This window comes from Pristiophorus japonicus, chromosome 13 (assembly GCF_044704955.1).
Source record: "Pristiophorus japonicus isolate sPriJap1 chromosome 13, sPriJap1.hap1, whole genome shotgun sequence".
In the NCBI taxonomy this organism is placed as follows: Eukaryota; Metazoa; Chordata; class Chondrichthyes; family Pristiophoridae; genus Pristiophorus; species Pristiophorus japonicus.
In genome coordinates, this window is record NC_091989.1 from 31,633,939 (window position 1) to 32,637,337 (window position 1,003,399).

Sequence of the window (1,003,399 nt, forward strand, 5' to 3'; positions counted from 1 at the left end):
CTCCAAACACACACACACACACACACACACGGATCATATTTACAGATGTTATTACAGTGCATAAATATAAACATTTTAAAACCTAGATAAATTTAAATATAAATTATTACTTACAGTCACTGCTTGTCCGAGGTCCTGCCACTTCTTTTTCAGCTGCGCACTGGTTCTCGGGGTGATGGCAATTGCATTAAAATTAACTGCGACCTGGTTCCAAACTTTTGCGAGTACAGATGGTTTAAGTTTCTTTTTACCGAAGCTCCACTTGTTTTCAAGAACATCCCATCTACTCTCAATTAAGTCTACTATAGAGGCTCAATTTCTTCCGCGTGAAATGTCTTGGCCCTCACAGCTTCCCCATCTCCGTCTCCGTCTCTGCCCCTTTCACCTTCTCTGCGCCCTTCCCTTGCAGCCATCTCATAATTGAAGCTGTATTTCCTACCTGCAAATCCACCTCTGCCATCAATGGATTCTCAATGGTGATGCACACAGTCCACACAAATGTTGATTTTTTTTCTTTCCTGCTGCACATGTGCAGATTTTTTTTTGTTTTGCGCATGCGCATTGATTTTTTGCGTATGCGCGTTGCACATGCGCAATGAGTTGGATGTTTTTTTGGAGCGTGCGTTTTAGGCGCACAATCTAAGCACCGCCCCCAAGATCGACTCGGTTAGCACCGGTTCGACAGAATGTTTATGTTTGCCGGAAACTTCAGATTTTTTTTCCACCACAGATGGTCCATAAGGAAACATGCGTACAGGTCAGTGTACGCATTTATTTTTCCTTGGGGAAAATTGGGGCCTAAGAAACTTGTACAATTCTTGGTTTAAGGTTTTCCCTTCTATTATTGCGGTACAAGAGTTTTCTGCAGCGTTTTCGTGAATCTTTTGACTATGTTGTTCACTTGGGGTCAATATGGAGTTAAATAAAACAGGGAATGGAATTATTCTTCGTGCACTGAGGCTGCATTAAAAAGAGAATGATTGTTTTTTTTCCCTGTTTGTAGCACACTAGCAGGTGTATGCTGCTTGGCTTTTCAACCATTCTGCTTTTAACTTACAAAAAAAAAGGCTGTGTTGAAATAATTATTTATAGATATGCTCTTTGCTGTCCTTTTCAGATGGATTACTACTAGTTGAAAAATACCTGTGCAATGTCTCAGGCAATTTTTCAAATGTACCCAAGACAAACATATGAAATGCAATAAAGTGTTTCTATTTCTCATCTCCATGCTGCCCCTCAGTGACAACATGTGAAAACACATCAGGTTTCACATGTATGCTGACAACACTCAGCTCTACCTCACCTCCACCTCTCGACCCCTCCACTACCTGTTTTCAGATTACTTGTCTGATATCCAGTCCTAGATGAGCAGACATTTCAGCCAAATAAACATTGGCAAGACCAAAGCCATTGTTGAACGTTTGACATCTTTCATGTCCATTTGAAATCTTTTACGGCATTTTTCCTCTTATAGTCTGAATATGGTGTACAAGTAGTGCAACTTAAAGCTTGCAGATGTGCAGGATTGTGAAAGTGGAACATCTGGAGAAATGTATTCCTCTGCTAAAGTTTTGGTATGTGCCCCCTTAACACTGTAAAATCTAACTGTTATGTAAACACCGATTGAGTTCATACAAAGGTTAATGAATAAACTGCAGACATTCTAGCACTGGTATTTTGTTTTCTTGAGAGTTGCTTTCTATAAGCTCAATTTTTCCCAAGCCCATTTCCTGGCGTATTGCCAGAGTTACGCCCGTTTTTCTAGGCCAGAAATGCGCCGGATATAATTTGCCAAAGTTTCCCTGATCTATAATTCAAGTTTGGCGCCGTGCAGCGTGTCCAGTCGCCTCGGGGGGTGGAGCCTGCTGCAAGCGCTGAAAAATGATGCCGCACCTTCTGCGCATGCACTGAAAAAAAATCATGTGTTCTGACGTCGTTGCAATGGACGCGCATGCTCAGTACTGCTCAGAGTTGGCAATCGGCCATTTTTAAAGAGCCATTTGTGTGTGGGAGAAGGAGTGCTGTGTGAGAGCATTGGAAAAATCGCAGCTGCAACAATACAAGATGCAACGCGGTGCAAAGACCAAGAATTTCTTACAGGATGATGTGGAGGCACTAGTTACTGTGATTGAGAACAGATGGCACGAGCTGGACACCAGCAGAGGCCACATAAAATTTCCACCCAAAGAAATGAAGAAATGCTGGAACCAAGTTGCAGAAGATTACTATGCAATGGTGACTACCACGAGATCTGGAGGCCAGTGTAAAAAGAAGTGGCAGGACCTTGGTCAAGTAGTTAGTGTAAGTAATATTTTCATTTATTCAATGGAATTGCAATTGTAAATGTGATCATCTGTATATGCCCCACCCAGCAGAAAGACACCCCCTCTAAAAAGTTATGTTTTCATCTTTGCAGAGGAAAGTGGCACACAACAAACGAGAAAGAATCCAAACAGGAGGAGGCCTGGCAAATCTGCACCCACTGACACCCTTGGAAGGGAGGGTTGCTGCCTTGATGGGTCCTGCCTGGAGAAAAGCAACCACCACTGCACAAGCTGGGCCCACACTTGAGGGAGAGGGTAAATCCTGCAAATGCCACATTCTGGCTTTGCTAAATGTTAAATACTGCACGGGTTAGCTTGCTTCGGTTCCTGGGGATGTCTCCATCAGCTACGCTTCGGTTGATGCAATGTGCTGTCATTCATCATGGTCCTTCAAATCAGCCTGCTGCCTGGCCTGCGCTGTGTGAGCCTACTCATGCCACCCACCCTGGCCCCTCCTCTACTGCTAACCCTTTATCTGTGTTCTGTTATATTTTGCAGAACTTGAGGCTGACCCTGACGATGTAAAAGAAAATTCAGACGAGGACCAGCCTGAACAGGATAACACCTTCGAATCCAACCCTCCAGACCAAGAACATAGTGGTGGTGGGGTGGGGGGGGGGGGAGGAAAGAGGATGGGGCTGGTTGAAGCCCCCACTGTTTTACTGACTTTGGAGGAGGTGCCGCTCATTGCGGTGACAGTCCTTTCCGTGACCAGTGCTTTGAGTGTTGGTTGGACATTCCATGGTTTCCTACCTTCCGAGGTTGTGGATCCCAGTGGTGGGGTGCAGCGAGGCACACCCAGGGCCCCACCGTCCCAGGCTGCGGGTTCCAGTTTTGGGGTGCAGCGAGGCACACCCGTGGGGAGGAGGGGAAGAAGAGTTTGACCGCACTCTCTTGAAGTGCAGGATCTAACAGATGTGGTTCAGATGATGCCATTGAGTGCGGAGACCATTGACCTTACCCGATCACTCCTGGACGCCATCAGTGGGGTGAGTGATGAGGTAGCAGGACTGTCGGGAGAAGTAACAGCAATGACACGAAAAATGGGAACGATGTCTGGGACCATCAGTGAGGGAGGGAATGGCAGAGATAGTGCAAGCACTGTCACTGACCATGAGGGAGGGAATGTTGCAGGTAGTTGAGACAGTTAGGCTCAACATGGAGGGAATGTTGCAGATCATTTAGACAGTCAGGGTGCATGAGGGAGGAAATGTTGGAGTTAGCTGCTGTAATAAGGGAACACGCCCAGACCCGCGCCCATTGACAGAATGAACTGCCACTCCCACTCCAATCCCAACACCAGCCTCTGAAGAGCCCAAAGCCGGGCCCTCCAACTTGCCGCCTGGGCCCTCCAATTTGCCGCCTGCCGCCAACGCCCCCCCGCACCCCCTCCCCCCACACCACTTCAACAGGTATGCAGTACCGAGATCTTAGAAAGAATAAGCTTGGTACCTAGCCCAGAAACACTGCGCCACCGCCTGGCGGTGTGTCCAAGACCAAGCGCAGCGGGCAGTCTTAGAATAAGGTGGAGAAGAGATGGGTGGGTGCAGCTTTCTTTGCTGCTGTTATTATTATTGTTGTTACCATTGTAACTGTTCTCAAATTAAAAGTTTTTGTAAGTTACGTAAATTTACAAGTTTAAAAGTTTGTAAGTAACCTTAAAGTTTTTAAGTGATCTTAAAGAGTGATCTTAAAGTAAAGTTTGATACAAGAATAATTGTATTAAAGTTAAGTATAAAAGAATAATTTGTTAAACTTTTGAATAAAATATGTTACATTGAAACTGAATAATTTCCATTATTTGTTCCATTCTTAACACAACTTTTGGAACTCAAGAAGAATCACCCAAGATCCTGTGACTTCTCCTCTCTCCCCATCCCCCCCTTAACTAATTGCAGTTTTGTGACTTCTCCCTTTCCCTCTCTCCCCAGCCCGCCCCCCCTACTCAATGCAGTCTTCAGAAGCCTTCCAATCGGCACCTCGCTGTCTCTCTCTCCTCCTCCCCCACCACCCTCCAGGCTTGTTTTCCAGCCAAGCCCCAAGCCCGTGTATGGGCATGGGGCCGATTCTGCTGGCCAAAGTTACGACACTCCAGCCCTGCTTCAAGGCGTTCGGTGGTGGCGTGTGAGTGAATAAAAAAAAGAGAAAACTTCTGAAATCCAACAAACTTCCATTTACTACATAGACAGGTAAAAAAAGTTGAACTTTATTATTGATTTTTACAGTGTTCTTGACTCCTTCCAAAATCTTCGATTAAAAATAATGATGTCTTTCAGCGCCAATTTGTCAATGTGCGCTGGTTTACTTAAGTGCCCATCAGGTTTTTCAGGGGTGGCCAGATACGCCAACCGAGGAGGAAAAAGATTTGGCCAAACTGTGAAAAATGATAAAAACCAGCGCAAACATGAGGGAACATCCCTATGACATCAAAAAAAACTGGCCTAGAAAAATCGTAACTAAGTCAGTTACGCCTGCACAGATCGCAGGGGGAAACTTTGAAAAAAATAAATACACCAAAAAAAAGGGCACGTGCTAAAAAAACGGCGCAAATGACCCAGGAAAATTGAGCCCATATATTATATGAAGTGTGAATCATAGAATCATAGAAGTTTACAGCACAGAAGGAGGGCATTTCGGCCCATAGTGTCCAAACTGGCCAAAAAGAGGCTATCCAGCCTTATCCCACTTTCCAGCTGTAGGTCCGTAACCCTGCAGGTTACGGCACTTCAAGTACTTTTTAAATGTGGTGAGCGTTTCTGTCTCTACCATCCTATCAGGCAGTGAGTTCCAGACCCGCACAACCCTCTGCGTGAAGAAATTTCCTCTCAAATCCCCTCTAAACCTTCTACCAATTACATGGAGGCAGGATATAAAGGGGTATTTCTGCTTATCAGGGTGGAATGGTTTTCTGTTGTTTTTATTTGTTATTTTGCTCTTTCTATTGCTTAGGGACGATACGTAATGGATGACCACCCATTTAATGCTGAGTTTGTGGGTATTTTTATCACTTCCAAATAACCCATGATAAATAGGAAGGTGGATTGTTCACCGCTTGTCCCTTCTGGTAGGAAGTCAGAGGGATGTAGAAGTGAGTGGGGGCGCACTCTCTCATAGACCCAACCCATTTTTCATTTTTGCCCACCTGATTTGCTGCAAGAAATTGGCAGAGGGAGAACAGGAAATCCTGGTCATTGTCTTTTACATGGTAAAATATTCCTACCCTTAGTACAGAGCACATATTCTGGCCTACTCTCAATAGCACTATGGGAAATATGCCATATTGTATAAGAAAGATACATTTAACTTGCATTTCCTATATTATGCTTCTTTCTTGTCAGTCACTCTTCCCCGTCATGCTTCAAATGTCACACTCAACATTCTGTCACACTTTTGATAAAATGTATAAAGAAACAAGGCCATTCATTTAACAGAGGAGTCGCAACTTCTGTAACCTCTGACTGCACCAACCACATTTAAAAAAAGAAAGCCAGGCTTGTGATTTGAATGTCATTGTGACCTCTTTGCATTTCCTATCCACAGCACTTCACTTTCCCCAGTTGGCTCGTATTCTCCTCTTGAGGGCTGCCAAAGTTAATCAGGTTTTAAACCCACAACACAGCCTCAGGACATCAACAGCACTGCTGAATCTCACCATCCCCTGTACAAAATGTAGTCATGTAGTTTCCTATTAGGCCATGATCTTATCAGATCAGCCATGATCTCAATGAAGGCGCGATAGGCTCAAGGGGCTAAATGGCCTACTCCTGTTCCTATTACTTAAAGGAGAGCCTACTTGGTAGTAACCTCAAGTAGTTGCAAACTGATGCAGCAATTTCATTGTTTATTTCATGATATCATTGGGTTTCATTATTGCAGCGTTTCACACCTTCTGAAAGTGGCAACCCATCTGCCATCTGTGTGAGCCGAGGGAACTATAATTATACTTGGTTTAAATATAACCTGTATATTTCACTGGCTGGTTCTGGAGGAGGAAGGGCAGGATCAGAGGTGGCAAGCAATAGAGGCCAGCCTAAGTATCCAAGACGATTTCAATCTGATCTGTGCTATACAAGCTTAATCTATAAGAGGCTGCTAGGTATAGAGGTTAGGTTGCGAATTTCTAACCTCCTCCTGATGCATTTTTTATTGTCAGTGGACTTCCTGGGAAGATACATTGAAGGGCTTGAGTGTTTTCCTCCTAACAATGGGCCTGATAAAGTGATCCTATCCACTGTAGCAGCAGCAGTGTTATGTTTGACCTCTATGTACCTATGCTGCAATAAGCTAACCTAATGAATTTTCATTAGATCTTGAGCAGGAGGGACCGGAAAATTGTTCAGGGATGGCTCCATTGACTCCATGACTTTATGGCTCCTTCCCATTTCCTGGTCTCCGAGACCCAATGTTGTATCCCAAGTTCAGCATGATTCCTAGAAATTCAGCCCAGGTCAGGGGTGCATCCTCATGCTGGGCAGAAGTGCCAATTGGAAAATGTAGGCCTCCTGTGCTTCTTTACTGATTATACAAGTGGTTTTAACCTGTTCTCTCTGATGAGATATTTAAGCAAAGCATCAAGGTTACCTGTGTAGCAGCTTGGCAGGAAGTAATTACCTTCGAACATTCTTAAAGCAACATCACCAGATTGTTGGACATTAAAATTTAATATGGTAATAATTGTAATGGTTGTGTTTATCATAAAAAGAAAACAGACAGACTTGCATTTGTACAGTGCCTTTCATGACAACTGAACGTCTCAAAGTGCTTTACAGCCAATGAAGTACTTTTGGAGTGTAGTCTCTGTTGTAATGTGGGAAACGCGGCAGCCAATTTGTGCACAGCAAACTCTCACAAACAGCAATGGGATACTGATCAGATAATCTGTTTTTTTGTTATGTTGATTGAGTGATAAATATTGGCCAGGACACCGGGGATAACTCCCCTGCTCTTCTTCAAAATAGTGCCATGGGATCATTTACATCCACTTGAGAGGGCAGACGGGGCCTCGGTTTAACGTCTCATCTGAAAGACAGCATCTCTGACAGTGCAGCACTCCCTCAGCACTGCACTGGAGTGTCAACTTAGAATTTTTGTGCTCAAGTCCCTAGAATTGGACTTGAACCCACAACGTTCTGACTTGAAGCGGGAGTGCTACCCACTGAGCCACAGCATGCCACTATACTCGTTCATAGGCGGTCCCTCGAACGAGGATGACTTGCTTCCATGAGAGTTCACAGATGTTTCAATGAAGGACCCAATGTTCCAGTCCTGAACTTCAGTTGAGGGGGTGGAAGACACCCGTGTGTGAATTTTTTTAACGTGTGGTGACCGTTGCACATCAGTCACCACACGGGCTTGACAGAGCTAGGCCTTTATCCAGTGGCAAGGGTTAACCAGAACGACTGGAGACCTGCTCTGCTGTACGGACCTAGTGCACACACATATTGCAGTGTGGGCAGGTCCATGCTGCCTCTGGGCCCTCGGCTCTTCTGGGCCCCATACCCTCATTCTCCGCACCTCCGCCACGAAGTTCCAGGGCCCGGCGCTCCAGCTCTATTTATAGCCCCGACCTGCGGTAATGTTCTCTCACAGGTCGGGGCAGCCCACGCTGTTTACACTATACTACAGGTAATGTGTAAATGTGTAATCATACTATAGTTTGGAGATTTTCATGTTAAACCATTGAGCACTAAACTGGCTTTCAGAAGCTGTTAAATTGGTTTTGATGCGAAAGAAATTTCACACTACGGCAGGGATATTCCTCAAAGTTGCTCCCACCATCATCACCATTCCAGAAGTGCAGCGCAATCCCCGTTTATGTTCATAAATAGGGTTTCTGCCGCACTTTCTGCAAGGTAGTGACTGCGGAGCGGGAGCAGCTTTGAGGAATTTCCTGGCCTATCATTTTACTGCTATATTGGCTGCCTCATAAAGAGGGGACAATATAGTGCATGCAGTATGCCACAGCTACGGAATATAGCTGAGAGTAAATTGACAACAGCTCATTTAAAATTAATTATACTGAACATAAGCACCAACGAACCCAATTTAAATAGCAACATTTTTAAGCTAATTGATTCTAGCACCTTTAGCTCCGATTGAATAATAATGAAGTTTATGACCAAACCCGATCATTACTAACAGTAAGAAGATTAGCCACATGAGAACTAAAGACACTGCATGACCTAGGGGTACTTGTGCATGAAACACAAAAGGTTAGTATGCAGGTACAGCAAGTGATCAGGAAGGCCTATGGTATCTTGGCCTTTATTGCAAAGGGGATGGAGTATAAAAGCAGGGAAGTTTTACTACAGCTATATAAGGTATTGGTGAGGCCACACCTGGAATACTGTGTGCAGTTTTGGTTTCCATATTTACAAAAGGATATACTTGCTTTGGAGGCAGTGCAGAGAAGGTTCATTAGGTTGATTCGGGGGATGAGGGGGGTTGACTTATGAGGAAAGATTGAGTAGGTTGGGCCTCTACTCATTGGAATTCAGAAGAATGAGAGGTGATCTTATCTAAACGTATAAGATTATGAAGGGGCTTGACAAGGTGGATGCAGAGAGGATGTTTCCATTGATGGGGGAGACTAGAACTAGAGGGCAGGATCTTAGAATAAGGGGCCGCCCATTTGAAACAGAGATGAGGAGAAATTTCTTCTCTGAGGGTTGTAAATCTGTGGAATTCGCTGCCTCAAAAGATCTGTGGAAGCTGGGACATTGAATAAATTTAAGACAGAAATAGACAGTTTCTTAAATGATCAGATCAACCATGATCTTATTGAATGGCGGAGCAGGCTCAAGGGGCCATATGGCCTCCTCCTGCTCCTAATTCTTATGTTCTTATAACCACTGATCTATTTTAAGACATTTCTAGGAGGATTATTTTGCCAGAACAAAAAAGATTATCTGCCATACAAGAGTTAATTTATTATAATCCTATACACAGCACCTGCCACCTACTGGAGCAAAGAGATTGAGGTGTGCATGCGGGGTGGGGGAAATCTGGTAGAAGCTTGTCTATGAATATGTCGTCAATAACATTTACAGCTTTAGCATTAACTCCTTTGGCAACAATTGTGCCAGTTTCAGCAGGAAAACTGCATTACAATGTTCTACTGAATAACAAACTTAGCAGCAAGAAATAATTGAAGGTAGTGTCTCCAGACATGTCAGCAGAAAATAAATTTCAGTAAAATACATCCCAATAGGTTAAAAAAAAATAAGACTCTGAAATAAAGTGTATACCATCTAGCAGTTGAAAGAATTCGACCGGCTATGGAATCAGTAACAACATAGCCCCTGGGGTTCTCAGAGGAGCTTGCAGTTCTCCAAGCTCATCTATTTTAACTATCAAGTCGTGGTCATTTTTGTTAAGTATGGAAGAACTCCACAAGACTGAGTACTGTGAGCTAAAACTGATGTGACCTTAGTCTCTTTAATACAACTCCAGAGTGCCTGAGCAGCATGGCAGACAACCTTTTATTGCACGAGGAATGCAGGTGGCCCTTGGGCCTCCAACAGTTGCGCCTCTGGTGGCAAGTCTTGCACAGTTACAATGTTTACATATATAACAATTTTAGTAAAAAGTAGCAAATCCCAACTGTAATCAAAGTTGGAGCAATTAACTACAGATCGCCAAACACTCATGTCACTCTATGCAGATGTTCCACGGCAATGTTACGCTACTGAACCAGTCTTGGAGTCTATATTAACGCATGAAAGGGCTCTGGTTTGTCTATTAATAACATAGCACAAAATTTCCAAGGTTAATTTCATGAGACATCTATCCTTATCACAGTTGTCTTCAGTTGCACCTGTAGTTATACCACCCAATTGCCTAAAAGTTTTGCATTTATGTAGCAATATGTAATGGTAGATACAGTGAAAGACAAATATATACCGAGGAACCAGACAAGTCATTAAGTCTCTCCTTTAATTCCTCACCAAGGAATTGTATAGGTTTTTAAAAAATTATTCATCCACAGGATGTGGGCATCGCTGGCAAGGCCAGCATTTATTGCCCATCCCTAATTGCCCTTGAGAAGGTGGTAGTGAGCCACCTTCTTGAATTGCTGCAGTCCATGTGGTGAAGGTACTCCCACAGTGCTGTCTTTGTCATAGCGGTTCAGTACAACTGAGTGGCTCGCTATGCCATTTCAGAAGGCAGTTCAGAGTGAACCACATTGCTGTGGGTCTGGAGTCACATATAGGCCAGACCGGGTAAGGACGGCAGATTTCCTTCCCAAACGACATTAATGAACCGGTTGGGTTTTTACGACAATCCGGTAGTTTTATGGTCACCATTACTGATACTTTATTTAATTAACTGAATTTTTAAATTCCATAGCTGACATGGTGGGATTCAAATTCACGTCTCTGTATTACTAGTCCAGTAACATAACTGCTATGCCACCATACCCTTTTCTTCCCTGGGGTGCACGTGTTACTTTCTAGTGTGAGTCTCGGGGTAAATAATGCCTGACGCAGCTCACTGAACTCTTACATTTAACCCAGTTTGGATCAAAATTAATTTAATTTACTAGCCCTCGACTACGTTAAGATGCTGAATGATTGAATTAACCCTTTCTTGCTAAATCACCAAGAAAGAAGCCTGACCATGTCATGCACTAAAAAATATTTATTGGTTACAAATCACAACTTAGGGAACTCAAAAACTTAATAGACATGCATAAGTGTAATCAGAATTACCAGCAGTTAAGTAACAAATCATTAATGGACAGAGTTAGCAAAGGTTACACAGGCAATTCAGTACATCACTGTTGGCCAGCTCTAATGGATACTGAGCATTAACTATAGCAGCAACCAAAGTCTAAGGTTACAAATTGGTGAGATTACGTTAATAGTAATTATTTAGATAGCTGAAAAGTTAACAGCTTTGAACTGCCTAATAGCTCAAGGCTATGTGTTATTAACAACGTTTAGAGCTTACACAGCCCCATCCTCATGAGTAGCGTGGTTGTCATTTTTTTTCTTCCATGGGATGCAAGTGTTAACTTCTAGAGTGTTGAGTCAATGAACCTGCACCTATTTTCTATGTTTCTATGTTTAACCCCTTTGCAGTGGGGTTATCTGTTTTAATTGGATCTTTGGTTCTGACTGAAACCACTTTATGCACAAGCGACCATATCTGAGCTGGCTTCACTTTCATCTTTCTCTGATCTCACATTCTTATAAAGTTAACGGACACTTTCCTCTGCCTGCAACTGGCTGTACAGCCTAACAAGCTGGCTCAGTATTTGATTCCCTATTGGGTAACAGCACCTTTCTGCATCTGCTGGAACAGGACAACGAGAACCCAAGTGATCTAACAGAAAGACAGCTACTTTGACAAAGACATAGGCCAGAATTTTCTTTTCCTTGGTAGCTCCGGTGCGGGCGGTGGCCACGTTGGGTCGCGACCCCGTTGCTGGCTCCATCCTGCTGTAGAAAATGAACTTGCCTTAATGGGGCCTATTAAGCCCATCCAGCGTGTTACCCGGCCCAATTAGATGAGTGGGTCTGGTGATGTCATTTATGATGTGTTTTCAGCCGGGATCTTTAAAGGGACCCTGGCCACATTACATTTGAAGTTTAATCTAACAGAGTGGGTGTTGAATATTTACTCTACAATAATATAATAAAAGTTATATATGAGTGATAAAGAAATATTTAAATAATACTAACATTAAATATTTTGACGCCATCTACAGATACGATCCAGAACATAATTTAAAAAGTACATTAATTGGTAAGTTATTGGTGCTTTAGACTGTAGACTTTTGTGTCAGTAACTGGTACAAATAAAAAATGTGTGTGTAATATATAAAATTAAGCAGATTTTAAATGTAATTATAAAGGTGGATTTACAATCTTATGTAAGTTCAGCAGAAGAGCTGCGGAAACCCTGACAGCTCTGGTGTTTCTGGAATTTCAGCAGCTCTTCCGTTGATGTTAACAGTAGACAAGTGAGAGAACCACCACAGAAATTCACCTCCAAAGTCTCAGACTGGAGGATTAAATTACTTATATTCAGGGACTGTAAGCAAATTGAACCAATGGAATGAGTGATGAGAATGAAATTGTTACAGTTGATGACTTGATTTAATGTGTAACTGGACAATCACAGTATACTGTGAGAAAAACCTGACCAGAAACAACACAAAAATGTATTTAAATGGTATATGTAATTTTTTATAATGCAGATCAATTCACTGCAATTACTGTAGTGGAGTATTTAAAATAAACACTCAACACCAGGTCTGGTTTCGAAGATTCAAGTTGTCTTTATTTTGCATCGGTGGGAAGCTTGCCTACTGGTTGTCTGTAGCCAGGCCTCGCCAATGATACAAAGTTCCAAGCAACCTTTTATACACTTAATGATGCAGGTTGGCCTCATGCACGGCACCCCCCCCCCCACACCCCCATGCCGTTTAATTGGCCCAAAGCCCGCGTGCACAATTGCTGATTGACTAATTTCCTTTCGCATTACACAATCATTGGCCTATGTCTCATACCAGATGGAGTTTCTCCAACGTATCACTATTAATCCCTTGCCCTGTTTAACTGCCCCTCTGGGCCTCCTGTGATTCAATAGTTTGGCTCTTTGTAATTGTCCTCAGGTTACACAGCTTGTAACAACTAATCATTCTGACATGTTATTTCCCTTTAAACACCTTTAGAAATGTGACCACTACAAAAGACTATGTCAGCTCATTTTAGTTCCGAGATCCATTCTTAATCCTTTAATTATAGCAGAGCTCGAAAGCCCCCCCTTCAATTACTGTTGAGTTGGAAGGCAATAGCCAAGAGTGGCCAGTGAAAAATGTATTTCCCTCAGCATCCAGGGTTGGACGGGAGCCTTCAGCATGCACATCCCTTCAGGACTTTCTGAGTTAACATTTACCAGTAGCTTTTCAAGTAAAACAGAATTTCCATCAATCTTTTAGCTGATGTAATCAATATGTTTTTATTTTGGTTTGTTTTTCAATGCTGTCAAATAATCAGTTGGAGCAATGGCTACGGGACTCCTGCCTCAGGTTAACAGATGTGCTTCCTGAGCTGCGTGAATCCCGTGACCATGCAGGGAAATTAAAAAAGTAAGTGAAAAAAGCCTCTTAAATGCTTGTAAACTATCTGATAATCATCTCAATTGGGTCCCCCGCCGCTGCCAGTTGGGTCGGATCCACGTTGACAGATGCGCCTGGGGGAAAGGTGCGTGGGAGTGAGATGACAGCAGGTTCCCGACCCACTGTCAAAAATAACCACTTTCCCACCCAATCTCCCACCGATCTCGCCTACTACTATCCCGGAAAATTCCAGTCATAGAGAGAGACAACTTGCTCTCTCTAGAAAAATATTACAACAGGCTATCTACTATTGCTACTACTACTGATGATTGTCTAATGCAGATCAACCTGAGGGGTCCAGAATGGTCTATTTTTATATCTTCAGTTTAAAGGGGGATCACCTCACATTACTTAAGCAATCAGGATCACCTCGGTACCAGAAGGTCTTGCTCACCCCTGCCACTTCTGACAATCAAATGTGGAATCCTATGACTATCATTTGTTATATATGTAAACTTGTATAGACTTTATACAGCCACCAGAGGGCTCATCCCCTGGAGTCCCAAGGGATCCCATAATCCCTTGGGAGCACAGGTACTTAAGGAGGCCTCACAGGCTGGAGAGCCACTCTGGAGACCTGCAATAAAAGACTACGGTCACATTTTACTTTGAGCTCACAGTATCCAGTCAGACTCGTTCTTCGTACATAACAACTGGTGACGAGAGGCAGATAATGAACCCAACGATGCAGAGAACAGTGGGCATCCTGGAGAAATTCTTGGAGGGAGATGATTGGGAAACCTTTGTGGAGTGACTCGACCAATACTTCGTGGCCAATGAGCTGGAAGGAGAAGCGAACGCTGCCAAACGCTGTCACCGTCTGCGGGGCACCAACGTATGGCCTCATGAAAAATCTGCTCACTCCAGTGAAACCCACAGAGATCAAACGATGATTTGTGCACACTGATCCGGGAGCACTTGAACCCAAAGGAAAGCGTTCTGATGGCGAGGTACCGGTTCTACACCTACACAAGGTCTGAAGGCCAGGAAGTGGCGAGTTATGTCACCGAGCTAAGATGCCTTGCAGGACATTGCGAATTTGAAAGACATTTGGAGCACATGTTCAGAGACTTTTTCATACTTGGCATTGACCATGAAATGATACTTAGCAAACTTTTGACTGTAGAGACCCCAACCTTGAGTAAGGCCATAGCGATAGCCCAGGCGTTCATTCAGTGACAATACTAAGCAAATCTCTCAGTACACGAGTGCTGCTACAGGTACTGTGAACAAAGTGACGTTGTTTTCAAATCGCAACATACAGGGCAGGCCCCACATGCCTGCAGCTGCACGTCCGCAGATGTCTCAGAGACCATCATCAAGGGTGATGAATACAAGGTCATTAACACCTTGTTGGCGCTGCGGGGGTGATCATCATTTTCATTCATGCCACTTCAAAGGGTACGTTTGCAAGGGCTGTGGAACAATGGGACACCTCCAATGTACGAGCTGCACATCCAGTTAATTCTGCAAACCACCATGTTGCAGAAGAGGACAGATCCACGACGAATCATGACAAACCAGAGCCCCAGACCGAGGAGGCAGAGGTATATGGGGTGCACACATTTACCACAAAGTGCCCCCGATAATGCTGAAGGTTGAACTAAATGGACTCCCGGTGTCAATGGAGCTGGACACGGGCGCGAGCCAGTCCATTATGAGCAAAAAGACTTCCGAGAAATTGTGGTGCAGCAAGGCCTGAAGGCCAGTCTTGACTCCAATTCGCACAAAACTGAGAACTTACACAAAGGAACTGATTCCTGTAATTGGCAGTGCTACTGTAAAAGTCTCCTACGATGGAGCGGTGCACAAGCAATCACTCTGGGCGGTACCGGGCGATGGTCCCACGCTGCTCAGCAGAAGCTGGCTGGGAAAGATACGCTGGAACTGGGATGATGTCACTGCTGACGACACTTCGTGTGCCCAGGTCTTAAACAAGTTCCCTTCGCTGTTCGAACCAGGCATCGGGAAGTTCCAAGAAGCAAACGTACAGATCCACCTAATTCCGGGGGCGCAACCCATCCATTACAAGACGAGAGCAGTACCGTACATGATGAGAGAAAGGGTAGAGATCGAGCTAGACCGGCTGCAAAGAGAGGGCATCATTTCACCGATCAAATTCAACGAGTGGGCCAGTCCGATCATTCATGTCCTCAAGGGAGATGGCACCATCAGAATCTGTGGTGATTACAAAGTAACTATCAATCGTTTCTCCCTGCAGGACCAATACCCACTACCAAAAACCGACGACCTTTTTGCTACGCTGACAGGAGGAAAGACGTTCACAAAGCTGGACTTGACCTCGGACTACATGACGCAGGAGCTGGAGGAATCATCAAAGGCCCTCACCTGCATTAACATGCACAAAGGTCTCTTCATTTATAACAGATGTCCGTTCGGAATTCGATCAGCGGCGGCGATATTCCAGAGAAACATGCAAAGTTTACTGAAGTCGATCCCGCGCACGGTGGTCTTCCAGGACGACATCTTGATTACAGGTCGGGACACAAGTGAGCATTTGCAGAACCTGGAGGAGGTTCTTAGTCGACTCAACCGCATGGAGCTCAGGTTAAAACGCTCAAAGTGCGTTTTCCTGGCACCTGAAGTGGAGTTCCTGGGGAGAAGAATCGTGGTAGACAGCATCAGGCCCACTGATTCGAAGACGGAGGCCACAGAACGTAACAGAGCTGCGGTCGTTTCTAGGACTCCTGAACTATTTTGGTAACTTCTTACCGGGTCTCAGCACACTGTTAGAACCACTGCATGCTTTACTGCGTAAAGGAGATGAATGGGTATGGGGCAAAAGCCAAGAAAATGCCTTTGTAAAAGCTAGAAAATTGTTATGCTCAAACAAATTGCTTGTGTTGTATGATCCATGTAAGCATTTGGTACTAGCATGTGATGCGTCGTTGTATGGCGTCGGTGTGTATTGCAACAAGTTAATGATTTTGGGAAGTTACAATCGGTTGCTTATGCATCCAGAAGTCTGTCTAAGGCTGAGAGAGCCGACAGCATGATTGAAAAAGAAGCGTTAGCGTGTGTCTGTGGGGTAAAGAAAATGCAGCAGTATCTGTTTGGGCTAAAATTTAAATTGGAAACTGACCATTAGCCACTGATATCCCTGTTTTCCGAGAGTAAGCGGATAAATACTAATGCATTGGCCCGCATCCAGAGACGGGCGCTCACATTGTCCGCATACAACTACGCCATCCGCCACAGGCCAGGCACAGAAAACTGTGCCGATGCTCTCAGTAGGCTGCCATTGCCCACCACGGGGGTGGAAATGGCGCAGCCCGCTGATTTAGTCATGGTTATGGAAGCATTTGAGAGTGAGCAATCACCCATCACAGCCTGACAGATTAGAACCTGGATGAGCCAGGACCCCTTACTGTCCCTAGTTAAAAACTGTGTGCTTCACGGGAGCTGGTCCAGTGTCCCAGTGGAAATGCAGGAAGAGATAAAGCCGTTCCAGTGGCGCAAAGATGAAAAGTCTATACAGGCAGACTGCCTTCTGTGGGGAAATCGGGTAGTGGTTCCCAAGAAGGGCAGATGCACCTTCATCAGTGACCTCCACAGTACCCACCCAGGCATCGTAATGATGAAAGCGATAGCCAGATCCCACGTATGGTGGCCCGGTATCGATGCGGACTTAGAGTCCTGCATTCACAGATGTAACTCATGCTCGCAGTTAAGTAATGTGTCCAGGGAGGCACCACTAAGTTTATGGTTTTGGCCCTCCAAATCGTGGTCTAGGGTCCATGTCGACTATGCAGGCCCGTTCTTAGGTAAAATGTTCCTTGTGGTTGTAGATGCGTACTCCAAATGGATTGAATGTGAGATAATGTCGGCAAGCACGTCCGCTGCCACCACTGAAAGCCTGCGGGCCATGTTTGGCACTCACGGCTTACCCGATGTCCTGGTGAGCGACAACGGGCCATGTGTTACCAGTGCCGAGTTCAAAGAATTCATGACAAGCAGCGGGATCAAACATGTCACATCTGCCCCATTCAAACCAGCATCCAATGGTCAGGCAGAGAGAGCAGTGCAAACTATCAAGCAGGACTTGAAGAGGGTAATTGAAGGCTCACTGCAGACTCGCCTATCCCGAGTCCTGTTCATTTACTGCACGAGACCCCACTCGCTCACTGGGTTTCCACCTGCTGAACTGCTCATGAAAAGGGCACTTAAGACAAGGTTCTCGTTAGTTCACCCTGATCTAAATGAACAGGTAGAGAGCAGGCGGCTTCAACAAAGTACATATCATGATAGCACAAGTGTGTCACGTGAAATTGAAATCAATGATCCTGTATTTGTATTGAATTATGGACAAGGTCCCAAGTGGCTTCCTAGCACTGTTGTGGCCAAAGAGGGGAGCAGAGTGTTTCGGGTCAAACTTTCAAATGGGCTCATTCACCGGAAACACTTGGACCAAATCAAACTCAGATTCTCAGACTATCCTGAGCAACTCACTTTGGGACCCTACCTTCTTTGACCCCCCAACATACACACCAGTAGCAACCGACACCGTGTTTGGCCACGAGACAGAACCGATCATCCGCAGCTGCCCAGCAGGACTCACCACACCAGGCAGCCCAGCAAGACCAACTGCACAGCAGCCCAGCGAGGGCCCAACAGATTTTATTTATTTATTTTTTTAATTCGTAGCCAATCTTTCCAATTCTTTGTCAAATCACAAACGGCAGAGGTCACCTTGCACACATCAAGGATCACTCTGCGCCAATGCTCTTAGCCAAAAGGCCTAGAGCCACTGCACCGTTCCTGGAAGTACTGCAATACCAGGTTCGTGCCATGGAGGTGGATGGGTCAGGTCCCCCACACACCTCCGTGGAGGTGGATGGGTCAAGCCACCCCACCCACCTCCTATTTCCAAAAAAGCAAGCATATACCTTCCTGATCCAGGGAGAACCACCTTGGGGTTATGGTGGTTACTCCCCTGTCAGGTCAGTTACGCATGATCTTAGCCAAAAGGCCGAGAAGCGAGGGCCCAACAGATGGTTCACCAATACCAGCATCTGCACTGAGACGATCAACCAGGCAAAGAAGGGCCCAGATCGTCTCACCTTGTAAATAGTTACACTGTTGACTTTGGCGGGGAATGTTGTTATATATGTAAACTTGTATATACTTTGTACAGCCACCAGAAGGCTTATCCCTGGAGTCACAAGGGATCCCATAATCCCTTGGGAGCTCAGGTACTTAAGGAGGCCTCACAGACTGGAGAGGCACTCTGGAGACTTGCAATAAAAGACTAAGGTCACACTTTACTTTGAGCTCACAGTATCCAGTCAGACCCTTTCTTCACACATAACATCATTGAATCACTGGGGCATGAGTTTTCTTCCAGCAAGACAGACCTTGTACGATTTTTACAACCCCCCTACTGACTTTGCATTTCCCGAATTTTTTCATACAAATGTGGAGGTGACATCTTTATGTTCCATTAGGTGTTACCTAGGAGTTTTGAGTTATCAATAATGGCTTCTCATACTAGTAATGGATGGCTGTAGTATAAGCATGTTCCTTTCTGGGATCATTGCTTAGAACCTTTAATGGCTTTCATTTCTTTATAGCCTTTAGCTTAGAAGTTTTTTATGGCCCAATTAACTCGGAACTACCATTGCCAAAAGCGTGGATTATGGTTAGTTTCATTTGTGTTAGCTAAAGACTTTTTCTCAGCTGAATAGCTTGACTTAATTTTGTGTGGTCAGCTTTCAAGCTAAATCTCCATTCTAGGCACATTTTAGGTGATTTCTTCCACGTACCTCAAAGGCACCTCTTGGGCAATTTACAGGACCCTATTTCTACACCATTGTCTATCCCAATCACACAGTTCTCTTGGTCTGCTGGAAGATTTTTAAAATAAGTTATTGACGGTCTAGTGAGCAGTGTTAGATTTTCAGTTATTTAATTTAATCCAAGGTAATGACATCTGATTGACGCTGGTCTAGTTTTGAGCAGGTTGCAGAAGTTTGCAGAACTTTGTGGTTGCATTCATTACCCTCCAGCAGCTAGTGAGTAAGGATGTCTCTGTGTTCCTTGGTGATCTAGCTCGTATGTGTTCAACCTTTGGTGTCTGGTATCATCAGTACCAGGTTTCATAAATTAAGGTTAATTTTAGAAATAGCTATACGTTCAACCTTGTTATAAACTCAACCTCACGTTCAGAATTTATGTTCTAATCTGAATTCTTGATTTAGTGACTGTCTAGGTGCTCACTCACTCCTGTTTTATGTATAACCATAAAAAGATTATTGTCACATATTACCCAGCATCATATAATTATTAATGGTCCTTCTAAATCATGAAAAACAAAAGCATTGAGGAAAATTGGAAAGCACTGGCTTTTCATCCGAGTCAAGGAACACTTCACCTCGGCAACATTCTGGGCAAAGGAGAAAAACAAAGCAGCACAAATCTTATTAACCTGTTGGGTATTTAATTACAGCCAGAAACTAGAATTAACCAAGTAAAGTATGATTTGAAAGGTGAATCAGCTTGACCAATCTCCTTGATTTGTTTTGAGAAATAACATTCTAATAGACAGCAACAACAATTTAATTTTATACGGCACTCCTCATGTACAGGAATGTAACTCACAATAATAAGAAAAAGGATATGAAGAGAAGAATGGAAAGGCTAAGGTGGGGAATGAAGAGATCAAAAGGAGGAATTTGAGGAAGCCTTTTGAACCCAGGGAGGGAGGTGTAGAGGATCTCAGAGGGCAGTAAAGTAGTGGCTGATTGAGTGAACACTAGTGGTGGAACAAGAATCGAGAAGAAGCCCAGTGTTAGAGGAGCAGAAGGTGTACCATAGTAGAGTGGGCTGAATCCATGGAGTGATTTGAAAACAAGGATGATAAATTCAACATGCGTGGACATGGAAAACCAGTGGAATGTGCTGGGGATGGGGAAAATGGGATATAGTGCAGGTGAAGACACAGGCTGCAGCATTTTGGATGAATCAAAGCTTGTGGAGGGTTGTTGTAGATAGCAGCGTTTTGGAAAATTCAAGCCTAAAAGTGATGAAAGTATGGACTCAGACTTTAGTATCAAAAGGGCAGAGATAAGGGCAGAGGTGGGCATTATTGTGGAGGTGGAAGAAGGTAGTTTTGGTAACAGGAGCAGATGTGAGGGAGAAAACTGAGCTTGATGTCAGCAGGATGCCAAAGTTACAAATTTCCTGACTTGGTTTCATATGGCTTCAGGAAAGGTTGATGGGATCAAGGTCAGAGACATGTAGGTGCTATTAGACACCCAAGAGGATGGCCTCAGCTGGAGGAAGGTTTGGCTGATCCAGGTCTTGATCTCAGACAGTAATTTGAAAGTGTGTGTAGGAGTTAAAAGAAGACACCTCTCCTTGAAGGTGGACTCCCTGATATAAGGAAGCGACACCTCGCCTGTTCGAATAACGACCACGGGAACACTCAGACGAAACCTTCGGTTCAACTGGTATGTAAGGGAAAAGTTCAAACGTGAACCTTCTCAAACAATGGTCCTCACCCACAATTATACAACAAACCTAAGTGTGTGCCTCTCCCACAAAAGCACCGGTTGGTTTACTGCTGATCAGCGAAGTTACATTGATTGGTCGTCTCTTATCAGACTGGCTCTGAGTGGTGTTTCCCAACTGTCTATCTCCCATCATATGTTAATTGTGTTGTTCAGTGATGTGAACTTTGCCTTAGACCCAATGACATGTGAAGTAACTCTGTTCCCAAACACCCAGCTTTCTTATCTCTTCCCCGAGAGAACTCTAGTCAAAATGTTATGTATCTTAACTGCTGACCTCTACTGTCTTTGTCATGTGTCACTAAGGTTAAGACTGGTTCATTAACCATCAGGCTTTAAGTGTTATAAATGTGCTTTACATACATAAGCAAGTATTACATACAATCTGTCAATAGGCAATTACAATCCATCCCGTAAGGTAGAGGAACTTCACCGATTCCTCAGACCATCCTAATACTGATAAGCCCTATAACCTGGACCATATGTCAGATTAGTTCACTACCTTCAACCTACCTATTAGTGACCACTTATCTGTCTACTCTTTGACTGCTACAACTCTATACTCCTTACAGTGTGACAATAACCTTTTGGTCAATGAAGGAAGCATCTAAGCCCTGTAAGTGGTGCATCGAAGAGCCCTAATCTACCATCCATTTCCACCATCTAGAAGGTCAAGGGCAGCAGGTGTATGATAACACTATCACCTCCAAGTTCCTCTCCAAGTAAAACACCATCCTGATTTTGACATATATCACCATTCCTGCTTCATCATTGGGTGAAACTCCTGGAATTCCCTATCTAATAGCACTGTGTGTGCACCTTCGCCACACAGAGTGCAGTGGTCCAAGAAGAAAGCCAACTACCACCTTCACAGGGCAACTAAATGCTGGCCTTGCCAGCGATGCCCATATCTGGTGAATGATTTTATTTTAAATTCCTTTATCAATACCCTCCATTATTTCCCCAAAGAACTCTATTAAAAATTGTCACTTATGACTTGCCTTTTATAAATCCAGTCTGGCTGTCCTTATTTATCCCGTATCATATTTCTCTCTCCACAGATGTTAACTGACCGGCTGAGTATTTCTAGCATATTCTGTTTATATTTCAGATATCCAGCATCTGCAGTATTTTGTTTTTGTATTAGATGAGTATTAATTATATCTTGTATTATGGCCACTAGATGTTTATCCATTATCAATATTAGGCTGACTGGTCTATAGTTACCTGATTTAACCATTTCTACCTTTTTGAACATAGGTGTTGTTACATTGTCAACCCTCTAGTCCTCTGGAAGAACTAAGGATGTTTGAAAGATTTTGGTCAGAACTTCTGCTATCTCCTCTCTGACTCTCTTCAGCATTCTAGGATGCATGCAATTAGGAACCAGTGCCATTTCCACTTTGAGTTCTACATTTTTAGTACAGCCTCCTTATCTATAATTCTTGTATCTAATTACTCAATTATCCCACTTTCTTCTCTTGTATCCTTTAATACCCACTGCAGACCAACTCACCTATCCTTATTTACACACTAGCAGAGTTATTGTGGCTTTGATCTTGATCATTCATAGGATATTCTGTTTTATAACAAAAAGAGCATTATACCAAGCAACTTACAATATATTATATAATATAGTTGCTATCCAGTGGCAATGTACATAAACAAAAAAAGGCTTTGTTTCTTGAGCAATCTTGGTGTGGTTCTGATCTCACAACATAATGCACCAAAGTCAAGAGATGTGAGTTATACTTTCATTAGGGCATTTCACAGGACTTTGAGTTCACACCAACTGCAGTGCAATTCCAGCCTGGAGCAAAGCACATTTTAGAAGGGCACATGCAGGGAAAGACTCCAGGGAACTTTTAAAACGTTGAATGGAATGTTTTTATTGTTAGGAGAAAGCAGGTGCCCCATTCTTCTTACATTAAAAATTAGTTGACAGGGGAAGTGGCTGGGACTGGTTTGCCGCACGCTCCTTCCACTGCCTGCGCTTGTTTTCTGCATGCTCTCGACGACGGGACTTGAGGTGCTCAGCGCTCTCCCGGATGCACTTCCTCCACTTAGGGTGATCTTTGGCCAGGGACTCCCAGGTGTCGGTGAGGATGTTGCACTTTATCAAGGAGGCTTTGAGGGTGTCCTTGAAATGTTTTCCTCTGTTCACCTGGGGCTTGCTTACCGTGTAGGAGTTCCGAATAGAGCGCTGGCTTTGGGAATTTTGTGACAGGCATGCGAACAATGTGGCCCGCTCAACAGAGCTGGTCGAGTGTGGTCAATGCTTCGATGCTGGGGATGTTGGCCTGATCGAGGACACTAACGTTGGTGCGTCTGTCCTCCCAGGGGATTTGCAGGATCTTGCGGAGATATTGTTGGTAGTATTTCTCCAGCGATTTGTGGTGCCTACTGTATAGTGACAGGATCGGTTCAAGTCAGCATGGATTTATGAAAGGGAAATCATGCTTGACCAATCTTCTAGAATTTTTTGAGGATATAACTAGTAGAGTGGACAAGGGGGAGCCAGTGGATGTGGTGTATTTAGACTTTCAAAAGGCTTTTGACAAGGTCGCACACATGACATTAGTGTGCAAAATTAAAGCACATGGTATTGGGGGTAATGTACTGGCGTGGATAGAGAACTGGTTGGCAGACAGGAAGCAAAGAGTCGGGATAAATGGGTCCTTTTCAGAATGGCGGGCAGTGACTAGTGGGGTACCGCAAGGTTCAGTGCTGGGACCCCAGCTATTTACAATATACATTAATGATTTAGACGAAAGAATTGAATGTAATATCTCCAAGTTTGCAGATGACACTAAGCTGGGTGGCAGTGTGAGCTGTGAGGAGGATGCTAAGAGGCTGCAGGATGACTTGGACAGGTTAGGTGAGTGGGCAAATACATGGCAGATGCGGTATAATGTAGATAAATGTGAGGTTATCCACTTTGATGGCAAAAACAGGAAGGCAGATTATTATCTGAATGGTGACCGATTAATAAAAGGGGAGATGCAATGAGACCTGGGTGTCATGGTACATCAGTCATTGAAAGTTGGCATACAGGTACAGCAGGCCGTGAAGAAGGCAAATGGCATGTTGGCTTTCATAGCTAGAGGATTTGCGTATAGGAGCAGGGAGGTCTTACAGCAGGTAAGTTGTACAGTGCCTTGGTGAGGCCACACCTTGAATATTGTGTACAATTTTGGTCTCCTAATCTGAGGAAGGACATTCTTGCTATTGAGGGAGTGCAGCGAAGGTTCACCAGACTAACTTCCGGGATGACAGGACTGACATATGAAGAAAGACTGGTTCGACTAGGCTTATATTCAATGGAATTTAGAAGAATGAGAGGGGATCGCATAGAAACATATAAGATTCTGATGAGATTGGACAGGTTAGATGCAGGAAGAATGTTTCCGATATTGGGGAAGTCCAGAACCAGGGGTCACAGTCTAAGGATAAGGGGTAAGCCATTTAGGACCGAGATGAGGAGAAATTTCTTCACTCAGAGAGTTGTGAGCATGTGGAATTCTCCACCACAGAAAGTTGTTGAGGCCAGTTCGTTAGATATGTTCAAAAGGGAATTAGATGTGGCCCTTACTGCTAAAGGGATCAAGGGGTATGGAGAGAAAGCAGGAATGGGGTATTGAAGTGCATGATCAGCCATGATCATATTGAATGGTGGTGCAGGGTCGAAGGGCCGAATAGCCTAGTCCTGCACCTATTTTCTACGTTTCTATGTTTCTATATGGTCCACGTCTCTGAGCCATACAGGAGGGCGGGTATCACTACAGCCCTGTAGACCATGAGCTTGGTGGCAGATTTGAGTATGTACATACTATTTTTATGAAACACAGAATGCTAAAGAAATCCATTGATTAAGGCGCTAGATCTGTTGTTTCTTTTTTGGTCCAAAACAGCAGAAATCCCCCCTAGAAGCCTAAAGGGATAGATTATTTTGGTGTGGTATTGTAACTGAATCGAACCACTATGTGGTTCTACGGAGCACTAAGAACTGTAACCTACTATGCTGCAGTAATATAGACGTTTGTTACAGTGCCATTTAGTGGCAAAAATCAGGCACTACAACAATTATTGCAACTTCCAAAGCAGAGTTTAAGTTGGTGAAAGTGAAAATAAAAACCAATGCAAAGATAGAGTACAAAGGAGACGAACAAATGAAAAAGGGTTATCGAAAGACACTTTCTTGCCCCAAGTTAAAGGGAAGAAAGAAAAAGGATGGTGTATGAGATTGGTACAGAAAAATCAGTATTTTTCTTAATATTTATGCCTCAATCAACATCAAAAAGCCCCAGATTATCTGGTCACATATTTCATTGCTGTTTGTGGGACCTTGCAATGTGGAATGTGATTTCCAACATTGCAATAGTGACTACACTTCAAAAGTACCTAATTGGCTGTAAAGTGCTTTGGGACGTCCTGAGGTCATGAAAGATGCTATAGAAATCTAAGTCTTTTTTTTTTATATTGCTGTTGACCAGTGATTAATTTGCAACTGAAAACTGGGCAAAGTGTGCACTTTTGTGCAATGTTTGATTCAGCACTGTGGGGAATGCTGATATCTGACTGTGCGCCCCGAATGAAGTACAGTAATGAAAGTAAATGATTTATTTCATATTTTGTTTGTATGCTGACAGCTTTGTTCCTATATTATTACACAGCAAACACACCCAGTGCTGATGCAAAGTCGGGATAATGCAAGGTTGGACGCAGGGTGTTAGTGCTGATTTGCCCATGTTGAATCAAAAGTTGTACCTGGCTAAGCCAATATGAGCGGGTTTCACTCCAAGTGAGCAAAACTATTTTCTGGAACTTACTCGAGTTGTGACTCAAACAAACGGAAGCATCAAATTAAAGAAAAAACAAAATACTGTGGTTGGCTGGACATCTGAAATGGAATCAGAAAATGTAGGAAATACTCAGCAGGTCAGGCAGCATCTGTGGGGAGAGACTCTGTGGGGAGAGACTCTGTGGGGAGAGACTTTGTGGAGAAAGAACCTGTGGGGAGAGACTCTGTGGGGAGTGTCATGTTTGTAACCTCACATAACTGTAATCTTTATGTAACAACACTGTACACTGTATACACATGGGAAATACACACCTTGACCACAGGGGGTGAACATGTGGGAGACATTCCTCACCTGGTCATCCAGGTATATAAAGGGAGGTCCCACGCAGGGTCATCACTTCTTGGTCCTGTGAATAAAGGTACAGGTCACAGAGTGACCTTGTCTCCAGTATGTGCCTCGTGTTGATTTGCTGTAGTGTGTAAGGACACAACATTTGGCGACGAGAAACCGGAATCAACGACTCAAGAGAATGGCCACCAGTAGCACGGAGGAATGGTACTGTGTTGGTGAGGACTGGGACGATTTCGTTGAGAGGCTCCAGCAGAGCTTTGTCACGAAGGACTGGCTGGGAGTGGCAGCGGCTGACAAGCGAAGGGCGCATCTACTGACCAGCTGTGGACCTAAGACGTACACGCTGATGAAAGACCTGCTCGCACCCGAGAAGCTGGCGGACAAGACCTTCAAGGAGCTCAGCAAACTGATAGGTGAGCACCTCAAACCAGCGAGTAGTATACACATGGCCCGACACCGATTCTATACGCACCGACGTCGGGAAGGGCAGAGCATACCGGACTTCGTTGCGGACCTTCGGCGCTTGGCCAGCCTCTGTAAGTTCACAGATGCCTGCAGTTGAATTGGACGTGCTGGAGACAGGGAAGTAATGTAAGGCAGGGGTGATGGGTGACTGGGACCTGGCATTGATATATCTTCATTAAGGGCATTGGTCATGCTGGGATTTTTAGGAAGCTAATTGAGACCAAGGACTTGACCTTGGAAGCAGCGGTGCTGATGGCTCAAACCTTCATGGCGGGGGAGGAGGAAACCAAAATCATATACGCGCGCAACTCTGCTCCCAACGTGGCGATGGAGCAGGGAGTTAACATGGTAAACGCGACTCAGAACCCCGCAGGCAGGCAAGGACAATTCGACACCAACCAGGCAGTAACAGACTCTAGGGTGGGCCCGCAACAGAGACAATGGCAGGTTGAACGGACATTTACACCATCACAAGGGACAATATGTCCTGGGATGGGACCATTGACACCCACAAACAGAGTGCTCAAGAGTAATCAAAGAGACAATCAGAGAAAAATGCCTGGTAACAGCTCTTTTGTTCACAACAATTTCAGCTCATGCTGGAGGTGCGGAGGCAAACATGACATCGAGAGACTTTGTAGGGGGAGAATCTGTGGAGAAACTTTATGGGGGGGAGAATCTGTGGGGAGAGACTCTGTGAGGAGAGAATCTGTGGAGAGCCTATTTCTCTCTCCACAGCTCCTGCCTGACCAGATGAGCATTCCCAGCATTTTCTGTTTTTATTTTTATAAAATGAAATAATAGTTTATCAATTAAAAATAGTCAAACATAGTCTTAGTGCACATCGTGAGAAAAGTCCAACGGCGCTGGATTTAAATGGTTTAATTTGCCATCTCCAAAGATTGCCTTCACTGTCCCTCAGAGCGAGTTTTACAGCGTAAAACTACCAGTCCCAGTGTGCACCGCGCTCACACGCGTGCGCAGTGTAACCCCACGGTGCGGGGGTTAAAGTTCATCGAGGGAGGAATTGGCGCGTGAGTGGTCAAAGCGGGGCGGCGGTACCGGCATCGGGCTGGATCAGCTCAGCTTAGCTCGGGGAGAGAGATAAAAGGTATCACCGGAGCGGCAGTGGTGGATAGGTGACGGTGAAAGCCAGTGAGAGAGCCCGCTATCTGGCGCGCTTCAGTCGGATGTGTCTGCTGTTGCCCCCATACTGAGTGAGAGGCCGACGGTTCAGGAGCAGGGGGCTGCAGGAGTGAGATTTATCCATGATTGAAGAAAGACTTGCATTTATATAGCGCCTTTCACGACCACCGGACGTCTCAAAGCGCTTTACAGCCAATGAAATACTTTTTTGGAGTGTAGTCACTGTTGTAATATAGGAAAGAGAGTGAGAATGATTGGAAACCCATAGGAAGACAAGCGGCCGTGCTCATTTTTTTAAGGGCGAGTTGCTTTGCATTAAAAATTAAATTTTAAACTAAAAGGAGCAAGACTTTGTGCAAAGGAAAGAGACGGCACGTAAAGTCAAGTTAGAGTAGCTGCTAGGCAGGTAGTTTGAGATTGATGGCATGTGCACCATCACATGTTCTCCCATTTTTCTATATGTTGCCTGTTCAATCTTTTAAGCATCTATACATTCAACAAAACATTATTTGGCAGCTTCGAGATTCATTCAGTAAGGTGGTTTCTTACAAAACTTCACCATTTCAGTTTCATACTGGGAATGTTTTTAAATGGATAGACTTTTTTCCTCCAAGTATCGATACAATAATATATTCCAATGTGGAACAAGCAAAAGTGATTTGGTCCAAGAAGCCCGTTTCTTTAGATGATGTAGCATCAACCCTACTTAAATCTCAAAGGAAATTTTTGCAAATTAACTGATTCCAAAAATAGTTGAACAAAATTTTACAAAATGTTTGCATACTTGGATCAACATTCTTGAAGCTTGGCTAATTACTTCCCATAATATTTTCTTGAGTATGCATCTGTTCCAGTATTGCCTACTAATGCTCTGAATTCTGCTCTTGGTTAACCATATTGTAGAAACACTTCTGGTGCTAATGAATTTGCAATATAAACATGTCCTGTTCAATCAAAGAACAGTGTAATGTATAGTTGCTCTGTTCTATCATCAGTGTAAATACATAGCCTGTTTAGGCTTCTAGCTTCAATGTTCCATTAACATCATTACCCCTAGAGTCTCCCAGCAATCCATCTTTGGCTCTTTTCCCAATTTACATTCTGCCCCTCAGTGACATCAAGTGAAGTAATGATGTCAAGTACTACATGTATGTTGATGACACCCAGCGCTTCCCCTCCACCACCTCTTGACCCATCCACTGCCACTGTTGTCTGACATCTAGTCTTGTTGCAGTTTCCTCCAGTTAAACATTGGGAAGACCTCTGGGTCCTATTTGATCCTGGATCAAGCTTCTAACCTGATATCCTCTACAACACAGATAGCCTACTTTCACCTCTGTAACTCACTTGTCTCTGGCCCTGCCTCAGATCATCTGCTGTCATGCCTTGGTCATCTCCAGACTCAACTATTCCAATGTTATCCTTGCCAGACTCCCATCCTGCACCCTCCATAAACATCAGCTCATTCAAAGTTCTGCTGCCCATATCCTAATCAATGCCAGGTCCCAGTCACCCATCACCCCTGCCTTACATTACTTCCCTGTCTCCAGCACGTCCAATTTAAAATTCTTATCCTCTTGTTTAAATCCCTTCATCCCCTTGCCTGACCCTCTGTTCTTCTTACTCTGGACTCTTGTGCATTCTCCCCTCCCTCTGCCCAACTATTGGTTGGTTGTGCCTTCAGCTGTCTCGGCCCTAATCTCTGGAAATCCTTCCTTAAAACTCTACCTCTCCTTTTAAGGCACTCCTTAAAACCTACCTCCTAATCTCTTCGATTTGGTGTCATTTTTTTGACAGATTACGCTTCTGCGAGCGAGCGCCTTAGGATATTTTTCTATATTGAAGGTGCTATATAAATACAAGTACATGTAGTTATTGTAATATATGAATGTGAGAGCAACTGGACTGCAGGCCAAAAACTTTCTAGAAATTAAATGATGCCATATAAAACTAGGCAGCATGATTAATTCCACAATATAGATCTTCTTGTATATACTTGTACTTGTCTCCATTCCTGTCCAGATGTATTGCTGTACCATATGTGTCAGACCAAAATTTGGAGTCAGTTATTCCCCCCCATTTTCTATTATCCATAAAGAGATGCCTTCCATTATGTTAGATAATGGAGGTTACATTTTCTAGTTGTTGCAAAAGTGGTGGGTCCATTTTCTTCACCTGATATTAAGTCTTAGATATTATTTTGAATATAGGGTGTGTAGGCAAATGAAATAACACTTTGTTTTCAAGGAATTATTAATTGCTTAAGTTAATACATATTTTGTTAAAGGTAATCAAGTTCCACACTTGTTAATTTAATTGGCTCTTATTTCATGACCTGCAGGAGGACTTTGTTACATGCGGTGTTTAAAGATGTCTGAACTCGATTATGGCGAATATCCCGAAGACAGAATCCTTTTACTGAAAGAGAAACTAATTTGTCGGGACTCTCAGATTTTTACTCTGCTATCAATACTGGGAGAGGTAATTTTTATTTTACATGAATTGGCATTAAATTGAGGTAAAGGATAATTTTATGTAGCAGTCTATTGTGTTTAACGGTTTAAATTATTAGTATATCAGTTTAACAGAAGAAAAAGTTTTTAAGATATCTTCTATTTGCTCTGTTTTCTCTCCCCCTCTTTATCTTTTCCCTATTTTTATTAGTTTAACTTTAATTTTTATCCCGTTTGTATCTGTCCAAAACGTTTTATTCTTTCCCGAGTTCCCTGAGTACCACTGCCTGTTTTGGAAGAGTGGGGACCCACATTGAAAATGTGGCCTCTAATGAGGCCCTGCGGTCTGAAGATTGACATGAATATAAATGATGCAACTAGAGTCAACTCCTGGCAGTTGGATTGCTGCTGAACACACCAATTCACCCACTGTGCCTTGAGGGTTATATGTGTTGCCCTTTTTTGTGTTTTAATTTTTGCATTCCATTTAATTTTTTTGATTCTTTTTCTTTGTCCTGGCCAACATTTATCCCTCGCCTAAAAACAGATGATCTTGTCCTGGCCCTTACAGCTAAAGGAATCAGAGAGTATGGAGAGAAGGCAGGGGCGGGGTACTGAGGTTGCATGATCAGCCGACACTACAACAGTTATTGCATGTCAGAAAAGTACTTCATTGGCTGTAAAGCGCTTTGGGATGACCTGAGGTCGTGAAGGGCACTATATAAATGCACGTTTTTCTATTTTTAAACTATTTTATTTTTCTCTTTCTATTTCTTTAAATTTATACACAATGAAAAATCTCGCCCCCGCCCCTCCATCCCTCAATCTATATTGGTTTGTGTTTCATTGTACTTTGGAGTATTTCATGCTGGGTTTGGCCTGAAAGCGATGCCGACTGCATTTCAAATCAGTTGAACTACAATCCTAGCTGATTTACAAAGTAGGGGGTACAAACCAATTCCTTTTCTGGTAGATAGTCTCTTTACTTTCTTTGTCCGCAGTGTAAATTTGCAAGAAAACCTGTCTATTTAAAAAAAAACTTCACTATGTTAACACGTGAAAAATCAGAAGAGTTAAAACAGTTTCTCTAACATTTTTCGATGTTTTCAGATGTTATCTATTACAATAATTTTGAAAATATTTTATTTGTCCTTCCAGCCTCATCATTATAGTTATCCTTCCATTTTTGTCTACGGGCATACTGCCACAGGGAAAACCTATGTGACACAAACATTATTGAAGACATGGAAGGTAAGATGAAAAAAAATTCCATTTCTCAAATAGGATTATTATTGAGTGTAGTGACGTGGGAACAGACCAGTTTTAAATAATGACTTGCCACATCAACGACGTGAATCTGCAACAACAACTTGCATTTATATAGTGCCGTTGACATAGAAAAATGTCCAAAGGTGTTTCCTCGAGTTCTCGACCTGAAAAATAATAAATTAAAGTAGCAGGCAGTGTGATGAGTCTCCCATTTGAACACAGTAATGTAATTTGAGCTTGGGAGGAAAAAAGAGATACAGAAGGTTGCAATGGCTAGACAGAGGTTAGAAGCTGGAAGGGATCACTCATCAGATTGTGAGCTTTTTCTTATACCCTGTCAAGTGGAGCAACAGAGGTGACAGAAAAGCCTGTCTAACCATAGTACTGTAGTCATAATCAAGTCTTGGGCATGCTTGGGATGTTGAGGTGAAAAGTGACATTAAGGGTATTGTTAGTTGAAAGTGCATTTTTCAGAAAAGCTATTAAACTGAAGATGTGAATGAGACTGGATTATCTTCAATGGTGTCCGTTTGCTTGATATTTCTTTACAACTTATTTATTTTTGTTGCATTTTAGTATGGAGTTCTAATGTTGGTATCAGATTGATCAGTATTTCTGGCTGTTTTAAAGGTTGTAATATATTGTAATTATCTTTGAAGTTGCAATACAAGTAATTAGTTGCAATTCATCTGATACAGAAAAGTTAAAGTGTGACATTTGAAAAACAAGCACAATCGTAACACAACTGTAGGACCTTCAACATAAAAAGGTGATGTAAGATACCTACTGTAAACATTGCATTGAAGCTTAAGGGCTAGAAATTCGGTGTATTTGCGCCTCCCGTTAGCGTACCTCATGCAAATGCCTTACCGCCCGGGCGAGACGCTGGCAACAACTCCCACCATATTGGGCGGGAGTTTAGAGCTGGCTCTACAGTATTGCGCCCCGAACTCCTGCGCCCGGAGATCATGACGTCATTGCCGTGCGCATCGCCCAGTTAGTGCCCCAGTGCCACCCTCAAAACCTCCCTGATAAAGTGCAACATCCCCACCGACACCTGGGAGTCCCTGGCCAAAGACTGTCCTAAGTGGAGGAAGTGCATCCGGGAGGGCGCTGAGCACCTTGAGTCTCGTCGCCGAGAGCATGCAGAAATCAAGCGCAGGCAGCGGAAAGAGCATGCGGCAAACCAGTCCCATCCTCCCTTACCCTCAATGACTATCTGTCCCACCTGTGACAGGGACTGTGGTTCTCGTATTGGACTATTCAGCCACCTAAGGACTCATTTTAAGAGTGGAAGCAAGTCTTCCTTGATTCCGTGGGACTGCCTATGATAGTGCCCCAGCCCTGAAGTTGACATTTGTCCCATGCAGCAACGCCGGGCGAAAGCTCCGACAGCTGTAGGAGTGTGGATCCGGTGGCCAGCCAATACCGGGGTGGAAGTTAAAGGTGAGGTGGCTGAGTAAAATTTAAAAAAAAACATACGCGCTTTCCCGCTGCTGATCCGATTTCTTTGTGGAGACCTGGCCGCGATCACTCAGCCCAGGAACTCTGCTTGAGTGCCGGGCTGATTGCGCGGCAGCCCCACTCCCTGGTGGTCTAGGTAGGTGCCTTCTCTCCTTGCAGAGTATGCAGCGTGGGCTCTTCCCTTTAAGTACGGGAAGAGCCCCTGGGACGAGGCAGCGCTGCACAGCCCAGTATGCAGCGCTGCTGAAGCGTCTGCCCCGTTAGCGCCCTAGGAAGGAAGTGGAGCACTTGATTTAGTGTTCCACTTCCTACCCAAATTTCTCGAGGGGCGGAATTCCGCGTCTGGCACTATGTCTCGCGCTTCCCGAATGTTACCACCCCCAAATGGGGAGATACTGAATTTCACCCCCTATGCATTCTAAGGCTAGGGATTAATACATTTTCTTGTATAATGGGAGTTGCCATGAAGAGTTTTTGATTTGACTACAAAATTCAAACAGTAATAGTTTTTAAAATTTAGTAGCTAATAAAAGTGTAGCTACTGCTTTCCTAGAGCAGATACTATAATCATTGGTCATTTTGTTAGTGCAGGACTTCCAATTTAAGAGAGGGGATCACAATATAATCTTACCAGAGAAAATTAAGAAATTGTGTAATTTTAAAATAAGTATTTTTCAGGGGCTAGATTGGAGCTTTAATGAAGATTAGCTAGCATAACCCTTGCATTCTGACTTTCTTATCTCAGCCATTTTGCTGTATGCTTGGCATTTCTTTGCAAAATCACCTGTATGAAGAAAATGAGCAAAGCCATCTATCAGATGCATTGATGTCCTTTTAAAGGACTTTAATAGAAGTCTGCCAGCTCCTGCAAAATTAGCAGTGAAGTAAGGTCAGTGCCAAAGTAGATCTTGCTAAAGAAAAAAGTTTGTTTTCAAGTGAATACATTTTTTGCCTTACAGTATTATACAGAAATTACTTTCTAGTTTCAACAAATATATCTCCTAAAAGTTTATTTTTAAGAGAAATGAAATATTAGTGACCAATTGGTGGTCTAGCTACAGATCTTTTATTTCTGGAAGCCAAGGGCTATTACTACAAGAGGGTTAGGCCACTAAACACATTAGATTCCATGGCCTGGAATTTATGCCCCTATATGGGTGTACAGTGGGTAAATTGAATAGCAAGGACTACTGCTGTCTCCCTACCGCAACCTTTATTGTCCTACTGCCCGCCACTACCGAAACTGCCACTGGCACCCTTCACTGGCCACCCCATTGCAAATGCCGGTATGAGGATGGGGCCCATTTCCCTCTCACCCACCTCTCTTGCAGTCACTCTCTGGGACTGCCTGGTGAAAGGTGGCAGTAGACTCAAAATAGCAGTGGTAATAGGCCCGACTGTTGTAAATGGAGGGAGGGGGCCGAGTAGAGACCTCCTCGCCCTCTTCTTTTGCCCAGTTCACTTAGCGGCCGAAGGTCTTGGCCTCAATGACCCCTGACCCAGGAAACTGGATTAGGACTGCAGGTTGGTTGCACCTGATACTGTAAAGGCAAGAAAAAGGAAATGCAGCCCCAAGTGTTGAAAGCACTATTCATAACTTATTAGTAGTTGAAGTATAGTATTTTCTGTTGTATTGCAATAATGTATTAGGAGTACTTGCAGTTTTGTACATTCTGCTGGTATTGTGGTTAATATACTGTATTTGTCTCTTTTCAGTTTCCCCATGTGATTGTGAACTGCGTGGAATGCTTTTCCTCAAGGATGCTTTTTGAACAAATAATTAACCAACTGCAGGGTCATTGGGTGTCCCGCGAGAAGGAACACTCTTCATATATGCGGTGTATTACTCTCAATGAGTTTGTTCTACTGTTTAAGCAAGTGGTCCATGAGCAGAATTTACACAATCAAACTGTCTACATTGTAAGTAAATGATTATGAAATTACACTGGCTTTATTTTGAAATTAGCATTTAGGGCTGTGGGGAAAGAGCAGGGAAGCAGGATTAATTGGATCGCTCTACCAAGGAGCAGGCACAATGGGTCGAATGGCTTCCTTCTATGCTGCATCATTCTATGATTCAATGAGGTTAGTTTGGTTGTGAATTGAAAGAATATTAATCTGATTGGAAAAAAAAACTCTTCCTTTTCCACCCATTTCCCCCCCCCCCCCCCCCCCCCCAGCATGTAGTTTCATGGATGCCCTCCTAATGTTGCAGGCTGTTATATTGTGGAGGTCATCGCAACTAGGGTCAAATCTGCCCTCGCTCGATGTCCACATATGCAGTTGTAACAGGGGTTATGAAATACTGATCAGGAGTAAAACCCCTGATTAACCTTTTTCTTCCCTCGCTAATCATTCTTGCTGAAGCCAATTATGATACTTCCAGTGGTCTCCCAGAGAGCTAACTCAGTACAGACCCCAGGAACTGAACTCGGGACTTTCCTCATCTATATGGCTCAGCTCATTACTGAGCCATTGAGGAGTTCTATAATCATTGTCTTAGGCAGCTAACTCTTTGGATAGCCCTTGTTTTCACATCACATCATACTGAATTGTGTGTCCCAAGACTGATTGAACATGCAAAAAGAAGGGGAAGTCTATAGCAAGGGGTCACGGTCTCAGGATACGGGGTAGGAAATTTAGGACCGAGATGAGGAGAAATTTTTTCATTCAGAGGGTGGTGAACCTGTGGAATTCTCTACCACAGAAGGCTGTGAAGGCCAAGTCACTGAATATATTTAAGAGGGAGATATATAGCTGTCTAGAAACAAAAGACACCAAGGGGTATGGGGAAAAAACAGAAATATGGTGTTGAGATAAGAGGATCAGCCATGATCATATTGAATGGCGGTGCAGGCTCGAAGGGCCGAATGGCCTACTACTGCTCCTATTTTCTATGTTTCTATGTCTAAGACTCACTGCCCTCCCCAACTGCTAGAAATGCCAATTCCTGGGGAGGCAATAAAAGAGAGGGGGAAAAAGTCTGTGACAACTTTAAGAAAAACTGGTGAGGAATTTTCCAAACTCCATGAGGTAATCAAAGTCCAGGATTACATAGTTGCCATGACTTGCCTCTAAGCAAACTTAACTAACCCACTGACCCTGATGCATCCCAATATCCTTCTCCCTCAGGAACCTAAGACAATTCTTCAATGGCTATAGGTAGCTAGCCTTGCCTCCTCCTCTGTTAACTGTTCCAGAGAACAATCCTCCTGAGAAAATAAATATTTCTTGGTATCTAACTTGAATATTTGCCTACATATTTTATAGGCATGTCCCCTAGTCCTAATTGTTAACTATCCATTTCAGGTAACATACCTGTCAACAAATCAACATCAGTCGTATCCCCCTCTGAGCCTACTTTTCTTCAAAATATATATCACTAACCGTATGTCTGTTCTCATAATTAGAAGGCTTAATTCTAGGTTTCACACATGTTGCCCCCTTCTGCACTCTCTCCGGAGCCTCAATATCCATCAGTAGAGATAGGGATCAAAACTAAATAGTCCAAGGTGGATAAATCAAAGCTTTATGTAATCCGAGTTTGATTCTCTTAGTTATGTACTTTATTAAACTAGCAATGATCACCAGACTGATTCCCGGGATGGCAGGACTGACATATCAAGAATGACTAGATCAACTGGGCTTGTATTCACTGGAGTTCAGAAGAATGAGAGGGGATCTCATAGAAGAGTTTAAAATTCTGACGGGTTTAGGCAGGTTAGATGCAGGAAGAATGTTCTCAATGTTGGGGAAGTCCAGAACTAGGGGTCACAGTCTAAGGATAAGGGGTAAGTCATTTAGGACCGAGATGAGGAGAAACTTCTTCACCCAGAGAGTGGTGAACCTGTGGAATTCTCTACCACAGAAAGTTGTTGAGGCCAATTCACTAAATATATTCAAAGAGGAGTTAGATGTAGTCCTTACTACTAGGGGAATCAAGGGGTATGGTGAGAAAGCAGGAATGGGGTACTGAAGCTGCATGTTCAGCCAGGAACTCATTGAATGGTGGTGCAGGCTTGAAGGGCCGAACGGCCTACTCCACCTATTTTCTATGTTTCTATGCTTCCAAAAAGCCTATTTTATTTCCCTAATGACCTCACATTACACATGAACCTTTGGTGACAAGTCAGTAACTCCTCCCAGTTGGTTAAGATGTTACAAATATTTTCAGCTTGGCAACAGAAAGAGCATTACATTTTTATAAAAATATATTTTGAAAATTGCATACTTATACAATGTCAGGGGTGGAAGATGCAAATAAAGGATTAGTATTGACACACGGGAAGTGTTACATGAAATAATTAAATATATCTTATTTCAAGGTGTTGGACAAAGCGGAACAGTTAAGGGAAATGGATGCAAATCTGCTGCCAGGATTCCTGAGGTTCCAAGAATTGGTATGTAGCAAGCTTCTTAATGGCTATTGTAATTTCTTGAAACAATCACCATTGCACTCTTCTTCATTTCTTAAAGTATTATTTCAAAGCCTTGAATTTATCTTGCTAGTAAAAATAACAGTACAATAAAAAAGATGAATGCTTTGCACTGACCATGTTGGGGATACTCATTATAAATATTTAAAAGAAAGCTTGCTAATTTTGCTGCCGAGCGAAGTACATTCCCTTACTTGTGAGGAGATATCTCTGATCCTCCATACCAGCAGCCTGCTGAAGACCTACCATTTCCGGGCTGACGACAAGAGGAGAACTGCTCAGCTGACATGGTGCATCCATTAATGAGGTGCTATCATGGTGACAGTAAATTTCTTCCTATATGCAAATCCTGGAGTCTTTAAACATAGAAGTAAAACATTTAGCACTTTCAAAACTAAGTGCAGGTACATTTCTACAAACTACATAATTTTATCCTTGTCCTGTTGTTTGGGCAAGTATGACTGAAGACTTGTACAGGTCAGGACCAGGAAACAACAACTGCCATAAAGAATAATTGTTTCAGAATTACTGCAGCTTTGGACAGGCAGAGGGAGAATATCTGCTGCAGTGCTGATACACAAACTCATTTATTGAAAATTGATAGATATTCTGGAAACTTACTTAATTACTTTTGAAGAATTGCGCGCAGAATATTTTTCATAGAAAATTATGTTGATAGGACATAATTCATGATTGGGTAGTTTATTTTATTGTCTATTGGAAGACCAAAGCCATTGTCTTCAGTCCCCGCCAAAAAAATCTGTTCCTTGGCCACTGACTCCGTCCCTCTCCCTGGCCACTGTCTCAGGCTGAATCAGACTGTTAACAACCTTGACGTCCTATTTGACCCTGAGCTGAGCTTCTGACCTCATATCCTCTCCATCACCATGATCTACTTCCGTCTCCATAGCATCACCTGTCTCTGCCCCCTGCTGTAACTGATCTGTTGCTGAAACCCATGCCTGTTACCTCTAGACTTGACTATTCCAATGCTCTCTTTGCCGGCCTCCCCCCTTGGACCCTCCGTACACTTGAGCTCATCCAAAACTTGGTTGCCCATGTCTTAACTCACACCAAGGTCTGTTCACCCATCACCTCTGCGTTCGCTGATCTACATTGGTTCCCGGTCTGGCAAGGCCTCAGTTTTAAAATTCTCATCCTTGTTTTCAAATCCGTCCATGACCTTGCCCCATCGTATTTCTGTAACCTCCAATCCTGCAACCATTCGAGATCTCTGCGATCCTCCAATCTGGCCTTTTGCGCAGCACCAGTTTTCTTTGCTCCACCATTGGTGGCCGTGCCTTCAACAGTCTAGGCCTTAAGGTTTGGAATTCCTTCCCTAAACCTCTCTGCCTCTTTATCTCGCCTCCTTCATACGCTCCTTAAAACCTGTCTCTCTGACCAAGCTTTTGGTTGGTCACCTGTCCTAATACCTGCTTATGTGACTCGGTGTTACATTTTGTTTGATAATGCTCCTGTGAAGCACCTTGGGATGTTTTACTACATTAAAGACGCTGTATAAATGCAAGTTGTTTTTATCAAGAACAAAATGATGTTCTTAAAACTCAACAGGATTTTAACAAATTTAGTAAATGCCTTTCTCCTCATGATAACTGGGTTGATTTTGAACATGAATTCACTGGATACGTTACATTAGAGCTCCAAAGAGCAATAGAATGGGCCTCAATTCTGTACACAGTGAGTTCTTGATTTTGGCCAAACTGCTGTAGGAAATTACAAAGCAGGGATCTGATAGATGGCTTCGCACTGAGAGAGAAAAATTGTAATGTTAGGCTTCCCAAGCCATGCTTACACTCCTACTGGCTAGTTGTAGAGCAGCATTGATGTAGTCAGGTCTCTGGACAGTGAGATCAGAGTGAAGGTGCAAAAATACTAAAATGTATATATATTTTTAAAGTTTGCTTGAAACTATCATCTGTCCCATCCACATGATTTTAAGAAATGCTTTTTAAAATCAAGCTTTATATGTGATTTACTTCTCTCATCCCATTAGATGCATTGAGAAGTGGGCATCCTGGGAACTGTGCATTACACTTTGCATTTAATCTACTGTATATAAACATCTTAATAACTTTCTTCAGTGAAAGGGTTGACTCTAATTTTTAAAATGACTATTCTTTGAATGTATTATTCTTTAAAAATTACTCAAGAATAGTATTTTGATGCCAAGCCCCCTAATTAAATAGCTAATGGCAGGAGTTTGTCTGCTCCCCCCACTGATGTGGACTGGCAGTATTTCATTTCTCCAGCGCCACAGGGAATGTTTCTTTTCATTTTAATGAGTGACTATTTGTGTTTTCTCAAAATTGCAGGAATCAGTTATTGCATGTAAAACCAAAAATATATTTAGAAGGTTTCTGAATCATTGTGAAAAAGTATCAGAGAATGGGTAAAAGTACAGTAGAAAAAAATAGGTTCTTGTTAGAGGTCTTTATCCAAAGAGTGGTGAGAATGTGGAACTCTACCACAGGGAGTGGTTGAAGCGAATAGTATCGATGCATTTAAGGGGAGACTAGACAAGCATATGAGGGAGAAGGGAATAGAGGGTTATGGTGATAGATTTAGATGAGGAAAGAAGGGAGGTGGCTCGAGTGGAAAATAAACACCAGCATGGACTGGTTGGGCTGAATGGCCTGTTTCTGTGTCGTATATTCTACGTGATCCTATGTGATTGGCTAAGGGGCAGAATGCAGAGAATAATGGTGAACGGTTGTTTTTCAAACTGGAGGGAAGCGTGCAGTGGTATCTTTCAGGGGTCGGTGTTGGGACTACTGCGAACATACGAACAATGATGGATAGGTAAAGACCATCTGATCCACCGAACCTGTCCCACACAGTTGTGTACCTTGTGTATCATAACATATACACTATACCCCTCCCAAAACCATGTGATCTCCTGGGAGCGGCAAATAGCCTTTTTTGTTTTTTTTGCTTTTTTTGATTTATGACCTGGACTTGGGTATGTATACAGATCAGAATTTGCAGATGAGACAAATCGTGGAAATGTAGCAAACAGTGAAGAGGATAGTAACCTCCTATCTTCAGGCTTCAGGAGGACATAGACTGGGGAAATGGGCACATGGCAGATGAAATTTAACGTAGAGATGTCTGAACTGATTCATTTTGGTGGGAAGAATGAGGAGAGGCAAAATAAACTAAATGGTACAATTTTAAAGGTGGTGGAGGGACAGAGACCTGGAGGTGTATGTACGCAAGTCTTTGAAGGTAGGAGGACAAGTTGAGAAGGCTGTTAAAAAGGAATACAAGATCCTTGGCTTTATAAATAGTGGCATAGAGTACAAAAGCAAGGAAGTTATGCTAAATGTTTATAAAACACTAGTTAGGCTCCAGCTGGAGTATTGTGGCCATTTCTGGGCACCAGACTTTAGGAAAGCTGTAAAGGCCTTGGAGAGGGTGCAGAGGAGATTTACTCGAATGGTATCAGGGATGAAAGGCTTTACTTGTGTGGAGAGACTGGAGAAGCTGGGGTTGTTCTCCTTGGAGCAGAGAAGGTTAAGGGGAGATTTGATAGAGGTGTTCAAAATCATGAAGGGTTTTGATAAAGTAAATAAGGAAAAACTGTTTCCAGTGGCAGAAGGGTCAGTATAACCAGAGGACACTGAGTTAAGAACCAGAGGCGACATAAGGGGAATAACATTTACATAGTGACTTGCTATGTTCTGGATTACACTGTCTGAAAGGGTGGTGGAAGCATACGAACAATGACGGACTGGTAAAGACCATCTGGTCCATCGAGCCTGTCCCACACAATTGCGATACTTTGTGAATCACAACATGTACACTCCTCCCCACCCGAAAACATGTGATCTCCTGGGAGAGGCAAAAAAACAGATCAAAAACCGAGGCTAATTTGAGGGGGGAAAATCTGGATAATTCCTCTTTGACCCATCTAGGCGATCGAAAATTGTCCAGGAGATCACTCTGGCCTTGAATTCCCTGCAGTACCAACCTTCTGTAGGAGGTGATCTTCGCCCCAGCCAGAAACAAATCTAGCTTTTGCTTGAAGAAATTCAGCGTGTCTGCATCCACCTCAAGAAACGGCAGCTTGTTCCAGTGGTCTACTATTCTCTGGGAAAAGAACCACCTCCTGACGTCTAACCTAGATCTAGCCCTATACAACTTAAATTTGTAACCCGTGGTCCTGCATAACCTATTTAATTGAAATATACTGTCAGCTGGAACATTGTCTATTCCCTTCATTATCTTATAAACCTCAATTAGATCCCCCCATAGTCTACGCTGCTCTAAGGAATAGAGTCCCAACTCTTTTTACCTATCTTGATAACTAAGATGCTTTAGACTTGGAATTAGTCTAGTGGCTCTCCTCTGCACCCTTTCCAGAGCCTTTATATCACCCATGATGTGAGGAGACCAAAACTGGACACAGTATTCCAAGTGCGACCTGACTGAGGTCTTGTACAAGGACAAAACAGTATGCCTCGTCTTGTACTCAAATGTCCTACGGATACACCCCAAAGCCCTATTTGCTCTGGCTATTGCGACATGGCAGATTCAATAATAACTTGCAAAAAGGAACTGGATAAATAATTGAAGTTGAAATATTTTCTGGGCTATGGGGAAAGAGTTTCGGAGTGGCAAATGGCGGCCTCTTATGCTGTATCATGCCATGATTCTCTGAAGTTGGATAAAATATGTAAGTGGGCAGAACAATGACACTTGAAGTTTAATGCAGGGAAATGTAAAGTACTGCACATAGAAAAATAGATAAGACATGTACTCCATGAATGATGTTGAAATAGCCAAGAATGATGTTGAAAGAGACCCGAGGACTTGACATTCAACATGCTCAACTAATACAGAGCAACAATCAACAAAAAAACAATAGAATGTTGAATTATACAGCCAGAACAATAGAATGCAAGTGAGGAAGACATGATCAAACTGTACAGTGCTCTGGTAAGACCATATAGTAAGTACAGTGTCCAGTTCGGATCATTTGAGACACAAGGATTGGAGGAAGTGGCTTGTAGAACCACCAGGCTGATCCCTTGTAGAGGTCTGGGTTATGAGGAAAGATTGAAGAAACTTGGACTTTTCAGCTATGAAAGGAAACATTTAAGAGGTGATCTTATAGAAGTATACAAGATAATTAGCAGTATGGAAAAATGACTTTAAATTATGTGAGGAGGACAAGGCTCACAGGTGAAGCAACACTTAGTGGGAAGAGAGCTTTTTTTAATGTAGGGTCTAGCAATTTGGTTTGAAACACTGGAATATCCTCCTTGGATTTAGCAGTATATCTGAGATGGTGAATCTATCTCAGGCAATTCAAGATAATGTACTACCTATTTATGTAGAAACTAAGCACAAACATCCTATGTTTTCCAAAGCGTTTTTCTGAAAGTATGGTATGTTAAAGTTTGTTTCTCAAATTCAGCTCTTGAACTTCAGAGTGTTAATAAAAGGCTATTTATTATGCTACAAGGTTTATAAGAAATGTATGTTTCAGAATTGATAAACTACTCTATTCTGCAGTTACTCGGTGCCTGATCCAGAGTGTCACATACAACTAACTGTTTTATGTGACCCCAGTAATCGAGCTGACAGATTTCCATTAAAGTGAGTAAGTGCAACACTGCGCATTCTGTTATTTAGGACCACACAGCTGTCCTTTGCATTGATGGTTAGGCTCTTCAAATAGCCTGAAAATATCTTGATAAGATTACTGAACATTCAGAAGTGTTTATCACTGATGTCGCTTAAATCAAATTTTTAATGACTTTTGAGAAATACCTGAATATTTTTTATTTCAGTAGACATTTGGTACCTTTGTGCTGCTTATGCTGTATGGCCTTCTCTCTCTCCTATTTGCAGTTATCAACCAGCATGTATGGTGAAAGTGGAATACTAATCTAAGTAAGCTATTTTAATGTATAGCAGTCTGTACCATTAAAAACTTGGTAGCTTACATGGTCCAACAAGATGAGTCTTCCAACCATCGCAGAGCAATCCCATTAAAAAAAATGGAAATTGTTCTGGAGCAATCAAAAAATTTCCATAACATTTGAAAAATATTTTTTAGAATGCAGGAGTCTGAACCTGAGATTGCAAGAATATACTAGACAATACTTTTATATGGATTTAAGATATTACACTGGATTTTTCAAGGAAGACTTTCAATTTAAAGAATTTCAAAATGGCCACTTTAAAAGGGGAACTTGTTTCTGCCCTTTTACAATTTGCATTTTTAGAATTTATATAAATCAATGTATAATGTATTTGTGGTACAGATGGTCTTTCTAATTACTCATTTTCCATGTAAGTATCCTTGTTGGCCTCCATACTTGCACCCTCTGTAAATTTGAGCTCATCCAAAACTCTGCTGCCTATATCCTAACTCGCATCAAGTTCCATTCATCCATTACCCCTGTTCTCGCTGACCCCAGAAGTTTGTCACCATCCTCTGCCTGCTCCACGACGACATGCGAGTAGTGATCCTGACCAACGGATCCATCACAGACACAATCCACATCCGGACCGGGGTCAAGCAGGGCTGCGTCATCTTGCCAACCCTCTTCTCGATCTTGCTTGCTGCAATGATCCACCTCCCACTCGACAAGCTCTCCGCTGGAGTGGAGCTAAACTACAGAACCAGTGGGAATCTGTTCAACCTTCATCGTTTCCAGGCCAGATCCAAGATCGCCCTAACCTCTGTCATCGGACTACAGTACACAGACGACGCTTGCATCTGCGCGCATTCAGAGACTGAACTCGAAGTCATAGTCAACATCTTCACTGAGGTGTACAAAAGCATGGGCCTTTCACTAAACATCCATAAGACAAAGGTCCTCCACCAACCTGACCCCGCCACATAGCACTGTCCCCCCAGTCATCAAGATTCATGGCGTGGCCCTGGACAACGTGGACCACTTTCCATACCTCGGGAGCCTATTATCAGCAAGGGCAGACATCGACGACGTGGTTCAACTCCGCCTCCAGTGCGCTAGTGTTGCCTTCTGCCGCCTGAGGAAGAGAGTGTTCGAAGATCAGGCCCTCAAATCTGCCAGCAAGGTTATGGTCTACAGGGCTGTAGTGATACCTGCCCTCCTGTATGGCTCAGAGACATGGACCATATACCGTAAACACCTCAACTCGCTGGAGAAATACCACCAATGATGTCTCCGTAAGATCCTGCAAAACCCCTGGGAGGACAGACGCACCAACGTTAGTATTCTCGATCAGGTCAGCATCGAAGTACTGACCACACTCGACCAACTCCGTTGGGCGGGCCACATTGTTCGCATGCCTGACACAAGACTCCCAAGGCTCTACTCTGAACTCCTACACAGCAAGCAAGCCCCAGGTGGGCAGAGGAAATGTTTCAAGGACACCCTCAAAGCCTCCTTGATAAAATGCAACATCCCCACTGACACCTGGGAGTCCCTGGCCAAAGACCGCTCTAAATGGAGGAAGAACATCCGGGAGGGCGCTGAGCACCTCGAGTCTCGTCGCCGAGAGTATGCAGAAAATAAGCGCAGGCAGCGGAAGGAGCGTGCGGCAAACCAGTCCCACCCACCCTTTCCTTCAACCACTGTCTGTCCCACCTGTGACAGAGACTGTAATTCCTGTATTGGACTGTTCAGTCACCTAAGAACTCACTTTTAGAGTGGAAGCAAGTCTTCATCGATTTCGAGGGCCTGCCTATGATGATCTCGCTGACCTACATTGGCTCCCGGTCTGGCAATGCCTAGATTTTTATGGCCTCGTCCCTCTGAAACCTTCTCAACCCTACAAGATCTCTGCACTCCTCCAATTCTGGCCTCTTGCGCATCCCCAATTTTCTTTGCTGCACCATTAATGACCGTCCCTTCAGCTGCCTGTGCCCTAAGCTCTAGAATTCCCTCTCTAAACCTTTCTACCTTTCTCTCCCCCTTTTAAGTTGCTGCTTAAAACCTGCCTCTTTGACCAAACTTTTGGTTGGTCACTTATTTAATATCTCTGATGTGGCTCAAATTTTGATTGATTGCACTCCTGTGTAGCACCTTGGGATGTTTTACGACCTTAAAGACACTATATAACTGCAAGATATTGTTGTTGTTGTAACTGTTAACTTGTTGGTACAAGTTAGGTACATTGAATAATGTTTCTTTGTTCTGGACACAATCAAGTGCTCTGGCTTCCTCTGAAGCTCAGAGCACCACTGTTTAAGTACTGTGCACATGTAGCGGTGCATTGTATTTGAGAAAGAGCTGGAGTGTTCAGCTTGTGTGGTCAATATAACCTGGGTGTAAACCTCTTACTGACTCAAAAAAATCAACTTGAAGTCTTAGAGGAATTGTGGATGCATGGTTGTAATTTACCAAAATTCCCTGGATTCTGCGGAAGTCCCAGCAGATTGGAAAACTGCAAATTTAACGTCCCTATTTAAAAAAAGGAGGCAGACAAAAAGCAGTAAACTATAGACCAGTTAGCCTAACATCTGTGGTTGGGAAAATGATGGAGTCCATTATTAAAGAAGCAGTAGCAGGACATTTGGAAAAGCAAAATTCGGTCAGGCAGAGTCGTCATGAATTTATGAAGGGGAAGTCATGTTTGACAAATTTACTGGAGTTCTTTTAGGATGTAACGAACAGGGTGGATAAAGGGGAACCAGTGGATGTGGTGTATTTGGACTTCCAGAAGGCATTTGACAAGGTGCCACATAAAAGGTTACTGCACAAGAAAAAGTTCACGGGTTGGGGGTAATATATTAGCATGGATAGAGAACAGAGAGTCGGGATAAATGATTCATTCTCTGGTTGGCAACCAGTAACAAGTGGGGTGCCGCACGGATCAATGCTGGGACCCCAACTATTTACAATCTATATTAACGACTTGGAAGAAGGGACTGAGTGTAATGTAACCAAGTTTGCTGACGATACAAAGATGGGAGGAAAAGCAATGTGTGAGGAGGACACAAAAAATCTGCAAAAGTACATTGACAGGCTAAGTGAGTGGGCAAACATTTGGCAGATGGAGTATAATGTTGGCAGAAAAAAATCAAAGAGCAAGTTAATATTGAAATGGAGAAAGATTGCAAAGTGCTGCAGTACAGCGGGACCTGGGGGATAGTATGCAGGTACAGCAAGTGATCAGGAAGGCCAATGGAATCTTGGCCTTTATTGCAAAGGGGATGGAGTATAAAAGCAGGGAAGTCTTGCTACAGCTATACAGGGTATTGGTGAGGCCACACCTGGAATACTGCGTGCAGTTTTGGTTTCCATATTTACGAAAGGATATACTTGCTTTGGAGGCAGTTCAGAGAAGGTTCACTAGGTTGATTCTGGGGATGAAGGGGTTGACTTATGAGGAAAGGTTGAGTAGGTTGGGCCTCTACTCATTGGAATTCAGAAGAATGAGAGGTGATCTTATCGAAATGTATAAGATTATGAGGGGGCTTGACAAGGTGAATGCAGAGAGGATGTTTCCACTGATGGGGGAGACCAGAACTAGAGGGCATGATCTTAGAATAAAGGGCCGTCTATTTAAAACAGAGATGAGGAGAAATTTCTTCTCTCAGAGGGTTGTAAATCTGTGGAATTCGCTGCCTCAGAGAGCTGTGGAAGCTGGGACATTGAATACATTTAAGACAGAAATAGACAGTTTCTTAAATGATAAGAAACAAAAGTGTATAAGGGGTTATGCGGAGTGGGCGGGGAAGTGGAGCTGAGTCCATAATCAGATCAGCCATGATCTTGTTGAATGGCGGAGCAGGCTCGAGGGGCCGTATGGCCAACTCCTCCTATTTCTTATGTTCTTATATAAATGGTTGCAATGTGTGTCAAGCTCTGCATTGGATTGCATGGATTTTACACTGGGAGCCAGCTCAATATTGTCATCTGACCAGTACTTTAGGTGGTTATCAGAATCAGTATAGTAGGAGTTATTTTGAACTTCGCGTGTCTATATTTTGTTTTTAGCTTAGTATGTATGCCACAACTGATGGTGCAAAAATTCTAATCCTGGGAATGGTGATAATATAACATTGTTTGGATAACTTAATGATTAAAGTAACTGATGATGTATTAATTGAAAAGATGCCTGAAAAGATGGTGGAAGCAGTTTGAATCGTAATTTTCAACGAGGAATTAGATATATGCTTGAAAGAGAAAAATTTGCAGGGCTATGGGGAAAGAGTAGAAGATTGGGACTAATTGGGTAGCGCTTTCAAAGAGCCAGCACAGGCACAATGGTCTGAATGGCCTTCTTTTGTGCTGTAAGGTTCTATGAATTCCAAGGATTTTTGGATTGAAGGTTATTATCTCGCCATAAGAAATTATATACATTGGTGAAATAATTATGCATACAGGGTATACTGAGATGCACAGCCAGTTTGGATAAGTACAACAACAGCACGCATTTATAAAGTGCCTTTAATTTAGAGAAACATTCCTGAGGCATTTTAGAGGCTTAATCAGTGAAAAATGGAAGGTGAGCCAAAGGTGGCGATATTAGGAAGGATGATCAAAAGCATGGTCAAAGCAATAGGTTTTAAGGAAGGAGGTGTTTTTTTTACACATTTCATTCACAGGATATGGGTGTCACTGGCAAGGCCAGCATTTATTGGCCATCTCTAATGTAGAGGCAGAGAATTTTAGAGTAGGACCTAGACATCTGAAGGCACAGCCCTCAGTGGTAGGGCCAGTAGTTGGATAAATGCCTTTCTATCGTATAACAAGGAACTGAGTGGATTAATTGGTATTTAATATCATGTGTTGATATTTATTGTATATATTCATTATCTGAACAATTGCCAACTGCTGAGCTGCCCAATCTGAACCTCATCCATTGTATCATCATCATCATAGGCGGTCCCTCGAACGAGGATGACTTGCTTCCACAAGTTCAAAGGTATTTCAATGAAGGACCCGATGTTCCAATCCTGAACTACAGTTGACGGGGTGGAAGATGCCGGTGCGTGAATTTTTTTTTAACGTGTGGTGACCGTTGCACACCAACCATCACATGGGCTTGACAGAGCTAGGTTTTGGTCCAGTGGCAAGGCTTGGCCAAGACAACTGGAGACCAGCTCTGCTGCACGGACCTAGCATGCACACATCGCAGTGTGGACTGGCCTGTGCTGCCCTGGGCCCTCGGCTCTCTGGGCCCTGTACCCTCATCTGTCGCACCTCCGCCACGATCTCTGGCCGCTCCTTCGCAATAGACATTCACCGCATCTCGCTACAAACACTCGCCACTCATCCGCCCCGACCTTCCCACTCCTCTGTATCTGGGCCCTGCTGATATTCCTGCCCACACTCTAAAATGGCGACCAGGGTTTTGACGATGTCACCCAGTCGCCCATCTCAAAATCATCGCACACTTGGAGCAGCTCGCGCTGGAGGTTGAAGTGGTACGCCGCTCCAGCTCTTTTATAGCCCGACCTGCAGAGCTGTTCTCTCGCAGGTTGGGGGGGCCAAGTTTCGGCCTGAGTTGCTCCTATTTTTTTGGAGCAACTAGTTTAGAATGGAGTATCTTAGAAATTGCAATTCTTGGCATTTAGTTTGCTCCAGTTCAAGTAGAACAGTTTCATTTTGGAACAGATTTTTTTTTTCAAAAGGGGGCGTATCCGGCTACTTATGCCTGTTTTGTAAGTTTAGGCAGTGAAAACTTATTCCAAACTAACTTAGAATGGAGTAAGTGTAGATTTTTGTACGCTCAGAAAAACCTTGCGTACACTTATAAATCAGGCGTAGGTTACAAATCAGGCATAGGGCACGAGGGGGGGGGGGGGGGGAGAGGGAGGGAAGTAATTAAATTTTGCAAGCATTCAACAGTCTCACTTATACAAATAAAGAGCCATCCTGAATAAAAGATTATAAATAAAGCAAATAAAAGATATATTAATTTTCCTACCTGTGTGAAGCAGCAGCAGCCTTCGAGCTGCAGAGCTTTAGGCCTTTCATCCAGGAGACGGGCGGCGTCAGTCCAACGATGGCAGCCCAACGACGGCAGCAAGTAGCCTTCGAGCTGCGGCGGAGCATCGGGCCATTCGGACAGGGGCGGGACGGCAGCAAGCTGTGTCTCACTGCCGCATGCGCGCACGCTCCAGCGTCGTCATCTCGGATGTAGCCCCGCCCCCCTACAGTCTCAGAATTGGCGCCCCGCTTTGGGCCCCCCCCCCCGCAGATTTCGCCACGCCGCGTCGAGCTGGACAGGAGCAGCAGGGAACCGGAGAATTACTCCGTAAATTTTTGACGTGCTTTTGAGCGCGGAAATCAGGCGTGGCTCGCGGGGCTGCGCCATTCTAGGCGTGGCCCGAAACTTGATCCAATTGTGACTGTGCCCACAGGAACATTAATAGTGCTGAAGGCCATGAAGGAAAATGGCACAGAATTAAGACCGATACAGTACCACAAGCGAGTGTAAAAAGGCCATCAAAATGGCAAAGAACATTTTTGAATTGAAATATGTCAAGTGAAGTGAAGGATGATAATTTTATATTTGTATTACGAGGACAAGAAAGATGAGGGGCCACAAAATGGGATCAGCTGAAGGCATGTCAACTGATGCTACACAGGATTGCAAAAGTGCTAAATACGGTTTTTGCCGCAGTTTTTACCAAGAAGGAAACAGGTAACTTATGTGATCGTGAAAGGGAACTAGAGGGTGTTGCATAGGTAAGCTATGGCACAGTTCACATTACTACCAGCTTAGTTGTTGTACAGCTGTGTAAGCTTAAGGTGACTAAATCTCAGGGACTGGATAAGATGCATCCAAGGGATCTTAAGGAAATAAGGGAGGAAATAGCAGAAACTGGCACAAATCTTTCAGAAAACACTGAATACTGGAGAGGTGCCTAGAGATTGAAGAAATGCTGCTGTCACTTCTAGTTTTAAAAAAAAAAGATAGCAGGAAACTACAGACCAGTGAGTTTGGCATCCATTATGGAAACCCTTATTAAAAGTAAGATCATAGAGCACCTGATAGAAATAAAATCATAAATAGCCAATGTGGGCTCATGAAGGGGAGGGATTGCCACTCCAACTCACTGTTTTTCTTCGAGGGTATGAGGAGGAGTGTACTTGGATTTCAGTACCTTTGGAAAGGCTGGTACTGAAAATAAAGAAAGCGGGACTCACTGGAAATATTTTTAAATGGATACGTAATTGGTTGCATGGTAGAAACGGGGTAATGTTGCAGGGATTGTCATCAGCCTGGGAGAATGTTACATCGGGTCCCACAGGGCTCTGTTTTGGGACCTCTTGTTTAATATCTATAAATGATCTGGGGATCGGAGTCACAAGCACAGTTCAGATGTGTTAAATTTGCAGAAGGCAAATCTCTTGAAGGCGGTAGACTCCAAAGCTGAACAGGATAAACGACAGGATGATTTGAATATACAAGGTTTCAGAATGGCTTATTAATGAATGAAGCATGTACTTAATGAAATGGCCTGATGTCTTAGTGACTTATCAACCTGTATGTGTTTCTAACAAACTAAGTACCTTAATAGAAGAAGGCAGTTATTTTTTTTTAAAGAAGAAAATCTTGAAAATATTAAACTTTTAATTATAGCACTGGTATGAACATGTTCAGGTAGAGTATCTCCCCATTTTAGTATGCTCTAATCAAAATTATGAGGAACCATCCCATGTCCCATGGTATGGCTTCGTTGCTAGCAACACAAATAAAGCTGCAGATCAGGGTAAGAGCTGCTCTAGTGCTTGTAACATGGTTTTCCAGGGTCTCCTCAATTCATAGTTTCCTTTCCTGTGGCAGACTCCTCAGTAGTCCTCATGGTCTACAGCGCTGTAGTAATACCCGCCCTCCTGTATGGATTAGAGGTTTGGACGATGTACAGAAGACACCAAGTCGCTGGAGATAAATCACCAAAGATGTCTCCGCAAGATCCTGCAAATCTCCTGGGAGGACAGGCGCACTAACATCAGTGTCCTCGTCCAGGCTAACATCCCCAGCATTGAAGCACTGACCACACTCGATCAGTTTCGCTGGGTAGGCCACATAGTTCGCATGCCAGACAAGAGACTCCCTAAGCAAATGCTCTATGTGGAGCTCCTTCACGGCAAACGAGCCAAAGGTGGGCAGCGGAAACGTTACAAGGACACCCTCAAAGCCTCCCTGATAAAGTGCGACATCACCACTGACACCTGGGAGTCCTTGGCCAAAGACCGCCCTAGGTGGAGAAAGTGCATCCGGGAGGGCGTTGAGCTCTTTGAATCTCAACGCTGAGAGCGTGAAGAGCTTAAGCGCAGGCAGCGGAAGGAGCGTGCTGTAAACCAGTCCCACACACCCCTTCCCTCAGTGAATATCTGTCCCACCTGTGACAGGATCTGTGGCTCTCGTATTGGATTGTTCAGCCACCAGAGAACTCACTTCAGGCGTGGAAGCAAGTCTTCCTCGATTCCGAGGGACTGCCTATGATGATGATGATGATGAACCCTCCAGACGGTCTAAAATCATGCCTCTAGCTGTTTGGAACACCTTGCTGGAAGGGCTGCAGGTTGGTACTAAAATAGATATTTAAAAAAAATTGAGCATGATTCTTGTATATAATGGGACAAAAAGTGCCTCCTATATGTTCCTTCCTCTTTAGGAATAATTTGAGCAATGACTAGATCTTTTTTAGACTAAATGTGAAAAGTGAATTTTAATCGTGTCAATTTTGTCTTGTTCACAGGCTGAAGAAAATGTAACTGTTATATTCCTCAGCGAGATTGTCTGGGAAAAATTTCGACCTAATACAGGCTGCTTTGAGCCTTTAACTTTGTTTTTCCCTGACTACAGCAAAGGTAAAATGCCACTATTTACAGTTTTCATTCTTTGATTAATATTATCATACAATAACAGTTATAGAATAAAATAATGAACACAAATGTTTTACATATGTTATTGCATGAAACAAACTTTTATTGTTTGGTTTCAATCACTACAGTTTAATAAATTGAAATTCTGCACTGATTTTTTTCCCCAAAATGAGCTTGCTGAGCCCAGCTGACCTTTTTTCACCCTAATATTTCTTCTGATTTTAGCCTTACAATTAACAGATCAGGGCCCCGAAATTCACGGTCCTGGAAAGGACCGTTACTGCCGGTTTGCGGCGGCCATTCGTCAAAATTAAATGGCTGCCGCTTTGGGCTCAACTGGCTGGCCCAACATAGATTGTCATGGCGGTGTGGGGCTTGCAGCAGTAGTGACGCGCTAAAAGTGCGCACCGCTGCTGCTAGCCCCCAGACCCATTTTCAGCGTGAAAAAGCTGGCCCTTTAGCTGACAGTGCCCCCACCAGCTTTTAGGGCCGGTGCAGAGTGGCAGAGATCTCGGAGCAGTGGGAGCGGAGAGATACAAGAAAGTAAGATCCAAATCCGAGGATGGGTCAGAAGCTCCCCGGAGTCCTCGAAGTAATGGCCTGGATTTTACGGTCGGCAGCAAACCTACGGAGTACGCTGCCGGCATATGAATAGAATACGAACTTACCTGATGGGGATCCACCTTTGCGAACCTGCTGTTTGACACTGCATACCAGAGGGCAGCGTAATGGCCCACTGATCCCAGGGGCACAGCGTGTGTGGAGGTATATCTAGGATCACTTGGGGCGGTGCTCCAATCAGGGAGCAGAAGGTCTCCCATTGAACACGGATCTTTGAAACATTTATATTTGGAGAATAAACGTTTACTTTCAATTAAAACATGGATACTCCGATTTTTAAGCCTTCGTCTGAAGTACGTTTTGCCTTTTGTCTGATGAATTGATGGCGCGAGAGTGATGCCGGGATAAGATCAAACATTTGTTTTATCAAAATTTGAAGTGCAGTTTTAATATGGTTTTTCAGTATCCTTGAAAATTGGACCCAATGTTCTAAAAAATACTGACTGGACCTGTAGAATTATCGTCTTTGGTTTTCATCTGTTATTAGAGCTTAATTAGGATAGTGTGGGAAGTTCGGGCCAGGTTGTGTCAGTCCCATCTCAGTGTAGCAGACTTTAAAGTTCTTGTAAGCAATGAGGAATTGCCAATTACACAGCTTGTGGCAGATGTTTCCCAAGGTTTTTCCATTTACAAATTAATGCAGAAGTCCTCTGAGGAAGAAACCTAATAGGCTGTATATGTGCACAGACAGTTGTATCTTTTGACGTAATGGGAACAAGGTGGGTAAATGTGATTCGGACATTGCTCGTGGGGAGGGTAAACAAGTTGGCTCGAATGGTCTGTTTCCATGTTCTATTTATTTCTATATATGTATTTTTTGGCCTCTTTGTTTTCGATTTCTGGAACAGAGGAGGCTGGGGGGGAGACTTAATTGAAGTTACAGCACAGAAGGAGGCCATTCGGACTGTCGAGCCCGTGCTGGCTCTCTGCAAGAGCACTTCAGCTAGTTCCACTGCCCTGTCCTTTCCCCGTAGCCTTACAATTTTTTTTCCTTCAGGTACTTATCCAATTCCCTTTCGAAAGCCATGGTTTAATCTGCCTCCACCACCCTTTCAAGCAGTGCATTCCAGCTCCTAACCACTCGCGTAAAAAAAAAGTTTTTCCTCGTGTCGCCTTTGGCTCTTCTGCCAATCACCTTAAATCTGTGTCTTCTGGTTCTCGACCCTTCCACCAATTGAAACAGATTCTCTCTGTCTAGACCCCTCATGATTTTGAACACCTCTATCAGATCTCCTCTCGACCTTCTCTGCTTGAAGGAGAACAACCTCAGCTTCTCCAGTCTATCCACGTAACTGAAGTCCCTCATCCCTGGAACCATTCTTGTAAATCTTTTCTGCATCCTCTCTAAGGCCCTCACAACCGTCTAATGTGCCCAGAATTGGACACAATACTCCAATTGAGGCCGAACCAGTGTTTTATGAAGATTCATCATAACTTCCTTGCTTTTGTACTCTGCCTCTATTTGTGAAACCCAAGATCCTGTATGCTTTTTTAACTGCTTTCTCAACCTGACCTGCCACCTTCAACGATTGTGTACACACACGCCCAGGTCTCTCTGTTTCTGCACCCCCTTTAGGATTGTACCCTTTAGTTTATATTGCCTCTCCTCGTTCTTCCTACCAAAATGTATCACTTCGCATTTTTCTGCGTTAAATTTCATCTGCCTCGTATCCACCCATTCCACCAGCCTGTCTATGTCCTCTTGGAGTCTATCGCTATCTTCCTCACTTCACTATACTTCCAAGTTTTGTGTTATCTGCAAATTTTGAAATTGTGCCTTGTACACCCAAGTCCAAGTCATTAATATATATCCTGGGGAACACCCAATATATACCTTCCTCCAGACCGAAAAACAACCGTTCACCACTACTGTCTGTTTCCTGTTACTTAGCCAATTTCATATCCATGCTGCCACTATCGCTTTTAGTCCAGGGACTTTAGCTTTGCTGGCAAGCCTATTGTGTGGCACTTTATCAAATGCTTATGCATGACCACTTTGACCTCTTTAACTAAGTGGTAGAGTATCACAACATTTAACTTTGTTTAGGTTTTAAGCTATAAAGAAATTATTTTACAAAATATGAAGATAATAAATAACTGCATATAGATGTTGTAGAAATTCTTCTAATACCTCAAAAGGAGTTGAGCATTTTTTTTGTAAATCTCTTTTGTAAAATTAATGCCCACTGACTGAATCTCCACAAAGCTAATGAGACAAAGCTATTTCATTTGTGTTGCAATTGTCTGAAAGGGGTCTTACCAGCACTTGAGGCATTTTCAAAGGAATTTCTTACACTCTTATCTTCAAAATAAAATCAAGGAAACCCCAAAAATGTTTTATTAATACATAAAGAGCAAGAGGATAACTAAGGAAAGAGTAGGGGCTATTCTAGACCAAAAAAGTAACTTATGTGTGGCGGCAGAAGACCTGGGTGTATGGTTCTTAATGAATAATTTGTGTCACGCCGACATTGTAGTTAAGGAGGAGTAGTGTGAAATATTAGATGGGATAAACATAGAGAGAGGGGAAGTATTAAGAGGTTTAGCATCTTTGAACGTGGATAAATCGCCATGCCCAGATGAAATGTATCCCAGGCTGCTAAGAGAGGCAAGGGAGGAAATAGCAGAGGCTCTGACCATCATTTTCCAATCCTCTCTGGCTACAGACATGGTGCCAGAGGACTGGAGGATTGTCATTGTTTAAAAAGGGAGAAAGGGATAGACCAAGTAATTCCAGGCCAGTCAGCCTAACCTCGGTGGTGGGAAAATTATTGGAATAAGTTCTGAGGGACAGTATAAATCTTCATTTTAGAAAGTCATGGATTAATTAAGAGCAGTCAGCATGGATTTGTTAAGGGAAGGTCGTGTCTGACTAACTTGGTTGAATTTCTTGAGGAGGGTCGATGAGGGCAGTGCATTTTATTTAGTCTACATGGACTTTAGCAAGGTCTCACAGGACAGGATGGCCCAAAATGTAAAAGCCCATGAGATCCTAGAGAAAGTGTCAATTTGGATCCAATATTGGTTCAGTGGCAGGAAGCAAAGGGTAATTGTCAACGGGTGTTTTTGTGAATGGAAAGCTGTTTTTATGGGGTTCCACAGGACTCAGTACTAGGCCCCTTGCTGTTGTGGTATATATCAATAATTTAGACTACAATATAGGGGGCATGATTAAGAAATTTGCAGATGATACAAAAATTGGTCACGTGGTTGATAGTGAGGACAGCCCAAAACTGCAGGAAGATATCAATGGACTGGTCAGGTGGGCAGAAAAGTGGCAAATGGAATTCAATCTGGAGAAGTGTGAGGTAATGCATTTGGGGAAGGCTAACAAGGCAAGGGAATACACAATAAATGGTAGGATACCTAGGATACTGAGAAGTGTAGAGGAGCAGCAGAACCTTGGCGTGCATGACCATAGATCCCCGAAGGTAGCAGGACAGATCGATAAGTTGGTTACGAAGGCATATGGGATACTTCCCTTTATTAGCTGAGGCACAGAATATAAGAGCAGAGAGGTTATGCTAGATCTGTATAAAACACTAGTTATGACGTAGCTTGAGTACTGTGTACAGTTCTGGTCACCACATTACAGGAAAGATATGATTGCACTAGAGATGGTGCAGAGGAGATTTACGAGGATGTTAGCAGGACTGGAGAATTTTAGCTATGAGGAAAGATTGGATAGGCTGGGGTTGTTTCCTTTGGCACAGAGGAGGCTGGTGGGGAGACTTGATTGAGGTGTATAAGATTATGAGGGGCCTAGATAGAGTGGATAATTATGAGGGGCCTAGGGATAGAGTGGATAGGGAGCACCTATTTCCCTTAGCAGAGAGGTAAATAACCAGGGGACATAGATTTAACTTAATTGGTAGAAGGTGTATATAGGGGAATTGAGAACTTCTTTCATCTAGAGGGCGCGGCGTCTGAAATGCACTGCTTGAAAGCGTGATAGAGGCAGAAACCGTCATTACATTTAAAAAGCACTTGGATATGCACTTGAAGTGCCGTAGCCTGCAGGCTACGGACCTAGAGTTGGAAAGTGGGATTCGGCTGGCTGGCTCTTTTTTGACCGGCGCAGACACGATGGGCCGAATGGGCTCCTTCTGTGCCATAAATGTCTATGAAATGCTGGCGGTACTAGGTTGCATGCATAACAGGGAAATAATGTATTATTTGCTATCACTACCCCTATTCAGGGAAAGAGAAAGGATTATTTGGCATGACAGCATCTATTCATGTTCCAGAGATTGTTACATTTTGGCCTGATGGACCTTTCTATCAACGGGGGTGTTTTGTTTTAGTGTAAAGTCCTAGAGCAACTTCTCTACCACAGTGGAATCAATCCTGAGGGCTTGTGAGATCTAGATGCTTGTCACTAGAATGTATTGAACTCATCCAAAACTCTCCTGCCTGTATTGTAACTCGCACCAAGTCCTGTTCACCCTCCCCCCCACCATGTGATCGCTGACCTACATTGGCTCCCAGAATGCCAACACCTTGATTCTAAAATGCTCATCCTTGTTTTTAAATCCCTCCATAGCTTCACCCCTCCCGATCTCTGTAACTCCCTCTCGCCCTACACCCTCTAAGATGTCTGCGTTCCTCTGATTCTGGTCTCTCGTGCATCCCCTATTTTCTTTGCTCCACCAGTGGCGGCTGAGCCTTCAGCTGCTTAGGCCCTAAGTTCTGAATTCCCTCCCCAAACCTTCAGCCAAAGGTTTTGAATCTGGGAAGAGGCTAGGAGACTCTCTAGCAAGTATTACGGTAGGCTAATGAGTTTGAGGGGGCGGGTTAGTGGCATAAGGTTGTTTTGTTTTAGGCCATGTAAATTAATTTCATTTAGGACCCTTGCAGCAGCAAGATGGAACTTGTTCCCACCATTTTATCTGAATTCTTATGCTGGTTCCAGTGATGAAAGGAAACGCTTCCAACTTACTGCCCACCTTCCATGCTTTCCAAGTTGCTTCTTTCTGCCTCTTAACAGTACTTCCTTGCATAGAATATGTTGCTATAGTAACTTGATGGGCTGAATGGCCTCCTTCTGTGCCGTAATGCCTCTATAGCCTATTGAATTCCTGCTCTTTTGCTATTGTAACAATTTCTGTTCATTCCTAAATTTTGACATTTGGTTACATGGAAATTTCTCAGTGATCTAAAATCCTGTATAGAATAATACAATAAGTAAATTAATATCATGCAATGTAAGATGAAAATTACCATTACTGAATAGACTTATTTTTTACTTCAGCTGAACTCCAGAAAATTCTTTCACATGATCATCCTCCAGAGTTCTCTGCAGAATTTTACGCCTCTTACATTAACCTGCTGCTTGGAGTGTTCTATACCATCTGCCGAGATTTAAAAGAGCTGCGACATCTGGTAAGTTTTTAAAAACTGTTGGGGTAAAAAGAAGACTTCTCTTCCTCAAGGTGGACTCCTTGATATAAGGAATCGACACCCGCCCGCCCGTATAGCGACCACGGAATCACTCAGACGAAGCCTTGGTTTAACCAGTTTATTCACGCATGCTAGGGAAGGGTTCTGATGAACACTTCTTAGAACAAAGATCTTACAATTACAGCTATACGATTTTTCGAAGTATGCGACCCTCCGACATTGATTGGTTGACCCTTATCAGACTGGCTACTGAGTGGTTTCCAAACCTGTCCATCTCCTATAGTCTATTGGAATGTGTTATTCAGTGGTGTCAACTTTTCTTCAGTTCCTCATGACATGTTGATTAACTTTGTTTTCCAGGGTGGTGCCTCCTTATCCCTCTCCCAAGAACTCTAGTCAAAACTACCAGTCAATTCCTTCCTATTCCCATGCTACTATAATATATGTTCCCAAACATTTTACTGTCCTTGTTCTGTACTGAATATGTAAGTTTCCATGAGTCTGTACTAAGGTTAATACACCAGATGGTTCATTAACCATCAAGCTTTGCAACATAGCAAGTTTTGCTGCTTCCCCTTCTTAAAACCCATTCAAACAAGTGTATAAGTGTGCTTTACATACATAAGCGAGTTTTACATACAATTATAATCCCTACTGTAAAAGACAGAGGAACTCCCGATTCCTCAGAACCTCCAAATACTGATGAGCCCTACAATCTGGACCATGTGTCAGATCAATTCACTTTAGTGACCATTTTTTATCCCCTTACAAAACTGTTTTGTGTGGAGGAGAATATGTATTTTGTTTCCCTGGGCTGTGTATCAATCGCATCTCTAAGAGAATCAGATGTCTGCCAGTGTTGCTCTGAAGTGGTCACCTAGATGGTGGCTGTGGGAGAACTTTCCCTGGGTTTTCCATCCTCCAGTGGTGCTGAGATTGGGCAGCCTGTGAAATAGGAGTACTCTAGTGAACATTTGGTGAGTGACCAGCAAGTTTGGCTCATTCATGGAATCCTGGAGTGGTTGACCAGTCATTGGAAGCTGAATTCTTCCCACTTTGCTACAGATAACTCTAATTCACTGCCTGAACAGTAGAGTGGTCCTGGTTGGACATGCAGTTTGAAGCTTGCCGGTGCATTGTACTCGTAAGAAGACTGCCAAGGCGGGGGCTCAGATCAGGGATGGAGCAGCAGATTGGGAGAGGGATAAAGCCAGAGGCACGGACATTATTGTGGGAGTGGGTCCAGCGATTTAAAAAAAAAAAAAAAGTTCCAGTCACAGGTAGGGAACGAGGCACTTGAAGTTCAAGTATGGGGCCAGGAAGAGGCCAAGGGGAACTTTTTTTTTCCTAAGGTGGAAGAGTGTGGCTGGGAAAGAAGAAAAAAAAGTGAATCAGTGAGCGGGACACAAGGCCAAAGAATGGGGAGACCAGGGTAGAGCAGCTGGGTGCTACTGGTATAAAATTGAAAGAAAAAACTGGGGACAGGATGGTTGAATGGCCTGGAATGGCTATGTGGCAACAGGTCAAGGAGTGGCAGGAAGGAAAAGTAAACTTAATTTTGGGTCTGCAGGGAACAAATATTTTCTTTCTCCAAGTAGAAGTGCAAAGTAAATATGGGCTACAGAGTAGAGGTTCTGCAGTTGTGCGAGATGATGAAGCTGTACAGATTCACCAATGTTGAGTAATCGTTACAGGTATGTGTTGACATTAGAATTCAACAGAAAGTGTTTATATAATTTTACATTGTAAATGGAGACATATACCGTATATACTCGCGTATCATGCGACTTTTGAAGACCTAAATTGTAACCTAAATTTGGGGGGTAGCATGATACGCGAGATACAAAATTTGCGGGTGTGAAGTGCTGGCCAAGATTAGGCTGTTAGGCTGTTAAGCAGACCGTATCCATTTACGGTAAGTCAAATAGTACATATGTATATCAAATAAAGATGATTTTGATAAAACTGCTGTTTTACTTGCTGATACACACGTAATGTTTACGCTTTTTCTTCTAATTCTTTTGGGAGTTTCTGTGCAATTTTTGTTTTTCTTCTTAACACAAAGTGATGTCTTTTCATGAACCGCGTACACCATCCAGGACTTGCAGTAAACACACGAATGCCCATTTTTCTTGCTTCTCGTAAAGCATAAAGTCTTATTTTAGATCGTGTTATAATATAACCATTTTCTCGATTTTCGGACACCCACTTTGATACTTTATCTTCTAAATGCGGCCAATGACATTTCGACCCGCGATTTGCGCATTTATAGGAAGGAGTTTCCTTCAATTTTTCTTTTTGTTTTCTCCAGTTTCGGACACAGCTTTCTCCGACACCAAACAGCTTTGCAGCTTTAACGTTGTTGCTTTGTTCCGCTTCGGCAACAACTTGCAGCTTAAATTTGGCAGTATATTTCTTCGCAGATCTTTTCTCCATAGTGGCTAAGGGTAGAATGCAAAACAGCTGTTTCTCATTCGGTTATTTACGGCGGAAGAGTCGTTTCATGATTCGGTTGTTAACATAGAAACATAGAAACATAGAAAATAGGTGCAGGAGCAGGCCATTCAGCCCTTCTAGCCTGCACCGCCATTCAACGAGTTCATGGCTGAACATGAAACTTCAGTACCCACTTCCTGCTTTCACGCCATACCCCTTGATCCCCCGAGTAGTAAGGACTTCATCTAACTCCCTTTTGAATATATTTAGTGAATTGGCCTCAACTACTTCCTGTGGTAGAGAATTCCACAGGTTCACCACTCTCTGGGTGAAGAAGTTTCTCCTTATCTCGGTCCTAAATGGCTTACCCCTTATCCTTAGACTGTGACCCCTGGTTCTGGACTTCCCCAACATTGGGAACATTCTTCCTGCATCCAACCTGTCCAAACCCGTCAGAATTTTAAACGTTTCTATGAGGTCCCCTCTCACTCTTCTGAACTCCAGTGAATACAAGCCCAGTTGATTCAGTCTTTCTTGATAGGTCAGTCCCACCATCCCGGGAATCAGTCTGGTGAATCTTCGCTGCACTCCCTCAACAGCAAGTATGTCCTTCCTCAAGTTAGGAGACCAAAACTGTACACAATACTCCAGGTGTGGCCTCACCAAGGCCCTGTACAACTGTAGCAACACCTCCCTGCCCCTGTACTCAAATCCCCTCGCTATGAAGGCCAACATGCCATTTGCTTTCTTAACCGCCTGCTGTACCTGCATGCCAACCTTCAATGACTGATGTACCATGACACCCAGGTCTCGTTGCACCTTCCCTTTTCCTAATCTGTCACCATTCAGATAATAGTCTGTCTCTCTGTTTTTACCACCAAAGTGGATAACCTCACATTTATCCACATTATACTTCATCTGCCACGCATTTGCCCACTCACCTAACCTATCCAAGTCACTCTGTAGCCTCATAGCATCCTCCTCGCAGCTCACACTGCCACCCAACTTAGTGTCATCCGCAAATTTGGAGATACTACATTTAATCCCTTCGTCTAAATCATTTATGTATAATGTAAACAGCTGGGGCCCCAGCACAGAACCCTGCGGTACCCCACTAGTCACTGCCTGCCATTCCGAAAAGTACCCATTTACTCCTACTCTTTGCTTCCTGTCTGCCAACCAGTTCTCAATCCACGTCAGCACACTACCCCCAATCCCATGTGCTTTAACTTTGCACATTAATCTCCTGTGTGGGACCTTGTCGAAAGCCTTCTGAAAGTCCAAATATACCACATCAACTGGTACTCCTTTGTCCACTTTATTGGAAACATCCTCAAAAAATTCCAGAAGATTTGTCAAGCATGATCTCCCTTTTACAAATCCATGCTGACTTGGACCTATCATGTCACCATTTTCCAAATGCGCTGCTATGACATCCTTAATAATTGATTCCATCATTTTACCCACTACTGAGGTCAGGCTGACCGGTCTATAATTCCCTGCTTTCTCTCTCCCTCCTTTTTTAAAAAGTGGGGTTACATTGGCTACCCTCCACTCGATAGGAACTGATCCAGAGTCAATGGAATGTTGGAAAATGACTGTCAATGCATCCGCTATTTCCAAGGCCACCTCCTTAAGTACTCTGGGATGCAGTCCATCAGGCCCTGGGGATTTATCGGCCTTCAATCCCATCAATTTCCCCAACACAATTTCCCGACTAATAAAGATTTCCCTCAGTTCCTCCTCCTTAATAGACCCTCTGACCACTTTTATATCCGGAAGGTTGTTTGTGTCCTCCTTAGTGAATACTGAACCAAAGTACTTGTTCAATTGGTCTGCCATTTCTTTGTTCCCCGTTATGACTTCCCCTGATTCTGACTGCAGGGGACCTACGTTTGTCTTTACTAACCTCTTTCTCTTTACATACCTATAGAAACTTTTGCAATCCGCCTTAATGTTCCCTGCAAGCTTCTTCTCGTACTCCATTTTCCCTACCCTAATCAAACCCTTTGTCCTCCTCTGCTGAGTTCTAAATTTCTCCCAGTCCCCAGGTTCGCTGCTATTTCTGGCCAATTTGTATGCCACTTCCTTGGCTTTAATACTATCCCTGATTTCCCTTGATAGCCACGGTTGAGCCACCTTCCCTTTTTTATTTTTACGCCAGACAGGAATGTACAATTGTTGTAATTCATCCATGCGTTCTCTAAATGTCTGCCATTGCCCATCCACAGTCAACCCCTTAAGTATCATTAGCCAATCTATCTTAGCCAATTCATGCCTCATACCTTCAAAGTTACCCTTCTTTAAGTTCTGGACCATGGTCTCTGAATTAACTGTTTCATTCTCCATCCTAATGCAGAATTCCACCATATTATGGTCACTCTTCCCCAAGGGGCCTCGCACAATGAGATTGCTAATTAATCCTCTCTCATTACACAACACCCAGTCTAAGATGGCCTCCCCCCTAGTTTTATCCTCGACATATTGGTCTAGAAAACCATCCCTTATGCATTCCAGGAAATCCTCCTCCACCGTATTGCTTCCAGTTTGGCTAGCCCAATCTATGTGCATATTAAAGTCACCCATTATAACTGCTGCACCTTTATTGCATGCACTCCTAATTTCCTGTTTGATGCCCTCCCCAACATCACTACTACTGTTTGGAGGTCTGTACACAACTCCCACTAACGATTTTTGCCCTTTAGTGTTCTGCAGCTCCACCCATATAGATTCCACATCATCCAAGCTAATGTCTTTCCTAACTATTGCATTAATCTCCTCTTTAACCAGCAATGCTACCCCACCTCCTTTTCCTTTTATTCTATCCTTCCTGAATGTTGAATACCCCTGGATGTTGAGTTCCCAGCCCTGATCATCCTGGAGCCACGTCTCCGTAATCCCAATCACATCATATTTGTTAACATCTATTTGCACAATTAATTCATCCACCTTATTGCGGATACTCCTTGCATTAAGACACAAAGCCTTCAGGCTTGTTTTTTTAACACCCTTTGTCCTTTTAGAATTTTGCTGTACAGTGGCCCTTTTTGTTCTTTGCCTTGGGTTTCTCTGCCCTCCACTTTTCCTCATCTCCTTTCTGTCTTTTGCTTTTGCCTCCTTTTTGTCTCCCTCTGTCTCCCTGTATAGGTTCCCATCCCCCTGCAATATTAGTTTAACTCCTCCCCAACAGCACTAGCAAACACTCCCCCTAGGACATTGGTTCCGGACCTGCCCAGGTGCAGACCGTCCGGTTTGTACTGGTCCCACCTCCCCCAGAACCGGTTCCAATGCCCCAAGAATTTGAATCCCTCCCTGCTGCACCACTGCTCAAGCCATGTATTCATCTGCGCTATCCTGCGATTCCTACTCTGACTAGCACGTGGCACTGGTAGCAATCCCGAGATTACTACTTTTGAGGTCCTACTTTTTAATTTAGCTCCTAGCTCCTTAAATTCTTTTCGTAGGACCTCATCCCTTTTTTTACCTATGTCGTTGGTACCAATGTGCACCACGACAACTGGCTGTTCTCCCTCCCATTTCAGAATGTCCTGCACCCGCTCCGAGACATCCTTGACCCTTGCACCAGGGAGGCAACATACCATCCTGGAGTCTCGGTTGCGTCCGCAGAAACGCCTATCTATTCCCCTCACCATCGAATCCCCTATCACTATCGCGCTCCCACTCTTTTTCCTGCCCTCCTTTGCAGCAGAGCCACCTACGGTGCCATGAACTTGGCTGCTGCTGCCCTCCCCTGATGAGTCATCCTCCCCAACAGTACTCAAAGCAGTGTATCTGTTTTGCAGGGGGATGACCACAGGGGACTCCTGCACTATCTTTCTTGCACTGCTCTTCCTGTTGGTCTTCCATTCCCTATCTGGCTGTGGACCCTTTTCCTGCGGTAAGACCAACTCACTACACGTGATACTCACGTCATTCTCAGCATCGTGGATGCTCCAGAGTGAATCCACCTTCAGCTCCAATTCCGCAACGCGGACCGTCAAGAGCTCGAGGCGGATACACTTCCCACACACGTAGTCGTCAGGGACACCGGAAGTGTCCCCGAGTTCCCACATGGTACAGGAGGAGCATATCACATGACCGAGCTCTCCTGCCATGTCTTAACCTTAGATACCCTTAAATTGGTAATAACAATGTTATAGTTCACTTACTGATATAAAAAATAAAAGAAAAGCTACTCACCAATCACCAGCCAATCACTTACCCCATTGGCTGTGACGTCACTTTTTGATTACTTTCTACTTCTATTTTGCTTTCTCTCCCGCTGTAGCTGCACCAGTATGCTTTTGACAGGTCGCTCCCCTCTCACCAACTGCCGCTGGCTCTCGATCTCCCGCTGGGCTTTTGACAGGTCGCTCCCCTCTCACCAACTGCCGCTGGCTCTCGATCTCCCGCTGGGCTTTTGACAGGTCGCTCCCCTCTCACCAACTGCCGCTGGCTCTCGATCTCCCGCTGGGCTTTTGACAGGTCGCTCCCCTCTCACCAACTCTGTATTAAGGTCTGTATTCGATCGTTGTTATGTGTTAGGGTACTTGTTACGTGTTGGGTACTTGTTAAACTTGTTTGAAAGCCTAGCCTAGTGTCATCTGGTATCTCAAAAAAGTCACTCGCATGATACACAAGTTATATGATAAAATCATGTTTTGGGGACGAAAATTTAGGGGTCGCATGATACGTGAGATCGTAGGATACGCGAGTATATACGGTAAGTACTGTATTACCAAAAAATTGTGATTGATGAAGGATTTGTGGACAGGAAGTGCACACCAGCAGCAAGAATTTTTAATAATATACTAGTTGATCTGTTGTGGCGTTGCACAATTGGTCAATGCAAAAGTCGGCGGTGCGTCGTTTCAAACCACTGGTATACCGCGAGACCAATGAGGACAAACTTGGTCGATTTTTTTTTCGCCTTTATGTCCGCGTATGCCAGTGGTCTGCAGCGGATGGTGTGTAACCTAGTAGTCAATCCAGATCGACTTTCTCATCGATGGATCGTGCGGCACTGAACTGCGCCTGTGCAATTTTTTTCCCCCCCATTTTTTTCACAGAAGCGTTTTACTCGTGATGTCAGGGGTCACCTGCACATGCACAGAGAGTTGAAGAGGAGGGAGAGAGAGTGAAAAGGAGCAGCAAGCTAGTTGACCGGCAGTTACTTTAAAACACATTGCAGAGTTAAAAAATATTCATAACCACTAATAATTCTACAGTTTGAAGAATAAGAAGACATATTTTGCAAAGCAAAAATCAGAACATAAATATAATGGAAATGTTAAAAAAAAATCAAAGCGCAGGAACATCGAAAAGGATGGGAGGTTGAGGGCACCCACCTTCAACGAGTTACCTGCCCTTCTCGAGAATATTACAGAGAGGTACTCCGAGCTAATGAAGGGTGGTCATGGAAAGCCCCTCCCAAAGGAGTACAACAGGATATGGGACGAGATCGGGGAGGCTGTGTCCTCCACAAGTACCATGGTACACACCGGGGAAAGGTGCCGTAAGGGGTGGAACGACCTGGTGAGGGTAACGAGAGTAAATAATGATTTTACTTATGCACCCCCCATGTGCCATGTACCATGTAAATGTAGGTTCAGTGTCACACGGATGATATTTATCTTAAGGTTATGGCAATGTATTTGTGCTTTCAGGCACAATGGCAAGAGGATATAGGTTCAAGGGGCTATAGGGGGGGAGGAACTTAAATATAATGGAAATGTTAAAAAAAAATCAAAGCGCAGGAACATCGAAAAGGACGGGAGGTTGAGGACACCCACCTTCAACGAGACGGAGTTACCTGCCCTTCTCGAGAATATTACAATCACAATCACTGAGGAGGTGGTACTCAGTAAGATAATGGGACTAAAGGCAGATAAATCCCCTGGACCTGATAGCTTGCATCCTAGGGTCTTAAGAGAAATAGCGGCTGGGATTGTGGATGCATTGGTTGTAATTTACCAAAATTCCCTAGATTCTGGGGAGGTCCCAGCAGATTGGAAAACTGCAAATGTAACGCCCCTATTTAAAAAAAGGAGGCAGACAAAAAGCAGTAAACTATAGACCAGTTAGCCTAACATCTGTGGTTGGGAAAATGTTGGAGTCCATTATTAAAGAAGCAGTAGCAGGACATTTGGAAAAGCAAAATTCGGTCAGGCAGAGTCAGCATGGATTTATGAAGGAGAAGTCATGTTTAACAAATTTGCTGGAGTTCTTTGAGGATGTAACGAACAGAGTGGATAAAGGAGAACCAGTGGATGTGGTGTATTTGGACTTCCAGGAGGCATTTGACAAGATGCCACATAAAAGGTAACTACACAAAAGTTCACGGTGTTGGGGGTAATATATTAGCATGGGTAGAGGATTGGCTAACTAACAGAGAGTCGGGATAAATGGTTCATTCTCTGGTTGGCAACTAGTAACTAGTGGGGTGCCGCAGGGATCAGTGCTGGGACCCCAACTATTTACAATCTATATTAACGACCTGGATGAAGGGACCTAGTGTAACGTAGCCAAGTTTGCTGACGATACAAAGATGGGAGGAAAAGCAATGTGTGAGGAGGACACAAAAAATCTGCAAAAGGACACAGACAGGCTAAGTGAGTGGACAAAAATTTGGCAGATGGCGTATAATGTCGGAAAGTGGCAGAAAAAATCAAAGAGCAAGTTATTATTTAAATGGAGAAAGATTGCAAAGTGCCGCAGTACATTGGGACCTGGGGGTACTTGTGCATGAAACACAAAAGGATAGTATGCAGGTACAGCAAGTGATCAGGAAGGCCAATGGTATCTTGGCCTTTATTGCAAAGGGGATGGAGTATAAAAGCAGGGAAGTCTTGCTACGGTTATATAAGGTATTGGTGAGGCCACACCTGGAATACTGCGTGCAGTTTTGGTTTCCATATTTATGAAAGGATATACTTGCTTTGGAGGCAGTTCAGAGAAGGTTCACTAGATTGATTCCTGGGATGAGGGGGCTGACTTATGAGGAAAGGTTGAGTGGGTTCGGCCTCTACTCATTGGAATTCAGAAGAATACGAGGCAATCTTATCGAAACGTGTAAGATTATGAGGGGGCTTTACAAGGTGGATGCAGAGAGGATGTTTCCACTGATGGGGAGACTAGACGAGAGGGCATGATCTTCGAATAAGGGGCCGCCCATTTAAAACAGATGAAGAGAATTTTTTTTTCTGAAGGTTGTAAATCTGTGGAATTCGCTGCGTCAGAGAGCTGTGGAAGCTGGGACATTGATAAAATTTAAGACAGAAATAGACGATAAACGATAAGGGGATAAGGAGTTATGGGGAGCGGACGGGGAAGTGGAGCTCAGCCATGATTTTATTGAATGGCGGAGCAGGCTCGAGGGACCGTATGGCCGACTCCTGTTCCTATTATGTTCTTCTAGGATCAACACAGTGTTTTTTAATGTGTGTGTCTGCGATGTTAAATGGATTGAAGATTTTTACTTTCGTTTACTTTACTTTCTGCAGAAGAAGACATCTGCAGTAGCAGCCGATTAGCGACGTGTGGTGGGGGCCGGGGGGGCCGGCGTGGGGGGTGCGAAACGACAACCCGCAACCCAAGAGCCTCTGACTGAAATCGAGATCCGTGGCCTATTCCTGGTTGGGGTTAGCAACCGTGCCACCACCGGTATTGGAGCTGATCCACTCATACAGGAGGGTAAGTTAAATACAATCCAGCCTGTGTTGCAGTCCTGTCCTGTCATGTCATGTAACTGTAATGTTGTCCTGATGTAATGTAAGTTTATAGCACTGTAATTTTGGCCTCATGTGATGTGTTGGGGGCAGGTAACGCAATGTATATATGTATTGTCTGTCTGCGATATGTAATGCAGTACTGCAGCAGTGGTGGACATTTAAGTAAGACTGCGATAAGTCACTGTACTATATACTCATGTAACCCTGACCCCTCCCCTGGTGCCAAGCATTTTACAGTGTTGTTTTGTACTTTTAGACTCGGACGATTCAGACCACACCGACACAGAGAGACCAGACGACAGACCCACTGCCTCCATCTCTGGTGTCACCCAGCCCTCTCCCGACTTCACCACTGGCAGAGATGATGAAGAGGAAGAGCCACTGATCCTGGAGAGGTGGAGGTGGGGGTAGAGACGGAGGAGGATACACCAGCTCCATGTGGGCCAGCTGGAACATCCTCCACCACCGAGTCTGTTTTCAGGGGATTCCCCCATGGCTCCTCTGATTCTGCGGGACCAAGCAGTGCGCAGCAATGCATCCCCAGTGTTGCAGCGCCTTTGTCGCAGCGATGGACGTTGGTGCATAAAAGGTCGGTTGAAGTACTAGGCGTGTACCAGGACATGGTGCGTCTGTCACAAGCCAGCGTCGACATAGGTCGACAGCTGCTCAAGGCCATGGCTACGATAGCCACAAACATCGCGGCTCTATCAGAGTGGCAGTTGGAGGATATGTCGTGTATGATCACCGCGATGGAGCGAGAGGCCGTCAAAGTCATGCGGCAATCAACGGGATCGGCACATGGCGCGGAATCCCCCCGTGCCATAGTAGTCAGGTCGACAGCACCTGAGGTGGGGAGCTGACATCATCTTCCAGCCCTGAAGCCGTGACTTCCACATCACGAGCTTCTCCTGAGGCCCCATTTATTGCGCCTGCAATGTCTGACCCCCAACGACAGCAACGGCACTCTGGGTGCGGTGCTGCACATCGGCTTGGTACTAGCACAGGGAGGTTTGAGCTCGAGCACTGGAAAAGGGAAGTGCCGGATAAGAAAGGGGAGAATAGTCCCAAGGGTGATGTAGCACGCGGTCGAGGTCGTGGTCGAGGACAGTAAAGAGTCTTTTGTTGTACTTGTTCATTGAATAATTGAAGTTTGATTTGTAAAAGTTTATTAAAGTTGTTAAAGTTTTGTTCAAGTTGTTGCTAATGGTGGAGAAAGTGCATCCGGGAGGGCGTTGAGCTCTTCGAGTCTCAACGCAAAGAGCGTGAAGAGGTCAAGCGCAGGCAGTGGAAGGAGCGCACGGCAAACCAGCCCCACCCACCCCTTCCCTCGACGAATGTCTGTCCCACCTGTAACAGGGTCTGTGGCTCTCGTATTGCACTGTTCAGCCATCAAAGAACTCACTTTGGGAAGGGAAGCGAGTCTTCCTCGATTCCGAGGGACTGTCTATGATGATGATAGTTATAAGTTTTACAAAGTTTGAAAATTGGTGTATATTTTTGACATTTTGACATAAGCATTTGAATTGAATTTAGGCACTCTTGTACAGTGTCAAACGTTTGTAGTAACAGTCATCAGGGTCCGAAAACATAGCTCTCCACATCCAAGCAAAGCATTCATTTATAAACCTTCTCACATCTGGTTCCTCCATTAGACAGGTAGTCAGCAATACAGGCGGAGATAGTACAGGCCCCATTCTTTTGAAATCATCACAATATTTTTCAATGAAAGAAATATAACTAAAATGCTTTCTATCTTAATAAGTTACTCAGTACCAATAAAAATACCTTTTCCACTCTAAATTGCACTGTAAAGTCACTGTTCACCTCAGAAATGCAGAGGTGCTGCTTTAGCTGACAGTTCCCGATTTCCAAAATGGCGGCTCCGAGCACTCCGCCCACTTAACCGCATATAACCACCTTTACCAGGATGGTATGCAGCTCTGGTGGTATGTTGGCGGTATGTGATGAAAATCGTACTTTTTGGGCGGTATGCGGGCGGTCCAGCATGGCGGACGATGTGCATACCGCTCGCCGGTATGTCAATGATGAATATTCCCCCCCGAGCGGAATGTCGGTGTTTTTTCACCAAAATCGCAATTTTGGGTGGTACGCGGGCGGTAGTGAGCGGCATGTTGATGAATTTCGGACCCCAAGTGTAGTCTGCAGGTGAAGAGGGATTTTAGGGAAGGGACAATTACTCTTGCATCATCATTTGCCACCATTTTCAAGTCATACATTCTGCCCTTATTTTTATAATATGATTTGACATTATTTATAGTTAAATAGAAAATCTGTGTCAATTTAGCAAGCAGTGTTGGAGTGGGGAGCTGTACTGCCAACAGTGGCAGGAGGGTATAATTACAGAGTGACAAGTTTCCATTATAAATGTGGACAAAGGAAATTTATTTATAGACAAAGTTGGCACAAAATGTAATAAAAACTGCAAAATGTAATGTTTTGTAGATCGGAAATGTGTGTGGACATAAGATTTTTCATATAGATAGGATGATACCATATTCACCATAACTCTTTCTGTACCGGGGGCAATGTTTAATTGTCAAACTGCGGTCTTTGTTGTACAGACTGAAAGTTGTAGTCAATTAGCTGACACATACTTTATCAGCTGAAAAATTTGAGCTTTGAATATTTTAATAGCACATGGGCCTCAAGTTTCCACACGCGGCAAAACAGGTGCCCCTCCGAGCTGGGCGCCCGTTTTTCGCGCCGAAAACGGCGCCTGAAAAAAAACGCGCTATTCTCGAGCGCTTTGCAGCTCGATGTCAGCTTGGCGTGGCGCCCAGGGGGTGGAGCCTACCACTCGCGCCGATTTTGTAACTAGGAGGGGGCGGGTACCATTTAAATGAGTTTTTTTCATGCCGGCAACCGTGCGCGTTGGAGCGTTCGCGCACGCGCAATGTGAAGGAAACATTGGCACTCGGCCATTTTTGTAGTTCTTTGTAGCTGTTCAATTTTTAACATTTTTTAATAAAACCACATTGCCCTTCCATGATCAGCATTGAGGCTTCTTGCAGCAGTGAGAAGGCTGCAGGAAGCCTCAGAAGTTGAGGCAGCAGTTTCCCGACGGGCCCGACCGACTGCAGGGGGGCTTCCCCCCCCCCCCCCTGCCGTCGGGAATGGCTGCCTCAACTTCTGAGGCTTCCTGCAGCCTTCTCACTGCCTCCTCCCCCACCCCCTGCCGTCGGGAACGGCTGCCTCCCCCTTTCCCCCCCCCCCCCCCGGACGTCAGGAACGGCTTCCTCCTCCCTGCCTCCCCCCCGCTGCGTCGGTCGGGCCCTCACTGCCTCCTCCCTCCCACCCCCTGCCGTTGGGAACGGCTGCCTCCTCCCTGCCTCCCCCCCGCTGCCGTCGGTCGGGCCCTCACTGCCTCCTCCCCCCCCCCCCCTGCCGTCGGGAACGGCTGCCCCCCCTCCCCCCGCCATCGGGAACGGCTGTCTCAACTTGTGAGGCTTCCTGCAGCCTTCTCCCTGCCTGAAGCACTTTCACACAGGTAGGAACATGGTTTATTTAATCTTTTCTTTGCTTATAAATTTTTATTCAGGTTGGATTTATTTGTATAATATTTGTAGAAGTATAAATAAGGATTTATTGTAGAATGTAATGACTTCCCTTCCCCCCCCCCCACCTCGTTCCGGACGCCTAATTTGTAACCTGCGCCTGATTTTTTAATGTGTCGACAAGGTTTTTTCAGGCCTACAAAAATCTTCACTTGTTCCATTCTAAGTTAGTTTGGAGTACGTTTTCACTGTGGAAACTTTGAAATCAGGCGTCAGTGGCCGGACACGCCCCCTTTTGAAAAAAAAATTCTGTTCAAAAGTGAAACTGTTCTACATGACTAGAACGGCAGAAAACTTAAATGTGGAGAATTGCGATTTCTAAGATATTCCGTTCTCCACCAGTTGCTCCTGAAAATCAGGAGCAAATCATGTGGAAACTTGGGGCCATAGAAAGTATGCATAAGAAGGTATAACTATATCAAAGCATAGATGTATGCAAAGATTACAACACCTTAAGAGTTGTTTGTCATTGAAATAAAACGTGGCAGCAATTGAAAGATGGTGTCAGCAAACATTAAGCATTCTGGCATTAAAAGCAGAAGAGGAATTTGATATTAATGGGTTATGTCTTAGTGTTTACCACCTCCATCACTGGCACAGTGGCCTGGCAGGCTGCTAAATGCAAAATCAAAGTTATGCCAGAACAGTTTATTTTTTCTGGATGACTGAGGCAGGTAAATGTAGCCTGCTGCCAGAGGTTACCTTAGTGTTTAGATTAGGTATTTTGTATTCCAGTGATCTTTGAATCATGTTTCACACAAGGTCATATATTTATTTTCACTTAGGCTTTTATTTTCTGTAATAATGCCACATAAATTTTGCTGAAGTGCCACAAAAATGATGAGCTGACTTTCCATTATCTTCTAAAACAAAAGCAAAATACTGTGGATGTTGGAAACCTGGAATAGAAACAGAAAATGCTGGAAAGCACTCGGCAGGTTAGGCAGCATCTGTGGAGAGAGAGAAACAAGAGTTAACGTTTCAGGTTGATGACTTTTCATCGGTACTTCAAGGCAATCTCAGTGGAACAATTTGTGCAGTATTCATAAAATAACCAAAATACACAATTGGGCTTAATTGGTCATATGTAGTGGCTATCTTTAAAACTTCCCAGTCTGCATTTAGACTGTTTTGAGAGTGAATGTAATCTTGAGCTAAATTGTAATCTTGAAACAAAGTTTTAGTACTGTTAATATGTGAACCATTTAATCATGACATTGCTAATTTACCGGTGAGTTGGAGAGACTGGGTTAATATTGCCTGATTCATTTTAAACTAAAATTGTCCTAGTTCTTTATATTTTGCATACTAGTGGAGAATGAGGGTTGATTTAACATTTAGTGGCAATGAATTGAATTAATATAATTTTTACTGAAGTGCTCATTTGTTTATTCTATTTCAGGCCGTACTAAATTTTCCAAAGTTCTGTGAGCCTGTACAAAAAGGAGAAGGTAAGCCACGGGGAAGAGGATTTAGCTTCTGTTTTTTAAATAATTCCATTGAGAAAAACCTTCCAATTTAAAAATAGTATTAATTATTAAATTAGTCCTTGCCATTGTAGGATTATCCTAATAATTAAGTTGGAAAGGGCATATATATATATAAATATAAACTGTGCTACATTATTACAGTTGTGCTGAGGTGCAAGTATTACAATGGTGTAGAGGAACTGAAAGAAAATGTAATCATAATTTCTTATAATAATGTAATTTATAAACAATACTGATGGTTACGATTCCCTTTAGGCCACTGCCCATCAATCTGCCTCCTCTCAAACTAGGAAGGCATGGCAGACTGCACATGGTGCCATTCAGTGACTAGCTGACAAGAAGTGCAGCTTGGCAAAATAAAGTTGAGGCGCAGCAATCTGCAGCTACACATTATGCCATCTAAAGGTTCAGATAAGAGCAAATTGAGGAAAATTGTGTTGGAAATTATACTCAAAATCACAAGATAGATTGGGATAATGAAGACCATTCACCCCATCCTAGCTGAACTGTGCAGAACAAAACTTCATCTTCCCCCTCCTCCCTCCACATCTACTGATTCTTGGGTTTTTACTGCACTTCTGTACCTGGAATTCCATTTAAAGTGTTGCTGACTCTGTCCTAAATTTGTCTTTTGCGAGCTATCTGTGACTGTTAAAGTAATATTCCAGATTTACCTTCTGTATCAGTTTACTACCTTATATCCCTCCCATGAGAGTTCCTTCTCGGGCACTAACTTTCAAAACTTTTCCAGTCTTGTAACTAAGTCCTTTGAAAAAGATTAGTAAAGACCAACGTAGGTCCCTTGCAGTCAGAATCAGGTGAATTTATAATGGGGAACAAAGAAATGGCAGACCAATTGGACAAATACTTTGGTTCTGTCTTCACTAGGGAAGACATAAATAACCTTCCGGAAATACTAGGGATTCAAGGGTCTAGCGAAAAGGAGGAACTGAAGGAAATCCTTAGTCAGGAAATTGTGTTGGGGAAATTGATGGGATTGAAAGCCGATAAATCCCCAGGGCCTGATAGGCTGCATCCTAGAGTACTTAAAGAAGTGGCCCTAGAAACAGTGGATGCATTGGTGATCATTTTCCAACATTCTATTGACTCTGGATCAGTTCCTATGGACTGGAGGGTAGCTAATGTAACACCACTTTTTAAAAAAGGAGGGAACGAGAAAACAGGGAATTATAGACCGGTTAGCCTGACATCGGCAGTGGGGAAAATGTTGGAATCAATTATTAAAGATGAAATAGCAGCGCATTTGGAAAGCAGTGACAGGATCGGTCCAAGTCAGCATGGATTTATGAAAGGGAAATCATGCTTGACAGATCTTCTAGAATTTTTTGAGGATTTAACTAGTAGAGTGGACAAGGTAGAACCAGTGGATGTGGTGTATTTGGACTTTCAAAAGGCTTTTGACAAGGTCCCACACAAGAGATTGGTGTGCAAAATGAAAGCACATGGTATTGGGGGTAATGTATTGACGTGGATAGAGAACTAGTTGGCAGACAGGAAGCAGAGAGTCGGAATAAACGGGTCCTTTTCAGAATGGCAGGCAGTGACCAGTGGAGTGCCGCAGGGTTCAGAGCTGGGACCCCAGCTATTTACAATATACATCAATGATTTAGATGAAGGAATTGAATGTAATATCTCCAAGTTTGCAGATGACACTAAGCTGGGTGGCGATGTGAGCTGTGAGGAGGATGCTAAGAGGCTGCAGGGTGACTTGGACAGGTTAGGTGAGTGGGCAAATACATGGCAGATGCAGTATAATGTGGATAAATGTGAGGTTATCCACTTTGGTGGCAAAAACAGGAAGACAGAATATTATCTGAATGATGACAGATTAGGAAAAGGGGAGGTGCAACGGGACCTGGGTATCATGGTACATCAGTCATTGAAGTTTGGCATGCAGGTACAGCAGGCGGTGAAGAAGGCAAATGGCATGTTGGCCTTCATAGCTAGAGGATTTGAGTATAGGAGCAGGAAGGTCTTACTGCAGTTGTACAGAGCCTTGGTGAGGTCACACCTGGAATATTGTGTTCAGTTTTGGTCTCCTAATCTGAGGAAGGACGTTCTTGCTATTGAGGTAGTACAGCGAAGGTTCACCAGATTGATTCCCGGGATGGCAGGACTGACATATGAGGAGAGACTGGATCAACTGGGCTTGTATCCACTGGAGTTTAGAAGAATGAGCCACTCTCGATTGGTTCGCAGAGCGTCCACATGCAGCGCGCGCCTCAACCGCCACCAAAAGCCTGGGAAGCCCAGAGCCGGCTGCCGACCTCCCCGCAGGTCGCCACCTGCAGGTGGCATTAGTGAGGCGGGTCCACCCAAAGCCACTTGTTAAAACTAATCGATCTCTAGACTTGTGGACCCCTTGAAATCTTCTCAACCCCCGTTTGAGAACCCCTAATCTAGGCAATAATTAATGAAGGGCATGAATTGTAATGTGTATTGTCTGGTCTCATGATTGGTGCATCAATTGAGTAACGTTTTGTTTTATTTCTGTCATAAGCATCTGTTGGTAATGAGAAATACAGTGCCTTTGTTTCTGTAGCTAATACCACCATTATCTGATCATGGTGACGGAATGTATGTATACCGATACAGCTTGATCAGTTCAAATAATTTAATTAAGAGAATAGCTAAGTATTATCACTTGTCATAGAGTTAAATAATTTTCCTCAGTTTTACTATTCTATTAATCTGTATCTTGCACCTTTCTGGAGCTATAAAAATTAGGCAGAAGAGAAAGTTTGCTGGGATTATGTCATCGAACAGGGTCATTATTTGCCCACCACATAAAGTCCAAATGAGTTTTGCTGTATTTTTTCCAACTCTCTGCTCACTATGAGCTAACTGCATTATTTGTAAAAATGCTTCTTCTTCTATCTTTAAATTCTCCCTCACTGACGCCTGGATTTTCAATCACAAGGTGAGACGTGGAATTTTTTGAAGCCTGGCTTTTCTTCACTTCATGGATGCCAAACATATTCGGTCTAGAGCAAACTTGGCTGCTCTGTTCCTTAACAGACCTTTGGCTGACTTGTGACCTTGCAGCGAAGCACCACTGCAATGTGAACATAAGAACATAGGAGCAAGAGTAGGCCATAACAGCCCCTCCGAGCCTGCTCTGCCATTCAATAAGATTATGGCTGATCTGATCACGAACTCAGCTCCACTTCACCGCCACTCCCCATAACCCGTTATTCCCTTATCATTTAAGAAACTGTCTATTTCTGTCTTAAATTTATTCAATGTCCCAGCTTCCACAGCTCTCTGAGGCAGCGAATTCCACAGATTTACAACCCTCAAAGAAGAAATTTTTCCTCATCTCAGTTTTAAATGGGCAGCCCCTTATTTTAAGATCATGCCCTCTAATTCTAGTCTCCCCCATCAGTGGAAACATCCTCTCTGCATCCACCTTGTCAAGCCCCCTCATAATCTTATATGTTTCGATAAGATCACCTTTCATTCTTCCGAATTCCAATGAGTAGAGGCCCAACCTACTCAACCTTTCCTCATAAGTCAGCCCTGTCATCCCCGGAATCAACCTAGTGAACCTTCTCTGAACTGCCTCCAAAGCAAGTATATCTTTTCATAAATATGGAAACCAAAACTGCATGCAGTATTCCAGGTGTGGTCTCACCAATACCCTGTATAGCAATAGCAAGACTTCCCTGCTTTTATACTTCATCCCCTTTGCAATAAAGGCCAAGATTCCATTGGCCTTCCTGATCACTTGCTGCACCTGCATATGTGGTTAGTGTTTTGTCTCCTTGTTGGAATTGGAGGTCAGGACTTGCAAGTAGTGCATCTGTAATCAACTTTGATTGAAAAAGATGAGATAAGAAGTCATATAAGAAAACTCCTACTTGAGTTGCTTTAGATTGTATTTGTCAGAGCAGCCCTTGAGCAATTTACTACACAGGGATTGTGGCCATGGTGATGTATGCATAGATTGTTTCTCACCATTCCAGCAAGACAACTACATGGCATGCTCTATTGTCTTTAGTTTAACAATTCAACCTGAAAAGTGCTTTATTGTTCTGTTTGAAATTCTGCTTAAACTTAGCTTTGCAGAGTTATCCAGTATTGGCATAATACATTGGTATGTGTGCATTGAAGGAATGAAGAAAAATAATTAGACTTAACTTATTTGTGATCTTTCCTTATTTCTTGAATGTCATTCTGGTTTTTCAGTTTAAAATGTTTTGTCCCTCTGTTCCCCATCATACTTGATGTTTGCATCTTCACCTTGTTGTTTCAACTTTGCTACCTTCTCGTATTAAAACAGAAGTGGTTTTCAGAATGAGGCCATTATATAAGTAAGATTTAAAGAGATATTCAAAATTAATTTCTTCCATTTAGTGGTGAGATTACATTACATTCATTAGAGTAAAAAAGACCATACCCATGAATGGTATTCTAACATTGTGATGAAACTTAATAGATTAGTTATTGAAAATGCAGTTTTCTGGAGACATCATGGAATGGATTAAAAGAGAAGATGTGAACCTAGTTTACTGTTGGGTTTTTCCAAGGATTGGGAGCAAGAAGGTAAAAGAAAGTCAGTTAAACCTCTGCCATGCTTTCTGAGGAAGATGAAGTTAACTTGGGACAGGGCCCCTTCTCAGTGCTTAAGAATGTCTCCAAGCAGGTGAGCAAGATGCCATCTGAGACTGTCCTTCCCTCCTGATTAAGTAAAATATTAGACATTGGAGAGCTAAGTTAGCAAGGTGTAGAGAGCAGAAAGAAAATGCAGACATAATGATTGAAAAAGCTAATTTTTTTGTTCAAGCCAAAGAAGAGGATACTCACCGGCTGTGGAGAAACATCGAACCACATTTTAAAAAAGCAATGCAAACCGTTTATCTTCGAGAAATCTCAAGGTAATCATCTTATGAATAAAAAGTGTAGCCACTCAATAGTGATTTGTTTAACTAAAATTGGAGAAATGAAGATGAGTATGCCAGAATATTGCCAGAGACAAATGTTGTGATTCTTGAATATTTAAGCAGCACAAATATAATTATTTTTCACAGTCAGCAAACACTTACTATTGGCTTTACATACTAACTCAGTTCAAATGAGACATGACCAGGATGACAAAGATGAAGATCAACTACTCCGTGACCTTGCTCGGAGGATTTTGCAACTGGGTCCAATGTTGACTAAAAAATTCACTTGACTTTTGTTAATTTGGAAGTATCAAATTACAACTAGAGTTGAATTTCACCCATTTTCAAACTTTGATTAATGATACATCGCTCATATACAATTCTAGTTACCTTAATTAAACTTCCTTCTGTGAGGCCACTAGTTTTCAGTATTTCAATGATAAATGTCCTCACCAGTAGACTGTTTCTGGATTGTAAGGTGCTCCACAGATATAGCCCTAAAGAGGATCTTACCCGAGGTATGAAATCCCCCAGCTTAATAGCACACTATAACACTTGGACCCTTGATCCTTTTTTTTAGGGGATGTGACGTGCTGAACATGTACCTATGTTTTTACCTTCAAGACACATGTTCCGTTTCTATACTACTACTGCTAGATCACTACTTTTACACTCTCAATCTGCCAGAACAGATAAAAGATTATTCTTGAAGGCAGATATCCCACTATCTTCACTATTTTCCACTGAGATGATAGTGGACTGTTGTTGAGACTCTGAGGAACTACCCTCTGTGAAATATAGACATTTTCAGTAAGCCCAATAATTTACTTATTTCAAGCACAACTATGATTATGAACAACTATGTATTACATGAGATGCAAAATAAAGAGTTGCATTTAAATAGCACCATGTAGTCTTCAATAATGTTTCAAATCCCTTTGAAGTGCCATGACTTGTTAAGTAGACAAACAAAGCAGCATCTTGCACACAGCACAATGCCATTACAGCATTGAGACAAATGGCCAATGAATCTGTTTTTCATAGTATTGCTTGAAGAAGGAATGTTGGCCTGGACATTAGGAGACCTCCCTGCGCATAGTGCCATGGGATCTTTAATGTCCATCTAGACCATTGGAACTGCCAGAGGGAGCCTTGGATTAATGTCGCACCTGAAGGATGGCACCTCTGGTTATGCAACACTCCCTCAGTACTGCAGTGGAGTGTTACCTTAGATAATGAGTTGGCACTCTTGGTATTTGACTTGAACTTGACATCTTCTGAACCAACTGAGCAAAGCTGACGCAAAATTTTAGCGAATAGTAGAGATTTTCCATGGCATTACTCGTTGGTAATCTGGGGTCTGGAGCAAGAGTGTACTGTTTAGTTGGTAACGTGACCTGTATCTTTAAAGCAGAGGTTTGCAAACTTATTTTCATGGCTGGTATAGGTGTGCTCTAAGGAGCCTCAGGGCTACATATAAAATTTAAATCTATGTTTCTGTTATTTTCATAGGTCTCAGATTGCAAATAAAACCGATCTTGGTTTTCTGATTTAGGATTTGTTTATGAATCAGTCAGCAGCTCTAACAACAGCTTTTTTTCAATCTCCCAAGTCCATAGAACGGTATAAACTGGCAAATGAGGATCAAGTGTAAAGAGGACTGAGTTTCCTTGGCTTCATGGGCTGAATTTCCAGAGTTTGGGGGCCATATGTGACCTAGGGGTTATGGTTTGGACGCCACTGCTTTCAGGCTATGTTGAAATTGATTGCCAGGACTTTTGGCACCCCATTGTCCTGAGCAATTTTATTCTTTCTTGCGAGAAAAAACATGTTTATATTTTATGGATTGCTTCACTAAAAGAATAATAATCTGCTCTGTGACTTTGCTGCCAGTAAAAAGGTTGACAATTTAAAGCATTATAAGCCAGACTCATTTGTGCAGATCAAGCTGGTTATTTATGCTCCTCAGAGCAGTAAGTTCAACTAGTACAGGTATTCTATTCTTAACTTATTGGTGCCTGTAAATGAAGACACGGTGGAATGAAGTACTTGGCTTTAACTTCAGTACCAAATACAGAGTACTGACCTCCAAGCTCTATTAGTAAAACTCAGTGAATTCGCCCCATTTGCGCTTATTTCTTCTTTGATGATTTATTCTGTTTGAATTTTGTGAGCTGAGTGTTCTGACGAGAGCTACGCTACAAAACTGTCAAAAGTCTTTATTCACTCCAATTTATGTGCCTAAAATGGTTTATTTAAAGGGTCATGTTCCCATGTCTGAAAATGTTGGAGAATTAGTGAGTTTCTTTTGTTTTGAGAATTGAATTAGAGCTTTTGTTCAAAAAAAATGCTCTGCAAGGGAATGGGGAATAACATAATTGGCTTATTTAATTACCATAGTTCTGTGCACAAAAAAATCTTTTGCTACTTATGTTATCCTATATGTTTCAGTTCACAGTGGGAGAGGCTGCAGCAAGAAGGTAAAGAAGATGGACATGTGAAAGGTAAACCAGCCTTGGTTTAGTTTACCACAGGAATCTTTGTCCTTTTGTTGCTGCTGATCGGATGATGAATTTTAGTAGATAAGCATGGATTGCAACCTAATTTTTTTTTAAATTAGGTGAATAATCCTATTTGTAGGATTACAGGATGGTATAGAACGACATTTCACTTTCACACACACTTTTACTAATCATAATTAGCAATTAAGCACATTGCCACTTTACACCCAATCCTTAAACCATTCTACTGGACAAAAGAATTATGCAGTTATAGAGACCTGATATAGTTGAGGGCAAAACTGGTAAGTGCAGAAGGGTTTGGGCAGGAACTACTTGAGGCAACTGTGGGGATCAAGAATGACTTGGATCAGAACGAACTGGGCTGTGGAGGATTCCTGCCCACTCGAGATCATTTTCAGTGCATGCTAGCCTGCGTACTTGCTCATCTAGCCCGAGTGCTTCCCAACTGGGCTGCTCATTGATGCACTTGGAGTGTTCCCCTGCTGGTCTATCCCTAGAGTCTTTGGCCCACCTGCTCCCTTGGCTGCCCTGAATACTAGCTGCCACCAAATGTTCAGACTCCAGTGGTTCCACACTCTATCTCCTGCGGTTAATCCAAGGCTCATCCTATCCCTCACTCACATCTATGCTATGCTCGCTTTCTCCCATCTCATCTTGAACTTCAACTCAGTGGGGGGGGAAATTGCGGTCGGATGCTTCCTTCATACGAACGTCTCCGACCCGGAAAAAATTTACGAAAGTACCTGGTGGTCCCGGAGGAAGGTAGGATTCCGGTCGGAGGCCTAGATTCGCTGCGCAGTGCACGGAGAGATGTCTTTCAGATACGTACATACATGCTGGAGTCACGTGGGCCTGGACCACCAATCACTATGCAGTATTTTCATTGATAAAAATGGGAACTCCGTTTGTACGAGTTCCCATTACTATCATAGAAACATAGAAAATATGTGCAGGAGTAGGCCATTCGACCCTTCGAGCCTGCACCGCCATTCAATGAGTTCATGGCTGAACATGCAACTTCAGTACCCCATTCCTGCTTTCTTGCCATAGCCCTTGATCCCCCTAGTAGTAAGGACCTCATCTAACTCTTTTTTGAATATATTTAGTGAATTGGCCTCAACAACTTTCTGTGGTAGAGAATTCCACAGGTTCACCACTCTCTGGGTGAAGAAGTTTCTCCTCATCTGAGTAAAACATCAAAACAGAACATAATAAATAAATGAATAAAATGCTTCACATATTTAAAATTAATTGAAATTAAATGTTTAGGAAAAAAAAATATTATTTGGGGAATTTTTTTAGATATGTTTTAATAGGGTTAAAAATAAACTTGCCTTAATGGACAGGGTTTTTAATATAAAAATGAGTGTTTAAATTTAATTTTTATATGTTTTAAAAGTGTTAAGCTAGTAAAAAGTAAGCTATGCGCCTGCTTTTACCAGGCATAAAAGTTTGAAGGACATTCACTGGGCATGAGTTGGGTAAATAGCCCAGTCTCTCCTGCGTGAATGTCCTTCTCCCGGGGATGTGGAGAATCTGTACGGAGAAATCTTGATAGATCAGAAAAGCCGGTTTTTGGCGCATGCACATCGTGCCCCGAGAACCGGCTTTTGCGAGGCCGCAATTTTCGGCCCATTGTTTTATCCCAACTGCAGACGCCCACTCCTACCCTGCCCTCTTAGCTTGGCCTTAGCCTGCCTTCCCTTTCAACTGTGCTTGCTGCAGCATCACTTGACAGCCTTTTTGCACCTTGAACTCGATGTGGTACCTCCCATCTTCCTATATAGCCTCGGCCCCTAAAAGAGATGACGATCAAGAGTACTAGTAAAGAAACATGTTAGAGCTACACAAAGGCTGCAGTGAGAAGTGTTCGATGGCTATACAGAGAGCGAAAGATTGGAAAACAAAGAAAAAGCAACACACAGACTTAGAGAGTGAGTAAAGAGTCTATTGTGCTCCTGTCATTGTAAAATTGTGTATCTTCAGATTTACCAGCAACAATGCCACAGCATATCCACTCTTATTTTAAGATAAAGAAAACAGCTTTTTGGATGAAACTATAAATGTTGCTACAGCGAAGTTATACCTCTAGGCATAAGGAAATGGGAATGTATAATCAACTTCATTGCAGTTATAATATAGTGAAGGAGCATGTCAACTTAATTAAGGTGTTGTAAACTTGTAGGCCCCAAGTTTCCACACGATAAAAAACGGGCGCCCCTCCGAGCTGGGTGCCCGTTTTTCGCGCCGGAAAAAAAACACGCAATTCTGGAGCGCCCTGCAGCTCCATGTCTGCTTGGCGCGGCGCCCAGGGGGGCGGAGCCTACCACTCGCGCCGATTTTGTAAGTGGGGAGGGGGCAGGTACCATTTAAATTAGTTTTTTTCCTTCCGGCGACCATGCGCGTGTGCGTTGGAGCGTTCGCGCACGTGCAGTGTGAAGGAAACATTGGCACTCGCCCATTTTTGTAGTTCTTTGTAGCTGTTTAATTTTTGAACATTTTTTAATAAAAGCACATTGCCATCAGCACTGAGGCTTCCTGCAGCCTTCTCTCTGTCTCCTCCCCCCCCGGCCCGCCGTCTGGAACGGCTTCCTCCCCCCCCCCCCCCCCCCCGCTGCGTTCGGTCGGTCGGTCGGGCCCGCACTCTTCCCCCCCCCCCCCCCCCGCGGGAACGAACAGCTGCCTCCTCCCCCCCCCCCCCCCCCCCCCCCCCCCGCGGGAACGAACGCCTGCAGCATTCTCCGTGGCTGAAGCACTTTCACACAGGTAGGAAGATGGTTTATTTAATCTTTTCTTTGCTTATAAATGTTTATTCAGGTTGGATTTATTTGTATAATATTTGTAGAAGTATAAATAAGGATTTATTATAGAATTTAATGACTTCCCTTCTCCCCCCCAACCTCGTTCTGGACGCCTAATTTGTAACTTGAGCCTGATTTTTTAATATGTAGACAAGGTTTTTTCAGTTCTACAAAAATCTTCACTTGCTCCATTCTAAGTTAGTTTGGAGTACGTTTTCACTGTGGAAACTTTGAAATCAGGCGTCAGTGGCCGGACACGCCCCCTTTTGAAGAAAAAATTCTGTTCCAAAGTGAAACTGTTCTAACTGACTAGAACTGCAGAAAAAAAATGTGGAGAATTGCGATTTCTCAGATAGTCCGTTCTCCACCAGTTGCTCCTAAAAATCAGGCGCAAATCATGTGGAAACTTGGGCCCGTAGTATGGATTGCTTGGGTGACGATTTATTATTTTAGTTTGATACTGCTTTTCCTTAAAGAGAAAAAAAATCCTGCCAGGCGATCCTTTTAATAGTTACATGTGCTTCCAAGGAACAGCAGTTTATTGAAACCACTATGTCTGGTAACTCGCAAATCTTTTGAACCAATCTTGCTATATCAGTTGGGGGGGGGGGGGGGGGGTGGTTCATGCCTCTGATGGGTTTGATTTGAGCCAGATTTGATATTTTTATCATTGTAGTTTCGATATTTTTTCTGTAACTTAAACCAATAGCTATCTAACTACTTTGTGTGGTGACTTAGTTGCATGAACTCCATGCTGGCCATAGAATTATAGAATTTAACAGCACAGTAGCGGATTAGCTCGTCCTCCACTTAGGGCAGTCTTTGGCCAGGGACTCCCAGGTGTCGATGGGGATGTTGTATTTTATCAAGGAGGCTGTGAGGGTGTCCTTGAAATGTTTCCTCTGCCCACCTGGGGCTTGCTTGCCGTGTAAGAGTTCCGAGTAGAACGCTTGCTTTGGGAGTCTTGTGTCAGGCATGCAAACAATGTGGCCCACTCAAAGGAGCTGGTGGAGTGTGGTCAGTGCTTCGATGCTGGGGTGTTGGCCTGATCGAGGACACTACTGTTGGTGCATCTGGCCTCCTAGGGAATTTGCAGGATCTTGCGGAGACATCGTTGGTGGTACTTCTCCAGCGATTTGAGTTCTCTACTGTATATGGTCCACGTCTCTGAGCCATACAGGAGGGCGGGTATCACTACAGCCCTGTCGACCATGAGCTTGCTGGAAGATTTGAGGGCCTGATCTTCGAACACTCTCTTCCTCAGGCTGCACTGGCGCACTGGAGGCGGTGTTGAACCTCGTCGTCGATGTCTGCCCTTACTGATAATAGGCTCCCGAGGTATGGAAAGTGGTCCACGTTGTCCAGGGCCATGCCGTGGATCTTGATGACTCTGGGTCAGGTTGATGGGGGACCTTTGTCTTATGGATGTTTAGTGTAAGGCTCATGCTTTCGTACGCCTCAGTGAAGATGTTGACTATGACTTGGATTTCAGTCTCTGACTGTGCGCAGACGCAAGCTTTGTCTGCGTACTGTAGCTCGGCGACAGAGGATGGGACGGTCTTGGATCTGGCCTGATAACGACCACGGTTGAACAGGTTCCCACTGGTTCTGTAGTTTAGTTCCACTCCAGCAGGGAGCTTGTTGAGTGTGAGGTGGAGCATTGCAGCGAGGAAGATCACGAAGAGGGTTGGCGCGATGACGTAGCCCTGCTTGACCCCAGTTCGGACGTGGATCGGGTCTGTGGTGGATTCGTTGGTCAGGATCACGGCTTGCATGTCGTCGTGGAGCAGGCGAAGAATGGCGACAAACTTTTCGGGGAAGCTGAAATGGAGATGGACACTCCATAGTCCCTCGCATTTAACAGTGTCGAAGGCCTTTATAAGATCAAAGGCGGCCATGTACAAGGGTTGGTGCTGTTCCCTGCATTTCTCTTGCAGTTGTTGTGCTGTAAAAGTTATGTCCGTTGTACCCCGTAGTGGACGGAATCTGCACTGTGACCCGGGAGGAGCTCCTCAGCCACAGGGAGAAGACGGTTGAGGAGGATTTTAGCGATGACCTTCCCAATGGCTGATAACAGGGAGATTCCTCTGTAGTTGCCGCAGTCGGATTTGTCCCCTTTTTTAAAGATGGTCACGATAACTGCTTCTCTAAGATCTCCCGGCATGCTCTCCTTCCAGATGAGAGAAATGAGGTCATGCATTTGTGCCAATAGTGCTTCTCTGCCATACTTTAATGCCTCAGCGGGGATTCCATCCACTCCCGTTGCCTTGTTGAGCTGACGGATGGCCATTTCTACCTCGTGCAGGCCTGGGGTTTTGCTGAGATGGTGGCGGGTAGCATGCTGCGGGATGGAGTCAAGGACACTTGTGTCAAAGGCAGAGTCTCGGTTAAGGAGTCTTTGAAGTGCTCCTTCCAGCGGGTCCTGACTGCCTCGGTGTCCTTGTTGAGTGTCTCCCCATTCTTGGCCAGCAGTGAGGTGGGGCCTTGGGTGCTTGGGCCGTAGGTGGACTTGACAGCGGTGAAGAATCCTCAGATATCATAATTGTCGGCCAGCTGCTGAATCTCCTGTGCTTTCTCCACCCACCATCTATTCTTTAGGTTGTGGATTTTTTGTTGAACGTCAACCATAAGCCGTATGTAGAGCTGCTTTGCTGCTCCCGAGTTGGGTTGTTGTTTTAGGTTCAGAAATGCCCTGTGCTTGCGATTTATTAGCTCATGGATCTCCTGGTCATTCTCATCAAACCAGTCCCGGTGTTTCCTGGTTGAGTGACCAAGCGTCTCTTCGCAGGCACTGGTTATGGTGGCCTGGAGGGCAGACCAAGTGCGGGGTCATCAAGAGTCGCCAGATTGGCAGTGAGGCGCTAGCTGTATAGGGATCTCTTAGCTGGGCCTTTGAGTGCCCCGGCGTTGATTTTCTTTGTGGCACTGCTTCTGCTGCCGTCGCCGCTTTGGGGTCTATATTGATGTTGATGATGGAACGGATTAGGCGGTGGTCCATCCAGCAGTCGTCAACTCCTGTCATGGCGTGGGTGATGACGTAGTCGAGCAGGTGCCACTGTTTGGAGCGAGGGTGTTGCCACGATGCCTTGTACTTGTCCCTCTGGCGGAACAAGGTGTTAGTGATGACCGGATCGTGTTCTAGGCATTTTGTCAGGAGCAGGGTACCGCTGGAATTCGTTTTCCCTACCCCCTCTCTGCCGATCACGCCTCCCCAGAGGTCTGTGTCCTTACCGGCCCTGGTGTTGAAGTCACCGAGGAGGATCAGTTTGTCGTCCGTAGGGACGTGGGACAGGGATTGTTCGAGGCTGGAGTAAAAAACCTCTTTATCCTCATCTGTTGCGCTGATTGTTGGGGCGTTTGCACTGATAACTGTGACACACTGGTTCCGGGATAGGGTGAGTCGGAGAGTCATGAGACGTTCGCTAATCCCGCAGGGGGAGTCTGAGGCGGTCGACCAGCTTGTTCTTGATGGCGAAACCGACTCCGTGGAGGCAGCGTTCTTCCTCTGGTTTGCCTTTTCAGAAGAAGGTGTAACCTCCACCTTGTTCCTTGAGCTGGCTTTCCCCTGCCCGCCGGGTTTGGCTTAGGGTGGTGATGTCGACATCGAGGTGTCTAAGTTCCCTGGCAACTATGGCGGTGTAGTATGTCGCTGTTGGAGTTGTCCATGAGGTCCTGATGTTCCAAGTCCCGAACTTCATTTTGAAGGATGAAAGATGCCTGTGCGCAAGTTCTTTTAACGTGGGGTGGCCATTGCACACCGGCTACCACGCAGGCTTAGCCGAGCACGGTCTTGGTCCAGGGACAAGGGGGTCCAAGACGACTGGAGACCAGGCACTGCTGTATGAGCTTAGTTGCCTACGGCGAAATGCGGGTCGTCAGCTCGGCGCTGAACAGCGCCCTTCGGTGGGATGGTGAGAGATCCGAGGCCTGGCTGAGGGCAGGCATTGGGATGGTCAGAGGTCCATTTTGTGGAAGGAGGAGAGGTCAGAGTGACCACAGCCATTGTGCACAGCACGTGCTCAACAGAGTTCATACTGTTCTATCATATGATTGAAAACAATTTTGCATGTGATTTCCAGATTCTAGTTACACCATAGAAGAAGCTGGGAAGCAGATGCTCGTCACTTCCTTACACCAAGAAAAATATGCAGACAGTAGTCTTGCATCTTTCTACAGCTTTATCAGGAGTAGAATTGTAATAAAGTTATCTAATGTCTTGACAGGGAATATTACCTGGAACAGGTATTCCAAACTAGAGAGAATGTTCAATTTGTTTTAAACTGCAAAAGAAATTCATATTTAATGGCCATTAGATTCCGACTTCCCGGGTCCATACGGAGTGTGTACGGACCCAGGAAGGCATTGCAAAAACCGGTTTTCAGCGCACAATGCACATGTGCTGAAAACTGGCTTTTCCGCGCACTGGAGCTTGACAGATCCTCCACTTCGCCACATCCAGGACATTTGCATGGACATTGCGGTATTTACCCATATCTTGCCCAGCGGATGTCCTGAAAACTCTTGCGCCTGATAAAAGTTGGCGCATAGCCTACTTTTACAGGCATAAAAGTTTTAAAATACACAAACATAATTAAATTAAATTAAAAAAACACATTTTATTGTTAAAAACCCTCCCCACTGCGGTAAGTTTATTTTAAACCATAATTTAAAAAACTTTAAAGAAAAATAGGAAAAATATATATTTTTTATGGTACATAAATAACTTTCATTTAAATTAATAAATAATATGTGGTGTATTTTTTCTAGTTTTTATTAGTGTTTTGGGGGGGGGGGGTGGTTCTCAATCATCATAATGGGAACTCCAACTTACAGAGTTCCCATTATTATGAATGAGTATATACTTTACCTTGATTGGCTGCCCAGAGCCATGTGACTGCAGCTCTAGCTCTACGGACGTCCAGGCGTGCACGCGCTCCGATGCGCAGTCGGTGGAGGCCTCAGGACCGGGATATCTCGTGGGTGCAGCAGGTTCAGGTAAGTGCGCATCTTTTAAAACTTTTTTACCCAATCGCCGAAGCAGCCGACTGGGATTTCTTGGCCAATGTGTCAAGCACTTCACTTCAAATAAATATTTATTACACATCAACTACTCCAAACATGATATTTCAGCACTAGCTTATCTCTGTCCAAAGAATGCTACTGGCTCAAGTTCTGTATTTATAGAATTCTATATTCTTTTCAATTATCTTTTTTTGTTTTCATGCTCAGGACTTTCTGCTCATGCACATGTTGAACTTCCGTATTACTCCAAATTCCTGCTGATTGCTGCTTACCTTTCCTCCTACAATCCTGCGAGAACAGACAAAAGGTTTTTTGTGAAGGTAATTCAATTTATTTTCTTAATCTTGACCCTTAACATTTTTGATCAAACCATGTGGAATGGAATGTTGTGTTTCATGCTGTGGACGATGGAATGTACAGGTTGTGATGGTGTAAATAACTGTTTCAAGGAGGTAATGTGGTGATTGCAATGAATCAGAAAGGCAGTGCTTTAAAAAACTTGAGCTGTTCTGCAAGGTGCACATTTTGAAATATATGTCAAATTTAGCATTTGAGATGAAGGATTCCTTGCCCATTCTCACATCCGTTCTATAAGCTGACTAAATTGCTGTAGAATTTGGAGGAAAAAATCCATGCACGTATTGGTTATTACAAATTACTATCAACTGGTCAGCAGTTGCCTATTCATTTTTTTAAAAAATTTGAATCCTTGGTATGAGTGAATATATATGTATGCTAATTGCCTGAGTGTAACGTGCCATTTTAAGTGGGCGAGACATAATTTTACATGTACATAATTTTAATGCGTTTTATCAAATTGCCATTGTTTATGGGAACCCAAAATAAACATGAAATTAGGTTAGATTAAATTTTGTTTGATAACACCATGGGACTTTTTTCCAGTGTATTTGAAAAACATTTACTCTATTAGGTAATGTTTCTGTCATGTAACTAAAAAGTTAAAAATATCAATTTACAGCATATAAACTTGGGGTGTTATTAAACTGGAATGTTGAAACTTTGTTGCAACTGCATTTTTGGTATCAATTGGAAGATACCTGCTTTACTAAGATGCCTTATCAATTGTATGTTACAGTGTATCATATTTTAACAGCACCATAAATGGTGGCCCTGTTTATTGCCGATTTAATTGTTCTGGGCATTAGAAAAGTCCATTTTTGCTGTAACATGGTAACAAAACAAAACACCAGGAGTAACTGCTGGGATCTCTTTTCTGAGGATACCAAAGCATTTTCCGAAGTGTTCCTTTGAACAAAAAAAATCCTATTGGCATATTTATACAAAAAGATGAATTCCCAGGGTGCAATGTCCTGGAAATTCCCTTTTTTGCTCAGACGTGCTAATGCTACGAGTAGCAATTGATTTATAACCATTTTGTTCACTATGATTCTAAAACAGAGCACAGCAGTTAATGAAATTGTACAGATTATACATTTCCATGGATTGAAGAACTATTTAGATATTATAAATGGAACATTGAAGCTCCAGGTTTAAAAATAAATGGCTATTCCCAATGTGTCAAATAAAAATAAATGGCTATATCCCAAATGGCTATCCCATGAATATCCCAATTCTCAATGATGGTGGAGCCCAGCACATGAGTGCAAAAGACAAGACTGAAGTGTTTACAACCATCTTTAGCCAGAAGTGCTGAGCGGATGATCCATATCGACCTTCTCCTGAGGTCCCCACCATCACAGAAGCCAGTCTTCAACCAATTCGATTCACTCCACATGATATCAAAAATCAGCTGAGCCCACTGGATACAGCAAAGGCTATGGGCCCCGACAACATCCCGGCTGTTGCGCTGAAGACTTGTGCTCCAGAACTAGCCGTGCCTCCAGCCAAAATGTTCTAGTACAGCTACAATGCTGGCATCTACCCGACAATGTCGAAAACTGCTCAGGTATGTCCTGTCCACAAAAAGCAGGACAAATCCAATCTGGCCAATTACCATTCCATCAGTCTACTCTCAATCATCAGCAAAGTGATGGAAGGTGTCGTCGACATGCTATCAAGCGGCACTTACTCATCAATAACCTACTCATCAATGCCCAGTTTGGATTCCACCAGGTCCACTCAGCTCCAGACTTCATTACAGCCTTGGTCCAAACATGGACAAAAAAGCTGAATTCCAGCAACACTCAAGAAGCTCGACACCATCCAGGACAAAGCAGCCTGCTTGATTGGCACCCCATACACCACTGTAAACATTCACTCCCTGTGGCTGCAGTGTGTACCATTTACAAGATGCACTGCAGCATCTCGCCAAGGCTTCTTTGGCAGCACCTCCCAAACCCGCGACCTCTACCATCTCGAAGGACAAGGACAGGAGGCGCATGGGAACATCACCACCTCCACACCTCCAAGTTACACACCATCCTGATTTGGAAATATATTGCTGTTCCTTCATCATTGCTGGGTCAAAATCCTGGAACTACCTCCCTAGCAGCACTGTGGGAGTACCTTCATCACAAAGATTGCAGCGGTTCATGAAGGTGACTCATCAGCATCCTCTCCATTGCAATTAGGGGTGGCCAATAAATGCTGGATTTTCCAGGAACAATTTTTTTAAATCTGAAAGAAAATTACTTTTCATTTCTTGCTTGTGCTGATACAAGTTGAGTTGTGATTGTGCACTCATTGGGCCCAAATTTGGCCAGGAGTTGCTCTTTTTTTTGGAGCAACTTGATTTTTTTGGAGTATCTTAAAAATTGCAATTCTGCACATTTAATTTGTGTGAGTGTAAGTGAGTTAGTTAGGATTTTTTTTAGTTTATTTTTTTTTTAAAGGGGGCGTTACCAGCCACCTATGCCTGTTTTGCCCATTTAAGCTTGTTTGGACAGCTAATAGTTGCTCCAAACCAACTTAGGCCAGCGTATGTGGCCAATTTTGGCCGCACAGAAAACCCTTGCGGAGAGTTAAGAAATCAGCGCAGGTAAGTACATTTAAAGCACCAATCACTAAACAAAGCACAAAAATAAGCATTTAATAACAAATAAAAAATACAAGGAAGCTGAGAGGACCTGCACCTAGCACCAAGACTTACAAAGCACTAAACAAAGCACAAAAAGTAATAAGCAATTAATTAACAAATAAAAAATAGAAGGAACCCTGCATCGAAAGCACCAAGACCAAAGTAATAAGCAATAAATCAACAAATAAAAAATACCTTTATGTGAAGGAAAGGCAGCGGGCCACCGATGAGGGAGCCCATTCGGCTAGGGATAGGGGCGGTGCGCTTCAGTTCCTCCCACACAGCCTGCAGCGTGCACTCACAGATTCTTGGGGCGAGGAGCTACTGCGCATGTGCGCACACTCTGGAGCGGATGTGCAGAGGTCCTGGCATTGATTTCAGCGGTGGGACCTGGCTCCGCCCCCAAATCCAGTTGCCACGTTGCGCCACCATCGAGGAGAGGCTGGGCAGCGGCCAAACTCGGCCTGAAGATTTTTGGCGCCCTTGGAGTTCTGCAAAAGCGCCGCACCTCTGGTGAGTGCTTCAGAAATCTGTACTGGCCAAGTTTGGGCCCAAAATCTTGGATTTTGGCAAGGAAAATCTTATCTGCTGCACTACATTGAATTACATAGAATTTACAGCACAAAAACAGACCATTCTGCCCAACTCGTCTATGCTGGTGCTTATGCTCCACACAAACCACCTCCTATCCTACAGGACAGCTCCCTGTGTCAGCTTCTCTCACAGTGGATGGTAAAAAAACATGTCCCTTGATGGGATGAGTGCCCATCTGCAAAGACACGAAGTGGTCAATAGAGCAGCCTACCTTACACATCAATTGATTGGAACCAAGAACAGTAAGATGTGGAACACTTCTGTAAAATAATACAGGGTAAACCGGTATGTTTGTGTCAGGCAACAGTACAGTGGTCTGCTACATCAACAAGCAAGTGGGAGGATCCTCGGTCTTGCTCCTTTTGTCAAAAGTTGATGCTGCTAGTATACTGATGTCTCGATCAAGAGGTTACTCAGTTCTGCACTTAGCTGGGGTAGAAATAGTGACACGATCTTAATCCACACATTTCACCCGAAAGACCCATTGACATTTTCAGGACTTGGGAATATCCATAGATTGACCTGCTTGCGTCTCTTGAAAGCCATTAGCTCCCATGTTCCTGATTGAGATCCGGGGCAGTGATAGCCTGGAGGAATGTTTCCATATACAATTCTTCTGTTATCCCCTGATCTCACAGGTAGGTCAAAGTATCTGAGTAAATAGAGCGACAATTATACTAGCAACCATTATCTGGCTTCCAAATCTTTGCTTTCAGACATCATGGCAGTTTATGGGGACAGGTTCTTACTGTCTTGCAGGAGAGATCCCTCTCACAGTTGGGGGAAAGATCAAGGACTAATCCTTCTCACGGGGGTTTCAAACTGCATTCTTCAAGATGAAATTTCCAGTTTGGTCTAAAGTACAAAAGTTGTTTAGATTAATCAAAAAACAAAAGTATCAGTATTACTTTTTGCACTAATAGTAACAATAACGTGTGAAATATAATTTCGTGATCGAAAGTGCATGTAGCACTCTAAGCTGCAACCAAATAATGTTTGTTATATATAATGTGGCACAAAGCAATGCTTCCAGTGATGTAGACATGTATTCTATTCTTTCTGCATTGTATTTTACACATTGATAAATATATACTAGAATGGATTTGGACATTTCTTAACAATGGAATTTTAGGAAAGTGCCTTTCTACAGTTTTTTCAAAAGTCTCAGAAATAAACATACACTTTAAGAACATAAAAACATAAATAGGAGCAGGAGTAGGTCACCTGGCCCCTCGAGCCTGCCCTGCAATTTAATAAGATCATGGCTGATCTGATCATGGACTCAGCTCCACTTCCCTGCCCGCTCCCCACAACCCTTTATTCCCTTATCGCTCAAAAATCTGTCTATCTCCGCTTTAAATATATTCAATGACCCAGCCTCCACAGCTCTCTGGGACAGAGAATTCCACAGATTCCTCCTCATCTCCGTTTTAAATGGGCGGCCTCTTATTCTGAGACTATGCCCCCTAGTTTTAGTTTTCCCTATGAGTGGAAATATCCTCTCTGCATCCACCTTGTCGAGCCCCATCATTATCTTATATATTTCGATACGGTCACCTCTCATTCTTCTGAACTCCATTGATTATAGGCCCAACCTACTCAACCTATCGTCATAAGTCAACCCGCTCATTTCTGGAATCAACCGAGTGAACCTTCTCTGAACAGCCTCCAATGCAAGTATACCCTTCCTTAAATACGGAAACCAAAACTGTACACAGTACTCTAGGTGTGGCCTCACCAATACCCTGTACAGTTGTAGCAGGACTTTTTTAATACGCCATCCCTCTTGCAATAAAGGCCAACATTCCATTTGCTTTCCTGATTACTTGCTGTACCTGCATACTAACTTTTTATGTTTCAGGCACAAGTATCCGCAGGTCCCTCTATCATAGAATCATAGAAGTTTACAGCACGAAAGGAGGCCATTTGGCTCATCGTGTCCGTGCTGGCCAACAAGATGCTATCCAGCCTAATCCCACTTTCCAGCTCTAGGTCCGTAACCCTGCAGGTTACGGCACTTCAGCTGCACATCCAAGTACTTTTTAAATGTGGTGAGGGTTTCTGCCTCTACCACCCTTTCAGGCAGTGAGTTCCAGACCCCCACAACCCTCTGCGTGAATAAATTTCCCCTCAAATCCCCTCTAAACCTTCTACCAATTACTTTAAATTTATGCCCCCTGGTTGTTGACCCCTCTGCTAAGGGAAATAGGCCCTTTTTACACTATATCTAGGCTCCTTATAAATTTTATACACCTCAATGAGTTCTCCCCTCAGCTTCCTCTGTTCCAATGAAAACAACTCCAGCCTATCCAATCTGTCCTCATAACTTAGATTCTCCACTCCTGGCAACATCCTCGTAAATCTCCTATGTACCCTCTCCAGCGCAATCACGTCCTTCCTGTAATGCGGTGACCAAAACTGCATGCAGTACTCCAGCTGTAGCCTAACTAGTGTTTTATACAGTTCAAGCATAACCCCCCTGCTCTTGTATTTTATGCCTCGGTTAGTAAAGGCAAGCATTCTGTATGCCTTCTTAACCACCTTATTAACCTGGCATTCTACTTTCAGGGATTTGTGAACATGCACTCCAAGGTCCCTTTGTTCCTCTACACTTCTCAGTATCCTACCATTTAATGTGTATTCCCTTTCCTTGTTAACCCTCCCAAAATGCATTACCTCACATTTCTCGGGATTAAATTCCATTTGCCACTGTTCTGCCCACCTGACCAGTTGATTGATATCTTCCTGCATTCTGCAGCTTTCTTCTTCATTATCAACCACACAGCTGATTTTAGTATCATCTGCAAACTTCTTAATCATACCCCTATCAGGTATCAAGTCTAGATCATTGGTGTATATCACAAAAAGCAAGTGACCTAGTACTGAGTACTTTGCAATTTTTCTCCATTTAATAATAATAATTTGTTTTTCTATTTTTTCTGCCAAATTGGACAACCTCACATTTTCCCTCATTGTACTCTATCTGCCAAATTTTTGCCCACTCACTTAGCCAGTCTGTATCCCTTTGCAGATTTTTTGTGTCCTCCTCACAATTTGCTTTCCCTTTTGTTGGCTTCTTTCCCCCCTCTATTGTAAGCTGGAACAAGAAATATTTTACAAATATCAGTGTTGCTTTCCTTATTCTCGTCAGATAATGCATAAGCTGCATAATAAAAGTATTAATTTGATTGATGTTCAACCGAGAAAGGGTAATCATTACAGATTGAATTATAACATTTAATGCTTAAAGCATAATATAGCAAAACAAAAATGTTAATTTTTATTTTAGCAGTACTGTTAATCCTGAAATTAAGTGCTTTTAAGACTTTATAATCCCCTCCTTAAACTGCTTGTTACACTTAAAAACAATGGTTACTAGCTCTCTCAAAATTCTATGTGAAATGAATAATTAATTCCAATAGTGCTCAGGAGAGAAATAAATCCTGGTATATGTATTCATGATCTTGAAGATGCACACCTAGTGATGTGCATGGTTAGAAGTCTTCTAACTTGTTTTTATTATAAATACTACTTTTCCTTGGAAGTACAAAATGTTAATCAGACAGTTAAGCCCTTATTTCTGCCCACTTACTAGTGGTAATTAGTTATTTGAAGTAAGTTTACTTTTGGTTCTGTGGCAATGGCCAAAATTGTATTGGCAATTGGCCAAGGGCACTTTTATCTGTAATTTGCATAACTTACTCCCTTTAGCCATTGTAAGATTATTGATTATTGACTAAGTAGTGGAGGATAAATGGAGGGCAGTAATGATGCAGCTACTTTTTAAAATTAAGATTGCACTTCTTATCCATTATAAAATTATATATACAAGTAAATATAGCAAAGTATTATGTGCAGTCATGTATTATGTACTGTGCTGCTGTTCATCATTGCTTCTATTCATATGTGTATGCAAGTGTAGTTTTACCACTAGAAATGTCAGTGTTGGGTCATTTGCATTTTGCAATGGTTACAAAATTTGTCAGTTGTTTTGTGATTGTGTAGCTTGTAAACTTTTCCAAACATCTTGAGAAAGGATAAAGGAATAGAGACACGGTGACATCATTAAGGCAAGTCTGTTGATGTAAATTGGTGTGCTCTTGAAATTGGCAAAAGATAGAAAAGATCTCGGGCCCAAGCTTCCACATGATTTGCGCGTGATTTTTAGGTGCAACTGGTGGAGAACGGACTATCTTAGAAATCGCAATTCTCCACATTTTTTTTTCTGCAGTTCTCGGCAGGTAGAACAGTTCCACTTTGGAACAGAATTTTTTCTTCAAAAGGGGGCGTGTCCGGCCACTGACGCCCGATTTCAAAGTTTCCACAGTGAAAGCGTACTCCAAACTAACTTAGAATTGAGCAAGTGAAGATTTTTGTAGAACTGAAAAAACCTGTTCTACACATTAAAAAATCAGGCGCAGGTTACAAATTAGGCGTCCAGAACGAGGTAGGGGGGGGTGGAAGGGAAGTCATTAAATTCTATAATAAATCCTTATTTATACTTCTACAAATATTATACAAATAAATCCAACCTGAATAAACATTTATAAGCAAAGAAAAGATTAAATAAACCATCTTCCTACCTGTGTGAAAGTGCTTCAGCCATCGTTCGTTCCCGAGGCGGGGAGGAGCCGTTCCATTCGTTCCTGAGGGGGGGGAGCTGTTCCATTCGTTCCCGCGGGGGAGTGGGGGGAAGCCGTTCCGTTCGTTCCCGCGGGGGGCGGGGAAGGGAGGGAGCCATTCCATTCGTTCCCGCGGGGGGCGGGGAAGGGAGGGAGCCATTCCATTCATTGCCGCGGGGGGGTGGAGCTGTTCCGTTCGTTCCCGAGGGGGGGGAGCCGTTCCGTTCGTTCCCGCGAGGGGGGGGGCGTTCCGTTCGTTCCCGCGAGGGGGGGGCCGTTCCGTTCGTTCCCGGCGGCGGGCGGGGGTGGGGAGGGAAACGGCTGCCTCAACTTTCTGAGGCTTCCTGCACCTTCTCACTGCTGCAAGAAGCCTCAGTGCTGATGTGCTGATGGCAATGTGCTTTTATTAAAAAATGTTCAAAAATTAAACAGCTACAAAGAACTACAAAAATGGCCGAGTGCCAATGTTTCCTTCACACTGCGTGTGCGCGAACGCTCCAACGCGCACGCGCAGCGTTGCCGGCAGGAAAAAAACCAATTTAAATGGTACCCGCCCCCTCCCACTTACAAAATCGGCGCGAGTGTAGGCTCCGCCCCCCTGGGCGCCGCGCCAGGCAGACAAGGAGCTGCAGGGCGCTTGAGAATAGCGCGGTTTTTTTTAGGCGCGAAAAATGGGCACCCAGCTCGGAGGGGCGCCCGTTTTTTATCGTGTGGAAACTTGGGCCCCTAATTACAGATTCTAGTGACCTACTGACTCTATATCATTGAGAGGGGATGAGCATACTCCTAATGTGAGGAAAGCACTATTGTAATATCTGAATAGCACTATGGAAATTGCTGGGTGCCTCCGTATGCTAACAGCATTCCATATCAGTTCCTTATAGCTATCTTCAGGCACAAACCCTTTTGTGCCAATGTTCCATCCTGGAAGCTAAAGATACAAACTTCATGTCAGAATCTCTAAGCTTGTGAAAGTTATTGAAATTTGTCTGGGTTTCTTCTAATCCATTTTCCCCCTCCCCCAAAATGCTGAACAGCAATAGTATTTTTTTTTAAAGAGTAGAATTACTTGAAGGGCTCTTCTTTTGTGGCCTCTAAGCATAGCAGTTCTCTATCTGAAGGTACAGCTGTACAGTCTTGACCCACGATCAGCGAATGAGGCTTAAGCTCTGTAACCCCCCCCCACACACAAAGTTATGCTACACTGATTTGGAGGTGTGGGAATGGAGTGGGGTAGCTGGGCCAGGAAAAAGTGTGGCAGCGAAGGAAAGAACAAGGAATAGAAAAATGGAGGCCCAGCGTGAAGACCCCTATATTAGCTCAGATCTGAGACTGACCTTAAATAGCTTTTGGTCTAGAAATCTTTCATCAGCCTCTTCCTCCACCTTGAGCCTTGCTTTGAAGCACACTAAAAATTAAGGTGTAATTGTGATGTTATCCCAGTGGTATGCAGGGAATATACATGAAGAATAGTGAGTACTTTCCCAAAAGAAAATGCTATTATAGGAGATTATTCTGATATATTCATTGAATATTCAGGCAGATTCTTGTGCAGGTCTTTTTTGGTTGGAGGGGGGGTGGGGGAGGTGGTGAGGTGGTGGAGTTCATTGTAGTGTAACTCTACATTGTGTTGGAATTATTGCTGACATCTAAAAGCTTAAAGAACTTTAGCACTATAATCAGCTCATTCAATAATTAAACTGCTTACAAGCACAGCACAAATATAATTAAGGTCCTGTCCTTGATATTGATTCCAAACACTGGTCTTGAATATAGACTAATGTTCCTGTTGAGTGGCTTTGTAATATAATTATTCATTATCCTATCTATGGAATCTAGTCCGTTTTTATACAAGAGAACAACACCTAAAGTAAATGTAATGCCATAAAGGTCTTTCAAAGATTTAAATTTTTACAGTATAATAAATATTAGCAAGCTGTTTAATTTAATAATGTTCCATCATCCTTCTAATACCCACACACCATAATTTCCAGTCCAAGAGCAGCTTTATGCAATGCAGATAGGAAAGTGTATGCTAAACAGTTAGACATGGGTAAGTCTACTTTTTTAGCATGACTTTTTTTTGCATATGTATATTTTTTATATTGGGGCCACCACAAAATATTCTGAAAAAGTATGATGAACTGCATGATAAATGAACTGTGGTTCAAATGATGGATTCTATATGGAATATATGCATTGTTAATATTATAAATTCACGGCTAAAAATCATCAGTATTGATTTTAACAAAGACAAAAGGAAAAGTGGGATAAAAATAAAATACATTTGTAAAAGATTATTCATTTAAAGCCAGTCATGTACACGATGATCCCACATGTGATGCAGGAGAAAAACAATATTTTGACCAGTAATTTCCTGTACATCCTCAACTAGCACCAGTAACCCAGAAAATAGTGTAGGAGATAGATATGTTATTAATATCTAGATTTTTTTTTTTAAGTAGTCAAATTAATTAGAAAGAGTAATGCTCTTGTAGAGTGTTGGTGCATTATGTTATAAATTAAATAACAAAATAATTCCAGTGTAGTGGTTATGACTGCACTATATAAGGAGGATGGGGTGGAGCTTACAAAGTTTCATGTTTTAACAAAGTTTGTAATTTTTTTAATTAGAAATATTTACACTGTAGCTGCAATATTTACTCTAGGTACAGATGCACAAATTATGGAATATCTGCAAGTTTTACCAACTTTGCACATGATTTATTTAGATGGCATAGTGTAGAATGTGCAGTAAATAAAATACAAACCTGCTTAGTTCTACAGCTTGAACTTCCTTTATCCAGCACTCTCGGGACCTAGCCTGTGCCGAATAAGGGATTTTGCCGGATAAAGGGGGTGGGGGGGTGGGAGAGGAGTCGATGCCCCTTGGCAGACTGCAAAGTGTCAGCGCAATCCCCGGCGGGCCGAGTGTCGGCCTGGGCCCCAAAGTCGGGGTCGAGGTTGGCCGTGTTCTGCGCATGCACCCCCGGCCACCAGAATCATGCCGTCGAGGGATGGTGCCGGATAGGAGAATCCTGGATAAGGCGAGTCCAACTTGTATTCAATTTTCTGAAAATGGCAGTATTTCTAATCCTATACCTCTTTGTATTTTACTTATTGTTGGAGCACGATTTACAATATATATGTATGTAATTATGGATGTTGTACATGTGAATAAAAAAAAGTTATCCAACTCAACAGAGTTATAATCAAAATAGAGGGAAGAGTGCACACATGGAGAATTGGGAAGAAGACTTGCATTCATATAGCACCTTTAACATAGTAAAACTTTACAGGGGCATCATCAAACAAAATTTGACACTGAGCCACAGGACCTATTTCGATAGATGACCAAAAGCTTGGATAAACGGAGAGGTTTTAAAGAGCGTCTAGAAGAGAGAGAAGTAGAAAGGCAGAGAGATTTCAGGAGGGAATTGGGATGACCGCTAATGGTGAAGCGATTAAAATTGGGGATGCACCACAGGCCAGAATTGGAGGAGCGCAGAGATCTTGAAAGCTTGTAGGGCTGGAGGAAGCAACAGAGAGGGATGGAGTCAGTGGCTAGGGAACAGAGTTTGTGACAAGCACCGAAGGTAAAGGCTTCGGTATTCCAATATTTAGTTGGAGGAAATTTCTGTTCATCCAATACTGGATGTCGGACAAGCCGTCTGACAATTTCAAGACAGTGGCGGGGTCGAGAGAGGTGGTGGTGAGGTAGAGCTGGATGTCAGCAGCGTACATGTGGAAACTGACGCCATGTTTTCGGATGATGTCGTCAAGGGGCAGCATGTAGATGAGAAATAGGAGAGAACCAAGATTACATCCTTGGTGGATACCAGAAGGAGTGGCAGCCGAATCTATTGCAGGTGATTCTCTGGCTATGATTGGATACATAAGAATGGAACCAGGCGAGTGCAGTCCCACCCAGCTGGAACACGGTGGAGAGACGTTGGAGGAGGATGGTGTGGTCAACTGTTTCAAAGGCTGTAGACAGGTGGCGAAGGACAAGGAGGGATAGTTTACCTTTGTCACAGTCACATAAGGTGTCATTTATGACTTTGATAAGAGCCGTTTCGGTATTGTGGCGGGCTGAAAACTTGATTGGAGGGAGTTAACGCTCGAATTCTAACAACTCTACAATGGTTCAATGCGTTTATCCAGTTAGAACGCAAGAATATTAGAAATAGGAGCAGGAGTAGGTCATTCAGCCCTTCGAGCCTGATCCGCCATTCAATAAGATCATGGCTAATCTACCTAAACTCCGCCTTCCTGGACTATCCCCGTATCCCTTGATTCCCTTAGTATCCAAAAATCTATCGATCTCCGTGTTGAATATACTCAACGACTGAGCATCCACAGCTCTCTGGGGTAGAGAATTCCAAAGATTCACAATCCTTTGAGTGAATAAATTTCTCCTCATCTCGGTCCTAAATGGCTGACCCCTTATTCTGAGACTGTGACCCCTAGACTCTCCAGCCAGGGGTAATATCTACTCTGTCAAGCCCCTAAAGAATTTTGTATGTTAGAATGAGATCACCTCTCATTCTTCTAAAATCTAGGGAATATAAATCTAGTCTGCTCAACCTGATTTGGAAGTATATCGACGTTCCTTCATCGTCGCTAGGTCATAATCCTGGAACTCCCTCCGTCACGACACTGTGTTCACCATGTGGACTGCAGCGCTTCAAGAAGGCGGCTCACCACCACCTTCTCGAGCAATTAGGGATGGGCAATAAATGTTAACCTTGCCAGTGACGCCAATATCCCATGAACAAATTTTTTAAAAATGTCCTCATAGGACAAACCCCTCTTCCCAGGAATCAGTCTAGTGAATCTTTGTTGCACTCCCTCTAAGGCAAGTATATCCTTCCTTGGGTAAGGAGACCAGAACTGTACACACTACTCCAAGTGCGGTCTCACCAGGTCTCTATATAATTGTAGCAAGTCTTTACTCTTGTACTCCAATCACTTTTTGTAATAAAGACTAACATACCATTTGCTTTCTAATTGCTTGCTGTACCTGCATTTTAACTTTCTGTGATTTGTGTATAAGGACACCAAGGTCTCTCTGAATACCAACATTTCCCAGTCTCTCACCATTGAAAAGATTTTCTGCTTTTCCATTTTTCTTACCAAAATGGAAAGCTTCACACTTAGCTACGTTATACTCTATCTGCCATGTTCTTACCTACTCACTTAACCTGTCTATATCCCTTTGCAGCCTCTATGCATCTTCCTCACAGCTCACTTTCCCACCTAACTTTGTATCGTCCGCCAACTCGAATACATTGCACTCAGTTCCCTCATCTAAGTTATTGATATAGATTGTAAATAGCTGAGGCCCAAGCACTGATCCTTGCAGTACTCCACTAGTTACAACCTGCCAACTGGAAAATGACCCGTTTATTCCTACTCTCTCTTTTCTGTCCGTTAACCAATCCTCAATCCGTGTGAATATATTTGCATCCAATCCCATGAGCCCTAATTTTATGTAATTGTCTTGCTGGCCTGGAGGAGCCCAGATTTGATTTCTTCAATCTGTGCTGGATGATTCTTTGTGGGAGTGTATAAGAAGTGTTCCTGCTGGTAAATGCAGGACTGGTTACAACGATGTACAAAATTAGTCTCCTATTTGCATGTTGTACAAGATATAAATAATTTTGACATCTTAGTCAGATTAAAATAGTGTTGGGAAAAACTGTGCCTGTCAGGTAAATGAGCTTGCTTTTAATACCTTTTATTTTCATTGGGTGCGATATCCTGAAAGCTATTTAAATAATGCAGAATAGTACATGTTTGATTTGCTAATGTAGAATTTAGCAAATGTGAATAAAATAAAAGGGATCTGATGCAAGAGAATATTTTATTGTAACTTAAAGAAATAACTTGAATGAATTACTTCTGAAGTATGCACTCTTGGAATGTGGGGAAACGCAGCAACCAATTTGTGCACAGTAAGTTCCTGCAAACAATAACGAGATAAATCACCATAAAATGTTTATTTAAAGAACAAAAGTGATGTTGGTTGAGGGATCACTTATTGGCCAGGAGACTAGGAAAGCTTAGCTGCTCTTCTTTGAAAAGTGCTGAGAGATCTTTTATGTCTTTCTGAGATATTATTATCATACTCTGTTAATCTAGATTATGTCTTGGAGTGGGGCTTGAACCCACAACCTTTGACTTAGAGGTGCGAATGATCTCACTGAGCCAAGACTGTCCCCTTAGTTGTAAAATATTTTTGGCTTACACTTAGTATTTATTTGACTTTTCAGTTCAAAGCAGTACTCTATTACTTGTGAGGGATGATATAGTGTGTACAGTTGACCCTTCAGTTTACTGGAGAATATTTGTATTAAGAACATAAGAAATGGGAGCAGGTGTAGGCCACCTGGCCCCTCGAGCCTGCTGCGCCATTTAATAAGATCATGGCTGATCTGATCATGGACTCAGCTCCACTTCCCTGCCCGCTCCCCATAACCCTTTATTCCCATATCGCTCAAAAATCTGTCTATCTCCGCCTTAAATATATTCAATAACCCAGCCTCCACAGCTCTCTGGGACAGAGAATTCCATAGATTTACAACCCTCGGAGAGAAGAAATTCCTTCTTATCTCAGTTTTAAATGGGCAGCGCCTTATTCTGAGACTATGTTCCCTAGTTTTAGTTTCCCCAATGAGTGGAAAGATCCTCTCTGCATCCATCTTGTCGAGCTCCCTCATTATCTTATATGTTTCGATAAGATCACCTCTCATTCTTCTGCACTGCAATGTGTATAGGCGCAACCTACTCAACCTATCTTCATAAGTCAACCCACTCATCTCCGGAATCAACCTAGTGAACCTTTTCTGAACAGCCTCCAATGCAAGTATATCCTTCCTTAAATACGGTGACCAAAACTGTACGCAGTACTCTAGGTGTAACCTCACCAATACCCTGTACAGTTGTAGCAGGACTTCTCTGCTTTTATACTCTATCCCCCTTGCAATAAAGGCCACCATTCCATTTGCCTTCCTGATTACTTGCTGTACCTGCATACTAACTTTTTGTATTTCATGCACAAGGACCCCCAGGTCCCTCTGTACTGCAGCACTTTGCAATTTTTCTCCATTTAAATTATATTTCATAGTAATGAAATTTCCTGTTTTAATTGGAAATTGTATTTAGCTGAGGGTCGCTGTTGAATTAAGCAACTATTTTGGATTTACTCCACAGCAGTTATAAGCACAAACTTATGTTCAGGTAAAATAGATTGTTAATTTCAGAAATAGTATTGTAGATATCTAATCGCTTTGAGCACTTGGTAGATCAACACAATGTTATAACTTTTTCTTTCTCCTTCATGTTTTATTTTCAGCATCATGGGAAAATTAAGAAAACCTCATTTTTGAAGAAGCACGAAAAGGTGAGTATTGATATCGAGTGTTATATTTAAGTTGGATTGGACCCATATCTGCGCTGTAACTTGTGTTACTCCTCAATGGAACCCACGGTCTCCCAGGATGTGCCTTTTTAGCGGTAATCAGCCTCAGACTAAAGTTGCCGAAGACCGCGGTTTCCACCGCAAATCCTTGTGCAACGCCGATTTTTACCGTCGGGTGCATTTCTTTGGCCAATTTTAGGCCTTTTTTAAAAAAAAAGTGGTAAAAATTTTTGCCGAAAAATACCGCTATCACCAAAAGACCAATTTCTAGCCCTATAAATACAGGGAACAGAAATGGAACACATTTCTGTCCTGCTTTGTGCCACCATGGCAGGAACAGACAAAACAAATTTTTAATTATTGGCAAGGGCAATGAACCGCATTGTTTTCATGTTGATCTTTATCTATCCAAATGCAAATCAAATCAAAGCAATTTCCATTGCTAGTACAACTTAAACCTTAATTTACGATTGACTGCACCGGATCATTGTGTATGCAGGTGTCAGAAGTCGTGGTCATTTACAATTGCTCAGCGTGGCCACATATTACCGTGACACATGCCAAACTAATTTTGCTACCTCCAACGCGTCATTGATACAGCCAGTCGATCCAGGATTAATTAAAACCTTGAAAACAGCATGACGAGAGTAGATTGGCAAATCAAATTTTGCATGCCATTGATGATTGAAGTGACTGCATAGGATCATAACTGGCGAAACAGATTATTCAGTTTATATGCTGATTCCTGCCTGCGGTGCACTAAAACCTGCAACTATAAAGAAATATTTTTCAATAGCTGACTTTTTAACCTGTACCTAGCAAAGAAAGTGCTGGAGTAGTGGGAAATTCAGAACTGCCTGTGGGAATGACAGTTGAAGAATTTGATGAACTGACATTGATAGCACAGCAGAGTGCACTGGACCTGTGACTGATGCTGATGTTTCACTCTGCGATTGTTGGTAGGAATGATACTCTCTCTTCTCTTAGGTAGTCCCTTGGAACCGAGGATGACTTGCTCCCACACTAAAAATGAGTTCTCAGGTGACTGATGAGTCCAATGTGGGACCTACAGTCTCTGTCGCAGATGGGGCAGACAGTGGTTGATGGGGCGGGTGGGTGGGGAGCTTGGGTTGCCGTGCGCTCCTGCCACTGTTTGCGCTTGGCTTCCGCTTGCTCCCGGCGAAGAGACTCAATGTGTTCGGCGCTTTCCCAGATGCTTCTTCACTTTGAGTGGACTTGGGCCAGGGATTCCCAAGTGTCGGTGAGGATATTGCACTTTTTCAAGGAGGCTTTGAGGATGTCCTTGAAGCATTTCCTCTACCTACCTGGGGCTCTCTTGCCATGTTGGAGCTCCGAGTAGACTTGTTTTGGGAGTCTAGTATCGGGCATGCGGACGATGTGGTCTGACCAACGGAGCTGATCGAGCGTGGTCAATGCTTCGATGCTGGGGATGTTGGCCTGAGCGAGAACACTGGTGTTGGTGCGTCTATCCTGCCAATGGATTTGCAGGATCTTGCGGAGGCAGCATTGGTAGTACCTCTCCAGTGCTGTGATGTGCCCTGCTATACATAGTCCATGTCTCTGAGGCATATAGGAGGACGGGTATCGCTACTGTTCTGTAGACCATGGGTTTGAGGTCCTGGTCTTCAAACACTCTTTTCCTCAAGCGACCGAAGGCTGCACTGGCACACTGAAGGTGGTGTTGGACTTCATCATCGACGTCTGCCCTTGTTGATATAGGTGCCTAAGGTATGGAAAATGGTCCACGTTGTCCAAGGCCTCATCGTGGATTTTGATAATCGGGAGCAGTACTGTGTGGCGGGGGCAGCTTGGTAGAGGACCTTTGTCTTACGGATGTTTAGTGTAAGGCCCATGCTCTCATACGCATCGGGGAAGATGTTGACCTCTGAATGTGCGCAGACGCAAGCTTCGTCTGCATACTGTAATTTGATGCCAGAGGATGGAGGGACCTTGGATCTGGATTGGAGGCGATGGAGGTTGAACAGTTTCCCGTTTGTTCTGTAGATTAGCTCCACTCCAGCGGGGAGCTTACTTAGGCTGAGATGGAGCATTGCAGCCAGGAAGATCGAGAAGAGTGTTGGTGCAATGACACAGCCTTGCATGACCCCGGTCCGTACATGAATTGGGTCTGTGGTGGATCCGTTGGTCAGGATCATGGCTTGCATGTCGTCCAACAGATCCAACAGAGAAATGATACCAAAATGGAAGAGAATGATTAGGATGAAGTCTGCCAACACTACCAACAAGAACAACACTGGATTAACTCTACAAATACCTTGAAGTTCCCCAGTTTATTGAGAGAAGATTTTGGGGTCTTTTAACATTCTGCATGCAACTGCCACCAGCTGTCTCAGAATATTAGACATACCAAAATAACAAACATTATTGGTACATTTAGTTTACGTAGAAGAAATAAAGAACAATTACTGCTTTTGCTGTTCTTGTTTTACAATGTTCAAACTGTGAAAATATTTTAAGTCTTACGGTGAAGTTAGTTGCCTTTAGAGTTCTTGGAGATACTTCTGTGACATTCCCATATTTTTCGATCTTGTCAAATGTTCTACCATTTTTAACAAAATCATGCACTTCATGCGTGATGAGGTCATTATACTTCCTCCTGCAGAGAAAGGAGCCCCTGGGGTTCAAGGATATGGCACTCACTGCCACAGTCACCTCCTTCCCCAAAGTGCATACACTTTCTTGGCATGTATCTGGCCCCTAACGCCACATGGCTTGTCCCTTCTGCTCTGTCCGTATCTCTGTTACGAGAACATATAGGTCTGGCTTTATGAAGTTTGCAACTCGTTTCTTTTGCTGGATTATAATTGTTCTTGCCTAGGTTGCCTGATTAATACAGTGTTGCTGCACCACGACTCTGCCTCTCTTCCAGGTATTTTCCTCCCCAGCCCCCCATTTAGGATTTTTTTGGAGCCTAACTCATGGTGTATATTTGTTAGTTTATCTCATAATTTACAGTGGAAGAAAGTCCTACATAAGAACATAAGAATTAGGAACAGGAGTAGGCCATCTAGCCCCTCGAGCCTGCACCGCCATTCAACAAGATCATGGCTAATCTGGCCGTGGACTCAGCTCCACTTACCCGCCCGCTCCCCATAACCCTTAATTCCCTTATTGGTTAAAAAATTCTATCTACCTGTGATTTGAATACATTCAATGAGCTAGCCTCAACTGCTTCCGTGGACAGAGAATTCCGCAGATTCACAACCCTCTGGGAGAAGAAATTCCTTCTCAACTCGGTTTTAAATTGGCTCCCCCATATTTTGAGACTGTGCCCCCTAGTTCTAGTCTTCCCGACCAATGGAAACAACCTCTCTGCCTCTATCTTGTCTATCCCTTTCATTTGTTATTGTAACTTATTTGTGTACTGTAATTTGCCTCACTTCCGGTGGCAAAATTGCGGGCCCGTTTTTTGAATGTCACTGAGCACTTTACGAGTATCTTATTTTCAAAGTTTGTTGACAGTAAAAATTTTAAAGCCAAGCCTAGTCGGCTGAATTTTAAGGGTAGCTGCACCTGTGTGATAGATGTTTTCCAGTACAGTGTTATACTTGTAGATATCTTCATTGACTCTGCTATTAAATCACACTTCATTGTAATAAGCTATTTGGCTGCTTCCCAAGCAGAATGTTATTTGCACTGTAAAATGTGAGTTTTATATTATAGATTCTGCGATAAATGAGGTGAACGATGACAGAAGATATACAAGCATGGTTTTTGTTCACATACTTGGAGTAAGACCAGATGGATCATAAAATTACCAAATAAGTCTAGTTTTTATATGCCTTCTGCAAAAATCCGGAGTGCTGCAATCACTCACTCAGCTTACATTGCTGACAATGGTGAGAGCTGACTGGTTGTCAAGTAGTGGAATATTAGCTATTTAAAAATACAGTTGCTAGTTTTTTCTGGTTCAGTTGAGACGGGGTGACAGGTTAAATTGCCAATGTGCAGGTTTGTTATTATAACTTGTTTGTGTATAGTAATTTTATTGGTTGAGTGCACACTAGTGGTGAGATCTGTTCTAGCATGACTCCACAGGTCATTGCGTGTTTTAATTACTGTGTATTTAGCTCGCATGCTTGGTTTGTTCAGTTAATAGTAAATAGAAAGGCCTGAAAATACATGGTAGAATATTAAACAGAGTCACTTTTGGTTATGTAGTCATCATCATCATAGGCAGTCCCTCGGAATCGAGGAACACTTGCATCCACTTCCCAAAGTGAGTTCTCTGGTGGCTGAACAGTCCAACACAAGAGCCGCAGACTGTCACAGGTGGGACAGATATTCGTCGAGGGAAGGGGTGGGTGGGGCTAGTTTGCCGCGCGCTCCTTCCGCTATCTGTGCCTGACCTCTTCAGGCTCTTTGTGTTGAGACTCGAAGAACTCAACGTCCTCCCGGATGCACTTTCTCCACCTCAGGCGGTCTTCGGCCAGGCTCTCCCAGGTGTCAGTGGTGATGTCGCACTTTACCAGGGAGGCTTTAAGGGTGTCCTTGTAACGCTTCCGCTGCCCACCTTTGGCTCGTCCACCATGAAGGAGCTCCGCATAAAGCATTTGCTTAGAGAGTCTTGTATCTGGCATGTGAACTATGTGACCTGCCCAGCAAAGCTGATCGAGTGTGGTCAGTGCTTCAATACTGGGAATGTTAGCCTGGACGAGGACACTGATGTTGGTGAGCCTCTCCTCCAAGGGGATTTGCAGGATCTTGCGGAGACATTGTTGGTGATATATCTCCAGCGACTTGAGGTGCCTTCTATATATCGTTCATGCCTCAGATCCATACAGGAGGGTGAGTATTACTACAGCCCTGTAGACCATGAGCTTGGTGGTAGATTTGAGGGCCAGGTCTTCAAACACTCTTTTCCTCAGACGGCCGAAGGCTGCACTAGCCCACTGGAGGCGATGTTGAATCTCCGCATCAGTGTCTGCCTTTGTTGATAAGAGGCTCCCGAGATATGGGAAATGGTCCACGTTGTCGAGGGCTGCGCTGTGAATCTTGTCTTACGGATGTTAAGCGTAAGGCCCATGCTTTCATATGCCTCAGTGAATACATTGACTATATTCTGGAGTTCAGCAGCAGAATGTGCGCAGACGTAGGCATCGTCTGCCTACTGTAACTCAATGACAGAGGTTGGGGTGACCTTGGACCTGGCCTGGAGGCGGCGTAGGTTAAACAGCTTCCCACTGGTTCTGTAGTTTAGTTCCACTCCAGCGGGGAGCTTGTTGATTGTGAGGTGGAGCGTGGCGGCAAGGAAGATTGAGAAGAGGGCTAGAGTGATGACACAGCTCTGTTTGACCCCAGTCCGGACGTGAATTGGGTCTGTAATGGATCCGTTGGTAAGGATCACAGCCTGCATGTCGTCATGGAGCAGGCGAAGGATGATGGAAAACTTTTGGGGGCATCCGAAACGGAGGAGGACGCTCCATAGACCCTCACGGTTGACAGTGTCAAAGGCCTTTGCAAGGTCGAAGAAGGCCATATATAAGGGCTGCCGCTGCTCCCTGCATTTTTACTGCAGCTATCGCGCTGCAAAGATCATGTCCATTATGCCCCGTAGTGGACGAAATCCGCACTGTGATTCTGGGAGGAGCTCCTCGGTCACAGGGAGAAGACGGTTGAGGAGGACTCTAGCGACAACTTTCCCAGTGGCTGATGGCAGGGAGATTCCCCTGTAGTTGCCGCAGTCGGACTGGTCCCCTTTTTAAAAAATGGTCACGATCACTGCATCTCTGAGATCTCCCAACATGCTCTCCTCCTCCCTCCAGATTAGAGAGATGAGGTCGTATCCGCGCCAACAGCGCCTCTCTACCATACTTTAGCGCCTCAGCAGGGATTCCATCCGCACCTGTAGCCTTGTTATTCTTGAGCTGTTTTATGGCTTTGCCTACCTCGTGCAACATTGGAGTTTCACTGAGATGGTGGCGGGTCGCATGCTGCGGGATGGAGTCGAGAACACTCAAGTCAAAGGCAGAGTCTCGATTGAAGAGACCTTCAAAGTGTTCCTTCCATCGGGCCCTGACAGCCTCCTTGATGAGTGTATCCCTGTTCTTGGCCAGGAGTGGGGTGCGGCCTTGGGAGTTTGGACCGTGGGTGGCCTTGACTGCAATGAAGAATCCTCGCATATCATGGCTGTCGGCCAGTTGTTGTGTATCCTGTGCTTTCTCCATCCACCACCTGTTCTTTAGGCCCTGGGTTTTTTGTTGGACCTGAGCCTTCAGCCGTCTATAATGTTGTTTTGCAGCTCCCAAGTTGGGTTGTTGCTTGAGGCTCAGAAATGCTTTGCGCTTGCGATCTATTAGTTCTTCGATCTCCTGATCATTTTCATTAAACCAGTCCTGATGTTTTCTGGTTGAGTGACCAAGTGTCTCATCACAGGCACTAGTTATAGAGGCCTGAGGGCAGACCAAACGCTGTGGGCATTCAGCATCTCAGGGTCATCAAGGCACGCCAGATTGGCTGTGAGGCGCTGGCTATATAGGGCTCTCTTAGTTGGGTGCCCCGGCAATAACTTTTTTGTGACACTGCTTCTGCTGTCCCTTCTGCTTTGGGGCAATGTTAATGTTGATGATGGATCGGATTAGACGGTGGTCCGTCCAGCAGTCATCAGCTCCTGTCATGGTGCAGGTGATGCGCGCATCCTTGCGATCCCTGGCTCGGACGACGACGTAGTCAAGCAGATGCCAGTGTTTGGAGCGAGGGTGTTGCCACCATGCCTTCTATTTGTCCCTCTGTTCCCTACCCCCTCTCTGCCAATCACGCCTCCCCAGAGGGCTGTGTCTTTGCCGACCCGAGCATTAGTCACCCAGGAGGATCAATTTGTCGTCTGTGGGCTCGCGGGACGAGAATGTCTCGAGGTTGGAATAAAAACGCTCATTAGCCTCATCCATTGCATCGAGTGTTGGGGCTTACACACTGATGACTGTGGCGCATTGGTTCTGGGATAGGGTGAGACAAAGAGTCATGAGGCGTTCGTTAACCCCACAGGGGTGGTCTTTGAGGTGGTCGACCAGCTCATTCTTGACGGCAAAGCCGACTCCATGAAGGTGGTGTTCTGCCTCTGGTTTCCCTTTCCAGAAAAATATATAACCTCCACCATGTTCCTTCAACTGGCCTTCCCCTGTCCGCCGGGTCTCGCTTAGGGCGACGATGTCAATGTCAAAACGTCTGAGTTCCCAGGCAACTATGACGGTGCGGCGTTCCGGCTTGTTGCTGTTTGAATTGTCCATGAGGATACTGACGAAGTGGAAGATGCCTGTGCGTGAGTTCTTTTAACGTGGGGTGGCCGCTGCACACCGGCAACCACACGGGCTTAGCTGAACATGGTCTTGGTCCAATGGCAAGGGGGTCCAAGTGAACTGGAGACCAGGCACAGCTGTATAACCCTACTTACCTACAGTGAAGTGTTGGCCGCAAGCTCGGCGCCGAGTAGCGCCATTGATGGTAGATGGCCCGAGGTTTGGTTGGGGGGCAGGCATTAGGAAGGTCACTTCCAAAGTTATTTTAAGAGTTATAAGTTGATAAAAATTCCCAACTCGTTTAAAAAGTTTCTAAGAGTTGTTAAAAAGTCTAAGATGTATTTTAGAAGTTTAAAAGTATTTCCAAATTGTTTAAAAAGATTTAAGAGTTGACTAAAAGTTGATAGCAACTTTTAAAATAAATTGCGAATTTTTAACGGTTGTTAAAAAAAATCAAGGATGTAGATCAATAATAGGTATTTTAAAGTATTTTGATTAAAAGTCTAAAATGTAAGTTTTAAAAGTTCTCCCAAATTGTTTAAAAAGTTTCAAAGTTGATTAAAAGTTGGTTAGAAGTTTAAGATATTGGGTTGAACGCCGCCGCCGCCTCGGTCCCTTCAGTCGGTCCGGCGGCCCTTCGGCTGGTTGAACGCCGGCCTTTGAGCCCCTTCCGCCAGTTCAGCGCTGGCCCAGGAGTCCCTTCGGCCGGTTCAATGTCCCCCCGAATCTGTCAGCACAATGAACAGCTGGTGTGCGACCGCAGGGAGAGGTGTGGGCAGATGTGGAGTCCTTTCGGCTGGGATGGGTGTGGTCCGGTCCCTTCGGCCCGGCATTGCAGCGGGCTGGTGCGGAGTCCCTTCGGCCCGGCATTGCAGCGGGCTGGTGCGGAGTCCTTTTGGCCCAGGATAGCAGCGGGGCCGGTGCGGAGTCTTTTTGGCCCGGGGCCAGTGTGGAGTCCTTTCGACCCGGGATGGGTGCGGGCCGGTCCTTTCGGCCCAGAATTACAGCGGCACCAGTGCGGAGTCCTTTCACATCCACTCACTGAGCCACAGCTGACACTGCTATGAAGAAGATATAATAGTGATGTTTTATATTATAAAGTAAGGTGGAGCTCTGCTTCCATCATAACTGCTTACTGCCATGAATATTTAGTTAGCTACCACTTTTAACTGCATAACACCTTCAAATATGATTCCATAGTTTCAAAATGGCAGCGTCCTACACAGACATAAGATCATTTCTGTGCTCTTGTAACACTTGTCCTCAGTAGTTACATAACACATTTGATGGCTTGACTAATAAACCATTGCCCCAACAGATAGGGAATTGACACAGTTTTAGGAAGGCTCAGAATAAACTCTCAATCCAAGAGCCATGAGCTTCATTACATAAAATGTTGTAATGGAGTTACTTGACCCAATGAAAAGAATATTTGGAAGGTCAAATGAAGTGAAAAGTGTAGAACGTTGCTATCTATTTGAGTGAAAGAGTATAAGATCTACACTCTAGTAGCCATATATGGACATGCAATACACATCAAACGTCCATATCATTCCCTCAAAGCTAAAGGAATCTGGGATACCAGACACACTGTTAGCTTTAATACTATCCTCTATAAGACCAGAAACACTTACTTTTCTCAATGTTTCCTGCCCAATGTAACAAGTGTACCTTTTATAAAAAGGAAGTTATTTAGTCCAGAAGACTTGAAATTGGTTTCACCTAGAAATTGAGTCTGCAGGCTTCCAACCTCATAAATTTCTACGAAAGTACCCGGTGGTCCCGGAGCTTCAGAGACTTGCGATCCTGGGCCTCTCTGTGAAGGTCTGCATAGAGACACACTTATTCCAGGAGCGTATGGGTTTCTTACGCATAGAAACATAGAAAATAGGTGCAGGAGTAGGCCATTCGGCCCTTCGAGCCTGCACCACCATTCAATAAGATCATGGCTGATCATTCCCTCAGTACCCCTTTCCTGCTTTCTCTCCATACCCCTTGATCACTTTAGCCGTAAGGGCCATATCTAACTCCCTCTTGAACATATCCAATGAACTGGCATCAACAACTCTCTGTGGCAGGGAATTCCACAGGTTAACAATTCTCTGAATGAAGACGTTTCTCCTCATCTCAGTCCTAAATGGCCTACCCCTTATCCTAAGACTATGTCTCCTAGTTCTGGACTTCCCCAACATCGGGAATATTCTTCCCACATCTAACCTGTCCAGTCCCGTCAGAATCTTATACGTTTCTATGAGATCTCCTCTCTTCCTTCTAAACTCCAGTGAATAAAGGCCCAGTTGATTCAGTCTCTCCTCATATGTTAGTCCAGCCATCCCTGGAATCAGTCTGGTGAACCTTCGCTGCACTCCCTCAATAGCAAGAACGTCCTTCCTCAGATTAGGAGACCAAAACTGAACACAATATTCCAGGTGAGGCCTCAGAAGGCCCTGTACAACTGCAGTAAGACCTCCCTGCTCCTATACTCAACTCCCCTAGCTATGAAAGCCAACATACCATTTGCCTTCTTCACCACCTGCTGTACCTGCATGTCAACTTTCAATGACTGATGAACCATGACACCCAGGTCTCGTTGCACCTCCCCTTTTCCTAATCTGCCGCCATTCAGATAATATTCTGCCTTCGTGTTTTTGCCCCCAAAATGGATAACCTCACATTTATCCACATTCTACTGCATCTGCCATGCATTTGTCCACTCACCTAACCTGTCCAAGTCACCCTGCAACCGCTTAGCATCCTCCTCACAGCTCACACCACCACCCAGTTTAGTGCCATCTGCAAACTTGGAGATATTACACTCAATTCCTTCGTCTAAATTGTTATAAAGTATATTGTAAAGAGCTGGGGTCCCAGCACTGAGCCGTGCGGCTCTCCACTAGTCACTGCCTGCCATTCTGATCACTGGGATCATGTGGGCCAGCCCAACCTGTCAGAGTAGGGGTATTCCCAATCATACTTAATGGTGTGTTCTGATATACGGAATCACCATAAGTCTGAATGGGAATACTCCCACAAACACTTAAAATAACTTTTTAAAAAATCACATCTTTCAAATTAATAAAAATGGAATTTAATTCATTATTTAAAACAAAAATTTAATTTTTTGAAAGATAAATTTACATATTTTAAAGTCTAAAAACAGGATTTTAAATGTTTAAATTATTTAAAAAAATGTATTTTTCAGTATTTTAAAAGTCTTGCACTGATAAAAACAGACCGTACGCCTGCCTTTGTCAGTTGTAAGAATTTCACTGGGAAGGAGTTGGGCAAATAGCCCAACTCTCTGTCCGCGGAGGCCCTTTCAGATGCGGTGGATCTGTCAAGAGAATCGCAAGTTCCAGGTTTAGGTGCATGCGTTTTGCATACCTAAACCTGGAACTTGCGGGGCCCCTCCGAACTGCAAATTCAGGCCCTTCCGTATTGCATTGTGAAGGATTTATTAATATAATCTGGCATCAATATAGTGTTTTCAGTGTTAGATCCAAAAAAAAATAATTGTACAGTATTGTCGGTTTTGAAATACAAGTCTGGATTTTAAAAAAATGCTGAAACACTTACTATTTTCTCTGAAATCATCATGCTTTCTGACATTTTTTAAAACAGGTTGAGATAGAGCAATTGGGAAGTATTGTCTCTCCAATTCAGAGCCCAAGGCACTTAGAATTCCGCATAGAGTGGCATTCAACATTTCCATGATGTAGAAATGTCATCTGTAGGTAACATGAGTAATTAGAATGTTTATCTATTTCAGAAGTACACATACCTCTAATTCTCTCTCATTGTCTGTTCACACTATACTAAGTGCACTCTCCAATAACTATAATGGTTTTGCATAGATGGATGGCTTCAGTGGACTACTTCAGCCTGCATGTTTACACCTTACTATTCAAAGTTGATCCTCTGTCAGGCAGGTAACAAGTACCAGAACTCTACATGAGTATCATGGCGAGTAGCACAACTCAGCAAAATGTGTGAGTGTATTCCCGTCATCCTCCTTACAACAGCATAGATGCACCATCATATTCCATTCAGTAATTTCACCAGTTGGATGTACAAACCTTCAGCAGCAGCTGTTTGCATCTGTGCAAACTGATGGGTTATATGAGTATGTGTTCTCATACCTGGCCTCGAGTTGATGCCTTCTAGCAGCTGCTATCCTGAGTTTCCTGATGGGTTATCCCAAGTCTGATTTTCCTAATCAGTTCGAACAGATATCTAATATGTTGCAAACTATTCTGTGTAAGTCCTTCCATCAAGCTAAAGGCAGATTCAAAGTTCAGTGTTGCATACACAGTGTACTCAACAAGCTGTATAATTCCAGTCCTCAGGAGGGTTTTGGCAAAGAGGTTTGTATGACATGAGGCTGACTTTCCTTCAAGAGTACTTAGTGACAGGTCAGAGTTGACCAGAGCACTTGCAGCCAATCCCTTTTTTACTATAACTCCCTCACATAGTTTAGTCCTAGATCTTGCACGTGGCCAAAGAAGGTGCATATCTTGTACACTGCAAGCTTAAGCAGCACTGGGAATTTGTTATTGAAGAAACATCATTTTCAGCGTGGTCCCAAAGTACTATGTCCAGACTAAAATGAATTTTGCATCTACCAGGACCCCCATGTACGAATGTGAATGAGCAATTGACAGACACACCTTGTATCTTCCAAGTTCATCCCTTCCAGGTCGCCTGTTGAAACCCCTAATACTGCAGCCAACAGCACATCCCCCGCAGATTACGCTCCTGTCCTAGCTAGACGGGAAGCCAAACATGTCGCCTCATGTCGGGCCAATTGAACTGCTGATCAAAGGTCCAACCACCCTTCTAGGTGTGGAACCCTAACAAGCCCCTCAAACCTTCCCCCTGAATTTATCAAATTATGAGAGGCCTAAGTAGAGTGGATAGGACGCACCTATTTCCCTTAGCAGAGGGGTCGACAACCAGGGGGCATAGATTTTGGTAGAAGGTTTAAAGGGGATTTGAGGGGCAATTTCTTCACTGAGGGCGGTGGAGGTCTGGAACTCACTGCCTGAAAAGGTGGTAGAGGCAGAAACCCTCATCACATTTATAAAGTACTTGGATGTGCACTTGAAGTGCCGTAACCTACAGCGCTACGGACCAAGAGCTGGAAAGTGGGATTAGGCTGGATAGCTCTTTGTTGGCCGGCACGAACACGATGGGCCAAAATGGCCTCCTTCCGTGCTGTAAATTTCTACGATTCATTGATTCTATGTGAACCCTGCTGGGCACAAATGAAAGGTGCCATTCTAACTTATTAGCTGTGAATGCCACAAGCATGTCTTAACATGCCCCATTGGCTTGAACCAACATGATATGCAAGAAACACCTTTCTGGACAGACATTTTATCTGAATCTAATCTGCATTCTAAGTTTAATTTGTCTTGTGTGGATTGAATCCTTTGTATCTCAATATAAATCAAGAATCAAGGCTACTGGTTTATTCCTCAAAACTAATTAGCAGCAGGGAAGCTATGGACTAAGTGTCAGGAATGTCATATTAGGTGCGGAGCAGGTATGATGCTTGGGGTGGGTTTTCCTGGGGAAGATTACAAAAAATGAGTCTGGGATAAATGAAAATATAAAAATATACATTGAAAAAATAGTTAACCTAACCAGCTAATCTATGTGGTGCTGAGTTTGAGCTGAGAAAGTAAAAGAAAAAGTGCTCTATAGCACCCAGCGGCTGGTGTGGAATTGTAGGCAGGCTTGGATGTTCAAAGACTACAAATTATAATTGAAAAGATGGATCCAGTCATTTACGTTTTTTTTTCCCTTATGTATGTATGATTTTTCATTGACATCTTTTTACGTGTTTTATGAAACTAGTGTAGAGGGAAATGATGATTGATATTTTGCTGTTTTCATAGAAACATAGAAATTTACAGCGCAGAAGGAGGCCATTTCGGCCCATCATGTCTCCGCTGGCCGACAAAGAGCCGCACGGCCCTTGGTCAGCAGCCCTAAAGGTTACATACAAACCCATGAACAATAACAGAAAGGCAAAGAGCACCCAGCCCAACCAGTCCGCCCCACACCACTGCAACACACCTACTAAAAACATCTACACTGCACCCAAACTGGAGCCATATAATCTGGGAGAGGCAAAAACCAGATAAAAACCCAGGCCAATTTAGGGAGAAAAAATCTCGGAAAATTCCTCACCAACCCATCCAGGCGATCGAAACTAGTCCAGGAAATCTATTCCCTGCAGTACCTACCATTATATTGTTACAGTAAAATCCAACCCCATATACAGTGCATCAAATACAGATCTTCAGCTATTGTTCTCCATCATAGCAGCATCTATCTCATTAATTAATGGCAGTTATGTTTTGAAAGCATGACATACAGCAGCTTAAGAAAATGAATTACATAAACAAGTGGCTGTTCACTTAATCGGCTTGCAGGCAACATAATGTCCCTTGGTGTATTATTACTAAGACAGATCAGTCTAATTAACCTTGTTTCTTACAGACCAGCAATCACCTCCTTGGCCCCAAACCATTCCCACTGGATAGGTTGTTGGCAATTTTCTACAGCATTGTCGACAGCAGAGTGACTCCCACTGCAAATATCTTCTCTCAGGTGAGTTTGGAATATATCAATATTAACTGGTTCCATTGGGAAATCTGAAAAGGTTAGAGTTTCAGATATGAAAAGGTCGTACCACTCCAAGCATGTGAAACCAATCGGAACAATCTTTGAAAACACATTGAATGCTGAATTCGAGATTATATAAAACTAATGTTATAAAAACTTGATAGTGTAATCCATTGTTGATTTTAATCTAGCAATGAAACCTATTAATTTTTGGTCTGTACACTTGGATGTTCCATATCGTTGAATCCATAGAAGTAGAGCTTACATTGCACATTCTTTCTCTTATAACTCAGAGTAATTATGCAATCTGCAGTTATTATGCCAATACAGTGTACTAGTCTATATTGAAGATGCTTGGGTGCATGTTAATGGAATCATTGTTTGACAAATAGAAGCAATTTTTTTGATTCATCAGTTAGTTGTCCTTCCAAAATGCATCAATAATCCAGACGTACTTGCGTCAGCATAGCAAATGAAGCAGTCTTTTTACACTTCAGAAATGTCGCATTATGTATTAATGTATTTAAAATTAGTGAGGTTAATCCTTATTGATACCCAAGCTAGTTCTACCAACAGCTCTTCAGAGCACTTTTCTTTTTAAAACAAAAAAAATCACGAGTTCTTCAGGGTGTTGAAGTTGGGGGAACAGACTGGATATGGGCCTAGAGTTGACTACTTTTGATTTGTATAACTCAATATAGTTATATTTTTTCAAATTTTATACCGGTGCATTAAACAGTTATGACACTGGATGGCAGCATTGTGCTAGAATTGGCACAGTTTAATACTCTCCAAAGAAACAGCATGTGGAAAGGAGATTTGTGGACCAGCAATCCAGACAATGACTTTGGGATTGTACTCACTGGGAACCTACACTACTGACCCTAGTGAATTTTCTGAAATCAGATGGCAGTTCCCTAGTTAGCCTACCATCTAGCGCACCCACCATATTAAAAACATCAGAAAATCCAGCAGAGGTGCCTGGGTTGTGGGTGCTGTTGTCTCTCTCCTTCTCCCACCTCCCTGGAAATGGTTTATAGCCTCGTGTATGGGGCTGCATTTAAATCTTTAAAAAAATATCCTCCCTTGTCCTTCAGAGTCCAGGTCAAAATCTCCGCCTGGTTTCTGCTAATTGAAAACCATGGAAGTTTTTAATATTCCTCATTTTAAATCACATTTAATATTTTTATCCATGAGCAATTAATTCCATGGCGATCAATTGGTTTTGCATAAAATACATTTGTATTTTATTTGCACTCCATGCCAATTTTACTTGATCTTCATTTAAATTTCTTCGATCTCTTAACTTGACTTGCAATCCTCAGTTTACTTTTATATGTAAAGTAACTATCCTTTTGTGATTCCTCCTATTGTTTTAAAATATATTTACTGTGAAAAATTATATTTAGCTTTGCATATAGCAACCAGTGTATTTTAAATTATGCATATTATCAATGTTTGTAATTATAATAAACAGTATGTCATCTGTGCTTTTCTTCAGAAAAGGGAGAGAAGAGCAAGCAGGGAAGTCTGGGAAGTACAGCAGGGTGGAAAGTAGTGAAGTCTAGAGCTGGAATGGACCTTAGGGTTGAAGCGAGTTGTGGATTGAGCCAGTTATATGGAGAGAGCTGGAGTGTGGTCCATCTGGAAGGCAGGACCAGATTAAGCAAGGTCTAAAAATCAGGAGAGTGGGTTAGGGAGTCAAGTTGGGGTTGACGGAGGAAGAGAATGGCTAAGTGTGGGGCTTGTGTTTTCTGCAGCATTGAAGGGAGGGAAGAAGCTGGTCCAGAGTCTGGTACTGTGTTGTGTTTTGTGGGAGCTAGGGCCTCAATTTTTCCCAGTTATCTGCGCCATTTTTTTGGCGCGCGCCACTTTTTTTGGCCTAAATTAAAATATCCAAGTTTCCCCAAAGATTGTGCGCCAGCGTAACTCAGTTAGTTCCAATTTTTTTAGGGTTTTTTTTGCGTCATAGGGGGCATAACCTAATGTCTGCGCCAGTTTTTCACATTTATGCAAGTTTGACCAACTCACATTTTTCAGAGGGCGGCGTATGTGACCACTCCCAAAAAACCGTCTGGGCATGTAAGAAAAAACAGCGCACATTACAAAATCGGCAGAAAGACGCCATTGTTTTTTGGGCGAAGTTTTGGAGGGAGTCAGGAACATACTAAATGTGCATCATGAAGCTCTATTTTTTCAAACTTAAAACACAGAAAATGGAAATCTAATGCAATTCTTTAATTTTGGATTTTTTTCAAAGTGCCATGCCACCACCGAACGTCTCCAAACCGGGCTCAAGGGTGGGAGTGTCAGCCGGCAGAATCGGTCCTTCACCCAGACATGGGTTCGGGGCTCGGCTTCAAAAGAAGCCCGGGGGGTGGGGGCGGGTGCGGGTGGATGGAAGCCGAATTGACGGGATGAGAACCCTTGCACTATGCAGCAGCAGCCAAGGAAGCCCATGTGCGGGGAGGGTGTTTGCCGAGCCCCTGTGTCTGTGCGAGGGAGCGATTCTGCCGGCCAACCCTCGAGCCCGGTGAGGAGGGTGGTGGTACTTTGAAAATAATCTGAGATTAAAGAATTGCATTAGACTTCGTTGCCCCAAATGTCCTCATTTGAATGTCTAGCTTCCTGTTCTAAGCAAGCCTAATGTGCATGCACTGACCTGGGTGTGGTCCATACTAGAGCGTCGACCTTGGGGAGAGAGAGAACAAAGAAGCTTGTCTTGCTGTTTTGAGCTTCTTGCAAAGGTACAATTTAAACATGGGGGCAACACTGACAATGCCATACCTCATGCAAGCCTTCTGCATGATGGTGCTGCAGAGGAGACGATTGATTCGACGTCGTCGCGTGAGGAACCTCAGAGCACGCAGGATGATGGGCAGGAGGCCTTACCCAGGTCGGGTATATCGAGACAGGCATTCATACCTGCAGCTGAGTGATGCAGACTGTGTGAGAAGGCTGCGTTTCCACAAAGAAGTTGTAACCGAGATCTGTGAGTTAGTAAAAGCAGACCTGCAACCTAGAAGCAACAGGAGGACGGCTTTGTCAGTTACAGCTGCACTTTCATTCTATGCATCTGGATCATTCCAGGCCTCAACTGGGGATGTGTGTGTCATTTCTCAATTGCAACACATATCTGCATTTAGCAGGTGACTGCTGCACTATATGCCTGGAGGAATGACTACATAAAGTTCCCCATGACCCGGCCCAGGCGATGCGTGACATGGCTGTGGGCTTTTCCAGGATTGCTGGCTTCTCAAAGGTACAAGGCTGCATAGATTGTATCCACATCGCCTTGCGAGTACCTTTGGAGGATTCTGAGATGTACAGGAACAGAAAAGACTTCCACTCCGTTAATATGCAGCTTGTGTGTGACGACATGCATCACATCATGTCAGTTGATGCGAGATACCCTGGGTCCTATGCGAGAGTGCTTTATCTGCCATGTTTCAGCAGCAGCCAGAAAGGCAGAGCTGGCTGCTGGGAGACAAACGGTACGGCCTTACCACCTGGCTCATGATGCCCCAACGCAAAACCCGGACAGAAGCTGACCGGGAATACAACATGTCGCACTTTGCAACGCGCAGCATAATAGAGAGGACCGTTGGCATCTTGAAACAGTGTTTCCGATGCCTGGACCATTCCAGAGGCTCCTTGCAATACTCCCCTGAGATAGTCAGTTCACTGTTGTGTGCTGCATGCTGCATAACTTGGCCATCATAAGGTAGCAGCGTCTGGTAGTAGAAGACCCACCTGAGGTGAGAGTGGCTGATAATGAGGAGGAAGAGGTGGACAAGGGAGCCATGCAACTACCTGAACCCGGAGCACGACGGCGGAGGAGAGCGGGCCATTATGCCCCTTTAACGATTGCTTGAGCCTTGCGCCAGCAGCTTATCTGTAAATGCTTTGTTGCCTGAAGGCTCAGTGACAACTATTCCAAATGGACCATGTTTACTGTTTGGACCTGTTCCGCAATGTTGTGTTGTGTTAATGGAACAAATAATGGAAATGATTCAGTTATAATTTAAATAGAAACATAGAAAATAGGTGCAGGAGCAGGCCATTTGGCCCTTCGAGCCTGCACCACCATTCACTATGATCGTGGCTGATCATGCAACTTCAGTACCCTACTCCCGCCTTCTCTCCATACCCCCTGATCCCCTTAGCCGTAAGGGCTACATCTTAACTCCTTCTTGAATATATCCAATGAACTGGACTCAACAACTTTCTGTGGTAGAGAATTCCACAGGTTCACCACTCTCTAGGTGGAAAAAGTTTCTCCTCATCTCGGTCCTATATGGCTTACCCGTTATCTTTAGACTGTGACCTCTGGTTCTGGATTTCCCCAACATCGGGAACATTCTTCCTGCATCTAATCTGTCCAGTCCTATCATCATTTTATATGTTTCTATGCGATCCCCTCTCATTCTTCAAAATTCCAGTGAGTCCTAGTCAATCCAGTCTTTCTTCATATGTCAGTCCTGCCATCTCGGAAATTAGTCTGGTGAACCTTCGCTGCACTCCGTCAATAGCAAGAATGTCCTTCCTCAGATTAGGAGACCAAAACTGCACACAATACTCCAGGTGTGGTCTCACCAAGGCCCTGTACAACTGCAGTAAGACCTCGCTGCTCCTATACTCAAATCCTCTCGCTATGAAGGCCAGCATGCCATTTGCTTTCTATACTGTCTGCTGTACCTGCATGCCTACCTTCAGTGACTGGTGTACCATGACACCCAGGTCTCGTTGCACCTCCCCTTATACTAATCTGTCACCATTCAGATAATCTGCCTTCCTGTTTTTGCCACTAAAGTGGATAACCTCACATTTATTCACATTATACTGCATCTGCCATGCATTTGCCCATTCACCTAACTTGTCCAAGCCTCTTAGCATCCTCCTCACAGCTCTCATTGCCACCCAGCTTAGTGTCATCTGCAAACTTGGAGATATTACATTCAATTCCTTCGTCTAAATCATTAATACAAACACTTGTTTGTACTTTAATAAAAATATTCTTCTATCAAACTTTAAAGTTTTCAGCTAAGATCACTTACAAACTTTTAAACTTGTAAATTTACATAACTTACAAAAAACTTTTAATTTGAGAACAGTTACAATAGTAACAACAATAATAATAACAACAGCAGCAGCAAAGAAAGGCTGCACCTAACTCTCCTCCACCTTATTCTAAGATCGTCCACTGTTCTTGGTCTTGTTGACTCCACCCCTGCCCGTAGGCGGTGGAGCAGCGTTTCTCGGGTTGGTACCAAGCATATTCTTTCAAACATCTTGGGTAATGCGCACTTCTTGGTGGGTTGGGGTGGGGGGGGCAGGCGGTAATGTGGAAGGCCTGACTTGGGCCTCTTCAGAGGCTAGTCTGGGATTGGAATGGGAGTGGCAGTTGATTCTGTCAATGGGCGTGGGGTCTGAGCGTGTTCCCTTATTGCAGCAGCTAACTCCAACATTCCCTCCCTCATGTGCCCTGAGTGTATCAACTACCTGCAACATTTCCTCCCTCATGTTCACTGACATCGCATCAGCTGCCTGCGACATTCCCTCCCCATGTTCCTGGACAGTGTTCCCATTTCTTGTGAGAGTGTTGTTACTTCTCCCGACAGTCCCGATACCTCATCACCCACCCCGTTGATGGTGTCCAGGAGCGATCGCGTAAGGTCAATGCTCTCCACACTCATTGCCATCATCTGAACCACATCTGTTAGATCCTGCATCTCAGGAGAGCGCTGTCGAGCTCTTCTTTCTCTCCTCACCCTGGTTGTGGCTCGTTGCATCCCACTGGGACCCGCAAGTCTCGGACTGTGAGAAACCATGGAATGTCCCAGCATTTGTACCACTCAGAAAAGGGCCTGGCACCTCAGTGGGCGGCACCCGCATCTCCTCCAGAGTGAATACAACAGTGTGGGCTTCTTCCATCATTTCCCCCTCACCCCCATGGTCTGTAAGGTGGGATTGGAAGATGTTCACCTCTTCAGGCTCGTCCGCAGCTGAATAATCTTCTGCATTGGCATCAGCATCGTCAGGTTTGGCCTCAAGTTCTGCAAAATATAATAGAACAGACAAATGGTTAGCAGCAGAGGAGGGGGCAGGGTGGGTGGCATGAGTAGGCTCACACAGCGCAGGCAGCAGGCTCATTTGAAGGACCACGATGAATGATAGCACATTGCATCAACCGAAGTGTAGCTGAAGGAGACATCCCCATGAATCGAAGCATGGCTAGCCCACGCAGTACTTAACATTTCGCAAAGCCAGACTCTGTAATTTGCAGGACTTACCCTCTCCCTCGAATGTGGGCCCAGCTTGTGCAGTGGTGATTGCTTTTCTCCAGGCAGGACCCATCAAAGCAGTGCCCTATCTCCCAAGGGTGTCAGTGGGTGCCGATTTGCCGGACCTCCTCCTGTTCGAGTTCTCGCTCTTTTGTTGTGTGCCACCTTCCTCTGCAAAGATAAAAATATAACTTTTTAGAGAGGTTGTCTTTCTGCTGGGTTGGACATACAGATGGTCACATTTACAATTGCATTGAATAAATGAAAATATTACTTACACTAACTAATTGACCAAGGTCCTGCCACTTTTTGCACTGGCCTCCAGACCTCGGGGTGGTCCCCATTGCACAGTAATCTTGTGCAAGTTGGTTCCAGCGTTGTTTCTTTTCTTTTGGTGAAACTTTTATGTGACCTCTGCTGGTGTCCAGCTCGTGCCATCTGGCCTCAATTACAGTAACTAGTGCCTCCACTTCATCCTGTAAGAAATTCTTGGTCCTTGAGTTGTGTTGCATATTGTATTGCAGCTCCGATTTTTCCAATGAGAATTAAAGTTCTCCCACAAAACTGGCTCTGTAAAAATGGTCAAATGCAGTCTGGGAGTTGTACTGGGCATGCGCGCCCATAGCAGTCACATCACAAACGTCATTTTTTTTTGTGCGTGTGCAGAAGCAGGGAGGCATCGTTTTTTTCGGCGCAGACATTAAGCTCCACCCCCCAGAAGATAAAGGACCGGCTTCGAAGCGCCAATTTCAAAAAATAGAACAGGGAAACTTGCTAGTTTTTTTTTTGGAATAGTCGGGGCCAAAAAAAGGGCGTAACTCTTGCAATACGCCAAAAAAACGGAATTGGAGAAAATTGAGCCCGGTAATCTAGTTGCTTGGTTCTCTACCTATAGGCCTCATTTGTGCCATGTGCACATGCCTTGTGATGGAAGCTGAGCTCCTCAATGCCTTGAGGGAGTTGTAGTGTGATTGTTGGCTCAAAATATTGGGGGGCCGAAATTCCTTTGATAACACTGCCCGTTAACGCTGGCGATGGGCAGCAAACGGGTGGCAAAAGACCCATCATTGGCAATAAGCAGCGTCCACGACGCCGTCGAAATTGAGTTGGTCTTTGATGGAGGCGCGAAGAGGTAATACTGTGCCAGCGTGCAACTCCTCCTTGGCACCGATGTCGCGATGTCGCGTTTCTACGGTGGCCTTCCCGGCAGGCATTCGTACAGCCTGCAAAAAAGTGGTGTAAACGTAGTGGATCTCCGGTGGAATCGCCAAGAGATCAAGGCAAGTTTTTATTTTAATTCAACATTTATTTACTAATTATACCAGTGGGGAAGTGTGTGTGTAGGTCGGAGAAGTTTCAGTTTTTTTTCCTTCCGTTTTTCCAGCTCACATGCTGGCAGCCTTCCATCGTGAAATTGAGTGGGCCTCCTGAGCTCCCGCTCCGTTGGCGCCCGAGGATGAGTGTGCAATGCCACTTTTAACGATGCTCTTTCATCTTTGGGCGTAAAAATTAAATTCAGCTGCGCCTGGCGCTAAAATCAGCACTCAGGCTGTGACACCGTCTCAAAAGACACCATAACCAATTTTGACCCCTGGATCTTACAAGATGTAAGGAGATGTACACATGGACTAGATTCCCTGCTTATTGATGGTGAATGAATGCAGAAGATGAGCTTTTTGTCTATTCGTTGCACATGAATAACCTTGTGCAGCCTAGGATTCATTTTTCATCTTTACTGTTTAGTAACCAATCTACTAGGTGTCCCAATATATCACATTCCTTTCAGTAAGCATTAAATTAATATTTTGAGTTATGTTAAATTTTGAAATGTAATATTGATGGGGATTTCTTTGTGTAGTAATGTAAAAATGTGGTCACTACTTTCCATTTCTACCAGCTCTAGTGCTACAGTCCTTTCTTCATGCTGTGGTTTGCACTGGTTACTGTATTTTGTGCTGTATGTTCACTTTTCAGTTTGCAGCATTATTAATCATCAATGTGAATTTTCAAATACAGTCCCTGTTATTGTTACAAAACAAGTCATGTTCCTTCTCACCACTATGTGGCACCCAACTTCTCCAAATTTTATAAGGAGATAAGAAATAGGAACAGGAGTAGGCCATATGGCCCCTCGAGCCTGCTCCGCCATTCAATAAGATCATGGCTGATCTGATCATGGACTCAGCTCCATGTCCCCGCCCACTCCCCATGACCCCTTATCCCCTTATCGTTTAAGAAACTGTTATTTCTGTTTTAAATTTATTCAATGTCCCAGCTTCCACAGCTCTCTGAGGCAGCGAATTCCACAGATCCACAACCCTCTGAGAGAAGAAGTTTCTCCTCATCTCAGTTTTAAATGGGCGGCCCCTTATTCTAAGATCAGGCCCTCTAGTTCTAGTCTCCCCCATCAGTGGAAACATCCTCTCTGCATCCACCTTGTCAAGCTCCCTCATGATCTTATACGTTTCGATAAGATCACCTCTCATTCTTCTGAATTCCAATGAGCAGAAACCCAACCTACTCAACCTTTCCTCATAAGTCAACCCTCTCATCCCCGGAATCAACTTAGTGAACCTTCTCTGAACTGCCTCCAAAGCAAGTATATCCTTTCGTAAATATGGAAACCAAATTTGTGACTTACTTTTTAAAACCCCTTTATTGTGGCGTTTAATTCAGATTTGAGGAGCTGGCTTCTAGCATTTATATTTCTAAATTGGATTCCCTCCCGGAGGCAGAATCCAGTTTTCGTGGGTTTATGAGCCTGGTGGCAGGATACGAAAGCCAGTTTTAGTAGAGTACATTTTCAGAGTCGGCGCATGGACACTTAAGCCCTGGAATCCGACCTAAACAAGCATCCCTATAAAGACGGTTTAGAAGTGCACTTGAAATAATTACTAGGATTGGAGGTTGCCGTGTGCCTCAGCAAGAAAGAGGGAACAAGAAAACCAGACTTAACCACTTCATTTACCATGTGAAATATTTTTATGTTTATACACTGTTGCAAGGCCCAACGAGAAGGTAGATTGCCTGAGTTGATGGTCACAATGACAGCCTCAATGTAGAGTGAAGAAATTTTATTTTAATGCTAAATTATTAGAAACTATTGATCCGGCAGCCTAGTGGATATCTGTGTTAGCAAATACTTTTAAGTTTGGGTAAAAATATAATTGGGAAGTGACCTCTCCTCCTTGTCCCCTCCCCTCCCATGGTTAAACAGTTTGGCAGTCACTGTAGGGATTCCATATAAGAATGTCCCCTGCTGAGATGCTGGAATAGAGTTTAATATTTTTGAGTAAATAGAATTGTTGTCCTGTTAGATTTTTGATTGTTAATGCAGGAATGACACCATAGTCATTGGGTTAGAGATTAAATAATTTTTGTTTAGCATGCAGTTCACACAGCGCAGGTCAAATGATTTGCTTTATTAAAATCTACATGATGGAGAGATGAGCCTTTTTTGAAGGTTTCTTTTGCATCATTGAACATATTTTGACATCAAGATAAACAGATTGAAGTTATGACATTAATATTAGTGCTTCTGTGGATTAATTTATTGAATAAAACATTTGATAATTGGACATAGTTGCACGATACAGAAATATTTCTCTTTCTGTATGTTCTTTGAAATTATATGGAAATTGTTTTAGATACATTACTGCGATAGTTGTGAAGAAAAATAAATTACTCTAATTTTTTTTTTAATAATTATTATTTCCTATCTTTCCCCCTTTTTATTTTCTAAACAGCATTGCCACCTTTGAGTTGGGAAATTGACAGTTTCATATTTCTTAAGATTACCATTATTGCCACTCCCAAAATGTCATTTGCTCTCTGGTGAGTTGACAAGAACATGTGCTGCAAATTCTTTTGACATTGTTTTAAAGTAGACGAGACCCCAAGACACAGCTGAAGAGAATTTTCTTCCTTCCTTCTGCTTTTCCTCCACTTCAGTTAGCTACACCCACTGTGAAAGTATAAACGCGGTTTTGATGCTATAGATTCCATCTGTACTATAAATGGAATGAATTCCAAGATCTAGGGCAATATTGCAAAATACTGCCTTGAAGTATGAATATTCATCGGTTTGCTTTCTTCCTTGTTGGGGTGTACCACTATATTGCAGCACTCTAACTGCCAAAGGTGAGCGTTTTGTGACGGGCATTTCCTTGCATATCTACTCACATACCCTTCAGATGTGTATTTGTTTTTAAATTTATGCAGATGAGACATTAAACAACCTCCGGTCTTTGACTTTTTATCCCAGGCAGTCAAATCCATCATTGCATTTTTACTTGAAATTATTCCCTTGCTTAAGGAAATACTTGATCACTGGTTTGCTTTCTACTGAAAAATGAACTGTGAACTTGTCTGCGAGATTATACATTTCTCTGCTAAATTGGTACATTATAATTCATAAACTCTTTTAACTGGGAAAAGATCCAGCTTTCTGGTGACAAGTAACCTACCATCTGGAATGATTATTCTAAATGTTTCCATAGATACAGACATGTGCTTTCAGTATAAACAAATATATGCAATTTCTTTAAGACTAATTCCTTTTAAAGGCTGATTTCAACTTTAAGTTACATTTATATAGTATTCTTTTTGCCTTAATCTCACATGAAAATGCATTGTCAACTGTCTAACAATACAGAGCTAAAATTACAACATAGAAATTACAACGTGGAAGCCTTGGGCCCAAGCAGTTTGTGTTTATCCACCATATGAGTAGATGTCCTAATGTGCCTGCCCTGTTCCCATAGCTCTTTAATCCCATTTTCTTCAACCACCTATCCATTCTATTTTAGAAGTTGATATGATCTCTACTTTAATATCCAGTGCATATAAAAAAAAATTCCTGTTCTGTCCTAAATGTCTTGCATTTAATCTTGTATATAAGAACCCATAGCCCCATATGCTTATTCAGTATGCATTTTCTGATCTACTTGGAGGTTTCAGATAACCATCTGGATTTCTAGTTAAGAAGGGAAACGATAAATGTATAATTTCTCCTGAGCACATCTCTTTTAACCAGTTGACTGCATAAGTCTCTATATATTTGGCTGAGAAGACAGGTAATCAACCTGAAGCTCATCCCTAGTATGGCAGTGAAATTAGGCATTGGCTATGCATGGCCACTGATCTGTGGGAAAGCAGACCATCTGTTTCAAAGTCCTCTGGGGCAAAGGTGCAGATGTTGTCTCAGACTTCTTCCAAACTTGTACTGATGGTACCTTTGTCAGAGAAATATGTTTTTATACAAGAGCCTCTGACATTACAGCTTAAGTAGACACCTGTGCTCAGGCTGATGTATGTAATGCTTTAGATTCAGTCTATTTACAGGAGTGCATAAGTCGTTATGAAAAGTACTGCATTTCTGCTGGTAGATAATTTGCAGACTGCAAAACACTGGTGAAGTGAGGATATGCTCTTTTGCTCGAAGCATTGCACAGTCGAGTTTAGTATTTGTCAAATATTTTCCTGTGGATTTTCAGGTGAATCTGATTAGCTTTCTTATGTAAGAGAGTTTCCCTTTGCTGAACATGATGAGTATAGTCGAACTCGCAACAAAATCTAGACCATTTCAAGAAGCATCAGCTACTGTTGAAAGCTATTTCTGGAGTAACACTCTCCCAAAGAGCCCCACAAGTCCAAGTTGCAGGCTCACCTGTCACAGAATGCTCTAAAAGCAGTTTTACTTCAAAAACAATTTTTTGGATCAGTCTGTTTTCTTACAAATAAGTCTTGTCTTAAATGAGAGCTGTTCATATATACATTTAAAAGTAGTCATTCAAATATATTGGAGGCATTCCAGTTGTAATGTTGCATGACTGTAAAAGTCATTGGGTTTAGCATTTTATGGTGTTTGTCAACATGACGTAATTTGATTGTAGTTTAATCATTTATTATCTAGTCTGCTACTATATTTGCCTCAAGGTGGTTCTACAATCTCCATGTCCCTCTTTTTGAAAACTGAAGCAAAATACTCCGTATCTCTGCCATTTCATCACACTCCTCATTAAACTTGTTTCATTATCTCTGATGACCTTACCCCTACCTAGACCCTCCTCATCCTACTACTTTATTTTATTAATTCGCAGGATGTGAGTTTCGCTGGCAAGGCCGGAATTTATTGTCCAACCCTAGTTGCTCTGAGAATGTGGTGAAGGTGCCCCCCCACCCCCAATGCTGTTCCAGGATTTTGACCCAGTGACAGAAAGTGCTCAGTTTTGGCCAGGAGTTGCTCTGGGTTTTTTTGGAGTAACTTGATTTTCTGGCCTTTCTTAAAAATCCCCATTTTGCACATTCAATTTTCACCAGTGTAAGTGAGTTAGTTACGATTTTTTTAGTTTTGTTTTTTTTCTCAACAGGGGGCGTTACCAGCTACCCACGCCAGTTCTGCCCATTTAGGCAACTTTGGCCAGCTAATAGTTACTCCAAATCTACTTAGACCAGTGTATGTGGCCACTTCAGAAAACCCTTGTGGAGACTTAAGAAATCAGCGCAGGTAGGTACAATGGAGGCCAAGCCATTCGGCCTGGGATGGGGCGAGAAGGGAAGCGGAGAGGACCTGCACCTAAAGCACCAAGACTTACAAAGCACCAAACCTTGGAAACAAAAAGTAATAAGCATTCAATAACAAATAAAAAAATAGAAGTAAGAAGAATGAGAGGTGACCTTATCGAAACGTATAAGATTATGAGGGGGCTTGACAAGGTGGATGCAGAGAGGATGTGTCCACTGATGGGGGAGACTAGAACTCGAGGGCATGATCTTAGAATAAGGGGCCGCCCATTTAAAACAGAGATGAGGAGAAATTTCTTCGGGTTGTAAATCTGCGGAATTCACTGCCTCCAAGAGCTGTGGAAGCTGGGACATTGAATAAATTTAAGACAGAAATAAACAGTTTCTTAAATGATAAGGGGTTATGGGGAGCGGGCGGGAAGTGGAGCTGAGTCCATGATCAGATCAGCCATGATCGTATTAAATGGCGGAGCAGGCTCGAGGGGCCATATGGCCTACTCCTTTCCTATTTCTTATGTTTTTATGTTCTACCTTCATCTTAAAACTCGGCCCAGGAAGGCAGCGGGCTGGCCGGTGCGGTAAGCCACTCGGCCTGGGTTAGGGGCGGGACGACAACGCACCGGGAGGCCACTTGGCCTGGGCTAGGGGCGGAAGCGATCAGCATCGGGGTTCAACGCAGCATCTATATTCCACGGAGAGAGAGAGAGGCTGGGCTGCAAATGATTGTTGGGCGGGGGGGTGGAGGAGAGTGAGAGAACGCGGCATCTGTGGGGAGAGAGAGAGAGAGGCTGGGCTGCAAATGAACGGGGGAGGAGGAGAGCGAGTGAACACGGCATCTGTGGGGAGAGAGAGGCTGGGCCAATTGCCAAATTTCGGCGCTACTGCGCATGCATGGACATCGCGACCCGACTCCACTGCGCATATGCAGACGTCCCGGCACTGTTTTCAGCGCAGGACGCTGGCTCCTCTCCCGACTCAACTGGCCACGCTGCGCGACGACTGGGGAGGGGCCGGACAGCTGCCAAAGTGGGGAGGAATTTTTTCAGTACACTTCTGAATGGAGAAAAGTGGTGCATCTCCAGTAAGTGCGCCGAGAAAAGGGGTGGGCCAAAATTGAGCCCTATATGTCCAAGTCAGGATGGTGTGTGACTTGGAGGGAACTTGGGGGTGATGGGTTTCCAATGCGCCTGCTGCCCTTGCCGTTTTAGGTGGTAGAGGTCACAGCTTTGGGAGGTGCTGCCGAAGAAGCCTTAGCAAGTTGCTGCAGTGCATGCCAGTAGAAGCTCTTTTTATTGCTGATTTACGAAAGGGAAATCATGCTTGACAAATCTTCGAGAATTTTTTGAGGATGTAACTAGTAGAGTGGACAAGGGAGAACCAGTGGATGTGGTGTATTTCGACTTTCAAAAGGCCTTTGACAAGGTCCCACACAAGAGATTAGTGTGCAAAATTAAAACACATGGCATTAGGGGTAATGTATTGACATGGATAGAGAACTGGTTGGCAAACAGGAAGCAAAGAGTAGGAATAAACGGGTCCTTTTCAGAATGGCAGGCAGTGACTAGTGGGGTGCCGCAAGGTTCAGTGCTGGGACCCCAGCTATTTACAATATACATTAATGATTTAGACGAAGGAATTGAATGTAATATCTCCAAGTTTGCAGATGACACTAAGCTGGGTGGCATTGTGAGCTGTGAGGAGGATGCTAAGAGGCTGCAGGGTGACTTGGACAGATTAGGTGTGTGGGCAAATACATGGCAGATGCAGTATAATGTAGATAAATGTGAGGTTATCCACTTTGGTGGTAAAAACAGGAAGGCAGATTATTATCTGAATGGTGACAGATTAGGAAAAGGGGAGGTGCAATGAAACCTGGGTGTCATGGTACATCAGTCATTGAAAGTTGGCATACAGGTACAGCAGGCGGTGAAGAAAGCAACTGGCATGTTGGCCTTCATAGCGAGAGGATTTGAGTATAGGAGCAGGGAGGTCTTACTACAGTTGTACAGGGCCTTGTGAGGCCACACCTTGAATATTGTATGCAGTTTTGGTCTCCTAATCTGAGGAAGAACATTCTTGCTATTGAGGGAGTGTATGTTCACCAGACTGATGCCCAGGATGACAGGACTGACCTATGAAGACCACAGGCAGTCCCTCAAAGTGAGGATGACTTGCTTCCACACCAAAAAGGAATGAGTTCATAGGTGTTTCAATGAAGTACCTAATATTCCAGATCCCGAACTACATCTTGAAGGGTGGAAGATGTCTGTGCGTGGATTTTTTTAACGGGTGGTGGCCGTCGCACACCAGCCACCACACGGGCTTGACACAGCTGGGTCTTGGTCCAGTGGCAAGGATTAACCAAGACGACTGGAGACCAGCTCTGCTGCACGGACGGAGCGCGCACATTGTCACTGTTGTAATCTAGGAAAACCAACAACATATTGCACACAGCAAGGTCCCACAGATCCCATGAGATAATGACCAGATAATCAGTTTTTCTGATTTTGGTTGAGCGATAAATGTTGGCCAGGACACTGGGAGAACTTCCCTGCTTTTCAAATACTGCTATGGGATTTTTTTACGTCCTCCTGAGAGGGCAGGCATGACCTCGGTTTAACATCTCACTTGAAAGACAGCATATCTGACAGTGTGGTGCTCCCTCAGTATTACACTGAAGTGTCAGCTTAGATTTTGTACTCAAGTCTCTGGAGTGGGACTAGAATCCATGACCTTTGATTCAGATGCGAGATTGCTACCACTGAGCCAAAGACTGGATCGACTCGGCTTATATGCACTGGAATTTAGAAGAATGAGAGAGGATCTCATAGAAACACATAAAATTCTGACGAGATTGGACAGGTTAGATGCAGGAAGAATGTTCCCGATGTTGGGGAAGTCCAGAACCAGGGGTCACAGTCGAAGGATAAGAGGTAAGCCATTTAGGACCGGGATGAGGAGAAACTTCTTCACTCAAAGAGTTGTGAGCATGTGAAATTCTCTACCACAGAAAGTTGTTGAGGCCAGTTCGTTCGATATATTCAAAAGGGAGTTAGATGTGGCCCTTACGGCTAAAGGGATCAAGGGGTACGGAGAGAAAGCAGGAATGTGGTACTGAAGTGCATGATCAGCCATGATCATATTGAATGGTGGTGCAGGCTCGAAGGGCCAAATGGCCTACTCCTGCACCTATTTTCTATGTTTCTATGTTTTTCCTTATTTTCTCCCATTCTCCCTCTTAATTTCTATTTTTATAGCTTTCCTATTGTCTTTATATATTTCCTGACTTTTGTTTTTATTATCTGCTTTTTTTTAATGTTCTAATTTGGTTTCTTCCTATTCAGCTATGGAAGCCCATCTTTTGATACATGCCCTTTTGTTCTTGCTAGAATCATCTATGTTTAAACCCTTTCCATCACCTGGTTAACTATTTACCATTACTGAGCTATAGTTCTATTTGCCTTTTGTTTCCTTGCATTTAATCTGATTAAGCCCCGATTTTATCGTGTTATTATTTTCTTGTCAAGCGTCCTTTTTCTAGTCTTGCACAGAACTTAATTATCTTCTCTCAGTTTTTCAAATATTCCCCTACTTTTATGTTAACTGCTTGATCTGCTTCATTACCCAGAACCAGGTCGAGTAGTGCTTCCTTCCTTGTTGGAATGGTGACATATTGATTGAGAAAACAATCCTGAACAAACTGCAAAAAAGCCCTTCTTTTTCACTGCAATTATTTTCCCCATCCAAATATATGTTTGTATAATTAAAATCTCCTACTATTATAACAGTTAATACATGCCTCTAATTTGTCTATAACCTTCATCCTCCATTTAATTTCTAATATTTGGCAGTCTAAAAAATACTCCCAGTAGTACATCTGATCCCTTGTTGTTCATCTGCTCAGTCTAAATCCTAGTTTGACAATTTCTTCCTCCATTGCATCTCCATGCTGATTATTTTTACTATTTTGTCTTGCTTCACCTTTTTCAATCTTTCTATTTCCTTATTCCCTATACACCTAAAACTTTACTTCAGAAATATGTACACTACTCTAGCTTGTCCCCTTCCCCTACCCTATTAGTATTTTTTTGTAACTCTCCCCGAGAACTCCTGTTAACCTCTCCTGCAATAATATTGGTCCAGCTTTGTTTAAGTGTACACCATTCTATTGGTTCAGCCCACTTCTATCCCAGAACTGATCCCAATGCTTCCCTCCTATCTTTAATCATACGTTTACAATGGTGCATTCTTGCCTGTCCCTAGTTGGTGACAAGGTGGTGTTGAGCCTTCTAGCAATTGTTTTGCACAACTGACTGGAGTGTTGGGCCATTTTTAGTCGGCATTAAGAGTCAACCAGCTAATAATTAAAATCACTTGTCGTTCAAACTGGGTAGAGGAAGCAAGTTACCTTCCCTGAAGGAGAGCCAATTGTATGTCTATAATAAAGAGCTCTAATTCTTGAGAGCATCTTTCACGACTTCAGGATGTCTTAAAACGCTTCACAGCCAATGAAGTACTTTTGAAATATCGGCATTGTTGTAAGGTAGGGAAATGTGGCAGCCAATTTGTGCTCCGTAATATCCCACAAATAGTAATGAGATTTTTTAAAAACAGGTAATCTGTTTTATTTAATGATGTTACTGAGGAATCAATGTTGGCCAGGATACTGGGAGCACTACCCTGATGTTTTTTGAATAGTGCTGAAAGATCTTTTGCATACCGCTGAGAGGGCTGATGGGGCCTCGGTTTACCATCTCTTCTGAAAGATGGGAGTGCAGCATATCATAGAATAACAGCGCAGAAGGAGGCCATTCGGCCCATCGAACCTGCACCAGCTCTTTCGAAGAGCAATCCAGTTAGTCCCGTTCTTTCCCCATTTCCCTGCAATTTTTTCTCCTTCACATATTTATCCAATTCCCTTTTGAAGGCTACTATTGAATCTGTATCCACCACCCTATCGGGCAGTGCATTCCAAATTGAGCACTCCCTCAACACTTTGCTGAAGTGTCAGTCTGGATTGTCCTCAAGTTTATGATAGCTTGGCAGCTTTCACTGGAACTTCTGATGTCTTTGGTTCTGACGTAAAATATAACATTTCTTATCTGAGTTAATAAACAATATTTGAGCACAAGTAGTAAGCCTAGCCATATTCTCCAATGGCACTTATAGGGAAGGAACAACCCTCCCCAGATTTGTACAGAATTTGGATAAGTCAGCTATCGGAGGTGATGAAGGGTTGTGGAAAAAGATTGGAGTCTAGTTTTATTGTTTTTTTTTTTAAAGCAGCCCCTCACATACCAACAACAAATGCCTGGAATTTGATGCACTCACAAGTAATATTTGTTAGCTTTTAACATTAAATACATGGAAGAATTCTTATACATATGATGTAGTGGCTTGGTCAGACGATATTGCAGCAGTTCAATACTTAAAAACACCAATAATGGGGAACAATGTCAGGGATCATAGGATGCTTTTAAGGAGCACAAAGGATACTTCCCACATAGCATGTGCTGGCTGACAGTTAGCATACCATAAAACTCAGAATCTGAATCGTTTCTTTTCAGTGATGTACTCTATTAAAATTCCTTTGAAATATGTACATAAATTATTTGCTAGTTAATATTATTAAAACCAAAACTCTTTATAGAAAAGCTATTTAAAACCACAAAGATATGCAATGCATCCAGGAATAGTTCATTGTAAATTAACTCATGCAGCAGCCCTTCAGCGCAGTGGGGGTAAATTTCAACTTAACCATGCGGATGTAACGTGTCGGAGCGGATCACCCGCCCTTTGTAGAACCTGCCTGATTTTCATCCCATTGATTTTGTAATATCACAAGGAGTAAAATAGATTACTTATATTTCTGCTATGATCCCTACTAAGGCCTATTAGTGCAATGATTTGATAATTAAATCGATTTAAACATTATATATTTCTATCTTAGTCCCTATGATGAGTTGAAAATTCTGGTAACCATTGGTACTTTTTCCTCATGCTGTCATTTTTTATGTGTATGTAGTAGATGATATGTATCATTGAGCTGATAAAATGCACCTCTCTGTAAAGTATGGATTGCCCTAGCTGCCAGTTGTTGAAGCAGAGAAGACATATAGCAATACCTTCCAGGGTAATTGAGCAAATTCCGAGTCCAATTTTTGATTAGTTCCTTTTTCATAAAATGGCCACTTTGATTTGTGAAACATTATGATCAAATAAGGAGCTCAAGAATAATCAAACTAAGTAGACTACTGTATAGAGCATTTAATGAACAATAGGTTTCTAAAAACTGTTGAATTTTGTGAACTGTTTGCAGGTTCTGAATACTTCTATAGTGAGAGTTTTAGTTGTCCTTTGGTGCAACAGAATTTTTTCAGATAGTACTATCTTTGCTTGGCTCCCAAAACTCAAAAATATATTTTTACTTGTATTCAGTTCCTGTAGTTGAGCAGCAGTTAATCAATAATGCTTAACAAAACATTCAGATATTTATTTATCCATTTTAATTGATGCTACTCTGCTCTTCATAAACAATTGATGCTAATTTGTGTTCAGTGACACTTAATAGCAGACCATATTTGCTACTTTTCTAAGGCATTGCATTCTATAGTTTGAGAGAACTGGTCATTTCCTGATATTTAAACGTTTTGTTATCTCTATCTAAACTTTACATTTAACGTGGTACTCCTAACAGTGTTGCCCATCAATTAATGGTATACAAGTAATACTAAACAATTGCAGCTTATACTGAGAAAGCATTCAGGAGGTTCTCAAGAGAAAGCAGATTTTGCCTAAACTTATTTCTGACTGACGAATAAAAATTGCAATCTGTTTTAGTTCTTTTTTTCTCAATTGTGAATTACAGAAACAGGCAGTGATTCCCAGACTGGTTTATGTATACCATATAGTGTGTTTCCTTTACTACACTGCTATTCTTTACTGTATACCATATACTGTACAGTGCTGTCTTTAGTGCAATGCTATTTCCCCTTGTCACTCAAGACGGCCATTATATTGAGAAACAGTTGTGTGTTAAAAATATATAGCTCTGTAGATTCACAATATGTATTCGCTAAGAAATCCAACTGCTATCACCTGTATTACTAGCTCAGATTCCACATAAAGGAAGAATTTCAAGATTTCAAAACTGGTTACTAACTGGCTGGTGCAGTCATTTTATGGAAATATCCCATTAAGTTTCTTTTAATGATGGTAAAAGTGCATGCCTTTAACAAAGATTTATGCTTATTTCAGCAATTGTCCACTTCTGGAAATGTCACTAATGCTGCAATCGGCAAGATTCAGCATTACAGGCTTTAATTGTAATTATAATTAGAAGTTAAATGTCTTCCTTTAAGTATAATGCCTTTGCTACAATTTCCAAATATCAGCTCCCTCACTTTCCTCCCCTTCCAATCCCCATCAAACTGGATTGTCATAGATTTCAAGTTTAGCATAATCTGTTGATTAACTTTTCGGCGACCCTTTAATAGCCTTATCACCAGGGCACTGTGCAACAGCCAGGCACTTTGTGCCTGTGAACCATGATCAAATGCAGAATTGGGAGAGAGCAGATAATCCTTGCCTAGATGGCACTGAGCCTCAAGGTGAGGAGGAACATTTATATAATTTGATGAAAAAACATTCCTCTTTCAACATCATGTATAAATGTCTTCAAAGTATGCAGGAACTTGCTGAGAACACCATTTAATTTAACAGCTCACTTAAAAATGAAGAGCCAATAGAAAGAGAAAACAATTTAATCATGCATTCCATTTCCTAATTAATGTTTTTAGTTTAAGATGTTTAGGAATATACACGCTGATTTGAAAATTCCAAAATTTTCATTAGAAGCAGATGTCTTGGATTTATACATAAAGTGTAGATTAAAATAAATGAGACTGATAATTTATCACCTCGACGTGCATCAGTAAAATTGTCTCCAATTGTGAACTATCTGGCACCATCATTCACCTATCATTCAATTAAAGTGACTTCGCTGTGATAGGTCATGTTTGCAATTCTGTCTGCTCTGGTTGAGATGATAATTCACAGTAATTTCTGAATATGATTTTTGTAAAGTTATTTCAGTTGCTTTCTCACTTGAACACGTATCAGAATCGCTGAAGTGTGGGTTTGCTGTATGAAAAATGTTCATTCAGGGACAGCAGTGTTTTTTTTTTAATTAAGTGGGGTTTTATTATTTTGGAATCAGGACAGAAGTAAAATAGACTGAGAATTATTAGAGGCTCGTAGCAGGGCACTAGATTCTCACTAATACAAAAGCAAAATACTGCTGGAATCTGAAATAAAAACAGAGAATGCTGGAAATCTCAGTGGGTCAAGCAGCATCTGTGGAGAGAGAAACAGAGTTAACATTTAAGGTCGACGACCTTTCGTCAGGACTCCCGAATGTTCGAAAAGAGCACATTCTTAAGCATTGAAAGGGGGAGGGAGAAGAAAGAAACAAAGGGAAGGTTTGTGATAGGGTGGAAGGCAGGAGAGATTAGAGAGACAAAAGGGATGATGGGCTGAATTGAGATGGTAATGAAGGAAGTTAGAAAAAGGTTAATCTGGATAGGGTATGAATGGCGTAGAAATGATCAGCTGCCATTATGGATGAAGAGGAAAAAAAAGAACAAAAAAAAATAAGATGTGGTGGGGGTGGGGCGGGGGGGGGGAGCCAAAGATGGCCAGAGGTTATGCTCTGAAATTGTTGAACTCGATGTTGAGTCCAGAAGGCTGTAAAGTCACCCCCTCTCCTTCCCACGGCACCTTCCCATGCAAGCGCAGGAGATGCAACACCAGCCATTTTACATCCTCCACTCCCACTATCCAGGGATCCAGGGCCCCAAGCACTCCTTCCAGGTGAAACAGCGATTTACTACCACTACTTACAATTTAGTATACTGTATTCGCTGCTCATGATGTGTGGTCTCTATATTGGGGAGACCAAGCGTAGATTGGGTGACCGCTTTGTTGAACACCTCCGTTCAGTCTGTAAGTGTGACCCTGAGCTACCGGTCATCTGTCACTTTAATTCTCCACTCCACTCCCACTCTGATATCTCTGTCCTCGGACTCCTCCACTGTTCCAATGAAGCTGCACGCAAGCTTAAGGAACAGCACCTTGTCTTTCGTTTAGGCACTTTACAGCCTTCTGGAATCAACATCGAGTTCAACAATTTCAGAGCACAACCTCTGGCCATCTTTGGCTCCCTTTCCACCCCCACCCACCCACCCATCTTATGTTTTTTTTTCTCTTTGTCTATAATGGCAGCTGGCCATTACTATGCCATTCACACCCTATCCAGATTAATCTTTTTCTAACCCATCATTATCATTTCAATTCGGCCCATCATCCCTTTTGTGTCTCTAATCTCTCCTACCGTCTACCCTATCACAGACCTTCCGTTGTGTCATTTCTTCCCTCCCCCTTTCAGTGCTTAAGAATGTGTTCTTTTCGAACATTCGGCAGATCTGACGAAGGGTCGTCGACCCGAAATGTTAACTTTGTTTTTCTCTCCATAGATACTGCCTGACCAGCTGAGATTTCCAGCATTCTCTGTTTTGATTACATTAGATTCTCAGTTGGAAACACAGCATGGCATCTCTGGCCTCAACATGCCTGAATTTGATAGGCCAGGGACACTTGCTTGTCCCCATTTCACGCACCAGACCCCCACCCCGGGGCAAGTCCACCTCATGGCAAGGCGTGGTACCTTGTAACGAGGAAGGAAAATCAAAGATCTGCCACGGTATCGCTACCTGAAATGTTAACCTATCTTTTTTCATGTGCTAAAGGAAATAGAGTATATTTCTGCCTAATGTTTATGACTCAATCAACAGCACTGCACCTAAACAGATTATCTGATCATTATCTCATTGCTGTTTGTGGGTTCTTGGTGTGTGCAAATTAGCTGCCACATTTTCCTACACATTAGAACAGTGATTACACTTCAAAAGTAGCTGTAATGTACTTTGGGATGTCCCAAGATCACGAAAGGTGCTATATAAATGCAAGTTCTTTCTTTAATTCCCTGTATTTTTTGTTTTCATTTCATACTTCCAACATTGCAGTTAGTTCTTTTATTATCACAACCTTGTATCTGGTCATTTAATGAATTGATGAAGCTGGGTAATGCATCACATTACCCTTGTTCCTTTTTAAAGAAATGTTTCGTTTTTCAAATTTTTATATTGTGGAAGCATGTTGGAATGTAGGCTTGAAAGAATGCTATGTACTTTGGGGTTTGGTGATAACTCTCAGAATGTTGTCTTTTGCTGTTCAATTGGTGGTATTTCAAATAGTTAGGAGAATGTGGTGTTTGTAGTGCTTGATGCTTTGTGCTGTTGCTCTAAACATTGTAAAGAAAGTTCTCTTGTGTTCCATTGAGGGTAGTTGTGACAATGTATTTGCTGAAACATTTCTTTTAAAATGTCTTCAAGCTGTAGTATTAATGAGATTGAAACCAAGTTCTGCAAATAGAGACAATCTGGAAAATGTACTCTGTTAACCTGATGAATACAATTCACTAAAGACTTAATGGGCAAAAGCAAAGCATAAATTGAGGAGGAGGACTTTTAAATGGTGCAATACCCTATGGTCTCAAAACAAGTATACAGAAGTCTTTTATATTTAAGATTTTTTGTCTCAACTTTTGGTTCATAGAATCATAGAATTATACAGCACAGAAGGAGGTCATTCAGCCCATCGGGCCTATGCTGGCTCTTTGGTAGAGCTATCCAACTAGTCCCACTCCCCTGCTCTTTCCCCATAGCCCTGCAATTTTTCCAATTCCCTTTCAGGCAGTGCATTCCAGATCAAAACAACTCGCTGTATAAACAAATATTTCCTCATGTTGCCTCTGGTTCTTTTGCCAATCACCTTAAATCTGAGTCTTCTGGTTACTGGCCCTTCTGCCACCGGAAATAGTTTCTCCTTATTTACTCTGTCAAAACCCTTTTGATGACCTCTATTAAATCTCCCCTGAACTTTCTTTGCTCTAAGGAGGACAACCCCAGCTTCTCCAGCCTCTCCACATAACTGAAGTCCCTCATTCCTGATACCATTCTAGTAAATCTCTTCTGCACTGTCTCGAAGGCCTTGCCATCCTTCCTAAAGTCTGGTGCCCAGAATTGAACACACTAGTTCAGCTGAGGCCTAACCAATGTTTTATAAAGATTTAGCCATTCTTCCTTGCTTTTGTACTCTCTGCCTCTATTGATAAAGCCAAGGATCACATATGCTATAACAGCCTTCTCAACTTATCCTGCTACCCAAAGATTTGTGTACATACATCCCTAAGTCTCCCGGTTCCTGCATCCCCATTAATATTGTATTGTTTAGTTTATATTTCCTCTTCTCATTCTTACCACCAAAATGTATCACTTCACACTTCTCTTTATTAAATATCATTTGCCATATGTCTGTCCATTTCAGTCTGTACATTCTCCTGAAGTCTATTACTATCCTCATCATTGTTTACTACATTTTTGAGTTTTGTGTCATCTGTAAACATTGAAATTATGCCTGTATACCCAAGTCCAGGTCATTCATATATATCAGAAAGAGAAGTGGTCAGAATATTGACGCATGGAGGACAGCACTGTATACTTCTCAACAGTCTTAAAAACAGCCGTTCATCACTACTCTCTGCGGAAAAGATGGGCACGGATTTGAGGGGTGACAATACGTTAAAGGACTTTGGAGAGAAAAGAGGAAGTTGGAGATGTGGTGGTAGTTTGTAAGGACATGGGGTCAAGGGTGGATATTTTGAGGAGGGGGTGATGACAGTAAATTTGATGGGGAGGGGGACAGTACCTGAGGGGAGGGAACCGTTAACAACGTCAGCTAACGGGAGCCATGAATGGAAGTTGGGTGGTCACCAGTTTGGTGGAAATAAGATCGAGGGAGCAAGAGGTCATGGACAAAATGAGCTTGGAAAGGGCACACTGGGGAATAGAATCTAGAGAAAGATGTGACTTCAAAGTTAGGGCAGCTGGGAATATTAGGGGAAATTTGGCCCGGTGGGCTAGGGGAAGGAAGGGAAGCGGCAGAGGCAGCTAAATGGATGGTCTCAATCTTTGTGACAAAAAAGTCCATGAGCTCCTTGCGCTACAAGTAAACATTTTCAGTGCAAAGCTTTTACATCTGGATGGTGGCTATTAAATATTTGCATTTCTTGAGTAATCAGCAGTGAAAAGCATTCATGAGGATTTCAAGTGAATGCACTGTGGCAATTTCAGTAGAGAAGAGATCGCTATGTACACAACACACAGGTGAGGGATGTAGGGTCTATTTGTGGACTAAATGGCTTTGACAGAATGGCTAGTGGGATTCTCAATGGTGGCCCCTTTTAGACTTTGCTATCAATTTCTTAGGAAGATTGGTAATTAAAATAACCACGGAACACTTCAAAGGGGAGGTGCTACCATTCAAAGTATTTCTAGATTTACTTTTTTTTCTAATTTTCTGTGGCAATGGTTTTCAGAAGAAAACCTTGAACTGGCTTCACTTGTCTACTTTCCCTCAGCATTCCGTGATTATTTGAAAGTTATTTTTGAAAATATTTTGTTAAAATAGCCACCAATAAATTAAAAATCTAACTTGAACTATTTCAGTATTTAATGAATCTTTATTTTCCAAATCTGTAGGAATATAGGAACAGGAGAAGGCCATTCAGCCCCTTGAGCCTGTCTGCTATTCAATCAGATCGTGGCTGATCTGTACTGCAACACCATTTACCTGCCGCTGGTCCATATCCCTTGATACACTTAGCTATGAAAAACATATCGATCTTAGTCTTGAAAATTTCAATTTACCAAGACCAAGTTTCGAAATTCTAAAACTGCAAAATCAGTTGTAGAAATCTAAAACTTGCTGCCCCCAAAAGGCTGTGGATGCCGGGTTAAGTAACATTTTCAAGATGGCAATTAATAGAAGGCGCTACATTTAATTTTATTTTCTGAAATAAAATTTCGTGAATATAAAAATGCAGCACAATAAAATGAGAATACATTTGATGGTTAATCAACTATCCGACCTGACCGATGTTCCCCCAAAGGTGTGCGGGCGCACAGCCGCGTGTCAGTTTAGAGGTTCCGTGCAGGCCACTCACTATGGGGTCAAGTTTCGGCCTGAGTTGCTCCTATTTTTTTGGAGCAACTAGTTTAGAATGGAGTATCTTAGAAATTGCAATTCTCGGCATTTAGTTTGCTCCAGTTCTAGTCAGTTAGAACAGTTTCATTTTAGAACAGATTTTTTTTTCAAAGGGGGCCATGTCCAGCCATTTACGCCTGTTTTACAAGTTTAGGCAGTAAAAACTTACTCCAAACTAACTTAGAATGGAGTATGTGTAGATTTTTGTATGCTCAGAAAAACCTTGCCTACACTTAGAAATCAGGCGAAGGGAACAAGAGATTGGAGGGGGGGGGGTAGTTTACAAACATTAAACACTTCACTTTTACAAATAAAGAGCCATCATCAATAATAAATGATAAATCAACCAATAAATCAATCAAAAAAAATTTTAAAAATTTAAAATCAATAAACAAAAAATTAAATTTCTACTCACTGGCTGCAGCACCGGGAGCCCTCCAACAGCGTGCTGGGACAGGGCCCCTCCAGTGTCTCTCCCCCTATCTCTGTCAATGTCTCTCTCTCTCTCTCTCTCTCTCTCTCTCTCTCTCTCTCTCTGTCGGTGTCAGTGTGTTTCTGACAGCCAGGGGTAGGGGGAGGAGTGGGGGGGGGAAGGGAGAGGGGGGGAGGAGGAAGAGGGAAGAGGAGAGGGGGGGAAGGGGAGGGAGGGACAGGGGGGGAGGAGGAGGAGGGGAGGGGAGGGGGGTTGGAGCCGGAGCGGGACCTGATCAGGAGGGAGGGCGGGGGGGAGCCGGAGCGGGACCTGAACAGGGGGGAGGGCGGGGGGGAGCCGGAGCGCGACCTGAACGGGTGGGGGGATAGAGCCGGAGCGGGACTTGAACCGGGGTGTGGGGGGGCGGAGTGGAGCGGGAGCTGAAGCTCAAGATGAGGGCGGTCCAATCCGATCTTCGCCGCCCCAGTGAGCCCATTTGGCCATGGCTAGGGGCGGGGTGCTTCGGGCCCTTCCCAAACAGCCTCGGGAGCCTGGAGCTACTGCGCATGTGCAGAGGTCCCGGCATTGTCTTCGGCGCCGAGAACTGGCTCCGCCCCCGACCCCTTGTGCTGCGCCACGCCGAGCATGAAGATGTCCTGAAGAACTCACAGAATCACAAGGTAAGTTTTCGGCGCCTTTTTTTCCCCAGAAAGTCAGCGCACCTTATCGAGATGCGCCGTTTTTCCAGAGGGCGGAAACTTGAACCCTATGTGTCGCCGTTGGAAGATGCTGCATAGCAGCAAATTCCAAGGGACCACGCACAAAAAAAAATTAGTGAACATTGGACCTGACTAAATAAAATTAGGATAACACAGCATCCAATAATGACCTGCAGCAATTTCTGTTTATGCTATAGATGTAAATATTAAATATTTTCAATATTTTTTGAATTGTGTCCTTATTAAGATCATGTTATGATGCAAATTAACCGAAAAATGTAATGCTACTAGTCTGCGAATGGTGTGCAAAAAGCTGCTTGAATTCAAGTTGTAATTGTTTTGGCCATTAAATTGTCTAATGGGCTGAACAGTGCAGTATAAATTTATCAAATCCTACAACTTTTGTATCATTCTTTAAATTTAGTAAGATGTAATATTTTTATAAATAGAAAATGCTATAGAATGTGGCCTTTGAAGAGGTTAATATGAGTTCAAATGAGAGATTTTAAATAAAACTTTGTAGCCACTTTTTTTGATTACCAGAAAGAAATGCAGTTCTATCTACAACAGGACTTTTGTAGCAGTATCTATAAATGTTTTGATCATTGCTATGGTTTTCCCTGCCTAGCAGATGATAAAGCAGATTATACATCTCGCACTGTACTAGACAAATCAATTGAAGCTATGCTTGGATTGGTACACATTTACAATCAAATAGCCATAGCCACAAATTATTCCCCGCCCCTTCCCAAGTTCCCACTGTACTTGTGCTTGTGATGGCCAGATGCTTAATGGAAATGAGTAAAACAAAGCCAAGCTGAAAGACCTGTTATGGAATTGGCTTTTTGTTAAGTAATAGAGCCTGAAAACCGTAATATTCTAGTGTAAGAACAGCTGCCTGTTTCAAAAATACTTGTAATTGAACATGAATTTATCCTGATGTAGTAAACTGTCTGTGTATGGATATGTTTCCTTCATTTACCAGTGGAATATAATTCTAGAAAAACAAAATTGGCCCTAGTTAGTGCTGGAGGAATGTTTTGAAACATACACTCTACTTGGGTGTCAGCTGTGACTCAGTGAGCAGCACTCTTGCCTCCAAGTCAGAAAGTTAATGGTTCAAGTGCCACTATAGAACCTTGAGCACATAATCTAGACTGGCACTTCAATGCAGTACTGAGGGAGTGCTGCACTGTCTGAGGTGCCGTCTTTCAGATGAGTCATTAACCCAGGACCCTGTCTATCCTCTCAGGTGACCGTAAAAGATCCTATGGCACTATTTTGAAGAAGAGCAGGGGAGTTCTCCCCGGTGTCCTGGCCAATATCTATCCCTCCAATCAATATCTATCCAACATCACTAAAACAGTTTCATTACATAGGATTACATAGGATATATGTTACAGAAACAGGCCATTCGGCCCAACCAATCCAACCATTCACATTATTTGTAGCACCTTGCTCTGCCCAAATTGGCAGCGCAATTCCCCTACCTTACAACAGTGACTACATTCTTAAAGTACTTCATTTGCAGCAAAGCACCACTGTACGTTCATTTGGTACATTTTAAGGTGGTGAAAAGTATTGTCTTTTCTTGGAAAATGGTAGCTTTTTCCCCCTTAGTTTTGCATTGAGCAAAACCTTTTTGAATTCTTTCTGGAGAAAATTAATTATAAAAGGGAATTTAAAAAAGCTGGTTTATGTGAGAAGCTGATCAATAAAATAGTGAAGAGTTACAACAGACCACAGAGAATCAAAACGAGCAAGAAACACAGGATTAACAATGGAGGGATAAATGCAGTGCCATAACTTGCAACCTGGGGAATCACTGCTTTTCGGTCTATAACAGGTAGAATGTAATTTACAAAAGCAAAATACTGCGGATGCTGGAATCTGAAATAAAAACAGAATTCTGGAAATCTCAGCAGGTCAGGCAGCATCTGTGGAGAGAAAAACAGTTAATGTTTCGGGTCGACGACCCTTCGTCAGAACTGGCAAATGTTCGAAAAGAGCACATTCTTAAACACTGAAAGGGGGAGGGGAAGAAAGAGCAAAAGGGAAGGTCTGTGATAGGGTGAAAGGCAGGAGGATTTAGAGAGACAAAAGGGATGATGGGCCACTGAATTGAAATGGTAATGAAGGAAGTTAGAAAAAGGTTCATCTGGACAGGGTGTGAATGGCGTCGTAATGACCAGCTGCCATTATAGACAAAAAGAAAAAGAAATGAAAGAAGGAAAAATACCATAAGATGGGGATGGGGGCGGGGTGAGAGAGAAGGGAGCCAAAGATGGCCAGAGGTTATGGTCTGAAATTGTTGAACTCGATGTTGAGTCCAGAGGCTGTAAAGTGCCTAAACGAAAGACGAGGTGCTGATCCTCGAGCTTGTGTTGAGCTTCATTGGAACAGTGGAGAAGTCCGAGGGCGGAGATATCAGAGTGGGAGTGAAGTGGAGAATTAAAGTGACGGGCGACCGGAAGCTCAGGGTCACACTTACGGAGGTATGTTCAGCAAAGAGGTCACCCAATCTACGCTTGGTCTCCCCAATGTAGAGACGACCACATCATGAGCAGCGAATACAGTATACTAAATTGAAAGAAGTACAAGTAAATCACTGTTTCATCTGGAAGGAGTATTTGGGGCCCTGGATAGTGGGGAGGGAGGAGGTAAAAGGGCAGGTGTTGCATCTCCTGTGCTTGCATGGAAAGGGGAGGGGGTGCTGGGGATGACTGCAGAATGGACCAGGGTGTCGCGGAAGGAGCGGTCCCTTCGGAATGCTGAGAGGGGAGGGGAAGATGTGATTGGTGATGGGATCATGCTAGAGGTGGCGGAAATGGCGGTGGATGATCCGTTGAACGTGGAGGCTGGTGGGGTGAAAGGTGAGGAGAAGGGGAACCCTGTCATGGTTCTGAGAGAGAGGGGAAGGGGTGAGCGCAGAGGTGCGGGAAATAGAACAGACACAGTCGAGGGCCATGTTAACCACGGCGGAGGGGAGTCCTCGGTTGAGGAAAAAGGAAGACATGTCAGAGGCACTAGTGTGAAAAGTGGCGTCGTCAGAACAGATGCGACGGAGACGGAGAAACTGGGAGAATGGAATGGAGTCCTTACAGGATGCGGGGTGGAAGGAAGTGTAGTCCAGGTAGCTGTGGGAGTCAGTGGGCTTATAGTGGATACTGGTCGAAAGCCTATCCCCAGAGAAGTCGAGGAAGGGAAGAATCGGAGATGGACCATGTGAAGGTGAGGGAAGGGTGGAAATTGAATGCAAAGTGAATGAAATTTTCAAGTTCAGGGCGAGAGCAGGAAACGGCACCGATACAGTTATCAATGTACCGGAAAAAGAGGTGAGGGAGGGGACCCAAGTAGGACTGAAACAAAGAATGTTCCACATATCCCACAAAAAGGCGGACATAGCTAGGACCCATGTGGGTTTCCATAGCAACACCTTTAATTTGGAGAAAGTGAGTGGAGTTAAAGGAGAAGTTGTTCAATGTGAGAACAAGTTCAGCCAGGCAGGGGAGGGTGATGGGGACTGGTTGGGCCTCTGCTCGAGGAAGAAGCGGAGTGCCCTCAGGCCATCCTGGTGGGGGATGGAAGTGTAGAGGGATTGGACGTCCATGGTGAAAAGGAGATGGTTGGGGCCAGGAAACTGGAAACTGTTAAAGTGACAGAGGGTGTCGGAGGAGTTGTGGATGTAGGTGGGAAGAGAGTGGACAAGGGGAGAAAAAATAGAATCGAGATAGGAAGAAATAAGTTCTGTGGGGCACGAACAGGCTGAAATGATGGGTCTACCGGGGCAGTCCTGTTTGTGGATCTTGGGAAGGAGGTAGAAGTGGGCTGTGTGGGATTGGGGAACTGTGAGGTTGGTGGCTGTGGAGGGAAGATCTCCAGAGGAGATGAAGTCAGTGACGGTCTGAGAAATGATTGCTTGATGTCCAGTGATGGGGTAATGGTCATGGGGGAGGTAGGAGGAGGTGTCCGCGAGTTGGTGATCAGCCTCTGCAAGGTAGAGGTCGGTTCACCAAACAACAACAGCGCCACCCTTGTCAGCAGGTTTAATGACAAGGCTGGGGTTGGATCTGAACGAGTGGAGTGCTGCAGGTTCAGAGGGAGGTAGGTTGGAGTGAGTGAGGGGAGCAGAGAAATTGAGGTGGCCGATGTCCCGTTGGCAATTTGCAATGAAAAGATCTGGAAAAGGTAAGCGGCCAGAGGGAGGGATCCAGGTAGAGTGAGAATTTTGAAAGCATGAGAAAGGGTTAGCTGTGCGGGGGGGGAGGGGAAAGAAAAACTCCTGGCCGAAGAAGTGGGCACTGAGGCAAAGGCAGCGGAAAAAGAGCTCAGCATCGTGCCGAACTCGAAATTGGTTCGAAATTTCAAGCTCAAAATGTAATTTACGTCTGACTAGTTGGCACGTGGAATTTTCCAGACTGACCCTATCATTGGTATTAATTCGCTTGACATGTTCTGATTTGCTCAGCTCAAATTGACAGCCAGAGTTTGGATATCTGTTGTGATAATATTTCTGAATTATTACTAAATATTTTAATTGGACAGTCAAGCATGTGTATGTTCCTTTTTGTTTATTAGCCCACCTCCCAGTTATGGAATAATATAGAATGTAATTATGATACTATCCTTAATTCTATTTGCCTCTCCAGATCACTTCCCTGGTGGCAATTCAACTGTTAACCCTTGTTGGCCACGATGATCAGCTGGATGGACCAAAGTATAAATGCACAGCAAGTCTGGATTTCATCAGAGCAATTGCCAGGTATACAACCATGTCTTCTGCTGCTGAATCGTAAACATGTAAAAGGGGGTACTTGAGCGAGATTATAAAGTTATCCTTTTGGACTGTGTGGACACTAGGTGTAATGATATTATTTTACACTAGCTTTAATATGCAAATAGATATTTGATTTTACTTCAAATCATGAATGGTTTAAAAAATAATATACAAAATTCAAGCTGCTGGCTTTGTTTTGATGCAATACCAAAAATAACTGTATGTTCGATGTTTCAGGTAAGATTTCAGTTTATGCAGAGCCCATTGTAAGTGAGGAAGGGAGGGGACAATGCACTGTGGTGCCATACATCCGTCTAATTTTTGTATTCAGTATTCACAATGAAAATTTACAGAATATCCATTCTGTCGGTGTTATGTAATAAGTAGAAAGTGTGTGTATATATCTTGAAAGATTCAGAAATGTAGTACTCTGGGTTAAAACAGGAAGGCTGTTGCTGTGATTTTGGGTCTCACTGTAATTTGTTTGCTATTTAATTCCACAGCTTAAAATATCTGATGAATTTGGAAAATTAACATTATTGGGGCTGAATTGAAATGATGGGCCATAATTTGCGGCCCCTACCGGCGCGTACAAGGTGTGCCCGCACCCATAGATGTCACGCAGATAGGCATGCGCTAAAACACGGAACATGCGATTAGTGACATAAAACTGAAACCAGGAGCAGGATTGTGAGATTTCAGGTCTAGTGTGGACACCCCTGGGCTCAGTGTATGAAAATAAACTATGGCCTGGATTATGGGGTAAACATAATGGTGAGATGATCGGCGCTCACTGTTAGTAAAGTGTAAATCAAACAGCAACGTCCAGCGACCACACATGTGCAGTTAAAAGCCAAAATCTGGAAGTTGTTGTCCAAGCCGCCCTGCTCCTCCAGCCGCTGCACTATCACAGTGTCATGCCGAAAGACTGCATTGAAACACATTGAACGACATGAAGTTGCTGTACTAAACTCGCCAGAAAAAATTAGGGCTTGTCCATTTCCAGTACAAGTACATTTTAATGACGTATTAGTTACTGCCAAACATCTCTCTGGCACTGAAAATTAACTTTTGCAAGAGGGGGAGACTCATTAATTCAGTTTTTAATTTTAAAGTAAAAAAAAAATGTGAATTTTTTAAACACTTTTTCTTTGTCTCTCTTATCTCTTTCTTAAACCCACCTTTCTTTGTCTCTCTCTTTCGCTTTCTGTACATGATTTGACATTGAATTAAATATTCTAACTTGCGCTTCCTGGTTCAGACTCTGCACTGCTCAGCAACAATTCTTCAATCTGATTGCTTGCCCTGTTCTCACATATCCCAGATCCCCTGTAGAGGGCGCTGCACCGAACTGGCTGTCTAATCACAGCAAGTTCCAGTGCAAAATCCTATCGAAAGTCTGTGCTAACGTCGTTCGTTCATCGCTCACCGCTAAATCTGGCCCAGTGATGTTGGCATACATAATGCTTCCAAACCCGTGAAAGATTTTAAGTACTAAGAAGGAAGCTGGTTGGCTGATACCAGGTACAGACCATGCCTCAAGAGAACATCTAACTATTTGCTTGGACTTGTCTTGCAAACAGATGGAATGCAAATTGCATTTGCATAATACCCAATTATGAGCTTAGTTCAAATTTTCTGTAATGATATTACTGCTAAGTCTCATTAGGTGGTCATGGCATGAAGAGCTATGCTAAATTTCTTGTTCTATCACATTAAAAAAGATAAATGTGGTTCTGTTTACCCTTGTAATAGAATTTCAAATTTTAACTGCTTTGGTTGAGATACTTAGAGGAATTTTGAACAATACTCAGCAGCAACTTCAATTCGAACTATTTTTTTAAATAACTCAATGATTGAAACAAATCATTCTATTTTTCCTCATTCATTTAATCTCATTATAATAAACCATTAACATCACCTCATGAGGGGAAACACTTAGGACATGGTCTCTAAGAAATTCAGTATTTGGGCCATACTTTTTGTACTTTTTCTGCCTTCATCCAAAGCATATCTGTTATCTTACACCAGAAAAAGTTTACAATTACTGTTTCAGTTCTTTGGTTCACTGGCAGAAAGTGGCAGACACTTCCCCATATGGAAGGGGGGAGGGGCCAGGCAATGAAAAAAAAATTGTTCTTCGATAGAACTGTAGCCATTGAAATGTTTCACTGTTAAATGACTGCCAATGAACACCGACAACAGCAGCCACTTTATACAAGTTGTTCAGAGCACACCACAATGCTCTTAGTAACTTGAATATTTTTCTAAGAGAGACAAAGATGAAAATGCCTTACAACTGACTAGCAAGATAGTGGTTCTGGATGCAGCAAACTGGATAACCAGTCGCAAAGTATTTCAAATCTTGCAGATTTAATGGCGAAGGTAGTGAATTTGGACAACTAGAGGCAGATTCAAGTGTCAGCTTTTGCTGAACTATGAAGTATTTTTAACAGACATCCTTCTTGCCACTTTTCCACATCCTTGTGGTCACATAGAAACAGACATAAACGGCAGAAACATCAGTTTATCTAAATGTTGAAACTCCAAAGGAATATGGCCATGGGCAGCTTACTTTTTGTACAAACTAAGTGCTCCTCCACAAGGAACGTTTAGGCCTCTTCTGCCTCGGACTCGAACCTTCTTTTCCCCCCCCCCCTCCCCCCAATTCTCAATTGCACAACCCCTCCCCCTCAGAACATTGGTCCCACACTTAAGCTGAATGCCAGCGGGCGGCCAATTTCCACAGCCCATTCTGTGCAAGGACATTGATAATAATGCTGCTAATGAGGCTTAGTGTTTAAAATCTTTTTTAAGTCTAAATATTTTGTTCTGTTTGACCATATGAACAAACAACATGCATCCAATGTTAAGACTGCATGAGAAAGTGCATTGTAACTGGAACAAGTGATAACGGATAGATTATAACCGTGCACAAGATGAGATGGGTAAGATATAAATATTGTAACCAATGCAGAAGTAACTGCTCAAATCCAGTGAGGTGATGCATTAAATAACCGATTGTTTCTTTTTCTTCTAGGACTGTGAATTTTGACATAGTGAGGTACTTGTACGATTTCTTGTGAGACCAGATGCACAACCATATGGATACTGCAGGCAATGATCAATGCTTTTGCACCAATTCATACTGATCCATCTAGTCTGCTGATAAGTGGCAGAGGCATTTTGGCTCCATTGGATTTGTCCAAGCAGGTGTTGGCACAGTATGGGATTTGATGAAAATATCTTGATTGGTCAGAATGGATCTTTAGATTGAACTATTTACCAGGGACTCTTCAGTATTTTGGAGCTATGTGTTAATTATTAACAGCATGAATTCGGCACAATCTGTTCCAACATAATAACATTATATTAACACGAAAGCTGTCTGAAATGTATTTACTTGCAATTATTTTCCTTTGTGAAGTGTCCTTTCCTCACAACGTTTGTGTGCGACCAGTCTTCAATTTGTCGGGTTGTCTGTTGTAATATAGACCCCCTGAGAGATTTTGTTCATTATTCATTCTGAAAGCAATTTCCTTCTATTTTTAGACTACAGAAATAAATAAATATGACTGCAATAATTGTGTCCTATCGATGTTCATTTTGTTAAGCTTTTGAAGAGAAATGTCTATATCAGAGTATGTTTTTTCCACCTTTTGGAGACGGTAAAGCCAATACCTGTCTGTGTTTCAGTAATTCAATTACATGTTGAAGATCTTAGAGCAATATTTAAAACAGAGCGGTGAGCTCTCCCATTGTTCTGGTCAATATTTATCCTTCAATTGATACCATGAAAAAACACAGATTATCTCCCATTTACTTCATTGCTGGTTGTGGGGTTTCGATGGGACATCATATATAAAATAAGAATCATTCATTTTGTGAAGGTGGTTGACTTGTTTTAATGTAAAAATTCATATACAAATGCAAGCATTACTGTTACTTGTTTGACAATGCACCTGCAAAGCGCCTTGAGATGTTTTACATTAAAGGCGCTATATAATTGCAAGTTGTTGTGAGGTAGACAAAACCTGTATGGCTTGCAATCGGGTATTGTGTATTTTTTTACCAATCCATGTTGTACCTGTGCCGTTGGTGCTACAACATTTTACCAAGAAGGAATTTGAAACTTGGTGTTTTATTAACGGGGATCATTATGGAGAAGGTCCATCAGGAAACACGGGGGTTCAATTTCACAATACTGATCACAACGCTGGTATTTCAGTACACTGTTGGCCAAGGGTTTTCCTGTGTTCTTGGCTACCAGCAGCACAACTTGTGCCATATTGATTTCAAATGCAACAGGCAAGCTCCTATCAGCATGAAAGAATGTAAATGCAATGTTTACTGACAGACACAGTGATGCTCCCCGTACTGGAAATCTATTTCATTCCCCTTGATCAAATGTCTCATCCCAAGCCACTGAGGAAACATTCACAAGAAGAAAGCTGTATGCTGATGCAAACTGAATTTAGGCCATTCAATGGTTTAATGCTTTACATGGGAAAGTATTTTCCCTATAGTAATCATTGTCCTTTACAAAAAGCACAGAGTACATGTATCTCTTTACATTTAATTTATTTAAATTTTTCCTCTGGTAACTTTGGCAAATCAGAATGGAAAGAGATAAAAGCTAATGGATGGCTTGAATGTGGGTCTGTCTTTGCAACTACCTGTTTGTCAACAAAGTACCATTTTACTTTTTAAACTGTATCTTTGTTGCTATTACAAAGATAATGCAGATGAGGGTGGGCAGTTTAATCCATCTACCTTATCTTTACAAGCAATTTATCGTCTCCCCATCATAGTAATTGTCCCTTGAAAGTTTCCATAGTTTTTGCTACCATTACCTGATTCAGTAGACCATTCCAGGTATTGATCACTCTATGTGGAGATGTGATTCCTGACATCAGTCATGCACTTGCTTTTCTCTACATCTTGTTGGCAGGGTCTAATTTAAAATAATGCTCCCAATCTACTTTTCCTATTCTGCTTAGTATACCTCTATAATGTCCCCTCTCATTCACCTCCTTTCAGGGCCTTAGTCTTATTTTTCTATAGTCTATCCTTATAACTCAATCCTCTGACATATTGGTCAACTAGTAGTCCTTTTGTGCACCACATCCAGGGCTTGGATGTTTCTCTTGTGTCTTGGTGACCAAATTCAGCACAATCAATGTATGACCTGATCAGAGCACTCATTTCACCGTGGCTTGCACTTTAATGATTTTGGCAATATAGCTCAGTATCACTACCTGTCTGTTTAAGTGAGCTTTCTGGCATTATTGTCTATGCATCCAATTATAAGAAATTAATGAATGCATGCTGTATGAGTGTGTATGATTGAATTGAGCAATGTGTCCTTTGGGACTTCAGCATGTTTTTGTGTGCAACATGCAATTGAGCTACTTAACTTTGAACTGCTCTCAGTACAGGATGGACTCAACACTGTAGTAAGTGAACATTTACATGAATTGGTAATTTAATTTTTTGATGCATTGTTAATAAAGACAGCCCTTTTAAAAGTAGCTTTTGAATAAATCACCATTGCTAATGTTATAGGACATAAATGGGCTACAAATGTTGATTGAATATAAATCTGGAAATAAAAATCGATATCAGTAAAAGTGATACAAAAGCAAAATACTGCAGATGCTGGGAATCTGAAATAATAATAGAAAATGCTGGAAATACTCAGCATGTCAGGCAGCATATGTGGTGAGAGAAAGAGCATTACCGTTTCAGGTCGATGACTTTTTGTCAGAACTTATCAGTAAAAGTGACCTTGAAGCTGTCGGATTGTTGTAAAAGCCCAACTGGTTCACTAATGTCCTTTAGGGAAGGAAATCTGCCAGTGTTACCTGGTCTGGCCTATTTGTGACTCCAGTCCCACACCAAGGTGATTGACTCTTAACTGCCCCTAACATGCCACCTAGGTTTATCAGGGTGACTAAAGTTGGGCAAGAAATGTCGACCTTGACAGCGGCGCCCGCATTCCGAGAATGAATAAAACATAAAACATTTGATCATCAATATCTAATTTCCCTTGCTTCATTCTTCCACTCCCTTCATAAAATCCTTATCTCTTCTCTGAGGATCAACAGAAGTTATGTATCTAGTTGTCAATTTTGGCAAATGCAGAGAAATTTTATTGTATTGTACTGCATTTTGTAAATGTAGCTCAAAGAAAAGTCTACGTTCACACAAGAGGATATAAGTCAATTAGTGCGACTAATGAGTAGATGCACGTGGTAAAGTAGAACTGAATATGAGCTATATGTAATTGTGGTTCCACGTAGAATAACAAGCAAATAGCCACCTGAACATTTCCGCAGTAAGTGTTCGACTAGAGTTCTAATCTGAGGTATTGAAACCTATTTATTTGGCCTATATTTACTCTTGACCTGAAAACTTTGTTCACGCTAAAGTATTATACATGAAGATCTCAAATTTGTTAATCACATACAAGTGTGCCCCAGGGAAGAGATAGATGCCGCAAGATGTCTCTATCCTGTTTGAATTGTTGGCTGCCTATTACACAAGATTTAAAAAACAAACATAAGGGATGCATTTGTAACATTCTTATATCTTTGCTCATATTAGAAGTTCCATATCTCTTTACTAAATGCAAATGTTAGTAAATATATTATCAGTGTATTTAGGATTTTTGCATTATTTTTGCCGAGCAGCATCAATTCTAGATCATCATCCAGTTTAAAACTTGAACCATTTACAGCATATTGTAGGCACTTTGTTTTAATACCAGATAATAGCACATTCATATAATTGAATTAAAGTGAGAGGCATCAGTATTCTTTGGGTACTTAATCATTTTTCAACATGTCAAAAATGCTCAGCTCTGGGAGTGTCATTCCAAGTCATGCAATGTAAGAGTTAATGAAGGTCTGTTGTCAAAACTGTCTCATGGGAGGAAGGGTAAAGCTCGGTTGAATGAGCTGCATTTTTTCCCCCAAATTCTGTAGATTCCCATGCATACCATGAGCCAGAGCACCCGTCAGTGTGCGAATATATAATTTTTTTAACTATCATAAATCTTGTAGGTAAATTTCCTGTAATTTTACAACTATCCTGTGACAAATGTTGATCATTCCTGCTGAGGACGGACTGTTAATTTGAACAGTGCTTGTTAGAAGCATAAATGCAGTTTATATCTTTGTTTTGCTCCTGGCAATGTTTGGTTTAATTATGGCAAATGGACAAGAATCAGGCTGGTAATAAAGAATAGTTTCTATTTGTACAGAGTTTATTTGACAAAGCTATATGTCAAATTGGCTTTGAGAAACATAAATTGAGAGCTGCTATTCCTCAGAGTCTTATTCGTAACTATTACTGGGTAAAATGGGATGCCTGTCCACAATGTTACTTGCATTGATTTATCTAGCCATTAACTCCTTTTTACATAGTTTGTAGTCCATATGTTTACAAAGTTGATTTTTTTAAAAACATTTTCCGATCAAGCACAGTGAACTGGACCAGAAGTAGGGCAGAATAATAAAGGATGCACAAGCAGACAACGGTAAAGCTAGAAAAGCCAGCCAGTGTTAAGATTGCTATATAATTATGGGTTTGTCTAACCAAACCTATAACATTTAGTATGGGGACTTGGAAGGAATATATATGCAGTGCCTGAACTATCTACTGCTGAAACTGGTGGACTGAACTGGAAGAGCAGTATTGTTGCAGATGTATATGAAGGCGATAGAGATTTTCAGGTTTCTGTATCTAATCTTACAGTTTCTAGAACTTCTACAATCCTTGTCGACAATTATGCTATGGTTAATAGCAGCCCCGTTTATATTCTAACAAGTTGACTATTCCGAGTGCTATGCTTGCAAGATTGCTTCTCTAGACCCACAATCGTTATACCATCAGTCGCCCTCAAAGTGAACAATGCTTATGTGATGACACTTGTCAGAAACAAGTTAGTCAATCTCCCTGTCAGACAGACCTCTAAGTACAGTTAGCAAACATCAAGGGAGTTTATTGTCCTCTGGTTAAAATTTTTTCAAGTAATTGTTTTAAAATAGTTTAGTAAAATTATTTTTCTTTAACTTGCACACATACGTAAAATATAGCTTAAGAGTTGTCAATTGAGTTGTAACTTTAAGCACAAATGGAAACAAACAAAAACACTTTTAGGCAATTGAATTAACACGTATTTTTGCCCAATGTAATTATTCCAGTTTTACTGAGGGATCTTTAATTGAATCCATATCTGATCAGTTTCTAATGTAAAATAGAACCGAGTCCTACTGTAGTTCATACCAGTGAATAGAAATACTCAGCTAATTGGTCAAAATGCCATACATTCTGCAGCCTCTATCAGATAATTTCATGAACAGAATACAGTAGATTGGGGAGGAACCTCATTTAGGATCTTCTACTGCATAGATGATGGGGAAATGTTAGGCTAATGAAATGGTTAAATTGATTTAGTGAGGTGGACTGAAGAAAGCATGCAAACAAAGACCACTTTCTGCTTTTTTGTTGGTTAGTTGCTGTTGCAAAAAAATAAGATCACAAAACAACTTCAAGTGCTTTTTTAAATGTCTGTTTATTCTACAGAAAACAAGACATTAACTACTGTATGTAGGAGCTGTTTGTCCCGCCTAATCCAGCTTTGAAATCAAGATACAAGCTATCAGATATTTTCTCTAAGGAAGCTGATATGAGTAATTGAGCTATGCTAAAAAGTTGGCTATTAAATGTGCACTGGTGCTTGGGTAAACTTACTTGCTGTGAGGTTAAAGTTCTGTTGACATGGCATTAATAATTATCATAACATTGACGTACCCCACCCCCGCCCCCCTCCCCTCTCCCTGACATGGAACGCATCAGAGTAGCTGAACTTAAAATTAATTTGTCAACTTGAGCTCACTAATTACAAAAATATAAACTTTTCCTCTGCATTAAACCTAGCTCTGAAAAAACTAAATAAGAGGTGAACCTAATGATTAATTAGAAACTCTGCAGTTATTAAGTGGTTTAATTCAAGCTACCATAGAGCTTGCGATCCAGTGAAAAAGCCGATATCGAACTCTAATTCTTTAATTCATGACCTTGTGTTATCACCCAAAATATGCTCATTAGAATAACAAAGAATTCCTTTTCTAATGCTTGGTGTCCACTAGCTGTTTTGTTGTATTTGCTGAGCTGATGTTGAGACGGAAAATAGGTCTTGCATTCAAAGTCTCCATATAGCTAACTTGTATGATCACAATCTTGTATAATTGTATTGCTGTTGTAATGGTTCAGGAAAGAACTTAAGGGTTAATATTTGCATCATTTTATGATGAGTAGGATAGCTTTATATTTAATCTAAAAAAAAAGCTAGTAGTCCTAATAACAAGAGAAGTTAGTAATTTTTTTCTAAATGTCCACAATTGCTACCACAGATAGCAGTTTAATCTGTTTTAAGTGCCCTGTGCAGAGCCTGGACTTTCAAGAGCTTTTTGACAAGTGTGCTAACTGCAGATTTTTTACAAAGGTGAAATTAAACCATTAATTATGTTGAAAAAGGTCTTTGGTGGTCAGCACTTTAAACTGAAACAGCATTTAAGCTGCCTTTCAGTGTATGCCATTGTACTAACAATGCTTGGTGTTTGCTCTTCAGATTTTGTAATTTGTCTATTTAGTAACAAGACAAGGCGTAAATAAGAGATTTCTAGCTTTGGACAATCCGAGAGAATGGGTGAGGAATGGCTTCCTCTGTCTGATGTTAATCTGAGAAGGTGGAGTTTTTCAGCACTCCACTAAAAGCAGCAGGGAAATAAATTATTTCCAGCCACTGCATTTTATGCCTGATCAGCTCCCAGTTTTAGTCAGTGTTCTGACTAAAGGGAAGGCATTTGCCCTCCTAAAACAAAGTTAACAAAAAAGACGCGCCTTGAGGCACGTGGGAGGGGGCTGGAAAGTGGAATAGAATCTGTTCTGAGGAAGACGTGTTTGAAAGCTGTATTGCAGCTTATGAAGCTGATGTATTAGAATGCAGTAGAAACAGCTGACAGCTGGCAGTTCCTACAGTTCCTGGCTTATGACTTTCCCAACAGAAGCTCTCTGACATTAAACTTGTAATCTCTTTAATACAGCAAAGAAAAATCTCTCATTCACAAGAATCGGGTTCCCAGCAGAACAGAACACGAAGAGGACAGAGATATGGATAAAAAGCAATGCTTTAACTCTTGGACTTCGCTCTTTCTGGTTGGAATATTCTTGCCAGATTTTGTATATGGATCAGTGGGGTTTTACCCAAGGTTTGCCCCATTCTTTTTCCTTTGTACCCACCATGGAGAACTGGAGGGCGATGGAGAACAGGGAGAGGTGTTGATGTCCCTTCATATTGCGGGAAATCCAGGATATTATGTACCTGGTCAAGAATATCATGGTAGGTCACTTTTTGTATTTAAAGTGATGTTGCATCTAGGTTTTAGTGTCTAGTTTAATGTAATAGTATAACAATTTGTGTCTGGGTGAAACAAGTGTGGTTCTTTCACATGATGTGATGTGTGGAAATGCATATCTATTATAAAATTGACGTGCATCTGGTTAAACTGCATTTTTTTAAAAAGCAGTTCTTTGTTTTGCGAGCTACCGGAGTGTTTAATATTTTAACGTTTACATTAAGAAGAGCAAAGTTAAAAATGGAACCATATTAACATGATTTATTTGACCGTCAGTATGCTTGCTGATATGAGTTATGAAGACAAATGAATCCTTTGGGGTTTCCTCCTTTGTTGTGAACCATTCCCTTTCTGTTCCTAAATCTTTGTCCTTCAAAGAGTCTGTCCTGGAGCTTGGGTGTATTAAACTAAGCTGGCAGGCCTGAGTAGGCTTTGTGTGTGGGCTCAACTCAAGTGTAAAAACCTTTTGCTGGGACAGCTATCAGTCCCAGACCAGTCTACGGTTTAAAATAAAGCGGATACGTTTCCAATGTGAGAGCATACAGTGCACTCACGGGTCATTTCTATCCTGTGGACTGTGTTCACAGTCAGGCAGATGATAGCGGAATGCCCAGCACAGTATCTCCACTGTACATGTGTGAACTACAGCAGACTGTTCCCTGTAAGCCAAAAGTGAGAGTTCAGGTCAGCCGTGCGTGGGGTTGAATTAACATGGAAAAAAACAGCTTGACTTGAGCAGTAGGAAGCAAAAGTGTCAATCTTGTATCAGCACAGGAGATTGCAGCAATCTCCCAGAGGAAAATATAAATAATTGTGCTGAAAATGAATATGTTAAGCTCATTGAAGTAATTTTAATGAAAGTAGAACGTACACTGCTTTAAGTTTTAAAGTATAATCCTACAAAAAAGAAATCTCCCTTTCATTCTAGACTGGTTGCCCTAATATGATGGAATTTGGTGACGTATTTGTATTCAAGCATGCTATTTAACCAATTCAATTCAAGTACTGGCAATTGTTCATCCATTGGGACTAATTAGTGGAAAACAGTTGTAAGATGAATGTACTGCACTTTTCCTGTAAGGTTGTAATATATTATAAAACATGCAGGCATGTTTAGTTTCGTAATCAATTAGCGTTTCAGTACTATTAAATTATAGACACAATATACAAAGCATAGAGAGCATTGTGTACAATTGTGCAATCCGCACAATGTAGTCCGGTCACTAAGAGACCAAAATAATAATGACACCTGGACTGCGGTTTATTTTGGGAATAGCTAATGAGGCTAAATGCTCTATTACAAATCAACCAATCTGGAGCTAAGTAGTGAAGGTCATTCTTGTCAGTAAATGAATCCAGATTCCGTTTATTGGCATCCAGGATGCTTACTGTTGTAAAGTTAAGAGAGATTGGCTTTGTGAAAACTTTTTAATAAAGGATTGAAATGTTACAGCTGTTGGTTCATCTTTTTCTAATATTGATGTAGGCAACGATGCCAGAGCTTTGAGATTGAGCCAAGTCAGGTGTCTAGTTTGACACCGCAAGTCAGAATTAAAATGCAAAAGGCATTGTGCTACCTTTTATACAGTTATAGGGTACAAATATAGCACTAAGTACAAATACTATCATAATCGGTCAAAACAAGCAATATTCAGACCTGACAGCAGAAGGATATATTGCTATTGGCTACAGCCCCCCTTTGAATAATTGATGTTTTCCAATCTTCTGAGGAAATGAAGTCCCCCCCCCCCACCTCCCCTCCCTCTCTCCCCTGCTCCTCCCTCTTTCTTTCTGTCCCTCCCCACCCCTCCTCCCCAAGCACCACGGCTCCCCACCCCTCCCCCAATCACCGCTCCCTACCCCTCCCCCCCAACCACCCCGCTAATCATCATCCCAACCCCCCATCCTGGGAACTGATAGTTAATGTTATTTCTCTGGGCTTGCTTTTCTCTGGTAACCTGTGACATCACTCACATGTATTGGTGAGCGTGTTTATGTATGTACGTGTGTGTGTGCATGTATGCAAGTGTGCTTGTAGTTACATGTAGCAAGGCAGGCGGCCTGGGAGCAGCGCGAGCTGGTGCAGGAGTGACGACACCAAGGTGCAGGTCGGTGATTGGAGCGTGGGCAGGTACAGCAGGAGCGGCGAGAGACTGTGGAAGGATGTGATTGGGGCCCAGGAGAGGCGTGATTTCGGGGCCAGGGACCATGGGGCAGCACGGGCCAGCCCACACTGCGATATTTGCGCGCACTAGGTCCGTGCAGGTCTCCAGTCGTCTTGGTTAATCCTTGCCACTGGACCAAGACCTAGCTCTGTCAAGCCCGTGTGGTGGCTGATGTGCAACGGCCACCACACGTTAAAACAATCCACGCACAGACATCTTCCACCCCTCAGGATGTAGTTCGGGATCTGGAATATTAGGTCCTTCATTGAAACACCTGTGAACTCATCCTTTTTTGGCATGGAAGCAAGTCATCCTTGTTTTGAGGGACTGCCTATGATGATGATGATGATGATGATGACGACCAACGTACAAATGAGCTTCTTAACACCTCAACTCACCTAAACATAAAATAGATATGTTCACTATGTTGTGTAAATACTGGGGAAGGAGCCATTAAGACCTGAATTCAATAATTAGATTTAAAAGTTTGCTGCCTCCAATTGTTGCTGCTGTGGTGTATGATTAAGAAATCAAGTTGATAACTGAAACTTTTTGCCTTTGAAATTTTTGTAATTCTGGGATTAAACCAGTGAAATTCTGAAATAAAGGTTTTAATAGACATTTTATTTCTGAACTCAATAGAGAATAATAAATGTTTAAGGGAATTGCTTTTACTTGCTTCCTCACACTGGATCAGCAGTTATGTTCCAACTATCTTGCCACTCAAAAAATTGAAATGGGGGTGGGAGGTGGGGGGGGGGGGGGGGGCGGTGGGGGAAGTTGTGTGTTCATAGCATTCTTCAATCAAAAGTCCTGGAACATAACTTGTTCTCAAACCTCTACCAGTGGCTCTTGAATTGAACTTGTGTGAGAAACAGACTCTCCTAGTGATTTTCCCTCCCTAGAAGCAGATTCTTTCCACTTGGTGTCTTCCTCAGCCTGGCTGAGATAGAGAGCTAACTATGTGGGGAGATGATAGGAGAACAAGATAGTTCATTAATGCACTCATTTCATTGTGCTATCTAAATGCTCTTTGAAAATCTCTTTGAAAATGTTATGTTTTGTGCTGGACATATCACACACAGGAACTAAATCAAACAGCCTGCTTTTCACCACTTTTTAAAATAAATCAAAAACCATCTCAAGTAGTCTGATAGAATATCTTGGTGTAACATTGGCATGCAGCATTGTGGAGTGCAGATTTGAGTCCCCACTCCATCGAGTTCCCAATTTGAATTATGTCATTAATGGAGAGTGGTAATGGAGACCAAGTATTGCATTGTCGGGAGAGACGGATATTGGAGGAAAAGTCAACTTCTGGCCACTATGGCGAGCCTATTGGCAATCAGCTATTAATGATATTGGGAGCAGTGTACTTCCAGCTCTGTATCTCAGCTATAAATGACATATATGGGCATTGAAGGAGAGAAAAATTGAAAATAAATGAGGAGAGTATAAAACAAAAGATCTTGTGTTCAATTTCTACATATTCTGTAATGCAATCCTTACAGCATGAACTACCAACGACTTGAGAAGGACGCAACAATACCATTCTCACATCCTAAATAAACCAAAGCCAGACAGCTAGTTTGGACTTGACTGTTTTCCCTGGGCTTGGCCAACTACAGTATCAAAATATTTTACTATCAAAGTGATCAGAGAACACATTGAATACCGTTGTGCTTTGATCTGTTGTATTTAGCAACCTCCATGTCACTGGCTGACTTTGATCACTCGGTCTCTGCACAAATCCATAATATTTAAGCCATAATAATTGAACATAAAAAATTGCTGTTTTATACACAACAGTATAAACATGATTACTTGTCAAAATACAAAAATACTCATTTTGTGATCAGTTTCTCAGCCCACGAGGTCAGGTCACTTGTTTAACATTTTAAAATTAACAATTGATTGCTGGATATTTTGTTTTGCGAGTGTGATTGGCCATGGGACAAACACTTTGTGCGAAAGTTAAGATTGATGTTTCACAGATAAGAAACATGGTATTCCAGTTTTCATTTCAAGTTCATACTTATGGAACTATATTGCTAATCCCTATTCACTATCATTGGTTATATATTCCTCCGCTACCTTCACTTTCGTCAAAGATGTGCTTGCATAGTGAAAATATGTATGATGGACTTAGAATAAAGTCAGATGAATGATGCCCCTTGTTTATTGAATAAATGAAATTTAAAAAACATTAGAGTTAGAAAATGGAATGATTAAAAGGTAAAACAAAAGATTTCAAATGCTTACTCTGATGTAGCCTTAATGCTATGAGCCGCCAATATCCTATGACAAGCGTTGGATATTTCTGCTTAACTTCATCAAAAATCTTGATGTAATTTATTGAAAAAAAATACTGGTTTTCTTAGTACTTGTATTGTCTTCACTGTCTGAAAGCTCATTAAATGGGAAAACTATCTCTTGAAGTCCAATGTATTTGCTTGAAAAAAAAGGTTCTCGCGTATGATCATTTAATGTGTCCTATAATACTATCCCTGTATCAGCAAAGTGCTTCATCTCTAGAAATGGGTTGACAGATGTGACGGAGTGAGAGTGGAATTATCTTTGTATAGACAGCTTCTTACTCCTGAAAGCAAACTGTTTCACTTGAGTGTGTACCAAGAAGATCATATTGTTTTAAATCACAAATCATATTCTGTTCGAATGATAAAAGTTCTAGTTTTGTTCTCATTTAAAACATCTATAGAAATCAATGTCTATCAACTAGCCAGGTACTTGCAGAATGAGATTTACCAATTGGACTTTGTTTCGAAATCTAATGATGGGAGCCTTGTCTGATACTCACTGGATCAATGTGGATTCAGGAACCACACTTTCCATAAACCTAAAGAAATAATGGTATGCATTTTGTGTCTAGAAATAGTCTTGCACGTTATAAAGCTTAGATTTTTTTTCGATAATTGAAGTACAAGCATTGTCAATATTCTTTTTGAAACTGGTTCAGGGGAGAAATGTAGGTACGTTAGTAGCAGGAACATAACAAAACATAAGAGCAGCTCGTATTGAAAAGCCAGCGAGAAATCATTTTCACTGGAACTCTGCCTGCTTGCATTCCAGTGCATTTTCCAGTAGACAGGACTAGCTATGGTGGAAGCATCTACCTCAAACAGGCTGGTGCTTTATTTGAATACTAATTTGGGGCACGTCCGTTCTGCACACCACTTGCTCCCTTCTGATATTCTGCCCAGAGTTGCTCGGTGATGGTAAGTATACTGAAGGTCCTGATGACACTCCTTTAATTACCTCATCCTTTTAACCTTCACTTAGATGCAATTTTCTGTTCCAACCACTAGTGTGCTCCCTACGCAGTCTGAATCTGCAACTGAATCATAGAAATTGCCCCACAGAAAGACTCCATGCGGCCCTTTGCTATTGTGCTGATGCTAGCTCTTCAACTTGAGCTGCCATTCTATCCCTGTTTCCTGTCCTTTTCCAGAACCTTTTAGATTATTTTTCAAATGATTATCCAATGTAATTTTAAATTGTGTTATCGTCTTAGCCCAATAGACCCTTGTGGTAAAGCATTTGTTCTAATAGCATCTGTGAAAAATCCTGTTTATCCTCTAGACTTTGGGGACTTAGGCTGAACTAAATTCTCAGGCACCCTGGATCTGTAAAAGCATCTGAAGTGCTGCTTCAACATGGCTATAATATGTTTGATGATGATTTTTGTAGCTATATGGACCTCATTGTATCTATATACTTTGCAGCTTCTCGTAGCTGTCAAAAAGGTGTCATGAGCCAGTGCTTCAGAATAACCTTGGTCTCCCAAGAAACCAACATTGCACTCTACTTGGGTTAAATAATGGGGGCATGATGGATTTCCTTAAAATAATCAGATCACGACTGCTGTCTGGGAATGGGCATTCACGTGCCTGATCCTATGCTGATGGTCACAAACAAGCTGCCATTGTAGTCCATAACTGTGCAGCAATTGCAGACTGGAGCTCATAAGGCCACATGGATACTATTAATGGCACTCTGCACTTTGAGGAATTGAAAAAAAACGATGCCTTCTCGTGTGTTGCCAGTTGTCCATGAGAACTGTGATTTAGTTGTTTGTTCTGCCAAACAATGCATGACCTGCTTAATACATGTACTGTGGATAGGATGCTGTTAAAAATGCCTACTGTGGCACCCTAGAAGAAGCCTGAGGTTGTGGTGACGTTGAAAACTATTGTTTTGTGGTGAAAGGTTAGACACCAGCATGAGGCACAGTCTGTCTTAGCCTCCTGATGAATCACAGTTTACAAAGGCAGAATTTGACTGAAATCCAGGTAAAGTAACTTCTGCCTTTATGCTGGGGTTCAAGGTAAACATCGGGTGTAGTCTCTCTTCCTCTGGTGTATCTTCACTTGCCTGGTATTCCTCTTTAGGTCCATGAAGGAATACCTTTATATAATGTTAATTGCAGCAACTGGAACCTGCAGTGCCAAAATTTATAGCATAAACAATATGAAAATATGGTGAGTTCAAAAAATATCGACACTCTTTTTCTCCTATAGGCTCCAAAAACAAACTAATAAATGCTGCCCTTTAAAATGCTGACATCTTGTCAACATGTAACCTTGAACACCAATTTTATATGGACACGATGAGTGCATGTCACATTTCTTATATGAATCATGCATGCAGTCATTAACATATATTTAAATGTAGTTATCTTTAAATGAACATCTTGCCAGTTTTTTCATGAGAGCTTCTTGCCCTGCCCATCCCCCCAAAAGAAAAGCAAATCGATTGCATTAAGGGTGGCGATCTAGTGAACACGATCTCCTCCCTAACTTCCAACAACATCCCCTGCCAAACTATTGGAAAATCTTGGCCTGTATCGTCACTGTACCCATGTGAACCTTTGCTCTTCCCCATCAGCTACCCTTGTATCCTGTCGAAGTAAAATCGTAAATTTTGTGCTGTGGCAACTGCAACTGCTAGAAACTGTCTTGAGACTGTGCAGACGCATTTCACATAGGGCTGTTACAAGGGCATAGTATGGAGACTTTAAACCCATTAGTCTGGTTGGATTCAAAGCTGGTCCAAGAAGTAAAAGCAGACCCATCAAATCTTACTGAGTTTGTGAGGAGGAAGAAAAATACACTTTCTTTCAACTTACTGAGGAAAAAAAAGAATTGTTTAAGCATTGTTTATTTCATAGAACTGAAATTAGTTTTGTTTTTTCACGAAATCTCACTTGATAATTGTTTGACTTACACAAGCATGTACAATGCGTTCCATCAACAACAGCACATTGCATTTATATAGCACCCGTTATAGATGCAGATTATAGATATACTCTGTGTAGTCACTGTATAGTTGCATAAGATGGAGACTTGTTTACCTGATGTACTATCAATAAGGTTTACACTGTGTATATACTATGCTGACACCACTAGAGGGTGCAACTTGTGGAGACTGAGGATTCCTGCCCTGGTGGCAGGGGCTGTATAAAAGGGTAGCCACCATTACGAATAAAGGACCACGGTCACTACAGTTTGAGTACAACACATTGCCTCGTGGAGTCATTCATAAGTACATTACAGACATAACACCTTTAATGAAGTAAAACATCCCAAGATGCAAGAACAGATGCTCAGCAGTAATAGGAGAAGATTTAGTGGAAGTAGTTGAAAGCATTGTTGTGGAAGTAGATTTTGAAGGGACTTTTGTAAGTAGGGACAGAGGTAACAAGATGTGGGGGGGGCGGGGGTGGGGGGGTGGCGTTCAGAGAGTTCCACAGTGGAGGGGAAAAATGGCTGAAGGTTCTGCTACTGAATTTGGAGCAGATGGAGGGAGATGGAAAGGAGAGCAGAGCAGAAGTCCCACAGAATTTTACACGCTAAAACTTAAAAAAAATTTGTTTTGATGCAAATAAAATATTGGCTGGAAAATACCCATCCTTTATTGTAATTAATCTTCCTTCTTAGGCGGTCCCTCGAATTAAGAATGACTTGCTTTGACACCAAACAGGGATGAGTTCACAGGTGTTTCAATGAAGGAACTAATATTCCCTGTCCCAAACTGCATATTGAAGGGTGGAAGATGCCTGTGTGTGGATTTTTTTTAACGTGTGGTGGCCGTTGCACATCAGCCCCCACATGGGCTTGACAGAGTTTGGTCTTGGTCCAGTGGCAAGGGTTAACCAAGACGACTGGAGACCAGCTCTGCTGCACGGATCTAGTGCGTACACATATTGCAGTGTGGGCTGGCCCGTGCTGCTTCTGGGCTCCGAGCTCACGCCTCTCCTGGGCTCCGATCACATCGCTCTGCAATCTCTCGCCGCTCCTTCGGCCAGACCTCGCCACTCCTGCTGTGCCTGCCCACCGACCAATCACCGACCTGGGTTATAGTGACGTCCAATCCAGTCATCCTTTTCACAGCTATCGCCTTCCCGGACTGGCTTGTACTGTACCCTGTAGTGGCATGCCGCCACGCTGCTCCCAGGCCGCCACGCGCCACTCCTTTTATGGCCCCGACCTGTCGCTGATGTTCCCATGCAGGTCGGGGCCTTCTAGCCCTGGGAATAAGATGACTGCTGACAGTGTATTTAACTCATCTACTGTTTAAAACGCAATCATTATCATCGCCACAGTGATTCCAAGTTCCAGAAAGGGACAAGGTGACCTCTTTACCTTAGCTACTACTCTCACCGGAAATGCTTGGAAGAACTGTGACATAGCAATTGGATTCCTTATAGAGGAGCCCACAGTATAACCTGAAGGATCAAACCTTTCTCACAAACTGGACAACCATCAACTGCCTCAGAACAGGTCATGGTAGATGCTGCAACCTTCTGCATACGTGAAAGATTAAAGCATCCCCATCATGCGACTGTGGAGCTCCGAATCAAACCCTGGTGCACATCATTGATCAGTGCCCTCAGAGGAAATTCGCAGGCATCCCGGATACAAGATATCCCACTATTACACCGGAGCTTTGACCTGGATATTTGACTCCGATATTGCCATATAATTAGTTTTTTGCTACTGCCACACGAAAGAAGTTATTTACCGTAGCTAGCTCTTTTGTAGAAATCCATCACCCCACCCTTTGTCAGTTCTCTTTTCTGTATTCTAGTTTTTTCTCTCTCTGTCTCTCCCAGTTTTTCTCTCCTCTCTGCATGTGTCTCTTTCTATATGACTTTCCGTTAATTGTGTTGGATCGCAGCTGTAATATCTAAAGGAAGCCACTCACTTGCTGCAGGCCTCTGATTTCATAGCACTGGGAGAAAACTGGCCGAGAAAAAAACGTAAGTTGGGCTGGAGGCTGTCAGGCAGGGAGTGATGGAGGGGTGGCTAGAAGCTACACCAGATGCCATTCAAGGTTGGGTAGGTGTCTGGTCAGGAAGAGACTGGAATGGAGTTGAGTTAAGCAGAGAATCCAAGTGGGATCTAGCGATTGAACAGAACTCAGCTGTGTTTGGATGGTAGGGTTGGGGAAGAGCAGAGAGGCTGGGAACCGTGTAGGGGGAAAAGAATACAAAGGAAGAAAAATAGAAATAATTTTTAAAACAGAAAGCGGAAAATAAAGCTGTGTTCTGTGGTGTCATATGGCTAGCATAGACCAACCTACAACATTACTCGCTCAAGCAATATTACATTAGACAGCCAGTATTACAGACATGACATTTTAATAATGTGGGTTAATGAGAGAAGACCCTTATGATACTGACTGGATTACACCCTTTATGTGCCGATGCGCTTCTCAGGTCGAGCACAAGACTTAACATTTTTTTATCAGAGCTTCACATTTTAATATGTTCATGTGATTATAAGGTTTGCAAAGAACTATAGGAGTTTATGTGAGAAATTTCAATCACTTCAAATATAGCTGAACAAGGACGTCAAAAGTAATCTGATGCTCATTTTAAAACATACAAAGAAAATGACTTTGAGAATGGGATATAACAATATATAACAAAATTCAGATAGGGGTAACAAATGAATATTAGAAGATTCAAGAAAGAAATAGAAAGGCAGATTGCAGCAAAATTAATAAGTCCAGCAATTGAGAGCAATTTTCAGGATAGTATCAATGTATATCGAGAGAACAACAAAAGTGATGAGGAATATTGAGCATGCATTTAGAATCAAAAGCTTGTACCTGGTAGATCGGCTAGAATAATTTTAGATCAGATCACTAAATTAGAGGGAAATTCAGTACATATTTCGATATATTGAAGATGTAAGCTAGAGGAAGATAACATATTTGGAGCTTAGATGCTAGATAGAACTGGTTGAATATTGTGTGGAATATAATGGTTCCTGAGCTGCTGGGACAATGGAACTTAGGATGTCAATATTCTGAAAGTTTGGTGGATTTAACTTTTGTGAGGGACGGAGCGAAGATTTGTCGAATCTTTGCTCAGGAAATTAGACAGGTTGGGTAGTCAGTGATGGAGTGGAAGAAATCAACGCGATGGATCAAAATGCCTTTTCTTCTTCTATGCTTTGTTTTAGATCCAGGAGCAGTACTGTGCTTCTGCAAGAGTGTTGACAAATGTTTGCTTTTCTTTATACACAATGAAATTTTATCAATCACTTCAAACCTATCACATATTATCATGATGAAAATCTGCAAATTCATGTTCTGGCTCTTCTCCATCCTTATGTGAAATAGTTTTCCCAGCACTTTTTTAATGTATACAATGCCTCCTTAAATTAAGGTTGAAATTATACATTTTATTGCTCATCAGGCTATCCGCTTGTCCAATCGAATAAATCTTCAAAATTGTTTGCAACCTGAGGCATATTTAGGTCTCTACTTCTTTATCTCCCTTTCAATTTTGTTCTCATTTTAGTGAAAATTATTCTTGACAGCTTCTCTGTAAAAGTTGACGTATCCTAGCTCAGTTAGATTGTGCAATATGCAGCTTGTGGAGGTTCCATACATTTAATGATCTTTTCCATTCAGACAAATAAAAACTGGAAGTTTTGTTCTCCATGTATAAAAAGCAGACTTCTTTCAACTTGTCTTTACATTGCTATACAGCTGGATATCTGAATCAAAAACTTTGCATGATTGCATTTTGTATATATGTTTTAAATAACTGGGTGTCTGCATGAATTTGCTTTCAACAACCCACTGTCACCAGCCTCTTATCTGGTGGTGGCTTGTTTTGGTGCCAGTTATGCATCAATTACAATATTCCAGTCAGTCTTAACAGTAGATTGGTGACCCTGGAGCAGCATTAACGTTCTTTTATTTTAAAATACTGATGTGCACAGCGACTGTCGACTCAATCAATGTTCACATCTTCAGCAATTTGCAAAACTTGTCAGTTCACTTTACTGTTTTATTGAATGCAAACCCCAGAAGCCTCTGTGAACCAAACTGATGTCCTTTTCATGAGTCCTAAATATTCAGTCTCCTGTCCCTTTGCATTAATGACAATCCCAGTAAGTTTGTCAGAAAATTGGCAAGCTACTTCCAGGAGAGTGGAGTGGTTCAAGTACAAGGCTTTTGTAAACTGATGACAAAACACCTACAGGAATGTCAGCAATGCTGCTGCAGCACAATGAACAATACTTTATTTCAAGTTTCCATTTCACTTTTACAGTAAAGAACATTCGGTGCAATTGTAGGACTGCATTTGTTCTCTAATAGTCTTTAGATATAAAGTAGTGGCAAGAAAATCTGGATAACAAAGTAAAGCAAATTCTGCACAAAGGAAGACATTGCAAATATTTTTCCTTCTTTATTTAATAATTAATTACTACACTTTAAAAAGATCATGCTGTACTAGATATTCTTGTCAAATATATTCTTTCTTGGTTTACTTTCATAGTATGAAAAAACTTTTAACACACACCTCGGAGGGAGTTAAATCCAATCAGAGTTTAAGTGCCAGTGCAAACCATGAGAGCCAAACTTCAGTCATTTATATCCTGACTCCAAACCCTGGAAGTTGGTTGCACCATTTCATTCTCGTAGGAGTTTGTGATTTTTTAAATGATGCTTCAATGGGTTATTAATTTTAGCAAATTCCTTGGTTTCTTTTTGGCTGGCACATGGGAGCAAAAGGAGTATCTCGAAATGTTTCTGTACTGCCCGTAGCATAGTTATTGATGCTGAGAGGGCCCATACAAAAAAAGGAGATGGGTTTCCCTTCCAAAGTCAAATTAAATTTAACTTGTACATAGCTTGAGTAAGCAACTCAATTAAATCAATGACATTTGTCCACTTATCCTGATGCATTTGTATTAATACTCCCCTAATTTAAAAGGTTTCCCTCATGCCACAGTTAGTAAGCACATTGCCCAATGTGGAACTCAACCAAATTGTCCAGAAGTGCTCCAGTTCCATCACTGTGTAACAGTAATGACGCATTTTTGTCTATTAGGCTCTTTTAATTAGGTCACAGAATACACAGGTATTGCTATCTGTTATGTATTTAACCCCTTGCAACCTGTATTACACTAACACCAGAGGGCCTACCTGTTTAGAATCCCAAGTGATTCCAGCATCCCTTGGGAGCACGGTATATAAGCAGGCCACCCACGAGGTACCTGCATTCTGGAATCTCATTAAAGGAGCTAAGGTCACACTTGCTCATTGTACACAGTACTCAGTTTCATCCTTTATTATGAGCGTATCAATTGGTGACGAGGTAACGAACAACCGCACGAAACTGCAAAGAACAGTTGGTATCCTGGAGAAGTTCTCAGAAGGGGACGATTGGGAGGCCTTCATGGAGAGACTCGACCAATACTTCATGGCCAACGAGCTGGAAGGGGACGAGAACGCTGCCAAACGAAGGGCGATCCTCCTAACTGCCTGTGGGGCAACAACCTGTGGCCTCATGAAGAATCTCCTAGCTCTGGCAAAACCAACAGCAAAATCCTATAAAGAATTGTGTACGCTGCTCCGGGAGCACCTAAATTCTAAGGAAAGCGTTTTGATGGCGCGTTAACGGTTCTACACGTGTCAACGTTCAGAGGGCCAGAAAGTGGCGAGCTATGTCGCCGAACTAAGGCGCCTTGCAGGACATTGGGAATTTGAGAGATTCCTAGAACAAATGTACTGGGCATTAGCCATGAGGCAATCCTTCGCAAACTGTTAACCATTGAAACTCCAAATCTAAGTAAAGCCATAACGATAGCCCAGGCATTTATATCCACCAGCGACAACACCAAACAGATTTCGCAGACCAAAGAAGTTTTGACCAGTACTATGAATAAAGTAACATCGTTCTCGAGCAGGAATATACATGGCAGAACGTACATGCCGGCTGCTGCTGCCCGACCGCAGATGACCCAGAGTCTGCCATCAATCATTAATGTGAGGCAGTTAACACCTTGTTGGCGCTGTGGAGGTGATCATCGGCCCCATCAATGCCGCTTCAAGCACTATGCGTGCAATGGTTGCAGAACAATGGGACACCTCCAGCAAATGTGCAGGCAAGCTGCAAACCACCATGTTGCAGAGGAAGATCGATCCACTGTGGATCAAACTGAATCGGAGACTTGAACCGAGGAGGCAGAAGTGTACGGGGTACACACCTTCACCATGAAATGTCCACCAATAATGTTGAAAGTTGAACTGAATGGAATTCCAATATCGATGGAACTGGAACTCCATAATGAGTAAAAAGGTGTAACAAGACACACCGGCCCAAGCTCAGCCCCATTCACACCAAACTAAGGACTTACACCAAACTAAGGACTTACACCAAGGAACTAATCCCTGTAATTGGCAGTGCAGAAGTCAAAGTCTCCTATGATGGAGCTGTACACGAACTCCTGCTGTGGATTGTGCCAGGGAATGACCCCACACTGTTTGGCAATAGCTGGCTGGGTAAAATCCACTGGAACTGGGACGACATCCAAGCGCATCATCCGTCGACGACGCCTCATGTGCCCAGATTCTGAGCAAGTTTCCATCGTTGTTCGAGCCAGGCATTGGATGCTTCTCTTGGGCGAAAGTGCAGATCCATTTGGTTCCCGATACACGACCCATCCACCACAATACATGGGCGGTACGGTATATGTTGCGTGAGAAAGTGGCAATTGAGCTGGACAGGCTGCAGCGAGAAGGCATCATCGCGCCAGTGGAATTCAACGAATGGACGGCACGGTCACAATTTGGGACTATAAAGTAACGATTAACCGTTTTTCGCTACAGGACGAGTACCCGCTAACCAAGGCAGACGACCTATTCGTGACCCTGGCTGGAGGGAAGAGATTCACCAAGCTGGACCTGACCTCGGCCTACATGATGCAGGAGCTGGAGGAGTCTTCGAAAGGCCTCACCTGCATCAACATGCACAAAGGTCTGTTCATCTACAACAGATGCCCATTCGGGATTTGGTCGGCCACGGCAATCTTTCAACGGAACATGGAGGACCTGCTAAAGTCGGTTCCTCTCACCATGGTTTTCCAGGACGACATACTGGTTACAAGTCGGGACACCATCGAACACTTGCAGAACCTGGAAGAGGTTCTTAGTCGGTTGGATCGCGTGGGCTCGGGTTGAAATACTCGGAAGTGTGTTTTCCTGGCGCAGGAGATCGAGTTCTTGGGAAGAAGAATCACAGCAGACGGCATCAGACCCACCGCGCCAAGACGGAGGCCATCAAGAACGCGCCGAGACCACAGAATGTGATGGAGCTGCGGTCGTTCCTGGGACTCTTTAACTATTCCGGTAATTTCCTACCAGGGTTAAGCACCCTGCTAGAACCCCTACATGCGCTACTGCGCAAGGGAGACGACTAGGTATGGGGAATTCACAAGCTGCTGCCTTTAAGAAAGCCAGAAATCTGTTGTGTTCAAACAAACTGCTTGTCCTATATAACCCTTGTAAAAGATTAGAGCTGGTTTGCGATGTGTTGTCATACGGGGTCGGGTGTGTGTTACAACAGGCTAATGAATCGGGAATTTTGCAACCATTCGCTTATGCGTCCAGGAGTTTGTCCAAGGCCGAAAGGGCCTACAGCATGATTGAAAAAGAGGCTCTGGCGTGCGTTTACGGGGTAAATAAACGGCACCAGTATTTATTTGGCCTCAAATTCGAGCTTGAAACTGACCACAAGCCGCTCATATCGCTATTCTCAGAGCAAAGGGATTAATACCAATGCCTCTGCCCGCATCCAAAGATGGACGCTCACGCTGTCGGTATACAACTATGTAATCCGCCACAGATCGAGCACAGAGAACTGCGCAGATGCTCTCAGTCAGCTGCCATTGCCCACCACCGGGGTGGAAATGGCACAGCCAGTGGACTTGCTCATGGTAATGGATGCATGCGAGAACGAGAAGACCCCCGTCACGGCCCGCCAGATCAGGACCTGGACCAGTCAGGAATCCTGTACTGTCCTTGGTAAAAAAAAAAAACTGTATCCTCCATGGGAGCTGGTCCAGTGTCCCAGCGGAGATGCAGGAGGCGATTAAGCCGTTCCACAGGCGCGAAGACGAAATGTCCCTGCAGGCAGACTGTCTGTTGTGGGGCAATCGCGAGGTCTTGCCCAAGAAAGACAGAGATACGTTCATTTGTGACCTACACAGCACCCACCCAGGCATTGTAATGATGAAAGCCATAGCCAGATCCCATGTGTGGTGGCCCGGTATCGACTCAGATTTAGAGTCATGCGTGCGCCAGTGCAACACCTGCTCTCAACTGAGCAATGCACCCAGAGAGGCACCGCTAAGTTTGTGGTCATGGCCCTCCAAACCGTGGTCGAGGATCCACATGGACTATGCGGGCCCATTTCTCGGCAATATGTTTTTGGTTGTCGTGGACGCTTACTCAAAATGGATTGAATGTGCGATAATGTCTGTTAGCACGTCCACGGCCACTATTGAAAGCCTACGAGCCATGTTTGCCACGCACGGCCTGTCTGATTTCCTGGTCAGCGACAATGGGCCATGTTTCACCAGTGCTGAACTCCAGGAATTCCTGACCCGCAATGGGATCAAGCACGTCACATCTGCCCTGATCAAGCCCGCATCCAACGGCCAGGCAGAACTGGCAGTTCAGACCATCAAACAAAGCTTGAAATGTGCGTCAGAAGGCTCCCTGCAGACCCGGCTGTCCCAAGTGCTGCTCAGCTACCGCACCAGACCCCACTCACTCACCGGAGTTCCCCCAGCTGAGCTGCTCATGAAAAGGGCACTCAAAACAAGGCTCTCTCTTGTCCACCCTGATCTCCATGATCACGTGGAGGGCAGGCAGCATCAACAAAGTGGTGTACCATGACCGTGCAAATTTGTCACGCGATATTGAGATCAATGATCTTGTGTTTGTGCTCAATTATGGACATGGTCCCAAATGGATGGCTGGCACGGTCACAGCCAAAAAGGGGAATAGGGTGTTTCAGGTCAAATTGGCCAATGGACTACCGTACAGAAAATATTTGGACCAAATCAAATTGCGGTTCACCAACAGCTACGAACAAACCGAAGACGACGACACCAACTTTGACCCTCCAACACACACACAAGTGGCAACTGACATCATAGTTGACCACGAAGCCGAACTCACCATCCCCAGCAGCCCAGCAAGGCCGGCTGCCCAGCGAAGCACTAACCAACTCACCCACACCCGCATTTGTACCGAGACGATCAACAAGGGAACGAAAAGCCCCAGATCGTCTCACCTTGTAAATAAGTGTACTATTAACTTTACGAGGGAGTGATGTTATGTATTTAAACCCTTGCAACCTGTATTACACTACCACCAGAGGGCCTACCTGTTGGAGTTCCAAGGGATCCCAGCATCCCTTGGGAGTACAGTATATAAGCAGGCCACCCACACTCTGGAGTCTCATTAAAGGAGCTAAGGTCACACTTGCTCATTGTACATAGTACTCAGTTTCATCCTTTATTATGAGCTTTATCACTATCTATTTCTGCAAATTGCATAGAATATACAAGACAAACGGGTTAATTTTTATACCTCAGGAAAAGGCAGAGACATAGATTCCCAGAAAGGATTTGGTCTGCATGGTTGGATTGCTGTCATTGTACTTGGATGGAAATCCACCCAACTGGTTATTCAAATTATTTGACACAGGTCAATGGACCAAGCCATTCTATTCAATTCAATCACCTTGGGCCCGGACCTTGTGGTCCTGATGACATTGAACTGCAGCATTTGCCATCATTCTGCCTTTGAAACTGACCACAACTTCAGGATTTAGCGCAAGCACAGCCTAACATGTAAATCCTGAAGTTGTGCTCTGTCATTCACTGCTCCTCCACAGGCTGCGCTGTGCCCGCCTCTTTCCACCCCCCAGAGCCGGCTATCAGTATTATCTCTCAAATCATGGAAACTGACACAAACTTCCCACGGTTAATCATTTTTTTAAAAGTTTCTTCATCTTTATTTTAGATTTGCCTTTCCTCATGTGAGAGCCCCAATCTTTTTTTTTGCTCTCTATAACATTTTTAAAAAGTTAGAATCAAAGGAGCTGACCCACTTCCTGGTTCACCTGTCTGAGAGAATTCTGCATTTTGATTGGCTGCTGAGACAGCTTGTTGGCGTCATTGCAGCTCGCACTATGGGATTCCCACTAAACTGCACTAATTTCAGTTATGTGTCGGTAAAGTTGAATTTCTCACCAGAGATTGCGAAATCTTTGTGGGAAGCATACTTCGGGCCAGTGACAAACGCCTTTGCTTTGCTGCTGACTGCAAATTACGGGCCTCTGCATATTTGACAACCTATCGTCTAATATAATTGAGAGAAATAGAGGGGAGAAATTCCTCCTCAAGCTGTCAGATAGAAACTGTTCAAAGGCTCCATGGTAGCTTTTCACCATGTAAGAGGCAAGTAACAGTTCAAAGATCAATTTTATGTTGAGGAATTGTATAGTAGAAGCATCTTTGGTGTTTTGGTATTTCAAGTGGAATAGCAGTTTCTAATTACTCAAGTATACTGTTTGCACTAAATGCTGTTCAGTTATTTATTTAATGTTAAATAAACTATCTAATGGAAAATAAAACCACAAAATGCTGGAAATACTCCAGGCAGGTCTGTGGAGAGAAAAACAAAGTTAACGCTTCAGGTAAACTTTGCTTTCTAGCCTAAGCTTATAGTCTGATAGAGTGTATGTTATTCCATCTTCCAAAGTCAAGAAGATCACATGATACATACCAGAGTGTAGTAACAAAGATGCTCTGTTTGCCTGCTGAGTCATGCTGCATTTATCTAGCTATTGGGCAGGTAAAGCCTCACTCTGATTCATAGGAGACACGAGGTCCGCTTATGGGAGTGACTGGTGAGACAGAACTCGAATATCCAGTGCTGGCAGTGCAGTGAGATTGAGTGGGACCTAAAAGGCTATTCAAATGTTTTAATTTAAAATGAACTGAACAGTAGTAAACGGCAGTATTTAAAAAAAAAAATGAATACAACGCATCAGAAGAACTTGGAAAGAGAGCTAGAGGTAGCTCATATGGCTGCAGAGGGGGAAAAAACAAGGACAAGATCTATCGGTTCGAAGTGTTATAATTGGAGACTGCAAAGGAAAAAGTTGAAGAAAAGAAACAGTGTAAACTCGAGGAGAAAAAGGACTGCCTCAAGTCAAGGCTGATGAGAAGGATGTCGGCACAAATTTGATGCAGGTGAAAGGAGAAGGCGCATTGATGTGCAGTTGAGTTGACGGAGGAAAGACCATCAGCAGCAAGGCTGGTAAGTGAGGGTAGTGTTGCTCTGCCCATACCACATTTTAAAGAGGGAGATGATGTAGGTGGATTTGTATGGGCGTTTGACTTATTGGCAAACCATCATAACTGGAATACAAAAGTTTGTGCTATCAATCACCACTAAAGGGCTCACCACATTTTCATAAGTGGATCCAGTAGACAGTGCAGACTATGAAATGGTAAAGCATGCTATTCTTACTGCTTATGGTTTAATGCCTGAGGCATGCAGGTGAAGAATTAAATAACTACAGAAACTCCATATGGGACGTGTAGCAAATTAGCCATAGAGCTGGAAACTATACCGAAATTGTGGTTGGATGAGGAACAGTTAACTGAATGAGGGACCACATCAATCAATGTTAAAGGATCGGTTTTAGGAAGTAGTTAGAGATGATTTGAGAGTATTGCTTGATTGGGAGAGCAAGACATTCAACTGGGAGGGAAGTTGAATACCTCAGCCGTCCAGCCAGTGAGCTACTTACTGAACCAGCTGTGAGCCTGCATTGGTATAGCCAAGCTCACAAGAACAAGGACAGAGAGGTTGGGTGTTTCAAAGCTGACAAGTGGGTCACAAAGCCAATAACTGCTGGTCTTTGAGAGGGTCTGTGGTGCTGCTGGAGACCAGGTGCTGCTGGAGACCAAGTGCAGCTGTTAGATAAGAGACTTCTGGTTGCACAGTAATGCAAACTTAGAATTATAGAATGTTACAGCACAGAAACAAGCCATTCAACCCAAGTCTGCGCTGGTGTCGTCCTCCACATGAGCCACCTAGTCTAATCTCACTCTCCTGCCTGCTCCCCAAAAACTTCAATATTCCTCTTTTGCAAGCATCTAATTCATTTTCAAAAGTATTGATGGACTCTACTTCAACAACAGTTTGTGGCAGGGAATTTCACATTCTAACTACCCTCTTAATTCTTTTGGAAATATGTCACATTTCCTGCACATAATCACAGTTAATAGGCAGGCAAAGGTGTATGAGATACATGGGGCTTCTTTACTTTGGTGCAGTTGCATCTGGTCTTGTGCAATGAGTATAGAAAAGCAGAATTGCTCATAATCAGGGTTTTTTAGGGACCACAGATGTAGTTGTGGCTAGGGTTAGGTTGGAATATATTCTTTGTACAGTAAAAGAAGTAGGAATTCCAGCTATCATGTTTCCCCTTTGCCGCCACTATCCGTTTCACTTTTAATTATCCTTATGCATTCATATTATCTCCAACTCACACAGTCACCTTTGGTGTGCCCCAAAGCTAAATCTGTGGTCCACTCCTGTTTATCACCTATGTGCTGCCCCACAGCAACTACATCCGCAAGCACAGTCATGTATGCCAATGACACCTAACCTTTACCTCCCTGCCACCACCATTGACTAGCAGTGTTTCTGTACTATTCAATTGTCCGTCCAGCACTCCTATATAAGAGCAAATTTCCTACAGCTTAATGTCAACAACATCAAAACCGTATTCAGCTATTGCCCACACCTTGAACACTTTTGGTTTTGACTGTCAATCTCCCTGGCTGCTCACTCAGGCTAAACCCAGTAGTGCACAGTCTCAGCAATTTGTTTAATTCTAAACGCTAGTTTAAGCCCCACATCTAATATAGCCTATTGCGAAGATTGCTTTCTTCCACCTACTGAACATTGCCTGATTATGCCCTTCCCTAAACCAACAGCTCCTGAAGCCTCACCATCCTTTTTCACATCAAACATTAATTTCTCAAATTCAAGGTGTCAGCCTGGGCTCAATGTTAGCGCTATGGCCTTTAAATCAAACACCACTCCAGAGACTTGATCACATAATCTAGTTTTGAGGGACCTGCTGTACATAGTCCATGTCTCTGAGCCATATAGGAGGGTGGGTATCACCACTGCTCTGTAGACCATGAGCTTGATGCCGGGTTTGAGGTCCTGGTTTTCAAACAATCTCTTCCTCAGACGACCGAAGGCTGCACTGACACACTGAAGGCAGTGTTGGACCTCACAATACTTCAATGCAATACTAAGGGAGTGCTGCACTGTCTGAGGTACTATCTTTCAGGTGAGACGTTAAACCGAGGCTCATGGACGTAAAAAATCCTACGGCAATATTCGAAGAAGAGCAGGAAAGTTCACCCTGGCCAATATTTATCCCTCAACCAACACTTAAAATGCATGATCTGGTCATTTATTTGTTTGCTGTTTGTGAGACCTTTCTATGTTCAAATTGAATGCTGTGCTTCCTGCATTACAACAGTGACTACATTTCAAAGTATGTCATTGGCTGCAAAGTGCTTTGGGATGTCATGAGGTTGTGAAAGGAGCTATATAATTGCAAGTCCTTATTTTTTTCTTTTTTCTCTCGCCAGCCTCCCCATCCCTGCCTTTACAAAGTTCAGCTAATCCTGAACTCTGCAGCCAGTCCTCTACTTCACAAAATCTTGCAAGCTTATGTTCTCCCCCCTCCATCCTTTATCAAACTCCACTGGTTCTCTGCCCGAGCAAATTGATTTAATGATCCTAATTCTTGTTTAAAGTCTCCCGTGGCCTGACTCCAGTCTATCTGGGAAAAATTGAGGGCAATTATGTCTTCCGTTGAGGCACTAACACGGCGCAAATGACTTTTTGTTTGGGTGCGGTGTCACTACCGACTCCCGTGAAGTTCCGTGGGAGTTTAGCGGCGGCCATAACCAGTAGCAATGTCCACGGCTGCTTCATGGGACGCAAGTGGGCTGTAGGCCGCTCGCAGGGCGAAAATTAAAGGGGAGGTGCGGCAGGAAAAAAATGGCCGACTTACCGGTCGCGGCCACCTTGTTGGGACCCCGCAATCTTATAGCCTGGCACTCCACTTGTACCACAGCACCCCACTCCCTGGTGGTCCAGCGATGGCTCTGTTTCCCGCTCAGAGTCGGCAGCCTAGCCATCCCCTTTAGTGAAGGGCAGGGCCCTGTCTATGCCTCAGCGCTACACATCCCACCGCGTAGTGTTGCAGACTTCGCATGGCTTTGTGCCCCGCACCTGCCCGCAAGAGGAAGTGGAGCGCGATATTTTGCAGTCCACTTCCTCTTGGGGGAGGGGGGGAAGGTCGGAGGGGGGTGAGGGGGAAGGTCGCGGGGGGGGACTTGGCGCAGGAACACTCGCCTCGTGGCTGTTACCGCACCCAAAGTCTCTAGTTGTTACAGAGAGAGTACAGCTCACTGTATTGGTCATTGTGCCGCTCACCTTGATTTGTGGTTAATCCTGTGACTTTACAAAGATGACGTGCGAGGATTCTTCAGTGCAATCAAGACGGCCTATGGCCCAAGCACTTAAAGCCCTACCCCACTACAGCCAAGAACAGAGAGGCAGTCAGTGCCCGCTGGAAGGAGCACTTCGAGGGTCTCCTCAACCGAGACTTTGTCTTCGACGTGAGTGTCCTCGGCTCCATCCCACAAGCATGCCACCCGCCACCATCTCGGCACAACCCCAGCCCAGCACGAAGTTGAAAAGGCCATCCGACAACTGAAGAACAAGAAGTCATCAGGAGCAGATGGAATCCCCACCGAAGCACTAAAATATGGCAGAGAAGCACTACTGGCACAGATCCATGACCTCATCTCTCTTATCTGAAAGGACGGGATCATGCCAGGAGATCTCAGAGATGCTGTAATCATGACCATCTTCAAGAAAGGGGACAAGTCTGTTATAAATGTATACTTATATTTACTCTGTACAGCCACCAGAGGGCTCATCCCCTGGAGTGGGAGCACAGATATTTAAGAAGGCTTCACAGGTTGGAGAGGCACTCTGGAGACCTGCAATAAAAGACTACGGTCACACTTTACTTTGAGCTCACAGTGTCCAGTCTGACTCTTTTTCCATACACAACTGGTGACGAGATACAGATAGCGAACCCAAAGATGCAGAGAACATTGGGTATCCTGGAGAAATTCTCAGAGGGAGATGATTGGGAAACTTTTGTGGAGTGACTCGACCGATACGTCATGGTCAACGAGCTAGATGGGGAAGAGAGCGCTGCCAAAGGAAGGCTGATCCTCCTCACCATCTGTGGGGCACCAACGTATGCCTCATGAAGAATCTGCTCACACCAGTGAAACCCATGGAGAAATCGTACGACGATTTGCGCACACTGGTCCCAGAGCATTTGAACCCGAAGGAAAGCGTTCTGATGCTGAGGTACCGGTTCTACACCTACAAAAGGTCTGAACGCCAGGAAGTGGCAAGTTACGTCGCCGAGCTAAGACGTCTTGCAGGATATTGCGAATTTGAAGTACATTTGGAGCATATGCTCAGAGACTTTTTCGTACTTGACTGGCCACAAAACCATACTTCTCAAACTTTTGACTGTAGAGACCCCAACCTTGAGTTAAGGCCATAGCGATAGCCCAGGCATTCATTGCCACCAGTGACAATACGAAGCAAATCTCTCAGCACACAAGTGCTGCTACAAGTACTGTGAACAAAGTGATGTTGTTTTTAAATCATAACGTACAGGGCAGGTCACACATACCTGCAGCTACACGTCCGCAGATGTCTCGGAGCCCACCATCAAGGGTGATGAATGCAAGGCCATTAACACCTTGTTGGCACTGCGGGGGTGATCATCGTTTCCATTCATGCTGATTCAAAGAATACGTTTGCAAAGACTGTGGAACAATGGGACACCTCCAACGAGTGTGCAGGCGAACTGCAAAGTTTGTTAAACCTGCAAACCACCATGTTGCAGAGGAGGACAGATCCACGGAGGATCACGATGAAATGAACCAGAGCCTCAGATCGAGGAGACAGAGGTACTTGGGGTGCACACATTCACCAAAAATTGTCCACCGCTAATGCTGAATGTTGAACTAAATGGACTCCCGGTGTCAATGGAGCTGGACACGGGCGCGAGCCAGTCCATCATGGGCAAAAAGAATGTCAAAAGGTTGTGGTGCAACAAGGCCTCACGGCACTGTCAGAATCTGTGGCGATTACAAAGTAACTATCAATCGTTTCTCCCTGCAAGACCAATACCCACTACCAAAAGCCGACGATCTCTTTGCAACGCTAGCAGGAGGAAAGGCATTCACGAAGCTGGATCTGACTTCAGCCTACATGACGCAGGAACTGGAGGAATCATCGAAGGCCCTCACCTGCTTCAACATGCTGAAAGGTCTTTTTGTTTATAACAGATGCCTGTTTGGAATCCGATCGGCGGCGGCGATATTCCAGAGAAACATGGAAAGCTTACTGAAGTCGGTCCCGCACATCGTGGTCTTCCAGGACGACAACTTGGTCACAGGTCGGAACACAATCGAGCATCTGCACAACCTTGAGGAGGTTCTTAGTCGACTCAACTGCGCGGGGCTCAGGTTAAACGCTCGAAGTACGTTTTCCTGGTGCCTGAAATGGAGTTTCTGGGAAGGAGGATTGCGGCGGACGGCATCAGGCCCACCAACGCGAAGATGAAGGCAATCGAGAACGCACCAAGGTCACAGAACGTGACAGAGCTGTGGTCGCTTCTGGGACTCCTGAACTACTTTGGTAACTTCTTACTGGGTCTCAGCACACTGTTAGAACCACTGCATGTCTTACTACGAAAAAGGGACGAATGGGTTTGGTGCAAAAGCCACGAAAATGCCTTGTAAAAGTGAGAAAATTGTTATGCTCAAACAAATTGCTTGTGTTGTATGATCCATGTAAGTGTTTGGTACTAGCATGTGATGCGTCGTCATATGGCGTCAGTTGTGTATTGCAACAAGGGAAACTGCAACCGGTTGCTTATGCATCCAGGAGTCTGACTAAAGCTGAGAGAGCCTACAGCATGATTGAGAAAGAAGCATTAGCATGTGTCTATGAGGTAAAGAAAATGCATCAATACCTGTTTGGGCTTAAATTCGAATTGGAAACTGACCATAAGCCACTTATATCCCTGTTCTCTGAGAGTAAAGGGATAAATACCAACGCATCGACCCGCATCCAGAGATGGGCGCTCACGTTGTCTGCATACAACTACACTATCCGCCACAGGCCAGGCACAGCCGCCCTCCTATATGGCTCAGAGACATGGACTATGTCCAGCAGGCACCTCAAAAACGCTGTCGACCACCTGGAAAGTCATCGCAAGAATCCTCCTGAATCGCCACCTTCCTGTGGCTGAAGAACTCCTCCCAGAGTCGCAATGCAGATTCCGCCCACTAAGGGGCACAGTGGACATGATCTTCACCACGCGACAGATACAAGAGAAATTCAGGGAACAGCACCAACATGGCCTTTGACTTCACAAAAGCCTTCGACACTGTCAATCATGAGGGATTATGAAGCGTCCTCCTCCGATTCGGCTGCCCTCAAAAGTTGGTCACCATTCTCCGCCTGCTCCATGATGACATGCAAGCCATGATCCTGACCAACGGATCCACCACAGATCCATTCCATGTTCGGACAGAGGTCAAGCAAAGACTGTGTCATCACCACCAATGCTCTCCTTGATCTTCCTTGCTGCAATGCTCTATCTCACCCTCGGCAAGCTCCCCGCTGGAGTGGAGCTAAATTACTGAACAAACGGTAAACTGTCCGTTCTCCGCTGCCTCCAGGCCAGATCCAAGGTCGCCCCATCCTCCATCATCAAATTACAGTTCGCAGACAACGCCTGCATCTGCGCACACTCGGAGGCCGAACTCCAAGCCGTCGTCAACACCTTCACCGAGACGTACGAGAGCATGGGCCTTACACTAAACATCCGTAAGACAAAGGTCCCCGACCAACTTGCCCCCACCACACAGCTCTGCCCCCCGGTTATCAAAATCCACGACGAGGCCTTGGACAACATGGACTATTTTCCATACCTCGGGAGCCTACTATCAACAAGGGCAGACATCGACAACGAGATCCAACACTGTCTTCAGTGTGCCAGTGCAACCTTCGGTCATCTGAGGAAGAGAGTATTTGAAAACCAGGACCTCAAACCCGGCACCAAAGCTCATGGTTTACAGAGCCGCCCTCCTATATGGCTCAGAGACATGGACTATGTCCAGCAGGCACCTCAAAAACACTGGAGAAGTACCACCAATGCTGTCTCCGCAAGATCCTACAAATCCATTGGCAGGATAGGCGCACTAACGTCAGTATCCTCGCTCAGGCCAATATCGCCAGCGTCGAAGCATTGACCACGCTCGATCAGCTCTGCTGGATGGGCCACATTGCCCACATGCCTGACACGATACTCCCAAAACAAGCGCTCTACTCGGAGCTCCAACAAGACAAGCGAGCCCCAGGTGGGCAGAGGAAACACTTCAAGGACACCCTCAAAGCCTCTTTGAAAAAATGTAACAGCCCCTACCATGATTAAATTAGTCAGGGTAGCTTTGAGGAGGAGTTCATAGAGTGCGTAAGGGACGGGTTCCTTGAGCAGTATGTAACAGAATCAACCAGGGGGCAGGCTATCCTAGATCTGGTCCTGTGTAATGAGACAGGATTAATAAACAATCTCCCAGTAAAGGATCCCCTCGGAATGAGTGATCATAGCATGGTTGAATTTCAAATTCAGATGGAGGGTAAGAAAGTTGGATCTGTAACCAGCGTACTAAGCTTAAATAAAGGAGACTATGAAAGTATGAGGGCAGAGTTGGGTAAAGTGGACTGGGAAATAGATTAAAGTGTAGGACGGTTGATGAACAGTGGTGTACATTTAAGGAGATATTTTACAACTTTCAAGAAAAATATATTCCAGCGAGAAGGAAAGGGTGTAAGAGAAAAGATAGCCATCCGTGGCTAACTAAAGAAATAAAGGACGGTATCAAATTAAAAACAAGGGCTTACAAAGTGGCCAAAACTAGTGGGAGGTCAGAAGACTGGGAAGCTTTTAAAAATCAGCAAAGAACGACTAAAAAAATAATTAAGAAAGGGAAGATAGACTATGAAAGTAAACTAGCACAAAATATAAAAACAGATAGCAAGAGTTTTTATACGTATATAAAAAGGAAAAGAGTGGCTAAAGTAAATGTTGGTCCCTTAAAGGACGAGACTGGGGAACTAGTAATGGGGAACATGGAGATGGGAGAAACTCTGAACAAATATTTTGTTTCAGTTTTTACGGTAGAGGACACTAACAATATTCCAACAGTGGATAGTCAAGGGGCTATGGGGGGTGGGGGAGGAACTTAACACAATCACAATCATTAAGGAAGTGGTACTCAGTAAGATAATGGGACTAAAGGCAGATAAATCCCCTGGACCTGATGGCTTGCATCCTAGGGTCTTAAGAGAAGTAGCGGCAGGGATTATGGATGCATTAGTTGTAATTTACCAAAATTCCCTGGATTCTGGGGGAGGTCCCAGCAGATTGGAAAACTGCAAATGTAACGCCCCTATTTAAAAAAGGAGGCAGACAAAAAGCAGGAAACTATAGACCAGTTAGCTTAACATCTGTGGTTAGGAAAATGTTGGAGTCCATTATTAAAGAAGCAGTAGCAGGACATTTGAATAAGCAAAATTCAGTCAGGCGGAGTCAGCATGGATTTATGAAGAGGAAGTCATGTTTGACAAATTTGCTAGAGTTCTTTGAGGATGTAACGAACAGGATGGATAAAGGGGAACCAGAGGATGTGGTGTATTTGGACTTCCAGAAGGCATTTGACAAGGTGCCACATAAAAGGTTACTGCACAAGAAAAAGTTCACGGGGTTGGGGGTAATATATTAGCACGGATAGAGGATTGGCTAACTAATAGAGAGTCGGGATAAATGGTTCATTCTATGGTTGGCAACCAGTAACTAGTGGGGTGCCGCAGGCATCAGTGTTGGGACCCCAACTATTTACAATCTATATTAACGACTTGGAAGAAGGGACTGAGTGTAACGTAGCCAAATTTGCTGACGATACAAAGATGAGAGGAAAAGCAATGTGTGAGGAGGACACAAAAACTCTGCAAAAGGACATAGGCTAAGTGAATGGCAAAAATTTGGCAGATGGAGTATAATGTTGGAAAGTGTGAGGTCATGCACGTTGGCAGAAAAAAATCAAAGAGCAAGTTATTATTTAAATGGAGAAAGATTGCAAAGTGTCGCAGTACAGAACGACCTGGGGGTACTTGTGCATGAAACACAAAAGGATAGTACAGCAAGTGATCAGGAAGGCCAATGGTATCTTGGCCTTTATTGCAAAGGGGATGAAGTATAAAAGCAGAGAAGACTTGCTACAGTTGTACAGGATATTGGTGAGGCCACACCTGGAATACTGCGTACAGTTTTGGTTTCCATATTTACAAAAGGATATACTTGCTTTGGAGGCAGTTCAGAGAAGGTTCACTAGGTTGATTCCGGGGATGAGGGGGTTGACTTATGAGGAAAGGTTGAGTAGGTTGGGCCTCTACTCATTGGAAATCAGAAGAATGAAAGGTGGCCTTATCGAAACGTGTAAGATTATGAGGGGGCTTGACAAGGTGGTTGCAGAGAGGATGTTTCCACTGATGGGGGAGACTAGAACTAGAGGGCATGATCTTAGAATAAGGGGCCACCCATTTAAAACAGAGATGAGGAGGAATTTCTTCTCGGAGAATTGTAAATCTGTGGAATTCGCCGCCTCGGAGAGCTGTGGAAGCTGGGACATTGAATAAATTTAAGACAGAAATAGACAGTTTCTTCAGTGATAAGGGGTTATGGGGAGCGGGCGGGGAAGTGGAGCTGAGTCCATGATCAGATCAGCCATGATCTTATTGAATGGCGGAGCAGGCTTGAAGGGCCGTATGGCCTACTCCTGTTCCTATTTCTTATGTTGTTATGACACCTGGGAATCTCTGGCCCCGCCCAAATTGGAGGAACAGCATCCAGGAAGGCACGGAACACCTCAAGTCTTTTCGCCGAGAGCAAGCCGAAGCCAAGCGTCGATAGCGGAAGGAGCGCGTGACAGTCCAGACACCCCACCCACCTATTCCTTCACCACCTTCTGCCCCACCTGTGACAGAGACTGTAGGTCCCGCATTGGACTCTTCAGTCCATTTCTAGTGTGGAAGCAAGTTATCCTCGACTCCGAGGGACTGCCTATGATGATAAAAAGGATGCCTTTGAGTTGGAATTAATTAAAAATTCTTTATTAAATATCCATGTGCGCTGTTGATGGATGTCTCAATATTAACAGGCTGCAAAATCAGGGCCCTTTTTAAAACTTACTTCCACAAATCAACCTTGTGTTACATCATATCTGAAGAATTTGGAGTGTGAGAAAAGGGGGAAAATGCAGATAAAAATAGCAGTTTTCAACACTTGATGATCCAACAGTCCTCTGCTCTGTGATATTTCCCTTCTGACAGCTTAACCATAGCAAATGTCATCATGGATTTACTTGATTTTTAACAGGTTGTAGTTCATTTTTTAAGGTCTGCTTACCTTATTGCTTCCAAATAACTGTGTTTTATAATATTGGCATAAAAATGGTTTGCCCAGCACCTCTCCTCTATGTATATCCCCTGACTGACCGGACAGGAAGCTCAAGGCCGCAGCCAAAGCCATTCTGCAAGCAGTTACCCAGGGCTGCACAGGCAGCCGAGGTACTCTGGCTCAGCAAGCTATACCAGCAGTCATCCTTACTATTCTAAAATTTACAAAATGTTACATTTCTAGGTTAACATGCCTGAACATCCACATTGCCTCCTGGTATTGATGAAATGAATGGTCTGAAGTTAGTAGTTCATTGTGTTCATTTCAAGGGAACTTTGCAAGGATGCAGAAGTTAATAAAAGTTTTCTTGTGCTCTGAAACTGCACAGGTTTGGATTGATCCACAAATTCACAACAGACATAGATATTGTGATTGTGTCCCTTTTGGTCCCTCAAAAATTTTGAAATTCAAATCCACTGTAGAAAAGTGACAGTAGATTTGATTTTCAAAACTTTTGGTGGAAAAGGGGACACAAGGACAGCCAAAGTGTGTTCAATCTCTCTTTTGTGACCTATTTCTGCCCAGTTACAAGGCCCCTATATAAACTGACTTCAGGGTAATTCATTAGCGCACTATCCATCTTGATTACAAAGGCCAGCATAACCATATCTAAATTAAAATAACCTTGACTGATTTTAATTTGTTCTTTAACTCATTCATTTTATTATTTAAGCATTCCAATAAGCTAAACTCCCTCAAGAATAATTAACCTTTATGATTTCAACAAATTACATTTATTAAAGACATACAGAAGTTTGAGTTTCATCAAATTGATGAGATCTACAGTACTTATTGCAGGATCCTGATATGATTACTGTGTTGAAACAATTTTTCTGTGGAGAGTGTTATTAGCTTTTGGCAGAAACTGCCAGGGGCAATTTCACTTAATAAAAAAATCAGCAATATTTAATATTGTTCAGCTGATTGAGTGCTGCTGTTATTCTAGAACATATCCTGAATCTATTAACCTGGAGCTTTTTGCATTTGTTAGACAAGTATACAAGATATGCATTATGCATCTACTCAGAATCCAATAATAATGAACAATCGTGAAATGTTGATTATATCTATAATATTCCAGTGGGGAGGCAATAAATTGCATTTTGTCTGTTCTTTTTGAATAATGTTTTATTTTTAGTTTCATGAGTATTAGTGTGAGCCCAAAGTAACTAATTTGCATTGTTAACTATGGAATTGCAATGTTTAATGAAAAAAGCATGGCAATTAAAGATGCTCATTTGTTATATAAGCATTGAATATGAACTTTCTCTGTTGCCAACAGTACATTTCTGTGACTGTCCTCTTCGACCTCTTTGCACCATTCTCCTCCATTGTTCAAATTAATGGGACTGCCCTTGCTTGGTTCCAGTCTTACAACAATGCCTTCTCTTCCAACCTCCACACAGTCACATCTGGAGACCCCCAAGGATCTATCCTTTGCCCTCCGCTTCCTCATCTACAAAAAAGTCCTTGCTGTCATCGTCCGCTATTTAAGAAAGGAGGAAGAGAAAAAACGGGGACTATAGGCCAGTTAGCCTGACATCAGTACTAGGCAAAGTGCTAGAATCTATTATTAGTGACATGATAACAGGGCACTTAGAAAATCGTAGTATAAGTAGGCAGAGTCAACATGGTTTTATGAAAGGGAAATCGTGTTTGACAATTTTTTGAAAATGTAACTAGTAGGATGGATAAGGGGGAACCAGTGGATGTAGTGTATTTGGCTTTTCAAAAAGCATTCGATAAGGTGCTACACACAAGGTTATTACACAGAATTAGGACTCATGGGATTGGGGGTAATTTATTGGTATGGATTGAGGAAATGACGAGCATGGTGGATAGAGGTGTACCGATGGATGTGGTGTATTTAGATTTCCAAAAGGCATTCGATAAGGTGCCACACAAAAGGTTACTGCAGAAGATAAAGGTACGCGGAGTCAGAGGAAATGTATTAGCATGGATCGAGAATTGGCTGGCTAACAGAAAGCAGAGAGTCAGGATAAATGGGTCCTTTTCGGGTTGGAAATCGATGGTTAGTGGTGTGCCACAGGGATCGGTGCTGAGACCACAACTGTTTACAATATACATAGATGACCTGGAAGAGGGGACTGAGTGTAGTGTAACAAAATTTGCAGATGACTCAAAGATTAGTGGGAAAGCAGGTTGTGTAGAGGACACAGAGAGGCTGCAAAGATATTTAGATAGGTTAAGCGAATGGGCTAAGGTTTGGCAGATGGAATACAATGTCGGAAAATGTGAGGTCATCCACCTTGGGGGAAAAAAAACAGTAAAAGGGAATATTATTTTAATGGGGAGAAATTACAACATGCTGCGGTGCAGAGGGATCTGGGGGTCCTTGTGCATGAAACTCTTTTGGAAAAGCTGACTGCACCTGGTATTCCCAGGCTGTCTCCCATCCAAGTACTAACCAGGCCTGACTCTGCTTAGCTTCCAAGGTCAGATGAGATTGGGCGTTTTCAGACTAGTGTGGCCGTAGGCTCCTTGTGCATGAATCCCAAAAAGTTAGTTTGCAGATGCAGCAGGTAATCAGGAAGGCGAATGGAATGTTGGCCTTCATTGCGAGAGGGATGGAGTACAAAAGCAGGGCGGTCCTGCTGCAACTGTATAGGGTATTGGTGAGGCCGCAACTGGAGTACTGCGTGCAGATTTGGTCACCTTACTTAAAGAAGGATATACTAGCTTTGGAGGGGGTACAGAGACGATTCACTAGGCTGATTCCGGAGATGAGGGGGTTACCTTATGATGATAGATTGAGTCGACTTGGGTCTTTACTCGTTGGAGTTCAGAAGGATGAGGGGTGATCTTATAGAAACATTTAAAATAATGAAAGGGATAGACAAGATCGAGGCAGAGAGGTTGTTTCCACTGGTCGGGGAGACTAGAACTAGGGGGCACAGCCTTAAAATACGGGGGAGCCAATTTAAAACCGATTTGAGAAGGAATTTCTTCTCCCAGAGGATTGTGAATCTGTGGAATTCTCTGCCCAAGGAAGCAGTTGAGGCTAGCTCATTGAATGTATTCAAATCACAGATAGATAGATTTTTAACCAATAAGGGAATTAAGGGTTATGGGGAGCGGGCGGGTAAGTGGAGCTGAGTCCACGGCCAGATCAGCCATGATCTTGTTGAATGGCGGAGCAGGCTCGAGGGGCTAGATGGCCTACTCCTGTTCCTAATTCTTATGTTCTTATGTTATGTCCTTATGTAACTGATCGACTAGATAAGGGAGAACCAGTGGATGTCGTTTATTTGGATTTTCAGAAGGCCTTTGATAAAGTCCCACATAAGAGGTTAGTGTGCAGAATGAAAGCACATAGGATTGGGGGTAATATACTGGCATGGATTGAAAATTGGTCAACAGACAGGAAACAGAGTAGGAATAAACGGGCCTTTTTCATGGTGGTAGGCAGTGACTAGTGGGGTACCACAGGGATCAGTGCTTGGGACCCAGCTATTCACAACATATATAAATGATGTGGATGAGGGAACCAAATGTAATATTTCCAAGTTTGCTGATGAGACAAAACTAGGGGGATTGAGAGTTGTGAGGAGGATGCAAAGACACTGCACGGCAATTTAGATAGGTTGAGTGAGTGGGCAAACACATAGCAGATGCAGTATAACGTGGATAAATGTGAAGTTATCCACTTTGGTAGAAAAAACATAAATACAAAGTATTATTTAAATGGTGATAGCTTGGGAAATGTCGACATACAAAGGGACCTGGGTGTCCTTGTACACCAGTCATTGAAAGCAAACATGCAGGTGCAGCAAACAGTTAGGAAAGCAAATGGTATGTTGGTCTTCATTGCAAGAGTATTTGAGTACAGGAGCAAGAATGTCCTACTACAGTTATACACCTGGAGTATTGTGTGCAGTTTTGGTCTCCTTCCTAAGAAAGGATATACTTGCCATAGAGGGAGTGCAGCGAAGGTTCACCAGACTGATTCCTGGGATGGCAGGACTATCGCATGAGGAGAGATTGGTGCAAGCTCAAAGGGCCAAATGGCTTACTACTATTTTCTATGTTTCTATATCTTCTTGCAGTCTGCAGCTTTTTTCATTGTCATCCTACCTTCGAGGGAGTGCAACTAAGGTTCACTAGACTGGTTCCTGGGATGAGGGGATTGCCCTATGATTTAGACTAGGCCTATATTCCCTGGAGTTTAGAAGAATGAGAGGTAATTTCATTGAAACGTACAAAATTCTTAAAGGGCTTGACAAGGTTAATACTGAGAAGATGTTTCCCCTGGCTGGCGAATCTAGGACCAGGGGTCACAGTCTCAAAATAAAGGGTCAGCCATTTAGGATTGAGATGAGCTTACATTTCTTCACTCAAAGGGTGGTGAATTTTTGGAATTCTCTATCCCAGAGGGCTGTGGCTGCTCAGTCATTGAGTATATTCAAGACAAAGGTCGATACATTTTTGGGGAATTAAGGGATATGGGGATAGGGCGGGAAGGTGGAGTTGAGGTAAAAGATCAGCCATGATCTTGCTGAATGGCAGAGCAGGCTCGAAGTGTCAAATGGCCTACTCCCGCTCCTATTTCTTATGTTCTTATCCAAACTCCTGAGGTGCGCTGATGTCACCCAGCTTTACCTCTCATTGCGTCTCTTAAACCCTCCACTGACTGAACTATCAGACTGCACGTTTGACATCCAGTTTTGAATGAGCCATAACTTCCTCCAGCTAACAGTTGGGTAGACTAAACCCATCATCTTTGGCCCTTGCTACAAACTCCATACACTTGCCAGTGTCTCCATTCCTCCCTGATCACTGTAACAAGCTAAAGCAGATTGTTCAAAGTCTCGTCGTCCTGTTCAGCCCCAAGCACAGGGACACATTTGAGAGTCGCAATAGCAGCGCCAATTTCCTGCCAATTGATGAATTTGCTGTAAAACGAAAGAAAGAACTTACATTTATATAGCACCTTTCATGTCCTCTGGACGTCCCAATGCACTTCACTGTTAATGAAGTACTTTTGAAGTGTAGTTACTGTTGTAATGTGGCAGTCACTTTGCGCACAGCAAGGTCCTGCAAACAGCAAATTGCTAAATGACCAAATAGACTATTTTAGGGATTTTGGTTGAAGGATAAAGTTGACCAGGACACTGCGAACTCATCTACTCTGCTATGAAGAGTTCCATCGGATCATTTATGTCCACGAGAGAGCAGATGGGACCTCTGTTTAATGTCTCATCTGAAAGATGGCACCTGCGATATTGTAGCACTCCCTCAGTACTGCACTGAAGTGTGAGCTGAGATTCTGCCTTCAAGAATAGGATTTTGAACCTACAACCTTCTGACTGAGTCAAGGCTGACAACTAATATAGTCTATTCTTTAAGAGACTGAAAGAAACAATTAACATTTTGGTACAAAGTTACAAGGAAGTGCTGTGCAATCCTCAGGTAAATAATCTAAATCATTATTATAGTAACAATCTTCTTATTTTGTTAGTTATTTATGGAGCCTTACGTTAATGTTAAGCTTTTTGCTTTTATTCCTGATTTTCTCCTTTATTTCCCTCCATAATCCAATAATCGTCATGCAATCTCTTTTAGCTGAAAGGCAGCTCTGACCTCTCCTCCATCCCTGTCACCCAGAATTAAACAGGAACTGAGCAGCTGAAGCTTTATTTTTTTTTAAGTGAAAAGTTAAAATAAAACTCTGCATAATAAGGTGATGTTCTTGTGCCATTTCAATCTTGGAGAAAAAAAAGGTTTGAGCTTCCAGATTTGTCTGGAGATTATTTTTCTAAGATCACAGCTGTGCAGTTTTGAATTCTACATTTTTTAAAATTATTATTATTATTGAGAAACCAAAGGGATACACCAAGGCCCATGGTGCAGCCACCACCAGTGTTGGTTAACAAGTAGAAGAGAAGGCCAGCTAGATCAACAAACAGTGGTCAAATGACACTAGGATTTTAAACATCTGCCGTTCTGTGGGAGGATGGAAAGACCAGGGGTAAAGACTTCTACAGATTTGAGGCCCAGATGAAGAATGAAGTTTCAACAGAAATACAGGGAGAAGACAGAGCAGTTTGTTTACAACTTCGGAACGACAATAGAGGGAAGTTCGGAGGTGCAATGACCAGGCTAGTGTTAACTGAGATAAAGAGAAAAAAAAGATTATAATACAACAAAGTTAAAAGCTAGAGGCAAGAGCAGAATCATTGATCAAATAACAAGTTGCTTTTTTTCTAACCTGCCAAGAAGTGTGAGTGCAGATAGAAGAGTCTTCCCAGGTATGAAAACAATACCAAATTTGGGCTTTGTAGCGAATCGTTAGAGATTTCAGATTTCTTGAGTCTATGCAACATTACACATTTTATTTGTACTTTTAACTTTTCTTAACTAATTTCAGGTAAAATATCTGTCCATATTCTCTGTCTATATTTGGTATGCAGTTTATTCTTCTGAAGCCCTGTTAAAATTGGGCCTACAAGTCTTGTGCAACTAGAGCTGATTGGCTCCACTTGTTATTTATGTATTGGGCTCAATTATTTACCACTGAATGGAGTTTTGTTCATTTTTCTCTTCAACATTGAATTAAATGCTCCGCAGTTTAGAATGTTTACGATTATAAAAAGTACTTGTTGCTGAATTGTAGCTGAAACAATCTCATTTGTTTGTTGTAATTTTTCGGAACATTTGCCAGTCTCCAGTTGCAGGTGCAAAGTGCCGCCTCTTACTATGCAGAGCTGCAGTGGAGCATAAATTATACCAAGACGTCGGTTGGGGCGTTTTGTGGAAATATGCAATACTGTTATAAAGATTTGACTGGTGGTCTTCCTCAAACAAGAGAGTTGAATCAAGCACAGGGACCATTGAATACCCTCAAGTAACTAAAAGGTCCCATTCAGAGACTGCACAATTTTGGCTTACAGCACTTAGAGATTGGATTAAAGCCAAGTCACAAATCAAGCCCTTCGTCCAGGATTCACTTCACAATTGTATGTGAACCCCTGGGATATTCTCAAGTTTTTTTGAGAATTTCATAGAGAAGTAAAAGCAAGTGGAAGAAAATTGTGGTAAGTTAGCTAGACAGTCAAGGGCTGATATTTGTCATCACTGCAGGGTGGGAGCGCAATGAAAAACGTGGCACAGTACTTGCACCTTGATAATGCTGCTGCTCCAACTGGCGCCATTTTGGCAGTAGTATTGAAATGGCCAACTCAGGTGCCGACTGGAAACAGGCGGGCATCTTATTATTCTCTGTAAATCGGAGTTTTATGATGTCAATAGAAACCCAATGCAATTTTGAAGTTCCAATGTCTGCTATGCGGGCCCCACCCAATGGTACTTGGCATTGAGCGGTTTAACCAGCAGTCCCTTTAAGGAGTCTATTCCAAAAAATGCTTACAGGTGAGAATGCTCCTACTGGCCCCATGAAGATTGAACCCTCCGCCTCGCTGCCCAACCCTCTATGGCTGATCACCTCCTCCTGCCTCTCTTTACCATGATTGGCTCGGCTCCACAGAGGAGTCGCCAGCTTTCCCACTTCCTCCAATTGGCAAGCTGCCTATTAGCACTTCTTTAGTGCTGGTATCATGCTGATTATATTGAAATGAGGTCCCATTACTAAAATCGACTGGGCCTCGTAACGCAGTTATCGGGTGGGTGGAACAGGCCCACCCCACCTGTTCTGCACGTGAAACAGAAAGAAAGAAAAGGACTTGCATTTATATAGTGCCTTTCACAACCACCGATGTCTCAAAGCGCTTTACAGTCAATGAAGTACTTTTGGAGTGTAATCACTGTTGCAATGTGGGAAACGCAGCAGCCAATGTGTGCACAGTAAGCTCCCACAAACAGCAATGTGATAATGACCAGATAATCTGTTTTTATTATGTTGATTGAGGGATAAATATTGGCCAGGACACTGGGGATAATTCCCCTGCTCGTCTTCGAAATAGTGCCACGGGATCTTTTGCGTCCACCTGAGAGAACAGACTCTCATGTCTCATCTGAAGGACAGCACCTCCGACAGTGCAGCACTCCCTCAGTACTGCACTGGAGTGTCAGCCTAGATTTTTTGCTCAGTCCCTAGAGTGGGACTTGAACCCACAACCTTCTGATTCTGAGGCAAGAGTGCTACTAACTGAGGCCACAGCTGACACTGTACAAACGTTGACATCCGAGTTCAAGTTGGATTGCTGTAGTTTTCAAAAGTCTGACCTAAGAATGGGGCAGCATAAAAGCATTTACCCAGACAAAATAAGGAAGAGAGTTATGAAGTGAGTTGTTCTGAGACACCTCCGGAATCTTAACAGCTGGTTAAAAATTAGAATTACCAAAGGACTTAGGAATAGATCACCTGGTTTCCCTCTCAGCCAGGAGACTATCTTGTTATGCAAAGGAGCCCAAAACTAATGAGAATAATAAAATTGGGGGACAAAATGCAGATTTATAGTACAAAAGCTGTAAACAGACAAACCATGAAGATTATCAGGATGACAATACTTGTTTCACGCTGTTTGAACATTAAATGGTATTGGTATGAATGAGTCATGCAACCCACAGTGTATAATGACTTGCCAAAGTTCTGTTATGAGGTGTTATTTCATTAGCATAGTTGATGGAAGAGCTGATGTCGTAATACGAGGAATAATCTCTGATTACCACTCCCACAACTTTGCATCGATGGTCTTTAACTGTACCTGTTTTAAGCAAAGTTGCATTAAAGGTTATTGAATTGATCGCGTATGGTTCATTTCGTATGTCTTCTTCCAATATCTGTTTAGTGACTCCATCAATCTACAGTAGAACCTGTTGTCTGAATCATCAGCCCAGTTATTAGTGAAATTTCATTCAGATCTTTTTTTTCTCATTCCTGGAATGTGGGCATCGCTGGCAAGGCTAGCATTTATTGTCCATCCATAATTGCCCTTGAGAAGGTAGTGCTAAGCTGCTGCTTTGAACCGCTGCAGTCTGGGTGGTGAAGATGCTCCCACAATGCTGTTAGGGAGGCAGTTCCAGGATTTTGACCCAGCAACGATGAGGGAATGGCGATATATTTCCAAGTCAGGATGGTGTGTAACTTGGCGCGGAATTTGGAGGTGACGGTGTTCCCATGCGCCTGCTGCCCTTGTCATTCTAGGTGGTAGAAGTCGCAGGTTTGGGAGGTACTGTCGAAGAATTTGGTAGCTTTAGTTTGTCAACATAAGTGTGAGAACGGTGGAGTTCAGGACTGGAACATCGGGTCCTTCATCGAAACACCTGTGAACTCGTGATGGCAAGTCATCCTCGTTCGAGGGACATCTGTACTTTCTTCCTGCTGCCTCACCCAGGTTACTGTTGCGAAACAAGTTCCCAGTATGTGTTAGTGTGGAAGTGTAAACATGAAAGTGCTCTACCATTCCAGTGCGGGCAAACGCATAATAAACGAAGAATAGCAGAGAGATTTTCAGCATTTACATTCATCTCAAACCATGTTGCTTACACTTCTAAAGTATTACTTTCCCACCATACCTGGAATATTAATGATCCTTCACTTTATATTCACACAATTCATGCTAGTTATTTAGTGACACTGAACAATGAAATTGTCCACTTTGTTCACACCCCATTGCAAATAATAGCAATGGTAACAGCAGCATCGCTGAATTATGATCATTGACAGTTTGTAAATGCTAGTAGTTTTTTTTAAACACAAATTGTTGCAAAGTGAAAAGGTTAGGGAGCCAGGGAAAACATACATTTTTCTGAATTTCAACACAATGATTGGTAAAAGAACCAAAGGCGACATGAGGAAAAACTTTTTTACTCAACGAGTGGTTAGGATTTGGAATGCACTGTCTGATAGGGTGGTGGATACAGATTCAATATTAGCCTTCAAAAAGGAATTGGATAAATACTTGAAGGAGAAAAAAATTGCAGGGATTTGGGGAAAGAGCAGGGGAGTGGGACTAACTGGATTGCTCTTCGAAAGAGCTGGCGCAGACTCGATGGGCCGAATGGCCTCCTGTGCAGTACTATTCCATGGTTCAGTGGGGGTAGATCTTGACTTTGCACAGTAGTGTAAAACGGGTGATAGCAAGTCGGCAGCCCGGTTTACATCTGATTTTTATTTCTATTGATACCAATCACATAGTCCAGATCTACCCCATAGAGTATTACAACCTGGTAACAAACCACTTGATCCATCAAGTCTCCACTTGAGCCACCTAGTCTAATCCCACTCTCCTGTGCCCTCACCGTACCTTTTCATATTTTGCTTTTTCAAGTAACTATCTCATTTGCTTTTTTGAGCTCAATTTGTAGAAGACAATTCCACATTCTAACCATCTTCTGTGTAAATAAATGTTTTCTAACTTTACCTTTAATTATTTTGGGAATTATCTGAGATTTATGCCCCCTCTTTAATGTCTTGTCAACCAATGGAAACCTTTTTATTTATCTTACTGTAACCCTTCATAATCTGGAGTACCTCTATCAGGTCATTCCTAACCACCTCACCTTCAGTGGGGGGGAAAAAAACCTAACTTCTCAAGTTAATCTTCATAATTATAGCCCCTCATCCCCGATAACATCCCAGTATATCTACAACTACAAAAGTAATCATGTGTAGGTATGGGCATGTTCAGGATGTTCAAGCAATCCTTAAATCTCTAGGACCACTACTTTTGAAAGAACATGCCCCAGATTATTTGATATTTAAATCAGTTCCTCCATTTGACCAGTTAGCTGGACTTCCACTTCTAAATGTTCCCTAGGATATTGCACTGAGTATTAGCATTGTTATTGATAGACTAGTGGCATGTAACCAGCACTTGGACTACAGGAGGAGGAATTGGGAGGAGTGGCAAAAAGCTTGGTCAATGAGATAGGTTTTAAGGAGGAGAGCAAGATGGAGGGGTTTAGGGAGGAAATTCCAGACCATGGTGCCTAGGCAGCTTAAGGCATGGCTGCCAATGGTGAGGGGAAGAGGTCAAAGGAGCATGAAGTCCAGGGGGGAGGAGTTGAGGGAGTGCTAAAGGGCTGGTAGAGATTACAGAGTTAAGGAGGGGTGAACTATGAGGGGATTTAAATATGATGAGAATTTTAAATTTGAGGTGCTGGGGGCCAAGGAGTCAATTGTACATCAGCACGGACAGGGCTGACAGCTGAATGGGAGTTGTGCTGGATAAGATGTGGGCAGTTTTGGAGTGTAACGTTCAGCTAAGTTCAACATTGCCTTCTTGTCTTTATATTGTATGCGTCCAGATACAAAACCAAGGATTTTGCTTTTTTATAGCATTATCTAATTTTGTTGCTACCTTTAATGACATCTGTATCTGTACACCTAAGTCCTTCTGTTCCTCTATTTCTTTAAAATCTTGCCACTTAAGATGTACTTCCTTCCCCTGTTATTTTCAAAATGTATTAATTTGTCAACATTGAACTGCATCAACCACCTATCTGCCCATCCTGCTATGTCCCTGCAGTCTTTCACAGTCAATAACAACTTGCATTTATACAGTGCCTTTAACATTTAAAAAAATAAAACAAGATGCTTCACAGAGGCATGAAGAAAAACAAGCACCTAGCCAAAGAAAGAGAAGTTAGGAAGTTTGGTCAAGGAGGTTTTAAGGATGGTCTTAAAGGAGAAGAGGGAGCTTGAGGGGTTTAGGGAGGGAATGCTTGATGTCACAGCCACAAATGGGCTAAAGGGATGGGGATGCACGTGAGGCTGGAGTCAAAGTAAAGGAAGTTTGGGAGAAGGGGTGGTTGTAGTCCTGGGGCAGGTTAGAGTTGAGAATGGAGGAATTTAAATACAAGAATCCTTTCTATGGAAAAATGAGTTTAAAAATAAAGTGCAGAAACACGATCCACCTCCCTCTCTGGTTAGGTCCCTCACGGCCCACCTCCCTCCCCGGTTAGGTCCCTCATGACCCACCTCCCTCTCTGGTTAGGTCCCTCACGGCCCACCTCCCTCTCTGGTTAGGTCCCTCACGATCCACCTCCCTCCCCAGTTAGGTCCCTCATGACCCACCTCCCTCTCTGGTTAGGTCCCTCATGACCCACCTCCCTCTCTGGTTAGGTCCCTCATGACCCACCTCCCTCTCTGGTTAGGTCCCTCATGACCCACCTCCCTCTCTGATTAGGTCCCTCACGATCCACCTCCCTCTCTGGTTAGGTCCCTCATGATCCACCTCCCTCTCTGGTTAGGTCCCTCACGACCCACCTCCCTCTCTGGTTAGGTCCCTCATGACCCACCTCCCTCTCTGGTTAGGTCCCTCACGACCCACCTCCCTCCCCGGTTAGGTCCCTCACTACCCACCTCCCTCACTGGTTAGGTCCCTCATGACCCACCTCCATCTCTGGTTAGGTCCCTCACGGCCCACCTCGCTTCCCGGTTAGGTCCCTCATGACCCACCTCCCTCTCTGGTTAGGTCCCTCACGACCCACCTCCCTCCCCGGTTAGGTCCCTCATGACCCACCTCCCTCTCTGGTTAGGTCCCTCACGGCCCACCTCCCTCTCTGGTTAGGTCCCTCAGGACCCACCTCCCTCTCTGGTTAGATCCCTCACGGCCCACCTCGCTTCCCGGTTAGGTCCCTCACATGAGCCCTAAGGCCCGTTCACCAAAACCATGTACTCTTTACTAGGTTTGCCACCATGACTGCTGATCCTCCCAGCCCCAGAAACCCACATGATGTGTGGACACCTGCTCAAGAATGAGAAAAGCAACTTTTGCAAATGCTAGGAAGCTGAAACAAAAACAGCAAAAGCAAGAAACACTGAACAAATCAATTTGCATTTGTGGAAAGAAAATGGCCAACATTTCAGATTCGTACCCCTACTTAGAACTGAAAAAAAATGATCATTAAAAGAAAAAGACAGCAGGCCTATTGCTAGGATCAGAAAAAGGAGGTAAAAATATAAAGCTTAACAGACTAACGCAATGAAGAAGTATCAATAGAATGATCTAACTGATCTTGGTTAAGTAACACAAGCGCTCTGCAAACACTACATAGTTGATCAATCAAATACTGTTAATCAGCATATTTTGGTCTTGCCAGTGGTCATTTTTTAATGTGGATTTTGATTTATTTTTAAAAATTGTACTATCTAATCAACATTTCACACTTAATTTCAACTAAAATGTTCTTCAGTACAGTTGTTCACAGGATTTCTGTTGTAGATTTTGTTAAAATGAGCATCAGTATTTATAAAGTGGCTGTAACTTATCTTTCCCACATAGCTTTGTTCATTATAGCATTCTGTACATAATATGCTGAAGGGTGGCATGGTTACCATCACTGACTGCTGTGTTGCTAATCTGGTAAAAATGGTTCAGCACAGAGAGATGTTGCAACCCATGATAATCATATGTGTCTTGCCATCTTGTTGAGTTGAATACACAATCAACTGTTATATTTGTTAACTATTGTGCCTGCATTCGGACTAGAGGATACCAGTGCATTCCAAAATAAACTCCTAATGCTTTGTATTGTATGTGCCATGTCTGGTCTCTCAATCGTTAATTAATCAAACCTACTTTCCTTTGATGTATTTCAGTGACTATTTCCACGAGCACATACTTCGACGGCTTACTGGTGACTGGTCTTTACACATCGACAAGCATCCAAGCCCCACAAAGTGTCAGTGGTCCTGGCTCATTTGGTCTTGGTAAGTCTCACGGCCCCTTAAACTTAATTATGTCAAAAATAGATTGAATTAAAAGTTGCGTAAGCAATTGAGGAAATTCAAAGAAATGGAACATTTTGGAAAATGGTTTGCCGTTTTTTTAATTCATTCTGGGATGTGGGCGTCGCTGGCAGGGCCAGCATTTATTGCCTATTCCTAATTGCAGTGGAGAAAGTTGTGGTGAGCCACCGCTTTGAACCGCTGCAGTTTTGTGGTGAGTTCAGGACTGGAACATCGGGTCCTTCATTGAAACACCTGTGAACTCGAGGAAGTAAGTCATCCTCGTTCGAGGGACCGCCTATGATGATGGATGGGAAGGGAGTTCCAGGATTTTGATCTAGCTTTTTATTCCAGATTTATTGAATTAACTGAATTTAAATTCCCCAGCAGCCGTGGTGGGATTTGAACTCGCGCCTCCGGATTATTAGTCCAGGCCTCTGGATTACGAGTCCAGCAACAATAGCACTAAGCTACCTTACCCTCTCGGGGCTCTTCATTAGAGCGTGTCACTGGACTCAGCTATGTCTATATGAAAGAGAAAAGAGCACTCAGTTCTACCTCCTCAAGTATCAATCAACCATGTTTGTTGAGCTATCCATAATCTGCATTGTCTCACTTTTCTGACTAGAAAAAGTAACATCGATGTGAGATGCATTCATTTATGTTATTTATAGTTCCAAGCATCTACTGTAAATATTTTCACATTTATTTCATAAATATAAATGATGCAAATTTATTTTGAAATTTCCTATTCCTGTGTTAGAAGAATGGATATAAATCACCAGTGGGGAACATGACCTCCCTTGAAGAGGTTATTGACCTTGGAAATGACACTGAAGACAGAAAACTTCCTAATGGGGCGGGGGTGGGAGGTTGGATTGGAGGGTCACTCACCCTGACCTGCTCTGGCGGGGCCCTTTTCTGATGGAGATGGTACACAGTGTAGGGAGACTGCAGAAGGGAAAGTGGGAGGACTCATTTTTTAAAAACCTTCCAAAAGAAAACCTGTTGGAAAGATAAAACTATTCAAATCTGTTCCTGATAGTAGAGTGGAAAGTTGATTTGTTTTCCCATTGTAAAATAACAAAGAGTGCAATACTTTTAAACATTGTTTTTTGCTTTGTGGGTGTTTTTTTGCTTGTTTTAAAAGTATTTAACTTGGAATTTTTGCTCTATCTGTCACATTGTGCTACCATTCCAAATCCTGACTGGAAAGATGACATTTCTTCCCCCACGTTGCAGTGAGGAAAGGTGTCCATAAGATACATGCTCACCGAAAGCCATTACATTGCTCAGTTGAAATCGTTTAAATCCTACTGTGACATGCCCCCCTCCACTCCACTTCATAATGTATGGGGGGAGGGCAGCAGTTCCAGTCATGACACATGATAATCAATTCAATACGTACACCTTTAAAATAGGAAATTAGATTTAATGTTGATTACATCTTGGGGCCAGTGAGAGGACAGAATAAAAGCAAAATTGCAAAGAAAAATTATTGGCTGCCTGGAGATTCCCATCTGAAAGCCAGTGATTGTTTATTTACAGTTCCTCATTTTCATAATTAATATGTTTGAAAACACGTTGCCCCAGGGAGCATTACTCTCATGCTGCGAACTTCATTCTCTCAACTCGATATTTACTAGTCATGGGCTAGGGTAACTATGAATGAATATGTAAAGACAGCTAGTCATGTAATTTCTGTGCAAGTAAAGGTAGTTTGTTTCATTAAAAAAATTAGCGTTACGGGCCATGCAAGTGTGACACTTGAAATGTTTTGGTATGTAGTCTCTGCATGTGGTACAACAATGATGCAGGATTCCTATTCTTGCACTGCAAGAAAGCATCATAACTGCCGTGGTTCTTTAATCTGACCTAAAAAAAATCCCAGCCACTAACATATATATTACTCAATCGGCTTTTTTTTATTAGGTATCATCAGACGCTTCAGAAAATAAATGGTACATATACACTCTGTAAAATCAGTCCTATTTCATAGATGATTGAATTTGGTTGTGTGCATTAGTATTTCAGTAATTATATGGTAGCTATATATCCCAATCAGTCTTCAGGATAGAGAGCAAATGCACCCGGGAACCACAATTCATTCCTGCACTAAAATCAATCAGAGCTGACAGTCCCCTTTTAATTAAGTATGCACTTCAAAGATGTCTATTTGGCTATCCAAGTACTGAACTGAGTGTTGATTCCAGAAAAATCGCAGGCATTCACAGCTAATGTTAGTCACAGCTCAATGTTCAATTACAACATTTGTTTGCATGTTACTAATACTGCAGTGCCAAATGACAGATTAACATGAATCCATTACTTCCATTAAAAGGAATGAAAAATATCCCAAGCATGTGGTAGGCTAAATCTCCTGAGAAGGTCCAGTGTTGATTAGCTGCAAAATATCTGTGATTCGGTTTTATTATAGGTAATGAGATTTTTTTAAATTTGTATCTCCTGAGCCGAGGAAAGCATAACATCTGGACTGCATCAATATGCACATTGTCCATTTGATTTCCTGAACTTCCCAAATCCTTTGGAAATGAGAACACACAAAAAAGGTATTAAGTCCATCAAGCTTGATCCTTCTATAATTTAATGTATAATTTACTCTGTCAAACTCCAAAAGTTTAATCTGCCAACATCTTTTGACACCCATATGTATCTTTGAAATGACATTGAGGTCGTTGTTAGTATCAAAGCCTCCCTGATAAAGTGCAACATCACCACTGACACCTGGGAGTCCCTGGCCAAAGTGGAGGAAGTGCATCCGTGAGGGCGCTGAGCACCTCGAGTCTCGTCGCCAAGAGCATGTAGAAATCAAGCGCAGGCAGCGGAAAGAGCGTGCGGCAAGCCAGACTCCCCACCCACCCTTTCCTTCAACCACTGTCTGTCCCACCTGTGACAGAGACTGTTGAACCACCTAAGAACTCATGCTAAGAGTGGAAGCAAGTCTTCCTCGATTCCGAGGGACTGCCTATGATAATGATGAGTTAGTATAAAGGAAAGATGTTAGTGTTTTGTTTACTTACAATTGATTGGGTAAAACAGGTTAGTGGTATATTTCAACAACAATTTGCATTTATTTAGCACCTTTAATGTAGAAAAACATCCCAAGGTGCGTAATCAGACACAAATTTCAACTTTAATGAATTACAGCTCCAAGTCTTTTAAATAAAGTGTTCTCGCACTGATTGAATATTGGAGCTTATTTATCTTGGGCCAGAAGTGTGCCATATAAGAGAGAACTTCTGAAGCTATTTGCAGAAGTTGCAAATTCAGAATTAAGAGTATGATGAGCTGCCTGTGATATTTGCAGAATAATGTCAGTAATTAAAGACTACAAGCCTGTGTGATGTACACAATTAGTTGTATTCTTTATAGAACTGGTCCTATATATGCACTTTATTCCAGTGATGAACATTATCTTGTATATATAATAGTGATAAAGTAATCTCCATCTGTTCTATGCTGGAATTGAGGACTGATTAAAGCCAAAAGCAACAACTAAGTACAAGAACATGAATAATTATATTCAAAGTCAAAGTCCAACTCAAATCGTTACACCCTAGTGTTCTTTTTTAACTAGCAGAATTTAGTATTGTAAGTGATTATGACTGAAACATAACACTAACCTGCTTTACTCAAATCAGCTGTCAGTATTCACAACCAGTATATAAGGCACTATCTAACCTCTTTCCTTTGCACTGACTAACAACTATCAATGTTCAAGGCCAAAACCTGGGGGAGATAGTGCAGGGCATTATAAATTACATTCATCGAGTGCAAGATCCTGTCAGCATGAGTGGCCACTCTCCAACAGGTCAGAATGTAAAAAATGTGTATTTAATTCAAATAACCACACACTGCACAATTTAAATGCGCTATAAAGGCATTGTAGAAATTAATGAAATGCAATTATAACCAGCACCACCAATAATGTAATTGCAGAGAGATAGATTTGAAAGTTAGAGATGAGCAAGCCCACAACTGATAAAATGGACTATGGATGGCTACGGATCTTGTATGAACAGAGTCTGGATACTACATGTGGTCTGTGTACCATGTTGAATTTTAGCTACCGTTGATGCACACCATCCAAATTGTTTAAGTGATCTAATATTTCTGATAATGTTTTATCCTTGTAGCCTTCCATAGTATATTATATATTGAACTGGTTTGATTCAGCTTGAATGCCATTTCTCACTCAATCTTAAATCTGAAATTTAAAATGAAGGTAGGAGGTTTTTAAAATCCCAAATCCTGTTCTGAGAGTAATGGCACAGTTGATCTTACCTGCAGAGATGTGTTCATCTATTTAACTCCATCTTTAATGATTATTCATTTGGGTTTTTGGTTTATGCTGAAAGTATTTGTCAGCAGATGATAAGACGACACTCTTGACAGATTGTTAAATGTTAATGTGTGCAGCACTGTCACTTTAAAACAACACTTTGAAAATTATTGGGGAATTTTACACCATAATACATAAATAAAACACCTTTCCTTCTTGAGCATTCTGCTTTTAAAAGTATTTCTCACTAGCTCTCTAGACATCCTCCGATTTAAGTAAATATTTACTACTAATGACTTGGGTACAAGAGTCAACTATTGAAATTGACAGAAGATATTCAACACTTGAAGACTTAATAACTATAACTCAATTATTATCAGTTTTTTTTTTAGATTTAATTAATCTTCCAGATTTTACCGAAACATGAACATATTTTCAATAATTTTAAATGAATGCTTCGTCAGTAATGTTTTGGACTTGAGATATGGCTTTGTGGCAGGAATCTGATCTACATTTTTTGTGTGTCCATAAGATCTGTAGCATTAATAAATTCTTAAGCTTTACACCAAAATAATGAAACCACACTGATTCATGTATTGCACTATTGCATAAATGAAATTGGTAATTCACTCTCAGAATCAGCCATTTGAGGTAAATTTGTCCTTTTCTGACTCAAATTGTATTACTGCATTTAAGCAATATTTCCTGATCAGGTTCACTGTTTCTGTACAAACTAGGTTTGTTCAGGATTGCTTTGAGACATTGTTAGATTGTGGTGGTAATAATGTGGGGGCTGGTGATGATGGTCTGGGGGGAGGTGTATCTGAATTTGTGATTCCCACAAGAGATTCATGCCCGAAACCAAACAGATGGTTATCTATCAAGGCCTAGCTTTCGATTTCCTCATTATAACAGTTGGTGTATTTTTAATGGGCCCTTCTCTGCCTTGTAGTCTGTATCAAATACCCTTTGAAACAATGCATTATTTTGCAAGTCAACAACCGGCATGTATATTTAAAAAGGAATTATGCAGAATTCACCCAGATGATGTGTGTATCATGCACTGTTAATTAGTACACTTTAAACTGCTGCTGCTTTTAGGAACAATGTGAATCCGAGATCTGCTTGAAGGTTCTGATAGTTTACGGTCTTTGGGGTTCAGTGCAAGTAATTGAACTTAAAATACAACCAATTGTCACAGGTAAAGATACATAACACATCAAAATATTCAGATTTTCCTCAATAATGTTGCCTCCTTGAATTTTGTTGGCTCGGGACATTTTAACATTAATGTTTTGTCTGGCAAATATATCGTTAACAAGGCATTTATGCTTTATGTTCACTTCAGATTACTAATAATAAACACTCAGAGCAAATTACATTATTATGAGCGGCTAGTCATGCAGGTGCTATGTCCATCACCCATTTTCTCCTCTCCTCTCTTGAAGGGGTTGATCCTGCACGTTTCTACAGGTGCCCCCCCAGTCTCTCGCCCTTGTGGCTTGTTTTATTTACTTAAAAAATAAAAGCGATCCATTTCCTTGATCTAATTAATAGCGTTGTTCTTTTGATAGTAAAGCTTTAGTTTTATTCCATTGTATTGTTTCATATGATCGACTGTGGGATCATATTTTCCAGATCATGAATTGTAACGCCTGTTTTCTTGTTAATTGCTTGTGCATATGAAGTATTTTTGAGTTTCTCTGAGAATCTCTACATTACAGGATTTAACAAGTGTTGGTTTTGACACTTGAGAAGTTAAAAGCAGGAGTTTGAAACAGGATAACAGTTCTTCTGAAATGTGTTGCTTATTCCAAATGGAGGCACGCTTACATTAATGTAGTGCTGCTGACTCCTGATGTGCAGTCGCACACAATCAATGGCATGCCATGAAATGGAAACTTACTTCTTTCCGTTGATGGCAACTGATATCCACTTTTTGCTGGGCCTCCTGATCTGCAGCCAGCACTGCAACTTCTGCCCTTGGCCTTCTGAACACATTGAGCTAGTTCAGTGCATTAGCATGCTTGCATCATGATGTAAAGTTGCATCATTAGGCACTATTTACTGCTTACGCCTGAGTTTAAAAAAAACTGAAATAGAAGAGGAACATAGTATCTTGTGCCTCCACTGTTCTGTAGCTCCACTAGTATTTGCTGATTTTTATGCTTCATTTAACGTTTCAGTTCTAATATAAATTATTTCAGTCACTAAATCTTTAATTTGTGTGGTATACATTTATAAGAAGGGTGGTGAGATACTATGTTACGTTCTATAAGCGGATTATGTAAATGGTACCATTGTTAACCCCTCCGGGCACACACCTGCGAGGATAGAATTTAGAAAATGTACAAATTGTAGGGGGAAAGGTCCATGTTACAGCTTTTGATCACTCTCTGGGTGGAGGATTTTCTCTGTCTGCTGCATGTAAGAAAATTGTAACAGAATTTAAAAAAGAACAGTTATACAATTTTGGGGCAAGATGGGGGGAGGGATCTACAAGAATCATAACCAGCCTAAATATAAACAAAACAGGAAAAGAAAGCATAGGAAAGAATAAAGGGAGGACATTGATGGCCAGTGAATAAATAGTTATAGAACAGGAGTCTAAAAGGATGGTTAAACATAGCGTGAGAGGAAATCCTATTAAAATGAGTTAAACTGTACAGCAATGTACACAGTGTCTGTAATAAAACAGGGGAGCTGGAGGCAATCTTGCATTGCGAGGAACCAGACATAGTGGGGATTACTGAGACATGGCTACAGAAAGATCAGGATTGAGAATTAAATATTGCAGGGTATAACATATTTAGAAAAGATGGAGAGGGAAAAAGAGGAGGTGGAGTAGCTGTACTTATTAGGGATAACAATAGAAAAATGTGACGCAGCTATCAGCAAGACAAAAAATAGAATCTATATGGATAGAGATAAAATGATAATAAAGGGTCAATCGCACTAATAGGCAGAGTCTACAGACCACCTAATAATGGAAGGGAAATGGTGGAAGAAATATACAGACAAATTAGGGAAATTAGTAAATAAAAACATAGAATAATAATCATGGGGGATTTCAACTACCCCTGATATTAATTGAATAGAAGAGGTAGGTAAAGGGGATAATGGAATGGAGTTCCTACAATGTGCACAGGACTCCTTTCTAATCCAATATGTAAAAAGCCCAATAAGGGAAGGTTCACTATTAGATCTAGTAATGGGGAATGAACCAGATGCAGATAAGAAAAGTAAAAGTAGGGGAACATCTAGCCAATAGTGACCATAATATAATACGCTTTAAGATGATAATTGAGAAGGACATAAGTATGACAAAAACCAGGTTAATAGATTGGAGAAAAGCTGATTTTGAGGGGCTGAGAATAGAACTTGGGAAAATAAAATGAGCAAAAATATTGGCAAACAACGATGCAGAAGAGCAATGGGAAACATTTAACAGTGTTCAACAGAGTGCAGAAAAAATATATTCCGCTAAAAGGAAAAAACAAACTAATGAGACTCCATGGATGAATAAAGCCATAAGGCAAATGAAGTTCAGCACAGATAAATGTGAGGTATTACATTTTGGTCGGAAGAATAGGGAGTCACTTATTACTTGTAGGGTGAGAGTCGAGGTGGGGTAGAGGAACAAAGGGATCTCGGAGTACAAATACACAAATCGCTAAAAGTTGCGACACAGGTTAGCAAGGCCATAAAAAAGCAAACCAAGCACTAGGATTTATTTCTAGAATTATAGAATTGAAAAGTAGGGAAGTTATGCTCAATCTGTTATCGATTCCTTGGTTAGACCACACTTAGAGTACTGTGTACAGTTTTGGTCGCCATATTATAAAAAGGATATAGAGGCACTGGAGAGGGTGCAGAGAAGATTTACAAGGATGATGCCAGAAATACGAGGGTATACATATCGGGAAAGGATGAACTGGCTGGGTCTCTTTTTTTCTTGGAAAAAAGGCTGAGGGGTGACCTAATAGAGGTCTTTAAAATTATGAAAGGTTTTGATAGAGTGGATACAGAGAGAATACTTGTGGGGAAGAGCATAACTAGAAACCATCAATATAAGATAGTCACCAAGAAATCCAATAGGGAATTCAGAAGAAACTTCTTTACCCAAAGAGTGGTAAGAATGTAAAACTCGCTACCTCAGCGAGTGGTTGAAGCGAATAGTATAGATGCATTTAAGGGGAGGCTAGACAAGCATATGAGGGACAAGGGAATAGAATCATAGAAATTTACAGCAAGGAAGGAGGCCATTTGTACCCATCGTGTCCATGCCAGCTGGCAAAGAACTATCCAGCTCTTGGTCCGTAGCCTTGTAGGTTATAGCACTTCAAGTGCACATCCAAGTACTTTTTAAATGTGTTGAAGGTTTCTGTCTCTACCATCCTTTTCGGCAGTGAATTCCAGACCCCCACCACCCTCTGGGTGAAAAAAATGTCCCCTCAAATCCCCTCTAAACCTCCTACCAATTACTTTAAATCTATGCCCCCTGGTTGTTGACTCCTCTGCTAAGGGAAATAGATCCTCCCTATCCACTCTATCTAAGCCACTCATAATTTTATACACCTCAATAAGGTCTCCCCTCAGCCTCCTCTGTTCCAAAGAAAACAAACTCAGCCTTTCCAATCTTTCCTCATAGCTAAAATTCTCTAGTCCGGGCAACATCCCCATAAATCTCCTCTGTACCCTCTCTAGTGCAATCACATCTTTCCTGTAGTGTGATGACCAGAACTGCATGCAGTACTCCAGCTGTGGCCAAACTAGAGGGTTATGTTGATAGATTTAGATAAGGAAAGACGGGAGGAGGCTCGAGTGGCACATAAATGCCGGCATGGACAGTTTCTGTGCCGTATATCCTATGTAATCCTATGTAAATTTGTTACACTTACACCCACAGAGGAAATTCAATCCCCTTCCCATCCCTCAACAAATGACTACAGCTGGAAAGTGCATTTGTACAGATTTTGGACAAGGACAGGATCAGAACTGCGTTAGTTTAGAAATATCAGCACAGTGTCTGATAATGTTACAATGGAAATAAAGGTACTGGCATGGTATCTGATGCTGCAGCAACATTTATGTGAACCATCTGCCTTGACATATTCAGCATTTTGGAGGCACTGTTTTGTGTGTCCTTGTTAATGGCTGAAAATCAGCAGGGACCAGACCCTAGCCTATACACCACTCCCAAGCTCCTATCTCTCGGTGCTGCGGTTCGAAGTGATTTGACATCACTGCACACTAGGCAGAAATGTTCTCCAGATCATAAATTCCCATCCACCATGTGCAGCAGAAGTGCCAGGAGGTATGAGGAGTGTTCTTTGGGAGTGAGAGAGGGGAGAAGCAAGAGACTGTCATTTAGAGGGTGTAGAAGCTGAGGATGCTTTGCGTTGGACATTGCCAGCATTAATGGGGATTAGGAAGAAAGGAGATTGCCAGCATTAACTAGGAGGAAGCAAAAGGAGAAAGTGTAGGATTTAGAAAGGGAAAATAGTGACAGTTTAAATTGGGGGAGAAGGATACAGCTTTAACTTTGAGGTGGTGGGGAGATGGAGAAGAATGTCTCTGAATTGGATGAGTTGTTGGCTGGGGTATAGTACCTCTGTGAACTGGATGAGCTAATGGCTGGGGTATAGTACCTCTGTGAACTGGATGAGTTATTGGGTGGGGTACAGTACCTCTGTGAGCTGGATGAGTTATTGGCTGGGGTATAGTACCTCTGTGAACTGGATGAGCTATTGGCTGGGGTACAGTACCTCTGTGAGCTGGATGAGTTATTGGGTGGGGTATAGTACCTCTGTGAACTGGATGAGCTATTGGCTGGGGTACAGTACCTCTGTGAACTGGATGAGTTATTGGGTGGGGTACAGTACCTCTGTGAGCTGGATGAGTTATTGGGTGGGGTACAGTACCTCTGAACTGGATGAGTTATTGGATGGGGTACAGTACCTCTGTGAATTGAATGAGTTATTGGATGGGGTACAGTACCTCTGTGAACTGGGTCTGGAGGGGGTGGAGTGCCTCTGAACTGAGCAAATGTACTTTAAAAATGGGAGAGTAACTGTTGAGGTAGCTTTTGGGGAAGCTGGGTCTGACTGATCAGTTGAAAACCCAAATGTCATTTATTTTTTCCTCCTTTTAGACCAAATATCTATCAATTGTGAGATATAAAAATGTTTAAAATTTACCGAAATGTCCCATTTCTTTAATGCAAAAATTCTAAATCTTCCAGAGAAGCATCACCCAGACCCTCCTGGAATTGCAGCACCAGCTGGTTGGGTGGGGTGAGGGAGACATCATTTGGTATGGTTGTGAACAGTTTTAAATTTGCTGTTCTGACTGGAATGAGCATATGTGAGAAAAATTTTTTATAAATAAAGAAAAATAATTAATTCTCAAAAATGGCTACCAGAAAATGTTCTTTTCGATATCAAAAATGCAAAGCCCACGTTCATTATACATTCCAAAATACTTGAAAATGCACCAAACAAAGTGTCAAAATTCAAAGTTTTCTGGGAGGGCATGTCCTCACGCCACTTGTCTCTTTAAACTTTTATATTCTTATGTTTTTTTTTCCAACCAATATTAGTGAAGGAATGTTGGGATACTTACAGCATCATTTACAACCACTTGTTGCATTGCACATTTGTGTCAATTACTTGTTTTCACATTGTAGACATAATCAGGGGTGTTTTTGAGTTGCCAGCCTTTTGGGGGGCAATATCAGCTTTTTTGAAGTTGTTTGTTAGCTTTTGCTCATTTTCTGTGTTGGCATACATGTAATGATGGAAATACTGCCAGTGTCTGATGATGTTACAATGGAAATTCTAAACTAGTGTCTCATGGTGTTTCAAATACTGGCATGGTGCCCAATGTTGTTACTACTGAAATGGTAACAGGTGGTCTAACTTGTCACCTGCAGAGCATCTGATGGTGTTACTATGAAAATAGTAACTGGATTCCTGATGGCATTTTTATGGAAATACTCACAGGTTATCTGATTGCTTTGGAAAGACTGTTTCAACATACATTTCTACAGCATTCCTCACGTGCTGAAATGCATCGTAACTCATTTTACTAGGCAGAGGAAAATACTGGATGTTGAGCAGAGGGCCAAAAAGGAAAAGAATGAAGTGGTGGAGCTGAAAGCAGATTCAAAGAGGATAGAGTTTTAGATGGTTTTTGAAAGAAGGAAGAGAGTGGGCAAGATAGAAAGAGCTACAGAGAACAACGGTGTAATGACTGAAAGAGCAACCAGATGACTAACAGATGTATGTAGGGATGTATGTTGAAGGTGATCACGGAGGTAGTGTGTGCAAACCATAGAGAGATTTGAATGAGTGGGCAAGGATTTTAAAATTAATTTGCTGGACCACAAGAAGCCAGTTGAGCTTGACTAAAACAGGGTTGGTAGAAGTGGAGAACTTTGCACTTGAGGGCATAGGCCAATTGTGGCTGGGTGTCTTGATGTGTGGAAATATTGGCAAGGTGCTGTTGGTGTGTCGAAATGCTCACAAGCTGCTGATGCTGCCTTTGCAAAGTGTCTCAAGTTAATTCTATTGATCAAAGAATTAAACTGTCCCTGAATCTTGTAATTATCATTAAATTCTTATCTGTTCCTTTGAATTTATTTCACATTTCTCATACTTGTAACAAAAACATTCTTCGACAGTAGTTCTGAGTGCACTTGTTATTTTTATGGGCTTTTTGAAATTGTACAAATACTGAAGAGCTTTAAATAAACATCAATAAATACTTCCTGTGATGAAAGACGTGCATCCACATGAGACTTGACTCTTACTGGGGAAACTCTCTTAAATGTGACTCCTTGTTTTCCTAATAATGTCAGTTTAGAATTAATAGTGATAATTGATTTCTGCAAAGTTTGGACAGAATAAAAAAAACATTATATCTAAAATATTATCAGCTGTATGGCCTCTTTGTAACTTATAAAGAAAGTTTTCTAACTTTTTAAACAGTCTTAACCACAAGTGCCATATGTGGTCTGACTTTGAACTCTTGCTTTGCTTATATATCCCTCCCAATGTATATCCTTGCTCAAGATTATACATCCAGCTCTTTCCAAATATTACAAATATTACAAAGTTCAAAAGTAACTCAGGGCAAAAGTCATTTTATTTAAAGTATGTCATGAAATAATTTTAATGCGATGCGGCTACAGGTCTAAACACTTCAAGACTCGAAAGAAGTTGAATTTATATAATACTTCTCACATCCTAGAATTTCCCAAAGCACTTCATAGTTAATCAATTACTTCTACTGTGTAGTCATTGTTGTTTTCTAGGAAATACGCAGCCAATTTGTGCACATCAAGGTCCTACAAACTGTAAATGGCCAGCTAATCTGTTTTAGTGATGATGGTTGAGGGATAAACACGCTGCTCTTTGAATAATACCATGGGATCTTTTAACCACCGAAATGGCAGATGGGCCCTCCTGACTGAGGTATCAGCCTTGGCTCAGTGTTAAAACTCTTGCCTCTGAGTCAGGAGGAGGTAGGTTGAGCACATATGGCACTTCAGTGCAGTACTGAGGGAGCGCTGCACTGTTGGAATTGCCGTCTTTTGGATGAGATGTTAAGCCAAGGCCTCATTTTCCCCCTTGGGTGAATATAAAAGATCCAGTGGCATCATTTGAAAAACAGCATGGACGTTCTCTGTGGCCTGGCCAAAATTCTTCCTTCAACCAACATCACTTTAAAATAAAAATGATTGGCCATTTATCTAATTGCTGTTTGTGGAATCTTGCTGTGTGCAGATTGGCTACTGTGCTTGCCTACATCACAACAGTGAAAATGCGTCAAAGTTAATTCATTTGTGAAGCACTTTGGGATGTCTTTCTTTCTTTACCTAAGTCCACATTCTGGTCTTGAGTTATGTTTGTACATGGGCTTCTCTTAGAGGGTTAGTTTTGTCAGTTTTGTGAAGCAGGGAAGACCTACAAGTGCACCTCAACTCAGTTCAGGGGCAGCATTAATGGCTCTTTCGAACATGTCTGCCAGGGAGAGCTCCCCAAATTCCGATTACAGATACATTCAACGCGAGGTCAAGCCAAGGTCACTAGGAGGGAAATAAAAAGGTAAATTTAACAACATTTTTGAAGTTTAATGATAAAGTACCATGAGATGAATGGAATGTTTCTCGACATTCTTATTACTTATACCAGAAGTAACTTGTTTTTAGATATTTTACATTTTTATATTTTAAATTCATGTCCTTTTCAGCTTTGCAACTTTTCCATCTGAGGCACTGGACTCAGTAATTTGGAATTCATTGTGTTGAGTTTCAATCTCTCATTTGTTCTCTTAAAGATAAAAATTCAATTCAACACAAAAGTACTACAGGGATTGAATTATCAGCCTGTCAGTTGATAAAATTCATAGGTTACACCTCTTTGGAATATATTTCTCAGCTACTATGGGATCAATGTGCATTGGCAACAAATTAATCATCTCCAATAATTGCTCTTTGTACATCGATCTTGGCAAAATTCATTCAATTTCTACAGACAAATGGAATATTGGGGTAATTCCACAGATTTACACCACTCAATGCATTCCAAAAGCCGGGATAAAACGGTGCTAATCATGCCTACAGAGGGCTTATCACTGTTCATTAGCATTCTCTGCAGATCTCCAAGTGCAAGCTTGACTTTCATGTTTGAAAAATATTTTGATCTCTACCTTTAGTCTCCACAAAAACAGCTAACAATTCCACTGAGATAATCAGGACCATAGTAGAATTTTCATCCCTCTAAATATATTCTGCTCCGATAATTTATATCTGAATTTTGGGTCCCCTCATACCATGATTCATTGTGCTAATAAATGTTTTGTGTGTGAGTCTCTTAGTTGGCATTATTAATGCTGTATAATGCAGTACAGTATTTTCAATTATGCCAAAAATTGCCAGAGGGGAAAATAAAAACAACTAGGCCAAAGGTCACAGTCGAATGCACTAATGGTTATAAAGCACTTGAAAACGTAGCTCAGTAATTGGTGTGTTAGCACAACATGCACACGTCTTCAATTAAGCTTACGGTAAAGGGGTTTGTCCAGCCAAAATAGCAATTAGATGTTAATGTTTCAATGATATATATCAGTGGGAGATTGAACAGATGTTAAAATGCCAGTGCCTGTAGCTATGGTTTGTAATACAGAATTCTTACTAAATGTGGCAAAATTATAATTAATAAAGGTTATTGCATGTTGAGGCATCAACAGACCCCAGTGCAATTCATAATAAGTAGATGTTTGACTTGGAATCTGAGACTAAATGTCTTGGAAAAATAAATTCAGCTCACTTGTCTCTCTTTTGAGATGCTATTTCCTTCAAATGGCTTTTCCCTCTACACATCCATCTGCAGCCAGGAGGGTAGGAAGCTTTGAGCAGTGGCTATGTCCATAACTCCTGTCAGTGTTGTTCCAGAATTGTGCAGTGCTATGATGGTGTGCTCTAAATTTCTTCCTTCCCTTGTATTGGATGGTTGTGCTGCTTTCCAGCGCTGCAGCCAAAAACTGGCAATTCAATGAAACAAAGGCTATTTTAACTATTGGTTAAAATTGGAATTTGAATTAATTCTCTTTGGTTTGGCCGTCATTGCTATATCATTTTAGCCACAGGGCTATCCGAAATCTGCCTCTTCTGAAATAAATATTTTTGGATAAAAATGTGACAACACTCTTAAAATGATTTAGAGGGACATTGTTTCCACAAAGCTCAGAATTGTCTTTGTTCACTTAGCAATGCAATGCAGTGACAGAAATTGTATTGCTTGTGCTTAATGTCACAGCAAAGAGAATGGTGCCTGCTGTTCTGCCCTGCCCTGTCTAGGACATCATTAAGCACCCATCCCACTCACTTACTTTATTCTGAGTTCATTATCGGTAGCCCTACAGCATTAATCCAGGTGCTGCCACTTCTAAAAGAGAATATGAAGATCACTAGTTGAGTTCAAATTTGTGAAATTTATCTAAAACTTCTAAGTATACCATTGAGAGAGAAACACTGTTTAGTCTTCATGTATTAAGCTTCTTTGAAATTGTTTCTGATGTGCTGTTGTTTAGAGAAACACACGTCATTCAGAATAATGAAGCATAATTTTGGATAACGTATGTGGTTAGGATTTCTCTTGCTTTGCAAATCTGGATAGTCAGATTTAGTGTAGATGTATTGCAACCGTATCCGTCAGAGCTTCTGGAAAGCTGTACAAGCAGATACTTTTGTGCTGTAATTTGTGAATTCAATGCATCAGCCGTTTATTAGTAATTAACATAATACATGTTATATTTAGAATGTATTGAAATAATTTTACAGGTCTACATTCCACAACTTAAAACACCAAATGATTTCAATAACAGCAACTTTATGTAGCACCTTTTAATGTAGAAAGACATCCCAAGGTGCTTCACAGAATCAGACAAAAATGGACGCTGAGCCAAAGAAGGAGCTGCTAGGAGGGCTGACCAAAAGCTTGGTCAAAGAGGTGGGTTTAAAGGAGGGTCTTAAAGGAGAAGAGAGAAGTGGAATTTCAGAGCATAGAGCCTAGTCGGTTGAAGGCACAGCCACCAATGGTAAAGAAGGGAGGGGGATGCAGAAGGAGCCAGAATCAGAAGAATCTACAGTTCTAAGGATTGTAGGACTGAATGAGCTGAAGTTTATGGAGGGTGGAGGATGGGAGACTGGCTGGAGAGCATTGGAATAGTTGAATTTGGAGGTGACCAAGGCATGGATGAGAGTTTCAGCAGCAGATGAGCTAAGGCAGGGACAGAGATAGACTTTGTTGTGAAGTTGGAAGTAGAGAGATAAATATTGGCTAGGACACTGGGGAGGATTCCCCTGCTCTTCTTCAAAATAGTTCCGTCGGTTCTTTTACATCTACCTGAGAGGGCAGATGGGTCCTCGTTTTAACGTCTCATATGAAAGACAGCACCTTTGCCAGTGCAGAATTCTCTGAACTGCATTGGAGTATCAGCTAAGATTTTATGCTCAAATCTCTGGAGTAGGACTTGAACCCACAACCTTGTGTCTCAAAGGTGAGAGTGCTACCAACTGAGCCATGCCTGACAGGATGTAGATGAAGTAGAGAAGGGGCCCGGAATAAATTCTTGAGCGGCCCCAGAGGTGACAGTTTGGGGGCGGACAGAGAAGCCACTGCTGGAGATGCTTTGGCTACGAGTGGATAGGTTAGAGTGGAACCAAGCAAGGGCTGTTCCACTAAGCTGGATACTTTAGAATTTGGAAGGTGACAACATATTCAAAGACTTTGGAGAAGAGAGAAAGTAGAGAAAGATGCAAGTTCAGTGCTAGGACAAGGGTCGGCTTGGAGAAAATTTGGCTTGTTGGCCAAGGGGAATGGAGGGGGGGGGGGCGGAGCAGCAGAGGCAACTGAATGGATGATCTCAATCTTGGTGACAGAGGTCTATGAGCTTCTCACATTTGGAGATGAGGGTGTTGAGTCAGAGGAGAGGAGTTTTAGGAGACAGTTTGTAGGAAAAGATGCTAAGATCTTTCATTTCCAGCATTGTCCTGGCGTATTGGGCGGTTTAGGCAGTCAGGTCCGATAACATTTGATGTGGTCCAGCTGGATCTGGTGATGGGAGGCTGAAACCAGATCTTTAGAGCAGTAATAAGACCTAAAATGTGAGACATTGACAGGATTGGGATATTATCTTTAGGTGAAGATTATCTTTAGGACTGAATAACATCTGAGTATCATATCTATCAGCACAAGCTTACTTCTTGAAGTCCAATCTATCATGCCATCACTAAATCTGGAACAATAGCGTAATGGGGCTAATGGTTGATAGTATGCTGAATTGAATCTTGCAGCTAATAATTTGATCTGATTTTAAGTAACGAATATGGTTATTGATTCATTTATGTACGATAGACAGCCAAATATATTAGCTTAAGAGTGTGCAAGAAGTAGTGACGTCATTACACGTGTGGGAAGAGGGTGCAAAAAGGGCATTAATTTGATACTAAAAAGCTCTGTCAGTGGCCAGCCCAAGAGCACTATAAATGATAAAATTAGTGGCACTTCAGATTGATTAACAGTGTATCACAATTTTGTGAAGCTATTATTGTCATTACCTGCCCTGAGTGCACATCCATAATGGTCAAGAAAAATTAGGTTATTACATATTGGTGTTCAGCATTTTAAAGTGAGAGAACAGAATTTTTTTTAGCCTAATTTCTCTCCTCAAGGCATTTTCTTTATCAGATGGGGAAGGAATAGGCACCATTGATCTGAGGGAGTTTTTTTGTATTCATTTGATTGATACGAAGCAGAGGACAAAATAGCTTCGAAACTTTAGTAAAACAGCTCCTCGGTGAAGCAGGAGTACAGCCATTACTCAAATGTACTCATTAAAGTTGTCACCATTAACAAAATGTTGCTCATGCTCCAGTGATTTAGACTAATGATATTTAATCATCGTTGGAAAAAAATAACAGGGATGAGGATTGAAGGTTGTACTAGTCATAATTTCATAACTGTGTCACATTGAGGCAATAATTGATGAATGCATGTAATCTACTGGGGAACTGAGGAAAAGCGGGTTGACTGAAGGGCATTACAAGATAGATACAGTTCAGAAAGGCCACTTGGCACATTTTAGCTCATCCGTCCAGAAAAAGCTGACAATCCCCCATCATAGCACCTAACTTTTAATTGGATCCTATTTGGAACTCCATTCAATGTGTTGATTACCCATTGTGTCAGCTTGGCTTGGTTCATAGCATCTTTGAGACAAAGTTGTGGTTTTATCTCACACTCCAGGATTTGAGCACATAATCTAGGATGACACTTAGATGCAGTACTAAGGGAATGCTTAATTGTCAGAGGTGTTGTCTTTAAGATGGCGCATTAAACCACAATCTGTTTCCTAGTTTGAACCAGGGAGCCCTTGTCCTATTTTTGAAGTTATGTTCTGCTTTTATTGGCAGTGATTTTCCACTTTTGCAGAATCCCAGCACATCTTGGTCATGGCATGAGGTCCATCCATCATAATGGTTGTGTCCCTGACCTCAACTGATAGGCTCGGGCTATTCTGCATAATTTTGGTGAGCTTCCTGATGTCCACTCCGGAGCCTGCCTCGGAGCTACCAGAAAATGGCTATTTCAGGCCCTGGGCACTTGCTGCAACGTAACTTGGCTGATAGCCTCGGGTCTGGACATAGACAATAAAATTAAAATAAGAAACATAGAAACATAGAAAATAGGTGCAGGAGTAGGCCATTCGGCCCTTCTAGCCTGCACCGCCATTCAATGAGTTCATGGCTGAACATTCAACTTCAGTACCCCATTCCTGCTTTCTCGCCATACCCCTTGATCCCCCTAGTAGTAAGGACCTCATCTAACTCCTTTTTGAATATATTTAGTGAATTGGCCTCAACAACTTTCTGTGGTAGAGAATTCCACAGGTTCACCACTCTCTGGGTGAAGAAGTTCCTCCGCATCTCGGTCCTAAATGGCTTACCCCTTATCCTTAGACTGTGACCTCTGGTTCTGGACTTCCCCAACATTGGGAACATTCTTCCTGCATCTAACCTGTCTAACCCCGTCAGAATTTTAAATATTTCTATGAGGTCCCCTCTCATTCTTCTGAACTCCAGTGAATACAAGCCCAGTTGATCCAGTCTTTCTTGATAGGTCAGTCCCGCCATCCCGGGAATCAGTCTGGTGAACCTTCGCTGCACTCCCTCAATAGCAAGAATGTCCTTCCTCAGGTTAGGAGACCAAAACTGTACACAATACTCCAGGTGTGGCCTCACCAATGCCCTGTACAACTGTAGCAACACCTCCCTGCCCCTGTACTCAAATCCCCTTGCTATGAAGGCCAACATGCCATTTGCTTTCTTAACCGCCTGCTGCACCTGCATGCCAACCTTCAATGACTGATGTACCATGACACCCAGGTCTCTTTGCACCTCCCCTTTTCCTAATCTGTCACCATTCAGATAATAGTCTGTCTCTCTGTTTTTACCACCAAAGTGGATAACCTCACATTTATCCACATTATACTTCATCTGCCATGCATTTGCCCACTCACCTAACCTATCCAAGTCGCTCTGCAGCCTCACAGCATCCTCCTCGCAGCTCACACTGCCACCCAACTTAGTGTCATCCGCAAATTTGGAGATACTACATTTAATCCCCTCATCTAAATCATTAATGTACAGTGTAAACAGCTGGGGCACCAGCACAGAACCTTGCGGTACCCCACTAGTCACTGCCTGCCATTCTGAAAAGTACCCATTTACTCCTACTCTTTGCTTCCTGTCTGACAACCAGTTCTCAATCCATGTCAGTACACTACCCCCAATCCCATGTGCTCTAACTTTGCACATCAATCCCTTGTGTGGGACCTTGTCGAACGCCTTCTGAAAGTCCAAATATACCACATCAACTGGTTCTCCCTTATCCACTCCACTGGAAACATCCTCAAAAAATTCCAGAAGATTTGTCAAGCATGATTTCCCTTTCACAAATCCATGCTGACTTGGACCTATCATGTCACCTCTTTCCAAATGCACTGCTATGACATCCTTAATAATTGATTCCATCATTTTACCCACTACCGATGTCAGGCTGACCGGTCTATAATTCCCTGTTTTCTCTCTCCCTCCTTTTTTAAAAAGTGGGATTACATTGGCTACCCTCCACTCCATAGGAACTGATCCAGAGTCAATGGAATGTTGGAAAATGACTGTCAACGCATCCACTATTTCCAAGGCCACCTCCTTAAGTACTCTGGGATGCAGTCCATCAGGCCCTGGGGATTTATCGGCCTTCAATCCCATCAATTTCCCCAACACAATTTCCCGGCTAATAAGGATTTCCCTCAGTTCCTCCTCCTTACTAGACACCCCGACCCCTTTTATAACCGGAAGGTTGTTCGTGTCCTCCTTTGTGAATACCGAACCAAAGTACTTGTTCAATTGGTCCGCCATTTCTTTGTTCCCCGTTATGACTTCCCCTGATTCTGACTGCAGGGGACCTACGTTTGTCTTTACTAACCTTTTTCTCTTTACATATCTATAGAAACTTTTGCAATCCGTCTTAATGTTCCCTGCAAGCTTCTTCTCATACTCCATTTTCCCTGCCCTAATCAAACCCTTTGTCCTCCTCTGCTGAGTTCTAAATTTCTCCCAGTCCCCAGGTTCGCTGCTATTTCTGGCCAATTTGTATGCCACTTCCTTGGTTTCCCTGTCACTCTTCCCCAAGGGGCCTCGCACAACGAGATTGCTAATTAATCCTCTCTCATTACATAACACCCAGTCTAAGATGGCCTCCCCCCTAGTTGGTTCCTCGACATATTGGTCTAAAAAACCATCCCTTATGCACTCCAGAAAATCCTCCTCCACCGTATTGCTTCCAGTTTGGTTAGCCCAATCTATGTGCATATTAAAGTCACCCATTATAACTGCTGCACCTTTATTGCACGCACCCCTAATTTCCTGTTTGATGCCCTCCCCAACATCACTACTACTGTTTGGAGGTCTGTATACAACTCCCACTAACGTTTTTTGCCCTTTGGTGTTCTGCAGCTCTACCCATATAGATTCCACATCATCCAAGCTAATGTCCTTCCTAACTATTGCCTTAATCTCCTCCTTAACCAGCAATGCTACCCCACCTCCTTTTCTTTTTATTCTATCCTTCCTGAATGTTGAATACCCCTGGATGTTGAGTTCCCAGCCCTGATCATCCTGGAGCCACGTCTCCGTAATCCCAATCACATCATATTTGTTAACATCTATTTGCACAGTTAATTCATCCACCTTATTGCGGATACTCCTTGCATTAAGACACAAAGCCTTTAGGCTTGTTTTTTTAACACCCTCTGTCCTTTTAGAATTTTGCTGTACAATGGCCCTTTTTGTTCTTTGCCTTGGGTTTCTCTGCCCTCCACTTTTCCTCATCTCCTTTCTGTCTTTTGTTTTTGCCTCCTTTTTGTTTCCCTCTATCTCCCTGCATTGGTTCCCATCCCCCTGCCATATTAGTTAGAAATTATATAATTTTTGGACATCACTTTAATCTATGTAATCAATGGCCTATGATTGATCACATAGGCTTTTTGGACTTTACATTTTTAATCCATTCTCACGCTAGAACACACTAGTGTTCCTTAAACCCAGCATATAGCTAAGATGCAAATGATGGGAATACGTGATATGATGCTTATGGGCAGATGTCACTTCCAAGGGAAAATGGTGGTGCAAGCATGGAGATAGTGGCTCGGCTCCTGAAGATTATTTTTCACATTCCACTGGAGTTACACTGGGGAAGTGCTGTAACTCCAGCAGAAAATCATGCTCAGCTTTTTCTATGCTGTTTATTATCTAATATACTCTCAGGCCCCTTTCAGTAACCTCATTTCAAGATTGAAAATATCAAGTTTTCTCTTAAGTACTCTGACTTTGGGGATCAGACTTGTGACTTTTACCACCTTCAGTGCTTAAGTGGCCAGAAGTGGACGCAATACTCAAGGTATAGTCTGACCAGGGGCATCATATAGTTTTACTTGTACTCGAATGTTTTGGCTATGTAATTCAACTTTCAATTTATTTTATTCATTGCTGCTTTTCAGTCAATGGACATGTAGCAACAAGTCAATTAATACCCCAAAATCTGTTTCAAATTCACCCATAACTATTTAAACATCAAGGGGCCAAAATTGTCCTCCACCCCAATGGGGCGCACATTTAAAAATAAATAATTATTCTCCGATCGGAGAATAGAGGGAAATTGGCCTCTTTAAATGTTTTAATTTGTCCGGGCGGTGTTTAGGGCGGCTGATGGGGGGGGAAAGTGGATCAGAAGCGGGGTGGAAGGCAGGCGGTGGCGTCAGAGCGATGCGGACGTGCCGTGTCGCACTGATGCGTAGCGGCGTTCCTCCCCTTCAGTTAAAGGGGAGTGCCACTGCAAGCTCTGTAGCTACCAGGGAGGGTTTCGGCCGGGCCAGCAGCCCGGTACCCAAGAGGGCCGAACCTGTGACCGTCATTATCGGGCTGACTTCAGTCAGCCGACAATTAATATAAAATGGCGACCGCGGCGGAGCACCCTCGCCTTTAAGTGTGGACACATCGCTGAGCCACTGGCAGCTTCCTGCCGGGAAAAGCTATCGAGGGCACCCACTGGCGACCACTCTGCTCCCATGGGACAATTTCCCTAGCGGGGCAGAAAGGGTTCGGCGCGTGCCCGACGGGACTCGAACACGGCGGGGCGGAAACCCGTTTTTGCCACTCCCGGCTCGGGGGCAATTTCTGATGGGTCGGCCCATCCGCTGCCCCCGGTCGGAAAGGCCTTACCACTCCATTACTGCCTCCTAGAGGCGGTAATCAACCTTAAAGAGGGGGGGCAATTTTGGCCCCCAAGTATTTAGTACTCCCATCCTCATCCCAATGTTACATCTCTAACAAGTACCAACTGCTTCCTGTCCATTATATCTCATTACTTTAAGCTTAATTAGCAATCTTTCATACATAACTGTGTTAAAGGCTTTTTTGAAGTCTAGATTGAGTAAGCTAAGTAATCTGCCTGTCCTCAGTTTCGCCCAATAGGATGTTCTATCAATTAGTGTGTCGTTTGTGATGCAGTCCATGACGAGGAGCCAGCCTCAGTATTAAATTTAATGTGCAACATTCAGCCAATCACAATACTGTATCTTACACAACTCCAATCAGCTTAAACTGAAGAAAATGATGTGGAACCAAGTATAGGCAATACAATTGAAGGAATCCACCAACTACTTACCAATTAAATGTACTTCAATAAAATGAGTATTATATTTCTATTCATTTCATTTTATAATACGTTTACTCCACATTTTTGTATATATTATCTATGTTATCACATCCAACTTCTCCCCCGCATGCTGTGTTGAAATTCAGTATGACATGGCAACATTATTACAGCACCAAGTATGCTCAATAGAGCTTAGCTGGCCTTCAAATAACCAATCAGATTACAGTACATTGTGGTGCAATTTGTTTCCCGTTAAAGGTTTATGATCTCTTTGTAACAAACCAGCTTCCCACAGTAACACTGTACTTGTTACAAACTCATGGCACGGGCAAATGTTCCATGTGGGTTTGCCAGGGGAAAACAGTTTGATAATTACACTTACCGACAAAAATATGTTACTCAACAGAAAATAAATGTAACTGTAAGCTGTGTTTTTATCATTTGGCCATCGCCAGGAACCGTTGGAGTTTGCAGACACTTACTTCACAAAGCAATCCCACTGGGTTTGTGTAATTTGGGGCACGAGTACGTCAAGATTAATTTACACAAATTTGTTTGATCCTTTGCTTCCCTGACGGAAAAATAAAATACTTCAACTCGTCTATTAAAACAAATATGAAACTGTAAATTGTCAGCATGTCTGTAGTCCATGCCTCTATAGCTATTGATCCATCGGTTCAGTGGTCCCATGTCTCCTGTTTTATCTTTGCTAATCTTTGGCTCCCTTTCCCACCAACCCCCCACCCCGTCCCCCCTTTCTTTTTTTGCTCCTTGTCTCTAATGGCAGTTGGTCATAATCCCACCATTCACCATCATCATAGGCAGTCCCTCGAAACGAGGATGACTTGCTTCCACGGCAAAAAAAAGGATGAGTTCACAGGTGTTTTAAATGAAGAACCCGAACTACATCCTGAAGGGTGGAAGATGCCTGTGCTTGGAGTTTTTTAACGTGTGGTGGCTGTTGCACATCAGCCACCACACAGGGTTGACAGGACTAGGTCTTGGTCCGGTGGCAAGGATTAACCACGACAACTGGAGACCTGCTCTGCTGCACGGACCTAGTGCGCACACATATCGCAGTGTGGGCTGGCCCGTGCTGCCCCTGGGCCCCGAACTCACGCCTCCCCTGGAACCCCGATCACATCCCTCCACAGTCTCTCTCAGCTCTTTCGCCCCGATTTCACTGCTCCTGCAGTACCTGCTCATGCTCCAATCTCGAACCTGGACCTTGCTGACATCACTCTTCGCTGCCGTTGCCCTCCTGCACCAGCTCGCGCTGTACCTTGCAATGGCATGCCTCCACGCTGCCCATGGCCGCTGCCCATGGGCCACCATTCACACCCTATCTCAACTAATGTTTTTCTAACTCCCGGCATTAGCATTTGAATTTGGGCCATCATCCCTTTTGTCTCTCTAATCTCTCCTGTCTTCCAACCTATCACTGACCTTCCCTTTTGTTCTTTCTTCCCTTCCCCCTTTCAGTGCTTGTTAAGAATCTGTTCTTTCTGAACCCTCTCCAGTTCTGACGAAGGGTCATCGACCCAAAACGTTAACTCTGCTTTCTCTCCACAGATGCTGCCTGACCTGCTGAGATTCCCAGCATTTTCTGTTTTTATCTCCTGTTTTACTTCTCAAGTAACTGTCGGTGGAGTTAGGTCACAGATCAGCCATGATCTCATTGAATGACAGAACAGGTTCAAGGGGCTAAATGGCCTACTCTTGTTCCTCTGTATCCCTCTGGTTAAACGAGTGAGTATACATTTCTTTGTGGTCACTCTTACAGTAGCTGAAGAATCAGCAAGTGGCTTTTCCCCCATTCTTTCATGGAGCCACTGACTCATCTTCATGTGTAAACCAATGTCAGCAAGCTATTCATCTGTGGGGGGGAGGGGGGGCATCAAAGCTGATCCCGATCTTGTCCTCACCCACTATTCACACACGTACATTCTAGCCGGAGTCATCGATTAGTAATGGGGATTCTGATTTTATTTTACCCTTTCCCTACCCGAGGGGACTGAAGCCAATCACTAACGTCGCACAGACCAGACCCTGGTGCATGCAAACTGGCTGCTGCATTTGTTGTCTTAACAATAGCGTCTGCACTTCACAAAAAATAATTCATTGGTTATAAAGCACATTAGAAGATTCTAAAGAAAGAACTTACACTTATATAATGCCTTTCACGTTCTCAGAACATCCCAAAGCATTTCACAGACAGTGAATTATTTTTGAAGTGTACTCATGTAGGCAAGCATGTGGAAGGTGCTTTATAAATTCAAGTTCTGGTTTCCCTTGCTGGTTAGTATCTTGATATTGTTCCAGAAGGTCTGATTTTAATTATAAAGAATATTTTCTTCAAGTGGGAGCTTGCACAGTAAAACTTTGGCACGGTCCATTGGCCTGGAAACTCTACATGTCTGCCTTGAGTTTTTGCATTATAGTTGCATTGAGGCAGCATTTATCTGAACTTTTTCCAACACAAAAGTGTTTATAAACCAAAAGTGATTCTAGCGCTCGAGTCTGTGCAGGTAAATGAAAAGTTGTAAGAATGCGAGATTAATCTTATCAAAAGTCTTTCTGAAAGCCTTTGGAGGTCTGTGATAAAAAGCCATAAGTCTGTTCTGGACCTGGCAATCAGCATGACCGGATTGCTGCTTACAAGTCATGCACCCTGTCAGGAAGAGATCTGTTTCCTTTACTGTTCCAGGGTCTCCCAGATAATTATATGAAGCTGTCCCATCTTTCACAGCTTGTATTTCTTCTCACAAGATAACCAACTTTGTTAATAAGCTTCTGAATGGAGCAAGGACAGGGGCGGGAAGGGGAGAAAGAATGAATGTAACTGAAATATCTAGCAACATTGTTTGGAGATTCCCACCTTTTGACCTCAAACAGTTCTCTCATACTCTGTGTACAGTAATCTCTATAAAAAGATACCCGTACCCAGTAACTTTTATAATTTCCAGCACTAGTACAGTCAGTCCTTGTCCTGTATCTGCACTCCATCAATAAGTGGATCTGTGCACACTTATCGTACGCAGCAGCTGCACACTGCGATAGTTGTTCAGAAAGAGATTAGGAGCGCACAACAGAGACGTGTACAACTGGTTTTAATGCCAATGGTCGATCACTGCAGCAAATCTTTATGTTCTATCCTTTAAAAACTCTGAGAATCATGGTTTATTTTCAAGTCCTATTTTTTTCCCTGTAGTGTTTTTGAATATTTCTGTTTAAGTATAGAATGTTAATGATTTCATTGGGATGAGTTGTGCAATACTGAGGGGCCACATTGCTGACACAGGCTGGGGGTAGGGGGAAGCAGGAAGTGGGGACAGTGATGTTTTCTGCATTAAGAAACAGGGTGTTAATTTGCTTATTGTAACAGCAAAGAGCAAAGTAATGACTTAAGTTTACCTTAGCCTTATTGACAGAACCCAAACAATCTGTACTGACCTGCAGTAATGCTCATTTTGTACCTCTCAAGTGACTTAACTGTTCAAATACTGGCCAAGGGCATTGCTTCAGCTCTAGAGAATGGGAAACATTTTTAAAAAGGCAGATCAGCAAATACATACAACCTGATTCAGCGATGTATCCATTTATAGACTTTGGACGACAAACTTCTAGATAAATATCATGAGAATCAAGGTATTAGCTTTTATAGGAATGCAATAAACCTTTGAGTTATAAAATCAGAAACAATTACAATTTCACATGAGAGAATGAAATCTACAGCTGAGCACCACATTTATCTTTGAAATAGTTTACTGCCCTATTTTAAAGCACCCCACAGTGTTCAGCAGTTTAAAGTGCGGGACAGTGGACTATTTTAAAAAAAAAAACATTGGTAGTAGTTGGTGGGGTGCATGATTCATCTCTGGCGGAGCTTATGCTAGTCAGTAACTTTATCCCATTAACTGCAGCACTGAACCGGTTGATACAACAATTGCAGCTAAATCCATGTTGAATACATTCTCTGCCAAAGAATTTAGCTGCTTCATCATTGAATTAACTCCAGCCTAGTGGGTGAACACAGATCAAAAATACAGTAGGGATACGGTAGCATAGTGGTTATAAGATCATAAGAAATAGGAGCAGGAGTAGGCCACCTGGCCCCTCGAGCCTGCTCTGCCATTTAATAAGATCATGGCTGATCTGATCATGGACTCAGCTCCACTTTCCTGCCCGCTCCCCATAACCCTTTATTCCCTTATCACTCAAAAATCTGTCTATCTCCGCCTTAACTATATTCAATGACCCAGCTTCCACAGTTCTCAGGGGCAGAGAATTCCTTAGATTTACAACCCTCTGAGAGAAGAAATTCCTCTTCATCTCAGTTTAAAATGGGCGGCCCCTTATTCTAAGACTATTTCCCCTATGAGTAGAATTATCTTCTCTGCATGCACCTTGTCAAGCCCCCTCATTATCTTATAAGTTTCAATAAGATCACCTCTCATTTTTCTGAACTCCAATGAGTAGAGGCCTAACCTACTCAACCTATCTTCATAAGTCAACCCCCTCATCTCCGGAATCAACCTAGTGAACCTACGTTACTGGACTAGTAATCCAGAGACGCGAGTTCAAATCCCACCACGGCAGCTAGGAATTTAAATTCAGTTCAATAAATTTGGAACTAAAAAGCTAGTGTCAGTAATGGAAATTATCGGATTGTTGGAACTGGTTCACTAATGTCCTTCAGCGAAGAAAATCTGCCGGTCTGGCCTATATGTGACTCCAGACCCATAGCAATGTGGTTGGCTCTTAACTGCTGTCTGAAATGGCCTCGCTTGCCACTCAGTTGTACCAAACTTCTATGACTGTGAGCACGAACAACGAATGTTTATTAACTTTAGCATCTGTACCTTTAACAACTTTAACATTTTAGTTGAACCATTTCAACTGTAATTTTTTCAGAGAAAGTTAATTACCGTATTTGTTTTTACTCGTTCATGGGATGTGGGCGTCGCTGGCAATGCCAGTATTTATTACCCATCCCTAATTGCCTTTGAGAAAGTGGTGGTGAGCCGCCTTCTTGAACCGCTGCATTCCTTGTGGTGAAGGTACTCTCACAGTGCTGTTAGGGAGGGAGTTCCAGGATTTTGACCCAGCGATGATGAAGGAACCGCGATATATTTCCAAGTCAGGAGGGTGTGTAACTTGGAGGGGAACCTGCAGGTGATGGTGTTCCCATGTGCCTGCTGCCCTTGTTCTTCTAGGTGGTAGAGGTTGTGGGTTTGGGAGGTGCTGCCGAAGAATCTGTGCCGAGGTGCTGCAGTGCATCTTGTAGACGGTACACACTGCAGCCACGGTGTGCCGGTGGTGGATGGGATGCCAATCAAGCAGGCTGTAAGTGGAAACTATTCCATTATACTCCTGACTTGTGCCTTATAGGTGTTGGAAAGGCTTTGGGGAGTCATGAGGTGAGACACTTGCCGCAGAAAATACCCAGCCTCTGACCCGCGCTTGTTGCCACAGTATTTATGTGGCTGGTCCAGTTAATTTTCTGGTCAATGGTGACCCCCAGGATGTTGATGGTGGGGAATCGGCGACGGTAATGTCGGTGAATATCGAAGGGAGGTGGTTAGACTCTCGCTTGTTGGAGATGGTCATTGCCTGGCACTTGTGTGGTATAAATCTTACTTGCCACTTATCAGCCCAAGCCTGACTGTCGTCCAGGTCTTGCTGCACGCGAGCATGGACTGCTTCATTTTCTGAGAAGTTGCAAATGGAACTGAACACTGCAATTATTAGGGAACATCCCCACTTCTGACCATTTTATGGAGGGAAGGTCATTGATGAAGCAGCTGTAGATGGTTGGGCCCAGGACACAGCCCTGAGGAACTCCTGCAGCTGAGATGTTTGACCTCCAACAACCACAACCATCTTCCTTTGTGATAGGTATGACTCCAGCCTGTGGAGAGTTTTGCCCCTGATTCTCATTGACTTCAATTTTACTGGGGCTCCTTGATGCCACACTCGGTCAAATGCTGCCTTGATGTCAAGGACAGTCACTCTCACCTCACCTCTGGAAGTCAGCTCTTTTGTCCATGTTTGGACCAAGGCTGTAATGATGTTTGGAGCCAAGTGGTCCTGGCGGGACCCGAACTGAGCATCAGTGAGCAGGTTATTGATGAGGAAGTGCCGTTTGATAGCACTGTTGATGACAGCTTCTATCACTTTGCTGATGATTGAGAGTAGACTGATGGAGCAGTAATTGGCCTGGTTAGATTTGTCCTGCTTTTTGTGGTCAAGGCATACCTGGGCAGTTTTCCACATTGTCGGGTAGATGCCAGTGTTATAGCTGTACTGGAACAGCTTGTCTAGAGGCACGGCTAGTTCTGGAGAACAAGTCTTCAGCACGACAGCCGGGATGTTGTTGGGCCATCGCCTTTGCTGTATCCAGTGCGCTCAGCCGTTTCTTGATATCACGCGGATCGAATTAGCTGGCTTCTGTGATGGTGGCGAGCTCAGGAGAAGGCTGATATGGATCATCCACTCAACACTTCTGGCTGAAGATGGTTGCAAATGCTTCAGCCTTGTCTTTTGCACATGCGTGCTGGGCTCCGCCATCATTGAGGATGGAAATATTCATGGTGCCTCCTCCACCTCCTGCTAGTTGTTTAATTGTCCACCACCATTCAAGGCTGGATGTGGCAGGACTGGACTGTAGAGAAGATCATGTGATTAAGTTGGATTGTGGGTGTTGGTTTTAAATTGAATCTATTCTGAATAATCCAATTCTCTTGTGGCTTTTGCAATAGGAGGCTATCTAGTTGTTAGAAGTGGAATATTTGTATAAACTATTGAAAGTCTATTACAGTCACACAAGAAGATAAATCTTAAGATGATTGTGCTTTCTTAACATGACAGGGCCTTCCCAGTGAAAAATTCAGTCTGTTTAATTATTTACAGAGTATTTCAGCTCTTTCCCACAGTTCAGAGTTCGCTAGTAGTTTAGAGCCAGCACAACCAGTCCTGTTATAACACAAGGTCCAAGCAAATCTATCTTTGTTGATTGTGGAGGCGCGACAAAGGATTTTTAAAACAGAACTTGTTTAGATAGTGAAGAAAAATTTTCGAAATGTTTACCATTTTTGTATGCAGTGATAAAAATGTTTAGCTTGCTAACTTCATAATTGGTTAAATCCAATGCTAAAATTCCAATTAGAGGTTACAGCGATGATAGGAACGTGTTCTGCATACGTTATCACTGTGCCAGTGAGAGAGACACATAACTGAGAGTTTCCAGAGGTTACTTTTTTAGGACTTTCTCATGCGTGATAAGGTCCCAAAGGTTAAGTCAGAAGCTCTTCTAGTAAAACATTTTTCTTCCATTTATTTTTAGCCGCACTTTGATGTGATTCATGGTGTATGTAAGGACAGCAACACCAGAAAATAATAATGTTATTTAATTACCACGAAACACTATCTCAACTGGAATTATCCATTGTGCATCTCCTGAGCCTAGTTCTTGCCAGTTCTAACATCCCTGTAGAGCAAATGATGACATGAATTGCTGCTTTCTCTTGTATTTGTTTTTACATGTTGCGTAAGCAGAATACACAATGGCAACCAGCAGGATATCAAAGACGGGATTTTCTGCCTAACTTCATGCTGCTAATGGGGCAGAGGTCTGTTGTGCTGGATCGCCACCTACTCTAACACACTTCCCATTTTTGGCTGTAATTTTTAGCAGCCACAAGAAGTGCCCACCTCAAACTGGTGCCACCATAATTTAAATATTAATTTATGTTGAGGGTCTGTGCACCACTTCCCAATGCTCTGACATGCAAGACACTAGAAGTTAATCATGTCCATGTGAAATGTTTATCCTGGATTAATAGCACTGGTAAGAAAGAAAATAATAAACTGGCATTTATATAGCGCCTTTCACAACCTCAGGACGTCCCGAAGCATTTTGCTCCCAATTAAATACTTTTGTAGTGTAGGTACTGTTGTAGGAAAACTACTAATCTATCTATCCGCCCCGCTAATGTTTGGTTGATATGTTGCCTGCCTCTTCAGTTGTGATCTGTTACTATTATTTGTAAATTAAATTTGAGCCAATCAGGTACGTGTGGTGCATACTTTGAATGTCAAGTGTTGGCACTTGAAGAATGACACTTGAAGTGTGACAAACAGAGATTTATATAAATACTAGGCAATGTCGTTTGAAGTTGTACCCCGTACTTCAGTATCCAATGTCTTTGTGGTGCTGTCTCTATCTCTTTCTCTTCTCTTCTGTTTCTTTCTCTTTAATTGTTTTTGCTTCTCTCTCTGTCTTTTTCCTTTCCTTTGGATGGGTGGTGGTTTGTGGTGTGGTGGAGAAAGCTGTAGGCTGCCTTTGGCATGGGGTTGGGGAAATGATATGCAAGTGCGCATGTGTATAAATGACAGCGACAGTGAGAAAGAGAAATGACTTCTGATTACATACCTGTTGCAGCTTTAGTTTTTTTATATATATATATATATATATATATCTACATATATGTCTAGAAACGCTGTCTGATTAAATGTCCCATGCTACACTGCATATATTAGCCACAGTGACACTGAAGCATATGGGTAACATACTCTAGTAATCAGTAAGCTTATTTAAAAATGTGTTACTTTACACTTTCCTGGAACATGAAAGCTCACACTGCACTTCATTCACAAACAACAATGACACCACAGCATATGGTGACGTGTTGCTGCGCACGGAAACAATTTTTTGGCTGCATTGAGACTAACAGACCTGTAGCTAGAGCTTTTCTGTAAGAGATGTGTATCGGAGGCAAACGGGTTGAAGTGTTGCAGTGAGGTGCCACAAGAAACATGCGACAAGTAGCGGTAAAATCGTAACATTTCTGGTTAATTTTTCTTTGTCGGCAGAGAGCTGTCGATGCAGAGCAGGTCAATGTTTTTCACGGTTTTACCACACAGTTGTGATATCAAGCACTGCCAGATAAGGTGTAGCCCAGGACAGATGCAGCGCACAGTCGCCTCGACTCTACCTTGACCTCGAAAGAACACCAGTACAGCACGAGGGTCAATCTTTTCAAATTCTGTGCTAACAAACCTAATGGCCTCCCTGACCGAGTTTACCAAACTAAACACAAAATCGAGAGGTTAGTACAATGATATGAAAATCACCCTGCACCATTACTGGACTTGCTGTCATCTGCCTATATGCTCCCCACAATTAATAAATCTCAAACATTTGACAGAGAGAAAAACATGATGATGTGCTCTCAAGGTACCCAACCTGGTTATTGCTGACTGAAATTGATCTTTACATAGCATTAAAGCAGTAGCATCTCTGTTCCGAAGAGCCACCCAGCATCTGCGCAAGAGACCATTAATGCAAATGAGACATGTTATTCACTTACAGTATCTGATGCCCTTCTTTGTGTTGTTGCAGGGTTCATGTCTGATCAACCTTTCGGATCCCAGTTCATGTGCAGTGTTGTAGCATCTCATGTCAGCCACCTTCCACAGACAAACCTCAGCTTTGTTTGGATCGCTCCACCTGCAGGAACAGGCTGTGTGAATTTTATGTGAGTAAACATTTATCGTAAGGAGCGGCAGTGAATGCAGTCGGCTCCATATACTGAATTGAATTAAACTCTTCTTGGCGGCATTGAATTAATTAGTTGTATTTAATAGCTTTATTTTCTAATAGTATAAAACAAACAGCAATTGGTTGTTGAATTCAAGACTCATTAAGGTGGAATTTTGGGGATCTAAATTTAACATTGTTGCGCCTGTTTTATGGACCTAAAACAGATAACCAATTGGGCAAGGCACAGTCCCGTGCCCAATCTGCATTGAGTGTTCGGTTCACTGCTAAATTGGTCAGGGCCTTTATTTAGGCGGCCTTGGTGGCCTGCCTCCACACCCACCCCCGACCCCCACCCTTTTAATCAACTACCACTTCTCCCACGCCTCCCGATCCCAGACATATCTCTTAGCCTCGGACCGAGTAATTGGTAAGGCCCCGACAGTCGAGCTGTGTCAGGGCACCTGATTGGGGCCTGCAACTCAGCTGATGTATTCTGATGAGACCTGAGGATGAATTTCATTCCATTTTCGGGCCTCACTCGATTTGGGGCACGATGGAATTTATCCTCCCAACTGTCCGCAATCGGCGAAAAGGAGCAGGAGGACCCATTTAAAGTGGAACAGCTCGATAATTCCTGCTCCGTTCACGCTGGTATTGGCGACAGATGAAGGACTGCACTGGTATTTTAACCCTCTCCTGAGCAGGGTGCCCGCCATGGCAATAACTAGGGCAGTAGGCAGGGCTTTAAACTAATGAAGGCGGGGTGGGAGGATTCAAGAAAGAGTACATTTAAAAACAGCAAGATAAATGTCAGGCTGAAGAGCGGAGCAGGGTAAAAAATAATCTGAGTGGGTCAGGAAGGGACAGAGAGAGTAACAAAGATAATAGGGCATCAGTGACTAAGATGACATCAGGGAACAATAGAAAAAAGTCAAAGCTTAAAGGCACTACATCTGAATGCGTGAAGCATTCGCAAGAAAATAGATGAATTAATAGTGCAGATAGAAATGAATAGGTTTGATCTAATAGCCATTACGGAGACGTGGTTGTAAAATGACCTAGGTTGGGAACTAAATATTCCAGGATACTTAACTTTTAGAAGAGATAGGCAAAATGGAAAAGGAGGACGGGTAGCCCTGATAATAAAGGATAGGATAAAGACAGTAGAGGGAAAGGATCTTAGCTCGGAAAATCAAGAGATAGAATCAGTTTGGTTGGAGCTACAAAACAGCAAGGGGCAGAAAACATTGGTGGGAGTTGTTTATAGACCCCCAAACAGCAGTTGTATTGTAGGGCAGAGTATACATCAGGAAATTAGAGGTGCATGTAACAAGGATAATACAGTAATCATGGGGGGACTTTAATCTACATATAGACTGGGCAAACCAAATTTGCTGTAATAGTGTAGAGGAAGAATTAATGGAATGCATACGATAGTTTTCGAGATCAGTATGTTGAGGAACCAACAAGGGGACAGGCTAATTTAGATCTAGTATTGTGCAATGAGAAAAGGTTCATTAATAAGCTTAGAGTAAAGGGGCCTTTAGGAAAGAGAGACCATAATATGTTAGAATTTTATACAAGAGAAGTTAAAAATAATATTCGATCAAAGGAAGACGCTTATAATGTTGCCAACAAGAGTAGTAAACCTGAGAACGGGGAGAATTCTAAAATTTAGCAAAGGAGGACCAAGAAATTGATAAAGAAAGGGAAAATAGAATGAGAGTAAACTAGCGAGAGACATAGAAACAGACTGTAAAAGCTTCTATAGGTATGTAAAAAGGAAAAGATTAGCAAAAGTAAATGTGGGTCCCTTACAGGCTGAGACAGGAGAAATTATAATGGGGAATAAGGAAATGGCAGAGAAATTAAATAAATACTTTGTGTCTGTCTTCAAGTAAGAAGATGCAAAAAACTTGCCAGAAATAATGGAGAACCAAGGGTCTAGTGGGAATGAGGAACTGAAAGAAATTGGTATTATTAAAAATATGGTACTGGAAAAATTAATGGGACTACATCCTAGGGTTTTGAAAGAGGTAGCTATAGAAATAGTGGATGCATTGGTAGTCACCTTCCAAAATTCTAGAACAGTTCTCGCGGATTGGAAGGTAGAAAATGTAACCCCACTATTTAAGAAAGGAGGGAAAGAGAAAATGGGGAACTACAGACCAGTTAGCCTGACATCAGTGGTGGGGAAAATGCTAGAATCTATTATTAAGGACGTGGTAAAAGGGCACTTAGAAAATAATAATAAGATTGGGCAGAGTCAACATGGATTTACAAAAGAAAATCATGTTGAGAAATCGGTGGAGAGTTTTTTGAGGTTGTAACTAGCAGAATAGATAAGGGTGAACCAGTGAATATGGTATATTTGGATTTTCAGACGACATTCGATAAGGTGCCACACAAGAGATTATTGAACAAAATTAAGGCGCATGGGATTGGGGATAATATACTAGCGTGGATTGAGGATTGGTTAACTGACAGAAACTGAGAGTATGAATAAACGGTTCATTTTCAGGTTGGCAGACTGTAACTAGTGGGGTGCCGCAAGGATCGGTGCTTAGGCCTCAGCTATTCACAATCTGTATCAATGATTTGGAGGAGGGGACCAAATGTAATATATCCAAGTTTGCTGATGATACAAAGCTAGGTGGGAATGTAAGTTGTGAGGAGGATGCAAAGAGGCTTCAAGGGGATAGAGACAGGCTAAGTGAATGGGCAAGAACTTGGCAAATGGAATATAGGGCCCAAGTTTCGGGCCGCGCCTCAGATGGCGCAGCCCGGACCTGGACGCCCGTTTTTCGCGCCAGAAAGTACACCTAAAAAAAACGTACCTATTCTCCGGCTCCCTGGAGGCCCTCTGGAGCTGGGCGTGGCGCAGCACGAGCTGTAGGGGGCGGAGCCAGGTCCCTGCGCTGAAAACAGTGCCGGGACCTCTGCACATGCGCGCTACAGTGGGCGCGCATGTGCAGTAGCTCCAGGCGCTCAAAACTGTGGGAGGGGCCCGAAGCACGCAGCCCCTAGCCCGGGCCGAATGGCCTCACTGGGGCTGCGTGAATAAGGCTGCCTCCCACCCGACTCAACCCCCGCTCTCTTCACCCCCCCACCCCCGGACCTCTGCGGCTCTCCCCACCCCCCCCCCCAGACCTCCGCGACTCTCTTCCCCCCCTCCCCCCCCCCAGACGTCCACGACTCTTTCTCCCCCCCCCCGCGACTCTTCCCCACCCCCCCCCCCGGACCTCCGCAACTCTCTCTCTCCCCCCCCGACCTCTGCGACTCTTTCCCCCACCCCCCCCCCCCCCCCGGACCTCCGCCCGAGACCCGACGCCACCTACCTGTAAATCCAGCCCGAGGTCTTGGGCCCGGCCGTTCAGCTTCCTTCTCTCCCTTCCCCCCCCCCCCCCATCTCCTTCCCTCCCTCCCTCCCTCCTATCTCCTTCCCTCCCTCCCTCCCTCCTATCTCCTTCCCTCCCTCCCTCCCTCCTATCTCCTTCCCTCCATTCCTCACCCCTCTCTCCTTCCCTCCCTCCCTCCTCTCTCCTTCCCTCACTCCCTCCTCTCTCCTTCTCTCCCTCCCTCCCTCCTCTCTCTCTCCCTCCCTCCTCCCTCCTCCCTCCTCCCCTCCCTCCCTCCCTCCTCCCCTCCCTCCCTCCCTCCTCTCTCCTTCCCTCCCTCCCTCCCTCCTCTCTCCTTCCCTCCCTCCCTTCCTCCCTCCTCTCTCCTTCCCTCCCTCCCTCCTCTCTCCTTCCCTCCCTCCCTCCTCTCTCCTTCCCTCCCTCCCTCCTCTCTCCTTCCCTCCCTCCCTCCTCTCTCCTTCCCTCCCTCCCTCCCTCCTCTCTCCTTCCCTCCCTCCTCCCTCCTCTCTCCTTCCCTCCCTCCCTCCCTCCTCTCTCCCTCTCTCCCTCCCTCCTCTCTCCCTCTCTCCCTCCCTCCCTCCTCTCTCCCTCCTTCCCTCCCTCCTCTCTCCTTCCCTCCCTCCTCTCTCCTTCCCTCCCTCCTCTCTCCTTCCCTCCCTCCCTCACTCCTCCCTCACTCCTCTCTCCCTCCCTCCCTCCCTCCCTCCCTCCTCTCTCCTTCTCTCCTTCCCTCTTTCCCTCCCTCCCTCCTCCTCTCTCCTTCCCTCCCTCCCTCCCTCCTCCTCCTCTCCTTCCCTCCTTCCCTCCCTCTCTCCTTCCCTCCCTCTCTCCTTCCCTCCCTCTCTCCTTCCCTCCCTCTCTCCTTCCCTCCCTCCCTCCCTCTCTCCTTCCCTCCCTCCCTCCCACCCCCCACCCCCTTCTCCCCCTCCCCACCCTGTCAGAAACACAGACAGAGAGTGAGAGATACACACACAGACAGACAGAAAGATAGAGACACTGACAGAGACACACTGGGGGGGGGGGGCATCCCAGCATGCTGTTGGAGGACTCCCGGTGCTGCAGTTGGTAAGTAGAAAATGTTTTTTTATTGATTTTTTACATTTTTTATCAATTTTTTTTGATTGATTTATTGGTTGATTTATTGATGTATTTATCATTTATTATTGATGATGGCTAATTATTTGTAAAACTGAAGTGTTTAATGTTTGTAAACTTCCCTTTTAAACCCTCCCCCCCATTCCCTACGCCTAATTTGTAACCTACGCCTGATTTTCTTAAGTGTAAAAAAGGTTTTTTCGAACGTACAAAAATCTTCATTTACTCCATTCTAAGTTAGTTTGAAGTAAGTTTTCACTGCCGAAACTTTGAAAACAGGCGCAAGTGGCCGGACACGCCCCCCAAAAAATTCTGTTCCAAAGTGAAACTGTTCTAACTGACTAGAACTGGAGCAAACTAAATGCCGAGAATTCAAATTTCTAAGATACTCCATTCTAAACCAATTGCTCCAAAAAAACAGGAACAACTCAGGCCGAAACTTGGCCCCATAATGTGGAAAAATGTGAAGTTATCCACTTTGGTAGGAAAAATAGAAAAGCAGTGTATTTTTTAAATGGTGAGAGATTGGGAAATGTTGGTGTTCAGAGGGACCTGGGTGACCTTGTATACGAATCACTGAAAGTTAACATGCAGGTACAGCAAGCAATTAAAAAATCAACTGGTATGTTGGCCTTTATTACAAGATTTGAGTATTATACACTTGGCATACCAAGAGAAACAGCTCGAAGGGAGCAGCTCAGCCCAAACACCAACCCAGCTGAAAACAAGAAGTAGAAAGAAGCAAAATCAAAGTGTGACGTCACAGGAAAGAAGGGAAGTGAGTGGTCGGTGAGTTCTTCTCTCTTTTCTGGGGCATTTGTTTGAATTAAGAGCTGGGACTAAAAACAAAACTTGAAAACTTAATTATTTAAATACATTAGGAAGGGACAGGGGATGTGTTACTGCTGTTGCATGTGGGAGCTGGTTGACCCCATTGAGGTCCACGGCGACCACATCAGCAGTAAGTGTCTACAGCTCGAGGAACTTCGGCTCCGCATTGAAGAGCTGGAGTCCGAGCTGCAGGCACTCCGACACATCAGGGAGGGGGAGAGTTACCTGCTCCAGGAAGTAGTCACACCAATTAGATTAATTAATTCAGATTTTGTCTGTGGAGGGTGCGACTACGAGTGAGGAAGGTATGGGGACTCAGGTTGGAGTGATGGAGGAGCCTCGACCCTTGCTCTTGTCCAACAGATTCGAGGCTCTTACTCCCTGTGTGGACGAGAGCAGCGACTGCAGGGAGGATGAGCAAACTGACCCCATGGTACAGGGGGCCATTCAGGTTGGGGGAGTGAAAAGAAGTATTGTAGTGGTAGAGGATGGTATCATTAGCGGGATAGATAGGTTTCTCTGCAGCCGTGAGCATATGTCCCGGAGGCTGTGTTGCCTGCCCGGTGCCAGGGTTAAAGACGTCTCCTCTGGGCTGGAGAGGAACTTGGAGTGGGAGGGGGAAGATCCAGTTGTCATGGTCCACGTTGGTACCAACGACATAGGTAGGACAAACAAAGAGGTTCTGCAGAGCTGGTATGAGCAGCTAGGGGCCAACTTAAAAAGCAGAACCACAAAGGTAATAATCTCTGAATTAATACCCAAGCCATGAACAAATTTACATAGGGTAAATAAGATCAGAGAGTTAAACACGTGGCTCAAAGACTGGTGTGGGAGAAATGGGTTTTGGTTCGTGGGGCACTAGCACCAGTGCTGGGATACGAGGGAGCTGTTCCGATTGGACGGGCTCCACTTAGACCGTGCTGGGACTAGGGTCCAGGCGAATCAAATAACTCGGGCTGTAGAGAGAGCTTTAAACTAATTAGTGGAGGGAGGGTTCAGGTGAGCAAAAATTTAAAAAGTCAAAGAATAAAGAGAAGGCAATAGAGCAGGGTAGCACTGGGAGAAATAAAACCAGAGCATGACAGGAAGGGACAGAATGTATAAACATAAAAGTAAATCAGAAAGTGGGGTCAAAGCAGGAAAAAAAAGGTAAAATTTTTTTTAAAGCTTTTTATCTGAATGCATGTAGCATTCGTAACAAAATAGATGAGTTGACGGCACAAATAGATACAAATGGGTATGATCTGATAGGCATTACAGAGACATGGTTGCAAGGTGACCAAGATTGGGAACTCAATATTCTGGGGTATTTGACAATTCGGAAGGACAGACAGAACGGAAAAGGAGGTGAGCTCTGTTAATAAAGGATGAGATCAGTGCGTTAATGAGAAACAATAGTGGCTCAGAAGATCAAGATGTTGAATCAGTTTGGGTGGAGCTAAGTAATAATAAGGGGAAAAAGTCGCTGGTGGGCATAGTCTATAGGCCCCCTAACAGTAGCTACACTGTTGGACGGAGTATAAATCAAGAAATAATGGAGGCTTGTAAAAAAGGAACGGCAATAATCATGGGCGATTTTAACCTTCATTTTGATTGGACAAAGCAAATTGGCCAGGGTAACCTTGAGGAAGAGTTCATAATGTATCCGGGATAGTTTCCTTAAACAGTACGTTGCGGAACCAACCAGGGAGCAGGCTATCTTAGATCTGGTACTCTCCTAGTAAAGGATTCTCCAGGAATGAGTGACCATAACATGGTTGAATTTCAAATTCAGTTGGAGGGTGAGAAAGTTGGATCTCAAACCAGTGCCCTAAGCTTAAATAAAGGAGACTATAAAAGTATGAAGGCGGCGTTGGCTAAAGTGGACTGGGAAAATAGATTAGAGTGTGGGAGGGTTGGTGAGCACTGGCAGATATTTCATAACTCTCAACAAAAATATATCCCAATGAGAAGGAAAGACTAAGAGAAGGGATAACCATCCGTGGCTAACTAAGGAAAGAAGAGATGGTATCAAATTGAAAACAAGGGCATACAATGTGGCCAAGACTCATCATCATAGGCAGTCCCTCGGAATCGAGGAAGACTTGCTTCCAATCCTGAAGTTAATTCTTTGGTGGCTGAACAGTCCAATACGAGAGCCACAGACTCTGTCACAGGTGGGATGGACAGTCATTGAGGGAAGGGGTGGGTGGGACTGGTTTGCCGCACGCTCTTTCTGCTGCCTGCGCTTGATTTCTGCACACTCTCCGCGTTGAGACGCAAAGTGCTCAGCGCCCTCCCAGATGTACTCTTCACTTAAGGCGGTCTTTGGCCAGGAACTCCCAGGTGTCAGAGGGGATGTTGCACTTTATCAGGGAAGCTTTGAGGGCGTCCTTGTAATGTTTCCGCTGCCCACTTTTGGCTCGTTTGCCGTGAAGGAGTTCCGCATAGAACACTTGCTTTGGGAGTCTCGTGTCTGGCATGCGAACTATGTGGCCTGCCCAGCGGAGCTGATCGAGTGTGGTCAGTGCTTCAATGCTGGGGATGTTAGACTGGATGAGGATGCTGATGTTGGTGCACCTGTCCTCCCAGGGGATTTGTAGGATCTTGCGGAGACATTGTTGGTGATATATCTCCAGCGACTTGAGGTATCTAATGTACATGGTCCATGCCTCTGGCCATGACGAGTGGGAGGCCAGAGGATTGGGAAACTTTTAAAAGCCAGCAAAGAACGACGAAAAAATGATAGCGGGAAGATAGATTATGAAAGTAAACTAGCACGAAATATAAGAACAGATAGTAAGCGTTTCTACAGGTACATAAAAAGGTAAAGAGTAGCTAAAGTAAATGTTGGTCCCCAAGAAGATTAGACTGGGAATTAATAATGGGGAACAGGGAAATGGCAGAAACTTTGAACAAATATTTTTTATCTGTCTTCACAGTAGAAGACATTAAAAACATCCCAATAGTGGATAATCAAGGGGCTATAGGGAGGGAGGAATTTAATACAATCACTATCACTAAAGAAGTAGTACTCGGTAAAATAATGTGACTAAAGTCGGACAAGTCTCCTGGACCTAATGGCTTGCATCCTAGGGTCCTAAAAGAAGTGGCTGCAGAGATAGTGGAATGCATTAGTTGTAATCTACCAAAATTCCCTGGATGCTGGAGAGGTCCCAGTGGATTGTTAAACCGCAAATGTAATGCCCCTATTTAAAAAAGGAGGCAGACAGAAAGCAGGAAACTATAGACCGGTTAGCCTAACATCTGTCATTGGGAAAATGCTGGAATCCATTATTAAGAAAGCAGTAGCCGGACATTTGGAAAAGCATAATTCAATCAAACAGAGTCAGCATGGTTTTATGAAAGGAAAATCCTGTTTGACAAATTTGCTGGAGTTCTTCGCGGGTGTAACGTGCAGGGTGGATAAGGGGGAACCAGTGGATGTGGTGTATTTGGATTTCCAGAAGGCATTTGATAAGGTGCCACATAAAAGGTTACTGTACAAGATAAAAGTTCACGGGGTTGAGGGTAATATATTAGCATGGATAGAGGATTGGCTAACTAACAGAAAACAGAGAGTCGGGATAAATGGGTCATATTCCGGTTGGCAAACAGTAACTAGTGGGGTGCCACAGGGATCGGCGCTGGGGCCTCAACTATTTACAATCTATATTAATGACTTGGATGAAGGGACCGAGTGTAATGTAGCTACGTTTGCTGATGATACAAAAATGGGTGGGAAAGCAAATTGTGAGGAGGGCACAAAAAATCTACAAATCTATAGACAGGCCAAGTGAGTGGACAAAAATGTAGCAGGTGGAGTACAATGTGTGAAAATGTGAGATTATCCACTTTGGCAAAAAAAAATAGAACAGCAAATTATAATTTAAATGGAGAAAAATTGCAAAGTGCTGCAGTACAGAGAGACCTGGGGTCCTTGTGCATGAAACACAAAAGGTTAGTATGCAGCTACAGCAAGTAATCAGGAAGGCAAATGGAGTGTTGGCCTTTATTGCAAGGGGATGGAGTATAAAAGCAGAGAAGTCCTACTACAACTGTACAGGGTATTGGTGAGGCCACAGCTAGAGTACTGTGTACAGTTTTGGTCTCTGTATTTAAGGAAGGATATACTTGCATTGGAGCTGTTCAAAGAAGATTCACTAAGTTGATTCCGGAGAGGACTTTTGAAGATAGGTTGAGTAGGTTGGGCCTATACTCATTGGCGTTCAGAAAAATGAGAGGTGATCTTATCGAAACATATAAGATAATGAGGGGGCTCGACAAGGTGGATGCAGAGAAGATGTTTCCCCTGGCCGGGGAGTCTAGAACCAGGGGTCACAGTCTCAGAATAAGGGGTCGGCCATTTAGGACTGAGATGAGGAGAAATTTCTTCACTCAGAAGGTGGTGAACCTTCGGAATTCTCTACCCCAGAGGGCTGTGGAAGCTCAGTCGTTGAGTATATTCAAGACAGAGATTGATAGATTTTTGGATATTAAGGGAATCAAGGGATATGGGGATAGTACAGGCAAGTGGAGTTGAGGTAAAAAATCAGCCATGATCTCGTTGAATGGTGGAACAGGCTCGAGGGGCTTGAATGGCCTCCTGCTCCTATTCCTTCTGTTCTTATGGCTGCCCTGCCAGGTAACGCCGTTGGCAAGCCAGTGAAGGCAAGTTTCTTTTATATAAAAACTTTCCTTGGTTCTACCATGAGTAGCAGAAGTTCTCCTTTCTGCCCCTCAAAGAACGTCTGGGCCTCTGCTACCCAGTGCTCCCCAGACGTGAGTTATCCGTAACACTCCCCCACCCCCTAGGCTGTTGGCAGCCTTTACCCAATGTCGTCGGGCAGCCTTGGAGCTGCCCGATCCGCCAGCTGCTGCTTTCCAGAAATGACCAAGCAGCTGACTGATGCCATTCAAATAGGCAGATAAATTCTGCTGGGCATTTGCCTCAAACTCCCAGGCGAGGATGACATCTGCTCCCGCCGGCTTCCCGCTGGTAAGTGATATCAGCTCTGTTGTGTTTGCTTCTATTCCAACACATTCCTTTCCAGGAGACCAATACTGCAGAACTTCTTCAAACAAAGTTTCCCTCATCTACTGTCAGACATGTCTAAAAGATGAAGGACTAGTCCCAAATCCCCCTGAGTGATATTGTGTTAGATAGCACTTAGATTTCATGGGTCAGTTCATTTGCATCTTTGTTCACAGATCCAGGTGCAGATATAGGGGTACATTAGTGGTAGGAGTGGAAATGTGAGTGTGTGAAATTTAAAGTGATGAAGACACAATAGGAAGACAGAAGTTCTGAAAGCATTTAGAAAGGCTCTAAAGATATTTCAATCCATTAACAGTCTTTGCCAAGGCAAAAAGACAAAGGATTAAGAAATGACAGATAGAAGTGAAGGCAATAGAAGCCCGATGTATAGGCTTGCGACTGCAACTGACTGTTTCTGTCATTTGCTCTGTCAGCCCTATGGTGCATGCTAGCAGTAAGTGTCCTCAGAGCAGATGGCACAGCTCGGCATCTAACTCTCTACCGACCCAGACTCCGTGAGGAAAATCTCCACAACTGTTACCAGTGCAACAATACCTGAAATAAAGGTTGGTGGCATTTTGGCAGATGCAGCCTATCGGGCTTTGCTGCTTGGTCACCCTGGTGTGCCTTCTTGCATGCAACACCACACAAAGCATGGCACGCTGTGATTGGGATGCTTCTGAAGAACCAATATAGTTCAGTCAGGCCTTCACATTTATCAGTAACTGCTGCCCCAGCCTACATTGAGAGTTAGAACCATCCACAGGCATGACTCCTCAGCCAAAGTGTACTTCGGTCAACTACAGGTGGTGGCGTGCTATGGATACCAGTGGATAGGCAAAGAGTGCCTCTTGAGCTACCTTGAAATACCTTCAAGAATCCTCCTTTTCCTCCCAGCACTTCACTTTGGGTGATTCCCATTGGGAAACCCATTGATGGTTGTAATTGTGCTGCAAAACAAAAAGAAAAATAATTAGCACAAAGATGCATAAGAACCTATGAGCAAAAACATTTAAGATGAGCTGGAAATGGACACAAAGCAACAGAAAGTGTACTTTTAGTTTGCCGCTCCATAAATGTACTTACCTGCACTATTTGTTGCCTGACAACCCTGGATGGCAACCCTGGATGGCCAGTTACAATGAGCATTATTTACAATAAAACTTAGGAATGTGGGAAAAGACATGCGAGAACTGAAAATGGCGCTCTTGCATCATTTGTATTACAGTGAAGCTTGAAGCAGAATCTTTCACCGCTCCCCCCACCTCGGGTCCAAAAAGAGGGAATCCATGTCTTGGGCTATTTTCTGGGACAACCTGGGAAAAGGGGCTAATGATGGGGTGTTCCAATTAGGAAACAGGCTCCATTATCTCCAGCAATGTTCCCTTCCATCTGCAGTTTTCAGGCTTTTAAAACCCAAATCTGGCATCACCTCATTTTTACTTCCTGATTTGCTTCACCATCTCTTCTAGCTGTTCAACCTTGCACTGTGTCTTTCACTGTGAGCCTTGCTTCTTCAACTAGATTTCTCAATGTAAAAAGGGCCGAAAAGCAAATGACAATTCCTGAAAAAGATAATGGCTCAGAATTGCCGATGTCCCGGGTCCGTATGAAGTTTCTACGGACCCGGGAAGGCATCGGAAAAGTTGGTTTTCAGCGTACAATGCGCATGCGCTGAAAACCGGCTTTTCTGATTTGTGACAGATCATCCGCATCTCGGGAGCGAGAACATTTGTACGTGGAAGTTTGGGCTATTTACCCAAATCTTGCATGGCAAATGTCCTCAAAACTTTTGCGCCTGAAAAAGCAGGCGCATAGCCTACTTTTACAGGCATAAGAGTTAAAAAAACATAGAAAATACATGATTAAAATAAAAATTTAAAAAACACATTTATGTTAAAACCCTGCCCACTTAGATAATGTTACTTTAAACCCTAACCCCAACTTTGATTTTAAATCGGCAATTTTTTTTTCTTTAAAACACATGTGTAACATTTTTTAATTTCTATTAGTTTATTGTATGACGTGTATTTTAAATGTTTTATGTAGCGTTTGTGTGTTTTGGGCTTTTTCTCATTCATTGCAATCGGAGTTTCGTAACTTACAATGAATGAGAAAATACTTACCTGTGATTGGGTGTCCTGCGGATGTCCCGACGTGCACGCGCTGCACATCGCAGGGCGAGGAGGCCTGTGGATCAGGAGTTCCAGTGGGCGCAGCAGCTACAGGTAAGTGCGCATTTTATTTCTATTTTTTCTGGATTTACCCGTGGGAAGCCCTCCTCAGAATTTCTGCCCCAATATCACAACCAGTAATGTGGGACCAACAAGGGACCGCCGAGAGACGAGCAATAGAGCTTCCAAGAAGCCAAGGAAAGCAGCAAAGTACAAAAGGAAAAAAGAACGCGGAGCCAAAGCCTCGAGGAGACTGGCACATATCACCTGCCCAGAAGACAAATCTGGGACCACCTGTGTAGCTAGGGGATGGCATTCATTACTCATGTGGTAGCTTTATTTTTCTCCCCAAGCTTTTCACAACCCCTTCAGCTTCCTGGCAGGCAGTGAGCAGTCTACATGTGTAACAAATGAGAGAAAACAGTGAAGCATAGAAACACAAAAATTAAAGGAGTTCTAATATCTACCACAGGCATGCCTCATTGTGAATAAGCTGCAGCATTCTGGTCAGACATTTATAATGCCTTAAATCTTTGCTTGTTGTTTAATGCACTGCAGCCATCATGGGGAGTCATTTGGACTAAATCCAGGCAAACAATGTGGTATTTATAGTCTGTTTCGTGGAAGATTACAACAAAATAGTTAGTAATCTTTTGCAAAACTATTCATAGCCCATTTTATAGTCCTCAAGACACCTTTCTGTTATACGATAATGTGCCAATTTAAACAGTCCTTTAATTACTAACTTGTTTTCTAGTTTTCGACTATGTCCCAGGAAACAATGAGAATGTAATAAACTGACCAACCTATAAAACATGATGGTGTTCTAATAGCCAAGAATACAGTCCCCATAAAAGGATAAAAGAGGCCCATGCAGATGTGTATTATTATGCGTATCCACAATTGACCCTTTTAAGAGGTGAATCCATTTTCCACAATATCCACATACCTTCCTCTTGTATCACTGCAGGCCTGCTGGCCAGTCTTTAGCAGTTATGGGATTGCCTTTTATTTTTTGAGCAGTGATCTCCTGAAGCTTGCTCTCCGCAGCCCAATTCTCCACCAGTGGCAAGGATTGATCTCCAGTTTGTTCTTTGCCATGTGACAATTAGTCCTATGTCCCATCTCTGATCGATGTGTCTAACAATTGAACAGGCAAGTTGAACCATTCTTTATCCCAGTATGACAGACCTACTTCAAGTAGCAGTGATTTTTAAGATGTTGGAGCTCCCAGAGCTTGTGGAACCTAACCCATTCAACCCACTGTGGAGCAGACCTTAACACCTGTGGCAACAGAGAAGCCCTTGTTCATCATTTCTCCACAGGCCTCATTTACATTGCAAAGTCATCACCAAAGTCAGGGCTGTCATGTAACAGTCATACTTGTTATATATGTACACTATAGATATACTCTCTGTGTAGTCACTGTATAGTTGCATAAGATGGAGACTTGTTTACCGGAGGTACCATCAACAAGGTTCACACTGTATACACTATGCTGGCACCACCAGGTGGAGGCCCAGGGGTCACCTGTACACCACAGCTACCCAGGTATAAAAGGGAGTCCACCATGTGGTATCCTCACTCTGGAATTATATTAAATGGACTAAGGTCACTACAGTTCAAGTGGAATCGTGGAGTCATTATCAGAGCATCTAAAGACATAACAATTGGCGACGAGATTACAGACTTTCACGCGAAAATGGCTAACTTTGGTACGTTGCAGCTGTTCGCCGATGGGGATGATTGGGACACCCTTGTGGAGAGGGTCGACCATTTCTTCACAGCAAATGACCTGGCAGGCGATGATCCGGCCACACTGGCTGATAAGCGCAGAGTGATCCTGCTCACCAGTTGTGGGCCCACCGTCTATGGCCTCTTCAGGGACTTGCTGGCACCAGCGAAGACAACAACCAAGATGTACGAGGAGCTTGTAACGCTGATCCAAGAACAACTCAAGCCCAAAGAGAGCATCCTCACAGCCAGACACCGGTTTTACACCCACCGACGGCCAGGAAATCGCGAAATATGCTGCAGATCTCAGGAGGCTGGCGGCACCTTGTGATTTCGGCGACCACCTCACCGAAGCGCTGCGGGATATCTTTGTCATCGGAATCGGCCACGCGGGCCGCCTTCACAGGCTACTATCTGCGGATACCACAGTCACACTGCAGAAGGCCATCTCCGTGAGCCAGGCATTCATGACCTCGACCTGCGGCTCTCGGCAGATGACTCATCCTCAGGACTCAAACCCGGCAAGTACTGTACACAGAATGGCGCCTTTTGGAGGCTGGATTGTAGAACGTGAATCTCCTCGAGAGGGAGAACAGGCCCCTGAGCCCCTTAACTCAGAGTCCGCCGAGGGGGGCTAATCGGTTAGCACCATGCTGGCGTTGCGGAGGAAATCACAGGGCTCACCAGTGCCGCTTTAAGGACTATATGTGTAAAGGTTTTAGCACAAAGGGCCACCTCCAGCGAATGTGTAAAAGAAATAGGACTCACCGTGTTGATGAAGAGTCTGCAGAAGACCATGAATCCAGCGCAGATTATGAAGAGGCGGAAGAGGCAGCTCAGCCCCACGATGAGGTGTATGGAATGTTTACCTGCACCACAGAATGTTCCCCGTTGATAAACGGTGCTCCAGTCTTCATGGAGGTGGACACGGGGGCGAGCCAGCCAGTAATGAATCAAGAAGCCTTTGAGAGGCTATGGGACAATCAAAATGAATGACCCAATTTGATCCTTGTTGAAGCAAGGCTGCTCACCTACACCAATGAACTCATCCCAGTCGTTGGTAGTGTGGATGTAAAGGTACTCCATGATGGCGCGGTGCACAAGTTACCCCTGTGGATTGTTGCAGGTGATGGACCAATGCTACTTGGAAGAAAGTGGATGGAGAAGATCCATTGGAGCTGGAAAGATTTCACCCCACCAGCGATCAACATCCCCCGTGCTCAGAAGCAAAGCAAGCTCCCACCTGAGGTTGGATCCGGCACCAGAGCGCAGACCAGCACAGCACCCGAGGCACAGACCGCTCAGCACGACTGCGTGGAGATGATCCAGCTGAGACGACCCGAACGCACCTTCCAGGCTCCAGTGGCAGGACTCTAGAGGAAGAAAATCGGATTCAAAGGAGACTTCCCAGCTTCAGTGGCAGAACCCGGGGAGAAGAGGATCACAGCAGCCGATATCGTGGATGGAAGAAAGATGGCGCCCAAACCACGAGGTGAAGCGCTGAAGGAAAAGATGGCGGCGGCCAGACCACGAGGTGCAGCGCTGATGGAGCAACACGTGGTACCAAGCGAAGATGAGGATTGGGGTAAAGATAGCAAGGCTCTCTTAAAGGAGGCCTGCAACCCACCACACTTAAAGGGACAGTCCCACATTCTCACACAATGTAAAAACAACTGTGAGCTAAATGTAAAGCTTGTAATTGATGATCAGAGCTTTATATATGTAATAAGCAAAGAAAAGTCGGCGATTACGATCGGAGCCACAATTTATCTACAATAAGCAATGAAACGTTCTGCAATGCAGGATTTCAACTGTATTCTGATTATGTAGTGGGTAAACACCCGTTGGAAGCACACAGGTCCAGCGGGCTACCCAATGTTGTAGCTTGCGCCCCTGGGACCAGGGTGATACACCACGGAGTGTGGCCACAAGCAGCTAAAATAGACAAGCTGCAGAGCAAGCGATCTCAGGAGGTCAATGGCAGCAATATCGATACTCTGCCCCTGATCGGCTCCACCCCTCAGGCACCAGATGGCACCAACCGCCATGAGCCTGAAAAAGCAAACTGCGCTAAGGTGCAGCCCCCAGATCCTATCACTGCCAAAGCTGCGCCCGGAAGCGAGGGGTCACCCGTGGCGATTCCCCCAATTGGGACCGGAACCAGCCAGGATCCCAAACCAAATAACGCCCAGGCAAGCGAGTTAGCAGTTCCCTGTGCACTGCTAGATGATTGCTCCTCTGGGAGCAGCAGCAACCTGGGGCACAAGGAGAGGACAGGGAGGTCACAGGCATCTGTGAACCTGCCCGACACTAGGAGCAATGGCAAAGGCCCCGAGAACGGGCAACTCGAGCCAACCGGGTTCTCACTGCCAGCACCGGGCAATGCGCTGCCACCAGGCTGCCTGGACACCATCCAGCAGTTCTGGAATTAGCTTGTCCCCACACACAGGTGCTGACCTCAGCACTGATCCCAAAGATGTACCATCAATGTATCTCACCAGTCAAATGTACTTGCTTCACAACTGTACCACAAATGCAAATTTCCTTTTCTGGACTTGAATGTATATGAATGTGATGAGCCACCGGCATGATCTACATGTGGGGTGGGGGAAATGGATGCATGTAGCCATGGTGACACACATGGATCACACCCAGAACCCACTGAAGTCCCACTGTATCATCGAACCATCCCAACAGGTAACCTCTACCCAACGTTGTGGCAATAAGGACTTGGGAGTTAAGAGAGAGAGAGCCAAGCCAAAACACAGCCAAGGTGCAAGGGCTATTGGCACATAAATCTGGGGAGAGCCAAGCCAGAGCAGATAGTGCAAAGGTATTGGCACAAAAGACTTTGGGGAGAGTGATGTTATATATGCATACTATAGATACACTCTCTGTGTAGTCACTGTATAGTTGCATAAGATGGAGACTCATTTACCGGAGGTACCATCAACAAGGTTCACACTGTATACACTATGCTGGCACCACCAGAGGGCGCAACTGGTGGAGGCCCAGGGGTCACCTATACACCACTGGTACCCATGTAGTATCCTCACTCTGGAGTTATATTAAACGGACTAAGGTCACTACAGCTCAAGTGCAATACTTTACCTTGTGGAGTCATTATCAGAGCATCTAAAGACATAACAATACTAATTTTTTTATTTCAATACCAATCCTTCCAGTGCGAAGTAATCATTCTGTTGGGCTGCCAGCATAGACCTCTATTAAAATGAACTGTCCTTTCATGAAGAGAAATAGTAGTGTAATCTAAAGGCTGATGCAGCAATCAAACAGCCGGAGTTGACAAGGTTCGGTCTTCCAAATGAAAGATGGGTTTTTCCTAATTTGCTTGACAATGGGGCTGTAGCATGCTGTAGTTGCAATCTTATGTTTAGATTTTAAGATTGTGATTACCAATCACTTTAGAAACAGGATATGAGCGTGCTGCCGCATTGGCGGCAGTTCAGGGAAGGTTTACCAGGTTGATTCCTGAGATGAAGGGGTTGTCATATGAAGAAAGGTTGAGGTGCATCGTTGAGGCGTGAATCCTGGGTCGGCAAGAGGCCTATAAAGGCCGCGAGTTCAGCAGTCGGGAGGTGCGTCGCTGAGGCGTGCGTCCGGGGTCGGCGAGAGGCCTATAAAGGCCGCGAGTTCAGCCGTCGGGAGGTGCGTCGCTGAGGCGTGAGTCCTATAAAGGCCCAGCTTGTGCAGCTACAGGGAGAAGGCAAAAAAGAAGTAGAAAGAAACATAAAGGTGACGTCACAGCCAAGGGGGTAAGTGATTGGCTGGTGATTGGTAAGTAGTTTTTCTTTTTTCTCTTCTATAACAGTGAGTAAACTTTAGCATTGTTGTTGCCAATTTAAGTGTATCTAAGGGTTAAGTCATGGCAGGAGAGCTCGGTCACGTGATATGCTCCTCCTGTACCATGTGGGAACTCAGGGACACTTCCGGTGTCCCTGACGACTACGTGTGCGGGAAGTATATCCGCCTCCAGCTCCTGACGATCCGCGTTGTGGAATTGGAGCTGAGGGTGGATTTACTCTGGAGCAGTCACGATGCTGAGAATGAAGTGAGTAGCACGTGTAGCGAGTGGGTCTTACTGCAAGTGAAAGGTCCACAGCCAGATAGGGAATGGAAGACCAGCAGGAAGAGCAGTGCAAGGAAGGTAGTGCAGGGGTCCCCTGCGGTCATCCCCCTGCAAAACAGATACACCGCTTTGAGTACTGTTGAGGGGGATGACTCATCAGGGGAGGGCAGCAGCAGCCATGTTCATGGCACCGTGACTGGCTCTGCTGCACAGGAGGGCAGGAAAAAGAGTGGTAGAGCGATAGTTATAGGGGATTCAATGGTAAGGGGAATAGATAGGCGTTTCTGTGGCTGCAACCGAGACTCCAGGATGGTATGTTGCCTCCCTGGTGCAAGGGTCAAGGATGTCTCGGAGCGGGTGCAGAACATTCTGAAAAGGGAGGGTGAACAGCCAGTTGTCGTGGTGCACATTGGTACCAACGATATAGGTAAAAAAAGGGATGAGGTCCTACGAGACGAATTTAAGGAGCTAGGAGCAAAATTAAAACGTAGGACCTCAAAAGTAGTAATCTCTGGATTGCTACCAGTGTCACGAGCTAGTCAGAGTAGGAATCGCAGGATAGCTCAGATGAATACGTGGCTTGAGCAGTGGTGTAGCAGGGAGGGATTCAAATTCCTGGGGCATTGGAACCGGTTCTGGGGGAGGTGGGACCAGTACAAACTGGACGGTCTGCACCTGGGAAGGACCGGAACCAATATCCTAGGGGGGAGTGTTTGCTAGTGCTGTTGGGGAGGAGTTAAACTAATATGGCAGGGGAATGGGAACCAATGCAGGGAGACAGAGGGAAACAAAATGGAGACAAAAGCAAAAGCAAAATGGGTATGATTTGGTGGCTATTACAGAAACATGGTTGCAGGGGGCCAAGACTGGGAATTAAACATACAGGGGTATCTGACAATTCGGAAAGATAGACAAGAAGGGAAAAGAGGTGGGGTAGCTCTATTAATAAAGGATGATATCAGGGCAGTTGTGAGAGACGATATTGGCTCTAATGAACAAAATGTTGAACCATTGTGGAGGGCAAAGAAACCCAAGGCAAAAAACAAAAAGGGCCACTTTACAGCAAAATTCTAAAGGGTCAAAGTGTAATAAAAAGGCAAGCCTGAAAGCTCGGTGTCTCAATGCAAGGAGTATTCGGATCCCAGGAGAGGGCTCTGAGCTAGTTAGAGTGGATGAGAGCTCAGATGAACAGGACCCCAAGAAAAAATGCAAAATGCAGGAGGCAACAGAGCAGAGTAATACTGGGGTAAGTGTAAACCACAAGGTGATAGGAAGGGACAATATGTATGAATATAAAGGGGCTGCAGGAGGGGTCAAAACTAAAAATCATGGTTTAAAAACTAGTATTAAAACACTCTACCTAAACACACGCAGCATTCGAAATAAAGTAAATGAGTTGACGGCACAAATCATTACAAATGGTATGATTTGGTGGCCATTACAGAAACATGGTTGCAGGGGGCCAAGACTGGGAATTAAAAATACAGGGGTATCTGACAATTCGGAAAGATAGACAAGAAGGAAAAGGAGGTGGGGTAGCTCTATTAATAAAGGATGATATCAAGGCAGTTGTGAGAGACGATATTGGCTCGAATGAACAAAATGTTGAATCATTGTGGGTGGAGATTAGAGATAGTAAGGGGAAAAAGTCACTGGTGGGCGTAGTTTATAGGCCCCCAAATAATAATTGCCCGCCCCACCGTGAAGTTATCAAGGGAATAATGGAGGCATGTGAAAAAGAAACGGCAGTAATCATGGGGGATTTTAACCTACATATCGATTGATCAAATCGCACGAGGTAGCCTTGAGGAGGAATTCATAGAATGCATACGGGATTGTTTCTTAGAACAGTATGTTACAGAACCTACAAGAGAGCAAGCTATCTTAGATCTGGTCCTGTGTAATGAGACAGGAAAAATAAACGATCTCCTCGTAAAAGATCCTTTCGGAATGAGTGATCACAGTATGGTTGAATTTGTAATACAGATTGAGGGTGAGGAAGTAGTGTCTCAAACGAGCGTACAATGCTTAAACAAAGGGGACTACAATGGGACGAGGGCAGAGTTGGCTAAAGTAGACTGGAAACACAGACTAAACGGTGGCACAATTGAGGAACAGTGGAGGACTTTTAAGGAGCTCTTTCATAGTGCTCAACAAAAATATATTCCAGTGAAAAAGAAGGGCGGTAAGAGAAGGGATAACCAGCCGTGGATAACCAAGGAAATAAAGGAGAGTATCAAATTAAAAACCAATGCGTATAATGTGGCCAAGGTTAGTGGGAAACTAGAAGATTGGGAAAATTTTAAACGACAGCAAAGAATGACTAAGAAAGGAATAAAGAAAGGAAAGATAGATTACGAAAGTAAACTTGCGCAAAACATAAAAACAGATAGTAAAAGCTTTTACCGATATATAAAATGGAAAAGAGTGACTAAAATAAATGTTGGTCCCTTAGAAGATGAGAAGGGGAATTTGATAATGGGAAATGTGGAAATGGCTGAGAACTTAAACAATTATTTTGCTTTGGTTTTCACAGTGGAAGACACAAAAACCATGCCAAAAATTGCTGGTCACGGGAATGTGGGAAGGGAGGACCTTGAGATAATCACTATCACTAGTGGGGTAGTGCTTGACAGGCTAATGGGACTCAAGGTAGACAAGTCCCCTGGTCCAGATGAAATGCATCCCAGGGTATTAAAAGAGATGGCGGAAGTTATAGCAGGTGCATTCGTTATAATCTACCAAAATTCTCTGGACTCTGGGGAGGTACCAGCGGATTGGAAAGCAGCTAATGTAATGCCTCTGTTTAAAAAAGGGGGCAGACAAAAGGCAGGTAACTATAGGCTGGTTAGTTTAACATCTGAGGTGGGGAAAATGCTTGAAGCTATCATTAAGGAAGAAATAGCGGGACATCTAGATAGGAATAGTGCAATCAAGCAGACGCAACATGGATTCATGAAGGGGAAATCATGTTTAACTAATTTACTGGAATTCTTTGAGGATATAACAAGCATGGTGGATAGAGGTGTACCGATGGATGTGGTGTATTTAGATTTCCAAAAGGCATTCAATAAGGTGCCACACAAAAGGTTACTGCAGAAGATAAAGGTACGCGGAGTCATGGAAACTTATTAGCATGGATAGAGAATTGGCTGGCTAACAGAAAGCAGAGAGTCGGGATAAATGGGGCCTTTTTGGGTTGGAAATCGGTGGTTAGTGGTGTGCCACAGGGATCGGTGCTGGGACCACAACTGTTTACAATATACATAGATAACCTGGAAGAGGGGACAGAATGTAGTGTAACAAAATTTGCAGATGACACAAAGATTAGTGGGAAAGTGGGTTGTGTAGAGGACACAGCGGCTGCAAAGAGATTTAGATAGGTTAAGCGAATGGGCTAAGGTTTGGCAGATGGAATACAATGTCGGAAAATGTGAGGTCATCCACCTTGGGAAAAAAAACAGTAAAAGGGAATATTATTTGAATGGGGAGAAATTGCAACATGCTGCGGTGCAGAGGGACCTGGGGGTCCTTGTGCATGAATCCCAAAAAGTTAGTTTGCAGGTGCAGCAGGTAATCAGGAAGGCGAATGGAATGTTGGCCTTCATTGCGAGAGGGATGGAGTACAAAAGCAGGGAAGTCCTGCTGCAACTGAATAGGGTATTGGTGAGGCCGCACCTGGAGTACTGCATGCAGTTTTGCTCACCTTACTTAAGGAAGGATATACTAGCTTTGGAGGGGGTACAGAGATGATTCACTAGGCTGATTCCGGAGATGAGAGGGTTACCTTATGATGATAGATTGAGTAGACTGGGTCTTTACTCGGAGTTCAGAAGGATGAGGGGTGATCTTATAGAAATATTTAAAATAATGAAAGGGATAGACAAAATTGAGGCAGAGAGGTTGTTTCCACTGGTCGGGGAGACTAGAACTAGGGGGCACAGTCTCAAAATACGGGGGAGCCAATTTAAAACCGAGTTGAGAAGGAATTTCTTCTCCCAGAGGGTTGTGAATCTGTGGAATTCTCTGCCCAAGGAAGCAGTTGAGGCTAGCTCATTGAATGTATTCAAATCACAGATAGATAGATTTTTAACCAATAAGGGAATTAAGGGTTACGGGGAGCGGGTGGATGAGTGGAGCTGAGTCCACGGCCAGATCAGCCATGATCTTGTTGAATGGCGGAGCAGGCTCGAGGGGTTAGATGGCCTACTCCTGTTCCTAATTCTTATGTTCTTATGTAAGGTTGGGCCAATACTCATTGGAGTTTAGAAGAATGAGAGGTGATCTTATTGAAATGTATAAGATTCTGAGGGGGCTTGACAGGGTAGATGCAGAGAAGATGTTTCCCCTCATGGGGGAATCTAGAAATAGAGGACATAGTTTCAAAATAAGGGGACGCCCATTTAAAACGGAGAGGAATTTCTTCTCTCAGAGGGTTGTGAATCTTTGGAATTCTCTGCCCCAGAGAGCTGTGGAGGCTGTGTCATTGAATATATTTAAGGTGGAGATAGACAGATTTTTGAACGATAAGGGAGTCGAGGTTTATGGGGACTGGGCAGGGAAGTGGAGTTGAGGTCAAGATCAGATCAGCCATGATCTTATTGAATGGCGGAGCAGGCTAGAGGTGCCTACTCCTGCTCCTATTTCTATGGTCTTATGACCATTTCTCTTGTCTCTGGATGGAGAAATGTTATTTACATAACAAGGGGACATAGGGACAAGTGGAAAGGGGGGGGGCACGAGGATTTGCACAAGATTCCACCAATAATGTAGAAAAAACATTATTCTGATGGTCACTTCCCAGGTCATATTGAAACATCTGCTGGTTAGTCAACCAAGATCTGGCATTGATGAGATCCATGGATATATTCAATTTGGATAATTTGGATTCAGGACAACTAATGGGGGAGGAAGTGTGTAAAGGAAAAAGTTAGTTTTTAAAAGTTCCAGAAAATTGCATTATTCATCATTTTATCTTTTCTAAGATAAAATGAATAATGCAATTTTTAAATAAAATAAATTATATATACTAAGTTAATCTGCCATGACATTGCTTACAGAGAAGATGGATGGGTTTATAATAACAGAACTGAAATTATAAATGAATACATTTGACCTAAATGCTGTTCGTTATAGTGAGGAACTCGCTGAAATATAAAATGCATTATGGATCTTGATTGTTTTAAATTAAGAGGTAAATTTTCTAAACTCAGGCTGGCAGCAAGCTATCTCACCCACTGCCATCCTGCATTGGAAAATTGCAGGAATATTGGCAGCAATTTTGCATCCATTAATTCCAATCAATGGATGGAAAATCAAGGTCAATGCACTCTGACGTTGAGATACTTTTCGGCTGCAGGCAAGGTACCGTGTCACCGCCAGGCCACAGAATGTTTAGGCTTTAGCGAACAATTTCATTACTAAATGCTTGCAGGACTTTAACTCATCATTGATGCAGTGAGTAATTTAATTATTGAATGTAATGAGCAACTTTGTGAATTTTAAAGAAGGAGTGGGGTTGAGGAGATGGGAGTAAAGCTTTGATGCAGAGATAACTAAGTGAATGGTGCATTTGTGGATGTCACTGTCAGCTACTTCACATGTGTAATTATACAATTTAAAAAAATCAATTCCCTGTACATCAGTGGCCCGGTGCTATCTGCTGCACAAAGTGAGTTCAAACCAAGTGTATTCTTCAGGTGAAGAAGGTTAGAGGACAGGGGTTAATTGGACCAGGGCACACAGCTGTAAACCAGTTTAGTAGCAGAATAATAGTTTCTGCATTACATGCTGCAATACTCCTGTCCTTATAAAACAGGTTATTGCAATGAAACATCCGCTCATATATTAAAAGAAATGCCACATCACACTTCATTACAGATGCAAAACCATGTTTTATAAGTAAAATTGAAAGGAGGCCAGTCGTTTCATTCTGGAGCCTGAAATTTACAAACAGTTTTACTGACTCTAATTGACCTGAGAAATTTACAAATGACCTACAATTACTTGGATTCCCACAGTGGATGCTGGTGCATTGGCTTTATAAAGACAGGCCAATTCAGTAACCATGCTCCAGACCCTAGGGGCTACTTGTGAGCAACACTATAGGAGATCTGCTAGTGTCAATATCAAAAAGGCTTGAAACTAGCACTTCCATCACACTCCAAATGCCATACTTCAATGTGCCATACTATCAGATTCAGAACAGTCTTCGAGAAACTATACACAAAGAAAGCCTGTCGGCCAGAAAGCCCTCACTGGATTATTCTCACTTAGAGCCAAAAATTTACAAAGCATTTAAAATTGTCTCGTGGTTGACTCCCAATTGTTTAAAAGCAGACAGATCTCTGGATTTGCCTGTTGACACCACTTCCCAATAGGGAGTAATTGAACAGTGCCTTCAAGGGATGACAAGTTTGCATCACAACCGTTGTCCACACTCCAGACTACTCCAGAGCAATGTCATAACACATCTGCTGGTATTGGAAAAAAAATGGATAAAAAAGCAAAAAATAAAACAAAGAATAAAATACTGTGAAGAAAAATGGATCCTTGTTTTTAGCAGGACCATTTCCAGAAGGTGACCCTTTATTGAAATTATTTTTCTTTTTTTTTTACTCACTTAGTTAAAACTGTGCCGTCTCCACTGTTTCAGTGAAGACATTTGTTTTCTAAATGATCTTTCAGTTGAGAATCTCACTTACCAGTTGAATCTTTTACCATTATTACTGTGTCTGTATTTTTCATTTTCTTCTGTTGAAATAAAAATAATGATTCCCTTTTGCCCATTTTTGGCTGATCTCTCTCGTGCCGTCATTTTCCCCATAGTTTTATAGATATTCTAACCAGCAGTGCAACCATCAATCATATAATGGGCCCTCTGCATTGCACCACATTGGCACCAACTCAGAACTTGCTGAAACTTACAGATGAACAAAACTCTCAAATTCCTGTTTTCCATAAAAATATACAATGCATTCTCCAGTTCAGTCCAAAAAGAAATATTGACTAAAAGAGGGCAAGAATTTATCTGATGGGAGATGTGTTTCCCATAAAACATCTTGATGTTTGAGATATAGCTGTTTCAACAGATGTGGACATGATCAGAACACACGATTAATCCGCTATATGAACTGTAAACATCGCCATATTTGATTCCGACTGGACAATAATAAGTTTAAAGGGGATTTTCTACAATTTGTCAATTACTAGCAATAGCACTGGGTTTTAACAGCTCTCACCATTATCAGCTCCAGCCACTAGACAATCAAATCCCATTCGCATTACAAGATTTACCTCCTTCCCCCTTCATTTTGTCACAAATCCCCTATTAAAAAAGGTGGGGTGTGAAAGCTTAACATTTAAAAAGTTCATTTTGCACCAGTTGCAATTATACTGTAGGCTGTGTGAAACCAAAGGTTTGTGAAATTGTTTTAGAATTTGAATTGTGTGATGTTGCACTGAAGTTTCAGCTTCGTATTGATGCACAATAACTTATGGCTGCTATGTGTTAGTGACATTGTAAACATTTTAACGAGCATGTTTACGATGTCACTAGCAAGTAGAGATCACAGGAAATCTGCTCCTGTTGTTAGATCAGAGTTATGGGAGCTTTTTGTTTTATCCAGCCCTGATGTGCTTGATTGGAGAGTGCAGTAGCATTAACCCTGGGCGGTAGGTAATAAGAAGAAAGAAAGACTTGCATTTATATAGCGCCTTTCACGACCACCGGATGCCTCAAAGTGCTTTACAGCCAATGAAGTACTTTTGGAATGTAGTCACTGTTGTAATGTGGGAAACGCAGTAGCCAATTTGCACAGAGCAAGATCCCACAAACAGCAATATGATAATGACCAGTTAATCAATTTTATTGTTATATTGATTGAGGGATAAATATTGACCAGCACACCGGGGATAACTCCCCTGCTCTTCTTTGAAATAGTGCCATGAGATCTGTTACCTCCACCTGAGAGCAGACGGGGCCTCGGTTTAACGTCTCATCCAGAAACAGGAAAATGAGTAAATGGCTCCAGAAACAGGGGAATTGGGAAAGGGCTCAAGAAACAGGGACATTAGGAGAAGGCTCCAGAAACACGGGAATTAGGAATCCAGAAACAGGGCAACTAGGAACTCCAAAAACAGGGAAATGAGGAAGTGAATACTCTGTAAGGCAGCTGTGATGCTGTTGACTATGCCCCTTTGGAGGAGGTGTACAGCAGCTCTGAGGCTACTGGTAATATCGCTCTGTGGTCTTATCCTCGATTTTGCTCACTGATTAAAAAAAGTAAAATATGGAATCCACCTTTGTCCTGGTTACAAAGTTGAGGGGAAAAGCAGGAGGGCAAGGGAATGGACCAATAAATAGCAGAGCTGACATTGATCTTTATTATACAAAGGAGCAATCATGGTCTAAGCCCAGGCAAGGAGAACATCTATTCAAATTTATCTACAGTCCTTTCAGGAATAGTTCAAACATTAAAAAGGTAGAAATTTACAATGACTTTTTGGGAATATCATCAGTTGTTGAAACCGTTTTACTGTTCTGAAAGATAAAAATGAAATGAAGGTGGTAAAAGGATTTAACTGTGCCCTTTATTATCTCTCTCACTGATGTCTGTTTGCCTTTAAACTCTGCAGCAAAGCAGGTGAAAAGTCACGTGGTGACTGCCAGTGATTATTGGCGCCACCAGTCTCCTCTTTGCAGCTGTCATCTATAATGGCCCATGTACAAAAAATGAATGGGACAGACAATTAAAATCATTAAAGACACAGCTAGGCAGAACTGCCATGTTTTCAGTTGTTGCAATCGAATGTTCAGTCAATTGCTAAAAGTCTCAGCAGTGGACCACATGCTAGCTCGCAATCATAAACAGAGCTGAAATGTTTAGAAGAATATTGTTATATATATGGACTTGTATTTACTCTGTGCAGTCACCAGAGGGCTCATCTCTGGAGTCCCAAGGGATCCCATAATCCCTTGGGAGCACAGGTATTTAAGGAGGCTTCACAGGTTGGAGAGGCACTCTGGAAACATGCAATAAAAGACTAAGGTCACACTTTACTTTGAGCTCACAGTGTTCAGTCTGACCCTTTCACCATACACAACAACTGGCGACGAGATGCAGATAGCGAACCCAAAGATGCAGAGAACAGTGGGCATCCTGGAGAAATTCTCAGAGGGAGATGATTGGGAAACTTTTGTGGAGCGACTCGACCAATACTTCGTGGCCAACGAGCTAGATGGGGAAGAGAGCGCTGCCAAACAAAGGGCGATCCTCCTCACTGTCTGTGGGGCACCAACGTATGGCCTCATGAAGAATCTGCTCACTCCAACGAAACCCACGGAGAAATCGTACGACGATTTGTGCACACTGGTCCGAGAGCATTTGAACACGAAGGAAAGCGTTCTGATGGCGAGGTACCAGTTCAACACCGACAAAAGGTCTGAAGGTCAGGAAGTGGTGAGCCAAGACGCCTTGCAGGACATTGCGAATTTGAAGGACATTTGGAGCACATGCTCAGAGACTTTTTCGTACGTGGCATTGACCACGAAATCATACTTCGCAAACTTTTGACGAGAGACCCGATCCTTGAGTAAGGCCCAGGCATTCATTGCCACCAGTGACAATACGAAGCAAATCTCTCAGCACACAAGTGCTGCTACAAGTACTGTGAACAAAGTGATGTTGTTTTTGAATCATAACGTACAGGGCAGGTCACACATACCTGCAGCTGCACGTCCGCAGATGACTGAGTCCACCATCAAGGGTGATGAATGTAAGGCCATTAACACCTTGTTGGTGCTGCGGGGGTGATCATCGTTTCCATTCATGCCGATTCAAAGAGTATGTTTGCAAGGGCTGTGGAATAATGGGACACCTCCAATGAGTGCGCAGGCGAGCTGCAAAGCCCGTTAAACCTGCAAACCACCATGTTGCAGAGGAGGACAGATCCATGGAGGATCACGACTAACCAGAGCCTCAGAGAGAGGAGGCAGAGGTACATGGGGTGCACACATTCACCATGAATTGTCCCCCGATAATGCTAAATGTTGAACTAAATGGACTCCTGGTGTCAATGGAGCTGGACACGGGCGCGAGCCAGTCCATCATGGGCAAAAAGACTTCGAAAGACTGTGGTGCAACAAGGCCTCAAGTCCAGTCTTAACTCCAGTTCGCACGAAACTAAGAACTTACACGAAAGAACTGATTCCTGTAATCGGCAGTGCTACCGTAAAGGTCTCCGACGATGGAGCGGTGCACAAGCTACCACTCTGGGTTGTACCGGGCGATGGTCCCACGCTGCCCGGCTGGAGCTGACTAGGAAAGATATGCTGGAACTGGGACGACGTCCGAGCGCTGACAACACTTCGTGTGCCCAGGTCTTAAACAAATTTCCTTTGCTGTTCAAACCAGGCATCGGGAAATTCCAAGGAGCAAAAGTGCAGATCCACCTAATTACGGAGGCGCGACCCATCCATCGCAAGGTGAGAGCAGTACCGTACATGATGAGAGAAAGGGTAGAGATCGAGCTAGACCGGCTGCAAAGAGAGGGCATCATTTCACTGATCGAGTTCAGCGAGTGGGCCAGTCCTATTGTCTCAGTCCTCAAGGGAGACGGCACTGTCAGAATCTGTGGCAATTACAAAGTAACTATCAATCGTTTCTCCCTGCAGGACCAATACCCACTACCAAAGGCCAACGACCTGTTTGCAACGCTGGCGGGAGGAAAGACGTTCACGAAGCTGGATCTGACTTCAGCCTACATGATGCAGGAACTGGAGGAATCATCAAAGGCCCTCACCTGCATCAACATGCACAAAGGTCTTTTTGTTTATAACAGATGCCCGTTTGGAATCCAATCAGCGGTGGCGATATTCCAGAGAAACATGGAAAGTTTACTGAAGTTGGTCCCGCACACCGTGGTCTTCCAGGATGACATCTTGGTCACAGGTCAGAACACAGTCGAGCACCTGCAGAACCTGGAGGAGGTTCTTAGTCGACTCAACCGCATGGAGCTCAGGTTAAAACGCTCAAAGTGCGTTTTCCTGGTGCCTGAAGTGGAATTCTTGGGAAGGAGGATTGCGGCAGACGGCATCAGGCCCACGAATGCGGAGACAGAGGCAATCAAGAACGCACCGAGGCCACAGAACGTGACAGAGCTGCAGTCGTTTCTGGGACTCGTGAACTACTTTGGTAACTTCTTACCGGGTCTCGGCACCCTGCTAGAACCACTGCATGTCTTACTACGAAAAGGGGGGGAATGGGTTTGGGGCAAAAGCCAAGAAAATGCTTTTGTAAAAGTGAGAAAATTGTTATGCTCAAACAAATTGCTTGTGTTGTATGATCCATGTAAGCGTTTGGTACGAGCATGTGATGCATTGTCATATGGCGTCGGGTGTGTATTGCAACAAGCTAATGATTTCGGGAAACTGCAACCGGTTTCTTATTCATCCAAGAGTCTGTCTAAGGCTGAGAGAGCCTACGGCATGATTGAAAAAGAAGCATTAGCGTGTGTCTATGGGATAAAGAAAATGCATCAATACCTGTTTGGGCTAAAATTCGAATTGGAAACTGACCATAAGCTACTTATATCCCTGTTTTCCGAGAGTAAAGGGATAAATACCAACGCATCGGCCCACATCCAGAGATGGGCGCTCACGTTGTCTGCATACAACTACACCATCCCCCACAGGCCAGGCACAGAAAACTGCGCCGATGCTCTCAGTAGGCTGCCATTGCCCACCACGGGGGTGGAAATGGCTCAGCCCGCAGATCTAGCCATGGTTATGGAAACATTTGAGAGTGAGCAATCACCCGTCACTGCCCGGCAGATCTAAACCTGGACAAGCCAGGACCCCTTATTATCTCTCGTCAAAAGCTGTGTGCTTCACGGGAGCTGGTCCAGTGTCCCAGTGAAAATGCAGGAAGAGATAAAGCCGTTCCAGCGGCGCAAAGATGAAATGTCTATACAGGCAGAGTGCCTTCTGTGGGGCAATCGAGTAGAGGTCCCCAAGAAAGGCAGACACCTTCATCAATGATCTCCACAGTACCCACCCAGGCATCGTAATGATGAAAGTGATAGCCAGATCCCACGTGTGGTGGCCAGGTATCGATGCGGACTTAGAGTCCTGCGTTCACAGATGTAATACATGCTCACAGTTAAGCAATGCATCCAAGGAGGTGCCGCTAAGTTTATGGTCTTGGCCCTCCAAACCGTGGTCTAAGGTACACGTCGACTATGCAAGCCCATTCTTGGGTAAAATGTTCCTTGTGGTTGTAGACGCATACTCCAAGTGGATTGAATGTGAGCTGATGTCGGCTAGCACGTTCGCTGCCACTACTGAAAGCCTGCGGACCATGTTTGCCACTCACGGCTTACCCGATGTCCTGGTGAGCGACAACGGGCTATGTTTTACCAGTGCTGAGTTCAAAGAATTTATGACCTGTAACGGGATCAAACATGTCACATCTGCCCCGTTTAAACCAGCGTCCATTGGTCAGGCAGAGAGAGCAGTGCAAACCATCCAAGCTTCAAGAGGGTAACTGAAGGCTCACTGAAGACTCGCCCACCCCGAGTCCTGCTTAGCTACCGCACGAGACCCCACTCACTCAATGGGATCCCACCTGCTGAACTGCTCATGAAAAGAGCACTTAAGACAAGGCTCTCATTAGTTCACCCTGATCTACATGAACAGGTAGATAGCTGGCGGCTTCAACAAAGTGCATACCATGATAGCGCAAATGTGTCACGTGAGATTGAAATCAATGATCCTGTATTAGTATTAAATTATGGACAAAGTCCCAAGTGGCTTCCCGGCACTGTCGTGGCCAAAGAGGGGAGCAGGGTGTTTCGGGTCAAACTTTCAAATGGATTCATTCACCGGAAACACTTGGACCAAATCAATCTCAGATTCACGGACTACCCTGAGCAACCCACCTTGGACCCTACCTTTTTTGATCCCCAAAATACACACCAGTGGCAACCGGCACCACAGTTGATCACGAAGCAGAACCCATCATCCACAGCAGCGCTGCAGGACCCAACACACCAGGCAGCCCAGCAAGGCCAGCTGCACAGCAGCCCAGTGATGGTCCAACAAATGATTCAACAACACCAGCTTTCACACCGAGACGATCAACCAGGGCAAGAAGGGCCCCTGATCGACTCACATTGTAAATAGTTACACTATTGACTTGGGTGGGGGGGTGGGGGGGGTGGTGGGGGCGGAGTGTTGTTATATATTTGGACTTGTATTTACTCTGTACAGCCACCAGAGGGCTCATCCCCTGGATCTCATAATCCCTTGAGAGCACAGGTATTTAAGGAGGCTTCACAGGTTAGAGAGGCACTCTGGAGACCTGCAATTAAAGACTAAGGTCACACTTTACTTGAGCTCATAGAGTTCAGTCTGACTCTTTCTCCATACACAACAAATATTAACAGATGAATCCTGCATATTTTCTCAGGAGGTTATCCACTTTCTGCACTACCATTTGTCTGCTTCCCTTCCCTGGCTATCAAGCAACATTTATTGGTCTTAATAATGGGCACTCCCTATTTGAAATGGCAGTATTATGATGCACTGTATGGTGTTGGACTTCCCTTTGTAAATTTCCATTAACTTTAGTTACTCATTATTTCATACAACCCATTCCTGTTGACAACTGAATGAGCCTTGAATACAACAATTGTGAGCTTCTATTCAGCGTTGATCAGTAAAAAACTGTTGTCTTCATCAAAAAATGTTTGGAAAACCTTGTTTGATTCTTGTTAGCACATTAAAACGCACTATTGTGTTACTTCTGTTTGACATCATCATGATAAGAATACACATGATTCTTCTGGTTTCAGTCCCCTTTTAAGCAAAATAAGGATTGCCAAAACTTTTCTGTGAAGACATTGTCCCTTTAACTTTTTATTTCCATTTGAAGTGATCATACTACCAGGAAAAACAGCACAAAGCAAGGCATGTGGGCTGTTTGAATTCTCTGCTGTTTCTGAACTCAGATTATGTTGCTTGGCCTTCACAAATGTCTGCTTGATAATGATAGAAAAAAAGCCTAATTAACTTTTCCAAGTTATTTTTGCGAAAACATTGTAACCCTTGCATTATGTAATGTCTCATTTCTTCTATTCTATCTATGAACAAGGGCAAAGAAAGGGGAGTTGGTGGGTGTATTTATAATGAGCCTACTGGGAAAACATGTGCATCATCAGTATGACACAGCTAATTGATCTAAAACAGTTGATGAAGCTTTTTTAACCAGCTTGTGACTGATCATCTTGTTGGCAAATGTCATAAACACAGATCCCACAGATGCTGTGAATGATCTGTACCAGGACCCTCTCCAACATTCTGTCTGGCTATAATCATGAACTGGAGCTTATGTGTGTGATAGTCTTTTTTTTAAAACTACATACACTATCTGCACTAGCTAGCAAATTGTTAACAATGTTCAATACTGACAGTTACCAACATCATTAGATTCTTATTCACTGCTATCCACGGAACATGAGTGAGATCACCCCCAACCCACCATTCTCGCTTGCATTTTATTCTTGCATGATAAAGTCTGTGGATCGCATGTAGCACTGGGTAACAGATCCTGCACAAGTATATTTAAAATGTGACGTGTGTTTCTCTCCTACTGCCAGCGACGCCTTGCTCAGTTTGGTTCTATAGGGGTCTTACTCGGTATAGTTTTATGATACCATAGACAGTGGTTGCCCTCTAGTACCTTTCCCAAATTGGCTTTTATTCCTGTGTGACCATTGACTTGCTGGCAAGGTGATTGATCATATGTGCATCACAGCCAAGTCCGGCCCGATCCTCACCAAATGTTGACACATGAACATATCTAGCAGGAGTTCCTAGTTAGCAATCAAGGAGTGGTATCTTGGCATGATTTTCTGCTTTGTAACCTGGGGCGCTGAGGCTAATTGTAGCAAACTTACGGGCAACTTGTCCAACACTAGCCAACTCAGTATAGACCAGGGATCAAACCCGAGATCTTCCTGCCTGTATGGCTCAGTATTACACCAGTACAAATACCCCATGAGCCATTCGGTAAGCACTTGAAAATAGGAAAACATGGACTGAGAAAAAGCTTTTCACTTATCAGCCTGCTCCTTCCACTGACTGTATGCATTCTATCCAATCGTCAACCTTATCCTATCCATTTCAATTCTTGAAAGAATATTCTACATAAGTGCAAATGCAAAATACTGCGGATGCTGGAAATCTGAAATAAAAACAGAAAATGCTGGAAATACTCAGCAGCTCAGACAGCATCTGTGGCGAGAGAAACAAAGTTAACGTTTCAAGTCAATGGCCTTTTGTCAGAAAAAGGTCATCGACTTGGAACGTTAACTCTGTTCCCTCTCCACAGATGCTGTCTGATCTGAGTATTTCCAGCATTTTCTGTTTATACATTGTCCATGTCCACATGTGATTAACAGCTTTTAAGCACATTCATCACATGAGTTTCCATCACCCCTTCAGTACTCCCTTATCCCAAAACCTGAATATTGAACCAATTACACGATTCATTTTTGGCTTGGTGCCCTAGTAGTATAGTAACCATCGTGTCCCGTGGAGTATTTGATCATCTTACTCTATATTTCTGCCTATAACCTTGATCACAAACAGATATTTCCTAACAAAGCACCAATTGCTTTAGCTGAAACTCTGTTCCATATAACCACGGCTTTATGGGGACAAGAGCTTTCTTCTAATCGCTCAGCTCACTTGAAACTGGTTAATTTATACTCATGCTCTTCAATTCTGTGCTCAGAATCCAAGATAATAACAAGTCCAGCTCATATGAATGTTTCATCACAACTTGGAGCCTAAATCCTAGAATCACCCTTGTCGCTCTTCTCTGGATCCTCTTCTATAACGTGATTGGGAACTATTGTCTATTTTGAAAACTGGCAATGTTATTTAATACTTAAAAGGTTACAGTTTCAATATCATTCTGAAGCTAATTAAAATGTAGCCCTTTCTTTACCTTACTGGAAAGAAACGACAATTGTAAAGGGATGTTTAAATGGTAAGCAGATTTGTGTGCATAGTGCTGTCCCTTTCTGGTCCAAGTTGGTAGCCCTGTTTTTTAAATGATAAAATGGTATTATTAGGTATAATAATACATGCAGTTGATACAACAGGATTAGGTAAATATATGGCCTGAAGTTGGAAATAAATCAAAATGTAAATGATAGGAAGATGTAACAGAGATGGAAATGCACCAGAGATGCAGAGTGACAAGGATCAGAGTCTGGATTATGTTATGAATGAATATCTTTTCCCTGTGGTGATATGACATGAAGTATTACACATTGCCATCCCTCTCATACAGTCAAGTGCTGCAAATAACAGAAAAATCAACATTCAATAAGCCAAACAGGTGAGTGGGCAAAAATTTAGCAGAGGGAGTATAATGTTGAAAAGTGTGAGGTCATGCACTTTGGCAGAAAAAAAATCAAAGAGCAAGTTATTATTTAAATGGAGAAAGGTTGCAAAGTGCCGCAGTACAGCGGGACCTGGAGGTACTTGTGCATGAAACACTTAAAGAAGGGTAACTTTGAAGGTATGAGGCATGAATTTGCTAAGATAGATTGGCTAATGATACTTAAGGGGTTGACTGTGGATGGGCAATGGCAGACATTTAGAGACCGCATGGATGAATTACAACAATTGTACATTCCTGTCTGGCGTAAAAATAAAAAAGGGAAGGTGGCTCAACCGTGGCTATCTAGGGAAATCAGGGATAGTATTAAAGCCAAGGAAATGGCATACAAATTGGCCAGAAATAGCAGCGAACCTGGGGACTGGGAGAAATTTAGAACTCAGCAGAGGAGGACAAAGGGTTTGATTAGGGCAGGGAAAATGGAGTACGAGAAGAAGCTTGCAGGGAACATTAAGGCGGATTGCAAAAGTTTCTATAGGTATGTAAAGAGAAAAAGGTTAGTAAAGACAAACGTAGGTCCCCTGCAGTCAGAATCAGGGGAAGTCATAACGGGGAACAAAGAAATGGCAGACCAATTGAACAAGTACTTTGGTTCAGTATTCACTAAGGAGGACACAAACAACCTTCCGGATATAAAAGTGGTCAGAGGGTCTATTAAGGAGGAGGAACTGAGGGAAATCTTTATTAGTCGGGAAATTGTGTTGGGGAAATTGATGGGATTGAAGGCCGATAAATCCCAGGGCCTGATGGACTGCATCCCAGAGTACTTAAGGAGGTGGCCTTGGAAATAGCGGATGCATTGACAGTCATTTTCCAACATTCCATTGACTCTGGATCAGTTCCTATCGAATGGAGGGTAGCCAATGTAACCCCACTTTTTAAAAAAGGAGGAGAGAGAAAGCAGGGAATTATAGACCGGTCAGCCTGACCTCAGTAGTGGGTAAAATGATGGAATCAATTATTAAGGATGTCATAGCAGCGCATTTGGAAAATGGTGACATGATAGGTCCAAGTCAGCATGGATTTGTGAAAGGGAGATCATGCTTGACCAAATCTTCTGGAATTTTTTGAGGATGTTTCCAATAAAGTGGACAAAGGAGTACCAGTTGATGTGGTATATTTGGACTTTCAGAAGGCTTTCGACAAGGTCCCACACAGGAGATTAATGTGCAAAGTTAAAGCACATGGGATTGGGGGTAGTGTGCTGACGTGGATTGAGAACTGGTTGTCAGACAGGAAGCAAAGAGTAGGAGTAAATGGGTACTTTTCGGAATGGCAGGCAGTGACTAGTGGGGTACCGCAAGGTTCTGTGCTGGGGCCCCAGTTGTTTACATTGTACATTAATGATTTAGACGAGGGGATTAAATGTAGTATCTCCAAATTTGCGGATGACACTAAGTTGGGTGGCAGTGTGAGCTGCGAGGAGGATGCTATGAGGCTGCAGAGTGACTTGGATAGGTTAGGTGAGTGGGCAAATGCGTGGCAGATGAAGTATAATGTGGATAAATGTGAGGTTATCCACTTTGGTGGTAAAAACAGAGAGACAGACTATTATCTGAATGGTGACAGATTAGGAAAAGGGAAGGTGCAACGAGACCTGGGTGTCATGATACATCAGTCATTGAAGGTTGGCATGCAGGTACAGCAGGCGGTTAAGAAAGCAAATGGCATGTTGGCCTTCATAGCGAGAGGATTTGAATACAGGGGCAGGGAGGTGTTGCTACAGTTGTACAGGGCCTTGGTGAGGCCACACCTGGAGTATTGTGTACAGTTTTGGTCTCCTAACTTGAGGAAGGACATTCTTGCTATTGAGGGAGTGCAGCGAAGATTCACCAGACTGATTCCCGGGATGGTGGGACTGACCTATCAAGAAAGACTGGATCAACTGGGCTTGTATTCACTGGAGTTCAGAAGAGTGAGAGGGGACCTCATAGAAACGTTTAAAATTCTGACGGGTTTGGACAGGTTGGATGCAGGAAGAATGTTCCCAATGTTGAGGAAGTCCAGAACCAGGGGTCACAGTCTAAGGATAGGGGGTAAGCCATTTAGGACCGAGATGAGGAGAAACTTCTTCACCCAGAGAGTGGTGAACCTGTGGAATTCTCTACCACAGAAAGTAGTTGAGGCCAATTCACAAAATATATTCAAAAGGGAGTTAGATGAAGTCCTTACTACTCGGGGGATCAAGGGGTATGGCGTGAAAGTAGGAAGGGGGTACTGAAGTTGCATGTTCAGCCATGAACTCATTGAATGGCGGTGCAGGCTAGAAGGACTGAATGGCCTGCTCCTGCACCTATTTTCTATGTTTCTATGTTTCTAAAATGATAGTATGCAGGTACAGCAAGTGATCAGGAAGGCCAATGGTCTCTTGGCCATTATTGCAAAGGGGATGGAGTATAAAAGCAGGGAAGTCTTGCTACAGTTATACAAGGTATTGGTGAGGCCACACCTGGAATACTGCGTGCAGTTTTGGTCTCCATATTTACGAAAGGATATACTCGCTTTGGAGGCAGAAAAGGTTCACTAGGTTGATTCCGGGGATGAGGGGGTTGATTTATGAGGAAAGGTTGAGTAGGTTGGGCCTCTACTCATTGGAATTCAGAAGAATGAGAGATGATCTTATCGAAATGTATAAGGTTATGAGGGGGCTTGACAAGGTGGATGCAAAGAGGATGTTTCCACTGATGGGGGAGATTAGAACTAGAGACTATAATAGAATAAGGGGCTGCTCATTTAAAAGAGAGATGAGGAGAAATTTCTTCTCTGAGGGTTGCAAATCTGTGGAATTCACTGCCTCAGAGAGCTGTCAAAGCTGGGACATTGAATAAATTTAAGACAGAAATAGACAGTTTCTTAAATGGTAAGGGGTTATGGGGAGCGGGCGGGGAAGTGGAGCTGAGTCCATGATCAGATCAGCCATGATCTTATTGAATGGCGGAGCAGGCTCGAGGGGCCGTATGATCTATTCCTGTTCCTATTTCTTATGTTCTTATGTTCTTACGATGTCTGTTAAATGAATAAAACCTGAAATGTAAAGCAACTGATTTGCATAACTTCATATCTCTAGTTCCTTGAGTGTCAAACATTGAGTTATAGTGTGCTGCTAACAGGTGGAGATATTCATTTTAAATAAAGATATTAATTTTTATTGGAAGGTAAGTACTAGTAATGTGGTGTGTTTACTCCTGTGCAACTCCTGTAATGTCAGGATTAGAATATATGTACCCCAACATCACTGCATTAATGCCACAGTAAGTACTTTAAATAGTATCTTCTTAGAAGAGTCTAGTAATAGCCTTAATGAGCTATAAGCATCAACTGGATTCAATTGGTAGCACTCTAGCATCTGAATCAGAAGGTTGTGAGGCCCACTCCAAAACTTAAGCACATTATATAGGCAGACATTTCATTGCAGTACTCGGAGTGCTGCATTGTTGGAGAAGCCATCCTTTGGATGAGATGTTAAACTGAGATCCCATCTGCCTGTTCCGGTTGTACGGGTGGATTAAAGGATCCCATGGCGCTGTTTGAAGGGAGCTCTCCCAATGTTCTCAATCAACACCTCCAAAAACCCATGTAACTGATTATCTCCTTTCTGTTTGTGTTATCATCATCATCATAGGCAGTCCCTCGGAGTCCAATACGAGAACCACAGTCCCTGTCACAGGTGGGACAGATAGTCATTGAGGGAAAGGAGTGGTGGGACTGGTTTGTCGCACGCTCTTCCCGCTGCCTGCGCTTGATTTCTGCACGCTCTTAGCGATGACTCGAGGTGCTCAGCGCCCTCCCGGATGCACTTCCTCCATTTAGGGCGGTCTTTGGCCAGGGACTCCCAGGTGTCAGTGGGGATGTTGCACTTTTTTAGGGAGGCTTTCAGGGTATCCCTGTAATGTTTCCTCTGCCCACCTTTGGCTCATTTGCCATGAAGGAGTTCTGAGTAGAGCACTTGCTTTGGGAGTTTTGTGTCTGGCATGCGAACGATGTGGCCTGCCCAACGGAGCTGATCAAGTGTGGTCAGTGCTTCAATGCTGGGGATGTTGGCCTGGTCGAGGACGCTGATGTTGGTGCGTCTGTCCTCCCAGGGGATTTTTAGGATTTTGCAGAGGCATTATTAGTGGTATTTCTCCAATGACTTGAGGTGTCTACTGTACATGGTCCATGTCTGAGCCATACAGGAGGGCAGGACAGCCCTGTAGACCATGAACTTGGTGGCAGTTTAAGGGCCTAGTCTTCAAACACTCTTTTCCTCAGGCGGCCGAAGGCTGCACTGGCGCACTGGAGGCGGTGTTGAATCTCGTCATCAATGTCTGCTCTTATTGATAGGAGGCTCCCGAGGTATGGGAAATGGTCCACGTTGTCCAGGGCCCACCGTGGATCTTGATGACTGGGGGGCAGTGCTGTGCGGCAAGGACAGGCTGGTGGAGGACCTTTGACTTACGGATGTTTGGCGTAAGGCCCATGCTTTCGTACGCCTCAGTACATACGTCGACTATGTCCTGGAGTTCAGCCTCTATATGTTCGCAGCCGCAGGCGTCATCCGCGTACTGTAGCTCGACGACAGAGTTTGGGGTGGTCTGTTTGTGTTAAGGTGCTATGTAAATGAAAATTTGTTCTTTTCATAAGCCTTCAACAACTTAATCAGCCTACTGTGTATTTTGGAATAATGTTGTATTCATGTAGTGTAGTATAATACCAGTGTGGTACAAGTGCTGTACTAATTTGATGTCACAATGTTACACTGCCAGTATAGGGTAGTACCAATGTAGACACAATTTAAGTGTAAAATTGGATGTTAGTATATGGATTGATGAAAGGGTGCAATCTGATTGACAAAGGAAGCATACATGATATTAATGCAGTGAAATGTTCGTCAGAAATTTTACAGCTTTTGTTCTACATTGCTGATTGAGATAATTGGCAACTATTGAGGAGAGACCTGTTCTATGCTGCCAGTGATGATATTCCTACATGTAGCTATGATATCTAAAGATGCAGGTTCTGTAGTGGATTAGGGGGACTGTGAGCTGATTAAAACATGAGTTGATGGCCACAGCTTTAATCAGCTCACAGACGCCTATCACAGAGAAAAGCCTGCAAGTTCAGTCACTGCAGCCATTAGTAGGCAACTGTGTTACAATCCATCGATGTCTATGACAGCATTGATAAAAAGTAATCTTAGAGCTCTTAATGGCTATCAGAATCAAAGGGGCATTGCAATCATGAAAAAATGGTTGACAAATCTTTTTTTATTTAGAAATACATGACTGGATGATAGAAATTATGCTGATATATATACTTTTGCTAAATAATTTTCCAATTCTGCCACACAAAGTTCATTGTTTTCTGTCACTTCAGTAATTTAGTGTGAAGCAAAATCGAGAATTTCTTACTAGTGCTGTCTCGGAGATCATTCATTGATGTAACTCCATCAGAAAGCAACGCACAGCTCCATTGTGACAAGGCTGCTGATTATAAAGAACTTACAGAAGAAGTCTGACCTCAACATTCCTAAAAAATCATTCAATTCCAGCATGGTGCAAAAGCCATGAATACCACAAAAGTGCAGTGTCCTGTCATTTAGAAAATCACAAGAGTCAAGAGACGTACAATTTTTTGATGGAATCATGAGATTTGACCTTGATATGAATGCATTTGTAAATCCCAATGCACTGATACATCAGTACTGTTCCCCAATGTGAGATCTGGTGGTCCTCAGTTAATGCTTTAATAATTCAAATGTTGTTTGACTAAAGATTTTTGGATCTTTTCAGTTTATTTTATTATTGAAAAGTATAGGTCAATAGTGCAGACACCACCTTGGATAAGAAAAAGTGTAGGAGAGACGGTAAGATGGATTAAGAGGTACTATTAATACACGGCCAATCTCAGTCACGCTCCATAGCAACATGTGCTTCTTATTCTGTGTTTCAACATTTGGTTTTGATGAAACTCAAGTACTACTCAAACCGGTTGCCATATATTAGAAAATAAATGAATGCAACATGAATTGAGACAGCACTTTCCATTTGTAGCCATAAACTAAGAACAAGAGTTTAATTACCAAAATGTAATATTTTTACTTTTCTCTTTGTGACATTCTGCACATGTCCACAAAATGATGGTTCCTAGGTTTGTGATGTATATTAAGCACATATTTATTCTGTATATGTACCTTTTACCTGGTATATTTTTCAGAGTTTAGTTGATGCCCGGGATTCCCACTGCTTGTTGCTATGGAGATCTGCCTTGTTGAATACACGAATAAGCATTATTTTTCTTTTCCTTACAATTTTGGAGCTGACACGCCCACTGTGATAATTATTACTGTTATTTGGTTAATTGTTCATATCCAAGAATCTAACCAGCATAAATAACCAGCCCTACCATCCTAAACTATAATGTGTTATTGTAATTATAAAACAGCTCTTAAGAAATTACTTTTGTGGACTTCTCTACAAATAGTGGTTAGAAATAATGGTCAACAGTTAAATAATTAATGAGAGCTTACAGTGAGCAATGACTGATGATTCTGTATAACGATACAAGAAGATTCAGTTCAGGCTGTAGCCATTATTAACATGTATCTCTGTGGAAACATTCGGTTTCAGAAATCTATTGTTGGGAATTTTCGCAGGACTTCTTCCTCTCCGCTGTTGTAACTTAGGCAGAAGTTCGCTTGAAATCTTGTTTATGCTCGTAAATGGGGTTTCCACTGAACTTCTGCCAAAGTCACGGGGTGGAGAGGAAGAAGCCCCAAAGAAATCCAAAGATTTCAGAGTCCAGCCACTTTTGAATTGAAATCTTTAAAAGAGTATCAGGTAATGTTTATTTAAAGACCATTTGAAAATACTTAGTAGCTATGCATAGATCTATCAGTTAGAACATTTTAGGGATATGGTATGTTTGCGTTTTGTTATAAAATATTGAAATTCATAAAAACCTGTAGTTGCAGATCAGTCATTTCCCTGGAATCTGCCTCTGTAATCATATCCATTGTGTGACGGGGATAAATATGATGTACTTTCAGATAAGCTAAAGATTTTGTGTTTTCTTTCAACAATACTCAATTATCAAATTACTTAATTGAGAAAGACTTCAAAGAAAAGTGACAGGTCTTTGGAGTATGAAATCCATAATCTATTTATATATTAAAAGCCGTATCTGTGTACACTTCCTGTTATCTAACAGTTATTTCCTCTAATGTCACATTTTCTTCATCATACTTTGTTGATTGGCTCAATGTTTTTCAAAAAAGCAGCAAATTCGAACTGAAGAAGTGGGGAATGTACACATGAAAAGTGCAAAGTGACTAGAGAAATCACACACACACACACACACACACACACACACACACACACACACACACACACACACGCACATATATATATATAAATATATGCACACTCTCAAAATTGAGAAGCATGCTGCCTGCTAGCTTGTACACTTGTTTTTACTGGATTGAATCTCTACAGGGACCCTCATTTCAATATGCCAAATCATTTCACTCTAGTCAATTCCCAGCTAACCAATTGGCACAGTCCCAACTGAGAAAAGAAATATAATATATCATTGCAGCCATCTTGTTCAGTCGTAGAATTATTAGGATGCATTTGTTAATACTTTTCATTGTTAATAGTTCTATGCAACTTTAGTCTTTTTTTGTGTGTGGTAATCCGTCTACGCCATGCAGAGAAATGAATCACTCTCACTCTTGCCCCTCAAAGAAGCATCTGCAGGTCAGATGTAAAAGAAATCAGAGGCAGTTCAAAATTCCCTCTCTCTACTACTTCATGGATGGATTTTTCTTCTATTGACTACAAATGGGGGGATGGGGGGGGGGAGGCACGTGCAATCTTGGCCAATGAGCCTACCAATGTTATATTTTGATTTACTACATCAGCTGAGGAAATAATCAGTGAGTATAGAAAATTGTTACTTACACATTTTCTTTCATCTTATTTTACAAGGGCTACGGCTACACAGAGGGGTCAAATCATATTCAAGGATGCCCTGGTTCAGCAGCTGTGTGAGCAAGGAGGTAAGGGGAAACCTTGTCCACATTGTAACTTGGAAAATAAACTTCCATCATTTCTCCTGTTTTAGTTCACGCAGCACTGTACCCATGTCATATGTCCAGAGCCCATGGAAGCTCTTCACCTTATTTTGTTAAAAGAAAATCTTGTACTTTTTTTGCTTCAATTATACAGGGAGTAATGCTCAATTGTGATTATATTTTTAATTTGATAAGCCTTTGTTTTTTCCTTTTTCTCAAAGTTTCTCAACCAATCTTCGATGCTGAATCCATTTTGGGTAGGATCCATAGGCAATAGGTATCCTCCAGGACTTGCCAACTGGTCATTATTCATGTTCGTGCTTTGGCAGAGAATAAGCTATTTCAATATAGGAGGCATCACAACAGAACTTTTCCTTTCCCCATCCATGCACTTCTACCGGAGATCACTGATGATCAAAAGCAGGAATCCTGGCTCATTTGCCCCTCCTTTACCCATGGCCAATTGCAGTGCTACCCTGACAGAACTAGACACAGAAAATGCTGGAGATATTCAGCAGGTTAGGCAGCATCTGTGGAGAAAGAAACAGAGTTAATGTTTCAGGTCGATGGCCCTTCGTCAGAACTGGAAAAAGTTAGAGATGTAACCGGTTTTTAAGCACGTGTAGGGGCAGGGAAAGGGGCGGGGTGGGGAGGAAAGAACAAAAGGGAAGGTCTATGATAGGATAGAAGGCAGAAGAGATTAAGAATCAAAAGGGATGATGGCACATGGCAAAAGGAGATGGTAATGGAGCAAGTTAAGAAACAAAAGATGAGTCTAGATAGATGTAAATGGCAGAATCATCGGCAGCTGCCACAGGAAAGAGAAAAAAACGCAGAGAAAAAGAATTTGGGCAGAGGTCATGGTTTGAAATTGTTGAACTCGATGTTGAATCCAGAAGGCTGTAAAGTACCTAAATGGAAGATTAGGTGCTGTTCCTTGAGCTTGCGTTGAGCTTCATTGGAACAGTGTAAGAGGCCGAGGATGGAGAGATCGGAGTGGAGTGGAAAATTAATCCTGACAAATCAGTTAACTCACCACAGAGTGGGGATTGACCCTTGTATCTCCCTGGTCTATGTGGCTTAACTATTCACTATCTAAAGTCACTAGAGAAGCACCCCCCAGACTATTTTTAAAAGTATTTTTTGTTTGCTTGAGCCCAATTGCCACTCACCCCCTGCCCAATGTACCACCATGATGGCGAAGTGGGTGATTTGGTGCCATGCTTGCACAAATACTTCTCTGAAACTGGTCGCTAGAGAGCGTGCAAGAGTTGCTCAGCCTCACTTGCCCCCCAATTCTCCTACTGGCAGGGAATTGCCTAATCTCACAGTGCTTCCCCATAATGAAATGGTCGCAATCAGGAGCTCAGAATATGGACAATTAATTGCTCAATCCTGCATCCGACCACTCTGGTGGTTCACACTGGATTCCCAGTGAATGGTGCCATCACGCTATTCGGCCCTGGTGATTGGTAAATCGGTCTGAGCTCTCGATTGAATTCAAATCGCAGCAACTCTGATTCAGTTGGTGATTCGGATAAATCCAAGTAAATCTGAATTACTCCGATTGGAATCCTGATTGGTTTTGTGCATTAAAGACACTTTGCGATATAGGATGTATGTTACCTGAAGGCACAGCTCACCCATTGCAAATTGAGTGTAAGCATTTTAGAGATAAAAAGAAACAGCAAAAGCATTAACACTATTCGGATTTTCTAAATTATAATCTTATTCCAGATCAGATTGACTTCAGAACATCTGTCACCCAGCAGTATTTCTCTGTAAGCATCTCTTTAGGATCAAATTGGCGCCAAGATGACATGCTCGGCAATGGGAGATTTGAACTGAGCCATTATCTCTGGCATATTTTGTAATCAGATAACGGAACAAGGCAATGTACCATTGAACAACTAACTCGCTCATTGATGGTACCTGCAAGGATAGAGCTATCACTGGAGATGGGGATCATTCCAATAAGGTACAGATAATCCTATAAAACAATGCATTAAGAGTTAGGGTGATCCTGCCTGGACCTTAGTGGGAAACATATCCCCATGCTAATATGCTGCCAATTAAGCTCCAGAGCTATCCTGATGCCCATCTGGAGGTCTCAGAGCCTTGGTTGTTGCTTAAGGGTGGAGTGGGAATAGGTACTCCATATGAGATAAACCGAAACTCTATATGGATTTCTAAATAGTTGTGTTTGGTGTCTCTTAAGCCTGGTGATGCGTTTGCACACACGTTAGACAACCGTTGACCAAACAAGAGCAGTGTTTCTTCATGTACTTATTGTACAAACATGTCACAATCAATGGTCCCGCGAAGCAAAAGGTCCTGCGCAAGGCCGCTCACTGGCCTCACTGTAAACACCGTGCATGTACGGAAATCTAAAGTGATCGCGCACTAAAAGAAACAGGCCACGCAGAACAAAGCGCAGCTTACTGGGAACGTTTTGCCCAGCTGTGAATTTTCTCTCCAAATGGCCAATTTTACACTAAAACTTTTATTGTAATATTACAAAATTAATATTGGGGAAGTCGCAGACAGAATTAATGAAATGTCCGATCAGCTATGAAGAATAGCTACTTGTGTAAGGTACTAGAGTGTCTCACTTCCTGACTCCCCAAAGCCTTTCCACCATCTACAAGGCACAAGTCAAGAGTGTAATGGAATGCTCTCCATTTGCCTGGATGAGTGTGGCTCCAACAACACTCAAGAAGCTCCACACCATGCAGGGCAAAGCAGCCCGCTTGATTGGCACTCCATCCACCACCTTAAACATTCACTCCCTCCATCATCAACGCACTGTGGCTGCAGTGTGTACCATCTACAAGATGCACTGCAGCAACTCGTCAAGGTTTCTTCGGCAGCATCTCCCAAACCCGCAACCTCTACCACCTAGAAGGACAAGGGCAGCAGGCACATGGGAACACCACCTCACGTTCCCGCTCCAAGTCACACACCATCCTGACTTGGAAGAATATCACCGTTCCTTCATCGTCGCTGGGTCAAAATCCTGGAACTCCCTCCCAAACAGCACTGTGGGAGAACCTTCACCACAAGGACTGCAGTGGTTCAAGAAGGTGGCTCACCATCATCTTCTCGAGGGCAATTAGGGATGGGCAATAATTGTTGGCCTTGCCAGCGACGCCCACATCCCATGAACAAATTTTTTAAAACCATCCAAGTGTGGAACCATATCTGAGCAAGGGTTAGAATCTTAAGGAGAAAAAGGCAGAAAAACGGTGGAGAATGATTTAAGTACTGGAACTGAAATGATGATCCTGAAGCCTTTTCCCTGGGGTTAAGCTGAAAATGCATTGATGATGAATAAATTCAGTTTGGCTTTGTCAAGGTGTAGACAGAGCACTAAAACAGCCTGATAAAGAACAGTCATCTTTCATGGAACAGGAGACGGACTCAAATGGAACTCCTGATTACTCTGCTGATTATTTCTTGACATGTTAGTGTTAATCACCTGTAACATTACAGGCAATTTGTAATCTGCTACCGAGATCAGTAAATGGCCTCCCATTGACTCATAGTTTAATCCAATCCAATAAAATTGTTTTTACTTCCTTGAGCTCACTGCAAAGTGAAAACTTGGCTCAGCTCCGAATTGCTATTTTGTATTTGGATGAAATGTAAATACGTCAGAGACCCCTTCTCAAGCCAACAGAGCTGAGTTTGGCCACTAGTTTCTAATATTGCTCCTCTTCATTGTTTTATTCTATAAATAGCACACCATCTATAAATAATTTGCATTGCTTGTTGGGAAATTCTATTGCTAAACGTTCAGTAAAATATCACATTTGTTAATCATTCCATGTGGCTGTGGTCATCTATCAGCAACACAGAGCAAATTGGCTGTCAGCCTCGCTACTGTCAGTTCTGTAAGCATAAAACAGACCCGTAACCAAATAAGACCATGACATAAAAAATATATGACTTAAAGTAATAAAAGCTCTGTTATTTAATTGTTGCATTCAGAATGTATTTGTCAACAGCTTAGGTTTCATCCTCACTGTTTATGGCATCATCTGAAGTCCACAAGTGGATTACCAATATAGATCTACAAGTCAATCTCCTGTGGCTTTGCACAGGGAGAGTCATACCAAATGTAGTCTTCAGGTCAACTGAGGTTTGAGGGCAGGAAATATTCAGTCCCCATGTCCTCATTTACAATGGAAACTGCGTATGTAAACTTGCAACACTGTACTTGCATCTTCTTGCCCGTGGAGGCACTGCAGCATTTGCACTGGGCGGAAGATGTAATTGCAGCATGTAGTTTATGTCAGCGCAGTTTGTTATAAAATGTTGGCATCAGAATTTATAATGGAAAAAAGTCAACTAGGTGGTGCACCAGTCATAAACATTTTCATATATTACTAGTCGATCCCCATGGCGTTGCACATGGTAAATTGGAGAATATAATCAATTATGTGTGTCATATTCCTGTTGCTGTTTCTCTCTGTTTCTTTTGTTTCTCTTTTCTGTTCCTTGTATCTCTTCATTATGCTTTTTTCTCTGTTGTCTTCTGTTTCTCTTTCTATCTTCCTTCCTGTTGATTGGGAGGTGGCGAGTGGCATGGTGTGGGTTTTGGGGACCACTGTATCCACTCCCTCCCCAACCCCCTCACTCCTCCCAAAGGGAGATGACAGCAAGGGGCTGGAGGCCCTCTACTCTCAACTTTTTCCCTCCACTTCCTCCTCCTACATTCCTTTTCTCCCTCAGGCATTGTTTGCTTTCAAAATCCATTTTATTTTTTAAAAAGAGATCAAATACAAATGAAGAAAGAAACTGTTATGTCTTTAATACTCTTATGAATGACTCCACGAGGTCTAGTATTGTACTTGAGCTGTTGTGACCTTAGTCCCATTTATTGTAACTCCAGAGTGAGGCACAAGCATGGTGGGCAGCCTTTTATACTGGGCCCTGCACACCAATGCAGGTGACCCTCAGGTCTCCCATCACAGTGCCCTCTGGTGGCACACCCTATGTGACTATACAGTTAGTATACATGGTCTACATACATGACAGAAACTGTGACTGCCTTTCTCTCGATATGTGTCTTCCATTCTCTTTTATCCCCAATGGCCCTCTCGCTTTCTCAACAACCACTTACCTCTCTCTCTCCATCCCTTCTCTCCATCCCTCTCCATCAATCCCCCTTTCTCTCCATCCCCCCATCTCTCTCTCTCCACCACCCCCATCTCTCTCTCCGTCTCCCTCCATCTCTCTCTCCGTCTCCCTCCATCTCTCTCTCTCTCTCTGTTTTTCCCCCGCACTCTTCATCCCCCGCACTCTTCATCCCCCGCTCTCTCCGTCCCCCCTCTCTCTCTGTCCCCCCTCTCTCTTTGTCCCCCCTCTCTCTTTGTCCCCTCTCTCTTTGTCCCCCCCTCTCTCTTTGTCCCCCCCTCTCTCTTTGTCCCCCCCTCTCTCTTTGTCCCCCCCTCTCTCTTTGTCCCCCCTCTCTCTTTGTCCCCCCTCTCTCTTTGTCCCCCCTCTCTCTCCGTCCCCCCTCTCTCTCCGTCCCCCCCACTCTCCGTCGCCCCACTCTCCGTCCCCTTCTCTCTTTGTCCCCTCTCTCTTTGTCCCCTCTCTCTCTCCGACCTCCTCTCTCTTTGTCCCCTCTCTCTTTGTCCCCTCTTTATTTGTCCCCTCTCTCTCTCCGACCTCCTCTCTCTTTGTCCCCTCTCTCTTTGTCCCCTCTTTATTTGTCCCCTCTCTCTCTCCGTCCCCCCTCTCTCTTTGTCCCCTCTCTCTTTGTCCCCTCTTTATTTGTCCCCTCTCTCTCTCCGTCCCCCCTCTCTCTTTGTCCCCCCTCTCTTTGTCCCCCCTCTCTCTTTGTCCCCCCTCTCTCTTTGACCCCCCCCTCTCCGTCCCCTTCTCTCTCCGTCCCCCCTCTCTCTCCGTCCCCCCTCTCTCCAACCCCCTCTCTCTCCGTCCCTCCTCTCTCTCCGTCCCTCCTCTCTCTCCGCCCCCCCCTCTCTCCGCCCCCCCTCTCTCCGTCCCCCCTCTCTCTCCGTCCCCCCTCTCTCTCCGTCCCCCCTCTCTCTCCGTCCCCTCTCTCTCTTTGTCCCCTCTCTCTCTTTGTCCCCTCTCTCTCTTTGTCCCCTCTCTCTCTTTGTCCCCTCTCTCTCTTTGTCCCCTCTCTCTCTTTGTCCCCCCTCTCTCCGTCCCCCCCTCTCTCCATCCCCCCCTCTCTCCGTTCCCCCCTTTCTCCGTTCCACCCTCTCTCTGTTCCACCCTCTCTCTCTCCGTCCCCCATCTCTCTCTCCGTCCCCCGCTCTCTCCGTCCCCCTCTCTCTCCGTCCCCCTCTCTCTCCGTCCCCCTCTCTCTCCGTCCCTCCTCTCTCTCCGTCCCTCCTCTCTCTCCGTCCCTCCTCTCTCTCCGTCCCCCCTCTATCTCCGCCCCCCCTCTATCTCCGCCCCCCCTCTATCTCCGCCCCCCCCTCTCTCTCCGTCCCCCTCTCTCTTTCCGCCCCCCCTCTCTCTCCGTCCCCCTCTCTCTTTATCCCCTCTCTCTTTATCCCCTCTCTCTTTATCCCCTCTCTCTTTATCCCCTCTCTCTCTCCGTCCCCCTCTCTCTCTCCGTCCCCCTCTCTCTCCATCCCCTCTCTCTCTCCGTCCCCTCTCTCTCTCCGTCCCCTCTCTCTCTCCGTCCCCCTCTCTCTCCGTCCCCCTCTCTCTCCGTCCCCCTTTCTCTCCATCCCCCCTCTCTCTCTCCGACCCCCTCTCTATCCATCCCCTCTCTCTCTCTGTCTCTCCTCTCTCTCTGTCCCTCCTCTCTCTCCAGCCCTCTCTCTCTCCGTCCCCCCCTCTCTCTCTGTCCCCTCTCTCTCTCCGCCCCCCCTCTCTCTTTGTCCCCCCTCTCTCTCCATCCCCCCTCTCTCTCCGTCCCCCCTCTCTCTCCGTCCCCCCTCTCTCTCCGTCCCCCCTCTCTCTCTCCGTCCCCTCTCTCTCTCCGTTCCCCTCTCTCTCCGTTCCCCTCTCTCTCCGTTCCCCTCTCTCTCCGTTCCCCTCTCTCTCTCCGTTCCCCTCTCTCTCTCCGTTCCCCTCTCTCTCTCCGTTCCCCTCTCTCTCTCCTTCCCCCTCTCTGTCCATCCCCCCTCTCTCTCTCCGACCCCCTCTCTATCCATCCCCTCTCTCTCTCCGTCCCCCCTCTCTCTCTGTCCCCTCTCTCTCTCCGCCCTCCCTCTTTCGTTGTCCCCCCTCTCTCTCCGTCCCCCCTCTCTCTCCGTCCCCCTCTCTCTCCGTCCCCCTCTCTCTCCATCCCCCCTCTCTCTCTCCGACCCCCTCTCTATCCATCCCCTCTCTCTCTCCGTCCCCCCTCTCTCTCTGTCCCCTCTCTCTCTCTCCGCTCCCCCTCTTTCGTTGTCCCCCCTCTTTCGTTGTCCCCCCTCTCTCGTTGTCCCCCCTCTCTCGTTGTCCCCCCTCTCTCGTTGTCCCCCCTCTCTCGTTGTCCCCCTCTCTCGTTGTCCCCCCTCTCTCGTTGTCCCCCCTCTCTCGTTGTCCCCCCTCTCTCGTTGTCCCCCCTCTCTCGTTGTCCCCCCTCTCTCGTTGTCCCCCCTCTCGTTGTCCCCCCTCTCTCGTTGTCCCCCCTCTCTCTCTCCGTTCCCCTCTCTCTCTCCGTTCCCCTCTCTCTCTCCGTTCCCCTCTCTCTCTCCGTTCCCCTCTCTCTCTCCGTTCCCCTCTCTCTCTCCGTTCCCATCTCTCTCTCCGTTCCCCTCTCTCTCTCTCCGTTCCCCTCTCTCTCTCTCTGTTCCCCTCTCTCTCTCTGTCCCCCCTCTCTCCGTCCCTCCTCTCTCTCCATCCCCCTCTCTCTCCATCCTCCTCTCTCTCTCTCCATACCCCCTTTCTCTCCATCCCCCTCTCTCTTTCCATCCCTCTCTCTCCTTCCCCCTCTCTCTTTCCATCCTTCTCTCTCTCCATCGTACCTTAATTTGTTAATTTGTTAATTCATTTCACACAATTTTCTGGTATGGCCATTTTAAATGTGTGAATCCCATTTATTTAATTATTTTTAAAATTCTTACCTCACCATATTTAATTAATGTCTCTCCATTCTCTGGTGAACCCATTATTTCATTCATAAAAGCTGCACCTATATTTCATTAATTTATTAATTCTGTATTTATAATAAGGTCACTCATTTATGGCTTACCATTCAAAACCCACAATAATAACAGAATTTCAATTATTTATTACTGATAATCAGTGGCAATAAAGATCTGTTGTGCACTACATGGCTTTGCACTCTTTTGTTGTGAAATAGCGTCTCTTCTGACTAACTGTGAACAACACCATGGAAGAATATATGCGCACAAATATATTAATTGCTGCTTTGTAATCATTTTCAGGTGATTAAAACTACTACTGATGTGTTGCAATGGTACATTACTGTAATGGACCACTGACAAGGGGCCCAAAATTCCAGATGGACTTTTTTGGGCACAGTTGTAGAGGTACATCCGATTTTTTTAGTGGCCCAACTGCGCCAAAACAAAGTTTCTCAGGCATTACCTTTCATTTTGGAGCGGCGCAGATTGTCCTTAAGTTCTGTGGGTGGAGCTTAAGGTCTGCGCTGAAAAACTGAGGTTGCCAGGGTAACGAGGGACACACTGAAGGGCTGAGGTACAAATAAAGCATTTCCCCTTTATAAAATAGATCACTAAGTGAGACTTGGGACACCAGACTGAAATCTCAATATATGAAACAATATGAAATTCCTTTATTCCTTTTTAGCATGTATAGATTTTTTTCACCTCTACATTACCGATGCCGCTTCTATCCCGGGCCGAAAGGCCCCCCGCACCGGCTGCTTCTATCCTGGGCCGGAAGGCCCCCCGCACCGGCCGTTTCTATCCCGGGCCGGAAGGCCCCCCGCACCGGCCGCTTCTATCCCGGGCCGAAAGGCCCCCCACACCGGCCGCTTCTATCCCGGGCCGAAAGGCCCCCCACACCGGCCGCTTCTATCCCGGGCCGAAAGGCCCCCCGCACCGGCCGCTTCTATCCCGGGCCGAAAGGCCCCACGGTGCCGTGTCTTCAGCTCCGCTAAATCAATGGCGTCTTCTCTCCGCCGATTTTCTCTTCTCTGCATCGATTTCCTTAAGTGTAGGTAAGGTTTTTCAGAAGGGTGCAGTGCGCCATTTTAGAAAAAAATCGTACTTGGCCAAACTCGCTTTAAATGGCCTGAAGTGACATAAAAAAATTAGGAACTAAAAAAATTGGACATACCTACTTTAGAATGGCACAGAAATTTTGGCAAAACTTGCAGATTTTAGTCTGCTCTAAAAAAAAAAAAAATAACACCGTAGGGCAAAAAAAACGGCGCAGAATGCTGGCGAAAATTCAGCCCATTGCCTGTAGTATCTTTTGGATACTGTGAAACGGTGATCTGTGTACTATTTTCAATAGTGAAGTATTTTGGAAATCAACTAGAGGATTTGAGAAACTAATAAGAAATCGAACATCTTAAAGGAAGCACGTGCATCTTTTTTCAGGTAAAATTGAACACCTCCATGATGGTATTGTTCTCCCACATCTATTGCTGAATTAAAAATAATTCAAACTTTAGATTTTGTTAATTGAAGACCAGCAGAGTAACACCTGATGCTGAGCCTGCCATGATGTCAGTGCTGCCAAGAAAATGGAGTTGAGTTGCTGGTGGGCAGGAATACTCAGCCTACTCACATTCACGGCAGTATCTGGGTGAAAAACTGAGCCATTCTTGTTCTGAGAGGGTGCGGGTAGCTTGCTGACACAACAGACGAGCTAGCTCATCCTGCAGTAATAAGCCTTTGTTTGAGTTTTAAAGTGCATCACTGATTGAGCTGCTTACGTGAAAGACATGAGCTGGGCAATGTGCACTGTTCTGGCAAACCATTGTCCCAACCACTAGCCCCAGTATGAGAACTGAGAGCTTTAAAAAAAAAAACTAGGAGACTAGAATTTCTCTGGACCTACTGGCAGTCCAAAGATTAAAAGCAAATATTTTCTGTAACAGTTACTTCGCCTGTATTTTGATTTAATTTGGCAGATTGGCAAGGTTGGAATTGCAATATTCACTTGTCTCCATCAGTGCAGAATGCAGTCACTTTAACATTACCATGCTTGTTATCAAAGAATGTTATTCATTGACCATGAGGTTCATAAATGAAGCTCCCAATTAATTGTCAGGCTGATATTTGACTGAAAAATATGTGCATTTTTAAAGGGAAAATGAAACAATAGTTCAGGATGTATCCAACAGAATAAATACAATTATGGGCTCAATTTTCCCTGATCATTTGCGCCATTTTTTTGGCGGCGCCGTTTTTTTAAATGTAAGTTTTTAAATTAAAGTTTCCCCAAGGAATCTGTGCCAGCGTAACTGAGTTAGTTATGATTTTTTTTAGGTTTTTTTTTTACTTCATAAGGGACCTTACTGTTATGTATGGAGAAAGAGTCAGACTGAACACTGTGAGCTCAAAGTAAAGTGTGACCGTAGTCTTTTATTGCAGGCCTCTCCAACCTGTGAGGCCTCCTTAAATACCTGTGCTCCCAAGGGATTGTGGGATCCCTTGGGACTCCAGGAGATGAGCCCTCTGGTGGCTGTACAGAGTAAATACAAGTTTACAAATATAACAGTTACCTCATGTCTGTGCCAGTTTTTATCATTTTTCAAAGATTGCCCAAAATAAATTTCTCCTAGGTCGGCATATCTGGCCATTCCTGAAAAACCTTCTGGTGAGTTAAGAGAAAGCAGCGCACATTGACAAATCGGCGCAGAAAGAAGCCATTGTTTTTCATCAAAGTTTTGAAGGAGATGAGAACACTTTGCATAATAAAGATTACACTTTTTTACCTTTCAATGGAGTAGATGGAAGTTTGATGGAATTCTGAACTTTTCATTTTTTTGAACTCTCACGCCACCACTGAAAGTCTTCAAGCAGAGCTGGAGGGTCACAGCGTCGCCCGCAGAATCTGCCCCGCGCCCGAACATGGGCTTGGGACTCGGCTGTAAAACAAGTCCGAGATTGGGGGGGTGGGGGAAGGGGAGGTGGCGATCGGAAGACTGCACTAGGCATCAAATGAGCCGGGGGGGGGGGGGCGGGCGGTGCAGGTTGGAGGGAGAAGGTACTATTGAACACGATCGGAAGAAATCACAAGACTGCAATGAGTGGGACCTGGGTGTGGTCCATATAGACCTGCCTCCGGCCATTTTGAGCTTCTTGCAACGGTACACTTTAAGCATGGGGGCAATACTGACAATGCCATACCTTGTGCAAGCCTTCTGTAGCATGGTGCTGCGGTGCAGACAATTGATTTGATGTCATTGCATGAGGAACCTCAGAGCCCGTAGCGTGCTGAGCAGGAGGCCTTACCCACCTCGGGTATATCGAGACAGGCGTTCGTACCTGCACCTGAGTGATGCAGTCTGTGTCAGAAGGCTGCATTTCCACAAAGTTGTAACTGAGATCTGTGAGTTGGTCAAAGCAGACTTGCAACCTAGAAGTGTCAGGAGGACTGCTTTGTCAGTTGAAGTGAAGGTTACAGCTGCACTTTCATTTTATGCATCCGGATCCTTCCAAGCTACAACTGGGGATGTGTGTGCCATTTTTCAACATGCAACACGTGTCTGCTTTCGGCAGGTGACTGCTGCACTATATGCCCGCAGGAATGATTACATAAAGTTCCCCATGACCGTCCAGGCATTGCGTGACAGGGCTGTGGGCTTCTCCAGGATTATGGCATCCCAAAGGTACAGGGCTGCATTGATTGTACCCACATCGCCTTGCGAGCACCTTTGAAGGATTTGAGATATACAGGAACAGAAAAGGCTTCCACTCCATTAATGTACAGCTTGGGTGTGACGACATGCATCGCATCATGTCAATTGATGCAAGATACCCTGGCAGAACCCATGATGCGTTCATCCCACGCGAGAGCGTTATATCTGCCATGTTTCAGCAGCAGCCAGGAGGGCAGAGTTAGCAACTGGGTGACGAAGGGTACAGCCTCGCCACCTGGCTCATGACGCGCCTGCGCGTAACCCAGATGGAAGCTGACTGGGAATTCAACATGTTGCACATTGTGAGCACCATTAGCATCTTGAAACAGCGTTTCCGATGCCTGGACAATTACGGAGGCTACTCACTATACTCCCCTGAGATTGTCAGTCAGTTCACTGGTGTATGCTGCATAACTTAGTCATCATGAGGCAGCAGCAGATGGGAGTAGAAGACCCACCTGAGGTGAGAGTGGCTGATGATAATGATGAGGAAGATGCAGATGACGAGCAGGAGGATGAGGAAGCCATGTAACTACCTGAACCCGGAGCACGACGGCGGAGGAGGGTGGGCCGTCGTGCCCCTTTAACGATTGCTCGAGCCTTGCGCCAGCAGCTCATCCGGTGAACGTTTTGCTGCCTGAAGGCTCAGCGGCAACTATTCCAAATGGACCATGTTTACTGTTTGGACCTGTTCCGTAATGTTGTGTTGTGTTAATGGAACAAATGATGGAAATGATACTTGTTTACTTCAAAAGTTGTGTTAATAATGGAACAAATAATGTAAATTATTCAGTTATTGTAAAATATATTTTATTCAAATGTTTAACAAACATTTGTACTTAACTTAACTTAAAAATATTCTTGTATCAAACTAAGATCACTTCCAAACTTTAAGATCACTTACTAACTTTAAGATCAGTTATTAACTTTAAACTTGTAAATTTACATAACTTACAAAAAACTTTTAATTTGAGTACAACAGTAACAATAATAACAACAACAACAACAGCAAAGAAAGGCTGCACTCATCTCTCCGCCACCTTATTCTAAGACCACCCGCCATGCTTGGTCTTGGTGACTCCACCACCCCTGCCCCGCAGGCGGTGGCGCTGTGTTTCTGGGGTTGGTACTAAGCTTATTCTTTCTAACATCCTGGGTAATGCGCACCTGTTGCGGGGTAGGGGGTGGTGCGAAGGGGGCAGGCGGCAATGTGGAGGGCCCGGCTTGGGGCTCTTCAGAGGCTGGTCTGGGGATTTGAGTTGGAGTGACTGTTGATTCTGTCAATGGGCGCGGGGTCTGGGCGTGTTCCCTTATTGCAGCAGCTAACTCCAACATGCCCTCCCTCATGTGCCCTGACAGTGTCTTAATGACCTCGAACATTCCCTCCCTCATGTTGAGCAACAGTGTCTCAACTGCCAGGGGAGAGTTTAAACTAATATGGCAGGGGGATGGGAATCTATGCAGGGAGGCAGAGGGAAGTAAAAAAAGGGCAGAAGCAAAAGGTAGGAAGGAGAAAACGAAGAGTGGAGGGCAGAGAAATCAAGGGCAAAAATCAAAAAGGGCCACATTACAACATAATTCTAAAAGGACAAAGAGTGTTAAAAAAAACAAGTCAGAAGGCTATGTGTCTGAATGCGAGGAGCATTCGTACTAAGGTGGATGTATTAACTGTGCAGATAGCTGTTAACGGATATGATGTAATTAGGGATTACGGTGACATGGCTCCAGGGTAACCAAGGCTGGGAATTCAACATCCAGGGGTATTCAATGTTCAAGAAGGATAGACAGAAAGGAAAAGGAGGTGGGGTAGCGTTACTGGTTAAAGAGGAGATTAACGCAATAGTAAGGACGAACATTAGCTTGGATGATGTGGAATCTATATGGGTAGAGCTGCAAAACACCAAAGAGCAGCAAACGTTAGCGGGAGTTGTGGACAGACCACCAAACAGTAGTAGTGAGGTTGGGGATGGCATCAAACAGGAAATTAGGCATGCATGCAATAAAGGTACAGCAGTTATCATGGGTGACTTTAATTTAATTTAATATAGATTGGGCTAACCAAACTGGTAGCAATACAGTGGAGGAGGATTTCCTGGAGTGTATAAGGGATGGTTTTCTAGACCAATATGTCGAGGAACCAACTAGAGAGCAAGCCATCCTAGACTGGGTCTTGTGTATTGAGAGAGGATTAATTAGCAATCTTGTTGTGCGAGGCCCCTTGGGGAAAGTGACCATAATATGGTAGAATTCTTTATTAAGATGGAGAGTGACACTTAATTCAGAGACTAGGGTCCTGAACTTAAAGAAAGGTAACTTCGATGGTATGAGACGTGAATTGGCTAAGATGAACTGGCGAATGATACTTAAAGGGTTGATGGTGGATAGGCAATGGCAGACATTTAAAGATCACATGGATGAACTACAATAATTGTACATCCCTGTTTGGTGTAAAAATAAAACGGGGAAGGTGGCTCAACCGTGGCTTACAAGGGAAATTAGGGATCGTGTTAAATCCAAGGAAGAGCCATATAAATTGGTCAGAAAAAGCAGCAAATCTGAGGACTGGGAGAAATTTAGAATTCAGCAGAGGAGGGCAAAAGGTTTAATTAGGAGGGGGAAAATAGTATATGAGAGGAAGCTTGCAGGGAACACAAAAACTGACTGCAAAAGCTTCTATAGATATGTGAAGAGAAAATGATTAGTGAAGACTAATGTAGATCCCTTGCAGTCAGAATCAGGTGAATTTATAATGGGGAACAAAGAAATGGCAGACCAATTGAACAAATACTTTGGTTCTGTCTTCACTAAGGAAGATACAAATAATCTCAAAAATACTAGGTGACAGGGTCTAGCGAGAAAGAGGAACTGAGGGAAATCCTTATTAGTCAGGAAATTGTGTTAGGGAAATTGATGGGATTGAAGGCCGATAATTCCCCAGGGCCTGATAGTCTGTATCCCAGAGTACTTAAGGAAGTGGCCCTAGAAATAGTAAATACATTGGTGGTCATTTTCCAACATTCCATGGATCAGTTCCTATGGATTGGAGGGTAGCTAATGCAACCCCACTTTTTAAAAAAGGAGGGAGAGATAAAACAGGGATTTATAGACTGGTTAGCCTGACATCGGTAGTGGGGAAAATGCTGGAATCAATTATTAAAGATGAAATAGCAGTGCATTATTTGGAAAGCAGTGACAGGATCAGTCCAAGTCAGCATGGATGTGGAAAGGGAAATCATGCTTGACAAATCTTCTAGAATTTTTTGAGGATGTAACTAGTAGAGTGGATAAGGGAGAACCAGTGGATGTGGTGTATTTGGACTTTCAAAAGGCTTTTGACAAGGTCCCACACAAGAGATTAGTGTGCAAAATTAAAGCACAGGGGATTGGGGGTAATGTATTGACATAGATAGAGAACCTGTTGGCAGACAGAAAGCAAAGAGTGGGAATAAACGGGTCCTTTTCAGAATGGCAAGCAGTGACTAGTGGGGTACCGTAAGGTTCAGTGCTGGGACCCCAGCTATTTACAATACATATTAATGATTTAGATGAAGGATTGGAATGTACTATCTCCAAGTTTGCAGATGACACTAAGCTGGATGGCAGTGTGAGCTGTGAGGAGGATGCTAAGAGGCTGCAGGGTGACTTGGACAGGTTAGGTGATTGGGCAAATGCATGGCAGATGCATTATAATGTGGATAAATGTGAGGTTATCCACTTTGGTGGCAAAAACAGGAAGGCAGATTATTATCTGAATGGTGACAGATTAGGAAAAGGGGAGATGCAATGAGACCTGGGTGTCATGGTACATCAGTCATTGAAAGTAGGCATGCAGGTACAGCAGGCAATTAAGAAAGCAAATGGCATGCTGGCCTTCATAGCGAGAGGATTTGAGTATAGGAGCAGGAGGTCTTCCTACAGTTGTACAGGGCCTTGGTGAAACCACACCTTGAGTATTGTATGCAGTTTTGGTCTCCTAATCTGAGGAAGGACATTCTTGCTGTTGAGGGAGTGCAGAGAAGGTTCACCAGACTGATTCCCGGGATGGCAGGACTGACATATGAAGCACGACTGGATCGACTAGGCTTATATTCACTGAAATTTAGAAGAATGAGAGGGAATCTCATAGAAGCATATAAAATTCTGACGGGATTGGACAGATTAGTTGCAGGAAGAATGTTCCCGATGTTGGGGAAGTCCAGACCCAGGGGTCACAGTCCAAGGATAAGGGGTAAGCCATATAGGACCGTGATGAGGAGAAACTTTTTCACCCAGAGAATTGTGAAACTATGGAATTCTCTATCACAGAAAGTTGTTGAGTCCAGTTCATTGGATATATTCAAAAGGGAGTTAGATGTGCCCCTTATGGCTAAAGGGATCAGGGGGTATGGAGAAGGCGGCAGGAGTGGGGTACTGAAGTTGCATGATCAGCCATGATCATATTGAATGGTGGTGCAGGCTTGAAGGGCCGAATGGTCTGCTCCTGCACCTATTTTCTATGTTTCTATGTTCCTATTCCCTCCCTCATGTTCACTGAGCGTGTTTGAACTATCTGTGACATTCCCTCCCTCATGGTCACTGACATGGTTTCAGCTGACTGAGATATTCCCACACTCGTGGACCAGGACATTTCTCATGAGAGTGTTGTTACTTCTCCCGACAGTCCCGATACCTCATCACCCACACCACTAATGGTGTCCAGGAGTGATCACGTAAGGTTAATGCTCTGCGCACTCATTGACATCATGTGAACCACATCTGTTAGATCCTGCACCTCAGGAGAGTGTGGTCGAGCTCTGCTCCCCCTCCTCACCCTGGGTGTGCCTCAGTGTATCCCACTGCGACCCGCAGCCTCGGACGGTGGGGCCCTGGGTGTGCCTCGCTGCATTCCACTAGAACCTGCAGCCTCGAACGGTGGGGCCCTGGGTTTTCCTCGATGCACCCCACTGGAATCCCCAGCCTCGGATGATGGGAAACAATGGAATGTCCCACCAACACTCAAATCACTAGTCACGGAAGGGGCTGGCAACTCCTTGGGTGGCACCTGCACCACCTCAAAAGTGAGTATAACTGGGGGCTTCATCCATCCTCTCACCCTCACCCCTGTACTCTTGGTCTGGAAGGTGGGACTGGAAGATGTTCTCCTTTCAGGCTCGTCCTTGTCTGAATCTTCTTCTGTATCGTCAGGGTTAGCCTCAAGTTCTGTAAAATATAACAGAACAGACAAATGGTTAGCAGCAGAGGAGGGGGCAGGGTGGCATGAGTAGGCTCACACAGCGCAGGCAGCAGGCTGATTTGAAGGACCACGATGAATGATAGCACGTTGCATCAACCGAAGCATAGGTGATGGAGACATCCCCATGAACCAAAGCATGGCTAGCTCGCGCAGTACTTAACATTTAGCAAAGCCAGACTGTGGAATTTGCAGTACTTACTGTTATGTTCATAATAAAGTAATGCAAATGAGTACTGTCGACATTGAGTAAGTATGACCTTAGCTCCTTTATTTAAACTCCAGAATGCTGGTACAGCATGGGAGGCCTGCTTATATACAGTGCTCCCTAGGGATTCTGGGATCCCTTGGGACTCCAACAGGTAGGCCTCTGGTGGCGGTATGATACAAGTTGCCTAGGGTTATATACATAACATCAATCCCTCCCAAAGTCAATAGTACACTTATTTACAGTGTGAGACGATCTGGGGCTTTTTGCTCCCTTGTCGATCGTCTCGGTACAAATGCAGGTGTGGGTGAGTTGGTTGGTTCTTCGCTGGCTGCTGGGCGACTGGTCTTGCCGGGCTGCTGGGGATGGTGAGTTCAGCTTCGTGGTCAACCATGATGTCGGTTGCCACTTGTGTGTGTGTTGGAGGGTCGAAGTTGGTGGTATCCTCTTCTAGTTGCTCGTGGCTGTTTGCTCCAAATGCTTTCTGCAAGTTAGTCCATTGGCAAGTTTGACCTGGAACACCCTCTCCCTTTTGTGGCTATGACAGTGCAAGCGAGCCATTTGGGACCATGTCCATAGTTGAGTACAAATATAGGGTCATTGACTTCAATATCGCGTGACAAGTTTGCGCGATCATGGTACATGCTTTGTTGATGCCGCCTGCCCTTGACGTGATCATGGAGATCAGGGTGGAAAGAGATAGCCTTGTTTTGAGCGCCCTTTTCATGAGCAGCTCAGCTGGGGGAATCCCGGTGAGCGAAAGGGGTCTGGTGCGGTAGCTGAGCAGGACTCGGGACAGGCGGCTCTGCAGGGAGCCATCCGATACACGTTTCAAGCTTTGCTTGATGGTTTGGCCTTCTCATTCGGCCTGGCCGTTGGATGCGGGCTTGAATGGGGCAGATGTGACGTGCTTGATCCCATTGCGGGTCATGAATTCCTTGAATTCAGCACTGGTGAAGCACGGCCCATTGTCGCTGACAAGGACATCAGGCAGGCCGTGCATGGCAAACATGGTTTATAGGCTTTCGATGGTGGCAGCAGACGTGCTTACAGACATTATTACACATTCAATCCATTTTGAATAAGCATCCACAACAACCAAAAACATTTTGCCTAGAAATGGGCCAGCAAAGTCAACGTGGATCCTAGACCACGGTTTGGCGGGCCATGATCACAAACTTAGCGGTGCCTCTCTAGGTGCATTACTCAGTTGAGAGCAAGTGTTGCACGCATGACTCTAAGTCTGAGTCGATGCCGGGCCACCACACATGGGATCTGGCTATAGCTTTCATCATTACTATGCCTGGGTGGGTACTGTGTAGGTCGCATATGAACATTTCCCTGCCTTTCTTAGGCAAAACCACGTGATTACCCCACAAAAGGCAGTCCGCCTGTATGGACATTCCGATTTGCGCCGCTGGAACGGTTTGATCTCTTCATGCATCTCCGCTGGGACGCTGGACCAGCTCCCATGGAGAACACAGTTTTTTTTTACCAGGGACAGTAAAGGATCCTGGTTGGTCCAGGTCCTGATCTGGCGGGCTGTAACGGGTGATTTTTCGTTTTCGAATGCATCTATCACCAAGAGCAAGTCTGCAGGCTGTGCCATTTCCACCCACGTGGTGGGCAATGGTAACCGACTGAGAGCATCAGCGCAATTCTCTGTACCTGGTCTGTGGCAGATTGCATAGTTATATGCAGACAGCATGAGCGCCCATCTTTGGATGCGGGCAGAGGCATTGGTGCTGATCCCTTTACTCTCTGAGAATAGCAATATGAGTGGCTTATGATCAGTTTCTAGCTCAAACTTGGGACCAAACAGATACTGGTGCATTTTTTTCACCCCGTAAACGCATGCCAGAGCTTCTTTTTCAATCATATTGTAGCCCCTTTCGGCCTTGGACAAACTCCTGGATGCATAGACGACCGGTTGCAATGTTCCTGATTCGTTCGCTTGTTGTAACACACACCCGAACCCGTATGAAGACGCATCGCAAGCTAGCACTAATCGTTTACATATGTTATACAGAACAAGCAGTTTGTTGGAACATAACAGATTTCTGGCTTTCTCAAAAGCAGCCTCTTGTGATTTCTCCCATACCCAGTCATCTCCCTTGAGTAGTAGCACATGTCGGGGTTCTAGCAAGGTGCTTAAGCCGGGTAGGAAATTACTGAAATAGTTGAGGAGTCCCAGGAATGACCGCAGCTCCGTCACGTTCTGTTGTCTCTGCGCATTCTTGATGGCTTCCGTCTTGGCGTCGGTCGGTCTGATGCCGTCTGCCCCGATTTTTCTCCCTAAGAACTCGACCTCTGGCACCAGGAAAACACACTTCGAGCATTTCAACCTGAGTCCCACGCGATCTAGCCAACTTAGAACCTCTTCCAGATTCTGCAAGTGTTCGATGGTGTCCCGACCTGTGACCAGTATGTTGTCCTGGAAAACCACGGTGCGCGGAACTGACTTTAGCAGGCTCTCCATGTTCCTTTGGAAGATTGCCGCGGCCGAACGAATCCCAAACGGGCTTGTAGATGAACAGACCTTTGTGCGTGTTGATGCAGGTGAGGCCTTTCGACGATTCCCCCAGCTCCTGCGTCATGTAGGCCGAGGTCAGGTCCAACTTGGTGAACATCTTTCCTCCAGCCAGAGTCGTAAATAGGTCGTCTGTCTTGGGTAGCGGGTACTGGTCCTGTAGCGAAAAACAGTTAATCGTTACTTTATAGTCCTCACAAATTCTGACCGTGCTGGAATAATCGGACTTTCCCACTCGTTAAACTCCACCGGTGCGATGATGCCTTCTCACTGCAGCCTGTCCAGATCAATTTCCACTTTCTCTCGCATCATGTATGGAACCACTCGTGTCTGGTGGTGGTGGATGGGTCGTGTACCAGGAACCAAGTGGATCTGCACCTTCGCCCCCGAGAAACTTCCAATGCCTGGCTCAAACAATGACGAGAACTTGCTCAGAACCTGGGCACATGAGGCATCATCGACGGACGAGAGCGCTCGGATGTCGTCCCAGTTCCAACGGATTTTTCCCAGCCAGCTTCTGCCGAACAGTGTGGGGCCATCTTCTGGTACAATCGATAGCGGGAGTTCGTGTACTGCTCCATCATAGGTGATTTTTACTTCTGCGCTGCCAATAACTGTAATCAGCTCTTTGGTGTAAGTTCTTAGCTTGGTATGAATGAGGCTAAGCTTGGGTCTGTGTGCCTTGTTGCATCACAGCCTGTTGAAGGCCTTTTTTCTCTATATGGACTGACGCGCACCCGTGTCCAGTTCCATGGATACTGGAATTCCATTCAGTTCAACTTTTAACATGATTGGTGGACATTTCGTGGTGAAGGTGTGTACCCCGTACACTTCTGCCTCCTCGGTTCGAGTATCTAGATCAGCCAGATCCACCATGGATCAATCTTCCTCTGCAACGTGGTGGTTTGCAGGGTTTGCAGCTCGCCTGCACATTCGCTGGAGGTGTCCCATTGTTCCGCAGCTTTTGCATGCATAGTGTTTGAAGCGGCATTGATGGGCTCGATGATCACCTCCGCAGCGCCAACAAGGTGTTAACTGCCTCTGAGTCATCTGAGGTCGCACAGCTGCCAGCATGTACGATCTGCCATATGCATTCCTGCCTGAAAACGACGTTACTTTTTGTACTGTACTAGCCGAAACCCCTTTACACTGCGAAATTTGTTTGGTGTTATCACTGGTGGACATAAATGCCTGGGCTATCGTTATGCCTTTGCTCAGATTCAGTGTTTCAACAGTCAATAGTTTGCGAAGGATAACCTCATGGCCAATGCAAAGCACAAAAAAGTCTCTTAGCATTTGCTCCAGGAATCCATCGAATTCGCAATGTCCTGCAAGGCGCCTCAGTTCGGCGACGTAGCTCGCCACTTCCTCGCCACTTCCTCGCCACTTCCTGGCCTTCAGACCGTTGACACGTGTAGAATCAATATCTTGCCATCAAAACGCTTTCCTTTGGATTTAGGTGCTCCCGGACCAGTGTACACAGTTCTTCATAGGATTTGGTTGTTGGTTTCTCCGGAGTTAGAAGATTCTTCATGAGGCCATAGGTTGTTGCCCCACAGACGGTGAGGAGGATTGCCCTTCGTTTGGCAGCGTTCTCGTCCCCTTCCAGCTCGTTGGCCATGAAGTATTGGTTGAGTCGCTCCATGAAGGCCTCCTAATCGTCCCCTTCTGAGAAGTTCTCCAGGATGCCAACAGTTCTTTGCATTTTCGCGTGGTTGTTCGTCGCCAATTGTTATGCTCCTAATAAAGTAATGCAACTGAGTACTGCAGACAGTGAGTAAGTATGACCTTAGCTCCTTTATTTAAACTCCAGAGTGCTGGTACAGCATGGGAGGCCTGCTTATATACAGTGGTCCCAAGGGATACTGGGATCCCTTGGGACTCCAATAGGTAGGCCCTCTGGTGGTGGTGTGATACAGGTTGCCTAGGGTTACATAACACTTACCCTCTCCCTCGAGTGTGGGCCCAGTTTGTGCAATGGTGGTTGCTTTCCTCCAGGCAGGAGCCATCAAAGCAGCAATCCTCTCTTCCAAGGGTGTCAGTGGGTGCAGATTTGCCAGGCCTCCTCCTGTTTAAGTTCTTTCCCTTTTGTTGTGTGCCACTTTCTTCTGCAAAGCTGAAAATATAACATTTTAGAGAGGGTGTATCTCTGCTGGGTGGAACATATACGGCTGGTCACATTTACATTACAATTGCAATTGCATTGAATAAATGAAAATATTACTTACACTAACTACTTGACCAAGGTCCTGCCACTTCTTTTTGCACTGGCCTCCAGATCCCGGGGAGGTCACCATTGCACAGTAATCTTCTGCAACTTGGTTCCAGTGTTTCTTTATCTCTTTGGGTGGAACTTTTATGTGACCTCTGCTGGTGTCCAGCTTGTGCCATCTGGCCTCACTCACAGTAACTAGTGCCTCCACTTCATCCTGTAAGAAATTCTTGGTCCTTGCACCACATTGCATCTTGTATTGCAGCTCCGATTTTTCCAATGCTCTCACACAGCACTCAACCTTCTCACATACACAACTGGCTCTTTAAAAATGGCCGATTGCAGACCGGGAGCTGTACTGAACATGCGCGTCCATAGGAATAACGTCAAAAACATCAAAGAAAGTGCGGCATCATTTTTTCGGCGCAGACAGCAGGCTCCACCCCCCCGAGGCGACTGGACAGGCTACGTGGCACCAATTTTGAAAAATACAGCGGGGAAACTTGGCATAAATATTTTTGGAGTATTTCTGGCCTAGAAAAACGGGCGTAACTCTGGCAATATGCCAGAAAACGACTTTGGGCAAAATTGAGCCCAATATTTTTATCCTTAATTCCTTAATTTGTAGAGTATTATGAAGTGTACTAGCTGAGGACAATAACAGAGCTACTGCAGAAGTCCATTGCCATAGCTACCTGTTGGCTCATAAACAAACATGTTGCAGAACTTAAAGATTTGCAGCTGTCTTCGAGAAATTCTGAGCACTTTCTAGCTGTACAGAAAATAGTTCCCTCTTGTAAGCTTTAATCTGTAGCCTGGGTAGGCTAAGAACGTCACTTAGATTTATAGCATTTGAAAGCAGAATTTTGATTGTCAGGTATGATTTTCTTTAATTGCTATTGAAAATGAAATGTGCAGAACAAAGTATACCCGGGGACATGAGTGCCTGCATCCATAGCTCATTAAAGACGAACCCATGGACTCTTAATAACTTTCTAAATTATTTGCAAGCAGTTGAATGAATCAGAATTACAATTCATTCAGAGTGATAACCCAGGGCAAGTTTCTGAAGGTCTGTAGAGTACAAAAAGCATTTGGAGAATTTATTCCTGAAGCATTAAACTTTTATACCAAGGACTGTGTCTCATATTTTGGCATTTTAATAAATTTATTCAGGCTTAGATGTAATTTTTTTCAGGCATAAATGTTTCATTTTTTTCTTGATCATAATACATGTAGTTAATTTCAAAAGTTAATTATTTAACAGAGCTATAGATTCTCTGAACATGATTATTAAATCTATCCAATAAAAGATTAATAATTTGTCCCTCATGTTAATATTCTTTTGGCACATGTAAAACGTAGGGCAGCTTTATATTTAATTGTTATACAGCTTTCACCAATTACTTGAACACCCACTGTTATATAACTTACTGATGGAGAAAGCTTTCTCAACTAAACTTAAGGAAAATAACAAACCATGTCCCTGGAATTCTATCTCCAGCACAACAGCAGGTTTCACATCTGAGAGGGTTTGTTGCACGAGACAGGTTTTTCCAACTGGATTGATTGGTCTGCAGTCCCTGCAGGGACCAGTAGCACTGCCTTTGACCTAATGTTTTATGGATCAGTTGTCAATTACATTGGAATTCTCTACAGAGTTGCCTCATGATCGCTAACTAATTCAAAACACCGCTGAACCTAGTTTATCTGAAAACCTTGAGACCACTGTTATTATAATATTTGAATGTGGGGAAGAGAGGCAAGCGAGCTGCAAAATTAGCAACACAATGGGGAAAGCAACCCATGAAGAGAGCACCATTCTCATTTCTTCCTGCTGACCCAGGACTTTGCTGTTGGATTTTAGTACCGTGCTTTTATTTATATCATTTTACATTCAGTTTTAAGACAACAGTAAACTCTGCACACACAAGATAGCTGTTTAATATAAGGAGGGCCAATTTTCTTTTGCTAAATATCCCACATTCAGCATTTTCTGAAGCTCCAGGCAGAGGAATAGAGGCAGATACCCAAAATATTGGGTTCCTGCCCCATTTGCGCTTGCCACATTTCCTGGATCATCCTGGTTTAGGTGGGAAGCTGAAATGGCAGGATCATTTAAATGGTATGTAAATTACACCAACTAACATCATACTGCCCCCTAAACCATTGCCCAGGGATTCTACCCAGCGGACACCTGTGTAATGAGATGCCCATAGATGCCGGACATTAGGATTCACTGGGCAGCCCCTCTGAGCAGCCGCTTTACGAGTGGGCAAGAGGGAGGGGTGCTCTTTAGTAGCTGTTGCAGCCAGCAGGCTAAATTTGACAATTAGTTTGCGCTGCTGCAGGGTGCTCGTGGTCCCACCTTCTGCTCACCTAGGCCCATTTAAATGAAATTTAATGTGGCCAGGTTTAGCTGAGGGTGAATTGGCTACACTGTCTGAGGTGGGGGAGGGGACCGGACGGGTGTGGAGAATGGAGTATCGGGGCCAGAATGTTTGAATACCAACAACAAGAACAAGAACAACATGTATTTATATAGCGGCTTTAATGTAGTAAAACATCCCAAGGCGCTTCTCAGGAGTATGATAAGACAGTGAGGGAGGAGGAGTGTGAAATATTAGATAAGATAAACATAGTGAGAGAAGAAGTATTAAGGAGCTTAGCTGCTTTGAAAGTGGATAAATCCCCAGGCCCGGATGAAATGTAACCCAGGCTGTTAAGAGAAGCAAAAGAGGAAATAGCAGAGGTTCTGACCATCATTTTCCAGTTCTCTTTGGCTACAGGTGTGGTGCCAGAGGACTGGAGGACTGCTAATGTTGTACCTTTGTTTAAAAAGGGAGAAAGGGATAGACCAAGTAATTACAGGCCAGTCAGCCTAACTTCAGTGGTGTAACCATTTGTTAGAACCAATAAAGGATTAGACTTGTACAGCACATAAGGAGGCCATTTGGCCATTCATGCCTGTTCTACTTTTTGAAAGAGCTTCCAATAAGTACCAGTCTCCCCTGCTCTTTGTCCATAGCCCTGCAAATTTTACCTTTTTAAGTGGAGATACAATTCCCTTTTGAAAGTTACTATTGAATCTGGTTCCACCACCTTTTCAGGCAAAGCATTCTAGATCATCACAACTCACTGAGTAAAATAAATTCTCCTTATCTCCCTTTTTTGCTAATTATTTTAAATCTGTGCCCTCTGGTTACCAACCCTCCTGCCAGAGGAAGCAGATTCTTACTTTCTGCTCTATTAGGACATCTCATATACAGGTTGAACCTCCCTTATCCAGAACCCTGTTCTGGATAAGGGATTTTTCCGGACGCTGGTGGTCACATTAAATTGGATGGTATAGGTAATGAGCCAGGGGATACCAGGGCTGGAAGTGCGGCAGAGAGATCGTGAGGGCAGGGGAAAGGGTGGGGGGGGGGTGGGGTGTGGATCGTGGGGTCATGCCAGCGATTGCTGGAGTCGTCAGCGAGGAAGGACATCAATTTGTTCATGTCAAAGTTCTGTGCATGCGCCACCTGGTGGCTGGTAATGGTTCTGGATGAGGGGTGGTTCTGGATAAGGGTGTTCTGGATAAGGGAGGTTCAACTGTAGCCCCCAAATATTAACTTATCTCTTCTCTCCATAAATGCTGATTGACCTGCTGAGCGTTTGCAACATTTTCCATTTTTGTTTTCGCCCCATTTACGCTGAGATGGAAATTCCTCCCCAGGGTGTTTGGGTGCTTTGCCCACACCCCGATGTCCAGCCAGCAGTTTGTGGCATGTCTGGGGGCATTACCAGTACCAGCCCAGCTGTTTGCACGCCTGCTCTTTGGGTTCTGTTGTAAGCCTTACTGACAGCCAAAAAGATGTTCCTTGCAGGCAAATTAAAAAAAAAAACTTTTATCCTTGAACTTTATAGGGACCTCATACACAACACTCTCTCTCTCTCTCTCTGCCCTGCCCCCACCCCACCCCACCCCATCGATGTGACAGCATGTCACTCCAAGTTTCTGTTGCTAAAGCAGGGCAGGTGCTCTATATTGTGCTTCTACAGGTGTGGGTGCCCATCTCGAATAATGAAATGATCCTGTTCCTGGGATTTGGGATGGGGACACGGGGAGCAGCAGGGAGAGGTCCAGCCTGTCGCACTTTTTGTTACCCTGAACATGTTCACAGAATTTCAAAGCTCTTGGATTACATGCAGCACAAATGCAAGGTGTTAGTGCCTAGAATGAATTGAAAAGCACTGCCTTATGGTTTAGAAGCAAACATCTTTGCACCACCTGTAAACTGATGGAAGCTTTAGGAACACTGCTCCAATACCTGTAGGTCACTGTAAAGAGAAGCTTCGCCCCAAAATCTCCTCTCTTGTCAATGATCGAAGGCTTTACGCTGATGGTCACTAATGCAAGATTCTGCCATACTTCTGCACCAAATGTGATTCAAAACATTACAAAAAGATCAATTCTCAGTTTGCCCGAGGCAGTCAATAACCTGCCGTTAATTTTTAATGTACGGTAGCAGTAACTGTCAGTTGACTGATTGCATTTTGATTTGTATTTATTTTGAATTCAATAATTCTTTCTTCTAAAATTTATATTTTTAGGTCATTCTGTGATTCTGAAGATGAGTAATGTTAGTGCTAGGGAAAGGAACAATCATCTCTCCGGTGTAACAGTCCAACTCAGATACAGCGTGAGCCACATGCAGAGTAAAGCTCCCCCAGCCAACTCCGCCTGGATAACATGCTTCCATTTGAACCTTGTTGCACCAGTGGGACCTCTCCATCTCCTACATCACCAGCCTCTGAATGAGACTGACAGTTTAATGTCAATTAGTGTTGAATTATAGGTAGTTTTGCACTCTAGATCTGGGTTGAGGCAGTTTGCTTGAACTCGTTTTACTTAGGACCTCCATAACAGAATTTGCTTTCACTAGTATGGGAGTTGGATTCAAACCTCAGTCGCAGTCTCTATGTCAGTAAAAGAAACATTTCTGTCGGTCATTTTTCTTCACCATTATTGCAATATATTCCGTGTGTAATAATGCACAATGTCTCATCTCTTTGATCAGATATAAAATTCTGTATGTTTAAAGAGGGAATTTCTTAGTTACTACAGATATGAGAATGCTCCCTTTTTAGTGATTTAGGACAGTGCAGCAGATTTAAGTTGAAAGCTTTTCTGACGGTTATTAAAAAGCAAGAATAGATCTCACCCAGGACAGCAGCTGAGATGCCACCATCAGTATTCCTGTCTCTGGGCGAGGGCAGGCGAAAACATAGCCAGGATTTATGCTGCTGATCATTGCCCAGAGGGCTTTGGTGGAAGGTACATGCTTTGGATATCAGGTGAAATGAAGATCAGGCTCAGGTGTGATGCTGTCCACAGTCAAATATCCGAACAGCTTTCACCGTATTGGCTGACACATGAAGAATAGCTATTTGAGTGAAAGCTGCTGGCACCCATGGAGCTCGGCTCAAGAAGAGAGGAAAGAAGTGGGAGCAAATAATCCACATAGACTGCATTCTCAAAGTTGGATTTACATTAAACTGCCTTCGTGTATATATTTATTGTAGCTTTCAGCATTGTATGCACGAGTAGTTATAATTTAACACATTTGCAATTTTGTTTAATTGAGTGTTAATAATGAATCATACACTCATGAATAAGCATAACAGCTTAAGCCTGATTGCACAGATGACCAATGGATTTTACTTTGCTCAACAATACATACAAATCCTGCTGTATGAGGGCAGGCTGGTGATGCACTGCATTTGTGTAGTTTACTGACATGCTGCCCCACAGGGTCAATAGAATGTGATTTTCACACTGGAAATTCCTGATCCTGGGTGGGGTAAATTTTAGGCCCTTGGGTTTTTGACCAGCTTTCAATTTAAAATGCTCCGTATGAACACCAATGTAGCACTTAAGTCAAATAGTGATTCGCCTAAACAAGAATGCAAACTTTCCACAGGTCCCTTATTATTTAAAGGCTGTTCTTAAAGTTAATTTGAATTGTCAAATAACCGACTTCTTCGGGAAGATTGAGCCTCATCATGGATTCACATCATATCCGAAAATTAACATTTCTACCCAGAGAATATTGTACATGGAAATTTTTCACTTGTAAATTATTTACACATGTGATCATTATGTTGGGAGAAAATAGCATTTGCCTAACAATTAACATAACTTATCTGTTTTCATCTCACAGCTCCCACTGAATCACCCCTACGACCTCAGCTGGGTAAGTGAGGATATTTCAACAATACATGAATGCTGTCTGGAGTTCTTCAGCAACCCGTTATTATGAAAATCTTCCCTCGATGTCTTTTCAGACATATCTGAAGATTTTATTGAGCAATTATACCATGTGTACTTTTTTGCTTTGGCCCAAGTTGCCCTCTTTGTCGATTTAACTTGTGTCATGTTTAACAAATGGATCCTAAATTATATGGAATAATATGATAATATGTTGTTGTATCACTGCTGGTTAATCAGCAAGAACCTCTTCCAGTGTATAATGAGTTCATCAAATCTTTCATGCGCGCTGGTAGCTCAAACAATCCCCAAATTTTCAGGCAGCCACAGCCAGATCACTACACTCTGATAAGAGAAGACCCTTTCAATAAACAGTATTGTTAATACTATAAACATTAAATGGGCCTCGTGATAGGAGGCGTCATTTTGTTTTAACAATCTATGGATTCATTATAAATGGAGGGAGGTACCTCCAAGTACTGCTGTAAATGGAGATAAATGTGACTCTATTCTGAGACATGTTATAAAATGCCTCTATGTTATATCTATTTATCTAATATTTAACTCAGCCAGTATACTGGGGTTTTAAACTGGAGCAGTTTCTGATGATCTTTCCTTTGTCCTTTAGTCTTGAGATTTTGTCTGGAGGCATTATAAGCCATTGGTGCAGAAATTCTCTTCAATCTGTGTGCCACTCAATGGCATGTGATGACTTGCTGACACACAAGCCCCAGTTTTGTGAGGCTCCATTCCACCTGTGACTTTTTGCACAATTATCACTTTTGCTCTGCTCCTTGCTGCAGCAATTGAGGTAGCACGTAGGCTGGTTGGGATACTGGGACTTGCTGCATCTACTTCCATACTGCTGTATGAAGAGGACTAATTCATGATGGGATATCATCTGCAGGTCTAAAGAAATCTCTGGTACTATCCACTACTGCTCTAGAGCCCGTGTATACAGACCATGCCACTCCTATGTGGGCATGTCAGCTGAAGCCTGTCTTTCACACCTCTATTTCACTGTAAATGCACTGATAGAGCTATGCCTGAATTAAAGCCAGCTCTTCCTGTTGATGTGAAAGTCATCACGGCATTTAATGTTCTATGTTACTAGATCCTTCCAGGCCTCTATAGTGGACATGTATTAGATAAGCCAGTCAGCAGTTCATTCCTGCATCAAGCAAGTGACTAACATTATGTTTACCAGAGGAAACAACATTATCTCTTTCTCAGGGAAAAGATACAACAACTGAAAAGGGCAACCCGGCAGGCTTCCCAAGATCCAGAGCATTATTGATGGAACCCATCTGGCCATCATGACTCCTCGGAACAATCGAAATGCATACATAAACAGGAAGGGTGATCAGATCATTAATATGCAAGTGGTTTCTGAGCACAACAATGTCCCCCCACATAATAATGAGCATTATCCAGGGGGAACCCACGATGCTTTTATTCTGCAGCGGTCCACAGATCATGTATTGTTTGAAGATGGTGAGAGAATGTCCAGATGGCTCTTGGACCAGGGCTACCCTTTGCATCCGTGGCTCCTGACCCCAATTAGGAACCCCCACAGAGCAGCAGAGCATTGATATAACGAGTCCCATGTCGCCAACTGAGTCACTGTGGAGAGCACCATTGGGATGCTCAAACTGTGACTCTGTTACTTGAACTGATCAGGTGGGGTGTTCCTGAACAACACATCTGAGGTGTGCAAAATCATTCCTGTCTGCTGCTTGCTGCATGGTTTGGGAATTCCAAGACGGTGAGCATGCAGCTGGAATATCAGGACAGCAATGGAGCAGTAGGCAAGGAGGTGGGGGATTATCATATTCAGGCAGGAAACGGGTCTCAAAACATTGTCATTCAGAACTACTTCCAGTAAGTGATACCTACCCCCACCCATCATCCTTCATCCAGCTATGGTACCCCATACAATGACTTTGGGCTCAATTTTCCCCACGCTGTTTTTTGGCGTATTGTGAGAGTTACGCCTGTTTGTTTGGCCCCGACTACTCCAAAAAAAATAATTTGCAAGTTTCCCCATTCTATTTTTTGAAATTTGCACTGCGCAGCCTGTCCTTTAGCTTCGGGGGGAGGGGGGGAGGTGGAGCCTAATGTCTGCACCAAAACAACGATGCCCCTCCTTCTGCTCATACGCGGGGAAAAAAATTGATGTTTTTTACGTGATTGCTTTGGGTGCGCATGCCCAGTACACCTTCCAGTCTGCATTCGGCCATTTTTAAAGAGCCGGTTATGTGAGAGAACCTTAATACTCATTGGAAAAATTGGAGCTGCAATACAAGATGCAACGCGGCTCAAGGACCAAGAATTTCTTACAGGATGAAGTGGAGGCACTGGTTACTGTAATTGAGGCCAGATGGCACGAGCTGGGCACCAGCAGAGGTCACATAAAAGTTTCGCCAAAAGAAATGAAGAAACGCTGGAAACAACTGACAGAAGATTACTGTGCAATGGGGACCACCCCGAGGTCTGGAGGCCAGTGCAAAAAGAAGTGGCAGGACCTTGGTCAAGTAGTTAGTGTAAGTAATATTTTCATTTATTCACTGGAATCGCAATTGTAATGTAAATGTGACCAGCTGTATATGTCCCACCCAGCAGAAAGACACCCTCTCTAAAAAGTTATATTTTCATCTTTGCAGAAGAAGGTGGCACACAATAAAAGAGAGAGAACTCGAACAGGAAGAGGCCCGGCAAATCTGCACCCACTGACACCCTTGGAAGAGAGGGTCGCTGCTTTGATGGGTCCTACCTGGAGAAAAGCAACCACCACTGCACAAGCTGGGCCCACACTCGAGGGAGAGGGTAAGTCCTGCAAATTCCACAGTCTGGCTTTGCTAAATGTTAAGTACTGCACGGGCTAGCCATGCTTCGGTTCATGGGAATGTCTCCACCAGCTTACGCTTCGGTTGATGCAATGTGCTATCATTCATTGTGCTCCTTCAAATGAGCCTGCTGCCTGCGCTGTGTGAGCCTACTCATGCCACCCACCCTGCCCCCTCCTCTGCTGCTAACCATTTGTCTGTTCTGTTATATTTTGCAGAACTTGTGGCCAAACCTGACGAGGCTGAAGCCGATGCAGAATAAGATTCAGACGCGGATGAGCCTGAAGAGGAGAACATCTTCCAATCCCATCTTCCAGACCAAGAGCATGGGGGACAGGGGGAGGGGAAAGATGAAGTCCCCACTGTTGTACTCACTCCGGAGGAGGTGCAGGTACGACCCATTGAGGTGCCAGGCCGTTTCCTGAGTGGTGCGAGTGTTGGGACATTCCATGGTTTCTCAGTCCGAGGCTGCGGGGCTCCAGTGAGGTGCAGAGAGGCTTCTTTTGAAGCTGTTGCATAGTGTAAGGCTTCTCACCCCTTCAGTTCGGCTTCCACCCACCCAGGCTTCATTTAAAGCTGAGCCCCAAGCCCCTGTGTCCAGGCAAGGGAGCGATTCTGCCGGCCAACGCTTCAACCCTCGAACCCAGTGAAGAGACTTTCGGTGGTGGCGTGGCACTTTGGGGGGGAAAAAAAATCAAAAATTAAAGGGGGCAGGGTGTCATGATGTAATGACTCAAGAGTCTGGTTACTGTAAACTCACTCAGGTGCAACCTGATCCAACTTTATTCCAGCCCAAGAGTGCCAGCTTGACAAAGGCACACAGCTTATATACAGGTGACCAAGCACACATGCCACACGAAGACCTCCGACCGTGGCGCCCTCTGGTGTCTGGTGACCCTCAAGCATTAATACATAACACATGAGTAGGTTCATACAGCACAGGCAGCAGGCTCATTTGAAGGACCACGATGAATGATAGCACATTGCATCAACTGAAGTGTAACTGATGGAGACATCCCCATGAACCGAAGCCTGGCTAGCCCACATTAGACCTTCATTTTCTCCGTTTTGAGTTTGCAAAAAACTAAAAAACTAAGCTTCATGATGCATATTCAATGTCTTCTTGACTCCCTCCAAAACTTCACATAAAAACAATGGCATTTTTCTGCACTGGTTTTTTAATGTGCACTAGGTTTTCTCAAGTGCCCAGAAAGTTTTTTGGGAGTGGTCACATACGCCATCCTAGGAAAAATGTAAGTTGGCCAAACTTGCATAAATCTGAAAAACTCACGCAGACATCAGGTTACGCAAAAAAATACTAACCGAAAAAAATCGTAACTAACTGCCGCAGAAACTTTGGGGAAACTTAGAGATTTTAATTGACACCAAAAAAAGAGGCGCCCACCAAAAAAAGGGCACAGATAACTGGGGAAAATTGAGCCTGAAGTCTCCACAAACGTCGGCAGTTTGTCCACCATTAAACACTCTATTGTTTTCATCCACCAAACAGGTTTGAAACACTAAACAAAGAAAAATAAAGTTTCATAATTTACTGACTTGCCAGCACAAGACTGAACTTAAAACCGATGCTTCCCCTGACTTACTTCTTAATCTTCCTGGTCCCTCCGTGAGAGGAGCATTTGTGTTGGCAGGAAGGGGTGTGGTGCTCTGAGCCCGTGGAATGGTATTGGCTGTTATCCTCTGAGCGCAGGGACCCCCGATATTCCTGCAACAACTGGATCCGCATACAGCAAGAAAATGGCTGCCAGCATCCGCCGCTCTCAGACACTTTCTCAATCATTTGTGGAAACTGGCTGCAGTGGGAGGAAGTGTGTCCACCTTGAGAGAAAGCCACCTGCTTAGCCCTTCAGTAGCCATACTACTGTCACTGGGCACCACAGCTGAAAGGCCAGGTGGCTGTATGAGAACAATCTATAGGGTATCTTCAGTGTGGGTATGGGCTGCCCGCCATCATTGCTTTCATTGAGTCTTTTCAATATGGCAGCAGTAGATGTCTCATGTCGTAGGCAGTCCCTCGAATCGAGGATGACTTGCTTCCACGTCAAAAAGTTCACGTTTCAATGATGGACCTAAAATTCCAGGTCCGAACAAAATCTTGAAGGGTGGAAGGTGCCTGTGCGTGGATCTTTTTAACGTGTGGTGACCGTTGCACACCAGCCACCACACGGGCTTGACAGAGCTAGGTCTTGGTCCAGTGGCAAGGATTAACCAAGATGACTAGAGACCAGCTCTGCTGCACGAACCTAGTGCACACACATATCGCAGTGTGGGTTGGCCCGTGCTGCCCCTGGGCCCTCGCCTCTTCTGGGCCCCGATCACGTCCCTCTAAAATCTCTCGCCGCTCCTTCGCCCCGACCTCGCTGCTCCTTCAGTACCTGCCCACGCTTCAATCACCGACCTGGGCCTTGATGACGTCCCTCTTCACTGCCGTTGCTCTCCTACTCCAGCACATGCTGCTCCCTGGAGTGGTGTGCCACCATGCTGCTCCTTCCGCTCCCCGGCCTGCTCCCATGATGCGCGGCCCACAGTTTGCGAGCACCATCGGAGCAGGCCGGGGAGCGGAAGGAGCAATGTGGCGGTCTAGCTCAGCAATCTACGCGGCCCGCGGCCTGCGAGCACCATCGGAGCAGGCCGGGGAGCGGAAGGAGCAATGTGGCGGTCTAGCTCAGCAATCTACGCGGCCCGCGGCCTGCGAGCACCATCGGAGCAGGCCGGGGAGCGGAAGGAGTAGCGTGGCAGTCTAGCCCAGCAGTATGCGCGGCCCCTGGCCTGCGAGCACCATCGGAGCAGGCCGGGGAACGGAAGGAGCAATGTGGCGGCCTGGCCCAGCAGTATGCGTGGCCCCTGGCCTGTGAGCACCATCGGAGCAGGCCGGGGAACGGAAGGAGTAGCGTGGCGGCCTGGCCCAGCAGTATGCGTGGCCCCTGGCCTGTGAGCACCATCGGAGCAGGCCGGGGAGCGGAAGGAGTAGCGTGGCAGTCTAGCCCAGCAGTATGCGCGGCCCCTGGCCTGCGAGCACCATCGGTAGATGTCTAAGGTCTCAATGGCAGCAGTCACAGGACATCTGCGGGAACACTTGCTCCCTCACTGCTTTTGCTGTTCCCTGCAGATGGCTGTGAAAATGCCAATCATTCCATTGTGCTTTGCATTTGAGCAAATCCCTGCAGTGATATCTGGATAACTGATGCTGCTGCTCCTGGCACACACTGGACTGAACCTAATGCCTTGTGCTCTTGCATCTGAAGGCATCTCACCATCTAACTCAGCTTCATCAATGGCTTCCACGGTTTCTCGAGGGAACAGAGTGAGGCCCGTTAGGGTCGCAGGGCTCCTGCTTATTATGGCCCATTCCTACTGGTTATACACAGCCTTGGCCTGCAAACAGAACACAGTTGTTGCAGGGATATGTAGCACCCCAGTCACCTCACCTCCCTCCTGGAACCACCACTTTGCAAAGGGACTGGCCTGGTCTTTGTGAGGGCAGAACTGAGTTGCAGCAGATCTTTCAAATACTAAGTGAAAGGTAAAACACAAGAAAAAAAGCTGCAAATCCAGATTAGAAATAAAATTGCTGGAATGCATTGCTGGTGAGTCAGTATCTGTAATGAGCAAAGATAGGTTTCAAATGAATATAATAGAAACTTAGAAAATAGGTGCAGGAGTAGGCCATTCGGCCCTTCGAGCCTGCACCACCATTCGATAAGATCATGGCTGATCATTCCCTCAGTACCCCTTTCCTGCTTTCTCTCCATACCCCTTGATCCCCTTAGCCGTAAGGGCCATATCGAACTCCCTCTTGACTATATCCAATGAACTGCATCAACAACTCTCTGCGGCAGGTTAACAACTCTCTGAGTGAAGAAGTTTCTCCTCATCTCAGTCCTAAATGGCCTACCCCTTATCCTAAGACTGTGTCCATGGTTCTGGACTTCCCCAACATCGGGAGCAATCTACCCGCATCTAACCTGTCCCGTCCCGTCAGAATCTTATATGTTTCTATGAGATCCCCTCTCATCTTTCTAAACTCCAATGTATAAAGGCCCAGTTGATCCAGTCTCTCCTCGTATGTCAGTCCGGCCATCCCGGGAATCAGTCTGGTGAACCTTCGCTGCACTCTCTCAATAGCAAGAACGTCCTTCCTCAGATTAGGAGACCAAAATTGAACACAATATTCCAGGTGAGGCCTCACCAAGGCCCTGTACAACTGCAGTAAGACGTCCCTGCTCCTATACTCAAATCCCCTAGCTATGAAGGCCAACATACCATTTGCCTTCTTCACCGCCTGCTGTACCTGCATGCCAACTTTCAATGACCGATGAACCATGACACCCAGGTCTCGTTGCACCGCCCCTTTTCCTAATCGGCCGCCATCCAGATAGTATTATGTCTTCGCGTATTTGCCCCCAAAGTGGATAACCACACATTTACCCACATTATACTGCATCTGCCATGCATTTGCCCACTCACCAAACCTGTCTAAGTCACCCTACAGCCTCTTAGCGTCCCCTCACAGCTCACACTGCCACCCAGTTTAGTGTCATCTGCAAACTTGGAGATATTACACTCAATTCCTTCATCCAAATCATTGATGTATATTGTAAAGAGCTGGAGTCCCAGCACTAGTCACTGCCTGCCATTCTGAAAAGGACCCGTTTATCCCGACTCTCTGCTTCCTGTCTGCCAACCAGTTCTCTATCCACGTCAGTATATTACCCCCAATACCATGTGATTTGATTTTGCAATGCTCTCCTGCGAGAGTCTATGCCATATGTGCTCTATGGCTTTTTGGTGGAGCGGGACGTCGGAGAGGCCTACAAAAGGCCCATCAGTCGGAGGGAGCAGCATAGTGAGTCGGGAGGCGGAGCGAGACATCGGAGAGGCCTACAAAAGGCCCATCAGTCGGAGGGAGCAGCGTGGTGAGTCGGGAGGTTAGCTGGTGCAGCTGCAGGGAGAAAGCAAAAAAGAAGTAGGAAAAAAATCAAAGGGTGACGTCACAGCCAAGGGGGTAAGTGATTGGCTGGTGATTGGTGAGTAGTTTTTCTTCTTTTTCTTTTATCAGTAGGTAACCTTTATCATTGTTGTTATCAAATTAAGTTACTGTAGGGGTTAAGTCATGGCAGGAGAGCTCCTCCTGTGCTATGTGGGAAGTCAGGGACGCTCCCAGTGTCCCTGACGACGAAATGTGCAGGAAGTGTATCTGGCTGCAGCTCCTGACAGACCACATTGTGGCACTGGAACTGCAGGTGGATTTATTCTGGAGCATCCGCGATGCTGAGGATGTCGTGAATAGCACGTTTAGTGAGTTGGCCACACCGCAGGTAAAGGTTACACAGCCAGATAGGGGATGAGTGACCAACAGGAAGAGCAGTGGAAGGAAGGTGGTGCAGGGGTCCCCTGCGGTCATCCCCTGCAAAACAGATACACCGCTTTGGATATTGTTGAGGGGGATGACTCACCAGGGGAGGGCAGCAGCAGCCAAGTCCATGGCACTGTGGGTGGCTCTGCTGCACAGGAGGGCAGGAAAAAGAGTGGGAGAGCTATAGTGGTAGGGGATTCTATTGTAAGGGGAATAGATAGACGTTTCAGTGGCCACAATCGTGACTCAGGATGGTGTGTTGCCTTCCTGGTGCAAGGGTCAAGGATGTCTCGGAGCGGCTGCAGGATATTTTGAAGGGGGAGGGTGAACAGCCAGTTGTCATGATGCATATAGGTACCACCAAGATAGGTAAAAAATGGGATGAGGTCCTACAAGACGAATTTAGGGAGCTTAGGAGCTAAATTAAAAAGTAGGACCTCAAAGGTAGTAATCTCAGGATTGCTACCACTGCCACATGCTAGTCAGAGTAGGAATCGCAGGATAGCTCAGATGAATGCGTGGCTTGAGGAGTGGTGCAGAAGGGAGGGATTCAAATTCCTGGGACATTGGAACCGGTTCTGGGGGAGGTGGGACCAGTTCAAACCGGACGGTCTGCACCTGGGCAGGACCAGAAGCAGTGTCCTAGGGAGAGTGTTTGTTAGTGCAGTTGGGGAGGAGTTAAACTAATGTGGCAGGGGGATGGGAACCTATGCAGGGAGACAGGGAAGTAGAATGGGGGCAGAAGCAAAAGATAGAAAGGCAAATAGTAAAAGTGGATGGCAGAGAAACCCAAGGCAAAAAGCAAAAAGGGCCACATTACAGCAAAATTCTAAAGGGGCAAAGTATGTTAAAAAGACAAGCCTGAAGTCTCTGTGCCTCAATGCGAGGAGTATTCATAATAAGGTGGACGAATTAACTGCGCAGGCAGCAAGTAACGAATATGATATAATTGGCATCACGGAGACATGGCTCCAGCGTGACCAAGGCTGGGAATTCAACATCCAGGGGTATTCAACATTCAGGAAGGATAGACAGAAAGGAAAAGGAGGTGGGGTAGCATTGCCATCTAAAGAGGAAATTAACGCAATAGTAAGGAAGGACATTAGCTTGGATGATGTGGAATCGGTATGGGTGGAGCTACGGAATACCAAAGGGCAGAAAACACTAGTGGGAGTTGTGTACAGACCACCAAACAGTAGTAGTGAGGTTGGGGACAGCATCAAACAAGAAATTAGGGATGCGTGCAGAAAAGGTACAGCAGTTATCATGGGCGACTTTAATCTACATATTGATTGGGCTAACCAAACTGGTAGCAATGCGGTTGAGGAGGATTTCCTGGAGTGTATTAGGAATGGTTTTCTAGACCAATATGTCGAGGAACTAATTAGAGGGCTGGCCATCCTAAACTGGGTGATGTATAATGAGAAAGGACTAATTAGCAATCTTGTTGTGCGAGGACCCTTGGGGAAGAGTGACCATAATATGGTAGAATTCTTTATTAAGATGGAGAGTGACACAGTTAATTCAGAGACTAGGGTCCTGAACTTAAGGAAAGGTAACTTCAATGGTATGAGATGTGAATTGGCTAGAATAGTCTGGCGAATGATACTTAAAAGGGTTGACGGTGGATAGGCAATGGCAAACATTTAAAGATCACATAGATAAACTTCAACAATTGTACATCCCTGTATGGAGTAAAAATAAAACTGGGAAGGTGGCTCAACCGTGGCTAACAAGGGAAATTAAGGATAGTGTTAAATCCAAGGAAGAGGTATATAAATTGGCCAGAAAAAGCAGCAAACCTGAGGACCGGGAGAATTTTAGAATTCAGCAGAGGAGGCCAAAGGGTTTAATTAGGAGGGGGGAAATAGAGTATGAGAGGAAGCTTGCTGGGAACATTAAAACTGACTGCAAAAGCTTCGATAGATATGTGAAGAGAAAAAGATTAGTGAAGACAAACGTAGGTCCCTTGCAGTCAAATTCAGGTGAATTTATAATGGGGAACAAAGTAATGGCGGACCAGTCGAACAAATACTTGGGTTCTGTCTTCACGAAGGAAGACACAAATAACCTTCCGGAAATGCTAGGGTACTGAGGGTCTACTGAGAGGGAGGAACTGAAGGAAATCCTTATTAATCAGGAAATTGTGTTAGGGAAATTGATGGGATTGAAGGCCAATAAATCCCCGGGGCCTGATAGTCTGCATCCCAGAGTACTTAAGAAAGTGAACCTAGAAATAGTGGATGCATTGGTGAGCATTGGTGATCACTGGAAGGTAGCTAATGTAACACCACTTTTTAAGAAAGGAGAGAGTGAGAAAACGGGTAAATATAGACTGGGTAGCCTGACATCAGCGGTGGGGAAAATGTTGGAATCAATTAAAGATGAAATAGCAGCGCATTTGGAAAGCGGTGACAGGATCGGTCCAAGTCAGCATGGATTTATGAAAGGGAAATCCTGCTTGACAAATCTTCAAGAATTTTTTGAGGATGTAACTAGCAGAGTGGACAAGGGAGAACCAGTGGATGTGGTGTATTTGGACTTTCAAAAGGTTTTTGACAAGGTCCTACACAAGAGATTGTTGTGCAAAATCAAAGCACATAGTATTGGGGGTAATGTACTGACGTGGATCGAGAACTGGTTGGCAGACAGGAAGCAGAGAGTCGGGATAAATGGGTCCTTTTCAAAATGGCAGGCATTGACTAGTGGGGTACCGCAGGGCTCAGTGCTGGGACCCTAGCTATTTACAACATACATTAATGATTTAGGTGAAGGAATTGAGTGTAATATCTCCAAGTTTGCAGATGACACTAAGCTGGGTGGCGGTGTGAGCTGTGAGGCGGATGCGAAGAGGCTGCAGGGTGACTTGGACAGGTTAGGTGAGTGGGCAAACGCATGGCAGATGCAGTATAATGTGGATAAATGTGAGGTTATCCACTTTGGGGGCAAAAACACGAAGGCAGAATATTATCTGAAGGGCGGCCGATTAGGAAAAGGGGAGGTGCAACGAGAGCTGGGTGTCATGGTACATCAGTCATTGAAAGTTGGCATGCAGGTACAGCAAGCGGTGAAGAAGGCAAAATGGTATGTTGGCCTTCATAGCTAGGGGATTTAAGAATAGGAGCAGGGAGGTCTTATTGCAGTTGTACAGGGCCTTGGTGAGGCCTCACCTGGAATATTGTGTTCAATTTTGGTCTCCTAATCTGCGGAAGGACGTTCTTGCTATTGAGGGAGTGCAGCGAAGGTTCACCAGACTGATTCCCGGGATGGCAGGACTGATATATGAGGAGAGACTGGATCGACTGGGCCTGTATTCACTGGAGTTTAGAAGGATGAGAGGGGATCTCATAGAAACATATAAAATTCTGACTGGACTGGACAGGTTAGATGCAGGAAGAATGTTCCCGATGTTGGGGAAGTCCAGAACAAGGGGACATAGTCTAAGGATAAGGGGTAGGCCATTTAGGACTGAGATGAGGAGAAACTTCTTCACTCAGAGAGTTGTTAACCTGTGGAATTCCCTACCGCAGAGAGTTGTTGATGGCAGATCATTGGATATATTCAAGAGAGAGTTAGATATGGCCCTTATGGCTAAAGGGATCAAGGGGTATGGAGAGAAAGCAGGAAAGGGATACTGAGGTGAACGATCAGCCATGATCTTATTGAATGGTGGTGCAGGCTCGAAGGGCCGAATGGCCTACTCCTTCACCTGTTTTCTATGTTTCTGTGTTTCTATGGCTTGAATGGCTTTTCTATAATGGGGCATCCAAAATATTCACCAAAAACCTGTGGCCTAACTACAGCCTTGTACAAATTGATCATCGCCTCTTTGCCCCTATTTATAAACCTAAAATGGCTTCATCTACCTGCACTTGCATTGTGTATTTATACCTCCAGGTCTGTTCCTCCACACCTTTCAGGGTATTTCTATTGAGGGCATGTTAGCTCCCAAAATGCATCACCTCACACTTCTCTGCGTTGACTTGCATATACCACTTATCTTCCCATTTTACTAACATACCTATATCCTTCAGAAGTCTTCTATAGCCCGTGTCCCTGTTTACCGAATCACCAACTTTAATGTCATGAGCAAATTTTGATACGGTGCTTCCTGTGTATTTCATATAAAAAAAACTCCCTCTTGAATATATCCAATGAACTGGCATCAACAACGCTCTGCAGTAGGGAATTCCACAGGTTAACTACTCTGAGTTGAAATTGCCCCTTTTTGTGGCGCCCTTGCGCAGCGACCCCTTTCCGCCCCATGGTGGATATTGCCCCGCGAGGCTGGCGTGAGTGGAGGAGGTCAGTGCCAGCTTCACGGGGAAGTGGGCCGACATCCACCCGGCGCCGCCATCTTGGCGGTTTTGCCGACTCACCGCTCTGCTCCGATTCTTGTCCCCTAGCGTGGTCCGGGCCGCCATCGTGTACAGCCCGGCACTCCGTTTTGAGTGCAGGCTGCTGCCCCGTTCTCACGCTGGCCTGGTGGCCTGGAAGCCATGCAGAGTGCGAAGCGGCCCTCCCCTTTAAGTGAAGTGAAGGGGAGGGGCATTGAAATGCGTCAATTCTATGCAGTAAGGCCGGGGTGGGACTTCCACACTGAGCGCAGGAATTACCAACCTGAGCGGGTTACCGTCCCCAACCGGGGCACAGGGCAATTTCAGCCCCTAACTTTCTGGCCTGTGTGAATTCCAGTATCTGCATAGAAGTGAGGTCCCAGCTCGTGTTAAAGTTTTAATGGTTGAAGGATAGACCAGTCTTTAAATGGTACTTGCATTCTTTAAGTAAACCTGTGCTGATATAATCATATGTTGAGTGGGCAAACTCGTAAAAATGAATCAGAAGCTTGGTTATTCTGGTAACTCTCTAAAAGACTATAACCAGTGCCCTGCTCAATAAATGTTTTGCAGGCATCAGGAGAGGGACTAAACAACACAATGGGATGCTAATGTCGGCATGCAGTACAGGGTACTGCATAATAAGATGCTAAAATGCAACCTGCATCCCTTAGCAGACTGCAGTTTCTAATGGGGCATAGTCATTTTCCATATCCTATATGGCATTATCCTTTGGAGTTACCATTAGCATTCATTTAAATTTTAAAGGAATAAAACCATAACAAACTAATGTTGCCATGGAGATGTAAAATCTACAAACCTCTGTTGCTAATATTCGCATACATCTTGTCCATGAAAGAACTGGCTTTGAACACAGTCCAAACAGAGGCAAGGCTGACTCTCCAGAGAATTGTGCTTAATATAAATTGTGTGACTAGAACTCATGCTTTTGCTTAAGAAAAAAATTGACTGAGCTCTTGAGACGGTGTTAGACAAACTAAGCATATATTTTTCCAGAGTAAATAGCTTTGTGATAGATTGTTTATTAATTCGGCTTAATTTCCTTTCTTAGCTGAAATCCACAATGCCAATGTGATTCTTCGGGATGACTTTGACTCATATTCACAACTGGAACTGAATCCAGACGTATGGTAGGTGTGCCTGTAAATATAAAACAAGGTGTTTAACCTCTAGTTTGGAGGGGAGCTGATGTCTCATTATTAATAAAGTTATTTTAACATTCGTGAAGTAGAGTCACCGGTTTTACTTTTGTATTGGTCACATGGTCGGCTAAAATATTCAAACCTTCTTGAAATTGGCAGTTTTGTTCCGTGTGTGTGCTATATCACCTTCGTTTGTATATCTTGCAAAACAACAGTAACTTGCATTTATATAGTGACCTTATTGTAGTAAACATCCTCCAGGTGCTTCACAGAGGTGGAAGAGTCGCCAAGCAAAGGAATTATGAGAGACAACCCAACGCTTGGTTGAAAAGCTTTCAAAGTAAGGAAGAGAGATAGCAAGGTGGACAGGTATAGGGAGGAAGTTCCAGAGTGTAGGGCAGAAATGGCTGAAACCGAGGCCACAAATAATGGGGTAAAGTAGACAGAAAAGGCCCCAGCCCCATGCGCGTGCGCGTATTTTCAGCTTTTATGCAAGTGCGGATTCACCCAGAAATATTTGTAGTGTTTGCAGGGATGAGCATACCTGGAGCCAAGCTTTGGAGCAAAATTATATTTCATTTTTAAATTTTTTTTATGCCCACATTTACTCCATGGCTCACTTCACACGAAACCGAAACCAAACGTATTCAGTAGTTCCAAAAAGTTTTACTTTTTGTTTAAACAATTGTCTCCACAAAAAAATCTCTCATGTCTCCTTCATTTTTTTCTCTCTCTCTATCCCCCACTAACCTGTTTCTCTGCCTTGCTCCTTTTCCTCCTTCCTTTTACTCTCCTGTTTAACACTGTGCTGGCAGGGAGAGTGACTGTCAGCATCATCATCATCATAGACAGTCCCTCGAAATCGAAGAAGACTTGCTTTCACTCTAAAAGTGAGTTCTCAGGTGACTGTACAGTCCAATACGGGAATTAGTCTCTGTCGCAGGTGGAAGATGTTGACGATGGCTTGGAGTTCGGCCTCTGTGCGCAGACGCAAGCGTCGTCCGCATACTGTAGTTCGACGACAGAGGATGGGACAACCTTGGATCTAGTCTGGAGGTGACAAAGGTTGAACAGGTTCCCATTAGTTCTATAGTCCACTCCAGCGGGAAGCTTATTGAGAACGAGATGGAGCATTGCAGCAAGGAAGATCGAGAAGAGCGTTGGCGCGATGACGCAGCCCTGCTTGACCCCGGTCCGGACGTGGATTGGGTCTGTGGTGGATCGTTGGTCAGGAAATGCTAATGGTGGCATAAGATGTTTGGCTCAGTAAAAACTGCTTCCAAAGAACTTTCCTTACACCAGAATATTGAATGCTTCTGTAGCAGTTCATGTATCTCGAAGTACGGAGCTTGTGAATGTTATGAAAAGCATTTGAGCTGGTTAGATCAGATACTTGAGGATAACACTTCACTGACAGTCCTTGTTCAGATAAACCCCAACAAGCTGTATGCAGCACATATTTATGGGATTGACCATGAAGAGATGCAGTTTCTTCATCTGATTGTAACATACATAACGTCAGCTCTGTGAGCACTGACTGATCTCTAATCTGAACAGTTCAAACCATTCTTAAAACCTGGGAAGCTGGCTGCCCACAGAGGGACGGTGGAAACGGTAGGTGATGCATCCGTCCTCAAATCGTAATGGTGGCTGGAATACAACTGCCTCCTTAGAGTGTTTACGTCCGTGCAATTCTGGCCAGGAACAACCCTCTTGGAATCTTCCCTGCAAGTTCCCAGCACCTCAGCTGTTCTGTCGACTGAAGAGAATTTGTATCAAAATTATAATCTTAGTTTTTATTTGAACTAAAGTAGGAAGAAAAATCTGTAGCCGCATGCACGGTCTACAATGTGATGATAACGTTGTGTCATCAATCAAGTCATCTGTAAATAAGGTCGGGTCTCGGCAAAGCACTTTACCTCACAACTCGACACCTTTATCCGCTTAACATTGATACAGTTTCTGATGGAACAATCTTTTTATGGCTCCCTCATTAATAAATATCCTATAGAACACTCTGTCTATAATGTGGGCGTTCCTCTACCTTGGAAGATGCTTTGAACTGGCCCACCAACTGCAGTGTTCATGGGGCATGTCATGCTCTACCTCCCTGAAGAAGAACCACAAGTACTGGAAAGAGAAAATATTGGAAATACGCATCTGGTCAGTGAAGATCTGGATGAGAAAGACAACTAATTCTTTTAAGTGTCGCCCTTCATCAGAAGTTTTCCTCCAGAGGGAATTGTTTTGAAGGAATCTGTTTTCCCCATCAATCTCCATTTATGTCGCACCTTGACATGTATGTTTTATGTTAAAGGTGCTACATAAATGCAGCTTGTTGCTAATTTTGATTCTGTATTGTTTTTACTTCCTGTAGTTGAAAACACTCAAGTCTGAGTTAGAAGGTAATGGGCCCGAATTTGGTCAAAGCCAAGTTCCTCTCATTTTTTCGGCGGTCCCCTGGCGGTGCGTGGCTTTTTAATCGCTCGGTACCGCTGGGGCCGAGTGCGGTAACGGGAGCAGAGTGCAGCGGGCGGTGGTGGGCAGAGGAAGCCTTCCGACTTGGGAATCATCGGCTCCCGAGTTGTGCGCACGCACTTGCAGCTGTCAATCTCCGCTCCCTGAGAAGCACCGATGAGAGGCCAGAGACTGCCGACCTGAGATCGCTGGGAGTGGGGCAGGGAAAGACTGGGGGTTGAGTGAGACTGGTGGGTGAGTGAGACTGGGGGGGGTGGGGGGGGCTGAGAGAGACTAATAAGATGTTTATTATAGTTCATTAATAAAGGAGTAAATAAGACTTTATTGACCATGTATATTATTGGCTAACATTAGAAAATACGACAATCCATTTAAAAATACATCAAACTGGAGAACTATAAAGATCTGTGTAATATCAAACAAACCTGTCATCTCTGCGTCCATACCGCCCACTTAAGATCCACTTAAAAACATCTTCTCCAGGACGGTATGCAGTTCCAGCAGTATGTCGGTGGTATGTCATGAAACTTGCACTTTTGGGCAGTATGTCACTCATGAATCTTCCGTCGGCGGTATGTACCTATTTTTTGACGAAATTTGTATTTTTCGGCGGTAGTGGCCGGTATGTCGATGAATTTTGGGGCCAGTGGGTTCTAGTCCCACTACAGACTTGAGCACAATCAGTAGTTATAGGAGTGCTGCACTGTAAAGGTACCATTTCTCAAATCCCAAAGCCCTGTCTGCCTGCTTAGCTGGAGATTTTAAAAATCCCATCGCACTATTCTTCCCTCAACTAAAGGCAACAAAACAGATTATCGGGTTATTTGTTCATTTGCTGTTTGTGGGATCTTGCTGTGTGTATATGACTGTCACATTTGCCCACAAACAGTGACTGCACTTCAAAAGTAATGAATTGGCTGTGGAGTGCTTTGGGGCATCCAGAGGATGTGAACGGTGCTATATAAATGCAAATGATTTATTTCTGTTCTTTAGTCATTTTGTATGATCTGTGTAGTCAAGTGTCCTGTATGAATTAATGCAATCTCTCTTTGTCTGATTCTCTAAGGTTCGAATGCAGCAACTGTGTGGTAGGGGACCAGTGCGGTATCATAATGCATGGCAATGCGATTACATTCTGCGAGCCATATGGTCCACGAGAACTGGTAAATCGCTTTTAAATGTGACGTATTTACTTCATAAAATTAAAGCTGATTGATTTATACTTTCTGCAATGAGCTATGACAGAAAACTGTAGTGAGGCGTTTTTGATATTGTTGTGAAAGGAGCTTGCAACACAATAACTGCGTGCATATTCCTCAGGTATTACAGTCTACTCAATGGGCTAGAAATTCACCCAGGCCCAGTTAGGGCCCAGTTAGGGCCCAGAATCGTCCCTGCACAGGCATTACCCCCCCCCCCCCCCCCCCACTGCCCCTCACAACTATGGGAGTCCAAAACGGCTAAGAATCAGGCCTCGGGCCTTGCTTTAATAATTTAGGCGAGCTGTCACGTTTCAGCAGGTGAGGTTTGGGCTGTTTTCTTTGCCGGCAGCAACCCTCAGATAAGTGCCGTGGGAGATGAAGAACCATGAGGGGGATGGGGGGTGCTAATCACGGCCCCCAGGTCTGCTGTGGATCTGGGAGGAGTAATCCTGCTGCGCTAGGCTCCACATAACTTCAGGAAAAAGGGCGCACCGATGACCAACTTCTACCGCAATACCCTTGAGATCCACTCACAATATGGCCAGCGTTCCTCTTCATTGGTGGAACATTTTTTAATCATGTATTTTTAATCAGATACTTTGATTTTCCTTTAAACTATTTTGACATCTTATGCTGCACAACACAGCACTCCTGTCTGAGAAGGCGGGTGGAAGAGCCTCTTTCTGAGCCCCTGCTGCTGACACTCTGCAATCTTAGTTTTATTAAAATATGATAAGAATAGAAACATAGAAATTAGGTGCAGGAGCAGGCCATTCGGCCCTTCGAGCCTGCACCACCATTCAATAAGATCATGGCTGATCATTCAGCCTCAGTACCCCTTTCCTGCTTTCTCTCCATAAACCTTGATCCCTTTGGCCATAAGGGCCATATCTAACTCCCTTTTGAATATATCTAACGAACTGGCCTCAGCAACTTTCTATGGTAGAGAATTCCACAGGTTCACAATTCTCTGAGTGAAGAAGTTTCTCCTCATCTCGTTCCTAAATGGCTTACTCCTTATTCTTAGACTGTGACCCCTGGTTCTGGAATTCCCCAGCAATGGGAACATCCTTCCTGCCTCTAACCTGTCCAATCCCGTCAGAATTTTACATGTTTCTATGAGATCCCCTCTCATTCTTCTAAACTCCAGTAGATACAAGCCCAGTTGATCCAGTCTCTCCTCATATGTCAGTCCTGCCATCCCGGGAATCAATCTGGTGAACCTTTGCTGTACTCCCTCAATAGCAAGAACGTCCTTCCTCAGATTAGGAGACCAAAATTGAACACAATATTCCAGGTGTGGTTTCACCAAGGCCCTGTACAACTGCAGTAAGACCTCCCTGCTCCTATACTCAAATCCTCTCGCTATGAAGGCCAACATGCCATTTGCTGCCTTCAACCGCCTGCTGTACCTGCATGCCAAACTTCAATGACTGATGTACCATGACACCCAGGTCTCGTTGCACCTCCCCTTTTCCTAATCTGTCACCATTCAGATAATATTCTGTCTTCCTGTTTTTGCCACCAAAATGGATAACCTCACATTTATCCACATTATACTGCATCTGCCATGCATTTGCCCACTCACCTAACCTGTCCAAGTCACCCTGCAGCCTCTTAGCATCCTCCTCACAGCTCACACTGCCACCCAGCTTAGTGTCATCTGCAAACTTGGAGATATTACATTCAATTCCTTCGTCTAAATCATTGATGTATATTGTAAATAGCTGGGATCCCAGCACTGAACCCTGCGGCACTCCACTAGTCACTGCCTGCCATTCTGAAAAGTACCCGACTCTCTGCTTTCTGTTTGCCAACCAGTTCTCTATCCACGTCAATACATTACCCCCAATATCATGTGCTTTAATTTTGCATACTAATCTCTTGTGTGGGACCTTGTCAAAAGCCTTTTGAAAGTCCAAATACACCACATCCACTGGTTCTCCCTTATCCACTCTACTAGTTACATCCTCAAAAAATTCTAGAAGATTTGTCAAGCATGACTTCCCTTTCATAAATCCATGCTGACTTGCACCGATCCTGTCACTGCTTTCCAAATGCGCTGCTATTTCATCTTTAATAATTGATTCCAACATTTTCCCCACCACCGATGTCAGGCTATAATTTCCCGTTTTCTCTCTGTTGTGTATCTGTAAAGCATACACTCCCATGTTCCGCCACCAGGGAGTGCATCACCTGAAGTCCCAAGGGATCCCAGCATCCCTTGGGAGCACTGCATATAAGCCTGTTCCTCACTTTGGAGTGTCTTAATAAAGACTGAGGTCACTGTTACTTTAACCTCCCTGTGTGCAGTCTCATCTGTGTTTGGAACACAACAACTGGCGACGAGTACACGAATCCAACGCAAAGATGCAGCAAACTGTGGGCATCCTGGAGAAGTTCTCGGAGGGTGAGGACTGGGAAGCCTATGTCGAATGGCTAGACCAGTACTCTGTAGCCAACGGGCTGGACTAGGAAGGAAGCGCTGCTAAAAGGAGAGCGGTCCTCCTCACGGTCTGCACAGACCTACAGCCTCATGAAGAATCTCTGGCTCCGGTGAAACCCACAGATAAGTCGTATGAGGAGCTGTGTACACTGGTTCAGGAGCATCTTAACTGAGGGAGAGTGTACTGATGGCGAGGTATTGGTTCTACACGTGCCAGCGATCTGAAGGTCAGGAAGTGGCGAGCTATGTCGCCGAGCTAAGGCAACTTGCAGGACAATGTGAGTTTGATGGCTACCTGGAGCAAATGCTCAGAGACTTTTTTGTACTGGACATTGGCCACGAGACCATCCTACGAAAACTTTTGACTGTACAGACACTGATCCTCAGTAAGGCCATTGCGATAGCACAGGCATTTATGTCCACCAGTGATAACACCAAATAAATCATACGGAGTCGGGTGTGTATTACAACAAGCTAACGTTGCGGGAAAGTTGCAACCTGTCACCTATGCCTCCAGGAGTTTGTCTAAGGCCGAGAGGGCCTACAGCATAATTGAGAAAGTGGCATTAGTGTGTGTGTGTGTGTGTGTTCGGGGTAAAGAAAATGCATCAGTACATGTTTGGCCTCAAATTTGAGCTGGAAACCGATCACAAGCCCCTCACATTCCTGTTCACTGAAAACAAGGGGATAAATACTAATGCCTCAGCCCACATACAAAGGTGGACACTCACGCTATCAGTGTACAACTATACCATCCGCCACAGGCCAGGCACCGAGAACTGTGTGGATGCTCTCAGTCGGCTACCACTGCCCTCCACGGGGGTGGAAATGGCGCAGCCTGCAAACTTGTTGATGGTGGCGCAGCCCGCAGACTTGTTGATGGTCATGGAAGCGTTTGAAAATGATAAATCACCTGTCACGACCCGCCAGATTAGGACTTGGACCAGCCAAGATCCTCTGCTGTCCCTAGTAAAAAACTATGTACTGCGTGGGAGCTGGGCCAGCATCCCCGTTGAAATGCAAGAGCTAATCAAGCCATTCCAGCGGTGAAAGGACGAGCTGTCCATTCAGGCAGACTGCCTGTTGTGGGGTAACCCCCCGTGTAGTGCTACCCAAAAAGGGCAGGGAGACGTTCATCTTGGATCTCCACAGCACACATCCGGGTATAGTAATGATGAAAGCGATAGCCAGATCCCACGTGTGGTGGCCCGGTATCGACTCTGACTTAGCGTCCTGTGTACGGCAATGCAGCATGTGTGCTCAGTTGAGCAACGCGCCCAGAGAGGCACCACTAAGTTTGTGGTCCTGGCCCTCCAGACCATGGTCGAGGATCCATGTCGACTATGCGGGCCCGTTTCTCGATAAAATATTCCTGGTGGTGGTGGATGTTTTTTCAAAATGGATTGAATGTGAAATAATGTCGGGAAGCACCGCCACCGCCACCATTGAAAGCCTGAGGGCCATGTTTGCCACCCACGGCCTGCCTGACATACTGGTCAGTGACAACGGGCCATGTTTCACCAGTGCCGAATTTAAAGAATTCATGATCCGCAATGGGATCAAACACGTCACCTCGGCCCCGTTTAAACCAGCTTCCAATGGGCAGGCAGAGCGGGCAGTACAAACAATCAAACAGAGCCTTACACGAGTCACAGAAGGCTCACGCAAAACCCGCCTGTCCCGAGTACTGTTCAGCTACTGCACGAGACCCCACTCGCTCACAGGGGTGCCCCCGGCTGAGCTATTCCTAAAAAAGACACTTAAAACCAGACTCTGGCTGGTTCACCCCAACCTGCATGATCAGGTAGAGAGCAGGCGGCAGCAACAAAGTGTAAACAATGGTTGCGCTACTGTGTCACGGGAAATTGATCTGAATGACCCTGTGTATGTGCTAAACTATGGACATGATCCCAAGTGGATTGCGGGCACGGTGATAGCTAAAGAAGGGAGTGGTGTGTTTGTAGTCAAACTAGACAATGGACAAATCTGCAGAAAGCACCTGGACCAAACGAGGCTGCGGTTCACAGACTGCCCTGAACAACCCACAGCAGACACCACCTTTTTCGAGCCCACAACACATACCCAAAGGATCAACGACACCACCCCGGACCAGGAAATTGAACCCATCACACCCAACAGCCCAGCAAGGCCAGGCTCACCCAGCAGCCCTGCAGGGCCAACAACACGCCAGCCCAGCGAGGGCACAGCCAACACACCAGAACAGACATTTGTACCGAGGCGGTCCACCAGGGAAAGAAAGGCTCCCGAACGCCTCACTTTGTAAATAGTTTTCACTTTGACTTTGGGCGGGGGGAGTGATGTTGTGTATCTGTAAAGCATGCACTCCCATGTTCCGCCACCAAGGAGCGCATCCCCTGAAGTCCCCAGGGTTCCCAGCATCCCTTGGAAGCACTGGATATAAGCCGGCCCCTAAGGCCTGTTCCTGACTCTGGAGTGTCTTAATAAAGACTGAGGTCACTGTTACTTTAACCTCCCTGTCTGCAGTCTCATCTGTGTTAGGAACACAATACTTTCCCTCCTTTTTTAAAAAGTGGTGTTACATTAGCTACCCTCCAGTCCATAGGAATTGATCCAGAGTCAGTAGAATGTTGGAAAATGATCACCAATGCATCCACTCTTTCTGGGGGCACTTCCTTAAATACTCTGGGGTGCAGACTATCAGGCCCTGGGGATTTATCGGCCTTCAATTCTATCAATTTCCCAACACAATTTCCTGACTAATAAGGATTTCCTTCAGTTCCTCCTTTTGCTACACCTTCGAACCCCTAGTATTTCCGGAAGGTTATTTGTATCTTCCTTAGTGAAGACAGATCCAAAGTATTTGTTCAATTGGTCTGCCATTTCTTTGTTCCCCATTATAAATTCACCTGATTCTGTCTGCAAAGGACCTACGTTGGTCTTCACTAATCTTTTTCTCTTCAAATATCTATAAAAGCTTTTGCAGTCAGTTTTTATGTTCCCTGCAAACTTCCTCTCATATTTTATTTTCCCCCTCCTAATTAGACCCTTTGTCCTCCTCTGCTGAATTCTAAATTTCTCCCAGTCCTCAGGTTTGCTGCTTTTTCTCGCCAATTTTTATGCCTCTTCCTTGGATTTAACACTATTCCTAATTTCTAGACCGTCTGGCTTGTACTGGTCCCACCTCCCCCAGAATCGGTTCTAATGTCCCAGGAATTAGAATCCCTCCCTCTTGCATCATCCCTCAAACCACGAATTCATCTTAGCTATCCTGCTATTTCTACTCTGACTAGCACGTGGCACTGGTAGCAATCCTAAGATTACTACCTTTGAGGTCCTACTTTTTAAATTTAACTCCTAGCTCCCTATAAAAATGATTGACTGCGGGAGATGATGCTCTGAGGAGACCCATGCTGGCTGCAACATATGCAGTATGTTGCTGCTTCAGCACATGCTTGGATGAGCATTTCTGCCTGTGGTCTCCACAGTCCGAGGTCCCAGCCTTCACCGGGATATTGGGAGTCATGCAGATGATAGGCTGAACATATTGCTGCAGGAAGAGATGGAAGATCACACACCTTGGCCAAACACCGAAGGCATTGGCCGAGATCAGGTGGTAGGTCGCCTGATTGCCATCTTTTCTGGGGCTTTGCACGTGACTTGGTAGAGTGAGAGAAATAAGTAAATATGGGGGATTTGACAAATATCCACAGAAATGCTGTTTAATTGCATATACTTAATCTATTCTCCCATAGCCAGGACTAGTCACCATTACAAATGGAGAGGAAATCCTCTTGCAAACATTGTGAAAGTAAAGATAGGGAGATTGAGAGACTGAAAATGCCATTTACTACTCAAAGTATTATCATGTTTGAAATTCTAAGCAACCACCGCTGTAGGATCTGAGTAGTGATCAGTGTATTACAATCCTGCCATTAGCAGCAAATGAGGCGAAAAGAAGCCAGGAATGGACTCTGAATCCACCATACATCACACTCTTGAGCACATGAGTACGGCTTAAAATTTATAGATAAAATCTGACTTTTCTCATTCAATCCTCAGTTTGGATCCCAGACCATTTACTGCTAGGACAGGTTTATTTGGATTACCAGTAATCCGATTCCGCCACTAAAGGCACATATTTTAACCCTTTCTTGAATAAAGGACTTTATCTAGTCTCTGGGAAAAAGCAGTTTCAGTCTCGTACCGTTTAATAAAATGACAGTCTGCACAGGATAATCCTGGAAAAGATTGGCACTCGGCTGTTAGAAATAAAATCACGTGACTTTATTTTTGAAAGCAAAGCTTGCTTTTTCGGTTATATATAACAAAAATATACTTATTTTGGCGAGCCCCTTGTAACGGAGACTCATTAATAAATTGTTCCACCTGTACCTCCATATATTGGTGTTGTTTGCAGACCAGGGAACTTTTTGGACTGATGTACACAGGGAAGGATCCTCGGGGAGTGATCCTCAGGGAGTGATCCTCGGGGAGTTAACCTCAGGGAGCAATCCTCAGGGAGTGATCCTCAGGGAGTTAACCTCAGGGAGTGATCCTCGGGGAGTGATCCTCGGGGAGTGATCTTCAAGGAGTGATCCTCGGGGAGTGAACTTCAAGGAGTGATCCTCGGGGAGTGATCCTCGGGGAGTGAACTTCAAGGAGTGATCCTCGGGGAGTGATCCTCGGGGAGTGTTCCTCGGGGAGTGTTCCTCGGGGAGTGTTCCTCGGGGAGTGTTCCTTGGGGAGTGATCCTTAGTGACCATACAGCTTCCCATAGGTAGCACATCATATGTAATAGTACAAGCAGTACACATGTTTGGATACATGACATCACTTTCCCCCAAGGCCTTAGAGCAAATCACCTTTGCATTGACTGTGCTCTGGGCTTAGCTCTATTTGGTTGCCCCTTGGAGGGTCGTTTCCATCTTGGGTGAATAGGTGGTGTTTCGTTGGCAGTAGAGCTGCTGGTGGTTTCTGATTGTGCATCCATGACCACTCCATTCTCTCCCCCCCCCCCCCCCCCCCACATATGGATTGTGTCGGTGGCTCATTACATTCATATACATTCAAGTCCAGAAAAAAAAATTGCATTTACCTCATTACATTTCTGGTACAGTTGTGAGGCAAGTACATTTGACTGGTGAGATACATACTTGATACATATTTGGAATCAGTGCTGGTGCATGAGGACAAACTAGTATCAGAACTGCTGGGTAGTGTCGAGGTAGTCTGGTGGCGGCGCGGTGCCCAATGCTGGCAGTGGGAACCCTGTTGGCTCAAGTTGCCTGCTCTCGGGGCCTTTGCCGTTGCTCCTAGCGTCGGGCAGGTTCACGGATGCCTGTGACCTTCCTGTCCTTTCCTTGCACCCTGGGCCGCTGCTGCTCCCTGAGGAGCAGTCGTCTAGCAGTGCGCAGGGAACTGCTGACTCGCTTGCCTGGGCGTTATTTGGTTTGGGATCCTGGCTGGTCCCGGTCCCATTTGGGAGAACCATTGCGAGTGACCCTTCGTTCCCGGATGTAACCTTGGTGGCGATAGGGTCTGGCGGCTGTGCCTTAGCACGGTTTGCTCTTTCATGGCAGTTAGTGCCATCGGGTGCCCGAGAGGATGAACCGATCAGGGGCAAGGTATCAATACCGATGCCGTTGCCCTCGTGAGATCGTTTGCTCTGCAGCTTGTCTATTTTAGCTGCTTGTGGCCACACTCCGTGGTGCATCACTCTGGTCCCAGGGATGCAGGCTACAGCATTGGTATCTCGCTGGACCTGTGTGCTCCCGATGGGTGTATGCCCGCTACATTAACTGAATGCAGTTGAAATCCTACATTGCACAACGTTTCATTACTCATTGTGGATAAGCTGTAGCTCTGATCGCAATCGCATGACTTTTCTTTGCTTATTACATGGATTGAGAACTGGTTGTCAGACAGGAAGCAAAGAGTAGGCGTAAATGGGTACTTTTCAGAATGGCAGGCAGTGACTAGTGGGGTACCGCAAGGTTCTGTGCTGGGGCCCCAGCTGTTTACACTGTACATTAATGATTTAGACGAGGGGATTAAATGTAGTATCTCCAAATTTACGGATAACACTAAGTTGGGTGGCAGTGTGATCTGCGAGGAGGATGCTATGAGGCTGCAGGGTCACTTGGATAGATTAGGTGAGTGGGCAAATGCATGGCAGATGAAGTATAATGTGGATAAATGTAAGGTTATCCACTTTGGTGGTAAAAACAGAGACACAGACTATTATCTGAATGGTGACAGATTAGGAAAAAGGGAGGTGCAACGAGACCTGGGTGTCATGGTACATCAGTCATTGAAGGTTGGCATGCAGGTACAGCAGGTGGTTAAGAAAGCAAATGGCATGTTGGCCTTCTTAGCGAGGGGGTTTGAGTACAGGGGCAGGGAGGTGTTGCTACAGTTGTACAGGGCCTTGGTGATGCCACACCTGGAGTATTGTGTACAGTTTTGGTCTCCTAACCTGAGGAAGGACATTCTTGCTATTGAGGGAGTGCAGCGAAGGTTCACCAGACTGATTCCCGGGATGGCGGGACTGACATATCAAGAAAGACTGGATCAACTGGGCTTGTATTCACTGGAGTTCAGAAGAATGAGAGGGGATCTCATAGAAACATTTAAAATTCTGACGGGTTTAGACAGGTTAGATGCAGGAAGAATGTTCCCAATGTTGGGGAAGTCCAGAACCAAGGGTCACAGTCTAAGGATAAGGGGTAAGCCATTTAGGACCAAGATGAGGAGAAACTTCTTCACCCAGAGAGTGGTGAACCCGTGGAATTCTCAACCACAGAAAGTTGTTGAGGCCAATTCACTAAATATATTCAAAAAGGAGTTAGATGTAGTCCTTACTACTAGGGGAATGGTGAGAAAGCAGGAATGGGGTACTGAAGTTGCATGTTCAGCCATGAACTCATTGAATGGTGGTGCAGGCTTGAAGGGCCGAATGGCCTACTCCTGCACCTATTTTTTATGTTTCTATGTTTCTAAAACTCTGATCATCAATTACAAGCTTTACATTTAACTCACAGTTGCTATTACATTGATTGAGAATGTGGAACTGTCCCTTTAAGTGTGGTGGGTTGCTGGCCTCCTTTAAGAGAGCCTTGTTATCTTTACGCCAACCATCTTCTCCGCTTGGTACCACATGTTGCTCCATCAGCGCTGCACCTCATGGTCTGGCCGCTGCCAATTTTTACTTCAGCGCTTCACCTCGTGGTTTGGGCGCCATCTTTCTTCCATCCACGATGTCGACTGCTGTGATCCTCTTCTCCCCGGGTTCTGCCACTGAAGCTGGGAAGTCGCCTCTGGATCCGATTTTCTTCCTCCTGAGCCCTGCCACTGGAACCTGGAAGGTGTGTTCGGGTCATCTCAACTGGATCATCTCCGCGCAGTCGTGCTGAGCGGTCTGTGCCTCGGGTGCTGTGATGATCTGCTCTCTGGTGCCGGATCCAACCTCAGGTGAGGGCTTGCTTTGCCTCTGAACACGGGGGCTGTCGAGCGCTGGAGGGATGAAATCTTACCAGCTGCAATGGATCTTCTCCATCCACCTTCTTCCGAGTAGCTTTGGTCCATCACCTGCAACGATCCACAGGGGTAACTTGTGCACCGTGCCATCATGGAGTACCTTTACATCTGCACTACCAACGACTCGGATAAGTTCATTGGTGTAGGTGCGCAGCTTTGCCTGAACCGGGACCAACTTGGATCATTCAGCTTGATTGTCCCATAGCTTCTCAAAGGCTTCTTGATTCATTACTGACTGGCTCGCCCCCGTGTCCATTTCCATGAAGACTGGAACGCCGTTTATCTCGACATCCGCCCTCAACGAGGAACATTCTGTGGTGCAGGTAAATATGCTATACACCTCATCGTGGGGCTGAGCTGCCTCTCTGACTATCGTTTCATAATCCGCGCTGGATTCATGGCCATCTGCAGACTCTTCATCAACACAGTGAGTCATATTTCTTTTACACATTCGCTGGAGGTGTCCCTTTGTGCTGCAGCCTTTACACACATAGTCCTTAAAACAGCATTGGTGAGCCCTGTGATTCCCACTGCAACACCAGCATGGTGCTACCCGATTAACCACCCTCAGCGGACTCTGAGTTAAGGGTCTCGGGGGCCTGTTCTCTCTCCCCTGAGGAGATTCACGTTCTACAGTCCAGCCTCTAAAAGGCGCCACTCTGTGTTCAATACTTGCCGGGCTTGAGTCCTGAGGATGAGTCATCCGCCTAGAGCCGCAAGTCGAGGTCATGAATGCCTGGCTCACGGTGATGGCCTTCTGCAGTGTGACTGTGGTATCCGCAGATAGTAGCCTGTGAAGAAGACCCTCGTGGCCGATTCCGATGACAAAGATATCCCGCAGCGCTTCGGTGAGGTGGTCGCCGAAATCACAAGGTGCCGCCAGCCTCCTGAGGTCTGCAGCATATTTCACGATTTCCTGGCCTTCGGGCCGTCGGTGGATATAAAACCGGTGTCTGGCTGTGAGGATGCTCTCTTTGGGCTTGGGTTGTTCTTGGATCAGCGTTACAAGCTCCTCGTACATCCTGGTCGTTGTCTTCGCTGGTGCCAGCAAGTCCCTGACGAGGCCATAGACGGTGGGCCCACAACTGGTGAGCAGGGTCACTCTGCGCTTATCAGCCAGTGTGGCCGGATCATCGCCTGCCAGGTGTGAGTAAATGGTCGAGCCTCTCCACAAAGGCGTCTAAATCATCACCATCGATGAACTGCTGCAACGTATCAAGGTTAGCCATAATCGCGTGAAAGTCCGTAATCTCATCGCCAATTGTTATGTCTTTAGATGCTCTGATTATGACTCCACGAGGCAATGTATTGTACTTGAGCTGTAGTGACCTTAGTCTATTTAATATTACTCCAGAGTGAGTATCACACATGGTGGCCTGCCTTTTATACTGGGCCTGGCACACCTGTACAGGTAACCTACAAGTCTCCCACTGCAGTGCCCTCTGGTGGCACATCATATGTAATAGTACAAGTAGTACACATGTTTGGATACATGACACTTAGGTGGCTGAACAGTCCAATACGAGAGGCACAGACTCTGTCACAGGTGGGACAGATAGTTGTTGAAGGAAGGCTGCACTGGCGCACTGGAGGGGGTGTTGGATCTCGTCGTCAATGCCTGCTCTTGTTGATAGGAAGCTCCCGAGATATGGGAAATAGTCCCTGTTGTCCAGGGCCGCGCCATGGATCTTGATGACTGGGGGGCAGTGCTGTGCAGTGAGGACAGGCTGGTGGAGGACCTTTGTCTTATGGATGCTGAACAACAGCAGGAATATACAAAATGTGAGAAAAACCTGTCCCACTTTGTTGAAGAATAAACAGATTTACTGAGTACCAATAGGAGCCTGCATGTCATTGAATTATTTTAAAACAAAACACTCTCGTTCATCCCCAAAGTTTTCAAACTTTTGACACGGAGTAGAATCCTGTGAGGCACATTAGCTGAAGAAAAGAGGGAATATCCCAGAATGTTCCATGAGACTGCAGCGTGTGAGAGTTTCGTTATTTTTCTAATTACTCTTTAGCTGACTTTCAACTGACAAATAATCATACAGGTCATTTGTAATTGTTCCATGTTAGGGTTTTATTTTATTGTTGAAACTTTACTGTGCTTTCTTTACTGTTAATTTAATTATGTTCTCATCTATTCTTGAGTCTTACTATCAGTTTAATCATTTTAGTACAGGTGCCGATTTTTTTTCAAAATCGGTGCAATTGCTGTCACAAAATAAAAAAGGTGTTAATTTCCAAAGGCTGGGATATGGAGAAGAGTTAGATGTATGTTTAGAACTGCTGCAATGGTCTTTACTCTGACTATTTTCCAAAGTACATCGTCATGTTAAGCAGGTATCACGAGGAGAATGAGGATTAGTTACCACAGTTCTAACTTATTTCATGGTCACACACATCAAATGAAATTCATCGTGAGCTTCCCCCCAGTGGCTTAATGAGAAATGTGCCGCTAACCTTTGTGGTACTGAGCCATACAGATCAGGAAAATCCCATGTTCAATCCCTGGCCTGTGTTGATTGAGCTGATCATACCTGGAGCAGCAGTTGGGGTGGGCTGCTCCTGGTCTCAGTACTCCTGCCATAAGGAAGGTAGAAAACCCAGTGAGGGTTCCCACTCCTGGCTGCTACCCAGTAACCACTGCTCGAACGTGTGAACATCAGATGAAGACATTATTGGGTTTGGCTTTAATGGCCTCAGCAGCAGCTTTGGCTGTGATTTCAAAGAGCCTGTCAACACTTAATCTCTGGCTTTCCTCATGAAGAGTAGCCACTTGGGCAAGTAACTTACATCTGTGAAACTGCACCACAGGAAGAGTAAGTGTACTGGACTTTCCTCCGCTATACCTCCTGAAATCGTGAAGCCTGAAAATGAAGAGAATAGAGGTGGGAATGCTTTCCTCTGAATGCCCGGGACTTAATCGCTTCTCTTCACCTCAGAATGGACTCGGCTGCCTTCCCCTTGATCTCCTCACTGAAATTAAATAAACAATGGGGGTGTGGGGCCCGGGAAACGGGATGATTGCTTGTCTCTCACTTCTACTACCACCAATTCCAGGGACTGCCAAAGCAGGCCCACTACTGACAATGTAGGAGGGAGAGAGAACCTAGTAATGGGAACATCTCCCTCTCTTTAGGCTCCATACCTGCAGCTGGAACTCCCACAGATCTGCAAGAGCCTCTCTTTCATTTTATTCAAAAATCTTTGGGTGCTTTGTCCCCCTCGAAGAGACCCTCCTCCTCCTTGCATTGGACTATATGCTGCAGTCCGACTGCATTTTCTTCCCCGGCAGCAATGAGCTCCCTCTTTATAGCGGGGATCCATCTGAGAGCCAGGCCTGCATATTAAATCAGCCTCAACCCAGGAAAATGGGGCAGGGGCAGGGTGGCTGGAAGAGGTCCCACCCAGCCCCTCCTCTCAGAGCAAAATCCAGCCCTGTGTCTTCAGGAGAGATGATGAGAAAAGAGTAGAAAAATAGAAAACAAATTGTCAGCTCCTCAGTGCTTTACAGTATTCATATGTGGAGCTGTACAGTCTGATAAAGAGAGCAATATAGTTTTCTAATCCCACAGTAGGGTGCTTCTAATGAGTCGCTCAACTGGAAACTCTTCAGCCTCTCTACTCCTGCTAAGTGGGTTGGAGTATTGACCTTTGCTAAGACTCCGATCTTCTACTATAGAGCTTTGAGGCAGCTATGCACAAGGTTGAAAGCATACACAAAGACTCGGGTTTGTGCATTGCTGAAGATCACCTCTCTGCAACAGCTGTTAAGTACCTCAAGTCAGATGGGTTTGGCCAGCTGCAATCCAATTCTAAATGGATGCAGAATTTTATGTACAAAATTCGCCTCACAAATCACAAACCACAACGATTACAGCACAAAGAGCAGGTGAAATATTGATGATTAATCTGTCATCAGCATTTGGGTCCAATCTGGATTGTGGATTTATCCAATTTATCTTGTGAAGAGCAGCCATTTGAAATGATAAATGAAGCAATTGCAGGATCTATGGGCTAGATGGATGCAAAACATCATAGATACACTGATTACATTGCTAATGAATTGACTATTAATGCCCGGCTTCATTTGTCAGTTATATTCAGTTTGTACTCCTGCTTGTCAGCAACAAGTCAGCCTTCTTTGTTAAATGTACAGCGAACTTTAGGTCATTGTTTTTACGAATGCTATTATATTAGTTTCTTCTTTAAATATTTAAACTCTTCCTTTGGTTTTGGTTATGACCAGAATGATCCGGGATTTCTCAACTGAACGTAAAGCTGGTGACTGTAAATCTTCAGCTTTTTTCACAAGAGACCTGGATTCTAACCTAAAGAAACCTCAAAGTAGGCGTAACACATTTTGGGTTTGAATCTGTGAACGTACAGAATAGATTGTTGCCTTGTGCAGTACATATTGACTCAGTTGAACCAATTAAAAAGGAATCGGATTAATTCCAGATTCAACAGAAAGTTGAAAAATATGGGTTTGAGGTAAGTTAAAGATGAAAAGTGATGAGATCAGAACAGAAAATAGGATCTGGATGACAGAGTAAACCGAAGGGGCTGAATCCATTTTCTTATTCCTACATCCTTATGTCCCTCTTGAAATTTAATTGCAGATTCATTTTCAGCTTTGGGTACAGTTCTGGTGGTCTGAATGGATATTCTGATTCACACTCAGGGCTTTCTCAATCAGTCTGGCTGCTCACACTGCTAAGAGCCAAATTCCTGGCCTGAAAGCTTAATTGCATTCAGGGAGTATCAGGGATGGATCCATCCAAAGAGACATCAGCCAAAGAGCATTCAAATTCAATTATTTTGACAGTTAAGGTCAAGTTGTGTACTTTTGTAATACTCTTGTTTCTTTTTCTAGACCACTGTTGTGCTTAATACAACCACAGCGTCTGTTCTTCAGTTCTCTATTGGTAAGTGATAATAGCCTTTTCACTTACCCAGCCCAATCGGCATTGAAGCATAAATGTGGAAGTATTTTGAAATCTTTAGGATGAAGTAGGAACCTTTAGTTCAAATATCTTCCGCTAATTAAAACGAGCATTTTACAATATTCTTAACCTATTGAACACAGAAATTTAAATGGGTTTAATGGTTTAATTTCTTTCAGGATATACTCCAGAGGGATAATGCTTTCTTTCAATGAAGCTGTTGTATGAATTATCTTATAAATGTATGTGAAAATTCCTCTTTGGTTAAAAAACATTTTCCTCAAAGTTTGTTCAAATAAGCTTTTTCTCAGTTCATAAACGGTTTTTACTTTAGGGGGTTGTAGATGATAGAATTTAATGGAAATAAAATTACAGTGAGCTTTTTGTTATTTTTAACTTTCCATCTGTGCTGTTTAATAGCAAAAGTAATATTATAAATGTTGTTTGTGGGCGACCATTGAAGCAACAAGTTGGTGCATGTCAATACTGTGCTGTGAGGGAGTGTGAAGAGAGCTCTCCACTACAGTATCTCACGTGGCACATTTTTAATCTCAGCCTCTGGTTTTCAAACTTTTCTATGCGGAGGACTGCCCTTCAAGATTGACACACTCCTGTGGTCTCCTCTAAATACTGCTACACTCACAGGATCCCCCTGAAAATTTGGCAGTGTCTCAGGGACCTCAGTCCTGACTTCCATAAGACAGGGTCAGCTACCCAAAGTAAAACAGTGCTGTCAGTATAGAAGGTCAAGGGAGCAGGCATATTACCTGCAACTCTTAAATCAGCGATGAACAGGCACAAGAGAGAAAGACCTTGGGCAATTGATGTCTGGTTCCTTCTGAGGTAGGAAAGCAGGAACTCCGAGTAGAGGCTCCACTCCTGTGGTATCATTGGATTTGTAAGGGATGGGCGGGAGTTCACAACCCCTTACAAGGCTGATCAGGAATTGATGGAGTTTGCGGGGATCTGGCCTAACTGAGTCCCTCCCTTTTCCCAGTGGGTTCTGCTGGATTTCTGTTGGAGATGTGGTGACGTGCAGAACCATCGAGGGATTTGGGGGTATTGTCCATTATAACAATGAAGGCAGATTTTTCTTCATTCCATTTATTGTTTCATTTACATTTGCATGTTCAGTCGATCTATTTTGCCCAAGAATCGTGTCCTTGATTAATCAAAGTACAAATTGTTGTTTTAACTGCAGTTATTCATTTACAGTGTACATCTAAAGTATGCATAGCACACATGTTGTAATAATTGAGATGGAGCTAGATAAAAATAAAAACTGATCACTCATTCACATTAAGCTGTAGGATTTAGTTTTATATGCTAAGCTATTGATGCGAAAGCACAAATTAATATTTACCACTAGTAAAAATGTCAAATATAATATTTATAAATTCAAGATAAGCACTGCTTAAGAATACCTCATGAAGATAATGAATGAATCTGGTCATATGGAGCCCTTTAACTCAATTCTATCATGGCATTTAGGGACCATGTCTAAATGAAACATCACAAATAGCCACCTTCCAAGTGGTAATGGAGATTAATTGAAGAGCCAGTTGAATAGAATTATATTTAATTGTATTGTTTTTCTTCTGAAGAACAGACCATGGCTCCATTTTTAGCCTTTTGTAAAATAGATGGAATTTGGACCTGGTCCCTTGCTCCTGCTGCACTTCAAATTTCTAATGAGCTATAATTTTAAATGCAATTATTTGAAATATATTCCATGTCATGTCTTGTATATAATTAGTGGGACGCCAATGTACAGAATGTCTCTTTAATAAGATATTTAACCTTTTATTTATTGAGTGCTCCTTCCCGGTTTCAAAATCTGCCCATTTCATTTAGTATTTATTTCCTTCAGACGGGAAGCTGATTGGTGTTGCCTGTGGTTCACGTGTCAGTGAGGAAAAGCGCAAAGTTTCTTTTTCTGTCAGCGACGTGCTCTTCATCTGGTGATTTGGTCAAGCACTAGAGCGACTCACCACATATATCTTAACCCAGTCTCCAAGGAATGGTTTTACAAATTGTTAACCTGTCACGTTGATTTTTTAATGAATTTGAAAAAAATGTCATTTGTTCCATTTTCTCCTTTCTGTTCAGACCCTCATCCTGCCATGCACCATTCTCTGATCAAAAGGGTGGTCAGTGATTTGTCCCTCTTCAGCCAGCTACAAGGAGCTATGTGAGAGAGCTGTAGGGGCTTAATCACCACTTCCTCTGGGGATGTAAGATAGCCGTCACTCATCGGTCCCTGATGGTGCTGAGACCAAGACGTCATGAATAGCAAATAAACTACTTTGTTAGATGGAGTAAAATGTTGGAAAGTGTGAGGTCATGCACTTTGGCAGAAAAAAATCAAAGAGCAAGTTATTATTTAAATGTAGAAAGATTGCAAAGTGCTACAGTACAGCGGGACCTGGGGATGGATACTTGTGCATGAAACACAAAAGGATAGTATGCAAGTACAGCAAGTGATCAGGAAGGCCAATGGTATCTTGGCCTTTATTGCAAAAGGGATGCAGTATAAAAGCAGAGAAGTCTTGCCACAGTTGTACAGGATATTGGTGAGGCCACACCTGGAATACTGCGTGCAGTTTTGGTTTCCATATTTACGAACGGATATACTTGCTTTGGAGGCTGTTCAGAGAAGGTTCACGAGGTTGATTTCAGGGATGAGGGGGTTAATTTATGAGGAAAGGTTGAGTGGGTTGGGCCTCCACTCATTGGAGTTCAGAAGAATAAGAGGTGATCTTATCAAAACGTATAAGATTATGAGGGGGCTTGACAAGGTGGATGCAGAGAGGATGTTTCCACTGATGGGGGAGACTAAAACTAGAGAATAAGAGGCCGCCCATTTAAAACTGAGACGAGGAGAAATTTCTTCCCTGAGGGTTGTAAATCTGTGGAATTCGCTGCCTCAGAGAGCTGTGGAAGCTGGGACATTGAATAAATTTAAGACAGAAATAGACAGTTTCTTAAATGATAAAGGGATAAGGTGTTTTGAGGACCGGGCAGGGAAGTGGAGCTGAGTCCATGATCAGATCAGCCATGATCTTATTGAATGGTGGAGCAGGTTCGAGGGGCCATATGGCCAACTCCTGTTCCTATTTCTTATGTTCTTATGTTACTTGTTCCCCTGTTAACTGAAAGAACTAGTTGATGTGCATCATTTTACATGGTGAAACAGAGCTCAATGCCACAACAAAATATAAAGGAATGTCAGGCCTGAACCTGAAATATTGTTCATGTGACAGCGCATTGTACCTTTAATGTCAGATCCTCAGTTAGACATTGAAGTGCAGCCAAAGTAAGGGATCATGTCGAAATACCTGCGAAAGCACAAATTGCACCTAACTGCTCCACCATCTTCTCATACCGTTATTAAGGAAAATAAATGAATGTTATAATAAAGTACAGTACAGAAACCATTTCTGTTCTGTTTGATATGGTTACTAGCCCAAAGTTCCCAATTTATTTGGATTACATTTTAGGGAGTGGTTCTAGATCATCACTATGCTGCTAAAATATTTGACTCTCCAGGACCTCATTCAAATGAGAGCAGCGAGATTTATTGAAGGAGCTTTTTATTATTTTTTAAAAAAGCACTGTATCTGCAAAGTATTTGTTTGAACGTAAACTCACATAATTCATGCAGAAATCAGTTCCCGTCAGAAAGCTGTGGTGAATGTGTGTTTAATTATACCTTCAGGCCACCATCACCTAATATTAATAGGAATTACAGCCAGTCAATCTATCAAACAAGCTTATCAGGGAACAATAATTCCAGCTGCATTAAATCACCAAGCAAAATGTCTTTTGTTCTCATGCTTTTTTTGTTTTTAGTGTCCGCTGAAAGTTTAACAGCAAGCACCAGTCACACCTTGTTTATAATGTGACTGGTTTTAAAAAACCAGCACACTGCGTTGACTAAAAAATTCTCAGTGGACCTCTACAGTCTCGGCGGTCCATGTTCACGTTGCTTTCTGATATGTAACTGCTGTCAGTTCCCAGATAGGCAGTTCGGTGGAGTACTGCGCGGTCATGTATGTATGCTTGGATTTACTAGCCACCAGCTGGCGCCACTGTCGGAGGTCATTGGGCTGTGCGCACAGGTGTGCGGCCCAGGTATAAAAGGGCAGCCATCTTGTAATGTAATCACTTTGGGCCCTAATAAAGTAGAGCCAGGTTTGTACCTGTTTGGAGTTTACAGTATTCAGTCTATTGAGTTATTGTATACCCAACATTTGGCGACGAGGTACCATGAACCTTCACATGCAAAAATGAGCACAATTAGAATTCTGGAGCGATTTGTGGAGGGAGAAGATTGGGTAGACTGTGTAGCCCGCTTGAACCAGTACTTCGTGGCCAACAAAATGGAGAAAGAGGCAGACGCAGTTTGGCGCCGGGCAGCCCTCCTCGCGGTTTGCGGTCCGAAAATCTATCGACTCATAAAGAATCTCCTCTCGCCCTTAAGTCCAATGGACAAGGACTATGAAACATTGTGTGCTCTGGTACGTGACCATTTCAAACCAGATGAAGGCATCATCATCTCACGATATCGATTCTATATGCACGTTCGTTCTGAGGGCCAGGATGTATCGGAATTCGTTGCCGACCTAAGATGTCTAGCTGGACCGTGTAAGTTTGAAACTGCGTTGGCAGACATGCTGTGGGATTTCTTTGTAATTGGCATCAACCACGAGGTGATCCTGCATAAGCTACTGACGGCGGAGACGCTGGATTTGAGCAAGGCCATCACGATTGCCCAATCATGCAAGACAACGGACAAAAGCTTAAAGCAGATATCATTGAAAAATCAGAACTTGGCAAGTACTGTGAACAAGATAGTATCGTTGTTTGGCAGAGCTGCATATGGCAGGGCCTACCCGACTGCGTATGCGAAACCTGTGGCTGCTCAAAGTCCGCCAACGGGAATGAATTCGATATCACTGTGTTGGCGTTGTGGGGGAAATCATCGGCATCATCAGTGTCGGTTTAAACAGTATATTTGTAAAAGCTGTTCAAGAGTGGGGCATCTCCAGCGCATGTTTCCGCAACTGAGCAAGCGTGTTGCGACACACCACGTGGAGGATGATGACCAGTCTAGCGCGGATCCGGATATGCAATCCGAGATACCAGAGGAGGAAGTGTATGAACTGTATTCGTTCCTAACAAAGAGCCAACCGATAATGACTAATGTAAAACTTAATGGTGTAATGGTGTGCCGGTATCGATGGAATTGGACATGGGTGCGAGTCAATCAATAATGAGCCAGAGGACATTCGACAGGCTGTGGGATACTAAGGCTGTGAGGCCTAAGCTGAGTCCAGTCAATGCCAAGTTACATACACGAAAGAACTCATAACGGTGATTGGCAGTGCAGTAGTCAAGGTGTCGTATGATGGTGCAGTTCACGATTTACTATTATGGATTGTTCCAGGCGATGGTCCAACGCTGTTTGGCAGGAACTGGTTAGAAAAAATCAAATGGAACTGGAATGAGATCAAAGCATTGTCGTCGGAGGATGATACTCCATGTGCTCAAGTGCTGAGCAAGTTCCCCTCGCTGTTTGAACCAGGCATCGGCAATTTCACGGGAGCCAAGGTACAGATCCACATGGACTCGGATGCAAGACCCGTCCATCATAAAGCTCAGGCAGTTCCGTACATGATGAGGGAGAAGGTCGAAATCGAACTGGACAGACTCCAGCATGAAGGGGTCATATCACCAGTCGAATGTAACAAATGGGCCAGCTTCATTATTCCCGTGTTGAAAAGTGATGGCACTGTCAGGATTTGTGGAGACGACAAGGTTACGATTAACCAAGTTTCGAAACAGGATCAATCCCCATTATCGAAGGCTGATGACCTGTTCGCAACGATAGCCGGGGGGAAATCGTTCACAAAACTGGATCTGACATCAACCTACATGACACAGGAACTGGTCGACACGTCGAAGAAACTTACATGCATCAACACTCATAAAGGACTGTTTATCTACAACAGGTGCCCTTTTGGAATTCGCTCAGCTGCAGCCATATTTCAGAGGAACGTGGAGAGTCTACTGAAGTCCGTCCCCAGAACCGGCATGTTCCAAGATGACATCCAGGTCACAGGTCATGACTCCGCCGAACATCTGAACAATCTGGAAAAGGTTCTAAATCGTCTAGACTCAGACTGAAATGCTCGAAGTGCGTCTTCATGGCACCGGAAGTCGAATTCCTAGGGAGGAAAATTGCTGCTGATGGTATCAGGCCTATGGATTTGAAAACCAAGGCCATCAAAAATGCACCCAAGCCTCAGAATGTGATGGAGCTGCATTCGTTCCTTGGTCTACTCAACTACTTCGGTTATCTCTTACCTAGATTGAGCACCATCTTAAAGCCACTGCACATGCTGCTAAGAAAAGGCGACAACTGGGTTTGGGGTGCGTTTCAAGATAGTACTTTTGAGAAAGCTACTAATCTGCTTTGCTCTAACAAGCTGCTGGTACATTATGATCCGTGTAAGCATCTAGTATTGGCCTGTGCTTCGTCATATGGAGTTGGTTGTGTGCTCCAACAAGCTAATGAGTCGGGTAAACTACAACCTGTTGCATATGCTTCAAAAAGTTTGTCAAAGGCGGAAAGAGCCTACAGCATGGTAGAGAAAGAAGCACTAGCCTCTGTGTATGGGGTTAAAAAGATGCATCAGTACCTGTTTGGTCTTCGGAAACAGATCACAAGCCATTCATTTCATTGTTTTCGGAAAACAAAGGTATCAATACCAATGTATCGCCCCACATCCAGAGGTGGGCACTGACATTATCTGCCTATGATTATGTCATTCGCCATAGACCTAGCACTGAGAATTGTGCAGATGCATTGAGCCGTCTGCCGTTGCCCACACCACAACCGGCAGACCTACTGTTAGTCATGGATGCTTTTGAAAGTGATGGAACCCCTGTCATGGACCAACAAGTTAAGACCTGGATCAGCCAGGACCCGATATTGTCGGTTGTGAAACATTGTGTCCTTAGTGGTGATTGGTCTGCCATACCCAAGCAAATGTGTGAGGAGACCAAACCTTACATCCGTCGCAAGGACGAACTATCCATTCAATCAGATTGTATACTGTGGGGTAACGACTGTGTTGTTATGCCTAAGAAAGGCAGAGAGAAATTTGTACATGATCTATATAGCATGCATCCCGGTATTGTCATGATGAATGCCTTTGTCAGGTCTTATTTATATATGGTGGCCTGGAATTGACTCTGATCTGGAATCATGTGTGTATTAGTGCAACACTTGCATGCAGCTTAGTAAAGCACCAGCGGAATCACCGCTGAATCTGTGGTCGTGGCCATCCAAACCATGGTCCAGGATCCACATCGACTTTGCAGGCCCCTTCCTGGGAAAGATGTTCTTAGTTGTGGTGGATGCATATTCCAAGTGGATAGAGTGTATAATCATGTCATCCAGTACATCCACAGCTACCATTGAGAGCCTTTGTATCATGTTTGCTACACATGATCTGCCTGACGTCGTTGTAAGCGACAATGGATCTTGCTTCACTAGTATGGAGTTTCAAGAGTTCATGAAACTCAATGGTATCAAACATGTGAGGTTAGTACCATTCAAACCGGCATCTAATGGTCAAACAGAGCGTGCGGTCCAAACCATCAAGCAGAGTATGAAACGTGTAACTCAAGGTTCACTGCAAACTCACTTGTCACGCATATTGCTTAGTTACAGGACAAAACCCCATATGCTCACCGGGGTCTCCCCTGCTGAACTATTGATGAAGAGAGGTCTCAAGACCAGGCTCTCTCTTGTCCAACTTGACTTGAATAATCATGTCGAATACAGCCGTCAAAGTCAGCAAGGGTATCTTGATTGCGCTGCTGTGTCACGCAACATTTCTATCAATGATCCTGTGTATGTACTGAATTATGGTCAAGGTCCCAAATGGATCGCCGGTACTGTTACGGCCAAGGACAGTAACAGAGTGTTCATTGTTAAGCTCCAGAATGGGCAGACATGCAGGAAACATGTCGATCAAATAAAGCTGCGGCACACGGATGAACCAGAACAGTTTGAGGAAGACACAATCAGTGACCAACCAACCTCCCCACAGTCATCAGAGGACTCCGCTGTCATCAATGAATCTGAACTTTCAATCACTGACATGGTCAATGAATCTGGACTTTCAATCACTGACGTGGTCATTGCCACTCCCATCAGATCGGCTACCCAGCCCCCAGTCATAACAGACTCAGAACACTCGCCCAAGGCTGGAGTTGAACTGAGACCATCTCAATTTGTAAAAAGACCGTTACTAATATCTTAAAGGGGGATATTGTCATGTATGGGTTTACTAGCCACCAGGTGGCGCCACTGTCGAAGATCATTGGGCTGTGCGCACGTGTGTGCGGCCCAGGTATAAAAGGCCAGCCATCTTCTAAGGTGTAATCACTTTGGGTCCCAATAAAGTAGAGCCAGGTTTGTATCAGTTCGGAGTTTACAGTATTCAGATAATTGAGTTATTGCATACACAACTTGCGCAGAAGTAAGCTGCTCAATGAAGGTGAACTGGGCGAGAGGAGGAAGAAGGAAGCCTCATCTAACTGTCCTTGCTTGAATTGCACTTTGCACCAAGAGATGATGGAAGAACTTTTGAGAGTGGCTGTGGAGAACGCCACAACTCTGGCCATCATCCCCTGCTGGCTTGAACCACAGCTGCGAAAAAGAGTAACGGGACTAAATGGGCATAGAGAGGAACACATTGTGGCACTTGTCGAGGTTCGAAACTGAGTCGCTGTGGAAGCCTGTTGGTTCCCTGCAGAGTGAGAGGGAGAATCAGCAGGTGGGTCGCCCTGGGCCACGTTCGAGACCCCACCCAAAGACCACATCAGCAAGCCAAGGATGGTGTTTTCTGCTTGACCACTTTGTTGGGTATTGTTGCATGGCATGAAAGGACCTCAAACACAGGAAGAAAATTCCATTAAATATGGAACAAAACCGATTTTCAGAAAAAAGTACAATACAATTGTAATATTAGATTCCACCATTCATAATCCGCAGATCAGAATGTAGCTTTTAGTTTCGTTACAGCTCCATTGATAAAATTAATGAAACATTTATAGGCTGCAGTGAGTGCAAGGACACTATCCTGTTATTCAAACACTGCTTCTGATTAACCTGTGTTTGAAAACAGTTATTTTCCTTTGGACAATGTGTACATATTGTTTCCAGCTGTGGTGCACAATACAGCAGTCAGAGTTCGCTGGTGCTAACGAGGTGTTACATCTGATAGAGCGAGAGATACAGCTTCTGGTTTTCTACCCATTCATGAACCAAAAATCAGGTTTCTGTCCTGACTGTATTATTTATTACTCTTCTTAGATGTGCCAAAGCTGCATGTGCGTCCCAAGCTGTTAAAATGGCAATAACCACTCTTGTGGCAGGTGAACCCGTTTGCATTACCAGTTCCTAATATTTCTTCAAATTTACTCAGTCTTCCCTCTTGGGGAAAGTGACAGATTACTTTCCAGGATTGTGATTTATTATCTATATATCACACATGTCACATGAATCATACAAAATTCCTTATTTACATTTAACCACAAATCAGACAATAATTTCATCATCAATCAAAAGCATGAAAGGCTGAAGACTAACATGGGGGTGACGGAAGGTCACTGCAGTGGTTGCTGACGCCTAAGTCAGATCTTTTCCTCATGCCATTTTTCCCTCTGATCTGGCTTACAGGATCTGGTACTTGTCGCTATAGCTACACCGATCCCAGTGTTGTTGTCTACTACACCAAGAACACCTCAGCCGATTGGATTGTTCTGGAGAAAATTAGGTTTGTACAAAAGAAAATTAATGGTAAGGGACTAGAAAGAATATCATCAGTTCCTTATTCCACTGGATCCAGGTATGTGCTGAACTAAGGCGCCTACTTTTGATATGAACCATTTTGTAGGATTTTGTAGAAACTTGTTAAACACGGGCAAACCTCATAGTCTCAAAAACATTAGACAGCTCCTTTAAATAAATTTTTCTTCGGATTTCCTTTTCTCTACTGTGACTTCTTAATATATACTGCTATTGAACACCTTTTCATTAGCAGCATATTTACGAGGCCAGAAATATTACTACTTTGGGATGCGTGCCAGTGCTTTCTGTGTTAACATGATTCTACTCCCCATTTCTTTCCATATTTTAGGCTCTTTGCACCATATATTATTCTGTGACCGTGCATGTGCAGATGGCCTGTGCCCATACCTCGGAAAGTGTTGCCAGCTGGTAGGAGATTTGTGAGCGGGGCTGGCGAGTGAGCTGGTTCTTCCTCTTGTTTTCCCCGTACTCCCTCTGGGCAAGTGAGACACCTGTGGCCAACTGCTCCGCAGATGTCGGAACTTAACACGGAGAATTGTAAAGAAGAATCTAGTTTTATACCACGAGCATCCGTATCCATCAGTGCACTGTCCCCCGGGCAGGCCTACATTAATGAGACAACTGTATGCTCTTTAATTTTCTGGAACAATATCAGTTTGTTTTTATTTACTATGGCTGCCTTGTCCTTTGGTAATCCTTAAGGCTCACATTTGAAAGAGAATGATAGGGTAAAGTTTTGGTTTCTAATGTAGGCTCCCACCTGAAATATTTTTCTCGTTCAGAGGCAGACTCCATTTTCTGTTTCAGTTTCAGAATTCTACCATTGTTTTCCTGTCATGTTGCTGTCGAAAGTTATTGATCCTGATCAACAAGTCAAAGTTCTTCCTATTGTGAACGTGTTTCTCTCACATACATCAGTCTCCTTTTATCTAAATCCAGATGCCGTTTGTGTGAGGCAATCAGCTGAGCAGCGCACATTGACCAGCAAGTTCTAGAGATTCCCAGCTCGCAGCGTGTTTCTTCATCATCTGGACTTGCTGGGCAATTTGCGCTTTAATAACGGCTTGCATCATTGACCCACCATTAGTTTTCCAGGAAAATTTGGCCCAATGTTACAGTCAAGAGGTTGTCACTTGTGGGAGCTATTTTGGTCCCGCCTCCCCCCAAATCAGCGTTGGCAACTCGCCAATTCCATTCAGATGTGACCGTGCCATGAAGATGGTTTGGGCCTGTCGCTAGAACCACCAAGCAAGCGGGCAGACAAATCGGTCCTCCCACCGCCCGCCCAATACATCACCATCATGTTACTAGTTGAGGTTGGGATTCTTGAGGAGGGAGTGATAACAGCAGTGTGGAAGGGGACAGGGGCGGTACCTGAGGAGTTAGTGACAATGTCCGCTAGCCAGGAGAGTTGAGTGGCGAGGAGTTGAGTAGGGAGGGGATGGCTCCCACCACAACACTCTTGATCCCATACTTTGGTTTCCAAAATGGGTAATTATGGGTGCCCTTGCAGGGGTTAAGCACGTGATCACTAGCCAAGGGTTATAATTTTGCTCCTATAGCTGGCTTGCCTCAGTCGGGGTAGTACTTTGTAAGATTAGCAGCTGCTAAATGAAACACCGCACACAAGCCAGAGATGAAAGTAAGGGAGGAAAAAGTTGACATCACCCTGTTGGCTTGACTTGCACTTGCTACAGATTGATAGCAGTAGCTGCGAAACGTGTAACCATTCCTTTTCTGTGAGAAGACAATACGTGATAGCAAGAGCAAAATGAAATATATCACAAAAAAAGATAAATGACCTGTATGTTTTTTTTAAATAACAGGGCTCCATCTAACACCAGCACAGTTATCCACATAATCTATCTTCCCCAAGATGCCAAAGGTGAAAATATCAAATTTAAATGGAAGCAAGAGTATCTCCATGGAAGTGACGTGTATGAGGCCTGCTGGGCCCTGGATAACATAATGATTATCAATGCTGCCCATAAACAGATGCTTCTGGAAGATAACCTCGATCCAGTCGACACAGGCAACTGGCTTTTTTTCCCTGGAGCCACAGTAAAGGTTTGCTCTGAATAATCCCCTTATCCTCATAATTTGCTTCTTCGTACCTACCTCATCTCTTTCCGATGTCTTAATTTTAATTGATAAGTTTCATACCTCTGTGGAGAAGTCATACCCAGTGAATAATCAATTAAAATATGACCGTCATTAAATGCTGTCTCTGTTGGAAGGATGCATTAATTTAAACCTGCTTACAAATGACATTTAGTGCCGTTCTATACAGAATTTGTATTGCAATTATGTGTTCGTCCGTCTGGCTATCAAATATGTCCTTCCGTCTGGCTGGGTTGAATGACATCTTCGTAATTTGGGAAATTTATGATGTTCACTTGTTCTGAAATGAAGGTGTTGAGGGCAGATTCCTCTCCATCTGTCACCAGCCATTTGCAATCTGCCATTGCCCAAACCCAATGCATGCAAGCCAACAGCAGTAATCCTAACAAAGTGTGAGGCCCAGCTGTCAGGAAATATCATCACAACAGTGAAACCTTAGGGAGAAAATCGAGAATTTATTTTGATATTAGTCTTTGATGTGCATCTAGCTGTGTGATAATAAAAGTGACAGGAAACATTCTTAGGACATGGAGGTGAGGTCATTTAGATTTGCATGTAGTGGGACAACCTTGAAATGGGAATTGTTTTAGCTCAACCTAACAACCTGCTTGCATTGGAAACCAGCCTTGTGTTCACTGCTCCCTGTATATTTTGCTTATTTTCTGTCACCAGTGTTGGCATTGTTTACTGTGGGAAATACATTAGAATGGGCCGATATTCTCTGGAGATTAGAAGAGTGACAGATGATCTCATTGAAACTTATAAAATATTGAAGGGCTTGACTGGGTAGATGCTGAGAGGCTGTTTCCCCTGGCTGGGGAGTCTAGAACCATAGGTCAATCTCAGGTTAAGGGGTCGACCGTTTAGGACTGACATGAGGAGAAATTTCTTCACTCAGAGGGCTGTGCATCTTTGGAATGCTCTACCCCAGAGGGCTGTGGATGCTGAGTTGTTGAGTAGATTCAAGACTGAAAACGATAGATTTTTTGGACACTAAGGGAATTATTTATTGCATATATCACATAATAATGTGATACAGGCACCATAGGACTGATTTGAATTCCTAGTGGGCGGCAATCCCGCACAGGTGTTGGAGGGGGGGGGGTGGAAGAAGTGGGGGGGGTGGGGGTGAAGTGGGTGGGGTGGGGGTGAAGTGGGTGGGGTGGGGGTGAAGTGGGTGGGGTGGGGGGGGGGTGGGGGTGAAGTGGGGGGGGGAAGAAGTGGGGGGGTGGGGGTGAAGTGGGTGGGGTGGGGGTGAAGTGGGTGGGGTGGGGGGGGGGGTGGGGGTGAAGTGGGGGGGGAAGAAGTGGGTGGGGTGGGGGTGAAGTGGGTGGGGTGGGGGTGAAGTGGGTGGGGTGGGGGGGGGGGTGGGGGTGAAGTGGGGGGGGAAGAAGTGGGGGGGGTGGGGGTGAAATGGGTGGGGTGGGGGGGGGGGAGGGAATCAGTGGCCATTTGAATGCCTCCGGTTGGCAGCTCAACTGCTTCTGGGGGAAAGCGGCAGGTTGCTGGTGGCCTCTACACAGAACTCTGAGTGACTTAAAACAAGATAGTTTCAATCATCTTTATAATACAGTTTTAAAGTTGAATCAAAGTATTTAATGCATATAAGTATATTAATAATTGGTTATTTCATTACATTTTATCATGTGGTTAATAATATTAGCATCAATAACGAATGATTAATAAGAATACTGTTATCTGCTTCAAACAGCATGGTCTAATAATTCGAGTACTATGCAATCAAACGCATTCAATGTTCTGTTGATTTAACTGTTAAGAAAAAGAGCTGGATGCATATCCGGTTCAGAAGAGATATAAAATGTGCTCCGGGCAGCAGTACAAATGCTAGATTTGGCCGCATCATTCCCTGATTAGGGAAGGGGAAAAAATTATTCAGCGTCGCTGTTTTTGATCGACATCCAGTGACCACCAGCTGGAAGTAAATGTGCGAACATCTGGTGCTAACAGGATTAGGCTCAGCTGTGATGGCTCTTATGGTTGAATAGACTGCTGACACTGACTGTTCAGGCTCACACATGGGAATTGGACACAGAAGCAAAGTATGAGAGGGATTCTGGTACCTTTAGAACTGTACTCCAGCAATGAGGTGTTTCAGGAGCGATAAGGTAAGGACGATTGCAAGAGGAAAATAAAGAGATTGAAGGCAAAAGACACAGAAAAGTGCTCAATTTCCTAATTGGTGAACAAAACATTCACTATTTCTCAAAAATCAAAAATAATATTAATGCACCGTATATATATTTGAAAGACTTATTCCAGGAAAGACTAAACCCCTATCACAAAGAATTTAGAATATTTTAAAAATAATTAAATTACAACCAATGGACAGATACTGCTTTTTATCAATCTCAACACTTATTATAAATATCAGTGTATTGGTAAGCTAGATAAAGGTCATTAATGCATTGGTTGAAAAGGCCATTCGTGCATTGGTTTAATAATCAGATTTTCAAGCCATAAGAATCCATTTTAAGGTGTAACGTCTGCACTGGGTGAAATATTTTGTTTTTGGGCACCAAATTTATTTTCCGCCAACATGGAACTAATATTTATTTTTATCATACATATCTGCAAGGAATGTTACCTTGCAAAACAGTAACAGGTGAATGTCAGAATAGAGAGAGAAATAAAATGAACAGCTTCAAAATTCTTGAATACAGTTCTATCCGTTTGCTACAGTGATCACACGCATACAGTGCCCAGTTCTATCTGACATGACCATCCAAATCTGAATGCTGCTGATGTCCATCTGTTTTGGACAATTTGGGATATTTTGTAACCTGCCTGTGGAAAGGAGAAGCTGGCAGCCAAATGACATGTCTCTTCAATACAGCTCCTGTATCGGTATGAAGGAGCTGATCCCAAAGTATAATATACGGGGGGGGGGGTTCTATTCCTCTGTAGATTGCAGTGAAATAAAGGTAATTTTAAAATTATGTCAAGTGCTTATTGCAGCCTGTCATTTCTACAACATCCACTACCAGCAACTGAAAAATTTAACAGAAGCGGAATAAAATTGCCCCCATCTTTACTTAATTCATTTTTCCTCCTCTTACTGTCCCACTCATTTTATATTGCCTCTGAATGGCAATGACGCAATTGCAGAGATGCCAATAACATCAGCGACCCACCTGAACCTTACTTTTGTGAAGTGATAAGACAGCCCTCGGCAACTTACCATTTCAAATGAAATGACCTGCCATGATAAACAGCATGTCACATGACTTTATTCTAATGCCTCCCCCCCCCCCCCCCCCCCCCAGTATTTGCTGTTTACATACCCCGACCTAAATACTGCAGAATTTCATTCGTGGGATGAAGTATAAATTAATCATTTCCAGCCTGAGATTCAAAAACAACACACCTCAAAAGATACAAGAAACGCATATCGACAGGGGTGGGCTGAGCATGGGCAACCCATGAAATTGCAGCAGTGTGCTTATTTATAAATATAAAATAAAATAGGCACAGATCTCAATACTTTCATTAACATTATTAAAATACATATCTGAATATGAATTATTTTATTTTCATTCAGTAATACACTTCCTGAAGGGTTTTGCAATTTAAATGACGGCAAATTGTCTCCTTTTCCCTAGCTCTACTCAATTTCAAACAATAATTTTACATGTCTCAAAACATTGATAACATGCCAGTTAGAACAAATAAAAAGCCAGTCAGTCATTGGCACCAGTCTCGTCTGATACTAAAGTATTTTTGTGCCTAAATGATTTCCCTAACTCAGTAAATGATCTCTTCGCAATCCAATGCCCTTCAATGTATGTAATAATGACTGCCCCTAAATATAGCCATCTTCTCTTAATTGTTTGGGGCTTTTAACAATTCTGTGCCATCTCCCTCCCACACCCTCTGCATTTCAGCCTGCCTGACTCTCCATCATAGAAAATGCATGCTCTGACCGCACATTTCTAATCTTAATGTCCTTATATTTAATTCTGTTGTCCAGCTCGCTTTGTGGATAGAGAAGAACTTTTCTCTATGCGACTCTCAAAAGCGACTCACAAGATCAAATACTCTTCCCAATTATATCTTATTTAAATAAAAATGTTATTTCTTGCCATAATTGTAATCGGTTGCACCAGTGTACTTACTGTTTCCTCTATACTTCCGCATAAAATCTGCGAATGATTCCACATGCTGGGAAATGGCAGTCACACTTGCAGGTGCTGAATAAGAGCGTGGAACCAAAGGACCCAAAATTCCACATTGCCGTTTTTTGCCGTTATTTCAGATTAATGGCTCTTTTTTTAGTCCGAAATAACGCCCCAAAAAACGTCCGAAGTTGCGGCAAAATTATTTTTCATTTAGGCGTAGCGCAGAAACACCACTGGTTTTGAGGGTGGAGCTAATGTTTTGTGCCGACAAAGTGAGGCCCGTTCTGCGCATGCCCAAGCATTTAGTTTTCCAGGGTAACGTGAGGCACAATGGGAGGGAACGCGCTATCTCTGGTTCCCAGAGGAAGGAAATGTGGGCTGGGGGCTGCTTTTATATAATTGTGTCGAGGGAGCTTTACTCTGTAGCTAACCCGTGCTGTACCTGCCCTGGGAGTGTTTGATGCTAAAACATGAACGCCCTGTCCGAGCCGCTGGACTCTGCCGACGGCTGGCAAATGGCTTGCTGCAGCCGCCCCTATCCCTGGCCAAATGACCCACCCCAGCCGCCCCTATTCCTGGCCAAATGACCCGCCCCAGCTGCCCCATCCCTGGCCAAATGGCCCGCCCCGGCCGCCCCTATCCCTGGCCAAATGGCCCGCCCCAGCCGCCCCTATCCCTGGCCAAATGACCCGCCCCATCCCTGGCCAAATGGCCCACCCCGGCCGCCCCTATCCCTGGCCAAATGACCCCCCCCAGCCGCCCCTATCCCTGGCCAAATGACCCACCCCAGCCGCCCCTATCCCTGGCCAAATGACCCCCCCCAGCCGCCCCTATCCCTGGCCAAATGACCCACCCCAGCCGCCCCTATTCCTGGCCAAATGACCCGCCCCAGCTGCCCCTATCCCTGGCCAAATGGCCCGCCCCGGCCGCCCCTATCCCTGGCCAAATGACCCCCCCCAGCCGCCCCTATCCCTGGCCAAATGACCCGCCCCAGCCGCCCCTATCCCTGGCCAAATGGCCCACCGAGTGTTTTATCACAGTAAATATTAAGTAAGTCCTAAAAATAAAATAACTTTCTTTTATAATGAAGTAATTCAAAGATCATATTGCATCACTACATTCAATAGCAACATAATAAATACAGATTAACACAACTTAGCTCCGTTTCCCAAGATGGTGTCTGTAACGCCGATTTCGATCGGACTCCAACTCGGTAAGGTTTTAAAAAGTGGTCCTTAGCGCTGTCCTTTTATTAAAAAAAAAATCCTTATTGTTGAAGCTCACAAAAACGGCATTATGGGTGGGTTTGACCCCGAGTGACGTCAGAAAAACGTCCATTATCTATTAAGGATGGAGTTATACCATTGGCGAACTTGCAAAGTTAAGTTAACTCCAAAAAACACTTAGCTCAAAAAAAAATGGAGCTAAATGGTAAGTCCCTAATGTTTAATGGTAGAATATAAATACGAAAGATAACAAGAAGTGGAATGCTTAGAATTAAAAATTAAATCGAATCCTGTTGCAGAGACAAGGTCTGACCGAGCTGTCATTCATTTCCATTTTACCGCTATTTATCCTTTATTTTAGTTTTATTGTTTTATAAAGTTGGTAAATAAACAGGTGACCAAACTAATTTGACACCAGGTGAAGTCGGTAGTATTGAGTATCATTGACGAGTAAATCAAACTATTGCCTGTGCACCCCACAAGGCAAATGATGTCTCTGCATATTGGGACTTTTAATAAATATTTTCATTAACTGTGCCTACATTTAGAAAATAAAGAAGTTTGTATTCAGAATGCCTGTTTTGGTTTCTCAACCACACACATAGGGGTGCTTAAATGCATGTTTAACTGTGGTGACAAATGGATCGTACCAGGAATAGAATGGTTTGTCCCACAGTACACTCCTGATCTCACCAATAGACTGAAAAACACATCTAACTCAGGCTAAAGCTGATTTGCCTTTTGCATTGAGCACAAGTAGTGTTGGGAGATGACCCAAGTTATAACAGAAGTGTTTGAGAAATAACCTAGCATAAACCCAAACAACAAGTAACATACAAAATAGTAATACTTCGACAGCACCTCCAAAATCCACGACCTCTACCACTAGAAGGACAAGGGAAATAGGAACATGGGAACACCACCACCTCCACGTTCCCCTCCAACTCATACACCATCCTAACTTGGAAATATATCGCCGTTCCTTCATCGCTGAGTCAAAATCTTGGAATTCCTTCCCTAACAGCACTGTGGGTGCAGCTTCACCACAAGAACTGCAGCGGCTCAAGAAGGTGGCTCACCACCATCTTCTCCAGGGCAATTAGGGATGGACAATAAATGCTGGTCTTGCCAGTGACACCCACATCCCATGAACGAATAAAAAAAAATACAGTACTTAACTTTCTCTGTAAAGTTAAACTATTTTTTGAGATCAAAATGACAATGAATTTCAACATTGTTTTCTTTCATAATCCTTTAACTGAGTTGAGAAAGTTGTAAGCATGGCACTAGGCACTTTTTGTTCCATTTTGACACAATGAAGTGGACACCTATTTTAAACAAGTGAACTAAAGATGAGCAGCTACCGCAAAGCTTTTATGCCAAAAGTGTTTTTTTATTAATGTCACAACTTTTCACTTTGAGACGATTGCTTTCTGATCAGGATACTTACTGATGGAAGACCCATTACAGATAATATCACCATCTTGTTTTCACAGTGGGAAATATGCATAACTTGTCTGAGTGTTCATCAAACCATTTTGTCCTGATGGGGTTCTGTCTACAAGTAATAATATAAACAGAGGGCGGTCATCTCCCTTGAAGCTCAATTCTAAACTCCAGACCTTTTGTATGTACTTACTTTATCTATAAGCTCTTGGGTCAAAAAGACAAAGGAAAACGTAACAAAAATTGTTATGTATGCAACACCTTGTAACCAGCATTTTACCGCCACCAGAGGGCACATCTGTTAGAGTTCCAAGGGATCCCAGCATCCCTTGGAAGCACTGCATATAAGCAGGCCTCCCATGCTGTGCCGGCACTTTGGAGTCAGAATAAAGAGACTAAGGTCACACTTACTCAAGTCTACAATACTCAGTCACATTGCTTTATTTGAGACATAACAATTGGTGACGAGTAATAGATAATGAACCATCACGTGAAAATGCAGAGAACTATTGGTATCCTAGAGAAATTCTCAGAAGGTGACGATTGGGAAGCCTTCGTAGAGCGACTTGACCAATACTTCGTGGCCAACCAGCTGGAAGGGAATGAGAATGCTGCCAAATGAAGGGCGATCCTCCTCCACCGTCTGCAGGGCAACAACCTATGGCCTCATGAAGAACCTTCTTGCTCCGGTGAAACCAACAACCAAATTGTATGAAGAACTGTGTACGGTGCTCCGGGAGCACCTAAATTCGAAGGAGAGCGTTCTGATGGCAAGGTATCGATTTTATACATGTCAACAGTCTGAAGGCCAGGAAGTGGCGAGCTACGTCGCCGAACCAAGGCGCCTTGCAGGACATTGCGAATTCAGTGGATTCCTGGAGCAAATGCCGAGACTTTTTTGTGCTTGGCATTGGCCATGAGGTTATCCTTTGCAAACTATTGACTGTTGAAACACCGAACCTGAGCAAAGCCATAACAATAGCCCAGGCATTTATGTCTACCAGCGATAACACAAAACAAATTTCGCAGCATAACGATGCATCAGCAAGTATTGTACACAAAGTAACATCGTTTTCAGGCAGGAATGCATATGGCAGAACGTACACGCCTGCAGCTGCACGACCTCCGATGACTCAGAGTCCACCATCAAGTGTGAATGCGAGGCAATTAACACCTTGTTGGCGCTGCGGAGGTGATCATCGAGCCCATCAATGCCGCTTCAAACACTGCGTGCAAAGGCTGTGGAACAATGGGACACCTCCAGCGAATGTGCAGACGAGCTGCAAACCCTGCAAACCACCACATTGCAGAGGAAGACCGATCCATAGTGGGTCAAACTGAACGAGAGACTCGAACCGAGGAGGCAGAAGTGTACGGGGTACACACCTTCACCATGAAATGTCCACCGATCATGTTAAAAGTTGAACTGAACGGAATTCCAATATCCATGGAATTGGACACGGGTGCGAGTCAGTCTATTATGAGCAAAAAGGCCTTCAAGAGGCTGTGGTGCAACAAGGCACAAAGGCCCAAGCTGAGCCCTATTCATACCAAGCTGAGAACTTACACAAGAGAGCTGATCCCTGTAATTGGCAGTGCAGCAGTAAAAGTCTCCTATGATGGAGCGGTGCACGAACTACCACTATGGATTGTACCAGGAGATGGCCCCACACTGTTCGGCAGAAGCTGGCTGGGAAAAATCCGCTGGAACTGGGACAACATCCGAACGCTTTTGTCCGTCGACTATGCCTCATGTGCCCTGGTTTTGAGCAAGTTCCCATCGTTGTTTGAGCCAGGCATTGGAAATTTCTCTGGGGGGAAGGTGCAGATCCACTTGGGTCCCGGTACATGACACAACCACCACAAGTCACGTGCGGTGCCATACATGATGCGAGAGAAAGTGGAGATTGAGCTGGACAGGCTGCAACGAGAGGGCATCGTCGCTCCGGTTGAGTTCAACGAGTGGGCCAGACCGATTGTTCCAGTTCTCAAGGGCGATGGCACGGTCAGAATTTGTGGGGACTATAAAGTAACAATTAACCGTTTTTCGTTGCAGGACCAGTACCCGCTACCCAAGGCAGACGACCTATTTGCAATGCTGGCAGGAGGGAAGACGTTCGCCAAGTTGGACCTGACCTCGGCCTACATGACACAGGAGCTGGCGGAATCTTCGAAAGGCCTCACCTGCATCAACACGCACAAAGACCTGTTCATCTACAATAAATGCTCGTTTAGGATTCGATCGGCCGTGGCTATTTTTCAAAGGAACGTGGAGAGTTTGCTAAATTCAGTTCTGCGCACCGTGGTTTTCCAGGACGACATATTGATCACTGGTCAGGACACCATCGAACAGTTGCAGAACCTGGAAGAGGTTCTAAGTCGGCTAGATCATGTGAGACTCAGGTTGAAACGCTCAAAGTTTATTTTCCTGACACCAGAGGTCGAGTTCTTAGGGAGAAGAATTGCGGCAGACAGCATCAGACCCACCGATGCCAAGACGGAGGCCATCAAGAACGCGCCGAGACCATAGAATGTGACGGAGCTGCGGTCGTTCCTGGGACTCCTCAATTATTTTGGTAATTTCCTACCCGGGTTAAGTACCTTGCTAGAACCTCTACATTGGTTGCTACGCAAGGGAGTTGACTGGGTATGGGGGAAATCACAAGAGACTGCTTTTGAGAAAGCCAGAAATCTATTATGTTCCAACAAACTGCTTGTTCTGTATGACCCATGTAAACGTTTAGTGCTAGCTTGCGATGCGTCTTCGTACGGGGTCGGGTGTGTGTTACAACAAGCAAACGAATCGGGAACATTGCAAGCGGTCGCTTATGCATCCAGGAGTTTGTCCAAGACTGAAAGGGCCTATAGCATGATTGAAAAAGAAGCTCTGACATGCGTTTACGGGGTGAAAAAATGCACCAGTATTTGTTTGGGCTTAAGTTCGCGCTAGAAACTGACCAAAAGCCGCTCATATCGCTATTCTCAGAGAGCAAAGGTATTAATACCAATGCCTCTGCTTGCATCCAAAGATGGGCGCTCATGCTGTCTGCATATAACTATATAATTTGCCACAGGCCAGGCACAGAGAACTGCGCTGATGCTCTCAGTCGGCTACCATTGCCCACCACAGGGTGGAAATGGCAGAGCCTGCAGACTTGCTCTTGGTGATGGATGCATTTGAAAACGAAAAGTCACCCGTTATGGCCCGCCAGATCAGGACCTGGACCAGCCAGGATCCTTTACTGTCCCTTGTAAAAAAAAACTGTGTCCTCCATGGGAGCTGGTCCAGCGTCCCAGTGGGGATGCATGAAGAGATAAAGCCATTCCAGCGGCGCAAAGACGAAATGTCCATACAGGTGAACTGTCTTTTGTGGGGTAATTGTGTGGTTTTGCCTAAGAAAGGCAGGGAAACATTCATACGCGACCTACACAGTACCCACCCAGGCATAGTAATAATGAAAGCTATAGCCAGATCCCGTGAGTGGTGGCCTGGCATCGACTCAGATTTGAAGTCTTGCATATGCCAATGCAACATTTGCTCTCAACTGAGCAATGCACCCAGGGAGGCACCGCTAAGTTTGTGGTCATGGCCCTCCAAACCGTGGTCTAGGATCCACGTTGACTTCGCTGGCCCGTTTCTAGGCAAAATATTTTTGGTTGTTGTGAATGCTTATTCAAAATGGATTGAGTGTGTAATAAAGTCTGTAAACACGTCCACTGCCACCATCGAAAGCCTAAGAGCCATGTTTGCCACGCATGGCCTGCCTGATGTCCTTGTCAGCGACAATGGGCCGTGCTTCATCAGCGCTGAATTCAAGGAATTCATGACCCGCAATGGGATCAAGCACATCACATCTGCCCCGTTCAAGCCCGCATCCAACGGCCAGGCAGAATGGGCAGTCCAAACCATCAAGCAAAGCTTGAAACGCATGTCGGACGGCTCCCTGCAGACCCACATGTCCCGAGTCCTGCTCAGCTACTGCACAAGACCTCACTCGCACACTGTGGTTCCTCCTGCTGAACTGCTGATGAAAAGGGCACTCAAGACAAGGCTCTCTCTAGTCCACCCTGATCTCCATGATCATGTCAAGGGCAGACAGCATCAACAAAGCATGTATCATGATCGCACAAATTTGTCATGCGATATTGAAGTCAATGACCCTGTATTTGTACTCAACTATGGACATGGTCCCAAATGGCTTGCTGGCACTGTCATAGCCAAGGGAGTAGGGTGTTTGAGGTCAAACTTGAAAATGGACTAACTTGCAGAAAGCATTTGGACCAAACCAAACTGCGATTCACAGACAGCCACGAGCAACCTGAAGTGACAACACCAACTTCGACCCTCCGATACACACACAAGTGGCAACCGACATCACGGTTGGCCACAAAGCTGAACCCAGCATCCCAGCAAGGCCAGCTGCGCAGCAGCCCAGCGAAGGCCCGTCCAACTCATCTGCACTTGTGTTTGTACCGAGACGATCGACTAGGGAGCAGAAAGCCCCAGATCATCTCACCATGTAAAAAAAGTGTACTATTGACTTTGCGGGGGGGGGGGGGTGGGGGAGTGATGTGTATACAATACCTTGTAACCAGCATTCTACTGCCACCAGAGGGCGCATCTGTTGGAGTCCCAAGGGATCCCAGCATCCCTTGGGAGCACTGCATATAAGCAGGCCTCCCATGCTGTGCCGGCACTCTGGAGTCAGAATAAAGAGACTAAGGTCACACTTACTCAAGTCTACAGTACTCAGTCACATTGCTTTATTTGAGCCATAACAAAAATAGCAACCATGACTTCCATTTTTAATATTCCATGGTCATGGACTTGCTACAACTTCACATGGGACAATAGAGACTCATTCAGCACAGAAGATGTTGGTGTCCATTATTAAAGAAGCAGTAGCAGGACATTTGGAAAAGCAAAATTCGGTCAGGCAGAGTCAGCATGGATTTATGAAGGGGAAGTCATGTTTGACAAATTTGTTAGAATTCTTTGAGGATGTAACAAACAGGGTGGATAAAGGGGAACCAGTGGATATGGTGTATTTGGACTTCCAGAAGGCATTTGGCAAGGTGCCACATAAAAGGTTACTGCACAAGATAAAAGATCACAGGGTTGGGGGTAATATATTAGCATGGATAGAGGACTGATAACGAACAGAAAACAGAGAGTAGGGATAAATAGTTCATTCTCGGGTTGGCAATCAGTAACCAGTGGGGTGCCATAGTGATCAGTGCTGGGACCCCAACTATTTACAGTCTATATTAGCGACTTGGATGAAGGGACTGAGTGTAATGTAGCCAAGTTTGCCGATGATACAAAGATGGGAGGAAAAGCAATGTGTGAGGAGGATACACAAAACCTGCAAAAGGACATAGACAGGCTAAGTGAGTGGGCAAAAATTTGGCAGATGGAGTATAATGTTGGAAAGTGTGAGGTCATGCACTTTGGCAGAAAAAAAATCAATGAGCAAGTTATTATTTAAATGGAGAAAGATTGCAAAATGCTGCAGTACAGCGGGACCTGGAGGTACTTGTGCATGAAACACAAAAGGTTAGTATGCAGGTACAGCAAGTGATCAGGAAGGCCAATGGAATCTTGGCCTTTATTGCAAAGGGGATGGAGTATAAAAGCAGGGAAGTCTTGCTACCGTTGGAATACTGAGTACAGTTTTGGTTTCCATATTTACGAAAGGATATACTTGCTTTGGAGGCAGTTCAGAGAAGGTTCACAAGGTAGATTCCAAAGATGAGGGGGTTGACTTATGAGGAAAGGTTGAGTAGGTTGGACCTCTACTCATTGGAATTCAGAAGAATGAGAGGTGATCTTATCGAAACATATAAGATTATGAGGGGGCTTGACAAGGTGGATGTAGAGAGGATGTTTCCACTGATAGGGGAGACTAGAACTAGAGGGAATAATCTTAGAATAAGGGGCCACCCATTTAAAACTGAGATGAGGAGAAATTTTTTCTCTGAGGGTTGTGGATCTGTGGAATTTGCTGCCTCAGAGAGCTGTGGAAGCTGGGACATTGAATGAATTTAAGACAGAAATAGACAGTTTCTTGAACGATAAGAGAATAAGGGGTTATGTGGAGAGCGGGCAGGGAAGTGGAGCTGAGTTGCTGATCAGATCAGCCATGATTGTATTAAATGGCAGAGCAGGCTCGAGGGGCCTTATGGCCTTCTCTTGCTCCTATTTCTTATGTTCTTATGTTCTAGAAGGAGGTTATTCGGCCCATCAGCTGGCTCTTCATTCAGTCCCACTCCCTGCTCTTTCCCATAACCCTGCACATTTTTCCTTTTCAAGAACATAGTCAATTAATTCCCTTTTGAAAGTTACAATTCAATCTGCTTCCACCACCCTTTCAGGAAGTGCATTCCAGATCATCATAACTCGCTGAGTAAAATAATTCTTCCTCCTCTCCCCTCAGGTTCCTTTGCCAATTATCTTAAATTGATTTGTCCTCTGGTTACTGACCCACCAGCTAGTGTAGAGTTTCTCCTTATCAGCACTCTCAAAACCTTTCGTTAATTTTGAACACTTTTATTAAATTTCCCCTTAACTTTCTCTGCTCTAAGGAATCCCAGCTTTTTAAGTCTCTCCACATTATTGAAGTCCCTTATCCCTGGTACTGTTTTTGTAAATCTCCTCTGCATGCTCTCTAATGCCTTGACATCCCTTCTAAAGTGTGGTGCCCAGAATTGGATACAGTACTCCAGCTGATGCCCAACTATTGATTTATAAAGGTTTAGCATACAATATAAAGATTTTATAATTTGAAACCAAGATAGATCCTCATTTCCATCACAAGTCCTTTAGGTATTTTTTTAAAATTTAGGTATGCTTTACCTATTGCTGGGAGTGCAGCGTGCAGGCTTCAATCATTACCACTGATGGTGGAGCCAAAGAGGTCCAGCCAAGGGAAGTTTAATAGTATATTTTATGGGACCTGGAGGAGCATGAATGCTCCTTGTAATTCCACAAAAATAATCTATGCTCTGTCACTCAGAGAGCTCGCCACCCGCCTGTGACCGCAACGCCCCCACACTTAGCTTGATGGTGTCCCGATAATGGCCAACCTTAATCCACCGAGATGTATCGGAACATCTGTTTGGTGCCCCGTAGCTCATGAGGCCGATGCCTGAAAATGGTGGTCGCCTCTTTGCCACGTGTTCAGGCGACCGACTGCCGCAAAAAAGTGAAAATTGAGCCTACTGAGTCTGTGAATACTGAATACTGAAGTTGATAAATGGATATGCCGGGTTGCAGGTTTGTAACTGATTTGGGAATAAAAATAAAAATTCAGATGTAGTTAATTAGGTTTGTTAGCATTTCAGCCGAGCTCCAGAGAATCGAAGCTTTACTTCATGTAACTTAAGTCGTGTATCATCCCCAAGAAGCTGAAAACCTTTTACTAAAAAAGAAATTTAAATAATTGCTATATTCTATTCAATGTTGGTGTTATTTCAAAGTGTGAAATACAGAGGTATCAGCATTAAGATTGTGACAAATCAGAGGATGAGGCATCACAGAGGGAGCTTCACTTTACATTTTACCTGTATAACATCTTGCTGTACAACATCTTGCTAAGGGATGCTTGAAGCTGACACTGGATATAAAAAGTAGAGACATGTTTCATTCCCAGGACTGGCATCCGCCCAAAAAATGTGGAGCTGATATAAAAGAAATCTTTTCTTTGTATCAAGTTCAAGGTTGTTTATTTTAATCGAGATGTCCACTGGGGTACAGTTGAACATGCAGAATGTTAACATAAAGATCAGCTCCGTTCCTACTCCATGCTGACCTCTATTCAACCTTTGATAGGAATTTAGAAGCAGCATTGAGAAACTGATGTGACTGGTTAATCTCTTTAATCTACCAGAATCAGATATATACAGAAGCAAGACACCATTATTTAATGCAAGCCTCCTGCTTCTATTCAACTTCTCTTCCTGGCTCCCATGTTAATGGATATTGTCCTCCTCGCCTTCAAATCTGCCATCATCACCCCTCTCCTCAAAAAAGCCCACCTGTGACACCTCCGTCCTTGCAATCTTCCTTTCCCCTCCAAAGTTCTTGAATGTGTTATTGTCTCCCAAATCTGTGACCACCTTTCCTAGAACTTCTTGTTTAAATCCCTCCAATCAGGCTTCTGCTCCTGCCACAGTACCGAAACAGCTCTTACCAAGGTCACAAATGACATCCTAATTGACTGTGACAAAGGTAAACTATCCCTCCTCGTCCTTCGCAACTTGCCTGCAGCCTTTTACACAGTTGGCCACTAAATTCTACTCCAACGCCTATTCACCATTGTCCAGCTGGATGGGATTGCACTCGCCTGGTTCCATTCCTATCATTCCAGCTGTAGCCACAGAATCACCTGCAATGGTTTCTCTTCCCAATTACGCACCATCGGTCTGATGTTCCCCCAAGGATCTATCCTTGCTCCTTCCTATTTCTCATCTACCCCTGCTGCCCCTCGGTGACATCATCCGACGACACAGCGTGTGTTTTCACATGTATGCTCATACTACCCAGCTCTATCACTCCTCCACCTCTCTCAAACCCTCCATCGCCTCTATACTGTCAGACTGTTTGTCTGACATCCAGCACTGGATGAGTAGAAATTTCCTCCAGTTAAATATTAGGAAGACTAAAGCCATTGACTTTGGTTCCCGCCACAAACTTTGTTCCCTTGCTACAGATTCAATCCCTCTCCCTGGCAACTGTCTGAGGTTGACCAAGTCTGTTAGCAACCTTGATATTGTATTTGATCATGAATTGAGCTTCCTACCTCAAATCTGTTCCATCACTATGACTGCCCATTTCCACCTTTGTAACATTTCCCATCTCCGGCCTTATCAACTTATCTGCTGCAGAGACCCTCATCCATGTCTTTATTACTTCTAGACTTGACTATTCCACTGCACTCCTGGCTGGTCTCCCTAGTTCTACCCATCATAAACTTGAGGTCATCCAAAACTCGGCTGTCCGTGTCCTAACTTGCACCAAGTCACGATCACTCATCACCCCTGTGCTCGCTGACCTACATTAGCTCCCAGTTAAGCAACGCCTCGATTTCGAAATGCTCATCCTTATTTACCAATCCCTCGCCCCTCCCTATCTCTGTAATCTCTCCTAGATCTCTGCACTCCACCTAGTGTGGCCTTTTGAACATCCCCAACTTTAATCGCTCCACCTTTGGTCATCATGCCCTCAGCTACCTAGGTCTTAAGCTCTAGAATTCCCTCTCGAAATCTCTCCGCCTCTCCACTTCTCTTTTCTTCTTTAAGACGCTCCTTAAAACCTACCTCTATGACCAAGCTTTCGGTCATCTGGCTTAACATCTCCTTATATGGCTCTGTCATATTTTGCTCCTGTGAGGTGCTTTGGGGCATTTTGTAATGTTAAAGGTGCTATGTAAATATCATCATCATCATAGGCAGTCCCTTGGAATCGAGGAAGACTTGCTTCCACTCTTAACATGAGTTCTTAGGTGGCTGAACAGTCCAATACGAGAGCCACAGTCCCTGTCACAGGTGGGACAGATAGTTGTTGAGGGAAGGGGTGGGTGGGATTGGTTTGACGCACACTCTTTCCACTGCCTGCACTTGATTTCTGCATGCTCTCGGCGTTGAGACTCGAGGTGCTCAGCGCCCTCTTGAATGCACTTCCTCCACTTAGGGCAGTCTTGGGCCAGGGACTCCCAGGTGTCAGTGGGGATGTTGCACTTTATCAGGGAGGCTTTATGGATGTCCTTGTAGCGTTTCCGCTGCCCATCTTTGGTTCGTTTGCCGTGAAGGAGTTCCGAGTAGAGCGCTTGCTTTGAGAGTCTCGTGTCTGGCATGTGGACAATGTGGCCTGCCCAGCGGAGCTGATCAAGTGTGGTCAGTGCTTCAATGCTGGGGATGTTAGCCTGAATGAGGACGCTGATGTTGGTGCGCCGGTCCTCCCAAGAGATTTGTAGGATCTTGCGGAGACATCATTGGTGATATTTCTCCAGAAACTTGAGGTGTCTACTGTACATGGTCCATGACCCTGAGCCATACAGGAGGGCAGGTATTACTACAGCCCTGTTGACCATGAGCTTGGTGGCAGTTTTGAGGGCCAGGTCTTCAAACACTCTTTTCCTCAGGTGGCCGAAGGCTGCACTGGCGCACTAGAGGCGGTGTTGTTGTTGAATAGCCACCTGTGCAGTTTTACATCCACACATTGGGACTAAAAATCCAAGGGATGAATTGGGGGAAATAGATGTGTCCACCCTCAACCTCAACCACTGAGCTCAGCAGACTTTCTGGAGTCTGGGCAGGCTCGCTACATTAAATTCCACTGGCAAGCAATGTACCACTAGTTACACATCTCAAGCACCCACCGGACCTGCGGTTTTTAGCCCCAGTCTCTCTCAAGTCTTCATGTGTCTCTCACCCAGGAGAGATTTTAAAAAAATAATCAGGAAGGACATTCTGTCCACTTGTGCTAACTTCTTTTCACGTTTTATCTAATGTTGATTTCTTTCAAATTTTGTTTAATTCACCTTTATTGTCTTCATTTTCTCACTTCTACTTTTCTTCTTTCTTTATCATAAAACATTCTTACTTTGTTTTATGTTCTTGTTTTTTTTTTTGTTTTCTATCTAATTTTTCTCTGCCCATTCTGATTTCACCAAGTCTGTTAATTTCTCTGTCATTTGTATTTTCTTGGTTATATTTCCATCTTCTATCTTTAACTTTATCTTCAATTCATTTGTTCGTTTCATCATCCTTGTGCTACTTGTCCTTATTCATCTCTTCTATCTGTAAGCGTTATCATTCATCACTTCCGTTATCTTCAGATTTTCTCAGCACTGCCTGTCTCTGCCTCCAAGTCTTTAATTTCAACTAGCTGTGTACAGAATAAATAGGGTTACCTCAATGCAAATTATGTGAAATCATATTTTGGTGTTATTTTTGAAAATTCTTTTGACATTTTGCCAGGACTCTGTTCTGCTGCTTATCCTCTTGATCTCTCAGCTCTGTCCATCTCTATTGCCTCCTTTTTCCCTGTGACTTCAGTTCTACCTTTTCTGTCTCCACGATCACAAGATGGATTTGGATCAGCATGGTTATTAAGCTCGCCCTGGCTCATCCATCGAAAAATAGCCTGTACTCCCCAGCTCTTTGTTTAAATGATTGCAGGGTTTTGCCTCCACTATCATACATGGGAGTCCACCCTGTGTGTTCATCTCTTTTGTATGAAGTAGAAATTCTCGACATAAGTCCTAAGTGTTATTGGTTTATACTGTGCTGCCTTGTCCTTCTGTAACAGTTTATTTTGAAGTAATGTTCTGGATTTGCCTCTTCTATATCACCTACTATCTTAAATGCCTCTATTTGGCCCCCCTCAATCGGACCATTTAAAAGCTAAAAAGCCTGTTTCTCCCTTCTTTCCTTCGAACTGTGACAATAGGGATCAGTGTCATGGCTGCTCTCTGCACTACCTCCATATATCTTGTGGGAAATGTTTTTAAGTGGGTGTATAACAAACCTAAATATTTTCTTCATATCGCTAACCATGGATCTGCCAAGCCTGACCTCCATCTGCTGCAGTTTACCTGCAAACTTTTAAATCTGTTTATTCCATCCGTGACTTATATTCCTGTGTCAACTGTCCCTGTAACGTTGAGGTCATGAGTCAGCTCATCAAGACAAACATATTCTTGTTTCTGTCAGTATTGTGGTATCTCAACAGCACCCTCTGAAGCTCCCACTGTGGTTCCAGTACTAACTTACCTATAAGCTTTTGATCTAAATTTGAATTGTGTTAGAAATTATAATTTGACAACCACAAGATTACCATGTTATTTTACTTTAATACACAAATTATTTTGAATTATTACAAACTGTTACATAGGCAGACGGATAGGTGTGGGTTAGTAGCAAGCCCTTTCAGATCGGCCAAAAACATAAACCATATATTTATTTTATTGGCATTTTAAATATAATTAGCTCATTCACCATTAAATTCAGTCTGCTGGAACTCATTTCACCCCTGACATGTTCTTAAAAGTCATCAGACAGAAATGATCTATTATTCATACATCTCGGCGATAGATTGAAGGGAGACATTCCAGAAGTGACAGCAGTGCCTGTCACTAGAGCATCGACTACCCCCAATAATTGTGTGTCAGTTGTGAGGTTTCACTTCACTACAAGAAGTAAGCACTCCACTGATACACAGTTTCAGGTATAAGATCTATAGGGGCGGTCCAGGTTTACCACGATGCATCTGTCACTGCTAATTAGTCAGATTTATATTTCAGTTCGAAGTATCAATTTATGAATACATGAAATGAACAGAATGCAAACTGACTGAACCTACATATTAAATTTAATTAAAATAAAATATTGTTTTGATTTGTTCCTTTAAGAGTTGAAGTAAGATGATTTGCTGACTTTCCACTGCTGTATCATCCAAGTTTAATGTAACATTAGCCAAAACACGAAAAAAACTTCCCCTTTTACTCAAACTGCCAGCTCAAAAGTTACTTCATGTGAAAAAAACAGATTTGATATTAAAATCACTACAATTAGAGTTTGTTTTAATTATTTTTTCTAACTTAGTTCAATTGCTAGTCTACAGTGCCTCTCTGTATTAGAGTGTAAAAAGGGGTATTAGGTTCTGGGATGGAAAAATATGCTTCAAGATAATTTAGTACCAAGGTTACACGATGCTAGATCCATCAGAAAGTCTGACTTTTATTTGATAACATCATAATTATGAAGAAGAGCCCAAATGGAATTCATTGTGAAAACAATCTTCCACATCTAATTGTGATCGAGTTAACGAACCCGTTAGGTTTTATGCAGTGTTTACAATCATGCATCTATGATCTGTATGGAAAAATGTAGGATTATCTCATAATCTTTACACAAGAACAGTGTGGAATACCTCCGTTAGAAAATGTACTTACCCCATAACAAGTCTGGTTAAATTTTCTTCTGGTCACTAATGTGAGCCTACAAAGCTAGTGCAAATACAAAACAGGGACTCTCTCTTATACTTGCACCTTTCCACTCACATTGGCGACTGGAGGAACAAATATTAAGTGGTGATAATTTCCACAGTCCACTCAAGAATGTTTTCTCTTTCTGCACGTCAATTTCATTTTTCTACTCGTTTGATTGAAATGGCTTCCTGCTTGTTTAATAAAACTAAAAGTAAATGTAGGATAAACAAGTTTCAAAAGAAAAATGTATTGGATTTTATTCCATCTCGATCATTTAAAGTTTCTCATTGTCCATAAGGCAATGTTTCTGAAGAGCATAGGTGTGTATCCGACACGAAGCAAACTAACGGCTGAAATTTCTCATTTACTATAAAGCAAACAATCAAAAAACATTTCAATACTCACAAGTACACCTAGTGCACATCATCATCTGTCAAAAAATTGCTTTTCACAAAAAAAGGACCCAATCGTATCACTGAAAACATTTTTCAAAGTCCTTTGAGTGCTGTTATTGGTTCCCACCTACTGCACTATTTGCCACTAAAAATAAAATGCCCAGAATAATGAGGAAATGAAAAAAAATTACAATACTGGAAAAACACAGAATTTATAATTGATCTGTTCCATCTTCCAAAACCTCGAACGCTTTTCCCTCAGACAAGTCTCCCTTCTCCTCTTTCATGCACCTTCGACTTCACTTTCCCTGTTCCTAAAGCTAGGATATTTTATCAAAACCTTCCTTCCTGATATTTTTTGCTGTTTCACACATGGCATTACTGGCATCTAGTTCTTTTGTTATTGCTGTGGGCTTTTATAATCATATCATAGGGTTTTTTTTTTATAGTTTAAGAGAGGGTAGAACTACTCGGGGCTGAAGGGGAAATCTAGTTGTGGCACATGACTGTATGGCAGTGATATTAAATATGCTTCAATTTTTACAAATGATGCTGGAATGTAAGTGTACAAGAGGAGGATATGGAAATATTGCTTAAAAATAACTGCAGAAAAAAGAATTGGTTCTGAAAAAATAGTGGAACACAAGATGGATGTCATAGAATGGTTACAGCACGGAAGGCGGCCATTCGGCCTGTCGAACCCGTGCCGACTCTCAGCTAGTCCCACTCCCCTGCAATTTTTTTTCCCTTCAGATACTTATACAACTTCCTTTTGAAAGGTAAAATTGTGTCAGCCTCCACCACCCTTTCCGGCAGTGCATTCCAGATCTTAACCACTCGCTGCATAAAAAAGCTGTTTCTTACATCGCCTTTGGTTCTTTTGCCAATCTCCTTAAATCTGTGTCCTCTGGTTCTCGACTCTTCTGCCAACAGGAACAGTTTCTCTCTATCTACTCTGTCCAGACCCCTCATGATTTTGAATACCTCTATCAAATCTCATCTCAATCTTCTCTGTTCCAAGGAGAACAACCCCAGCTTCTCCAGTCTATCCTTGTAATTGAAGTCCCTCATCCCAGGAATTGAAATGTCATTGGATTGTGATGGCATGCATCTTATGCAGTTAAAAGAAGTCAAAGAGCATCTATCAGAGGCTCTGACCGTAATTTTTCAGTTCTCCTTGATATGCACATTGTGCTGGGGGACTGAAGGGTAGTCAATGTAGCATCTCTGCTCTAGTGCACCAGTGCAACCTTCGGCCGCCCGAGAAAAGTGTTTGAAGACCAGACCCTCCAAACTGTCACCAAGCTCTTGGTCTACAGAGCTGTAGTAATACCTGACCTCCTGTATAGCTCAGAGACATGGACCAGGTACAGCAGACACCTCAAGTTGCTGGAGAAATACCACCAACGATGTCTCCGCAAGATCCTACAAATCCCCTTGGAGGACAGACGCACCAATATTAGCGTCCTCAACCAGGCCAACATCCCAGCATTGAAGCACTGACCACACTCGATCAGCTCCGCTGGGCAGGCCATATAGTTTGCATGGCAGACACGAGACTCCCAAAGCAAGCGCTCTACTTGGAACTCCTTCACGTCAAACGAACCAAAGATGGGCAGAGGAAATGTTACAAGGATATCCTCAAAGCCTCCTTGATAAAGTGCAACATCCCCACTGACACCTGGGAGTCCCTGGCCAAAGACCGCCCGAAGTGGAGGGTGCTGAGCACCTCGAGTCTCGTTGCAGAAATCAAGCGCAGGCAGCGGAAAGAGTGTGCGGCAAACCAGTCCCACCCATCCCTTCCCTCAACGACTATCTGTCCCACCTGTGACAGAGACTATGGTTCTCGTATTGGACCAGCCACCTAAGAATTCATGCTAAGAGTGGAAGCAAGTATTCTTCAGTTCCGAGGGACTGCCTATGATGATGACAGACCAGTTAGTCAATCGTCATCTGTGGCCAAACTTTTAGAGGCCTTAATTTGAGATGAAATTAATGAACATTTAGAAATCAACATGGATTTATTGGAAACCATTCATGTTTGACAATTTTTTTTGAAGATGTGATTGATTAAGTAGATAAAGGGAATGCTAATAACGTAGTGTATATTGATTTTCAGATGGCTTTGAAAGAGGCTTGATATAAAAATTCAGATATATGATATAAGAGGAAATGTAGCAGCATGGATGGAAAGTTGGTTCATGGGCAGAAAACAAAAGGTTAGAGTTATTGGATGTTGGGCGGCCTGGAGAAGAGTTGAAACTGGCGATCCCAGGGATCAGTGCTAGGACCAATCTCATTTTCAATACAGATAGATAATTTGGACTTGGGTCTTGGGAGCACAAAATCAAAATTTGTTGAAGATACTAAATTAAGGGATTTGGCAAACAATGAGAAGAATTGTAAAAGGCTTCGGGAGGGCGTAGTCAGGTTAGCGGAATGGGCAAAAAAGTGGCAGAGGTAATTTAATGTGGAGCAGTATGATATATTTTGGAAGGAAAATTAAATATACACTCGATGGAAATATACTGAAGGGTGTGGGTGAACATTGACCTAGGAATTCCAATATATAATTCTTTGAAAGTACAAAACAGCTAGATAAAGCCATAATAAAGGCCAATAGGATTTTTGGTTTTATAAATAGAGGCTTAAAGTACAAGACCAAATAGTCAATGATAATTTTGTATAAACCAATGATTATGCTTGGACTACGTTGGTCAGTCTCGAAGGTATACCACTGTAAAAAAATCCATTAAAGCCATAGATTGGTGAGGGTCATACCATAACTTAGAAACTATAGTTATGAGGAGAAACTTGAGATTACAAAATCAAACATAAAAAGTGTTGTTAAAACAACTGTGATTATAGAAACCAAGCATTTTCATTCTTATTACTGATTTAAATAATCAGCCTACGAAACACTGATGAAAATAAATATTGGCCTTGTGCCTGCTTTCATCCGTCGTAAGCAATTCAAGGGCATTCACTGAGCAGGAGTTGGGCAAATACCCCAACTCTTGGCCCACGGAGGCCTTTTAAGTTCCGGGTTTAGTCGCATGCGCTTCGTGTGCCTAAACCCAGAACTTGCGCAGCCCTGGTAAGTGTTACAAATTCAGGGCCATTGCATTTACCACTATGATACTTAGACTGAGGGACTGAGCTGCTGTGTTTAACTGTGACTCTGCCATCATAATTGGACTTCTTGCTTAAGGCGATAAAGAATAAATAATTGAAAACTTCTCTTCAAAATTCTCTTTGTTGAAGCCAGAGTTTGTTGTGGTTTTAAAAAAGCTTTAATAGTGTCCTGAGCCCTTGTAATGCTCTCTCTCTCTCGCGCTCTCTCTCTCCACAGCATAGCTGTCAATCTGATGGTAACTCCATGTATTTCCATGGGACCGAGGGCACTGATTTTAACTTTGTAACAACCAGGGATGTTGATCTTTGGACTGAAGGCATTGTAACACAGTGGGTGGAAGAGTTTGAAAGTCAGCCTGCAGGGTAAGTGCTTGTTATCTCCAGTATTCTGTTATCTTGGGGATAAGTGTGATTCAAAGGAGGCTTGCATTAGCCCCACACATACATATTTAAACTGCAGCTGCTAGTCAAATACATTTGCTGAGAGAAAGAATTAAGTATTTGTAGTGAGATGTAAAGGATGCACTGGAAATAATATTTTAACTCTTTTTATTGCAATTGTAACTTTAAAGGTAAACAAACATAGCTGTTTACTTCATTGCACTAGAAAGGTAATTCATCTTCTCATAGTTCACTGCTACAGAGGTTCTGTAAAAGGTTTTCTGTACACTTGCTTATAGAAAAAGCACTTGACAGCGCAGGGAATTCAGTTCCCTGAACCTATCCTCACTGCCTATCCTCGTTCAATTGACAACACCAGGATATGCATGCAACACCCCCCTTGGAGAGTTCCATTTTCAGTTAACCCTTTGTGTCTTCATAATATTTAAGATATCAGCTAATTTAATCGGAATAACACTGAAATGTTTGTTTGTGACAAAGGGAAAATATTGTTTTCTTTGCTATTTGCAGCAAAATTATAACTACATGATTAAAAAGTGCACTTATGGTTTTATTACGATTAGTGATTTGAGGGGATATTTCCATTATTGTTACTTACTGCTTCCTTCCACCACAAAGAACCAAAAATATGTACAAATGCCCCATGCTCAGAGAGGTCAGACCAGTGATGCAGGGTCATGTACCTGTGTAGCTCAGCTGACCTGCTGAGCCATAACTCTGGTATTTCATCCACAATCACCATATGTTGATCATCCTCATTTGCAATTCTGTCCATATTCTTGTCTACCCTGCAAAATCTTTGAGCTCTGTGTCCCAGCTTTACATGTTCTGGCCTTCTGACCGTAGCCCACTGTGCATTCTCTTCTCCTTCTGCTCTTCAGCCAATGGCAGCCTTCAGCTGCCTCAGCCTTGACCTCGGGAACTTTGTTCCTTGCTACATCTCTTTCCAATTTTTAAAAACCTCCTCAAAATCTATCTCTTCAACTGTACCTTCGATCACTTCTCCTGATGATTCTTGCTTGTCGGACCCTGAGGATTGTGAGGCTGTGGAATGCACTGGTGGAGTTGGTGCTTGCAGCAGAGACCCATGTCAGCATTCAGGACTCGGGTAGAGAGGTGGTTGAAGGAGAGGTGTGTAAAGGGATATGGGAACAGGGAGGCCACATGGGAGTCGGAATGCTACGTGTGTGGAGGATAAACATCAACATGTAATGTCTGTAATTCTCCTTGTTGACTGCTTCCCCTCTTCCTTTCTTCTGCTCTTTAAAGTGCCTCAGGATATTGTCTACATTAAAGGTGTTATGTTAATGCAAGTTGTTGTTGTTGTTATAGAAACTGGGATATAAAGAGAGAGAGAGAGCAGGATTATTGCCTCAACAAAGAGTTAGTGAGCATCCTGCTGTAGATTTTCTTCACAATTACTTGCATTCATCATCACTAGATGTATAGAAATACGATTTGATTCTAGTAGCATCTCATAAGGTTGAGTGGATCCCTGTAGATTTTAAAACAATGCAACAATTTTGACAAATGGATAATGGATTTTTAATTTTTTTAATTAATCTGAAATCAGTTTGTTTTATCAGAATTTAGAATTATTTTTATTCACCAGCTACCCTGGAAGGACCCGAAGGATACTATATCAATGCAAGTTCTTTGTTTCTTTATGTCTATATCTGATTAATGGTCCCATCCGAAACATGAGTCTGTCTTTCTCTAACTAACCCGTGGTGCATTTCTAGAATCTTGTGTTTTTGTTTCGGGTATCTGACCTGAGGTTTTTCTTTTTATCTCCACCTTTCTCTACCTCGTCCTCGCTGCAAATGCCAATAGTTAATATCACAGTTTAGTCTGGGATTGCGATATGAGCTGTGACTCTGGACTACGAGTTCAGGATTCCACTGACACCAGGGTTTTAAATAGGTCTCCAATCAAAAACCTGGACCTTGATGACGTCCCTCTTAGCTGCCGTCGCCCTCCTGCACCAGCTCGCGCTGTACCTTGATTGGAGCGTGGGCAGGTACAGCGGGAGCCACAAGGTCGGGGCGAAGGAGCGGCGAGAGATTGTAGAGGGACGTGATCGGGGCCCAGGAGAGGCGTGAGTTCGGGGCCAGAAGAGGCGAGGGCCCAGAGGCAGCACGGGCCAGCCTACACTGCGATATGTGTGCGCACTTGGTTATCTTGGTTAATCCTTGTCACTGGACCAAGACCTAGCTCTGTCAAGCCCGTGTGGTGGCTGGTGTGCAACGGCCACCACACGTTAAAAAAATCCACGCACAGGCATCTTCCACCCTTCACGATGTAGTTCAGGACCTGGAATATTAGGTCCTTCATTGAAACACCTGTGAACTCATCCTTTTTTGGCGTGGAAGCAAGTCATCCTCGTTTCGAGTAACTGCCTATGAAATAGGTCTGTGAAAAGAGAATCTTGCTGTTTTAAACTAGTGACCTGTGGCAATCTGTGCAGCTAGACACGTCCCTGTTTTTAGTCTGGACTGACCAGATTTCCAATTAGTACTTTGTTTCACAGTAGGAATCATCAGCCCAATCCCTTTTTACCCTGGTATGGAGCATTTAAAATCTCTTGTTAACACAGGTATCTCTTTCTGAAAATCATCAATGTCACTTTGTAGTAAACATTTTCTGTCGAAAGATTTCCTTTGCTCACTCAAGTGACTATTAACAAAGTCACATTCCACAAGTTGTATCCTTTAAACCCCAGATTAACATTTCAGATCTTGTCCCGAGGTTAATAAAAGTGTGTTTACAATAACATTCCTGGTAATTATTTTTGTCAAGCCAATCAGACGATACAGGGACAGTTTTATCCCAAGTTAAGCTTCTGCAATTTTCAGTTAAAACAATAGTGTGCTTGCTGCTAATGTTTATAAAGCAAAGTGGGATTCAAATGTTATCGTGACTGTAATTGAAGTGTGAAGCAGAAGCAGACTGTGCTGTTCGTTTATCACATTCTTTCTCTCCACAGCTGGGTCACATCAGGAGCTATCGTTGGCACGGAGTGTGGTGTCGTAGAGTCCGGCTCATCCCTTGTATTCCTCAAAGATGGAGACCGGCGTGTTTGCACACCATTTCTGGACACAACTAATGATGGAAACCTCAGATTTTACTTTAGCATGGGTGAGTGAATGGAAAGGACAGGAAACATAGCAGAGAGTGAATATATTTGTTTGCTCTCCGTGTTCACTTGCTGTGAAATAAAATGGGGTGGAAATTGCGGTTGGAGGCTTGCCGCGGACGAACGCCTCTGAACCACAAGAAAAGTACGCACCTACCTGATTGCTCCAGACCTTCAAAGCCTCGCGCTCCTGGGCCTTCAGGTGGACGACTGCGTAAAGGCCCACGTGTCCCAGGGGCACATGCGGTTCACAAGCACCTCTGGGATCACGGGGTCCATTTACGTACAGAATCCCCATAAGCATAATAGGAATCCCCTAAAAAACACACTTTCACAGCTCTTAAATAAAAAGAAATCATCACATGTTCAAAATTAATTAAAATACAATTAAACATTTAGAACAAAAATTTAATTAATTTGAAAAATAAATGTAAATATTTTTAAAGGGGCCAAAAAATGACCTGAACTAATTTTAAAGGTTTTTGAATCATTTACAAAAATGTATTTTAATATTTATTTAAACCCTTATGCTGGTAAAAGAAGGCCTTATGTCTGTTTTTACCAGGCTTAAGAGTTTTGGGCAAATAGCCCAGCGAATGTCCATTTCCTGTGGATGGATACGATCTGTCAAGCAGATTCCTGGCGGATCACAAGTTCCGGGTTTTCGCACATGCGCATCGCATGTGGACACCTGGAACTTGCGGGGAACTTATGATTATGTGCGCTATCATTGGTCCCGGAAAATCCGCGCCATTAATATCCAACTGTGCGCATCAGGCCTCGTCTAAAAAGTGTTTTCTTGGTCACCTTTGAAAATATTGAAGAAGCGCACGCAAAAAACATGAATATCCAGTTCAGATCACATGTAAATGGTAAACCTAAATCTATAAAAAATATATTTTGTTACGCCCCTGGATTACACTATTGTATAATTGGATATTGAGTAGTTATCACACACTCCTAAATGTAAGATGGTTAGCCCACTTTTAAGAATGAATAGCACTATTTCACCAGAAAGAATATCTAAGGCAAGTCCTAAACATTTAATACTGAAACAACAACAAAATGATGATCAATTTTTTTTATTCTTCCTATTTTTCGGAAAATGTCTCCTTCCATCAGGAGCATACATGAATGGCCACGGATTTTTCAGGCCAAGTCCTTTTATTTCCCTTTTAGAACTGCATCTGTGCAGCAAAATTTGGCTTTGAATCAACTTCCAGTTCCAACCTGTTCAGTGTGGAGACAGACATCCAGCAGCCTTGCATTAAGACCTTAATGTTAGCCTATTTCTTTGAAACTATATAGGCTTATCATGCCAAATTGATGGAGCAATAATGTATCTATGAACCACGGCACATTAAAAAATTCCAATGAAAATTGTAATTAAATATTGGCTAGTTTATATTGCGTTTTGTAAGCACAGATGTTGCGTGATCAGATAGTTTGCTGATAGAATATTATTTCCTGTATAAACAGGGGGTGGTTCATGTAATCCAGGGGATTCACATGAAAACGATGTCATGCTCTATGCCGTGGCTCAGGGTAGAAAAGAGCATGTTTTGGAGGTGCTGCCTTTTTCATCCTATAGGGTAAGTAGAATTGCTACATCTAATTATAATGGCTAATATTAACTACTCAGTGAGTTAAAATTGTTATTCTGGAGATGCACGTGCACTGTTCATTTGAGCATGCATGGGTAATTAAATCCTATCACATTAAAACTTGACTCAAACCTCTCATTTTAACAGTTCCACCCCGCCCCCTCCCCCCAACTTATTCAATTAAAGTAAGGACAGGAAGAGTAGGGTGATATAGTTGGGGGGGGGGGGGGGTTACAGGTACAATCTCCAGCTTCTGCTATAAGGGTCCCCTCACTACCACATCCTCACAGTAGTGTGGCAGTTAGAGGCCCGTCAGTCTCCCAAGGAAGGTGGAAAATCGAAGACAGAGTTGTCCGCTATCCCTATCTCCTGCCTCAACTTTAAAATTTTCCTCCTTGTTTTCAAATCCCTCCATGGCCTCGCCCCTCCCTATCTCTCTAACCTCCTCCAGCCCTACAACCCTCCGAGCTATCTGCGCTCCTCTAATTCTGGCCTCTTGAGCATCCCCGATTTTAATCACTCCATCATTGGTGGCCGTGCCTTCAGCCCTAAGCTCTGGAGTTCCCTCCCTGAACCATTCCGCCTCTCTAACTCTCTCTCCTCCTTTAAGAGGCTCCTTAAAATCTACCTCTTTCACCAAGCTTTTGTTTATCTGCCCTAATATCTCCTTATGTGGCTCGGTGTCAAATGTTGTTTTATAGCCTTGGGGCATTCTACTATGTGGCGCGATATAAATACAAGTTGTTGTTGTCGGTAGATGCGCAAGAACAATATTGGGAGATCTCTGGGTGCAGGCAGAAAACTGGCCTCTCTGCCGCAGGAGGTGTGTGCCCAGGGAGATCAGAAAGTGGGGGGGGGGGGGAGGGTGGAATTAGATGATGTCATGCTCTTAAAAAAAAATAAGATTCAAACATTTGATAACATGTTATCTGATAAGAATAAATACTTTGTAAATCCTTGTTAATTTGTGGTATAAATTGAACCTCCCTTATCCGGGACTCCCTTATCTGGCACCACCCCTCGTCCGGCACCATTCCCGACCACTGGGAGGCGCATGCGCAGAACTCCAACATGAACAAAATGAAGTCCTTCCTTGCTGCCGACCCCGCAATCCACCGCCCCCCACTCCCCCCCCATGACCTCTCTGCCACACTCCCAGCCCCAAGCCAGCCAGCCCCGATATCCCCTTGCTCACTACCTGTACCATCCAATTTAACATGACCTCCCCTAGTCCGGAAAAATCCCTTATCCAGCACAGGCCAGATCCCGAGGGTGTGGATAAGAGAGGTTCAACCTGTAATAACAATTAAATGAATATGTGCACATATCTTTTATTATAATTTAACAGTATTTGAATGAACTAGGTCTAACTAGCAGGACATTTTGGAAAAGCAGAATTCAGCATAGTTTTATGAAAGGGAAATCATGTTTGACAAATTTGCTGGAGTTTTTTGAGGATGTAACAAGCAGGGTGGATAAGGGGGAACCAGTGGATGTGGTGCATTTGGATTTCCAGAAGGCATTCAATAAGGTGCCACATAAAAGGTAACTGCACAAGATAAAAGTTCATGGGGTTGGGGATAATATATTAGCATGGATAGCGCATTGGCCAGCTAACAGAAAACGGAGAGTTGGGATAAATGGGTCATTTTCCAGTTTGTAACTAATGGGGTGTCGCAGAGATCGGTGCTGGGGCCGCAACTATTTACAATCTATATTAATGACTTGGATGAAAGGACCGAGTGTAATGGAGTCAAGTTTGCTGATGATACAAAGATTGGTGGGAAAGTAAATTGTGAGGAGGACACAATCTACTAAGTGAGTGGATAAAAAGTTGGCCGATGGAGTATAATGTGGGAAAATATACGGTTATACACTTTGGCAGAAAAAATAGAAAAGCAAATTATAATTTAAATGGAGAAAAATTGCAAAGTGCTGCAGTACAGAGGGACCTGGGGGTCCTTGTGCATGAAACACAAAAAGTGAATATGCAGGTACAGCAAGTAATCAGGAAGGCAAATGAAATATTGGCCTTTATTGCAAGGGGGATAAAGTATAAAAGCAGAGAAGTCCTGCCACAACTGTACAGGGTATTGGTGAGGCCACACCTGGAGTACTGCGTACAGTTTTGGTCTCCGTATTTAAGGAAGGATACACTTGCATTGGAGGCTGTTCAGAGAAGGTTCACTAGGTTGATTCCAGAGATGAGGAGGTTGACTTATGAAGATAGGTTGAGTAGGTTGAGCCTATACACATTGGAGTGCAGAAGAATGAGAGGTGATCTTACTGAAACATATAAGATAATGAGGGGGCTTGACAAGGTTGATGCAGAGAGGATATTTCCACTCATAGGGAAACTAAAACTAGGGGACATAGTCTCAGAATAAGGGGCCGCCCATTTAAAACTGAGATGAGGAGGAATTTCTTCTCTCGGGGTTGTAAATATATGGAATTCTCTGCCCCAGAGAGCTGTGGAGGCTGGGTCATTGACTATATTTAAGGCAGAGATAGACAGATTTTTAAGCGAGAAGGGAATAAAGGGTTATGGGGAGCGGGCAGGGAAATGGAGCTGAGTTCATGATCAGATCAGCCATGATCTGAATAAATTGCGGAGCAGGCTCGAGGGGTTGTATGGCCTACTCCTGCTCCTATTTCTTATGTTCTTATGAATGAAGGAAGTAAACCACAAAAATGTAGTTAATGTTTGTTTAACTGTGACCCTTAATTATGATTGCTGTAAATCAGTCACAAAGGCAACTGCTGCACTACCCAGGTGGACAATGACAGTGACATCATGTTGTAAAGGGTTAGTCCTCCCCTAATATGATATAGAGGCAGCAGCGTTAAATTCCATTCACATAAAGCCACACATTGAAGACTGGGGAGAGCCTTTCAGAGAATCAGTTAAAAACAATTTCCCATCATCTTGCCTATTATTCAGTCAAAGGGTACAATTTATCATTTATATTTCTCCACTTTGCCCCATTTCTCCTGCTGCTTGTTTCCAAGAGTCTCTGAGCTCAGGAGGGGGGTAAAGTGTGGCATTTTCTTTGTTTCAGCAGCGATGGGCCAGGATCCTCATTATCATCAAGACTGTTAAGATCACGTTATATCTGAATATCCGAGACGTGACAATTCTTGGCTGATTTCAGCGTATTTAGAACCATGGCAACCAATGCTCACTGCACACTTATGGCATTAAATTAAAGGAGTAAAAATGAGCCTTCAGTTTAACCTATTTGTTATTGTTTGCAGAAACCAACCCTGGTTTCTGTTGCTATCACTCCAGAACTGCAGACATCAGCCACGAGGTTCTGCTTGAAACAGAAGAGTCACCAAGGACTGAACAAGAACGTGTGGGCTGTGGACTTCTTCCACATTCTACCTGTGATGCCACCATCACCTTCTCACTTAACAGAGTTCTCCATCAATATGGGCTGTGGATCTCATCAACCAGGCAACAGGTAGCGGACTATCAATCACCTGGTGAAATTTTCTTGCCTTGGACAATTTGTATAACAATTTCCTAAATGGTACATAGCTCCCCCAATGGCTCTGTTGGTAAATGTACTGCCATTTGCGAGCTCCACAGCCCAGAAAGATGCATGGTTAATTCTTTGATCACCTGATTGAGATTTCGCAATCATTCTTGAGCTATTTTCCATTAAGAAATTGTACACAGCTGAAATAACAAACTTTTTTATTATCAAGAACCTCCATCCACCCTAGCCCAAAGCCAGGGACCCTGTTTACAGGGACAGAGCCATTTGCATGGTCGGGGAGGCTGCCTGCCTATGTAAGGGTCCTTGCCCCATGAAGCCTTTGTAAGGCAGAGCAACCCACAGCTGCTTCCTCTGAAGTCCCTCAAGACCCATTGGGTTAGATGAAAAAGAAGTCTTTGGCAATTCTGTCTCTTCAGAAAAATAACTCATCTCTTCAGGTACAATTGCCTTTCCCTCCTTCAGCTTTGGGGCTTTTCAGAAGGTCTCCGTAGTACTCGCGTTAGCTCTCAGTTAGGCCTTAATAGACCCCACAGATTTTACAGCGTGTATTCAAAACTCCCAGGCATACTCACCTCTACCAGATCATTCTTTGTGAAGGAAAGTGATCACTGTGATTTTTTTTTAAATGTTTCTGTGATATCAGCATAAGTTTGGAGTTTTCAACTAACCATGGCCGATCCTGGTCCCTGCTGCACATGGAGTGTCTGCCTGATCTGTGCAAAGGCCCGCACCACCCCCACAGCTCCGTCTATTCTTCCGAAAACTATAGTGGGTAAGGATCTAACTAACATTCAATATTGTTTGTATCTTTAAATGATTGCAATCCAGTGTAGGATAACCCAAAGACTGAAAAATGCTGCTCGGCAAAGAGAATGAAACCGAGATCAAAATGTATTTTTTCTTTGTATTTTTTCAATAATTTTTTTAAGGTAATCCATAAATATATATTTTTGAAGGTTAATGTACGGCTTGGTCACATGAGACTAGTCCATGACCCCACAGTTCCAGCAGAGGTCAGGGCGGCCGCACAATCCCAGTCTTCTGCCTGTAAAAACTAATGGGGTGTTTCCCACAATGCACTTTGTGTGAGTGTGCTGGAAACAAAAGGATTGTGGATTCGGCCCATGCAGGAGACTACATTGGTTGTCCGTGCGCTTGTGCAGAGGGGTGCAGTGTGGTGGGGAGAGGGGTGGGGTGGGTAGAGGGGTGTAGTGGGGAGAGGGGTGCAGTAGGGTGGGGAGAGGGGTGCAATGGGGTGGGGAGTGGGGTGGGGAGAGGGGTGCGGTGGGTAGAGGGGTGCGGTGGGGTGGGTAGAGGGGTGCGGTGGGGTGGGGAGAGGGGTGCAGTGGGGTGGGTAGAGGGGTGTAGTGGGGAGAGGGGTGCAGTAGGGTGGGGAGTGGGGTGGGGAGAGGGGTGCGGTGGGGTGGGTAGAGGGGTGCGGTGGGGTGGGTAGAGGGGTGGGGTGGGGAGAGGGGTGCCGGGGTGTGGGGAGAGGGGTGCAGTGGGGTGGGGAGAGGGGTGCAGTGGGGTGGGGTGGGGCAAGGGCTGAGGTGGGGTGAGGAGGGGTGGTTGTTGGAAACTGGGAATCCAAAAGAGAGATGACCGAACAAGAAAGGAGAGTAATTATAAAACAAGTGATGCAAACTGGTGCAAAATAAATCAATCATGTGACTGACTGAAATATAAAGTTTCTATTTGTCATGTTATTCATGACCTTATTTCACTATGTAGTAAAGAAAGGCTTTCTGCAGTTAACTAGGTTTTGATGGTTTGGATTTTCCTGTCTTTGCGCTGGTTTAGCAGCGGTACTGGGGTGGGTGGGGGCGGAGAATTAAGCAGGGACTCCAGCAACGGATCCCTGCACATTTTTGCGTCCATCATCACCTCCGTCAGACACCCAAAGCGTCACAGGGCATGCACATTCGAGGGCGGCGATAATGATGGGTGATGTCATTCGCCGTGATTTCAGTCATTATCGCCGTAGTTTCAGTCGTTATCGCCGTAGCAACATTGGATGTCAGTCAGGCGTCCAGTATTACTCGAGGAAGCCTAAAGCATCGCCTTCCTTAAATGGTCAAAGCAGTCAATCGAATTGCTGATGGGACCATTGATTAAGACTTCCAGATAAGTTTAACCTTCTAAGCAGCTATGGGTGTATAATGCCTGCTGTATCAGATATTGTCCTCCCTCTCTCTTTCCCTCCGCCCCCCCCCCCCCCCTCCCCGCAACCAGAAGCAAGATACCCAATCGTAGGCAGAATAGTGCCAGGACTCTGTTGAAAAAACTTAAATGAAGTTGACCCCGGGTGCTTAGTTGGGCAGTGGCTGGTCAGTCGATTGGGGGGAGGCCCGCCCTGCCACATTTCCGCAAGTGGCAATGTCTAAAATGGCTGAAGTGATAAACTTGTCAGTGTTGAAGCTATCATTTGATAACCTATATGTTGTCCTGTGTTCAGGTGGAGTCGTATAACTATTCCTCTACCGTATGCAGCACTCACCACTGGTACCAGGTTTCGCTGGAGCCAGATTGGCCCAGTGGCAGGAAATATGTGGGCAATTGACAATGGTTAGTAATGTTGCGTTTTCAAAATCAAAACGGCACAAAAAATCAGCACGACTGCAAGTGAGCATGTTGTGTTCAGCCACTTATTTCCTTGCATGTTTCATTTGGTTTACTTGAACTTCCTTGTCTATTTTATTGGGTTACCTGGAAAACTCCATCATTACGAATAGTAGCTAATGGCGGGTCACCAGCCCACTCTGAAGTCCTACTGCTATGCTGCTGTTTGTCACAGCAAACTTTCACAATGAGTTTTTGAACTTTATCCAGTTCTGACGAAAGGCCATTGACCTGAAACGTTAACTCAGTTTCTCTCTCCACAGATGCTGCCTGACCTGCTGAGTATTTCCAGCATTTTCTGTTTCTATTTTATAACGAGTTGTTTATTTTAAACTGGTACCATGTTTTATTAAAATTATGATTAAAAAAAATAATGAAAATGGTATCTCCCTTTGGCTCACGGGGTAAATGGCTCCCCTTGTGTGAGTCTCAGCCGTACAAACCAGGAGGGTCCCCCATTTTGATCCCTAGGCAAACTCAGTCATGGTAAGAGTATGTGAGAGTAATTGTGCAAGAATTGGCCTCAGTTTGCCTGGGTTGGGAAAGAACTGGCCATGGTTCTCATTCATGGCCATGACCCAGCAGAGCCTGCATGTACATAGACTTTGGATTCAGACAACAGTGGGCTCGATTTCCTGCCCTGTACATGGTCTTATTATCCCACCAACAATCACTGTCCAGGCTCAAAAGGTGGCCCTCCAGTGTGAAGCAGTAGAGAGCCAATGCTGCCTGTGAACCAGTTTCACAGGTTAGTTGCCCCCTCCAGCAGGGTAACTGGAGGAAACAAAAGGTTAAAAAATTGGAGTGAAAAATTCATTGACAAAGGAAAAAGTAATATTGGCAGATATGATTGGCACCAATTGTTCATTGTTCACCCTTCCATTGATAAATTCCTCCTGTTGATAATTTTACCAAAACAGTCAACATGAGGACAAAATATCCCATTTGGAGTGAAATTAGGAAATACTTCTAAACACAAAGGGTGGTAGAAGTTTGGAAAACTCTTCCGTAAACGGCAGTTGATGCTGGATCAATTGTTAATTTTAAATCTGAGATTGATAGCTTTTTGATAACCGAAGGTATTAAGGGATATGGGCCAAAAGCAGGTATATGGAGTTAGGTCGCAAATCAGCCATGATCTCATTGAATGGCGGTGGAACAGGCTTGAGGGGCTGAAAGACCTACTCCTGTTTCTAAGGCCCCTATTTTGCCCAGTGATTTTTCTGCTGTTGAAGGTTGGTTAAAAGTTTCCCCATAGTTGGGGTGCTGGTGCCGACTACCAGCGGCAGAATGTTTGGCGCCATATATTCTGGCGCTGGTGTATGCTAATAAGCAGTTTACCTGCCCTTTGTGGCCGTAAGCCCATTTTCCCCAATAATGTTTTTTTTTGCAACCGCGCACAGACACATGCAACACTGTTTGAAAAAGCCTTACCTACAGTTAAAGAAATCGGTGCTGGCCCGTTCCTATCCCCGGCTGAAGGGCCTCCCTGACTATTTTCTATAAACTTAATGCAGCTTAAAAATAAATCAGCTAAAAAAAAAACTTACATTTAATGCTCCTCCTTTGTTGAGAGAATTGTTGGCCGGCAAATTAAACAGAAATCTTCACCACTCGCCTCTTCCATCGAAGTTCCAAGTAGCTAAAAATTTCCAAAGATGTACAAGAGTGCAGGGAAGCCGCCTTATTTCAAACGGCAGCCAAAATCAGCACATCAACAGGAGTCTTTCCAAAAACACCAAGGGCAGACTTTTCCAAATTTTCTATGCAGTCGACTAGACCCGCTGCTATCCCTGGCTGAAGGTCCTCCATGCATGTTTTTGTTCTTGCATGCGCAATGAGTTGGTCTTTTTTCTGTCAGCCCATGTGCAGTGGATTTTAGGCACACACTGTTAGCACCGCCCCCCGAGATGGACTGGGGTAGCGCTGGCGAAACAGACAGGTTTCCTTTACCGAAAACTTGCGATTTTTTTTTTTCGGTGCTGACGGTGTTCAAAGAAACGAGCGTACAGGTGAGTGGATGCCATAATTTTTAATTGGGGAAAATTGGGGCCTTTGTTCCTATGGTCCATTTATTCATAGCAACTTTTTCCTCAATGTAACATGTTTTCCCAATGCCAGTAAGTTCATTCACTTTGTCAATCTTGTAAATAACTTTAGTCCTCGCTGACATTCCAACAGTCTGATCATTGGTATGTTTTATTCCTCCTGCAGTCTACATTGGCCCTGCGTGCTACAAATTGTGCTCTGGCCGAGGTCGATGTACCACTAACGGATGCAAGTAAGCTGAATCCTCATTATTTGTTAGTATTTCATCTGAATATAAACTTGACTTTGCGACATCACCAACAAATTAAAACATTCTTACTGACCTAATTCCTTTGGTAATTAGTCTTGCTTCAGTTTCCCCAATCTCTCACCCACATGACACGTACAAGAAAACACAATTGTTTATTTAACTGGGACCTGTCTACCAACCCAGCACAGTAGGCTTTAAGTAAACTTCCTGTAGATAATTGTATGATGCAGATTAATACTAATTATCTTGAATAATTTCACGACCCACAGTTCAGTGAGGTTAAATGATAAAGCAACCGTTGAAACAACTGACTGAGCTATATTTTTGCTAATGAGTATGTGATAGGAATGTGATAATATATTTGCCACGTAATCTGCTCGCACAAATAAATCAAGGTGCAAGACGTCATTATAATTGAAAGCACACACAGTGTTTGATGAAACACTTGTCTGAGATATTTTCTGTGGAGACATTAGGGAAAGATTTTCTCTGTGTGCTATCCACGTTGTTTATAAAGAGCATGTTGTGATCTTAACTTTGTATGGCAGTAAATGCAGTTTGAAAATTTTGCTTCTTAATATCTCTTGCTCGTCCCTGCTGCCCAGCAAAATACTAGTGAGCTCTGGAGGTCTTGATAACATTGTCACAGTAACCATTTAAATTGATCAAATTGACTTCTAACACATTTAGCACAAACTGCAGAAATGATTGCCTAATTTCAGTCACTGAAATCTCCTGATAGCTCCTGATGTCAAAATTAATTTAAACCAATTCAGGAAGATGAGTTTGTGTTGAAGTTTTTCTAAAGTTATAATGGTCAGGTTAGATGAGGAAACTCCAATAGATGCTTATTTTCACAAAGCATTTATTAAGGGTCAGCATCAGAATTTACTGACTGAGATCAGCACTCATGGGATAGGAAGTATGGCTCTAAACAAGAAACAGAGTTCAGCTATAAATAAAAAAGACTTCAAGCTGACAAGTGGTTATAAGTGGCGTGCCCTAGGGATTGCTCCTTACTTGTGTATATAGAGATACATATATTATGACTGGCATAAGGTATCAAAAGCAAGATCTCCAAGTTCCAGATACTAAAGTTAGAGGCAGAGCAAATATTGCAATCGGATTGAAAAGGATTTAGATCAATTTGGAAACTGTACCAGAAATAAAATGTTGTCAGTAAAAGTGATCCTGAAACTGTCTGATTGTCATAAAAACCCAAGTGGTTCACTAATGTTCTTTCGGGAAGGAAACCTGCCATCTTTACCCGGTATATGTGACTTCAGTCTCACATCAACGTGGTTGACTCTTGTATGCCCTCTAAAGTGGCCAAGCAAGTCACTTAGTTGTATCAAACCACTATCTGTTCAAGAAGAACCATCTTCTCAGGGTCACTAGGGCTGGCCAGTGACGTCCACATCCCAAGAATTATCTTTTTTTTGAAATGTGAAATAATTAGCAAGGAGCCAAAACAGAGACCATAGCCCCATCCGCACAGTTCTACTATAATTTGAATGGAAGGCCTACGAATTAGGCCAGAACCTGAAAGCACGGATCCCGGCCTGCAATACTAGTATTCATGGGGCCTTGTTTCAGGATGAACCTCTGTCTTGCCTAAACAAGGCCACCCACATCAGAGGAGCGTGGATGGGAGGGAGGAGCCCCTGAGCCCAGGAGTTTGCTTGGCCTTGGCCAGGGATCCAAGGTGTATGCCAGATGTGAGGGGACATTTTAGTCTGTCGAAGTAGAACCCGCCTGGGACTTGGTCTGTATTCTTGAAGATTTTGGACAACTGTAAAGAGAGGTAATGGGGGATGACTTTTTCCCTCTTCGGTGCCAGTGATGCTGGTGGGTTGATGAACAGCTAGCAAGTGCAACATTTCCTGCTACATTCTTCTAGTAGGTGCCTGAGATGCACCAATAGTAGCAGAGGCACCCGCCAGTGCTATGCTAATTAGGGAACCTTCCCTTAGCCTTGGAAGGTCCAGCAGGGTCCATGGTGGAGGTTTCCAGCAGACGCATCCTGGCACTTACACTGGGATGTCAGACCCATGTATTTTGAGCCCCAATTTTTGAAATTTAGCAATCAGACAGTTTACTAATCAGGAAAGGGAATGGAGAGTTACTGTCAAAATGCCACTGCAGCCATTAGCACCATGTATGGCAGCAATGGGGGAAACAAGCTCTGGGTAGACTCTATCCCCAGTGTGCAGCATTGGTCATCTTTTCACAGAAAGAATCTTTGGGTATGCTTTCCTCGAGTCACTCATATAAGCAAAACAAGGTTCCCCTATTTATATTTGCACCAGCTTTGCTGCTGAAGCAAAAAAATCCCCCCATTATTACATAGAAACATAGAAAATAGGTGCAGGAGTAGGCCATTCGGCCCTTCTAGCCTGCACCGCCATTCAATGAGTTCATGGCTGAACATGCAACTTCAGTACCCCATTCCTGCTTTCTCACCATACCCCTTGATTCCCCTAGTAGTAAGGACTTCATCTAACTCCTTTTTGAATATATTTAGTGAATTGGCCTCAACAACTTTCTGTGGTAGAGAATTCCACAGGTTCACCACTCTCTGGGTGAAGAAATTCCTCCTCATCTTGGTCCTAAATGGCTTACCCCTTATCCTTAGACTGTGTCCCCTGGTTCTGGACTTCCCCAACATTGGGAACATTCTTCCTGCATCTAACCTGTCTAACCCCGTCAGAATTTTAAACGTTTCTATGAGGTCCCCTCTCATTCTTCTGAACTCCAGTGAATACAAGCCCAGTTGATCCAGTCTTTCTTGATAGGTCAGTCCCGCCATCCCGGGAATCAGTCTGGTGAACCTTCGCTGCACTCCCTCAATAGCAAGAATGTCCTTCCTCAGGTTAGGAGACCAAAACTGTACACAATACTCCAGGTGTGGCCTCACCAATGCCCTGTACAACTGTAGCAACACCTCCCTGCCCCTGTACTCAAATCCCCTCGCTATGAAAGCCAACATGCCATTTGCTTTCTTAACCGCCTGCTGTACCTGCATGCCAACCTTCAATGACTGATGTACCATGACACCCAGGTCTCGTTGCACCTCCCCTTTTCCTAATCTGTCACCATTCAGATAATAGTCTGTGTCTCTGTTTTTACCACCAAAGTGGATAACCTCACATTTATCCACATTATACTTCATCTGCCATGCATTTGCCCACTCACCTAACCTATCCAAGTCACTCTGCAGCCTCATAGCATCCTCCTCACAGCTCACACTGCCACCCAACTTAGTGTCATCCGCAAATTTGGAGATACTACATTTAATCCCCTCGTCTAAATCATTAATGTACAGTGTAAACAGCTGGGGCCCCAGCACAGAACCTTGCGGTACCCCACTAGTCACTGCCTGCCATTCTGAAAAGTCCCCATTTACTCCTACTCTTTGCTTCCTGTCTGACAACCAGTTCTCAATCCATGTCAGCACACTACCCCCAATCCCATGTGCTTTAACTTTGCACATTAATCTCTTGTGTGGGACCTTGTCGAAAGCCTTCTGAAAGTCCAAATATACCACATCAACTGGTTCTCTCTTGTCCACTCTACTGGAAACATCCTCAAAAAATTCCAGAAGATTTGTCAAGCATGATTTCCCTTTCACAAATCCATGCTGCCTTGGACCTATCATATCACCTCTTTCCAAATGCACTGCTATGACATCCTTAATAATTGATTCCATCATTTTACCCACTACTGAGGTCAGGCTTTCCTGCTTTCTCTCTCCCTCCTTTTTTTAAAAAGTGGGGTTACATTGGCTACCCTCCACTCCATAGGAACTGATCCAGAGTCAATGGAATGTTGGAAAATGACTGTCAATGCATCCACTATTTCCAAGGCCACCTCCTTAAGTACTCTGGGATGCAGTCCATCAGGCCCTGGGGATTTATCGGCCTTCAATCCCATCAATTTCCCCAACACAATTTCCCGACTAATAAGGATTTCCCTCAGTTCCTCCTCCTTACTAGACCCTCCGACCCCTTTTATATCCGGAAGGTTGTTTGTGTCCTCCTCAGTGAATACCGAACCAAAGTACTTGTTCAATTGGTCCGCCATTTCTTTGTTCCCCGTTATGACTTCCCCTGATTCTGACTGCAGGGGACCTACGTTTGTCTTTATTAACCTTTTTCTCTTTACATATCTATAGAAACTTTTGCAATCCGTCTTAATGTTCCCTGCAAGCTTCTTCTCGTACTCCATTTTCCCTGCCCTAATCAAACCCTTTGTCCTCCTCTGCTGAGTTCTAAATTTCTCCCAGTCCCTGGGTTCGCTGCTATTTCTGGCCAATTTGTATGCCACTTCCTTGGCTTTAATACTATCCCTGATTTCCCTTGATAGCCACGATTGAGCCACCTTCCCTTTTTTATTTTTACGCCAGACAGGAATGTACAATTGTTGTAGTTCATCCATGCGGTCTCTAAATGTCTGCCATTGCCCATCCACAGTCAACCCCTTAAGTATCATTCGCCAATCCATCCCAGCCAATTCACACCTCATACCTTCAAAGTTAGCCTTCTTTAAGTTCTGGACCATGGTCTCTGAATTAACTGTTTCATTCTCCATCCCAATGCAGAATTCCACCATATTATGGTCACTCTTCCCCAAGGGGCCTCGCACAACGAGATTGCTAATTAATCCTCTCTCATTACATAACACCCAGTCTAAGATGGCCTCCCCCCTAGTTGGTTCCTCGACATATTGGTCTAAAAAACCATCCCTTATGCACTCCAGGAAATCCTCCTCCACTGTATTGCTTCCAGTTTGGTTAACCCAATCTATGTGCATATTAAAGTCACCCATTATAACTGCTGCACCTTTATTGCATGCACCCCTAATTTCATGTTTGATGCCCTCCCCAACATCACTACTACTGTTTGGAGGTCTGTACACAACTCCCACTAACATTTTTTGCCCTTTGGTATTCTGCAGCTCTACCCATATAGATTCCACATCATCCAAGCTAATGTCCTTCCGAACTATTGCCTTAATTTCCTCCTTAACCAGCAATGCTACCCCACCTCCTTTTCCTTTTATTCTATCTTTCCTGAATGTTGAATACCCCTGGATGTTGAGTTCCCAGCCCTGATCATCCTGGAGCCACGTCTCCGTAATCCCAATCACATCATATTTGTTAACATCTATTTGCACAGTTAATTCATCCACCTTATTGCGGATACTCCTTGCATTAACACACAAAGCCTTCAGGCTTGTTTTTTTAACACCCTTTGTCCTTTTAGAATTTTGCTGTACAGTGGCCCTTTTTGTTCTTTGCCTTGGGTTTCTCTGCCCTCCACTTTTCCTCATCTCCTTTCTGTCTTTTGCTTTTGCCTCCTTTTTGTTTCCCTCTGTCTCCCTGCATTGGTTCCCATCCCCCTGCCATATTAGTTTAAATCCTCCCCAACAGCACTAGCAAACATTCCCTCTAGGACATTGGTTCCGGTCCTGCCCAGGTGCAGACCGTCCGGTTTGTACTGGTCCCACCTCCCCCAGAACCGGTTCCAATGCCCCAGGAATTTGAATCCCTCCTTCCTGCACCACTGCTCAAGCCATCTGAAAGGGTGCAACAAAAAGCAAAAATGCCTAATGTTCCCAGAATGATATAAGCAAAGATTAAGCAAGCTGGGCTTATTCTGTTTGGAAAAGAGGAGATTTTGAGGTGAGCTAATAGAAGTTTTCAAAATTATGAAAGCTACTGACAAGGTTGATCTAAATAAATTGTTGCTATTGATATAGATCTCCAGTTACTAGCAGACATACCCATTCACTTTAATGGGTGGAAAATCATGGTCTGGTGAATGCAAAATAATGCAAAGCCCAAGCCATTTTTTAACAATAGGAGTGAATAGGGAATTTAGGCAGGATTAATTCCCACAAAGGGGAATAAACATTTGGAATAAGTTAGCATGGGGAGGCATTGAAGCAAATAAAATACCACGGTTCAAGAGATAAGTATATACGTTTCTGTAGATAGACAGAGCCCAGGGATACAATGAGAAGACAGGAAAGTGGAAATGAGATCCACCAAAAAGTGACCTGGTTGTGAGGCCAAATGGCCTTTTCCTAACGGACCTTATGTTTATGTGTTTCAAAACAAGATCATCAATATTTTCTGACACTTACGAATTCTTACAAATGTCAATCTAGTCTATAGAGAACACGAGGGCACAGCACAAAGCTGCTTTAACTCCTAATTCAAAAGCTTCAGATTTAAAAGACCTGAATCAAGTGACAGCACAACCTGTGAGGTCGGGACTGCAATAATTCAAAGGAAGCCCAGCACTATCTAATGCATGGCGCTTATATTGGGAACGCTTGTTACTCTGACTTCATTAACCACATCGGTCATCAATTACTTCAAAAGTTACATAAAATAATGACAATATACTGTCAAAGATTTATGCCCCAGTTATGTTTTCTATCAGCTTCTTGATGTGATTCTATCTGCTGTTCTATTTGCTTTCAGATGTGACCCAGGATTTTCGGGGCCTGGATGTGACATGGCTTCACAAACCTTTCCTACCATCATTTCAGAAAGCTTTAGTAGTTCCCGGCTCTCCTCCTACCACAACTTCCACTCAATCCGTGGTGCAGAACTTGGCTTTGGTTGTGGCGTCCTCTCGAGTGGCAAGGCTCTCGTATTTAACAAAGACGGAACACGAGAGCTCATTACTTCTTTCCTTGACAGTACTCTAGCCAGGTAAACAGCAAGAAAGTATTTAATAAAAGATATGAATTAAAAATGGCTGCTGGTGTTCATACAGATGGTGTGCTTTTACTCTGAGAAATATTGTTTGTATCACTGTCCACAGAATTCTTTATAGGGAGTGAAAAAGATTGTCCGCAGAAGTCAATCTTCTCAAACATTGAATCCCTTTGGGATACAATCCCCATTTATTGTCAAACAGCTGGGAGACACTGCAACAGTGTGGTAAACACAATCTTTAAAGCCTACTTTATGAGCGTGCTGGAAACCTGGAAGATAGTGGGTCAAGCTAATTACGTTAGTCTAATCAGAATTTTAACACCACGAGCATTGTTCAGTACTTGTTTAAAAAACGGAAAATGGCGTCCTTATGTACGATTTCCTTATTGAATAGTCAGTCAATAAAATGTTAGAATAAATGTTGTTTACTTCACTAAGAGTGAAAGAAAAAGCCAGATTAAAATTGTGTAAAGTGCAAGTAGATTAACTTTAGTTGAGCAGTATACAGTGTTGCTGTCATGTATCTTACATTATTATATATAACTGTATCCCAACATGCTATACATGACTGTAATAAGATATGACCTGTAACCACCAGCATACCTTACCACCAGGGGTGCACTTGCAAGAAACAGGTATATAAGGACAGGTCTCAGGCAAGTGCAGCATTCCAGAGCTGTGAAATAAAAGGTGCAGGTCCAGAGTGACCTTGACTTCACTACATGTCTCGTGTGAATCTGTACTGAGGGGACAGGACTTTACAGTTGCTATGATAATGGAGAAGGGCTTCCTGTTCCGTGGCCTCCCTTCACCTCAACATTTTCTGCCTATGATCAAAAGTTTTCTTTGCAGGTATTTTCTGGAAAATAAAATGTTTGCGCTAAAGTTAAATAGAATTGGTTACACCTTACAGAATATGTGGAAAATTGCTTTAAAGGTGGGGTGGGGGGGAGGGGTGCAGGGGTGTCCAAGCTTTTGTCTTAGTGGACCAAAATGGTGCAAACCATGGAGCTTTGAGGACCACATATAAAGGTTCAATCAATGTTCCCATTAAACTGCATACATCTCAAGTTGCTAATGCTATCAGATCCTGGTGTCCTGATTTAGGATTTATCCACCAGTAGGCAGCAGAGTTCAAATTGACTATTTCCAAATCTCCAACCCCGCAAAATTCAAACAGACAAGACAGCAAATAAGAAATATATTGGCGCAAATAGATCTGAATTGTCCTGACCTTGATGGGCGGGCTACAGGATTCACAGCTGATCCGAAGCTCAAGGGCTACAAGTTGAACACCCCTACTTTAAAGTGTTGCCCGTTATAAACTACAGATTACAGCATAGGGTGACAAAATCATTCAAGAACAAAATGATATAGCAGCAACCAATTACTTCCAATCCAGGCTGTCACACTGATGGAAAATGCAATGAAATTTCTACAGATGATAACAGGGAATTAAGGCATGGCCTGCTCATATCTGAGATGAATTGACTTAACTACATTTTATAGTTTGTGGCACCATATTGATCTTTCTGACACAAGATGCGGTACATGACTGCAGTAAATCTATTGAGTAGTTGAATGATGTATCTGGTAGGAAGCAATGCCTGGGTTATTCCCAAAGTCTTATAAATGCTAAGTGATTTCAGCCAAAAGGAGCATTAGGGACTTATGCAGCTGAACTAATACCACCCACACATGACACATTCCGGAGCTATGGGGAACCAGCAATTAGGTTTACTGTAATGCGTGTGATATAATTACTCCAGAAGAAGCTCCTGCTATTGGTAGTGGGAAATGCTCAAGTAACTACGAGGCCTCAGAGATCAGTCAAGCACAGACACTTTGTTTAGAAGGGCAGGCACGTACAGTGTGAGAGAGTTTCTTTACCTTCTAAATCTCCATCCTCTGCCTGTCCGTCACTTGAAATTCTCTGTGATAATGCTCATACTGATTGTAGGATGCCCATTTCAGGTCTTCTGACCCCTGTCTTTCTTCTGCTCTGAATATCTTCAGAGCTATTTTGGTTTTTTTTTGTTGATTACTGTAACTTGGCAACAGCTATGAGGGTACTCAGAATAGAAGGACAAAAACAATAAGGGACTTGAAACAGTATGAGTATCATCAAAGTGAATGTTTACCGCTTTACTTCAAGGTCTAATCAATATTGTGATCGGGAAGCTGATAATCTTAGAGGCTGTAGCAGAAGATTCTATGAAGACTGTGTCCAACCCAGATGTCCATCAGGTTATCTCCATAATGTATAATGGTGACCACTTGTCAAACTTTCACAATTAAAGTTTTAAAAGGTCTGCAGAAGGAATGAGCTTTTCTCTGAAATGTGGTCAGCTTTTCCTGATCAGGTGGCTAAGTCAACTTTGACTCACTTATTTAGTTTAAAGACTTTTTCGTGAACTTTTATACTTATGGAAGTGAGCTGTGTTAGTGCTTGAAAATTGAAGTTTTATCATTTTATATACAAGTTTTCGACAGTATTTTAGAGCAGTCTGTTCTAATCTGTTCTGAATTATCCCAAGAACGCGAGTGATATAAAATCTCTTCATTACAATAGCAGGGAACCATAGTCTGGGAATTGCTGTTTGGCATCAAGCCTAACACCCGGACCATTACTGATCAGCAGGATGGAGTGCACTTTAACCCTTGCTTACCACCTCTTTTCTTAATGCAGCAAAATTGCTGTGGACTGAAAACCAGTTGTGAGCACTACAGTACTGAAGAGGTGTCAAAGTCATTGGCCTTGTTATGCCAGGACAATAAAGGGTTACAAAAGTAAAGTATTTTTTATTTGTAAAGATTATTTTGGATTCTCCATTGATGGCTGCAGCATACATAGGGTTAATGCTAATTTTGGTTAGCTGCTGCTTCAAGCTCCATGGGTACTTGTTTTGGTCTGGCAGGTCAGAAGTCAATTAATGTATATTTGAGTGTTGGTTTCTAATAAAGGAGAGATTATTATGCTAATGTTGATTGAATGTAGGGATTGATATCAATCTGCACCTATTTTCTATGTTTCTATAGCAAGAAAGGGGTACTGAGGTGATGATCAGCCATGATCTTATTGAATGGTGGTGCAGGCTCGAAGGGCCAAATGGCCTACTCCTGCGCCTATTTTCTATGTTTCTATGTTACAACGGCAATTCAATCGAAGGGTCAATGGCTCCTATTTTGCCCAGCGATTTTTCTGGTGTTGAAGGTCAGTTGAAAGTTTCCTCAATGTTGGGGCGCTGTGCCGACTACCAGCACCAGAATGTTTGGCGCCATATATTCTGCCACTGGTCTACACTAAAAAGCAGTTTACGCGCTCTTTCTGGCCATTAAGGCCACTTTCCCCGATAACGTTTTTTGTTAAAACCGCACACAGATGCATGTAACACCGTTGGAAAAAGCCTTACCTACACTTAAAGAAATCGGCGCTGGCCCGCTCCTATCCCCGGCCGAAGAGCCTCCCTGGCTATTTTCTATCAACTTAATGCGGTTTGAAAATAATTCAGCTAAAAGAAATCTTGCATTTAATGCTCCTCCTTCGTTGAGAGAACTGTAGCAGGCAAATTAAACAAACCTTCACCAGTCGTTTTTTCCATCGAAGTTCGAACTGGCTAAAAATTTCCAAAGATACTCCAAAAGTGCAATACTCCAATAAGAAGCCGCCTTGTTGCACTGTTCAGCCACCTAAGGACTAATTTTTAGAGTGGAAGCAAGCCTTCCTCGATTCCGAGAGGCTGCCTATAATGATGATGTTGCAAACGACAGCCAAAATGAGCACATCAAAAGGAGGCATCATTCAAAAAACACCCTGGGCAGCCTTTTCCAATTCTTCTACGCAGCCGACTCGACCCGCTGCTATCCCCGGCCGAAGGTCCTCCTTTTTAAACTTTTTTTTCTGCGCATACACAATGCACATGAGTTCTTTTTTTTTAACGCATGCGTAATGCATTTTAGACGCACACTGTTAGCCCCCCCCCCCCTTCCCGAGATGGACTTGGGTAGCGCCAGAGCGACAGTCAGGATTCCTTTACCGGAAACGTGCGATTTTTTTTCCGCCGCTGACGGTGCTCAAATAAACGTGTGTACAGGTGAGTGGGCACCATAATTTTTGATTGGGGAAAATTGGGGCCAGTATCCTGTGTATCTTTTTAAAGCACTGTTTGGTTATAAGAAATACAGTTTCAGTTCTTCTGTTCTCACATAATGACAGGATCTTGAAACCGATTTGTCAAGTACCTGGCATAGATCAAAGAAGCAAGTCACCCGGGGGAGCGGGGAGGATGGAGGGATTTTGATTGACAACTGTGAGAAGGGGCAGGATCAATGATTAGCTGTAGTTGTTCAGTGGGTAGCTCTGTGGCCTGATGACTCAGACTGGGCTTTTATCTGCCGTTATCTGAGCCGTACTAGTCAGTCTACAGTCCAAAGGCAGCAGAGGGTTCAGGCTAGTTTGAATCTGTGGTAGAATTTCACCACGTAAAGGGGGGGGGATTTTAGCCCCACCTGCCCAACGGAAACCAGCTGGGTGGGCAGTTAAAATAGCCCAGGTGACTTAACCTGTCGATTTCCTACTCTTTTAAGCTGGTGGCACTGAACTGAAGCCATTGGAATCCTTCTTTAAATATGTAGATTGGGATCCAGTGGACCCCTAACTCTAGCCTGAGCGGATATTCAAGTCCGAAGTCACCTATACCAGTGGACGCAAGGATGATTTCCACCTGACAGAAACTCTCTTTTTGTTGTCAGTTCTATCCCTATTTTGCCCATTCCATATAACCAGCACAGATAAGTACAAGTATCCGGAGCTTATACCTGAGCTCTCACATCGCACTGATCATACCACACTTGGAATACTGTGTTTAAGTCTAATCATCATTCCCTAAGAAACATATAAACATATTGGGAGAGGGTGAAACAAAGAGTAGCAAAACTGATCCAAATGAAAAGATGATGACCTATGAGAACAGATTAGAGAAGCTCAAGCTGTATAGTCTGGAAAGAAAGCGGTTAAAGTTAAGGGGACATATATGAAATAATAAATGGTATAGGTAAATTACATCTCACAATATTACTGAGGTTGTGACCAGTCGGGTTTAACCTGAGGCAGTAGCCGGGGAGGGGTTGGAATCCAAGGCAAGGATGCGGAGTTTGCGATGGTGGCCAAAGACGATGACTTTGGTCTTCCCAATGTTTAACTGGAGAAAATCTCCATTCATCCAAGACTGGATGTTGGACAAGTAGTTTGACAGCACAGAGGCAATGGAGGGGTCAAAGGAGGTGGTGGAGAGATCGAGCTGGGCAATGATAGATCCTTGGAGACTCCAGAGGTAAACATGTGGGAAGCGGGAAGTGAAGCCATTGCTGCCAATGCTCTGGCTAGAATCAGATAGGTCAGAACTCTCCTGCCCCATCACATTCTACCCTGGGGACTGTGATGGACTCACCAACATACGATTGCACATTGTGTGCTGAGATGAGAGTGATGTGGTTTGCCACAGTGACATTGAGTTACATACCCGAGTAAATCATTGAACTCAGAACTCATGTTGGCCTAACGTCTTTATTTGCAGCTGCCGCGACCAACTTGTGTCACAATCAAGAAACTCCAAGATTCAAAAATGTTAGACCTTCTGAAGCATTTCACTATTAATAGCACCTCTCTGCTGCTCATTCACCACCTTTTAATGCAGGCTTTTAAGGGTGGGTTTATTTAAGGTGGTAAATGTCCTAACTCACAGTCTTACTATTCTCCAGGTTCCTCCAATTCACTCTTCGGCTGGGCAGCAAGTCCGTACTGAGCACATGCAAACCCCCAGACCAGCCGGGCGAAGGGGTTCTACTGCACTATTCCGCTGACAATGGCATCACATGGAACTTGCTGCAACACTATTCCTACCAGAATTACCATGAACCACGGTAAGGAAAGTACATGTCACTGTTATAGCACTTCTATTGTTTAATACTAATAAATGAAAAGGTTTGCCAGCTTTTAGTACTGTTTCTACTTTTAATTTGTCGCTTTGTATAGGATGTTACCTGTGATTCTCCTGTAAGTCCGAATTTTTGAAAAGGTGAAGAGTACTTTTCAAGTGGCTTTAGTGCCCCCAAACTCTGGAACCATCCATTGATTGACATCCCAATTTCGACTTTGCCAGAGGGCGAGTTTGCCAATTTCAGTCAGAATCAGAACCTAGCCATCAGTGTTGGTGATATTAGCGTACAAATATCTGTTGTGTGCGTACAACATTCCTCTGCCACCTCTCCGTGCAAGGCTGGGCTGGATGGCCTCCCACAGAGTGGGCACATGGCTGTAAGTGAGTCAAGGTTGAGGTTGAGGGACTTGGTTGTAGTTGTCTTTAACTGAGACCCTGATTAGGACCTTGACGTAAATTTCACCATTCAATGATCTCTTCTAGCACCAGCACCTTGAAAGCTTTAATTTGAAGTCTGAAGAGGTAATGGAAACTCATGTGATGAATGTGCTTAAAGCCGTTAATCACACATGTGAATTATACATCTGTTCACGTGGACAATGTATATAAACAGAAAACACTGGAAATATTCAGCAGGTCAGGCAGCATCTGTGGAGAGAGAAACAGAGTTAATGTTTCAGGTCGATGACCTTTCATCAGAAGTGGAAAATGTTACAAATGTAACAGGTTTTAAGCAAGTACAGAGGCAGGAAAGGGGGATGGGAGGAAAGAACAAAAGGGAAGGTGTGTGATAGGATGGAAGGCAGGAGTGATTAAATGACAAAAGGGATGATGGTGCAGGGCGAAAGGGGGTGACAATGGGACAAGTAAAGAAACAAAAGATGGGTCTTTTGTAAATGCCAATAGCAGAATCATTACACGCACCTGCTGTTCGAAAAAATGTTCATCATACAGCATTAATGGAGCACAGATTTTCTAGGAAATTATGATGAAAGTGACTTGTACCATTACTTACGCCACACCAAAAGTTTCTGGCCATTTATTCTGCTCTGCTATTACCCTCACTGATTCGGTAAGTTAATTTCCGTAGCTCCGTCCCATTGAAATCAATGGCAATCGCGACTTCCCTGAATGGACAGCTGCTTTCTTACCGTTGCTGCTTAGACTGGGCACCGATAGCAGCAATGTGACTTCTGCAAGAGCCATTCGTGTCTATGAGAAAAGAGTAATTTCTGTACAATTATCTCTAGCATTTACCAAATGTTAGAATTATTGTTTTATTGACTTCATAGTTATATAATACATGAAAATGCCATTGAATCTGATCACACAATAGATTAAAACACTGCATCCTTGACAAAGTTCCCAGAAATACTCAGAATTCAATTAAACTAGACACTAACTCAGACTATGCACCATTTGGAAACGAGATGTTTTCAACATTTTATCTGAGGAAAATAACCTGTGCTATGTTTTGAGGTGACAGAGCAAATGGTAGCAGTTAAAGTTACAGAGACCTGAGCCACATTAGCCTAATAAATAGCAATGATCATAAATCGTTCAGATAATGGTCATTTATCATTTTGAGATTAAGGGATCTGAAAGGTGTTCACGGAGCAGATAACTGTGAGCTGGAATTTATGAAGCACAATCATGTAGTGTAATTCAGCATTTGTGGGGAAGTGTTATATTTCCGATTTACCTTTTTAAAGACATTTTGTTTCCTCACAAGATTTAACTGTTGGCATCATTGTGCCAGGGATGAATTTGTTCATGAACACAAACAGCTCTTGAAGAGCTTTGCTAGTGTCCTTTCAATGGTGAGGATGCCCCTTTACAAATGACAGCAAGAAAGTGAAAAGAACAACTTCAGGAAGTACTGTTTCAACCTTTATTTTGGCAAGGTCTCTCGACAGGATTCAAAAACGGGGATACTGGCTGATTTTCCTTTCCGTAGCTCAGTGGTGCTGAACAGTATCTGTACCATTGTCCTGGCTGAGATCAGCAGAGACCAGGACTGGAACCCGGGGCCCACATGGTCTCCTTGCCTCGCTGCCAGACATGGCAGTGATTGTGTCCACTGAGCCATCAATTTTAATAATCCTACTATTTAACACATAGCTGGTCATCGACAGTTTCCATCTAATAACTGTCTACAATTGGTAATAATGCAATTTTATTACTATTAATATTACGATGGTAAATGATAGTGGGTTGGACAGCTTGGATAGATCAGGAGATGGAAGTATCTGACTCGGCGTGAAGGCTGGATGCTGATTCCTATTGAGTCTGACTCGCTTGACTTGGCTTGTGGATGGTGGATAGTGTCACACTGAGGTGAAATATGTCATCAAGGGGGTGGAATTATGTAATCCTTTGGCAATCTTCAGATGGAACAGCACATTACAGAAAACCTCATAGCAATCTGTTACTTTGTTAATATATAATCAACAAACCCATCAGATAAATTCATCAGCAATGCAACAGAACCTCAAACAGAAGGAATCAACGTGCACGTCAGATAAACTGGAGGGCCCAACCGATTTGTGTGCCTAAAATAAAGCTCCATTAAATAAATCAAGACTTCCGGCTTCTTCCTCTCCCAACTCTTGGCTTGTCAGTTCTCATATGGTTAGTGGATAAAGTGTCACACTGAGGATAAATGTGTGATCTGTGGGAGTGGGGAAATTATGTAACCCTTTGGCAATCTTCAGCTGGTACAGCAAACTACAAAAATAAACGTTGTAGCAATCTGTTACTGTTTCAATATCGAATAATCAATAACTATCGGATGTTTATCAGCATGACTGCACTTTTTTTTCAAACAGCTGTTATTAATTAACTTGTTACCATAGTTACAATGGAACTAAAAGCTAATTCTCAAACTCCAGCATTATCAAGGTTACCGGATTTTATCCCTCTGAATTTTAAAAATAATTCTTCAGTGCATCGCAATATTCAGATACTTGTAACTCTTTTCAACTTTTTTGCAGATGTCTGATGTGCTCACCTTGGGCTTATAAAATATCCTCCCAAAGTCCTGCACCCTAGCCACCTCCATGTTACTCTGATCATTTTTGTTCTAATTATGCGCACTTGTCATTGACGAGTTGGAACAACCTCGAGTTGACAAACAAGACAGGATCTTTGCAGGCTGTGGCTGCCTGCTGGGCCAGCTTCCTGCCTTTGCCAAGTATCTCCACTGTTTGAGCTTTGTCCGCAGTGCCCATTGTGACTAGAACGGCAGCTGTGCCAGGTTTCATAACTGTTCCCCAGCTGTGCTCGGCCCAATGATTTTGCCAAGTGCACTATTTTCGTGGTGTGTGCCACCTGTCCTAGTGACAGCACTGCCAGCTGAATAAAACATACCCCAAGCATGATGCTATCATTTAGTCCACCCCTTTACGCTGATTTGCAATTAACCCCTGAATAACTATCTGCCTTCACGATGAATTTGTGATCAGATTTAATATTGTTTTTCAAGTCGGTTTATTTTATTGCAGTAGTTTTCTCCAAATAATTAGAAACGTAGAACGTAACCTGATGGGATAATAAATACAATGTGCAATGGGTTTCATTCTCAGAATTGTGGCATTTTGGGAAATTAACACTGGAATTTAATCTAAGATAGTTATGAAGTGATTCCGTGTGCACCCGCATGAGTTAGCTTTCGTGCCAATAGAGAGACAACCAACAGTGAAGGAGCAGGACCGCATATGCTCCCTTTTCTTGCCTGCTAAGTTTTTGTTTGTCTGTCTTTCTGCAGCAAAAGGTAGAAAAGATGTTTTAAAAGATATTTTTTATAGCATAACTTCAACCTCATTTCCACTTGAGATCAACTCTGCCTAGGTCGAGCCCCTTTAAGATCAATTTTTTTGCGGCCTCAATTATTTTCCTGTGAAGGCTAATTTCTGTTAAGGTGATTTTTGTTTGCCTATTAGTTGGATCAAAATGCAATGGTATCGAAAGACATAAACTATGGAATAAGAAAAGATGAAGACCTCTCCTTCCTCAGACCCATGGATCATTTATCCTATCATGGCTCTATTCCATCTAGTTAATCTCATGAGGAAAAGTTCTGCACAAATACTCCAGAATTCCCCAAAGCTAATGGTGCAATACTTTTCTATCCATCCCCACATTTCCACCATTCAAGCACACTGAAGCATCTTGAGTGTTTGTTCTTCTTGGTAGATAAATATCGCTCTAGCCTCCAACCTCATCTAAATATTTATCCAGTTTTTTGAAGAAGAAGTTAATCTGAATCCACTACTCTAGATGTCAGCCGTGGTTCAGTGGGTAGCACTCTCACCTCTGTGTCAGGGTTGTGGGTTCAAGTCCCACACCAGAGACTTGAGCACGTAATCTAATCTGACGCTCCAGTGCAGTACTGAGGGAGTGCTGCACTGTCGGAGGTGCCATCTTTCGGATCATTTGCCCCCTCAGGTGGATGTAAAAGATCCCATGGCAGGGGAGTTCTCCCAGTGTCCTGGCCCAACATATATCCTTCAACCAACATCACCACCTGATTTTCTATCTATTGGCAGAAAACTAGGCAGGATGTATAATGAGTGCATTATCCTCGAATAAATATTCTAATACGTGCTCTTGGCATGCACAACATGGAAAATCTACCCTATAATCACAATCCCTTCAAATGCATCCTAGTATTTGATTAGCATTGTTAGTAACAGCTTTATATTGACAGGGCACTTCTAATAATCATGCCCATTTTTTTTCTTTTACCACATTTGGTAAAAGACAAGCTTTCATTGGGTGCATATTTTCTGCTTCCTCTCCAACATGCATTACTTTGCACCTTCAAATCCATCTACCGTTCCATAATCCATCTGCTTACTTGGTCCAGAAACCTTTGCATCCCATCAATCTTTTTTATACTTGTCATCTGGCCTTGTATCTGTGTAGCATCAGAAATATTACAAGAAGCACTTCACTCTAAATGCTCAGTGAATACTGCTAGCATCATTCTTGAATACAAGAGTACATCTACTGCTCATCTTTTCCAACCTTTCGTTTGTCTCATTTTATTTACAGTTTTCTGTATAAGTTGTAATTGTTGTAACTTCTCTTTCACATGGCAGAACATCATACTGATGTTTCAGATGTCTATTCTAAATTAATTACCTATTTCTAAAGTTTATATTCAAAATATAATCTTTAGAAAACTTTGATATAACAGTGTAGTCCAATAGAAATTGCTGACTAGGCACAAGTCGGTCTCGTACAAAAGAATTACAATTTTTAATAAATTGAACAGAGTGAAAAGCAGGCACGTAATTCAGCATTCTGCACTTTGAGAGAAGCAGATCATTTGCACTGTGCAGTAGCAGCGACCAGCAAGTTGCCAAAAAACCCAGTTGCTTGCTGATCCTAGCAGGTGCGGAGCTGGGTGGGAAGAGTATCGTTGATTTATGAAGCTAATCAGGGAGATAGAATTATTTTTTCCTATGATAATATGTCCTCCCTGCTGCTCCATATGTCGATAGTTGTTACAAACGTGACATTATTCTTCATTTGTGGTGTATACTTTGTGAGGTTTGCACTATTCTTTTACATGAGTGGATAAGAATGTATTGCCTCAACATCAAGCACTAAATTTAGACTTGGAGCACTAATTACTAGTATTAGCAATTGGGAAAAAGCAGCAGAGGCAAAATAAAGGACTTTCACTAATACAGTATGGTGGCTGGCAGCCCTGGGTAAACTGCTGGCTTCAGTCCATACTGTGGACTAAATAGGAGGGGAGGCAATATTTACTTACTTATTTACTTTTTTTAAACCTCTGGCACAAACAGAAATGACTTACAGTTTTTTTTGTTGTTGCTGGAATAGGGCTTTGTTGTTGACCTGTTAATCCTTTATTTATTGTTGGTGATATTGGCAAATGAAAGAGTTAGTTCATTCATCTGACCTTTCACTGTTCACTATTTAAACGCAAGCATTGTTCCATTGTTTAAATATAATGTTCTGCTAAAATATTGGACAAACGAGTATCAAATAAATGCTTCAGATTTTCTTTTGTTAATGTTACCGACAGCAGTATAGTTCTAAGTTCCAAATATGCATCCAAACATATTGATTATTTTAATACTAAGATGTGTGTAAGTGATGACCCTTTCCTTTATCTTAATAAACAATAATGCTTCAAAACTTTGTAGGTTCCTTAATGCTGCTCTGTTTTTAAGCTCCCTTGTTGCACTTATGCTGGAAGTGAGGGGATTCCTGTTGTGGTAAGCATCACATGCTCTTGAGTCAGCCAGTGAGCATCAGCCCATTGCCCTAATAGCTTTAAATATGTGACTACATTTTCAATCAAGCTTAAATCGCCTAGTCTCCTGTTGAGCCTCTGTAAGAAGTGATCTCACCTCAATGACTGAAATAATCATCTGGACAAGTTAGTTTTTCTCAACATTCTCTGGGTTTCTTTGAACGGTGATATTACTGGGACCACTGGACCATTGACCTGCAGCTTACTTGTGAATACCACCTTACTTTCACCCAAACTTCTTAATGAGCGTTATCTTATAAAACTTTTGGTTCATTTTCATGTTGGAAACCATATCTGCCTTTGTTACAGACCAGAAACAGTGCGATCTCAAAATATCCTTTCAATAAATATCTATTGCGTTCTATCGCAGTGCTGTCTGCACATCTCTGTGTAGTTTCTTGTCCCTACATCACTCCTTTTAAAACCTTACAAAAAGTCATTTCTATCTGCAGGACAATATTTGTATGCAGAGCTTGACTTTATATTTTATCATATTCTCTATCTGCTGAAAATACTGTAGGAATAATTAACAGACTATGGTGGGTAGAATTTTCACACATTGTTTTTTTTGGCCTTAGAATTATCTCTGTAGAGCTCCCGGAGAATGCACAGCAGTTTGGCATCCAGTTCCGATGGTGGCAGCCGTATCACTCTGGGCTGGATGAGGATGTGTGGGCGATTGATGAAATTACTATGACGTCAGTCCTGTACAACAGCATTAGTCTTAACTTCACCAATCTTGTGGATGTCACTCAGTCCCTGGGCTTCTACCTGGGAAATGTCCAACCTTACTGTAACCATGACTGGACTCTCAGGTAAGAAGCATGCTCCAGTTCTTGTACTTGGTTTAATTTCCCATGCTGCCTTAAAGGCATTTTGCCAGGTTTGGAAAACAGGAATACATGTTAACGATGATGGCATATTACACCCTCTTTTCCAATGTTCTTTAGTGTTAAATTCCAAATTGAGAATTGAAAGCAAAAAGTTTGGATTGCACTAGGTATGGACCTGCCTTGGAGGAAGTATTCATATTGAGTTATCACTAGCTTTCCAGGAAAACTTGGAGACATTACCCATTAAAAGATACAATTCCCTGTGAATTCACTGAGGCATCTGAAAAGTTCTCATTTGTAATGTGCTCTGTTTGAGTTGCTCTCATATCACAATAGGAGACTGGAAACTCCAGAACACCATGAACTATAAATTAGTTTCTCAGTGATAATGGCATTTTTTCGCCAAAATTGCCGTTATTGCTATCAGGCCATAAATTCAGGCCTTAATTTGTGCAGCAGTAAAAATCGGCATTGCATGAGGATTCGCGGCGCAAACCGTGATCCTCGCCAACTTCAGTCCGAGACCGATACCGCTGCGAGTTGGGCCTAGGGAGGGCCGAAAATCACCTAACAATAAATTGGGAAAAAAAAAAAAAATTCACAAAACATTTACAAGACACTTATCTAGTGAATTGCTGCAAAAGAATTAAAAAATAAAAACTTTAACTTAGCTTTTTTGCAGCTCTTCATATTTACTGCTGCTCCAAGGGCTGCAACAGCTTTACCTTGTTGTATTTTTCACGCAAAATATGGGTGCACTCAGAGCCAAATTTTTGGAGAAAGCGATGTTTCAAGTCTTGCACGATGATGCTCCTCTCTCCAGCGGTATTTGAAAACCGCCGGCGCTTGAATTTTCTGCCGACCGGGTTTTCGCCAAAAAAAGGTGAAACAGTACCAAAACCTCGGTCGCAAAATCACTGAATGTCCAGCCCATACTCTTTACAGATTACAGTGCTGCCGATTCTGCGACACTTTGAGTCCTTACAAACTTTGGTAGGTTTTGATGAAAGATGAGAATAAAGGTAAAGTGGTTTAGGAAAATAATTTCAGTGTGCAAGGTTTCAGGCTTTACAATTGTGGAATGGAGGATGGCAGGGGGCGGGCGGGGGGGGATGTGCAGTAGACCAGAGTCAGATAAATGAAGTGCAGACAATTTTACATGTAGGTCATGCAAGGATTTGAAGATAAGGATGAGGATTTTGATGTTGATGCACTGGAGGATGGAGCCAGTGGTGGTTGCAAAAGACAAAGGTAATTGATGTGTGAGATTTTGTGTGCGATAGGTTCAAGGCTGCAAGAGTCTTGGATGAGTTAGAGTTTGCATAGGCTGAAGATGGGTAGGCTAGCGAGAAAAACACTGGGTAAAAATGGAGGCTTGAGGTGATGAAGGTATGGAGAACATTTTATTGGTGGTGGAAGTGAGGTGTTGTTCCTGGAAGTGGAAGTAAGTGGTTTTGACAATGCATTCGATGTTGGGTTTGAAGCTCAACTCAGCGTAAGATAACAAGGTTGTGCACCTGCATGTTCACTCTGGATGAGCATCCCTGGAGGAAGATGGAATTAGCACTTGAGCTGCAGAGAGTCTGCCATAAGCAAAAGAAGGTGGCACCTGTCTGTCTTATGTTGAAATGAATGGTATTTGGCAACCAGGACTTGAGGGACAGGCAGTCAAATAGCATGTCAACAGTTATGGAATCAAGGGCGGAGATAGAGTTGGGTGTTTTCAGCATATATGTGGAGCTTAGCTCCATGTTCACATGATGTTACCAAGGAATAGGATGAGGCAAAGAATGGAGTCTTGGAACACATCACGATAACAATATGGACTTGGGAAGAGAGGGTTTGGGTGTGTTAGAGGGAGTGAGAATAAAAACGAGAGAGGGCTGTACCATGGAGGTGATTGTATTGAAGACTACAGAGTGTTCAAGGAGACACAGTCACACAAAATGACAAAGGGGTCAAAGATAGGCTTTGTAAGAAAACAGGTAATGATAGCAGTATTAATGGGAGAACAATTGATGAGGATAGTCTTGATGTTCCACCTCTGTAACATCACCTGTTTCCTCCCCTGCCTCAACTCATCTGGTACTGAAACCCTCATCCATGCCTTTGTTACCTCTAGAGTTGACTATCCCAATGCTCTCCAGGCTTGCTCCCGCCTTGCACCTCCGTAAACTTGAGCTCATCTAAAACTCTCCTGCCCATATCCTAACTCGCACTGAATACCATTCACCCATCACCCTTGTGCTCGCTGATGTATATTGGCTCCCAGTCTGGCCACGCCTCCATTTAAAAATTCTCATTGTTGTTTAAAAATCCATCCATGGCCTCGCACTCCCTATCTCTGTAACCTCCTCCAGCCCTACAACCCTCCGAGATCTCTGCGTTCCTCCAATTCTGGCCTTTTGCGCATCCCGATATTCTACGCACCATCGGCGGCCGTGCCTTCAGCTGCCTGGGCCCTAAGCTCTGGAATTCCCTCCATAAAGCTTTATGCTTCTCTACCTCTCTCTCTTCCTTTACGACACTCCTTAAAACCTACCTCTTTGACCAAGCTTTTGGTCACCTGTCCTAATATCTCCGTTGTGGCTCGGTGTCAACTTTTGTTTGACAATCATTCCTCACTAAGTTAAGGGTGCTATAAATTCAAGTTGTTGTTGTAGGTGGGCCAGAAATCAGACTGGAGGGACACAAACAGAGAGCACTTGGAGTTGGGTTGCAATTATACTTTGGAGAGTACCTTGCACAGGACTGGGCAGTGAAGTGGATGTTTGACTGGACAAAGGGATCAAGGGTAGTCTTTTTAAAAAGGCGGGTGATGGGAGCAGTATTAATGGGATTACGATTGCTTGAGGGAAGAGAGCAGTTGATAGTGTTAATGAACATTGGACTGAGGAGTGGTTTTTGATTTGGGAAGAAATCAAGGTAGCAGCTGAGTTTCATACAGGAAATTAGTCTCGTGAGGGATAGAAAGGAGCTGATGGAAGCAACTATAGCATGTTTTGTTGTTTAGATTAGATTGTCTGATTAAAATGAATGATTTCATGTAAATAGCTCTATTGTACACCAAGAGTTTAACTTTCTTAAATATTTAGTTCTAAACTGGCCAACATCAGTATGATCCTATGTGCGAGTCATGAATGTTGAATTGAGTATCAAACTTAACATGACATGAGTTAGACCATTGTTGATCTGTTCTCAAAAACTCAAATTTTCCAAATTTTACCTAATTTTGGCTTTGATGTGATGCAGCTTATTTAATGGCAGCAAGCAAATGAGTTCCTTTGCATTGAAAGTGTGAATTTGAAGTCTTTCCTGTATAAATTTCTTGCTGATATAATAATAGAATGTTGCTGTTACAAAGGAAGAGGTTGAATGACAACAACATGCAATACCTAGTCAAGTTCAGTGTTCAAAAGTGCCATTCTTTATTTGGTGCTGATTTGCGACATTCCCATTTATCTTTCTTCCATCACCTACGTTGTTAACTGGAATGTTGTTTTTTTTATTTAAAACATTAATTTAGAAGCACTAAATTGGTGATACATTGGCATTATCCCTTCACATTATTGTCCTCGCCTTCAAATAAAGCCAAGATCAGATGTCCTGAAGTTACTTTGGCAAGAGGTCAGACCCACAATTTGGCTTAGTGACCCTCTCAAACAGAGCTAACTGTAATTGCTCAGAGTTTGGAGGATTATTTCAGTAAGAGGCAAGGCTGATAATTAATTAAGCAGCAGAGTTCCACCAATTTAATATAAAAAAAACATGGAGAATAAAGTTGTAATTTATTTTCTCAAGAATGCTGTTACATAGGGCCCAAATTTCCCCAGGAGTTCCGTTTTTTTTGGAGCAACTTGATTTTTCTGGAGTATCTTTTTAGTTGCAATTCTGGCCATTTAATTTGCGCCAGTGTAAGTGAGTTAGTTAGTTTTTTTTTTAGTTTAGTTTTTTTTTCAAAAGGGGGTGTTACCAGCCACTTACGCCTGTTTTGTCCATTTAAGCAAGTTTAGCCAGCTAAAAGTTACTCCAAACTAACTTAGGCCAGCGTAAGTGGGCACTCTTGTACGTTCAGAGAAACTTGCAGTGACTTAAGAAATCAGCGCAGGCAGCCAGAGATGGGGGGGGCGGGGGGGAAGAGGACCTTGCAAAGCACTAAACACCTTCACAACAACATTAAAGAAGCATAAATACATTTAAAGCACCAAGCACTAAACAAAGCAGTATATTTGCACCAAGCACTAAAAGTAATAAGCAATTAATTAACAAATAAAAAATAGAGGGAACCCTGCACCTAAAGCACCATGACCAAAGTAATAAGCAATCAATCAATCAATCAGTAAATAGCAAATAAAAAATAGAAGTCCTACCTTAGGGAATGCAGCAGGCCGCCGATGAGGGAGCCCATTCAACCAGGGCTAGGGACGGTGTGCTTCGAGCCCCTCCCACACAGCCTGCAGCGCGCACTCACAGATTCGGCCTGCTAGGAGCTACTGCACATGTGCTCAGACTCTAGCGCGCATGTGCAGAGGTCCCGGCACTGTTTTCAGCGCCGGAACCTGGCTCCGCCCCCAATCCACTGGGCCACGCTACACCATCACCAAGGAGAGGCTGGGGAGCGGCCAGAATCGGGAGGAAGATTTTTGGTGCACTTGGAGGCGGACAAAAGCAGTGCACCTCGGGTGCCAGAAAAAGGGTTGGGGAAATTTGAGTCCATAGTGTTTCTCCTCAATGGTTCTCTTCAGGAGGAGCAGGAAGGGTGAGTGCTATTCTTCAAAAGGATAAAGGTGGTACAGGTTTTTTGAGCTAGGATTGTAGGCTGTATTAAATGAGTTATTGTGCCCTCAAGTATAGGATTCATGCATCCATTGACTACAAAGCGGATAATATTCCATCTATCCCAGATGTTAATTATAATCCCTATGAATATCACAGTGAATATCTCATTTCCTATTTTTTCCTCTACAATAGGTACATTAAACAGGCAGCCATACCAATAAAAGCATGAGCCATACTTAATCATTGCTACACTTTTCTTAGTTTTCTTTCAGACGAATCCTTGCGTGTGATTTAATTGGATGCTTGAAACTAAGGGGCTTATTGTTTTCCAGTGTCATTTACATGATACTTTACATTGGCTGTGATTTTCCAGTTGTGTTGCTAAGTATGTTGATAAAATCACTATTTATATTTCATTCTTCTGGATATGTGACCGATTGAAAACTCTTTGAATGGATATTCAGCGGACAATATTAGTATATTGGAGTCATGTTTAACAAGAGAGTATTTGGCCAGTATCAGTTGTGGCTCAGTGGGTAGCACACTCACCTCTGAGTCAGGAGATTGTGGGTTCAAGTCCCACTCCGGGGACTTGAACGTAAAATCTAGGCTGACACTCCAGTGCAGTGCTGAGGAAGTGCTGCACTGACGGAGGTGCCATCTTTCAGATGAGATGTTAGACCTAGGCCCCGTCTGCCTCTCAGGTGGACGTAAAGAATCCCATGGCACTATTTCAAAGAAGAGGAGTTATCCTAGGTGACCTGGCTGATATTTATCCTTCAATCAACATAACAAAAAAAACAGATTATCTGGTCATTATCACATTGCTATTTGTGGGAGCTTGCTGTGCACAAATTGGCTGCTGTGTTTCCCACATTACAACAGTGACTACACTCCAAAGGTACTTCATTGGCTGCAAAGCACTTTGGGACATCATGAAATGCACTATATAAATTCAAATCTTTCTTTTTTTCTATTTGGTTCGTTTAAGGCTGTTTTTTGGCTGGGTGATACTCTATCCTTTCATCATTAGATACTGGGACTGAGTCCAGCTGATCCATTAGAATAAAAGTCTTCTTTTTCTCCTGGCTCCTGTAATAACTTGGTGTGAAATGGGTTCGGACAGTTACAAACTGATTTCTGACAAGCAGGGCCTGACATGACAAGACTGATTATAACAAAGAGGTTGTGAGATGTGGGGAGTGGACATTTTATGCAAGGTGTTGAGGTAGGTTGTTACAACAGAATATAGGGAGCATTATTCTACATTCAGGTATGCCGAAGGTTCCCAATATATTTTACTGAGCCACAATTTCGGAAATTCATGCCTATGTTCACCCCTCCACCTCTTTGTACCTACCTCATTCAACCCAGTCATTTTGGGATGTCTGGAACACTTTGGAGTGAAATTGGTCCTCAGCTTGCCTGTTTGCTTGGGTGCAAAATTCACAATGGGGGACCAATTTCCGGGCACGATCTTCTGCACCCGATCTCTCCTGGAACTGGCAGCGGCGTTGTCTGGGTACCGGGGGCAGCTGCCCAAAAGGTGGTCATCACCCGATTAGCATATTAAAGGGGCCTAATGCCTGTTTTAGGAGGCCAATGCCAAATTTGACAAAAACTGGACAGTGCATCACTACTCAATTTTTCTGAGTCAACCACGGCCTAATCAGTCGTCTCGAAAGGGACCGCTGGAGGCTGCTGAAGAACAAGTAGGTTTTTGTTTTTCACTTACTTCAATGTGCAGTCAGGAGGAGCGCTTTTGCCTCTTTGGTACAATTGTGGTACATTTTAGAAAATGTTAAAAATGTCACACTGGGTTTATTCTTTGGCTCAGTTACTGTTTATATTTGGAGTAGATCAACACCTGAAAATCGTATATTTCAAAAACTGAGAGAATGTGAAGACTGCAATAGAATCATACAATAGTACAGCACAGAAGGAGGCCATTCGGCCCATCGAGTCTGCGCCAGCTCTTTCGAAGAGCAATCCAGTTAGTTCCACTCCCCGCTCTTTCCCCAAATCCCAGCAATTTTTCTCCTTCAAGTATTTATCCAATTCCCTTTTGAAGATTACCATTGAATCTGTATCCATCACCCTATCAAGCAGTGCATTCGAAATCCTAAACACTTGTTAAAGTAGTTTTCCCCCAAATCACCTCTGGTTATTTTGCCAATCACTTTTATAGTTCTCAAAGGATCAGTTGTTTATGAATAACTGAATACAGCAAAACATTGTGAAGAATTAAAGAACCAGTCAGCCTTATCTTGAGTTACTCAGATTGAGTAACAAAATAGACTTAAAGGGGCATTTAAGGGGAGTTTTTCTTATTGGAAGTAGGAGTCAGTACTCAAGAATCTCCACATTGGCAATACGTATTACTTTTTAAAAATAAGTCAAAGGATTTTATGCAACGACATTGGGTTGTACTTTGAATAAAATCTATTCCCTCCTATATTTTTCCTTACCCCCCTTAATCTCTGTTTTTCAAATTATAGCGTGCCTCAGCATACTATAATAGTTCAATAAAATAGAAATAAATTCTGTATAATTAACCAAGTACGGAAATATTTCAGTTTTTGTAGCTAGAAGGAATTTTTGTCATTCCAACATTAACTTTTTAGCCTATGCTTTTAGAATTAGCCTCCAGGAAAAGCAGGTACAAAAAGGTTAATGTGGAGGATGACGCAGCTAGTGGAGATGCATTGAATTTGGCTGATGACCTTCATAGCCCTTGCCAGCCATTATCCCACGGGAAATCTTCAGACCAATTCACACTATCTAACTGATTAGTGGTTAAATTAATTAATGTTAGCTGATCTCAGCTGGGCTTCCATTTGGTTTGCTCTTGGCAACTCCACGGCAATGAGTTAGGTGCAATGTTGCTGTTGGTCACAGGGGAGTGACTGACAATGTTTCTTCATTGCATGAACTTGGGTTGGATGATTTATCATTCAGTGCAGACTATTCCCAATCTCATTTTCTACAGCTAGTGAAACGTGTCTAATCATGTGTAATGTTTCCATCAGTCACTTTCCTTTACCAAATAAGAAGCCATAAATTTGGAGTCGGTTAAAATGCTCATAAATTATTTAAATTTTAAACAAATATGATTAAATTATCATGGGCTTATTTTAGACCACGAAGTCATAATAAAGTAATTACAGTGCAAAGCTCTCCTGCCAAGCAGATAACTCACACAAGGTCAAGTTTACAGTTACCTGACACTCTGCCAGAAACAAAAATCAACTTTGCAGTTTAAAATTTACGGTAAATAATTCTTTTGAAATGATTTATTCTTTTTCAAATCACACTGAAGCAGGCTTATGACTTAATAAAGAAATTATTTAAGAGCAGACTCAATAACCTTTGAACTACATTAATTTGAAAATGGCGGATGTGTGCTGGATGGGACAATATGACACGAGCCATCTTCTGAGGTGGTATTTCACCTCCAGTGAATCTGGCACAGAGAAAATGGATGAAAATCTTGATGTTCTTGAGGAAATTGAGATGCAGGACTGGACTTTCCTCCGCCATGTTGCCCTAAAGTATCAGCAGAGGGAAATCCGGGTGGCACACCTATCTTCACCGCAACCTGCCAGAAGAGGGTTATAGTCGCCCCTGGAGCCGCAGTGGAAGATCCACTGACTTCCCTTTTGCAGGGAGAGAAGTGGCAGTGGATACTTGTCCAACTCCTTGGGCCCAAGAACATTCCTTGTTTAGGCATCGGCTGTGCCTTTCCTCCGCAGAGAAACAGCTCCACTACGGAGAAGTGTGTCAGAGCAGTGGGTGGAAGTTCTGCCTTAACATTCCTCTGCCGGGAGCAGGTAAATCCAGCAGCTAGTCCGAGTCTGTTTCCTAGTAAATTGAAATCCAGAGCGTTGGGTGGTTCTGAATTTAGAAATCATATAGTAATTTCTGGGTAAACAATATTTCTTTATTAGAGTATTCTTCCACTGCTGGAGTTGAATCACATTATGTGCAATTTAGAGGAAACTCTGAGTTAGAAATCTTCTGAGGCATGCGTGGTTTCAGTGGGTTTGCTGGTGTTGCTGCATGCAAGGAAAAAATATATACATACATCAATCTCATCATCTCTTCAATAGGCAAATGAAACAATCCATAAAAAAGAAGGCAGCTATATTATTATGGTCAATATAGGATGATGACTGGCAGTGAGATAGAGGCAGTAATTGAATTTAGGGGTTGTAAAGATGTCATCAACTGGACCAGTCAAGTATCAGAGGAATCCATAATTCAGTTATTTTCTTGTAAATGGCAATTTTTTTTCATTCCTTGTGAAACATACGAGGCTGTGTTTTAAGTTGTTTACAGCCGCTGGCCGTAGCAGTATTGTTGTTCAGTGGTGGGGAGTGACTAACAGAAATAAAGACACAGGCAGCAAAGACTGATATTGGGTCTCAAGGCATACTGCATCATGTGACTGCTGCTATAATAATACAAAGTTATTTGTGATAATGTGATCCAGGCTCTCTCCTGATAGATGGGCGATGTGGATCCTGTTTTTAACACAGAGGGAGATGTTATGTCTGTCATGCACTTATGAATGACCCTACGAGGCAATGTGTTGTATTCAAACTGTAGTGACGTTGGTCCTTTATTCGTAACTCCAGAGTGAGGCAGCCACATGGTTACCCTTTTATACAGCCCCTGCCACCAGGGCAGGAAACCCCAGTCTCCACCAGTTGCACCCTCTAGTGGTGCCAGCATAGTATATACACAGTGTAAACCTTATTGATAGTACATCAGGTAAACAAGTCTCCATCTTATGCAACTATACAGTGACTACACAGAGAGTATATCTATGGTCTGCATATATAACATCACTCTCCTCCCAAGTCTTTTGTGCCAATTACCTTTGCACTATGTGCTCTGGCTTAGCTCTCCCCAGACTTAAGTGCCAATAGCCCTTGCACCTTGGCTGTGCTTTGGCTTGGCTCTCTCCCTGTTAACCCCCAAGTCCTTTTGCCACAACGTTGGATAGTGGTTACCAGTTTGGATGGTTTGATGATGCAGTGGCAGTTGCAGTGGGTTCAGGGTGTGATCCATGCGTATGTCCATGACAACATACATCCATTTTCCCTCCCACAGCGAGATCATGCAGCAAGCCCGATACATTAACATACAGGATCAGACACAGTGCAAGTACAAAGAAAGGAAGAAAAAAAGCATCTTTTACAGTTTGTATCATGACACCTTGGTTCAGTGACTTACATTCGTTACGTTTTACGGTCGTGCGCCAGGATTGGGTAGATTGCATTTATGGTCCAGGCATGGTCAGTACTGAGGTAGCAGTACAGGTATGCGAAGACGCAGGTTCCAGAGCAACCGGACAGGGTCCTAGTCATCTGATGGCAGCGCTGCGCCCCCTTCCCAGCGGGGTGGGCTTGGTTCGCTCACCTTGCCAGGACTCAGGGCCTATGCCGTTGCCTAGTGGTGGGCAGAGCCACAGATGTGTGTGGCCTCCCTGTCCTCCTTTGAGGGCTGCAGAATCTTCTGCCAGCTCTCTAATGGTGTTGGGAACCTGGCTGTTCCAGGTCCTGTTTGGGGAACTCGTTGGTTCTGACCTTTCGCTCCCGGACATGGCCGAGATAGCGACTGGGTCTGGGGGCTGCGCCGTCTCCACCCGGGTGTTGGGCAACGGTGGCCGACTGTGCGTATTAGTGCCGTTTTTGTTTCCAGGGCCGTGGCGAATAGTGCCATCGGGTGCCTGCAGCGTGGGATAGACCTGGGGCAGGGCATCAGGATCAGTGCCTTCACCCTCCTGAGGTCGATGGCCTATAACTTGTAGGGACACCTGGGGCAGGGCATCAGGATCAGCGCCTTTACCCTCCCGAATTCGCTCGTTTGCTCCTTTTGAGGACACTCTATTCCCGACATCTCGCAGCAACACTTTGCTCTTTACATTAGGAATAGTACCGACATCTCGCAACAACATCTTGTTCACAATCTTAATCGGTTCGTTACATTGATTGCCATGCATACAATGTCTTTTTAAGTTCAGTTGGTTGCAAGTCTCCTTTAAGAGAACCCTGCTGGCTTTACCTCAATCAAGTCCTTTGTTAGACACCACGTGTTGATCCCTCAGCGTTGCACCTCGTGGTAAGGCCACGGCCATCTTTTTTTTCAGCCACGCTGCACCTTGCTGCAGCAGGGACACTATCTTGCCTCGGTCCTCAGGGTCAACTGCCTTGATCCTTCTCTCCCGCGAATTTGCCACAAAACCTGGAAGAGTGCCTGTGAATTCGATCTTCCTCCCCAGGAGTCCTGCCACTGGAGCCGGGAAGGTACTTTTAGATTGTTGCGGTTGGATCATTGCCACGTAGTCATGATAGATGGTCTGTGCCTCAGGTGCTGCGCTGGTCTGTTCTCTGGTGCCTGGCCCAAGCGAAGGTGAGGTTTTGCTCTGCCTCTGAGCACGGGGGACATCGATTGCTGGAGTGAAGAGGTCTTCCTATTTCCACTGAATCTTCCCTGTCCACCTTCTTCCGAGTAGCGTTGGACCATCACCCGCAACAATCCACAGAGGTAACTTGTGCACCACGCCATTATGGATTACACTCACATCTGTACTACCAAGGACTGGGATCAGCTCCTGATGTAGGTGCGCAACTTTTCCTGTACTGGAACCAGCTCGGGTCTTTTTTCATTCCATAGCCTCTCAAAGGCATCTTGACTCATCACTGACTGGCTCGTTCCCGTGTCCACTTCCATGAAGACTGGAACGCCGTTTATCTTGACTTCCATCTTCACTGGAGGACAATCGGTGGTGCAGGTATACACTTCTTCTTGGGGCTGAGTTGCCTCTCTGGCCAAATCGTCATACTGGATTCAAAGTCATCTACCGACTCCTCTGGTAGACGGTAAGTCGTATTTCTTTTACACATACGCTGGAGGTGGCCCTTCGTGTTACAGGCTTTGCATATGTACTCAGCAAACCGACACTGGTGAGCCCTATGGTTTCCTCCGCAACGCCAGCATGGTGCTACTCGACTAGCACCCCTCGGCGGACTCTGAGTTCTGGAACCCTGGGGTCTGTGCTCTCTGCCCTGGGCAGAGCCACGTTGTACAGTCTTGCCTGTGAAAGGCATCATTCTGTGTACAGTACTTGCCAGGTTTAAGTCCACAGGATGAATAATTTGCTTGGTGCTGCAGGTCGAGGTCATGAACGCTTGACTGATGCTGATGGCCTTCTGCAGGTTGACTGTGGTGTCGGCAGATAATAGCTTGTGAAGGAGGCTCTCGTGGCCAATTCCCATAACGAAGATGTCTCGCAATGCTTCGTTGAGGTGCGCGCCGAAATCACACGGTGCCGCAAGTCTCCTGAGGTCGGCAGCATATTTTGCAATCTCCTGGCCCTCAGGTCTGCGGTGAGTGTAGAATCTGTGCCTGGCCGTGAGGATGCTCTGTTTTGGTTTTAGTTGGTCACGAATTCGTTCAGTCAGCTCATCGTATGTCTTATCCTTGGCTTTCGTGGGTGCCAGCAAGTCCCTGACGAGGCGGTAGACCTCGGGCCCACAACTGGTCAGCAGTATAGCCTTGCGCTTCTCCGCCAATGTGTCCGTCTCCCCTGCCAGGTCGTTTACCACAAAATATTGCTCGCGCCTTTGCATGAAGGCATCCCAATCATCCCCCACTGCGAAGTCTTTTAATGTGCCAAAGGTAGCCATAATCGCATGAAAGTCCGTATTCTCATCGTCAGTTGTTATGTCTGTAATGCACTTATGAATGACTCCACGAGGCAATATGTTGTACTCAAACTGTAGTGACCTTGGTCCTTTATTCGTAACTCCAGAGTGAGGCAGCCGCTTAGTGGCTACCCTTTTATACAGCCCCTGCCACCAGGGCAGGAAACCTTGGTCTCCACCAGTTGCACCCTCTAGTGGTGCTAGCATAGTATACACACTGTGTAAATCTTACTGATAGTACATCAGGTAAACACGTCTCCATCTTATGCAACTATACAGTGACTACACAGAGAGTATATCTATAGTCTGCATATATAACAGGAGACACAGACTACAGTTAGCACTGATTATGCAAAACATCACAGATATATGCATAATTTTCTGGACAAAAGGAAAATTCAAAAGATTTATCTCTAGGAACTGAATGATGCGGTGGGTTAGCATGGCTTCCATTTCCTTGCTTCTTACTGTCCAAAAAATGGAAGCTGGTTAGCGTTCTTAAAGTTCTCACAGCAATCATTGTTATGAATAAAAATCATGAAAATGGCCTTTGGCAAGTGGCTGGGCACCCAACATTTACAGTAGACACTCTACATCTTTAATAGTGAAAGCTCCACTGTCTCCTGCTATGACCATGCATATTATATTTGTTGTTTCTGTTAGCACATGTTTTAAAAGAAATTGCATTAGAAGTGATTGCTACAAAGAATGCTTTCATGGCCATATTTCGGTTGCAGACAAGAAGACAAATTCCACCTTCCTCAAAGGAAATTAGGATAAAGCGTTTATGCATGAGCCTCTTGAAACACCAATGTTCTTCCTGCAAGGACAACAGGGCAGTTCTGGACTATTTGGACTTCGTTATTAAAATTCCAGTATGGCAGGAAACTCTAGTTGGCTACAATTCCTGTCACAGCATAAAGTTGCATGCGCTGTGAGGGTTAATGTCTTACCCGACTACAGTATACTCCTATCAGTCACCTGAGTACTCATGTTTAGTGTAGAAGCAAGTCATCCTCGACCCTGAGGGACTGCCTATGATGATGATGATACTCCAATCCCACTAAAGTATGATCCACCTCAATAACCGATGATAACCCAAGGAAGTTGAGACATTACAACCTTGAAGGCCTGAATTATTAAGAGTTGCATATTGTTTATACTCAAACCTCAATTTATCAACAAAGTATATCCTTTCATGTTTGTACACAGTAATGATTTCCATGTAAAATATATTGATCGCATGGATAATATGACTGGTCAGAAAAAGAGAGTTAAAAAGTTACATCCATTACATGTCAAATGCCACAATTCAAATGTAAAGCGTCAAAGGCATAAAAAAATAGAAAAAAAAACAATAATTTCCCACTCTTTGTTTTAGCCTGGCCTTTTCCCAGGTGAAGAAGCAGGGGATTTACAAGTAGTTTCCAATCTGAGGAAACTTCCCTCAATAATTAGCTGCTAATTGATGATAGGATGTGCCTATTTAGACCACTTCCCCAAAGAGAGTATGTGAACAGTGGCCTGACTAGGTTAAGCACCTCTCCATTTTAGCAGCTTAACATCACAACCATGTCCCAGATCCCAGACTACACATGTGAGCATACCAGCGAGTTAGTACAGGGCCATTGAAAATCTGAAGGCGTGAGGATAATTTTGTTCCAAATTACTTTCATATGACTATTATTTTGTAAATCAATTTTTGTGTTCATCAAAATAAGGAATTTTAATGCTGGGAATGGAACAATTTCCATTTTGGACATCTGTTGTCAGACGCCTCCAGTTTAGGTATAACACGGTTGGATGGAGAGTAAAGTTCAGCCCCAACAATGTACTTCATCCCCAATCTCAACATATGTTACTGCATCCATTTTTTCATTTCCCACAACACTCAACTTGCAGCCTCTCTGAGATTGCCATTTAGTCCCAAAATAAGACAGCTTTATGCATTTGGGTCTATGGGTTTAGGCAGACCAAAATTAATTTCACAAAGGGCCTGAGCAACTAACAGGAAAAGAAGACGTTTATCAATCAGTCTGGTTTGGATTTGAATCTTTAGCCCAGAGGTGAAAGGTCAGTGACTAACCTGTTGCAAAATCCAGTCACTCGCTTTATTTTATTTTAAAAGTTCTGCCTTTATCTTCATCCTAACAATTTTGCACACTAAATGCTTTTTTTTTTGCCTTTGCCGCAGTTTCACCGGAGATTCCAAAACAAGCTCGAGCATGCGCTATGTCGAAACCCAGTCCATGCAGATCGGGGCCTCGTATATGCTGCAGTTCAGCCTGGTGATGGGCTGTGGGAAGTCTTTTACTCTGCACGTGGACAACCAAATCAGACTGGAGTACTCCACAAACCATGGCCTGACCTGGCATCTTGTACAGGAGGTAAATATGAAAGCAAGTTTATATAAAGTTTTGGACTTGCCTAGTGCTAAATATGCATAAGAATATAAGAACATAAGAAATAGGAGCAGGTCATATGGCTCCTCAAGCCTGCTCTGCCATTTAATACGATCATGGTTGATCCGATCATGGACTCAGGTCCACTTCCCCGCCCGCTCCACATAACCCCTTATTCCCTTATCGTTTAAGGAACTGTCTATTTCTGTCTTAAATTTATCCAATGTCCCAGCTTCCACAACTCTCTGAGGCAGTGAATTCCACAGATCCACAACCCTCTGAGAGCAGAAATTTCTCCTCATCTCAGTTTTAAATGGGCGGCCCCTCTAGTTCTAGTCTCCCCTATCAGTGGAAATATCCTCCCTGCATCCATCTTGTCAAGCCCCCTCAATAAGATCACTTCTCATTCTTCTGAATTCCAATTCTTCTGAGGCCAAACCTACTCAACCTTTCCTCATAAGTCAATCCCTTCATCTCCAGAATCAACCTAGTGAATCTTCTCTGAACTGCCTCCAAAGCAAGTATATCCTTACGTAAATATGGAAACCAAAACTGCACGCAGTATTCCAATACCCTGTATAACTATAGCAAGACTTCCCTGCTTTTATACTCCATCCCCTTTGCAATAAAGGCCAAGATTCCATTGGCCTTTCTGATCACTTGCTGTACCTGCATATTAACCTTTTGTGTTTCATGCACAAGTACCCCCAGGTCCCGCTGTACTGCAGCACTTTGCAATCTTTCTCCATTTAAATAATAACTAGCTCTTTGATTTTTTTCTGCCAAAGTGCATGACCTCACACTTTCCAACATTATACTCCATCTGCCAAATTTTTGCCCAGTCACTTAGCCTGTCTATGTCCTTTTGCAGATTTTTTGTGTCCTCCTCACACATTGCTTTTCCTCCCATCTTTGTATCGTCAGCAAACTTGGCTACGTTACACTCGGTCCCTTCCTCCAAGTCATTAATATCGATTGTAAATAGTTGGGGTCCCAGCACTGATTCCTGCAGCACCCCACTGGTTACTGATTGCCATGCCGAGAGTGAACCATTTATCCCGACTCTCTGTTTTCTGTTCGTTAGCCAATCCTCTATCCGTGCTAATATATTACCCCCAACCCAATGAACTTTTTCTTGTGCAGTAACCTTTTATGTGGCACCTTGTCAAATGTCTTCTGGAAGTCCAAATACACCATATCCACTGGTTACCCTTTATCCACCCTGTTCATTACATCCTCAAAGAATTCTAGCAAATTTGTCAAACATGACTTCCTCTTCATAAATCCATGCTGACTCTACCTGATCGAATTTTGCTTTTCCAAATGTCCTGCTACTATTTCTTTAATCATGGACTCCAACATCTTCCCAACCACAGATGTTAGGCTAACTGGTCTATAGTTTCCTGCTTTTTGTCTGCTTCCTTTTTTAAATAGGGGCGCTACATTTGCAGTTTTCCAATCTGCTGGGACCTCCCCAGAATCCAGGGAATTTTGGTAAATTACAGTGCATCCATAATCCCTGTCGCTGCTTCTCTTAAGACCCTAGGATGCAAGCCATCAGGTCCAGGGGATTTATCTGCATTTAGTCCCATTATCTTACTGAGTACTACCTCCTTAGTGATTGTGATTGTGTTAAGTTCCTACCCCCCTATAGCCTCTTGACTATCCACTAATGGAATATTGTTAGTGTCCTCTACCATAAAGACTGATGCAAAATATTTGTTCAGAGATATAGCCAGGAACTCGTAGCTTATGCTAACGTACAAAGATACAAAAATGACAGGCAGGTACAGACCAGCTGGTCCAACGAGTCTGTTCCATAAAGTCACGTTACAATTAAGCATCATGACTCCAATGCTTCCCCCCACCATCCTTCTGCTATCGTGCAATGATTTGTTGCTTCATTAGATTAGTTGCTTCATTATAACCAAATGAAAGTCAAAAATATTAAATTCTTCAAAGAAATCATGAAATGTTAAATTCAGCACTCCTGTGTTCGAAGAGAGTGAATCAGAGAATCGAGGTTGCAGTTCTAACTTGATCTCCTGCCAATGTTCCCTTTGAGTGTGCTCACTATTGACAGCTCTGAACTTACTCTGCTCTTAACTAGATTCATTCCTGTTATTGCTCAAACTAACTACATTTTAACTTTTAATTTTTTTACAACAATCTATTCTAATGGGCTCCACAAGCATTTAGTTCAATGTTAAATGTTGCAAAAATTGTGCTATTGGACAAATTTTCTGCAAAATTGGATGAGAAAATGTGCAGACAGCTGGCCGTTTTCTTGTAGTCTACCAATGAAAAGTTGATGCTGTACAGTGTCTTGAATATTGAGGCCCTGGTTTGTATCTCAGTGCCATTTCAATTTTGAGACTTGTGCCAATCTTGCTACAAATTATGTTTAGTGAAAAAATGTTTACAATTTGCATTAATTTTCCCTGTCAGTCCCACACCTCGCTCTGTGGTGTGTTTGGCGTTGTGAATTTGTGCAGTCGTTATTTCACATTGCATCCTGGTGGCATGATCTGCAATGTGACATCAAAAATGTGTTTATAAAGAACAAGAGCCTTGCTTGTGGTTTTATTTAAACTAACACTTTCAAGTTACTTTGCTCAGCTTCCTGCTTAGGTCCTTACTGTACAGGTTTATGGGCATCAGAATAGTTTTATTTAGTTTTAAACTCAGTTTTGATTTTTAAAGTTACCAATTCCATCTTCTCAGCCTGTGAAGATTTTATTTTTCATATCCAAATTTGATTCTTCCAACTGAAATTGATGCAAATGCACAACAGGAGGAGATAGGGAACAGTAGCATAGTGGTTAAACTATGGGACTAGTAATCCAGAAGGATGGACTAATGATCCAGAGATACAAGTTCAAATCCCACCACGGCAGCTGTGGAATTTAAGTTCTGTTAATTAAATAAAAATCTGGAATAAAAAGCTAGTCATCATAGGCAGTCCCTCGGAATCGAGGAAGACTTGCTTCCACTCAGAATGAGTCCTTAGGTGGCTGAACAGTCCAATGCGAGAGCCACAGTCCCTGCCACAGGTGGGACAGACAATTGTTGAGGGTAAGAGAGGGTGGGACAGGTTTGCCGCATGTTCCTTCCGCATGCACTCGCCGATGAGTCTCGAGGCGCTTGGCACCCTCCCGGATCCTCCGCCTCCACCCAGGGCAGTCTTCGGCCAGGGCCTCCCAGGAGTCAGTGGGGATGCTGCACTTTACCAGGGAGGCTTTGAGGGCGAGTATCAGCAATGTGGTTGACTATTAACTGTCCTCTGAAATGGCCGAGCACGCCACTCAGTTGTAAAAAAAAACACTACAAGAAACAATAAGAAGAATAAAACCTCCTCACCAAGGGAGATAAATTGGGAGAGCTGTCTCACAGACTAGTCAAGCAACAGGCTGACAGTCATACTCACAGAATCATACCTTTCAGCCAATGTCCCAAACTACTCCATCACCATCACTGGGTATGCCCTGTCCCACTGGCTTGAGCAATAACAGGAATGAACTTAGTTAAGAGTAGAATAAGTTCAGAGCTGTCAATAGTGAGCACACTCGAAGGGAACATTGACAGGAGATCGCGTTTAACAGCAATCTCGATTCTCTAACTCACACTCTTAGAACACAGACCCACCAGAGGTAGCGGCACAGTGGTATATGGGAGAGAGGGGGTGGCCCTGGAAGTCCTCAACATTGACTCTGGACTCCATGAAGTCTTATAGCTTAAGGTCAAGCATGGGCAAGGAAACCTCCTGCTGATTACCACCTACTGCCCTCCCTCAGCTGATGAAATCAGTACTCCTCCATGTTGAGCACCACTTGGAAAAAGCACTGAGGATAGCAAGGGCGATGAATGTACTCTGGGTTGGGGACTTCAATGTCCATCACCAAGAGTGGCTCGGTAGCACCACTACTGACCGAGCTGGCCGAGTCCTGAAGGACATAACTGCCAGACTGGGCCTGCAACAGGTGGCGAGAGAACCAACATGAGGGAAAAACCTACTTGATCTCATCCTCACCAATCTACCTGTCGCAGATGCATCTGTCCATGACAGCATTGGTAGCAGTGACCACCGCTCAGTCCTTGTGGAGATGAAGTCCCATCTTCACACTGAAGGCATCTTCCATCATGTTGTGTGACACTATCACTGTGCTAAATGGGATAGATTCAGAACAGATCTAGCAGCTCAAAACTGGGCATCCATGAGGTGCTGTGGGCCATCAGTAGCAGCAGAATTGTATTCCACCACAATCTGTAACCTCATGGCCCGGCGTAATCCTCACACTATCGTTACCATCAAGCCAGGGGACCAGACCTGGTTCAATGAGGAGTGCAGAAGCTCATGCTAGGAGCAGCACCAGGAGTACATTTCAATTCAGGATGACCGCTGCAGATATCCCAAATGTGGCTGACTAGGAGACCATTCTCGCAATCTTGTTGAAAATCTTACAGAATTGTGATTTTGAAAATGATGCGTGCTTTATTCCTGAACACGCAGCTTTTTGTTGTAGCTGTGTACTTTCTACAGTAAATACAAAAAAAAATCTGATCATGGTTAAAAATCACCTCGAAACAGGGATTTTATGATCTAGCACCCCGTCTTTAAAAAAAAATAGAATTGTAAGAAACAGATGGAGCTGAGCCTGCTTAACCAGACCAAACTCAGTTTTGGCTTAGTAATTCTGAATCTACACTAATCTATTGCTTCCAAAACTGTTCAGTTGCAGTCTATTAACAGGCAGATGTGCAATTTAAAAGTGTGGTATTCTTGATATTTTCTGGATTGACCTGTTTCCCTGCAGGAATGTTTTCCCAGCATGCCTAGTTGCCAGGAGTTCACCTCTGCCAGTGTTTATCACTCCTCTGAGTTCTCACAGTGGAAGAGAGTAACTGTGTCCCTGCCACAGAAAACATGGTAAGAAAATCATTGCAGACATTAATCCTTGGGAATGGGCCAAATGTAAGATGAATCATTGTCTTCCCACCAACTGTCTCTTCTCATAAATCTGCAGAATGTGAAATGAAAGACTCTAGGTAACTGTAATTGGCTCCTCCCCAACCTGTGACTATCGTTTTAATTATTTTAACAGCTGTTATCGACTCAAATGAATTTTTAATCTATGTAATAGCCATAAAATGTTTTAACAGGTTTCTGTTTAACATTGATTGAATAAGCCCAATTCTTCCCTATCTCGTTAATGCATTCAAACTGCAACGAACACTGGTATTTAAACATGTTCAAGTATGTCAGAAGGGATTTGTTAATCTGAGCACCAATTTCATTAAACATTTGCAGGACATTTGATGAAACCTGCTGCATTAAGCCTGCCATTTTTTTCCAATCATATTAAGTATCAAGTGCAGCTTAGACAAATTACATTTGTTATTGCTTTATGAAAATGAATTTGTCTTTATGGGTAGATATTTGCATATCACCAGTACTGATGAGATGCAGGCAGCTGTCAGGGACCGTTTCTTTTTACAAACGCAGAGTAATTACCACATTTGCGTTTTGGAATATAAATATTAAATTGTTATTACATTATCTGGTTCTTGACAGGGAAGAGCTTGTTCCAACATTCACTTATAATCAACTGAACTTTCTAAATGGTTGACCTTGAAAACCAATCTGGGGTGATGCGACGATTGTAACATATCTTGGCTGCCTTAAAGTCAATAATCTAAAAGTTCGATTCAGACCACAAGGGAGTGTAGAAAACGACACAAGAGTCTCAGAAAAAGCTTGCAATCTTGGAAGCAGCACACATCTCGCAGGAAGACCGGACTTCGCCTCCCCTCAACAAATATACGGGCTAAATAATGTAATCAGAGTGGCATTTTCTACTGTTGATGACTAATGCAGTATAAATCTACAGACACTAAATGCAGTATTTGACCAAAACGGGAGTTGCTGATACAATAAACCAATATTTTCCATATTCAGCCAATGCAGTTCGGGATCAACAAAACAGCTGGGATTCATTTTATTGAGCTTTAACCTCCTTGATCATAGTATTTTGGGCTTGATTATGATCAGGGGAAAGTTTATTAGAGTCGGAGGCTTATTATAGTCAAATATTTGTACACAGATTCCTAATAGGATGCAGATTAGATTCCCCTCGCCACTGACTTCCGCACTTCAGCTGCACTGTAGAGCAGAGTCACTGAGCAACATTAATATGCTTTGTGTAAATTTACAGTATTCTTTGTATAAAATATATATTTTTGAAAATGAGTGTTTGGTCCTAATCATTTCTTTGTAGCCTCCTCTCCGGAAGGTGCTAACTCATGTTTGGGTACAATTCCAAGGGTAGTGGCTGCCCTTTGGCACCTTACCCAAGTGACCGTTCTTTATGTAGGAACCTAGACAGTGAATATTGGCAGGGTCGTCAATTGTCTTGTTCTTACAGTCAAGCACCGCCCTGTCCACACGTCCAGTCTGGATCGGCCAATAACGATCAAGACCAGGAACTACGGCAGATTCTCCCCTCTCTAGCTCAGGAGACTCAGGCCAACCGTAGCGCCTATGCTGCCATCAGCTAAAACAACACAGAACAGGAAACGAACCTGAGATCGTCTATCCTGCACGGTTCAGTTACCTTTACCAACTGAGCTATTTGGGAGTTATAAATCTTTCTTTCATCTGATCTCCAGCATTCTTTATAGTGATACAACCAAGTTCCTCAGATCTATTAGTCTCCATATCATTAGAGGTTATTTCACACATCATTTTAGATAAGTAAATTCTTAAGACTAACCTACTTTTTAAAAACTTATTCAGGTCAAGTGCTACACGTTTCCGCTGGAGCCAGAGTTACTATGTGGCTCAGGATGAATGGGCATTAGATGATATTTATATTGGTCAACAGTGTCCTGAGATGTGTAGTGGCCATGGCTGGTGTCACAATGGACTATGCAAGTATGTGGATGTAGTAATATACAACTATTGACTGGTCAGTATATCTGTAAATATAGGAGCAGGAGTATATCATTCAGTCCCTTGAGCCTGTTCCGCCATTCAATTCGATCATGAATGATCTGTACCTCAGCTCCATTTTATCCACCTTTGATCCATATCCCTGGATACCCTTAGCTAATAAAGTGTTGAACACAGGATTCTAGAAATGATCAAGACATTTTTAGTACTTGACGTCAAAGTAAAGTCTATGAAGGGGTAAATTCTACACCGGAATGGATGGGTTTGGTGGACTGAATGTTTTTATCTCGCTCCATATTTTGCTATGTTTAGTTACACACTTGATTGCATCTGTATCCCAACAGGCAGTAATTTATATTTATGACCTTAAAATCCCAACAAGCATTTGTTTCATCATCCCTTTATGATAACTTAAGCTAAAATGTGGCTTATAGACACAGTGTAGAACTGCATAATCACAATACAATGCCTGAGAATGGTCATTTCTTTCCTGAAAGATGTGATGCAGGTTATCATGGATCTACCTGTAAGCCAGAGGCCCTGTTGCCCTCCACAGTGACGTGTGACTTTGAGAATGAGGCTGTGATGAAGAATGATTGGCTGGAAGTCATTGGTGGGCAAATTGTTAAACCGGAGCAAGGCTGCGGAGTCATTTCCTCAGGTTCATCTCTCTATTTCTCAGAGGTATGAGTCACTCTTCATCCGATACAAGCTGAACCAGTGTCAGTTGAAAGAAAAGCGGCTTTAGCGCCACGTGGGGATTTGTGCTCCTTGTGCGCTTTGTTGAAAATAATAAATGAAGATAAACAACTTCTAGGTCCCTCGAAGGCTTAGTTGTTTACAGCAGTAACCTAAGCCTAACCGAAGCTAAACCGGCTCTAGCTCAGATCCCTGGGGGATGAAATCCAGCCCCCTGAAAAGGCCTCTTACTGCCGGAAAGCGGTGGCCAAGGGGTGGAGTCCAGTGGCCGCCAATTTGGAGTCCGATGGCTGCCGCCAGCGAAATTCACCTCTGTGCTTTTTCCCGTGGTCCCCGATGCTGCCGACCCACCCAAGTGCGTCATCAAAGAGCACACCGCCCATCTCCCGCACCGCCACCGAAATTTACCTACAAAAATCTTTGGGTCGCTGAACGATGCCCTCGACAGCTTTTTCTGTCGGTGCACTGTTTTTTTTTCCGTGTGTGCGACATGGCTGTGCGGCGGCCATTCAAGGGGAGGGCGCACTGCCGCGGCCGCCATTTTTTTTTAATCAGCCGACTGCCAGGTCGGCCCGACAATTATGCCTCCAGGTTTGGCTGGGCCACCAACAGGCAGCCTGGCACCTCCTCTGGCCCGGCCAAAACCCTCCCTGTTGGCCCAGTGGACTTAACTAAAATAATCGCAGAGCTTGCAGAGGCTCTCCCTGTTAAGTGAAGGGGGGAGACGGAGTGACGCACACGTGGAATGACGTCATCAGCGCCAGGCCGATGACTGACAGCGGCGGAGACTCTATCCCACCTCCACTTCCGCCCCTCCAGTGTGCTCTCACCGCCTGTACTTCTGCCCCCATTATGACCGACTTCCGGTCCGCTCCAAAAAAAATGATAAAGAGCTGAATTTCGTGCAGGAGGCCACCTCACCCACAGCAGCGGTGGAAACACATCACAAGCGGTAGGTGCGCCCTGTTTAGGGTGTCGCTGAATTTCTACCTCCTGGCGTGTTGCTGAGTTGGCTGATCTCAGCCAGGCAGCAATGGGCATCCCTGACCCGGGCTAAGCAGGAGGAACATCACCCAGGATGTACACTCTCGCAAGCCTTCCTGTAAAGTGTGGGTGTGGAAAAATCAAGTGAGGATACGAGGAAGCTGGACTATTGTTGCCAAGCACCAGTCGCACCCGATAGTCACTATCGAAACTCACACGTGAAGGATAATCACTGGACTGAGGTGCTGGGGGTGCGGGGTGGGGGGGGGGAGCAGGTGCCCATAGATCCAAACTCAGTTTTTTTGAGACAGGAGGAGAGAAAGTCTGGCTGTGGGCTCCAGTCCAAGATGACAGTTTGTTTTCTCTTTCATGTTTTTCACCCTCCACATTTCCCCAGCAGTTCCTGCGTATGCTGTTGATTGCAAGGACAATGTTAAATAAAAGGCATATCAGATACTGTAACATTAAAACCTTGTCACATTTGCTTGTTCGTCCAGAATGGGAAAAGACAGCTGGTCAGCTGGGACCTGGACACCCAATGGGTAGACTTTATCCAGTTCTACGTTCGGATTGGAGGGAACACAGGCTCCTGTAACATGCCCGACAGCAGAGAGGAGGGTGTCTTATTGCAGTACAGCAACAATGCTGGTATAACCTGGCACCTGCTTTCAGAAATGTACTTTTCTGACTTCAATCAACCCAGGTACGACTTGGGGAGGGAACAAATACTTACCAGTGCCATGTTTTACATAGGATTACATAGGATATACACACAGAAACAGGCCATTCGGTCCAACCAGTCCATGCTGGCGTTTATGCTCCACTCGAGCCTCCTCCTGTCTTTCCTCATCTAAATCTATCAGCATAACCCTCGATTCCCTTCTCCTCCATATGCTTGTTCAGCCTCCCCTTAAATGCGTCTATACTATTCGCTTCAACCACTCCCTGTGGTAGCGAGTTCCACATTCTCACCACTCTCTGGGCAATGACGTTTCTTCTGAATTCCCTATTGGAATTCTTGGTGAGTCAGTTAAACACACACTGAGGGTGAACTCGGGTACTGATGCACCAAGCAGCACAAAGTTGCTCTTCAAAGGTGCTTTCACCAGATTTACCATCGAAATATCACCAACTAATTACTTTAGCCTAAAGTACTGCTATCAGTGCCAGCTCTCATTTCAGCTTTGTAAAGTAAATGAAGTACTGCTGCTTCATCCAGAGGAATTGTAACCACTTCCAGAAGTGGTTTTCCCTGAGTACAGATGACAGCTATCTGGTATAAACGCTGATGTCCCCCACATACCCGCAGGCCACATTTTCTGGCAGTGGATACAAATGTGCTGTGTTGCTGCAACATGTCCGCTTTGGGCCCACAAACCCTCTCAAAGTGAGTTCAAGAATTTAGCTAATCCATCAGAGGAAGGCACCGAGTGAAGGAGAGGCACTCACACACAGGAAGGAGGGAAAAAGGAAGGTTCTGCTGCAGCTGGTTCAACAGGTCTATTCACAGAGGCCCGGGAATTCAATTTTTCTTTGACTTCTTCTCTGAGAATGGTCCAAGCTTGTAGAGTGAAAGAAAAACAAATTTAAACAACATTAAACAGAAATCATTTTGTTTTTGATTATTTGTGTTACATTCAACAGATTTGTTTATTTTGAGCTTCCGGCTTCTGCAAAGACCACTTGTACGAGGTTCCGCTGGTGGCAGCCAGTTCACTCCGGTGAGGGATATGATCAGTGGGCTATTGATGACATTATCATTTTATCAGAACGACAGAAGCAGATTATCCCTGTCATCACACCAACAATACAGCAGGTAACAAATGTCACCATTTTTATTACTGATCTTTACTTTTTTTATTCATTCACGGGATGTGGGCATCGCTGGCAAGGCCAGCATTTATTGCCCATCCCTAATTTCCCTTAACTGAGTGGCTTGCAAGGCCATTTCAGAGGATATTTAAGAATCAACCACATTGGGTCTGGAGTCACGTATAGGCCAGACCGGGTAAGGATGGCGGATTTCCTTCCCTAAAGGACATTCGTGAACCAGTCGGGATTTTCTGACAATCCAGTAGTTACATGGGTCTCAATTTTCCCCAAAGCTTTTTTTTGGCGTACTTGAAGAGTTACGCCCGCTTTTTGGGGGCCCAAGTACGCCAAAAAAATGTTCTAAGTTTCCTTGTTGGATTTCCTCATTTTGGCGTGGCCTAACCTGTCCTTTAGTTTTAGGGGTGGAGCTTTGATCTGCGCCAAAAAGATCAGGCTGCCATGGTAACCAGAGAGACAATGCGAGCTGAGACTGCAAAGTGAATCATACAGCCAGCTCCCAACACATTAAAACATAAAAACACATTGAAATATATTGCAGCAACTCACCTCCAATGCCCCCCAGCCGAAGGGCTTGCAGGTCCGGTTTGGCCCGCAGCCTGAATGACCTCCCCGGTCGGGCAGTCTCTCTCTCTCTCTCGCTCTCTCTCTTGCTCTCTCTCTCTCTCTCTCTCTTGCTCTCTCGCTCTCTCTCTCTGTCTCTCTCTCTCTCTGTCTCTCTCTGTCTCAGTCTCTCGCTCGCTCGTGTCCGAGCATCTGTTGCATTTACCTGCGCTGATTTCTTTAACTCTCCAGAAGGTTTTTCTGCAGAGGCCACATACGCTGGCCTAAGCAGAATTGGAATAACTCTCAGCTGGCCAAACTTGCCTAAATGGCCAGAATTGGCGCGGATGGCAGGTTACGCCCCCTTTGGCTGAAAAAAAAACAAACCTAAAAAAATGGTAACTAACTGAGTTACACTGGTGCAAATTGATTGGGGAAACTGTGTTTTTTTTTAAACATAGACCAAAAACATAGCCTGCTCCAAAAAAATGGCACAAATCACTGAGAAAATTGAGCCCATGGTCAGCATTACTGATACTAGTATTTTTGGGCCCAAATTTCCCCATGAGTTGCACCGTTTTCTTTTGGTGTAATTTGATTTTTCTGGTGTATCTTTTTAGTTGCAAATATGGCCATTTAATTTGCGCCAGTGTAAGTGAGTTAGTTAGGTTTTTTGTTTGGTCAGTTTTTTTTTTCAAAAGGGGGCGTTCCCAGCCACTTACACTATTTATGCCAATTTGGCCAGAAAAAAGTTGTACTAAACTAACTTAGGGCAGAAGTAATAAGCAACCAGTAAATAAAAAATAAAAAAAAGAAGGAACCCTGCACCTGAAGCACCAAAATCAATCAGTAAATAACAAGTAAAAAATAGAAGTCCTACCTTAGGGAACACAGCGGGCCGCCGATGAGGGAGCCCATTTAGCCAAAGCTAGGGACGATGTGCTTTGGCCCCTCCCACACAGCCTGCAGTGTGCATTTGCAGAAACGGTCTGCTAGGAGCTACTGCACATTCGATCACACTCTAGCGGCATGTGCAGAGGTCCCGGCACTGTTTACAGCGCCGGGACCTAGCTCCGCGCCCCCCCCCCCCTTTGTTCTGCACCTCACCAGCTCCACAGACGCCCGAGAGTCGTCCATGATCGGAAGGATTTTTTTTGCCGCTGCTTCTGAGGTAAAATGTTGGTGGGGGGCTCAGAGGTGCGCCGAAAAAACTGGAGGGCCAAATTTGGGCCCTTTATTCCAGGTTTATTGAATTAACCGAGTTTAAATTCACAGCTGCCGTGGTGGGATTTGACCTCACGTCTCTGGATCACTCGTCCAGTAACATAACCACTATGCTACCATTCCCCTAAATGGGGAAACTCCAGTAAAAGCATTAACAAAAAATATTACTATAGCTAATCTGTAGTCTTCTGTTACTAGCAGTGTAAGATATAATTTGGCATGTTTAACTGTTAAAAAGAAAACATTTTTTTCCATCCCCAGATCTGATAATTTGCAGAGCTAAATCAAACATCCCACTTTAACTCCATCAGTGATATCCATAACCAATACGTAGACACATATCAAGTAAAATGATAGATCAGCCCATTCAGCAGGCTGGGAAATTAATCCTTACAGTACTTCAGACATTTACTTTGTCGGACACAACTGGGTTGCAGATAGCACTAACCAGTTTCGACATAATTAGCACAGCAATGATCGGCCTGCAGTTATCTGTGATGCAACCATGTGAATTATACACCCCGCATTTTACATTTTCAGGAATTTAAATTATTTTATTTTTCTGTAAATTTTGTTTAGACTGTCTCATTTAGTGGTGCGCCATTAATAGTTATTCCTGATGTTTGAGTAGCTTTATCACTGTAATGTTAATGTTAATTTCCACATCTCAGAACATGAGGTGAGCACGCAAAAATCTGGTTGGTCCAGCAATACCTGAGATTCTCTGAGCCTGCCAGCTGTCCAACTTTTTAAAAACACACAGTAAAAACAATGGAGACTGACTTTTTTTAAGTGATTAAATAAATAAATGTAAAATAGTAAAACTATGCAGATAATTTAAAAAATCAATCTTGTTTTCTGCTTCAAAGCCAGTGTAATGGGAAGTGTAATGTTGGTTAGCATTAGCAATCAGGCAGATAAGGTACATCAATAAATTGAGTGAAATGTCCCTCTAATAGATTCAGTAGCACCAGCAATCTTATGTAACTGACTTACTTTCATCGGTAAAGTTAAATGTTTATTTTGAAGATATCTGTTTTCAGTGGCCTTCTGAGCTGCTGTAGCTCTGGGGACTAAGAAAGAAATTAAGACTTACATGTAAATAGTGCCTTTCCCGATCACCGGATGTCTCAAAGCACTTTACAACCAATGAAATGTAATCACTGTTGTAATGTAGGAAACGCGGCAGCCAATATACGCACAGCAAGCTCACACAAACAGCAATATGATAATGACTGAATAATCTGTTTTAGTGGTGTTGATTGAGGGATAAATATTGGTCAGGACACCGGGAAAAACTCCCCTGCTCTTCTTCGAAATAGTACCACAGGAGCCTGAGAGAGCAGGATTAGCATCTCATCCGAAAGACAGCACTTCCAACAGTGCAGCAATCCCTCAGTACTACACTGGAGTGTCAGCCGGGATTTTTGTGCTCAAGTCTCTGGAACGGGACTTGAAACCACAACCTCTGACTCCAAGGTGAGGCTGCTACCAACTGAGCCACAGCTGGCACTTAGCTGACTGGGTTTGAGGCCCTGCCAGTTCACTCAAGTGACACCCTGCCAGTTACTATCAGGGAATAAGTATTGGAGGTGGCTAATGGAGTTCCAGTCACATTCTGATACTCATAAACCCAGCTATTTTAAATATACCAGCAATGTTCGATATAAAATTTAGACTGATATCCTTGACGCACTGGAAATAATCACAGAAAGACTGGAAATGCTTGTGGTAATAGGTTCAGGAAACAGATTTGAACTTTATACACATATATCTTGCCATAAAATTTAATCACCAGAATGGAGCATTCTTTTATCATTAATAAAATACTCTGATTGTAATTAGTCAAGGTTGTAGCCCATATAAAGCTGGGATATATCTGATAAGCCGAGCAAATTATAGTGTCTTAATTGCGCCATTATAAATGTTTAAAAATTACCAGAGAGGTAACTAAAAGATTCAGTAATCATTGGGATATAGGAGGTTGATCAGGTTCAAACCTTTGACTGTTATGAATGACTTGCTTTTGCTTTCGGTATAGTATCATCATAGGTGGTCCCGCGAACGACAATGTCTCGCTTCCACAAGAGTTCACAGATGTTTCAATGAAGGACCCGATGTTCCAGTCCTGAACTCCAATTGAGGGGGTGGAAGATGCCTGTGCGTGGATTTTTTTAACGTGTGGTGACCGTTGCACACCAGCCACCACACGGGCTTGACAAAGCTAGGCCTTTATCCAGTGGCAAGGGTTCACCAGGACGACTGGAGACCTGCTCTGCTGCACGGACCTAGTGCACACACATATCGCAGTGTGGGCTGGCCCGTGCTGCCCCTGGGCCCTCGGCTCTTCTGGGCTCCATACCCTCATTCACCGCATTTTAGCTGGTTTTACGTCAGCCTTCAGTGGTAGCATTCTTGTCTCTGAGTCAGAAGGTCATGCATCAAGTCGCTGATGGAGTACTGCACTGTCGAAAGGGGAGTTATCCACAGTATCCAGGCCAATATTTATCACTCAATCAACATCAATAAAAAAAAAACAGATGATCTGGTCACCATCACACTGCTGTACGGGCCTGCCCTTGGGCAAATTGGCTGCTGCGTTTCCAACATGACTAATTTTTTTTACGCAGAGGATGGTGGGGATCTGGAACTCACTGCCTGAAAGGGTGGCAGAGGCAATATGCAGTATAATATGCAGGTACAGCAAGTGATCAGGAAGGCCAATAGTATTTTGGCCTTTATTGCAAAGGGATGGAGTATAAAAGCAGGGAATTCTTGCTACTGCTATATAAGGTATTGGTGAGGCCACACCTGGAATACTGCGTGCAGTTTTGGTTTCCATATTTACGAAAGGATACACTTGCTTTGGAGACAATTCAGAGAAGGTTCACTAGGTTGACTCCGGGGATGAGGGGGTTGACTTATGAGGAAAGGTTGAGTAGGTTGGGCCTCTACTCATTGGAATTCAGAAGAATGAGAGGTGATCTTATCGAAACGTATAAGATTATGAGGGGGCTTGACAAGGTGGATGCAGAGAGGATGTTTCCACTGATGGGGGAGACTAGAACTAGAGGGCATGATCTTAGAATAAGGGGCCGCCCATTTAAAACTGAGATGGGGAGAAATTTCTTCTCTGAGGGTTGTAAATCTGTGGAATTCGCTGCCTCAGAGAGCTGTGGAAGCTGGGACATTGAACAAATTTAAGACAGAAAGAGACAGTTTCTTAAATGATAAGGGGATAAGGGGTTATGGGAAGCGGGCAGGGAAGTGAAGCTGAGTCCATGATCAGATCAGCCATGATCTTATTGAATGGCGGAGCAGGCTCGAGGGGCCGTATGGCCTATTCCTGTTCCTATTTCTTATGTTCTTATGTTCTTATGTTCTTATGTTCTTATGTTCTTATGTTCTTATGTTCTTATGTTCTTATGTTCTTATGTTCTTATGAGTTTTTATAGTTTCAGTTTTGAGCCATGCATGACAGTGCTTTACCGTATTCCAACTGACTGTTCAGAGTAAGCTGTTCCTAATTATTGCAACAACTGACTTTGAAAAACAAAATAATACTGCGACAACATTCCTTTAACAGGTTGCAATAGTTCCCTTCACTCTTGAGATCCTGTTCAAATCCCAAGAAAGGTCCCAGACAAAGTGCGCTCTAGCTGTTTCTTTCTAACTCCTGTGGATGAGCGTCTGCAGTAGAAACTTCAGGAAATTTGCCACCTAGTCCCACATTCTCTATAATTTGCCTTGCTTATCAGATAGATCCCAGCTTTTTATAAGCAGCAACTTTAACTAATTACGATCAAATGATCTGGAGAGGATGTGCTGGATGGGATCACCTTGTCTTATGTCACTCAAGTCAGTTGCTCTATTGTTCAACAAATATCTGGACACAAGACTCCATAGAAGAGACCTGTGACCAGAGATTTTAAATATCAAACTTGCAGTATTACTAAAATAAGATAGGTGTTTATGGATAAGTATTTATCAGTGCGCAGAGTCATCCTTTCTTTTAAAGTTCTGTGTCTTTCCCAAAGTCATCACAATCACAGCCACAAAAATAGATGCCAATGTTCCGACGATGCACCACACTCAGCCGTTTCCACTACTGCACTCGAGAAATGGACACAAAAGGCACTTTATGCTGGTGCTTGTTTAGTAGTGGGTCTATGGGGCCAAGTTTCCACAGGAGTTGCTCCTATTTTTTTGGAGAAACTAGTTTTTTTTGGAGTATCTTAAAAATCGCAATGCTCCCCATTTAGTTTTCTCCAGTTTCAATGAGTTAATTCAGTTTCTTTTTAGTTCAGTTTTTTTTCCAGAAGGGGCGTTACCAGCCACTTACGCCTGTTTTGGCCATTTAATCAAGTTTAGCCAGCAAAGTTACTCCAAACTAACTTAGGCCAGCGTATGTGTTCACTTTTGTACGCTCAGAAAAATCTTGCGGAGACTTAAGAAATGAGCGCAGGTAGCCAGGGGGTGGCGGGGGGTGGTGGTTGTGGGGGAGGCGGGGGGGAAGGGGGAGGGCTGGGGTGGAGGGAAGGAAAGGGGTGGAGGGAAGTTAGAGGATTTTCCAAAGCACTAAACACCTTCACAACAACATTAAAGAAGCATAAGTACGTTTTAAGCACTAAGCAAAGCAGTACATTTAAAGCACCAAGATTTACAAAGCACTAAATAAAGCACAAAAAGTAATCAGCAATTAATTAAAAAATTAAAAAATAGAAGGAACCCTGCACCTAAAGCACCAAGACCAAAGTAATAAGCAATCAATCAATCAATAACAAATAAAAAATAGAAGTCCTACCTTTATGTGAAGGGAAGGCAGCGGGCCACTGATGAGGGAGAGTGGAGGAGGGGAGGGGGGGAGAGAGGAGGGGGGAGGAGGGGAGGGGATGGGGGGCAACGTTAAACAGACGAGCCTGCCCAGGTCCCATCCTACTCATGTCTTGACCTTTGGCAAGTTAGTGGAAGGTGCCTGGCACTGTGGAACAGTATCCATTATAACTCACCGCTTTCAGAAGAGTAGCAAGAGGAAAAAATCAGAAGGCTATATGCTAGCCATCACTTCCTTATTGAAAGGGCTATTTTCCCCAACACTAGACACTAAGATATGAACTGCAAGAATATCCAAGTCTTTGCCCATCTTTCCTGTTTGATGACTTATCGCGCTAGATTCATTGAAAGCAGTAATAAACACAACACAGTGGGGCCAAGTTCCCTCGCAGGTCGCGTCAGGCAGCCCATTCGGCCAGGGCTAGGGGCGGCGCGCTTCGGGCCCCTCCCACACAGCCTGCAGCACATGCACACAGAATCTGGCGCTCATGTGCAGTAGCTCCTTGCCCCCTGTTTTCAGCGCCGGGACCTGGCTCCACCCCCCCGCTGGTTCTGCTGCGCTCTGCCGAGTCCGAAGGAGGCCTGATGCGCGTGAAGAATACCACGGTAAGGAATAGGCGCGCTTTTTGTTCCAGAAAATCGGCGGACCTCACGGAGGTGCGCCGTTCTAAGGGTCGGTGGAAACTTGACCCCTATGATCAAAACTATAGCAACATGGGCCCAGGGAGCCATAACAAAGGTGCTGGTATCCTGTGATCCAAACAAAACAAGTGCCAGTGCAAAAGCACCTGGAGAGACCCATTCAAGTTCCTGCTATTTAATTATTCCAGTGTTTGAAATATTTACCAATTAAAGCATGCTTATTTGCTGAATTTGAGGGGAGCAGACTGTTTTCTTTTTGAACTTTTATTGATTTAGAAATGGCTTGTATAACCAGATTAGATCCTCTGGAGATGACAACAACTGACAACTCTTGTTGCCGAGGGACATTCATTGTAGATAAAAGTTAAACTCAGTCACACTCCATGACCGTGTTTTCACAATGCTCTGCCACTAATGTGAAAAGCTTTGTGCCTGAGGGACAGGTTGTTTACAGAACAAAATTCATTGCAGACTGATGTCCACAGAGGAATGGCTCCCATACACTCTGTATATTGTCAAGCCTACCCATGGCAAATAAAAATGGCAGCCTCTTCTACTGATGGAAGAGTATATAAGAGTGATTCCCAGATCCGGTGCTCCCAATGAGGAGTGGTGCACGTAGGAAGCACATTTCAGGAAATTGAGGGGAGCACCACATTACAGAATTGTTCCTTAAGGATGCTATTACCTACATTTCTTCAGATGGGTCTCAGCACCTAGAGGCAAAGTTTAGGGCTGCTCTCCACATCAGTGTTATTATGTAAAGGGACCATTAAAAGTCCTCAAAGCTGTCAGAGAAGAAGAGAGGTTAGACACACAGAGGTGACCCTGTTCCATTGCTGAACAGTCAGGATGGCCAAAGACAGACAGTTCGACAGTGACAAATACTGTGTGGGGTTTCTGGCCTTTCTTTAGATGTGGTCCTTTAATCTACCTTGGAAGTAAAAAATATCCTCTGTGAGGAGACTGAGTCTTGTACTATAAGAGGATTTACTTTAATAATAGATGTGAAACTGGTTCTGTTGTCTAATTTAATATAATTGTTACATCTTGTCTGACTACTGTCTTCTGTCTTTGTGCAGTATTTCCCAAGATGTAGCTTCTGGATATCCCAAAACAGAGGTCATTAAAACTGTGGGGGGATTTTGACGGAGTGGGCTTCGGGCAGACAGGGGGCGGGGCGAGGCGAGTGTTAAACCCGCCCAATGTTCTGCCAGCACTGGAAGATCAGGCGGGGCCTCAAGGACGACATGTGGGTGGTGGCTGGGAATCACTGGTGGGAGGAGTGGAGAGCCGGACTTTCCTCGTGGGACCCAGTGGTGTAATTTGGGGAATCAGTACTAGAACAACTATTCAACGGTGTGACACAAATCAGGTAGATGTGTCTTTAAATCCAATCACAGATCATAAGTAATTTAAAAATCAACTCCAGTTCAAATTCTTGTACCAAGCCTAGCCCAAAATGGCATTGCAAGTTTTGTTGGTTACAGGCTGGAGAGAGAATTCATTCAAACTTAAACAACCCTGTGTGATTTGTTCAGTTTGTACATGTACAGTTTGAAGATTGGATTGAGATCCTATGAAGGCATTGGATAAGTCTGGTAGCTGAAGCAATTATCAGACACGGGTTGTTGTACATTTCTTGGGAATATTACTGAAAGCTTGCTTAGATCTCCAGGCAATAGCAGATACTCTTCACAATATGGGGAGTTGGGACTCACCATGACAATGATGTCAGACAGCTCAAATTGTCTAGCATAGAAATGAGTTGTAACAAGCCATTTTGTGCCTGGTATACCTTCAATATTGCACTAACAACTAATAATATGTTTGGAATGAGTGAATTCTCGTACCCATGATTTCCTAATAGACTGAAGTTTTATGGCAGCATTATATCCCTGTTTGGTTTGATAGAGAAAAAGGAAGATTTGCATTTATATTGCACCTTTCACGAGCTCAGGACGTCCCAAAGCCCTTTACAACTTTTACCCTTTACTTTTGGAGTGTAGTCACTGTTGTAATGTAGGAAACACGGCAGCCAATCTGCGCACAGTAAGCTCCCATAGACAGCAATGTGATAATGATCAGATAACCTGTATTAGCGATGTTGATCAAGGGATAAATATTGGCCAGGACACCGGGGATAACTCCCTTGCTCTTCTTTAAAATAGTGCCGTGGGATCTTTTACATCCGCCTGAGAGGGCGGACGGGGCCTCGGTTTAAGGTCTCATCCGAAAGAAGGCACCTCCAACAGTGCAGCACTCCCTCAGTACTGCACTGGAGTACTGATCCACTAAGGATGCACGGGAAAGACAGCTCAGAAATAGAATTGTGTTTCCTGGCTGTCAGTTCAAAATTACAGTAAAAAATTATCTTAACAGCTCAATTATTTTACAGAGCTGTTTGTGGAAGTCAGGAGACCGACTCAGGCAAAACACAGCTGGTGAAAAATGAAAATGGCTGCCTCAGGTGCCGCTTGGCATTGGTGCTGCTGTTTTATTCTTAATCTGCTCAGGATAAGGTCTCAGCTGAGCGCAACAGTCAGCGATTTGATTTTCACACTGTCGGCCCGTACAGGCATTCCTCGCACCGCAGGAAAGCTCCACGTCCAGAATAACAACGCTGCAAAAGTAACCTTGTAGCAACTGCACACGTGTAAGATTGAAATGGTGCTACTGCCAATCCCAGAAAAAATCCTGAATTTGCTGTTGTAGGAACTGGTTTATATTGTGGGACTTCTTCGATTGGAAGCAGTTCTAAATAGGATACAAGTGAATGATAATTGTAGCGATTTGCCTGTTCTGACTGAGAGTGCTGAAGCATGAAATCGGTTATGAAATACGGCTTAGTGTTCAAGTTCAGCAAGCTGATTGGTTTGTCTTTTACAGCATGTAAGTGTAGTAAAACAGAGGTGCAGTAATGGGCATTAAATTGTCAATCTCACTTAACGAGGCTGCAATAAAGGCTCCCTGTGCAGGCCTGCCAACTATACTCCACGAGTTCACAATTTAATGCCTCCTCATTGTGAGGCTCCTGAACTCCAGCTTGTGAAGGCTCCTGTCTCTCCCAGTGCAGACTGACTCAATAAAAGGCCCTGGCTGTAATAGAGGCGGCTCTAGAGGCACTGGAGGAGATTTGATTTTGCACACATGCACATTAGAGACTGCACATACAAAAGGAGTAAACTGAGAAGGCAGTACTCCGTCTCAGCAGCGGGTGAGTTAAAAATGGGAATATTCTGTTCAAAGCTTGGTGTGAGTTTGACCTGTCGGAATTGGTCATCGTTGACCTGGGGAAGTCCCTCAGGGCCAACTTCACTATAATATATTTGAAAGGCTGCTTTAAAGATTCCCACTTGTGTCAAGGAGCCTGCCTCGGGGGTTGGAGGGACACACATCAGTCATGATCTCACTGAAAGCTGGAGGGGCTGAATGGCCTACTCCAGGTCCTATAGTTGCTGTAACCATTGGACACCTGCGGCAGCAGAGCATTGCTAGCTGCCTCTAGGGCAGCTGAACATTAAATTTGTGGGGTGTAGGCGTGTGACAGGATTGCCCCATGATTGATGTCACTCACTTGAGGAGGGGTGGGGGGTGGTGGGTTTCAAATTTATATCCTCTCTTGCCTGCCGTAACATCATGGGCACCGGTAACATACTTGTGTCCAGCATTTTGTTTTTACTATTCATTGGATGCGGGCATCGTTGGCAAGGCCAGCATTTATTGACCATCCTTAATTGCCCTTGAGGAGATGGTGGTGAACCGCCTTCTTGATCTGCTGAAGCATACTTCTTTGTAGCACTTTGTTACAAATTAGTGGCTTGCTTGGCCATTTCAGAGGGCAGTCAATGACATGTGGATCTGGGGTCACATATAGGCCAGATCAGGTAAGGGCAGCAGATTTCCTTCCCTAAAGGACATTCGTGAACCAGATGGGTTTTTACAACAATCCGGTAGTTTCATGGTCACCATTACTGAACGAGCTTTTTATTTAATTAACTGAATTTAAATTCCACAGCTGCTGGGATGGGATTTGAACTTGTGTCTCCAAATCATTAGTCCAGGTCTCTGGATTACTAATCCAGTAATCTAACCACTGTCCTACCATTCCCTTATTGCTATGGTGATCAAGAAATACGATATCTGGAATCAAACTATCTTTCCCAACCACTTTGAATACACTCGCCAACATTTGGGTGGGCGTATTTAATGTTTGTCATCATTTCCGGTGGAAAATCCCAGATGAGAAGGTGATTGGCTGGAAGCCAACGGAACGGTTCCCTGGCTGATTTCCCAGCCTGCCCACCCCAGGCAGAAATGCTAGCAGAAAATCGGGACTCAGACCGTAAATCCACATGGAGACCCAACATATTCCTGGTTATGCAGCATAACCAGCCAGTGATGTGGTTTCCTGAGGTTGGCGGCTCCTCATTGGTTCCTCGACCCAGTCATAACTGTGATTAGCACTGCAATCAATTAAGTAGCTAGACCATGCTTCCCCATCAATGATGTCACAGAGCAGCCTTCCCCTGTAAGCCAGGTTTACTGCCTTTAACCGTGCTTTTGGGAGTAGGCACATGGTTTGCAACTGCAAATCTCACATGTCGGTTTTATCTGATGATGACGGCCCTCCTCCTATGGGGAATAGCAATGCCACAATGATGCACCAGAGGGCACTCTTCTATGGTTGAGGCAGAGTGGAGGGAGTTTTATTTTCCATCTTGCCCATGCTGTACCTGATAGCAGAGTGCCTGGTGCTGGCTGGCAAAAGTGGAAAACTGTACCATTCCATGGGACTGATACATTGGCTAGTACAAACAACAACAACTTACATTTATATAAAGATTTATCCCAAAACAACATTAAATTATATCAAGCAGCCCAGCAATGCAATCAGTCATCCTATTGTTTGTAGTGTTTCATCACATCATTCAATAACAAAGTGTATTCACTGTGAGGTGATGGATTTCCATATCCAGGTGAACCGATCTTGATAAAGAAATGGTATTCAGGACTTCCTATGTTGATCTGTGCTTGTTAAGGATGCTTCAGCTTTTCTGTAGTGTGAGTCACAATGTGATATTGTACATTGCAGCCTTCCTAAACTTTAACAAGCTCTGTTTTAAACATCAGCCTGCAGAGTTTATGGAGCTTATTATCGCCTATTAGAGAAATCTCTACTTAGCACTGATAGTCTGAAAAAGTCATTTAAATCATAATTTTTGAAACTGTACATCTAAATTTCAACCATCAGCGACATTTTGGAAAACAAATTTAAAGGATTGTTATCAAAAAGGGAGAGTGTCTCACAAGACACAAGTATTGTAGGCAGGAGCAGAGGCATGCTGGTTTGTTCAGTGACATGATGACATTAGAGGATTGTTTTCTGTACGGATTTTTTATACTTTGAATCAAAAGTAAAATAGTAGTTAAAAATCCACATTTCAGAACTTACCACTGCATCGTGCTTTTCACAGTGGGCAAACGGTGACATCTGCGTCTAGTTTATGGAGTAGGGTGTTCCAGGGATGACTTGCTTGGATGTCCTTCGAACACGCGTGCATCTGCTCCATTGCATAGCGAGTACTGAAACTGTTATAAACAGTGCGTTATAAGCAGCTTATCTGTCCATTCCACATGTGTTATTCTGATGTTATCTTGTTTCGGGTTTCTAATAATCCAGCATCAAATGGCAACTCAACTGGATTTATTGTGTTTGAAAGCAACTTTACATTAAGCAGCTCACTGCTGGCTTACAGGCTCCATCTTGCAGACTGATTTACTGAAGCCTAAACCGAACCAGTTGTTTAATTGCAATTTTGCTGCAGCATCACTAACATTAAAGGATCATCTGAATTCTCATTTTCAAACAAATTTAGCAGTACACCACAAACTGCGTGACAGCTCTCCTTTATCATTAAAACAAATTTCTCCTCTTTTAAAAAAAATCTTGGGTGATGGCAGTAAGGTAATGAGCTATTCATAACAGTTCACATCTCAGTAAAGCAGTTTGCAGATTATGAGGGACTGATATTTATCATTTAATGCATTTTTGTTTCTCCCTTGCATTGCAGGACTATACCCCCTCCTACGATATCCCGCTCAGCCAGCTCAGCATTTGGTTGATGCTGGCCAATGAGGGCATGGGTAGCAATGAGACTTTCTGCTCCATGACCCACTCAGCCATGGTGTTTGGGAAATCTGATGGCGATCGGGTTGCTGTGACACGGGACCTGACTCTCAAACCTGGATACTTACTTCAGTTCAAGGTAGTTATTTTGTGTAGGTTCTTCTTTATTTTTCAATGCATTGGCCTCTTTTGTCTCCCCCGCCCCCCCCACCCCCATTTTATACCCATGTTTGTTCCAGAATCTCCCTGGTGGACGCTCCCACCAGGCTTATTGCCTCCACCCAGCTACATTTTGGTTATCTCTGCAGACCCTAGCATTACGGGGGACGAAAAGGCACCGTGCCATAATATCGATAACAAAATGTGTACGTTGCATCCAGACACCATGAGAAACAAATGGAACGGAACGATCTGGGGAAGAATAGAGTTACAGAAAGAGTAGGATGAGAGAGTGAAAGAAGAAAAATCAGATAGAAAGCTAGAGGTGATGATAAGAGGAGTGTGAAAGCCATGCAGAGAAAGAGTGAAAGAAAAACAGATATATAGAGACCGTTGTTTTGGTTTAACTCCCGTGACTTTATAAATTTCTCCTATTGACTAGATTGATGTGTTACTCCAGTGGAGAGGGAGAGGATCGAGCCTGTTGTTGGCTATAAAGAGAAAGAACTTGATAAATACTTGAAGGGAAAACAAATTTCATGGCTATGGGAAAAGAGCAGGGGAGGGGGATAGCTCTACCAAAGAGCAGGCACAATGGGCCAAATGGCCTCCTTCTATGCTGCATCATTCTATGATTCTATTTATATAAGATAGTCTCTAACCTCGTGGGTTGTCTTGGCGTGGTTCATGTCCAGTGAATTATTTTTGAAGTGCAGTTTTGTGTAGACAAAAAAAAACAAAAGCCAACTTGTATACAGTAAGATTCCACAAACAACAAATGAGATGAATGAACAATATGTCTGTTGGGTAGTATTGGTTGAGTAAGAAATGTTGGACGGAACACATAGAGTATTAGCTGCTCATCTTCAAACTAGTACTGTGGAATCTTTTACATCCATCATTAAGACAAGAATAGGGATTAGATTTTTCAGACTCTCTCTCCATTCAGCTGCTGTAAATCTAATATATTTTTGGACTGAACTGTTTTCCAAAATGACAGTCAGGCTGAAGTGTTAGGTCTGGGGTAACTGAATAGGGGTTGAATCACGCTGAAATATTCATAACAAACACAATGCATTTGTATGAGATTCTTTCCAATCTTTTATCAAAGGCTTTAATCTGTTTATTTAAAAAGGCTGAAATAGAACTCAACAGAATTTCATACTAATATCACGAAATGTAAGACCACACTTGGAGTGCTCTGTGCAGTTTTGGTCTCCATACCACAACAAGGATATTAAAGTACTGGAGAAAGTACAAGATAAATTTACAAGGATGCTTCCAGAATTGAGTGGATGCAACTATCAGGAATGATTAAACAGGCTGGGGTTCTTTTCCCTGGAAAAGACAAAACTAAGAGGGAACCTGATAGATAGCTTTAACATTCTGAAGGGGTTTGCGAGGTTTCATGTGGAGAAACTGCTTCCATTTCTGGTGAATCCAGAACAAGAGGGCGTAAAGATAAGATAATCACTAACTGAGCAAGAAAATAATTTAGGAGGAATGTATTTATACGAAGAGTAGTGAGAATGCGAAATGTAGTGCCACATGGAGTGGTTGAAACAGATAGTATTGATGCATTTAAGGGGAAACTTGATGCATACGTGAGGTAGAAGGGAATAGAGGGATATGGGAGCAGTGTGGGAAGAGGTGATTAAAGGGGGAGGAGGCTGAAGTGGAGTATAAACACCAGCAGAAGCCAGTTAGGATGAATGGCCTGTTTCTGTGCAGTAGATTGTATGTAACCCCACGGAGAGTACACATTTTATTTTTCCAGTACAAATATTTTTGACTATAAGATGGCAGGTTATAGCAGTTAAAAATCTGTGGGATTGTCCTCATCACTTTGATAGACCGGCGGAAGGGATTCTCTACCTCAGTCTGAATGTTTTTTTTAACTGCTGCTATAATGAAATCCCTTTTGTGGATTGTATAGATCATGTGTTTGTAATCTAAAATTAATGAACCATACAAAACTTCTGATCAATGTATAACAGGTGCGAGCTGAATAATTTGAAAGCTTGTAAAATAGTAAAAGGTTTCAGAGGTTAACAGCTGATTCATTACCGCAGGTTAGTTTTCCCCACAGTCCAGAATTACAGCCAGTTCCCTGGGATTGCTAGCAGTAAGGTTAAACTCCTTGGATTATTCAGTCTCGCTAGTTTTTCACATTTTGATGCTTGTCGGCCTGCGTTTGATAGCCATGGAACCAAAGGAAAAGAATATATTTTCACTTCACAGGTGCTGATAGTATTTCTTCAATGCATCCCAGAGCAAACTTCAATCAGGAAACAAGGAAAGCACCCGAGCTGATGGGAAACACATTACAGTGTGTAGGACAGTCTGCACATCTGCATTACCCTTCCTATCATTTCAATGTGAGGTGGCAGGCAAAGTAACAACAGGGGTCCCTTCATATACTATTTATTTTTTATTCTTTATATGGTCTACATTCAGCTTATTCCCAAAATACATTGTACATGTAAGTAAAAAATTAAAAGAATGAATTATTGCACAATAATTATTGACGGGCAATATTAGCAGATGAATGATTAATGCATTTATATGACTTTTCTGTGTCCAAAATGTTTTCTGACCCTTTTAATTTTAAATAGATTATCATATCCATTAATATAGTGGCAGAGAAATGTCACAAAAACTCATTAAACATTCGCCTGCTAATATAGTCAACTTCTAGCCTCAAATATTTAATAATCTGTTATTTCACCCATTTTTAAACATAGAAACATAGAAAATAGGTGCAGGAGTAGGCCATTCGGCCCTTTGAGCCTGCACCACCATTCAATATGATCATGGCTGATTATGCAACTTCAGTTCCCCATTCCTGCGTTCCCTCCATACCCCTTGATCCCTTTGGCTGTAAGAGCCACATCTAACTCCCCTTTGAATATATCTAATGAACTGGCCTCAACAAATTTCTGTGGCAGAGAATTCCACAGGTTCACAATTCTCTGAGTGAAAAAGTTTCTCCTCGTCTCGGTCCTAAATGGCTTACCCCTTATCCTTAGACTGTGACCCCTGGTCCTGGACTTCCCCAACATCAGGAACATTCTTCCTGCATCTAACCTCTCCAGTCCCGTCAGAATTTTATACGTTTCTATGAGATCTCCTCTCATTCTTCTAAATTCCGGTGAATATAAGCCGAGTCGATTCAGTCTTTCTTCATATGTCATTCCTGCCATCCCGGAAATCAGTCTGGTGAACCTTCGCTGCACTCCCTCAATAGCAAGGATGTCCTTCCTCAGATTAGGAAACCAAAACTGAACACAATATTCCAGGTGAGGCCTCACCAAAGCCCTGTACAACTGCAGTAAGATCTCCCTGCTCCTATACTCAAATCCCCTTTCTATGAAGGCCAACTTGCCATTTGCCGCCTTCACCGCCTGCTGTACCTGCCTGCCAACTTTCAATGACTGATGTACCATGACACCCAGGTCTCGTTGCACCTCCACTTTTCCTAATCTGTCACCATTCAGATAATATTCTGCCTTCCTGTTTTTGCCACCAAAGTGGATAACCTCACATTTATCTACATTATCTTGCATCTGCCATGCATTTGCCCACTCACCTAACCTGCCCTAGTCACCCTGCAGCCTCTTAGCATCCTCCTCACAGCTCACACTGCCACCCAGCTTCGTGTCATCTGCAAACTTGGAGATATTACATTCAATTCCTTCGTCTAAATCATTAATGTAGATTGTAAATAGCTGGGGTCCCACCACTGAACCTTGCGGTATCCCATTATTCACTGCCTGCCATTCTGAAAAGGACATTTTTAATCCTGCTCTTTGCTTTCTGTCTGCCAACCAGCTCTCTATCCACATCAATACATTAACCCCAATACCATGTGCTTTAATTTTGCGCACTAATCTCTTGTGTGGGACCTTGTCAAAGGCCATTTGAAAGTCCACATCCACTCATTCTCCCTTGTCCACTCTACTAGTTACATCCTCAAAAAATTCTAGATTTGTCAAGCATGCTTTTCCTTTCATAAATCCGTGCTGACGTGGACCAATCCTGTCACTGTTTTCCAAATGCGCTGCGATTACATCTTTAATAATTAATTCCAACATTTTCCCCACGACAGATGTCAGGCTAACCGGTCTATAATTCCCTGTTTTCTCTCTTCCCTCCTTTTTTAAAAAGTGGGGTTACATTAGCTACCCTCCAACCCATAAGAACTGATCCAGTATCTATAGAATGTTGGAAAATGACCACCAATGCATCCACTATTTCTAGGGCCACTTCCTTAAGTACTCTGGGATGCAGACTATCAGGCCCTGGGGATTTATCGGCCTTCAATCCCATCAGTTTCCCTAACACAATTTCCTGACTAATAAGGAATTCCTTCAGTTCCTCCTTCTCGCTAGACCCTTGGTACCCTAGTATTTCCGGAAGGTTATTTGTGTCTTCCTTAGTGAAGACGGAGTCAAAATATTTGTTCAATTGATCTGCCATTTCTTTGTTCCCCATTATAAATTCACCTGATCCTGACTGCAAGGGACCTACATTTGTCTTCACTAATCTTTTTCTCTTCACATATCTTAAGAAGCTTTTGCTGTTCTCTGCAAGCTTACTCTCATATTCTATTTTCCCCCTCCTAATTAAACCCTTTGTCCTTCTCTGCTGAATTCTAAATTTGTCCCAGTCTTCAGGTTTGTTGCTTTTTCTGTCCAAGTTACATGCCTCTTCCTTGGTTTTAACACTATCCCTAATTTCCCTTGTTAGCCACGATTGAGCCACCTTCCCGTTTTATTTTTACGTCAGACAGGGATGTACTATTGTTGAAGTTCATCCATGTGATCTTTAAATGTCTGCCATTGCCTATCCACCATCAACCCTTTAAGTATCATTCGCCAGTCTATCCTAGCCAATTCACGTCTCATACCATTGAAGTTACCTTTCTTTAAGTTCAGGACTCTAGTTTCTGAATAAGAACATAAGAACATAAGAATTAGGAACAGGAGTAGGCCATCTAGCCCCTCGAGCCTGCTCCGCCATTCAACAAGATCATGGCTGATCTGGCCGCGGACTCAGCTCCACTTACCCGCCCGCTCCCCATAACCCTTAATTCCCTTATTGGTTAAAAATCTATCTATCTGTGATTTGAATACATTCAATGAGCTAGCCTCAATTGCTTCCTTGGGCAGAGAATTCCACAGATTCACAACCCTCTGGGAGAAGAAATTCCTTCTCAACTCGATTTTAAATTGGCTCCCCCGTATTTTGAGGTTGGGCCCCTAGTTCTAGTCTCCCCGACCAGTGGAAACAATCTCTCTGCCTCTATCTTGTCCATCCCTTTCATTATTTTAAATGTTTCTATAAGATCACCTCTCATCCTTCGGAACTCCAACGAGTAAAGACCCAGTCTACTCAATCTATCATTATAAGATAACCCCCTCATCTCCGGAATCAGCCTAGTGAATCGTCTCTTACCCTCTCCAAAGCTAGTATATCCTTCCTTAAGTAAGGTGACCAAAACTGCACGCAGTACTCCAAGTGCGGCCTCACCAATACCCTATACAGTTGCAGAAGGACCTCTCTGCTTTTGTACTCCATCCCTCTTGCAATGAAGGCCAACATTCCATTCGCCTTCCTGATTACCTGTTGCACCTGCAAACTAACTTTTTGGGATTCATGCACAAGGACCCCCAGGTCCCTCTGCACCGCAGCATGTTGAAATTTCTCCCCATTCAAATAATATTCCCTTTTACTGTTTTTTTTCCCAAGGTGGATGACCTCACACTTTCCGACATTGTATTCCATCTGCCAAACCTTAGCCCATTCGCTTAACCTATCTAAATCTCTTTGCAGCCTCTCTGTGTCCTCTACACAACCCGCTTTCCCACTAATCTTTGTGTCATCTGCAAATGTTGTTACACTACACTCTGTCCCCTCTTCCAGGTCATCCATGTATATTGTAAACAGTTGTGGTCCCAGCACCGATCCCTGTGGCACACCACTAACCACCGATTTCCAACCCGAAAAGGACCCATTTATCCCGACTCTCTGCTTTCTGTTAGCCAGCCAATTTTCTATCCATGCTAATACATTTCCAGTGACTCCGCGTACCTTTATCTTCTGCAGTAACCTTTTGTGTGGCACCTTATCGAATGCCTTTTGAAAATCTAAATACACCACATACATCGGTACACCTCTATCCACCATGCTCGTTATCTCCTCAAAGAATTCCAGTAAATTAGTTAAACATGATTTCCCCTTCATGAATCCATGCTGCGTCTGCTTGATTGCACTATTCCTATCCAGATGTCCCGCTATTTCTTCCTTAATGATAGTTTCAAGCATTTTCCCCATTACAGATGTTAAATTGACCGGCCTATAGTTACCTGCCTTTTGTCTGCCCCCTTTTTTAAACAGAGGCATTACATTAGCTGCTTTCCAATCCGCTGGTACCTCCCCAGAGTCCAGAGAATTTTGGTAGATTATAACGAATACATCTGTTATAACTTCCGCCATCTCTTTTAATACCCTGGGATGCATTTCATCAGGACCAGGGGACTTGTCTACCTTGAGTCCCATTAGCCTGTCCAGCACTATCCCCCTAGTGATAGTGATTGTCTCAAGGTCCTCCCTTCCCACATTCCTGTGACCAGCAATTTCTGGCATGGTTTCTGTGTCTTCCACTGTGAAGACCGAAGCAAAAAATAATTGTTTAAGGTCTCAGCCATTTCCACATTTCCCATTATTAAATCCCCCTTCTCATCTTCTAAGGAACCAACATTTACTTTAGTCACTCTTTTCCGTTTTATATATCTGTAAATGCTTTTACTATCCGTTTTTATGTTTTGCGCAAGTTTACCTTCGTAATCTATCTTTCCTTTCTTTATTGCTTTCTTAGTCATTCTTTGCTGTCGTTTAAAATTTTCCCAATCTTCTAGTTTCCCACTAACTTTGGCCACCTTATACGCATTGGTTTTTACTTTGATACTCTCCTTTATTTCCTTGGTTATCCACGACTGGTTATCCCTTCTCTTACCGCCCTTCTTTTTCACTGGAATATATTTTTGTTGCGCACTATGAAAGAGCTCCTTAAAAGTCCTCAATTATGCCACCGTTTAGTCTGTGTTTCCAGTCTACTTTAGCCAACTCTGCCCTCATCCCACTGTAGTCCCCTTTGTTTAAGCATAGTACGCTCATTTGAGACACTACTTCCTCACCCTCAATCTGTATTACAAATTCAACCATACTGTGATCACTCATTCCGAGAGGATCTTTTACTAGGAGATCGTTTATTATTCCTGTCTCATTACACAGGACCAGATCTAAGATAGCTTGCTCCCTTGTAGGTTCTGTAACATACTGTTCTAAGAAACAATCCCGTATGCATTCTATGAATTCCTCCTCCAGGCTACCCCGTGCGATTTGATTTGACCAATCGATATGTAGGTTAAAATCCCCCATGATTACTGCCGTTCCTTTTTCACATGCCTCCATTATTCCCTTGATTATTGCCCGCCCCACCGTGAAGTTATTATTTGGGGGCCTATAAACTACGCCCACCAGTGACTTTTTCCCCTTACTATCTCTAATCTCCACCCACAATGATTCAACATTTTGTTCATTCGAGCCAATATCGTCTCTCACAACTGCCCTGATATCATCCTTTATTAACAGAGCTACCCCACCTCCTTTCCCTTCTTGTCTATCTTTCCGAATCATCAGATACCCCTGTATGTTTAATTCCCAGTCTTGGCCCACCTGCAACCATGTTTCTGTAATGGCCACCAAATCATACCCATTTGTAATGATTTGTGCCGTCAACTCATTTACTTTATTTCGAATGCTGCGTGCGTTTAGGTAGAGTGTTTTAATACTAGTTTTTAAACCATGATTTTTAGTTTTGACCCCTCCTGCAGCCCCTTTACATTCAGTGGCCCTTTTTGTTTTTTGCCTTGGGTTTCTCTGCCCTCCACTTTTACTCATCTCCTTTCTATCTTTTGCTTTTGTCTCCTTTTTGTTCCCCTGTTAATTAACTGTGCCACTCTCCATCTTAATGAAGAATTCTGCCATATTATGGTCACTCTTCCCCAAGGGGCCTCGCACAACAAGATTGCTAATTAATCCTCTCTATTATACAACACCCAGTCTAGGATGGCCAGCTCTCTAGTTGGTTCCTTGACATATTGGTCTAGAAAACCATCCCTTATACACTCCAGGAAATCCTCCTCTACCGTATTGCTACCAGTTTGGTTAGCCCAATCTATATGTAGATTAAAGTCGCCCATGATAACTGCTGTACCTTTATTGCACACATCCCTTATTTCTTGTTTGATGATGTCCCCAATCTCACTACTACTGTTTGGTGGTCTGTACACAACTCCCACTAGCGTTTTCTGCCCTTTGGTGTTCCGCAGCTCTACCCATACAGATTTCACATCATCCAAGCTAACGTCCTTCCTTACTATTGCGTTAATCTCCTCTTTAACCAGCAATGCTACCCCACCTCCTTTTCTTTTCTGTCTATCCTTCCTGAATATTGAATACCACTGGATGTTAAGTTCCCAGCCTTGGTCACCCTGGAGCCATATCTCCGTAATCCCAATTACATCATATCCATTAACCGCTATCTGTGCAGTTACTTCATCCACCTTATTAAGAATGCTCCTCGCATTGAGACACAGAGCCTTCAGGCTTGCTTTTTTAATACTCTTTGTCCTTTTAGAATTATGTTGTAGTGTGGCCTTTTTTGATTTTTGTCTTTGATTTCTCTGCCCTCCACTTTTCCTTATCTCCTTTCTACCTTTTGCTTCTGCCCCCATTTTACTTCCCTCTGCCTTCCTGCATAGATTCCCATCCCCCTGCCACATTAGTTTAAACCCTCCCCAACAGCACTAGTAAACACTTCCCCAAGGACATTGGTTCCGGTCCTGCCCAGGTGCAGACCATCCGGTTTGTACTGGTCCCACCTCTCCCAGAACCGGTTCCAATGTCCCAGGAATTTGAATCCCTTGCTCTTGCACCATTCCTCAAGCCACTTATTCATCTTAACTATCCTGCTATTTCTACTCTGATTCGCACGTGGCACTGGTAGCAATCCTGAGATTACTACCATTGCGGTCCTAATTTTTACTTTAACTCCTAGCTCCCTAAATTCAGCTTGTAGGACCCCATCCCGTTGTTTACCTATATCGTTCTGCTTTATCTCTCAGCCAAGGTGCAGAGAAATGCTTCCATGGCCACTGCTGGTTGACGATTAGAAAATATCAGATAATGCATTTTCCACCATTCAAATTCTGCTATCCTTGTTTGGAGTGTCCAACCTATCAGTACACCAAACAACTGAATAGTTTTATGTACAACCCTAAACATTGACTTTGGAGATATAAAGTGTCTTCAGTGTTGTGCCATCACAGGGATAGGATGTTAGCTTCTTTATTTCATATTGCCCATTAATTCTTCTTATGTCTTTGGTTCCACTTTGGCTCCATGGATCTCCTGCTGGAATTGCCGCTCCCAGGCCTTCATCAGTCACTGTAACTAAAAAAAACACCAACAAATTGGGGGGAGGCGGGAGAATTTGGGAAGCTTTTAAAGATCCTTAAAAGATTTCTCAACCAATCACCACTCAGCATTTCCCAAAGCTGAAGGGACTCGGGATTAAAAACATGGCGGGCAATAATGAAGGGAAAGGGGCCGCTAAGTACAGGCCATAAAGGACCAGCATGCACCCAACCAGCTCGTCGAAGGCCGCTGAAATCAAGGTGGTGCTGCATGCAATGTTTCTGAGGAGGGTTTTCCCTCTATATCACTCCACAGCACCGTACCCATCGGCCAGCATTGCTGCATGCCTTCAAGGAGAGGCAGACAAATTCCAAGCTGCAGCTAAACAATTTGCACCTTTCATAAAATCAGGACTATTCACAGCCAATAACGTGTAGTCACTGTTGTAATTTAGGGAAACATGACAGACAATTTGTGCACAGCAAGGGCCCACAAACAATAATGAGATAAGCGACCAATGTGCTTTCTTTAGCAAAGTTGCTTGAAGGATACATTTTTTGCCCTCCTTTGAATGGTACTAATGGATCTTTTACGTGAGAAGGCAGGTGAGACCTTGGTTTAATGTCTCATTTGTATGATGCCACCACCCAGTTTTCCACTGAAGTGTCAACCGAGACTCTGCTGAAGTCTCTGGAGTGATACTTGAACCCAAGACATTCTGACTCAGAGGTGAGAATGCTACTGCTGAGCCAAGGCTGGCACAAAGCTGACAGGTACTCCCCCTGCATGTGCCATCCCCATACTGCACGATAACCACACGTGTCCTTGCAGCAGATTTCACACCTTTGCATTTGCCTCTCTGATGACCTGCATCCTAAGAAGATAGCTCCCTATGGTCATTGGCAGGCAACTGTGCCAGAGCCTGCAGAAATGGTTGGTGGCATCTTGGGGGCTGCAACCAATCAGGTAACCCTTGCTGTTGAGCATCTGGCATTCCTCCTTTCATGCAGTGCCACACAGAATGACATTCTGTAATTGGAGCATTTCTGAAGAAGCCTCCAGCATTACAGTAAGTCAGGCATTTGGATATCTTAATGATAAGATATCTTAATATCTTATGGAGGTCTGATAGCACAGCTTCTTTTGGGAAGAGGAGCCTCCGCCGACTGTGTCTGCCGAAGTGAGATCATTTCTTCTCACTTTGCAGATGCAGGTGTGGTAGGAGAGCACAGGTTTTTGGGCGTGCTTTTCGACTTAGCGCCCAGCATGCCTCCTGGCTGCAGAAAGGAGCACAGGCCTCTCTTCACCTCCTTTTGAATGAGGTAATGAAGCTCCCATCTGCTTTGGATTGGAGCTTCCAACTCTTGCCCAAGGCCCAATCAGAAAGTTAAGCAGGCCAAAATTCGATGGAACTGAATTCTGCCTCATTTCGAAATTGGCCTTAGGAAGAGTGTACTGACACTAAAGTTGTCTCAATTTTATCACCAAATATTGACAAATCTTTCACAGCAAGTGGACTTCCTCCCATCCTTATACATACATACCTGTCCTATGATCTTTTAAGATCTGTTGTTCAGAATTGTTTTAACTTGGCATATCTGGAACTTTTCAGTTGAACATCGGATGCGAGTGCCAGTTCAGCAGTGCTGCTCCTGTTCTCCTTCAGTACTCCCATGATGCTGGTAGATCTTGGTCATTGGTAAAAGAAGGTTGTTATCCAGCATCTCCTGGTGTCAAAGGCTGCGAGGGAAGTTCAAGGGAACTGAGGGAGTCGACAATTTTCTACACAGGAGACTTTGAAACATGGACAAGAATCACAATTGTTATCCCAAGATCTGTCGCCTCCAGGTATGTGTGGAGAATGTTATTTTTAAGCTACCACAGGGAGTAGTTGTGGCGAATAGCATAGACGCATTTAAGGAGAAGCTAGATCAAGACATAAGGGAGAAAGGAATTTAGGGTTGTACTGATTATGATTAGATGGGTGGGAGGGGGATCATGTGGAGCATAAAGAAAGAAAGACTTGCATTGATATAGCGCCTTTCACGACCACTGGACATCTCAAAGCACTTTACAGCCAATGAAGTACTTTTGGAGTGTAGTCACTGTTGTAATGTGGGAAACGCGGCAGCCAACTTGTGCACAGCAAACTCCCACTAACAGCAATGTGACCAGATATTCTGTTTTTGTTATGTTGTTTGAGGGATAAATATTGGCCAGGACATCGGGTGTAACTCCCCTGCTCTTCTTCGAAATAGTGCCATGGGATCTTTTATGTCCGCCTGAGAGGCCAGATGGGGCCTCGGTTTAACATCTCAGCCGAAAGACGGCACCCCCGACAGTGCAGCACTCCCTCAGCACTGCACTGGAGTGTCAGCCTACGTGGACCAGTTAGGCCAAATGGCTTGTCTCTGTGCTGTTCATTCTATGCAACAATCAACAGCCAAACACAAATAGAATTTACCTGCCGTTTATCAATCAAGAAAAGAGCTATCAGCATTAAAAGTGAATTGATGATCTCTTTACACTGTTTTAAATAAAACCTTCTCTGTGAGTTAGGGATTCCTAATTTATGAGTGAATCAGTATTCACTATGGGTGTCAGTGTCCAGTTTGAATATAATGGGACTCAGTCAGTGAATACAGATTCCAAGAGAAATGGAGGAGACGAGATGCGTTCTTACAACAAAACTAAAGGGAACACTGAATGTCCTCTTAGCTTTTCTTTGTCTTCTTGTGTGCATTACTGGGAAATTATCTGCTAACTTTACCATGGAACGGTATAGTCCAGTTAAAGGGCAGCTAAGGTGTCTGGAGGAAATGCAGTCTCTGCTTTGATTTTCAGAAAATAAAATCCAGAGTACTTAAGGAAGTGGCCCTAGAAATAGTGGATGCATTTGGTGGTCATTTTCCAACATTCCATGGACTCTGGTTCAGTTCCTATGGATTAGAGGGTAGCTAATGTAATCCCACTTTTTAAAAAAGGAGGGAGAGAGAAAACAGGGTATTAGAGACCGGTTAGGCTGACATCGGTGGTGGTGAAAATGCTGGAATCAATTATTAAAGATGTAATAGCAGCGCATTTGGAAAGCAGTGACAATTTAAGGAGCTAGGAGTTAAATTAAAAAGTAGGACCTCAAAAGTAATAATCTCGGGATTGCTACCAGTGCCACGTGCTAGTTAGAGTAGGAATCGCAGGATAGCACAGATGAATACGTGGCTTAAGCAGTGGTGCAGCAGGGAGGGATTCAAATTCGTGGGGCATTGGAACAGGTTCTGGGGGAGGTGGGACCAGTACAAACTGGATGGTCTGCACTTGGGCAGGAACGGAACCAATGTCCTAGGGGGAGTGTTTGCTAGTGCTGTTGGTGAGGAGTTAAACTAATATGGCAGGGGGATGGGAACCAATTCAGGGAGACAGAGGGAAATAAAAAGGAGACAAAAACAAAAAACAGAAAAGAGGTGAGTAAAAATGGAGGGCAGAGAAACCCAAGGCAAGAAACAAAAAGGGCCACTGAATATAAAAGGGCTGCAGGAGGGGTAAAAACTAAAAATCATGGTTTAAAAACGAAGATGAAAACACTCTACCTAAATGCACGCAGCATTCGAAATAAAGTAAATGAGTTGACGGCACAAATCATTACAAATGGGTATGATTTGGTGGCCATTACAGAAACATGGTTGCAAGGTGGCCAAGACTGGGAATTAAACATACAGGGGTATCTGACGATTCAGAAAGATAGGCAAGAAGGGAAAGGAGGTGGGGTAGCTCTGTTAATAAAGGATGATATCAGGGCAGTTGTGAGGGATGATATTGGCTCGAATGAACAAAATGTTGAATCATTGTGGGTGGAGATTAGAGATAGTAAGGGGAAAAAGTCACTGGTGGGCGTAGTTTATAGGCCCCCAAATAATAACTTCACGGTGGGGCGGGCAATAATCAAGGGAATAATGGAGGCATGTGAAAAAGGAACGACAGTAGTCATGGGGGATTTTAACCTACATATCGACTGGTCAAATCAAATCGCAGGGGGTAGCCTGGAGGAGGAATTCATCGAATGCATACGGGACTGTTTCTTAGAACAGTACGTAACAGAGCCGACAAGGGAGCAAGCCATCTCGGATCTGGTCCTGTGTAATGAGACAGGAAAAATAAACGATCTCCTCGTAAAAGATCCTCTCGGAATGAGTGATCACAATATGGTTGAATTTGTAATACAGATTGAGGATGAGGAAGTTGTATCAGAAACGAGGGTACTATGCTTAAACAAAGAGGACTACAGTGGGATGAGGGCAGAGTTGGCTAAAGTAGACTTGAAACAAGGACTAAACGGTGGCACAATTGAGGAACAGTGGAGGACTTTTAAGGAGCTCTTTCATAGTGCGCAAAAAAAATATATTCCAGTGAAAAAGAAGGGCGGCAAGAGAAGTGATAACCAGCCATGGATAACCAAGGAAATAAAGGAGAGTATCAAATTAAAAACCAATGCGTATAAGGTGGCCAAGGTTAGTGGGAAACTAGAAGATTGGGAAAATTTTAAACGACAGCAAAGAATGACTAAGAAAGCAATAAAGAAAGGAAAGATAGATTACGAAAGTAAACTGGCGCAAAACATAAAAACAGATAGTAAAAGCTTTTACCGATATATAAAACGGAAGAGAGTGACTAAAGTAAATGTTGGTCCCTTAGAAGATGAGAAGGGAGATTTAATAATGGGAAATGTGGAAATGGCTGAGACCTTAAACAATTATTTTGCTTCCGTCTTCACAGTGGAAGACACAAAAACAATGCCAAAATTTGCAGGCCACAGGAATGTGGGAAGGGAGGACCTTGAGACAATCACTATCACTAGGGGAGTAGTGTTGGACAGGCTAATGGGACTGAAGATAGACAAGTCCCCTGGTCCTGATGAAATACATCCCAGGGTATTAAAAGAGATGGCTGAAGTTATAGCAGATGCATTCGTTATAATCTACCAAAATTCTCTAGACTCTGGGGAGGTACCAGCGGATTGGAGAGCAGCTAATGTAACGCCTCTGTTTAAAAAAGGGGGCAGGCAAAAGGCAGGTAACTATAGGTCGGTTAGTTTAATATCTGTAGTGGGGAAAATGCTTGAAACTATCATTAAGGAAGAAATAGCGGGACATCTGGATAGGAATAGTGCAATCAAGCAGACGCAGCATGGATTCATGAAGGGGAAATCATGTTTAACTAATTTACTGGAATTCTTTGAGGAGATAACGAGCATGGTGGATAGAGGTGTACCGATGGATGTGGTGTATTTAGATTTCCAAAAGGCATTCGATAAGGTGCCACACAAAAGGTTACTACAGAAGATAAAGGTACGCGGAGTCAGAGGAAATGTATTAGCATGGATAGAGAATTGGCTGGCGAACAGAAAGCAGAGAGTCGGGATAAATGCGTCCTTTTCCGGTTGGAAATCAGTGGTTAGTGGTGTGCCACAGGGATCAGTGCTGGGACCACAACTGTTTACAATATACATAGATGACCTAGAAGAGGGAACAGAGTGTAGTGCAACAAAATTTGCAGATGACACTAAGATTAGTGGGAAAGCGGGTTGTGTAGAGGACTCAGAGAGACTGCAAGGAGATTTGGATAGGTTAAGCGAATGGGCTAAGGTTTGGCAGATGGAATACAATGTCGGAAAGTGTGAGGTCATCCACCTTGGGAAAAAAAACAGTAAAAGGGAATATTATTTGAATGGGGAGAAATTTCAACATGCTGCGGTGCAGAGGGACCTGGGGGTCCTTGTGCATGAATCCCAAAAGGTTAGTTTGCAGGTGCAGCAGGTAATCAGGAAGGCAAATGGAATATTGGCCTTCATTGCGAAAGGGATGGAGTACAAAAGCAGGGAGGTCTTGCTGCAACTGTATAAGGTATTGTTAAGGCCGCACCTGGAGTACTGCGTGCAGTTTTGGTCACCTTACTTAAAGAAGGATATACTAGCTTTGGAAGGGGTACAGAGACGATTCACTAGGCTGATTCCAGAAATGAGGGGGTTACCTTATGATGATAGATTGAGTAGACTGGGTCTTTACTCCTTGGAGTTCAGAAGGATGAGGGGTGATCTTATAGAAACATTTAAAATCATGAAAGGGATAGACAAGATAGAGGCAGAGAGGTTGTTTCCATTGGTGGGGGAGACTAGAACTAGGGGGCACAGCTTCAAAATACGGAGGAGCCAATTTAAAACCGAGTTGAGAAAAAATTTCTTCTCCCAGAGGGTTGTGAATCTGTGGAATTCTCTGCCCAAGGAAGCAGTTGAGGCTAGCTCATTGAATGTTTTCAAGTCAAAGATAGATAGATTTTTAACCAATAAGGGAATTAAGGGTTACGGGGAGAGGGCGGGTAAGTGGAGCTGAGTCCACGACCAGATCAGCCATGATCTTATTGAATGGCGGGGCAGGCTCGAGGGGCTAGATGGCCTACTCCTGTTCCTAATTCTTATGTTCTTATGTTCTTATCAGTCCAAGTCAGCATGGATTTATGAAAGGGAAATCATGCTTGATAAATCTTCTAGAGTTTTTTGAGGATGTAACTAGTAGAGTGGATAAGGGAGAACCAGTGGATGTGGTGTATTTGGACTTTCAAAAGGCTTTTGACAAGGTCCCACACAAGAGATTAGTGTGCAAAATTAAAGCACATGATATTGGGGATAATGTATTGAAGTGCATAGAGAACTGGTTGGCAGACAGGAAGCAAAGAGTGTGAATGGCAGGCAGTGACTAGTGGGGTGCCGCAGGGTTCAGTGCTAGGACCCCAGCTATTTACAATATACATTAATGATTTAGACGAAGGAATTGAATGTAATATCTCCAAGTTTGCAGATGACACTAAGCTGGGTGGCAGTGTGAGCTGTGAGGAGGATGCTAGGAGGCTGCAGGGGGATTTGGACAGGTTAGGTGAGTGGGCAAATGCATGGAAGATGCAGTATAATGTAGATAAATGTGAGGTTATCCACTTTGGTGGCAAAAACAGGAAGGCAGATTATTATCTGAATGGTGACAGATTAGGAAAAGGGGAGTTGCAATGAGACCTGGGTGTCATGGTACATCAGTCATTGAAGGTAGGCATGCAGGTACAGCAGGCAGTAAAGAAAGCAAATGGCATGCTGGCCTTCATAGCTAGGGGATTTGAGTATAGGAGCAGGAAGGTCTTACTGCAGTTGTACAGGGCCTTGGTGAGACCACACCTTGAGTATTGTGTGCAGTTTTGGTCTCCAAATCTGAGGAAGGACATTGAGGGAGTACAGCGAAGGTTCACCAGACTGATTCCCGGGATGGCAGGAATGACATATGAGGAGAGACTGGATCGACTAGGCTTATATTCACTGGAATTTAGAAGAATGAGAGGGGACCTCATAGAAACATATAAAATTCTGATGGGATTGGACAGGTTAGATGCAGGAAGACTGTTCCCGATGTTGGGGAAGTCCAGACCCAGGGGTCACAGTCTAAGGATAAGGGGTAAGCCATTTAGGATCGAGATGAGGAGAAACTTCTTCACTCAGAGAATTGTGAACCTGTGGAATTCTCGACCACAGAAAGTTATTGAGGCCAGTTCATTAGATATATTCAAAAGGGAGTTAGATGTAGCCCTTACGGCTAAAGGGATCAAGGGGTATGGAGAGAAAGCAGGAATGGGGTACTGAAGTGCATGATCAGCCATGATCATATTGAATGGTGGTGCAGGCTCGTAGGGCCGAATGGCCTACTCCTGCACCTATTTTCTATGTAATAGGAGAGTTTTACTGAACGTCCAGTATAGGGCGAATCCGGGGTCACACAGAGTTAGACCACAGGACGCTACAGCAAAGTAGGCAGCGTTTCAAGAAAAGCGGCATGACGACTTTGTTGCTTCTGCTGTTGAATACACGTAGAGATAATGCCATTTTCACTTTACACCGAATCTTGCTTGTGTTCTGTGCAATAGTACTGTACCATCTACAGTTGTCTCCGAATACCCTAACTTTTAATTTCTCAATTTTAAAACTGTTCCAAACAGACTGAGATTTTCCATATAAGGTGTGAAACACCGTCTGTGTCACAAGGTTTCACAAACGTGTTCCTGGTAGGAGAATTTAGAGCATTCCTCCTTCAGTTAAAAAAAACAAGCTGGAATATACTAATCTGAGGTAAAGTAAATCCACTCTCCCACCAGCTGTCACTGGGCTCGTCACTTCTGCCACTCATTTTAAAAGTGCCGCCCTCCGGCCAGTCACTATTGGCCGAAGCACAGAGTCAGGTGACTCAATCACCCAGTATGCAGTGTGGCTTGAGCTATCGATGGGTCCTTTTCTCCACCACACTGCATTGTGGGAAGGTGGGGCCGCCATCGTTGCCGCCGTTCAACCGCCCCCTGGAATCCATTCCTGAGCTCAAACCAGCCATAAACGGGCTGAGAATCTATCCCCGGGGTTTCTGTACATTTGCATTTAAAAAAAAACAAAGACTCTATACGGGGACGAGTTTTCTGAACCGGGGACTCTTCCGGGGACATTGTTTACCGGAGACACAGTACCAAATCTGGGAACTGTACCTGTCAAATTAGGACATATGGTCAATCTAATCCAGTACTAAACTGGGAGTGAATCAAACATTCTGAAGTGGTCTGAGACCACCTGCAGGCCTTCTCCTGACAACACTTTGGTTTTGTAACAATTTCAGCATAAGTGCAAGTGGTATGAAGCTGAACTTTCAAACTTTTCAAGTGATCTGCTGAACTGCATTTAAGGATTCATTGTTTTTAGTGTTGGAAAAGAACTGAAGGAATATTCAATTCTTTTCTAACTTTAAATAATTTGCTGCCAAGTGAACAATTCTTCCCATGTGTTTAAGTGCACATGCATGCAGTTTTGGTTTTCCTAATTAGAGAACAATGCAAGGGGACAGGACAATACCTTGCTGCCCACTCACACCAATCCAAAAGTGAGAGGGAGGGAAGGACGGAAGGTAGAATTATATTTATATTAGCAATGAGATAACTAACCAGGTAATCTGTTTTGGTTTAGTGATGAATATAGATGAGGTGAACTCCCTGTTCTTCTTTGTATAGTGTCATGGAATCTTGTACGTTCACCCGAACAAGTAGGCAGGGCCTTGGGTTTAACGTCTCATCTGAAAGTACAGTTTAACTGTACTAAAAAGACTATAAGCAGAACTCACTGGGGCAGATGTCTCAAAGTCATGCTTTAAAGGCTGTCACAATGACCAGAGAGACGAGCGTTAGGTGGTTGATCAAAACTTGCAGGTGACAGCTGGGAAGCGAGGTCACTATCCTGGCCATGCCTGGTTTAAGGCCTCTGGAGGAAATGCAGCCTCTGCTTTGATTATGACCTGCTGGGAGAAAAGACAAGCTTTGCTGCCTCTCTGTCTCCGTCTCCGTCTCTGAAGTCAACAGTGTACAGGATGCAGGGAAGCCTCAGGCAAGGTCGTGTGTGCAGCCTGCTGCGTGGTAGGCCTATTACCAAGAATTTGCTCCTGGGAACCTGTTCTACCATGTGTTGTATCGTGTGAGAATGAAGTGCCTGCAGAGGGCTTTTCTTTTTGCTAAATAAACTGCTTCCTACAATGGTGTCTTCCACTACTGTGAGAATGGTAACATTAAACTCAAAACTACCTATAAATCACCAGAACATTATTACTCCAGCAATCGTCGATAAATATTTGTAACTGCGTTGTAATATTTCAGTTTCTTTCATTCTTTTGTTGAATTACAGTAAGACTCGATTCCGCTGGTTTCAGGAGACCAGTGCCCACAGGAGTGCACCTGCATTTGGCTTGGATGAGGTGTACATCTCTGAGCCCTGCTCTAACTACTGCAGTGGATATGGTGACTGCATCTCTGGTGTCTGCTTCTGCGATCTTGGCTACACTGGTAAGATCACATCAAACAGCTGTTTGATTTAACTAAAGCTAAAAGAGTTGTGCCAAAAATAGCAAGATTCCGATCTTTGCTAAACGTTGGGGAGAGTGCCGTGCGTCAGGCAGGCACTTCAGCTTGGGCAGGACCGGAATATCAGAACAAAACAATGGCTTTGCTAAGAGGCTGGTCCTTTCTGCTGAGGAATTATTTCAGGTATGAGGGAACATAAAAAGGACTGAAAAATGGTCATTAAAAACTTGTAGCAACGAGGAACATAGCTTGTTCACCTGCATAAAGTTTTCATCTCAATTACTTTCGAGGGGAAAATGACTGATGAAGATAAGAAATTAAGAGATTGAATTTTTACATTGAGAAGGTTAGTCCCTTTTACTTAGTTAGGCACTTATATTAGTTTTAATATGTTCTAAATGCAAGCCAATATGCTGATAGTTGCATAATTTACATCTAGTTGTGTTTTTAGGTTGACAAAACATAATAGCCCAAAAATTGCTGTGGCCAGCCAATGAACTGTTAGTTAGACATTCCCATGCCCATTTAATTTTTACGATATTTTGTGCTGCAAGTTTCTGGAAGTGCGGGATGGAAACGGCGCCCTCTACAGGGCATCTGGGACCCGCGGGAACAGGGCAAACAACTCTGTATCTCCTTAACCAATCAAATTGAAGGATTGTGGAATTAACAATGTGAGGACTGAGAAGGCAATGTGAGTTAAAATGGTGAATTCAATGGCAAATCAGGTAGAGAAAGAAAGATTAAATTAAGAGAGAAAGAAAAGACAAAGTTTTAAAAAATATTTAATTTTTTTTCACAGCAACAATTAAAACCTGAAGGAAAGAGACTCCATACTTGCAATAGCTAATTTCCAAAGCCAGAGAGGTTGACTGGCAGTAATTAACACTAATGCAGTTTAAAGGGTACATAGACTGAAATGGACAAGCCCTAACTTTCTGTGGCGAGTTTAGTTTGTACTGCTACGCAAATACAGGAACTGCACAGCGTTCAATGCATTTAAATATGTAGCTAGGCAATGCAATGCCTTTTTCGCGAAGTTAATAGCGGAGCGGCGTATCTCGGACAGCAACTTTTGGATTGCCACGTTTAATTACGCATCTGCCCTCGCCTGAAGTTGATGTGGCATTTGCACATAAATAACGGCAAGCGCTATTAGTCACTGTTATTTTGCCAGCAAGTTTTGTGCCTATATTGCATTTTTGTAAGTTTTTTAAGAACCATCTGTGTGTTCCTAATGAAAGCAATAGAAATTCCTGTAATACCTGAGTCGGAAGGGACACTTTGAAATACCCAACAACGGAAAAGTCGTTTTGCTTTGATTTATGATCCGATGAGTTATTGCAGCAAGTCCAGGTTGGAAATCAGGTCACTTTCATTCCATAAATCACCTGAAATGTAAATAAAACACTGAACAGCATTTTTATGCTCTTGTGTCATTGTTGACCTCTTTTTTTAAATTGCTGAATATTATTCAAATGCATATATGGCTGATAAGGTTAAGCTTTAAATCGTAGCACTCTCAGTCTAACAAGATCCCCGAGATCCAGGAATTCAGTGCATTGGGCGGTAGTGTGAAATAGGGAGTAACACATTGCGAGCCTGTTTTACACTCCAGTTGATTTTATTTTCCATTCAAAATCAGGCAGAGTGTAAAACGAGCCGCCAATGCGTTACCCTCCATTTTGCGGTAGTTCCCAAGACAGATTTTGCCTTCCATGTGTTGTAATAAAGTTTGCAATATAATGACTTTCTCATAATGTATAATACACCAGGAAACAATTGAGGAGCCAAGGTCCAGAGTCGGGTATGATTTTTTTTCTGGCCATTGGCTGATCAAAGATTGGGTATGGGGTCAGAAATGTGGATTTTGCTTTTCCTTGTGCTGTTGTGTGAAGCCGCACTTGAGTCTAATGAAAACGGTACCCAGTGATCGAATGTGGTGGGCATCATGGAGTGGCAGCATGTTGCCATGGAGGTAATGGCAGATTATACTGACCGGGAAAGGCTTATTAATGAACCGCATACTGTAATGTTAATTAAATTGGGTGAGACATTATTAAAAATCTGTAAATGTCTCTTTTACAAAGAATACTGGAGCCCTTTTGTTTAGAAAAAAAACTGACTTTATGGCGTTGTTCTGGTGCTGCTTCCATCTTTACTGGGATGTACTAGTCACTGCATGACTTAAATTACTTCAAATAACCTACTTCTACAACCTGGTCTTTGTCTGCCCCTTCAATACATTGAGTACATATTACTAATGTTAGCGAATCAGTGATGAATACAAGTTCCTGCTGAGTATTTCCACACACAATCTAATTCTCATATTGTGTTGATAACAGATAATATACAATATCCAGGTATTATAAATTGTAACTTCTCATTATTTTAAATGTAGCTTATATTTAGCAATTGTTTCACTACTGTGCATTTTCCAAACTTCTCTCTCTCTTCCTATTTCCAGTTTAGTTAATAGAAATGATTCCATATTTTAATGCCGAATGTTAACCGCAGAAACCTACTTTTATTGACGATGCATGGCTCCATTCTCTTGTAGTTGAAGAGGGAACCTGTGTGCCGAATACATCAAACCCCAGTGAAATGACTGATCGCTTCGAGGATAAGCTCAGTCCTCTCTGGTTCAAGGTTACAGGAGGACAGACTGGTATAGGCTGTGGGATACTGAATGATGGGAAATCCCTCTACTTCAACGGCCCTGGGGGAAGAGAGGCCAGAACTGTCTGCCTTGACACAACAAACATCAGGTTAAAAGCAAAATGTATAATACTTGATATTAGCTGCTGAACACTTTCACATTAAGAGCTCTCTGATAACATTGTGTGAGTGTATTTCATGAAAGAAACTGGACAAATGTAATTGCATATCTATATTATTAAAAAAAAACATTTCAGCCACATTTATATCTCATGAAGCAGAGTATAGATTATCTGAAAATCCAAATTAAGCCAGTTTGAATCTCTGAATTTTCTCAGTTCTGGTCACTTCAGATAAGAATGGATACCACTCTGTTCATTCTAGATGAATATAACTGTTGTGATAGGTAGTGGTTGAAGCTGTCTGTAAAATTGGTTGCACCATTAAGAAATATTAATCCAATCTGATTTGGATTCCTAAATGTGAACTTGAAGACTTGGAAGAATCTGTCCTTATGATATACAAATTTAACTCAAAAAATCCATTGTGCTGAATACCATACCTTTATAATGCTGCTGGTAATAAGTTTACATTTACTGGTGAATGATTTGTGTTCATTAGCATAGGACTGTCAGGGCTTGGAATACAATAGTTTTATCACCCAATGTCATATTAAGGACAGGTCAGTCAGAAGCATGAGCCATATGCAGAATAAAGTACCTGCCAGTCTGTCCTATCAATGTGCCCTAATGCCCACTGTATAGTATACCAGTATAGTGTGAATTTACCCTGATCCCACACCACCACCTCTCAGAGTGAGGTTATCAATTTGCGCTAAAATTGGTGTATCTTGTGCTAAGTCTGACAGTGTCTTAAGTTCATTTCTAAGCCGCAGCAGCAGGCCCGTTCAGGCCTGAATTACAATAGCAATCTGCATATGTAAAGAAAGGCCCCGTCAGCTTCAGGCAGTGCCTTTGCCACCTGTTCGGATCCAGGTGGGAAATTGGCAGGTAACTCACCCAGGGCATTTTAACTGCTCACTCTCCTGGTTTCTGCTGGGCAGGTAGGGTTGAAATCCACCGCCCCCCACTCCCCCCCCCCCCCCCCACCAACCACCTCAATGTTTCAGTTTCCATGGTTATTAGTTCCAGAATTCAATTTCAGAGCTTGCACTGGTTGGATGTGGTAGCCTGGTACCATAACCACTACACTATCCAATTGTTTATCATTTTGGTTATATCTGAGTTTCTGCTATTGTCCGTAATACAGTACAGTCCTTTTCAGTGGGCCTGTCTGATACCATCGGATGTTTCTGACAAAGTGTATTGATAGCACCTTCTTTCTATGAACCTTGTAATCTTTATGTTTCATGCACAGGTTGGTTCAGTTTTATATCCGAATTGGAAGCAAAAACCTTGGTTCCTCCTGCAACAAACCAAGAGCTAGAAATGAAGGTAACTGGAGTCGGAAGTGTTTGCTAAAATGTTGTTGCTTTATTTTTGTTTGTTTATTATGTTACAAATCTTATTCTAGTTGTGAGTCTTTAGCTTAGTGGAGAAAATGGCAAACCAATAAAATCATGCATACTAAATCCTGCATTTTCAATGGTCAATAGCTAGGGGGCATAGGTTTAACGTAATTGGTAGAAGGATTAGAGGGGAGTTGAGGGGAATTTTTTCCCACCCAGAGGGTGGTGAGGGTCTGGAACTTACTGCGTGAAAGGGTGGTAGAGGCAGAAACCCTCATAGCATTTAAAAAGTACTTGGATATGCACTTGAAGTGTGTAACCTACAAGGCTATGGATGAAGAGCTGGAAAGTGGGATTAGGCTGGATAACTCTTTTTCGGCCGGCACAGACATAATGAGCCAAATCAGACATGATGGGCCAAATGGCCTCCTTCTGTGTTGTAAATTCCTATGATTCTATAAGCTAAAGACTCAAAACTAAAATAAAATTTGTAACATAATAAAGACTTTAAAAAAAATTGCAGCATTGACAAGAAATTATTCAACTTGCTTATAGTAAGCATTTTCTGTATTCAAAATGCTGCCAGCGTTTTCCATCAAGAGGCATGCCCCTTCCTGAGAAACCTTTCGTTCTGAATTCATGTGGGTTCCCAGATACCTCACTCTCAGTTGAAGCAACTCAACAAGGTAGCTAGTTGTAGTTCTCAGCATGAATTATGTTTGAAACTTTCAGAAATTGATTTTGTGATTGACAGCAAGATTGGCCATTCACAAAGTACACCAGGACTTGCTGTTTGTGAAGATGCTCCCTCCCCCATGCATGTGTATCAATGGAAAAAATGACTCCAGACAAAACCCTGGGATACCATGTTTAGGAGCAGATAAAATAACCAGATTTGGTTTTGTATAAAACGTTAAAAACAAAGTAAAGCATAAACTATCAACCTTTCACTGAGATAACTGTGAAGGCAAAAGCGATGTAGAGTGTGTACTAGCTGATCTCTCACAGTCAACAAATTTAATAGGATAGTTAAACAGGTATAATTGAGGAGAAAACTGGTGAGTGGGGGGAATTCAACAGGCATAGCTCACAGCATTTCTTTATATTTTGTTATATATGTTAACTGGTTACAATTAATAAGGGTAAAAAGTCATTGGTGGGTGTAGTCTATAGGTCCCCTAACAGTAGCTACACTGTTGGACGGAGTATAAATCAAGAAATAATGGAGGCTTGTCATAAAGGAATCGCAATAATCATGGGCAATTTTAACCTTCATATTCATTGGACAAAGCAAATTGGCCAGGGTAGCCTTGAGGAAGAGTTCATAGAGTGTATCTGGGATAGTTTCCTCGAAACAGTACGTTGCGGAACCAACCAGGGAGCAGGCTATCTTAGATCTAGTACTGTGTAATGAGACAGGATTAATAAATGATCTCGTAGTAAAGGATCCTCTAGGAATGAGTGACCATAACATGGTTGAATTTCAAATTCAGTTGGAGGGTGAGAAAGTTAGATCTCAAACCTAAGCTTAAATAAAGGAGACTACAAAGGTATGAGGGCAGAGTTGGCTAAAGTGGACTGGGAAAATAGATTAAAGTATGGGACGGTTGATGAGCAGTGGCAGACATTTAAGGAGATATTTCATAACTCGCAACAAAAATATATCCCAATGAGAAAGAAAGTCTGTAAGAGAAGGGATAACCATCCGTGGCTAACTAAGGAAATAAGAGATGGTATCAAATTGAAAACAAGGGCATACAATGTGACCAAGACTAATGGGAGGCCAGAGGATTGAGAAACTTTTAAAAGCCAGCAAAGAACGATTAAAAAAAAATGATAGCGAGGGAAGATGAAAGTAAACGAGCACGAAATATAAAAACAGATAGTAAGAGTTTCTACAGGTACATAAAAAGGAAAAAGTGGCTAAAGTAAATGTTGGTCCCCTAGAGGATGAGACTGGGGAATGAATAATGGGGAACAGGGAAATGGCAGAGACGTTGAACAAATATTTTGTATCGGTCTTCAAGGTAGATGACACTAAAAACATCCTAATAATGGATAATCAAGGGGCTATAGGGAGGGAGGAACTTAATACAATCAATATCACTAATGAAGTAGAACTTGGTAAAATAATATGCCTAAAGGCAGACAAGTCCTCTGGACATGATGGCTTATATCCTAAGGTCTTAAAAGAAGTAGCTGCAGAGATAGTGGATGCATTGGTTGTAATCTACCAAAATTCTCTGGATTCTGGGGCGGTCCCAGCGGATTGGAAAACCGCAAATGTAATGCCCCTATTTAAGAAAGGAGCCACACAAAAAACATAAAACTATAGACCAGTTAGCCTAACATCTGTCGTTGGGAAAATGCTGGAGTCCATTATTAAGGAAGCAGTAGCGGGACATTTGGAAAAGCATAATTCAATCAAGCAGAGTCAGCATAGTTTTATGAAAGAGAAATTCGACAAATTTGCTGGAGTTCTTTGAGGATGTAACAAGCAGGGTGGATAAGGGGGAACCAGTGAATGTGGTGTATTTGGATTTCCAGAAGGCATTCGATAAGGTGCCACATAAAAGGTTACTGCACAAGATAAAAGTTCACGGGGTTTGGGGGTAATATATTAGCATGGATAGAGGATTGGCTAATTAACAGAAAACCGAGAGTCAGGATAAATAGGTCATTTTCCAGTTGGCAAACAGTGACTAGTGGGATACCGCAGGGACTGGTGCTGGGTCCTCAACTTTTTAAAATCTATAGTAATGACCTGGATGAAGGGACCGAGTGTAATGTAGCCAAGTTTGCTGATGATACAAAGATGGGTGGGAAAGCACATTGTGAGGAAGACACAAAAAATCTACAAAGGGATATAGGCAGGCTAAGTGAGTGGGCAAACATTTGACAGATGGGGAATAATGTAGGAAAATGTGAGGTTATCCACTTTGGCAGAAAAAATAGAAAAGCAAATTAAAATTTAAATGGAGAAAAATTGCAAAGTACTGCAGTACAGAGGGAGCTGGGGGTCCTTATGCATGAAACACAAAAAGTGAGTATGCAGGTACAGCAAGTAATCAGGAAGGCAAATGGAATGTTGGCCTTTATTGCAAGGGGGATAGAGTATAAAAGCCGCAAAGTCCTGCTACAACTGTACAGGGTATTGATGAGGCCACACCTAGAGTACTGCGTACAGTTTTGGTCTCTGTATTTAAGGAAGGATATACTTACATTGGAGGCTGTTCAGAGAAGGTTCACTAGATTGATTCCGGAGATGAGGGGGTTGACTTATGAAGATAGGTTGAGTAGGTTGGGCCCTATAGTCATTGTTCGGAAGAATGAGAGGTGATTTTATCGAAACATATAAGATAATGAGGGGGCTCAACAAGGTGAGTGCAGAGTGAATATTTCCACTCATAGGGGAAACTAAATCTAGGGGACATAGTCTCAGAATAAGGGGCCACCCATTCAAAACTGAGATGAGGAGGAATTTCTTCTGAGGGTTGTAAATCTATGGAATTCTCTGCCCCAGAGAGCTGTGGAGGTTGGGTCATTGAATATATTTACGACGGAGAGAGACAGATTTTTGAGCGATAAGGGAATAAAGGGTTTTGGGGAGCGGGCAGGGAAGTGGAGCTAAGTCCATGATCAGATCAGCCATGATCTTATTAAATGTCAGAGCAGGCTCAAGGGGCCAGGTGGCCTACTTCTGCTCCTATTTCTTATGTTCTTATGTACTTACCAGCTACATTTCTTTTATCCGGGACCTCCAATTCTGACCTTTTGTACATCTCCAGTTTTAATATCTCTGCCATTGGTGACCGTGCCTTCAGCTGCCCTAAGCTCTGGAATTCCCTCCCAAAAGTTCTCCATCTCTCTTCTTTCTCCTCCTTTCAGATGTTCCTTAAAGCCTACCTCTGACCTGTCCTTATGGGGCTCGTTGTCAATTTTATTCGAATAACGCTCCTGTGAAGTACCATGGGATGTTTTACTACATTAAAGGCGCTATATAATTGCGAGTTCTTGTTGTTGTGTTTACCACAAACAACCAGGAAACAAAATGATTCATATAAACAATAGGGAGTTCTGGAAGGCCAGAATGAAGTTTGTAGACAGTTTAGGAATAACAGTTCTGAACTTGCGCCTATTTCTTTAAGCATAAATGATTGGTAGCACCAAGTATTGTTTTTGGTAACGAAGGAAAGACACGTACTAAATTAACAATTTATTGAGTTTTATTAATTTCTTCTTTGCTTTAGTTGTAAAAAAACAGAAGATGGATAGGAAATGTAAAAAGTAATTCCCCATCTTTCACACACAGACTAACTTATGTCGGTGTGGTATGTCGGGGGAACTAAACATTTATCTACATGCGGTGAATAGATCGATGATTTCTTTCTTTATTTATCTGTTTGGTTCCTTGTAAATAAATAAATAATCAAAAATATCTGTATCTCTATCCCTGGGAAGATCTCTTTCCCAAATCCTTTCACCTCTCCACCCACTCCACATTCTAGCCCTTCCCCCACCCCTTACAGCAACCTTTGACTCATTGTGAGCAATGCCATGGGAGATCTGCCAGTGTGAAGGAAAACTCTGGGCTCACGCGCAATCCTATTTCTCTCTCCAAATGCAGGAATAGTTGTGCAATACACCAATGACAATGGAGTAACCTGGCACGTTCTGCGAGAGCTCGACTACATGTCTTTTCTGCAGCCTCAAATAATAACGATTGAACTACTCCCAGAAGCCAAAACGATATCTACAGCATTTCGCTGGTGGCAGCCACAACTTGGTAAGCTGTAAAACGACAATCCAGAATTGGACACTGCATTATTGTTTCACTGAAGCAACAGACTCTTTACTGATGATAGCATTATGTTACAAGACTTCACCTGATTTCAGGCTGTAATTTTAGGGTATGTAGTAATGAAAGCAAGGAGACTATGCTCTAAGTAGATACCTTAGATTGCAAGCTGGAGTCAAAACCAATTAAGAATATTGGGTAACAGCATAGGCAACAAGAAATAGATGAGGCGGAAACATAGTACTTTGTCGTGAAGAAAAACCACAAAAATGTTTTGTACACAACCTGTCCACTTCCATGTTGTCCTCATGCATCCCAGAAATAATAAGTGTCTGGAAGTAACTGTTCAAAAACAGTCAATATAGATGGCATCAGCAGCAGCAATCTTGAACTTCGAATGTTTTATTTTTATTACAATTACTGTCATGCACCCACCTTTTAACAATATAATAGAAAAACTATTTTAACGATAAAATTAACGGAGCATTGTCTCCATGAGAAGTCTTTGTTAGCAAATCTTTTTTTTCTTTGAGGAGGGGAAGGGGCGGGGGGTCGCAGTGGAAGAAAACATCTTTGATTTTATTTTTGTCATCATTATGTCAGATGTGGCTCATGAGCATTCTCGCCTCTGAGTCAGAAGGTTGTGGGTTCAAGTCCCACTCCAGAGACTTGAGCACAAAAATCTAAGCTGACACTCCACTCCAGTGCAGTGCTGAGGGAGCGCTGCACTGTCGGAGGTGCCATCTTTTGGATGTGACATTCAACCGAGGCCCCGCCTCCTCTCTTAAGTGAGCGTAAAAGATCCCATGGCACTATTTCGAAGAAGAACAGGGAAGTTATTCCCGGTGCCCTGGCCAATATTTTATCTCACAATCAGCATCTAAAAAAACAGAATTATCTGGTCATTATCACATTGCTGTTTGTGGGAGCTTGCTGTGCGCAAATTGGCTGCCACGTTTCCTACATTACAACAGAGACTACACTTCAAAAAGTACTTCATTGGCTGTAAAGTGCTTTGGGACATCCGGTGGTCATGCAAGGCGCTAGATAAATGCAAGTCTTTCTTTTTCTTATCATGTGCAAGTAGCACTGAGATGCATTGCAAAGTCACTTATTGTCCATGTTTTCAGGAAATGAGGAAAAATTTGCTTTTTTCATTAAGTCAGTGCCTCATAATAGAGTCTGAATGGCTTCTCTCCTTCACTTTCACATTTAAAGCATATGTTTGATCTTCGATCAGATTGGTTTGTTGATTTTGATTGCAAAAGTTCTCATTGATTTAATCAGTAAGGTTTCCTTGTTCCATAAAGACTTGTTTTGTTCCATTGTAAGCCATTATAACAATTAACTAAAAACTGATGGGTATATGCAAATTATCTTTGCTTATCTGTGGACAGAATTAATAGATTCTTGTTTGCAATCCTTGAAACATGCCTATTTATTGATAAGAAATTACATACATTTCTACTGTTTTTAACAGAATATATTGCAGCAATTTCTCATGTTTGGAAAGTCGCATAATGTATTGCTTGTTTTGATCTTGGAAAGAAAGCATCTTTGAGCTTCCCAGATATGCTGTTTCTGACACCAAGGGAAATAAAATCCTTCTGTGCATTAGAGATAACGCGTGTGCTAAATCTATATTAATGTGTGCTAATTCGATGTATCAGCAATAATTGAGGATTCACTCATTTTTGCCCATGCTCCTGATATACCTCCAGGAAGTAATCTGGTATATTGTACATTAGTGCACAGAGCCAATTAACATTTTTTTTAATTAATGTTCACTAATTAAGGCGAATGTGCACATTTACTCATGTTTGCCTCCCAGCCCACATCACATTAATGACACTTGTTACAAAGGTGCTGTCAAGACAACAGAGAGGATAATCATAGATCCAGCAAGGGTGGCAGTGAGTGTCAACAGAGGTCCAGCAAAGGGCTGAGCAAGAGACACATTGGGGCGCATGTGCCCGTAGGGGCCCCAAGTTCTGGGTTTAGGCATGCACCCAGCCTCCACTGAAAAGTAAATAGTAAAAGGTTTTCGAGCAATGGTCCAGTCGTCCCTTTAGTCCGCTCAGGACCCGGAACACGTGGGCAGTTGGTGCATGCGCATCACAAGCTCCTCCCATTTGTATGGCAAAGAACAGTTTGACAAGGAACAAGGTCAGATCATTCTTACAAAGGGAAAGTTACCCATTATAAGCATTTTATTATCTTTACATTGTACTTGTATTTTGCTTTTAATATTTACCATTTTGTATGTCACATATTGCTCTGTTTGTAAATGAAGTTATTAGTGGTTTTAGTCTGTACACCTGTGTGGTAATATCCACCATTTGAAGAGAATGTGGTGCAAACCTACATTAAATCTCGTAATCAAGTTGTTGCAAATGGGGTAATTGATATCCCCAGGATGCATTTCTGTAAAGACAGGGAATAGAAAAGGTTTAGCTTCTGGATCATGGAGCATAAATGTCCACTTTTGATGACTGTTATTAGACCTTTGAAAGGACAATTCTAAACATCCAGAAACTAACTTACCTCATAAAATGGTCTTTTATTGGTGTCGGGCGACACGGTTGGCATCAACGTCTGTGACACTTCATTCTCTTGACGTTGATAAGAACATAAGAACATAAGAATTAGGAACAAGAGTAGGCCATCTAGCCCCTCGAGCCTGCTCCGCCATTCAATAAGATCATGGCTGATCTGGCCGTGGACTCAGCTCCACTTACCCGCCCACTCCCCGTAACTCTTAATTCCCTTATTGATGCTGGCGACTGAAATATTAGATAATGATGCAAACACTGCAAGGTTACTTGAACTTAATCTGCAGAGAATTACTGAGCTATAACACCATTCTGTATATTATCCCACATATTTATATACATTGGCCATGGAATTTCCTGGTAGATTATCTGTAAATTGTTTTCAGTTAGCTTGCAGCAAGTATGAGGGAATCATTAATCCTTCAGCGAGCGCCATTACACCCCAAAAACCTGGAGCATCTGCACTAATTCCTCCCCTTCCACCACACACGAAGTGGAACAGTACATATAACTTTATATAATAGGTAGTGATAAGGTGGTTATTTAATCTCAGAGATTAGATTGCAGCTATAAACTATAAACTATTTAAGTCTTGCTGTCAGGACCCATTTGAAGTTATTGCCTTGTGCCCATTGTTCCATCTTGTGCAGCAATGCTCGATAAAAATAGTTGTACAAACCAATTGCATATAGAAATCCAAAATTACAGTGGGACAGATTATTGTATGGATAGTTAACACCCTCATATCAAATTCCTCTTCCTGCTATTTAAAAAAGGACAAAGCCTCTGTCTTATCATGTATTTTAACTTTGATATTGTTTTTTTTTAGGAAAAATCAGTGCGCAGTGGGCCTTAGATGATGTCCTGATTGGAATGAACGATAGTTCGCTTACTGATTTTCAGGATGCATTTGATGATTCCTCTGACTTGCAATCCAACTGGTATCGCATTCAAGGGGGCAATGTAGATATGTATTGCCTCTCAAAGGATACAGCACTGGTTTTTAATGCTAATATAGGTATGTAATTGAACAGAAATGCAAACAATCATTACTAAGAACTGCTCATGATTTATCAGAGCGCAATACCCCACTAACCTGCATTTGCAGGGATTATCTACAATGACACCACAGAGTCAGTATATAATCGTAATTAGATTCAATAAAATTGGCCCTCTGTTAACCTGAGGAATTTTTACTCCATGACGTGTTAAAATAGCTGCTTTGTCTTTAGATCCTCTCAACCGCCAGATACAAATTGCCTTTCATCTCTGATGCTTGTGTCTCTTCTGTTTTCTAGGCAAGCCCCGGTTTGCAGAAACGTGGGACTTCCATGTTACCGCCTCCACATTCCTGCAGTTTGAGCTCAATCTAGGCTGTGGCAGTCAGTCTCCAGACTCCTATGGCGTCCAGCTGCAGTACTCCCTCAACACTGGCAAAGACTGGCACCTCGTGACAGATGAGTGTGTCCCTCCCAGCATTGGCTGTCTGCACTACACAGAAAGCTCCGTCTACACCTCACAGAGGTTCCAAAACTGGAAAGGTGTCACTATCTACCTGTCTCCAGGAACCGTGTAAGTCTTTAGGAACAGAATTAGGCCATTCAGCCCCTCAAGCCTGTTCCACCATACAATTAGATCATGGCAGATCTGTATCATAACATCATCTACCTGCCTTGGTTCCGTAACCCTTAATACCTTTGCCTAACAAAAGTCTATCAAAATCAGTTTCAAAATTTACAATTGACCCCCAGCCTCAACAGCCTTTTGTGGGAGAGAGTTCCAGATTTCCACTACAATTTGAAGAACCCCTGATCAACCTAGCTTTAATTTTAAGGTTATGCCATCTTGTACTGGACTCCCCCACTAGAGGAAAGAATTTCTCTCTATCTACCCTATCAACTCCATTAATCATCTTAAACACCTCCATTAGATCACCTCAATCTTTTATATACCAAGGAATGCAAGCCTAGTCTATAATATATCCCTTTTAGCCCAGATATAATTCTGGTGAATCTGTGCTGCACCCCTTCTAGGCCAATATATCCTTCCTGAGGGTGTGGAGCCCTGAACTGAACGCAGTACTCCAGATGGGGTTTAACCAGAACTCTGTACAGCTGTGACATAACCTCCACCCCTTTGTATTCCAGCCCCTTGAGATAAAGGCCAACATCCCATTAGCCTGTTAAATTATTTTTTGTTCCTGTGCATTAGCTTTAATGATTCCTGTACTTGGACCAGTAAATCTCTCTGCTCCTCCACAGTTCCTCGCTTCTCACCATTTAGAAAATACAGACCTCATACTTTCCCACATTCAACTCCATCTGCCACAGTTTTGCCCACTCACTTAATCTATCACTGTCCCTTTGCAACTCTCTGCTCACATCTATACTATTTATTGTGCCACTAACTTGGATATACAGCTCTCTATTCCTTCATCTAAGTCATTTACAGATATAGTGAAAAGCTGAGGCTCTTAGTACACCACTAGTCACATCCTGCCAATGGGGTAAATACCCATTTTCTCTACTCTCTGTCTCCTACCTCCTTTGCAATTCCCTACCCATGTCAATAGGTTGCCTCCAATTCCATGCGCTTTCATTTTTGTTAACAGTCTCTTATGTGACAGCTCTTTGAATGCCTTCTGGGAGTCAAGGTAATGTGTCAGCTGTGGCTCAGTGGGTAGCACTCTCGCCTCTGAGTCAGAAGGTTGTGCTCAACTCCAGAAACTTGAGCACAAAAATCTAGGCTGACACTCCAGTGCAGTGCTGAAGGAGCATTGCAGTGTCCGAGGTGCTATCTTTCGGTTGAGACGTTAAACCAAGGCCCCATCTAGTCTCTCAGGTAGACATAAAACATCCCATGGTACTATATCGTAGAAGAGTTAGCCCCAGTGCCCTGGCCAATATTTATCCCTCAATCAAGATTTAAAAAACAGATTATCTGGTCGTTATAACATTGCTGTTTGTAGGAGCTTACTGTATGTAAATTGGTTGCTTTGTTACCTACATTACAACAGTGACTACACTTCAAAAGTACTTCATTGGCTGTAAAGCGCTTTGGAATGTCCGTTGATCGTGAACAGCACTATATCAGCCGTGATCTTATTGAATGGTGGAGCAGGCTCGAGGGGCCGTATGGCCTACTCCTGTTCCTATTGCTTATGTTCTTAGAAATGTAAGTCTTTCTTTTCTTTCTTTACAATAACATCCATACCTGCTCCCTTATCTACCTATGGTCCCTTATCTAACAAATCAGTTATCTCCTGAAAAAATTCAACTAGATTCGTTAGACATGACTTGCCCTTTACAAATCCGTGCTGGCTCTCGCTGATCAGTTCATATCTGTCCAAGTGCTCAGTCACTGTCCTGAATAACAGATTCCAGTAACTTCCCCACAACAGACGTTAGACTAATAGACATATCATTTCCTTGTTTATCTCTCCTTACCTTTCTTCAATAATGGAGTGACTGTGACAATTCTCCAATCCAAGGGGACAATTCCTGAATAAAATTTACTTTCATCATTAAAAGTCATAATTCCTACAATGCAAGCAAGTATGCTCAAGATGATTCTATGTTTAAAAATACATTTTTATATCAATAAACAATTTTAATAATGGGTTCAATTGAGCGGAAATGTAAAACGTCAAAGAATAAGGAGAAGGCAATAAAGCAGGGTAACACTGGGGGAAACGAAAACCAGAGCGTGACAGGAAGGGACAGAATATTAAAAACATAAAAGTGTATCAAAGTGGGGTCAAAGCAGGAAAAAATGGTAAAAAAATGTTTTAAAGCTCTTTATCTGAATGCACGCAGCATTCATAACAAAATAGATGAGTTGATGGCACAAATAGATACAAATGTGTATGATCTGATAGCCATTACAGAGACATGGTTGCAAGGTGATCAAGGCTGGGAACTAAATATTCTGGGGTATTTGACAATTCGGAAGGACAGACAGAAAAGAAAAGGAGGTGGGGTAGCTCTGTTAATAAAGGATGAGATCAGTGCGTTAATGAGAAACGATATTGGCTCAGAAGATCAAGATGTTGCATCAGTTTGGGTAGAGATAAGGAATAATGGGAAAAAGTCACTGGTGGACATTGTCTATAGGCCCCCTAACAGTAGCTACACTATTTCACGGAGTATAAATAAGGAATTAATGGAGGCCTGCAAAAAAAGGAACGGCAATAATCATGGCCGATTTTAACCTTCATATTGATTAGACAAAGCAAATTGGCCAGAGTAGCCTTGAGGAAGAATTCATAGAGTGTATCCGGGATAGTTTCCTTGAACAGTATGTTACGGAACCAACCAGGGAGCAGGCTATTTTAGATCTGGTCCTGTGTAATGAGACAGGATTAATAAATGATCACCTAGTAAATAATCCTCTAGGAATGAGTGACCATAACATGGTTGAATTTCAAATGGAGGGTGAGAAAGTTGGTTCTCAAACCAGCATCCTAAGCTTAAACAAAGATATGAGGGCAGAGTTGGCTAAAGTAGACTGGGAAAATAGATTAGAGTGTGGGATGGTTGATGAGCAGTGGCAGACATTTAAGGAGATATTTCATAACACTCAACAAAAAATATATTCCAATGAGAAGGAAAGACTGTAAGAGAAGGAATAACCATCCCTGGCTAACTAAGGAAATAAGGAATGGTATCAAATTGAAAACAAGGACATACAAGGTGGCCAAGACTAGTGGGAGGCCAGAGGATTGGGAAACTGGTAAGACTACATACAGGTACATAAAAAGGAAAAGAGTGGCTAAAGTAAATGTTGGTCCCTTAGAGGGTGAGACTGGGGAATTAATAATGGGGAACAGGGAAATGGCAGAGACTTTGAACAAATATTATGTATCGGTCTTCATGGTAGAAGACACTAAAAACATCCTAATAGTGGAAAATCAAGGGGCAATAGGGAAGGAGGAACTTAATACAATCACTATCCCTAAAGAAGTAGTCAGTAAAGTAATGGGACTAAAGTCGGACAAGTCCCCTGGACCTGATGGCTTGCATCCTAGGGTCTTAAAAGAAGTGGCTGCAGAGATAGTGGATGCATTGGTTGTAATCTACCAAAATTCTTTGGATTCTGGGAAAATCGCAAATGTAACGCTCCTATTTATAAAGGAGGGAGACAGAAAGCAGGAAACTATAGACCAGTTAGCCTAACATCTGTCGTTGGGAAAATGCTGGAGTCCATTATTAAGGAAGCAGTAGCAGGACATTTGGAAAAGCATGATTCAATCAAGCAGAGTCAACATGGTTTTATGAAAAGGAAATCATGTTTGACAAATTTGCTGGAGTTTTTTGAGGATATAACAAACAGGGTGGATAAAGGGGTGGTGTATTTGGATTTCCAGAAGACATTCGATAAGGTGCCACATAAAAGGTTACTGCACAAGATAAAAGTTCACAGGGTTGGGGGTAATATATTAGCATGGATAGAGGATTGGCTAACTACCAGAAAACAGAGAGTTGGGGTAAATGGGCCATTTTCTGGTTGGCAAACAGTGACCAGTGGGGTGCCGCAGGGATCGGTGCTGGGGCCTCAACTATTTACAATCTATATTAATGTCTTGGATGAAGGGACCGAGTGTAATGTAGCTAAGTTTGTTGATGATACAATGATGGGTGGGAGAGCAGATTGTGAGGAGGACACAAGAAATCTGCAAAGGGATATGGACAGGCTAAATGAGTGCGCAAAACGTTGGCAGATGGAGTATAATGTGGGAAAATGTGAGGTTATCCACTTTGGCAGGAAAAATAGAAAAGCAAATGATAATTTAAATGGAGAAAAATTGCAAAGTGCTGCAGTACAGAGGGACTTGGAGGTCCTTGTGCATGAAACACAAAAAGTTAGTATGCAGGTACAGCAAGTAATCAGGAAGGGAATGAAATGTCAGCCTTTATTGCAAGGGAAATAGATTATAAGAACAGAGAAGTCCTACTACAACTGTACAGGGTATTGGTGAGGCCACACCTGGAGTACTGTGTGCAGTTTTGGTCTCCATAGTTAAGGAAGGATATACTTGCATTGGAGGCTGTTCAGAGAATGTTCACTCGGTTGATTCCGGAGATGAGGAGGTTGACTTATGAAGATAGGTTGAATAGGGCCTATACTATACTCATTGAAGTTCAGAAGAATGAAACATAGAAACATAGAAAATAGGTGCAGGAGCAGGCCATTCAGCCCTTCTAGCCTGCACCGCTATTCAATGAGTTCATGGTTGAACATGAAACTTCAGTACCCCCTTCCTGCTTTCACGCCATACCCCTTGATCCCCCGAGTAGTAAGGACTTCACCTAACTCCCTTTTGAATATATTTCGTGAATTGGCCTCAACTACTTTCTGTGGTAGAGAATTCCACAGGTTCACCACTCTCTGGGTGAAGAAGTTTCTCCTCATCTCGGTCCTAAATGGCTTACCCCTTATCCTTAGACTGTGACCCCTGGTTCTGGACTTCCCCAACATTGGGAACATTCTTCCTGCATCCAACCTGTCCAAACCCGTCAGAATTTTAAACGTTTCTATGAGGTCCCCTCTCACTCTTCTGAACTCCAGTGAATACAAGCCCAGTTGATCCAGTCTTTCTTGATAGGTCAGTCCCACCATCCCAGGAATCAGTCTGGTGAATCTTCACTGCACTCCCTCAATAGCAAGTATGTCCTTCCTCAAGTTAGGAGACCAAAACTGTACACAATACTCCAGGTGTGGCCTCACCAATGCCCTGTACAACTGTAGCAACACCTCCCTGCCCCTGTACTCAAATCCCCTCGCTATGAAGGCCAACATGCCATTTGCTTTCTTATACGCTTGCTGTACCTGCATGCCAACCTTCAATGACTGATGTACCATGACACCCAGGTCTCGTTGCACCTTCCCTTTTCCTAATCTGTCACCATTCTGATAATAGTCTGTCTCTCTGTTTTTATCACCAAAGTGGATAACCTCACATTTATCCACATTATACTTCATCTGCCACGCATTTGCCCACTCACCTAACCTATCCAAGTCACTCTGCAGCCTCATAGCATCCTCCTCGCAGCTCACACTGCCACCCAACTTAGTGTCATCCGCAAATTTGGAGATACTACATTTAATCCTCTCGTCTAAATCATTAATGTATAATGTAAACAGCTGGGGCCCCAGCACAGAACCTTGCGGTACCCCACTAGTCACTGCCTGCCATTCTGAAAAGTACCCATTTACTCCTACTCTTTGCTTCCTGTCTGACAACCAGTTCTCAATCCACGTCAGCACACTACCCCCAATCCCATGTGCTTTAACTTTGCACATTAATCTCCTGTGTGGGACCTTGTCGAAAGCCTTCTGAAAGTCCAAATATACCACATCAACTGGTTCTCCTTTGTCCACTTTACTGGAAACATCCTCAAAAAATTCCAGAAGATTTGTCAAGCATGATCTCCCTTTCACAAATCCATGCTGACTTGGACCTATCATGTCACCATTTTCCAAATGCGCTGCTATGACATCCTTAATAATTGATTCCATCATTTTACCCACTACTGAGGTCAGGCTGACCGGTCTATAATTCCCTGCTTTCTCTCTCCCTCCTTTTTTAAAAAGTGGGGTTACATTGGCTACCCTCCACTCGATAGGAACTGATCCAGAGTCAATGGAATGTTGAAAAATGACTGTCAATGCATCCGCTATTTCCAAGGCCACCTCCTTAAGTACTCTGGGATGCAGTCCATCAGGCCCTGGGATTTATCGGCCTTCAATCCCATCAATTTCCCCAACACAATTTCCCGACTAATAAAGATTTCCCTCAGTTCCTCCTCCTTACTAGACCCTCTGACCCCTTTTATATATGGAAGGTTGTTTGTGTCCTCCTTAGTGAATACTGAACCAAAGTACTTGTTCAATTGGTCTGCCATTTCTTTGTTCCCCGTTATGACTTCCCCTGATTCTGACTGCAGGGAACCTACGTTTGTCTTTACTAACCTTTTTCTCTTTATATACCTATAGAAACTTTTGCAATCCGCCTTAATGTTCCCTGCAAGCTTCTTCTCGTACTCCATTTTCCCTGCCCTAATCAAACCCTTTGTCCTCCTCTGCTGAGTTCTAAATTTCTCCCAGTCCCCGGGTTCGCTGCTATTTCTGGCCAATTTGTATGCCACTTCCTTGGCTTTAATGTGATCTTATTGAAACATATAAGATAATGAGGGGGCTCGACAAGGTGAATACAGAGAGGATATTTCCACTCATAGGGGAAACTAAAACTAGGGGACATAGTCTTAGAATAAGGGGCCGTCCATTTAAAACTGAGATGAGGAGGAATTTCTTCTCTGAGGGTTGTAAATCTATGGAATTCTCTGCCCCAGAGAGCTGTGGAGGCTGGGTCATTGAATATATTTAAGGTGGAGAAAGATAGATTTTTGAGCAATAAGGGAATAAAGGGTTATGGGGACGAGCAGGGAAGCGGAGCTGAGTCCATGATCAGTTCAGCCATGATCTTATTAAATGGCGGAGCAGGCTCGAGGGGCCAGGTATATTGAGTTTGCTGATTTTGTACTGCGAGCAGTGTAATTGGCATTAGTATCCCTCAGGTAGAGAAACAAACTAGAATTGCTGGTAAGCGTACCTGTGTGGATATGAGATAACAATTGGACTGGGATGAAACGTGATGCACCGTATCGCCATCGCGATTAACCAGTCTCTGGACTCTCGATGGAAAGATTTTCTTTGTTTGCTTTTGTAGTAAAATTGTAAATCTATTTAATGTGTGAAGGTGGGTGGGGGGGGGGGTGGCGGGATGATATTGGAAACTAAATCATTTTTTTTTAGAACTCAAGATAGTTTAAGATTGTGAACATTGAATTCAATTTCCAGAAATTTTGAGCTGCCCTGTCATTCTGGGTGGAAATCTGATATCAAAAGAATGATAGTTAAAGCAGAAGCAATCTCCCATATCGGCAGCATGACCTGCCATCTCCAAGTTCTAGCAAATAGTTGTGTCCTTTCTACAATAGCACTGACTAGCAGGTTTGTGAGAGCTATCACCCAAGAGTAAGAAAATGTCACAAATTACAACTTGTATAAAGATAAGGTTAGAAATACATAGTAAAAGATAAGGATCTTGAGTGTCTGTTCAAGTTATAAGTAATGTTCAGAAGCTTTTTGGGCATCGGATTTGGATTCGAGTGCTTCTCCTCTGCCCAACTTGGATTTACCAAAGTCAAACAAAAAGAAACACAGGAAATGATAAACTAATGTTGTCCAAGGAACGATTGTGGAGTAGGATATGTACATCTTTAGACTGGCAGAGGACTGGATCCCTGAGCTGCACTGCTTCTGCATCACCACAGAAACCAAATGGTCAGATGCTTGGAATCATTGCCCAAAGCATGGGTAGCCACTTCCATAATTGTATCTCTGAGAGATATGAAATTAAGCATTTGAACAAGTATTGCAGATGAGAGTGGAACACTGTACAGATGAACCGTCCCCAAATCCCACTGCAGATGTTCTCTTCCTATTATGGTGGAGATGGAAATGCCAAGCAGCGCATTTTGTTTACAACTGGTATTGGTCTTCCCTCTTTTGTTGCCTCAATAATTCTTGTGCACGAATTATGATTCTGGCAGAACAGTATTTGTGAGACTGCAGATGGGTTTTTATTGCTAATTTTAAATTGTCAATTTTCAAGTCCTGATTGTTGATGATGATTTTTTTTAATCCAGCACCTTTCCTTTTGATACTAAGTTTTTTTATTCTTGTATTGTGTAATTAGTTCCCCTAGGACCCGATTCAGATGGATTCAAACTGAATACTCTTTCGGGACTGATAACTGGGCCATTGATAATGTGATCCTCGCCTCAGGGTGCCCCTGGATGTGTTCTGGTCATGGCATTTGTGACATGGGACATTGTGTGTAAGTATGAAAACATCGATCCTATAATTTTGACACTGTTGTAAGGCAGTGAGGTCTTTTCAACTGCTGTCTGCAACCCATTACAATTCAATCTGATACAATATCAGGTCTAAACAGATCGAGAAAGGTTTTCATTATTATTCATTACGGATAATGGAGTGGTGTATATTAACTGTTGACTAATGTATCCTATGATAAACTAATCCCAAAAGGGCATCAGCCACTAATTAAAGTAACCCTGCCAGTTCATTATTACTAGCGAACAACAACTTGCTCCATCCAGCGCCAATTATAACGGAATGTTTTCTGGTGACAAGATTTTAGATGTAAATCATTAATGGGACCATCTGCTTTAATGCTGGCCTATCAAAGATGTATAATGCAGGATTTTAGTCTGTGCCAAAAAGATATTAATTACATTACCGTTAGAAAATTGTGTAAGTTGGCTCTTAACAATGCATTTTGTTGCAAGCCAAAAATTAGAGATACAGTGAGTGCCCAAGGAACACACTGTGCTTGTGATTTTTAACGGGAACTGTTCATAAACTTGTCATATTTGACCCTGAAATGAGCCTCCGACCACATATCTGCAGTATAACTATGACCATCTATTTCCACCTCCGTAACATCGTCCATCTCTGCCCTTGTCTCCGCTGCTGAAACCCTCATCTCGACTTTGTTACTCCCGACTTGACTATTCCAACGCACTTCTGGCTGGCCTCCCACATTCTATCCTATGTAACCTTGAGGTGATCCAAAACTCGGATACCCGTGTCCTAACTCGCACCAAGTTCCGCTCATCCATCATCCCTGTGCTCGCTGACCTACATTGGCTCCCGGTTAAGCAACGCCTCGATTTCAAAATTCTCATCCTTGTTTCCAAATCCTTCCATGGTCTCGCCCCTCCCTATGTCTGTAATCTCCTTCAGCCCAACAACCCCCTACCACCCCGCCCCCCCACACCCAAGATATCTGCACTCCTCTAATTCTGCCCTTTTGAGCATCTCTGATTATAATCGCTCAACCATTGGTGGCCGTACCTTCTGTTGCCTAGGCCCTAAGCTCTGGAATTTCCTGCCTAAACCTCTCCGCCTCGCTACCTCCTTTAAGGCGCTCCTTAAAATGTACCTCTTTGACCAAGCCTTTGGTCATCTACCCTAATTTCTCTTTATGTGGCTCAGTGTCAAATTTGTTGTCTTATACTACTCCTGTGAGGGGCCCTGGGATGTTAAAGGCACTATATAAATACAAGTTGTTGTTGTTGAAATTATGTATGGTTACATTTCCACTTTTTGCTTTTTATTGCTTAATTTTAAAAGCTTTTTTTAAACCTTTTGAATTGCAGTTGCTCATTAGTTACAACAGGGTGATTTAAACCTTTGCCAAAGGTGTCAACAGGGTGATGACAGATTGGCCACTCATTATACATCTCTTCCAAGGGGGTTTGTATGTGGGAATTGCTATATAAATGCAAGGTTATTGTTGCGTTATGCACAGAAAATCTAACAAGTTGGGACAACTGGGCTTACACAGTTCAAAGGGTTAAGTACTAATAGTTGACGAGTCTGATTTTCCATTCAGTAAGTTCATTTGGTTTAAACTGCTGCACTCTACACTGACGGTTCAGGATTTTATTTCTGTTAATAACAAAGGATATTACGTTAAAGAAGTTTTACATTTACCAAGCTTGCTTCCTTCGATGAACAGCAGCACTGCAAAATTCAAAGGAGCGGGGAGCAGCAGCTGCCCTAGTGCTCAAAGACATCAGTTCCTGAGGGTTTTCTGGACACTGAATGATTGAATGCTTTTGAGAGCAGTATGAATAAAAGACAGATTTTTAATTGCTGCTTGTCTGGGAGTGAGTCTCACTTCATCTTTGTTAAAAGTGTCAGAAGAGGCAACAGCAGGTATAACACACTGCACTCTCCACATCCAGGGGGATACTGTGCAGCTGGAATAGAACAGTGGAAAAGTACACAACCCTCTGCTTGTGTTGCATTTATATTTCTGACAGGACATATACAATTTGTGTTGTATTGTATTGTATTGTATTGTATCCCATATAGTTGGAGCTCGCTTTGGTTGGCGTTCTTTGGGATTTAGTTTCGGAGACCTTATTAGAAATGTATTCATGAAGATGGTGACCAAACCCAACAATGGAAACTTGTGCATGAGCTTCTCCAGGTTAGGCCATCCAGTGAGCTTCTTGAACATGGGCATAAATCCAGCCGACTAATGGAATGAATGTTTCCCCCCTCTGTTGGCTTTCTTTAGTGCTTTTCACGCTCTGGCACTTATGGTGCTACAGGAGGTGCTGTTGGAGTTAGGGTGTGGTGCTAGGGTAGAGGAGTAGAAGCTAGACTCACTCACATACCTTACACTGTGTGACACAATGGGTGATATCTTTCAACTTGATGAACACAAATGAAAGGGTAACTGCTGATGGTACAGCAGAGGGAGCGAGCAGCGAGAATTAGGCTGGTGTTGGGGGAATACAACATGTGCACAAGGATATAAGTTTATATAAAGGCTGAACATAGAGTAGATAATGTACAGGCAATGATTTACAACTGCAATCTAATTTCAGTTGCTTGGATTTTACTACTACAGTTGATGATTGAACTGCTCAATTTAACTGGCACCTTGCAATCATGTACAAGTAGTTGCATTTAACGATATAGACGTTTTTTCACATTTCAGTTCTATATTGGGATTTTTTAAAACATTTATTTATCAAATAATAGGTGATTGTTACAAATTTAGGTATGCCGAAGATACCTTCTTGGGTCTACTGGTATCATGCACTCCCTTAAGTGGTCTCAGTGCCTGACTTTTATGAGAGTTGATTCAGGTTGCCTTATGTCTACTTGTATGATATCTCTGGAACGGGTTCCTGGGTGGATTGGTTTTGCTTCCTACGTTCCACTGGTCTCTGGGAGAGGGTGGGTGGGGGTGATGGGGGGGAAAGCCAGGGGCTTGTCATTAGTCTGCTCTCCTGAGAAATGGCAGCCTGAGGCAGGTCTATTCCAGCCATTGCCATTCCACTGGGCCCTGTATCAGTATTCCCATTGATTAGCGGGAGGGAGGGCCTAATAGTAACGATCAGATTCTGAAAGTCTTGAGGTACAAACTGAAGCCTTGCCATCAGAGCCTGGAAACCGGTGCACAGGCTATTGCTTATTGAGTCCCCCACTGCCACCAGGGTAGCAGTCTGTGCTGAGGAGGATATTGACTGATCCCTGGCCCCTTTTAGTTAGGGAGCGTCTTCAGACTCATGTGAAGCTGCCACACATTCCATTGATGTCTATAACAAAGAAATAAACTTCCCTGATGTTGCTGCAAATAAGAGCTGTCAGTTTCTGACCATGGTTGGAGACGGGCCTCAGAGTTTGCATGGATGTGTGATGTTCCTTGAACATCCTTCCTTTCAGGTGATAACCCACGACTGATGGGTTCCACAAGTTTGAAGCCACGGCAGCCTTCTCCTCAGCCTCCGCTAAGAAGGTGGCACATCCTCACCCATAACCCATTCCTCTGGCTCCCTCATGTTCTGTCAATCCAGCTCAAGGAAATCAAGGGCAGCAGAGGCATGGGAGCACCATCATCTTCAAGTTCCTCTCAAAGTCACACGCCTTCCTGGCTTGGAAATATTTTGCCCTTCCTTCATCGTCGCTGGGTCAAAATCCTGGAACTGCCTCCCTAGCAGCACTGTGGGAGTACCTTCACCACACGGATTGCAGCGGTCCACAAGGCAGCTTATCACCACCTTCTCAAGGACAATTGTTGGAGATGGTCGTTGCGTGGTATTTGTGTGGCGTGAATGCTACTTGCCACTTATCAGTCAAATATAGTGGTTGAGTGGTGCCAGGTTCAGTTTCAAAATTCTGTAGATCATGCGAAACGTTATTTCAGAGATAATAGGATTTCTGTTGTATTGAAAATCTGTTTTGATTTAAATTATTCATCACTTAATGGTGTGTGGAAAAAGCTTTGTTTTGCTGACCTCAGCAATTTAATCCAGGAAAGAAACTGGAGAACAGTGCTGATCGTTGGGGTGTTAGTATTTGAATCGAATACACTCCCATATTACACAACAAATATTGGTTGATATTTGGCTGTTTCACTGATTTGTTGTACCTATTTTAAGGTTGTCACTTCTGGTTGCCTGCTGTGGCATGAGCTTTCAGTACATTGCTGCATTTACTGACTGGCCTTTCCTTTTACTTTCAGGTGTGACAATGGTTTTGGAGGACGCAACTGTGTACCCATTCTTCCCTTGCCGTCCATTCTCAAGGACGACTTTAATGAAAAACCACACCCTGACCTCTGGCCTGAAGTTCTTGGAGCCGAGAGGGGGAACTTGAATGGGGAAATCATCAAATCTGGAACAGCTCTCGTCTTTAAAGGGGTGAGGAATCTGTTATTGAGACGTACACTGTAATGGAAGATATTTAAACACAGGAACGGGCCTATTTTGCAAATGAGTACTCACGGTGGGGTATGTGTGGAACTTCATGGAGCACAGCCACGATATCACGGCATGCACTGCTGACAAGCAAGCCTCCTTACTGCCTTGTAACGTCGGCCAGTATACATTCTGCAAGAACAATAGTTTTAATTTTTTAAACCTGCAGTGATCGGTTTGACCCAGAATTATTTTCATCTCGCATTGTTGCCAAATACCATTTATATCTTAGCACATCGTGTTAATGTTATTCACCACTTAAACCCCTCCCATTATTTTGGATTTTGGACAGCACCATGATGCTAGGAGGGGATGAAACAGCTGTATTTCCATTAACGTGCTAGATCAACATCTCTCATATCTCATCCTCTCCCCGCCTTGTGTTGGTTGAGTATCATCCTGTGTCAACTCCTCATCTGCACTGTCTCTATTACCCCAAGTGAATCCAACTGGACTGCTGAGTGCAAGTGATACAGTGGACACATTTCTGCTGGCAGTCCCAGATGTTGGTCACTGTCTGTCTCTTTGTTTTCTCTCTCTCTCTCTCTCTCTCTCTCTCCCTCTCTCTCTCCTGCTTCCAGTTTCTGCGGAGATGACAAGAATGAGAATGAGAACAGCCATGAGTGTTCTACAGTCCAATTTCCCCTTCCTGTTAGGGTTCTCAAAGTATGGGTCTCAAAAGAGAAAGGCCATTCCTAATCATTGACCATTAGCACTTGGTAAGCACAAACCATGAGTGGGCACAGGTCTTCCCACATCTACAACCCCTACAGCATTAGCTGAGTGAGTTCCACAGGATTTCCATTCGTTCCGCCACAACCTGCAGTCTTAAAATGCAGGTATCTGCTGCCCCTTCTCCTGTAGCCTGTCATTCTTGAGAATTACATGCAACCTTCCCCGCCCGCCCCCCCCATTAGAAACAGATCCTGATTACTGTCACAGTTTCACTCGCCAAATATTTGTTCATTCTCCTCACCTCTTTTATGGAATTGACTTTGTCTAAGCAATATTAAAATGAACTGGTTTGCCGGATCCTGATGGTGTCGGTGTCAGGGCCATAGGCCAGTCGGAGTCTTGCCCTGCCACGCTTCACTAAGTGCAGCATTTCACTAAGTCGCTCGTGTTATACTCCAGCACCGTGTTCTTATTTTGTGTTTCAGTGTGACCCAAAAGAAGTTTTTATTTCAGTAAATAAAACAGATATTTGTTATTTCTGCTTAATAAAGAAATGTGTTCTTAATTGTAGTCCATGGAAAAAGCAAGCAGTTTCACGGATTTTATCGTTCTTAAGATAAAGGGAGACTGCATTTTAACACAAATCAATGTAGCAACGTGTCTCAAGGCAGCTGGAGGTTGTTCTGGTGAAAGCATCAAAAGAAAGTTGTCCTCCTCAATCATGAATAAACAAGAATTGGCTGTCAACATGTTGCATAATTTTAGATAAATGTATATCTCGTGCAGTTCAGTATAGTTAATACATTATGAACTGGTTTGAACCTTGACCGGATTTATTTCAGTTAATCAGCATGTCGCCTCATAGGTAGCCGCGGTCTTTACCTGACAGCTGTCTGGATCGGCACTGTACTTCATCATACGACAAAGAAGCTTTTGTTAATGTAGCATTGCACTCGCAGACTTGTTAACTTCATCAGAAGAGACCACAACAGGTCTAAATATCATTGTAATTTTCACAAACAATTCCAAGTCACATAGAAAAGAAAACTGAATTTTATACTATACTCCAGTGCAAGTGTGGTGCTGCCCAGTCTGCAATATCAGCCCCCCACCTCTTGAATGTAAATGGGAGCTGTTATTTTATCTGCTCTGTTTCTGCCTAATTTCCTCGTAACAAGAAACTTTCTCAATAGATCATTTTTCATTTACAGCCTTGCTCCTTACTAGTACAAAAAGCCACTGTCCACGTTATTGTGATATATTTTTGGTAGATCCTAACACTGGCGTCATTTAAATACTAATCCATGGCATGCATCTGCCCCAAAAGGCATATGACACAATCACTCTTTTAAAGACTCCTGGTCTGATATAACATAATTTAACAGCCTGGACACACTCAACAGTGCTGTCTATACTAGTGCAGTAAATAATACCTCATTAATCACAGTCCTTTTGACCACAAATGGAAGGCAATGACAATAATATGAACAAAATGAAGTATAATTTGTTGTGGGCTGCAGCAAAATTTCTTCCAAGCGTTATACTTTAAAAGGTTATAAAGTTTTTTTTTGTTTGTTAAATTGACACAGAGCAGATGTATTGTGTTAATACTCTAACACACTGCACAGTGTGTTGTTGGAGACACTTTTTGAATCTGTTACCTTCAACATATAAATATAGCCGGGTTAATTAAGATGTCCAATTAGTTGTACAATATTTATGAAAATAACAACACTTTCTCAAACTCATTTCTAAATCACACTTTGCAGGAATGCCATTAGCAATCTGCGTGCTCTTTGTACAGCTTACAATCCCATTGGTTCGACCAACTCACGTACCTCTTTGTTTCTTGCAGGAAGGACTGAGGATGCTGGTTTCCAGGGACCTAGAATGCACGAACACTTTGTACATTCAGTTCTCATTCAAGTTCATTGCGAAAGGTCTGTTTCTTTTCCGCAGCACGCCATATTTTTAAAAATCAATGCGGTGTAGTGATTCCACAGAGAGCAGACGATGTTGGTCAGAGCACTTGCACTTCATGTTGCAGAGATAAAAACAAGAACAATGGCAAACGTTATAAAATATATAAAATAATGCAGGAAACCTGAAATGGAGCAGGAAGTGCAGATATTAAAGTGTCAGCTGTGGCTCAGTGGCTAGCACCCTCGCCTCTGAGTCAGAAGGTTGTGGGTTCAAGTCCCACTCCAGGCACAGAAATCTAGGCTGGCAAGCCAGTGCAGTGCTGAAGGAGCGCTGCACTGTCGGAGGTGCCGTCTTTTGAATGAGACGTTAAACCGAGGCCCCGTCTGCTCTATCAGGTGGACGTAAAGGATCCCATGGCACTATCCTAGCCAATGTTTATCCCTCAATCAACATCAATAAAACAGATTATTTGGTCATGATCACATTGCTGTTTGTGGGAGCTGCTGTGCACAAATTGGCTGCCGCGTTTCCTGCATTACGACTGTGACTACACTTCAAAAAGTACTTCATTGGCTGTAAAGCGCCTTGGGACGTCCAGTGGTCGTGAAAGGCACTATATAAATGTAAGACATTCTTTATATGTGCAGTAGGTCAGTGAACATCTGAAAGGGAAAAATAGGTTAATGTTTCAAGTGGGACCCTTCACTATTTCTGTTTGTTATTGTAACTGAAGGAAATGTTGAAAGGTTCCGCCTTAAAGACTATTTTTCTGAACAATTTTCTGTCCTGAAGTCATTGACTGTTTGCTGTGGCACTGGTGCAAGTTGCATTCCTGTACCTCACTCAGTGGCTATCTTTCATATGGAACCTATAAAACATTAGGCTAATCAATTGTGGAGGGTATCAGAGGCCAGCCCAAAGGCCCCACACAGGCGCTTCACCATAGGTCAATCAGGAACAGCCACAATTTCCCCCTCCTCCCAGGCCATAGTATCCATTCTATGATGCAGTGGCACAGGGAGCTGTTGTTCATGTAGTACCCGACTGGTAGGACATAGTTTTACACTCATGATTCCTTGCGCAACGAGTTCCTGAGCTCGGGCTGTCGGGGAGGCATTGAGCAAAGATCAGGTGCAACCTCATATGGGAGGTTGGGGCAGAGGAAAAGCGTTTGATGGCGGCTGACTCCAGGCTGCTCCCCTGCACCTCCGAGTGACTTGATCAAGATCAACATTGAGAGCGAATGACTGTCCATTAGTTGACGTATTTACTGAGGCATACAAAAGATGGGCCTTACGCTAAACATCCGTAAGACAAAGGTCCTCCACCAACCTATCCTCACCACACAGCACTGCCCCCCAGTCATCAAAGATCCATGGCGGGCTCCGGACTCCGTGGACCACTTCCCATATCTTGGGAGCCTCCTATCAACAAGAGTAAGCATCGACGACGAGATCCAACACCGCCTCCAGTGTGCCAGTGCAGCCTTCGGTCGCCTGAGGAAAACAGTGTTTGAAGACCAGGCCCTCAAGACTGCCACCAAGCTCATGGTCTACAGGGCTATAGTAATACCCTGTATGGCTCAGAGACATGGACCATGTACAGTAGACATCTCAAGTTGCTGGAAAAATACCACCAACGATGTCTCTGCAAGATCCTACAAATCCCCTGGGAGGACAAGTGCACCAACATCAGCGTCCTCATTCAGGCTAACATCACCAGCATTGAAGCACTGACCACACTCGATCAGCTCCGCTGGGCAGGCTACATAGTCCGCATGCCAGACACGAGACTCGCAAAGCAAGTGCACTACTCTGAGCTCCTTCATGGAAAATGAGCCAAAGGTGGGCAGCGGAAACGCTACAAGGACACCCTCAAAGCCTCCCTGATAAAGTGCAACTTCTCCACTGGAGTCCCTGGCCCAAGACCGCCCTAAGTGGAGGAAGTGCATCCGAGAGGGCGCTGAGCACCTTGAGTCTTGTCGCCGAGAGCATGCAGAAATCAAACGCAGGCAGCGGAAAGATTGTGCGGCAAACCAGTCCCACCCACCCCTTCCCTCAACGATTATCTGTCCCACCTGTGACAGGGACTGTGGCTCTCGTATTGGACTGTTCAGCCACCAAAGAACTCACTTCAGGAGTGGAAGCAAGTCTTCCTCGATTCCGAGGGACTGCCTATGCTGATGATGAGTACGAGGTAACCTCAAAGAGGGGTGAGGAGAGAAAACAAACAAGTTACTGTGAGAGTACGGAGCACATACAGCTATGATTAAAAAAAAAATCCACAACAGCATCATCTGCAATAAGAGTCACAGACATCTGAGAGCATCCAGGAAAGTCTGTGTGAAGTCAGGAGTAAATACCGAACACTTCTGGTGACAAGCAACTTAAAATGACAGAAGGATTATTTCAGCCGATTAGAAAGCTAAATATTCAGCAATTGAGCTACTGAGAGGGTTTATTTATGATAACACCCGACCACCCGTTCATATTATTAATCCTGAAGAGAAAGGGGAGCACTCGGCTCGAATGCATGTTTCAAAACAAGTTAATTAATGGATTTTCCCCTCTGGTTAGAAGGAAAGCTATCTCATGGCTTGCACACAGTTACTCCAAAGACCTACCGCTGATCCATGCAATGTTTATGTAGAGTTTGGACTAATACTCACAGTCAGAATGTGGCTCACACATTTTAATTAAATGTATCAGCTTGGGCTTCAGACAAGTCTTATGGTAAATTGTTGTTATTCTGAGTATATATATATATAAAAAAAGATCAAACAGAAATTCAAGATTTGTGTTGTTTCTAGATCCAGAATTCAAAAATAGAGACATTTATTATGACCGTTTATATTATTCCACAGAATATTAAATTCCATTTGCAATTTGAAATATTATAATGCATTTCCATCAGTTGCGGTTTGCAGCTGTAATTAATTATGTGACTTCAATCATTTTTTCTCCTGTTTTTCTTGTATTTTTGACCCTCTTTAGTTTCTCCCCCCCTCCCACCCACTCCGCCGTTATGCATTATGCACAAGGATGGTTTCCCTGTGGGACAGTACCTGTCCTTGGCTCAACCTTGCTCCTTTAGCATACAAACTAGGCATGGTCCCGGCCTGCAAGACCATCAGCAGACCAGGGCCATTGGAGGGAGCAGCGCGTGCTGCTGCAGGAGGGCGACAGCTACAAAGCCAGGTCGTTGATTGCAGTGCGGGCAGGCACAGCAGGAGGGACGAAGGAGTGGCAAGAGTCCGTAGAGGGAAGTGACCGAGGCCCAGGAGAGGCGTGAATCTGGGGCCCAGGAGAGACGAGGGCCCAGAGGCAGCAAAGGCCAGCCCACACTGCGATATGTGTGCGCGCTCAGTCGGTGCAGCAGAGCTGGTCTCCAGTTAGTCTTGGGTAATACTTGCCACTGGACCAAGACCTAGCTCTGTCAAGCCCGTGTGGTGGCTGGTGTGCAACGGCCACCACACGTTAAAAAATCCATGCACAGGCATCTTCCACCCTTCACGATGTAGTTCGGGTCCTGGTCTCAGAATTGTCAGGCTGGTATCTTGACTGGCACCATCTCTACTGGGCAGAGGGGGTAGAGAAGAACAGTCATCTTTATTGTGTTTACTCTATCCAGAAGTGATATATAGGCAGGTTATTCCATCTGGTTGGGTTAACATATATACTGGTTGGAGTCAGGGAAATTCCTTTCATTTGTCAGCTTTCAAGTGTCAGCTGTGGCTCAGTGGGTAGCACTCTCGCATCTGAGTCAGGGGGTTGTGGGTTCAAGCCCTACTCCAGTGACTTGTGTACATAAATCGAGGCTGACATTCCAGTGCAGTGCTGAGGGAGTGCTACACTGTTGGTGGTGCTGTCTTTCAGGTGTGATGTTAAACCGAGATATCTTCTGCTCTCTCAGGTGGATATAAAAGATCCCATGGCACTATTTCGAAGAAGAGTAGGGGAGTTATCCCCGGTGCCCTGGCCAATATTTATCCCTCAATCAACATAACAAAAACAGATTATCTGGTCATTACTGTTACATCTTTAGATGCTCTGATAATGACTCCATGAGGCAAAGTATTGCACTTGACCTATAGTGACCTTAGTCCATTTAATATAACTCCAGAGTGAGGATCACACATGGTGGCCTGCCTTTTATACTAGGCCTGGCACCTCTATACAGGTAACCTACAAGTCTCCCACTGCAGTGCCCTCTGATGGCACACCTTAGTGACCATACAGCTGGTGTACAAGTTTCCCATAGTAGTGCCCTCTGGTGGCACATCATATGTAACAGTACAAGCAGTAAACATGTCTGGATACATGACATCACTCTCCCTCAAATCCTTAGTGCAAATTGCCTTCATACATTGACTGTGCTCTGGGCTTAGCTCTATCTAGTTGACCCTTGGAAGGTCGTTTCCATCTTGGGTGAGTAGGTGGTGTTTTGTTGGCAGTAGAGGTGCTGGTGGTTTCTGATTGTGAATCCATGACCACTCCATTCTTCCCCCCCACCCCCCCAACCACATATATTATGCAGTGGCTCATTACATTCATATACTAAAAAAATTGCATTTGCATCATTACATTTGTGGTACAGTTGTGAGGCAAGTACATTTGACTGGTGAGGTACATACTTGATACATACTTGGACTCAGTGCTGGTGTCAGCACCGGTGCGTGAGGACAAACTAGTTCCAGAGCTGCTGGGTGGTGTCCAGGTAGTTTGGTGGCGGCACGGTGCCTAGTGCTGGCAGTGGGAACCCGGTTGGCTCAAGTTGCCTGCTCTCGGGGCCTTTGCCATTGCTCCTAGCATCGGGCAGGTTCACAGATGCCTGTGACCTCCCTGTCCTTTCCTTACACCCTGGGTCGCTGCTGCTTCCTGAGGGGCAGTCATCTGTAGTGTGCAGGAAACTGCTGACTCACTTGCCTGGGCGTTCTTTGGTTTGGGATCCTGGCTGGTCCCGGTCCCGGTCCCATTTGGGAGACCCGTTGCGGGTGACCCTTCGTTCCTGGCTGTAGCGTTGGTGGCGAAAGGGTCTGGGGGCTGCGCCTTAAGCGCAGTTTGCTCTTTCAGGCTCGTGGCGGTTGGTGCCATCGTGTGCCTGAGAGGTGGAGCCGATCAGGGACAGGGTATCGATACTGGTGCCATTGCCCTCCTGAGATCGTTTGCTCTGCAGCTTGTTTATATTAGCTGTTTGTGGCCACACTCCGTGGTGCATCGCTCTGGTCTCAGGGATGCAGGCTACAGCATTGGGTAGCCCGCTGGACCTGTGTGCTCCCGATGGGTGTTTGCCCTCTACATTATCTGAATACGGTTGAAATCCTGCATCGCACAACGTTTCATTACTCATTGTGGATAAGCTGTAGCTCCGATCGCAATCGCACAACTTTTCTTTGCTTATTACATGCATAAAACTCTGATCATCAATTACAAGCTTTACATTTAACTCACAGTTGTGTTACATTGATTGAGAGTGTGGACCTGTCCCTTTAAGTGTGGTGGGTTGCTGGCCTCCTTTAAGAAAGCCTTGCTATCTTTACCCCAAACATCTTCTTCGCTTGATACCACATGTTGCTCCATCAGCGCTGCACCTCATGGTCTGGAGGCCACCATCTTTTCCTTTAGGGCTTCACCTTGTGGTTTGGGCGCCATCTTTCTTCCATCTATGATGTCGGCTACTGTGATCCTCTTCACCCCGGGTTCTGCCACTGAAGCTGGGAAGTCTCCTTTGGATCCGATTTTCTTCCTCCGGAGTCCTGCCACTGGAGCCTGGAAGGTGCGTTCGGGTCGTCTCAGCTGGATCATCTCCACGCAGTCGTGTTGAGCGGTCTGTGCCTCGGGTGCTGTGCTGGTCTGCTCTCTGGTGTCGGATCCAACCTCAGGTGGGAGCTTGTTTTGCCTCTGAGCACGGGGGACGTCGATCACTGGAAGAATGAAATCTTCCCAGCACCAATGGATCTTCTCCATCCACCTTCTTCTGAGTAGCATTGGTCCATCACCTGCAACAATCCACAGTGGTAACTTGTGCACCGAGCCATTATGGAGGAGCTTTACATCCGCACTACCAACGACTGGGATAAGTTCATTGGTGTAGGTGAGCAGCTTTGCCTGAACCGGGATCATTCAGCTTGATTGTCCCATAGCCTCTCAAAGGCTTCTTGATTCATTACTGACTGGCTCGCCCCCGTGTCCACCCCCATGAAGACTGGAGCGCCGTTTATCTCGACTTCCATTCTCAACGGGGAACACTCAGTAGTGCAAGTAAACATTCCATATACCTTATTGTGGGGCTGAGCTGCCTCTCTGACCGCCTCTTCATAATCCGCGCTGGATTCATGGCCCTCTGCAGACTCTTCATCAACACAGTGAGTCCTATTTCTTTTACACATTCGCTGGAGGTGACCCTTTGTGCTGCACCCATTGCACACATAGTCCTTAAAGCGGCACTGGTGAGCCCTGTGATTCCCTCCTCAATGTCAGCATGGTGCTAACCGATTAACCCCCCCCCGTCGGCGGACTCAGAGTTAAGGGACTCGGGAGCCTGTTCTCTCTCCCCTGAGGAGATTCACGTTCTACAGTCCAGCCCCTAAAAGGCGCCAGTCTGTGTACAGTACTTACCGGGTTTGAGTCCTGAGGATGAGTCATCCGTCTGGAGCCGCAGGTCGAGGTCATGAATGCCTGGCTCATGGTGATGGCCTTCTGCAGTGTGACTGTGGTATCCGCAGATAGTAGCCTGTGAAGAAGACCCTCGTGGCCGATTCCGATGACAAAAATATCCCGCAGCGCTTCGGTGAGGTGGTCGCCGAAATCACAAGGTGCCGCCAGCCTCCTGAGGTCTGCAACATATTTCGCGATTTCCTGGCCTTTGGGCCGTCAGTGGGTGTAAAACCGGTGTCTGGCTGTGAGGATGCTCTCTTTGGGCTTGAGTTGTTCTTGGATCAGCATTACAAGCTCTTCGTACGTCTTGGTCGTTGTCTTCGCTGGTGCCAGCAAGTCCCTGACGAAGCCATAGACGGTGGGCCCACAACTGGTGAGCAGGATAGCTCTGCGCTTATCAGCCAGTGTGGCCGGATTGTCGCCTGCTAGGTCATTTGCTCGAAAAATGATCGAGCCTCTCCACAAAGGCGTCCCAATCATCACCATCAGCGAACTGCTGCAATGTACCAAAGTTTGCCATTTTTGCGTGAAAGTCCGTAATCTCGTCGTCAATTTTTACGTCTTTAGATGCTCTTATAATGACTCCACGAGGCAAAGTATTGCACTTGAACTGCAGTGACCTTAATCCATTTAATATAACTCCAGAGTGAGGATCACACATGGTGGCCTGTCTTTTATATTAGGCCTGGCACTTTTGTACAGGTAACCTACAAGTCTCCCACTGCAGTGCCCTCTGGTGGCACACCGTAGTTACATTAGAGCTGGTGTACAAGTTTCTCATAGTAGTGCCCTCTGGTGGCACATCATATGTAACAGTACAAGCAGTGAACATGTCTGGATACATGACAGTTATCATATTGCTGTTTGTGGGAGCTTGCTGTGCACACATTGGCTGCCGCGTTTCCCACATTACAACAGTGACTACAATCCTAAAGTAATTGGTTGTAAAGCGCTTTGAGAGGTCCAATGCTCGTGAAAGGCGGTATATAAATGCTTTGTTTCTTTTTCATTTCACGGTGGTGAGTTTCACGGTGGTGAGTTTCAGTGTGGCATGTACACCAAGGTAACTAAAGCTGGTCCTTGACTATGCAAAGTGGCAGGATTCTCAAATTTGTCTGGGGGCATCTTGCTGTGTGAGGGACGTGCCCTCCTTACGCAAATTCTTTGGTGCTGTGAAAGATGTGGAGAGTGAGGTGGTTGGGTTGGTTAGAATGTCATCAAGTCCTTCAAAAGGCAATCTCCTTCATTTGCTAATTACACATATGGTGAGTTTCCTCAGTTCTCAGCGGAGCTTCTCAATAGGGAAACTGCTGACTTTCCATGGCATGCAAACTAAAATTAAGCATATTTTTTCTTTAAAGTGAAATTAATTTACTGGTGTCTGCCATTTCTCTAATAAATTACTTTAATGACAATTTTATTGTTCCCAACTCTGTGTTTTGGCTCAGGTGCCCCTGACCGCTCGCATTCTATTCTGCTGCAGTATTCCATCAATGGTGGCATTACCTGGCATTTGATGGATGAATTCTACTTCCCTCAGACAACAGAGGTCCTCTTTATTAATGTTCCCTTACCACACACAGCCCAGACCAATGCAACTCGATTCCGCCTCTGGCAACCCCACAATGAAGGTACCGAGCTGGAATTATGTTTACACTTGTGTCGTCGATAAATAGCTTTTGGGGTCCTTTGGAGAGGTCGTTTGCATTTTAATGTTAATTTAATCAATTTGTTAAAAGCTTACAGAATCAATTGTGAATTGCAAAATAAAAATACCTGTTCCATTTGTTAAAGCTGAAACATTGATATTCTGTTGCACTATACTGCTCAATGTGCATGTTTTATGGCTGAGGTTGAACAGGTGGGAGGATTACGGACAAGCTTATGCTGTGAATGGAACCTTTAGTACACTTTGTACTCACTCTCATCGCTATATGCTGTAAGGTTAGGAACAGCGCAGGAAGATGCAGAGTAAAGCTCACTCGATTCTGCCCCAACATGGTCAGCACCAACCTCAGAAAACCACCCCGTGACATTTCCATTTCTCACACCAGTGACCCAACTGAAATCAGAAACTCGCGTAGCGTGCAATTGTATGCTCAAACTTTGTAACGTTTTGCTGCAGAGCATGACGACACTGCACGTCAGGCTTAACTCAGCTCCCTCTCTATTCATACATAAAATGGGCAAGATCCCGTACACCTAGGCATATTACAACCCACCCTATTATAACAACACCACCTCCAGAGGCAGAAAACAAGTAATGGTGGTGTCAGCAGCAGTATAACTTCCCACAGAGTCAGCCCCTCATTCCTTCCAGTGCTAGACAGAACATTACCCACCTTTTCAACTCAGTTGTTAAGAATGTTGGTAAAGTTTCTTTTTTAAACACTACAATCTGATTTTCAGATTCTTCTACTGTCACTGAAAATGATAAGCTCAATGCGGTTTGATTTTGTCTGAAAAAACTTTCACTTTGACCATTCATGAAACTTCTCCACAGATTAAAATTGAGTAAGATTATTCAAAGCAACGCCAATTAATACTCTTTAATCTTTTTGCTTATCTTTATCCTTTGATTGTAATGGCTATTATATACAGTGTTAAACTGTGTGAATGCTGGGTTGAAAGCAAATCCAGACCTCTTATCTGTGTTTAAGAATCTTTAAGAAGGTACTGAATTAAATAGTCTTGTTTCATTTTTATGGAAATCTAAACCGATACAAGATTGTTGAATAGAAACAGAGATAATTAAGCTGGAATACACAATGGCAAACTTGTACAGAACTAAAATTGGACTTTTAATTAAGTTGCACAAAAGGCAGTTTTTTTGACTGCTGAGAAACTGTAGTAAAATTCACTCTGATTTTCTGTTCAACAACAAAGGAAAAAAGGAAGAAATATGGATCATCGATGACCTCATTATTGATGGGAACAATGTGAAAAACCCTGGTGTGTTGTTGGATACGTTTGACTTTGGACCCAAAGAGGACAACTGGTTCTTCTACCCTGGTGGAAACATTGGCCTCTATTGTCCTTATGTAACAAAGGGAGCCACGTAAGATTGAGAGCTACTCTTGTGGATTAGGATATTGGTCTGTAACTATGTGCAGTAATAACAAGGTTTTAGTAATCTAACCTGAACTCTGGAATTCCCTCCTTAAACCTCTCCACCTCTCTATCCCTCTCTCCTCCTTAAAACCTACCTCTTTGACCAAGTTTTTGATCACCTGTCCTAATATCTCCTTAAGCGGCTCGGTGTAAAATTTTGTCCAGTAACGCTCCTGTGAAGCGCCTTGGGATGTTTTACTATGTTAAAGGCGCTATATAAAAGCAAGTTGTTATTGTTGATGGTTAAAATTGATCTATTTAATATGACTATTCTCAAACTGTCCTTCAGCATAACATCCTTCACAACAAGTAACATCTAATTACTAAATGATCTGCTGTATGTTGTTTCACTAAGTAATAGAAAAAGCTGTTGTGTTGTCCACCAGAGAATGGTCATATTACAATCGACACCATGGCCTAGAAATACGCCAGCCTTTTTATAGGCATAAAACACCTGTGTCAGGCTCCCTTTACAAACTTTGTTAGCGACTGGCCACAAAACGTGCTGAATGTTCTCGGGCACTTGTCAGCCAAACCAGCGGTCCTTAAAGGGACCTCCTGAAAGATAAGTTGTGAGTTTTTTTACTTACCATGTTGTGGAGTCAGGAGGAGGAGGATTGCTCCCTCTGGCTACACATTAAATTTGTGGGCCACTTTTTTAAAAAAAAGATTGTGTTTCGTGGTAAGCAGGATCGTCATAGCATTGTTTCATTCATTATGCATGCCTCTGTACACCCTCAAACAACACTGTTTCGCAGTGGCTGGGCCCTGCCTTAGTGTGTAGATTTGATTTATTTGTTACTGTGCAGCTTTTATATTTTGGGTTTGTTTCTCCATTGTCAAGGGAGGAAGATTCCGCCGTAGTCTTCGTGTCAACTGTAGTTGGGGAACATTCCATCACTACACGCGATCTGGATGTTAATGAGAACACCATTGTTCAGTTTGAGGTAAAACTTAAGCTCTGGCTGTTAAGTTCGCCATGTTTTTTTTTACATCATACAACCTTCAGGCTACAACTGCACGGGGAGCGTATGGTGAGAAATCATGGCCTAGCAATTTGGCCGCGCAACGCCCGTTTTGCAGACACTAAACAGGACACTTATTTAAATGAAGGTCCTGCGTGCCTTGCAGGACCCGTTTCCGATTTCCGAATGCCCCACTGCTTCTCTCACCTCGTGCTGATCTCGCACTGCACAACGTGGCATTATCCCAGGGATGTACGGAAAAGACCCAGCAGCTGAAGTAATCTAAAATGGGCTCTCTGTTCATGGTACTGGACTCTTTATGATACTTTACCTAGACATCAGGGCAAGTGGAAACACTCTTGAAGACATAGGCAGCGAGGGATCACTTTTTCAGAGCAACCTGAAACAGATCCCCAAAATATCTCGAGTAAAATGGGTAAACATAACAGAACCCATTTTAAATAGGCCCGTTAAGTCCTGTCTTCAAAGAAATAACCAAAGAACAAACAAAGCATCATTCTGCTAATATTACCACCAGTTATTTTTAGGCCTAAAATAATAGCACCAGATACAATCAGCGATGAATACTACACAATGCATAAACATAATAAAATACCGAATGACATATTTTGTCCTGGCAACAGCTTTAAGAGAGTTAATAGAGGAATAATCTGGGGCAGATTGAAGTTCCTCTACAAATATTTTGAAATTCCAATTCATATTTGTTGACTCAAAGCCATGTTGCACTCCCATTGAAAACCGTGCAAGAGCAATTGTTCAAAGCTGGTCATATGCCTATAGCAATTTATGAGATCTTTGTTATGAATAAAAGAAAAGATATACTTAAGCTGTTTCCATTAATGATGCATATTTCCTTCATAATTTTAGATCAATGTTGGATGCAATATCGATAGTTCAGCTTCAGACCCTATCCGATTGGAGTTCTCGCGGGATTTTGGAGCCACCTGGCACTTGCTTCTGCCGCTCTGTTACAGTAGCGGCCACATCAGCGCACTCTGTTCTACCGAGCTCCATCCCAGCAGCACATATTATGCTGGCACCACCCAGGGTTGGAAGAGAGAGGTAATCCACTTTGGCAGGCTCCATCTATGTGGGTGAGTTTCGATTTCAGAACATGAAGAATTTCATTTTTGCATTATTTAAACCTGACTTTCCTCTTTCCGCACACTTGGACCATTCATTTTAGGACCCAAAAGAGTTAATCCTTTATTAATTGATCTCAAACCCACCTTAACTACTCCAAATAGCCCCATATTTACTCGGATCATACCAGAACTGCGAGTTAAACCTATCAGGAAAGATGGAACAGGCTGGGCCTCTTCTCTAGAAAAGAAAAGATTGAGGGTTGACCTGATAGAGGTCTTTAAGATTATGAAAGGGTTTGATTGGGTAGAATTAGAGAAGATATTTCCACTTGCAGGGGAGATCAGAACTAGGGTCCATAATATGATAGTCAGTAATAAATCCAATATAGAATTCAGGAGCAATTTCTTTACCCTGAGAGCAATTAGAATGTAGAACTTGCTACCAGAAGTCATTGAGCCTAGCATAGTTGCATTTAAGATAAAGCTAGATAAACACATAAAGGAGATAGGAATAGATGGATATATTGATGGGGTTAGGTAAGAAGGGTAGCAGGAGCCTCGTGTGGAACATAAACACCGACATGGATGTGTTGAGCCAAATGGTCTGTTTCTGTGCTGTAAATACCAAGTAAATTTTCTCCAAAAATACATGTTTTGCTTCTGGAGCCAATAGGTTCAGGTTTGCTCTCTCAATCAGTAGTCAGGCACGTTTTTAGCCAGCCTTACAGTACAGTGTAAGTACTGCAGTTCCTAACACTAGTTCCTAGTGTACAGGAATAGCAGCTTTTCTTAGAAAATGGAGAGTTCTCACTGGTACAGTAAACGATGCTATACTGTGTCTAGCAGATAAGGCATTCTTTTGGTGCAGAGGAAGATTTTTTGCCAATTTATTAGTGGAGTGGTAACAGGGTGGGGCTTTCACCAGGCCACCCGACCCCGCTGTGACCTCCGACATATTTTCCTGAGTCGGGGTCAATTGGAAAGGAAGGGCGGAGCTCCCGGTGGTGTCTCCACTCTGCAGAGGGAGCCCACCAGTGCACAGCAGGAAACCCAAGTGGTGCTGCAGCACTCGAGGTGCGAAGAGCTCTAGCTAAAGGGGGCCGAAGGTATTTTGTGAAAAAGGCTTGACATGGGCCAATATTGCTGCAGCAGGCAGGAAAGAAAGGGAGGTGGCCAAAAGCAGGTCCTAACCCTCCATCACATGATTTGGCAATCTTAACAACACCGTGTGAGTCAGTACTGCCACCCCTGTTCTGGTCTTACAGTGGGTAAGCAGAGAAGTTCTCCTAACCCCTGGAGAATTCTCCAGTCGCACTTGGTCCAAACCAAAGTTCACCAGTAATTCAGACCTTTTTGTCTGTACCTATTCCCAGTGCCAGCTTTCCTTGTGCATTTTTCTTTTGGCTCTCATCTCTTTTTGTGACCCTCTTCAGTTTCCAGGCCAGGAATGTCTCCTTGATCACAATTGCTCTGCCATCCTTAGCATTTATTTTTTTATCCATTTTTGAGATTTATTTTGCAGCCAATCTTTCGGTGGCCCCATGCCACAGGTAAAAGCGCAGACAGGCACAATGCTGCCAGAACGAACAGGCCATCTGCCTGCCCTCTCGGGCAATGCAATTCTATTCTGAACTGTAAAAGAACCCGTTACAAGGGATGCTCTGAGCTTGCAGTGATTGGTGACCTATTGCTCATTTGAGTTTTCCTACCAAAGACAGACTATTATCCAATTCAAGCGAGGCAAATGTCCAAACCAACTGTTTGTTTGTTTTTTGTACAACGCCCTTTTTATTTTGTCTCATCCCGCGCGACAATCTTCCCCAGATGAGCACATTTTATTGATTCTTATAAGTTTATTTTCATATAGCTTGCTCAATGTATTGCTACTTCTGCTCACAGGTCTGTGCGGTTCCGATGGTACCAAGGGTTCTACAGGCCAGGCTCTCAACCAGTGACCTGGGCCATTGATAATGTTTATATTGGACCCCAGTGTGAGGAGATGTGCAATGGACATGGCAGCTGTATCAGTGGAACCCAGTGCATTTGTGACTCTAGGTATTCCGGACCGACCTGCAAAATCAGCTCCAAGAACCCAGATTTCTTGAAGGGAGATTTTAAAGGTACGTGAAAAAATATATTTGTAGGTTAGGGAGGCATGGGCTAAATGAAGTAGCATGGTGCTGCAACTGTGGGTGTGGAGAGTGAAGGCCACTTCTCATTGACATGTTGATTATAAACATTCAGTGTATTTTATGTTGAATGTGGAAAATGAAGGTGTTTAAAAGCAAGGAGAAGGGAGGGGGGTTATGTCTTTTCATTTGCTTTAGATCACCTATCAAACGATGTGGAACATTCATTCAGATGATTAATAGCTATCGACCAGGGTTGTCCACCCCTTTGCTTGCCAACCCATGGTTTTCTGTCCGTTAAAATGAATGGGCGGAAAATCGCAGGTTGGTGGGTGTAGAACTGGAAAATCCCAGACGGTATTTTGAGCTTCAGCAATTAGGCCCATCTGTGGAATGTGAATTTTTGCTCCACATTAACATCCACTCTCTCAGTCAATAGGATCATCAGAATTGGAGGGACGGGAGGAGGGAAGAAGTGTTTAATCACGATGCTCTGGACATCATGGTGTGGGGCAGGCTTGATTGTGCAGCTAGTCTTTTCCTGGCCATCAATTTTGTATGTTCATATTATTCAATAGAAAGAAATATTTGTATTTATAAAGCACTTTATCATGGCATCAATCTGCTTCAAAATATTTCATGCAGTGAATTGCTGTTGGCAGTGTGGTGACTGTTATGTAAACAAACATGGCAGCCATTTTCACCAGCAACAGCCCATCAATGGCAGCAAGACCAATGACCAGTCTTCCTGCTTTTTGGTTGTATTTTTTTGAGGTGGGCATGTTGGTCAGGGAATCCCTGCCTTTTGAGTTGTGCCATGAGTTCTTAAACCTGCACTTGGACATTCTCCCAAAGCACAGGACCTCCAACAATGCAGCACCCCCCTGCCTCCCCCGTACATTACTAGAGGACTCAAGTGCTGGATCGGGGGCTTAAACCCCCAAATCCTTGACTCAATGACAAGAATGTTACCAATTGAACCACATTTACACTGCCAATGGGCATTAAAAATGTCTAGGATTATTGGTCTCCCAGAGTGAGAGTGCTGATTGAGCAGCCTCAAGCAGGTTAAGAGTGATGCATTTTAAATTAAAGAAATATAGCACCTTTCACGACCACTGGATGTCTCAGTGCTTTACAGCTAATTAAGTACTTTTTGGAGTGTAGTCACTGTTGTAATGTGAGAAGCGGGGCCCCTCTGTTTAACGTCTCATCCGAAAGAGGGCACCGCCGACAATGCAGCACTCCCTCAGCACTGCACTGGAGTGTCAACCTAGATTTATGTGCTCAAGTCCCTGGAGTGGGACTGGAACCCCACAACCTTCTGACTCAGAGGCGAGTGTGCTACCCACTGAGCCACAAGTGACACTGACACTAAATTTAGCATTGTTGCCAGTAAAGAATATCCAAAGGGTAAAAGTTTAGAAATCCCTAATACATGAAAATAATATATTTTCTAAATCCTACGCAACAATATTTCCTAACCACGTTGGCTTGAAAATCGATCAACTGGTAAGGCCAGATAAAGTATGATTTGTGTTTATCTAGTTTTGCATGCTAATCTTGACTTATTTTCATTTTCAGGCCCAACAGAATCAGAGAAATTTTTGGTGGCCAGTGGTGGAAAACCATCCAGGAAATGCGGCTTAATGTCCAGTGGAAACAGCCTCCTCTTCAGTGAAGAGGGGCTGCGCATGCTGATGACTGTAGATATGGATTTGTCACATGCAAGGTATTTAGAACACATTCAGTCACTGGGCTTTTCTTCCTCACTTGTGCACCAGTTACTTTCAGCCTTTTGTAAAGAGACCTCCTGTTAAGTGCTCTATTCAAAAATAATTTCAAATGAAATAAGGTGTAAATGAGAGAAGTTCATTCAGGCAATCAGGCTCGCTGTTCTTTAGGTCTCTGTACAGGTCTAACTAAATAATTTGTGTCTCCCATCTGTCTTCATACAGACTGCTGTCTCCTCATACTAGGCACAAACCCTCACCACATTTAAAAAGTACTTCACTTGAAGTGCCATAACCTACAAGGCTACGGACTAAGAGTTGGAAAGTGGGATTGGGCTGGACAGCTCTTTGCCGACACTGACACACCATGCACAAATGGCCTCCTTCCATGCTGTAAATTTTTATGATAATAAGTCCATTCCTATTTCCATTGAAGCTGTATTCATTGCACCAAGTGACAGTCTATTCTAAATGTTGAATAATAACTTCCCAAGTCTGCTTTAGATTTGGGTCCCCTTCATGTGTATCAATGTCTCCATTTCTCTTTCCGTCCTTTGGGCTCAATTTTCCCCAAATCCGTTTTTTTGCATATTTCAAGTCCTGTTTTTTTTTGATCCCGATTGCTCAAAAAAATAATTTGCAAGTTTCCCCGTTCTAATTTTTTTAATTGGTGCCGCGCAGTCATTCCTTTAGCTTTGGGGGGTGGAGCCTAACGTCAGCGCCGAAAAAAGGAAGCCCCCCCCCCTCCCACTTCTGCGCATGCGCGAAAAAAGAAATCACGTTTTTGACGTGACTGCTATGAGCGCACATGCCCAGTACAGCTCCCGGTCTGCATTCGGCCATTTTTAAAGAGCCAGTTGTGTGTGAGAACTTTAATTCTCAGTGGAAAAATCAGAGCTGCAATACAATATGCAACGCGTCTCAAGGACCAAGAATTTCTTACAGGATGAAGTGGAGGCACTAGTTACTGTAATTGAGGCCAGATGGCACGAGCTGGGCACCAGCAGAGGTCACATAAAAGTTTCACCAAAAGAAATGAAGAAACGCTGGAACCAACTTGCAGAAGATTACTGTGCAATGGGGACCACCCCGAGGTCTGGAGGCCAGTGCAAAAAGAAATGGCAGGACCTTGGTCAAGTAGTTAGTCAAAGTAATATTTTCATTTATTCACTGAAATTGCAATTGGAAATGTGACCATCTGTATGTCCCACCCAGCAGAAAGACACACTCTTTCAAAAGTTATATTTTCATCTTTGCAGAGGAAGGTGGCACACAACAAAAGAGAGAGAACTCGAACAGGAGGAGGCCCGGCAAATCTGCACCCACTGACACACTTGGAAGAGAGGGTCGCTGCTTTGATGGGTCCTGCCTGGGGAAAAGCAACCACCACTGCACAAGCTGGGCCCACACTCGAGGGAGAGGGTAAGTCCTGCAAATTCCACATTTTGGCTTTGCTAAAAGCTAAGTACTGTGTGGGCTAGCCATGCTTCGGTTCATGGGGATATCTCTGTCAGCTACGCTTCGGTTGATGCAACGTGCTATCATTCATCGTAGTCCTTCAAATGAGCCTGCTGCCTGCGCTGTGTGAGCCTACTCATGCCACCCACCCTGCCCCCTCTTCTGCTGCTAACCATTTGTCTGTTCTGTTATATTTTGCAGAACTTGAGGCCGACCCTGACGAGGCTGAAACCAATGCAGGAGATGATTCAGACGCGGACGAGCCTGAAGAGGAGAACATCTTCCAGACTATGAGCATGGGGGGATGGGCAGAGGGAGGGGGAGAATGAAGCCCACACTATTGTATTCATTCTGGAGGAGGTGCAGGTGCCACTCATTGAGATGCCAGCCCCTTTCCCGAGTGGTGCGAGTGTTGGGACATTCCATGGTTTCACAATCCGAGGCTGCGGGTCCCAGTGGAATGCAGCGAGCCACACCCAGGGTCAGGAGGGGAAGGAGAGCTCGACAGCGCTCTCCTGAGGTGCAGGATCTAACTGATGTGGTTCAGATGATGGCAATGAGTGCGGAGAGCATTGACATTACACGATCAGTCCTGGACACCATCAGTGGGGTGGGTGATGAGATATCGGGACTGTTGGAAGAAGTAGCAACACTCACGAGAAATGGTGAACATGATGGAGGGAATGTTGCAGGTAGCTGATACACTGTTGGGACACATGAGGGAGGGAATGTTGGAGTTAGCTGCTGCAATAAGGGAACACGCCCAAACCATTGATGCAATCAACTGCCACTCCCACTCCAATCCCCAGACCAGCCTCTGAAGAGGCTCAAGCCGGGCCTTCCACATCACCGCCTGCCCACGCCCCTCCCCCCCATCAAGAAGTGTGCATTACCCGAGATGCTCGAAAGAATAAGCTTAGTACCAACCCAAGAAACATTGCGCCACTGCCTGCGGACAGGGGTGAAGTCACCAAGACTAAGCACAACGGGTGGTCTTACAAGAAGGTGGAGGAGAGATGGGTGCAGCCTTTCTTTGCTGCTGCTGCTGCTGCTGCTGCTGTTGTTGTTATTATTGTTGTTACTGTTGTAACTGTTGTCAAATTAAAAATTTTTTGCAAGTGATGTAAATTTACAAGTTTGTAAGTGATCTTAAATTTTTTGAACTGACGAAGAATCATTTCCATCATTTGTTCCATTAACACAACACAACATTACGGAACAGGTCCAAACAGTAAACATGGTCCATTTGGAATAGTTGTCGCTGAGCCTTCAGGCAGCAAAGCGTTCACCGGATGAGCTGCTGGCGCAAGGCTCGAGCAATCGTTAAAGGGGCACGACGGCCCGCCCTCCTCCGCCATCGTGCTCCGGGTTCAGGTAGTTGCATGGCTTCCTTGTCCTCCTCCTCATCCTCGTCATCTGCTGCATCCTCCTCATCATCAGTCACTCTCACCTCAGGTGGGTCTTCTACTACCAGCTGCTGCTGCCTCATGATGGCTAAATCATGCAGCATGCAGCACACGATAGTGAATTGACTGACAATCTCAGGGGAGTATTGCAAGTAGCCTCCGGAATGGTCCAGGCAGCGGAAATACTGCTTCAAGATGCCAATGGTCCTCTCTATTATGCTGCGCGGCGCAATGTGCAACATGATGTACTCCCGGTCAGCTTCTGTCCGGGCTACTCGTAGGGGCGTCATGAGCCAGGTGGCGAGGCCGTACCCTTTGTCCCCCAGTAGCCAGCTTTGCCCTTCTGGCTGCTGGGGAAAATGGCCGCTATAGCACTCTTGCATAGGATGAACACATCATGGGTGCTCCCAGGGTATCTCGCATCAACTGACATGACGTGTTGCATGTCATCACAGACGAGCTGCACAATCACGGCGTGGAAGCCTTTTCTGTTCCTGTACATCTCGGAATCCTCCAAAGGTGCTCGCAAGGTGATGTGGGTACAATCAATGCAGCCCTGTACCTTGGGGAAGCCAGCAATCCTGGAGAAGCCCACTGCCATGTCACGCATTGCCTGGGCTGGGTTATGGGGAACTTTATGTAGTCATTCCTCGAGCATATAATGCAGCAGTCACCTGCCGAGTGCAGATATGTGTTGCATGTTGAGAAATGGCGCACAGATCCACAGTTGTGGCCTGGAATGATCCAGGTGCTTAAAATGAAAGTGCAGCTGTAACCTTTACTTCAATTGACAAAGCAGTCCTCCTGATGCTTCTAGGGTGCAAGTCTGTTTTTATTAACTCTCAGATCTCGGTTACAACTTCTTTGTGGAAATGCAGCCTTCTCACACAGTCTGCCTCACTCAGGTGCAGGTATGAATGCCTGCCTTGATATACCCGATGTGGGTAAGGCCTCTTGTTCTTCATCCTACGTGCTCTGAGGTTTCTCAGGCAATGCCACCTAATTAGTCTTCTCCTCCACAGCACCATTATGCAGAAGCCTTGCACGAGGTATAGCATTGTCAATATTGCCCCCATAATTTAATTGTAGCTTTGCAGCAACCTCAAAATAGCAGGACAAAGCACTCACACCTCTTCTTTCCTCTCTCTCTGCCCAAGGTCGACGCCCTAGTATGGATCACACCCTGGTCTGTGCATGCACAATAGGCTTGCTTAGAACGGGAAGCTAAGCATTCAATAAAGAAACAAAGTCTAATGCAATTCTTTAATCTTTTATTTTTTGAAAGTACCACCCCAGCACCGAACATCTCCTCACCAGGCTCGAGGGTCGGCCGGCAAAATTGTTCCCTCGCCCAGGCTCCGCCCCCCCCCCCGGACCCTCTCCCCCGGGCTTGTTTTGAAGCTGCTGTATAGCCCAATGGTTCTCATCCCTTCAGCTCGGCCCCCCCCCCCACCCCCCGGACCCTCTCCCCCGGGCTTGTTTTGAAGCTGCTGTATAGCCCAATGGTTCTCATCCCTTCAGCTCGGCCCCCCCCCCCCCCACCCCCCGGACCCTCGCCCCCGGGCTTGTTTTGAAGCTGCTGTATAGCCCAATGGTTCTCATCCCTTCAGCTCGGCCCCCCACCCCCCGGACCCTCTCCCCCGGGCTTGTTTTTGGAGCTGCTGTATAGCCCAATGGTTCTCATCCCTTCAGCTCGGCCCCCCCCCCCCCCACCCTCCGGACCCTCTACCCCGGGCTTGTTTTGAAGCTGCTGTATAGCCCAATGGTTCTCATCCCTTCAGCTCGGCCCCCCCACCCCCCGGACCCTCTACCCTGGGCTTGTTTTTGGAGCTGCTGTATAGCCCAATGGTTCTCATCCCTTCAGCTCGGCTTTCACCCCCTCCCCCCCAGGCTTCTTCGGAAGCCGAGCCCGTGTCCGGGCGAGGGGGCGATTCTGCCAGTCGACGCTCCGAGTCCAGTGAGGAAACGCAAAAAAATACTAACCTAAAAAAAAAACGTAACTAACTGAGTTACGCTGGCGCAGAAACTTTGGGGAAACTTGGATATTTTAATTTACAGCAAAAAAAGCGCCGCGCGCCAAAAAAACAGCGCAGATAACTGGGGAAAATTGAGTCCTTTATCTTTCCCCCTCGATCTCAAGCGCAGATTTTGAAATGTTTGCTGTTCTCATTCATCACACCAGGGGCAGGAATAATAGTGTTTTTTTCCCTTTCCATCATGAGATTTGGCATTAATAACCAAATGTTAATAAAACAAAGCCATCCCCCTCCCACCAGTTCCCAAGACACTCATTTCATCGATACAGGAATTGTGCCGTGATGAATTATTTCACACAAATCACTGAGTGCAGGTAACCATGTTGGGCTGTCATGTTGAGAAGATAAGAGAAATTTCATGCATCTTTTTCCATATAATTCCTAAGAAACGCATTTTCATCTCTGTGTGTGTCAGAGCATTCTTTAATCTCTTGTCAGTCAAAAGTCCGCTATCCTCTCCCTGAGGTGCTGGGGAGACTGAAAATTTGAGACCCGAGTGTTGGTACATACAAATATTAGAGAGTGATGCTGAGTACACAAGTGCCTCCCAGTGCTTTTCACAGCATTGCACCGTCAGTCTGACTATAATTCGGACTTGTGGGATTATAGATGTGCTCTTAATGAGTTCTCATTACGAAAGTAGAGGAGCTTTTGTAAAGTCAGAACTGCCAGTAACTAAAGGAATTTATTTTAATATCAGAAAGTACACAGTAGCACCTATAGACAATTCTCAGATTAAACAACAGAATCTTCAAACGCTCAGTAGTAAAGTTGCAGCTCCACTGAGTGTGTAGGATCTCTTTCAAAGCATCTGTAATATAGAATAAGTGTTGTATTATTACATGTCAATCACACTTCAGCCATCACAGTTCATGCACCACATTTAAAACTGTCGGAAATATTAAAAGAAAATAAATAAACTGAGCCATTTTCTGACCTTGAAAACCAAGATTGTCCCAAGAACAGGAGTCAGTTATTTACAAACAGCTGCCAAGCTATTAGTTTTCACAACCCTGCGTTATCACTATTTAGACCACTTCCCCAAGGAAGTGCCTGTGCAATGGCCTTGACGGGACAGGCCAAGTCCAACACACCCGTGATCTTAACAGCCAAAAAGTCTCAGAGTGCATGTGAGCAATGCCACATGTCAGCTCGTAATAAATTTATGTAAAATTGCCATATAAAACCACACCCTACTCACGATGCATCGAAACAGCAACTTTCCCCCACCTCTCAGAAAAGCCCTGGGTTTAGATTGCAGCCAGTGCCTTTGCTAATTGGGTATTTTTATGGGCTGGAAACGGCAATAAATGACCAGGCTCACTATGCCGTGCCGTGCCATGTCCGAACAAGTGGACAAGTTGGTGTTCTGAACATGCATCTGGAGGGAGGCGACGTGAACCATTTCTTTATACGACAGTCTGTAGAGATCCTGAAGGAAGGATATTTTAGCGGTGGTCTTATGAAGTTGACGTGAGCGAAAACTTTTTTACATAACGAGTGGTTAGGATTTGGAACGCACTGTCTGACAGGGTGGTGGAGACAGATTGAGTAGTAGTTTTCAAAAGGGAATTGGATAAATACTTGGAGAAACAATTGCAGGGGTATGGGACAAGAGCCAGGGAGTGGGACGAACGGGACTGCTCTCCAAAAGAGCTGGTGCAGACCAATGCTCCCTCTAATTTATTTCTCCCTGTGCAGGCTCTTTAAATTTACTGCATAGCCATGCATGTGTGGTATCTCTTCCAGCAGCAGCAGCTGGTGAGCGGCATGCGCGGGACCTTACGATTGATGCACAGCCGCACACCTTAGGGGGAACGTTGTTGTGGAATCGATGGGCCGAATGGCCTCCTGTGCTGTACTGTGATTCTGTGAAATGTCAGCTGATTTTTTTTTTTAAATCCTGTTTTACTTTCTATTATTTCTGCATTCAGGTTTGTCCAGTTCTTCCTAAGACTGGGTTGTGGGAAAGCCTCCCCAGACCCCAGGAGCCAACCTATGCTTTTACAGTACTCCCTGAATGGAGGCCTCAGCTGGGGCGTTCTCCAGGAATTCCTCTTCAGCAACTCGAGTAACGTGGGCCGATACATCGCACTCGAGATCCCACTGAAGGCTCGGTCTCCTTCCACCCGTCTGCGTTGGTGGCAGCCTTCTGAGAACGGGCATTTCTACAGCCCCTGGGCCATCGACGAGGTGAGAGCTTTCGTATTAAAGTCAGTGCAGCAGACAGTAGTGAGCCACAGCTGTGCCCAAGGGTTTTAGTCTTTAACCAGGGCTGAACATTATGAGGAATTAGGAATTTGCTCAGTGTCCCTAAGGTCAAGGATGATAGATATCAGCCAGAATTCCTACGCTGGACGGCTATTCAGTGACTGCTGTTGGAAAGTGCGCATGTCAATAGTGGGGGGGGGAGGCGGACAAGGCAGGTCCCATGCTCAGTGCTGAGTGGATGCTTACTGTCCATCCCCACAGATAGAGAATGGCCATTTGGGTGAAGCCCCAGAGAGCCATCAGCACCTGTGGACTGTAACACAGCACGATTCAGATCAGGAGAGCATGGAGGCAGACAGGAAAAAAAGAGTTTGGAATTGGAAAAAGCTATTTGATCCTTGAGCAATCTACATGGACAATATCCCTTCCCATTAACCTCTGAGGGAATGTTCTGTATCATTTTTCTTTGATCCCCAAAGATAATCAGCAAGTCTGCAAATGATCTATCTGTTCCCATATTGCCACCGTTCAAAACTGGCAAGTAATTTGGAAATAAAGCTCGAGTGCCCAGTCTTTAGGAAGTTAACCTCAATATTGTTGGTTCATTGTATTGGTCTTTATGGTCTGACTCCTTTGTGTTTAATTTTTCCCCACTTACTCTTGCCTCTCTCTGAATTAAAACAGATTGTGATTGGGGGAAGCATTACTGGTAACACGGTGATTGAAGATACCTTCAGCACGTTGGATAACAGAAAGTGGCTGCTGCACCCAGGGGGCACGAAGATGCCCGTCTGCGGCTCGAACGGGGACGCTTTGGTGTTCATTGAGAAGGCTTACACCCGTTACGTTATCTCTACTGACGTGGTAGTGAACGAGGACTCTTTCTTGCAGTTTGATTTTGCTGCCTCCTGCTCTGTCACGGACTCTTGTTACGGTAAATGTCTCTTTGATGAGTAAACTTGCAAAAGAATCAGGCCCTGACCTTCTCGCCGTTTTGCTCAGCTGGGGTGCAGCGTGGGTCCCCATCTGCCCAGGCCTGAAGATGCCAACTCCATCTCGCATTTCAGGCACGGGATTGCTTGAATAGCTGGGGTGGCCACATGGTGCCTGCAAGGACACTTCGGAGCGGCCTGTCCTGAGCAGGATTGATTATCTTTCCCGACAAAAGGATTGGACGCCGCCTTAGGTGGCGTGAGTTCCTTTGAGACCTTATAAACGCAGAATGGCCCTAATTTCCCAGGTTGGCCCAGGAACTCCCACAGACCTGCCTCTTGATGTCGGGAGGATGGGGAATGTGGGGGGAGGAGTCACAACTCTGCTCGACCAGAATTTAAAGAACCAGTGAAAACCAAGTGTGATCCTTGTGTAATCAGGCTCAGCCCCAAATTCCTGTGTCCCTGAGCAGAACTCTTCCTTTCCACCCATCCACGGTCCAGGAATTTCAGGGCCTCAGTATCTTCCATGCTGTTAGACAGTTTAAATACAAAGGGTAATTCCACCACCCTGTCCTCCCATTAGAGTGTCACACTCACACAGATCACAGGTCACAGGATCAAGGCTATTAAAATGTGGCCCTATCTCCATCCTATGCTCTGAGTATGGCTCATTTTGGGAGCATGGGATAGTGGAATTACTCCTATGACGTACATACAATACACATTCAGCCGTGATATCTTAAGGAACAGCAGGTCAGTGAGAGAAATGCCAGCCCTAGAAGAGTAAATCAAACTTTAACCTGTGTTAAGAGACACTGCCCAATATTTGCTCCATGCGTGAGTTAAAACAAATTCATTAACACATTGACGCATATGTTAGATCTGTCTCTATGATGGTTGCTATGGACATGTGTCACTGTTCCTCTTTTTATGGAGTTAGTGTATAATGATCCCTTGATTATTTTATCAGCCGGTTTATGAGGTTAATCAGTAGTGAAGTACAGAACCTGGTAGCAAGCACCAAAGGCACTAAATGAGAAATGGCCACCCAGCTTAGCGACACCACTCCTTCCGCAGGCTCTGTACAATCTATGCTATTGTAAAATCTATCCCATAATGTAAGAGCTGATTCGACACTCGCCGAGTAGGGAGCTGTGTTTGCAGGTAACGATTTGCAACCAGTGGTTTTCCATTCATTGACTTCACTGGGAGGAAAATCATGAGATGTGTTCCTGCAAATTCACACAATGCATCCCTTGCGAGTGTCACTCCCTGCTTGGGGTGGCGGGGGGGGGGGGGGGGGAGAGAAACAACACTTTCATCTTCTCAGGGCAAGTTCCGTACAACGATTCTCCAGTCTGAAAAGGTAATCAAGTAAAACTCCAGAGTATTCCTCTGTTTCCAAATCACCACTGAGAGACTTTAATCACAGCTTATTCAATAAGATTTTGTAACATGTTCAATAGGGTTGCTAATGCAATGCCTGATGCCGGTAGTGTTGATATGCAGCAGTGGCCTGTTCGTGCATTGAGAAGAGGCTTGGGGGAGAGTTGGCTCCCCGCTGGAGTGGAACTAAACTACAGAACCAGTGGGAACCTATTCAACCTTCGCCGTCTCCGGGCCAGGTCCAAGATCACCCCAACCTCTGTCGTCGAGCTACAGTACGCGGACGACCCCTGCGTCTGCGCACATACAGAGACTTCTCTCCAGGACATAGTCGACGTATTTACTGAGGCATACGAAAGCATGGGCCTTATGCTAAACATCTGTAAGACAAAGGTCCTCCATCAGCCTGTCCTCGCCGCACAGCACTGCCCCACAGTCATCAAGATCCACGGCGGGCCCCGGAAAATGTGGATCATTTCCCATACCTCGGGAGCCCCCAATCAACAAGAGCAGGCATCGACGGCGATCCAACTCCGCCTCCAGTGCGTCAGTGCAGCCTTCGGCCGCCTAAGGAAAAGAGTATTTGAAGACCATGCCCTCAAATCTACTACCAAGCTCATGGTCTTACAGGGTTTTGTAATACCTGCCCTCCTGTATGGCTCACAGACACCATGTGCAGTAGACACCTCACTGGAGCACTGGAGAAATACCACCAACGATGTCTCCGCAAGATCCTACAAATCCCCTGGGAGAACAGATGCACCAACATTAGCGTCCTCGACCAGGCCAACATCCCCAGCATTGAAGCACTGACCACACTTGATCAGCTCCACTGGGCAGGCCACACTGTCCGCATGCCAGACACGAGACTCCTAAAGCAAGCGCTCTGCTCGGAACTCCTTCACGGCAAACGAGCCAAAGGTCGGCAGAGGAAACGTTACAAGGACACCCTCAAAGCCTCCCTGATAAAGTGCAACATCCCCACTGACATCTGGGAGTCCCTGGCCAAAGACCGCCCTAATTGGAGAAGTGCATCCAGGAGGGCGCTGGGCACCTCGAGTCTCATTGCCAACTGCATGCAGAAATCAAGCACAGGCAGCGGAAAGAGCGTGCGGAAAACCTGTCCCACCCACCCTTTCCCTCAACGGCTGTCTGTCCCACCTTTGACAGGGATTGTGGTTCTCGTATTGGACTGTTCAGCCACCTAAGGACTCATTCTAAGAGTGGAAGCAAGTCTTCCTCGATTCCGAGGAACTGCCTATGATGATGATGATGATGATCGTGCATTATGAGGTCCTACATTACTGTGGCTACCAGAACAGGTCAGAGGCTGGCTATTCTGCAACGAGTATCTCACCTCCTGACTCCCCAAAGCCTTTCCACCATCTACAAGGCACAAGTCAGGAGTGTGATGGAATACTCTCTACTTGCCTGGATGGGTGCATCTCCAACAACAGTCAAGAAGCTTGACACCATCCAGGACAAAGCAGCCCACTTGATTGGTACCCATCCACCACCTTAAACATTCACTCCCTCCCCCACCAGCGTATCACGTCTGTGATGTGTACCATTGATACGATGCACTGCAACCAAGGCTTCTTCGACAGCACCTCCCAAACCCGCGACCTCTACCACCTAGGGCATTAGGTGCTTGTGAACACTACCAGCTCCAAGTTCCCCTCCAAGTCACACACCATCCTAACTTGGAAATATATTGCCATTCCTTCATTGTCGCTGGGTCAAAATCCTGGAACTCCTTCACTAACAGCACTGTGGGAGAACCTTCACCACACGGACTGCAGCAGTTCAAGAAGGCGGCTCACCACCACCTTCTCGAAGGCAATTAGGAATGGGCAATAAATGCTGTCCTTTCCAATGATGTCCACATCCCGGGAACATTTTTTTTTAAGCCTGATGCCTGCTCAGGACCCTGTGTACATTGTATGCTCTAATATTCCCCCCTGGCCCCACCTCAGAATACCTGTGGCCTCAGAGTCTGTGTACCTACTATGTACTAGACTCATTCTGGCCCTGAATTTCATTGAAATTAGAGCTGCACCCCATAATGCAGATAGAATGTCTGAGCAATGCTCAGCGCCTGTTTGCAAAATGTATTTCAAAGGAGTCTAGTAATAAGAATGTTGCCTTACCGAGCTGGGTGCCCTATTCATAACATTATCGGGCATGGTCTGCTCCACTGGACACAAGCATAGCCGGTATGTAATTCACTGAGTTCCCGGGGCTCCTGGCCCCACTGTTCTGGGACTCCAACATTAACCCCAACTGGAAAACAAGTCATCAAATCTGTCAACAAAACATGGTAGCTGTACTTTGAACAGTGCCATCTGATCCTGAAAACCCTGTGCTAATCTTTAAATTCTAATTATAGTGTAGATTCATCAACAAATCTTCTGGCAACACAAAACTGGTTGACAGACTTTCCACAGCTAATTTCACACTCCCACAGACAGGTGTCACATTCTTCTGATCGTAACACGGGTGTAGGAAGGTAGGTGCAGTGTGCGCAGCTGGCTTTCGGATGTGACGTTAAACTGAGGCCCCGTCTGCTCTCTCAGGTGAACGTAAAAGATCCCATGACACTATTTCGAAGAAGAGCAGAGGAGTCCTGGCCAATATTTATCCCTCAATCAACATAACAAAAACAGATTATCTGATCATTATCACATTGCTGTTTGTGGGAGCTTGCTGTGCGCAAATTGGCTGCCGCATTTCCCACATTACAACAGTGACTACACTTCAAAAGTACTTCATTGGCTGTAAAGCGATTTGAGACGTCCGGTGGTCGTGAAAGGCGCTATATAAATCCAAGTCTTTCATACCAGTTTATTGATTTAATTAACTGCTGTTTTGGAGAAATCAGTCAGGTGGACGCCATTTTTGTTCAAGCGTTCTTTCGCCAGAAAGGCTAAACAACACTATGGTGATGTCTGCCAGACTGGTGTCTATCTGCAAGGGGACATGAGGTTTGGGGGCGGAGGAGGACTATGGCTAGGTACAAGCTCAAAGGATCAGCATGTGTATGTACAAACTTGAAGTAGCTAGCTACACCATGACCATTGCCGCCCCAAGGCCCAGTCAGAGGGTTTAAATAGGACAGAAGGTTCTGTCGTGAGGTGTTGGATGTGAATATGTGGGTCTGTTCCATTCATTCAGCTGTGGAGCTCCAGTACTCGGTGGACCTCGGACTGACCTGGCAGCCTGTGCTGACGGACTGTCTGCCGACCAATGTGGAATGTAACAAGTACCATCTGCAGAGGATCCTTGTGTCGGACACGTTCAACAAGTGGACCAGACTCACACTGCCTCTGCCACCTTACACCAGGTAACTTGGACACCGCTGCTTTCAGTTGGCAAAACTTCCAAACTGTTCTGGATAAAAATAGAGATGAATATTTCAAATTCAGATGGCTGTTTTTTGTCGGGAGAGGGGTTGATTGAGTCAAAGGAGGAATGATTATTTCCTGGAGTCCAAATGTGTTTTGATTTTTTTTTAAACGATCAAAATACCACCATTGTTTTAAAATTAACGAACAGTTCCACATATCTCAACAAACAGAGGAGAAGAGATAGAAACATAGAAAATGGGTGCAGGAGTAGGCCATTCGGCCCTTCGAGCCTGCACCGCCATTCAATGAGTTCATGGCTGAACATGCAACTTCAGTACCCCATTCCCCTGCTTTCTCGCCATACCCCTTGATCCCGCTAGTAGTAAGGACTACATCGAACTCCTTTTTGAATATATTTAGTGAATCAGCAAGGTCCCCATTCCAGACCATCCAATGACCTCTGACCTACAAATCCAGCAAGGGGTTATCCCGGTCTCCCACTATAGCTTCAGGGGGAAATTGAGCGATTCTGCAGAGAAACAATGAAAACAGCCATTTACACCGTTTCTGTAACTGAGCTGTGTTCCGAGCACCAAGGCACAATCAGGCTTGGTTGTGATGACCCACAGATCAGATAGCCAGCCCACAAACACTGTCTAGACTCACACATGAAGAAAACCCATTTGGGCAAGATATCAGAGAGATGCTGGCATTTGTATGACAGCAAATTGTGCCGTGCCTTAACCTCTGTGCCTTAACCTCTCTACCCTCCCTCCCCATATTTCTTTATCAGTTGTGGAGATCTCTAAGGTCTTGAGTGAAGCATCTGAAAAGGCACGGAAACAGTGCCATCTAGTGATAGACCCGAGTACTGCTCAGCACTGACTTGTCCCTTTTCCAGACTTAACAATGATTCTCCATTCTCTGAACAGTGTGTTTCATTTTTTCCATTTTAAAACAAAGTTTTAAGCTCGAAACAAAGTCATGTACTTAAAACATGTGCTCCACGTGTTATATCCTCTTTTCAGTTCAATTTTGCCAAACATCTGCTCCTCTGATCTCTCGACCCAATCTAGACTCATTACAGATGATTCTAACGCTCCTCGATCGACAGCAACAGAACAGGGTAGCAGTTAAAATGGAGCAGCTCCATCTCCCGCTCCGCTCCCGCTGATCTGCGATTTTAATGCCACTGGTTTTAGTGGCAGATGAGGGTTCTGCCGGACTCCAGCGAGAACCTAGAATGGGCCCAAGGTTCCACAAGAGTTGCTCCTATTTTTTTGGAGCAACTAGTTTTTTTTTGGAGTATCTTAAAAATCACAATTCTCCCCATTTAGTTTGCTCCAGTTTCAGTGAGTTCAGTTTCTTTTTAGTTCTGTTTTTTTTTTCGAAAAGGGGCGTTACCAGCCACTTACGCCTGTTTTGGCCATTTAAGCAAGTTTAGCCAACGAAAAGTTACTCCAAACTAACTTAGGCCAGCATATGTGTCCACTTTTGTATGCTCAGAAAAACCTTGCGGACACTTTAGAAATCAGGCGCAGGTAGCCAGAGATAGCGGGGGGAAGGGAAATTAGAGGATTTTCCAAAGCATTAAATATTTCACTTTTAACAATAAAGAACCATCATCAATATGACAGTGGTATGATAGGAATGCTAGTTTTTTTTTAAATCCCAAGCAGCGAGACTGGATAGGCTGTAGGTGCTATCAGCCTGATTAAACTGAATATATTTTTAGTAAAGATAGCTAGATATTAAAATACTGGAAAATCTTTGATGATTCTTTTCTCTCCCCCGCCAAATCAAAACTCTTTCCCCCCCCCACCCCGATCAAAACTCTTCCCCTCCCCCCCGCCATCAAAACTCTTCCTGCCCCCCCCCAAATTCCTCCCCTCCACCCAACACCGCCCCCCCCCCCCGATTAAAAATCTTCCCCCCACCAACCTGTCTCTTGTAGCCCTCAGCGCGGGAAGGCAGCAGCTGACCTGTGCAGCAGGCCACTCGGCCCGGGATAGAGACGGCGTGCTTCGGGCCCCTCCCACACAGCCTGCAGAGCGTCGCAACGATTCAGGCTGCCGGGAGCTACTGCGCATGCGTGCACACTCTAGCGCGCATGTGCAGAGGTCCCGGCACTGTTTTGAGCGCCGGGACCTGGCGCTGTCCCCCCACCCCTTGTGCTGCACTGCGCTGAGCCCGAAGATGTCCCGAGAAGTGTGGAGAATTACACAGTAAGTTTTCGGCGCCCTTTTTATTCTAGAAAGTCAGTGCACCTCATGGAGGTGCGCCGTTCTAAAGGCCCGTGGAAACTTGGGCCCACAGAAACATAGAATGGTTGCAGCACAGAAGGAGGCCATTCGGCCCGTCGAGCCCGTGCCGGCTCTCTGCAAGAGCACTTCAGCTAGTCCCACTCACCACTGCCCTTTCACAATAGCCCTGCGATTTTATTTTACTTCAGGTACTTATCCAATTCCCTTTTGAAAGCCACAATTGAGTCTGCCTCCACCACCCTTTCAGGCAGTGAATTCCAGATCCTAACCACTCGCTGCGTAAAAAAGTATTTCCTCATGTCGCCTTTGGTTCTTTTGCCAATCGCCTTAACTCTATGTCCTCTGGTTCGTGACCCTTCCACCAATGGGAACCTGATTGATAAATGTAAATTGGGGACCCCAATGGAATTTTAGCTGGCTCCTGCGCACGGCACCTGCCGCAGTCAGGCCCCCTCCCCGGTGAACCTGTCGGGAAGCCAGCGAGGGCCTGCCTTGGTCAGTTCAGAAAATCTTTCCCTAGTGGGGCCTGCAGGAGCACTCCTGCCCCAGAAAGAAAGTCCAGGCCTCTGCCGTCCCAGGGACCTCCCCTCCCCTGCAGGGCCTCCCATTCTCACTCCTGTGCAAGATTGCCGTCTGCTCCCGCCAGTCATTAAAATCAGAATCTATTGCATAAAATATATACATGATGCTGTGTCCGAAGCACATGCATCTTACCCATGTTCTCAGGGCCCTTGATATAGGGCGACCATATTTTCTAAACTAAATCCGGGGACACACAGGGTGGGAGCACGGCAAAGTAGCCAGGACAGAAATATACATTGCACAACGTAGCGAGGCAAAATGTTTTCGCCACCTCTATTTTAAACAGTTGCACATATACAATACAAATGCAAAAGGAATGTGCATATAATTACCACGGAAGTGACGTCACACTATTGAAGCGCATTCAGACACCGTTTATCAATAATACAATAACACTCTTCAGTCCATTGACCTGAAACTGTGATTATGTCTAATGGCATGATATGCAAATATTCCAATGAGTATGGCTCCATTCTATTCGGGGACGAGTTTTGTGATTCCGATTTGGTTTATTTGGAATGACCTATTTTTACAAAATTCAGCAAACTGTTCAATCCGCCTAGTTCCTGATATTTTTACCATGTTTATCGATAAAGGCAGTATTTCACAACAGTTTATGTCATGGTTGTAGCATTCACTTAAATAAATATTTGCTCACAAGTGTTTGAAAATGCTTTGAAATCTGAGTGACTCAATGGTGGGCAATGAGACTCCATAGAAGAGAGACGTACCTGATTGAGGATCGCATCACGACTATCTCTAATTGTCAACCATTCTCTGCACCCCTCCCCACCGCGAGCAGTCCGAGAGCAGTGGTGAGTTCTCTGCTACTGTTTCTGTTCATGTGCAGGGAACTTTGACAGCTAAAAAGTACAGAAGAACAAGTTAGTGATTCAAAACAGCAGCAGAAAATGTAAATGAATAGTAATAATAGACCACTTCTCCGCTCTACCGTGCAGGGAAACTGAGACTAGCAGGTCTAGTGAATGACATGATTGGCGGGTTTGTCATGCAGATCAACCTGCCTGTCTTCAGTTCCTCAGTACAGTTGAAGTAGTATCCATTATTCGGTATTAGTAGCAGCAGAAGTTTTATTAAGTAGTTAATGAACCTACGATGTCATTTGTGTTTGACTCCCTGTCATTAATTCATATCCCAAAGGTCCCAGGCTACCCGGTTCCGATGGTATCAGCCAGCACCCTTTGAGAAGCAGCAGACATGGGCCATCGACAATCTTTACATCGGGGACGGCTGTGTGGACATATGCACTGGCCATGGAAGGTGCTCCCATGGTTCCTGCATGTAAGTGAAGGATGTTTCTAACTGTGCTGAAACGTTACTCTGGAGCTGCTTTAATATTGCTCTCATCATCATCATCATAGGCGGTCCCTCGAACGAGGATGACTTGCTTCCACATGAGGTCACAGATGTTTCAATGAAGGACCCGATATTCCAGTCCTGAACTCCAGTTGAAAGGGTGGAAGATGTCTGTGCGGGGATTTTTTTAATGTGTGGTGACCGTTGCATATCAGCCACCGCACGGGCTTGACAGAACTTGGCCTTTATCAGGTGGCAAGGGTCAACCAGGACAACTGGAGACATGCTCTGCTGCACGGACCTAGTGATTGCTCTAGTGTTGCACTAACACCACTGGCTCCTGATACATATGTCTCATTTAATTAGCAGCATCACCAAAGTAAACTTTGCTTTTGTACGAAAGTAAACTTGTATTCACAAAGGCCATTAGCTGGGAAAACCCAATAAGATTAGGTGTAGGGAACAACTGATATCATATAACTGCGACAAAATGAGATAATCATCTGAGGTGAGTTGTGATTACATCAGAATCATCCTCCAAGTGCTGCCAGCTGGCTTTCGTAGTCTGGAAGCATAGTTGCCAGACAACTGTGCAACCTTAAGGTAACTAAATCTCAGTGGCAGGATAAGATGCATTCAAAGGTCCATGGAAGTGGCTCATGAAACTACAGACCAGTAAGTGTGATGTCTATTGAGGGTAACGTTTTGAAAACTCTTATTAAAGATAAGATCATGGAGCAACTGGATAGAAATAAAATCATAAAAGATAACCAATGTGACTTCATGAAGGAGCGGTCTTGTCAAATCTATCTGCTTGGTTTTCTTTGGAGGTATAAGAAAGGAACTTGATAGAGGTAAGGCAGTGGTTGCGTGTACTTGGATTTCAGTAAGGCCTTTGCTCTGGAAAGGCTAGTACTGAAAATAAAGAAACCGGGAATCAGTGTAAATATTTTACAATGGATACGTAATTGGTTGACCAGTAGAACCCAGAGGGTAGTGGCACAGGGATTGTCATCAGTCTGGGCGAACACTACCAGTGTGAGTCCACAGGGGTCTGTTTATGAACCTCTTTTGTTTAATATCTTCATAAATGATCAGGAGCTAGGAGTCACAAGCGCAGTGCTCAATTTACAGATGATGCAAAGCTAAGGAAGGTGGTAGACTCCAAAGTTAAACAGGATAAGCAACAGGATGTTTAGAATATACTTGGAAATTGGCAAGCAGGTGAAATTTAATGTAGAGAAGTGCAAAGTGCTTCACATGGGAAAAAAAAATCTAGGAAGGGACAATTATTTAAATGGGAAGAAAATAATGTGCATGGAAAATGAAAGCGATCTGGGGCTCCTGATTGACAATAAATTGAAGCTATCACAACACTGCTCGGTGGCAGTGAGTAAAGCAACTCAGACATTGGGATGTATTAAAAGGTGAGCTGAAATAGTGGGGTAATCCTGCCACTGTATAAATCATTGGTACAATCGCACGTAGAATACTGTGTATAGTTCTGGCCATCACTGTACAGAAACAATAGTGCAACTATTGCAACAATGCAGAAGAGAGCTACCAGAATAATTGAGGGAATAATTTATCCAATTGGGTAAGGAAGAGTTTAATTGCTTTCCAATTGGCGTGGGAAGAACACGCGGCGTGAAGATGGAGGTGTCGGGAGTGTGAGGGTAGGGCGGTTGGAGGCGGGAGGTCATGTGATGAAACTTCCTGGAATACGTCCAAGCAGGGTTGGCAACCCCTAGTTCCGCTCCGCTGCCCTAACTTCGCCAACGGGAACCCCATTTAGGGAGTGGGGTTTCCTCCACACTTCCTCTCAGCACGCGATTTTTCAATGTTACAATACTGGTCGAAATAAGTCCAGCTGAAGGTTAGCCATAGTTCCGCATGCTATGTTTTTTAAGCCCTCTCTAATGTCAGATGTGGCTGGAGTTTGCGCAGTGTAATAGAACTCTTGTGTTTAAACAATATTTTGGGGGTGAGGTATTATCAAAGACATTTCTATTGTTGTGCCCCAGCCCGCTCTTACACTTCTCCATGCTGCACCACTGCATGCATGTCTGGGCGCACATTTACATTTTCATGTTTCTATTATTGAGGAACCTAGGTGGTGAGCCATAGCACATGCACCACCATGGTTGCAAAGCATAGGAGAGAAGACAAGGAAAGGGGCATTTAGTTGGTGCCAGAATTAATGATCATTGGCTGCCAGAACTAAAAACAAAGTGACTTACTGATGTCAGTGACCCAGCACCATACTCGCAGTGCTGAAACCAGCTCTGACTGTTCCAGAGCTTGCTAATGGAGAGAGGCTTGAATTCTGGTGAGTGACATTTTACTGAATACAAGCAACATCCACTTTCAGAATATGCTGTTAAAAGATTAAGAGATTTGGGGATAGTGCGGGAAAGTGGAATTGAGGTAGAAGATTAGCCGTGATCTTGTTGAATGGTGGAGCAGGTTCGCAGGGCCAAATGGCCTACTCCTGCTCCTAATTCTTATATTTTTATGCTAGTTGGCCTTTCATGCCCTGCTCACAGACAACATTAAAAGATACATAGTTTATCTTTCTTTGTATAACTATGTTTTTTTGTCCCCCAGTCTGTAATGATTTCTGCATTCCCTCTCCCTCTCTTTATGATTGTGAAGTATCTAATGGTTTTCCCTTGAACTCAGCTGTGACGAGCATTGGAGTGGGGTATACTGCGATGAAACAGAAACAAGTTTACCTCGGCAGCTGAAAGACAACTTCAACAGATCCCCCTCCAGCAACAATTGGCTGACGGTAAACGGCGGGAAACTCAGCACCATCTGCGGAGTCGTGGCCTCTGGAATGGCTCTTCACTTCAGCGGAGTAAGTGTGATGTTTCAGGTGGAATTACTAGCAAGCCACTGGCTGTGTCAGTGTGTTCGTACTTTGCGTCAGTAGACATGTGATGTGTGGTTCTGAGAGATTTTCTAAAAGAAAACTGGTGTTACTGGAGTCTCAATCATGTGATGTCACATACCTTCAACTTTAACCTCGTACCCTCTGCATCCCCTTCCATCTACATTACACTGCCTCTGGTCAGTCCTGAATTACCTGGTCTCAGCACTATAGTTGACTTCAGTGCCACTGGGCTAGGGAACGGGAAAAAAAATCAGTCAGAGTCTCCATTGTTCATCATCATCCAGTGACCGTTCCTGGAAAAGGGCACCTCTGGACATTGGGCAAAGTTCAGATCATGCTTGACTTGGATACCTCCATGGCTGTGTCGGAGTCAGATGCCTGCTGGTAAGAAGGTGGACTGATTTCCTAGTTCTCTTCTGCCATTTGGGCACAAACTTCTCCACGGCGTCTCACTAATTCATTGCAAGAGTCTATTAGCTGGGATTATGCTGCACCTAACCCCTCCCCCACCACCCTTAATCATCATCATAAACAGGATCGATTAATCTCCGAGCCCCTCGCCACAACTCAATCATTATTTTATTAATGTGGTGCTTGTAAAGTATGCACCTGTAAGTATGCCCACAGGTTTGTAGAACTGGTGAATTGTGAGTGGCTTAGCCAGTCACGTGATGTTCACAAGACTCAATAAATCCCCAGTAGATTAGGTTTAGTGGCTCCAGGATGAGGCATGCGGTTGTGAGCCTAGTGGATGAACTGGTAATGTGTAATGTGATTGTTAAACCTTTGTTAATAAACCAACTAGTTCTTAATAGCAGTGTGTTATTATGAATTCTTAATCAAAGAACCCATGAAGCAAATACATTACAGTGCTAAACTCTTACAGGCTCAAGTATTGTCTTCTTAGGTTTTATGAAACAACCTAAGATGAATGAAATGTAGAGAAGTGGCATTATAGTCCTTTCTAAAAGTCTTCCTTTGCAGCAGGGTCACCGGAATAAATATTAATATCAGAACAATTCTGAGTCACACAGGAAGGGGAAAGTATGACAGCCAAAGTTGTTCGCAGGAATGGCTGGGGTCTGCGTTTAATTCCCTGATGTTTGGCTTTCCTTTCCATTGTGAATATACATGTTAATTATTGTTGTAAGTTGTCTGTACATCAGTGAAATAAATTCAGAAGTGGCCTAAATGAACGGCTAATCAGAATTAAAGTGAATCGAAATATTTTGGATCAATGCGAAATTTGTATCCCACTGCAGATTTGATTCTGAACCAAGATGACTGCTGGCTCCAATTCAGCGCGTGTGAATGAGTAATTCATTGCTCGATTTTAATCCTCTCACACCTGCAACATCGCAAGTCACAGTTAGCATCATGTAATACGCACATGTACTTTACACACGATCCAACTCACAGCTTAAAGGATGAGCGAGTGCCCCCTGACAATAAAGCACAGACGCTGGGCTTTTCTTTTTAATTTATTTTTTGTTATCTTTGTGCTGCACCTATTGGAATTGTACCAACACAATTTTAATAGTGCTTCAGCAACTGTGGTTATACGGCTCATGTTTTACTCTGCCGGAGATGGAAAAGCAGATCTCTGTACTTGGGAACTCAAAATCTGGCACAGAATGATCAGCTGACCAGCCTCTCACTCAAGTCAGTTCCTGAGGTGACCGTTAGCTTCCACAAGATTGAAACTGTTTTTTTTAAAGCGAAAGTTGAAATGCAGGTTTCAACACTTGAATTGGAACCCAGTTACAATGTCAAATACTTCAAACAAACCCCATTAAAGGGAACAATTGCCTCAAACACAACCATGTTACACCACCAAAGTCTGAAAAAAGAGCCCGGTTACACCATTGACTTTTCAAACAGAAGCCCAATACAATACGGCATAAACCCCTCTGCTGGATCAATATTAATAACATCATGCTGGTTGTCCCAGAAAGAAGAACCTGATTACTAAAAATAACCATATATTCTCCAAAAGAATGAGAGTGCTGTACTGTTAATCCTTCTTTCAAGGATCTTACACCAACCTACACAATCATTTTGCTTTCCACAAAAATTTGAACATACATGATGCCAAGACAAATCGACATCCAAAATGTCTAAAACATCAGTAAAGTCTGCTTCTCATTGAATTATTCCTTTGTTTTAGGGTTGCAGTCGTCAGTTGGTGACTGTAGATCTGGACCTCACAGACGCTGACTTTATCCAGTTCTACTTCATGTATGGCTGCCTTGTTCCCCCTAACAACCGTAATCAGGGAGTCTTTCTGGATTATTCTGTGAATGGAGGCATCACATGGAACATCTTGATGGAAATCTTCTTCGACCAATACAATAAACCTTGGTGAGTGACTCAAGTGCTCATACACCACATTAACTTCTTTACTGGCTAAAGAATTGCTGACTGTTTATAAAATAACAATGACAGAGGCTGCATTTACACTTTTCACTGCTGTGACAGTGCAAAGCCAAACTGCTCCGGGTGCAGTCAAATGGAGGCAGAATCTGACAATGGTGCCTCACCTGACACCAGAGGAAGTTGAATGAGAGTCCTTGGAGGAGGTAGTCGCACTCTGCTTCATTTTGGAATCGGTTTGAGCTGATTTACACTCCAGATTTAGTGTTGCAGAGAGAACAATGAAGATGAAGTTAGCCTTAGTTCATGTTGAAAGATCAATCTTTTTATTAGTCTATTCATAAGATTAAGGCAACTAAATAGAAATATCAAATTAGTGTTAAGACACTGTGACTTGTCAATGTGAGAGTTTTTAGAACAGCAATCATAGAATAGTACAGCACAGGAGACCATTCGGCCCATCGAGTCTGCGCCCACTTTTTCAAAGAGCAATCCAATTAGTCCCCTGCTCCTTCCCCATAGTCCTGCAATTTTTTCTCCTTCAAATATTTATACAATTCCTTCTTGAAGGCTCCGTTGAATCTGTATCTGTCATCCTTATCAGGCAGTGCATTCCAAATCCTAACCACTCATTGCATAAAAACGTTTTTCCTCATGTCGCCTCTGGTTCTTTTGCCAATTCTCTTAAATCTGTGCCCTCTGGTTATCAATCCTTCAACCGTTCGAAACCATTTCTCTTTATTTCAAACTCTAACTAAACCCCTTATGATTTGAAGCACCTGTATCAAATCTCTTCTTAGCCTTCGCTGCTGTAAGGAGAACAATCTGGAAGTTTTTTGTTAACATTCTCCTTTGTTTAACTTTTGTAAAAGAAATAGCAACTTTCTTAGAACTTTCTAAATGCCGCATGATGGCGATATTGTTGCATCTGTTTTGTTTTAGGTAGTTCAAAGGGGACGGTCACCCTTCTGGGTAATTAAGAGTCCAGTTGAGTGCTGACACCAGCCAGCTCTGAAAGGTCCAGTTCAGTATTGGATGCAACATGCACCAGACACAAACTTTCATGCTGCATTTGTTGCAGAGCACCCTCATCAGTTGAGAGTTTTTTTTTAATAATCTGGGTAAATTCAACTTCTTCTCCCATGTTTTGGTTATATTTTTCTCTGAATTCCCAGAGCTTTTCCCACTGCCTCAATTAAACCAAATGTTTGGGGCGTGTGAGAGTAATAGTGCTTACGTTATCTACCACATTTCCTTCCCTCCTTCCCTGTAATGGGGTAACTGACAGTCTGGGGACTCTAGGGTAACAGCTGTCGAGTGGAAACGTGTTTAGTGTGAAAGAGGGGATCTAACTCCTTAGCAGCAGGTTTGGAGGGAACAGCGATCCAGTTGGCTGATTTTGACTGAGCTTTAACCGAATTTATGCACATAAATATTAATAGTTATAACTTAGTGTCTGCAATATATTTTTGAAAAATTTAAAACTGAATATATTTAATCTACTTGTGTTCAATTGTAGCTTTGTGAGCATTCTTCTCCCACCCGAGGCTAAAGTGATTGGCACTCGGTTCCGTTGGTGGCAGCCTACCCACGATGGACATGAGCAGAGCGACTGGGCAATTGACAACGTATTGATAGCTGGTACAGCCAGTGAGAGAACCTTCATGCTAGATACGTTCAGCAGTACTCCTGTCCCACCACATGACCGGAGCCCCGCTGACAGTGGACCTGTTGGCAGGATTAGCTTTGATCTATTTGGAGAAAGACCCACAGGTAAATGATATTCCAGTCAGCAATAGTCACTAAGATGCCTAAATATACTGCACTGTTCTTACTGCAGTGTTTAATAAGAAAGCTCCACACAGGACTGTCTGAAGGTTTAAATGTTCTGCTGTGGGGCACCAAGCCCGTTACTTCATCCTAAGTCAATGTGATCAATTTCAACTGGAACCAAAAATACATTGAAACAGGCCTTGAAAACCACCAGTTTGAAGACTGAAAGTTACCTGTCCTGAGTGACTGCCTAATGTCAATGCTTGATTTTGTGTGTACTGCAACATGATGACTATCATTATTATACTTCAAAGCATCCCACTAACTCCATTATCACAAACTTAGTCAGGCAATGATTCATCTAGAAACACTTCAAAATGAACATATTTTTCCAGTCGAGTGAGCCAATCGCACAAGAGAATAGTGGGGGTCTGGAACTAACTGCCTGAAAGGCTGTAGAGGCAGGAACCCTCGCCACATTTAAAATGTACCTTGATATGCACTTGAAGGTGCCATAACCTACAGGGCAACGGACCAAGAACTGGAAAGTGGGATTAGGCTGGATAGCTCTTGGTCGGCCGGCCTGAACACAATGTGCAAAAATGGCCTCCTTCCGTGCTGTAAATTTCTATGCTTCTGTGATTCTATCAACTTCCAGTTGCAGCCTCAAGCTAATTACAGTCCTGTGACCCAGACACAAGTTTCTAATTACAGTCCCATCCCAGATACAAGCTTCTAATTACAGTCCTGTGACCCAGACACAAGTTTCTAATTACAGTCCCATCCCAGATACAAGCTTCTAATTACAGTCCTATGACCCAGATACAAGTTTCTAATTACAGTCCTATGACCCAGATACAAGCTTCTAATTACAGTCCTATGACCCAGACACAAGCTTCTAATTACAGGCCTATGACCCAGGCACAAGTTCCTAATTACAGTCCTATGTCCCAGATACAAGTTTCTAATTACAGTCCTGTGACCCAGACACAAGCTTCTAATTACAGGCCTATGACCCAGGCACAAGTTTCTAATTACAGTCCTATGACCCAGGCACAAGTTTCTAATTACAGTCCTATGACCCAGATACAAGTTTCCAATTACAGTCCTATGACCCAGATACAAGCTTCTAATTACAGGCCTATGACCCAGGCACAAGTTTCTAATTACAGTCCTGTGACCCAGACACAAGCTTCTAATTACAGTCCCATCCCAGAACAAGCTTCTAATTACAGTCCTATGACCCAGATACAAGCTTCTAATTACAGTCCTATGAACCAGATACAAGTTTCTAATTACAGTCCTGTGACCCAGACACAAGCTTCTAATTACAGTCCAATCCCAGAACAAGCTTCTAATTACAGTCCTATGACCCAGATACAAGCTTCTAATTACAGTCCTATGTCCCAGATACAAGCTTCTAATTACAGTCCTATGACCCAGATACAAGTTTCTAATTACAGTCCGATGACCCAGATACAAGCTTCTAATTACAGTCCTATGATCCAGGTACAAGCTTCTAATTACAGGCCTATGACCCAGGCACAAGTTTCTAATTACATGCCTATGACCCAGATACAAGCTTCTAATTACAGTCCTGTGACCCAGACACAGGCTTCTAATTATAGTCCTATGATCCAGATACAAGCTTCTAATTACAGTCCTGTGACCCAGACACAAACTTCTAATTACAGTCCTATGACCCAGATACAAGTTTCTAATTACAGTCCTATGACCCAGATACAAGTTTCTAATTACAGTCCTGTGACCCAGACACAAGCTTCTAATTACAGTCCTGTGACCCAGACACTAGCTTCTAATTACAGTCCTATGACCCAGATACAAGCTTGTAATTACAGTCCTGTGACCCAGACACAAGCTGCTAAATACTGTCCTGTGACCCAGAGACACAAGCTTCTAAAACAGTCCTGCGACACAGACACAAGCTTCTAATACAATCCTGCAACCAGACTCAATAGCATCTAGATTGCAGCCAAATTTTTAACAACTTGAGGTACTACCCTATATTTTATCTTTACTGCGACACTACAAAGGCACTGCAGATCCCAATAAACCAGCACGTTAAATGACATAATTAACATTCCCTCATTAGTCGACAAGAAAAAAATTAAAGTCATGAGAACTAATGGGTGCATTGGTATACAGAGGTTGTCCCATTTTTATTGGCAGGTTATCAGGTTGGAGTTTTGTGTAAAATGGTTGCTGTATGCAGCTAGTGCTGTTTCATTAAAATGCGTTTTTATCTTGAAAACTGTGAACATATTTGCAGCTTATAAACTAAACAAGTACTGGATGTTCCATGATGAGTGCTCTGTGGAAAGGTTCTGTGACTCCCCTGATGGAGTGATGCTCTGTGGCAGCCATGATGGTCGGGAAGTTGATGCAACGACCCATGACCTCACACCTAGCGAGCACTGGATTGTGCAGTTTAAGGTAAAATGTTCCATTCTGTTTTACAAAATTAAAATGAATATAATAATTAACAGTGTGTTGTATTCTGTGCATTGAAAGAAACATGTATATGCTAGATGCTAAAACTTTAAGAAGAGTCGAAGAGCAAAGACCTAGGGGGTTCAGATGCCTAAATCTTTAAATTTGGGGAACCGGTTTGTAAAGCTGTGTTCCTCAACAAATCGAATCTTGGCTGACACTTCAGTGCAATGCTGAGGGAGTGCTGCACTGTCAGCCTTTTGGGATGTTTGTGATGCTTCTTCAGTTTGTAGGACATTCTGGAATAGCATAAAATAAAAACAACAATGGGTTAGTAAATGCCTGACGGGGAGATAGGTTAGCATTTTCGATGGTCCCTTCATCAGATGATAGTCTTGTGACCGCTGTTAACTTGCATTTCCCATTCAGAAGTTGACAAATCTATAAAGTATTGCCAGCATTTATTTTAGATTTCCAGCATTTAAAGATTCTCTTTTTCACTCTCTTTTCAAGGACAGCTTAAGCTGTCTCGATATGAACATAGTATTGTTAACAGGCTGGGCATCTTGATATGTACACAACTTAATATCATTGTTTAGTTATAAGCATCACATTGGTCTATTTGGGCACTAGGCTTAAAAGGGACAAGCCCTCTGGTGTAGTTTGGTTTCTTGTCTTTATTTTGAAAACAGTACTGCTCTCTGCAAGAGCGCTTCAGCTAGTCCCACTCCCCTGCCCTTTCTCCATAGCCCTGCAAATTTCTCTCCTTCGGGTACTTATCCAACTCCCTTTTGAAAGCCGTGATTGAGTCTGCCTCCACCATCCCTTCAGGCAGTGCATTCCAGATCCTAACCACTCGCTGCGTAAAAAAGTTTTTTCTTACATCACCTTTGGTTCTTTTGCCAATCACTTTAAATCTGTCTCCTCTGGTTCTCGACCCTTCAGCCAATGGGAACAGTTTCTCTCTATCTACCCTGTCCAGACCCCTCATGATTTTGAACACCTCTATCAAATCTCCTCTCAATTTTCTCTGCTCTAAGGAGAACAACCCCAGTTTCTCCAATCTATCCACATAACTCAAGTTCCTCATTCCTGGAAACATTCTTGTAAGTCTTTTACGTTATACAAATGTTATACATCTGTTTCCTTAGGTTATAGAAAGAAGAAAGAACTTGCACCGATGTAGAACCTTATCACGTCCTCCGAACATCCCAAACTGTTTCAATTAGTGGATGCCTTTTGAAATGTAGTCACTGTTGTGTAGGTAAATGCAGCAGTCACTTACTGCACAGCAGATAAGATGAATGATCAATGAATCTGCTTTTGATGGTGTTGGTTGAGGGAGAAATATTGACCAACACACTGGGAGAATGCCCAACTCTTCTTTGAATAGTGGCATGAGATCTTTTATATCGATTGAACCACCAGAGCTAGGTACTCAATTTAACATCTCTACTGAAAGATGGTACTGCTGACATTGCCACACTCCCTTAGTACTGCACTGATGTGTCGGCCTAGATTACATATTCGGATCCTGGTATGGGGCTTGATAGTATTGGCCATATGCTTCATTTTATGTTCATTTATTTCAGAATATTCGGGTAGATATTGGATAGCGCCAGTCTGTAGGCACTAACTGTGCAAAGACAATAATCCCTGTACTGGAATAGGTAGGCATAAGGCCCGATTAAAGGCTTCGGGCTTCATTGAAATTAGACTGGCGCACAGCGGACGCTTGCTGCGATTCACCAAGAAGCTAGCCAGTGAAGCAGGCCCCAATTTCAGGCCGCTGCAATACAGGCAGCAGCCCTGAGATAGGTCCTGGGAGGGGTGGGGTGGCAGGTGATGGGGTAGGGGCTGAGCAAGGGCCAGCAACGGTCGTCGGGACTGCTGTGGAGCCGGGAGTAACACATCATAACACTCTATGGCCCTGAACTTCCTTGAGGCCTGCATGCCATGCATGCGTAGCAGAGCAGAACTCCTCCCAAATTGTGGGAATGGGGTCATATGTATAGCCGGGGCAAGCGCCTCACACCTGCAAGGATTCTTCCACAGCCTCTGTCCGATATGAGCTTGGAAGACAGAGTGGCCCACAACAGCTCTGCCTGAGGAGTCCGAAGGAGGTCAGGTGGAATGGGGGGGCAATTTTTTTTTTAAAATCATCAGCTCACATGGTCATTGTCCCTGCAGACTAAAGATAATCGATGCCCAGCCGTGGCTTGGAACCTTTCTGAAGCCAGTTCTTCACTTTGCAAACTAATTGAAATGTCATTTGGATTAAGGTAAACATCATAATAAGCGGAAAAAGTCAATGATTTTGCTTATGGAATTCGTTCAATTTTTTTCAGATTTCGGTGGGCTGCAAAAGCACAGAAAAAGTCATTCAGGATCAGGTTCACATTCAGTACTCCACCGATTTTGGAGTTAACTGGCGTTACCTGGTGCCACAGTGTTTACCGGCCGACCCACAGTGCTCTGGTGACATCACTCAGCCATCTGTATTCTTCACTGCCAAGGAATGGAAAAGAGTCATTTATCCACTGCCAGAAAATCTGGTGGGCAAGTGAGTAAAAGGGGCTTTTGTAGTGAAGTGATCCAGCTCAATGGCTTCTTGTTGAAACTTTCTATCTTTGAGATAACTCAGTGGAAATCTGGAGTTTTAAAAAATATGTTTCTTCTCTGTTGAATACCACTACTGTTGACTGCAATTCCAGCTCTTCCCAAATGGGTCCTCTTAGCTTTTCTAAATAGTCAAAATCAGAGCTGACAGTGCAACGCTCCCTACTCCTTCCCACTTAAGCTTTCGAGGGTAACGGTCCTTATCGCCCCAACGCTCCTTCACCCCACCCCCTACATTAAAAGTATCCTCTTGATCTGCTCACCATAAACCCCCACCTGAAATACTAAGTTCAGTGTGGAGAAGAGGAACTCTCTGCCCAGCTCAGATGTAAATCTGGACTCTGGACCTGGTGATTACAAGTCACTGGGCCCCGAGTTTAGTCAAACCTAAGTTCCGCCCCTGTACCGTTGAAAGGACCGCTAAGGTCCTGACGGTACTTCGTGTGGAAGTTTGGTGGAAAAATGGGGAAAAAAACACCCAGCGGAAAAAATGGGCCTTACGCGCCGATTCTGGGCGACAGCGGGCGATAGATCGGATTCTAGGCGGCAAATGCAATCCTCGCCAAAGTAATGCCGAGGATAGCGTCGGGCCGAGGGAGAGGGAGAACGGGAAAAGAATAATGTTTCAATGAATGGAAAAAAAACTTTTACAAATCCTTCGAAGAACCCTAGCCACCAAAATCGCTGCAAAAGAAATGAAGAAAACAAGTGCACTAACCTTTTCTTGCAGGCCTTCATACTTACCGTTCAGGTAAAACCTGCCTCCACGCGGTGGTCTCTTCTGCTGCTGGAGCGGAGGACCGCCCGGACTAAATTAAAAAGTAGGACCTCAAAAGTAGTAATCTCGGGATTGCTACCAGTGCCACGTGCTAGTCAGAGTAGGAATCGCAGGATAGCTCAGATGAATACGTGGCTTGAGCAATGGTGCAGCAGGGAGGGATTCAAATTCCTGGGGCATTGGAACCGGTTCTGGGGGAGGTGGGACCAGTACAAACCGGACGGTCTGCACCTGGGCAGAATCGGAACCAATGTCCTCGGGGGAGTGTTTGCTAGTGCTGTTGGGGAGGAGTTAAACTAATATGGCAGGGGGATGGGAACCAATGCAGGGAGATAGAGGGAAACAAAAAGGAGGCAAAAACAAAAGACAGAAAGGAGATGAGGAAAAGTGGAGGGCAGAGAAACCCAAGGCAAAGAACAAAAAGGGCCATTGTACAGCAAAATTCTAAAAGGACAGAGGGTGTTAAAAAAACAAGCCTAAAGGCTTTGTGTCTTAATGCAAGGAGTATCCGCAATAAGGTGGATGAATTAACTGTGCAAATAGATGTTAACAAATATGATGTGATTGGGATTACGGAGACGTGGCTCCAGGATGATCAGGGCTGGGAACTCAACATCCAGGGGTATTCAACATTCAGGAAGGATAGAATAAAAGGAAAAGGAGGTGGGGTAGCATTGCTGGTTAAGGAGGAGATTAAGGCAATAGTTAGGAAGGACATTAGCTTGGATGATGTGGAATCTATATGGGTAGAGCTGCAGAACACCAAAGGGCAAAAAGCGTTAGTGGGAGTTGTGTACAGACCTCCAAACAGTAGTAGTGATGTTGGGGAGGGCATCAAACAGGAAATTAGGGGTGCGTGCAATAAAGGTGCAGCAGTTATAATGGGTGACTTTAATATGCACATAGATTGGGCAAACCAAACTGGAAGCAATACGGTGGAGGAGGATTTTCTGGAGTGCATAAGGGATGGTTTTTTAGACCAATATGTCGAGGAACCAATTAGGGGGGAGGCCATCTTAGACTGGGTGTTATGTAATGAGAGATGATTAATTAGCAATCTCGTTGTGCGAGGCCCCTTGGGGAAGAGTGACCATAATATGGTGGAATTCTGCATTGGGATGGAGAATGAAACAGTTAATTCAGAGACCATGGTCCAGAACTTAAAGAAGGGTAACTTTGAAGGTATGAGGCGTGAATTGGCTGGGATGGATTGGCGAATGATACTTAAGGGGTTGACTGTGGATGGGCAATGGCAGACATTTAGAGACCGCATGGATGAACTACAACAATTGTACATTCCTGTCTGGCATAAAAATAAAAAAGGGAAGGTGGCTCAACCGTGGCTATCAAGGGAAATCAGCGATAGTATTAAAGCCAAGGAAGTGGCATACAAATTGGCCAGAAATAGCAGCGAACCTGGGGACTGGGAGAAATTTAGAACTCAGCAGAGGAGGACAAAGGGTTTGATTAGGGCAGGGAAAATGGAGTATGAGAAGAAGCTTGCAGGGAACATTAAGATGGATTGCAAAAGTTTCTATAGATATGTAAAGAGAAAAAGGTTAGGAAAGACAAACGTAGGTCCTCTGCAGTCAGAATCAGGGGAAGTCATAACGGGGAACAAAGAAATGGCGGACCAATTGAACAAGTACTTTGGTTCGGTATTCACGAAGGAGGACACGAACAACCTTCCGGTTATAAAAGGGGTCGGGGGGTCTAGTAAGGAGGAGGAACTGAGGGAAATCCTTATTTGCCGGGAAATTGTGTTGGGGAAATTGATGGGATTGAAGGCCGATAAATCCCCAGGGCCTGATGGACTGCATCCCAGAGTACTTAAGGAGGTGGCCTTGGAAATAGTGGATGCGTTGACAGTCATTTTCCAACATTCCATTGACTCTGGATCAGTTCCTATGGAGTGGAGGGTAGCCAATGTAACCCCACTTTTTAAAAAAGGAGGGAGAGAGAAAACAGGGAATTATAGACCGGTAGTGGGTAAAATGATGGAATCAATTATTAAGGATGTCATAGCAGTGCATTTGGAAAGAGGTGACATGATAGGTCCAAGTCAGCATGGATTTGTGAAAGGGAAATCATGCTTGACAAATCTTCTGGAATTTTTTGAGGATGTTTCCAGTAGAGTGGATAAGGGAGAACCAGTTGATGTGGTATATTTGGACTTTCAGAAGGCGTTCGACAAGGTCCCACACAAGAGATTGATGTGCAAAGTTAGAGCACATGGGATTGGGGGTAGTGTACTGACATGGATTGAGAACTGGTTGTCAGACAGGAAGCAAAGAGTAGGAGTAAATGGGTACTTTTCAGAATGGCAGGCAGTGACTAGTGGGGTACCGCAAGGTTCTGTGCTGGGGCCCCAGCTGTTTACACTGTACATTAATGATTTAGATGAGGGGATTAAATGTAGTATCTCCAAATTTGCGGATGACACTAAGTTGGGTGGCAGTGTGAGCTGCGAGGAGGATGCTGTGAGGCTGCAGAGCGACTTGGATAGGTTAGGTGAGTGGGCAAATGCATGGCAGATGAAGTATAATGTGGATAAATGTGAGGTTATCCACTTTGGTGGTAAAAACAGAGAGACAGACTATTATCTGAATGGTGACAGATTAGGAAAAGGGGAGGTGCAAAGAGACCTGGGTGTCATGGTACATCAGTCATTGAAGGTTGGCATGCAGGTGCAGCAGGCGGTTAAGAAAGCAAATGGCATGTTGGCCTTCATAGCAAGGGGATTTGAGTACAGGGGCAGGGAGGTGTTGCTACAGTTGTACAGGGCATTGGTGAGGCCACACCTGGAGTATTGTGTACAGTTTTGGTCTCCTAACCTGAGGAAGGACATTCTTGCTATTGAGGGAGTGCAGCGAAGGTTCACCAGACTGATTCCCGGGATGGCGGGACTGACCTATCAAGAAAGGCTTGTATTCACTGGAGTTCAGAAGAATGAGAGGGGACCTCATAGAAACATTTAAAATTCTGACGGGGTTAGACAGGTTAGATGCAGGAAGAATGTTCCCAATGTTGGGGAAGTCCAGAACCAGGGGTCACAGTCTAAGGATAAGGGGTAAGCCATTTAGGACCGAGATGCGGAGGAACTTCTTCACCCAGAGAGTGGTGAACCTGTGGAATTCTCTACCACAGAAAGTTGTTGAGGCCAATTCACTAAATATATTCAAAAAGGAGTTAGATGAGGTCCTTACTACTAGGGGGATCAAGGGGTATGGCGAGAAAGCAGGAATGGGGTACTGAAGTTGAATGTTCAGCCATGAACTCATTGAATGGCGGTGCAGGCTAGAAGGGCCGAATGGCCTACTCCTGCACCTATTTTCTATGTTTCTATGTTTCTATGTTAATATGGGGACTCAGTGGGCAAGAGGACATTTGTCGGTGTTGCACGCTGGCGCAAGTCAGCGGACGGTCCCCAGCGGTCTTCTCTCCCCGCCGGCGTGAAGGCCTCACCAAACTCACTCGGAGGGGAGACTGCTCAGAAAACTTGGCAGCAGCCGGCGGTCAGTCCACGAAATTCAGGCCTTGCTATTCCCTCCTCCACCCCACGTAGAGATTAAAACCTGTGCCTCCATGGGGTCTGAACATCTCCCCACTTCCCCGTTATCTCAATGACAAACTGGTGAAACAAAGGGGAGCGTACCCCACTCCCAACAGCCCCCCCCCCCCCCTCTTCCCGGGTAAAAGCTGAGGCTGGTGGCAAAAATACAGTTCACTACAACCTCCCTGCACTTGCTCCTCTTGTCCTCTACCTTTCCCCACCCCCTTCCCCTAACCTCCTCCTCCTTCTCCAATCCCTACTCCCCATCCCTTCCTCGCTCCTTCACCTGGCCCAGTTATCATCCAATACAAACTGACCTTTGACCTTTGACCATTGACCATCTCATAGAAACGTTTAAAATTCTGACGGGTTTAGACAGGTTAGATGCAGGAAGAATGTTCCCAATGTTGGGGAAGTCCAGAACCAGGGGTCACAGTCTAAGGATAAGGGGTAAGCCATTTAGGACCGAGATGAGGAGAAACTTCTTCACCCAGAGAGTGGTGAACCTGTGGAATTCTCTACCACAGAAAGTTGTTGAGGCCAATTCACTAAATATATTCAAAAAGGAGTTAGATGTAGTCCTTACTACTAGTGGAATCAAGGGGTATGGCGAGAAAGCAGGAATGGGGTACTGAAGTTGCATGTTCAGCCATGAACTCATTGAATGGTGGTGCAGGCTCGAAGGGCCGAATAGCCTGCTCCTGCACCTATTTTCTATGTTTCTTTGTTTCGATGTTGCTTGTTTCGAATGCTACATTTGACCATGTGTAACATCACAGGAGACCATCGCGTAATATATTAAAAAAGCTCATCTCTGCCTGCTCTTCCTGTCAAATTATAAATTCCTATGTCCATATTTATAATGAAAACAGTCTATGTAATCTTGTAATGCAGTAATTACATCCTCCACCACCCTCGTGGAAGCACTGCAATGGTACCACTGGCAGAAAGGTGTAATTACAGCATGACAAGTTTACATGGGCAATTTCCATTATAACTGTGAACATAGAAATTTATAATGAAAATACAAACATAAGGGCTGAATGTATGACGTTAAAATGGAGACTGAATTATGCCTGCGTGCCATGGTCCAAATGACCCTGTTTAACGGGAACACTACAGTTGGGCTCGACTCCCTCTGTGCAATGCAATGGCAGATCAACTTACATACACACAGTGCATCTTTGGGCCCAAGTTTCCACATGATTCGCGCCTGATTTTTAGGAGCAACTGGTGGAGAACGGACTATTTTAGAAATCGCAATTCTCCACATTTTTTTTTCTGCAGTTCTGGTCAGGTAGAACAGTTCTTCAAAAGGGGGCGTGTCCGGCCACTGACGCCTGATTTGAAAGTTTCCACAGTGAAAATGTATTCCAAACTAAAGTAGAATGGAGCCAGTGAAGATTTTTGTAGAACTGAAAAAACCTGTTCTACACATTAAAAAATCAGGCGCAGGTTACAAATTAGGCGTCCAGAACGAGGTGGGGGGGAGGGGAGGAGAAGGGAACTCATTAAATTCGACAATAAATCCTTATTTATACTTCTACAAATATTATACAAATAAATCCAACCTGAATAAACATTTATAAGCCACGAAAAGATTAAATAAACCATCTTCCTACCTGTGTGAAAGTGCTTCAGCCAGGGAGAATTCTGCAGCCGTTCGTGCCGCTGAGCGGGAGGGGGAGAGAGAGAGAGAGAGAGAGGGGGGAGGGGGGAGAGAGAGGGGGGGAGGGGGGAGAGAGAGAGGGGAGGGGGGGGAGGGGGGAGAGAGAGGGGGGGAGGGGGGAGAGAGAGAGGGGAGGGGGGGGAGGGGGGAGAGAGAGAGGGGAGGGGGGGAGGGGGGAGAGAGAGAGGGGGGGAGGGGGGAGAGAGGGAGGGGGGAGGGGGGGAGAGAGAGAGGGGGGGAGGGGGGAGAGAGAGAGGGGAGTAGGGGGGGAGAGAGAGAGGGGGGGAGGGGGGGAGAGAGAGAGGGGAGGGAGAGAGAGAGGGGAGGGAGAGAGAGAGGGGAGGGAGAGAGAGAGAGAGAGGGGAGGGGGAGAGAGAGAGAGAGGGGAGGGGGGGAGAGGGAGGGAGGGAGAGAGAGGGAGGGAGAGAGGCGGGGGCGTCGGGTCGGGGAACAGGAGCGCGGGTTGGGTCAGTGGCGAGGGGAGAGCGGGTGTCGGGTCTCGGGTCGGTGCGGGGGGGGGGGGAAGCGGGTGTCGGGTCAGTGGGGGGGGGGAGCGGGTGTCGGGGCGGGGGGGGGAGCGGGTGTCGGGTCGTCGGGGGAGGGGGGGAGCGGGAGTCGGGTCTCGGGTCGGTGCGGGGGGGGGGGGAAGCGGGTGTCGGGTCAGTGGGGGGGGGGAGCGGGTGTCGGGGCGGGGGGGGGAGCGGGAGTCGGGTCGGGTCTGGTCGGCGGCGGGGGGATGGGGAGCGAGTGTCGGGTCTGGTCAGGCGGGGAGCAGGAGCTGGCCGTGGGAGGAGGCCATTGGGCCAGGGCTAGGGGCTGCGTGCTTCGGGCCCCTCCCACACAGTTTCGGGCGCCTGGAGCTACTGCACTTGCGTGCCGACTGTAGCGCGCATGTGCAGAGGTCCCGGCACTGTTTTTAGCGCAGGGACCTGGCTCCGCCCCCCCCACAGCTCGTGCTGACTGCGCCAAGGGCCAGAGGACCTGTAAGTAGGTGCAGACTACCGAGGATTTTTTTAGGCGCGAAAAACGGGCGCCCAGCTTGGAGGGGCGCCCGTTTTTTTTCTTGTGGAAACTTGGGCCCTTTGTACATTTGATTGAACCCCAACACATGGCTGGAGGAGACTAAACAGCATTGTTTGAAACAGAAGTTCACAAATGCAAATGAAAACTCAAAGTTTAATATGAATAATTTTTGATACGATTCTTCAGTCATCATCGAGGACATTAGATGTTTGCAATATCTGTTGGATGCTCATTAGTCACATACTGAATCTAAATCGTGTTGGATGGATGGCGATGACGTTAATCGGCTTTGTGCAGGCCTGTAGCTTCTGAAGTCAGTGAAGCAGTCAGTTAAGGTGGTTGCTTAATACCACTGGCCTGAGGCAGTGCTGGAAATTACCAACTGTATGTAAGATGCCTTTCACTATTCCTCAGCCAAGTGATTGAGTGAATCATTCTTCTGTATCAGTAAAACTGACTCCATATTACCCTAAGCTATGGAACGGTGCCACTTCCATTTGAACCAAAAATAAATTGGTCCTGGACACAGTGGAGGAGGGCCTGTCGCACATTTCCATTTCGCTAACCACGGGAGCATTTGTGCAGCTGAGAAATAATGCAGAAGGGAAAACATATAATCAATTTGACTGGAAAGACGAGGTCCTTTGGTCAATATATTTGTATCAAGTCTTTGATCAGTTTTCTTTGCGAGTAGCATTTTCACAAATGTATAATTGTCATTCTGATGTAGGCACTCTTATGCAAATTCCAAGTGAAATTAAATCTAAAACGTGCTGTTTTCTTCCAGTCCTGTGAGATTCCGATTCTATCAGAAGTATTCAGACATCCAGTGGGCGATTGATAATTTCTATGTGGGGCCTGCTTGCCCAGACAATTGTGGAGGACATGGTGACTGCCTGAACAAACAGTGCTTCTGTGACCCCGGCTTCACTGGGTCAAATTGTTACTTGAGTCGGCCTCTAAAGGTATTATTGGATTATGTGAAATATCCTAAAATTCCAAGACGTGCAGAATATTCATGGGGATCTTGAATCCAGGCTTGCATTCTACAGGGGTCATGAGTATCAGCATGATGCTGTATAACCTGATCACTTGCACAGCCCAGTTAAACATGATTTTCCATTCGTCATTTGTTAATAGTGAATGCATGGGTAGTTCTTATGATTATTCAGATTCACAAATAAATTAAACATACAAAACTCCTTGGCTGGTAACAAAAAATGTATGAAGCAATTAGTTTATCAGTGAACGATGCTCAGTTTTGCACTTGCATGAAACAGGATCTAATAACTGTGCCCTTTCCTCAATGTTAATCCTCGGTCACAATGCAGTGAAAGATTTGGTCATTATCTGCAAAAAATATTTTGTAACATACCTCTCTTAATGGCACTGACTGGTGTGGTATTAAGCTGCACAGACCAGAAGGTTTTAAGTGAAATGTCTTATCTCTGATGAGTTAGCTGATCTCAATCAAGGCAGCATTTGAAGTGATGGGCATCAGTAACCCCTGGACTTACATCAGTAACCCCTGGACCTACATCAGTAACCCCTGGACCTACATCAGTAACCCCTGGACCTACATCAGTAACCCCTGGACCTACATCAGTAACCCCCTGGACCTACATCAGTAACCCCTGGACCTACATCAGTAACCCCTGGACCTACATCAGTAACCCCTGGACCTACATCAGTAACCCCTGGACCTACATCAGTAACCCCTGGACCTACATCAGTAACCCCTGGACCCACATCAGTAACCCCTGGACCCACATCAGTAACCCCTGGACCCACATCAGTAACCCCTGGACCCACATCAGTAACCCCTGGACCCACATCAGTAACCCCTGGACCTACATCAGTAACCCCTGGACCTACATCAGTAACCCCTGGACCTACATCAGTAACCCCTGGACCTACATCAGTAACCCCTGGACTTACATCAGTAACCCCTGGACCTACATCAGTAACCCCGGGACCTACATCAGTAACCCCTGGACCTACATCAGTAACCCCCTGGGCCAACCTTCCCACTCCTGGTTATTACCCAGTAACCTCTGTTGAAAAGTGTAGGACATTGGGCGAGAACAGGATAGAAGTTGCACTTACAAACTGCTGCCAGGGACTGACCGTCGAAGCTCACACAGGAAGAATGTCAAGATACTGGACTGCTTCCAATCCCCCTGGAACTGAACCTAGCAAGTCTGCAGCAGGGGGTGAAATAAACAAGGACATCTGTTGTGACAGTTTAACGTGCTGGTTGATGTTTAGCAGTAATTAATGTATAATAGCCACAATGAGTTTGTCACTTAGGTACAAACATAAGAACATAAGAACATAAGAATTAGGAACAGGAGTAGGCCATCTAGCCCCTCGAACCTGCTCCGCCATTCAACAAGATCATGGCTGATCTGGCCGTGGACTCAGCTCCACTTACCCGCCCGCTCCCCGTAACCCTTAATTCCCTTATTGGTTAAAAATCTATCTATCTGTGACTTGAATACATTCAATGAGCTAGCCTCAACTGCTTCCTTGGGCAGGGAATTCCACAGATTCACAACCCTCTGGGTGAAGAAATTCCTTCTCAACTCGGTTTTAAATTGGTTCCCCCGTATTTTGAGGCTGTGCCACCTAGTTCTAGTCTCCCCTACCAGTGGAAACAACCTCTCTGACTCTATCTTGTCTATCCCTTTCATGATTTTAAATGTTTCTATAAGATCACCCCTCATCCTTCTGAACTCCAACGAGTAAAGACCCAGTCTACTCAATCTATCATCATAAGGTAACCCCCTCATCTCCGGAATCAACCTAGTGAATCGTCTCTGTACCCCCTCCAAAGCCAGTATATCCTTCCTTAAGTAAGGTGACCAAAACTGCACGCAGTACTCCAGGTGCGGCCTCACCAATACCCTATACAGTTGCAGAAGGACCTCCCTGCTTTTGTACTCCATCTCTCTCGCAATGAAGGCCAACATTCCATTCGCCTTCCTGATTACCTGCTGCACCTGCAAACTAACTTTTTGGGATTCATGCACAAGGACCCCCAGGTCCCTCTGCACCGCAGCATGTTGTAATTTCTCCCCATTCAAATAATATTCCCTTTTACTGTTTTTTTTCCCAAGGTGGATGACCTCACACTTTCCGACATTGTATTCCATCTGCCAAACCCTAGCCCATTCGCTTAACCTATCCAAATCTCTTTGCAGCCTCTCTGTGTCCTCTACACAACCCGCTTTCCCACTAATCTTTGTGTCATCTGCAAATTTTGTTACACTACACTCTGTCCCCTCTTCCAAGTAAATATCAGACCCTAAAATACATCTAGTGAATGGTATTTTCTCTCAAGTTTATTTTTGTTACAATGTCTTAGTGCTCCAATATCAAATTCATAATGAAACACTTGAGCACAATAATTTTTTGGATAGTCACATTTGAGGACGAGAAGGCAACGCTGTAACTAGAAGAGGGACAGTATAATGGAATTCCAATATGCTGCAATGTGAGTAGTTCAACAGGGATTTGTGTCCTTGAGGTCTCCACAGTGGGTTACCAATCTCAACCATTCCATTGTGGGGAGATGACAAGCAGAGGTCGGACACTTCCACAGAGGGGGAAGTTACCATTAACTGCTGTCACACGGTTCCTAGCGGCCAGTCTTAGAGCAGCTGAGGCCTGAGAGCAGGTCATCTCTCTCAGCTCCTAGTGTTATGTAGCCCCTGGAGGCTGGAGGCTGGAGAAAGGAGAAATGGAGGAGAAATATAAACAGCTTAAACATTTTTTTTAATTAATTGGACGATAGCCCCAGTTGAAGCTGGGAAAATTATAATTGCCTTTGTTTGTCCCATTTAGTAATTGTTAGTCTAATGTGTTACAGACTTCATTGAAGGAACGTTTTGAGACTGATGACATGAAATCAGACATGTGGATTTCTCTGGAAGGCGGAAAGGCTTGTGCAGACTGTGGCGTCCTGGTGGAAGATTTGCCCCTCTATTTCAATGGAGCAGGCATGAGGCAGGCAATAACTGGGGACCTTGATCTCAGGGGTACAAAGTGAGTTTTGTACAGTTAGTTCTATGTAAAGCTCTGTTTCATATAGGTCAAGTTAGAAAAAAGTGTTAATAAAGTCTTTGGTTCAATCAGTTAGACACTGGTTTTCACCTATGGGAACACAAAACTTGCCTCATTTGGCACTAATTGGCACTTAACCAGCAATCTCGCTTTAAGATATCACAAAATAGTTGATTTGAGAAAAGGAAAAATGTCACACCGCTGTACTAGAGGGTTCTCACCTGAGGTTGGAGATGAGGGACCTTGTTGGGCAGATTAAAGGGAGGTTATTCTCCATCTATATGTACTGTTCCTGACCTGAGCTTACGTGGTGCTGACATTGGATGAAGTTCCTCTCCTGTGTTTGGACATAAATAATCACCTGAGCAGAGTACTTAGTGGAAAATCAGGCAAGGAAGGGGGCCTGCCCATTTTTCTTCTATGCCCTCCATTCAGATGATTATTTATACCCAAGCGCAAATAAGGAAAGTTCCTTGGGTGTCTGAAATAGAACATGTTCTAATTCCCAGCACTAACTTCCCTCACCTTGATGGGCATAAAATAAGTCATAAACCATGTAAAGTCCTGTCCCCTCAGTACAGATTCACATGAGGCATGTAGTGATGTCAAGGTCACTCTGGACCTGCACCTTTATTTCACAGCTCTGGAATGCTGCACTTGCCTGAGACCTGTCCTTATATACCTGTCTCTTGCAAGTGCACCCCTGGTGGTAAGGTATGCTGGTGGTTACAGGTCATATGTTATTACAGTCATGTATAGCATGTTAGGATACAGTTATATATAATAATGTAAGGTACATGACAAACCATTTAAGAGGTGGAAATAAAAGAATTATCAAATCAAAATAGAAGAGAGGAGAGAGTTCACAAACCTCATACTTAAGAGACACAATCAAGCACCACTTTAGAGATGCCACACATCTGTTATGAACAGATTGCCCCTGAATTTCATTGGGGCCTGAGGTAGAATGGGGGTAGGGGGAGGTAGAGTAGGTGCAAGAGGCCTGGTGTGAGCAGAAATTTGGGCAGGATCCAGAAACATCAAATCTCTGCCCAACAGAGGAGCCAGCAGGAGTTTCCAATGGGTCCTGGAGGGGATAGAACTTTCATCTGCTGCATTCAAGGCCCGTGTCCCCACTAGAATTCCTGAAGCTCCAGCCTCCTTTCTGCTCAGCATTTTGAGCAGCAGGAACAAATAATCATCTAGGCATAGGGAAAATTAGGCAAAGAAATCGGGTTGTTTTCGAGCAGAAGTTGGGCTCACAGAGGCCCCAGGGCCAGAATTATAGTCTAAAAGATCCCAGGACTGACTCTGGCAATTTCTTTTAATCAGCCCTCTTACAATCGGACCCAATCACTGGTCTAGCTAAACCTTTACGAGGGGAGCCCACCAGCAGTGGCCATCTGATGGCACCCTTATTGACACAGCTACCTGTCAAAATCAATGAATCAGATGAATCTGCACTGACCCGATGTACTCCAGCAAAGTCAGGAGCGGGGCTCATCAGCAAGGTTGGGATTCTAGATCAGATACGGAACAACATTCCTGCTCTGCTGCACTTGCATCATGTTTAAGGACTCTCTGGGCCCGACAGGCAAAACCATAAATGGGGGGAGGGTTTCTGAAAGGTCAAAGTAATATTCTGATAATGAGCTGTTCCAGGTGCAACACTCTGATTGTCAGCAGTAAATATCTAAGTGCCGAGTTCCTGGAAAAAACCTTCTGCCCCATGTGAATAATAAGCAGCTAGAAAGTCTCCTCTCCTCGTAACGAGTTCTTGTTTAGCGCCAGTAGACATTTCTCTGCGATGAGATTAATGATTCCTTTACGATTTCAAGTATACAAATTAATGCTTATCTTTTATAACCAGATTTGTGCAATATTGGGCCAGAATAGGCAGTGAGAGCAACATGACCACGTGTCATCAGCCCACTTGCAGGAAGGAAGGGGTCTTGTTGGACTACTCTACTGATGGAGGTGAGGCTTATTCTCTTTTTTGTAACTTTGTAATTAGCTGCAGTATTTCCTAACCATGTCCAAATAATATTTTAAATCAGACTAATCGAGAAGAGCAAAGGCAAGGCTTTCAGAAAGAGAAGGCGAAGGAGAGGGAGTGGTTGGCTCCACTGAGTGTGGTAACTCAGTAATTTCCTGTAGCTAATGGCTAGGATTCTGGTTGGGGAGCATTGACCCTGACAGAGACATTCCCTGCCCCTCTGCCTTCTCCCCCACTTTACACTGTGACTATTGGCGTGTACTTTGCACTCTATTTTCATGAAGTGCCATAATATTCGCTATTGGGGGTTTACCAGAATATCATTTTATTTAAGACAAAATATCATAGAAAATATTTTATTCTAACGAAACAAAAGAGTCCTGAAAAGGTTCAATCAAGAACCCGTCTGCTGGACCTTTTTTGGGCCCAAAATTGCCCAAGAGTTGTTCTGTTTTTTTTGGTGCAACTTGATTTTTCTGGAGTATCTTAAAAATCCCCATTTTGCACATTCAATTTGTGCCAGTGTAAGTGAGTTAGTTAGGATTTTTTTAGTTTAGTTTAGTTTTTTTCAAAAGGGGTTATTACCAGCCAGTTTTGGCCATTTAAGCCACTTTGGACAGCTAATAGTTGCTCCAAACTAACTTAGGCCAGCGTATGTGGCCACTTGTGGCCGCACAGAAAACCCTTGCAGAGAGTTAAGAAATCGGCGCAGGTAGCCAGAGATAGGGGCGGGAAGGGAAGCGAAGAGGATCTTACAAAGCACTAAACAAAGCACAACAACATTCAAGAAGCATAAAAACCATCAAGAAGAAATAAAAAATAAAACTTAAGTCCTACCTTCCTAACTTGGGTCCGGGAAGTCAGCGGGCCGGCCGGTGCGAGAGGCCACTCGGCCGGGGATAGGTGCAGGCGGGACGACCGGGCGGGAGATCACAGGGAACTGGCCACAGGCTCGCAAAAGACACAGGCAGGCTGGGCTGGTCTCCCAGAAGACACAGGCAGGTCTCCCAGAAGACACAGGCAGGCTGGCTGAGCTCCGATTGTCAATGTTATTCACTATTGCGCATGCGCGAACACTGCAATGCGCATGCGCAGTACTGCCAGCACTCTTTCACACGCAGGGCTCTAGCTCCGCCCCCCCCCTACCAGTACTCTTTCATGTGCAGGGCCCTAGCTCCCCCCCACAATGGAATCGCCACGCCGCGCCAAGCCCCGGGAGAGTCAATAGAGCGGCCAGAATCTGGGGACATCTTTTTGCCGCCGTTTTGAGCCTAGGAAGTGTGAGTACGCTGAAAAAATGGGTGGGCCAAATTTGGGCCCATTCTGAGAAAATGCTAACTGTAAAAGCTGTAAAACACGGGTTTCTATTTGAATTTAATCAAGAAGCAGTTGATGTTTCTTTTCACACTTGCGTAACACTGAGGCACGCACAGTGAAGTTAGAGTAAATTAGGATTTCTTTCTTGCAGTAGAATGAAAAACAGCAAGGAGGCGTGACAAAATAAAATAGATTTGGATGGTTTTACTTACCTTCAGAGACTCAATGGGCCGAATGGCCTCTTGCTGTGCTGTACTAATCTATGACTTTTTGCAGACTCCTGTCAGCCAAGTACCACCTACAAACAAAAACAATGAGTGATATAAGTCAAATTAATTGTTAGAAGTCTCCTTCCACTTTGAACTATGTAATTAACACCAGCCATGACAGACAACCTGTAACTTCTAGCTTCTTGTAGCTAGGCCTTAAATACAAAGTCTGTATACCTGGGGGCATTCTCATATCCTTCACCAATCTCCACATATAGTGGTTTCATTGTTAGCAACTTTCATAGATGTCCAATTCATACATTTTACTACACATAGTGGTATGAAAGATTTCCACCACTTGATGGTAAGAAAGAAATTGCATTTATATTGTGCTTTTCATGACTTTTGGAAAACCCAAAGTGCTTCATAGCTAATGAAATACATTTACAATGGAGCCACTGTTGCAACGTAGGGAAACGTAGCAATTTTCACACAGCAAGGTCCCACATACGGCGGTGAGATAAATTGTGCCATTTTCTTTTAAAACAACAACAAAAATTAGTTATAGTCCTTGCATCGTCATATTAATCTTTACTAAAACTGTAACTGTCTATTGGGGAGTTTGTAAAAATTGGAGCTGACTGTTCAACATCAAAGCATTTTTCTTATTCTTAATAGTAAAAAATATGAATTGATCCCAGATTTAAAAGGTCTCTCCATTTGTATCAATCTCAACACCTTGCAATATTGTCACTGAATTGTCCACAATCTTAACCTTAATGCCTCTTCCCTAAATGACCAGTTATTTTCTTCAGACATCCCTGCTGGGTTTCTCACAGATAAAACTGCTGAATACTGTCAAATTTGCAGCATTTTTCTGAAGTACTTGGACACGCTAGGAGCTAGAGTGACACAATTTACTTTTGACAGTCAATATCCATCAACAAGAGGATTTACGGAGACTCAACTCATATCCTTGCACTAGATAAGTACATAAGCAGGAATGGAATAGAAAGATATGTTGGTAGTGTGAGGTGAGCGGCACAGACCTGTTGGGCCAAATGGCCTGTTTCTGTGATGTAAAATGTTATGTGATTCTATGTGAAGATTCCAATCTTGGTCTGTATTCGGAGAATACATTGATTAAACCTACTGTCATAATGAACCTCATTGAAAAATCCTTCTGTTGAAATAATAGATTCTGATACTGACTCATTTCTCGTGATATACTGCAGGAATCACCTGGAATCTGCTGCATGAAATGGATTACCAGAAATATATTTCTGTGCGCCAAGATTATGTTCTCCTCCCAGAGGCGGCCCACACCAACACAACTCGCCTGCGCTGGTGGCAGCCCTTTGTTGTTCTGAATGGTCAGATGGTAGCAAGCACGGAGCGCGCTCAGTGGGCACTAGACAACATCCTGATTGGAGGATCTGAAATCAACCCAAGCCAACTAATGGATTCTTTTGATGATGGTAAGATGGAAACATTAGACTGGTGATTGACACAGATAGCAGTTAATAATTGTGAACGGAAGTGTTTGGTTACGACTTGATGGATGACCAAAAATGTACAGGGGAAATTTTTCAGTGCCAGTGCCAGTCACATATGGGAGCAACCTGGCACAGAGGGGTTGGAAAATCCCAGAATTAGGCTTTGGGGGAGACTTTCACCTTCATTTTCGCCGGTTTTCTCAGCAGTACAGCTGTTTTTTGGGAGAGAAAGCACCCGGAGAAAGTTTCCCCTTTAGTTTTTTAATGGTACCGCCCAAATCTCGAAATGCCCGCCGGGAGCAAACCGCCGAGAAAATCGCCAGGGCATAAGTTTGGCCTCAACGGAAGCCCGTCCAGATTGCCGAGGGAACCGCCCTGTGGAAGCTGCTTAAACAGGGTGGTAGCTGAGTACTCTGCAAGGAAGGTAAGTTAAAGGTTCGTTATTTTTTTTTTTAATTGTAAAACGGCGATTAGCTTTAAAACTGTCTTGGGAATGTTTTTTGTAACTTTTTTTTAGTGAAAATATATTTTTTTAAGTTTTCCCCCTCCCTAGGCCCAACCGCAGCCTTGGAGTAAATTTTTTTAAACATTTTAAGAACCACCCGTTTCATTTCGTTTTGCTTTTAACCGCCGAGAATACTGGTGCAAGATCCATTTTCTCGCTGGCCGATTATTTTTAACTTAATTATGGAAATTCTCATCGGCATTAGTTGCAAAACATTAGTGGTTTTTTTGGCATTGGGCGTTGAGGGGTTCTCAGGAAAGTTTAGCCCTTTGTGTCTACACAGCACCGGGATCGCAGAGTACAGGTGCATCCAATGGGAGAGCTTGGCTGTCACTCAATGGGCCGAGTGGTGGCGCAGCGCAAGCTCATTACAGCGTCAAAAATGATGTCGCTGAGGGCAGGACTTACTGTTATTTATTGTACCTTATTTGCCCCCGACAAGCAGCATTATCACTTTGTAAGTTAAAAGCATTTCGAACCTCACCTTCTGAACTTTCAGAGAATTTTCCTAAAGATGCATTGACTTGTTTTGGGAGTGGTTTTGATCTTTTACATTTTTTTTGTTGTCAATCTAACCCTGTTATTTTGCAAGCTTTGGTATTTTTGGTTTCTTCCCTTTTATACCTCCTACCATTTGAAGGAGATTAACTCTCTATTTCACCACCCTAAACTCGAAACTTCAGTATTTCCCTGGGAACCCCTGTTGCCCTCGGGAAGTTGGAGGATGAGCGGGGTGGGGGTGGGCGTGGGCGGGGCAGAGGAGTTCTGCAGGAATTCGTAAAGGTAGTCTGGCCTGAGCAGACAGTAGCCATGTGTGTGCATCCATAGATCCCGCCAGAACTACTTGGTCATGTCAGAGAAGATCTGCTTTCTCCACCAATCCTTTAACAAGGAGTTCTTTCTCCAAGTCAGGGTCATGCCCTTGGCATGCCACATTCCTAAAGAATCTTGATATGCCAAGCAAAATAGAAGTCTTAAAATATTGGAAACTGAAGCAGCAGGTGCCCAACCTACACGCCAGCCTGGGTTTTAATTGCATGATGTATCACGAATGTATGCCTTACTTGAGGTATGGATATGCATAAGATACAATGAAAGAGCTATAAGGTTATGTGAGGGTTTGGTATTGCTGAGCGCAGTAAATGTGGAACCGGCTGTAACATGCATTCTTGGACCATGCATCTGATACGTGATACTGATGGGTGGCTGTACCTTGCCTTATTCCTTAAAGTGAACATCATCTTCTGAATAGTAACCCAGGTCCTGTAGTAATGCAGACAGCAGTATTATCCACTTAGCCAGCCATCAACCAGGGGTCAAGTTGTTGCATCGCTCCAACACTTCCCCACAGTCACTATTTTGTACCTTCACATTCGGTTTTCTTTGACTTCATTTTTGCCTGGCACTGATCCACCTGCCCAGCCTTGACAAAGGCTGACAAATATTTTACATTTGTTTTGATGCTTTACAAAAATTAAAACAATGTTTCTCCCCATATAAAGACGCTTACCTTTACGTATCCAGTTTCCTTTTAAATTTGAGAAGATTTTCCACATTCCCATCAGGCTAGCTCCCTGCAAAATGCCAAAGCGGAACAGACAGCTGTGAATAATCATTCAAGTGAATGGATCTGCAGGCATTCAGCTCACTGCTCCGTGGGCTTCCTTTGTGCTGGCAGACAAACCTAAACTGAGCCTTGATCACCTAATTGGCCCATATACGTGCTGTAAAACTATAAAATATAGATAGCAACCTTATTATTCTGTTCCTAAAGAACATATTTTTCCCTACAGAAGGCGTTAACCACGATGAAAACTGGATTTTCTATCCTAATGCAGTTCGTACAGCAGGCTTCTGTGGTAATCCCTCATTCCATCTCTATTGGCCGAATAAGAAGAAAGATAAGACGCACAATTTCCTGGCTTCACGGGAACTTATTGTGGCACCAGGATACATACTGCAGTTCAGAGTAAGACCCTATTTATGTCATTTGATATTTCTGATCACTCAGTTATACTAAGATGGCACTGTAAAATTAGGCTCCAGGATCAGAACAATACAAGAAAATTATGTCCTATTTATCTGGAACATAAACATTATTTGGAACAAGAAAAAGCCATTAAGTATCACCCTTTTCCATTGATCACAACCCTATCTGCCCATCCTCTACCCTATTCTTCAATCTCTCTTAATCTCTCTTTCTCCCTCTCTCACTCAGTTTCTCTCTCCAGAAACACATATAGTTGCCCCTGGAATTCACTTCCTATAGTCTGCACTGATGACTTCTCATCAGTGATGCCTTTTACTCTTTATGTGACTTCCCTACTTAATTCTAATTTTTAATTTGTGCCTTAGAAACCCGAGCAGCTTAGTTAAGAATGACCTCTGTACCTGAATTCATGGTGATTCTCCTTAACAAGACATGCTTTTCCAAATGAGCACCCACCAGATCCCTTAAAATATGCTTGAAAGATTTTCCTTACAACTAATAAACTTATCGGTGTAGTTTCTAAGTCTGTCTCTTGACTTGTTTAAGTATTAGAATTATGTTAGGTCCTTTCCAAACCTGACTGCTTTGTTCCAATGTTGACAAACATACAAAGGGGTGAGTAAAAGCCTCACTACATTTAGTTTCCATTTCTTCAAGATTGATGGCTGCATGTTATCTGGAAGGAATGGTTTGTTTTAAAAGCACCTAACCTTATAACCGATATGGTGATTTTCTTCCAATCTAGCCACTCCTCTGCTGTGACAGCAGCTTCTCTAAAGGACCATGAGTGGGATTCTGTGGTGGTTCCTTCAGTTGTATATGAATGAGCATTAGTTGTGTGAATATATAGGCAGATTTAGGATGTTTTGGCAATTGATGATAGGAGAACTAAGTGGCAAGTGATGTGGAGGAAAGCAACAGATGAGAGGATATGGAACCCCCACTGCCTTGTCTACATAGATTTGAGTTAGTTGGCTGCCAGTTTCTACCAATGAGCATTCAAACCAGTAATGGCATAAGACCTCCTACTAAGGTGGCACTCAGATTTCCTGAAATGACTGGTGCAGGGGAGGGGAGGGAAGAGAAGCCTTCAGATACCTATGAATGGAACCATGCAAGGCAGTCCTATGGAGCTGGACAATGGAGGAGAAGCACTGCAGCAGTGTGGCATGGTCAGCTGTATCAAACACTGCACAAATGTTGAGGAAGAGGGATAAGGAATGACTGCCACAATCACAGAGGGTATCTTTAGTGAATTTAGCTGAAGTTGGTTTGGTGCTGTGAGAAGGGTCGATGTTGTATTGGGGAGATTCAAACAGGGAATTTTGGGTGGTACAGAACTAGGATACAATGACGCACTTACGGACCTAAGAGAGGTTGTAGATGGGGTGGTCGGTGGCGATAACAGGTGGATCGAAGGTAGGTTTTTGAAAAGGAAGGGTAATAGCAAGTGAGGGGGTGAGAGGGGTAATCACAGCAGTTTGGAAGGGAACTGCCTTCAAAGAACAGTGCCCAAGGAAAGGGAGCTGCAGACGATGTCAGTTAGCATGGAAACCAGGGAGTGGAGTTGAGTGGGTAGGAGTTGAGTGAGATGGGGATTTAGGGAACAGGAAATGGATCTTATAAACAAGATGTGCTTTGAGAGGGCAAGAGGGGAGATACGCAAGAAACTGTAAGAAATGAGGTCCTTGACTAGAATTGGTGGGAATCTGTGGGAAGGGAGGGCAATGGGCTACAGCGGATGGCTTTGAAATGCATTATTCAGGTCTGTTTCGGTGATGCCAGTCTTCAGTTGCCACTGTAGCACAGGTGCCTTAAAGTACTAGGCCCTACATTGGCACAGAATTCTCCTGATTTCCTGCCATAACTTTGGCAGGAAAGCAATGGAACTCCCCTAGAAACAGCGTTAACGGCTTAGCCAATCACATCGTTTCTCCAGGGGTTCCACCGATGAACATTTTACTGTTATAAGAAAACACTTTGATTATTTCTCCACATCAAAGCGTACTTGCTTTGTGTTTTGACAGAGGACAAAATCAACAGGATGAGCTGAATGTTCTTTTGTAATTTGTACATTCCTGTGTTCTCTCTCTCTCCCTTCTGCTGTTGCACGTTTAATAGTGGGTGTTGTGCAAAGAGCCTCTTCACCACATTGAATCTATTTCATCCCTCGATCTATCCCATCTTCTCACATTATACTGAATCCTGCTCACTCTAACAATCAACTGGCATCACCAGTCTTCTGCATATTTAAAAAAACCTTATGGGAACATTGTCATATTTTTTAAGTGGGTATCAAGCATGAAATGTGCCGCCTTGTACCTGTACATTAATTAAATGGGCCTTTCTTGGAGTTTATTTTCTGTAATATGTTTCCAGATTGTAGTTGGCTGTGAAGCTGATTCTTGCGGGGATCTCCAGCCTGTATTGCTGGAGTACAGTAAGGATCCAAGGTAAGCGACAATCCCGAGAAAGGTTTGTGACCAACAGATGGATATGTTTGCTACAAAGAACATTATAATTAGCTTTGGTGAATTCAACTTCACAGTGAACTTTGCAAACAGGAGCAGGCTTGCCAACTCAGCAGATGATGTGGTATAAAGTCTCACCCGACTGTTACCAAAATCACATGCTGTGATTTCGAGTGTCCAGAATATATGAGTGTGATTCCAGTAACCTGATGCTCCTGTCCTCTTAACCTTCACAACCAAGAAACATTTTATTTTATAGCATCCGCATTGTGTGTGCAGTACGTGTGTCATTAAGGTATATGGTACATGCAATGTTGGCATTACAGAATGATCTATCTCGACTGTATGTTCACCCTTCACAAAAAAAGGAACCAATCTCCTCCTTGAAAAACAATTACCTTCCCTTTCTGTTGCACCATTGTAATAGTTTGTAAAAGGACTTGAGAGAACTGGGTGAGCAAAGTTATCACAAAATCTTCAGTAATATATTCAACTGCATTAGAAGTTTCATATTCCTTTATAAGCATCATGATCTTGAAATAACTTTAAGTTCTATTCACCATTAAAGTTTTAAAGCTCAGCTTTAAATTCAATCAGTAAGTACACCATTATGTACATTTTGTCTATCAGCAAGTCACAATGGATTAATTACATTATATATGAATAAATTGTGTGTTACATGGTATAACACCTGTTATAAAACAGTGTATCCTCCTAGCAACAGAATGGGAGATTCACCATAGATATATTGGCCCATGGCTTTCCCAACTACCCATTTTACTGGGTAGGAAATAATGAACTGGGGACAACAGACATGGATAATCCCGACAATAAAATATATTAAAGAGGTAATTCTGCTATCCAAATGTGAAGTCACAATCATGGGGTGTGCAAACCAGGGAATTAAGGCTACAATATTCTAGCCCTATCTCCAGCCCATGTTCCCTTTGAGATTCCTGGTGGGAGGGCAGGATAGAACGCTTAAATCTTGCTTCTGCACACACGTCCTGTAATGATGGGATGAGTGAGTAGGAGATGAGAAGGGAGGATGCAAGTTGATAGCATCTATTGTTCCCCAATCCATTCTCCAAATTACAACCAGAGACCGACCTCTATCACTGGTCACACTGACCCATTTGAAGTATTTCCTTTTTATTTGTGTTTCCTGAGGTACTGTGAGCTGCTAAATATTGTTATTTCACAAAGCATAATCAGTCTAGTTGTTTTTGCTGAATCATTTGATGATGGATCCCATTGTTACCGTGTAAAGCATTCTACCCTGGCAACAGCACTCCTTTCATTTGACAGCTGAGCAGCTAGGACCAGGGTTTTAAGCATTTCTGATCAAGTTGCGGCAGTAATCTTTTGTCAGTGAGGTGACAGACATATCAGTGAGCACTCTCTTTATCCTTGCAGGAAGGACTCCTGGTCACTTGTGCAAACAGAGTGTCTTCCTTCAACAAGCAGCAATGTTGGCTGTTCACCGTTCCAGTTCCATGAGGCCAGTATTTACAGTTCCGTCAATTGCTCCATCTGGAACAGGGTCACCATCCAACTGCCTGAATATGTTGCATCCAGGTACAGTTCAGAAAGGGGAATGGTCGCTCCTCGTCATTGTATTTACTTACTGTTTGTCACAGTTTGTTTTCAATTTTCTTCTAATTTTTTAGATACTAAAAAGATGAGAGCTGTTACTACTGGGGATGGTCAACCTTTCACTCTCACCAGCACTACTCTTGGCCCTTCCATTGTGTTGTCAGACTGCTTGTCTCACATCCAACCCGGGTTTGAACTGCAATTTCCTCCAATGAAACACTGGAAAGATCGAAGCCAGCAATTTCATCCCACTCCCCAGCCATTGTCTCAGGTTAAATCAGACTCTTCGCAACCTTGGGGTCTTATTTGACCCTGAGCTGAGTTACCGACCACGTGACCCCTCCATCACCAAGGCCACCTACATCAACCTCCGTAACATTGGCCATCTCTGACCGCCTCAGGCCATCTGCTGCTGAAACCCTCATTCATGCTTTTGTCACCTCCAGACTGAACTATTCCAATGCTCTTCTGGCTGGCCTTCCATTTTCCACCCTCCATAAACTTGAGCCCATCAAAAACACTACTGCCCATATATTGCGGGAAAATCATCTATCAGCATCTACCCTGTCAAGCACACTAATAATTTTATATATTTCGATGAGATCACCTCTCATTCTTCTGAACTCCAGAGAATATTGGCCCATTCTACTTGTCCCTTCCTCTCTCCCCTGCCACTTTTCTGCTCATCCCACTAGCTGGTCTACATCCTCCTACAATTTTAGAATCTTCATTAAAATTTGTTACATCCCTCAATTTAGTGTCATTAGCAAATTTCAATATTGTCCAATTTCTAAGTTCAGATAATTTATGAATATTGTCAATAACAGAATCCCCAGCACAGAGCCCAATTAACGCTATACTTTACTTTCTGCCCTCCAATCCATGTGGCTACATTTCTCGTAATTCCATGTACCATTCCATTATCTTTGGTACAAGTCTCTTATGTGGTAGCTTAACAAGTGCATTTCAAAGATCCATTTAAACTTGATCCACTGCATTTCTCCTATTTATTCTTTCAATTATTTCTTCAACGAATTCTATAAGGTAGGTCAAGCACGATTAGCCTTTAGAAATCTGCGCTGAATGATCCTGGTTAACTCATCTTTTTCCAAGTGCTTAATAATTTCAACTTGCATTCTAGATTCTAGTATTTTAGCAGCAGCTGAAATATGATTAATTGCCCGGTGATTTCCTGGCTTATCCCTGTCTCTGCTTTGATCTTCCAGTTAATCCAGACAAGGTCCCTTTTTATTTCGCTATAATTTGCTTTTTTCCCAGTCAGATACTTCTGTTCTCAACTTTTCTTTTTCCTTTTCTTTTCTTGTACTATTTCTTACGCTGGTCCCCAAATATTTCCCTAAATTTAACTTGCCTGCTTGCTCTGCTTCATTACCCAGAGCCAGATTGAGGAGTACTTCCTGTTGGAGCAGCAACCTATTAACCAGTCACTTAAATGTTTTTGTTTTCAGTGCTACTCAGTTCCGATGGATTCAGAAGGAGGGCATCACAGAGAAACAAAGCTGGGGAATTGACAATGTATACATTGGCGAGTCCTGTGCCAAGCTCTGTAGTGGGCACGGCTACTGTAGATCTGGAACTATCTGTCTTTGTGACGAAGGCTATCAAGGTATTAGCTCTAATTTTTCATTTAAAAAAGAACCAATTGGATGCTGCAACGGTGGGGGTAGTACCTGACATGCAGGGTGGCAATACCACCACTACATTCGACTAAAACCCTAGTCTCTGTTCTCCACAAGACTCTCAATCTGGCAGAAGACTGATGAATTCTGTAATATGAAGCAGCAACGTTCTTGGAGGAGACTTAGGATCTGCACAATAAGAAATGGGGAGGCAGTGGAGATCCCCAGATCAAAGGAAACCTTGGCCTCGATATATGCTGGGGTGGGGGAGAATGGGTGGAGGAGTTATCAAATGGTAATGTGCGTGTTTTTTTTTAAACAATACCCCGCCCGGAAGCCAATCTGATTGACAGGCTTGGCTACCTGTTGGGCAAGGTCGTTCTCCGGAAAAGGCCACAGCCGAGGATCGGGTAACTCTTGCGGTTGTTGGGAGTAGAAATCGCCCGGTGGAGGGGGGCTGGGGGGAATGGGTTGCAGAGTGGGTAAAGCGTGGTTTAGAGGGTCAGGGGTGATCATAGGGTCAGAGATCGGCGGGTCGGGGAGAAAACGGAGGGTGTTCAGAGATTTGGATGTTCAGGGAGAGATTGTGGGGAGGGGGGGGGGGGTCGAGCAGAAATCGAGGAGAGATTGGAAGGGAGTCGGAGATCGGGGGGGAGTGGGGGAGGTGATGGGGATTTTGGGGGGGAGATCGTGGAGATGGGGCGGGGGAGGTACGGTGTTTACAGGTTAGCTTGTTGGGTCTGGAGAAAACAGTCCTGCTCCTCCTGATCCACAAGCAGTGCTGTAAAAGCACTTAATAGATCCAGTCCTTCTTGCCTCCTTTCACCTGCCAGGTTTCCCGAAAGCCAGGTAACCCGGTCAACATGGGTTCCAAATAGAAACACTGTTTAACAAAAAAGCACACACAGCCTCTTTAAAAGCTTTCAATGACCGATCCGCCTCCTGAGAGTGGATTGGTCCCTCGCCGCTAACACCGGAAGTGGGCAGGTTGGGTTCCTGTTTCAGATTTTTAACTTTTTAACCTCCCAAACCCACCCGTTTTGGGGGGTTAAAATTACCCCCATTATTTGAGTGAGCGTGTGGTAAATCAGTGGAACAGGCTCCCTATAGGGAGATGGTGGTAACAGATAGTACTGATTCATTCAAATGTAAATTACATCAATTTATTTTCCGAAAATAATATTGGTATGAAATAAATGAGCAATGAGTGACATGACGTGTGGTGAGTATAGCATGATTTGGACCTGTGGTTCCCGAAGCTGTTCCTCACTGGGAGTTTTCTCGCCTGGTGTCTGGGTCTGTTGTAGACTAATTGATAGAAATTGATCGCTGTGATTAGTCAACAACTCCATTATTGTTGTAACACGTGACTACCAGGATAGTAGAAGGTGAACTAGTTGGACCGTGTTTTTTTTTTCATTCACAAATTCCTATGTTCCTAAAAGTTATAAAAATTTCCAGGGCATAAAGATCAACTTTAGCCATTGCTACATATCAAAAAATTATAACCATAGATGTGCATTAATTACCATCTTAATAAATCAAATTAAAAGTAAACTTTAACAAATGCACTCTGAAAAATATAATTCCTTAATCTTTTTTCAACGTTACCTGAAAGCTGTTTATCTTCCATGTGCAGGAGATGACTGCACCGTTCCAATCAATGACCTGCCCAGTTACATCAAGGATAACTTTGAATCACCACGTGTCACAGAAATAAACTGGCAGGTGATTCAAGGAGGAGCTATTGGCAGTGGCTGTGGTCAGCTTGCACCCTATGCCCACGGGGAGTCACTGTACTTCAACGGCTGTCAGATGAGACAGGCTGTGACCAAACTTCTGGATCTGACCAGGGCCAGGTACACTTCCTTTAAGAAATAACTGAGAGTTGAGCTTTGCTGAAAGTCTTTGTGTTCTTCGGAGAACACCGCTGAAACCTTTCAAAATAAAATTTAACGGTAAAGTTGTGATATATTCTCACGACATCACTAACAAACACACTCTACAAGATGGCTCCAACTGTCATCATGTGACTATATCACATGACTCTTATTATCTACAGCAGTGGTTGCATTACTACAGTAGTCCACTAGGTGGCGCTCTATTACACAAGTGTATTTCAGTATTCATAAAGGTTACAAAGCAATTTTCTTGTCGTTCCCCTGAATGATATGTTAACAGCATTGCGTTTTGCTATTTTTCTCAGCTTTGGGTCCCATAATGAATATTTTTGATGCTATAATTGCTAAACAGAAAAAAAAAACATTTCTTTTCTCCTCAGCAAAATCATGTTTGTGCTGCAGATTGGCAGCACGTCACAGACAACGAGCTGCAACACTGACCTGACAGACCCTAACATCGCAGACAAGGCCATCCTGCTACAGTACAGTCTGAATGGAGGAATTACATGGCATGTTATTGCTCAGCATCAACCGAAGGATTTCATACATGCCCAGAGGATATCTTACAATGTCCCACTGTAAGTATCCAATCTTCAGGACTCCGAAATCTGTCAAAAATCTAACAGTATGCTCTATATGAGGTACGATCCACTTCTGTAATAGTAGAGGCATTTGGGCCCAAGTTTCCCAGGAGTTGCTCCGTTTTTTTTTTGAGCAACTAAATTTTTTTGGAGTAACTTAAAAATCGCAATTTTCCCCATTTAAGTTGCTCCAGTGTAAGTGAGTTAGTTAGGTTTTTTGTCGTTCAGTTTTTTTTTTTCAAAAGAGGGCGTTACCAGCCACTTACGCCTGTTTTGGCCATTTAAGCAAGTTTAGCCAACTAAAACTTACTCCAAACTAAGTTAAGCCAGAGTAAGTGGCCACTTCTGTATGTTCTGAAAAATCCTGCGGTGAATTAGAGATCAGCGCAGGTAGCCTCCAAATGACAGTGTTATGATAGGAATGCTAGTTTTTTTTTAAAATCCCAAGCAGCAAGACTGGTGGAGGGTGTAAATGCTATCAGCCTGATTATAATGAGTATATTTTTAGTAAAGATAGCTAGATGTTAAAGTACTGGAAAATCTTTAAAGATTCTTTTCTTCCCCATCTCCCCCCCACCCCCCACAGCCAGATCAAAACTCTTCCCCTCACCCCCCCTAAAACTCTTTCCCTTCCCCCCCCAAAACTCTTCCCCTCTTCCCCCAAAACTCTTCCCCTCACCCCCCCCCAAAACTCTTCCCCCTCCCCCCCCCAAAACTCTTCCCCTCTCCCCCATGAAAACTCTTGCCCCGACCAACCTGTCTCTTGTAGCCCTCAGCACGGGAAGGCAGCGGCCGGCCTCTGCAGCAGGCACTCGGCCCGGGATAGGGACGGCGAGCGTCGGCCCCTCCCACACTCTCAGATTCTGGGGGCTAGGAGCTACTGCGCATGCGCGCACACTCTAGTGCGCATTGGCAGACGTCCCGGCACTGTTTTCAGTGCCGGGACCTGGCTCCGCCCCCAAATCCAGTTGCCACACTACTCCACCATGGAGGAGAGGTTGGGGAGCGGCCAAACTCGGCCCGAAGACTTTTGGCGCCCTTGGAGTTCTACAAAAGCGGCACACCTCTGGTGAGTGTGCCAGAAATCTGTACTGGCCAAATTTGGGCCCATTGTGAATCCAGTATACCTATCAGCAAAATTATAAATGCAGCTATGAAGATCCTCGGCTGGCAAATTTCTAGCAAATTTGTAAATGTATTCTTTCAGAACATACGCATAATTTCCCTAGAAATACGCAACAGAGAAAGTCATCCAGAATGTATTTGCAACATTACTGTACATGGTGACTGGAGGAAGTCTTATCCCATGGTAACTATCAGTAGCATGAGAAATGCTGGTACTGTGAACTGGGTAAAAGCAAATCCTTTGTGCAAAAGGAAATTGTTTCAGTAACAAATGTCAGGGTGCGATATGTTTTGTAACCTTCAATATATAAGATATTGTTCTACCACAAAGCTAACTGAAAAGATTTGATTCTGGTCTTTTCAATCCATTATCTCTATCTCTGTACCAACAACAACTTGCCTTTAATGTAGTAAAACGTTCCAAGGTGCTTCATAGGAGCGTTATCAAACAAAATGTGACATCGACCCACAAAAGGAGATATTAGGGCATGGTCAAAGAGGTAGGTTTTAAGGAGCGTCTTAAAGTAGAAGAGAAAGTTAGAGAGGGAGTTCCAGAGCTTAGGGTGTTAAAATCGGGGATGCTCAAGAGGCCAGAAATTAAGGAGCGCAGATATTTTGGAGTGTTGCGGGGCTGGAGGACATTACAGAGATAGGAAGGGCGAGGCCATGGACGGATTTCAAAACAAGAATGACAATTTTAAAATCGAGACGTAGCTTAACCGGCAGCCAATGTAGGTCAGCGAGCACAGGGGTGATGGGTGAACGGGACCAATCTTGTCATCTGCTTGTTTTGGATGGTCACAGTGGGGAAGGGAGAACAATTTGATATTTTCCTCTCTTCATTAACTTACACAAAAGTTTCTGAGGGCGATTTTCAAGTCACGCCTAAAACGGGCTGCCAGCCTGCTGATGCCAGACTGAGAGCTGAGCCATTTTGAGGCTTCATTAACATGTCGGTGGCAAGCTGTGAGCTCCAGGCGGGCGCCACACTGCAGCTTACCATTTGTGGGTGGCAGCCAATTGACCAGCTTCAACACCGTGCCAGCCGGCAGGTCAAATTGGGAGAAAGGGGGGGGGGGGGGGAGGACGGTGAGGTGGAGCAGGGGAGGCGATTTGCGTGGAGGCCTCACATGGCATAGCAGTGGGCTGGAGTGTTTTTGGGGGCCCAGGATAAGTACTCCTGCTCTTCCTTTAATGGCTGCTGGTTAGGCCTCTCAAAGCCTGGTGGAAATAGGCAAGGGTGGGCATGGTGTACGCACTGCCTCTTTCTACCTGAAAATTGCAACCAGATTCCTATAACCGGTAGGAGACCCTGGTTTGCATATTTATGCACCCTCCTGCCTGTATCAGACCGGCAGACTGCTCTTCCATTTATAGACCTGCCTGAAAACTGCATCAGGTGGGCCTTGGGCATTGACGGGGCAAGCAAGGTGACCCCCCCCATTATCAATTGTTGGCCGTCCTTTTTATAATTGAACCACTAAACCACTTTATATCATGTCACTTCTAACTGTATTTCATTGAAAGCCTGCTTCCTGTTCAGTGAGTCCCAAAGTAATGTTGGTGTGGGAAGTTGTTGAGAACTCCGTATCACATTGATTCACTCACCTGCCTGGAGAAGGGAACGCAAAATAATAGAGATGTTATTGAATGGCATGCCAAGATAACGGCTAAAGTAGAGAATGGTATCTATATTTTGTACCATATGTGCATTTGAAGCCTTAAGACCTTATCTAGTTTCGAACTCCTTATCTCTCTTCCACCTTGAGCTTTTGCGCTTTACTGCACTCTTTCACCAATGATCCTTTTGGGTGGATGAGATAGTCATTTATTTCAATCAAAGTAATATTTAATATAAAATCACGGTATGCTCCACCCATAGCTGGAAATGCTGCTATACGATCAGCCAGAATCTGCAAACAGTTAACAAATCACAGGACCTTTACAATCAGAACAGAACGAACAAAACTTCCCCGTTCCCTAATTGAATCCTAACTTTGACACTGACTTCAAACATAGCAACAAGAGGGGCCATTTAGCCCCTCACTATTCCACCATTCAATGAGAGTATAGATGATCTGTGACCTAACTCCATATGCCTTTGCCCCACATCCCTTAATAGCTTTGCTTTTTGATTGACACATTGAACTAATAACTAGGCATTCAAATAATTATTCTGCTAATCATAGAATCTTTAATAGGTCTTAATATCACTCTGTACGCTCTCATTCTATCTAATGTATATTATCTGGTTTGTTTTGGCATTTGTGTTTGATTATGTAGTAATCCTAGAAATTACTGCTATGTACAGCTCTGTCTCTGTGGTTTACACAGATAATTATGTACATAAAGAAAAATGAGATCAAACCAGATGTTTCATTGGTGTTGAATGTGCAGGAACAATCTGTAATGCGAATTCAATGTGATTAGTGCTGATAACACCTATAACTGTCTGTGGGTCCATGTGAGAGTGGATCCTGCTGGTTCGATGTACAATTGCATTTGAACCACTTTTGATGGTATTTAGTCAATCGGAAGGGGGCATTTCAACTCCACTAAATGGGTGGATTGGGGTCGGGTGGGAAGTTAAAGTTTTAAAAATGTAAAACCCGACCCCAATCCACCTCCAACCCGCCCATTCCAGTATTAACAGTGGCGGGAAAGGGGCCGTGCAGCCACCCAGCTCACAGGGGCGGGTTGGCACTTTAAATATTATAATGAGGTTGGAGGCCTTGGATTTATCCTCTCCAAGGTGTAACTGGCGGCCAGCCGGGGATCCTGGGCCTCGGGATTCCCGGCAGCTGCAGCGAAGTGAGGACAGCCTCGGCAAACACTCCTTGTGGGCCGGGAGCAGCAGGGGTGCTTCCTCCTGGCCCCCAAATTCCAGCCCCCCTCCTCCAGGATCAGACCCTCCCCCACCCCCGGGGTTGGACCCCCCCCCCAGGCTCGGGGCTCCCACCCGACTGGAGGCTAGACTGTTAAAACTCCACAGCGTGCGGAGAAACCCGGAATTTCCCGCCTGGAGCCTCCCAGCTCCCGACGAGTCGAAATGTCAAAATTCCGGCCATAGACACAGGACCTGCACAAAGTGCACTTGCACCACCCAGTGACAGAGAAATAGTACTGCATAAACTGTAATACTACTTGCATTTGTGGAGAAATCTTTTGCTAACTCCAACAAAATCAGTAGTAAGTCTTTAAAAAAAAAAGCTGTCTCGTGATCATGCTAAAGAATGTTATATCAATTTGTATAAATCCCGGGAAGCGGTTCATGGGCATTCCCACTGATATTACTGGAAAGTGCTTGCTTCCTTGTGAACTAGAGGTCTGGAATCCTGCTGAGATGCCTTTGCACCCCAGACAAAAGGATAAATGCACAGTTGTGCCAAGATGCACCTTCTCTCTAGTGGAGCCAATAGCTAACTATCGCAGGCAATTGTACCTTTTTACGGGTAATATATAAATTACAAAGAACATTACTTTTCTCAAAAGCTTAACAAGCGGAATGTCCTCAAATATTATGAAACTACTCTAATCAACAGCTCACGTCTTGACCTTTGTTCCTGCAGGGAGGCACGAGTTAAAGGTGTACAACTGCGGTGGTGGCAGCCACGTCACAATGGAACAGGCCATGACCAGTGGGCTCTGGATCACGTAGAGGTGGTCCTGTAAGTATCTGAGTGCTGATTCATTGGTTTTCATTTGTCTCCCGCTATAGTCACAAACTAAGATTGATTTTGGAAACTCTGAGAAGCTTCAAAAAAAGTCAACTGTCAGATTTTACTGAAAAACTCAAAGTCTACATGTGAAAGATAGAAAGTTGGCTTATCTGATCGTCTTTTGCATTTTTTGTGCTTTATTCAGCTTTTTTCTTTCATTCTTTAATTGCAGGACGCGTAAGCAGAACTACATGATGAACTTCTCAAGACAACATATGCTCAGGCATTACTATAACAGAAGGCGAAGGTCCCTCAGACGAAACCTTTAAAGAATTACAAGCATATGTGATCCTAATAAACAAAGCACTGTTTCTCATAAGGGGCCAATATCAGATATAGGAATATAATGAAATAAATTAGTATGAAGACTACAAGGATACAACATCTTTTACACACTGTGAATTAATAAATGAAGTGGCTTATATTCTGAAATGTATTGCCGTTTACTCTTTATGTGGCTGTGTACTTTGTGGTGTGTTGCAATGTCAGTTACTGTGGCAGTATTGTAAGTAAATGTAAAAGCACAATTTACTTTGCAATTTATCAATCCTTATAGGCTAGTGACACAATAACACAAACAATATCAAATGGTGCTTATCACATACAAATGTGTGTATGTTAAATATGTTTAATTGACAGGTTAGGTAGGAAATCATGCATTCTTCAAATAGGGGAATCTAGAATAAAGGGACATCATCTTAAAATTCAAACTGAGCCAGTCAAAAGTGAATCGAGAAAAAGTTGTCCCACACCAGAGTGTAAGAATGTGGAATGCACTGCCCCAGAAGACCATAGACACAGAATCAATTGAAGTGTTTAAAGTAGATGTTTACTTGAGAGAAGTAAGAGTATTAGGGAATATGAAGAAATTGGTATTAAAGAGATAGAACTGCCGTAGTTAACAAAGTTGCAATGGAAACTTGATGAGGTGAATGGCCTATTTCTGTTTGTATATCCCTAAATGCCAAACAATGGTTGCCTTTTCATTATCAGTAAAGTTAACAAAAATACAAAAAAAAATCTGTATTTAATTTCTTATGTTCAACAAAGAATGACAACTTCAGAGTTTGGAGATGCAGAAAGATGGTGATTTTTGTGTAACTTAATAGTTTCCCTTTTAAAGCCTTCAAAAGCTAACAGCATTATAGCTAACACTGTGTTACAGTTTAAATGTGCATTTTTCTGGTTAAACACTAATATTGTTTTTAATGTAAATCCTTACTCTAGCTGACACTTGTGTCCTTTTGCAGTAATTTTTTGGTGATGATGCTTATTCGATATGACAGATTGGTGTTAATTGTGTTTTATTTTGAATTTGTTTCTACTGATTAAAAGCTGGGTCATGTTTGTAACTTTTGAGTAAAATAGTGGTGTACTTACCCAGCATAGCTATAACTGCAGTGTCATGTTAACTATCTAAGACTAGATAGAGTGAGTTAATATATCACAATGTTATTTACTGAGATATATCCAAACTTACTTTCAATAAAGCTACTCTCACAATATTACTTTATTGCTTTGAGATTGCCTTCTTGCAGTTATATTTTTATGTCCTACATTAAAACATGGCTATTCTATAAAAGTACTTCATTGGTTGTAAAGTGTTTTGGGACATGCTGAAGTTGTGAAAGGCATTATATAAATGCAAGTTCTTTCCTTCTTTGAGGTTTTCTATGTAATTTTTTGTAAGCAATTTAATGGGGGCAATTTAAAAATACCACTGTTACTGTCATTCCTATCAGAATGAGTTTCCCACCAGACAGGTTAGGTTGGAATTATACCCCAGATGTCCAACTCATCAGGTATGACACTTGCTGGTCACCATGTTGCCTTTCTTGTGATACCTCCTATTCACTCTTTTTTAAAAAAAAGCTTTTGGAGATAACAAAGGATCCTCAAAAAAAGGAGGAAAATTGGTATTTTCTTTGATTGATCTTAATTGAACTGCTAGCCTGACATGGGTGGAGATTGGAATTACAAACATTCAATTAGCTGAGAAAGTGTTGATAAGTTCTCAGTTCACTCAGCCGCCATTTCAATCTAAGGCCACTGTACAAACAGGACTCTGCACGAGTGGCGAAGTATCAGTGGGGAGAATAACTGTGAGTCCTTGTGGCTCTTGCAACATGGCAGTTTATTGTTCCACACTGTGTCCCTTAATTCTAAAATGAAGCTTTGTTTGGTGTATGCTATGTTGAACCTATATTGAAAGAAAATGGGGTAGAATTTCTGCAGGGGGTTCCCCGCTCTCCAAACGTAACTTTGGCAGAAACCCGAGGGAATGGTATAAACGGCCATTTACACCATTTCAACGGGTTCTAGCAATCTTTTTCCAAAGGTACTGTGAAAGATTGGGAGAAACCCCGTGAAAATTCTACCCCAGTATTTTTAAGGAAGAGTATCTTTCAATGTTATCAGTCAGTGTTTTGGTTCTAAATTTGAGCTAAGGCGTTGAACTGGATTTTCAATATTTCAGGTTCCTGCTGTAAGGCTCTCCAGTCATTGTACTATTGTATGTGACGTGCATTTACTCTCCAGAATTACAACCCACAATTACAGTACAGAGTATAGTGAGTTGCACAACAAAGCTGTTCATAGTACAAGGACACAAATCATCTGAATAGATTGTTTTCTATTTGTATTTATTGCTTTCACCAAAAAATTTTGGAGGGTCTACAAAGAAACTATTAACCCATCCTCTTTTCTAATACTTACAGACTGGTGTATTTCCAGCAGTTTAAAATTGTATTTTATTGTTTGTACATTATCAGAGGGTCAGAAAATTTTAAGCGTACAACTCTGCCATTTAGATCACAATCCCTTGTTGTTTTATTGGTATATGTGGTCATTTCCACAATCAGACCAAAAGATTTGCTTGAAAAATAGGCATGAAACAGAAGCTACTGTCAATCTCTTGCTACACAGTTTCCTTTCTCACCCCTCGAACATCAGAATCAGTGATTTCAATTGGTGCAATGAGCTTTGGCTCTTCCGTGAAGATCATCGGTTTTTCTGAGTTGTGGGCTTCAGCAGGGAGCTCAGTTGGATGTTCAGTTGCAGATTCTGCAGGGGTTTTGATTGTAGGTTCAGATACTAGTGGCTCTTCAGGCTGCAGTTCTTCTAAGGAATCTGTTCCATTTCTGGAAACTTCCTGAAGATACAAAAGTAAGTACAGCATATAGACAAACAACAATTTGGAAGTTTTTTTTTCCTGAAGTACAGAACTGCTGTTCAATAGTTGCATATTGTTATCAGAAAAGGATGTATACTTAAGAGGTGTAGCTATGAAGTACAGTAACTGACTTATTTACAACAATGCTGGTTTATCGATGCAAAAACTACTGGATCTCCTGTAACATTGCTCATGATAAGGCAGATGATATATTGTTTCATAACAACAGGTACATGATGCAATCTGCTGCAGCTATATTTAAGCAGGCCTGCCTTTTAAGGCCAGAAAGTCTAATTGCTTAAATAGGACATCCTGATGTCAATTGGAGGCTAATTGCCATTAATGAAGAAAGCTTGAAAATTAGCAGATGTCTGTAAATTTCCAGTTCCAGGTCAGAGGAAACCAGTAAGAAATGAACTGCTATTTTTATTAATCTACTACTTAAAGGGAATCCATCGCTCTTTGTGTGAAGGACAGGCACAAATGATGCAGAATGTAAGTACCATGAAACAGTATTGCAAATGATATTTATACAGTACAAGAACAGTCCACGCTAGTTGTAGCATGTGCGTTGATGCTATCGCGATTTGCCCACTATACGTGTTGGTCAGTTTATACCCTCCATCTACAAAACTCATGATGTTCAGAAGAAAGAACTGAAATATCAGTGACATTTTAAAAATGTTAAAAGGATTTGATAGGGTAGATGCAGAGCAATATTCCTGGTGGGGGAATCAAGAGCAAGAGGACATCATCTTAAAAATTACAGCCAGACATCAGGAAGTACTTTGTACACAAAGGGTAGTAGGAATTTGGAACACTCACCCTTAACACAAATCTATCAATGGGGAATCAAGGGATATGGAGCAATGACGGGAAAATAGAGTTGGGGATGCAGAGCAGCCATGATCTAATTGATGGCAGAGCAGGCCCAAGGGGCTGAATGGCCTGCTGCTGTTACTAATGTTCCTATGGAGATTGATTTAATGCTAAAATCATTGAGCACTGCCCTCAGAGGAAATTTGCAGGCAGCCTACAAGATATCCACGCTGTTACACCGGAAGCTTTGGCCTGGATATGCAACTTGGATATTGACATTTGATTTGCTACTACCATACGAAAGAAGAGAAGAATGCTAAAATGTCGACAGCTATGTGTGAAAAAAAAAATAATTTATCAAGATTCAGCTATTCCTTTGTAGCAGTATATAATGATTTTGGACATTTTTAAAATATTTCCTAGGTAGGTGTAGTCGCAAAGGAAATAAGTGATGATTGAAGTACAGTTGTAATGATAGGCAGTGGCTGTCATACTACAGCAAAGATGAAAGATTAGCTGCTGGCTAATTTGTATTTTGATCCTTAAAGCACTTATTTACCTTGTTACTGCAGTCAGTGCTGAGCAATGTAAGTTGTAACCCAACACCAGTTAGAGGTGATTAAATATACATGGTAATTACACCTTAATGGCACAAACTATTCCGTGAACATCTCTATTACCCAACAATAGTATCCCTGACTTAGATTATGAGAATTCACATTCATTTTAAAAGAATGCAAACTGTTACTCCCAAGCTTCTGCCAAAACTACTTTGATGTGTGCGCCAGCGGATACAACAGAACCTGGGGATGACTCTTCCTCTGATATTTCTTCCCCGCCCAATGGTGAATGACATGATAGCCAATCTGATGGTCCCAGTGTAGGATCACAACACATTGGGTGCAGATCATCATCATCATCATCATCATCGGCAGTCCTTCGGAATCGAGGAATACTTGCTTCCGCTCCTAAAGTGAGTTCTTTGGTGGCTGAACAGCCCAACACGAGAGCCACAGACCCTGTCACTGGTGGGACAGATATTCGTCGGGGGAAGGGGGGGGTGGCACTGATTTACCACACGCTCCTTCCACTGCCTGCGCCTGACCTCTTCACACTCGCAGCGTTGAGATTCAAAGAGCTCAACGCCCTCCCGGATGCACTTTCTCCACCTAGGGCGGTCTTCGGCCAGGGTCTCCCAGGCGTGCAGACCACACCTGTGCTCAGTTGCATATTTTGGCATTGCACATGATTCACTGGATGAGTGACAACAGTGAGAGTTTCAACATCAGCTTATCATGCAGGACTTCTGAGTGGCCTTAAAGATGTATTTTAACTTGCAAAAAAAAGGTTGGGGACAAAACAGCTCCATTCAACGAACAGGCTGCAGAGCAATTTGGAGGTGGTGGAGCATGTTAATGCAGTCTCACCTGTTATGAACCTGGGAGGAACAAAGTGTCAAGTCTACACAAGGTTGCCAAGGTAAGTGTGAAAACATGGGACAACATCTTAATAGTTTGTCTTTTGAAGCTTCTTCATTGCTCCTCACTGTAAACTTGGTACACCATCACAGAGAGAAAATGAAGAGAACTTTGTCAACTGTTGACCTTTATAACATAAACAGGCTCATTTTCTTCCATGGCCATTTCAGTGCTACCCACGTCAACTAAAAGTGCTTGATATCAACCACCAAGTAGTTGGCCAGCAATAGCGGTTTTCTATTATATTGCGAAGCGTTGGACCACATCCTGCAAGAAGTCAATGATCTTGGGTAAATAGAGACCTCTATGAGGTCTAAGAAGAATAACAATGCACTGGGACCTAATGGCATTCCTGGAGAGATTTACAAGATTGGATGTAGAGGTCTTGCTGAGCACCTGCACAAGCTCTTCTACCTAATCTGGAGATAGGAGAAGGTCCCACAGAACCTAAAAATGCAATCATCATCAAGACATACAAGAACAATGGAAAGAAGTCTGATTGGAAACTATTGGGGCATCTCATTTCTATCGAAGTTGAATTCTTCTTGATTGCTTGCTCCTGAATATAGCGGACAGGAGGCTTCAGGGCTAGCCAAGGGACTGTCATTGGGGCGTGGTTATATCACAGCCGAGCCTGATCCTGTCCTTCCCGCTGTTTTGGGGCATCACAGCTAAGTCGGGAAAGTGGAGTTTAGGTTGAAGATCAGCCATGATCTTGTTGACTGGCAGAGCTGTATGTCCTGCTCCTAATTCTAATGTTCTTATGTACTCGACAGTGATCAGGAGAGGAAACCCTGACCAATTTCCCTCTCAAACCAAGGATTCCAAAGTCCAACTGTAAAGTCCCAGCTGTCTCCCTGTTGAGATCAGCTAACTCAGACAGACTGGGGATCAAACTTCGGATTCTCCAGGTCTGCATGGTTCTGACCATCGCAACCAGTTGTGCCACTGGATGAAACTCTCAAAATAAATACGTAAGAATAATGTATTTCATTTAATAGATCAGTGCTTACCGTGACATTAAGTGTATGAAACGTCCAATCTTGTGTCACATTGCACCGTAATCTGTGGTATAATAGTTTTCCAAAGATGTCATAGTTCTGCCTGGTTAAACAGATAGCGGAACCCTACACAGAATAAATATGTCGGATCAAATTTGGTGCTATAATGAGGTCTTAAAGTGAACTGTTACTGGATGTAGCCAAATTCTCTTTAAAATAGCCATCCATGTTATCTGGTACAAAATGCAGTAACTTCACCGGGTAAGCTACTTACCGCTGTTGCAGGGATCTTTGGTCCACACACATCTGGTGCTGTGTCATTATTGTTAGGACAGATGGTTTCAATAAGTGTAAAATTCAAAGTAATCTCCTCCCCTGCAGAGCTCTATGAACACACGAGTGCAGGAGTAAAAAATGTTTCAAAAATGATAATATTGAAATATCACTCACTGAATTGAAATATCACTCGCTGTAGTTTAATACCTATTCAGGTGATTGTTTTCCCATTATCGCAAGAACATTTCATAAGATAAATACCTTACATTTTGTTTGGCCCTTACTTGAGTTGTGGACTGTTTGTTGCTGCATTATATTGTCAGGTAAGCTTGCAACTAGTTAGGCGAGGTTATAGATTTTAGTATATTGTTTGAAAACGACCATCTGCAGAGTTCTGAATTCCACTTTATAAGTAAAATTGGATAAAGTTTAAGTTGAAATTTGCAGAGATGCCTCCGGCCCTCTGGATCAGTGAGTGAATACAACACATGGTCCAGACTCATTCCCTACCCTCCACTGAGTTAACAGAGCTCAGCTGGGTAGTGGCCATGGTCCTTTTTTCCTAATCGAAGAGCCCCTGATTGTAGTGTACATGGGTGGACATCTGATAAGGACTGGAACATGCTTAGCTGTGATGCCCCACATGATTGAAGAGCCTGCAACGTTCAGTGTCAAGGTTCATGCATGAATAGTGGCCACTTGGTGAGATACTGGAGGCCACCTGACCCCAGTGGAACCTTATCTGTATAATGTTTAATTCTGTATAATGTTCAGGAGATCTGCGAAGGTTTTACTTGTGCACAAAATAATTTACGTCTCTTTTCTTGTAATTGTTTCTCTGCTTCTGCTCTACTCTTTTGTTTTGTAAATGTTTACTGCTGTTTCTAAAGTTCTTGTGATAGTCTATGGAATGGGCTGACATAAATGCAAAATATGAATGTAAAAAAATTAATCTATTGCTCATGGCTGTTTATCTGCAATTCTCTACTTTATTGTGTTAACTTTTAACCTGCTATAGAAAACAGTACTTGATTGTAAAATAGTTTCATGGGCAAAGCATATTTGCAATTTATAAAATCTTAGTTTCTTAAGGCAGGGCAAGGATGAAACTTATTAACATGTTGCAGCACAGGGTGATCAGATTCTGTTTCGTGGCCATGGTGCATCACCCAACAAGCTGCTGATCTCAACTCAGCCATCGAGAGGTGAACTATTTCTGTCAAGGGGAGTGAGAGTAAATCAAAAATAGAGGCACCTTTTACTGCAGCAGTACTGGCAGAGCACTGGGATCAGGTTTCATGTTGTGGAATGGTTTATGATATGGGAAGAGGAAGAGAGTGGAAAATCAAAATTCAAATTGGGAGTTTGTTCTTACTGCACTTGTTTCATTCTGTATCAAAAAATGTAACTGCAACACAACTGTTTATCTTCCCTGTTGTTAATAGGAAAGATGTGCTCATGCAGCATTCATTTGATCAATCTAGCCTATTTTGTGTGCATTATAATTACTGGAGGAATGCTGAAAATATTGTTCTTCCTTCTCAGTGAGTATCTTCAAAACTCACATTCAAGACATGCAGAATGTTTTCCCTTTGTCTGTATATTTCTATTTAATGGTGCAAGGCAGGGGAACCTCCTACACCAAATGTGGTGTTATTTGCAACTTTAGATATTTTTGTTTGTTTCTAACTCAATTTTTGTTAGACTTCCATTTATATAGGGTCTTTCACAACCTCAGGTTGTCCCAAAGTGCTTTTTAATGAGGTACTTTTTTGAAGTATAGTCATTGTTGTAATGTAGGAAACATGGCAGCAAATCTGCATACAGCAAGCTCCCACAAACAGCAATGAAGTAAAAGATCATCTGTTTTAGCTGTTGGTTGAGGAATAAGACAACAGAAGAACTCCCTGCCTTTAATTTTCTCAGCCTATCAGTGATCGCCTTATATTAAAATGTCTATTTCTTTAGTATTTCCTTCATTTTTTAAAAATTTGTTCATGGGATGTGAGCATCGCTAGCAAGGTCAGCATTTATTGCCCATCCCTAATTGCCCTCGAGAAGGTGGTGGCCAACCACCTTGAACCGCTGCTGTCCGTGTGGAGAAGGTACCTGTACTCCCACAATGCTGATACGGAGGGTGTTCCAGGATTTTGACCCAGTGACAATGAAGGAATGGTGATACACTTCCAAGTCAGGATGGTGTGTGACTTGGAGGGGAATTTTCAGGCGATGGTGTTCCCATGCTGCCCTTGTCCTTCTAGGTGGTTGAGGTCGTGGGTTTGGGAGGTGCTGCTGAAGAAGTCTTGATGAGTTGCTGCAGTGCATCTTGTAGATGGTACACACTGCAGCCACGGTGCGCTGGTGGTGTGGAGAGTGGGGTGCCAATCGAGCGGGCTGCTTTGTCCTGGCTGGTGTCAAGCTTCTTGAGTGTTGTTGGAGCTGCACTCATCCAGGCAAGTGGAGAGTATTCCATCACACTCCTGATCTGTGCCTTGTAGATGCTGGAAAGACTCTGGGGAGTCAGGAGGTGAGGCACTTGCTGCAGAATACCCAGCCTCTGACCTGCTGTTATTGCCACAGTATTTATATGGCTGGTCAATGGTGACCCCCAGGATGTTGATGGTGGGTGATTTGGTGATGGTAATGTTGTTGAATGTCAAGGGCTGGTGGTTAGACTCTCGCTTGTTGGAGATGGTCATTGCCTCGCACTTGTGTGGCGCAAATGTTACTTGCCACTTATCAACCCAAGCCTGAATGTTGTCCAGGTCTTGCTGCATGCGGGCATGGACTGTTTTTTCTGAGGAGTTGCGAATGGCACTGAGCACACCCATCCTGGAAATCCAACTTACACACTGGGAAACCGCCCATAGTCTTCTGAAAAAGCTGAAAAGCTTAGTAAGACCGTACCCCAGCAAACTATTTACTGTGTGAGCAAGCCTTACATTAGCCAATGGGTGTCAAGTTGGATAGATCCACCTATTAATAAACAATGCAGTTCCTTTCAAGGTTAAAATGTTTACACTTTTTTTATGGTTACAGCTAATCATTAGCGTTAAAAACAATAAAGAAGACAAATCCTTTAAAGTGTGATTAACTATTGATTAGGTACTCTTGGATCATTAAGGCTTTCTGAATATTTGTGAATTTCTATATAAAATAAACTATGGAGGCCGCACTGTAAAATGTAAAATAGTGAGTGTCTTTACATCAGCGGCCCTTATTATTAAAAGCACAATTTAATGATCTTGTTGGGAGTTGCACCATTTATTTTGTAGTTTATTTGTACAGTTGAATTTGAGTTCAATGATTTGTAAGTAAGTCAATGATTAAGTGAAGGTCAAACACATGTTTTACCTCATGTTCTGCTGAAAGAACTCGAGTCAAAGCAAATTTGAAAAGCTGCCCACTCTTGTTATTGAATTTAGAAATGGCATGCTCTACAGTCCTGTGTACTCTGGGGTCATTCGTCTTCAAGGGCTGTAGGCAACCAATACATGGCAACGCATCAGCATCTAGAAATAAAACACAAGAGGATTAACGATGTTTAAAAAGAATGTAACAATTCTTTACTCCTTAAAGAAGAATATTTCCCTGCAGGGGAGTAATTTTAATGTAAAAAAAGCTGTTTCGTTTACACTCTTATGAGGAGAAACCATCGATTTAAATCACACACATGCAGATTACTAGACACACTATGCCGAATAAAATTACTCAATCAACATATACAGCAGGTCTGCCAGTTTTCATTTTGAATGTAAGAGTGTGGATTTTTCCCATTCCTTGATACTGCTCCTGGAGCATCAAAAGTGATTTAAGAATTCAGCTTTGCTGGTGCCCCTATGATCATATAAAAACGAGCCACACTCTGGCAGACTTACTGTATCCATGGCCCGAGTACCATTTTTCTAAAGAGAGAGCAAGATAGGAAATGAACTGATGAGTGCATTAGATGTCTTCTCAGAAGTATGAGAATAAACTAATGACTGTTTTAATAAACTATCTATAGTAATGCTTTTCACCTTGAATACTTTATTCATGCAATTGTGTACCTGTTCACATACTATTATGTTATATTACAAGATCTCCTATGACATTGCTCGTGGTAAGTTAGGAATAACAAGAGCTGTATATCAAATAGTATACATGTATTATATAACGAGAGGTATGTTTACATTGTGAGGGCCATTTCCTAATGGATGTCAAGAGACTACTTTGAAGAAAACTAACTTGCTCAAAGCACAGCTTTGTGTAATCTACGCTGTCCCTTTAAGTGTGACCTGTGACAAGACTAGAGTAGTAATGTAATCTACCTGCTGAACAACGGTCTGTGGGTAAGTTCTCTAAATAGGCACAGCCTGGGTTCAAATAGAGGCCAACTACTGTTGCTAAATGAAGTTAGTAACACAGCAATACTGCCTGTCTGCCTGAGACTAACTAAAAGGGATTGCTTCATTGAATCTCAATTCCTGGCTACTTCCCTTAGGAGTGATGCGAGATTTTTAAGATCAGCAGAAGTCAGCAGGAAATAAGCGACTTTCTTTTTTTTAATACTTTTTAAGATTGTTCTGTTGTAATTTGTAACCAATTTTGGTCTCCTCGTGTGTGGGTGATATTAAGGCTCTGGAAAAGGTGCAGAGGATCAAAAAATTAATAACTAGTTTAGAACAACTTAGTTACCCAAATAAGCTCAAAGAGCTGGGTTTGTATACTTTAGGAAAGTGTACACTCCAGGGCAATTTGATTGATAAATTAAAGAAGGGACTAAATTGTGTTGATGTGAACCAATTATTTCAACTGAATAGGGTAGGAAGGACCAGGGGTCAGACTTACAGTTATGTAAGGGCAGATCTAGGTGGATGTTAGGTGGATATTCTTTTCCCAGAGAATAAGGAATCTGCCGGCTCTTGCACTGATTTGATGTTTTCCTTTATGAGCTGGACCTGTCTTGCTGGGGTGGAGAGGAGATAAGGATCCTATAATATAAATCAGGGTCTCTGTGATCTACTGGACTAATTTCGATTAGAAAAATGGATCGGAGAGCAATTTTCCAGATTTTTTCCCCTGATTGGCCTGAGTTTTTACAGTTTTGTGCCTCTCCCAGGAGATTACATGGTTTCGGGCGTGTGGGGAGTGTTTGTATTGTGACGCACTAGACACAGCATTATGGGTCAGGCTAGATGGGACAGTGGGTCTTTTCCGTCTGTCATTTTTGTATGTTAATGTGACCCCTGCTCCTATTTCTTATGTTTCTTTTGATTTGCTGCTGTTTTATCAATATGATGTTAGCCAATCAGATGCAAGTATGAAATTGCATATATGATGCTTACAAGTGAGACACTTTGAGGCGTGCTGGATGTGCCAGATGCACTATGTTTAGTGTATGTTTAGATCATTACATATTACTGCATGATTTCAGCACTAAACATGACCATTTTTGTCACTCAGAAATCTCCTTGCACAGCTGAGCTTGGGTGAGGACGATTGTGGGGCTATGAAGGAGGAGGGGGAGATGATGGTTAAATCTTCTAGTTTTCTATTCATATATTAAATTATTTATCTACTTTCAAAGTTTGTGCAAAATAAAAAATATCTGTCCAAAATATTTTGTTACATGTGTGTGTGTTACCTTCATCCACAATCAGCTGGATCAGCTGACACTTGGGAAATCCTCTCATCTGACCTTTAGTTGCACCAACTGGAAACAGAACTTCTGTGTAGCAATCTCCTATCACCTTGGGTTGTGCAGAAACACAGGGTTACATAGAAATTACAACACGAAAACAGGCTGTTTTGCGCAACGAGGCTGTGTTATTTATCCTATACACGTGCAGTGGTCCTTTCTGGAAACTGTAGCATACTCATTTTCTCCAAAAGTAACAATAGCATTGTTCACCTTTAGGCAAAATGTTGTAAAGCTCTATATTCTGTGACAAGGATGGTCAGTCAGTCCTTCACGTATACCTGTGCCATTGGAGCTGTTGTGACAATCTACCTTGAGGGTCTGATCGTCTGCGAAAGTGAGGTGTGTTGACCTCGTCAGCAGATTATGGGTGTATGGGCATCAACGGAAGGGCACAAAGCACCTCTCCTGCAGCCTGGACTGCCTGGCGTCCTTTCAATTTGCTCCTCAGATAGGGGGAAAGCCCACTAGGAAAACAACTGGTTCCAGGAATGGTACTGGGGGCAAAACAAATTAAAATAATGGATACAAAGGCTCACGAGAACCTATCTGTCAGCAGAAAAACAATTAAGAAAACTGAGGCAAAAGCACTGTAACCCAAAAAATATTTAGTAAATCTTCTTACTGGTCCTTTAAACTTACTTTACAATCAGCAGGTAGCAGCCCTGGACACCTGTTTACATTGGTGTGTTTTGGGAGCACCGTAACCTTATTTGAGTATTATAATGAGCATTTCAGCTGGGAGTCTCCTGCACCTGTCTCCGCACCCTGTGTTAAAAAGACAGAGACCAAACATTACAGGACTCTCCCTTTTTCTGTGCTGTAATCACCCAAGACTGGTGCACACAGGGCATTCAGCACATGCAAATCATCCCTATAGTGCCTTAACCCACAGAGTACTGGAGACAAATGTGCTTGTCTGGGCACCATACTGAACAGATAAATTGTACCTCATTGTAACATGGCACGACAATGTCAGTTTTCAAACTTTACTCTTGTTTAGCTGAAGAAAACTTTGGAGGTAGCTTTCAGCCAGTCAGAGGTTCTTTTTCATTTTAATGTGGAGCTCGCCTCCAAAGTGGATAGTGGGGCATCAGAGGCAAAAGAAACAGATAAATTAGATTGTTTAAAGTTAGTTTAAGGGAAAATGTATAGAATTGAGAGAGCAAGGTATATTAGTTAGGAGTAAACTGAGATAAGGTCAAGATAAAAATAGATCCGAGAGAATGGGTAAGAAGAGTGAATGAAAGGGAAAGAAAGGACAAAAGTATATCAACAGCCCTGCAGATCCACAACCTTTCTAGTGTACTCCCATCGGAAATTTGGCAGGAATCTGTGAATATCCAGAAATTAGGCCAGGAGTCAGTCGTGTGCTGCGTTTCTGGGATGGCCTGTTAGGGCAGAGGCTTCACCTTCCCCTTTGACTTGAGGGGGCAAGACCAAGTCTGGGGGGGGATGGTCTCCCTTTATTGGGAGTTCCTGCTGCGTCTCTGATGGTCTGTAGAGGTATGCCTGCTCATACCAGGTGTACCTATATGCCAAAAGACGTGTGAGGACCACATCAGCGTCTAGGCGGTGATCATGGTCTGGAGCCATTAATATTCAGAGGTAAGAAGTTTTTTTAGTTTCATTTTTGGCTCTTTTACAAATCTCCTTTATGGGGGTGGGACTGCCACTGAGCCAAAGCAGTTTCAGCCAGACTTTCCAGCCTCTATGGTGGCCAAGCATCCTCGGTATGCCCCTGAAAACAATGTCCGCCCTTGTATGGGTAATTAAAAAACCTCCCTTTTGACCCCAGAAAGTTTGCCAAGGTCAATGATGGAGATTCCCGGTGAGCATGATACTACTTGGGCCTGGATGCATCCCCACACGGTGCCAATGTTTATATTTTCTTTAAGATGTTGGCTGTATGGGTTTAATATTTTAGTAACACAGTTACTCCTGACATTTGAGCAGCTTCGTTACTGAAACATGGGCATTCTTTCAGTGTGAGTTGAAAAGTTAAAAATGATAATTGTTGGGGAGAGTCTGGGCTCACTGGTTCTTCAGTGATTAATTGCATGCGTGCTGCACGCTCGTACTGTATTGTCAAAGGTGGTCCCTTTCTTTGCCTTCATGGTGAATCAAATTTGGAGTGGCATATTTTAATTCTCTGATGCTTGCAGTAACACCTGAAGAATTATTCAGCATTCATATGTTTGCTGGTGACATCCACATTGTTGGCTATACTGGCCTAGTTTATTTCGACTTACATAGTGCTCTCTTAGTACTTATTCACAGTTGTTTCAAATATAATTTCCCATTTGTCCTCAGCAGCATTGTGTGTGTGTGTTAATTACATGTGAACTTTCAACTTACTGCTTCATCCACAGCTTTAAGTGGACAATCTGACCAAAGCTTGCTTCTGTCCTCTTGACACTCTGTCTCCTGAATTTGAAAATACACCCAGTATCTCTCTCCTATTACCACCTGAGGAAGCAATTCAAAGATGCATCAGCTGCTTTTATCTCCCATGAAGTCAAAAATAAACAAATGGATTTGAGCACCACTGATGAGGTCTCTCACATTATCAGCAAGGATTGCAAAACGCAGGTACACTGCTAGTGATTTTCCATTCATTAAAATTGATGCATGCAAAGCCCCGGGGGTCACAAAGATTTAGCCTTCCCGTGCCAGCAGATTGTTTCACTGTGAGTCACCTCCAGACTCAACTATTCTAATTCTCTGCTGAACAGCATCCATAAACCAGCTCACCAAAACGCGAATCCTTGCCTGCATTAGTCCCTGCTTGCCCATCGCCCTGCGCTCGCTGACCTACATTAGCTCCCAGTCCCCCAACTCCTCCAATTTAAAATTCTCATCCTCATTTTCTATCGGCTTGGTGGCCTTGCCTCGTTCTATCTCTAACCGCCTCCAGCTCCCAAACCCTCCGAGAACTCTGGCCTCCTGTGCGTCCATTTGTCGCACTATTGGCAGCCATGCTGTCAGCCTTCTAGGCCCTAACCATTAAAATTCACTCCCTAAACCTCTCTGCCTCTTCACCTCTCTCTCCTCCTCCTTTAAGACCCTCCTTAAAACCTACCTCTTTGACCAAGTTTTTAATCACCCCTCCAATACCCTCTTCTTTAGCTCAATGTAAATTTTTTGATTACGTTTCTGTGAAGCACCTTGGGACGTTTTTCTATGGTAAAGGCTCTTTATAAATACAAGTTCTTCATGTTAAGTGACATTAAACACAAAGCATTTTCCAGCAGGAGTCACTGCATTATCTCAAAATCTCGAGCTGATTTTCCCCTCCATTGCACTGACGTCTATTGCAGCTCTCCTGCTGGCACCTTACCTGAGATTAGCTATCTCATATCAACTATTAATCGAACCTGAACCAGCTGGTCTGGAAGGCTTATTTACACACTGCCCCTCCCAACTGAAGCCTCGGGGATAGGTTAATTCTCTGTCTTCCTGTTTCTCTGTCTTTCTCTCTTTATCTCCCTCCCTCAAACCCCCTTGGGAAAGTCTCAAATCCATTCTGTGACGGTATTACACGCATCCACTACTTTCCAGTCGGAAAAGATCTGGATTTACATATTTAATTCTGCTGTCTGCAAATTGAGGATTAAACACTTGAACATTTAAAGATGGCATACTCCACTAGGAAGAAGAGGTAGTACTGAAATTCAGCCTATTTCTGAAAAGTGATTAGCCATTTAATTGGGGATGGAATGTAAAGTCTTTCCCTTAGTGGAGCAGAGAGCTGTCATTGATAGATTTCAGTTCCCCTTATTATTGCTTCAGCCATAATCGCTGACTTGACTCCAATTAAGATATACAATAACCACTTCAAAAAATCCTCAAGTTACTTGCCTGCCCTGGAGACATGGGGAGTTAATGATTCCTGATTTTAACCTGTTCAAAAGAGCAGGTGATAAGGAGACCTGCCCAACCAACTAGGTTGTTTTTTACATATGCCTCGAGACCCAACTGCAATTTTAACTCGGCAGCCTGAATGGGAAATCAAAGTGAGTCTCCTGGCATGCCAACCTAGTGAGGAAGAGGATCAGGACCAGAATAGGCCTAAAAGGGTATGGTCTTTTTACTTCTCTTGTGGGGCCAGGAGGAGCAGGAGGGCTTATCTGGGCCACACAAGGAAAGCTTAGACCGCCCCTACTGTCGACTCCACCACTTCCCTCCCCTCACCTCGCCAATCACGAGACCCCTGAGGGATGGCCCCAGCAACTGATCCCATCACTTACCTGATCTCAGTGGGTGGTCCCCAGGCCATAAAATATTCTGTTGCTTCCCACCGACTTCCTGGGCGGAACAAGTGAGCAGTCGACCAGCAAGATTTAAATAAGTCCCAGGAGTTATAATACGCTGGCTCTCATTTTTGGAGCAGCTGGTGAGTTTCTAGCTCGCACTGTTATTCACCCACTCAAAACTGGCCCAGGGTGAAAATCGGGCTGAGAAGCTTGATTATTTAAAAATGGGCCATTAAGCAAATCACCAACCTGCAAATTTCTCCAGATATTTTTAATATTATTTATCATCCAGGCTATGGACAAAATAATCTCACATTTGATATCATTTCAGATTCCTTCCCAAGAAAATCACTGGAATATCTCCACAATTTATTTAATATTACACCCATATACTCCTGCATACAAGTGGACAGGGCCAGTATAGCAGAAGAGTAGTCTCATCTGAAATGCATTGTATTTACTGGCAAAATGATGCACTCTACAATGCAAACTAATCACAATAGTAAATACATGAAAATCTAAGTATTTTTTCAAAAAATGTCCTCTCGTACACTATTCCACACTGAGAGGGCAGCCACGAATCTGCCATTGCTACTCATGCTTGTTACCTGAAAGGACATGGAAGTCACCCAGGGTAACTCGCTTTCAGTTTTTCTTCCCCCTCTGTAGAGAAGTGTTAAGGCCGCAATTTCTCCTACCTCGGCAGGTCCATGGCTGGTGGCGTCGGAGGCGGGTCCCAACCCTGCTGCTGGCTCCATCCCTCTATGTAGAATGATTTTACGTTGTTAAGCCCGCCCAGTGCGTTTGCCGGCCAATTGAAGAAAGCGGGTCTGATGACATCATTTATAGACGTGTCATCAGCCGGTTTCCTTAAAGGAACCATGTCCAAATTTATTTTGTCAGTGTTCTGCAGCATTGAGGTTCTTCAAACACTGACAAGCGCTGCACAGAGGTGCACAGCTGCACCCAGGCTCTCCCATGACTCCCTCCATATACTTATGGAGGGAGTCACAGCACGCAGGGAGGTTCTCTTCCCTTCCAATGGGCGGAAAAGACCAATGGAGCCTGCTTGTACATTGCACAGGAGGGCACAAGCAGGGATATCGTCAGGAAGACCTGGCTGTAGTGGCGTAAACCTCTCAATTATCTCAGTGGATCACGAAAGGTTACTGTAAAGCCACACTCAACCTCATTCTATTGTGCTACTCATCACATTCCCATCACTCTGCCTTCCCTACCCTCCTCCTGCACATCATTACTCACACCAATTTACCTTGCACCTCCACCCATCCCTCTCTCTCTATCTACATTATCACTTTCCCATCTCACTAGCCACCCCTCATACTCACCCTCATACTAGTGCAATACCAACTAACAACACACAAGGGTAGGCACTTGGGTGTTTTATGCAATGTTCCTGTAATGTTTCTGTTAAAGGTTTCAATGTTTGACACCACATTATTTTCAACACTTTGTGTTCTTGGACAGATCTGTGTGCACCTTTGGAAGTGGCTTAGTGAGTTGCAATGACTGATGAGTCATAATGGTATCCCTTGCAATGCTGATAAGTGTGAAAGGAATGGCTTGGGCATTGTAGGGATGCTTTATGGTGTTGGTATGGGGTGGTGCTAACCTGGTGCAGCATGTGGCAGCCAGGGTGTACAGCATCAAGTGAAGTAAATCTGGCCACAGTGAGGCCATCCCTGGCATCCGGGGCAGTAATGTGCTTGAGTGCTGATGCCCTCTGTCCTGTGAAGCATCAGCTGATTGCAGAGAAGGTTGGTGGTGTTGTTGATGCTGCTGGTATTGGGGCTGATTATGGTAGGATTCTGAGGACCAAGGTGAGATAGTTTCAAGGACACTGATGCTGATGTAATAGATGGCAGGTGAATTTGAGATGACAGAAGCGATCTGTCAATGGTTTGAGAGATTGTTCGAATGAGGTGACACGGAATAAAGTGTTTACTCCAAACATTTGCAACCTGCATAAAGCTTCTGAGCTTCGAAAGTGAACAGCTGTGAGATGGGAGCTTTTATTGCACATTTCCAGCTGTCAAGTAATGAGATGATTCCATGGTCATACAATTCCCGACCTCCTTACCCGATGTGATCCCCGAACAGCGTGAACCCTGTGGGCGGCCTCGTAAAATCTAAAGGTGAGCTCAAAATACTTCTCAATCTGCTGTTAACAAGGTCATAATGACCTGAATTGCCTCCCCTGCCGCTGCGTGTCGGGTCTGTTCAGCACTGACAGACCCGACATCTGGGAAAGGCGTATGGCAGCGGGTTGACAGCAGGGTCCTGACCCGCTGTCAAAAAAAATTCCCACCCGACCCGCCACCAAACACGCCTACTGACCCCCTGTAAAATCCCCCCCAAAGTCTCCATTCAGTATTTTATCTTGTCTGATAATGCAAGATGTAGGAAATCATGACCACAAATCTGCTTGGCAGAGTTGTTATATATGTCACGACACCGTACCACCATTAAATGTCTGCTCCTCATTTATTGTTCTCATAGAATCATAGAATCTTACCACACAGAAGGAGGCCATTCAGTCCATCGAGCTTTGAAAGAGCTATCCAATTAGTCCCACTTCCCTGCTCCTTCTCAATAGCCCTGCAAACTTTTCCTTTTCAAGTATATATTCTAAAGATATTGATATGTTAGTTATTTCATCTTAGATTATTCAGTACCTCTTTGATTGCGTATATAATCTTGCTAAGTGCAAATGTCCTCTTCTTTTTATTTTCATCATTGAAGATTTTCAGTGCTAATTCCACAGATGCTTTCACCAAGGGGTTGTCAAGGCTTGCAGATAATGGGCAACCTTCACAAGTAGCAGCAACAGTCTCCACTGGCAAAACAAGTGATACAATTGATTAAGAACATGAAAGACAAGTTGCAAGAATAGTTCAAAAGTAAAGTGATCTGCAAATGAAGCCTCACTGAATGATAGAATTGCTTATATCACATTTATATTGATACCTGGGCTCAGTTTGAGAACCAGTACAGGATTTTAAACATTTACACTGCCACCAACATCAAGCCAAATTATGCATATTGAACTATACAACAACTTAAAGTAATCTCATTGGCATCCCCAGTTTCACTCACCATGAATTGCAGCAGACCCTATCATGTACTAATTTCATTATGAAACGGAGTGAAATCTTTCATTCATGATTCACCTCATGAACTGGAATCAAGTCTTCAATTAATTCATCCTATACAAACAACTAGTCTGGACACCAAAAGCTACTTACCGTCATATAAATAAAAGTTACCTCCTTGGAACTTAACTTCCAGCCACGTACAAAAGAGACTAATCAACATTCATATGTACAGGTCCAGGGAAATCGCCATAGAGAAATGCCAGAATATCAATACTGGGGATCCAACTCTAATGTAGCACTTGCTATAGAGCTAATGCTTTTAGATTTCTCCCACACGGCAAGGAAAATCACCTGTATAAAATTATTAAATAAAAATTCAGAGTTAACTGAGATGTATTTGTGTCACTGAAGGGGACAAATGTTTGTGCCTGCGCCATGTTTTTAAGGTGCTATGATACTGACATCAGACATTGTGGCTGGAGTCGGTCAGCTGGATCATGAAAAATGACCATGTGTTCAAATTCTGGTCATTGGGAACTCAACAGTGGAAATAAAGACCTGGGCAAGGCGAAATCAATGACAGTTTCAGCAAATGCTACAAACTCACCAAAGGCAGTAAGGGAGAGAAAAATAACTTTAATAATTATGTAAAGAACTTATATATAACTTCAATAACTTGGCCTGAGAGAGGGTACAGAAAAGATTTACAAGAATGGTTCCAGGGATGAGGGACTTCAGTTACAAGGATAGACTGGAGAAGCTGGGGTTGTTCTGCATGGAGCAGAGAAGATTGAGAGGAGTTTTGATCAAGGTGTTCAAAATCATGAGGGGTAGAGACAGAGTAGATAGAGAAAAACTGTTCCCATTGGCAGAAGGGTTGAGAACCAGAGAACACAGATTTAAGGTGATTGGCAGAAGAACCAAAGGAGGAAAAACTTTTTTATGCAGTGAGTGGTTGGTTAGGATCTGGAATGCACTGCCTGAGAGGGTGGCGGAGGCAGATTCAATTGGGGCTTTCAAAAGGGAATTGGATAAGTACCTGAAGGAAAAATATCTGCAGGGCTACAGGGAAAGGGCGGGGGAGTGGGACTAGCTGAACTGCTCTTGCAGAGCGCCGGCGCGGGCTTTATGGGACAAATGGCCTCCTCCTGTGATGTAACAATTCTAACTGAGAGGAAAGGAGAAAGGTTTCTTAGTGGGAGAAGAGAATAAGAGCAAATACATAAAACACTTGTACCTTAAGCAACCCTGTCAGCTTGGTTGTTAAACCCTGCTACTGTACTGGCAGTAGATGGTACTACCTGTCACTGGTCAACACTGAGTGCCAGGCGGTGGATAAGTAACCTGTCCGACTCCAGAAAGTGCCAGTGGCTTCAGGCAGATGGGCACCTGGAGGAGGACAGTGGGACCCTTGCTTGGAGGGAATGCAATTAAAAGGCAGATGAGCTAATCCTTGAACTGGCCAACAGATAGAGCTGCAAACATGACGCAGCTGCAATGCATGATAAGTAAATGAAAGAACAACCATGGAGATTTGTAAAATATCGTCCTTGCCTTAAAGTGGAGAACAGTCACAGGAGTTGCGACAGTAAATCAACCAACACTGACCATAATGATGAGCAAATACTGAAAATTCATCACTTGGGAAAGGCACAGCAAGATATAAATAATTAATAGTGTAAAGACCTGAGAAGACGAAGTTTCAGAAGGGAAGAACAATCAAAGTTGCTTGCATCTTCGGCATGTTTTGTAAAGTGGCAGGTAAGCAATATTACTAATTGTATTTTTCAGTACTAGTCAGCTGTATATCTTGAACCAGTCATGTAATATGTTGCTGTATTGCAGTGATTTAACTTTCAGATCCATGATTTCAACAGGATGAGGGTCCAAACTCCCTTTCTTCACAAAATAAAATTCTGATGCGATATACTTTACCCAGAGGCCCATGCTTCAGTCTGCACAGAGAGTGACGGCAGAGGTTTGACCATCGAGGGTGCTAAAAGTTTTGGGTCTCCCTGAGATAATCTCTCTGGTCGCTCACACATGTTTTATGTTCAGTGTGCCATTACTGACCAATATTTAAATATATGACAGTATAACCCAGAGGTGTAACAATGGGACCTCCTTGTGATATGAACTGGATGCTGTGGAGCTGAAATTCAGGGTCCGGAGAAGGCCCGATACCACCAGTTTGCAGCGACCATGCGGCGGAATCCAATGGCCGCGGCAAGCTAAATTAAGCAGTGTTTTTTAATAACAGTACCCACTTTCGCCCCGTCGCGGCCAAGCGGCCGTAAGTGTGTCAAGAGTGCGAGCACCGCCAGGAACCTCACCTCCGTCCATATTCAGGCCGAAAAATTGGATCACCACCGAGCAGCGCCCCCGACAGCTTTCTCTGTCGGTGCACCTTGTATTCTCACTGCGAGCCCTGACTGCGCGGTGGCCATTAAAGGCAAGGGCCCACTGCCGCGGCCGCCATTTTATTTTTTTTGCCGGTCGACTTCCATGTCAGCCGGACTATTGTGGCCCCCAGGTTTGGCCGGGCCGCCAACAGGCAGCCTGCCACCCTCTCTTGGATGCCAGGCCGCTGGCTCGACCGAAACCCTCCCTAGTGGTCCAGTGGCCGAATCTCAATAATTGACGATTCTCTCCCTTTTAAAGGAGGGGAGATACGTGGTGACACAGGCGTGCAATGATGTCACCACCGCTCCGCTGCTGAGTGACAGCGGTGGAGAATCCGTCCCGCCTACACTTCCGTCCCTCACCCGACATCAAACAGAAGTTTGGGATCTTGTGGAATTGAAATCTGCAGGTACAAATCCCCAACCTTCCATGCCACAATGCAGTACAGGTACCATCACCGGTTCGTAACATCACAACTTCTGTTTGATGTCGGGTCCCATTCACCATACACCAATAGATTGTCATACCAGTAAATTTTAACAGCAAACATGTGCTTGAGTACTGAGCAAAGCCACTGAAGTTGGACAGCATCATGAGTCACTGATCCAAATTGTAATTATGCAGAGTCAACAATGCAAACTTTGCCCTTTACACTTGTTCAGCCTGACACATAGCTTATTCATTACACTTCCTATACCTGCTCCTCGACACAGTTAGAACATAAGAAATCAGATCAGGAGTAGGCCATTTGGCCCCGCAAGCCTGCTCCGCCATTCAATAAGATCATGGCTGATCAGATCTTGACCTCAACTCCACTTCCCCGCTCGCTCCCTATAACCCTTTACTTCCTTATTGTGCAAGAATCTATCTATCTCCACCTTAAATATATTCAATGACAGAGCCTCCACAGCTCTCTAGGGCAGAGAATTCCAAAGATTCACGACCCTCTGAGAGAAGAAATTCCTCCTCGTATCTGTTTTTAAATGGGCGACCCCTTATTCTGAAACTAAGCCCCCCCCTAGTTCTAGATTCCCCCACGAGGGGAAACATCCTCTCTGCATCTACCCTTCAAGCCCCCTCAGAATCTTTTATGTTTCAATAAGATCACCTCTCATTCTTCTAAACTCCAATGAGTATAGGCCCAACCTGCTCAACCTTTCTTCATAAGACAACCCCTTCATCTCAGGAATCAACCGAGTGAACCTTCTCTGAACAGCTTGCAATGCAAGTGTATCCCTCCTTAAATAAGGAGACCAAAACTGTATGCAGTATTCCAAGTGTGGTCTCACCAACACCCTGTACAGTTGTAGCTGGACTTCCCTACGTTTATACTCCCCCTTGCAGTAAAGGCCAACATTCCATCTGCCTTCCTAATTACTTGCTGTTAAACATTATGCAGCCCTGTCCAACTCACATCTTACAAGAATACATTTCCCAGAGCTTTATCTTGAATGTTTTACATGTGATTTCACCTCCCTCACGACAATAAATAAATTGGGTAGAGTCCGTGTTTGTACAGCCCTATAAGTTAGCTGTCAATGTTGTGATATAAGATTATTTCAGTCACAATTTGTCTTATTGATGTGAGAGTTAACAGCACAGATGGCAGTAGGCTGTATCTTCCTAAAGCAAAGTCTAAATCAACTTTATAAAGCAGTTTATTGATACAAGGTCGACAATTCAAACACGATGCCATTTTCTGATTATCTAAAGATGTACCAATATTGCTAGCCTTTTTATATTCTAAATAATTTTACCTATATACTTTACATTGTCCAGTCCTAACAATAAATTAAGAGGTTTTTGGACACTATAATTTGAACTTTAAATAGTTTCAAAACGATCATACCATTAAGGGGATTCATGTGAGGATGTTTTATTGATAAGTAGTTTTAGTGACTCCTCTTGAATTATCAAGGGTGTTTCGCATCTGCTGTCTGGAATTAGCTTTCCACATGAAGCCATTCGATGATCAGTAATTGCTGTTAGGGTAAAACGTATCTGTATCACATGCATCCTTTTTAGATGTATCTTGTTATGAATGTTTATAAGCATATAAGTTCCAGGGATTTCATGTGCAGCAGTAGGTATTAAAGGGCTGCAGCCTCCATTTAAAGAGACTGGGATTTTTATCTACAAATCACAGATATTATAGCACAGAAAAGTGCCATCATTTAAAGAGACTGGGATTTTTATCTACAAATCACAGATATTATAGCACAGAAAAGTGCCATCACACCCATCATTTTATATTCTTCCTTTTCAAATAACAGTATAGCTTCTGTCTCAAAAGTCATTTGTGACAAAGCATTCCATGTTTTAATAACATATTGCATGAAAAGATTTCTCCTAACTTTCCTCTTTTTTTCCTCCAATGATATTCTTAAGTTTATGGCCTTTTGTTATTGATTCGCCAATCAATTATAACAATACTCCATTATTTACCCTCAGAAAATCTTCCTTAATTTTGAAAATTCCTATTCGATCCCTGATAACCTTCCCAGTTCCAGTGAAAAATGCCTGTATTTTCTAACCTATCTTCATAACTAAAACATCTCATTCCTGTTATCATTCCATGTAATCTTCTCTGTACCCTTTCTACAGCCCTTACTGCCTTTGTATAATGGAGTACTCAAAGCTGCATATAATACTCCAATAGTAAACAAACCAATGTACTGTACAAATTTAATATTGCTTCTTTATTTTTGTGTTCAATGCCTCCATATACAAAACCATTTGCCTTTTTTAAAATCGCCTCTTCTACCTGCATTCCGTTCGTTAAAGAGCAAAGTGGTAGAATTTCTGTGTGGGTGGCAGAAAAGTGGCAGAAAGCCCTAAGAAACATCATATACACTATGTATGCCATTTCTCTGGGGTTTCCACCAGTCTTCTGCCAAAGTTACAGCGGGAAATTAGGAGAATCACCACAGAAATTCTACCCCTATGTATCTCTAGTCCTACCAATTAGGGTACACTAAAGTCTTCTTTTTCCAAAATGTTCAGATCCCTGAAAGTAGCAGGCCAGGTGGTTAAGAAGGTATATGGAATGCTTGCCTTTATTGGCCGAGGCATAGAATATAAGAGCAGGGAGGTTATGCTTAAATTGTATAATACTTTGGTTATGCCACAGCTGGAGTTACAGTCCAGTTCTAGGAAGGACGTGATTGCATTAGAGTGGGTGCAGAGGAGAGCTGCCTGGAATGGAGAATCTTAGTTATGAGGGCAGATTGGATAGGCTGGGTTTGTTCTCATTGGAACAGAGGGGGTTGAGAGGAGACCTCATTGAGGTGTACAAAATATTGAGGGGCCTGAACATAGTGGATAGTAAGGGCCTATTTCCATTGGTGGGGGAGGGGGGGGGGGGGTTCTATTACGAGGGGGCATAGTTTTAAGGTGGTTGGTGGAAGGTTTAGAGGGGATTTGAGGGGGGGCTTCTTTACGCAGAGGGTTGTGGGGATCTGGAACTCGCTGCCTGGAACAGTGGTGGATGCAGAAACCCTCACTACTTTTAAGAGATGGTTGGATGGGCACTTACAGTGCCGTAACCTGCAGGGTTATGGACCTAGAGCTGGTAATTGGGATTAGACTGGATGACCTTTTGTTGGACGGCGCAGATATAATGGTAAGTACTGCAGGGAATCGAATATGGTCAGAGTGATCTCTTGGACTAGTTTTGATCGCCTGGATGGGTCGGAGAGGAGTTTTCCCAGATTCTTTCTCCCTAAATTGGCCTGGGTTTTTAATCCTCTCCCAGGAGATCACATGGCTCTGGTTGGGGTGGAGTGTAGAATGTTTCAGTATAAGGGGTGTCGCAATTGTGTGAGGCGGACTAGTTGGGCTGGGTGCTGTTTGCCTTTCCGACATTGTTCATAGGTTTATACATAACCTTTAGGGCTGCTGACCAAGGGCCATGCGGCTCTTTGTCGGCCGATGTGGACACGATGGGCCGAAATGGCCTCTTTCTGCGCTGTAAATTTCTATGTTTCTATGTAACTGTTCATGCTCACCACCTGAGTGGTAATCTGGTGGAGTGGATCGCCTGTCTGCTGTAGAACCCACCTGATTTTCATTCTATTGATTTCAACAGAATTCCCCAACTTTCTCCAGTACGCAGGAAATGACATTATCAAACAGTACCATTACTGGCTGTATTTCTAAAGCATAATATTCACAAATCTGTTACTCACCCACTTCCTTGACGGGCTTTAGTAAATTACATGAAGGTACCTCAGGTACTTTAATTTGGAACCCAAATTCAAAGAGGACTTCTGCTTTGCACGTACCCATGGCCTAGAACACAAGAATCATTTAATTTCAATACTGCTCAGTTTCAATATCTCAATATAGTATTGCTGTTTCAAAATAATACGTTTAAAAAATTACTATCTGGCTGATCATTTTTATACATGTTTATAAAAGTAGAAAGATGTTATTTCCCATAATCTGCTGCAGAATGACCCTGAGGTACCCAGTAGGTCTCCTGGAAAGGACTCATTTTTTAAGTTTACTGCTAGAATCAATGCAGGAATACACCTGAATATTACAGTAATAAAGTATGACTTTATCACCGTAATATTAACATGTACATACAAATTAAGCACTGAAAACTGTTATATATAAACATGTTAATCACTTGACTTCTCCTCAACTTGTCTTCCAATTTTCGTCATTCTCTCTTCAATTTTTATTATCTTAACTTTATATGTACCTAATTCCAAGGTATTCTGTACCTTGTTCCTGGCCTTTTAAACTAAAGAAAAAATTATCTTGGGGCAAGCGATTGGTACAGGTAGTACAATTTTGATGCTGCTCAGTTCTGCTCAGAAATTGGCTTTTTAAGTTCCTCTGGATTTTTTGGCGCAAAATTGCAGTACTCAGGAAGCAAGCTGTATTATACACAGAAAGAGCAGAAGCTTGTGAAACATTGCACTGCGCCAAATCACGTACCCTATTTATCATCTATGGTTCTCAAGTTCTCTTGGAAATGGGACCCATGCTGGAAAAATATTGTCTCTTATTGGTTGAAATATCAGAGGCATGTTAAAAATTGTGGTGTTTTAATGAAAGTCAAGTGCATTAATGATATTGAAATACATGATTGTAAGCAATAACAGTGTTCGGGTGAACAGGGTAAAGAAAGCTTGACATAACTGGAACTGTAATGTGTCCTGAGACTTCAATTGGGTTGGGACAAAATATAATGGTTGAGAAGAAATGCTGTTGTATGAGTTCTGATGTAAAGCTGTGACTATTGCAGTACTTTTTTGGGGGTGGTGGGGGTGGATTGGGTGGTGGGGGGGTGGGGGGAGGAGGGCAGGATATCGGTATTTGTGCATTGGATTTTTCAGACACTTGTGAACATGGCATCCATTAGAGCGTGTCTTAAGATTTTTGCTAGTTACCAATTGTTGGACAGATATTTTTGGGGGCTATTGATTTTGGTCCTTTTCTGCCACTGATTGCTGCTGCTTTTCTTCTTCTGCCTTCCCTAAGGCAAGACCCATCTGCAGGGTGAAGTTGTGTTGCTGTATGTTTTTCATGGGAAAATAGATGATTTAAATGGCCCCGGCATACAAAGCATCTGTGTCTTGTACGATCCAACTGTGTAGTGCGATATCTCCTGCTGTTGCATGAAGTATTCGAAGTTCAAAGGCGATAATTACTTTAGGCTCAATTTTCCCCAGTGCCATTTTTTGGTGTATTGCCAGAGTTCCGCTCATTTTTCTTGGCCCCAACTGCTCCAAAAAAAAGAATAGCTAGTTTCCCCGTTCTATTTTTTGAAATTGGCGCCGCCGAGCCAGTCCTGTAGCTTTGGGGGGGGGTGGAGCCTAATGTCTGCGTCGAAAAAACGATGGCCCCCTTCTGCGCAGGCCCAAAAAAAACAGGGCATTTTTGACGTGATTGCTATGGGCTCACATGCCCAGTACAGCTCCCGGTCTGCATTCGGCTATTTTTAAAGAGCCAGTTGTGTGTGAGAACTTTAATTCTCATTGGAAAAATTGGAGCTGCAATACAAGATGCAACGCGGTGCAAGGACCAAGAATTTCTTACAGGATGAAGTGAAGGCACTAGTTACTGTGATTGAAGCCAGATGGCTCAAGCTGGATACCAGCAGAAGTCACATAAAAGTTCCACCCAAAGAAATGAAGAAATGCTGGAACCAACTTGCAGAAGATTATTGTGCAAATAGAAGTGGCAGGACCTTGGTCAAGTAGTTAGTGTAAGTAATATTTTCATTTATTCAATGGAAATGCAATTGTAAATGTCCCATCCAGCAGAAAGCCACCTCTCTAAAAAGTTATATTTTCATCTTTGCAGAGGAAGGTGGCACACAATAAACGAGAAAGAACACGAACAGGAGGAGGCCCGGCAAATCTGCACCCACTGACATCCTTGGAAGAGAGGGTCGCTGCTTTGATGGGTCCTACCTGGAGAAAAGAAACCACCACTGCACAAGCTGGACCCACACTCGCGGGAGAGGGTAAGTCCTTCAAATTCCACAGTCTGGCTTTGCTAAATATTAAGTACTGCACGGGCTAGCCATGCTTCAGTTCATGGGGATGTCTCCATCAGCTACGCTTCGGTTGATGCAATGTTCTATCATTCATCGTGGTCCTTCAAATGAGCCTGCTGCCTGCGCTGTGTGAGCCTGCTCATGCCACCCACCCTGCCCCCTCCTCTGCTGCTAACCATTTGTCTGTTCTGTTATATTTTGCAGAACTTGAGGCTAACCATTATGATGCAGAAGAAGATTCAGACGCGGATGAGCCTGAAGGGGAGAACATCTTCCAGTCCAACCTTCCAGACCGAGAGCATGGGAGTGAGGGGGAGGGGATGGATGAATCCCCCACTGTTGTACTCACTCTGGTGACAGCCCCTTCGCTGAGTGGGATGAGTGTTAGTGGGACATTCCATGATATCCCACCATCCGAGGCTGGGCAGGCTCACACAGCGCAAGCGGCAGGCTGATTTGAAGGACCACGATGAATGATAGCACATTGTATCAACCGAAGCGTAACTGACGGAGACATCCTCATGAACTGAATGGCAGCAGATTCGGAAAAGGGGAGGTGCAACGAGACCTGGGTGTCATGGTACATCAGTCATTGAAAGTTGGCATGCAGGTACAGCAGGTGGTGAAGAAGGCAAATGGTATGTTGGCCTTCATAGCATGGAGATTTGAGTATAGGAGCAGGGAGGTCTTATTGCAGTTGTACAGGGCCTTGGTGAGGCCTCACCTGGAATATTGTTGGTCAGTTTTGGTCTCCTAATCTGAGGAAGGACATTCTTGCTATTGAGGGAGTGCAGCGAAGGTTCACCAGACTGATTCCCAGGATGGCTGGACTGACATATGAGGAGAGACTGGATTGACTGGGCTTTTATTCACTGGGGTTTAGAAGGATGAAAGGGGATCTCATAGAAACATATAAAATTCCGACGGGACTGGACAGGTTAGATGCAGGAAGAATGTTCCCGATGTTGGGGATTCCAGAACCAAGGGACACAGTCGAAGGATAAGGGGTAAGCCATTTAGGACTGAGATGAGGAGAAACTTCTTCACTTAGAGAGTTGTTAACCTGTGGAATTCCCTACCGCAGAGAGTTGTTGATGCCAGTTCATTGGATATATTCAAGAGGGAGTTAGATATGGCCCTTACGGCTAAAGGGATCAAGGGGTATAGAGAGAAAGCAGGAAAGGGGTACTGAGGTGAATGATCAGCCACGATCTTATTGAATGGCGATGCAGACTCGAAGGGCCGAATGGTCTACTCCTGCACCTATTTTCTATGTTTCTATGTTTCCAGTGGAGTGCAGTGAGGCACACCCAGGGCCCAACCGTCCGAGGCTGCGGGTCCCAGTAGGAAGCAGCAAGGCACACCCAGGGTCCCACCATCTGAGGCTGCGAGTCCCAGTGGGATGCAACGAGCCACATCCAGGGTGAGGAGGTGAAGGAGAGCTCGACAGCGCTCTCCTGAGGTACAGGATCTAATAGATGTGGTTCAGATGATGCCAATGAGTGCGGAGAGCATTGACCTTACCCGATCACTCCTGGGCACCATCAGTGGGGGGGGGTGATGAGGTATCGAGACTGACGGGAGAAGTAACAACACTCTCACGAGAAATGGGAACACTGTCCGGGAACATGAGAGAGGGCATGTTTCAGGGAGCTGAGACACTGTCGGCGAACATGAAGGAGGGAATGTTGCAGGTAGTTGACACACTGTCGGGGCACATGAGGGAGGGAATGTCGGAGCTAGCTGCTGCAACAAGGGAACACGCCCAGACCCCATGGCCATTGACACAATCAATGGCCACTCCCACTCCAATCTCCACATCAGCCTCTGAAGAGACCTTCCCTGAGTGGGATGAGTGTTATTTGGACATTCCATGGTTTCCTACCGTCCGAGGCTGGGGATTCCAATGGGGTGCAGTGGGGCACACCCAGACTGCCCCCCTCCCCCCCCATTAAGAAGTGTGCATTACCCGAGATGTTCGAAAGAATAAGCTTGGTACCAACCCAAGAAACGCTGTGCCACCGTCTGCGGGCAGGGGTGGAGTCACCAAGACCAAGGGCAGTGGGCGGTCTTAGAATAAGGTGGAGGAGAGATGGGTGAAGCCTTTCTTTGCTGCTGTTGTTGTTATTATTATTGTTACCGTTGTAAATGTTCTCAAATTAAAAGTTTTTTGTAAGTTATGTAAATTTACATGTTTAAAAGTTTGTAAGTGATCTTAACTGAAAACTTTAAAGTTAGATACAAGAATATTTTTATTTAAGTTAAGTACAAACAAATGTTTGTTAAACTTTTGAATAAAATATATTTTAAATTATAACTGAATCATTTCCATTATTTGGTCCATTATTAACACAATGTTTTGAAGTAAACAAGAATCATTTCCATCAGTTGTTCCATTAATACAACACCGTATTACGGAACAGGTCTAATCAGTAAACATGGATCAGGTGGAATAGTTGCCGCTGAGCCTTCAGGCAGAAAAACGTTCACGGATGAGCTGCTGGTGCAAGGCTCGAGCAATCGTTAAAGGGGCACGACAGCCCACCCTCCTCCACAGTCGTGCTCCGGGTTCAGGTAGTTGCATGGTTTCCTCGTCCTCTTCCTCCTTGTCATCTGCATCTTCCTCATCATCATCAGCCACTCTCACCTCAGGTGAGTCTTCCACTACTAGCTGCTGCTGCCTCATGATGGCTAAATTTTGCAGCATGCAGCAGACAACTGATCGACAATCTCAGGGGAGTATTGCAAGTAGCCTCCGGAATGGTCTAGGCATCGGAAACACTGCTTCAAGATGCCAATGGTCCTCTCTATTATGTTGTGCATCACAATGTGCGACACGTTGTATTCCCAGTCAGCTTCCGTCCGGTTTATGCATGGGGGCGTCATGAGCCAGGTGGTGAGGCCATATCCTTTGTCCCCCAGCAGCCAGCTCCGCCCTTCTGGCTGCTGCTGAAACATGGCAGATGTAACTCTCTCGCATAGGATGAATGCATCATGGGTGCTCCCAGGGTATCTTGCATTAACTGACGTGATGTGATGCATGTCATCACACACGAGCTGCACATTAACAGAGTGGAAGCCTTTTCTATTCCTGTACATCTTGGAATCCTCCAAAGATGTTCGCGAGGCGATGTGGGTACAATCAATGCAGCCCTGTACCTTTGGGAAACCAGCAATCCTGGAGAAGCTCACAGCCCTTTCGCGCATTGCCTGGGGAATTTTATGTAGTCATTCCTCCGGGCATATAGTGCAACAGTCACCTGCTGAATGCAGATATGTGTTGCATTTTGAGAAATGGCGCACACATCCCCAGTTGTAGCCTGGAACGATCCAGATGCATAGAATGAAAGTGCAGCTATAACCTTCGCTTCAACTGATAAAGCAGTCCTCCTGACGCTTCTAGGTTGCAAGTCTGCTTTTACTAACTCCCAGATCTCAGTTACAACTTCTTTGCAGAAACGCAGCCTTCTGACAGTCTGCATTACTCAGGTACAGGTACGAATGCCTGTCATGATATTCCGACGTGGGTAAGGCCTCCTGCCCAGCACCCTACGTGCTCTGAAGTTCCTCATGCGATGATGTTGAATCAGTTGTCTCCTCCGCAGCACCATCATGCAGAAGGCTTGCACGAGGTATGGCATTGGCAGTATTGCCCCCATGATTAAATTGTACCTTTGCAAGAAGCTCAAAATGGTAGGCAGGACAAGGTTCTTTGTTGTCTCTCTCCCCAAGGTCAACGCCCTAGTATGGACCACACCCAGGCCTGAGCATACACAATGATCGGGACACCCCCCCCCCACACCGGATTTCATTTGATGCATAGTGTAAGGCTTCTCATGCCATCCGTTCATCTTCCAGCCTCCCACCCATCCCCCAGGCTTCTTTTCAAGCCGAGCCCTGAGCCCCTGTGTCTGGGCGAGGGTCCGATTTTGCCGGCCGACGCTCTGACCCTCGAGCCCGGTTTGGAGACATTCGGTGGTGGCGTATCAGTTTTTTAACAATCAAGACTGAAAGAAATGCATTAAACTCCCATTTCCTGCGTTTTAAGTTTTAAAAATTTAAGCTTGATTATGCATATTTATGTGTTCTTGACTCCCTCCAAAACTTCGCCTAAAAACAATGGCATTTTTCTGTGACAATTTTTTAATGTGCGCTGGTTTCCTTAAGTGTCCAGAAGGTTCTTCGAGAGTGGTCACATATGCCATCCTAGGAGAAATGTAAATTGTCCAAACTTGCATAATTGTGAAATTTGGCGCAGACATCAGGTTACGCCCTCATGATGCAAAAAAAAAACAAACTTAAAAAAAATCGTAACTAACTGAGTAACGCTGGCAATATAAGATTGGGGAAATTGGATTTTAAAATTTAGGCCAAAAAAAGCGGCGCGCACCAAAAAAAAATGCCGCAAATCACTGGGGAAAATTGAGCCCTTTGATAGCCACTTGCAGAACTGTCCCTGTAGTGGAATGGTTTTCAGAACTGGGTGCAGAAATATGCACAGTTCTGTGACAGACTCTGTAGGGAATCAATTTATACATGAAAGATTCTTTGGACATGTCTCGGTACAATTGTCGGCCCACAAAAATGGGTGGCAGCTTAAGGGATGGTCCCAAGTGATGGCCTCAGGTGACAATGCACCTTCCGAGCATACCTCCTCTCATCCTCCCCCCTACACCCCACAACCTGCAAATACAAAACCAGGGCCACAGGGGTGCCCATAGCAATATATAGAAAGCACTCAATAGTTAGCCCTGAAAAAATTAGCACAGATAGCTGATAAGATTTATATTATGTCTTGAATAAAGAATCTGACCAGATACTGTAAGCTCAAAGTAATGTGTGACCGTAGTCCTTTATTACAGGTCTCCAGAGTGCCTCTCCAGCCTGTGCGGCCTCCTTATATACAGGTGCTCTCAAGGGATTGTGGGATCCCTTGGGACTCCAGGGGTCGAGCCCTCTGGTGGTTAAACATGGTATTTACAGGTTTGCATATATAACACTCCCCCGCCCTCGCCCCCCCCCCCCCCCACTCCAAAGTCAATAGTGTAACTATTTACAATGTGAGTCGATCTGGGGCCTTCCTTTCCCTGGTTGATCATCTTGGTGCAAATGCTGGTTTTGGTGAGTCGTTTGTAGGGCCCTTGCTGGGCTGCTGCACAGCTGGCCTAGCTGGGCTGCTGGGCGTGGTGAGTCCTGCTGTGCTGCTGCAGGTGATGGGTTCTGCTTCGTGGTCAACCGCTGGATCGGTTGCCACTTGTGTATGTGTTGGAGGGTCGAAAAAGGTAGCGTCTATTGTGGGTTGTTCTGCATAGTTCGTGAATCTGAGTTTAGTTTGGTCCAAGTGTTTTCTGCAGGTGAGTCCATTTGAAAGTTTGACCTGAAACACCCTACTCCCCTCTTTGGCCATGACAGTGCCGGGAAGCCACTTGGGACCTTGTCCATAGTTCAACACAAATACAGGATCATTAATCTCGATTTCGCGTGACACATTTGCGCGATGATGATATGTATTCTGTTGAAGCCGCCTGCTCTCTACCTGTTCGTGTAGATCAGGGTGGACTAACGAGAGCCTTATCTTAATTGCCGTTTTCATGAGCAGTTCAGCGGGGGGAACCCTAGTGAGCGAGTGGGATCTTGTGCAGTAACTAAGCAGGACTCCGGATAGGCAAGTCTGCAGTGAGCCTTCAGTTACCCTCTTCAAGCTCTGCTTGATTGTTTGCACTGCTCACTCTGCCTGACCGTTGGACGCTGATTTAAACGGGGCAGATGTGATATGTTTGATCCCATTGCGGGTCATGAACTCTTTGAACTCGGCACTGGTGAAACAAGGCCCATTGTCACTCACAAGGACATCAGGCAGGCCGTGCGTGGCAAACGTGGCCCGCAGGCTTTCAATGGTGGCAGCGGACGTGCTTGCCAACATTATCACACATTCAATCCATTTGGCGTACGCATCTACAACCACTAGAAATATTTTTCCCAAGTATAAGCCTGCATAGTCGACATGAACCCTGGACCACGGTTTGGAGGGCCAGGACCATAAACTTAGTGGCGTCTCCCTTGGTGCATTGCTTAACTGGGAACATGTATTACATTTGTGCATGCAGGACTCTAAGTCTGCATCGATACCGGGCCACCACACGTGGGATCTGGCTATCACTTTCATCATTACGATGCCTGGGTGGGTACTGTGGAGGTCACTAATGAAGGTGTCCCTGCCCTTTTTTGGCACCACTACCCGATTACCCCATAGGAGACAGTCTGCCTGTATAGGCATTTCATCTCTGCGCCGCTGGTACGGCTTTATTTCTTCCTGCATCTCTAACGGGACACTAGACCAACTCCCGTGGAGCACAGAGTTTTTTTTACTAAAGACAGTAAGGGGTCCTGGCTCATCCAGGTTCTAATCTGTCGGGCGGTAACAGGTGATTGCTCACTCTCGAATGCTTCCATTACCATAACTAAATCTGCAGGCTGTGCCATCTCCACCCCTGTGGTGGGCAATGGCAGCCTACTGAGAGCATCGGCACAGTTTTCTGTGCCTGGCCTGTGGCGGATGGCGTAGTTGTATGCGGACAACGTGAGCGTCCATCTCTGGATGCGGGCCAATGCATTCGTAGTTATCCGCTTACTTTCAGAAAAGAGGGATATAGTGGCTTATGGTTTCCAATTCAAATTTGAGCCCGAACAGATATTGATGCATTTTCTTTACTCCATAAACACACGCTAACGCTTCTTTTTCGATCATGCTGTAGGCCCTCTCAGCCTTAGACAGACTTCTGGATGCATAAGTAACCGGTTGCAATTTCTCAGATTCATTAGCTTGTTGCAATGCACACCTGACACCATATGACGACGCATCACATGCTAGTACCAAATGCTTACATGGATCGTACAACACAAGCAATTTGTTTGAGCATAACAGTTTCCTAGCTTTCTCAAAGGCATTTTCATGGCTTTTATCCCATACCCATTCATCTCCTTTACGCAGTAAAGAGTGCAGTGGTTCTAACAATGTGCTAAGACCCGGTAAGAAGTTACCAAAGTAGTTCAGGAGTCCAAGAAACGACCGCAGCTCCGTCACGTTCTGTGGTCTCGGTGCATTCTTGATTGCCTCCGTCTTCGAATCGGTGGGCCTGATGCCGTCTGCCGTGATTCTTCTCCCCAGGAACTCCATTTCAGGCGCCAGGAAAATGCACTTCGAGCGTTTTAACTTGAGCCCCACACGATTAAGCCAACTAAGAACCTCCTCCAGGTTCTGCAGGTGCTCGACGGTGTCCCGATCTGGAACCAAGATGTCATCCTAGAAGACCACGGTGCACGGGACCGACTTCAGCAAGCTTTCCATGTTCCTCTGGAATATCGCCGCGGCCGATCAAATCCCAAACGGGCATCTGTTGTAAATGAAGAGACCTTTGTGCGTGTTGATGCAGGTGAGGCCCTTCGATGATTCCTCCAGCTCCTGCGTCATGTAGGCTGAGGTCAAGTCCAGCTTTGTGAACGTTTTTCCTTCTGCCAGCGTCCCAAATAGATCAGGGAGAAACGATTGATAGTTACTTTGTAATCACCACAGATTCTGACGGTGCTGTCTTCCTTGAGGACTGGAACAATCGGACTGGCCCATTCATTGAATTCGATCGGCAAAATGATGCCCTCTCGTTGCAACCTGTCCAGCTCGATCTCCATCCTCTCTCTCATCATGTACGGTACCGCTCTCGCCTTGTGATGGATGGGTTGCGCCCCCGAAATCAAGTGGATCTGCACTTTTGCACCTTGGAACTTCCCGATGCCTGGTTCGAACAGCGAGGGGAACTTGTTTAGGACCTGGGCACATGAAGTGTCGTCGACGGACGAAAGCGCTCGGACGTCGTCCCAGTTCCAACGTATCTTTCCTAGCCAGCTCCTGCCGAACAGCATGGGGCCATCACCCGGTACCATCCAGAGTGGTAAATTGTGCACCGCTCTATTGTAGGAGACCTTTATGGTAGAACTGCCGATTACGGGAATCAATTTCTTTGTATACATTCTCAGTTTCGTACGAATGGGAGTCAGGACTGGCCTTGAGGCCTTGCTGCACCACAATTTATCGAAAGTCTTTTTGCTCATTATGGACTGGCTCGCGCCCGTGTCCAGCTCCACTGACACCGGGAGTCCATTTAATTCAACCTTCAGCATTGTCGGGGGACACTTTGTGGTAAATGTGTGCACCCCATATATCTCTGCCTCCTCAGTCTGAGGCTCTGATTCGTCGTGATCCACTGTGGATCTGTCCTCCTCTGCAACATGGTAGTTTGCAGGATTAGCAGGGTTTGTAGCTTGCCTGCACATACATTGGAGATGTCCTATTGTTCCACAGCCCTTGCAAATATATCCTTTGAAGTGGCATGAATGGAAACGATGATCACCCCCCAGCACCAACAAGGTGTTAATAGCCTTGTATTCACCACCCTTGATGGTGGACTCTGAGTCATTTGAGAACGTGCAACTGCAGGCATGCGAGTTCTGCCCTGTACGTTACGATTCAAAAACAACATTACTTTTTTCACAGTACTTGCAGCAGCACTTATGTGCTGAGAGATTTGTTTGGTATTGTCACTGGTGGCGATGAATGCCTGGGCTATTCCTATGGGTTTGCTCAAGGTTGGGGTCTCTGCAGTCAAAAGTTTGTAAAGTATTACTTCATGGCCAATGCCAAGTACAAAAAAGTCCCTGAGCATGTGCTTGAAGTGTCCTTCAAATTTGCAATGTCCTGCAAGGCGCCTTAGCTCGGCGACATAGCTTGCCACTTCCTGGCCTTCAGATCTTTTGTAGGTGTAGAACCGGTACCTCGCCATCAGAACACTTTCCTTCCAGTTTAGATGCTCCCGGACCAGTGTGCACAAATCATCATACGACTTCTCTGTGGGTTTCGTTGGAGCGAGCAGATTTTTCATGAGGCCATACATTGGTGCCCCACAAACGGTGAGGAGGATCGCCCTTCGTTTGGCAGCGTTCGCTTCTCCTTCTAGCTCGTTGGCCACGAAGTATTGGTCGAGTCACTCCACGACGGTTTCCCAATCATCTTCCTCTGAAAATTTCTCCAGGATGCCCACGGTTCTCTGCATTGTTGCGGTGGGGTTCGTCATCTGTATCTCGTCGCCAGTTATTATGTCTTGAATAAAAAATCTGACCAAATACTGTAACCTCAAACTGTGTGACCATAGTCCTTTAATACAGGTCTCCAGAGTGCCTCTCCAGCCTGTGTGGCCTCCTTATGTACAGGTGCTCCCAAGGGATTATGGGATCCTTTGGGACGCCAGGGGATGAGCCCTCTGGTGGTTAAACATGGTATTTACAGGTTTACATATGTAACAGTTTAGGTTTAAGAAGCTCTCAGTAAATTTCTTTCTTGCAGCAAAGAGGGGTTATGGCCACACAAAGTTTACGGCCACAACCCTTGATTAACATTATTCATTGTCTGTGTTCTAACTACACAATGATCATGTCATTTCCTTATTTAATGTGTTTAAATTAGATGATACATTATAAATTCAAAAAGTTAGAGATCAATTTTTTAAATTCGTTTTGAAGGAATGATGAACGTAGAAGCACTTACAGCATTACTGTCAGATCTGAATGGACAGGCTCTCAGCTCCACTTGATCTTGGCAAAGGGTTTCCTTGATCTCAAATATCACAGTGTATGCCTTCACTCCCGGAGAAGTTATCTGTTAAAATGCACACAACACAAAACAATTTTTTTCTCTCTTTATCATTCACCCGGATCTATGTAATGGGAATGAAATTAACATAGCTTCACCTTTCACAAATGTTTTCATATTTTCAACTATTACTGAGGGATGAAGGGAGACACCAGGGCTTTTCCCTAGCCTTGACATCACCACATATACACATTCAATTGCCTACTGTACCCAATGCATGGGGGCAACAGTCTAAACAGTATGAAATACAATAAAGATGCAAGGAAATTCCTCTTCAGCATGTTCTTCCTTCCCTCCTGCAGAACCCATTACTGGTACATTGAATGATAGAAAGGGAGCTGAAACAATCAATCCACATTTTGTTTTCCTATCTTTCCACTCTTCCCTTGGAGAACAGTGTAAAGTAGTGGAAGGATTCGCAGCCTGATTAACAGTCTGACAGGCCGAGACGTGAAAAACTCCTTCCGTAGCCATAACCATCTTTATACCAGTCATTAGAATGGTTAGTCCTATATGACAGGAGGGTTTTATCAGCTCCCGCAAGCCATATTATGAGGGTGGGCACCCACTCCTACTGGTCGTGAGTATCCCGCTGAATGCCAATCCAGAATTCAGACCCAGAGATCTGCGGGCCGAAATTCACCTCCGCCTGAGATTGTGCGGACCTACCCTTTTCGAAGTCTTCTGATTGCAGCACTGGATGCGGCGGCCTATCCAGAGGAATTCAACTCCTCAAACTTTTTTTTCAAGCGGGACGGAAGTGGCCTCAGCATGGGGGCAGAAGTGGGGGCGGGACGGAGTCTCCAGCGCTGTCAGTCATCAGCGCTGTGCTGATGATGTCATCGCGCTGGCGGGTCAACATGTCTCTCCCCTTCAGTTAAAGGGGAGAGCTGCTGCGAGCTCTACATCTTTTTAAGTTAGGTCCACCGGGCCGCCAGGGAGGGTTTTGGCCGGGCCAGCAGCCTGTCACCCAAGAGGCGGGGCCAGGCTGACTGTTGATCGCCCGGCTGAACCTGGGAGCATAATTGCCGGCCGACTGCTAGGTCGCCGGCTGCGTCACTTCCCCTTTAAATGCGGCTGCGCCCCCAACCAACAAGGCCCAACGAGGAGTGCACCGACACAAAAAGCTGTCGGGGGCACCGAGCGGCAGCCGGGAGACCTTTGCAGGTGAATTTCCCTCCCGGGGCGTCTCCGTTGCGGTGCATGCTCTGATAACGTCTTTAAGATCACTAAGGAGGTGGTACTCAGTAAGATAAGGGGACTAAAGGCAGATAAATCCCCTGGACCTGATGGCTTGAATCCTAGGGTGGTAATAGAAGTAGCGGCAGGGATTATGAATGCATTGGTTGTAATTTACCAAAATTCCCTGGATTCTGGGGAGGTCCCAGCAGATTGGAAACCTGCAAATGTAATGCCTCTATTTAAAAAAGGAGGCAGACAAAAAGCAGGAAACTATATACCAGTTAGCCTAACATCTGTGGTTGGGAAGATGCTAGAGTACATTATTAGAGTACATTTGGAAAAGTATAATTCGGTCAGGCAGAGTCAGCATGAATTTATGAAGAGGAAGTCATGTTTGACAAATTTGCTGGAATTGTTTGAGAATGTAACAAACAGGGTGGATAAAGGGGAACAAGTGGATGTGGTGTATTTGGACTTCCAGAAGGCATTTGACAAGGTGCCACATAAAAGGTTATTGCACAAGATAAAAGTTCACAGGGTTGGGGATAATATATTAGCTTGGATAGAGGATTGGCTAACTAACAGAAAACAGAGAGTTGGGATAAATGGTTCATTCTCTGGTTGGCAATCAGTAACTAGTGGGGTGCCGCAGGGATTAGTGCTGGGACCCCAACTATTTACAATCTATATTAACGAATTGGAAGAAGAGACTGAGTATAACATAGCCAAGTTTGCTGACGATACAAAGATGGGAGGAAAAGCAATGTGTGAGGAGGACACAAAAAATCCACAAAAGGACATAGACAGGCTAAGTGATTGGGCAAAAATTTGGCAGATGGAGTATAATGTTGGAAAGTGTGAGGTCATACACTTTGGCAGAAAAAAATCAATGAGCAAGTTATTATTTAAATGGAGAAAGATTGCAAAATGCTGCAGTACGGCGGAATCTGGGAGTACTTGTGCATGAAACACAAAAGGATAGTGTCATGTATCTTACATTATTATATATAACTGTATCCTAACATGCTATACATGACTGTAATAAGATATGACCTGTAACCACCAGCATACCTTATCACCAGGGGTGCTCTTGCAAGTGACAGGTATATAAGGACAGGTCTCAGGCAAGTGCAGCATTCCAGAGCTGTGAAATAAAGGTGCAAGTCCAGAGTGACCTTGACTTCACTACATGCCTCGTGTGAATCTGTACTGAGGGGACAGGACTTTACAGTGGCGACGAGTTACGGGATTACAGAATCTACAGAATGGCGAACAACAGATCAGATGAAAAGTACAATGCGGGAGACAATTGGGAGGACTTTATAGAAAGACTCCAGCAAAGCTTTGTAACCAAAGACTGGTTAGACGACGATAAGGCAGACAAGAGAAGAGCCCATCTCTTGACCAGCTGTGGCTCGAAAACATACGCTTTAATGAAGGATCTGTTGGCACCCGAGAAACCAACAAGCAAGTCGTTTGAAGAATTGAGCACACTGGTAAGAGACCACCTGAAGCCAGCGAGCAGCCTACACATGGCCAGACACAGGTTCTACAACTACAGATGCTGTGTGGGCCACAGCATACCTGACTTCGTGGCGGAACTTCGGAGGTTGGCTAGTTTATGTGAGTTCTCCGATGAACTGAGGAGAGAAATGCTGTGAGACTTTTTCATTGAAGGAATAGGTCACGCAGGCATATTCCGAAAGCTCATAGAGACCGAGAACCTGACCTTAGAGGCAGCAGCACTGGTTGCACAGACATTCTTGGCAGGGGAAGAAGAAACGAGGTCGATTTACAATGCAGGTACGACAACTAACGAAATATCGGAACAAGAAGTTCACAGCACTAAACAAGCTGCCACCCCCACACACAGACAAAACCGGGAGAACAGGCTCTCGACAGCAGGCAGAAGCCATCAAGGGCCACAGGAATGGCCGTTCACACCTCATCAACCCATAATGCGAGCAATCAACTACAAACTGAGAGAAGCTCAAGAGAGATCAACCAAACGCAGCTCATTCTTTGGGAACACTTTGAACAATGGAACAGGTCTGTGCTGGCGGTGTGGGGGTGGGCACTCATCAAGGGGGTGTCGATTTCAGCAGGCTGTTTGCAGAAATTGTGAATATACAGGGCATTTGGCCCGCATGTGCAAAAAAACGGCAGCTCGGCTGGTATACGAATCGGATGGGACGGAAAGCAGACCAGAAGATGGTGGGGACAGTACCCGGGACACCCATGAACGCGTCTTCAATAAGGCATGCAACTTCTGTGTTCCAACAGTGTTTTGACTTTCTTTGATCCAGGTAAAAAGATAGTTCTCACATGCGATGCGTCAGTGTATGGGATCGGGTGCGTTTTGCAACATGTCAATAGTGCGGGCAAATTACAACCCATAGCTTATGCCTCCAGGTCACTTTCGCGGGCGGAGCGCGGGTACGGAATGGTAGAGAAGGAGGCGCTCGCGTGTGTGTACGGTGTCAAAAAGATGCACTAATACCTTTTCGAGGCCAAGTTCGCGTTAGAAACCGACCACAAGCCCCTCACGTCCCTCCTATCCGAGAGCAAGGCAATAAACACCAACGCCTCAGCGCGAATTCAACAGTGGGCACTCATGCTAGCGTCCTACGACTATACCATAAGGCACAGACCAGGCACAGACAACTGTGCCGACGCGCTCAGCAGGCTACCCCTGCCGGCCACGGAAGGGTCTGACGAACAGGACTGTGAGATAGTCATGGCAATCAATGCCTTTGAGTCCACAGGTTCGCCCATGACGGCTCGCCAAATCAGAGCCTGGACGGCCAGCGACCCCACGTTATCCTTAGTAAAAAGATGTTTCCTAACCGGTGACTGGGCAGAGGCTCGAGGAATTAAAACCCTTTCACAGGCGCATGCATGAGCTATCACTACAAGCAGACCGCCTGATGTGGGGCAGCCGAGTAGTCATGCCTCTGCGAGGCAGAGAGGCATTTGTCCGGGAGCTCCACCGCGAGCACCCGGGGATCGTTCTCATGAAGGCCATAGCCAGATCCCACGTCTGGTGGCCTGGTATTGACGCGGACTTGGAGCTCTGCGTCCGAAGGTGCACCATTTGTGCCCAACTCAGCAATGCCCCCAGGGAGGGTCCACTGAGCCCCTGGCCCTGGCCTACCAAACCGTAGTCGTGGGTGTGCATAGGCTATGCGGGCCCATTCATGGGCAAAATGTTCCTCGTAGTTGTAGATGCATTTTCAAAGTGGATCGAATGCATCATTTTAAACTCGAGCACAACCTCCACCACTGTGGAAAGCCTCGCAACCATGTTTGCAATGCACGGAATCCCTGACATATTGGTCAGTGACAATGGTCCGTGCTTCACCAGCGCAGAATTCCAAGACTTTATAATTGACCACGGCATAAATCACGTCAGACGGCACCGTTCAAGCCGGCCTCCAACGGCCAGGCTGTGAGAGAAGTGCAAATCATGAAACAAGGCATGCTTAAAATCCAAGGTCCCACGCTGCAGGGTCGCCTGTCGCAACTGCTGCTGGCATACAGATCTCGTCCGCACTCACTGACTGGGATCCCCCCCGCGCAACTGTTGATGAAAAGGACTTTAAAAACAAGGCTCTCATTAATCCTCCCAGACATGCACAAAATCGTTGAGGCAAAGCGCCGTAAGCTGACTGAGTACCATGACAGAAATTCGAGGGGCGATGGAATGAGATAGGGGACAAAGTGTTTGTACTAGACTATGGCAGGGGTCCCAAATGGCTTGCAGGGACAGTAACGGGCAAGGAAGGAAACAGGCTACTGATAGTACAAATGGATAATAGCAAAACTTGCCGGAGGCATGTAGACCAAGTCAAAAGCAGATTTACCAACAACACTGCGGAACCAGAGGCAGACTACAATGTGGAACTCGCACCACACCTGGTGGACAGACAGAGGGAACAACCTGAGGAAAGGGCAATCCCAACAGACAGCCCAGGCGAGCCAACAACAATCACACCAATCGAAACAGACAGCCCAGGCGAGATACCAGCAACCACACCCAAAGAAAAACAGACACCAAGGCAAACAACTGAACCACAACTCAGACGCTCCATGCAAGAGCGTAGACCACCTGAGAGACTGAACCTATAAAGACAATAAGACCTTGGGGGAGGGTGATGTCATGTATCTTACATTATTATATATAACTGTATCCTAACATGCTATCCATGACTGTAATAAGATATGACCTATAACCACCAGCATACCTTACCACCAGGGGTGCACTTGCAAGAGACAGGTATATAAGGACAGGTCTCAGGCAAGTGCAGCATTCCAGAGCTGTGAAATAAAGGTGCAGGTACAGAGTGACCTTGACTTCACTACATGCCTCGAGTGAATCTGTACTGAGGGGACAGGACTTTACAGATAGTATGCAGGTGCAGTAAGTGATCAGGAAGGCCAATGGAATCTTGGCTTTTATTGCAAAGGGGATGGAGTATAAAAGCAGGGAAGTCTTGCTACAGCTATACAGAGTATTGGTGAGGCCACACCTGGAATACTGCGTGCAGTTTTGGTTTCCATATTTACAAAAGGATATACCTGCTTTGGAGACAGTTCAGAGAAGGTTCACTAGGTTGATTCTGGGGATGAGGGGGTTGACTTATGAGGAAAGGTTGAGTAGGTTGGGCCTCTACTCATTGGAATTCAGAAGAATGAGAGGTGATCTTATCGAAACGTATAAGATGATGAGGGGGCTTGACGAGGTGGATGTTTCCACTAAAGGGGGAGACTAGAACTAGAGGGTATGATCTTTGAATAAGGGACCATCCATTTAAAGCTGAGATGAGGAGAAATTTCTTCTCTTAGAAGGTTATGGATCTGTGGAATTCGCTGCCTCAGAGAGCTATGGAAGCTGGGACATTAAATAAATTTAAGACAGAAATAGACAGTTTCTTAAACGATATGGGAATAAGGGGTTATGGGGAGCGGGCAGGGAAGTGGAGCTGAGCCCATGATCAGATTAGCCATGATTTTATTGAATGGCGGAACAGGCTCGAGGGGCCGTATTGCCTACTCCTGCTCCTATTTCTTATGTTTAAGACGCATCTGCAGGAGCGGGACGGATCATCACACCGCAGCAAAAAGCCCCGAGGTGAATTTAGTGAGTGTCGGTGGCCATTCGGCACCGCCCTGTGGCCACCGCTTACAGGCCTTATAGGGGAGCTGAATTTCGGCCCCCTGGTCTCCACTCACCAGGACTGTCAGGAACGACGTTCGAACTCTGCACTTTACAAATCCGAGGCACGAAAGCTACCACTAAGCCAAAGGCTTCCTCCACAATTTGTAATAAACCTTACAGCAAAATCATAGAAATTTACAGCACAAAGAAGGCCTTTTAGCCCATTGTAGCTGTGCCAGATCTTTGCCTCTATTTATAAAACCACAAAAATGGTTGGCCTTCTTCATGGCTTAATCTATTTGCATTTGTATTTTTAGGGAATTACCTATTTAAAAAATAGACTTTTCTTTCTGTGAGAGTGTTCGTCATGCTGTTAGGTATATCTAATATACAATCAACAGTTATATCTTTTTAAATCAAATCTTCTGCAAATTCCTGCTGCTTTCCTGCTCTCTAGGCTCATGCACTATGTCCTGCTTGCTACTGAGGTGGCAGGCAGCAAACCTGCGCCTCAGCCTTTATTGGAGCCATATTTAAACAACAGCATTGCTGCCACCTTTTGCTGCCACACTACTGACAATGCTAAGTATACTAATGCTGGATGTACATTTACATATTAAGATCTCTGATCTTTGCTTCAGATTTCCACAAAGTGTAAATGGACAAGTCATCGTTACATTGTTTCTGTAAGTGAATGATGTAAATGAACCTGGCCCGATCCATTAATCTAGCTTCAACCTGGTGAAACTACAACACTGGACTACATGCATGTTGAACAGCGGAAGCAGCATACTATAGACAGAGCTATCGGATCAGATCAGAGCTCTGCAGTCCAACCACATCCAGTCGTGAATGATGATGGACAATTAAACAAACAACTATGAACATCCCCCGTCCTCAGTAATGGCAGAGCCCAGCATGTGAGTGCAAAAGACGAGGCTGAAGCGTTTGCAACCATCTTCAGCCAGAAGTGCCAAGTGGATGATCCATCTCGGCCTCCTCCTGAGATCCCCACCATCACAGAAGCCAGTCTTCAGCCAATTTGATTCAGTCCATGTGATATCAAGAAATGGCTGAGTACATTGGATGCAGAAAAGGCTATGGGTCCCGACAACATCGCAGCTGTTGTGCTGAAAACTTGTACTCCAGAACTAACCGTGCCTCTAGTCAAGCTGTTCCAGTACAGCTACAACACTGGCATCTACCCGACAAAGAGGAAAATTGCCCAGGTATGTCCTGGCCACAAAAAGCAGGACAAATCCGATCTGGCCAATAAACGCTCCATCAGCCTACGTTCAATCATCAGAACAGTGATGGAAGGGGTCGTCAACAGTGCTATCAAGCGGCACGTACTCACCAATAACCTGCTCACCGATGCTCAGTTTGGGTTCCGCCAGGATCACTCGGCTCAGGACCTCATTACAGCCTTGGTCCAAACATGGATAAAAGAGGTGAATTCCAGAGGTGAGGTAAGAGTGACTGCCCTTGACATCAAGGCATCATTTGACCGAGTGTGGTATGAAGGACCCCCTAGTAAAACTGAAGTAAATTTGGATTAGGGGGAAAACTCTCTACTGGTTGGAGTTATACCTCGCACAAAGGAAGATGGTAGTGGTTGTAGGAGGCCAATCAACTCAGCCCCAGGACATTGCTGCAGGAATTCTTCAGAGCAGTGTCCTCGGCCCAACCATCTTCAGCTGCTTCATCAATGACCTTCCCTCCATAATATCAGAAGTGGGGATGTTCACTGATGATTGCACTGTGTTCAGTTCCATTTGCAACTCCTAGATAATGAAGCAGTCCATGCCCGTGTGCATCAAGATTTGGACAACATTCAGGCTTGGGCTGATAAGTGGCAAGAAACATTAGCGCACACAAGTGCCAGGCAATAACCATTTCCAACAAGCGAGAGTCTAACCGCCTGCCCTTGACATTTAATGGCATTACTATCATCTAAACACCCACCATCAATATCCTGGGGGTCACTATTGACCAGAAACTTAACTGGACCAGCCACACAAATACTGTGGCTACAAGAGCAGGTCTGAGGCTGGGTATTCTGTGGTGAGTGACTCACTCCCTGACTCCCCAAAGCCTTTCTATCATCTACAAAGCAAAAGTCAGGAGTGTGATGGAATACTTTCTACTTACCTGGATGAGTGCATCTCCAACAACATTCAAGAAGCTTGACACCATCCCGGACAAAGCAGCCTGCTTCATTGGCACTCCATCCACCACTTTAAACATACACTCCCTCCACCACCGCGCACAGTGTCTGCAGTGTGTACCATCTACAAGATGCAATGCAGCAACTTGCCAAGGCTTCTCTGGCATCACCTCCCAAACTCGCGACCTCTACCACCTAGAAGGACAAGAGCAGCAGGAGCATGGGAACACCACCACCTCCAAGTTCCCCTCCAAGTCACACACCATCCTGATTTAGAAATATTGTTGCTGGATCGAAATCCTGGAACTCAGCACTGTGGGAGTACATTCATCAAACGGACTGCAGCAGTTCAAGAATGTGGCTCACCATCACCTTCTCAAGGGCAATTGGGGATGAGCAATAAATGCTGGCCTTACCAATGATGCCCACATCCTGTGAATGAATTAAAAAAGGCCTACAAAAATAATCTTAACCTTATTCCCGACAGATTTCTACCTGGCAAACCCATTTCCAGTTTGACAAATTTCCAGTCATAACATACCTAATACTGCTGGCATCCAGTAAAACCTGTCCCACAGGTAATAGTTATTGCGCAATGACATTCCATATTCTGGGCCTCACTTCCTCTTCAGGCTTGAACTTGTTCAAGTAAAAAAAGTCACAAACATGCAACATTGAGAAAGAAAAATAGTTCCATCGGGTTGAAACTTTTGCGTAAACTATAGATTTAGTAATGCTGACCTCGCCACCAGGCCAAAGTTGACACAAGCTCCATTGAGGACCAGAAGAAGCCCACTAAGTTAAGTTTTTATAATTTCTTTGAAGCTTCCTCGTGAGCCAGGAGTAGCAGCAGTGTTCTTCCAAGCTCCACAAGGAAACCTAGAACCACCCCTGCATCAGGCTTCCTCCTCTGACTGCGATTGCTCAGCCGAGCCTCTCCAATCCACTTACCTTGTGGTCGGGATCATTCCTGCCGGTCCCTGGCAGCGGGCTCAGAACCGCCCGATTTTAACGGCTGTGCAGCAGTTTCCTGCCGACTTCATGGCCTTTTTGTTTGGGAAGTTGGCTAAACATTATCCCCGTCAACAAGAAAAAATACAGATGTGGAACCCATGTCTTATCATTTATTCTATAGCACAACTGCAGAACAAACTGCCCTGACTCTGCCACCCATTTCAGTCTTATTTCATTTCACAAGGTTAAAGTAAAAGAGTAGGTATTATAGATGGAGTCATCCTGTCTAAAGCAATGTATGGCCTATTCAATGCCAACAGCAGTGTAGTTATTCTGGCATTCTGTTTCTGGCAGGCTCCCTGATATTTCAGTGAGTTTACCCAGTGAGTAGCTAAGCCATAGAGATGAACGAGGTCCAGACTCCAATTCTACTCTATGTTGAGTTAGCTGATTTCAGTTGGAGAGGCAGTAGGAACACTACAACTGACCTTAGCAACCACCTTCCCCCAAAAAACTGCTATTGTCTAGCTTGTGCTTTACAGTATTCCCCAAAAATGATGTGTCATTTGTATGTACAGCGTAACATCACTCTGAATTATCCTGAAGAAAGTATGCACGTTTTACAACAGCCTATTTTTAAAAAAATTCTCAGTATGCGGCATCGCTGTCAAGGTTAGAATTTATTGCATCCCTAGTTCCCCAGCCATTTGAAGCAATTCAGTGGCTTGTTAAGTTGTTTCAAAGGACAGCATATTTTCTTCCCTAAACCATACTCTAGGAACTAAAGTATCCTTGAGGAAAGAGTGATCATAGCATGGTTGAATTTGAAATTCATTTGGAGATGTTATGTATTGATGTGTGTATCGTCCTGGTACCTTAAATGTAATGTAAGCACAATGCTACACCACAGAGGGCGCTGTGGTGGGAAACCTGGAAGTACCTGCAACAGGCACTATAAAAGGCTGAGAGGCACTCTGGAGCTGAACAATAAAGGACGAAGGTCACAGCAGTTAGATTTACACCAGACCGTGTGGAGTCAGTGATTTGTGTGCTACATACACCACAGGAGGGTGAGAAAGTTGGATCTCAAACCAGTGTCCTGATCTTGAATAAAGGTGATTACAAAGGTATGAAGGCAAAGTTGGCTGAAATGGACTGGAAAAATAGATTAGTCGGTTGATAAGCAGTGGCAAACATTAAAGAAGATATTTTGTAACTCTCAACAAAAATATATTCCAGTGAGAAGGAAAGACTTTAAGAGAAGGGAGAATCATCCATGGTTAACTAAGGAAGTAATGGATGGTATCAAATTGAAAACAATGGCATACAAAGTTGGCAAGATTAGTAGGAGGCCAGAGGATTGGGAATTTTTTTTAAAAACAGCAAAGGACGACTATAAAAAAAAAAGAGGGAAGATAGATTATGAAAGTAAATTAGCAAGAAATATAAAAACAGATGATAAGAGCTTCTACAGGTATATAAAAAGGAAGAAAGTAGCTAAAGTAAACATTGGTCCCTTAGAGGATGAAACTAGGGAATTAATAATGGGGAACAGGGAAATGGCAGAGACTTTGAACAAATATTTTATATCGGTCTTCACAGTAGCAGATACTAAAAACATCCCGATTATAGATAATCAAGGAGCTATAGGGAGAACATAAAACAATCACTATCACAAAAGAAAAAATACTCAGTAAAATAATGGGACTAAAGGTGGCCAAGTCCCCTGGACCTGATGGCTTGCAGTGGATTAGAAAACCGCAAATGTAATGCCCCTATGTAAAAAAGGAGGGAGGCAGAAATCAGGAAACTATAGACCGGTTAGCCTAACGTCTGTCATTGGGAAAATGCTGGAGTCCATTATTAAGGAAGCAGTAGCAGGACATTTGGAAAAGCATAATGTAGTCAAGCAGAGTCATCATGGTTTTATGAAAGGGAAATCATGTTTGACAAATTTGCTGGAGTTCTTTGAGGATGTAAGAGCATTGTGGATAAGGGGAAACCAGTGGATGTGGTGTATTTGGATTTCCAGAAGGCATTTGATAAGCTGCCACATAAAAGGTTACTGCACAAGATAAAAGTTCACGGGGTTGGGTGTAATATATTAGCATGGATAGCGGATTGGCTAACTAACAGAAAACAGAGAGTCGGGATAAATGGGTCATTTTTTGGTTGGCAAACGGTAACTAGTGGGGTGCCACAGGGATGCTGGGGCCTAAACTATTTACAATCTATATTAATGACATGAAAGAAGGGACCGAGTGTAATGTAGCCAAGTTTGCTGATGATACAAAGATGGGTGGGAAAGCAAGTTGTGAGGAGGACACAAAAAATCTGCAAATAGATATAGACAGGCTAAGTGAGTGGGCAAACATTTGGCAGATGGAGTATAATGTGGGAAAATGTGAGGTTTTCCATTTTGGCAGGAAAAATTAAAAAGCAAATTATTATTTAAATGGAGAGAGATAATAAAATGTTTCAGTGCATGAAACACAAAAAGTTAGCATGCAGGTACAGCAAGTAATCAGAAAGGCTAATGGAATGTTGGCCTTTATTGCAAGGGGGGATAGAGTATAAAAGCAGAGAAGTCCTGCTACAAGTGTACAGGGTATTGGTGAGGCTGCACCTAGAGTACTGTGTACAGTTTTGGTCTCCTTATTTAATGAAGGATATACTTTCACTGGAGGCAGTTCAGAGAAGGTTCACGAGGTTGATTCCTGAGTTGAAGGGGTTGACTTATGAAGAAAGATTGAGCAGGTTGGGCCTATATTCATTGGAGTTTAGAAGAATGAGAGGTGATTTTATTGAAACATATAAGATACTGAGGGGGCAAGACAGGCTAGATGCAGAGAGGATGTTTCCACTCGTGGGGGAATCTAGAATTAGGGTGAATAGTTTAAGAATAAGGGTTTGCCCATTTAGAACTGAGATGAGGAGAAATTTTTTCTTCTCAGAGGGTCAAAAATCTGTGGAATTCTCTGTCCCAGAGAGCTGTGGAGGCTGGGTCATTGAATATATTTAAGGTGGAGATAGACAGATTTTTGAGTGATAAGGGAGTGAAGGGCAGGGAAGTGGAGCTGAGCCCACGATCAGATCAGCCATGATCTTATTAAATAGCGGAGCAGGCTCAAGGGGCCAAATGGCCTACTCCTGCTCCTATTTCTTATGTTCTTATGTTATACTAGTGAACCAGTTGGGGTTTTGCAACAATCGGACAGCTTCATGGTCATTTTTATTGATACCAACTTTTTTTAAACTGCATTCAAATTCTCAAGCTGCCATGATAAGACTTGAACTCGGGCTCTCTGGATTATTATTCCGGGCCTCTGGATTGCTCTTCCAGTAACATAACCATTAAAGTACCTACAGTTCTTACAGTGACTCGGAAAATGACATCAAACCTTATCCAGGCATTATTTGTCCAAGAAGCAATAGTACAGCAGTTATCTTCTTCAGTGGAATTCAAAAAATTCTAATTAATGGCAGATTTGAGCAAAGAATTGCTCTGATGTGTTGCAACATTATAAAGATGTTGCCTTTTAATACATTTATGATGTCACCACACATAGGGCCCAAGTTTCGGGCCGCGCCTAGAATGGCGCAGCCCCGACCTGGACGCCCGTTTTTTGCGCCCGAGAGTGTGCCTAAAAAATACTTACCTATTCTCCGGCTCCTTGCAGGTCCTCTGGAGCTGGGCGAGGCGCAGCACGAGCTGTGGGGGGCGGAGCCATGTCCCTGCGCTGAAAACAGTGCCGGAACCTCTGCACAGGCGCGCTACAGTGGGCGCGCATGTGCAGTGGCTCCAGGCGCCTAAAACTGTGTGGGAGGGGCCCGAAGCACGCAGCCCCTAGCCCTGGCCGAATGGCCTCACTGGGGCGGCGTGGATCAGGCTCACCTCCCATGCCCAGCTCCTGCTTCCTCCCCTCAGCTGGCTCTCTCAAACACCGCCCCCCCCTCCCCCCGAGCTCCCGCTCCGACTCCCCCCCCGACCCGACCCGACTCCCCCCTGACCCGACCCGACTCCCCCCCCCGGACCTGACCTCCGCTCCACCCCCCCCCCCCCCCCCCCAGGACCCGACTCGACTCGACTCCCGCTCCCCCCCCGGACTCGATCCGACTCCCGCTCCGCTCACGGACCGGACCGGACCCCCCCACCCCCCGCCAGGACCCGACCCGACCCACCCGCGCCCCCCCCCAGGACCCGACCCGACCCCCGCCCACCTACCTTTAACTCCGGTGCTGGGGGCGGGCCCTGCCCAGAGTCTTGGGCGTGGCCGGGCCGGGCCCATTCAGCCTCCCACTCCTCTCCTCTCTCCTCTCCCCCTCCCTTCCTCCCTCCCTTTTCCCCCTCCCTCCCTCCCTCTCCTCCCCCTCCCTCTCCTCCCTCCCCTCCCTCCCTCTCTTCCCTCTCCTCCCTCCCTCTCCTCCCCCCCCTCCCTCTCCTCCCGCTGTCAGAAACACAGGCACTGACAGACAGAAAGTGAGAGACACACTGGGGGGGGGGGGGGCGGCCTGTTCCAGCACACTGTTGGAGGGCTCCCGGTGCTGCAGTCGGTAAGTAGAAAATGTTTTATTTATTGATTTTTAATTTTTTTTAATTTTTGATTAAATACTGTGCTCCCAAGAGATGCTGGGATCCCTTGGGACTCCAAAAGGTGGGCCCTCTGGTGGTCAGGTGTAATGAAAGTTACAAAAGGGTTAAATACATAACATCACTCCCCCGTGAAGTCAACAGTCCACTTATTTACAAGGTGAGACGATCTGGGGCTTTGCGCTCCCTTGTCGATCGTCTTGGTACAAATGCTGGTGTGGGTGGGTTGGTCAGTTCTTCACTGGGCTGTTGGGCAGCCAGCCTTGCCGGGCTGCTGGAGATGATGATTTTGGTTTCATGGTTAACTATGATGTCAGTTGCCACTGGTGTGTGTGTGTGTTGGAAGCTCAAAGTTGGTGGTGTCCTCTTCGGGTTGTTCGTAACTGTTGGTGAACCGCAATTTGATTTGGTCCAAATGTTTTCTGTATGTTTGCCCATTGGTCAGTTTGACCTGAAACACCCTACTCCCCTCTTTGGCTGTGACTGTGCCAGCGAGCCATTTGGGACCATGTCCATAATTGAGCACAAACACAGGATCATTGATCCCAATATTGCATGACAAATTTGCACGGTCATGGTACATACTTTGTTGATGCCGCTTGCCCTCCACGTGATCATGGAGATCAGGGTGGACAAGAGAGAGCCTTGTTTTAAGTGCCCTTTTCATGAGCAGCTCAATTGGGGGAATCCCGGTGAGTGAATGGGGTCTGGTGCGGTAGCTGAGCAGCACTCGGGACAACCGGATCTGCAATGAGCCTTTCGACACACATTTCAAGCTTTGCTTGATGATCTGAATTGCCCGTTCTGCCTGGCTGTTGGATGCGGGCTTGAACGGGGCAGATGTGGCATGTTTGATCCCGTTGCAGGTCATGAATTCCTTGAATTCAGCACTGGTGAAGCACGGCCCATTGTCGCTGACTAGGACTTCAGGCAAGCCGTGTGTGGCAAACATAGCTTGTAGGCTTTCAATGATGGCCGTGGATGTGCTTACAAACATTATTGTACATTCAATCCGTTTTGAATAAGCGTCCACGACAATCAAAAACATTTTGCCTAGGAATGGGCCCGTATAGTCTACATGGATCCTTGACCACGGTTTGGATGGCCATGACCACAAACATAGCGGTGCCTCTCTGGGTGCGTTGCTCAACTGAGAGCAAGTGTTGCACTGGCGCACGCAGGACTCTAAATCTGAGTCGATGCAAGGCCACCACACGTGAGATCTGGCTATGGCTTTCATCATTACGATGCCTGGGTGGGTGTTGTGTAGTTCGCAAGTAAATGTGTCTCTGCCTTTCTTGGGCAAGACCACGCGATTGCCCCACAAGAGACAGTCCGCCTGCAGAGACAACTCTTCTTTGCGTCTGTGGAATGGCTTAATCGCTTCCTGCATCTCCACTGGGACACTGGACCAGCTCCCATGGAGGACACAGTTTTTTACCAAGGACAGTAAAGGATCCTGGCTCGTCCAGGTCCTGATCTGGTGGGCTGTAACGGAGGACTTCTCATTGTCAAATGCCTCCATGACCATGAGCAAGTCTGCTGGCTGTGCCATTTCCACCCCGGTGGTGGGCAATGGTAGTCGACTGAGAGCATCTGCGCAGTTCTCTGTGCCCAGTCTGTGGCGGATTACATAGTTGTATGCTGACAGCGTGAGCGCCCATCTTTGGGTGCGAGCAGAGGCATTGGTATTAATACCTTTGCTCTCAGAGAACAGCGATATGAGCGGCTTGTGGTCAGTTTCAAGCTCGAACTTGAGGCCAAGTAAGTATTGGTGCATTTTTTTTACCCTGTAAAAGCACGCCAGAACCTCTTTTTCAACCATGCTGTAGGCCCTTTCAGCCTTGGACAAACTCCTGGATGCATAAGCGACCGGTTGCAAAATCTCCGAATCATTAGCCTGTTGTAACACACACCCGACCCCGTATGACGACGCATCGCAAGCTAACACTAATCGTTTACATGGATTATACAGGACAAGCAGTTTGTTAGAACACAATAAATTTCTGGCTTTCTTAAAGGCAGCCTCTTGTGAATTCCTCCATACCCAGTCATCTCCCTTGCGCAGTAGCGCATGTAGGGGTTCTAGCAGGGTGCTTAACCCAGGTAGAAAATTACCGAAATAGTTAAGGAGTCCCAGGAACAACCGCAGCTCTGTCACACTCTGTGGTCGCGGCGCGTTCTTGATGGCCTCCGTCTTGGCGTCAGTAGGTCTGATGCCGTCTGCTGCGATTCTCCTTCCTAAGAATTCGACATCCTGTGCCAGGAAAACACACTTCGAGCATTTCAACCGGAGCCCCACGCGATCCAACCGACTAAGAACCTCCTCCAGATTCTTCAAGTGCTCCATGGTGTCCCGACCTGTAACCAATATGTCGTCCTGGAAAACCACTGTGCAAGGAACCAACTTTAGCAGGCTCTCCATGTTCCGCTGGAAGATCGCCGCGGCCGACCGAATCCCGAACAGGCACCAGTTGTAGATAAGCAGACCTTTGTGCGTGTTGATGCAGCTGAGGCCTTTCAAAGACTTCTCCAGCTCCTGTGTCACGTAGGCTGAGGTCAGCTCCAGCTTAGTGAACATCTTCCCTCCAGCCAAGGTCGCAAATAGGTCGTCTGCCTTGGGTAGCGGGTACTGGTCCTGCAGCGAAAAACGGTTAATCGTTACTTTATAGTCCCCGCAAATTCTAACCGTACCGTCCTCCTCGAGTACCGGGACAATCGGACTGGCCCAGTCGTTGAATTCCACCGGCGTGATGATGCCTTCATGTTGCAGCCTGTCCAGCTCAGTTTCCACTTTTTCATGTATCATGTATGGTACCGCCCGAGCCTTGTGGTGGATGGGTCGCGTACTGGGAATCAAATGGATCTGCACTTTCACCCCGAGAAGCTTCCAATGCCTGGCTCAAATAGCGATGGGAACTTGCTTAGAACCTGGGTACATGAGGCGTCGTCGACGGACGAAAGTGCTCGGATGTCGTCCCAGTTCCAGCGGATTTTCCCCAACCAGTTTCTGCCAAACAACATGGGGCCATCCCCTGGCACAATCCACAGTGGGAGTTCATGTACTGCTCCATCATAGGAGACTTTGACTTCTGCACTGCCAATTACAGGGATTAGTTCCTTGGTGTAAGTCCTTAGTTTAGTGTGAATGGGGCTGAGCTTGAGCCTTTTCCCACTGCCTGTCGAAGGCCTTTTTACTCATTATGGACTGACTTGCCCCCGTGTCCAGCTCCATAGATACTGGAATGCCATTCTGTTCAACTTTCAACATTATAGGTGGGCATTTCGTCATGAACGTGTGTACCCCGTACACTTCTGCCTCCTCCGTACGAGTTTCTAACTCAGTCTGATCCACTGTGGATCGATCTTCCTCTGCAACTTGGTGGTTGCAAGGTTTGCAGGGTTTGCAGCTTGCCTGCACATTCGTTGGAGGTGTCCCATTGTTCTGCAACCATTGCACGCATAGTGCTTAAAGCGACATTGATGGGGTCAATGATCACCCCCGCAGCGCCAACAGGGTATTAACTGCCTCGCATTAACAGATGATGGCGGACTCTGGGTCAATTGAGGTCGGGCCACAGCAGCCGGCGTGTACGTTCTGCCCTGTACATTTCTGCTCAAAACCAACGTTACTTTATGCACAGTACTGGCCGAAACTTCTTTGTTCTGTGAAATCAGCTTGATGTTGTCGCTACCTGCCTGGGCTACCATTATGGCTTTACTCAGATTCGGAGTTTCTACAGTTTGCGAAGGATTGTCTCGTGTCCGATGCCCAGTACAAAAAAGTCTCTCAGCATTTGTTCTAGGAATCCCTCAAACTCACAATGTCCTGCGAGGCGCCTTAGTTCGGCGACATAACTCGCCACTTCCTGGCCCTCCGATCGTTGACATGTGTAGAACCGATATCTCGCCATCAAAACGCTCTCCTTAGGATTTAGGTGCTCCCGGACCAGCGTACACAATTCTTCGTAGGATTTCTCTGTTGGTTTTGCCGGGGCCAGGAGATTCTTCATGAGGCTATAGGTTGTTGCCCCACAGTTAGGAGGATCGCCCTTTGTTTGGTGGCATTCTCGTCCCCTTCCAGCTCGTTGGCCACAAAGTATTGGTCGAGTCTCTCCACGAAGGCCTCCCAATCGACCCCTTCTGAGAACTTCTCCAGGATGCCGACTGTTCTTTGCATCTTTGCACCGTTGTTCGTTACCTTGTCGTCAATTGTTACACATAATAAATGGTGAGACTGAGTACTGTGTGTAATGAGCAAGTGTGACCTTAGCTCCTTTATTAAGGTTCCAGAGTGCAGGTACCTCGTGAGCGGCCTGCTTATATACTGTGCTCCCAAGGGATGCTGGGATCCCTTGGGACTCCAACAGGTGGACCCCCTGGTGGTCAGGTGTAATGCAAGTTACAAAGGGTTAAAAACATAACACCTATGATGATGATGATGATGATATTCAAGGCTGAGATCGACAGATTTGTGGGGTCTAAGAGAATCAAGGGGCTATGGGGATCGGGCGAGGAAGTGATGTTGAGGTAGAAGATCATCCATGATCTTATTGAAAGCCGATGCAGGCTCGAGGGGCCTTATGGCCTACTCCTGCTCCTATTTCTTGGGCTAGAATTTCGGTTGTCGGCGAAAATGGTAGTTTTACGCCAAAATTACAGTTTTCGCTGCGCTACCGTTTTTAGGCCTAAATTTCAGCCTTTACTTTGGTAAACTCTGCGTTGCACGAGGATTCGCGCCGCAAACCATGAGTTTCGGCAAGTTTATTCCAAGGCCGGTAGCACTGCGAGAGAGTCCTTGGGAGGGGGGGATAAAAAAAAAAAAAAAATTGCTAAAAAACATTCACAAAACCCTTACCTACAAAATCGCTGAAAAATAATTTAAAAAAATAAAAACTTGAACTTACCTTTTTTGCAGGTCTTCATACTTACCGCTGCTGGCAGGGCTGCACTGCAGGTTTGACCCGTCGGTATTCTGGGCGTAGTAGAGAATGCTGAAATTACGACGGTAACGCAATCCGTGGCGTTGCATGTCGTTTCACGTCGGCACACCTCTCCCTGTCGGTACGAGGAAGCGCTGCCATAAAAAGATGCCCGAAGATCCCGCTGACCAGGTTTTCGTCGCGGAGGGTCAAATCGCGGCAAAAACCCGGTTGCAAAGTCGGCGAAATTCTAGTCCATAATGTTTGTAAATGCTCACAAAAGGTAGAACATAATTTTTTTTTTAAATTTCATTCTTATTTTGATTATAGGAACAAAATTCACCTCAAATGAGATACCTGCAATAACTTGTAATATCACAGTTCCTTATTGTTGGAAACTGGAAGAAATCACTTGATGTTTTGTTTTCGGTTCGGCTGATTCACTGATTCAGTATATCTTAATATAATAGACAGGAATGGTCTCACTGTTGTAAGAACAGATTGCTGTTCTAAGAACATTACTGTACATTCAGTAAATTGAATCAGAGAAATGATTGCCATTCATCAGGCATTACTTTCAAGTTTAAATTGATGCTAATTTAATACAGCTAAATATCTAATCTGGACACGTGTAAACAATAAAGAAATTACATTGTTTTGTTCTGCATAGCCTGAAATCTTCTAAACTATTTACTCTCTTTAGTTATTAGTTACTCTTTAAATTATGCTTTAATGTAGTTCAAAAATATGTTGAACGGTAATTGTTGGTTACACAAGTAATTGTTAGTTTACACGGGTAATTGTTAATTACATGAGTAATCATTAGTTACATGAGTAATTATTGCTTACCTTATATTTGGCACTTGTAAGGTGCCTCTGTTTAAAAAGGTAAGGATTGTCAGACTTCCTGTTATAAACACTCACTGCATAATCTACAGCCAGATTTGCCTCCCGGTCAGATACTGGAACCCGGGTAAACACTTCTGTAGAATTAACAGAAACTGTGGCTGAAAGCACGAGACAAAAACAAAGCAAATCACATACAAAAACTCCACAAGCCATTCTCAAGGATGAATTCTATTTTGTAGAAATGGATGATAAAATAATTAAAAGAAATGTCAAATTTAGAACCCTTGGCTCCGCAAAGATCCACAAACTGAGTTTCCTGAGGGATTTTTGCACATGGTTTGGCTAAGTGCCAAAAGGGTTTGTTGAGTTAGCATGTTTTTTGGTAAGTAAACTAACATCCTGACATTAGGTCAACAAGTGTATATATTTTGTGCTTACTAGGCCAATTTGGTAACGGGTCAAATCGAAAGACATACAGAGAGCTGACTTTGCAGAATTTTGTATGAGATCAAAAATGTTTACAATCTTTAGCTGAAGTTGCCCTGCTTTTTCAAAAATAAAATACAATTTTAATAGGGCTGTCAAGCAATTAATAAAAGTAATCGCATTTAATCTCAAGATTAAAAATTTTACTCTCAGTTAATCATTTTAATTGCATATTTAATTCATAGATCTTCTGAAAGGGTCAGACAATACTATTAAATAGTTAAAGCAGAAAATTAAATAAAACATCAAGAAGAAAATAATGAAGAGGGGGATTATATCTTGGGATACTCAACGTAAGCACCAAGACCCCTGCCCAGAATCACAAGTAGATGTACTCCTTCCATTTTGGGTTGAGGGAGGGAGGGGGGTGAAATTGTTTGTTGCAGGATGAGGGAGAATCAGAAAGATAGTCGTTTCCCCTTGGTGGGTGGGAGGGGAGGAAAAAATCAAAGAGAAAGTTATTGCTTCCCATAAAAAGAGAGAAGTAAAATTAGAGACTAATTCATTGTTTCTCCAAGGTAAGGCAGAGGGAAACTCACTACTTCTCAAGATGGGAGAGATGTCACTGCATCCCCAGCAAGATGAGCAAGAGAAAATAAGAAGAACTGTTGTCTTCAAGTCTCTTTGCATATCTCTAGGGAAATGTCTTAGGAAAAGCTAATACAAAAGCAAAATACCGTGGATGCTGGAAATCTAAAATAAAAACAGAAAATCATGAAAACACTCAGCAGGTCAGGCAGCATCTGTGGAAAGAAACAGAGGTTTCTCTCAACAGATATTGCCTGACCTGCTATGGCTCCAGCATTTTCTGTGTTTATTTCCAGATTTCCAACATCTGCAGTATTTTGCTTTTGTTTTAGTGTTTAATTCACTGCCACCTGTCTTCCAGGAATGCCCACCTTGAAGAACTTCTGCTCTTCTCTCTGATAGCATTTCCATTTGTCTCTTTTAACCTTCATTCCTATCTGTTTCACGTCTCGAGTTTGATCACTTGTCTGCTAAAACTTGCTTTCACCGATGAGATGTCAATCCAAGGCTCTGTCTTCCCTCTCAAGTGGACGTAAACGATCAGGGGATCAGTAGAATAGGGGCCGGTGCCCTGGACAATATTTATCCCTTGACCAACATCTCAAACAGATAATCTGGTCATTTATCTCATTGTAGTTTGTGGGAGCTTGTTGTACGCAAATTGGCTGCCGCATTTCCTACATTACAATAGTGACTACACGTCAAAAAGTACTTCATTACTTAATTCCTGAGGTTGTGAAAAACGCTGTATAAATACAAATCTTTCTTTCATCTCTTTCCTAAGCAATTGTCCTTTGGCTCTGACTTATTCCACATCGATTTTAGTTTGAACATATTACTAATTTTATTAGTAGGCCCCTCCATTTGGACGGGGAGAGTAGCGTGTTGATGATGTGGGAGCATTGGCCTTTGCCCTGTGCCACCCATCAATGGTCTGTACATTTATCTCACTGTAGTTTGTGGGAGCTAGCTGTGTGCCAATTGGCTGCCGGTTTCCCACATTACAACAGTGACTACACTCCAAAAGTACTTCATTGGCAGTAAAGCGCTTTGAGACATCCAATGGTCATGAAAAACCCCATATAAATCCAAGTCTTTCTTTCTTACAAAACTAGGCACCAACATATCACTGGCATTCCAACATATATCCAATTTCCTACATTATAACAGTGACTACACTTCAAAAAGGGTACTTCATTAGCTGTAAAGCGCTTTGGCACGTCTGGTGGTCGTAAAAGGCTCTATATAGGACAACGCGGACTATTTTCCATACCTCGGGAGCCTACTATCAGCAAGGGCAGTCATCGACGACGAGATCCAACACTGCCTCCAGTTTGCCAGCGCAGCCTTCGGTCGCCTGAAGAATAGGATGTTTATAGACCAGGACCTTAAATCTGGCACCAAGCTTATGGTCTACAGGTCAGCAGTGATATCCACCCTCTTATATGGCTCAGAGACGTGGACCATATACAGTAGACACCTCAAAGCGCTGGAGAAGTACCACCAGTGCTGCCTCCGCAAGATCCTGCAAATCCACTGAGAGGATAGACGCACCAACATCAGTGTTCTCAATCAGGCCAACATCCCCAGCATTGAAGCACTGACCATGCTTGATCAGCTCCGCTGGGCAGGCCACAACGTTCGCATGTCAAACACCGAGACTCCCAAAGCAAGTGCTCTACTCGGAGCTCCTTCACGGCAAATGAGCCAAAGGTGGGCAGAGGAAACGGTACAGGGACACCCTGAAAGCCTCCTTGAAAAAGCACAACATCCCCACTGACACCTGGGAGTCCTTGACCAAAGACCACCCTAAGTGAAGAAAGTGCATCCGGGAGGGCGCCAAGCACCTCGAGTCTCATCACCGAGAGCATGCAGAAAACAAGCGCAGGAAGTGGAAAGAGCGTGTGGCAAATCAGTCCCGCTCACCCTTTATTGAATTATTGAATGTATTCAAATCACAGATAGATAGATTTTTAACCAATAAGGGAATTAAGAGTTACGGGGAGTGGGCGGGTAAGTGGAGCTGAGTCCACGGCCAGATCAGCCATGATCTTGTTGAATGGCGGAGCAGGCTCGAAGGGCTAGATGGCCTACTCCTGTTCCTAATTCTTATGTTCTTATGTTCTTTCCTACAACGACTATGTGTCCCACCTGTGACGGGGACTGTGGCTCTCGTATTGGACTGTTCAGCCACCTAAGGACTCGATTCCGAGGGACTGCCTTTGTTATGAGATGCGAGTTCATCTTTTTCTTCCATTGAAACCCCCAACAGAGCGAGTGAAGGATTGGCACAGGCGCACACAGCGGCAGGGATTCGCGGCTCCTTTACTAAGATGGCGAGGGCGGAGCGGGACTGGGGCTCGGCGGCACGTGTCAGTGACATCACCGATTGGCATTTTGAACCAATTAGATTTCGGAAGGAAAACGGCTCAAGCCGGAGAAGATGGAGGTTTGGCTGGCGTAGTACGTGCAAGGTGACTCTGAGCTTGAGGGAGGCCGTGAGCAGCAACTGTGTGAGGGAAAAGAGTGAAAGGTGAGTCGATGCGACCGAGCCGCTGTGTCACGGGGAGTAATCGGGAGTCGGGTCCTTGGGTAGCAGCGCATTAATGCTGCTCCACATCTTCCCAGTCGGCATTGGTCCATCTCTCTCTCTGAACTGGGATTCAGGTTCCGTGCTATCAGCTGCTTTATCCGAAATCGTTCCTGCTCTTTATTGCTCAGTTATTAATTGGGAGATTAGGAATGAAGGTCGAAGCACGGTAACGGTTAGCGAGCCAGACATCTATCCGTTTCTCTCCTTTGGATAATAGAAAGTCTCCTGGCTCATGGAATAAGATGGATTAAAGAGACCACCCGATTTTTGGCATATCCACCGCTGATTCTGTTTAGTGTGGAGCTGAGGTGATGGAATTTCTTTAGTCTCTCTTGTGTAGAGGTCAAGACTGCTCTACTAAACCTTGTTATTTAGTAATCACATGATGCAGTTTTAATAAGTAAGGATGCTAATATTTCTTTTTATATTTTTGCTGAACAGTTGTAATCACAGATTAGGAATGGAGTTGGAAAGGACACTTAAATGTGTTCGATCTTGGAAGTATTTTGATCCCGCTGCCTATCTATTTTAAACTCAGTTTTGTGATTAACGATATGGAATGTTTAGTCTGACTGATTTTTGATACTTGTCTGTCAAAAGCAAGGAAATTGAGAAAGTGGAAATGTCCACTTGTTGTGCAATACACGAAACTCGCAGTGTAACTTAATATCGGAAGGCAGTCATGTGGCTTGAGAAATTGGCAGCTCACGTCACATCAAGCGTGGTAATGGGAGCTGCCCAGAAGAGGAAATGCAGTGTGGTATAAAGCATAAACTCATCATCATAGGCAGTCCCTCGGGATCGAGGAAGACTTGCTTCCACTCTTATCATGAGTTCTTAGGTGGCTGTAGAGCCTAATACGAGAGCCACAGTCTCTGTCACAGGAGGGACAGATAGTGGTTGAGGGGAAGGGTGCTGCACGCTCCTTCCGCTGCCTGCACTTGATTGCTGTATGCTTTCAGCGACGATACTCGAGGAGCTCAGTGCCCTCCCGAATGCACTTCCTCCACTTAGGGCAGTCTTCGGCTAGGGACTCCCAGGTGTCAGTGGGAATGTTGCACTTTATTAGGGAGACTTTGAGGGTGTCCTTGTAACATTTCCTCTGCCTGCCTTTGGATGGTTTGCCGTGGACGAGTTCTGAGTAGAGCGCTTGCTTTGGGAGCCTCGTGTTTGGCATGCGAACTATGTGGCCTGCCCAGCGGAGCTGATTAAGTGTGGTCAGTGATTCAGTGCTAATATTTGTGCATCTGTCCTCCCAGGGGATTTGTGGGATCTTGCGGAGACATTGCTGGTGGTATTTCTCCAGTGACTTGAGGTGTCTGCTGTACATGGTCCACGTCTCTGAACCATACAGGAGGGCGGCTATTACTACGGCCTGTAGACCATGAGCCTGGTGACAGTTTTGAGGGCCTGGTCTTCAAACACTCTTTTCCTCGGGCGGCCGAAGGCTGCATTGGCGCACTGGAGGCAGTGTTGGATTTCGTCGTCAATGCCTGCTCTTCTTGATAAGAGACTCCCGAGATAAGGGAAGTGGTCCACATTGTCCAGGGCCGCGCCGTGGATCTTGATGTCTGGGGGGCAGTGCTGTGCGGCGAGGACAGGCTGGTGGAGGACCTTTGTCTTACTGATGTTTAGTGTAAGGCCCGTGCTTTCATACGCCCCGGTAAATATGTCGACTATGACCTGGAGTTCAGCCTGTGTGTGCATAAACTAGCGAGGATGAGTAATACAATATTTGGTCTATTGTAGTACATAGTAAACTGTACACTACGGATGCTGGAAATCTGAAATGAAAATAATGGAAATACTTGGGTCAGGCAGCAACTATGGAGAGAGAAAAAGAGTTGATATTTCAGGTTGATGACCGATTGCCAGAATATAACTGCTTTGGTATTTAATTATATTTAGTTACAAGTTGCTGGAGCAAATGAAACGGGGAACAAATACATCTGCTCAGCTTTTATCATTTATACAAGAATAACTTCTTTCATGCCATTTAAAAAAAAAAAGAATAATACCTTTTGATCCATCAGACAAGGAGCTATAAATTGATAGCCCTAACTGGAAAGTGAGTTCCTTTTCCTTTTTTAAAAAAAACCTTGGAGGAAATTAATCAGTTAACATTGAAGCACCAAAAATATAATTAAAGAAACCTAAAAGCAGACAACAAGAAAGGGAGCCAGATCTTTCCAAATGTCTGAGTAGAAGTAAGCCTATTTGTTGAAAATGAGGAAGAGTAGATAATGCCTCTCTAGAAGATTGTTGTTATCAGTGAAAGGGACATGAGGCTTGCAGGTGTTTGGGAAACTAACTGAAATCAAAATAGTGACTTTTTGGACTGCAGTGGGACTTGTATCCTGCCCAAACAGGAGCCCCAATGCTGCCAGTAACTGGATCACCAAAGGGAATTTGCATCCTAATCCAGGGAACAAGCAGCAGATTATTGGAGATTCTGGAAATTTGAAATAAAACAAAGTACTAGAAACACTTAGCAGGTCAGGCAGATCTGTGAAGAGAGGAAGGTAGGGTTGATAACCTTCCGCAGAACCGTTTTATTCCTAATTCAGGGAATTCCTCAATGCCATTAGCCGATGGTTTACTGACTAAAGATAATATCCCAGATTAAAATAGGTAACTGAGTGCTGATTAAGTATTATAATATTTATGCTAACCAAGTAAGTTAACTTTAATCCATTTTTGAGACTAAATAAATAAGTGCTTTACAAGACATGTGGTTTGATGTAGTTAGCTTTGTGTCTGAAATAGGATCACAGCTAAGAGCTAGGCTCTCGGGATCTAATCTAATCATTATTCTTGGTGTATTGGTGTTTATGTACAGCTGGCATAGATTCCCTCTACATCAATAGACATTTAAGAGGTCGATGGATCGAAACCATCCTCTGCTAACTGCAATCTTTAATGTGGGTGCAACCAACATTTGCACTCCAACTGATCCCAGCCAAGAGTTCAATAGACATTTAAACTATTAAACTCCTTTCACAACAGGTCTTACTTGGAGTTTTATTCTGGTCCTGCAAATCATTGCATGTTTTCTGTACTCCAGCTAGCATAAGAGAAATCTATTGCATAAAGTTGTTTATAGAACTTCCTTTCCAGTTAGGGCTACCAATTTATGGGTCCTTGTGCAATAGTTCAGAGGTATTCATATATTTTTATGGCATGAGGAAAAGTCACGCAGTTGCAAATGATAAACTGAGCACAAGCATTTGTTCTGTTTTTGCATTTGTTCTAACAGCTGAGCTTCCTTAGTACCGGCTTTTTAATTTGCTATGCTGAACTCCTTGTACTTCAGTGCCCCTGCAGAATGGTTAAAAAGCAAATTTGTCAATTGATTCACAAGGCAGCAATTCAGTCTGTTTGTACTGTTTGTTTTACTTGGATTTATATCACTAAAGTCATTTGATGGAATAACTGCCAGCCATTTGTTTTTATATCTTAAGCATGAATGGTTAGTAGATATGTAGTGATAGTGGGAGCTTAGTGCGCCTTGGCTGTTGGGGTGGGGGAGGATGGGTGCACATGTAGGGAAGACTGGCTCGGGTTCCTTGTTCTTATCCTTGTTTTCAAATCCATCCATGGCCTCATCCCCTCCCTATATCTGTAATCTCTTCCAGCCCCACAACCCTCAGATCTTTGTGCTCCTCTAATTCTGGCCTCTTGAGCATCCCCGATTTTAATCACTTCAGCTGCCAATGCCCCGAGCTCTGGAATTCCCTCCTTAAGCCTCGCCACCTCTCTACCTCTCTCTCCTCCTTTTAAGACGCCCCTTAAAACCTACCTCTTTGACCAAGCTTTTGGCCATCTGCCCTAATATCTCCTTATGTGGCTCGGTGTCAAATGTTTGATAACGCTCCTGTGAAGCACCTTGGGATGTTATACTATGTTAAAGGCACCATATAAATACAAGTTGTTCCTGATTTGAAGTGCATGTTTATGAATGTTGGGTGGGTTTGAGGGACTGTTTGCTACCCCCCCCCCACTTGTTTAATCGTCTGCCAGCACTTGATGGTTAGGCTAGCATTTCACACAGAGACGAGCAAGACAACAAATGGTCTTGCAGGAGCCACTGTTTAGGAGAGGTAGAAATTGAGGAATATGGGAAGCTGAACAATCCACATTTATTATTTGCACATGTTTGCCGAGACTCCTGTAACAGGTTAATATGTAAACTTTTCAATGTACATAATTTTTAAAAATGGTGTAAAAGGTCATAGCCACATAGTTTTCACAATAAGATGGTTACTGGCTATTGTATATAATTTTTTAATTCAGGAAATTAATCTCTTTTTATTCATTCATTGGATGTGGGCATCATTGGCAAAGCCAGCATTTATTGCCTATCCCTAATTGACCTTGAGAAGGTGGTGGTGAGCTGCCGTATTGAATATAAACTGAGTGACTTGCTAGGCCATTTCAGAGAGCAGTTAAGAGTCAACCACACTGCTGTGGGTCTGGAGTCACGTATAGGCCAGACCGGGTAAGGACGGCAGATTTCCTTCCCTAAAGGACATTAGTGAACCAGATGGGTTTTTTCAACAATCCAGTAGTTTCATGGTCACCATTACTGAAACTAGCTTTTTATTCCAGATTTATTTAATTAATTGAATTAAAATTTCCCAGCTGCCGTTGTGGAATTTGAACTCACTTCACCTGATCATTAGTCCAGGCCTCTGGATTACTCATCCAGTAACATAACCAATATGTTCCGCACCCTTTTGTATCAGTGGTTTTAAAATTGGGTAAGTGAAGGTAAAGAAAACTACTATCTAATCTGGAAATCTGCCAAAAGTGTTCTGCAGTGACTTAACAAATCAGTTAACATAGCGGAAGTTTCAGTTAGATGTCAGTGCCTCTCTTCAGGTGATCTACTTGTTTGCTGTACAGTGTGTTGTGAAATATGTGCTGCTTAAACCAATTGTGATATCTAGTCAGTCTGACACCTATATTTTCAAGCCAGAGTATAACAAGTGGAAAAGCTGGAGCCAACTGTAGAAGAAGAAAGGTGCCATTTGTACAAAATACTTTTGTGCTGGGTAAGATCAAGGGGTAGGGAAGAAATTTCTTCACTCCCTTAATCTGTTTTCATACACAAGAACACAATAAATAGGAGCAGGAGTAGGCCATTTGACCCCTCGAGCCTGCCCTGCCATTTAATACAATCATGGCCGATCTGATCATAGACTCAGTTCCACTTCCCTGACTGCTCCCCATAACCCTTTATTCCCTTATCGCTCAATGTCGATCGCTGCCTTAAATATATTCAAAGACCTAGCCTCCACAGCTCTCTGGGGCAGTGAATTCCACAGATTTACAACCCTCTGAGAGAAGAAACTCCTCCTTATAGTTTTTAAATGGGCAGCCCCTTATTCTGAGACTATGTCCCCTAGTTTCAGTTTCCCCTATGAGTGGAAATATACTCTCTGCATCCATCTTGTCCAGCCCCCTCATTATCTTATGTTTCGATAAGATCACCTCTCATTCTTCTGAACTCCAATGAGTATAGATTCAACCTTTCTTCATAAGTCAACCTCCTCATCTCCAAAATCAACCTAGTGAACCTCCAATGCAAGTATAACCTTAAATACGAGGACCAAAACTGCACAGAGTACTCCAGGTGTGGCCTTACCAATACCCTGTGCAGTTGTAGCAGGACTTCTCTGCTTTTATACTCTCTCCTCCTCGCACTAAAGGCCAACATTCCATTTGCCTTCCTGATTACTTGCTGTACCTGCATACTAACCTTTTGTGCTTCATGCACAAGAACCCCAGGTCCCTCTGTACTAAAGCACTTTGCAATTTTTCTCCATTTAAATTATAATTAAAAAAAAAAAAAAATTTCTGCCAAAGTGGATAATTTCGCATTTTCCTACATTATACTCCATCTGCCAAATTTTTGCCCACTCACTTAGCCTGTCTATATCCCTTTGCAGATTTTTTGTGTCTTCACAATTTGCTTTCCCAGCCATCTTTGTGTCATCAGCAAACCTGGTTACATTACACTCGGTCCCTTCATCCAAATCATTAATATAGATTGTAAATAGTTGAGGCCCTAGCACTGATCCCTGTGGCACCCCACTAGTTATTGTTTGCCAACTCTCTGTTTTCTGTTAGTTAGCCAATCCTCAATCCATGCTAATATATTGCCCCCAACCCTGTGAACTTTTATCTTGTGCAATAAGCTTTTATGTGGCACCTTGTCAAATGCCTTCTGGAAGTCCAAATACGCCACATCCACTGGTTCCCCTTTATCCACCCTGTTCGTTACATCCTCAAAAAATTCCAGCAAATTTGTCAAACATGACTTCCCATTCATAAATCCATGCTTACTCTGCCTGACCGAATTTTGCTTATTCAAATGACCTGCTACTGCTTCTTTAATACTGGACGGCAACATTTTCCCAACCACAGATGTTAGGCTAACTGGTCTATAGCTTTTTGTCTGCCTCCTTTTTTAAATAGGTGCGTTACATTTGCAGTTTTCCAATCTGCTGGGACCTCCCCAGAATCCAGGGAATTTTGGTAAATTACAACCAATGCATCCACAATCCCTGCCGCTACTTCTCTTAAGACCCTAGGATGCAAGCCATCAGGTCCAGGGGATTTAATCTGACTTTAATCCCATTATCTTACTGAGTACGATCTCCTTAGTGATCTTAAAGACGTCATCAGAGCATGCACCACAACGGAGACCCCCCTCCCCCCCCCCCCCCGGGAGGGAAATTCATCTGCAAAAGTCTCCCGGCCGCCGCTCTGTGCCCCCGACAGCTTTTTGTGTCGGTGCACTCCTTGTTGGTTGGGGGCGTGGCTGCATTTAAAGGGGAGGTGGCGCAGCTGGCGACGCCAATTTATTTTTTTTGTCGGCTGACTGCTAGGTCGGGCCGGCAATTATGCCCCCAGGGTTGGCCGGGCGATCAGTAGGCAACCTGGCCCCGCCTCTTGGGTGCCAGGCTGCTGGCCCGGCCGAAATCCTCCCTGGCGGTCCAGTGGACCTAACTTAAAAAGATGCAGAGCTCACAGCAGCTCTCCCCTTTAACTGAAGGGGAGAGACGTGTTGACGCGCCAGTGTGATGATGTCATCGGCATGACACTGATGACTGACAGCGCTGGAGGCTCCAACCCGCCCTCACTTCCACCCCACGAGTGACGCCCACTCTGCTCTGCTCCCACTTCCGCCCTGCTTGGGGGAAAAAAAGTTCGATGAGCTGAATTCCTCTAGTCTCCTTTGTTTAAGTTTAGGACACTGGTTAGAGATCCAACTTTCTCACCCTCCAACTGAATTTGAAATTCAACCATGTTATGGTCACTCATTCCTATTTACTGTTATATGTTCTTTTTAAAGTCCAAATGTTTTAATAAACACATGGCTCGCACTCCAGAACCTATAAAATAGTGCAAGGAGAAAGATCCACCTGCTTCTCCTATATCAGAAGCAGAAACTCAAAACAATATCTTGATGAAAGCAACAGAATCTGGTCGTGTTCCCAAAAAGAAACAACATTGTAAACACCGTGCAAGTTTATTGAACAAATTTAAATCCAATAGGTCAATTAAACTGGTAATAGCTTGAATAAGATGTGTAATTACTACTACCTTGGATAGTGATTAGGCAAATTGACAAGACTCTTGCGTTGTATGAGTTGACCTTTATTACTGGTCTTGAAAGGAGAAGTGAATAATCTGCAGAGTAAAGGAAAGGATGACAAGGAAATTAAGAGTGCTGAATCCTTCCAGCTTTAAAAATGTTATTTTTTTTTTGTCTGTCTGGGGATAGGGGGGCAGGAATCTGATTTTTCTGGAACTTTTTAAGCATTGAATATGAAGAAGAAAAAAAGCATCCAATAATTTATGTAATTCAACTGCCCTTGTAAGGATGCTTCATGTTACAATAGGATATTGTCTAACTGTCTGTCCCATAGCTCCCCGATTTTCCAAATCTCTGCATTATCCATGACTATGCACCAAACTGCTGGGATAAGTTTATCTCAATGGTTTCTGAGGAACATTTTTCAAGTCTTATTGTTTTGCATTCTTCAGTCTAGGTGATTGCTATTTTGTCATACAATTTTATCAAAAATAAAAATGTAAATGCACTGGCTGGTATTATGGATCAAGCCATTGAGTTGAAATCCAGCCCATACTAGTGTGTGTTTTCCTTTTTGGTAGGTGGCAATATATTTTGGAAGTTAAGGTGGGTCCACTGGAATGTGTCAATATTTGCAAGGGTCCTCCACAGAGAGGTTTGAAATCTATTGAGCATAAATCCACATCTCAAAACTGCTACTCTGTGTCTCGCGCGCGCTCTCCCGCTCTCGCCCTCCCTCGTTCGAGCGCGCTCATTCTCTCGCTCTCTTTTAATCAAGGAAACATGACATTGGAAGTGCAACTGGTCAGTTCATCTGTTCTTGTAATGCGCTGCTACAAGTGGTTATTGAAAAAGATAGCCTCCAACAAAATGTGTGCAAGGTGAGGAGTATTTTTAGCTTCTGCTATGTCAGCACTTAAATCTCTGAATCACCTGAGTCCCTTTCCAATTGATTGCTCTGGTTAGGATGTTCTTTTAAGTTCCTATTACCTGCTTTTCTTTCCATTTTAAACCAAGTACTAAGTTCCCAACTACTCTGTCTGGTCGCACTCGGCCATAGAGACCAGAAAGTTCGAGATATATTAGCTGATCGTAGCCAGGCTAGTAATGGTGTGGGGGGGGCGAAATCTGCAATTGGACTAGGAAGAAAAAAATCAGTTGGGATTCTGCTCCAGATCACTTTCTAGTGTTTCGACCCCTCCTTTTTGCTGGAAGATCATGCATGGACATGAGTGAGGATAAAATTGGACTCACCAGTGATACACATATGGTCAATAGCCTACTAATATTCACCTTGTTTAGGCTCGCACATAACCAAGGCCATTTGTAATGTACCAGAAGCTGGCACTGCCTGTAGAACTATTCAAGTGCTGGGGAGAATTACCAAAACTACTTTAAACCCAATGCGTATCTTGAATAATATAGAAATACTTGCATTTATATAGTCCTTCACAACCACCAATAAGAACATAAGAAATAGGAGCAGGAGTAGGCCATACGGCCTCTCGCGCCTGCTCCACCATTTAATATGATCATGGCTGATCCAGTCATGGACTCTGGTCCACTTCCCTGCTCGCTCCCCATAACCCCTTAATCCCTTGTCGGTTAAGAAACTGTCTATCTCTGTCTTAAATGTATTCAATGACCCAGCTTCCACAGCTTCCTGAGGCAGTGAATTCCACAGATTTACAACCCTCAGATGAAATTCCTCCTCATCAGTTTTAAATGGGCAGCCCCTTATTTTAAGATTATGCCCCCAGTTCTAGTCTCCCCTATCAGTGGAAATATTCTCTCTGCACCCACCTTGTCAAGCCCCCTCATAATCTTATACGTTTCGATAAGATCACCTCTCATTCTTCTGAATTCCAATGAGTAGAGGCCCAACCTACTCGGCCGTTCTTCATAAATCAAACCCCTCATCTCTGGAATAAGCCTTCTCTGAATTGCCTCCAAAGCAAGTATATCCTTCCTTAAATATGGAAACCAAAATTTCACGCAGAATTCTAGGTGTGGCCTCACCAATACCCTGTATAACTGTAGCAAGACAGCCTTGCCTTTATACTCCATCCCCTTTGCAATAAAGGCCAAAATTCCATTGGCCTTACTGATCACTTCCTGTGCCTGCATACTGACCTTTTGTGTTTCATGCACCAGGACCCCTAGGTCCTGCTGTACTGCAGCACTTTGCAATTTTTCTCCATTTAAATGATAACTTGCTCTTCGATTTTTTTTTCTGCCAAAGTGCATAACCTCACACTTTCCAACATTATACTCCATCTGCCAAATATTTGCCCACTCACTTAACCTGTCTATGTCCTTTTGCAGGTTTTTTCTGTCCTCCTCATACATTGTTTTTCCTCCCATCTTTGTATCATCAGCAAACTTGGCTACATTACACTCGGTCCCTTCTTCCAAGTCATTAATATAGATTGTAAATAGTTGGGGTCCCAGCACTGATCCCTGCGGCACCCCACGAGTGACTGCCACCCCCAGAATGAACCATTTATCCCGACTTTGTTTTCTGTTAGTTAGCCAATCCTCTATCCACGCTAATATATTATCCCCAACCCCGTGAACTTTTATCTTGTGCAATTACCTTTTTATGTGACACCTTGTCAAATGCCTTCTGGAAGTCCAAATACACTACATCCACTGGTTCCCCTTTATCCACCCAGTTTGTTACATCCTCAAAGAATTCCAACAAATTTGTCAAACATGACTTCCCCTTCATAAATCCATGCTGACTCTGTCTGACTGAATTATGCTTTTCCAAATGTCCTGCTACTGTTTCTTTAATAATGGACTCCAACATTTTCCAACCACAGATGTTAGGCTAACTGGTCTATATTTCCTGCTTTTTGTCTGCCTCCTTTTTTAAATAGGTGCGTTACATTTGCAGTTTTCCAATCTGCTGGGATCTCCCCAGAATCCAGGGAATTTTGGTAAATTACAACCAATGCATCCACTATCCTTGCCGCTACTTCTCTTAAGACCCTAGGATGCAAGCCATCAAGTCCAGGGGAATTATCTGCCTTTAATCCCATTATCTTACTGAGTACCACCTCCTTAGTGATTCTGGTAAGTTCCTCCCCCCCCCCACTATCCACTATTGGGATATTTTTAGTGTCCTCTTCCGTAAAGACTGAAACTAAATATTTGTTCAGAGTTTCTGCCATCTCCATGTTCCCCGTCACTAATTCCCCGGTCTCGTCCTCTAAGGGACCAACATTTACCTTAGCCAGTCTTTTCCTTTTTTATATACCTGTAGAAACTCTTGTTATCTGTTTTTATATTTTGTGCTAGTTTACTTTCATAGCCTATCTTACCTTTCTTAATCATTTTTTTGGTCATTCTTTGCTGGCTTTTAAAAGCTTCCCGGTCTTCTGTCCTCCCAGTAGTTTTGGCCACTTTGTATGCCCTTGTTTATTAATTGGATACCATCCTTTATTTCTTTTAGTTAGCCATGGATGGCTATCTTTTCTTTTACACCCTTTCCTCCTCACTGGAATATATTTTTTTGAGAGTTATGAAACATCTCCTTAAATGTACGACACTGTTCATCAACCGTCCTACACTTTCATCTATTTTCCCAGTCCACTTTAGCTAACTCTGCCCTCATACCTTTTATAGTCTCCTTTATTTAAGCTTAGTACGCTGGTTTGAGATTCAACTTTCTCACCCTCCATCTGAATTTGAAATTCAATCATGCTATGATCATTCATTCCAAGGGGATCCTTTACTAGAAGATTGTTTATTAATCCTGTCTCATTGCATAGGACCAGATCTAAGATAACCTGCCCCGTGGTTGGTTCCATTACATTGCTCAAGGAACCCGTCCCTTCTGCACTCTTATGAATTCTTCCTCAAGGCTACCCTGGCTAATTTGATTTGTCCAATCAATATGGAGGTTAAAATCACCCATGATTATCACCCAAAGCACTTATAGCCAATCAAGTACTTTTGAAGTGTAGTCACTGAGGTTATGTAGGAAACATGGCAGCCAATTTGCACTCAGCAATGTAATAATGACCAGATGATCTGCTTTAGTGATGTTGATTGAGGGATAAATATTGGCCAAGACACCGGGGATAACTCCCCTGCTCTTCGAGATAGTGCCATGGGATCTTTTACGTCCACCCGCCGATGGCTCCTTGGTTTAACGTCTCATCCGAAAGACAGCACCTCCAACAGTGCAGCACTCCCTCAGTATTACACTGGAGTGTCAGCCTTGACTTTGGGCTCAAGTCTCTGGAATGGGACTTGAACCCACAACCTTCTGACTCAGAGGCACGAATGCTATCAACTGAGCCACAGCTAACACCTAAATGTGATCTTAACCCAAGTGTATCCACATTTCAGACTTTATGCAGTGTGCATATTTTACAGGTAGTATTGTCTCCTTTGTATTTGTTGAAAACCTTTCTGCCAAGTTGACTAAAGTGGTGACTTTCATCTAATCTTAAATGAAAGCTTCCTCACATATGCAGCTCAGCCCTAAGTCAAAGGGATGTAAAGCATTAGCCATTCCATCTGACTGCTCTACGATTCTGCTATAACCTGAACTTTGCAGGTGTCTTAATTGTTTCGGTATCTGGGTTCAATTTGAAGAATAACAGACGGGAACTAATTGGAGAAGTGTTTTTATAAAAGAGAACATCCTTTTTTTTTGTCTTGGGTTTGCTGAAGTAATGTTCGTGCTAAATTTTTGTTGACAGAATATTGTACTTCATTGCTAATGGGGAAAAATGTTTAGTAATGCTTCAGTTAAGTTCATACTAACTCAATTTGATATTAACAGTTGCTGGATTATAACTAGTGCACTTGGCAATGGATCAGTGACTGCGAGATCCCAGCTAGTCTGATGATCAGGCTCCAAATACTGGATCCTAACAACCAAAAGTTTGCTTTCAGTCCTCTATTCCACCAGTGGGAAGTTTCTTGTGTAAGATTTTTATAATTGTTGTCAGTGAAGAGCTGTTTTTATAAGGTGTTGTGAGCACACTTTTAGTTTATGTTGGTGGTTTCTGACAGATGATAGCACTGTTAGTGCTTTTGCGGCCTGCATTTCAAGCCCTATGTAATACTGGGAGAGAAATACTTGCATTTATATAGTACAGGTACAAAGAAAGAATACTGTGGATGCTGGAAATCTTGAAATATGAACAGAAAATGGAAATACTCAGCAAGTCAGGCATTATCTATGGAGAGAAACGATTAATATTTTGGGTCAGTGACCTTTTGTCAGAACTAGAAAACATTAGATATAACCGGTTTTAAGCAAATGATGAGGGAGGGGGAGGAGGAGGAGGAGGATGATGATGATCTGTGATTAAATGACACGAACATGATGTTAACTCTGCTACCCTCAAATGCCGCCTGACCTGCTGAGTATTTAGAAACATAGGTGCAGGAGTAGGCCATTTGGCCTTTCGAGCCTGCACCACCATTCAATAAGCTCATGGCTGATCATTTGGTCCCTTAGAAGATGAGAAGGGGGATTTAATAATGGGAAATGTGGAAATGGCTGAGACCTTAAACAATTATTTTGCTTCGGTCTTCACAGTGGAAGACACAAAAACCATGCCAAAAATTGTTGGTCACGGGAATGTGGGAAGGGAGGACCTTGAGACAATCACTATCACTAGGGAGATAGTGCTGAACAGGCTAATGGGACTCAAGGTAGACAAGACCCCTGGTCCTGATGAAATGCATCCCAGGGTATTAAAAGAGATGGCGGAAGTTATAGCAGATGCATTCGTTATAATCTACCAAAATTCTCTGGACTCTAGGGAGGTACCAGCGGATTGGAAAGCAGCTAATGTAACGCCTCTGTTTAAAAAAGGGGGCAGACAAAAGGCAGGTAACTATCGGCCGGTTAGTTTAACATCTGTAGTGGGGAAAATGCTTGAAGCTATCATTAAGGAAGAAATAGCGGGACATCTAGATAGGAACAGTGCAATCAAGCAGACGCAACATGGATTCATGAAGGGGAAATCATGTTTAACTAATTTACTGGAATTCTTTGAGGATATAACTAACATGGTGGATAGAGGTATGCCGATGGATGTGGTGTATTTAGATTTCCAAAAGGCATTCGATAAGGTGCCACACAAAAGGTTACTGCAGAAGATAAAGATACGCGGAGTCAGAGGAAATCTATTAGCATGGATAGAGAATTGGCTGGCTAACAGAAAGTAGAGAGTCGGGATAAATGGGTCCTTTTTCGGGTTGGAAATCGGTGGTTAGTGGTGTGCCACAGGGATCGGTGCTGGGACCACAACTGTTTACAATATACATAGATGACCTGGAAGAGGGGACAGAGTGTAGTGTAACAAAATTTGCAGATGACACAAAGATTAATGGGAAAGCGGGTTGTGTAGAGGACACAGAGAGGCTGCAAAGAGATTTAGATAGGTTAAGCGAATGGGCTAAGGTTTGGCAGATGGAATACAATGTTGGAAAATGTGAGGTCATCCACCTTGGGGGAAAAAAAAAACAGTAAAAGGGAATATTATTTGAATGGGGAGAAATTACAACATGCTGTGGTGCAGAGGGACCTGGGGGTCCTTGTGCATGAAACTCTTTTTGGAGTTTATCTGCAAAACATAAAACATTAAACCGTGCCACCCGACCTGTGTGACACACCAGACATTTACAAGGCCCTTTTTTTCCTTTTTTTTTTGTTTGTTTTTTTTTTTGGTTTTTTTTTTGGTTTTTTTGGGTTTTTTTGGGCACTAAAATCACAATTTTTCCACAGTGCCCCCTATAAAAGGGAAGGGGACACTAAAAACACCGGCAATTAAAACAAATTAAACTTTAAAACGTAAAATCAAATTAAAATTTGGTTGCCGGGCTTGATGATGCACTCCAGTCCCTCCGGTGCCCACCTCTCGCGGAAGGCCGCGAGCGTACCGGTGGACACCGCGTGCTCCATCTCCAAGGACACCCTGGACCGGATGCAAGAGCGGAAGAGAGGCAGGCAGTCAGGTTGAACGACCCCCTCGACCGCCCGCTGCCTGGACCGGCTGATGGCACCCTTGGCCGTGCCCAGGAGCAGTCCTACGAGGAGGCCTTCGGACCTACAAGTTAGTTTGCAGGTGCAGCACGTAATCAGGAAGGCGAATGGAATGTTGGCCTTCATTGCGAGAGGGATGGAGTGCAAAAGCAGGGAGGTCCTGCTGCAACTGTGCAGGGTATGGTGAGGCCGCAACTGGAGTACTGCGCGCAGTTTTGGTCACCTTACTTAAGGAAGGATATACTAGCCTTGGAGGGGGTACAGAGACAATTCACTCGGCTGATTCCGGAGATGAGGGGGCTACCTTATGATGATAGATTGAATAGACTGGGTCTTTACACGGAAGGATGAGGGGTGATCTTATAGAAACATTTAAAATAATGAAAGGGATAGACAAGGTAGAGGCAGAGAGGTTGTTTCCATTGGTCGGGGAGACTAGAACTAGGGGGCACAGCCTCAAAATACTGGGGAGTCAATTTAAAACTTAAAATTGAGAAGGAATTTCTTCTGCCAGAAGGTTGTGAATCTGTGGAATTCTCTGTCCAAGGAAGCATTTGAGGCTAGCTCATTGAATGTATTCAAATCACAGATAGATAGATTTTTAACCTATAAGGGAATTAAGGGTTATGGGGAGCGGGCGAGTAAGTGGAGCTGAGTCCACGGCCAGATCAGCCATGATCTTTTTGAATGGCGGAGCAGGCTCGAGGGGCTAGATGGCCTACTCCTGTTCTTAATTCTTATGTTCTTATTCACCTCAGTACTCCTTTTCTGCTTTCTCTCCATACCCCTTGATGCCTTTAGCCGTAAGGGCCATATCCAACTCCCTCTTGAATATATTGAACGAACTGGCATCAACAACTCTCTGCGGAAGAGAATTCCACAAGTTAACAACTCTCACCTCGGTCCTAAATGGCTTACCCCTTATCCTTAGACTGTGACCCCTGGTTCTGGACTCCCCCAACATCGGGAACATTCTTCCTGCATCTAACCTGTCCAGTCCCGTCAGAATTTTATATGTTTCTATGAAATCCCCTCTCCAGTGAATACAGGCCCAGTCGATCCAGTCTCTCCTCATGTATCAGTCCTGTAATCCTGGGCATCAGTCTGGTGAACCTTCGCTGCACTCCCTCAATAGCAAGAACATCCTTCCTCAGATTAGGAGACCAAAACTGAGCACAATATTCCATGTGATGCCTCACCAAGGCCCTGTACAGCTGCAGCAAGACCTCCCTGCTCCTATACTTAAATCCCCTAGCTATGAAGGCCAACATGCCAGTTGTCTTCTTCACCGCCCGCAGCATCTGCAGGCCACCCTTCAATGACTGATGTACCATGACACCCAGGTCTCGTTGCGCCTCCCCTTTTCCTAATCTGCCACCATTCAGATAATATTCTGCCTTCATGTTTTTGCCACCAAAGTGGATAACCTCACATTTATCCACATTATACTGCATCTGCCATGCATTTGCCCACTCACCTAACCTGCCCAAGTCACCCTGCAGCCTCTTAGCATCCTCCTCACAGCTCACACCGCCACCCAATTTAGTGTCATCTGCAGACTTGGAAGATAGTACACTCAATTCCTTCATCTAAATCATTGATGTATATTGTAAATAGCTGGGGTCCCAGCACTGAGCCCTGTGGCACCCCACTAGTCATTGCCTGTCATTCTGAAAAGGACCTGTTTGTCCCGACTCTCTGCTTCCTGTCTGCCAACCAGTTCTCTGTCCACGTCAATGCATTATCCCCAATACCATGTGCTTTAATTTTGCACACCAATCTCTTGTGTGGGACCTTGTCAAAAGCCTTTTGAAAGTCCAAATACACCACATCCACTGGTTCTCCCTTGTCCACTCTACTAGTTACATCCTCAAAAAATTCTGGAAGATTTGTCAAGCATGATTTCCCTTTCATAAATCCATGCTGACTTGGACCGATCTTGTCACTGCTTTCCAAATGCGCTGCTATTTCATCTTTAATAATTGATTCCAACATTTTCCCCACTACTGATGTCAGGCTAACCGGTCTATAATTACCTGTTTTCTCTCTCCCTCCTTTTTTAATCAGTGGTGTTATATTAGCTACCCTCCAGTCCATAGGAACTGATCCAGAGTCGATAGACTGTTGGAAAATGATCACCACTATTTCTAGGGCCACTTCCTTGAGTACTCTGGGATGCAGACTATCAGGCCCTGGGGATTTATCGGCCTTCAATCCCATCAATTTCCCTAACACAATTTCCTGACGAATAAGGATTTCCTTCAGTTCCTCCTTCTTGCTAGACCTTCGGTCCCCTAGTATTTCCGGAACGCTATTTGTGTCTTCCTTCGTGAAGACAGAACGAAAGTATTTGTTCAATTGGTCTGCCATTTCTTTGTTCCCCATTTATAATTCACCTGATTCTGACTGCAAGGGACCTACGTTTGTCTTCACTAATTTTTTTCTCTTCACATATTTATAAAAGCTTTTGCAGTCAGTTTTTATGTTCCCAGCAAGCTTCCTCTCATACTCTCTTTTCCCCCTCCTAATTAAACCCTTTGTCGTCCTCCTGCTGAATTCTAAATTTCTCCCAGTCCTGAGGTTTGCTACTTTTTCTGGCCAATTTATATGCCTCTTCCTTGGATTTAACACTCTCTCCCTAATTTCCCTTGTTAGCCACAGTTGAGCCACCTTCCCTGTTTTATTTTTATTCCAGGCAGGGATGTACAATTGTTGAAGTTCACCCATGTGATCTTTAAATGTTTGCCATTGCCTATCCACCGTCAACCCTTTAAGTATCACTCGCCAGTCTATTCTAGCCAATTCACATCTCATACCATCGAAGTCACCTTTCCTTAAGTTCAGGACCCTAGTCTCTGAATTAATTATGTCACTCTCCATCTTAATAAAGAATTCTACCATATTATGGTCACTCTTCCCCAAGGGGCCTCGCACAACAAGATTGCTAATTAGTCCTTTCTCGTTGCACATCACCCAGTCTAGGATGGCCAGCTCTCTAGTTGATTCATCGACATTTGGTCTAGAAAACCACTCCAGGAAATCCTCCTCCACCGTACTGCCACTAGTTTGGTTAACCCAATCTATATGTAGATTAAAGTCGCCCATGATAACTGCTGTACCTTTATTGCACGCATCCCTAATTTCCTGTTTGATGCCATCCCCAACCTCACTACTACTGTTTGGTCGTCTGTACACAACTCCCACTAGTGTTTTCTGCCCTTTGGTATTCAGCAGCGCTACCCATACAGATTCCACATCATCCAAGCTAATGTCCTTCCTTACTATTGCGTTAATTTCTTCTTTAACCAACGCTACCCCACCTCCTTTTCCTTTCTGTCTATCCTTCCTGAATGTTGAATACTCCTGGATGTTGAGTTCCCAGCCTTGGTCACCCTGGAGCCATGTCTCCATAATCACAATTATGTCATATTCGTTAATAGCTGCCTGCGCAGTTAATTCATCCACTTTATTACGAATAATACTTGCATTGAGGCACAAAGCCTTCAGGCTTGTCTTTTTAACACACTTTGTCCCTTTAGACTTTTGCTGTAATGTGGTCCCTTTTGGATTTTTGTCTTGGGTTTCTCTGCCCTCCACTTTTACTTTTCTTCTTTCTATCTTTTGCTTCTGCCCCCATTTTACTTCCCTCTGTCTCCCTGCATAGGTTCCCATCCCCCTGCCATATTAGTTTAACTCCTCCCCAACAGCATTAGCAAACACTCCCCCTAAGACATTGGTTCCGGTCCTGCCCAGGTGCAGACCGTCCGGTTTGTACTGGTCCCACCTCCCCCAGAACCGGTTCCAATGTCCCAGGAATTTGAATCCCTCCCTTCTGCAGCACTCCTCAAGCCACATATTCATCTTAGCTATCCTGCAATTCCTACTCTGACTAGCATGTGGCACTGGTAGCAATCCTGTGATTACTACCTTTTGAGGTCCTGCTTTTTAATTTAACTCCTAGCTCCCTAAATTCAGCTTGTAGGACCTCATCCCATTTTTTACCTATATCGTTGGTTCCTATATGCATCACGCCAACTGGCTATTCACCCTCCCCTCCAAAATGTCCTGCAGCTGCTCCGAGACATCCTTGACCATTGCGCCAGGGAGGCAACATACCATCCTGGAGTCTCGATTGCGGCCGCAGAAACGCCGATCTATTTCCCCTTACAATAGAATCCCTTACCACGATAGCTCTCCCACTCTTCTTCCTGCCCTCCTGTGCAGCAGAGCCACTCATGGTGCCATGAACTTGGCTGCTGCTGCCTTCCTCTGATGAGTCATTTCCCCCCCCCCCCCCTCAACAGTACCCAAAATGGTGTGTATGTTTTGGAGGGGATCGCTGCACTACCTTCCTTCCACTGCTGTGCCTGATGGTCACCCATTCCTTATTTGCCTGAGTAACCTTTGCTTGCGGTGAGACCAACTCACTAAACGTGCTAGTCACGACATCCTCAGCATCGCGGATGCTCCAGAGTGAATCCATGCGCAGCTCCAGTGCCACAATGCGGTCTGTGAGGTGCTGCAGCAGGGTACACTTCCTGCACATGTAGTTGTCGGGGACACTGGAAGTGTCCCTGGCTTCCCACATAGCACAGGAGGAGCATGACACATGTCTGGGCTCTCCTGCCATGACTTAACCCTTAGATTAACTTAATTTGGCAACAATGTCAAAGGTTACCTACTGATAAGGAAATAAAAAGAAGAAAAAAAGATGAAATACTCACCAATCCACCAGCCAATCACTTACCCGCTTGGCTGTGACATCACCCTTCGATTTGTTTCTACTTCTTTGTTTGCCTTCTGCCCCTGCAGCAGCTAACCTCTCCGACGTGTCTCCGAACTCCCGCAGCTTCTCGAACTCCCGGGCCTTTTATAGGCCTCTCCGACGCCTCTCCGAACTCCCGCAGCTCCCCGAACTCCCGGGCCCTTTATAGGCCTCTCCGAACTCCCGCAGCTCCTCGAACTCCCGGGCCCTTTATAGGCCTCTCCGATGCCTCTCCAAACTCCCGCAGCTCCTCGAACTCCCGGGCCTTTTATAGGCCTCTCCGACGCCTCTCCGAACTTCTTGCTCCACTCTGCCTCTTACACACAGCCCGACTCCCCTGAACTTCCCCCGACTCGATGTCGATCTCCGAGCCCATCTGTGGACATGCTCCCAAAGCGCTGCGCTGCTGTAAGGAGGCTGCTGCTCGCTGCCTTACCCCGAGGCCATCATTTCCAGCATTTTCTGTTTTTAGTTTGCATTTCCAGCATCTGCAGTATTTTGCTTTTGTATTCGTGATTCAATGACAAAAGGGATGCTAGTGTAAAAGGGAGTAGCAATAAGACAAGTAAAGAAACAAAAGAGGGGTCTAGAGGAACTAAATGGCAACAGCAGAAAGCACCTGCTTTCCAAAAAAAGGAGCAGTGGTTATGATCTGAAATTGTTGAGCTCGATGTTAAGTCTGGAATGCTGCAAAGTGCCTACTCGAAAGATGAGGTGCTGTTCTTCGAGCTTCATTAGAACCATGTAGGAGGCCACGGTCAGAGTAGTATGAGCAGAGAATTAAAATGGTAAGCAACCGGGAGCTCAGTCACACTTACTTACTGAATAGAGATGTTTAGCAAAGTGATCACGATCACCCAATCTGCATTTGGTCTCCAATGTAGGGGAGACCGCATCGTGAACTGTGAATCACCTGTACACTAAATTGAAAGAAGTACAAGTAAATTGTTGTTTCACCAGGAAGGAGTGTTTGGGGGCCATGGAAGGTGTGATGGGAGGTGGTGAAAGGGTAGGTGTTGCATCTCCTGCGCTTGCATGCGAAGGTGCTGTGGGAAGGGGAGCGAGTGTTGGAGGAGATGGAAGACTGGACCAGGATGTTGCAGAGGGAACAGTCCTTTTGGAATGCTGAAAGTGGATGGGAACATGTGTTTGGTGGTGGCATCGTGCTGGAGATGGCGGAGAATGATCCGTTGAATGTGGAGGCTTGTGGGATGGAAGGTGAAGACGAGGGGAACTATATCGTGCTTCTGAGAGGGAGGAGAAGAAGGGGTGACCACAGAAATGTGGAAAGTAGGATAGACATGGTCGGGAGCCCTGCCAACCACGGTGGAGGGGAATCTTTGATTGAGGACAAAGATTTATGATATGAAAGGTGGCATAGTCAGAACAGACTGAGAAACTGGGAGAACGGAATAGTCTTTACAGGAAGTGGGGTGGGAGGAATAGAAGACCGAAATAGACAGTTTCTTAAACGATAAGGGGTTATGGGGAACGGGAAGGGAAGTGGAGCTAAGTCCATGATCAGATCAGCCATGATCTTATTGAATGGCGGAGCAGGTTCGAGGGGCCATATGGCCCACTCCTGTTCCTATTTCTTATATTCTTATGAAAGGTAGCTGTGGGAGTCGGTGGGCTTGTAGTAGATGTTGGTTGTCAACCTATCCTGAGAAATCGAGAAAGGGAAGAATCGGAGGCGGACCACATAAAGGCGAGGAAGGGGTGGAAATTTAAAACCAAGTTGATGACATTTTCCAATTCTGGGTGAGAGTATGAAGCGGCACCGATGCAGTGTACCGGAAGAAGTGGTGAGGGAGGAGACTTGAATAGGACTGTAATAAAGAATGTTTCTCACATCCCACGAAAAGGCAGACTTTTTTTTTAGCCAGGCCATATATAAAAAGCCATCACCGCATATTTGTAGGAAAATGTTACATTAGCAAGACAAAGCACAACTTGCATTTAAAAATCGAAGAAGGAATTACAAAAAAACATTTTTTCTTAAGTCCATCCAGATCGGCTTTCACAGCAGCATAATCACTGTCAAATTTCTTTAATGTTCACCAGCTATGGAATTATTTATATAGGGCTCAAATTTCCCCAACCCCTTTTTCTGGCGCCCTCATCTGAGGTGCGCCGCTTTTGTCTGCCTCCAAGCGCGCCGAAAATCTTCTCGATTCTGGCCGCTCCCCAGCCTCTCCTCGGTGGTGGCGTAGCGTGGCCCAGTGGATTGAGGGCAGAGCCAGGTCCCGGCGCTGAAAACAGTGCCAGGACCTCTGCACATGCGTGCTAGAGTCTGCGCATAAGCGCAGTAGCTCTTGGCAGGCCGAATCTAAGAGTGCACGCTGCAGGCTGTGTGGGCGGGCCCCGAATCACACTGTCCCTAGTCCTGGCCGTATGAACTCTCTCATCGGCGGTCCACTGCGTTCCCTAAGGTAGGACTTCTATTTTTTATTATTTACTGATTGATTTGATTGCTTATTATTTTGATCTTGGTGCTTTAGGTGCAGGGTTCCTTCTATTTTTTTTTATTAATTCATTGCTTATTACTTTTTGTGCTTGGTGCAAATATACTGCTTTGTTTAGTGCTTGGTGCTTTAAATGTATTTATGCTTCATTAATGTTGTGAAGGTATTTAGCGATTTGCAAGGTCCCCTTCCCCCGCCCCCCCCCCCCCCCCCAATCTCTGGCTGCCTGCACTGATTTCTTAAGTCACCACAGGGTTTTTCTGAACGTACAAGAATGCTCACTTTCGCTGGCCTAAGTTAGTTTGGAGTAACTTTTAGCTGGCTAAACTTGCTTAAATGGCCAAAACAGGCGTAAGTGGTTGGTAACGCCCCCTTTTGAAAAAAAAATGAAACTTAAAAAAAACCTAACTCACTGACACTGGTGCAAATTAAATGGCCAGAATTGCAACTAAAACGATACTCCAGAAAAATCAAGTTGCTCCAAAAAAACGAAATTTGGGTCCTATAGTGTCTATGGGGTGGACGTAACAGATCACATGCCACTATTTGAAGAAAGGCAGTGGCGTTCTCCCAGCATCCTGGCTTATCCCTCAACTAACACCTAAAACAGATAACCTGGTCATTTATTTCATTACTATTTCTGGGATCTTGCTGTGTTATAACAGTAACTACACAAAAAAAGTACTTCATTAGCAGTAAAGCGCTTTTGGATGGCCCTTGTTTGGTTACATTCTCACCTATCCGAGATAGCCAGAGCCTTCTCCAACAATGTCTCTTCCCAGCCCTGCTCTGAAATCCCCCTCTTAAATGCCCCTTGGCACCCTTCTCATCATCTCCATGCTGCCCTTTGGTAACATAATTCACAGACATGGGGTCAACCTCCAGTGCTGACGACACTCCGACTCAACACTCCATCTTGAATTTGCCACTGTATCTGTGCTGGTCTGTTATTCAATCTTGGAGAAGCTGCAATTTCCTTCAGTTAAACGGAGACTGAACCCGTTGTCTTCCCATCCACCACACACACACACAAACCATTACCAACAATTCATCCCCCTCCCAGCCACTGTCTTGGGTTGAATCAGACTGTTTGTAGTATCGGTGTCCTATTCAAACCTGAGCTGAGCTTCCAATCCCAAATCTCCATTGCAAAGACCACCCTCTGAGTGAAAAAGTTTCTCCTCATCTCAATCCTAAATGGCCGACCTCTTATTCTGAGACTGTGACCCCTAGTTTCTAGACGCTCCAGAGCAAATATCCTCCCTACATCTACCCTGTCAAGTCCTGTAAGAATTTTGTATGTTTCCGTGAGATCGCCTCTCATTCTTCTAAACTGTAGAGAATATAGGCCTAGTCTACTCAATCTCTCCTCATAGGACAATCCCCCCCATCCCAGAAATCAGTCTGGTGAACCTACATGCCTAACATTGCCCACCTGCCCTTGCTCAGACAATTTACCCCTGAAACCCTCAGCTTTGTCACCTCCAGTCTCGACTATCAATGTTTTCCTGGCCGGCCTTTCATCCTTCACCCTCCATAAACTTCAGCTCATCCAGAACTGTGCAGCTTGTACCCTATGCTGCACCAAGTCCCATTAAACTAGCACCCTTTCCTTACATTTTCTCCTGGTCTCCCAATGCCTCCATTTTCAAATTCTGTGATTAATTCTTGTGATGCCCTTGCACTCCCTTTCTCTCCTGCAATGCTTTCCCCACATCATAAACACTAGTGTTCCTCTGACACCCCCTTCCCTTCAATCCATCATTGCCCTGGCCGTTGTTTGTTCCTTGATTGATCACCACTAAAACATATTGGCCCCTATTTTCCCCAGCATTGGGTGCCGATTTTTCGGCGCCCAGCGATTTTTCTGATGTGGATGGGAAGATCTAAGTTTCCCCAATGTTTGAGCACTGGCGCCGACTATCAGCATCAGAATTTTTGGCGCCAAATATTCTGCCGCTGGTCTACGTTGAAAAGGTGATTACGTGCTGTTTCTGGCCATAAAGACCACTTTCCCCACCACTGTTTTTTTAAAATCACACACAGACATTGAAGACTGTTTGGATAAAACCCTACCTTCGCTTTAAGAAATCGGCATTGGCCTGCTATCCCTGGCTGAAGGTCCTCCATGCTTTTTGGAGCAAATAACTGCAGGTTATTAGTAAGCTAGCTGAAATAAAACTTACGGTTAAGCCTCTTCAATGAGTGAGAAAACAGCAGGCAAATAGTCAAAGATCCTTCCAGGCACAATAAAACAAAATGAAGAGTAGCCTCTTCTCCCAAACTGCAGGCAAAGCACCACATCAAGAGCCTGTCTTCAGAATTTAATGCAGCCAACCTGACCCGCTGCTATCCCTAGCCGATGGTCCTCCATGTGTGCTGAAATTTTTATATTTTAACAGCACATGCGCAGTGAGTTTTTTAAAGCGCATGCGTAGTCTATTTTCGGTGCACAATGTCAGCTCCACCCCCCCCCCTCTTTCCCCCCCCCCCCCCCCCCCCCCCAAAATGGACTCTGGTAGTGCAGCGCTTAAAAGTAGGTTTAAGTTCTTCTAAACTGGGGGGCGGGGTTTGGCGCTGAGGTTGGTGAGATAAAAGTGAGTGGATGCCAGAAATCTTTCTTGGGGGGGAAAATAAGGGCCATTATCTGGTTATTATCTCATTACAGTTTATGGAACCTTGCTGTGTGCAAATTAGTTGTGAAGTGCTTTGGGATGTCCTGAGGTTATGAAAGGCACTATTTAAATGTCTTTTTTTTTCCATTGCCGTCTATGCTTCAACCGTCTAGGCCCCACATTATGAAATTCTCTCCCTTATCCCTTGCCTCTCCACCTCCCTTTTCTCCTTTAAGGTTCTCCTTTAAGGTCCTCCTTAACCCTTCTCTGGCCAAGCCTCCCCTCAGCGTCCTTTTGTCTTAATTATTCGGTAGTGCCTGGTCCCATCAACACTTCAAATTTAAATTTAAATTTTGCATCCTTATTTTTAAATCCTGCTATGGACTTTCTCTTCCCTTTCTCCTCCAGCAGTAAACACCCCCCCCATCCCCCACCCCCCGCACCCCACTTGGGACTCTCTATTCCTCTGACTCTGGCCTCTTGTACAAGCCTTTCCCTCCACCTCGCTGTTGGCAGCCAAGTCTTCAGCCACCTCGATCCGTACTATGAACTTCCCTCCCTAAGTCTTTCTGCCTGTCCACTTTTTATTCCTCCTTTTTAAAACACTTCTTAAAACATACCTTTTTGCTCAAGGTTCAACAACAGCTTGCATTTACATAGCATCTTTAACATAACATAAGAATTAGGAGTAGGAAGGCCATTTGGCCCTTCGAGCCTGCTCCGCCATTCAATAAGATCATGGCTGATCTTCTACCTCACCTCCACTTCCCTGCACTATCCCATGCCCCTTGATTCCCTTAATATCCAAAAATCAATCGATCTCTGTCTTGAATATACTCAACGATTGAACCTCCACAGCCCTCTGGGGTAGAGAATTCCAAAGATTCACCACCCTCTGAGTGAAGAAGTTTCTCCTCATCTCAGTCCTAAATAGCTGACTTCTTATTCTGAGACTGTGACCCCTAGTTCTAGACTCCCCAGCCAGAGCAAACATCTACCCTATCAAGCCCTGTAAGAATGTTGTATGTTTCAGTGAGATCAGCTCTCATTCTTCTAAACTCGAGAATATATGCCTAGTCTACTCAATCTCTCCACATAAGACAATCTCCCCCCCCCCCCCCCCCCCCATCCCAGGAATCAGTCTGGTGAATCTTTGTTGCAAGCCCTCTATGGCAAGTATATCCTTCCTTTGGTAAGGAGACCAAAACTGTACACAATACTCCAGGTGTGGTCTCACTAGGGCCCTATATAATTTCAGTAAGACATCTTTACTCTAATACTCAAAACTCAACTTCAGTGTAGTAAAATGTTCCAAGGTACTTCTTTGGAGCATTATCAAACATAATTTGACTTTGGGCCATATAAGGAGATATTAGGGCAGGTGATTAAAAGCTTTGTCAAGAGATAGGTTTAAGGACCACCTTAAAGGGAGAGAGAGAAACGGAGGCGTTTAGGGAGGGAATTAGAGTTTAGGACCTAGGCAGCTGAAAGCATGACCGCCAATGGTGGAATGATTAAAATAGGAGATGTGTACGAGACCAGAATTGTAGGAGTGCAAGAGATCTCGGGGTTATAGGGCTGGAGGAGGTTATAGAGATAGGGAGGGGTGAGACCACGGAAGGATTCGAAAACCAGGATGAGAACTTTAAAACTGAGGCTTTGCCAGACTGGGAGCCAATGTAGGTCAGCGAGCACAGTGGGGGATGGTGAACGGGACTTGGTGCGACTTAGGATACGGGCAGTCAAATTTTGGATGAACACATGTTTATGGAAGGTGAGAAGCCAGCCAGGACAGTGTTGGAATAGTTGAGTCCAGAGGTAACAAAGGCCTGGATGAGGGTTTCAGCAACAGATGAGCTGATGCGAGGCAGTCAAAGGATGTTACGGAGTGGAAGTAGGCGGTCTTGGTCATGGCACGGATATGTGGTCGTAAGCTCAGCTCGGGGTCGAATAAGACACCGAGGTTGCGACCCGTCTGGTTATGCCTCAAAGTGGCCAAGTAGAGGGAAGGATTCGGTGACTAGGGTTGGAGTTTGTGGCAGGAACTGGAGACAATAGCTTCAATTTTCCCAGTATTTAATTGGAGGAAATTTCTGCTCACCCAGTACTGGATGTCGGATAAGCAATGTGACAAATTAGAGACAGTGGTGGGGTTGAAACAGATAGAGTTGAGGTAACGCTGGGTGTCATTAGCGTACATGTTGAACCTGATGATGTGTTTTCCAATGATAACTCTGAAGGCCAGCATGTAGATGCGAAATAGGGGGTCGCCAAGGATAGATCCTGGGGGCACGCCAGAGATAATGGTGCGGGAAGAGAAGCCATTTCAGGTGATTCTCTGGCTTGGACTGGATGGATAAGAATGGAACCAGGCAAATGCAGACCCACCCAGCTGGACGACAGAGGAGAAGCGTTGGAGGAGGATGGAGTGGTCAACCATGTCAAAGGCTGCAGATAAGTGGAGAAGGACGAGGAGGGATAGTTTACCATGGTCGCAGTTTACCTAGCGCAAAGGAAGATGGTTGTTGGGAGGCCAGCCATCTCAGCCCCAGGAAATCGCTGCAGGAGTTCCTCAGAGCAGTGTTCTAAGCCCAACCACCTTCAGCTGCTTCAGAATGACCTTCCCTTCATTATAAGTTCAGAACTGGAAATGTTCGTTGAAGATTGCAGTGTGTTCAGTTCCATTCGCAACTCCTCAGATAATGAAGCAGCTCATGCCCTCATGCAGCAAGACCTGGACGACATTCAGGCTTGGGCTAATAAGTGCCAGGCAATGATTGTCTCCAACAAAAGAGTCTAACCACCGTCCTTAACATTCAGTGGCATTACCATTGCTGAATCACCCAACATCAACAACCAGGGGGTGACCATTGACCAGAAACTTAACTGGACCAGCCTCATAAATACTGTGGCAACAAGAGCAGGTCAAAGGCGGAGTACTCTTGAGTAGAGTATCTCATCTGCTAACTCTCCAAAACCTTTCTACCATCTATAAGGCACATGTCAGGAATGTGATGGAATAATCTCCACTTGTCTGGGTGAGTACAGCTCCAACAACACTCCAGAGGCTCCACACCATCCAGGACAAAGCAGCCCATTTGACTGCCACCCGATCCACCACCTTAAACATTTACTCCCTCCACCATACACAGTGTCTGCAATGTGCACTGCAACAACTCTCCAAGGCTCCTTCGACAGTGCTTCCCAAACCCGTGACCTCAACAATCTAGAAAGACAAGGGCAGTAGGCACATGGGAACTCTATAACCTCCAAGTTCCCCTCCAAGTCGCAAACCATTCTGACTTGGAAATATATCACTGTCTCTTCATAGTTACTGGGCCAAAATCCTGAAACTCCCTCTCTAACAGAGCTGTGGGAGTACCTTCGACATGTGAACTGCAGTGGTTCAAGCAGTCGCTCACCACCATATTCTTGAGGGCAATTGGGGATGGGCAATAAATGCTGGCCTTGCTGACAACGTCCAATTCCAGGAATGAATTTTTTTTTAAGTCACTTGGTATGTCATTTGTGACTTTGAGGGCCATTTCAGTACTGTAGCAGGTGTAGAAACCTGATTGAATTCCTCCAAAGATGGGCACGGATTTGGGAGGTGACAACACGTTCAAGGACTTTGGAGAGGAAAGGGAGGTTGGAGATGGGATGGTAGTTTGCAAGGTCATGGGTGTTATTTTTTGAGGTGGGGGGGAGGGTGTTGATGACGGCATATTTGAAAGGGAGGTGAACAGTACCTGAGGAGAGAGAACCGTTAACAATATTGACTAACATGGGGGCCAGGAAGGGAAGTTGGTGGTCAGCAGTTTGGTGGGAAGAGAGTTGAAGGAGTAGGAGGTGGGTCTCATGGACAGGATGAGGGCGAAGAGGGCTAGTGGGGAGATGGGTGAGGAACTGGAGAAAGATGTGAGGCTAGGGCGGGAGTGGGAACCTTGGAGGATGTTTGCTTGGTGGGCTAGGGGAAAGAAGGGAAGAGGCTGCTGAACCTTGGTGACAAAGAATTCCATGAGCTCCTCGCATTTGTTGAAAGTGAGGGTAGAAGAGGCAGTGGAGAAGCGTTTAACATGGTTTATAGTGGAGAAAAGAAGCCCAGGTTATGTTTGCATTCCAGGAGTTATCTTAGCCCTCCTATTATCTGCTTTTTTTTGCTTAATGTCTGTTTTTCCCTTGTGCCGCTGAAATGGCTTTGGGCATTTCTCTATGTTAAAGGCATTCTGTAAATGCATAAAACAAAAGTGCAATACCGTGGATGCTGGAAATGCGAAATAAAACACTTATCCATCATCCCTTTTTGTTGTTTGATCACTCCTGCCCTGCACCCTACCACAGACCTTTCCCTTTGTTCTTTCCTCTCTCTCTTCCCCTCCCCACCAACTCCACACACACACTCATTTTTTTTTCCTGGCTCTGTATTTGCTTAAAAACTGTTAAATCTTGAACTCTTTCCAGTTCTGATGAAAGATCATTGACCAGAAGCTTTAACTCTGTTTCTCTCTCCACAGATGCTGGCTAACCTGCTGAGTGTTTCCAGCATTTTCTGTTTTATATCATCCTCATAGGCGGTCCCTCGAAGCGAGGATGACTTCCACGCTAAAAAGGGATGAGTTCACAGGTGTTTCAATGAAGGACCTAATATTCCAGATCCCGAACTACATCTTGGAGGATGGAAGATGCCTGTGCTTGGATTTTTTTAACGTGTGGTGGCTGTTGCACACCAGCCACCACCACATGGGCTTGACAGAGCTAGGTCTTGGTCCAGAGGCAAAGATTACCCAAGATGACTGGAGACCAGCTGTGCTGCACGGACCGAGTGTGCACACATGTAGCAGTGTGTGCTGGCCCGTGCTGCCCCTGGGCCCTTCCCTCTTCTGGGCTCCAGACTCGCGCCTCTCCTGGGCCCCGGTTACTTCCTTCTACAAACACTTGCCGCTTCTTATCAGATCAGCCATGATCTTATCAGATCAGCCATGATCTTACTGAATGGCGAAGCAGGCTCGAGGGGCGAGATGGCCTACTCCTGTTCCTAATTCTTATGTTCTTATGTTCTTCACCCCTCCTGCTGTGCCTGCTTGCACTGCAATGAGCGACCTGACTTCGCAGCCGTCGCCCTCCTGCAGTGGTATGCCGCCACACGCTGCTCCCTCTGATGGCCCCGGCCTGCTGATGGTCTTGCAGGCCGGGACCTCGCCAATATCCGGGCCGGGCCGCCACACACTGCTCCCTCTGATGCAGCCTTTCAATCAGATAAATTATATAAATGCATGTTGTTTCACTAAACTGGCTTTTGAATCAGAAGATCCTGAGCCAGCCACAGCTTTACAAATGTATAAGGTGGTATATGTTTGAGCTAAAGTTTATTTTATGTGTTCGTATTTTCTCTTCTTCTGTGAAACGTGGTACTTATCATTTTGAAGGAATGTTTTGCATTTGGTATTCAGAACATTAATTGAAACTTTTTTTGTTTATCTGTATTGTATCGGACATGGGTTACCACTGATGTGGAGTTACCTGTTGGCTTCAGAGCTGCTTAAAATTCTAATGTAATGACTTCAACTTTTCAAATTCTAGGTGTAGGCAGTTTATTGGTGCTGTATTTTTCAGCAGCATCGAGTTTGAGAGAAAAATAAATCTAATCCCATTGCTTGTTTTCTTGTAGTGGATTCATTGAAGGATACATTTGAAACTGCTTCCACAATACTTTGATTATTTGATGAAAAATTCACCTCCGGTATGGACGTTTCTGAAACGAGTGGTGCCCCCAGCTACAATGTCAACCGCCCAGTTTTTAATCAGGAATCTTTTCAAAGCTATCTACATAAGAGGGAAAAACCAAAGACACCTAGAAGGGAGAAGTTATTGCAGTATTTTCGGTATGTTTTGTAAGTTGCTATTTTATTTTGAGCTTCAACATTATAAAGCAGGGCTACTATAAATGGCTGTTTGTCTTACTGGTTTCATTTGAATTTTTAAAGAATTGTAATCTCCTTGACCCTGAGCTAAGCTTCAAACCCCATATTCTATCTGTTACCAATACCATCTATTTCCATTTCTGAACGTTGGTTGCCTTTTCCCATACCTCAAACTACTGCCACTAAAATACTCATCTTTGGCTTCATTACCTCCACGCTTGACTTATTCGACACTCTCCTCATTGGCCTTGTCCAAAGTTCCATCAGATGCATCCCATCCCATTCCACTTATGCCCTTGTTTTTTTACCTCCATTGGCTCCCTATCTCCAGGGCATTGATTTCAAAATACTCTGAAATCCATCTATTGCTTCACCCTTTTCTTTCATCACTGAGGCCGCTATTTTCCACTTGCTGCATTTTTGGCGCCCGCACATGTCAATGTACGATTTTTTTTGTATATGTTCACGCCAGAAAAAAAAAAATCGGGACTTTCGGCAAACAAATATTTGAATTTGGCACCGCACGCTCTGAAGTTGTTGGGGTGGGGAGCTTTAAGTCTGTGCTAAAAACTGTCTGGGCATACGCGAAAAAAGGAACCTACTGGCCTGGATCAGACATAGTTAAAGAGCCCTTTGTGATCGGACCGTTTTTCGTTTTGTGATCGGATCGTGCTGGCTGGATCTTTCTGCGATTTTGAGCATTAAAGCCTGCAAAATATGGTTGAGAGGGAAGTGGAAGAGAAATCCGAAGGAGAAGGAGGAGCAGTTCGGTTTCTCACACACGAGATATCATTGAGAGGAAATGGGATCTGCTGGCAACTCGGAGAAAAGCGAAAAAAAGTAAAACCCGCTATAATGGCTCAGTGTTGGGATGATGTTGCTGTAGAGTACAATGCAGTAGCCATCACCTGGAGAATCGGTGGGCAGCTGAAAAAGAAGTGGCAGGACCTAGGACAATTAGTTAAAGTAAGCATGCACTGCACTGACATTTGTAAATGTGTATGTGGCCACCACACAAAAGAACCCTCTTTTTAAAAAGTTCAGTTTTCAACTTTGCAGTTGAAGAATGTGAAGATCAGGAACCACAGGAATGATACTGATGGAGGTCGACCAAGTAAGCTGCAATTTGAACCAGCTGGAACAGAGGATTTCTGATCTGATTAAAGCTCACCGGAGAAGATCCACCAACAATCGATGCCGGGCTCGGGTCAGAGAGACTAGGTAAGCCCTGCAATTTGCACTGTGGATTGGCTAAATACTGCGTGGGCTAGCTAGGCTTTAATGGATGTTTTCAATATGTTTTACAGCAACTGCGCGTCAGGAAGAGGCCGAAAGAAAGTCCAGAATTGTTTTCTGATTTTAAGCCGGACGATCTGGATGAAGACCAGCATGTAGATCTCCCCCCTCCCCCACTGATCAGATGGTCATATTGGACCTGCAGCCGGTGGAGCCCATGGATCAGGATGTGTGTCCCAGTGTGGTCCAGCAACGCACACCTGTGAGAGGGATGCTCAATAGGGTTGAGGAGCAAGGCACAGGTGGGAGACGGTGAAGGAGGGTAGAAAGGATAGCTGAACCATAAGCGCAGGTAGACATGGTACAGCTTATCGGGATGAGTTGGGAGAGTATGCAGCTAACCAGGTCGCTCCTGGACACCATGGGTGAGGTGAGGGTAGAAATTGCGAGACTGTCAGGAGAAATAGCAACATTGTCTGGAGCAGTAGGACCACCACTAGCGGGGCAGATTAGGGAGGGAATGGTGAATGCACTTGATGCACTGTCGCAACAGCTGATAGGGAAATTGTCTGACATATGTGACAAATTTGCAGGTAGCTGCTGCAATAAGGGAACATGCCCAGGTTGTCATTCAACAACAACAATTGGCGGCATCAACTGCAGCCACTCAAATCATCACCAGACCAACCTCGGGGACTGTGCCGCAGGGTGATCCACAGCTTGAAGAAAAAGACGGAAGACGAACCCGGGCCTTCCAGAAAGGTGTCTACTAGGTCTGCTGCTGTCCAACCCCACCAACGAAAAACAAAAAAATATGACCATGGGCTCACCGGGGGGCAGAGGAAGTCTGCTGCGCCAACAGAAAGGGCTAAGGGTAGAGGCACCAGGGTGGACAAGAAGGGCACTACGCACTAGTGGTCGTTGAATAAGGGGGAGGAGAGATATTTGTATCTTGCTGTTATTGTACTTGTTTTGTTAATACAAAAATTTGATACAATAAAGTTTTGTTCATTGAAATGTTAAAATTTGCAAGAAGTTTAAAGTTTGATACATGTTAATTGAACATTTTAAAGTTTGATATTTCTTCATTGAAAAGTTGATACAAAATGTTTTATTAAAGTTAAGTACAAATGTTTATAAACCTATCCTTTGAATATAACCAGAATCAGTGCATTATTTTGTGAATTTAACCAACATAAACCAACACAACATTATTAAAAGTGCAAACAGGTGTAAATAGTCAACATGGTGCGATACTATAATCAACCGTGCCGCCGTTTAGCCTTCAGGCAGAAAAACGTTCACGGATTAGCCGCTGACGCAAGTCTCTAGCAATGGCTAGAGGTCCCCTTGGTTGTCCCACCCTCTTCCGCCGTTGTCCTGCAGCTTGAGGTGGTTCCTCCTGCTGCTGGTCGCCCTCCTCGTTGCCGGCCTCCTCCGAATCCTCATTCCTCCTTCTCCCTCAGGAGGATCTTCAATGTCCAGTATCTGTCCGCTCATGATGGCCAAATTGTGCAGCATGCAGCACACGACAGTGCATTGAGTGACGTGGTGAGTGGAGTATTACAGGTAGCCTCCAGAGTGGTCCAGGCACCGAACCGCTGCTTTAAAACGCCATTGTCCCCTCTATGATGCTCCATGTCGTAATGTGGGACATATTGTACTGACGCTCTGCCTCAGTGCGGGGTTTGCGTAGGGGAGTCATAAGCCAGCTGGCAAGTCTGTAACCTTTGTCCCCGAGCAACCAGCTCCACCCTTCTGACAGCTCCTGAAACATCGCAGTTATAATGCTCTCACGTAGGATGAAAGCATCATGGATGCTACCAGGATATTTGGCATCCATTGCAGATCGTCGCATACCTGCTGCATATGTAGGGAGTGGAACCATTTCCTGTTGGCTGTAAACTTCAGAATCTTACAAGGATGCTCTCAAGGTCGTCATCATCATCATCATAGTTCCTCAGAATCGAGGAAGACTTGCTTCCATTCTTAGAATGTGTCCTTAGGTGGCTGAACAGTCCAATACGAGAGCCACAGTCCCTGCTACAGGTGGGACAGACAGTCGTTGAGAGTAAGGGAGGGTGGGACAGGTTTGCCGCGCGTTCCTTCCGCTGCCTGCGCTTGTTTTCTGCATACATTCGGCGATGAGACTTGAGGCGCTGAGCGCCCTCCCGGATGCACGTCCTTCACTCAGGGCAGTCTTTGGCCAGGGACCCCCAGGTGTCGGTGGGGCTGCTGCACTTTATCAGGGAGGCTTTGAGGATGTCTTTGTAACGTTTCCTTTGTCCACCCTTGACTCGTTTGCCATGAAGGAGTTCCGAGTAGAGTGCTTGCTTTGGGAATCTCGTGTCTGGCATGTGGACCATGTGGCCTGCCCAGCGGAGCTGATCAAATGTGGTCAGTGCTTCAATGCTAGGGATGTTGGCCTGGACGAGGACGCTAATGTTGGTGCGTCTGTCCTCCCAGGGGATTTGTAGGATCTTGCGGAGGCATCGTTGATGGTATTTCTCCAGTGACTTGAGGTGTCTACTGTACATGGTCCACGCCTCAGCCATACAGGAGGGTGGGTATTACTACAGCCCTGTCGACCACGAGCTTGGTGGTAGATTTGAGGGCCTGGTCTTCGAAGACTCTTTTCCTCAGGCGGCCGAAGGCTGCACTGGCGCACTAGAGGCGTTGCAAAGATTATATCCGTTGTGCCCCATAGGGGACAAAATCCGCACTGTGACTCCGAGAGGAGTTCCTCGGCCACAGGGAGAAGACAGTTGAGGAGGACTCTAGCGACAACTTTCCCAGTGGCTGATAACGGAGATTCCTTTGTAGTTGCCGCAGTCGGACTTGTCCCCTTTTTTAAAGATGGTCACGATCACTGCATCTCTCAGATCTCCCGGCATGCTCTCCTCCCTCCAGATGTGAGATGAGATCATGTATCCGCGCCAACAGCGCCTCTCCGCCATACTTTAGCGCCTCAGCAGTTATTCCATCTGCTCCCGTAGCCTTGTTGTTCTTCAGCTATCTTGTGGCTTTTCCTACCTTGTGCAGCCTTGGGGTTTCACTGAGGTGGTGGCGGGTCGCATGCTGCGGGATGGAGTCAAGAACACTCGAGTCAAAGGCAGAGTCTCGATTTGAGGAGATCTTCGAAGTGCTCCTTCCAGCGGGCCCTGACTGCCTCGGTGTCCTTGATGAGTGTTTCCCCGTTCTTGGCCAGCAGTGGGGTGGTTGCCTTGGGAGTTTGGATCGTAGGTGGCCTTGACTGTGATGAAGAATCCTCGCCTATCACTGCTGTTGGCCAGTTGTTGTATCTCTTGTGCTTTCTCCATCCACCACCTGTTCTTTAGATCCCAGGTTTTTTGTTGGATCTCAGCTTTAAGCCACCTGTAATGTTGCTTTGCTGCTCCCGAGGTGGGTTGTTGCTTCAGGCTCAGAAATGCTCCATGCTTGCGATCTATTAGTTCTTGGATCTCCTGATCATTCTCATCAAATTAGTCCTGGTGTTTTCTGGTTGAGTGACCAAGTGTCTCTTCACAGGCACTAGTTACAGAGGCCTGGAGGGCAGACCAAGCGCTGTGGGCATTCTGCATCTCTGGATCATCAGGTTAGCTATGAGGCGCTGGCGGTATAGGGTTCCCTTAGCTGGGTCTAAGTGCCCCGGCATTGACTTTTTTGCGGCACTGCTCTGCTGTCCCCTCCGCTTTAGGGCTATGTTAATGTCGATGATGGATTGGATTAGGCGGTGGTCCGTCCAGCATTTGTCAGCTCCTGTCATGGCACATCCTTGCGATCCCTGGCTCAGATGATGACATAGTCGAGCAGGTGCAAGTATTTGCCACGGTGCCTTGTATTTGTTCCTCTGGCGGAACAGGGTGTCAGTGATGGGAAGTTCATGTTCTAGACATTTTGTCAGGAGTAGGGTACCACTGGAGTTGGCTTTCCCTACCCCTCTCTGCCAGTCATACCTCCCCAGAGGGCTGTGTCTTTGCCGACTTTGGCATTGAAGTCACCTAGGAGGATCAGTTTGTTGCCCGCGGGGATGCGAGGCAAGGATGTTTCGAGGTTGGAATAAAAACCCTCTTTGGTCTCATCCGTTGCATCGAGTGTTGGGGCGTATGCACTGATGACTGTGGTGCATTGGTTCTGGGATAGGGCGAGTCGAAGAGTCATGAGGCATTTGTTAATCCCGTAGGGGGAGTCTTTGAGGCGGTCGACCAGTTCATTTTTGATGGCGAAGCCGATTCCGTGAAGGCGGCGTACTTCCTCTGGTTTCCCTTTCCAAAAAATGGTGTAACCTCCACCTTGTTCCTTGAGCTGGCCTTCCCCTACCCGCCGGGTCTCGCTTAGGGCGGCAAAGTTGATGTCAAAACATCTAAGTTCCTGGGCAACTATGGCGGTGCGACGTTCCGGCCTGTCACTGTTGGGGTTGTCCATGAGGGTCCTGACGTTCCAGGTCCCGAACTTCATGTTAACGGAGTGGAAGAAGCCTGTGCGTGAGTTCTTTTAACGTGGGGTGGCTGTTGCACACCGGCCACCACATGGGCTTAGCTGAGCAAGGTCTTGGTCTAAGTCGACTGGAGACCAGGCACTGCTGTATGAGCCTAATTGCCTATGGGAAGATGTTGGCCGCAAGCTCGACGCCGAGTAGCCCCCTTGACGGTAGGTGGCCCGAGGCTTGGATGGGGGAAGGCATTAGGAAGGCCAGTTGTCCGTTGGAGTTCCAAGTGGGAGGTCAGCAAGGAGTGGGAGGGTGGAAGAGTCATAGTCTCAAGGTGATATGGGAACAGTCAATGGCACCATGTACTCTGAGGAAGCCAGCAATTCTGGAGAACTACACAGCCCTGTCTCTCATTGCCTGCGTGGTCATAGGAAAAATGATGAACTGGTCCCTTTTGGCATACAGTGCAGCAGTCACCTGGCGAATGTAGCAATGGGTGGCATGCTGTGAGATCGAGCAAACGTCCCCAGTTGAAGCTTGAAATGATCCCGTAACATAGAACGCAAGTGCCGCTGTTACCTTTACTTCTACAGGTAGGGCAGTCCTCCTTCCACTTCTTGGCCTTATGTCTGCCCTGATTAGTTGGCAGATCTCAGTGATGACCTCCTTTCTGAATCGCAGCCTGCAAACGCAGTCTGCCTCACTCAGTTGCAGGTATGAGCACCTCTCCCTATAGACTCGCTGAGAGTAATGTCTCCCCGATATCGGCGTCGAATTATTCGTCGCCTCTGCATGTGCATGCCTTGTATGGCCAATGCCCTTATCACATCAGGCATGCTAAAAATTGCACCCATTATTATTGTTAATAGGCAGATAAATACTTATCACTGACGCCTTTCCTCTCCGTTTTTCTCCACAAGGCTAGGTGACGCCCTAGATCGGACCACACCCTGATCTGCGCATGCGTTTGTTTATTTGTATGTACAGTGATTCTCTTGGGTCATCTGTGACAAATGGTGATTTCTAGCTTGCTGCTGTGCCTGTGCACAAAACGGCCTGTTTCGGACGCTGACCGAGCTCGAGCACGGATCGAAGGAGTGCAGGCCGGGCAGGATCGCAAGCTCGGCCGGACACGAGCACAACAACTCGACGCTCGGCTTCAAAAGTAGCCCAGGCTCTGGAGCCTGCAACCCTGCCCGGCCGGCACTCCCCCGACCCATGGCTGGAGCCTGGCCAGCAACGATTGTGTTGGGATGGACAGTCGCAATTTGAGTGAAAAAGAGCCCAGCAGTGATATTTCAGTTCCCTCTGAAAAATTTAGACATTTGTTTATTAAATTGTCTCGCTCCAAAATCTCGGAAATTACTTTCACAAAAGGTTTTTTTTTTGGCAGTGCACCGCGCTGAAAAAAATTGTGGACGGCCAAAATTGCCTAACTGCACAGAAACTGTGCCCGAACCCATTTTCACTCGTGTCTGCTGCAAAAAATTTTTATACTGCCACACATGGTCGGCGTATGAACGTGTTGAAAGTTGGAAACAGGATTTCACGCCAAAAAACGGCACACAATCGTGACGAAAATAGGGGCCTATGTCCCAGCACTTAATATTTGATGCTTTCCTGCTGTGTGTGGTACTCCACCCTCTGCTCCACTATCCATGCCAGAGCCTTTAGCCATTGTGACCCTCCACTCTCTAACCTTTACCCGTTCCACACCTTCAAAAGTCGTCTTGAAATCTAATAGAAATTCTGCCTTGTCAACTGCTATAAGCTGTCGACATCAAAAAAAATTACACTTATTTCTGATGGATGATAATGAGAAATATTAAGCAGGTGGTCCAAGGCTTGGGGCTCTGTGGTAGGATCCACCCCTGCAAATTTTCTATTTAGGCTGAGCTCTATTTATTTAACCGCTGTACTGCATATTTATTTTGTTTTCTACAGCTGCTCAACCAAGAAGGCCAAGTCAATAATCATCAGCTTTGTTCCCATTTTGGGATGGCTACCTAAATACCCTGTAAAGAAGTATTTATTAGGAGACATAGTTTCTGGTTTAAGCACTGGAGTGATGCAGCTACCTCAAGGTAAATATGAAAATTACTTTTGCTTTTCAAGTGCAGATGTGTTTGGAAATCATTAGAATTTGTTTCTTTGTCAGCATTTTAGGATTAAACAATGGTCTTATGTAATTGGGCCGTGATTAGCGGCCCTTACGGGTGCATACGAGGTGTGCACGTGCCCGTAGGAGCTGCGCAAGTTCCGGGTTTAGGCATGCAAATCATCCACAGCCCCGGGATAAGGGCCTCCGCGGGTGGAGAGTTCTGCCCAGCGAATGCTCGTGAAATTCTGGTGCCTGGTAAGAGTTTAAAAAAAAATTTAAATATATCTTTTAATTCATTTCAACATTTAAAATACATGTAGAATAAGGTAAGATATTTTTATTCGCTTTAAAACATTTAAATTTATTTCTGGAAAAAATGTAATTTGTTTTAAATGTTTAATTACATTGTATTTTAATTGTCATGTTTTTAAAATGTATTTGTTATGTTTAAATGTATTTTTTATGGAATCCCCATAAGTTGAATGGGGATCCCCTTCTTTGGTTGGACCGGCCCACGTGATCTCAGGGGCACTTGGGAATCACATACGCTCCTGGCATACGTGGGCCTCTGCGCAGAGGCGCAGGAGTGCAAGCCTCTGTGAATTCCGAGGCAGAAGGTAAGTTTGTAGATTGTTTTGCTGGTCAGAGGCATCCACCCTAGACTGCAAATTGAGCCCCAATGTGTTTCAATTTGCCCTTACTCAGTTGCATTGCATGGCATGTGGACTACGTCACTTTCTCTCTTCCATCCACACAACCCACGATATATTGCACAACATGCACGTTGTATAAATAGGAGCAAATAAAAATTCAAATCTGCAAATTCTTCAATTCAATAGACAGCAGTCATGAACACAATTAGAAACATAGAAATCTACAGCGCAGAAGGAGGCCATTTCGGCCCATCGTGTCCACACCGGCCAACATAGAGCCACACGGCTCTCAGTCAGCAGCCCTGAAGGTTACATATAAACCTATGAATAATGGCAGAAAGATAAAGAGCACCCGGCCCAACCAGTCCACCCCACACAACTGTGACAGCACCTGCACCGCAACATTCTACACTCCACCCCAACTGGAGCCATGTGAACTGGGAGAAACATAGAAACATAGAAAATAGGTGCAGGAGCAGGCCATTCAGCCCTTCTAGCCTGCACTGCCATTCAATGAGTTCATGGCTGAACATGAAACTTCAGTACCCTATTCCTGCTTTCTTGCCATAACCCTTGATCCCCCGAGTAGTAAGGACTTCATCTAACTCCCTTTTGAATATATTTAGTGAGTTGGCCTCAACTACTTTCTGTGGTAGAGAATTCCACAGGTTCACCACTCTGGGTGAAGAAATTTCTCCTCATCTCGGTCCTAAATGGCTTACCCCTTATCCTCAGACTGTGACCCCTGGTTCTGGACTTCCCCAACATTGGGAACATTCTTCCTGCATCTAACCTGTCTAAACCCGTCAGAATTTTAAACGTTTCCATGAGGTCCCCTCTCATTCTTCTGAACTCCAGTGAATACAAGCCCAGTTGATCCAGTCTTTCTTGATAGGTCAGTCCCGCCATCCCGGGAATCAGTCTGGTGAATCTTCGCTGCACTCCCTCAATAGCAAGAATGTCCTTCCTCAAGTTATTGAGACCAAAACTGTACACAATACTCCAGGTGTGGCCTCACCAAATCCCTGTACAACTGTAGCAACACCTCCCTGCCCCTGTATTCAAATCCCCTCGCTATGAAGGCCAACATGCCATTTGCTTTCTTAACCGCCTGCTGTACCTGCATGCTAACCTTCAATGACTGATGTACCATGACACCCAGGTCTCGTTGCACCTTCCCTTTTCCTAATCTGTCACCATTCAGATAATAGTCTGCCTCTCTGTTTTTACCACCAAAGTGGATAACCTCACATTTATCCACATTATACTTCATCTGCCATGCATTTGCCCACTCACCTAACCTATCCAAGTCACTCTGCAGCCTAATAGCATCCTCCTCGCAGCTCACACTGGCACCCAACTTAGTCATCCGCAAATTTGGAGATACTGCATTTAATCCCCTCGTCTAAATCATTAATGTACAATGTAAACAGCTGGGGCCCCAGCACAGAACCTTGCGGCACCCCACTAGTCACTGCCTGCCATTCTGAAAAGTACCCGTTTACTCCTACTCTTTGCTTCCTGTCTGACAACCAGTTCTCAATCCACGTCAGCACACTACCCCCAATCCCATGTGCTTTAACTTTGCACATTAATCTCTTGTGTGGGACCTTGTCGAAAGCCTTCTGAAAGTCCAAATATACCACATCAACTGGTTCTCCTTTGTCCACTTTACTGGAAACATCCTCAAAAAATTCCAGAAGATTTGTCAAGCATGATTTCCCCTTCACAAATCCATGCTGACTTGGACCTATCATGTCACCATTTTCCAGATGCACTGCTATGACATCCTTAATAATTGATTCCATCATTTTACCCACTACCGATGTCAGGCTGACCGGTCTATAATTCCCTGTTTTCTCTCTCCCTCCTTTTTTAAAAAGTGGGGTTACATTGGCTACCCTCCACTCGATAGGAACTGATCCAGAGTCAATGGAATGTTGGAAAATGACTGTCAATGCATCCGCTATTTCCAAGGACACCTCCTTAAGTACTCTGGGATGCAGTCCATCAGGCCCTGGGGATTTATCAGCCTTCAGTCCCATCAATTTCCCCAACACAATTTCCCGACTAATAAAGATTTCCCTCAGTTCCCCCTCCTTACTAGACCCTCTGACCCCTTTTATATCCGGAAGGTTGTTTGTATCCTCCTTAGTGAATACCGAATCAAAGTACTTGTTCAATTGGTCTGCCACTTCTTTGTTCCCCGTTATGACTTCCCCTGATTCTGACTGCAGGGGACCTACGTTTGTCTTTACTAACCTTTTTCTCTTTACATACCTATAGAAACTTTTGCAATCCGCCTTAATGTTCCCTGCAAGCTTCTTCTCGTACTCCATTTTCCCTGCCCTAATCAAACCCTTTGTCCTCCTCTGCTGAGTTCTAAATTTCTCCCAGTCCCCAGGTTCGCTGCTATTTCCAGCCAATTTGTATGCCACTTCCTTGGCTTTAATACTATCCCTGATTTCCCTAGATAGCCACGGTTGAGCCACCTTCCCTTTTTTATTTTTACGCCAGACAGGAATGTACAATTGTTGTAATTCATCCATGCGGTCTCTAAATGTCTGCCATTGCCCACCCACAGTCAACCCCCTAAGTATCATTTGCCAATCTATCCTAGCCAATTCACGCCTCATACCTTCAAAGTTACCCTTCTTTAAGTTCTGGACCATGGTCTCTGAATTTACTGTTTCATTCTCCATCCTAATGCAGAATTCCACCATATTATGGTCACTCTTCCCCAAGGGGCCTCGCACAATGAGATTGCTAATTAATCATCTCTCATTACACAACACTCAGTCTAAGATGGCCTCCCCCCTAGTTGGTTCCTCAACATATTGGTCTAGAAAACCATCCCTTATGCACTCCAGGAAATCCTCCTCCACCGTATTGCTTCCAGTTTGGCTAGCCCAATCTATGTGCATATTAAAGTCACCCATTATAACTGCTACACCTTTATTGCATGCACCCCTAATTTCCTGTTTGATGCCCTCCCCAATATCCCTATTACTGTTTGGAGGTCTGTACACAACTCCTACTAACGTAAGCAAAAAAAAAAACCCAGGCCAATTGGGGGGAAAAAAAATCTGGGAAAATTCCTCTCTGACCTGTGAACTGGGAAAAGCAAAAAAAAAACCCAGGCCAATTTGGGGGGAAAAATCTGGGAAAATTCCTCTCCGACCGATCCAAGCGATCGAAACTAGTCCAGGAGATCACCCTGGCCGTATTCAATTGCCTACAGTATTTACCATTATATCTGCGCCAGCCAATGAGAGGTTATCCAGTCTAATCCCACTTACTAGCTCTAGGTCTGTAACCCTGCAGGTCACGGCACTTCAAGTGCCCATCCAAGCACCTTTTAAGGGCCCAAGTTTCCACAAGAAAAAAACCGGGCGCCCCTCCGAGCTGGGCCCCCGTTTTTCGCGCCTAAAACGGCGCCTAAAAAAAAAACTCGCGATTCTGGAACGTTCTGCAGCTCCTTGTCTGCCTGGCGCGGCGTGCAGGGGGGCGGAGCCTACACTCGCGCCGATTTTATAAGTGGGAGGGGGCGGGTACTATTTAAATTCGTTGCTTTCCTGCCAGCAACGCTGCACGTGCGCGTTGGAGCGTTCGCGCATGCTCATTGTGAAAAAAACATTCGCACTCGGCCATTTTTGTAGTTCTTTGTAGCTGTTTAGTTTTTTAAAATTTTTTAACAAAAGTACATTGCCATCAGCACAGAGGCTTCTTGTAGCAGTGAGAAGGGTGCAGGAAGCCTCAAAGTTGAGGCAGCCGTTTCCCGACGACCTCCGCCTTTTGCCGTTGGGAAATGGCTCCTCAATTTCTGAGGCTTCCTGCAGCCTTCTCTCTTTTTCCCGCCAGCGGTCTGGAACAGCTCCATTTCCCCCCCCCCCCCTCCCCCCCCGCGTTCAGTCGGCTTCCCCCCTCCCCCCGGCGTTCAGTAGGCTCCCTCCTGCATTCGGTCAGCTCCCCGCCCCCCCCCCCCCCCCCGCGTTCGTCGGCTCCCTTCCCTCCCTCCTCCCGCCCGGCCCGCGTTCGGTCTCCTTCCCCCCCCCCCCCCGCCCGCGTTTGGTCGGCTCCCCCCCCCCCGGCCCGCGTTTGGTCGGCTCCCTCGTTTTGTGAGGCTTGCTGCACCATTCTTCCTGGCTGAAGCACTTTCACACAGGTAGGAAGATGGTTTATTTAATCTTTTCCTTGTTCTATAAATGTTTATTCAGGTTGGATTTATTTGTATAAGTATAAATAAAGATTGATTGTAGAATTTAATGAGTTCCCTTCCCCCCCCTCCCCCCCCACCTCGTTCTGGACGCCTGATTTGTAACCTGCGCCTGATTTTTTTAATGTGTAGAACAGGTTTTTTCAGTTCTACAAAAATCTTCACTTGCTCCATTCTACTTTAGTTTGGAGTACGTTTTCACTGTGGAAACTTTCAAATCAGGCGTCAGTGGCCGGACACGCCCCTTTTTGAAGAAAAAATTCTGTTCCAAAGTAGAACTGTTCTACCTGACTAGAACTGCAGAAAAAAAAATGTGGAGAATTGCGAATTCTAAGATAGTCCGTTCTCCACCAGTTGCTCCTAAAAATCAGGTGCAAATCATGTGGAAACTTGGGCCCTATATGTGGTGAGGGTTTCTGCATCCACCACACTTCCAGACCCCCACAACCCTCTGCATGAAGAAGCTTTCCCTCAAATCGCCTCTAAACCTTCCACCAACCTCCTTAAAACTATAGCCCCTCGTAATTGACCCCTTCACCAAGGGAAATAGGCCCTTGCTATCCACTATATCCAGGCCCCTCAAAATGTTATATACCTCAATGAGGTCTTCTCATCTGTTCCAAGGAGAACAAACCCAGCCTATCCAATCTGTCCTCATAGCTAAGATTCTCCATTCCAGGCAGCATCCTAGTAAATCTCCTCTGCACCCTCTCTAGTGCAATCACGTCTTTCCTATAATACGGCGACCAGAACTGCACGTAGCACTCCAGCTGTGGCCTAACCAGACAATTACCTAATTTAAGCATAACCTCCCTGCTCTTGTATTCTATGCCTCGGCCAATAAAGGCAAACATACCGTATGCCTTCTTAACCACCTTATCCACCTGGCCTGCTACTTTCAGGGATCTGTGGACAAGCACTCCAAGGTGCTTTTGTTCATCTGCACTTTTAAGTGGCCTACTGTTTAATGTGTATACCCTTTCCTTATTAGCCCTCCCCAAGTGCATTACCTCACACTTCTCTGAATTAAATTCCATTTGCCACTGTTCTGCCCACCTGACCAGTAGATTGATATCTTCCTGCAGTCCATGACTTTCCTCTTCATTATCAAATACACAGCCAATTTTAGTGTCATCGGCAAACTTCTTAATCATAGTCCCTATATTCAAATCTAGATCATTGATGTATACCACAAAAAGCAAAGAACCCAGTACTGAGCCCTGTGGAACCACACTGGAAACATCATCAACCATTACCCTTTGCTTCCTGTCTCTGAGCCAATTTTGGATCCAACTTGCCACTTTGCCCTGGATCCCTAGGGCTTTAACCTTCGTGACCTGTCTACATATGGGACCTTATCAAAAGCTTTGCTAAAACTACATCTTCCTGGTTGAATTGTTTGAGGAGGTAATCAGGTTAGTCAAACACAATCTTCCCTTGACAAAACCATGCTGATTGTCCCTAATTAATCCTTGCCTTTATAAATGTAGATTTATGTTGTCTTTCAGGTTTTGTTCCAATAATTTTCCCACCACTGAAGTTAGGCTGACAGGCCTGTAATTACTCGGCCTATCCCTTCTTAAACAAGGGTACTACATTAACAGTCCTCCGGCATCAAGCCCAAATCCAAAGAGGACTGGAAAATGATGGTCAAGGCTTCTGCTAGTTCCCCTCTTACCTCACTCAACAGCCTGGGATTCATTTCATCCAGGCCTGGGGACTTATCTTCGTTCAAAGTTGCTAAACCCTTAATACCTCCTCTCTCTCTTTATTTCATCCAGAATTTTGCACTCCTCCTCGATAGCAGTATCTGCATTGTCCCTTTCCTTTGTGAAAACAGACGCAAAGTATTCATTAGGAACCATACCAACATCTTCTGCCTCCAAACAGAAATGACCCTCATGGTCTCTAATAGGCCCTAACTTTTCTTTAGTTATCCTCTTGCTCTTTAAGGGCCCAAATTTCCCCAGCCGCCTAGAACGACGTAGTTAGGGGGTGACACGCCGACTTGTCGTCCGGATTCATCGGCGTGGCACTGCAGAGCCTGCGGGAGGCGGAGCTTCGGCCGCGCTTGCTCAGCACCGCCGGCAGGGGGCGGGGCTTGGGCCCAGCGTCTTGCGGAGTGCCGACGGGGACACATGTCTGTTTGAGCGTGCGCGCATGCACAGTGCAACAGGAAGCTTGACAATCTGCCAATTAAAGGGAGAGTGTCATTGGTAATGGACCATATATAAAGGTACAGTTTAAATATTGATTTTTGTGTGGCTGAGGGAGTGGAAAGGAGTACTGGATAGGTGGAAGGAAAGGTGAGAAGTGTGATTTTTGAATATTACCTGAGTGTAAGTCCAATACACGAATGGCGCAAGAGTGTGCAACACGAACAAAGAATTTCCTCCATGAGGAAGTGGAGAAACTAGTGACTCTCATTGAGGAGGAATGGCTGGAGCTGCATATTGGCAAGAGTGGTCCGTCAAAAGTTTCACCCAAGGAAATGAGAAGATGATGGAACCTAGTTGCAGAAGAATACTCCACAGGGATCAATACCGCAAGAACTGGAAGCCAGTGCAAGAAGAAATGGCAGGACGTTGGTCAAGTAGTGAGTGTAAGTAATATCTTCATCTTTAAATTGCAATTAAAAATGGGACCCTCTGTATGTGTCCCACCCATCAGAAGTGCACCATGTCTGAAAATTTATATTATCATCTTTGCAGAAGAAATTGGCCCACAACAAAAGGGAAAGACTTGGAACAGGAGGAGGTCCGACAAATCTGCACCAACTGTCACCCCTGGAACAGAGGGTTGCTGCCTTGCTGAGTCGCATCGGCAGAAAAAGAATCAGCTCTGCACAAGCTGGACCCACACGCGAGGGTGAGTCATTAAAATGCAGTCGCCCTTCAAATCAACCTGCTGACTGGCCTGCTATGCGTGAGACTACTCATGCCACCCATCCTGCCCCCTCCTGTGCTGCTAACCATTTGACTGTTCTGTTGTATTTTGCAGAAGACGACGACACTCCTCAACATCCTGAAGATCCAAGAGAGGACCCAGATGCATGCGCTCCAGACCAAGGCGGGTGGGGGGAAGGAGGGGTCCATGGAAATGTGTTCGTGGGAGAATGCTGACCGCAATATGGATCAGTCCATTGCACAGGGCATCACACTGCTAGAAACCTCCATGAGCTCTTCGGCAACATGCCATGGTTTCACACCTTCCGAGGTCGCAGGTCCCAGTGGTGGTGGTGAAATGCATGTGCCCCACCGTCCCAGCCTGCACCTCACACTGGAGGGGTGCCACTAGGCAGTCCCACGACGAGGGGAAGGAGAAGCTGACCAGTTTCTCCTGAGATGCAGCCCTCAGGAGAGGTTAATCAGGTTCTGACATTGGGTGAGGAGACCAATGCCCTTACAAGATCACTCGTGGTGGCTGTCAGTGGGGTGCATGATGAGATAGCGACACTGTCGGGTGAAATCTCAGCACTGAGACTGGAAGAGAGGGGTGCAAACGATGGCAGATGCCATGAGGGAGCTAGCTTCTGCAGTAACGGTACAAAGGCCAGATACTCAAATGCCACTCCCACTTCAATCCACCCACCAGTCAGACCCAAGCCGACCCCCCCCCCCCCCCCCCCCCCACCACCACCACCATCACTGACCCTATGAGGAAGTGCACTTTCCCCGAGATGTGGGTAAGGGATGGGTGCAGCTTTTCTTTGCTGTCGTCGTCATTGAAGTGCACTGTAAAATATCCAATAAAAGATATTTTCCATTAGGACCACGCAACATTTCGAGACTACTGTAAAAAGTAAAAATTCCCCACCCCTACAGTCATGTGTGCCTGCCGCCCCTAGCCCTGGTGGGAGGGTTAGCCGGTGCGTTCTGCGGTCGGCAAGGTAGGACTGCTCTATTTTCAGTAGCTGATATATCTTTTATTTTTGATGTTGTGCTGAAGATGTTGTGATGTGATGTTGTGAAGGTCTTTAGTGCTTTAGAATCCTCCAACTTGCCTTCCCCGGCCCCCCCCCCTCCCTTATCTCTGGCTACCTGCGCTGATTTCTTAAATGTAGATAAGGTTGTTCTGTGTCTACAAAAGTGGCCACATACGCTGACCTAAGTTAGTTTGGAGTAACTTTCAGCTGGCCAAATTTGCTTCTGTGGCATAAGTGACTTGTCACGTCCCCTTTTGGAGAGAACAAACTAAATTAGGAAAAAAACCTAACTAACTGAGCAAGTTAAATGGGGAAATTTGCAATTTTTAAGTGACTCCAAAAAAAGCTACTTACTTCAAAAAAAAAACGGGGCAACTCTTGGGGAAACTTGAGGGGGTTTTCCTTAAATTTACATGCCAAGAATTTTTCATGCTCTTTCTTGCATTCCTAATATCCTTTTTAATTTTACCTCTGAACTTTCTATATTCCTCCAAAGATTCTACAGCATTTAGCTGTCGGTATATGACATAAGCTTTCCTTTTTTCTTTATCCTCCCCTGTAAGTCTGTAGACATTCAAGGGGCTCTAGAATTGTTATTCCCACCCTTTTTCTTTAAGGACACATGTTTGGCTTGAGCCCTCCGAATCTTCTTGAATGCCTCCCACTGTTCCGACATTGATCTACCCACAAGTAGCTGTCTCCAGTCCACTGTGGCCAAATCACTCCAACTTAGCAAAGTTAGGTTTTCCCCAATTTGGGACTTTTATTCCATAACTAACTTGAAGCTGACTGAATTATGGTCACTGGCATCCAAGTGCTCTCCCACTACTACCCCTTCCACCTGACCAGCTTCATTCCCCAAAACTAAATTCAAAACTGCCCCCTCTCATGTTGGGCTTGTTACATACTGACCTAAATGTATTCAAGACAACTTTAAAAAAAAAATTCCACACCCTCTATACCCTTCACACTATATTTGTCCCAATCAATATTAGGATAGTTAAAATCCCCTACTATTACTGCCCTATGGTTTTTGGACTGCACAGAAATTTGCCTACATATTTGCTCCTCTATCTCCCTCCCACTGTTTAATTACTGAGCTTAAAAAAAAAAAGTTATGTTAGGAAGCCAAGATCTATAGTGCAGAACACAGGTCAATGTTGATGAGACTAAAAGAAAAGGTAAATCAGGAAAAAATAATTATGATATGGTAACCTTGAGCTTTTAATATACGAAGATTGTAGAAGAAAGTTAAAACCAAGGTGATAAGGCATTCTAAAGTTTTGACTCTCGTTCACCTATAGTGGAACGGAATGAGTTACTTTACTGACACAATGGTCAGCCGAATGAAAGCAGCAGTTGGGTCATCACTAAACACCGGAATTGACCTTCTTTCCCTGCCTCCCGCATCCTCGCCAAGCATTCTCATCAAACTCTCCGTCGTTACACCCACCATCTGCTCCCTTGACTCACTCCTGACCTAGTTCTTAACCAACAATTACTTCTCTACCTTCAACGTGCCAATATCGTCAGTCTCCTTTCCTTCATTATATAAAGGAATATTTGTAATTATATAGTGGGTTCACCGCTCCCAAAATACTTTGCATCCAATAAAATATTTTTTAAAGTGTAGTCACTGTTGTAATGTATGAAGCGCAGCAGGCAATTTGTGCACAGCAAGCTCCCAGAAATAATAATGAAATAAATGAGGGCTTTCTTCCACGCATCATTTTCAAAACAGGTGTCATCGGCTCTCTTCAAAGCCCATCATTCTTCTTGTCTCTCCAACTATTGACCCATTTCTAACTTCCTTTTCCTCTATAAAGTCCATAACCACTGAACCATTTGAATGCCTTCAGTCCAGTAATTGGCAAGTTGTTCAAGATCATTCAGGATCATTTCAATGACACTAAGCAACAAACACAATTGTAGCTTTGTTGATAAGATACCTGACCGAATGGCAACAAATTGATGCCATTACTAAAGCATTAATATTAGAAACTGATGACGGAAATCAGTGAGCAATGTTGAGGTGCTCACAAAGCGTAAAATATGCTGTTGATTCTTTTCAATAAAATAGGAATTTTTGAGACATACTATAATAAATGGTTTCTTTAAGAGTTGACGCTTTTTTTTTAGATCTTACTGACTTTGATGTACATTTTCTAATGAAAATCATTTGACCATCATTACTAATGACCAATCTAGCAAACCAACACTGAGTATCTTGCCTTGTGCAGCACTGATGCACCAGCCTCTTGTTTGTTGTTTCAATGAACTTGATGCTGAGTTAGAGAAAACCAGCCCACAATACTACACAAGTTTCTTCCTTGCAACATATTCTGGACAAGATCTATGGAGAGACTTGTATAGAATATTCAATTATAAAGATGAAGAATTCACCAGTAATAGTGCCAAATTCTCATTTGTAATTGGCACCTTAAAGTTGACTGAGAAACATTTTGTTGTGTGTGTAAATAACTTGACAGCCATGAATTATGACCAACATTTTGTTAATTTTGCTCTCCACTCCACCCCTCCATTATTTAGTGGTATTCATTGTTTTACTAAATAACTTGTGTATTTGTATGCTTTTTCCTCTCTCTCTAGGTTTAGCATATGCCATCTTGGCAGGTGTGGCCCCTGTGTTTGGGCTCTATACTTCATGTTTTCCAGTCCTGTTATACATGATCTTTGGATCATCAAGGCATGTGTCAATAGGTATGTTGTATTTGAGTTTAGATATGTCGTCGTTCCACTTGGTGACTAAAATTGCACATCATATAACATTCTTCTGCTTTGTTTTAATAAACAACTTGCATTTATATGGTGCCTTTAATGTAGAAAAACATCCCAACGTGCTTCATAGTGTATTCAGACAAAAATGGATGCTGAGCTAAAGAATGCAATAATGAGATGTGATTAAAAGGTTGGTCAGAGGTGTTTTAAGGAGGATTGAAGGGGGTGGAGAAGCAGATGGGTTTAAGAGAGGGGATTCCAGAGTCTAAGGCCTACACTATTGAAGACATGGCCACCAGTATTGGCTCAAAGGGGGTGGGGAGAGGGGCAGTGTTGCACAAGAAGCCAGTCACATGAATGCAGACTTCTCGGAGGGTTATAGGGCTGGAGGGGGCGAGAGATGGGGAGGGGGCGAGAGATGGGGAGGGGGCGAGGGCGAGGCCATGAAGGGATTTAAATGAAAGAATGAGAATTATAAATTGGAAGCGTGGTGGGACTGGAAGCCAGTGTAGGTCAACAAGTGCAGAAATGGTGTATGTAAGTGAAACTTTGTGCAGGATAGAATACGGCTGAGCTGAAGTTTGAGAACGGAAGAGCATTGGAATAGTAGAGTCTGGAGGTGACAAAGGCACGAATGAGGGTGTCAGTAGCAGATGATGGACCAAGGGAAATGTTAAAGATGGAAGTTGGTTGCCTTTGTGATCAAGAGGATATAGGGTTGGAAGCCCAGCTTGGGGTCAAATAGAATGTTTTCGAACCGTATGGTTCAACCTGAGACAGTGACCAGAAAGGAGAATAGAATTAATGATGAGAGTATGAAGTTAGTGGCTGAACAGGATGTTGGACAAGCCTTACAACACACAGTGTGTTGAGAGAGTTGGTGGTATATTAGAACTAGGTGTCATTAGTAAGTATGTCGGACCTGATCTTGAATCTTTGGATGATATTGCTGTGGGGCAACCTGTCGATGAGAAAAAAGATGGAGACCAAGGATAAATCCATGGGAGTGGGAAGAAAAGTGATTATTGCCGGTCATCTGGCTATAATTTGGATAGGCAAGAGTGGAATCAAGTCAGGGCAGTCTCTCAGACCTGGTGCTGACAGAGATGTTAGAGGATGGTGTGTTCAGCCATGTCAAAGGCTGCAGAGATGTGGAGGGGAGATCGTGCACTACAATCTCTGAGGATATTATTTGTAACTTCAGTTAAGGCTATTTCAGTGCTGGGGTAAGGCAGAAATCTGATTGGAGAGAATCAAACATTTAGTTACAAGAGGAATGAGCATAAAGTTGGGAGGTGGCAACACTCGAGGAGTTTAGAGATGAGGCAGTAAGTTGCAAGGATAAAGTGGTCAAGGATGGGGTGTTTTGAGGAGGCTAATAATGGTTGTTTTGAAAGGGAGGAGGGCAGTACACGAGGAATGGGATGCTTTTACAATGTCAAGCAACATGTAGGCCAGGAAGTTAAGTTGGATGGTCAACAGTTTGATTCAAAGGAGCATGAGGTGGTTTTCGTGGAGAAAATTAGCTTGAGAGATCATGAGGGGCGATGATAAAGAAACTAGAAAAAGACACGGGTCTGGGACTAGGGCAAGGGGAAACTTTTGTGGTATTTTGGCTTGGTGGGAAGAGTAAAGGTGAGATTTGGCAGAAGCAGCAGAGCAATGGTCACAATCTTAGTGACAAAGGCCATGAGCTACTTGCACTTGTTGGAAGTGGGGATGGAAGGGGCAAGGGAAAAGACATGATCATGGAAAAAAGAAACGGGCTTATCTTCTCCAGGATGATCCTGGAATAGAGCGCGAGTCCCAGGAGCATTTGATGTGGTCCAGCTAGATCTAGTGAGAGCTAGTTTAACTATTTGTGTGCCAGAAACACTCCTGTCTGCGGCCCTTGAACTTGAGGGAGCACCGATTGGCCAACCAGGAGGATGACTGACAAGGGGTAGAATGGGGTGGGGGGGGGGGGGCATCAAAGATGGAGGTGAGGGAGTGGTTGCGCAGATTGACAACTGCAGAAGTATTGTGGCAAATGGCAGGCCAAAGGCTAGATCATTGAAAATTTGACAATGTATTGCAAGTGATTTGGGAGTTTATTCCAGAGGTGACTGTAGTAGGAAGTGTGGTTTGAACAGAGTAGGGAGACGTGGATACGAGGGATACAAGGAAGTGGTTGGAGATGATCTTGTCTGTAATCGAAAGCGTTGGAGTAGAGAGGCTGTGGGAGATGGTATGGTTGAGGCTACTTTTATCAACAAAATGGGTGAACCAATCCATTAGTGAACTTGCTGAGTGCTTGCACTAACTAATTCTCATTCAGACACCAGTCTCTCTCCGGTTTTATTTGTAGCTTTCTCCAAGCCATGTATTTTATTTCTCTGTTCTTCAGTATTTGTTATTTTCTCGTCTTATGAGTTTATCCTGAGCTATTGATCCCTTACCTCAAGCAGCATGTGTAGCCTGCCTTCAGGCCACTACTGGAGCTGCTTCAGCCAGTCAGTACAGGTAGCTCATTGGAGGCTCCCTGGTCCCTCAATTCCTGGTGAAACTTGCAGTTATGCCCAGAGGTGGGCTGGGAGCTGAGTTTATGCCCCATTTCGACCAGCCCTTTTAAATTCCAGTCGTTGGGGGAGGGGGGCGATCTCACCGCTTGTTTAAAGTTTCAGCTCCTTTACTTCGTCAGGCTGAGCAATTGTTGAATTTGGTAAATACTGGCAAGAATGTGATGTTGCCAATGTGCTGTCTTGTATTAAGTCACCTCACAAGGTTAGTGTGGAATGTTAACTTCTCTTCTGTGCTTGCAATAGCCCCATTTTAAATGTATGCAAACACTTGAGAAGTGTGGCATAATGTTACTCCTTGGTTTAAATGTTGCATTGCCAGTGCTTGAGTATTCAGTCTCTCGCTTGAAAAGTTTAAATTTTAAAACCTAAACCGGATAATCAGTTCAGTTTGATATTTAGTACCTGAACAGGTATTGGCTGTTTTCAACACAATACTCAGAAACCGTTTTTTTTCCCATGAGACATTGTGTCGCATTGATATTTTGATGGTTCTAATTCCAAGTAGAGGCAAGTCAAAAAAAACTCGACCAAGGTACAGTCTCTAGCATAAATATAAGGAGCAGTCGATGCTCTTAATGAGAATTGAAGATGTTTTTTGTTTCTTATCCTAGGTACTTTTGCAATAATCAGTTTGATGGTTGGTGCAGCTACTGCAAGAATTGCACCTGATGAAATGTTTAATGTTTCTTCCATGAATGCAACTAATAGCACCGAGTTACACGAGGCAAGAGATGCACTGAGAGTTAAAGTGGCGGCAGCTACAGCTTTCCTTTCAGGACTTCTGCAGGTAACTAGGAGATTAGGAAAGACAAGATGAGAAACACAATGCTAATGTTATTACCATGGCTTATTGTGGACTGCTGGTATTTGTCTGCATTGAGATTATCTTTGTCCTTGACCAGTAAACATTGACCAGAACTAGAACTTGTTTGGCTGCAATAGATCAAATTCTTATAGGAATCCATGACTTTGATTGGCCCATTCTCATGGTTAAAGGAGACTGTCTGCAGGTGAGAGGCACCTGCAGACAAAGAGGGATGAACAAGCAAAGTAAAATCTATTCTGCTTTGATGCCTGGTTTATTTCCATCAGATTAATTTGTTTTCTTCTTAAACAGTTTTGTCTTGGGCTTCTTCGTTTTGGATTTGTGGTTGTTTACCTGGCAGAATCTTTAATACGAGGTTTCACTACTGCTGCAGCTGTGCACGTCTTTGTGTCTCAGTTAAAGTACCTTCTGGGAATCCAAACTAAAAGATTTAGTGGACCACTGTCAGTAATTTATGTAAGTAGCTATGTAACTGGATCAATTTTTTTTTAAGAAACTAACATTTTACAAAACTTCAAGAATGCAATTGTCATGTTTTGTTCTAATCTAATCCAGTTTTGGCAAAGTGAAAAATTGAATCATCTTGTCCAGTTTCTTTATTCACCGTCAATTCTTTTCTTTGTTTTCTTATTTTTAATCTTGCGCATACTACAGCTTTTCAAGTCTCCAATAATTGGTTCTCCCTCTATGCCAAAGGTGAATTTTATTCCTCCTGGGCATTAATTTTCTCTGGTGAAAGTTGTTAGGCTCTGGTAGAGCAGTGACTTATGACCCGAACTTGGTGGCCTTACTGCCGACTGCCGCCAAGTTTTTTCGGTGGTCTCACCTGGGTGCCAGTTTCCACCAGGCTTCCTGCCGGCGGGAGGGGAGGACTGCTGGGGACCAACGGCTGCTAGTTTTTTTTGTGTGTAAACTTTATTTTTATGTGCTCCCCCCCCCCCCCCCCCCCCCCGAGCCCAACTCAATCCTCGGCGGCACTTTGGTGAGGCTTGCATTTGCTGTCGAGATTGAGAGCTCCCGTCTGCTGCCGCCCAGAATCACGGCGTACATCCACTTTTTGCCGCAGGGCGGTCTTTCAAGGACTTTTTTTACGAAACTTCCGCCCAAAGTACAGTTTGGTATCTCGGCGGCACTTGGACAGAACTTAGCTTCCACCAAGTTTGGGCCTGTGGTGTTTTATTTACCGCTAAAGGTAAAGTCACTGGAATTTGTTAAAATTCTACAGTGCAGTTTTTTCAAGTGCTCTTTTGTTAGCTGATTTTATTTTATGTTGCAGTCTTTTCTTGCTGTGTGTTCCAATATTAAAGAAACAAATATTGCAGCACTGATTGTTGGGGCAATTTGTATGGTCATCCTGTTTGGAGTGAAAGAGCTCAATGCTCGATGCAAATCTAGATTTCCTGCTCCCATTCCTGTGGAACTTTTTGTGGTAAGTAGAAAGTTAATTCTTTTTTTCTTAAGATGCTGATTTTTACCTTGAACATTGGCAGCTTTGCCAAACATAGAAATTGTTTCATTTTTGAGATAGCAGTGTAACCAGTTTTCACGTCTTGACCCAAATTATTTGCATGTGACTGCTTGAGCATGTGATTTACTCACCATCTGGCTAACTGAAATTAGGGAAAATATATTGCCTCTTAATGGGCTGTGCTTTTTCTGTCTGCAGTTCTCCCCCACCCCCCCTCCTCCAAATAAGTGAACCAACTGTAGACAATTTCTACCAATAAAACAAAGACTTGCATTTACATAATGCCTTTCACAATGTCAGGATATCCTAAAGCTCTTTACAGCCAATGTTTGAATTATAGTCACTGTTGTAATGTAGGAAGCGCAGCATCCAATGCGCAATCCCACAAACAGCAATGGGATAATGGGCAGGTGGTCTATTTAATGATGATGGTTGAGGAATAAATATTGGCCAGGATGCCAGGGAGAAATCCTCTGCTGTCATCACAGTGCCATGTGATCTTTTTCGTCAATCTGAGCGAGCAGACAGGGCCTTGGTTCAACGTCTCATCCGAAAGATGGCACCGCAGACAGTGCAGGACTCGCTCAGTGCTGCATTGGAGTGTCAGCCTAGATTTTTTGCCAGCGAAACAGGACTTCAATTATGTGGAGAAACTCTAAATTTAGCGCATAGATGATTCAGGCGAGATTTAAAAGTTCATAGGGGAGATTTAGCATGGTCAAAATCATGAAGGGTTTTGATAGATTAAATAAGGGGAACTGTTTCCAGTGGCAGAAGGGTCGGTAACTCGAGGATACAGATTTCAGGTAATTGTCAAGGATCCCCTTGGAATGAATGATCATAGCATGGTTAAATTTCAAATTCAGATGGAGGGTGAGAAAGTTGGATTTCAAACCAGCATATTAAGCTTAAATAAAGGAGACTATAAAGGTATGAGGGCAGAGTTGGCTAAAGTGGACTGGGAAAATAGATGAAAGTGTAGGACGGTTGATGAACAGTGGTGTACATTTAAGGAGATATTTTATAACTCTCAAAGATATATTCCAGTGAGGAGGAAAGGGTGTAAAAGAAAAGATAGCCATCCGTGGCTAACTAAAGAAATAAAGGATGGTATCCAATTAAAACCAAGGGCATACAAAGTGGCCAAAACTACTGGGAGGACAGAAGATTGGGAAGCTTTTAAAAGCCAACAAAGAATGACCAAAAAAATGATTAAGAAAGAAAAGATAGACTATAAAAGTAAACTAGCACGAAATATAAAAACAGATAAGAGATTCTACAGGTATATTAAAAGGAAGAGTGGCTAAAGTAAATGTTGGTCCCTTAAAGGATGAAACAGGGAAATGAGTGACGGGGAACATGGAGATGGCAGAAACTCTGAACAAATATTTTGTATCAGTCTTTACAGTAGACACTAAAAATATCCCAACAGTGGACAGTCAAGGGGCTATAGGGGAGGAGGAACTTACCAGAATCACTAAGGAGGTGGTACTCAGTAAGATAATGGGACTAAAGACGGATAAACTAGAGATTAATGTGCAAAGTTAAAGCACATGGGATTGGGGGTAGTGTGCTGACGTGGATTGAGAACTGGTTGTCAGACAGGAAGCAAAGAGTAGGAGTAAACGGGTACTTTTCAGAATGGCAGGCAGTGACTAGTAGGGTGCCGCAAGGTTCTGTGCTGGGGCCCCAGCTGTTTACATTGTACATTAATGATTTAGACGAGGGGATTAAATGCAGTATCTCCAAATTTGCGGATGACACTAAGTTGGGTGGCAGTGTGAGCTGCGAGGAGGATGCTATTAGGCTGCAGAGTGACTTGGATAGGTTAGGTGAGTGGGCAAATGCATGGCAGATGAAGTATAATGTGGATAAATGTGAGATTATCCACTTTGGTGGTAAAAACAGAGACACAGACTATTATCTGAATGGTGACAGATTAGGAAAAGGGAAGGTGCAACGAGACCTGGGTGTCATGGTACATCAGTCATTGAAGGTTGGCATGCAGGTACAGCAGGCGGTTAAGAAAGCAAATGGCATGTTGGCCTTCATAGCGAGGGGATTTGAGTACAGGGGCAGGGAGGTGTTGCTACAGTTGTACAGGGCCTTGGTGAGGCCACACCTGGAGTATTGTATACAATTTTGGTCTCCTAACTTGAGGAAGGACATTCTTGCTATTGAGGGAGTGCAGCGAAGATTCACCAGACTGATTCCCGGGATGGCGGGACTGACCTATCAAGAAAGACTGGATCAACTGGGCTTGTATTCACTGGAGTTCAGAAGAATGAGAGGGGACCTCATGGAAACGTTTAAAATTCTGACGGGTTTAGACAGGTTAGATGCAGGAAGAATGTTCCCAATGTTGGGGAAGTCCATAACCAGGGGTCACAGTCTGAGGATAAGGGGTAAGCCATTTAGGACCGAGATGAGGAGAAACTTCTTCACCCAGAGAGTGGTGAACCTGTGGAATTCTCTACCACAGAAAGTAGTTGAGGCCAATTCACTAAATATATTCAAAAGGGAGTTAGATGAAGTCCTTACTACTCGGGGGATCAAGGGTTATGGCGAGAAAGCAGGAAGGGGGTACTGAAGTTTCATGTTCAGCCGTGAACTCATTGAATGGCGGTGCAGGCTAGAAGGGCTGAATGGCCTGCTCCTGCACCTATTTTCTATGTTTCTATGTAACTCTCTGGACCTGATGGCTTGCATCCTAGAATCTTGAGAAGTAGCGACAGTGATTGTGTGGGTGCATTGGTTGTAATTTACCAAAATTCCCTGGATTCTGGGGAGGTCCCAGCAGATTGGAAAACTGCAAATGTAACGCCCCTATTTTTTTTTAAGAAAAGGAGACAAACAGAAAGCAGGAAACTATAGACTAGAACATCTGTGTTTGGGAAAATGTTGGAGTCCATTATTAAAGAAACAGTAGCAGGACATTGAATTGTGCTTTTCCAAGTCAGGCAGAGTCAGCATGGATTTATGAAGGGGAAGTCATGTTTGACAAATTTGTTGGAATTCTTTGAGGATGAAATGAACTGGATGGATAAAGGGGAACCAGTGGATGTGATGTATTTGGACTTCCAGAAGGCATTTGACAAGGTGCCACATAAAAGGTTACTGTACAAGATAAAAGTTCACAGGGTTGGGGATAATATATTAGCATGGATAGAGGATTGGCTAACGATCAGAAAACAGAGTCAGGATAAATGCTTCATTCTCGGGTTGGCAATCAGTAACTAGTGGGGTGCCGCAGGAATCAGTGCTGGGACCCCAACTATTTACAATCTATTAATGACTTGGATGAAGGGACCGAGTGTAACGTAGCCAAGTTTGCTGACGATACAAAGATGGGAGGAAAAGCAATGTGTGAGGAGGACACAAAAAACCTGCAAAAGGACATAGACAGGCTAAGTGAGTGGGCAAACATTTGGCAGATGGAGTATAATGTTGGAAAGTGTGAGGTCATGCACTTTGGCAGAAAAAATCGAAGAGCAAGTTATCATTTAAATGGAGAAAAATTGCAAAGTGCTGCAGTACAGCGGGACCTAGGGGTCCTGGTGCATGAAACACAAAAGGATAGTATGCAGGCACAGGAAGTGATCAGGAAGGCCAATGGAATCTTGGTCATTATTGCAAAGGGGATGGATTATTAAAGCAAGGAAATCTTGTTACGGTTATACAGGGTATTGGTGAGGCCACACCTGGAATTCTGCGTGCAGTTTTGGTTTCCATATTTAAGAAAGAATATACTTGCTTTGGAGGCAGTTCAGAGAAGGTTCACTAAGTTGATTCCGGAGATGAGGGGTTGACTTGTGAGGAAAGGTTGAGTAGGTTGGGCCTCTACTCATTGCCATTCAGAAGAATGAGAGATGATCTTATCAAAACATATAAGATTATGAGGGGGCTTGACAAGGTGGAAGCAGAGAGGATGTTTCCACTGATAGGGGAAGACTAGAACTTGAGGGCATAATCTTAAAATAAGGGGCCGCCCATTTAAAACAGATGAGGAGGAATTTCTTCTCTGAGGGTTGTAAATCTGTGGAATTCGCTGCCTCAGAGCTGTGGAAGCTGGGTCATTGAATAAATTTAAGACCGAGATAGACAGTTTCTTAATCGTTAAGGGAATAAAGAGTTATGGGGAGTGGGCAGTGAAGCGGACCTGAGTCCATGATCGGATCAGCCATGATCGTATTAAATGGCAGAGCAGGCTCGAAGGGCAGTATGGCCTACTCCTCCTATTTCTTATGTTCTTATGAACCAAAGTCAGGATGAGAAATTATTTAACACAGCGAGTTATGATCTAGAAGGCACTGCCTGAAAGGGTTGTGGAAGCAGATTCAATCAATTGTTCAGAAGGGAATTGGATAAATACTTGAAGGTGAAAAATTTGCAGGGATATGGAGGAAGGGCAGGGGAATGGAACTAATTGTATAGCTCTTTCAAAAGAGCCGCTACGGGCGCGATGGGCCGAATCTGGAGTGCGGCTTGAACCCATAATCTTCAGACTCTGAGGCGAGAGTGGTACCTCCTGAGCCATAGTTAACACGTAATGGCTCTCTGAACTTCCGAGTCAAAGGTGCATTCGAACAGTCCAGCAATAACGTACTCCTGGTTCCTTCTCCCATTCCACCACCCTTCCTTCTGTAAAAGCAATGGCTAGACTCCAATCAAAAGCTCTGACATGGGAGATCAGTGAAGCAAACCACTTTTGATTGTTCTGGCATAGATATCTTTTTCTCCACCATGTTGTCATGGTGCTACTCTCATTGTAGTTTTACTACTTAGAAAAAAATGGCTACCTTTTCAAATTAAAATATCGGTTCTAACCTTGTGTTTTTCTTCTTAGGTGATTATTGGCATTGGTGTTTCTTCTGGTTTGAACCTGGCTCAGAATTATGAAGTGAATGTTGTTGGAAAAATACCCTCTGGGTAAGGAAAGCACACCGGGCTAATTAACCAAACTATTCATCACTTTCAGAATTCCATAAAACTGGTCAATATTCTATTTTGCATGGACTAAGTCAAGACCAAGTCAAGTTTTTAGGTCCAGCAGGATTGGAAGGCATGGGGAGAGACGATGGGGAATGGGAAGGGGGTGAGCGGCATTGGCTATGTTTTTGCTTCTGTGGAGGCGGGGGGGGGAGGGATGTAAGGGAAGGGGGCTATTCAAGGTTTTGATCTCTGGGCAGTTGTGGGGAGAGTACCAAGTCTTGGTGTATGGTGGGCAAAGTTGCTGCTTCATGGGGGAAGGGGAAGAAGAGGGGGGTTCTTTTATTGGGGGGGTGTGTGGGGGGGGGGCAGAGTTCATTCCCAGTTTTGGGGGGATTACTCCAAATATAGGATCCATTGAAGAGTTTAGAGATTCCAATTGCTGCGTGTTTTTTATCTTGCTAGTCAGCATGAAGTTCCACTTGCGGGTTTCAGAACACGAAGTAATTTGGAATGTGCATACATGCCTCGCCAGTGAACTATGCTAATCATCCTTCCTTCTCTGTAGGGTCATGAGTTAGTATTTCTCTCAATGGTCAGTTGGCGGGGGTGGTGATTAGAAACATAGAAACATAGAAAATAGGTGCAGGAGCAGGCCATTCAGCCCTTCTAGCCTGCACCGCCATTCAATGAGTTCATGGCTGAACATGAAACTTCAGTACCCCCTTCCTGCTTTCTCGCCATAACCCTTGATCCCCCGAGTAGTAAGGACTTCATCTAACTCCCTTTTGAATATATTTAGTGAATTGGCCTCAACTACTTTCTGTGGTAGAGAATTCCACAGGTTCACCACTCTCTGGGTGAAGAAGTTTCTCCTCATCTCGGTCCTAAATGGCTTACCCCTTATCCTCAGACTGTGACCCCTGGTTATGGACTTCCCCAACATTGGGAACATTCTTTCTGCATCTAACCTGTCTAAACCCGTCAGAATTTTAAACGTTTCTATGAGGTCCCCTCTCATTCTTCTGAACTCCAGTGAATACAAGCCCAATTGATCCAATCTTTCTTGATAGGTCAGTCCCGCCATCCCGGGAATCAGTCTGGTGAACCTTCGCTGCACTCCCTCAATAGCAAGAATGTCCTTCCTCAAGTTAGGAGACCAAAACTGTACACAATACTCCAGGTGTGGCCTCACCAAGGCCCTGTACAACTGTAGCAACACCTCCCTGCCCCTGTATTCAAATCCCCTCGCTATGAAGGCCAACATGCCATTTGCTTTCTTAACCGCCTGCTGTACCTGCATGCCAACCTTCAATGACTGATGTACCATGACACCCAGGTCTCGTTGCACCTTCCCTTTTCCTAATCTGTCACCATTCAGATAATAGTCTGTCTCTCTGTTTTTACCACCAAAGTGGATAACCTCACATTTATCCACATTATACTTCATCTGCCATGCATTTGCCCACTCACCTAACCTATCCAAGTCACTCTGCAGCCTAATAGCATCCTCCTCGCAGCTCACACTGCCACCCAACTTAGTATCATCCGCAAATTTGGAGATACTGCATTTAATCCCCTCGTCTAAATCATTAATGTACAATGTAAACAGCTGGGGCCCCAGCACAGAACCTTGCGGCACTCCACTAGTCACTGCCTGCCATTCTGAAAAGTACCCGTTTACTCCTACTCTTTGCTTCCTGTCTGACAACCAGTTCTCAATCCACGTCAGCACACTACCCCCAATCCCATGTGCTTTAACTTTGCACATTAATCTCTTGTGTGGGACCTTGTCGAAAGCCTTCTGAAAGTCCAAATATACCACATCAACTGGTTCTCCTTTGTCCACTTTACTGGAAACATCCTCAAAAAATTCCAGAAGATTTGTCAAGCATGATTTCCCTTTCACAAATCCATGCTGACTTGGACCTATCATGTCACCATTTTCCAGATGCACTGCTATGACATCCTTAATAATTGATTCCATCATTTTACCCACTACTGAGGTCAGGCTGACCGGTCTATAATTCCCTGTTTTCTCTCTCCCTCCTTTTTTAAAAAGTGGGGTTACATTGGCTACCCTCCACTCCATAGGAACTGATCCAGAGTCAATGGAATGTTGGAAAATGACTGTCAATGCATCCGCTATTTCCAAGGCGGGACAGATTAGGTATTGGGAGAAAACAAATGATCCACAGAGAAATTGGGTCATGTTCATTGAAGCTTCTTGATCATAATCACTTTACAGTGAATGTGTTTCACTTTGGTAATATTTTAATGTAGTTCAGCTGTTGACTGCTTTTATAGAATCATAGAATAGTACAGCACCGGAGGTGGCCATTCGGCTCATCGAGTCTGCACCAGCTCTTTCAAAGAACAATCTGGTTAGTCTCACTCCCCCGCTCGCTGAGGTTATCACGGTACTTAGAAAATCATAACATGATTAGGCAGAGTCAACATGGTTTTATGAAAGGGAAGTTATGTTTGACAAATTTATTAGTTTTTCGAGGATGTAACTAGCAGGGTAGATAAAGAGGAACCAGAGGATGCAGTATATTTGGATTTCCAAAAAGGCATTCGATAAGATGTCACACAAAAGGTTACTACACAAGATAGGGGCTCATGGGATTGGAGGTAATGTATTAGGATGGATATAGGATTGGTTAACGGACAGAAAATAGAGAGTAGGGATAAACTGGTCATTTTCTGGTTGGCAGGCTGTAACTAGTAGGGTGCCGCAGGATCAGTGCTGGGGCTTCAGCTATTTACAGTCTATGTTAATGACCTTAATGAAGAGACCGAGTGGAATGTATCCAAATTTGCTGACGATACAAAGCTAGGTGGGAAAGTAAGCTGTGAGGAGAACACAGACTACAAAGGGATATAGATAGATTGAGTAGGCAGTAAGATGGCAGATGGAATATAATGTAGCGAATTGTGAGGTTATTCACTTTGGTAGGAAGAATAGAAAATCAGAATATTTTTTAAATGGTGTTCAGCGAGATTTGGGTTTCCTCGTGCAAGAAACACACAGCTCACATGCAGATACAGCAAGCAATAAGGAAGACAATGGCCTTTATTGCAAGGAGGTTGGAGTATAATAGTAAGGAAGTCTTGCTACAATTGTACAGAGCCTCAGTGAGACCACACTTGGAGTACTGTGCACAGTTTTGGTCTACTTATCTAAGGAAGGATATACTTGCCTTGAATGCGATGCAGCAAAGGTTCACTAAATTGATTCCTGAGATGAGAGGGCTGTCCTATGAGGAGAGACTGTGCAGAATGGGCCTATACTCTGGAGTTTAGAAGAATAGAAGAAAAGAGAGGTGATCTCATTGAAACATACAAGATTCTGAAGGGAATTGACAGGGTAGATGCTGAGAGGTTATTTCCCCTGGCTGGAGTCTAGAACGAGGGGGCATAAGGGGTAGGTCATTTAAAACTGAGATGAGGAGGAATTTCTTCTTGAAGGGTTGTGAATCTTTGGAATTCTCTGCCCAGAGGGCTATGGATGCTGGGTCTTTGCGCATATTCAAGGCTGAGATCGATGGATTTTTGGACTCTCGGGGGATCAAGTGATATGGAGATTGGGCAGGAAAGTGGAGTTGAGGACGATGATTAGCCATGATCTTATTGAATGAGGGAGCAGGATGGAGGGGCTATATGGCTCCTATTTCTTATGTTCTTGTGTTCCCCCTAGCCCTGCAATTTTTTCTCCAAGTATTTATCCAATTCCCTTTTGAAAGCTACTATTGAATCTGTATCAACCCCTCACAAGGCAGTGCATTCCAAATCCGAACTTTTCACCCCAAAAGTTTGAGGATATGAGGTTTTCATTTTTGCAAGTTGGATGAAGCTTTGGAGCACAACTGAAAATGATAAAGATACATACTACTTTTAAATGTCTAGAAAGGGGAGGTGGAGTGCAGCAGCTTATCATGTAATGTTACACTCTCAGTGCTATCGAGAGGTGCATTATCACTAGAAGTTTGAGACCACTCACCATTTTTAACATCTAAAAATGTGCGTAGAAATGAAGGGCCTGAAATTGGGGTCGGAGGCTTCCCACAAGTGGATTCCTGCGACCTGCAAAAAATCTATGAACCTAGCTGATGGTCCAGAGGTTCGGACACTCGCACTCCTGGGCCTCTACACGTAGGTCTGCGTAAGTGCCCACATATCCCAGGGGTGCATGTGGTTCGCAAATGCCCTGTGGATCATGTGGGCCAGCCCAACTAATGAAAGAAGGGGATCCCCATTCATACTTGTGGGGATTCTGTATGTATGGAACCCCCATAAGTATGAATGGGAATACCCCAAAAATACACACATAACATAATTTAATAAAAACATTATATATTTAAAAGTAATCAAAATGTCATTGAATTAAAAACAAATTTAATTTTATGAAAAATAAATGTACATATTTTAAAGGGTCTAAAAATAAATGTACATAATTTTACATGTGTTTAAATGAATGAAAAAAATATGATTTTATGTCCTTTTAAAAGTTTTCGCTGGTAAAAGCAGGCTTTGCGTTTGCTTTCACCAGGTGTTAGAATTTTATGGGCATTCGCTGGGCTGAAGTTGGGCAAATAACCCCACTCTCCACCCATGGAGGCCCTTTTCCCAGGAATGCATGCGTTCTGTCAAGAGGATTCTTGACAGACTGCAAGTTCTGGGTTTTAGCGCATGCGCTTCCCATGCCTAAACCTTGCACTTATGCGGCTCCTACGGGTGTGTGCATCTTGTATGCGCCCATAGGGGCTGCAAATTGCAGCCTGAGGTATCACCATTGAGCATATAATCTTTCAATAAAGCCCCTCATACCAGTTATGTAACCAGAGGAGAGAGGAGAAGATTTTGTTTTATGCAGCAAGTTAAGTCTGGAATGCACTGCCTGAAAGGGTAGTGGAAGCGGATTCAATAGAATTGGATAAATAATTGGAAAGAGCAAGGGAGTGGGACTAATTGGATAGCTCTTTCAAAGAGCCGGCACAGGCATGATGGGCCAAATGTCCGCCTTCTATGCTGTATGATTCTATGAACGATGATCTGACAGTGTTAGTGTTTTAAAAGGAATTACAAACTTGTATGACACCTGTGGTAAATTCCACTGTTAAGAGGAATGGAACATTTTTTGGATCTGATTTAAAAAAAAAAATCAAATCTATTAAATGGTTAGGTGTGTGTTCAGCACTGTGGTTACTTAGAAAGTCGATTACTTCTTCCAATAGTCTTAAGTTACATGTATCTGTTTCCCGATCTAAGCAAGCCCATTGCGCATGCTCAGACCTCGGTATGGTCCATACCAGGGCATCGATCTTGGGGAGAGAGACAACTAAGAAGCTTGTCCTGCCTGCCGTTTTGAGCCTCTTACAAAGGTACAATTTAATCATGGGGGTAATACTGCCAATGCCATACCTCGTGCAAGCCTTCTGCATGATGGTGCTATGGAGGAGACAATTGATTCGACATCATCGCATGAGGAACCTCAGAGCATGTAGGGTGCTGGGCAGGAGGCCTTACCCACCTCGGGTATATCGAGACAGGTGTTCATTCCTGTACCTGAGTGATGCAGACTGTCATAGATATAAAATCATTGAAAAAAGATCAAGAGGGTAGATGAGGAGATTTTTTTTTTCCATTCAGTTGTCGTGATCTGGAACGCTCTACCAGAAAAGGTAATGTGGAAGGCCTGGCTTGAGTCTCTTCAGAGGCTGGTTTGGGGATTGAAGTGGGAGTGGCAGTTGATTTGGTCAATGGGCATATTCCCTTATTGCAGCAGCTAACTCCGATATTCCCTCCCTCGTGCCCTGACAGTGTCTCAATGACCTGCAACATTCCCTCCCTCGTGTTCACTGATAGCGCATCAGCTACCTGTGACATTCCTTCCCTCGTGCACCGACATTGTTTCCACTGACTGAGACATTCCCTTCCTCATGTTCCCGGACAGTTCCCATTTCTCATGAGTGTGTTGTTACTTCTCCTGACAGTCCCAATACCTCATCACCCACCCCACTGATGGTGTCCAGGAGTGATCGCATAAGATCAATGCTCTCCCCACTCTGACATCATCGAAACCACATCTGTTCGATCCTGTACCTCAGGAGAGCGCAGTCAAGCTCTCCTTTCCCTCCTCACCCTGGGTATGGCTCGCTGCATCCCACTGGAACATGCAGCCTCAGACGGTGGGGCACTGGATGTGCCTTGCTGCATCCCACTGGGACCCGCAGCCTCGGGCGGTGGGGTCCTGGGTGTGCCTCGCTGCACCACACTTGAATCCCAAGCTTCGGACGGTGGGAAACCATGGAATGTCCCAGCAACACTCGCACCACTCAGGAAAGGGGCTGGCACCTCTGGGCGACACCTGCACCATCTCCAAAGTGAGTAACAGTGGGGGCTTAATTCATTCCCTCTCCCTCACCCTCCCATGCTCTTGGTCAGGAAGGTGGGTTTGGAAGATGTTCTCCTCTTCAGGCTCGTCCGCGTCTGAATCTTCTGCATCGTAACGGTTGGCCTCAAGTTCTGCTAAATATAACAGAACAGACAAATGGTTAACAGCAGAGGAGGGGGCAGGGTGGGTGGCATGAGTAGGCTCGCAGCACAGGCAGCAGGCTGATTTGAGGGACCACGATGAATAATAGCACATTGCATCAACCGAAGCGTAGCTGAAGGAGGTATCCCCGTGAACCGAAGCATGGCTAGCCTGTGCTGTACTTAACATTTAGCAAAGCCAGACTGTGGAATTTGCAAGACTTAACCTCTCCCTCGAGTGTAGGCCCAGCTTGTGCAGTGGTGATTGCTTTTCTCCAGGCAGGACCCATCAAAGCAGAGATCTTCTCTTCCAAGGGTGTCAGTGGGTGCAGATTTGCCGGGCCATCTCCTGTTCGAGTTCTTTCCCTTTTGTTGTGTGCCATCTTCATCTGCAAAGATGAAAACATAACTTTTTAGGGAGGGTGTCTTTCTGCTAGATGGGCCATATACAGCCATTTCACATTTCACATAATCACATTTGCAATTCCAGTGAATAAATGAAAATATTACTTACACTAACTACTTGACCAAGGTCCTGCCAGTTCTTTTTGCACTGGTCTCCGGACCTCGGCGTGGTCACCATTGCACAGTAATCTTCTGCAAGTTGGTCCCAGTGTTTCTTTTCTTTTGGCGAAACTTTTATGTGACCTCTGTGAGCGGTATTTGGAACCCAGGAGAGGGCTCTGAGCTAGTTAGAGTGGGTGAGAGCTCAGATGAATAGGACCTCAACAAAGAATGCAAAAGGCAGGAGACAACAGAGCAGAGTAGCACTGGGGTAAGTGTAAACCACAAGGTGATAGGAAGGGACAATATGTATGACTATAAAGGGGCTGCAGGAGGGGTCAAAACTAAAAATCATGGTTTAAAAATCATGGTTTTACTATTAAAACACTTTACCTAAACGCACGCAGCATTCGAAATAAAGTAAATGAGTTGACGGCACAAATCATTACAAATGGGTATGATTTGGTGGCCATTACAGAAATGTGGTTGCAGGATGGCCAAAACTGGGAATTAAACATACAGGGGTATCTGACAATTCGGAAAGATAGACAAGAAGGTGGGGTAGCTCTGTTAATAAAGGATGATATCAGGGCAATTGTGAGATGATATTGGCTCTAATGAACAAAATGTTGAATCATTTTGGGTGGAGATTAGAGATAGTAAGGGGAAAAAGTCACTGGTGGGCATAGTTTATAGGCCCCCAAATAATAACTTCATAATGGGGCGGACAATAATCAAGGGAATAATGGAGGCATGTGAAAAAGGAACGGCAGTAATCATGGGGGATTTTAACCTACATAACGATTGGTCAAATCAAATCGCACGAGGTAGCCTTGAGGAGGAATTCATAGAATGCATACGGGATTGTTTCTTAGAACATTATTTAACAGAACCTACAAGGGAGCAAGCTATCTTAGATCTGGTCCTGTGTAATGAGACAGGAATAATAAACGATCTCCTAGTAAAAGATCCTCTCTGAATGAGTGATCACAGTATGGTTGAATTTGTAATGCAGATTGAGGGTGAGGAAGTAGTGTCTCAAACGAGCATACTATGCTTAAACAAAGGGGACTACAGTGGGATGAGGGCAGAGTTGGCTAAAGTAGACTGGAAACACAGACTAAACGGTGGCACAATTGAGGAACAGTGGAGGACTTTTAAGGAGCTCTTTCATAGTGCTCAACAAAAATATATTCCAGTGAGAAAGAAGGGCGGTAAGAGAAGGGATAACCAGCCGTGGATAACCAAGGAAATAAAGGAGAGTATCAAATTAAAAACCAATGCGTATAAGGTGGCCACGGTTAGTGGGAAACTAGAAGATTGGGAAGATTTTAAACGACAGCAAAGAATGACTAAGAAAGCAATAAAGAAAGGAAAGATAGATTACGAAAGTAAACTTGCGCAAAACATAAAAACAGATAGTAAAAGCTTTTACCGATATATAAAACGGAAAAGAGTGACTAAAGTAAATGTTGGTCCCTTAGAAGATGAGAAGGGGGATTTAATAATGGGAAATGTGGAAATGGCTGAGACCTTAAACAATTATTTTGCTTCAGTCTTCACAGTGGAAGACACAGAAACCATGCCAGAAATTGCTGGTCACAGGAATGTGGGAAGGGAGGACCTTGAGACAATCACTATCACTAGTGGGGTAGTGCTGGACAGGCTAATGGGACTCAAGGTAGACAAGTCCCCTGGTCCTGATGAAATGCATCCCAGGGTATTAAAAGAGATGGCGGAAGTTATAGCAGATGCATTCGTTATAATCTACCAAAATTCTCTGGACTCTGGGGAGGAACCAACGGATTGGAAAGCAGCTAATGTAACACCTCTGTTTAACTATAGGCCGGTTAGTTTAACATCTGTAGTGGGGAAAATGCTTGAAGCTATCATTAAGGAAGAAATAGCGGGACATCTAGATAGGAATAGTGCAATCAAGCAGACGCAACATGGATTCATGAAGGGGAAATCATGTTTAATTTACTGGAATTCTTTGAGGATATAACGAGCATGGTGGATAGAGGTGGACCGATGGATGTGGTGTATTTAGATTTCCAAAAGGCATTCGATAAGGTGCCACACAAGGTTACTGCAGAAGATAAAGGTATGCGGAGTAAGAGGAAATGTATTAGCATGGATCGAGAATTGGCTGGCGAACAGAAGGCAGAGAGTCGGGATAAATGGGTCCTTTTTCGGGTTGGAAATCGGTGGTTAGTGATGTGCCACTGGGATCTGTGTTGGGACCACAACTGTTTACAATATACATAGATGACCTGGAAGAGGGGACAGAGTGTAGTGTAACAAAATTTGCAGATGACACAAAGATTAGTGGGAAAGCGGGTTGTGTAGAGGACACAGAGAGGCTGCAAAGAGATTTAGATAGGTTAAGCGAATGGGCTAAGGTTTGGCAAATGGAATACAATGTCGTAAAGCGTGAGGTCATCCACCTTGGGTAAAAAAAAAAAACAGTAAAAGGGAATATTATTTGAATGGGGAGAAATTACAACATGCTGCGGTGCAGAGGGACCTGGGGGTTCTTGTGCATGAATCCCAAAAAGTTAGTCTGCAGGTACAGCAGGTAATCAGGAAGGCGAATGGAATGTTGGCCTTCATTGCAAGAGGGATGGAGTACAAAAGCAGGGAGTTCCTGCTGCAGCTGTACAGGGTATTGGTGAGGCCGCACCTGGAGTACTGCGTGCAGTTTTGGTCACCTTACTTAAGGAAGGATATATTAGCTTTGGAGGGGGTACAGAGACGATTCACTAGGCTGATTCCAGAGATGAGAGGGTTACCTTATGATGATAGATTGAGTAGACTGGGTCTTTACTCATTGGAGTTCAGAAGGATGAGGGGTGATCTTATCGAAACATTTAAAATAATGAAAGGGATAGACAAGATGGAGGCAGAGAGGTTGTTTCCACTGGTCGGGGAGACTAGAACTAAGGGGTACAGCCTCAAAATACGGGGGAGCCAATTTAAAACTGAGTTGAGAAGGAATTTCTTCTCCCAGAGGGTTGTAAATCTGTGGAATTCTCTGCCCAAGGAAGTAGTTGAGGCTAGTTCATTGAATGTATTCAAATCACAGATTTTTAATCAATAAGGAAATTAATGGTTATGGGGAGCGGGCGGGTAAGTGGAGCTGAGTCCACGGCCAGATCAGCCATGATCTTGTTGAATGGCGGAGCAGGCTCGAGGGGCTAGATGGCCTACTCCTGTTCCTAATTCTTATGTTCTTATGTCCAGCTCGTGCCATCTGGCCTCAATCTCAGTAGCTAGTGCCTGCACTTCATCCTGTAAGAAATTCTTGGTCCTTGAGTTGCGTTGCATCTTGTATTGCAGCTCTGATTTTTCCGATGAGAATTAAAGTTCTCACACACAACTGGCTCTTTAAAAATGGCCGAATGCAGACCGGGATCTGTCGTGGGCATGCGCGCTCATAGCACTCATGTCGAAGCGTCCTGTTTTTTTTCCCGCGCATGCGCCGAAGAGGGGAGGTGGGGGGCATTGTTTTTCCGGTGCAGAACATCCGCACCCCCTACCCCCCCAAGCTACAGGACGGGCTGCGTGGCGCCAATTTCAAAAAGTAGAATGGGGAAACTTGCTACTTATTTTTTTTAAATAGTTGAGACCAGAAATAACGGGCGTAAATCTAGCAGTATGCCAAAAAACAGCATTGTGGAAAATTGAACCCATAGAAACAGCACAGAAGGAGGTCATTCAGCCTGTTGTTCTTGTGCTGGCTACATTTGAAAGAGCATTGGTGCTTAGTCCCACATCTCCGTTTTTTCTCTGTAACCCTGCAAGTTCCTCATCCTCAAGTACCTGTCCAACTAGCGTTTAAAATTATTTATAGGATCAGTTTCCACTGCCTTTTCTGGTAGAGCGTTCCAGATCACGACAACTGTGTGTGGAAAAAAATTCTCATCTCCCCTCTTGATCTTTTTTCAATGATTTTAAATCTATGACCCCTCGTTATTGACCCACTCACCAAAAGGAATACCTTTTCCGTAATCACTCTATCAAGACCTCTCGTCATTTTGAAAACCTCTACAAGGTCACCCTTAACCTTCACTGTCCACTATACTCCAGCTGAGGCCTGCAGTGACTTGTATTTAAATTTCCATGGGAGCTTTGGAATGACATTTACCGCCTGTATCTGCCCATTAACAATCTTGGTCACAGCCATAATTTTAGTGTGTTTTTACCGTGTGATGTTACTACAAAAACATCATCTTTTCGAGATATTTAAGTGCTGAGCAGCTAATTTTAGTATATTTGTTACTTTCAGATTGAGAGCTCCAGTTCTACCTGACTTCAGTCTACTTCCTGAAGTATTTGCTGATTGTGTTGCAATTGCAATAGTTGGATTTTCAATGACAGTGTCAATGGCGAAGATATTTGCTGCGAGACATCATTACAGTGTAAATGCTAATCAGGTAATAAATGCAATTTTATGTTTAACTTTATAGATATCACCATTTCTATAACCAAGACTAATTGTAAGGATTTGCCAGTAATGACATCCAAGACCTCTCTATAAAGTTGTTGCTGGGGAATTGTTCATGCATTATAAAAGTTTGTAAATGTTATTTAGGAAAAAAGTCATAATTTCAGAATAGGCAGAATGTAAATTTTCCATACAGATTAAAGTTTTACCCATTCTACTCTGAATGACTAGACTTGTTTAATGGTTGAGCAAGCACCCTTTTGTCGGCATTAAGCCAGTTGAATGATGAAGGGCGTAAAAACAAGGGGGGGGAAAAATGAAATACCACTTTTTTATATATATATAAAGAAGCGCTGGTCTAGGAACTGGTCCTAGTACAATTACGGTACTCTCCAGGGACTTGAGCACATCAATCTAGGCTGACACTCTATTGCAGTGCTGAGGGAGTGCTGCACTTTCGGAGGTGCCATCTTTCGGATGAGACGTTACACCGAGGCCCCGTCTGCACTCAAGTGGATGTAAACGATCCCATGACACTATTTTGAAGAGCAGGGGAGTTATCCTCTGTGTCCTGGCCAATATTAATCCTTCAATAAGTATAACAAAAACAGATCATCTGGTCATTATCACATTGCTGTCTGTGGGAGCTTGCTTGTGCGCAAATTGGCTGCACACTAAAAGTACTTGATTGGCAGTAAAGTGCTTTGAGACGTCCAGTGGTCGTGAAAGGAGCTATACAAGTGCAAGTGTTTCTTTTTTCTAACCCTAGCATTGAAGCAGATATATTCCAATTCATCATCCTGATGAGTATGCATAAAACATAATTTCTTTTAAAGTGTTTTCTTGTACTTTACTTTGTTCACTTTGCTTAAAGTGTGGACTCAGTTTTGTGTGAAATTGCAAGTTTGTGTGTTGGTTTGTTTTCCCATCACGTGTTTGTGTGTCTCGTTCGTTATACTTCAGTAAGCGTATGTAACTTTTTTTTCCTTGCCATTTGCCAATTGTTTTTTTTTCCCTCACCAGGAACTTATTGCATTAGGTCTTTGCAATTCTGTCGGATCCTTTTTCCAAACCTTTCCTGTCACCACCTCGATGTCTCGAAGCCTTGTGCAAGAGAGCTCAGGAGGCTGTTCTCAGGTATAAATGTGTTGGCTCTTCTATTTTATGGCAAACAATAAGTAATTTTTAGACTGGCATGTTTGTTGTGCATATCTTTACACTCCTCCCTTGCAGAATAAAGGACATGGGTCCTCGGGTGGAGCCCGTCCTATCTGTACAGCTCCTTCCTGTCCCAGTCTTTCATATGGTAGTAGCAAATCAAATGTCAATATCTAAGTTGGATATCCAGGCCAAAGCTTCCGGTGTAACAGCGTGGATATTTTGTCGGCTGCCTGCAAATTTCATCTGACAGCAGTGCTTAATGATGTTCTCCAGGGTCAGATTAGGAACTCCACAGTCACATGATGGAACTGTTTTAATCTTCCATCTATGGAGAAGGTGGCAGAATTTACCATGACCATAGAATTATAGAATCGAAGACATTTACAGCACGGAAGGAGGCTATTTCGGCCCATTGTGTCCACACTGGCCAACAAAGAGCTATTCAGCCTAATCCCACTTTCTAGCTCTTGATCCGTAGCCTTGTAGGTTACGGCACTTCGTGCACATCCAAGTAATTTTTCAATGTGGTGAGGGTTTCTGCCTCTATCACCCTTTCAGGCAGTGAGTTCCAGACCTCCACCATCCTCTGGGTGAAGAAATTTCCTCTCAAATCCCCTCTCAAATCCCCTCTAAACCTCCTACCAATTATTTTAATTACTTTAGGTTGTTGACCTCTCTCTAAGGGAAATAGGTCCGTCCTATCCACTCTATCTAGGCCCTTCATAATTTTACGCACCTCAATAAGGTCTCCCTTCAACCGCCTGTTCCAAAGAAATCAAACTCAGCCTGTCCAATCTTTCCTCATAGCTAAAAATTCTCCAGTCCAGGCAACCTCCTTATAAATCTCCTCTCTACCCGCTCTAGTGTAATTACATCGTCCCTGTAATGTGGTGACCAGAACTGGACATGGTTCTCTAGCTGTGGCCTAACTAGTGTTTTATACAGTTCAAGCATAACCTCCCTGCTATGCCTCGGCTAATAAAAGCAAGTATTCCGTATGCCGCCTTAACCACCTTGTCTACCTGGCCTGCTATCTTCATGGATCTGTGGACATGCTCTCCAAGGTCCCTGTGTTCCTCTACACTTCAGTATCCTACCATTTAATGTGTATTCCCTTGCCTTGTTAGCCCTCCCCAAATGCATTACCTCACACTTCTCCGGATTGAATTCCATTTGCCACTGTTCTGCCCACCTGACCAGTTCGTTGATATCTTCCTGTAGCCTACAGCTTTCTTATTCATTATCAACTACTTAGCCAATTTTAGTATCATCTGCAAACTTCTTAATCATACCCCCTATTTTGAAATCTAAATCATATATACCACAAAAAGTAAGGGACCTAGAACTGAGCCCTGCAGAATCCCAATGGAAACAGCCTTCCAGTCACACAAATACCCATCAACCATTACACTTTGCTTCCTGCCTCTGAACCAATTTTGGATCCAACTTGCCACTTTGCCCTGGATCCCATTGGGCTTTTACTTTCATGACCAGTCTGCCATGTGGGACCTTATCAAATGCCTTGCTAAAATCCATCTACACTACATTAAACTCACCACCCTCGTCGACCCACCTTGTTACCGCCTCAATATTCAATCAAGTTAGTCAGACACAACCTTCCCTTAACAAATCCTTGCTGACTGTCCTTGTTAATCCATGTCTTTCTAAATGAAGATTTATCCTGTCCTCAGAATTTTTTCAGATCATTTTCCCACCACTGAGGTTAGGCTGACTGATCTGTAATTACTCTGCTTATCCCTTTCTCCCTTATTAAACAAAGGTAACACGTTAGTAGTCCTCCAGCACCACACCTGTAGCCAGAGAGGATTGGAAAATGATGGTCAGAACTTCTGCTATCTCCTCTTTTGCTTCGCTTAACAGCCTGGGATACATTTCATCTGGGCCTGGGGATTTATCCACTTTCAAAGCTGCTAAACCCCTTAATACTTCCTCTCTCACTGTTTATTTTATCTAATATTTCACTCTCCTGCCTGATTGCAATGTCTGCATCACCCCTCTTGTGAAAACAGCCACAAAGTATTCATGAAGAACCATATCCATGTCTTCCGCCTCCACACCCACAGATTACCTTTATGGTCTTCAATTGGCCCAATCCTTTCTTTCGTTATCCACTGGCTCTTAATGGGCTCGATTTTCCCCAGAGATTTGCACCGTTTCTTTGGCGCAGGCCACTTTTTTTGGCCTAAGTTTAAAATAAAAACAAGTTTCCCTGATCAATTTGCACCAGCAAAGCACAGTTAGTTACGATTTCTTTAGGTACTTTTGTTTCAGTAAAGGGGGCGTAACCTGCCACCCACACCAATTCTGGCCAGTTAGGCAAGTTTGGCCAGCTGAGAGTTACTCCAGTTCTTCTTAGGCCAGCGTATATGGCCTCTGTAGAAAAACCTTCTGGTGAATTAAGGAAATCGGCACAGGTAAGGAAATCAGCGCAGGTAAGTGCAGCAGATTCCTGGTCAGCATCAGCAGGAGAGGTAAGAGAGAGGTGGGGAGGGAGGGTGAAGTCTTTCGGGTACAGTTAGGTGCAGGGACCGGGAGGGAGGAGGCCATTTAGCCTGGGATGGGTGCGGGGGAGCAGACGGACCAGGAAGCCATTCAGCCTGGTACAGGTGCGGGGAAGCGGACTGGGAGGCCATTAGGCCTGGGCTAGGTGCGGTACCGGAAGGGAGGCGGGCACTCGGCCAGGGCTAGGTGCGGGGGAGCAGACCGGGAGGCCACTCGGCCAGGGCTAGGTGCGGTACCGGAAGGGAGGCGGACACTCGGCCAGGGCTAGGTGCGGGGGAGCGGACCAGGAGGCCCTTCGACCTGAGATAGGACCGGAGATCGGCATCGGGAGGGCAACTTTAATAATTTAATGGAGGTAAGTTGCTGCAATGTATTTGTGCTTGTGAAGTTGCTGCAATGTATTTTAATGTGCTTGTGCAGGCTGCGAGCTTAGCTGTATGTTTCACTTTCCAGCCTCGGCCTGCATTGTGTCCTTGGTTTCCGTGGCAACCTGATCTTTTTGGTGCAGATCAAGGCTCCACCCTCAAAACTAAAGGACAGGCTAGGCAGTGCCAAAAATTAAGAAATCAAATGGGGAAACTTGGAACATTTTTTTTTTGGCGTATTTGGACCAAAAAAAGGGCGTAACTCTTCAAGTACGCCAAAAAAAAGCTTTGAGGAAAATTGAGCCCAATTTATTTATAAAACATCTTTGGGTTTCCCTTGATTTTACTTGCCAACATTTTTTTCATGCTCTCTTTGCTTTCCTAACTTCCTTTCTGATTGCACCCCTGCATTTTCCATACTATAGAGTTTCAGCAGTATTGAGCCCTCGGTATTTGTCATAAGCCTCCCTTTTTTCTTTATCCTACCCTGTATGTCCCTTGACATCCAGGATGCTCTAGATTTGTTAGTCCCACCCTTTTTCTTTAAGGGAACATACTTACTTTGAACCCTTCAACTCTCCTCCTTGAATACCTCCCGCCGCTCTGACACTGATTTACCTTCAAGTAGCTGTTTCCAGGCCACTATGGCTAAATCACCTCTCAGCTTAACAAACTTGGCGCTTCCTCAATTGAGAACTTTTATTCCTGGTCTATCTATATCCTTTTCCATAACTACCCTAAATCTAGTTGAATTATGGTCACTAGCACCAAAATCCTCTCCTCCCACTGATGCCCCTTCCACTTGTCTAGCTTCATTCCCTAAAACCAAGTCCAGAACTGCCCCCTCCCTTGTTGGGCTTGCTACATACTGCCTAAAAAGTTCTCCTGAATGCATTTTAGGAATTCTGCCCCTTCTATGCCTTTCTTACTAATTTTACCCCAGTTAATATCCGGGTAGTTGAAATTCCCTACTATTACAGCCCTATAGCTTTTGCACTTCTCAGAAATTGGCCTACATGTTTGCTCTTCTATCTCCCTCTGACCGTTTGGGGGTTTATAGTACATTCCTGCAGTGTGCGCCCCTTTTTTTGTTCTTCATTTCGACCCATATGACTTCATTTGATCCTTCCAACATATCATCCCTCCTCATAGTTGTAATTGTTTCTTTAATCAAAACTGCGACCCCCCCCGCCCACATTTTTACACCCCTCTCTATCCTGTAACCAGGAATGTTGAGCTGTCATACCTGCCCTTCTTTCAGCCATGTCTCAGTAATAGGTTTAAAAAAATACTCCTAAATGTTTATCTGTGCTTTCAACTCATCTGCCTCATTCTCTATACTCCTTGCAATGAAGTATATACCATCTAGCACGGCCAAACTTCCTTCTTGTTTTTTTTCTAGCCATTGTTTCCTCTGTCTTCCAAATTCACTTTCTAACTTTCCAATTCCAGCTTTGCTTCTCTCCTTACTGAATCTATTCTCAGGTTCCCACCCTCCTGCCAAGCTAGTTTAAACCCTCCCCAACAGCACTAGCAACCCCCCCACCCCCCTCCCCCCACTGTGAGGATATTGATCCCAGCTCTGTTGAGGTGCAATCCGTCTGGCTTGTAGAGGTCCTACCTGCCCCAGAAACGGTCCTGATGCCTCAGGAATTCAAAGCCCTTCTTCCAGCCACGCATTCTTCTTCTGTCCTATCCTCCTATTTCTGTACTCTCTAACACGTGCCACCAGGAGTAATCCAGAGATAACTACCTTTGAGGTCCTGCTTTTTAATCTCTTACCTCCCTAAAATCTGCCTGCAGGATCTCCTTCCTCTTTCTACCTATGTCATTGGTACCGATGTGGACCACGACCTCTGGCTGTTCATCCTCTTTCCCCCCCCCCCCTTCAGAATGTCCTGCAGCTGCTCTGACATCCTTAACCCTGGCACCAGGGAGGCAACATACCATCCTGGAGTCACATCTGCGACTGCAGAAATGCCTGTCTGCTCCCTTAACTATCGAATCCCCTACCACAATTGCTCTTCTTCCTCCCCCTCTGCAGCTGAGCTACCTGTGGTGCTGTGGACTTGGCTCTAGCTGCACTCCCCTGTGGAACCATCATCCCCACCAGTACTCAGAACAGAATACTGGTTGGAGAGCGAGATGCACTCAGGGCTCCTGCACGATCTGCCTAGTCCTCCTCCTCTGTCTGGCGGTCATCCACTTCCTCTCTGCCTGCACACGTTTAAACTGCAAGGTGGCCACCTCTAGAAACGTGCTATCCGTGAAGTTCTCAGCCTTGCAGATGCACCGCAGTGACTCCAGCTGCTGCTCAAGCTCCAAAACCCGGAGCTCGAGTTGCTGAATGTAGCTGGTGACACTTCCTGCATGTGTTCATCCAGGCTACGTGAAGCGTCCAGGACTTCCCACATGGCACAGATGTGCACTCCACAGGACTGAGCTGCCCTGCCGTGCCTCTAGTTATTTGACTATGACTGAACTATGAAATAAACTTAAAACTGGAAGACAAAAGCACTCACCGACTATTCAACACTCAGCTGTTTCCCTTGAGCCGATGTCACTCTGACATCACACTTTCGATTTTTGCCTCTGAGTTACTCCCGCTCTCCCCGCACTTTTATCCTGCTGCCCTGCTCTGCCGCCTCTGTTCTGCCGCCTTGTATTATTATTTTTTTTGAAATATCACTAAATTATCTATTTGCAGTTTCTAATCTATAATTGCAGCTCTTAATTTACACCAATGCCCTAGTTTTAGAGAAAAAGAGAAATACTCACCAACCAATCACTTACCTGCTTTTCTCTGACGTCTCACTTTGATTTTTTTCCCCCTCACTGGCCCGTTTGCTCTGCTCCCAGCTCGCTCTATTTATTGCCGCCTCCTCTCTGCTCCCGCTGCTGGTCTCGGGCGCTTGCTCCTCCTTATGGCCGCCGCCTCCACTCTGCCCCTGTTCTGAGGCTGTTGATAGTTGTCCACTGTTTGCGAGGAAGGTTTGATCCTTCAGGTTGTACTATGGAATCCTCTATAAGGAATCCATTCTGTATGTCATTTGTTTTTATATTCAATGTCCCAGTACTAGTGCCAGTGTCCCATGAAAAGGAACCCCCTTTCCCACACCAGCCCTTTAACCACGTGTTAATTGTCATGATCTGACTGTGGGGTAGAAGAGCAAAGTGATCTGAGTACAAATATTAATCACCGAAAGGAGCGACATAGGTTAACAAGGCCATTTAAAAAAAAAAAGCAAACTAAGCACTAGGGTTTATTTCTACAGGGATTGAATTGAAAAGTAGGGAAGTTATGCTAAACTTGTATCGACCCTTGGTTAGACCACACTTGGAGTACTACATACAATCCTGGTCGCCATATTATAAAAAGGATATAGAGGCACTAGAGAGGGTGCAAAAAAGATTTACAAGGATGATACCAGAAATGTGAGGGTATAATGATCAGGAAAGGATGAACAGGCTGGCTCTCTTTCCTCTTGAAAAGAGAAGGCTGAGAGGTGACCTACTAGAGCTCTTTAAAATTGTGAAAGGTTTAATAGAGTGGATATAGAGAGTGTGTTTCCACTTGTGGGGAAGAGCAAAACTAGGCCATCAATATAAGATAGTCACCAAGAAATCAAATAGGGAATTTAGAAGAAACTTCTTTACCCAGAGTGGTGAGAACTCACTACCACAGGGGGGATTGGTTGAAGCGAATGGTATAGATGCATTTAAAGGGAGGCTAGATAAGCATATGAGGGAGAAGGAAATAAAAGGTTAAACTGATAGTTAGATGAAGAAAGACGGGATGTGGCGCGAGTGGAGCATAAACGGTGGCATGGACTGGTTGGGCCGAATGGCCTGTCTGCTGTATATCCTATATAATCCTATGTAGTAGAAGGATTCACAGGCTGTTTCACAGTCTGACAGGCCATGATGTGAGCGCTCCTTCTATGGCTGTAACCATCTATTGCAGTAACGGGTGGCCACAAACGCCCACCAGATGCGAAAATCCCGCTGGACGTCAACTCAGAATTCACAGTCTGAGCTCGACAGGACTGCCTGGAACGGGGCTTGTACCCTGTGCCTTCTGACTTGGAGTTGGGATTGCTACCACTAAGCCAAAGGTGCTCTCCAGGTTGAAATGGTGATGCTGTACCAGAGTGCAGTCGTGTGGCCACAGATTTGCCTTGATACAATACTCCACTATGGCTAATTTATGTCATGCAGAAATTCAGCATTTGTTTTTATCTTCAATATCCCATTGGCCTTTTTTTTGCCTGAACTCCCAGTTTTAAAGATCTATGTAACTGCACCCCATATCTCTTTTCTTCCACTCAAAGAATGTTACAATTTAGGATAAACTACTTCACCTTTCTGTGTGTTGAACTGCATCTGCCACCTAACTGCCCACTCTACTAGCCTCTTGCAATCTTTTGCACAGTTCCTCAGTTTGCCATGCCTTCAATTTATCAACAAATTTTGGGAATACTCCTTGTGCCTATGTCCTACATCATTTATATAAATGGGAAACAAGAGTCCGTGGCATGGTACTACCCATATAATGCCAATCCCAAAAACATCTTAACCCTACTTTGTTTTCAGTCCCCTGGCCATCTCACTGTCCATGTGGCTGTGTTCCCATTAATGTTATTGTCTTAGTTTTTGTAATGAGTTTTTCATGTATCTTATCAAGCATCTTCTGAAAATCCATATGCACAGTATCCTCTGTAAATTCAATAGTTAAGCATTACCTGCACTTGACAAATCCATGCTGATTGTCTCAGATGAGCCCATGCTATTCAAGTGTTCACTTTTCTTCCTGTTTATTTTATACTCTAAAACATTACTCACAAATGAGGTAAGACTAACTGGTCAATATTTTCTGGCTTATCCCCTTTCCCATTTCTTAGATAGGGGTGTAATGTGCTTTGCTACAATTCCCACTTCCATGCTGTTTTCAAAAATATGGTTAGTGCCTCTGCTCCCCAACTTCTATATTCTGGGATGCATTTGATGTGGGACTGGTGACTTTTCAACTTTTAGTCCCATTAACTTTAATAGTTTCTTTTTTGAATATTTAATAGTTCCTATTTGGATATTACTAATAGTGGCTCATCCATATCTCCCTCGGGTACTCTTCAGTCCCATTTTCATCCTCTTTAAAAACTGAGAACAATTACAAGATGGCCTCCTTCATTTCTAAGTGATCCATCCCTTCTTTGAATATTCTTTCATGTGCCCTAGCCATTTCTCTGTCAAGCCACCTTCAAACTGCTTATTGGCATTCCTAATCTTTGTTTTCTTCCTTTACTTTTTATACTTCTATATTATGCCTCTTTAATCCTCATTTTCACTCTCATTTCTCTAGAACTACAGGGGTAGAAATCCATCTTGGGCGATGGCGTAAAATGGGCCTTATCGAATCGGCCGCCCATTATACACAGCGCCTGATGCTCAGCTCCATTGCGTAGAACGGGCAGCCAATCCGATACCGCTTGTTTTGCGCCATTGCCCGAGACTAATTTCTAGGCCACCATCTTTATTCCTGATGTATTTAGTCTGTACCTCTTCCACCTCACATTTAAATATGTCCTACTGTTTGATCATACATTTTTTTTCCAACCATTTAATCTGAACTGGGTCCCCTTTCATTCCACGGAAAATAGACTATTTCCAGTCCAAGACTGGACTGGAAACTTCAAATTCCATTTTTCTTTATTTTCAATCTGAACCTAATCTATGCTCATTATTTTCCAAATGTTCTCCTACCTTCAGATTCTTTACTTATCCTGCTTTGTTACCCAGAAACAAATCTGGCACGATAGCCTTCCTTATTGGACATGCAACATACTCTTTAGAAAAGTGTCCCTTATGCATTCTAACAATCGGTCTTCATATTAACTAGATCTGTTTTATCCTAGTCTACAGTTAAGATAGTTAAACGCCTATCACAACTACAAACCTCTAAACCAGTTACAAATCTCATCCTCTATTCTTTCCCAAGATTCAGTATTTCCAATATGGTAACATGTGCCTTTTCTTAACTTTGATAGACTGAGCATCACTGTCAAATAGCAAGGCTACCCCTCCTCTTTATCCTTCCATCTCTTGAAACTTTTATGGTCAAAAATATTTAGTTTTCAGTCATACACCAGCTGAAGCCAAGTTTTCATTTAGACTATAACATTATAGCCCTTTATTCTAATCAGTGCCTCTACTGCTTTGTAAATTCACACACAAACACTGACCTGTTTGTACTTCTCAATAACCTTTTCTCTTTTTCTGATTTCTTCATTATCCTTGTGAAACAGAGCTACTCAAAACTATTTCTAGCAGCCATTACAGAGGGGCAATTGGAGTTGCCTTAGAAGCGAATCGCCCAATTACACTGTGAACCTTGATTAGTGATGGGAGGGGAGAAAGTGAAGGAAGAAGAGAAAAAACCTTTAAGCTGTGCTGTTTGATAAATTTACTTTATTTTGTTTTTTTAGATTGCTGGAGGATTATCTGCCATTGTTGTGTTGTTGGTCATTGTTGCACTTGGTTATCTCTTTGAACCTTTACCTCAGGTACGTCTAAGATTAGAGTGTTCTTTATCTTTGTTATATTTGTAGCTTTCCTAAATATCCATTTTGTATTAAAATAAATCCCTTTTTCCTCTCCCCACCTGCAAATTTTCCTTCCCTCTCCTGAATGCCTTGACTGTACAGTGTGGCTCCAATTGCTTACTTACTAGTCACACTTGTGTAAGCCTTAGCATTGAATGTTGGCAGGCTGTTTGACTGCATCACTGCTGAGTCTGATCCTGTCCTTCCCCAATGTTTGCACAGGCACCTTTGGCAATGGTTAATGATCTAGAGCAGGAACTTTGCTTAATTTTTTTTCCTCCTTAACCCTATGGTGCTGATTTGAGTCATTCAGAAGGGCTTCCATGTTGTAGATTGCAGTTTCTTTCCCTTTAGGTAAAAACAACTTGCAGCATTACCAGATTTTTTTTGTGCTAACCAATATTTTGCAGGTTAAATTAACTGTAATCATGTTGAACATACTGAGGGATGATTCGGTCCTGTAGTACCAGGATCCACACATCTAGTTTTGCAGAACCTATGGGAGGGAGTTTTATTGGAAAAAAACGGGTGGGTTTGGAGTGTGGGGTTAGTTAAATTGTTTTTTTTTTAAAAATGGATTCCTGACCTGAACCCACCTTCAACCTACCCATTTCCGGTTTTAACAGAGGCGGGATGGGGGTGGGCACGGCAGCCAACCCGCTCTCAGGAGGCGGGATGGCGATTTCAATATTATAATGAGGCTGGAAGCTTCTTCTTTAACCTCCATTTTATTTTTAAACTGCATCTGGGCGGGCTATGCACACTTCGTAAAGCCCGGCAGGTACAGCAAGGCAAGGACTGCTGCATCCAGGAGGTAAGTGTCTTTACACTTGTCTCCTGGATCCAGGAGAAAAGGCAGTTAAATTGGAGTGGGGAAACTTATCCACTGATTTCTGTCCGACTGCAGTTTTAAATTGCAGGCAGCAAGAACATCTGTGCAATGCTGGCGGAGTTCTTCTTTAAATATGCAAACCTGGCTTTGATGGTGTCATTCGGACCCGACTGCCATATTAACCTAAGGCCTGAGTGATGCGGCAGTGGTAGCTTCTCTGCAGGAGCTTGATCGAGGGCCATACCAGGCTAGCAAGGTTAAGTTTCTTTTTTAAAAAAAAAGTTTCCTTTTGTTGGCCAGAGGGAGCAAGAATGTTCCACCATCCCCCACAAGGAAACCTTGGCCTACACTGCCCCGACTTCCACCCCCTGCTTTGTGACGGGGACTGTTCTGTTCTCACTGACCAGCTCAGATTTTAACGCTGCGCTTCTTTTCATTCTCGACTTCAGGATGCATTGCCCGCTTCAGGTCTCCTGTTCACCAATCTCACCTGTTTAAAATCACAGACTCTATTGTGTTTTGGAATGCAAATCATGAACCTCGGCAAAACAAATTAGTAATTTTGTAACAAGACCCACAGCTAGCAAAGTTCAATGATAATCCATCGTCATTTAAAAAAAAAACTTGTCATTACACACGCATGTTGGTTAATAAAAGCTTGAACACAAAGTAAACTGCTTGTGGAGGTAACCGTACTAGAAGCGTGCATAGCCACTAGATGTTTTAGTGTGAAGTGTGGTAAAGAGAGGGAGAGAAGCAGAATAAATGTCAGCAACAACAACTTGCATTTACATACTGTAGTGCCGTTAACGTAATTAAAATCTCCAAAAGTGCTTCACAGGAGCATTATCAAACAAAATTTGACAGCGAGCCACAAAAGGAGATATTAGGACAGGTGAAAGGTAGGTTTTAAGCAGCGCCTTAGAGGAGAGGGAGGCAGAAATGTGGAGGTTTTGGGAGGGAATTCCAGACCTTGGTGCCGAGGCAGCTGAAGGCACAGCTGCCAATTGTGGAGCGATCTTAAAATTGGGGATGCAGAAGATGCGAGAATTGGAAGAGCGCAGAGATCTTGGAAGCTTGTAAGGCTGGAGGTTAGAGATAGGGAGGGGCGAGGCTATGGAAGGATTTTAAAATGAGGGTGAAAATTTTAAAATCGAGACATTGCTGGACCGGGAGCCAATGTTGGTCAGCAAGAATCAGGGTGATGGGTGAATGGGATTTGGTGTGAGTTAGGACACAGGCAGCAGAGTTTTGGATATTATAGTGAAATTTTCTGAATTTAAAGTATTACTTTACATCGTGATTTGTGTTGAATCTTGACTAAACTTGTTATTAAACTGTAGTATTTTATGATTGCTTTATATAATCTAAGTTTTATCATTGTATGAAAAGTTATTTTGAGGGCTTTGATATTGCAGGTGGTGGTTTCTTAATGTAAAACCAACTTGCAACATTCTCAAACTTCCTGTTTTAGAACTCAAAATAATTTCTTGTAGGCTGTGCTAGCTGCAATTGTGATGGTGAACGTGAAAGGAATACTTAAACAGTTCATGGATATACCTATTCTCTGGCGAACCAGCAAACATGAATTCGTAAGTACTTCAAATAAGGTTTGTAGAAAATGTGTGCTATGTTTGTGCTCTTCAAAGTGAGGGATAGCCATATTGGGGAATTTTGTTTTAAGATGCTGAAAAACTAGTGAATGGCAAAGACCTATACTGCAGGATACCATCAAGATTGAACAGAGTAAAGACAATCTAGTAAATCAAGAAGCAATGATTAAATTGCATGGTTTAAAGGTGATCTGAATGAATGGGTTGCAGTGAGATTTTATTGCATCTTTTGCAACTGGTCTTTCTCGGGTGTAGTTAGCCCAGGGATAGATACAAAATAAATGCCCAGAAACAGAAATGATGTAGAGGCGGTGCTCCAACAGCAGAAATTCTACAGCACCTTATAGCAGCTTTGCCAATTTGTACAGCATTATCGGCAGTTTAGTGTTTTGTCCTAACAAGTTTAATTTAATACTCGGTCATCATCATAGGCAGTCCCTCGAAACGAGGATAACTTGCTTACACGCCAAAAAAAAGGATGAGTTCACAGGTGTTTCGAATGAAGAACCCCAACTACATCCTCAAGTGTGGAAGATGCCTGTGTGTGGATTTTTTTAACGTGTGGTGGCTGTTGCACACCAGCCACCACACAGGCTTGACAGAGCTGGGTCTTGGTCCAGTGGCAAGGGTTACCCAAGACAATTGGAGACCTGCTCTGCTGCACAGACCTAGTGCGTGCACACATCGCAATGTGGGCTGGCCCATGCTGCCCCTGGGCCCCTGGCCCCGAACTCGCGTCTCCCCTGGGCCCCAATCACATCTCTCCACAGTCTCTCTCAGCTCTTTCGCCCCTCTCGCCGCTCCTGCTGTACCTGGCCACGGTCCAATCACCGACCTGGACCTTGCTGATGTCCCTCTTCACTGCCGTTGCCCTCCTGCACCAGCTCGCGCTGTACCTTGCTGTGGCCTCCAAGCTGTTCCTAGGCCTCCGCAACCTCCGCTCCTTTTATGGCCCCGACCTGCCGCTGATGGTCTCTCGCAGGTCGGGGCCTCCACACTGCTCCTGGGCTTCCGCATGCCGCTCCTTTTTAAAAGTACTTAGTAAGCCATTAGCGAGAGGAGACTTTGTCCTTCATCACAGGTAACTAACTAGATAGGACAATATACCAATTTGCAAATTCTGTTTCTTTGAATGGGAATATGGGTGTCGTTTGCAGAATTGATAAAGAAAGGTTGACAACATATTGTCTAATTAAAATTTCTCATTGTAATTTCCTTAGGATTGGATGGCATGTTATAATACATCTTTTCCTTCCTAAAGTGTGCCCATAATTGGATACAATACACCAGCTAAGGCCTAACCAGTGATTTCTAAAAGTTTAGCATAACTTCCTTGTTTTTGTACTTTTATGCCTCTGTTTATAAAGGCAAAGATCTCACAGGCTTTTATTTTTTTTAAATTTAAATGTGCCTTCCTACCTTGGTGAATGTGTACCTTAAACATCGATCGTGAGGCCAGCCTTTTTTAAATAAAAGTGGGTGAAACTCATTTTGAAGGACAACACTGGCTGGATGAAATAAATCAAAGGTGTGCATTGATCTGATGCAAATGAGAAAGTTGCTCATCATTAGCAAGTGCAAGAGATTGCATTATTCTTTTGATATCATATTCCAAATTCAATTTGAAACAAATTCCAATTCTCATAGCTTCTATATCTACCAGTGACTGAAGAAACATAGAAACATAGAAAATAGGTGCAGGAGTAGGCCATTCGGCCCCTCGAGCCTGCACTGCCATTCAATGAGTTCATGGCTGAACATGCAACTTCAGTACCCCATTTCTGCTTTCTCGCCATACCCCTTGATCCTCCTATTAGTAAGGACTACTACTCCTTAACTCCTTTTTGAATATATTTAGTGAATTAGTCTCAACAACTTTCTGTGGAAGAGAATTCCACAGGTTCACCACTCTCTGGGTGAAAAGGTTTCTCCTCATCTCGGTCCTAAATGGCTTACCCCTTATCCTTAGACTGTGACCCCTGGTTCTGGACTTCCCCAACATTGGGAACATTCTTCCTGCATCCAACCTGTCTAAACCCGTCAGAATTTTAAACGTTTCTATGAGATCACCTCTCATTCTTCTGAACTCCAGTGAATACAAGCCCAGTTAATCCAGTCTTTCTTGATATGTCAGCCCCGCCATCCCAGGAATCAGTCCAGTGAACCTTCGTTGCACTCCCTCAATAGCAAGAATGTCCTTCCCCCAAGTTAGGAGACCAAAACTGTACACAATACTCCAGGCGTGGCCTCACGAAGGCCCTGTACAACTGTAGTAACACCTCCCTGTCCCTGTACTCAAATCCCCTCGCTATGAAGGCCACCATGCCATTTGCTTTCTTAACCGCCTGCTGTACCTGCATGCCAACCTTCAATGACTGATGTATCATGACACCCAGGTCTCGTTGCACCTCCCCTTTTCCCAATCTGTCACCATTCAGATAATAGTTTGTCTCTGTTTTTACCACCAAAGTGGATAACCTCACATTTATCCACATTATACTTCATCTGCCATGCATTTGCCCACTCACCTAACCTATCCAAGTCACTCTGCAGCCTCATAGCATCCTCCTCGCAGCTCACACTGCCACCCAACTTAGTGTCACCCGCAAATTGGAGATACTACATTTAATCCTCTCGTCTAAATCATTAATGTACAATGTAAACAGCTAGGGTCCCAGCACAGAACCTTGCGGTACCCCACTAGTCACTGCCTGCCATTCTGAAAAGTACCCATTTACTCCTACTCTTTGCTTCCTGTCTGCCAACCAGTTCTCAATCGATGTCAGCACACTACCCCCAATCCCATGTGCTTTAACTTTGTACATTGATCTCTTGCGTGGGACCTTGTCGAAAGCCTTCTGAAAGTCCAAATACACCACATCAACTGGTTCTCCCTTGTCCACTCTACTGGAAACATCCTCAAAAAATTCCAGAATATTTGTCAAGCATGATTTCCCTTTCACAAATCCATGCTGACTTGGACCCATCATGTCACCTCTTTCCAAATGCGCTGCTATGACATCCTTAATAATTGATTCCATCATTTTACCCACTACTGATGTCAGGCTGACCGGTCTATAATTCTCTGTTTTCTCTCTCCCTCCTTTTTTTAAAAAGTGGTGTTACATTGGCTACCCTCCACTCCATTGGAACTGATCCAGAGTCAATGGAATGTTGGAAAATGACTGTCAATGCATCCACTATTTCCAAGGCCACCTCCTGAAGTACTCTGGGATGCAGTCCATCAGGCCCTGGGCATTTATCGGCCTTCAATCCCATCAATTTCCCCAACACAATTTCCCGACTAATGAGGATTTCCCTCAGTTCCTCCTCCTTACTAGACCCTCTGACCCCTTTTATATCCGGAAGATTGTTTGTGTCCTCCTTAGTGAATACCAAGCCAAAGTACTTGTTCAATTGATCTGCCATTTCTTTGTTCCCTGTTATGACTTCCCCTGATTCTGACTACAGGGGACCTACGTTTGACTTTACTAACCTTTTTCTCTTTACATATCTATAGAAGCTTTTGCAATCCATTTTAATGTTCCCTGCAAGCTTCTTCTCGTACTTCATTTTCCCTGCCCTAATCAAACCCTTTGTCCTCCTCTGCTGAGTTCTAAATTTCTCCCAGTCCCTGGGTTTGCTGCTATTTCTGGCCAATTTGTATGCCACTTCCTTGGCTTTAATACTATCCCTGATTTCCCTTGATAGCCACGGTTGAGCCACCTTCCCTTTTTTATTTTTACGCCAGACAGGGATGTACAATTGTTGTAGTTCATCCATGCGGTCTCTAAATGTCTGCCATTGCCCATCCACTGTCAACCCCTTAAGTATCATTCGCCAATCTATCCTAGCCAATTCACGCCTCATACCTTCAAAGTTACCCTTCTTTAAGTTCTGGACCATGGTCTCTGAATTAACTGTTTCATTCTCCATCCTAATGTAGAATTCCACCATATTATGGTCACTCTTCCCCAAGGGGCCTCGCACAATGAGATTGCTAATTAATCGTCTCTCATTACACAACACTCAGTCTAAGATGGCCTCCCCCCTAGTTGGTTCCTCGACATATTGGTCTAGAAAACCATCCCTTATGCACTCCAGGAAATCCTCCTCCACCGTATTGCTTCCAGTTTGGTTAGCCCAATCTATATGCATATTAAAGTCACCCATGATAACTGCTGCACCTTTATTGCATGCACCCCTAATTTCCTGTTTTCCCTCCCCAACATCACTACTACTGTTTTGGAGGTCTGTACACAACTCCCACTAATGTTTTTTGCCCTTTGGTGTTCTGCAGCTTTACCCATATAGATTCCACATCATCCAAGCTAATGTCCTTCCTAACTATTGCATTAATCTCTTTAACCAGCAATGCTACCCCACCTCCTTTTCCTTTTATTCTATCCTTTCTGAATGTTGAATATCCTTGGATGTCGAGTTCCCAGCCCTGATCATCCTGGAGCCACGTCTCTGTAATCCTAATCACATCATATCTGTTAACATCTATTTGCACAGTTAATTCATCCACTTTATTACAGATACTCCTTGCATTAAGACACAGAGCCTTCAGGCTTGTTTTTTTAACACCTTTTGTCCTTTTAGAATTATGATGTAGTGTGGCCCTTCTTGTTTCTTGCCTTTGTTTATTCGGCCTTCCACTATTGCTTTTTACCTTTCTACCATCTGTTTCTGACTCCATATTATTTCGCCCTGTCTCGCTGCATAGATTCCCATCCCCGTCTCGCTGCATAGATTCCCATCCCCCTGCCATATTAGTTTAAACACTTCCGAACTGCATTAGCAAATGTTACCCCCAGGACATCAGTTCTAGTCCTACCCAAGTGCAGACCGTCCCTTTTGTACAGGTCGTACTTTCCCCAGAACTGGTTCCAATGTCCCAGGAATTTGAATCCCTCCCTCTTGCACCACTGCTCAAGCCACGTATTTATTCTAACTATCCTGCTCCCTCTACTCTGATTAGCACGTGGCACTGGTAGCAATCCAGAGATTACTACCTTTTGAGGTCCTACTTTTTACTTTAACTTCTAGCTTCCTAAATTCAGCTTGTAGGACCTCGTCTCGCTTCTTACCTATATCGTTGATACCTACATGTACCACGACAACTGGCTGTTCACCCCCTCTCTCCAGAATGCTCTGCAGCCGCTCCGAGACATCCTTGACCCTTGCACCAGGAAGGCAACATACCATCCTGGAGTCTCGGTTGCAGCCGCAGAAACTCCTATCTATTACCCTTACAATAGAGTCCCCTATCACTCTAGCTCTCCCACTCTTTTTCCTGCCCTTCTGTGCAGCAGAGCCACCCATGGTGCCATGAACCTGGCTGCTGGTGCCTTCCCCTGGGAAGTCATCTCCCCCAACAGTATCCAAAACGGTATATCTGTTTTGGAGGGAGATGACCACAGGGGACTCCTGCACTACCTGCCTGCTCTTGCCTTGTCTCTTGGTCACCCATTCACTCTCTGTCCTAACCCTTACCTGCGGTGTGACCAACTCACTAACTGTGCTATCCACAACATTCTCAGCATTGCGCATGCTCCAGAGTGAGTCCATCCGCAGCTCCAGTGCCATGATGCGGTCTGCCAGGAGCTGCAGCTGGACACACTTCCTTTCCCACATAGCACAGGAGGAGCATGACACGGGTCCAAGCTCTCCTGCCATGACTTAAGTGTTAAATTAATTTACTTATTAAAATTTATTTAAACACCAAACAGCTGCTTAGTAGTTCGCTGCCAATTAAACCAATCTAAAAGTCAGTCTAAAAGAGAGTTATACTTACCAGTCGAACAGCCAACCACTTACCAGCTTGGCTGTGACGTCGCCTCTCGATTTTGCACCCCTCTCTCTTTGTCTACAGCTGGTTGAGCTGGTATCTGGGCCTCCGTCTCCTACTCTCGCACTCCTTATCAGCTGCTCTAGTGTCAGAATTGGTAGGAAAACCAATGATCAGTGTAGATGCAGGGGTTGAAAAATTCTGCCATTATCTTACTTGACAAATACAAAACTACTTTTCTGTTTTCAGTCACATTGATACAACAGATAGAAAAGCATTAAGATGGTGGTTTTGTTTGGTAAAATCAGATATCTTAAATTGTTAAAATAATTTCCACGGCTCAGCCTGAGTTCTTGAGTCTTTCGCTGTTTACAGTAAAGTTGCTACTTAATACCACACCCACTTTTTCACTTAGCTGGTTGAGAAACCAAGGTGTTAAGTAACAGTTAACTAACATTTTATTATTTTTACTGTTAATCTCCAAGTATGATAAACAGAGCCCAAAACATTAAAAGTATGTTTTTAACTGAGGTATTTTCTGTTTCAAGTTAGATTACATTTCCTGGTATGTTTAAAGCACTGGTTGCACATTTTGAGACAGTATAACTAGAATCATGAAATCTACAGCACAGGAAAAAAAACAATTTGCTTGTGCTGGTGTTAGCTCTTCAACTGGAACAATGCACTGTAATCATATTTCTCTGCTCTTTCCCTACATCATTATATTTTTCCTTCTGAAATACTTATCCAATTCCCTTTTAAATTATGTAGTATCTTACTATAATGCGAGGGTAGAATTTTTTTTCAAATATATAACCGTTCAAGTAGAGCAACGGATCTACTATCGTGCATGCTGTAAGTATATTTTGCATAATTTCGTTTACAAAAGTAATTATAAGAACATAAGAAATAGAAGCAGGAGTAGGCCATATGGCCCTTCAAGCCTGTTCTACCATTCAGTAAGATCATCGCTGATCTTCTATCTCAACTTCACCTTCCCGCACTATCCGCATATCCTTTGATTCCCTTAGTATCTCTGTCTTGAATATACTCAACGACTGAGCATCCACAGCTCTCTGGGCTAGAGAATTCCAAAGATTCATAACTCTTTGAAGAAATTTCTCATCTCAGTTCTAAATGGCCGATCCCTTATTCTGAGACTGTGACTGCCCCCTAGTTCTGGACTCCCCAGCCAGGGGAAACATAAGAACATGAAATAACCTCCCAGCATCTATCCTGTCGAGCACTAAGAATTTTACAAGTTTCAATGAGATCACCTCCCATTCTCCTAAACTCTAGGAAATATAGGCCGAGTCTGCTCAATCTCTCCTCATAGGACAATCCCCTCATCCCTGAAATCAGTCTAGTAAACCTATGTTGCAATTCCTCTAAGGCAAGCATATTCTTCCGAAGAACATAAGAATTAGGAACAGGAGTAGGCCATCTAGCCCCTCGAGCCTGCTCCGCCATTCAACAAGATCATGGCTGATCTGGCCGTGGACTCGGCTCCACTTACCCGCCCGCTCCCCATAACCCTTAATTCCCTTACTGGTTAAAAATCTATCTATCTGTGATTTGAATACATTCAATGAGCTAGCCTCAACTGCTTCCTTGGGCAGAGAATTCCACAGATTCACAACCCTCTGGGAGAAGAAATTCCTTCTCAACTCGGTTTTAAATTGGCTCCCCCGTATTTTGAGGCTGTGCCCCCTAGTTCTAGTCTACCCGACCAGTGGAAACAACCTCTCTGCCTCTATCTTGTCTATCCCTTTCATTACTTTAAATGTTTCTATAAGATCACCCCTCATCCTTCTGAACTCCAAGGAGTAAAGACCCAGTCTACTCAATCTATCATCATAAGGTAACCCCCTCATCTCCGGAATCAGCCTAATAAATCGTCTCTGTACCCCCTCCAAAGCTAGTATATTCTTCCTTAAGTAAGGTGACCAAAACTGCACGCAGTACTCCAGGTGTGGCCTCACCAATACCCTGTACAGTTGCAACAGGACCTCCCTGCTTTTGTACTCCATCCCTCTCGCAATGAAGGCCAACATTCCATTCGCCTTCCTGATTACCTGCTGCACCTGCAAACTAACTTTTTAGGATTCATGCACAAGGATCCCCAGGTCCCTCTGCACCGCAGCATGTTGTAATTTCTCCCCATTCAAATAATATTCCCTTTTACTGTTTTTTTTTTTCCCCAAGGTGGATGACCTCACACTTTCCGACATTGTATTCCATCTGCCAAACCTTAGCCCATTCGCTTAATCTATCTAAATCTCTTTGCAGCCTCTCTGTGTCCTCTACACAACCCGCTTTCCCACTAATCTTTGTGTCATCTGCAAATTTTGTTACACTACACTCTGTCCCCTCTTCCAGGTTATCTATGTATATTGTAAACAGTTGTGGTCCCAGTACCGATCCCTGTGGCACACCACTAACCACCGATTTCCAACCTGAAAAGGACCCATTTATTCCGACTCCCTGCTTTCTGTTAGTTAGCCAATTCTCTATCCATGCTAATACATTTCCTCTGACTCCGTGTACTTTTATCTTCTGCAGTAACCTTTTGTGTGTAAGGAGACCAAAACTATTCACAGTATTCTAGATGTTGTCTTGGCAAAGACCTTTATAATTGCAGCAAGACGACTTTATCTTAGCCTTTATTACAAAAGGATTAGAGTATAACATACCATTTGCTTTCCTAATTGTTGTACTGTACCTGCATGTTAACTTTCTGTGATTTGTGTATAGGGACACCCAAGTCCCTCTGATTACCAACATTTTCCAGTCTCTCTCCATTTCAAAAAAAAAAAACATTTTCTTTTCTATTTTTCCTACCATAAAATGACATACTCAAATGTTCGAACATGCCATTTTAGATAACTCCTGTAGGTTTTTAAAATGAAATTCTGGTATGTTGTTTCCTAATTTTATTATTTTTTTAGGTCAGTTAATGCTTTGTGTAATTCCCTGTCCAATAAAGCAGGCATATACCCGGTTACCAGGACTGCTTATAGTGCTTGAGTGTTGATTGCAAGCAGGTGTGTGAAAACAGCCTGGGTTTCCCTCCCTTTCTGCAAGAAAATGCCCAGCCACTGGTGTAAAACTCCTCCCTAACAGTATGGCTGGGATCAGGGTCACATTGTGTATGTAAACCCATGTCTTTTTGCCCTTTCACCTCTAGTACAGTATTCTTCTCCTTAGGTGGTCCTTTGTATCGAGGATGACTTGCTTCCACACCAAAAAGGGATGAGTTCACAGGTGTTTCATTGAAGGACCTGACATTCCAGGTCCCGAACTATATATTGAAGGGTGGAAGATGCTTGTGCATAGATTTTAACGTGTGGTGGCCGTTGCACACCAGCCATCAAACGGGCTTGACAGAGCTAGGTCTTGTTCCAGTGGCAAGGATTAACCAAGACGACTGGAGACCAGCTCTGCTGCCCGGACTTAGTGCGCGTACATATCACAGTGTGGGCTGGCCCGTGCTGCCCCGGGCCCGAACTCACGCCTCTCCTGGGCTCCGATCACGTCGCTCTACAATTTCTCGCTGCTTCTTCGTCCCGACCTCGCTGCTCCTCTGCTGCTTGCCACCTCTCCTCCTGTACCTGCCCACACTCCAATCAGCGACCTTGATTTTGGTGATGTCCAATCCAGTCGTCCTTCTCCAGGTTATGTGTCTCCTGCACCAGCTCGCGCTGCTCCCTGAAGTGGTATGCCTCCACGCTACTCCCAGGCCGCCGTACCTACACTCCTTTTATGGCCCCGACCTGCAGCTGTACCTGCGAGTACAGTATACTGGGACACCAACATACCTTGTCACCATTCATTTTTCAGCATATTGTGTATTTTTTGTACTGACTAAATTTTTTCTGACCTAGGTAATGTGGACTGTATCATTTATAGCCTCTCTTCTTTTGGGATTGGATTATGGACTCGTGGTTGCAGTGGCATTTGCCATTTTTGCAGTTGTTTACAGAACACAAAGGTTAGATATAGAAAGATGTTTTTTGGCTTGACGGCTGATAACTGTTCTTTCTTTACCTTTCAAAAGGTATACTTTAGTAGTGCATCCTTTGATGTAGTTTCCCTTTTAGTCGTAATGCATGGTCATCTAGTTTGAACCCTGTCTTGATTTTTCACTTGAACTATGTATACAGTGGACATGATGCCATAATTTTGCAGGGCTATCAGACAGAATGCTTTTGCAGTAAGAATGCGCTCTCATTGCTGGCTGGAATATCCATCCAGATGTACATTGCGAACATAAGAAAATGTCGGATAGGAAAAAAACAAGTAGCCTATTTTAGCTTGTCTCATACAGTTGTGATTCCTCGTGCATCCGGTCAAAAGACTCCCTACCTACTAGGTGCCATATAGTCTCCTGGGACCGGCAAGAAGCTTTTCCGATCAGTCAAGTTTCTGGCTTGACAGATGGCCGCATCTCGGGGAGAAGGACATTCCCACGGCAGAGATTGGGCTATTTGCCCATCTCTTGCCCTGCGAATGTCCTTAGAACTCTTGCGCCCGGTTAAAAGCAGGCACATAGCCTACTTTTACCAGTGTAAGAGTTTTAAAACATATCAAACATATTAAAATAAAATTTAAAAATACATATTTGTTAAAAGCCCTGCTCACTCAGGTAATTTTATTTTAAACCATAATTAAAACTTTTTTAAAAATCGGCAAATATTTTTTTCCAAAAACATTTCTATCAACTTTAATTTCTATAATTTATGTGAGATTTTAAAAAATGTTTTATGTTGTGTTTGGGGGTGTTTCTTATTCATAGTAATAGGAGTTTCGGATTTACGAAACTCCTATTACTATGAATGAGAAAATACTTTACCATGATTGGGTGTCCAAGCTCACATGACTCCTACGGTCGTCCCAACATGAACACACTCTGTTGCACAAGAGGAGGAGGCCTCAGGACCGGGATCTCTGGCGAGCGTTCAACCAGAAGGTAAGTGCGCAACTTTTCTCCTGTTTTTAGTCGAACGCCTGCGGGAAGAAGAAACCAGGATTTCAGGGCCAGTATGTTTCGTTTTGTAAAGGATAGTCCCGTGACTGCAGCCCAGTACGCTTTTTGCTTTAACTATAATTTCTCTGCAGTAGTCATGTACCTTTTAGAGTTATGAATAATGATACTAAGATCTGTTTCTTTCACCACAGTTCTGTTCTTTGTATGGTGTAAGTGTGCTTAGTGTTGGCCCTGCCCACATGCATAACGCTGCCCACATGTCCAAGTTAAAATACCCTTTTCCACAGATCTAACACTCGCACAAATCTTTGTTGTCATCCACAAACTTGCGGATCGTTCTCTCAACACCTTCATCTAGATCATTAGTATAGGTAGTAAAGAGCAAAGGCCTCCACACCAATCCTTGTGGGATACCACTGATGGGTCATTCACAAGACTATCCATTATTAAACCGGGCAGTGCTCTGGTGGGTAACTGCATAATTTGAGAACTGTTGTAATGTTCTATAAATGTGAATTGAATATTCAAAAAACACATTCAGCACAAGTACCAAATTAGTGTGGCCCTTTCAAGAGCACAGCTATTTTAACAGTGAAAAACTGTGCCATTCACTCTCATAACTTCCTTTCCTGGCCCCCGATACTATTAACAGTTCCCTCTCCTCGGGTACTGATCCCACCCCCCGTTCAAATCTGCTGTTATCACACCCTCCACAAAGAACTCGCCCTTGACCCCCTCTGTCCTTGCAAACTCAATCGCCAACATCCCTTTCCTCTTCAAAGTCCTTGAATATGTTGCCTCCCAAATCTGTGCCCATCTTTTCCGTGACTCCACGTTTGAACCCCTCAAATCAGGTTTCCACCCCACCATAGCACTGAAACTCCCTTTATCAAAGTCTTAAGTTACATCCACTATTACTGTAGTAAATTATCCCTTCTTGATCTGTCTGCAGCCTTTGACCAGGTTGATCACACCATCCTCACCCAACGCCTCTCCTCCATTGTCGAGCTGGGACTGCCCTCGCCAGGATCCATTCTTACTATCCAGTCGTAACCAGAGTATCGCCTGCAATGGCTTCTCTTCCCACTCCTGCACCCTTACCTCTGGAACACCCCAAGGATCCATCCTTGGCCCCCTCCTATTTCTCATCTACATGTTGCCCCTCGCACATGATGCAACATCATCCAAAAACATGTCAGGTTCTGCATGGATGATGACGACACCACAGCTCTAACTCCCCACCACCCCTCTCGACCCCTCCACTGCCTCTGACTTGTCACACTGGTTGGCTTGTATCCAGTACTGGATGAGCAGAAATTTCAACCAATTAAATATTGGGAAGACCGAAGTCATTGATTACAGTCCCTGGCACAAATTCCATTCCCTCGCGTCCAACTCCATCCCACTCCCTGGCTACTGTCTGAGATTGAGCCAGACTGTTTGCAATCTTGCCGTCCAAGTTGAGTTTCCATCACCATCACCATTTCTCCATCACCAAAGACCATCTACTTCCACCTCTGTAGCAATACTCCTGCCTCAGCTTATCTGCTGTTGAGACACTCATCTATGGTTGTTGTTGCATCTAGACTCAACTATTCCAAAGCTCTCCTGGCTGGTCTCCCACCGTGCATGCTCTGTAAACTTGAGCTCATCCAAAACTTTGCTGCCAGTATCCTAACTTGTACCAAGGCCCGTTCACCCATCCCACCCCCTGTTCTCACTGACCTACATTGATTTCTGGTCTGGCAGTACACCAATTGTAAAATTTTCAATCTTGTTTTAAAATCCCTCCTGCAGCCTCACCACTCTCCCTATCTTTGTAACCACCTCCAGTCCTACAATCCTCTGAGATCACTGCATTCCTCCAAATCGCTCCATCATTGCCAGCCATGCCTTCAGGTACCTAGCCCGAAGTTTTGAATTTCCTCTCTCTCCACCTCCCTCTCTCTTGCGCTCTCTTCCTTTTAATACTCTCCTTAAAACCTACCTCTTTGACCCGGCTTTAGGCCACCTGTCCTTATGTGTGTCAAATTTTGTTTAATAGCTCTCCTTTAATAACACAGGAAACATCTTTGGACATTTTACCATGTTAAAGGCACTATATAAATGCAAGTTGCTGTAACAGATTCTGTTTTGGAGTGTATCTTGTTTACAGATTTTAGGAATTAAATTTTTAACCGTGTCTTTTATTTGTACAGGATAATCCTTACCAACAAAACATCATGTGAATATATATTGTTCACTAACATAGCAGTAATTTCAAATTCTCTTTGCAGTGCTAAATACAGAATTCTTGGTCAGATACCCAATACAGATATCTACTGGGATGTAGAGGCTTATGAGGAGGTAAGAATCCAGTGTCTCACTGGTAATTTGCTTTTGGGTGAATTGTAAAGTAGATGAGTTATTGATTTGCTTAACCATCAGCTGTTTCGTAACCTTTAATGTGATTGTAAATATTTATATTCTAGATACAAGAAGTCCCTGGAATAAAGATATTCCAATCAAACGCCTCTATTTACTTCGCAAACATCGACATGTATGTGAGTGCTTTGCAGAAAATGGTGAGCAATGAGAAGTTTGCAATGAAGTCTTTTTCTAAAAATCATAAAGGAGTAACATTCAACATTTTGCAAGTGGTTAATATCTTTTTAAAAATTCTTAAATTATTTCTTCTGCACACTTTCAGACTGAAATAGATCCAACTGCAATTTTATCAGCAAAGAAAAAGCTTGAAGCAAAAATTAAGCAAAAAGCCATGTTGGCAGAGGGAAGGAAAAATAAGGCTATCCTAAAATTGGTAAATATAAATGTCATAGTATGACATTTCTTTTGCTTCAAGTATTTAGCTTTGGAAAGGAGGAAAGTAACTGGTAAGAGTTTTAAATGTGAAGTACCTCTATCTCTGTATTCTGTTCCAAATGCTGCCCAGTCCCACTGACTAGTATTTTGTGAAAGGGGATGCACTTCATTTGCAGTGCTCCTGTGTCCACTGGAAGCCATTTTGTTCCACCTGCTGCAGTATGGTATAAATTCAGGATGCAGCAATGTCATTTATTACTCCACCATTGGTGGCCCTGCCTTCAGCTGCCTAGGTCCGAAACTCGAATTCCTTCCCTAAATCTTTCCACTGCTCTCCCTCTCTCTCCTCCTTGAAGATGCTTCTTAAAGCTTACCTCCATCTGCCCTCATATCGCCTTAGGTGGCTCAGTGTCAAATTGTGTTTTAGAACGTTCCTGTGCGCTATATAAATACAAGTTGTTGTTGCGTTCAGATGTATTTTTCTCTCTTGATCGCCATGCTGTTGCTAAGGAGTGTGGTTGTAGCTGATGCGCACAATTTGTTTCCCTTTCTCTGAAGAAGTGCCTTGCTTCCATTTACTGCCTTATCTGGATAGCACAACTGAGATCTAGACCTTTAGGGATCTGCAGCCATGTCATGCGGAGACGATGTATTGGAGCATCTATCTTGACCATATTACTTTTAAAGAAGTTGCTACTGAGAAGCTCTCTTTTTGAACAAGCAGGAAATTTAGTTAAGCCAAACATAAGTTGTGTTTGAATAAATGAAGGACCCACAACCCATTAGATTTTCAGGTGTCTAAAATACCAACTTCTACCATCTTCCTGTCACAGTATCTGCCTGTTTCTGAAATTAGTCTAATAACTGGCCACAACCAACATTTCTAGAAACCAATTTCCAGCTATTGATCATCTTGTTCGGGAAAAAGATACTTTCTGGACATGTGCTCTCTTGTCCTGCTGCCCTGATGTAAACACGATGATTTAAAATAATGTTTTGCTTTACATTCTTCCTCCTGTTAAATATCTAGACACTCTCTATAAGGATCCACTTTAAAAAGTCACTAAAGAACCCTAGCTTATCAAGTTGTCTCATAGCTCTTTCCTCTGACACCAGGGATCAAGCCATTGCTCTCCTCTGCACTGGCTGTTAGGCTGGGTGACCACCTTATTCCACTATCCTTGTAATCTTCAGTTCTTTTCTTAACGGATATTCATCCAGCCTTTTCAGAAAAACTGCTTTTGTTGAGCCTTTTCTGCATTATCAGTATTGTAGCTCCTCCCAGGAAAGAATTAACCCTATATGGTGGGCTGCAAATAGCCAACTCATTGGCTAACACAGTGGTGTCACTCTGTATATTGAGCTGATTTTTCAGGATATTTCTTTGCTTTATTCTACAGAAAGCATTTGGAAAAAATGAAGTGGTGTCTGCAGAAGTTCCAAATGAAGAGATTCAGAATGGAATTTCGAGTGTCCAAGATACAACGGAATATGATGCAAATGATGATGAAGAACCAGCAGCGTTTGTCAAATCAGTAGCTGACACACATTCTATAATTCTGGATTTCAACCCAGTCAATTTTGTAGACTCTGTTGGAGTAAAAACGCTTAAAATGGTGAGTGTTAATCTTCTTGATGGGACTTGTGCTAATATTCCAACTTTGAAGAATTTTAAACTTTATACTGTATCTGATATTTTCCAGTGATCAAGTGGATGTCCCAACATAAATTTGAGTGATTAAATTGTTAATAATTGGTCAACAGCTATGCGTGTATTCAAAATAGCCAATATTCAAAACTAACACAAAATCAAGTGTAGATTTTTCTGTATCGAAATAACACATTGGCCCCAAGTTTCGTCCCGCGGCGAAAACGGCGCACCTCCGAGCTGGGCGCCGAAAACTGCGCTTAAAAAAAAAAAAGTCCGATATTCTCGAGCTCCTTGGAGCTCGATGTCTGCTTGGCGCGGCGCGCTCTTCGCAGCAGGGGGCGGAGCCTAACACTCGCCGATTTTCTAAGTAGCAGGGGGCGGGTACAATTTATATTAGCCTTCGTGGTGCCGGCAACCCTGCGCGTGCGCGTTGGAGCGTGCACGCAGTCTCACACAAACATTGGCACTCGGCCATTTTTTAAAATACTGCAGAAAAAGTGAAGATTTGTTTCTTGGACCCCTGCAAAGGCTTGTAATTTATTTTTTTTTGATATTTCTGTGTGTGAGGGAGTGCCTTTAGCAGCACTGCTGAATAAATCACCTGCTGAAATCAGTGAGTTCAGCTTTTCACTGCTAAACTTGCAGAACCGGTGCTGCATTGGTGCATGCAAATTAAGGACTGTGTTTGGAGAAATAAGAGTGCCAATTCAACTTTGCAATAATACGTGGTGTTGACAATGCAGCACCCATTCTGCAAATTTAAATATAAAACTGTCGATGTGGCTGCCTCTCCAAATGGCCTCAGTCCCCCTCACAGCTCGAAGGTTGCTGCTGTATCTTCGGCTGCTGTTGAGCCACTGACGCCGCCCCTACAGCGTGGCCGAATGGCCTCAAGCACCATAAAGAGCTGCGTGTGTCCTGTGTTGATTCTTCGGCTGCCGGCCAGCCACTGACGCCGCTGATATCTCATGGTCGAATGGCCTCGGGTCCGTCCGTTGCTGATTCTTTGGCTGCCGGCCAGCCACTGACGCCGCCCCTAAAGCGTGGCCGAATGGCCTCAAGAACCTTAATGAGCTGCGTGTGTCAGGTGTTGATTCTTCGGCTGCCGGCCAGCCACTGACGCCGCTGCTATCTCATGGCCGAATGGCCTCGGGTCCGTCCGGTGCTGCTTCGCGGCCAGCCACGAAGAGAATGAAAGGCCTGCCTCAAGCACTGCAGCTCAGCTCGAAGCTTGCTGCCGCTGCCGTCGAGACACTGACGCCACACCGCTGCCTGTCTCCAACATGAAAGGCCTGCCTGAAGCACAGCAGCTCGAAGGCTGATGCTATTTCACAGAGGTAGGAACATGGTTTATTTAATCTTTTCCTTGCTTCTAAATTTTTATTCAGGTTGGATTTATTTGTATAATATTTTTATAAGTATAACTAAGGATTGATTGTAGAATTTAATGACTTCCCTTCCCCCCCCCCCCCCCCCCACCTCGTTCCCTACGCCTAATTTGTAACCTACGCCTGATTTTCTAAAGTGTAGACAAGGTTTTTTCTAGCGTACAAAAATCTTCACTTACTCCATTCTAAGTTAGTTTGGAGTAAGTTTTCACTCACGAAACTTTGAAATCAGGCGTAAGTGGCCGGACACGCCCCCTTTTGAAAAAAATATTCTGTTCCAAAGTGAAACTGTTCTAACTGACTAGAACTGGAGCAAACTAAATGATGAGAATTCCGATTTCTAAGATACTCCGTTCTACACCAGTTGCTCCTAAAAATCAGGAGCAAATCATGTGGAAACTTGGGGCCATTAAGAGGGTGTAGGTGCCTCCTACATTAATAGCAGATGAAAAGTGACTTGCTGTCTCTGCTAACTGTATGTGGGATGTGCATATAAAACACAAAGGAAATTCTGATATCCATCCTCTGTGTAATCTTTCGCTTTTATTTATATATATATATTTTTTTTTCCAGTATGTCTGGCGAAGTAGAAACATAGAAAATAGGTGCAGGAGTAGGCCATTCGGCCCTTGGAGCCTGCACCACCATTCAATAAGATCATGGCTGATCATTCCCTAGTACCCCATTCCTGCTTTCGCTCCATACCCCTTGATCCCCCTTAGCCGTAAGGACCATATCTAACTCCCTCTTGAATATATCCAATGAACTGGCATCAACAACATTCTGCGGCAGGGAATTCCACAGGTTAACAACTCTGAGTGAAGAAGTTTCTCCTCATCTCAGTCCTAAATGGCCTACCCCTTATCCTAAGACTGTGTCCCCTGGTTCTGGACTTCCCCAACATCAGGAACATTCTACCCGCATCTAACCTGTCCCGTCCCGTCAGAATCTTATGTTTTTATGAGATACCCTCTCATCTTTCTAAACTCCAATGTATACAGGCCTAGTTGATCCAGTCTCTCCTCATATGTCAGTCCAGCCATCCCAGGAATCAGTCTGGTGAACCTTCGCTGCACTCCCTCAATAGCAAGAACGTCCTTCCTCAGATTAGGAGACCAAAACTTAACACAATATTCCAGGTGGGGCCTCACCAAGGCCCTGTACAACTGCAGTAAGACCTCCCTGCTCCTGTATTCAAATCCCCTAGCTATGAAGGCCAACATACCATTTGCCGCCTTCACCGCCTGCTGTACCTGTATGCCAACTTTCAATGACTGATGAACCATGACACCCAGGTCTCGTTGCACCTCCCCTTTTCCTAATCTGCCGCCATTCAGAAAATATTCTGTCTTCGCGTTTTTGCCCCCAAAGTGGATAACCTCACATTTATCCACATTATACTGCATCTGCCATGCATTTGCCCACTCACCTAACCTGTCCAAATAATGTCTTTCACTTGTTTCTCTCTTTGCTCTCCCTCTATAGATATTATGCAATTTGTTGCAGGCTGTGACAGAGTTTCTGCATCAAATTGATTGTATCTATATCTATCTGATATATATATATATAGATATAAACATCAGAAGGTGCAATGTCTGGGATTCCCTTCTGAATTTTGCTGCCCCAGTGAAGATTAGCTTACTTGGCATACACCAAGGATTCATCTTCAGATATTCATAGTTTTTATGGCACAATACTGAGGTTACCCACTGAGTCATTAGGATAGGAAACTTACCCCAACATAAAACAAAATATTGCAGATGCTGAAAATGGAAATATTCAGCTGGTTACGCAGTATCCGTGGAAAATTCAGAAGCCAATATTTCAGGTTAAGATATTACAGATGAACAGTATTTAAACGTCTCGGGCAGGAGTTTGATAGGTTGCGCTGGGCTTTTTCAGCACAATTTGCCCAAAACCTGCACAAAAGATCACGGAATTTTAAGCGCAAATAGAGTTTCTGTGATTTGTTGCACTAGTATTTTAAAAACCATCGCGATAGACAACCACGCTCACAAAATTGGCCATCACCATTGGGAGTTTCTACTAATGGCGCTTGTTTGTGGGCCTTCGAGGAGGCTCAAAAAATTAAGTGTTTTTTTTTTATGCACAAGAACACTAATGGCACATTTTAAAAGCTTTTGAATGTAAATTTTCTTAATTTACTAAAACTGACTACTATACACCAATATAACTAGCAGATGGTTCTGTAGTTTTTAATCATTTCCAGTTTATTTTAAATCTGGTTAAAATGCTTTTTCTACCGCCATTTGTACAAAGTTGTTAATCCTCACAATGTAAATCTTTTAACTAGGCATAGTTTTACAACAACAACTTCTATTTATATAGTGCCTTTAACATAGTGAAACATCCCAAGGTGCGCTCAGGAATATTGAGACAAACAATTTGGCATCGAGCCACATAAGAGGAAGCTAGGGCAGGTGACCAAAAGCTTAGTCAAAGAGGTAGATTTTAAGGAGCAGCTTGAAGGAGGAAAGAGTGATAGAGAAGTTTAGGCAAGGAATTCCAGAGCTTGGGCCTAGGCAACAGAAGGCACAGCCACCAATAGTTGAGTAATTATAATCGGGGATGCTCGAGGGCAGAATTAGAGGAGCACAGACATCTCTGGGTGGGGAGGGCAGGTTGTGGGGCTGGAGGAGATTAGAGATGGGAAGGGGCGAGGCCATGGCGGGATTTGAAAACGAGGATGAGAATTTTGAAATCGAGGCGTTGCTTAACTGGGAGCCAATGTAGGTCACTGAGCACAGGGGTGATGGATGAGCGGAACTTGGTGCGAGTTGGGACACAGGCAGCTGAGTTGAGACAGTTTTAGACTAATTTTCAAATTTTGTTAAAGCTTTCACCTATATCAAATTATAATAATTTATAAATTAAAGTAAGAAAACTGATCACAGTAAGTAGTCTAGCATTATGGCTTCCGCCCGCATGATGACCTCCACTCATTTTTCACTTGCCCGATGCATATTGAAGGTTATTTACACGAGGAATTGTCGCTAATTATTTGATTTTTATAAAATGTATTCGTTCTTTGAAATTGCATGTTGAGTGCTTAATGACGAAAAAGCAGCTATATTAATTTTATATCTCATTCCAAGGTAGTGGTGGTCCTTAAGTATATCTCACGAATGGCCTTTTTTCCTAACGAATCTTAAGGAGTATTGAGCTGATCGACTGCATATGGACCATCACAAGAGGAGTATTGAGGAGCAATAACTCTGGCTTGCTTGATTTTATCTTAGCCCTCCTTAGCCTAGTGGAACCACAGAGTTTAAAAAGTGCCCACAAACCTGCAATCTCATTAAGAGCTTGTAGCAAATTATTAGATCTTGTAATGGGAAATAAACCAGAGCAGATAAGAGAAGTAAAAGTAGCGAAACATCTAGGCAATAGTGACCATAATATAATGCACTTTAAAATAATAATTGAGAAGGACATGAGTATGACATGGGTAATGGATTGGAGAAAAGCTCATTTTGAGGGGCTGAGAATAGAACTTGGAAAAATAAAAATGGACAATATTGGCAAACAATGACGTAGAACAGCAATGGGAAACATTTAAAACAGTGTTCAACAGAGTCCAGGAAAAATATATTCCACTACAAAACAAGAACAAGCTAAACACTAATGAGACACTATGGATGAATAAAGCCATAAGGTAAAATTTCAGGGTAAGAAAAGAGGCATACATTTGGAACATGGACAGCAGGGGAGAGCATGATGAGGAAAAATACAAAGAGATTAGGAAAGAAGTCAAAAAAGAACACCTATGAAATTAAATTATCAAGGCACATAAAATAAAATAGTAAAATATTTTTACAGGCACATCAATAATAAAAGGAAAGTCTGGATGGGAATAGGGCCACTAAAGGATGCATTGGATAATGCCACAGGCAGTGATAGAGATGACAGAAATATTAAATCATTATTTTGCCTCCGTATTTACCAGGGAGATAGAACAGATGGACATGACATTGGATCATGAGATTAGTAATGAAATAATTGCATTTAAAATTAAAAGAGGTAATATATTAAATAAACAAATCCAACTCTGAGGGAAAAAAACCCTGGTCCGCGCATTTTAAAATAATCCAGCGAAGAGATAGCAGAGGCATTATTACACATTTAATAATTCATTAGAAAAAGGTGTAGTGCCAGAGGACTGGCGGATAGCTAACTATATATATTTAAGAAGGAAGATAGAACATGTTCAGGGAATTATAGATCAGTCAGCTTACAATAAGAACTTAAGAAATAGGAGCAGGAGTAGGCCATTTGGCCCCTCGGGCCTGCTTCGCCATTCAATATCATGGCTGATCTGATCAGCTTAACATCAGTGGTAGAAAAAATAATGAAATAAAAGAGAAAATAGAAAAACATGTAAAAGCCAAAAATATAATGAATAGTCAGCATAGATTTCAAAAAGGAAAGCCTTGCTTGACCAACCTCATGGAATTTTTGGAAGAGACAACGGGGAATAGACAAGGGTAATGCAGTAGATGTAATTATCTAGATTTTCAAAAGGCCTTCGATAAGGTACCACATAATAGACTAATGAATAAGGTTAGAGAATGTGGAGTCAGGGGACAAGTAGCAGAATGGATAGCCACCTGTCTTCAAGACAAAAAGCAGAGAGATGGGGCAAAAGATAGCTATTCACAGTGGCAGAAGGTGGGTAGTGGTGTTCCACCAGGATCAGTTCACTCTTCACCATTTACATAAATGATTTATATTAATGATTTCGACTTTGAAATCAAGAACACAATTTCTAAATTTGCGGATGACACCAAATTGGTGGGGATAGTTAATACTAAAGTAATGCCTCGATTTCAAAATTCTCATCCTTATTTTCAAATCCCTCCATGGCCTCGCCCCTCCCTATCTCTGTAATCTCCTCCAGCCCCACAACATCCCCGAGATGTCTGCGCTCCTCTAATTCTGCCCTTTTGAGCATCCCTGATTATAATCGCTCAACCATTGATGGCCGTGCCTTCTGTTGCCCAGCCCCAAGCTTTGGAACTCCCTGCTTAAACCTCTCTATCTCTCTTTCCTCCTTCAAGATGCTCCTTTAAAATACACCTTTTTGACCAAGCTTTTGGTCACATGCGCTAATTTCTACTTGTGTCAATTTTGGTGTCAATTTTTTTAATCTCGTAATACTCCTGTGAAGTGCCTTGGGACATTTCACTACGTTAAAGGTGCTATATAAATAGAAATTGCATGAGGACATTAATAAACTTGCAGAATGGACATATCATTGGGAAACGAGCTTCAACATAGATAAATGTGAGGTATTACATTTTGGTAGGAAGAATAGGCAGGTCACATTACTTGGAGGGTGTGAGTCTGCGTGGGATAGAGGAGCATAGGGATTTTGGAGTACAAATCACTAAAAGTAGCGACACAAGTTAACAAGGCCATAAAAAAATCAGGCAGTAGGGTTTATTTCGAGGGGGATAGAATTGAAAAGTAGCAAAGTTATTCTAAATTTGTTTCGAACCTTGGTTAGATCACACTTGGAATACTGCATTCAATTCTGGTCGCCATATTATACAAAGGATATAGAGGCACTGGAGAAGGTGCAAGGAAGATTTACAAGGATGATACCATAAATGTGAGTGAGGGTGTACCCATCAGGAAAGGATGAACAGGCTGGGTCTCTTTGCTTGAAAAAAGAAGGCTGAGGGGTGACCTAATAGAGGTCTTTAAAATTATGACAGGTTTTGATAGAGTAGAAACTGAGTGTGTTTCCACTCGTGGGGAAGAGCATAACTAGAGGCCATCAATCTAAGATAATCACCAAGAAATCAAATGGGGAATTCAGAAGAAACTTCTTTACCCATAGAGTGGTCAGAATGTGGAACACTCTATCACAGGGAGTAGTTGAGGCAAATAGTGTAGATGCATTTAAGGAGAGGCTAGATAAGCATATGAGGGAATAGAGGGTTATGCTGATAGAATTAGATGAGGAAAGACGGGAAGAGGCTTAGAGTGGAGTGAACTGATTGGGCTAAATGGCCTGTGTCTGTGCTGTATATCCTATATAATTGCTATCTGGATACAAATCAGCTAACTCAGCACAGATTACGAGCTGACCATGGAATCTTCCTTGTCCATATGCCACATGAAAGATGGAACTTGTACAGCATATTTCACCCAAAATGCATGCAGCCGATTAAAATGTAGTAATTATTTTGTAAGCAAGAATGGGTGCCAATTTATGCACCGCTATGTTGTGCAAAGGGGTGGGAAGCAAAAAAAAAAAATGAAGGTCTGTGATCAGGTGGAGGGCAGACGATGATTATGACAGAAGTGATGATGGTGCAAGACAAAAGAAGAAAGACTTGCATTTATATAGTGCCTTTCCCAACCTTGGGACGTCCCAAAGAGTTTTACAAGTACTTTTGAAATATAGTCACCGTTGTAATGTAGGAAACGTGGCAGCCTGTCTGCGGCAGCAAGCTCCCACAAACCGCAATAACTATCCAGATCATCTGTTTTAGGTGTTGGTTGCAGGATAAATGTTGGCCAGAACACCAGGAGAAACATAGAAAATAGGTGCAGGAGTAGACCGTTCGGCCCTTCGAGCCTGCACCACCATTCAATATGATCATGGCTGATCATGCACTTCAGTATCCCATTCCTGCTTTCTCTCCATACCCCTTGATCCCTTCAGCTGTAAGGGCCACATCTGACTCCCTTTTGGATATATCTAATGAACTGGCCTCAACAACTTTCTGTGGTAGAGAATTCCACATGCTCACAATTCTCTGAGTGAAGAAGTTTCTCCTCATCTCGGTCCTAAATGGCTTACCCCTTATCCTTAGACTGTGACCCCTGGTTCTGGACTTCCCCAACATTGGGAACATTCTTCCTGCATCTAACCTGTCCAGTCCCATCAGAATTTTATATGTTTCTATGAAATCCCCTCTCATTCTTCTAAATTCCATTGAATATAAGCCTAGTCAATCCAATCTTTCTTCATATGCCAGTCCTGTCATTCCGGGCATCAGTCTGGTGAACCTTCGCCGCACTCCCTCAATAGCAAGAATATCCTTCCTCAGATTAGGAGACCAAAACTGCATACAATATTCAAGGTTTGGCCTCACCAAGGCTCTATACAACTGCAGTAAGACCTCCCTGCTCCTATACTCAAATCCTCTCGCTATGAAGGCCAACATGCCATTTGCTGCCTTCACCGTCTGCTGTACCTGTATGCCAACTTTCAATGACTGATGTACCATGACACCCAGGTCTTGTTGCACCTCCCCTTTTACTAATCGGTCACCATTCAGATAATTTGCCTTCCTGTTTTTACCACCAAAGTGGATAACCTCACATTTATCTACATTATACTGCATCTGCCATGTATTTGCCCACTCACCTAACCTGTCCAAGTCACCCTGCAGCCTCTTAGCATCCTCCTCACAGCTCACACTGCCACCCAGCTTAGTGTCATCTATAAACTTGGAGATATTACATTCAATTCCTTTGTCTAAATCATTAATATATATTGTAAATAGCTGGGGTCCCTGCACTGAACCTTGCGGTACCCCACTAGTCACTGCCTGCCATTCTGAAAAGGACCCTTTTATTCCTATTCTTTGCTTCCTGTCTGCCAACCAGTTCTCTATTCACGTCAATACATTACGCCCAATACCATGTGTTTTAATTTTGCACACTAATCTCTTGTGTGGGACCTTGTCAAAAGCCTTTTGAAAGTCTAAATACACCACATCATAGAATCACAGACCACTGGCTCCCCCTTGTCCCCACTCTACTAGTTACATCCTCAAAAAATTTTAGAAGATTTGTCAAGCATGAATTCTCTTTCATAAATCCATGCTGACTTGGACCGATCCTGTCACTGCTTTCCAAATGCGCTGCTATTACATCTTGAATAATTGATTCCAACATTTTCCCCACCACTGATGTCAGGCTGACCGGTCTATAATTCCTGGTTTTCTCTCTCTCCTTTTTTAAAAAGTGGGGTTACATTAGCTACCCAAGTAGTGCTGAGGGAACTTTTGCGCCCACCTGAGAGGGCAGATGGGACCTTGGTTTATCGTCTTATCCGAAAGACGGCACCTCTGACAATGCAGAAATCCCTCAGTACTGCACTGGATTGTCAGACTAGATTATATGCTCAAGTCCCTGGAGTGAGATTTGAATCCACAACCTTCTGGCTCAGATGAGAGTGCTACCACTGAGCCACAGCTAACCCTGAAAAAGGCAATAATGAGACCATCTTGCTAAGGCACCTTGCCGCCCTTTGGCCTTAACATTAAATTTAACGACTTCAGACCTTAACCACAGCTTTCTCTTGGACAGCGGGTGTTGGTATCCAAGGCTTCTGGGAATGGGGAACATTGTGGTGCTTGGATTAGGGGGTCCCTTATTGGTACACGGCAGGCGGGATGGTCTGTACCCTGGTGTCTATCTGCCTATTACTTCCACTGGGCCACTGGAACCTTCTCGGCTTTGCCTTCCATGCTTCCTCCTCTGCTATTCTGTTGTAACTATTCACACATCCTCTGGGTCTCTGACACATCTTTTGTTTCTCTAATTTATCTCAGAATTGTCTGCTTTTGTTTTGCACCAGCATCACACCGTCATGTAATTATCTCCTGTCCTTCACTTAATCACAACTTTTTTTTTCTTCCCCGGTTCTGTTCCTCCTTACAAGCTGTTCATCGAACGTCGTCTGGTTCTTACAAAAGGACACTGACCCAAAAGGTTAATCCTACCTTCCTCTCTTCTCAGATGCTGCCTGACCTGCTGAGTTTGCCAGTATTTTCTATTTTTATTTCAGATTTCCACTACTTTTCTTTTTGTTCATCTGATGTTCTGCTGTTCGTTGAGGCATGAATGTTACTTGGCACATGAGAATGTCCCGCTCTTCAAATAGTACAATGGGATCTTTTTGTCCAACTGGACAGACAGATAGGACCTTAATTTAACCTTTCATACAAAAGCTAGCATCTCTGCCAATGCAGCACTCCCTGCACGCTGCACTGAAATGTCAGCCAAATACAGATGGTAGTAATAGATGAGGTTAATATTCAAATAAAATATAATTTTAGCAATAGTGATGCCACGCAGAAGGAATAAACGCAGCATGAAAATGAATCAGTTATAAGCAGGGAAAAGACTGAGATAAAGGAACAAAATGTTAGCTTGGATAAAAGAAAATCAGGTGGGGGGGTGGGGGGAGTAGTGTTCAAATGAGTAAAAACAGAGTGTAAAAAATAAACTGGGGGAATTAGAAGTAATTTTGTCATAGCCACATATAGATTTAATAGTGCCAACAGAAACGACTGCAAACTTAACAGGAGTGAAAAATATATCAGGTTGCAACTTACCTGGATGGGTGCAGTTGCAACAATGCTCAGCAAGTTTGACGCCCTCCAGAGAGCAGTTTGCAGCCACTCTACCAGTGGTGGATATTGAAGCAATGTGTATGATCCACGGGGTGCACTGCAACTCACCAAGATTACTTTGCCAGCCACTACTTCGCCTGTGACCTCTACCACTGATGAGGTGGAGCAGTAATGTTGTGGGAACACAATAACCTCCAAGTGCCCCTCCAAGTTGCATATTCTCCTGACTTGTGACTAATTTAGTAATTTCTTTATTGTTAAGTCGGAATTCCCTACCTAACACCATTATGAGCGCACCATCACCACAATGACTGATTCAGAAGTAGGCTTACCACCACTTGGCAACTAGGCATAGGAACAGGTGCAGCTTTGCCAGTGTCACCCACATCCCAAGTACTCAAGAATTATTTAAGCTAAAGAAGCATACAGTGTCGGGTACATCCAAGGATCCTGGGAGAAGAAAAAGTGGAGGCTACATAATACAGAAATTATATTTCAGGTGGTCATGTATAGACATGTGCCATAGGATGGAGAGTGACTAATGTAATACCCATTTTCATAAAGGGAGACAGAATTAACCTGGGTCATTACAGGCCAATGGGGTAGGGAATATTTTACAATCTTTAATGAAATTATTAAATATCTAGATCAAGCAAAAGTAATTGGAAGCAGACAACATGGATTTTGGAAGGGAAGATTGTGCTCAACGAGCCTGAATGGAACTTTTTGAGGAGGTGACGGAAATGCAGTGAATGCTTTTACATGAACTTTTATAAAGCTTTTGACAAGATAACCATGTAGAAGACTTGGGGAAAGGGTAGCAAGTTGCATTCTAAACTGGCAAGAAGGGAGGAAATGGAGCAGCTTCTTAAATGGATGGATGTGGATATTCCTGTCCCACAGGGTACTCTTCTGGGTTTATAGACAATACTAAAATGCAATCATAGAATAGAATACTGGACTGTATGGCGAGATATTTTTTAAACCTTAGTAAGACCACAATTGGGGTAGTTGCATTTTGGGCTCCGCTAGATGGGATGTCAAAGCATTACAGAGGGTACAGTGCAGATTCACTAGGATTCTGCCTATTGCGAAGGAATACAAATACAAAAAGTCTTGACACATAGGGCTGTTTTTATTCGAGCAGAGCAGATTATGGAGGATTTGATGGAGGTGCTATGAGGCGGTGAAATGCACTGCTGGGATTAATGAAGTGACCATGTTAGCATTTACAAATAGATTGGATAGATGGTTGAAGGAAAGGGGGGCTATAGGAATAGGACCGTTACATAGGTTTGGGACTCCTAATCATGTGAAGGATACAGAGTTGGCAGAATGGCCTGTTTCCATGTTCTATGTAGTGTGCTCAGGTCAAGCAGTGGGGTTAAAAGCCCATGATCTTCAGACTCCGAGGCAAGAGTGTCATCACCGAGTGAAGCTTAACACAGTATAGAGTGGATGTAGTGAATTTACATGACGAGCCATTGGTGAAAGCTATGAGCAACTTTATGGTTCATTACATTTCAATAGTTTACTTTTATGCTCTCCAACTCACCAATTTCCTGATTTTCAAGAACCTGAAAGTTGATGCTGATCATTCCTTGAACATTACTTCTTCCAGAAATCTTTTTATTGTTTCCATAGGTACTGGATGTCCTCTAGTATCTAGCTCAGGTGGCCACTTCATGAATGAGCCTTATAGAATAGCTATTTTACCACGAAGAGCATCACAACTGAGCTAATAGTGCACACCAGGAGTTACTGGATAGTTTGCAGAATCCTGCTCGTTTTTGCCCCTCTAACTTACGGGTGATGCTATTGCTGACTGGACTTAGTCTGTGCAGAGTTAACTGAACTTGGGATCTTCTTGGTCTGCATGCTAATATCTTCATAGACAAACCATTGGAAGAACCCATTGAAGACCAGCAGGAAGAACAGTGCAAGGAAGGTAGTGCAGGGGTCCCCTGCGGTCATCCACCTGCAAAACAGATACACCGCTTTGAGTACTGTTGAGGGGGATGACTCATCAGGGGAGGGCAGCAGCAGCCAAGTTCATGGCACCGTGGCTGGCTCTGCTGCACAGGAGGGCAGGAAAAAGAGTGGGAGAGCGATAGTGATAGGGGATTCAATGGTAAGGGGAATAGATAGGCGTCTCTGCGGCCGTAACCGAGACTCCAGGATGGTATGTTGCCTCCCTGGTGCAAGGGTCAAGGATGTCTCAGAGCGGGTGCAGGACATTCTGAAAAGGGAGGGTGAACAGCCAGTTGTCGTGGTGCACATTGGTACCAACGATATAGTTTTAAAAAAGGAAGGAGGTTGTACGAGACGAATTTAAGGAGCTAGGAGCTAAATTTAAAAAGTAGGACCTCAAAAGTCGTAATCTCGGGATTGCTACCAGTACCACGTGCTAATCAGAGTAGGAATCGCAGGATAGCTCAGATGAATACGTGGCTTGAGCAGTGGTGCAGCAGGGAGGGATTCAAATTCCTGGGGCATTGGAACCGGTTCTGGGGGAGGTGGGACCAGTACAAACCGGACGGTCTGCACCTGGGCAGGACCGAAACCAATGTCCTAGGGGGAGTGTTTGCTAGTGCTGTTGGGGAGGAGTTAAACTAATATGGCAGGGGGATGGGAACCAATGCAGGGAGACACAGGGAAACAAAATGGAGACAGAAGCAAAAGACAGAAAGGAGATGAGTACAAGTGGAGGGCAGAGAAACTCTAGGCAAAAAACAAAAAGGGCCACAGTACAGCAAAATTCTAAAGGGTCAAAGTGTAATAAAAAGGCACGCCTGAAAGCTCGGTGCCTCAACGCGAGGAGTATTCGGAACCCAGGAGAGGGCTCTGAGCTAGTTCGAGTGGGTGAGAGCTCAGATGAACAGGACCCCAAGAAAGAATGCAAAAGGCAGGAGGCAACAGAGCAGAGTAGCACTGGGGTAAGTGTAAACCACAAGGTGATAGGAAGGGACAATATGTATGAATATAAAGGGGCTGCAGGAGTGGTCAAAACTAAAAATCATGGTTTAAAAACTAGTATTAAAACACTCTACCTAAATGCACGCAGCATTCGAAATAAAGTAAATGAGTTGACGGCACAAATCATTACAAATGGGTATAATTTGGTGGCCATTACAGAAACGTGGTTGCAGGGTGGCCAAGACTGGGAATTAAACATACAGGGGTATCTGACCATTCGGAAAGATAGACAAGAAGGGAAAGGAGGGGGAGGGGGTAGCTCTGTTAATAAAGGATGATAGGGCAGTTGTGAGAGACGATATTGGCTCTAATGAACAAAATGTTGAATCATTATGGGTGGAGATTAGAGATAGTAAGGGAAAAAAGTCACTGGTGGGTGAGTTTATAGGCCCCCAAATAATAACTTCACGTTGGGGCGGACAATAATCAAGGGAATAATGGAGGCATGTGAAAAAGGAACAGCAGTAATCATGGGGGATTTTAACCTACATATCGATTGGTCAAATCAAATCGCACGGGGTAGCCTTGAGGAGGAATTCATAGAATGCATACGGGATTGTTTCTTAGAACAGTATGTTACAGAACCTGCAAGGGAGCAAGCTATCTTAGATCTGGTCCTGTGTAATGAGACAGGAATAATAAACAATCTCCTAGTAAAAGATCCTTTCGGAATGAGTGATCACAGTATGGTTGAATTTGTAATACAGATTGAGGGTGAGGAAGTAGTGTCTCAAACGAGTGTACAATGCTTAAACAAAGGGGACTACAGTGGGATGAGGGCAGAGTTGGCTAAAGTAGACTGGGAACACAGACTAAACGGTGGCACAATTGAGGAACAGTGGAGGACTTTTAAGGAGCTCTTACATAGTGCTCAACAAAAATATATTCCAGTGAAAAAGAAGGGCAGTAAGAGAAGGGATAACCAGCCGTGGATAACCAAGGAAATAAAGGAGAGTATCAAATTAAAAACCAATGCATATAAGGTGGCCAAGGTTAGTGGGAAACTAGAAGATTGGGAAAATTTTAAACGACAGCAAAGAATGACTAAGAAAGCAATAAAGAAAGGAAAGATAGATTACGAAAGTAAACTTGCGCAAAACATAAAAACAGATAGTAAAAGCATTTACCAATATATACAACGGAAAAGAGTGACTAAAGTAAATGTTGGCCCCTTAGAAGATGAGAAGGGGGATTTGATAATGGGAAATGTGGAAATGGCTGAGACCTTAAACAATTATTTTGCTTCGGTCTTCACAGTGGAAGACACAAAAACCATGCCAAAAATTGCTAGTCATGGGAATGTGGGAAGGGAGGACCTTGAGACAATCACTTTCACTATGGGGGTAGTGCTGGACAGGCTAATGGATCTCAAGGTAGACAAGTCCCCTGGTCCTGATGAAATACATCCCAGGGTATTAAAAGAGATGGCAGAAGTTATAGCAGATGCATTCGCTATAATCTACCAAAATTCTCTGGACTCTGGGGAGATACCAACGGATTGGAAAGCAGCTAATGTAACGCCTCTGTTTAAAAAAAGGGGACGGACAAAAGGCAGGTAACTATAGACCGGTTAGTTTAACATCTGTAGTGGGGAAAATGCTTGAAGCTATCATTAAGGAAGAAATAACGGGACATCTAGATAGGAATAGTGCAAATTTGCAGATGACACAAAGATTAGTGGGAAAGTGGGTTGTATAGAGGACACAGAAAGGCTGCAAAGAGATTTAGATAGGTTAAGCGAATGGGCTAAGGTTTGGCAGATGGAATACAATGTCGGAAAATGTGAGGTCATCCACCTTGGGGGAGGGGGGGAGAGGGGGAGAGAAACAGTAAAAGGGAATATTATTTGAATGGGGAGAAATTACAACATGCTGCGGTGCAGAGGGACCTGAGGGTCCTTGTGCATGAAACTCTCAAAAAGTTAGTTTGCAGGTGCAGCAGGTAATCAGGAAGGCGAATGGGATGTTGGCCTTCATTGCGAGAGGGATGGATTACAAAAGCAGGGAGGTCCTGCTGCAACTGTATAGTGTATTGGTGAGCTCGCACCTGGAGTACTGCGTGCAGTTTTGGTCACCTTACTTAAGGAAGGATATATTCGCTTTGGAGGGGGTACAGACGATTCACTAGGCTGATACCGGAGATGAGAGGGGTTACCTTATGATGATAGATTGAGTAGACTGAGTCTTTACTCGTTGGAGTTCAGAAGGATGAGGGGTGATCTTATAGAAACATTTAAAATAATGAAAGGGATAGACAAGATAGAGGCAGAGAGGTTGTTTCCACTGGTCGGGGAGACTAGAGCTAGGGGGCACAGCCTCAAAATACGGGGGAGCCAATTTAAAACCGAGTTGAGAAGGAATTTCTTCTCCAAGAGGGTTGTGAATCTGTGGAATTCTCTGTCCAAGGAAGCAGTTGAGGCTAGCTCATTGAATGTATTCAAATCACAGATAGACAGATTTTTAACCAATAAGGGAATTAAGGGTTATGGGGAGCGGGCGGGTAAGTGGAGCTGAGCCCACGGCCAGATCAGCCATGATCTTGTTGAATGGCGGAGCAGGCTTGAGGGGCTTGATGGCCTACTCCTGTTCCTAATTCTTATGTTCTTATGTGCAAACTTGGAGCTTTTTAAAATCCTGGTTAATGGATTAGATCTCAAAACTCAAGCCAGTGTTTGACCCTGATTGACCTGTTTTGTCTTCTTTTAATGTTATTTTTTCAGATAATAAAGAAATATGAAGAAATTGGAATTAATGTCGTCTTAGCTGGGTGCAATGGTAAGTGTAATGCTGTCTAGATAGAGAACTTGGAATGTCATCCTCATGCTAGGGTGTAGAATACATTTTGTTTCTGGGCAGTTGGATTTCGTTTCAACCGTTCCGTGTCGGGCATACTGTGGCCAGATCCAGATTGCTACTTTAACCCCAACTTCAGATGAGTACCCCCCTACTGCACCAGTGTTCATACGTTTCTTGCATCTTGGGAATGTTTTGTGTTCGGGACCCATGCCTGTTGAGAATTGGTTTGAATCTGATCATTTCAGTTTGGGTTCAAATGGCTTGGAGAGAGACACAAGAGACTTTGATCCCATCAGTCTAGGTTGGCCTCAAACTGAAGACCCTGAGGAGAAGGTACAATGCTACAAAAATAGCCATTTTTTAAAATAATGGATGGGCCAATAATAGATGCTTTTGTAACAACCACTTTGGAAAGTATGAAGGCTGCACAAATACTTTATTTCCTTTTATTGGAAGAATCAAAGCTAATTTCAACATCAGAGTTTTTTTTATTTTATAATAATCCTGTTTATATGTTCAATTTTCTAGTGTTTGATGTACTGCTTGGTTTTGTAGGTTTAACATCCGAATATCTAAATGTTGTGGAATACCAGACAAGTTAAATCATTAGCTTCATTTTTGCCCATTCCCCCCCCACCCCCCCCTCCTGAAAATGCGCTCTTCTCTCCCAAGTTAACGTAGCAGTAAAATGGGGTGATAGAATTAGGCTACAAATTGGCTGGTGTTTCTGTACAGAATTTATGGGTGTTCATGAAAATAGAAACAAGTGTCATTGTTTTCCACAGAATTGTAGTGTCTGTTATTCAAGATTAGGTTACACATGTCAAATAACTTAATACAGGTTGAGCATCCAAAATCTGGAACCCTCGGGATCGAAGCCATTCCGGATTCTGGATTTTTCCGGATTTTTGATTTGTTTTCTGAAGTCACTAATCCGGAAACACCTGAGCCCAGGTTTGGGTATTTCCAGATTTCGGAATGTTAGAAAGCCGGGGGGGAATTCCTGTCGAAGAACTGTTCAGACCGTCCAGCCCCGTCGAGGAGTTGGTCGTCAGACAGGGGCCCCGCCGAGGAGGTGTTCGGGCGGGGGCGGAGAGGCCCCAAGGTCGGCAAGATCGTCCAGTCCGGATTCTGGAACATTTTACGGATTCCGGACGACCCTGCCATGGATCGTCCCGGAACATTCAGGATTCCAGAACTCTCGATTTTGGACGCTGCACCTGTAGCTAAAATCTGAATCATAGACTAGTACAGGTCATTGGACTTGATGTGTACAAGTTTTGCTTTCATCATCAAGCCTATTCTGTTCACAAATTGTGTATTTTATGTTTACACCTCACATTTTAGAATTTAAAAAAAGTAAAGGCTTTATAAAAATTTCTGTTCTAATATATTTTGTTTTACTGGCAGGGTCTGTTGTGGCAGATTTGAATAGTTTGAATTTTTTTGAGAAAACGATTACAAGAGACCTTCTGTTTCATAGTATACATGATGCTGTACTTCATTGCCAGAATAAAGCAGCATCTGAAGCAATCCCCATCGAAATAACCTCCTCTTGAATTTGGCTGTCTTGAAATTAAAATCGTCTTGCACTACTTCAATCTTGAAACAGGCATCATCTGGCAACTAGAAAAATTGTCACTGCAGAAAATATCAGCATTTTCAAGAATGATAACTGTTTCAAGTCTATTGGATCAGAAGAAATTTAACCCATCAAGATTATTTAAAGCATTTGTGCCAGATTTATGGATTTTAACTTTTATTCAGTGTGGTAAGAATTTATTGAGACTGAGAAACCTCTTGTGCCTGGTCGCTGTGAGTAACCAAATTTTCTCTGAACTATGAGTTACTTTCATATATATCTATGTATATAATGTATATAAAGTTTATCTCTGAAATTATTGCTTTTCTCTCTTCTTGCCCCTTTTTGTGTTTTGCTCTCCCCCATCACTGCTGCCAGGTCTCTACCTCCGCTTGAGAAATACCTTCAGAGTATGAGGTAAATGAAGTGCCTTTATTTAAAAAAAAACAAAAGACCGCTCCCGCCACTATCCCTGCTCCTGTCGGTATGTGGGGAGTCGAGTGGAACTGTTGTTCTATCACTCGTGCATGCATTGCCGGTGGCAGCTTTTACTTTTTTAAATACAGTTTGAAACTATGGACTTCAATTATTGGCCTTCTGTATAAATACAGCATTCAAAATATAGTGAAACTTAAATGTATATGTTTTAAACATATAATTGATGAATTTGGCTGCAGTTACTTTGCTTTTCTTTGACGTCTTCAGGTTTCAGTTGAAATTGGCATTTTCATTTCACGTTCAGTCCCATAATTATCATTGCTCTTGTGGTTAAAGTAAATAAACACTTCTTTAGCTTAGCCTTGTAGGCTTTGAATAGGTGACTGTCTCTTCAGCTCAACTCCCTTCCTTGCTCAATGTCACATGTCACTAGAACCTATCTCTGCTTCTGCAATATTGCACATAATGTAGATTTGTAATCCCACTTATTCTCAACTGTCTCTCCTGCACACACACACATAGCTATCTTCATTCTATAAAAAATTCATATTAACTAGATAAAAAGTGCATTCTGCAAAATAGTTCCCATAAATAATTCTGGCTAGATCATTCTTCTTTGCAGCATTTATGTAAAATGTATTGTAATATGTCATCTTGTTTTCATGGAATTGTAGCACTAATCAAAATGTGGGATTATTTGCCAAAATTATATTTTCTTTCCCTTTTCTCATTGCTTGCTCTACATTTTTAAAGTTCTATTTTAGGTACCTCTATCACATTCCATTCTCTAGATTCATTGAAGATTCATAGAAAATACAGCACAGAAGGAGGCCTTTCGGTCCGCCATGCCTGGGCTATGTTTGAAAAAGCAGTCATGCTTAGTACCACTCCCCCACTTTTTGACCGTAACCCTGTTAATCTCTTTCTCTCCATCAGAGAGGGAGAGAGCAAGAAGACAAGCAAACAGCTTGTTCTCATCCTCCTGACTATCCTGCTTTTCATCCAGATGATGAAGAGCAAATACTGCTGGACTTCCCATATCCTCTTTAGTTTGAAGTAGTGTTTTTGAATCTACTTTTGGGCATTAGAAGCTTGACTGATCTTTCCCCTGTTACCTAGTCAAGGGATGCTGAAGCCAGTTGTAATACCCCTCCGCCTATCCAAGCTGCGATCAGATAACTCACAGACCATGCATAAAATGTGGGACCTTTCTGATCAGTATGTCTCTCAGATATCGGGAAGCTGCAATACAGGTGGCATCTTGAGCGCAGTAATACATTTGCTTTCATTGTGATGGTGTAAATAAGAGTTGATACACCTGAATGTTTTTGATCTTTTTAAAACTGTGGAATCTCATCAAAATCTCTGAATTGTGATCTGGTAATTCAATCAAAGGAGCTATTTTTCATCACTCAGGATTTCAGAAGTGACCAATAGGTTTTTTTTTAAATGTTTGAAGGCCACTTTTTACATTTTGATAAATTTTGCAACCTGAATTAACAGTACGCTATTGGTATAACGGTACAAACCATTGGAGTTATTTAAAGTGCACTTGCAACCAAGAACCAGTGAGAATGGTGATGGAAAAAGATGTATATCCTGCACATTTTGGTCAGGTGATCCAAAACAAAGAGTGCAACCAATTTTAATTGCTAAAGCTGATTTGCATTCTGCACACTATGCTAAAATATATCGAGCAAACTAGTTCACTTTTTGTTGGCTTCTTTTCTATTGCCATTTATTGCACTTTGTTTAATGTGCAAAACATTTTCTCCTTGAATGCAATGTATATTCAGCCGACCATGGAACTAAAAAAGGAAGTTGGGGGTCAGCGGTTTGGTGGGAATAGGGTCAAGAGAGCAGGAAGTGGGTCTCATGGACATGATGAGTGCATGAGGGGAGATGGAGAAAGATGAGAGTTCAGGGCTAGGACAGAGACAGCTGAATGGGTGTGTGTATGTAAGTAAATATGTGACTGTCTCAATTTGAGACAATGTTGAGTCTTTAAAACTAGTATTTAAATATAACCAGTGTAAGGTTAGTTCAGACTAGGAATGATTGAGGATCGAACGAGACACTAGTTATTTTCTAACGAATTTGATTTAACATTCAGACTCACCAGTTTTGACCAAAAAGAAAGTAGCTTCTCATACAGCCTTTCTAGAAAGCTCAACTCCAGAATGAAGGAATGATCAAATCCTTTTTCTTGGATGATAGCACTCCTCTCCTACGCTGTCTTGTTCCAACGTTACTTGTAGTTCTCCTTTTAAAAAAAAAAAAAAAAAAATTTTTTTTTAAATTGTAAGCCTGTGTTTTTAAATCTTTTCCAAGTTTGCTGCTTGCCAGGACAACTTGCTTGTGTTTCTCCTAGTTCCCAAGGTCCAGCAGACAGTTTTTCTTTAACCTTGTTTATCTGTCACTGTTAGCAGTCAGTACAGTCTTTCTCTGGCAGTTAAAAACAATAACAAGCTTCATGATGCTTTTCTCCAAATATCCTGGACAGTAAACGAAGACCATCATGCACTCTGATTTTGGCCAGGTTTAGCATAGTCCTTTGTTCCAGTGGTGTTTTGATGTAATGAATGTGTTCCTCAGTAGGCTATCAATCACAAATTAGTCTACCTGTAATTTTGTCTTGATTGTATTTTCTATTCATACTTTTAACCAATTTCTGCTCTTTTACAACGTCCAAGGGCCCAGGAGTTGCTCTGTTTATTTTTGGAGCAACTTGATTTTTCTGGAGTATCTTAAAAATCCCCATTCTGCACATTTAATTTGTGCCAGTGTAAGTGAGTTAGAATTTTTTTTAGTTTTTTTTTCCAAAAGGGTGCATTACCAGCCACCTACGCCTGTTTTGGCCATTTAAGCCAGTTTGGACAGCTAATAGTTGCTCCAAACTAACTTAGGCCAGTGTATGCGGCCACGTGTGGCTGCACAGAAAACCCTTGTGAAGAATTAAGAAATCAGTGCAGGTAGCCGGCGATGAGGGGGGTGGGGGGGGGTGGGTAGGGAAGCACAGAGGACCTTGAAAAGTACTAAACACCTTCACAACAACATTCATGAAGCATAAAAACCAACAATAATAATTTTTATTTATTTAAGTCCTACCTTCATACTCGGCCGGGGAAGTCTGTGCGGGAGGCCACTCGGCCGGGGATAGGGGTGGAAGAACTCATCGGCAGGAGAATGCACCGGCAGGCAGGAAAACTCGGAGAACGCACTGGCAGGCCCTTCGGCCTGGGCTAGGGGCGGGAGAACGCACTGGCAGGCCCTTCGGCCAGGGCTAGGGGCGGGAGAACGCACTGGCAGGAGAATGCACCTATGCTTGTGTCCCTGGTTACCATGGCAACCCGATCTTTTTGGTGCAGGTCAAGGCTCCACCCACCTCGGGTTAGGCCACACCAAAATGAAGAGATCCTAAGGGGAAACTTGCAACACTTTTTTTGGCGTACTTGGGCCACAAAATATCGGGTGCAACTCTTCAAGTACACCAAAAAAAATGCTTTGGGGAAAATTGAGCCCCATGTCTGTCTTAAAAGCAAGTATTAAAAATCCATACTAAAGTCCAAATTCCTTCACCAGTTTTGTGAGCTGATTACTTTTCCTTGGTACCGATCACACTGACTCTCTATTTTAACAATTCTGGAACTGTGTACTATTTTAATCTGTGCTCTGACATCTGGACATATCAAACAGTATAAAATACAAAGCCATGTTGCCCATGCAAGAGCATAACTTAAACTCTAAGGTAGTTATATTGGTTATTAATTGTATCAAATTACTCGTGGTTGTATAATACAATTGTGAATCACACGATTTGAACACACAATGTAATGCTTTTTTAATGTATTTTTGTACTAAATATAAAGAAAGATTAGTATTGCAAGCTGTGACTTTGTGTTTCTGCAGTTTAAGTTGCACGTGCGCACACGCACCCATTCAGCTGCCTCTGCCCTAGCCCTGAACTCTCATCGTTCTCCATCTCCCCTCATGACGTCGTTGCACTCATCATGTCCATGAGACCCACTTCCTGCTCTCGTGACCCTATTCCCACCAAACTGCTGACTACTGAACTTCCTTTTCTGGCTCCCATGTTAGTTGACATTGTTAGTTTTCTCTCCTCAGGTTCCGTCCCCCTCTCCTCAAAAAAACAACCCTTGACCCCTCTGTCCTTGCAAACTGCTGCCTCATCTCCAACCTCCCTTTTCTCTCAAGTCTTTGAACGCGTTCTCGCCTCCCAAATCTGTGCCCATCTTTCTCACAACTCCATGTTTGAATCCCTCCAATCAGGTTTCCACCCCGCCACAAGACCAAAACGGCTCTTATCAAAGTCACAAATGACATCCTTTGTGATTGTGACAAAGGCAAACTATTCCTCCTCATCCTTCTTGACATTTCTGCAGCCTTTGACACTGTTGACCACTCCATCCTTCTCTAGTGCCTCTCCACCATCATCCAGCTGAGTGGGACTGCACTCGCCTAGGTCCATTCTTATCTAATTGTAACCAGATTAAAACCTACCTCTTTGACCAAGCTTTTTGTCATGTGCCCTAATGTCTCCTTATGTGGCTCGGTGTCAATTTTTTTTGTCTTCTCGTATTCCTGTGAAGCACCTTGGGACGGTTTACTATGTCAAAGGTGCTATATAAATGCAAGTTGTTCTTCTTGGTGAAAACACCCGACTGTGTGGAGAATGACAATGCATTACTTACCTGGCCTCAATGTCGAGACTTTTGATACTGACCAATTTTCCTTTGAAGCACAGGAAGCAATCGGTGCAAATATATGGTGCTTGTTTTGTTGGAACCAGTGACTTTTTAATCTGGTTATTGCTGGATAATGCCAGAGACCTAGATATTAACATGGGCACTGACTAGTGAGATTATAGCAGAAAATTATGACTCACTGTAGCGGGGTTGGCAAATGAGTGCAGACAATTTAACCCACTGAGGAGGTACCAATCGGTGTACAGTGCTCAAATGTTTGATCAGGCAGCCTTACAACTTCCAGTACCTGACTTTGTAGAGGATGATACCAGAAATTTGAGATTATGAATATCTGGAAAGAAGGAACAGGCTGGGTCTCTCTTTTTTTTTCTTTTCTTGAAGAGCGAAGGTTGAGGGTTGACCGAAGAGGTCTTTAACCTTGTGAAAGGTTTGATAGAGTAGATACAGAGAAAGTATTTCCACTTGAGGGGATGAGCAAAACTAGAGGCCATCAATACAAGATAGTCACCAAGAAATCAAATAGGGAATTCAGAAGAAACTTCTTTACCCAGAGTGGTGTGAATGTGGTACTCCCTATCACAGAGTGGTTAAAGTGAATAGTATAGATGCATTTAAGGGTAGACAAGCCAAGCATATGAGGGAAAAGGGAATAGAGGTTTATGCTGATAGATGAGAAAGGATGGGAGGAGGCTCGAATGGAGTATAACCTCCAGCATGAATTAGTTAAGCCAAATGGCCGGTTTCTGTGCGGCATATTCTGTCATTTTATGAATATGCTTTCTGATGCACAGAAAGTCATTTGTAATGGCGACTGATTTTTCTGAACCATACCACATTCCATTGAGGCTTGTACCTTGCCTTCAGATGTGCAACAATTTGAACCTTTCAGGGTCATTTCTGATCTTGCGATACTTTTCTAAAATCCTGGCTGAAAAGTCCTGACAAATGTACCAGGTGAGTAGGCGCCTGTCAGCAGCTACGTAAATCACAGAACATTTTGTACAGTACTTTAAGCCCAGCAATTTTTTTTTCCCCAGACAAGTTAATGACCCAAATTTGATCTATGCAATCAAGCAAGTAGTAAAACAATTGCCAGAACTAGCAAGGAAATAACTTTTCAAAGAGGGTGCAGAAAGAATGCAAGAGATTTTGTCTTTTTTTTTCAATAACTGTTTTTGTTCTGTTCTTGGCCCTATGAAACCTGCTTATGGTGAAAGGTTGGATCTGTGCCATGGATATCAATGTCACTTTGTTACTGCCAGACAAGTTTTACATGAAGAATGATACCAATCCTAGATACTGCAACTGATTTATCAGGAGGATCAAGTTCTCTTTGTCCCAAAGCTTAAAATGTAAAGATACTTGAACTGGTCAAGAAATAAATCTCATCCTGTACTTTAATGGGTAACATAAAATTGTAATTAACCTTTTGGTTTTTAAAATGTTTAGCTTCTTCCCCTACCCACCACAAACACAGTCACAAACATTGCATTAAGTCAGTGCTTCTATCTTCTTTCCCTAGCACTGACCCAATGGAGTACAAGCAAGGTGGGCCACTGGCTCCTGTCCTCAATTCCCAGCATCACTCACTTTGCTATTGCAGAGGGTGCACCAACCAGGAGCAAGGTGTTTTTCCGAAGGGAAGGCACGATCACAACTTAAATGTTTTTGATCATTCACTAAATTGGGTTACGGTGTGGTAAATAATCCCAATCTACTTTGAAGAATTCTGTCAGAAAAATTCTTGTACAGACTAAACTACTGCTACAAAAGAAATAATTCTTACATGCCCGTTTTAAGCTGCAGCTGCGCCTCTGAAAATTTAGTGTTGCAAATTTGAATTTTCAGTAGAAATTCACTTGGGATCACTGTCACTGGTCTCTCCTGTAACTAGATGCTGTGTCCTTTAAGATCAAGAGTTTACTGCCCCATATCAAGACATCCTCAACCTGGGGCTCTAACATTGAAACTCGTTGGTATGTGAACTGGATATTATAATCTTGCATGTGCCATCGTGTGTGCATCGCCAACCTTCCAAAAGATCCTGATCTACACTCCCTTGAGAGTCCACTAATTTCCAGTGTCTTGTCTATCTTACCAGAACTTCCAGCCTCACTCAGACCATATGCTTTGGCTTAGATCAATCCCTTTGCCTCCTCTTGGGCTGTGATCTTTCTCCAGCTCACTGGCCAGACCTTTGCCAGCAGCTGCCAATCAAACTAGCAGCCACTCCTGAGCCAAATGGATTATACATTCCAACTACAAATGGGTGAATGTTTACTGGGAAGTTTTTTAACAAACATCTATTATCTCAAGACTCTGGACAGATGCTTAACTGATTTCTAATCCACATTCCCATAACGTGTGTAGTAACAGGAATTGCTAGACAAAGGTGATCCATAATGTACAAGTGAATAGGTAGAGGTGGGCCAAGAGGAGTGGAGAGTGTTGTGTTCCTAACACAGATGAGACTGCACACAGGGAGGTTAAAGTAACAGTGACCTCAGTCTTTATTAAGACACTCCATAGTGAGGAACAGGGCTTAGGGGCCGGCTTATATACAGTGCTCCCAAGGGATGCTGGATCCCTTGGGACTTCAGGGGATGCGCTTCCTGGGAGTGCATGCTTTACAGATACACAACATCAAGCACCTGGCTGGAAGGTACCCTCCAGTCAATGAAGGTTAGCACACCCATTTCACTGATAGCTGTAATTACCTGTTTTCTTAAAAACATTATTAAAACACTCTTTACATACAGCATGTTCATATTTATTTATTATTTGTTCTTGGGATGTGGGTGTCGCTGGCAAGGCCAGCATTTATTGTCCATCCCTAATTGCCCTTGAGAAGATGGTGGTGAGCCGCTTTCTTGAATCGCTACAGTCCGTGTGGTGAAAGTACTCCCACAGTGTTGTTAGGAAGTTCCAGGAATTTGACCCAGCGACAATGAAGGAATGGCGATATAATTCCAAGTCAGCATGATTTGTGACTTGGAGGGGAACATGATGGTGATGGTATTCCCATGCACCTGCTGCCCTTGTCCTTCTAGCTAGTAGAGGTTGTGAGTTTGGGAGGTACTGCTGAAGAAGCCTTGGCGAGTTGCTGCAGTGCATCTTGTAGATGGTGCCATTGCAGCAACGATGCGCCAGTGCTGGAGGGAGTGAATGTTTAAGGTGGTGGATGGAGTGCCAATGGAGCAGGCTGCTTTGTGCTGGATGGTGTCGAGCTTCTTGAATGTTGTCAGAGCTGCACTCATCCAGGCAAGTGGAGAGTATTCCATCACACTCCTGACTTACGTCTTGTATATGGTGGAAAGGCTTTGAGGAGTCAGGAGGTGGGACACTCGCCGCAGAATACCCCATAGTCTCTGACTGAATTCAGATGGGGGGTCCTTGATTACTAATCCAATTAAAAAGGGGTCTTTCAACCAAAATGTTTGAGAACCACTGGCCTAGAAAGTATGCAGTCAGCCTTGGAAAGAATGGCAGCTTCACGGACAGATACAGCACAGCCTGGTATGGGAGGGGCTATTATGCCAGTCTTTGCATTTCTCCTGACTGCTCAGAATACTAACATAGGTCTTTGGGTGAAATATCACTTCCTCCTTGGACAGGATGAATGGAGAGAGCAGCTGCTTGGGTCTTAATGTTGCTGCTCCTGACTTTAAAGAAAAATAACTTTTAAGATGTCTAGTAGCCTACTAACTGGTGAATTACTTTCAACTTAGAAAAGAAAGAAAAACGTGCATTTATATAGTGCCTTTCATGACCACTGGACGTCCCAAAGTGCTTTACAGCCAATGAAATACTCAGTTACATTATTCAGACAACTGCAACAGTCCAGATTCCAAACAAAGCAAATGAGATGCATGAGCAATTGACCTGTTTTTAGAGATTTTGACCAAGGGAAAAATGTTGGCCAGGAGATGGGGAAAAAGCATGATCTTTTTTGAGTAATACCAAAAAACTACTTTAAGTCCGCAAGATCTCAGTTTATTTCATTGCGTAATAGCAATTACATTATTTGTGCTGCTTGTAAGGAATCTCAATGACTGCTGATAAACACCTATTTGTTCTGTTTGATTGGCTCTGCCATGCAAATAAAGTTTGGCAACACCGGACAGGACAGGAGTCTGTTTCAGTCTTTCTATAGTAATTGTACCCAGCTCCCTCCTTGCCCACAATGTCAATGTCATGGACTCTAGCTCCATGAACAACTATGAATAAAGACACAACCCAACCCTAGTATCTCACTGCACTCATCCCCCTGTTTCGCAACCCCTCCTCTGGTATCCAGGCATGGACACAGGCCCATCACTGCTTCCCACCCTGGCTATGGGTCTGGGCTCTTCTGCAACTTGCCCGTGGCTATCCAGCTTCCCTCCCAGCCCCAGGAACCAGTCAGGGGAACATTGCCAGCATCTCTGTTTGGGATAGAGGCTCTGAAACTGGGTGGGAGATGGCTCAGCTGCGTAAGTTCCACGGGCGAGCCCCAGCTGGCAACTTAAAGTAGGATAACCTGAAAGGAGGAACAAGAAATCAAAAAGTGATGTCACAGCCAAGCTGGTAAGTGGTTGGCTGATCGGCTGGTGAGTATATCTCTTTGATTTTGTGTTCTAATAGATAAGAGGATAAATTACTAAATAGCTGTTTAGTGTGTGTAGTGGGAGTCAGTGTTTTTGCTGGGTAATTTAAGGGTAACTAGTGGGATGGCAGGGCAGCTCGTTCAAATGGAATGCAACACCTGTGCCATGAGGGAATTCCTGGATGCTTCCCGCAACGGGGATGACCACATGTGCAGGAAGTGTCTCCAGCTCCTCCAACTCGAGCGCCGAGTCTCTGAGCTTGAGCGAGGACTGGAGGCACTGAGGAGCATCCGAGAGAACGAGAGGTACGTGGATAGCTCGTTTCAGGCGTTGGTCACCCCACAGATTAAAAGGCCAAAGGAGGATAGGGAATGGGTGACCGTCGCATACAAGAGTATGGCGAGGCAGGTAGTACAGGAGTCCCGTGAGGCTATCCCGCTCTCCAACCGGTACTCTATTCTGACTACTGGCGAGGGCGGTGATTCCTCTGGGGAGTGCAGCCAGGGCCAAGTCCACAGCACCGTGGGTGGCTCAGCTGCACGGGGGGGGAGGAAGAAGACGGGAAGGGCTATAGTGATAGGAGATTCAATAGTTAGGGGAGCAGATAGGCGCCTCTGCGGCAACAAAAGTGACATCAGGATGGTGTTGCCTCCCTGGTGCAAAGGTCAATGATGTCACTGAGCGACTGCAGGGCATTCTGGGGAGGGAAGGGGAACAGCCAGTGGTTGTGGTCCATATTGGTACCAACGACATAGGTAGAAAGAGGGGTGAGGTCCTGAAAGTTGAGTTTAGGGAGCTAGGAGTAAGATTGAAAGCCAGGACCTCAAAGGTGGTAATCTCGGGATTACTGCCAGTGCCACGTACTAGTGAGGGTAGAAATAGGAAGGCTAGTCAGATAAATACGTAGCTGGGGCATTGGTGTAGGAGGGAGGGCTTTAGTTTCCTGAACAATTGGGACCGCTTCTGGGATAGGTGGGACCTGTACAAGTTGGACAGGTTACACCTCAACAGAGACGGGACCAATGTTCTCGCGGGTGGTTTTGATAGTGCGGTTGGGAGGGCTTTAAACTAGTTTGGCAGGGGGATGGGAACCCAGGAGAGGGCTCTGAGCTAGTTAGAGTGGGTGAGAGCTCAGATGAACAGAACCCCAAGAAAGGATGCAAAAGGCAGGAGGCAACAGAGCAGAGTAGCACTGGGGTAAGTGTAAACCACAAGGTGATAGGAAGGGACAATATGTATGAATATAAAGGGGCTGCAGGAGGGGTCAAAACTAAAAAATCATGGTTTAAAAACTAGTATTAAAACACTCTACCTAAACGCACGCAGCATTCGAAACAAAGTAAATGAGTTGACGGCACAAATCATTACAAATAGGTATGATTTGGTGGCCATTACAGAAACGTGGTTGCAGGGTGGCCAAGACTGGGAATTAAACATACAGGGTATCTGACAATTCGGAAAGATAGACAAGAAGGGAAAGGAGGTGGGGTAGCTCTGTTAATAAAGGATGATATCAGGGCAGTTGTGAGAGATGATATTGGCTCTAATGAACAAAATGTTGAATCATTGTGGGTGGAGATTAGAGATAGTAAGGGGAAAAAGTCACTGGTCGGCGTAGTTTATAGGCCCCCAAATAATAACTTCACGGTGGGGCGAACAATAATCAAGGGAATAATGGAGGCATGTGAAAAAGGAACGGCAGTAATCATGGGGGATTTTAACCTACATATCGATTGGTCAAATCAAATCGCACGGGGTAGCCTCGAGGAGGAATTTATAGAATGCATACGGGATTGTTTCTTAGAACAGTATGTTACAGAACCTACAAGGGAGCAAACTATCTTCGATCTGGTCCTGTGTAATGAGACAGGCATAATAAATAATCTCCTAGTAAAAGATCCTCTCGGAATGAGTGATCACAGTATGGTTGAATTTGTAATACAGATTGAGGGTGAGGAAGTAGTGTCTCAAACGAGCGTACTATGCTTGAACAAAGGGGACTACAGTGAGATGAGGGCAGAGTTGGCTAAAGTAGACTGGGAACACAGACTAAACGGTGGCACAATTGAGGAACAGTGGAGGACTTTTAAGGAGCTCTTTCATAGTGCTCAACAAAAATATATTCCAGTGAAAAAGAAGGGTGGTAAGAGAAGGGATAACCAGCCGTGGATAACCAAGGAAATAAAGGAGAGTATCAAATTAAAAACCAATGCGTATAAGGTGGCCAAGGTTAGTGGGAAACTAGAAAATTGGGAAAATTTTAAACGACAGCAAAGAATGACTTACAAAGCAATAAAGAAAGGAAAGATAGATTACGAAAGTAAACTTGCGCAAAACATAAAACAAATAGTAAAAGCTTTTACCGATATATAAAACGGAAAAGAGTGACTAAAATAAATGTTGGTCCCTTAGAAGATGAGAAGGGGAATTTAATAATGGGAAATGTGGAAATGGCTGAGACCTTAAACAAGTATTTTGCTTCAGTCTTCACAGTGGAAGACATAAAAACCATGCCAAAAATTGCTGGTCACGGGAATGTGGGAAGGGAGGACCTTGAGACAATCACTATCACTAGGGGGGGTAATGCTGGACAGGCTAATGGATTTCAAGGTAGACAAGTCCCCTGGTCCTGATGAAATGCATCCCAGGGTATTAAAAGAGATGGTGGAAGTCAGCCATGAACTCATTGAATGGCGGTGCAGGCTAGAAGGGCCGAATGGCCTACTCCTGCACCTATTTTCTATGTTTCTATAGCAGATGCATTCGTTATAATCTACCGAAATTCTCTGGACTCTGGGGAGGTACCATCGGATTGGAAAGCAGCTAATGTAACACCTCTGTTTAAAAAGGGGGGCAGACAAAAGGCAGGTAACTATAGGCCGGTTAGTTTAACATCTGTAGTGGGAAAAATGCTTGAAGCTATCATTAAGGAAGAAATAGCAGGGCATCTAGATAGGAATAGTGCAATCAAGCAGACGCAACATGGATTCATGAAGGGGAAATCATGTTTAACTAATATACTGGAATTCTTTGAGGATATAACGAGCATGGTTGACACAGAGGTGTACCGATGGATGTGGTGTATTTGGATTTCCAAAAGGCATTCGATAAGGTGCCACACAAAAGGTTACTGCAGAAGATAAAGGTACGCGGAGTCAGAGGAGAAATGTATTAGCATGGATCGAGAATTGGCTGGCTAACAGAAAGCAGAGAGTCGGGATAAATGAGTCCTTTTACGGGTTGGAAATCGGTGGTTAGTGGTGTGCCACAGGGATCGGTGCTGGGACCACAACTGTTTACAATATACATAGATGACCTGGAAGAGGGGACAGTATAGTGTAACAAAATTTGCAGATGACACAAAGATTATTGGGAAAGCGGGTTGTGTAGAGGACACAGAGGCTCGAAGAGATTTAGATAGGTTAAGCGAATGGGCTAAGGTTTGGCAGATGGAATACAATGTCGGAAAATGTGAGGTCATCCACCTTGGGGGAAAAAAAACAGTAAAAGGGAATATTATTTGAATGGGGAGAAATTACAACATGCTGCGGTGCAGAGGGACCTGGGGGTCCTTGTGAATGAATCCCAAAAAGTTAGTTTGCAGGTGCAACAGGTAATCAGGAAGGCGAATGGAATGTTGGCCTTCATTGCGAGAGGGATGGAGTACAAAAGCAGGGAGGTCCTGCTGCAACTGTACAGGGTATTGGTGAGGCCGCACCTGGAGTTACTGCATGCAGTTTTGGTCACCTTACTTAAGGAAGGATATACTAGCTTTGGAGGGAGAGACGATTCACTTGGCTGATTCCGGAGATGAGGGGGTTACCTTATGATGATGGATTGAGTAGACTGGGTCTTTACTCGTTGGAGTTCAGAAGGATGTGGGGTGATCTTATAGAAACATTTAAAATAATGAAAGGGATAGACAAGATGGAGGCAGAGAGGTTGTTTCCACTTGTCGGGGAGACTAGAACTAGGGGGCAAAGCCTCAAAATACGGGGTAGCCAATTTAAAACCAAGTTGAGAAGGAATTTCTTCTCCCAGAGGGTTGTGAATCTGTGGAATTCTCTGCCCAAGGAAGCAGCTGAGGCTAGCTCATTGAATGTATTCAAATCACAGATAGATAGATTTTTAACCAATAAGGGAATTGAGGGTTATGGGGAGCGGGCGAGTAAATGGAGCTGAGTCCACGGCCAGATCAGCCATGATCTTGTTGAATGGCGGAGCAGGCTCGAGGGGCTAGATGGCCTACTCCTGTTCCTAATTCTTATGTTCTTATGTATGAACATCACACAGTTACTGAAACCCATAGGCACTATTAGTAGCATCTCACATCTGGAGTTAAGAAACTGTTCACAAACGTCTTAAATGTTTTGCAAAATGGTTTGCTTTTGTGTAACCTGTATTAATAGCTTCTCTCTTTCCATTTAAAAAGATTACTTTAAAAATGACGATATATTTGCAGGGGGTGAGTCCCTGCCCTCAAACTCCAGTCAATGAACTACAACAGTAGGGACAACTGCCTGACTGGACTGCCCATGAGCAATGCTGCAGACGATCTATTAAAATAACAATGTTCATAACAATGTTACAAAGACTGACTTACTATATTCTTGATTTCACTTGCACAGGTAGAGAATGTCCTTTGAGGATCTGAACTGAAAGCATTCACTCTCAGTTTTATTAAAGTGTAAATGTAGTAAGGCATTTAGAATTTCTGCCTTCAGAGAACTTCCATCTTTAGTCTTTGTCTTATTCACTTCACTCAACAACCTTTCAATATTTGCATTCCAGAAGTTAATTTACCTAACTGGGAATCTAGGCATACTTTGGTTTGTAAAACTTTTCATTGTATTTATATGATCCCAATACTTCTCAATCAGCAATGTAATCGTTGCCTCTGGAATTGTCAACAGGTCATATTCTGTCGTTTCAATTTCTAGCTTATTCCTGATGCTGTGTACCTGTTCAATTGCATTGGGAAACCTGTCGGCTAAAGCCGCAGCTTGAAACTGCCCTCATTGCCGGTTGAGGAGCTTTGACTTCAAAATCTACTAACGGGCAGCTTCTAGTTCAGTTGCAAAGCTATTTCAATCCAGAATTGCTGAACTCATGATCGAAATGAATGAACAGACTGACTCACCATTTTCCTCCAATTGCCTTACAGTTTGCCTGACAGTTTGCTCTACCAAAGGCAATTTCTTTCAGAAGAAGGTGAGGACTTCCATGGTCCATCTGTTACATTGATATCAAGTACTGATGACGCTTATTTAATGATGTGAGGCTGAATAAACTTGTGCAGTAGCTTGTAATACATAACCTGAAGCTCATGATGTAAAACATGAATGTACAGCTGTTCTTGCTGAAATAACAGACAAATTCAAGAACAGAGGGTAAGACATAGTTAAGGAATATAAAACAGATAGAAAAATTTCAGACTGCAAAGCATTTGGAATGCTAATGACTGCTGCACTAATTTCATCAATGTTGTCAAAGTATAATTATATGGCTAACTACCAATAACCTGATGTAGCCTGAGCCATCTTGTCTGACGTGGCTTCAGAGGTGTGTGTGGTTTGGTGTTAGCAATATCCTCAAATGCAGCAGGAGAATGTAAATACTTTTCAGTCTTCCTAAAGTAATACCATATATCAATCGACAAGGATTGAATATCGTCACGGAGACTTTACAAGCATCATTGGCTGCCAAATGACCAATATGATACATGCAACGAATGTTGGAGATGTGGAGGTTCATTCATTAATAGGGATGAAACACTATTTCTGTATGCAATCATATTTGTTCTATCAGAACCAAGTCCAATTACATTTGTAAGGTATTTCGTACTTCCTTTGCTCATCAATGGTGGCACTATAAAGTATTTCAGCATTGAATGCACTGCCAGATGATGTCATTTTGCCATTTATAGAAATAAGTTCTAATCATGCCCAATTCATCACATATACACACCACAATAGCTAAATGCTTTGAAACAAACTGGTCAGTACTCCCGAGGATCATGCTGAAGGATTGTGATCTCATTTTCTCAACCCTGTTTCTTAAAATTTCTCACTAATAGCATTTATCATGAATGCTTTGGTTTTGTTTTCCTTGCAGTGATTTTAGAATCACTATCCATTACTGGGAACAATTCACTCATATATGGTTTGCAACAGAAAATGGAAGGTGGTGTTCTGCAACAACTTATGCCCACAATAATTCAGCATTGGCAACATCTTCATCCATTGATTGTGTGATAAAGTTGTTTATTCTTCTGTTGGGTACAGATACAGAATAGTAGTTTGTTTCTGCCCTGCCCATCATCATGAAGATCATTATTCCTTCCTTCAGACACTTTCACAAGAAATAGGAGCAGGAGTTGGCCATTTGACACCTCGAGCCTGCTCCACCATTTAATAAGATCATGACTGATCTGATTATGGACTCAGTTCCACTTCCCTGCCCACTCCCCATAACCCTTTATTCACTTATCACTCAAAAATTTGTCTATCTCTGCCTTAAATATAATCAATGACCCAGCCTCCACAGCACTCTGGGGCAGAGAATTCCATAGATTTACAACCTGCTGAAAGAAGAAATCCCTCCTCATCTCAGTTTTAAATGGACGGCTCCTTCTGAGACTATGTCCCCTAGTTTTAGTTTCCCCTATGTGGAAATAGCCTCTCTGCATCCACCTTGTCGAGCCCTCTCATTACCTTACATGTTTCGATAAGATCACCTCTCATTCTTCTGCACTCCAATGAGTTTCACATGCTTGTTTCAGCTACTAAAAGGGAAAAGAAGTTTAGTGAACTGAACAAATGTACAAGAGAGTTGCAAACCTAAATACTGAAACTAACTTCAGTTGTTCTTGCATACAGGATCCTTACTTTTCTCTCGTCACTTCCTTGCAGCCACGTGCCCACTCTAGCCTGTGCCTCTGACTTTTCTTGGCAGCTGGTGGTCTGGAAGCACTGGATGAGTTTGATAAACTTGGCAGCATAATGGAACTGAAAAGCTAACAGAAAATATAGTATTAGAAATGCTTATACATAGGATTACATAGCACAAAACAGACCATTCGGCCCAACTAGTCCATGCCGATGTTTATGCTCCACTCGAGCCTCCTCCCATCTTTCCTCAGCTAACCCTATCAGCGTAGCCCTCTTTTCTCTTTGGTTTATATGCAGATTATAGATATACTCTGTGTAGTCACTGTATAGTTGCATAAGATGGAGATTTGTTACCTGATGTACTATCAATAAGGTTTACACTATACTATACTGCCACCACTAGAGAATGCAACTGGTGGAGACCGGTGTTTCCTGCCCCTGTGGCAGAGGCTGTCCACCAGAGGGCACTGCGGTGGGAGACCTGAGGGTAACCTGCATAGGTGTGCAGGGCCTAGTATAAAAGGCTGCCCACCATGCTTGTGCCTCACTCTGGAATTGCAAATAAAGGACCAAGGTCACTACAGTTTGAGTACAACACATTGCCTCGTGGAGTCATTCATAAGTGCATTACAGACATAACAACTAGCGATGAGAATACGGACTTTCATGCGATTAGGGCTACCTTTGGCACACTTAAAGACTTCGCAGAGGGTGATGATTGGGATGCCTTCACGGAAAGGCTCGAGCAATATTTCGTGGCAAACGACCTGGTAGGGGAGATGGACACATTGGTGAGAAGCGCAAGGCTATACTGCTGACCAGTTGTGTGTCCACCGCCTCGTCAGGGACTTGCTGGCACCCACGAAGGCCAAGGATAAGACATACGATGAGCTGACTGAACTAATTCGTGACCAACTAAAACCAAGACAGAGTACCCTCATGGCCAGGCACAGATTCTACACTCACCCCAGACCTGAGGGCCAGGAGATTGCAAAATATTGTGTGATTTCGGCACGCACCTCAACGAAGCATTGCGAGACATCTTCGTTATGGGAATTGGCCATGAGGGCCTCCTTCACAAGCTATTATCTGCTGACATCACAGTTAACCTGCAGAAGGCCATCAGCCTCGACCTGCAGCACCAAGCAAATTATTCATCCTGTGGACTCCAACCTGGCAAGTACTGTACACAGAATGGTGCTTTTCACAGGCAAAACTGTAGAATGTGGCTCTGCCCAGGGCAGAGAGCACAGACCTCAGGGTTCCAGAACTCCGAGTCCATCGAGGAGTACTAATCCAGTAGCACCATGCTGGCGTTGCGGAGGAAACCATAGGGCTCACCAGTGTCGGTTTGCTGAGTATGTATGCAAAGCCTGTAACACGAAGGGTCACCGCCAGCGTATGTGTAAAAGAAATACGACTCACCGTCTAGCAGAGGGATCAGTAGATGACTTTGAATCCAGTTGATATGATTTGGCCAAAGAGGCAGCTCAGCCCCAAGTTGAAGTGTATGGAGTGTATACCTGCACCACCGATTATCCTCCAGTGAAGATGGAAGTCGAGATAAACGGCGTTCTAGTTTTCATGGAAGTGGACACAGGAGCGAGCCAGTCAGTGATGAGCCAGGATGCCTTTGAGAGGCTATGGAACGAAAAACAACCCGAGCTGGTCCCAATACAGGAAAAGTTGCGCACCTACACCAAAGAGCTGATCCCAGTCCTTGGTAGTGCGGATGTGAGTGTAATCCATAATGGCGTGGTGCACAAGTTACCTCTGTGGATTGTTGCAGGTGATGCTCCAACGCTACTCGGAAGAAGGTGGATGGGGAAGATCCAGTGGAAATGGGAAGACTTCTTCACTCCAGCAATCGATGTCCCCCGTGCTCCGAGGCAGAGCAAAACCTCACCTTCGCTTGGGCCAGGCACCAGAGGACAGACCAGTGCAGCACCTGAGGCATAGACCGTCCATCACGACTGCATGGCAGTGATCCGACCGGAATGACCTAAAAGTACCTTCCCGGCTCTAGTAGCAGGAATCCTGGGGAGGAAGATCGAATTCGCAGGCACTCTTCCAGCTTTTGTGGCAGAATCGTGGGAGAGAAGGATTAAGTCAGTCGACCTCGAGGACCGAGGCAAGATGGCATGCCTGGTGCAGCGTGGTTGAAAAAAAAGATGGCCACGGCCATATCACGAGGTGCAACGCTGAGGGACCAACACGTGGTGTCTAACAAAGGATTTTATTGGGGTAAAGCCAGCAGGGTTTTCTTAAAGGAGATCTGCAACCAACTGAACTTAGAGACATTGTACGCATTGCAATCAATGTAACGAACCGATTAGGATTGTGAACACAATGTTGATGCGTGGTGTCAGGAATAGACTGTCCCCAAAAGTAGCAAGCGAGCGAATGCGGGAGGGTAAAGGCGCTGATCCTGATGCCCAGACCCAGTTGTCCCCACAAGTCATAGGCCAGCGACCTCAGGAGGTCGAAGGCACTGATCCTGATACCCTGCCCCAGGTCTATCCCATGATGGCACTATTTATCACGGACCTGGAAACGAAAACGGCGCCAATACACTCAGTCGGCCGCCATTGCCCAACACCCGGGTGGAGACGGCGCAGCCCCCAGAACCAGTCGCTACCTCGGCCATGTCCGGGAGTGAAAGGTCACAACCAACGAGTTCCCCAAACAGGACCTGGAACAGCCAGGTTCCCAACACCATTAGAGAGCAAGCAGAAGATTCTGCAGCCCTCAAAGGAGGACAGGGAGGCCACACACATCTGTGGCTCTGCCCACCACTAGGCAATAGCAAAGGCCCTGAGTCCTGGCTAGGTGAGCGAACCAAGCCCACCCCGCTAGCAGGAGACGCAGCACCACTATCGGATGACCGGTTGCTCTGGAACCTGCGTCCTCGCATACCTGTACTGCTACCTCAGTACTGACCATGAGTGAACCATGAATGCAATCTACCTAATCCTGGCGCATGACCGCAAAACGTAATGAATGCAAGTCACTGAAGGTGTCACGATACAAACTGTAACTTCCTTTCTTTGTACTTGCACTGTGTCTGATCATGTATGTTCATGTAACGGGCCTGCTGCACGATCTCGCTGTGAAGGGGGGAATGGATGTATGTAGCCATGGCCACGCACATGGATCACACCCAGAACCCACTGGAACCTCCACTGCATCATCGAACCATCCAAACTGGTAACCACTACCCAACGTTGGGGGTTAAGAGTGAGAGAGCCAAGCCAAAGCACAGCCAAAGTGCAAGGGCTATTGGCACTTAAGTCTGGGGAGAACTAAGCCAGAGCACATAGTGCAAATGTAATCAGCACAAAGGACTTGGGGGAGAGTGATGTTATATATGCAGACTATAGATATACTCTCTGTGCAGTCACTGTATAGTTGCATAAGATGGAGACTTGTTACCTGGTGTACTATCAATAAGGTTTACACTGTGTACATACTATGTTGGCACCTGTGGCAGAGGCTGTCCACCAGAGGGCACTGCAGTGGGAGACCTGAGGGTCAGCTGCATAGGTGTGCATGGCCCAGTATAAAAGGCTGCCCACCGTGCTTGTGCCTCACTCTGCAGTTACGAATAAAGGACCAAGGTCACTACAGTTTGAGTACAACACATTGCCTCGTGGAGTCATTCATAAGTGCATTACAGACATAACACCCTTCTCCCTCATATGCTTACACTCGGCACATAGTAGTGTTAAACAAACAAAATTCAGCATCCGTCTAGGATCCAGATTACATGATCTCTAAATATAGATGAATTCATGGTATTCTTAGATGCACAACAATTAATACTGAACTGGGCTGTACCAGTCCATGAATTGTTCTTGCATGAGGTGACGTTGAGCATTAAAATCCTAAATATATGCCTAGGTATTTGTATTGTCATTAGATCTTCATATTTCAATCTATTTTTTTTAAGTAAACAAACAATTTAAAACTACAATAATAGTTACATCAGGAATGGGAACAAGAGAAATAGAAAACACAAATTTACAATTAATATTGAATATGCTAGTGGTTTTACAGCCAATCTTAGGACTCTAATGTGCATTTTTACAATTAACATTCAGCTCTCACTTAGCAATATAGCACCATTTCAAACATTACTGATTTTCAACTGGATATAATACATAAAGATGCTTTGAATGCAGGATATTTTTTTTTAAATATTAAGATCCATATTTTCACCCCAGAATATCATTAATTTTTCACAAATATTATGCTTTACAACATTTCCCACACATTATTTCCAGGCTGCAATGTACTGGAGTGACTGTAATTTCCAGCACTTCTCTCAATACTGCCAGCTACAGCTCCAAAACTTCACTTGGAAATATACAATTAACATTTTAAAAATAGCAGCTCCAATGATAACAAACGACTTTATATTTGGATGTGTAATAGCCCAGAGTTTCACCTAAATTTACACTTCTGGGCTTTTCAATATTGTGACCAAGCACATCGGAAGCAAGGTAAAAGCCTCATAACACAATTGAAAACACAAAAGTGTTCTAAGCAGCTGGAGTAGTTCTCACTAAAATTAAAAATGTTTTTTAAATGAACATTGTTTCCCTTCCTCACTAATGTTCTCCCTTTTCCTCCTCCTGACTTCCTGCTGGTACCAGAGGATAAAGCAATCATTATCCACATGTAAATCTTGAAAATGAGTGCCAACAGGCTTTTGGGTCATGGGGACGTGGGGGGAGCAATACAGCCCAGTCAATCCTGTCCTTGCTCAGCATCCACACCTGCATTTTCCAACACGAGTTCCCAGGCAGTGAATTTTCCCTTCCCTAACCGAGGGACCAAAGGCAATGGTGCTTCATCTCAGACCAGCTAACAGCACAGATTGAGTTCAAACCTGGGGCTTTTTCAGTCTGGGTGGCTGAACTACTCACTGTAACATTTTATTTTTAATTGGCATGTAAATATGACAGAAAATACGTGCCAAATTCTGTCTAATCCAAATCTAACCCAAATCAAGTTCCCACACTCAGCCTACTTAACGTCTCATAGCCATCAGAGAAATTTGCTTACGGCAATAATCCTATCCTCAGGGATTGTGAAAACATTATCAATTTCTGGAAAGAGACACCCAGTTTCTGAATTCTTGTCTCTGCTTTCTAGGGCAATTATGTGAGATCTGAATAAAAAACAGTACTTTCAGCATTCCCAGAAACAAAGAAATAATGTGTAATGACAAAATAAAATCCAATCTCTAACAGATACAAAATGGTGTAATGCTGTTCGGAAGAACTTTTAGCATGTATGATTATATAGAAGAACTTGCTCAATTTAGACAAATGCTGCATTAATTTGGAAAATGCCAATTAGCTATGAGGGAGGAAGATTCCGCCCAAACTCCCGCTTCTGCCTTCCAGGTTTGGGCGGAAGACTTACTGTCATGTTTGTAACCTTCACATAACTGTAACCTTTATGTAACAACACTGTACACTGTATACACCTGAGAAATGCACACCTTGACCACAGGGGTTAACTTGTGGGAGACACTCCTCACCTCATCATCCAGGTATATAAAGGGAGGTCCCACGCAGGGTCATCACTTCTTGGTCCTGTGAATAAAGCTACAAGTCACAGAGTGACCTTGTCTCCAGTATGTGCCTCGTGTTGATTTGCTGTAGTGTGTAAGGACATAACATTTGGCGACGAGAAACCGGAATCAACAACTCAAGAGAATGGCCACCAGTAGCATGGAGGAATGGTACTGTGTTGGTGAGGACTGGGAAGATTTCATTGAGAAGCTCCAGCAGAGCTTTGTCACGAAGGACTGGCTGGGAGTGGCAGTGGCTGACAAGCGAAGGGCGCATCTACTGACCAACTGTGGACCTAAGACGTACGCGCTGATGAAAGATCTGTTCGCACCCGAGAAGCCGGCGGACAAGACCTTCGAGGAGCTCAGCAAACTGATCGGTGAGCACCTCAAACCGGCGAGTAGTATACACATGGCCCGACACCGATTCTATACGCACCGACGTCGGGAAGGGCAGAGCATACCGGACTTCGTTGCGGACCTTCGGCGCTTGGCCAGCCTCTAAGTTCACAGATGCCTGCAGGGGGGAGATGTTACGGGATTTCTTCATTGAGGGCATTGGTCATGCTGGGATTTTTAGGAAGCTAATTGAGACCAAGGACTTGACCTTGGAAGTAGTGGCATTGATGGCTCAAACCTTCATGGCAGGGGAGGAGGAAACCAAGATCATATACGCGCGTAACTCTGCTCCCAATGTGGCGATGGAGCCGGGAGTTAACATGGTAAACGCGACTCAGAACCCCGCAGGCAGGCAAGGGCAATTCGACACCAACCAGGCAGTAACAGACTCTAGGGTGGGTCCTCAACAGAGACAATGGCAGGTTGAATGGACATTTACACCATCACAAGGGACAATGCGTCCCGGGATGGGACCATTGACACCCACAAACAGAGTGCTCAAGAGTGTCTCTTTGATTAATCAGAGAGGAATGCCTGGTAACAGCTCTTTGTTCACAACAATCTCAGCTCATGCTGGAGGTGCGGGGGCAAACATGCTGCGAAGACCTGCCAGTTTCAACAATTCATCTGCAGAAATTGTAACTTGAGTGGACTTTTAGCCAGGATGTGCAGGAAGTCCGCAGTGAGGCTGGTTTATGAAGTGGATGAACCACAAGAGGGGTCTGCAAGGCAGGGGTATGCCTGAGACACAGCAATGGACGCTGAAGTTCAGTGGGTCCAGGTGGCAAACATCCACAGCTCATACACAAAAACGCCACCTATGATGATGAGAGTACTATTAAACGGCATCCTGGCATGCATGGAGCTGGACACAGGAGCCAGCCAGTCACATATGAGTGTCCAACAATTCGAGAAACTGTGGCCTCTCAGAGCTAGCAGACCCAAGCTGGAACGCATTGACACGCAATTACGGACGTACATCAAAGAGATCATCCCAGTGCTAGGTAGTGCAATGTTGGTGGTCACACATAATGGATCTCAGAACCGGCTGCCAGTCTGGATTGTCCCAGGAAATGGTTTGGCGCTTTTGGGGAGGAGCTAGCCGAGATGAACTGGAAATGGGGGGATGTGCACGCCATTTCATCTGTGGAGCGAAGTTCATGCTCACAGGTCCTACAAAAGTTCAAGTCATTATTTCAACCTGGTGTCGGGACTTTCAAAGGCACCAAAGTAAGGATACGCATCACCCTGGACGCCACACCAGTGCACCACAAAGCCAGAGCTGTGCCGTATGTGATGCAGGAGAAAATTGAGAGTGAGTTGGATAGGTTGCTAAGAGAGGGCATAATTCCGCCCGTTGAATTCAGTGACTGGGCAAGTCCCTGTTCTAAAAACGGATGGCTCGATCAGGATCTGTGGCGTCTACAAAGCCAGCATCAACCGAGTGTCCCTTCAGGACCAATACCCGCTTCCGAGAGCAGAGGATCTTTTTGCCACGCTGGCAGGCGGCAAGTTGTTCACCAAGTTGGACCCCACTTTGGCCTACATGACCCAGGAACTGGCCGAAGAATCCAAGCTACTGACCACCATCACCACGCACAAGGGGCTGTTTGTCTACAACAGGTGTCCGTTTGGCATTCGATCAGAGGAACGTGGAAAGCCTGCTAAAATCCATCCCCGGAACAATCGTATTTCAGGACGACATCCTTATCACGGGTTGAGACACTGAGGAACACCTCCACAACCTGGAGGAGGTGCTATGCCAACTGGACCGGGTCGGCCTGCGACTAAAGAAGTCCAAGTGTGTGTTTTTGGCCCCAGAGGTCGGGTTTTTGGGCAAGAGGGTTGCTGCATTCGGGATCCGGGCTACCGAATCCAAAACGTGCTCCTGCGTAAGGGTTGCGATTGGTTTTGGGGGGGCTGTCAGGAACGGGCTTTCAATCGGGCGCGGAACCTATTTTGTTCGAATAAGTTATTGACCCTGTACGACCCCTGTAAGAAATTGGTTTTGACATGTGATGCATCATCCTATGGGGTTGGGTGCGTGTTGCAGCAGAGTAATGATGAGGGCCAACTCCAACCTGTGGCTTATGCCTCCAGGTCGCTCTCCCAAGCAGAAAGGGGATATGGGATGGTTGAAAACGAAGCACTCGCATGTGTCTATGGGGTGAAAAAGATGCACCAGAAGATTGGCAGAAGATTCAAGTTAGAAACAGACCACAAGCCGTTAATATCCCTGTTGTCAGACAGCAAAGCTGTCAATGCCAATGCATCAGCTCGCATACAGCGATGGGCTCTCACGCTGGCTGCGTATGACTGCACCATACGGCACCGGCCAGGCACCGAAAATTGCGCTAACGCACTCAGCAGGCTTCCACTGGCCACCACTGAGGGGGCAGCGGAGAAAAGCACGGAGATGGTCATGGCTGTCGATGCCTTTGACAGCGCAGGCTCCCCCATCACAGCCCATCAGATCAAAACCTGGACAAACAGAGATCCCCTCCTATCTCTGATTTAAAAAATGTGTCCTGACTGGGGATTGGGCGCCCACACACGGAACATGCCCTGAAGAGGTCAGACCGTTTCATAGACGGATGAATGAACTCTCCATCCAAGCCGACTGCCTACTATGGGGCAGCCGGGTAGTCATGCCCCAGAGGAGTAGGGAAACATTCATCAGGGAACTCCACAGCGAGCACCCAGGCATCGTGCTTATGAAGGCCATTGCCCGGTCGCATGTATGGTGGCCGGGAATTGATGCAGACCTGGAACACTGTGTTCGCAGGTGCACGACGTGTGCCCAGCTGGGCAATGCCCCCAGGGAGGCCCCATTCAGCCTGTGGCCCTGGCCCACCAAGCCATGGTCACGTATTCACGTAGATTACGCGGGCCCGTTCATGGGAAAAATGTTCCTCATTGTTGTTGATGCGTACTCGAAATGGATCGAGTGCATCATATTGAATTCGTGCACGACATCCACCACAGTGGAGAGTCTGCGTGCGGTCTTTGCGACCCACGGCTTGCCAGAATCCTAGTTAGCGACAACGGCCCGTGTTTCACTAGCTATGAATTCCGGGAGTTCACGTCGGGCAATGGCATCAAACATGTCAGGACAGCACCGTTCAAGCCGGCTTCCAATGGCCAGGCGGAATGTGCGGTCCAAATCATAAAGCAAGGCATGCTCCGGATTCAAGGACCCTCCCTTCAATACCATCTATCGTGCCTCCTGCTGGCCTACAGGTCCCGACCGCACTCGCTCACGGGAGTCCCGCCAGCGGAACTACTCATGAAACGTACACTAAAAACTCGGCTGTCCCTCATTCATCCAGTCTTGTCAGACATTGCTGAGGGCAAGCGCCAGTCCCAAAATGAGTGCCACGGCCGTAACTCAAAGGGGAGATGGATAGAAATCGATGACCCTGTATTTGTTCTTCATCATGCTGTGGGTACTGTAATTGGTAAAGAGGGGAATAGGGTCATCGTGGTCAGACTCAACAATGGGCAGATATGCCACAAGCATCTGGACCAAGTAAAAAAAAAAGGTTCAGCATGGACACTGAGGAACCTGAGGAAAATCATGAGATGCTGCCCACACCACTGCCAGTGGACGAGCAACAAGAACCATCAGCAGCATGCACAGTCCCTGCGGTCAGCCCGGACGAGCCGGAATCACCACAAGTGATAAAGACGCATGTCAAGGCTCAACAACCAGAGCCCCAACTGCGGCGCTCCATGAGAGAGCGTCGACCGCCTGAAAGACTCAATCTTTGACCCAAAGACGTTGGGGGGGAGGTGATGTCATGTTTGTAACCTTCACATAACTGTAGCCTTTATCTAACAACAATGTACACTGTATACACCTGAGAAATGCACACCTTGACCACAGGGGGTGAACTTGTGGGAGACACTCCTCACCTGGTCATCCAGGTATATAAAGGGAGGTCCCACGCAGGGTCATCACTTCTTGGTCCTGTGAATAAAGCTACAGGTCACAGAGTGACCTTGTCTCCAGTATGTGCCTCGTGTAGATTTGCTGTCGTGTGTAAGGACATAAAACTTACCTCCAACATTTAACTGAGGCCCAGGAGTGAAAATCTCTCCAGGCCTCACACTTCGCATCACCAACACCTTAGGCTTCTTAATTACAGCTGCAGTTCGTAAATGTTTGGATGCACAGGGTGGCTTGACTAATGGAAATGGCTGCCTCTCTGTAATTCTCTCCAATATGGCATTTCAGGTTCAGATGCATTTCCCTCCTACAGTCCAACATAAATATTAAAATTGTAATAAATGTAAGTGCACACGCTATCGGCAAGCCTACCTTTGAATAATGTGAACACTGATGCAACCTGCATTTTTGGCAAAGTTTATTGGGTTCTCCAAACTTTTCATTGCCAAACATCACACTTGCTACAATTCACAGTTTTTAAACAATGGTTGCATGCATCACAAGCTATTGGCTTCTTTGCAGATTAGAAAAAGTTAGCTTTTCAAAAAACACGTTTGATTATTTATTGAAAAATGCCAAGACATTAGTACCTAAAATTAAAAATAATGGTCATATCTGCCATTAAATGTAACTCATTGTCCATGCCTCTGAACCATACAGGAGGGCGTGTATTACTACAGCCCTGTAGACCATGAGCTTGGTGGTAGATTTGAGGGCCTGGTCTTCGAACACTCTTTTCCTCAGGCGGCCGAAGGCTGCACTGGTGCACTGGAGGCGGTGTTGAATCTCCGCATCAATGTCTGCTTTTGTCGACAAGAGGCTCCCGAGGTATGGGAAATGGTCCATGTTGTCGAGGGCCACGCCGTGGATATTGATGACTGGGGGGCAGTACTGTGTGGTGAGGACAGGCTGGTGGAGGACCTTTGTCTTACGGATGCTTAGCGTAAGGCCCATGCTTTCATATGCCTCAGTAAATACATCGACTATATCCTGGAGCATGAACGATGTACAGAAGACACCTCAAGTCGCTGGAGATATATCACCAACGATGTCTCCACAAGATCCTGCAAATCCCCTGGGAGGACAGGCGCACCAACATCAGTGTCCTCATCCAGGTTAACATCCCCAGCATTGAAGCATTGACCACACTCGATTAGCTTCGCTGGGCAGGCCACATACTTTGCATGACAGACACGAGATCCCCAAAGGAGGGGTTTATGCAGAGCTCCTTCACGGCAAATGAGCCAAAGGTGGGCAGCAGAAGCGTTACAAGGACACCCTCAAAACCTCCCTGATAAAGTGCAACATCACCACTGACACCTGGGAGTCCCTGGCCAAGGATTGCCCTGAGTGGAGAAGATGCATCCGGGAGGTCGTTGAGCACTTCGAGTCTCAACACCGAGAGCAAGCAGAGGTCAAGCACAGGCAGTGGAAAGAGCATGCAGTAAACCTGTCTCACCCAGCCCTTCCCTCAACAGCTGTCTGTCCCACCTGTGACAGAGTCTGTGGCTCTCGTATTGGACTGTTCAACCACCAAAGTACTCACTTCACGAGTGGAAGTAAGTCTTCCTCGATTCCGAGGGACTGCCTATGATGATGATAAATGTAACTACCTTTATTTTTTGTGGGCACTTTAAGTGCGCATTTCCTAAAATAAACAAAGCAAGGACAGAAAGATAATTTTAGGCGTATAAAGCCAGATTAAATATAAGCAATGCTTTTATCTACATTGCCACAACATCTTGAAGATCTGCAAATCACCAGTTTTTATAACAAAGATTGCCAAATTAACAATAGTTATCCCTATTCAAATTTCTGTCTTCCTATTCAGTGGCCATAACCTGAGACAAACAGAGTTTTCTCCTCTGAGGATCTAGAAACTAAGTCTGTATGATCAGTCATAAAAAATGAGGGTTTAATATTTAAACCTCTTACATCTCACAAAAAAGTTAATACTTTTTAAAACAGTTAACCGGTTGTCAGAAATATCAACCTAACAGACGGGAATGTTTAAATTGTTTTTGCCCAAAATGTACCCTTTTATTGCTTTGCAGGACGATTTCAAGTTTCAAATAGGATATTTCCACTTACAGTAATTACTGATTGGTAATGACCAATAATTACTGGATGTGGAAACAGCTATTTGTGAAATTTGAAATAATTCTGAATAACAGTAAAAAGACATTTTGCTTGTAAGCCTAATCTCTGCCACATTTATGTAACTCATGTTTGAGTCCACGTGAGTATGCATCATCATCACATCATCATAGGCGGTCCCTCGAACGAGGATGACTTGCTTCCACATGAGTTCACAGATGTTTCAATGAAACACTCGATATTCCAGTCCTGAACTCCAGTTGAAGGGTGGAAGATGCCTGTGCATGGATTTTTTTAACGCGTGGTGACCGTTGCACACCAGCCACTACACGGGCTTGACAGAGCTAGGTCTTTATCCAGTGGCAAGGGTTAACCAGGACGACTGGAGACCTGCTCTGCTGCACGGACTTAGTGCGCAAACATATCGCAGTGTGGGCAGGTCCGTGCTGCCCCTGGGCCCTCGGCTCTTCTGGGCCCTGTACCCTCATTTGCTGCATCTCCTGGAACATCGTGCCCCCCCAACCCCTCGCCCCCCCTCCCCCCAACCTGTGAGGGAACACCTCCACAGGTCGGGCTATAAAAGAGCTGGAGTGGTGGGTCCTGGAACATCGTGGCCCCCCAACCTGTGAGAGAAACCTCCACAGGTCGGGCTATAAAAAATCTGGAGTGGCGTGCCACCACACCTTCCAGCGCGAGCTGCTCCAAGTGTGCGTCGATTTCGAGGTGGGCGACTGGGTGACGTCATCAAAACCCAGGTCGCCATTTGGAGCGTGGGCCCAGGTACAGCGGAGGAGCGGGACGGTCGGGGCGGATGAGCGGCAAGAGATCGTGGCGGAGGTGCGGCGAGTGATTGAGGCGGAGGAGCGATGAGAGATCGTGGCTGAGGTTCGGCGAATGATGCAGAGGTGCGGTGAATGTTTTTATGGCGGAGGAGCATGAGTACGCACCTTGGCAGCCACTCCAGACGAGTTCACCAGCCCTTGGGTGCCACTTGGCACCTCTTCAACTCACCTAGCCATTCTATCTTTCATTATCCCCACTCCTGCCATTCTCCATAACAAAACCCTCCTGATCGCTACCCCCATCCATCATTATTCCCCAGCCCACCTTCTCTTCCATTACTGTCCAAGGCCTAAACCCCTCAACTGAGCCCGCAGCTTCAAAATGCCGCCCTCAACATTCTCAATGGTTCAATCATGGCACTACTCACTGCCTCCTTGTGAGCAGCAACTACAAATGCCTCATCCTCCACTCTTACCAACCATCATCCCCAATGTGCTGCTTTAGAGCAGCCTCTCCAACCTCCTCTCACCCCTCTTAATGCCCCTCACAGTTCTCCAACTATCACAGGCCCCCCTGTATTTCCCTCCAGAAATTTGCTCAAACATGAAAAAGCCGCTTGTCATCCACAACTTCATTGGAGATGTTTGTATCTATATCTTGGCACCGACATAGCTCACAAGCAGTATACCTGCCCTCTTACAGAAGCTTTCCCATTTAGCAATACTTTATACCACCTGACACAACCAAAATGCCATGGTGGCAGTGTAATCCTCATCTCGAAGTCACATCATGGCTTCTCTTCCACTTCTCCAACACTGTTTCCTTCTTTGAGCAACTCACCTCCAATTCCTCATACCATTCATTCAAAAATCCTTATTGTTTACCACCCAAAACTCCACACCAACTTCCTCCCTGAGATATCCTCCCTTCTCTTCCTTTAGTCCCTGTTGTGTCTGTAAGCACTCTACTAATGATTCCACGAGGTAAGGTATTGCACTTGAACTGTTGTGAACCTAGTCCTTTTTATTGCAGCTCCTGAATGAGGGTACAGTCAGGTGAGTTCCCTTTTATACTTGGTTACCTGCAGTATGCAGGTGACCTCTAGGTCTCCACCAGTTGCACCCTCTGGTGGTACAGGCATATTGTATAAAGTGTGAAGATACATTCAAAGGTCTTATGTAACTGTACATTAGGTGTACAGGGTATATACATACACAACATCACTCCCCCTAAGTCTTGTGCCACTAGCCTTTGCACTGTGTGCTCTGGTCCTCGACTTGAGTGCCCAAAGCCCTTGCACTTTGTCTGTGCTTGGGATTGGCTCTCTCCCTGTGGACTCCCAAGTCCTAATTGCCACGACATTGGGAAATGGTCAGCAGTGGACGGTTGGAGGTTGTAGTGGGGGTTGAGTGGGTTCTGGATGAATCCATGTGTGTCCATCGCTACATACATCCATTTTCCCCCCATACATAGACCATAAGTGTGGCTCGACATCTGCATTGGCATACATGTACAGAGAATAAAGAATAGGATTAGTTATATGACTGTTTGGGTTCAGCAGCAGTGAAACAAGTACATATTACAGGTAAGGTACATACATGGTATTACAGTCTTGCCCCTGGGGTGTAGGCGCAGGTGGGTGAGTAAGCTGGTTCCAGAGTAACCGGACTGTGTCCAGGTTGTCTGATGGCAGCGTTGTGCCCCCTGCCAGCTGGGTGGGCTCGGATCGTTCCCCTGGCTGAGTCTCAGGGCCTTTGCCGTTGCCTAGTGGTGGGCAGAGCCATAGGAATGTGTGGCCTCCCTGTCCTCCTTTGAGGTCTGCAGGGTCTCCCTGCTGCCCTTTAGCAGTGGTGGGAGTCTGGTCATCCCAGGTCCCGTCGGGAGGGCTGGAGGATGTCGGCCTCTTGCTCCCGGTGCTGGCCCTGGTGGCCAGAGAGTTAGGGCCGATCTGGGGCAGGGTGCCAGTAGTGGTGCCTGTGCCGTCCGCTGATCGCTGCCCCTGCAGTGAGTATGCTCCTTGTGTGTGTCCAGACTCCCTGGGGCATCACATTGGTCCCGGAGGCGCAGGCTACATGATCTGGGTGCTTCCCAAGGGAGGTTGCCATTAGTTTTGTCGGCGTACATGTTGAACCCGGCATCACACATTATTCCATCATTTACATGCATGCTACATTGGCTCCGATTGCAATCACCCGACTCGACATTGTTGGTTATCTTTACAAAATCACATTTATAAATTATATCTTTTCCCTCAGTTACATCTTTTCCCTGTATGCTACCGGCATCGCTGTACAATATTACATTTAGATACTTGTATCCATCAATTATATCTTTTCCACGTATCCCACCGACATCGCTGTTCAAAGGTACATTTAGGTATTTGCATTTGTCAATTACATCTCTTACATTAGTATCCCCGGCATCACTGTACAAAAAGTGGAACTGTCCCTTTAATTGTTCTGGGTTGCCGGTCTCCTTTAAGAGAGCCTTGCAATCTTTACCCCAATCCGATTCGCTGTTCGGCATCACGTGTTGCTCCCTCAACGATGCCCCTCGTGGTCTGGTTGCGGCCATCTTGATTTCAGGTGCTTCGCCTCGTGGTGCGGGCGGCATCTTCTCTCTCTCCACGCGGTAGGCTGCGGTGATCCTTTTCTCCACAGGTTCTGCCACTGAAGCCGGGAATTTACCTTCTGCGTCGATCTTCTTCCTTCGGAGTCCTGCCACCGGAGGACCTGTTCCCTATCTACACGTTCCCCTTTATGACATGAACCACAGGCACAGGGCCAGTTTCCACATGTATGACATCTAGCTCCATCCCTGCACCACCTCTCTGGACTGCTTCTGTGCTTTAGACTGCTTGTCAATAGTGTTCAACCAACCAACTCCCCACCCTACCCTAAATCAGAAACTCTGCTCTGTTACCATGATTCAACCAGCTCTCTTGGCCACTAAATCAGACTCAACTGGACTGTTCACAACTTTGGCTCCCTGTTTGATCACCCCATAATGCTCTTCATTACAATACCTCCCCAATATTGTCTATGTTAAGTATCAAATAACTCCACGAGGCTAAGTACGGTGAGTTAGTTCAGGCATGACCTTACTCCAATTTATTTATTCTCAAAGTGAGGATTCAACATGGCTGCCAACATTAACTACACAGCTTGCACGTGTCTGCCAGTGACCATTAGGACTCCGACAGTCGCGCCGTCCGGTGGCAGGTAAAACCCAGTCAACATACATAACACCATTCCCCCAAAGTCCTTGGTACAGGTTGTATTTACAAGTTGAGGTGGTCTAGGGCCTTCCGCTCCCTGGTTGATCTTCTCAGTTCGAACCCAAGCTTGGGTGAGTTAGTAGGACCATTGCTGCATTGCGGAGCAGTCGGTCTGACAGGACTGTCGAGGATGGTAGGTTCATCTTCATGAATGACACAAGGGTTGGATGTGTGTTGGTTGGTCGATGATGTCATCTTCGATTTGTTCTGGGTTGCCTGTGAATCGCAGTTTGGTTTGGTCGATGTGCCTCTTGCACGTTTGGCCATTTAACAGTTTGACTACAAACACCCTGTTCCCCTCCTTGGCCAAAACCGTGCCAGCAACCCACTTTGGACCATGACCATAATTCAGGACAAACACAGGGTCATGAACAGCAATGTCACATGATACGGCCGCGTGATTGTGGCACCATTACTGCCGTTGCTTTCTGGTTTCGACGTGATCATTGAGATCCGGGTGTACAAGGGAGAGCCTGGTTTTGAGGCCTCCCTTCATTAACAGCTCGGCAGGAGGGACCCCGGTGAGCGAGGGGGGTCTCGTCCGGTTACTGAGCACAATGCAGGACAAGTGGGTCTGTAGGGAGCCATGAGTCATGCGTTTTAGGCTCTGCTTAATGGTTTGGACAGCCCGCTCCACTTGACCGTTAGACACGGGTTTGAAAGGGACAGACCTGACATACTTAATGCCATTACGGGTCATAAACTCGTGGAACTCTGAACTGGTGAAACACGGTCCGTTGTTGCTGGCGAGTATATCGGGCAGTGTCATGGGTGGCGATCATGGCCCGGAGGCTTTCAATAGTGGCTGTGGACGTGCTGGATGACATGATTACGCATTTAATCCATTTGGAGTAAGCGTCCACTACCACTAAAAACATTTTGCAAAGAAAGGGGCCGGCAAAGTCTATGTGGATCCTTGACCACGGTTTGGATGGCCATGACCACAGCCTCAGCGGAGCCTCCACGGGTGCGTTACTCAGTTGCATGCAAGTGTTGCACTGATGCACGCATGACTCCAAGTCCGAGTCAATGCCGGGCCACCAAAAGTGAGACCTGGCAATGGCCTTCATCATGACAATGCCCGGGTGGGTACTGTGTAAATCTCGCACAAAAGTTTCCCTGCCTTTTTTTGGCATAACAACACGATTACCCCATAACAGACAATCAGACTGAATAGACAATTCATCTTTATGGCGGCTATAAGGCTTAATTTCATCCTGCATTTCCCTGGGAATGGCAGACCAATTTCCATTTAGCATACACTTTTTTACGCTTGACAGGACAGGATCCTGGCTGGTCCAGGTCCTAATTTGGCGAGCCATGACGGGTGACCCCTCGCTATCGAAGGTGTCCATGACCAGCAGCAAGTCTATGGGCTGCAGCATTTCCACCTTGGTTGTGGTCAATGGTAGCCGGCCAAGCGCATCAGCACAGTTTTCAGTGCCTGGTCTGTGGCGGATGACATAATCATAAGCGGATAATGTCAGTGCCCATCTTTGGATGCGGGACGAGTGCTCAAACTAGGTAGAAAGTTACCAAAATAGTTGAAAAGACCCAAGAATGAACGCAGCTCCGTCACACTCTGGGGTCTGGGTGCTTTCTTGATGGCCTCTGTCTTCGAGTCCGTAGGCCTGATGCCATCTACTGCAATCTTTCTCCCCAGGAATTCGACTTCCGGTGCCATGAAAACGCACTTGGAGCATTTTAGCCTGAGTCCCACTCTGTCCAGACGACGTAGAACCTTTTCCAGGTTGTGCAGGTCTTCGGTGGCATCGCGACCGGTGATCAGGATGTTATCTTGGAACAAGACGGTTCTCGGGACGGACTTCAGCAAACTCTCCATGTTTCTCTGAAATATGGCTACTGCCGAGTGAATTCCAAAAGGGCATCTGTGGTATATAAACAGTCCTTTGTGCGTGTTGATGCACGTCAGTTTTTTCGAAGATTCGACCAGCTCCTGTGTCATGTAAGCGAGGGTCAGGTCCAATTTGGTGAATGACTTCCCCCCCCGCTAGTGTTGAAAACAGATCGTCAGCCTTGGGTAACGGGTACTGATCTTGTATCGAGACTCGGTTGATCGTTACCTTGTAGTCGTCGCAGATCCCGACCGTGCCATCACTTTTCAACACTAGGACAATTGGACTGGCCCATTCGCTGAACTCGACTGGTGATATGATTCCTTCCTGTTGAAGTCTGTCCAGTTTGATCTCAACCTTCTCCCTCATCATGTATGGAACCGCCCGAGCCTTGTGATGGACGGGCCTAGGTGGATCTGCACCTTGGCTCCCGTGAAGTTGCCGATGCCTGGTTCGAATGACGAGGGAAACTTGCTCAGTACTTGAGCACACAAAGCGTCATCCACTGATGATAATGCTTTAATATCGTTCCAGTTCCATTTAATTTTCTCAAGTCAACTCCTGCCGAACAGCACTGGGCTGTAGCAATCCACAATGATAAATCATGCACAGCTCCATCGTACGATACCTTTGACTGGTATGAGCTCTTTGGTGCAGGCACGCAGCTTTGCAATGATTGGGCTCAGTTTGGGTCTTTTTGCCTTAGTGTCCCATAGCTTTTCCAAAGCCCTCTGGATCATTATTGACTGACTCGCACCCGTGTCCAATTCCATGCATACTGGAACCCCATTTAATTTAACTTCCAGCATTATCAGAGGACTTTTGGTAAAAGAATGTACCCCATACACTTCTTCATCCTGTACCTCGGGTTGAGTTGCCTGTGCCGCTTGATCCACGCTGGATCGATCATCCTCAGCCACGTGGTGTGTCGCAGCACGCTTGCTCAGTTGCGGACACATTCGCTGAAGGTGCCCCATTGTTGCACAGCCTTTGCACACGTATTGCTTGAATCGGCATTGATGGGCCCGATGATAGTCCCCGCAACGCCAACATGATGAGATTTGATTCACCCCCGATGGTGGACTTTAAGCAGTTACAGGTCGTACGAACACAGACGAGTAGGCTCTGTCATGTGCAGCTCTGCCTGCCGACAATATTATTTTATGCACAGTACTTGCCAGTGAGTTTCAATGCTGGGAAGATATCTGTTTCGAGTTTTTGTCCGTGGACATGCGTACCTGGGTGATCATGATGGCCCTGCTCAGGTCTAGAGATTCAGCAGCCAACAGCTTTGGAAGGATGACCCTGTGGCCAATGCCAAGCACGAAAAAGTCCCACAGCATTTCCTCCAACGCAGCTCCAAAGTTGCACGGCCCAGTGAGATGTCTCAGGTCGGCAACAAATTCTGCCACGTCCTGGCCCTCAGAGCGATTGTGCGTATAGAAACAATACCTTTACCATGATGATGCTTTCCTTCGGTTTAAATTGGTTCCGAACCAGCGTACACAATTCATCGTAAGTCTTATCCGATGTTAGAGTCGATGAAAGTAGATTCTTGATAAGGCCATAAATTTTTGACCCACAAATGGTGAGGAGAACTGCCCTGCGTTATTGCGTTATAAGAACATAAGAATTAGGAACAGGAGTAGGCCATCTAGCCCCTCGAGCCTGCCCCGCCATTCAATAAGATCATGGCTGATCTGGTCGTGAACTCAGCTCCACTTACCCGCCCTCACCCCGTAACCCTTAATTCCCTTATTGGTTAAAAATCTATCTATCTTTGACTTGAAAACATTCAATGAGCTAGCCTCAACTGCTTCCTTGGGCAGAGAATTCCACAGATTCACAACCCTCTGGGAGAAGAAATTTTTTCTCAACTCGGTTTTAAATTGGCTCCTCCATATTTTGAGGCTGTGCCCCCTAGTTCTAGTCTCCCCCACCAATGGAAACAACCTCTCTGCCTCTATCTTGTCTATCTCTTTCATGATTTTAAATGTTTCTATAAGATCACCCCTCATCCTTCTGAACTCCAAGGAGTAAAGACCCAGTCTACTCAATCTATCATCATAAGGTAACCCCATCATTTCTGGAATCAGCCTAGTGAATCGTCTCTGTACCCCTTCCAAAGCTAGTATATCCTTCTTTAAGTAAGGTGACCAAAACTGCACGCAGTACTCCAGGTGCGGCCTTACCAATACCTTATACAGTTGCAGCAAGACCTCCCTGCTTTTGTACTCCATCCCTTTCGCAATGAAGGCCGATATTCCATTTGCCTTCCTGATTACTTGCTGCACCTGCAAACTAACCTTTTGGGATTCATGCACAAGGAGGCGCCTAAATTCTGCCAACGTCCGCCACGCGGCCGATGCCATCGAGTCGCTAAAAACAGCTCTGGGCCCTGACTCCGTTAGGTGAATCGAGGAGGCTCAAGCACGTGGGGAGATCCCGTCCGAACTGACCCCTGTCCGGACGGAATTCCTCATCGGCGCCAAACCCCGGAACCTCCCTCGGGGGCCGGCGCCTCACAACTTGAGCCGCCTCGGGGAAATCCCCTCCGCGCCTTTCAGTTCCGCGCGGAGGGGTTTCCTGTACGGGCTGCTCCTGCACACCCTCAACTTTGCCATCCTCGCCGGCCGTCCGGACACGCCATGGCGTACCATCTTGCCGTCCGGAGGAGGCGGGGGACCCCGATGGAGGGCACTCTACGCAGGGGTCCTCCCACTATTCATCGGGGACTTGGCCTGGAGGGTGGTGCACGGAGCAGTGCCGTGCAACAAATTTTTAAGCCGGTTCACGGACTCCCAGGCCGCCTGCAATTTCTGCGGTCTGGAGGAGTCCGTGTTCCATGTTTTTATTGAGTGCACGAGGTTGCAGCCCCTGTTCCATTATTTGAAGGGGCTGCTCCTGAAATTCTGGCTGCACTTCAGTCCCACTCTCCTGATCTTTGGGCACCCTGTGCGGAGGGGAGCGGGTAGGTCCGAAGGCCTCCTCGTAGGACTGCTCCTGGGCACGGCCAAGGGTGCCATCAGCCGGTCCAGGCAGCGGGCGGTCGAGGGGGTCGTTCAACCTGACTGCCTGCCTCTCTTCCGCTCTTACATCCGGTCCAGGGTGTCCTTGGAGATGGAGCACGCGGTGTCCACCGGTACGCTCGCGGCCTTCCGCGAGAGGTGGGCACCGGAGGGACTGGAGTGCATCATCACGCCCGGCAACCAAATTTTAATTTGATTTTACGTTTTTAAGTTTAATTTGTTTTAATTGCCGGTGCTTTTAGTGTCCCCCTTCCCTTTTATAGGGGGCACTGGGGAAAATTGTGATTTTAGTGCCCAAAAAAAAACCAAAAAAAGAAAAACACAAAAAAAAAAGGGGGGAAAAAAAAAAGGGCCTTGTAAATGTCTGGAGTGTCACCCAGGTCGGGTGGCACCGTTTAATGTTTTATGTTTTCGCAGGTAAACTCAAAAGAGTTTCATGCACAAGGACCCCCAGGTCCCTTTGCACCACAGCATGTTGTAATTTCTCCCCATTCAAATAATATTCCCTTTTACTGTTTTTTTTCCCAAGGTGGATGACCTCACACTTTCCGACATTGTATTCCATCTGCCAAACCTTAGCCCATTCGCTTAACCTATCCAAATCTCCTTGCAGCCTCTCTGAGTCCTCTACAAGTTATCGGTTCCTTCCAATCCGTTGGCTACTGAGTACTGGTCGAGGTGATCAGTGAAATCTTCCCAGTCTTCCCCTTCCACGAATCTCTCCAAAATTTCAACAGACATGGTTGCAATAAAAGTTTGTATTTTTAACTCGTCGCCAATTGTTAAGTATCAAATAATTCCACGAGACTAAGTACGGTGAGCTATTTCAGGCATGACCTTACTCCAGTTTATTTATTCTCAAAGTGAAGATTCAACATGGCTGCCAACATTATATACACGGCTTGCACGTGTGCCAGTGACCATTTAGGACTCCGACAGTTGCACCCTCCGGTGGCAGGTAAAACCCAGTTAACATACATAACAGTCTACCTCTCCTCAGCCCCTTCACAGCTAAAATCTTTCTACATGCCTTGGTCATCTCCAGACTCAACCACTTCAATGTTCTGCTTTCTTCCACCTTCCAACTTGTCCAAAACGCTCTTGCATGTATCCTGTCTTACACCAAGTCCTGCTCGCCCAACGCTTCTAACCTATGTTGGTTCTCAATCTCCCAATGCATCAAATTTTACATCCTCGTCCTCATCTAGAAATCCATCCATGGCCTCGCCTCACTTACCATTGCAATCTTCACCAGTCTTATACTCTTCTCTCCCCCTATCGACATACTGTTTGAGTCTGGCGTTTTGTGCATCCACCTTCACTCCACCCCACCACTGAAGTGACAGAACCTTAAGCCGTTTTGATCCTGCTCTCCGTAATTCCGTTCTTGAACCTCTTTGCTTTCTCCAAAAATGTTCTTAAAACCCATCTCTTCAGCCAAGCTTCTGGCCATCCTTCTGATCTCCATTTTGATTCATCATTTGTTTTCCTGTCTATCCCTATCTGTGAAGCATCTTGGAACATTCTTGGTGTTAAAAAGGTACTGTACTATATAAATACAAGTTGTTGTGACAATCTTGCAATCGTTTCACACCAGATCTCATTTTATTACAGTATTTGCTGCTTATTGAAATTACATTCAAAAATGCCGCATGCAAGAGGGCAAGCAACCGAAGCCACACAAAAACTTGTTGGTTACAAATAAGCTTCCCCCAGTACTTTAAGTGGCAGTGACATCTGCTGGCAAAGACATGTTAATCTCACAAAGCAGTAACTGGCTGTTCCAAGTTAACAACAGTCACTTGAACAGCATTGAATGAATATACATTTGTCCTAGGAATGATATATATAATGAGTGTTTCATATATCAAAATAATAGTTCTTTACTTTAAATCCAGGATGTATAATTCCACTTTGGTAACAATCTGTTACATCTCAGTGGCATCTATTAATAAGTGCATTGAACACAACATAATGCTTAGCCCAATGAAGCAAGCTTTTGAGAACAATTTAAAGAAACTAGTCCCCGAGGTAAAGTAAATAAAAGATCTACTACATGTAACATTGACGGTCATTATAAATGGCTAAATGGTTATTATAAATGGCTAATGACGGTCATTATAGGCTAACTGGGTTCAAATTAAATAAATCCTCAATGATGGATGGTATTTGTCCAGTGGAGTCAATAGACATTGGCTAGGTACCAGTCGAAACATGCTGTCAGCATGAATTCAGAAGGGCTGCTTGACCAACCACCTCGACAACTTTGAGGAATTGACAACCTAAGCAAACTGTGGTAAGCCTCATGACATGACATAAGAAATAGGAGCAGGCGCAGGCCATTCAGTAAAATCATGGCTGATCTGATTTTAGCCTCAACTCCCACTCCCCATAACCCTCGACTCCCCTGTAGTTCAAAAATCCATCTATCTTCACCTTAAATATATTCAATGACCCAGCCTCCACAGCTCTCTGGGGTAGAGAATTTTTAAATGGGCAATACCTTATTCTGAAACTATGCCCCCTAGTTCTAGATCCCCCCACGAGGGGAAATATCCTCTCTGCATCTATACTGTCAAGCTCCTTCAGAATCTGAGATGTCTCAATATTACCTCTCCTTTTAAACTCCAATGAGTATAGGCTGAACCTGCTCAACCTTGCTTCGTAACACTTCTATAAAATTTCTACATTAAAGGCTATTAACTAAATTCAAAGCTGCATTGATTGAGTAAACCCTGGGAATGAATAAGAAACTGGATAGGAATTCAGTACTCAAAGAGTAGTTATGTTGTAGTAAAAGCACTACCATAGGGTACCTCGGGGCTCAGTATTGGGACCACCACTGTTCCTAATTTACATAAAAGGCCTGGTTCAGAAACTCAGTTGAAGGTAGTCACATTTACAAATGATACCAAACTAGGAGGCAGCAGAAATTACAGATGGACTTGAACAAAATATGTAAAGAAGAACAATTGCAGATGAAATTTAATGCAGACAAGTGAAAAGTGCTGCACATAGGAAGGAAAAAAAGCAGGTTCTCCATGAATGACTGAGGTTGAAGCTAAAAGAGGCATCCGCATCTTAGACTCAATGTTAAACGTGCACCCAATGCAGAGCAGCAATCAACAATGCGAATAGGATGTTGAACTATATGATCAGAATAGAATAGGTGACCAAGAAGGTAATGATCAAATCGTATAGTGCGCTGCTCAGACTGCACCATGATTACTGCATCCAGGTCTGCTCACCAAGAAACAATCAAGGATTAGAGGTTGTGTAAAGAACAGCCATGAAGCAGATCCCCAGTGATCGAGGTGATCTTATAGAGTTAAATAAAAGGTATAGAAAAAGTTAACCTGGAATGGTACTTTAAACTGTGGGAGTAGAACACAGGTCCAAACTACGAAAAGGTAGTTTTTGGGAGCCAATATTGGGAAATTCTTCTTCACAGTGATCAATGCATGGAACAAACTTTGAGAGAGAGCAGTGAAGGCAATTGTCCTGGAATCTCCCTAGGGACTCCAGTGGGACATCCACTTCATTTTATCAGCCAAACTGCCCACCAAAAATGGGTGGCTAGATGCAGCTCAGGGAAGTTGCTGGGGGGTGGACAGCGGCCCAAACTTTGTTTTGTAGACCCCACAAATGTAAGTTTTAAACTTACCGGAGAGGGCCTCCATTCTGCAGCTGTCAGGTTTTACTGTGCAGAGCATCCGTAGCAGGCATTCACTTAGTAAGCAGTTAAAATTGCATCAGGGTCCTCTCTTCCCTCAAGGATCAAGAGTCCGTTTGTTTTTCCAATTGGTGTGAGAAGACAGAACAGTGGGGGTGGGTGGAGGAAAAGAGAGGAGATAAAACAGGCAACCAATGATGTGAGTATGTGGGGCAGTGCATTTAGATGAAACCTCCACAAACACATGCAACCAGAGTTGGAAACCCTACCACAGCATCAGGTGGGGATTGCATGAGAGAAGCTAAGGAGCAGCTATCAGCCAAAGTGAGAGCTGCAGCGAGGTCAGGTTCCTGTTTTCTCTCAACCAAAAGGGACAAAATCAGAGGGTCTGAACCAGTAATGGGGTCATTCAACGGGTGTTAGGCCTCATTAACATATGCAAGAGCCTATTGACTATTTTAGTTATCAGCCCAAGACGCTTAACAAATGGGCCTCACAACTTTAGCAGTGGGTCCAATGCTTGAGAAAGGGTATAGACAATCCTATTGCTAACGTGGTATGCTTTGTGCCCAAAAAACAGGAGTAACACATATATTTCTACCCCAATATGACTTATTTATCTGCCATCAGCTGTCCTGGTAATAAATTGTTACACAACATAACATCTGTGGTTATGAAATGCCAATATAAATATACATCAAATGACTACATAAGGCAGCACATTAGACATGGTCAGAAATTTTGACTTTTATAGTTGCTGAGAGCATTCAAAAGCTGCAAAGATTACCCAGTCTAATACATGCACCAATATTCCTAGTTTTAGCAAAGGTTCATTCTGAATTTAATTTAAGTTATAAATACAATAATTTGCTGCTCTAATAGTGTCATAGAATCTTTTACATCTATCTAAACAGATAGCTTGGTTTAACATCTCATCCAAAAGGTGACAGTGCAGCACCCCTTCAATCGTTCTCTAGTCCCAGAATTGGGCTTGAACCTGCAATCTTCAGATTTAAAGGCAAAGTATTACTAACTGATCCTGAAATGATGCTGGGATTTCAGTCAAAGTTACACACTTTGTGTAAAAGATGCAGAATTTTGTACAATCAAATTGTATATAACAGCTATCAGACAGGTGGATTAAATGTTTATTTCTACTGAAACTGGAGCAATACAAAGTTGCAAAACAATTAAAGTTCATTAAAACTTTCTTCATCACATCAGTTAGTGAAAAGCAAAACTGGGTTACAAAATGAAAATACTATAGTCACACAAAGAAACTAGGAGGTGAATTAGTTGTAGGTCATGTATCTTGGAGTAGCACTGAACTTGGCGTATGACTTGATAACTTTATTCACAGCTTCCAAGAAATCTTTCTCAGTAGCAATTTTTCGGCGTGCTCGGATTGCAAACATCCCAGCTTCGGTGCAAACACTGCGGATCTCAGCTCCTGCAAAAAAGGTAAAGAATATCACAAAGCATTAAAAAATTACTTCACTGTAAGTTACTCCATTATAGTCACCATATTTGTGCTAAAGACTCATCTACCAGAGCTGGCCAGTGGTATTTTATGCAGGATCTGCATAGCCAACAGATAGGGACATTGTCATCCCATCCGAAATCCCAGCTTGATTCTGTGTCAATTGGTAGCACTCTGCTTTTGAATCAGAAGGATGTGGATCTCAGAGGTAAAAGCAATGAGTTTTCCTAGTAACCTCAAAACTTTGTTACAGCCAATGGGTACTTAAAGCACCCACAGAAATAGCATCCAAATTCAGCTGCAACAGATTCTTCATCTATTAACAATGTAAACATTAAAAGATGCTAAACTTACATTATGAACGTTATTTCATTTCTATGAATGTTTTAAATTGATTTAAAAAACACTTTGTTTAACCCACCTGTACTATTTGGACACAGTCGAGCAAGCAGTTCAAACCTTATGTCCCTTTCCACACTCATGGAACGTGCATGGATCTTGAAAATGTGAGTTCGGCCCTGAAATGAAAGTCAAATGCAATTTATTTCATGCAAATCACAAATTTTAAACCTACAATAAAAATGTCAGATCTTTATACAGTCCAGGTAGGTAGTAATAATAAAATGTTCAATTGGTTTCAATCATGGCAGAAACATTTATAGGGGAAAGAGTGGTAGTACTGGAAATCAGGTGACAGGTACATGTAAAGTGCATCAATATTACAACTGTAGTACGGTAATATATATTTGGTAAGGGTCCCTTGCAATTTATAACCTACATGAAGCAACCCTGAGCTCTTTGTACAAGGACTATAGACATTAAATATAGTTTCACAAAATTAGTTTCATTAACAAGCAAAGAAATTAACCAGAATAAATGCAATCCGCAATAAAATCTTATGAATATCTGAAAAATTGCTCAATATTCCAAATGTATTTAGCAAAGTATTTCCATACCTCAAGATCTGGCAAACTGAATTCAATTTTCCGGTCTAAACGTCCAGGTCTCATCAGAGCTGGATCTAAGGTATCAGGCCGGTTTGTGGCCATCAGTACTTTAATGTTACCCCTGGGATCAAAACCATCAAGTTGGTTAATAAGCTCCAGCATTGTGCGTTGAACTTCATTGTCACCACCAGCACCGTCATCAAACCGAGCACCTTGGAGGAAAGAGAATAAATTGCTTATCAAATGCCAATGCATATGCTCAACTGGTTTGAAATACAGAAAATAGGCTATTTAGCCAATTACTTTTTTGGGACATGGGTGTGCCACATTATAATTGGGGTGGTCCTAAACATCATGAAAAAAAATGCGCTCATTAAACAGAAAATACATTTTTAGGTCTTGGTAGGCCAGGAGGAAGCACTCTTACCCTGCCTCTTAAGATCGGAAGTAGGTGGGTTGGTGATTTTAAACGTTTTTACCTCTCACCCGACCCCAACCCACCTGTTTTTAGGGGTTAAAATTACCCCCTTTGTTTCAGTATATTTGCTTAGCTTTTTAATTTTATCTACTTGCACAGGAGTGTGGAACTTCAAATCAGATGCACTCGTTTTATAAAAAGGCATCAAAACAACCTGAACCCCTGCAAATTACTGAGTGAATAAAAGTTCGGAAATAGAACATTTTGCTTCTAATAGGATTAAAAATTTCACAAATTAGATCATTCTTCCAAACAATTGAATGGCCGCTCGTAAACGGATATGTAGAGTACACATCAAGACTTGTTTTACCATATCACAACACTAAATTATTCATTGAAAAGACTAATTAACATACTCTATTACTTCATTTGCTAAGTTGTCCAATTATGAGATTTCAGTAAGGTTAATTGGTTTCATTTACACTTGCGTTGATGGTACCAAAGATTGTTGCAGTAAACAAATAGTTTCCAGATTACTGCCTCCATTTAATAGGTCATCAGTACAACCCTCTGTTTAGTCTATTTACTTATTAAATCTCCTTACACATCAACTGCATTTATATTTTCAAACCGTCAGTTAGCACTGAAAATATATATACAAATACCTCCAATTGCATCAATCTCATCAAAGAATATTAAACAAGCCTTCTTTGTTCTGGCCATCTCAAAAAGTTCACGAACCATTCGAGCACCCTAAATACAATAAAAAGTTGTGTTAATTTTGTATTCTGCATATCCAGAACAATTCTAGCTATGCAATAACATGGTAGACGTCACCTTTACGTTTTTTCATATACGAAATTACAAGAAAGGATTCGGTAAATGATTAGGTACTATGGCCGCCGCCTGTCCTTTCAGAAACTAGCATTTTAAATTTTCACAAAATAATTGTCAGAGGGGAGCTGAAATGGGTGATTAAAAGTATTGTTTCAATGTCTTGTGCAAAGGACATATCCTTAGAGGCACCAGCCCTACCAAAGTACTGCACTGGAGTGTCAGCATAAATTATCTCTACAACTACTAGAGTAGTGAGAATACTACCACAACACAAGAACAGAAATGTAATGAAAGATATTGGTCTTTACCTCTCCAACGTACTTCTGCACCAGTTCGGATCCAATTACTCTGATGAAGCAGGCATCCGTCCTATTTGCTACAGCTCGTGCACAGAGAGTTTTTCCTGTTCCAGGTGGCCCAAATAGCAGCACTCCTTTTGGTGGTTCAATACCAAGGTTTACAAAACGCTCCGGCTGAAAATCAAACAGAGAGCGATTTATTAGAATTTTGTCTTGGTGATATAAATATTTCATTTAGCACAACTGCAAGACAAAACTGTAGTAGCTATGTTAAAATAACATAAGCAATCCAAAGAAAAAAAAAACAAGTGCCCATTTCCCCCCAGTTAATTGGTTATTTATATCCCCATTTGCTTGGGGTTGGAATTTTTTCCCTCCAACTATGTTGTTCACAACACAAAAATACTGACATTAAAGCACCATCAAACTGGATCTTAAAAATGTAAAATCATATGCAACTCACACTATGCTGTTTTAAAAAAAAAAAAATTCACAGGATGTGGGCATTACTGGCAAGGCCAGCATTTATTGCCCATACCTAATTGCCCTCAAAGGTGGTGGTGGTGAGCCACCTTCTTGAAAACAAGAGTGGCTTTCTAGGCCATTTGAGGGCAGTTAAGAGTCAACCACATTGCTGTGGGAGTCATATATAGGCCAGATTTCCTTCCCCATTACCAATACTAGCTTTTAATTCCAGATTTATTTAATTATTCCCCAGCTTCCAAGGTGGAATTTGAACTTGTGTCTCCAGATCATTAGTCCAGGTCTCTGGATTACTAGTCCAGTAACATAACCACAATTCTACTGTACCCCCACACTGGATGTATACTTACATGCAGCAAAGGAGTTTCCACAACTTCCCTCAATTTCTCAATCTGTTCTTTGCAGCCACCCACATCACTGTAGGTCACATCTGGCTTTTCTTCCACCTGGAAATGCAGAATTAATTACTTACACATTTTATGTTACAGTGTAAATACAATTTAAAAAAAATGTCTATAGTATTGTGGAGAGGAAGAAGGGTCAAATTATTACAGTCCACACAAGTCTAAAAGACTTGGTTAATTAAGTACTTAGAAAAAAAAATTATGACCCCGAACAGTGAACAGTAAAGATTCCACTATAGCGAGGCTGGTTTACAAAATTACAGTGATCATTCTTCCAAAACACAGTTCTACTTGTTTAATGGAAGAACTGAAACAAAATGTTGATGTATTTAGTTAAATAATGCATCCCCCTCCAGCCATAAAAACTGTTCACTCAACATTTCAAGTTTGATTCCAAATTACAACGGCAGACCTCAAGATCATATAGTCACATACTGACTGTAGATTCAAACAGGTTAACAACTCAACAAGTTGCAATAAAAAACTGGAAAGAATGTGGATGCCAACTAAATAAGTTTAAAAAAAATAATGTAACCTATTTTATAGAGCTCCATTTCTGTATTTCACTTGGAAAACAAATAGTCCTGACAATAATATTGTTACGGCATCTTTAAACCGACGATGTCTCGTTAACATTCTCAAGATTTTATTAGAGGAGCCTGAAGGATTATAAATTTATCCATGATAACAACTAAAACTGGAATACAACCAAGTTCTCTGGTGCCCTCCTCAGGTATTGTCCCCCTTCCATTCAAATCGGTGTCATCATCCCCTCCTCAAAAAGACACATGACCTCACTGTCCTTGGAAACTACCACCCCATCTCCAACCTCCCTTTCCTCTCCAAAATCCCATCTGTCTTGCAACTCCATGTTTGAACCTCTCCAATCAGGTTTCTATTCCTGCCACAGGACTGAAACAGCCCTTATCAAAAAGTTACAAATGTCATCCTACGTGACTGTGACCGTGGTAAACTATGCCTCATCATCCTTCTCTACCAGTCTACAGCCTTTGACATGGTTGACCAGATCATCCTCCTCCAATGCTTCTTTATCTGAGATGGGACTTCGCTTGGCTGGTTTCATTCTTAACAATCCAGTCATAGCCAGAGAATCACCTGCAATGGCTTCTCCACCCACCCCCAGAGTTACCCTCGAGACCCCAAGGACCTATCCTCGACCCCTCCCCTCCCCCCTCCTATTTCTCATGCTGCCCTTAGCGACACCACCCAGAAACACAATGTCAGTTCCACATGTACGCTGACAACCCAGCTCTAGACCACCACCACACGACCACTCCACTGCCTCTGATCTTTCAGATTGCTCGACAACATTCAGTCCTGGACGAACTTAAATTTCCTTCAATTAAACACCGAGAAGATCAAAGCCACTGTCTTTGGCCTCCGCTACAAATGTCGTTCCCTAGCCACAGCAACCTCGGCATCCTATTTGACCGAGCAGAGCTTCCGATCCCATATCCTCTCCATCACCAAGACTGCTACTTCCACCTTCGTAATATTGCCCATCTCTGCCCCTACCCAATTGCTGCTGAAACCCTCAGCCATGCTTTCATTACCTCCAGACTTGACTATGTCAATGCTCCCCTGGTTGGCCTCTCATTTTCCACCAGTCATAAACTTGAGAACATCCAAATATCCTAATTTGCACCAAGTCCCATTCACTCATCACCCGTGCTCGCTGGCCTACATTGGCTTCCGGTCCCCAAACGCCTCTATTTTAAAATTCTCGTCCTCATGTTCAAATTCCTCCATGGCCTCACCCCTCTGACCTCCTCCAGTCCACCGAGAGCGCTGCTTTCCTTCAACTCTAGCCTCTGTCTATGCCCCACTTCCTGCACCCCACCAGTGACAGTCCTCCTTCAGTTGGTAGGTCCTAAGCTCTGGAATTCACTCCCTAAATCTCTGTGCCTCTCTCTTCTCCTTTGATTGTCCTTAAAACTTAGCTGACCTGTTCCAATAATCTCTTTCTTTGGCTCGATGTCAATTTCTGTCTGATTACGCACCTGTGATGCGCCTTGGGATGTTTTACTACAGCAAAAACGCTACATAAATGCAAGTTGTTGTTGTTGTTGGACTTACCTGCATCATGGTAACTGTAGGATCAATCTTTGGAGGCAGTGGAATATGGATTTGGTACTTGTTTCGATCCACACTGTAGAATTTTAAAAAATATTTTTAAAATGTGCCGCATTCTGAAGTAAAATAACTTTATATATTGATCAGAGCATAATTAATGTTCACTTTATGATAAAAATGAAAAAAATCATGAGTCAGAAGTTACCTTAAATTTGACAATTAAAATGTACAACATTCTGTAATTCAGTATAACAACATAATACAAGTGCATATCAGCTGGCATGTAAGAAAGTTGAAGATTTTGTTCATACCCAACTCTCATTCCTTCCTCAATGTCAGTGGGAGCCACTTGGTCACTCAAATCAACCACAAATTTTGCAAACTGCTTCACATTAATGATGTACTTGGGATCTTCTGAATCTGCATTAATGATCTTTGTACATCTACAAAAAGAAAAAAATGCAATCTTATTCATCATTTTATTAAGCTTCAGTCAGTGACAATGTGTAATCACAGGCTTAGATTTATATTAGTAGCAATGCTAGACTCCCTTAAATAAGTTAAACAGCCTCCAAACACATCTTGAGAATCTTAGCAGTCACACCAAGTGACAACGCCTCCATTCATCCTGCTTGGAAATTAAGTAAACCAAAAATTAGTAAAAGTGTGTGTGTACTGGACTGGAATTAATAATTCAAAACCTTTGGAGGACAACTCGGTCCAGAAAGATATTTCACATTTTATTGAATCTCATCAAGTGCAGTAAAGTTCATTCGGGTGAGTGATTTGTCATTTGATGTTTACAATGTAACAAAGTTATGATAATTTAACATTAAAGTCATCGCAACTTGTAGGTGTCAATGAAGACAGGGCTGAGACTAGTTTATGATGAATTAATAGGTATTTACTGAACGTGCTCAAATACTGAGATAGTAGTTGTGTGTGAACAATGAGTCTGGAGGGACACCCTGAAGGCTGATAGGGTGACTGTCCACGTCAGCAACAGTAAAAATGTGGAATTGTGGAATGTAAGGGGGAAGGGGGGGGGGGGGGGGGGAAGGAAAGGCTCCCACTCCCACTCATTATTCTTGAGTATTTTACCAAAGACAATCAAGAGGAAATCAACTTTCTTACCTTTAAGTTCAGGAAGAGGTTTTAATCTAACGTTAATTGTTCCGACACTAAGTCACTTTCTCCAAATTCAAATGGTTCAATTAGAATCTATGGAGTCTCAGAACTTGAGATTATTAGAATGGTAGTCATTATTATATGAATAGTGTCACATCAGAAACAGGTATTTATATAATGTTTTATTTCTGTTAGGCCATAGAAAATAGAAGAATGTCTGTCTCTAAAATTATCATCTTCAGTACTGTGAAGACAAAATCTGTTTGTTCCAACATCCCTGTTCTATAATAGTAACATGCTTTAATAATAGTTGATCTACGCTGGGGTAATTAAGTGATGAAAGTGATTCTGAATTGGTATCAAAGTAAGGTTTCTCCATTCTTCTTTGCTTCCAGCAACGATTAGGATTCAATTTATCTTCAGCTACACCTGTAGAGCCACAGGAGGCCGCCATTTGTTTCTTTACTAGAGCAATCCCACTGCCCTAGCCTGCATCTTCCAGTTTCAAATGTTTGTCGACGTTCCCCTAAAATGCAACTGCCTCAACTACTCCCCATCACAAAGTATTCAATTTTCTAACTCTAAACACAAGTTAACCTCTCTTCTCACTCTCAACACAATTTAATATGACGATACCTCATCAATGACTTCCCAAGCAGAGATGATAATCTTTCCCCGTTTACCCCATCAATACTCTTCAATGTTTTTAAATAATCCCAGTATCTCAAATTACATTATGCTGCCAAATTTATCTATCAATAACCTAGATTGCATAATGAGGCAGGAACACACTGTGGGGAACAATTAGTTCAAATATACTGCACCATCAATTCACAAGGAATGAAAAAACAGTTGAATTAAGGACATACATGAGTTAGAGTTCCAGATGACAAGAAAAAGGAAAAATCTCAAAAATATTTACGAACTTCAGTTTGAGGTGGAGCACTTTAGAATTCATACCTTGCCACCTGCAAAGGCTGCTCACTTTGAAGAGTCTGTTTGTCTGCTGCCAGATCCCATAGCGCTGGAGGAGCCAGACCAGTGTCAGACTCTTTGATACCTACACAAAATAATTCAGCCTTTAAAAATGTATTAACTTGTCACTATAAGCAAAGTAAAATTGCATAGTACAAAAAATTGCACATGTAAAAATTCACTTGTAAAAAGATATTAAACCATCTCATTCAGATTGTGATTTTTTTTTTTTAATTACTCACTATAATACAAGTGATATCCCTGCCAAAATCAAATATTTGTAAAAGAATATGTTATACATACTGTAGGCATTAAATAACCAAACATACAAGAATGTGAAGTTAAACATGGTTCAGAGTGGTGTCTCTTAGGAACTTTTTCAAATAGCCAATGGCATATTATGTCCAATACAAATATTATCATTCACTATATTTAAACACTATTCATTAAGAGCAGGAAATTCCTAACTTTTTAAAGTAGGAGATTTGATACCAGAGGAAACGCAAAGTGCCATGTGGATGAAGAACAATTAATTTTCTGAAATCAAGGATTAGTTTCAAGAAAGGTTACCCCTACAGGGCTGGTAATTCAAGTAACCAGGCAACTTCTCACGTTCTCTTCTCTAATTAAACCAGAGAGAATACTGTAAAACATTACAAAATTATGAGAGGGGGGATTGTGGCATAATCAGATATAATGAGTGAGAAGTTAAACAAATCTGCCTAAAACAAAGTTACCAGCAATTAAAAAGGCAAAAGTAAAAGCAAGAGATTGGTCTGTGTAAATTGAGCAAGTTATATATATATGTATTGATTGAACAGTTATATCCACTGGCTTACAATGACAATGAAAAGAAATAAAGTAGTTATCTCTCACTTTTAATGTAGATAAAATGTCCCACAGCACAGGGGCACAAGGAAAAAATGATACTGAACCAAAAGAGGATATATTCGGAGGGATGACCAAAAGCTTGGTCAAAGAATTGGGTTTTAAGGATGCTCTTTTTAAAAAAAAAAAAAGGAGATGGAGGAGGGGTTTAAGGAGGAATTCCAGAGCGTAGGGCCTAGGTGGCTGAACACATCCTCCAAAAAGATGGGATGCACAAGAGCCAGAGGGACAAAGTTAAGAGGGTGGGGCATTGTAGAGTTGGAGGAGGTTAGAGATGGAGGAGGGACGAGGCTATGAATGGATTTAAATACAAGAATTTAAATTGAGACATTGGGATCCAGGAATCAATGTAGAGTCAGTGTCAGCAAGGACAGGGGCAATGGGTGAGCAGACTTCGTGCAAGATAGGATACATGCAGAGTTTGGGATGAGCTGAAGTTTATGGAGGATGGGAGGCTGGTCAGGAGAGCATTGGCAGGGGAGAGAGCAGCAGCTTTTAAAAAAAAAAAGAAATTTTTTGTATCTGCCCCCATTCACAGGGGGCCAAAGGGGACGAGTCAGAGACAGTAATGCCCATCCAATGGCAGGCAGGTGACAGATTTTCTGGCTGCATGGGACACGTGGACACTGGGGACCTGCCCACAGCCCCATGCAAATTAGTTGTACTCCGGCTGATCGGAGGGCACATGATCACAATGTAACCATATCCTGTGGACTTTTGGGGCCTGGATATTTAAGCTACAGTAACCATCATCAACTACATCATTCTAAGCTATACAAAAGCATGTTGTAAAGTGGGAGCTTAATAAGGAAATTCTTTACATGTGACCTTCACTCGGGAAGCCTGCACATATGAAAGCACTAAAAATAGGCGTTAAATGTATAATAAAATATTATAGCAAATGTAAAGTGAAGAATCACCTGAAAAATAATTAAATCCTTTGATAAGAGAAAGCAGACGGATGAAATGCATTTTGGCAGTGGGGTTAGAGTGGTTTAGTGTCTCAAGCGATATCATAAACCACAATACTTAACCCAGTAGTTTGTAAATACCAGCTGATCCAAGTTGGCATTACTTTTTAAAAAAGAATAGCTTATTCTAATTCGACTTAAATGTTGTGATTTGTCGGTCAGATCAGCCCAAATCCACATACTTGAAGATTAATGCAATTTTCTATATTTTGTATTGAAAAACTTTTTGCATTAAATACTACATACATTGACAACACTTGTTAAAATACTGCCAGCACCAAAATTTCTACTGCACAGGTTCTCTCTCCATCTCTCCAATAGTGGATACAGGCATCCGATCGGCTATTTTCAGGATGCTAGATCTAATCATGCAAGTAGCCTTTAGGCATTTTATTCAAACATACCGGTCAGCTCATTAATTTTCTTGAGAAGCTGCTGGATATCATCCTCTACCTGCTTGATTTGCCTGGAATATGTACTCTGACCCTACAAAACAGAAAATTGGATGTACGATGGTCATATCTCTGCAACAAAGCCAGGTATTAACCAGACATTACTGCAACAGTACTTATTTTGGCAAATTAAATCCAATGCCCTGGTACACAGTACCATACAATCTGACTAATTGAAAATCAACAAATTAACTTTTCTAATGATTTTAGGGGCCAGAAAAGTCCTACATTGTTATAAAAAGAAAGCTATCCTCAATAAAACTAGAGGCATTTACACATTTTCGCCATTGGTTGTATTTCGTACCCTACATATACCAAGTTCTTTAGTTTTGCACAATAATGCATCCCTGTTGCTGTGTAACTGGCTCCCCAGAAATGAATAACCCAAAACTTGCATGCCATAGTTATGTGTTACCGATAATATGCAGTTTTGAACTGGAATAAGCAGTCCACATGTTGAAGTTGTTGTCAGTACAAGTCGTTAAGTGCACCATACAATTAAGTGCTTTTCCATTTCATTTACCTGACGTATCCTGTACAACCTCAATGGAAACAGCTCCAGGAAATCAGAGGCACTAACCAGAGTTGGTGAAACCACCCTTTTCATACTGCAAGTTGGTTTTCCAAGGGAGGAGCAGAAAAACAGGTTTCCCCAAGGAGGATGGACTGACATTTCACACTGCCCTGGCCATTATTAAGCATGATTTTTTTTTTTTGTTTTCATGAATTTTGTCTGGTCCTCATCTCTCTGAAGTGAGAGTCCTTGTTGCATTCTAGTTCCTCAGCCAACATCACCTGCTCACTGTGTAAACCTGCTGATCCATCGGAGAAGATGGCAGGGGCTACTTTAGGAACAGTCACATTCAAATAAGGAACTAAACTATAAACATTATGCATGCACCAACAGCTATACATGCACATCATGTGTTGCACTCAGATTGCTGCAAGAACGACAGAAAACAAAGTTAAAATTTACAATTTTGTAAGAATGGCAACTAAACATTACACGATACTTACATAGGTCTTCAGGAGGGCAATATCCCCTTCATCTAATGCTGCAATCAACCAAAAGAAAATATTGTTAGAAATGAAAGTACATTACCTGCAACTAAAAATCACTAGATTGATTACTGGTCTAAAAAGTAATGGGCCTGAATTCGCGCAACCCACGGGTGTGTACGCGTCTGTGGGGTTCCCGCAAGTTCCGGGTGCAAGCATGCAAATTCCGGGCCATTGTATTGAAATCTACTTTAAAAAAATAAACTCCAGGGAAAATAAGTCAACAGTTCAAAATGAAAAGAAAGGAGAAATACTGTTATTTATCACGAGCTCAGTGAGGGAATGAGTGGATATAGGAGAGAAACTAGACAGGCTAGATAGAGGATATGATATGGGTCCAGGCCTGGGGGGGAGGGGGGGGCGAAGGAGAGAGAGAGAGAAGAGGAGAGATATTTAGCTTAGTGGACAAAGGGAAGAGGGGAGAAGCAGAAATGGCTGCTGAACAAATGATCTCAACTTTAATCAACATATCTACTTCTGTGGCTATACAAGTCAACAGAAGTTATGCTAAGGCTTTAGAATGCAATCAGACAAGAGGACTGTATTCAGGTTTGATCATCACACCAAAAAAAAAAACTGCATTAGAAAGGAGCAAGACTGATCACACCTATAAAAGTGATGAGCTAAGAGGCAAGATTAAAAAGAAAAAAAGACTTGCATTTATAGAGCACCTCATCATGACTCAGAAGCATCCCAAAGGCCGTTGTGAAGTAGTTTGCATGTTGCTTTCGCTAACCCTCCAGTTTTAGTAGTATGAAAAAAATGATGCGACAACTGTTATAGTCTTTGCATCCCATCTCCCGGATAGCCCAGGAGGTAAATGCTGAGGTTGAGCACAGGCCTTCTACAGACAAAGAAAGAGCAAGCATGTACATAACGTGGATACACTTTGCTTGACACTTATTCAGATGCCACTGAAGTTAATACATATTTTATCTAAGGTACGACGGACTCAGAAGCCTCCATGTGTTTGCTCGGCTACTTCCACCCATCCAACAAGGACTTTAATAGATGGGAAGCACCAAAGATGGCCACCTTCTTTGCTGCACTTTCTACATCAAGACTTTCAAGGACTCATTCCCCATTACACTTCTGGTCCTCCCAACTACTACGCTCAATCGCAGCTATGCTGAAAATGAATACAGAACCTTGCTTTGACGGCATGCGACAGCCCGTTAAAAGTTGTTAGCTCACCCAATTAAAAAAAAATAAAAGTCCCAGCCAACCAGCATGCAAACCTGGCTACCCATGCACGTTATTCACACACAGGGATCAAACTGAAATGAGTTGAGGAGTTTGCGGTGCAAAGTTTGGTGACTGCTGTCCTCCCTGCTGCGCCATAGGAGTGTGCAGCCCCAAATTTGTTGCCCTTAAAGTCAGGGCTCATGGGCACAACCACCCATGGGATTGGGGGTAGTGTGCCAACGTGGATTGAGAACTGGTTGGCAGACAGGAAGCAAAGAGTAGGAGTAAATGGGTACTTTTCAGAATGGCAGGCAGTGACTAGTGGGGTACTGCAAGGTTCTGTGCTGGGGCCCCAGCTGTTTACACTGTACATTAATGATTTAGACGAGGGGATTAAATGTAGTATCTCCAAATTTGCGGATGACACTAAGTTGGGTGGCAGTGTGATCTGCAAGGAGGATGCTATGAGGCTGCAGTGACTTGGATAGGTTAGGTGAGTGGGCAAATGCATGGCAGATGAAGTATAATGTGGATAAATGTGAGGTTATCCACTTTGGTGGTAAAAACAGAGACAGACTATTATCTGAATGGTGACAGATTAGGAAAAGGGGAGGTGCAACGAGACCTGGGTGTCATGGTACATCAGTCATTGAAGATTGGCGTGCAGGTACAGCAGACGGTTAAGAAAGCAAATGGCATGTTGACCTTCATAGCGAGGGGATTGGAGTGCAGGAGCAGGGAGGTGTTACTACAGTTGTACAGGGCCTTGGTGAGGCCACACCTGGAGTATTGTGAACAGTTTTGGTCTCCTAACTTGAGGAAGGACATTCTTGCTATTGGAGGGAGTGCAGCAAAGGTTCACCAGACTGATTCCCGGGATGGCAGGACTGACATATCAAGAAAGACTGGATCAACTGGGCTTGTATACACTGGAGTTCAGAAGAATGAGAGGGGACCTCATAGAAAAGTTTTAAAATTCTGATGGGTTTAGACAGGTTAGATGCAGGAAGAATGTTCCCAATGTTGGGGGAAGTCCAGAATCAGGGGTCACAGTCTAAGGATAAGGGGTAAGCCATTTAGGACCGAGATGAGGAGAAACTTCTTCACCCAGAGAGTGGTGAACCTGTGGAATTCTCTACCACAGAAAGTTGTTGAGGCCAATTCACTAAATATATTCAAAAAGGAGTTAGATGTAGTCGTTACTACTAGGGGTATGGCGAGAAAGCAGGAATGGGGTACTGAAGTTGCATGTTCAGCCATGAACTCATTGAATGGCGGTGCAGGCTCGAAGGATCGAATGGCCTACTCCTGCACCTATTGTCTATGTTTCTAACCACTGCCTTTTCAGACTAACATTTGCTGCAAAAAAATCAAGAGGGTGAGTGGCAGCAGTTTCTTATATCAAGTTAAGAGTTAATATGGAACTTGCATAATCTCTCCTGCTGCTGCGATATTTTCATGTTAACTCTGAAGCTTATTATAAAAGCAACGGTTAAAAAGGGAACTAGAATTTTGTTCTGGATGATTTTAAACATCAGATTCAACAATAGAGGTACTTAACTTCCATAATGCCGAGCAGCACAATGTGCTATAAAAATGCAAGTTCTTTCTTCAAGTTTATCGGTTTAAAAAAAAATTGTTCCTTATTTTATTAAATTAATTATATATCTCAGTCTTTCCACAGCACTGACAATAACTAGGGAAGGGAGTTTAAAAATATTAGAACAATTAAATAAACAAAAATCAAAATGCAATTTACTGATCAGTGCATTGCCATAAGTTACAAAATATATCAGTGGCCAATAATCAAACCACTTTCTATTCAAATAGGCGCTGTATACTCCTTAACCGACATACAAAACAACTTTATCAGCACTGCGGTCTCTCCCATTTCTGATTCTGGCAGCTAGACGACCGCTCCCCACTGCTCCCGGGTCGCTCCCCGCTCCTTTTATGGCCCCGACCTGCCGCTGGTGTTCTCACACAGGTCGGGAGCAGCGCGAGCTGGTGCAGGAGGGCAACAGCAGCGAAGAGTGACGTCATCAAGGTCCAGGTCGGTGATTGGCGCGTGGGCAGATACAGCAGGAGCGGCTAGAGACTGTGATCGGGGCCCAGGGGCAGCATGGGCCAGCCCACACTGCAATATGTGCGCACACTAGGTCTGTGCAGCAGAGCAGGTCTCCAGTCGTCTTGGATAACCCTTGCCACTGGACCAAGACCTAGCTCTGTCAAGCCCGTGTGGTGGCTGGTGTGCAATGGCCACCACATGTTTAAAAAAAATCCACGCACAGGCATTTTCCACCCTTCAGGATGTAGTTCAGGACCTGGAATATTAGGTCCTTCATTGAAACATTTGTGAACTCATCCTTTTTTGGCATGGAAGCAAGACATCCTCGTTTCGAGGGACCGCCTATAATGATGACTTCAAACCCCCCTCCACACCACCCGTGCTACTTTCCATATTACTCAACATGATCGTTGCGTAACAAGCCTTATGTTTTAAATCAATTACCCATAGAACTCTTACCCGACTGGATTACCTCACCGCCCCCCACATCTTTCATTTACAGTAACTACACCCATTTTAGCAAACTGCCATGAATCTATATAAAGGTCTCAAATACAAGTTTTCAGGTTTTCTCCCAAGCTTCCATACATTAGCTCCACCGATTAGTGCACATCTATCAGAGCGGAACACTTATGCACAAAACTTACTAAATTTCACTAATTAGTAGTCAATGGAGCAGAGAAGAATGTGTCAACAAGTATTCAACTATTCTGTTATCACATAGCTTCAAGCAGTGGATGCTGAATAGCAATCTGCACAGGAATTCTGGCTAATTTATCCTTTACCTAACCCATTGACAATTTTAACATCCAACTGGGAACTGGGGACCAAACCTGACATCTTCTGGTCTGTACCAGGGAGGCACGTACCCAACTAAACCAAAATACCTTTGCTGTGTTGTAATTTAGTGAAGACAAATTAACCCCCAAAAAAGTCTATTTAAAAAAAATCATATTCTGAATCCTGACAAATCTGCAACAATCTCCTAACGGAACAGAATCCACGTCTAAAAAAAACCAAACATTCAGAACCACTAAATCTCTGTTACAAACTACATCTCCACAACTAGGCTGGGTAAAGGTAAATGCAATATAGATACCAACATTAAACTGTTTGGAAAATTTACAATATGCATGAACAGCAGTAAGAATATCACTCAAACATAAGGAAAGAACATAATAACATAAAAATTAGGAACAGGAGTAGGCCATCTAGCCCCTCGAGCCTGCTCCGCCATTTAACAAGATCATGGCTGATCTGGCCGTGGACTCAGCTCCACTTACCCACCCGCTCCCCGGAACTGTTAATTCCCTTATTGGTTAAAAATCTATCTATCTGTGACTTGAATATATTCAATGAGCTAGCCTCAACTGCTGCCTTGGGCAGAGAATTCCAGATTCACAACCCTCTGGGAGAAGAAATTCCTTCTCAACTCTGTTTTAAATTGGCTCCTCCGTATTTTGAGGCTGTGCCCCCTAGTTCTAGTCTCCCCGACCAGTGGAAACAACCTCTCTGCCTCTATCTTGTCTATCCCCTTCATTATTTTAAATGTTTCTATAAGATCACCCCTCATCCTTCTGAACTCCAACGAGTAAAGACCCAGTCTACTCAATCTATCATCATAAGGTAACCCCCTCATCTCCGGAATCAGCCTCGTGAATCATCTCTGTACCCCCTCCAAAGCTAGTATATCCTTCCTTAAGTAAGGTGATCAAAACTGCACGCAGTACTCCAGGTGCGGCCTCACCAATACCCTATACAGTTGCAGAAGGACCTCCCGGTTTTTGTACTCCATCCCTCTCGCAATGAAGGCCAACATTCCATTCGCCTTCCTGATTACCTGCTGCACCTGCAAACTAACTTTTTGGGATTCATGCACAAGGAGGAGTGCATCATCACGCCCGGCAACCAAATTTTAATTTGATTTTACGTTTTAAAGTTTAATTTGTTTTAATTGCCGGTGTTTTTAGTGTCCCCCTCTCCTTTTATAGGGGGCACTGGAAAAATTTGATTTTAGCGCCCCAAAAAAAAACCAAAAACCAAAAAAAAAAAAGGGGGCCTTGAAAATGTCTGCTGTGTCACCCAGGTCGGGTGGCACAGTTTAATGTTGTTTATGTTTTGCAGGTAGACTCCTAAAAGAGTTTCATGCACAAGGATGCCGTGCTGGACCACATAATCCACCCCGACCAGTCCTACACAGTCCCGGGCCGGACAATCCACGACAACATCCATCTGGTCCGGGACCTCATCCATCATTCCCAGGAGGCTGGTCTGTCGGTCGCCTTCCTATCTCTCGACCAAGAGAAGGCGTTCGACAGGGTGGATCACGACTATCTGCTCAGAACTCTGCGCTCTTTCGGGTTCGGGACGCATTTCGTCGCCCGGATCCGACTTTTGTACGCCGCCGCGGAGTGTCTGATTAAGGTTAACGGGTCCTTGACGGCGCCCCTTCGCTTTAGGAGAGGGGTGCGCCAGGGATGCCCCATGTCCGGCCAGTTATATGCCGTCTGCGTGGAGCCTTTCCTGCGCCTCCTGCGGACGAGGTTGACGGGACTGGCTCTGCAAGGGCCGGGCGTGGAGGTCGTCCTCTTGGCTTACGCCGATGACGTGCTCCTCGCGGTAGAGGATCCCGCTGACCTGCGGAGGATGCGCGAGTGCCAGGAGATTTACTCGGCCGCGTCCTCCGCCAGGATCAACTGGGAGAAATGTTCCGGACTCCTGGTGGGTCAGTGGCGGGTGGACTCCTGCCGGAGGAGCTCAGGCCTTTTGCCTGGAGCACGAGCCATCTCCTCTATCTGGGAGTCTACCTTAGCCCCGACGAGGAAGCCTGGCCGGCGAACTGGAGGCCAAGGTCGCCGCTCGCCTAGGGCGCTGGACAGGACTGCCCCGAGTGCTGGCCTACAGGGGTCGAGCGCTAGTCATAAACCAGCTGGTGGCCGCAATGTTGTGGTACCAGCTGGTCACTTTGACCCCTCCCCCCTGCGTTTGTCGCCAAGATACAGAAGAAGCTGGTGGACTTCTTCTGGAACAACAGGAAGCACTGGGTCTCTGCCGCGGTCGAGTCTCCCGCTTGAGGAGGGTGGTCAGTCGTTGGTGTGCGTCAGCGCCCAGCTCGCGACTTTCCGTCTTCAGACCCTGCAGAGATACCTTTACGTCGAGCCCCCTCCTAGGTGGTGTGCTCTGGCGACGAATTTCTTCCGCCAGCAGCGCGACCTCAATTACGACACGCAGCTCCTGTTTGTGAACTTGGGGGTTGTCAGGACCGCCCTCCAGGAGCTGCCTGTCTTTTACAAGGAACTCATCAGGGTCTGGAACAAAGTCTCCACCAAGCGCAGCTCTCTGCCGGCTGGAGTGGCGGCCGTCCTGCAGGAGCCGCTGCTCGGGAATCCGTACCTCCACGACCGAGGTTTTATGTGGCGATCGGAAGAGAGGGCTGTGGCTGGTGAGGTGACCAGGGTCAGGGACCTGCTCGATGGCGGAGGAGCGGGCTGGATGGCGCCAGGCACGCTGGCGCGGCGCCTAAATTCAGCAGACGTCCGCCGCGCGGCTGAAGCCATCGAGTCGCTAAAAAGAGCTTTGGGCCCTGACTCTGTTAGGTGCATCGAGGAGGCTCAAGCACGTGGGGAGATCCCGTCCGAACTGACTCCCGTCTGGACGGAATTCCTCATTGGCGCCAAACCCCGGAACCTCCCTCGGGGGCCGGCGCCTCACAACTTGAGCCGCCTCGGGGAAATCCCCTCCGTGCCTTTCATTTCCGCGCGGAGGGGTTTCCTTTACGGGCTGCTCCTGCACACTCTCAACTTTGCCATCCTCGCCGGCCGTCCGGACACGCCATGGCGTACCATCTTGCCGTCCGGAGGAGGCGGGGGTCCCCGATGGAGGGCACTCTATGCGGGAGTCCTCCCACTATTCATCGGGGACTTGGCCTGGAGGGTGGTGCACGGAGCAGTGCCGTGCAACAAATTTTTAAGCCGGTTCACGGACTCCCAGGCCGCCTGCAATTTCTGCAGTCTGGAGGAGTCAGTGTTCCATGTTTTTATTGAGTGCACGAGGTTGCAGCCCCTGTTCCATTATGTAAAGGGGCTGCTCCTGAAATTCTGGCTGCACTTCAGTCCCACTCTCCTGATCTTTGGGCACCCTGTGCGGAGGGGAGCGGGTAGGCCCGAGGGCCTCCTCGTAGGACTGCTCCTGGGCAGGCCAAGGGTGCCATCAGCCGGTCCAGGCAGCGGGCGGTCGAGGGGGTCGTTCAACCTGACTGCCTGCCTCTCTTCCGCTCTTACATCCGGTCCAGGGTGTCCTTGGAGATGGAGCACGCGGTGTCCACCGGTACGCTCGCGGCCTTCCGCGAGAGGTGGGCACCGGAGGGACTGGAGTGCATCATCACGCCCGGCAACCAAATTTTAATTTGATTTTACGTTTTAAAGTTTAATTTGTTTTAATTGCCGGTACTTTTAGTGTCCCCCTCCCCTTTTATAGGGGGCACTGGAGGAAAAAATTTGATTTTAGTGCCCCAAAAAAAAAAGAAAAACACAAAAAAAAACCCACAAAAAAGGAAAAAAAAAGGGGCCTTGTAAATGTCTGGTGTGTCATCCAGGTCGGGTGGCACCGATTAATGTTTTATGTTTTTCAGATAAACTCCAAAAAGAGTTTCATGCACAAGGACCCCCAGGTCCCTCTGCACCGCAGCACGTTGTAATTTCTCCCCATTCAAATAATATTCCCTTTTATTGTTTTTTTCCCCCAAGGTGGATGACCTCACACTTTCCGACATTGTATTCCATCTGCCAAACCTTAGCCCATTCGCTTCACCTATCTAAATCTCTGCAGTCTTTGTGGGTCCTCTACACAACCCGCTTTCCCACTAATCTTTGTGTCATCTGCAAATTTTGTTACACTACACACTGTCCCCTCTTCCAGGTCATCTATGTATATTGTAAACAGTTGTGGTCCCGGCACCGATCCCTGTGGCACACCACTAACCACCGATTTCCAACCCGAAAAGGACCCATTTATCGCGATTCTCTGCTTTCTGTTCGCCAGCCAATTCTCTATCCATGCGAATACATTTCCTCTGACTCCACGTACCTTTATCTTCTGCAGTAACCTTTTGTGTGGCACCTTATCGAATGTCTTTTGAAAATCTAAATACACCACATCCATCGGTACACCTCTATCCATCATGCTCATTATATCCTCAAAGAATTCCAGTAAATTGGTTAAGCATGATTTCCCCTTCATGAATCCATGCTGCATCTGCTTGATTGCACTATTCCTATCTAGATGTCCTGCTATTTCTTCCTTAATGATAGTTTCAAGCATTTTCCCCACTACAGATGTTAAACTAACCGGCCTATAGTTACCTGCCTTTTGTCTGCCCCCTTTTTTTTTTTTAAAAACAGAGGCGTTACATTAGCTGCTTTTCAATCCGCTGGTACCTCCCCAGAGTCTAGAGAATTTTGGTAGATTATAACGAATGCATCTGCTATAACTTTCGCCATCTCTTTTAATACCCTGGGATGCATTTCATCAGGACCAGGGGACTTGTCTACCTTCAGTCCCATTAGCCTGTCCAGCACTACCCCCCTCGTGATAGTGATTATCTCAAGGTCCTCCCTTCCCACATTCCTGTGACCAGCAATTTTTGGCATGGTTTTTGAGTCTTCCACTGTGAAGACCGAAGCAAAATAATTGTTTAAGGTCTCAGCCATTTCCACATTTCCCATTATTAAATCCCCATTCTCATCTTCTAAGGGACCAACATTTACTTTAGTCACTCTTTTCTGTTTTATATATCTGTAAAAGCTTTTACTATCTGTTTTTATGTTTTGTGCAAGTTTACCTTCGTAATCTATCTTTCCTTTCTTTATTGCTTTCTTAGTCAATCTATGTTGTCGTTTAAAATTTTCCCAATCTTCTATTTTCCCCACTAACCTTGGCCACCTTATACGCATTGGTTTTTAAATTTGATACTCCTTTATTTCCTTGGTTATCCACGGCTGGTTATCCCTTCTCTTTCACTGGAATATATTTTTGTTGAGCACTATAAAAGAGCTCCTTAAAAGTCCTCCACTGTTCCTCAATTGTGCCACCGTTTAGTCTGTGTTCCTACTTTAGCCAACTCTGCCCTCATCCCACTGTAGCCCCCTTTGTTTAAGCATTGTACGCTCGTTTGAGACACTACTTCCTCACCCTCAATCTGTATTACAAATTCAACCATACTGTGATCACTCATTCCGAAAGGATCTTTTACTAGGAGATCGTTTATTATTCCTGTCTCATTACACAGGACCAGATCGAAGATAGCTTGCTCCCTTGCAGGTTCTGTAATATACTGTTCTAAGAAACAATCCTGTATGCGTTCTATGAATTCCTCCTCAAGGCTACCCCGTGAGATTTGATTTGACCAATCGATATGTAGGTTAAAATCCCCCATGATTACTGCTGTTCCTTTTTCACATGCCTCCATTATTCCCATGATTATTGTCCGCCCCACCGTGAAGTTATTATTTGGGGGCCTATAAACTCACCAACCAGTGACTTTTTCCCCTTACTATCTCTAATCTCCACCCACAATGATTCAACATTTTGTTCATTAGAGCCAATATCATCTCTCACAACTGCCCTGATATCATCCTTTATTAACAGAGCTACCCACCCTCCCTCCTCCTCCTCCTCCCCTCCTTTTCCTTCTTGTCTATCTTTCCAAATTGTCAGATACCCCTGTATGTTTAATTCCCAGTCTTGGCCACCCTGCAACCACGTTTCTGTAATGGCCACCAAATCATACCCATTTGTAATCATACTCATTTACTTTATTTCGAATGCTGCGCACATTTAGGTAGAGTGTTTTAATACTAGTTTTTAAACCATGATTTTTAGTTTTGACCCCTCCTGCAGTCCCTTTATATTCAGTGGCCCTTTTTGTTTTTTGCCTTGGGTTTCTCTGCCCTCCACTTTTACTCATCTCCTTTCTGTCTTTTGCTTTTGTCTCCTTTTTGTTTCCCTCTGTCTCCCTGCATTGGTTCCCATCCCCCTGCCATATTAGTTTAACTCCTCCCCAACAGCACTAGCAAACACTCCCCCTAGGACATTGGTTCCAGTCCTGCCCAGGTGCAGACCGTCCAGTTTGTACTGGTCCCACCTCCCCCAGAACCGGTTCCAATGCCCCAGGAATTTGAATCCCTCCCTGCTGCACCACTGCTTAAGCCACCTATTCATCTGAGCTATCCTGCGATTCCTACTCTGACTAGCACGTGGCACTGGTAGCAATCCCGAGATTACTACTTTTGAGGTCCTACATTTTATGAACAAGCTTGCATTTGTTACAAAAGCAAAATACTACAGATCAATGTGGTCTCTAATTTTTATTTTAGGTGCACGTTCCCTTTAAATTTGCTGCACGATGTAATTTCCAGCGTTGCAGCTAGTGAGCGGCCTGCGTGGGCCCTCCCAATCACTACACGACCACACGGGGAACGTTGCTGCAGATTCTGGAAATCAGAAACAAAAACGGAAAATGCTGGAAATACTCAGGTCAGACAGCATCTCTGGAGAGAAAGTGTGTTAATATTTGAGGTCTGACAAAAGGTCATCGAACTGCTGAGTACTTCCAGCAGTCTTTCCTTATGTTTAAGTGGCAGTCTCACTGTTTGTCTTGCATCATGTAAATAGTTAGATCATCATGGCACATCATCCTATATTATGGCACCTCGGTTGTGTGTGGCCACCTTTACCCCGATGCGGAGATGCAGTTTGTAATGAAAAGATTTAGTGGTTCTGAATACATTCGTTCTTTAGACTTGTGGATTCTGCTCCCTTAGATTACCTGACCTGCAGATTATTTCCAGCATTTTGTTGTTTCATTGCATTTTATACCACCTGACGCCTCAGGGGGTTACAAAAGGCTTCACAGCCATTGAAATATGTTGTAATATAGGGAAACGTGGCAGCCAATCTGCGCTCAGCAAAGTGCCACAGACAGCAATTGCTTAAATGGTCAGATACTCGGGTTTGATGGTGTTGGTTGAGGGAAACATGTTGGGCAGGACACCTCCCCTGCTCGGAAATCTGCATTTATGTTTAGATATAAAGTACGTCGGAATAAACTGCGCCAGACTCGCTCCTGCTCACAAGACTCGGCCAGAGCCTCAGGACTAACAGGGTCGCTGCTCCCCAGGTCCGCCCGGCTCTTCATCCCCTGCACTGCCGCGGCCTCAGGCCTCCCGCTGCGGCGGCCTCGGCGAGCAGCCTCCGGGGGCCGGCCGCTTTCACCCACTCACCCCGGATCGGCTTGTCTTCCTCTTTAGTGTCTTCCTTGGCTTTCCGCTGGTCGGTTCCCAGGTAATCCGGCATAGCTGCGGCGGCTAGTCAGGCTCAGCGAGAACTCGGCTCAAACTGCCACCGTTACACAGCACTTTGCCAGGCCCAACCTCCCAACCTGCACCGCACCGCACCGGAAAGCAGCCCCCACCTACCCGCTTCCGCTTCCGATCCGTCACCATCACGTCCTGGCGCCGCCATCTTTGAAACGGGCAAAGCGGATAAGGAAGGTCTTGCATTTATATAGTGCCTAATCACGGCCTCCGGACGTCCCAGTGCCCTTCAGAGCCAATGAAGTACTTTTTGAAGTGTAGTCACTGTTGTAATTCAGTCAAATATCTTATTCCTACATTTCCTATCTAACTCTTTTAAATACTACAATTGGACTATGTGCCCGCGCACAACCACTAGAACCTGCAAACTAACCAAAACCTTTAAGAAAACCTAATAAATCAAATCAAAATTTGGTTTGGGGGGTGATGATGCACTCCAGTCCCTCCGTTGCCCACGGGTTGCGGAACAACATTTCCTATCTAAGCACATTAATTAGGATTGATGATAGCATTTTATTGCATTGTAGCAGAACTTTTAATAGATTTTTTTTAATGCATTATTGTTCCTTCCAAGTGGATAGTCAATTTGTATATTACAGTTGGGTAATCCAATTCAATCTTATCCAGTGTATCCCCAGCAATGGTTTCTCTTTTCACACTGGTTTCTCTAGAGTGCCCCAAACCTATCCTTGGCCCCCCTCTTCACCTGCATGGTGCCCCTTGGTGCCAGCATCTGAACAAATGGTATCAGGTTCCACATATACGCTCACGATATCCAGCTCTACCTCTCGACAACTCCACTGCCTCTATATTGTCAGTCTGCTGGTCCAATATCCAGTTTTGAATGAGCTGCAAATTCTTCCAGTTAAACACTGGGAAGACCGAAGCCATTGTCTTTAATCACACCACAAATTCCTTATCCTTGCTACCGATTCTGTCCCTCTGCCCGGCCACTGTCTCAGGATGAAGCCGACATTTTGTAACCTTGGCATCCTATTTGGCCCCTAGATAGCTTTTGACACCATATTCTCTCTTTGACAAAGACCGGCTACTTTCACCACTGTAACATCGCCTGTCTCCGCCCCTGCTGCTCATTTATGCCTCCAGACTTGATTATTCCCTGGCTGGCCTCCATAAACTTCAACTCATCAAAACTCTGCTGCCCATATCCTAACCTCCTCCAGCCCTCAGAGAACTCTGTTTTCCCCAACTCTGGCATCTTGTGCATCACCCACTCCCTTTACCCCACCATTGCCAAGCGTGTTTTCAGTCATAAAGGCTCTAAACTCTGGAATTCCCTCCCTAAACCTTGGCACCTCGCTCTCCTCCTTTGACCCACCCCCCTTAAAATCTCTGACCAAGTTATCACTCAGCCATCTAATATCGCCTTCTTTGGTTTGGTGTCAATGTGTGCCTGTGAAACACCTTGGGCGCTATTCTACATTAAAAGCAAGTTGTTGTTGTGACTACAACAGTAAGAGCTGTTCCAGTTCTGTCATTCCCAATAGTATTACAGCAGCATGGGCCAGCCCACACTGCGATCTGTGGATAGTAGGAGCATGTGTGCGCACTAGGTCCGTGCAGCAGTGCTTGGTCTCCAGTCGACTTGGATAACCCTTGCCACTGGACCAAGACCTAGCTCTGTCAATCCCGTGTGGTGGCTGGTGTGCAACGACCACCACAGGTTAAAAGAATCCACGCACAGGCATCTTCCACCCTTCAGTATGTAGATCGGGACCTGAAATGTCAGGTCCCTCATTGAAACACCTGTGAACTCATCTGTTTTTGGTGTGGAAGCAAGTCATCCTCGATACTTTACTAATACATACAGCAGTCGGATTACTATCCGGAACTGTTTCTTGCACTCCTCAGTAGTTGGCCAGACAGGTTAAGCTGTTGCACGCGGTGGGGGGGCGGAGCGTGCCCCGGAAATGTTTGTGTGAGTGCAGCTGGCCGGTTGTTGCGTCCATGCGGAGCCGGCGGCGGCTGTTCCCAGCAGGACTGAGCTGGAGCGCTGGCAAGGGGCGCCTCGTTGGGCCGGCGGCGGTTTTAATGGTCCCGCGAACAGTGCTGGTGACCGGGGAGAGTGAGCAAGTTCACGATGCTGTGCGAGGCGCAGGAGGGCCTAGCCACTGTCGTCTGTAAGCCCCTGCCAGGTAAGGGGAGGGGAAGAGCCGCCGTGTGTGTGTGTGTGTGTGTCGCGGGCCCCCGAGACCCTACAGAGCAAGAGATCAAAGTAAAGTAACAGTGTACGGCTGACAGTGCGCACTCCTGCCCTTCAATACTGCTGGGACTGGCGCTCCAGGTGGCCTATTCTCTCTCAGTAGCTCTGCTTTCATTTTTAACAAATGATTAAACTACCAAGTTGTGAAACGTGGAGGTGCATCGAAGACCGCGGAACTGTAGTTTACAGAGTATTTGTTGGGCTTGATGGGCAAGGAACTGGAAACTCCAAAGAGGCCGGTGGCGGTCAGTGTCTGAAAGACACTTCATGCCTTCTTGCGACAAATGTTGCAGGAGCAAAAGATGGTTAAATGAAACCAAATATTGCTGCTTTCAAAATGCAATGGGAGGAATTAAGAAGGTGTGTATCAAACCGAGCATCCTAAGAACTTTAGGGGTAAATGTAATAAATTCAAATTATTGATAATATAGAAATAAATTGAACATATTCACTTTTGAGGCATTCTAATTCTGTGCTTGCCATTTGTGTGAATATCATTCCAATTTTAATCAATACGGAATAATTGAACATATTGCTTTAAAATATTGAGAAAATAATAAAGTTCCAAGGCCCCTAGTGGAGACAATCACTATGGTTGGAAAGTGTAAGACAAGAGGAAATAGATTAGGCGATGCCAAGCTTGAATTTGAAAAGGTGAAGGTTGTTGGAAGAAGGGGAGAGGTGAGAAGTTCCACAATTTTGACGTTTTGGAAAAGAATGAGTTGGTGTAGGAGCCTGTCCAATGAGTCTTGATTTCAATACAGTGAGGATGTGTGGAGGCTCAGGAGCATGAAAATGAGCATATTTGGAGCTTCAAATGAACGAGAGAAAAAATTCAGAGGAAAAAGAGACGGTTGCGATGATAAGTTGGAGGTAGGAGAAAGATCACCAATCGGCTGACCAGCCTTTCCTTGTATCCTTTCAGGATTGCAAGAGAGGAACTGGAAGAATTTTTCATAGATGGAGCCATTATTCAATTCTTGGACGTGTGCTTTTATAGAAAGTTGATTTTGAGGGGAAAATAGGTTTGGTCATGAAGGAAGCAGTTTCTTGGAAATGGCTTCAGAAAGGGAGCCGATGTGAATGTTCTTTTTGAGGTCAGAGAAAATGGGCCAATAATGGTGATGGAAGAAGAAAGACTAAGGATAAAGCTACTAACTGAATATCAGGAAGACCAAAGTCGTTGTCTTCAATCCCTGTTGTGAAGTTTTCTCATTTGCCACAGAATTCATTCCCTCCTCTGCCATTCGCTCAGGATGGACCAGACTTTGTGAAACCTTGGAGTCCTGCTTGGCCCAGAGCTGAGCTGCAAACCCCATATCCTTTACACCGCCAAGACCACTCATTTCTACATCTGCAACATTGCTCAGACTCTCTCCTGTGGAAACAGTCATCCATGCTTTTGTTACCTCCTAGGCTTGATTTCTGCAGTGTCTGTCTTGCCGGTCTCTTATCCTATACTGTTCATAAACTCCAGATTTGACAAAACCTGTGCTGGAAAATGCAAGTGATGAGATGGTAAAGGGCGGTGAAGGAGATGGAGGAAGGAAGTGCAGAGTGATGGGGTAACGGAGGTGAAGGTTAACAGCAGCGGGGAAGAATAGGTTGAGGTAACAGCAGAGGCGGCTGTACAGATGAACTAAGATGGGGTGGATTATCTTGTGATCTTTGCAATTTATTTCATTAAATACATTTGTAAGTTGCTTTGCTCCTTGAATAATAGGTTAATTGAGAGAATGTTCACAATGAAAACAATTTAATAACAAGGATTTACAATTGATATTTTTTGCATCAAAAACTAAGTGTGATATGATGTACCTTACAGTAAATATCTGGTCAATAATAATTATAAATCCTACCCTATGAATTTCCATTGGGAATATCAAGTATCATAGATTGGAGGGATCAGTAGATAAACAGGAACTGAGCTAATTAGAATGCAGTGACCTAGTTTACCACACTCTTTTCGGTCCCCTTGCTGAGCTATGCAACGAACAGCATGCCTAATAAGACTATATTAAAAATAGTCTGTACAAGCCCCCTACAGGCAGCTACCATAGAAGCTTTCTAAAATTCTTGATCAATAAGGCTACAGTAGCAACATGGCACATACTTTTTTGAATGGTATCTTCTTGAAGAGATTTTTAATAACTTACTAAAAATGCGGGTTATGTTTTATAGGTTTTTTAAATCCGGTAAGGTTTTAATTATCTGCCATCAGTAATCTTTCTAAAGTAGTTTTAGGTGCCCATGCTCTTTGCTTCATACAAAACTCTTGGATCAATACGAAAGAGCTCTTCTGTACACAAGGCCGCTCACATGGATATATAATATTCAGGTTTGCCCTTTTCCAATGCTAAACATCAGCTGCTCCTATAACATTCAAACACGCTATTTAACAACGCTTGCCATATCTGTGAAATGCAACGATTCAACGTCAGGCCATTGAGCTGTAAAGCAGTGGAGAAACAAATGACTATTTATATAGCAGTAGATCAGGAAATCCCAAAGCACTTCAGTCAATTAATTACTTTAGGAGTGTAGTTATTGCTGTAATGTCGGGAAACGCAGCAGCCAATTTACAGACAGCAAGGTCCCACAAACAACAATGAGATGAGTGTCCAATCAAACTATTTCTAGTGCTACAACAGCAAAATACTGCGGATGCTGGAAATCTGAATTATAAACAGAAAATGCTGGAAATACTCAGCAGGTCAGGCAGCATCTGTGGAGAGTTAAACACAGTTAACGTGTCGGGTTGATGACCTTTCGTCAGACTTTAAAGTTAGAGATGTAACAGGTTTTAGGCAAGTGCGGAGGCAGGGAAAAGGGGAGGGGAAGAAAGAACAAAAGATAAGGTCTGTGATAGAGTGGAAGCAGGAGAGATTACAATACAAAAGGTATGATTGTACAAGGCATAAGGAGATGGTAATGGGACAAGTAAAGAAACAAAAGATGGGTCTAGAAGAGGTGTAATTGGGAATTACAGAATCATCAACAGCAGCCATTGAAAAAAATGGGGGCGGAGGTTATGATCTGAAATTGTTGAATTCAATGTTCTAGTGATGTTGGTAGAGGGATAACTCTTAGTAAGGACACCAGGTAATCTTCCCTGCTCTTCAAATTGCAGAATGGAATCTTTTTACAATCATCTGAAAGGACAGGCATTGGCTTAACATCTCATCTGAAAGATAGTACCTTTGGCAGTGCAGCACTCCCTACATTAAAGTGTCAGTCTAGATTATGCACTCAAGTATCTGGAGTGGGGCTTGAACCCATGACCTTCAGACTCTGTGACGAGGTTGCTACCACTGTGCCAAGGTTGACATCTAAAACAGTGGTCTCAGAAAATCTCAAACAGTAACTGAGTACTTAATTCTGTGAAAATATCAATAAACTGCTAAAGTATTAAATAACCATCTGAGTATACCGCTGTATATAGGAGTTCTGTCACGTTGGCTATAAGGACAAAAAGTCAAAATATCCATCCATTATTCAAGTACTGAGAACTTCCATTGAAAATACTGGCTTTCCACCACCACCATTGCAAATTGTAGCCCCTACCACTGAATGGTAGGGAACAGCTGCTCTTGAGGTTATCACTGGTTAACCTATTGTCAATCTGTCTAAGAAAATAACACGGCTGTAGACTAAATTTAGAAATTATACTGTTGTTTGGGGCTCTAGAACTGAAATTTGGGTCCTTTGTCAATGTGCTCTAGAGTGATACCTAAATGAAGTGCTAAAATTTATTACATCCCCCAAACAGGCATAAATGTAGAGTACTCATTTGTTTTGTTTTTGAAGTTGAAGGAACCCTGATGAAGATTTGGTCTTGGCTACAAAGACTTAGTCTGAAAAGGCATCATTCAGAGAGCAAGGTTTCAGTATTCCATAAAAATATACCTCCAGCAACAAAAAAGTCATGCACAGTCCCTGCAGGGAGAAATTTAGCTATATAACTCTAGAGAGCGGCCTTAGCTCCTGTTTCAGTTTTATGCCTGAGATGTTACAGTAGTATTACTCTTTCTTGGGTTCAGTAAACTCCAGTTTAAGTATTAGAATTATCTGGTGCGGGGACATCACAGTAGTGTACTAATTCTTGGGTTAGAAATTGGCCCGGATTTTGCGGTCAGTGGTGAAGAAATGGCGCTTGTCGCTCACTGCGCTTACAGCGGCCCTCAGACTTTTCACGGGTTTTTGAGCGGCAATTTGCTGTCATTGGGCGTGTGATCCAGTGTGGCGCCCTCTACAGGGGACCTGTGGTGTGTGTGAGCAGGACAAGCAACAGCGTCAGATTGAAGAATCCTCACTGGCATGCAGAGGCTAAACTAGCAAGTATAAATTAGAATATTTAATTCATTGTAAACGCATGTACACAAAGCAAAGTAGAGAGGGAAAGAAAAAATGAGATTACGAGAGCGATAAAAGAGAAAGAAAGGGATAAAAAAAAAAAATTTTCAAATCTGCTTAATAAGTAACATTTGACGGAATGAGACGTCACGTTTGTGAAATTACATTTTCGGTGCCAGAGAGGTTGTTCGGCAGTAATCAAGACTTGCCATGCGTTTAAAAATTCACTTGCATCTGAATGCACCAACCCTAACATTTTCTGGCGTGTTTAGTGGGAAGGAATTTTTTATTTGTTCCTGGGATGTGGGCGTCGCTGGCAAGGCCAGCATTATTGTCGATCCCTAATTGCCCTTGAGAAGGTGGTGGTGAGCTGCTGCAGTCTGGGAAGTTCCAGGATTTTGACCCAGTGACAATGCAGGAATGGTGATATATTTCCAAGGATGGTGTGTAACTCGGAGGTGGTGGTGTTCCCATGCGCCTGCTGCCCTTGTCCTTCTAGGTGGTAGAGGTTGTGGGTTTGGGAGGTGCTGGCGAAGAAGCCTTGGTGAGTTGTTGCAATGTATCTTGTAGATGGTGCACACTGCAGCCACGGTGCGCCAGTGGTGGAGGGAGTGAATGTTGAAGGTGGTGGATGGGGTGCGAATCAAGCGGGCTGCTTTGTCCTGGATAGTGTCGAGCTTCTTGAATGTTGTTGGAGCTGCACTCATCCAGGCAAGTGGACAGTATTCCATCACACTCCTGATTATGTTCTTATGTTCTTATTAATGTTGGGGAAGTCCAGAATCAGGGGTCACAGTCTAAGGATAACGGGTAAGCCATTTAGGACCGAGATGAGGAGAAACTTCTTCACCCAGAGAGTGGTGAACCTGTGAAATTCTCTACCACAGAAAGTTGTTGGGGCCAATTCACTAAATATATTCAAAAAGGAGTTAGATGTAGTCCTTACTACTAGGGGGATCAAGAGGTATGGTGAGAAAGCAGGAGTGGGGTACTGAAGTTGCATGTTCAGCCATGAACTCATTGAATGACGGTGCAGGCTCCTGCACCTATTTTCTATGTTTCTATGATTTATGCCTTGTAGATGGAGGAAAGGCTTTGAGGAATCAAAAGGTGAGACATTTGTCGCAGAATACCTAGCCTCTAACCTGCTCTTGTAGCCACTGTATTTATATTGCTGGTCCAATTAAGTTTCTGGTCAATGGTGACTCCCAGGTTGTTGATGTGGGGTATTCGGCAATGGTAATGCCGTTGAATGTCAAGGGACGGTGGTTAGACGTTCTCTTGTTGGAGATGGTCATTGCCTGGCACTTGTGTGGTGAGAATGTTCTATGCCACTTATCAGCCCAAGCCTGACTGTCGTCCAGGTCTTTCTATATATGGGCATAGACTGCTTCATTATCTGAGGAGTTGCGAATGGAACTGAACACTGTGCAATGATCAGCGAAAATCTCCACTTCTGACCTTTTTGATGGATGGAAGGTCATTGATGAAGCAGCTGAAGATGTTTGGGCCTAGCACAATACCCTGAGAAACTCCTGCAGCAATGTCTTGGGGTTAGATGATTAGCCTCCAACAAACACAACCATCTTGCTTTCCCACCCAGCACTGTTAGCCTCACCATTATTTTTAACGCAAAATCGAGGCAAGTATGTTGACATAATTCACTGATCCCTACCGTAACTTATTGTTTCTCAGGACTTCAAAACCAGGAAACTCTTCCCTCCCTCAATATTCGCTTCCTGCATTCATTAGGCTTTACAAATCCAAGCTTTGAGCCACCTAATCACTATTTCTTGATTTAATCTCTCTCACGGTATTCAATCTTGGTGGTGTTCCACACTGTGAACTTTTGTACCTGTTATAAAGAATGGCATTTTGTAATATTTGTATGTATAGACGTTGTTAAATTATGCATGGGCAGGCAGTCTCTCGAAATCGAGGAAGACTTGCTTCCATTCTGAAAGTGAGTTCTCAGGTGACTGTACAGTCCAATACAGGAATTACAATCTCTGTCACAGGTGGGACAGACAGTGGTTGAAGGAAAGGGGGGTGGGGAGTCTGGTTTGCCGCACGCTCCTTCCGCTGTCCGCGCTTGGTTTCTGCATGCTCTCGGTGACGAGACTCGAGGTGCTCAGTGCCCTCCCGGATGCTCTTCCTCCACGTTGGGCAGTCTTGGGCCAGGGATTCCCAGGTGCCGGTGGGGATGTTGCACTTTATCAAGGAGGCTTTGAGGGTGTCCATGAGTACACAGTTAATTTCCCTAGCTTTCAACTGGAATGTCAGTTTTTAAAGTTTCATTTGAGATTGGTAAAATGTGTGTAGCAAGGCCTTTTCAAACAAGTTCGTTTCACTTTCAGCTTCTGTGCTGTGTCCAGTGGAACCAGTTGGAAGATGGTTTGAAGCACTCGTAAAGCGACGGGCAAGGAATGTGTCGGCCTCCTTTCATGAGCTGGAAGATGAGAAAGAATCATCTTCTGAGTCAGAAGATGAGGAATTACAAATAGAGGAATATCCATTGTTGAAAACACTTGACCCAAAGGACTGGAAGGTATGCATTGATTTGTTAAACATTGTTCTAATGGCATTATGTAAAATCTCTGCCTACCTAAATCCTGGAACTTATCAGACTGCAACAGTTCACCACCATCTTCTCAAGGGCAGTTAGGGATTGGCAATAATGTAAGAGTGTGAACTTGACCCATTCTGATTATTTTCCTTACAATAGGTTTGGCCAATCTTTTACACAAATTACCTCTACATCTATCGTTATTAACTTCTTTCATTATTTTAAAACCCCACATTGTACTTTTTGTCCCACCCCAAAAGCATACTTGCCAATGAGAATAGATGTAGCTTCCCGAATCATCTTTGCTGCCTCAGCTTTTGTAAGTCTGGTGACCATAATGGGACACAATACTCTACATAAGGAATGAAAACAGAAAATGCTGTGAACACTCAGCAGGTCAGGCAGCATCTGTAGAGAGAAACTGTACATGAGACCGTACTAATATGTTGTAAAGTTAGTAATTCTGCACATGGTATTTATGTACCCCAAACATGGATGTAGTTTATATGGGCTTCCAGAAGGCATTCAGTAAGGTTCCACATAAGAGGCCGTTGGCTAAATTTAAAGCTCATGGAATTGAAGGCAGATTATTGATCTGGTTTGGAGATTGATTAGGCGGTAGAAGTCAGAGAGTAAGGATAATGGGTATGTACTCGAATTGGAACAAAGTGACTAGCAGTGACCCACAATGATCTGTGCGGGGGCCTCAACTATTCACTATATTAACGACTTCAATAACATAATAGAGAACCGTATAATTCACATTTGCTGATGACACAAAGATTGATGGCATAGTAAGTCGTGTAGACAGGAGCATGAAATTACAAAGAGATATTGATAGATTAAGTGAGTGGGAAAAACTGTGCAGATGGATTTTAATGCAAGTAAATGAGGTCAACCATTTTGGTAAAAATAAGGATAGATGTGAGTATTTTCTAAATGATGAAAAGCTAGGAACAGTGTGGATCCAAAGAGATTTAGGGGTCCATGTAGACAGATCACTAAAATGTAGTGGTCAGGTACAAAAAATAATCAAAAAGACTAATGAAATATTAGCCTATATATCTAGAGGGGTAGAATAAAATGGGGAGGAAGTTTTGCTACAGCTATATAAAGCCCTCTTTAGACCACAGCTAGAGTACTGTGTACAGTTCTGGGCACAGCAGCTTTGATAGGATATATTGGCCTTGGAAGAAGTGCAGCACAGATTCAACAGAATGTTATCAAGGCTCCAAGGGTTAAATTATGAGGTGAGATTACATAAACTAGTCTTGTATTCCCTGGATTATAGACGGTTAAGGGGTGATTTGATTGACGTTTTTAGGATTTTGAAAGGAATTGATAGGATAGATAGAGAAACTTTTCCTGTTGGTGGGGGCGTTTAGGATAAGGGGAGATGACCTTAAAATCAGAGCCATGCCATTCAGGAGAGAAGTTAGGGAACACTTCTTCATGCAAAGGGTGGCAGATATGTCGAACTCTCTCCCACAAAAAGCTGCAAATGCCAGCTTAATTAATAACTTTAAATCTAAGTTTGATAGATTTTTGCTAGCCAAGGGTATTGAGGGATGTGGAGATAAGACAGGTGGATGGGGTTAGGATACAGATCAGTCATGGTCTCATTGGTGGAACAGGTCGAGGGGCTGAATGGCCAACTCCTGTTCCTATGTTCCTATGTTCCTATTTGTCTTTGTAACTGTAACTCCTGGGCAATGATAACAATTTGGCTGTGATCAATTATTACACCTATATAATTTTCTGAACCACCTCATTAACGTGCCACCTACTTTTTATTATTTTTGCCATTAATATATTATTTTACATGTCTCAATCTTAGTATAACACATTCCATTTCCCAAGTATGATATTTCCAGTTTCGTTCTTCCCTATTTCCCCACTTGCTAGTATGGTTTCCTCTGGATCAATTTTCGTGCCTACCCAAAGTTGTGACTCTTGTCTTCAGTGGAATCATTCCATGGTGCACGGCACGCTCCATGTGTGGAGCAATCTAGCAGGAGGGGAGAAGGGTCTCTGCAGCAAAGAAAATGCACATGTTTTATTTATTAAAAAAATACTCAAACCAGATTTTTGTAAATATATCTATACAATAGGTAATAATTGGAACATAATATTCTGTCCTATACTTAACTGAATATAATCCCTTCTACTGCTTGGAATAAGCTTTTAATGGTACATGACTTTAAGCGCCAATTAGTTTGATAGGGCCCAAAAGGATGCAAGACTACCTAGGATCACTAGGATGGATTGGAGATGGAGAATGCCAATTAGCTTCTACTTAACAAGCTTTTAATAACATAACCAGTTGTGAAATTATGAAATGTGAAGCAATGGGGCTTTTATTTGCTCTGCTGTTAAGGTGATAGGGTTTGGTTGAAGACACTTGTACACGCGAGGCCCTGGAAATGCGCAATATCCTGGAGAAATACTTTCAGTATAGCACCAAAGATAGTAAAACATTCTGTTAGCTTGTAAATCATGAGATAAATAGAAAGCTATTAAATGCTAGCAATTCATCCTGGACTGAGAGTGGAATGGAATGGCGTGTCTTGGTTTACAGTTCATCAGAGCCATCTCTCTTTCTTTCATTGTTAATTTGACAGTTGACTTTTGTACTGTTTATAGAATCAAGATCATTATTCAGTTCTTGGGCTAACACATTTGAGGTACAAAGCAACACAGAGACAAATCAAAGCTGCACGTAAGTATCTTTCTGATAATCTGAAGGATTCACTCCCTTTGAATCCCTCTTATTCTTGCATCTTAATGTTATATGTTTCAAGGAATTTAGATTTGTCAGTCAAAACGTATTTATTACTAGACCTGGTCTATATGCAAAGTTTTGAAATGTGATTGTGAAAATGCTTTGTTGACCCTTTGCTGTTTCGGGGGAAGGGAGAACAGTCATACATTAATTTTGATATAACTGGGGGGCATAGGATAATAAGGGGTTGCCCATTTAGAACCGAGATGAGGAGAAATTTCTTCTCAGTGAAATTGTCTGCCCCAGAGAGCTGTGGAGACTGGGTCATTGAATATATTTAAGTTGGAGATAGACAGACTTTTGAGTGATAAAGGAGTGAAGGGTTATGGGGAGCGGGCAGGGAAGTGGAGCTGAGTCCATGATCAGATCAGCCATGATCTTATTAAATGGCGGAGCAGGCTCGAGTGACCAAATGGCCTACTCCTGCTCCTATTTCTTATGTTCTTATGTAACAACATTATGTGAAAGTGACGCAATAATTCATTTTTTAATGTACTTGATGTTATTAGCCCAAAAATTGCTGTGACAGCATTGTTTGACTATCTAAAGTGGATGAAACATAAGCAACCCAGCAACAGCAATTTGAATTGGAAAGAATCTCACTGCCAAGACTTGGGCTACAAAAACATATACATGTTAATTTTGTAATTGGTGACCTCACTGGCAGTATCGTTTAAAGGAATTTTAGCTCGATCAGGCTGATCAGCACTGGGGATATAGTCATAAACCCAGGAATCATCTGCATTGATTCTTTCTAGCTAGAACCCCAGTGATGTAATTGGCACTTATGTTAAAACCGGCAGTTTTCAAACTTTTTTGTGTGTGCGACACCCCTTTAAATATTAGCACACTCCCAGGGCCTCCCTGTTGTGACTGCCAAAACACACTGGCCCTGAAATTGCGGTCAGAGGCTTCCCGCAGGCAATTGCCTCCGACCTGAAACATTTCTATGTAATTACCTGGTGGTCCGGGTGGAGCGTGGGATTCCAGTGGGGAGGCCTTCTCTTCCCGCACTGCGAAGCGCGCTCCCGTCCTCGAGGTTCCCACGCAGAAGGTGCAGTCACGTGTGACTGCTCAGCCAACCAGATACAGTATTCTCAATTAATAGCAATGGGAACTCCGTATCTGCGAGTTCTCAATTGCTATTAATTGAGAAAAAAGACCCAAACACCATAACACCAAATAAAAAAATAAAAAACATACCTCACACAATTAAAATTAATTGAAATTAAAGTTAATAAATATCTTGGAGAAAACATTTTTTTCTGAGTTTTTAAATGTTTTTTTAATTATGGTTTAAAATAAATTTAACATAGTGGACATGGTTTCAAAAAATAAAATGTGTATTTTTAATTTTATTTTTTATGTTTTAAGTGTGTTTTAAGACTCTTTACGCCTGTAAAAGTAGGCTATGCGCCTGCTTTTATCAGGCACAAGAGTTTTGAGCACATTTGCTGGGCAAGATATGGGTAAATACCGATATTTACCCATATCTTGACCGATCGGAAAAGCCGGTTTTCAGCACGTGCGCATTGTGCGCTGAGAAACAGCTTTTGCGATGCCTTCCCGAGTCCGTAGACACTCCGTACAGACCCGGGGAGGCTGTGATTTCTGGGCATTGTCAGCTCCCTAAAGAAAAACGGTGATATTCAACCATTGCTGTTCTTTTTTAAATTATTGGTGTAAAGCAGCGGAAATATCATGCTAGTAGCGTCTGGCCCTAGGTGGACAAAAGTTTAGCTTTGTGAATTCATTATCATAGGCGGTCCCTCGTATCGAGGGATGAGTTCACAGGTGTTTCAATGAAGGACCTAATATTCCAGGTCCCGAACTACATCCTGAAGGGTGGAAAATGCCTGTGTGTGGATTTTCTTAACGTGTGGTGGCCGTTACACACCGGCCGCCACACGGGCTTGACAGAGCTAGGTCTTGGTCCAATGGCAAGGATTAACCAAGCCGACTGGAGACCAGCTGTGCTGCACTGACCTAGTGTGCGCACACATTGCAGTGTGGGTTGGCCCGAGCTGCCCCTAGCCCCACGTCTCTTCTGGCCCCAAACTCGCGCCTCTCCTGGGCCCCGATCACATCGCTTCACGATCACTCGCTGCTCCTGCTGTACCTGCCCAAGCTCCAATCAGCAACCTGGATCTTGGTGACGTCCAATCCAGTCGCCCCCTTCGCTGCCGTCGCACTCCTGCACCAGCTCGCGCTGTACCTTGTAGCGGTACGCCGCCACACTACTCCAGGCTGCCACTCGCTCGTAAGTGAATTATCTACTTACAGACTAGGGGTCCACGGATCTATGTTTGAAAACGAATACTTTAAACAAATATTCAGAAAAGATTAGCAATTTGGGACTCTCAATGATTCAAGTACTCCTTCAAATAAAAACACATTTGTTTCTACACACGCGCATGCACGGACACACCGAAATCTGTCAAGTCACTGGTTTGCCAACATTTTAAAACTATAAAAATGTACTCATTATTTCTCATGGAGGTAATTTATAAAAGCCCTGTAAGGAGCTATCTATGAGTGGTGCTCATGGAGTAAAGATCCACGCATGCCAGTAGTCGAGGGAGTTAAAAAATGAATAATATATATTAGACTGGAAACCAAACTGAGTACAGATCTAGAGACTACTTAATCTCTCCTGGCGAGTGCATGACTGATCCCATGGCAGCCTTTGTACAGACATAGGGACTTGATTCATTCAAGATTGTAAATGCAGTCTCCATCTAGCTGGATTTTTAAAGCAGGATTTGCTCAGAAATGTATTAAACAGGAGCAGCGTAGATCAATTTTAAGCCACCATATTCTCTTTCAGATAAAACAATGGTATTGAAACATCATCCTGATAAAAGGAAAGCAGCGGGAGAACAGATAGGTGAAGGAGACAATGACTATTTTACATGTATTACAAAAGGTAAGAATTGTACTAGTGTGTGAATCGTAAGTAAACTATGTGTGCAAATGTCCTTTATTTTTTTTGTTTAAAATTAGTCTGAAGTTGATTTTTTAAAAAACCCCTGCTGTAAAGTAGAAAACTGTTAATTTATGAAAAGCTTCAAATTATATTTGAACTTTAAAAGAGATGGGGAGGGATTTAAATGCGGCTAATTTCATCTGTTGGGTAAGTTTTATCTAATGATGGGAAGGGCTGTGCACTATTTCGTTCATTAACGACATTTTTCTAATATTTCAGCCAACGAAATACTGTCAGATCCCTTGAAACGCCGAGCATTTGACAGTGTAGATCCTACGTTTGACAATGCAATACCTTCTAAAAGTGAGGCAAAAGAGAACTTCATTGAGGTGTTTTTGGCAGCTTTTGAACGGAATGCCAGGTGAGGGAGAAATCTCTAAATACTCTGCTGTGGAAAGTTTGAATGTATTGGAATCTCAGTAATGACTTGCTTTTCCATGAATAGATCATCGGCACAAGTAGGGGAGAGCAAGTTAAATTAAACAGTAACAGCCCAATCCAAAATGTGCACTTCTGAATATCAAAATATATTGCTATCACAAATCACAAATGTGCCTTTTTTTAAAATTGGAATTAAATCTTAAAGCAAGGTAGATGTTATCTCCATTTAGGTGATAACAGTAAGTTTCATTATATGTTGCATGAAGTGTTACTGTTAGAAAGTTGTGCTCTTGTTACAATTAACAGATTGTTAGCTGTTGGGACTTGCAGATTGTGTTCATAGTGGCACGTTTATTTGTTACTAATTCCTTATCACAATTTCCGAAACATTTATCCAGTTGTCGCACTGATTTGTACTCTGACTGCACCATCACAATTTCACTTATCTTGAGTTGGATACAACTGGATAAAGGCTACACGGCTGACAAGTGTGTTCCAATTTGGTCAAGCTGATTGATGACAATAGCGTTGAATTTTCTCAGTGTATTTTGGCATTTTAACGTCTAGTTTTGTACTATTCCTAATGTAAACAATAATTATTTGAGTGCATTCAGCAGATTGTTAAATGACTCCTGGACTACAGCACATTAGCCAATTGGATTAATCTATGCACATCTTGACCCAACGGCCTTAATGCAAACTTATCATTTGTGTATTCCTTCTCCTTCTAATATAGTTAATATGGGAACTTGGAATCTTCTAAGAAGTAAGCAAATTTATTTAAAGGAGCATTAAAAAAATCACGATTCTATTCCTGTTGGTATATGGAATTATGCTGCGTTTGATATTTTTGAAAAGTAATCTTTTTGGAGTTCCAGTGGGAACACTGTTGTGACTTTGTGCCTGCACCATAATCACAACTCTCCTTATTTTAGCTGTGACTGGTTGGATAACAGATGTCTTTTTAAATCCTGCAATGCAGAGCTCGGTATCAGACATGAAAATTCAGAATTAGGAGCCAGCCAGCAGCAACTTTATAACTGAGATAGCAATATGTCCAGAAGGATCTTACGACTGCCAATCTGCTCTTGAGCAGATGTGATTACATTACACTGTAATTTGATCACGTCTATAGATTCAAACAGCTTTGTTGCATTCACATAATCATGGATTAAACTGAAATGGTGTGTTAGATTTCTTAATTTCCAATGAAATACGAACTCCGATGGTAGTTTTAACTTCTTTATTTTTGGCAGAGAGCAACAAGCTGCTGGCTGATTGCCAGTTCCTTTGTCTTACTGGGACCACATGGTCAAAATGGCTGTATTTATACCGGGTTCAATTTACAGAAAAGAACTTGCCTTCTTTGACCTTATTGGCTCAATTAATAGTCTTTTAACCTTTTAATTGGCTCGCTACCCAAGGTCCTAAAATGTCAAGTTGCTGAGTTAATGCAACATGCTGAGCAGCACGTAGTAGCTTTGACTTGGGGGTCTGTGAATTTTCAACGCCTGTCTAAATGAGACTGTTTGAATACTCTATCAATCGCCCCTTTGATTCTTTCACAAACTGAGTCATAAAACTTCAAGTATCACTGGTTAAACATTCTACAAAATAATTTCATACATGTTAATAGAGTTTCCTTCTAAAATTTGTTGATGTGTTTCGCCACATGTCCGGACTAGTAGCTTCCACACAAATTTACACCAACCCGAGTTCCATTGTGGCCACAATGGAAGTCTGGTTTTAGTAGGTTAATTAACCTTATTCCAATTTAATCCAAATCAATATCTTAGTTCAACCAGTAAACAACCTTCCCTTAAGCATAACATACTCCTGTGCCACGTACAGACGGTCTGCTGGGACCTGCAAGGTGTCTCACCTGCGGGACAGCAGCTACAGCCGCCTGGTCGCAACAACATTTAATCAACATAAACAAACAATATAAAAGTAAAACAATTACAACAAATAGAATTAAACCATCCACCAATGAAGTTCCTATTGAACCTAGCCATTCAGTGGCTCCGCTCCACAAAGTGAATGATGGGGGTTGCTTAAGTTTTTCTATCTCCTTTTGGATATGCTCCGCTAAGTGGGTAATTTCTTCGGAGCTATCTGGGATATATGTGCAACACTCAGTTCCGAGTAGGGCGCAAGTACCTCCCTTTTCAGCCAGGATGTAATCAAGGGCCAGTCTATTCTGTAGGGCTACTGTGCGGATTGCTACCATTTCTGCATTGATTTTAACTAGGGCCTCTGAGGTATCATTGGCTATTCGTTCCACAACGGATGCCATGTTAATGGATTCCCTTGCCAGTTTGGCAGTCCCATACCCGGGGATCAGAATGGCAAAGAACCTCTCTGTTTCTGTGATAGCTCTCTTAGGCCGGTGTAAATGTTCCGACAGTGACTTTATATGATACATATAAGGCACAATGTAGGCCAAATAGCAGGATCCCATCCAATTCTGGGGCAGCCAAGGGTAGGCCTTGTGGCCACACACCCAATAGGTGCCATTATATGCAATGAATGTTAGCTGTTTCTTTGTCAGCAACACTCCGGGGCCTGTCCAGGTTTTTCCATCTGTTTTATTCAGAATCACCATTACGTTAAAAATTCCCACATCGGCCCAGTTTGGACGGTTCCGTGGCTTGATTATATTATAATTCCGGGAGCAGTTACTATACCCCATATTTTGGCCTCCTTTGATGTTTCTAATCAGACAGACCGATTCCCCCGGTCTTCCTATTCCCGTTGTATTAGTGATAACAAAAAATGGGGGCCGTTTGGAATTATTGTAGCACGGTTGGTATCCCCCTTCAAAGGTAGTCAGATTGTAACCTGCTGACTTCCATTTACGTGCCCAGTTTTCCGTATCCTGAAACGCATTGCCTGTTTTGTTTTGATTAATTATCCACTCAGCCATTTCCGAGATATTCAAGGGAACTGGCCTCAAGGGAATCCCTCCCTTTGAGTGAATAGGAATATGCGCACACACCCAACAACTAGAAATGTTACCTTGTTTGGCATAAATGTATGAAAAAGGTATTTACATGTAATTCCCTTGCTACCCTACTATTTCCCTTTGGTGCAGAAGGTCAGCTAGTAAGAAGTAGGCCTATGCCTAGAATACCTACAATCAATAATACAGTAAATTTATACATTTTCGCAAGAAGCAATTGTCCTTATTAGATTTCAGCTTCAGTTACGGGTGCTTGTTTAACGTGTGAAGCGTGGATCCAGGCTTTCTTTCCTTGGACTTTAACAGCTGCCTGGGTGGTCAATAACACTTGATAAGGTCCCTCCCATTTGGCACTCAAAGGTTCTTTATGCAACTTTTTCACATACACCCAGACTCCCGGGATAATGTCGTGTCCTCCTTCGGGTGGATTACCCCAAGCTGCCGATACCTGTCGGGAAACAGAACTAATAGCATTGGTTAAGTTCTGACAGTATGATAACAAAGTGTCACTCATTAAGTGAACATCAGCTTTCCGTAAATCGATAGTTCCTGGCAGCGACATGGGTCTTCCTGTTATAACTTCAAATGGGCTTAGACCTGTAGTTCTGTTCGGGGTTGCCCTAATGCTACATAGCACTATTGGTAGTGCCTGGGGCCATGGTGTTCCTTCTTGATGATATTTGGCAAGCCGTTGTTTCAAAGTTCGATTCATTCGTTCTACTTGTCCTGATGATTGTGGATGATAAGGACAGTGTAAATCCCACGTAATGTTCAGTAACCTACAGACTTCTTGGCAGACCGCACCTGTGAAGTGTGTTCCCTGATCTGAGTCAATGCTACTCGGGACTCCCCATCGGGAAATGTAATGAGTGCTTTCAATCTGCACATCTGTGTTGGTTCTTCTGGAGGAACGCCCTGTGAGGCGGCATCTTTAGCTGCCTGGTCGGCTAGGGCATTTCCCTGTGCTTCTGTGGTATTTTCCTTGGTATGGGCCTTACACTTCAGGATGGACACTTCCTGAGGTAATTGTATGGCCTCCAGTAAGTCTCGGACTTCTTTTTCATTTCGGATAGGTGTACCAGCAGCCGTGAGGAATCCTCTTTTCCGCCATAACAGACCAAAGTCGTGAGCGACTCCAAAATCATAACGTGAATCTGTGTAGACATTAGCTGTCTGTCCTTCTGCTATTCGACATGCTCCTGACAGGGCCCGTAACTCGGCCTGTTGTGCTGACATTCCTGAGGGTAAACATCCTTTTGCCACTACCTCATATAAGGTTGTAACTGCCCATCCTGCTTTTCTGGTACCATTGTCAACAAAGGAGGAACCATCTGTAAACAGGATGAGGTCTGGGTTGTGCTAAGGCTGCTTCTTCTGTTTCTTTTAAAATCTCCATGCAGTCATGCTCTTCACATTCTCCCCCCTCTTGCTCCCTCGATTCTGACATCGGGAGCATAGTTGCGGGATTAACCGGGCTGGCCCGGACGATGTGGAGATTAGGAGCTTCCAAAACTGCTGTCCAGCGGGTCCATCTTGCTGCTGTCACCTGAGACATTCTATTCATAGACAGCAAAGCGTGTACGTTGTGGGGACACTTGACAATCAGCTTTTGGTCGAGGACTAGACCCGCAGTGATCATTACCGCTCGACATGTAGCTTCCATGGCCCTTAGGCAACTTCCCCATCCGAGGGCTACCGCATCCAGTTTTGCCGAATAATAGCCAATAGGTCTTTGCCGATCCCCATGTTCTTGTGCCAGTATAGCTGTCATCTATCCTTTCTCATGAACAAACAGGGTAAATGGCTTACCACTGTCGGGGATTCCCAGAGCCGGTGCCGAACACTAAGCCTTTTTCAAACTCGGGAAGGCCTCTTGCTGCTGTTTAGTGAGGGTGATGGCTTCTTTAGAGGCACGTTTCCCCTTTAAAATATCATTCAATGGCTGAGCAAGCTGTGTGAAGGAGTCAATCCAATTTCTGTTAAAGTTACACAATCCCAAAAAAGACCTTAGTTCCTGAATAGTGGTGGGTTTTTTAGCAGCCCGAATGGCTGCAGTTCTATCCTGGGTAAGTTCTCTCTTTCCTTGTGAAATCTTTTGTCCCAGGTATACAACCTCTTCTTGGGATATTTGTGCTTTGTCGATGCTGGCTTTATGTCCTTTCAGCCGAAGGTGATCCAGCAAAGCTCGTAAATCTTGTTCATGCTGTTCTTCCGTGTTTGAAGCTAGCAAGATAACGTCTACATATTGGATGACTGTGGATGACAGGGGAGGTAATTCTCGCAAATGGCTTTGTAAAGCCATGTGGAATACCGTAGGGCTGTTGTGGAAACCCTGCGGTAACCGGGTCCAAGTATACTGTTGTCCTTGGACCGTGAAAGCAAACCATTGTCGAACCTCCAGTGCCAGAGGCACCGACCAAAATCCGTTGGCCATATCTATAACCAAGAAATATTTATGTTCCGGTTTGAGGGCATTAAAAATGGTGGAGGGATCTGCGACCAAAGGAGCTTTTTGATCAATACACTGGTTAGCTTTCCTATAATCGACAGTCAAACGCCAAGTCTCATTAGATTTCTGTACCGGCCACACGGGGCTATTGGAGGAGCTATGCGTTTTAATAAGCACCCCTTGTTTCTCCAATTGCTGAATAACCGGTAAGATTCCCGCAATGGCAGTTGGACTGATGGGATACTGTTTAGTGCATGGAGGCTTGGTCCCGGTAAATGACGCAGGCTCCATCTGGAGTAGGCCACAATCGTTCTTATCTTTAGCCCATAACAGGTGTTCCTTCAATTCTTCTTTCTTCAAAGTTCTAATTGACCATGTCACCCGACCATCCTCGAAATGCAACGATGAATCTATTTGGATTAGGACGTCCATTCCCAAAAGGGGTTGATCTACTGGGCCTATCCAGACCAGCGTGGTTAGTTCATGTGGACCCAGCCCTATAAGTACCGGTGTTGTCCTTTTTAATTTCCATTTTATGGCCCCCAACTCCATAGGCTGTACGTGCCCTACCATCCAACGGCAAAAAGTCTCCATATTGTAGGGGTAAGCATGTTAATTCCGCCCCTGTGTCTAAAAGACAGTCCACATTCTTATCACCCACCCTCACAGTTATATATAGCCCATCTCCCCTTTGTTGCATTAGTGCAAGGAGGGGGGCCAGGGTGGGCTCTAATCATTTTTTGCTATCCCAAGTAACTCCTTCTGTTGTTGTATTGTCAGTCGCTTAAATGCTTCTATGAGGTCGTTATCTTGTGACAAGCCTGGCTTGTTGGCTGAATTGTATCCCTGGCTGCGTCCTCTTCCCCAGCCACGACCTTTCTGTTTTGCCCTGCACGTCTTGGCCCAGTGACCTTCTTTCCCACAATAATGACATTTTCCGGGTAATTTTCCTAATAACTGTTTATCGGAATCCTGGGATTTCCATCCCATAGCCTGTACAGCTCGGACTTTAGCTCCCATATCCCGATCTAATTGGTTACATCGATCCACCAATGCTGCAAAGGTAGTTCCTCTACCTTCCCAGTCCGGTAACACTACCTTAAGCATTTTGGACAGTTCTGGCTTTAGACCTGCCACAAAAGCTGCTTTCAGGGGTCCAAACACTTGGTCATCCATTTCCTCATCCGTATTATTCATACCCGAATGTTCGAGCCACATGCATCTAAACCGCTCGTCATACTCCAGGACCTCCTCTGTTCCTTTCTGTTGGCAGGCTGCAATTTTTCCCCAGTCTGTCTTAGCTGGACTGAAGGCTTGCAGCCAGTGTTTAATCGCCTCCCATCCTGCGTCTAATTCTTGCTCATTCTGCCCCAAAGCTTCATCTACCTTGTCGTGCAATTTTCTTCCCTGTGTTTTTGGCACCATTATGGTCAAAATTTGCACTCCATCCCAGGGATGAAGTTGATATATATTTCTTAAGCGGTCCAATTGGTCCCACGTTTTTACTCCCCCTTTCTTTTGGATTGAGCAATTCCTTGGACCATTTATCAATTTTCTCTGGGTCTGCCGGATCATGAACTAAGTATTCTTCGTACACCCTTCTCTTTGTTTTTTTGGTTCCGCCCTCATCCGCAGTCTCTTCTGATTTGACTACAACTCGTCTTTTTTTAAACGGGGCAAAGCGCACCCCTAATTCGTCATCCTCCGACCCTGTATCGTCGGAGGATTCAGAAACCGTATCTATTCCTCGGTCGTGTCTTCGGGTTTGCACTTTTAATTTATCCAAACATGGGTACCCTGGGAATTGATCAATACATTTTCCTTTTCCTATTACTGTCTCTTGACCTAATGATTTTTTCCATTGTTTAATTTCACCTTTAAGATCTTTAACTTCCGCTTCCAGCTTTTCAAGTTCAAGCTTTTTCTGTCGCAGCTGCGCACAAACTGCTTGCAATTGATCCTTTGTACTGGTCAGTTCTCGATCATGTTGGGAACGCATTATAATTTCATTCCGCTTTCGAATCTGGCCCATAACCGCTAGGGACCATCTAGTTCGCTCTTTATTTTTCATACGGGTCGTTTTTCCCCAGACCCTTTTAATCTCGTCCAAGGACCATTGTCCTTTGGAGGTTCCGTACTTTTGTTCGATCTTAATACAGGTTTTAGATAAGTTGAATTGTTGCTCTATGTATTCTTTCAACTGTTCGAGAATTAAATCTAGCGAAACTTCAGGTGGTGCTTGCCCACCTTTAACAGTTGTAGGCAATTCTTTGCTCTTATCTCCTGCTGCCATAATTTCTTTACTGGGGTTTCGAGTCGTAGGCTTTCTAGCGATCAATAGGTCGGTGATTAATTAACTAACACACCGCCGAAGTTTAGACGTCTATGGGACCTCGAGCCGACTACCAACCGGAGGGTTCGCAAACCGGAGGCTTTCGGAATCGCGTAGGAGAGGCGAATTTAGACTTTTGACTGAGGACTTTTTTAAAAAGAGGTGTCCTTACCTCAATATGTAGGTCCGATGTCCAAAATTCAGCTTCTTTCCTCAGCGATCCTGTTCGTGACGCCAAAATTGTTAGATCTCTTAATTTCCAATGAAATACGAACTCCGATGGTCGTTTTAACTTCTTTATTTTTGGCAGAGAGCAACAAGCTGCTGGCTGATTGCCAGTTCCTTTGTCTTACTGGGACCACATGGTCAAAATGGCTGTATTTATACCGGGTTCAATTTACAGAAAAGAACTCGCCGCCTTTGACCTTATTGGCTCAATTAATAGTCTTTTAACCTTTTAATTGGCTCGCTACCCAAGGTCCTAAAATGTCAAGTTGATTGATGAGTTAATGCAACATGCTGAGCAGCACGTAGTAGCTTTAACTTGGGGGTCTGTGAATTTTCAACGCCTGTCTAAATGAGCCTGTTTGAATACTCTATCATGGTGTAAATGGAATGTTGCAACCATAGAGCTAGTACTACAATGTTTGCTAGTTTGTGGGGGGCGGGTGGGGTGAGGTAGAATGCTAATTGACCCAGTTACCTAGACTCTTAATCTCGGCTCCATCCTTTCAGTGTGGGGTAGTTTGCTCTTCACCCCTCCCAAAAAAAAACCAAAACTGCCTCCCTGGGCCTCTACTGCTATTAAACTCACTGGCTTATAATTAATTTGTTTGTCCCTTTCTCTATTTTTGAATAACTTATAACATTTGATACCATGCATTGTGCAAAGTCCAGTTTTACTCCACACCAGCCAGATTTCTGAACTCTGTCCATGTATTTTAAAGAGATGTTTTAGTAAACCTAATGATTCACATGTACCTTATTCAGTGTATTTTTCTCATTTTGGATTTAGCTTCTGCAGGCGCAGTTGTTCAACTGCACATTGTTGAATGTGGTTTAATACTGCTTCCTTAAAAATACTAGTATCTATTTTTGTTTTTTTTGTAGTATATGAGATTTGTCTTGCATTGTGCTTTGCCAACATTTAATTAAGAAAATTACAAATGTTATTCTTAGGTGGTCCAAAAAGAAACATGTCCCAAAGCTGGGCAACTTGGAATCTTCGATCGAAGAAGTAGACTCTTTTTATTCATTCTGGTGAGTTTATTTTGTTTCCTAGTGCATTGTATTTTAGATGTGAATTAGTATTTATCTACTGCTACAACAATAACACCAGCTTACATTTATACTGTACCTTTTAAGGTACAAAATGTCCCATGGCATTTTATAGCATTTTAGAAAAAGGAATGAGAAGTTTTTTAAGGGGGTGGAAAAGAGTTAGTGAGTGAGATGCAGGGTCTCAGAAGGGAGTTCAAGAGAGCAAAGCATGGGTTGCTGAAAAACCTGCCACCAATGATGGGATGCCCAGGAGCTTAGCGTAGGTAGATTACAACCCTCTCATTTTAATAATTTAATGTAAGCCCCACTAATCGATCTTCAACCCATTGCTCTGCACTTTTTTTTTTTTCACCCATTTTCTTCCTCTCCCTTCCTCTTCTGAAGGTATTGGCAAATTACAGCTGATAGGTAATGAAGGGCAACTAGAACCTAGGTGGTCCTTATTCGTGCTTGAACTTTGACAGTGAGCAATAGTAGTTACTAGAGTCTGTGCCTGATAATTTAGACATTATTTGCTCTCTCAAAATTTGAGCCTGTAAATGCCCTTGCAATGTATTTGCTTCATGGGTTCTTTGCTTAAGAATTCCTAGCAATACATTGCGATTAAGAACTAGATGGTTTATTAAAAAAGTTTAACAATCAAACTACGCATTACCAGTTTATCCACTAGGCTCACAACTGCATACCTCATTGTGGATGACCTGGGCCCAACTGACTGGGGTTTTATTGAGTCTTGTGAACATCACGTGACTGGCTAAGCCACTCACAATGCAACAGCTCTATACACTGTAAGCACACTCACAGGTGCATATATTACTGTCCTCATCTGGCATCCACACACATACTTCTGGCTGCACGGCCCATTTGGAGAGGGGAGGGGGAGGTGGGGTGAGTCACTGGCTGTGAGGCCCATGGCGGGGCGGGGGGGGGGGGTCACTCTGGCTGCCTGCCTCTCTTCCGTGGCCCTGTGAGGAGCACGTAGTGTCTTCCGGAACACTTGAGGCCTTCTGCGACTGGTGGGCACCACGGGGACTGGTGTGTTTGATGGACACAGGCAATAATATTAAGTTAGAAGTTTCCTTTGTTTTATGACTTAGTTTTCTGTTAGTTGTGCCCCTTTAAAAGAGGACACTTTTGTTTGATGACACTGGAGCAACCCAATATCTCCTTATCGTTTATTTAAGAAAAGGCATACTTCTGGCTGGAATTGTGACAGGGAACCTTGTCTGATTTTCCATGCAGCTGAGGTCAGCTTACTCAGCACAGCCCAGAACCTGGGACTTTCCTGATCTTTATTGCTAAGCTTACTTACCGGGTAAGCTTGCTGCGTTATCAAAAAACACTTCCCTTCTCTTTTAAGCAGTCAACCAGATAATTGTCATGCACTTTGTCTTTCAAGCTTAGCTATTACCAAGGGAATCAGCAAGATAATTGGAAATTGTCCATACCTAGATGGATTCTAATCATTTTTTGGTGTTAATTAACAGCATCATACATTTGGCATTAAAATTACTATGAAAGAATAATTTAATAAATTATCAAATCTACACACCTTATTTCAGTGCAGATGTCTTGAAAATTATCCTCTTAATCTAGATGTCAGGTTTGACTCAGCAGGTAGCACTCTCGCCTCTAAGTCAGAAGGTTGTGGGTTAAAGCCCCACTCCAGAAACTTGAGCACATAATCTAGATTGACACTTTAGTGCAGTGCTGAGAGAGTCCTGCACTGTTATAGGTGCCATCTGTCAGATAAAATGTTAAAACTCTGAGTCTGTTCTCAGGTGGATGTAAAAGATCCCATTGCACTATTTGAAAAAGAGTGGGAAGTTCTCCCAGTGTCCTGGTAAACATTTCTTCCTCAACTAACATCACAAATAACAGATTGCCTGGTCATTTACCTTATAGTAACAGGGTGCTGTGTGCAAATTGGCTGCTGTGTTTTCCTAAATTGGAAGAGTGGCTGTACTTCAAAATGACTGCATTGGCTGTAATCATGAAAGGCACCGTATACATGCAAATTTTTAGTTCTTTCATTATGTTGCATGTTTCATAGAATCATACAATAGTACAGCACAGTAGGAGGCCATTCGGCCCATCGAGTCTGCACTGGCTCTTGGGAAGAGCATTCTATTGAATCCCACTCTCTGGCTCTTGCCCCATAGCCCTACACTTTATCCTCCTTCAAGTATTTATCCAATTCCCTTTCAAAAGCTCCTATTGAATCTGTTTCCCCCACCCGCTCAGGCAGTACATTCCAAATCCTAGCCATTCATTGAGTAAAAAAGCTTTTCCTCACTACGCCTCTGGTTCTTTAGCCAATCACCTTAAATCTGTGCCTTCTGATTATCGACCCTTCAGCCATTGGAAACCGTTTCTCTTTATTTACTCTATCTTCATGATTTTGAACATAAACCTCTATCATATCTCCTCTTGGCCTTCTCTACTCGAAGGAGAACAACTCCAGCTTCTCCAGTTTATCCACGTAACTGTACTCCCTCCTCCCGGGAACCATTCTAGTAAATCTCTTCTGTAATCTTCTCTCCAAAGCCTTTGCATCCTTCCTAGAGTGTGGACAAAATTCCAAATGCTTCTAAGTGATGTTTTGTAAATTGTGGCAGCTATTTGAGCAATGAGCTGATGATGCTGATCACACAATCACAACATTGACTTGTAGCATGACATCATGCTATTGAACAGTAATCACTGGATGGCATTTTAAGGTTGGCAGCATAATGTGGAAACCAATGAAATCAAAAACAACCCCAAAATAGTAAGTTTAGGGCTAGTACATTTCAATGGAATCTGGAAAACTTGCAAATGCACACAATTCTATGGTTCCACTGATTGTGGAATAACATTATAAAGAGGACCAATGTGTAAGTTTAGCTTTTAGATGAGATGCAAGATTACCTGTAGTTCTCAGAGTTAAGCTTATTCTTGTAAGTACCAGAGATTTATCATCAGCATATAATGACAATAACTGAATGTGTTGAATCCTGAATATTGCAAATTCAGGGATTGGGCAATTTTTTCCCCCCCAAAGGAAAATTGATTCCCAAACAAATACTGCAATGTTTTTCTTCGCCATATCGCTTCCTCTCTTTCTTTTTAATGCAAGAATAATTGAATTCTTCTGCATGTTCTGAAGCTATTGTGTTTCTGTTAGTAAGAGGTGTGCTTGTTGTAGGGGTAAGACTTTAGCTAAGGAGCTTAGTATCTGTCTGTCTATCTTCCTCTCCTCTCTCCACATGGTATATCAGGTGTCATTGATATAATAGGTCGCACATTTGCCTTCCAGTCAGAAGTTTGTGGTTTCAAACTCCACTCCAACATGTAATCTGGCTGATGCTTCAGTGTAATACTCTGAATGTTTCATTGCTGAAGGTGTTATCTTTTGGACTGTGGCCCCTAGCTGTTCAGTTAGCCATAAACGACGAATAGTGTCCTGACCAACATTCTTCCTGGGACCTTGTGTGCAAACTGGCTTCTGCATTTGCCTATGTAATAAGTAATTCATTAGTTGTGGAATGCTTTAAGACATCTGCAGATGTGCTAAGCTGCCATGTAGATGCAAGTTTGTTCTTTTTGGTCCGGACTGCCGATGTGCCAAGTGAATTTCAGAGTGTTGTCATTGATACTTGAATGTGCAGTTGGGGGTATTCAGCTGTGGTTGAGTTTCTATTTATTCAACATGATCTTGTCATTTTGCAATATCTTGTCATGTATTTGCTCAATTTGTTTTTCCTCTGTTTCATTGCTAATGCTCAAGTCCGTTATGTTTAGGTATAACTTTGACTCTTGGCGGGAATTTTCTTACTTGGACGAAGAAGAAAAAGAAAAAGCGGAGTGGTAGGTAATCTTTCACTCTTATCCTTTGGTTTTATTCAATATTTTTTGAAAGCCTTTGGCATAATTATATTTCTTGCAGAAACATTGCATGTGAATTCTCCTCTGGACAGACCTATTTGTTCACCAAAAATGCAACTCTGACAACTGAAGCTTCAATGCTATCCGTTCATACAAATGAAACAGTTAGAATATTTTTAAAAAATGAGGTGGAAAGGAATGCCTTGGCTTGCCCACATTGAAGGAAGCAATATCCTGGATAGACCAGCTCTCTCCACCCCACGCCCCCACCAAAATAAAAAACCTGTAGTCACTGGCTCGTGCTGGTTTTTTTTTTGACGGCTAAGTGCATGTTCTTCCTAAATGGCCATTCTGTGTGCGTGACGTTAGATAGCAAGTTTAGCAGGCTGGTTGAGTGTGGGATCATCCGAGCAAGATCCAGTCAGCAGCAGAGCTGGTATCCACATGCGCTCACTTGTAGTAGGAATTGCTGGGTACAGATCAGGAACATTAATCCTAGCTGCCTGTGTGTGGGTTTCTCCTCCTCCTCCTCCCTGCCAGTCTCTGCAGAGGCTGAGTCCAACTCTGGAGCCTCTGCCAAAGTGTCGGCTCTGTTCAACTAATTTTGCATGGACTAGGATCTGAAACTTGGATCTAATCTGTACATAATACAAAGATGTACACACTGGGTGAGTTCATACTTTTATTAATTAATATTTCAGTTTCAACCTTTATCATAGTGTTGCAATTACAGGTGACACATTATTGTGAACATTGACTTTTGAAAAGATTGGAAATTTGCCAAGTTAGAATTGTATGCATAAACAGGAGTCATTCCAATCAATGGCACTGTGCGTTAGAGCACCATTATGCCACCCCAAGCCTGATTTAGACTTGGCTCAATCCTGTTCCTTGCAAAATAATTGACCGGAATTTGTGGTTAGTGGCGAAGTGAAGGAATTCACCTCTGGCCTCAAAGTATGCTTCGCACCAGGATCTCGGATCCCTGTGTCAAGAACTTTGAGTTTTCCAACATTCAATTCAGATCAACAGAGGTTGGTGGGGATCCCCGAGTGCAAACTGCTGTGACGTCAACAAGCTGTCTAGGCAGCTTGTCAAACTGCAGAATTCCCACAGACAGCGAACAAGGAAGTGAGTAAGCTCTTAAAATTGTTACTTTTAAAAAATGTTAAGAGAAAAATAAAGATTGGGGATTGGGGATCTCGTATGGGGAAATGGCAAACCTGAAATAAAGATGAACAATTCTTAATTTGAAATTTTATTAACATGGATAAATTTCATCTACTGCATGAAATTAAAATTAGTTTTTCAGGCCCTTAACCATTGTTTAGCAGTCAATATGCTGTTAAAATCCCAGGTACACCTAATCCCTTTAGGTCTAGTTTTTAGTGGGGAATTTAACAGGGTAATTACTGCTGAAGTTTTCATCGGTTTCCCTGATTCCCTGTCCGAAATCACTCAAGGATCAAAGAGCATCAGTAATCTAGTCTTAATGCTCTTCGTGATTTTTCTCTCTGCAGCCGAGATGAGAGAAGGTGGATTGAGAAGCAGAACAGAGCAGCTCGGGCACAAAGAAAAAAAGAAGAAATGAATAGGATAAGGACACTAGTTGGTAAGTTGAGATGATTTTTGAAAACTTCTTTAAGCTCCTGTTAATTTGTAGTTGCTTTGAAATTGAACTATGTTAATTTCATTTATTTCAAGCACAACATGTTTCCTGTACTGTTTATTTAAATTGTTTCATTTGAATTACTGGTTAATTTCAAGCAATAAGTAATTTGGGAGTTAATAGTAGTCTGTATATTTTGTAAGACAAAGATAGTGCAGGCTTACGATTTCCCCTCTGCCCCCTACTGTTCACCATCATAATTTCAGTTGCACTACCGTGGAGATGTGTTCAGTGGAGGCCAGATGGGACAGAAGGAAAAATTGGTGGCTTTGCAATTAGTGCATGTGCGCATCAGCAACAAAGACCTAAAATAAGAAATGGGTGAACATTAAGAGCCTTCATCTTATCCACATGAATGAGCTGAGTAGCTTTTCAATTATCTATAATGTGACTCTGCGAGCTTCATCATCAAGGCAGCCTTTGACTGAGTGTGGTGTTAAGGAACCCTAGTAAAATTGAAGAAATTGGGAATCAGGAAAGACTCACCACTGGCTAGAGTCATACCCAGCACAAAGGATGATGGCTGTGGTTGCTGGAGGCCAATCACCTCAGCCCCAGAACATCGCAGCAGGAGTTCCTCAGGGCAGTGTTCTAGGCCCAACCATCTTCAGCTGTTTCATCAATGACCTTCCCTGCATCATGAGGTCAGAAGTGGGGATGTTTGCTGATGATTGCACAGTGTTCAGTTCCATTCGCAACACCTCAGCTAATAAAGCAGTCCGGGGCTGCACGCAGCAAGACCTGGATAGCATTCAGACTTGGGCTGGTAAGTGGCAAGTAATAGTCGTGGTGCTATACATTGCCAGGCAATGACCATCTGAAACAAGAGAGTCTAACCACCTTCCATTTACATTCAACGGCATTACCATCGTTGAATCCCCCACCATCAATATCCTGGGGTTACCATTGACCAGAAACTTAATTGGACCAACCACATAAATACTGTGGCTACAAAAGCAGGTCAGAAGCTGGGTATTCTGCGGCGAGTGACTCACCTCTGACTCCAGAAAGCCTTTCCACCACCTACAAGACAAATCGGGAGTGTGGTAGAATACTCTCCACTTGCCTGGACGAGTGCAGCTCTAGTAACACAAGAAGCTTGATACTATCCAGGACAAAGCAGCCCACTTGATGAGCATTCCATCCAGCACCTTAAACATTCATTCCCTCCACCACTGGCGGACCGTGGCTGCAGTGTGCACCATCTACAAGATACACTGCAGCAAGTCGCCACTGCTTCTTCGACAGCATCTCCCAAACCCGCGGCCTCTACCGCCTAGAAGGATAAGGGCAGCAGGTGCATGAGAACACCATCACCTCCAAGTTACGCACCATCCTGACTTGGAAATATATTGCCGTTCGTCGTCGCTGGATCAAAATCCTGGAACTTTCTCCCTAACAGCACTGTGGGAGTACCTTCACCACACGGACTGCAGCGGTTCAAGAAGTCAGCTTATGACCTCTCCAGGGCAATTGGGGATGGGCAATAAATGCTGGCCTTGCCAATGATGCCCACATCCTGTGAATGAATAAATAAGAAAAAAAAACTTGTAATGTGAATAAGTATAGTGAAATAAGACATGGTTTGCTCTAGATTGAGAAAGGACTAGAACTAGTCAAACACTAATCTATATACAAACTTTTGTACATATGTGTATATGTACTAACGGTGGATAGCAGATTTTGGGACTGCAGCTGACAGCTCTTCAGCAACTGGAGTATTGTTTGTATTGCACCAGTCGTGGGGACCTGTCCTTCGGTGTTCAACAAATCTATGATTGAACATAAACAAAGAATAAGGATAATTTTGTAGTCTCTGGCAGTCAATGATTTGATTAGTCCTCAGAATAATAAATATAATACTAGAACGACCTGCAGTATATTAAAATCTTGTTTCTAAAGGAATGTTTCCTTGTAGTAATAAGGTAGGGAAGGACAGGGTTCAGGAAACATACATACAATAGTACTGGGTGTCGGCTTGACTTAGTCAGTAGTACTTTTGTCTCGGAGTTAGAAATGTGTAGGTTCAAACCCTACTCCAGGACTTTAGCACATCTCGGCTGATACTTCAATGGAGTAAAGTGTCTGTTGTATTGTTGGAGGTGCCTTCCTTCATATGAGATATTAAATGGTCTGTTCAAATGGCGTAAAAGGTACCATGGCATTATTTGATGAAGATTCGGGAGTTCCCCTGGTGTCTTGGTCGTCAACATTCCTACCTCGATCAGTGTCACCCGAAGCAGTTTAGCTGACCATAGGACCTTGCTGATCATGGGACCTTAACTGATGCGTTTACACTGCAATTACAAACAATTCATGAACGTGAAGCCTTTCAGGATGTGATGTGCTATGCAAAAGTCCCTTTGTACTGAAATTAATATGTAATATTAGTAAAATTATTATTTCTGTGACAGCAATTTACTGCAGTGCATATACTTGATATATCATAACAAATGCGTTCACTTCAGATGATTAAAAGGAAATGGACAGCCATATAACAATTTCACCCATTTTAGAATCGCAGATTGGTATAGCGCAGAGAGAAGGTTCATTGAACCCATGAAGTCAGTGTCTTCACATGGCCTAGTCTAAACGCATTGCTGCACACTACCCTTGCCTTTAATATTCTTCTTGTTCAAATAACTAATTCCCTTTTAAAATAATTTATAGATACCTGCCTGTTTTCTTGCCTTTGTTGTGTTTAATTCTGATGAGTGTTGGTCTGTACATCTATCACACAGGAAGGTATGTTGTCAATATATGCCAATGAATTTCTGTAGCATAAAACCTCCTTGCAGTGCTGAAATACAGGATTTTATGTAGTGATTTGCTTGACAGACACTGCATACAGCTGTGACCCTAGAATAAAAAAGTTTAAAGAAGAAGAAAAGGCAAGGAAAGAAGCAGAAAAGAAGGCAAAGGCTGAAGCAAAAAGAAAAGAACAAGAACAAAAAGAGAAAGTAAGGATTAAAAACTGGTAATGTCTATCTGGTTTAATTTTGAATGTGTTATAATTTGATTTCTGCTGGAATAATTTAAAAAGGGATGTCATGTGGGAACAACACACCCTACCAGAATTGTCAGCTGCAGGAAGGCATTTGTGTGCAGTTCTGGTCACCCCATTCCAGGAAAGATGTGATTGAACTGGAAAGGGTGCAGAGGAGATTTACAGGAATGTTGCCTGGACTGGAGAATTTTGGCTGAGGTAAGATTGGAGAGGCTGGGTTTGTTTTCTTTGGAACACAGGAGGCGAAGGGGAGACCTGATTGAGGTGTATAAAATTATGAGGGGCTGGATAGAGTGGATAGGAAGGAGCCGTTTCCCTTGGCAGAGGGGACAACAACCAGAGGGCATAGATTTAAAGTATTAGGGGGAGGAGGTTTAAAGGAGATATGAGGGGAAATGTTTTCACCCAGAGGATGGTGGGGGTCTGGAACTCACTGCCTGAAAGGGTGGTAGAGGTAGGAACCCTCACCACATTTAAAAGATACTTGGATGTGCACTTAAAGTGCCATAACCTACTGGGCTACAGACCAAGAGCTAGAAAGTGGGTTTGGGCTGGGTAGCTCTTAGTCAGCCGGCGCAGACACGATGGACCGAATTGGCCTCCTTCCGTGCTGTACATTTCTATGATTCTATTTCCTCTACTGGTGCCATCCGACAGGATGTAACATTATGTGGGTTGTGCCAAAGATTTCAAATTGGATCAAAAATGACTTGAAACTACAGCTCCCCTTTGTGGCCATTAAAATGCCCTCGGCTTGTCATGGGAACCTTTATGCTTCAACTACCAAACTGGCTGAGAAATATATCGGAAGGCAGGGGGAGGCATTGTCAACATTGTCTTCACAGAGATCCAAGACAATGCGCCCAAGTTTCGGGCCGCGCCTAGAACGGCGCAGCCCCGACCTGGACGCCCGTTTTTCGCACCCGAAAGTGTGCTAAAAAAATACCTGCGGATTCTCCGTCTCCCTGCAGGTCCTATGCAGCTCGGCGCGATGCAGCACGAGCTGTGGGGGCGGAGCCAGGTCCCTGTGCTGAAATCAGTGCCTGGACCTCTGCACAGGCGCGTTACAGTGGGCGGCAAGTGCAGTAGCTCCAGGCGCCCGAAACTGTGTGGGAGGGGCCCGAAGCACGCAGCCCCTAGCCCTGGCCGAATGGGCTCACTGGGGCGGCGTGGATCAGGCTGCATCTCCCTCGTCCAGCTCCTGCTCTGGCTCCAGCTGGCTCTCTCAACCCCCCCCACTCCCGCTCTGACGACCCCAAGCTCCCGTTCCGACCCCCCAAGCTCCTGCTCCGCTCCCCGGACCCCCCCCAGCTCCCGCACCGACGACCCCCCCCCACCCCAGCTCCGGCTTCCCCCGGCCACCTACCTAACTCCTTTGGCGGGGCCCGCCCGCCCAGCATCTTGCTGGGGGTGGGCCTGGCTTCTTCATGTCAGCTGGGCCCATTCAACCTCCTCCCTCTCCAGTCCCCCTCCCTCCCCTCTCCCCTCCCTCCCTCCCTCCCTCCCCTCTCCCCCTCCCTCCCCTCTCCCCTCCCCTCCCTCCCTCCCTCCCTCCCCTCCCTCCCTCCCTCCCTCCCTCTCTTCCCCCTCACCCCCCCCCTCCCTCTCCTCCCTCCCTCCCTCTCTTCCCCCTCACCCCCCCCCTCCCTCTCCTCTCCCTCCCTTTCGTCTTTCCCCCCCCCCCTTCTCGCTGACGGACAGAGAGAGTGACACTGACAGACAGTGAGAGAGACACACACACACTGGGGGGGGCCCCGTCCCAGCATACTGTTGGAGGGCTCCCGGTGCTGCAGTCAGTGAGTAGAAATTTTTTTATTTATTGATTTTTAATTTTTTTTAATTTTTAAATTTTTTTTGATTGATTTATTGGTTGATTTATTGATGTAGTTATCATTTATTATTGATGATGGCTCTATTTGTAAAACTGAAGTGTTTAATGTTTGTAAACTTCCCTTTAAAACCCCCCCCCCCCAATTCCCTACGCCTGATTTGTAACCTACGCCTGATTTTCTAAGTGTAGGCAAGGTTTTTCTGAGCGTACAAAAATCTACACTTACTCCATTCTAAGTTAGTTTGGAGTAAGTTTTCACTGCCTAAACTTTCAAAACGGACACGCCCCCTTTTGGGAAAAAAAAAATCTGTTCCAAACTGAAACTGTTCTAATTGACTAGAACTGGAGCAAATTAAATGCTGAGAATTGCAATTTCTAAGATACTCCATTCTAAACCAGTTGCTCCAAAAAAACAGGAGCAACTCAGGCCAAAACTTGGGCCCATTATTAGCATCGGATGTTTTGTTATTTTCTACACCAGTAACAACTTGCACGTGACATGATGTGCCAATAGTTTTTAATTAAATCCCAAATGAGAGACTCCAGTGAAACATCTCATGGTGCTGGCAGATGTAGTTTGGATCTTGGAAGAAGGCTTTTGATGTTGGAGAGCTGTGGCCAGGCAAAAAGGGGTTTAGGAAGAGAATTGCAGAGTGTAGGGCCACAATGGCTGACGACTCTGCCACTGCTGATTGAGAAGAGGGAGAACATACACAGAAGCCCAGACTCCGAAATGTTGGGACGTAGGGCAGAAAGAAATTGCTGAGGTGGGTTGAAGCAAGGCCAGGGAAGGATTTGTAAACCAGGATTAGGATTATAAAATAAAAACAGAAAATGCTGGAAAACACTCAGCAGGTCAGGCAGCATTTGTGGAGAGAGAAACAGTTAACGTTTCAAGTCGATGACCTCTCATTAGAACACAATTACGATTACAATGTAGAGAAGTGTAAGGTAATGTATTTTTGAAAGAAAAGCAGAAAATTGGATTATAGAATTGATGCAAGAATGCTGAAGAATGGATAGGAACAAGAGAACTCTGAAAGTGTGGGTGCAGGTTGATGGCCATACAAAAGCCAATAGTATTTTGGGTTTGGGCATGGAGTACAGGGTAAAGATGCAATAATTTTGTACAAATCTTGGTTAGCTCACAGAGTACTGAGTAGTTTTAGATGTTTCATTATACAAAGGATATTCAACTCCTAGGATATTCTAGTGAACATCGATTCACTAGAATATCACGGATGAGAAACTCTAATTACGAGGAGGGATTGGAGCAGAGAAGGCGAAGAAGGGATTTGAGGTTTTTAAGATTATAAAGCGTTTGATCAGGTAAACAGGTAAAACTATTTCTCCTGGTTAGAAAATCAGGGACATGGGGTTATCAATTTAAAATAGTCACTGAGATTGAAGGGCGAGGTTTTAATCAGAGATTTATTGGAGCATGGGATGCTTTGCCACAGGAAGTAGCTGAAGCAGAGCTCATTGACATATTTTAAAGGAAGATTAGATAAACATTTCAAACAGGAAAATGCAGGGCTATATGGGCAGCAGGATTCATTTTGGATTGCTGTAACAAAGAGCCAGCACACGATGGGCTAAAAGGCCACCTCTTTGCTATAAATGTGTACAGTTGTAACTCAGAACGCAGTAAGGACACTGAGGTAGTCCAGACCCAGACCCGATCAGTTTGCAATATAAACTGTCAAGCTCTAATGACAGAGAATAAAAACAGAAAATGCTGGAAATCTCAGCGGGTCAGGTAGCATCTGTGGAGAGGAAGCAGAGTTAACGTTTCGGGTCGATGACCCTTCATCAGAACTGGAGTGTTCGGAAAGAACAGATTCTTAAGAAACACAAAGGGGGAGTGACAGAGAGCCTTTGAATGAATAAATGGTTACATTTTACAGATTATCCATTATACTATGCCTTCAATCTGGCCACTAATTAGTTCATTGTCATTTGGCATTGAAAAGAATAGACTTTTGTGGCTCAAGCCATTTGAGCCATGAACCCAAATGGGTTCCTCTTGGTAAAAACATGTTCTCGAGAGAGAGAGTTTGCGCATCATTATCCAGACTTGTAAACCAGTCAGAGTCAGAGGCGAGCTAACACCTTTGTTGCTCCGTCTTCTGGTGGCACATCTAGCCCTCAGAACCAGGGAAGTTGAGCACATAATCTAGGCTGAAGGAGTGCTGCACTTTTGGAGGTGCCATCTTTCAGATGAGACATCTGCCCTGTAACGTGGACGTAAAAGATCCTATAGCACTATTTGAAGTAGGGGAGTTCTCCAAGGTGTCCTTGACAATATGCATCCCTCAACCAGCATCACTTAAAACAGATTATCTAGTCATTATCACATTGCTGTTTGTGGGACCCTGAAGTGCACAAATGGGCTGTCATGCTTCCCTATATTACAATAGTGACTGCACTTCAAAAGTACTTAATTGGCAGTAAAGTGCCTTGGGATATCTTGGTCATGAAAAGCACTATATAAATGCAAGTTTTTTTCATTCTTTAGTGCTGATCAATATTGTAAATCTGTGAACTTGACTTAGGTCATCACAGATGTATAGGTGAAGGATATCCTGTAAAAACATAGTAATTTTGCTTGAAATGGCCCTCTACAAGCTGAGGAGTATTATACCACTGGTTGCATTGAGAGAGAACGGAGTAGAAAAGGAAACTGGTTCCAGTCACTGCACCTGAATAAATGCTGAAAATAAAACATGCTCAATAACAAATTATATCTAGCACTCTAGTAAACTTTAAAAGAGTAATTTAAAATTATTTTTATCTTCTAACATTTACAAAATTAGAAATTTTCTGACAACTAATAGTGGAATATTTCAAAATACATGATTTAATTCCCTGTGTTTTTATGTGTTATTTAATTTTATATTTTATATTAAACTGTGATATCGTGTACAGGAATCCAAAATGCACCAGCAAATTTTACTTACACAAACCACTTTACCTCAGCATTAATTTTATGCTCTATTTTAGAAAGTAGGTTAAAATACTTCCGTTCTTTTTTTGTTTTATCTTTTTTTAAAAAAAAAAGCAAAAACAGGCTGAATTAGAAGTTGCCCGATTGGCCAAAGAGAAAGAAGAAGAAGAAGCCAGACAGCAAGCCTTGCAAACAAAGAAGGAGAAGGAAATCCAGAAGAAAGCAATTAAGAAAGAAAGGCAGAAGCTGCGGACCGTCTGTAAGGTGTGAGGAACTATTATTTTAGTTGGTGGGACTGGTCATTTCTGGGGATTTCACCATGAGTATAAAGATACATTTTCTGCCTGCCTGAAAATTAATAGATGGAAAATCATGGCCTGAATCCTTGCTTTCCTGACTTACATTCCTGGCAGCCAAGGCTCTGTAGCGGGAGTAGGCTAACAGAAATGTTACCCTATAATTTCCACAGCATGGTGACCATGAGGAGTTTTTTTAAAAATCTGAAATAATTACTTTTTTGTATAAGTGACATCTTGGTAAACTTGGTTAGGTATTCTAGTGGTGAGATTGACATGCACTTTATCAAATACCCTTCGAAGTGCAAGCAACAGTTGAAGCCTGCTGTATACACTGAGCGAACATCAAATTTTATTTCTTCAGTTCCTGCCTTCCAGCCCCAAAGAAAAACAATTGCTCTTATTTGATGAAGAGCCAAACAAAATATATTTAATCTTTATACTTTATAGATTAATACTTTGCCTGTTACTGTCCCTGGTCTTTGTCATCAGGACACAATTGAACAACTTGTTTGTCTTGCTGTTTTCTTTTCCAAAGTTATCCCTCCTGCTGTCCATTTGCTAATGAATAGCTCACTGATTTAACCATAAATCCATTTCCTCAATTCCCTCCATAAATATTATTCCAATTTCCTAAGTGTATATTATTGCCTGTTAGAATTATTCCTAGCAGCCTGTATGTGTCGATCTTTTGACGATTGTGCTCTGCTTTGCAGGTCATTTTCCCCATCCCTCCTCTTGAAAGTTTTTATTGCCTCCAGGCTGCTATTCTCTCATATTTTCTACGACTCTCCAGATGTTCCCATGTTGGTATCAATTGCACAATGGCTGAATCAGCTACTGCGGTGTTTGTGATGTGATATGCCTACATTCCGTCATTAAACATAATATATCATCTACAATTACAGCTGGCAAATTGTGAAACAAGATATTTCAAACCTAACTAATGCATTGTGAAACAACATTAACTGTTATTTAAAAGTCAGGACCAGTTTGAAGGGTTTTGATGATCTAAATGGAGGAAGACTATTTTGTCTGGATAGTCACTTTATGATAGCTGAGTGGGACAAACCTGTACAGTAAAATCTGTGTCAAATGATTTCCATGCACCATTTTCTATGCATTTTAGTTCAGGCATCTCATTCAAGATATTTTTTAGGGCTCTTTCTCCAGCTCACTATTCCACTTCTTGCCCCTCCCCCGCCATTCCAAGCTCAACTCATGAGACACACCTCTGCTCTCTTGATATTCTCCTCACTCGACTCCCGACCATGCAGCTAGTCCTGGCTCCCGTGCTAGCAGATATTGTCACTGGTTTCCTTTCCTCTGGCGCTATTCTCCACCCCTTCAGAACTAATATTGCATCACCACCCCGCTCAAACTGACCCACTTTTGACTCATCGTTCTATTCAACTACCACCACCGTTCTCTTTAAGCGGCTGTGTAGTGCTCCAGAGATCCTGCTCAGCTGGCTTTTCAATGCAAAAACCGTGCATGCGGAGTATTTTGAATGGCCCGCACGGTGCCAAAAAAAATTAGAGGGAAAATTGACTACCACCCCATCTCCAATCTCGCTTTTCTCTCAAGTTCTCGAATGTGTTATTGCTTTCCAGCTCCATGTACATCTCTCTAATCCAACTTCCACCCTTATCACAAGCACTGAAACAGCCCTATCCAAAGTCATGAACACCCTCCTTTATGATTGTTAGTATCATGCATTATCCCTCCTTGACCTTTCTGCAATGTTCATTATGATTTGACCATTGCATCCTGCATAAATGTTGTCCATAAGACTGCCCTTTTATGGTTGATATCTGGAAGCGATTGTATTTGGCTCCCGTTTAAAAACTCTACTCCCATCACTGACTCCGTCCCCCTCTCCCGCTGTGCTCTCGGGCTAAACCAGAGTGTTCAAAATCTTAGTGTCCTGTAAAGCCATGAGCTGAGCTTTAAACCTCTCGTCCTTGATTATCACTAAGGCTGCATACTTCCACATCTGCAACAATCTCCACCTCCACCCCACCTCTGCCACCTGCCACTGAAACCCTTCTATCTTCCTTTGTCACGTGTGGATTTGACTACTGCAACACTCCCCTTTCTAGCCTCCGACTCACTGCCCTCCATATACTCCAACTTGTCCAAAACTCCTGTCTGCGCTCGCCCACCTCACTGCCCTCTACACAATCAATTGAAAATGCTCATCCCCATCTAGAAGACCCTTCATTGCCTGCCCCACTCTGTGGACTCGGATGGAATATAAACACCAGCATAGACTAGTTGGGCTGAATGGCCTGTTTCTATGCTGCATATTCTATATAATATTTGCAATCTGCTCCAGCTCTATATTCCCTCATGAATGTTGTAACTCCCGTCTTCTGTACATCTTTCCCTTCACCTGATTATCCTTCAGTCGCTTCATTCCTACTTTTTGAAACTCCCTCACTGCCTCTGCAGCTCTCTCTCTGTCTATTAAAACCTTCACAAAATCTATCTCTTCCACGTGGCCTTCAATCACTCCTCCTGAACTCTTCCTTCATTGCTCAGCATCTATTTTAATTGTGTGTATTTGTGAATTATCTTGAACATGTCTTTATGGTGTATAAGTGCAAGTCGTAATTGCTGTGGATTAGAGAAGCCTTTTATTCCAGCTTGTCTTTTCTTGCATGGGAATTTTTGGCAACAGCAAAAGGTTGTTTGTCCAAACATGTCCAACCCCTCCCAGTCACTTTCTCATCAACTCACCATATCTCAATCTCTGTTCTCTCCAGACATGCATCAACTTTTCTCTTGAGCTCATTTACACTGTCAGCATCAATACCTCCCCTGCTAACTTATTGTACAGCTCTTACCCCAGTGTAAAAAAAAGTGACTTCTCTTCCTTATTTTTTAAAATTGTGTTTAGGCCCTTCACCATAATGAACAATTTGCTTCTACCAACTTGGTTAATTTCCCCCTTTATGAATCTGAAAACCTTAATTAGGTCACCTCTGAGACTTCTCTTTTCTATAGAAAGCAAGCCCAACTTACTTTCAATGTTTTTTCTGAATTTAAGCTCAGACCTAGATTTATCATTGTCTTCCCTTTCTCTCTACATTTCAAAAGCAATGATCACCTTCCCATAATTAGGTGACCAGAATTGCACACTGGACTCCATATGGAACACTATAATGGATACTGGATATGCAGTTGTTTTTCAATAAATCACCGCATTTGTTCACCGAACTTCCAGTAATGTCACATGTGTACTGTCCTTCTCTGATCTTAGCTGACAGTTTTAAACAGAAAATTGCAATGGATAACAATACCTTAAAGTCTAGAGCATAAAGTAATCACTGGCTCAGCTTAATTCTACCTTTTATTTCACCCTACTATATTTTGTCTGCCTACAATCTTTTTAAAAAAAAACTAATATTAAACACCCACAGCTTGCAGACTGATCGCAACTAAAGTAAGGCTTTAAAAAACTTATTGACCCAAGCAAGAATCTCTGAAATTTATTATAAAGAGGGCAGTGTCTTTGGGGCTTTAAATCAGTACATCAAGCTATCTTTCACCCTAGTTTTCCATCATCTTCTGTTATGAAGATGCTGCCTCATACTGGGATAAAGTTCCTAGGGTGTCAGCAGTCCTAGCTATCCTATCCGAGAGGTCGTTCTTTAGCGGAAGCTCAGAAATGTTAGCTGGCTGTGTAGGGCCAGAATTACTGAGCCTGACTCTATCCACACCTGTACACATTCTAGCAAGGGGTAGCAATCAGGAGTGGAAACCAACTAATCCCCCACCCCCTCTCTCACTGCCCCCTTTAGAGATGAAGCACTCAAGACCACCAATAGCATCCTCACCACTGCCTTGGCTATCAGTTAATAACCAGGGATTTAAATTTTGGTCTTCCTGAGTTCTTTGTCTCAGTATTGCACTAGTCAGTGCACTTACCATCTCAGCTTTTGGTCTTGAAATCACACCCTGCTATCCATGTTCTAAATATACTGCTACCACCACTGTACAAGTAGTTCTGAGAAATGTACAGCATCAACACTACTGGCATATGTAGTCATTATCATCACTGCTGGCTTAAATCATTGGACTTTCCAGTCTGATTATTGTATTGTAAGAGTCAATCACTCTTTTATTTTTAAAGAATTGGAACTACTTCACTGATAATCATACTGAAAATGTGAAAATGATGGAGGTTGTGGAGAAACTCTGTGACCGACTTGAACTAATGAGGTAGATATATATTTTTTTAATTTCTTATCTGCATAATTCCAGGTGAATGATTTGCTATTAATTTATTTTTAAATTTGAGTTCATACCTATGCTCTGTGTCTCTATGAAGTATCCTTGGGAGAGAAGCAATTCAGGATTTCCCTCAATTGTTTCTTGCTAGAAACAAAAACTACAAATAATGCAAATCCAGGTTGAGCGTCCGAAATCCAGAGTTCCAAAATTCAGAATGTTCCGGAATCCGGGCCGATCTGTGCCGGGGCAGTCCGTAAACTGGAAAATGTTCCGAAATCCAGACCCCCCCCCCCCCCCCCCCCTCGGTGGTCCGACTTCTCCCTCGGCGGCCCGGCCTCGCCCCCTTACCTCGGCTGCCCGACCCCACCTACCTCGGCCGTGGCAAAGACGTTCCAAAATCTGGAAATATCTGGAACGGCCTCGGTCCAGAGGTTTCTGGATTTCGGATGCTCAACCTGTACTGGCGATTTGAACTTAATACATAAAATGGTGTTTTTATTACTTGGCCCATGCCACAAACTCCATCCCCCTCCCTGGCCATTGTCTCGGGTTGAACCAGACTGTCTGCAGCCTCAGCATCTAATCGACCCCAAGCTGAGCTCCTCACCCCATATCCTCTTCATCACAAAGATTTCCACCTCTAACATCACCCACCTCCCTCCTTCCCTCAGCCCATGAAGCCCTCATCCATGTTTTTATGCATTCCCCTCTCTCTTTGCCCCACATAAGAATTCCATCCCTATCTGCATCTCCCTCTCCCCCTTTAACAATCTCCTTGAAGTCCATCTCTTTGACCAAGCCTTTGATCATCCCTCCTAATAGCTTCTTCTTTGGCTTGGAGTCCATTTTGTTTGTACACCTCTGTGAAGCACATATGGAATGATTTTCTACTCAAGATGTATAAATGCAAGTTTGTAAAAATACAAAGTGCAACAATCTGCTTCACATTAACTGTGGTATAACACTTTAGCATTGTGGCATCCTAGGAGCAAAACTGCTGAGTAGGTGCCGACTTTGTTCTTGTGTCCATTTAAGACTAGATTAACTCGACCCAAAAGTATTTATGTATAATTAATGCTCTAAAAGCACAATGGCATTTTGTTTAGTAGGTTTCAATGTGTTTTCATGTTTTCCTTCTTTCCAGCCTACAAGCCTTAAATGAAGTACTTGCATCAAGTACAAGGGATGAAGGCCAAGCTGAAGTAGAGAAACAGGTATAATGTTTGCTGGGGTTGTGGGGGGGGTGGGGAAAGAGAGCAACCTTTTGCTGTTAACACCAGACTATTTTGACGCATGGATCTTATTTAGGTTAAAGTTGTGGATTCTGAACTCTTAAGTCAGTAAGGCTTCATAGAATTTTAAACTCTGCAGGAGTTCATGTCCTTTCAATTAGAGACTGATGAGGGGTCTGTCTGCGTAAACTTTCTGATGAAAGTCAATTATGATAGGTAGGACAAGGGCATGGAACTGTGTGCAAGAAAAGCTTGGACAAATTAAGAACATCACAACAGAAAGTATATTGATTGGAGTAAGATTTCTTTCTCCACCACCCCACAATATAACACTAGGTACAGGTAATGTATTAATGCTAACACTGATTTACTAACTTGAGGTTGATAATGTAAACAAAGTTCACATTTGTCCTTGGTTTGTTCTTCTGCCTTAGCAGTTAGTTTTATTTACATACGAAGTAACTTAATTAACTGAGCGTAACACTTTTGGGGCATCAATAATTATTGCCATTGTGCCTTGGAATTGTCTGTTTATACAAGTTAAAATATCGTGAAATTGAATCAGTAAATTTGTAAATATGTAATTCCAGCAATCATAGGCTGCGTATTTTATACTCTTATTTAAAATAATTTGTTTTCAGTGTCTGGTTTGGTCATGCAAAAATAATGCGTGTGTGCCTCCCACTTGCCACCAGAGGAAAGCATCAGGCAATACAATAATTTGGTGGTAGTTGAACAGGCTATTTTTTATAAGTACTTGCACATTGCAGTGCCTTTTGTGGTGCCTCTTTTTCTAAATGGCAACAATGAACAAAACTTGAACAATGCATACTTGTCTTCAAAAGCTAATTCCAACAAGAGTGCTGGGTGATGGCACCTGTAGCAGGTATAGGTGAGGAAAAAGTTGATACCAAATAATTGTATTGAAGAAGAATTTGAGGACAATGTGATATTGAATGAGCGACAATCTAATTTAATTTTAACTTACTCTAAAGATCCAAGAGGTGAATGCACAGTTAGCAAAAGAGAAGGAGGAAGCTGAGGCTCGAATGCGCCAGGCTACTAAAAGCTCTGATCATGCCGCAGGATGTGGAGGAGGAAGCAAAGCCTGGCTGGAGGATGATTTGCAACTCTTGATAAAAGGTGTAAATATCTTTCCTGCAGGAACTAATGCAAGGTAATACACGGCAAAACATGTTGAATAAATAACTATTCTTGTAAGACTGTTTCTCACTGGCTGCGGTTCTGTACAAGGATTGCTCCCCGAGGCTGTGGCTGCCTTTTTACAGCTGCTGGGAATCCCGAGCCCTGGGATCCCCAGCCGCCTGCAGTTAGAGGCTTCACGCCTCAATATTTAAAATACCACTGTGTCGTCGTCATCATCCCCGTCCGTCCGTCCCCTCCCCCGCCTCCGTCCCCGAGTAAAAGTTGAGAGTGGACGGGTTATAGTCGGGTTTTAGATTTTAACAACTTTGACTCCCACCCACTTGCTTTTTCCTGTGAAAATTATCGAGTAATTAATTCTAGTGATCATTTTGAACTATTCTTTTTCAGGTGGGAAGTAATTGCTAATTTTATTAATTCACACTCAACAAGTGTAATCAAAAGGACAGCCAAGGATGTAATCAACAAAGCCAAGAATTTACAAAAACTTGGTAAGTACGGGACCACCTTTTATTCAATCTTCAGTGTAACCTGCTCCACCTATTTGGAATAAATGTGAAAGTAGTGATAGGAAAATCGAAGCTTGAATCATTGTTTACAAGGTAAAGCATCATAAGTTGTAGGAGGAGGAAGAGAGTGATCAGGCAAATGTTGACTACAGTCAGAAGAAAACATTCATGTTGTTTGTTATTACCTTTGAATATTCAGTATTACTTTGATCAATGGCAGTGGTGCAGCATGAAGCTCCCGTGCATTATAGGTTCATTCCTGAGATTTCCAATGTGTATCTGTACCTATACTTTGAAAGTAATGAATAGTGTTTCCATGTCGAGACATTCCGAGGAAGGAATATTAAAAATCATATGATAGTTAACGTTATAGTTCAGTTGTCAGTTCACCTTTCTTATTTGGACCATGTTCTAGCCATATAAAGATCAACAAAAATGGGTAGCTTTTTATTAATTTCTATTTATCCTTCAGATCCTCTACAAAAAGATGAAATAAACAAAATGGCATTTGAAAAGTTCAATAAAGAACACAGTACAGCAGTTGCAGCAGTGGATAAAGTAACTCCTTCAGAGAGATTTGAGGGTAAGAAATGGTCTTTGTTACCTTTTCTTAAAGATTATATCAATCTGCAGTGTTGACTTCAGTATTTATGCAAGTCCACTCTTATTTACAAACACTCAAAGCTGATGTATTCGTTTGGGGAGATGATCAAGCTGAAAGCATACAGTTTAGATTTAATTTTTATTTTGAGAGCAGGAGTATAACAGGATTGGAGGAGATACTATGGGTGAGTTTGTAAAGAAACAAACTCTTGTTACACCCTCCCATACCTTGTGATCTGCTTCATGGGCACGTTAAGACTACTTCCATCTGTCACTGTTTCCTAATGCTATTCATGACATTGTGCATTAGAAGCAAATTTCAACATCAGAATCATTGTTGTAAACTTTAATAACCCATATATTGTGAAATCATGTCGAGAATCAGTGAAAGTAATTTTCTCAACAAAGACTTCAACTGACTGCTTGAACCACAAGAGTGCAGTGTTGTCACTAAACTCTTAATATATTGGTACCAATATGCTACAGGAAAAAGGTTATTTAAGCCAATGCAATAGTGTTGCATAGTACTTTTGAATGATTGCATCATTACGCCCAGTGCTACCATCATTACTTCACCCTGGCATTCTATAGCAAAGAATATTCAAATCATAAAATAACCCATTTGAATGATAACTATCTGCAATTGTAATTCTGTGTGTCTTTCAGTTTATGTAAACATAGTAAAAAGTTTAATATGGTTGCTATTATACTGCATGGGTCCTCAGGATTCAGTTTAGAAAAAAATAATCAGCTCAATCAGGAAGGCAAATAAGTTCATATTTTATTTTAAAAAGTAATGGTTATAGCATTGAGCCACTCCAATTAAAAAAAAAAATCAAATATGAGAGTTCAATACAGGTTTTATTTGCCACCCTCTCCTGAAGGCATCAACTCCCATTGAGATATAAGTTCACGGGCACTCCTGAGCACCAAGTGACACGCTATTTAACTGCAGTTGATACCATGACCAAACCTGTTTGTTTTCACCTTGTGTCCACTTGTGCACTCTAGTAAGGGTTACTGGATAATGATCAAGAGTAGGAACTCGGACTGATTTCTGCCCCCACCCCCACCCCCCCCACATCCTGAGTGACGATGCTACCTCTACCACAATGGCTGACTTCATCTAATTTAGCACCATCCTGCTTTGTATGACTCGATATGCACATGGCAGAGCACTGACTAACTGAGCCATTGGAGATTTTTAGGCTGTTTTTGCCCAAATATCATTTAGATACCAACACCTAGTGTGGTTTGTTGATGAGAACATGCACACAAATTTAAGGCAACATAGAGCAATTAGATCACAGCTAATTGACTACTGAGGATTTGTTTAAAAAAAATCAAACCTCATCCTATCAAATTAAACATACACAGCTGAAAGATGTATTGATTCCCTTAAAGGCCAAAATGTTGTATTGCAATAGCAGAGGGGAAAAAATCAGCAGGTCCCATAGCCATTGAGCACTTAAGTTTGGAATGGTTTATGGCTGGTGGGCCATTTTTGTATTTTTTTTCTTTTTCCTTTAGGGGAAATTAGGTCATTTCAAGTTCAATTTAGAACAGGTAGTGAGACTCCAATACCGTTGAAAATTATGGGAGTTACTCTGTGGTATGTCCTTAGTTACATAATCTCCTGAACCTGGGAGGGAAAAACACATTCCTGCTCCTGATACTACCACTGCTGGAAAGTGCATGAGTGGTGGTAGAATAAGCCTTGGTATGGTTTCTAAAATGCTTCCCAGATGCCTACTTTGTGTACAATATACAACTGGTTATTTAATGCTGTTTTTATATTTGTATTTTGGGTGGTATAATAGAGATGACTACAAGGACCAAAACCTCACTTTACTGGTTGTAAAACCTTTACAGATGTGAAGAGATGATTTTGTTTTGTGTCATAGTGCCTGGATGTGACATTAACCCTTGGACAGCAGAAGAACAGAAACTTCTGGAACAAGCACTAAAAACCTACCCAGTAAACACCCCCGAACGATGGGAAAAGATAGCAGCAACTGTTCCAGGAAGAACCAAGAAAGATTGCATGAAGAGATACAAGGTAAGGAAAAATCTGAGCCAGTTCTTGCTCCTTTTAAAAACCACAACATTTGCAACCTTAAATAGATGAATGCTAAGTTAGCATGTATAATAAAACTTAGACTTGCAAGTACCTGCCTTGTTAGATAACTGATTTAAAAACCATTGAATCAAGTCTAATGCAACTGCTATACAAAACATTTTCATTAATCTTAAAAGTTTGTGTGTAGCTTTCTAAACCTTGCTTCAAGGATCCTAAACTATGTACTATGCCTGATTTCAAAGTTGACTTTTGAGCTGCCCTGCATTTTGAATTCTTTGCTCCTACTTAACAGGAACTTGTTGAAATGGTCAAAGCAAAGAAAGCCGCACAAGACCAAGTTAATACTGCTAGACCGAAGAAATGAGATGTTCCCACTCCCTTTTATCATTGTGCATGTGATTATTTGATAATAAAATGACAAAACCAAGTATAAATGTCTCACTTTATTTTATAATTAATAGAATATAAATTTATAAACATTTATAGCTGGTGGTGTTTACGATCTCAGCCAGTACATTGCACTGCAAATTCTGTTGTAATCTGGGAGCTGTTCAATAGGACCTAGAGGAACAAAAAAAAAGCATTACAACACATTGAAACCAGCTGCAGGCAAATTATTACATAGGTTACCATGTCCACTTACCAACCGCAGCAACAGCAGGGGACTTGTCGTAGATATACTTAGTGCATACATCCCTTACTGTTTTGGCATCAACAGCCTGGTTCAAAATGTAAAACACCAGTTAGTTTAAAACGAATTAAACTTATTCATACTCTTACAAGAAAGATCACAGTCGATTGATTGCTTTTAACAATTGCACAAAGGGCCTTCACTTTTTTTTGTAAACTTTTTTTCTCTGAGCCCCAACTTAAACATATCTGCCCTCACTAACAGCAGCATATAGAACTTTAGTATGTAGGCATAATGATCACTTACATCGATCCTAACTTCCAGCTCCGGGAGTGGAATCCTTCGATTGTAACACAACATTTGTCTCCCAATATCTTCACAGATTGGTGTTGAACCTGCAAATATTGAAATTCCAAATGAATACTTTAAACAAACATGGATAACAAACTCTACAAAGAGATGAACCTTGTTTTTACCATCAAGCTGCAGCAGCATGTTTGTTTTTAAAAGGTTTTTGGCTCTCGCAACTTCACTCTCAGTAACACTGGTACACAATCTCATCCTGAAATAGAAAAACATCTGAATTAGTGGGTTTTTGAAAATCATAATCTCAATGGCCTATATAGTCTTTGTAGTAGCTCAGTTGCCCCCCAATACTGGTTTCAACATGTATATAAAAATATCCAAAAGTGATATTAGGAGAGGTGATCAGAGGGCCTTAAGGAGGAAATTCTATAGCGTGAGGCTTAAGCACTTGAAGACACAGTCACTAATGATAGGGGGATACACAAGATGCCAAAGTGTTTTGGGGATGGTGTAGTCATGGTAACTTGAGTGAATGCTGTTCCCACAGTAATTTGTAGCTGCCACTTTCAGTAGATGACTGATTTTAGTCTATTGTAGTATATTGACACTATAAGGATCAAAATAGGTGGTTCTTGTGGGACTGAATTATGCAGTGCAAAAAGAATACCGTATTACCTCCTGTAGCACTTGTGTAGTGATGACAAAGCCTCAAACAGTATCATTAATTTTAATTGATTCTAAATTCTCATTCCTAAAGTGAGGAAAGTGTATGGTTAAGTAAATAGAATACCTGCCACATTTAACTAACCTTATTGATCAACATTTTATGCATTAGAGCTGAAATTTAACTTGCTCTAATATTTGCTATGCTATCACGAGGCTGCTCAAGACAAAGATTCATGCAAATACTATATGGAAGAGTACAAAATCTTGAATATCTCCACAACCGTTAAAATATTTTGTATTTATTTAAGATAGCTTTACTTCCATAAAATAAACTCAAACTGCAATTTTCAGTAAAAGCAGTAGCTTTATCTCACCAAAATCACAAGATAGTCACCTGTGTGCAGTGTACATAAGACTTGTGATGCACTATATACACACACACACACACACACTCACCACTCTCTTTGAACAAAATGCAGCATTTCGTCGATCGTGTTAGACTCACAGACCATGTAAAGCCCCCACAGACCAGTGTCTGTATAGCAGGTGTTGAATGATTGGAAACTGTGGCAGAGGTTACCCTGGCAAGCGATCTGTGCCAATTTACTGGACAAGTTCTGTTTATAAAAAGAAAAGCAAGCCAACTTAATTTTAAACAGTATGTAAAACATTTTTAAAAAGTGGTTATTTTACTATTCCTCAGTTTGGAAGGCGGTAAGGCATTTAGAACTCCTTAAATATTGACTATGACCCAATGCTGTGGTCTTGATTGCCTGTATACATGCAACAACCCAAAAATAAGGTGATAAACGATCGTGAAATGAATAGAAAAAAAGAGCTAACTGGCTTAATTATAGAAAGCAGAAAATGGCAACAAATGAAAGATGGTGTTGAGATTGCAAGTGATTAGTGAGATTCTACCTCAGTCAATTTTGTGCTACCTGCGCAGTCAACACTTTCAGGAAGGGAGCTAACTAAATTGAGAAAAGTCTTCATACAGCCTGATAGTGATAAGACAAGACAGGTTTAGTTCCCAGTTTCAGGAGGTGTTGGGATTTATCACAATACATAGAATTCTCTTTTTAGCTTGATCAGCACTGGAAGTATATTGTATTTTATTGGCCACAATTTTCCTGAAAGCATAAACCTGGAGCCAGAAGACAAATTATTCATAGGCTCTAAAATAAAACTATTTTCTGATGAGGCTTTCCTGCTTACTTACCACACCACCACCAAAAGAACGGTCCCAGTTACCAATCAGGGTGTTTGCCACCATCAGCGGAATGGTGTCTGCATGTGACCAGCCAACAGCTTCAATAGCAATTGCGATATGAGCTAATGGCATCTTGTCGTCTCTTACACGAATCTGTTAAACAAAATCAGTTAGCACTTTAATGCAAGTCTAATATAATTATCTCAGTACAAGAACTGTCTCCTGTCCCTAGACCAACTTGACAATCAGACGACCAACAAAGACTTGTAGTAGATTTAAATACTGGGGGCTTGATTTTTGGTACGGCTCATTTCGGGGCAGTAAAGTTTGCACTTCAGTCAGCACCATTCATCAGCTGGGCCCTGAGTGTGGGGCAGAGTGCTGAGGGAGGTGTTGCACACCTCTTAGGGCACTAGGCCAGCTGAGCAAACTAAAATCTCAAGCTAAACAGCGGCCTTGAGCACTCCAAGGAGGCCTGGGGGGGAGGAAACAAACCACCAGAAACATTCCCAATAAATAACTCATGCCATCACAACATAAATAGCAAAAAAAAACAATCGACATTACTTGCCTCACTGCTGCCGCTATAGCTCGGATCACCCACTTTCACTGGCGGTCACAGTAGGGTGCTCTACGGAGCGCTACAGATCAGGCAACAGCCCAAAATCAAGCCGGTGTCGCTACCAGGGGCAGTGCACACCGGCTCGTCTCTTCGAGGCAGTAATGCTCCGTGCCCTGTCGAAACCGGCACAAAGTCCTGGCGGGCGCTGGAAGCTGGCCACTGCCCGGAAGTGCCTATAGCCGCCCCCTCCGGGGTGCTAACAGGCAGCAGAAGACAAAATCCAGCCCACTATCAGAATTAAAATTTAACGATGAGTTGTGAAAATAAATTGTGCATTTTAACACCGGAAAACATGTATATTTTGTGTGAATATATACTGAAGGCCCAGCAATTGGAAATTCACAGCTATCAACAGGGAATAAGGTGTTCCCAGAGCCAGCAGTCACTCAAACCTACTCAGCTCAATACTCCATCAAAATTCTTGGAGAGCAACATGGTTATATGTTCCATAGTGTGATCCATACAATTTTACACATTTTAAATACATAATTCTACAAACTTTAAATACATAAGGCATCTGAGTTAGGAAATAACACTTGCACAGAGGTAGATTTTCTTTGCACAACAGTGGGAGGGGAGAGAAAAGAGGCAATCAAGTTTTTAAAAAATTGTTCATTCATGACTAATAAATTAACTCACTCAGTCCTTTGCTTTCCCATTCTATCACGATAATGAATACATTTGTTTTGCTATGAGGATAAACAAGAAGACACACCAACGGTTGGAAAAAAAAGACAGACAACAGCCAGCCAAGTGGCATATCAGCTGGTGAACCACCATGCTGCATTCATCTTCATATGGATGCTGCAGATCTCTGCAAGATCATGAGGAAGAATGCAAAGTTAGTCAGGTGTTTCTATGTAGAAAGAAGATTAATCTCATAGCATCCACTTTAGAGGGGGGGATTTGGGAGTATGTCACCTGCCCACATACTCAGTCTAGTAATTGCATGCAACCTTTGTGAAGTGATTAGATCTTTATGCACATACCTCACTTCCTGTGAACTTACAGGGAGGCAGATCTGGTGTGGAATTACCAGCATAGGTAGTTAATAGATTACCAAAGTGATGCTTTGCCAAGTCAACCAATTCATCATGTCCCACTCCTGCAAGAAGGCATTCAAACATCAAAGTGTTGAAGAAAATGCGCAACTACACTGACAGACAAAAAAAGACATTCAACTTCATCTAAAAATCCACTTAATTTTGTGCACACACACTACTTTGTAAAGCTGAATAAACAAAAGCAATCCATGTAAAGTGAATGCAACTTAAATACCTGTACCTCGTCATTTTTTTTCTTCCCTTCTGAAGCTGTTGACTCCTTGTTTGGGTGTGCTTCTGTGTATCACCTTCCAGTACCTTACCCACCTGGCCATTATTCACGTGTGAACTTGGACAATGTCAGCAGGCTAATGAACTGCAGGGAGCATTACAGTACAGCCCAATTGTATCCTCAACTGACGTCCACATAGGTGCATTTCTAGCAGGGGCCCATAATGATTGGAGTGGGAACCACGGCTGAGGTTTCCTCTCCTTAAACCTGGAATGCTAATTGTAGCAGCCCTACAGCAAAATCAGGGATTGAATCTGGGACCTTTCTCATCTGCATGACAGAATTACCCACAGGATAAACCCAGCCACTTGGGATGCAGCATTTGTGGTAAGTTTTAAATAAAAAAGCTACAGTGCACTAAAATACTGCAATGAAATTTTGAGTGCATAAATCATTGATGGACAATCCAAACAATTGCTTTAAATACAAACAAAAGTCAATCCAACAGCACAATTTTAATATAAAACATTTTTCTACAAATGATCATAAAAGATAATGTATTTTTAAGCTTCATATTACTGTCCTTAATTTATGCTCAAGAACTGCATTTCCCAACAAATTATCTTCTTTACATCCAATAACATTCCATCCTCTTAAGAAAATGTTATCAGTAACAAAATGAATAAAAATTACCAAATACACCAAAACCATATTCTCTGTTGCCTGCAAGCACTGTGACTCATGGCATTAGAATGAAGCTCATTACTTATTAGAAGAATCGACTGAAAATGTAGTAACCTCCAGCAGCAGCCAATACAATCCTCGGTCCTTTGTAGTGTGTTGTGATATATTCCACCAGGTCATTCCGAGTTATAGATCTGTTACAAAAATTATTCCAGTGAGTTTAAAATTAGGAAAAAATTCAAGATGACTATTATAAAGAAAATAAGTGCAAATACATACTTGATGTTTTCTGTAGGGCCCAGGATGGTGCGGCCCAATGCCGTGGTCTGATAGGCCGTTGCATGCAGATAGTCAAAGACTACTTCCTGAAGATTGGTTTCAACTTCTTGCATTTCCCTGAGAATAACTCCTCGCTCACGCTCAATCTCAGCCCCTCCCAAGGTGCTGTTCTGGATAATGTCTGCAAGTATTTCTACAGCTGCGTGCAAAGCGCCAAACAGAACATCATTTACAAACGTAGATTTATTGTTTAAATTCAATGTTTTTATGACCAAGTTCTCGTCACTGAATCCTGGTAATATTATTATACAGCTCATCATGCTTGGAGGGCATATAAATGATTATAGTTTCTGGAAAACACAACGCTGATTACATTCACAATGAATGCAGATTAAACAGCACATTACTCTTTGTGTGGGGAGGGGACGCATTTCTTCCAGTTACTAGAGACAAGGCCTCAAAAGCAATTTAATTTACAGAACTATAGCTCTGTTCAAAATAAGAGAACCTTTATGTTCTATAGCTTTCAGGTTCAAAAGCTAATTAGATATTAATTTAATCACCTCTGGGCAGATCTTTAGAAAATGCTTTAGCATAATACACTGTTTGTTCTCTAGATGTATATGCATTTAAATGGGCTCCCATGTTTTCGATCTCAAGTTCCAAGTCTAGCTGAGAGCGTTTCTTTGTGCCCTGTGTGGGAAGGAGGAAGAATAGGTTTACTGGAAATGTATTGGATTGCGATGAAAGAAAAGGTACATACTTTTTTCTGGCACTGATGCTGTGTTTGACCCTGAACTGAGCTTCAAACCAAACACCTAGTCCATTGTCTGCCTACTTCCACCTCCAAGATATCTCAACTCATCTCTGCTGAAACCCTCAACCATCTCCATGCTCAACTTATCCAATGCTCTCCTCACCAGTCTTCCAAGTTCCACTCCAGATAAACTACAACTATCCCATATTGTGTCCCACTATCCATCATCCCTGAATTTGGTGACTACTATTGGACCCCTGCCCTGGCACAAGTTTTTCCACACCCCCACTCCACTCTCCCTTCTGCAATCCCCTTCAGTCCTAAATTATTGCATACACTCTGTTCTTATCTTCTTCCTACCCCCACCTCCGAAATTATTGGTGGCACAATCTCAAGCCCGCACTCGCTTGCTACATCTCTCCCTACCATCAAAAGCCCCCTTAAAACCTATACCCTTCAGCCTACTCTCCCTAATTGTTCTCCCTGCTCTGGTCTGATTCCCACTTAATAAAGCTCCTTTGACATTTTACTATATTAAAAGGCATTATATAAGTGAAAGTTGCTGTTGAAGTACTTCATGAATACATAACATAAGAAATAGGAGCAGGAGTAGGCCATTTGTCCCTCTCGAGCCTGCTCCGCCATTCAATAAGATCAGATTACAATATCATACAAGCTGAATACAATATCATACAAGATTATGAGGGAGCTTGACAAGGTGAATGCAGAGAGGATGTTTCCACTGATGGGCACGATCTTAGAATAAGGGGACGCCCATTTAAAACTGAGATGAGAAATTTCTTCTCTGAGGGTTGTAAATCTGTGGAATTCGCTGCCTCAGAGAGCTGTGGAAGCTGGGACATTAAATAAATTTAAGACAGAAATAGACAGTTTCTTAAACGATAAGGGGATAAGGGGTCATGGGGAGTAGGCGGGGAAGTGGAGCTGAGTCCATGATCAGATCAGCCATGATCATATTGAATGGTGGAGCAGGCTCGAGGGGCCATATGGTTTACTCCTGTTCCTATTTCTTATGTTCTTATGAAAACACTGGTGGTAGGTGTTGACTTACTTTGAAAGCCATGTGCTCCAAGAAATGAGCCGTTCCATTGTTCTTCTCATTCTCATAGCGGCTCCCTGCATCAATCCACAGTCCAACCTACAGAGAGCAACAAGCTGTATGTTAGGAGGCAACATATAAATTTGAATCAAAGCCAAACAATTTCCTTACATCAATACCTAAAGATAATCTAGGTTCCTCTTTAAAAAAAAATTACATAGCCTTTGTTTCTATTCCTTTTGAAACCCCGGTCCAGATGCATTCGCATTACGTCCGTGATGTCAGTACAGCATGTGCAACACGCAAGCTGACATCACAGATGTATAGCACAAGTGCATCTCTGGATCTGATTTTTGGTAAGAAAAAATTGGGAAATTGCAAAAGGGAGGGTTGTTCTCAAATTTGAGAAGATACTGGTTTTTTTTACTGATTCACCACACAAAATCTGGGAATTTATCAGTGAAAATTGATTTTTTTTTTTAAAAAGCAGGATTCCTAAAAAAATCTAATAGACCAGTTAGCCACACATAGGTAAGATGACAAATGCTGGAGATCATAGTATGGGATAACTATTAGCTGGTTATTGGCATCGATTGAACGATAGCTAAAGGATAGAAAGTAGAGTAAGTGTAAGAGTAAATGGATGTTTCTTAGGTTGGCATGGTACAGCTACTGACATTCTGTGTTGGAGCCTCTCTCAATCAGCATTTACATGAATGATCTGAACATGGGCACAGGGGGGTATCATCAACATTTGCTGACAATTAGGGAACATGGCAAACTGTATATTTTGAAAAAAATTGAGAATGGAAAAATACCCTGAACAATAACATCACAATGAAATGAGGAATAGCGTGATGTAGAGTACAGACAGAGATCTTTAATAGCAGACGGTAAATGGTAAAAGCCATAAAAATGGAAAATGGGACTCTGCTGCATCATAGATTCACTTGGAAGATGCCAGCAATGAGATGATATACGTAAGTGAGACACTAAAAGAGAGCCTCTGGCTGAATTCATTGAAGCGGAATAGGTTATGGAGCGATGTAGCAGAAGTGTTCAAAATTATTAATCTGTCTGGGTAAAAGATTATTTGCATTGGCATTAAAATCAAAATCAGTATTAGAAAAATAAAAGTGGTTCGACAATTTTTTTCATACAGACTTATGAAGATATGAATATTTTAACACAAATGTCTATTGAAGCTGTCAGTCATGATATCCAGTTGTATAAATATTGAAGTGATGCATGGAAATCGAACTAATGTGGATAGATTCAATAAGAAAGATTGCACAGGCACAATGGATCACCAAAATGTATATGATTATAGTTATATAAATGGAATCGACAAACCGACAGAGACCCAGGCCGACCGAGACACACACACACAGACTGAGACACACACACACACACAGACCAAGACACACACACACACACACACACACACACACACACACACAGACTGAGACCAACCGAGACACACACACACACAGACCGACCGTGACACACACACACAGACATACAGACCGACCGAGACACACACACACACAGACAGACACAGACCGACCGAGACACACACACACACAGACACAGACACAGACCGACCGAGACACACACACCGACCGAGACACACACACACACAGAGACACAGACCGATCGAGACACAGACCGAGCGTGAGACACACACACACACACCGACCGTGAGACACACACACACACAGACCGACCGTGACACACACACACAGACTGACCGTGACATACACACACAGACCAACCGCGACATACACACACAGACCGACCGCGACATACACACACAGACCGATCTATAGACAGAGAAGCAGATGGTTAACGCAAGACAGCAATTTCTGCCCCAAAGTCCCTGCATGTGTTGTTGCCTCCCAAATTGTACCCATCTTTCCCAGAGCTCCATCTTTGAATCCCTCCAATCAGGTTTCTGCTCCGCCACAGTACCAAAATGGCTCCTATGAAAGTCACAAAGGACTATGTGACTGTCACCATGGTAAACTATCCTCGACCTGTCTGTAGCCTTTAACACGGCTGACCACACCATCCTCCTCCAACACCATTCCTCTGTCGTCCAGCTGGATGGGACTGCACTCGTCTGGTTCCATTCTTATCTATCCAGTCGTAGCCAGAGAATCACCTGCAATGGCTTTTCTTCCTGCTCCCACACAGTTATCTCTGGGGTTTCCCTCCCTCCCCCCCTCACCCTACCCACCCAAGATCTATCTTTGGCTCTCTCCTATTTCTCATCTATATGCTGGCCTTCGGTGATATCATCCGAAGAAACAATGTCAGATTCCACATGTATGCTGATGACACCCAGCTCTACCTCACCACCACCTCTCTCGACCCCTTCACTGTCTCTAAATTGTCAGATTGCTTGTCCGACATCCAGTACTGGATGAGCAGAAATTTTCTCCAACTAAATATTGGGAAGGCTGAAGCCATTGTCTTTGGTCCCCACCACAAACTCTGTTCCCCAACCACCAACTCCATCCGTCTCCCTGGCAACTGTCTGAGGCTGAACCAGACTGTTCGCAACCTCCGCCCCTTCTTCAGCTCATCTGCTGTTAAAACCGTGATCCATAAGTTTGTGACCTCTAGACTTGACTATTCCGATGCATTCCTGGCAGCCCTCCCATCTTCCACCCTCCATTAACTTAAGCTCAAGTGAGAGTGTTACCACTTGAGCCACGACTGATCTGAGCATAAGAAAGGACAGTGCGGATTATGTACTAAATTGAAATGTGCTTGCAGTGGTCCCAACAGGAAAAAAGATTTGGGAGTTTAGTTGGGCAGGTCACAAAAGCCATGTTCATAGTTCATAGGACACGTGGGAAAGTAAACAGAATATTGTGATGTAAAGTCAGAGCTGTCATTTATAAGTCAAGAGATATAATCCTAAAATTATATCTGGTCTTGGTGAGACCAAAATTGCACACAATGCTCCAGATGTGGTCTTACTTTTATAATTACTTTTATTCAGATATAATTTTAAGATATCTCTTGACTTATAAATGACATCCTTAGCTTTAAATCACAGTATTAGGATTAATTCATGAGTTGTTCTCCCTCCCGAATCAACTGCTCTCTGAACAAGCTTCAACATCACAGGGATTTGGAGGGGTGTGGGGGAAGAGAAACTCTTCAGAGAATCCACCACCAACCTCAGTATTGGCGGCAGTCAGGGACAGCTACTGTCAAGCTAAAACTCACACACAAAACCTGGGAGAGGCAGAGAAAAGCTACACAGAAGACAAAATACATCCCATGGAGCTTCCAGGCTCAATTATCAAGCAGCTCTAATCAACCCATATCAATTCGATCAGATAGCAACTCAACAAGAACAAAGCTATTTGCTGGGTTGATCAACCATAACAATTTTTAGGTTGCAGCCAGGCCAATTAATAGTTTATTTTTAATCTGTAAGCAACATCATAGGAAATGATGCAATATTATATTAGTACATTAGCCAATGTAGAGAAGGAATGAGGATCTGGGGAAATAAACCAAGGGCAGGGAGGGATACAAATAAATTCTTAGTTTCATCAGAAGAGAGATTCAAGGAGATAGATGCAGCTTTAAAAGTCAGAAAGGTACAAAATCAAGTAAAGTCAAAATGGCAGAGCTCATCGTAAGTAAGACAGGGTTATGTTGAGCCCAAACTTGAAATGCTAGTTCAATCCATAATCACTTAACAATTTTGGAACTGTTGTTATGGATGCTTGGCAAATCTCAGAGACAGCAGGAAACTGCCAAAGGCAGAGATGATCTATAAGAATTCGGAAGCTCAGCTAGATCTAGAAAAACATCTCAGGAAATACATTGCACCCTTTTCTCTCCTTGTAGGCCCCTTGACTCTCAGCCACTTGGTAAAGGGCAGTCAGCATGAGCCAGGACAAAGACCTCCAGACAACTTGAATCAGAGCCAACACAACACACTAACTGAAAAGCAAGTACCAAAGTGACAATATTTATGATTTTTTCTTTACTTTTAAAGAAATATTTTACTTATTTTCTTATTATCTTATCGATTTGGTTTTAACTTTCCAAAGAAACTTGGTGTTGACAGCGATATGCTCACAATGAAATTTACTTTTGATCTTAGTGACGATGATGATGGTTTGTCCATTGTTGTCGATGTTGACAGCTTATGATTCACCTCCATTTAATACAGGTTGTGGGTTTTCATATGACTGTAAAGTCTGATTTTTGAGGAATCTATTCCCACACACAAGACATCAGATGTCAGACTAATTCACGGGCTGATCTTTCCTTCTCTTTTCTTTGAGCTGGATACGACTTGCTTCAAGCTTTGTCATGCCATCGTGAATCATCTTTTGTCACTTTTTCCTGTCACAGACATTATGCACTAATGTGTCAGTTAAGATGCCACAAGTGCAGCCTTGGTGATAGGGGAGGAGAAGGAAGCCTGCTCTCTATATAGGATGTGGGTTGGAGAATCACATTGCCATGTTGGGCAAGTGAAGCATGGTAACAAGAGTTTGGACGAAGATAACAAGCATTTACACAGTCCCTTTAATGCAAGAAATGCCCCAAAGTGCTTCACAAATAGATGCAAGGGAAACAAACGCAGAATCAGGATGGGACAGATTAGAATTGGTGACGGTCACGGAGATGGGTCTTGAAGTAACAATTGAGAAGCAGAATGGCTCAAGGAGGGAGCTCCAAAGCAGCGAACTAGATGGCTGAAAGTCTTGTCACCAGTGGGATAAAGGAGGGAATGCACAGAAGACTGGAGTCAAAGGAATGGGGCATTCAGGATGGGATATAGGGCTGGAAGAGATTGCAGAGATAGGGTGGGGCAAGATCATGGAGTGATTTACAGACAGGGACAGAATTTTAAATCTAATATTCTGAGGGACTAGGAGCCAATGTAGGTCAGTGAGGATGCATATGATGGCCACATGGAACTTGGTGTGGGATAGAAAATGTTTGGCAGCGTTTCAGACAAGCTGGAGTTTATGGAGGATGGGAAACCAGCAACACCAGCCTTATAGTCATTGAGTTTGTAGGTGACACAGGCATGAATAAGGGTTTTAGCAGTGGAAAGGCTTAGAGATGGAGTCACACATTGTAGATCAGGTATCTGGGTCTGCAGACAGTACTATATAAACTGGAATTTTCAAATGTAATCATTTTGTATTTAGTCAATGTGCTCAATGTACTGTTCTTTTAGTAAAATTATGCTGATTATTTGGCTTTTGGTGCCAGATCATTTACATTTGGCATTACCATGTCCATGGGTCTGTGGGTCCCAAGGTACACCAACCAAATGGCCATTGAGAAAAGGTTTGGAAAAGGTTCAGATCACATATTACAGGAAAGATGTGATTGCACTGGAAAGGGTGCAGAGGAGATTTACAAGAATGTTGCCTGGACTGGAGAATTTTGGCTATGAGGAAAGATTGGCGATGCTGGATCTGTTTTTCTTTGGAACAAGAAGGCTGAGGGGAGACCTGATTGAGGTGTATAAAATTACGAGGGGCCTGGATACAGTGAATAGGAAGGACCTGTTTCCCTTGGTAGAGAGGTTAACAACCAGGGGACATAGATTTAAAGTAATTGGGAGGTTTAGAGGCGATACGAGGGAAAATTTCTTTACCCAGAAGATAGTGGGGGTCTGGAACTCACTGCAAGAAAGGGTGGTAGAGGCAGAAACCCTCACCACATTTAAAAAATACTTGGATGTGCATCTGAAGTGCCATAACCGACAGGGCTACAGACAAAGAGCTGGAAAGTGGGATTAGACTGGATACCTCTTTGTCGGCCGGCGCGGACACAATGAGCCGAAATGGCCTCCTTCCGTGCTGTAAATTTCTATGATTCTATGACATAAGGTAGAAACAGGTATACACTAACTGGCAATGAAATCTCTGGTTACTATAATACAGACAAGAAAAACGATTAAATAAAAGACAAATACAAAGTACTCACTGTACATGTCGGAAGACCAGAGTCTTCAGAAGTCACTCGTAGTCCATTTTCCAGAATAGTGACTTTTGTTTCTGGAATATTCAAAATAATTTGTTCAGCTGTTGCTTGAGTGGCCTGGAATCGATTCCAATTGTGTAGGATGGGCTGAAATAATAAGGCAAAATTATCTTTTGATAATTTGTAGAGAATATATAATTTTAGCAAAATACCATTACAAGATAGATTTGTAATTGATAATTTCCCTAATTACTTCTAATATACATGGTGCCTGTAAAGTCAATTCTTTAAGCCTTCCATCAATTATAACTTCTGTAGAGTCATGCAATACAGTCACATGTATAAATCTAATTGAACCTTATATTTGCAGTTATCTCTAGTTTTAAAAAAATCAGATGCCAATCTGCCTTTCTAAACACTTTTCTACCACAGGAAAATGAGTTGCTTTTTATTCAACTATTGTCATTCTATTACTGGGACCTAAAAGCAATATTTAATTAAATTTGCAACTTGACCTTTTCCTTCTTCCTTGCTAACTTGTCAAAAGCAGAACATGCATCTATTCACATATTCTTGAGTTTTCATTTTATTGAGAAGCCTCTAATACAGTGGACAGTCCTAAGCGTGAGAGGTGTTGTCCTAATAAAAATTTACAAATATAGGCTACATATTGTGAAGGGCATCAGATTTCTCCCTTTTGCCAACACACCGACATCCTAGAATTAAATTCAGATGTACCGTATTAAGGTTTTATATACAATGCCAAAATTTACTCACTGGATAATAGTTAACACAGTTCTAAAGAGATTATTGACCAAACCTGACCAGACAACAGCCCAACAATGTGAACGGTAACTTAATTTGTACTTGTTGGAGACATCAAAGACAAGACTGAGGTAGACATAGATAAAGAAAAACAAACTTGCATTTATATAGTGCCTTTCACAAGCTCAGGACATCTCAAAGCACAATCTTACAGCCAATTAAGTACTTTTTGAAGTGTAATGACAGTTATAATACAAGAACCCAATTTGCACACAGCAAGGTCCCACAAACAGTAATGAAATAAGTGATCAGATAATTGGCCAGGACACCATAAGAACTGTCTTAAAAACAGAAAATGCTGGAAACCTCAGCGAGTCAGGCAGCATCTGTGGAGAGAGAGAAACAGAATTAAAGCTTCAGGTTGATGACCCTTCATTAGAACTGACGAAGGATCATCGACCTGAAACGTTAACTCTGTTTCTCTCACTCCACAGATGCTGCCTGACCCGCTGCGATGTCCAGCATTTTCTGTTTTTATTTCAGATTCCAGCATCCGCAGTATTTTGCTTTTGTAAGAACTGTTCTGCTCATCTTCGAAAAGTGCCATGAGATCCTTTATGTTCACTTGAGAGACGATTAATATCCAACCTCCGACAGTGCATCACTCCCTCAGTACTGCACTGGAGTGTCAGCCTAGATTTTTGTGATCAAATCACTGGAGTGGAGCTTGAACCCAAAACTCAGAGGCGAGAGCGTGACCACTGAACCGTGGCTCTCTCGCTCCTAGGACTTTATAGCATTTATAATCGAGACACAAAACTAAATATTCAAAACAAAGAACCTGGCACCACTGTAGAACTTCAATCTACAATTTTAGCTCAGTCATTGCTCCCTCCCCGTGTCACTGTAGCAGCTCGTTACCCGGCCAACCGGTGTTAGGGGCCCGAAATAACATGATTTTACGGCACTGACAAACCAAACCTTCCCGTTCTCCTTCAACAACTAAATCACTAAATCACCGCCTTAGGCGGCTCATATGAACCTCACTAATACTGCCCCAGATCAAAACTACCGGCACGGTCCAAATCTCCAGCTGATCGGTGAAAGCAGTTTCCCATGTCCGGGAGGGGAGCTGAGCGGGTCTGATCTACACGCCGTACCGTGCCGTGCTGTGCCAGACCGGACCTACCTGTCGTTTGCCGCCGCCGCCGCCGGCCCAGGCCCTCCTGAGGAACCTCTGTCCGGCAATACGAGCGAAGCGCTGTAGACACGCCGCCATCTTGCCGCCGCCAGCCCAGCGCACGGACGTACGGGAGCCGCGCGGCTACGTCACCCGCAGCGTGCCACGCGCAGGCCGTTCCAATCGATCCAGGGGCTCTTTTCCTTCACCTTCATGGATGGCCAGCCCTGCTTGCGAGCTCCGAGTCGCAGCGGTCTGAAGTGGTTCTACACCTCGTGCCTGTTGGTCTGGCTATACTTATAAAGTTAAAAATAACTCATTTTATTGGAGACATGAATAAATGAAGCTGCTGCAAAAAGTGCACGGTAATTTTGGAAAAGTTGAGTTTTATTTAATTCGGCATAATAAAATGTGCAATTTGTGCACAATGAAAAGGTTTATAACGCAAATGTAAATTTGCATTCTGTGGGCAGGATTGTATTTATTTTTCACCGGTGCAATACGCTAGTCCTGAACTCGCATCTTTCTCCAATCTTGGATCTCTCCGATCCTGTCCACGAGACCCACTTCCTGCTCCCTCGACCCTATTCCCACTAAACTGCTGACCATCCAACTTGCCTTCCTGACTCCCATGTTAGCTGATATTGTTAACGATTCTGTCTCCTCAGGTACTGTCCCCCTCTCCTTCAAATCTGCCGTTACCACCCCTCTCTTCAAAAAATCAACCCTTGACCCATCCGCTTTGCAAACCACTACCGCATCTCCAACCTACCTTTCCTTTCCAAAGTCCTTGAACATGTTGTCGCCTCCCAAACCCATCTTTCCCACAACTCCATGTTTGAATCCCTCCAATCAGGTTTCTGTCCCCGCCACAATACCGAAACAGCTCTTATCAAAGTCACAAATGACATCCTATATGACTGTGACAAAGGTAAACTATCCCTCCTCATCCTTCTCGACCTGTCTGCAGCCTTTGACACGATTGATCACTCCATCCTCCTTCAACGCCTCTCCGCCATTGTCCAGCTGGGTGGGACTGCACTCGCCTGGTTCCACTCCTATCTATCTAATGTAGCCAGAGAATCACCTACAATGGCTTCTTTTCCCGCCCCCTCATCGTTACCTCTGGGGTCCTTCAAGGATCTATCTTTGGTCCCCTCCTATTTCTCATCTACATGCTGCCCCTCGGCAACATCATCTGAAAACACAGCGTCAGTTTCCACATGTAGGCTGACGACACCCAGCTCTACCTCATCAGCACTTCTCTCGACCTCTCCACTGTCTCTCAATTATCAGACTGCTTGTCCAACATCCAGTACTGCATGAGCAGAAATTATATATTGGAAAGACTGAAGCCATTGTCTTTGGTCCCTTCCACAAATTTGGTTCCCAAGCCACCAACTCCATCCCTCTCCCTATCATCTATCTGAAGCTGAACCTGACTGCTCACCTAGGTGTTATATTTGACCCTGAAATGAGCTTCCGACCACATATCTGCACCATAACTAAGACCACCTATTTACATCTCCATAATATTGCCCATCTCCGCTCCTGCCTCAGCTCATCTGCTGCTGAAACCCTCATCCATGCCTTTGTTACCTCTAGACTTGACTATTCCTAGCTGGCTTCCCACGTTCTACCCTACGTAAACTTGAAGTCATCCAAAATTCGGCTGCCCATGCCCTAATTCGCACCAAGTCCCATTCACCGATCACCCCTGTGCTCACTGACTTACATTGGCACCCGGTTAAGCAATGCCTCAATTTTAAAATTTTCATCCTTGTTTTCAAATCCCTCCATGGCCTCCCCATCCCTATTTCTGTTATCTCCTCCAGCCCCACAAACTCTCCATCCCCCAACTCCCAGGTATCTGTGCTTCTCTAATTCTGGCCTCTTGAGTAGTGGCTATCAAGGGAAATCAGGGATAGTATTAAAGCCAAGGAAGTGGCATACAAATTGGCCAGAAATAGCAGCGAACCCGGAGACTGGGAGAAATTTAGAACTCAGCAGAGGAGGACAAAGGGTTTGATTAGGGCAGGGAAAATGGAGTACGAGAAGAAGCTTGCAGGGAACATTAAGACGGATTGCAAAAGTTTCTATAGATATGTAAAGAGAAAAAGGTTAGTAAAGACAAACGTAGGTCCCCTGCAGTCAGAATCAGGGGAAGTCATAATGGGGAACAAAGAAATGGCGGACCAATTGAACAAGTACTTTGGTTCGGTATTCACTAAGGAGGACACTAACAACCTTCCGGATATAAAAGGGGTCAGAAGGTCTAGTAAAGAGGAGGAACTGAGGGAAATCCTTATTAGTCGGGAAATTGTGTTGTGGAAATTGATGGGATTGAAGGCCGATAAATCCCCAGGGCCTGATGGACTGCATCCCAGAGTACTTAAGGAGGTGGCCTTGGAAATAGCGGATGCATTGACAGTCATTTTCCAACATTCCATTGACTCTGGATCAGTTCCTATCGAGTGGAGGGTAGCCAATATAACCCCACTTTTTAAAAAAGGAGGGAGAGAAAAACAGGGAATTATAGACCGGTCAGCCTAACATCGGTAGTGGGTAAGATAATGGAATCAATTATTAAGGATGTCATAGCAGCGCATTTGGAAAGAGGTGACATGATAGGTCCAAGTCAGCATGGATTTGTGAAAGGGAAATCATGCTTGACAAATCTTCTGGAATTTTTTGAGGATGTTTCCAGTAGAGTGGACAAGGGAGAACCAATTCATGTGGTATATTTGGACTTTCAGAAGGCTTTCGACAAGGTCCCACACAAGAGATTAATGTGCAAAGTTAAAGCACATGGGATTGGGGGTAGTGTGCTGATATGGATTGACAACTGGTTGTCAGACAGGAAGCAAAGATTAGGAATAAATGAGTACTTTTCAGAATGGCAGGCAGTGACTAGTGGGGTACCGCAAGGTTCTGTGCTGGGGCCCCAGCTGTTTACATTGTACATTAATGATTTAGACGAGGGGATTAAATGTAGTATCTCCAAATTTGCGGATGACACTAAGTTAGGTGGCAGTGTGAGCTGCGAGGAGGATGCTATGAGGCTGCAGAGTGACTTGGATAGGTTAGGTGAGTGGGCAAATGCATGGCAGATGAAGTATAATGTGGATAAATGTGAGGTTATCCACTTTGGTGGTAAAAACAGAGACACAGACTATTATCTGAATGGTGACAGATTAAGAAAAGGGGAGGTGCAACGAGACCTGGGTGTCATGGTACATCAGTCATTGAAGGTTGGCATGCAGGTACAGCAGGCGGTTAAGAAAGCAAATGGCATGTTGGCCTTCATAGCGAGGGGATTTGAGTGCAGGGGCAGGGAGGTGTTGCTCCAGTTGTACAGGGTCTTGGTGAGGCCACACCTGGAGTATTGTGTACAGTTTTGGTCTCCTAACCTGAGGAAGGACATTCTTGCTATTGAGGGAGTGCAGCGAAGGTTCACCAGACTGATTCCCGGGATGGCGGGACTGACATATCAAGAAAGACTGGATCAACTGGGCTTGTATTCACTGGAGTTCGGAAGAATGAGAGGGGACCTCATAGAAACGTTTAAAATTCTGATGGGTTTAGACAGGTTAGATGCAGGAAGAATGTTCCCAATGTTGGGGAAGTCCAGAACCAGGGGTCACAGTCTAAGGATAAGGGGGAAGCCATTTAGGACCGAGATGAGGAGAAACTTCTTCACCCAGAGAGTGGTGAACCTGTGCAATTCTCTACCACAGAAAGTTGTTGAGGCCAATTCACTAAATATATTCAAAAAGGAGTTAGATGTAGTCCTTACTACTAGGGGGATCAAGGGGTATGGCAAGAAAGCAGGAATGGGGTACTGAAGTTGCATGTTCAGCCATGAACTCATTGAATGGCGGTGCAGGCTAGAAGGGCCGAATGGCCTACTCCTGCACCTATTTTCTATGTTTCTATGTTTCTATCCCTGGTTTTAATCGCTCAACCATTGGTGGCCATGCCATCAGCTACCTCGACCCTAAGCTCTCCGCCTCACTACCTCTCTTTCCTCTTTTAAGTCGCTACCTAAAAGCTATCTCTTTGATCGAGCTTTTGGTTATCTGCCCTCATTTCTCCTTATGCTCGGTGTCGACTTTTTTTTTAGAACACTCCAGTGAAGTACCCTGGGACATTTTACTACGTTAAAGGCGCTATATAAATACAAGTTGTTGTTGTTTATGCGGACACCATTAGATTGTCACTAATAGCACTGTCTATACAACCGTGCTCGTAATATAACATGTTATGAAATATTAAAGTATTATCAATTATGATTAATTTGGAAGTGTGAAATATAAAATTAAACAATACTTGCACTCTGATAGCATTGATTGAGACGCTGGCGTTTAAGTTATGCCGACATGAGTGAGTTTTTTGGAAGCGCTAGTTTAAGGTAATCAAAGTATGGCAATTTCATACAAAAGCAAAATACTGCAGATGCTGGAAATCTAATACAAACGGAAAATGCTGGAACATCGACCTGAAACGTTAACTCAGTTTCTCTCTCCACAGATGCTGCCTGACCTGCTATTTCCAGCATTTTCTGTTTTATTGGCAACTTCCCAGTAATATTTCGGCGAACCAACCCTGATCTCTAGTGCCTGAGCTATCAGGCGCTAAAATCGTGATTTATGTGATTTTAGCAATTAAGTGTCAGGAGTGAGGACTGCATACTGTATTTATGATAAAACTATAAATTTGGAATAGAAAATGTATCCAAGCACAAAACGTGCATTACCACAGATTTAAGAACGTTTTAAATATATATATATTTTTCAAAAGAGATTATGAAAACAGCCTATAAGCGCGGAAATATCCCGCAAATCTTGGGATTTGACATATCTGTCTATAAAGAAAAATAATTCAGCATAATTTTAAAGGAGAATGTAGGACTTTGGGGAATCTCAAAGCCACGCAAAACAGATCAGTCGAATTGGTTGCGCAGAATGATAATCTCACCGCCGGTCAAATGGAGCAATGTAACATGTAAGCACAGGGCAGGAGCTGCAGTCGGGGTTGTGTGGCCTTTATTCTCTGAACAGCTGGATGCAGCACACGTGGCTTGTGGTTTCCGGGTATCTGCAGAAGCTCGTCGAGTGGGACCTGCTCCTGAGAAATTTGCGGATTGTCGTCATTTGATTTGCGCCTCGTCTTTCTGAAGTTACCGTCCTAATTTGTTTTAATGGATGTGGCGAACGTGTCGAGGCTTGCGGTATGAGAGGCGATGGTCGGAGAGAGGGCTTTGACTGCGTGCCTGGAGATCTGTCGGCCTCTCTCGGCCGCCTGTGTCACAGCAGCGGCTGCAGTGCTGTGCTTCGTCCACAGATACTCGGTGAAGGGCGGCGAGAGTGAGCCGGGAGGCGGCATGGCAGAGTCAAAGTCTCGCTGCCACCCCAGGTGAACCTCTAACCTTCAGCTCCTTTTACTGACCCGATCTCTATATTGTGGCAGTGCCGATGGCACCAATTCTCACCCCGAATGCCGCTTTTAAATTTCAGAAATTATCTCATTCTCGCCTTTTTTAGCCTCATAAAATTTGTAGTCATCGAATACTGGTTAGTAACATAAACCGGGGATAAAAAAGATGTTTTTAAAAAAGTACTTCAAAACTGAATTCTTAATTACTAAACACATTCTCTTTGATGGGTTTATTTTTACAATAGCAACTGTTGTTCCAAACCTGTTTAAATATTTGTTTTATACTGTGCAGCCCCAGCTTTGGCTGCTTAATCCCAGTGAAGGTTTTGACACCGCGTGCAACCTTTTGGGAGGAGTTTCAACAAAGGAGCTGCCTGTACCTCAGGCTTTCCCTGAGCAAGCTGACCAGCAGCCACGCCGATCCGACCACCGCACTGTCCCGAGGAATCATTAAAGAAAGTTTGTTTCTAAAATCGGGACAATTTAAAATTCAAGTCGGACTTTGTGTGTTCCTTAAACTGATCGATTCCTTCTCATTTTCACTGGTTTTGTTGGAAGGGCTGCAGCCAGTCGTTAGTGTACAACTTTCCTGCAAATAGAGGTGGTGCAGAGTCGGAAGGGCGGGGAGTTAGCAATCCCTGGAGAGGCTGGGACGGCGAGTGATGGCATGTATCCAAACTCCTAGCTTTTAGAGACAGTGTTGTGTACTTGTATTTCAATGTTCTCCATTAGCTCTAAAGCGGTGGTTGTGAAAGGCATTATATAAATGCAAGTCTTTCTCTCTGTTCACTGTAATTGGATTTGGTGCGAACCACCTTTAAATCCAACGCAATCAGCAATAATAGTGTCGTTGAAAATAAAGTTTAAAAAAAAGTTACCGGCAAATTTCTCCTTATTAATTCTTCAATTGTGCCCATCGCGATTTTCGCTGGGAATTTACGACCCAATGTCAAACTTTGCATAAGCCTGACCTATTACATATGGAAACTCAACAAGCTAAGCAGTTTTTAAAAAAGGAAACTTTATTCTTAGTCTTGTTTCCCAACTAATCTGGGTGCAGTTCTTAAAATGTCAAACCGGAGCTGCAGAATCGGATAAGCTTAAAGAAAAGGGTTTGGTTGCTGCTGTTGTAAAGCGACGAGAGCGAGCCTGGAATGCAAATTTACAGCGAGTGGTTTTGGGGGGGGGGGGGGGGGTCGATGTATGTTGCTGTTTATATCACTGGGGGTCGTTGGATGCAGAAAGATCTCCCTTTGTGCCTCTGACAAAAGTACTTTGGAGTAATTTGATTCAAGCGCTGAATGGTTGGTGTGCAGGGGAATAAGGCGATCACGTGTTGAAGCGGGGTTGAGGCTGACATCAGAGCTCCGGCTTTGCTCCTGTGTCACATCATCCGCGGGCGGGAACAACAAGGGCCAAAATATACAGTAAGTGGATCAAGTGGGAGACTGTGGCGCTGCCCCCTCGACCCGCTCCAGCACATAACACCTCGCTCTCATTCAGCAAGGTCCACAATGTTTTCCCTTTCTTTTCCGTGCTCTGCCTTCGCTTCTCTGCTGCTCTTGGAGCTAACAGCTCTTTTTTCTCTAGATGCAACGACGTAAGCTGAGCAACTATTCCTAGCTGTTGCGGCGAACTTTAATGTTTATTATTATTATTATTGATCGGCTTCCGCGAGAATTAACCGGGTATATTTTTTTTAAATACAGGGGAGTAATATCATACGAGTGTTTTTTTACCAATTGGAAAGTTTGTGTGTTATTTTTATAGCTTCACGTTAATGGCACCAACGTTATATACAGCGTGGAGTGGTGGACTCCCACAGGACGCTGCTTTAGGAGGGATCCTGTCTGGCTTGAAGATCTACTCGACAGTGAATACTGGTCCTTAGCCTAGTTCAGTGTTACATTCGCACTACTGGCAAATTCAAGGGCGTTCTTTTATTAGTTTGCATTTCTGTTGAAGCAATCTCTCTGAAATTGCCCAGTTGATCAAGCGACTCTTGATCGCTCATCATCCAGGCTGTTGTTTTTTTTAAATCCGAGTTGCTAAGCAAGATTTCCGCAATGCCATTTAAAGTGCAGTTATTGGTCGCCGAGTAGTATTGCTGGAATGTGATTCGTAGCTGCCAGACCGAGTTATACTACCGACTGCGTTAGTTGCAGGTCCCACTGAGGTGCTTGGACCCATGGGGCAAAGGCCAGGGGGCTAATTTGTAACATTAGAAGAACTTGGGTAGGAGTGTTTTCTACTAGAAAAAGAGTCAAAAGTGAATTTATAAAATCCCAGACGGTCAAGTGGATCTCCTGGGCACTGGCTTCATTTATACCACATCCGGTGCAAGGTACAAGCTTCAAAGTGTTGTTAGATGGAAGGAAGTTTCCTCATCATTTGACCTTATTGCACCAGTTAGATTGAGATCTGACTTTAACTTTGGAATTATACTGCCATTTGACATCAATCCGCATCTGAAATTACATATAGACCTCAAAGTGGTAATCGTTATTTGGATAATATAATTAGAGAAATGTGAAGCTGGGATTTTGTATTTTGCAGACATTTTAATATATGTTTATTGAAGTTTTAGGAACCTTGAACTGCATTCTTAGTAATTATAATGTATCTACTTTTTCTACTAGAAAAAGAGTCAAAAGTGAATTTATAAAATCCCAGATGGTCAAGTGGATCGCTTTTGCACTGGCTTTATAATGTATCTACTTTTTCAGATTGCACTATAGAGCTGAAGGAAACATGGATGTGAAGCTTGAAGAACAGGTTCCTATTGCCAGCAATCATTATCCTAAGGAAGCCGTGAAGAAACGATCGGGAACTGTGAGCCGAGACTCGAGAGGGAGCACTTCATCCCGCTCCTCCAGGAAAAGCTTCAGATTGGATTACCGTCTGGAAGAGGACGTAACAAAATCCAAGAAAGGCAAAGATGGAAGATTTGTCAATCCCTGGCCAACTTGGAGTGCCCCTGCTTTCACCAGTGTGCTGAAGTTTGCTGTGATGGAGAAGGACCACACTAACATCCCAAGTTCCAAAGCGGTGAGTGGTTTGACCAAATCTAAGCTCGTAGGTTTTTCAACTGTTAGATTTATTAATCGCTTGATTTTAAAAAATTGTATTATTTGCATTGTATCCTCCAAAAATGATCATTTGAAACAATTAGGTTCAGCATTATAAAGCAGCACTTCGGTAATATGCATAATACATAATTCATGCCTGCTTATTAAATATTATTATTTCGAGGAGTGAGTTACAATCCTCATGAGTGAAAATGTTGAAAGGAATCTAGTTTTATATGGTAGACTGGTGGCCCTGTTTGTTGGAGTTCTAATCCTTAGTGCCAGAGAGCGAGAGGTGGGGCTGGTTTGATCCACCTGCTCTGCACAGCTCCTAGTCTGGGTTAGTAGACAGAAGATAATTCAAAGTTCAGTGGTTGGCTGATACCCTGTACCAAGCTGAGTTTTACAACCCTGCAGATCATAGGAGGAAATGAAGACTGAGAGAGGTAGAGAGTTCCAGTTTTTAATTTGGTGGAAAAAATTGATTAATAGTCGGCAACAGAGCAATGAGTTTTGCTTTCAACAGAGCAAAAAGAAAGACTGACTTACATTTATATAGTGCCTTTCATGACCACAGGACGTCCCAAAGTGCTTTACAGCCAAGAAACTAATTTTTGAACTGTAGTCACTGCTGTAATGTAGGAAACGTGGCAGCCAATTTGCACACCGCAAGCTCCCACAAACATTTGTATAGTGCTTTTCACAACCACCAGACGTCTCAAAATGCTTTACAAACAATTAAATACTTTTGAAGCAGTGTGATAATGACCAAATAATCTGTTAGTGATGTTGATTGAGAGATAAATATTGGCCAGGACATCATCATCACAGGCAGTCCCTCGAAATCGAGGAAGACTTGCTTCCACTCTAAAAGTGAGTTCTTAGGTAACTGAACAGACCAATACAGGAATTACAGTCTCTGTCACAGGTGGGACAGACAGTCGTTGAAGGAAAAGGTGGGTGGGACTGGTTTGCCGCACGCTCCTTCCGCTGCTGCACTTGATTTCTGCATGCTCTTGGCGATGAGACTCGAGGCGATGAGCGCCCTCCTGGATGCACTTCCTCCACTAGGGCGGTGTTTGGCCAGGGACTCCCAGGTGTCGGTGGGGATGTTGCATTTTATCAAGGAGGCTTTGAGGGTGTCCTTGAAACGTTTCCTCTACCCACCTTGAGCTCGCTTGCTATGTAGGAGTTCCAAGTAGAGCACTTGCTTTGGGAGTCTTGTGTCAGGCATGCGAACAGTGTGGCCCGCCCAGCAGAGCTGGTTGAGTATGGTCAGTGCTTTGATGCTGGGGATGTTGGCCTGATCAAGGACGTTATGTCCTCGACCAGGCCAGGACACCAGAGATAACTGCTGGTCTTCTTCAAAATAGTGCCACAGGATCTTTTATGTCCACCTGAGAGGGCTTGGTTTAATGTCTCATCCAAAAGACGGCACCTCCGACAGTGCAACACACCCTCAGTAGTGCATTGGAGTGTCAGCCTAGATTTTTCTGCTCCAGTCTCTGGAGTGGGACTTGAACCCACAACCTTCTGACTGGGAGGCAAGGGTGCTACCCACTGAGTCACGGCTGGCAGTGTTTCTGGCTGGTTTCAAACCAGGGACCTTCTGCACTTAAAGCAAAGGTGATCACCACTACACTACAGAAGCATGCCCAGACGTAGGGAGAAGGAACCATGCATATGTTAATGTATTAGGGCTTAGAAGGAAAAGAGAATATAGTTCAGAGCAGCAATAACCATATCAGTATAGATAACAAAGAAAAAAAAAACAAGAATGCTAGTTATGGAGGAAACAGGCTGCAGGCTAGAATGAGAAGAGCATCACCGATAACTCTGCTGGTCTTCTTCAAAATAGTGCCACAGGATGTTTTACGTCCACCTGATCCGTAATCAGATCTGCATTACTCTACAGATTTCTTGTTCAGTAAGTGAATAGCTGTGAAACTGAGTGACCTCTTTAAAAAAAAAAAAAAAAAAAATGTTTATTTGTAATATTTTCCATCTCAAACCTACAATGTGTAAATTCATTTATTTGGATTGGTGGTTTACTGAAAGTTAAACTACCCTTTGAGATCATGCTACATACAGTGACTCATGCTGATTTGCAGGTCAATGTCAAGTTGCCGTTTATTTTTGGCCAGAATAGTTTAAACCAGGAATAAGAAATGAGCATTTCCTCAGTGAACATGATTAGCTGTATTTATGTCTTGCGCTGAACCGTTGCTGCTTGAGGCACTGCACACCACCCGTACCAGTGAAACATGATTCTTTCATTTCATTGTTCAGGTCAAAGGTTCAAAGGCGAAGTTTATGCTTGTCACTGGGTTCAACTGACTGGAAGATGTTGTTTGTTAAAGGGCGTGCCACGGAATTTCTTTTTTAATTAAGAAACCCAGGTGAAGGGTCTGGGCTCACAATGCAGGATACCACCTACTGTAGAAGAGAGGATGAAGTCATTCAAGAAGTAGTGATTAGGTGATTCCGTGCTCAGATTTTAAAAGTTTGTAGATTCTAAGGAGAACGGAAGATTGAAAAAGATAAAGAATGACATAGTTTTGAGATCTTGGGAAAGAATGAGTTAGAGCAGAAGACACCATGATGAGTCTGTATTTCAACACAAGAAGGGAGAAGTATGGAAGAGAAATGTGTACAACAGTGTATTTACAGTTTATAAGGAGTAAGAGAGGAAAGTTTAGAGGAACAATGGACAGAGTATAGATAAAATAGAGATATACAAAAAAGGTTATAGAAGAGAGGTTGGAGGCTAGAAGTGAGTGTCATCTATCAGTTGATAAGCTCTCTCTTGTGTTTTGTGTGGAGTGCAGGATAAGTCTTAGAAGAGCCACCTCAGATAAAGGAATTATAATCAAGTTTTGGATGGACCTGGGCTTTATAAAGTTCAGAGACGCTGAGATGTTACATCAAAAAGGAAACTAAGTTTATTGGAGGCAGCTTTATCAATGGAAGTGATATGAGAGTTTCATTTGAGGTTAGAGAAGACTGAGCGGGTAATAATCCTGCACAATCTAGCAGCCTTAGAGACCTCTTATACATGATATATATAAACACAGAGTGCTGAACCGGCATAAACACTTGGAAATTACATGGTCATACAAAAAAAACACCAATTTTAGTACAGTATAATTAACTGTACACTGGGTCCAGTACAAAACCATATTCAATTGAAAAATATACCCTTGTGTGTTTCATGTAGAATTATTTTCTAGTGTAAAAACAGCTGTAAACGCTAAAGTAATTTAAAACAGCAATCGCAAGAACTAGTCCACTAGTTTGAAATAATAGGGTTTAGGTGCTTTATAGCTACTTGTCCGTGCCTTCAGCCAACTAGGCTGTAATCGCTAGCATTCTCTCCCCAAACCTCTTCACCTCACCATCTCTCTGCTTAAGACCCTGCTTAAAACCCACCTCTTTGACCAAACATTTGGTCACCTGTCCTAATGTCTCCTTCTTTGGCATGGTGGCACATTTTGTCTTGATAACTCCAGTGAAGCACCTTGAGATGTTTTACTATGTTAAAGGCGCTGTATAAGAACATAAGAAATAGGAGCAGGAGTAGGCCATACGTCCCCTCGAGCCTGCTCCGCCATTTAATATGATCATGGCTGATCCGATCATGGACTCGGGTCCACTTCCCTACCCGCTCAGTTCCGCTCCCCATAACCCCTTATTCCCTTATCGTTTAAGAAACTGTCTATTTCTGTCTTAAATTTATTCAATGCCCCAGCTTCCACAGCTCTCGGAGTCAACGAATTCCACAGATCCACAACCCTCTGAGAGAAGAAATTTCTCCTCATCTCCGTTTTAAATGGGTGGCCCCTTATTCTAAGATCATGCCCTCTAGTTCTAGTATTCCCTATCAGTGGAAACATTCTCTCTGCATCCACCTTGTCAAGCCCCCTCATAATCTTATACGTTTCGATAAGATTATCTCTCATTCTTCTGACTTCCAATGAGTAGAGGCCCAACCTACTCAACCTTTCCTCATAAGTCAAGCCCCTCATCCCCGGAATCAACCTAGTGAACCTTCTCTGAACTGCCTCCACTGCAAGTATATTCTTTCGTAAATATGGAAACCAAAACTGCACGCAGTATTCCAGGTGTGGCCTCACCAATACCCTGTATAACTGTAGTGAGACTTTCCTGCTTTTATATTCCATATAATGCAAGTTGTTAACAATTTTATTTTAACACCGTACTGCTGCATGTCAGTAGAAGAAATAAAGGCCAAAGAAAATTAAATATGACCATCAAAGGAAACTTTCCTAAAAAAATATAAAACTTCTCTCGCCTTTGGCTAAGCAAATAGGTGTTTTGGAATTGTTTGTTGTGTATCAATGTGATATAACTATTCATAGTATAGAGTGTACAAAGTGTAGAGCGCATAGTACACTGGTGGTGAGTGAGCTTTACTTGGTGAGTGGGGCTGACCTCTGTACCAGTACTAGCCACTCCCCTAGCCAAATTATTCCAGTATAGCTATGACACTGGCATCTGCTCGACAATGTGAAAAATTGCCCAACTACGCTCAGCCCTCAAACAACAGGAAAAATCTAGCCTGGCTGATTACCGCCCTATCAGCGTCCTCCCAATCAGCAAAGTGATGGAAGCAGACATCAGCAGTGCCAGCAAGCAAAACCCACTCACCAGTAATCTGTTCACTGATGTTCAGTTTGAGTTTTGCCAGAAAACTTGGCTCCCAACTTCCTTACAGCCTTGATCCAAGCATGGTTGCAAGAGCAGAATGCCAGAAGAGAGGGGAGTGTAGCTGACCTTGAGATCAAATAAGGCACCAAGGAGCCCCAGAAAAACTGATCTCAATGGGGCTGAAGTTATACCTAATACAAAGGAAGATGATCATGTTTCTGGGAAACCAGTCATCGCAGTCACAGGATCTCGCTAAAGGAGTTCCTCAGGGAAGTGTCCTCCGCCCAACCATCTTTAGCTACTTCATCAATGACCTTTCCTTCAGCTTAGCATCAAAAGTGGGGCATATCATTGATGAATATTCAGTGTTCGGTTCCATTCACAAGTCCTCTGATAATGTTGCGGCACACGCCAGTCCACAGCAAAGCCTGAACAACATTCATGCTTGGGGTGATAAGTGGCAGGTAGCATTTGTGTCATATCACTTCCAGGTAATAAGATCTCCAGCAAGAAAATACAAAACCACCTTCCCCCAACCTTCAACAACACCACCATCGCATGAGTACCCCATCATCAACATCTTGGGGATCACCATTGACCAGGAGCTTTAAGAGTATCAGCCATATCAATAACGTGGCTACAAGAACAGAACAGAGACTGGGTACTCTGCAACGAGTGACTTATTTCCTCATCCCTAAAATACTCTCCACCATCTACAAGGTTCAAGATAGAAGTGTGATAGAAGATTCACTACTTGCCTGGATGAGTGCAGCTGCAACAACATTTAGGGCAGAGCAGCCCACTTGATCAGCACCCCTGCCTCTGAACTCAATAACCACCCTCTCCACCACTGGCACACTGTGGCTGCAGTGCTTACAATATGCAGTATGCATTGTAGCAACTAGCCAAGCTTACTTTAACAACAGCTCCCAGTCCTGTAATCTCTACCACCAAGAAGGACAAGAGCAGCAAGATCATGGGAGCACCATCACCTCCAAGTCACAAACCTTTCTGACTTGGACATAAACTGCCATTCCTTCATCGTGGCTGCGTCACTTCCCTTCTCAGAAGCTGTTGATTCCTTATTTGGGTACAGCTCCACAGGTACCAGTTATCCCCCAATAACTCTCCCAAGGGTCCATTATTCATGTGTTAGCTTTGACAGTAAGGTTTGGCAGGTTATATAATAAGGAATTAGAAGAATTACATTTCTAATGTACAGGAAACATTCCCAAAGTCGACTTGGCAGTAATGACTATCCTAACGGTCCAATTTGTGATTTAGATATCAACCTGAATTAAGGGTCGATCTGTCTGTAAAGACTAACTAATGTCAACTTCAAAGGTGGTTATTGTGGATGGCTTTTGCTGCACTGTATTTCTGAAGCTGGTTTTGTTGGCTCAGTTAAACATGTCAGGTGACAACAATTTGTACAAACCGTCTTTAGAGCAAAGTTGTTTTTTTAAAATCTTGTTCCCTTTGCCTCTAGGAGCTTGATGAAGGATTGCCGATAATAGAACCGTTCTTTGTCAAAAACCCAGAACTGGTAGGAAGTACGGGGAATGGAATCCGAGTGACCTGGTTGGGACACGCGTCACTGTTGGTGGAAATGGAAGGACTGACTTTTCTGACAGATCCCATCTTCAGCCAGCGAGCTTCACCTGTGCAATTCTTTGGACCAAAACGTTTCCGAAACGCACCCTGCACAGTGGCACAGTTGCCCAAAATCGATGCCGTGGTTATTAGTCACACCCACTATGATCATTTGGATTACAATACAGTGCTAAGTCTTAATGAGCGATTTGGGGGTGACTTGAGGTGGTTTGTACCATTGGGTCTCTTAGACTGGATGCAGAAGTGTGGCTGTGAGAACGTAATTGAGTTGGACTGGTGGGAAGAGAACTGTGTCCCTGGACACGATGAGGTTACGTTTGTGTTTACACCTGTGCAACACTGGAGCAAGCGGACTGTAACGGATGACAACAAGGTGCTGTGGGGCAGTTGGTGTGTCGTGGGACCCTGGAATAGATTTTTTTTTGCTGGAGATACAGGTTACTGTGTGGCCTTTGAACAAATAGGGAAACGATATGGACCATTTGACCTTGCTGCCATTCCTATTGGAGCCTATGAGCCAAGGTATGTACATTTTGCATCATTTCCAATTTCTATTTATTAAAAAATGCTGCATATTTGGTGCTCACTGACATTGAATGAATGGTCATCTTGGAGAATAATGCTTTTTCTGCTTTTTGTCAGCATAAAGTATTTCCAGGTTAGTTCATTTGATCCAGCCCAATAATGAGCTAAATTGATGATTTTACTCCACCAGCATTAACAATTTACCACTTCAGTACATGTCAATATCAAAAAATATCAGCCAAATATGACTTAATACTGAAAATGCCATTTTCCGCAAGGCAAGATGTCACCCTTTTTATTTCTACAGCATGGTGACAATGTAAAGCCAATAAATGACTTGTGAGGAGACATTTACCAAACAGAGAACTTTCCTAGCATCATGGGCTGAGTACTTCTGAGGTGTCTTTGGCTTTTGTTGTACTAAGTCACATTTGTGAGTCATGCCTCATCACTGTTGTCTCCAGCACCACATTATTGTACCACCTAGTATACAGAAACCACCATCATTCCCTATAAATACTATTTTGTGTGGGTGACCATGGGTGTTACCACCCCTTAAAATATGATGTTTTAAAAAAAAATGTAGTAAACTATGATTTATTTGGTAAGTGCAGTGCCTGGTGTGGAACGGAGACGCACAGAACAGCAAGTCCCCTTGGTTTGATTCTCAGTCTGAGCTGAGTTTGCTGATCTTGGGTGGTAGCACAATAGGTAAAATAAGCCGAAGTACCCCTTGGATTTGGGAGGAGGGTGGGGAATTAGCTCCTGATTGTGATCTACGGACCTCTGCAATGTGGACACTGGATAAGAACAGGATTGGGCTCAAATGTGATGTTCCAACAGTTCAATCTCCTGCTGACACTCGCTGTGTATGCCCAGTATTTGAATTGACCTCTTGGGCAAGGTATCAGAAAGTCTCTGGTACCCGCGGAATTGTAAACACATATCAGCACCTTCAGCAGAAGGGGAAAAATTATTTGGAATGTTGCTGGTATATAAAAGTGCTGCAGGTTTCCAGCTTCATTCGAGATTGTCAAATAAACACAAGTAAAGAGGAAGGGAAGCTGGGATACCAGCTGTGGGATTTCCATTCAGTGCCTTTTATCAGTTCATCGTTCCACAAAATCTCTTGTCACTACACTGAATCATATCGTTTAAAGATCAACAACCATCATCGTAAGGCCTGTGTTGCAAAGAATTATCATTAACTTTAACGTTAATTGTAGTACTGCGTTGTGAAGTGATCGGACAGTGAAATCAGCCCTCATGGCTCTCTACTCACTAAGTTGCCAATCACAACTATTTTGTGGTGGGGAAGAGTCGACTGAAGGTAACTCATTTCCCCACAGGGGAGACAGATCAGAGAATGTTTGCCTTGGGTTGGTTTTACAGTCCACTCTCTGGCTGGCCTTAAAGTGACATCAGCACAGGCCCAGTTATAAGTTGTCTGTTTCTTTCTCGGGGGATAGGGTGTGCTGCATGGAGACCAAATTGAGAGAATAGGGCAGAAAAGTAACATTCGCCAAAAACACAGTTTTTCTTCGATTAACTTCATTCATTTTTTAAAAAGTCAGTTTTGACATCATCAAGAGAACTAAAATGAGCAGCTCAGCAGCATGTGGGTGGAACAGATATCCGTACTGCCACCAGTGCTCCAGTGTTCATGTATTTTCCTTTTATCCCTTCTCTATTTTTATATAGAATTTACAGCACAAAAACAGGCCATTCAGCTCAACTGGTCTATGCCGGTGTTTATTCTCCACAAATGGCTCCTCTAGCTTCCCACTAAATGCATCTGTACTGTTCATCTCAACTACTCCTGTGGTAGCAAGTTCCACATTCTAACCACTCTCTGACTAAAAAAGTTTCTCCTGAGTTCCCTATTGGATTTATTGGTGACTATCTTATATTCATGGCCCCTAGTTTTGGGCTGCTCCACAAGTGGAAGCATTTTCTCTATGTCTAGCCAATCAAACCCCTTCATAATTTCAAAGACTTCTATCGGGTCACTCTTCTGCAATCATTTCCATTGACTTCAGTGGAAATGAAAATCGGAGAGATGTATAATGGACATATCGTCGGTTTTACACTATCGCCCAAAGTCAAAATGACCCCCATTGACTGTTTGCTGAGACGCAATTACAATGGTGCCGGGTGTAATGAAAGCAATGTAGTTATTCCCTCGCAAATTAAAAACTTGTGAACTATATTTTTTGTGAGATTGGATAGACAGAATAAATATGATTTAAAAGTTGGCTTTCCCAATGGCCTCAGCGAGAAGACAGTTTCTTTGTCTCAGAGTTGTGGAAAATACAAGGAAACTGTTCTGGTTCATTCTACATATTCTATAAGAGTCAAGTATCGGGATTCTGCTCCCAGTGGCCGTCCCTCTGACATCGCTGGATCATTAACCCAGTCGGGGGTCATTGAGGATGCATGGCAGGCTTGCGGCTGAATTCCTGATGCTAAGCCAGAGCCCACTACAACAGCAGGGTCACTTGTGCTTCAACAGAAGAGCTGGGAGTGCCTTTATATGTTGAGTAACACACTTCTGGCTCATAAAGAGTGTATGCTTCCTATTTGCCATATTGGAGGCTTGGGAGGTGGTCTAATGCCTGATAAACGGGTGTTGCGTGCCCGAATTTCGAGACCAACATTCCTCCGGAGTTCAGGCTGCTTTTGTGGTCTGACCTCCCTGGCGGGCCCACTTGCACCCTTCTGGAGACCAGTACACCTCATCTCACTGGATGTAGCAGTTTCCAACCGTATACCAGGTCCCAATGAGATGGGGGAATGGACAACTCCAGCATGTGAAATCCAAGCTCCGACCCCTTTGCATCATCACTGACCTTTTAAGGGGCAGACAATGGCTCCGTCTCTTATAAGAATGAGCAGGAACTGCCACCATAGGCCGGGGCTCGACATATCCAGACCCAGGCCGACATCGATGCCTTTCTGTCGCGCTCACCAGAGTTGAGAGAAAAACAAACTGAGCAAATTTGGCCTTGTTTTTTAAAAAAAATTCAACACTTGTGACTGGAAGTATTAACTCTCAATCTGCCTGATTTGATCAGTTTTCTTGATCATGTGCTGGAAACGAAACATGTTCTTTTTGAAAGAGTCCTGTAACAGTGCACTTTGCAGTCCCTGCCCCCATTTCTCCTCAGTGCTTGTACAGCTGCCGATTTATTTTCCTCTCTGCATCCTGGTATGCTTTGGTACATTTTTATTTTTTTGTACCTTGCAGATAACTTGCATGCTATGGGTTAGGAATTTCAAATGATGGCATGCAGTCGTGCAAACGTAATCCTTGGTTTTGTTCAGTCCTCAGTGGAGCATTTTGATAAAAAGGTTATCATCAGTTGGATCTTTATACTAAACAGCAAGCTGTTAATTCTGAACAGTCCTACAAAATGACTTGCAGTGCACTGTCTAATCTCTCTCCTTTTATAGTCTAGTGTTTCTAATCTCTCTTGTTTTATAGTCTCGCCATTCAGACTAGTAAACGGTCTGGTAAATTCAGATAAATGTATTCGTAGCAGCCTCACTATAATACCATGGTTTGTTATCATAGAAATTTCAGCACAAAAGGAGGCTCATCATGCTTACGCTAGTGCCAACTTCACCTTGGAACGATCTCCTCCGATCCCATTTACCTGCTCTTTATCTGCACCCTTAATAGTTTTCTTTTCAAGTGTGAGGGACTCAATTACGGTCTCTGCCTTGGCTCAGTTGGTAACTCTTGCCTCTGAATCAGATGGTTGTGGGTTCAAGTCCCACGCCAGAGACTTGAGCATGAACTCTAGGCTGATAGTGCTGCACTGTCAGAAATGCCGTCTTTCGGCTGAGACGTTAAACCGAGACCCTGTCTGCTCTCTTGGGGATGTAAAAGATCCTGTGGCCCTATTTAGAAGAAGAGACGGGAAGTTTTCTGTGGTGTCCTGGCCAATATTTACCCCTCAAATTGTGCACAAATTGGCTGCTGTGTTTCCTACATTACAACATTACACTTCAAAAGAATTTAATTAGCTGTAAAATGCTTTGGGGTGACGAGCGCAATATAAGTGCAAGTTCTTTCTTATTTGTGGTAATGCATTCTATATTCTAATGATCCTTTGTTAAAAAAAATATTCCAACCTTAATGCTAATCCTTGATATACATTCACCAACCAATTGAAATAATTTTTCACGATTTACTCTCCTAACCCTTTCCGAATTTTGAGCATCTCTATTGGATCTCTTGACCTTTTCTGCTGCAGTGAACACAGCTCTGTTTTTCAAGATCCTCATCGTAACTATAGTCCTCTTATCTTGGCTAATATCCTAGCAAATCAATTCTGCACATTTTTATGGCTCTATTATTCTTTCTACAAGGGTGTGTGTAAAACTGTACACAATTTGCCAACAGTGGCCTAATTAGTGTTTTACACAAATTTGTCACCTCTTTCTTGCTTCTGTATTCAAAACAGTTTTGGAACATAAGAAATTGGAGCAAGAGTAGGCTATTTGGCTCCTCGAGCCTGCTCCACCATTCAGTAAGATCATGGCTGATCTGATCTTGGCCTCAACTCCACTTCCCTGCCCACTTGACTCCCTTATCACTCAAAAATCTGTCTATCGCCACCTTCAATATATTCAATGACCCAGCCTCCACAGCTCTCTGGGGAAGAGAATTCCAAAGATTCACGACCCTCCTTGAGAGAACTTCCTCGTTTCTGTTTTAAACGGACGACCCCTTATTCTGAAATAATGCACTCCAATTCTAGACTCCCCCACGAGGGGAAACATCCTCTCTGCATCTACTCTGTCGAGCCCCAAAGAATCCTATATGTCTCAATAAGATCCCCTCTCATTCTTCTAAACTCCAACGAGCATAGGGCCAACCTGCTCAAACTTTCTTCATAAGGCAGCCCTTTCATCTCCGGAAAGAAGGGCACCCTCCACTGCCCAGACACTGTTTGCATAACGTATATTGTATATTGTTCCTTCATTATTATGATGGTAAGTTACAATGGTAAGTTCCTTGGGACCCAGTTATCTACAGGATTTAATAGATATCAGAATATGTGATACTCTATGTTGGATACTTTTATCAGTAAGGCAGTGTGTGAACTTTTATACGACTACAGTACTTGAATTGTGAAAAACAGCCAATTCTAGATTTTGTCCTAAATGTGAGTTATGCCTGGAAAGAGCATTTTGTGCTAAATAGCACAAGTGTAAATTGCTGCTGGTAGGGTCTGTCGCTGACTGTGGTAATGGTGAGCGCAACTTCGAAGTGATGAGTACAAGAAACACATTCGCACAACATTAAAATGTACTGGTTTGTACACCATGTTGCCAATATACTACATAAGTCTATAACAAAACTGGAGTTTCTCCTCACACATTTAGTGATGAACAGATACGGTAATGTTTAATGCTGCCCATGCAGTTAGCAAGAGGAACATCTCCACAGCCTGGTGAACCCATTGGAAAATCAGGTGGTACTAATATCCCTGGAACAATGTTCTTTTAAGGTTTATCCCTTCCCTTCCTTTCCGAAAGATGTTGGCTCGTGCCGGAGTATGGCTCCACATGAACTTGCAGCCCTCTGGTATCTCTCCCAACTGGCTATTCTTCATGGGCGAGCTTTGACAGTGTCAGCAAGCTATTTGACTGCGGTAGCATCTCGGGTAAGTCCAATTCTGTCCCTGCTCAAGGTCCACACGTGTATTTCAACACGTGTATTTCCAGCAAGGGTAATGAAATACAAATAGGATTGTCCTTTTCTAATCCAGGATACTAAGCTAATTATAGTACTTGTAGCACTACCTGCTCTTATTTATGGCTCAGCTTCTCACTTCATCAAGCTCACTGAGCCATTGAAGAGTTCCCCCCACCATATATACCCCCCCCCCAATGCATGTATATAAAGAATTAATGATGCGTGTTGAACACATCTAGTGACTGAAAATCTATCAATGCAGAAAATATTACTAATTTTTTTTCAAATACAATGGCAAATTACTGAAAGTTATGCACAGGAGCCTTAGTATACCAGTTTATAGTTACGTATCTCAGATTGTCCCAATCATTGCAAGAATATCTCCTGCCTTTGAACCCCCACAACAGGATTCAAGCATATAATCTAAGGTGACACTCCAGTGCCATGGTGAGGAATTGCTTCATTTTTAGAGATGCCATCCATTGACTAAGTTAAAATGAGACCACGTCTGGTGGTTCCAGTGGTTCAGCTGGGCCTTTAGAATACCACGGCCCTTTTTGGACGAAAAGCAGGGAGCTTTCCCAGTGTCCTGGCCAATGTTCCTTCCTCAACAAAGTCCACCCAAAAACTGGTTATTCCTCCTGTGCCTTTTTGTGGGATGTTGCTGCATTTGCCTACATAACGACAATCATTCTCTTCAAAAATAATGAATTGTGTGCAATGTTATGAGATGTTCTGTTGTGATAATGTACTGTATTATTATTTACCATGCAGGTCATTTTGTGTGGTCATATTTTGCATGCTTGCTTTGTTATTATTCTTTATTGATGAATTGACGTCCATTGATCTTACTTCATGGGGCCATAAAGTGGACAAGTATGTTCTGCGCTCAGATCGGAGTGATGCTTTAAGAAGTATGGAGCAAGGCAAGTGTATTTGGGCCCTTATAAGGACAGCAGTGGACTTTTCTGGAATCCCCATGTTGCTTATTTATTTTTATGAAATTCTGAGACTATCAAACTCAGAGCAAAGTAATGCTGATGCCAGGTGTGTAGCTGACCATTTGAAGTTTGTGCATGCACTTGTCAACCTGTTTCTGTCTTCCTCTGTTTCTTCCTCTTTCTGTTTCCTTCTCTGTTTCTATCTCGCTCTCCCTAATGAAAGTGATCAAGTGTGTGTCTAACAGGAAAAGGGGAAGTGGCATATCATTATGTTCAGTACAGAAATATGCAGCTCCTGCTCGAGGCTCCTGGTTTACCAGTCTGTGTTTTTGTGTCTGCTCCAGATGGTTTATGAAATATAACCACGTGAACCCAGAGGAGGCTGTGAGGATCCACATAGATGTTCAGGCAAAACAGTCTGTAGGAATACACTGGGGAACATTTGCTTTAGCCAATGAGGTAAGTACTTTGCCTATCATGCCATTTGTAGACGCTATAAACTTCTAATAGAGTGGCTGACAGTTTATTTTGGTGTTTGATATTTATGTATATTGATTTTTAGGTCATTTACCTGGCTAGACCGGACGTAAAATTTGTAAACGGCAGTTGCAATCTCCGCTCTCTTATCCAAGCAACTATTCCTCATGTGCGAACCTGGGGGCAATGTGTGTTGGCAGACTGTTCAACCATGGGGTACATCACTGCTGAATCCTATCCTGTCCTCATTTCCACACAGCTGGACTTCTGTGCAGAGGGTGACAGGATAGGGATGATTCCTTAGGTGGCTCATTGAGTGTGTCCAATGAGTAGCTGAACCAAACAGTTCCCCAGACTGCGGAGTTAGCTGATTTCAGCTGGGTGGACAGCAGGAGCCGCTAAAGTTGGCCTCAGCGGCCTAGGCTAAGAGGAAAGAAAACTTGACCATGGATCATAATTGCTATCTGGCATTCTCTGTTGAAACTGCATCTATGTGGATGTGGGGTGGGAACAGGATGGGGAATGGCACTAAAACCCCCTACCGTTGAATAGCTGCTATATTCCCATTTTTGCAGCAGGGTAGAGGTGGGGTGAGACTTCCAGCTGCCCCTCTAACCCCAATCCATTCCCCTGGGTCAGAGGGTTATTAGTAATGCGAAACAGGCTCCAAATGGGATCCCCACCACTAAGAGGGAGCTTGTCTATCCAAGGGCACAAAATCCCAGCATTCGTGCAGTGGGACTAGAAGAGGTGGCGGGGAATTTAAAGGGGACAGTAGAGCCCTGAAGAAAAAGCAGAGAACCAAGGCCTAAAAGGTTAAGGCTTACGGGTCCATTTGGAATGTGAGGACACATCAAGTAGGCCCTCACCCTCCATTCAAAGAATTTGGGGCCTTACAGCCGCTGCGACTGGGCCGATCACCTTTTTCCAGATGGTTCCGAGGATCGGTAATAAGAGAGGAGGAAAGCAAGAAAATCCACTGGGATCCTAGGCACCCCCTCTCTGCCAACACTTGCATATGGCACTTGCGGTACACTTTATCACCGGATCTTGTCAGTTTTTTGCATTGCAATTGCTCTTAATGTTAGGAGGAAAATCCAGCTTTCTCTGTCAGGGGCAACACATAAATAATGATCACTAGGTTACATTCCAGAATGGAGGCAATGTGTTTAGGAGAGAACGGTGAAAAGAAAATTGCAACAAAAAAAAAGACTGCGTAGTGATCGGGAATGGGAGTCCTGGTTGATTTTTCCCCCCTCTACCTAGCTGGGGAATTTTGAGAAATTATCAAGCTTCCACCACTGGTTTGGCTGAGATTAACTAACTCAACACAGACTTAGAATTGAATCTGGGAATCTTGGTGTGTGGCTCAGTCCCTCACCATATTTACCCAACACCATCCATAAGGAAAGGCATATCTTTTTGAAATCTAAAAGTTAAAGGCATGTGATCCCACAGTGTAATAATGTCAATGTGAATATGTGTTATACCTCTAACCAAATATCTTGGAACTAGAAAGGGGTCATCCTTGACTATATCTGTTGCAATGCTGAAAGCAGAATATCATTTCCACAGGATGTTGTAGATGCTATAAATTGGCAGGGTTCCTCATCACCCCAGTTAACATCCTCTTTATTATGGGTCACGATGCGTATGTAAAATTTAATGTTATTAGAATTGCTGATGCGGCCGAGGAATTTAGTTCTATCATTTCCTGATTAGCATCTCCAGTTTCCTGAGCATTTACTGATGTAACCTCTTCAACTTGAGAGGGAGTAATAAATCGACTATCAATGTCTATAATTAAATCATCCCAAGGGAAAGGGACATTCTTCATCAAAATAGCTCTTCATCTGGAGCTTCATACTCACCCTTGTAATTGTCTGACTCATTCTGTCGTGGGTGTATCTCTTGTAATTACTTATTATTGCATCCAAGTCTGGGCAGATTTTTCATTGTCTTTAATGGCGTTATTTACACTAAGCACATTCCAAGTTGCTATATTCACTGTCCTTGTGGTGGATTGCATTCATATTTTAATAGGCCTTATTCTTTCCCTACCTTGAGGGAATCTCCAAATCTTCCCCCTTTCCCTCAGCATTGTCTATAAGATAATGGAACTCCCAAAATCTAAGAAAAGTATAATTTCTTTCTCCAGAATAAACATAAAAATATTATCCATTTTTAAAGAAATGCTTCCACTTTGCTGTCATTTCTCCTCTTGAAGGCATCAACTAGGGTGTAGTTCCTAAAGGCATTGACTACGATGTGGTTCCTGAATCATTGACTACGATGTGGTTCCTGAATCATTGACTACGATGTGGTTCCTGAAACCACTGACTAGGGTGTGACTCCCAAGCTATTCCAGTACAGCTACAACCCTGGCATCTACCCAACAAAGTGAAAAATTGCCCAGGTGTGTCCTGTCCACAAAAAGCAGAACAAACCCAATTCGGCCAATTAACAGCCCATCAGCCTTTTCGTAATCATCAGCAAAGTGATGGAAGGGGTCGTCAAGTGGCACTTACTCACCAATAACCTGCTCACAGATGCTCAGTTTGGGTTCGACCAGAAAGCTTGGGCTCCAGACCTCAATACAGCCATCTATCCAAACACAGACAAAAGAGCTGAATTCCAGAGGTGAGGTGAGAGTCCTAGTGAAATTAAAGTCAATGGGGGATCGGGGAAAAACTCTCCACAGGCTGGAGTCATACCTAGCACAAAGGAAAATGGTTGTAGAGCCCAATCCTTTCAGCCTCAGGATATTGCTGCAGGAGTTCCTCAGGGCAGTGTCCAAGGCTGGGGATGTTCACTGATGATTGCACAGTATTCAGTTCTAGTCGCAACTCCTCAGATAATGAAGCAATCTATGCCCACATGCAGCAAGACCTGGACAACATTCAGGCTTGGGCTGATAAGTGGCAAGTAACATTCTCGTCACAAAAGTGCCAGGCAATAACTATCTCCAACAAGAGAGAGAGTCTAGCCAGCTCCCCATGACATTCAGTGGCATTACCATCGCCAAATCCATCACCGTCAACATCCTGGGGTCACCATTGACCATAAACTTAACTGGACCAGCCACATAAATACTGTGGCTACAAGAGCAGGTCAGAGGCTGGGTATTCTGAGGCGAGTGACTCATCTCCTGTCTCCCCAAACCTCCTGACTCTCCACCGCCTACAAGGCTCAAGTCAGGAGTGTGATGAAATACTCTCCACTTGCCTGGATGGGTGCAGCTCCAATAACACTCAAGGAGCTAGACACTATTCAGACAAAACAACCCGCTTGATTGGCACTCCATCCACCATCTTAAACATTCAACCTCTTCCCCCACCGGCGCACCATGGCTGCAGTGTGTACCATCTACAAAATGCACTGTAGCAACTCGTCAAGGCTTTTTCGACACCACCTCCCAAACCTGCGACATCTACCACCTAGAAGGACAAGGGCAGCAGGTGGATGGGAACAGCATCACCTCCAAGTGCCCCCCCCCCCCCCCCCAAGTCACACACCATCCTGATTTGGAAATATATCACCGTTCCTTCATCGTCCCTTATTCAATCTCCCTCCCTAACAGCACTGTGAGGGTACTTTCACCACGGACTCCAGCGGTTCAAGAAGGCGGCTCACCACCAACTTCCTAAGGGCAATCAGAGTTGGGCAATAAATGCTGGCCTTGCCAGCGATGCCCGTGAATAAATAAGAAAAATCATTGACTAGGATGTGGTTCCTAAAGATATTAAGTAGGATGTGACTCCTGAAGGCATAGACTAGGGTGTGGTTCCCAAGGATATTGAATAAGGTGTGGTTCCGAAAGGCATTGTCTAGGATGTGGTTCGACAGATGCCAGTAGTTCTTTGGTACCCACCCAACTGGCTATTCTTCTTCCTCAATAGTGAGCGCTGGCAAGAAATTGACTGTACAGGGCATCACAGCCACGTCAGATTCTATCTGCACATTTTTCAAGAGAAGGCAATAGATGGCGATTATGCGCAGGAATCCTGGCCGATTTCCTCCCTCACCACCAGGTTAGAGGCATTAAAGCCTTCACTACTGCTCTGGCTGATAGTATTTAATTCAGTATAGACCAGCGGTCTGTTTTCCTTCTTTTAAAACTGTGGGGACGAAATTTGGGGCGCATAATTCGAATTACAGGTGCGACGTCCCGAATCCGGAATTCCAAAAAACAGACATTTTGCACATCGCAGGTGGAGTCGTCCGGAATCCAGAATTATTGTCCGAAAACTGGTAAAAAGCTCAGCGCTGTGGCGAGTGGGGAGTGGCGGGAATCGGCGAGTGGAGGTTCGGCGGGAATCGGCGAGCGGAGGAGCAGAGGATCAGCGGGCGGTGAGGAGCAGAGGATCAGCGGGCGGTGAGGAGCAGAGGATCAGCGGGCGGTGAGGTCCGAAATCCGACAAAGATTTGGCCCCAAGGATTCCGGATTTCAGATTATTGATTTTCTTGTCTGAAATCTGGAAAAACTCAAAAACCGGCAATGGACTCAGTCCCGAGGATTCTGGAGTTCAGACGTTGTACCTGTATATTAAAATATATCGCCTGGACTTCGGGTCTTTAACTCTGGAAAAATGAGGGGGCGTTCCCCAATTAAAGGGGAGGGCCGCTGCACACTCTGCCGTCCCTTTGGCGGCCGTCACTGGGCCACCAGGGACACCCTCGACCAGGCTAACAGCCCGACACCCAAAACAGAGTGCTGGACTGCAGGATGGCATCCCGGTTGAGGCGAGGGCTGGCTGCGGATGTCTGCCAGCTTCGCAACCTGGGAAGCTGGCGCCATCATCGGCTGACGACATCCTCGCCGCTCGCGGGGCAATTTCCCCATCGGGGGGGGCGGGGATCAAAGGGGTCAGCACGGGGTGATGACATCATCGGCGTGCGTCTGCCTGCCCGCGGTGCAAATCGAGGGGCGCGGTGCTACCGGCTCAGTGCCCCCCAACCCTCTGGGGCAATTTCCCCGGAGGCGCTATCGACCCCTTCCCCCGTACGATAACCTCGTTGTGCCCCATTAGTGCCCCCGGAGGTACGATTGGGGCTGTAAAAAAGGGTCATTTTGCCCCTGGTTTCTTTAAATAAGTTGAAGGTTGTTAATAGATAGATATTTATGAATCTGATCTAATAGAAATACCCAGGTTATTAGCTCCCTTACACATCTTTACTAAAATTACCATATTTGTTCTGAATTCCATTGAGAAAGGAGAGAAAATAAAAAAGAAGTAAAAATTAATTGGTCAAAAAAGCAGAAAAAACAAAGTTCCTGTTGATATAAATTAAGTAGCCACTAGGTTTACAGAATGGATCTGGCAAGTTCAATGTGAGTATCCGTTCCAAGCAGTACAAGGGAGCGAGCACCTTAACTAGAAGACCCCAAAGAAGAACTTCCTACGTTCCTATTTGGTAAAGTATCTGTAGGCCTTGACCCAGACTGAGGAAGACAAAGGTAGGTGTTTGAGGCCTATTGGGAGGCCACTGCTAGGACTCCTTCCTCCATCCTGGGGCTTTAGGGCCTTCCTGCCACTACCCCAGGGACAGCCTTCTTCTGGCAGTCTCGAGGTGCAACTGTAGGCAAATAGGCCGGAAACCTGGGGCTCGCCTCCCTACCGGAATTTGCATGTAGCAGGCGTGGGGGGGAGGGGGAAGAAAATTAAAATCAGTCAGCCGGCCAGCGCATACCATCGGTTGGCCGGCGAAAAGTCAAAATCGACCCCACTGTATCTACACTCTGTTTTGTCATGAAAAAACCTGGGAAAGCTCTGCTGGGACAGAGCCAGAATATTACGAAATTCACACATTAATTCTTGAACTGCAGGCCTTTTCCCCAAGGCAAATGTAACCTAATTAAACTATTTCAGTTTCAAAAAAATCTCTGATTATTTCACCAAAATGTACATTGCACCTGTGATAGTTCATGCCTTTTGAACATTTTTCCTTAAACGGTGAAGTCTGGAAAATGTGTCGGCCTGCAGTTCTATAAATCAAAACAACATTTTGATTTTTGGCAGGGTATGATCCCGGGCTGGACGCCTAGATGGGGCCTACTTTTGCCCGGAAGCTGGCTGGTTCGCCTGGGCTGACCAGGTGTATTGCCGGCAATTGTGCGACAGGTTTCTCTGAGGGCAGGGGATATGGGCACTCTCTGTCTCTGGCCCTCCCTCCTCTGTCCCAGCTCAAGCCCACGGGAACTCCTGTGTTATGCGCCACTCCGCAAATCCAGGCCCCAGATTATTTTCCGTCCCTTCTGCTTCATTCCTGCCAGAAGGGTCAAGGATTTTTAGCTTCTGGTTGTTTTGATGATGTATGTGGTAAAGAGTGGAGATGCAGTGAAAGAAAATGATACTGAACCTAACAGTGTGAGAGGTGAATTAGCACTGACAGATGCAGCCATTAGCCCAGGATGCTTCAGAAAGCTTGTCAATTCAACTGTGTTTATGTAAATCCAGCTCCCTCATGTTGTTACACTCAGCAGCCCATCACAGCCAGCTGCCCTGATTATGTTATAAGACCTCACTGTTAAAAGTCCTGGAAATATACAGACACCCAATATATTAAAATGAACTTCTTGATAGAGGCACTGACAGTAAGACTCCCATTGTGCAGCAGGATGAAAGCATAGAGTGCTGACTCCTTCAGAATTATCTGCAGACAACTACTGCTTGGAGATCCAGTGCAGAGATGAAGATTAAAAAGTCTTGTGCCACTTTGCTGACCGTGCACTCACTCAGCTCTGCAGTGATCTCTGTGAAAACAGAGGCCCTCATCGACCCTCCTGGTTACCTCCGCTTGATAGAAACATAGAAATTTACAGCATAGAAGGAGGCCATTCTGGCCCATCGTGTCCGCGCCGGCCGACAAAGAGCCACACAGCCCTCGGTCAGCAGCCCTAAAGGTTACATATAAACCCATGAACAATGACGGAAAGGTAAAAAGCACCCAGCCCAACCAGTCTGCTTCACACAACTGCGACACCCCAACCGGAGCCATGTGATCTCCTGGGAGAGGCAAAAACCAGATAAACACCCAGGCCAATTTAGGGAGAAAAAAATCTGGGAAAATTCCTCTCCGACTCATCCAGGCGATCGACACTAGTCCAGGAGATCACCCTGGCCGTATTCTATTCCCTGCAGTACTTACCATCGTATCTGCGCCGTCCAACAAAAGGTCATCCAGTCTAATCCCAATTACTAGCTCTAGGTCCGTAACCCTGCAGGTTACTGCACTTTAAGTGCCCATCCAACCATCTCTTAAAAGTGGTGAGGGTTTCTGCATCCACCACTCTTCCAGGCAGCGAGTTCCAGATCCCCACAACCCTCTGCGTAAAGTAGTCCCCCCTCAAATCCCCTCTAAACCTTCCACCAACCACCTTAAAATGATGCCCCTTCGTTATAGACCCCTCCAACAATGGAAATAGACCCTTACTATCCACTATGTCCAGGACCCTCAATATTTTGTACACCTCTTCTCAACCTCCTCTGTTCCAATGAGAACAAACCCAGCCTATCCAATCTGTCCTCATAACTAGGATTCTCCATTCCGGGCAGCATCCTGGTGGATCTCCTCTGCACCGTCTCTGGTGCAATAACGTCCTTCCGATAATACGGTAACCAGAACTGCACGCAGTACTCCAGTTGTGGCCTAACCAAAGTATTATACAATTTAAGCATAACCTCCCTGCTCTTATATTCTATGCCTCGGCTATTAAAGGAAAGCATTCCGTATGCCTTTTTAACCACCTTATCTACCTGGCCTGCTACTTTCAGGGATCTGTGGACAAGCACTCCAAGGTTCCTTTGTTCATCTACACTATTAAGTGGCCTACCACTTAATGTGTATACCCTTTCCTTATTAGCCCTCCCAAAGTGCATCACCTCACACTTCTCTGAATTAAATTCCATTTGCCACTGCTTTGCCCACCTGACCAGTAGATTGATATCCTCCTGCAGCCCATGACTTTCCTCTTCATTATCAACCACACAGCCAATTTTTGTGCCGTCTGCATACTCCCTATATTCAAATCTAAATCGTTGATCTATACCACAGAAAGCAAGGGACCCAGCACTGAGCCCTGCAGAACCCCACTGGAAACATCCTTCCAGTCACAAAAACACCCATCAACCATTACCCTTTACTTCCTACCTCTAAGCCAATTTTGGATCCAGCTTGCCACTTTGCCCTGTATCCCATGGGCTTTAACCTTCATGACCAGTCTACCATGTGGGACTTTATCAAAAGCCTTGCTAAAGTCCATATATACTACATTGTACGCACTACCCTCATCGACCCTCTTGGTTACCTCCTCAAAAAATTCAATTAGGTTAGTCAAACATGATCTTCCCTTAACAAATCTGTGCTGACTGTCCCTAATTAATCCTTGCCTTTCCAAATGCAGACTTGTTCTGTCTTTCAGGATTTTTTCCAATAATTTTCCCACCACTGAAGTTAGGCTGACAGGCCTGTAATTACTCGGTCTATCCCTTTCTCCCTTCTTAAACAAGGGTACTACATTAGCAGTCCTCCAATCCTCCGGTACCATGCACAAACCCAAAGCGGACTGGAAAATGATGGCCAAGGCCTCTGCTATTTCCTCTTTTACTTCGCTCAACAGCCTGGGATGCATTTCATCCTGGGATGCATTTCACCTGGAATATTGTGTTCCGTTTTGGTCTCCTAATCTGAGGAAGGACGTTCTTGCTATTGAGGGAGTGCGGCGAAGGTTCGCCAGACTGATTCCCGGGATGGCAGGACTGACATATGAGGAGCGACTGGATCAGCTGGGCCTGTATTCACTGGAGTTTAGAAGGATGAGAGGGGATTTCATAGAAACATATAAAATTCTGACAGGACGGGATAGGTTAGATGCAGGAAGAATGTTCCCGATGTTGGGGAAGTCCAGAACTAGGGGACATAGTCTAAGGATAAGGGGTAAGCCATTTAGGACTGTGATGAGGAGAAACTTCTTCACTCAGAGAGTTGTTAACTTGTGGAATTCCCTGCCGCAGAGAGTTGTTGATACCAGTTCATTGGATATATTCAAGAGGGAGTTAGATATGGCCCTTGCGGCTAAAGGGATCAAGGGGTATGGCGAGAAAGCAGGAAAGGGGTACTGAGGTGAATGATCAGCCATGATCTTATTGAATGGTGGTGCAGGCTCGAAGGGCCGAATGGCCTACTCCTGCACCTATTTTCGATGTTTCTAAAACAGCAAACCCCATATCATTGGGTCTCAAGCAGCAGGTTCGATCGTCACTGGTCATTCTGACTCCGATCTCACTATCTGCTTTCAATTTGGTTGTGAGACAAAGCTCTGTCCAAGATGAGTTGGTTTATTATGGGCACAAGCAATGTTGCTGAATCATTTATACTGAACATTGCATACTGGGAAGTTACTAATTGCAATCTGTGGCCTTTGCAACTGTAGGCAAATGGGCCGGAAACCTGGGGCTCACCTCTCTACCGGAATTTGCATGTAGCAGGCATGGAAGCGAAAGCCAGGAGTGATCCTGGCAGGGAGGGTGGTGCAGCAGTTGAGTGCAACAGATGACCTCTGTGCCCTGACTGGGTGGATAAATTAACCTAACTTCATATTTCTGATTTCTATCCAATGACCCATTCTGGAAAATATATTGGGCCAGAATTTGCAGTCGGAGGCTTCCTACGGGCGGATGCCTCCAACCGCAAAAATTTCTGCGAAAGTACCTGATGCTCCCAGAGTTTAGGAGCCTTCTGATCCTGGGCCTCTCTGTGAAGGCCTGTGTAGAGGCCCATGTATCCCAGCAGTGTATGTGCTTCGTACGCATCACTGGGATCACATGGGCCGGCCCAACCTATCCGAGTAGGAGGATTCCCCATTCACCATAAGTTTAATGGGAATATCCCCAAAAACACACAAGCACTTAAGATAAATTTAAAATGGAATTTAATTAATTATTTAAAACAAAAATGTAGATTTTTTTTGAAAAATAAATTACATATTTTAAAGGGCCTAAAAATAAATGTACTTTATTTATTAGGATTTTAAATGTTTAAATTATTGAAAAAAATTCTTATTCTATGCTCTAAAATTCTTACATTGACAAAAATAGGCCGTATCAATTGTAAGAATTTGAAGGACATTCTCTGAACAGGAGTTGGGCAAATAGTCCAATTCTCCATCCACGGAGGCCCTTTAGTTTCGGAGGTTTGTGATTTATCAAAGAGAATTCTTGACAGATCGCAAGTTCTGGGTTTGGGCGCATGCGTTTCGCATACCTAAACCCGGAACTTGCGGGGACCCCATGGGCACGTGTGCAGCTCGTACGCACTCGTGGGGAGCGTGAATTCAGACCCATAGAATTCAGGTGAGGAGGCTAACAGGCTTGACTGTGATGTCGCCATGGTCCAGTGAACGAAAAATGAAGGGGGAGGTGATGAAAGTTAGGGAACCCGTAGAGATTTTGCCAGATAAAGGGGAAATTCATCTTGGCTGATTTTTTTTTTTTGTGGTAAATTTTCATGATTTTTTTAACCAAAGCAATGATGCTCAGTCTGTTGGTGTGGGAGGGGTGCGTCATTGAAAAGTCTGACCTTTCCAGTTCAAAGAGGCCCCTTACTCCAAATCAGCCGACCCCCACTTGATTCCCCCGATCTGCCGCTGTCTCTCACCCACAGACGCTGCCTGACCTCCTGAGTATTTGCAACAATTTCAGTTTTTATCTCGCTCAACTCACTCTTGCTCCCTCACAGCTGGTGCCGGTTCCACTCCTACTCCCCATTCAGCAGCCTCCACTGTGCTCTCATTCCCATCGCGATACCGCCCCCAGTCCCCTTCTGTAGCTAACCCCAGGCCCAATCCCTCTTCTCATTCAGCTGCTGCACATCCCACTCCTGTTCTGAACAGGAGGCAAGGTGAAAAAGGAAAAAGGAAGTTAGAAAGAAAAGATTAAAAAAATAAATAAAGTGGTATGAATAGAAGAAGATTAAGCAGTTGGGGCTGAGATCAGTAACTTAGCATGTGATGAACTGTGGCTCTGAACCTGTGTCCTAAGACCTTGGTGTAGCGTGCTAAACCTTTGTGCCACATTATTGTCACCCCTTCTCCAGGACATCAATCAAAACTTATGAAAGGCCAGCAGAGCTTTTAATAGAAACATAGAAAATAGGTGCAGGAGCAGGCCATTCGGCCCTTTGAGCCTGCACCGCCATTCACTGAGTTCATGGCTGAACATGCAACTTCAGTACCAGATTCCTGCTTTCTCGCCATACCCCTTGATCCCCCGAGTAGTAAGTACTACATCTAACTCCTTTTTGAATATATTTAGTGAATTGGCCTCAACAACTTTCTGTGGTAGAGAATTCCACAGGTTCACCACTCTCTGGGTGAAGAAGTTTCTCCTCATCTTGGTCCTAAATGGCTTACCCCTTATCCTTAGACTGTGACCCCTGGTTCTGGACTTCCCCAACATTGGGAACATTCTTCCTGCATCTAACCTGTCTAAACCAGTCAGAATTTTAAACGTTTCTATGAGATCCCCTCTCATTCTTCTGAACTCCAGTGAATACAAGCCCAGTTGATCCAGTCTTTCTTGATATGCCAGTCCCGCCATCCCGGGAATCAGTTTGGTGAACCTTCGCTGCACTCCCTCAATAGCAAGAATGTCCTTCCTCAAGTTAGGAGACCAAAATTGTACACAATACTCCAGGTGTGGTCTCACCAAGGCCCTGTACAACTGTAGTAACACCTCCCTGCCCCTGTACTCAAATCCCCTCGCTATGAAGGCCAACATGCCATTTGCTTTCTTAACCGCCTGCTGTACCTGCATGCCACCTTCAATGACTGATGTACCATGACACCCAGGTCTCGTTGCACCTCCCCTTTTCTTAATCTGTCACCATTCAGATAAGAGTCTGTCTCTCTGTTTTTACCACCAAAGTGGATAACCTCACATTTATCCACATTATACTTCATCTGCCATGCATTTGCCCACTCACCTAACCTATCCAAGTCACTCTGCGGCCTCATAGCATCCTCCTCCCAGCCCACACTGCCACCCAACTTAGTGTCATCCGCAAATTTGGAGATACTACATTTAATCCCCTCGTCTAAATCATTAATGTACAATGTAAACAGCTGGGGCCCCAGCACAGAACCTTGCGGTACCCCACTAGTCACTGCCTGCCATTCTGAAAAGTACCCATTTACTCCTACTCTTTGCTTCCTGTCTGACAACCAGTTCTCAATCCATGTCAGCACACTACCCCCAATCCCATGTGCTTTAACTTTGCACATTAATCTCTTGTGTGGGACCTTGTCGAAAGCCTTCTGAAAGTCCAAATATACCACATCAGCTGGTTCTCCCTTGTCCACTCTACTGGAAACATTCTCAAAAAATTGCAGAAGATTTGTCAAGCATGATTTCCCTTTCACAAATCCATGCTGACTTGGACCTATCCTGTCACCTCTTTCCAAATGCGCTGCTATGACATCCTTAATAATTGATTCCATCATTTTGCCCACTACTGATGTCAGGCTGACCGGTCTATAATTCCCTGTTTTCTCTCTCCCTCCTTTTTTTAAAAAGTGGGGTTACATTGGCTACCCTCCACTCGATAGAAACTGATCCAGAGTCAATGGAATGTTGGAAAATGACTGTCAATGCATCCGCTATTTCCAAGGCCACCTCCTTAAGTACTCTGGGATGCAGTCCATCAGGCCCTGGGGATTTATCGGCCTTCAATCCTATCAATTTCCCCAACACAATTTCCTGACTAATAAGGATTTCCCTCAGTTCCTCCTTCTTACTAGATCCTCTGACCCCTTTTATATCCGGAAGGTTGTTTGTGTCCTCCTTAGTGAATACCGAACCAAAGTACTTGTTCAATTGGTCTGCCATTTCTTTGTTCCCCGTTATGACTTCCCCTGATTCTGACTGCAGGGGACAGTGTGAAGGATTGAAAGAACATTGTACTTGAAGTGTTTCCATAATTTCAAACAATTTTCTGTAGCTGTAAAGACAAAGTTCAGTACTTCAACAATTGGACTGTACCCTGTATTTACAACTGATTTCTACTCTGTGGGTTTAAAGGTATTTTTGTCAGGTAAATATTGTTTGTTTGGTCAAAGGGGAGATGAGCCAACTTCTAACTAACATTTATCTACTAAAGTTAATAATGATATTAGGGGCAGAGGGAAGTAGTTACACAGGGCCCAAGTTTGCCCAGGAGTTGCTCTTTTTTTTTGGAGCAACTAGATTTTTTTGGAGTATCTTAAAAATCGCAATTCTGCCCATTTAAGTTGCTCCAGTGTAAGTAAGTTAGTTAGGTTTTTTTATTAGTTTTGTTTTTTTTCAAAAGGGGACGTTACCAGCCACTTACGCCTGTTTTGGCCATTTAAGCAAGTTTAGATAGCTAAAAGTTACTCCAAACTAACTTAGGCCAGTGTAAGTGGCCACTTGTGGCTGCACCGAAAAACCTTGTGGTGAGCTAAGAAATCAGCACAGGTAGCCAGAGATAAGGTCCGGGTGGGGGGGGGGGGGCGGGGAGGAAGTGAGAGGACCTTGCAAAGCATTAAACACCTTCACAAGAACATTAAAGAAGCATAAGTACCTTTTAAATCACCAAGCACTAAACAAAGCACAAAAATAAGCATTCAATAACAAATAAAAAATACAAGGAAGCTGAGAGGACCTGCATCTAGCACCAAGACTTACAAAGCACTAAACAACTAGATTAAAAATAGATTGGTAAACAAACAAATAAATACATTATAGAAAGTCCTGTAAATAAGAGTTTCAGCCAAACTATTTTACAGAATTCCTTTTGAAAGCAGATGAAGAGTAAACTTGAATGTAAATCAAACAAGAATTTAGGACCACGTAATCAATCAATAAATAAATATATAAACAAATAAAAAATAGAAGTCCTACCTTCAGCAAAGCTTTACTGCAGAAAAACACTAGCAGCTAGGTACTGTCGCACAGAGTCTATAGCAAGCTCTGCACACTCTGGCTGCCGATGAGGGAGCCCATTCTGCCAGGGCTAGGGGCAGCGTGCTTCGGGCCCCTCCCACACAGCCTGCAGCACACTCACAGATTCTGGGGGCGAGGAGTTACTGCACATGCGCACACAATCTAGCGCGCATGTGCAGAGGTCCCAGCACTGTTTTCAGCGCCGGGACCTGGCCTCCACCCCCCCCCCCACTGCTTGTGCTGTGCCACGCCAAGGCCTACGACGTTCCAAGGAGCGGGGAGAATACCGAGGGAAGTTTTTGGCGCCGTTTTTCATCTACAAAGTCGGCGCACCTCAGGTAGGTGCACCGTTTTACCGGAGGGGCAAACTTGGGCCCTCAATCTGTACATCTTGGCTTCCAAGAACAGATTAATACATGTACAGTACAGTATTGCATTTTTAAATCCAGGGCACCAGTTAGTAACTTATCTGTGTTGTGAGGGTGAGGCTAACTGCAAGCAACACCATTGTACTTATGCCATTGACACTATTATGTCAACAAATGAAGAATAATGAGAGAATTTAAATTTAAGTATCAGTTAATGTCACTTAGTGTATGTTTGTGGGAGATTGAGTAATTATCTATAGTACAGTACTGGCAGTAATAAGGGAGTGCACTTTACTCTGTTGGCGTATATCTTTGAAGTTATTCCAGTAAGGGGTTGATTTTGAAGGTGTTTGTAACTTCAGATGATTGTTTCTGATACATCCTGTAATTTGCATCTTAGATGTGCATTTGGTCTGTAAAAATTGCATACATTTTCAGCCTAAAACATTCCCAAAAACATGTGAAGACAATATTTTCCAAATCTCTGGGTGCATTTACATGAAAACCTGATCCATCTCCTCCTCCCTGCGGGTTACTTTCAAACCAATTATTTTTTGCACAGACATGAAATAAATTGCAGTCTTTGATCGGCTAACACTGTTTTAGTATATTCTCAAGTCTCAGATCTGCAGTGAAAATCATCCACCGTGATATAATTTATACTGTTCCCAACAACTTTCTCCTCTGCTTTCTAGGTCTGGTGCATGTTGATATGTGATGGCAGAAGCTTTTGCAGCATTCGGAGTTCTAATTCTTGTATGCTAATTTTTTTTTTAGCAAGGGGGAGGATATTAGTAAACTAGCCAAGAAAGAAAGTAGGTACAGTGACGGGATGGGGGAGGGAAAAATAAAACATTTGCTAGTATAACGGGTGCTTGTTGCAAATTTGCTTCTGCTAAAAACCATCAGAAGTGGGGAATCCTCATGGCTAAGTGGGTTAAGTACACTGTGGAGTGTGGTATTGAGTCGTGCAAACCAGGGAGGTCTTGGGTTTGATCCTTGGTCTGTGCTGTGTTAGCTGATCTCAGGCAAAGATGCTGTCCTCGGCATCCGTAAGATATAGGGAGGGATAAAATCAGTCTCACTCCTGATCACTCCTGTGTGTGTGTGTTTCTCTGTGGTGAGGCCTGTACTCTGCTGATCTGTAATGCTACCAGAGTCAAATAGTCTGCCAATTTAGGCCCCAAATTTGCTTGCGTCTGCAGGGATTATGTCTGACTGTGTCGCTGCTGAGGCTTGTGGGGTTAGTGGGAGGGCAACTCATTAGTAAACGGCAGGCAGGCAAAAGTGCCATTTCAGGCGCATCTCTGGTGTTCGTCTACCCCATACTACCAGAAATTATGGTCTTGTTCTGCCCTTGGAGAGAACATGCCTCTCTTCTGGCACTGGTGCAATTGGTCCCTCCAAGCAAAGGAGCCAATCTGGCTGCATTTGCACTGGCCCTTGTGGTAGCCAGTATTGCTAGGCGTACCGGTCACCTTTACACTGCCAGGACCCCTCGAAGGTCCAGGAATACCAACTCTTGGCTTAGCAAGTCCTGGTCTTGGGCCTATTCCTTACCTTTTATGGGATGAACAGAGGTTTTCCTGGGGGTTATTGCTGGAGCTACAGCAGGAGACTTGCAGAAACTCCAAACTAATTTCAGGCCCTTACTGTTTAAGCTGACATAGGAAGAATGGTTAATTGGCGGAGGCCAGTAAATTCTACAATAGCCAATTTCTGGTGGATCTGATGCATTTCCAGTCAATTAAATATCATATTTGTTCCCTTCCTTTTAGGATGTTTTTGCTTCAAATTCTTATGCAGTTCAATTGCAGCAGCTTTTAAAGTGGCAATGAATCATAATGGTATCTATTTTGTATACGTTAGTATTTTAATTTCAATTAGATAGCACCCTTTTCCATGCACGAATCCAAATTTCGCAAATCCATCACATCTCAACTCACAATAAGGGCAATATTTTATTTTAATCTGATTTTGAGAATTTGGAAATTACCAGTTAATATAGCAAATGGTGGTTCAGAAGGAGTTGGCACAGATTTGTTGAGTTTGACTCAGTGTCACATAGGAGGTTGGTCCACAGGGTTGGAAAGGCATGGCATAGGCAGAGCTGGATCAAAAAATGGCGAAAGCACAGTCAGCATCAACGGTAAAAGGAGCTAGTACATGGAGCTGAATCAGCTCTGGAAGGTGGTAACTAGTGAGGTCCTTCAGGGATCTGTGCTGGGACTGTTCCTGTTTATTATGTACTGTATATAAATAACTTGAAAGTGGGAACGGAAACAAAATTCTCCAAGTTTGCAGATGATATCAAACTGGGAGGGGCTGCAAACTGGGAGCAGACTACAGAAGTAGACTGGGGAGCTAGGCTGAAAAATGGCACATGCATTTATTGTGCAAATTTGCACAAATGCAAAGTCATGAGATTGGGAAAGGATAATTAATAGAGTCAATATAAGTGATATATAGGACACAAATATTGGAGAGGGGTTTATTGGTACAGGTGGTTAGATCACGGAAACCATAAATGATCCCTCCATGGCCTCACCTGTCCCCATCCCTGCAATCTCCTCCAGCCTTACAACCCTCCGAGATCTCTGCTCTCCTCCAATTCTGGCCTCTTGTGCATCCCCAATTTTAATCGCTCCACCATTGGTGGCCATGCCTTCAGTTGCCTGGGCCCCAGGCTCTGGAATTATCTGCCTAAACCTCTCCGCCTCTACCCCTCTCTCCTTCTTTAAGACGCTCCTTAAAACCTACCTCTTTGACCAAGCTTTTAGTCACCTGTCCTAATATCTCCTTATGTGGCTCAGCGTCAAATTTTGTTTAATAACGCTCCTGTGAAGCGCCTTGGATTGCTTTGCTACTTTAAAATGTGCTATATAAATGCAAACTGTTGTTGTTGTAGAGAGAGCAGATGAGATCTTGGGCAGTACAACCAGAGGAAGGGAACACACATCTCAGGAAGGGACCTTGAGTTTGTAGAACGTACTAGTCCACTGCAGCCTGGAGTACTGCATAAAACTTTGGTCATGTTTTATGAATAAAACATTGAACAGGCATTGAAGAAATTGCAGCATGGGGTAATTTTAGGCAGTTTGAGTTATTATTAGAGGCAGCAGAACCTGAGAAGAGAAGTATTCAAGATCCTAAAAGATAAATGTTTTAACAGTCACAGATACTACAGCAAGCTTTAAACTTAGATGATGGAGGTTGAAAAGACAGTTTAGGTGTAACTACTTTCACACTGAGGGTGGTGAATGTATGGAGCAGACTGCTAAGGGGGACAGTGGAAGCTGAATGTATCAGCAAATTCAAGAAGGAGTTGGATAAGTATCTGGAGAAAAAATTAATAGAGGGGCATGAGAGGTATTGTGAGATGTAATTTTCCTAGACACTGGGACCAACCAGATGGACTACATTGTCTTTATCTTTTTTGGTCCTATACATTCCTATATTGAATTGTAAGTTTTAGAAATATTTTCCCCAGAATAGCATATTCAGCACTTTCCTTAACTGCACCATTAAAAACACAGAAAATTCTCAACAGTCATATTGGCTGTGATCTTCACCTTAATGTCATTAAAAGTTTCAAAAATGTTTTTATTCATTCACAGGATGTGGGCGCGCAGGCATTTATTGCCCATTTCTAGTTACCCTTGAGAAGGTGGTGGTCAGCCACCTTCTTGAACCACTGTGTTGAAGGTACTCCCACAGTGCTGTTAGGTAGGAAGTTCCAGGATTTTGACCCAACAGCGATTAAGGAATGGCGATATATTTCCAAGTCAGGATGGTGTGTGACTTGGAGGAGAACATGGAGGTGGTGGTGTTCCCATGCGCCTGCTGTCCTTGTCCTTCTAGGTGGTGAAGGTCACGGGTTTGGAAGGTGCGGTCGAAAAAGCCTTGGCGCGTTGCTGCAGTGCATCTTGTAGATGGTACACACTGCAGACATGGACACTGTGTGGAGGGAGTGAATGTTTAAGGTGTTGGATGGGGTGCCAATGAAGCAGACTGCTTTGTCCTGGATGGTGTCGAGCTTCTTGAGTGTTGTTGGAGCTGCACTCATCCAGGCAAGTGGAGAGTATTCCATCACACTCCTGAGTTGTACCTTGTAGATGGTGGAAAGGCTTTGGGGAGTCAGGAGGTGAGACACTCACCGCAGAACACCCAGTCTCTGACCTGCTCTTGTAGCCGCAGTATTTATGTGGCTGGTCCAGTTAAGTTTTTGATCAATGGTGACCCCCAGGATGTTGATGCGGGAATTCAACGATGGTAATGCCATTGAATGTCAAGGGAGATGATTAGACTTTCTCTTGTTGGAGATGGTCATTGCCCCGCAGTTCTGTAGCGTAGATGTTACTTGCCACTTTTTATCCCTATGAATTCCAGAGCTTCGCTAACTGTCTTAGCAACCCCAGGTTGGCAAGGGGAAGATAACCAGGGTTCCTGCTCCAGATCGCTGTAAGGTGACCCTTGCTGTATTGCAGATGTGTGTGGATGTAGGCTGAGAACAGGACCAGCCTACACTACCCCGCCTTCCCTTTATCCCCTTCCCTCACAGGGTTAGATAGCCTGCCAGCTTTTGTCTTGGCCTACACGGGACGAGTGAACACTTGGGGAAGGTACTGGAGAGTTGCTGCTACCCATGGAACTGTTGCCAAGCATGTGTGGAGAAGATTAGTAACAGCAGAAAGTTCAGAAAAAAATTAAAAGAGAAGGTCATGAATTCCAAGGGAGATTGTTCCTATTTAATGCTACATTTTTATGCAGGGTCTTATAATATGATTTAATTTCCACTCATGAGATGTGCCACAACTCAAATGACTTCATGCTTACTTCATTTAGAAACAAAATTCCTACCACAGGAGCCTTCCACTTAAAAAAAAAATCAGCCCTCCAATTATCGTTCTTACTTGGAAATAACCAGAAGAGACACACCGTAAAAAGTAGAAGCTATTTCTTTGGATTTCTGAATTTCTGACCATGTGGAGGGGATCTGTGTTAGAGGGGTTTCACTCCACACGTTTAATGTTGCTATAATTATGAAGGGCCTGGATACAGTTGATGGGAAGGACATGTTTCCCTTGGCAGAGGGGTCAACAACCAGGGGGCATAGATTTAAGGTAATTGGGGGCAGGTTTAGAGGAGATAGGAGGGGAAATGTCTCCACCCAGAGGGTGGGTGGGGGTCTGGAACTCGCTGCCTGAAAGGATGGTAGATGCAGAAACCCTCACCACCTTAAAAAAAAATACTTGGATGTGCACTTAAAGTGCCGTAACTTACAGGGCTACTGACCAAGAGCTGGAAAGTGGAATTAGGCTGGATAGCTCTTGGTCGGCCAGCGCGGACACGATGGGCCAAAATGGCCTCTTCCGTGCTGTAAATTTTTATGATTCTGTGATAAAGGGGAAAGCGCTTGGCACCAATGTTAAACTTGGGAGTGTAAATTGAATGTAAAGGACCCAATTGACAACAAAGCAGAGGCAGAACCTATCCTCCAGAAAGTCTCGCCCCATATCGTTCCAGTATCACATTGGGGCCTAATGCCAGATTGAGTCTGTGTTTACATCATCATTACAGTGTTGGTGGGCAGCAAAGTTACAGTTACAGTATAAATGTACTCTTCGATAATCTCACTGGTGGTTGGGACCAGGCTGGCAGATACTCTAGCAGTATGGAGACTCACTTTACACCACTCTTGTTCTAAGCTGTAGTTTTAATTGCAAGCTGGTCAGTGTGTGTAATAAGAGAATATTTGCCATATTTATTCACGAGATATTCTTACCCGTTACCCTGCTTTCTTTAAATGAGTTTACAACTCTCCAAAACAGTAATTAAAGCTTTTGCAAAATTGCCTGTTTGCAAACATTTCGCTTTCTGTTTAAGCCTGTGGATTTAAAATCATTTTTAGCCTCAACTGAAAATTCTTTTGGGCATAGGTAATTGGAGTAACTATTTTAATGAGCAGGTGGCCTGATGGACTTTGACTCCGCCCCACCCAGAGGAGTCAAACATTGGCCATGAGACATCTATACTTATAGGTCACCACAACCACCCGCGCCCCCCCCACCCCCCTAACATTTAAAAAGCTGCAGGGAACTGTGTATGTATTTAAAAATAATTTAAGTAAATTGAGCCTTCCTAAAGGTCAACTTTATTACGGTTTGCAAGGTCAAATATTTTGGGAGATTTGGTTTGACCGTGAAATGACTATTTTTGCAGGAAGAATGAGGGAATGGATGCTGCAATATGTGGCGGAGGTTTCAGTAATCCCACACTGCTCAGTCAGAGTTTGTTTTTTGGAACTGATTGCTGAGTTTCAATGAATTCATCGACTGCACATCATAACTGATTTGTTACTGCTTTAATCCAAGCCTACCCTTCAAATAATAAATGTTTTAATTTTCATTTAAAAATGCAAAGGGGAAAGTTTCCAAAATATTTCAGGCTGTTTTATGACGATAATTTTCAGTGGGAGGTTCCAATGGCTCCACGAACCTCTGCAGTTTGAATATTCTTCTTTTGACTAGTTGTAAATTCCTGAGTCCACAATTGTTGTTAATCCTTAGACCCTCCTCTGACCACACATTAAAATGTCACTCCAGTCTGCTTTCTTTGTTGGGCAACTTGTCAGCCTCACCTAATACAGACAATGTGCTGTTTTGTAAACCACTGCTCTCAATCTCACAGTCTCTGTCAACCCACTTTACTTCCTTAACCATTCTCTATGGTAATACCTTGCTATCAGTTACAGACTACAATGGCTCTTCTGCAGTGAGTAAAAACCACTGCCGCACTACCCACACACTGTCACTTGGATGCTCCCCAACTATAGAATCTCTAACTTTTCATCTCACTGCCACCGAGAGAATTTTAACATTTATTTTTGTATTTTCTGTTCCCCTCTCCTTGCCTTTAGTCTTCCCTGATGTAACCAGTCCAAGTATAAAGTTATACTCTATGCTGTAGAGTATAACTTTGGGAATGACCCCCCCCCCCCCCCCCACTCCCTGTAGAGAATAGCCTGGCATGTGTTTGGTGCCTCCCTCTGATAACAGAGCTGAGATTACAGGTTTGATCCTGCATCCCATCCCCCTAACATCAAAATTACAGATTCATTTTTCAGTTCTTTACCCTGGAAGCCAACCTAAAACAAGTTATTTTTTTCATAAACTCACCCAAAATTGATGTTTTGACCACTGCCTTTAGACCTTCAGGGACCATTTGGGGAAAAAAAACATGGTGAAAGGTGGCTTCTGAGGGTTTTGGGGAGACATTTTTCAGGATCTGCAGGATCTAACTGATAGTAGGCCTGCCCTCCTGCTGATCAATGGGCACTCTGATCCAGGACCCAGCACAAGTGGTGTGGCCACAATCTGTCCTCCTGATGCTGTAGCCTCTCCTGAGGACAGCTCATGTGACCTTTCTAGCCAACTCCTCTGATGCAGAGAGTCAGGATACAGGACCAGACTGCTCTCGCACCTGCAATGGTTACATAGCCTGCTGAAGAGTTTTCCTGAGGCTCAGAAGCCCTGAGATGAAGGGCCACCTAAATTCCAATAGGATTATGATGCTATAACACAGCTAAGCCCCACTGGCATTCCTTGCCCTCTGCTATCACCTCGGTGCATCTCCAGGGTATGTTTAAAAACAGTACAGAGGGGCATCTAGGGTAGGCACAGTGGTAATAAGAATTATCCATTGTAAATATGTGTGCACATCAAAACCACTTTGCGATAGGAAATATTGTTTTATGTGTTAGAGAGTATGTTCAAGGTTTGTTTGCACTTCCCAGCAGGGGTTATTGGATGGCTGCTAGGAGTGAGAATTGTGGATGATTTTCCCCTTCGTAGCCCAGGGGTGCAATGACTAATTGTAGCAGCCCTATTGCTACCTTCACTGAGATCAGCTAACTGGGGGAGCGAACCGGGGATCATCTTGGTCTGTACGGCTCATTACCATATGGTGTGTTCATCTGATAAACCATTAGGGGAGTTGTAGAACGTTGTAGAAAGCAGATTAAGTAATGGGGTGTTTCTGTCTGTACTGATCGTTAGGACCTGACCTTTCTGGGAGGTTTGTTTAAGTGAAATCTGTGCACATCTGTTCTGAGTTGTATAATTTAATTTGTGGGGTAAGCTGTGCAGCACAGGTGAGTGAGTTTTCTTGTACTGCCCAAAGTGCTTGGAGGCTATCAGAGTGAGGAGGTTGCTGTGGCTCCAGCGAGAATTCCTGATGGGGAGAGTGAATATTTAGCAGTTTATGTGCCACTATTTTAAAATATTGTCAGTGGCTTACAAGGAACTGGTAAATAGACTAAATATTGCATTTGACATTTGTGTGATAACAAGTATGTACAGGTATTGCTATTCTTGGCCACTCGTATTCATACTATTCGAATTGCTGTATAAAGCTACATGCACAGCTGGAACAAAGGGTTGAGGCAGCAGTTGGTGTAAACATGTGGAATGCAAAGAGATTTTGAGCCAAAGATCAACTTTCCCTGCCTCCCCTTTATTTTCTTCATACAAATTTGTTCAGTGACATTGTGCCAAAAAAAACCTTTTTTCCAAAATGATTTTACCGCTCCAATCAAATACTTTTCAATAAATAAAGAAGGAAGAGTTCCATATACATACAGAACTTTTCACAACCTCAGGCCAATCAAAGCTCTTTGCAACCAGTGAAGTACTTTTGAAGTGTAGTCACTGTTGTATGATGATGAGAGGAAATAATAATGACTGACTTTTAGGCAGTGCTGGAACATTGATGCTGAGTGCCAAAGAGTGAGAGAATGTCACCACCAACACGCACAACGCTCAAGATTATCTGGGATATTTTTTAATGCACCTCCAGACAACGGTCAAAGGGGGGCATTGGTGAAGAGGTCAGGAATCCAGTTAGTAGGCCTCCCCTTATGTGAGGTCATCCACCTTGGGGGGAAAAAAAACAGTAAAAGGGAATATTATTTGAATGGGGAGAAATTACAACATGCTGCGGTGCAGAGGGACCTGGGGGTCCTTGTGCATGAAACTCTTTTGAGAGTTAGTTTGCAGGTGCAACAGGTAATCAGGAAGGCGAATGGAATGTTGGCCTTCATTGCGAGAGGGATGGAGTACAAAAGCAGGGAGGTCCTGCTGCAATTGTATAGGGTATTGGTAAGGCCGCACCTGGAGTACTGCGTGCAGTTTTGGTCACCTTACTTAAGGAAGGATATACTAGCTTTGGAGGGGGTACAGAGACGATTCACTAGGCTGATTCCGGAGATGAGGGGGTTACCTTATGATGATAGATTGAGTAGACTGGGTCTTTACTCGTTGGAGTTCAGAAGGATGAGGGGTGATCTTACAGAAACATTTAAAATAATGAAAGGGATAGACAAGATAGAGGCAGAGAGGTTGTTTCCACTAGTCGGGGAGACTAGAACTAGGGGGCACAGCCTCAAAATACGGGGGAGCCAATTTAAAACCGAGTTGAGAAGGAATTTCTTCTCCCAGAGGGTTGTGAATCTGTGGAATTCTCTGCCCAAGGAAGCAGTTGAGGCTAGCTCATTGAATGTATTCAAATCACAGATAGATAAATTTTTAACCAATAAGGGAATTAAGGGTTATGGAGAGCGGGCGGGTAAGTGGAGCTGAGTCCACGGCCAGATCAGCCATGATCTTTTTGAATGGCGGAGCAGGCTCGAGGGGCTAGATGGCCTACTCCTGTTCCTAATTCTTATGTTCTTATTATGGCAGCAGAAACATTAGCCTGGGCAGATTGAGGAATTGGGAGAATTACCTTAAAAAAACAAACTGTAAACAATAAAAATAACACTTCAGTGGAAATTATAATAGATGGTATATTGAATGATTTTTTTTCATTGAAAATGGGGGGGGGGGGGGTCGGAATTTGATCTAATCCTGCAAACTGCTCTTCAGCAAAAGCAATTAAAAAGTTCCTTAGTGGAATTTTTGTGCATGGAATGTGATTGTTTCAAAGCATGTGCTAAACTGCCTGAGCTCTCGCCTTGAGCACTGCAAGAACCACTTTTGTCTGTGAGCCAAATTTGCCTTAGAGTCTTGCTATAGATGCTTTTTTGTAGTTTTAATTTGTTGATTCCTGAATCAGGCAACTGCTGTTTTGATACAGAGAAGCCAGAATTCGACCCTCCCATCAGGAACCATTTATTCAATTTAAGGGTAACAAATAATTAGCTGCACATTATTGGTCAATAAAGGAGCCTATTATTATTCTTCAGGAACAATCCTAAGCCTGAATCTTAGAACAAAATAATTGAAATTGCATTGCTCATAGAGAGCACAAGCCTTTAAGCTTCTTACAAAGCCGTCATTGTTCCTAAAGGTGGGGCAGGAAGTGTAGTAATACACTGTTTTACCGAGTCATGTTTTATTGCACTGCACAGCAGATCTAATGTGCTCTAATTACCATAAAATTAGGTCTGTTTAACAAATTGAATTATGGACAGTTATTAAAAAGTACACTGTACCTACATAACAATCATTTTTAAAATTACTATTTCCATATCTGCTCCAGAATTTTATAATCTAATCCATAGAAGTACAATTTCTGCACTGTATTATTAAGCAAGTGTTACTGTAACATAATTTCACTGAAATGCTATGTTGCATACAATGCTAGCATGTACAGTAAAATATGATCTTTATTAATGTATCTATTATAGATTCTCTCATTTCTTCTGATTTGTTCATTTTCCTGTTTATTAATTCACAATTGAACTTTTTTCTTGACAAAACAGATAGTTTCAGAGTTGCATATTTTTTCTACAGCACCATACGCTCACAGCCCCATAAATAAACCACTCCCCACATTGTCTTGACTGGCCTAGACATTTGTTGGTTCTGCGCAAGTGTAAAATGGGCACCTAAGTGTCCAATATCGCGTGCAGCGCGCATTCATTCTGTGCCAGATGTGTGGCGCCTGCCCTGTTGGATCGGGCTCCTCTGTAGGGGTCAAGGGTGCGTGCCGGAAGTATTTGTAGATTTAAATAAAGACCCTACACTTGTAGGACCCTTTTGTGAAATTAGTTTGCCCCTGCACCTGCCTCGCCACATGATGAACTCAGTCAGCAATCCGTGGCACTAACGGACAGTAAGGACCCTTCAGCAGCACCGTTTAAAAGGCCCATCCACTACATACAGTTTAGTTGTCTGTTTGTCCTTTGAGACTCCTAGTTAACTTTTGGGTGTGTTCTGGCCTATTTTCTGACTTCTAGTGGCTCTGAATGAAATGGAAATTCACATACAGCTGAATAACTGGCTTCAAACAGTAATTTTGTGGCATGCAGTGCGATGATACCCCATGATTGAACACCCGCTCACTGCACCATGGCGTGAAGAGGTTCTTATTATATTGAGATTTCATCATATTTTAACATCAGGAAGGACTTCAATTGGCCAACAATGTTTGAGTTTGTGTATTAAAACTGCAAATTAGAATGTCAGCTACAGTATGAGGTCGGACCATGCGAGTTATAATAACCAGTGTCTGATTAAGAAAACAGACTTCTATAATATCATGATAACTACAACCTAAACAAAATTGTACAGGAATGTGTGAAAAATAATAAAACCAGTAGAGCCAACCTGTTGAAACCTGACTAACCCTCTTCAGGGGTGACTTCTTTGTGCAATTTTGTTCAATTAGTTTTTCTAACTATTTCCAGTATGCAATAGAATACTAAAACAGGGATATTTTACGCTCCTTAGGGTGAGTGAAGATGTCAGTTATGTCAGCCTCAGGCACTGCAGGTCTGGTGTAGCACAGCTGGATGCAAGAATAAAGCTGCTGTTACTCTGCCCCAACAATAAGGGAACATTTCCCCTGTGAGGATTGTGTAACAAAATAATAAACCCATTCTTTATAAATCCCTAAAGAGTAGAACAGATTGGACAGTGTTTTTTTTTTTCTTTTTCCACATTAATCATCCTTACAGTCTTTTCTGAATCACTTGTCTTTGTGCTGAAATGTAGGCAACTGTATGCCATGGGCCCACGCTGAATGTGAAAAGCTCATTTCAGATGGGCCTCTTACAGCCAGCTGAGAGGGAGGTTTTCAGCCCATCAATGTGGACTGAATTTAAACCCAGGTTCGGAAAGTGAGTGCAGTGTACTAACTCTATTTGAATAAGCAAAACATAATCAAATTAATTTTGTTGCTGAAAATGCTTTAGTGCCTTTATGCTGTGGTTATCTGTATTGGCTTTGACACTGGTACCTGCTTTGAGAGCAGTTCCTGCAGTCAGCACCAAATTTTACTCCCTCATGCACAGCACTCTCCATCAGGGAAAAGAAGAAATTAAATGTAAACCCACTACTCCTGGCTGGCATAATTGTTTTGAATATGAGAAACTTATAGTAAGTGATTCTGGCTTAGTGAATTTATCCAACGATCAGATGAGCCATACAGGGGTGCAACAATTGGCCTCAGTGCCCATTAGCGAGGGTAGGGAAGGCCAGTCAGGATCTTGTTTCTGATCACTCTTCAGTGGTCCTTGGTGGAAGTGTGTGGCTATGTGTGTGAATGTCAAGACAGGATCCGGCTTAGCCTCCAATGTCGATGTGAGTACTGGTGATTTGAGCGAGGTACGGGAAGGACACCAGTGCTGATGGAAACATTATCCAAGCAGTTGTGCCATCAGGAGAGGAATGGAGAAAACTGACAGAAAAAATTGTTGGAGCGTAAGATTTGATGCAGTGCTAAACACAATGGCCCGGATTTCACGGTGGTGTCAGCGATTGTCGTCGTTACCCCTCTGAAACTGACCGCAACTGCATGATTTAGTGCATGCATATCTAAACGCGGAATCCTGAAGTTGGGATCAGTCGTTCACTGCTCCAATATGGGCTGCGCTGTGAACCTACCACCCCTCCCTCCACCCCCAAGCCAGCAATCAATGGAACCGCCGAAAACTTGGGCTTTTCCACACTAATATCGCTGTTAAACGCCCTATAAATATTAAGCCTTGTTGGAATAGGTGGAACTGGAATTTTAACAGTATATTAACTGTAACCGTTCTGGCCCTGAAAAACTAATTTTTATATTTCTAGAATGTCAAATTTCTCATGATTAAAAATTACAAATTAAAAAAATATATATATTTTTAAGTTTGCTCGTGATAGTTCAGCTTCTACTTTAACCCCATGTGTATGTCCCAATCTTTATTTTTCTCTCTAACATTTTTTTTAAATGCCGATAATCAGTGCCTTTCATTTCCTGGTTTGCTGTCTGTGAGAATTTTTCAATGTGATTGGCTGCTTAAACAGCTTGATGACATCACTATTGCTTCATGCTAGGAATCCCCTATTGACAGCGCTACAAACAATTACATGTTGAGAAACCTGAAGTTTTTGGCACAGAGATCGCGAGATGGGCAGCTTCCTTTGAGGTCAGCAGCGATCTCCAACGCATCGCTGCTGACTGCAAATTACGGGCCAATAAAATTTAGTCAAAAATAAGTAACAAAATGGTTCTATGGAGCAAAATGGTTGTTTTTCTTTTCCACATTGGATTTTAATCAGAACTTAAGTACCCAGCTCTTACAATCTGAATGTGAATGTTAAATGATAAACAGTAGAGGGAAAAGTTGATTGTGTGCCTGCACTGTCATGATTTAAATTCGCTGACGGCCTGAGTGATATCCCAATTTGTATCTGATTGGGTGATCTCCCTGATGTTTTTTTCCAATGAGAGTACTTTATTTTTGTAAATGAACCACAGATATTTTTGGTTTTGTGATATCCAAAAGAAGGGGTCTCAACTATGTATTTTGTAATCGCTCCTTGGAATATCAGCTCGCACTTCCAGCAACTTACAGGGCAAATTTTTTTTGCGCTAAATGGTGAGGGAACAAATCTAACTGGGCATGCCACAAGATGCATTGCTCCAGCAAAATCTGAGCTATTCTGTTGCTGGATGCTGGAGGAGGGAGGGGCTTGTGTACCAACTTTTTGAGAAGTGCAAGAATTCTACAGCTCTATAACACACTATGGTTGGATCATCTCTAGTTTACGAGGGGTAGAATGTGGGAGGCCAGCCAGGAGTGCGTTGGAATAGTCAAGTCTAGAGTTAACAAAGGCATGGATGAGGGCTTTAGATGAGCTGAGGCAAGGGCAGAGATGGGCGATGTTACGGAGGTGGAAATAAGCGGTCTTAGTTATGCTGCGTATGTGGTCGATAGCTCATTTTCCGTTGGGTTTTCGGCGAAATTTTGCCATTTTTGGCAGAAAGTGGTGCAGTGGGAAATTCCCTGAAGTATTGCGCCGGCGGTTTTTAAATACCGCTGGTGAGTGGACCACTGGCGTGCAAGATTGGAAAAGCGCTTTTGCCAGATATTTAGCTTGCAGTGCACCCGTAGATAGGACAAAAAAAAAGCCCAGGAAAAACCTGCGTTGCAACCCTTGTTGCAGGTGGTAGGTACCTGCAAAAACGGTAAGTTAAAGTTTTTATTCATTCTTTTGCAGCAATTCGATAGAAAACGGTCTTGCGAATGTGCTTTTTGGTGCTTTTCCCCCTCCCTAGGCCCAACTCGCAATGGTATTGGCCTCGGAGAAGAGTTGCAGAAAATTCGTGGTTTGAGCCACAAATCCTCGTTCAGTGCTGATTTTTAACGCTGGGCGCATTATTTAACCGAATGTTAGGCCTCGGAATCATAGCGGTATTTTTGGCGGAAAATGGAATTTCTAGCCCTATGTGCTATAACACATTTTTAATATAGCTCCATAAGGAAATTGTATTGCAGTAAATGAGCACACACGCAAGCTATGTACTTTTAAAAATATCGCATGTATATGTTATGCAGTTTGGCCCAGGATCTAATTTATGGTTATTACCAGTTCATAAATAGCAATTTGTACAAATCTCTGGTTCAAACCTTAAAATAGTCTTGTGGAGACCTATATTTTCCTGCATATTATGTTGTAATTAGACAACAACGAATTAGATGTACATAGATCCAGAAGTGATTATTTTGGCTTGAAGCAAGGAATGATCAGCAATGCTGTTTTATTTTTAAAGCGCCCTGATTATAGGCATGTCCTGGAACTGATTATTGCCATTAGATTTCAGTTAGAACAGGGGCTTTGGTGTTCCTTAAGAGTTTGAGAGAGAAAATAAATTCTACTCAAATATTTCATAATCCACAGAGTGGTGGCAGAGTATCTTGGAGCATTTATATGTAGTCTAAGGGGACAAAGATTGATTCTCTCGGTTTTTAAAAACCTCAATTGCATTGCTGCTGGAAGGCAGTGAGTGGAGACGAACGGGGTGAAATTGTTTACCATTCCCAACCAGGCCGTAACAGCCACGAGAAGGGAGTTCCTGTGCCAGGCGCATAAGTCCTGCCCCGCGGGCTATATTAGGCTTACCGCCCCCCAGAGGAAGTGGAGCACAAAATCTCGTGCCCCACTTCCTCTCGGGGGCAGGACCAAGGCGCAAAGCAATGTGAATTTTCCAGCACTACGCGTCCCTCTGCGTAGCGCTGGCGGGAAAACGGGGCTATCCCCTTCCATTAAAGGGGAGGGCCAAGCTGCCAACTTTGCAGGAGGGAGAAGGGGCCACCAGGGAGCTGGCTGCCATGGCAGCAGCCCAACACAGAAGTGGAGTGCCGGGCTGCAAGATCGTGGCATGGACCCGCAATCTGGTGAAAAAGGCCGCAACCGGTAAGCCATCCATTTAAAACATTTTCAGCGCCACACCTCCCCGTGAATTTTAACCTCACGGGGTGATACTGAATTTTCGCTCCAAGGCTAAAACGGGATGCTACTGGTAGGAGTGGGCGCTACTAGTTAGGGCTGCCGCTAAACTCCCGCGGAATTTTGTGGGAGTCGGTAGCGGCTCCATGCCCGGGGGTAAAGTTGTTTGCGCCTCATTAACTATGGGAGGCACAAACAACCCAAATTTTTAACCCCTAAATAAAGGTGTGTAGAAATTGGAGAGACATCGTCATGGAACCACTCTCACCTATGTCCTGGGTACTGATTAGTATTTGTATTGGCAATGTCTGGCACCAGGTTGCCCATTCTGACGTCTAAGATCCAGGAAGTGATTGACTCAGAGGGGCCAGCCAAGAAAAAAGACTTGGGGTAAGGGGGAGGCAGGGGGGACATAAAGGCTCATGACTTCACAGTAGATTAATGTGCCCTAAAAAAAAAAGAGCTAATTGTACAGTTTCTGTCTTCAGTTACCGGTGTCCTGTTTTGTATCATTATGCCCTATAAATTGACATACTGAGCTAGAGATCCATAATGCCAGATCTCTGCCTACTATCTGCATATTTCCACTTGCCGAATAGATGGGGAGAAACCGAGAGGGTGTGATGTAATTTTGTCCTTCATGCCATTCTACAATGTTCATACCTGCAGGATGTCAAATTTAATTCACCCCTTTATATAATGAATATCCAGGGTTGCTAGGTCAGCTGCATAGGGAAGTTAATTTTAAGGGCATTGTAAGAAGATTCAGTGGAAAGTTCTATTATCATTTCTGTGCCATTTTCCCATTTTTGTTACTACAGCTACTAAGGTTTTCATGGGCCCTTTTGGCAATTGTACTGTTTTTAACCCCATAGTTCCATTAGTTCCATCTCCCAATGTATGATTTTTTTGGAGAAAGAGGAGGGCTGTTCTGTGTCCAGTGCCATTTAAAAAAAAAAATCTTTGTAATACTTAAGAGAATTTATAGTTTATTTTCTAGATTTTTAATTTGTAATCTACAAAGAATAACTTAAAGGTCAACAAATTTTGAGAGCAATTTTTCAAATTTCTGATCTCTAGACAGCTGGAAGTTTGTGTCAGAGCAACAAATGTATTTATTGTTAAAGTTGTGACATATTTTATATTGTGAAAACAGGATTATTTGGTTTTGGTGGAATGTTTGTGTTACACAGTGTAATAGTTAGGGATTACAGCTTGGTGGTTAGAATTAATATTGCCAGAACATTCTTGTAAAACGTAATACATAATTTTATGGTTTCATAAACAATTCAAATAATTCAGTTCTCGAGTGCACTGTATGGCCAAATGGTGGTGCACCAGATTGGTGTTCCAACGCATTGTGCCACAAAATGGTAGGACAGAGTCGACCCACTAATTTCCCATATGACCAATTGCCAAAATTGGCATCAAGGTAGGTAAAGTGGTAAAGCTGGTTCCTTCCCCCTTGGAGAAAAATATAAGGTAGCCAATTACTCCAGGTAGTTCTTTGTCCCTTCTGTCATTTGTCTCAAGAATACTATTGGAAAATGGCTTCCTGATCTCTCAAGTGGGTTGTGGAGTGGATCTTAAACATGAAAGGCCAGAGAGAAAGTAACATTGTAAAAAATGAAGTGTGTATCTTTAAAAGGTGGCAGTTTATTGGCATTAATTTCCTTTGTACAATTGTATGTCTCCCTTCTTGACATTACTTTGAAGCCATAAACCCACCAGGGCAAACTTCCTCTAAGGAATCCCCTGCCCTAGCCCTGACCTCACATCTTTCTTCAATTTTCTCAGATCTTCCCTCATGACATTTCTGAACTCATCCTGTCCATGAGACCCACTTCCTGCTCCCTTGACCCTATTCCCACCAAATTCCTTTTCTGGCTCCCATGTTAGCTGACATTGTTAACAGTTCTCTCTCCTCAGGTACCGTCCCCCTCTTCCTCAAATTTGCCGTCATCACCCCTCTCAAAAAATCAACCCTTGACCCCTCAGTCCTTGCAAACTACCATCCCATCGCTAACCTCCCTTTCCTCTCCAAAGTCCTTGAATGTGTTGTCACAATTCTATGTTTGAATCCTTCCAATCCGGTATCCGTGCCTGCCACAGTATCGAAACAGCTCTCATCAAAGTCACAAATGATATCCTTTGTGACTGACAAAGGCAAATTATCCCTCCTTGTCCTTCTTGACTCGTCTGCAGCCTTTGACATGGTTGATCACTCTCTCCTTCTCCAATGCCTCTCCACCATCGTCCAGCTGGGAGCTGCATTTGCCTGGTTCCATTCTTATCTATTTAATCGTAGCCAAAGAATCACCGGCAATGGCTTCTCTTCCCACCCCCACATTGTTACCTCTGGTATCCCCCAAGGATCTATCCTTGGTCCCCTCCTATTTCTCATCTACATGTTGCCCCTTGGTGACATCATCCGAAAACACACCATCAGTTTCCACATGTATGCTGATGACACCCAGCTCTACCCTCATTAGCACTTCTCTCGACCCCTCCTCGGTCTCTAAATTGTCAGACTGCTTGTCCGATATCCAGTTCTGGACGAGCAGAAATTTTCTCCAATTGGGAAGACCGAAGCCATTTTTTTCAGTCCCCTCCACAAACTCCATTCCCTAACCATTGATTCCATCCCCTTCCCTAGCATCTATCTGAGGCTAAACCATACTGTTTCACAACCTTGGCATCATATTTGACCCTGAAATGAGCTTTCGACCACATATCGACAGCATAACTAAGACCGCCTATTTCCACCTCCGTAACATCGCCCATCTCCGCCCTTGCCTCAGCTCATCGAAAGCCCTCATCCATGCCTTTGTTACCTCTAGATTTGACTATTCCAACACTCTCCTGGCTGGCCTCCCACATTCTACCCTACGTAAACTAGAGATGATCCTAACTCGCACCAAGTCCTGTTCACCAGTTACCCCTGTGCCTGCTGACCTTCATTGGCTCCTGGTTAATTTCAAAATTCTCATCCTTGTTTTCAAATTCCTCCATGGCCTCACCACTCCTATGTCTCTAATCTTCTCCAGCCCAACAACTTCCCCGTTCCCCTGCCCACGAGATGTCTGCGCTCCTCTAATTCTGCCCTCTTAAGCATCCCTGATTATAACTCCTCAACCATTGGTAACCATGCCTTCTGTTGCCTAGGCCCCAAGTTCTGGAATTCCCTGCCTAAATCTCTCCGCCTCTCTTCCTTCAAGACGCTCCTTAAAACCTACTTCTTTGACCAAGCTTTTGGTCACCTGCCCTAATTTCTTGTGTGGCTCGGTGTCAAATTTTTTGTCTTGTAACACTCTTGTGAAGCACTTTGGGATGTTTCACTGCATTAAAGGCGCCATATAAATACAAGTTGTTGTATAATATGAATTATTAAAGAATTGTTTCAATTTCAGTACTACTTGGAACCTCGAAGAAAACTTGAGGAAGCTCGAGAAAGATATGGATTGAAACCGGAGGATTTCTTTGTTTTGAAGCATGGAGAATCAAAGATTTTGAGTGAGGAAGAAGGTTTTCAATGAAAATGCAAACTGATTATAAACTAAGTGTGGTTATCTCACACAGAGCAAATTGAACATAGCTCGCCTTTCTGTCAATCATTGTTTTTAATTTTGGGCTGAACTTTCATTGAAGTGCCATTAGTTTATGAATTGTCAGTTTTTTAATCCTACTGCACATGTTCTAAAAACAAGCATCACGTATGCTTGTTTTACAAAGTAAATTTCTCTTCCCGCCCAGAACTTATGGTTGAAGCTTTGGGTATATCAGAAAACTGTTTACTTCACAAAATAAACACATACTGGGTTTGGCTTACATAATTAAAACTGTTGTACATAATGTTTTTGGTTTTGTGTTTATTAATCAAACTCCATATAGTGTTTGTTTTTATCAAACTACCAAAACACATTAATTTGGTTGCTGAATGCTTTAGATAAATATGTGGGTTTTGCAGTGTGTCCGCTGCCTAAAGTGAGCCTGTGATTGTCTTCCATTGTCGTTGCATTCAACCTGCCACCTGCACGTTTGCCAAAAAAGTTTTATAATTGCACACTTTAAATAAATGGGTATTTTGAGCATGTGAAATGCATAAAACATTACTGTAACTAAATACAATATATATATATATATATAAGCAGTTATTTCAATGCAGCTTGAGTTATGACCTTGAATTTGAAATGGAAAGTTGGCCTTAAGCCAAGTGCCTTTTTAATAAGCAGGAATTGTACTGACACTATGGATGCATTGATGGTCAGGCAGATTATCAGTGTGTTTTTTAAACAAATGATCGTGTGGGCCCAAGTCATCTGATTGATAATCAATGTGAAAATAAGAGTATGCTACAGGACTGGAGGGAGGCGTAAAAGTAGTGCTACCCAGGTGTTTTATTTTCTTATCCAGTTAATTCAAAGGTGCTTTACTGTAACCGTGGCTCTGTCTGATATGCTAATTAACGCCTACATTTGTATTCTTGGCTGTTTTATAAATACCTTGTATCTCCTCTCAGGCAGGAGATATTTTAAATGATTTTAATCAATTTTCTTGGGGGAGGGGGCTGCTATTTTCACAGTGGAAGTGCATCCACGCTGGATTTATCTTCCCATTTAAAAAAAATACATTAACAGAAGTTTGAATGGCAAAAAGTTACATATATAGTAGCTATTGTAATACTACTTTCTAATTGATTAACACTTGAGGATTGTGTGGGTGCAGTATATGCACCATTAGAACTGAGTAGCCCCTTTGTCTTTACAAATATTAAATTGAGATGAAATCTTTTTAGTATATGTAAGAATGTGATGAAATGTAAACATTGAAAAGAAAACTCTAGTTGATCTCCCAATGACATTGCTCACAGACAAATTAAAATAAGTCTCTATTTTCCTGTTGCTGTGTCTTCGCTTGTCTCCTATTCTGATTCTTTGAGATTAAGATTTATTTCTTTACCGAAACACAAAGGGAGTAGGTTTCCATGGGGGTTCTCCCGCTCATCCACCGTAACTTTAGTGTAAGAACCAAACACCCTGGGGAAAAAAGTTCCGCTAATCAACATTGGAGAATCAAAAGTCAACACCACCAAATAACTGGGGCATTCATCCTGTTTGCTGTTTGTGGAAGCTTGCTATACACAAAATGACTGCTGCTCTTGCCTACATCATTATCATAGGCAGTCCCTCGGAATCGAGGAAGACTTGCTTCCACTCTAAAAGTGAGTTCTCAGGTGGCTGTACAGTCCAATACGGGAATTACAGTCTCTATCACAGGTGGGACAGACACTCGTTGAAGGAAAGGGTGGGTGGGACTGGTTTAAACATAGAAAATAGGTGCAGGAGTAGGCCATTCAATAAGATCATGGCTGATCATTCTCTCAGTACCCCTTTCCTGCTTTCTCTCCATACCCCATGATCTCTTTAGCCGTATCTAACTCCCTCTTGAATATATCCAATGAACTGGCATCAACAACTCTCTACGGCAGGGAATTTCACAGGTCAACAACTGAGTGAAGAAGTGTCTCCTCATCTCAGTCCTAAATGGCCTACGCCTTATCCTAAGACTATGACCCCCAGTTCTGGACTTTCCCAACGTCGGGAACATTCTTCCCGCATCTAACCTGTCCAGTCCCGTCAGAATCTTATACATTTCTATGAGATCCCCTCTCATCCTTCTAAACTCCAGTGAATAAAGGCCCAGTTGATCCAGTCTCTCCTCATATGTCAGTCCAGCCATCCCTGGAATCAGTCTGGTGAACCTTCGCTGCACTCCCTCAATAGCAAGAACGTCCTTCCTCAGATTAGGAGACCAAAACTGAACACAATATTCCAGGTGAGGCCTCACCAAGGTCCTGTACAACTGTAGTAAGACCTCCCTGCTCCTATACTCAAATCCCCTCGCTATGAAGGCCAACATACCATTTGCCTTCTTCACCGCCTGCTGTACCTGCATGCCAACTTTCAATGACACCCAGGTCTCGTTGCACCTCCCCTTTTCCTAATCTGCTGCCATTCAGATAATATTCTGCCTTCGTCTTTTTGCCACCAAAATGGATAACCTCACATTTATCCACATTATACTGCATCTGCCATGGCATTTGCCCACTCACCTAACCTGTCCAAGTCACCCTGCAGCCTCTTGGCATCCTCCTCACAGCTCTCACCGCCACCCAGTTTAGTGTCATCTGCAAACTTGGAGATATTACACTCAATTCCTTCATCTAAATCATTAATGTATATTGTAAATAGTTAGGGTCCCAGCACTGATCCCGTCGGCAACCCACTAGTCACTGCCTGCCATTCTGAAAAAGACCCGTTTATCCCGACTCTCTGCTTCCTGTCTGCCAACCAGTTCTCTATCCACGTCAATACATTAATCCCAATACCATGTGCTTTGATTTTGTACACCAATCTCTTGTGCAGGACCTTGTCAAAGGCCTTTTCAAAGTCCAAATACACCACATCCACTGGTTCTCCCTTATCCACTCTGCCAGTTACATCCTCAAAAAATTCCAGAAGATTTGTCCAGTATGATTTCCCTTTCATAAATCCATGCTGACTTGGTCCAATCCTGTCACTGCTTTCCAAATGCGCTGCTATTTCATCCTGAATGAATGATTCCAACATTTTCCCCACTACTGATGTCAGGCTAACCGGTTTATAATTACCTGTTTTCTCTCTCCCTCCTTTTTTAAAAAGTGGTGTTACATTAGCCACCCTCCAGTCCATAGGCACTGATCCAGAGTCGATAAGACTGTTGGAAAATGATCACCAATGCATCCACTATTTCTAGGGCCACTTCCTTAAGTACTCTGGGATGCAGACTATCAGGCTCCGGGAATTTATCAGCCTTCAATCCCATCAATTTCCCACCTAATAAGGATATCCTTCAGTTCCTCCTCACTAGACCTACTGTCCCCTAGTACATTCGGAAGGTTATTTGTGTCTTCCTTCGTGAAGACAGAACCAAAGTATTTGTTCAATTGGTCTGCCATTTCTTTGTTCCCCATTATAAATTCACCTGAATCCGACTGCAGGGGACCTACGTTTGTCTTCACTAATCTTTTTCTCTTCACATATTTATAGAAGCTTTTAGTCAGTTTTTATGTTCCCTGCAAGCTTCCTCTCGTACTCCTATTTTCCCCCTTTTAATTAAACCCTTAGTCCTCCTCTGTTGAATTCTAAATTTCTCCTAGTCCTCAGGTTTGTTGCTTTTTCTAGCCAATTTATATGCCTCTTCCTTGGTTTTAATACTATCCTTAATTTCCCTTATTCACCACGGTTGAGCCACCTACCCTGTTTTATTTTTACTCCAGACAGGGATGTACAACTGCTGAAGTTCATCCATGTGATCTTTAAATGTTTGCCATTGCTTATCCACCATCAACCCTTTAAGTATCCTTTGCCAGTCTATTCTAGCCAATTCACGTCTCATACCGTCGAAGTTACCTTTCCTTAAGTTCAGGACCCTAGTTTCCGAATTAACTGTCATTCTCCATCTTAATAAAGAATTCTACTATATTGTGGTCACTCTTCCCCAAGGGGCCTCGCACAACAAGATTGCTAATTAGTCCCTTCTCATTACACATCAGTCTAGGATGGCCAACCCTCTAGTTGGTTCCTCGACATATTGGTCTAGAAAACCATCCTTAATATACTCCAGGAAATCCTCCTCCACCACATTACTACCAGTTTGGTTAGCCCAATCAATATGTAGATTAAAGTCGCCTATGATAACTGCTGTACCTTTATTGCACACATCCCTTATTTCTTGTTTGATGCTGTCCCCAATCTCACTACTACTGTTTGGTGGTCTATACACAACTCCCACGAGCGTTTTCTGCCCTTTGGTATTCCACAGCTCCACCCATACTGATTCCACATCATCCAGGCTAATGTTCCTCCTTACTATTGCATTAATTTCCTCTTTAACCAGCAGCACCACCCCGCCTCCTTTTCCTCTCTGTCTATCCTTCCTAAATGTTGAATACCCCTGGATGTTGAGTTCCCAGCCTTGGTCACACTGGAGCCATGTCTCCGTGATGCCAATTACATCATATCCGTTAACTGCTATCTGCGCAGTTAATTCGTCCACCTTATTCCGAATTCTCCTCACATTGAGGCACAGAGCCTTCAGGCTTGTCTTTTTAACACACTTTTCCCCTTTAGAATTTTGCTGTAATGTGGCCCTTTTTCTTTTTTTTTTTGCCTTGGGTTTCTCTGCCTTCCACTTTTACTATTCTCTTTTCTATCTTTTGCTTCTACCTCCATTTTATTTCCCTCTGTCTCCCTGCATAGGTTCCCATCCCCCTGCCATGTTAGTTTAACTCCTGCCCAACAGCACTAGCAAACACTCCCCCTTGGACATTGGTTCCGGTCCTGCCCAGGTGCAGACCGTCCGGTTTGTACTGGTCCCATCTCCCCCAGAACCGGTTCCAATGACCCAGGAATTTGAATCCCTCCCTCTTGCACCACTCCTCAAGCCACGTATTCATCTGAGCTATCCTGCGATTCCTACTCTGACTAGCACGGGGCACTGGTAGCAATCGTGAGATTACTACTTTTGAGGTCCTACTTTTTAATTTAGCTCCTAGCTCCCTAAATTCATTTTGTAGGACCTCATCCTGTTTTTTACCTATATCGTTGGTACCTATATACAGCACGACAACTGGATGTTCACCCTCCCTTTTCAGAATATCCTGCACCCGCTCCGAGACATTCTTGACCCTTGCACCAGGGAGCCAACATACCATCTTTGGAGTCTCCGTAGCGTCCGCAGAAACGCCTATCTATTCCCCTTACAATCGAATCCCCTATCACTATAGCTCTCCCACTCTTTTTCCTTCCCTCCTGTACAGCAGAGCCATCCACGGTGCCATGAACTTGGCTGCTGCTGCCCTCCCCTGATGAGTCATCCCCCTCAACAGTACCCAAAGCAGTGTATCTGTTTTCCAGGGGGATGACCGCAGGGGACCACTGCACTACCTTCCTTCCACTTCTCTTCCTGTTGGTCACCCATCCCCTATCTGGCTGTGTACCCTTTACCTGCGGTAAGACCAACTCACTAAACGTGCTATTCACGTCATTCTCAGCATCGTGGATGCTCCAGAGTGAATCCACCCGCAGCTCCAGTGCCACAATGTGGTCCGTCAGGAGCTGGAGGCGGATACACTTCTCGTACACGTAGTCGTCAGGGACACCGGAGGCGTCCCTGACTTCCCACATAGTACAGGAGGAGCGTAACATGTGTCCGAGCTGTCCTGCCATAACTTAACCCTTAGATTAACTTAATTTGGCAACAACAATGCTAAAGGTTACTTACTGATACAGAAAAGAAAAAGAAAAACTATTCACCAATCACTTACCCCCTTGGATGTGATGTCACCTTTCGATTTCTTTCTCCTTTTTTGCCTCCCTGCTGCAGCTGCACCTGGAGGCCTCCGACTCCCCGGACTTTTATAGGCCGCCTCAATGCACCCGCTCGAAGTCCCGTTGCCTCCGACTCCCCGGACTTTTATAGGCCGCCTCCTTGACAAACCTTCGGGACTTCGAGCGGGTGTGCCGCATGCTCCTTCCGCTGCCTGTGCATGTTTTCTGCATGCTCTCGGCGACGAGACTCTAGGCGGTCAGCGCCATCCCGGATGCTCTGCCTCCACTTTGTGTGGTCCTGGGCCAGGGAGTCCCAGGTACCGGTGGGGATATTGCACTTTATCATCTGGAAGGAGGAGAGCATGCCAGGAGATCTTAGAGATGCCGTAATCATGACCATCTTCAAAAAAGGGGACAAGTCCACCAGCGGTGCCTACATAACAATGATTGCATGGACATGAAGCGTTCTAGGATGTCCAGATAATGTGATAAGGTTCTAAAGAAGGAGAAATTAGAAGGGGTGACCAAAGTAAGTACAAGGACAGCTCTAATTGCTGCTTTTTAATTGTTTGATCCCAAATTTGTTTGTAGAGTTATACTGAAGATATTCCGTTGACTACCGAGATGCATGCGCGTCATACTACTGATGTAATCACCAAAGTTCCCCCTAATTTTTGGGGGATGCAGGGCCCCTTTAACGGGCTGTGCGGCCCATTTAAATTTCCGCCCGTGCGGAAAGCTGGTGTGCGGCCGCGAAGCTTAACAGGAACATTTGTCGTCACAGTCACATGATGACTTATGCCCGCAAAGTGCATGTGACATTAGTGCATACATCCCAGGACTGACTTTCAGTGCAAATTCTGAAGTGAAACCAGCTTAGGTAAGTTCACTTATTGAAATTGCTGATCATATTGCTTAAAATCTGTTTAACAAGCTTGTCTTGCTGCTTCATGCTGGCTAACGTAACTGAACAGAAATACCGTTGCCCCCTAGGTAGAGATGCCAACTCTGGTTGGACATATTCCTGGAGGTTTGATCACATGACATCATCACATGATATCTGATCACATGATGTTCAATCACATGATACTTTGCAGTATGAAAATGTTATTGCATTTACTTTATTAAGTAAATGCTAACCACAAGTTCCACTCTCATCTTGCTGGGCAATCAAAACCAATGCCAAATTAGTGTTTCTTAAGATATAAAATGTGATTGAAACAGGTCATAGCATCCAATGTGCGTGGAATATTGTCTCCATAGAGAGCACAAGAACCCCCATTGTAGGTACACCTTGTCTAGACCAGTTGCAAGAGTGAGAGAGAGCTTAACTCTCTGTAGTGGGATGAAGTGGAATTAAGTGCATTAGCCTTTTTGCTGTCCTTGATTATTTCTAGAAGCTAGATTACATTTCCAGAAGAACTAATTTTCTCTAGTCTTCAGGGTACAGGAGACGAGCAAGTTAGGAGCAGTGGTAAATGATGAATATCAATACGCACAAATGCAAAAGGATCTTGACGAGCTCAAATCAGTGGGCGGAGAAATTGCAGTTGAATACAGGGAAATGTAAGGTTATGAGAATTGGCAGAGGGAATGGTGATGTGGATTATTTGCTTGCAGTATCAGGAGTAGGAGAGAAATTGAATCATCAGCATAAATTTCCTAGACTGTTGAAAAGCAAACAGAATGTTGGGATATATAACAAGGGATATAACACACAAATCCAGTTATGGTAATTTTAAAATGATTAACATCTAGAGTACAGCATGCAGTTTTAGCGCCAATATTTCAAAAAAGAATATACAGTTATTGTAGGGGGGTACAGAAAAGAGCTACATGGTTGATCTGAACTTAAGGAAATGACATATGAGGAAACATTAACTATTCTGGATGCTTTTCTCTCTTGGAAAGAGAAGACGGAAAGGGAATATGATAGATGGACAGAAGGTTTTCTCCTGCCTGAAACAGTTATGATGTTTTTAAATAAGATTGAGTGGATGGGAGAAAAGCAGCTAAATGATTTGGACTTCATGATAACTGCATTGCAATTTATAATTAAGTATTTTAGATGTGGTTTTGTCTACTCAAAATATCTCAACAAAACAATGTATGATGATCAACAAATAGCAGCTTTTGAGCTCCTGCTTCAGTCAGTCTTAGTGTGGTTTCAACAGGGACGAGGTCTAGGATCTACAGTTCATTATTATACAAAGTCTGCTCGTTAATTACAGTAGCTTAAAAACTTGCAGAAATAAATGCAAGCTCAGCACATTAGGTATATAGCATATATTTTGACCAGAAAACTTACTTCAAAAATGTTATATTTTAGTAGTGATGTATCAATAGTATCTGCAATACACTGCTTTGATCCAAAGATGTGTTGAAAATATTGTAAATTTTCACACATGCCAAAATTACTTGTTCCTTAATAGTTTGCAGTATTCTGGGTCTAGAGGAAGGAAGCTTTTTTAAAAATGTTATACATTGCATCTCTGATAGGCTAATTCATTGTACAGAAAGGTGCCACCTTCCTATACTCCAGATATCCTACCCAAATACCAACATATTTGAAAGCTATTTGTTCTATTCCAGCAGTATGTTCCTGCTGGGAACCTACATATGAGCTTCAAAATGTGGTGATTCTATTTAAGAATCAGTGTTCTTTTCAGTTACAGCACTTACATTTTCTGGGAAGAAACCAGTTCTATAGCAGCAACTGCATTTTGATACAATTCCAAAATTTAAGTAAACTTTTCAACTGTCTCATCAACATAAAAGTGATCGGCGGATGGATTTCTCTTGTCCAAAATGTGAATATTAAGCTTCAATCCATTTCCATTGTTGCTGCAGATCTAAAAAGATCTAGTTCAGAATGTTGTCTGAAAAAGATATTTATCTTGCTTACTATATATTGTCCAATCATAACTATTTAAAAAAAAACAGCAAGAATTCAGGCGTACAGCCTTAACGTTGAAATTCAAATAACACTAACTTTTTAATCCATTTCAGCATGTGCCCTTTCTTGCCTGGATGCACTTAAGCACCTCTCCAATCAGGTCGTGTGTTCAATTAGCATGGTTTTGATACTTTCTTTTTACATTCTAACATGCAAATTGAGTTTTTAAACAATGGGAACTGGTTTTAAGTTTTCTTCTATTCAACTTGCATCTGTACCCCAATTTGTATGTAATTTTTTGCTGTTCGTATTTGGGACCCAATGGCATGCACCGTCCCAAAGTCATCTTCAGTTTATCACAAAGAAAGGATGAGTTCACTTTGTCCCCTCTACCCATTTCCTGGACAGGCTGGCTAAAACGTATTATCCAGTTTAGGGAACTATACAGGAGAATGTTTTATCGCTTACATGTCTTTGCAAGTTATTACAATTTATCATTATCTCTAGCCTCCCACATCAAAAAGGGAATGAGGACAATGTCACAGCTTAAATAATTAGACAAAAAAATCATATTACATCAGTTTACAGTGATTCATAAAAATATCAGAAATCCTGATCAGGCACTATACATATTTTAAAGTATTGAAATAATTTTCAACTAATATACAAATAATGGATTTTTAACCTTTCTCGACACCATTAGTTTTTTTGATTTATGCCTCAGAAAAGGCTATTTGTATTTAAGACACCATTAATCCTCTCCTCTACAGGAAAAACAGCATTGGCACAAGACCAATTTCCATAAGTATTGGAAATGGCTCCCCCTTCAGCATTACCAAAAACAATATATACACACTGAATATAACTTGGTTTGCTAAATTACTGCAACACTTGAGTACATATTTATATTCAAATTGACACCTTTAGCATGTATAGTCATCAAAACACAGAATTGCTGAGTAAATAATGAAAACATATCTAAGACTGTCTGGTAATAATTTTAGCAGCTTGCTGTTTCACTTCATTATCTTGGTACAACATAAGTGTTGTAAGTTTGAGAAAAAACAGTGTTGGATTCCCAAATATTACAGAATGGAGCGATTCCACTTCATATTCATACTGAACAGAGCCTTGCAACAGATTCAAATGTTCCTTTAGATTTGCCACGAATATCAGCAGTCGTAGAAGAACTTCTTTGTTTACACAGCTGTCAAACAACGAAAGGAACGATGATGGTGCCTGGGAACAAAGTGTAAACGAGTTCACTGCATAGTTTATTAATCACATTTTCAAATAAGGGTCCAATTGAAACCCGAGTATTCTGATCACGGTGAAAACTGGATATTAGACATCTGTGTATATTTCCTCTTGGTAAAGCACGTGTTAATTTATTTTGTCACTCATTTTATATATGACACCAGTCACTGAAATGGTTGTTTATTTAATGCAAAAAGATGTACAAAATGACAATAGGCTACAAATATTATAAAGCAGTGTTATGAAGCGTTTTTGAATATTTGCATTTTACAGTGCAATTAGTGCCTATGATCAAAGGTTAAATATAAAAGACAACTTCCAACTAAGCACCTAAATTCACAAATAAGGCGGCTTAGATGGTTCAGCAAGTTAAAACTCTGGCACCTGGATTGGCAATGTCCTCTCTTCGGACAGCTGTAAATTTTCCACATGCAAATCGTTTTGGCAGCAAGTCTTTTCGAGACTGCTTGTGGTCAGGGAATGTTGCTCCAGCATTTAATATCCATAATAACTGGCAATCTCACTCAGAACAACCACAAGAGGTGTGGCATGAGGGCAAGTTCTGGAGGCTGAGATCAGGATACATTTTTGGATCAGTTTAAAAGGAGCTTCAGTCTACAGCTGATCTATTTCAACCAGGGCAATTTCATATACTTTGGATACAAATACATTCCTCATAACGAACAGAGTAAACAGAATTTGTTTTTAAGAAACAATTTGGGAAGTTGTCCCAACAATGAATATGCCATTTGAATTCCTATTCATACAAGACGAGAGAAGATTCTGTGGTTGAAGCCCATTACAAATATCGCAAGATTCCTGAAATTGGGACCTCTCTGGTTCCAATGGCTTTGCTAGTTATGGCAGCTGATGCCAAATCACAGCTGTACTTCATTGACACCCTAAAGCAACATTGATAATGTGCCTCAGATTTTGAAGGGAACCATCCTTCATGCATTACACACGGAATTCCATGATAAAATGCATTACTCAGATTCAGTGGAAGCCAGAACACCAATATTACCAGGCCCAAACTGGAACAGTCTGTCAACCCAAAATAATTGTATCATTAGGATGGTTCATCTTGTGCCTATCTTTACAACTCAGTCACCCAAAGCACCCCTTTTCTACTCTGTCCCTTCTCCATATTAATGAGCCTCCATTTATCATCCAACCCTATCCAATCTACTTAGAACGATTTCACTCCACACACATCAACTACGTTAGATTTCACCCCTTCAGTGCACACTACCTTCACTCTTCAGTACAAAGTACAATCACTGTACCTTGGTCTCCTCCATGCCTTCGATGGGGCAATGAAAATCTGGCTTCTTTCATTTCTTCAAAAATACAATGTTTTCACATCTCTTAGGTGTAACTAATGAGTAAACCTGTTATCTTTGATGGCTCACTTGAAATTCTTGGCCTCATATCTCCTCAGGAACTCCCACAACTCACCCACTGCAAGTTGCCTTCAAGAACCTTTGTTTTCTCTTTCATACTAAACACAATTTCCTGTCAATGTCTTGCAATTCTCTCTGAAGCCCAAGTGTGTCCCAGACTTGAGAAATTATTCCCATATCTAGATAAGACTCTTCTAACATCTCTCTTGAACTCCTGGACAGGATACAACAAAAAGCCCAGTATCTAACAGTGGATCATTCATTCACCTCTTGTCTCCAAGCTATCTCTTCCCATTGCAATGTTTCTTGTCTTTCTCTATTTAATCAATACTACTTTGATTTTAGCACAAAGGTGCTGGGAGGAGGAAAAAATTGAAGACAGTATACTTGAAGCTTAGAATGAACAAAACAAGACATTTTAGAGCAGCAATGACCATGGGTTGGGGGGGTGGAAATTAAAAACAAAACATCACACCCATATAAAATCACAAAAAATATACCTTCATCACCGATCTGGGGGTCGAGGTGAGATTGAGGCTTGGGTAGGGAGAGGAGGAAACTGGGGAATGAGATGGATGTGGGGCCCAACATTCCCTGCAGAGCTGGGAGCCAGTGGTTTCCCTTCTTCAACTACCAGTTCTTGCACAACACCCTAAGCAAACTCAAACCACAGGGGACTCAACCGTTATTAGGTAAATACAGACATCATATGATCAATCCTCCAGGAATACATCCAACCTGGAGGTTGGCAACCCTACTCACCACAGGCATGCCTCTTTGCCAAAACCCTTACATGAGCATCTGGATTAAGCAGCTGGTATCTGAAAATGGACTTTGATGTTCTGCACATCGCAAGTTCTTCTCCCAAGATCTGCCAGGCTGAAGACAAATGTCCACCATATGTACAAATTCTGAAACTTGGGCTGACAGCTGCTAGAAGGCCTTATCAGTAGGCCAGGTATGCGAACACATATATATCCAGGATTCAATGCCTACCATGATTGGGTTGCAGCGAGGCAAGCAGTTGTTGCCAAAGTCCTGTATTCCAACTATTTGACAAGTTAAGTTGTATGAGGAGGATGGTGGCAATAAACTCACATGTTATATGCAAACTTCAGGAAGTTTACCAGCATATGCTTGTTAATTGGCTGCTTTTAACTGGCTAATATCCATCAGTAAATGTGCAATTAGACCTTTGTTCTCACACATCTGCACCTGAGCTCTCTGCACATAGTTAAGTGAAGAGAAGGTGCACTCTACGGAGTACACAATCTGTATTTGTGTGGCTTTCTCAGAAGACTCTGGTTTTCCACACAGCGAACCAAGAAACAGAGGTACTAAATCCTAGACTCATATGAGAAGAACAATTTTCAGTTTCTCATGCTGCATTTCCACTACACTTTGGTATCAGTGTCAATCATCTGGGATGCCAAATCAATATTGCAATGGTAGCATAAACTCTAAAGCAACACCGATAGCAAGATTGTATAAAACTGTATGTATATCAGCTGGGCATATGCTCAACTTTATATATAGAACTCTGGAAATCCTGATCTTCACCCCACCACCCCTGAAACAAAGTGATTGGACAACATAAGTGAAGATCGTTCTGAACAACGCGTCACATTTGTACCAACAGTACACGTGGACTATTAGACAAGTAGTACAAGGTTTCTTTTCTGTTCAAGTGTCCTATTTAAAAATCAAGCATTCAACTGCAAAATAGCTTCAATTAATAGCATCAGTTTGGTTCTTACCTGAGCACAGAGAAGGTCATGAGTTAAGTCTGGGTTTGCAGACAAATTTACCAGGACTTTTAAAACCTGAACCTGTTTTTGAAACAAACACAAATCCATTAAAAGGGCAATTTATGGAAACACAACTTGTTACTGTCCATTTACATTCACCACACTGGATCCCTTGCCCCATCATCTCTCCTGGTGGCTGGGGAGCAGTTCATCAAGCACCAGTCACCCTCTGGTACCTTGCCATTATGTGGGCCTTCACAGTAAGTGTGAGCAGGTTATGTGAATTAAAGGGACATCACAACCAAGCTGAATCTTGTCCTCACACGACTTCAAACTTCCAGCGAAGCTATCAGAACTGGAACTCTGACCTATTTACCTCTCCCTAACCCAGGGATGCTATGACCAATCCTTGCATCCTTACCATTGCCCCAGCTGAGATAAGCTAAACACACACCAGGTACCAAACCTGGACCTTCTGGGTCTGTATGGCTCTTCTAATCAAAAACACACAGATCATCAGGGGAGGCTCAGCTTACAATGAGACCAAAAAAATGTTCATTTAAATTTACGTATTTATGCTACTGCTTAACAAGCATTTGCTTTGTCTAGTTTGCATGAACCTTTAACAGTGCGCAGACGTAATTCAGTACCCATCTTAAAGTGTGCTTACATTGTGTCCTTATTTTAATATAATTTGATTTTATATTGCCATTTATAGTTAAATGGCAAAGTTTTACAGCAATCTAGAAGCACAGAAGTAGAGTTGGTTGGAGCATAGAAGTTTATCGGGAGCACTCCATCAAAAAGTGCACTGACTGGTTGAAACTTGTTCACAAAAATACAAGACAGCTACTGTTCTTTTCTTTTACTTTTAAAAATTAAACTGAAATTTGCCATCAAGATGAAGGGTGTTAGTATTGAGGAATAGAATTATTCCTATTTCAGACATCCGACGTTGTGAGGAGGAAACAAATAATCTACAAAGGGACATAGACAGGTTCAGTGAATGGGGAACAATTTGGCAGATGGAGTATAATGTGGGAAAATGTGAGGTTATCCACTTTGGCAGGAAAAATAAAAAAGCAAATTATTATTTAAATGGGGAGAGATTACAAAATGCGGTGGTACAGAGGGATCTGGGGGTCCTTGTACATAAAACACAAAAAGTTAGTATGCAGGTACAACAAGTAATTAGGAAGGCCAATGGAATGTTGGCCTTTATTGCAAGGGGGATAGAGTATAAAAGTAGGGAAGTCCTGCTACAACTGTACAGGGCGTTGGTAAGACCACACCTGGAATAAGACCACACCTGGAGTACTGCATACAGTTTTGGTCTCCTTATTTAAGGAAGGGTAGAAACATAGAAAATAGGTGCAGGAGTAGGCCATTCGGCCCTTCAAGCCTGCACCGCCATTCAATGAGTTCATGGCTGAACATGCAACTTCAGTACCCCATTCCTGCTTTCTCGCCATACCCCTAGTAGTAAGGACTACATCCAAGTCCTTTTTGAATATATTTAGTGAATTGGCCTCAACAACTTTCTGTGGTAGAGAATTCCACAGGTTCACCACTCTCTGGGTGTAGAAGTTTCTTCTCATCTCGGTCCTAAATGGCTTATCCCTTATCCTTAGACTGTGACCCCTGGTTCTGGACTTCCCCAACATTGGGAACATTCTTCCTGCATCTGACCTGTCTAAACCCGTCAGAATTTTAAACGTTTCTATGATATCCCCTCTCATTCTTCTGAACTTTAGTGAATACAAACCCAGTTGATCCAGTCTTTCTTGATATGTCAGTCCCGCCATCCCAGGAATCAGTCTGGTGAACCTTCGCTGCACTCCCTCAATAGCAAGAATGTCCTTCCTCAAGTTAGGAGACCAAAACTGTACACAATACTCCAGGTGTGGCCTCACCAAGGCCCTGTACAACTGTAGTAACACCTCCCTGCCCCTGTACTCAAATCCCCTCGCTATGAAGGCCAACATGCCATTTGCTTTCTTAACCGCCTGCTGTACCTGCATGCCAACCTTCAATGACTGATGTATCTTGGCACCCAGGTCTCGTTGCACCTCCCCTTTTCCTAATCTGTCACCGTTCAGATAATAGTCTGACTCTCTTTTTACCACCAAAGTGGATAACCTCACATTTATCCACATTATACTTCATCTGCCATGCATTTGCCCACTCACCTAACCTATCCAAGTCACTCTGCAGCCTCATAGCATCCTCCTCGCAGCTCACACTGCCACCCAACTTAGTGTCATCCGCAAATTTGGAGATACTACATTTAATCCCCTCGTCTAAATCATTAATGTACAATGTAAACAGCTGGGGCCCCAGCACAGAATCTTGCGGTACCCCACTAGTCACTGCCTGCCATTCTGAAAAGTACCCATTTACTCCTACTCTTTGCTTCCTGTCTGACAACCAGTTCTCAAATCCACGTCAGCACACTACCCTCAATCCCATGTGCTTTAACTTTGCACATTAATCTCTTGTGTGGGACCTAGTTGAAAGCCTTCTGAAAGTCCAACTACACCACATCAACTGGTTCTCCCTTGTCCACTCTACTGGAAACATCCTCAAAAAATTGCAGAAGATTTGTCAAGCATGATTTCCCTTTGCTTGCACTGGAGGCCGTTTAGGAGAAGGTTCACGAGGTTGATTGCTGAGATGAAAGGGTTGTCTTATGAAGAAAGGTTGAGCAGGTTGGGCCTATATTCATTAGAGTTTAGAAGACTTAGAGGTGATCTTATTGAAACGTATAAGATTTTGAGGGGGCTTGACAGGGTTGATGCAGAGAGGACGTTTTCCCTCGTGGGGGAATCTAGCACTAGGGAGCAGTTTCAGAATAAAGGGTCGCTCATTTAAAGCAAAACTGATGAGGAATTTATTCTCTGAGAATAAATTCTCGTGAATCTTTGGAATTTTCTACCTCAGAAAGCTGTGGAAGTGGAGTCATTGAATGTATTTAAGGTGGAGATAGACAGATTTTTGAAAGATGAGAGTCTCGAGGGTTATGGGGAGCAGGCGGGGAAGTGGAGTTGAGGCCAGGATCAGATCAGCCATGATCTTATTGAGTGGCAGAGCAGGCTCGAGGAGACAAATGGCCTACTCCTGCTCCTATTTCTTATGTACTCCAATGGTCAGGCCTAGGTCAGATACAAAATTAAGCTCGCTCTACTCTGCCCCAAGAATATGTCTCAGCTGGAAAAGAATCACCCCAACTGCTCCAGAATGACTTTGTTTCCCATTTTCCACATCAGCCATCTTGTTGCCCTTGATGCCAAATGAGGACAGTTTTGCACTATAGCCCCATGCTCACTAGGAACTAGACTGGAACAGCCCAAACGTGTTTAACATAGGACCCTTACAATCATAAGACAGGGTACTTTCATCTCATCAGTCCAGGCTCAATTTGAACTCAAGTTCCCCAGGTGAAAGGTCATTGTTCAATTTACTGCACCAACCTGTTTGCCCTTGCTGCCAATTCTAATCAGCTGCTGTGCATTGGATTCTGATTCCAAGTCCACACACGTTGTCCAGCTGTTCTTTGGTGGACATCCCATCTCTTTATGGCCACTATCATTAACTGATAGTGGAGGATACAACCGGCAAGCACATTCAATTCTATTGAGTCCATCACTCTAATGACAGGTGGAATTCAGATTGATTTGTACTCTGCATACCATGGTTTGTAATGTTGAGGAACACTGATTCCACAATACATAACTGCACAAGTGTCAAATAATTGTTATCAGGCACTGCTGCAGTCTTAAGGCCAAGAACTCACTTTGCTGGCACAAGACAGGGCTTTCCTTCAAGGGTGAGGAAGCAACCTGGCAAAGGTTGGGAGGGGGTAAACAGTGCCTAAAATTGGGGCAAGGTGGCTACATTCTGCCTGGAACCACATAATTATGAGCATAAGACTTTGAGCTGTAATTTTATTCAGTTCATTCAAAGTTCGACCTTCTGAATGGCAGAGAGCACAGTGTGCATCACCATTTATGCTAAATCATATGTACAGGATTACAGTTTCCCAGATATTGACTGTGGATGGGCAATGGCAGACATTTAGAGACCGCATGGATGAACTACAACAATTGTACATTCCTGTCTGGCGTAAAAATAAAAAAGGGAAGGTGGCTCAACCGTGGCTATCACGGGAAATCAGGGATAGTATTAAAGCCAAGGAAGTGGCATACAAATTGGCCAGAAATAGTAGCGAACCCGAGGACTGGGAGAAATTTAGAACTCATCAGAGGAGGACAAAGGGTTTGATTAGGGCAGGGAAAATGGAGTACGAGAAGAAGCTTGCAGGAAACATTAAGACGGATTGCAAAAGTTTCTATAGATATGTAAAGAGAAAAAGGTTAGTAAAGACAAACGTAGGTCCCCTGCAGTCAGAATCAGGGGAAGTCATAACGGGGAACAAAGAAATGGCGGACCAATTGAACAAGTACTTTGGTTCGGTATTCACTGAGGAGGACACAAACAACCTTCCGGATATAAAAGGGGTCGGAGGGTCTAGTAAGGAGGAGGAACTGAGGGAAATCCTTATTAGTCGGGAAATTGTGTTGGGGAAATTGATGGCCGATAAATCCCCAGGGCCTGATGGACTGCATCCCAGAGTACTTAAGGAGGTGGCCTTGGAAATAGTGGATGCATTGACAGTCATTTTCCAACATTCCATTGACTCTGGATCAGTTCCTATGGAGTGGAGGGTAGCCAATGTAACCCCACTTTTTAAAAAAGGAGGGAGAGAGAAAACAGGGAATTATAGACCGGTCAGCCTGACATCGGTAGTGGGTAAAATGATGGAATCAATTATTAAGGATGTCATAGCAGTGCATTTGGAAAGAGGTGATATGATAGGTCCAAGTCAGCATGGATTTGTGAAAGGGAAATCATGCTTGACAAATCTTCTGGAATTTTTTGAGGATGTTTCCAGTAGAGTGGACAAGTGAGAACCAGTTGATGTGGTATATTTGGACTTTCAGAAGGCTTTCGACAAGGTCCCACACAAGAGATTAATATGCAAAGTTAAAGCACATGGGATTGGGGGTAGTGTGCTGACATGGATTGAGAACTGGTTGTCAGACAGGAAGCAAAGAGTAGGATTAAATGAAGACTTTTCAGAATGGCAGGCAGTGACTAGTGGGGTACCGCAAGGTTCTGTGCTGGGGCCCCAGCTGTTTACACTGTACATTAATGATTTAGACGAGGGGATTAAATGTAGTATCTCCAAATTTGCGGATGACACTAAGTTGGGTGGCAGTGTGAGCTGCGAGGAGGATGCTATGAGGCTGCAGAGCGACTTGGATAGGTTAGGTGAGTGGGCAAATGCATGGCAGATGAAGTATAATGTGGATAAATGTGAGGTTATCCACTTTGGTGGTAAAAAGAGAGACAGACTATTATCTGAATGGTGACAGATTAGGAAAAGGGGAGGTGCAAAGAGACCTGGGTGTCATGGTACATCAGTCATTGAAGGTTGGCATGTAGATACAGCAGGTGGTTAAGAAAGCAAATGGCATGTTGGCCTTCATAGCGAGGGGATTTGAGTACAGGGGCAGGGAGGTGTTGCTACAGTTGTACAGGGCCTTGGTGAGGCCACACCTGGAGTATTGTGGCCTAACCTGAGGAAGGACATTCTTGCTATTGAGGGCATGCAGCGAAGGTTCACCAGACTGATTCCTGGGATGGCAGGACTGACCTATGAAGAAAGACTGGATCAACTGGGCTTGTATTCACTGGAGTTCAGAAGAATGAGAGGGGACCTCATAGAAACGTTTAAAATTCTGACGGGGCTAGACAGGTTAGATGCAGGAAGAATGTTCCTAATGTTGGGGAAGTCCAGAACCAGGGGACACAGTCTAAGGATAAGGGGGAAGCCATTTAGGACCGAGATGAGGAGGAATTTCTTCACCCAGAGAGTGGTGAACCTGTGGAATTCTCTACCACAGAAAGTTGTTGAGGCCAATTCACTAAATATATTCAAAAAGGAGTTAGATGAAGTCCTTACTACTAGGGGAATCAAGGGGTATGGTGAGAAAGCAGGAATGGGGTACTGAAGTTCAGCCATGAACTCATTGAATGGCGGTGCAGGCTAGAAGGGCCGAATGGCCTACTCCTGCACCTATTTTCTATGTTTCTATGTTTCTATATGGGTGCACATGAAGGTGTCAAAGCCAAATGTGAACACCAACCATCACTAAAGAATCTGCCGAGAATTCTCATTGGGGGAGAAATTTGGGTAGTTCGCACCTCCCTAAAGCGCCCCTTGGGCGCAAATGACTTCTCACCCGGGGCTGCTACCATCTCCAGCGAACTTCAACGTTTGTTAGCGGAAGCGCCCCACTCCTGCCGGTAGCGCCCCAGGCTGCTGCATGTCATCACCATGTGCAGTGACCCATTTTCGCCCAGGAGCACAAATGGGTCGCATTCCACTCGCGAGGGGGAAATTAAAAGGGGAGGTGCAGCATGCAAGAAATGGCCGACTTACTGGTCACGGCTTTGCCTTTTCCAATTTGCAGGGTCTGTGGCAGATGTTGCAGCTCGGCACTCAGCTGTGCCAAGCTGTTGCCACGGCACCCTGCTCCCCAGTGGTTTAGTGGTGGCCCCTTCTCCCTGATGCAGAGTCGGCAGCATGCCTTTCCCTTTAACAGAAGAGGAGGGCCCTGTGCACCCACCAGCACTACGCGGCGCTCCACATATTGCTGGAAATTTCCCACGGTTTGCACCCCATCCTACCCCCGAGAGCAAGTGGAGCGCGCGACATTGCAAGACTCACATATAATAAATGGCAAGACACCAAAAAGCTGCTGGCATATGGAGAATTGTGTGTCAACTTGAGTTAACACTTTCTGGGAAGATGGTAAATTGGGGCATGGGGAAAATATTATTCAATGCAGTCCTTCTCCCACAGTGATTGTGGCACCTAAGTACTGGAGGTTACAAGACTATCTTTTCACTTTGGGACATAGGGCCTATCAAACCCATGAGTGAAGGCTGATGTCCTACAGATATAAAGGTCTGTCAAATAATTTTGGAAAGTCTTAACCCAGTTTCTAGTAGGCACAAGTATATAGCACAAAACTCCCTTTATTTAATTATTAAATATGCAGCCTCACTGACAGATGGCTTGTGTGGAAATGAGTAAGTTCAAACGGGTGCTGTAGATGTCTAGGGAGTGTCCTTCTGAAGATAAGAATTGAAAAATATTACTCAAGCACAGTAGCAGTATCTTTATTCTGCATTTGGCCATGTTATTCCTGGGTACCCAAAGTGGAAGAACGCTACATTCTGGCATTCACCTTGTTAAATCTCCTGCACCACTTTGAAGTGTACACATTCGAATTAATGAAACAATGCTGTTCCTTAGAATGCATCATGCATATTTTATGAAAGCCAAAATTGCTGCAGTCAGCAAGTCATACCTTTATACTTTCAGTTCCTTCTGCCAGGAGCTTAAGAAAGTGAGGAATGGAGTTGGTCATCATGTGATGATAATTATTGGTAACAGAGATGTTAGTCAGCACTCGAAGGCCAGCTACTTGCAACTCCGAGTTTAACGTGGTAGCTTCTAGGATCTCCAATATTTGAGGGATCCAAATCTATAACAAATATAGCTTTTTAGAATACATTAAGAAAACCATTATCTGCACATTTCATTCATATGTGAAAGATGAAACCATTTGAAATGCACATTTTTGTACAGTAGTCATTAGATCAACTGCCCGAGATAATCAACTTGCTCTAATCCATACATTAGGTAGAGCTAGCATCTGAATTCCTACCCTTGTTAAGTCCATTAACTGGGCAGCATATAGTGAATCTTCAATACCTTATTTCTCAAAATAACACACAAGCATTAAATATGCAGCCTCGCTGACAGAGACCACAGGATGGCTTGTTTGGAAATTGAAAAGTTCATACTGGTGTAGTAGAAAGAAAGGTACCTTTACTATCTTCCAGCATATTTTCAAAAACTATAAATCCAACACAGAAAGGTATGGGAACACTACAATTATACTATTATTATAAATCATAAATAGGATCCAACTGAAATAGAGTTGTTACTCAGTCACAGTATTATATTTTGAAACACATCATCCTTCCAGTCTCGGAGCAGCCCACCCTTCCCAAATTGGAGTACTTAAATCTGCTGAAAGGGGATTGATTTGACTCAGTGGCAGTGCAGAGCTGATTTTAAGCAGGGATTTTCTAGTCTCCCTGTGTTATCTGAACGTCAAGCACCATAAAACATAACACACCCTAGGAACTCCTTGCTGAGTAGATAAATGCACCCCATGATGTGGTCATCATCATAGGCAGTCTCTTGAATCGAGGATGACTTGTTTCCACGTCAAAAAGTTCACAGGTGTTTCAATGAAGGACCCAAAATTCCAGGCCTCGAACTAAATCTTGAAGGGTGGAAGATGCCTGTGCATGGATTTTTTTTTAATGTGTGGTGGCCGTGGCACACCATGATGTGGTACTAAGCCACACACAGCAGGCAGGCCATAAGAACATAAGAATTAGGAACAGAAGTAGGCCATCTAGCCCCTCGAGCCTGCTCCGCCATTCAACAAGATCATGGCTGATCTGGCCGTGGACTCAGCTCCACTTACCCGCCCGCTCCCCATAACCCTTAATTCCCTTATTGGTTAAAAATCTATCTATCTGTGACTTGAATACATTCAATGAGCTAGCCTCAACTGCTTCCTTGGGCAGAGAATTCCACAGATTCACAACCCTCTGGGAGAAGAAATTCCTTCTCAACTCGGTTTTAAATTGGCTCCCCCGGATTTTGAGGCTGTGCCCCCTAGTTCTAGTCTCCCCGATCAGTGGAAACAACCTCTCTGCCTCTATCTTGTCTATCCATTTCATTATTTTAAATGTTTCTATAAGATCACCCCTCATCCTTCTGAACTCCAACGAGTAAAGACCCAGTCTACTCAATCTATCATCATAAGGTAACCCCCTCATCTCCGGAATCAGCCTCGTGAATCGTCTCTGTACCCCCTCCAAAGCTAGAATATCCTTCCTGAAGTAAGGTGACCAAAACTGCACGCAGTACTCCAGGCGCGGCCTCACCAATACCCTATACAGTTGCAGAAGGACCTCCCTGCTTTTGTACTCCATCCCTCTCGCAATGAAGGCCAACATTCCATTCACCTTCCTGATTACCTGTTGCACCTGCAAACTAACTTTTTGGGATTCATGTACGTTTTAAAGTTTAATTTGTTTTAATTGCCGGTGCTTTTAGTGTCCCCTTCCCTTTTATAGGGGGCACCGGAAAAATTTGATTTTAGCGCCCCAAAAAAAAAACCCCCAAAAAAAAGGGGCCTTGTAAATGTCTGCTGTGTCATCCAGGGCGGGTGGCACGGTTTAATGTTTTCTGTTTTACAGATAAACTCGAAAAGAGTTTCATGCACAAGAAGTCGGGCTGAAATAGCTCAGTTGGGAGAGTGGTAAACTGAAGATCTAAAAGTCCGTGGTTCAATCCCGGTTTCGGCAATATCTGGTCATTTTCATCCGCGCCAGGGTGTCCTTGGAGATGGAGCACGCGGTGTCCACCGGTACGCTCGAGGCCTTCCACGAGAGGTGGGCACCGGAGGGACTGGAGTGCATCATCACGCCCGGCAACCAAATTTTAATTTGATTTTATGTTTTTAAGTTAATTTGTTTTAATTGCCGGTGCTTTTAGTGTCCCCCTCCCCTTTTATAGGGGGCACTTGGAAAAAAAATATGTTTTTGTGCCCAAAAAAAACCCCAAAAAAATACCACAAAAAAAAATTAAAAAGGGCCTGTAAATGTTTGGTGTTTCCCCCAGATCGGGGGGGGGGCACAGTTTAATGTTTTTTGTTTACTCCCAAAAAGAGTTTCATGCACAAGGACCTCCAGGTCCCTCTGCAACACAGCATGTTGTAATTTCTCCCCTGGTTCAATACTGAATTCACAAGTTTCAACTACAGTAGCGATGCAGCATAATAATCCAGGCAGGATTAAAAAGCTCACATGCACATTTCAGCAACTGTGGCCAACTTGGAGCTTGCGAGGCACATGGAGGGCTTCTATTCAAATTGGCATCAGTGCAGCACCCTCTCTCTGATTAGCTGAAACATTACAATTATAGCCCGCTTCTAGCTGGGCAGCCACAGAAGTTGTTTATGCAACACTGAGGAGTAACAGCTAGAAGGAGCGACATAGCCATGGGAACAGTGGGGAACAGGAAACGCCATCCAGCAAGGAGCACTGAGTGGGGTGCCAACGAGAACAGTGGGGAGTGTGGTCCATCAATAGAGAACTAAGTGGATCAGACATCTACCGTTAAAAAAAAAATTCCATGACAAGTATTAGAATCATAGAATGATACAACATAGGAGGCCATTCTGCCCCTCATGCCTGTGCCAGGTATTTGGTAGAGCTATCCAATTAATCCCACTCCCCTACTCTTTCCCCATAGTGCTGTATTTTTTCCCCTTCAAGTATTTATCCAATTTTCTTGTGTGGGGAAAGGCCATTATTATGGACAATAATTTGAGTAATTAAAATGGACAACGGATCAAAAGGGTGATGGAAGAGGAAGACTGAAAATAGCAAAAAAACATTTTTGTGTTTGAGTTCTAGGTGTGTGCCCAGGCAGTGACACACAGGTGTTTAAATAAAAGCTTTTCTTTGAAAACATAAGTTTTTCTGCTAGCTTGGAGATTCTGAAGCAAGATTTCTCTCCCTTTGGTTATTATGAACTATGGGTAGCTGTTCAACTGTAAGCAGAAAAACTTAAAACTAGCCTGAAAATCTCTCTGGAGCTAACAGACCCTGGGAAACTGTGCTACAGGCTGGGCTATATGAAATTCTTTTAACTTGATAAGAGTGGCATCAGCTGCAAACCTACAGTTCTCACATTAACGACAATGGCACTCCTTAACTGAAATGACCCAACAACCTCTGCAGTATCAGCACTAAGTAGCTCTTTGTCAGGCAACAATTTATTTTTTTGTTCTTGAGATTTGAAAAGTTGGCCACCCTTATACTATGGCCAAGATTCCCACTCCGGATTCTGAACCAAGGCTACTGCTGAAACTAAACATAGTGTTGGAGAAATAGCCTTAAAAATGGTGTTTTAAACCACTTGAATGAACTCTCAGAAAAAACAGTTAATGCTAAGCATTTTGCAATGTTCATACATAGAACAAAAGACACAGCGAGCAGCTGGCTCCAATTAATGATTGGAGCTGATAATCTTAGGTTGTCAAGGTTACACACCTAGCAATAATACACGAGTTACTCTGTCTAGTTAAGATAAGCAGTACCTGGAAGTGAACAAAGGAAAGGCAATTTTATCTGGTGCTGTCTGGTTTAACAGGCAAAGTTAAAAGAATTTAACAGCTAATGAACATATCTGGTTTTCACTGAATAATTCAAATGTGCTCATTATAAGACACAACTGTTTAAGGTGATTGACACTTAAAATGAATGATTCTTTGTGATAAATGAGTCATTTTGATTGGTCAAACTTTGAAATAGGTGGGAAAGTGTGTGCAGGTAAGAGAAAAAAAATGCCCATCCCAGTTAGGCCAGGGATGTGTTCCTTCACCCACCGAAACCACAGAGGGAGACTCACTTAATAAAAATACTTGCGTTTATATAGCACCTTTCACGACCTCAGGACACCCCAAAGTGCTTTACAGCCACTGTTGCAATGTAGGAAACGCGGCAGCCAATTTACACACAGCACGCTCCCACAAACAGCAATCTGATAAATTTGTTTTTAGTGATACTGATTGAGGGATAAATACGGGGGACAACTTCCTGCTATTCATTGAATTAGTGTTGTCATGTATTTAACTGTATTTGGAACCCATGTATAAACTGACCTAAGTTGTACACCATGAGAACATTGACCACCAGGTGGTGAACTTGTGAGATGTTATGTATCTTACATTATTATATATAACTGTATCCTAACATGCTATACATGACTGTAATAAGATATGACCTGTAACCACCAGCATACCTTACCACCAGGGGTGCACTTGCAAGAGACAGGTATATAAGGACAGGTCTCAGGCAAGTGCAGCATTCCAGAGCTGTGAAATAAAGGTGCAGGTCCAGAGTGACCTTGACTTCACTACATGCCTCGTGTGAATCTGTACTGAGGGGACAGGACTTTACAGTGGCGACGAGTTACGGGATTACAGAATCCACAGAATGGCGAACAACGGATCAGATGAAAAATACAATGCTGGAGACAATTGGGAGGACTTTATAGAAAGGATCCAGCAAAGCTTTGTAACCAAAGACTGGTTAGGCGATGATAAGGCAGACAAGAGAAGAGCCCATCTCTTGACCAGCTGTGGCTCGAAAACATACGCTTTAATGAAGGATCTGTTGGCACCCGAGGAACCAGCAAGCAAGTCGTTTGAAGAATTGAGCACACTGGTAAGAGACCACCTGAAGTCAGCAAGCAGCCTACATATGGCCAGACACAGGTTCTACAACTACAGACGCTGTGTGGGCCAGAGCATACCCGACTTTATGGCGGAACTTCAGCGGTTGGCTGGTTTATGCGAGTTCTCCGATGAACTGAGGAGAGAAATGCTGAGAGACTTTTTCATTGAAGGAATAGGCCATGCAGGCATATTCCGAAAGCTCATATAGAGACCAAGAACCTGACCTTAGAGGCAGCAGCACTGGTTGCACAGACATTCTTGGTAAGGGAAGAAGAAATGAGGTTGATTTACAATGCAGGTACGACAACTAACGAAATGTCGGAACAAGAAGTTCACAGCACTAAACAAGCTGCTACCCCCACACACAGACAAAACCGTGAACAGGCTCTCGACAGCAGGCAGAAGCCATCAAGGGCCACAGGAACGGCCGTTCACACCTCATCAACCCACAATGTGAACAATCAACTACAAACTGAGAGAAGCTCAAGAGAGATCAGCGAGATGCAGCTCATTCTTTGGGAACTCTTTGAACAATGGAACAAGTCTGTGCTGGAGGTGTGGAGGTGGGCACTCGTCAAGGGGATGTCGATTTCAGCAGGCTGTTTGCAGAAATTATGAATATACAGGGCATTTGACCCACATGTGCAAAAAAACGGCAGCTCGGCTGGGTATTAGAATCGGATGGGTCGGAAAGCGGACCAGAAGATGGTGGGGACAGTACCCGGGACACCGATGTACAGCAGGTCAACACAATCAATGGCCACTGCTCCTACAACAGGACGCCTCCTATAATGATGAGGGTCCTACTCAACGGGATATCTGTCAACATGGAGCTGGATATGGGAGCAAGTCAATCTCTCATGGGCGCTCAACAATTTGAACAACTGTGGCCGCATAAAAGAGACAGACCAAAACTCACAAGGGTCGACACCAAACTAAGGACCTATATCAAAGAAATCGTACCAGTCCTCGGCAGCGCCATGCTCTCTGTCACACACAAAGGGACAGTGAACCGACTTCCCCTGTGGATTATCCCCGGAGACCCCCCAGCACTGCTGGGGAGAAGCTGGCTGGCAAAACTAAACTGGAAATGGGATGATGTCCGTGCCATGTCATTAGAGGAACGGATCTCCTGCTCAACAGTTATAAAGCGATTTGAACATCTCTTTCAGCCAGGTGTGGGCACTTTCAAAGGGGCCAAAGTCAAAATCTACATCACACAGAATGCTAGACCGGTCCATCACAAGGCCAGAGCTGTTCCCTATGTGATGAGGGAAAAGATTGAACACGAACTAGACAGGATTCTGCGGGAAGGCATTATATCACCTGTGGAATTTAGCGACTGGGCAAGTCCCACCGTCCCAGTCATGAAACCTGATGGATCCGTACGAATCTGTGGGGACTACAAATCTACCATAAACAGAGTCTCCCTACAGGACCAGTACCCACTGCCCAGAGCGGAGGACTTATTTGCCACATTGGCTGGAGGTGAACTTTTCTCAAAATTAGACCTCACATCTGCGTATATGAGGCAAGAATTGACCGAGGAATCCAAGCTACTCACCACCATCAACACACATCGAGGCCTTTTCATGTACAATCGATGCCCATTCGGCATCAGGTCGGCAGCTGCCATAATCTAGCGCAACATGGAGAATCTGCTCAAGTCCATCCCAGGGACGGTTGTATTTCAAGACGACATACTTATCACGGGCAGGGACACCGACTCCGATCTCCGTAATTTGGAGGAAGTACTAAAGCAGTTGGATCGGGTAGGCCTACGAGTCAAGAAATCCAAGTGCCTGTTTCTCGCACCCGAGGTTGAATTTTTGGGCAGAAGGATTGCCGCTGATGGAATCTGCCCAACAGAGTCCAAAACAGAAGCAATTCGCCTGGCACCCAGGCCCCGGAATGTCTCAGAACTGCGTGCCTTTCTCGGGCTACTCAATTACTTTGGGAACTTTATGCAGAACTTAAGCACGCTGCTGGAGCCTCTCCATGTGCTACTCAGGAAGGGGTGCGATTGGTTTTGGGGGGACGCCCAGGAACGTGCCTTCAATAAGGCACGCAACCTTCTGTATTCCAACAGTGTTTTGACTTTCTTTGACCCAGGTAAAAAGCTAGTTCTCACATGCGATGCGTCAGCGTATGGGGTTGGGTGCGTTTTGCAACATGTCAATAGTGCGGGCAAATTACAACCCATAGCTTATGCCTCCAGGTCACTTTCGCGGGCGGAGCGCGGGTACGGAATGGTATAGGAGGAGGCGCTCGCGTGCGTGTACGGTGTCAAAAAGATGCACCAATACCTTTTCGGGGCCAAGTTCGTGTTAGAAACCGACCACAAGCCCCTCACGTCCCTCCTATCCAAGAGCAAGGCAATAAACGCTAACGCCTCGGCGCGAATTCAACGGTGGGCACTCATGCTGGCGTCCTACGACTATACCATAAGGCACAGACCAGGCACAGACAACAGTGCCGACGCGCTCAACAGGCTACCACGGAAGGGTCTGACGAACAGGACTGTGAGATAGTCATGGCAATCAATGTCTTTGAGTCCACAGGTGCGCCCATGACGGCTCGCCAAATCAGAGCCTGGACGGCCAGCGACCCCACGTTATCCTTAGTAAAAAGATGTGTCCTAACCGGTGACTGGGCAGAGGCTCGCGATGCCTGCCTCGAGGAATTAAAACCCTTTCACAGGCGCATGCATGAGCTATCACTACAAGCAGACTGCCTGATGTGGGGCAGCCGAGTAGTCATGCCTCTGTGAGGCAGAGAGGCATTTGTCCGGGAGCTCCACCGCGAGCACCCGGGGATTGTTCTCATGAAGGCCATAGCCAGATCCCACGTCTGGTGGCCTGGTATTGACGCGGACTTGCAGCTCTGCATCCGAAGGTGCACCATTTGTGCCCAACTCAGCAATGCCCCCACGGAGGCTCCACTGAGCCCCTGGCCCTGGCCTACTAAACTGTGGTCGCGGGTGCACGTAGACTATGCGGGCCCATTCATGGGCAAAATGTTCCTCGTAGTTGTAGATGCATTTTCAAAGTGGATCGAATGCACCATTTTAAACTCGAGCACAACCTCCACCACTGTGGAGAGCCTCGCAACCATGTTTGCAACGCACGGAATCCCTGACATATTGGTCAGTGACAATGGTCCGTGCTTCACTCGCGCAGAATTCCAAGACTTTATAATTGACCACGGCATAAATTACGTCAAGACGGCACCGTTCAAGCCGGCCTCCAACGGCCAGGCAGAGAGAGCAGTGCAAATCATTAAACAAGGCATGCTTAAAATCCAAGGTCCCACGCTGCAGGGTCGCCTGTCGCGACTGCTGCTGGCATACAGATCTCGTCCGCATTCACTGACTGGGATCCCCCCCGCGCAACTGTTGATGAAAAGGACTTTAAAAACAAGGCTCTCATTAATCCTCCCAGACATGCACGAAATCGTTGAGGCAAAGCGCCGTAAGCTGACTGAGTACCATGACAGAAATTCGATGGGGAGATGGAATGAGATAGGGGACAAAGTGTTTGTACTAACCTATGGCAGGGGTCCCAAATGGCTTGCAGGGACAGTAACGGGCAAGGAAGGAAACAGGCTACTGGTAGTACAAATGGACAATAGCAAAACCTGCCGGAGGCATGTAGACCAAGTCAAAAGCAGATTTACCAACAACACTACGGAACCAGAGGCAGACTACAATGTGGAACTCGCACCACACCTGGTGGACAGACAGAGGGAACAACCTGAGGAAAGGGCAATCCCAACAGACAGCCCAGGCGAGATACCAGCAACCACACCCAAAGAAAAACAGACACCAAGGCAAACAACTGAACCACAATTCAGACGCTCCACGCGAGAGCGTAGACCACCTGAGAGACTGAACCTATAACGACAATAAGACCTTGGGGGAGGGTGATGTCATGTATCTTACATTATTATATATAACTGTATCCTAACATGCTATACATGACTGTAATAAGATATGACCTGTAACCACCAGCATACCTTACCACCAGGGGTGCACTTGCAAGAGACAGGTATATAAGGACAGGTCTCAGGCAAGTGCAGCATTCCAGAGCTGTGAAATAAAGGTGCAGGTCCAGAGTGACCTTGACTTCACTACATGCCTCGTGTGAATCTGTACTGAGGGGACAAGACTTTACATGGGAGACACACCTAACCTGGACTTTCAGATATAAAAGGGGAAGCTCCACCCACCTTCATCACTTCAGTGCTGGCTAATAAAGGTTACTGGTCACAGAGTGACCTTCTCTCAAGTATGGGCCTCGTGTGCATTTATACTGTATAGTAAGGACATATTAAGTGTCGTGCGATCTTTTATGTCCACCTGAGAGAGCAGACGGGGCCTCGGTTTAACATCTCATCCGAAAGACGACACCTCCGACAGTGCAACACTCCCTTAGCACTGCACTGGAGTGTCAGCCTAGATTTTTATGCTCAAGTCACTTGAGTGGGACTTGAACTCACAACTTTCTGACACAGAGGCAAGGATGCTACCAACTGAGCCACACTCAAAAAAAAATGGACAACTTATTTTGGGCTTGTGGGCCTTGTTTGTGGAGTGCATTAGATTCACTTACAATTGGCCCTTCTTTCATCCCATGATACTTCTGCAGCCATCTATATGTTTAACCACACCCTCGACCCCTCTGGTGCCCTTATCCCTAGCAGAACCTCTATTCTCCCATCAAGGTCAATCCCCCTGATCTTCCGTAAACTTGAGCTCATCCAAAACTGTGATGCCGTATCCTACCTTGCACCAAGACTAGGTCACCCATCACTCCAGTGCTCGCTGACCTACATTGGCTCTTGGTCCGGATTTTAAAATTCAAATCCCTCTATGTCCTCGCCCCTCCATATCCCTATAACCTCCTCCAGCCCTACAACCCGCTGAGATCTCTACACTCTTCCAATTCTTGCGCATGCCCGATTTTCATTGCTCCACTCAGCCTTCAGCTGTCCAAGCCATAAACACTGGTATCCCCTCCCTAAACCTCTCTGCCTCCCCCCTCCTTTAAGATGCTCCTTAAAACCTACCTCTTTGACCAAGCTCTTGGTCACCTGTCCTAATATCTCCTTATGTGGCTCGGTCATATTTTGTTTGAAAACACTCCTGTGAAGCGCCTTGGGATGTTTTACTATGTTAAAAATGCTATATAAATGCAATTTGTTGTTTTGTATAGCATTCATCTTCACTCCCTCAAGTCCAAAGTTGCAGATTATGCACAACTGGTTTAGGTAGCCATCACCAGATCTGGCTGGATCACATCAAGTGCTATGGGCCACACTCTCCCCTACTGCACACTACATCCTGGAGAGCAAATATAAAGCCCAGTTTATTTTCTCCACTATGGACAGTCTCCTTAAACTCCTCTTCCATGCCCCTTCCACTCTTGCTTCAAAAAACGTGCGAGGAGCTCATAGACATCATTTAGATTGAGACCATCCAGTCAGCTGCCCCTGCTACTTCCTTCTGTTCCGCTTGCCCAGCAAGTCAAACCTCCCACCACACTGCTCCCAACTCTAAGCCTGGCCCCGTGTCTTTGTCCAATTTCACTCCTATGCCCTTCATACCCTCTCTAAGCTCTTCTTGTCTACCTCTTGCTTTCTTGACCCTATTCCCACTAAACTGCTGACCACTTAAATTCCTTTCCTGACCCTCGTCATTGTAAATGGTTCCCTCTCCTCAGGCACTGTACCTGTCACTTTCAAAATCAGTGTCATCAACCCCCTCCTGAAAAATCTCATGCTTGACCCCGCTGTCCTTGCAAACTACCACATTCATCTCCAACTTTCTCTTTCTTTCCAATGTTCTTGAACATGTTGTTGCCATAAAAATCTATGCCAGTCTTTCCGGCAACTGCATATTTGAAGCTCTCCAATGAGGTCTCAGTCTCTGCAATAGCACTGAAATGGGCTGAATCCAAGTTACAAAAGACATCCTCTGTGATTGCGACTGTAGTGCATTATCCCTTCTCGTCCTTTCTTCCAGCTTTGACACTGTTGACCACACCATCCCCCTCCAGCACCTTTCCTCTGTTGTCCAGCTCACTGAGATGAGATTGCCCTCACTTGGTTCCATTTTTACCAATCCAATTATATCCAGAGCATCTCCAGCAATGGCTTCTCTTCCCGCTCCTACACTGTTACCTCCAGACTCCTCCAAAGATCTGTCCTTGGCTTTGTCCTCTTCCTCATCTAACCTTTGGCGACATCATCCAAAGACATGGATCAGCTTCCACATGTATGCTGATAACATCCAGCTCTACCTCCCCACCACCTCTCTCAAACCGTCCACTGCCTCGGTGTTGTCAGATTACTTGTCCAATATCCAGTCTTGGATGTGCCACAATTTCCTCCTGTTAAACATTGGGACGACTGAAGCCATTGCCTTCGGCCCCTGCCACAAACTCCACACCCTCACCACTTATTCCATCCCCTACCCAGCCACTGTGCCTGAACCAGACTGTTCACAGTCTGTGTCCTTTATGAACTGATGCTGAGATTTCAGCATCGTATGTTTCTATATTAAAGGCACTGTATAAATGCATGCTGTTTATGTGAAAATAAATGTATAAAGGACTTTTGTTTTAAACACTCAAACAAAAAGTTTCAAGAGGGTTGGAAAAACTTGTTGGAACAACAGATTACACAGCTGAAGAAGCTGGCTTGCTAGACTGAGGAAGGTGTTTAGAATGAAAGTTTCAGGTGTTTAGTTAAATAGCTGCAAATGTTTAAAATGTATCACAGTCTAAGACTCTGAGTACACAGAGAAATTAGAATTGAACCATAATTCAAAAGACAAAAAGTATGTGCAAGATTGGATATACCAGAATGAAAGCAGACTATGGAAGAAGGATGGAATAGCATACAGATGACAGTTTAGCATATCAACAATAAGACACGATGGGCTTTACGGTGGACAGTGTACTGGAGGTACATCACTGCATGGTGGTAGGACGTTTCGTGCCTGCAAACGGCCACACAGTGTCTAATCAATCTATTTATCCACTGTAGTTGAGAGTAGTAGAGCAGAGGGCAGACACTTTCCACAGGAATAAGGAGAAACTTGGAGGGTAAGTCACCCACAGCTGCTTATGTGCACTTCCTGGCAGTTGGCCATACAGCAGAATTGAGAGATGTGGGAGCAGATTTCTAGCCCTTGTTGTCCTTTAGGAAAGGTATGCAGAGGGACGTACTTATTTATGTAACTTTTCTATTTAATCCAATATCAGCAGACTGTTCATCATAAATATTTTAAATGAACACTGGTAATTTAGATTTAATTGTAGTATTGAATTACTATGTAGACTCTTCCTTGGAATTTGTTTCAGCCTCTTCAATTGGCCACTTGTTGTACCAAATTCATTCATGAATTGGATTAATTCTAGAGGCTCTCAAGCCAACAGCACAGGTGTAAAACACATTGAGTGCCTATACACTGACCCAATTTCTAAATACTTTGGCGTCAGTATCAGCTTGGTAGAATTCTTGCCCGAGTCACAATGTTATGGGTTCAAACCCACTATGACTTGATCACACAACCAAGGCTGATACTTCAGTACAGTACTGAGGAATGCTGCGATCTTAGAGGTGCTGTCTTTCAGATGCTATGTTAAACCATGGCTTCACCTGCCTGCTCCAATGGATGTAAAAGATCTCATGGTACCATTTGAAGAAGGGCAGTGACTTCTTCCAGTGTCCTCGCCAACATTCCTCTCTCAACCAACATCATCAAAAGCAGATTATATGATGATTGATTAATTTGCTGTTTGTGGAACCCTGTATGCCAATTGGCCTACCTAAAAAAAATGACTGCACTTCAAAAGTAATGCATTGGTTGTAAAGCGTTTTGGAACATCATGAGAAGGTGAAAGGCGCTACATAAATGCAAGTTTTTCTATTCACCACAGTGAGCAGTGGGATACAAAAATGAGGAAGCAGTTCTACTGTTGAGTTACCACATTGCAAGAGTACATTTGTCTAGCTCAAACACAGTAATGTCTCATTACCTTCAGCTCTTCTTGGTTAGCAACATTCATGGAGAGATTATTCAGGACATTCATTGCCTTAACTTTGACTGACGTGACTTCATCAAACAAGCAATTTGCAATGACATGGAGACCGCCTAGATTGCGAATAAAATCCTGAAAATATAAAGAGTAGTCAATTTAAGAATTCGTACTTACGATTTTTTTAAGGAAAATCAATGTAACCTCTGTTTTAATGTAATATTAAACAAGTAAACAATGTAAGATCATTTGAAATTCATATCAGCTCAGAAAAATTGTGAATTTTGTTTGAGCAGATGGAAAATTTCTCCAAAATCTGGTATTCCAAGAAGAAATATATATACTAAGTACAGCTCTATGTGATTGTAACAACCTTGTTCTACTTTTTTTCTCTTCATATCAGAACTGATCCTTAAAATGTGTTTCACTCTTTTTTTTAAATGGATGGCAAATGCAACTGGGTTTACCTGATTAACAGTGAATGCAGCACTGTTACCGACAGTCACCAGTGCACGTTCCCGAGTGGAAGCATCAGAAGTCCCCTGAAGTAGGCCTAGAACCACTTGTAGATGTTGCTGTTCCAGGCCAGCAGGAGGTTTTGCAAGCACACCCCCTGGGAGGAGAGGAGGAAACAACACATCAATGCTTTTAAAACAAAAAGACTCAAATCAGTCCCTCATTGTCTTTTACTGCTGGGAAGAGTTATCTCAATTCTTGGATAAGAATGTAAAAAAAAAAACCACAAAAGCTTCTGCCCAAAGCTGGTATGGGTCAGAAAGCAACCTAAACCGAAGGCTAAAGAAAAATACAATGGTACTGGACATTTTAGGAAAGAATTAACCTAATGGTCCGAAGGTTAACTCTCTGTACTCTAGTGTGATTAGCTGATAAACTCCAAGCTGATCTACACACCTGGGATAGGACAAGACAGAGGATAAAAGGTTGTTAAAGAACTGGTTCAGCAAAGAGTCAGCACAGCCACCTTGCAGCTTTTTTTTTGAAAGGCCAGCATAAGTAATATTGGCCCAGAATTTGTTGAAACCCTGTGCTAGAGTAAAAGTGCATCCACAGTTCTAGCACAGAAGTTTCAGAAAATGATAACGTGAGTGATTCTTCTTAAAATACCAGACTTTTCCCCCCTCTCTGTATTTCTCTTTCTGTACCTGATTTGATATTGAATTCACCCACTCTAACTTACACTTCCTTCTCAGTTCTTGCACTGTTAATTTCACAATCCTTCAATCTGATTGGTTAACGAGGTACAAAGTTGCTTGGCTTGTTCACTCAGGTCACAAACGCTTTATTTCCCTCGCTAAACCATTAGAAGCTCGCACTTTCTGCAACTTGCCACATAACATTTTTAAAACGTAAACATGCAAGGGCAAGTCTAACTAATGGCAGACGCTGTTCAATTGTTGTTGGAGATTTTAACATTTACATTTTTTTTTAAACTTTTCTTTTCGATTTTGGCCCATTATGTTGAAGAAACCAGAGACTTCTGGTATCTAATTTATGGGTTTACAGATGTTGAACACTGTAGCAATATCTTAGATTGAATTAAGGACAAATGTATGTATCTTACAAGTAGAAAGAGAACCAGTGAAGAGTGAAGGCAAACTTTAGCCATGTGAAGGAGGGTTTAAAACTGTTACTTTGGAACAGAACTATGAAATGTAAAAGTATCAAATAAAAGCATCTAATCCTCTTATCAACAGGATGAAATAAATCCAGTTAAAGTTCTTTTTTCCTCATCAGTTTTCTCCACTTGGTGATGACTCCTTACTGAGGGGTACAAGCACTCTACTCGGAGCTCCATCGCGGCAAGCGATTTCCAGGAGGGCAGAGAAAACGCTTCAAGGACGGTCTCAAAACCTCCCTGAAAAAAATGTTACTCCTCATCGACTCTTGGGAATCCCTGGCCCAAGACCACTCAGTTTGGAGGAGCATTCAAGAAGGCACCAAACACTTTGAGTCCTTTCATTGGAAGCCAATACAAACAGCGGAAGGAGCGTACGACAAACCAAGCACCCCAGCCCTACCTCTGGCAGAGTCTGTAGATCACACATAGAACGCATTAGTCACCTTAGAACCCATAATATTGGTGTAGAAGCAAGTCATCCTCAACTCCGGGGGACTGCCTAAGAAGATGACAATTTCACAAGTGGCAGGGCACCTTTCTATACTGCAGCCAAAGCCATTATTAATATGTCAGTGATGACACTGAGGTTAGCATGCACTGAATTTTGTGCCACAACATGGATAAGTCCACTAACATCTATTTCTTATGTTCTTATATATACACGCACATCCAGCAGAGGTCACTGGATAGCAGTCAAGAGCTGAAACCTCTTCCCCCTCCCTCCCTCATTGTCTGAATTTAAAAATCAATTCCATTCCTCACACAGAAAAATGAAGGTATTTTGGGCCCCATAGCAGCAATGTGTGGTGATGTCATTTCACAAATTGACACCAGCCACTCCATCCCAACAAAGAGTTAGCCGAGCATGACAGGAGATGAGAAATGGCATAAGAATTCCACTGCACTATACATTCATTCAGATTTAGAACTACAAAGCAAAAGTGGACTTGTGCTCTACATCTAAATTTCAGCTCCCATATTAATCAAAAGGAAGTTCAGGAACAGTATCATTTTCTCCTCAACATACTATTGGATTAAATTGAAACTTCCAGGATGTTTCTTCACTGCTAAAATAAGCCAATATCTGCCTCTAGGGCGTTAAAATGATGTAATTCATGCAAGGCATGTCTTTTTGCTTTTGTTTTTCCAGCATTGTTTTTATTTCATTTTTACAAACTTTATTTTAATCTGTAATTTATGTTGAATGTTTGGTTTGTACAGCCTATGTATTTTGTGGTATATGTATTCATCAAATGTAATGAAAATAGCACAAAATGAGTTTACACACTGGTGCTGCAGAAACCACTGCAGAACAAATTGCACAGCAGAAAAATAAAACTGCACAAGACTTTGTTTCAATCCACTGTATCTTCCCCAAAGGCTGCAGAAAGTACTTAAGACCACTAAGCATAAAACTCACATTCGATACACCACTTCAATCTTATCACCCGCCTCTTCGCCAACTAACCTCATTGCTGCTAAAACCTCTATCCATGGCTTTGTCACTTCTAGGCTCAATTTTCAATCTTTTCCTATCCTCCATAAAATCTAATATATTCAAAACTCCATAGTCCATATCCTGTGCACTGACCTGTTCATCTATCTATTACTCTCATCCTCACTGATCTATTTAAAAAAAATTAATTCATGGGATGTGGGCATCGTGGCATAACCAGTATTTATTGCCCATCCCTAATTGCCCTTGAGAAGGTGATGGTGAGCCTCCTTATACAACTGAATAGTTAGCTGGGCCAGTTCAGAGGGCAGTTAAGTGTCAACTATATTGTTGTGGGGCTGGAGTCACATATAGGCCAAACCAGGTAAGGACAGTAATTTCCTTCCCTAAAGGACATTAGTGAACCAGATGGGGTTTTATGACAATCCAGTAGTTTCAAGGTCACCATACTAGCTTTTTATTCCAGATTTATTAACTGAATTTAAATTTGTCTACACCCAACACATTAATTACAACAACTTGTATTTATATAGCACCTTTAACATAGTGAAATGTTCCAAGGCACTTCACAAGATTATGAGACAAAAAATTTGACATGAAGGAGGAAAGTGAGGTGGAGAGGTTTAGGCAGGGAATTACAGAACTTAGGGCCTAGGCAATAGAAGGCACAGCCACCAATGGTTGAGCGAATAGAAGGGCAGAATTAGAGGAGTACAGGCATCTCGGCTCAGGGTTGTGGGGCTGAAGGAGATTACAGAGATAGGAAGGGGTGAGGCCATGGAGGGATTTGAAAACAAGTATGAGAATTTTGAAATCGAGGCATTGCTTAACCGGGAGCCAATGTAGGTCAGCGAGCACAGGGGCGATGGGTGAGCGAGACTTGATGCGAGTTAGGACAGTCAGCCCAGTTTTGGATCACCTCTAGTTTCCGTAGGGTAGAATGTGTTGTTAAAATCAATGCATGGTTTTGCCCCACCTCTACTGTTTCCTCTCACCCTCGCTCAATCTCTGCCCGTCTGACCTTTATGGTTGTCCTATTTGTGGCAAAGCTTTGCCCCTCCTCTCTGGAACTTCTGGCCCAAATCCCTGATTCTATACTCTTGCCACTTTAAAAAAACTTTCAAAACACATCTTTCCAACAAAGCTTTCAGTCACTTTTCCTTACTTTTGCACCATGGCTCATCAACCGCTGTTTTTTTTACTTTTTTCTTCTTCCACCCCATGTGACTTTTTCTGTATTTAAGATGCTATCTAAATGCGAGTTCGTTATTGCTTTGCTGATGTGCACAAGTAGGTTTAGTGCCTTTATAAGTACACAGACAATTACATTTATGCTGCTTCCTCTTCTGCTTGTTTGAAACCCTTAGTGCTGCCTACGGGACAATGATTGAGATAGGGAATGGAAATGTTGTAGTCAAGTACAACAAGTCAGCTTTGAATAGTGCAGAAGAGTGTGGATGAAAAATCCGCAGTTCTCCCCTGATTATCTTTGAGGACCTTGGAAGTATTTATGCCGCACTTTCCTTCAGGTGGTTCAATGGGATGGGGTAATAGTCCATTAGACTGTGAAAGGATTGTTTGATGGGGTGAATGCCCCTTTTCTCCTTTCATATTTCATGTACTTGAGCCTCATTTACCCCTCGGAGTGTCCGCAGATCCTGCGTTGTCACCCGCTACTTTCAGGTCGGACACTCGGTGCAGTAAGTTCTGCTTCTTCGGCTCACAGTCACCGCCGCCTGGCTCTGGATCCTCCTCCTGCCGGTGCCGGGTTAATGCTGCCAGTTTATACAGCGCATACAGTCCGCCTGCTCCCACCAACAGCCTCAGAGGCCACTTGCCCCCAACTACAGCGCCCATGTCGTCCGGCAACCCACTTCTTGCACTCAAACTCCTGCCCCGCCGCCAAGGGCCAGTGCGAGAACAACACTCAGTCAACGTCTGGCTCGAAGCTCCATTTTCTCAGCAACACCACGCATGTGCAAGCGGGAGGCACGTGTCCTCGGCCGACTGCAAGTGTATCCGAGGTTTATTTATCACATTAACTTGGGAGCTGGAGGACTCGGCAGCCCCTTGAAAGTAGCTGGTATTTCAGACCGTATTAACCAGTCATCACAGGCAGTCCCTCGAAATCGAGGAAGACTTGCTTCCACTCTAAACGTGAGCTCTCAGGTGTCTGTACAGTCCAATACGGGAATTACAGTCTCTGTCACAGGTGGGACAGACAGTCGTTGAAGGAAAGGGTGGGTGAGAGTAGTTTGCCGCACGCTCCTTCCGCTGCCTGCACTTGGTTTCTGTATGCTCTCGGTGACGAGACTAGAGGTGCTCAGTGCCCTCCCGGATGTTCTTCCTCCACTTAGATCGGTCTTTGGCCAGGGACTCCCAGGTGTCGGTGGGGATGTTGCACTTTATCAAGGAGGCTTTGAGGGTGTCCTTGAAACGTTTCCTCTACCCACCTGGAGCTCCGCTTGCCGTGTAGGAGTTCCGAGTAGAGCGCTTACTTTGGGAGTCTCGTATCGGGCATGTGGATGATGTGGCCTGCCCAATAGAGCTGGTGGTCAGTGCTTCGATGCTGGGGATGTTGGCCTGATCGAGAACACTGATGTTGATGCGTCTATTCTCCCAGTGGATTTGCTCTTCTTGATCTTCCTCACTGCAATGTTCCATTTCACTCTCAACAAGCTCCCCGCTGGAGTGGAACTAAACTATGGAACCAATGGGAACCTGTTCAACCTTCGTCGCCTCCAGGCTAGATCCAAGGTCGTCCCATCCTCTGTCATCGAACTACAGTACGTGGACGACGCTTGCGTCTGCGCACATTCAGAGGCTGAACTCCAAGCCATCGTTAACATTTTCACCAAGGTGTACGAAAGCATAGGCCTTACACTAAACATCTGTAAGACAAAGGTCCTCCACCAACCTGACCTCACCACACAGCACTGACCCCGGTCATCAAAATCCATGGCGCGGCCTTGGACAACATGGACCATTTTCCATACCTCGGGAGCCTACTATCAGCAATGGCAGACATCGACGACAAGGTCCAACACCGCCTCCAGTGTGCCAGCCTGAAGAAGAGAGTGTTTGAAGACCAGGGCCTCAAATCTGCCACCAAGCTTATGGTCTACAGGGCAGTAGTGATACCCGCCCTCCTATATGGCTCAGAGACGTGGACCATATACATTAGCCATCTCAAAGCGCTGGAGAAATACCACCAGCGCTGCCTCCGCAAGATCCCCTAACCAGTGATCACTCGGGCCCGACACATGTAGAGCCAGCTGAGGTCTTCGCCCCCCCCCCCCCCATAGATCCTGACGGTCACCACCGCCAGTACTCCTGGATCCTCCTGCTATATTAGCATAACAAGCACAAAACTTTAAACCTGTAAGATTAAGGTCATAACATCACACTGACTCAAATAACTTGAAAGTCTCACAGTTTTCAAACCAACATCCCATTCCTGACCAAAAGAGAAGAGGTGACTACCCTACTTAATTTCACAATAAATGCACTAGACACTTAGTGGATGTAGTATATTTGGACTTCCAGAAGGCATTTGACAAGGTGCCACATAAAAGGTTACTGCACAAGATAAAAGTTCACGGGGTTGGGGGTAATATATTAACATGGATAGAGGATTGGCTAACAAACAGAAAACAGAGAGTAGGGATAAATGGTTCATTCTCGGATTAGCAATCAGTATCCAGTGGGGTGCCACAGGGATCAGTGCTGGGAACCCAACTATTTACAATCTATATTAATGACTTGGAGGAAGGGACTGAGTGTAACATAGCCAAGTATACCGACGATACAAAGATGGGAGGAAAAATAATGTGTGAGGAGGACACACAAAATCTGAAAAAGGACATAGACAGGCTAAGTGAGTGGGCAAAAATTTGGCAGATGGAGTATAATGTTGGAAAGTGTGAGGTCATGCACTTTGGCAGAAAAAAACAAAGAGCAAGTTATTATTTAAATGGAGAAAGATTGCAAAGTTCTGCAGTACAGCGGGACCTGGGGGTACGTGTGCATGAAACACAAAAGGATAGTATGCAGGTACAGCAAGTGATCAGGAAGGCCAATGGAATCTTGGCCTTTATTGCAAAGGGGATGGAGTATAAAAGCAGGGAAGTCTTGCTAGAGTTGTACAGGGTATTGGTGAGGTCACACCTGGAATACGGCATGCAGTTTTGGTTTCCATATTTACAAAAGGATATACTTGCTTTGGAGGCAGTTCAGAGAAGGTTCACAAGATTGATTCCGGAGATGAGGGGGTTGACTTATGAGGAAAGGTTGAGTAGGTTGGGCCTCTACTCATTGGAATTCAGAAGAATGAAAGGTGATCTTATCGAAACGTATAAGATTATGAGGGGTCTTGACAGGGTGGATGCAGAGAAGATGTTTCCACTGATAGGGGAGACTAGAACTAGAGGGCATAATCTTAGAATAAGGGGCCGCCCATTTAAAACTGAGATGAGGAGAAATTTCTTCTCTCAGAGGGTTGTGGATCTGTGGAATTCGCTGCTTCAGCGAGCTGTGGAAGCTGGGACATTGAATAAATTTAAGACAGAAATAGACAGTTTCTTAAATGATAAGGGAATAAGGGGTTATGGAGAGCGGGCAGGGAAGTGGACCTGAGTCCATGATCGGATCAACCATGATCGTATTAAATGACGGAGCAGGCTTGAGGGGCCGTATGACCTTCTCCTGCTCCTATTTCTTATGTTGTTATGTTCTTAAGAATCTATCCTTCTGATGGGCAATCTTTAAAATGCTATGGCATCAAAACCTATTTTCACATCTTAAAAGACTGAACTGCAACCATCTGTAAAAGGGAGACAAAGTTTCATTTCAATCTTTTTTTAACTGTGATGGAGATGAAACAAATTCCTGCCTTTGGAAGGGGTGATCAAAACACGATTAGACCTTTCCATCTCGTATGTCTCTTCAATGGACGACGAAGTGGCACTGAGACCTGACCCAATTCAGCTGCTCAAGCTGTACCAGCAGGCGGAAAGTGAACATTGGGGAAATAAAATCACCTATTCTTTATCCAAGGATACACTTGACATTTAGCATGAAGGCTTTGTTGCCTGCAATCATCATCTGTGATGTGATGACCCTCAAAAAAATTTAAAAATATCCAATTGAAAAAAAGAAAGACTTACATTTATATAGCGCCTTTCACGACCACCAGACATCTCAAAACTCTTTACAGCTAATGAAGTACTTTAGGAATGTAGTCACTGTTGTAATGTGGGAAATTATATAGGGGGCGAAATTGCATACACAGCCGTGAGGCAGGACTTCCTGTGCCAGGTGCAGAAGTCCCACCCTGACAGCTAAATTGGGCCTACTGCCCCCGAGAGGAAATGGAGCGCAAATTGTAGTGCTCCACTGGCGGGAGCACAACTGGGGCGCTAACCTCGGGAATTTTCCAGTGCTATGCGGAGAGGCGCGTAACGCTGGCGGGAGCACAGGTTTCTCCCCTTCCGTTAAAGGGAAAGGCACGCTATGGACTTTGCATTGGTGAGAAGGGGCCACCACTACACTACTGTGGATTGGAGTGCCGTGGCAACAGCCCGGCACAGAAGCAGAGTGCCGGGCTGCAATATTGTGGCACGGACCTCGCAATTTGAAGAGAGCCGCACCGCCCCTGTAATTTTCGCCCCGCGAGCGGACTGAAGCCCAGCACGCTAGCTGCGAAGCTGGCGTGGACATCGCCCACGGCAGCCTTACGGGGCGCTACCAGATTTTCACTCCGGGGCAAAAACGGGATGCTGCGCACGGTGATGACGTTGTCTTTGCCAGCGCAGCAGGCCGGGGCGCTACCGCCTGGAATTTTGCGGGAGTCAGTAGCGGCACCGCGTCCCGGGCAAGAAGTCATTTGCGCCCCATTAATGCTCCTGGGCGCAAATGACCTGAATTTCTCCCCCATAATGTCATATAATCAGTTATAATTATTCAGTCATTATAACCTTTCGAATTGTATCTTTGGATTGGAAAATTGCGAATGTCGCTCCATTATTTAAGGAGGAAAGAAGAGAGAAACCAACAGACTCACAGCTAAATATCAGTTGTGGCGAAGTTACTGGAATCAATCAGCAACAGAGTGACTAAGCCCTTGGATAAGTAAGAGCTGATCAAAAAGAGTCAGTATGGATTTGTAATGGATAGGTCACGTCTGACTAATCGAGTTGTACTTTTGAGGAGAACACGAGCATGGCGGAGAGTCTCGATGAATGTTGTTTATATGGATATTGATAAGATTCCACACAAGGAATTGTTAGCAAAAATGAAAGCACACAGAACTAGAGGCAAACTTGTGACCTGTGTTGGTAAATGGCTGGGAGGTAGGAGACAGAGAGTAGGGAAAAAGGGAATGTTCTCTGATTGATGGGATGTGACAAGTGGTGTTCCCCAGGGATGTGTATTGGGGCCTTAGCTTTTCACCATATATATTAATGACTTGAAATGCAGGAATCGAGGGCTGTATATCCAAGTTTGCAGATTACACTAAATTAGGAGGCCAAGTATGTTGCGTAGATGGGAGCAGGATGTTACAAAAAGACATGGATAGACTGAGTGGGCAAAACTATAGCAGATGGAGATTGTTGTAGGAGGTAGGCACCTTTAGAATATACCAGAATACTAGGCATTAGGCACCTGCTAGATATATCTAAACGCATATAAGTTTAAAGTGGCCACACATAAAATGGCTGCCCAGGCATGATGGGAAATCAGGTAGTCAAGCTGTGAACTGTTGAACGTTCAATGACCAAGCAATAACCCTGTGAGGCCCACTATAGGAATGCCTGGGATGCGGGAAGACAGAGATAAGAAGGAAACCATCTCCTGTGAACAAGGTCATAAACCAATTAATTCCCCAGGAAGAAAGATAAGAAGGAAACCATCTCCTGTAAACAAGGTTATAAACCAATTATTTCTCCCAGATGAAAGAACTAGGGAGAGAACCTATCTCCCGTAATAAAGTCATCGATCAGCCCAAGTTGACAATAACCGAACATATGGTTCCCGGGATAATAGGGGAATTCTATTGGGTTAAAAGAACCTATATGTAATCTATAATCGTTGTGATTGGCTTGTGTCCAGCCGTGATGGGCTGTGTAGCTGTAGTAAACTGTTTTGTAACTGTTGTGAAACATATAAAGGTGCATGTAACCCTTTGTTCGGTGGAGAGAAACCTGGATACGGTCCTGAGTTTTTCCTCCCCGCTGAGCGTAATAAAGGCCGCCAGGCGTTGGAACCGACTCTGAGTGTTGAGTGATTCTTCTGAGAAAACACTAACGCTAACAGAGATCAACATGGGGAAGTGTGAGGTCATCCACTTTAGATCCAAGAAAGACAAATCAGAGTGTTTCCTTAATGATGAGAGACGAGGAGGTATACAAAATCCAAGAGCTAATAGATCGCAAGTGCAGGACATTTCTGAGCCTTAAACAACAACCCAACAGGGGAGCAGCAAAGCAGCATTACAGACGGCTCAAGGCTGAGGTCCAACAAAAAATCCGGGACCTAAAGAACAGGTGGTGGATGGAGAAAGCACAGGAGATACAACAGCTGGCCGACAACCATGATGTGCGAGGATTCTTCATCACAGTCAAGGCCATCTACGGGCCAAACACCCAAGGCCCCACCCCACTGCTGGCCAAGAACGGGGAAACACTCATCAAGGACATCGAGGCAGTCAGGGCCCGCTGGAAGGAGCACTTCGAAGATCTCCTCAATCAAGACTCTGCCTTTGACTCGAGTGTTCTCGATTCCATCCCGTAGCATGCTACCCACCACCACCTCAGTGAGACCCCAACACTACACGAGGTAGAAAAAGCCATAAGACAGCTTAAAAATAACAAGGCTACGAGTGCGGACGGAACTCCTGCTGAGGCATTGAAGTATGGCGGAGAGGCACTGCAGGCACGAATACATGACCTCATCTCTCTTATCTGGAGGGAGGAGAGCATGCCGGGGAATCTCAGAGATGCAGTAATCGTGACCATCTTTAAAAAAGGGGACAAGTCTGACTGCGGCAACTACAGAGGAATCTCCCTGCTATCAGCCACTGGGAAAGTCGTTGTTAGAGTCCTCCTCAATCGTCTTCTTCCCGTGGCCGAGGAGCTCCTCCTGGAGTCACAGTGCGGATTTTGTCCCCTACGGGCACAATGGACATGATTTTTGCAGTGCAACAGCTACAGGAAAAATGCAAGGAACAGCGCCATCCCTTATACATGGCCTTCTTTGACCTTACAAAGGCCTTTGACACTGTCAACCGCTAGGGTCTATGGAGCGTCCTCCTCCGTTTCGGATGCCCCCAAAAGTTCATCACCATCCTCCGCCTGCTCCACGACGACATGCAGGCCGTGATCCTTACCAACGGATCCATCACAGACCCAATCCACGTCCGGACCGGGGTCAAACAGGGCTGCATCATCGCCCCAACCCTCTTCTCAATCTTTTTCGCTGCCATGCTCCACCTCACAGTCAACAAGCTCCCCGCTGGAGTGGAACTAAACTACAGAACCAGTGGGAACCTGTTCAACCTGCGCCATCTCCAGGCCAGATCCAAGACCACGCCAACCTCTGTCGTCGAGCTACAGTACGCGGACGACGCCTGCGTCTGCACACATACAGAGGCTGCACTCCAGGACATAGTCGACGTATTTACTGAGGCATACGAAAGCATGGGCCTTACGCTGTCGAGGAAATTTTAGCTTAAATTAACTCAGGCGGAGACTTTCAGAGTCGCACTTCGAGAGAATTTTATTTTCTAACAAGATATCTCGGAGAGTCCGCTCAGTCCGCACTGAGGCAAAACTCTGAGCTTCACAAGCAACCCGCTCTATCTTTATACAGTCAAAGCAGGAACTTTATCTAAAACACACCACACATGAATATTAATCATACATTCTTGTAAATGCAATCAAAGCAAGAACTTCTAAAACACCTCATATGAGCATTAATCATATATCCTGTAAATACAAAGGTCATTTCAGGAGGCAGACTTTTATCTTGTCCTTGCATAGTTTCTCCCTGTCCGTATTCTGATAAGCAGGGTATCTGGAAACTCATGTAAACACTAGATAATCATGTATTTACAACATTCTTTGTTCCAAGATCTGAGAGGTTTGGGTGTTTTCTAGCTCCACTAATTTAATTAACTCAGCAAGAAGTGAACTTAACCCTTTCCTTAAAAATAGGGCCTAGATCATTTTCTTCCACAATTCCCTCCTTGTTGATCTTTTACTAGATCAACACAGTTTCTTATATATTCTTTTCTTGTTCAAAAGGGGGTTCATACCCCTCAGGGTAGGGTCGCATTTTAAGACATTCCTCTTCATTGTAATCATCTACTTTTCCCTCTATGCGATTTAACCTTCCTTTTATGGACACACTTTCCCTTTCTACTTGGGATACCAGGCTCATTACTTGACTAATTCATTTTTTCAACTTTATCCATATTCCACAAATGATTATTAATAATGTAAGCATCACTACACCCATGATTATTATGGGGTGTACAGCTAGCTTCAGTACTGCGGAAGCTTTTGGGGACCATCCGAAAAACACATCCCACCAGTGGTGTACCGTCAAAGAGGTAACTTCATCTGCGATTCTTACTAGCTGCCCCTTCTTGTAACTCATTTCGACTCTAAATTGGTGGATGTCCCTGCCTCTTTTTGACAGAGCTTCCTCAATTTGCTTGTCATTACGTATCAAATTGTGCAGTCTGGTCAAATTAATTACAGGGGGTAAGAGTTCAATCTTGTGCACAGACAGATATTTTTCTACATTTTGCCATTGCCCAAAGGTATAAGTTCTTTTTTCTTCAGGGTCATACAGGGTGTAGACTCCTTTCACGCATCTCCTTTAAACTCTGGGTACCAAAAGTTCTGTCCAAATAACTGGGGCATTACTTGGAACTGACACCAAATTTCTTGTCTCATCTTATTTACTATTTCCATAGTTATGTTACATCCCTTTGAATCACAACTGGTATATCTTTCTTGGGGTTTAATGGTCAAATTAAGAAGTCTATCCTTCTGATTGATTTTCAGCAACCCTTCCCACGTGTCAGCATGGAAGGATAATATTTTCCTTTCTAGCTCGGCTCTCAATAGCTGTCTGATCGTTTCTTTAAACATGCAATGGGTGTACCTGTTTACTCCCTGTTGTTCCTTCATCAGGTTCTCTATTTCCTTTTCTATCCTTTCGTTCTGCTTCCAGGTCATTACGTCTGTGACGTAACCTGATACCTGCAATTGCTGTAATCCTTCATCCCAGGCATTTTTTATTTTTATGCCTTCCCCTACCAGTCCTCCGATGACCTGGATTTTATTTTGTAGGGTTTTGATATCCATGGAGTTCAATGCTCCTATTCCTGCTCCCACTCCACCTAACACAGTCCCTAACACATCCCATTTCCTTTTCGGGGGCCTTTCTTTTCTAAAAGATACCTCAACACTGGTTGTGTTGCAGCCGCCTTTCTCCTTCGGGGGATATTTAATTTGTATTGTTAAATTTAATACGCCTGGGGACTTTACCACTGGGATGCAGGTGGTCAATATTCGTTTCAGGTGTCCCGGATCTCGCGGGGAATGCTTATTTTTATTATGGGTCCATTGTTTAGTATAGGTTATTCCATTTATTATTTTCGTGAGGTTCATACACTTTACCCATTCTCTGTTTCCTAATTCAAAGTAGCAATTCTCTTCCGGTCCACACAATGTTCCATTGGTCTCCCTACTCTCACCCTGGTCCGTGCTGGTCAGGCAAGTCATATCCACCTTCCAGTTCAGGGATATATTAAATCCTTCCTCACTGGTCACTTTCACTTCTCCTGATCGCTGATCTATTCCTACTCCGCAAGCTTTACACATCACTGTGAAATTCCCTATCTTACAATTTTTTCCCTCTGGGCATGTAAAGTTATCTTGCTGTGTTGCCTTATCAATTTTCTCCCACTTTACATCTCCCTTCCATACTTTTCCTTCTTCAAGTAATTCTTCCTCCTGTCTGACTCTCCTTACTGCTAAAATGATCAGAACGCCCAATGTCCATTTATAGTTTTTCCAAAAGTCCCACCTCATCTTCTCTTTTCTGCTTATTTCTATAACACTCTTGAACTAATTCGTTACAATAACAACACGCAAGCGCGATAGTAACCGTAACCAAAATAATAAATGCCCAGGCTGGCGCACAAATGAGTTCTGACATTCGTCCCTGGATTTTTGAGTAATTATAGATACTTTTAAGTCCACAATACACAATTGGGAGTGAACACAAAATAAGGGCAGGTACAGTTCTTTAGCGAGAAGATGGCTGTTTTCTTAGTCAGGCGACCGTAGCTCGTCCTGGTTTAATGCCTTTTCTTTCGGCTGTGATTCGTCGGGGAAATAATATTTACAGCGGGTTGCATGCACCCAGTTTGGATGCTTTTCCAACTTCAAAGCGGTTCGTGTTGTGAGAATTATCTGATACGGTCCTTTCCACCTAGGAGAAAAGGATTCTTTATTTAATGTTTTTACTAACACTTGATCTCCAGGCCTGAAAAGGTGCATATTTCCTTCTGACGGGGGCACCTGTGTCTGCTTTATTTATTCGTGCAGACTCCTCGCTATTTCACACATGGCTTGAGCATACTTTAGTGATTTTTCATCATTCCAAATTAATGCTATTTTTTCAGCCACCAATGGTGGTTTTACGCCGGTAGGCATTGGTCTTCCCAACAAGGTTTCATGTGGTGTCAAACCAGTATTTCGGTTTCTTTGGTTTCTCATTGTATACAGTACCAATGGTAAGGCATCTGGCTACTTTAGTCCTGTCTCCTGACATACCTTGGTAAGGGTAGATTTTATTATCCCATTTACTCTCTCTACAATTCCCGAGGACTGTGGTTGATATGATATATGTCACTTCCACTGGAATCCTAATGCTTCTGCAAGATTTTTCACTATTTTTCCTGTTAAGTGTGTTCCCCTGTCACTGTTGATTCCCATAGGTATCCCATATCTTGGTACTATTTTTTAAAATAGAATTTTTACTACTGTTCGGGCATCGTCTCTCCTAGTGGCGTACGCTTCTACCCACCTTGTGAACATATCTACTATGACTAATAGATACTTGAGACCTGATTCTGGAGGCATGTGAACAAAATCAATTTGCAAATTTTCAAAGGGCATACTTGTTTGGGGTAGATGATCATATTCAGCAGGTGTTTTACCTCTGTTATTTTGTTGACAAATTTGGCATGTTCTAGCAACTTTTTCAATTACTACTGTTATTCCTGGTGCATACCACTGTGCATTAATAGCATGTATCATCCCTCCTTTGCCCATGTGAGCCTGACCATGTGCTAGGCGAGACAGGGGCAAAAATAGAGACCTAGGGCAAACAGTTCGCCCATCAGGGTGACACCAAATGTTGTTTTTGAGAAGTCCCAAGTCCTTCTTTCTTGTATAGTAACTTGTTGTTGGGCTGTTTTAAGTTGTTGGATGTCAAGCATCTGTGGAAGGGAGACTGAGACTGCTTGAAGGCAGTCTGCCTGTGCCGAAACGGCCTGTTTGGCTTTCTTGTCAGCCCTCCTATTTCCTACTGATACTTCATCCTCACCGGTTGTGTGAGCTGCACATTTGATAACGGCTACCTTACTTGGCAACTGAATGGCGTCTAATAGATTAAGCACCAGTTGAGAGTGCTTAATATGCTTTCCACCAGAGGTGATAAAGCCTCTGTTTTTCCACAGTTGTCCAAAATCATGGACCACACCGAATGCATATCTAGAATCAGTATAGATATTAGCAGTTTGATCTTTAGCTATTATACAAGCTCTAGTGAGGGCAAACAATTCAACAGCCTGAGCCGAAGTTCCGGGAGGCAGGGCAAATGCTTCAACAGTTTCGTGAAGGTTTACAATAGCATAGCCTGCCAAAAGAAAATCATCCGACGGTCTGTACGATGATCCATCCGTATAGAGAATAAGATCAGGATTGTCCATTGGCTCTGTAAGCAAATCTGGTCTTGGCAAGGTGGCTATTTCCACTGTTAACAGACAATCATGCTGATCTGGATCCTCTACTTCTTTAGTAGGGAGAAAGGTGGCTGGGTTTACCACCGGTGCACGTCGAAAGGTATAGTTAGGGTGTGACAGCAGTAATACTTCATAACCTGTTCTTCTAGATGCTGTAAAGTGTTGTGTGGCGGCTGAATTCAAAAGTAATAACACAGCATGGGCTGTAATGACAGTACATGGATAGTCCAAAACAATGGATACCGACTTCTCCACCATGACCGCGGTAGCAGCTACAGCACGTAGACACGCTGGCATTCCCCTTACTACTGGAGGCAGCAAAACCGAATAATAAGCAACTGGTCTATTTCCCCCACCATGTTCTTGGGTTAGTACTGCTGTTGCAAATCCTTCTTTCTCATTCACATACATCTGAAAAGGTTTTCCATAATTCGGAAGTCCCAACGTCCGAGCATTAGTAATGGCTTTCTTTAACTGTTTAAATGCCTCCTCTCTCTCTGGGGTCCACTCCACCTTGGGTGGGGCATCATTTAGGGCAGCTGATCTTAGGATCTCATCCCATTCTCGATAATCAGGGATCCATTGTCTACAGTACCCAACCATCCCCAAAAATGACAAGATATCCTTCTTTGTTTTTGGTATGGTGGCACTTTGAATTGTCTGAATTCTTTCTGGTCCTAGCTGCCTCTGCCCTTGAGATATGTGAAAACCCAGGTACTGGACTTGAGTCTGACAAAATTGTAACTTTTGTAACGACACTCGGTGCCCTCTTTCACATAGGTGCTGTAGCAGTTTCAGGGAATCTTGCATGCACCTGTATCCGTGGCTGGAAGCCACAAGCAAATCGTCCGCATCCTGCAGCAGTACAGACTGGTCTGATAATGAACAGTCTTCGAGGTCTCTTTTTACTGCTGCTGCATATACTGCGGGGCTTTCGGTGTATCCTTGGGGCAACCTGGTCCATGTGTACTGCTGCTTCTTGTGGGTGAAAGCAAACAGATACTGACTTTCTTGATTTAACGGGATGGAAAAAAAGGCTGAACACAGGTCTATCACAGTAAAGACAGTTGCTGTTGGTGGTATAGCAGATAGTATAATGTTGGTGTCCGGTACCACAGGGGTGATAGGGACTACTATCTTATTAATAGCTCTCAGATCTTGTACAAATCTCCACTCATTCGTCCTATTAACCTTTGGTATGGGCAGTATCGGAGTGTTACACGGGCTCTGTGTCTTTTCTAGAACTCCTTGTTCCAACAATGCAGAAATGACTGGCTCTATCCCATTTTCTGCCTCTGGAGGCAGTCTGTACTGCCTAATGCTTGGTAACACAGCGTTCTTTATCAATTGTACCCGATGGGGTACTGCAGAATGTACTTGCCCAACATGATTCTTATGCTTTGCCCAAAGTTCAGAAGATACTTGATTCAATGCCATTGGCAGCTTAGGGCTTGGTTGTTCCCGGGGTTGCTGTTTTTCAAAAGTGGAGGCATGATTTTTACCTTTCCACTGGAGAATCCCCCTGTTGTGGGTGATAAATTCTATCTGAACATTCTGCAATTTTATTACTGCCCAAGGTTGATAGCCTTGTTGCTGCTTTTCTTTTTCTATTCCTACAATCATCGACCCATATCTTTAGGTTTCGCTGGCGGTTTTACAGCCAATGTCAGATGGGGTGTTGAGTTTTCTTCTCTATACCGCTGCTGCTGTAAGGGTGTCAAATCCATGGCTACCCCCAATCCTTCAGGCCCAAAATAAATGCGGGGCGTAGCTTCTACTATTTCTTCTTTTTTTAAAAAGGATTGTACCAGACGCTGGTAAGTTTCAGCTTTTTGTCGAGTGTACCAGGCTGGACAGTGAAGCTGAACTGCCTCAAAGCTTGTCAAAATTATATACATCAATTCTTCAGTATTAGGGTCGATTTTAGCTTTTAAATTTTGTATAACTTCACGTATTAGAGGGGAGTAGAAGTTGCCATTCAATTGCCAACAATAGAGGGCAGCCTTTTCTTTGTTATCTTCCCTTTTCTCTTCTTCAATCCCCTTAAAGAACTGATGGATTTTATTTGGAGGGAGCTCCATGAACATCCCTTCCTTTGTGCAATAAATTGTGGCTCCTAATTTGCACAAAGTCTGTCTTCCCAATAAAGGGAGAGGTGTTGTTTTAGAGACTATCAAAGTCTCATTATTAACTTGTTGTCCTTCAACTATCAATTTGGTAGGTTCAGATAAAATTTATTTCATGGGGATACCGGCCACGCCCAAACTTAAGACGGTGGTGTTGCTTACAGGTAGTCCCACAGACGGTGGTACAGAAGACATAGTAGCACCGGTATCCACCAGGAACTTCACATAAGTGTTTCCCACTTTTACTATTGCTAACGGGTTTTCTTCTATGTCTGCTGATAAGCGGAGGGCTGCCGCTTGTACCACTAAGCCTCCGGGGCATCCCTATGCTGATTGGTGCGGGTTGGGGTTAGAGAATGAAAACTGAGGGGCCAATGAAGGTGGAGGTTCGGGGAAATCCCTTTGTAACCCTCCAAGCTGTTTCGGTGGGCATCTGCAATCTTGAGCCCAATGCTCTTTCCTTCCGCAATTTCTACACTCATCTTGGGAGCGATCGCGTTGGGGCCACTGTCCTCTTCCTCTTCCCCGTCCTCGTCCCCCAAACCCTCCTCTATTATTCTGTGCTTGTCCTCTTCCCTTTTGTTGATAGTATTGACCTGTTATTTTAGCCTTGTTGTCTTTATAGGTGAATAGTCCCTCCCTATCCATATTGGCCAGTACTGTAATTGTCTCTTTCCAACTTTTTCCTTGCCAGTCCAAAACCTTTATTTTGTATGTTCTTGCGTGTTGCGGCAACATACAATTTAACAAGGTTTGCACTGCCAAAGGTTTGTTTTGCTCCATCGGTATTCCTGCATGTTCGTCCCAACTATTTTTCCATCTGCCTGCAAAATCTATCATTGATTCTTCTGCTTGCTGCAAGCAGCAGGTGACTTCCCCTATATCCCCATGCTTTTTAGCCCCTTGCAGAATTGCGTTCTTTCCTCGGTGTTTCAGCCAGTGGGTTAATGACTCATTGCCGGCATCCAGCAAGTCATCATTAACTCTCCAGTCTCCATTTTCCCCTATTGGGATGGGGAACATATCTTTTACCCCCTGCCAGGAAGATCCATAGGCCGCTTGCAATAATAATTTAACATCTCCTGGGAGTGGATTGTAAATTGTACATGTTTGCTCAAGCCAGTTGTGAAATGCTACCGGTTTCTTTACCGGATTTGGGACGGCCGAGATCATATCTCTGGCTTCTCCAGGGGACCATGGTTTTAAGACTGCCATAGTTCCTATCATTACCCTAGGCAGTTGTACAGTAGAATCGGCCTGTGCCTGTTCTCCTTCTCGTTCTCTGGCCGTTTGCAGCCTTGTTGGATAGGGATTTCTTTCTCCCTGGTCCCAACTTACTTCTCCGTGCTCTATAGGTCTAGCTTCCCCTGCCCCCGATGCTTCCGGGTTTACTCCACCGGCCCCGTCATTAGGTGGCTGATCCGGAGGGGCTGCTAGTTCCCTCGGAACTTGGTTTCTATCGGCAGCGATTATTTCTATAAGTTCCTGCCAGCTATCTTGTTTTGGGGGTTCTATACGGGGATAGAGTCCTACTGCTGGTGCTGAGGGGATAGGAAAACCCGGAGGACTATAAGAGGGAGGTTTTTCACTCTCCCCTCTTTGTTTTTCTTCTGATTTATTTTTAGGGGGTTGATGCCTTTTAGCAACCTCTGTCCATTTTTTAAAACAGTTTTCCATATAGTCCCTATCCCAAGTGGGGTCTTCCCCTCCTTCCTTGGTTGTTTTTCTCCATTCCTCAATCAAAGATAACTAAATACTTCCTCCATATGGCCAATCCCCATCAGACCAACCGTACAAATCGCTGCTAAACGTTACCGCATATGAGTCATCTCCTGTTTCCTTAATTACAGTGTCCGCCGGCGAGCCGGGCGGCACAATGGGATCTCCTACCTTCTCTCGTTGCTTTACTACCTTACGGATTCTTTTCTCGGTCTTAGGATGTACTTTCATTCTTTCAGTCGAGAGGTCGTCCTTTTTTTCTTTTCTAGGAGCTGGGCGCGAGCGCCCTGCTCGACTAGAGCCGTTTCCCATTCTTCCGGGTGCAACGTCTCGCGGTTTTTTTTGAAATGAGAGTTAGGACACTCCTACAAAATATACAATAATTTACAAAGCGCTCACCGGTGTTCTCTTTTCTGCTCAGCTCGGGGTCCTCCTCTTGCCTTTTTGTTATTTTAGCTTCTTTGCGGTAGCTACCTTATGCCTCACCCCCTCCAGGGGATTTCGGCGGCTCGTCCCCCTTTCAGCTAGGACGGCCTAGGCACCTTCCTCCTTTCAGCTAGGAAGGTCCTTAAAATTCCTCTTTTCTCTTTAAAAGTTAAATTTAGTTCTTTTGGATCTCGACAGAATCTGTCGAGGAAATTTTAACTTAAATTAACTCAGGCGGAGACTTTCAGAGTCGCACTTCAAGAGAATTTTATTTTCTAACAAGATATCTCGGAGAATCCGCTCAGTCCGCACTGAGGCAAAACTCTGAGCTTCACAAGCAACCCGCTCTATCTTTATACAGTCAAAGCAGGAACTTTATCTAAAACACACCACACATGAATATTAATCATACATTCTTGTAAATGCAATCAAAGCAAGAACTTTATCTAAAACACCTCATATGAGCATTAATCATACATCCTGTAAATACAAAGGTCATTTCAGGAGGCAGACTTTTATCTTGTCCTTGCATAGTTTCTCCCTGTCTGTATTCTGATAAGCAGGGTATCTGGAAACTCATGTAAACACTAGATAGTCATGTATTTACAACATTCTTTGTTCCAAGATCTGAGAGGTTTGGGTGTTTTCTTTTCTAGCTCCACTAATTTAATTAACTCAGCAAGAAGTGAACTTAACCCTTTCCTTAAAAATAGGGCCTAGATCATTTTCTTCCACATACGCTAAACATCCGTAAGACAAAGGTCCTCCACTAGTCTGTCCTCACCGCACAGCACTGTCCCCCAGTCATCAAGATCCACGGCGCTGCCCTGGACACCATGGACCACTTCCCATATCACGGGAGCCTCCTATCAACAAGAGTAGGCATCAACGACGACATCCAACACCGCCTCCAGTGCGCCAGTGCAGCCTTCGGCCGTCTGAGGAAAAGAGTGCTTGAAGACCAGGCCCTTAAAACTGCCACCAAGCTCATGGTTTACAGGGCTGTAGTAATACCTGCCCTCCTGTATGGCTCAGAGACATGGACCATGTACAGTAGACACCTCAAGTTGCTGGAGAAATATCACCAACGATGTCTCCGCAAGATCCTACAAATCCCCTGGGAGGACAGGCGCACCAACATCAGCGACCTCATTCAGGCTAACATCCCCAGCATCATCATCATCATCATAGGCGGTCCCTCGAACACTGACCACACTCGATCAGCTCCGCTGGGCAGGTCACATAGTCCACATGCCAAACACGAAACTCCCAAAGCAAGTGCTCTACTCGGAGCTCCTTCACGGCAAACGAGCCAAAGGTAGGCAGCAGAAACACTACAAGGACACCCTCAAAGCCTTGCTGATAAAGTGCAACATCCCCACTGACACCTGGGAGTCCCTTGCCCAAGACCGCCCTAAGTGGAGGTTGCGCATCCGAGAGGGCGCTGAGCACCTCAAGTCTCAACACCGAGAGCATGCAGAAATCAAGCACAAACAGCGGAAAATGCGTGCGACAAACTAGTCCCACCCACCCCTTCCCTCAACGACTATCTGTCCCACCTGTGACAGAGTTTGTGGCTTTCGTATTGGACTGTTCAGCCACCAAAGAACTCACTTCAGGAGTGGAAGCAAGTCTTCCTCGATTCCAAGGGACTGCCTATGATGATGATACAGGAGCAAAGGGATTTAGGTGTCCATGTAATAAAATCATTAAAAGATAATGCACAAATACAAAAAGTAATCAAATAAGCTAATGGAATGTTGGCCTTTCTCTGAAAGGGGTTAGGATACATAAGTGAGCCTTGGTCAAACCCCATCTGGAATACTGCATTCAGTTTTGGGCACCAAACCTCAAGAAATAGATATTGGCCTTGAAGGGAGTACAGTGCAGATTCCCCAGAATGATACCAGGGCTTAACGTGTTAAATTATGAGGACCAGTTACATAAACTTGGCTTGTATTCCCTTGAATTTAAATGATCTAATCAAAGTGTTAAAATGATAAAGGGATTTGATAGGCTAGCTACAGATACACTATTTCCTCTGGTGGGGGAATCCAGAACCTGGGGCATAATTTTAAATTAGTGCTAGATCATTTAGGAGTGAAATCAGGATGCTGGATCTATGTCATTAATAAAAGCAGATTGTACTACACTTGAACGTGTGCGTGTATGTGTATGAAAGTTAATAACTGGTTAACTAACCCTACTCAAACTTCAAGTTGTTTTGAACAGAATTTTGGTCCTGCACAATGCTTTTTGGTGCTTGATTTCATCATAGAATTATAGAATGGTTACAGCATAGAAGAAGGCCATTTGGCCCGTCGAGCCCATGCAGGCTCTCTGCAAGAGCACTTCAGCTAGTCCCACTCCCCCGCCCTTTCCCAGTAGCCCTGCAATTTTTTTCCTTCAGGTACTTATCCAATTCCCCTTTGAAAGCCATGATTGAATCTGACTCCACCCCCTTTCAGGCAGTGCATTATAGATCTTAACCTGAGGAAAGCTTTTCCTCATGTTGCCTTTGGTTCTTCTGCCAATCATCTTAAATCTGTGTCCTCTGGATTTCAACCCTTCTGCCAATGGGAACAGTTTCTCTCTATCTACTCTGTCTAGACCCCTCATGGTTTTGAACACCTCTACCAAATCTCCTCTCAACCTTCTCTGCTCTAAGGAGAACAACCCCAGCTTCTCCAGTCTATCCACGTGACTGAAGTCCCTCATCCCTGGAACCATTCTTGTAAATCTTTTCTGCACCCTCTCTAAGGCCTTCACATCTTTCCTAAAGTGCAGTGCCTAGAATTGGACACAATACTCCAAATAAGGCCAAACTAGTGTTTTATAAAGGTTCATCATACTATCTTACATCATACTGTGGTGCATAGTACTACAGGTGTGCTACTGTTATAATGCTGTGTTCTATGTCTGATGTCTAAATTTTGATTTCTGAAGTGTTCAGCTTGCATAGGAAGAATTGGCTGAAAAATCCCCAAAGATGTCCATAATCATATAGAAAGAATTGAACTAGGATTTACCATTTGTGCATTGGGTTTTGTATGTGATGGTGGTTTGGCTCAAGAATCATCCTACATAAACTAACTCAATGAAGAAACTGTCACAGCCAATGGTTAAAGCAGTATAGCGAACATTTACTATTAACTCAAGATACCTGGAAGACCTCAAGGATTGACATCAACACATACAAAATTCTTACAGGGCTTGAAAGGGTAAATGCAGGGAAGATGTTTCCCCTGGCTGGGGAGTCTAGGACCAGGGGTCACAGTCTCAGAATAAGGTGTCGGTCATTTTGGACTGAGATGAGAAATTTCTTCACTCAGCGGGTTGTGAATCTTTGGAATTTTCTACCCCAGAGGGCTGTGGATGCTCAGTCGTTGAGTATATAAAAGACAGAGATAGATAGATTTTTATATATTAAGGGAATCAAGGAATATGGGGATAGTGCAGGAAAGTGGAGTTGAAGTAGATCAGCCATGATCTTATTGAATGGTGGAGCAGGCTCGAAGGACCAAATAGCCTAATCCTGCTCCTATTTCTTATGTTCTTATGTTCTTAACACATTTAAAATCAACTACTTTATTTAATTACCTCTGTAACACTACAGTTAGCACCAGGATGCGGTGCAATAATGGTGATCATAATAAAGGTAACTGATACTTAGTATAAGATAACAGAATCTACATCATTTGTTAGGTTCAACCCAATATTAATAAGATTCAGTTTCCAAGGTTACAGCATGTGTTCAGCATTAATACGAATTCAAGTTAACTTTCTAACTTTGATACAAAAAATACCTCTTTCATGTAGAGCAGATTAACATAAGAACATAAGAATTAGGAACAGGAGTAGGCCATCTAGCCCCTCGAGCCTGCTCCGCCATTCAACAAGATCATGGCTGATCTGGCCGTGGACTCAGCTCCACTTACCTGCCCGCTCCCCATAACCCTTAATTCCATTATTGGTTAAAAATCTATCTATCTGTGATTTGAATATATTCAATGAGCTAGCCTCAACTGCTTCCTTGGGCAGAGAATTCCACAGATTCACAACCCTCTGGGAGAAGAAATTCCTTCTCAACTCGGTTTTAAATTGGCTCCCCCGTATTCTGAGGCTGTGCCCCCTAGTTCTAGTCTCCCCGACCAGTGGAAACAACCTCTCTGCCTCTATCTTGTTTATCCCTTTCATTATTTTAAATGTTTCTATAAGATCACCCCTCATCCTTCTGAACTCCAACGAGTAAAGACCCAGTCTACTCAATCTATCATCATAAGGTAATATTGAACAATTCAGTTAGTTTCAATAATGTGCTGAAGAATTTTGATAATGTGAATAGGGAAAGACTATTTCCTTTGATTGTGAGGTCAGTGATGAGAGGTTATCAATTTGGAGTTGTTACTACAAGAGTGAGAAATTAAATTAGGAAGAATTTATTTACAGAGGGTTGTTGGAGCATGAAATGGTTTGCAGGCTATGGATCAATATTTGAAGCAGAAGAAGATGCAAGACTACAGGGAGAGAACGGGGCAATGGAGTTTGCTTTGGATTTGTAAGGCTATAAATCTTCAGAAAAACACAGAAGGAGACCATGAACTAAAATTTGATTAATACAAGCTTTTGGAATTTAATACAAGCTTTTGGAATTAAACTGGACAATGGGAACAAAAAGGCGCCAGCCTGAGGGTAGGTGATGACTCACCCCAATTAAGAACATTCTGTGGTCAGGAACCAAAACTGACTTTATGCATAACAACAATGGAGTTGTTCCATGAGGCCCTGAACTTGATTGACCAGGGTGGGGAAAAACAAGCTCACTGGAGACGCCAAGTCTGCAAAAAGACTGGACAACAAAGGAATCACCACAGGTGCACATTTTTGGGGAATGAGGTGTTAAGATGGGGAGTCATTTTGAGTCTCGTAGACTCCATGTGCAAACTGGGAACAGAGGAGTCCATTCTTGCAGTCAATCAACCAGGATCACCACAAAGCCACGTATCGATACAAACATTTTATCAGAAACCGCAGTGGCGGGAGATCAGTCAAAACCTGGATATGAATATGTGAACTAGAAGCAGCTCAGCCGAGGTGCATGAACAGATGGACACAGAAGGACACGTGCATGCACAGAAGGATGTGTAAGAAGAATGTACACAGAAGGAACATCACTGCAGAGAACGGCCAGAAGAATAACCAACCGGTCACAGAACCAATGACCACGAACTTACAAGCTACAACCAGGAAGGGTGATTGTATGTCTCTAGTCGATTTCTCTCAGAAACCTAGTTCTGTAGTTTTGGTTTGTTTTTCTGCGTAATAAAACTAACACTGGGTTAAGCCTAAATTTTGTGCCACGTGTTGTCCTTTTCCCCTATAAGTTCCGAGGCCAAAGAATCAGGGTAAAGTGTAAATACATGCCTTACAGAGTGCTTTGGCACACAGCTGGCACAGGCATAATAGGCCTAATGACTTTCTCCTATGCTGTAAACTTCTATGGTTCGATGAAGTTGCTAATGTGCACAACATGTGCAGCTGGCTGATACCATATATACTTGTGTTTTTCATTATTCATTCTGGGATGTGGGCATCACTGGCAAGACCAGCATTTATTGCCCATCCCTAATTGCCCTTGAGAAGATGGTGGTGAGCCGCCTTCTTGAACCGCTGCAGTTCTTGTGGTGAAGGTATTCCCACAGTGCTGTTCAGGAGGGAGTTCCATAATTTTGACCCAGTGACGATGAAGGAACGGCGATATATTTCCAAGCCAGGAAGGCATGTAACTTGGAGGGGAACTTGCAGGTGATGGTGCTTCCATGCGTCTGCTGCCCTTGTCCTTCTAGGTGGTAGAGATCGAGGGTTTGGAAGATGCTGCCGAAGATGCCGCAATGAGTTGCTGCAGTGCATCTTATAGATGATACACACTGCAGCCATGGTGCGCCGGTGGTGGAGGGAGTAAATGTTGAAGGTGGTGAATGGGATGCTAATCAAGCGGGCTGCTTTGTCCTGGATGGTGTCGAGCTTCTTGAGTGTTGTTGGAGCTGCATTCATCCAGGCAAGTGGAGAGTATTCCATCACTCTCCTGAGTTGTGCCTTGTAGATGGTGGAAAGGCTTTGAGGAGTCAGGAGGTGAGATACTCACCACAGAATACCCAGCCTCTGACCTGCTCTTGTAGCCACAATATTTATGTGGCTGGTCCGGTAGACAGTGGGGGATTCGGCGATGGTAATGCCGCTGAATATCAAGGGCAGGTGGTTAGACTCTCGCTTGTTGGAGATGGCTATTGCCTGGCACATGTGTGGCGTGAATGTTACTTGCTACTTATCAGCCCAAGCCTGAATATCGTCCAGATCTTGCTGCATACGGGCATGGACTGCTTCATTTTCTGAGGAGTTGTGAATGGAACTGAACACTGTGTAATCATCAGCGAACATCCCCACTTCTGACCATGTGATGGAGGGAAGATCATTGATGAAGCTGCTGAAGATGGTTGGGCCTAGGACACTGCCCTGACGAATTCCTGAAGCAATGTCCTGAGGCTGGGATGACTGACCTCCAACCACCACAATTATCTTCCTTTGTGCTAGGTATGACTCCAGCCAATGGAGAGTTTTCCCCCCAAATTCCCATTGACTTCAATTGTTACTAGGGCTCGTTTATGCCACACTCGGTCAAATGCTGCCTTGGTGTCCAGGGCAGTCACTCTCACCTCACCTCTGGAATTCAGCTCTTTTGTCCATGTTTGGACCAAGGCTGTAATGTGGTCTGGAGCCAAGTGGTCCTGGTGGAACAAATTGAGCCTTGGTGAGCAGGTTATTGGTGAGTAGGTTTCTCAGTATCATGTACAGACCAGACCAACCAAGTATATATAATGAAGATATTTTGACAAGTGTGAATGAAGCAGCATTTTCACTGGACTGCTCTGGCTAACTTCTTGGTGTCTGGTGCCAATGGCGTTGGCAGTTATCTTAGAGTAGGATGTGTTTTTACTTCTGCAGGGACATGGCCTTGAAGCATATAAAAGGAGAAGGAGTAGGGGAAATTATAAGGTGTATATTACCAACTGATTCACTAATTTCCTTCTGGGAAGGATAGAGAACATGCCACCCCTCCCTAGTCTGGCCTTGCACCACTTTTTCATTAGAAGGCCAACTCGGAATGGACAATAAATGTAGCCTTACTAGCGTTGCCCACATCCCAAGAACAAATAAATGAAACTCAAATTGGATGGGAGGGGGCAATACAATAAAATTGGACAGAAATTCAATGGCTAACATTTTCATTTAAAAATTTTGGAACTATGGATACAAATTTGGTGTGAAAATTGTAATGTAATACATCCTCGAAATTATTTTACAAGTGCAGACACCATAATCAAACCCTAACCATCTGTTACTTTATATAATGTAAAGAAGATAATATGATTGGAAGTGAATCACAAGCCAGTAATTTAGACAATCCAGCATCATAAACCAAGCTAAGGCTTTTGGATTTGAAGATCAATTTAGATGAAAAGAATGAGAAACAAAATTAATATTTCAAGTTTCCTACCAACAAAATATGTACAGGTGCAACGTCCCGAACTCTGAAAACCGGAATTGTCCGAAAACCGGACATTTTGCACATCCCAGATGGAGTCGTCCGGAATTATTGTCCGAAAACTGGACATTTTTGAGGCGGCTAAGGTGGCGACATCGGACAGCGAGGGACGAGGAAACCGGTAAAAAGCGCAGCGCCTGGGGCTGCAGGCGGCGGGAATTGGCGGGCGGTGAGGAGCGGAGTACCTGCGTGAATCGACGAGCGGCAAGGAGTGGAGGACCTGCGTGAATCGGCACGCTGCGAGAATCCGAAATCACAGGATTTCGGACCTCGCCGCTCAAAACCCGGCATGGATTCGGTCAAGGATTCCAGATTTCAGACTATTGATTTTCTTGTCTGAAATCCGGAAAAACCCCAAAACCGTCATGAACTCGGTCATGAGGATTCCAGATTTCGGACATTGTACCTGTATTGCCAAAATTTATAGTAGGTTGAGTAAGCTTTAAAATCAAAAGCTGGAAACCATATTGAATTCTGTTCTTGTGCACACATATGCGTCAGCTGCAACACAAACTTGCCCAAGCAGTGAAGTTAAAATAATTTTCACAGCAACTTGTTCCAGGAACAAAGGCAGCCTAAAAATCTACATGATGTAACAGTAATGACATTTAGGGAACTGGGTGTCCTAGTACACAAATCACTGAAAGTTAACATGCAACAAAGCAAGCAATTAGGAAAGCAAATGGTGTGTTATTACAAAAGGATTGTAGTATAAGAGTAAAGAAGTCTTACTGCAATTATCATAGGCAGTCCCTCGAACGAGGATGACTTGTTTCCACATGAGTTCACAGATGTTTCAATGAAAGACCCGATGTTCCAGCCCTGAACTCCAATTGAGAGGGTGGAAGATGCCTGTGCGTTGATTTTATTAATGTGTGATGACCGTTGCACACCAGCCACCATGCGGGCTTGACAAAGCTAGGCTTTTATCCAGTGGCAAGGGTTCACCAGGACGACTGGAGACCTACTCTGCTGCATGGACCTAGTGTGCACACATATCGCAGTGTGGGCAGGCCCGTGCTGCCCCTGGGCCCTCGGCACTTCTGGGCCCCATATCCTCATTCACTGCACCTCTACCATGATCCCTCACCGCCCCTATGCCACAAACACACTCGCCGCACCTCCGCCACGATCTCCCGCCGCACCTACGCACCAAACATTTGGATCCTCCGTCACGATCACCCACCAAATCTCAGCCACGATCCCTCATGACTCCTCTGCCCCGATTACTAGTCGCAAGTCCGCCACGAACTTCCTGCTCCTCTGCTGTACCAGGGTCCCACTGATGTTCCTGCAATTACATAGGGCTTAGGTAAGACTATACCTGGATTAATGTGTACAATTTTGATCTCCTTACCAAGGAAGGATATATTTGCCTTAGAAACAGTGCAACGAAGGTTCACCAGACTGATTTGTGGGATGGGGGATTGTCCTATGAGGAGAGATCGAGAGTACTAGGCCCATATTCCCTAGAATTTGGAAGAGTGAGAGTTGATCTCATTGAAACACATAAAATTCTTACAGGGCTTGACAGGGTATATGCTGGCAAGATGTTTCCCCTGGCTGGGGAGTTTAGAACGAGGGATCACAGTCTCAGGATAAGGGGTCGGCCAATTAGGACTGAGATGAGGAGAAATGTATTCTCTCAAAGGGTGGTGAATCTTATGAATTCTCTACCCCCGAGGGCTGTGGAGGCTCAGTCGATGAATGTATTCAAAACAGAGATCGATAGATTTTTGGATTATAAGGGAATCAAAGGATATGGGGATAATGCAGGAAGGTGGAGTCAAGGTAGAAGATCAGCCATGATCTTACTTAACAGTTGTGCTGAGGATGTGGAAAATAAATTGAGTAACTGACAATTTCCTCCCCATTTCCACAACCCAAGTTTGGTGTTTAATTACACTGCCCTGCATTGTATCACACACACCAAAAAGGTTCCATGTATGATCTCATTCAGTCTTGTGTTAGTGCACTATAATTGGCCTCAGCACCATGGCTAAATTCAGACATTATTTCCTACTGGAAAATACACAACAGTAGAATTATGCCTAGCTGCAATATTCTCAATGATCAAATAGCCAGCCCACACATTGTCTAGGCTGACATATGAAGAATGGCTTTTTGGATGAGTTACATTGAGGGTAACTGGCAACTGTGAAACCATATCTGGTATAAATCCATGGGTGGAGGAGTGAAATGGGGGAAAAATCTGACATCAGTGGATGAAAAAGGAGTGATAAAGTTAACAATAGAGAAATGGATCCAAAATGGTGAAAGTGAGAAAGGTTCTAATAAAATTGAAGAAAATAAAGTAAAACGCAGGAAGAAAGAATCCATTGAGAATGGAATGACTGTGTGTCTAGTACATCACTTAGAGGATAGAGGAGGCTCACAAATCGGAAAAGGCGTGGAGGGGAGGGGGGGAGCGGGGGCGCTGAAATGAGGTTTCAACAGGTTTGGGCTTACATCGGAGTAAAATAGAGTTGCAGTAGGCGTGGGAGTGCGATTTGATGGAGGGATCTATAGTGAAAAGATCTGATGAAGAAAAGGATTCATAGAAAAGTCTGCACCAGAACCAAGGAGAGATAAAGCAACTGGATCAAGGGAAAGACAGACAATGACAGCAGGTCAGTAAAAGAACCAGAGAAATTAAGAAGGAACAAGGGAATGTGAGCCTGGGAGTGGAGAAGGTTGAACACAGTATTGAGTGAGAATTTAAATAAAATTCATTTGTGCATAGTTGTGATATTTAATTGGAGACTAAGTGAAACCTAATTTATTCATCAGTGTCAATTTACTACACTGAAGACTTATATGAAGTATACTGTAGTTTAACAGTAAGTTATGCAAAGATTCAAAAGAAGATGAATCTATTAGCGAATTAATTAATACATTTCTGTCAAATACAATGAAAATGAAGCTAGGGTAAAGCAATGACGCAAATGATTTTAGATTTTTTTGGGAGAAAATAATCTAAATAAAAATAATCTAAATAACAAGATCATACTGAATTACTTGGTGGCAGTGCATTTATTATGATTAATTTTCTTTAGGATAGGTCAATCTGAGTTTGTTATTTATTAAGGAAGTTTAGGGAATTCATGTCTGAGGGTCAAACACCTTTTTTAAAATTAAAAGAGTATATAATAATAATTAAGGAGAACTCAGAGTGTGTTTTTCATGTATTTATAAGAACATAAGAATTAGGAGCAAGATTAAGCCATATGACCTCTCAAGCCTGCTCTGCCATTCAATAAGATCATGGCTGATTTTTGACCTCAATTCCACTTTTCTGCTCCATCCTCAAATCCCTTGATTCTCTCGAGTCCAAAAATCTATCTATCCACAGGTCTTTGGAGCAGAGAATTCCAAAGATTCACAATTTATTTATCTAATGATGATTGTCACATAAGATAGAAGCAGGAGCCATATGTAAAACAGCATCCAACAGTAAATTAAACTATTAAGTGGATCTCTTGTGTCCCAAATTATCTATCATGTTGGATAGGAATTACAGATAAATCAAGGGAGGAGGCATTGAGTCCTACTTAATGCTGACTGCCTGCCATTGTAGACCAAGACATGTTGGATCCTAATTGTAGTTACTATTCGGCTTACTAATGTACTTTTGAACACGATGCACTCTATCTATTGGTGCTAATCACCTCACTATCATACAATGTTGAACCTTTGGACATTATTCATGGTTGCTATTATACTGTGGGATATGTTAAATCACATTTACAGTTGCATTCCAAAGTATGGTACAAAGGGGATAACAACCATAAGGAGCTGTATTCTTTGCAAAAGTAGCACCAAGTGGAACAGAGCCTAGAGAGCTTCAGAACTTTGTTGGGTGAGTGCAGCTAGAAAACAGGGAGGTTTCAGGCAATGAACTAGTGTAGTTGTGTTGGATGTACTGCAAGACAGAGTTCCAGGAAAACATTTGGCGTGTACTAAAGAGCATCACAAGAGTCAGGACTCCAGACAGAGGGACCAAGACGCCTACTTCTGCCTCTGTGATATCGCCCGTCTCTGCTCATGATTCAACTCATCTGCTGCTGAATCCTCATCCTTGTTTCTGTTTCCTCCAGACTGGACATATTCCAATGCTATCCTGTCTGGCCTACCATCTTCCACCTTCCATAAATGTAAGTATCCAAAACTCTGCTGCCCATGACTAAAATCACACCGTCCCATTCATATATAATCCACTGACCTACATTTACTCCCTGTCTAGCAACACCTCAATTTTAAAATCCTGATCCTCGTATTCAAATCTCCATGACCTTGCCCCTCCCTTTTTTCTGCCATGCTCCATCTCACAGTCAACAAGCTCCCTGCCGGAGTGGAACTAAACTACAGAACCAGTGGGAACCTGTTCAGCCTTTGCCGACTCCAGGCCAGGTCCAAGACCACCCCAACCTCTATAGTCGAGCTACAGTATGTGGACGACGCCTGTGTCTGCGCACATACAGAGGCCAAAGTCCAGGACATCGTCAATGTATTTACTGAGGCATATGAAAGCATGGGCCTCACGCTAAACATCTGTGAGACAAAGGTCCTCCACCAGCCTGTCATCGCCGCACAGCACTGCATCCCAGTCATCAAGATCCATGGCGCTGCCCTGGACAACGTGGACCATTTCCCATACCTCGGGAGCCTCTTATCAACAAGAGCAGACATTGATGACGAGATTCAACACCGCCTCCAGTGCGCCAGTGCAGCCTTCGGCCGCCTGAGGAAAAGAGTGTTCGAAGACCAGGCCCTCAAAAGTAGTAATCTCGGGATTGCTACCAGTGCCACGTGCTAGTCAGAGTAGGAATCGCAGGATAGCGCAGATGAATACATGGCTTGAGCAGTGGTGCAGCAGGGAGGGATTCAAATTTCTGGGGCATTGGAACCGGTTTTGGGGGAGGTGGGACCAGTACAAAGCGGACGGTCTGCACCTGGGCAGGACCGGAACCAATGTCCTAGGGGGAGTGTTTGCTAGTGCTGTTGGGGAGGAGTTAAACTAATATGGCAGGGGGATGGGAATCAATGCAGGGAGACAGAGGGAAACAAAAAGGAGACAAAAGCAAAAGACAGAAAGGAGATGAGGAAAAGTGGAAGGCAGAGAAACCCAAGACAAAAAACAAAAAGGGCCACTGTACAGCAAAATTATAAAAGGAAAAAGGGTGTTAAAAAAACAAGCCTGAAGGCTTTGTGTCTTAATGCAGGGAGTATCCGTAATAAGGTGGATGAATTAACTGTGCAAATAGATGTTAACAAATATGATGTGATTGGGATTACGGAGACATGGCTCCAGGATGATCAGGGCTGGGAACTCAACATCCAGGGGTATTCAACATTCAGGAAGGATAGAATAAAAGGAAAAGGAGGTGGGGTAGCATTTCTGGTTAAAGAAGAGATTAATGCAATAGTTAGAATGGACATTAGCTTGGATGATGTGGAATCTATATGGGTAGAGCTGCAGAACACCAAAGGGCAAAAAACGTTAGTGGGAGTTGTGTACAGACCTCCAAACAGTAGTAGTAATGTTGGGGAGGGCATCAAACAGGAAATTAGGGGTGCATGCAATAAGGGTGCAGCAGTTATAATGGGTGACTTTAATATGCACATAGATTGGGCTAACCAAACTGGAAGCAATACGGTGGAGGAGGATTTCCTGGAGTGCATAAGGGATGGTTTTCTAGACCAATATGTCGAGGAACCAACTAGAGGGGAGGCCATCTTAAACTGGGTGTTGTGTAATGAGAGAGGATTAATTAGCAATACCGTTGTGCAAGGCCCCTTGGGGAAGAGTGACCATAATATGGTGGAATTCTGCATTAGGATGGAGAATGAAACAGTTAATTCAGAGACCATGGTCCAGAACTTAAAGAAGAGTAACTTTGAAGGTATGAGGCGTGAATTAGCTAGGATTGATTGGCGAATGATACTTAAGGGGTTGACTGTGGATGGGCAATGGCAGACATTTAGAGACCGCATGGATGAACTACAACAATTGTACATTCCTGTCTGTCGTAAAAATAAAAAAGGGAAGGTGGATCAACCGTGGCTATCAAGGGAAATCAGGGATAGTATTAAAGCCAAGGAAGTGGCATACAAATTGGCCAGAAATAGCAGTGAACCCGGAGACTGGGAGAAATTTAGAACTCAGCAGAGGAGGACAAAGGGTTTGATTAGGGCAGGGAAAATGGAGTACGAGAAGAAGCTTGCAGGGAACATTAAGACGGATTGCAAAAGTTTCTATAGATATGTAAAGAGAAAAAGGTTAGTAAAGACAAACGTAGGTCCCCTGCAGTCAGAATCAGGGGAAGTCATAACGGGGAACAAAGAAATGGCGGACCAATTGAACAAGTACTTTGGTTCGGTATTCACTAAGGAGGACACAAACAACCTTCCGGATATAAGAGGGGTCAGAGGGTCTAGTAAGGAGGAGGAACTGAGGGAAATCCTTATTAGTCGGGAAATTGTGTTGGGGAAATTAATGGGATTGAAAGCTGATAAATCCTCAGGGCCTGATGGACTGCATCCCAGAGTACTTAAGGAGGTGGCCTTGGAAATTGTGGATGCATTGACAGTCATTTTCCAACATTCCATTGACTCTGGATCAGTTCCTATCGAGTGGAGGGTAGCCAATGTAACCCCACTTTTTAAAAAAGGAGGGAGAGAGAAAACAGGGAATTATAGACCGGTAAGCCTGACATCGGTAGTGGGTAGGATGATGG

General features: G+C 43.7%; 9 protein-coding genes and 2 pseudogenes across 29 annotated transcripts; 5 read left to right on the top strand and 6 right to left on the bottom strand.

Moving 5' to 3' along the window:
• Positions 1-18,215: 18,215 nt before the first annotated feature.
• LOC139279143 (U2 spliceosomal RNA) lies at positions 18,216-18,454 on the bottom strand (annotated as a pseudogene).
• A 9,151-nt stretch (positions 18,455-27,605) lies between these two features.
• On the top strand, positions 27,606-153,693 carry orc5 (origin recognition complex, subunit 5). Of its 4 annotated transcripts, XM_070896614.1 has the most exons (15): positions 27,606-27,710; positions 30,087-30,226; positions 31,357-31,449; positions 34,648-34,851; positions 37,257-37,331; positions 52,051-52,162; positions 58,050-58,180; positions 73,342-73,390; positions 78,237-78,327; positions 80,788-80,840; positions 88,889-89,001; positions 104,253-104,300; positions 118,103-118,213; positions 149,982-150,094; positions 153,150-153,693. In XM_070896614.1, the coding sequence occupies exons 2-15, from the start codon at positions 30,101-30,103 to the stop codon at positions 153,193-153,195; spliced, it is 1,365 nt and encodes a 454-aa protein (XP_070752715.1). In that variant the 5' UTR covers positions 27,606-27,710; positions 30,087-30,100; the 3' UTR covers positions 153,196-153,693. The 4 variants fall into 4 exon arrangements, with proteins under 4 accessions (XP_070752715.1, XP_070752716.1, XP_070752719.1 ...); XM_070896615.1 differs by lacking the exons at positions 118,103-118,213; positions 149,982-150,094; positions 153,150-153,693 and adding an exon at positions 108,024-108,070; XM_070896618.1 differs by lacking the exons at positions 27,606-27,710; positions 30,087-30,226; positions 31,357-31,449 and adding an exon at positions 32,170-32,236.
• Positions 153,694-160,288: 6,595 nt separating this feature from the next.
• Positions 160,289-571,593, top strand: LOC139277976 (reelin-like). Its single transcript, XM_070896619.1, has 64 exons — positions 160,289-160,517; positions 203,288-203,398; positions 235,908-236,043; positions 278,788-278,858; positions 307,036-307,068; positions 320,715-320,793; positions 324,350-324,446; positions 339,332-339,383; positions 349,159-349,255; positions 351,117-351,357; positions 374,959-375,104; positions 378,130-378,281; positions 379,759-379,871; positions 383,139-383,347; positions 384,030-384,158; positions 385,842-385,951; positions 388,220-388,286; positions 394,795-395,028; positions 400,795-400,956; positions 407,841-408,077; positions 422,781-422,973; positions 427,803-427,915; positions 429,782-429,919; positions 430,435-430,621; positions 432,118-432,323; positions 433,265-433,436; positions 446,767-446,961; positions 458,077-458,312; positions 466,204-466,361; positions 468,940-469,147; positions 470,415-470,491; positions 475,133-475,291; positions 478,685-478,873; positions 479,154-479,427; positions 487,616-487,756; positions 491,987-492,164; positions 494,752-494,836; positions 502,924-503,106; positions 504,362-504,533; positions 505,431-505,533; positions 506,440-506,666; positions 508,557-508,777; positions 510,371-510,518; positions 517,354-517,612; positions 518,315-518,564; positions 523,126-523,294; positions 527,306-527,446; positions 530,144-530,321; positions 532,525-532,718; positions 534,250-534,503; positions 536,794-536,957; positions 539,303-539,517; positions 547,384-547,561; positions 550,468-550,643; positions 552,532-552,638; positions 555,419-555,661; positions 557,978-558,153; positions 560,554-560,627; positions 562,062-562,223; positions 563,711-563,868; positions 565,521-565,740; positions 566,163-566,360; positions 571,058-571,156; positions 571,380-571,593. Exons 1-64 carry the CDS (start codon positions 160,289-160,291, stop codon positions 571,474-571,476), a joined length of 10,380 nt encoding a protein of 3,459 aa, XP_070752720.1. The 3' UTR covers positions 571,477-571,593.
• LOC139279079 (5S ribosomal RNA) lies at positions 192,143-192,261 on the bottom strand (annotated as a pseudogene).
• A 2,268-nt stretch (positions 571,594-573,861) lies between the features above and the next one.
• Positions 573,862-632,771, bottom strand: LOC139277977 (kininogen-1-like). Of its 5 annotated transcripts, XM_070896622.1 has the most exons (11): positions 632,611-632,697; positions 629,446-629,579; positions 609,518-609,628; positions 597,596-597,698; positions 590,586-590,746; positions 585,992-586,102; positions 583,580-583,685; positions 581,308-581,465; positions 577,952-578,062; positions 577,690-577,803; positions 573,862-574,358 (listed from the first exon to the last, which is right to left on the bottom strand). In XM_070896622.1, the coding sequence occupies exons 4-11, from the start codon at positions 597,693-597,695 to the stop codon at positions 574,125-574,127; spliced, it is 1,095 nt and encodes a 364-aa protein (XP_070752723.1). In that variant the 5' UTR covers positions 597,696-597,698; positions 609,518-609,628; positions 629,446-629,579; positions 632,611-632,697; the 3' UTR covers positions 573,862-574,124. The 5 variants fall into 5 exon arrangements, with proteins under 5 accessions (XP_070752723.1, XP_070752721.1, XP_070752722.1 ...); XM_070896620.1 differs by lacking the exon at positions 629,446-629,579 and having other exon boundaries at positions 632,611-632,771; XM_070896621.1 differs by lacking the exons at positions 577,952-578,062; positions 629,446-629,579 and having other exon boundaries at positions 632,611-632,771.
• Positions 632,772-632,869: 98 nt separating this feature from the next.
• Positions 632,870-750,789, top strand: slc26a5 (solute carrier family 26 member 5). Of its 7 annotated transcripts, none has more exons than XM_070897319.1 (19): positions 632,870-632,992; positions 663,184-663,406; positions 671,046-671,185; positions 682,607-682,717; positions 685,908-686,083; positions 686,414-686,578; positions 687,399-687,551; positions 692,437-692,519; positions 703,849-703,996; positions 705,031-705,144; positions 714,539-714,616; positions 716,984-717,079; positions 726,779-726,885; positions 730,158-730,227; positions 730,353-730,445; positions 730,571-730,681; positions 732,084-732,299; positions 748,816-748,870; positions 750,302-750,789. In XM_070897319.1, the coding sequence occupies exons 2-19, from the start codon at positions 663,258-663,260 to the stop codon at positions 750,448-750,450; spliced, it is 2,214 nt and encodes a 737-aa protein (XP_070753420.1). In that variant the 5' UTR covers positions 632,870-632,992; positions 663,184-663,257; the 3' UTR covers positions 750,451-750,789. The 7 variants fall into 7 exon arrangements, with proteins under 7 accessions (XP_070753420.1, XP_070753423.1, XP_070753424.1 ...); XM_070897322.1 differs by having other exon boundaries at positions 663,184-663,397; XM_070897321.1 differs by lacking the exon at positions 632,870-632,992 and adding an exon at positions 633,339-633,360.
• Positions 750,790-792,887: 42,098 nt separating this feature from the next.
• psmc2 (proteasome 26S subunit, ATPase 2) lies at positions 792,888-815,900 on the bottom strand. Its single transcript, XM_070897326.1, has 12 exons — positions 815,726-815,900; positions 804,152-804,189; positions 803,087-803,168; positions 800,809-800,908; positions 799,032-799,163; positions 798,724-798,796; positions 796,573-796,668; positions 795,749-795,913; positions 795,269-795,356; positions 794,195-794,397; positions 793,660-793,756; positions 792,888-793,208 (listed from the first exon to the last, which is right to left on the bottom strand). The coding sequence occupies exons 1-12, from the start codon at positions 815,796-815,798 to the stop codon at positions 793,051-793,053; spliced, it is 1,305 nt and encodes a 434-aa protein (XP_070753427.1). The 5' UTR covers positions 815,799-815,900; the 3' UTR covers positions 792,888-793,050.
• A 1,841-nt stretch (positions 815,901-817,741) lies between these two features.
• dnajc2 (DnaJ (Hsp40) homolog, subfamily C, member 2) lies at positions 817,742-864,012 on the top strand. Its single transcript, XM_070897327.1, has 17 exons — positions 817,742-817,974; positions 824,753-824,943; positions 827,605-827,680; positions 830,571-830,669; positions 830,949-831,090; positions 840,033-840,113; positions 843,918-843,983; positions 845,522-845,613; positions 848,509-848,630; positions 853,570-853,719; positions 857,890-857,978; positions 859,135-859,204; positions 860,218-860,399; positions 860,777-860,877; positions 861,368-861,478; positions 863,403-863,557; positions 863,871-864,012. Exons 1-17 carry the CDS (start codon positions 817,920-817,922, stop codon positions 863,940-863,942), a joined length of 1,854 nt encoding a protein of 617 aa, XP_070753428.1. The 5' UTR covers positions 817,742-817,919; the 3' UTR covers positions 863,943-864,012.
• On the bottom strand, positions 864,003-879,145 carry pmpcb (peptidase, mitochondrial processing subunit beta). The gene is made up of 13 exons (XM_070897328.1): positions 879,005-879,145; positions 877,054-877,197; positions 871,084-871,170; positions 869,818-869,947; positions 869,255-869,453; positions 869,090-869,169; positions 868,006-868,121; positions 866,404-866,547; positions 865,638-865,798; positions 864,686-864,771; positions 864,516-864,604; positions 864,222-864,297; positions 864,003-864,139 (listed from the first exon to the last, which is right to left on the bottom strand). The coding sequence occupies exons 1-13, from the start codon at positions 879,092-879,094 to the stop codon at positions 864,075-864,077; spliced, it is 1,467 nt and encodes a 488-aa protein (XP_070753429.1). The 5' UTR covers positions 879,095-879,145; the 3' UTR covers positions 864,003-864,074.
• Positions 879,146-879,215: 70 nt separating this feature from the next.
• Positions 879,216-935,325, top strand: napepld (N-acyl phosphatidylethanolamine phospholipase D). Of its 7 annotated transcripts, none has more exons than XM_070897334.1 (5): positions 879,216-879,374; positions 887,158-887,479; positions 893,657-894,303; positions 901,299-901,413; positions 934,884-935,325. In XM_070897334.1, exons 2-5 carry the CDS (start codon positions 887,183-887,185, stop codon positions 935,007-935,009), a joined length of 1,185 nt encoding a protein of 394 aa, XP_070753435.1. In that variant the 5' UTR covers positions 879,216-879,374; positions 887,158-887,182; the 3' UTR covers positions 935,010-935,325. The 7 variants fall into 7 exon arrangements, with proteins under 7 accessions (XP_070753435.1, XP_070753434.1, XP_070753430.1 ...); XM_070897333.1 differs by having other exon boundaries at positions 879,216-879,360; XM_070897329.1 differs by lacking the exon at positions 879,216-879,374 and adding an exon at positions 884,084-884,410.
• An 8,489-nt stretch (positions 935,326-943,814) lies between these two features.
• On the bottom strand, positions 943,815-973,701 carry armc10 (armadillo repeat containing 10). Of its 2 annotated transcripts, none has more exons than XM_070897336.1 (6): positions 973,384-973,701; positions 969,119-969,264; positions 968,652-968,786; positions 955,588-955,764; positions 948,158-948,229; positions 943,815-944,979 (listed from the first exon to the last, which is right to left on the bottom strand). In XM_070897336.1, exons 1-6 carry the CDS (start codon positions 973,601-973,603, stop codon positions 944,719-944,721), a joined length of 1,011 nt encoding a protein of 336 aa, XP_070753437.1. In that variant the 5' UTR covers positions 973,604-973,701; the 3' UTR covers positions 943,815-944,718. The 2 variants fall into 2 exon arrangements, with proteins under 2 accessions (XP_070753437.1, XP_070753438.1); XM_070897337.1 differs by lacking the exon at positions 973,384-973,701 and adding an exon at positions 972,912-973,369.
• Between the last annotated feature and the right edge of the window lie 29,698 nt (positions 973,702-1,003,399).

What these genes read in the sequence shown, in the direction of transcription:
- LOC139277977 (XM_070896620.1), bottom strand. Translation starts at nt 632,703, where the DNA reads ATGAACTCGCATCTCATAACAAAGGCAGTCCCTCGGAATCGAGTCCTT. An exon ending in TCAGATCTGACAGTAATGCT is followed by an intron (nt 597,699 to 609,517) that starts GTAAGTGCTTCT and finishes CTTGTGTTCTAG; the next exon opens with GCCATGGGTACGTGCAAAGC. An exon ending in CCAGCTGATTGTGGATGAAG is followed by an intron (nt 581,466 to 583,579) that starts GTAACACACACA and finishes TTTTATTTCTAG; the next exon opens with ATGCTGATGCGTTGCCATGT.
- dnajc2 (XM_070897327.1), top strand. Translation starts at nt 817,920, where the DNA reads ATGCTGTGCGAGGCGCAGGAGGGCCTAGCCACTGTCGTCTGTAAGCCC. An exon ending in TTTTACATGTATTACAAAAG is followed by an intron (nt 830,670 to 830,948) that starts GTAAGAATTGTA and finishes CTAATATTTCAG; the next exon opens with CCAACGAAATACTGTCAGAT. An exon ending in ATTGCATGAAGAGATACAAG is followed by an intron (nt 863,558 to 863,870) that starts GTAAGGAAAAAT and finishes CCTACTTAACAG; the next exon opens with GAACTTGTTGAAATGGTCAA.
- LOC139277976 (XM_070896619.1), top strand. Translation starts at nt 160,289, where the DNA reads ATGGATAAAAAGCAATGCTTTAACTCTTGGACTTCGCTCTTTCTGGTT. An exon ending in TCCCTGCCACAGAAAACATG is followed by an intron (nt 427,916 to 429,781) that starts GTAAGAAAATCA and finishes AAACTTATTCAG; the next exon opens with GTCAAGTGCTACACGTTTCC. An exon ending in ACTTGAGTCGGCCTCTAAAG is followed by an intron (nt 547,562 to 550,467) that starts GTATTATTGGAT and finishes AATGTGTTACAG; the next exon opens with ACTTCATTGAAGGAACGTTT.
- armc10 (XM_070897336.1), bottom strand. Translation starts at nt 973,603, where the DNA reads ATGGGCGCTGTAGTTGGGGGCAAGTGGCCTCTGAGGCTGTTGGTGGGA. An exon ending in CTGCATTCACTGTTAATCAG is followed by an intron (nt 968,787 to 969,118) that starts GTAAACCCAGTT and finishes TTATATTTTCAG; the next exon opens with GATTTTATTCGCAATCTAGG. An exon ending in ATGACCTTCTCTGTGCTCAG is followed by an intron (nt 944,980 to 948,157) that starts GTAAGAACCAAA and finishes CTTTGTTCCCAG; the next exon opens with GCACCATCATCGTTCCTTTC.
- slc26a5 (XM_070897319.1), top strand. Translation starts at nt 663,258, where the DNA reads ATGGACGTTTCTGAAACGAGTGGTGCCCCCAGCTACAATGTCAACCGC. An exon ending in ATGTAGAGGCTTATGAGGAG is followed by an intron (nt 730,228 to 730,352) that starts GTAAGAATCCAG and finishes TTTATATTCTAG; the next exon opens with ATACAAGAAGTCCCTGGAAT. An exon ending in CGTCTTAGCTGGGTGCAATG is followed by an intron (nt 748,871 to 750,301) that starts GTAAGTGTAATG and finishes TTTTACTGGCAG; the next exon opens with GGTCTGTTGTGGCAGATTTG.
- orc5 (XM_070896614.1), top strand. Translation starts at nt 30,101, where the DNA reads ATGCGGTGTTTAAAGATGTCTGAACTCGATTATGGCGAATATCCCGAA. An exon ending in CATTATTGAAGACATGGAAG is followed by an intron (nt 31,450 to 34,647) that starts GTAAGATGAAAA and finishes GTCTCTTTTCAG; the next exon opens with TTTCCCCATGTGATTGTGAA. An exon ending in TCCTGAGGTTCCAAGAATTG is followed by an intron (nt 37,332 to 52,050) that starts GTATGTAGCAAG and finishes TCTTGTTCACAG; the next exon opens with GCTGAAGAAAATGTAACTGT.
- psmc2 (XM_070897326.1), bottom strand. Translation starts at nt 815,798, where the DNA reads ATGCCGGATTACCTGGGAACCGACCAGCGGAAAGCCAAGGAAGACACT. An exon ending in CAGCCTTTGCAGGTGGCAAG is followed by an intron (nt 799,164 to 800,808) that starts GTATGAATTCTA and finishes TTCTTTTTGTAG; the next exon opens with ATGTACAAAGATCATTAATG. An exon ending in TGGAAACTCCTTTGCTGCAT is followed by an intron (nt 795,914 to 796,572) that starts GTAAGTATACAT and finishes TTTGATTTTCAG; the next exon opens with CCGGAGCGTTTTGTAAACCT.
- napepld (XM_070897329.1), top strand. Translation starts at nt 884,238, where the DNA reads ATGGTCGGAGAGAGGGCTTTGACTGCGTGCCTGGAGATCTGTCGGCCT. An exon ending in ACATCCCAAGTTCCAAAGCG is followed by an intron (nt 887,480 to 893,656) that starts GTGAGTGGTTTG and finishes CTTTGCCTCTAG; the next exon opens with GAGCTTGATGAAGGATTGCC. An exon ending in ATTGGAGCCTATGAGCCAAG is followed by an intron (nt 894,304 to 901,298) that starts GTATGTACATTT and finishes TGTCTGCTCCAG; the next exon opens with ATGGTTTATGAAATATAACC.
- pmpcb (XM_070897328.1), bottom strand. Translation starts at nt 879,094, where the DNA reads ATGGCGGCGTGTCTACAGCGCTTCGCTCGTATTGCCGGACAGAGGTTC. An exon ending in TGTATTGGCTGCTGCTGGAG is followed by an intron (nt 868,122 to 869,089) that starts GTTACTACATTT and finishes GCCTTCTTGCAG; the next exon opens with GAGTGGGACATGATGAATTG. An exon ending in CCCTGCTGTTGCTGCGGTTG is followed by an intron (nt 864,140 to 864,221) that starts GTAAGTGGACAT and finishes TTGTTCCTCTAG; the next exon opens with GTCCTATTGAACAGCTCCCA.